Here is a 1,000,345-nt window from a genome sequence, read left to right as displayed (position 1 = left end):
TCTTGCATAAGACCTCAACAAAAGACCTGATTGGAAACTGCTGGAATTCTTTTCTTTCGAACTGGAGTGAGCTTATTTTACTGTTTTCCTTTTTTTAAGTCTGTATTTCTTTTTAGCAATAACTTAGGTACATTTTCATCACAGGAAAAAAGGGAATATCATCAAAATGGGTGCATATCCTCAATGCCAGCTGCATCCCCTTGGTTAGACTTCTTTACTGTATGGAAATCTCTCTCTCCCAGGTCTCAGATGATACCTTAGACACTAAAGACAGTCTTCTGGCAAAGAGTGACAGGCTCACCACAGCAATTACTTCTCCCATTTACTTGTCAGAACCATGAACTCTCATTTCCCTCAGGATAGCTGGGGAAAACTGCCAGAAGGATGGGGTTGCTGTTTTGTTTCCAGGGCTATTCAATCTTGATATGAGGGAGGTGATGCACTAAAACTCATGGTAACATACTCTTGTTATGGATTGAATTATGTTCACCAAAAATATGTGTATCAGTTTGGCTAGGCCATGATTCCCAGTATTATGTGATTGTCCACCATTTTGTCATCTGATACGATTTTCCTATGTTTCGTAAATCCTGCCTCTGTGATGTTAATGAGGTGGGATCACTGGCAGTTATGTTAATGAGGCAGGATTCAATCTACAAGATCAGGTTGTGTCTTAAATCAATCTCTCTTCAGATGACTGCCCTAACAGGGAACACAACAGAGAACCCCTGAGGGAGCAGGAGAACAGTGGGATGTAGACCCCAAATTCTCATAAAAAGACTAGACTTAATGGTCTGACTGTGACTAGAAGGACCCTGGTTGTCATGGTCCCCAGATCTTCTGTTAGCCCAAGACAGGAACCGTTCCCAAAGCCAACTCTCCAGACAGGGATTGGATTGGACAATGGGATAGAAAGTGATACTGGTGAAGAATGAGCTTCTTGGATCAAGTAGACACATGAGACTATGTTGGCACCTCCTGCCTGGAGGGGAGATGAGAGGGCAGAGGGGGTTAGAAGCTGGCTAAATGGACATGAAAAGAGAGAGTGAAGGGAAGGAGTATGCTGTCTCATTAGGGGGAGAGCAATTAGGAGTATATAGCAAGGTGTGTATAAATTTTTGTATGACAGACTGACTTGATTTGTAAACTTTCACTTAAAGCACAATAAGAATTAAAAAAAAAAATCAATCACTCTTCAAATATAAAATAGAGGAGCAAGTTGAGAGACAAGGAGACCTCATACCACCAAGAAACAAGAGTCGGGAATAACATGTCCTTTGGACCCAGGGCTCTTGACCAGAAGCTACCTTACCAGGATGATTGATGACAAGGACCTTCCCCTGGAGCCAACACAGAGAAAAAGCCTTCGCCTGAAGCTGGCACCCTGAATTCGGACTTCTAGCCTGCTAGACTGTGAGAGACTATATTTCTGTTAGTTAAATCCATCCATTTGTGGTATTTCTGTTATAGAAGCATTTCATTAGATGACTAAGACATCAATCAAACCCAATCAATCCGTATACAAACTACCCAATAAATGGTCTGAAAGACTCCCTCACCTTTTACCTCACTGTAGTGTCATAATCCTGGAAACAAAACAATGTCTTCTGTTTCTATAGTATTTTCTCGTCTTATGATTAACATTGTAGGTATAGGACAGGGCCTGAAGTGGAGGAAAGAGATGGAGTGTGCAGTGAGGAGGTCTAGCCTACTGTCCCAACTTGGCTAAAAACTAGCTGCAAGACCTCAGACCTGTCACCTGACCCCACTGATGAACAATTTCCTCATCTGTACAAACAGATAATTACAGCTGTCCTGCCCACCTCAGAGATCTTCAGTGATAACTAACAAGGATTCACTGAGTGATGCTGTGACCAAGATGTTCTGACAGATACTGGGAAACAATTATGTAAAATACAGTGCTCCTGCCATAGGGAATTTTACAGTCTGGCTGGGAAGACAAGGCACTTTCATATGACAAGATAACTAGCACAGGACAAGTGCTGAGTGTGTGGGTTGGACCTTATTCGCTGTTGATGCCAAGAGGAAGAATGATCATCACAGACTTGGATTGTGTGGAGAGACCTCATGAAGGACCTTAGCAGAAAAGTTTGTTAGAATATTGGATACTCACAGGATCTCCAGGAGCAACACTCAACATTGTGCTCAGAGCTGCAGCCACTGCTGGATACAGACCAAAACTGGCACCACCAATACCACCTGACCCAGACACTGGTTAATGCCACTGCTGCCCCTGAAAACTAGATAATGTTACTGCCACTGCCACCACTCTCAACAGAACAGAGAGTCACTGCTTCTTCACAACAAACCCGTTGCCATTGAGTCAATTCCAACTCATAACAACCAAATAGGACAGAGTAGAACTGCCCTGTAGGGTTTCCAAGAAGTCCATGGTGGATTCAAACTGCCCACCTTTTGGTTAGTAGCTGTAGCTTTTAACCACTACCCCACCAGGGTTTCCTTACACTAGGCTTCAATTCTAAGCCTGGGATAGGGGCAAATGATTGACACAACCTAGTCATATGTTAACACTCTAGTTTAATGCTGTCCAACAGAAATGCAATACAAACCGTAAGTATAATTTTAAATTTTCTAGTAGCCACAGTAAAAAAAAAAGATGAAATTAATTTTAATAATATATTTTATATAATTCAATATATCAAAATATTATCATTTCAGCATGTGGCACTAGTTACATTTTAGGTGCTCAGTAGCCACATGTAGCCAGTGGCTAGACTATTTGACAGAATAGCTCCAACTGATAGGGAGGCAGGGAAAATGAGTATACAGACTTTTAGTTTCCATAGTGAGAAGTAGGTTCTGCTTCATGAGGAGAGCATTTTCCCAAACACATGAAGAGGGCTCAGATACAGTCTTGCAAATGAAAAATAAGGTCAAAGGAAAATCAAGACTGGGTTGTAGAAATGGGAGATGGTAAACTAAGAACTTTTGTCATTAATTTTATGGTATAGTGATTGGGAACCATTGAAGATTTCTAAACTGAGGAATTACTTTGAAAGATTTAAGAGAAGTATTGTGCAGAGGTAGGTATAAGTCTACGAATGCCAGAATTGGAATTAGAAGTCCTAAAGAGCCCTGGTAACGCAGTAGTTAAGCACTTGGTGAAAGAAAGACCTGGCGACCTGCACCCATGAGGATTACAGCCTAGGAACCTCTATAGAGCCGATCTACTTTGTCCAATGGGGGGTTGTTTTGAGTTGGAATCAACACAATGGCACACCACAACGGCAACAGGTTTTAGTTAAGCAACAGGTAGTGCAATGGTTCAGTGCTCAGCTGCTAACCAAAAGATCAGCAGTTCAGTTTGAACCTACCAGCTATTCCTCAAGAGAAAAGACCTGGTGATCTGTTCCTACGAAAATTACAGCCTAGGAAGCCCTATGGGGCAGTTCTACACTGTTTTATGGGGTCGCTAAGAGTTGGAATTGACTTGATGGCAAATAACAACAGGTTTTAATTATGCTTCCTCTCCGAGCAGCCTTAGGCAGTGGTTTCTCTGGATTTCTTATTTTCAGAAATGGGGATGATAATATCTATCTCTCAGGCTTGTTGTGAAGATTTAATAAAATAGTGTGTGGGAAATGCCTTGTACCTGGTAGGTGCTCCATAAGTATTACTTAAATCTGAATGAATCGGAGTATCTGGTTAGAGGGTTAGACAAACAGCAAGGAGTTTGGACTATTTCCCAAAAGCCAAGAAGAACATTCTAGGATAAAAAGTAAAAAAATATGCATTCCAGATATCTCAACTCTACTTCAGCTTGGACAAGTTAAAATGTATAGGCTGTTTCCTAAGTAGCTCATTTCTTCTCTGAAGACTTTACTAGTCATCCCTGGCTAGAGATGATCTCTCCTTCCATGGCTATATGGAGAAAAACCTAAGTTCCACTTTTCATACCAAATTGTAAAGGTCAATCAAATCCATGTAATCTATCATCTGTTCTGTTCCCTTCTGTTCCATTTCAGTTCTGAACCAGCTGCACATGAAGCGCTTCTTCCTTTGACCCTAGCCGCCTGAAGCTAGGTCAGATCTCACAAGTTAAAGGACACAGTCCTCTAGACTGCCAACTCTGCCCAAGACTTCAGATGCCAGTCACAACCTCGGAGGTCCCCAGGGCTCCCCTCACTTCTGACCTGCTGGCTACAAATTTAGGGGCTCCCTCTACCCCACGAGGATACCAGTTGTAAGCTCAGGGGTCCCCAGCCTGTGCCCTCACTTCCAGCCTCTTGGCTCCTCGACTCTCTTCAGTTCAATAATTTGCTAGACTGTCTCGCAGAACTCACTGAAAGTGCTATACTCACAATTATAGTTTTCTTATAGCAAAAAAGGATACAAATGAAAAGGTGCATAGGGCGAGGTTTGGGAAAGTTCCCCTGAAGAAGTTTCCATGTCCCAAAAAGGGACTGGACGGCACTGGGTTTTTTTTTTTTACCTTCCGACATTCATGGATTTTTTCACCAACCAGGAAGCACACGGAGCTTCTGCATCCAGAGCTTTTATTGGGGCCTCACTGCATAGGCACAATTGATAGAATCATGCCCCCTTCTGTGAGATCAGCTGATTTCATGCAGTGCTCTTTCTAGCCTGGCCAGCCACCAGCTAAGTCACCTCATTAGCATAAACCCTCAGGTACGCCTGGAGGCCTCATCAAAGACACTTCAATTACTGAGGAAATTCCTAGGTTTTAGAGGTTGTCTCTCAGGAACCAAGGACAAAGACCAAATCCTTTGGGTAATGTTAATGTAAACCCCACAGTGCACTAGAGTACTCCTTTAGGTAGTATGATGTTGTTTGTTGTGCTCGTGTCTTATCTTCTTTACTACATACATCGATGAGGGCAGAGACCATGCTAATTCATCTTTGTACCTATCCCCCACAGTGCCCTAACCTAAACTGGGAGCATCCAAAAAACAAGATCAGCAAAATTCGATAATTTTAGAAGCTGAACGGTAAGTACTGAGTGTTCATTATACTGTTCTTGTTACTTTTGTAAATGCTTGTAAATTTGCGTAATAAAGTTTTGAGTTTTTTAAAAAACATCCAAGAAAGTTCTGCTTCAAGATGGCATATTAAGTAACATCTTAAAAAAAAAGGTGTTTATTTCCGTTTTCCTGGCTATCCAGCTAAAATATCAGTAGTTGGGGTAGATTTTTGATGAAACTAATGAAGCTTAAGCTTCAAGGACCCTTACTTGCAAAAGCCATTTCCAAAGCCCTGGAAGGTACCTTAGCAACATGTTTACATGGTAATAAATTTTTGCAAAATTTGCAAAAGTAATATCTTCTAACCACAATCGGTTAAGGCTATTGTCTCTTTTTACTCTGACTTCTCCTCTGTCACAGTTCTCCTCGTCTTAGGTGGTATTGGCTGCAGTCATTTTGGGGATCCATCTAAAAGGAAGTTTGGTTGGGAATACAATTTGTTTGGATTTACTGGGAGGATATTTATGAGATTCTGTACGTAAAATCTTATTGTTAACCATCGTGGTGAAGGAATAGCTTTTAGGAATACTCGTACAGCCTACTGTCTGATGCTCCCAGTGTTGTAAGAAGGCACAGGGTCAGAGGATGTGTTAAAATATGGACACATCCTACCACTTGTATCAGAAGTATGTACATAGTCAGAAGCTAGTCTGTAGGAAATTTTTCAAATTTTACAGTTCATATATAAAAGAAACCTGATAGGTTTCCTGAATTTGACTTAAAAAAAAAAAATAGTCTTTAAAAATTGCAAGCCATTACTAATAGCAAATTGTCAAACTGAAAAAAATTTTGTAATCTCAATAATAAAAAAAAAAATTTTATGAACCATGCTAGAAAAAAGACTGAATTAGCTTTCTATTCTATTTTGCTTTAAGATAAAGCAAAATCATAACTGCAAGAGTCAATTAAAGTGTATTTAGACAAGAATGGAAAACCCTGGTAGCATAATGGTTAAGAGCTACTGGTGCTAACCAAGAGGTCAGTGGTTTGAATCCACCAGGCGCTCCTTGGAAACCATATGGGGCAGTTCTACCCAGTCCTATAGGGTTGCTATGAGTCGGAATCGACTTGATGGCAACGGGTTTGGCTTTTTTTGGTAGACGAGAATGTAGAAGTATGTCTGGTAGTAAAATAGCAAACATTACTTTTCTGGATTTTGTGATGCTTGTGAATTTTGTGTCAGCATTCTAAAATTTGTAATTTATTATGATTTATATTCTTGCATTCCAAATAGATATTCATTTTCTTAACTAAATTTGTATTCAAATTTTTATATTATTATGATCATTTTTCAACAGCGCACCCCAAATTTCATATCTCATAAAACATGGATCTCTGCGATTATAGTTGGGGAATTAAACATCCTCCCTCAGCAACGAATAGAAGTGACAAACCTAAAAATCCATGACCACTGAGTCGGTTCCAATGAATACTGACCCTATAGGACAGAGCAGAACTGCCCCTTTGGGCTTTCAAGGCTGTAATCTTTAGAAAAGCAGACTGTCACATCTCCTGCAGGGCAGCTGGTGGGTTTGGTTAGCAGCTGAAAGCTTAACCACTGTACCATCAGGGCTTTTCAAACCAAACTCGTTTCCATCAAGTCTGATTCATAATGACCCTATAGGACAGAGCAGTACTGCCCCATAGGGGTCCCAAGGTCATACTCTTTACAGAAGCAGACTGCCACATCTTTTTGCCACCCCATGGCTCCTGAATTTAAACTGCCAACCTTTTGGTTAGCAGCTAAGCACTTAACCACTGTGCCACCAGGACTCCAAGCCATTGCTGTTGAGTTGATTATGACTCATAGTGATCCTATAGGACAGAGTAGACAGAAAATCATCAAAGATATGGAAGAACTGAACAACACAATCAACAGACTGGATCTAGACATTTATAGGACATTCCAATGAACAGCAATAGAATGCACATTTTTTCAGGTGCCCATGATAGACCATAACCTACGTCATAAAACAAACCTCAATATATTTAAAAGAATTAATATCATGCAGAATATGCTCTTTGGTCATAATGGAATTGAACTAGAAATCAATGACAAAAAGGTGACAGGGAAATCTTTAAATACTTGGGAATTAAATAACACTTCTATATAACACCTATGTCAACGAGGAAGTCTCAAAGGAAAGAAAATACATGGAAGTGAATAATAATGAAAGTACAACATAGCAAAAATTTCAGGACACAGCTAAAGCTGAGAGAAAAATTTATATCACTGCCTTAATTATCTAGTGCTGCTGTAACAGAAATAATACAAGTGGATGGCTTTAACAAAGAGAAATTTATTTCCTCACGGTAAAATAGACTAAAAGTCCAAATTCAGGGCATCAGATCCAGGGGAAGGTTTTCTCTCTCTGTCTTATCAATCTTTCCCTGGACTAGGCGCTTCTCTGCGCATGGACCCCAGGTCCAAAGAGTATGCTGTGCTCCCAGCCCTACTGCTTTGGTGGTATGAGGTTCCCAACTCTTTGCTTCCTTCCCTTTCCTTTTATCTCTTGTAAGATAAAACGTGGTGTAGGCCTTACCCCAGAGAAACTCCTTTTACATTGGATCAGGGATATGACCTTAGTCAGGGTGTTACCATCCCACTCTAATCCTGTTTAACATAAAATTACAATCACAAAATAGAGGATAACCACACAATACTGGGAATCATAGTCTAACCAAGTTGACACATGTTTTTGGGGGACACAATTCAATCCATAACAATCACCAAATGATTATATTAGAAAAGTGGGACAGTATCAAGTCAATAATTTGATTATTGAAACTAGAAGAAGAGCAAAATAAACTCAAAGAAAGCGGAAGGAAGAAAATAATATAGATGAGAGCAGAAATCAATGAAATTGAAAAGGAAAATAATAGAGAAAATCAATGGAACAAAAAACTGGTTGGTAATCTCTAGCCAGACTGACAAAAAGAGGTAAGACACAAGTCATCAATATCAGTAATAAAACAGGGGATATCATTATAGAGCCTGCAGCCATTGAACGGATGCTAAGGGAATACCATGCATATCTTTATATTCATTAATTCCACAACTTAGAAGAAATGGACCAATTCCTTGAAAAACACAAGTTACCAAAACTCAAACAACATGAAATAAAAATGGTCCTATAACCATTAAAGAAATTGAATTTGTAATTAAAATGCTCTGGAAAAAGAAATCTCCAGGTTCAGATGGTTTCAATAGGGAATTCTACAAAACATTTAAAGAATTAACACCCATTTCACACACTCTCTTCCAGAAAATAAAATAGGAGGGAACACTTACCAACTCATTTTATGAAGCCTGTATTACTCTGATTTAAAAACCAGACAAAGCCAGTACAAAAAAACAAAAGTACAGACCAATGTCTCTCAAGAACATAGGTGGAAAAATCCTTGACAAATATTAGCAAATAAAACACAACAATGTATAAAAAGAATTCTACACCATGATTCATATGGGATATATGCCCTTTTATACATTCTTATTGGCCAGGAAGCTGATCCAGGTTTTATCATGAATAAGGGTTGAATTTTATCAAATGCTTTTACTGTATAAATTGATAATGATTGTTTAATAATAGTTTTTAACATTTATTGCCATATGGTCACCAAAAATAAAATATAATAAATTACATTCAATTTGTTTCTAGCAGAAAAGTATGATAGGATTATTAACAGAAGACTTTCAGATACTTCCACTTCTGGATGAGATAGAGTAACAAGTACTGGATATATCCCCATGCTTTCAATAACCAAAACACTGGACAAAATATCTGAAGAATGTTTTTGAGGCACTGGGCATTTGACAATGAGAGATTAGAAAAAAATGCCTTGGGTGCTCTCTCTCTCACTTGTTCATACTAAGGGAAATCAGCTGCCATGTTGTGAGCAGCCCTATGGAGAGGCCCACATGGCATGCAACTGAGGGAGGCTACTGCCCAGAAACCACTGAGAACCTGAGATTTTCAGTGCAACGGTTCACAAGGACCTGAATCCTGCCAACAATCATGTGAGTGACTGTGAAAGTGGACCCTTCCGCATTCAGTCCTTCAGATGCTATCACAGCCTTGGCTGACAGCTTCATGAGAGACATCGAGCCTGAGGCACCCAGCTAAACCACACCCAAATTCCTAACCATAGAAACTGAAATAGTAAATATGTCTTGATTTAAGATGTTGAGTCTCAGTAATTTGTTATACAGCAATAGAAAAAATGACATAGAAAGGCATACAGGAGAAGATACTAATTCCATTTCTGACACGACTGGAATTGGTCATAGAGCAGGCTTAAAAATCTGTCATCATGAAACCAATTACACATTTTTATTCTTTTTCTTCTATCTCCTGTATTTGCATCAACTTTTCATTCATGATACAACAAACTGTCCTTCTAAGGTCTGCCTATTCCTTAAAGCTTTCCAACTAGAATAACTGAAAGTAACAAAGTCAGCAGCCAGAGATGCTGTTCTGTGCTTTCCCATCTAATGATAGAGAAAAACAAAACACTCCATCTGGGTAGAAATTGATAATTAGCCATATCCAATTCCTGGACATCTGGTTTTAAATGAAATTGAACATAGTAATGTCTGTTTCCTCAGCATTCTTTTACCGAAAATGCTATTTATTCTGTGAGCCTTTAAAGGGACAGCACCAATGCAGTTCTGAATATCGTTACTAATGATTTTTTTCATATTCCCAAAGTGTTATATATTTATAGTAGATAATTTGGAAAATACAGAAAATCACAAGAAGGAAACAAATCTTACCATCTAAGATAATTTAACATTTTGTAAATATCTTTCCAGATTTCAATTTAAAAATAAAAGTTTGAGAATAACAATTTTCTCCCTCAACAATACATTCTCATTAAAAAGGGGAATATTTTAGTGAATGAAATCTAATGAAAAAATAAAATATTTGTTCCAGTAAAATCCATATCCATTTCTTCATACAGTTTATGGTTGACTGATGGGATTGGTAATTCAACCCTAACAATGGTCTGAACAGATCAGGGAACACCCCACGAGGTTAAAACAGACGCAGCAGCCTTTTGAGAGCAGTGGGGCTCAGTTTGCACCCACTGTTCCTTCATGCTGCCACTGCTGCCCCAGAATTTATGAAGTGGTTCATAGACATGCACCAATATCTTTGGCATGCTGGAGAGGGCTCAAAAAAGCTCAAGAGGGCTTACTGTTAAATTTCAGGAATTTTGTGATCTGGCTATTAAATATTGCCATTATTAAAAATTAAATTATATAAACTTAATCCAATTCTGACCCATAGCAACCCTATAGTACAGAGTATAACTTTCCCATAGGGTTTCCAAGGCTATAAATCTTCATAGAAGCAGATTGTTACATCTTTCTCCCATGGAGCAGCTGGTGGGCTGGAACCATCAATCTTTCAGTTAGCAGCGGAGCACTTTAACCACTGTACCACCAGGGCTTCCTGATATAAACTTACAATTAAATAAATTATATTGAAAACAAAGGTAATAAATACTTAAAGCTCATTATCACTTTTTGTCATGGATTGAATTGTGTCCCCCCAAAAATGTGTGTATCAATTTGGCTGGGCCACAATTCCCAGTATTGTGTGATTGTCCACCATTTTGTTATCTTATGTGATTTTCCCGTTTTTTTTTTTTTGTAAATCCTGCCTCTGTGATGTTAATGGTTTTATGATGTTAATGAGGGGGAATGAGCGTCAGTTGTATTAGTGAGGCAGGCCTCAATCTAGAACATTGAATTGTCTTGAGCTGGTTTCTTTTGGAATATGAAAGAGAGAATTGAGCAGAGGGATAGGGAGACCTGCACCACCGAGAAAGCAGCACTGGGAGCAGAGCACGTCCTTTGGACCTGGGGTTCCTACTTGGGGAAACTCCTAGTCCAGGGGAAGATTGATGACAACGACCTTCTACCAGAGCTGACGGAGAAAGCTTTCTCCCGGATCTGACATCCTAATTTTGGACTTTTAGCCTACTTTACTGTGAGGAAATAAATTTCTCTTTGTTAAAGCCATCCACTTGTGGTATTTCCGTTATAGCAGCACTAGATAACTAAGATATTTTTAATCATTTTACTACAGTTTGCTATCACCTGTGCTTCTGGTGTTATTTCCATCTGATACATCTTTATGGTGGAAATACTGTGTATTGGTATGCTGGTGCACATCTCATCTCTACTCCAAGTTCAGTGATTTCACATGTGTAGGTTGAAATTGGCCAGAATGAGAATATTTACACCCTGGCAATTGGCAAATGTAACAAATTTGGCCTTGATTTATTGCTTTGTTGGCTGTCTAGTGATGGATAAAACATTAACACTGTAGATTAAACTTAGAAGTATGTATTGTAAATAGGACAAAGATTGGGGAAATATTCTTCCAGTATTAAAAAACTATTATCAAATTCATCCAAGTCACTTGCATCATTGATGAATGAGTGAAGTTGCTACATATATCTTTGTTGTTCACCTTTATCTCCTCGTAAACATCATTGAAAATATTAACCAAGGTTCTTGTCACTACCATACTTGTTTCTTATTGACAATAGGTTGGCTGCCACACAAGAGCTGAGCAAAAATCAATGAAACATTCTGTGAGGATCAATTGACCGTATAGAATTCATATAAAGAATATTGCCTATTTTATTACAGTAATATAAATGTGTACTATACACTCTTTACATCACTAAAATTTAAAATAAACCTGTGTGTGTGTGTTTAAGATAGCTGGATGTTAAACATTTCCTAGTACTCTACTGATCAGAAGCAAATGCTTCCTTTTGCCATATTCAGGTAGCCTCCAGCAGATCCCTTCAGCTAGGCATCAGCTGGTGAATAAATAAAAAATAGGAGGACTAAAACCCAGTGCCGTCGAGTCGATTCCGACTCATTGCAACCCTATAGGGGTTTCCCAAAATAGGAGGAAGAGGGAGAGAAAAATAAGAACTGGGGGAGAAGCAGAAAAGGGAGGAAGAGTAGAAGTGAAGAAAGCGAAGAGAACGCTCCCCCGTCATGCCCTGTGCAGTATCCTGCCTCTGCTCCATCTTTCAGCATCAGTCAGCTGCTATCCACAAGAAAGGAGACAACCCATTGCAAAACCCTTTAGAAGCCCCAGAGTCACAAATATGCCAGGGGTTAGCTGGCAGTCCCACTAATGGTGGAGCTAAGGAGCCAGTCTCCATCTTTAATAACCATGTCGACTCTGGGTCAGAGTTTACTTATTTTTTTGTTTGTTCTGTTTTTAACATTTTAGAAATTGACTTACACATTACATAAGTGAAATTCGTCTTTTTTAGTGTACAGTTTAAAAGTTAAGTTTACTGAGATAAAATTTACATACAATAAAATTCACCATTTTAGAGTATGACCCTATACGTTTTGACAAATGCATTTGGTCACATAACTGGTACAACGAACAAGATACAGGACACTTCTATCCCCTCCACAAATTCCCTTACATCTCTTTGTGGTCAACCTGTTTTTCTACACCCAGTTGCTGGCAACCACCGATGTGTTTTCTATTCCTATAGTTTCGTTTTATCCAGAATATCACGTAAATTGTAAATGGACTCATAGTATGCAGCTTTTGAGCCTGGCTTTTTTCATTTGGCATAATGTGTTTGAGATTCCCCAAGTTGTGTATACCAGTAGTTCATTTAGTTTTATTGCATTATTTGGATGTACCAGAGTAATCCATATAACAGGTGAGGACATGAGAGTTGTTTTCATTAAGGGACAATATGAATGAATCCACAATAAACATTCACATACAGGTTTTGTGTGGATTATATTTGAGTTAATACCTAGGAATGAGATATATACATATGTATACATGTATCTATCTACCTATCTGTCTATTTAGAGTTTTAATATGGGATATTCTACCCCAGAGGCTACCAACTACTCTTTTCTGGGAGGAAATGGGTAGCTCAGGGGGCCACAGACACCATTCTTACCACTTCCCAGAGTTTAGTAATTTCCTGAGACAGGAAGCTTTGAAGAAGGCTCCGGGCCTAGGCTTGCTCCACTTTGAACTGAAGGAAACAAGTTTTTGTCTTATTACTAGCTAGCCTGCTCACCGTTTACCTCATATGTCTGAGTACAAGACAATCCAGAATATAAGTAAATTCCTCTTTTTTTAAAATTCAATAAATTGATTATTTTAAAAGTTGTTTAGGCCAACTTGAATATACAATTCTAAGCACATAGACAAAAAAAGTCAAATGTCTTTTTTTAAGACATTTTAATTAACAATTATTTTTAATTAGCAATTATTCATGACAAAAGTTTATATGATATAAAATGGCATATACATTTGGGGACATTGTTTTTTTCCCTCCTGCATATCATGACATATCTACTTAAGTTCCTCACATGTGTCTTTGCCAACACTAGAATCACTTCTTAAGTCATCTAACCCAGTTTTTTCAGAGCACATCAATTTTACTTCCATCTATGTTATCTGAAATATAGCACTTTTCGAATCTCTGCATGAAGCTGTCTTCAGGATTTTATTAAAAGTCACAAGTACCTATCTGCACAACATTAGAGTAGTTGGCATTTTTATTAATTTTGAACCTGTGTATTTATGATTTCTACCTTGTGATTTTTTTTTTTTTAAGTAAACATTTCTAGGAATTTTATTGTCCCCCTTCCAGTTTCCCCATCAAGGAGAATGCCAGGAGAGAAGGCAGAAAAGTCAAACACTAAAAACCCTAAGACTCTAAGTGCAGGAAACCAAAACCCACTGCCGTCGAGTTGATTCCGACTCATAGCGACCCTATAAGACAGAGCAGAAGTGCCCGATGGAGTTTCCAAGGAGCGCCTGGAGGATTCGAACTGCCGACCTCTTGGTTAGCTACCGTAGCACTTAACCACTACACCACGAGCGTTTCCTCCAAGTGCAGGGGAGTGTGAAAAGGAGGAACGGAGTGACAGGGACCATTAAATATGGTTGAATCAACTGCCAGGAATGCCTTCTGAGGCAGGAGGGTGAGTCCTGGGAGTGGAATAAAGCAAGATTGGCTGCAGCGTGACAAGGACAAACTAAGGACCAGGGTCCTGGTTTCTGTCCTTCTTGCCTGATGAAGCAGAGCTGGATTCAGAGTTAAGAGTCTCACCAATATCCCCCACCCATTGAACAGGTCAAGGTTGCTTATGTTTTGATTACTTACCTGTAAGTCCTGGGCTTTGTTTCTGCCTTTTCACGTGGAGTCTTTCAATATCTGTATGGGATGCAAAGCAGAGTGTGTACCTTTCTGCTTCTGTCTCCATGGAAGGAAACTTAGTGCCTTTCTTCGCCTTCCTGAAGAGGGTGTGTCATTCTTGATGGCCAGGAAGGCTTTTTCGTGGTCTGATTTTCACTCTGCCTCCTGGGGTCATTCTCACTTGCCTTGAAATATCCCTCTTTGTAGTCAAATTGAGTTCACACGGGTCTTCTCAGGCTCTTTTGCCTGGATCCTTGCCCTGTTCTATTTTCCCTGTGTCTTGTATGATGTGTGTGTGTGTGTGTGTGTGTGTTTGCCTTTGGGCATCTGTGTTAGTCAAGGTCCAATCAGGAGCTTGTCCGATCAGGGAAAGTTAAAATGAAGAATCTTTATAATGAGGGATTTGTGTAGCAGGAGATTGACTAGTCAAGTGTAAAAAAGAACTCTAAAAAAATGCAGCAATACCAGATATAAAGTCATGACTTCTAGGGCTGAGATAGAGTATGCTTCAACTAGACTGAGATCCAGATTCAGACATTCTTGGAGAGAGTGCAGCCATGGCACACTGAATGACAAAGTTTGCTGAGGTGCTGTGTGGGTAGAACTCCCTGGAATCTACCCTCTGAGTTGTGAGAGGAAGCCATCCATGGGGAGATGCCATGCCAGAAACACTCACTGAAAAACTGCTTTCCAGATGGCCAAGGTATGCTACCAATGGGGAGGTGCTGCGTCCTGGAACTCTCTGCAAAGCTGCCTGCAGGGGTGCTGGAGGGAGTAATTAGGAGGGAGGTGCTGTGCTTGCAGTACTCCATTGCAAAGCTATCTGAGAGGGTGAGCAGTGGAGGAGGTGGGAGGAAGCCCCAGGTGTTCTGTGTCTCCAGCTGTGGAGACCAAAGGTACTTCTCGAGGTTTCCACAGAACTCCTAAAGCTGGCTGCCCCAGAAGACTACTCCCAGGAAACACAGCTCCTTGTGACTGACACTTGAGGGCCTTGCACATTAAGACCTATATTCCTCCAGGCTAGCCAGCTTATTAACTGTTAAGAAAAGGTGTACCTTCTCCTCCTCCTCCTTGCCAAATGCCCCCTGGCCTAGTTTCTAGATCCAGCATTTCTACTCCAGAGGCACCTTCCTTTTGTTTGGAAACAAGGGGTCAGAGGTTTTGAAGTTATCAGTGTCAGGGGCGAATGAGTCAGCAAGCAAAGTAAGGACGGGTTTACTTGCACTTATTTACTAATCTCTAGAGAACAACTTCAGTTTGATGTGGTGTAGTGAAACCCACGAGAAATTGTTCACTACAGGTTAGTAAGTAAGCACAAGTAAGCCCGTGTTTACCGTGCTTATTGGATAATCTGCCCTTGTCAGGGATTGTAAATTTGATAAGAAGTTTTGAGTAGGAAGGTGCTGTGGGGTTAGGAGAGAGACAGATGCCAAACACACCTAGAAGCAGAATATTCGATGTGGTAAAAAAAAAAAAAAATGTAACTTGTTCACTAGAGATTAGTAGGTAAGCACAAGTAAGCCCATGCTTACTTTGCTTATTGGATAATATGCCCATGTCAGTGATCAAAGAGGTTTATATTGCTGCCCCTTTGCCCATGGAAAAGAAGCTGAGGCCAGCAAGAACCATGAGCTCCACGAGTCGTTGGGATGCTGGTGAAAGTTGATAGATTTTGAAGCTTCAAAGCAATTTGTAAACTCGACCAAGAAAGTACTGAATTTTGCTAGAATATTAAAATTTAGACTTTAGCTATTTTTACTAAGAATAAGGACAGTGTTTGAGATTTCCATTTTCTTTGAAAGATTGCTCCAAAACCTATCCACTGCTTATATTTGAACGAATTGTTAAAAAAAAAATTACATGGTTTTGAAATAAAGAGTAGATTGTGCTAAGACAATATATCTTTAAATATCTCAAATCACAGAAAAGAGATAAGATTCAGGGAATGGGGCCTGGAAGAGGAGTGCAAGGGAGTTTAGCTGAGAATATTTATGCTGCTACCTGGCCCTCCTCCCTCACACCTACTCTGCAGCCTCAAACACTTCGGCTTTTTCTCCGTAGGAGATAGACTCCTGGATAAATTTGGAAACCCTAGAGCAGATGGGGCCTTTGACTTTATCTGGAGCTCTGAGAGGAAACCACCCTCTGAGTACATCTTGCCGACACTGAGTGATGGCTCTAGAGTAGAAGTGGTGGTATGGCAAATTAAACAGAGAGAAGGCTGAAGACAGTGCTCATGGCTTGGGCATGGAAGAAGGGGACCTAGGCGTTTCTACAGGCCCAGCAGTGGGCATGATAGCGATTGTCTTGCCTTGCGGCAAAGTGACCCTATAGCCTAAGCTGTAGGGTGGGCAGCCCAAAGAATCAAGATGAGGCTAAGTCACCGAGCTTTGAGCTTCATTAGTGCCAGGAATGGGAGTGGGGGGTGGGGGTGGGGGGTTACCACACTGAGAAAAGAGACAAGTTATTCCCAGCTGCAGCTGCAAAACCTTCAGATACACCAAGGACAGAGACACCTGGGGTACAGAACTTGAGCTAGACACTCCTCCCCTGATGTTCTTGTTCTTGCCCAGCACCCAGATATATCCTGAGGGGACAAGAAGAGGAAACTCCTTAAGAGTGAAGAACAGCTCTGATAAGAATTTGAACTCCAAACAGACTCAGTTTAAATCTTGAATTTGACTATTTACCCCCAAAACTAATTTTGAAACTATAATGACACAGTTACCTTGAGAGTGACAAGAGTAAGTTGTTTTCCCCATTATTGAAAATAGGTACTTTAGAGTTAATTTGAATTTCCTTATGGAGAAATAAACTAAAATACATTTTTTCCTGCTTGAGTTGTAGCTTGGGAATTTTAAACCCTCTACATTATTATACTCTCCCTTTGAAGTCTTAATTGTTTACCTGGTGTGGACAGCAATGTGGCTCAGCTGTGAGCTCAGTAATTCAATACCTGCAGCCTCTGTGGGTTCTATAGGCCATACTCTGAGCCCTTGGGCAGATTTCACTAGCACCTGGCTCAGAGGCCCCAGGAGTTTTCAACTTCTAGCTGGTAACAGCCGAGGATGACACAGCTTCTTCAGAGGCTAGGACACATTACACATCCCATTAATTATCTTTTCATGACCAAAGATACCACTTATTAAGTGCTTATGGTGTGCTAAGTGCCAGCCTGTAAATAGTATGTTGGAAGATAGGAACTTATTTCAAGGATCAGCTCACTGAAGGAAACAAGGAGATAAAAATTGAACTTGTAAATACATCCTAATAAAAAGCATTTTGCTCAGTCTCTTCTTTCCCAACCAAGGCCCGGGCAACCAAAATGAGAATCTGGGACTGTGTTCTGACGAAAGCCAGCAGCCCTGGACTACAACAATCCCGTCGGCTTTAACTGCAAAGATGAAGTAGAATTTAGAAAGCTTTTGGTTTGGCTTTAAGACCAGAAAATCAGGCACTACAAGGTTGAACCAAAAAACCTGTTGCCATCAAGTCCATTCTGACTCGTAGCGACCCTATAGGACAGAGTAGAACTGCCCCATAGGGTTTCCAAGGAGTGCCTGGTGGTTTCCAACTGCTGCAGTCCTTTTGGTTAGCAGCTGTAGCTCTTAACCACTACACCACCAGGGTTTCCACAAGATTGAAGACAGGTAATTTAACGTCCACAGCGGTTACTGGCCCAAGTTCTTTGAAAAGTATCTCAAGAGATGTTAACTGTTCTTTTAAGATTCAAGATCACAAGAAGCAATTGACTGGCTTCTTGGTTTAGCTGTTAGACTCAGATATGGAGGTAATGCTGGAAAAAAAAAAAATGCTAACAATGGAACTAAAAATGTAGAGCCATTGTATAAATAATCCTGATTGTAAGGCTGGTGTAATGGCTAACTTTCTTCAGATTCAACTGCCATGATGATAACCTGATAATACTTAAGGCAATTTGAATTTTTGTTTTGCAGTGCCTGACAGGATGACTTTGCTAAAGCAATTAAACAAAAGAGGGTGTGCCTGTTACTTTAGACCAGGGCTTCAGGTAGTTGTGGCTCAAACTCTGGCTGAGAATTTGTGTTTCCAACAAGTTCCCAGGTGATACTAATGGTGCTGGTTAGGGACCAATTCTGAGAACCACTAGTAGAACAATGGTTCTCAAAATTTATTATACATAAGAATCACCTGGGGATTGTGTTAAACTGTAGATTCTGATTCAGTACATCTAGGAGTGGAAACCAAATGTGGAAATTATACAAAAATATCATTAATATCACATGCAAGCAAAATTCTGCTGAATATCATTCAAAAACGGCTGCAGCAGTATATCGACAGGGAACTGCCAGAAATTCAGGCCGGTTTCAGAAGAGGACGTGGAACCAGGGATATCATTGCTTATGTCAGATGAATCCTGGCTGAAAGCAGAGAATACCAGAAGGATGTTTACCTGTGTTTTATTGATTATGCAAAGGCATTTGACTGTGCGGAGCATAACAAACTATGGATAACACTGCGAAGAATGGGAATTCCAGAACACTTAATTGTGCTCATGAGGAACCTTTACATAGATCAAGATGCAGTTGTTCGGACAGAACAAGGGGATACTGATTGGTTTAAAGTCAGGAAAGGTATGCGTCAGGGTTGTATTCTTTCACCATACCTCTTTAATCTGTATGCTGAACAAATAATATGAGAAGCTGGACTATATGAAGAAGAACGGGTCATCAAGATTGGAGGAAGACTCATTTACAACCTGTGTTATGCAGATGACACAACCTTGCTTGCTGAAAGTGAAGAGGACTTGAAGCACTTACTAATGAAGATCAAAGATGACAGCCTTCAGTATGGATTACAGCTCAACATAAAGAAAACAAAAATCCTCACAACTGGACCAATGAACAACATCATGATGAATGGAGAAAAGATTGAAGTTGTCAAGGATTTCATTTTACTTGGATCCACAAACAACAGCCATGGAAGCAGCACTCAAGAAATCAAAAGACACATTGCATTGGGCAAATCTGCTGCGAAGGACCTCTTCAAAGTGTTGAAGAGCAAAGATGTCACCCTGAAGACTAAGGTGCGCCTGGCCCAAGCCATGGTATTTTCAATCATATCATATGCATGTGAAAGCTGGACAATGAATAAGGAAGACCGAAGAAGAGTTGACACCTTTGAATTGTGGTGTTGGTGAAGAATATTGAATATACCATGGACTGCCAAAAGAACTAACAAATCTGTCTTAGAAGAAGTACAACCAGAATGCTCCTTAGAAGGAAGGATGGCGAGACTGTGTCTTACATACTTTGGACGTGTTGTTAGGAGGGATCAGTCCCTGGAGAAGGACATGAAGCTTGGCAGAGTACAGGGTCAGCGGAAAAGAGGAAGGCCCTCAATGAAATGGAGTGACACAGTGGCTGCAACAATGAGCTCAAGCATAACAATGATTATAAGGATGGCACAGGACTGGGCAGTGTTTTGTTCTGTTGTGCATAGGGTCGCTATGAGTCGGAACCGGCTGGACGGCACCTAGGCACCTAACAACAATAACAACAACAACAGGAGTGGAAATGCAAATTCTCAGCAGGGGTTGGAACTGGAATGACAAGCATATTTTTGGTTGTGACACAGGAGATGCCGTTCTAACTGTGATTGCTGCATATAGAAGAGCTCAGAGAACTACAGAAAAAAATCAATGAAGCCATAGTAGCTGTTCAGGCAATTATTGCAGACCCAAAGATGGACCACAGGCTGGAAAAAGTCGGAAGGTAATACTTTAGGATTTCAATTTCTCACCTACTTAGTACAATTAGAAACTGTGTACAGTTCTGGCATGTGTTTGAACATCAAACGTGACATTTTTTGAGATTTCTATAGATTTACCATGTTTTTTTTTTCCTTTAATCAAACTTGGGAAAGTGGGGAAAAAAGACCCAAACATTTGCTAAGTAATCAAGGCCAAATTTCTCAAATTTGGCTTTTCTTTTTCATTCGATGACTGAGAGGACATAGTGACAAAAGGCAGCAAAGAGGCAATGTGCAAAATCGGGGGCAGGAATAAGGCAAATAGTAAAGCGGGCACATTCAAAGCAGGAGTGAAGTAACTGTATGGATGGAAAAAAAAAAAAACCCTGTCGAAACATTGGCCCTAGAACTCTTGTTGTCCAGGACTTCCCTTCTCAATCCAGTTTCCTCCTTACATTATCGCCAGTGAGAACTCTCCTTTATCGATCTAAGCCCTTTCTCATTTGACCTTTGGGAAAGCTTAGTGGGGCAAAACCACCCTGGGGCATTGTGGGAGAGAGTGCTTGGCTAGTGTAATGTTGTGTGCGGTCAAGTGGATTTTGCATACTGTTAACATAGTTTACTATGGCAGAAGAAATGGGAGCTGGAAGATGGTAGTTGAGGGAAGGGGAAGACAAGGAGGTGATGGAAAAAGACTTATGCCCTTTTGCTCTAGTGGCAGGCATAAAAAGGGTTTAAGAAAATTATTTAAGGTAGAAGAGTCTTCTATTACAGGACCCAGTCTTTCTGAAGCCTTTGCTGTGAGACTTCCCCACTCCGCTATGGTTGCAGCCTAACACCTTGCAGCCCGCCAAGCCATGGCTTCTAATTGCGGTTTGGCCCCACCACCCACAGCCCTAACCGCAGTTTGAATTTGGCGCCAGAATCCCGCCATGCACGAACCAGGATTTTCGTGGGTGCTCAGCACCTGAAGAGCTGTGTCCCAATCTGTCCTTGGACCCGAGCATCACCGACATGATTCAGCATCCAGACCTCCAAATGTGGACATGGAAGGTCTAAAGGCAGAGAGTTTCGGTCACCAAACCCAACCCCCAGACGCCACTGGAAATAAAAATGTCCCCAACCCTCTCCAGTTGGGGAGCACATGGTCAGCTGCTAGGCCCCACCTTGCTCCTTGTTTGTGAAAACAATAAATTTCCACTCTCTGTTTTCCTTGATACTGGTGGTGTGGCATCCGTCTTATTTTGACCGGCTAATAGGACAGGACAAGAGCCCTTGTTTGGTTACATTTCCTCTCATATTAATTCCCTACCCCTACACACACACAACCTAGTGTTACTCATCTAATATTGTGAGAAGAGCGAGCAGTTAATCATCATCTTAAAAACACTTTATGATGGGACACACAATGGAAGTCACTTTAAAATGCAATAGCCTCATCTCTTCATGTGTATGTGATTTCATTCCCCAAGTAACTGGTGTTTTCAAATAGAATTTGTTTTGGTCTAATCATTTAAAATACACTTGCAGCTAAGCAATATGGGAGTACAAAGGTGAGTATGTATTAATTTTAAAATTGATTCTATTTATTAAATGTTTTATTTTTTTCAAATGCTTACTCAAGTTTAACACTTGTGTTTTGAACCCCTTTACTGACCCAGGATGTCTCAGTAAAACATTTCTAGCACAGCATTAAATTAATTTCCACAGCAACTGAAATCATAAACACCAGATTATGGCTTTGTTACAGAATGTAGCAGATGGGAGAAAGAGCTGAGAAAAACAAAGCTCCCTTCAAAACATGGTATTTTAAAAACAGTTATTAAAACTGATAGTGAAGGGAATACAGAGTAGCAGCTTCAAAGTAACTTGTGTAATATTTACCTAATTTCTTATTTACTTCTAAGAAATGTGCTTAGGGCCAAAATCTGATTTCACAAAATTAGCTCTTAGGGGTTACATAAGAATGAAATAGAACCTTTTGGCAAAATTAAACTATAGGGAACTACTAGGATGTATTGTGTCTATACAATCCTTTTAGACCTTCTTTTCAAGAGTTAAACAAAGAAGATGCTGAATCTGCCTTTTGTAAGGGAAAAACATGACCGCTGTGGACATCAGAATTGGATCTGTTTGTGGCTGAGGTTGGAGAAAAGCAATGTCCATCACTTATTTTTCCTGTCAGGAGGAAGAAAGGACCAGGGAAAGGGGAGAGGGGCAAAGGTTGCATTACTTAGAACCATCAAATTCACATGCTAGGAGACTAGGAAAAGCAACCGTAGAGAACATATCGTTTCTCTTTCTCTATGCTTTCTGAAACAAGACAAACCAGATCTCAGATAGATTCTTGGTCTGGACTGAGCAGCTTGTAGAATGGAAGACAGCAGCAAGGCTAGCATCATCAGAATGGTTTAATCTCCCAGTTCTGCCTCTAGCATCTTAGATGAAGGCTTTTCCTTTGGATTTAGAGGACCAGAGATCACTGAGTCCTTAAGGTTCCTAGAGGATAACTTTGGTGGGATCCTATGTGTGCTAATCACCCAGAGCAGCATTTGGCTAAAACTTCCAGACTGTCAGCTGCATCAAAGTGATGCAGAGAATTCAGGCAAATTGTCTAAAGAATTCTCTCAAAACTGTGCTTTTGTTTAAACACACAGATGGCTTAATGCAAAAGTGGTTTCTTTAGCTTGTCTTACCCGGTACGTATAGATGAGAATTAAAATATAATTTTTCTGACAAATTATATTAATATGGAAGAAGGTGTTAGACTATATCTGTTGTTGTTACTGTTAGGTGATGCCAAATCTCAAATCAGTTCCAACTCATAGCAACCCTATGCACAACGGAATGAAACACTGCCTGGTCCTGTGCCGTCCTCACATTGCAGCTGTGCTTGAGCCCATTATTGCAGCTGCTGTGTCAGTCCATCTCATTGAGGGTCTTCCTTTTTTTCACTGACCCTCTATTTTACCAAGCATGATGTCCTTCTCCAGGGTCTGATCCCTCCTGATAGCACGTCTGAAGTATGTGAGAAGTAGTCTCGCCATCCTTACTTGTAAGGAGCATTCTGGCTGTACTTCTTCCAAGATAGATTTGTTTATTCTTTTGGCAGTCCATGGTATATTCAATATTCTTCACCAACACAATTCAAAGGCGTCAGTTCTTCTTCAGTCTTCCTTATTCATTGTCCAGCTTTCGCATGCCCATGAGGCGATTGAAAATACCATGGCTTGGGTCAGGTACACCTTAGCCCTCCAAGTGACATCTTTGCTCTTTAATACTTTAAAGTGGCCTTTTGCAGCAGATGTGCCCAAAGGAATGAATGTGTCATTTGATTTCTCAGCTGCTACTTTCATGGGTGTTGATTATAGATCCAAGTAAAATGAAATCCTTGACAACTTCAACCTTTCCTGTTTTTCATGATGTTGCTTATTGGTCCAGTTGTGAGGATTCATGTTTTCTTTATGTTGAGGTGTAATTCATACTGAAGGCTGTAGTCTTTGACCTTCGTCACTAAGCACTTCAAGTCCTCTTCATTTGTGTCATCTGCATATTGCAAGTTATTAATGATTCTTCTTCCAATCCTGATGCCCGATTCTTCTTCCAATCCTGATGCCCCATTCTTCTTCATGTAGTCCAGCTTCTTGGATTATTTGCTCAGCATACAGATCAAATAAATATGGTGAAAGGATATAACCCTGAGGCACACCTTTTCTGATTTTAAACCATGCAGAATCCCCTGTTCTGTGCAAACGTCTGTCTCTTGGTCTACGAACAGGTTCCATATCAGCACAATTAGGTGCTCTGAAATTCCTGTTTTTCACAGTGTTATCCATAATTTGTTATCAGTCACACAGCTGAATGCTTCTGCATAGTCAATAAAACATGGGTAAATATCTTTCTGGTATTCCGTGGATTCAGCCAAGAGTCATGTGACATCAGCAATGGTATCCCTTGTTCTACATTCTCTTCTGAATCTGGCTTGAATTTCTGGCAGTTCCCTGTTGATGTGTTGCTGCAACCGCTTTTAAATGATTTTTAGCAAAATTTTACCCATGTGTGTTACTAACGATATTGTTTGATAATTTATGCATTCTGTTGGATCACCTTTCTTGGGAATGAGCATGCATATAGATCCATCTCTTCTAGTCAGTTGGTCAGGTAGCTAGCTGTCCTCCAGATTTCTTGGTGTAGACTAATAAATGTTTCCAGTGTTGCATCTATTTGTTGAAACATCTCAATTGATATTCTGTTAATTCTCAGAGCCTTGTTTTTCGCAAACACCTTCAGGGAAGCTTGGACTTCTTCCTTCAGTACCATCAGTTCTTGACCATATGCTACCTCCTGAAATGACTGAACATCGACCAATTCTTTTTGGTACAGTGACTCTGTGTATTTCTTCCATCTTCTTTTGATGAGTCCTGTGTCAATCAATTTTTTGCTCATAGAATCCTTCAAGGGAAAGAGGCCCTGGATAAGTAAAGCATTACTGAAAAAGAAGAACAAAGTGGGAGGCCTTACTCAACCTGATTTTAAAACCTATTATACCACCATATTAGTCAAAATAGCCTGATACTGGTACAACAACAGATACATAGACCAATGGAACAGAATTGAAAATCCAGACATAAATCCATCCACATAGGAGCAGCTGATATTTGACAAAGACCCAAAGTCAGTTACATGGGAAAAAGACAGTCTTTTTAACAAATGGTGCTGGCGTAACTGGATATCCATCTGCAAAAAAAGAGAAACAAGACCCATACCTCACTCCATGGACAAAAACTAACTCAAAATGGTTCAAAGACCTAAACATAAAGTCTAAAACGATAAAGATCATGGAAGAAAAAATAGGGACAATGTTAGGAGCCCCAATACATAGCATAAACAGTATACAAAACATTACTAACAATGCAGAAGAAAACCTGGATAACTGGGAGCTCCTAGAAATCAAACACCTATGTTCATTCAAAGACTTTGCCAAAAGAGTAAAAAGATTACCTACAGACTGGGAAAAAGTTTTTAGTATGACATTTCCAGTCAGCGCCTGATCTCTAAAATCTGCACAATACTGCAAAAACTCAACTACAAAAAGACAAATAACCCAACTAACTAATGGGCAAAAGATATGAACAGATGCTTCACTAAAGAAGACATTCAGGTAGCTAACAGACACATGAGAAAATGCTCACGATCATTAGCCTTTAGAGAAATGCAAATCGAAACTATAATGAGATTTCATCTCATGCCAACAAGGCTGGCATTAATCCAAAAAACACAAAACAATAAATGTTGGAGAGGCTGTGGAGAGATTGGAACACTTATACACTGCTGGTGGGAATGTAAAATGGTACAACCACTTTGGAAATCTATCTGGCGTTTCCTTCCAAAGCTAGAAATAGAACTACCATACGATCCAGCAATCCCACTCCTTGGAATATATCCTAGAGAAATAAGAGCCTTTACACAAACAGATATATGCATACCCATGTTCATTGCAGCACTGTTTACAATAGCAAAAAGCTGGAAGCAACCAAGATGCCCAACAATGGATGAATGGATAAATAAATTATGGTATATTCACACAATGGAATACTATGCATTGATAAAGAACAGTGATGAGTCTGTGAAACATTTCATATCATGGAGGAATCTGGAAGGCATTACGCTGAATGAAATTAGTGAGTTGCAAAAGGACAAATATTGTTTAAGACCACTATTATAATAACTCGAGAAATAGTTTAAACATTAAAGAAAATATTCTTTGATGGTTACAAGAAGGGTGAGGGAGGGAGGGAGGGAGAAGAGTTTTCACTAATTAGATAGTAGATAAGAACTACTTTACGTGATGGAAAAGACAACACACAATACAAGCGAGGTCAGCACAACTGGACTAAACCAAAAGCAGTTTCCTGAATAAACTGAATGCTTCGAAGGCCAGCGTAGCAGAGGTGGGGGGTCTGGGGCCCATGGTTTCAGGGGACATCTAAGTCAATTGGCATAATAAAATGTATTAAGAAAACATTCTGCATTCCACTTTGGAGAGTGGCATCTGGGGTCTTAAATGCTAGCAAGCAGCCATCTAAGATGCATCAGTGAGTCTCAACCCACCTGGATCAAAGGAGAATGAAGGTCAAAGGACACAAGGTAATTACGAGCCCAAGAGACAGAAAGGGCCACAAAAACCGGAGACTTCATCAGCCTTAGATCAGAACAGCTAGATGGTACCCGGCTACAACCAATGACTGCCCTGACCAGGAACACAACAGAGAAACCCTGAGGGAGCAGGAGAGCAGTGGGATGCAGACCCAAATTCTCATAGACAGACCAGACTTAATGGTCTGACTGAGACTAGAAGGACCCCGGTGGTCATGGACCCCAGACCTTCTGTTGGCCCCAGACCAACTCTTCAGACAGAGATTGGACTGGACAAAGGGTTGGAGAGGGATACTGGTGAGGAGTGAGCTTCTTGGATCAGGTGGACACTTGAGGCTATGTTGGCATCTCCTCTCTGGAGGGGAGATGAGAGGGTAGAGGGGGTTAGAAGCTGGTGAAATGGACACGAAAAGAGAGCGGTGGGAGGGAGCAGACTGTGTCATTACAGGGAGAGCAATTGGGAGTATGTAGCAAGGTGTATATAAGTTTTTGTGTGAGATACTGACTTGATTTGCAAACTTTCACTTAAAGCACAATAAAAATTAAAAAAAAAAAGAATCCTTCAGTATTGCAACTCGAGGCTTGAATTTTTTCTTCAGTTCTTTCAGCTTGAGAAATGTCGGGCTTGTTCTTCCCTTTTGATTTTCTAACTCTGGGTCTCTGAACATTTTATTATAACATTTTATTTTGCCTTCTTGAGCTGCCCTTTGAAATTTTCTATTCAGCTCTTTTACTTCATTTCTTCCATTCTCCCGAGAGCAGATGATGATGTGTAAAAGACTCTGACTGCAAAATTGTAAAATGAAGTCTGAAATATTGACATACCTTAACTTCAATGGTAATAGTCATAATACCAACCTACTTCACTGGATTATTAGAAGACGTGGAGTATTCTGGTAAAGGGTATGGTGCTTTGAGGTAATCAGTTCTTTTGACTTACCCAGAATCCCAGAATATTTTTCTTTAATTTTCTTTGTGTGTTTAAAGTTAATGATGAAAAAAAGTATATTCTGTTTTTTTTTATTGTGCTTTAAGTGAAGAAAAAAGTATATTCTAATTGTTTAGTTTCTTAGTGCGACTATAACAGAAATACCGTAAGTGGGTGGCTTTAATGAACAGGAATTTATTTTCTCACAGGTGGGAGACCAGAAGTCCAAACTCAGGGCACTGGCTCTAGGGGAAGGCTTTCTCCCTAATGGCTCTGGGGAAAGGTCCTTGTCTCTTTTCAGACTCTGTTCTTCAGTTCCTTGATGATCTTCGTGTGGTGTGGCATCTATCTTCTCTCAGGTGTGCCTGCTTGTCTCTGTGCCCAGTCTGCTCTTCTTATATCTCAGAAATGATTGGTTTAAAACACACCTTACACTGATACAGCCTCATTAACGTAACAAAGCTCTCTTCCCAAATGAGATTGCATCCACAGGTATAGGGATTAGGATTTAGAACAGGTATTTTTTGGGGGGCGGGGGGCACACAATTCAAATTCATAACACTAATCTATCTTTCTCAGAAGAGTTTAGAATTCATGGGTTCACCGAGCTCATGCTAATGCAAATTATCCACATTCCCGTCTCCACATTCCGTTCAGTGTTAGAATGATCCGAGCTTTGCACAGGGCAGCCAAAGCTTTGAATAAAGTTCGCTTTGAATAGCTGGCAAGAAATTGAAGGGCCTGCCCCAGAGAATGCCCGAGCCAGGCTTAAAAAGGGTAAATTCTTCAGTGGAGCACATCAGCTGCCATAGAAAAGCCAAAGCAAAGAGTCAGTGTCAGTGAGTCTAGAACCTACACTTCTCTGACTTGAAAACAAAAAAAAAAAAAGAAATTTTTTTGTGTGCGTGTACCTTGGTTTTTGTGGAAAGCCCGTCGTAAAACTGGCTCTTGTCAAGTTCTCCTGGTAAGAGAAAAGTAGTGTCTCTTTTTTATCAGAAAAGAATGTTCACAATAAATACGATATATTTAAAATAGGATTTTCTTATGGAAAATAGATGAGTTTTTTTTTAAAGGGTAGCGTAATCTTTAATTAATTTATGTATCTATAAAATGAGCTACTTCACTGATATATTCAATGACACTCGCTAATTTTCCTAAAATATATCCCCTAGTCAAACATCCCCACGAAGCTAAGAATAGAAACAAGTTGTTAGTAAGAGGGAGTGATGGGTGAGAACTAAACCTGCCAAGGTTGAATGATTAAAAATGCTCCCAAGTTGAAAAGAGCAGAAATATCCCCCCACCCACTTGTGTTACAACATCTTACAGCAGCAGCACAAATGCTTCTGTGATTTATAACAAAAATGGCAGAACCCCTTCGGCCCGAGGACTTTAAAAATACCCCCCTTCCCACGATACTGGGACCATAGTGGGGAGGATGCCATTCTCTTGCTCCCGGGCTTTTTCAAAAGCAGAAAATTGTTTTTTGTTTTTTTTAAATGTCATGCTTTTCTTTGTTTCTGATAAAGTAAAATGAAGGCTCCTTATATGGAGAATATTGTTTACCTCTTCCCCATCTCTTGTGAAGTTGGAGAGGTAGGAATAGGGTTCACCTTCATCAGAAGGAATTTAGGGTGGGCATAGAAAGAGTTTCCTCATCCAGAAGTCAGGAGGCACAGAGCAGGTGCTTGATGAATGTACTTTCCTTCCCTATATGACTTACTGATGACAATAAGGAAGACATTTGGTGGTGGTGGTGGAAGGATGGTTAAGTGGAGTAATGGAATCAGGAATGCAAAGTATTAGTTATGGAGTAACAGGCTGCTCAGTTGCTAAGGAATCCTAAAAATAGGTTATGAATGACTGGCTGAGGGGGATGGGAAGCATTTCATTGGGTAGACCAGACCTGACAAAGGCAGTGCAGAGCTGCTTTCTGCAGCTGCAGAAGCTAAGGAACTAGCATGGGCCATCAACGTAGATCCCAGCCATCTTGTGAATCTATTCTTGAAAATCGCCTAGCTTTCTTCCAGTACAGGTCAGCCCCTAAATACTCAGCCCTCAGGCCCACAAGATGCGCTCGAGACTCAGCTTCCTGAGGCAAGGAACAGGAGTCCACGGTTCCTCCAGAAAGTCAGACTGCCCACTTGAACACTCCCTACTCCCCTCTCCTTTCTACTTTTCGGACTAATTCCCCAGCTTGGAAAAGCCTTGGATGACAGGGTGCCACTCATCTTTCTGCAGTGTGCAGTGCTGACTATTGGGGGATGGAGAGGAGGGATTTAAGTAGTGAGGAAAGGGTGGATGGTTTTATTTTGTAGCAAAATAGTTTTTGTTTCCATCCTGGACAGTTCGACCTCTGGAGAACTTTCTAGTTTGATGAATTCCTAAAAATAGTTTAAGAAAATGTCACTATATTACAAATAAATGGAGAAACTCTCTAGGGGATAATGTAGGAAAATTTGCCTGCCCATCAGACACATCCTCAAACTGATTGCTTATCAATGGCGTGGTGCTTGTTTTCTTATAAAAAAGGTTCCATTAGTGATTGTGTCTTTCATTTGTTATTTCCTGCTTGGTGGGGTGTAGAATTTTTTCTGCTGTTGTTATAACAAAGGACTTTGCTTACAGTTTATTTTTCTCTGAATTGATAGTAAAAACATGATGGAAATGATATTTGGTTACTACATGGACACGGAAAAAGGCAGGAAAATGGAGAGAGGAGATGGTGGAGAACATCAGTTGAGAAAAACACCCTAGCTCTCCTCCCGTGAGCAGGTGACCTGTAGAACACACATGCTGGATTCATGTTCTCTGGGTCCCATTGATGCCTTAGTTCTTTTAAAAAGGCGGCTCCAAGGAAGAAAGTTCTGGGTTGTATTCCCAAAGATTCCTTACCTTACCATTGCTAACAATATTATTAGTTGATGGGTTTATCTTATTTTGAGGCTTAGGAAGTGACTTTTAGTTTGTGGGATTCCGTAAAGGGCATCCCAATCCAAAGAAAAAAAATCTTTCTCTAAACTTTCATTGAAATTCATTGTTTTCAAGGGAGAATGAAGAAAACCAGAGACTTAAGGAAGCATTAGTCCAAAGCATTAATGGCCCACATGACCCTCAGCCTCCTCTAGCCTGAGACCAGAACAACTAAATAAATGGTGCCTAGAATTTTTTTTTTTTTTTTTAGCTATCACCACCACCAACTCTGACCAGAAACACAATAGAAGGCGCTGGTTAGAATAGGTGAAAAATGTAGAACAAAATTCAAATTTGTAAAAAAGCCTAGACCTCCAGGCCTTTTTTCTGAGGTGCCTCTGGGTAGACTTGAGCTTCCAGCCTTTTGGTTAGCAGTTCAGTGAGTTTAGCCATTTACAGTACCCAGGGACTCCTTTGTTATGAGTTAAAAAAATGAGTAGCTCTGCCTAAAGTAATTCAGCAGTGTAAATGCTCAATCCTTCCTTCCACCAAGGGGGAGAAGAGAACACAGTCCCTCTAAGGGTGCTCTGCTAGCTCCCCAGGGCAGTACTTCTTCCACAAGAGGCTATGGGGCCGTCTGTATCATAATCTCCTGTTTTTTTTTTCTTGCAAAAAAGCAGATTCTAGGCCCTACCTTGGATGGAATTCTGAGATATGCATTTTTTTAAACCACACAATTCTGATGCGAAAAGTCCTTGGACCTCACTTCCAAAAACAGTTTCTTAGAGGTGCTCAACTTCTCCAATCTACCTTTTGTATGCATCAAGGAAAATATCACATTTTAAATACATCATAGACTTAAATCTCAGTCCCGCCTCTCAGAAAGGTATCACATAACATACAGACCATAATCATTTATTTCAGCATATTTATGCAGAGAAAACCAAACAGGTTGATATTACCAAGACAAATGCATGGAAAGGCAGGCAAGTGACCTTACACGGGTTTCTGTGCATAAAATCCTTCAGTCAAATTCTAGATGTCAGGGCTGCTAAATGTTGCACATCCTTTCCCACTTTTTAGTGGGTTGGACCCTGAAGGAAGCACATTCCTGTGGGTGTCACCACGGGGAATCACAAGAAGACAGCTGTCCCAGCTTCTGGTCAACAATCAGCAATGAAAAATGAATGTTTCAGTACTTCTGAATAGCCTGCTTAATAATTTGGAAAGTAGAACCTATCTCTCTGATGCTCACTAAGCATTTTTGGCAAGTAATTTGGGCAAATTTATCTTCTCTGACGTTGCCTAATGGAGCTATCCACTTCCCTGGTGTGTGCTGAGAGTGACTGTCTAAAATGAGTGCATTTTGCACTCTGCAATATGGTGTGTGTGACCCACAGGCAAAAGCAGTCCATCTCGGGCACCCAGCCAAAAACGTTAAGCTAACGAGTTCTGCAGTAGCTGTTCAGCGGAGGTGTTTGTTATTTTAACCTCCTAGGTAGGGTCTCAGCTCTTTTAGGGCTGGTCTCTGAGAGCTAAAAAAAAAAAATTTTTAACAAAGCATGTTTTAAAAAAATATTCCAGTTAGAAATATTTCATTTTATTTTTTTTTTATCGTGCTTTAGGTGAAAGTTTACGGAGCAAATTAGTTTCTCATTCAACAATTTATACACAGATTGTTTTGTGACATTGGTTGCAATCACCACGATGTGTCAACATTCTCTCCTTCCACACCCCAAACTCCCATTTCCATCTGTCCATTTTTCCTGTCCCTTCCTGCTTTCTCATCATTGCTTTTGCGCAGGTGTTGCCCTTTTGGTCTTGTATATCTTGTATACATGATCGAACTAAGAAACACGTTCCTCACATGTTATTTTTTGTTTTTATAGGCCTGTCTAATTTTGGGCTGAAGGATAAACTTCAGGAGTGGCTTCAGTTCTGAGTTAAAAGGGTGTCTGGGGTCCATGGTCTCGGGGGTTCTTCCAGTCTCTGTCAGACCAGTAAGTCTGGACTTTTTTTGTGAATTTAAATTTTGTTCTATGTTTTCCTCCTGTGGGACCCTCTATTGTGATCCCTGTCAGAGTGGTTGGTGGTGATAGCTGGGTACCATCTAGTTCTTCTGGGCTCAGCTGGAGGCTGTGGTAGTTGTTGTCCATTAGTTCTCTGGACTAACATTTTCCTTGTGTCTCTGATTTTCTTCATTCTTCGTTCCAGAGGGGATGGGACCAATAGTTGTATCTTAAATGGCCTCTCTCAAGCTTTTAAGACCCCAGATACTTCTCACAAAGGTGGATGTAGAACATTTTATTAATGAACTTTGTTATGCCAATTGACCTAGATGACCCCCTGACCATGGTCTGTAGCTCTCAGCCCCTTAAACTCAGTTCCTCAGGGTGTTTGGATGTGTCTATGAAGCTTCTATAACTTTGTCTTGATCAAGTTGTGCTGACTTCTCCTATATTGAGTACTGCCTTTTCCTTCACCAGTTAACACTTACCAATGGTTCTTCCTTAAAAAGCTAGAAATAGAAATGTCATATGATCCATCAATATCACTCCTAGGAATATGTCCTAGAGAAATAGGAGCTGTCACATGAATAGACGTATGCATACCCATGTTCATTGCAGCATTATTCATGATAGCAAAAAGATGGAAACAACAAGTGGCCATCAACAGATGGATGGATAAACAAATTAGGGTACATATACACAATGGAATACTATGCAACAATAAAGAACAGTGTTGAATACACAAAATGCTCACAATACGGATGAATCTGGAGGGCATTATGCTGAGTGAAATTAATTATTTCCCCTCCCCATCACTCTCCTCCCTGGTAACCATCAAAGGTTGTTTCTTTCTATGTTTTCTTAGTTATCTAGTGCTGCTACAACAGAAATACCACCAGTGGATGGCCTTAACAAACAGAAATTTATTCTCTTACAGTGTGGGAGGCTAAAAGTCTGAATTCAGGGCTCCGGCTCCACAGGAAGGCTTTATTTCTCTGTCAGCTCTGGGGGAAGGTCTTTGTCATCAACTTCCCCTGGTCTAGGAGCTCCTCAGCACAGGAACCCTGAGTCCAAAGAATGTGCTCTGCTCCTAGCACTACTTTCTTGGTGGTAGGAGGTCCCCCATCTCTCCACTCGAGCCTCTTATAAGATAAAAGGTGATACAGGTCACACCTCAGGGAAACTCCCCTTACATCTGATCAGGACTATGACTTAAGTAAAGGTGTTGCATCTCACCCTAATCCTCTAATGTAATCTAATCTTGCCTCATTAACTACAGGCAGAGATTAGGATTTACAACACATGGAAAATAACATCAGATTATGAAATGGAGGACAACCATACAATTCTGGGAATTGTGGCCTAGCCAAATTGCAACATATTTTGGGTGACACAGTTCAATCTGTAATGTATGTATACTTTTTCCTGAGTTTTTATAATAGTGGTCTCATACCGTATTTGTCCTTTTGTGGTTGACTTATTTCACTCAGCATAATGGCCTCCAGATTCATCCGTATTGTATTTTGTGTATTCGTCATTGTTCTTTATCATGGCGTACTATTCCATTATGGATATGTACCCTAATTTGTTTATCCATTCATCTATTGATGGGCACTTAGGTTGTTTCCATCTTTTTGCTATTGTGGATAATACTGCAGTGAACGTGGGTGTGCGTATGTCTATTCATGTGACAGCTCTTATTTCTCTAGGGTATATTCCTAGAGTGGGATTGCCGGATCAGATGATATTTCTATTTCTAGCTTTTTAAGGAAGAGCCGTATTGTTTTCCATAGTGGCTGTACATTCCCACAGCAGTGCATAAGAGTTCCAATTCTCCCTGTGAAAATATCCTATTTTAAACCTAGGAGTGGGGAAGCAAATATTAGCCAGTTAATTAAAAGGAACGTTGTGAGTGATTTACTCATGTTTCAGTTCCTGAGCCCTGAGAAAATAGTAAAAGGAGAAAAATGTTACTTGGGACATTTATATAAACAGCTTTAAATTCAGAATAAGCATCTTTTATGATGATGGTGATGAAGAAAAAGACATAGTAGAATTTTTTTGTCCATAATTTCTTTATAATTCTGATTAGAAATACATGGGCCTCTAATTAATTAAAAAAAAAAAAAGTAGGGACCGTGGGAGAAGAGAAAGAGTGTAAGACTTACATTTCATCAGTCCTTAAATTCATTCTAGAATTAGCATAAATCTTGTAAAAGGAAAAGTGAAGCTGTAAGTTCTTATTGGTGGAGTCAAGTATGCACAGGCTCCTTCTAACTCCTTGAGGAGAGATAATTCTAGGAGACAGACTGCTTTCACTGTACAGGCATGTTTGCTACACAGAGTATAAACCTTGGCATGGCAAGGCTTCCCAAATCTGTCTTTACCGATTCATACCTCACAGTTCAACACCCTACGCTGTCAGCTCAGTTTTTCATTCCAAGAAAGGTGATGAAGTAAAATATTACAAAGGTGGCTCTCCCTATTAAAAAAAAAACTATTTACATTTTATCCAGTTTCATAGAATTTTCGAACAGCTCCTGGAAACTCTGAGCAAGTGAAAGTTACAGATGGATACAAATGTGTCAATCATCTACTCTTATAAGTACAACAAAGAAATTTTCTTGATACTTTGGGACTCCTGTCTTCCAAGGCCGAAGGCAACATTTTAGAGTTAGGGCCAGGCTAGACTCAATGATCTTCAGAAGAGGGGCAGGTAAAGCCAGTCATTATATATTGTTTTGAATTGGAACTATGATCTTTCAAGCCCCAAAACAGAGCCCCCAAGCCAATCTCTAAATCTCCTGTGTATGTTCCTTATTTCTGCTACTTGGAGAAACTTAAAAAGAAAATGAGGATTTCCATTTGGACCCTTACCCCAGAGCTCCACCCCTGGCTGTCCCCAGTCTTCCAGGGACAAAGTGGAAAATGAATAGAATACAATGATAAGTGAAGAAACCCACATTTCGATTGGGTTCATGAAATGATTACAGTTACATTGAAATTATATATATATGCAGAGAAGAATCAAGGGAAACATGGAGAAAATGAGGCCAAGTGATTTGTTGGGAAATGAGATTTGGGGTGAATATTTGTTATTTTGAAATTTTCATTCTTGTTATATTGTTTGCAAAAAATAATATTCTTAAACAAAGAATCTGATTAAGTGCACATTCTCTCTTATCCTAGGCAGTACATTCTGAGGCTGTCATATTTTTTTTTCCTCTATGTTCTTGTTTCCCTTAGCTTTGCTCTTAATGAGATTGTCGCAGATTAATTACCCCACTCTCAACCCTGCAGCAGATTCTCCTCTCACCACTTCAGCTGTTAATTTCTGTGCTAATGGATTCATATTTGAGTTACAAATATTTACTAATTATCTAACATGTGCAAGGCCCTGTGTTCAGTGCAGAGGACTTTACAGTAGAATATGGGCCCAGCGACTTGCAGAAATACCCTGACAAGATAGGGCACTAGATATAAGGCATGTGGGACTCAGAACATTACCTCTGAAGGAAGACAATTTTTGACATTCTCACTGTGAATGACACAGACCGAAAGAGCTCTAGGAACTCAAATAGAGAGCTGAGAGGTGGGGGTTGAAGGAAGCTTTGGAGAACAGGTAGCATGTGATTGCATGGAGATGGGAGACTGTGAACTCAGGTGGAATTCATGAGTTAACTATGAATATGTGGCAGGGTTTCTCAACTTTGGCACCACTGACGTTTTGGACCGTATGATTTCTGTTGTGGAAACTGTCCTGTGCATTTTAGGATGCTTAGCAACAACCCTGGCCTCTATGCATGAGATGACAGTAACATGCCTCTAGTCACAGCAATCAAAAATGTCTCCAAATATTTAAAATGTACCCTGGGGGGCAAAATAGCCACACCATACCTTTCAAGAGCCACTGATATATAGAACCTGTTCCTGAGTCAAAAGGAACCCTGGTGGCGCTTGGCTGCTCGCTGGAAGTTTGGTGGTTCAAACCTACCAGCTGCTCCATGGGAGAAAGATGTGGCAGTCTTCTTCTGTAAAGATTACAGCCTTGGAAACCCTATGGGGCAGTTCTACTCTGTCCTATAGGATTGCTGTGAATCAGAATCTACTCTATGGCAATGGGCTTGGTTTTATGTTCCTGCGTCAGGAAAAAAATCGATTCAACCAGAGCAGAAAATCCACTCATGACAGTCTCTTTCATCTGTGTATTCCTAGAGCCAGTTTCAGCACCTGACCCATAATGGATGGTTTATAAGTCTAAGTTTTTTGTTCTTTTTTTGAATGGCTCTTCATGAAAATTGATCTGAAATCTTCAGTAGAATTTGGATAGGGAGAGCCTAGAAGTAGGCCATTTCGGAAGCTTCTGTAATAATTCAGGAAACATATGTAAAAACCTGAGCTAAGGTGGTGATAATTGAGATAGAAATGGGATGGATGCAAGAATTTGTGTGAAGTATTAATGAACTGAATTTGGGGGCAAGACGCAATACAACTTGATGAGCTGAGTAAGAGGAAAAGAGGAGTCCTGATCGTGTTGAGAAGCAGAGAAGTCACTGTAGATAGAAAAAGTCTCCAAGTAGATAACTAAGAAACTGAGGGTTGTGTGTGAGCAGCTGTTATTTCAAATCATAAAAAAAAAAAAAAAACTACACTTCATTAGCAAGTAATCAAGCTGAAAGTGGAATCACTCTGCAGGTAAGGGAAGTAGGCAAATTTAGACTTTTAGTCTCTTCTCATAAAAAGAAAAAATAAAATAAAAAGAAAGATAAGGAGAAGGAAAGAAGGAGAAAAGCAAGCAAAAGGAGAAACTGTAAAATTTGTTTTTCTTTTGCTGTTTTTGCTCAGTCATACCAGTTGGAGACGTAAAGAGGAATAATGTCTGATTTGGGTTTCTGAGGTCTGCATTTGGAACTCAGCATGTCCCTTTAAAAGACCTAAGAGAATAAAAAAAGTTGTGCTTTTTAAAATTCTGCACCATTTCTTTCTCCGTTCTCATGGAGGAAACAGAGACAAAGCAAGGGCAAAATTTCAGCATGAGGGCCTCTCCCTGGCTCACATCCGTGGACGTTGCTAAGCTGTGAGCATCCTATTGTCACTGCGAAAGCCAGCTGCATAGCTAGATAGAGTGAGCCTGTCTCTTCAACTCCAAGACTGTAATTATGCTAAAACGGGATCTTGCAGCAGTGAATATAAAGAGGCCTTGGAATATCTCTCCTACACTAAACAACTTCATGGCTGAAAGGAAGCAATTACTGAGAACAAGATGAGACTAAGTAAGAACAGCAAAACTTTCCAACTTTTCCGACTTTGGTATTGACAGTATTGTGCTGACCTCAAACAGTCTATGCTTACCCCCTCTTTTTTTTTCTTGAAGCCATAATAATTCCAGTTTTCTAGCTCAATTTTTAGGTCAAGAGGAAATACTTCAAAAAAAAAAATTAATCATCCATCCTCTTGAATTTAAAGCAACTTTCTAGATCAGCTTAAAATACCAGTAATTTTGCCAAGGTTTTTATATTTAATTATCCCTGCTACCAAGACCTGGAGAAACCCTAGGCCTCCAAGTAAGCCCCTTGTTACTGACTTGGTGCATCAGCTCTGCTTTCCTCAGTTACCACCATCTAGCTGGGAACAGAGATGTTGGGGAATACGACAGGTGTGAGTGAACACAGCAGAATCTGACAGTCCCTCATTCTTCTCCTGTGAACGAAGGTGGCAGAAAGAACAGATTGGGGATGGAACAAGATGATGTCTGAGATTGGAAACTGCAAATTACTACCACCTACGCTGGTGCATCTACTATGAACCTCATTCTGACTCTGATGCCTGCAATTAAAATGTCCACTCTGACATCTATCTGTTGGGTGTATCAGGTTAAGGCAAGGCAAGGTGGTGCTTGAAAACAAGTACAGCCAGGCCAGGTCCATACAGGTTAATTAGATAATTTAGCTCTGTCAATAATTCTATAATCCAAAATTCAGTGATCAACTTTTACATAAACAGCACAGATGGCCTTGCTCAGTGACATTTATCACTCTTCTGGAGGTTCTAGCCAAAGCATATGACACCAGGAAGAAGTAAGGTAAGTATTGAGAAGAGAGACATGAAAAATGTCATGATCTCTAAATGTTGTGATCTTGTCTTCCTAGAAAACTTAAGACAATCAAAGGCAAAACCATTAGGTCTAATGAGAGATACCTATAAGTCGGCCAGGCGTTTAGCTATACGTTTGCTGAAATCAATAGCTTTCTTACATATCATCAATAATAAGTTATAATGTATAATGGAAACAAGATTAAATGAGAGGAATTCTTTAAATAAACCAAGGTATATCCATAAATCCATGCACAGTAATATATACAGTACCCAGTGCCATTGAGTCAATTCTGACTCATAGCGACCCTATAGGACAGAAGAGAACTGCCCCATAGAGTTTCCAAGGAGCGCCTGGTGGATTCGAACTGCCAACCCTTTGGTTCGCAGCTGTAGCCATTAAATCTCTATAAGATGACTTGGAATGGTATCCAAATTATTTGGTAAAATAATATGTGAAGGGTTAAAGTAAACAAAATTATATGTGTACATATATGTACGTATACATATATAATACAAGCATATATTATATATGGGAAACCCTGGTGGCATAGTGGTTAAGTGCTATAGCTGCAAACCAAAGGGTTGGCAGTTCGAATTCGCCAGGCGCTCCTTGGAAACTCTATGGGGCAGTTCTACTCTGTCTTATAGGGTCGCTATGAGTCAGAATTGACTCGATGGCAATGGGTTATACATTATATATAGCAAGGAAAAAGAATCTGGAGGAATATAACCAAATCCTTGAAAGTGGTTTTAGGAGTGGGAGACAGTTGGAATTACAGCTGATTTTCTCATTCTGTATTCTATATTTCTGTAATATTTTTACATGACAATAGTGTATTACCTTTGAAATCTAGAAAAAGAAATAAAGATTAAAAACTTAAGAAAAAAAGTTAAGAATCTTCTTGAGCTCCCCATTTGTTAGAACTAGAACTCACAGTTCCTCTTCTAGTCAAACACCTTTCAATTTCCTTGTACAAAGGGTTTGAAAGCTCACCCCCTTAAAGCTGAAATTTAAAATGAACAGCTCCCAAGAATGGGGTTGAAAGTTCTAAAGTTTAGTTCAGAAATAAAAGTAACCATGTACTAACCATGTACTAATGCTGTTAAATCAAATCATATCTCAAAAGACAGACCTAACATTAAATATTTCTTATTTGCCCTGGTGTTTAAATCAATCTTTAAAAAAAAAAAAAAAAAAAGATTTTCTTCTGATTATGTAAGTAATTCATGTTTACTCCAGAAAGTTGGTAAATACCAAAAATTACAAAGAATAAAAAATAAATAATTCACAATCTTGTTTTCTAAAGATAAGCCAGAGGCATACTTTTGTGTCTATATTTTCCTTTAATCTTTTTATCAATGCTTATACCTATTTTCATTTGACAACACATGGTGAATGATTATTATCCCATGGCGTTCTTTGAAATATCATTAGATGTTTAGATTATTTCCTATTTTTTTAATGACGTGTCAAATATTTGTGTTAAATATTTGAGTCAAAAAAATAAATTCCAGGAGGGCAAGATCTTTCTGTCTTATTTACAGTTGTTTCCATAGTGCATAGAACAGAGCCTGATTCTTGACAGGGGCTCAGTAAGTGTTGTTGAATGAATCTCTCATCTCCTGAGATCAGCAGGGCTTTAACTTTGGTGTATATAGGAATTATCAGAAGAACTTGCTAATGCAAAATTCCCAGGTCCCAGTCGCCAAGATATTGGCTCCGACATCTTTGAAAGGAACCAGGTGATTCTGATGCTGGGCCCACATTCTGGGAAACACCGCCTTAGGTTAAATACATAGAAGTGAAATTACTGAGTCAAAATCACAAATACGTTTAAGGCCTCTGATTATATTGTCTATATACGTTTCTAAAAGGTTTTACCAGTTTACCAATTTGTTGCTTTAAAGTGCCTCTCTTTCCTCCATGTAATATATAAAAGTGCCAATTTTGCTGTCTTTAATCAAAACTACCACCAACACCACCAGCTACCATTGAGTCGATTCCAACTCATGGTGACCCTGCGTGTGTCAGAGTAGAGATGTGCTCCATAGGGTTTTCAATGGTTGGTTGTTTGGAAGTAGGTCACAAGGCTTTCTTCTGAGGTGTCTTTGGGTGGACTCAAACCTCCAGCCTTTCTGTTAGCAGCTGAGTTTGTTAACCATTTGCACCACTCAGGGAGTTCTTAATCAACACTCTGTACAGTATTGCCAATTTAAAAAATCATTATTGATTTGATAAGGATGAGGCAGGGAAAGGAGTTTTTCATTAAAACCGAAAAAGTCATAAAAGAGAATAACAATCATCCATATTTATATCATTTAGTATTAACTATTCTCATTCAACTCTTGGCATAATTGTTTCTAGTCTTTTAAAGGAAAAAATCACTATTGTTTTTAAAAAATGGCATGTGTTTATGATAAACAATATGTACACTGTAGAAAAGGAAAAGTATGAAGAATACAAACACCCAGATTGTATCATCTAATGATACCTACATTTAACATTAGAAGAGCACAGTTTTAGACATCTTTCTTTGCATGTCTACAGATAGGTGAGTAAGAGATGGCTGCCTGGCTGCCTGGCAAGTGAGAAAGGAATACTTTTATGAAAATGAAATCATACTACAGATAATGATGGGTATGCTATCTGGGTTATGCTATCTTTGACACTAGCTGGGCTCTACCCTTTTCTGGGATTTTGTTAGTTGTTCTGTACCAGGGTTCATACTCATTTGGGTGTGTGTTTCATTCTTTTTGGTGGTTCTTAGATTGGGCTTCCACAGAAGCAGAACTTGGCACAGGAAGGGAGTGGAAGTAGTTTGTTTGGTAGGTAACCCCAGGAAGCACTGGTAGGGGTGTGGGAAAGTGAGGCAGGGAAAGGAAGGAAGCCAATAAATGGTGAATGACTAGGTTACACTTGTGGGCAATAGGAGGTCAATCCCACTCGTGAATTCTGGGAGACAATATAGAACACACATAATTAGCGGAATTAAAAGTAAAAAAAATTGAGTATTTATCCCATCTGTTGTCTAGTCATTGCTTGAGCCTCTGTTAGGAGGCAGCATTAATTCCTTGGCACTTCCTGCCTGCCCTACAAGCGGCCAAGTGGGCTTTACTGGTCAGAAAAAAAAAAAAACCCTCAGAGAGTTGCAGGTGCTTGTCATCAGAAGTCTGAAAAGCAGACATAGGAATGGTGAATGCTGAGGCTGCAATAATGTTTGCTACAGATAGATACCCTTGGGTTTTGGGTTATTTCCCCAATTCAGCCTGGAACACTGGAACCTTTCATGCTTTTCAGAGAGAGCCAGCACCACTGCTCACTTCTCTATTTATCCTTTCTTTCCAGCATCCATTTCCACAGTCTCTTAGTCAGAAGATGAAAAAGCTATACATACACACTCTATACATTTTTCTCCAGAGTTGAGGGTGTTAGTGAGAATTATCAGTTTCTGTGGGGTGGCAGTGAGGTTAGGAGCTGAGTTTTCCTGTGCATCTTAACTTCTCTGTTCCGTTCTAAAAGCTGACGTTCCTCCCTACCCCTCCACACCCCTCCCAGCAATTTTTAGAGTTTATTTTGTGGTGGTTTTAAAATATGTCCACAAATTCTTTGACATGCTCCCCCTAAAAGGTGAAGCCTATCCCCCCTACTCCCACCAGTGGACTGGACTTTGTGACTCTCTTCCACTGAACAGAATATGGTAGAAGTGAAGTTGTGTGACTAGGTCATAACGGGTATTGTGACTTCCTTCTTTCTCTCTCAGATCATTTACTCTGAAACTAGCTACATATGGTGTGGACACTCAAGCAGCCCTGTGGAGAGATCCACATGATGATTTCTGCTAACAGCCAGCTAGGAACTTAAAGCCTACAGACAACAACCACGTGAGTAAGTTTGGAAGAGGATTCTCCAACACTCGTCAAGCCTTTAGATAAGGAGTCCTGAGTCGGGACCACCCAGATAAGCTGTACCCAGATTCTTGGGCCACAGAAACTGGATGATAAATGTTTGTTATTTTAAGCTACCAAGTTTTGGGGTAATTTGTTATGCAGTAACAGATAACTAGGAGCCCTGGTGGTGCAGCGGTTAATCCCTCAGCTACTAACTAAAAGATTTGAACCCCACCAGCCACTCTGGGGGAGAAAGATGGCAGTCTGCTTCCATAAAGATTACAGCCTTGGAACTCTGTGGGGCAGTTCTACTCTGTCATATAGAGTTGCTAAAAGTCAGGAATTGACTGGATGGCAATGGTTTCGTTTTTTTATTTTTATTTTTTTAAAATAATTTTTATTGTACTTTAAGTGAAAGTTTACAAATGAAGTCAGTCTCTCACATATAAACTTATATATACCTTACTCCATACTCCCACTTACTCTCCCCCTAAGTCAGCCCGCTCCCTCCTTCCAGTCTCTCCTTTCATGACCATTTTGTCAGTTTCTAACCCCCTCTACCCTCCCATCTCCCCTCCAGACAGGAGATGCCAACAGTCTCAAGGGTTCAGCTGATGCAAGTAGCTCACTCCTCATCAGCATCTCTCTCCAACCCATTGTCCAGTCCAATCCACGTCTGATGAGTTGTCTTCGGGAATGGTTCCAGTCCTGGGCCAACAGAAGGTTTGGGGACCATGACAGCCAGGATTCTTCTAGTCTTAGTCAGACCATTAAGTCTGGTCTTTTTATGAGAATTTGGGGTCTGCATCCCACTGTTCTTTTGCTCCTTCAGGGGTTCTCTGTTTTGCTCCCTGTCAGGGCAGTCAATGGTTGTAGCCAGGCACCATCCAGCTCTTCTGGTCTCAGGATGATGTAGTCTCTAGTTCATGTAGCCCTTTCTGTCTCTTGGGCTCATAATTACCTTGTGACCTTGGTGTTCTTCATTCTCCTTTGATCCAGGTGGGTTGAGACTCATTGATGCACCTTAGATGGCCGCTTGCTAGCACTTTAGACTCCAGATGCCACACTTCAAAGTGGAATGCAGAATGTTTTCTTAACAGAATTTATTTTGCCAATTGACTTAGAAGTCCCCTTAAGCCATAGTCCCCAAACCCCTGCCCCTGCTCTGCTGACCTTCGAAGCATTCAGTTTATTCAAGAAACTTCTTTGCTTTTGGTTTAGTCCAGTTGTGCTGACCTCCCCTTTATTGAGTGTTGTCCTTCCCTTCACCTAAAGTAGTTCTTATCTACTATCTAATCAGTAAATAATCCTCTCCCACCCTCCCTCACTCCCCTGTCTCATAACCACAAAAGAATGTGTTCTTCTCAGTTTAAACTATTTCTCAAGGTCCTATAATAGCGGTCTTATACAATATTTGTCCTTTTGCATCTGACTGATTTCACTTAGCATAATGCCTTCCAGATTCCTCCATGTTATGAAATGTTTCACAGATTCCTCACTGTTCTTTATTGATGTGTAGTATTCCATTGTGTAAATATACCATAATTTATTTATCCATTCATCCGTTGATGGACACCTTAGTTGCTTCCAGCTTTTTGCTGTTGTAAACAGAGCTGCAATAAACATGGGTGTGCATATATCTGTTCATGTAAAGGCTCTTATTTCTCTAGGATATATTCCGAGGAGTGGGATTTCTGGGTCGTATGGTAGTTCTATTTCTAGCTTTTTAAGAAAAACGCCAGATCGGTTTCCAAAGTGGTTGTACCATTTGACATTCCCACCAGCAGCGTATAAGGGTTCCAGTCTCTTCACAGCCTCTCCAACATTTATTATTTTGTGTTTTTTGGATTAATGCCAGCCTTGTTGGAGTGAGATGGAATCTCATCGTAGTTTTAATTTGCATTTCTCTAATGGCTAATGATTGAGAGCATTTCCTTATGTATCTGTTAGCCACCTGAATATCTTCTTTAGTGAAGTGTGTGTTCATATCCTTTGCCCAATTTTTAATTGGGATGTCTCTTTTGTGGCTGAGTTTTAGCAGAATCATGTGGATTTTAGAGATCAGGAGCTGGTTAGAGATGTCATAGTTGAAAATTTTTTGCCAGTCTGTAGGTGGTCTTTTTACTCTTTTGGTGAAGTCTTTAGATGAGCATAGGTGTTTGATTTTTAGGAGCTCCCAGTTATCTGGTTTCTCTTTGTCATTTTTAGTAATGTTTTGTATTCTGTTTATGCCTTGTATTAGGGCTCCTAATGTTGTCCCTATTTTTTCTTCCATGATCTTTATCGTTTTAGATTTTATGTTTAGGTCTTTGATCCATTTTGAGTTAGTTTTTGTGCATGGTATGAGGTATGGGTCCTGTTTCATTTTTTTGCAAATGGATATCCAGTTATGCCAGCACCATTTGTTAAAAAGGCTATCTTTTCCCCAATTAACTGACACTGGGCCTTTGTCAAATATCAGCTGCTCATATGTGGATGGATTTATATCTGGGTTCTCAATTCTGTTCCATTGGTCTATGTGCCTGTTGTTGTACCAGTACCAGGCTGTTTTGACTACTGTGGCTGTATAATATGTTCTAAAATCAGGTAGCGTGAGGCCTCCCACTTTCTTCTTCTTTTTCAGTAATGCTTTGCTTGTCTGGGGCTTCTTTCCCTTCCACATGAAGTTGGTGATTTGTTTCTCCAATACATTAAAAAATGTCGTTGGAATTTGGATGGGAAGTGCATTGTGTATATAGATGGCTTTTGGTAGAATAGATATTTTTACTATGTTAAGTCTTCCTATCCATGAGCAAGGTATGTTTTTCCACTTATGTAGGTCCTTTTTAGTTTCTTGCAGTAGTACTTGGTAGTTTTCTTTGTATAGGCCTTTTACATCTTTGGTAAGATTTATTCCTAAGTATTTTATCTTCTTGGGGGCTACTGTGAATGGCATTGATTTGATGATTTCCTCTTTGATGTTCTTTTTGTTAGTAGAGGAATCCGACTGATTTTTGTATGTTTATGTTGCAACCTGAAACTCTGCCGAACTCTTCTATTAGTTTCAGTAGTTTTCTTGAGGATTCCTTAGGGTTTTCTGTGTATAAGATCATGTCGTCTGCAAATAGGGAAAATTTTACTTCTTCCTTGACAATCTGGATGCGCTTTATTTCTTTGTCTAGCCTAATTGCTCTGGCTAGGACCTCTAACACAATGTTGAATAAGAGTGGTGATAAAGGGCATCCTTGTCTGGTTCCTGTTCTCAAGGCAAATGCTTTCAGGCTCTCTCCATTTAGGATGATGTTTGCCGTTGGCTTTGTATAAATGCCCTTTATTATGTTGAGGAATTTTCCTTCTATTCCTATTTTGCTGAGCGTTTTTATCATGAATGGGTGTTGGACTTTGTCAAATGCCTTTTCTGCAAAAATTGATAAGATCATGTGGTTTTGTCTTTTGTTTTATTTATATGGTGGATTACAGTAATTGTTTTTCTAATATTGAACCAACCTTGCATATCTGGTATAAATCCCACTTGGTCATGGTGGATTATTTTTTTGATATGTTGTTGAATTCTATTGGCTAGAATTTTGTTGAGGATTTTTGCATCTATGTTCATGAGGGATATAGGTCTGTAATGTTCTTTTTTTGTGATGTCTTTACCTGGTTTTGGTATTAGGGATATGCTGGTTTGGTTTTTTTAAATCAATTACTAATGCAACTGCAACAACACAACTATACAATTGCATTTAGTGTAATTTTTACAGTTTTTGTTGTTGAGAATATACACAGCAGAACACAACCAATTCAACAATTTCCATATGTGCAAATTCAGTGACATTGATTACATTCTTTGATTTGTGCAACCATTCTTACTCTTCTTTTCGGAGTTGTTCCTGTCTCTTAAACATAAACTCACTGCTCTATAAGTTTTCTATCTATGTTTGAGTTGTTCTTGTCAATTTGATCCCACATATATCTTAAAAGAGCACAATGCTCAAGGGGGACATTCTTTACTAGTTAAGCTATTCTTTGATTTTAAGAAGACTTCAGGAGATATTTTTTGGTTTAGGGTTTAAGGTTTAAAGACGATCTTGGGACAATAGTTTTGTGGGTTCATCCAGCCTCAGTGGGTCCAGAAATGTTGGATTCCATGACAAATTTCAAATTCTGCATTTTCCCCCTTTCGATCAGGAATCTTCTACACAATCTATGATCAAAACGCTCGGTAATTGTATTTGGGCACCATCCCGTTCTCCTGGTCTCCTGATAAAGGAGGCAGTTGTTCATGGAGGCAATTAGCTACATATTCCATACCCTCCTCCTGTTCCTGACTGTCCTTCTTCATTTGTTGTTGCAGGTGAATAGAGACCAATTGTTGCACTTTGCAAGCTTTTAAGACCCTAGCCATTGTGCAACAAACTAGGAGGTAGAATAGAAACACTGAGTATGTCATTAGACCAGTTAACTGGGATGTCCCATGAAACTATGACCCTAAACTTCCAAACCAAAGAACCAAATGCCATGAGGTGTTTGGCTGCACATAAGCAGCCTCAGCAGCTACTATTTTCTTTTTGTATATATGTATCTATCATATAACTTTAGCCATTTTAATTTTTTACATGTGTACAACTTACTGACAGCAATCACATTAATCAGCTGTGCAACCCTACCTTTAATCTTTGTGAATTTTCCATGACCATAAAGAGAAACTCAGTACTCTGAAAGCAATAACCTCCTTCCTTTCCCCATCTCTCCTACTCTGATAACCGCTAATAAACTTTGATCTCTATACACTTGCCTGTCCTTGTCTTTTTATATAAGTGAAGTCATACCAATTGCATTAAATTTTTCCTAGTTAGGTTGTTTTTGGTAAATTTGGGGCTGGCTTTTAAAACTATTTTTTGCTCTCCTTTTTTTATATTCAGTTTTAACTCACAATATTAAATAAGAACTTTGATATTAACACTTTGTTTTGAATACTGCATAATCAGATAACCTTTCTACTATTCTCCTTTCTACTATGTATAAGTCACTGGAGACCTTGGACATCTTTTGTCCTTCTATTTCTTAGACAACAGTAAAGAGGCAATTTGTTCAGTATCTCCTTCTCCCTCACATTTTATCAAGAAAAAGAACAATATGGGCAAGTCAATACTTTAACTGATAACCCGTTGACGTAGAGTTGATTCCGACTCATGAGAGTAGAATTCTCCATCAGATTTTCATGGCTATGACCTTTTGGAGGCAGATCTCCAGGCCTTTCTTCTGAGGCACCTCTGGGTAGGTTTGAACTGCAAACCTTTTAGTTAGCAGCTTAGTGATTAACCATTTGTGCTACCCAAGGAGTCCCTTTAATTGGAAGAGGTACATTAATAAGTTCTAGACAAAAGAAGTCTTTGAAGTATGTCTTCATGTTACCTGATTTATTTCACCTACTTCTAAAAGTCCTCTTGTGTTTTCTGGACTGTCTAATCCCTCAACCACCAACACCACTACCTTTCTCTCTTTCTGGCCCAAACTGATTGGAATTGATTTTTCCATGAATCACCAGGCGCATAGTCTCAATTTTCTATTTGAAATGCCTTAAAGAAATATTTTTCTCCTATAATACTCTCATTGCCATTTTCTTTTTAAAATATTGCCTGAAGGACATAGAGCAAAGTGCAGAGTGTGACAGCTGGGAAACTGTGACTTCATAAAGTTAAAGTTGACTCTCTTAACCCAGAAACTAAATGAAGCAGATATTCCATCAGAAGTAACTCTTGCAATTCAGTTTTTTTTTTAAAATAATTTTTATTGTGCTTTAAATGAAAGTTTACAAATCAAACCAGTCTCCCACACAGAAACCCATATACACCCTGCTACACACTCGCAGTTACTCTCCCCCTGATGAGACAGCCTGCTCTCTCCCCCCACTCTCTCTTTTTGTGTCCTTTTCGCCAGCTTCTAACCCCCTCCACCCTCCCATCTCCCCTCCAGGCAGGAGATGCCAACATAGTCTCAAGTGTCCACCTGATCCAAGAAGCTCACTCCTCACCAGCATCCCTCTCCAACCCTTTGTCCAGCCCAATCCATGTCTGAAGAGTTGGCTTCGGGAATGGTTCCTGTCCTGGGCCAACAGAAGGTCTGGGGGCCATGACCACCGGAGTCCTTCCAGTCTCAGTCGGACCATTAAGTCTGGTCTTATGAGAATTTGGGGTCTGCATCCCACTGCTGTCGTGCTCCCTCAGGGGTTCTCTGTTGTGTTCCCTGTCAGGGCAGTCAATGGTTGTAGCCAGGCACCATCTAGTGCTTCTGGTACAATTCAGTTTTTATAGTAACTTAAATCACTTTAAAACAAAAATCTTATGTTTTGAAATTAGAGAATAGAGTTTCAAGCCATACTTGATGACTTGAAAAAAAATCTCCAACAGAAACAGTTAAAATGTAGAACAAAGTCATACATACTCTGTGATAACAATTCTGTAAAAAGTATTTGTAAATGTAGATAAAGATTAGGAAAAACAAAGAAATGCAAATAGTTCTTTCATGTGACTCTAGACTTTACCAATACATTTCTTTGAAACCAATAAATCAAAATCTTTCTGGAAAAAAGAAATATAACTATGTATGACTGGGTGGATTTCTGTAAATATACCAAGCTGCAGAATTCTTAAAAGTAAATTGGGCTGGGGTTATGAAGAAGAGAGAAAGAGAGCATTCTTTCATTCTGGCTGAAGTGAGGCCTCCAAGCTAAAAGTTGACCTGTATTGGTTAAGAAACTTGCCCTCCATTTCTTTCCCTTCTTGTTTGGCCCTATTTCACTGCAGTCTACTTTTTTTTATTTCTATCTTGATAGAAAATCTCCAGATTAGTTTGTGGTTAATTATCTTCCTAGAGCAAAAACATTAATAGTAAAACTTTTTTTTATAGAAAATGAAATATGGTAACTTCCGATTTTAAAATCACACTAATGTGGAGTCTCAGGAGCTGAGCCTGCTGGCACCTTTGGCTCCTAAGAAATGACTGCCAGCCTCAGCCTCCTAGGTTTGTGGCTCTCTGAGTGTGGAAATGATGACCTAAGAGGGGACAGCAAAGAATCCTTTGGAGCTTCCTAGAACCAGAAAAAATAAGTAGGCCTGCATGTTAAGTCTCTCCATAAAACTATTTATGATGTGTTATGCCCCATTCATTAAATTACATAATAAGCACCACAGGTTACATTACAGATGCGTAAGCGGTTAACTTTAAAAATGTGGCTATCCGCAGAGGGAATTGTGTCTGGAGAAGGGCCAGCTGCAGAGCAACGTCAAACTGTTACCACCTGCCCTGGGGACTGCTGAACCCTGATCCTGTACGCCAGGTCTTAGCACAGAGGTCAGCAGGACTTTTCCTTCCCTTGCCAAGCAAGAAGAGGGAGGCGGGGGGCATTCATCATGCCAGAGACATAGATCTCTACCCAGGGGACCCCAGTCCTGACCTTGGAGCCTGGGTAGAGGTAGCCTTGAGAAAGGCCAGGGGTATGTGTTCAGGAGGCGAGAGGAAAGACCTGTTTTTTTTTTTTTTTTTTAAATCTAAATTCTTTTTGAACTTATTTATGTATTTTATCTTTTTAATTTATAAGTTATAAACCTTATAAATTAAACACCTATGATAAAGTAGTGCTGCCACTGATTTATTAAGACAAATTTCAAGGTTTGTCATTTTAGAGAATTGCGCGTGCTATGCTTCTTTAGTCAAACATTTCATATTAGTCATGATCCTCATAAAACCTGCAAGTGAACATTCTGTTTTAGTTTGTGTGCCTCAGTGGTAAGCGGTGAAACGAATTATAGCTGAATGATTTGATATCTGTTTGGCAGATGGTCGCTGGGCAATGGCCATATGAGAGGCTGTTTAACATGGTGGTTAGGAGGATGGGCCTTAGAAGCTCTGAGAGCCGGGCTTGCAACCTCACTTACCACTTCCTATGTCACCTTAAGCAAAATTTTCACCATTCGTAGCCATGTTTCCCTCACCTGAAAAATGGGAATGATAACAGTGTCTACCTCATAACGTTGATCATGTGATTGTTATGGGACAAACTACAAAATATAGAGTAGAGGGAACTATACAGGATGAGTGACCCAGTTTCTTCAGTAAGGGAAATAAAGTTGTTTTGTCTTGAGAGAGAGAGAGGAGTGCACCCATGTAGCACATTTAACAAAAGGCTTGGCAATAAAAATGTTGTTGTTTTGTTGTTAGGTGCCGTCGAGTCGGTTCCGGCTCATAGCTACCCTACACACAACAGAACGAAACACTGTCCAGTCCAGCACCATCCTGACAATCGTTGTTACGCTTGAGCTCATTGTTGCAGCCATTGTGTCAATCCACCTCATTGAGGGTCTTCCTCTTCTCCACTGACCCTGTACCCTGGCAAGCATGATGTCCTTCTCCAGGGACTGATGCCTCCTGACAACATGTCCAAAGTATGTACGACGCAGTCTCGCCATCCTTGCTTCTAAGGAGCATTCTGGCCATACTTCTTCCAAGACAGATTTGTTTGTTCTTTTGGCAGTCTGTGGTATATTCAATATTCTTCGCCAACACCACAATTCAAAGGCGTCAGCTCTTTTTCGGTCTTCCTTATTCATTGTCCAGCTTTCACATGCATATGATGTGATTGAAAATACCGTGGCTTGGGTCAGGTGCACCTTAGTCTTCAGGATGACGTCTTTGTTCCTCAACACCTTGAAGAGGTTCTTTGCAGCAGATTTGCCCAGTGCAGTGTGTCTTTTGATTTCTTGACTGCTGCTTCCATGGTTGTTGATTGTGGATCCAAGTAAAATGAAATCCTTGACAACTTCAATCTTTTCCCCGTTTATTATGATGTTGCTCATTGGTCCAGTTGTGAGGATTTTTGTTTTCTTTATGTTGAGGTGCAATCCATACTGAAGACCGTGGTCTTTGATCTTCCTTAGTCAGAATTGAGTAAGTGCTTCAAGTCCTCTTCACTTTCAGAAAGCAAGGCTGTGTCATCTGCATAACACAGGTTGTTAATGAGTCTTCCTCCAATCCTGATGCCCCGTTCTTCTTCATATAGTCCAGCTTCTCAGATTATTTGTTCGGCATACAGATTAAATAGGTGTGGTGAAAGAATACAACCCTGACTCACACCTTTCCTGACTTTAAACCAGTCAGCATCCCCTTGTTCTGTCTGAACAATTGCCTCTTGATCTATGTAAAGGTTCCTCATGAGCACAATTAAGTGTTCTGGAATTCCCATTCTTCGCAGTGTTATCCATAGTTTGTTATGATCCACACAGTCGAATGTCTTTGCATAGTCAATAAAACACAGGTAAACATCCTTCTGGTATTCTCTGCTTTCAGTCAGGGTCCATCTGACATCAGCAATGATATCCCTGGTTCCACGTCCTCTTCTGAAACTGGCCTGAATTTCTGATAGTACCCTGTCGATATACTGCTGCAGCCTTTTTTGAATGATCTTCAGCAGAATTTTGCTTGCGTGTGATATTAATGATATTGTTCTACAATTTCCACATTCAGTTGGACCACCTTTCTTGGAAATAGGCATAAATATGGATCTCTTCCAGTCAGTTGGCCAGGAAGCTGTCTTCCATATTTCTTGGCAGAGACTAGTGAGCACCTCCAGTGCTGCATCTGTTTGTTGAAACATCTCAATTGATATTCCATCAATGCCTGGAGCCTTGTTTTTTGCCAGTGCCTTCAGAGCAGCTTGGACTTCTTCCTTCAGTACCATCGGTTCCTGATCATATGCCACCTCTTGAAATGGTTGAATATCGACTAATTCTTTTTGGTATAATGGTTCTGTGTATTCCTTCCATCTTCTTTTGATGCTTCCTGTGTCGTTTAATATTTCCCTCATGGAATCCTTCACTGTTTCAACTCGAGGCTTGAATTTTTTCTTCAATTCTTTCAGCTTGAGAATGCCAAGCGTGTTCTTCCCTTTTGGTTTTCCATCTCCAGCTCTTTGCACATGTCATTATAATACTTTACTTTGTCTTCTCGAGAGGCCATTTGAAATCTTCTGTTCAGTTCTTTTACTTCATCAATTCTTCCTTTTGCTTTAGCTGCTCGACGCTCAAGAGCAAGTTTCAGAGTCTCCTCTGACATCCATCTTGGTCTTTTCTTTCCTTCATGTCTTTTCAGTGACCTCTTGCTTTCTTCATCGATGATGTCCTTGATGTCATTCCACAACTCATCTGGTCTTCAGTCACTAGTGTTCAGTTCAATGCATCAAATCTATTCTTGAGATGGTCTCTAAATTCAGGTGGGATATACTCAAGGTCATATTTTGGCTCTCATGGACTTGCTCTGATTTTCTTCAGTTTCAGCTTGAACCTGCATATGAGCAATTGATGGTCTGTTCCACAGTTGGCCCCTGGCCTTGTTCTGACTGATGATATTGAGCTTTTCCATCGTCTCTTTCCACAGATGTAGTCAATTTGATTTCTGTGTGTTCCATCTGGTGAGGTCCATGTGCATAGTCGCCGTTTATGTTGGTGAAAGAAGATATTTGCAGTGAAGAAGTCATTGGTCTTGCAAAATTCTATCATTCGATCTCTGGCATTGTTTCTATCACCAAGGCCATATTTTCAAACTACTGATCCTTCTTCGTTTCCAACTTTTGCATTCCAATCGCCAGTAATTATCAATGCATCTTGATTGCAAGTTCAATCAATTTCAGACTGCAACAGCTGCTAAAAATCTTCTATTTCTTCATCTTTGGCCCTAGTGGTTGGTGCATAAATTTGAATAATTGTCGTATTAACTGGTCTTCTATGTCGGTGTATGGATATTATCCTATCACTGACAGTGTTGTATTTCAGGATAGATCTTGAAACGTTCTTTTTGACAATGAGTGCAACACCATTCCTCTTCGAGTTGTCATTCCCAGCATAGTAGACTATATGATTGTCCAATTCAAAATGGCCAATACCAGTCCATTTCAGCTCACTAATGCCTAGGATATCGATGTTTATGTGTTCCATTTCATTTTTGACGATTTCCAATTTTCCTAGATTCATGTTGTCGGTTTGTCATACTGTGGGGGCTGGTGTGATGCTGGAAGCTATGCGACCGGTATTCAGGTACCAGCAGGGTCACCCATGGAGGACAGGTTTCAGCTGAGCTTCCAGACAAAGACAGACTGGGAAGGACCTGGCAGTCTATTTTGAAAAGCATTAGCCAGTGAAAACCTTATGAATAGCAGCGGAACATTGTCTGATATAGTGGTGGAAGATGAGCCCCCCAGGTTGGAAGGAACTCAAAAGATGACTGGGGAAGAGCTGCCTCCTCAAAGTAGAGTCGACCTTAATGACGTGGATGGAGTAAAGCTTTCGGGACCTTCATTTGCTGATGTGGCACAACTCAAAATGGGAAGAAACAGCTGCAAACATCCATTAATCCGTAAAAATGTTAGCTATTTTTAATTATTATCATGCACCTTCCAAATTAAACTGTACAACAGTTTACTTAAACAAATATTTATGACATCCTATTAAGTGTACTTCTAGGTTTTACTGTAATTGAATGAACATCATTAGGCCACTCTGGAGTTACAGAAAAAGGTAGTGATAGACCCCACTCTTAGTCCGGACTTTGATGATTACTGATGTGAGATGTTGGACAAATAATTTCTTTACTTTTCCATTTAGATGAAATTCGGGTGAAAATAATGATGCTTGCTTCAAAAGGATGTTGTGATATTCACTACAGCTGGTATGTAAAGTGCTTAGCACCGTACATAGCGCTTAGTAAGTATTCAATAAACAGTAGTTCCTATTACAGTTATGGAAGTTCCTGGGTGGTGTAACTGGCTCAACTGCTAACTGAAAGGTTGGAGGTTGAAATCTACTCAGAGGTGCCTCAGAAGAAAGGCCTGGAAATCTACTTCTGAAAAATCAGCCATTGAAAACCCTGCGGAGCACAGTTCTAGTCTGACATACCTGAAGTCACCATGAGTTGGAGTTGACTCGTTTGGTATTATTGTTATTACCACAATAAACATTTTCCCCAGGAAGCTTATGATCCAGTAGAAAAGATAAGACATGTCCACAGAGAGTATAACCCAAGGCCCCAGGTTGTAAGAGTTATAAAAGAGACGTAAAAGTGCTGTGGGAGCTCAAGGGAGAGAGAGAACAACCCACGAGGAAGTGATTGTGTCTCCTTCCTCCAGACAGAAGGAACTGGATGGTGGAAGCACCGCTCCAGATTCACAGTCTGAACGCCTTCCTCTCGACCTCGGTGACTTCTCTTTTCAGAGGGGAAGTTTGGACAAAGTGGATATAAAGTTAAGTTTGTGTGCCTGGATCACCAACCATTTTTTAGAGTTTCCCCTCAGGGTGTAGGAGCTGCAATCTCTGGATGCTGAGTCCTCTCTTCAGAGAACCACAGGGCAAACTGCTGTGGGTGCACCTCAGGATCCCCTCAGATACTACCTAGTGTGCTGGGGAGGTCAGACTCTGACGCCATGAACAGTCTCACTGCTTAGTACTTTTTTTTTTTTTTTTTAATTTTTATTGTGCTTTAAGTGAAAGTTTACAAATCAAGTTGTACTCTCATACAAAAATTTATAAACACCTTGCTGTATACTCCTAATTGCTCTCCCCCTAATGAGACAGCACACTCCTTCCCTCCACTCTCTCTTTTCATGTCCATTTAGCCAGCTTCTAACCCTCTCTACCCTCTCATCTCCCCTTCAGACAGGAAATGCCAACATAGTCTGATGTGTCTACTTGATCCAAGAAGCTCTTTCTTCACCAGTATCATTGTCTGTCTCATAGTCCAGTCCAATCTCTGTCTGAAGAGTTATGTTAGGAATGGTTCCTGTCTTGGGCTAACAGAAGGTCTGGGGACCATGACCTCCAGGGTCATTCTAGTCTCAGTCAGACCGTTAAGTCTGGTCTTTTTACGAGAATTTGTGGTCTGTATCCCACTATTCTCCTGCTCCCTCAGGGGTTCTTTGTCGTGTTCTCTGTCAGGGTAGTCATTGGTTGTAGCCTCCCTGCCCAGTACTTTCAAGTCACTCGGAGGCCAGGTGATAGACGACTGGGAGGAGAGAGGATCCCTAAGGTAAAGGGGGCAGAAAAAGAAATCTCATCTAGGTGCTGAGAGAGCCCTACCAGTTGCCATCAAGTCAATTCCAACTCATGGCAACCACATGTGTGTCAGAGTAGAGCTGTGCTCCATAAAGTTTTGAATGGCTGATTTTTCAGAAGTAGCTCACCAGACCTTTCTTCCAAGGTACCTCTGGGTCATTTACATTTGGACTCAAACCTCCAACCTTTCATTTAGCAGCTGAGTGCATTAACTACTTGCACCACCCAGGGACTCCTGAGAGAGCCCAACATCTGGGAAAAGGTGGATCAAGAATTGCTATGCCGAGGGGCTAAGGTGCCTCATTTGGAGGAGGGGCTTGAAGCTGCATAGCAGGTTCCCCAACTTCTTTTCCCTCCTGCTCTTATCTTGCTCAGGTAGTCTTGGTGTCCTATTCACAGTGCTCTGGGCACTAGGGATGAGGGGTCATGAGGGGCGGGGGGAGAGCTCTGAATTTGAGTCAAAGGATGAGGTTGAATCCTGGCTCCTTACTTGCAGAGTGGTCTTAGACAAGTTGCATAACCACATAGGATTACAATTTCCTCAACCATAAAACAGGTTAATAATACCTGCCTTGAGTATCTCATGGGATTATTGTGAGGACTGAACGAGTTAATATATATGAAACATAAGTTATTATTATAAGTGGCTTTGCTCCCTTTGCCCTTGACTTTGGATGTGTCTTGAAATGAACTAAGCAGATGTGTCTACCACTAGCCTTGACCAGGACATATAAACAGGAGACTTGGTTTTTGAAAGGTCATTTACATTTGATTAAGTTTTAGACATTTTCTTCTCCCCTCAGGGAAATTTCTGTTCTCTGTGTGATAGAATCCTTACTCATCTTTTTATAATTCAACATAAATACTGTAATCACTTTAAAGTCACTGGTAGAAAAGCAGGTTTCAAGACTCCATCATTTGCCATAAAGGGTAAAAGGTGACCTTGTCTGAAACACAGGAAATTATTATTTCAGGTTCTGAAAAAACTGTTCTTTGAACAGTCCGTGCCTCTCCCTTGCATGTTTCTTTTAAAAGAACTGCAAGCTGTAGCAAGAAAGATACCACAAAAATAGAAATGCCAATCTCTAAAGATCTCAACGTACTTTCAAAATGATAAATAATTAATTTTCTCAGCACCCCGATATGATTTATCTTATTTGAGAGATGAGACAAGAGAGTCTAATAGAAATTAAGGCACCTGCCCAAGGTTAAAAACAAGCAAGCAGCAAAGCTGGGAATAGAAGCCAGCCTGGAAGTCAGGGTGTCTAACAAAAGATTCTTAGTTTAGTACGTTTATGGAGCATGAACTATGCCCTAGATGCTGTGGCGGCCTTATCATCTGGGAACTCATGATCTACTAGGGACAAAACACGCACACACTGTGCACACACGCATCTATTATAAGGCAAGCAGTGATGGATACTATAATTAGGTACCAAAGTGTTATAGAAGTAGAGGAGGGGAGATATTAACTATGACTCAGGCAGAGAGGAAATGTAGCAATATTTTTATAGAAGAGATGGTATTTGAGCTGAGGCTTGGAGAATGGGTATGACATTGATAGGAGAATATTGAAAGGGGAACCAAAGGGATATCAGCCAGGCAGAATATTCTCACTTGAGCTAATCAGAGTTCGGAAAGCATAGGAAACACCTTACCAAACAGCAAATAGAGCTGAGGTGTGGGCAGAGCAGGGATCAGATTACAAAGGTTCTTAAATTCTAAATTGAAGTGGCTGGATTTTGTTAGCCATGGGAAGACACCACTGGCTTTTGGGTAGGGATAATATAAGATACCTCTTTTGATAGGAAGGTTACTATGATACCCATAAAAGTTCACATGGGATAAATTAAAGAGAGAGGGTAGACAAGAAGCCAAAAATTCAATTCATTCAATCATTTAACAAATAATTGTGGGATATTTTATTGTTAGTAGCATGTACCAATTGCTGCAATGCTGGGCCCTGGTAGATACCAACATAAAAAAGATACAGATCCTGCTTTCGAAGCAAACCAGTGTTTGTAGAACAGGTCAAGAAGTGCTGGAGTGGCGGAAGTAGGATGCTGTGGAGGCACAAATAAACCAAAACAACCAAACTTATTACTGTCAAGTCAATTCCAAGTCATAGCAAGCCTACCGGACAGAGTAGAACTGCCCCACAGGGATTCTAAGGAGCAGCTGGTGGATTCAAACTGCTGGCCTTTTGGTTAGCAGCCAAACTCTTTACCACTGTACCACCAGGGCTCCTGAGGTACAGATAAGGAGCATTAAATTAGGGAAGAATTTCTAGAGGGGGTTTTGTTCTAGCTAAGTCTAGAAGGTGAATGGGGATTGGTTAGGTGAATAAGGCATGGAAGGGCATTCCAGCAACAGCACATGAGGGGTAAGAACTACCACGACAGGTCCCAGGAACAGGGGTTCTATGTGACTAAAATCAAGCTGTGTGGTGGTCTGAAGCCAGAAAGGTCCGTGGAGCTGGAGCATGAGAGGTAGAGTGTGCTAGCTAAGAGAATAAACTTCACTTTGAAAGCTTTGGGAGGGTTTCTAAGTAGGAGAGGGACTAGTTAAGTGCTGCTAAAATAGTTCTTGTGAAAAGTAGCAAGGACTTGACATAGGTCAATGGTAGACAGTAAGATCGTAATTTGGATGAAAAGTTTAGATTAGTGCACAGAATGGGAATAAAGATCAAGATAAGATCATTTAGCAAGGCTAAATTGTGGGTGGATACCAAGGCTCTTGGATTTTGAAGGAGAGACTAATGTGAAGGCTGGAGTATGGTGGCTGGCAGGTTTCATGAAGGGGTGTGGCCTGTACCAAGAAGGCCATTCTGGGTAAGGACTGCCACAGCAGTACAAGGGGAAAGTGGCATGGCAGACTTCCATGGCCATGAGGAAAATGGGCAGTGTTGGTGGAAAGCTTGTCTTATCATAGGATGGTAGTATGGTAGGGCTGGCTTATGGAGGACATTAAAAGGAGCAAGACTAAAGGAAACAACTAAGAAAGAGACACTGGAATTTTTTAAAAAATAATATTTTATTGTGTTTTTGGTGAAGGTTTACACAGCAGTTTCGTTCCCATTCAACAATTTCTACACAAGTTATTCAGTGACATTGGTTACATTCTTCACAAAGCATGAACATTCTCATTACTTCCGTTCTGGTTTTCCCATTTCCATTAATCCATTTTTCCCTCCCCCTTACATTCTCATTTTTGCTTAAAAGTAATTGTTGACCGTTTGGTCTTATATAGGTGATTTGTTTTTGTTTTTGTTTTTTTAAAGGAGCACAGTACTTATGGGTGATATGTGTTATGTTTTTTAGCCTATTTGTTATTTAGCTACAAGGTGGCCTCAGGGGTTATTTTTGAGAGTCTCATGGCAATAGTTTTAGGGAATCCTCCAGTCTCAACCAGTCCAGTAGGTCTAGTTTTTGTTTTAGGAATTTGAGGTTCTGTTCCACATTTTTCTCCAATTCTATCACAGTCTATCTATTGTGGACCTGATTAGAACGGTCAGTAGTGGTAGCCAGGCACCATCTAGTTCTTCTGGTAGATGAGGCTGTGGTTCGTGTAGACTATTTGTCCTGTAGACTAGTTTCTTCTTTGAGTCTTTGGTTTCCTTCTTTCTCTTTTGCTCTGGATGAGTAGACACCAATAGTTGTATCTTAGATGGCTGCTCACAAGCTTTTAAGACCTCAGACACTACTCACAACACTAGGATGTAGAACATAACTTTATGAACTATATTATGCCAACTGAACACTGCAAATTTTTGAACACAGGAGTGACCTGATAAAAATGATTTGATTCAAGGGAGAGTTTAATTTAGTTTCAAGTTCTTAGGATGGGTTGGGAGATGGAGTTTCTGATCACCCTGAAAGTCTGATTGTGTGATGTGGACCCTTCAGCTTCTCTATGAGATAAAGAAACCTTTTTACCGCCACCCAGGTACAATCTTAGAGTATTAGCCACCACTGGCTAATGTAAACTGAAGAGCTGCTGCAAGAGATGAACTACTTTTAGAAAGCTAATCTCCTGCAGTATTAGAGCACTGGGCAGGTTTTCAGGGAACACATTTCTCAACTTCACTGAAGAAAGGCCACACCCTGTATATCTCAGTGAATATTACTGGGATCGGTCTGTGTATTCCTGATAAATTACTGAGTACAGAGGCCAACAATGTGGTAACTTTGAACCAGAGTGATTTGCTAAGGCACTCATATTGGCTCAACAGTGAAATGAGACGTCCAAAAGTCTACCTGGCAGAGGAGAGCAACAAAAAATAGAAAGACAAAGAAAATCAAAAGGGGGAGTTTAGAAATTGAGTAACCAAACAGACCTGTGATCTGAAAATCAAGGAAGGGTAGGCCTAGGTTAGAGGGATTCTTAATTCATGGTTAGGACCCAAGGAAAGAATAACATCCTCTTTTCCTGAACTGCTTCCTTGGGGCTAGAAGAGCTCACAGACTTTGTCCAGAGCCAGAACTACAGTGGAATAGAAAAGAAATGTGGACTTACTAGAGTGGTAAGAAGAGAGGCCTGGGCTGTGGATGCACACAGATCTAACCATCTCTAAGTTAGATGCCACCTAAGCCAGACCAAGTTACTGCAGACCAGTGTTTAGTTTCTGCCTTGAGTCATCTGCTTGTTTGTAAGCAGTAGCTTTGTTGCTCTTGGGATGTCTGGCCTGAGAGTACACGGATTCTCTGAGTTAATGCTGATGAAAGGTATGAGCTGACGAGTAGATCTCTGCCCTCAAATTATCTGCCTTTGTTCAGCATTCAAAACAGTTGACCACCCTCTCCTTCTTGAAACACTCTCCTCTCTCGGATTATGTGACTCCACAAACCTCCTATATTTCTGGAGGCTCCTTTTTAATTTCATTGGCTGCCTTTCTCCAGGTGAGCTCATCCAGTCCTTTGGTTTAAGAAATTATATATAAACAGATGATCCCAAATCTACAGTTCTGAATACTCCCTTGAGCTCCTGACTCATATATCCAAATGAGTACTTGACTTTTCCCTTTGGATCTCACACAGACGTCTCAGATTTTATGAGTACAAAAATTATACTCTATTTTCCTGCTCAGTCTTGTTCTTTTCCCAGTCCTTCCAGTCCAGTTAAATGTTACCACCATTCGCCCAGTTATTCAAGCCAGATCGTCCTTGATCCCTTCCTTTCCCTCACCCGATCCCTTAGCAAGTGTTGACCATTCTACTTTTAAAATATACCCCAAACTGTCCATTTCTTTTCCTCACTGCTGCTGACATCATAGTAGAAGCCACCAGCTTCTGTTTCCTGAACCTCTGTTAGAGCCTCCTGCTTTGTACATCTATTATAATCCAGTCTCCACGGAGAAGGAAGGATGTTCTTTTAAAAGCATAAATTAGATTAAGTTGTTTCCCTGTTTAAAATCCCTCTATGACTTCTGGTTGTGTTACTGGAATAAGGTTCTTGCCTCTCACTGGTCAAGAATGAGCAGGTAAGGCACATAGTTTTCCACACAAGCAAAGCTTTATGGAAGAGGCTTGCAAGCGGAGATGAGGAGGGCCTAGAGCAACACTTACCCTCATCTCACAGAACAAAAGACAAGCCTGAGTTTTTAAAAGTTCTTGGGCAGGGAAAAGATTCATGTTTATTCATAGTCACAGGCGGGGATATGTTAACTAAGGTGTGCACAAAGCAGCTTTCCAAGATGGCTCCTGTCCTGGAGGCCTCTGGGATTCATAGAAGGACTTATTATGGGTGTCAACGCCTGCTCAGTCTCCCACTCTCCAGGTTCGATTCCCCGGCTGGGGCTGTAGCCCCTCACTGCCCCTGGTGAAAGGTCACAGAGTGGTCACAGGTGGATGTTCTGTGCATGTCCCTGGGCCTGGTTTTCTCCAACTGCTTCTGAAAGGCAACTTTAAAGCTTGTGGGCTATTTTTAGATACATGGCTTTGTTTCTCTGCCCTGGCCCATTTCTTGTTACTTTGTTTGCAGATTTGGGTGCCCCTCTGTTCCTTGTCTTACTAAGTCTGTAGGTTCCACACTCAACCCCCTATTAAAAAAATTACATTCTTTATATATAGTCTATTTCTCTTTTACTTGCTTCTCCCCTAGCCACACCAGTCTCTTCGCTATTTTTCAAACAGGCACCCTCTGGAATCTCAGCGCTTTTGCTCCCTGTCTTAGCTGCATACAGCATAGCATTCTAATTCCTTTGCATGGCCTCTAAGGCCAGCATAGCTCACAGCCCCTACCCCCATCCTGCAATTCCAGACTTACTTGCTTTATTCTCCTCCTTGTTCACTCCGTTCAGGCCTTCTTTCAGTTCCTCCAATATGTGTGTGTCCTAGGCTAACTCCTAGGAAATGACTTGGGTGCAAGTTAGCGGGTGATTCCAGGAAGCAGGAACGAAGATGTGAGGAGTACGAAAAAGCAAAGAAGAAAAGAAAAAAAAAAAGCAATTGCATTTTTTGAGGTTGTTGTTTTGGGTAACCAGCCTCTGTTCTGCTGAGAACTCCTGAGAAGTATACAAAATGCCTCCCAGAGTTGTTCGCCTAAAGGAGGGGAGGCTGGAGCATTTGTCCATCAGCTCCTATCCCCCAGGGCTGAGGGTTGCCTGGAGGATGTTAACTCCTCTGCTCTTGCAGGCTTATTTTTCACACTAAGGCAGGAAGGTGCTCAGATGCTTGAGGCGGATGGCTTGAGCTGGACAGGGAACTGTATATGGGCTGGACTGGAAAGAGGAGGGCTGAGGGGATGTAACATGGGCACCAGAAATGTCTTCTACTCTAACCTCTTTCTTGTACTGGTGACTTTGTACATGCTACTCCCTTCTACCCCATTCTGTGACTAGCTGAATCTTACCGTCCTTGAGGTCTCAGCTTAAATATCATTTCCTCAGAAACAACTTCCCTGATCTCCCATTCTAAATTACATCTCCCTTCGTAGTCTCCCACTTAGCACCTTCAGCAGCATCTGACAGGACTTATGTGTTTCATGTTGTGCTCCATGTTAGATGTTATGTCTATAATCTGTACGAGATTGTAAACTCTCCGACTCTCTTGTTCATCTCTGTACACCCAGTACTTGGCATTATACCTGGAACATAGTAGGTGCACAATTAATATATTTAAAATAAATGAATGAAAAAAACCTATAAACCTAAATATGTAGCCCAGAAATCTGTTTCACATCCATCTTGTTGCACCAAAGGCAAGGAGCCTCATTCTTTATAATTGCAAAGCTACTGGAAGAGCTCAGGTTTCCTGAAGAATAGTTGGGATAAGAAAAAACAAAAACAAAAACCCGATGCTGTCTAGTCAATTCTGACTCCTAGCGAAATTTTGGAATAACATATGAACAGAAGAGGATTCAAAAAATATTTGTGCAGCTTCCATTGAGGCTCAGACCTTGTTTGGGTGAAGGAGATACAAAAAATCTTGAAAACATAGTACCTGTTCCCACAGCTTGGCCATAGGAGTCAAAGGAACTTAAAAATGACAAAGAGATTAGAAAGCTAGAAAACGCCAGGTAGTAGAAGGCGTTTCAATGGTGAAAGGTTAAGCTAGAAGTTTCTAAGGTGCCTGCCAGCCTTCTAAAGTAAGGCATTTATAATCAAGTGGGGCAGGGGCAAGGAGGGTGTAAGAATCTAGGGAGATTCTGAAACTATTTAAACTCAGACGGTGCTTGAAAATATTTTTGCTCACAACTCTCAAGTGCTGCGCGGCACTTTGGAAGATGGTTTCAGATATAGAGTGCAGCTGTGCAACCCCCAGACGTGAGAGGACACTGCCGGTTCCACACCACTGACTCTATGGCATACTTTATTTACTCCAAGCGGTCAGCTCATGATTTCATACATTGTTCTCTATGATAATAGCCAAATATTAGTGGTAATGTTGGATAAAATTTGGCATAATTTATCTCTAAACTTGCAACTCAAAAAGTACATTTTTTAAATTAAAGGTGTTCTGTGGTAACATTTGCTTTAGCTACAGTATCTAGTGCAGGATCTGAGTGTGAGAATGACCCTGAGATATGAATGCCTTCATGATCTGGTGTCTCTTTCTTTCTTTCTTTTTAGCCAGCTAGCATAGTATTTATTGTGTCCTGTGTAAGTATCATTTAAAATTCTGGAATTCTTTTCTCTCCTCTCCAACCATTTTACCTTTATTGTGACCTCTGTTTTGTCACCCCCTCAGCGGTTCCTTTGTCTATCAGCCCCCAGCTGCCTGTCCTTCCCTGCTTTCCCTTCCGTCATTCCATCCATATTCTCCTCAGTGCTTGAGTCGCAAGAATTACTACACAAAAATGGCCACTGCAGGTCCACACCCCAATCTTTGAGTTGGCCCTGGATATGATCATTCTGCTCCATCAGGGTGAGGTTTTTCTTGTTTTTCAAACTTTTTTTTCTTAACTCCTAACCCTATCTTATTCCATCTTTTTTTAAAAAAACTTTTATTGTGCTTTAAGTGAAAGTTTACAAATCAAGTCAGTCTCTCATACACAAAAATTTGTATACACCTTGCTCTATACTCCTGGTTGCTCTCCCCCTAATGTGACAACACACTCTTTCTCTCCACCCTCTATTTCCATGTCCATTCAGCCAGCTTCCATCCCCTTCCGGCTTCTCATCTCCCCTCCAGATAGGAGCTGCCCACATAGTCTCGTGTGTGTACTTGATCTAACAAGCTCACTCCTCACCAGTATCATTTTCTATCTTATAGTCCAGTCCAATCCCTGTCTGAAGAGTTGGCTTTGGGAATGGTTCCTGTCTTGGGCTAACAGAAGGTCTAGGGACCATAACCTCTGGGGTCCTTCTAGTCTCAGTGAGGCCATTAAGTCTGGTCTTTTTATAAGAATTTGAGGTCTGCATCCCACTGTTCTCCTGTCCTTCAGGGGTTCTTTGTTGTGTTTCCTGTCAAGGCAGTCATTGGTTGTAGCCAGGCACCATCTAGTTCTTCTGGTCTCAGGCTGATGTAGTTTCATATTTATGTGGCTCTTTCTGTCTCTTGGGCTCATAATTACCTTGTGTCTTTGGTGTTCTTCATTTTTCTTTGCTCCATGTGGGTTGAGACCAATTGATGCATCTCGGATGGCCACTTGCTAGCGTTTAAGACCCCATACTCCACTCTCCAAAGTGGGATGCAGAATGTTTTCTTAATAGATTTTATTATGCCAATTGACCTGGTATCTTTTAAAGTCTCTCCTAAAACCACTGCTCAGGGTAGACCCCCATTTGTTTCTAAAGTGTTGAGAGCACCCCAGAAATTCAGAGATAACATTCTCTTAGCATGGAATTAGCACGGGTGTGGGAATTGGGAGATCTGGTCTCAAGCCCTGCTGTGTGGCTACCTGGCTGTGCAATAGTTGGCACTAACCTTCTGATCTCAGTTTCCTCAGCAGTGAAGGGCTGCCTGACTTTCAGGTCTACAAGCACATAGAAAATGTAGAGAGGCAGTACAGCATGGTTGGTTAAGAACTTGAGTACTGGAGCCAGATTGCCTTGTTTCAAATCTGGGCTCGGCTGCTTACTAGTTGAGTGACTTTGGGCAAATAACTTAATCTCTCTGCCTACTATCTGAGAGCCATTGATAACATAATAGCTATGGCCATTATGGGGATATTCTATTTAGATATTAACAATTTTTCGTGGCTGAAAAACTCTTCTGATAATCACTCCTAGGATCAGTTTACAACCATTCACCGTGTATTATAATGTCAAGGCAAGCAGAGTAAACTCTAGAAAGGCAACATCTTTGCTAAACATATTTTATCAGCACTGTACTGCACTGCACTAAGTGTGTGTGTATGTGTACACATGTGTGTGATTATGCAAAATCTTTAAAAGCTACAAAAATAAAGGTGGGGGATGGCAATGTTGTGAGGGATTCAGCTATGCTGTGAGGTAGCAATAGGATATCGTTGTTGTTAGGTGCCGGCAAATCGGTTTCAACTCATAGTGACCCCGTGTGACAGAGTAGGACTGCCCCATATGGTTTTCTAGGCTGTAATCTTCACGGGAGCAGATCACCAGGCCTTTCTGCTGCTGGGTGGTTTGAACCACTAACTTCTTGGTTAGCACTAAGAGTCTAACCCTCGTGCCACCAGGGCTCCTTCCTCATGGAATAGTTGTGAGGGTTAAATAATTTCATATACTTGGAAAGCAGAAACCCTGGTGGCGTAGTGGTTAAGTGCTACAGCTGCTACCCAAGAGGTTGGCAGTTTGAATCTGCCAGGTGCTCCTTGGAAACTCTATGGGGCAGTTCTACTCTGTCCTATAGGGTCGCTATGAGTCAGCAGCGGGTTTGATTTTTGGGTTTTATACTTGGAAAACACATAGTAGCACTATATAAGTTTTTGTTAATGTTATGTATAAGAGTGCTCATTGTAGCATGATTTATAATAGAAATGCCCGGAAATAACCTCAATACCCATCAATGGGGGACCAGCTAAATAAAATATCAAAGAATGAGGTAGCACTCTACATGTTGTTACTGAAGATTATTTGAAAAACTAAGTCACAAATCAGGGCAGAACCTGCTCCCATGTGTATGTGCTTATTTTTAAAGGACAGCATAGATAGCGCTAGTGGGTATCTAATGATTTCTTAAAGCATACGTAGAAACCTCTAACAGTATTATTATCTCTAGAGGAGACTGGAGGGAAGGATTGAGAGATTTGATTTTCAATTTATGCCCTTATACTTAAATTTGTTGCCACATTCATGAATGTATTTTTCAAAAAGGAAGCTAGTGAAAAACAAAAACAATACCCATAATGCTTGCTTGGCTTGTCCTGGAAGACTATTTTGAGGAGCAAATGGGAGATAATGTATCTAAAAGCACTTTGAAAAACTGGAAAATGCTATGTCAATATAATGCATTATTAAAATGAATGTTTGGTCTAGAAGATTTAGAAGCCTTTATAAATGGAAAAGTTTCAAACTGGAGACACTTGTGTCAGATGTAAGAATCACGAAGCCAACACACATTCCCAGGAAAGAAAAGGTCAAGATGTAAACCATTTGTTCCTGGGAAGACTGTGTCGAGATGTAAACAATTTGTTCTTAGGAAAAATGTGTTCATGACTTCAATCACGTATAACCAAAATGGCTGATGTCACTCACCCAGGTGGTAACTCTCCCTCCTAGCCAAGTGGCTGACCTTTACATTTCAAAAGGCTTCAAGCTAAAGCTGATCTTATCTATAATCAGTCATTAACCCCCAATCTTTCCTTTGTTCTCTATGTATATAGACCCCCTTTCCCTCTTTCCACTTGGATGGGGGAGTGTGTTGTATTTTTACTTAGCGCTGCCCAGTTCAAGTTGTGTTATTCCTCAATAAAATTCCTGTTTTCACTCCTTACGGAGTACAAGATTTTCTTTGATGCCCTAAATAAATAAGGTTGCTGAAATAAATAATTGTGGTTTTAGAATATTTGGATAAAAACAACATTATGAACAGTAGTATTAGAATAGTATTGCAGTAGTAGTAGTAGCACCTGGAGTCTTATGAAGATCAAAGCTTCTCTTTTCTGAAAGTGGACTTATTTTTTCATTAAAATAGAGGGTAAAAGGACCATTCCTAAGATTTTTTTTGCTTTGGAGCCCTGCTTATTTTGCAGTTTTGGAAAAACAAATCCAATATTAAGATCTCCTACATTTAAAATTTTTGCTTTTTCTTCCTCTAAGAGGTATAACTATTAAGAAAATGTCCCCAAATTAGATCCTCTGCATTCTTCATTAGATACTTTGTCAGCAAAAAGATTTATCTAAATGGAAATTTTTAAAAACAAAATGTTAAAAATTTATCAAAAATTAAAATCGGTAAGGAATGAAAAACCAGGCTAATTCCAAATTCCAAAGGTGAAGGTTATATAAGTGTTTTGAACTCTCGCCCAGAAGAGAGAAACATGGTGGATAGGAAAGTGATGACAAGCCTTCTCCTTACCATCATTTCCCACAAACTGGGAAATTTTGAATTCATTTTAAGGAAACATAAGAGTTCCTGCCCTGTGGCTTAATCGTCAAAAAAGGGGGTCCTGTAATTTTTGCAAGAGTTTAATTCTGCACAACATACAAAACCCAAAAAACCAAAAACCAAACCGGTTGCCATCAAGTTGATTCCGACTCATCGCAACCCTATAGGACAGGGTAGAACTGTCCCATGGGTTTCCAAGCAGTGCCTGGTGAGTCTGAACTGAGTTAGCACTGAGTTAGCACTTAACCACTGCACCACCAAGGTTTCCGCATACAAAACCATGACCTTCAAAGGACACTTGCCTGATGTGGGGTTTGTAAGGCTAAATAAACACACAGCTTCAGCCACCCCTGGCCCCATGCCTCCCCTCTCCCGCCCTTTTGATCCTTTGCTCACAGCCTTCTCAGCAGCAGCCCTAAAACGTGGTCTAGGACTCAAAATTCTGATGGATTTTCTCTTCCCAGTACAGTTCTGCATATAGGCTATTTCCAGCCTCTTTCACCATCCCAGCATTTCCCTTTTCTGATTTCTTATAAACACCCCTCCCCCTGAAAAAAAAAATTTTTTTTTTTTTGTCAGGGCCCCCCCTGAAGCCCTGACAAATCCATTCAGTCTCTTCAGGCACAGACTTTCACCCAGAAAGCTGGTGCAAAGCTTTGTATACTCTGCCGGTCTCATCTGCCTGGCCATTTTCAAGCCACAGGGACCGTTTGGAAGTATGCTGGAGCTCTGCCTCTTTGCTGTTCTTCCCCGTGCCCTGGACAAATAGAAGTGTGTTTAGAACCACTGTGGTATCTTCCTCCCTACCCCCATCCCTCCAAGCTGGGTTGCAAAGAGCTGCTTTCCCCAGCAAGGGACTGGCCTGTCGACTTGATTTCTTTGGTTGTCTGAAGAGCAAAATGCAGAAACATTGATAGTGCCTTTCCTGTTTCTCTCAGAAAAAGCCCTTTTCTACTTGGTGGCTGGTGGGTGCAGTGACCTCGGCCTCTGAGCTGCTCTGGGCAGCTTCTTGCCTCTTCTCTCTGCCTTATTCCCTTCTGCCTGCTGAGCCCTGTGCCACAGAAACCTCCTCTCCCCCAGATTTGGAGAGAAAGATTCGTATGCTTGAAGAAAAGTTAGAAAGCATTCCTTTTTTGGCTAGAGAGGAATTCAGCCATGTGACTCCTTCTAGTGTCATGGAAAGACGCCGCTAAGAAAGAGGAGCTCTTGGAATGATGCTGTATTTTGTAGGTAAAGACAGGCCACAGTTGCCTGAAGGCGGGAATTGTAGACAAAGAAATCTCTGCCCTGGAATAGCAATTGGCCATCAGTGCCCTGATTTTGACTTGGTTCTTTTTTTTTTTTTTTTTGTCCTTTAGATGAAGCTTTACAGAGCAAACTGGTTTCTCATTAAACAATTAGTACACATATTATTTTATGACATTGGGTAACAATCCCATGATGTGTCAACAATCTCTCTTCTCTCGATCCTGGGTTCCCTATTATCAGTTTTCCTGTCCCCTCCTGCCTTCTTGTCCTTGCCCCTGGCCCAGTGTGCCCCTTTTGTCTCGTTTTGTTTTATGGCCCTGTCTAATCCTTGGCTAAAGTGTGAACCTCGGGAGTGACTTTGTTACTGAGCCAAAAGGGTATCCGGGAGCCATACTCTTGGGGTTTCTCCAGTCTGTCAGGCCAGTAAGTCTGGTCTTTTTTTGTGAGTTAGAATTTTGTTCTATATTTTTCTCCAGCTCTGTCCGGGACCCTCTATTGAGATCCCTGTCGGAGTGGTCAGTGTTGGTAGCCAGGCACCATCTAGTTGTACTGGACTCTTGACTGGGTTTTTTCCCCTTCTATTATATCTCCCTTCTACTGTAGCCCCATCTCCCTAATCCAGAACAGACACTCTAGCTGCCAGATGGCTAAGGAAGGGTATTGCCAATGATCAGTGATAGGGAGTGGGGCCAGAGCCTTTGCCCACTTTTGGAGTGTAAACTGTGGGCCAGTTGTGAACTGTGTAACAGAGTTATATTTAGGTGTTGTGGTCACTGAAATAATAGTAGCTGATTCTTTGTAGTGCTTTGCACGTACTAGACACTGTTCAGTGCTTTATTAAGTTATTTAATCATCAAAATAACCATTTAGGGTTGATTTTATAATTATCCTCATTTTTAAGTTGAGGAAATGAAAATTTAGAGAGGTTAAGCAATTCAATTAAGATCACACATTTAGTAAATTATCTATTCTAACCCATGCAGTCTCTTCCAGTGTCTATATTCCTAACCAGTGCATTATGGGGACCATTAAAAAACCAAACCAAACCCATTGCCATGGAGTCGATTTCAACTCATAGCGACCCTACAGGACAGAATAGAAATGCCCTATAGGGTTTCCAAGGAGCAGCTGGCAGATTCAAACTACTGACCTTTTGTTTAGCAGCCATAGCTCTTTAACCACTTTGACACCATGGCTGCAGGGGGACCATTAAGGGGAATAATAATTGGTTTAGGGATCTCTGGTGGTGCAGTGGTTATGAGCTACAACTGATAAACAAAATGTTAGCAGTTCGCATCTACCAGCCACTCCTTGGAAGACCTATGAGGCAGTTCTACTCTGTCCTTTAGGGTTACTAAGAGTCGGAATTGACTCAATGACAATGGGTTCGGGCAAGGTCCTAGTGAAAGTTGCTGAGTGGTACAAATGGTTTGCATTTGACTACTAACCTAAAGGATCATGGTTCAAACCTGCCCAGTGGCACGACAGAAGAAAGGCTTGGCACTCACTTTTTGTGTTATGAATTAGAGACTCAAATAGTGTGGAGGCAAAGAAGGCTATCCACAGCATTATGTAGGAGTGCTGACAAACAGAACCCATTGTGTGGGAGAGTGAGGTGAACTTCTGTTTTGATATGAAAATTAAATGAAGTGAAATAAAATGGAATAGAAGAGGAAGAGAAAATACTGAGTAGGAAAGAAAGATGAAAAGAAGGAAGGATAATTAAACCACATTCATTCATTCATTTATTCTATAAAATATGTCTCCTATGTGTCAGACAATGTGCTAAGTCCTGTGATCAACACTAGGAATCCCATTACACATTGCCATCAAGTCGATTCCAACTCATAGTGACCCAATAGGACAGAGTAGAACTGCCCCATATAGTTTCCAAGGACTGCCTGGTGGATTTGAACTGCTCACCTTTTGGTTAGCAGCTGTAGCACTTAACCACTACACCACCAGGGTTTCCATCACTAGGAATCAATGGCTAGCAAAAAAGAAGAGAAAATCTTTCCATTGGGGAACTTGTTTAATCTGTTAAATAAACTATCTATGTAAATTTCAAATTACAACTATTTAGAGCTATAAAGAAAAAACTCATGGGGGATTAAAATAGTATAACAGAGGACTTGGCCTAATCTACTTGTTGTTGTTAGGTGACGTGGAGTCAGCTCCAACTCATAGCTACCCTATGAAGGACAGAATGAAACCGCTGCTTGGCCCTGCACCATCTTCACAATCGTTGCTACGTTTGAGCCTATTGTTGCAGCTACCGTGTTAATCCATCCAACTGAGGGCCTTCCTCTTTTTTGCTGACCCTCTACCAAACATGATGTCCTTCTCCAGGGACTGGTCCCTCCTGATATTGTGAGACGAAGTCTCACTATCGTCGCTTCTAAGGAAAATTCTGGCTGTACTGCTTCCAAGACAGATTTTTTCATCCTTCTGAAAGTCCATGATATAGTCAATATTCTTTGCCAACACCATCAAGTCAAATGCATCAATTCTTCTTCGGTCTTCCAGCTTCCACATGCATATGAGATGATTGAAAACACCATGGCTTTGGTCAGGTGCACTTTAGTCCTAAAAGTGACATCTTTGCTTTTTAACACTTTAAAGAGGTCTTTTGTAGTAGCTTTGCCCAGTGTGATACGTCATTTGATCTCTTGACTGATGCTTCCATGGGTGTTGATTGTAGATCCAAGTAAAATGAAATCCTTGAAAACTTTGATATTTTCTCCATTTATCATGATGCTGTTTATTGTGAAGATTTTTATTTTCTATATGTTGAGCTGTAATCCATACTGAAGGCTGTAGTCTTTGATCTTTATCAAGCTGACAGACAAGTGGTGGGCCTAACCTATACCCCCTTCCATTGCCATCGAGTTGATTGGGACTCATAGTGACCCTTTAGGACAGAGTAGAGCTGCCCTGTAGGGTTTTCAAGGCTGTAAATCTTTATGGAAGCAGACTGCCATGTCTTTTTTCTGTGGAGCTGCTGGTGGATTAGAACTGCCAACCTTTTGGTTAACAGCCAAGCACTTAGCTACTGCACCACCAGGGCTCCAGCCTAATCTATACCCTGGTTAAAATGTGTAGGGCAGAGGTTTTTTTAGTGCACTGCCTCTTTCAGGGGAAAGATGGAGTTGATTCTGATATTCTTTTTTTTTATTCTGATAAAACTTGCAGAACAAGTTTGAAAAGAAACCAAAATTGCATGACTTCTGCCTCTAAACTTCCCTCAACCTGTTCTAATGAGGCAGTGGTGGTTCAGTGATAAAACTATTGCCTTCCATCTGGGAGACCAGGATTGATTCCTGGCCAGATCACCTCACGCACAGCCACTACCCAGCCGTCAGTGGAGGCTTGCATCTTGCTATGATGCTGAACAGATTTCAGTGGTGCTCCAGACTAAGACACACTAGGAAGAAAGGCCTGGTGATCTACTTCTGGAAATCAGTGAATGGAAACCTCATGGATTACAATAGTCTGATCCACAACCGATGATGGGGAAGGCGCAAGATCGGGCAGTGTTCCTTTCTGTTGATGGAGTTGTTGTGAATCAGGGGCCGACTCTGTGGCAGCTAATAACAACGTGTTTTAATTTAACTTTATTTCTCCTGGTTTGGTGCCCCTTTCCCAACCCTGTGCCTCCTAAATCACTATCACTTCTTCTACAGTAACAGTTTCTCATTAGGCAGTCTTCTACTGAAGGCTTCATTCGTCGGGTTCTGCTGTCACTTCCTCAGCTTTGCAAAAACATCTGGGAGCCTGTTGGCAAATTTCAATTTCTTGTCAGCCCTCTGTTTACTCCTAGAAGTTTATCTGAACCAGAAGACTCCGATATTCTTCATTGTCTATCAGGCTCACACTCTCTTTAGATTATCTCTGGACTATTTTGACATTATCCTTTTTATTATATACAGAATATATAGTTTCTTATAAAGGGAAACAAATATAGTGAATCCTGTTTCTTCTTTTTTCTCTTATTCCATAATAGGAAAGCTCGGAACAGTCATTTTGTAACATAGTGATATAAAACATGGAATTGTACATCATCTCAGAATATCTTATCTCATAGGTGATATTGATTTAAAATTTTTTTTGGAGGTCAAAAAATATGATTAGCTTATAGTGCTTTACCATCAGGAATTATATTTAGTTGAAAATGGAGAGAATTATTTCTATTTTTACCACTAATATGCTACAACTGATCTTTGCCAAGGATATTCTTCATGTGGACATTGAGTGGAGTCCAAGGTGTTAGGTCATTGCCTCCTGACAGGGGCTTCTTGTGTTTGGATTTAGAAATTTACAGACTCCATGGGAGTCAGCAGGCACCAGGAAAAAAACACACACACGACATATTCCCATTTCCACCCATTAAATGACTATACGTAACCACAGCATGAAAACAGACACCATTAGCCAAGGGACAGTACTTGCTATTTCTTTGCAGGACATACTGGAAACTGGTAGGGCCCCCTTGAAGTAAGGGACCTCACTAACTGTAGGGAGCTAAGCCCGGCTGCCTTCCCAGACACTAACTGCTCCCCCCAAAACAAAAAACAAATCCATTGCTGTCAAGTCAATTCTGACTCATAGAGACCGTATAAAGCAGAGTAGAACTGCCCCATGGGGATTCCAAGGAGTGGCTAGTGGATTTGAACTGCTGACCTTTTGGTTAGCAGCCATAGCTCTTAACCATTGTGCCAGAGGGCTCCTCCCAGACACTAAAGGGTGGCAAATGTCTAGTTATCGAAAGGACGTGTCTTTTTTTTTAAATTGTGGTGGAAATATGTTCAACAAAACATTCACCAATTCAACAATTTCAACATGTATAATTCAGTGACATTGATTACATTCTTCTTGTGTAACCTTTATTGGTATCCTTTTCCAAATTATTCTGCCACCATTAACATAAACTCAACGCCCTCTAAGCAAAAACTCCCCTTCTCCCCTCTCTCCCACCCCTGGTCACCACTAATAATCTTTGGTTTCTACATGTTTGTTTATTTCATATAAGTGAGATCATACAGTATTTGTCCTTTTGCAAAAGGCTTATTTCATTCAGCATAATGTTGTTGAGTTTCATCCATGTTGTGGTATGTATCAGTGCTTCAGTCCTCTTTATGGCTGAGTAATATTCCATTGTGTGTATATACCACGTTTTGTATTCCCCTTCATCTACTGATGAACATTTTGGTTGTTAACACATTTTGGCTATTGTGAAAAGGACTGCAATGATTATTAGTGTATAGGTTTCTGTTTGTGTTCCTGCTTTCACTTCTTCTGGTACATAGCTAGGATTGGACTTCCTGGGTCGTATGGTAGTTCTGTGTTAAACTTTTTGGGGAACCTCCAAACTGTTTTCCACAGTTGTTGCACCAGTTTATATTCCCACCAGCAATGGAGGAGGTTTTTCCCTCATTTTTGAGAATATTTCCTGGCCAGAGGTGGGCTGCTAGACACTTTTTAGCAGCTCCTGCTCTGCCTGCAATAGAAAGAAGCCTTGGGTGACTGTTCTGATCCCTTTCAACTTGGCCTTTCACTCCCATGTGATCACCCAGGCTGCTTGTACTGTCTCCCAGAATGGTCTTTTGGGGATTTCATTATTGAGAAAGGTCAATTGAAAATTATTGCTCAGGAAGTGATGGTTTCCCTTTAAAGGGTTTAAGTCAAAGTAAGCAACACCCATTCACACATTCATTCAGGCATTATCAGTTGAGCAGCACTATTCACCAGTCCCAGGCTGAGGACAGAGGATACAGTGCTGGGCTCTGTCTTGGTGGGGCACATTATATACTAGGGAAAAGAGAGATTGGCCAAAATAATCACATGGAGATGTGATCACAACTGTGAGATGAGTTGAGACGAGATGGGTGGAAAGTAGGAAGCCAGGAGAGAGGAGGTGGGTTGGGTTGGCTCCTGGTGAGCTGAAAAGGACGTCATCCTTCTTGTGTTTTATACTTGGCTGACTCCTGCCTGTGTCCATGCAGCCTGCTCAGGCACATAGACACCTAGTGGGGCAGAATTCTCAAGGGAGGGGTGGGTAACCCTTTCACAGAAACCAGTTCAGAATCTAGTATGCTCAGCGGGTGGTGGTTGATTCCTGGCTGGCTTTTTGTGTCTCCTGGAACCAAAGCCTAGGCACTAGAAATAAGAAAGATGCTCTTGCAAAACTTTCTCTGTAACATTTGTTGTTAGCTGCCATCGAAGGACTCACGATGACCCCAACCATTATGATCCATAGGGCTTTCATTGGCTGATTTCCAGAAGTGGATCCATAGGCCTTCCTTCCTACTCTGTTTTGGTCTGGAAGCTCCACTGAAACCTGTTCAGCATTGTAGCAACATGCAAGCTTCCACTGACAGATGTGGTGGCTGTGCATGAGGTGTGTTGGCTGCAAGTTGAACAGAGTCTTCCATGTGGAAAGTGAGAATTCTACCAGTGAACCACCACTGCCCCCATCTCCCATATTTGCACTATTTTAATAGAGTATTTGACTAGGAGGTATAGCTAAGAGGCATTACGCTTTACAAGGCATTTTAACCACATCATCTCATCTGGTCTTTATGCCAGCCTCATGAGGTAGATATTCTTTCCATCGTCTCCATTTTATAGGTGAGGAAGCAACTAAGACTGGTATTTCAGCTATTCATCCTTTTACTTCCCTTGTCATAACACTCATTATACTTTATTTTCACGATTTGTTGAAGTGTGTATTTCCCCCATGAGATTGCAAGTTTTATGAAGGCAAGTCTAGGAACCACCATATCCCTAGTACCTGGCAAGTGCCAGTACACAGAATTATTATTTGTGGAATGAATAAATAAATTGTTACAAAGCTGTGTAGTGGAGGAAGAAAAAGGCATTGACCTAATGTTCCAGAAGGATGGAACACAACAAGGCTACTTCGTCCCAAATGAGCTGGAACTTAAGGCAACAATAAATGTAATGGGCAACCCAACTTTCCACATGCCTGAACTGAAAATCTGTAAAAGACAAGTGAAAACACACACTTATCCTAAGCCTCTCCCACAAAATTACTTCCTCCACCGCAAACTGTTGTCAGCCCCGCTTCCAAGAGACACAAGAAGAATTCCCTTCCCCCACCTCAATTTCCTGCTTTGTTTTGTGTCAAGATAATCTCTGAGTATGACTGTTGAGCTGAAACTGGAAGGCTTATACGGCTGTTTTCGAAATCTCGCTTTATAAAAACCAGTTACTGTTCAGTTAACTTGGACTCATGGACACCTCATGAATGTCCATAGGGATTTCAATGGCTGGTTATTTTGGAAGTAGATCTTCAGGCCTTTCTTCTGAAGCAGCTCTGTGTGGACTCCAGCTGCCAGCCTTTCAGTTAGCAGTCTAGGGCATTAACCATTTGCACCACCCAGGAAAGTCGGGTCAGTATTAACCACGCTTTGCTCTATGCCCCTCCCACCTTCCTTCTCTGTTCTTTACCAACTTCCTCCATCTTTTTGATACTCAGTTGCTGTGTATAGTCCAGTGCCCTGCTTATCAGCAGTGCTCCCCCTTTGCTCTCTACTGGCAAGGATTCAGAGCCAGAACAATTTAGCAAATAGGAAGACCTCATGGGTCTTGAATTTGGCTATAGTAATTAGAGTGGGGTGGGTGACTATGAGTTTCACACTGAATCAAGTTTTCATTTTGCTATTCTAGGCCCCTGGTCCTGGATCCAAACCAGAGCAATAGTAACTTGAGTGTTGGACCCATACGACGTCAGCCTGTGGTTGGCAGTGCAATTCCCCCAGCTGTTATCCCACCACCTCTGTTGTCACTATTCTGGGGTGTTGACTTACCTGACCTAACAACTGTTCAAAGAACTTCACTTGAGTAAATTGTATGAAACTATTTTATAGTGGAGAGAGGACTTTGGGGTAGGGTTGGTTATGATATGCTCAACAGTGTATTAAAACTCAGCAAGCTTAGCGTTCTAGGACTTATTCAGTCCCCTGCCCCAATTTTAATTGCAGAATTGTCAGGATAAGGCTAACAAAGTAAAGATCCAAACAAGTTTATCTAAGTTCTTAGTTGTCCTATTTTGAATAATGAAAGTGTAAAGAAAAAAGTTGGGTTCAGCACAGATGAGGCCTTGAAATTATAATTTCAATGTGAAAAGTAACAAACCAATAATTCGAGTATTTTAAGTTTACCTTCTCTAGATTATCCACTCTAAAAAATTAACTCACATTGGGAGCAATGAAGATGCCATATGCATCTTTATAGATAAAATTGTAGTGATACTGAGCTTCTTAATGGAGCAGGAGTAAGCAAATAATAATCTTCCATAAGTACTTATGCAAAGCGCTTCATTCTTTTTAACCTCACTTTCTTCATTTGCAAAAGGATAGTGCTGGGTTAGATAATCTCTAGAGTGCTCTTTGCAACAATAAAATTCTCTCGTTCAAGGAAATATTGTAAGCATCTGTGATGGTTAAGATTGTGTGTCAACTTGGCAGGGCCATGATTCTCAGTGTTTTGGCAGTCATATAATGTTGTGACCCCTTCCCTGTTGAGATTTGACATGCGATCATCCTCATGTTGGGATCTGCTGTGAGTAGCCGATCCCAACATGAGGATGATCGCATGTCAAATCTCAACAGGGAAGGGAGTTTCCTTGGGTGTATGGCCTGCATTCAAATATAAGTGGACATTCTGGCAAGGCTCTAGGGCTTTTGCTTGTTCAGGATCCTGTAACTGGCTCCTGTTTGTCTGACCTCCAGTTCTTGGGACTTGAGCTAGCAGCTTACCTGAAGTCTTGCCTGCCAATCTTGGGATCTGTCAATCTTCATAGCCTGTGAGCCAGAGCCCTGCTCTCCGACCTGCTGATCTTGGATTCACCAGCCCCTGCAGCTAAGTGAATCAGGAGAAAGCTCTATTCTGATCCACAGACTTGGGACAGTCCAGCCTCTACAACTGTGTGAGCCATATCCTTGATATAAATTCTCTCTCTAGATAAATTTATATGCTTTACTGGTTTTGCTTCTCTAGAGAACCCAGCCTAAGACAGCATCTAAAGGAAGTCAGTATCATCCTTGGTTTTTAGTGAGGTTGGCCTCTGAGCTATCACAAAGAAGAAATTTCTTAAACCATGAAATAATAGGTAGCAATTTCAGGGACAATAGTGAAATAACGTACAACTGAATTTAAATGACATGAAAAAAATAAAATCCTACTGGAGTGTGTCTGAAAATATTTAACTGCATTGACTGTCTTAACAAGACTTGAAAAAAGCAATGAATCAATAGTAGTATTAAAAAGAGAACTATCTCTAATAGTATTATTGTACCATAAAGAAAGTAGAAAACATTATAACCTCCTATTAATAGTCATTGTGGGAATCAGTTATTTTCTAACGACATGGCAAAACATGTGTAGCCAGGAAAAGTACATCTCCTTCAAATTCTGCTAGAATTAAGGTATTTGGAATGTTAGGAAGTAATATTTCTGAGGTCTCAGAAAGTAAGGACTTTTGTATAATTTTATATAAAAGTGTATTTCTCAAGTGTGGTCCCTGGTCTACTTGTCTCAGGATCAATTGGGGTGTTAAAGTGCATACCCTGAGGCCCAACCCAGATGTATGAAATTAGAAACTCTGGAGGGTGGATGTTTTAACAAGCACCTCAGGTGATACATAAACAGTAAAAGATTTGAAGAACATAAGTCTAGAAATGTTCTTGGGCAAAAACATACTTTGCAGAAAATACAAAATGGTCCTCAGGGCAAAAGCAATCTTCAAGGTCTCTATAAATGGGAAAAGATGCTTTGTGTTAATTTATCAGCATCCAATTAGGAATGAAATTTATAAGATCATTTTATTAATAAGTGAGGGGCAGTGACGGTTCAGTGGTAGAATTCAGACCTTCCACTCAGGGGACCCAGGTTTAAGTCCCAGCCAATACACCTAAATGGCAGCCATCACCTGTCTGTCAGTGGAGGATTGGGTGTTACTATGATGCTGCACAGGTTTCAGCAGAACTTCCAGACTAAGACAGTCTAGAAAGAAAGGCCTGGTGATTCACTTCTGAAAATCAGCCAGTGAAAACCCTATGATTCACAGCAGTTTGATCCCCAGCTGTGATGGTTAAGGTTATCTGTCAACTTGGCTAGACCATGATTCTTACTGATTTGGCAGATATTATGTAATCATCCTCCATTTTGTGACCTGATATGAGCAGCCAATCAGTTGAAAGGGAAATTTCCTTGGGGATGTGGGCTGCATCCAATATACATGGATGTTCTGGCAAATCTCCCCCTGTCTTGATCCTGCATCTGACTCATCACCCTCTGACCTCTGGTTCTCGAGATGTGAGCCAGCAGCCTGCTGTCTGACTTGCTGATTTTGGGTTCATCAGCCCCAGAAACCAAGTGAGTTGGAAGAAGCCTCCAGCCTGACACCTGACCCATGAATTTGGAATTTGCCAGCCTCCAAAACGGCATGAGCCATTTCCTTGAAATAAATCTCTCTATATATACATGTATGTCTTACTGGTTTCGCTCCTCTAGAGAACCCAGCCTAAGACATTTTTGTACGGAGAGTGGTTCTAGAAGAACAAAATTGTAAAGATGAGTTTTCTGAATTGGTTCTCAAGCCTGGCTAGTCTTAAAGGCGCTGATGACTCTGCCTTCAGCAGTAAAGAGGGCACTGCTAATCCATAACTTGAGGTGGCAATAGAAACATGGAAAATATCACCACCACCGGATCAGATATTTGTGAGAGACAAGGTGATTGCATATTTGACAATTCCATTTTGTCAGAATGAGAAGTATAAATAAGCCAGTTGGTTCGTCCTACTTTTGCTAGACAAAGTGGTGGGAGAAATATAAGAACTCAAAGCTTCAGAACCACAGTTCAAGGGCTGAATACAAGACCTGAAATTTGCCACTTGTGCCTTGAAAGAAAGCCTTATTTTTTTTTAACAACAGAGTTGGTATTGCTGAAAATCAAACCCTGTATCTTATCATGAGAGTGGTTGAATTACAACACCAATTGAATTCCCAAACTTGATGGTGTCTGAAATTAACATGAGGGCATTGATTGGGAAGAAATGGGATCCTGAAACTTGGATGGGGACATATGTGCAAATAATCAGGAAACTGGAGACATTGAACCCCTAAATTTTGTTGAATCACTCCTACCAACAGGACCAGTCCTATTACTATTCTCTGAAGAGATTACCCCATCTCTGTCTGTTAAACCACCCTCCCCAGTAAAAATCATTATCTCTTTCACTCCTATTTGATGAGATTAACCCAGCTGTGTCTGAAGAGTCTTTCCCTGAGATCTTACCTGGGGCAGCACCTGCAGCATTGCCTGAGCATCACCTGAGACAAATGCCTTACAAGACATTGCTGAACACCCTCAGCACCCACACCAACCACCCATTTTTGCTTCTATATTTATAACTAGACTTGAACCCCAAATGGTGAGGTACAAAGTGTGACCCAGGAGGAGGTAAAAATAACTTTGATTTTTCTAATATATAGAAAAAGAACCCTGGGGAATATGTGTGGGAATGGCTATTAAGGGTATGGTAAAATGGTGTGTAAGGAACACGTAGTTGCATCAGTCTGAGTTTATTAATACAGGCCCACTAAGCACAGATCCTTTACTCAATGTTTCAGCTTGAGAGGATAGAAAAGGACCTAATAGTGCATTTGGTTGGTTCACCAAGCATGACCAACACTAAATCAGTTTGAAATGCCAGACCTGCGTTGGTATATTGTAGAAGAAGGTATCCAAAGGCTTAGGGAAATTGGCAAGTTAGCGTGAATTTTTCAGGTTGAACCCACAGACCTACACATGAAGTGTCCATAGGACACACCTTTTATCACAATGGTGAGGAAAAAAATTGTGAAGGGAGCCCCTGCCTCCTTGAAGACTGCTATGATTGCTATTTTATGTAAGTCAGGTTTTACAGTGGGAGCTGCCCTAACTGAATTAAGATACATAACTACAATGGTGCTGATTGGACGCCGTGGTGGTAGGGGCTAGGTAGCAGGACTTAATGGACAAAGGCAAGATGGGTGTGGTTACCGTAAGGACAGCAGAATCAAAACAGTAATCAGAATAGTCTAGCTCGTACGATTTTACGGGATTGGCTACTTAGTCATGGTGTTCCTAGTAGTGAAATATATGGGAAATCTCCTAAATATTTACTTGATCTGCAGAAGAATTCTAGGTCAAGTGAATAGTATTCTAACTTGAATTGCCAGACTAGAGTTGTGGTCCCTCAATCAATTCCCAGAGTTGAGCCAGTTTATAGACTGATAAGTCCTTGGATGAAGGGGAGGCCAGGTCCTCTTGAAGAAGGACCCCACTACCCTGCCCCAAAATTATACTTTTAATCATTCTCCAGCCTTCCCCAAAGGGGTATACAGCCTTTTACGAGAATGACAGTTCATTGGGGAAAAGGAAATAATCAGACTTTTTTCGGATTACTGAACACAGCCTCTGAACTCTCAGTAATTCCTGGAGACTGAAAATGTCACCGTGGCCCATGAGTCAGACTAGGGGCGTATGGAGGTCAAGTTATTAATGGAGTTTAACTCACTAGGCATTACTAAGGAAACCCTAGTGGTGTAGTGGTTAAGAGCTGTGGCTGCTAACAAAAAACTCAGCAGTTTGAATCTACCGGGTGCTCCTTGGAAATCGTATGGGGCAGTTCTACTCTGTCCTATAGGGTCTCCGTGAGTTGGAATTGAGGGGGATGCGGGGTTGTGGTGACACTGTCAGATGAGGTGACACCAAAGTGACTGTCTATAAACTTTTTGTGTAGTGTTTCAGCAGAAATTTATTATTTTTTATAAAAAAAAAACCCCAGTAGTTAGTTATAACAACCTACAATGCTAAAACTCTATGCTGATTTACTTTTTCAACCTTCTAATGCACTCTGGTCATAGATATCATTAGTACCCAATTACAATGATGCTTCGAATCACATGGTTTGTCTGCACGTTACGAGCATGCACTGTTGTTTTCATTGCTGCTGGTGATTTATAGTTGCTGATTTTGCCAAATTTCTGTGTTTTAGCTGCAATACTGTGGTAATTAGTATTTGTGAACCTACGTCAATAACTTTTTTGAGAATGAAGTAGTAATTAAAGGAAAAGAAGGAGAAATATCAAAAAAGGCTTCTGCTCAGTTACTAATAATATAACTAATAACGTAATTCAATGAGAAAGATTTTCGAATTTTGTTGTTAGTATTCATATAAGCAAAAAAATACATTTAATCAATTTATGAGTATATTTATCACACATTATTCTATGATTAAAATTGATAATAAACATTACTAAGGATTCTGTAAGGCCCGGTACTAGAGGAGGTCCACTGGGGGTGGGTGACACGATGAGTTACCACACTGGGTGACACCAACCCTAGCGACATCACTGTTCGAGACTGCATAATTGGAATAGACATACTTAGCAACTGGTAGAACCCCCATACTGGACTCCTGACATGTGGAGTTAGGGCTATTATGGCAGGAAAGGCTAAGTGGACTCCATTAGAACTGCCCCTACCTAGGAAAACAGTAAATCAAAAGCAATACCACACCTTGAAGGGATTGCAGAGTGTAGTATCACCATCAGAGACTTGAAGTATGCAGGGGTGGTGATTCCCACCACATCCCCATTAACTCACCTAGTTGGCCTGTGCAAAAAAAACAGATCTTGGAGAATGACAATGGATTATTGTAAACTTAACCAGGTGGTGACTCCAACTGCAACTGCTGTTCCAGATGTAGTTTCATACTTGAGTGAATTAATACATTTCTTGGTAGCTGCTATGCAGCTATCCATCTGGCCAATGGCTTTTCTCAGTTCCACTTTTAAAGGAACACCAGAAACAGTTTGGCTTCAGCTGGCCAGGCCAGCAATACACCCTCACTCTGCTACTTCAGGGGTATTCCATAATTTAGTCTGCAGGGACTATGAATGCCTTTCCCTTCCACAAGATGTCACACTGGTCTTCTACATTGGTGACATTATGCTGATTGGATCTAGTAAGAAAGAAGTATCAATGACTCTATACTTATTGGTAAAACTTTTGCATTCTAGAGGGTGGAAAATTAACCCAACAAAAATTCAGGCACCTTCCACCTCAGTGAAATTTCTAGGGGTCTAGTGGTGTGTCGGGCATGTCAAGATATTCCTTCTAAAGTGAAGGATAAGTTATTTAATCTGGCCCCTTCTATAGCTGAGAAGGAGACACAACACCTGGTGGACCTCTTTGGGTTTTGGAGGCAGCATCTCCTTCATTTGGGTGTGCTACTCTGACCTATTTATCAAGTGACTCAAAAAGCTGCTAGTTTTGACTGGAGCCCAGAACAAGATAAGACTCTACAACAGGTTCAGACTGCTGTGCAAGATGCTATGCCACTTCGGCTATATGATCCAGCTGAACCAATAGTTTTTGAAGTCTCAGTGGCAAATAGAGATGCTGTTGGAGTCACTGGCAGGCGCCTATTGGTGTATCACAGTGCAGACCCTTAGGATTTTGGAGCAAAGCTCTGCCATCCTCTGCAGATAACTACTCTCCCTTTGTTAAATAGCTTTCTGCTTGCTGCTGTTCCTTAGTGAAGACTGAGTGCTTAACCATAGGCCACCAAGTTACTGTGCTGCCTGATCTGCCCATCATGAACTGGGTATTGTCTGACCCATAGAGTCAAAAAGTCAGATGTGTACAGCGGTACTCCATTATTAAATGGAAGTGGTATATATGAGATCGGGCTTGAGCACAACCTTAACGGACAAGTAAGTTACATGAGAAAGTGGCCCAAATGCCCATGGTCTCCACTCCTGTCACATTACCTGCCCTCTCCCAGTCTGTACCTATGGCCTCACGGGGAGTTCCTCAAGATCAGTTGACTGAGAAAGAGAAAACTCATGCCTGGTTTACAGATGGTTCTGTGCAATATGCAAGCACCACTCGGAAGTGGACAGTGGCAGCACTACAGCCCCTTTCTGGGAACTCCCTTAGGACAGTGGTGAAGTGAAATCCTCCCAGCGGGCATAACTTTAAGCAGTTCACTTGGTTGTTCATTTTGCTTGGAAGGAGAAACAGCCAGATGTGTGATTGTACACTGATTCATGGGCTCTGGTCAATTGTTTGGCTGGTTGGTCAGGACTTGGAAGGAACAAGATTGGAAAATTGGCGACAAGAAGGTATGGGGAAGTATGTAGATAGACCTCTCTGAATGGGCCAAAGAAGTGAAGACATTTATGTCTATGTAAATGCTCACCAAACAGTGACCAGGGCAGAGGAGAATTTTAACAATTAAGTGGATAGGATGATGCGTTCAGTGGATATCAGTCATTCTCTTTGCCCAGTTACTCCTGTCATTGCCCAATGGGCTCATGTACAAAGTGGCTATGGTGACAGGGATGGAGGTTATGCATGGGCTCAGCAACACAGATTTGCACTCACCAATACTGACTTGTCTATAGCCACTGCTTAGTGCCCAATCTGCTAGCAGCAGAGACCAACACTGAGTCCCTGACATGGCACCATTCCTACGGGTGATCAGCGAGCAACCTGATGGCTGTTTGACTACACTGGACAATTTCCATCAAAGAAAGGGCAGTGTTTTGTCCTTACTGGGATAGGCTCTTACTCTGGATATGGATTTGTCTTCTCTGCCAAAACTACCATCCATGGGAGTACAGAATGCCTTATTCACTGTCATGGTATCCCACGCAGTATTGCCTCAGATCAAGGAACTCACTTCACAGCAAATGAATTGTGGCAATGAGCCTATACTCGTGGAATTCATTTGTGTTATCATGTTCCCCGTCATCCTGAAGCAGCTGGCTTGATAGAACGATTAGATGGCCTTCTAAGACACAATTACAGCATCAGCTAGGTGGCAATATCTTGCAGGGTTGGGGCAATGTCCTCCAGGAGGCAGTATATGCTCTAAACCAGCATCTAATATATGGTGCTGTTTTTCCCATAGCCAGGATTCAGAGTCCAGTAATCAAGGGGTGAAAATGGGAGTGGCACCACTCATTGTTATCCCTCATGACCCACTCACAACATTTTTGCTTCCTGTCCCCATGACCTTGCAGGTCTAGAGGTCTTAGTTTCAAAGGGAGGAGTGCTCCCACTAGGAGACACAACACTCATTCCATTCAACTTGAAGTTAATAATGCTGTCTGGCTACTTTGGGCTCCTCATGCCTCTGGATCAACAGGCAAAAAAGGGAGTTACTGTACTGGCTGTGTTACTGATTTTGATTACCAAGGGGAAATCAGATTGATATTACATAATAGAGGTAAAAAAGATGTCCCCTTAGGACATCTCCTAGTACTACTATGACCTGTGATGAAAGTCAGTGGAAAATTATAGCAACCCAATTTGGACATGACTCTAACGGTCAGGAACCTTTGGAAGGAAGGTTTGGGTCACCCTACCAGGCAAAGAACCATAACCAGCTGAGGTGATTGTTGAGGGCCAGGGGATACAGAACGTGTGGTGGAAGAAGTTCTAAATACCAGCTACAAGCACGTGACCAGTTGCAGAAGCGAGGACTGTAATCGTTTTTGTATTTCTTCCTTTTCTTTGTTATATGTTTATGTGTACATGTATATATATGAGTGTGTGCATGTACGTGTATTTTACATATATGTATATATATATATAATATCTTTGTTTTCATCCCTCCCTTATTCTAGTAATTATTATAAAATATAAGATGTGAACAGAGTCGTTAGTGCAGTTTTGGTTGTACGTATGTTAGGTCTAAGTATGACTTTATAGTTTTCCGTATTTAGAGATTATAGTTTAAGGAGAGGTATCCAGGTGCAAAGCTGAAAAGGGGTGGACTGTGATGGTAAATTATGTATCAACTTGGCTAGGCCATAATTCTCGTTGATTTGGCAGATATTATTTAATCACCCTCCATTTGTGATCTGATGTGAGCAGCCAATCAGTTGAAAGGGTGTTTCCTTGGGGAGCGACGTGCATCCAATATATATGGATGTATGGCAAAGCTTGTTCTTTCTGAATCCTGCATCTGTCTCATCATCTTTCAATCTCGGTTCTTGGGAAATGCGCCAGCATCCTGCCATCAGCCCCTGCCACCATGTGAGTCAGGAGAAGCCTCTAGTCTGACACGTGACACAGGATTTGGGACTTGCCAGCCTCCACAACTGCATGAGCAACTTCCTTGAAATAAATCTCTCTCTACGTATTTATATATATATGCTTCACTGGTTTTGCTCCTCTTGAGAACCCAGCCTAAGACACTAACTGGTCATGGGCATGAGTCAGGATGGGGCAGTGTTTCATTCTATTGTGCATGGGGGTTGTCTTAGTCATCCAGTGCTGCTGTAACAGAAATACCCCAAGTGAATGGCTCCAACAAACAGAAGTTTATTCTCTCACAGTCCAGTAGGCCAGAAGTCCAAATTCAGGGCATCAGCTCCAGGTAAAGGCTTTCTCTGTCTGCTCTGGAGGAAGGTCCCCATCATCAATCCTCCCATGGACTAGGAGCCTTTCCATGCAGGAACCCCAGGTCGAAAGTATGTGATCTGCTCTCTGCGCTGCTTTCTTGGTGGTATGAGGTCCGCATGTCTCTCTGCTTGTTTCTCTCTTTTATATCTTGAAAGTGATTGCCTCAAGACACAATCAAATCTTGTAGGTTGAGTCCTGCCTCATTAACATAACACCTGCATATCCTACCTTATTCACATCATAGAGGTAGGATTTACAACACAGGAAAATCACATCAGATGACAAAATGGTGGACAATCACACAATACGGGGAATCGTGGCCTAGCCAAATGGATACACATATTTTTGGGGGACACAATTCAATTCATGACAGGGGTCACCATGAGTTGGGGTATGCTTCATTGCAGCTAATAAAAACAACAGTTAATAAATGGGGCACAGACCTGGGAATCCACCTTGAACTTGGCATGGTAGGGGTAGCAGAGTGTAGAAATTAAGAACACTGGCTCTCAAGACAGACTGGTCTGGCCTTGGGTCTTTCTTCAGCTTAACTCTAGGCAAGGAAGCAAGCTGGAATGTTAGTGAAGGCTAGGCATTTAGTGTTGTACAACTGTATCTCCCACCACCACAGGGTAGATTCTCAAGAAATATTTCTTGAACAATTGTATTAGTTTCCTATTGCTGCTATAGCAAATTACTTCAAATTTAATGGCTTACAACAACACAATTTTTTCCCTTATAGTTCTGGAGGTCAGAAGTCTAAAATGGGTCAGCAGGGCTGTGTTATTTCTGTAGGCTCTAAGGGACAACCTGTTTGCTTGCTTTATCCAAATCTCTCTTTCTCTGACCTCTGCTTCTATCGGCAAGTCTCCTTCTACTCCTTTGACCTTCCTGCCTCCTTTTTTCTAAGGACCCTTGTGATTACATTGATCCACCTGGATAATCCAGACTAATCTCCCTATTTCAAGATTGCTAACTTAATTATATCTGCCAAGTCCTTTTTGTCATGTAAGGCTCATAAGTTCTGGTACTAGGACATCTTTGGATGTAGACATCTTTGGAACCATTATTCTGTCTACCACAATGCTGTCAAAAAAGGTTTCTTTAGCCTCTCTAAACCTTGGGTTTATCCTCTGTGAAGTGTAGTTTCTACAAGGATTAAATGGAATAATGAATGTAAAGCACTCTGGACAGCACCTTAAATGTATCATTAATGTAAGCTCTTGTTATTATGCCTTCCAGTAACCTAGAACCAAACTGCTTGTAAGGAAATGACTTAAATATACTAACTCTGATGTGTTTACTTCTTATTGCTACTTCATTGCCATGGGTATAAATTTAAATTCAGGGGACCTTGGGAAAGATTTAAGGGCTTCTGTATCAGACTTGGTTTAGTGAAAGAAATAGAACAACTCTAGATATTATAAGCAGAAAAGAATTTAATATAGTACATTATATACTTCTAAAACCATTAGAGTGACTAGAGGAACAGGAGCGTCAGGGGCTTGTTGTTGTTGTTAGGTGCTTGAGACGGTTCTGACTCATAGCAACCCCATGTACAACAGAATGAAACACTGCCCTGTCCTTTGCCATCCTCAAAATTGTTGCTATGTTTGAGCCGATTTTAGTTACCTAGTGCTGCTATAACTGAAATACCACGAGTGGATGGGTTTGACCATCAGAAGTTTATTCTCTTACAGTTTAGTAGGCTAGAAGTCCAAATTCAGGGCGCCAGCTCCAGAGGAAGGCTTTCTCTCTCTGTCAGCTCTGGGGGAACATCCTTGTCATCAAACTTCCCCTGGTCTAGGAGCTTCTCCACCCAGGATCCCTGGGTCCAAAAGACTCACTCTGCTTCTGGCACTGCTTTCTTGATGGTATGAGGTCTCTCTGTTTCTCTACTTGCTTCTCTCTTTTATATCTCAAAAGTGATTGGCTCAAGACACAATCTAATCATAGAGATATGATTTACAACACATAGGAAATGCATTTACAACACATAGGAAAACCACATCAGATGACAAAATGGTGGACAATCACACAATACCAGGAATCAGAACTTAGCCATATGGATACACTCATTTTTGGGGACACAATTCAATCCATGACAGAGCCCATTGTGGCATTCACTGTGTCAGTCTATCTCATTGAGGGTCTTCTTTTTTTTGGCTGACCCTCTACCTTACCAAACATGATGTCCTTCTCCAGGATCTGGTCCCTCCTGATAACTTGTCCAAAATACACTAGATGAATTCTCCCTATTCTCTCTTCCAAGGAGTGTTCTGGCTGTACTTCTTCCAAGACAGATTTGTTCATTCTTCTGGCAGTCCATGATACCATTCAATATTCTTTGCCAACACCATAATTCAAAGGCATCGATTCTTCTTCAATCTTCCTTATTCATTGGCCGGCTTTCACATGCATACGAGGTGATAGAAAATACCATCCTTGGGTGAGGCGTACCTTGGCTGTCAAAGTGACATCTTTGCTTTTTAACACTTTAAAGAAGCCTTTTACAGCAGATTTGTTCAATGCAATACATTTTTTGATTTCTTGACTGCTGCTTCCACGGACATTGATTTTTGGATCCAAGTAAAATGAAATCCTTGACAACTTCAGTGTTTTCTCTGTTTATCGTGATGTTGCTCATTGGTCCAGTTGTGAGGATTTTTGTTTTCTTTCTGTTGAGATGTAATCCATACTGAAAGCTGTGGTCTTTGATCTTCATCAGTAAGTGCTTCAAGTCCTCTTCATTTTCAGGAGGCAAGGTTGTGTCAACTGCATATTGCTGGTTCTTAATGAGTCTTCCTCCAAAACTGATGACATGTTCTTCTTCATACAGTACAGCTTCTTGAATTATTTGCTCAGCATACAGATTGACTAGGTATGGTGAAAGGACACAACTCTGAGACATACCTTTCCTGACTTTAAACCAGCCAGTATCCCCTTTTCTGTTTCAACAATTGCCTCTTGGTCTGTGTATAGGTTCCTCATAAGCACAATTAAGTGTTCTGGAATTCCCATTCTTTGAAATGCTATCCATAATTTGTCATGATCCACACAATCAAACACCTTTGCATAGTCAATAAAACACCGGTAAACATCTTTGTGGTATTCTTTGCTTTCAGCCAAGATCCATCTGACATCAGCAATATCTCTAGTTCCACGTCCTTTTCTGAATCCAGCCTGAATTTCTGGCAGTTCCCTGTCGATATGCTGCTGCAACCATTTTTTAATTATCTTGAGCAAAATCTTACTGGAGTGAGATATTACTCAATAATTTCCACATTCTACTGGATAAGCTTTCTTTGGAATGTGCACAAATATGGATCTCTTCCAGTCAGTCAGCCAGGTAGCTGTCCTCCAAGTTTCTTGGCATAGAAAAGTGAGCACCTTCAGTGCTGCATCTGTTTGCTGAAACATCTCAGTTGGTATTCTGTCAATTCCTGGGGCCTTGTTTTTTGCCAGTGTCTTCAGTGGAGCTTGGACTTCTTCCTTCAATACAGAGTTCTTGATCATATGCTACCTCCTGAAATGGTTGAACATAGGTCAGTTCTTTTTGGTTCAGTGACTCTGTGTATTCCTTCCATCTTCTTTTGATGCTTCCTGGGTAGTGCAATATTCTGCCCATAGAATCCTTCAGAATTGCAACTCGAGGCTTGAATTTTTTCTTCAGTTCTTTTAGCTTGAGAAATACTATATATGCTCTTCCACTTGGTTTAATAACTCCAGGTCGTTGCACATTTCATTATAATATTTTACTTTGTCTTCTCAAGCCACCCTTTGAAATCTGCTGTTGACTTCTTTTAATTTATCATTTCTTCCATTTGCTTTAGCTGCTATACATTAAAGAGTGAGTTTCAGAGTCTCTTCTGACAACTGTCTTGGTCTTTCTTTCTTTCCTGTCTTTTTAATGACCTTTTACTTTTTTCGTGTATGATGTCCTTTATTTCAACCTACAGCTTGTCTGGTCTTTGGTCACTAGTGTTTAATGTATCGAATCTATTCTTGAGATTGTCTCCATATTCAGGTCGGATGTACTCAAGGTCATATTTTGGCTCTCATAGACTTGTTTTATATTTCTTCAGCTTCAACTTGAACTCGCATATGAACAGTTGATGGTCTGTTCTGCAATCAAACCCTGGCCTTGTTCTGACTGATGATATTGAGTTTTCCACCATCTCTTTCTACAGACGTAATCATTTTGGTTCCTGTGTTTCTCATCCAGTGAAGTCCACGTATATAGTTGCCATTTATGTCAGTGAAAAAAGGTATTTGCAAATGAATAAGTCATTGGTGTTGCAAAATTCTATCATGTGATCTCCGGCATCGTTTCTATCACCAAGGCCATATTTCCCAACTGCTGATTCTTTTTCTTTGTTTCCATCTTTCGTATTCCAATCACCAGTAATTATCAATGCATCTTGATTCCATGTTTAATCAATTTGAGACTGCAGAAGTTGTAAAAAATCTTCAGTTTCCTCATCTTTGGCATTAATGGTTGGTGTATAAATTTGAGTAATAGTTGTTTTCTTAGTCATCTAGGGCTGCTATAACAGAAATACCACAAGTGGATAGCTTCAACAAAGGGAAATTTATTCTTTCACAGTCTAGTTGGCTACAAGTCCAAATTCAGGGTGTCAGCTCCGTGAGAAAGTTTTCTCTGTCAGCTCTGGAGGAAGGTCCTTGTCATCAATCTTTCCCTGGATTAGGAGCTTCTCCTCGCAGGAACCCCAGGTCCGAAGGATGTGCTCTGCTCCCGGCACAGCTTTCTTGGTGGTATGAGTTTCCCCATGTCTCTCTGCTCGCTTCTCTCTTTTATGTGTCAAAAGAGATTGGCTTAAGACACTATCTAATCTTGTAGACCTCATCAATATAACTGCCGCTAATCCATCGTCTTACATCATAGTGATAGGATTTACAGCACATGGGGAAATCACATAAAATGGGTGGACAATCACATGATACTTGGTCTCATGGCCGAGCTAAGTTGACAGATATTTTGGGGGGACACAATTCAATCCATGACAATTGTATTAACTGATCTTCCTTGTTGGCATATGGTTATTATCTTGTCACTAACAGGTTTGTGCTTCAGGATAGATCTTGAAATATTCTTTTTGGCAATGAATGGGATTCCATTCCTCTTCAATTTCTCTGAAGTAGACCACCAGGTCCTTTTTCCAAGTCTGTCTTAGTCTGGAAGCTCTACTGAAACCCGTCCACCATGAGTGACCCTGCTGGTATTGGAAATACTGGTGGCATATCTTCCATTATCACAGCAACACTCAAGCCACCACAATATGATATACTGACGGACACGTGGTGGACACTCTACCAAACATGATGTCCTTTTCCAGGGACTAGTCCCTCCCAATAACATGCCCGAAGCACATGAGATGAAGTCTCACCATCCTTGCTTCTAAGGACCATTCTGACTGTACTTCTTCCAAGACAGATTTGTTTATTCTTCTGGCAATCCATGGTATAGTCAATATTCTTCGCTAACACCATAATTCAAAGGCTTCCATTCTTTGGTCTTCCTTATTCATTGTCCAGCTTTCACATGCATATGAGGCGGTTGAAAATACCATGGCTTCGGTCCGGTGCAACTTAATCCTTAAAAGGACATCTTTGCTTTTTAACACTTCAAAGAGGGTAACCATAGGAAATAACTGAGTTTAAGAACGCACTGCTGTAGTGGGAATCTAGGGACAAGAAAGCTGATGCTACAGTGAACACAATTACCTCTCCACCCTTGTAAAGCTGGAGACTAGAAATATAACGCTGTACCACCTGTTTCTTGAGACTCAGACTCTGAGATGTTGTTTGCCAGCAGAAACAGCTGCAGGAAAGTCTATGCCTCACTCCCATATTCCGAGTCAAATGTGAATGCATCTGAATTGCCAGAGCCCAAGTTGCTTCCAGAACCCTGTCTTCAAGAAAGCCTGGAAAATGTAGATTTCAGTTTTCCAGTCTGTGAGGCAGGAAGGCACAGAGAAAGAGATGGAGATGGATGCTGCGCGACAGTCAACTATACCCAGGCACGTTGCCATTTGAAACTCTTTGAACATGGACCTTGGACAGAGTTCCACTTCTGTGATGTGGTGTACTATAGCATTTGAGAACATTCTAAAATCCTTTCAACCGGAGTGTTAAAATCTCAGAAGAAAATCTCTGCATTTAAAAGTTCCCATCTGGAGAAATTCCCAACTCCCCTTTCTCTAATTGGTATAGATTATGCAGTAACTGAATGTGATGGTTAAGATTTTGTGTCACCTTGGCTGGGCCATGATTCTCTGTGTTTTGGCAGTTGTAATGTTGTGATCATTTCCCTGTCTAAATTTGATATGTAATCACTACCATGATGGAATCTGTTGAGTGGTACTGAAGGGGGTGGGGTCTATGGCAGCTCACCGTCCTTCAGCATTCATTTCTCCTCCTTCTGCCACCTACTTCCTTTCTGCTTACCTTGCAAAGGTTGTTGTCTTGTTCTGGATCCAGTAGCTGTCTCCTGTGTGACCTCTGGTTCTTTGGAGTTGAGCTAGCAGCTCGCCTTTCCATCCTGGGATTTGCCGATCTTCACAGCCTGCGAGCAAGAATTCTGTTCCCTAACCTGCCTATCTTGGGCTCGCCAGCCCCTGCAGCTATGTGACTCAGGAGAAACCTTATGGTCTTGCCTACCAACCTCGGGGATGCCTCCACTGTCACAGCCTGTGAGCAGAAGCCCTGCCCTCTGACCTGCTCATCTTGGGTTTACCAGCTTCTATGGCTCCATGAATTGGGAAAGGCCTCTATCCTGATCCAAGGACTTGGGACGTTCCAACCCCTACAATTGCATGAGCTGTTTCCTTAATATAAATCTCTGTATATATTTATACACTTTACTGGTTTTGCTTCTCTAGAGAACCCAGCCTGAGACACTGAATGTTTAAAAAATTTATCCTATAAATTAAAGAGATGTAAAGTACTGAATGGCTAACATGGTGGGTAAGAAATTGTCAACATCAGTCATTTGATCAATATTTGTTGAGAACTTAACTTGTTCCAGGCATAGTGGTAGGCTCTGGAGAGATAATACTGGCCTGCATTCCCACAGGGTGGCAATTGCTTGAAAATGAGTAGTGACTAAAATTGCCTGTGCTTCCTGTTCCTCTCTATATCTCCGAACTGCTCCTACTATACCTCCAAACTCATTTGGTTTCCCTCATGTACGCTTGCCTTATCTCTAAAAACATTTGAGTTTTCAACCTCTGATTTTACAGACCTTCCTGGAGAGGAAGCTTTATGTGTGTATGTGTATGTGTGTGTGTGTGTGTGTATACTCACATATAGACGCACATATATTCTGTTGGTTCTGTTTCTCTGTATAACCCTGACCGATATAAAGACCCACATGCTCTGCTAAAATACGCAATTCATTGCATTAGTCCTCAGTTTAATACCCCTTGATGTCTTCTCATTGGAGCAGGACAAAGACAAAATCGTCAGCATTCTACATAAGGCCTTCCACATCCTGTCTGCTGTCTCATCTGCTGCTGTTCACCAACTCTTCCCACCCGCACTCCTTATTTTCCTACCCAAAGCCACACCGAACAACCCAAAGTTCCCAGGATGCTCTAGACTTTTCACATTTCTATGTTTAACTCTTACTTTCTCTTGGAACGACACCCCCACCCCCGCCATCTTGTCTGTTTAGAGAACACTTTTAAGGCTTAACTCAAGTCTTCCCTTTTTTATGAATTTCTTCCTGAATCCCTTCACCTCTTTCAAAGAAAATTTACCTTTGCACTTTATACTTGCTTTAATCATGTATAGCTAGTTAAGTTGGCAGATACATAGATCACTGATTCATTCCTCTACTTCAAGACATGGCACAGGTATGAAGCATAGTCAAAATCAAAAAACAGAAAAACCCAAACCATTGTTGTTGGGTTGATTCGAACTCGTAGTGACCTTGTAGGACAGAGTAGAACTGCCCCATAGGGTTTCCAAGGAGCAGCTGGTGGATTGGAACAGCCAACCTTATATCCTCATAGTTAGCAGGTGAGCTCTTAGCCACTGCACCACCAGGGCTCCTGAAGCATAATAGGTACTCAATAAACATGCTTCCTTTCCTAAAAAGTGAGTTGGCCAGCCTATGGATTTTCCATATTGGAACTGTTAAGAGTTTGATGAATAAGTTAAAATGCATTGGAGTTCCTGGGTGGTGCAAATGGTTAATGCGCTTGGCTGCTACTGGATAAGTTGGAGATTTGAGTCCACTGAGATGTGCCTCTGAAGAAAGGCCTGGTGATCTACTTTCAAAAAAATCATCTGTTGAAAACCCTGTGGAAGGAACATAAGTATAACTATGAACCACGAGAACATACAGACATTTAAAATAGATTTACTTCTCAAAGACGGTTGTGGTGGGGATGAAGTATGATTGAAGACACACCTGGCAACAAGTGTGCTCCCAGTAAGGATCCTTTTTCTCCCTTCTACTTTCCATATAGCCCCACTAGTCTTTACTTTTCGCTAGCCTCTCTGTTGGTATAATCTTGAACGTGGTACACAATTTCTAAATCTTCTGACATAATCTTGGGGAGCATGAAAACAAAATAAAACAACAATTAAATAAACCACCACAGAGTTTCTCACCTTTATTTGTTTTTCAAGGGAAGAAAGGTGATTTTGAACTATCACACTAGAATTATATAATGTGAAGCAGGAAATTTCTGCTTTTTGCGGAACCTATAATTGCGTTCTTGGAACCTAAAACACACATATATGACATTTTCCACTTGGTAGCCTACAGTCAAGGGGGGAAAAAAAGGCCTATTTATTTGGATTAAGAACATTAATTCTCTTTCATTATACTAATTAACATAATGTCACCTTAAATATTGTGCAAGGTTTAATTTTGATTCAATCATTTCCACTGCTCCATTTATTTAAATATCTAAATATGTAAAGTCCTTTTAACCTCATATGTTAGAAAGGTCTTATTACTGAACACAGGCACTGGTTTTTTCACTGTAAAATAAAGCGCAAGTTTAGAACCCTGCAACAAGCCAGCAGAGCCCCTAGCTGAACACCTTGGGCTGGGTCTGGCCTGTGATGTGAATAGTCTTGGTGGCTTCTCCTCAGTGGTGTGTTTGTGGAGTCCTAGGAAATCTGGCTCTGTGCCATGCAATTCAGAAATGCCTTTTTTTCTTGTGAAATGAATGAAACACCCCTCGGTAGAGTCAGCTATGGAAGGCCCCAGGAACAGCTGGGTGGAATTAAATGGCATTTACTCCCGTGTTGCTTATGACCACGAGCCAGGAATTCTATACCCAAGACACATGCAGCCTTTGGCACACATGAACAGTGGTATTGATTGTGACTGGAACTCCATTCTCACCATGGAGAGCATGTGAATTATTAATTTTTGTATTAAAAAATAGTCCCTCCAAAGATTAGACAGGTCGGTAAAACGAAATGAGACTAAATGGGGACAAAGGTCCAGGGGCAAGGATGAGAAGGCAGTAGGGGACAGAAAAGCTGGTAATGGGGAACCCAAGGTCGAGAAGGGGAGAGCGTTGACATTCCACAGAGTTGGCAACCAATGTCACAAAACAATATGTGTATTTATTGTTTAACGAGAAATTAATTTGCTCTGTAGATCTTCATCTAAAGTACAAAAAGAAGAGAAAAAAATTATGTAATTTGAGCCAGTATCCCTGATTATAAAATTTTTTCAGAAGCTAACAAGAACTATATTGAAAATTTTTTATAAAAGAATATTTTTCAAAACATAAGTTATAATAGTAAAAACAAAATTGGCGACCTTAATGTTGAATAAGAGGAGATATGATAGCGTAATCTGATGTACAATTATACCGAAACCAAAAATAGCTTTCAAATAATTAAAAAAAAAAAATTCCTGAAGAATATGGAGCATTGTTTATTTTTTGCCCTGTGCTGAGTTTTTCTGATACCCATGTAGTTCTCATGTGTCTATACAAGAAAGGGGAAAATCGTGCAATTACACCATAGGTTCAGATGACTCACTCAACTAAAAAAAGAAGAAACCAAACCCATTGCTGTCGAGTCGATTCCAACCTATAGCAACCTTATAGTGACCCTATAGGACAGAGCAGAGCTGCCCCATAGGGTTTGCAAGGAGCAGTTGGTGGATTTGAACTGCTGACCTTTGGTTAGCAGGCAAACACTTAACCACTGCGCCACCAGGGCCTCAACTAATCTGACCAAAAACGTCCGCAGAATCTGGTCTCAGATTTCCTAAGTAATTCTCTGGTGATCCCATGTGCCATTTTGAGTGCTGGACTTAGCAAGAATACCTGACTTTTAGAAGACTCAGTATTACAAAAACATAAACTTCCCTCTAATATGTAAGTTCGTCTGGAAGTTTAAATGTGTTGAAATAGTTGACACATTTTAGAAAAAAAGAGAAAGGCTCATGAGGCAGAGAACAACCTCAATAGATGAAAAACATGCTATATAAAGCAGTAGTAACGTCAATGGCATACTATTGACTCCACTGCAACTAATAACAACAACAATTAGGAGAGAAGAGATATTCAGATGAATAGGAAAAAAGAGCCAAAAACAAGACCCATATACCAATGGGAATTTAGTATATACTAAATTTTGTAATTCAACTCAAAGGTATGAATTATTCAGTAAATTGTATTGGGGCATTTGAAAAAAAAAATGAAGTTACATACAGTCTTATCTCCCCAAACCAGAAAACCAAACCCATTGCTGTTGAGTCGATTCCAACTCATAGCGACCCTATAGGACAGAGTAGAATTGCCCCACAGAGTTTCCAAGGAGCGGCTGGTGGATTTGAACTGCCGACCTATTGGTTAGCAGCAGTAGCATTTAAACACTGCGCCACCAACCACTCTACATCTCCCCCAACTCCAGATGGATTAAAGATTTAAACATTCGAAATTCTATATAAGACTAGAAGAAACTATAGGAGAATTTGTGTATATGTGTGTGTGGGGGGGGGGGAATACAATTTGTGCAGGGTTTCTAGATGGTGTGACCTGACTCTGCTGTTTAACTTGTGGGATGTACAACTTGCCAATTCCAAAGATGACTAATTTTCCAGAGACTGTCTAATTTGCTTATTCTATTTTTCTCTTTGCCTTACTTAGCATCTTCATGATAGGAAAAATAGCCAAAAAAAAAAAAAAAAAAATCCCAGCTGCATGAGCCCTAACAACAATTTGGTGTGGAACTTTGAAACATGATTTAGAAATGCAAAAGCCAGTTATTTATTTTAGATCAAGTCAGCAGAGGCCCAAGGCAATATATGTGAAAAGCTCCTTGGGAGTTAAATTTGTTTTATTGTAATAGCAAGTGTTCTTGGCTTTTCTAACCCATAGGCAACTGAAGCATTTTTCTGTGGCCAGGCTAGAACTGGAGACATTTTCAGATAAATTGCTTATTGCGCTCTGGAGACGGGTTCCTGCTGCTGCATAGGAACTTGCATGGAGAGGCTATTTGGTGGATTCTTATAGAGGGAAGAAAAGGACAATTGAAAGAATCTTTCCTAATACAGTAGTCATTTAGATAAAGATTTGGATAAAGTGGTTTTTACATTCAGGCCCTATATACCTTTTTTTTAGCACGGGAGTCAAATTGATGGGTAAGGACAATGGTAGAAATAAAAAATTGAAAATGTCAACTTCCCATTTCATGGCATTTTCCAGTGTCTGTTTAAAAGGAGTCTTAAAATGTGGCCACTCTACTGTACAGCTTATGTAGCTAGAAGACAGCCCACGGCCCAGCTGAGATTTTCTGCTCCTGTGTTTTAGTCTTCCTGCTGCTGTCAGGCTACCAGCTGATTAGTATTTAAGTCAGCTCATAAATATTTCCTGGAAATTCACAGTTACTTAAGCTTCATTCTTCATCTCCTTGTGCTCCTTCTTTGGTCTTACTTGTCCTTTGTTTCTTAGGCTGGAACGTTGCAGGAGGGTAGATTTCATTACAAGTTAATCTTCTTGATGTATGGGGATGAAAAAGGAAGGGAGGAAGTCCTATTAGGGGATAAAGATGAGACATAGGGAAAGGATGTAGAAGGATTCTACTCCATTTCCTTGGTACAAATAAAATTATCTAATGATGGACCAAGGCAGTCTGGGTAAAATAAGAATAGCCCCAAAGCATACGCCAAGGCAATTCTCCCTCAGTGAATGTTTCTTTCATATAGTCTCTAAAAGCTTTGAAACACAAACAAAACATTTTGTTGGGGGCAGGCCCTGGATGTTCTCACTGGAGAGATGGTTGCATGGTTACAAAACCTCTTCTGCTCAACATGAGAGCTGTATTTCTAATTATAAAACAATGATGACAGAGAGGGGCAGTTCTATCATGATATTCCGTATAGTTCTTAGGATTCTGCCAGAGTTTGACACTAATACCCACATACAATGCCAACAGCCAATTCTTTTAAATGAATGTGAATAAAATTTAACCAATGGCAAATGAGAGAAAAATAAATATATCATATTTCATTGAATTAAAAATGCCATTGGTTGTAAGGCACACCGTCATTTTTTTGTTGAAGAAAGAAAAAAGTGCTACTAATTAAACTGGGATACACTACTGATAGCAAGTACATCCCAATTTCAGAGATGTGGGAAAAAAATGTGCATTTAAATAATGAGAGAAATTATTTGGTGGCTGTATGATTTGAAGCAATGTTGATAATAGTGTTAACCTCTTTAGCAGGAGCATTCACTCAAAGAAACAATGGCTTTTCCAATATTATATACCTGAAAGAGGTGAGAAGCACAGAGAAGCAGAACTTCTGGGACAGGCCCTAAGAGTTTATTCAGGATAGAGGACACTGCTGGGGGCTTGTCATTGACAGTCTCCTGTCATCGGATAAACTTCAGAATAAATAGATCTATCAGGCCCAACCAATTAAGTTATAGTTTTGGTATAAAAGCACTCAATGCTGGTATATATAAAATCCAGAAAATTTAGCCTGGCATTCAAGGCCCTTTAGAATCTGATCTCCAATTTTTTTTAATCCTCTTCTCCTTTTCTATATGTAATCCATACTTCCAACAAATTGAATCACTGAATTTTCTTAAGCCTGCAGTATGTTATCTAAATTCCCTGTCTTTACTTATACCAGGGTTACTCAGCCTTGTCACTATTGACATTTTGGGCTGGATAATTCTTTTTTGTGGTGGGCTGTCTAGCACCTCTCGCCCCCAGTTGTGACAACCGAAAATGTCTCCAGATGTTGCCAAATGTCATCCTTGGTGGTGGGGGGGGAGGGGTCAACAAAATTGTCATTGGTTGAGAATCACTGCTTACACCATGCTGGCCTAGTGAAAAGAGGGTGAACCTTGGCATCAGTATACATCAGCTTGAACCCTAGCTCTCTGTGGTGGACTTTTGAATTTTGTGTTCACTTAACAGACATTCCCAGTTCCTAACACAACCCCGTCTTCCTTTTGAGAATAATCTTTGGCCCACTGTATGTAGACTTGGTGGGACTCTAAGTCTTGGAGAGAGTGTCTTGCTACCACTCTTCCTGTGGTGGTCATGTGGAACTGAGCTCAATCAATCCAATGAGCACAGCAATGGCAAAGATGGGAAAAAATGTTGGAGTGCATTGGCTCCTAGGAGCAATGGTTAAGTAATCCCTGTTGCCCTTATATTGGTCCTAACTCCTGTCATTTTTCTGATTTGGTTTTCTAGACTCCCATCTTCTCTGTGAGGTTCTCAATATCCCTCCAATAAATGACTCTTATGGTTAAATATGTGTTATGGATTGAATTGTGTCCCCCCAAAATGTGTGTCAACTTGGCTAGTCCATGATTCCCAGTATTGTGTCATTTGATGTGATTTTCCTGTGTTGTAAACCCTACCTCTATGTCGTTAATGAGACAGGATTAGAGGCAGTTATGTTAATGAGGCAGGGCTCAATCTACGAGATTAGGTTGTATTTTAAATCAATCTTTTTTGAGATATAAAAGACAGAAGCTAGCAGAGAGACAGGGGAACTTCATACCACCAAGAAACAAGAGCCAGGAGAATAGTATGTGCTTTGGACCCCGGGGTCTCTGGGCTGAGGAGCTCAGCAGCCAGGGAAGATTGATGACAAGGATCCTCCCCCAGAGCTGAAAAGAGAGAAAGACTTCCGCTGGAACTGGCACCCTGAATTCAGACTTCTAGCCTCCTAGACTGTGGGAGAATAAATTTCTCTTTGTTAAAGCCCTTCACTTGTGGTATTTCTGTTATAGCAGCACTAGATAACTAAGACAATATGCCAGAGTTGTTTTCTGTTGCTTACATGCCAAGGTGTTCAATCAAGGCACTGCTATTGACTAGCTTTGTTTTGAACCAATCTCTTAACATCCCCAAACATCTGTTTCTCTCCTGAAAATTGAAAATAAAGTCTATGTACCTTTTGAATTAGCATAAGATGCCCTCCCATAATCTCTGCTTCTCTAAATCCTACCTGTCATTCCTTGGGCCAGGTTCTGCGCTAAGTCCTCGAGATGAGTGAGATGGTGCCTCTGTCCTTATGGGGCTCACTTTCTTTCTCTAACAAAATTAATGGCAGGACCCAGACAACAAAACAAAGCAGAAGATCCTTTCTGAGTACAAGCAGTACCAGCAGGTCAGACAGCATTGGCTGAAATTGGACTTCGTCCTCCGCATGTTACGCCCTCCGCATGTTACACATCACTTAATTTTTTGCTTACTCTTTGCTAATGGCCTCCCTCCCTCCTCATCACTGCAGAATACAGTGCTGGGAGGGAGAAGAAGGCTCTTGTCAAGCAGCTTTATGCATTCATTATTCTATACCGCCAGCCTGGGTAAAGCTGCTCAAGAGTCTGAGATTCTGCTGTACTGCTAGATTAGCAATGGGAGCAAAGAAAATAATTCAGGGTCGGCATTTTCTGTTTCTCGTCTGACAAACAAGGTCAGGTATTTCTTTGAACAATCCAGTTCCAATAGCTGTGAAAAACAGAAAGACAAAGAAGGAAAGTTTTCCAGAAAGGCTGGTGGTTAGACACAAGGTGGGTTTAAGTTTTCAGTCTTTATTGTGAGAGAAGAAAGTTCCCCTCATCCCAGGCTTCACCTTTCGGAGTGGGAAAAAAGAATCTGGGCTGAAAGCCTCTTTTGTACGCCTTTGCTTCCTGCACTGAAGTGCCAGGTGCAGAACTTAGTTCCCAGGGGAATCAGAATGTCCTTGCCATCAAGGTTTACAGCCATTAGTTTCAATTGCTGGAAACCCTGAACCTTGAGACAGATGAAAGAGAGTGTTGTACAAGCAGGTGAAAGGAATGGGTGCTTTGGAGGTCAGGGCCAAAGTGCTGGTCTCTAAGAGCTGAGGTTTGGGCCAGATGCGACCCTCGGGCCGCGAGGATTGTGAAATTCCTTTGTCTCTCCCCCAGCAATTCTCTGCCAGATGATCCCTTTTAGCTGAAGGCTACCTGGGTCCCCAAACATCTCTCTGTGACCTTCTGTTTTTAATTTTCCAAGGGTATGTTTTTTTCATTCTCTTTCCCTGTAACAAGTTACAATTAACGCCATTCCTGTCTAATGAAACAAGAGGATTACATTTGTTAGAGAGAGCTGGGTGAGTTGACATACTAGGCCCAGGACAAAATCATCCCTAATGGGTGGCCCCTCCTTTGGTAAGTTACTAAGTGCTAAGCATTTGCTGTGAATTGGTTCACTTTCTACATGTTTAAAGAAATATTGAAAACTTTCCCTGGGTCAAGAAAAGTGAGGCCTCAGTGTGAACCCCAGATTTTCTGCTGGACATCTTTACGTAGATGCGCCACGTATTATCTCAGTTGCTTTAGAGTTGATTCTGACTCATGGCGACCCCATGTGTTGCAGAGTAGAACTGTACTCCTTAAGGTTTTCAAGACTTCGGCCTTTTGGAAGCAGACTGCCAGGCCTGTCTTCCAAGGCACCTCTGCACGTGTTCGAACCACCAACCTTTTGGTTAGTAGTCGAGCACTTAACCATTTCTACCACCCAGGTGCTCTACCAAACCAAAACTCAACCCCATTGCCCTCGAGTCAATTCCAACTCATAGCGACCCAAAGTGCACCCAAAATTAACATGTCTGAAGATAAGCTCATAACCTTCACTCACAAACTTCTCCTTTCATGTTTCTCTTCTTTTGGTGAATGGCACGGTGATCAACCTAGTCGCCTAATCCAAATACCTGAGAGTAATCTAGGCCCCTTCCTGTCCCACACACCCCACTCATCCTAACATTCCATAGGTCAACCACACCTGAAAATCTCCCAACACCATCATTCTGTCCTTATTCCATGCCACTCCCTTATTTCAGGACTCATCATCTCACCTGGACTCTGACAGTAGCTTTATGGCTGGTGTTCAGTTCTCCATCTTGTTTTTCTCCATTCCATCCTTAAAGCTGCTGCACAAATGACCTTCCCAAAATGCAAACCCAATCTTGTCTCTTGCCTGTTTGGAGTCTCCATTACTCACCCATGAAAAATGCAATTCCCGGGCATTGTATATAAATGGTCTCCTGCCTGCTTTTGCAGATTCATCTCCTGCTGCTCACTGATCAGTACCAAGCATTCTGGTTGTGCTAAACTATTTAAAATTTCCTAATTGTCTTTCACACCTCCATATCTTGGTGTATGATCTTTGTTGATTCATTCCATAAACATTTACTAAGCATCTATTAAATATCTGCCATACACTCTCCAAAGGTCTAGAGATACAGCAGTGAGCAAGACAGGCAAAGTCTCTATTGTCATGAATTCCTAGTGAGGGAAGAAAGGCAATCATCCTCAAATAATGTAGATAAACTCAAAATCCCTTCCTATCACACTCCCATATGCCAGTTCCCTTGCCAAGTTAACCACTGACAACCTTTAGGATGGTTTACCTTTAGGAATTTGGTCTATATTCTCCCATAATGTTTCTATGCATTTTAAGGATGTGAATATACATACAGAAATATATAACTTATTCTCATAAATATCATATATTAAATATTTGGCAACTGCTTTATTTTATCCCACAATATGTCTTCAAGGTATTTCCATGTCAGCATAAATTAATCTCTTTCTTTTAGCCATATAGTACTCCAGCATGGAAGCCATCTGTTCTTTTGCCAGCACCTGCTTTTCCCTTGGGAAACCACTTCCCATAGGTTTCTTCCTGCCCCCGTGTCTATAACTTGTGAGCCTAGATTGTTTCAGGACCTATTTCCATCTCTTGGCTCAGTCCTCTCCGTTGAGCACTCTGTGGCTTGATTCGATCTTACAATCTAATTCTGCTGTATCTCCCATATTTTAAGGATTCTTTATAATTTCTGGTTCACAAAGGGCATTACTTTTGCTTTCCAGGCCTGTTTTGGATTTTTAAAAACAACTCTTCTGTTACATGGTACCTTGCACATTGCCTTGTAATTATCTGTTTACTCATCTGCCTCTGGACAGGACTCTTTTCAGACAGACAATAACTAATTACTTATCTGTCTGGCATTTGGTAGTCACCCATAAATGTTTACTGAATAACTACAGAAATTAAAAGTTGACCTTGTTTGCACCTTTTCTGGATGGTCCAAGAGGCTCTAGTGCTTTTCAAAGTACAAAATTTTGTACTGCCTTGCGATGGATTAAATTATTGTTCAACAAATATTTACTCCCCCTACCAGAATTCTGTGAAAGGGAACTTCCTTTGGCCCACGGGATGTTAGTGGACAAGATGTGAGCGGAGGTTTGATCTGTGCTTGGGTGATAGGGCTTGCTGTCTTACACTCCTGCTTTTTACTATAAGAAGAACCTGCCTCAGGTAGCCCTGGTTTAAGGAGGATGAGAGACATATGGGGCAGATCTGGATCCAACGGACAGCTTAGAGCCCAGCCCACACCAGATAAACTGAACTTCAGATCCCTGTGGAGGCGTGAGCAAGAAGTAGGTGCTTATTGTTGTTTGCCACTAAGTTTTGGGGGGTTTGTTACACAACATTATTATGGCAATAGGGGGCTGACATACACCTACATCATAATCACGTGGGGTGCTTTTGTGAATGAGATTTCTGTGCCCCACCCTGTGCATATAAATGATAATCTCTGGCATGGTTTTAGAAATCTACATTTTAACAAGATCTCCAGGAGATTCTTATGTTCACTGCAGTTTCAAAACCACTGGACTACAGCATTTATCTCCATGCTATTTTCAGTCCATGGAAAAAGCAGTAGGTTAGCACCCAGACACCTGCTACATTTTCCTACAAAAAACTCTTCTAAAAGATGTGGGGCTGTAAAAAAGCTAGGGAACAAGGTTTTCTCATGGAATCATTTAATTAAAGGGGTGGGAATTGAGAAACTTAAAGGCTTCCTGAGGTGCTTTATAAACACAGCTTTGCTCAAAAGCCATCCTTCACGCAGGGAGCCAGCTAATACCCCCAGTTTAAATTTGAATAAGTGAAAACCGATCAGTGACAACACCATATTAACTAATTAAACATGTATTTAGTAGGCTCTTAATAAATACCAGCCATTCTGGAAGGTATTGGAAAAATCAAGTTTGTTCAAGATAGAATCCTTACCCAAAGAGTGGCCAGTCTAGTTAGCCAAGTTTCCTCAAGGGCAGAGGGTGGGTGTGTGGGAGTTTCAAAGAAAATAAATGATGCAGTTCTTGCCTCCCAAATGCTTGCATGGTGTGATTTCTATCATTTCCTTAGCCACTCAGTCACTTTTCCAACCATTTGTTCTCTTTGGGACCCACCTTGATCTTGTCTCATGAACAGAAATCTTCTCAGTAGTTGACAAAACGCTTTCTCTTCTCAAACCTGATTTCACCTCAGCACTCTTGCCCCAGGTTCCTTGCTCAGCCTACTGCATTGTGCCAGGAAATTCTCCATCTCAGCTCTTGTGCAGGCGGCCAAGGCTCCTGGACTGGGGTTCTGCAGTCCCACTCAGCATTCAAGTTCCATCTGGGCAGGAACAAGAAACATTATAATGGAGCATTATCATAATCACCCTTTCAGGTCATGAAATTCATGCCTTGAAAAAGCATTTTCAGTAGCAGACAAAATAAGAGAATTGAAATCTGCAGGGTGTCTCACTCTGATTAATATGCTGCAGAAGCAAGTATTGATTTGTGTTATTTGCTCATCTGAAGCTCATGTGCTAACCTCAGACAATGGGTTACTGAAATAACCTTTGATCACCAACAGCGTAGAGTACACAACGTACTTACTTTCCCCCTAAAAATATAACGTCATGTATCAAGCAAATTGCCCTGTGACTTTTTTTCATATTACTCATCTAGGCCGCAGGCTTTGCATAATGATGTCATCCTTATCATCTTGTATAGACAATTCCTAATGGCATCGAACATTGTGACATGTAAGCCTTTGTAGAGCAAGAATTGTGCCTTTGATGTGTTACTTTCTAACTGGAGGGCCCATAAAAACATTTAACAGCTGTTAAATAGGCAAACAGAAACAGTAAGCTTGTGGGCCGAGCATCTTGGTAATTCTAGTGCCCTGGTAGGTTGGTACCATTTGGCAGTTCTTAGAGTTCTGTTTTCATTACTGAGAAGCCCTTAAGTGAGCATTTAAGAACTGCCAGCAGTGATACAAATGGCAAGGTTTAAGGAAGCTTGTATTCCCTGCTGGATCTGCTCTAGGATGATGGTCTAGAATTGGAATTACCAGAGCCATTTGCAACTCTGAGGCAGATGCTATTGGTGCCCTATCCAGATCCCCTTTTCCTGGGCTGCAGCTCCCATTCCCCATTCGCTGCAGGTGTTGGCTGCTAATAGTGGCTCATTACGTACCCTTCTTTGGACAACTGCCCTTAGCCAAAGGGAGCTACCTTGTTCAGAGAAGACAGGGAGGTTATGGTTCCTCCTCTCCAGGAGGGTGGCCTGTGGCAAATGACTGACTGATAAAGGATGGTATATGTCCAGTCCCCTTGCTTCAAGGCAGGACATACTTGGTACAACTCATGCTCTAGAATTTCCTCTGAGATCAGGCTGAGGCTAGACTTCTCTTGAAACTATGTCTTTGCCTAACTTCTTCTCTTCCACTATTCTGCTTTCCTCACTTTCTTACAGGTTTCTCCTGAGAGCTCTCTCTCAATAAATCTTTTACACAAGAATCCCCAGCTCAGGTTTTGCTTCCAAGAATCCTTCCTAATACACTATATGAAAAAGGTGGGCAAGAGTTTCCCTAATAATATAACAACTTGCTGTTTAAAACAAAGTGGCTGAGTCCCAAACTAGTTTTAAACTCTTGAGATATACTCAAGTACCACCTGAAACATAAGAAGCTGTCAGTGGGTTTAGAAGCAGTCATAATAGACATCAATCTGGATACAATGATCAGAACCAGAGGTCTTTCTTTGAATAATAATAATTAAAAAAAATAAAAACCAAACTTCTCTCTGTCAAGCTGATTCTGAGTCAAGGTGACCCCATGTGTTACAGAGTAGAACGGCTCCATAGGGTTTTCTTGGCTGTAAGGTCTGCCAGGTCTTTCTTTCACAGTGCTGCTGGTTGGGTTTGAACCATTAACCTTTTGGCTAATAGCTGAGAGCAAATCCTTTGTGCTGCCTAGGGCCCTTTGACTGGAAATGTCTTAAAATCCAGCTGAGCTACAAACAGGAACTCTTAATGTAATAGCCATGGTTACTAACCACTGGACAATTCAGCTATGAGAGCAGGCTGGGAAAGAATGTGAGTCCCATGTCATGTTCACATTTAGGTACTAGCAGAGCAACAGCAAAATGTTGAGAGATGAATGACAAATAATAATAATTGCTATTTGTTATTCATCACAGGGTGCTAGGCATTTATCCAGAGATCTCATTCTTGTCACCACATAACTCTATAAATACCCAGTCAGCATAGCAAAGACCCCATCCAAGTGTGATTCATCAAAGGCATTGCTCTCCATGGCCACAGCACAGGGTGAGAAGGTGATGGACAGCTGGTACCAGGGCTGAAGCACCTCCCTCTGAGTGAGAGATCAGTCCTTTCGTTTTTTGCAACAACTAAGGCAATCATCACTTCCATTTTCTAAGGGCCTTTCTCCTCATTCCAAAAGCTTTTAGACTCTTTTATGTTTCAATTTAATGTACTGTCTGTTCACCAGAAACTATGCTTTTAGCTGAGCTACTAAGAGCAAGAAAGCATTAATCAAACATTAGCATTTTTTGAAGTTACGTATAATCTAGAAGTGACAGACAGTGAAATTATGACACATAATTACCTCTAACCTCTTTTTGGAATTTATTCGCCTAGAATGTTTATACATTTCAGCAGGTCCTTTTCTCTCCATGCCTGGAGCCCTGCGTTTTTAGGTATGTACTGAAGCTTCCTTTGAGATAACAGGGGCTTTAAAAAATTTATTTACTAACCGGGTTCATGTCTTAGGAAAAGACATGTGTGTGTACTCTGCCTTATTAACAATGTCAAGTTGCTGGTAATGAACTTTTACGGGCAGGGAGATGGCAGAGGCTTTGTGTACTTGGGGAGCTCTCCATCACAAATGCTACTTTGAGATTCATAAACTTCTTTCCCTAATAGAGGAAATTTCCTTTCTCCTATCAAATGCCAGTCCCTCCATATACGCATCAGGTACTACCTCTTCTTGCCTTCTCAAGGGCATTGTTCCAGCCACTATCCCTCTCTCTTTAGCATTCTTTCTCTCCCCCTTCTCTGTCCTGGATAATCTTATCTTTACACTCACAAAAACAGAAACAACAACAAAACTAGTTGTCATCAAGTCGATTTTGACCCGTGGGGACTCCATGTATTTCAGAACAGAACTCCTCCGTAGGATTTCCGACAGCTGTGACCTTTCAGAAGCAGATAACCAGGATTTTTCTTTCTTCTGAGGGATCTCTGGGTGGATTTGAACCACCAACTTTTTGGTTATTAGCCAAGTGCTTTACTCTTTGTGCCACCCAGGGACTCCATATAAAAATAATACTCACCTTAAAATATACACATTGTTGTTAGTTACGGAGATCTTAAAAGTACGGACATATCCTTCCCTTGATCTCAAGTCATAACTTATTGATTTCATTCCTCTCCTTTACGATAAAGCTTATTAGTGTCTTCTTTACCTGTTACCCTTCTCTCCAGTCAGACTTCCATTTCCACCTCTTCTCTGAAGCAGCTCTTATTGAGTCATAAATGTCCTCCATGTTAATAAACTTGTTTTTCTGTCTGTCTCATTCGACCTTTCAGTAACATTTCATGCTGTTGACCACATCCTTGCTTCTCAGGATTTTTCTTCTCTTGCTTTCTGTGCTGTGGTGTGGTGGTAATCAGCTCTCAGGGAAAAAGAAACATCCTGGTTTGTAGCATTTGCCATGTTCCATAGTGTAAATACTCCCACCATGATCAACATCAAGCTCCTGACGGTTTACCAGTGGCTCACACACCACTACCTCCATGAATGAAGTCGCCATAGCACCACATATTACAGGTTTCTCCTTTCACCTATTTTCTTCTTGCAGTTTTTATTGGCTCTTCTTCCACAACCAAAATTGTAAATGTTAATCTTTGGGACTTGTATCTGGGCCCTATTCTTTCTTCATATAAAATCTCAACGAGTTACAGGGTTTTGTTTATATAAAAAATTTCTAAATTTTTTTTTCTAGCAATAGGCAGTAATTAAAAAAATCAAAACAATATAAAAATACTGCGAAAGTCTCATATTTACTCTTGTTCCCATCTGCCCCTACCCCTTTGTGCTTCAGGTAAGCACTTTTATTAGTTCCTTTCGTATTCTTTCAGTGTTTCCTTTTGTGAAAGCAAATATGTTTATACATATGTATGTGTGTGTATGCTTGTATATGCTTATTTTTCCCCTTTCTTATACAAAAGGTAATATCATAAATACTCTTCTGGATCTCACTTTCTTTCACTTTACATGCTGGGGACCATTCCATATCAGTATGTAGGTATCCAAATGGTATTTAAAATATCATCTGTATTCTGACCACTAACAAATTGATATGTCCAATGCAGACCTCTTCTGTGAGCTCCATACTTGCAGTATGCTTCTACCTGCATACTTAACACTTGATATCTCAAAGATGTCTCAGACACACCTGTCTCAAACACTTGTTTTCACTTCCTGTGGTAGATGCTGTTTTGTTGGCCCGATCAATTCTCATTATCAGGACAGAGCACCCTTTCCCTAGCTGCTCATGGCTCACAGCTGACCCCTTCTCTGGAGGATTGTCCTCAGCTGAAAGGACCCACCTTGCACTGTAAGCTATCCCCATAGCCAATAACTGACTGATACTGGGGTACAAAAGGCCAGGCCCTTGTCTTAACAGACAACTCTGCAGGGAGGTTTATGTGGAGCGCAGGCCCCAACTCTCCCTCGCTCCTATTCTTTCCCCTTCCTTCTCCTGCTTCCCTCTCCCGCTTCATGCTTGTCCTGAAGAGCACTCCCTAATAAACCATGTGTACCCAAATCTCTATTTCAGGCTTTGCTTCTAGGGAACTGAACCCTAGACACTCCTTCTGTTCTCCACAGGCGTCTTCATTTCAGTAATGATCACGGTTCACCTATTTGTACCAGCTAGAAACTTGGGTTCCATTACTGAAAATTCCCTTCTTTTCTCCTCTCCACCATATCCATTCCATCAGTCAGCAAATTCTATTGATTCTACCTCAAATATATCTTGAATCCATAAACTTTTTTCCAGCTATCCTTTCAGACCCCTAAGGAGATCACCAGCATCTATCTCACTTATTTAACATTTTATTTATTTATATATTTGAATTGATAATACAAAAAACAGAACAAGCTGCTGTTGAGTCGATTCTGAATCATGGCCACCTTATGTGTTTCAGAGCAGAACTGCTCCATAGGGGTTTTGTAAACATGGTTAAAAATTTTAAAGCTGCAAAATTGTTTACAGCAAAAAGCCTTCTCCCCGACTTTGTACCTGTCTTAGTTATCTAGCCCAAGAGACTGAAAGGGCCGCATAAACCAGAGACTACATCAGCCTGAGACCAGAAGAACTAGATGGTGCCTGGCTACAACCGATGACTGTCCTGACAGGGAACACAACAGAGAACCCCTGATGGACAGGAGAGCAGTGGGATACAGACCCCAAATTCTCGTAAAAAGACCAGACTTAATGGTCTGAATAAGACTAGAAGGACTCTGGAGGTCATGATTCCCAGACCTTCTGTTAGCCCAAGACAGGAAACATTCCCAAAGCCAACTCTTCAGACAGGGATTGGACTGAACTATGGGATAGGAAATGATACTGGTGAGGGGTGAGCTTCTTGGATCAAGTAGACACATGAGACTATGTAGGCAGCTCCTGTCTGAAGGGGAGATGAGAGGGCAGAGGGGGCCAGAAGCTGGCTGAATGGACACAGAAATAGAGAGTGGAGAGAAGGGGTGTGCTGTCTCATTAGGGGTAGAGCAACTAGGAATATATAGCAAGGTGCATATAAATTTTTGTATGAGAGACTGACTTGATTTTTAAACTTTCACTTAAAGCACAATAAAAAAAAATCCAGTTAAACATGGGCTTGGTTAGAAAATTCAAACTGTGGAGAAATTGTAAATGGTTTCTTTTTTACTTCCAGAAGATATCTTCTGTGAATACGTGAGCACTGATATCTACATAATATAGTTTTTAATTTAAATGAGAAGGACCATTATACTAATCACCCTGTCCTGTACATTATTTATTCAGATAATAATATAACTTGGAGAATTTTCCATATTAGGATATAACATATCATTTCATGTTTGTTTTTTATGGTTACATAATATTTGATTATGTCATGTATTATAATTTATTTAGCCAGTCTCCTTTTGATGGTCATTTGAGTTGTATGTTTTTGGTCTTTTTGTATGTGTGTGTGTGTGTGTATGTGTTTTGCAGACCGTAGCGTGATGATTACCCTTGTTCATGTCCTTTTTCAGTTGGTTTACTTTTGCAAGGGCTTTCCAGAGTATATTTTAAATTTTGATCAATTTGCCAAATTCCTCCAGATAAGTTATTCAAATTTATATGCTTACCAGCAATGTAACGTCTGTCCTCACACCCTCACCAAACACTATTATAATTTTTTTCTTTTAATTTGTTATGTGTGTTTTTATTTTGTTTGTTATTTTTTGGTCTTATTTAAATTTTACGTTGTTATGTGGTCAGATTGCTCAATCTTTCTCTTTATACTTTCTTTTTGAGTAGAAGTTTAGTTAGATGTTTTCTAAATGTTTTTATTATAGAAACAAAGCAAAAAACTTCACAGTAGGAATTTGAAAACTGTAGAAAAGGTGATATAAGAGAAAAAATGAGTGCTGATACTCCTACTATTACAAGAAAAACTGTTTTGTTGTGTGTAGTTTTTAGTGCAATTTTTCTAGCCTTGATGATAATGAGTGAATTGAAGGCAAGATCCCCTGGTTGAAAGGGAGGTGTGGTAGAATAATATTTGTGAAGTATTAATGTATTTTTTAAATAGATTTGGTGTATTAATACATTTACTTTAATTTTTTTTTAAAGGATTAATGTTTTTTGCCCCTATCCTATCCCCGCCCATAAAGCCAGCATTTTTCCTGCTTTCTGTGATTAGATAAAGATCACGTGGGCTGGGAAGGAGGGAGAAGAAGAGAGAAATGATGCTGTGTGTCTCTGTGGGCCAGCTCTGGCCCAGCCCCTTTCTAGAAAGTTGGGGAAAGAGTAAACTCAAGGGCAGAGAGTCTGCCTTTTCCTCCCAGGGAGCCCCAGGAAAGTGATGGAAGTCTGAAATTCTCTCCCTCTTTGCCCTTATGCAAGAGTTGAAGAAACCTCAGCATGGCAGGTCAGGGCAGAGAAAGCCCGCGACAGTCCTCCAAGTTTCCCATAGCAGAGTGGCCAGGAGAGCATCCACGATATCGAAGAGTATCTCAAGGAGTTCTTGCATATTCAGAGTTGCTTTGCCTTGCAAAGAGGGGAGCCAAGAGCAGATGTCAGCATTGTCCTCATGTCAAAGGCCAGATGGGAGCTCAGTTGCCTCTGTAGATTCCAGCAGGGATGGATACTGTCAACTGACGACTCCTGGGAACAAGGACATAACAGAGGATGCCAGCATGGGCAGATGACAACGAAGGACCAGATGAGCCCCCCCCCATGTCCAGATGTTCTATCAGTTGTGACCCACCCCCGGGGGCAAAGTAGGAGGGAGAAAAACCTGGAATGGACTAAGTTTACCTGGCTCTGACTTGTTATCAGTGCTGCCATTAAGTGGGATGGAGATTCAAAAAAGAAATTAGAGTCAGTATGGAAAATAATTTTTACGTTTCTGCATACATGAGTTTTGTGGGCTGAAATATTATGACCGCTACAAAAGTAAGTCTGAACTGAGGCATCAGAAATGGCCTTTGAGAAAAGCATAACCAGAAGCATTTTCCATTCTGGAAAAGAAAGGCTCAACCTGAAAAGGAATTGTAGATCCTAGAAAAATTTGCAAAACAAGGGAGAGCAGTGGGAATATTTCTCTTTGCTATGTAGATGGAAGTTTTGGTGATATTTGTAGCAGATGACAGAAAAATCCACTTTATGGTGGTTTAAACAATAGAGGTTTATTTTCTTCCTGTAATCATAGGTCTGGAGGTTGACTGTCCAGGGCTAAAGCAGCAGTTTAAAGATGTCATCAAGTCCCAGGCTTTTCCTGTATTTCCACTCTGCCATTCTTAACATAGTGGTTCTCACATCATGGTAGCACAATGGCAGTCACAGCCCCTAGCAGGAAGAAGATGGGAAAAATTGCAGCAGCTGTATCTGTCACCTTTATTACTAGGAAAAGCAAAAGCTTTCATAGAATTCTCTAGCAGCCTTCCAAATATATCTCATTGGCTAGAACCATGACCTATGGCTACATCCAGCCCCAAGAAAGGCCTTGAATGAGTATTTAGGTTTTCTAACCTCGACCCTAGAAAAAGCCAAGATAGAAGGGAGGTGGTAATGAGTAGTGGGTCAGCCAACCAACAATGTCCAGCATATTTACCCACTACATCTAACCAATGATCATCTCTGCTCATTTCATCTCTTGGAATAGCACTTGAATCTCCACAGCCAGTTTCCTAGTTCAAAACCACATGTCTACTGCCTCCACTTTTTGGAAAAAAACTCCAAAGTGGTCTCTATATGTAATAGGCATTTGTTGTAGTATCTGAGAATATTCAATTCTGCTATAAAGACAAAACAAATAGGATGGATGAAACTCATCCGTATTAAGCATTGTTACTAAGTAATTGAAGAGCTTATGAGCTATAGGCAAAACTCACAGGATATGTTAAGTATAGAGAATGATTAAACAAGTAGCATGTGATATAGGCAGCATTTGTAAGTTGTGTTAAATATAGACAGTAAGTCCTTCACCTGAAAGACACGCCAAAGATAGAATTAAAAATATGATATAACAAGAGTTGCTTACAGAGAGAAAGGAATTATTATACTATCTCTGGGCTGACAGATATGCCACACCTAAATCAGCAACCCATGGTGATAGCCAGTACAATCTCCTTCTGGCCTTACATATGTGCTGCCCAAGAATTGCAGATAAAACTCATAGCTGTTATGCAGGCTAGTTGGAAAGCTACAGCTGTGGCCAGGTGTACTTGCCTGCATTCTTCCTATGAGGCCCTTGTTCAAACCTCAGCTCTGGTCATCATAACCATACTATCAGTGGGAAGGCCAATGCTGCAGAGAGAGGGAGAGAGAGAGAGATATGCAGGGTATAGGACATATGAACAGATCTCAGGTGGCTTGGTCCTTTCACCAGCTGGCAGCCTGTGCTAAGTGTGGCAACCCACCCCATTTCTTTTCCCTTGCTTCTCACTGTGTGTTTAGCATTGATTTAATAAAATGTGTGATTTGAGCCTTTTAATTTGGGCTGTGAGCTTTTCTGTTCTGTGACCTCTGGATAGTTCTCCTGGTTGTATACTTGGAAGCTACATTGTCTCAAGGCAAATGCCCACGCAACACTCTTCAATGCCCCTTAGACACCCTGCCACAGGAGTAAGCTTTTAAAAATACAAATCTGATCAGAGTTAACTCTCTGTTTAAAGCCTTTTGAGGGGCCCTGGTAGCGCAGTGGTTAAGTGCTCTGTTTCTAACCAAAAGGCCAGCCACGTGAACCAACCAGCGGCTCCACAGGAGAAAGATATGGCAGTCTGCTTCCGGTAAAGATTTACAGCCTTGGAAACCCTATGGGGCAGTTCTACTCTGTCCTGTGTGGTCATTATGAGTCAGAATTGACTCAACAGCAATGGTTTAGTTTTGGTTTTTGGGTAAAGCCTTTCAGTGTCTCACCATTGTCAACAGGCTAACATCGCCCTTTTCCTGGGTGGTGCAAAAGGTTGAGTGTGCAACTAGTTGGTTGAAACCCACCCAGAGGCATCTAGGAAGTCAGTCCTAGCAATCTGCTTCCAAAAAGTCATAGCTTTGAAAACTCTATGAAGCAGTTCTACTCTGCACACATGTGGTTGTCATGAGCTAGAACCAACTTGATGGAAACTAACATGAAGCGTGGTGTTGCAGGTTGGGCTTCCTGAGAAGCAGACTCTGAGGTGCAGAGTAGCATCCAGGAATAGCATAAGGAGTGCTTTGGGGAAACTTTATATCTCTTGGGTGCCCCACTTCCTCACCAAGATGGATCGGTTACTGGCTATAGGCTGCCCTTAGGGGAAGGGCTGTGACTTTGGGTGAGGCAATTCTCTGCAGCAGAGTGCAATCCCTGAAGAGTAGTAGCTATGAAATATGTCTTTCAGTGCTGGAGGGGGTATCTGGGCAGCACACCATAATCCTCCAGGAATTTATATGAGTGCCTTGCCCAGCCTCTCTCTCCAGCTTATCTTTTGCTTTGTCCTCCATAAAATGCAAAGCTTCAGCCACACAGAGCTAGTTGCCATTGCCCAAGCGCACCACACTCTTTCTTCCTCAGTACCTTCGTGCTCACTGCCGCCCTGCCTGGGATGTCTTCCCACCCACTGCTTCCACCCCTCGTGCCAAAGCAGACTCACAGCTTCTCAGATCACACCACTCATTCAAACCACCCTTACCATCTGCAGATTAGGCTGGCCCTCCTCCAATTCCCTGTCTCAACCTGCAGCTCTGAACTGGCTGGGCTGTGGGAAGAAAGGGGCTGCAACCCTGCATGAGGTGCTTGGACTAGAGAGAGTCAAAGGCTCTAGAATACATGCTGTGTATTCTAAAATGTGTTCTTTCTCTGAACTCTGAACATCCCCCTCCCTTCTACCCTCCTCTACCACCCCAAACGCATGATGAGAAACCTGGATTCATTTTGTAACAGGACACTGCATGCTATAGTTCTAAATTGTGCTTAAAAATTTTAATAGTAGGCTAAAGCAAAAAACACACAGGGAGCATTTTAGAGATGCCCTGCAGCTGGATTTGTTTTCTGCTAGAGCAATCTTGCTGCCTGGCTGCTTCCTGCTGAAAGCACAGAGGACGTGTTGAAATGCTGCCACTGTAAACAAAACTAGAACAAGCAGAAGCCTTTCTCTCACGCTGACAGACCTGCCTTTAAGTTGTTTGCAGCGGTGCTATTTGACAGGCACAGTGCTAAGAAGAGAACCAGTTGCTGTCTAGTCAATTCTGACTCATAGTGACCCCATGTGTTACAGAATAATACTTGGCCCCATAGGGTTTGCAAAGCTGTGAACTTTCAGAAGCAGATCACAAGGACTTTCTTCCAAGGCATTTTTGGGTGAATTTGAACTTCCAACCTTCTGTAGTAGTCAGGAAATCCTGGTGCTGTAGTGGTTAAATGCTATGGCTGCTAACCGAAAGGTCGGCAGTTCGAATCCACCAGGCCTTCCCTGGAAACTCTATGGGGCAGTTCTACTATGTTCTCTAGGGTCGCTATGAGTTGGAATTGACTCCAGGGCAACGAAGTTTTTTTTTTTTTTTTTTCCTGTTAGTAGTCAAGCTCTTAATCGTTTGTGCCTCCCAGGGACTTCTATGGGCTACAAAAAGAATTGAAAGGGAGAATTCCTCAAGACAAGCTTGCAAAATGTTAGCACTGGAAGGGACTTTAGAAATCACCTGGTCCAGTTACTATAATTTATAGTTGAAGAAACTGAAGTGCAGGAAGGCTAGGTAACTTATTCTAGGTCATACAGCATATGGGTGGCAGCCTGAACTGAAATCCAGGTTCCTTGGCCCCAGTGCAATCTTTCCCCACACATCTCCAAATTTCTCATGCTGAAAATATCATAAATATCACACACAAGTAAATTTTGCTGAAGATCATTCAAAAATGGTTGCACTAGTACCACTGCCAAAAGTTCAAGATGTGTTCAGAAGAGGATGTGGGTCAATGGATATCATTGCTGATGTCAGATGGATCTTGGCTGAAAGCAGAGAATACCAGAAAGATGTTCACCTGTGTTTTATTGACTATGCAAAGGCATTTGACTGCGTGGATCGTAACGAATTTTGAGTAACACTGCAAATGACATGAATTCCAGGACACTTAATTGTGCTTATGCGGAACCTCTGCATAGACCAAGAGGCAGTCATTTGAATAGAACAAGAGGAAAGTTGTGCGTCGTGGTTGTATCCTTTCGCTATACTTATTCAATCTGTATGCTGAACAAATAATCTGAGAATCTGGACTATATGAAGAAGAACACAGCATCAGGGTTGGAGGAAGACTCATTGACAACCTGCGATATGCAGATGACACAATCTTGCTTGCTGAAAGTGAAGAAGACTTGAAGTACTTACTGACAAAGATCAAAGACTATAGTCTTTGCTATGGATTGCACCTCAACATAAAGAAAACAAAAATCCTCACAGCTGGACCAATAAGCAACATCACAATATAAGGAGAAAATATTGAAGTTGTGAAGAATTTTGTTTTACTTGGGTCCACAATCAAAGCTCATGGAAGCAGCAGTTGAGAAATCAAACAACGCAATGCATTGGGCAAATTTGCTGCAAAAAACCTCTTTAAAGTGTTTAAAGCAAAGATGCCACTTTAAAGACTAAAGTGTGCCTGACCCAAGCCATGGTGTTTTTAGTAGCCTCGTAGGCACGTGAAAGCTGGGCAATGACTAAGGAAGACCAAAGAAGAATTGAATTATGCCTTTGAATTATGGTGTTGGTGAAAAATATTGCCAGAAAAATGGACAAGTATAACCAGAATGTTCATTAGAAGCAAGGATGGTGAGACTTCTTCTCATATACTTTGGACATGTTAACAGGGGGGACAAGTCCCTGGAAAAGGACATCATGCTTGGTAAGTATCTTAGTTATCTAGTGCTGCTATAACAGAAATATCACAAGTGGATGACTTTAGCAAACAGAAATTTATTCTCTCACAGTCTAGGAGGCTAGAAGTCCGAATTCAGGGTGCTGGCTACAGAGAAATGGGGTAAGATTCTTGTCATCAATCTTCCACTGGGTCTAAGCTTCTCAGCACAGGGACCCCAGGTCCAAAGGACAGGCTACCCTCCTGGTTCATCATTCTTGTTGGTAGGAAGTCCATCTCCTATCTGTTCACTTCTCTCTTTTATATTTAAAAGAGATTGACTCAAGATACAATCTAATTCTGTAGATTGAGTCCTGCCTCATTAACATAACTATCTCTAATCCTGCCAAATTGACATCATACAGATAGGATTTATAACACATAGGAAAATCTCATCAGATAACAAAATGGAGGACAACCACACAATACTGGAAATCATGGCCTAGCCAAGTTGACACACATTTTTAGGGGACACAGTTCAATCCTTAACAGTAACTAAAAATTAAGGTCAGTGAAAAATTGGAAGACCTGCAATAAGATGGATTGACACACTGGCAGCAACAATGGGCTCAAGCATAACAATGATCATGAGGATGGTATAGGACTGGGCAATGTTTCATTCTGTTCCCCATGGGGTTTTTATGAGTCAGAACCAACTTTGTCGGCACCTAACAACAACGGTCCAATCTTTATTCCACTACATTGTATGCAGGTTCATTACTTCACCATAATGTTTTTGTTTTTGCCTCTGCGCATTGCAGAGAATCATATGTAATTCCCATGATCAAAGTAACTATAATATCTAACTGCATATGAAATGGCTATTGTCTCCATCACTGGGAAGAACAGTTAACGAATTCACTAATTGGACTTTTGTGTTAATATCACTCCTCTAGGCTAATTACTTGTTTAATCAGGACATTTTGCCTTGATCATAAGTGCAATCACCTAAAATATTTGATGAATCTTGACTTTGTGCTGTGAGGATCCAACATATTTATGAAGTGCTGTCATTAGAACTTACGAAAACTAAACAACTAATTAGCTTTGAGATGCTTAAAGTTTGAACAGGAGCAAATTCATAAATATTAAAATTAATCTCTATTTTATACATTATTTCACACATGCATGAAATACCATAAGGAAGTTGAATTATTTGTGGAAATCATGACTCACTATTTCCGTATGAGTTTCTTTGTAAAGCCTGCCATTGAGTGAAAGCAATTTGTTAGGCATTTAATACTTCTTTGTGTCCCTATGGCACATTTTCCTCCCTGCAACTCAGAGGACTTAATACATATAACTCAGTAATCCTCACAAAGTAAAGCCAGAGAAAGTAAATGGCAAGTATAAACCTCTTGATATAGAAGGCCAAGTGTTTGCTTGGAAAATTCAATGTGTAATTGACTTTCTTGTTAAATGCATTATCAGACTACTTGTGCACTGGCTGGAATTTGTTGTCTGTGATGGTTAAGGTTGTGTGTGAACTTGGCTGGGCCATGATTCTCAGTGGTTTGACAGTTATGCTGTATTTTGGCAGTTATGTAATGATGTAGTCAACTTCATGATGAGATCTGCTGTGAGCAGCCAATTAGTTGAAAGGGATTTTCCTTGGGGATGTGGCCTGCATCCAATTTATAAACGGTGTTTCAGCAAGGCTCTTGCTCTGGATCCTGAATCTGGCTCATCATTTGACCTCCCATTCTTGAGACTTGAGTTAGCAGCTTACCAGCAGCTCTCGGGATTCATCAGCCTCCACAGCCTGTGAGCTAGCGGCCTACTGTCTTACCGCCAATCTTGGGTTCATCAGCCCCTGCAGCTTTGTGAGTCAGGAGAAGCCTCCAGCCTGATGCCTGACCCACAGACTTGGGCCTTAGCAGCCTCTACAACTGTGTGAACGATTTCCTTGAGATAAATCTCTCTTTCTCTCTCTCTCTCTATCTAAAGATGCTTCAAAGGTTTTGCTTCTCTAGAGAACCCAGACTAAGACCTTTGATACTGACAGTGGTCATAGAGAAACAGAATTGTAAGGATGTGTTTTCTAAATTGGCTCTCAAGTCTGATTAGTCTTAAAGATGTTGATGACTCTGCTGCTGGTAGTAAAGAGGGCACTGCTAATCCATGACATGAGGTGGAATTAGAAATACACAAAGTATCACCATCAATTAGATCAAGTATTAGAGAGAGGCGAGGCTCTGGGTGATTGCATGTTTGATAATTTTCTACAATTTTGTCAAAATAAGAAGTATAAGAAAGCTGGTTGGTAGGTCCCAGTTTCACTAGACAAAGTGGTGAAAGAGATAAGCTCAGGGCTTCAGAGTCATAGCTCAAGCACTGCATAAATGACCTCAAAGTTTCTATTTGTGCCCTGAAAGGAAGCCTTATTTCTTGTAGTAACAGAGCTGTTATTGCCAAAAACCAAACTCTTACAGGTCTTCTCGTCTAAGAATGGCTGGATTACAATACCAACCGAATCCCCAACATTGAATGGTGTCTGAAGTTAAAGTGAGAGCATTTATTGGGAAGAAATGGGATCCTGAAACTTGGGGTGGGAACATATGGGCAGATAATCAGGAAGCTGTGGATCCTAGCCCCAAAATTCTGTTGAATCACTTCTGCCAACAGAACCTGGGCTTCTTACTCCCATCTGAAGAGAATGCTCCATATTTGTCTGCTGTCTTAGCTATCTAGTGCTGCTATAACGGAAATACCACAAGTGAATGGCTTTAACAAACAGAAATTTATTCTCTCACAGTCTAGGAGGCTAGAAGTTCTGGTTCAGGGCACCAACTCCAGGGGGAAAGCTTTCTCTCTCTGCTGGCTCTGGGGGAAGGCCCTTGCCATCAATCTTCCCTGGCTGAGGAGCTTCTCAGCACAGGGACCCTGGGCTCAAAGGGTGCACTATCCTCCTAGCTCTTGTTTCTTGGTGGTATGAGATTCCCCTCTCTCTGCTAGCTTCTCTCTTTTATATCTCAAAAGATACAACCTAATCTTGTAGATTGAGTCCTGTCTTATTAACGTAACTGCCTCTAATCCAGTCTCATTAACGTCATAGAGGTAGGATTCACAACACACAGGAAAACCACATCAGATGACAAAATGGTGGACAACCACAGAATACTAGGAATCACAACCTAGCCAGGTTGACACATGTTTTTTGAGGACACAATTCAATGCATGACATCTCTAAGCCACCCTCCCCAGTAAAACCATTAGCCTCTCCAACCCCATCTGATGAGATTAACCTAGCTTTGTGTGAAGAGTCTTTGAGTTATCCCCTGGGAAGGTGGCTGAGTCATTGCCTGAGGCCGATGCCTTACAAGACACTGTGGAATGTTCTCAGAACACATCCCTACCACCCATTTTTGCTTGTAGACCTACAACTAGACTTAAATCCCGGTAAGCCCCAAAAGGTGAAGTACAAAATATGACCCAGGTGGAGGTGCACTACACACCAAAAGAACTGCTTGGCTTTTCTAATATGTACAGAGCAACCTAGGGAATATGTGTGGGAATGGCTATTAAGGGTATGGGATAATGGTGCAAGGAACATAAAGTTGGATCAATCTGAGTTTATTGATATGGGGCCCACTAACCACAGATTCTTCATTCAATGTTTCAGCTTGAGAGGATGGAAAAGGATCTAATAGTTTGTTTGGTTGGTTCACTGAAGCATGGATTCTGTGGTGGCTTGGGTTACACTAAATCAAGTTGAAGTACCAGGCCTGCCTTGGTATATTGTAGAAGAAGGTATCCAAAAGCTTAGGGAAATTGGCATGTTAGAGTGGATTTATCAGGTTAGGCTCACAGACACACACAAGGAGTGCCCAGAGGACACAACTTTTACCACAATGATAAGGAACAAGTTTGTGAAGGGAGCCCCAGCATCCTTGAAGACTGCTGTGGTTGATATTTTATGTAAGTCAGATTTGACAGTGGGAACTGCCAAAACTGAATTAAGACACTTAACTACAATGGTGCTGATTGGGCTCTTTGATGGTAGGAGCCAAGTGGTAGCACTCACCCAACAAAGACAAGGTGGACGTGGTTACCATAATAGACAGTGAATTCAAAGCAGTAACCAAAATAGTCTGACTCATGTGGACTTAAGGTGTTGGCTACTTGGGCATGGTATACCTAGTAGTGAAATATATGGGGCATTTACTAAATATTTACTTGATCTGTACAAGTAGAAGAATTCTAGGTCAAGTGAATGGCAGTCTAACTTGAACTGCCAGAATAGAGTCACGGCCCCTCGATAAATTCTTAGACTTGAGCCAGTTTACAGACCCACAGTCCTTGAATGAAGGGGAGGCCAGGTCCCCTGGAGGAAGGACCGCATTGCACTTCCAAAAATTTATACTGTTAATCTATTTCCCAGCTTTCTCCAAAGGGATCTACAGCCTTATATGAGAGTGACTGTTCACTGGGGAAAAGAAAATAATTAGACTTTATGGGAATTACTAGGCACTGACCCTGAACTGACCCTAATTTCAGGAGACTCAAAACATCTCTGTGGCCCACTCGTCCAAGTGGTGGCATATGGAGGTCAGGTTATCAGTCGTAGCTCATGTCTGTCTCATGGTGGGTCCAGCGGTCCCCTGAACCCATCCTGTAGTGTTGTCCCCAGTTCCAGAACGCATGATGGAAATAGACCTGATACGTGGAGTAAGGGCTATTATGGTAGGAAAGGCTAAGTGGAAGCCATCAGGACAGCCCCTACCTAGGAAAATAGTGAATCAAAAGCAACACCACATTCCTGGTGGAATTGTAGAGATTACTGCCACCATCAAGGACTTGAGGGATGCAGGGGTGGTAATTCCCACCACATCCCCATTAAACTTGCCTATTTGGCATGTGCAAAAAACAGATGGGTCTTGGAGAATGCCAGTGGATTACCAAAAAATTAACCAGGTGTTGACTCCAATTGAAGCTGCTGTTCCAGATGTGGTTTCATTGCTTGAGCAAATTAATACATCTCCTGGTACCTGGTATGCAGCTATTGATCTGGCTAATGCCTTTTTCTCCATACCTGTTTTGAAGGACCACCAGAAGCAGTTTGCCTTCCACTGGCAAGGCCAGCAGCACAACTTCACTCTCCTGCCTCAGAGGTATATCAAATCTACAGTTCTATGTCATAATTTAGTCTGCAGGGATCTTGACCCCCTTTCCTTTCCATAAGATGCCACACTGGTTCATTATATTGAAGACATTATGCTGATTGGACCTAGTAAGAAGTATCAATTACTCTAGACTTATTGATAAGACATTTGCATGCTAAACAACAACAGAAAAAACCATTGCCGTTGAGTCAATTCCGACTCATAGCAACCCTATAGGGCAGAGCAGAACTGCCCCATAGGGTTTCCAAGGAGAGGCTGGTGGATTCAAACTGCTGATCTTTTGGTTAGCAGCCAATCTCTTAACCACTGCACCACCAGGGCTCTGTGCTAGAGGGTGAGAAATTAACCTGATAAAATTCAGATGCCTTCCACTTCAGTGAAATTTCTAGGGGTCCAGTGGCCTGGGGCATTTTGAGATATTCCTTCTAAAGTGAAAGATGAGTTGTTGCATCTGGCCCCTCCTACAACTAAAAAGGAGGTACAATGACTGGTGGGACTCTCTGGATTTTGGAGGCAGCATATGCTTCATTTGGGTGTGCTACTTTTGTCTATTTGTCAAGTGACTTGAGTTTTGAGTGGGGCCCAGAATAAGAGAAGGCTCTGTAACTGGCTCAGGCTGCCGTGCAAGCCACTCTGCCACTTGGGCCATATGATCCAGTTGATCCAATGGTGCTTGAAGTGTCAGTGGCAGATGGAGATGCTGTTTGGAGTCTTTGGCAGGCCCCTATTGGCAAATCATAACGCAGACCCTTAGGATTTTGGAGCAAAGCCCTGCCATCCTCTACAGATAACTACTCTCCTTTTCAGAAATAGCTCTTTGCTTGTTACTGGACCTTAGGAGAGACTGACCCACCATAATGATTAAGATTGTGTGTGGGCCATGATTCTTAGTGTTTATATGTGATCAGTCCCATGATGGAATCTGCTGTGAGTAGCCAATCAGTTGAAAGGGATTTTCTTTGAGGGTGTGGCCTGCATCTGAATATAAGCAGACATTCTGGCTTTTTTGCTTGCTCTGGATCCTGCAGCTGCCTCCTGTTCATCGGACCTCTAGCTCTTGGGACTTGAGCTATCAGTTTATCTGCCAATCTTGCATTCACCACCGCTTGCAGCTATGTGAATCAGGAGAAGCCTGGTGGTCTTGCTTGCCAATCTTGGGATTCGTCGATCATCACATCCTGTGAGCAAGAGCTCTGCTCTCCTCAACCTGCCAATCTTGGGCTTGCCAGCCCCTGCAATTTTGTGAATCCAGAGAAGCCTCTATCCTGATTCACGGACATGGGACGTTCCAACTCTACAATTGAGTGAGCTGTTTCCTTGATATAAATCTCTCTCTCTATATATTTATATGCTTGACTGGTTTTGCTTCTTCTCTAGAGAACCCAGCCTAAGACACCCACAGAGTCATAAAATCGGATATGCACAGCAACACTCCATCGTTAAATGGAAGTGGTATATAGGAGATTGGGCCCAAGCAGGACCTGAAGGCACAAGTAGGTTGCATGAAGAAGTGACCTAAATGCTCGTGGTCTCCACTCCTGTCACATTACCTGCCCTCTCCCAGTCTGCAGCTATGGCCTTATGGGGAGTTCCTTATGATCAGTTGACTGAGCAAGGGAAAACTCATGCTTGGTTTACAGATGGTTCTGCATGATATGCAGGCACCACTCAAAAATGGACCTTGACAACACTACAACCCCTTCCTGGGACCTCCCTGAGGGACAGTGGTGAAGGGAAATCATCCCAATGGGCAGAACTTTGAGCAGGGCACCAGGCTGTTCACTTTGCTTGGAAAGAGAAATGGCCAGATGTCCAACTGTATACTGATTTATGGGTTGTGGCCAATGGTTTGGCTGGATGATCAGGGACTTGGAAGGAATATGATTGGAAAATTGGTGACAAGGAGGTATGGGGAAGAGGAAGGTGGATAGACGTCTCAGAATGGGCCAAAGAAGTGAAGGTATCTGTGTCTTATGTTAATGCACACCATTGATTTTAACAATCAAGTCGATAGGATGATGTGTTCTGTGGAAGCCAGTCATCCTCTTTCCCCAGCCACTCTTGTCATTGCCAATGGACACATGAACACAGTTGCCATGGTGGCAAGGATGGAGGTTATGCCTGGGCTCAGGAACATGGACTTCCACTTACCAAGGCCAACTTGGCTATAGCCACTGCTGAGTGTCCAACCTGCCAGCAGCAGAGACCAACACTGAGTCCCTGATATGGCACCATTCCTTGAGATGATCAGCTAGTACCTGGTGGTAGGTTGATGACATTGGACTGCTTCCATCATAGGAAGGGCAGTGCTTCATTCCTAGTGGGATATAACTTACTCTGTATATGTATTTGCCTTCCCTGGACACAATTCTTCTGCCAAAACTACCATCTGTGGATGTACAGAATGCCTTATTCACCATCATGGTATCCCGCACAGCATCACCTCTGATCAAACAACTCAATTCACAGCAAATCAATTGTAGTAATGGGTCATGCTCGTGGAATTCACTGGTTTTTACCATTTTCCTCATTATCCTGAAGCAGCTGGCTTGATAGACGATGGAATGGCCTTCTAAAGACACAATTAGGGTACTAACTAGGTGGCAATGCCTTGCAGGGTTGGGACAGTGTTCTCCAGAAGGCTGTATATGCTCTAAACCAGTGTCCAGTATATGGTTCTGATTCACGAGTCCAGGAATCAGGGTAGAAAATGGAGTGGCTCTGCTCACTATTACCCCTAGTGACACACTCACGAAATTTTTGCTTCCCCTAGAAATAGAACTACCATATGATCTAGCAATCCTACTCCTTGGGATATAGCCTAGAGGAATAAGAGCCTTTACACAAACAAATATATGCACACCCATGTTCATCGCAGCACTGTTTACAATAGCAAAAAGATGGAAGCAAACAAGGTGCCTATCAGTGGGTAAATGGATAAATAAATTATGGCATATTCACACAACGGAATACTATGCATCAATAGAGAACAATGATGAATCCGTGAAACATAACTTGGAAGGCATTATGCTGAGTGAAATGAGTCAGATGCAAAAGGACAAATATTGTATGAGACCACCATTATAAGAATTCAAGAAATACTTTAAACATAGAAGAAAATATTCTTTGATGGTTATGAGGGTGGGGAGGGAGGGAGGGAGGGAAAGGGATATTCGCTAATTAGATAGTAGACAAGAACTATTTTAGGTGAAGGGAAAGACAACACACAACGCAGGAGAGGTCAGCCCAACTGAGCTGAACCAAAAGCAGGTTCCTGAATAAACTGAATTCTTCTAAGGCCAGAGTAACAAGGGTGGGGGTCTGGGGACCTTGGTTTCAGGGAACATCTAGGTCAATTGGCATAACAAAATCTATTAAGAAAACGTTCTGCATCCCATTTTGGAGAGTGGCGTCTGGGTCTTAAATGCTAGCTAGTGGCCATCTAAGAGTCATCAATTGGTCTCAACCCATATGGAGCAAAGGAGAATGAAGAACACCAAAGACACAAGGTAATTATGAGCCCAAGAGACAGAAAGGGCCACAGAAATCAGAGACTACATCAGCCTCAGACCAGAAGAGCTAGATGGTGCCCGGCTACAACTGATGACTGCCCTCACAGGGAACACTATAGAGAATCCCTGATGGAGCAGGTGAGCAGTGGGATGCAGACCTCAAACTCTCATAAAAAAGACCAGACTTAATGGTCTGACTGAGACTAGAAGGACCCCGGAGGTAATGGTCTCCAGGCCTTCTGTTAGCCCAAGACTGGAACGGTTCCCAAAGCCAACTCTTCAGACAGGGATTGGGCTGGAGTATAAGATAGAAGATTATACTGGTGAGGAACGAGCGTCTTGGCTTAAGTAGACACATAAGACTATGTGGGCGGCTCCTGTCTGGAGGGGAGATGAGAAGGCACAGGAGGACAGAAACTGGCTAAAAGGACACGGGGGAATACAGCAGAGAGGAGAGAGGGAGTGTGCTGTCTCATTACGGGGAGAGCAGCTAGGAGTATATAGCAAGGTGTATGTAAATTTATGTATGAGAGACTGGCTTGATTTGTAAACTTAAAGCACAATTAAAAAAATAATTTTTTTTTTTTGCTTCCTGTCCCCAGGACCCTATGCTCTGCAGGTCTAGAGGTCTTAGTTCCAGGGGAACCACCTGGAAACACAGCACTTTTCCAATTGAACTGGAAGTTAAGAATGCCAGCCAGCCAGCCACTTTGGGCTCCTTATGCCTCTGGATCAACAGGCAAAGAAGTGAGTAACCACATTGGCTGGTATGATTGATCCTCATTACCAAGAGGAAATTGGATTGATATTGCATAATGGAGGTAAAGAAGAGTATGTCTAGGATGCAGGAAATTCCTTAGGGCATCTTTCAGTACTTCCATGCCTTGTATTTAAAGTCAATGTAAAACTACAGAAACGCAGTTCCAACATAACTACTAATGGCCCAGACTCCTCAGGAATGAAGGTTTGTGTAACACCACCAGGCAAAGAACCACAATCAGCAGAGGTGCTTGCTGAGGGTAAAGGGAATACAGAACGGGTGGTGAAAGAAGGTAGATCTAAATACCACCTACGACCATGTGACCAGTTGCAGAAATGAAGACTGTAATTGTTATGAGTATTTCTTCCTTTTATGTGTGCATCAAATATTTTTGTTTTCTTATTTATTTTTTTTTTAATAAAATAAAATGTGTACATTGGGCTAGTGCCTTTTCAGTTGTATGCATGTTAGTTGTATCATATTAGGTGTAAGTAAGACTTTATAATTGTCTTTATGTACAGATTATGTATGGTTTAAGGACACGTGTACACGTGCCAAGTTGACAAGGTGTGGGCTGTGTTGATTAAAGTTATGTGTCAACTTGGCTGGGCCATGATTCTCAGTGGTTTAGCGGTTATGATGTAGTTTGTCATTTTTGCAATGGTGTAATTTGGCAGTGATGCAATGATCTAATCAACTCCAAAATGAGATCTGCTATGAGCAGCCAATTAGTTCAAAGGGAGTTTCCTTGGGAGTGTGACCTGCATCCAATATATAAATGGATGTTCCAATAAGGCTTTCATTCTAGATCCTGCATCTGGCTCATCATCATCTGACCTCTGGGTCTTGGGACTTGAGCTAGCAGCTTACCTGCTGATATTTGGATCCATCAGCGTCTGTAGCCTGTAAGCCAGCAGCCTGCCATCTTACCTGCTGATCTTCGGTTCGTCAGCCCCTGCAGCTACATGAGTCAGAGGAAGCCTTCAGCCTGATGCCTGACCCATGGACTTGGGACTTGCTAGCCTCTACAACTGCGTGGGACATTTCCTTAAGATAAACCTCTCTCTCTCTTTCTATATATCTATATCTATCTCTATCTCTGTCTATCTATATTTACACTTCACTGTTTTTGCTTCTCTAGAGAACCCAGTCTAAGACGTTGTCAATCTATAAGTGGATAGGTATTTGCTTCTGGGCATCTTTTCAATTGATAAAAAGAGTAAATAAGAAAAATACAGTATATGGCTGAATTTAAAACCATCGACTTACAAAGTACATGGATTAATATAGGCTTAATTTTCTCAGGATATCCTTGGCATGGTTTAAAAACACCAGAAGGATTAACTATATGGAATAAGCAAACCAATAATAACAATAATGATTATAATTTACTGAGCTCCTACTCTGCATCAGACGTGGTGCTGAGTATTTTACATATGTTTCTCTTATCCTCACAACCACCCTGTAAGATGGGCATAATGATTCCTATTTTATAGATCTGAAAGGTGCAGTAATGAGAGTTTAAAGCATGTCATCCAGTGGTGGTGCTAGTTAAGGGGACTCTAGGCTAGTTTCACTGTTCAGAAATACTTCTTCCCCTCCCTTCCAGTTCTCTGCCCTACACCACCCCTTTTCTTTATGCATTCAACAAATGCACCTTTATTGTTTTTTGCTGATCATGGAGGGTTTCCACATTATGTCAGTTCGGGAGCTTAAGGATGGTGCTATATTCAGGGGACTCCAGAGAGAAGATACATTTTGTATTTTATAGTAAAGGCCATTTAACAAAGAAACCCAATACCAATTTCATAAATTAAATTCCTAACACCAACTGAGATATCACAGGTACATGCAAGGAATATGTGTACAGAGTGCTATTTCAAGTGTGGGCTCTTAACAGACCCTTATTCTCTATTTTTTAAAAAACCAAACCCATTGCCATCTAGTCGATTCCAACTTGTAGTGACCCCACAGGACAGGGTAGAAATGCCTCATAGAGTTTCCAAGGAGTGCCTGGTGAATTTGAGCTGCTGACCTTCTGGTTAGCAGCCGTAGCACTTAACTACTATGCCACCAAGGTTTCCATTCTCTGTATTTAGCAGAGCTAAGCCAGATAGTTTGGGCATCCTGGGGTAACCCTGGCTGATTATAACGTCAGCACGTATTATTATTCCAGGCCTAGTAACAGAGATGCTGCTCTGACACCCTGCCACTGTGGTCCAACCTCTAGACAGCTCCTGTACACCATCCATTAAAAGGTCTGGTTGCCTTTTCTTTCCCTATCCCAGTGTTCCAGCTTGTTTTCAGTGCGAAGGAGTGATTTGGTTGGGTGCCATTCACTTTCTTATGTATGTTCTCTTCAGATTGGTATCAAAGGTGGCATGTCCCAACCAAAGTGAACCATCAGCTTCCTAAGATCTCTTATTGGTGAGATTTGCAGATACTCCATCCACACTGCCGTGAGCTGGGCGTCCACGCTTAAATTCATTTTTGCTGGAACCACCACAACCCTACTTTATTTCTCTCTTGGAGACATTTTTGTTCTGTATTCAATCCACATTTCACACTCCTCCTCAGCATATACCCCACCTCCTGTCTCATGCTACCTGCAAATAACATTAGCTTTAGGTAGCTGGCAACATCCAGAGTGGTCCACATCCCTCTCTATCTCTGTCTCTACCAAGGCCATCCCTCCGGGGTCCTCAAATGGTCACCACACAAACTGGCTTCTATTTGGGTCTCCCTTGAGACCTCTGAAATACCGCCCAATGGATCTTCCTTCGCTCTTCACAAGTAATTCACTTTTGAAAAATCATTATGAGTGGGAGTTTGTAGATTTACATGACCCCTCTACGAGCATAGTGGCCTGGCCTCCGCATCTCCTTTAGGACGCCTCAGGGAACCATCAGGAAGTTCACGCTACACCTTGTGTGAGTTTTACAAGAGCAAGCATGGCCACGTGGAATAGACTCTACTCAGCAGAAAAAAAGATTCACTCACCTTGATTTCTTAATTAATTCTGGCACCAATTCCTAACGCTCTCCAGGGGAAAAATTTCCTCAGCAGCCAGAGCCTTTTAGAATGCTAGCAGGAAATGTACTATGACTCCATCTGCACTTAACACCATTTTATATCTAAAGCTTGCATAAACTTTCAGTGGAAGCTTCTTTTTCTTGGAAAAGAAAACTGCCTTTGTTCTCCAGGGTATATTGTTTTATTGTTTCTACTATATGTATATTTGGGCCTAGGGATTATAATTAAGATTCTGGTTTAGACAAGAGGGAGAGGAAGTAAAATAATCTGTGTTAGGGATGTCTCATGATGCCAGGAGCAGAATTGTTGTAGTGATAAGTAAATTGAGCAGTAATTAATCTATAAAATGATTATGTTCCCAAGAAGAAGGATAGAGGGCATTTTGAAGAGTAGGAGAGCAGAGAAGAACTTGTTTGCAGAAAAAAAAAGGAAGAAAAAAAAGCAAAGCCGTATTTCTGCTAGTTTATTAGTTGATGTTGAATTGATTCTTACTTCTGGCGACCCAAGTGGTCAGAGTAGAACTGTGCTCCATAGGATTTTAAATGGTTGAGTTTTTGAAAGTAAATCACTGAGCCTTTCTTCTGTGGTGACTCTGGGTGGACTTGAACCCCCAGCCTTTCTGTTAGTAGCTGAGTATGTTAACCTTTGCGCTACCCAGGGACTTCTCTGTGGGTTTAGTGGTTCTCAAAGTGTGGGCCATGGATCAACATCACCTGGGATCTTGCTGGAAATGCAGATTTTGGGGCTCTACCTTGGACCCTCTGAATCAGAAACTGGGAGTGGGGTCCAGCAATCTGTGCTTTAGCAAACCCTATAGGTGATTTCGGATGCATGCTCATGTTTGAGAACCACTGAGTTAAAACCTCTTTTTCTGTAAGAAGAATATTTGTATAGGAGAAAGCTGGGGCAAGGAAATTAAGGGTCATGTGTTGGCTTGTATAAACCTGTATTGCACACGGGGAAACTGATTCCACCCAGATCTCCTGGCCAAGGCTGGGGAGAATGTCCTAGAACAGAGACCCAGGTGCCCCTGCTGGCTCCTTTAGAATTCAAAAGAAGACTTCACAGCTGAGCTGCCAAAGACTGCAACCAGACTAATTAGTCTCTAGGAATTTCCCATAAAAACCTGAAGGGCTGAGTTGGAAACCAGTAAGCAATAGCCCTGGTGAAGTAGGAAAAAGAAAAAAGGACCAACAGTGCTGCTGAAGTACCACAAAAGCCCTTCCTCCCAAGAGGGAATGAAGGCAGTCTTGTTTCTGTGTATTAGGCTGTGAAAAGCCATTCCTTTACTTTGATGGGAACTGGGCTCAAGAGAGTTTCCCTTCCAGACAGGAGTTGAGGAAAAAACAAAACTGACTGCCAAATCTAAACTAAAGGCCAATCCATAGGCCAGTCAGCCTGCCTGCTTGCACTCCTATATCTATATATTCCTTCCTTCTTTTCTATGTTTCTTCCTTTCCCCAGGGTGGCCAGAAACCTTGGCTCTGATGAGTCATTCAGTACTGACCGTGGGGGATCACCACTGGGCCCAGAACCTGGAGTCATGTGTAAGCTTTAGCCCACCATTTTAACCTCTCATCGCTGAATTAGATGATCTCTAACGTCCCTTCCAGTTCAGATTTTTCTGTTGAAAATCATCTCATGGTCCAGAGCTTCATCCCAAAGAGAAATGCAATAGGACAGCTAAGATCCATCATCCCTCACCATTTATATTAGTTCAGCAACTGCCCTCTGTCAGGTGTTATTTTAGACAGATCAGCTTCTCAGGACTGCCTCAAACCGATGGCTCATGTTTCTCTTACTTCCCTGGACTCCCTCATTCATGCCTGGATTTATGCACTCAACAAGTGCTCACTGAGGTTCGACTTCATACTATGCTAGGCCTCGTGCTCCAGAAGTTTTAGGGGGGCCACCGCCTCACATATTCTCACTTCTCTGCTTTTACTTTTGCAGGACCTCTGCCCTCTGCCCAGAACTACCTTTTCCTTGTCCAGCTGGTGACTACTTACTTAACCTTCATAGTTCATATCATAGTTAAAATGCCATCTCTAGTTTTCTCTGATCTCCTTTGATCCTAAGCATGTGAATTGCTTTCTTCTTTATGTAATGCTTTCTCAGTATATATGTTGTTGTTGCTAGTTGCCATTGAGTCGAGTCCTGGATCATGGAGACTCCACATATAATAGAGCGAAACGTTGCATGGTCCTGCACCATCTTCATGATCATTGGTATGTTTGGGTCCAATGTTTCGGCTAGTGTGTAGTGCCTTCCAACCTACGGGTCTCATCTTCTAGCACTATATCTGACAATATTCTATTTTGATCTATAAGGTTTTCATTGGCTAATTTCTTGAAGTAAATCATCAGGCCTTTCTTTCTAGTCTGTCTTAGTCTGGAAGCTCTGCTGAAACCTGTCTACCACTGGTGATGCTGCTGGTATTGAAATATCAGTGGCATAGCTTCCAGCATCTTAGTAACATGCAAACCACCGCAGTATGACAAACTAACAGATGGGTAGTAGATATATAATGTTGTTGTTAGCTGCTGTCATATTGGCCCCTGACACATGGTGAGCCTATGCAAAATACTACAAAACGCTGCCCAGTCATGCACCATCCCTATGATTGGTTGTGGATTGGGCTGTTGTGATTCATAGGGTTTTCACTGGCTGACTTTTGGAAGTAGATCTCCAGGCCTTTCTTCCTAAGGATATATAATGTAAACCTCTATTATAAACACTATTTTATTTTATTCCATATGTACATTTTGTCTTACCCAGATAGGCTGTGAAATCCTTAAAGTTAGGAAGCACCGTTTACTTATTATGGTATCCTTATGCCTAGCACAAAATTTTTTATGTCGTACAGCTTCAGTACAGGCATACCTTGTTTTACTGCATTTTGCCTCATTGCACTTCACAATACTGAGTTTTTTTTTTTTACAAATTGAAGGTTGGTGGTAACCCTTTGTTAAGTCTATCAATATGTGCTCGCTTTGTATCTCTGTGTCGTATTTTGGTAATTTTCACATTTCAAACTTTTCCATCATTATTGTAACTGTTATGGTGATCTGTGATCAGTGATCTTTGATGTTATTATTGCAGTTGTTTTGGGGCATCACAAACCTCACCCTTATAAGACAGTGAACTTAATACATAAATGTTGTGTGTGTTCTTACTATTTTACTGGCTGATCATTGCCCTATCTCTCTCCCTCTCCTCAGGCTTCCCGTATTCCTTGAGACACAACAATAGTGAAATTAGGCCAGTTAATAACCCCACAATGGCCTCTAAGTGTTCAAGTGAAAGGAAGAATCGCAAGTCTCTCACTTTAAGTAAAAAGCTAGAAATGATTAAGGTCAGAGAGGAAGGCATGTCAAAAGTCGAGATAGGCTAAAAGCTAGGCCTCTTACACTGAACAGCCAAGCTGTACTGCAAAGCAAGAGTTCTTGAAGAAAGTTAAAAGTGCTACTCTAGTGAACACATGAATGATAAGAGAGTGAAACAACAGCCTTATTGCTGATACGGAGAAAGTTTTAGTGGTTTGGTTAGAAGATCAAGCCAGCCACAACATTCCCTCAAACCAAAGCCTAATCCAGAGCAAAGCCCTAACTCTCTTCTATTCTATGAAGGCTGAGTGAGGTAAGGAAGCTGCAGAAGAAAAGTTTGAAGCCAGCAGAGGTTGGTTTATGAGGTTTGAGGAAAGAAGCCGTCTCCATAACATAAAATCGCAAGGTGAAGCAGGAAGTGCTGATGTAGAAACTGCAGCAAGTTATCTGGAAGATCCAGCTGAGATAACTGATGAAAACGGCCACACCAAGCAACAGATTATCAATGTAGACAAAACAGCCTATATTGGAAGAAGATGCCGTCTAGAACTTTCATAGCTAGAGAGAAGTCAATGCCTGACTTTGAAGCTTCAAAAAACAAGATGACTCTCTTGTTAGGGGCTAATGGAGCTGGTGCTTTGAGTTGAAGCCAATGCTCATTTACTCTTCTGAAAATTCTAGCGCCTTTAAGAATTACGCTAAGTCTACTCTGCCTGTGTTTTATAAATGGAACAACAAAGCCTGGATGACAGCACATGGTTTACTAAATATTTTAAGCCCACTTTTGAGGCCTTCTGCTCAGATAAAAAGATTCCTTCCAGAATATTACTGCTCATTGACAATGCATCTGGTCACCCAAGAGCTCTGATGGAGATGTACAAGGAAATTAGTGTTGTTTTCATGCCTGCTAACATCCATTCTGCAGCCCATGGATCAAGGAGTAAGTTTGACTTTCAAGTTTTATTATTTAAGAAATACATTTCTTAAAGCTATAGCTGCCATAGATAGTGATTTCTCTGATGGATCTGGGCAAAGTAAATTGAAAACGTTCTGGAAAGGATTCACCATTCTAGATGCCATTAAAAACATATGTGATTCATAGGAGGAGGTCAAAATATCAACATTAACAGGAGTTTGGAAGAAGTTGATTCCAATGCTCATGGATGACTTTGAGGGGTTCAAGACTTTAGTGGAGGAAACAACAGCAGATGTAGTGGAAATGTTACCAATCACCAATCTGACACAAAGGGTCCTTGTCTCTTCCCAAGTAAGAATACACGCGAAAGAAAAACTTTACGTTCAGCAAGATTTATTTTGCTTGAGTCAAGCAAAAGGAGTCAGTGGGGATCTAAGCCTCTCCAAAAGACGGACTTGAAAAGGAAAGCAAGGCTAGGGCTTATATAGGTTCGGCAGAGACAATAGAGTAATGACTATTTAGTGGGCTTCTTTCAAGGGGTGAGTACTTCTCAGAATGGCGGTGCATGTTAATTAGGTTGCCTGCGCATCTGGAATCCAAGCTGGAACCCACTGATATTCAAGATGGAGTCCTCTTGGCAGCCCTTGGCATCACTTATTATGGGATATAGCGCAAGCGCACTGATCTTTAGCACTACATCACCATCTTTTGAGGGCTAAGGAAGATTAACCAGCGGTCACCCTTTGTTCTTCTGCACATGTGGGAGCCTGTAAAGGGGGAAGGGACTAGAAAAGACACTAAGAAGAAGATAGTAATTCAGGAGTTGTTTCAGCCTTATCTCATGTTAACAAGGTGTGGTCCTTGTTTACCGAGCTTCTAGATGGTAATCTTTTAATAGCTGTTTGTTTCTGCCAGCATAGTTAACCCTGTCTTAGAAATAGCAAGAAAACTAGAATTAGAAGTGGAGCCTGAAGCTGTGACTGAATTGATGCAATCTCCTGATAAAACTTTAATGGATGAGGAGTTGCTTCTTTTGGATGAGCAAAGAAAGTGGTTTCTTGAGGTGGACTATACTCCTGGTGAAGATGTTGTGAACATTGTTGAAACGACAACAAAGTATTTAGAATATTACATAAACTTAGTTGATAAAGCAGTGGCAGGGTTTGAGAGGACTGACTCCAATTTTGAAAGAAGTTCTACTGTGGGTAAAATTCTATCAAATAGCATTGTGTGCTACAGAGAAATCTTTTGTGAAAGGAAGAGTCAATCAATGTGGGAAACTTCATTGTTGTATTCTTTTAAGAAAATGCCGCAGCCACCCCAACCTTCCACAGCCATCACATTGAGTCATCAATCGTCAACATCAAGGCAAGACCTTCCGCCAGCAAAAAGATTAGGACTTGCTGAAGGCTCAGATGGTGACTAACATTGTTTGTTGTTGTTGTTAGGTGCCATCGAGTCAGTTTCAACTCATAGCAACCCTGTATACCACAGAACAAAACACTGCCTGGTCCTGTGCCATTCTTACAATCATTGTTACTCTTGAGCCCATTGTTGCAGCCACTGTGTCAATCCATCTTGTTGAAGGTCTTCCTGTTTTCCGCTGACCCTATACTTTACCAGGTATGTAAGACGCAGTCTCGCCATCCTTGCTTCTAAGGAGCATTCTGGTTGTACTTCTTCCAAGGCAGATTTGTTTGTTCTTTCAGCAGGCCAAGGTATATTCAGTATTCTTCACCAACACCACAATTCGAAGGCATCAATTCTTCTTTGGTCTTTCTTATTCATTTTCCAGCTTTCACATGCATATGATGCGATTGAAAATGCCATGGCTTGGGTCAGGTGCAGCTTAGTCTTCAAGGTGACATCTTTGCTTTTCAACACTTTAAAGAGGTCCTTTGCAGCAGATTTGTCCAAGGCAATGTGTCTTTTGATTTCTTGAGTGCTGCTTCCATGGCTGTTGATTGGGGATCCAAGTGAAATGAAATCCTGGACAACTTCAATCTTTTCCCTGTTTATCATGATGTGGCTTATTGGTCCAGTTGTGAGGATTTTTGTTTTTTTATCTTGAGGTGTAATCCATACTGAAAGCTGTGGTCTTTGATCTTCATCAGTAAGTGCTTCAAGCCCCTTAACTTTCAGCAAGCAAGGTTGTGTCATCTGCATCACACATGTTGTTAATGAGTCTTCCTCCAATCCTGATGTCCCGTTCTTTTTCATATAGTCCAGCTTCTCAGATTATTTGCTCAGCATACAGACTGAATAGGTATGGTGAAAGGATACAACCCTGACACACACCTTTCTTGACTTCATCCTCTCAGCATCCCCTTTTTCTGTCCAAAAAACTTCCTCTTGATCTATGTACAGGTTCCTCATGAGCACAATTAAGTGCTCTGGAATTCCCATTCTTCACAATGTTATCCATAATCTGCTATGATCCACACAGTTGAATGCGTTTGCATAGTCATTGTTTAGCATTATTTAGCAATAAAGTATTGACTAAGGTGTGTACTTTTTTTTTAGACATAATACTATTACACACTTAATAGACTACAGTGTAGTGTAAACATAACTTTTATATGCACTGAGAAACCAAAAACTTCATGTGACTCGCTTTATTGCGATATTCCCTTTATTGCAGTGGCCTGGAATTGTGCACACAACATCTCCAAGTATGCCTGTAATGCTGGATTGAAGCACAGTGATTTAAATATTTAGTTTCTTCATCTTTTCACATAAAGAAAAACTGAGAGTCTTTTTCTTCTAACCTACGAGTATTTATTTATTAATTTTTTTATTGTTGTAAAAATATAGAAAACACAAACAACATTTGCCAATTCAATATTTTTCATGTGTACGATTCAATAAAACCAATTACATCAGACATTTTATGCAGTCATCACCAATTTCAGTTGCCAAAATTTCCCTCCTATGGATATTTATTTTTAATTAGAGCAAGTTTCCTAGAGGTAGACAATGAATATATGACCAAAGTTATCTAACCCAGGGAAAGAAGACTGAAATAAAATATAAAAAATAATCCAAGGATGATATGGAGTATCATTATTGAAAGAAATATATGCCCTGAGCCAATAAAAATGTACAGTGAGTCATTTGTGGGAAAGATTGCTTTCAAGTATTTAGTTACATCTAAAAAAAAAAAAAAAATTTTTTTTTTTTTTTTATACTATGGATTGTAAATTCTATGGAGAAAGGCAGAATAGGCAAAAATATTTTTGGCTCATGAAGTTTTTGCTATTATCGACATAGTTGGTGCATATGCATTTATACAATCTGAAAACCAGGGATAGAAATTAGCATTATTTATTGTCTATAACTGGAGGTTACAGTTCCAAACTAAAGACTACTTATCTCTAGACTACTATCCCATAATTCGATTCCTTACATGGTTACAGCAAATTTAAAAACTGTCAATTGAGGATATAAACTAAGTTAGCTACTATAAGGTATATGTGTGGAAAAGAGTTATTTACATGCTTATAAGGCCCTGTCAGGCCAGGGAAAGTACGTGAAAAGCCTCACAATGAATTGCTGCCTGTCAGAACCTTTGGAAATGTTAAGTACCATACAAGCGCACAGGAGGACTCCTGCTAACATTGTTTTACTGTCCTACCAAATAACTATGGCAATATCATGCCATTCCCCTCACCCAGTTTAACATATCATTTGCATTTACAGTGTAAAGTTGTTATTAAAGGCAGGATATTTTTGCAAGTGCAAATGTTGTGTCTTCTCTTTTCTCTCTCTTATAGTGGTACAGTATTTAAGAACCTGCTGCTCAGCCACCTGTTCATGTTCATTAATGGGAGAACTATGTTCCTGTCAGCAGATTTCTCTCCTCGGTTATAATGTTTGCAGAGGAATATTGCCCCCAACTCATCTCGGATGACTGGCTTCAGAAAGAGCACAGAGTTGGGCACCAAGATCCCAGGACATGTATGTAGCACAGGTTTGTCCGATCTAGAAAGGGTCAGCCCCCACAAGGCTGAGCACATTCTCCCTCTAGGTACGTAATAAGATTTCCAGGTGATGGCACCTTCTGGCTCTCATCTTTGAGGCATGAGATTTTCATCTTGCCCATTTTAACATGCATGTGGACAGCCCCTGGTGCTTTTCTTCTCTGGGCCATCACAAATATCCATTGTGTGGAACAAAACCGTTGGATTTGCAGGTTAGTTTGAGAGCATCCTGATGATGAAACAAGGACTAGTTGGTGCAGAGAACTCCTCATTCCAGCTGTAATCAATTCCAGTAGTGTTTTTTCTATGTGAATGACAGTAAAATAAATAATTAAATAAAATCATTCAGGTTTCACTACCAATATGATTAATTTAAGGGGCTCTACTTTTTTTTTTAGGTGCTCCTTGGAAACTGTATGGGGCAGTTCTACTCCGTCCTGTAGGGTACCTATGAGTCGGAATTGACTCGACGGCAACAGGTTTGGTTTTTTGGTTTTTGAGTGACACAACGGTTAAGTACTTGGCTGCTAATCAAAAAAATCGGCAGTTTGAATCTGCCAGCGGCTACATGGGGAAAAAGACCAGGTGATCTGCTCTGGTAAAGATTTATAGCCCAGGAAACCCTATGGGGCAGTTCTATTCCATCCTGTAGGGTTGCTATGAGTCAGAATCAACAGCACACAAAAACAACAATATGATTCATTTGGTGCGGCTAGGGGACATGTGACATTTTATTTTACAATCAAAATGTGACAAAAAGCTAGAATCCAGGATATGAACTTAACAAAAATAAGCCAGAATGTCTCCTACTCTTGGAATCTAGTCTATGCACCCCTCTACCATTTTGTTTAGCAGGAGAAAAAGGTTAGAAAGAAGAAGATGCAGGAAGCAAAAAGGGATGAGGATAAAGACTGGACAAAGGAAAACAGGAAGAAGAGGTATCCCCAGGCTGGCATGGTAAAGTCTCACTTGATCCACAGGGCTCTGACACAAAAACAATAAGAGCCATGAGTCTGCTACTCTTTGTGAGCAGGAAGACTGATCTGGGTTAATGTATCTAATCTACATTTATGCCTCAGTCATTCTGAGCTGTCACAGGAGGGTTCTATTTCTTTCGAAGTCTCCTAGGCCACTTAGAGGGAGTCCTAATGGTGCAATGGTTAAGCAAGGGCTGCTAAAAGGTTGGCAATTTGAACTCACCCAGTGGCTGTATGGGAGAAAGACCTGGTGATCTGCTTCCATAAAGACTACAGCCAAGGAAACCCAATGGGGCACTTCTACTCTGTTGCATGGTGTCACTATGAGTCAAAATAGGATCAATGGCACCTAGCAACAGCAACAAGGCCATTTAGGGGAAAAGTTGAAGGGAACATATAGTTTTCTGCCACTGGGATTAAAAAAAAAAAACAGTTGCCATGGAGTTGGTTTCGACATTTATCAGCCCTACAGGACAGAAGGAACTGCCTCATAGGATTTCCAAGGAGTGGCTGGTGGATTTGAACTGCCAACTCTTTGGTTAGCAACCACTGTGCCCAGGGCTCCACTGGGATTAAGAAACTGTTTAAAGAAGAAGAGAGAGAAAAAGCTGTTCTTGGGAAAGGAGGCAGAGAACATACTCTGGGGTGAAGGATGACTGAAGGATAAGGACCCTCCTTCAGGAGAGAGAATTGGATCATTGGAGAAAGTGGGGCTGAAAGTGGTCAAGTTCTTAGATTTAACATATATTCCTTTACCAAATAAGTTTTAGATCTGAAAGAGCAAGTGTTGAAAGTGCATTATTGGTGAGAGGAAGATATAGATTGTACAGGAGAAAGGGAAATCATGAAGTTTAGTTAACAGAAATAAAACAAGTAGGAAGAAAATAAACAAAGTTAGTAAATTAGAACAAAAAGTAGACAGATCATCAAGACCTCATAGAAACATCTCCTGGGAAAGAAACTAGTTTCTCCCACTGACTTGGTTCATGTTGCTGTTGCTACTTGCCATTGAGTCAATTGCAACTCATGGCGACCTCATGTTCAAATTGGTAAAGAACAAATCGTAGAAGTACATTCCTTCTCTACTCACTGGCATTAGTGCCTGGAAGAAACCAAGGACCAGGAGATGGAAGAAACTCCTTCTCCAGCTGTCCTGTATTAGTAAACCTACAACTGGAGCAATCCAGACTGCCTGCTTGTTATTTTTAGCATCACCTAGAAGGCAGAGTCCACCTAAAAAGTGGAATGACAATAATACAGGGAATATAGAGGAAGGATGCTTTTTGTGGGCAAACAATGTGCAGTCCCAGAGCCCAGTCACTGGGACTCAGCCTTCCAGAGTAGAGGCCCAGGCCCTGCCCAACAGGGCTGTCATTAGGACAGAATCTGAAGAATGGGTTGAAATTCATAGGCCAGGGCGAAGAGATTTATTAAGGAGTTTAGCCCCGAACAGAACACTGTTATGGAGAAAGGACAGTCCAAAAACTGGAAAAAGAATTGGGAGTATGAAACTATGGGTAGATACTTCAAGCTGGAAGAAAGCAGCAGTGAGAGGTAAGTGAGACCAAGTGAAAGTGTGTCTTAGTCATCTAGTGCTGCCATATCAGAAATACCACAAGTGCATGGCTTTAACAAAGAGAAGTTTATCTGCTCACAGTAAAGTACGCTAAAAGGTCCAAATTCAGGGCATCAGCTCCAGGGGAAGTCTTTCTCTCTCTGTTGGTTCTGGAGCAAGGTCCTTGTCCTCAATCTTCCCATGGTTGAGGAGCTTCTCAGGTGCAGGGACCCAGGGTCCAAAACACGCACTCTGCTCCTGGTGTTGCATTCTTGGTGGTAAAAGTTCCCCAACTCTGCTTGCTTCCCTTTCCTTTTATCTCTTGAGAGATAAAAGGTGGTGCAGGCCACACCCCAGGGAAACTCCCTTTACCTTGGATCAGGGAGGTGACCTGAGTAAGGGTGGTGTTACAGTCCCACCCTAATCGTCTCAACATGAAATTGCAGTCACAAAATAGAGAACAACCACACAATACTGGGAATCATGACCTAACCAAGTTGATACACACATTTTTGGGGGGACATAATTCAATCGATGACAAGGTGTAAGAGAGAATTAGGTGTAAGTCAAGGGTTGGTTTAGGAGGAAGAACCTCAGGGACACAGAGCTCTGGATGTAAAAGTTCTTTTATCTAGTAGATCATTAACTTTATGTTCAAAAGGCAAACATGTTATTGTAGTGAATGTCTGGTTTTTGTAATGCCCAGGAGCTAGTTCCCATTCTTTTGTTTAAGTGCCTCTGTTTTCCCTGGGGAACTACCTGCTGGATGCAGTTCATTGGTCCCTCCAGATTCACCCGCCTCCGTTCTTCTCCAAGCCAAGGAGGCTGACTTGTATGGACTGAATCAATGAACACCTTGCCCTCTGGCTTCTAGTCAGATTTGACCAATGAAATGTGCTGGCAGGACCCTAGAAGAAAAGTGAGCTCAGGAAATTTATTCCCCTGGTTTCTTTACTGCTGGGGCTTTGAGGTTGGTTATTACGAGTCAGAATTGACTCGAAGACAATGGGCTATCCACCTACTTAAGGCTTCTGTCAGAAGTCCCACTCTCTACAGTTACCCTCTTGGAGTTCCTGTAACTTCTCCCTTCCCTTGCTGTTTTACCCCTAGGGATGGTAATAGATTCTGCACTATTGCTAACTCCAGGGTACTGTACTATCAGCAGTTGTTTCTTTAAGCCTGCTTACACCTTTTAAAATGGTCTATTAAACTCTCCTCAAATTACTCATTTTGAAACTGTAATCTATTTCCCACTGGAACCCCAACTGGTACCTTCATATAGTTCACATGGAGCTGACCCTACTCTCAGCTATAGGATTAGGCAAACGACTCAAGTTGGACAATCAGAGCGTTGTATCTTCTGCCACAATAACAGATCAAGTATGTGACCCAATTGGAGCCAATAAGTATAAATGTGGGAAACTTGTGGAAATTGTTAGGATGGTAGAATCTTTTTAACTTGGTTTGCTAAGAAAATAGAATTTAAGCCATCTTGGAATCACAAGGAGACAATATGCCTGAGAGTAAAGCCAACACAGAGGAAAGCAGAGCAGGAAAATGGAAAGAGACTGAGTCCTAACAACTGTGTTTGAGCCCATGGATAAGCTGGATCTAAAGCCTGGACAATTGAGTTATGAGAATTCTATCCATTTTCAGTTGGATTTTCTGTCCCTTGCATCTGAAAGTGTCCTGACATATATGTTTGGAGGAAAACCCCTATCCCTTGGTGTGGGAATATGATAAAGCTTGTTAATTGCATGATGATAAGAGTCTACAATTGCAACTGAGGACTCATCAGGAGGCAGAAAGACCAGGATAGCTGGGCTAAGGCTAGCACAGAGGGGCAGCTGCAGAAAGAGGCAGAGTGGGTAGCAGTTTAACCAGAAAGCGGAATAGTTCAGTGGCAGCAGTGGAAATAGAGCCTGCGTCAGCAATGAGGAGCCAGAATCTGCAGTGGTGGCATCAGGTAGTGCTTTTGGCTGCTCGTTAAACAGAAACCCAACTAAAAGTGGTTTAAACCGTAACCATAAAAAAATCAGTTGCTCAAATAAGAACAATGATGAATCTGTGAAATATCTCATAACATGGAGGAATCTGGAAGGAACTATGCTGAGTGAAATTAGTCAGTTGTGAAAGGACAAATATTATATGAGACCAGTATCATAAGAACTCAAAAAAAAGTTTAAACACAGAAGAAAATATTCTTTGATGGTAACAAGGGTGGAAAGGGAAGGTTGGAGAGGGCTACTCACTAGATAATAGACAAGAGCTATTTTAAGGGAAGGGAAAGACAACACAAAATACAGGAGAGGTCAGCACAACTGGACTAAACCAAAAGCAAAGAAGTTTTCTGAATACAACTGAACGCTTCAAAGACTAGGGTAGCAGGGGTGGGGGTTTGAGGGCCATGGTTTCAGGGGACATCTAGGTCAATTGTCATAAGAAAATGTATTAAGAAAACATTCTGCATCCCACTTTGGTGAGTGGCATCTGGGGTCTTAAACGCTAGCAAGTGGCCATCTAAGATGCATCAATTAGTCTTAACTCACCTGGGGCAAAGGAGAATGAAGAACGACAAAGACACAAGAAAAATATGAGCACAAGAGATGGGAAGGGCCACATAAACCAAAGGCTACATCAGCCTGAGACCAGAAGAACTAAATAGTGCTCAGCTATCACCGATGACTGCCCTGACGGGGAACACAACAGAGAATCCCTGATGGAGCAGGAGAACAGTGGGTTGCAGATCTCAAATTCTCGTTAAAAAAAAAAAAAAAAAACTTAATGGTCTGACTGAGACTAGAGGGACCCTGGAGGTCATGGTCCCCAAACCCTTTGTTAGCCCGACTGGAACCATTCCTGAAGCCAACTCTTCAGACAGAGATTGGACTGGACTATAAGATAGAAAATGATACTGATAAGGACTGAGCTTCCTATCTCAAGCAGACACATGAGACTATGTGGGCAACTCCTGTCTGGAGGTGAGATGAGAAGGCAGAGGGGGACAGGAGCTGGTTGAATGGGCACGGGGAATACAGGATGGAGAGAAGGAGTATGCTGTCTCATTAGGGGGAGAGCAGCTTGGAGTACATAGCAAGGTGTATATAACTTTTTGTATGAGAAACTGGCTTGATTTGTACACTTTCACTTAAAGCACAATTAAAAAATAAAAAAATCAGTTCCTGTCAAGCTGATCCCAACTCATGTTGACCTCTTCTGTGTCAAAGTACAATTGGGTAGGGTTAAAGAAACAACCACTGATAGTATAGTGCCCTAGAGTTAGTAATAGTGGGAAATCTATTACCATCCATAATAGGTCATCAGGCTTTTCTTCCAAGACACCTTTGAGTGGACCGGAACCTTCAACCTTTCAGTTAGAAGCTGAGTGTATTAACCATTAGGCACAATACAGTTCTAGGTTAGTTAATTTACTGGTACAATAACATCATCAGAGACATGTGTTTCTTTCATACTCCCACCCTGTCATCCCCAGAGTTGATTTTCATCCTCAGACTTGTCTCCCATGGCTACCAGATCTTCAACCCCTTTCAAGCAAGGAAGTATAGATTCTTCTTTTTATCAGGGAGAGAAGCCCTGAGCCAGCTTCCTCCTGTGTCTCATTGGCCAGGATTACATTACATGCCCATTGCTTAAAACAGTCACCGGGAAGGGAAAAGACATTTCCACGATTGGCTTAGGCCAGAGGTAGGCAAACAATGGTCTCTGGGTCAAATCTGACCTGCCAACTCCTTTTGTAGATCAAGTTTTATGGGAATACAGTCACACCCATTATGTATTGTCTGTGACTGCTTTCATGCTGCAACAATAGTTGTGACAGAGACCATATGCCCCACAAAGCTGAAAATATTTACTGTCTGGCCCCTTACAGAAAAAGTTTGCCAACCCCTGGCCTAACCTAATTAACAGTCACCTCCGGGGCCACCTTCTCTGTGCACTTGTGAAGGTGAGCCCCATCTAACAAAACTGGGGCTCTGTCAACAAGGACAAAGTAGAGAGGAGATAGCTACCAACTAGGCAGTCACCTCAGTGGGATAGGCATTGGTGGGATGGGATCTTCTGAAAGCAGGGCTGGTGCTGCACTGAAGAAGCTCAAGTGGGTACTTGTTGGAGGAGGGTTAGCCATAGCCGCAAGGCAGTGGTCAGAGCTAATACCATGCTACCATGCTCTATCTGGAGCCCTGGTGGCATGGTGGTTAAGCATTTGGTTGCTCACCTAAAGGTTAGCTGTTTGAACCCACCAGCCACTCCTTGGAAACCCTGTGGGGCAGTTCTACTCTGTCCTATAGGATTGCTATGAGTCAGAATCAACTCGATGGGCGTGGGTTTGGTTATTGATTTTTATACTCTGCCTCTTCAGAGGGCTGTGGAAAGGCAACAGCGGGAGGGGGACAGTGGGGAGAGAAGTAGAAGACTTAGTTGTGGCTCAGAAATGCCCCTGGGATGCTGCAGGAAAGAAGGAAACACTCTCACCAAGGCCAGGCCCATTCACCTCTGGTAACAATTCACCAGGAAGCTGATGCAGTACTGGGAAGAGCTGAACACAGAAGACCTTAAGGCAAATATTTCTTTGACTGTTATTCAAGTTCTTGGGTTCTTTTTTTCCACTGGCTGGTGAATTTATGTATAATTTTAATTAATTAATTATTTTGCTAATGTTCAAAAAAATTCTTAATACGGAAAATTTGCACATCATACAAGTGAAAAATATTTTATAAGAGGATAAATAAAGTTTACCTTACTTGGTATAAGTAGAAGAGGAGTTGATGTTTTTTAGACATATGAGAAACAAAAAGGAAATACCTGTCCCGAGCGACAGGATCACCGCATGGTGCACTAATTATTTCACTTATTCAAACAGTTATTCAGCGTTCCCTCAGCGAGTACTATGCATTAAACACTATGATGGTTGCTGGGAATCAAAGAAGAAGGATACAATTTCTACCTTCAGGGTGTTCACAGGTCTGGTTTGGGAAACAGGAACATCAACTCAGACCATTCTAACTCCCCTAAGTCCTCTTCGGGAGAGGCCTGCCTTTAGCCAGAGGATTCTGCCTTCCTCACCTGTCCCACGGTGTTCAGCTGATTGCAGTGGCAGACCAATAATGGCACAGGCCAGGAGCAATTCTGAGTACCCTGGGAAGAAATCTTAACGATGAGTCTTAGGGACCCAACTTATGTCCAGCCTAGGTCCGCCTGCTTCAGCTAAGTGAGGATTGTTATTCATAGAGCAGAAAAGCCACTCAGGAAAGAGGCAGACAACAAAAAACTGCCATAACATCCTTTTTGCCCGCTTATTTCACAGGAAAAGGGAAGAAGAAAAGGGAGGTGGTTAAAAACAATTCCAAAGAACAAAAGAAACCAAGGACTGAGCATTCACAGTGAATTTTAACGTCTGATGGTTCTCACGGAGTTTCACATTTTGGGAAGATTTCTCTTTCTCTCGATACTTTGTGAAGAAGCTCTTATTACAAAACAGTGAAGCAACCTTTGTTCCACATTTTTCAAGTACCATAAAGGAATGAAAAAAAAATCTCATTAAGCAGATTTTTCTGGTTAATAAAGTATATTTATTTGAGCACTATTTTATGTTTATGCAAGTGGCTCCAATGCTTATTTCATGTTAAAGGGTGAATCTACTCAGTCTGGAGATACAGGAGAGAAATAGACTCAATGGCCATTGTAAAATGATTATTTCTGTGTTTCATACCATGCAAATTACCAATAGAAATCGTAAGATATGTGTGCAGATAAAGATTTCTATGTTTTTGATATTAATCTGTTAATTAGCAATACTCATTGTGACTTCACAGTGAGCCGAGCCCTGGATTGGATGCTAAGGGTGATGACGAGGTCTAGTTCACGGTTTCTCCCCTCTGTCCATGTTCTGCCTATAAAACCAGTTGTCATCGAGCCAATTCCGACTCATGGTGACACCATGTGTGTCAGAGTGGAACTGTGCTCCATAAGGCTTTCAGTGACTGACTTTTTAGATATCCCCAGGCCTTTCTTCTGAGGCAAATCTGGGTGGACTCAAATCTCTAACCTTTCTGTTAGCCTTCAAGTACTTTAACCATTTGCACCACTCAAGGACTCCATGCTTTGCCTGTATAGGTGTTAAATAAACATCTGTCGTTAAGTAAAATTGGAGCCAGCCTCTGCACACTGCCCCTGGCTGACAGAGAAACCACGAGAGAAAAACCAAGGATGTTTATCTGCAAGCCCAGGCTGCAGAGTCCATATATCAGGGATGTGTAATAACTGCCTAGAATCGGAGGGCTCATTCCTGAGACACCTGTGTGTGAGTGAGCCTTGAACAGAGCAGGATGAACTTCACAAGGCAAGTGTCTGAAGGCAAAATATGCCCTAGGTAGGTCCCTGTTTTATATTCTGTTTCCCCTCATCCACCTTCGTGGTATTGTTTTAGCTCTAAAACATGCTCCTAAATGAAGCTTCCCTCTTGTGCCCTTTATACTGGCAAATGGTGATACCAACTTTAAGAGCATAAACAAGAAAAAATCTTAGACAAAATAAGTGCAACTTTAACAGGTGGAGTTTTCAGATGAGATCGCCATCATCCTTCCCTAGAGGAGAGTTTGTGACTTCATGGGAGCATCCGGAGGACATTTCTCCTCCTGGGGAACAGCATGTCTGAGGCATGGAAACAAGAACAAGCAAAGTGTAACGTTTTTTGTATCCTGGGATGGAGACTACATCTTGGAGGAAACAAAAAACCAGGATGAGACTTCAAGACGCTGGGAGAAGACATTGAAGGCTCCGCCAGAAGCTTTGAAATGAGAGCGGAGAGGAGCAGCTACAGGCTGCTAGGGGTTAGAGTCTCTTCTCTTTAGTGTGTTGTAGAAGTGACTCAGCTCCCTAAAAGACCATTCAAGAGTTCTTTCACCCCTTTTGTTTTGAGAGGAAAGAGCCTGTGATAGAAGGTAGGTAGTGTGGAATCTGGATCATATTCCACTATATTTGAGCAAGTCTTTTAGATTTGCTGGACTGACAATAATAGTTTACCTGACTAAAGGCAGGAGATTGGATGTGCCATCCCCTGAGGCCCCTTCTAACTCTAAGACAAATTGTTTCACGAAGAAAATGGTGTGAGAGACAATGCTCTCTAAAGGTTGTTCATAAGGCAGGTGGGGAAATGAAGGAATGGAATTGATGTATTTGTTGAGTATCAACTGTGTGACAGCCATTGTGCTAGGTGAACATACACCCATGAAAATGTACAAATGAACTTATGCGATCCAATTGACAATAGAAACTTGAAAGGATAGATGAGAAACTTAGAGGGGAGTGAGTTTGTGTTAACGACGGTGAAATAATTTGGGGAAAGCTGTGGAGAAATGTAGCCAGTGTCACTGAATTGTACGTAGAAAAATTGTTGAAGTGTGCATGTTTTGTTGTACTTTCACTAAAATAAATAAATGACACTATTAAAAAAAAAATTTTTTTTTTTTTTACCAATGAATAAAAAGACATAAGTCCTTCCCTCAAGGGTTTCTGGAAGGATAGAGCAATTCTTAAGAAAGTGGCCTTTGTCTACTTTCAGCTCCCTGCTCTGTTGCTTATCAGCTGTATGACTTTAAGCAAGTTACTTACAGGGCTCCTAACCAGTTTGTTCCAGTATGAATTCCTGCTGAGAATTTGCATTACTAACAAGTTCCCAGGTGATGCTACTGCTGCTGGTTAGAGACCAATTCTGAGAGCCACTAGTAGAACAATGGTTCTCAAAATTTATTGTACATAAGAATCACCTGGGGATCTTGTTAAACTGTAGATCCTGCATATCCAGGATGGAAATGCAAATTATCAGGAGGATTATTGAACCAGAACAAACTGGTTCAAAGTCCTGGTTACTTAGTCTCTCTGAGCCTCAATATCCAAATCTGTATAATGGGAAAAATCATAGTCACTATGATGGTGTGAGGATTAGATAAGATAATGCAAGCTCGCTGAGTACCTGGCACATAGCAAGTCCTCTGTAACTGTGGACTGTTGTTCTTCCTATGAGTCAAATGCCACAGACTTCAGTGAGGAAGTAACCAGGAATGTCAACAAAGAGGGAGAACGTAGCCTAAAAGGCAGATGGTCTTGAGCAGTGTTTTTCAAACTGTGGGTTACAACTGATTAGTGGTCAGGGACAGTGGCATCACTAGGGTTGGTGTCACGCAGTACAGTAACTCATGGTGTCAACCCCTCCCAGGGATCTCCTGCTGTACCAGACCATACAGAGTCCTTAGTAATGTTTTTTGTACTAAAGTTATTTGTAAATTGGAATTCCCATGTATCACTGAAGGTAATGGCAGTAGTAGTGACATAAACAACTAGCAAAATTAAAATTACACCTTTAAATTACAATATTATATGTACAGCGTAAATTCATTTATGTTTACATAGTTCCATGTGGTTAAAGTGAAAATTTTGTAAGAAAACAATAGAATTTGAAGTAAAAATGCTTGAGAACTATATCAAAATTATGTTTATTTTTACATGTAACTTTACTGTTACATCAGATACGTTAATGGATTAGGTTTGCATAATCCATAATGGCTCAAATAATGTAGAAGTTGTAGACAAATGCATATGGAAATATATTCACAAATGAAATAATACCATAAAAATAAACAGGAACAAATACACAAGCATTTCAGCACTTGGTGAACATCTTGACTAAATCAGAACTTTCCTTTCCTGTCCTTCAAAGCTGTGAACTTGTGAATGACTTCATCAAAATCAATGCCTTTCACCAACTCACTTTTTAATATGTTGCTATTTTTTAAAACCATAATTCAACCGTAAACCTTGAAAATTTCATTGAAGTCATATATTTGCAAGACAGTGATGTTTTTAAAGAAAATTTTTAAAAAGACAAAAATAAAAAAACTGAATTTAAAATTTAAGTTATATTTTTAAATATGTATCAAGAAATATAGCATTTTCCCAATTCATATTTATTTATTGAATATTTATATACTTATTCAATAAATATTTATTGAATTTATTCAATTCAATAGAGAAACTCAGTTTCTCTAGTTATTAGTTATATAATCAATAATTGTTATACACATAAATTTATCTTTAGTTTAATCATAGAATATATGATATAGTTGTAAATTACTTAAACATAATGTTTCTTAGATTATATGAATACTAACAACAAAATTGTAAAGCCTTTCTACGTTGAATTACGTTATTAGTAACTGAGCAGAAGCCTTTTTTGCTTTTTCTTTTCCTTTGATATGGAAACCCTGGTGGTGTAGTGGTTAAGTGCTACGGCTGCTAATCATAAAGGTTGGTAGTTTGAATCTACCAGGTGCTCCTTGGAAGCTCTATGGGGCAGTTCTACTCTGTCTTACAGGGTCACTATGAGTCGGAATTGACTAGACGGCAATGGGTTTGGTTTTGGTTTCCTTTGATTACCACTTCATTTTCAAAAGAAGTTATTGATATAGGTTCACAAACACTAATTACCATAATATTGTAGCTGAAACACCAGAATTTCAGCGACTATAAAAATCTTGGCAGCAACGATAACAATAGCGCTTGTAGCGCGTGCAGATGAAACCAGGTGGTTCGCAGCGTCATGGTAATTGCATAATAATAACAGCTCTGACCAGAGTACATTACAAAAATCTACTGCCATAGAGTCAATTCTGACTCATAGTGACCCTATAGGACAGAGTAGAACTGCCCTCATAGAGTTTCCAAGGGGTGCCTGGTGGATTTGAACTGCTGACCTTTTGGTTAGCAGCCATATCTCTTAACCACTACACCACCAGGGTTTCCAGGAAGGTAGAAGAATTAGCATAGAGTTGTTTTTTTTTTTTTTTTTTAACCTTGTAAGTATATTGATACATATAAGCTGGGCTTAAGAAAAATGTTTTTGTTGTTATAGCTAACTACAGGGATTTTTGTTTCTAATATTATATCTCATTTCTTTTTCTCATTTTTCTACTGTATTTTAGATGAAGGTTTACAGAACAAATTCATTTCTCATTAAACAGTATACATATTGTTTTGTGATATTGGTTAACAACTGCACGACATGTCAACACTCTTCCTTCCCGACCTTGGGTTCCCTATTACCAGCTTTCCTGTCCCCTCCTGCCTTCTAGTCCTTGCTGCTGGGCTGGTGTGCCGTACAAGGATATTTTTATAAAAAATAATAAATTTCTCCTGAAATACTGCGTGAAAATTTTATAGATGGTCACTTTGGTGTCACCCCCTCTGACAGTATCACCAGAATTGTCCATACTGCTTCTACCCCCCTATTGATGCCACTCGTGACCAGATAACATTTTTTTTTTTTTTACTGGAATGAAAGTAGAATAGAAAATACCAGTGAGCTTAGCATACAAAAACAGTAAGGATAATTTCTTTTTTGCACTTTTGTTTCAATTACAGATATAAATTTATTTATGTATGAATGTACTGGGTCACATATAAATTATACTTTTACTTGGGTTTTTGCCAAGAAAGTTTGGGATCCCTGGGCTAGGGGGATTGTGCAGCACAGGAAGTGTGATTTGAAGGGGCAACACCAGCCCAGGTGTATCTACAAAGAAAATTAATTATCCTCACCCTTGGCTGAATATCGTAATCACCTGGGGAGCTGTAAAAAACTCCTGGTGCTTGGGTTCTACCTGGAGATTCTGATTTAATTGGGCTGTGGTATGGCCTAAGCATCAGAATTTTTTAAACTCCTCAAGTGTTTCTAGTGTGCAGCCAAGGTTGAGAAGCACTAAATTAAAGCAAGGGGAGCCCCTGTGCTTTAAAATCCTCTTCATGTCAAGGCACCAAAGTCTTGTTTAACTGCCCGCTGCCTGACTCAATTAAGTAGTATGACATCATCTTGAATTCCCAGGCCTTACACTATGAGGCTGTATCAACTCAATGGCAATGGGTATACTCTTCTCAAGGAACCCTGATGGTGCAATATTTAAGTGCTCAGCAGCTAACCAAAAGTCCAAGGTTCAAACCCACCAGCTGCTCTGGAGGAGAAAAGATGTGGTGATCTGCTCCAGGAAAGATTACAGCCTAGAAAACTGCATGGGGCAGTTCTACTCTGTCATGTGGGTTCAACGTGAGTAGGAATAGATTCGATGGTAAACAGCAACAACCATGCAGTCTTCTCAGAGACAAACATTAGCAGGTCCATCACTTACTCCATTTAATTCCCTGGCTAAATGGGTTGATATTAACCCACAAAAGTTTTAGGAGGCATTTTTTGCCAAGGTACTCTACTTTCCTAAGGTAGAGTTTCGTGTATTAGCATGTAAATGGGCGAGATTATTTTTTGGTGGAACTCCAAATCACTTTTTGCAGTTGGTGGCTAATTCAGATAAGGATCTGGACTAATTGGACTATGGAAATAAAATATAGCACAAAAGTCACTATAGAGAAAGGTAAATTTGGTGAAGGTCTGCTTCTGTCCTTCCCGATCCAATATAAAGAGAAAAATTTACTTTAAAAATACAGTCACCTTGAAATGTATACTTTGGAAAAGAGAAAAGTTGTAGAAGTAATGCATTTGGGAACTGATTCTTAGGTTTTAAAAAATATTTATGTATATCTATCTATAAACCGTTAGCTATTCAAGTCACTTTAAAGGGGAGAAAACACAAATAAATAAAATCAGGAGCAGCGTGGGGAAATAATCAAAGATATAAGGTGAAATTAAAAAAAAAATTTTCTTTCTTCTATAAAAAAATTGAAAACCTGTATGAAAGGGATGATTTCTGGATCAATATGAATGGCCAAAAATGATTCCAGAGAGACACAAAAATTTTAACAGATAAATTATCATGAAAGAAATTGATAAAATTATTAAATAGCCATCCCTGAAAAAACCACCAGACCCAGAAATTTTAATAGTTTAAGTCAATCATATCTTCAAAGACCAGATAGCTCCCATGCTGTTTAAACCATTCAAGAGTGTAGAGAAGCAAAGCGTATTCCTGTACAAACACAGAATAGCATTAATGACAAAACCTATCAATGGTATCACAACAAAACAAAATTACAGACCAGTAACCTTATATCAGTGCAAATATCCCAGATCAAGTGTTTGTAAACAGACTGCAGCAGAACTTTAAAAGAATAAGCTTCATCCCAGGAATGCAAAAGTAGTTTAATATTAGTAAATCTAATAATGTAATTCCCCATCCTTATCCAAGGAGCAAAACCACTTTGATCACCTCTATTGGTGCTAAAAAAAAGTTGATAAAATGTAACATATATTCATGATTTTTAAAACTGTTTTTAATAAAATAAGACTAGATAGTTTCTTAATATGTTTAAGACACATGCAAAAAGACAGTATCACACTTGAGAGCTCCTGTTAAATTCAGGAACAAGACAAGGATGCCATTAACCACTGTTAGTGTTATATAAGTATTCTAAGTATACATAATAAGTATAAGCATTTGTAAGTATATATAATACAAATTAGGGTTGCTATGAGTTGAAACTGACTCCAGGGCAATGGGTTTTGCCAGAAGAATGAACGAGACTGCCTTAGAAGAAATATAGCCAGGTTGTTCATTAGGAGCAAGGATGGCGAGACTTCGCTCACATACTTTCGGCATGCTATCAGAAGGTACCAGACCCTGGAGAAGGACATCATGCTTGGTGAAGTAGAGGGTCAGCGAGGAAGAAAGACCCTCAACAGGATGGATTGACCCAGTGGCCCCAACAAGGAGCTCAAGCATAGCAATGATTATGAAGGTGGCACAGGACCAGGCAGTATTTTGTTCTGTTGTATGTAGGGTCACTGTGAGTTGGAACTGACTTAACGGCACTTAAGAACCTAACAACATAGAATGGAACGCTGTATTAGAAGAGTAAGTGGAGCTGCATGTAATAATATGGCACTTTCTTCAACGTACATTGTTAAATGAAAAAAGTAAGGCTCAGAATAGCATACAGCATGTTGCAACCTGTGGTGAAAGCAACAACAAAAGCAATGATATACATATCATTGGATATGTAAGAAACTGATTGCTATGTTTGTCTGTGAAGAGGGATCTGGGTATGGGATATCCTGAGTGGATGAGAGACCTAATTTTTTTTTAATTGTATGTCCTTTGTATTGTGTGGTTTTCTAAATGTGAGTATTCTGTTTTAAAAAATAAAACATTTTAAAATAAATCTGTTATTAAAAACAGAAAAATAAATTTTAATGTGCACAAGGTAGCATAGTGTGCTTCTTGTGACCTTATCGTGGTTCCTGTGAACTTGGAAGAACACGGTGGGACTGCAGGAAAGAAAGTGTCCATTTCAGTAGAGGAGGATGCTAGATCCAGATATGGTATTAGGATAGAAATGAAAGCTGAAATGTAGACTCTCCCAAGCACTTTATAAAAATATTGATGCATCTAATAGAAGAACAAGGCATTCTCATTGGTTCTGGAACTTTCTTTGTCCTGGTGAGGCTGTTGTGGTAGAGTGGCAAAGAGATCTTGGAAGAGAGCATTGGCAGCTGCCTATAGTATCACAGCCCACATCAACCCTCCTGATGAAAATTTCCCTCCGCCCACCTGCAAAGGTTTAGCTCTTTTCCATCTGCCATGTTTAGAACTCTTTCCTTTGGCTCATAAAGGGCTGCCAGCCCTCCACCCTATCTTGCAAATCAGTGCCATTTGGTGTGAGGAGCTGGACAATGGAAGCTGGGACAATCATGGCAGCTTCCTGCTACTCTGATCAGATGGCACAGAGTGCATGTCCTCATGCAGGGCAATCCCTTGTCTCTAGAGAAGACAGCAGAGTCCTGTCCAGATTTCCCAGGTTCCACCTGCTCACTTTACAGATCAGGAGAGAGTTGTGTGTAGTGTCTAAGGCTGCAGCAAGAGGTACAGCCTCTCAACCTTGTTGACCTCTTGATCCTCAACCCCATACAGCCTCACTTCTTCGGTTACTGTCTAATGAAATAAACACATAAACACATCTCTTATACTGTCTGTTTTTTGCTTTTTTCATTTTCAGCCTATAGGAAGGCCTGACTGCCAGCAGAGTTTACCCACAAATTAAACTGGAAATGAGGGCCTTGGAGCTAAGCTTGTCTGTGACCACAATATTTCAGAAGGGAAGGAGCATTGAACTGGGAATCTAGACCTATAGGCCTGACTTGTTTACTAACTAACTGTGTGACCTGCACAAATAATTTTTCTGGACCTTGGTACCCTTAAACCAAAAAACCAAACCCCTTGCCATCAAGTCAATTCTGATTCATAATGACCCTATAGTACAGGGTAGAACTGCCCCATAGGGTTTCTAAGGAGCAGCTGGTAGATTTAAACTGCTGACCCTTTGGTTAGTAGCTGAGCTCTTAACCACTTCACCACCAGGTCTCCTTGGTATTGTTAGTATTTAAGAAAAAGAATGGGTACATATACTGTGTCAAATGTTGTATACTGAAGTTCACAAATGTGTTTTATTTAACATGCTTTAAATTAGTTTTAATTAGTAGTCAAGATTGGGATTGTTGTTGTTGTTGTTAGCTGCTGTCCAGTTGGCTCCCAACTCATGGTGACCCCATGCACAATGGCATTGGATTGGACCGTTGTGATCCATAGGGTTTTCATTGGCTGAATTTTAGAAGCAGATCACCAGGCCTTTCTTCCTAGTATGTCTCAGTCTGGAAGTTCCACTGAAACGTGTTCAGCATCATAGTAACACATAAATCCCCACTGACAGATGACTGGTGGCTGTGCTTGAGGTACATGGCTGGGAACTGAACCCGGGTCTCACGCATGGAAGGCGAGAATTCTACCACTGAACCACTACTGCCCTCCAAATATTTTACATAAAAACCTGCATTCTCAGTTTCCTTTGGAAACCATATGATCTGGCACAACAGGGCCATTCTTCCCCATTGCTGTAGTCAGCTGCAGCCTCTCTGAGCCTGGGCCTAGGTCTGCATTGTCCAGTCCGCCTCTACCACCAGCACCACCACCACCATGGTGTCATCAGCCTAAGTATTTATGTGACCTGCTGACCCTGCAAGTATTTACTTTGCAGCCTTGGTCATTCTGTACTGTTTCTTCCACCTTTAAAAAAAAAAAAAAATTTAATAATTCTAAGAATTCCATCTAGTTGTCAGTCTAGAAAATATTTTCCTTTTCCGTATTACTTAAAAACCTGGGCATTTTGAGCCAACATATGTAGCAAGCTCTGGTCCGATGCTTCTCTTTCTTTTTCCATTTGCTTGTAGCAGACTATCCTTGGTTACCATGGTGATTACCATCCCTAAATGATACGCTGCTACCACACGGGGAGTGTAATTTTCCTTCAGTTCAGAAAGCAGTGGGGGAAGTAGTAGTAGGTATAAAAGTGTTCCCTCTGTTTGTGTCCCCCTGGTGCTCCTCAGCCATCACAAAGGAGAAAATCAGGCTGCAGATCCCATCTCTCAAGACAAGCCAACGTGAGAGATGCTGTCAGGACTTAAATCCCTTCCCTGGGTTCCAGTGCACATGTGGGAACCCTCGGAAAGGCTATTTTCAACCTCAGAAAAGTGTTCTGCATCAAGTCTCAGGGGACTTAATTAAAACAATCAGTTTTTCACAGCCAAGGCTCTTGACTCTAACTTCCTACACAAAATGAGCATCCCACATGCAAAGAGGTCCTACTCACACATACTCACAGTGAGTGACACCTCCAACTGCACAGTTTCCTTCTTGGCAGGGATCCCCTTCTGACTAAGTGCAGGCCAGTAGGAGGGAACCCATGGCCCGTGGCCCAGCCCCACCTTCAAGGCCTCACTCCCTGTGGTGTCAGCAGTTCTGACTGTGTCCAGGGAGATGGGAGAAGAATGCGTGCTCCCCCTAGTTACGAAACCCTCCAGCATCAAAGGGCTTGCTCCCTGGAATCTCAATTTGAGAGGTAAGTTGGATCTACTCAGTGCTGACCTGGCTCTCCAGGGCTTTGAAGTCCCTGACTCCCAGGGTCCAATTTTAAATCATGGTCAATAGAAAAGCAGCCTTACGGAAGAGGTTGAATTTTAAGAAATGGACAAATATACTAGAGTCCCCTCTACAGGTCTTTTCCCTCTTCTTCCCTCTTTCCTGGCCCTTCAAATTTTCATATAAGTAAAATTAGATTAAAGTAAGTAACTGAATAGATGTGTGATCAAGTGAATAGACTCCAGGTGATAGTTATACAAAGGTCTTCATTGTAAAATGATTTCAACTTTTCTATACGTGTGAGCCCTGGCGATGCAGAGGTTTAGAGCTTGGCTACTAACCAAAAGGTTGGCCGTTTGAATCCACCATCCACTCCTTGGAAACCCTATGGGGCAATGGCAACAGGTATTTATTTATTTATTTTTTTAGTACATGTTAAATTTCCATAATAAAATGTTGGAAAATACATGAATAAATAACTGAGACGAAGTTCATAAAGTGGCCTGTGGGCCACATAAGGTCTATCCGCCCTCCAAAAAGAAAACCAAATCTATTGCCGTCGAGTAGATTCCGATTCATATAGACCTGGTTTATTTGGCTCCCCAGGGATATTTTTTTATTGAATCAGTTGTAAATGTTTAAAACTCAGGAGATTTCAAACAAAAATCTGGATTTCCAGTTTCTCTAGAAAAATCGAGAGATCTGATAACATCAGGCCTCACATTCTTGCATGGAAACAGTTAGCTGGGGTGAGGTCATGACTGTCCCCTTTAGATGGGTGTGTCCTTTCTGCTTGGACATGGATCCCTCTAACCCTGTACTCCTCATTTGTATTACTTGAATGGTTCCCATCACCTTCTCAGTTGATGACACTGATCCAGAGTCACCTTGAAAGGGGACAAAATCATCAGAAAGGGGCAACTTAATTCTGTAGAGAGTGTGTGTGCACACGTGCCTTGTGCAGGAAAATGCAGTCCTGCACCTTCGTCTTTGTTTTGTGTGATCAGGGGGCAAAGCTTCCCCTTCTCCTTGTTGCCCACTGCCTCCAGAGACACTGCTCGGTGCAAAGGGACTAAGACAGCAAATTAGCCATAAACAATTCTGGGTGTGATGGCATTGAAAGGAAAGCTGAGTCTAGCTGAGCAACACTGCTTTTATGTTGGAATGTTTGCCTCAGTTAGTCGACTAAACAGACTTAGCCTCCTTTCAAAGTGTCCCCATCATTTATCATAAAGCTTCCTTGTTAGGTGCCTGGCAAGAGAGCTATACAGAACTCAGGTGTCCTAGAGCCTAAATTTGATCTGTGCGTATCACGATGGGAAAATTCTTCCTCTTTTGTTTTTCTTTCTGGCATAAAGAAGGTTTGTGAGTTAAAATACTTTCTCAGAGAGAAATGAACGATTGTTGTAGGGTTTAGTGTTTCCAAAAATTGATTTTTTTCTCTGCTTATACTCTTTCTTTGCAAGGATCCACACTCAGAGGGAGTGGTGTGCCCTGGAGGTCCACTTGAGGGTAGTGGCCATGTCTACTAAATCTGCTTTCTTAATGGTCAGGGTACTGTGAGGGCAGGAAGGTGGGGGTGACGAAGGTCCGTTCACCCTTCTGACTCTCCTCCTTTTGTGCTTCCTCTCAAGCTTGAAATACAATTCTTCCCTTCCCTTGGAGACCCTAGGTAGTGCAAACATTAACCTGCTAAGCTGCTTACTGAAGGGCTGGTGATTCCAGCTCATCCAGAGGCTTCTTGGAAGCAAGGCCTGGCGATCTACTTCCAAAAAATTTAGCCACTGAAAACCCTACGGAGCACAGTTCTACACTGACACACATAGGGTTGACTCCACAGTGACCAGTCGTTGTTGTTTTTGTTTCCCCTGTCCTTCCCTCACTAAGCTCCAGCCACACTCGCTTCTTTCTATTTCTTAAACACACAAGCTTATATATTCCTACTTGAGGCTGTTGCACTTGCTGCTCCCCCTGCCTGGAAGACTTCTCCAGCTCCTGCCCTGGCTGGCTCCTCCTTCTCATTCAGGCTTCCCGTCACAAGCCAGCTTCTCACCTTTCCTAACCACCACCCTCCTCCCCTTAGGCCCAATTTCCATTATATTACAGGAATTTTTTTTTTCATTGCAGTTAACATCTAAAATTATTTTTATTTACTTGTTTATTGCAGGCTCTTCTACTTGAATGCAAGCTCCACAAAAAGTAAGGGCCTTGTCTCTTGTTTACCACAGAATCCTCCCCACCTGGAACAAGTGAACGCCCACACCAGGGAAGCAAAGGAATTCTACCTATCCTGGGGCTACTGGAATCCGGGTGAACCCTGTGAGAAAACCAAGTCTATACGAGTTTAATGCTCCCCTAGTTTAGGTCTGTCTTTAAGAATGGCCTTTGCCTGTTAGTCATATTTTGATATCAAATTAAACTGGGGGGAGAGGAAGGCTGAGATTTTATTTCCTTAAATATTCTGGTTTTATAAAATGGCTTTGACTGGTGATGCAAAAGGCAAGGTCGCCACCTAGTGTTTGCATGTACAAATGTGTGACACCTGCAATCTCTTTTTTAATAGAGTCTAGAAAAACCCGGTGGCACGAATGTTTAAGCGCTTGACTACTTGTTAGGTACTAGAGAAATCTGAAGCAGCCCACAGAGCTATCTCGCTTAGTTTCAGAAGGTAGCACATTCTCCAGACTGCGTTTTCTTAAATTCCATCTGCTCTCTCCCATCAGGGTGCACTGCTAATAAAACAAGAGAAATCAGGATTAAAGAGAACACAACCCAGTTGCTTTTCTCCCTGGTGGGTAAAAAGGGAAGGATTTATCCTCAATGCTAGGGAACACACACACCATTCAGATCCCTAAGGCAGTTAGTTGCAAGCAAGCACAGGACTTAGCTGCACTGAAAAAGCTTGGTAGCCTTAGGCTCGGTATTTTCAATTCCTGAGCCATGTTGAAAACTGGCAAGACAAAGGGAAGCTGTGAAAAGTGGTACAAAGAGAGTGGCACTAGGGGAAACCACTTAATAAAGAGCCTGGGTTATAGGCTCCTAAGATATTGCTCCAGGAAACTGGGTTATTAACACTGATGGAAAATGGGTGGTGAGGTGAGCCAGTGGATGGGAATAACCATGGCAACCGACTTAACCATTTTCTTATTATTTCACTTTCTTTGACTAAAAATAGATAAAGCGTAGGTCCTTCCAAACAAGTCCAGCAATGGCTTACATCTCCTGCTACAGCTTTTGCTGGCTTTTGGGGGTGCATGTGCATAAACGCTCTCCTAACGTTTAAAAAATGTCATTTATATTCTGTTTTGAGCACCTAGTCTGTGTTCTGTATATTATCTTAATGCATATGGTACTGTATTTTTATATTACTTTTATATTTTCTGTGAGTAAATAAGAAATAACTGTAGAATTACAAAGCCAGAATTAGAAAGCTTTTTGGAACCCCCCACCTACTCAATGCAGGAAACTTTTTTTTTGTCGTCCTGAGAGACTTAGGCTCTATTTAAATCTCTTCAGTGACAAGATGCTCACTACTTCATGATGTAGCAATTCCACTATTAAACAAATTGCTGGAGAGTTCTTTGTCTATTTTTATTTATTCATGCAACTGATATTTATTTAGAACCTACCTGTATTGTGCTAGGCACTGTGCTGGGCACTACAGATCTGGTGGTACACACAAAGAACCCAGTGCCTGTGGGTGCAGAACTCATAGTCTGCTTCCTTGTAACCTTTCCTTGAATATGTACAATTGGAACAGGATAGAACAGGTCTGTTGTCTTTTTTCTATGTAAAAAAAAGAAAAAACCGTTTGCTGTCACATTGGTTCCGACTTACGGTGACCCCATATATGTCATAGTAGAACTGTACTCCACGGGGTTTCCAATGGCCGATTTTTGGAAGTAGATGACCAGGCCTTTCTTCCAAGGAGCCTCTGGGGAGACTCGAACTTCCAACCTTTTGGTTACCAGTCAAGCTCTTAAGTGTTTGTGCCACCCTTGTTATTATTGTTATAGTCAGCTAGCCTTTGACTCACGGCGACCCCATGCACAATGAAACAGGTTTCAGACTAAAATGGACTAGGAAGAAAGGCCCGGCTAAATGTTTGTTGAGAACCTTTAGATTCTCCCTTACCAACACAGCTTGTGGGGTCAAAGAAGATTCCTTGGCTGCAGGCAAGCAAACTAATGAACAAACGCCCTGGCTAGCTGAAGCAAAAAATGAACCTATTTGAGGGAAATGGGCTAGCTCAAAGGAGCCCTGCTGGCACACAGGTAAAATGCATGGCTGCTAACTGAAAGCTTGGCGTTTTGAACCCTCCAGCCACTACTTGGGAGAAAGATGTGGCAGTCTGCTTCCGTAAGGATTTATAGTCTTGGAAACCCCATGGGGCAGTTCTGCTCTGTCCTGTAGGGTTGCTATGAGTTAGAATTGACTCGACAACAGTGGGTTTGGTTTTGGTTTGGCGGGTAGCTTAGGAAATTGAAGGGAGAGTGGAACAGTCAGGCCTGGGGAGAACATAACAGAAACAGCTCTGGGGATCTATATAGCAGGAACTAATGTACAGTCAAGGAGCCCTGGTGGCTAACGGTTAAGGGCTAGGCTGCTAATCAAAGATTGGCTGCTTGAACCCCTCTGCTACGTGGGAGAAAATACCTGGCAATCTGCTCCTGTGAAGACTACAGCCTTAGAAATCCCAGTGTCACTGTGAGTCGGAAGCGACTCAATGGCAATGGGTTTAATGAAAAGCCTTTAAGGTGCTTCTATTGTTTCAGCCCCAATTGTTTTCAATCTTTTGTCCCTCTGATCAAAATTCAAATGTTAGGGAGAGAGCATCTGATTAGCCTAGCTTGGGTCTCATACTCACCCTGGGCTGGGGGTGGCAGCAGAATGTATCCAATGAAGCAAAGGGAGTTTCTTCAAAGAAAGATCAAGGTACTACTTCCAGAGGAAGTGGAATGGATGCTGGTGGCAAAATCAACAAATGCCCACAATAGTTGCTGTCTTAATCACCATCCTTTGGGCAGACATATCACTTGGAATAGGATTGCGAAGGAAAACGTATAGCTCCTCTCTTAGAAGTTAACAGTCGGCTGCAAGGCCTGTCAGTTTATCTGTAATTAGCTCCAAGGCTGCTTCATCTTCCTCCTCTGATGCTCAGGATGACCTAGATGAACTCATCCTGTTGATCTTTCTCCATACTGAACTCATTTTCCTCGGGTGGCACAGGAGGAGCCCTGCTGCCTTCCTGCACACACTGGCAGGGTGAGAATGCAGACTCAGCCTTGCTCTCTGCCCTTACTTTGGAAGCCTGCCTACTAAGTCCCGCCCCGCCTCCAACACTACCTCAAACTTTCCTACTTCCGATGGAGGTATTCACCTTCCATTCCTCATTTCACCGTCATATCCATGAGCGTATCATATAGGACATTGTGAGTGTTATAAACGTAGTTGGCTTTAGACACTTGTACTTGAGAATGGGGCAGTTTTTGCTACACAGTTTAGGACACAGGAATATCCTAGATTTTCACTGGTGATCAATGTCAAGGCTAGATATCTGTATATCTATTTTAGAAAAGGGGAAAATCTTTGAATTTTTCCAGTATTCCGGCAGCTCCTCATGTTTTCTTTGAGATTACTGCAGTAACTCAGATCACATCTGCAGGCTCCTCAAGTGCTTTGGAATATAATTCTCTTGGGCCCAGTGTTGTAAATTCTCTCAAAGCTGTTAGGTGTGCTCTTGCATTTATATGATCTACCTTGCTTTTTCCCCATCTAATTTGAATACTAGTCTCCAAGAAGCCAGATAGCAATCAAATGGGTCTACCCTTTGAGTTGCAGAACTGTGTAGTGTTTGAAAGAGCAAGGGCTTTGCAATCAGGAAGACCTGAGTTTAAGCCTTATACCTCCCACTTATTAGTTGTGCATCATGGTCTAGTTATTTACCTGTTCTATGCCTTGGCTTTCTCATTTAACGGTGGTGATAATCTCATAGGGTTGTTGGGGGGTTATATCAAGCAGCAGACAGAAACCACACCAGTTATTTTAACATAGAATTTCCTTTAAAGAATTGTTAGCCAGGCATTGAAGAACTAAAAACAAAACAAAAAGGAAATATGAAGGAAGTAGCAATCCTAGCAGCTACCACCATAGAACTGGGGGACAAAATGGAAGGGTTTGGAATTATTAAAGTTTAGGAGCTGCAAAGTTGAAACTCAAACCTGCTGCCTCAGGAGTTCGAAGGCAGGGTCCTGCTGGGTGGGACTCAGACCTCTGAGGAGGGGGCACCAACTGGCTGGTGTTAGGGGTGTCTGAAGGTGTGCAAAGATACGAGTGTTAGAGAAATGCAAACTGGAATCTCTGCACTCTTGGAAAAACTTGCTGCTGGTAGTGAAGATCCATTGCACAGGTGGTGCAGGAAAAAACAGAGAGAAAAAAAAAAAAAAGAGGAAGCAAACAGGGAGGCCAATGTCTCTTTTCACTTGGCCTTGTAGTCTTCCTCTAGTGCCCTCTATTGACAAACTCTAATAGACCCAAGAAAACCAAACCCTTTTCCATTGACTCAATTCCCAGTCATGACAATTCCATGAATTATAGAATAGAACTGCTCCATAGGGTTTTATTGGTCATGGAAGTACTAAGACCCCAGAAAATTCCCTGAGTCCTAGACACGGTTCTCCCTACCTTCATTGATAGTAACAGCACAATTTCTCCTGGTAATCAGGACCAATCATCCCAGCCAGTAGAGTAACACCCTTCTTTGCCTGTTGATGTGGGAGCAGGAGGGCCTCAAAATGATCAGGTAGCAATCTTACCTTCCAATTCAGTGAAACCATTGTACTCCCTAAAGAAAACATTCTTCCCTTTGGAATAATATCTCCAGACCAGTATAGATCAACACTGCAGTGACAAGAGGTAAAAATCCTGCAAGAAGGTTGTTAGGTATAATAATGAAAGGAGCTGCTCGCACATTGACCTCTTGATTCTGGATCCATGCATTTTCCTGTGAATGAAAGAGCACCACATATTGGTCACGGATTCGAAGTATATCTGTCCTGCATCCCGTAAGCGAGGACAATGTCTTTCAAGATACCACCTTTTAACTGGTGATATAACCAAATTTTCAGTGGGCTATGGCACCATCCTACTAAGACAGCCAGCCAGCTAGGCACCTGATGTGTAGTGTCTTCCGTAATCCTGGTCCAAAGGGCAATGGTGCCAATGACAGACCAGGCATTCCTACACATCTGGGGACATTCACTGTGACCCCAGGATGAAGAAGGAGGCCAGCTTAGCCAAAATCCATGGGATACTCTCCAGCTCCAGCCCTGTCTGGGTGAGGCTGGCAGGAAGCCTGAAGCCAGTTGCAGCTGTGCTCCTAACACACTACCTGTGTCACCCAGGGTTCTCTACAGAAACAGAGCAGATAGAATATGCATATACTTATAGATATGTTGTTGTTGTTGTTAGCTGACCTCAAGTTGTCACTGACTCATAGTGACCCCATGTGTTACAGAGTAGAATTGCTCTACAGGGTTTTCTTGACTGTAATCTTTACAGAAGCAGTTCGCCAGGCCTTTTTTCTATAGAGCCCCTGGGTGAGCTCTAACCACCAACCTTTAGGTTCGCAGCCAACTGCAAACCACTTGTTCCACCGAGGCTCCTATTCACACACACACACACACACACACACACACACACACACACACACATTAGATGTTAGTTGCTGTTGAGTCGATTCCGACTCCTGGCAACCCCATGTGTGCAGCGTAGAACTGTGCTCCACAGTGTTTTCAAGGTTGTGACCTTTCAGCAGCAGATCACCAGGCCTCGCTTCAGAGGTGTCTCTGAGTGGGTTTGAACCACAAACCTCTTGGTTAGTAGTGTGGTGCTAAACCAGTGAGCCACCCAGGGACTCCTATATACAAATATAGCTCTATATATAATATAAAATTTTTTATGTTGCAGTCTTCAGGCAAAGTTCCTTTTCTGGGAAACCTCAGTTTTTGCCCTTAAGACCTTCAATTGGTTGAATAAGGCCCACCCACATTATACCCACAAAGGGTAATCTCCTTTAATTAATGCCGGCTGGTTGTAAATTTTAATCGCATCTACAAATACCTTCTAGACCAATGTTTGACCAAACAACTGTGCACCATTGCCTAGCTGACAGAATTAACTGTCACACTACTTAATACACTGTGTGTGACTTCGGCTTAACCTCCTGGGGTCTTATTTTCCTCATCTGTAGCATGAAGTGAGTAAATGAGATAGTCTCAAGGTCTTTTCCGTTTTACAACTATGATATGAAATGGCACCAAGTGATACAATTTGATATGTTGTGATCAAAAAGGATAAGGTAAGGACAGAATTAGCTACAGACTATCATAACTTTCACATTTAAAATCAAACTCCTTTGAGTGTAACAAATTTTTCTAAACGCTTAAGCTAAGGCAGCTATCCATTCATATGAAATAAATACCTGATTTAAGTATGTCTGGTTTTTATTTCTCCAGAGAATTGGCAAAAGATCTCTCTCCTATTTACTGGTAGCAGAGAAATTCAGTAGAGGTGCTGGCAGCCAGAAGTACATTGCCGGTTACTGTAAAATCTATACAGCTTACTCAGGTTTCTCTGAACGGCGTTACAGAGGGTTTTGTTTGATTCTCTACCTTGTCATGACTGGGCCAGAATTATTCTTCTTTCTTTTTTTTTTTTTTATAATTTTCATTGTACTTTAAGTGAAAGTTTAAAATCAAGTCAGTCTCACACAAAAACTTATATACACCTTGCTACATACTCCTGATTACTCTCCCCCTAATGAGATAGCCCCCCTCCCTCCCTCACTTTCTCTTTTCGAGTTCATTTTGCCAGCTTCTAACTCCCTCTACCCTCTCATCTCCCCTCCAGGCAGGAGATGCCAACATAGTCTCAAGCGTCTACCTGATCCAAAAAGCTTACTCCTCACCAGTATCCCTCTCCAACCCATTGTCCAGTCCAATCCATATCTGAAGAGTTAGTTGGCTTTGGAAATGGTTCCTGTCCTGGGTCAACAGAAGGTCTGGGGGCCATGACCACCAGGGTCCTTCTAGTCTCCGTCAGACTATTAAGTCTGGCCTTTTTTGAGAATTTGGGGTCTGCATCCCAGTGCTCTCCTGCTCCCTCAAGGGTTCTCTGTTGTGTTCCCTGTCAGGGCAGTCATCAGTTGTAGCTGGGCACCATCTAGGTCTTCCGGTCTCAGGATGATGTAGTCTCTGGTTCATGTGGCCCTTTCTGTCTCTTGGGCTTGTAATCACCTTGTGTCCTTGGTGTTCTTCATTCTCCTTTGATCCAGGTGGTTTGAGACTCATTGATGCACCTTAGATGGCTGCTTGCTAGCATTTAAGACCCCATATGCCCCTCTTCAAAGTGGGATGCAGAATGTTTTCTTAATAGATTTTATTATGCCAATTGACTTAGATGTCCTGTGAAATGCAGAATTCTTCTTTTAATAATAAACAGTGATTTCCTGTACTCAACACAGTCTATCTTGAAACATGAGGAAGAGGACAGAGCTAGAGAAAGGTAAGGAGGGGAAAAAAGGTTGGTTCTATGCATTGTTGGGATCTGGCCCAGTGCCCCTCTTAGGGACTCAACACTTGGAAATGCTTCTGGCATGAGACAAGTGCAGCTCACGCGCTTTGCGTCCTGAGGTGCTTGCTTATGTTTAGTACATGGATTCAGGGAAGCTGGACACACAGAGCAAAGCAAGAGGCCTAAAGAGGATGTTGACTGAATTCTGGTCATGAGTCCACGTTGTTTGTGAAGTAAGGTGTCTTAATCAAACTTCCTCACAGAGGAGCAAGGGCTGATCCAGGGGCCCAAGTAGGGACTGGATTTTGAGAGCTAGGTTTGGATTAGGAATTCACAAGTGGTAGGCAGGACTGGCTTCATTCAGGGCAGTCACACAGGGCTCTGTTCTCAGGACCAGTGCTTGGGGTTTAATGCTCTGTTATTGCCAACTTAAAATTTTTAATAGTTTTATGTTTGAATTTGTGTTTTGTCTGTGAAGTCTGGTGGGACAGTAAAGCATGAACAAGGGGTTTGAAGCCTCAGTTCATGAGCTATCCTGCTTCCCATGACCTCCTGCCTCCCAGGTACAGGTTCTCGACTACCTGTTTTCCTGGCCTTGTCCAGCGACCACCACCATCCTCTGCCCCTGGCAGAGGCCTTGGTGTGGGCACAGGAAGGGTTGGGGTTTGGCATGAGTGTGCCATGCATGTGCCACAGGCTAAGTTGTGGGACTGGGCTCCAGGGCACCTATGAGGGTCTGCATTCACCTGCAAGTACGCCCAGACTCAAGAAAGCACAACATCAAAGAGCAAATAAAATCACCATGATAATTCAACAGAGACACCACAGGAGAAATAAAAACCTTTTACTACCCCTGCTTTTAATACAAGAGGCCCCACATTTTCATTTTGCATTTGCCTTATGAATTATGTAACCAGTACTGGTGAGAGGGGTAAATAATGGCTGTCAGAGGAGTAAGCTAGGCCGATGTCTGAACACAGGATAGTAAGGGTGAACTCCAGATCCATGGGGTAAACGGATGTGGCCAGAGCTTGGCCAATGGGGTCACTCATTTGAAGCAGGGGAGATAAGAAGAAACAAAAGTAAGTAGGAGTCAAGATGAAAATGTGACTAGGGTATTCTGAAGCATAATTTAAACAGCAGTTGATATGTTTGAGTTTTGTTTTATGTGTGGGTGGGGACTTGACTCAAATGGCCAAATGTGACCCCTAAAAGTGTCAACTGTGTGCTAAGCCCTTGATAGTCTTTGAGAGGAAAAATAAAAACAGTTATATTTTCCTGACCCTGAAGGAACTTACAGAGGGCTGAATTTTTTAAAAACCCCCTTATACCACCTGTCTGTCAGTTTGTCTACTGTGGTGGCTTGTGTTGCTGTGATGCTAGAAACTATGTCACCGTGGAGGACAGGCTTCAGTGGAGCTTCCAGACTGAGATGACTAGGAAGAAAAGCCTGCGGATCTACTTCCTAAAATTTGCCAATGAAAACCCTATGGGTCACAATAGAATATTATTGGATATAAGGTTGGAAATCACTATACACTAGCTGCAACAATGGACTGAAACATATCAGTGATCAAGAAGACAATGCAAGACCAGGCAACGTTTCATTCTGTTATACGTAAGGTCGCCATGAGTTGGAACGAACTCTATGGCAACTAACAACATACGATGGAATGAATTACAATAAAAATTCAGTCATCTATTATGCATTTAATATAAACATAATTTGTGAACAAAAGTGACCACTATATCTTATAGCATTCTTTTTTGTGTGTTTTAATCTGTGGGGGGGGAAAAAAAACCTCATGCTTTCTTTCTTAAGTTTGGCATCTTTAGTGATATATTTGGGGTCATTGATAATGAAGCCTAGAAACCAGAGGGTAAATTCCCCCTGTTTGAGATGCTGGATGCGGCAGCACCTTGTTCAGAGCCTCAGAAGCTGTGCTGAGTCAGGCAAGAGTTACAAACAGTGCTCAGTACCTCCACTTATTTTTAATAAAATGGAATTTAATTAGACACAATTCAAGCTCTTAATTTATTCTTCTAAAGATTTTATAGTTTCAGAGTTGCTACTGCTAACCACACATTGGTGGTAGGAAAGTTAATAATTGTATTTAAAAAAAGAATTTACTTACTATAATGTCACGGGGAGCAGGGAAGAAGTTTAGAAGGAAGTAACATCTGGTTTGTCTCACACTTTAAATTTTTATTTCTTTAACAAACACTCACATAGTGCTTACTTACTATGGCGTCAGGCACTGTTCCAAGCACTTTCCAAATACTAATTAATTTAGTACTCACCGCAACCAGGGCCAACTTATTCAATAGGCACAGTACATGAGGCTCATGAAAAAATGTTTTAATTTTAGTTTCTTTGAAAATCAGAAAAAAAATGTATACAACAATGAATGAATATATAATAATTCATCTAGCCAGATTATACGTATCTTTATGCCAATGCCGTTGTAAAATATAATTCTGATATTATTTTATGGAGGAAGGAGCCCACAAAGGCAAATCTGCCTAAGGCCCATGAAAGCTATAATGTGGGCCTACTAACAGCTCTATTATCTTGGTTTTGTAGGTGAGAAAGTCCAGGCACAGTTAAGTGACTTGCCCGATGCTATGACATGGAAAGTAACAGAGCTGAGACTCAAATCCCAGCAGTCTGCTTCCAGAATCTGGTTCTTAGCTAGAACACTATGCTGAGCTATGCTGATGTGCTCATCAATGGGATATTCAGTGTGAACTTTTCAGGTGGCTAAAAATTAGCTCTTTAAAAAACCCAAAGCTTTTTGTTTTAATCATTTTGGAAGAATGTCTTCCATACATTCATTATTTCATATCCTGCCTTATTAGTTAAATTACCCTGAACATAATCTACTCTTTTTCATGATGACACATTGCCATTATCTGTAGCTAAATGTATTGAGTATTTTTCACATACTTGCCAGGCTTCTAAGATTTTTAAATGTATTAACTCTGACTCCTCAAAATCCTATGAGTAGGAAGATTTATAGATGAGGAAAACAAAGTTAAGGAAGGGTTAATTTGCTCAAGTTCACACAGACAGTTGCTAGCAATCAAACCTAGGCATTTGATTGTCTGTCGAATGATAGGCACATCCACAGGTAGGGCAGCAGGTTTGTTTGGTGGAGTATAGAGTGATACTCTCAGGAGCTTTATTCCTACCCCCAATATCATTAGATTGGTATATTATTTTAAGTCTTGTGTCACCTTCTCACAGTATCTGTCTTCTCTCTCCCTGTCAGGCAGTTGGCTAATAATTTTAGCTGTATTTTATTTCTAGTACTTATAAATTTATTGAGCATTTACTATGTGCCAGCATCTACTATGTGTTTATTTGCTGCTTCCCAACTACTTTAATTGAAGAACCAGAGAGCCAGTTTTCTTAGTGTTTTGTGTCAAGGAGCACAATGTGCTATGTGGAGAAGTGCTCCTGTACTAAACCCTGTTACCATTATTGTCTGGATTTATGAAAGCTGTCCTGGATGCCTTCAGGGCTTTTGTTGGTTAATGTTCACTTATTTCTTGGTTCTTAGCTAAGTTTTCAATAGCTAGTATTGGTAAGTGACAGCAGATATTATTATATGTGATGGAAAAATACTTGGCATGATACTGTAATTTAACAAGTGGCTGGACAGAATTCATTCACCTGGTGAACTGCACTATCTTAATGGTCTTTACTGAACACTGTTATAAATGATATAAATTTAAAACAAGGTTCCACTGGGCTACTCTGAATTATTCTTCCCTAAAGGCTCATGAACTTGAGGCCAGAAGTTGGAAGGGACTCTATCTTTCTAAGTATCTGCCCTCCCCTGGTTTTAGTGTTGGAATAAATGCCTTTTACTCGTGTTGACCCCTGCACATAGCTTTCTCATCCCCAAATGTCATGTCGGGCATATCCTAAATTGTGGCCTTCATGACTATTTTGGGCTTTAATACTCTAATTGCCCATAACGCTAGATTTTGCAGGCCACTTCTTGCCACCAGATTGATTCCTTCTTATTAACCTCATTTCAGTTCTTGGCCTTTACAGCCCTCTCAGGAAACACTGCTACCTGTACCCTAGACCTTGTTCTTTATGGCTGGGCCCAGAATACTGGGCTGATTAGGAATCAGTTTACAAGCTTATAGAGGCTTGATAGTTTCTGGGTCCTACTGCTCAGTCTTCATGGGAAGTCCTACAGCCCTTAGAAGGCTCTGAAATATTAACTAGTATGTTGGACAGAAGGAAAATAGGCAAAGGATGAATATGTTTCTTAAAACATCTTTACCTGTTTAAAAAACAACAGCGATAACAACGAACCTACTCTAGATCACTACTTAAGTCAGAGTATATAAACTGGTGGCCCAGGTTAGACTTAGGCCACAGACATGTTTTGTGTGGCATGTATCTTAAATTACAAAATTTATAAATTAATTGCTATCTTAACTACCTAGTACTGCCATAACAGAAATACAACAAGTGAGTAGCTTTAAAGAACAGAAACTAATTTTCTCACAGTTCTGGAGGCTGAAAGTCCAAATCAGGGTTTTGGCTGTGTTGATTCCTTCCATGAGTCTCTCTCCTAGCTCTGGTGATGTCTGCCAGCAATCCTTGGTTCCTTTGCTTGTAAACTATCCTTACATGTCAAGTGTTTTTCCCTGTGTGTGTCTTTGTGTCTGTTCCAGTCTTTTTATAACTCGGAATTGATTAGGTGTAGGATCCATCCTATACTGGTATGACCTCAGTTGGTTGATTGATTATATTACATTAGATTGTATTATGGAAGATGACTATATTATATCAGATTATGACTCGATGGCAACAGGATACTATGAAAAGTGATTGCATTCTATTACATTACTCTATGGAAGGTAACCCCCATGTGTCTGTCAGTTTGTTGTACTGTGGAGGCTTGTGTGTTGCTGTGATGCTGGAAGCTAAGCCACTAGTATTCAAATACCAGCAGGGTCACCCATGATGGACAGGTTTCAGCTGAGCTTCCAGACTAAGACAGACTAGGAAGAAGGACCCTGCAGTTCACTTCTGAAAAGAATTAGCCAGTGAAAACCTTATGAATAACAGAGGAACATTGTCTGATATAGTGCCAAAAGGTGAGCCCCTCAGGTTGGAAGGCACTCAAAATACGACTGGGGAAGAGCTGCCTCCTCAAGTAGAGTTGACCTTAATGATGTAGATGAAGTCAAGCTTTCAGGACCTTCATTTGCATTTGCTGATGTGGCACGACTCAAAATGAGAAGAAACAGCTACAAATATCCCTTAATCATTGGAACCTGGAATGTACGACACAGTGGCAGCAACAATGGGCTCAAGCATAGCAACAATTGTTAGGATGTCACAGGACCGGGCCATGTTTCATTCTGTTGTGCATAGGGTCGCTATGAGTCAGAACTCACTCAATGATGCCTAACAACAACAACAACAACAACATGGAAGGTAATCTGCTGTACCCAGGGCCAACTGATTTAATCACATGTAACTACTCCATGACAGCAACTAGACTAGTGTTTGGCTAAACCACTGGGAACCATATCCTAGCCAAGTTGACACATAAAATCAACTATTATAATTGCTTTCATTTAAAAATCAGGAAATTTCAGCAGAAAATTCCAAATTCCTGATCACCCAATTGTCAGATCACCCAATTTTCTTTCGAATTTTGGTGGTCTGGCAGCATTGGACCCATATTCCTACATAGCAGTAATTGGCTAGAGTTGGCTAGTTAGCACTTTAGATGAAACATGCATTTCCCCATTTGCCACAATCCATATTCAGTCCAATTCATTTACTACGTTAACTGCCTCTCCCCTGGAGGCATTTAATTTTGTATTCCCTAATATGAGTCAATGAAGGATACAGCTAAAAAGTTTAGGACCACAGTAACTTTGTTTAGCTTTCTGTTTAGCTAATATAGTTCTAAAAATTAATATTGAGGAGGCGGAGCCAAGATGGCGGAATAGACAGACGCTTCCGTCGAGCCCTCTTTACAACAAAGACCCGAAAAAACAAGTGAAACGAGTATATTTGTGACAAGCTGGGAGCCCTGAGCATCAAAGTCAAGCTTAGACAACGAACTGAGCGACAGGGGAAGGAAGAGACCATTTAGAAGTGCAGAGGAGTTACCGGACCTGAATCGCGGGGAGCCCTCAGGCACCATTCCCGGAGCGGTGGCAGCAACAGTGGGCTGGTCCTAGCATTTGGCAGCAGTTTCCTCAGGGAGAAGCAGCCAGCCACACAGCCCACTCACACCTCCGGAACCTGAGCAGAAGGGCGCTCTCGGCACCCCACCCCCAACCCAGCTTCAGCAGCTGAATCCCCAGGCCTGAGATAGACCCTGGTGAGCACCTGGAGCCATCCTCCCAGCCTTGAGGCAGGGAAAAATTTCCCAACTGAGGGGAAAAGATACTTTGCTAGCTCCATTAACTGGGGGAGCTCAGGACAGAAGCAGCTCCTGTCCAGGCATAAACCATCTGTGGACCTTGAGCACCTTTGCCTTCTGCATGGACCTGTGTGGGCCTAATTTGGGAGAATAGGTCCTTGCTGGCAAACTCCAACCATTTCAGTGGTGAGGTGGAGAGGTGGGTGTTTGACATTTGACATTGCTTTGCCTATTAAACAAGGTCCTCACCTACCCACAACAGGGACCTAAGGGTCACCCAGCCACCGGTGACAGGGGCCCAGGGATAACTGGTACCTTCCAGTCCTTAAAACAAAATCTTTGGGTGCCCATGGTCCCTCTGCAGAGCCCACCCACCAGCACGCTCTAGGGAACAGAGACGTGTTTCCCTCAAAGACACTTGGGGGTTGGTTCTCAGCCCTCTGCCTTGTTCAGAGCGTGACCCCTTGCTGCAATCAGATACCAGTATATATGCCAATCACCCCTGCCCCTCTAAGACTGTAGGACAGAGCCTGTACCACACACTTGATATCAGCTACCTGGAAACGTGAGCTGAATTCATACAAGAAAACTGAATGGACTTCTGGACTGATATACCTGATAACAGCTCTAGCCAGCTGGGGACAGGACACCAGAGCTCCAAAGGCAAAAATAATCAAGCTAGCTCATTCAAGCAACCCATAGGGGTATATCAAAACAAAACAAAGCAAGCAGCTACGACACAGTAAGCAAGCATAAACTAATACAATAACTTATACATGGCTCAGAGACAACAGTCAATATCAAGTCACATAAAGAAACAGACCATGATCACCTCAACAGGCTCTCAAAACAAAGAAGCCAGGGATCTTATAGATGAAAGTGCATTCCTGGAATTACCAGATGCAGAATACAAAAGTTTAATACACAGAACCCTTCAATACATCAGGAAGGAAATGAGGCAATACGCAGAACAAGCCAAGGAACACACAGATAAAGCAACTGAAGAACTCAGAAAGATTATTCAGGAACATAATGAAAAGCTTAATAAGCTGGAAAAATCCATAGACAGACAGCAATCAGAAATTCAGAAGATTAACAATAAAATTACAGAATTAGATAACTCAATAGAAAGTCAGAGGAGCAGAATTGAGCAAGTAGAAGCTAGAATTTCTGAACTCAAAGATAAATCACTTGGCACTAATATATTTGAAGAAAAATCAGATAAAAGAATTAAAAAAAATGAAGAAACCTTAAGAATCATGTGGGACTCTATCCAGAGAAATAACCTATGAGTGATTGGCATACCAGAACAGGGAGGGATAACAGAAAATACAGAGAGAATTGTTGAGGATTTGTTGGCAGAAAACTTCCCTGATATTGTGAAAGATGAGAAGATATCTATCCAAGATGCTCATTGAACTCCACATAAGGTAGATCTTAAAAGAAAGTCACCAAAACATATTATAATCAAGCTTGCCAAAACCAAAGATAAAGAGACAATTATAAGAGCAGCGAGGGATAAAAGAAAAGTCACCTACAAGGGAGAACCAATAAGAATAAGCTCGGACTACTCAGCAGAAACCATGCACGCAAGAAGGCAATGGGATGGCATATTTAAAAAATGAAGGAAAAAAATTGCCTGCTAAGAATTATATATCCATCAAATCTGTCTCTTAAATATGAAGGCGAAATTCAGACATTTCCAGATAAACACAAGTTGAGGGAATTCGTAAAAACCAAACCAAGAGAAATACTAAAGGGAGTTCTTTGGTTAGAAAATGAATATCAGGTATCGACCCAAGACTAGAACACTGGGCAGAGCAACCAGAAGTGAACCCAGACAAGGAAATCCAAAAAAAAAAAAACAAAGCAAGATTAAAAAAAAAAAAAAAAGCCCAACAGAGTGTAACAGCGATGTTATTATATAAAAAAAGACAACATTAAAATAATAAAGAGGGATTAAGAAACGTAATCATACACCTTCCATATGGAGAGGAAGATATGGTGATAAAAAGAAATAAAAGTTAGTTATAAATTTAGAAAAATAAGGGTAAATAATAAGGTAGCCACAAAGGAGACAAACTATCCTACTCATCAAAATAAAATACAAGGGAAAAATACAGACTCAGCAGAAACAAAATCAACAACAACAAATATGAGGAAAGGACAATATATAAAGAAAATCTATTCAGCACATACAATCAAGTGGGAAAAAGAAGCTGTCAACACACAAAAAAAGACATCAAAATGATAGCACTAAATTCATACCTATCCATAATTACCCTGAATGTAAATGGACTAAATGCACCAATAAAGAGACAGAGAGTGGCAAAATGGATTAAAAAAACAAGATCCGTCTATATGCTGCCTACAAGAGACACATCTTAGACTCAGAGACACAAACAATCTTAAACTCAACAATGGAAAAAAATATATCAAGCAAACAACAATCAAAAAAAGAGCAGGAGTGGCAATATTAATTTCTGACAAAACAGACTTTAAAGTTAAATCCATCAGAAAGGATAAGGAAGGACACTATATAATGATTAAAGGGACAATACACCAAGAAGATATAACCATATTAAATATTAATGCACCCAATGACAGGGCTGCAAGATAGATAAAACAAACTCTATCAGCATTGAAGAGTGAGATAGACAGCTACACAATAATAGTAGGAGACTTCAACACACTACTTTTGGTGAAGGACAGGCCATCCAGAAAGAAGCTCAATGAAGACACAGAAGATCTAAATGGCACAATCAACCAGCTTGACCAAGTAGGTATATACAGAACACTCCACCCAACAGCAACCAACTATACTTTCTTTTCTAGTGCACATGGAACATTCTCTAGAATAGACCACATATTAGGTCATAAAGCAAGCCTTAGCAGAATCCAAAACATTGAAATATTACAAAGCATCTTCTCTGACCATAAGGCCATAAAAGTGGAAATCAATAACAGGGAAAAGAAATCAAACACTTGGAAACTGAACAATACCCTGCTCAAAAAAGACTGGATTATAGAAGACATTAAGGATAGAATAAAGAAATTCAGAGAATCCAATGAGAATGAAAACACTTCCTATCAGAACCTTTGAGACACAGCAAAAGCAGTGCTCAGAGGCCAATTTATATCAATAAATGCACACATCCAAAAAGAGGAAAGGGCCAAAATCAAAGAACTATCCCTACAACTTGAACAAATAGAAAGAGAGCAACAAAAGAAACCCACAGGCACCAGAAGAAAACAAATAAAAAAAATTAGAGCTGAACTAAATGAAATAGAAAACAGAAAAACAATTGAAAGAATTAACAAGACCGAAAGGTGGTTTTTTGAAAAACTCAACAAAATTGATAAACCATTGGCCAAACTGACAAAAGAAAAACAGGAGAGGAAGCAAATAACCCGAAAGAGAAATGAGATGGGCGATATTACAACAGACCCAACTGAAATTAAAAGAATCATATCAGATTATGATGAAAAACCATACTCAAACAAGTTTGAAAACCTAGAAGAAATGGATGAATTCCTAGAAACACGCTACCTACCTAAACTAATACAAACAGAGGTAGAACAACTAAATAGACCCATAACAAAAGAAGAGATTGAAAAAGTAATCAAAAAACTCCCAACAAAAAAAACCCTGGTCCAGACGGCTTCACTGCAGAGTTCTACTAAACTTTAAGAGTTAACAGCACTACTACTAAAGGTATTTCAGAGCAAAGAAAAGGATGGAATACTACCAAATTCATTCTATGAAGCCACCGTATCCCTGATACCAAAACCAGGTAAAGTCACCACAAGAAAAGAAAATTATAGACCTACATCCCTCATGAATGTAGATGCAAAAATCCTCAACAAAATTCTAGCCAATAGAATTCAACAACATATCAAAAAAATAATTCACCATGACCAAGTGGGATTCATACCAGCTGGTTTCTGGGTTTTTATGCAGGGATGGTTCAACATTAGAAAAACAATTAATGTAATCCACCACATAAATAAAACAAAAGACAAGAATCACATGATTTTATCAATTGATGCAGAAAAGGCGTTTGACAAAGTTCAACACTCATTCATGATTAAAACTCTCAGCAAAATAGGAATAGAAGGAAAGTTTCTCAACATAATAAAGGGCATTTATACAAAACCAACAGCCAACATCACCCTAAATGGAGAGAGCCTGAAAACATTCCCATTGAGATTGGGAACCAGACAAGGATGCCCTTTATTACCACTCTTATTCAACATTGTGCTGAAAGTCCTAGCCAGAGCAATTAGGCTAGATAAAGAAATAAAGGGCATCCAGATTGGCAAAGAAGAAGTAAAAGTATCTCTATTTGCAGATGACATAATCTTATACACAGAAAACCCTAAGGAATCCTCCAGAAAACTACTGAAACTAATAGAAGAGTTCAGCAGAGTATTGGGATACAAAAGAAACATACAAAAATCAATTGGATTCCTCTACACCAACAAAAAGAACATCGAAGAGGAAATCAGCAGACCAATGTCATTTACAGTAGCCCTCAAGAAGATAAAATACTTAGGAATAAATCTCACTAGATATCTAAAAGACTTATACAAAGAAAACTACAGTACACTTCTGCAAGAAATCAAAAGAGACTTACATAAGTGGAAGAACATACCTTGCTCGTGGATAGGAAGACTTAACATTATAAAAATGTCTATTCTACCAAAAGCGATCTATACATTTAATGCAATTCTGATCCAAATCCCACCGACATTCTTTAATGAGATGGAGAAACAAATCACCAATTTCATATGGAAGGGAAAGAGGCCCCGCATAAATAAGGCATTACTGAAAAAGAAGAACAAAGTAGGAGGCCTTACTTTACCTGATTTTAGAACCTATTATACCGCCACAGTAGTCAAAACAGCCTGGTACTGGTACAACAACAGATACATGGACCAATGGAACAGAAGTGAGAATTCAGACGTAAATCCATCCACATATGAGCAGTTGATATTTGACAAAGGCCCCAAAACAGTTAAATGGGGAAATGACAGTCTTTTTAACAAATGGTGCTGGCATAACTGGATATCCATCTGCAAAAAAATGAAACAAGACCCATACCTCACTCCATGCACAAAAACTAACTCAAAATGGATCAAAGAGCTAAATATAAAATCTAAAACAATAAAGATTATGGAAGAAAAAATAGGGACGTTAGGAGCCCTAATACATGGCATAAACAGTACAGAAAACATTATAAAGAACGTAGAAGAAAAGCTAGGTAACTGGGAGCTCCTAAAAATCAAACACTTATGGCTCATCCAAAGACTTCACTGAAAGAGTAAAGAGACTACCTACAGACTGGGAAAAAGTTTTTAGCTATGACATTTCTGATCAGCACCTGGTCTCTAAAATCTACATAATACTGCAAAAACTCAAATGCAAAAAGACAAATAACCCAATTAAAAAATGGGCAAAATATATGAATAGAGACTTCCCTAAAGAAGACATTCAGATAGCTAACAGATATGCAAGGAAATATTCACGATCATTAGCCATTAGAGAAATGCAGATCAAAACTACAATGAGATTTCAGCTCACTCCAACAAGGCTGGCATTAATCCAAAAAACACAAAAGAATAAATGTTGGAAACACTGTGGAGAGATTGGAACACTTCTACACTGCTGGTGGGAATGTCAAATGGTACAACCACTTTGGAAATTGTTTTGTCGCTTCCTTAAAAAGCTAGAAATGGAACTACCATACGATCCAGCAATCCCACCCCTTGGAATATATCCTAGAGAAATAAGAGCCTTTACACGAGCAGATACATGCACACCCATGTTTATTGCAGCACTGTTTACAATAGCAAAAACATGGAAGCAACCAAGGTGCCCATCAATGGATTAATGGATAAATAAATTATGATATATTCACACAATGGAATACTACGCATCGATAAAGAACAGTGAGGAATCTGTGAAACACTTCATAACATGGAGGAACCTGAAAGGCATTATGCTGAGTGAAATTAGTCAGTTGCAAAAGGACAAATATTGTATAAGACCACTATTATAAGAACTTGAGAAATAGTTTAAACTGAGAAGAAAACATTCTTTTGTGGTTACGAGAGGGAGGAGGGAGGGAGGGTGGGAGAAGGGTATCCACTAGTTAGATAGTAGATAAGAACTACTTTAGGTGAAGGGAAGGAGCACACAGTACAGGGAAGGTCAGCATAATTGGACTAAACCAAAAGCAAAGAAGTTTCCTGAATAAACTGAATGCTTCGAAGGCCAGCATAGCAGGGGCAGGGGTCTGGGGACCATGGTTTCAGGGGACATCTAAATCAATTGGCATAATAAAATCTATTAAAAAAACATTCTGCATCCCACTTTGAAGACTGGCGTCTGGGGTCTTAAATGCTAGCAAGCAGCCATCTGAGATGCATCAATTGGTCTCAACCCACCTGAATCAAAGGAGAATGAAGAACACCAAGGACACAAGGTGTTTACAAGCCCAAGAGACAGAAAAGGCCACATGAACCAGAGACTACATCATCCTGAGACCAGAAGAACTAGATGGTGCCCGGCTACAACCGATGACTGCCTTGACGGGGAACACAACAGAGAACCCCTGAGGGAGCAGGAGAGCAGTGGGATGCAGACTCCAAATTCTCATAAGACCAGACTTAAAGGTCTGACTGAGACTGGAAGGACCCCGGTGGTCATGGCCCCCAGACCTTCTGTTGCCCCAGGACAGGAACCATTTCCATAGCCAACTCTTCAGACATGGATTGGACTGGACAATGGGTTGGAGAGGGATGCTGGTGAGGAGTGAGCTTCTTGGATCTGGTGGACACTTGAGACTATGGTGGCTTCTCCTGCCTGGAGGGGAGATGAGAGGGTAGAGGGTGTTAGAAGCTGGCGAAAGGGACACGAAAATAGAGTGGAGGGAGAGAGCAGTCTGTCTCATTAGGGGGAGAGTAATTGGGAGTGTGTAGCAAGGTGTGTATGGGTTTTTGTGTGAGAGACTGACTTGATTTGTAAACTTTCACTTAAAGCACAAAAAAAATTATTATAAAAAAATAATATTGAAAAGCAATACATGTTCATAAAAAATTAAAACGGTGAAGAAGTGTGAACATAAAAAGCAGAAGCTCAGTGATCTCATTGATCCAACCATTTTCTTTTCTCATTCTCCAGAAATAACACTGTTAATAACATCAAAAAACCAAGCCCACTACTGTTGAGTAGATTCCAACTCATATCGATCCTACAGGACAGAGTAGAACTGCCCCATAGGGTTTCCAAGGAGCAGCTGGTAGATTCAAACTGCTGACCTTTTTGTTAGCAGTCAAACTCTTAACCACTTCGCTGCCAGTGCTCCACACTGTTAACAGTGTCCTTTATATTCTTTTAGATATTTTCTGTGGATATAATTATTTATCCAACCGGGGTGACCTACTTTTTGTAAGACTATATGTGTATATACAAATATTGGGCCCCACACATGTGCAAAGGGTGCTGTGTGTATATTCAAGTAATTATCTGCATAATTAGTAAAAAACTTGCTGAAATGTCCAAATATTACATAAAAAAAGTTTTTAACTATCTGGCTTATTGCTTTCATTAATCATCCTTTCAGCTCTTTCTTAATGGAAGAAATTCATCTATTCAGTGGATATTTATTGACTTTCTATTATGTTTAAGGCACTGTACTAGGCAAAGTGGGAAACACAGAGATGAATTGAAAACAAGATCAACCACATTAACGCAGGGAAGAAGGTGATTAATTTTTTTTTCCCCACAAGAAATGAGGTAAAGGTATTTGATTTTGAATTAAACATACATTTTTTTTGGTGGAACAAATCTGAGACTTGAGGAGTGACAAAAGCCTCACGAATAACCCTGGGATAGATAAAAAAAAAAAAAAGAGGCTCAGCTGAGTGGGGAGAACATAGGTGATGCAGAACTGGTAGGAGACGGGTGGCCAAGTAAAAGCAGTGTGGTAAGGCACAAAGGAAAGTTTGGTGATGAAAGACAACCTCTGAGAATAAGATCCACAGGCATTTGGTCTATGTTCAGACAGATAAAAACCACCATGGGTATCTATAGTGGGGGTGGGGGGTGGGGGTGGGCAGGCTGGCATTGAATGTGAGGACCTGTTCAGAGTAGAGAGTTTCCCATACAGAGGCAGCATGTGTTGGAGCCCAAGCAGGAGAATGGTCTGGTGTAGGATATCAGAGCATAGATGGGTGAGAAAGGTATCCCCTCAGTATGATGGGGCAGGATATCAGCAACTTACTTCCAAATAGTCCAAGAAAAAGTTCTTTGTACTGTACAATATCTTTTCTGTAAGTATGAGGTCCTTTCAAAATAAAAATCATTAAAAAAAAATGGCACCACATTCTCAAAATAAAAACCATTTTTAAAAATGACACCACATTCTCAGGGACTGGCATATGTTTATAATCAATAATTTCATGGATGTCCTACATATTCTTTGGAGATTGCCTCTGTCTCTATCCCTGCAGGATACCTCTCTGCAGTTCTCTTCATGTGAATGGTGTCCTTTTCTTCAGCATTTTGCTTATTCTCTCTGTAACCCCTCCAACTTATTTCTAAGACTTTGCTGTCCTGGGTGGCACTATTGGACAGGGTCTAAGATGATCTCTTGGCAACTCTCATGTGTGGTCCGCATATTTTCTATGGGAAAGTCATGTACATTTTGCCATAACAAATTCTAGGCACAAAGGCTGATCCTAGCCCAGTCACCTTTCCCTTGGCTCATCAGTCAGCTGCTTTCCAGTCTGTCTCTCATCCTTCGGAGTGCTCAGGTGGGAATCACACAAATGTACAGTGTGTTCCCACCCCCAAACTGCAGCAGATGCATATTAAGCTCTCTGAGAATCGCCTTTCATGTTCCTTTCTTCTAACATGAGATGAACAAAGAAGTAATTCTCATTCCATCCTCTTGTGGATGGCATCGTCCAGGAGACCACAGCACACCCAGAGTTCTCGCCAAAGAAATACCACTCATCGAAAATAATTTCTTTTTGTCTTCAGCAACATGACACTTTTATATGTTCAACATGGATGAGGGATTTATACAATTCTAGTTTTGATATACGTAATGGTCAAATGAGATATTGACATTGGACAAAGCTGGGCGAAGGGTACATAGAGACCCTTTGTACTATTTTTGCAATTTCTTTGGAGTGTTAAACTATCTCAAAATATACAGTTATTTTAAAAAAGAGTCATGCAACCAATTTTCAGAAATTTCCTTTGAAAATTTGATCTGAGAATGGCATCTCGGTTTGGAATGTTGTACATTTTCTGTCTTGATACTTCAGTCAGAACTTCTAATTTAAGACCTTCTTACTTAAAAGTTTTTATGGATAATGCTAATTGAACTATCAAGGTAGTTGTCTGAATTATTCAGGCAAAAATAATATCAATATTTAGGAGGAAACCATTTTATTCTCTCGTGAGTCACCTGGGCTGAATTTCTTCAATGATAAACTTCACAGGATAATTTCTTTGCTTCAGTAAATCTAGACAAGAGAATTTTAGGTATAAACTAATGTCTTTTATGATCATCCCATAAGTCTGCTTTTTTGTCCTTTTGTCTAAATAGCATATGAATAGAGCTTTTCGAAATATCACTATTACCATGATCAATAATTATTTGGGGGCAGTAGTTTGTCAATAGGTTTTTCTCTCCACAACAAGTTATTAACCAGTTGACCAGTTGCCATCAAGTCAGCTCTGACTCCTGATGACCCCATATGTGTCAGAGCAGAAATGTGCTCCATAGGGTTTTCAGTGGCTAATTTTTCAGAAGTAGATCACCAGGTCTTTCATCTAAAGCAGCTCTGGGTGGACTTGAACCTCAAAACTTTTGGTTAGCAGCTGAGCACATTAACTGTTTGCACCACCCAGGGACTCCTTGAGAAAGTAGAGAAGAGTCTAAATGAAAGCAGGAAGCTTGAGTTGGTGATTTCCTTCTACGTGGTCTCCCCTCTCCATGATGGGATGGAGCAGGAAATCTGTTGGCCAGACAAAGGAAACCAGTGTAGAGCTGTGGTCTCCAAAGTGGGGTTTGCACACTACAGTAATATACATGATTTTTTTTTTTAATAATAAGAAATAAATTTGTGTGACTTTTAATATAGAGATAATAGTACACATGCATTTATTTAAAAATAAGTATACATATACAGGGCTTCATATAAAATTTTTTATTAATAGGATGTGCAACCAAAAACATTTGGAGACCACTACTGTATAAATGGAGCCCCAGTGGCACAGTAGTTAAGAGCTCAGCTGCTAACCCAGAGGTCAGCAGTTCAAATCCATGAGCCACTCCTTGGAAATCCTATGGGGTAATTCTATTCTGTCCTGTAGGGTCACTATGAGTCGGAATCAACTTGACAGCAATGTGTTTGGTTTGGTCTGGTATTGTATAAACAGGGTAACTGCCCAGCAAACTTTCCCTTCCTCCCTTCTTTTCGTAGCAGAACTCCTCTTTCTTGTGTAGAACCCAAGCTGGCCGTAATCCCCCACCCACTGCCCTTAGTAGGAATTAGCTCATGACTTAGGCCCAGCCAACCAGAGTTCTTGAATTAAAGGGAAAAGTCCCTCTTTTTCTCTGTGATCATGAGCCTAAAGACTATGCGGATCTAGAATTTTCAGGGATGATTTTTGTCAGCAGCCAAGGAAGAGCTTGTCCAAGAATGAATCCAAGAAAGAGAAAAATGAAGCTAACAAAAAGAAGAAGAAGAAAAAAAAATCTGCATGAAGCCACATTTGCTCTGCTGGAATCTCCATGCTGGACCCTAAAACAAGTCCCAATAAATAAAAAAGTTGACATCATACAGAGTATATTCTCTGTTCACAACAGAATTAATTAGAAATTGATAGCAAGAAGGTATCTGAAAAATACCAAAATCCTTGGAAAGGAAATAGTGCAACTGTCAAGGCAGGAGGTAAAATTCTTTTCTTCCTGTATCTCCTTTCTTCAGTGATGAAGATTATAAGCAGGACTTCTTTGTACCCTTGCCTTCTTTCTTATTAAGAAGAACGGGCTCCCAGCCCTCCTGTAAACCAAGCTGGCAAAGGAGAATGGGATTATGGTGATTGGCTTAGAATAATCATTGTTCACTGTCTGCCTTTAAACAGGAACCCATTTTCCCTGAGTACCTTAATCTTCTTGCCAAAAGAAAATCAAGATTCTATTAACAAGGAAGGAGGGGAGGGAGGGAGGAAAGAAAGGGAGGAAGGAAAAAAGATAGGAAGGAAGGAAAGGAAGACTGTTGAGTTGACAATAACAGTATCCTCCACAATTTTCTAGTTTCTTTGAATAGATTTGTTGTATTTCTGTTTTTTTAGGGCAAAGAAATCATCTAGAGTGTTTTTTGGATGCATGAAAACATGGCAAATCATGAGCAAACAAGCAAGTATATAAATTCATGTTTTATTATATTTGTTTATATTTAATAGGAATATATACCAATTCATTGTTTAACCATTCTTAGTTGATATTTTTACTTATGGCTCCGAAACTTGAAAGACAATTATGAACTTTCCAATACTATTGTATCTAAAATGAAAAGTTCCTCCTAATTTTATCTAAAAGACAAATAAAGGGTAGTTTTTTAAAAACTATACAAATATCAATGTACTTTATTCACAGAAATAACAAGGATTTTAAAATAATTTATATATGTGAAATCATCAAGTAAAGTTACAATAAAGTTCTTGAAGGCAAGGACATTCTAAATTTCATAAATGTGGTTTGTTGTGTATTCAATGGCATATAATCGAAAACTGCATGTCATCAGGATCATAGGACAAAATTTTGTCTTTTTTTAACATAAGAAATAGAAATAATTGGCCTAGATCTGATCATGAACACAGGATATCTCTGTTTTGTAGATATTCCATAATCTCTTTTCCATGACTAAAAGAGGAATGTTAAAATCTCCAACTATAATTTTGGATTCATCTGTTTTCCTTTCAGTGCTATCAATTTTTGCATATATGTTATTAGAGGCATGCACACTTAGGATTATTATACCTTCTTGATGAGTTGGTCCTTTTGTCTCTATCTTTGATAATATTCCTTGCCTTGAAATCTACTTTGACACTAATATAGCCTATTAGGACAGGTCTAGCTTTTTGTTATTTTAACCCTAAATTAATTTTCTAGTTTAGCTAGTTTAGGGCTACGTTAGCCCTACTTCTAAGGAATGATACATATGGGGTCTCTATTGAATGGTCTGGATGTTCAATGAAATCTTTCTCCTGTGACTGGCTGGAATTTGAATGTCTTTTAGCCCTGTGTGAGCTCTGGGTATTGTTCAGTTGGCCAGAAGTTGTTCTTTGCATAACCTTATAGAATTTTGCCCTATGCATGCCCAATTTAGCATTTAATCAAAGATTCAAGGAGACTTCACGCAGATTTCTACATCTCTTTTTCTGTGTAGCCCTGTCTTCTCTGATACTATGCACTGCAAATTTCAGCTGCCTTAGCCCTCCCAAACTCTAATCTCCATCAACTCCATGAGATTGCAGTGTTCTGCTTGGATTCCCCATTCCTACCCCAAAGTCCAGAAAGTGCCTCTGAGCAGAAAGTTGGGACACATATAGGACTCGGCTTTTTTGCTACTTTTGTCTCAGGGATCATGGTATTGAGCCACCTGTTGCCCAACGTTTCATATATTTTGTCCAGTTTTCTGGTTGTTTATGGAGGAGGGCAAGTCCAGTAGAAGTTATTATGTCATGGCCAGAAATCTGCCTTGGCAGTTGTAGTGTAAGGAATTTATTACTGGCACTCCAGCAGCCATTTTGTGACAATGAGAGGAAAGCCAAGAGGAACTCAAAGAAGCCAATCAGAGCTAATATTGTTGAGCTGCAGTATGAACCAACACTAGAACTATCTATTGCTAGGCTTCTTGTTATGTGAAATAAAAACTTATGTGTTAAGTCAATTTTATTTGAATATTCTGTTATTTGCAGGAACATATCCTGATTCAGAGATGCATAGCTCTATATTAGAAGGAGAAAATAAATGTACCAAAAAGCCTACACTGGTATAAAACCCAAAAAACTCACTGCTTTTTTTTTTCAAGTTGGTTTCAATTCATAGCGACCCTATAAGGTTTCCAAAGCTGTGAATCTTTATGGAAGCAGACTGCCACCTATTTCTCCCATGGAACTGTTGGTGGTTTAGAACCACTGACCTTTGCAGTTAGTAGAAAATCACATTAACCACTGAGCCACCTGGGTATAGTTATTGCAAATGAGCATTAAATTTAACTTCAAGGCAAAAAAGCATATGTTACAGGCTACATAATTCTTTTTTTGTTTGTTTTTATTGCACTTTAGATGAAGGTTTACAGAATGAACTAGGTTCTCATTAAAAAATTAGTATACACATTGTTTTGTGACATTGGTTACCAACCCCACAACATGTCAACACTCTCCCCTTCTTGACCTTGGGTTCTCTATTACCAGCTTTCCTGTCCCCTCCTGCCTCCTAGTCCTTGCCCTGGGTTGGTGTACCCTGTTAGTCCCGTTTTGTTTTATGGGCCTGTCTAATCTTTGGTTGAAGGGTAAACCTTGGGAGTGACTTCATTACTGAGGGTAATACTAAAAGGGTATCTGGAGGCCATACTCTTGGGGTGCCTCCAGCCTCTGTCAGGCTGGCAAGTCTGGTCTTTTTTTGTGAGTTAGAATTTTGTTCTACATTTTTCTCCAGCCCTGTTCAGGGTCCTCTATTGTGATCCCTGTCAGAGCAGTCAGTGGTGGTAGCCAGGCACCATCTAGTTGTGCTGGACTCAGTCTAGTGGAGGCTGTGGTAGTTATGGTCCATTAGTCATTTGGACTAACCTTTCCCTCGAGTCTTTGGTTTTCTTCGTTCTCCCTTGCTGCAGATAGGGTGAGACCAGTGGAGTATCTTAGATGGCCGCTCACAAGCTTTTAAGACCCTAGATGCTACTCACCAAAGTAGAATGTAGAACATTTTCTTTATAAACTGTGTTATGCCAGTTGAGCTAAATGCTCCCTGAGACCATGGTCTCAATCAGAGCTAATACACAGCCCTCAGCCCAGTAATTCGGTCCTTCAGCAAATTTGGGTGTGTCTATGGAGCTTCCATTACCTTGCCTTGGACAAATTGTGCTACCTTCCCTAGTAATACGTAATTTTTATTACCAAGAAAATACCAACAACCCGTTGCTGTCAAGTTGATTCTGACTCATAGTGACAAATTGGACAGAGTAGAACCACCCCATAGACTTTCCACAGAGCAGATGGTGTATTCCAACTGCTAATATTTTGGTCAAAATCCGAGCTCTTAACTACGGCACCACCTGGGCTCTCTCTATATAATTCTTATTCGTCAGTAAAATACCAAATCTTCTGAAGAGATTTTCTTTCCTTGGGAGAAATTTCTTAAAAACAACCTTATCATGCCAGCTTTTATTCAACAGTCATAAAAGTCATGGATGCTGAGATGCTGGAGGCAATCCCAGTAATTAGTAGTTTCTCACTACTAAAAATTCACCATAACTGCCTATGACTATCACCTGTTGAGTAAGGTGTCCTTGTACCTCCTCAGTGATTACGGTCCTGCGCAGTAATTTCCTTAATTGTAATGTGGCTGATAGTACAGATACACAAGCACGAGATGGATTTAACTCTTGCATTTGCTAAGCTGACAAAACAGAATAAAGTTGTTGTAATTCTTCAGCTGCTCCCTCTGATAATACCCATGAAAGAATAATTTGAGATCTAACTGAATGCCATCATTTTCACTATCTTGGAAAGGACCCATATAATTCTTTTCCCAAACAGCAAGCAAATCACCTTTTGTGTACTGTTATAACTGCCACCTGGAAGAGTCCTTCCTTTTTGGTGGAAGTATATGCTGTTTAGTCCTTAGGTGAAGGGACAGGAGAAATAATAATAGGCCCCTAGGCTGTTACAAAGTAGTGTTTCTTCTCTCTTATTTTTCTCATCTGCAAAATGGGAATAATAGATCCCCTGTCTAATGTTTCTGGGTTGTCACTATGAATTAGAATCGACTTGACAGCACACAAAAACGACTCATAAAGGTATGAGGGTTAGATGGGATAATGTATGTAAAAGAGCTTTGAAAGATATTTTGCTGACAAAGTTACCAGCCTGAGGTTAGTGGAAATGTCTGGTGTGTTCACACAATCGATAGTAAACTGTGCAGAGAGAGCTGTCTTAGTTATCTAGTGCTGCTATAACAGAAATACCACAAGAGATAGCTTCAACAAAGAGAAATTTATTCTTTCACAGTCCGGTAGGCTAGAAGTCCAAATTCAGGGCACCAAGGGAAGGCTTTCTCTCTCTGTTGGCTCGGGAGGAAGGTGCTTGTCATCAGCCTTCCCTTGGTCTGGGAGCATCTCAGCACAGGAACTTCAGGTCCAAAGGGTGCACTCTGCTCCCGGCACTGCTTTCTTGGTGGCATAAGGTCCCCCCATCTCTGCTCGCTTGCCTTTCCTTTTTATGTCTTGAGAGATAAAAGGTGATACAGGCCACACCCTAGAGAAACTCCCTTTACATTGGATCAGGGATGTGACCTGGGTAAGGGTGATATAATACCTCTTTAACAAAATTAAAATCACAAAATGGGGACAATCACACAATACTAAGAATCATGGCCTAATGAAGTTGACAGATATTTTTGGGGGACACAATTCAATCTATGACCTTTTACCCTTTGTCCCCCCATAATCACATCCTTGCAATATGCAAAACATATGCACCCCATCATATCGTAGCAGTAGTCTTAACTCCAAGTCCAAAATCCAAAAATTCCTCTTCATCTGTGAAATCTAGAATACAAGCTGCCTACAAGGTACAATGGCAGAACAGGCACAAGCTAAACATTTCTATTATAAATAGGAGAAACTGGAGGAAAAGAAGGGATAACAGGCACCAAGCAAGTCAGTAGAACAAATTACATTAGCCCTCAAGGCTTTGAAAATAATTCTGTGCTATCTGAGACAATTTACATAATGGCTCTGCCCTCCAGACTCTAGGTATTGGCCACATTTTCCAGATTCTGAGTGGAGGCTCCTCGGCCCAGGGCTTCAGCTCTGCCTTCCAGGCACACTGGGACACCAACTTCCTCAGCTTTAGGCACACCATTTTCCTAGTCTATCTGAGTGGCAACTCCACTCTTAGAAATACCAGAAGCCATGGCTCCACCCTTTGAAACCCAAAGGTCCTGGCCATACCTTTTTGAGACTGATGCAGCTCAGCTTCTTGTGTTCCTTGTCTCTTCAGCTTCTGCTTCCTGGTTTCTTGGCCTCTCAGCTCCTTGGGCCTCATGCCCACGTTTGCCCTGCTGGGGCAAGTGTTCCAAAGCTCTGTAGCTCCACCAATAAGTACCTGGAGGCACTCTACTCTACCAGGAAACCTCCTGCACACAGGCACTCAGCTCTCTTGCTCCGTGGATTGGATTCAGCACTGTTTTGTGCTCGTCTCCTGGTTCTGCTGCTGCCAGTTCTCTGCTACTGCCACTTCTCTGCCACTGCAGGTTCCCTGCTCTGGTTCTCTGCTGCTGGTGCTCCTCTATCCATTCAGAGTCAAAATCACTTCCACATTTTAGGTATCTGTTACAGCAGCACCCCACTCTCTCGGTACCAAATTCTGTCTTAGTTATCTAGTGCTGCTATAACAGAAATACCACAAGTGGATGGGTTCAACAAAGAGAAATTTATTCTCTCAGAGTCTAGTAGGCTACAAGTCCAAATTCAGGGTGCCAGCTCCAGGGGAAGGCTGGACACAATTCAATCCATGACAAGAGCCAAGATGACTCCATCAGGGTATTTTTTAACATAGACCCCCAAATAGTAGTAAAGTCTCTTAAATCATTTGAAGAAGACAAATGCAGATCCAGGCTGAAAATGATAGACATAAAAACATCAGAACAGAAGAATTGATAGTGTCCTTCTAGAAGCTGTCCAGAAAGAAGACCTGGATAGGAAAGAGCATGAACCCAGTTCTCTTATTTATTTTCATTTATCAGGGTACTTTCTGGCACATCCCAAATTGCTCCAAGTACCCACAAATCATATTGACGTGTCCCAAAAGCATCTACTTAAAAGAGCAAAGAAAGACTTCATGGGATAATTTAGTGAATCAAGTGCCAGAGGCATAGTCTTGCAGGATGCATTCCTCTTTGTATATGCTTGACTTCTCTTTGCCATGAAGAACCATAGATTCTAGTTGAAGTGATTTGCCTACAGCTCCGATGAAGTGCCCAGCAGGCCTAAATGTCCTGTCTCTTGTGTTATAGAATCCAGTACAATTCAACTGTGGAGGCACTTTCTATTTACCTTTACAAGGTGTTATTTTGATTTGCAAAACTGATTAGCCTCTTCAGGCTATTGTGCATTTAAATCTTTTCCTAACAAAAATATGAATTAGTACTTTCCGTAAAGTACATGACAAATGCTCTGGTTGTATGAGCTAAGATATTAGCTATATTTTAGTCCCTCATTTAAATGACAAATATTAGTGGTCTCCTTATAGGTGTATATGGAAAACTAAGCCTGGTAGCTATTGTAAATCTTCCAACCAATTATATTTCCCCTTGCATGGCCTTATCATTCCATTATTTTATTTGATATTTCTAACTGGTAACCGTAATTCACCTAACTATGTTAAAGATTCTGGATGTGACAAAGGTGGCAGCTGCCCTCTGGGTCAGTAAAATGTATTCAGGTGTTGCCAGGTTCTGTCAGGTGTTTAACTAGTTGAATGTGTCTCATTCTGCTTTTTCCTTGAGAGTAAACTTTTGTTAAATCAGACAGCTTTCTTGTTTCTATCTTTTCCACTTAAACATTAAAACAGTCATTGGTAATTTTTGATAAAAATAACCATCAGTTTTATTTTTCCTTTCTAACTTATGTCTAGGAGCCTGGGTGGCACAAGCAGTTTGCTATCAGCTGTTAGCTGAAAGGTTAATTAATTGTTTGAACCCACCCAGCAGCTCCGTAGAAGAAAGACGTGATGGTCCGCTCCCATAAAGATACGGCCTAGAAAACCCTATATGGCAATCCTACTCTGTCACATGGGGTCTCTATAAGTCAAGGCATGACTCGATGGCAGATAAGCAACAACTACTTATGTCTAAGTAAGCAGTTATTTCTAAGTATTTGAATGATATCCATCATATCTTCAAACGTAAATAGAAAATGAAATTCAAATGGTTTTGATCTTGAAACATCCAGAAAAGCCCAAGTCAAGAGCAAAGTTTTGGCATAGGATTGGTGGTTAATGATAATTGCCTCCTTTATCTTCTAATTTGCACACCTGTGCTGTAAATAAAAAGTTTTAAAATAGAATAGAATATTGGTTTTTGGCACATGTGCTCAGTTGAATTTTTGATGTTTCTTGAGGCATTTCTTTGCTACATTTAGAGATTTTTCTCCCTCAGCTAACCCATTTAGTGATTGGTCTTAGAACACCCATCCCTGGTGCCTTCTTTATTCCTCCTGGAGGTTCCAGAGCCCTGCCTGGTTGGAGCCCCCAGGGTGCAGAAAGCTGAGCACCTTCCCTGACAGGCAAGCGGCCTGAGCACACCTCTCACAAGCCTAGTCCTTGTTTTTTCAAAGACTGCAACCAGAGAAACTGAAATTCAAGGCAAAATCAAGGCTACCTTGATTGAAATAAGATTGAGATAATAGCTTCTAATCTAGAGCGACTTTCTTAGCAGAACCTCTTATTGGGGGGAACTGGGTAAAGGGTATATGGGATCACTCTGTATTATTTGTTACAATTGCATGTGAATTTACAATTAAGAATAAAAAATTTGAAAAAGTATCACATACCATCTTCTATACTGTTCACTGTTTATTCCATGTGAGATCGTCTTGTCTCCCTAATAGATTTTTTCTTTTTTTTTTTTTAATTTTTATTGAGCTTCAAGTGAATGTTTACAAATCAAGTCAGCCTGTCACATAGAAGTTTATATACACCTTACTCCATACTCCCACTTTCTCTCCCCCTAATGAGTCAGCCCTTCCAGTCTCTCCTTTCGTGACAATTTTGCCAGCTTCCAACCTTCTCTACCCTCCCATCCCCCCTCCAGACAGGAGATGCCAACACAGTCTCAAGTGTCCACCTGATACAAATAGCTCACTTTTCATCAGCATCTCTCTCCTACCCACTGTCCAGTCCCTTTCATGTCTGATGAGTTGTCTTCGGGAATGGTTCCTGTCCTGGGCCAACAGAAGGTTTGGGAACCATGACTGCCGGGATTCCTCTAGTCTCAGTTAGACCACTAAGTATGGTCTTTTTGTGAGAATTTGGGGTCTGCATCCCACTGATCTCCTGCTCCCTCAGGGGTTCTCAGTTGTGCTCCCTGTCAGGGCAGTCATCTGTTGTGGCCGGGCACCAACTAGTTCTTCTGGTCTCAGGATGATGTAAGTCTCTGGTTCATGTGGCCCTTTCTGTCTCTTGGGCTCATAGTTATCGTGTGACCTTGGTGTTCTTCATTCTCCTTTGATCCAGGTGGGTTGAGACCAATTGATGCATCTTAGATGGCCGCTTGTTATAGCTGAACATTTTTAAGGCATAATTAATAAAATCTCTTTTTTTGATTCATGCCTCTGAAATTCATTTTAGAGAAACCAGGGATTATTTCTTTTGTTGTTGTTTGGTATTATTTTTATTTCTTGGTGTTTAGCTTGGTGTCTATAGGGTCGCTATGAGTCAGAATTGACTCAACAGCAATGGGTTTGGTTTGGTATATTAGATCTTAATATTTTCCTCAGTACTGATAATATTAATTGGGTACTAAAATTAGTAATGGTTAAAGACAATAAACCGAGTAGAAGTTCACTGACGTCCCATATTATAAAGCATCAACAAGGATGAATAACACATTTTTTCTTTGAAGAACTCACAGACCAGCAGCAGATAGACACATATAAACAAATGCAACACAATGTGAAAAAAAACTGTAACAGAGGTGTGCTCACAGCCTAATGGAAACAGAAAAAGGAGAAACTAACTCAACCTCTATGTGGTGGTTAGTCTCTAGGAGCCATAGAATCCTGTGGTTTCCAGAAGATCTGAGTTTGTTTCTCCAGTCCAACATTGTCTCTTTATTTCTTTGAGCAAATTACATAACAAAACATGGTTTTAAAAATTCAGGATCTGAGGTTTCCAATATCTTTGTTATTCCTAACCAACCTACCTGACATCCAACCATTTCCCTTCCAGGTACTACTACCTTGAGATAGTACTACTACCTGAACATGATTTACGTTTAGACATAGTACACAAACTGTCATTGTAAACTAGCTATAATATGTATTAATTAGACATTCATTTAAAAACAAAGTACCAATAAATGGCCTCTAATAGAGTAGGAAGAAAACACAACTTTGCTAAGAGAGGCTTTTCTGTCTATAGTGTGTAAGTTAGCCAAAAATTTAGATCCTGTAAGATCTGGAAAAAAAACCCAGAATTTCTCTCTAATCTTATGTCGGTGCAAGGAAAACAGAGAGGCAGGGGACATAGAGATACCGTGAGACCTGGGAGAAACGTAACCCCTGAGCCCTTTCCAAGAACCAACCTCCTGTCCCGTGCAACGGACAATCACTCTCACTGTGCATGTTAGCTTGAATGCAGCTGCAGAGAAGGGGCAGATTAATGGTTGCTGCCCTACCTCAGTCTATTTTAAATTGCTAGGAGGCAGAGATCAAGGCAGATGCCATTAAACTGAGGGCCAGGTCACAGTCACCAAGGCCTGATGATAGGATAAAGAAATGTTCAGGTCAGGTCCCATGCTCAAAGTCTATGACCTGAACTAAAGTAGGGAATTGGTTAATAGACCATGTAATTGAAGTCTACTGGAGTCCATGGGTGGTACAAAATAGCTAACACACTTGACTGTTAACCAAAAGGTTGGAGGTTTGAGCCACCTGGAGGTGCCTTGGAAGAAAGGCCTGGTGGTCTAGTTCTGAAAAGTCAGCCGTTGAAAACCCTATGGAGTAGAGTTCTACTCTGACACACATGGGGCTGCCATGAGTTGGTGTCGACACAGTGGCAACTGTCTGTGGGTTAACCAAATCCTACTAAGTTTTCAAAGAAGTTACATGGTGAAAGAAACCTGAAGCATGACTCTCAACCATCTGGATTGCTCAGTTTTCTTTAGCCCCCAGAATTCACATAAATAGAAAGTGGTCTCAGAAAGAGGAACAGCTGTGAGAAGAATGGCCCCAGTCTCCACTGTGGCCACTGGGGTAGTAAACAAGGGAGATCTTCAGAGAGCAGATCCAGTGATCAGGGAAATCACTAAACAAGGGAGATTTTTCCTCGAGAGCAGAATCAGGGGAAGCTGACAGGTAGACCACAGACAGCCAAGGCACAGAGTCCTTGCTGTTCATGTCCTGTGACCATTGTGTTCTCTTCTTTTCCAAAAAGGATTTTTATTGAAGTTCTTCATCATTTTATATATGGTTGTTTGACTTGGTTAAACATGAGAAGCTACATTTGAAAGGAGGACCAGATTCACCCAGAGAACCTAGAGATGGAGCTAGTTGAAGCATTGAAAAGATATTTGGCTTAATTCCCCATGGGAAGTTTGCTAGGAGCTAGCTCGTGATGTCCACTGCCACTGTCATGGAAGCCCACTTAGACTGTATGATGTCCTGGTGAAAGGGGCTGCCTCCTGATTCAAAGCTGAAAATCAGCACCGTGTTGTCCTTTTTTGAGCTCTTAGTGTTTTGAAGTCACACTGTACTTGGTGCATCAGTGGGGAAAAATCCCCTCCTTACCTGGGCACAGAAGCATCACTGCCTACATCTTCATGTCGCACAGTGTCGCACAGAATCCCTATGAAAACACCTCCTTCTGCTTCTGCTGCAGCCACTCTCTCCGTAAGACCCAAATCCAAGTCTCTGCGGAAGACCAAAAGGAACATCCCTTAGACTTTTCCATGTCCCCCCACAACATCTCCTTCCCGGTCCTTGGGCACCCTGTTTCGCTTCTTTTCAACCAACAGAACAAAGCAAACCCTCCTGGCAGGTTTCCCCTACCAGTTCAGCAACAAGCCTGGTACTGCCTGAATCCCAGCTATAAGTCACTGCAGAAAATGCTCTGAGCTGAGCATTCATATAGTCTGTTTTTGAAAGTCTCTAGGATCTTGGAGTATTGAGCAGGAAACCAAAAGTACTTGAAACTGACTTACCACTTGATTTTTTAGGGCAATCCATTGGAATTGAGAGGAAATGGGGAAAATTATTTAGTCATGTGTGAGGAATATGTGTAACAGGAAAACAGGATTTTTCTTAATCTCAGTTGAGGCTGAAAAGGTGAGAATAATATATGGCAAGTACTCCCATATGCTAAAGAGAGATGCCAGACCATCTCTTTAGGACTTGCTAAGAGGTGACCCAAAACTGGTTCTGTTATCTCTTCTAGGTTTCAGTGAAAGATTGAGAATGGGGATTTCACAGAAAGGAATTATCTGTCTGGTGGGAATGTGGCCCAGACCCTCCAACTGGGAGAGGGAAGAGAATGTTACCCTTCCCCACATCAAGCCAAGCCAGGGGCTCTGTAAGCCGTTATGTGGAGTCTGGTGAGAGAGCTCCTGGGAGATGTTGACACATGACTGCTGGAGCCTAGAGGATCTGGGGCTTCCCTCCTGCCTAGAAACTTCTAAAGAACAAGGTTCCCTGGGCTTGTCCCTGAAGAAGTGTAAGGTGAGGGGCTGTAGTGGAGCAACGCTGGCTTCATTTCCCTTGAAGTGAAGTAGATCTACTGGGCCAGAGTGGCCAGTGTGGCCACCCTCACCTAAAGAACCTGTAGGGTATCCCACTGGAAAGAGAATTTGGGGTGGTGGGAGTAAGCAGTTGTCTGGGGAGTGAACGGTCCATGTCAAAGCACCTATAGTGCTGGATGTGCCTGAGGGCAGAGTCCTCAAAGAATCTCCAAAAAGAAGCCAGCTTTGGCACATCTGCCAGGCCGAGGTTACTGACACCAGGTTTAAACAGCACCAATCAAGTCAGACCTGCTTGCCTCCTTACCTCTTCTCTCCCTGCCACCTCCCCTGATTCTGGAGGACCCAAAGGGTGCACAGTGAGCGGAGAGGAGAAGTGGAAGCTCCAAGTCAGGGAATTGTGAAGATACAGAGTAGACTATGCCTTTCTCCATTGCTCATCTGTGAATGGTGGGTTAGGTCTGAGCTGTGAGGGGAGAGTTTTCATTTTTATTACACTGGACTGATTAATATTGTGCCTGAAAAGAAATCCTTCTTTTGACATCTAAAAGGGACTAGAAATCTTTGGGATGTGCTTAAGCTGCGTTCCAGGAACAGAGAAGGAACATCTGACAGAAGATGTCTGAAGATCAAAGTGGGAGAAAAATAAAGATGTTTCCTGCCTGTGCCTGTTACACCTGTGATACTGGGAAGAACCTGGATGAGGCAGTTAACACATGGATTTTAAGTAAATGCCACACTGGGGAAAATTTGAATCAATGTTTCAATGATGTATTTCGGTATTGAAATTGCGGCATTAGACCAGGCAGCACCAAGTGTTTTTGGTGTAGTTTCTATCAATGACAACCCGTTTTTTTTTTTTTCCCCTGATTTCCAAAATTATTTTCAAAGACAGTGAGGGGGACAAAAAAGGACTTGTTTTTTTATACTTAACATTCTATCATTCTATTCTCTGTGGTATTACTTTGAGCACAGTGTTCAATGAGTTTATAATGATACCCTATAAAAAATATTTAGATTGCTAGCAGTTTTTCTCACTTATAAGTAACAAAGCGTGTAGATAGAACTTTATCAAGTTTTTAAAGCTTATTTCCTTAGGTTGTACTCCAAGAATCAATTGAACTCTTTTAAGTCTTATGATTAGTTCATTTTTGAATTTGTGATCATTGAAGGTAAAATTGATTCTTATTACTTACAACTTTGAAGTAATTTTTTGCTCTGTGAATTTCAGGGTCTTACTAGCAAGTCAATTTCAGTCCAAAGTGGATCACTTTGTTTTCCCCCTCAAACCAGGAAGTCATGAATCAGCAATTTATTCTATAAGGCTTCAAATTCTGGTTTTAGCGATAAATTATTTTGTGTTAAATGGCTAGTGTTTATTTTTCAAATAATAGCAGTTTATTTTATTGCTTGTATGTATATTATGCACATGATATAAAAAGTAAATTGTCTTTAAAAAACATTTTGTAATTCAGAATTCTCACTCAACAGAATAGGCATTTCCTGATTTTTGTCAGTTTGTGAGATTTTATCATAACATGATTATAAGCTTTGGAGATGTTTTAAGATTTTACAGCAATTTTAATTCATTAGCTAGACCTTTTTGTGGAAATAAAAAATAGCTGATATTTTATACGAGAACATTTGGGTGGTGAATTTATCACTTATTAAAATTCTCTTTTATTTAATAAAATAATATTAAATCGTATGAGCAGAATGGAGTATATTCCACATTATTTTGCCTATTAATGTAATTTTATAAAATAAATAAGGTTTAAATTGTCAAAGAAGGAGACTAGCAATAATAAAAAAGGACGCCTGATTTAACACAATTATGTGTAACTATTAAACAATGCCCATGTATAAGACTAGTGTTTAAACGCCTGTATTTGGCTTCATTATTTTTAATATGTACAGAACATTGTGGGTAAAGGTAGCATAATTTTAAGGTTTAATTTGAATTTTTGGTGATATCTTTTTCAGCAAAGAAAACCGGACTCTGTTCCCAGTTGCCTTTGGCAATAAACCCCACAGTGACTGATCTTCATGACCTCGTTCTGGAATCTGGCTTGAGTGACCAGTTTTAATCAACCTGCAAACAATGCCTCTTTGTCTATTGGAAAACAAATGGCGACAGATTGGCTCTTTCTGCTATGGCCATAGCTCATCTGACTAGCTTTGCCCACGAAAGTCTTAGAAAAGTATGGAATACAATCTGAAGAGTTAGTTGTGTGTGAAAATCTTAATGAACTCAGTCACCTTGTAATTTAATGGCCAAGAAGCAGCTGCCTGAACAGATTGGCCATTAAATCTCAGATGTGGGGTTGTTTGACCTTAATTTGCATATTTTTAAAAACAGATTTTGCAGAATGTAGTCAGTTCTCTCAGCTTAGGTCAAAACCAACCATTAAAAAAAACTTGTTTCATGTCAAACACATTTTAAGAGTAACCCATTGCCATTGAGTTGATTCTGACTCATAGCGACCCCATGTGTTATAGAGTGGAACTGCTCCATAGGGTTTTCTTGTTTATAATCTTTATGGAAGACCATCAGCCCTTTCTGCCATGGTACTGCTGGTTGGGTTCAAATGGCCAACATTCAGGTTAGTAGTTGAGTGCAACCTGTCCCATATTTCAGGTATTTCTAAAGGTTGAGGGAAGAGAGAGGGGGAAAATGGCAACATTTTATAAAATGTATTGCCCATGTTTTTAGAGATTATGAATACTTCTCTATCGGAAGTTGTAAACTGGCTGCTCAGGTCAAATTTGGCCTTGCAGTCATGTTTTGCTTTGCTGATGTAGTAATTTTTTGTTTTTAATTTTAAATTAGTTGCTGGTGTTTAAAAATAAGGAGTTTCACAATTAAATTGGGATTTGAGGCCTCTTTATTGAAAACCGGAATATGTGGCAGCACCATGCTCACGTTCCCTTAGGGAAATAATCAGAGAGCTGAATAGAGGCAATCGCTTTCAGATGGGGCCTCTACTCTCCAGCCCCCACCTGGCCTGCCTCAGTCATTTACCTGTCTGGCTTCTGTAAGCATTTTGCTTTGCCACCCCTGTTAGATTTGGACCAGCGGCTGATTGCCCCCACAAGGCACTAAGGTATTGTTGGTAAGGAGTAGGGGTAAGGAGTATTCGTTGCCTAAGGAATAGATGAATGAATGAATTGATCCCATTCAACATTCATCAAAGTCAATGCTCATTCTCAGGCTAGATTAACTTATGGGCCAGTGTTTTGATCACCTAGCCTAGACTTCTGCTTTCAGGCAGGGGACAGGTGAACCATCTAAGCCAGATGTCATGAATCCATTTCCAGGGAAGCAGGTTTTGTCGTCACCCTTGATGAATTTGCTGAACCTGGTCATGCTCTTCATTTTTATTGAAACTTTTGTTTTCCCATTGCCTAAAAAAAAAAAAAAAAAATTTTTTTTTTTTTTTTATAGCCTGGTATTTAGGGACCAACCTAGCTGATTTCTGGACCTGAGTCTTTCTGTCGTGTTTCTTTGTAAGCCTGCTTTAGATAATTTGTTCAAAAAAAGATGACTTTTGCCCAGTGACCTGATTTTGCTTATCAGTTTATTCAACAGTTCTGTGATTTCAGTTATTTCCCCAGGAAACTATGTTTGATTCCAAATGAAACACTTAAGTATTTTATCTGCAAGTAATACACAAAGTGTCCCAAGTGTACTGACTTTATTTATGAGTCATTTAAAAGAAAGAATATTAAAGGAAAACTGGAGAAAAAAAGATGAAAGGAGCTGTTGAAGTTGTATTATAGTCTTAACCGAAGGAAAGGGTGGAACTCTTGAGGGAATAATTTACTTTTGAATTGCACCAGAGTTCAGTGGTATAAACTCAAATGCGAAGCTCTTCTAAAAAAAAAAAAAAACAAAACATACACTTTGTGCTTTTGGGGGGAAACTTTTATGATACTGGTTTAATTTTTTTTTTTTTTTTTTTGCCATCTTTGACCAATCCTTTGGGACTCTACTCCTTTCGTGGAAGTTGAAACAGGGGAGAAATCTGGAGTTCCGAAGGCTGGGTGATGCTTCATGAATAAGCCAGGAAGGGATTTTAAAGTCCTCTCAGAAGGATAAATCATATTAAAAAAAATAAAATAAAATTTTAGGTGCCTGATTTTCAAGGTCTTTTATGCCCCAAGTGATATGTGTATCATTTTAAATTAACTAATAACTATTCCTCCAGTACAAATTGTTAAACAAGAAGCATTTCCAACTCTCACCCCGAGTGTGTGTTTCCTGAGCGCTTTTCCAAAGTACAACACTTAAGGGAGAGAGAAGCGTTTTCCTCATCTCCCAAGTCAAATAAGTCATTTTTATGAATAGACTCCCCCTGTAGAAATTCCATTACATTCTGTAACCATTTATTAAGTGTCTCTGGTGTACCTACTACCTGGGCAAACAGGAAGCAGAGCGGTGGCTGGAGAGAGCGGGGACATGAGATAAAGTGGGCATAAGAGAACACAAATTATTTACAATGTCAAAAGGATAAATAAATCAGTCTCAGAAGAAATACAACCACAATGCTCCTTGGAAGTGAGGATGGTGATACTTTGACTCACTTACTTTGAACAGGTCATTAGAAAAGGACATTATGTTTGGTAAATTGGAGGATCAGTGAAAAAGAGGGAAATGCTCAATGAGATGAGTTGACACAATAGCTGCAAAAATGGACTCAAACATCAAAAATCATGAAGATGGCGCAGTACTGGCAGTGTTTTGCTCTGTTATAGGTAAGGTGGCCTTTGGTTGGAGTTGACTCAAGGCAACTAACAACAACAAAAAGAAGAAAATACAAAGGAATTATATGATTAAATAGTCCCTGATCAAAAAACCAGTCTTTAGGGAGAGATAAATTGTCTTAGGCTGGGTTCTCTAGAGAAGCAAAATCAGTGCAGCTTATAAATATATATACAGAGATTTAGATAAAGGAAATGGCTCATGCCATTGTAGAGGCTAGAACATCCCAAGTCCATGGGCCAGGCTGGAGGTATCTCCCAACTCAAGGAGCCACAGGTGCTGGTGAATCCAAGATTGGAAGATCAAATAGCAGGCCTCTGGCTCACAGGCTGTGGAGGCCAACGAATCCCAAAATCGGCAGGTGAGATGGCAGGTAAGCTGCTAGTTCAAGTCCCAAGAACTGGAGGTAAGATGAACAGGAGCCACCTAAAGGATCTGGAGTGAGCAAAAGCCAGTGAGCCTTGCCAGAAAGTCCACCTATGTTGAATGCAGGCCACATCCCCAAGGAAACTCCCCTTCAACTAACTGGCTGCTCACAATGGATCTCATCATGGAGGTGACCACATTATGTCAGATCTCATTCTGTATGTGATTACAACATTTAAAACCTGCCAAACTACATCATAACTGCCAAACCACTGAGGATCATGGCTCAGCCAAGTTGACACACAATCTTAACCATCACACAAATTTACATATTTCATTCACATATCCATTATTCATAAAACATTTATTCATTCTTATTTGGCAAAATCTATCTACTTTCTAAAGATCACAGCCATTGAAAATCCTATGGAGTGCAATTCTGTTCTGAAACATATGGGGCCGTCATGAGTTGGAATAGACTCTATGGCAACTAGTTTGGTTTTTTATTTATTTAACAAAATATAGCATACACAAAGTTAAAGGACCTACAACAGACTGGAAAACAGTGCCTGGTGCATAAAAACACTCAATAATTGTTAACTATTATAAGTCCCTGGGTGGCACAAACTGTTAAGGGCTTGGCTACTAACCAAAAGGTTGATGGTTTGCACCCACCCAGAGGTGCCTGAGAAGAAAGGGCTGGAAATCTACTTCTGAAAGATCACAGCCATTGAAACACCTGTGGAGTTCAGTTCTATCTGAGACACATGAGGTTGCCAGGAGTTGGAATCTACTCAATGGCAACTGGTTTGGTTTTTTTGGCTTATGTTTACTAGACCCAGTGCCGTGGAGTCGATTCTGACTTGTAGTGACTCTATAGGACAGAGTAGAACTGCCCCATAGAGTTTTGAAAGAGTGCCTGGTGGATTCGAACTGCCAACCCTTTGGTTAGCAGCCGTAGCACTTAACCACTATGCCACCAGGGTTTCCCTAATTGACTCAAGGGCAATGGGTTTGGCTTTTTTGTTTTTTGGGGAGTTTACTAGACAGTCAAACGGATGTTTGCACCTGTTTCTTCTCATTTTGAGTCATGCCACATCAGCAAATGAAGGTTCCGAAAGCTTTACTCCATCCACGTCATTAAGGTCGACTCTACTTTGAGGAGGCAGCTCTTCCCCAGTCATCTTTTGAGTGCCTTCCAACCTGGGAGGCTCATCTTCCAGCACTATATCAGACAATGTTCTGCTGCTATTCATAAGGTTTTCACTGGGTAATGCTTTTCAGAAGTAGGCTGCCAGGTCCTTCTTCCTAGTCTGTTTTAGTCTGGACGCTCAGCTGAAACCTGTCCTCCATTGGTGACCCTGCTGGTATCTGAATACCAGTGGCATAACTCCCAGCATCACAGCAACACACAAGCCCCCACAGTACGACAAACTGACAGACACGTGAGAAGAAACAGCTGCAAACATCCATTAATAATCGGAACCTGGAATGTACAAAGTATGAATCTAGGAAAATTGGAAATCGTCAAAAATGAAATGGAACGCATAAACATTGATATCCTAGGCATTAGTGAGCTGAAATGGACTGGTATCGGCCATTTTGAATCAGACAATTATATAGCCTACTATGCTGGGAATGACAACTCGAACAGGAATGGTGTTACATTCATTGACAAAAAGAACGTTTCAAGATCTATCCTGAAGCACGATGCTGTCAGTGATAGGACAATATCCACACACCTACAAGGAAAACCAGTTAATACGACTATTATTCAAATTTACGCACCAACCACTAGGGCCAAAGACGAAGAAATAGAAGATTTTTATCAGCTGCTGCAGTCTGAAATTGATTGAACATGCAATCAGGATGCATTGATAATTACTGGCGATTTGAATGCAAAAGTTGGAAACAAAGAAGGACCAGTAGTTGGAAAACAGAAACAATGTGGGAGATCGAATGATAGAATTTTGCAAGACCAACGACTTCTTCATTGCAAATACCTTCTTTCACCGACATAAACGGTGACTATACACATGGACCTCGCCAGATGGAACACACAGAAATCAAATTGACTACATCTGTGGAAAGAGACAACGGGAAAGCTCAGTATCATCAGTCAGAACAAGGCCAGGGGCTGACTGTGGAACAGACCATCAATTGCTCATATGGAAGTACAAGCTGAAACTGAAGAAAATCAGAGCAAGTCCATGAGAGCCAAAATGTGACCTTGAGTATATCCCACCTGAATTTAGAGACCATCTCAAGAATAGATTTAATGCATTGGACACTAGTGACCAAAGACCAGACGAGTTGTGGAATGACATCAAGGACATCATCCATGAAGAAAGCAAGAGGTCACTGAAAAGACAGGAAAGAAAGAAAAGACCGGAAAGAAAGAAAAGACCAAGATGGATGTCAGAGGAGACTCTGAAACTTGCTCTTGAGCATCGAGCAGCTAAAGCAAAAGAATTCATGAAGTAAAAGAACTGAACAGAAGATTTCAAAGGGCCTCTCGAGAATACAAAGTATTACAATGACATGTGCAAAGAGCTGGAGATGGAAAACCAAAAGGGAAGAACATGCTTGGCATTTCTCAAGCTGAAAGAACTGAAGAAAAAATTCAAGCCTCGAGTTGCAATAGTGAAGGATTCCATGGGGAAAATATTAAAGGACGCAGGAAGCATCAAAAGAAGATGGAAGGAATACACAGAATCATTATACCAAAAAGAATTAGTCGATATTCAACCATTTCAAAAGGTGGCATATGATCAGGAACCGATGGTACTAAAGGAAGAAGTCCAAGCTGCTCTGAAGGCATTGGTGAAAAACAAGGCTCCAGGCATTGATGGAATATCAATTCAGATGTTTCAACAAACAGATGCAGCGCTGAAGGTGCTCACTGGTCTATGCCAAGAAATATGGAAGACAGCTTCCTGGCCAACTGATTGGAAGAGATCCGTATTTATGCCAATTCCCAAGACAGGTGATCCAACCAAATGTGGAAATTGTAGAACAATATCATTAATATCACATGCAAGCAAAATTCTGCTGAAGATCATTCAAAAAAGGCTGCAGCAGTATATCGACAGGGAACTGCCAGAAATTCAGGCTGGTGTCAGAAGAGGACGTGGAACCGGGGATATCATTGCTGATGTCAGATGGATCCTGGCTGAAAGCAGAGAATACCAGAAGGATGTTTACCTGTGTTTTATTGATTATGCAAAGGCATTTGACTGTGTGGATCATAACAAACTATGGATAACACTGTGAAGAATGGGAATTCCAGAACACTTAATTGTGCTCATGAGGAACCTTTACATAGATCAAGAGAGAGCTGTTCGGACAGAACAAGGGGATAATGATTGGTTTAAAGTCAGGAAAGGTGTGCGTCAGGGTTGTATTCTTTCACCATACCTCTTTAATCTGTACGCTGAACAAATAATATGGGAAGCTGGACTATATGAAGAAGAACGGGGCATCAAGATTGGAGGAAGACTCATTAACGATTTGCGTTATGCAGATGACACAACCGTGCTTGCTGAAAGTGAAGAGGACTTGAAGCACTTAACTAATGAAGATAAAGAGCACAGCCTTCAGTATGGATTACCGCTCAACATAAAGAAAACAAAAACCCTCACAAATGGACCAATGAGCAACATCATGGTAAATGGAGAAAAGATTGAAGTTGTCAAGGATTTCATTTTACTTGGATCTCCAATCAAGAGCCATGGAAGCAGCAGTCAAGAAATCAAAGATGCATTGCATTGGGTAAATCTGCTGCAAAGGACCTCTTCAAAGTGTTGAAGAGCAAAGATGTCATCCTGAAGACTAAGGTGCACCTGACCCAAGCCATGGTATTTTCAATCGCATCATATGCATGTGAAAGCTGGACAATGAATAAGGAAGACCAAAGAAGAACTGACGCCTTTGAGTTGTGGTGTTGGCGAAAAATATGGAATATACCATGGACTGCCAAAAGAACGAACACATCTGTCTTAGAAGAAGTACAACCAGAATGCTTCTTAGAAGCAAGGATGGCGAGACTGCATCTTACATACTTTGGACGTGTTGTCAGAAGGGATCAGTCCCTGGAGAAGGACATCATGCTTGGCAGAGTACAGGGTCAGCGGAAAAGAGGAAGACCCTCAATGAGGTGGATTGACACAGTGGCTGCAACAATGAGCTCAAGCATAACAATGATTGTAAGGGTGGTGCAGGACCAGGCAGTGTTTCGTTCTGTCTTACATAGGGTCGCTATGGGTCAGAATCGACTTGATGACACCTAACAACAACAACAGACAGTCAAAAAGTTAGTATCATGAGCTTCTACAAATTAATAGAAAATAGAAAAACACTTCAATAAAAAATTGAGCAAGGATTATGAACAATTTATAGGTGAGAATATACTAATTGTCAATAAACATAAAAATATGCTCAGCCTCATGCATATTTAAATGACAATGAGATAGGATGTTTCACACTTCTGACTGGCAAAATTAAAAAGTGCTAGTGAAGACATGGAGATATAGTTGATAATATTGCGATTGTGGGAGGTGCTAGAGAGCTCTTAAAATTTCCATGTTTGAAAACCGGGGATTAATGTAACTAAATTAAAGTCTCAAAGACATCTAGGTTTGCAGCTTCTTATGGTGACTGCCGTGTAGGACAGACATAAGATTGTCACAGAACATGAATTTCTGTTCTACTTTACTCATTTCTAAATATGTTTATATAGATTACTTCATTGGACTCTCACAAGTGAACACAGCACTCGGGACTTTTTCCTGCAGAGCCAGGCTAATGTTCTATATGATTGCCTATGTTGTGTGATTTGACAAGCCTGGAAGACACAGCTTCCAAAAGCTTTTGAATTCCTTTGGGATAACAACAGAAAGGTCATAATAATAGAATGTAATTTTATTATATTTCTATTTAAGGTCTAATAATAGAAAGAATCTGGGATTGTTTGAACATATAAGCAGTAGGAGAGGAGGAATTGTCTCCCAGGTTTCTGGCTTAGATCCTATAGGATCAGGAGAGACTCAAACCCAAGCATTGGGAGTCGAAGATAGAGTGACATGACAAGGGGCTCAACTTGACCATAGTGGTTGGTAGGAAAATGATGCTACTTATCTCTAACTCCTAACCTCATGTCCTGATTCATGTGTGTGATCTTGAAGAAATATTAGTATGCTGAAATGGTAACCTCAAATTATTTGGGAAAGCATTTTTGTTTCCTTAGTGTTTTAGTTCCAGGAAATATTCGAATTAAGTATAGAAACAAACCTGGTGGGTCAATATTTTTTTGTGTTGAGAGATCTGTACATATTTAGTACTTTAAGTGTTTATAATTTTAAGAGAGTTGGGCCCATTAAACAAATAAGCTTGTTTCTAAAATAATTTATAATTGAATAACTAATTTAAACTTGTGAATATTAATTGAAGAATATGAGTATCTTGCTAAGTTGAAAAACAGTATTAGAAGTTTTCTTAGTTATCTAGTGCTGCTATAACAGAAATACCACAAGTGGATGGCTTTAATAAACAAAAATTTATTCTCTCACAGTCTAGTAGGCTAGAAGTCCGAATTCAGGGTGCCAGCTCTAGGGGAAGGCTTTCTTTCTCTGTCGGCTCTGGAGGAAGGTCCTTGTCATCACTCTTCGCCTGGTCTAGGAGTTTTTCAGTGCAGTAACCCCAGGTACAAAGGATGCACTCTGCTCCTGGCACTACTTTCTTTTTGGTATGAGGTCCCTCATCTCTCTGCTAAAATTTGTTAGTTTTATGCATAGAACAATAAGATTTGTAAGTTGAAATGAAAGACCCAGGGTTTTCATTTTTTAACTTCAGTACACCAATTTTCTTTAAAAAAAGAAAACGTAACTCCTGAATAATCTTTTCTGTTCACAAAACCACCCAAATGCACCCCCCCAAAGAAATCACATTGCCATGATGTATGCCCAAAATAAAAAATACTGTATAGTAATTCTCAAATCAAATATATTTTGTATATTAGTAACAATGTATTCCTAAATATATCTTATATACCACATAGTACATATTCTCCAGTTTCATGTGTTTGTGTGTGTGTGTTCCATTTTCCTCTCGAAGGAATAGCAACTGTTCGCAAACATTGCACGCTAAAGGTTAGATGGTCTTGTCTGAAAGCTGTTTTCCATGGTTCTGCTATTCAGTCACCCATGTGGAGAACAAAGGGATTTTGCTCCGTGAAACCTAATTGCCTGCTGACTAAATAAATAAATAGATGGAGTACTGCACGCATTAAATGAAGGTAAATATTGACCCTGACACCATATGTTTGCCGGGGTGCCAGCTGAAGTGTGCTGGCAGGTTCAATCAGTCAGAGGGCCTGTCAGCTCAGCAAGCAGAGCCCTCCATCACTGAAAGGCGCTGAAATAAGGCTCTACTGCTTCTGCCTTAATCCTTTCCCTAAATTCTTCCACCAGAGGCAGCTTGTACATCTGAAATCCAGAAAATGAAAAATTAGATGGATATTGATTGTCTAGCCCCAGTTGGCTCCACGGGAGCCTTTGTTAAGCCAGACCGAGAAGAGTGTCTTTGTTTTATTTCACCATTAATTAAGAAAGGAGAAATTACCCTATTCTGTCAGACCCATGAGTCTATGGGCAACTAGAGCATGCCCTCGTGGAGGGACAGACCCCAGCTCCCAACCTAGAGTTCAAAACCCTGAGTCTGAGGCTTGTTCCCCACTTGCTGGGGAAGTCACCTTGCCTCTCTGAGTCCCAGTTAACTCAACCTCACAAGGCAGCTAGTACTCAGTCTACCTGTGTCAGAGGGTTTTAGAAGCTCGAGTGAAGTTAACTGTATAACCAGGCCTGGAGAAAAGGGCTGTGAATATAAAAAAGTTAATTAATATTACTTCTGAGTAACGACAAACGTCTGGCTCCACCTTTGCTTTCTGTTGCCACTCCTGCTTCCCAAGCACAGAGCGGCCACAGAAGAGGAGAGCAGGGGATAGTTGGGGATGCTTTTAGAGGTGGCCATGGTTGACTTCTATAGGGGAAGAAATTGCTTCTCTCCTCCTAGTTCAAATACCCAGTGTGGCAGCTAAAACATTTTCTAAATACCTTTCCCTGTTTTTCTTGACTTTTTTTCTTCAAAAGATTTGCCTAAGGATTGAGGAAGTTCTGTGTAATCATTCTAGCAGTTTGAGACATTGGGGTTTTCTTTTTAGTTGTTATTATTATTATCATTATTGTTTTCACTCAGATTGTCTCATTTGATACTTACAGTGGTCTAAAATTTGTTCAATAATTGCTTATTTCTGTGTTTGTTTTGGGTAAACAAGTCTAAAATAAAATGTATCTGTAAAAAATATATTTTACTTACTGTGTTAGCTTCTTGAGGAGCCCTGGAGGGTCAATGGTTAAAGCGCTCAACTGCTAACCAAAAGGTCAACGGTTCTAACTGACCAGCGGCTCCTTGGGAGAAAGATGCGGCCGTCTACTACCATAAAGATTTACAGTCTTGGAAACCCTATGGGACAGTTTTACTCTGTCCTATAGGGTCACTATGAGTTGGAATTGACTCAATGGCAGTGAGTTTTGCTATTAGTTTCTTAGGGCCAAAAAACCCAAAACCAAATCCGTTGCTGCTGAGTCAATTCTGATTCATAGCGACCCTGTAGGACAGAGTAGAACTGCCCCATAACGTTTCCAAGGAGTGGCTGGTGGATTTGAAATGCTGACCTTTTGGTTAGCAGCTGTAGCTCTTAATCACTGTGCAAGAGAAAATTATTTGCTCCCAGTTCTGGAGGCTAGAAGTCTGAAAACCATGTTATAGGCAACAGGCATGCTCCCTCTGAAGTCTGTAGGAAAGAATTCTTCCTTGCCTCTTTCTTGCTTCTGGTGGCTCCTGGAACTCTTTGGCTTAGAGGTACATCACTACAATCTCTGCCTCCATGTTTTCATCTGTCTCCTGTGTCCTCTCCCCTTCTTATAATGACAGCAGTCATGGAATTTAGTGCCCACTTTAAATCCAGAATGATTTCATATCGAGATCCTTAACTAACTATATCTGCAAAAACCCTATTTCCCAATAAGGTCACATTCTGAAGTTCCAGGTGGACATGAATTTTGGGGAACACTATTCAATCCACTACAGTTACTAAATCCTATGTATGTAAAAGTAATACAAACTTATGAAAGACTACACGGAAAATAAAGGGAAGCAGACATGAGGCTTAAAGGCATCACTTATGGTACTACCACCACGCATTACTCTTGAACCTGAAGATTTGTTACACCAATGCTGATCCTTAACAACTCAGAGTGTTTCTAGGTTTGGGAGCAGTTAAGCTTTTGTACGTGGAAGATTAAGTGAACCTATTTTCCACAAAGTCCTTTATTGCCTTTAATTAAGCAGTGGTCCTAAATACTGATTCACAGGTCAGTGTAGGCTCACAGTGAAGTTTTCACTGTTCTTCAGTAAACAAGAAAATCAGAAAATGTAAGTTTTTCATAAAACTGTTTACTCAATTTAAATGATTGTTTTTTATTCTGTGACTATATTCTTTGGAATATGTTGATGGTTGTATCAGTTTCCTACTGCTGCTGTAACAAATATCCACAAATTTAGTGGTTTTAAACAACACAATTTTTTTTAATCTGGAAGTTTTGGAGATCGGAAGTCTGAAATGAGTTTCACGAGGCTAAAATCAAGGTTTGGCAAGGCTGCATTCCTTCTGGAGACTCTAAGGAGAATGTGCTTCCTTCCCTTTTCCTACTTCCGGAGGTTGGCCATGTTCCTGGGATGGTTACCCCATTCCTTCATCTTTAAAGCCAGCAAAGGAGGGCTGAGTCTTTCTCATGCTGCCTTCTCTGTGGTTTTTTTCTTGTGATTTTCTTTTCTGCTTTTAGGAACCCTTGTGATTACATTGGTCCCACTGGGATAATCCAGGACAATCTCCCTACTTTAGGGTTAGTTGATTACCCATTGCGGTTGAGTCAATTCCGACTCATAGCAACCATGTAGAACAGAGTAGAACTTCCCCATGGGGTTTCCTAGGCTGTAATCTTTACTGAAGCAGACTGCCACATCTTTCTCTCATGGAGTGGCTGATGGGTTCAAACTCTCTACCTTTCTGTTAGTGGCCAAGCACTTAACCACTGCACCACCAGTGTTCCTCAAGTTAGCTAATTAGCAACCTTAATTCCATCTGCAATCCTAATTCCCCTTTACCATGTAGTCTGACATATACACAAATCCAGAGATTAAGGATGTGGACATCCCCTGGTGGGGCATGGTTAAGCACTCGGTTGCTAACCAAAAGGTTGGCGGTTTGAACCCACACAGTGACTCCATGAGAGAAAGACCTGTCGACCTGCTCCTGTAAAGATTACAGCCTAGGAAACACTACAGCGCAGTTTTACTTAATCATATAGGGCCTTTATGAGTTGGAATTGACTTGGTGGCACACAACAAGTGTTCTGCCTACCACACTGATAAAATGTCACTTTATACAACAATGAGAGTAGAGTGTGGTTAAAATATTTTTATTGGTAAAGTAAATAGATGACTTGTCTATGCTTGTCACCCAACTTAAAAAATACAGTATTGATCTGTGAAATCTGAATTATGGACTGCACTATAATGCAAATTAGCATCTTTCTTTCCTCCCTCCCTTTCTTCCTCCCACCCTGTCTTCATCCTTTCCTCTCTTCCTGAGCACTGAGTATGTGTTAGGCCTTATGCTCAGAACCAGGACACTAAGAAGAATAAATCATGGTCCTAGACTCATATTACTTACAAGAGAGATAAATAAGGCCATAGTTTCTGCCGAGTGTATCAACTGACATGATGGTGGTGCCAGCAGGGCACCAGGCCCTGGAAGGGCAGGAACTGGGCAATGAATAAATGAAACATTTAGAGCAACAGAGCCAGAGTTTAATATTGAAACCAAGTTGAATGGCACTTCCTCAGAAACTACATTTGTTTATTCGTGAGAAACATAGTTTTAACAAGTTGATCCCCGTGATCACCCCCTATCCTGCATGGCTACTGACAGCCTGCTGAGAAATGGTCATTGAATGCAAGCATATTAATGGTCATAAGAAATATGATTAAATGATAAATGTTCTGTACAAAAGTCACATAATGTATTTCAAAGTCAAAGAGAAATTAATTTTTTAAGTACTTTTCTACTTTGAATTAGCCATTATCTGTAACTACAGATAATACGGAATTGACGTCGCTTGTAAGCAGTGAGGCAAATATCTTGTTTCCACAGTTAATGTGTGGGAAGCAATGTTCTGATTAGATATAGATTAAACTTTATCCCACTGGGCTTTCTTACTTAAGGAAAAAGAAAATGACGCTTTGCTTTCAAAGAATTAAATCAGAACATACCAACCAATAAAACAAAAAAGATTAGCTGAAATATTAAGCCGATTTGGCAGAATCTAAATCTGTTGGCCTACTGTGTTTTGGCTAAAGTCCATCTGTTTTAAATTACTTTAGTTTGAAAATTAATGTAATCATTTTGTTTCCTTGTATTATTTTTGTTGTATGGAACAGTGTGTGGCTTAAGAGTATTAATACGAAATGACTAGTGACTAGGAATACCAGAGTTTTTCTCATTTAGAATTTAGGCTTCAGTACAATAATCATTTCCTTTTCTAAAAACGGGAATAACAACCCAAAACTAAAAGAATAATAATCTTAATGATTTAGGGACATTTTGAGAATATAAAATTATCTCATAACCATGGGGTTATTATAACCTATAAAATCTAAGATCCAATCAAGAACTGACTCTTTAAAATATAATGTAAAACATAGTAAGATAAAATAATGAAATGTAAATCTGAGATTTTTTGGAAATCAAATTTTATTCCAGTGTTTTTCAACACTATTTAAGACTCCATATATAATCAAATCAAGTAGATATGAATTTGAGTAAATAAACACATAACTTATAAAGTAAAATATAATGAACATATTTGGAAATAAAATGTTGCCATCAAATTGATTCTGACTCATAGCAACCCTACAGGACAGAGTAGAACTACCCCATAGGACTTCCATGGAGCTGCTGGTGGATTGGAACTGCCAACCTTTTGGTTAGCAGCTGAGCTCTTAACCACTGCACCACCAGGGCTCCAATAAACATATTAAGTAAAGTAAATTTATTGATATTTATTTAACATATAAATGTTAAATATAGCTAATGTAATATATTTATAAATTAATAATTTTGAGTGCATAAAATTTACTAATTTATTGAAATTAATCAGAATAAAGCTTTTACGTTTTATTAAAATTTTAAAAGTAAAACATGGTAGTTTTTTTGTTATTAGTATTATTCTATACCATTAAATAAAATAACTAAATATTATATATTAATGATAAATATTATTTAAAATAAATAGAAACAGCAACCATGTATATGTATATGTGGAACCCCTGGGTGGTACAAATGATTAACACCCTCAGCTGCTAACCAAAATGTTGAAGGCTCGAGTCCACCCAGAGGTGCCTTGGAAGAAAGAAAGGCCTGGAGATCTACTTCTGAAAAAGTAGCCATCGAAAACCTGGTGGAGCACAGATCTACTCGAACACACATGGGGTTGCCGTGAGTCAGAGCCAACTCAAGGGAAACTGGTTTTATATATATATGTGTATGTGTGTGTGTATAAAATTAAAAAATAAAAAACAATGAGACTTTGCTTTAACTCAGGATTTCTCAACAGTAACACTGCAGAAATTTTGGACCTGTCCTGTGCATTGTAACATATTTAGCAATATCCCTAGTCTCTAATCGCTGTATACAAGTAGCAGATCCCCAATTGTGACAAGTAAAAATTTCTCTAAACATCATCAAATGCCCTGGGGGTAGGGGGGTGGGTGTGCAAAATCATCCTGAGTGAGAATCACTGTTTTAACTGAAGCAGTAGATACAGCAAGTAATCACATTTGACAAAATTACTTTTCTTTAACAGTTTACTTCATAATCTCTCATCTAGCTGAAAGGCCCCATTCCAGATAAATTGTTCCATGTGTCATTTTCAGTGGTGCTGTAGGCTACGTGATGGCTGGAAACATAGCCCAATTGAAACATAAATACACAGAGCTAAAATCTAGTGTTGGTGTGAAGAGCAATGTGCACAGTTCCTCATTCCACCAAGCCCTCTCTCTGCATTTATTCAAGGAACCAGCTAACTTCTTGGGTGCACTTAGATTGGTCAACCATAATCACTCCATGGCAAACACTGCATAACCATTCTCAATTATGAAGAATTTTTGTGAAGTGGCTTGGGACTTTGCAGTTTCCATGTTCCTACGTAATGATAAAGTACCTGGGAAGACTTTGGTGGTGACCACAGATCTTCCAGTAACCCATGCCCATCCTTGAAGAGAGCCTGGCTCTGATTATCTTTAAAGGAGCACTGGTGGTACAAGTGGTTAAGAGCTTGGCTGCTAACCAAAAGGTCAGCAGTTCGAATCCACTCTTTGGAATCTCTACAGGACAGTTATCTTTGTAGATTCTCTTTATTTTGATTATCATTAGTAGAACACAAAAGCCCTCAGAAGAATAGTGGTAGCCTACAAGACACTCATACAACTTCTAAATTCCTACTAAAATTACCTATCAAGGCATTAAAAAAAATCTTAGGGCATAGAAAACTAAGAGCAATGACCAACTTATTGTCAAAGTGTGGGATGAATATCCACTAGTGTAAGTCCAGTGGAGTTGGCTTGAGAAACACAATGGAGGCTTCCATATGATGCAGTGGATGAGAAGAAAGGATCAGTCAAGGCCATATTCCACAGTTGATGTTCTGATTACGTCTCACTATTTGCATCAAGTTATTGCATGCCAGATGTGCGTACACATTAGTGGGAAAGTATATCACTGAACATTTTGAACAGGTTACAAGGGTTACCTCACATAATGAAAGACATGCCTCAAAACCTTTAGTGCCTTACTGTTGCCTACATGCTTGTATTCACAAATATTGAACTTAGCATTCAAATACCAATACAATTTAGCTCTAGCTTAGGTGATAATTAGGCTTATTAAAGACATTCCAAGATTTATGGCTTGGAATAGTCAGATGTGTCGAGTATGGTCACTGAAATACACTTGTCTACATGGGAGGGACCAGTCCCTGGAGAGGACATCATGCTTGGTAGAGGGTCGACAAAAAAGAGGGAAAACTCAATGAGATGCTCTTGTGGCTGCAACAATGGGATCAAACATAGCAATGATTGTGAGGATGGTGCAGGCCTGGGCAGTGTTTCATTCTGTTTTGAGCTGAAACCAACTTGACCGCACCTAACAACAACAACGCATGGGTCTAGGGGTAAAAGATGTGAGACAGTAGCTCCTGAGAGATGTGTACCCAGATGGTATTCACATACAGACACCAGGAAAAGCATACTTTTTCAGAGCAGTAAATCTCCAGAGAGCGGTAAGTCTACAACTATGAAGATCCTCCTCAATGGTGCTTCTTCCAGTGGCTCATCACCTAAAATTATTCCAGAGTCTGCTAACAGAAGTGTGAGTGTGGAATGTGTTTCCTTGGCCCAAGGATGAATTGAATGGGGGACAAGGATGGGTAACTTGTGGTGACTGTGGAAGGACTCATCCAGTAAAACTCTGAAATCTTAGTGAATTTAATCATTGTTTGAAGCCCTGGTGTTGAGGAAAGGGGGAAAGGGAGTGGAATAAAGCAAGACAGAGTCCTCACATTTACGTTTTATTAAGGACCACTTGAGCTCCAGTCTTCCTGTCAGGGCTTTGAACAAGCTCTTCCTGGTTCAGTCATTGCCGAGGAAGCAAAACTGAAACAGACCCAAATTTTTACAATTTTGATAAACCGGAACAATAACCGGAATGTGAAAAATTAAGGCTGAAGTCCTGGAATGGGAAGCTCAGAAGAAGAGTAGTGAGCCCTTAAAGGAACCTGATGCATGAGATTGGATTATTGCCAGGACTGTGGAGAGTGACACACATTCAAAGTGGAGCTGTCAGTTGCCATCTTTGAGCAGGGCACTGCTATTTCCAACTCTGCTCAAAATCCAACAAGCAAGAGATTTGGTTAGTATGCAACGCACATGCTGCCCTTGCTTTCTAAGACGAGGATTAGGTTTCCAGCAGGGCTTCAACCCATAATTTTTCCCATTCCGTTTATCATTGCAGTTCACCTAAATTTTAAAAATTTGGATCTTTTCCAGTTTTGCTTCCTCAGCCATGACTGAACCGAGAAGAACTGGTTCGAAGCTCTGCATCCTGCTTCTTAGAAAGGAAGATAAAAAATTGTCAACTGTGGAGATTGTTTTGCTTCTCCCAAACATCTGAGCAAAAGGTCAGAGAGAACTTGCTGAAGATTTAACAGTACTATTGATGTTCATATATTTAATTACAGTAAGCATCTGTTTTAACTGTCTGGAGCAGCTGTGAAGAAATTTCATTTATAATCGGCTTCAAAAGCACAAAGTTTTTTTGTCTTTATGAACCACAAAGTATGCAATTTAGGTAGGCAGCCAAATAATGAAAACAATTAAAAAAAAATTAAATATAATTAAACCAGAAGGCAACCTTTTAACCCATATACTCCTTCTCCGTCCTCCCTGTGCCCCAGGCGAAGACCTCAGTTAACAGGCTTGACTTGCTTCAGAAGAGAGATTTACATTTTACATCAGTGAAGTATAATGATCAAGAAAACGAAGGATCAAAATACATATACAGCAAATCTTAAACTGAATGAATTGAAAGAGGCCTTTCTGAATTAAGAAGGCGGAGTTACAGATTTTGGAAGAAATAAAATTTATTAGTTTTAGGGATACACCAAATCAGAGTAGTTGAATATTTTCATTCAGTAATAGATACAGCTTACTTCAAAGGAGCAGCGTATAGTTGCACATAAGCAAGTGGTGCTAAAAAAAGATATATAGCTTGTTGATTTGGTTCCTTGCTATCCTACACTATTAATTCCACGGGTGTACATTTCAATCAGGATTATGTTTAGCCACTTGTAACAATAAGAAATAAAAGGGGTTTGAACAAGGTGGACAATTTTCTTTCTTTGTCCATCATAAAACAAGCCCAGAGATAGGTTGTCCAGGGCTGGTGCAATGCTTCTTGCTCCTTCACCACCGTCCAAGAGGACAGATCTCTGCCCTTACCTGCAAATTCCAGTCCCCAGGAAGGAGGACAGAGATGTTGTGTGCCTCCTTCCCTCTTTTTAAAGACTTTTTTAGGAAGACTTTTAAAAGACTCTAGGAAGTGCCAGGTAACACTCATTGGCCAAGTCATGTGGCCACACCTACTTGGAAGGCAATTTGGGAAATATGCTCAACTAAAAATTGGAGGTAAGTTTTAGAGGTAGGTTATTTGCCATACTTTGCTTTGATATATAGGTAATAAGAAGGTAAACTTCAACCTCAAGTTATTTTAAATTGCAAAATCAGAAATATATTTTGGATAAATAATCAAGAACTGCCTCTTCTTACCTAATTCTTACCAACTCCAGCCATGCGTATTAATTTTTAGAGTTTGGGCTTAATTAATTAATTAGTTAAAATCTGCAGGTATTTACAAGGTACCAGGCATTATCGAACTGGAACAATGGGCTCAAGCATAACAATGATTGTGAGGGCACAATCTCTGTTGTATATAGGGCCACTAGGAGTTGGAACCTACTCCAAGGCACCTAATAACAACAATAACAGTTATTATCTTAGGTGCTGCAGATAAAAAGCTGATTAGGGTACTGTCTCTGCCCTCAAACATGTCATAGTTTAAGGGGGGAGACAGACACAGAAACACATTCAATAATTACCATATAATACTATAGACAAAGAAAAAATCTACTTGATAAGAAAAAAAATTCACGTAATGATTTTCTACTTCTGATTGGAGCATCTGTATTTTATATAGTGGCGCCCTGGTGGCGCAGTGGTTAAGAGCTCAGGCTGCTACCAAAGGTTGTCGGTTCGAATCTACTAGATTTTCCTTGGAATTCCTATGGGGCAGGCAGTTCTATGATCTATTGTTAATGTAAGGTTAGTACTTGATAAGACCTATTCTATAGCACTGCATACTCTTTGAGGGCAGGGCCATGTCTAGTTTGCTCACTACTGTGCCTGGTACACAGTAAATGCTCGATGATTGAATAGCAAAATGAATGGAAGTATGTGAGCAAAAGGGGAGTCTGAGTAGGATTTGTATAATGTACAATTTACATAACTGGAAACTTAATATGTGAAAATGTATATTTGTGAAAGGTATTGTAAGGCATAGGATGATTATTTATCTTGAACATGTGGTTTTCACTTTGGAATATGATTTGTCAAATAACCCTGTGCATTTAAACCGTGATTTGTGTCATGGCCATTTGTTGGTTGTTTGTCCCTGCTTCCTGAGCTTCAATTGCCTGGTTTTTCTTCCCCAGTCACCACTGATTTCTATTTGGAGATCCACGTGGTTCCAGAGAAGCCAATTCTGCCTATCCATCTGGATATGCGTTTTGACCTAGGTTAAGTCATTCAGTACAGTCTTCCTCTAGCCACAGTGATCACTTCAGGGATGGACAATATCATCATCATTGATGCTGACACTTTCATAGCATTTACTAAAAGCCAGGCACCATATTAGCCCATTTAATCCTCACAACCCCATGAGGTAGGTATTATTATAATCCCCTCTCCATGTTGCTCTCAGGCACAGAGACGGTAAATCATGAGCTGGGATGAGTCCTGAACTCAGGAGGTCTGTCTCTGGAATCTGTGCTCCTAGCAACTCCACTGATCTGTTTGTGACCCAACCTCATCCATCAGAATGAATCTCAGGGCTCTGACCAAGAAAGGATGGGTAGCCCCCTTTGCTCTGTGTAGTGTGGTGAGCAGATGTGTGTTCTGGAAGAGCTCCAGCATCTCAAAGCTTCAAGAGAAGTGGGCCTGTGTTCAAGGCCAAAACATGCAGGCAGCAGAAGTGAAAGGACACAGAATCTATGGGACTAGTGACTGGATAATGCTGTGCACTTTTCAGTCAGTGAAGCAATAAATGCTCTTTCTGTTTTTTTTTTTTTTTAATTTTTATTGTGCTTTAAGTGAAAGTTTACAAATCAAGTCAGTCTCTCATACAAAAATTTATATAACCCAAACCCAATGTCGTCGAGTCGATTCTGACTCATAGCGACCCCTATAGGACAGGGTAGAACTGCCCCATAGACTTTCCAAGGAGCGCCTGGTGGATTCAAACTGTAGACCCTTTGGTTAGCAGTTGTAGCACTTAACCACTACGCCACCAGGATTTCAAAAAAAAAAAAAAAATTATATACACCTTGCTATATACTCCTAGTTGCTCTCCCCCTAATAAGACAGCACACTCCTTCCCTCTACTTTCTCTTTTCGTATCCATTCAGCCAGCTTCTGACCCCCTCTGCCCTTTCATTTCTCCTCCAGACAGGAGCTGCCTACATAGTTTCATGTGTCTACTTGATCCAAGAAGCTCAGTCTTCACCAGTATCATTTTCTATCCCATAGTCCAGTCCAATCCCTGTCTGAAGAGTTGGCTTTGAGCCTGGTTCCTTGTCTTGGGCTAACAGAAGGTCTGGGGACCATGTCCTCCGGGATCCTTCTAGTCTCAGTCAGACCATTAAGTCTGGTCTTTTTATGAGAATTTAAGGTCTGCATCCCACTGCTCTCCTTCTCTGTTGGTTCCCTGTCCGGGCAGTCATCGGTTGTGGCCTGGCACCATCTAGTTCTTCTGGTCTCAGGCTAGTGTAGTGTCTGGTTTATGTGGCCCTTTCTGTCTCTTGGGCTCATAATTACCTTGTATCTTTGGTGTTCTTCATTCTCCTTTGCTCCAGGTGGGTTGAGACCAGTTGATGCATCTTAGATGGCCACTTGCTAGCATTTAAGACTACAGATGCCACTCTTCAAAGTGGGATGCAGAATGTTTCCTTAATAGACTTTATTATGCCAATTGACTTAGATGTCCCCTGAAACCATGGTCCCCAAACTCCTGCTTCTGCAATGCTGGCCTTCAAAACATTCAGTTTATTCAGGAAACTGCTTTGCTTTTGGTTGTCCAGTTGTGTTGACCTCTCCTGTATTGTGTGTTGTCTTTCCCTTCACCTGAAATAGCTCTTATCTACTATCTAATTATTGAAAACCCTTCCCCCTCCCTCTTTCCTTCCCTCCCGACTCTTGTAACCACCAAAGGATATTTTCTTCTCTGTTTAAACTACTTTTCAAATTCTTCTAATAGTGTTCTCACACAATATTTGCCTTTTTGCAAATGACTAATTTCACTCAACATAATGCCTTCCAGATACCTCCATGTTATGAAATGTTTCACGGATTCATCACTGTTGTTTATTGATGTGTAGTAGTCCATCGTATGAGTATACTATAATTTATTTATCCATTCAGCTATTGATGGGCACCTTGGTTGCTTCCACCTTTTTGCTATTGTAAACAGTGCTGCAATGAACATGGGGGTGCATATATCTGTTTGCTTAAAGGCTCTTATTTCTCTAGGATATATTCCAAGGAGTGGGATTGCTGGATCATATGGTACTTCTATTTCTAGTTTTTTAAGAAAGCACCAAATCGATTTCCAAAGTCGTTGTACCATTTGACATTCCCACCAGCTGTGTATAAGTGTTCCAGTCTCTCCACAACCTCTCCAACATTTATTCTTTTGTGTTTTTTGGATTAATGCTAGCCTTGTTGGAGTAAGATGGAGTCTCATTGTAGCTTTGATTTGCATTTCTTGGTGGCTAATGATGGCGAGCATTTCCTCATGTATCTGTTAGCTACCTGAATGTCTTCTTTAGTAAAATGCTTGTTCATATCCTTCGCCCATTTTTTAACTGGGTTATTGGTGTTTTTGTAATTGAGTTTTTGCAGCATCATGTAGATTTTAGAGATCAGATGCTGATCAGGAATGTGATAGCTAAAAACTTTTTCCCAGTCTGTAGGTAATCTTTTTACTCTCTTGATGGAGTCTTTGGATAAGGATAGGTGTTTGATTTTTAGGAGCTCCCACTTACCTAGTTTCTCTTCTGCATTGTTAGTAATGTTTTGTATACTGTTTATGCCATGTATTAGGGCTCCTAGCATTGTCCCTGTTTTTTCTTCCATGATCTTTATCGTTTTAGATTTTATATTTAGGTCTTTGATCCATTTTGAGTTCATTTTTGTGCATGGTGTGAGGTATGGGTCTTGTTTCATTTTTTTGCAGATGGATATTCGGTTATGCCAGCACCATTTGTTAAAAAGACTGTCTTTTTCCCATGTAACTGACTTTGGGCCTTTGTCAAATATCAGCTGCTCATATGTAGATGATCTTTGTCTGGATTCTCAATTCTGTTCCATTGGTCCATGTATCTGTTGTTGTACCAGTACCAGGCTGTTTTGACTCCTGTGGCAGTGTAGTAGGTTCTAAAATCAGGTAGAGTGAGTCCTACCACTTTGTTTTTCTTTTTCAGTAATGCTTTACTTTTCCGGAGCCTCTTTCCCTTCCATTTGAAGTTGGTGATTATTTTTCTCCATCTCATTAGAAAAAAAAAATGTTGCTGGAATTTGGATCGGAATTGTATCTATACTGGATTTTGGTAGAATAGATATTTTTAAAATGTTAAGTCTTGCTATCCATGAGCAAGGTGTGTTTTTCCACTTATGAAGGTCTCTTTCAGTTTCTTGCAGGAGTGTCTTGTAGTTTTCTTTGTATAAGTCTTTTACATCTCTGGTAGGATTTATTCCTAAGTGTTTTATCTTCTTCGGGGCTAGAGTAAATGGTATTGATTTGGTCATTTCCTCTTTGATATTCTTTTTGTTGGTGTAGAGGAATCCAACTGATTTTTGTATGCTTATCTTGTATCCTAATCCTCTGCCGAACTCTTCTATTAGTTTCAATAGTTTTCTTGAGGATTCTTTAGGATTTTCTATATGTAAGATCATGTCATCTGCAAATAGAGATACTTTTACTTCTTCCTTGCCAATCTGGATGCCCTTTATTTCTTTGTCTAGCCTAATTGCACTAGCTAGGACCTCCAGCATAATGCTGAATAAGAGTGGAGATAAAGGGCATCCTTTTCTGGTTCCCGATGTCAAGGGGAATGCTTTCAGACTCTCTCCATTTAGGATGATTTTGGCTATTGGCTTTATATAAATGTCCTTTATTATGTTGAGGAATTTTTCTTCTACTCCTATTTTGCTGAGAGTTTTTATCATGAATGGGTATTGAACTTTGTCAAATGCCTTTTCTGCATCAGTTGATAAAATCATGTGATTCTTGTCTTTTGTTTTATTTATACGATGGATTACATTAATTGTTTTTCTAATATTGAACCATCCCTGCATAATTGATACGATTCCCACTTGGTCATGGTGAATTATTTTTTTTTGATATGCTGTTGAATTCTATTGGCTAGAATTTTGTTGAGGATTTTTGCATCTGTGTTCATGAGGGATATAGGTCTGTAATTTTCTTTTTTTTGTGGTATCATTACCGGGTTTTGGTATCAGGGATATACTGTCTTCATAGAATGAGTTTGGAAGTATTCTGTCCTTTTCTATGCTCTGAAATACCTTTACTAGTAGTGGTGTTAACTCTTCTCTGAAAGTTTGGTAGAACTCTGCAGCGAAGTCGTCTGGGCCAGGGCTTTTTTTTTGTTGGGAGTTTTTTGATTACCTTTTCAATCTCTTCTTTTGTTATGGGTCTATTTAGTTGTTCTATCTCTGTTTGTGTTAGTTTACTTAGGTGGTGTGTTTCTAGGACTTCGTCCATTTCTTCTAGGTTTTCAAATTTGTTAAAGTACAATTTTTTATAGTAATCTGATATGATTCTTTTAATTTCAGTTGGGTCTGTTGTAATATCGCCCACCTCAATTGTTATTCAGGTTATTTGCTTCCTCTCCTATTTTTCTTTTGTCAGTTTGGCCAATGGTTTATCAATTTTGTTAATTTTATCAAAGAATCAGCTTTTGGTCTTGTTAACTCTTTCAATTATTTTTCTGTTTTCTATTTCATTTAATTCTGCTCTAATTTGTATTATTTGCTTTCTTCTGTTGCATGAGGGTTTCTTTTGTTCTTCTCTTTCTATTTGTTCAAGTTGTAGGGATAATTCTTTGATTTTGGCCCTTTCTTCTTCTTTTAATGTGTGCATTTATTGATATAAATTGATCTCTGAGCACTGCTTTTGCTGTGTCCCAAAGGTTCTGATAGGAAGTGTTTTCATTCTCATTGGATTCTATGAATTTCTTTATCCCATCCTTAATGTCTTCTATAACCCAGTCCTTTTGGAGCAGGATATTGTTCAGTTTCCAAGTGTTTGATTTCTTTCCCTGCTTTTTCTGTTGATTTCCACTTTTATGGCCTTATGGTCCAGGATGATGCTTTGTAATATTTTGATGTTTTGGATTCTGCTAAGGCTTGCTTTATGACCTAATATGTGGTCTATTCTAGAGAATGTTCCATTGTGCACTAGAAAAGAAAGTATACTTGACTGATGCTAGGTGGAGTGTTCTATATATGTCTATAAGGTTGAGTTGGTTGATTTGTGGCATTTAGATCTTCCGTGTCTTTATTGAGCTTCTTTCTGGGTGTCCTGTCCTTTACTGAAAGTTGTGTGTTGAAGTCTCCTACTCTTATTGTGGAGCTGTCTCTCTCACCTTTCAATGCTGTTAGAGTTTGTTTTATGTATCTTCCAGCCCTGTCGTTTGGTGCATAAATATTTAATATGTTTATATCCTCCTGGTATATTGTCCCTTTAGTCATTATATAGTGTCTTTCCTTATCCATTGTGGTGGATTTAACTTTAAAGTCTATTTTGTCAGAAATTAATATTGCCACTCCTGCTCTTTTTTGATTGTTGTTTGCTTGATATATTTTTTTCCATCTTTCAGTTTTAGTTTCTTTGTGTCTCTAAGTCTAAGGTGTGTCTCTTGTAGGCAGCATATAGAAGGATTGTGTTTTTTAATCCATTCTGCTACTCTCTGTCTCTTTATTGGTGCATTTAGTCCATTTACATTCAGGGTAATTATGGATAGGTATGAATTTAGTGCTATCATTTTGATGTCTTTTTTGTGTGTTGTTGACAGTTTCTTTTTCCCACTTAATTTTTTGTGCTGAGTAGATTATCTTTATATATTGTGTTTCCTCTTATTCATTGTTGATTTTGTTTCTGCTGACTGTGTATTTTTATCTTGTATTTTATTTTAATGTGTAGGATAGTTTGTCTCCTTTGCGGTTACCTTAATATTTACCCCTATTTTTCTAAATTTAAGCCTAGCTTTTATTTCTTTATATTGCCTTGTGTTCCTCTCCATATGAAAGATCTGTGACTACATTTCTTAGCCCGTCTTTGTTATTGTCTTCTTTTGCATAATAACATTGCTGTTTTCCTGTTTTGAGCATTTTTTTATCTTGATTTATTTTTGTGATTTCCGTGTCTGGGTTGACATCTGATTGCTCTGTCCAGTGTTCTAGTCTTGGGTTGATAACCGATATTATTGATTTTCTAACCAAATAACTCCCTTTAGCATTTCTTGTTGTTTTGGTTTGGTTTTTACGAATTCCCTAAACTTCTGTTTATCTGGATATGTCCTAATTTCGCCTTCATATCTGAGACAGTTTTGCTGGATATATAATTCTTGGTTGGCAATTTTCTTCCTTCAGTGCTTTTTATAAATCATCCCATTGCCTTCCTGCCTGCATGGTTTCTGCTGAGTAGTCTGAGCTTATTCTTATTAACTCTCCTTTGTAGATGACCTTTCGTTTATCCCTAGCTTCTCATAAAATTCTCTCTTTATCTTTGGTTTTGGCAAGTTTGATTATAATATGTCTTGGTGACTTTTTTTAAGATCTACCTTATGTGGAGTTCACTGAGCATCTTGTATAGATATCTTCTCATCTTTCATGATATCAGGGAAGATTTCTGCCTACAAATATTCAACAATTCTCTCTGTATTTTCTGTTATCCCTCCCCTCTTCTGGTACTCCAGTTACTCATAGGTTATTTCTCTTGATACAGTCACACATGATTCTTAAGTTTTCTTCATTTTTAAAAATTCTTTTATTTGATTTTTCTTCACATATATTTATTCCAAGCGCTTTATCTTCAAGCTCACCAATTCTGCCTTCCACTTGCTCAATTCTGTTCCTCTGACTTTCTTCTGAGTTATCTAATTCTGTAATTTTATTGTTAATCTTCTGAATTTCTGATTGCTGTCTGTCTATGGATTCTTCCAGCTTATTAAATTTTTCATTATGTTCTTGAATAACCTTTTTAATTTCTTCAGCTGCTTTATCTGTGTGTTCTTTGGCTTGTTCTGCATATTGCTTGATCTCCTTCCTGATGTTTTGAAGGGTTCTGTATATTCTTCTTTTTTATTCTGCATCTGGTAATTCTAGGAAAGCACTTTCATCTAGAAGATCCCTTGATTCTTTGTTTTGAGAGCTTGTTGAAGTGATCATGGTCTGTTTCTTTATGTGATTTGATACTGACTGTTGTCTCCAAGCCATCTATAAGTTATTGTACTAGTTTATTTTGTTTGCTTACTGTATCCTAGCTTCTTGATTTGTTTCATTTTGATATGCCTATATGGATTGCTGGAGTGAGCTAGCTTGATTATTTTCACCTTTGAAGCTCTGACGTCCTGTCACCAGATGGCTAGAGGTGTTATCTGGCATATCAGTCTAGGAGTCCATTCACTTTTCTTGTATGGATTCAGCTCAGGTGTCCAAGTAACTGCTCATCAAGTGTGTGGTACAGGCTCTGTCCTACAGTCTTAGTGGGGCAGGGGTGATTGGTGTAGGTACTGGTATCTGGTTGTAGCAGGGGGTCATGCTCTGAACAAGGCAAGGGCCTGAGAATCGTCCTCCACGTGTCTCTGAAGAAAGCGTGTCCCTCTTCCCTAGTACGTACAGGTGGGTGGGTTCTGCAGATGGACCGTGGGCACCCAATGTTTTTGGTTGTAAGGACTGGGAAGCACCAGTTATCCATGGACCCCTATTGCAGGTGGCTGGGTGACCTGAGCGGAGCCACCAGTCCTTAGGCCCCTGATTTGGGTAGGTAAGAACCCTGTTTAATAGGTTAACTAGTGTGAAACATCAAACGCCCACCTCTCCACCGTACAGCTGAAACAGTCGCAGTGTGCCAACAAGGGCCTATTCTCCTGAAATAGGCCCACACAGGTCCATGCAGGGGGGAAAGTTACTCAAAGTCCACAGACTGTTTATGCCTGGACAGGAGCCGCTTCTGCCTTGAGGTTTTCCAGGTTATTGAAGCTGGCAAATTATCTTTTCCCCAATTGCGAATTTATTTCTTCACCAAGGCTGGGAGAATGGCTCTAGGCACTCAACAGTGTCTATCTCAGGCCCAGGGAAATCAACAGCCACTGAAGCCAGCTTGGGATGGGGGGGTGTGTGGTAAAATATCCACAAGTATTTAGCTTTTGCCAAGAAAAATGTTCTTCTCTGGTTCCAGAGATGTGAGTAGGCTATGCAGCTGGCTACTTCTCCCTAAGAAAACTGTGGCAGAACACCAGTACCAGCCTGCTGCAGCTGCTCCTGGGAATGGTGTCTAAGGGCTTCTGGTGATTCAGGTGGTAACTCCTTTCTGCTTCTGAACCAACTCTTCCTCCCTCTGCCACTTAGTCCATTTTCTAACTTTGCCTTTGATGTTCGGGGCTCCTAACTTGTCATAAATATAATCATTTCACTTTTTTTTCAGGTCTTTGTTGTAAGAGGGCTTGCTGGAAGCGCCTGTCTATTCCGCCATCTTGGCCCCACTTCCTAGGCTATAATCTTTGTGGGAGCAGGTCACCAGGTCTTTCTTCCACAAATCTGCTGGGTGGATTCCAATTGCCAGCTTTCTGTTTGAATCTAGGTTAGGGCCTAAAAAATTAGCCCATTTTATATGAAGGTGAGTTTCATTAGCTAATAAAATGACAGCATTCTTTGGTTTAATTAAAAAACTATTTTTATTTGGAAACTCTGGTGGCATAGTGGTTAAGTGCTAAGCTGCTAACCAAGAGGTTGGAAATTCGAATCTTCCAGGTGCTCCTTGGAAACTCTATTGGGCAGTTCTACTCTGTCCTATGGGTTCGTTATGAGTTGGAATCAACTTGATGGCAGTGGGTTTGGTGGGCATTTTTATTTTAAATTAACCCATGCTCATTGTAAAAAATTCAAACTTCCTTTTACAAACAAACAAAAAACACCTTACTATTGAACTCTTAGATAAACTGCTGCTTGCCTTGATGCTTACCTGGGATAACCTTCTTTGTCAATACACACACCTCTATCTCCTCTTTTCTAACAGCTGCTGATAGATCCATTATGTGTATATACTAGAATAATTTAACAAATCACCTGCTGTTAGGCACTTAGGTTGTTTTAAAAGCTTTAATAGTATAAGCATGCTGTAATAAGTATCTTTTTACATACACGTGTGTCTATTATTTCATAAGGATAAATTCCTAGAAGTTGAATTTCTGGGTCATAGTGTATTCATATTTAATGACTTATGACAGTTTGCCCTCCAGAAAGTCTGAATCAATTTACAGCTCTGTCAACAATGTATTAAAATACTCATTTTGCCCTACTCTTGCACAATCTTTAGAATTTCTAATTAATCAGATGGCGAAAGATGGTAACCTGCTGTTGAAAAAAACTTGAAAAATGTCCCCAAAGGGACTAGATTTATCAACTAGCCCTCCTCCTCATTATTTGCTAGCTTGTATTTGAACTGCAAAGGGGAGACCAGCATTTTTCAAAACTGAGTCAAAGCTCTATCAATGCATTCAGCATAAAGGGTTAATAACTGTGCAAAATAAGAATTCTCAGTAAACCACAAGGAACATTTATTTGGAGATCACAAGGATGAAAAAAGAGCTTAGATTGCAGGGCTGTCTTGAGAGATGGCTTCCCTTGAAGCATTGGTAGCACCCTTGAGGCATTTCAATAAATGGGATCTAACGCTTTAGTCCTCAGAAGAGAGGATAGCTGGTTAATGACGTATGCATGAAGTGAGTCAGAAGGCATGATTGTCTTCAGAAGCAGATGTGTCTGGGCATATATGATATATGATACTAGAAATTAAAGTAAGAAAGGTGTCCAAATAGACTTGGCAGTAGTATGATTAGAGAAAAACAGAGATATTTCCCTACTTTAAAAAATGACTCCTTCTGACGTGACCCATTTTGAGGGACAGTCATCAGGAATACACTTTCCCTTGACAGGCACTAATTTAATGGGTCAGGAAGAATGACAAGGAGGCTACCGGTGAAGAATGGACTTCCATTGCTGCTGGTTCTTCTCCCCCTTCTTCTTTAAATATTTTAGGTAACCAGAAACAATTTTTATTATTTTTAAGAAAGATAATCCCTAGAGCAGTGGTTCTCCAAATGTGGTTCCAAAATGCAAATTCTCAGTTTATACCCCAGACCTCCCAAATCAGAAACTCTGGGAATGGGGATAGAAATCTGTGTTTTTAACGAACCCCTCGTGATTCTGCTACGTTGCCCTTGGGTATCTAAGTAATTAAATTATTTGCTAATTTACTGCCAGTATTTTCAAAGTGTTTTCTTCTTTTTCAAATTTAAGTTAACTTTCTGAAGTTTGGAAAATGTGACATTATAAAAGGATGACAGAAGACATGGACTGTTTAAATTCATCTTCCTAAAGAGAACTGTGTCTAGCATTTTGAAGCGCATATTTCAGCAAGGGGCAGGAGCAGGAGCCTGCTTTATGTAAAGTGAAATCTCTTCCTTCAGGATTGGGATTCCTGAAGCCCTTCACAGATGGTCTACATGTTTCCATATAATTATATTTACTTTGAATTTGTCTGTCATTTGACTCATCTACATAGCTTAGTATGACAAAATGTCATCTTGACCAAAGAAAATATTAAAAAAAAAAAAAATCTCTGAAAAGAGATCAAAGACCATGACACAGGCTTTGAATTGTATTATGTTATAGATATGTTGAAAAATGTCTCATTTTCTGGGGGAAAAAGTGTTTGAATAGCATCTTGTTCATTTGTTTCTCTGGATAGGCATAGAAAGTCTTCCTCTAAAACTCTGCGGAAAGTATATGTCTAACTTTTTAAGAAGCTGCCAAATTGTTAACCATTTTACATTTGCAGTAGCAGTGAATAGAGTTCAGGCTGCCCCATATCCTCACCAACACTTGGTATGGTCAGTGTTTTTAATTAATCATTTAATTGTGTAGAGGTATTTCATGGTGGTTTTAATGTGCATTTCGCTAATGACAAATGATGCTGAAAAGCTTTTCATGTGCTTATTTGCCATTTGTATATCTTCTGATCCAGCCATTCCACTCCTTTTCATTTCAAAAGACAAGAAAGCTTATATTCATGCAAAGACTTGTACAGGAATGTTTATAGAAGCATTATTTTTAATAGCCAAAAACTGGAAACAAGTCAAATAGTCAGTGAACATTATAAATATGAATTTTATAACTCTAGAAATGTAGATAATCTGTAGTGACAGCAGATCAGTGGTTGCCTGGGAGATGAGACGTGGGGAGCGGAAGGAGGGGAGAATTAGAAAAGTGCAGGAGGAAACCTGGGAGTGATGGATATGTCACTGTCTTGATTGTGTTTCATGGGTGCGCACATGTGTCAACACATCAGATTGTATGCTTTAAATGTATGCCAGTTATAGCTCCATAAAACCAAATCCATTGCCTGACAGTGAATTTCAACTCATGGTGATGCCAAAAGTTCCAGAGTGGAGCTGAGGTCCAGAGGGTTTTCTTGGTTGTAACATTTATGGAAGCTGATTCCCAGGCTTTTCTCCTGGATGGGTTCCAACCACCAACCTTTCCGTTAGTAGAGACAGCAAACACGTTTGTGTCACCCAGATTTTTATTTGTCAGTTCCTGATAAAGAAATAAAAAAGAAAATGCCTTATTAAAAAAAAGCTGTCGTACATACATGATTTCATAGCTTTGTATTTTCCCTTGTAAGGAAAATGAAGAACCTTTGTCAACTCCAATCCCTAGCCTTCCCATTACTACTGAGATTAAAAAAAAAAAAAAGGTAGAAAGGAAAGGAAAATTAAAACCATGCAAAGCAAGTGGCAGTAAAACTAAAAACAAATGATTATACTTGGACTTGTTTTTTTTTTTTCCAAGAGTAGATGCCTCCAGTGTATATTATCGCAAAAAATGAAAATCTATTATGAAGTCTCAATCACATTTGGTAGCTGGTGTCAGAAACATATTACAGAAAAAAGCCTGCCCAAGTAAAAAGCCCAAGTAGAGAACCTAAAATCCAGAACAAGGTGTCAGCTCATATAAATTGTTGGGCAAAACTTTGACAATAAAACCCAAATCTGGACACAGGATTTGGTTCCACATTCAAAACCTATTTCAGTTGCACAGAAAGCCTGGAAGATAAAATAGGAGCCTGATCTACAGTTACAAAGTTTTTGAATCATGCCAAGCATGGCAGGTTTATTTCGCACTTTGGGAATTGTGCTGGTCCACTGTTAAATGGGGCTCTGATAGCAGGGATTAAGATTTCCCTTTGCGGAAAACCACTATGGAAGGAAACTGCTTCCAAAGTTGCAGGTTGTTCATTTCAATGTACTGAGGCATTGTTTGTTTGTTTTAAGGTGCTAATGTCCTAGGTTTTAAGCAAATATTATGGCGCTTTGACTATTCAGCTAATAAGTGGTAGGAGAGGGAACTCAAAACGATGTTTGATGTTAAAGTCTTGCTTTTTCTAATAATATAGAGAAATCTTCTGGGAGACCTACCGTCCCGTACTCTGCGTCCTTCCCTTGTGTCTGCTCTGCTACTCTGCATTAACTCCCTGCTGGTTCTCAGCTGGACACCACAATTGCACCTGCTCCGGAGGCAAGTTGGCCCCGGCTCTGCCTGTATTGGCAGCTCGGTCTCGGCTGCTTGTGCACGGACACGAGGACCCACCAGGGGTCACTACAGCTTCAGAGCTATTGTGCCCGCCGGTCCCGGACGCGATCGGCCGCGCGGAGGGCGTGAGGCTGTGAGCGCCGAACACCAGGGTCCAACTATAACTGCGCTCTGCCCCTGCAAAGCCAGCCTCCGGTCTCCCCGGGAAACCTACACTGCCAACAAGGCCACAGCCCGGGACACTCCCGTGGCTCGAGCGCAGCGCCTTGCTTCTCGCACGGACCTGTTCTCACCTCGCCTTTTGGACCACCTCCGCTCCGCCCTCCGCCCCCAGCCGAGACCCCGCCCTCCGCCCCCAGGCGCCCCCTCCCGGACCGCCAAGCTTCAGCTTCCCTCCAGGGCGTTTTGCAGACGCCCCGGCCCTGCCCAGGCATACCTGGGCTGCTCCTCCCCGGAGCGCCACCCCTGGCTCAATCGACAGAACTTTCCCCGGAGCTGCAGCGGCCTGGCGCGCCCTGGGCGCACCCTGGCAGCCGCGTCCTCAGCCCAAGCGCCCGCTTCTCCACACGCCCGCTGGTCCTCCCACTCCATGCTTCGCTGAATTTCCTGGGGGAAAGAGCAGTCTGCCGCCGCAGCAGGGCTTTATTCGAGGGAGAGCTTGAACTTGGTCACTCACAGCCCCCCGCGATGAGCTCAGGGGCACCTAGACGGGAGCCGCACCCCGCGACGAGCTGACCTCCCCTCGCCAGTCTTAGTAAGGAGCACGTTGCCCTTTCCAACCTTCCTCCGGCTTCTTGGTGCCAGCAGGTTGGTGGTAGTGGGGGGGTGGGTAGGGGTGGGGAGCAGTAGCGGACTGGGTGATGACTCCACTGTCTCTGGCTGGGACGTCGCGGGTACCCTTGATACAAAAGAAAAGCCGACCCCTCCCCATTCCGTGGACCCGGCCTGGGGTTGCGGGGCGGGGTCGGAGCTGGAAGTGCGTGCCCACTGGTGAGTCGGAAGGCTGAGAGGAGGCGGGTGCCCCACGGCCGCACTCCGGGCAGGCGCTGGTGGAGGGGGCTGAGGAGCTCCGAAGGGCTTCCAAGTCCCGGGAGGGCCTCGTGCTTTCCTCTCTCCCTGTTTTTGCCTTTTGCTCCCATTGCCAGGCGACTTTTGTCTTCCCCAGGACTGCGGGAGGGGCCACACGCCCCCACCTTCGGAAGAACCCGAGCCGCAGGATGTGCGGAGACGCGCCGCCGCCCTCCGCGCCCAATTCCGCCGGCGCTTTCCCGGCGGCTCCCGGGCGCTGACTCTCCCAGGCTTCTCCTCCTCCTTGTCTTCCTGCTGCGCCGGGGAGGCTCGGCCGCGCGGCCCCGGACCTCGCCCGGAGCTGCTCCTCTCGCCCTCGCCACGGTGCGGACAATAAATTAATGCCTCGCGCTTGAGGACAGGGGGCGGCTCGGCGCCTCGGTCTCAGCTTTCTCGCCTGGCTGGAGACGGCCACAGCAGACATGGGCTGTTTCTGCGCTGTTCCGGAAGAATTTTACTGCGAAGTTTTGCTTCTGGATGAATCCAAGTTAACCCTCACCACCCAGCAGCAGGGCATCAAGGTAGGCACTGGCCTGGGGCGCGTTCCGGGGTGGGCAGCCAGCCGATCTCAGGGGTCCGCGGCTTTGTCTGAGGGCTGTCAGCGGACGGAGCCAGCGGTTGAGTCTCTGTGCGGTAGGAAAGAGAGGTAGCTGCCCTCTGCGCTCAGATACAGTGTTTGTGTCAGAGCGGGTTAACTTTGAGTTCCTTCATAAAGGAAAGTTTGACATTTCAAAGGTGCCTTGACGTACCGACACTCGACTGCAAGCCCCGCGGTGCTGCAACGGAGACCAAAAGTCTTCCCAACACCACTTTCCTCCAAAAGCGTCTACCTCCCTACCCCCACCCGCGCATTTCCCAAAGAGGTGCGAAATTGTCTGTACGCTTTACCTCACCTCGGTGTTGAAGGCATGATTTGCCTCGGCTTTGTTGGAGATTTTTTCTTGATGGTGGCCTTGGGGAAGTAAACTAGTTCACTCGCTGAAACACATTAGGTTGTTGTGATTGTGTTCCTGGGTTTGTAGTTGGGTAATGCTACGTTTGGGCGGAAAATAATTTCCCTTTTCATAAGGGAAATGGTTTTACCCTTACATTCAGTCTGCATCTCTCAAAGTGACTAATAACCTTGCTCCTTTTCGTCGGTCATTAAAATACAATTATTACTGTTAACCTAGAGAATCCAAACGAGAAGGCTGTGGAAGCTTGCAGAGATCCACTTCCTTAATTTTGAGAAGTCCTTACGTTTATAGCTGACAACCTGACAGACGCGCCTGCGCTGTCCTTTTCCTTTCGCAACAATGTTAACCACCCGGAGGTGACTGAATCTTTTTGTTGTGTTTCCCATTCTCCTTCAGTTTGAAAACACTGAGGCGTTTTAGATAACTAAGCAGGTGATTCTGAAGGGAGACCGCTCCCCTCTAATAGAGGTGACCCACTGAGAAATCAAGTTCATTCTGCCGAGCATCCTCTCCTAGTCTTGTCATCTTTGAATCAGTTAATCCTAATGGAGAAGGCCCTGGACATTTCCCTGTGTGGATCGATGGATAAATACCACTTTTAGGAAGCTTTACGCAGACTAGAGTTACTGTTCCTGGCTAAATGTCTTAGCTTTGATATCGCCATTATTGGTGAACAGAAGTCTAGTTTCAGAGGTGTAATTCTCTTCCAGTGAGAAAGGGGCAAAAATGATGAATTATAGTTACAAGATTAACACTTCTCTTTAGGAAAATTGTTTTGAATAGTCTTTCCTCAGTTATTATAATAAGCAAAAGTAAACCAGAGTCTCATTTGATGTCCCCTTTCAAGGCCAAGAATATTGACAGACTCCTGGTGGAAAGTGTTTATATTTTCAGTTTTTTTTTTTTTAATATTCCAAAAGAAAACATCCCTCAAAAAATGAAATCAGGAGAAGAGCTTACTTTTCAAAATAATATAGCATTCTTTGGTGGACTCTGTGAATAAAATAGGCAGAAATCACAAAAACTTCCAAAATTCTTGATAGTACTTAGATTTTGGGGGGGGGGTTTGGGGACGGAAATGTTAGTTGGAAGAACATAACTGATGATCTGATACCAAAACAACAAAGAAATCTTTTTGAAGCACAAAGTGTAAAGTCATCTGGAGTGTGAGCGTCCTCCTTAATCATGAAAGCTGTGCCCGTGTCAGCTGTGGACTGTGTGCATTATTCTGTCAAGAGAGCAGCCAGGACTTGTGATCAAATGGAATAATTTTGTCAGAGAAACATGAATCAAAAATCCCAATCCATAATTACTTTTTAAAACTCAGTGGTGCTTATCTTGTTTTACAAGTAGGTTAAAAATCAGTGAGCAATTCAGAGTAACTTTATAATTCTGTATTTTGGATATATGCCATATAGCTCAACAATAATTTAAGCAGGCTTTTGTTGGAGGTAATCACTTCCCAACAGGCTTGGCCTGTTTTAGTGTCTCAAAAGCATGCCACAGTTATTTTGATGGCCATATGTGTAACACAGATGTTGTCTGCTGAAGTTCACCACATTATCTATAACTACAATGCTACCATAAAATGCATGTGTTAAGCACCTATCTACTGGTGGTATGTACTAAATTAAACACATACGTATATTTATAAATCGTATAATGTATGAAAAAGTATCTCACACATAGATGGTATTCAAACATTGAATGGATATTATTATTTCTTCAGGGCAGACTTGGCATTTTCTTTTAGCTTTTCCCCAACCTGCCTATGTCATGGAGGACAGGTACAGTTGATGTATATTGCATTAATTAGATGAAATTAACCCTTGCTTTAGTTTGTAAGGGGCCCTAGTGGCACAATGGTTAAGAGCGTAGCTGCTAACCAGAAGTTCGACAGTTCAAATCTACCAGCCACTCCTTGGAAGCCTTATGGGGCAGTTCTGTTCCATTCTATAGGGTTGCTATGGGTTGGAATTGACTCAATGGCAATGAGGTTTTTTTTTTTTTTTTTTTTTTTGTTAATTTGTAAATAAACAATTATTTCAAGCTTAGTAGCCAGTAAATAGTATTGTGGTATTTCCCCCCTTGGGAGAGTACATTTGATCATTTTGATTATCACTAATTAAAGTCAGTGTTAAGCTTGCAACATCAATTAGCCTGCTTTTTTTTTAAATTTAAACTAAAATAGGAAAATCTTTATTTTTCAAAAGTATTTTCTAATATTTGTTTTGAAATGACCCTTTTTCTTATTGTATCTCCAGTGAAATGAAGACAGCCAATTTTTCATTAAAATTATTCACACATTTTATCCTTTAATAGGAGGGATTTTACTGATTCTTAGATAATTACTTAAGAATTTGCTTGTATTACTGTTATAATAATGCATTGTGAGTTAGAAAAAGATTAATTGTAATAAAGTGGACGTGTGAGAGAACCTTGGCAAAACATTTTTCATGTGTACTTTTTTTTTTTATTAATATGGTGTGCTGTATGAGTAAAGATCATACAAGTATTTTTGAAAAACACTTTGGATTTGTTTAAGCACTGAAATACATAACAAAAAGTTAATTATATAGTGATTTTCTTCAACTTAAAGTTTTTTCATTGAGTTCAAAAATTGAAGATGTGTTCCCACGAAAACCATTTCTGCCTAAAGACAATAATTAATATGCCTTATATGTTTTTTTTATGTGTTACAATGAGCAGTATTTAAATGGAAAATAATTTTCACTTTAAAAAAATTAGGAAAATAAAATAGAACAACTTCTCTTTTTGTGTTCATATAAACATTAAATAGAGATTTGCATTCTTAACTATCAATTCCATAGTGCTTTAGAAGTGTTTTAGAGGTAACTTCACCGTGACAAGCAGGAAGCCTTTTCATGCAGTTTGTAGTTTGATCCCTATCTGTGATTTAAAAACCCAACTTTATATAAGCTGAAAGCTGTTGGTTGTGTGTTGAGCTGCACAATAGCTTTCAGCTGTTGGTTCTCTACTGCTATCTCTGTTGTTTATTCAAGTGAGGATTTCTGCTATGGCTGGTCTCGTAGTTTTTGAGTAATGTTTGTTCAGGGAAGCTTTTGTTGTGTCCTTTGTAGTTCTCTGTGCTAGGGGAAATAGAGATCTTTTCTTTTTGTACTCTTGGAAGGCAACATTTGAATGGGGCTCAAATTACTATTATAGGTTGTCATTTGATTAGTAAAAGATGTTCAATCACAAGGTTTGATTATAAATTTTGTCCTCAAAATTGCTGCTACAAATATGAACTAGATTAGTATTTTTATTTCAGCAAGATTTTAGCCCTCTGAATTGTAATGTAATGAATACTGAGGTGCTCTTTTTTGCCTTGGTATAGACTAAATTAATGTCAGCAAGATGGAAGCTCCATTAACTTTTAAATGAAGTTACCTCTTGGTCAGCCTAAGGTTTGTGAATTAATATTGTGAGTTTTGGTACTTTGATCAGCAGCTTCTTAATAACCTAGAAAAACAACTATAGGGTAGGGATTTAAACATCTCACTTAGCAAGTATTGTAATTTCCGTGCAATTTGGATTTGTAAAGAAAATATCTAAGAAGATTGGGAAGAAGTGAAAAGTAATTGTTCTTCAGATTATATTACGTATATACGTGAATATATATATCTTGTGGTATTAATCATGTAAGGTACAGAATCAGAGACCTTATAAACATAGGTTGAAACAAGTAAGCATGCGTTAATATTTCTGCTAGTGTAAGATTACTTGATTGGTTACTAAGTTAGGTGTGATCGAGATAGAATCTACTCCACTTTGCGTCCAGATTTCTAAAACTCAAGCCTGATTACTGTGTTCTGGTTGTGTAAGATGAACCAGTATATAAAATGCAAGTTTTTTTTTCCCCTGGAAAAAAATATTAGAAATAATTTTTATTATCTGTGATTTGAAAGTGACATAAACAATTTAAAGAAGAAAACATTGTTGCCTTCAGCGGGCTGTCCTCTAGGTATTTATACTTTTCTTGGTTGATGGTGGACCACACCTTGCAGCCCGCCTACTGTGTTCGTTTTTGAATTCTCTGAGGTTAAGCTTGAACAACATTTGAGCTAACCTTGAACTAATGCAGTGCTTTTGTTGCTTTTGAGCATGGTTGGTCATAAAGTTAAATCTAAATTGTAGGGACAAGAGCTGAGATTCTACTTCGTTAGCCATATGGACAGTGGTTTGTTATTTTTATCAAGGCATTTAGAAACAAGATGGGAAACTCCTATCTTTTCTTCGATAGTTTGTGTCAGGTTTTATCCTGTGGAGCAGGGCCAGACGATTCTTTGTTGTAGGAGGCTGTCCCATCCATTGTAGGATATTTAGCATAAGAAGACAGTAGTACCTCTCCCCCAATCGTGACAGCCAAAAATGTCCCCAGATAGATGGCCCTATTGGTTCTTACCCTAGTTGAAAACCACCACCGGAGAGGACATAGGTGATTGGTGTGCCCTTTTGCCTTGTCCTGAGCACATACTCATCGGAACCATCCTTTAAGACTTGAATCAAGTGTCCCATCTGCTAGGAAGCCTTCCGCCTGGCCTGTCCAGGCAGCGTTAAGCGCGTGTCTTTGCTTTGCATCCCTGTTACAGCTTTTATCACATCTCAAGGATTATTTCTGGCCATGTCTACTTTCCCCAGCAGCTTGTGAGCTCCTACCTGTGATTCCCAGCACTAGAGCTGTGCACCTCACATTTATTATGCTTATTAAATATAATTTGAGTAGAGGAATAAATGGACTGTTGCAGTTTAAATAGGCCATGTTGAAAATCTTCTGGACAATGAGGATCCTTTGCCATTTTATTTTTACTGGAAAAAACCATGGAATAAAGTGAATCTCACTGTGAAAAATCTCTTGCCAAGGTACTCTAATTTTTACATGGATAATGAGTAGAAAATGAAATGGTGCGGTAGACTGAATGCAGGCAGCCCATTGAATAGCTGATTAACAGCTATTTCAGAAAACATGAATCACACCATTTTTGTATTCTGGTGGTAACTATTAAGTCTTTCTCATACTCTTTTTTTTTTTTTTTAAATATAACTTTCCCTTTCCAACTTGAGAGAGTTTAGGAAGAATGACATATTTCAAGAATGGATAATGGATCCTTACTACTTCTGTTACTTTTCTTCCTTCCTCCTAGTCTTTAAAATGTCCTCGAGAACAACGTCAGTTAGTTTCATGGTGTGGGTTTATACAATTGGGGAACATCAGTGTGCTTTATAATCTTGTTATACCATCCACTTTACTCTTGGAAGCTGCATAAACCTCATCTGAAATTGCTCTAAGGCTTAACAGAAAAGACAGTGTCAATAAGCTCAAACCCCAGTGCTGTCGAGTCAATTCCAACTCACAGTGACCCTATAGGACAGAGGAGAACTGCTCCATAGAGTTTACAAGGAGCGCCTGGAGCATTTGAACTTCCAACCCTTTTAGTTAGCAGCCGTAGCACTTAACCACTATGCCACTGGGGTTTCCATCAATAAGCTCAGTGTTTGGTTTTTATGAACAATTATAAGTTTTTCATTTTGATGCAACGTCTACTTGCCTTCAGGCCTGTTACAAACATGACAAGTCAGATCAGATTCCCTGTGCCTTGCCCGCCTCTCTGAGATTGACTGCTTTGGCAAAGCATGGTCTCCTATATTTTGTTGTTGTTGTTGTTGTTAGTCGCCATTAAGTCAGTTCCAACTCAGGGCGACCCTATATAAAACAGAACAAAACTGGTTCTGCACCACCTTCATGGTTGTTGGTGTGTTTGAGTCAATTGTTGCGACTGTTGTGTCAGTCCATCACATGGAGGGCTTCCTTCATTTTCACTGACTTTACTAAACATGATGTCCTTTTCTAGGATTGGTCTTTCCTGAGGGATGGCATGTCCAAAGTAAGTTAACTGAAGTCTTGCCATCCTCACTTCTAAGGAGCATTCTGGTTGTATTTCTTTCAAGAATGATTTGTTCATTCTTTTAGCAGTCCACGATACATTCAGTGTTTTTTGCCAACACCACGATTCAAATGCATTTTGATTTTTCCTGCTTTGTGTTCCGTGAGTAACTGCCATTTCCTTTTGCACCATGAGTTTTGCTTCTAAGCCTGATACATTAAGATTTACCAGGCATCTGTTATCACATGTCATAGGCATAGAATAGGTGTGTTAAGGTCAGGAACCAGTCAGTTTAGTTTGTGACTCAAAAAGCCTGTAACGACAATTTGGAGAGTCTGTCTCATTCTCAAAAATGTGGATTGCATTCCTATGCCCTCTGAGCCATGTATGTATTTCCTTTTGTTTTTTTTTTTTTAAGTCAAACAGCCACTCTTCCTTAATGCTGCCCATTGTTAATCCTTTTCTTTATAACTAAACAGTCTTGCTAAGAAATTCCGCAGGGGCCGAAATGGTTCCTCCAGAGACTCTCCTAATAATCACCGAAGATTTGAAAGGGCCAGGCAGTGGCTTCCAAATGTGTGAGAAGTTTTTTTTTTTTCCAGGGGAGGATATTGACATGCCAAGAGGAAGTTAGAACAAGAGAGATGGCGGCAGACAAGGAAAATGGAGAGGTGCTGAGAGCTTCTCGGTACAGACAATAACTCAAAGGTCAGATGGCAAGGGAGGAATCAGCAGACCGAAACTGAAGAGGGATTCAAATGCAGCAGCGAGTTGTTTAGAGATGACACGTTTGGAGCACATGAGAAAGCATAGTTAATAATGCTGAGGGTTCCCAACTTTGTGGGGATTGTGTTTCAGGATTTGGTTAGAAAGTGTTTTGTTTAAAATACAGTTATCCACACAATCTGTGGCTTGAGTGAGTGCCAGGTCCCTAAAGTAGCCCATGGGAAACTGTTTAAGCTTTTAAGCAATTCTGGTCCCACCTTACCCTTCATTCAGAGTGATGTTTGAGAAACAGTCTTGAGATTCTGCTGACTTAATTGTTACTTGTCAGAATTGGTTTTCTCTACCATCCTTCATCTAGGCTCTCACACTTCGCAGCTCCTAACTGGGGTGCTGTGTGACCACCTTCAGTCTGTACCCTCTCTCCTGTTTCCTCTCCTGACCTGTGTTCAAATGCTGCCCCTTCTACATAATTAATTACTGACTTTGTGATTGGGTGAGTGACTCTTCTCTGAGCCAATCTCAGTTTCCTCATCTGTAAACTGAGGGGCATGACACCTGCCTCATAGGATGGCTGTGAAAATTTGAGGAAAGAATTTTAGGCATTTAGTTTAGAAGGAGCTCAGTAATGATGAGTATTAGTGTGTAGGAATCCCTGGGTGGTAAAAATGGTTAACACACTTAGCTTCTACTGAAATGTTCGTAGTTTGACTCCACCCACAGATATCTTGGAAGAAAGACCTAGTGATCAATTCTAAAAAAAAAACCAGCCGTTGAAAACCCTATGGAAACAGTTTTACTGTGATGCACACGGGATTGCCATGAGTTGAAATTACCTTGATAGCAACTGGTTTTTGGTTTATTAGCATATATTGATATATTATTTGCTCATACATTTATTTCTGAATTCCAACTTGGGATAGCTACTCCCCCACCTCTGCCCAAGATGATACTGGCTCTGAGGGGCATGGATTGTTGTTAGGAGCAGGGGAGCAATGGTGGTTTGATATTCATAGGTACTAGTATCTTGTCAGATTTCTATATTTGTGGAAGAAGAAATATCATGTTCTACCCCTGCATCTGCTCACATTGCCTGGCCTACCACTGGAATGCTGAAACTGTATTTATACCACTAGTCCAGACTTCCTTCTTCTTGTCTGGCTTATATTTCTCACTGCCTATTGGGTGTCTTTATTGGGTGTCACTCTAGATGCCTAAGCTCATCATCACTAGTCCTCTGTCCCCTTTGGTTCTGCTTCATTTCCTGTGGTCTCTCATTTGGTTAATGATTCCATACTCGGTCTCTATCAGTTAAGATGCTGTGGTTCCTAGTTACAGAGATCCCATTGCAAACTGCTCCAACATAAGGAAGTGTATGAGCTCATCTGTCATGAAATCCGGAGGGGAAGGACAGGAGGTTCAGGGTGGGCCAATGACATCAAGGCCCCATCTCTCTCTCACCATCTCTTTCTTGCTCTGCCATCTTGGGAGTTAATGTCATCCACTGGCCATAACAGATGCCTGAATGGTTCTGGAAATGATATTCGTACATGGCAACATGTGAGAGAGGCATAGAGACTGTTTCTTTTTCAGGAGAGAAAAAGCTTTCTCCAGAATTCTCCCGCAGATCTTCCCTCATGTCTTTTAGCCAGAACGAGTCTTGTGGCCGTTCTTGGGCCATAAGCAGAATAGATCACCTTTAGAGCAACCAGATCCTCCCTGAAGCTGGGTAGGGGTGAGATCAGTTTCCTGGAGGCAAATGGCGGCATGGGGGAGTGCCTCAGGAGGGAAGGAGGGGAGTCCTAGATGCTGTCGGCCACCCACAGGGTCCACTCTACACCTCAGGTTATTTTACTTTCCACATCCTTTCAGGTTTTGGGATTTCGATTTGACGGCACTGCGTTAAATAAACATCTTCCGATTTTTTTTTCTCTCCTCTCCTAATTGCCACTGCCGTAATTCAGGCCTTTCTTAGTTCCCAACTGGACAGGAGCAGTAGCCTGTCCAGTCACCACTACTCTGCCTCCAACGTTAACCCCTGTAACTGCATGTAGAGTGGTCTTTCTGACCCCCTGCCTAGGATGCTTCCATGGCTCATCAGCTTCTGCAGTTTAAGTTCAAACTCCCTAGTGCAGCACTCAGCCCTTCGTGATGGGATCCTGCCTCTTTTCTCCTCTTTTCTGATCTTGTCTTCCCTACCATTTCCTCATACCTGTCCTGTGCTGTAGCCAGACTAAGCTGCTTTCTTGTTTTTGGATTCTCCACATTCCCTTTCACCCATATGCTTTCTTCTTCTGGAAGATCTCACCCTTACCTCCCCTTGTCTGAGTGAAGTACCACCCCTCATCAAGCAAGGTTTGGCTCAGGCACGACCTTTTCTGACATCCCCTTGGTGGGGAGCTGGAGAGGTCCTCTTCTGGCCCTGATCAAGCCTAGATTTCACTGCAGTAGTTTCTGTACATTCTTGCCCACCTCGCCCTAGGAGGAATATAATGCAGTGGAGAGAGCATGGGCCTTGCTCATAGATAAACCCAGCTTTAAGTCTCTCCCATTTTTTAACAGTGTGAACTTGGCAAGTCACTTACCCTCTTTGAGTCTGTTTCCTCATCTGTAAAATTAGGGTAAGGCTCTTCACCTTATCGCGAGATGCTATACATGAAACCCTTTGCTTTGTGCCTAAAGAATGGTAACTGTTGTTATCAGAGATAGAATACCTTGAGGGAGAGGACTAGGTCCTTATTTATAGGCTCCTCAGTCAAGCCAATTCCTAAGGAGTAGTAGTATCAACGAATGAATGTTGGCTGGATGAATTAGAAAAGATACCTCCATATTGACATACACTGATGAATCTGAGAAAGACGGTTCTCTCTTTTCACTTTCTAGGTGCCCTGGGTAAATAGCACACCTGCTTGACTCTTCATTTCCTTGTTTATTTAATTTTTAAAAATAGCATTATTGAGATATAATTCACATACCATACAATTCATCTATTTAAAGTGTACTATTCAGTGGTCTTTAGTATATTCACAGAGTTGAACAAGCATCACTACCATCAATTTTAGAGCATTTTCATCACTCCACAAAAGAAACCTCCTCCCCCCAACTTTGTCTTCCCCAGCTGTAGGCAACCACTGATCTTCCTGTCTATTGATATTCTTCTAGACATTTCTGGTATATTCTAGATATTTCATGTAAATAGGCATATATAATATTTGATCTTTTGTGACTGCTTCTTTCACTTAGTGCAATGTTTTCAGGGCTCATCACAATGTAGTGTGTATTAGTACTTCATTCTTTTTTACTGATGAATAATATTCCATTGCATGGATATACCATGTTTTTTCCATTCATCAGTTGGTAACATTTAGGTTGTTTGTACTTTTTGGCTATCATTTTTGAATAATGTTGCTATGAAGATTCATTACAAGTTTTCGTGTAGATATGCTTTGATTTCTCTTGGGTATATACTTGGGAGTGAAATTTCTGGGTCATAAGGCAATTCTGTGTTTAATAGTTTGAAGAGCTGCCAATTGTTTTCTAAAGTAACTATACCGTTATATATTCTCACAAGCAATATATAAAGGTTCCAGTTTCTCCACATTCTCACTAATAGTTGTGTAATCTGTCTTTCTGATTATAGCCATTCTGTTGGTTGAGAGTTTGATTGGTAACCAAAAGGTCGGCATTTCAGATCCACTGGGCGCTCCTTGGAAACCCTATGGGGTAGTTCTACTCTGTCCTATAGGGTCACTTTGAGTTGGAATCGACTCAATGACTTGTTTGAACAGGAGTGGGTGTGAAGTAGCATTTCATTGTGCTTTCGATTTGCATTTCCCTGTTAACTACTGATATTGAACATTTTTTCATGTGCTTACTGGCCATTTGTGTATTTTGTTTGGAAAAATGTCTCTGCAGGTCCATTGCCTATTTTTTAATTGGGTTGTCTTTTTATCAGTGAGTTGTAAGACTTTCTTATATACACTGGATACAAGTTCCTTATCTGATATTCGAGTTGCAGTTTTTTTTTTTTTTCTCTCGTTCTGTGGGTTGTTTTTCACTGTTTTGATGGTGTCCTTTGAAGCATAAAAATTTTAAGTTTTGATGAAGTCTCATTTATCTGTTTTTCTCGTTTGTCACTTGTACTTTTGGTATCACGTCTCAGGAGTCATTGCTTAACCCTAAATCATGGAGATTTGCTGTTTTCTAAGACTTTTATAGCTTAGCTCTTATATGTAAGTCTGTGATCCATTCTTTATTCTTTTGCATGTGGTTATCCAGTTGTTCCAGCACCACTTGTTGAAAAGACTGTTATTCTTTTTCCATTGAATTGTCTTGGAATCCTTATAAAAAATCATTTGACCACAAATGCGAGGGTTTATTTCTGAACTCTGAGTTCTATTCCATTGACCTACATGTCTATCCTTACATTAATTATTTATTTTTGCAAGTTCTTTGGTAAGATAACTATTCTGCCTCATGGCGATCCTGTGTGTGTGAGAATAGAGCTGCGTTCCATAGGGTTTTCAATGCTGATGTATTGGAAATAGATCTCCAGGCCTGTCTTCTGAGGTACCTCTGAGATGCATGTAATTCAGCAGAGAATACACTCCTACTTAAAAACATTGACATTTAATATTTTGAGAAATTGTCTGTTTTACTCACTGTTGAATACTCAGGAGCCTAGAAGAGTGCCAGACACGTGGCGGTAAAATTTTAGTCAAAGAATGATTAAAGGATTATTTTATGCTGCTGCTGTTGCTTCTGAGATGTGAAACCATACTTGAATATTTACATTTCCAGAAACGTCTGTGCAGGCTCCGAGCGCTGCCATTTGATGTTCCATAAAGCACTGACCTTTGGTTCTTATAGGCTCTCTCTGTAAATCGCTTGGTGGGGGGTGGGAAAAAGGGTATTTATATATGTTTTATGAATAACTTTGTAGTTTCGATCAATGAAAATGTGGCAAGTGAGAAGAATTTTCATCACTTAAATATGCACATGGTTTTCATTTTTTACCTGGAAACATTGAGAAATTGGTGGAGACTTTTCCTGAGCAGTGCCATGTGACATGTTTTCCTCCTAGGAAAATAGAGCACTTCCTAACACACACACCCCTTCCCTTCCCTGTGACTTCCTTTCAACCTTGAACTTCAGTGATTCCTGGCAAGATTGCTGATTAAGGGCTAGGGAGCAACTCTAGCTTTATGGACTTTGACTAAAATCCCACATGACTGAGGGCAGTTGTGGAAAATCTTAGTAGTATTGAAAGTGGCATAGTATAAGCTTTATAATCTTGTCTGAATTACACTTTTTACAAGTTGAAAAACCCTGATAGATATAGGCTGCAGGCAGCTCCCTCTGTGAGGAGAATCTCCAGAGTCTAGATAATGCCATGTTATTGTTAGGTGCTGTCGAGTTGGTTCTGACTCACAGGAACCCTTTGCACAGTAGAACAAAATGCTGCCCGGTCTTGCATCATTCTCACTGGTCCTGAGTTATTCTCACAGTTGTTGCTATGCTTGAGCTCATTGTTGCAGCCACTGTGTCAATCCATCTCATGGAGGGTCTCCCTCTTTTCCTTGACCTTCTGCTTTACCAAGCATTATGTCCTCCACAGACTGATCCCTCCTGATAACATGTCCAAAGTATGTAAGATGCAGTCTTGTTATCCTTGCTTCTAAGGAGCATTCTGGTTGTACTTCTTCCAAGACAGATTTGTTCGTTCTTCTGGCAGTCCATGGTATGTTCTCTTCTCCAACACCACAATTCAGGCGTTACTCCTTCTTCAGTCTTCCTTATTCTCTGTGTAGCTTTCCCGTGCATATGACGCGATTGAAAACACATGGCTTGCTTGACTCAGGTGCACCTTAGTGTTCAAGGTGACATCTTTCCTTTTCAACACTTTAAAGAGATCTTTTTTTTTCATTAAAACCCATTTCCTTTTGCTCCTTCACAACCAGCTAGATGACATTTCCCAGCTTCCTTTGCAGTTAGGGACACCACATGATTGATTTCCTGTCAATGAAATATGGTGGAATTATGTGCTCCACTTTATTCCCGGCACATGAAAATCTTCATGAGATCCTCCATGTTCTCTCTTCCTACATCTGCTGGCTCTATGCAGAGGATCCAGCAGAAGACTGCAAGGCCTAAGCCTGTGTCCCTGGATGGAAGGAAGACTGAAGGCTGAGCAAGAACTTCCACACTGGTTGTTGGCTAAGTGAGAAATACATTTTTATTGGTTACACCACTGAGATTTAGAGGTTGATATCGCAGTTAACTTTCCTTACTCTAGCTAAATTAGGCACCAACCAATCAATAAGGACCCTGGCTACGAATGCGAAATATCACCCCCTGACTTACTTCTCAATCTGTTTCCTCATTGATAAAACAGGGATATTACTGCCTGCTCAACACGTTGTTGTGAGGATTGACTGAGAGTACATATGTACAGCATCTAGCACAGTACTTGGCCCATGGTTGCCTGAATTAAATGGACCTCATTGAGTTCCTTCTCATCCATGTTTCTCACACTCCTCATTTGTACAAAGAAAGGTATTATAAACACTCTGTTTATTTTATAGGCAAGTGGTGAACCTGACAGCCTGAAGTTTTTCTGCCTCGCTTACTCCCTCAGCCTCACTCATTCTGCCCACAACGAAACCAACCCCTCAGTAAGAACTGCTGTCATTTTATAACGACTTCCTGGAAATGCTTCCTTCTGGGCACCATCTTTAATACCTGGTGGGAGTTCAATGAGCCCAGCCATACAAAAAGTCCCCATACTCTTTGAAGGGACCAGAATACACCAGTTTACAAGTTTGAGGCTCTGGGAACATACCTATAATCCTGAAAGCCAACACCCAGCTGTGATTAGATGCTACCAAGATTCAAGGATTCTGGTTTTGATGTAGCACAATGGTTAAGGGTACAGATACTATTATCGGACCACATGGATTCAATTTCAGTCTCAACCCACGTTAATGGTGCGACTCTGGATACATTAATGTTTTTGTGCCTCAATTTTATGTCTAAAAATGGGGATAATAAAAGCACCTGTCTCATACCTTTGCTGTGAAGATAAAGGGAGATAATTTGAATATAGCATTTAGCATGGCACACAATAAATTCTCAATAAATGTTTTAAAAAAAAGATCTTTTGCAGCCGATTTGCCCAATGCAGTGCATCTTTTGAGTTCCTGAGTGCTGCTTCCATGGGTATTGATTGTGGATCCAAGTAAAATGAAATCCTTGACAACTTCAGTCTTTTCCCTGTTTATCATGATGTTGCTCATTGGTCCAGTTGTGAGGATTTTTGTTTTCTTTATGTTAAAAGTGAAGTCTATACTGAAGGGTGTGGTCTTTGATCTTTATCAGTAAGTGCATCAAGCCCTCTTTACTTTCACCAAGCAAGGTTGTGTTAGCTGTATAACACAGGTTGTTAATGAATCTTCCTTCAATCCTGATGCCCTGTTCTTCATATAGTCCAGCTTCTTGGATTATTTGCTCAGCATGCAGATTGAATAAGTTTGGTGAAAGGATACAACCCTGACGCACACCTTTCCTGACTTTAAACCAGTCAGTATCCCCTTGTTCTGTTTGAACAGCTGCCTCTTGATCCATGTACAGATCTCTCATGAGCACAATTAAGTGTTCCGGAATTCCTATTCTCTGCAATGTTACCCATAATTTTTTATGATCCACACAGTCGAATGCCTTAGCATAGTCAATAAAACACAGGTAAACATCTTTATGGTATTTTCTGCTTTCAGCCAGGATCCATCCGACATCAACAGTGATATCACTGGTTCCACCCAAATCCTCTTCTAAATCCAGCTTGAATTTCTGGCAGTCCCCTGTCAATATACTGCTGCAGCCGTTTTTGAATGATCTTCGGCAAAATTTTGCTTGCATGTGATCTTGACTATATAGTTTGATAATTTCTGCATTCATTTGGATCACCTTTCTTGGGAATAGGCATAAATATGGACCTCTTCTAGTCGGTTGGCCGGGTAGCTGTCTTCCAAATTTCTTAGCATAGATGAATGAGCACTTCCAGCACTGTTTCCGTTTGTTGAAACATCTCAATTGGTATTCCGTCAATTCTTGGAGCCTTGTTTTTCGCCAGTGCCTTCAGTGCAGCTTGGACTTCTTCCTTCAGTACCATTGGTTCCTGATCATATGTTACCTCCTGAAATGTTGGATGTCAACCAGCTCTTTTTGGTATAGTGACTGTATTCCTTCCATCTTCTTTTGATGCTTTCTGCATCAAGTTTAGTATTGCAACTGAAGGCTTGAATTTCTTCTTCAGTTCTTTCAGCTTGAGCAATGCTTAGCATGTTCTTCCTTTTTGGTTTTCTATCTCCAGGTCTTTGTACATGTCATCATAATACTTTGTCTTGTCGAGCCGCCCTTTGACGTCTTCTGTTCAGCTCTTTTACTTCATCATTTTTTCCTTTTGCTTCAGCTACTTGACATTCAAGAGCAAGTTTTGTAGTCTCTTCTGACATCCATTTAGGTCTTTTTAATGATCTCTTGCTTTCTTCATGTATGATGTCATTCCACAACTTGTCTGGTCTTTGGTCATTAGTGTTCAATGTGATATGCCATTGTATGACAAAATCTTTCATGTGAACTCCTTTCTGCTTGTTGTTGCTTTTTCCTGTTGTCTGATTCTCTGTACCAAACCAGGGTGTGATCATATGTCCTCAGCTAATTCATCTCCAATAAAGCTCCCCGAAAACGGAGCAGACTACCAGGGAGAGAGTATGGAAGAGATGACATAAATGACAACAGGCTGGATTTCACTTATAATAGAAAGTAGACACTTATAATGGAAAGTAGACATTGTTGTTGTTATAAGCTGCTGTCGAGTTGGCTCCAACTTTTGGTGACCTCATGTACAATGGGATTGGACAATTGTGATCCATAAGGTTTTCATTGGGTGATTTTCAGGAGCAGATCACCAGGCCTTTCTTTCTAGTCTCAGTCTTGAAGCTCTACTGAAACCTGCAAGCCTTCACTGACAGATGGGTGGTGGCTGCACTTAAGGTGTATCAGCTGTGAATTTAACCTGGGTCTCCTTTATGGGGGTTGAGAATTCTACCACCAATCATCATTGCCCTCCGAGTGGACATTTGAAAAAAAAAAAAACAGCACTGTCGAGTCGATTCTGACTCATAGCGACCCTATAGGACAGAGTAGAACTGCCTCATAGGGTTTCCAAGGAGCAGCTAGTGGATTCAAACTCCCTACCTTTTGGTTAGCAGTGAAACACTTACCACTGCGCCACCAGGGCCCTCAGTGGAATTAACTAATCCAGCCCCTACTTTCTATAGGTGAGGGAATAGAGACCCAACAAATGACAGTGATTTGCCAGAGCCAGCACCTGGGCCCAGTACCTTTGTCTCTTGGTTTCTCATGTGATACCGTGCAGCATGGAAAGGCTGAGAGCTGATTATAGAGGAAGAGGTCAGCATTTATTGAAAATCATTTAGGTTTACCGCCAGTCCCATCTCCTCCCATGCCCCCAAACCCCTGCTGTTTTCTTTTTTTCCGTTTAAGTCTTAACAGGCTTATGGTCTGGCCTGATTACCGTCTGCCATCTTGGCGTTTGGGTTTGTGTAAATCACCCTTGTAGGGTTACTTGAGGGAGAGATCCTTCAGTTCCAGTGGACTTATTTACATAAAGGATTGCTTAGATAGAATTTCTTATCAGAATGATATTTACATTTTTATTTTTGTCTTTTTAGAAAATAGCTATTTCTCTAAGAGGGCTAGAATAATTTTAGTGCGATGGTTTTAAAGCTTGTACCACTCAGAGTTTTCACTTAATCTTTATTTTGTAAAGCCTTTTCCTTGAGTTCTTACAGCTCTGTTCTGAATATCTCCCCAGCAAAGAAAATTAAAAACTGATTAGTGACCCTTCTTATTGCCTGAGGGAGGATGTAAGAGAGGAGAGCAGAAAGGTAAAGTTGCTCTTTCTTTGAAAGGTTTCAGATGGGCCAGTCATCAGGAGGTTAATAGATCTTTCCTCTTGATAACGATTATTTCCTGCCTCTGCTGCTGTTTACACGGGCACTTGAAGGATGTGCAAATTTTCCAGAATTCCTCAGAAAGCCTGCTTCTTTTTTGTTTTTATGTCACATTCTGGAGCAATTATTTGAAGATAAATGAGTTTGGAGTATGATAGTATACGGGGTCTGTACCACTGCTCTGTGTCTGTAATTTTAATATGTATTTGAGAACTTAATTCTACGAGAATTTATTGAGAGCTTATTTTGTACCCAGTAGTGCCCAGGATTTCGAGTGTGGGTTGGGGTGGAGGATTGATACTGACTCTTGCCCATAAGAAGTTTAACCTTCATGTGGAGAGAGACACATTTACTTATAAAACAACAGAGAATAAGAAAATTTATCATCAGGCATTGGGTTATATTGAGAAGATTCTGAGAGGTACAGAAATTCTGCAGAGAAAATTGTTTCTTATGTATTATATGCGAGGGTGGGAGTAATCAGGAAAGGTACCTTATCTGAAACCCTTGGGGCCAAGTGTCTTTGAAGACCCCAATTTTTTCAGAATCCAGTAAGGTAGTATAGTATATATATCATTCATTATGCAGCATCCCTAGCCAGGTATGCGTGGTACCTCATAAAGCTAGCGCGTTAAAATTTCCATAGCACAAAAAAACAAACCCATTGCCTTCAAGTTGATTCTGACTCATAGCAACCCTATAGGACAGAGTGGAACTGCCCCATAGGGTTTCCAGGGCTGTAAATCCTTGCAGAAGCAGACTGCCACATCTTTATCCTGCGGAGCAGCTCGTGGGTTCAAACCACTGACCTTACAGGAAGGGGATAGATAGAGACTATAAGTAGCCTTACACCAGTTTATAACAGATTTTGTCTCTGTGTTAGTTATCTATTGCTACCTGGCTAATTACCCCCAAAACTTAGCAGCTTAAAATGACAAACATTTGTCTTCTATAGTTTCTGTGGGTCAGGAATCCAGGAGCAGCTTAGCTGGATGGTTCTGGCTCAGGGTCTCTTATGAGGTTGCAGTCAAGCTGTGGCTGAGGCTGCAGTCACCTGGGGATGCAAGATTCGCTTCCAGGCTTACTTGTGGATGTTGACAGAAAACCTCGGTACCTCAGCACGTGGACCTCTGCATAGGCTCCCGAGTTTTGTGAGGGGCTCACCTCTCACAACGTGACCAGAATAAGTGGCCCTAAAGAGATAGCCAGAGCCCAAGATGGAAGCCGCAGTCTTTTATAACCTCATTGTGGACCTGACATCCTGTCACTTCTGTGTACAGTATTCTGTTGGTCACACCGACCAACCTTAGTGTGAGAGGGTGTGAATACCAGGAGGCAGGAATCGTTGGGGCCTGCCTTGAAGATGGGCTCCCATAGTCATCACATGAATTTCGGCATTCAACTTAAGGTAAAACTTCCAGTTTTCATATTTTTTGGATTGTAGAAAGGGGATTGTAAACTTTCATAGACTGTGGCTTTCTCAAACTCATGATTTGTGAGGATGGACTGTGGTTCTGAAGGCCAAAGAGAAGTATTGTGGGCATAGACAGAGAAATGAGTTGGTGGAAGAAGACAAGGTGTTTCTGGGGAATGCTCGGCTGAGGACTTTTCTGTGTGCCAGACACTGCGCTTGATCCTAGGGATAAAAAGGTGAGTTAGATGTATTTTCCTATAAGGAGCTGAAATCTAGAATTAGGCTTTGAGAAATCATCAGTGCTTGATGAAAACACTTCTGTGTCTACAATAAGAAAGGCAGTCTGTATAGTGGGAGAAGGAAAAGATACAGACTCAGAAAATCAAGATTCCTCTTCCAGCTCCTGCATTTCCTAGCTTGGAAAAGTCACTTAATGTTTTCGAGCCTTAGTTTTTCATTCGTAAAATTAAATGGGTGTTAATGTTATCCCATCAGTATCACTGGTGTTGTGAGGCCTGAAGTAGAAGAAAGGTGCAGAAATTTAAAGTGCTGTGGAAGTGTTGGAGCCTTGGTGGTGAAGTGGTTAAAAGCTCAGCTGCTAATCAAAAGGTCGGCAGTTCGAATCCACCAGTCGCTCCTTGGAAACACTGTGGGGCAGTTATACTATGTCTTATTGGGTTGCTCTAGTTAGAATCGACTTGATGGCACATAACAACAACAACATGGAAGTGTTAATAATTATTTTCTTACAGCTCTATCATTTCCTAACTGTGTGAGCTTTGGCAAATTATTTAACCTCTCTGTGCCTCATTTTCATGAGTGAAGTGAGGATAATAATAGTATCTACTTCATAGGTTGCCATGAGGATTAAATGAGATAATAGATGTAAGAGCTTCGAATAGGACCTAGCACATGTAACATGATAAGCACCAAATAAACATTAGCTGTTATTATGACGTAGTTATGTAGTGCTAAGCCTTGTGGGTGTTTTAAAAAAAAGGTGAATCGGTGACTTAGGATGCCTTTTGCTGTTGTTGTTTGTTGCCATTAAGTTGACCTCTGACTCATGGTGACCTAGTGCACAATGGAACAAAATGCTGCTCAGTCTTGCATCATCCCCACGATTGGTTGCAGATCAGGCCACTGCAATCCATAAGGTTTTCACTGGCTGATATTTGGCAGTAATCAGCAGGCCTTTTTCTCCTGAGTCCGTCTTAGCCTGGAAGCCCCACTGAAACCTGTTCAGCATCATAGCAACACACAAGTCTTCACTGACAAACAGGTAGCTCTTGTGCGTGAGGCGCGTTGGCCGGGAATTGACTGGTCTCCTGCATGGAGGGCAAAAATTCTACATTGAACCGCCATGGCCTCACAGAATGTCTTCAGACAGTTGTAAACAATGAGTAAAATACAGTTTTCCTTAAAAGGCATTTCATTATTTGTATTTGCATTTACCTATTAGAAAAATAAGCTTACTGAGTTGGACAGAGGTTACTTTGAAAACACCACTTTCTTTTGTGGTGTTGACCTTGATGAAAGCTTTTCAAAAATTTGAAGGTCATAGCTGAAAATAAAAGCCTTTGCAATTCTGGTAGGTTTTAGATAATTAAGACTGGAGTGGTCAGCTTGCCTGCTCAAGCATAAAGAAGTAAGTTCAATTTAGCTAACGTTGATTACTTGATGAAGATGTGTTCCAGAAGTGAAGCTTAGATTTGGAAAATTAGCAGGATTTACTAATTAACATTCCTTGTAGGAGTAAATTATGAGTCAAGAATGAAGACTTGCAATTGGCTTGTTAATCTCAGTGATGAAGAAATTAAGTTGATTATGATTTACTCTTTGGAAGAATATGAATTGCCTTTTTTGAGGATCTGGGAACCTTGATAAATCATTATTTTCTAGAATCTTTGTCCAGCAAACCCTGGAGAACTTCTCCTTAGACTGTCTTTAAGCCATTGCATCACCTGGGGAAAAGCAGGTTGTTACAGTGTCATAGAAACGTCAGTATTAGCACAGGCATGAAGGCGCCTACCGACGAACAGCTGTTAAGTGAAGCCAGACCCAGGCTGACAGCAGATCAGTCCTCTCAGGTCACTGGTTTCCTTTATGAATGGCAGTGGAAACATTTGGGCTCCTTGTATCTTTTCAAACTTTAAAATCCTTGAGTTTTGCTCCTACATGCAAATACTGGACCTTTTTTTTTTTTTCTCCTGTGGGCCAGAGGGAGAAAGATATGTGACCTAACATTCAAATACCATGTGAATAGTTGGGTCAGTCGTGTTTAAGAGTAAACGTATGACTAACTGCTGTCTAGGAAACTGTTTATCTTCCTTCTAAATTTTCTTTTCAAAAGATAAGCAGTATTTATGCCCTTAAAGTTGAAAAATGGGGCTACTGAAAAGGGATGGGAATATTCAACAAGACGTGTGCCTTGTCTTACTCAAAATGTTGTGTTTTTGAAAAGTTTCATTACAAATTTATTAGTGTTTTAAAATTGATTAGTGTTTTCCCATCTGGTGTCACAGAAAAGTTGAAAAGGACTCAGGGATTTTTTTCCCCCCAGCAGAGTGATGGTAATTGTATGAGATAATAAATCACTTACAGTTTGCTGAGTCTTCCTTGTGTTTTTTTCCCATGCTTGTTTATTTGCCACTCTAGCTGCTGAGTTGACCAAAGCCATGTTTCCAGAAAGGCTGCTGTGGTTTTTCAGAACAATGTGGGAGATAGGCGTATCTCTGCTTTGGTTTTTCTGGTATCTATTTCCCACCTTTGTTCTCAAGTGGCTAGATAATTTTCTTCTTTCTGCTTGAGGTTAGAGTAGCAAACTGACAAAAAAAATGCACCATTTCTTCCCACATTTAATACGTTCTGCTGCTCGGAGTAGAATCCATGGCTTGTTAGACATGCCAAGTTGTTAGTTTTTTAAGCATGCTCAACCAGAAATGGTGAGCAAAAATGACTTAGGCTGACTGGCTTATTTTGCGGTCTCACTGCCTGAATGTATCAAAGGGTTCAGCTTTCATTTTGGCTAATCTCTTTTCTGTAGAAGATTCATTGACACTACTTGGGTCAATTTGACTGCATGACTTCTGTTAGATTGTGTTAGATTCCTGTTTTATGCAGGAAAAGGAGTAAGAGCCTTTGAAACGGCTGTAATTTGTATAGTCCTTTTATCAATAGGTATTACACTTCCTCATAAACGGAAACTTCTGGATGAAGAATAAACCACATGTGAACCACACATATTTCCTATGACATGATTCTAGTATTTCTGGTTGTGTTAGTGCATGTGGGGATAACATTTTAAAAAAATCTTCAAAATTAGTAGAGAACATTGATCAAGAAATAGTTTCCTCTAATGAAAGAGCTCTTAGTTTTTAACAGGCTGAAGGATGAGGAAAGAATTCCTCAGCCCCTGGGGAGGGGAATATGTTAAGTGTATTAATGTGTTTGATGCAAGCATTTGAACATTAGGGTAAACAGCTGGAGCTTCCTTCCAGCTCTGAAGGTCCCATGGGTTGTGTCTAATGTGGCAGTGGTGACAGGTGCTAGTTTTCAAGCTTGCAGATAGTGTCTGTGATTTATCTAGTCTGGAGCCACAGTCAACTTTTCATTACTCAGGCTTTATTACAGATTACTGTGGCTTTTTTAGCCCCCCTCACAGAGTCCACAAGGCCCAAGAAAATCAATTGTATTTCCTGTTTTCAACAACTTGGATGACTGACTTGGTGGGGAAAACAGAGCAAAGCTGTTTGTTCTTTCTCAGACTTATCATCATTTTGATTTTTTAATTCTTCTTTTATTTTTAAGACTTCATTATTTTCTTCTTTAAGACCGTTTCATAGGGTAAGACTATATGCAATTAAAGGTTGCCCATAAGGAAAAGCAAGACAGATCATTCAATGGAAGTTTTAACGATACTTACCGTGCACCCAGATATTTTATTTCTAATGTAGTGTCTGACACCCAGTGGTGTTCAGTAAATGCTAATACCTTTCCTCTCTTCTTAATGCTAGTTAGAGTGTTGTGGGGGATACAAAATGAATGCACATGACCTTTAAGAGAACAGTTAAGTTCTAAACATAGATTAGGACTGGAAGTGTAATACTGACTGGGTAGGAGACACAAGGGTCTCATGGAGAAATGGGTCTTGAATTTGACCTTTAAGATAAATGGCCTTTTATTTATAGAAGGTTCAGTATTGTCCAGCAAAACACCTGGAACAATGAGGAGACTGGCTGAACTTGGAGGCAAAGGAGAAAATCAAATTATATCCAGTTTTTGCTATTAGATAGGGGAAGGAATTGAAGACCATGAAGAGGATTTAAGACTTGGTAAGGTAGGTCAGAGCAGAGAAGTGTCCTGATGGTATTTTAGCAAAATAAACTGGCAGTTATAGACTACAGGCTGGATTGGAGTGTGGCCTGGAATCTGGCAGGGCAGTTGTGAGTTGAGGAAAGCTTGGGCTCAACAGTAGCAGTGGACTACAAAAAAAAAAAAATTTTTTTTTTTTAGTAGGGGGAAAAAAAGATAATAAGGATGTTTTGAACAGTCATGCATTGAACAAATATATTTTGAGAACCTGCCAGGTGTTGGGCACTGGGCTGGACTCTCAACGCAGCATTGAGGCTCCCCGCTCAGCAGGGGGCAGGACAGTGACCTCACAAAGGCTGGGGAGGAGAGGTCAGTGGTGGTGAGTGTGGACAACAGGGAATCTGATGGAATGGGAGGGAAGCTTTCCTGAGGAGGTGACATTTGAACTGAAGGGGGTTGATGTTTGGGTAGAAGTTCTAGACAGAGGGAATAGCAGGTGCAAAGGCCCTGAGGCAAAAACAAAGAAACCCAGCATGGCTGGAGTGCAACTGGGGAAAAATGAAAGAGCTGGTGATATCTTGCAATGATAGTGAGGGAGGGTATTGAGAGGAATATAGATGGAAACTAGGTGTTTTGGAAAGCTTGATTTAGGTGGGGGTTGAGAATACATGGTGCGGAGGGGAGGATTAATTGTTTCTTGACTGTTTTTTGTTTCTCTCCTCACACCTCTATACTTATCTGATCCTAGAATCTCAGCTACATCCTAAGGGTCATTTCCAAGGATGGCTAGTTGGTTTATATTTTTTGATTACTGGGGAGGTTGAATATTTTTGCATGTTTTGTTGCTTATTTAAAGCTAAAATACAAAGCTCAATATGACCTATAAAAGATTGAGTGTGCCTCTGGAAGAAATTGCTTATTGAGGCAATATAGATAAAGCCTTTGAAAAAAAATTGTAAAATGGTTTTCTAATGGTGTCATTTTCTCATATTGTTTACCAAAGAAAAACCAAGCCTGTTGCTTTTGGGTTGATTCTGACTCACAGTGACCCTATAGGTCAGAGTAGAATTGCCCCATAGGGCTTTCAAGGAGCAGCTGGTGGATTTGAACTGCCAACCTTTTGGTTAGCAGCCAAACGCTTAACCACTATTTAGAGATGTTGTTAGCTGCCATCATGATAACCCCATGCACAACAGAACAAAATGCTGCCCAGTCCTGTCCATCCTCTGATCAATTATGGATCTAACCATCATGATCCATAGGGTTCTCACTGGCTGATTTTTGGAAGTAGATTGCCAGGCCCTTCTTCCTAGTCCATCTTAGTCTGCAGGCTCCGCTGAAACCTGTTTAGCATCATAGCAACATGAAAGCCTCCACTGAGAGGTGGTAGGTGCATATGAGGTGCATTGGCTGGGAATTGAATTTGGGTCTCTGGCATGGAAGGTGCAAATTCTACCTTTGAACCACCACTGTCCCCACTTAGAGATGTAGAATCCATTTAATAGAACTTGGTTATTGAGAGTTTGGAGTCAGAGAGACTTGGTTTTGCATCTTGGCTTCACGTCTTCTTTATTGTATGACATTTGACTCATTACTTAGTGTCTGAGTTTCCTCTGGTCTCCTTCTTTAGTGGGGATGGTGACATCTACTACTAATTCTAGTATTGTTGTGAGGATGAATGACATGTATATTAAGTGCTTAGCACACTGTCAATATTATGAAATTCATCATATCTTTAAAATATTTTTAAAAATTCAATAGTTTATATTAGGAAATAAAAAAATTGAATAAATCATGTTCTCATGTTGGAGCTTTGTTTCTTAAATTATTGTGCCTTTATTTCTTCTCCACTGTCATTGCCTGTATCTCCCACTAAGCCCTGACAGTTGTGATTTTGACAATAGTTCTTCCCTTCTGGGATAAGAAGTTACTTTAGCATAAGTTCACAACTCATTAAATTAATTTAAGAACCAGCTGCTTCAGAGGTCCCCAAACCAATGATTTACTCTTCAGTGTGTGTTTGGGTCTGGAACTCATAGGAGGGGGCTAAAAGGGAGAGTAATAGGCCTGGAAACTCTTGCCCGCACTGAGGCAGTCCCCTTGCCTGGCTGGCTCTTGAGACCAGGTGACCAGCAGTAGTTCCACAGACCAGCTCTCTATTTTCCTGGGTTCCACCAAATTGTCATTTTGAAAATTAAAGACCAAATAACAGTAGAGCGATAGAGCATAGGAAGAAAAGTGAGCCTCTGAGCTGCCCTGCACACAGTAATTGACCAGGTGGATCAGAAGGCTGGGTTAGATCTTTGTGAGATGCTTCTATGTTGAGGTGGGGCACCAAGAGCAGTGTCATTTATCAGGGCACCCTGTGGACTTGACAGTCTTTGTACACAGGCTCTCTGTTCCTAACCTTGCCTTTCCCATTCTGTTGTCTCCCTCTCCCACCAGTGGTGCTGATGTCTGGATGCACATTACAGTCACCTGCGGAGCTTTGAAAATGACTGGAGATTCTGATTCAAATGGGCTTGGGTGGGGTTGGAGAGTGGATGTATTTTTAAGCCTCCATCCAGTGATACAGATGCCCAGTGAGGCTTGAGAGCCAGTGACCTGTGTTCATGCTGATTTCCAGTTATGGACGTAGCCTTCTAGCTCTCCTTCAAACCCCTCTACCCTGTGTCTTCTGGGCCAGCTCCTAAATATGTGGCATTTAAGGCTTGATTCTGTCACCAGTTCTGCCTTGTACTTTTAGACGATGACCTTAAACTGCTTGCTTTTTTAAATGATGGAAAGGAAGGAGATGCGTTTTTGTGAAAGTTCGCCAGCTGTAACCAGCTACTGTAATGGTAAATTGTTAGTTTGCTGCCCTGTTGGGTTCCAAATTAATTTAATGATCTGTGAATTGCTGTTGAAGCACCTTGGATTTCTAAGTCTTCTCTGTGACGTGTTTCCTAGAGGGAAACTTTTGGAGTTTGGTGTCTTAAAATTTCCCTCAAGCCAGTCCATGTGCTTCCTTTATCATTATTATCTTTGCTTCCTTTGTACTTTATCATTATACTGTTAAAAATCAGGTGGGTAACTTTTATACTTCTTTTTAAATGAGGAAGGTAGAAAATTAAGAATGTCATGAGTTCTGAATAAATCTCCTAGGGTTAATCTGAATTTTTAATTTTTCTGTAACATGATTATATAATAAGGCCATAGCATTTTCATGGTAATATATAGTTTACAAAACTGCTTCATATACAATGCTATTTGCAGATAATATATATTTGAAAAATGTAGAAACTTTGCAAGTCTGCACTTTGGAGGGCTTTGCGATAAATGTAAATATCATTTTGCAACTTAGAGTAAAATTCGGAAATAATTTAACACAGTTTCTTTGAAGTCTATTAATAGTCTGTTCCAGGCAAAGTCCCATAGTTATTTTTTTTGTGGCAGTTCTTTACCTTTGAGATACTTAAAGTGATGAAAAGGCCGACCGGCTTTAGAACGGCAATGGGTGATGGGGTGTCATGTTGGGTGTGGTCAGGGACAAGGTCAATGTCAGGCACAGGAAGTAACGCAGCTGCCCTAATCCATGGTGGGGCTGGAGGCTGGCACCAGTGGCCATCAGAGCCAGACTCGGGCCTTTTTCGAATAGGGTTATCAGGCAGAGTTTGAGTGGAGAGGCCAGAAAGGGTACAGGCCCACCAATTCAGAGAAATTCACCCCGAGGCAGTGCAGGTCCCTAAATGGGTCCGATGCCCACAGAGCTGAAGGGCAGCCTGCAGGTCTCCTCTTAGGGCTTCTGCTTTCCCCAGGGCCTGCATGGCTGTGTTTCTTTGAGAAATCTCAGCACAGTTATGCCTGAATTGGTCCCGATGGGATGGGAGCCCACTTTCTCCTCTGGGCTTTTGGTTTCTTTGTGAGTGGTAAGGCCCCTACATTTTGGGTAAATCTGGGCTGTCCAGGAGGATGCATGTGCTCAAGGTATCCAGGTGACATTTCTCTCTTTTTTCATATACTTTTTTTTCCCTCTTCATAGTCTTTCCTAGCTAAATCAGGGACCCACTGCAAGGCATTCTCTCAGATAGTTAGGGTCAATGTGGAGTAGGGTAGCAGAGGGGAAAGGATCAACCACTGCCATCTTTTTTTTAAATCTCTTCATTCAGTTGCGTTTGCTTTCTCGCAGGATAATCATTTCCCATTCCCTCTGAGCCTCTCCATCTACTCAGTCTCTAGTGCTGTGTGTATAGTATCTTCCTTTTACTCAAACATTCAGTCCAAGTAACTGGACTACATAACGTAAATTTTGGATGTGTTCTATATTCATGAGCCTAATAATAGGACTAAAACCTATTCTGACTCATAATGACCCTATAGGACAGAGTAGAACTGTCTCATAGGGTTTCCAAGGAGTGGCTTGTGGATTCAAGCTGCCGACCTTTTGGTTAGTAGCTGACCTCTTAACCACTACACCACCAGGGCTCCAACAGGACTAAAGAGAAAGTTGATATAAGAGGTTTGTCTTGAAACTTCATTTCTACACTATGTCCTGAAGTTAGTGTTCTCTTATTTCTAGCAATCTCTTACACCTTTCATAGATCAGAACCAGAAAATTCAATCAAACAGTCATTTATTGGATTAAAATAAACCAGAAAATTCAGTTACCTAGAAAACCCCATTCCCTGAGCATCCCTTTTTAATCAGTGTCGAGCCCTATAGATGAACTCAGAAGTCTCCATTGTCTTTCTTAAAATCATTACTGTAGATGCATAAGCCTTTTAAAATCTATCAAGACCAATATTATTAATTTTTTAGCTATTAAAATTTATTACTGAAGGCTTTGATGGCCCATTGGACATAATTTAGGATCAGACAGGAGTAATTTGCTCTAACAATATTTTTTATTAGATATACACGATTTTATGGGTTTGACTTAGGAGGCTCGTACTTCAGAGGCTGTGTATTTCTTCACTGTACATTTTCTGGATTTCACACGGGTTGCCCCCCGGGGGTGACAGTGCTTTGGTTATGTCCTAGTGCAAACAGCTGTGCTTATTAAAGACGTGACCACCAGGCTGAAAGGTGCGATACATCGCTTCATTCCATTACACCTTTTAAAAATGTAAAACACTAGGGTTAAATTCTGTATTAACGTAGCTAAGAATAAGTGTAATTGAAAGGACCAATTAAGCCATATTAAAGAGCGAATTATTTGGCTAACAATGAGCTCACAACTTTAACTATTTCTGAAAAGTACAGACTGCCCACATTGTTCCCAGAAGCATTCTACCAATTGGAACACCCACCAGGAGCTTGTGGGACAAGAACCTCATGTTTTCTAAGTGACATACATGTATATGTATGAAAATGTGAGAGTTACAAATTTGCATTAAAAATTATTAGTGAGGTTGGATGTTACCGCTTCTGTTTCCCTTTTTGAGTTTTGTGTCCCTTGGGGTCACTTTTAAGATCTTCCAGTTTTGGAGATGCCTCCCCTCTCTGACTTAGACTATACCTTTCATTCTTTTAATTTCAATGAGGATGCAACTTCGGTGGATCAGAAGATAGCAACTGATTTTGGTAAATATCCATCTCTTAATTATCTTTAAAACATTATTATTGTGACAAAATATGTATAGCAAAGTTTGCCATTTTAGCCATTTTTTCACTTGTTCATCCATTCAGCGAATACTTATTGAGCATCTACCATGTGCCAAGCATCGTTCTGGATACCACAGATAAACTGATGACAAAATCAAAATCCCTCCACATAGAGCTTCCATTCCAGTGGGAAGGTTGCAACTCTTATATCCCCCATAACATCTGATCTGGAATGGTCTATGGATAATTGCATACAAGTCTCGGGTCATGGCTGTTTCGTTCTCAGTGATCTTCCGGCCTCTGTTTAACATCAAAATCCAGTGCATTTGAACCATATTTAAGTGTACAATTCAGTGGCATTCATTACATTCACCGTGTTGTACAACGTCACCACCATCCACTTCCAAAAACAGACTGATTTTATTGATTGTGTTTTTGCTTTGAAGTAACGGGATTTATTTTTCTCCTAAAATAACAAGTCTGGAGGTTGGTAGTTCAGGGATGGTTCGAAGGCTCAACACTGTTGGGTTCTGAGTTGGCCTTTCTGAAAGTTTCTTGTCCTTTTCCTCATGATTGCATGCGGTTGATACAAGCTTAACATTTCTTGGGTTCTGCACTCTCTCTAATGGTTTTCCAATACCCCAACCACACTTTCTTATACCCTTTATTAAACTTCTCCCAAATTACCCATGCTGAGCGTACTATGTGTTTCTTCCTGGGGCCTGGACTGATATGTCTCTTTTTATCAGAGAGGAGCATTTTTTGCTGAACCACCACCTTCCCAGTCAGGCTTCCTTTCCCTCAGGTTGCATTGGCCAGGGCTGCTCACACTCTCAAGCTGTAGGCTGTGGAGGGTGTACTGGCCGATGCTAGTGGGAGACAGCCTCTGCTGGCAAGGGCTTCACAGACCCATTGTAAAAGGTAAAACTGAACTATATCCAAGGATCATTTGTACTACTTTCAGCCTCTTCCAATGGTGGCCAAGTATCAGTGGGCTGAGAGGTCATGGTCCTCTGAGCTGGCATCACTCAGAATATCAGAGCTACCCTCCAGGCAGTGGATGGGGCTGCTCAGTTCTTTCTGTCATTTTTCCCAGGCAGATTTTGAGGCCTAGGGAGAAATTTATTTACTGCCCTTGTTAAAATGTCACCAAACCTCTGTTGTTGTTAGTTGCAGTCAAGTCGATTACAACCCTAACTAATGGTGGCCCCATGTGTGCAGAGTACAAGTACTCCATAGGGTTTTCAAGGCTGTGACCTTTTAAGAACAGCTCACCAGGCGTTTTTCTGCTGGAAAGGTTGACAAAACCCCATTATGACTTCTCTTTTGCTTTTTTGAGTAAACAAAGGAGCTTCAAGCAGGGATTTTGAGAGGGTTATTCACTGTTCTGCAGTTTAAACATGCCGATATCTAAACTACCTTTTATTCCTACCTGCTTCCATGAGAAGGAAAAATCTGTATTTGGCTGTGGCAGAGTGTTCTCAGGCTCTAGGGATTTTACTGATGATCCATTAAAACAGATTCTTTTATTATCTTTTGGAAAATGTTAATTTTTATAAGCTTTGGTCTGTTGTCATGTTTATTGCTAATGGATTTTAACTACTTTTTTTAGCCTTTAAATACAGTTTATATTGAGTTGAATTAAAGAAGTTTAGTTTTTATGTGATTAAATCTGATTATTTTCTTTATGAATTCTTATATTGTTTTAGGTTAATAATCCTTTATTCAGAGTAGTCATCTGTATTTTCATCTAACAACTTTATTGAGATATAATTCACATACCATACAATTTACTCATTTAAAGGATATAATTCATTGATTTTTCATATGGTCACAGAGTTTTCAGGAAAGGTGTACGTCAGGGTTGTATCTTTTCGCCATACTTATTCAATCTGGATGCTGAACAAATAATCCAAGAAGCTGGACTATATGAAGAAGAATGGGGCATCAGGATTGGAGGAAGACTCATTAATAACCTGTGATATGCAGATGATACAACCTTGCTTGCTGAAAGTGAAGAGGGCTTGAAGTGCTTACTAATGAAGATCAAAGACCACAGCCTTCAGTATGGATTACACCTCAACATTTAAAAAAAAAAAAAAACCAACCCATTGCCATTGAGTCGATTCTGACTCATAGCGACCCTAAAGGACAGAGTAGAACTGCCCCATAGTGTTTCCAGGGAGCGCCTGGTGGATTCGAACTGCTAACCTTTTGGTTAGCAGCCAACCTCAACATTCAGAAAGCAAAAATCCTCACAATTGGACCAATAAGCAACATCACGATAAATGGAAAAAGATCGAAGTTGTCAAGGATTTCATTTTACTTGGATCCACGATCAACACCCATGGAAGCAGCAGTCAGAAAATCAAGACACGTTTGCACTGGGCAAATGTGCTGCAAAAGACCTAAGATGTCACCTTGAAGACTAAGGTGGGCCTGACCCAAGCCATGGTGTTTTCAATCGCCTCATATGCATATGAAAGCTGGACGATGCATAAGGAAGACTGAAGAATTGATGCCTTTGAATTGTGGTGTTGGTGAAAAATATTGAAGATACAATGGACTGCCAGAAGAACAAAGAAATCTGTCTTAGAAGAAGTACAACTAGAATACTCCTTAGAAGCAAGGGTGGCGAGACTACGTCTCACCTACTTTGGACATGTTATCAGGAGGGATACATCCCTGGAGAAGGACATCATGCTTGATAAAGTAGAGGGTCAGTGAAGAAGAGGAAGACCTTCAGCAAGATGGATTGACACAGTGGCTGCAACAGTGGGCTCAAGCAGGCAATGATTGTGAGCATGGCCCAGGACTGGGCAGTGTTTCATTCTCTTGTGAATAGGGTCACTATGAGTCAGAAATGACTCTATGGCACCCAACAACAACAACACAAAGTTGTGCAGCCATTACCAAAATCAGTTTTAGAATATATCACCTCAGAAAAGAAATCCATACCCTTTAACTGTCACCCTCTAGCCTGTACCTATTCCCTCCTCCCAAGCCCTTGGCAGTCACTAATCTTTCTATAGATTTGCCTTTTCTGTACTTTGCATATGAATGGAATCATATCATATGTGGTCTTTTGTGGCTGGCTTCTTTCAGTTAGCATAATGTTTTCAAGGTTCACCCATGTTGTAGCATGTATGAGTACTTCATTTTCATGACTGCTTTAATCTTTTTTACATTTAACTTTTAATCTGTCTAGAATTTATTTTGGTATATGTAAATTATTTATTGGCAAATAACTATTTATAACAACATAATTTGCTGAAAAATTCTTCATTTACCTTTTATTTAAATCAAATTTGGTTTGGCCAGCACCTACTCTGATAACTTCTTTGAATTGCTTCTTAATTTTTTTTAACGGTTTCCTCATTTTTTTTTTTTTCCAAGGTAAGCCTTAAAATAATTTTTGTCATTCTAAAAATTTCTATTGGAATTTAAATCTGATTGTGTTAAACCTGTAATTTCATCTTGGAAGAACTGAAATATTCAGACTTTGGATTTAACAATGTACTGTACCTCTCCATTTATTAAAATTTACAGGCTTTTATGTCTTTCATTAATGTTTTATAGTCTTTTGTCATTGAAATTCTGCATTTTTCTTTTTTAAGGTTATTCCCTAAAATATCACATTTTTGCTTGTCTTTTTATCTTTAGTCTCATTTTTTAAAGCACATTATTGCTTGTGTATAGGAAAGCTAGAGAAAATTATCTTGTATTTCTGTTTTGCTAAACTTGATCATTGGCTCCACTTAAAGCATTGCTCAAGTGTGCATCTTCCCCCACACATCCACACAGATACACCTCCACACATTTCTGAGGATCCTCTGGGGAGAATGTTTTCTTGATTGTCACTTATCACCTCTTGTTCTGGAATTGTCTTTCTGACTTCTCCAAGGGTCAAGAGTCACTGGCTGGTGCGAACAGGTAACATGCTTGACTGCTAACTGAACAGTTGGCTATTTAAGTCTACCCAGAGGCATCGCAGAAGAAAGAACTGGTGATCAGCTTCCAAAAAATTAGTCTTTCAAAACAGTTCTAGTCTGACATACATGGGATCGCCATGAGTCAGAATCAACTCAATGATAACTGCTTTTTTTTCCTTTTTTTGTTTCCAAGGGTCACTTTTGGCTTCTTACAACTACTTTACCATGGCTTTTCAGGTCTCTGCTTTACTCCAAAGCATTTTCCCTTTCCCACCCTGTTACTTCTAATTTAAGTCTGGTTTGAGTGTAACAAGCTTGTTTTTCAGGCTTGAGGATAACGTAGAAAAATTAGAAAGCAGAAAAGGAAATTTGACAGCTGGGTATTAGACATACCTGCTGTGCCGCCTTTTGCTGCTCTGTCACCAGGTCTGCCTTCCCCCCTCCACTGGCAGGTGAGTCTCGTCTTTATCTGAATACCAGGTCACCAGCCAAGTCTCTGACTCCCTCTCAAAAGAAACCAAAACACTCAGAAGATGTTATAATTATCCTTGAAGAGTACTCTTGCATTATGAAATGGGATATTTAACACCCGTTTGGATAGCTGAATTTGAATTACTCCAGTGGGTCAGGACTTCTCCAAGAATAGTCAGGTGCTATTATGCACGATTCACCTAAAGGCTGCTTCTGTGATGGATTTTTACCTTCCACCCTGAAACGCAGTCTTTGTCCTCATTATAGGCATACAGTTCTATCATCTGCCAGTGACAGGTTTGCTGCTACTTTCTGGCAGTTGAATCCCTTCTTTTTTTTTTAACTATCATTGGTTAGAACTTTTGAATGATGGGAAGAAATGGTGACTAATTGAAATGCCTTTTGTTGTTAGTCTTTTTTTTCCTAAATTTTATTTTGTTGTTGAGAATACACACAGCAAAACACACTAATTCAACAGTTTCTACATGCACAGTTTAGTGACATTGATTACATTCTTTGAGCTGTGCAACCATTCTCACCCTAGGTTCTTTTTTTCTTTTTTTCAATTTTTTATTGTACTTTGGATGAAGGTTTACAGAACAAACTGCTTCTCATTAAACAGTTAGTATGCATATTGTTTAATGACGTTGGTTAACAACCCCATGACATGTCAATACTCTCCCTACTTGACCTTGGGTTCCCTATTTCCAGCTTTCCTGTCCCCTCCTGCCTTCTAGTCCTTGCTCTTGGGTTGGTGTGCCTCTTTAGCCTCATTTTGTTTTATGGGCTTGTCTAATCTTTGGCTGAAGGGTAAACCTCAGGAGTGACTTCATTAATGAGCTAAAAGGATGTTGGGGGGCCCATACTCTCAGGGTCTTTTTCGTGAGTTAGAATTTTGTTTTACATTTTTCTCCAGCTCTGTCCGGGACCCTCTTTTGTGATTCCTGTTTTTTTTTTTTTAATTTCTACATGTACCATTTAATGACGTTGATTACATTCTTCAGGTTGTACAACCATTCTCACCCTCCTTTTCTGAGTTGTTCTTCCCCCACTAATATAAATTCACTGCCTCCTCCTAAGGTGCCTATCTAATTTTTCAAGTTTCTATTATCAATTTGATGCCATGTAGATAGTTCTTAAAAGAGCATAAAGCTCAAGGCAGATATTTTTTGCTAGTTAAGCTAAATGATTGTTTAGCTTTAAGAAGACTTCAGGGGTATTTTTGGTTTAAGGTTTAAAGATTATCTCAGAGCAGTGGTTTCAGGAGTTCATCTAAACTTCATGGCTCCAGAAAGTCTGGATTCCATGAGAATTTGAAATTCTGTTCTACATCTACAAAAGGGAGAAATTCTGTTCTCCCTTTTGATCAGGATTCTTCTATGGAATCTTTGATCAAAATATTTGGTAACGGTCGTCAGGCACCATCCAGTTCTTCTGATCTCATGGCAAAGGAAGCAATTGTTCATGGAGGCAATTAGCCACACATTCCAGATCCTCCTCCTATTCCTGACTCTCCTTCTTCTTTGTTGCTCCAGGCAAATAGAGACCAATTGTTGTGACTTGGATGGCCGCTTTTAAGACCCCACCCACTATGCAGTGAACTAGGAGGTAGAACAGAAGCACTGAACATGTTGTTAGGCCAGTTAACTGGGATGTCACATGAAACCATGATCCTAAACCTCCAAACCAAGGAAACAAGTCCCATGAGGTTTTTGGTTGTACAGAAGCAGCCTCAGCTGCTACTTTTTTTTTTTTAATTGTTGTAAATAAATCCATCATACTTTTGCCAATTCAACTCTTAAAAGGTGTACCACTTATTGACAGCAGTTACAATAATTAGCTATGCAACCCTACTCTTAATTGATGTAATATTTCCATCACCATTAACCCCATCCCTTCTGCTGCTGGTGACCACTACTCAACTTTGTTTTCTATACCTTGCCTTTTCTCGTCTTTTCATATAAGTGAGGTCACACAATATTATACAAGGAGCCCCGGTGATGCAATGGTTAAAGTGATTGACTGCTAACTGAAAGGTCGGTAGTCTGAAACCACCAGTGGCTCTGTGGGAAAAGATGTGGCAGTCTGCTTTTCCATAGAGATTTGCAGCCCTGGAAACCTGTGGGGTCACTGTGAATTGGAATCAACTCAAATGGCAGTGGTTTTTTGTTTTTTAATGAACAAAAATTAATTTTTATGAGGTTCATTTACTTATTTTGTCTTTTGCTGTTTGTGCTTTTGTTTTTATATTAGATGATCCATTTTTAAAAGCTAGGCTTGACAACGTTGCCCCTGCTTTTTCTTCTAAGAAATATATGGTTTTAGTTTGCACATTTAGGTCCTTAATCCCTTTTGAATTTGTTTTTGTATGTGGTGTGAGTCTTGGATCCTGTTCTATTTTTCTGCATGTAAAAATCCAATTTTCCCAGCACAGTTTGTTGAAGAGATTCTTCTTACCCCATAGAATGGACTTAGCACCCTTGTCAAAAATCAGTTGCCCATAGATATGTGGGCTTACTTACGGACTTGTGATTCTATTCCATTGGTCTATTTGTCTATAACAGTAGACACATAGAACAGTACTAGGCTGTTTTAATTACTGTTGCTGTATAGTATGTTTTAAAATCAGAAAGTGTGAGCCATCCTACTTTGTTCTTCTCTTTCAACATTGGTTTATTTATTTGGGGCCTCTTGCCATTCTATATAAAGTTGAGGATTGGTTTTTCTATTCTGTAAAGAAGGCTGTTGCAATTTTGACTGGAATTCTGTTGAATCTGTAGAACCCTTTGGATAGTATTGACATCTTAACAATATTAAGTTTTCCGGTCCATGAACATGGAACATGTTTAATCTCTTTAGTCTTCTTTAATCTCTTTCAGCAGTGTTTTCTAGTTTTAACTGTATAAATCCTTCATGTCCCTGCTTAGATATATTCCTAGGCTCTTGATTCTCTTAGATGCTATTGTAACTGGAATTGTTTCTTTAATTTTCCTTTCAGATTTCTCATTGCTGAAATAGAGAAACCCAACTGATTTTTGTTCGTTGATCTTGTACCCTGCAACTTTGCTGAATTCCTTTATTAGCTCTAGGTGTTTTCTTGTGGACTGTTTGGAATTTTCTATATGTAGTTATCATCTGTGAATAGAGATAATTTTACTTCTTTTTCTATTTGGATACTTTTTATTTCTTTTTCTTGTCTTATTGCTTTGGCTAGGACTTCTAATACAATATTGAATAGAAGTGGTGAGAGTGTCTTGTTCCAAATTTCAGGGGGAAAGCCCACAGTCTTCTTCCACTGAGTATAATGTTGGCTGTTAGCTTTTCATATATGCCCTGAATCATACTGAGAAATTTCCCTTCTATTCCAATCTTCTTTAGAGTTTTCATCAAGAAAGGATGTTGGATTTTATCAAATGCTTTTTCTGTATCCATAGAGATGATCATGTGGTTCTTTTCCTTTGTTCTATTGATGTGGTGTATTATGTTGACTGATTTTCTAATGTTGAACCACTCCTGCATTCCTGGAATAAATTCCACTTGGTCATAGTGTCTGACTCTTAATATACTGTTGGATTCTGTTCACTGGTATTTTGTTGAAGATTTTTCATATATATACATAAGAGATGTTGGCCTGTAGTTTTCTTGTGGTTTCTTTGTCTGGTTTGGGTATCAGGGACGTATGTTTGCTTTGTGGAATGAGTTAGGGAGTATTCCTTCCTTCACAATTTTTTGGAAGAGTTTAAACAGTATTGGTGTCAGTTCTTCTCTAAATGTTTGGTAGATTTTCCCAGTGAAGCCAACTAGTCCAGGATTTTTTTTTTTTGAGTGGTGGGTTGGGGGTAGGTTTTTGATTACTGATTCGATCTCTTCACTTGTTATGTATCTGTGAGACTTTCTATTTACTCTTGAGTCAGTGTGGGTAGGTTGTGTGCTTCTAAGAATTTGTCCATTTCATCTTGGTTATCCAGTTTGTTGCTATACAGTTTTTCATAATGTTCTATCAAAATTCTCCTTATTTCTATCAGTTCAGTTGTAATGGTCCCTTTTTCATTTCTTACTTTGGTTTTTTTTTGCATCTTTTCTCTCTTTTTCTTTGTCAGTCTAGCTAGAAGTTTATCAATTTTATTGATCTTATTCAAATAACAAACTTCTGGCTTTATTGATTTGCTCTATTGTTTTCCTGTTTTCAATTTTATTTATTTCTGTTCTGATCTTTGTTATTTCCTTTCTTCTCTTAGTTTCCTCTTCTCTTTCTAGTTCTAGAGTTGTTGACTTTGGCTGTTAACTTGAGATCTTTCTTCTATTTTTTATGTAGGCATTTATTGCTGTAAGTTTCCCTCTGAGTATTGTCTTTGCTGCATAGTATAAGTTTTGGTATGTTGTGCTTTCATTTTCATTTGACTCTGAGAAATTTATGATTTCTCTTTTGAGTTTTTCCTTGACCCATCGGTAGTTTAATAGTGCGTTGTTTAATTTCCATATGTTTGTGTATATTTCAGATTTTTTTTTTTGTTATCAATTTCTAGCTTCACTCTGCTGTGGTCAGAAAAAGCTCTTTGTATGATTTCAGTCTTTCTAAATTTATCAAGATTTGCTTTTTGACCTAACATATGGCCTATCCTGGTGACTGAACCATGTACACTGGCCTAGAATATATATCGTGCTATTTTTGGGTGATGTGTTCTCTATATATCTGTTAGATCTATTTTATAGTGTCATTCATGTCCTCTGTTTCCTTGTTGATCTTTTTTCTGGATATTCTGTCCAGTATTGAAAGTGATGTCTTGAAGTCTCCAACTATTATTGTAGTACTGTCTATTTTCTCTTCTATTTTGTGTTTGCTTTATATATTTGGGTGCTCTGATGTTGGGTGCATATATACTTAGGATTGTTAAATCTTGACTAACTGATCCTTTTATCACTATATAATGTCCATCTTTATCTCTTCTAACAGATTTTGTCTTAACATCTACTTTGTCTGATATTAAGATTGCTACCCCAACTCTCTTTTGGGTATTATTTGCATGGTATATTTTTTTCCATCCTTTCACTTTCAACCCATTTGTGTCCTTGGGCTTAAGGTGTGTCTCTTGTAAATAGCATATAGTTGGATCATGTTTTTTATCCATTCTGCCACTCTCTTCCCTTTGGAGCATTTAGTCCATTTATATTCACTGTAATTACTGATAAGAAGTGACTTATTTCTGCCATTTTGTTGTTTTTTTTGTGTGCCTTAAGCCTTCTTTGTCTTTTATCCCTGCTTGCTTTTGTGTTTTGTTAGTTTATTGTAGTGAGCCTTTTTGGTTCCCTTCTCCTTTCCTTTGTGTATTTTTTTTTTTTAAATATATTTTCTTAGTGGTTACCATAAATATTACATTTAACAGCTTGTACTTATAGCATTCTAGGGTAAGTTGGTACCAACTTAATTTCAGTAACTTACAGGAAATTCTATTTTCTTGTTGTTGTTATCACTAATTACGTCTTTATATTTCCTATGCCCTGTAACATAATTTTATTCTTGCTTTTTATATATTTGTTATTAAAAAACTTGAAGGGTAAAACTTTTAGAGTTATCAAGAATGAGTATCTTATTACTAGCCCTTATACTTGTCCATGCATTTCCCTTTAGTAGGGATCTTTGTTTTTATGTATAACTTTGAATTACTTTCTAGTGTCATTTCTCTTCCATCTACAGAACTCCCATTAGTATATTTTGTAGGGCCAGTCTGGTGGATATGAACTCTCTCAGCTTCTGTTTATCTGGGAATGTTTTAATTTCACCCTCATTCTTGAAGGATAGTTTCACTGGGTATAGTATTCTTGGTTGACAGTTTTTTTTTTTTTTTTCAGCACTTTAAATATATCATCCCATTGCATTCTAGCCTCCAATGTTTCTGCAGAAAAATCAGCAATTAGTCTTATTGAGAATCTTTTGTATGTGACTGTTTGAGTCTCTCTCACTACTTTCAGGATTCTCTGTTTATTTTTAATTTTTGAGAGCCTAACTATGTTGTGTCTTGGTGTAGATCTCTTTGGGTTTATCCTGCTTGGGGTTCTTTGAGGTTCTTAGATTTATAGATTCATGTCCTTTGTTTGATTAGGGAAATTTTCTGTTATTATTTCTTCAGATACTCTTTCTGTCTCTCATCTCCTTCTAGAGTTCCCATGATGCATATACTAAGTCTCTTTTTGTTGTCCCATAATTCTGTTAAAATGTGCTCAGTCTTCTTGAGCCTCCGTTCTTGTTGTTCTTCAGTGCCTGTAATTTTAACTCTCTTTTCTGATTCTTTCTTCTGCCTGATTAAATCTGTTGGTAAGTCCTTCTACTATGTTCTCATTTCAGTTATTTTCCCTTTCAATTGCAATATCTCTTTTTTTAGATCTTCATTTTGTTCTTGCATTGTTTTTCATATTTCTTTAACTTTTTCTGTTTTCCCTTAGTTCTGTTTAATGCTGTATTATATTTTTATGTTTAATGTTGTTGTATTATATTTTTCCATTATTTGGTCAACCCTAAATGTGCTTTTACTTCCCTTGTTGTGTTCATTTGGATGGGACATTGTTTCTCTGTTTTTGTATATCTTGTGATTTTTTTGTTCAGGGATTAAAAATTTCGAGGGTGTTAGCTTTCTCAGTTTTCTCCAGTATTTGGTGTTCTTGCTCACAATAGTTTCTGCAAGAAACTCTTAAGTGGGCAGAGCCTTTGGCATTTGCTTACCATTTCCTCTCCCACTCTGTGATAGCTCCTTCCCCCTCCCTGATTTTATTAGGACTCAAAAGTTCTTCCTCGTTTTTCAACTTTCAGTCTCTCCCAAACAGACCAGAGAATACACTGTGGTCAGTCTGTCCACCAGGGGACAACACTACTCAGGCAAGATATCATGTACTAATCAATCTGTCTACCGGGGGTTCTGTTCCCTCTCTCTGGTTATTACTCCCTTCTTCTCTGTTTCTGCAACTATGTTTTTAGTTATAAAACCACATCCAGTGAGCCCCTTTCAGGGTTGGGTGTTGCCCTCTGGTTTTGTCTGAGGCTTTCTTCTGTGCTCTGTGGAGGCCACTTATACCTGAGCTGGCATTCAGGGGAAGCACAGGCAGACTTTACTTTGTTTCAGGAGGAGGAGGGGCTGGCACTCCACAGAAGGACCTCTAAAAGATCTGTCTTGTTGGTTTTAGAGAGCCTCAGTGGCCCTGGGATGGTTGGGGGAGCAGTCTCTACTTAGGTGACCCATCTCCTGACTCCACTGTAGGGAACCTTCCATAGGAGTTTGTATGAATCCAGCACCTGACAGTTACCAGTGGGGGAGGGTTTGCCACACTCTGAATGGAATCCTAGGGAGGTCTGTCTTCTTGCTATCAGTGCCCGCCCTGTAGTATGTTGGCTGTGAGTGTAGTCTGCACTCAAGATGCTTGCTTCCTAGCATACAGCAACCTCAGTTAGCAGTCCTCAGCACTGTCTGGAAGTGGGGGTAGACTAACCCGAACTGACCCCCAGGGAGGTCTGTGCTGTTGGTTTCAGAGGCCTGAGCTATGGGGTGCGCAGGGAGGCCAGTAGAGTGTTTACTATGGGAGCAGACGCCACTGTATGGGCCTTCTATAGCAATTTGCAGTAGGCTTGCAGCTGACAGTCTCTGGATGGGGGAGATGCTGACACACTCCAAACAGACCCCAGGGAGGTCTGCCTTGTTCATTTTAGAGTAGAGGCTTGGGGTCCTATTTCTTTGTACAGGCAGGGGCTGTAGTGGTCGGGGAAACAGGCTCTTTTTCTGGGGTCGCTTTCTCAGTTCACAGCAGCTGGCAGCCCGTGTGGCTGTGGGGAGGGGCAGGGGTGGTGGGAGAAGTGATTTTCCTACTGTATGCAACTCATTGTTGATTCATTGATTCTTGCTTGTATGCAGTTTCCTGCTGCTTTCCTCTGCCCCAGGATTCAGAATACTCAAAGCTGAGCACAGTTTTCTTGTTATATTTGTGGGGGAGGTTTGGAATGATGGTCTGTTTATGGCACTGTCTTCCCAGAATGTTGTTGTTGCTCTTTTAAGTGTGATTAGTTTGAGGTAAAGAGTATTGGGTTAAGGAAATAACTTTATCTTCCTAATTTACTAAGAACTTAAGACTCAAGAATGTGTGTTAAATTATGTCAGATACCTTTGTTTTAACATCAGTTATTCTTTTGATTTTTTAAATTTGAGTAATTGATGTGAAATAGCAAATTAGAAATTTCTTAAAATTGAAAAATAATTGTATTACTGCAAAAAGCTGTACTTTTTTGGTAGCCATTCAATATGATTTGCAAACATTTTATTTTAATGGGTGCAGTAGATATTTGTCACCCATCTTATGGGAGGAGGTTGCCCAGTCTCCTGATACTTCTTTATTTTGGAGAAGCTCCTCCTTGGTGGGACATATTGCCTTTCTTACATTATGGAAGCACAAGAGCACATGGCTGAGGCTTAACCAAAGTACCTGGGACTTTGAATATTGCAAAGATGAAGGGACAGTTTAAAAAATTTTCATAGCTCTTTCTAGTTGCTGAGAGTCAGCAGCAGTATAGATGTGGGCTGTGCAGTTTTGGGGGTGCAGTGGTGGTGATGCCAATGGCACATCCTAATCTTGGGATTTGGTCCTGGTCAAGGCTCCTGAGGCTTGGCTTTCTTTGGCTTTTGCTCATTTTGTAAGCATAGTTCTTTTCTTAGTCAGCCTTCTCTAGAGAAACAAAAACCAGTGAGACAGATAGACTGGTAGATACATAGATATTGGCTCATATGATTGTGGCAGATGCGCAACAGGCTGGAGATGCCTGCAAGCTTGCGTCCCAAGATATATAGGTCAGGTGATGGGAAGACTGCAGAGTGTAAAGTCTTACCAAAATTTCTGTGTATATTCTGGAGGCAGAACACAACCTAGGAAAGCTTCCTTTTCAATGGATTGATCAATTACATAACATTAGATTACATTTTGAAAGGTAATTATATTACAGTTTAGATTACATTATGGAAAAGCCACTAGACTAGTATTTAGCCAAACAACTGGGAACCTTAGCCTACCAGCTTGACACATTAAATTAACCATTACAGTTCTCTAGGTTTCCCATACCCATCCATTCTGTGGGCTATCCTATGAATATACTTCCAGAAAATTGCTTTTCTGCTTAGGTTTGCTAGAGTTGCTCTTCTGTAGCTTGCAACCAAGAACCTGAGTGGATGAGAATGTGAATAGCTCTTGGTTCAAACTCTGACTCTTTCAGTAACCTGCTGTTTGGCTTTCAGCAAGTCACTAACCCCTCTGCAACTCATTTGTAAAACCTTACAAGGTAGTAGAAACAGTTAGAGGTAATACATGCCAAGCACATTATCTCTCATAGTAGGCATTCAGTGAATTATCAGTAATTATCATTATTATTTAGGAAACCCTGGTCTGGGTTTTTTTTTTTTTTATCATTATTATTTAAGGAGCCCTGGTGGTATAGTAGTTAAAATGCTAGCTGAAAAAGTCAGCTGTTTAAACTTTGAGGGAGAAAGATGGCAGCAGCTTGGTTCCATAAAGACTGACAGCCTTGGAAACCTTACGGGGCAGTTCTACTCTATCCTATAGGGGTGCTATGGGTCAGAATTGACCCGACGGCAACAGGTTAGTACAATTATGCATGCGTTTTTGCTATAAAAATATCACAGCTGCCCCCAGACTCTCTGAGGTTGTGTGTAACATGTGGGATATGTCTAGTAATGCCTTTTTGAAATCTGAAAATTTTTGAATCCTGAAATACATCTGGCATCATGAGTTTTGGGAAAGAGATTTGTGAAGGATTGTTGAAGTATGCTGACACTTAACCAGAGGGAGTAGCAGAATGGACTGGAGGAGTTTATTGATGTCCTGTGGGTGAATGAAGTATTTGCTTTCCCCTCCTATCCATTTGGTATGGGGGTTATGCTAGCATCATAAAACTAATTTCAGTCTATCCTGTACTTTGTAACAGATTATATAATAGTTACTTATCTATTCTTTGAAAGTTTGAAAGAATGCACCTTAAAAACTTTCTGAAAGTGAGTCCATTTTTCCCTGCTAATTGGCACATTCAAATATTTTCCTACAGATTTATCCGTTCATCAAAGGATTTCAAGTGGTAGCATTATGGATGAGAAAAAGTTAACATCTATGGTCAATTCCTATCTTTATAGTTATTTTAACAGAAAATACAAAGTTATAACAACTGAGTAATGTTTTGTTTTAACTAAAAGGGACATATTATTTTAATAAAATTATAGTTTTATTGAATAAGTGGGGGGGGAATCATTATATTAACGTATAGATAAGTAGGTACCTGTAGATACTTTTCTCACAGATACTAAATTGTTTCTAGCTGCTTCTTAAATCTTGGTATTTCTCAGAATTTAGTAGCATAGATTCATGTTGAATCTTCTAATTTGGAATGAGATCCTCTTAGCCACTTCTGTTTGGTCCTGTGAGAAGTTTAAGTTTCCTGTCAGGGTCTTTGCTCCTGCAGATTTTCTCTAGTTTCGGAGCTCAGCTCTCTTTGAGGGAGGAGAGTTTTGATTACCTCACGTCTCCTTCATGTAACAATGATTAATCCTCACTTGGAAGAGTAGATTCAATTTTGACTCTAAATACGTCATACTATTTTATTTTTTGCTTATACCAAAGATCATAAAATAGAGAAATTGTATGCCTTTCAGTTTCCTTAAAATAGTCTGAAATTTGACGAGGTCAGTACCTTGAGCAAAAGGCATCCTCAAATTACATAACTTGTGTCTTGTAAAATTACAGCAACTAGTTATGTTTTGGCAAAAAGTGATTGATTGTAGATTTGGACAGGTCCATTATGCAGTTATCCTGGCAACTCTCATATCCTGGTGAATGTATTGTGCTGGTGGGTAGGCCTGAGATCAAAGTCTCTCTAAACTGGTAAATGCTGGCCATAGCTTTTCATTGTTTTTCAGAATGGCTGGGTTTCATTAAAGAGATCATATTTTCATGTAGTTCGCTACTGGTAATGTCTCTTCTTCCCTTCAGAGGGAGAGAAAGTGGGAATGATTAGGAACATCAAAATTGCAGTGTTTCTCCCCTGTTCTCTTAATTATGGGCATACCCCCATAATGGGCACAGTGTGTTGTCCATGGCCCGACCTCCTGTTAACAGCCCTTTTCCTCTTCCCTGGCATTTCTGCAGTCTCCAGCCTGGCCTTTGTGCTCCTCATCTTTGGTTTCATCAAAATCGCCATTATGAAAGACACTGAGAACTTCAGACATTCACCTTTTTCTGAAATGTTTCTTGAGGTTATGCCTTAGCTTTATTTGTGGAATAAAAGGCCTTATTTTTGTGTATTGTTGACAGTTTCTTTTTTCCACTTAATTTTTTGTGCTGAATAGTTTTTCTTTATATATTGTCTTTTCATCTTTTTCATTGTTTTTGCCGAGTTTTTATGTTTTTCTTGTATTTTATTTTGATGTGTAGGATTGTTAGTCTCCTTTGTCATTACCTTAATATTTCCCCCTATTTTTCTAAGTTTAAACCAAACTTTTATTTCTTTATATCACCTTGACTTCCTCTCCATATGAAAGATCTATGACTACATTTTTTAGTTCCTCTTTATTGATTTAATGTTGTCAACTTTTATATAATGACATCACTGTGTCCCTGTTTTGAGTGTTTTTTTAATCTTGATTTATTTTTGTGATTTTCCTATTAGGATTGATATCTCGTTGCTCTGTCCTGTGTTCTAGTCTTGGACTGATAGCTGATGTTATTGATTTTCTAACCAGAGACCTCCCTTTAGTACTTCTTGTAGTTTTGATTTGGTTTTTGCAAATTCCCTAAACTTCTGTTTATCTGGAAATGTCCTAATTTCACCTTCATATTTGAGACAGTTTACCTGGATATATGATTCCTTCAATGCTTTATATATGTCATCCCATTGCCTTCTTCCCTGCACGGTTTCTGCCGAGTAGTCCGAGCTTATTCTTATCGACGCTCCTTTGTAGGTGACTTTTTGTTTATCCCTAGCCACTCTTAAAATTCTCTCTTTATCTTTGGTTTCGGCAAGATTGATTATAATATGTCTTGGTGACTTTCTTTTGGGATCTACCTTACATGGGGTTCAATGAGCATCTTGGATAGCTATCTTATCATCTTTCCCAATACCAGGGAAGTTTTTTGCCAATAAATCTTCAACAATTCTCTCTGTATTTTCTGTTATCTCTCCCTGTTCTGGTACTCCAATCACTAATAGGTTATTTCTCCTGATAGAGTCCCACATCATTCTGAGGGTTTCTTCATTTTTTTCAATTATTTTATGTGATTTTTCTTCAAATATATTGGTGCCAAGTGTGTCACCAGTTCTGCCTTCCACTTGCTCGGCTCTGCTCTTCTCACTTTCTATAAAAAAACAAAAACCCAATGCCGTCTCTGACTTTCTATAGAGTTGTCTAATTCTGAAATTTTATTGTTAATCTTCTGAATTTCTGATTGCTCTCTATGGGATTCTTGCAGCCTATTAAAGTTTTCATTATGCTCTTGAATAACCTTCTTAATTTCTTCAACTGCTTTATCTGTGTGTTCCTTGGCTTGTTCTACACTTTGCCTGATCTCCTTCCTGATCTCGTGAAGCGTTCTGTATATTAATCTTTTGTATTCTACCTCGGGTAATTCCAGGAAAACCTCTTCGTTCAGAAGATTCCTTGATTCTTTGTTTTGAGAGATTGTTGAAGCGATCATGGCCTGCTTCTTTATGTGATTTCATGTTGACTGTTGTCTCTGAGCCATCTATAAGGTATTATATTAATTTATGTTTTCTTACTATAACCTAGCTTCTCTGTTTTGTTTTGATATACCCAAATAGGCTAGTTGAGTGACCTAGCTTGATTATATTTGCACCTTGGAAGCTCTAATGCCATGTCACTAGATGACTTGAGCTGTTATCAGGTATATGAGCCCAGGAGTCCATTCACTTTCCTTGTATGTATTCCGCTGAGGTGTCCAGATAGTCAGTCACCAAGTGCGGTGCAGGCTCTGTCCTACAGTCACAGAGGGGCAGAAGTGATTGGTGTAGGCACAGGTATCTGGTTGCAGCAGGGGGTCATGCTCTGAGCAAAGCAGGGGGCTGACAACTGTCTCCCTAGTGTCTGTGAGGACAGTGCCTCCCTGTTCTCTAGAGTGCAGAGGTGGGTGTGTTCTGACACCGGATCATGCCCACCGAGTGCTTTTTTTTTTTTAAATAATTTTTATTGTGCTTTAAGTGAAAGGTTACAAATCAAGTCAGTCTCTCACACAAAAACCCATATATACCTTGCTACACACTCCCAATTACTCTCTCCCTAATGAGACAGCCTGCCCTCTCCCTCCACTCTTTCCTTTCGCCAGCTTCTAACTCCCTCCACCCTCTCACCTCCCCTCCAGGCAAGAGATGCCAACATAGTCTCAAGTGCCCACCTGATCCAAGAAGCTCACTCCTCACCAGCATCCCTCTCCAACCCATTGTCCAGTCCAATCCGTGTCTGAAGAGTTGGCTTCAGGAATGGTTCCTGTCCTGGGGCAACAGAAGGTCTGGGGGCCATGACCACCAGGCAGGGTACTTCCAGTCTCAGTCAGACCATTAAGTCTGGTCTTATGAGAATTTGGGGTCTGCATCCCACTGCTCTCCTGCTCCCTCAGGGGTTCTCTGTTGTGTTCCCTGTCAGGGCAGTCATCGGGTGTAGCTGGGCACCATCTAGTTCTTCTGGTCTCGGGATGATGTAGTCGCTGGTTCATGTGGCCTTTTCTGTATCTTGGACTTGTAATCACTTTGTGTCCTTGGTGTTCTTCATTCTCCTTTGATCCAGGTGGGTTGAGACCAATTGATGCATCTCAGATGGCTGCTTGCTAGCATTTAAGACCCCAGACGCCACTGTTCAAAGTGGGATGCAGAATGTTTTGTTAATACATTTTATTATGCCAGTTGACTCAGATGTCCCCTGAAACCATGGTCCCCAGGCCCCTACCCCTGCCCCTGCTACACTGGCCATCGAAGCATTCAGTTTATTCAGGAAACTTCTTTGCTTTTGGTTTAGTCCAATTGTGCTGACCTCCCCTGTACTGTGTGCTCTTTCCCTTCACCTAAAGTAGCTCTTATCTACTATCTAATTAGTGAATACCCCTCTCCCACCCTCCCTCCCTCCCCCCTCTTGTAACCACAAAAGAATGTTTTCTTCTCAGTTTAAACTATTTCTCAAGTTCTTATAATAGTGGTCTTATACAATATTTGTCCTTTTGCAACTGACTAATTTCACTCAGCATATAATGCCTTCCAGGTTCCTCCATGTTGTGAAATGTTTCACAGATTCCTCACTGTTCTTTATCGATGCGTAGTATTCCATTGTGTGAATATACCATAATTTATTTATCCATTCATCCGATGACGGGCACATTGGTTGCTTCCATGTTTTTTGCTATTGTAAACAGCGCTGCAATAAACATGGGTGTGCATATATCTGTTCGTGTAAAGGCTCTTATTTCTCTAGGATATATTCCAAGGAGTGGGATTGCTAGATCATATGGTAGTTCTATTTCTAGCTTTTTAACGAAGTGCCAAATTGATTTCCAAAGTGGTTGTACCATTTGACATTCCCACCAGCAGTGTAGAAGTGTTCCAATCTCTCCACAGCCTCTCCAACATTTATTATTTTGTGTTTTTTGGGTTAATGCCAGACTTATTGGAGTGAACTGAAATCTCATTGTAGTTTTGATCTGCATTGGTCTAATGACTAATGATCGTGAACATTTCCTCATATATCTGTTAGCTACCTGAATGTCTTCTTTAGGGAAGTGTCTATTCATATATTTTCCCCATTTTTTAATTGGGTTATTTGTCTTACTGCAGTTGAGTTTTTGCAGTATTATGTAGATTTTAGAGACCAGGCGCTGATCAGAAATGTCATAGCTAAAAACTTTTTCCCAGTCTGTAGGTAGTCTTTTTACTCTTTTGGTAAAGTCTTTGGGTGAGCATAAGTGTTTGATTTTTAGGAGCTCCCAGTTATCTAGTTTTTCTTCTACATTCTTAACAGTGTTTTCTATACTGTTTATGCCGTGTATTAGGGCTCCTAACGTTGTCCCTATTTTTTCTTCCATGATCTTTATCATTTTAGATTTTATATTTAGGTCTTTGATCCATTTTGAGTTTTTTTGTGGATGGAGTGAGGTATGGGTCTTGTTTCATTTTTTTGCAGATGGATATCCAGTTATGCCAGCACCGTTTGTTAAAAAGACTGTCATTTTCCCATTTAACTGTTTGGGGCCTTTGTCAAATATCAACTGCTCATATGTGGATGGATTTATGTCTGGGTTCTCAATTCTGCTCCATTGGTCCATGTATCTGTTGTTGTACCAGTACCAGGCTGTTTTGACTACTGTGGCGGTATAATAGCTTCCAAAATCAGGTAAAGTAAGGCCTCCTACTTTGTTTTTCTTTTTCAGTAAGGCCTTATTTATGCGGGGCCTCTTTCCCTTCCATATGAAATTGGTGATTTGTTTCTCCATCTCATTAAAGAATGTCATTGGGATTTGGATCGGAATTGCATTAAATGTGTAGATCACTTTTGGTAGAACAGACATTTTTATAACGTTAAGTCTTCCTATCCCTGAGCAAGGTATGTTCTTCCACTTATGTAAGTCTCTTTTGGTTTCTTGCAGAAGTATACTCTAGTTTCCTTTGTATAAGTCTTTTATATCTCTGGTAAGATTTATTCCTAAGTATTTTATCTTCTTGAGGGCTACTGTAAATGGCATTGATTTGGTGATTTCCTCTTCGATGTTCTTTTTGTTGGTGTAGAGGAATCCAACTGATTTTTGTATGTTTATCTTGTGAACTGATACTCTGCTGAACTCTTCTATTAGTTTCAGGAGGTTTCTTGAGGATTCCTTAGGGTTCTCTGTGTATAAGATCATGTCATCTGCAAATAGAGATACTTTTACTTCTTCCTTGCCAATCTGGATGCCCTTTATTTCTTTACCTAGCCTAATTGCTCTGGCTAGGACTTCCAGCACAATGTTGAATAAGAGTGGTGATAGAGGGGCGTCCTTATGTGGTTCCGGATCTCAGTGGGAATGCTTTCAGGCTCTCTCCATTTAGGGTGATGTTGGATGTTGGTTTTTTATACATGCCCTTTATTATGTTGAGAAATTTCCCTTCTATTCCTATTTTGCTGAGAGTTTTAATCATGAATGAGTGTTGAACTTTGTCAAATGCCTTTTCTGCATCAATTGATAAAATCATGTGATTCTTGTCTTTTGTTTATGTGGTGGATTACATTAATTGTTTTTCTAATGTTGAACCATCCCTGTGTATCTGGTATAAATCCCACTTGGTCATGGTGAATTATTTTTTTGATATGTTGTTGAATTCTATTGGCTAGAATTTTGTTGAGGATTTTTGCATCTACATTAATGAAGGATATAGGTCTATAATTTTCTTTTCTTGTGGTATCTTTACCTGGTTTTGGTATCAGGGATATGGTGGCTTCTTAGTATGAATATGGTAGTATTCCATCCTTTTCTATGCTCTGAAATACCTTTAGTAGTAGTGGTATTAACTCTTCTCTGAAAGTTTGGTAAAACTGTGCAGTGAAGCTGTCTGGACCAGGGCTGATTTTGTTGTGAGTGTTTTGATTACCTTTTCAATATCTTCTTTTGTTATGCGTCTATTTAGTTGTTCTACCTCTGTTTGTATTAGTTTAGGTAGGTAGTGTGTTTCTAGGAATTCACCCATTTCTTCTAGGTTTTCAAATTTGTTTGAGTATAGTTTTTCATAGTAATGTGATATTATTCTTTTAATTTCAGTTGGGACTGTTGTAATATCACCCATCTCATTTCTCATTCAGGTTATTTCCTTCCCTTCCTGTTTTTCTTTTGTCAGTTTGGCCAATGGTTTATCACTTTTGTTGAGTTTTTCAAAAAACCACCTTTCGGTCTTGTTAATTCTTTCAGTTGTTTTTCTGTTTTCTATTTAATTTCGTTCAGCTCTAATTTTTATTATTTGTTTTCTTCTGGTGCCTGTGGGTTTCTTTTGTTGCTCTCTTTCTATTTGTTTAAGTTGCAGGGATAGTTCTTTGATTTTGGCTCTTTCTTCTTTTTGGATGTGTGCATTTATTGATATAAGTTGGCCTCTGAGCACCGCTTTTGCTGTGTCCCAAAGGTTCTGAGAGGAAGTGTTTTCATTCTTGTTGGATTCTCTGCATTTCTTTATTCCATCTTTAATGTCTTCTCTAGTCCAGTCTTTTTTGAGCAGGGTATTGTTCAGTTTCCAAGTGTTTGATTTCTTTTCCCTGTTATTGATTTCCACTTTTATGGCCAGAGAAGATGCTTTGTAATATTTCAATGTTTTGGATTCTGCTAAGGCTTGCTTTATGACCTAATATGTGGTCTATTCTAGAGAATGTTCCATGTGCACTAGAAAAGAAAGTATAGTTGGTTGGTGTTGGGTGGAGTGTTCTGTATATGTCTACGAGGTCAATTTGGTTTATTGTGGCATTTAGATCTTCCGTGTGTTTATTGAGCTTCTTTCTGGATGTCCTGTCCTTCACCGAAAGTGGTATGTTGAAGTCTTCTACTATTATTGTGGAGCTGTCTATCTTACTTTTCAATGCTGATAGAGTTTGTTTTATGTATCTTGCAGCCCTGTCATTGGGTGCATTAATATTTAATATGGTTATGTCTTCTTGGTGTATTGTCCCTTTAATCATTATATAGTGTCTTTCCTTATCCTTTGTGGTGGATTTAACTTTAAAGTCTATTTTGTCAGAAATTAATATTGCCACTCGTGCTCTTTTTTGATTGTTGTTTGCTTGATATATTTTTTTCCATCCTTTGAGTTTTAGTTTGTGTCTCTAAGTCTAAGGTGTGTCTCTTGTAGGCAGCATATAGACAGATCTTGTTTTTTAATCCATTCTGCCACTCTCTGTCTCTTTATTGGTGCATTTAGTCCTTTATATTCAGCGTAATTATGGATAGGTATGAATTTAGTGCTGTCATTTTGTTGTCTTTTTTTGTGTGTTGACAGCTTGTTTTTCCCACTTGATTTTATGTGCTGAGTAGATTTTCTGTATATATTGTCCTTTCCTCATATTTGTTGTTGTTGATTTTGTTTCTGCCGAGTCTGTATTTTTCCTTTGTATTTTATTTTGATGAGTAGGATAGTTTTTCTCCTTTGTGGTTACGTTATTATTTACCCTTATTTTTCTAAATTTATAACTAACTTTTATTTCTTTATATCGCTGTATCTTCCTCTCCATATGGAAGGTGTATGATTACATTTCTTAGCCCCTCTTTATTAATTTCATGTTTTCTTCTTTTATATAATAACATCACTGTTTCCCTGTGTTGGGCTTTTTTTTTTTTTAATCTTGCTTTTTTTTTTTTTTTTTTGGATTTCCCTCTCTGGGTTGACTTCTGGTTGCTCTGCCCAGTGTTCTAGTCTTGGGTCGATACCTGATATTATTGATTTTCTAACCAAAGAACTCCCTTTAGTATTTCTTGTAGTTTGGGTTTGGTTTTTATGAATTCCCTCAACTTGCGTTTATCTGGAAATGTCTTAATTTCACCTTCATATTTAAGAGACAGTTTTGATGAATATATGACTCTTGGCAGGCAATTTTCTTCCTTCAATTTTTTAAATATGTCATCCCATTGCTTTCTTGCCTGCATTGTTTCTGCCGAAAAGTCCGAACTTATTGGCTTTCTTTTGTAGGCGACTTTTTGTTTGTCCCTCGCTGCTCTTATAATTGTCTCTTTATTTTTGGTTTTGGCAAGCTTGATTATAATATGTCTTGGTGACTTTCTTTTAAGATCTACCTTATGTGGAGTTCGATGAGCATCTTGGATAGATATCTTCTCATCTTTCACAATATCAGGGAAGTTTTCTGCCAAGAAATCCTCTACAATTTTCTCTGTATTTTCTGTTATCCCTCCCTGTTCTGGTACTCCAATCACTCGTAGGTTATTTCTCTTGACAGAGTCGCACATGATTCTTAGGGTTTCTTCATTTTTTTTAATTCTTTTGTCTGATTTTTCTTCAAATATATTAGTGCCAAGTGATTTATCTTTGAGTTCCAGTATTCTGGCTTCTACTTGCTCAGTTCTGCTCCTCTGAGTTTCTACTGAGTTATCTAATTCTGTAATTTTATTGTTAATCTTCTGAATTTCTGATTGTTGTCTGTCTATGGATTTTTCCAGCTTATTAAACTTTTCATTATGTTCCTGAACAATCTTTCTGAGTTCTTCAGTTGCTTTATCTGTGTGTTCCTTGGCTTGTTCTGCATATTGCCTCATTTCCTTCCTGATGTATTGAAGGGTTCTGTATATTAAATTTTTGTATTCTGCATCTAGTAATTCTAGGAATGCACTTTCATCTATAAGATCCCTGGCTTCTTTGTTTTGAGAGCCTGTTGAGGTGATCATGGTCTGTTTCTTTATGTGACTTGATATTGACTTTTGTCTCTGAGGCATCTATAAATTATTGTATTAGTTTACGCTTGCTTACTGTGTCGTAGCTGCTTGCTTTGTTTTGTTTTGGTATACCCCTGTGGGTTGCTTGAGTGAGCTAGCTTGAGTATTTTCACCTTTGGAGCTCTGGTGTCCTGTCCCCAGCTGGCTAGAGCTGTTATCAGGTATATCAGTCTAGAAGTCCATTCAGTTTTCTTGTATGAATTCAGCTCAGGTTTCCAGGTAGCTGATATCGAGTGTGTGGTACAGGCTCTGTCCTACAGTCTTAGAGGGGCAGGGGTGATTGGCATATATACTGGTATCTGATTGCAGCAGGGGGTCATGCTCTGAACAAGGCAGGGCGCTGAGAACCGACCCTCAAGTGTCTCTGAGGAAAACGCGTGTCTGTTCCCTAGAGCGTGCTGGTGGGTGGGCTCTGCAACGGGACCATGGGCACCCAAAGATTTTGTTTTAAGGTCTGGGAGGTACCAGTTATCCCTCGGCCCCTGTTGCGGGTGGCTGGGCAACCCAAGTGGAGCCACCAATCCTTAGGTCCCTGTTGTGGGTAGGGGAGGACCTTGTTTAATAGGCACAGTAATGTCAAAGGTCAAACACCCACGTCTCCACCCACCACTGAAATGGTTGGAGTTTGCCAACAAGGGCCTATTCTCCCGAAATAGGCCCACACAGGTCCATGCAGAAGGCAAAGGTGCTCAAGGTCCATGGACGGTTTATGCCTGGACAGGAGCCACTTCTGTCCTGTGCTCCCCCAATTAATGGAGCTAGCAAATTATCTTTTACCCCCAGTTGGAAATTTTTTCCTTCCCCAAGGCTGAGAGGACAGCTTCAGGTGCTCACCAGAGTCTGTCTCAGGACCAGGGATTCAGCTGCTGAAGCTGGCTTGGGAGTGGGGGGTGGGGGGGAGGCGCGGTAAAATATATGCAAGTTCTTAGCTTTTGCCGAGAGCGCCCTTCTGCTCAGGTTCCGGAGGTGTGAGTGAGCTGTGTGGCTGGCTGCTTCTCCTTGAGGAAACTGCGGCCGAATGCTAGGACCAGCCCGCTGTTTCCCTCGGCGCTTCAGGAATGGTGCCTGAGGGTTCCCCGCCATTCAGGTCCGGCAACTCCTCTCTGCTTCTGAGTGGTTTCTTTCTTCCCCTGCCCCTCAGTTCGTTGTCTAAGCTTGCCTTTGATGCTCACAGCTCCTAGCTTGTCACAAATATACTCGTTTCTCTTGTTTTTTTGGGTCTTTGTTGTAAAGAGGGCTCGACGGAAGCGTCTGTCTATTCTGCCATCTTGGCTCCGCCTCCCTCCAGCTAGTGCCTTTGATTGTAAGGGGAAAAAAAAAAATTTTTTTTTTTCCCCACCACTTATTCTTGGGCCCCCGTCACGGGTGGCTAGGTGCCATGGGTGGAGCCACCAGTCCTCAGGCCCCTGATGTGGGTAGGTAGGACCCTGTTGAATAGGCAGAGCGCTGTCAAATGTCAAAAATCCACATCTTCATTGCACAGCTGTAACAGATCTCAGGCACATACACCATTGCACTCTGCCAACCAGGGCCTAAGCTCCTGAAATTGGACCACACGAGTCCATGCAGGGGTGAATGACATTCAAAGTCTGGACCATTGGTGCCTGGAAAGGATCTGCTTCTGCCCTGAGTTTCCAGCTTAGGGGAGCTGGCAGATTATTTTTTGCCCCAATTGTTAATTTATTTGTTCTCCAAGGCCGGGAGAATGGCTCAGGTTGTGCAGCAGAACTTATCTCAGGCCTAAGGAAATTGACAACCACTGATGCTGGCTTGAGGGGTAGGGGTGAGGTAAATTAGACGCAAGTACTTATCTTTTGCTGAGAGCTCTGTTCTTCGCTGATTCTGGAGGCATGAGTAGACTGCGTGGCTCTCTCCCTGAGAAAACTGCATCTGGAACACTAGCACTAGCTCTGCCGTGGTCACGCCAGGGCATCATGCCTGAGGGGTGCTGGTTCCTGTTGAGTCAAGTCTGGCAACTCCTTGCTGCTTCTGAACCATCTCCCTCCCTCCACTGCTCAGTCTGATTTCCTAACTTTGCCTTTGATGTTCAGGGCCCTTAGCTTGTCATATATATAATTGATTCACTTGTTTTTCTGGGTCTTTGCAGTAAGAGGGATCACTGGAAGTGCCTGACTACTCCACCGTCTTAGCCCTGCCTTCTCAAAAGGCCTTATTTTTATTAAAAGTATTTTAGGTGTTTAGAATACGTGGAAAAATTTTTTAGCATTACCAAAAGCCATACCATAGTCAGGTGCTTCCACTGTTTTCTATAAAGCTTGTTATATAAATAGACCTGCTTAGCAATCTCCTAATTATGCACTTTAAGAGTAGAATTCTAAATATTTAAGGGAGATATGTATGTTCTTTTGCGTCCATTGACGCCCTTTGAAAGCCCGCGGGCTGCTTTGGCTTCTCCAGTGTGCATGTCCCTTGGAGACTGAGTATTTGCAGAGGAGAATGAGGAGCACTGATTTGGTGCCAGCCCACGTATGCACCACCTTTGTACAGGTGCTCATGTGCATGTACAGTCATACACACCTACATCCACAGGAGAGCAGGCATGGACTTATGGAGAGCAATTACAGTGGAATATACTCCAAATGAGCCAAATTGGTCACAGTTAGATTTTAAAAACCCCTTAGAAAAGCTCTACCATGGTGACTGCCCTAACTAGCCATTAATGCATTCTCACAGCTCATGTTTCCTCTTATTGGAACAATTACTGTATGTTCAGTAGAGCATCAGATGAAGACAAAAGTTTGTGTTTCGAGGCCATGTTGTACAAAAATGCACTTGAACCACTAGGGTCAGACTCAGTGTCTTGAAGCATAACTATGAGAAGCATCCAGGAACTGAGACTGAGGGAACAGGCACTGCTGATGAAGTTTCCTTGTTCTCCTCTCTCGCTCTTTCCAATGAATGTAGCTGACTTTGTATAAGTTAAATGCTTGTACGATGTCACATTCCTGCATTACAAGTTATGTTGTTAGTTTATCTAGGAAACAATATCTGGGAAATTCCCTGTGGGTTTCTGACTGCTGTTAATCTGCATTGGTCAGGTATAATTTATATCCTGGTGGTCCTAGGCTTTTTTTTTTTTTACCTTTTAAGATTACATCAGCTGCTGAAACTCTGAATGCAGATGGTTATAAAGGATTTATAAACAAAAATAGAGGCAGAGGGCTAGAGAACTACTCTCTGACCCAGGCAACCTAGCATTCTTAGTAATGATTTAAATTTACCAGTCTGTACAAACCAATTCCTTCAGTAATGAGTGGAAACAGATGTAATTGTCAAAACGACATTCAGAAGGTAGCATGGCCCTCTTTTTGAAGGAGATGAAATATCAGAATCAATTTCAGGATAGATTGTGAATTTTCCCTCTCTGAGAGCTTTCAAGCTAGGATAAATTTTCACCGTTCCATGTTGAAATAAGTTTCTCTTTGCAGATGAGGTACATGAATTCTTGTGTCTGGGAATGTTTTAAGGACTGTACCCATAGGCAGAAAGTTGAGATGGCAAGTTTTTTTGTTTTTGGATCTGGTAATTGTGTATGATTCTGCGTCCATGGGTGGTGTAAACTTTAACACACTTGGTTGCTAACCGAGAGGATGGAAGTTCGAGTCCACCCAGAGGCACTTCAGAAGAAAGATCTGGTGATCTACTTCTGAAAGGCCCTTTGAAAATCCTGTGGAGCACAGTTCTACTCCGACACATTTGGAGTCACCATGAGTCAGAATTGACTTGATGGCAATTGGTTTTTAACTGTGAATTTGGAGCCTTTAAAGTGTGAATTGAGTCACAGGTTGATTCTTCTTGTCTTAAATACACTGTAGAGTAACCTCTCCTCCCATCCTTCAAGAATTGGGTTTATTGTACTGATTTTTTTCCAGTTCATATGAAGAATAAAATTAGTCACTGAATACAAAGAAAACTACAAGACAGTACTGCAAGAAACCAAAAGAGACCTACATAAGTGGAAAAACATACCTTGCTCACAGATAGGAAGACTTCACATTGTAAAAATGTCTATTCTACCAAAAGCCATCTATAGATACAATGCAATTCTGATCTAAGTTCCAAAGACATTTTTTAATGAGATGGAGAAGCAAATCACTAACATCATATGGAAGGCAAAGAGGCCCCAGATAAGTAAAGTGTTACTGAAAAAGAACAAAATGGAAGGCCTTGCTCTACCTGATTTGAGAACCTATTATACCACCACAGTAGTCAAAACAGCCTGGTACTGGTACAACAACAGATACATAGACCAATGGAACAGAATTGAGAATCCAGACATAAATCCATCCACACATGAGCAGCTGATATTTGACAAAGGCCCAAAGTCAGTTACATGGGGAAAAGACAGTCTCTTTAACAAATGGTGCTGGCATAACTGGATATCCATCTGCAAAAAAAATGAAACAAGACCCATACCTCACACCATGCACAAAAATGAACTCAAAATGGATCAAAGACCTAAATATAAAATCTAAAATGATAAAGATCATGGAAGGAAAAATAGGAACAATGCTAGGAGCCCTAATACATGGTGTAAGCAGTATACAAAACATTACTAACAGTGCAGAAGAGAAACTAGATAACTGGGAGCTCCTAAAAATCAAACATCTGTGCCCATCCAAAGACTTCACCAAAAGAGTAAAAACATTACTTACAGACTGGGATAAAGTTTTTAGCTATGACATTTCCAATCAGCAGCTGATCTCTAAAATCTACATGATAGTACAAAAACTCAACTACAAAAAGACAAATAACCCAATTAAAAAATGGACAAAGGATATGAAGAGGCACTTCAGTAAAGAAGACATTCAGGTAGCTAACAGATACATGAGGAAATGCTCATGATCATTAGCCATTAGAGAAATGCAAATCAAAACTACAATGAGATTCTGTCTCACTCCAACAAGGCTGGCATTAATCCAAAAAACACAAAATAGTAATTGTTGGAGAGGTTGTGAAGAGACTGGAACACTTATACACTGCTGGTGGGAATGTCAAATGGTACAACCACTTTGGAAATCGATTTGGTGCTTCCTTAAAAAATTTGAAATAGAACTACCATACTATCCAGCAATCCCACTCCTTGGACTATATCCTAGAGAAATAAGAGCCTTCACACGAACAGATATATGCACACCCATGTTTATCGCAGCACTGTTTACAATAGCAAAAAGATGGAAGCAACCTAGGTGCCCATCAATGGATGAGTGGATAAATTATGGTATATTCACACAATGGAACACTATGCATCGTTAAAGAACAATGATGAATCTGTGAAACATTTCATAACGTGGAGGAATCTAGAAGGCATTATGCTGAGTGAAATTAGTCAGTTGCAAAAGGACAAATATTGTATGAGACCGCTATTATAAGAACTCAAAAAGCAGTAGTTTAAACAGAGAAGAAAATATTCTTTGATGGTTACGAGAGCGGGGAGGGAGGCGAGGAGGGAGAGAGGTTTTCACTAATTAGATAGTAGATAAAAACTATTTTAGGTGATGGGAAAGACAACATACAGTACAGGAGAGGTCAGCACGACTGGACTGAACCAAAAGCAAAGAAGTTTCCTGAATAAACGGAACGCTTGGAAGGCCAGCGTAGCAGGGGCAGGGGTTTGGGGACCGTGGTTTTAAGGGATATCTAAGTCAATTGGCATAATAAAATCTATTAAGAAAACATTCTGCACCCCACTTTGGAGAGTGGCATATGGGGTCTTAAATGCTAGAAAGTGGCCATCTAAGATGCATCAATTGGTCTCAACCCCCCTGGAGCAAAGGAGAAAGATGAACACCAAAGACACAAGGTAATTATGAGCCCAAGAGATAAAAGGGCCACGTAAACCAGAGACTACATCATCCTGAGACCAGAAGAACTAGCTGCTGCCCGGCTATAACCGATGACTGCCCTGACAGGGAACACAGCAGAGAACCCCTGAGGGAGCAGGAGAGCAGTGGGATGCAGACCTCAAATTCTCGTAAAAAGAGCAGGCTTAACAGTCTGACTGAGACTCGAAGGACCTCAGAGGTTATGACCCCCAGACCTTCTGTTAGCCCAAGACAGGAACCATTCCCAAAGCCAACTCTTTAGACAGGGATTGGACTGGACTATGGGATAAAAGGAAACCGTGCTGGCGTAGTGGTTAAATGCTATGGCTGCTAACCAAGAGTTCGGATGTTTGAATCTGCCAGGTGTTCCTTGGAAATGCTATGGGGCAGTTCTACTCTCTCCTATAGGGTCGCTATGAGTCGGAACGCCCTCAAAGGCAGTGGGTTTGGTTTGGTTTTGGTTTATGGGATAAAAAATGATATTGATGAAGAATGAGCTTCTTGGATCAAGTAGGCACATGAGGCTATGTAGACAGCTCCTGTCTGGAGGGGAGATGAAAGAGCAGAGGTGGTCAGAAGCTGTCCAAATGGACACGAAAACAGAGTGGAGAGAAGGAATGTGTTGTCTCATTAGGGAGAGAGCAACTAGGAGTTTACACCCCAGTGCTGTCGATTCCGACTAGGAAGGAGTATATAAATTTTCGTATGAGAGACTGACTTGATTTGTAAACTTTCAGTTAAAGCACACACACACACACACACAAAAATTGGTCACTGAGTGACAACACTGGAAAGGTAGTGGTACTAGGTGGGGGACATTTGAGGATTTTAGCATCTTTCTCTGAAGAGGTGCAAGAGAACAAAAGAAAATAGCAGCATAGAAAGTGGTCACTCTTGGCTGTGGTAGGTTGTAGGTTTGATGGCTAATATTATATTGTCACCATGGAAATAATTGGTCTTGGTAAGGCTACAGGGTGCCCCTTCTTTATTAAACAAAATTAGTTAGATTGTTGGAACTGATGAATCATGGATGAAGTGCTAGAGCTAAAAATGGCCAGTAAATAAAAGTCACTTCCAAATAAGTGCTGTGGTCAGGGTTCACTGGGCCAGTAGCCTTTTTTTTTTTACCTTTCTTAAAAATTTTATTATGTTTTAGCTGAAGGTTTACAGCACAAATTAGTTTCTCATTCAAAAATTTATACACAAGTTGTTTTGTGACATCGGTTGCAATCCCCCCAATGTGTCAGTACTTTCCCCCTTTTCCTTTCCACCCCAGGTTTCCTGTGTCCATTCATTCTTTTCCTGTCCCTTCCTGCCTTCTTGCCTTTATTTTGGGGCAGGTCTTGTATACTTGATTAAACTAAGAAACACGTTTCTCACATGTGTTATTGTTTGTTTTATAGGCCTGTCTAATCTTTGGCTGAAAGGTGGTGGACTTCAGGAGTAGCTGCAGTTCTGAGTTAGCAAGGTGTCTGGGGGCCATAGTCTCGGGGGGTTCCTCCAGTCTTTTTTTAGTGTATGTGTGAATTTGAATATTGTTCTACATTTTTCTCTCACTCTGTCTGGGCCCTTCTATTGTGATTCCTGTCAGAGTGTTCGGTGGTGGTAGCTGGGCACCATCTAGTTGTCCTAGGCTCGGGCTGGTGGAGGCTGTGGGTCATGTGGTCCGTTAGCCCTTTGGACTAATATTTTCCTGTGTCTTTGGTTTTCTTCATTTCCCTTTTCTCCAGATGGGATAGGAACAATAGATGGATCTTAGATGTTTGCCCACAAGTGTTTAAGATCCCAGATGCTATTCACCAAGATAAGATGTAGAACATTTTCTTTACGAACTATGCTATGCCAATTGACCTAGCTGTCTTCTGAGACCATGGTTCCCAGCCCTCAGCCCCAGTAACTTGGTGTCTCTCAAGGTGTTTGGATGTGTCTAGGAAGCCTCTATGACTTTGCCTTGGCCAAGTTGTACAGATTTCACCTATGTGTGTGTTGTCTTTCCCTTCGATTTTTTTTCCTTTTTTATTAAACTTGTTTTTGAAGGTAATTATATATACACATGCACTTGTAAGAAATAATACAGAGGAATCCCTTGCATCCTTGACTCTGTTTTCTTGTAAAACTATATGGTACAATATTACAACCAGGATATTGATATAGACAATAGCCAAGATATAGAACATTTCCATCACCACAAGGATCTTTCATGTTGCCCTTTGACAGCCACAACTGTAGTGGAGGTTGAGCATCTCATTGCTGCCTTCGGGGTGTGGAAGTTTAGGCTCCCCACTTGGTCTTTGCTGGTATGGGTAGAGATGAAGCCATATTTTTTTCTGTAGTGTCTGGCTGAAGTAGAGCAGTATTTGTCTAAAAGTTTTCTGTTTTTATAGGATGCCCCTTTCTTGTTCCTTTGACTAGAGTGAGTAGGCTTTTGTTTTTTTTTTTTTGGTGTGTTCTTGCTGGTATTCCCAGGTTGCCAGCTTCTTTAGCTGCACATCTACAAGAGATCTACAAGGCAAAAATAAAACCAAGAAGCTTACCATCATTTTGTGTCTTGTGCCCTGAGGACCCTAACCTGTCTATCCTCTTCTCTAACTTCAGAGTCTTCTTATATTTTATATATAATGTCTAAGGTTTTTAATTGTACTTACCATAAGGAAACATACATCTACTTCATTTTCCCAGAAATGCATGCCCCTGTAGCCTTTTTGAAGTATTTGATGTTGTTTAGTTTTTTTCTTCTCTATCTTGACCATAGCTACTCAACTGTTCGATGAGCTGATATTCTTACATTGTCTCCTGAATAACCGCTTTTCACCAATTTTGAGACCGTTGACTCTGTGAAGTGCCCTTCTCCATGTCTAATTTTTTTCTCTGCCAACAGTTTGCTAACCAGACACTGGTTGGTATCCCTCTTGATATTCTTGTGTATCTTTACTTATGATCCCATTTAGATTTCTCTGTATATTTTCTAAATCTCAACTGTAGGAGAGAAAAATGTGAGTGGCAACAGAAATTTGAGCATTGCTTCTCAAACTTTGTCCCTGGGTGGTGGAAATAGTTAATGTGCTTGGTTGCTAACCAAAAGGCTGGCAGTTCAAGTATACCCAGTGGCACCTCAGAAGAAAAGCCTGGAGACCTACTTTGAAAAATCAACCATTGAAAACCTTATGGAGCACAGTTCCATTCTGTACACATGTGGTCACCATGAGTTGGAATTGACACGATGGCATCTTGTTTTCTCCAACTTTACTGTTCATACAGATCGTCTGGGGATCTTGTTAAAATGCAGATTCGGATTCAGTAGGTCTGGAGCGAGCCTGACATTTACGTTTATAACTAAAAACCCAGTGCCGTCGAGTCGATTCCAACTCATGTTTATAACTAGAGTACTTAAAATCTACAGCTGGTGGTCTATGGATCACATTTTTTTAAGCAGCGAAGTATTTAGAATATTGATACTTCCTTGAACTCATCATTTATTTCCAAGAAGTTGCCAGCAGCTCTTCCTGACGATTGCTATTGAAGTGGTAGCATGTGTTAGGTACTTAGTACAAGGCAACTCTGCTGAGCACTTTACATTGCATTGTTTCATTGATCCATATAATGGCCCTCCAAGCTGTGGGTAACATCTTTATGTACTATTATGTCTTAGAGATAAGGAAACAGGTTAGAGAGGTGAAATATCATATCCAGGGTCGCTCAATCAATTACAGTAGATCCAGGAATTGAACCTTGGTACATCTGAGTACACAGCTCTTATAGCTTCTGTTCTGACCAGTTTTGTTCTTTGAGTCTGTAGTGTTCAATGAACAGGGGTTATACCATTGCGTTCCTCAGGTCCTTGAAGTAGATTCATTGCTGGCCCGTTCAGGATTGTTTGGGTCTGAACTGGTGCAGGTTGGGACATTGGTCTTGGTTGAGAGACCTAACGGGATGCTGATCCCAGCTGTACCTTGGCTTATGGTCTCCTGGTGCCTGGTCTTTGCAGCTTCCCCTTGGTTTTTTCATGGATTTAATCTGACTTTTTGAACCAGACTATTGAATGACTTAAAGAGGGACTCCCTGGAGGGAAACTACATCTAGGGGACTGATTGACTGACCATGTCTGTTTCTTCAGGGTGCTGGGTTAGGAAGAAGGGGCAAGATGGTTGTCTTCAGAAGTTGGCTTTGGTTTTCCTGCCTCACTCTGGGACCTTAATATTGCTTAAGGATCCTCTAAGCGGTGGTTCTCAATCCTTGCTGCACTTTACAGTCACCTAGTGGAGCTGAAAGCAACAACAAAACCACACAGTGATCTCTCCCTCCACCTGAGATTTTGATTAGGTAGGTCTAGGATGAGACTTGGAGCCCTGGTTGCGTAGCAGTTAAGAGCTCAGCTGCTAACCAAAAGGTTGGCAGTTTGAATCCACCAGCTGCTCCTTGGGAACCCTATAGGGCAGTTCTACTTTGTCATATAGGGTAGCTATGAGTCAAAATTTACTCAATGGCAATGGGTTTGGTTTTTTTTTTTGGAATGGGACTTAAAAGAAGCTCTGGTAGTGTAACGGTTAAGTGGTCAGCTGCTAACTGAAAGGTTGGTGGTTGGAACCCATCCAGTGGTTCCACCAGAGAAAGACTGGGAGATTGCTCCTGTAAAGCTTTCAGCCTAGAAAACCCTGTGGGGCAGTCCTGCTCCATCACATGGGACGACTGTGAGCCAAAATAGACTTGATGGCACCTGACAATGCGTAACAAGGTGGGACTTAGGCATTGGTATTTTTAAAAAGCTTCCCAGGTCATTTAATAAACAGCAGAGTTGAGAGCTACAGCTCTGCAGACACATGAAGCCTGAATGCTGAAAAATACAATATGGTTTCCTACATCTTAAAAAGGTCGTGGTCTCAAACTCAGAGCTTTGTCTATTCATTCTCAGTGGTGGGGTGATATGTAAAGCCACAGGATAAACTCAGCCTATCTTCCTGGAGTACCAGTTACCAAAACAAAAACCAAACCCAGTGCCGTCGAGTCGATTCCGACTCATAGCGACCCTATAGGACAGAATAGAACTGCCCCATAAAGTTTCCAAGGAGCGCCTGGCGGATTCGAACTGCCAACCTTTTGGTAAGCAGCCATAGCACTTAACCACTACGCTGCCAGGGTTTCTGAAGTACCAGTTAGGCCTGATAAAAAAAATTGTTTTTAAATACCTTTGCAACACAAAACAAAGTAAAGGTAAAACCCAAAACACACATTTTTTTTTTTTTTTAAATAGTATAGAATGTAAAATTTACATGTGTTTTTAAAGGGAAATAAAAACTAAGCGGGGAATGCTAGAGACATGCCCCATGGTGGTGAGCCTCAGCACTGGGGCTGTGTGTTTTCAGGGTTCTCCTATCGGGGTTACTTTGGTGAAACTGATTTGAGGTACACCATGAAGGCCTGGGTGGCAAAAGACTGCTCTTACTGTTGTTTGTAATTCTTCTTATTATGTAACCTAGGTGATTGAATTAATGTGATTTTTACAGTATGAATCATTTTTATTTAGAAAGTGTTTATCCCTTTTCATCATCTTTTAACTGTCAAAAGTATTCATTCCTCCTGAATACAGACATTTCTTGTAATGTTTCTTTTTTGGTTCTGGAGCTCTGGGTGATAAGAGTCCCATGGCTCTGAATTCTAAACTTAAGAACCATTTCTGTTCATTCTCAGGTTAAACCAGGAAACTGTTGGATAATGAGGACACTCTCAGCCTTTTTGTTCCTACTTCCAATCACTGTCAGGGCAGATGAATTCTTTTCTGAATTGCTACAGTTTCTAACACCAGCCTAATAGTGTTGTTGGGGACCTGAGCTGTTCCACGGGGAAGCTTCTGACATTTGAAGAATACCATTTATGTCTGAAGTGAAGCACTCATTCCCCTCTGATAATTCTCTTTGTGGGAAGTTCTCACAGAAGATGGGTGCCTATTACCCTGCGGGCTTGCGCTTTGGCAGAACTGACAAGTGTGTACATGACTGGCTCTCTTTTTCCATATATTAAATAAAAAATGAATGTTTTCTCTTTTCCACGTATTTGTCTGATTTTCTGGAAGTGCTCCAAGACTTGATGAAAACGAATGCATGTAATTTCAGCACTATAGAAACCATATAAACGTTAACTTGAACAATTATCTATTGAAATAAAAATGTTGGGCACTATCTTTAAATTGAATCTTGGACCTTTCTGAGGTTGATGACAGCAGTTAATTTCATTTCATTCCTAAAGAACATGACTACTTTGAAGCTGGGCTCCAGTGGCAGTATATAGTTCAGTGATTATGAGCATGGACACTGCAGCCAGACTGCCTGGGTTCTAATCCTGGCTCTTGCACTTAGTAGCTGGGCACCTTAGTTTCTCTTCTATAAAATGAGGAGAGGGTTGTTATGAGGATGACATGAATTAATACATTTAGAGCTCTAAAATACTGCATGGCTTAGAACAGTAAGTGCACCATCAATTAGCGATTTTCATTGTTGTAATGGAAATAAAATATAGGTGGCTTCCAGTTTTGGCATGCTTGACATACATGTGAAAGTGAATTTAATTCCAGATTGGGCCACAGGGGAAGAACAAACCACATAAGAGCAGCCGGTTACATCTGTGGTAAAGGAAGCAGATAAATTAGTTCTTGGGCTCTGAGGAGAAAAAAAGGAGGACTCTGGTGACAGGGAGCTGGCCTGAGGGGGACAGTACAGGAGCCTGTGGTTTTGTCAGCTTTCCACCCCCTTGGGGTCCCGTCCCCAACACTCACTGTCCCTGCCGTGTCTAATATTTGCTCCAAGGGAACCACAGCCAGAAGACTGGAAGTGGGGACATCCATGCTCCCACTCTTTCATTGGGAAGATGGATGGAGCAGGAGTCCCTGAGTCTCTTGCTCAGCCTGTAGTGTGGGGATCTGTATTCTTGGGCCTTGAGCTTTTATCTGAATACATTTTTCAGCATTGTTATTATAGGGTACCATCGAGTTGGCCCCTGACTCATGGCCACCCCACGTACAACAGAATGAAACGTTTCCCAGTCCTGTGCCATCCCGACGATCATTTGTGAATTGGACTGTTGTGATCCATAGGGTTTTCATTGGCTGATTTTTGGAAGTAGATTTCCAGGCCTTTCTTCCTAGTTTGTCTTAGTCTGGAAGCTCTGCAGAAACCTGTTCAGCATCACAGCAACATGCAAACCAACATTGACAGACGGGTAGTAACTGTGCATGAGGTGCATTGGCCGGGAATCTAACCCAGGCCTCCTGTGTGGAAGGCAAGGATCCTACCACTGACCCACCACTGCCCTCGTTATAGGCAGTGTTATTCCTGACAAAGTCTATATCCCTCTTAAAAGTAGGAATACTGGTGTTATATGTCAGGTATTTTAAGGGTTAAATAAGCATTTGCCAAGTCCTGTCACTTCTACCTTCAGAATATCTGTCTACCTCTTTTCCAGCTCCACTTCTACCCTTTAGTCAAGGTGCCGTCATCTCTTGCCTAAACGGCTGTAAGTCTCCTAACCGGTTCCCCTGTTTACATTCTTGAACATTATAGTTATTTCTCTACACGGTAACTAGAGTGATATTTGTAATGTGTGAATTGAAGTCTGTCTGCTTCTTAAAATTCTTCAGTGGCTTCCATTACAATGAAACCCAAACTCCTTACAATGGCCTGTAAGGCCCCATGTGATCTGGGTCTTTCTTGCCTCTCCAACCTCATCTGGTACTACTCTTTCTTCATGCACCATCCTTACTCACGCAGGTCTTCGTTCAGTTTCTCAAATGCATCCTATACTTTGTTGATTAAAGGTCTTTGCTCCTGTGGTCCCTGTGGCTGGAAGTCTCTCCTCCTGTGACTGGTGTATGCTCAGCTCAGATATCCCCTCCTGGAAGGGTGTCCCTAACCGTTCTGCTTATTTCCTTCCTGGTAATTATTACTGCACAGTTATTTGCTTACTTGCTTGTTGTCTGTCTCTTCCCTTAGAATACAAACTCCATGAGGGCTGTGTTGCAAACTGAGTGTAGCCAATCTGGCCTTCCAGCTCTGTTGGGTCCTTTTGTTCAATATTGGTAGCCTCCAAAATCTAGAAATAGGTGGGTACTATGTATCCTTCCTCCATTGTCTCTTGCTCCCAGCTGATACATTACAATGAAAGCAATTCCTGGTCTTAATTCTGACAGGTTTGCAGTCATTTATTAGTAAATAGGCACAGTAAAGAGCCACATACAGTCTTGATGCTCTGGAGAAGTCTCACTCTCTAGCCTTGGTCACTCTAACTAGCACCTCCATGAAAGGGTTCTTTCAATGCAGGTGCAATGATGACGGTCTGACAAAGCAACCAGCCAGCTGTAGGTCAAGTCAGGCAAGAGTCCTCTGAGGAGTAGAGAGAACCAGGACCAAGCAAGGGGTTCCAGATCTTGAGTGATGCTCTGAAGGTATTAGGTTCTGGCCTTTCTGGAATTTTTGTCTTGTTTTTGCAGAGATGGTGGGGCCTTATATAGTCGTTAAGCAACCGCGTATCTTGAATGCCACTCATTTTACAAATGAAAGTGATTTCTAACACCCTTTTACTAATTACATCTTTTGGTTTATTTTTTAATAATGATATATCTAAAGTACTAAGCAGGAGTGTGGATTCCTGATTGAAAAAACAAAACAAAACAAACCAAACCTATCGCCTTTGAGTTGATTCTAACTCGTTGCAACCCTATAGGATAGAGTAGAACTGCCCCATAGAGTTTCCAGGGAGTGTCTGGTAGATTTGAACTGCCAACATTTTGGCTAGCAACCAAGATCTTAACCACTGTGCTACGAGGGCTCCAATGGCTCCTAGGGTGCTGATAGTCTTAAAATGTAAATATATACACACGTGCACACACACACAATACAGATTATTTAAATCAATATTTTTCTAAATTAAATTACAAAAACTGTAATAGATGGAGACCTTGTGTGTTTTACCTACTATAGTATCTCTTAAAATAGTGTGTGATAGATGTTGCATGATTGGATAAAATTGTTTCTGACGGAAAACAAATTCTATGTCTTAAACAAAGTTAGCTTACATACTTTTGGACCATAACTCACTTTTAAGTTGAGGATTTGTAATTCTCTAAAATTCCATGAGTATTTTTATTATTTAATCTGGATGAGGTTGATGACTAGATTGGCTGTCAACAATTAAAAATATTTAATATTTGATTAGGAGGACATTTTATAAATAGGTTAAACTAAGCACACCCATTACCATGAGTATGCTTAAAAATGCTGTGAAAACAACAGAAAAAAAAATTTTATTGCACTTTAGATGAAGGTTTACAGAACAAACTAGTTTCTCATAAACAGTACATATATTGTTCTGTAACATTGGTTAACAACCCCACGACATGTCAGCAAAACTTTTTTTTTTTTTAAGAAAAAAAAAAAAAATCCTTAAAAAGTCAGGAAAGAAATAGAATGCCATCAGTAGATTAGATTAAAGGGAGGGTTCAGGGAGTTGAGATGGCAGAGGCTGGAATAGCAACAGTCTCTTTCAAGTGAGGAGAGGAAAGCAGTGGAGTGGTGACTGGAAGGACTTACATGTGGGCCAGGGAGGTTTTTATTTTTCTAAGGATTTGAGTGACTAAGGCATGTACCTTGTCTGGTGTAGTGGATTAAATAGGGTCCCACCAAGATTCACATTTACGTGGAACCTCAGAATGTGATCTTATTTGGAAATAGGGTCTTTGCAGATGTAATTAGTTAAGTTAAACTAAGGTGGGCCCTAAATCAATGACTGGTGTCCTTATAAGAAGAGCAGAAGAGACACAGAGCAGACACAGTGAAGAAGGCCACGTGATGATGGAGGTGGAGATTGGAGTGATGCAGCTACAAGCCAAGGAACACCAAGGATTGCCAGGAGCCACCACAAGCTAGGAAGAGGCAAGGGAAGGATTCTTTTCTAGAGCCTTCACAGGGAGTGTGGCCCTGCCAACACCTGGATTTCAGACTTCTAGCCTTCAAAACTGTGAGACAATAAATTTCTCTTGTTTTAACCCAGCCAGTTTGGGATAATTTGTTACAGCAGTCTTAGGAAACTAATACAGCTATAAGAAAAAAGCAAGTCATTGTGGACAAGATGGCAGTAGAGGGAGGGGACAACAGATGGGGCAGTACACGAGGAGGTGGGATGAGCAATATCGTTCACAGGGTTGAAGCAATGGGCTCGAACAAGAAAGACAATTCGTGGCCTGAGATGGATGATGAGGAGGGAACAGAATTAGATATTTTACAAGCAAGGAAAGAGAGATGAGGTTGATGTGAAGACTCCATTAAAAGGCCAACCTGTTTTTAAAATTTGCATCTCATATCATCAAAGATAATAATCAGATTAACGAAAGATTTAAAAATATGGAAAAAATTCCTTGTTTGCTGTTTTTAATTATTTTGTATTATAAGTTTTATTGGCTATTTTTTCCCCTCAAACCAGTCTCTGTATAAACCCATATTGATAAATTATATGTAATTGTTGATCACCTTTTTTTTTTTTTTTTTATAAATAACAATATTAAATCATCCATTTTATATCCCTGGTACGGTAAAACATAATAGCTCATTGCCAAATCACTGAGAAGATTTGATCCTGGGTTATGGTATTTGGCATCTTTTATTTTTTGGAGCAGATAGTTCACATTTTGTTAAGCCAGGTACTTGGAATTTTATTGACAGCATAGTCATAATGAAATGTAAATGTCATTTCTGTGATCTTTCAACCTTTCATATTTTCTTTGTATTTCTGAAAAGAAGGATGAGTATTTTCATTAAATGCAAAGGCGTCTATACATAGCACATTCAGTTCATGACTTTGTTAAGTACTTAGTCTGTTGCCTAGTATGGTGCTGGTCTGGGAGGAAATCAGAAGAAACAGGACGGCATCTTCCTGTCCTGGAAGAAGATGGTGATGGAACCCTGCCAAGTGGGGAATGTGGAGTGGTAAGCTCAGTGGAGAAAAATGCAAGAGCAAGAAGACAGGGAAGGTGAGGAGAGGAGGGGGTGTACGAAGATACTTAGGATGTTTACTTACGTAAGTAGTGAGTGATAAGGGAAGATACATTGGATGTTTTCTATATAGAAACGCTAATTCGTCATTAGAGGTCTTGGAGCCAAGAAGTTTATAGACTTTTAAGTGAGAGAAATTATACAATATTATCATCCACGGGTGGCAGAACGGTTAAGCACTTGACTGCTAGCAGTTTGAACCCACCCAGAGGTGCCTCAGAGGACAGGCCTGGCGATCTGCTTCTGAAAGTTCACAGCCTTGAAAACCCTGTGGAGTAAGTAGTTCTATTCTGCACACATGGGGTCACCATGAGGTGGTATTGACTTGATGGCAACTAACAACAGCAATTTGAAGAAATGGAATAAAATTTGAATGAAGTTTTATTTTGTTCTTAATCTATGAAGAGTAGTTTCAAGGTTATGAAGTTTGGGGCAGAGTGATCCATTTGTTAGGTTCTTGTTAAAATATGTCAAGCATGGAAAAGGCTCTCACCTATGACCACGGGTGCACACTCTGCCCTGCTTTTTACATGGGGGTGTCAGGCAGAGCTTAGTGATCAGTCTGGCTGTTGGGAAGAGAACTCAGAACCTCTGTCTAGCTCTAGAGAGAGTGTTGATCTACCCTTTCACGTGGGAAGGGATAGCCTCAGCTGCCACTCTTTCTGAATGCTCTGTCAGGGTTGGGCTCAAGGGTGTGTCCTGCATGATTTTTCCCTGCAGCAGAATTATGCTGTTATGGGCCCTAGTTCTGTCCTAACCAAGGGCTGAGAAGAGCCTATACAATCTCTTCTATCAAATATACCTTGAATATGTACTAGTAGGTTTGCTTGGGACAAACCGCTATCCCTGACTTTGAGGAGTTCATGATACAGGATGGGTGATAAGACCTACAAACAGATATCTAAATGCATATAGCCTTATGAAGGGTATAGGCAAAGCTTGCCTCCCTTCCTGAACTGCATCTCTTCCACTTGTACCTCCAGATCCATTTTCCACCCTAACTCACCCTGCTGTGTGCCCTGGAAAGCTGCTCTGTGTGGAAAACTTGAACAAACTCCTTTGCCTCCTGATGTCTCTGGTTTCATCCAGTGGAAGGCACTAGCAGGATCAGAGGGTAGGAGAGTGAGGTTGGGATGTTTATTCTCCAGGCTTCCTCCCTGCTGGGTTGGAGGCAGGTTGGCTGTGTCTTGGCTGATAGGCTGTGTTTCAGCAGAGGGCCCCTGTTCCTGTCAGGCGACCATTACCTGTCATTGTTGTTTCTGGGTCTGGCAACGTTTTCCTCCCCTTACCAACAGCTCCCCATTGTTGCCAGCTCCAGACTACTGTACCATCTCTTGTTGACTTCTCTGCCCACACCCTTGTGGGTAACTCCTTGATTAAACTCTCCTCAATTACTCCATTGATAATGCTCTTTCCTGCTGGGATCCTGACTCACTGTTTTTCTTTTTTAAGGACAAATACACTACAATGAATGAAATTGGAATAAAAAAGGAGAAAAGTAGTGAGGTATGAATGAGTAGGGGGTAGGATAGCAATAGTCAATACAGTTTCTGTGGTTGAACTCTAACATCAGAGAGTTGCATGGGGCATAATAGATGCCAAATTAGTTTTCTCCCAGCTTCCGCTGAACTTTTCCTTGGCAGTCACAGAGAAGAAAGGAATGGGAAGATACGGGCTTGCCCTTTAGTCTTTCTCAGGCTTACTTTACCCAGGGACCTTTTGGTTTGTTTCCCAGCCAAGGTGCTCAACTTTAGTTTTGTGTTGCTTCAGTTCTGTATCTGTAGTCTGGATTTTAATGTCTTTCTGGAATAATGCATTTTTTGTTGAATAAATAGGGAGATAAAGACCAACATTTTTGCCTTGTACTTTGTCCTAAGAAAACCTTGAGCTGAACATTTTAAAATCTGTTGTGTTCAAAATCAGCATACAGGAACCCTGTATTATCTTTGTAACTTTTCTGTACATCTAAAACTATTCTAAAATGAAAAAGCTTATTTGAAAGAATCAAAGCCTTAATGCCTAGGTGGGTTAATATCAAATCAGAAATACTTTATCATTAAAATATTTACATAATTTTTTTCTATATACAGTATTTGAGCAAGATGATAATATTTGGACCCAAAGTGAAGAATAGAATTCATAATATTTTTTGCATAATTCAAGTTAATTAAGATCCCCTATTTTTGTCTGGAATATTCCAGGAGGATTTATTTAGTACTTAGTACCTACTTTGTGCCAGGAACTGAACTAGGCTTTGAAAATAAAACAACAAACAAAACACACAAAATTGTTTGCAATTGAAAAAAAAAAAAAAAAAAAGGTATCTTTTATTTTATTTTTGAAATTTATTTTAATTTTGTATTTCAGATTTATTCCATAATGGCATATAATACAGTCTGCTCACTTTAGGTACTGAAAGTTCTATGAATACAGGAGTATCTGTAATAAACTATATTTAGGCCTAATATACATATGTTGCATGCTATTTTACAGTGTGTTTAGTTTAAGAAATGGGACTACATTTAGAGATTACCCTTACTATTAGAGATTGAAATTATGAATTGGTAAATATTTGTGCTGTAAATTTATTTGATGCAGTAATTAGTGCAAAAAAATACTTATAGCCTGGTAAAGGAGTTATTACGTATTTCCTTAGAGACTAAGCCTTTAGAAATAAGATAAAGTTTGTTAGATATATTAATTTAATAGAGGAAAAAAAGACAGACATCCATAGTATAATGTTCATTTGAGTACAGCACTCAGGAAAAGAGAAAAGTCCCTTCCCTGCCCCAGATTGTGATTCTCACTCAGCCTGTTTGTTTTACCTCCATGAGAATGTACTTGATATCATGGCATCTTTTATCACGTAGGAATTTGGCTTGTTGCTGGCTGAGAAAATGAACGGTATTAGCAGCAGTTCCAGACTGAAACAATAAAACAGAATTTATAATGTAAACATTGATAGATGTCTTAAAATAATAAGTATATGCATAAAGATGTTGGCACAGGTTCATCTTTACCTTTCTCTGAGTCCATGCTGATTTTATTGCTTTTTGAAAAATAAACTTTAAAGTTCCATTCTAAAAACTTGCGTTCAAATACTGCATAGATGGTTTCAGTATTGAAGTGAATGTCTGATTGACAGAGAGGAAAACACTAAGAGGTAATTTTAGTAGAGACTGCTGAGCATGCACACAGCTGTGTTGTGTAAAAGTTTAATCTTAAACTATAAATTTAATATTTAAAAATTTAAGCTATAAGAATAATCAAGTAAAGGTACAGATAAAACCATCTACTGCTTTTAGAAAATATCATAAGCTGTTAAATTCAGAATAAATCCTTATACACTGACATCATTATACTACATTTATTATTGTTCCAAAAATGATGATTTGTCTTGATAATGTATTGAAGGGGGGTAAAGACCATTGTTAATGATTAAGGAATTTTAGCTGAGTACTGAAGACTTTTATTTGTTGTTCCCCAAGATTTAATTTATACAGTGTTGACATTAACCTTTATGGAATTTATACTACTGGTAAACTGAGGTCAGTGTTTTGGTTGACTTTTAAAGTCAGTGCTCTGTTTGCTTTATAAACTATCCATCTAATGATAGACTAGCCCATTTGGTTGAATATTGCCAACAAGCCTGTCATGGAGTGAATTGTGTTCCCCCAAAATATGTTGTAAATCCTAACCTCTATACTATGAGTCGGAATCGACTGGACGGCACTGGGTTTTTTTTATGCCTGTGGTTATAATCCCATTTGGAAATGGGTTGTCTTTGTTATGTTAATGAGGCATAATTAGTGTTTTTATATTTTGAGTTAATCTCTTTTGAGATATAAAAAAAAATAGAAGAGATTAAATAAGCAGGCAAGAGAAGCAGAGATGGGGGAAGAGAGATGTCAAGTCACTTGAAGATTACACAGGAGCAAACGCTCAGAAGAGACAAGGACCTTCCTCCAGAGCTGACAGAGACAAAAAGCATTCGGCTAGAGTGGGCACCTTGAACTGGATGGACTTCTATCCTCCTAAACCGTGAGAAAATAAATTTCTGTTTGTTAAAGCCACGCACTTGTGGTATTTCTGTTATAGCAGCACTAGATAATTAAGACAAAGCCTTAACATAGTTTACCTTGATGTCTTGGATTATCAAGAAAAAATGTTAACATAATAAAACAGTTTTAGAATCATATTCTCCTATTTTCTGTAGTAATTGCTTTTGCAGATGTATTGGGTTTCCCTTGCCAGGCCAGATAAAAGAGTTATATATTTTTAAACACATACATTTAAGTGGTTATAGAGTTCTAATGGATATTTTGAGTTTTGAAACATGGAATGTTGAGATAGAAAGTGAAGATGCCATACCATAATCATTAAGGCTAACTTTTTATTTAAAATAATCTTGTCAAGGCTTTCAAGGACATTTTTCCTATTTATCTTTGAAATTGAAGGAAGAAGTAAGTTGTTTCAAATTCAAAACTCAATAAATAATTGTTATTCCAACCATGTTAAGATCAGAGAGAACAAAGAAGCGAAGGCTTTTGAGATAAACTATGTTAGATAACCCAGTGCCTCTGGCTATGTAGAAAAAAAGGAATTTTCTCTAAGCAAGCACTCAATGAAAATTTAATGAATTACTTAACTGGTTCTTCTTTACCTTTGTTGGATCAGACTCATTAGACAACCTGAAAAAAAATATGGATTTTCTCCTAAGAAACAGGTATATACACCTATATATATATATTTTAAGGCATTCATTGGTGGTCGGGTTTCCCTTTCTCCTACCTTTTTCTGGTCTGTTTTTAGTTTTTTTTCCCTCTTACCTATGGGTTTTTTGTTGTTGTTTTTTTTTTTTTTTTTTTTTTACCTGTTATTAAATCAAATTTAAAAAATAACCCTTTTCTTAGTTACACATAGGAGTCACTTTTACTACCTGATGCAAATATACTGTGGTTTATTAATGGAATTAGTGTTCTCTGAGACTTAAAAAAGCCTAATTAAAAATACAAAAAAAAAAAAAAAACAGGCTATTCTAGTAAAGTCTTTTTTTTTTTTTTGTAACTAATAGAGTCTTGGTATATGGCTTGCAAAGACCTCAACATCGATTATGCCAGGTTTGAAGGAGATCAGTTATGAATCAAAAAGTATATACATACTGTTACACCCTTTTCTAACCTGAGACCAGAAGAACTAGATGGTGCCCGGCTACCACTACTGACCATTCTGACCAGGGACACAATAGAAGGTCCCAGATAGAATGAGAGAAAAATGTAGAACAAAATTCAAATTCCTAAAAAAGTCCAGACCTACTGAATTGATAGAGACTAAAGGAACCCTCTAGACCATTGTCCCAAGATACTCTTTGGACTTGGAACTGAAGCTATTTCTAGAAGTCACCTTTTAGCCAAACAATAGATTGGCTTATTGAATGAACAGTATTGCCTGTGAGTAATGTGCTCCCTTAAACAATCAACTGTATGGAACCAAATGGTCAACATTTACCCAAAAGCAAAGATGAGAAGACAAGGAGGGAAAGGGAAGCTAGATGAATGGAAACAGAACAAACAGAATGGAAATAATGAGAATGCTGACACATGAAAATTGTAACCAATGTCTTGGAATAATTTGTATAAAAATTGTTAAATGGGAACCTAATTTGCTGCATAAACTTTCATCTAAAACACAATAAAATATTATTAAAAAAAAAGTATATATACTCTTTGGAGAGGTGGCTGTTTTGTATGGAGTTCTAATTAGAAAATTGTATTTTCATCCACCAGAAGTCTTTCCTGGATTGTTTTAGTATAGTAAATGGTGAGGTATATGGCAGAGAAAAACAAACAACACACAAAAAATTACTTGATAATAATTAGCTAATGTTACTATTTTTGGGGGAAAGGGAGGGTAGTGTGTCAAACTGAAGTAAATATTTCCTCCATATCCTTCGGTGTTGTTTCTGTTTCCTTTATTTATTCTGTTATTTTATCTTTACTTTTTCAATTCTTGAGTTCTGGGTTCCTCCTCAATACAAATTTAGGCCTTTGGCAACTCACACCTACTGATTTTCTCTTCTTCCCTGTGTAGCTGCAACTACATGGATGTTAATAATGTCAGCATCCATGTGGAATAATGATGGCTAATATTTAATGAGTTCTTATAGGCTGATCTGACCGACCCGACCCATTGCCGTCAAGTCGATTTCGACTCATAGTGACCCTACAGGACAGAGTAGAACTGCCCGGTAGAGTTTCCAAGGAGCGCCTGGTGGATTCTTATAGGCCACGTGCTGTTATATATATGTATGTGTGTGTGTGTATGTAGTGTGTATAGGTATATGTATATATACGGTCATTTAATCCTCAGAATAGCCTTATGAGTTAGGCACTGTTATTGTCGCCATTTTACAGATGACTAGAGCCCTGGTGGCGCAGTGGTTAAAATGCTCAGTGGCGTTTACAGGTTGGTGGTTTTAATCCACCAGCTGCTCTGCAGGAGAAAGATGTAGCAGTCTGTTTCTGTAAAGATTTACAGCCTTGGAAACCCAATGGGGCAGTTGTACTTTGTCCGGGAGGATCTCTGTGAGTTGCAATTGACTCAACAGCAGTGGGTTTGGTTTTTCGGTTTTTGCAGCTTGGCCCCCACACCTGCCGTGGTACAGAAACTGTTCTATCTGTGTCATGATTGACCTCTAAGTGCCAGATTTGTGCTCTCTTGTGTCATTTGAAGTTGCCGCCACTCTTATCCTGAAATTTTATTCTCTGTTGGTATCCATGCTGCCATGCTCTCCTGGTTCTCTGCTTCTTGCTCTAGTTACTTCCCAGAGTCCTCTGCACAGTGTCTGTCTCCCCATAGCCCTTGTTAGAGTGAACTGCAATTATTTATGAGGATTTAGAGCTGTCTTAGGCACAACGTCTTCATTTAAAAATTCTCAGCATCTAGCCCAGTGTTTTGTGCAGACACTGTGCTTAGTAATACTATTGAACCTCTAGTGAGTTTCTGCACAGGGAATAAATAGCTTGTTTGTGAATGCCTTGAAACAGATTCTTGATTTGTACATGTGTGGCTCTGAGTGGCCAGATGGAATCCCTAATAGGTGTTTGGGAACTCATTGTTGAGGTGCTTTTTCTCTATCCACGAACACCTGAACACTTCATTAATACCACTGTCACGTCCTCATCACATACTCTCACTTTGCACATTTGCCCTGAACTCAGACCCTCACACCTGCCTCCTCTAGCTGACTTCCCGCTTCCCCTGTGGAGTGATTCGTGGGACTTCCCAGATGCTATTGGTTTTGTCTGCAGCCAAGAAACATTCAAAACTACTGTGTTTTTAAATCACATTTTTTTCTAACAAAGTGAATTCCATAGAGTAGGATTTTGGCACATTATTACTGATCTTATTAAATCAAATAATTGATTTATTTAGCTATTAGTAAGGACTGGCTATGTTCTGGAAGATACAGGGAGAAATAAAATATGATAGCCATGGGTTTTGAGGAGTTTATAAGCTATTAGGTAGAAGGACACATGCATGCATTTAATTCTAATGCGGGTACAATGTGGCAGATGAACAAAGATGAGAGGTTTCATGGAAGGCTTCATGAAGGAGATGACTTGAGGAGGACCTTGAAAGATGAATAAGGATTCCATATGCAGCGTCTAGGGAGTGAGAATGGGGCAATTAAGGTGTCAGGAGCAACATGAATAAAGGTGGTACAAAGTGTGGCACACGTTGGTTTATAGAAATATTTCAGTTTGGTGTAAGGATGTATTGGCAGATAAACATGGGAAGGTGCATTGAAGCCAAAATTATGTTGTTGTTGGGTGCCAATTCCAACTCACAGTGACTCCGTGTGACAGAGTAGAACTGCCTATAGGGTTTTCTTGGCTGTAATCTTTATGGAAGCAAATCAACAGGCCTTTCTTCCACAGAGTGGCTGGGTGGGTTGGAATTGCCAACCTTTCCATTAGCAACCGAGCGCTTAACTGTTTGTGTTACTAGGGCTCCTTAGTCAAGTAATACAGGACCTCAAATGGTACGCTAAACAGTACAGTTGTGGAAAGTAGTGGAGAGTCTTTGCAGGTTTTTTTGAGAGAAGTGGGAAGATTGCGTATTGGGAAGATAGATCTGGTAGAAAGTAGTGGTGTATTGGAGGTTCAAGGCAGGGCACCTCTGCTGGTGGCTAGCCTGGAGAGGTGGCGATGATGGGATTTTCTCTTCAGAGTGTGGGGTGTAGTGGTGGAGGAGGTATGGAGGAGAGGTGGTGGAGGTGGTGGAGGTAGTGGAGGAGGTGGAGGAGGTATAGAGGAGAGGTATGGAGGAGAGGTGTTGGAGGTAGCAGAGGTCCTGGAGGAGAGGTGGTGGTAGAAGGCACTGTGCTGCCCCTTTGCTGTGTCCCACTCTGATATGAGACTGAGTCTGTAATCTTCAGCTACTCAGCTTCTTAGATTTACATTTTTCTCTGTATTTCTGCCAGTTCAGTCTTTCTGTTGGTCTTCTATTCCAGAAGTATTCAATTATGCTTTAAACGTATGTCCAAAGGTCAGGTAGCAAAAGGGAGGAAGAGGCGAAGTCATTTACAAAATGAATAACAACATGCTGCATGTAGGTCCAAAAGCCTGTTTGATATGAGTATAGCAACCACATGTTCTTAGGTGAACCCACATAATGGTTGCAGAATGCACGGAAAGTCATGCCTGTAGGACATGGAATCGGCAGGGAAGTGAAAAATCTGTAATTAAAATGTGAGTACTAGCCTAAATTCTGCATTTTAATAAGGAGATGTGAATTGTCCACCACCTGGAGAATTACCAGGGTGCTTCTCAATTCTTTAAAATGTAAACGATTCCTTCTTCATTTTCCTCCTCCTCCATTTTTTCAGTGCTTGTCTACCATTAGTGCAAATTGTTAACACACTGAAAGAGGCAGATAGCATTCTAGTATTATTATGAACCTAATTTTGACCTCATGGACCTCCTCCTTAATGGATCACATTTTGAAAATGTTGAGATTATGTGTGTGTGTGTGTGTATAGGTTTTACATCTATATAGCTTATATATGTATATGTTTATAACTATATCACAATCTTTATGTATGTAAATACATCTACCTTGGCTATTCTAGCCTGCTTTTGTGGCTAGATACTATTTGTAGGTTTCAGGTGCTTTGCTGCTTACTGTTTCCTCACAGAGCTATGCACAGATCTTAGCACTGGTGGTTCTATCCATGTTGTGGCTCAGGACACAGTTGGTTTACCGGTTTTGTGCCCAACTTACGTTTGGATCAAGGATAAAGCTGACTGTAAGTTAGAACTGACTCCATGGCAACGTATTTTTTTTTAACTGTTAAAATGCCAGATATTGGGCACTCAGTCCCAGATCCTCCTCAATATGTTTTTTGTTGTTGCTGTTGAGTTGATTCTGACTCATGGCAATCCCAGGGTAGAACTGTGCTCTGTAGAGTTTTCAGTGGCTTTTTTTTTTTTTTTGGGAAGTAGATTACCAGGCCTTTCTTCTGAGTCCTCTGGGTAGACCAGAACCTCCAACATTTTGGTTAGCTGCTGAGGGCATTAACCGCTTCTACCACCCTGGGCCCTTGATGTGTAGAAAGCTGTAAAGAGCACTGAAAATTTAAAAGTCTATGTAGATATGCCTCTCCTTTCCAAGTCACAGCATGAGAACTCTCAAATGGGATTATAAGCACAGGCATAGAGGTTAGGATTTATAACACATTTGGGAGACACGGTTCGGTCCATAATAGTCAGCATTCTACCAGAGAAACAGAACCAGTAGGTTCAGTGTATATATATATATACCCACTACTCACTTATTGACTACCTTGTTATCTGACATTCTGCATTTATGACAGTAGTAAAAAATCTGCTATGTGACTACTTTGTGCATTCATATCATATGTCTGCAGCAACGAACTTCAAGGTATAAGGCAAGAGTAATGCTGACTGTGATGGTTAAGGTTATGTGTCAGTTTGGCTGGGCCATGATTCTCAGTGGTTTGGTAGTTGTGTAATGATGTAATATGGCAGTTATGTAATGATGTAGTCATCCTCCATTTTGTGACCTGATGTGGTCGTCCTCCATTTTCATATAACGCAGATTTTCCCATAAAAACCTGGTCTTTGGAACCTAACCATGTCAATGAGTGAGGATTGGGGCTGTGTGTATATATATATATATATATATATATATATATATAGATATAGATATATATATAGACAGAGAGAGAGAGAGAGAGAGATTGACTGCGTGGAATTGGCTTATGTGATTATGGGGTCTGCTAGGCAAGTCTGAAATCCATAGGGCAGGCCATCAGGAAGGGCAGGCTGGCACTCTCCTCAGGAAGGGCTGAAGCTGCTACTGATGGGTGAAATTTCTTCAAGGAAGCCTTCCAACTGACTGCAATAGGCCCATCCGGATTATCTAGGATAACCTTCCTTACTTAGAGTAAACTGACTGTAGATATTAATCCCCTCTACAAAATACCTTTACAGAAACACCTAGATTAGTATTTGATTGCATAGCTGGGGGACTATCGCCTAGCCAAGTTGACAAGAAAATCTAACAATCACATAGACAGAATAGTTTAATGCATCCCTATGTACCCACCCCCTGGTAACAACAAGCATAAACCAGTCTTGCCTCATCTATACCTCCGTCCATCTTTCACCTTCTGATGTTATTTTGAAGCAAATTCCAGTCATCTTGTTATTTCATCTGTAAATATTTCCGTATATATGTTATCTCTAAACCAGCACTGACCAACACAATTTTCTGTGATGATGGAAAGGAGCTGTAACTGTAGCCACGAGCCATATGTAGCTATTGAGCACCTGAAATGTGGTTAGTGAGACTGAGGAACTAAATTTTTACTTTAATTTTAATTAACTTAAATAACCACATGTGACTAGTGGCTGTGGTATTAGAGAGTGCAACCCTAGAAGATAAGGTCTCCTTTTTAAAAAGTGTAATCATAATCCTATTATCTTGCCAAAACTTTGTAGCAACTTCTTAATATTATCAAGTATACAGTCACTATTTACACTTCTAGTTTTCTCATAAATGATATAAAGTATTGTGCATTTTTAGTATTTAATTTGAATCAGGATCCAAGTGAAGAGCCACACATTACAATTGGTTGATATGTCTGTTTTAAAAAACTGTAGGTTTTCTGTCTTGCTGTTATTTATGGAAGAAACTGGGTCATTTGTCACTGCTAAATACTATGTTCTGCTCATTTTATGGATGATTTAGTGAAGGTTAAGTTGGGTAAGCTGAGTTTAAAGCCGGGTCTGACCCTAGAACCTGAGCTCTTAATCTTTGCTGAGATGATGATGGTGGTGGTGGTAGTGGTGGTAGTGATGTTGGTGCTGACAGCAACAACGATACAGCTAAACTTAAGTACCTACTGTGTGCTGGGCACTATTGTAACGTGATAGCAACGTGTTTCATTCTCACCACGGCCCTCCAACGTAGATGTTATTACTATTTTCATCTATTAGAGCACTCGAGTGACTTGTCCAAGGTCACACAGCTAGTAAGTATCAGAATAAAAATTGAAATTTTAAGAATCCAGGGTTTGAATTCTTAATCACTATGCTAGATTATCTCCATGCTATATTTCCATTTAAACACAAATGATGGGAAATTCTTAGGAACTTGGACATGTTTGAAATTACAAAACTAAATTTTACCAAGTGAGTTTCCAAGGCTGTTGAGAGAATGAAATCACTAATGCTTGAAAGCACTTTGAGAACCTTTCATGTAAAAGACTGTTGTTATGGGAAGTGTTTACTTGCCTGTCGGCTCAAGTGCCTACTGTCTATCCCCCAGGTTCTTGTTTGTGCTTTGTATGTCAGCTGCTTTAAAATGGATTCTATTCCTTCCGGCCTTATTCTGAATATGACACTTTTATTTCAAGTTATCTATGCATTATAGAAATCTTCTAAGAAACCTGTTTAGGGTCTATTCTATCCAGAGTACATTGTGCAGTTACTAGATTATTTTTCTCTTCTATGCTATGAAAGATTTGTTTGTGCAGACAAGATGGACTGCTGAAATGTGCTCTTGGTAGTGAACGCCTGGGGAGTATAGCAACTTACCACAAAACCTTAGTGTCTGTGCACGCTGGAATTTTCCTACTTGGTATGCTGGAATCTTGGTGGATGCTCTTCCCTCAAGTCTACCCCTTAGGATCTGACCTCTTCACTTTCTCAAGCCAGGTGACTATGGAGCTGGATGCTCCCACTGCTGGCTTTGCTTCAGCTTAACGTGCCAAGGAAGAGTAGAGTCCCAGCTCTTATTCATTTCGAAAGTATTGGATTAAACGGGCACCCAGCTGAGCACGCGGGGAAATTGGCCTGGCTGATGAAAGAGTCCAGGAAATGTGCCTGTTGCTATTGCAGCCACATAAAATCCACCACCAGCCCACCTACCCATCTGTACTGCCCCTCACCTCACACCCACTGCACTAGATTGTGCTGAGCAGTTTCTATGAACACATGGTAGTGAATGCTTTAGAAAAGTTATCAGGAAAGGCCAGTGATATGGAGAGGGAGGTAAAAGGAGAATGAACAGGGAAAAGGAATGAAGAGAGGGAAGGAAATTGGTGAGCCCGCTTAGTCCAGCAAGCATGGTGTTTTATTCTGTGTTGTGTGGGGTATATTCTCTTATTACCAGTATCTCATCTTAATGCAAATGGTTACTTATTAACTTTTCTTTTTAAAAGAATGAAGTTTTTAACAGTTTCTATGTAAGTGTCTCCCAAGGACGTACTTCTCTGATAGAGTTTTACAGTTTCTAATTGCAGATAATTTTGCATAGTATTTCTTAAACTACCTTGGTCCAATTTATAGGATGAAATAGTTTTATCTGCCTCTATATGTGTGTGTGTGTATATATATACGTGTGTGTTTTTCTACTTTTAATTTACATAATACTGTTATACTATTTTCACAAAAGCTAAGATTGTATACCCTGGTGGCATAGTAGTTAAGAGCTATGGCTGCTAACTGAAAGGCTGGCAGTTCAAATCCACCAGGTGCTCCTTGGAAACCCTATGGGGCAGGCAGTTCTACTCTGTCGTTTAGGGCTGCTATGTGTCAGAATTGACTCGACAGCAATGGGTTTGGTTTTTTAAAGATTATATACAGAATTTTGGATTATTGTGAAAAATATTTTTCAATATTTTTGGGTATTTTTAGATACAGAGTTCTGGGAGCCCTGGTGACATAGTGGTTAAGAGCTTGGCTGCTAACCAAAAAGCTGCAGTTCAAATCTACCAGCCACTCCTTGGAAACCCTATGGGACAGTTCTACTCCACCTTATAGAGTTACTATAAGTTGGAATGGACTCTATGGCAACGGGTTTCATTAGAGCGTCCAGTTATTCAAGGCATGTAGTTCAGGATGAACAATGCAGCTTCTAACACTTCAAAATGACTTCCTTTCAGAATTGTTGGATGTGAGCCATCAGTGAAGATGTTTTTAATGATTTACCTGACTTGCTCATTTGTGAGGTTACAAAATAGGTATTAGGAAATCTTATTATTGTGATATTTCAGTTGACAGCTAAAGCAAATAATTTAAAGCTATGTTTGATGACCTCTGCTATTAAAATAATTTCTTGGACCAGTAGTGCCAATATGAAATCATGTCAGTGCATCACTGTGTTTTTGGAACTTGATAAGTATTCATTCTGCAGATCCATCTAGAATTTGTTGTGTGTCCTATATGCCAGGCTCAGGAGATAGAGCAGTGAACTAAAACAAAGTCCCTGTTCCCATGGAACTTACATTCTGGCAGGCCGAAACAAATAGTGAAATAATAAATCTACAATAAATATTAAGAAGAAAAAATAGGGCCAAGGGGACAAGAGTGATAAGATATAACAAGATTGCTATTTCACAGTGGTAGTTGGGTACCAAACCAAAAACCAAACCCACTGCCGTTGAGTTGATTCTGACTCATAGTGACCCTATATGATAGAGTAGAACTGCCTCAGAGTTTCCAAGGAGCACCTGCGGATTCAAACTGCCGACCCTTCAGTTAGCAGCCGTAGCACTTAACCACTACGCCACTGGGGTTTCCATAGTTGCGGAAGGCCTTTCTTATAAGGTAACAGTTGAGCAGGAAGCTGAATGAAGGGAGCAAACCATGTGATGAAGGGAAGGAATAATCCTGGCAGAGTGAACAGTAGGAGCAAAAGCCCTATGATATGCATAAATGGACACTTATTTATGAACAATACTTAAGATTATATTAGAGTTAAGTGAATATTTTGGGCTTGTTGTCTTTGAATCTTTATCTAGGGAGTCCATTTAGGAATAAGATATACATCATTTTAAGTGGCTCCAATGAACCAAAATTTACATCACAAAATGAAATCGGCAGAAATGCATATGTAGTATATATCTGAACTAATGAAGGTAAAAGGTTAAAATAAAACTTTAAAATGCTCTTATGTAGCAATTTAAAAAGTGATGCCATATTTTTTAGAGCAGGGTTTTTTTTTTTTTAATTAGTTTTTAATTTGTGTATGAGCGCTAGAAAATCTTTTCTTATTGAAGGGGGAGATCTAAGTAAGACTTCCCATTTAGGCATTAAGAAATGTTTTGTTTTCTTCTAAAGCTTTCCAAAATGAAAGAAAGTAGACAAATGTCGAAATACTTTCTGCAGCTTGGTTGCTAGGCAGTCAGGCAGGAGGGAACGTGTGGATATTCCTCAAACCCAGACAAGATGGCAGCCTTTGCACAGCCAATGTTTCCTTACCTTTTAGATGGAAGCTTCACATTTGGTTGTTGCTTTGTTCATCTAAAATGGATAATCTAATTTTTGGAAGCATGTAGCTGCATAAAACGTAACAATGGAAGAATCCCCGATGGAAGGGTAATACATTTCTAGGAATGCTGTCTTTATATTGTGTATTTTTCATTTTCACTTGTTGGATGTTATAAGGCTGCTGCTGTGCTGTAATAACACATGAGAAAAATGGACTGAATACAGTTCCTTCTCAACTGAGGAATTAAAACAAGGGCGTGATCATACCTTATGAAGTCGTCTGTTGTCTTTCGGGGTAAGGGGTGGTAATTTGAGGGAGTTTACTTAAAAAACAAAACAAAAACACCACAATGCACTGACATGATTTCATACTGGGGGCTAAGGGCCAGAGGATGGACGTTGGGTTGCTTGGCATGCAGTCAGACTGCTTTAGGATCAGCTGAGAGGACCTCCGTTCTAGGTATGATCCTTCAGCATCAGAAGGGAGGCCTTCTCAGCTAATTCTAAGTCCTGTTTGGAAGAAGTAAGATTTATCAAAGTACTGGTTGATCCTGTCAAGTTTCTAGAACTGGCCTTAGTCTCCATGACAGAAGCATGGGACATGGGGCACATTCTGGCCCACAGGGGCTACCTGGCCTTAGAGGCGCCATTAGGGTAAAAACAAGAGCTAAAGTCCTCAGAGTCCTTACTATGCACCAGCACATGCCAGCCAAGCAGAGCGCAGGAATCTTCTTATTTCAGTCTCCAATCCTTTAAGGCAGTTTTTATTACCAGTTATGTTTTATGAAATAGGGAGCCTTGAGCTTTGGGAGGTTGGGATTCAAAACATTTCTGTCTACAGAGCGTCAGCTTTTGACTTTGATGGAATCATGATGCTTTCTCCCCCTCCCCAGTGCCTGGTTCATTACCAGGGAATCCTTTTTTCCAGAGGTAGGGACATGATGACCTGGATCCAGAGGATTATAACAAGAGGAAGGTGATGGAGATTCAGAGTGTCCTCCATCTGTTCTTTAATAATTTTTTTGTTGGATAAGCATCAGTCTTACAGTCATGAAAGTGAGACCTGTAGTGGGTTGAATTATGGCCATCCCAAAAGATATGTCGAAGTCTTCATTCCTGGAACCTGTGACTGTTACCTTATTTGGAAAAGGGGTCTTTGCAGATGTAATTAAGAATCTTGAGATGAGATTATCCTGGATTATCTAAACTGCAAAAAAAATCAAACCCATTGCCATCAAGTCGATTTTGACTCATAGCTCCCTATAGGACAGAGTAGAACTGCCCCATAGAGTTTCTAAGGAGCACTTGGTGCGTTTGAACTGCCGACCTTTTGGTTAGCAGCCATAGCTCTTAACCACTACACCACCAGGGTTTCCTCTGGATTATCTGGTGGGCCCTAAATCCAATGACAGTTGTGTTTATGAGAGACACATGGGAGATTTGACAGACGCACAGAGGAAAAGGCAATGTGAAGATGAAGTAGATATCGGAGTGATGTGGCTACAAGCCAAGGGAACCAAAGATTGACAGCAGCCATCTGAAGCTGTCTTCTTTTCATAGATGTACTTCTCAAAGCTGTGGCCAGAGAGGGAGGTGGAGAGCCAGATGAGAGAGGTATCATGAAAGCCACAGGAGGAGTCATGGTTAAATGCTACAGTGCTGGTTCCCAAAGCACGGTCTCTGGACTAGCAGCATCAGCATCACCTGGGAACTTGTTAGAAATGTAAATTTTTGGGCTCTGTTCCCACACTCCCTGAATCCAGAACCCTGGGGGATATACGTGTGTGCATAATTAATACATCAATTTGTGATATATGCTATGAAGAAGATGAAGCAGTGTAAGGGGGCTGAGGAATGCTGGTGTTTTTTTGGGGGGTCTTTTTTACATAGACTGCTAAAGGCAATCTCCCTGATTTTCATAAAGTAAGGAAACACACCACAGGGACATCTGGTGGAAAAGCATCTTGGTCAGGGAACAGCATGTGCAGTAATCCAGCATGGTTATGTGTTTGGCTTCTGCAGGGATCAGAAAGGAAGTCAGATTGGCTAGACTGAGTCAAGGTGTGAGTGGGCAGGAAGTCTGAGACAGCTGCCAAGAGAAGGTCACCTTTGAGTCTGGTCTTGTAGGTTGGTAGAAGTTTACAAGCAGACAAGGCAGTAGGGGCATTCCAGATAGACATAGTAGCCTGTGTGAGGTGTCAAGGAAGACCATCTGGTTTGGCTGAAGAACAGGTTAGGTTGGATAGGCAGAGGTGGGAGGAGATAAGGTTGTTAAAATAGACTTTGAGCATCATGCCAAGGACTTTTGACTTTATTCGTGGACAGATTTTTAAAGAGAAGAACACCATCTGCTTACATTTTAGAAAACGTAACAGATGGCAGTGTGGAGGGCGAGAGGTGGGATGTGGGTGACAGGAAGGATGAAGGCCTGACCTGAGACTGAGGGGGTGGAGAAAAGAAGATGGATTCTAGATAGACTTTACACTTTGGCCCAATGGAGTCCTCATTTTCACATACCCTATGCTGTCCTTCATGCTGATCCTTCCTCCACCAATGCCTGGTCTTCACCTGCACTTTCAAGGAATGGCTCAAAGGCTTCCTTCTGCAAGAAGCCTGCCCTGGTCGCTCCAATTAAAAGAGTCCACTTTATCCTACCAATTCTCATAGCACCTTCTTCCTGGTACTTCTGTTACAATACAGGTCAAATATGGCTATTGGTTTACATGCCTTTTGTAACTTCTTATGTATGTTAACATTCTTGAAGGCAGGGAATACCTTTTAGATATTGGGAGCTTAACATATAGTATACAGGGGAACCTAAAGTCAGTACATACACTATCTCATCACTTACTATGTGACCTTAGGCAAATTGCTTTACTTTTCTAAGGCTGCATTTTCTCATCTGTAAAAAGGGAATAGGAGTGTTACCAACCTCACAGGGCTCTTGTGATGACTGAAATACAGCATGGAAAGCGCTTAGAACAGAGCTTGCACATTTTAAGTGCTCAGTAAATGCTTGTTTTTAGAATTACTGTTACAATAGTGCTTAACATAGTGCCTGGCATATAGTAGATGCTCAACAAACATTTGTTATCAGCTGGAATGTGGTACACATAGAGTTTATGGTAGATGGATATAGACCACCACAAACTGTGGCAAAGCTGACTGTGACTGATGGGTTTGGTCTCTGTAAAGATCAAATTATGGGATTTTAGAGAAACCTATACAGAGCTAGATATCTTATACTGTAAAGATATTAATTACAGAGGTAAAGCTGAAAAAAAGAATTTTGTTTATATAGGGTGACACATCAATATTAGTGATCACATGTTCTTGCATCTTACGGAACCTGCAGATGACTGGCTCTAAAGACAAACTTTAAAGGATAATGATTAATGTCAGCAATGCAGATGCGTCCAGACTGAGAGAGCTGGCTTCTTTAATTGGAGTCTCAGTGGCTCTGTGAAATAACTATGGACAGGTGGTGTTTATTGTCTTGCATTACTATGAAAGAGACAAGGCTGTGAGCAGTCTCTAAAAGGGAAGCCTCTAAGGAAAAGGTACTTTTCACCTGGGAACATCAGAAATTGGTTTGAGACATGGCCTTGTAAAAGCCAAAAGTCACGCAATTGACCCCAAATATCTCTAGAATATTTGTCAACTCTAAAAGCCACTGCCAACTCACTATTACTGCAACTAAAAATCCTTTCCTTTCTCTACTTTCTGGCCTTAATTAATGGCTGGTTGCATTCATTTCTCAGCAGGACAACTAGCTCCAGGCCTTTGGATATTATGGTACTTTTGCCTCCCCCATCCTGCCCCAGTTGCTCAGTCTTTTCATTAATAGATTAGTCATAGTATTTATCCAAGCTTAGTTATTTGAATCAATTTTATGCCAAATTCAGATTCTAATAATCTTATGTCTGATAAATTGAAAACTATCCCTGTGGCCTCTTTGCCCTTCTGCCTGAGCTACCTTATACTGTAGCAAGATTTGGGTGACATAAATTAAAAAATCTTCCTTCTCAGAGATCTGCTTCATTGACTGTGGCTCAGCCTAGAAATCCAAACGGAGGAACTCAAATCCTCTACCAATTATATTCACTTCAGATGGTCTTAGTTTCAGGCATATTTGCTGTCAACTCATAGTGACCCTATAGGACAGGGCAGAATTGCCCCAAAGGGTTTCCAGCGAATAGCTGGTGGATTTGAACTGCTGATCTTTTGGTTAGCAGCCAAGCTCTTAACCACTGTGCTACCAGGGCTCTGTTGGTTTAATGGGCAGGTGGTCTTGGTTTCAGGTATATTTGTTTCTCATGTTCTTTTAAAAAAATAACAGTATCTGCCTTCCTAGTTTTTGGTGGTGTCTTTCTATATTCCCTGGAATGCCTTTTTTTTTTTTTTTTTTTAATTTCCCAAAGCTTCTTTTCAAGAATTATCTTTGTCTATGAAGTCTTCCCAGGTTGACTCTATTTGATTTCAGGAAAGCTTATTACTCAGTCATTCTTCTTCTGGTTGTTAGGTGCCATAGAGTTACTTTTGACTCATAGTGACCCATATACAACAGAATGAAACTCTGCCTGGTCCTGTATCATTCTCACAATTGTTATGGTTGAGCTCCTTGTTGCAGCCACTGTGTCAATGGATCTCCTTGAAGGTCTTCCTCTTTTTCACTGTACCTCTACTTTACCAAGCATGATGTCCTTCTCCAGGTTCTGGTCCCTCCTGATAACATGTTCAAAGTATGTGAGAGGAAGTCTCACCATCCTTGCTTCTGTGGAGCATTCCAGCTGTACTTCTTCCAAGACAGATTAGCTCATCTTTCTGGCAGTCCATGGTATATTCGATATTGTTCTCCAGCACCATAATTCAAAGGTATAAATTCTTCTTCCGTCTCCTGTATTCATTGCCCAGCTTTGTCATGCATATGAGATGATTTGGGTCAGGGTACCTTAGTCCTCAAAGTGACAAGTTTTCTTTTTAACACTTTAAAGAGGTCTTTTGCAGAAGATTTGCCCACTGCGTTATGTTGTTTGATTTCTTGACTGCTGCTTCCATGGGTATTGATTGTGGATCCAGGTAAAAGGAAGTCTTTGACAATTTCAATATTATGTCTGTTTATCATGATGTTGTTTATTGGTTCAGTTGTGAGAATTTTTGTTTTCTTTAAGTTGAGGCGCAATCCATACTGAAGGCTGTGGTCTTTGATCTTCATCAGTAAGTGCTTAAAGCCCTCTTCACGTTCAGCAAGCAAGGTTGTATTATCTGCATATCGTAGGTTGTTAATGAGTCTTCCATCAATCCTGATGCTGCATTCTTCTTCATACCATCCAGTTTCTTGGATTATTTGCTTAGTATATGCCAAAAGAATATAACCCTGATGCACACCTTTCCTGACTTTAAACCACGCAATATTCCCTTGTTTTATTCAAATGACTGCCTCTTGATCTATGTACAGGTTCCACATGAGCGCAATTAAATGTTCTGGGATTCCCATTCTTCACAACGTTATCCATAATTTGTTATGATCCACACAGTCAAATGCCTCTGTGTAGTTGATAAAACACAGGTAAACATCTTTCTGGTATTCTCTGCTTTCAGCCATGATCCACCTGACATCAGCAATGATATCCCTGCTTCTACGTCCTCTTCGAATCCGGCTTGAACTTCTGACAGTTCTCTGTCGATGTACTGCCGCAGCTACTTTTAAATGATTTTCAGCAAAATTTTACTTGTGTGTGATATTAATGATATTGTTTAATAATTTCTGCATTCTATTGGATCACCGTTCTTTGGAATAGGCATAAATATGGATCTCTTCCAGTTGGTTGTACAGGTAGCTGTCTTCCAAATTTCTTGACATAGATGAGTGAGCACCTCCAGTGCTGCATCCATTTTTTGAAACATCTCAATTGGTATTGCATCAATTCCTGGAGCCTTGTTTTTGGCTGATGTCTTCAGTCAGCTTGAACTTCTTCCTTCAGTACTCTCAGTTCTTGGTCATATGCTGACTCCTGAAATGGTTGAATGTCTACCAATTCTTTTTGGTACAGTGATTCTGTGTATTTTTTCCATCTTCTTTTGATGCTTCCTGCATTATTCAGTATTTTCCCCATAGGAATCCTTCAATATTGCAAAATTTGAGGCTGGAATTTTTTCTTTAGCTCTTTCACCTTGAGAAACGCGAGTGTGTTCTACCCTTTTGGTTTTCCAACTGCAGGTCTTTAAACATTTGATTATAAAACCTTACTTTGTCTTCTCGAGCCGCCCTTGGAAATCTGTTCAGCTCTTTTACTTCATCATTTCTTTCATTTGCTTTAGCTACTGTATGTTCAAGAGCAAGTTTCAGAATCTCTTCTGACATCCATTTTGGTCTTTTCTTTCCTCTCTTTTGAATGACCTCTTGCTTTCTTCATGTATGATGTCCTTGATGTCATTCCACAGCTTGTCTGTTCTTTGGTCATTAGTGTTCACTGTGTCAAATCTATTCCTGAGATAGTCTCTAAATTCAGATGGGATATACTCAAGGTTGTATTGTGGCTCTTGTGGACTTACTCTAATTTTCTGCAACTTCAACTCAGATTTGCATATGATTAGTTGATGCTCTGTTCTGTAGTCGGCCCCTGGCCTTGTTCTGACTGATGATATTGAGCTTCTCCATCATGTCTTTCCACAGATGTAGTCTATTTGATTCCTGTATATTCCGTCTGGTGAGTTCCACGTGTATAGTTGCTGTTTATGTTGTTGAAAAAAGGTATTTTTCTTCTTAGTGAACATATAAATCTCCAGTTAATTATGTATGGGATTGTTTTTCTCTGTCCTTTAGAGCATGGGATTTCAATATAAGAAGTTTATTTTACTGTATGACCTATAGTAAAAAAATATATTTTACATCATGGCCCAGTATAAATGTATATGTGTGTGTATATAGTTGAAACAGAAACTTCACAAAACCGTACTTAACTTTATTATTATGATATATTCTATACCATTTCATTCCATCCAAAATAAAATTCTCATCTTGGCCTACTAATCTGATTTCATTATATATTTCTACTGAAAGTTTTACATTTCTAATTCTTCCCTCTCCCATTCCTTCCTTCTAGCTACCTATCAATCTATAGTAATTTTCTCACCTATGATATCTATATTTATAATATCACAGTTAGGGTTTTAACAATTCTTTTTGTGCTTTACTAATATGCTGTTACCAAGTTCATGAAAACTTTATAAAATCATCAATTCTTATTTAATTTTGTGGGCAAAAGCAAAAAAAAAAAAAAGTTTGTCACATTCCATATGCTATGTTGTATTAGTAACAGTTAAAACCCTGTCAGTGAATGGCTAATCAGAGTAGAGGTAGGTATCGAAACAGTCAGGGTTGACTAGGTTATACTGCAGTAGTGAATAACCCCCAAATCTCAGTGGCTTAAAATAACAAAGTTTTATTTCTTGCTCATGCATATGACAATCTGGAGTTGGTTGGAGGCTGTGAGTGAATTGACCTCTCTCTGAATCCAGGCTGACAGAGACCCCACTACCTGGGACATTACTGGCCACGAGGAAAGAGTTTAGCTCTCACCAGCTTTCCGGTCTCATGTTTTGGACCAGTTTAGTGGTCAGCACTAATCATAAAGCCCACCTAACTACAAGAAGGCCAGGAAGTTCAATCCTGCCACTGGGAATATTTGGTGAACAGCCAACCACATACGACAACCACAGTAATAGGGTAAAGAGAGTTATATCACTGAGGATTTTTGACATGCATTTTTCAAAAGGTCAGCATTTGCCGCTCAGTTCCCTAGATAATTAACAACCATGCACTTCAGTTTGTGTTTTGATTACTTAGTACATGACTGTTGTTGAGCAAATTCTAGCTTACACTCTGCTTTTGCTCAGTGTCATAGATTGAATTGTGTCCCCAAAAAATGTATGTCAACTTGGCTAGGCCATGAATCCCATTAATGTGAGATTGTCCACCATTTTGTCATCTGATGTGATTTTCCCATGTGTTGTAAATCCTATCTCTATGATGTTAATGAGGCTGCATTAGTGGCAGTTATGTTAATGAGACAGGACCCAATCACAAGATTAGATTATGTTTTAAGCAAATCTCTTTTGAGATATAAAAGAGAGGAGTGAGCAGAGAGACATGAGGATTTAACACCACTAAGAAAGCAGTGCCAGAAGCAGAGCGTGTCCTTTGGACCTGAGGTTCCTATAAGGAGCAGCTCCTAGACTGAGGGGAGATTGATGACAAGGACCTTTCTCCAGAATTGACTGAGAGAGAAAGGCTTTCCTTAGAGCTGGCACTCTGAATTTGGATCTCTCGCTTCCCAAACTGTGAGAGAATAAATTTTTCTTTGTTAAAGCCATATACTTCTGATATTTCTGTTGTAGCAGCCCTAGATAACTAACACACTCAGATTATTAGGAATTTCTACCCCTTTTCCATTTTCAGTGTTAAAATTAACTTAAAATTTGTGATCTCTGGATTTGCCCATAGTTTTTGAATTACCAGTGCTTATCTCCATTGCTATCGAGTCGATTCTGATTTATGAGGAACCTGTACATAGATCAAGAGGCAGTCATTTGAACAGAAAAAGAGGTTACTGCGTGGTTTAAAGTCAGGACAGGTGTGCTTCAGGGTTGAATCCTTTCACCATACATATTCAATCTGTATGCTGAGCAAATTATCCAAGAAGCTGGACTGTATGAAGAATGGGGCATCATGATTGCAGGAAAACTCATTAACAGCCTGTGATATGCAGATGACACAACCTTGCTTGCTGTAATTGAAAGGTACTTGAAGCACTTACTGATGAAGATCAAAGACTACAGCCTTCAGTATGGATTACACCTCAACATAAAGAAAACAAAAATCCACACAACTGGACCAATAAACAACATCACAATAAACTGAGAAAATACTGAGATTGTCAAGGATTTCATTTTACTTGGATCCACAATCAGTGCCATGGAAGTAGCAGTCAAGAAATAAAACCCTACATTACATTGGGCAAATCTACTACAAAAGACCTCTTTAAAGTGTTAAAAAGCAAAGTTGTCACTTTGAGGACGAGGGTGTGCCTGATTCAGGGCATGGTTTTTCAATCACCTCCTATGCATGAGAAAGCCGGACAATGAGTAAGGAAGACAAAAGAAGAATTGACATCTTTGAGTTATGGTGTTGGCGAAGAGTATTAAATATACAATGGACTGCCAAAAGAACAAACAAATATGTCTTGGAAGAAGTATAACCGGAATGCTCCTTAGAGGCAAGGATGGTGAAACTATGTGTCACATACTTTGGACATGTAATCAGGAGGGACTAGTCACTGGAGAAGGATATCATGCTTTATAAAGTAGAGGGTCAGTGAAAAAGAGAAGGGCCCTTCCTTAATGAGATGGATTGACACAGTGACTGCAACGGTGCACTCAAGCATAGCAATGTGAGGATGGCACAGGTCTGGGCAGTATTTTGTTCTGTTGTACATAGGGTAGCTATGAGTCGGAACTGACTCAATGGCACTTAACAACAACAACAAAAGCAATTGCTTGTCTGCTTTCTTATCCTCCTTTGTGTTTTCACTCAGGTTTTCTTACCTGGAAGGCTCTTCCCATTCATCCAAATACTTCTCATTTATTAAGACTCATCTCCTCCAGGGAGCCTTTCCTTCCTCAGAAAACCAGGAAAGACAACTTTGGGCGCAACTTATGGTGGTACCTGAAGAGTTAAGAGAGATTAGGGGTGGGTTCTGTTTCTAGACAAAGGAAAAGCAGGTGCAAAAGATGGCTGGAAAGATGTCTAATGTGCCTGGATCCTGAGAGCTGGGAGAGAAATACCAGCTGAGACTGGTCAGACTAAATGATGGAGGGGAGGACTTGGAGACCAAGGTGTAGGATATTTGGTCTTTGTCTTAATAATAGTGGGACACCATGGAAGAATTTTAAACAGGAATGTGTTAAGGTGAAGTTTCCATCTTAAAATGCATACTCTGGCTATTGTGGGAGACCAGTTAGGAGGCAATTGTAGGGGTCTTTTTTTTTAGACAGTAGAGAGGCACTGAGCTTGGCCTGGGTGATGGTAGTGGAGATGGAGAGCCAGGACAGATTTATGCCCAGAAATCTGGTCTGAGTAACTACAGTGTCTGGCTGGCATAGTTGAGTAAAATGAGCCATGTGGAAAAAGCCGATTTGTAGGCCTGGGTTAATGGAGTTCAATATCTAGAGTCTGTTTGAGTGAGTTTCCCATATCCCTGATTTCCTTTGATTGCGTAGATCTGGTAAAAAAATAATAGAAGATTTAAAAAAAAAAAAAAAAGTGATACATGATATTTTCTGCTTATGTATCTACATTAGGATTGTTTTTTCTTGTTAAAAGATAGTAGATTAATTCTCCCTTTTAAAAGGCTTAACAAGTCTCTGACTGTTCAAGGAGGGTCCTTAACACTGAGCCCATATGTGAGTTTGGTGCTTGGGTAGATTCACACTCTTCAGTTTTGTGTCTTTGAGCGATGGAAATCTCTCCCCTGCTGCCTTATACTCTGGTGCAGAACCTTGGCCGGGTGCTAACGAGGCATCCTGTGTACAGGGCTCCTTTGTGCCCAATTAGTGCAATGCCTCCTGGCTTTTCTCCTCTCACTGACAGTGTAGTTATTCTTGTGCTGCGTTAATTTAATGGAAATGAAAATGATTTCAGGGTGAGAGTATACCTGAGTCTAGGTCTGGGTTTAGTGATACATTTCCTAAAGTTATTTGTCAGAAATTTTTTTTGCAGTTCTTTTCCCTTTGGAATTTATTTTTTGGCTTTCCCCAACGGGACACTTAAGAAACACCCAGACCCCTCATTGTTTACATTTCATTTTTTTAAACTCACTGCTGACTGTGCTTTGCAGTTCCTTAGATGACCCAAAGTGTGTGCTGAGCAAGCAGTTTTCTGTACATTTACAGGAGAAGCTGATTGTATCAACATCGAGTATGAACATAGAATAATTCAATGTGATATCTCTCCTGGCTAATCAGGGACTCTGACAGGCAGCCAGCTTGCCAGAGAAGCATTTATTCAAAAAGAGACCTGGTGACATGTGTCTTGGAAAAAGTGGCATCCGATCTGCTGTTAGTATATAGCGTTCCAGAGGGAGTAAGAGAGACAGAGACTGGCTTAGACTCGTACGATGCTTCAGTGCTTAAGCCAAGGAGACAGGAGAGACAAGAGAAAGTCAGGTAATTTCGAAAAGACACATTCTCCCTGATGACTAAGCGCTCCATGTCTGAGAAGAGACATTGCAGACATAGCATCCTGATGGTCTCTGCATTGTTTGTCTATGTGTGTGTTTGTTTAATATTCATACATGCCTGTCTCCAGGGGCCTGATGTCACAACCATTATCCTTCTGTGTGAGGCAGGCTTGCTGCTTCCTGTGGAGACAGCAGTGCAGCTCCTTAATTGGCTGGTGGGGTCAGCAGCGTTGACATGCACAGTCTCACCGTTTCCCCTCCCCCTTTCTTGGTATCTTACCCACCCCCCAACCTACTTCCCAAAGGGAAGGGCCCAGCAGAACCAGGAGAAATTGAACGTCTTGCCCAAGAAAGGAAATTTATTGTGGGATGACACTTCAGCAGAGGCCTGTTTCCAAACTGATAGACTCAAAGTCATTTTCAGGGGCACCTCAATTTTAAACAGACAAAAGAGAAAATAGTCCTGCAGTTAGGGAGCTGTTGGTCAGCAAAGTGGCTATGAATAAGTTCAGTATTCTTAGCGTTTACAGATTTTGAAGACTCTGTAGTATCTTTGGAGCCCTTTAAAGACCAAGAGTTACGCTTAAATGTCAATACCCACCGTCTCCGTCTTCTCCCTGCACCGCATACTGTGTGTGACCTCGGTTCAGAAGAACCTTTCTCCAGACCTTGCACTAATCTCCTGATAGGTATGTTGTGTTGGTTTTAAAACAGTAAAGAAAGAGAGCCTTTTATCATAAATAACCATGTAAGACATAACCAAAACATAAAAATAAGAATGTGCTTTTGAAAAGATGGTAGATATTTTAAAAGGTATGATGCCACCATATCTTTCTGAATCCTAATTTTAATTGTACTGTTGGTAATTTGTGTTATTCTAAGAACTGTCAATGGGGGATAAAACATAACTTGGGGATGTCGCTGTCAAATATAATGAAAGAAAAAACACACAAAGGAAGAGGGAAAAGAAAATCAGGGATGGAAACGGAAAAGTGTGCTTAAGTTGACAGTGTGGAAAAGTGACCCCAGGGAGGGCCTGGAGTATCATTCAGGAGCACTAGTGCATACATTTCTTTTAGCCCACCCAGAGGTTACAGTGGAGCCCTGGTAGAGCAGTGTTTAAGAGCTCGGCTGCTAAACAGAAGGTCGGCAGTTCAAGTCCATCATCCCCTCCTTGGAAACCCTGTGGGGCAGTTCTACTGTGTCCTATAACGTCACTATGAGTCAGAATCAACTTGGCTGCAATGGGTTAGAGTTTTCTATGGTCTTTAAAAAAATAAAAGCCAATGAAATATTATTTCACAGCAGACCCCCTTTACAGCACCTATTCAGCTCTGAAACACTGGGAGGCAGTGAAGCAGGCAGTGACAAAGACTAAAGAGGAGCCAAGGTCTTTGGTGGTCCCTAGGTTGGATAATTACCGCAAGTAACTGAAGTAATACTACTCCACCTAAGACAATTAAAAAAGGAGAAAGAGCAGCAGAAAAAATGGTGACAAGATAGTTTGGAGTAGTGAACATCAAACAAAAAGACCATTTTACTCTTCTGCCCATCCTTCTTAAGATTATGGAATAGGAACATCAGAGGCAGGACTCTGCTGAAGCCTTGTAACCACCTCCTTGAAAATAGAGGCAGGGGCACACAGACCACATCTCTTAGTTTTTTTTCAGTTTCTATTCCTGGTTCACCTCAATTGAGGGGAAGCTTCTTGGTAGCAGAGCAGTCCTGTTCCTGTGATTCTAACCCCTGGCTGTCCTCGACAGTCACCTGGACATCATGGGGTGGGGTGGGGGTAAGGGATCAGCATTTTGCATGAACCGTTAGATGGTTCTCACATGCACCTAGAAGCAGCCACTCCACGGGTACCATGGACAGCATAGCTGTATTGAGTTAGCAGCTCCCCAGCTGCCTCGCTGCCCATGTGGGTTAGGGGAATAGTGGTCGATTGTTCCTGAGAGTCAAGATCCCGTGCCTCCCAATTCCATAGGCACACATGTGAGAATCCGACATCCTGCTGACCCAGTGCCAGGGTGGGAACTGTGGACTTTGAGCTGATCACAGACTCACAGGGAACAGTAGCAGTGGCCAGAGGGGCCCACTTGGGTAGCGCTAACTTGATGCTCAGAACTGCCTCTGACCTAGGAGGCCCAGTACTTTTTTGGTTCAGAGGGAGAAAAATGGTATACAGCGTCCCAGCGGGAACCAGGACATGCCAAGCGTCTGAAACCCCAGGGAAGCCTCCTTTCTCCAGTGCTGGGGAAATCCCTGGGTATGTGCCCACTGCCCATTTTAACACGTAAAACAAGAAGTGGACTTTGACCATTGGTATGGAGCCATTTATCTGGCACAGCAGGGTTAATACAGAAAGAAGTGTAAAGCCCCTAGGTCTGAGTAGTTGTAGGGAGAGAGGAGGAGGGAGTTAGTTTTTTGTGCAGTGGGTGATGGCAGGCCACGAGTGGGAGACCAAGTTCTGGTCATGCACTGATCTTCCCAACAACTTTGTCAGGAAGGTGGGTTTTTTAAAATTTATTTTCCTTTTAGAGGAGGGAGCTGGTAAAGAGGAATTAAGGGATTTTTTTCTAAATGTACATGAGTATTAAGTAGAAAAAAAAATTTTTTTTTTTTCAAGTAGAGGGGACTAGAATTTGAACTTGGATTTGCTTGACACAGAGCCTGTGGCTTCCCTAACATGTTAGCTTAAGAACTTGTAAGAATGGAAATGTAAGGCATTGGTGGTTCAGTGGTAGAATTCTCATTTTCCATGTAGGAGACCCGAGTTCAATTCCCAGCCAGTGTACCGCATATGCAGCTGCAACCTGTGTGGAGCTCTGGTGATGTAGTGGTTAAGAGCTCAGTTTCTAACGGAAAGGTCAGCCATTCAAATGTACCAGGTACTCCTTTAAAGTCCTATGGGGCGGTTCTACTCTGTCCTATAGGGTGGCTATGAGTTCAACCAACTTGATGGCACTTAGCAACAACAACCTGTGTGTCAGCGGGGACTTTCGTGTTCTATGATGCTGAACAGGTTTCAGCGGGGCTTCCAGACTAAGATGGACCAGGAAGAAAGGCCTGTCAATCTACTTCTGAAAATCAGCCATTGAAAACCCTGTGGATCACAATGGTCTGATCTGCAGCTGACCACAGGGATGGCACAGGACTGCAGGTCTGGGCATCATTTTGTTCTGCTGCATGGGGGCCACCATGAGTTGGGGGCCCACTTGATGGCAGCTAACAGCAACAATAACAACAATAGAAAGGTAGCTCTTTAGCATGTTGAAATATGACTTCCCTTACTTAAAATAGAGCAAAAACAAGATGCACAAGGTCAGAAAATTGCAACAGTACAGAAGTTTATAAAATGTAGAGTGAAAGTCTCTCACCATGTCCACATCCCATGTTGCTAACTGCTTTCTCCAATGGTAATCACACATAATTACTATTAAGAATTCCTCCCACACCTATACAGGCACATGGTTAAGAGATCTGCTGGAAGTGACTTGACGGCAGTGGGTTTGGTTTGGTTTGCTTATACTGCCTCTGGCGTGCAGAGCATACTCTCTTTTGTATAAATAAAAGAGGATAATACTTTTGTGTCTGTGTATCAGTAGGTGTTAACATAAAACACATTGATGGAGAGTTGATTCCGACTCATAGCGACCCTATAGGACAGAGTAGAACTGCCCCATAGGGTTTCCAAGGAGTGGCTCGTGGATTCGAACTGGTGACATTTCGGTTAGCAGCTGAGCTCTCAACTATAGTGCCACCAAGGCTCTGGAGGCAGTATAACACAGTTAAAAGCATGGGCTCCATAGCCAGACTGCCTGGGTTCAAATACTACTGTCTCTTCTACTTGCCAAGTTTGAGACATTGGGCTAGCTACTCTCTGTGCCTCAGTTTCCTCATCTGTAAAGTGACTTGTGTGACTAAATCTGATAATATAAAGAAATTAGAACAGTGCCTGGAACATGTTGTTGTTAAGTGCCATCAAGTCAATTTTTGATTTGTAGCAACCCCGTGTGACAGAGTAAAACTGCCTCATAGTGTTTCCTAGGCTGTAATCTTTATGGGGACAGATTGCCAGGTCTGTCTCCTGTGGAGTCACTGAGTGGGTTTGAACCGCCAATCTTTTGGTTAGCAGCTGAGCACATAACTGTTGAGATACCAGGGCACATAGCAAGTGCAGAATGAACGTAAGCAGTTGTTATTCAGCATCTTGCTCTTTTAGCTTAAAAACCGTGATATCTATATCTGCTTTATTTTTTTTTCCTCTAAAAAAATTAGCAAATTTGGCACATTATCAAAATATGCCTGTACGGTCAGTTCTTAGTGCTACAGAGCCTGGTTAGCACAGAACAGGCTGTGATTGCGTGTGGGCTAGCAGTTTATGGTAGGAATGAGACCTTAACCATCTATGTGGTACATTATGCTTTTAAAGAGAGCTTCCAGGTGTGTCTCATTTGATCTTCCAAGCCAGCCTGTGCTGTGGGTTGGAGAGGTATTATTAATTTGTTTTGTAAAGAAGGAATAATGAGGAATTTGAAAGTGATTCAGCAGACTTGCCAAAGGTCACATAGTCTGGGCTAGAGCTGGGTCTCCAGACTCTTCTGCAAACTGCCCCATGACTCTGCCTCCCCTTTAATATTGGAAATTACCCCAGTTGACACCTGCAGTGGGAAGGCCCTTTTACCTGCTGGGGAGATGGGGTAGCTGAAGGCGTTTCACCCAAGGTGGGCTACATTTGCTCAGATCCATCCACACTCTCCTCCTGCTGTAAAGAGTGACACATATTTCATTTTCAAGACAATCCCTGGATTAGAGATGTAATGTGGGGCTGAACAGATAAAAAGGGGGTGTGGTGCAGTTGTGCAGAGAAAAGAGCAACAAACCGGAAGGCAGGAAGTGTGAGCTGTCAGTGTCTTCATCCTTTAAAAGGATGACTTTGTGTTAGGTGCTCTCAGATTACAGATGAGGATTTGGGGCCAGAGAGGTTAAGTGGCTGTTCCAGGTCACCCAGCAAGTTAAACTAGACTGGGGAAGCCTGTAATAAAAGAATTAGTAATAAAGGCCATCAACACTTTTTCCAGCTCAGGCAGCGGCTATCTGTGATTGTGTTGCCTTTAGCAAGAAAAGCTTCAGTATTGCGCTGTCCAATAAAAATATAATGTGAGCCACGTATGTAACTTTTAATTTTTTAGTAGCTACATTAAAAAAGTGAAAAGAAATAGATCAAATTAATTTTCCTAACATTTTATTTAGCCTAATATATCTAAAATATCTCAACATGTAAACAGTATAAAAATTATTTTTTTCAATGCATGTCTTTGAAATCCAATATGTATTTTACATCTCAGTTTGGACTGGCCATATTTTGAGGGCTACAGCCACACGTGGCTACTGGCTACTGTATTGGATCACATAACTCTCATAGGTTAGGGGCTGGTTAAACACATGTTGTTCTAGTTGCTTTGAAGCAAAGGCCATTTCTCTTGCCTCTTGTCAAGCGTTTCACTGTACGTTTTGATTAAACTCCTTAGAATGAAGGTTCTAGATGAACATTTCTTTAAGAAGTACCACAAGGAAAATCTTAGCTTTCAAATCCTGTGACCTAGGAGTCTGTGGTTCACCTTATAAAATATTCATCATATAGACATTAAATAATACTTTTAATATAATTTATTTTATTTTTTATTGTTCTTGAGAGTATACACAGCAGGGTATACACCAAATTCAACTATCTGTTCATGTACAATTCAGTGACATTGATTACATCCTTTTGAGTTGTACAGCCATTTTCTGAGTTGTTCCTACTCCATTAACATAAACTCACTGCCACCTAAATTTTCTATCTAACCGGTCCAGTTGCTGTTGTCAGTTTGATTCCATATGTTGTTTTTGTTAGGTGCCATTGAGTCAGTTCTAACTCAGAGTGACCCTATGTACGACAGAACAAAACATTGCCTGGTCCTGCACCATCCTCATGATCGTTGTTATGCTTAAGACCATTGTTGTAGCCACTGTGTCAGTCCATCTAGTCGAGGGTCTTCCTTTTTTTCGCTGACTCTCTACTTTACTGGTCCCCCCTGATAACATGTCCGAGGTATGTGAGACAAAGTCTCACCATTCTTGCTTCATAAGGAATATTCTGGTTGTACTTCTTCCAAGGCAGATTTGTTCATTCTTTTGGCAGTTCATGGTATATTCTTCACCAACACCACAATTCAGTTCTTCAGTCTTCTTTATTCATCGTTCAGCTTTCCCATGCATATGAGGCGATGAAAACACCATGGCTTGGGCCAGGTGGACCTTAGTCTTCAAGATGACATCTTTGCTTTTTAGCACTTTAAAAAGGTCTTTTGCAGCTGATTTGCCCAATGAAATGCATCTTTTGATTTTTTTCTTTTTTTGATTTTTATTGTGCTTTAAGTGACAGTTTACAAATCTAGTCAGTCTCTCATACAAAAACTTATATATTAACCTTCCTATATACCCCTAGTTGCTCTCCACCTAATGAGACAGCATGCTCCTTCTCTCCACCCTCTATTTTCCTGTCCATTCAGCCAGCTTCCATCCCCCTCTTCCCTCTCATCTCCCCTCCAGACAGGAGCTCCCCACATAGTCTCATGTGTCTACTTGATCCAAGAAGCTCACTACTCACCAGTATCATTTTTTATCTTGTAGTCCAGTCCAATCCCTGTCTGAAGAGATGGCTTTGGGAATGGTTCCTGTCTTGGGCTAACAGAAGGTGTGGGTACCATGACCTCCAGGGTCCTTCTACTCTTAGACAATTAAGTCTGGTCTTTTTACGAGAATTTGAGGTCTACATCCCACTGCTCTCTTGCTCCCTCAGGGATACTCTGTTGGGTTCCCAGTCAGGGCAGTCATCGGTTGTAGCTGGGCACCATCTAGTTCTTCTGGTCTCAGGCTGTTGTATTCTCTGATAATGTGGCCCTTTCCGTCTTTTGGACTCATAGTTACCTTGTGTCTTTGCTGTTCTTCATTCTCCTTTGCCCAGGTGGGTTGAGACTAATTGATGCATTTTAGATGGCTGCTTGCTAGCATTTAAGACCCCATACACCACTCTCCAAAGTGGGATGCAGGATGTATTCTTAATATATTTTATTATGCCAATTGACCTAGATGTCCCCTGAAACCATGTTTCACAAACCCCCACCCCTGATACGCTGCCCTTTGAAGCATTCGGTTATTTAGGAAACTTCTTTGCTTTTGGTTTAGTCCAGTTGTGCTGACCTCTCCTGTATTGTGTGTTGTCTTTCCCTACACCTAAAATAGTTCTTGCCTACTATCTCATTAGTGAGTACCCCTCTATCTTTTGATTTCTTGACTGCTGCTTCCATGAGTGTTGATTGTAGATCCAAGTAAAATGAAATCCGTGACAACTTCAATCTTTTCTGCTTTTATCATTATGTTACTTACTGATCCAGTTGTGAGGATTTTTGTTTCTTTATGTTGAGTTATAATCCATACTGAAGGTTGTGTTCTCTCATCTTCATCAGCAAGTGTGTCAAGTCCTCTTCACTTACAGCAAGCAAGGTTGTGTCATCTGCATAACACAGGTTGTTAATGAGTCTTCCTCCAATCCTGGTGCCCCATTCTTCTTCATGTAGTTCAGCTTCTTGTATTATTTGCTCAGTGTACAGATGGATTAGTATGGCGAAAAGATATAACCCTGATGCGCACCTTTCCTGACTTTAAACCATGCAGTATCCCCTTGTTCTGTTCCAACGACTGCCTCTTGATCTATGTACAAGTTCCCCATGAGCACAATTAAATGTTCTGGAATTTCCATTCTTCTCCATGTTATCCATAATTTGTTATGATTCACACAGTCGAATGCCTTTGCATAGTCAATAAAACACAGGTAGACATCTTTTTGATATTGTCTGCTTTCAGCCAGGATCCATCTGTCATCAGAAATGATATCCCTCATTCCATGTCCTCCTCTGAATCCAGCTTGAATTTCTGGCAGTTCCCTGTCCATGTACTGCTGCAACCGCTTTTGAGTGATCTTCAACAAAATTTTACTTGCGTGTGATATTAATGATACTGTTCGATAATTTCTGCATTCTGTTGGATCATCTTTCTTTGGAATAGGCATAAATATGGATCTCTTCCAGTCAGTTGGCCAGGTTGTTGTGTTCCAAATCATTTGGCATAGATGAGTTAGCACTTCCAGTGCTGCATCTGTTTGTTGAAACATCTCGGTTGGTATTCCATCAATTCCTGGAGCCTTGTTTTTCGCTATTGTCTTCAATGCAGCTTGGACTTCTTCTTTCAGTATCATCGGGTTCTTGATTGTATGCTACCTCCTGAAATGGTTGAACATTGACCAGTTCTTTTTGGTACAGTGACTCTGTGTATTCCTTCCATCTCCTTTTGATGCTTCCTGCTTCGTTCATTATTTTGCCCATAGAATCCTTCACTGCTGCGACTTGAGGCTTGAATTTTTTCTTCACTTCTTTCAGCTTGAGAAATGCCAAACGTGTTCTTTCCTTTTGGTTTTCTAGCTCCAGGTCTTTGCTCATGTCATTACAATACTTTACTTTGATCCCATATGGATAAATGTGAAAAGAGCACAATGCTCAAGGCAGATATTCTTTACTAGTTAAGCCAAACAATTGTTTGGCTTTAAGAAGACTTCAGGGGATATTTTTAGTTTAAGGTTTAAAGATTATCTCAGGGCAATAGTTTTAAGGGTTCACACAGCCTCCATGACTCCAGAGATGCTGGTTTCTATGAGAATTTGAAATTTCATTCTGCGTTTTCCCTTTTTGGTCAGGATTTTTCTATAGAATCTTTGATCAAAATGTTCAATAACGGTAGCTAGGCACCATCCAGTTCTTCTGGTCTCATGGCAAAGAAAGCAGTCGTTCACGGATGCACTTAGCCACGCATCTATTTTTTCCTCCTGTTACTAACTCTTCTTCTTCCTCTGTTGCTCTAGGTAAATAGCTACCAATTCTTGCCCTTGGATGGCTGTTTGCAAGCTTTAAGACCGCAAGCACTACGCAACAAACTAGAAGGAAATCGGAAGCACTAAACGTGTTATTAGGCCAATTAACTGGGTTGTTCCATGAAACCGTGACCCTACACCTCCAAACCAAGGAACCTAACCCCATGAGGTTTTTAGTTGTACATAAGCAGCCTCAGCAGCTACTCTTCCTTTTTTTGTCGTTGTTTTAAATATATCATTCGCACAACTTTTGCCAAATTAACTTTTTACAGGTGTACAACTTATCGACAGCAATTTCATTAATCAGCCCTGCAACCCTCCCCTTAATCAATGCAATTTTTCCGTCACCATAATCCGAACCTCAGTATTCCATAAGCAACATCCTCCTTTTCCTCATCCCTCTCATCACCCCTAGGACTTTGGTCTCTATACATTTGCCTTTTCTTGTCTTTTTTTAATGACTGAGGTCATATAATATTTGCCTTTTGTGATTGATTTATTCACTCAGTGTAATGCCTTTAAAGGGTTCACCAGCAAAGATTTGAGGACTGAGATATAGCTGACCCAAGCTGTGGTATTTTCAGTCACCTCATATGCATGCAAAAGCTGGACAGTGAATAAAGAAGACCAAAGAAGAACTGATGTCTTTGAATTATGATGTTGTTGAAGAACACTATATTGAATATACCATGGATTGCCAGAAGAATGAACAAATCTGTCTTGGAAGAAGTATAGTCAGAATGCTTCTTATAAGTGAGGATGGCGAGACTTCGTCTCACATACTTTAGAAATGTTATCAGAAGGGACCAGTCCCTAAAGGACATCATGTTTGGTAAATTAGAGGGTCAGTGAAAAAGAGGAAGACCCTCAATGAGATGGACTGACACAGAGGCTACACCAGTGGGTTCAAACATAGCAACAATTGTGAGGATGGTGCAGGACCAGGCAGCATTTTGTTCTGTTGTATATAGATAGTGTCGCTACAAGTAAAAGTTGCAACCAACTCTATGGCACCTAACAATAACAACAACATCCCATTTTAAAACTGAAGAAACTGAGGCCCTGAGTGGTTAGACAACTTGCCTGAGGTGAATCAGGAAGACAGCTGGATAAAACCCTGTCTCTGATTGTTGATCCATGCTGTCCTCCTGTTTTGACATTATTTCCTCACCAACTTTCCTTTTTCTTTATTAGACGGTTTTGAAGTTACAGATTGAACCACAGTGTCAAGAAATACAGAGATGCATAAAGAAAAAGTTAGTAATTCCCCATCCCACCCCTCATTTTAAAACATGGCTCTGCTTTTGAAACTAAAATATCTTATCGACATTACTTCATTCAACAAATATATATATATCCAACCCTTTAATTGTTACGTAATTTCTCATAGTGTGGTTGACCATAATTTATTCATTGATTCTTCTGTTGGTGGTGGTGCAAGATGGGGAGTTTTGTTTTGCCACCAACAAATAATGCTGCTGTAAACATCTTGTTTGTGTATGTGGTGCTTTTATTTCTGTTGACTAGATTCCCCAAACTTAGTTAGCTAGGCCTAAGGACATATAGGAGCCCTGGAGGCGCAATGGTTAAGAGCTCAAAGTCGGCAGTTTGAATCCACCAGCTGCTCCTTGGAAACCCTATGGGCAGTTCTGCTCTGTCCTATGGCTGGTATGAGTCAGAATCGATTGGATGGCAGCAGATTTGGTTTGGGTAAGGGTATATGTGGTAGCTACTGTCCTATTACTTTTCAAAAAGATTCTGGTAGCTTTTGCTTCTATCACTCACTTTTATCGTTGTACGTGCTTTATTTGTTTTTGTTCTTTCCATCTTATTTTGTATTTACTGTTTATATTTTGTTATCGTTCAACTTTTTCTTTCTCCTTTCTTTTGCTGCATGGTCCAATTTCTCTTCATTGCCCTTCCCTCCTGGTCATTTACATGGAAGTTCATTGCTTTTACATCCCACTAGTGGTACTTTCCCTCTTGAAACTTTTAGAGCAGCTATAATTAAAACTTCTGTTTTTATATATAAAAATTAAATAATGAATATTCCTCATGTCCTCATTCAAGATGTGCTTCCCACTCTCCCCCATGTGCCACCCCTCTCCAGAGTTTAAAAATCTTTTGTCTTGACTATTAAGTTTTCCTTATTGTATGTCTCTTCTTCTTACTAATATTTATATTATAGATTTCTGGTCATATTAGCTTCATTCATTTACATTTTGCCACTTTTCCTCTCTTCTTTGTCTCCCATATCTTTGAGATTTTTGTCTAGTTAGAGTACAGCCTCAACTATTTCCCGAGATTGGGTTCATTGGTTAAGTAGTTTACGGGTTTTCTTGCACATCTAGCAAAGGATTTTTTTGCTCTGACAGGTGAACAACATCTTGGTTGGGATTTTTTTCCTCAATGGTCATTGTGTGTTCTAGTTACCAGTATTACAGTTGAGAAATCTGATGCTAATCTGTTTATTTTTCCTCTATAAGTACTCTGCTCAATTTATTTGAATGACTGTATGGTCTTCTTTTAATCCTTGGAGTCTGTGACTGCTGACTCCCTGAAAAGCCTACCAGAATAACCTGTAGGTAAAGCACTTGAGTTTATTGTTCATCACAGTAAAGGAGACCACTACCTTGACTGAGAGTTTCAGACGAGGGAGGGCAAAGGTAGGGAATTTATGAGATTTCTTTAGGGTCGGTTTGAGGCAGGTTTTTTATGGAATTAGACAAAGCCTGTGATAAAATAATTTAAGGCTGGTGGTCTGAGAAGGGGGTATTTACAGTAATAAGGATTAGTTGAGCTGTTTATTATACAAATAAATGGATTTTCAGCAAGTTTTTCAAACAAACAATAAAATTATTTGTAGCTGCATTTTCCTGGGTAAGAGTTCCTGAGATAGTAAAGTCACATCAGTGCAGATAACCCACTGCCGTCGAGTCAATTTCAATTCATAGCAACCCTATAAAAAAAAAAAAAAAAAATAGGACAGGGTAAAATTGCCCTACAGAGTTTTCAAAGACTGTAGTGTTTACAGAAGCAGATTGTCACATCTTTCTGTGCAGAGTGGTTGGTGAGTTCCAACCACTGACCTTTAAGTTAACAGCCTAGTTCTTAACCGCTGTGGCACCAGGGCTCCTTTTAATGCAGATAGTTGAACAGTAAAGTCATGTTAATAATGCAGATAGTTATGTGTGGTTACAGATGATTTTCAGTTTACATGTTTTACAAGCCTGGGCATGGATCTTTTCTGTCTCATTAATGCTGCCTAAGCTTGTTGTGAGCCCTTTTGGTTTACAGGATTATGTCTTCAGGGAGATTTTAACTTGTTTTCTTCCCTCTTTCCCTTCCTTTCTTCCTCCCTTTAATTATTTCTTCTCCTTTTGTCACTGTTTCTCCTCCAGGGAAACTGGTTATCTTTATGTTCTGTCTTTTGGCTATGTCTTCCATGTTGTTGATATTTTTACTTATGATGTCTGTTTATCTTTCAGAACACTTAATGGGCTCTTAGTAGTAACCATGCCCTTTTTCATTTTGTCTATTGAAATTTTAATTTCAGAAATCATGCTATTTAGTTTTAGAAACATTTTTTGGTGCTTTAATTGTATTTTCTTGAAAGCCCCTGTTGTGGATTGAATTGTGTCCCCCAAAACTGTGCCAGTACCATGTGATTGTCCACCATTTTGCCATCTGATGTGATTTTCCTATGTGTTGTAAATCCTACCACTATGATGTTGATGAGGAAGGATTAGAGGCAGTTATCGTAATGAGGCAGGACTCGATCTACAAGATTAGGTTGTGTCTTCAACCAGTCTCTTTTGAGATATAAAAGAGAGAAGTGAGCAGAGGGACATGGGGACCTCATACCACCAAGAAACAAGAGCCAGGAGAATGGCATGTGATTTGGACTTGCTGTGCTGAGAAGCTCCTCGACTGGGGAAAGGTTGATGACAAGGATCTTCCCCCAGATCCGACAAAGAGAGAAGGCCTCCCCTGGAGCTGGCACGCTGAGTTTAGACTTCTAGCCTCCTAGATTATGAGAGAATAAATTTCTCTTTGTTAAAGCCATCCACTTGTGGTATTTCTGTTATGGCAGCACTAGATAACTAAGACAGCCCCCATACCTTTTTTTCTCCTTATTTTCTTTTATCTTTTTTGTAGGCACTTTTTGTTTTGGTTTATCATCTTGGTCTCCCTCATTCAAGTAGCTGAGACCCCCTTTAATGAGTTGTAATTTTTTTTTTTGTTGTTGTTTTTTAATGTTGTCAGTTGCCATCAAGTTGGCATGGACTCTTGTTGATCTCATGTACAGCAGAACAAAATGTTGCCTGATCCTGTGCCATATTCATGATTGTTGCATAGTCACTTCCATTGTTGTGGCCACTGTGTGTTTTGTGTGCCTTCCAATCTAGGGAGTTATCTTTCAACACTATATTGGACAATATTCTGCTGTGATCCATAGGGTTTTCATTGGCTACTTTTTGGAAGTAGATCATCAGGCCTTTCTTCCAAGTCTGTCTTAGACTATTGAGGACTCTGGGGCAGTGACAAATCACCAGGTAGTAGAAGAGGAAAGTGTTTGTGTGTGTTTTATAGTGGATGGGTATAAGCTGTCAAACTGGAACCCATAAACTGAGATATGGGGAAGAAACCACTTGGTCCTCAAGAGCACCATTGCAATGACCCTCTAGGTCTGCTGCAATCTGTAGGATCAGGCAGCCTTTTCAAAGACCAACCACAGTATATTTCTAAGGAGAAACATCTTAGAGATTCCTGGCCAGTTCCCTTTAAAACTTGTTGCTGTTGAGTCGATTTCGACTCATAGGGACCGTATAGGACAAAGTAGAACTGCCCCATAGGGTCCAAGGAGTGGCTAGTGGATTTGAATTGCTGACTTTTTGGTTAGCAGCAGTAGCTTCTAACCACTGTGCAACCAGGGCTCCAGTTCCCTTTAGGGAGCTTTGAAGTCTGTGGTTAGCCCAGCTGGGTCCCTTTGCTCTGACATAAAGATTTATTTTATTTTGTATTGTTGTAAAAATATAGATAGCACTGCATTTGCCAATTCAACATTTTTCACATATACAATTCAGTAAGATTAATTACATCGATCATGTTGTGCAAGCGTCATCAGTGTCCTTTGCCAGATTTTGTGAGCACTTTCCCTAGTGATTTTGAGTGAACTCTGGCTTCAGATATTGTTATGGTTTGAATTGTGTCCCCCAAAATATGTGTTGTAAATCTTAACCTCTGTACCTGTGGTTATAACCCCATTTGGGAATGGATTGTTATGTTAACGAGACAGGATGAGTGTAGGGTGTGTCTTAATCTCTTTTGAGCTATAAAAGAGATTAAGCAAGCAATCAAGAGAAGAAGAGATGGGGTAAGAGAAATGCCAAGTCACATGAAGATCTCCCAGGAGCAGAAGCTCAAAGAGATAAGGACCTTTCTCCAGAGCCAAGAGAGAGAGAAAGCCTTCTACTAGAGCCAGCACTCTGAATTCAGACTTCTAGCCTCCTAAATTGTGAGAAAATAAATTTCTGTTTGTTAAAGCCATCCATTTGGTATTTCTGTTACAGCAGCACTAGATAACTAATGCAGAATTTGGTACTGGAAGAGTGGGCTGCTGCTCTAACAGATATCTAAAATGTGGAGGTGGTTTTTGGAATTGGGTAATAGGTAGAGGTTGGAAGAGTTTTAAAGTGCCTAATAGTAAAAGTTTAGATTTCCTTGAAGAGACTGTTGGTAGAATTATGGGCGTCGAAGGCAATTCTGATGAGGGCTCAGAAGAAAGTGAGGAGAGCTATAGAGAAAGTGCCTATCATCTTAGAGAATACATATGGCACCAGCAACAAAATGTTTTTAGAAATGTGGATGTTAAATGTGCTTCTTTCTTGTGAGGCTTTAAAAGAAAATGATAACTGTGTGATTGGACGATAGAGGAAAAGTGATGTTTTTTATGCAGTGGCAAAAAACTTGTCTGAATTGTGTTAAAATGTTTGGTGTAAAGTAGAACTTGTAAGTGATGAACTTGGATATCTGGCTGATGAAATTTCTAAGGAAGGTCTTAAAGGGGGTGCATGGTTTCTCCTTGCTACTTACAGTAAAATGCGAGAGGAGAGAGATGGGCTTAAAAGTGAACTGTGCAAAATGAAAACGGAACTTAAAGATTTGAAAAATTCTGTTGTACAAACTAAGGACACATGTCCTAGCACCAAGGATGTGGCTACACAACTTTTTGTTAAAGAGATTGAACCTGTGGCTGATGGATCTAACCAACCACCACAGCAGAAAACCCATCAGCTTAGACTGAAGAGGACAGAGAAAGAACAAAAGGAGACAATGCTGTCTAGCTCTTGAAATTCTACAGGCAGGAAGCAGGCCAAAGGAGCTACATCTGTTGTCCTCCAAGAAAAAGACTATCCCTGGAGCAGCTTGGAAATCAGCATAACTGTTGGAAGGAGCACGGGAAGCAGGGCCTTCTCAGTTTCAAAGGGTGGGGCCATAGCCTCTTAGGTTTCAAAGTCAGATCTTCGCCAATTCAGTTCCAGGATGTGGGACTGCCATTAAAATGTGCCAGGGGGTGGGGCTGCTTCCCAAAGCTGAGGAGGCAAGGCCGCCATACCCAAGGGTCAGAAGAATGGGGCCTCCAGATGCGGAAGGCCTGGAGTCACCACTCAGATGGACTAGGAGAATGGAACTACCCAAAGCTGAGGGTACAGAGTTGCCATCCCAGTGGGACTGAAAGGCAGAGCTGAAGCCTGGGCTGAGGGGCCTCCACCCAGAGTCTGGAGGGCAGGGTTCTTGCCTAGATGGTCTCAGAGAAAACAGGATTATTTTCAAGCCTTGAGAGCTAATACATAATTGTTCTGCTGGGTCTTGGATTTGCTTAGTGCACATTATTCCTTCTTCCCGTCCAGTTTCTCGCATTTGTAATGGAAATGTCTACCTTGTGCCTGTTCTACCATTCTGCTTTGGAAACAGATAACTTGTAGTTTAGATTTCACTATGAATCTAAATGAAGATGAAGAGGAATTTTGCCCCAGTATGGACTACACCTAAATTCTCACCCATATTTCATTTAGATGATTCAGAAGATGAAATTTTGGGCTTGAAGTGGATTTAAAACTTTTGGGATGATGTGATGGGGTGAATGTGTTTTGCTTGTGACAAGAACATGTATTTTTGGAGCCAAAGGGTGGAATGTTATGAATTGAATTGTGTCCCCCCCCAAATATATGTTATACATCTAACCTATATGCCTGTGGTTATAATTCCATTTGGGAGTGGGTTGTCTTTGTTATGTTAAGGAGGCAGGATTAATGTAGTGTGTATTTTGAGTCAGCCTCTCGAGATATAAAAGAGATTAAACAAGCAAGCAAGAGAAGCAAAGATGGCAGAAGAGAGATTACAAGACAAGGACCTTCCCTGAGAACAGACAGAGAGAGAAAGCCTTCTCCTAGAGCCAGTACCCTGAATTTAGGCTTCTGTCCTCCTAAACTGTGAGAAAATATATATGTGTTTGTTAAAGCCACCCATTTATGGTATTTCTGTTTCAACATAACGAAAATATTAATAAAGGCTCACCATGTCCTTTACATTTGGAATTTTTCCCAAATTAAAGAAATTTCATCAAGATTCACATGATTTTTGATGAGTAGCACCTGGCGTCTTAAAAGCTTATGAGCGGCCGTCTAAGATACATCTGCTGATCCTATCCCATCCGGAGCAAAGGAGAATGGAGAAAACCAAAGACACGAGGGAAATGTTAGTACAAAGGACTGATGGACCACAAGTGCCACAGCCTCCACCAGCCTGAGCCCAGAACAACTAGATGGTGCCCTGCAACCAGCACCAACTGCTCTGACCGGGATCACAATAAAGGGTCTCGGACAGAGTGGGAGGAAAACGTAGAACAAAATTCAAATTCACACATACAAAAAAATAAGAACAGACTTACTGGTCTGACAGAGACTGGAAGAACCCTGAGATTATGGCCCCCGGACACTTTTGTAACTCAGAACTGAAGTCACTGCTGAAGTTCACCCTTCAGCCAAAGATTACACAGGTCTGTAAAACAAACAATAACACACATGTGAAACATGCTTTTTAGTTCTGTCATGTGAATGAGATCGAATGAGCAACATCTGCCCAAAAACAAGGATGAGAAGACAGGAAGGGACAGGAAAATGGGGCAAATGGAAATGGGAAAACTGGGGTGGAGAAGGGTAGAGCATTGACACATTGTGGGGATTGCAACCAGTGTCACAAAACAGCTTGTGTATGAATTGTAGAATGAGAAACTAAGTTGCTCTGTAAACTTGCACCTGAAGAACAATTAAAAAATAAAATAAAAATCCTTTCTCTCCTGAAAAAAAAAAGAATCACATGATTTTAAATCTGGGAGACTGAATGAATTGTAAATAGTGTTTATGCTATGCCACATCGTGGGATAGCTTTAGCTGGCAAAAAGAAATACCATCTTCGGTTAATATTGTTGAACATCTCTATGCATTGGAAGGTCTGCAGCAAATTTTAGTAAGTGTTGTACTATTAACATTTGCGATTATATTTGAATTTCAGAAGAAAAAATCCTCCTCTGGTTGTGGTATGTTAGGGCCAAGACACAAATATTCTCCCAAATCAGTGAACATTATTAAGACAGGCAAGCCAGGGAACCTGTGGTGGTAATTTAGGAGAGAGCATTCTGCCATGTAATATAGATGATGATGATGAGATAGTACAAAGCAATATTCAGGATATCATTTTAGATTTATGTGACCTGAGAGAACATCCCCCTGCTTTTTTTTTTTTTTTTCAATTCCTGTGGGGAAGTGGGTTTTGGATCATGAAATGTTTTCAGGAATGCATCCCTTGCACAGAATGTTCTCCTCTGTCATTGTGTTGGTCAGAGAAGGAGTGGGAGCAAAAGGAGGTTGGCAAATAAGCCTTAACCAAAAAAAAAAAAAACCAAACCGAGTGCTGTCAAGTCGATTCCGACTCCTAGCGACCCTATAGGACAGAGTAGAACTGTCCCACAGAGTTTCCAAGGAGCACCTGACAGATCCGAACTGCCAACCCTTTGGTTAGCAGCCGTAGCACTTAACCACTATGCCAAAAATAAGCCTTAGGGACATCATTTTCTCATGGCCTCATCACTTCCACCCCACCCCATCCTCCTTCTCAACTGCCTAGTGCCCATCTGGAGTCCCTGGGGTGATGCAGACTGTTAATGTTTGGCTGCTAACTGAAACGCTGGAGGTTCGAGTCCATCCAGACACACCTCAGAAAGAAATCCTGGTGATCTACGTTTGAAAAATCAGCCATCGAACATCCTATGCAGTACAGTTCTGCTCTGGCATGCATGGGGTCGCCGTGAGTTGAAACTGACTTGATGGCAATTAGTTGGCACCCATCTATCTTTCCCTCTAATTCTGGAACTATCTTTATCTTGTAGATTCTGTCTCTCAATTCAGTCTAGCACCATGACATAAACTGTCTTATAATTATGAGTTTTGTATGTATGTATCCTGCTACCAGACAAGACTGGAAAGCATTTGAAGACTCTATGACCTTTAATCCCCATAAACTTTTCTTTTGTAACCTTTTAGAAAAGTTAAGGTCACTTATCTTTAGCTTTTCAGTCAGTGCTACTGTGGGGATTCAAACTCAGATGCCTGCACTGACCAGGCAAGTCACTTCAACGAGTGAAGCGTATTCCTGTTTAATAGGGCAGCCACAGTGATGGCTCCAGCTGATTTTGGCATGTACTTTCGTTTGCTAGATCTTCTGATTTTTCATAAAGAGGCAGAAGTTAAAAACCTCCTGATTTTTACATCACTTTGTAGGCCAGGTGGCGCAGTGGCTAAAAGCTCAGCTGCTAACTAAAAAGTCGGCAGTTAGAATCCACCAGCCGCTCCTTGGAAACTTTGTGGGGCAGTTCTGCTCTGTCCTATAGGGTCACTATGAGTCAAAATCGACATAATGGCCGATTGACATAGGCCATAGAAGTCCCTGGGTGGCATAAAGAGTTAAGTGCTTGACTACTAGCTGAAAGGTTGATGGTTTAAACCCACCCAGAGGTACCTCAGAAGACAAGCCTGGTGATCTGTTTCTGAAAGATCACAGCCTTGAGAACTCTATGGAGCAGTTCTACTCTGCACACATGGGGCCTTCCTGAGTCAGAATTTACTCTATGGCAATTAACAACAACATCATGTAAGCCATGAAATATGGTCTTCCAATTGTGACCTCTGTCTTAAGTACTTAGGAAGAAATAAAAATTGGGAAAGGAGCTTGTTTTGTTCATACTTGATGACTGTGGACTCAGATTTGTCTCCTTCAGCCTTTCTACTCTGGGGCTTTTATCTTCCACGTGGGGTAAGATGTAACCAGCTGCCCAGGCTGGTAGCAGAGAAAGATAAACACTTAATAGGACATAAACCAACTGCTTGCCCCATCACTACTGCAATTTTGAAAAATTACCCTTTAATAAAAAGATGGTTTTCTATAAAATCGTATTTTCAAAAAGTAATAATTGCTATAAATATTTAAATGATGGTGGTGAAATATTTCTTGGGTTACTTTGGGGGCTCTTGTGTTAAGGGAAAAAGTTATTATGTTTCATAAAGTCTCTCCTTTCAGTGGAAGCCTGTATTATGTTGTATGACATGGAATAAAGATGACTGATGTAGAGATTCACAATCTTCTCCTCCCACCTCTCCCATATAACTCTCCCCATCTACTGGTCCCTGAAGAAAGGACAAAAGGACTGAAGTCAGGCAAGGATGAGAAGAAGGGAATGTGGGACCAATTTCAGGGTGACCAATAGAGTTCTATTGGGTGGAAGAGTGAGAGAGGCCTGGAATTTTTGAGGTACCTTGTGCATGTGCGTGTATATATATATATATACACACACACACACACACACACACACACACACACACTGAATTTTACATATAAAAAATGTTGGATTGGCAAATGTTATATCTCACAACATTTGCCAGTTCAACGTTTTTTACGTGTAAAATTCTGTGACTCCAATTACATTAATCATGTTGTGCAACCGTCACTAGTGTGTGTTTCCAAATTTTATGATGGGAGATTTAAGAAAAAAATAACAAACCTTTTGATTTGGAAAGAATTTCAAACTGACAGAAGAGTTGCAAGAATAATACAAAGAACTCTGAATACCCTTCTCTCCCACAGGTACAATTGCTAACATTTTACCACATATGCTTTATCAGTATTTTTTCTCTATCTCTTACTGAACCATTTGGGAGTAAGTTGTGAACAAGAGACCTCATTACCTTTGAATACTTTAGTGCATATTATCTACAAACAAGGACCCTCTAATTCATAATCGTGCTCAAAAACCAACCAACCGGTTTTTGTTGAGTTGATTCTGACTCATGGCTACTCCATGTGTTTTGGAGTAGAACTGTGCTCCATAACTATCAAAATCAGGAAATTAGCTGCCATCTAATCCAGAGATCCTTTTCAGATTTTGTTAATTGTCTCAATAATATCCTTTAGAGCAACAAAAATTCCAGTCCATTATTAAGTTCAGATAATTTGTGGCACAAAAAACACCGAAGTGCTGCTTTATTCTTTTTATTGTACCTTTCTAGGTGGCACGTGATGTCATTTTGTCCCATTACAGGTGAAAAATTAACCTTGAACATTCAGTTAAGGTAGTGCCTGCCAGGTTTCTCCACTGAAAAGTTCCTCTTTCATCCTTTGTAATTAGTACGTATTTTGTGAAAAGATATACAAATAATCCATTTCTTCCTAGACTTTCACCCACTGGTTTTAGCATCTACTGATATTCTTGACTGAATCAGTAGTAACTGTCGTTAGGTGCCATCAAGTCGGGTTTGACTCATAGCCACCCTATGTACCACAGAATGAAACACTGCCTGGTCCTGCCACATGCTCACAATCGTTGTTATGCTTGAGCCCATTGTTGGAGCCACTGTGTCAATCCATTTCGTTGAGGGTCTTCCTTTTTTTCACTGACCCTCTACTTTACCAAGCATGATGTCCTTCTCCAGGGACTGATCCTTCCTGACAACATGGCTAAAATATGTAAGATGCAGTCTCACCATGCTTGCTTCTAAGAAGCACTCTGGTTGTACTTCTTCTAAGACAGATTTGTTCATCCTTTTGGCAGTCCATGGTATAGTCAACATTCTTCGCCAACACCACAATTCAAAGGTGTCAATTCTTCTTCAGTCTTCCTTACTCATTGTCCAGCTTTCACATGCATATGATGTGATTGAAAGTACATGGCTTGGGTCAGGCACACCTTAGTCTTCAAGGTGACTTCCTCGCTTTTCAACACTTTGAAGAGGTCCTTTGTAGCAGTTTTACCCAGTGCAATGTGTCTTTTGATTTCTTGACTGCTGCTTCCATGGATGTTGATCGTGGATCCAAGTAAAATGAAACCCTTAACAACTTCATTCTTTTCTCCATTTATCATGATGTTGCTCATTGGTCCAGTTGTAAGGATTTTTGTTTTCTTTATGTTGAGGTGTAATCCATACTGAAGGCCGTGGTTTTTTATTTTCATCTGTAACTGCTTCAAGTCCTCTTCACTTTCAGCAAGCAAGGTTGTGTCATCTGCTTAACACAAGTTGTTAACCTGTATTCTTCTTCATATAGTCCTTCTTTTCGGATTATTTGCTCAGCGTACAGATTGAATAGGTATGGTGAAAGGATACAACCCTCACGCACACCTTTCCTGACTGTAAACCACGCAGTATCTCCTTGTTCTGTCTGAACAACTGCCTCTTGATCTGTATACAGGCTCCTCATGAGCATAATTAAGTAGTCTGCAATGTTATCCATAATTTGTTATGATCCACACAGTTGAATGCTTTTGCATAGTCAATAAATTATGTAACTATGATACCAAAAATCTAACCAAACCCAGTGCCGTTGAGTCGATTCTGACTCATAGTGACTCTATAGGACAGAGTAGAACCGCCCCATAGGGTTTGCAAGGCTGTAAATCTTTACAGAAGCAGATTGCCAGATCTTTTTCCCACAGAGTGGCTGGTGGGTTTGAACCACTGACCTTTTGGTTAGCAGCTGAGCACTTTAACAACTGTACCACCAGGGCTCTTTCTTTTACTTTAATATGAAATAAAACAGTGAGAAGATGAGTTGGCAGAGGAAAACATTATAAGGAACAGTTTTAGAGAGAAAAAATTAAGAAGTAAAATGTGGTAGTCTGCACAGATTGCCACCAGAGATTCTTCCAGTCACTCACTGTAAGTTTATGTCACTCCGTCTATCCAGAAATGGAATCTATGTCCCCTCCCTTTGCATCTGGGCTGACTCTATGACTTACGTTGACCAATAGAGGTGTGAGCGTAATGCTGTGGTAGTCCTGGGCCTAAAGAAGCTTGAGAGCTTTTATTCTTGCTTTCTTGGAGTCCTTAACCATCATGTAAGGAAATCAGAATATGGGGTCTTAAAAGCTGTGAGCAAACATCCAAGTAATAACAATTGGTCTTTATTCACCTGGAGCAGAAGAGAAAGGAGACCCAGGAATTGGAGAAGGAACTGGACTTCAGGTATCACTGCCTCCATAAACTTCTGCCTCCTTAGCCATGAGACCAGGAGAACTGGATGGTGTCTAGCTACCAGTACTGAACATGTTGTTCATGGAATCAGTAGGCGAATCCTGATCAAAGGGGGAAAAATGTGGAACAGAATTTCAAATTCTTACGGAATCCAGACTTACTGGACCTGTTGAGACTGGAGGAACCCCCGAATCTACTACTCTGAGAAAATCTTCACACCGCGAACTGAAATTATCCCCTGAAGTCATCTATAAACTAAACAACTGTTTAGCTAAATTAGTAAATAAAGTACACCATTAGCATTATTTTCTTTTAAAGAATTATCTATATGATATCAAATTGTCAATGGTAACACTAAAGCATAGATGTGAAGTTTAGGGGTTAGTGAGTCTAAGTCAGTGGGAGTGAAGCAATAGAGGTAAAGATAGTGAGAATGGTGACACAATGTGAAGACTATAACCAGTGTGATTGAATAGTACATGTAGAAATTGATGAGTGGGTGTATGTTCTGCTGTCTATATTTTCACCGAAAAAAAAAAGTCAAGCTACCTTCTGTAGTGAGAGACTGCAGAGGATGAGAGACTTTGAAGAGAGAGAGGGAGGACCAGCCAGCCTCCATCCATTCCAGCAACCCGAGCTGAAGTGCCAGATATGTGAATGATGCCATCTTGGGTTCTTGAGCCCAGGTGAATCTCCCTAGCCAGCATCAAATGGAGCACACACTAGCTGTCCCCTCTAAGCCTGGTCCAACTGCAGAAAAGTGAACAACCTGTTGTTGCTTTAAGCTACAACATTTTGAGGTGATTTGTTATGCAGCAAGGTTGCTAGCTGCTGTGGAGTCTGTCATGGATTGACTTATGTCCCCCCAAAAATGTATCAGCTTGGTTAGGCCATGTGTGGTTGTCCTCCATTTTGTAATTTTCCTGTGTGCTATAAATCATAATCTTTGCCTGTGGTTAAAAGGATTGTGGTGGGATTGCAACACCACCCTTACCCAGGTCACCTCCCAGATCCAAGGTAAAGGGAGTTCCCCTGGGGTGTGGCCTGCACCACATTGTATCTCTCAAGAGATTAAAGGAAAGGGAATCTAGAAGAGAGTCGAGGACCTCATACCACCAAGAAAGCAGCAGAAGGAGCAGAGTGCATCCTTTGGACCCAGGGTTCCTGCATGGAGAAGCTCCTTGACCCTGGGAAAATTGAGGGCAAGGACCTTTCTCCAGAGTCAACAGAGAAAGTCTTCCCCTGGAGCTGATGCCCTGAATTTGGACTCGTAATCCACTAGATTATGAGAAAATAAATTTCTCTTTGTTAAACCCATCCACTTGTGGTATTTCTATTACAGCAGCACTAGATAACTAAGACAGAGTCAGCCCCTAACTCTAGGAGACCGACTCAAAAAGAAACAAAATGCTGTGTGATCCTGCGCCATTCCCATGATCAGTTGCAGATCTGATTTTTTTTTCCTTTCTTTTCTTCAGCATTTTTAAAAATTCACATCATGTTGTTTTACAAACTTGATAACTAATAGATTATTTTTTAAAGTATAAGTTAATTAATTAAGTAAAACAAAAGCTGCTTGAACTATAGATGTAAATTTTGCTCCTGGCTTCCTAGTGACATGTAAGCTTGCTGTTGTTGTTCAGTGCCCTCGAGTCGGTTCTGACACATAGTGACCCTATGCACAACAGAACGAAACACTGCCCTGTCCTGCACCATCCTCACAATTGTTACACTTGAGCCAATTGTTGCAGCCACTGTGTTAATCCACCTTGTTGAGGGTCTTCCTCTTTTCTGCTGACCCTGTACTTTGCCAAGCATGATGTCCATCTCCAGGGACTGATCCCTCCTGATAACATGTCCAAAGTATGTAAGATGTAGTCTCACCATCCTTGCTTCTAAGAAGCATTCTGGTTGTACTTCTTCCAAGACAGATTTGTTTGTTCTTCTGGCAGTCCATGGTATATTCAATATTCTTCGCCAATTCAAAGGCGTCAGTTCTTCTTCTGTCTTCCTTATTCATTGTCCAGCTTTCACATACATATGAAGCGATTGAAAATACCATGGCTTGGGTCAGGCACACCTTAGTCTTCAAGGTGACATCTTTGCTTTTCAACACTTTCAAGAGGTCCTTTGCAGCAGATTTGTCCAATGCAATGCATCTGTTGATTTCCTGACTGCTTCTTCCATGAGTGTTGATTGTGGATCCAAGTAAAATGAAATCCTTGACAACTTCAGTCTTTTCTCCATTTATCATGATGTTGCTCACTGGTCCAGTTGTGAGGGTTTTTGTTTTCTTTATGTTGAGGTGCAATCCATACTGAAGGCTATGGTCTTTGATCTTCACTAATAAGTGCTTCAAGTCCTCTTCACTTTCAGCAAGCAAGGTTGTGTTATCTGCATAATGCAGGTTGTTAATGAGTCTTCCTCCAATACTGATGCCTCGTTCTTCTTCATATAGTCCAGATTCTCAGATTATTTGCTCAGCGTACAGATTGAATAGGCATGGTGAAAGAATACAACCCTAATACACACCTTTCCTGACTTTAAACCAGTCAGTATCCCCTTGCTCAGTTCAAACAACTGCCTCTTGATCTATGTAAAGGTTCCTCATGAGCACAATTAAGTGTTCTGGAATTCCCATTCTTTGCAATGTCATCCATAATTTGTTATGATCCACACAGTTGAATGCCTTTGTATAGTCAATAAAACACCGGTAAACATCCTCTGGTTTTCTCTGCTTTCATCCAGGATCCATCTGACATCAGCAATGATATCCCTGGTTCCACGTCCTCTTCTGAAACCGGCCTGAATTTCTGGCAGTTCCCTGTCGATATACTATTGCAGCCGTTTTTGAATGATCTTCAGCAAAATTTTGCTTGGGTGTGATATTAATGATATTGTTCTATAATTTCTGCATTCGGTTGTATCACCTTTCTTGGGAATAGACATAAATATAGATGTCTTCCAGTCAGTTGGTCAGGAAAGTGTCTTCCATATTTCTTGGCATAGATGGGTAAGCACCTCCAGTGCTGCATCTGTTTGCTGAAACATCTCAGTTGCTATTCTATCAATTCCTGGAGACTTGTTTTTCTCCAGCGCCCTCAGTGCAGCTTGGACTTCTTTGTTCAGTACCATCGGTTCCTGATCATAAGCTGCCTCTAGAAATGGTTGAATGTTGATTTATTCTTTTTGGTATAATGACTTTGTGTATTCCTTCCATCTTCTTTTCATGCTTCCTGCGTCATTTAATATTTCCCCATAGAATCCTTCACTATTGCAACTTGAGGCTTGAATTTTTTTTTTAGTTCTTTCAGCTTGAGAAATGCCAAGTGTGTTCTTCCCTTTTGGTTTTCTATCTGCAGCTCTTTGCACATGTCATCATAATACTGTAATTTGTCTTCTTGAGCCACCCTTTGAAATCTTCTGGTCAGTACTTTTTCTTCATCATTTCTCTTGCTTTAGCTGCTGGACATTCATGAGCAAGTTTCAGGGTCTCCTCTGACATCCATCTTGTTCTTTTCTTTCTTTTCAATGACCTCTTGCTTCCCTCATGTATGATGTCCTTGATGTCATTCCACAGCTCATCTGGTGTCTTCTGTCAGTAGTGTTCAATGAGTCAAATCTATTCTTGAGATGGCCTCTAAATTCAGGTGGGATATACTCAAGGTCATATTTTGGCTCTCCTGGACTTGCTCTGATTTTCTTCAGTTTCAGCTTGGACTTGCACATGAGCAATTGATGGTTCCACAGTCGGCCCCTGGCCTTGTTATGACTGATGATACTGAGCTTTTCCATCATCTCTTTCCACAGATGTAGTCAGTTTGATTCCTGTGTATTCCATCTGGTGAGGTCCTGTGTATAGTGGCCGTTTATGTTGGTGAGAGAAGGTATTTGCAATGAAGTCATTGGTCTTGCAAAATTAAATCATTTGATCTCTGGCATTGTTTCTATCACCAAGGCCATATTTTCCAACTACGATCCTTCTTCTTTGTTTCCAACTTTTGCGTTCCAATCACCAGTAATTGTCAATGCATTCTGATTGCATGTTTGATCAATTTCAGACTGCAGAAGCTGATAAAAATCTTCAATTTCATCATCTTTGGCCTTAGTGGTTGGTGTATAAATTTGAATAATAGTCGTATTAACTGGTCTTCCTTGTAGGTGTATGGATATTATCCTACCACTGACAGCATTGTACTGCAGGATAGATCTTGAATGTTCTTTTTGACGATGACTGTAACACTATTCCTCTTCAAGTTGTCATTCCCGGCATAGTAGACTGTGTGATTGTCTGATTCAAAATAGCCAATACTGGTCCATTTCAGCTCTAGACTAATGCCTAGGATTTCAATGTTTATGTGTTCCATTTCATTTTTGACGATTTCCAATTTTCCTAGATTCATACTTTGTATATTCTAGGTTCCCATTATTAATGAATGATTACAGATGTTTCTTCTCATTTTGGGTTGTGCCACATCAGCAAATGAAGGTCCCAAAAGCTTGAGTCCATCCACATCATTAAGGTCGACTCTACTTTGAGGAGGCAGCCCTTCCCCGGTCATCTTTTGAGTGCCTTCCAACCTGGGGGTCTCATCTTCCAGCACTATATCAGACAGTGTTCTGCTGCTATTCATAAGGTTTTCACTGGCCAGTTCTTTTCAGATGTAGACTGTCAGGTCCTTCTTCCTAGTCTGTCTTAGCTGAAACCTGTCCTCCATGGGTGACCCTACTGGTATCTGAACACTGGTGGCATAGCTTCCAGAATCACAACAACATGCAAGCCTTCATATTACGACAAACTGACAGACACATGGGGGTATGTAACCTTAGGTAATTGCATATAATGGAACGTTACAGAAGATGGGGGATAATCCGATTTCATATTAAGGAGTGTGGCAAAGAAGGTTTACGCTGGAAATCTGTGACTCTCTGCTTCTGCAAAGCTCCCTGTTTTTGTAAATCCGCTTTCTAGTGATTTTTTTTTTTTAAATGAGGGTACATAAATTTAACCCACTTAGTACTAATCATGACCTCTTTTTTTCAACAAATATTATTCAACTTCAAATTAGTAGCCTGTCAATCTTAAGAGTATGGGTCTGAGTTTTATATTTAATCAACATTTGTTCAGATACTATCAATCACTTATTAGGTGACATATGTTGTGTTAAACATGAAGGGTCTAGATGCATAGAGCTTAATAAGTCATGACCCTATTTGAATATTTATTCTGATTTTTTTTTTTTATTTATTGTGCTTTAAGTGAAAGTTTATAATTCAAGTCAGTCTCTCATCCAAAGACTTACGTACACATTGCAATGTACTCCTAGCTGCTCTCCCCCTAATAGGACGGCACTCTCCCCTTCTCCACCCTGTATTCCCCGTGTCCATTAAACCAGCACCTGTCCCCCTCTGCCTTCTCATCTCCCCTCCAGACTGGAACTGCCCGAATAGTCTCATGTGCCTACTTGAGCCAAGGAGCTTAGTCCTCACCAGTATCATTTTTCTGTCTTATAGTCCAGTCCAATCCCTGTCTGAAGAGTTGGCTTCGGGAATGGTTCCAGTCTTAGGCTAACAGAAGGTCCGGGGACCATGACCTCTGGGGTCCGTCTAGTCTCAGTTAGACCATTACATCTGTTCTTTTTATGAGAATTTGAGGTCTGCATCCCACTGTTCTCTGGCTCCATGAGGTATTCTCTGTTGTGTTCCCTGTCAGGGCAGTCATCGGTGGTAGCCTGGCACCATCTAGTTCTTCTGGTCTCAGGCTGATGTAGTCTCTGGTTTATGTGGCCCTTTTGGTCTCTTGGGCTCATATTTACCTTGTGTCTTTGTTGTTCTTCATTATCCTTTGCTCCAGGTAGGTTGAGACTAATTGATGTATCTTAGATGGCCGCTTGCTAGGGTTTAAGACCCCAGATGCCACTCACCAAAGTGGGATGCAGAACATTTTCTTAATACATTTTGTTTTGCCAGTTGACCTAGATGTTCCTTGAAACCATGATCCCCAACCAGACCCCTGCCCCTGCTACTCTGGCCTTTGAAGTGTTCGGTTGTATTCAGGACACTTCTTTGCTTTTGGTTTAGTCCAGTTGTGCTGACCTCTCCTGTATTGTGTATTGTCTTTCCCTTCACCTAAAATAGTTCTTGTCTACTATCTAATTAGTAAATACCCTTCTCCCTCCCTCCCGACCCTCGTAATCATCAAAAAATATTTTCTTCTGTGTTTAAACTATTTCTTGAGTTTATAATAGTGGCCTCAAACAATATTTGTCCTTTTGCAGCTGACTAATTTCACTCAGCATAATGCCTTCCAGATTCCTCCATGTTATGAGGTGTTTCACAGATTCATCATTATTAATTGTTGTGTAATATTACATTATGTGAATATACCATAATTTATTTAATGGATCTGATCTTTGTGACCCATAGATTTTTCATTGACTGATTTTTGGAAGTAGATCTCTAGGCCTTTTTTCCTAGTCTTAGTCTGGAAGTCCTGGTGAAACCTGTCCAGTATCATAGCAACATGCAAGCCTTCAGTGACAGATGGGTGGGTAGTGGCTGCACTTGAAGTGCACTGGCCAGAAATCAAATCTGGGTCTCCTGCATGGAAGGTGAGAATTCTGCCACTGAACCATCACTGCTGAAACACTAGATTAAAGTCTGAGAGGAGTTTGTCTAATTGTGAACAAAATTTTCTACATAGAAAACATAAATAGCACCTTGGAAAATAATCACATTTCGCTCATTTTTATGATGAATGAGGATTTTCTTCACAAATTTTTCACCTAGAGGAAGAGGGTAACTCTTAGTCGGATACCCCCAGATGGTGGCTCACAGTGTCTGCCTGAGGAAGGTCCCCACCCCCATGCCCCTACTGTACTTACCCTAACGGACCTAAGCTAAAAGACTTTAACATTGATCTATGTTCTTCCAGAGAACTTGGAATTTATTATGTTAAAGACACTAAATGAAGATATAGTGAATTTTTAAAGGCATAACATTAAAGGATTTTTTGTAAGGTTGATTTTCCCTTTGTGAAGGAGTAAGCTGTTTGTCTAGAATGTAAGAGTTATCATTCTATGCAGCTGGCAAAAACCTGCCTTTCCTGTTTGTGATGTCTTGTTAATCTGCAGAGGTGTTATTACTCATTTGAAGAATTCTTTGTTCTGGTTGAAAGCCTCATGATGGTATTTTCAAATAAGTTTTACCTACTTAGTAGTCTTTCTTTAAGATTATAAGCCTCTCGTAGCTCTGCTCTTTCTAGAATTTGCTAGTGTGTCAGTAATGAAAGTAATCTGTCCATATTTGCTGAGAGTTAAGTGGCATATAATTCACAACCCAGAAATATGTCAGAGACATTTATTTACTCTCATTTTAGAGGTAAATGAATATTTTGTAAGGTTTAAATGAAGTTCTTCAGAAAAGAATTATAAAAAGCCAGAAAATCCCTTTAATTATTTGTTTTCTTCTCGTCTCTTGTTCTGTCTTTTTTGTTTTCCTGATGATGAAAACTAAATCCCTCTTGTATTCTGGGTGTGTCTTCCTCTCCTTTGTCATTTATTGGTGACCTTTTTCCATTTTCCAGAAATTAATCATTTGCCAGCATGTACTAGGCACTCAATAAATATTTGAGTGAATGAGTCTTTTATAATATCCTTGATGCTACTTACTTGTCATTTTCCCAGTATTTGGGTACTGACACATTCCTTACCTTGCCCAGTATACTTCAGGTCCTACTTTGACTCTCATGTCACTACTCCATCAGTTCTTATTTATTCAAAGATTATTTCTTCCAAAATCATCTTTCAACTTTAACTGCAAAGTATAAACCCACAGATAATCTCTATGAAGAACACATATGAAGAATGAAATTATCCATACATTTAAGAGCAGAAGGTGTAACAATAAAATAAAATTGAAGGCAGGTTGTTGGAAGAGGTCAGTAGGGCAAGGGTGACAGATATGTGAGCTGGAAATGTACGCCCCCACCCCAGTAGCTAATTTGCTGCTGGCATCCAGGCTTTGTGAGTCTTGTCATATTGCAGTATGACAGATGAGAAGAGGTTTTCATGTACATGTTTGCTGGAAGTGGTGACAGACATACAGTGGTTCTGAGGCTTGCCTCACTCAGCTCCAGGTGCTTGTGTAGACACACCCATGCTGTACAGAAAACTGTAGAGGGAATCATGAGACATGTTTTTTCTTAGGTCAGCACTGAATTTATTGCATAACACTGGAGGCTTTACTTGTGTTGTCTCCGTAGAGAATAACAGAATTTGCTAAAAGATAATATTTGTAAAGTAGAGGTATCCCTCGAGTTTCGAAAGTATGCTTTACGCCCCCTCACTTTTATGAGAGACCTACATCAGTACCTGTTTTTGGTAACCAAAAAAAATCTGAAGAGGATTTTGGCTTTTATGAAAAAAAAAAAAAAAAAAAAGACAAAAAGCAAAACTAGTGTTCAGCATTCATTTTGCAGCGAGCTCTTAAAGAGGCAGACTTCGAGAGTGGCGTCACCAAGCTCCTTCCCTGGGAACTACACTCAGTGTCTTGGCATCAAGGTGTTATAGATTTGAATTGTGTCTGTAAACACTCTATGTTAGTGTTATTTTAGGTTTTATGTGTTGTTTGGTATGATTTGGTAGGCTATTTTTTGGGCCTGGAACTGCTCAGAAGTTTTTCCCATATAAATTCATGGTAATTTCTTCTTGGTTTTACACCATTTCAACTTATAAAAGGTTTCATAAGAACATTCTACTTTCGATAGTGGGGGAAACCTGTATTTTCAGCAGCCAGATTCTATATAAAAGCAAAATGGTCACAGAGGATCTACAGATGATGTTCTCGTATTTTTGGGATGATAGTTTTGGAAAATGATGGTTTACCCCTATGCATGAAATTTTTGCAATTTTCACATACTTATCAAACTACTGAGCTGGTTTTCCAAGCTTGTTTTTCTGTATATTCTTCATGAGTAGACTATATCATTTTTATGCTTTATAAATAGATTATATGTATGAAAAAGATAACGTTTCTAGTGAAAACGTTGTTAGTTGCTGTTGAGTTGGCTCCAACTCATGGTGACCCTACGTAAAACAGAGCAAAATGTTTCCTAGTCCTACACCATGATTGTTGGTGTGCTTGAATCCACTGTTGAGTGCCTTTCAGCTCAGCTTCCAGCATTACACTGGACAAATATTGTGTTATGATCAGTAAGGTTTACATTGACTAATTTTTGGAAGTAGATCACCAGACCTTTATTCTTAGTCTGTCTTATTCTAGAAGCTCTACTGAAACCTGTGCACCATGGGTAAGTGACCCTGCTGGTATTCAGAATACTGGTGGCATATCTCTCAGCATCACAGGTACACACAAGCCATCACTGTACAACAAACTGAGAGACGGGTGGTGGAGAGGCATACAAATTATTTTTAACCAGGACCCACAAATAATCATTATACTTAGTGGTGAAATTTTGGAAGAAATCTCATTAAAGCCAGGAGGAAGCTAAGGATGCAAGCTGTCACAACTACCAATCATCCTTCTATTTGAAGTCCCAGCAAATGCAGTAAGGAAAAAGAAATAAATATGGGAGGAGACATTTTGAAAAGGACTCTTATTATTAGTAGAAAATGTAGTTATCTGAAAAGATTCCATATATAAGCTATTTTACATAATAAGCATTTAGCAAGATGGCTAGGAATTACACCTAAGTAGAAAAATCGGTTGCTTTCTTATAAAATAAGTTTTTTATTGCTATATAACGAATTACCACAAACTTTTTTTTTTTTCCAGTTGTCATCGTGTTGATACTAACTCATGGCAACCCCCTGTGTGTCAGAGTAGAACTGTGTTCCATAGGTTTTCAATGGCTGATGTTTTTGGAAGTAGATTGGCAGTTCCTTCTTCTGAGGCCACAAACTTAGTGGCTTAAAAATACTACCATTTATTATTCCACAGTTCTGTAGGTCAGAGGTTCAGGATGGCATGGCTGAATTCTTTGCTTAGATTCTCACATTCTGTTCACTTCCAAAGTCTTCCAGATTGTTGACAGAATCCAACCCTTGTGGTTGTAAGACTGAGATCCTGTTTTAGCCAGGGCCTACACTTAGCTCCTGAGGCTGCTGAAATTACTTCTCACTTGGCCTCCCTCCATCTTTAAGTGGCAACATTGTATCAAATCCTTTTCACACTTCAAATCTCTTTGACTTCCCTTCTGCCTTCCACTTTTTCCTTTCCTTTCTGCCTTGTCTTCTGCTAGAGAAAAGAAGGACCCACGTGATTAGATCAGGCCCACCCCAGACACTCTCAGTATTTTAAGGTCAGCTGTGCCATCTAACATAATACAGTCACAGAAGTGATATCTCATTATATTCTCAAATTCCAGGGATTAAAGAAGGACATCTTCAGGGGTCATTTTGGAAATTCTGCCTGTCACAGAGCCTAAGTGGGATTTTGCAAGACCTACATGAAGAAAAGTATTAAAGTTTCTTGAAGGTTATAAAAGAAAGCCATCTAAGTTTCATTTTGTAAATAAGATATCATCTTCCCCAAGTCATTCAGTCTGTTAATTAAATTTAATTCAATCAAAATCCCAACAGAATTGTTTATTAAATTGGCAAGCTAGTTTTAAACTTCCTCTAGCAGAGAAAAATGTCCAAGAATAGGCAAAGACAATTTTGGGCATTGGTCCAGGAATACAGGAATAATCCACAGTATACAATGTGGATTAATTTAGTAGATGATAAAATTGCTTTAAGTCAAAAGGGAAATTATGAGTCTGTAGTAACAGAGTAAATGGTGGGGCTATTATCTATCCATTTGGAAACAAGTTAGGTTCTTTTCCCAAGAACAAAAATAATTTCCAGATGTATTGAAGAGCTCAATGTACTAAACTGTGTAAGTATTAGAAGCATTTAGGAGAATTTGCTTGTAAATTTTTGGGTAGGAAGTTCCTAACCCAAATACTAAGAAATACAATTGGCTAGTAAGTGCATAAAAGGGTGTTTACTTTTATTAGCTTCAGGAAAATGCAAATTAAAATGACTCTTCCCCTTTTTTTTTCAATCAGATTGGAAAATATTTGTTCAATTCAAATGTTAGCAACGGTGTGGGGAAATATGTACTCTTATTGAATGAACTGTTAACTATCTTTTTGGTAGTACCCACTGTACTTTTAAGTGCGCTTATCCTTCAAATACAAGAAGTTCATGCTGGATTCAGAAGTCATGAAACGAGGGATATCATTGCTGATGTCAGATGGATCTTGACTGAAAGCAGAGACTACCAGAAAGATGTTTACCTGTGTCTTATTGACTATGCAAAGGCATTTGACTGTGTAGATCATAACAAATTACGGGTAACATTTCGAAGAATGGCAATTCCAGAACATGTAATCGTGCTTATGAGGAACCTGCACATAGATCAAGAAGCAGTTGTTCGAATAGAATAAGGGGATGCTGTGCGGTTTAAAATGAGGAAAGGTGTGCATCAGGGTTGCATCCTTTCACCATACCTATTCAATCTGTATGCTGAGCAAATAATCTCAGAAGCTGAACCATATGAAGAAGAACTCAACATTAGGATTGGAGGAAGACTCATGAACAACCTGCAATATGCAGATGACACAACCTTTCTTGCTGAAAGTGAGGAGGACTTGAAGCACTTACTGATGAAAATCAAAGAATACAGCCTTTGGTATGGATTACATCTCAACATAAAACAAAAATCCTCACAACTGGACTAATAAACAACATCACAATAAATGGAGAAAATATTGAAATTGTCAAGGGCTTCATTTTACTTGGATCCACAATCAGCATCCATGGAAGCAGTCAAGAAATCAAATGACACATTGCATTGGGCAAATCTTCTGCAAAAGACCTCTTTAAAGTGTTAAAAAGCAAAGTTGTCACTTTGGGGACTAGGTACACCTGACTCAAGCCATGGTATTCTCAATTACCTCATATTCACGTGAAAGCTGGACAATGAATAAGGAAGACTGAAGAAGTATTGATGCCTTTGAATTACAGTGTTGGTGAAGAATATTGAATACACTACGAACTGCCAGAAGAATGAACGTATCTATCTTGGAAGAAGTATGGCCTGAATGCTCCTTGGAAGCAAGGATAGCAAGACTTTGTCTCATGTACTTTGGACATGTTCTCAGGGGGGACCAGTCACTGCAGAAGGACATCGTGCTTGGTAAAATAGAGGGTCAGAGAAAAAGAGGAAGACCCTCAATGAGACGGAGTGACACAGTGGCTGCAACATGGGCTGAAGCATAACAATGATTGTGAGGATAGCTCAGGACCGGGCAGCATTTCGCTCTGTTGTACATAGGGTTGCTATGAGTCATAACTTGATGGCATCTAACAACAACAAAAATCCTTCAGATGTGTAATTTCACTTCCAAGCTTCTACCCTAAAGAAATACATAGGTACTTGAGCCCAAAGAGACATTTACTGAATGGGGTATTAAGGAGCCCTGGTGGCACAGTGGAAACCCTGGTGGCACAGTGGAAACCCTGGTGGCACAGTGGTTAAGAGTTCAGCTGCTAACCGAAAGGTTGGCAGTTCAAATCCACCAGATGCTCCTTGAAAACCCTATGAGGCAGTTCTACTCTGTCCTTTAGGTTCGCTATGAGTCGGAATTGACTCGATGGCAATGGATTTATTTATTTTTTTTGGTGGCACAGTGGTTAAGCATTCAGCTGCTAACCAAAGGCCAGCAGTTCAAATCCACCAGCCAATCCTTGGAAACCCTACGGGGCAGTTCTACTTTGCTTATAGGATTGCTATGAGTTGGAATCGACTTGATGGCAATGGGTTTGGTGGTTGGCATGGTGGTGCAGTGGTTAAGAGCTCAGCTGTTAACCAAAAGACCAGAGGCTTGAATCCAGCAGCCGCTCTGTAGGAGAACAGTAAGCCTTAGTAAAAATTACAGTCTTGGAAACCCTGTTGGACAGTTCTCCTCTCTCCTATGGGGTCGCTATGAGTCGGAATAGACCCGATGGCAATGAGTTTTTTGGTTTGGTATTGTTTTTATAGCAGAAAATATCCAACAACCAAAAAGTTCATTCTAGGAGGGCTTTTTGTTTATAAATTATCTAATGGATTTTGAAAAGGGGATGAATTAAGTTTAACCAAAGTAATTTAGAGAAAAACAAAATACCTATGGGATTTATAAAAAGAAGTATCTTCTCCCCGTGTGTACATTTATCACCTTATGCTGTTATTATGTTAGGTGCCTTGGAGTCTATGCTGACTCATAGGAAACCCGTGTAGAACTGCCCCACAGGGTTTCCTAGGCTGTAATCTTTATGGAAGCAGATCGCCAGGTCTTTCTCCCGCACAGTTGTATGGTGGATTTGAACTGCTGACCTTTCAGTTAGCAGCCAAGTACTTAACTGTTTGCCCTACCAGGGCTCCTTTATCACTTCGTATCACCCATTTTATAATACGTTTAATCAAAACATTTTGCTTACATTAAAAATCCATTTTCTGAAAGCAGTGCAAGACTGAGCACTCACTGTACGTGGATAAGCACGTAACGATAATTCTCTAGGGAAGGTGCAAAGAACCAAAGCCCTACTTCCTTACGACAGGGTGCGACTTCTCAGGGATTTTCTTTTACTACCCTGCTACACCTGCCAATAATAGGCAAAAGAGAGGAAAAATCTGTATCTGTACACATGAAATGGATTATTTTTCAAGGTTAATGTGGTATGTGGAACAGTGCTTGCTAATTAAATGTTTATTTTATACATGTGAATAATTGGTGTCTAATATGTCAAATGATAAAAATCTTAATTTGAAGTATCTGTGTACATAGTGGGAAGGGGAGAGGAGAGATTAGAATTTTAGATAGCTGTCAGCATTAAAAGGCATCCAGAGGAAGTGCTTTTTTAATGTCTGTGCTTATGGGAAAGAGATAATGTAAAATATCTTCACAAGGGCTTTATAGAACAGTAGCAGCTTTAACCTATGATTTTATTATTTGAGGATTAAAAACAAAAGCTTTGACTATTGTTATTTTAATTTTATATATATCTTCTGTCTTAGTTATGAAGTAACGATATAGGTGAAAATCACTTTTTTAAAGACTTGGGAATTTTAGCCAAAGAAAGTGTCAGATGCTTTTCATATGTAAAAGGTTATCTATCTTTTATTAAAAGAGGAATTTCGTCCTGAAGATAATCCACAATCCTATAAGAAGCTTGCATTAATTTAAACCCACCTAGAGGTGCCTCAGAGGACAGAACTGGTGACCTGCTTCCAAAAAGTCACAGCCTTTGGAGCAGTTATGTTTCGTGCAATTATATCCTGTACACGTGACATCGCCATGAATCGGAATCGACTCGACAGCAACTAACAACAACAAGATTTTAAGATTATTTCCCAAATCATTTTAATATTATTTACTTTAAATCACATTTTCCGTTGTAATTGAGCCAAAACTTATAGAGGGAACTACGGGCCACTAGAATTGTTTGCATTGTGAGCTGAGCTAATAAAAGATGAGAACCATGAGTGTACCCTGCTGACAAAGACAAGACATCTTGTTTTTTTAAAAAAAAAAAACAAACTGAATTCTTTTTGCAGAAGTCAACTAAAGGTTCCGTTGTCCTTGACCATGTATTCCGTCACATAAACCTCATGGAGATAGATTATTTTGGGCTGCGTTACTGTGACAGAAGCCATCAGACGGTGAGTACAGTGACTTCATATGATGTTTTTCTGGTTATAAATTTCACTCTATCTCTGGCCTTTCCTAATGTGGTTTTGGATGGCTAGGTTCTTTGTAACTGAAAAGGACTTTGAAAACATCAAGAATGTTTTCCCTTGATAATTTCTTTGCCCTTTTTCCTCTTTCTCCCAAAGTCTGCAATTTTCAGGGCACATGCTTATAGGTATCTAGTCCTCTTTGCAGATGGCTTACATGAGTTCCATTTTGTGCAACTGTATCATAATGATTGCTTTTCAGCTGTGCTATTAAAGGGACTTCATAAGGCATTAAATATGTGTTAAGAGGCAAGTAGCTAGTTTCTGAAAGTGACAGATATTACTGCCTTTTAAGAAAGTAAATAATTAAGAGAAGAAATACTTCCAGTGTAAAAAGATGTGTATCTAAGTTTTGAAAGTTGGATGAGCAATTATGAAATAAAATAAGCAGGGGTTTTTACATGAGGCTGATGTAGTAAGAGTAATAAAGGCAGTCTGGTTTTTGGTGTCTGATGCCCAAGTGTTCACCAGGGTTAGCTCAGAAGATCTTCCTGAGTGGTTGGATGGTGGAGAATTACTAAGAAACTCATCAAAATAGTATAGATTCTATGTGGTTATAAGGCTGAAAGCTGTCTCTTGGCTGATGAATAAAGGAAAGACTTAGAGGTGATGATTTTGAGTGATGAAGGATATTCGTTAACCTGACTTTTGGTTTAATCTAAGAAAGATCTTCACCTCAGGTAGGGCTCCCAGATAGACACGGTCTTATGCAAAATACTCATACATTTACCTTAAAAATACCCTAATTGGCTTACCTTTTATTTTTCGTGCTATTTAATGCCTATTGAAAAAAGTTTCCTACTTTTCCTTCATCAGTCCCCCCAGCCTCTGCTGGGTCGTTTAGGCCCATTCAGTGAGGGACATAATTATCTGTGAGTGGTGTTACTATGCCTTGGCCCCAGGAATGTGCTAGGATGAAAAGAGGCAGGCAAATGGAATGCTGTTGATGGTGTTAACTTAAGATTTTTCTCAAGCTAGTTTCAAAATCTGTTCTGTTTAGCAGGAGGATTTTACAAGGTAGGAGTAAAAAATTGGGTGTTGGTTAGCTTTCAGCAGAAAGAAGTAGCTGTGTAAAGGTAAGCGGTCATTAAATTCACACTTTAAAGGAAGAGAAAAGGGCGCTGAATTCTCTCCCATATGGTCCATAAGTCAGTATAGCAGAACTGTAAATCTATACTGAACGATGAAGTTGAAGACTATAGAAGGTATCTTGCATTACATTCATATTTTTGAAATAACATTTTTCCTATCAGAGAAAAATATAGTTTCCTGATCTTAGCTAGTGTGTCAGACCCTGTCTGGAAAGATTGACTGTCTTGCTAAAATTATATAGACCTTATCTGTCTTTCCTTTCTTTTACTTTATAAAGAAAATATTATAAAATGCTAGAGAATTTCAAACAATGTCCATTATTGCTGCAGAAGAATTAGCAGTTAGTTTAGTTCTGTTCATTGAAGTTTTTTTTTTTTTAATTTTTTTTTTAAGTTTTATATTAACACCAGAAACATGTTTTTTCTCTTCTAAGGTTTAGCATTCATTGTAGCTGTTGTATTACGGGTTTTAAGTAAAAATAAGATGACAAACTTAGAAGGAGAAACTATTAACTCATGTTGTTTTGATGCAAATGACATGAAAAAACTAACTTTTGCCTCTTGAATGTATGAGCTCAGATAAAATAGAGATAATTTTTCAAATCTTGCTTAATCTTGGCATGTTTAAATGTACTATCTGGTTGCCTTATGGCTCGTTTTAACTGTCGGAGGCTGTGTTACAGTTTTCCCTGGATAATAATCTCATACCTCCTACTGCTGCAGATGCTTAGGGTTTCCCTGACATTAAGCCTTCATGTGCATCCCCAGATGGCTATAAGATCTTGTGTTTTATTTTGAAAGAGGAAGATAAAGTGAGTAGGCGAGTGATAATGAGAAAGCGATATTAATTGATGCTTCAAGTTTATTTAGGATCTTAATTATGGGAGAGGGATGGTGAGATCCGTTAATGATAGGTGCAGCATTGAAATTACAATGCAGACTTCTTCATTTAAAGAAATGGTTGAATTGTGGGTAAATATGAAATTAATCTGAGGCTGGAAGGACTTTGAGCCACCTTTTGGGTTTTCAGAAGTCACCATAAATAGAGTGTGATGTACCAGAACAGTAATTGCCTTTGGAGTCACAGGACGGGTTTGAGTCTTCGTCTGCTCCTAACTAGATGTGTGACTTTGAGCAAGTCACACTTTTCTGAATCTTGATCTCCTTTATTGAGAATAATAACGCTTCTCCTCCCTTGTTCTCAGGATTATTGTAGTGTCCAATTTGAGAATAAATGAAAGCTCTTTGCTTTTTTTAAATATGTAGAAGGCATTTCTTGAAACTAAGTTGGAGGAAAGCGTATTGCTGATGATGTTCTTGAAAAGAAACGAACAAACTATGGAGTCAGGAGAAGAAGGAAACCATTTGGAGCAAAGGAGAGAGAAAATGAAGCTCTAGATCTCTTAAACACTGTTGGAGATCCTTTGAAGATGAATTTTGTTAATATTGAAAGCAATAATAAGGATATATATGGTCCCAGTACTTATTCTGGTTTTAAAATTAGTAGTTATAATCCTGCCTTATTTTAAAGTTGTCACTTTAGGTTCCTTTACAGATTATTCCTTCAAAAGCAGAAGTTCTCTTTAATTAGAGGTTTTCTCAGAATATGGAAATCAATCTGGCTTTGAGAATCAGGCTGTTGGATCTGTTACCCTATGACTTAAGAAGTCAAAGAAGGGGGTGGATATACAGCACGCAGATCTAGTCAGCTTGTAAATGTCCTCTTCCACCAGTGAAATTTTCTTTTGCTTCATCCAGACAATAAAAGCAATCAGGTAGAAGCTTTCCAACTTCTTGAATACCCCCACCCGTGCCCACACACTTACTTGCTTCTTACCCATCCTTTTCTCTCCTGTCACACTGTAAGGGTCCCAAGCCTTTGCCCTGAATCTTATCCCCTCAAGTTTCTTTGCTGCTCTGTTCCCTCTTTTCCGTCAGTTTTGGGCATGTTCAAGTCTCTCATCTAAAAACCATCCTTTTTCACTCCACTACCCTTTGAGGTGGGATAGGTGGCAATTATGTTAATGGGGCAGGATTCAAACTACAAGATTAGATTGTGTCTTGAGTCAATCTCTGTTGAGATACAAAAGAGAGAATTGAGTAGAGAGACAGGGGGACCTCATAACCACCAAGAATGCAGCACTGAGAGCAGAGTGTGTCCTTTGGACCTGGGGTTCCTGCATGAAGAAGTTCCTAGACCAGAGGAAGTTGATGACAAGGACCTTCCTCCGGAGCTGACAGAGAGAGAAAGCCTTCCCCTGGAGCTGACGCCCTGAATTTGGACTTATAGCCTACTAGACTATGAGAGAATAAATTTCTCTCTGTTAAAACCATCCACTCATGGTATTTCTATTAGAGCAGCACTAGATGACTAAGACAGAATTTGGGACCGAGAGTGGGGTGCTGCTTTGACAGATTCCTAAAATGTGGAAGCGCTTTGAAACTGTGAATGGATAGAGGACTCAGAAGGAAATGAGGAGAGCTGTAACACTGGAGATGTCACAGATGGTGAGAAGCAGCAGCAGAACCAGCAGACCAGTGCCAGACAGCGCTGGAACCGACCCACAAAGTGAGAGAGGTAAGTGCCTTTGTGCAGGAGCCTTCCTGGCAGAGTTGAGTGTCTCTGGGCACTTATCAATGGAGCTAGGCTAGCCGACTCACAGAGAAGAGAGCCGAGTGCCTTCTGGTTGAAGTTTACTGGAAGAATGGGTTGCTTCCAGGCACTTACTGATAGAGCTACAGAGCTTTGGAACAGTTGTCCCAGCAGGGCAAACATGGCAGAAAGGCCCGAAGGGCTGAGAGACCAAGGAACCAGGAAGCAGAAGCTGAAGAGACAAGGAACATGGGAAGCCAAGCTGCCTCAGCTCTCAAAGGCTATGGCCACTGCCTCTGGGGTCTCAAAGGGTGGAGCCATGGCCTCTGGTGTTTCTAAGGGTGGGGTCGCTACTCATATGGACTAAGAGATTGGGACCTCATACCACCAAGAAAGCAGCTCTGGGAGTGCCTTTGACCCAGGGTTCCTGTGTGGAAAAGCTCCTAGTCCAGGGGAAGATTGATGACAAGGACCTTCCTCCAGAGCCGACAGAGGAAGCCTTCCCCTGGAGCTGACACCCTGAATTTGGACTTCTAGCCTGCTAGACTGTTTGTTAAAGTCATCCACTTGTGGTATTTCTGTTACAGCAGCACTAGATGACTAAGACACCCTCCTCTGTTTACTACCTTATCTGCCTCCTTCTCTGTCATACCTACCTTTGTCTCTACTTCTCAAATCCCATTCATTCTTAAACTTCTTATAGTTTAGCTTTGATCCCTGTTATACCACCAAAACTGTCTACAGCGTTGCCAGTTGCTAAATCCAAGGGACTTTTTCCGGGCCTTATCTTACTTGACTTTTCTGTTGCATTGTCACTAACCACTCACTTCTTGAAATCTCATTTTGCTCTTTTGAAACCTTCTTCTTCTTACTTTCCTCTTTTCAATTTTTCTTCTGGTTATTCCTATTCAGTCTTCTTTTCCTTTTGCTCTGGCTATCCCTTAAAATGTTGATATTCATCAGGATTTTGTCTTCGATTCTCTTATGCTCGTACTTACCCTCTACAAGCTCACCCATTTAATGCTACCTCTTCTGGTACAATTTACCTCTGAAATAATTTCCTTAGAAACGTAAACTAAACTGCATGTATTTGTGTCCTCCCCACTGTCCCCAAATGCTCTGAGCATTAACCCAGTGCCGTCGAATCTCTGAGCATTACTGAGCAATAATAATCCTCATTCACTGAGTGCTAGCAGGCAATCTCAACTCTTTGCTCTCGGCCATGAGTAATGGTGTTCTTAGCATCCAGATTTTTTGTATTTTTGCAATGTGTGTGAGATTTCATTTTCTGTCATCGATTTTATGTTCTGGCAAACACCCATAATGACTGATGAAATGTGTGTAAATGATAATGTGAGTTCTATTGCAAAGAAACAAAGGAAGATTGTCATGGTGGATTATTACAAATTGGACCTCTTACTGTCTGAGGCATCTTCAGACACTTGGGGAGGAACAAAGTGCAAAGAGCAAGAAGCAGGAGGTCTTCTGGGATAGTCCCGTGACTTTATGAAGAGCATCGTAAACTTCACAAGAGCCTGGAAGGACTGATAACAGCATGTGAAGGGTACCTTTTAAAAAACTCTGGAAGAAACTATAGTGGAGGACTTTTAAGAGTCCAGCAGCCTGGAAAGGAATGCTAGAATTGTCTTCAAAGGGACTTATAGCACTGAAACTTATTTTCCTACAGATGAATGTATGTTACTCTTCCTGGGTAATCTCATCTATTTCCTAATTTTAATTACTATCTACAGGCTAATGACCCTCAAACCTGTATTTCTAACCCAGACACCTCAAGAGGCACTGTACTGTGTAAAGAATACAGTCTGTGGATCCAGACAGTCTAGGTTCAAATCACACTTCTACTGTTTGGGAGCTGTGTGGCATTGTGAGTCTCTTAACTTCTCTATGCCTCAGTTTACCCATCTATAACATGAGGATAGTAACAGTACCAACTTCATAAGGTGGTGGTGAGGATTAAAGAAGTTTATATAAAACACCTAGTCTAGTGCTTTAAGCTAATAGTCAGTGTAATATAAGTGTTATCTATTATTCTGTACTTGGATGTCTCTCAAATACCCAAAGCAACATATGCAACACTGATGTTATCGTCCTCTCCAAATCTACTTTTTCTTCCTATGTTCCTGAGTGCAGTGATTTTCAAGATTTTTAGAATATTGCACATTTTTATGTTGACAGTAAAGTGTTTTATCATAAGTTTAAATAGATGCAAATATTTGGTTTATTATAAATATTGACATTGTAAAATCAAATTACTGCATTATTCTTCAAATGTACCCAGTGAATCTATATACCCAGCAATTTCATACTCATCATTACCCTTTGAGAAAATATATGTGAACAAATTCTTCTTTAGAAGTCTTTTTATCTCCTTAAATTTGTATTTTATTCTACTTCCCCTATACAATTTTCTTATTATGTTTTCATTAATAAAATATATTTATCGTATATATCTACAGTTCTCTATAACAGTATTATGTATATAAATTGAACTTAAAAATACTTATTTACTGATGCCTGAAGACTCTAATTGTTATTGACACTTAAGAGTAATTGTTTTTTCTGTGGTTATTAGTACATAATTAATTAAAACAATATTATACATTTTGATAAATAATTATTAAATATAAAAAGTAAATATTTGTTGAGAATACATTTCTTAATTAAATGAATCAGCTTTTTTTTCTCATTAATCCATGTATATTGCTGAAGTTAGATAGACCTTAGTGACAATTTAAAATTTCATTGTTGTTATTGTTAGGTGAAGGTTTACAGAGCAAACTAGTTTCCCATTCGATAGTTTATATATTAAGCATTCCATGACATTGGTTTCATTCCTTACAATGTGTCAGCTCTTTCCCCATTTCTGTCCTAGTTTCCTAGTTTGGTTTGCTTTCTTCCTGATTTTCTACTATTTCCTGCCTTCTCATCTTGGCTTTTGGGCAGTTGTTGCCCTTTTGATCTTGTATAATTGATTGCTGAAAGGTGGTTTCAGGGAATGGCAGCAGTTCCAGTTTGGAAGAGAGTCTTAGGTTCACAGTCTCAGGGGGTTCTACCAATCTCTGACCAGTAAGCCTGGTCTTTTTTGTTAATTTTTTTTGTTTGTTTTACAATTTTTCTTCTGCTTCATCTCTAACCCTCTGTTGTGATCCCAGAGTGGTTGGTAGTGGTAGCTGGGCACCATTTAGTTCTTTTGGTCTCGTTGTCATATAAGCTATGGTTCATGTGGTCCGTTATTCCGTTGGACTAATTGCTCCCTTGGGTCTTTGATTTTCTTCACTCTCCTTTGCCTCCAGACGATGAGTTGTACCTTAGATAGCCGGTTGCAAGCCTTAAAACCCCAGACACTACTCACCAAAATAGGATACCGAACTTTGTCTTTATGAGATATGTTGTGTCAATTGATATAGATGTCCCCCAAGTCTATCAATGGTCCTTCACCTTCGAGCCTAGGAACTTCATCCCATGTAGTGTTTGATTATAGCTAAGAAGTTGCCCTGGCTGTCACCCTTGTGTGTTCTATTGTCTATATTAATATATAAGCAGCACCTAAAGTTATGTATGTAGAAATATCTACCACCAAACCACTATCTGCAGATGGGTGTGTTCCCTTACACTCTCCAACACCTCTTGGCATACCTATCTACCTATGTATCCGTTCATAAAATAGCGTTTGTTAATTCTATTGTTACACTATTGTCTGTGCTATAGTAATTATCATTTTTGCCTTTTATTCTTGTGTTCCTGTCAGTGTCCTCCCATGTCTTGGTCGTGTTTTGCTGACTTCCCCCATATTGTGTATTGCCTTTCCCTTCACCGATATTAATATGTGTCTTCTATCTACTTGGTAATTTTCCTTCCCTTCTCCTGCCCACCGCCCCCATCCCTGGTAACCATCAAAGAATTTATTTTTTTCTGTGTGTAAACTTTTTCTTATTTCTTTTTAATAGTGTCTTCATTCAATATTTGTTCTTTTTTGATTGACTTATTTCACTCAGTCTAGTGTCCTCCAAATTCATCCATGTTGTGAGACATTTCACAGATTCATCATTATTTTTTATTGCTGCTTAGTATATTTCATTGTGTATATGTACCACAGTTTAATTCATTTATGTGTTGATGGGCACTTAGGTTGTTTCCATCTTTTTGCTGTTATGAATATTGCAACAATGAGCATAGGTGTGCATGTGCCTATTCATGTGATGGCTATTATTTCTTTAGAGTATATACCTAGGAGTAGGATTGTTAGGCCATATGGTATTTTTATTTCTGGCTTTTCAAGGATGCACCATTCTGTATTCCATAGTGTTGTACCATTTTACATTCCCACCAGCAGTGCATAAGAGTTCCGATCTCCCTGCAACCTCTCCAACATTTGTTATTTTCTGTTCTTTTTAGTTAGTGCCAGTAATGTTGGGGTGAGATGGTATCTCATTGCAGTTTTGATTTGCATTTCTCTAATGACTGATGATCATGAGCATTTCCTCATGTGTCTGTTAGCTGCCTGAATGTCTTTGGTGAAATATCTGTTCTTATCCTTTACCCATTTTTAACTGGATTATTTATCTCTTTGTTGTTGAGGTGTTGAAGTATTCTATAGATGTGAGGGGTTGGGTGAGAGATTAGACTCTTGTTGAATATGTCATAACCAATTTTTTTTTCCCAGTCTATGGGTTTTCTTTTTAGTCTTTTGGTGAAGTCTTTTTATGAGCATAAATGTTTACTTTCTAGGTGCTCTTAGTTACCTGGTTTATCTTCTGGTGTTTTTGCATTGTTAGTTATGGTTTGTATTGAATTTATGCCATATAGTAGGGCCCTTAGTGTTGTCCCTATTTTTTCTTCCATGATTCTTATCATTTTAGGTTTTGTATTTAGGTCTTTGATCCATTTTGAGTTAGTTTTTGTGTATAATGTGAGGTATGGGTCCTGTTTCATTTTTTTACAGATGGACATTCAGCTTTGCCAGCAGTATTTGTTAAAGAGACTATCTTTTCCCTATTTAATGGACTTTGGTTCTTTGTCAAAGATCAGCTGACTATAGGTGGATGGATTTACGTCTGGGTTCCCAATTCTGTTTCATTGGCCTATGTGTCTGTTATTATCAATACCAGGCTGTTTTAACTATTGTGGCTTTATAGTAGGTTCTGAGATCAGTTAGTACGAGGCCTCCTACCTTGTTCTTATTCTTCATTAATGTTTTGCATATCTGGGGCCTCTTTCCTTTCCATATAAAGTTGGTAATGAGTTTTTCCATCTCATTAAAGAATGCTGTTGAAATTTGGATTGGGATTGCATTTTATCTGTAGGTCGCTTTGGGTAGAATTGACAGTTTCACAATGTTGAGTCTTCTTATCCATGAGCATGGTATGCTTTTCCATTTATGCAGGTCTCTACTGGTTTCTCGCTAGTGTTTTGTAATTTTCTTTATACAGGTCTTTTATGTCCCTGGTTAGAGTTTTTCCTAAGTATTTTATCTTTTGGGGGGCTATTGTAAAAGGTATTATTTTCCTGATTTCCTTTGTTGGTGTAGAAGAATCAAACTGATTTTTGAATATTAATCTTGTGTCCTGCTACTTTGCTGAATCCTTCCATTAGTTCCAGTAGTTTTCTTGTGGAACCTTTGATGCTTTCTATAGCATCTATCATTTGTGGATAGGGATAATTTTACTTCTTCCTTACTGTCTTAGTTATCTAGTGCTGCTATAACAGAAATACCACAAGTGGGTGGTTTTAACAAAGAAATTTATTCTCTCAAAGTCAAGGAGGCTAAACATCCAAATTCATGCTGTCAGCTCCAGAAGAAGGCTTTCTCTCTCTGTCAGCTCTGGAAGAAAATTCTTACCATCAATCTTCCCCTGGTCTAGGAGCTTCTCCACACAAGAACCCCAAGTCCAAAGGATGCACTCTGCTCCCAGTGCTGCTTTCTTGGTGGTATGAGGGCCCCTGTCTCTCTGCTTACTTAGCTCTTTTATATCTCAAAAGAGATTGGCTTAAGATACAGTCTAAACTTGTAGTTTGAGTCCTACCTCATTAGTATAACTGCCACTAATCCTGCCTCATTAACATCATAAAGGTAGGATTTACAACACATAGGATAATTGCATCAAATGACAAAATGGTGGACAGTCACAATACTAGGGATCATGACCTAACCAAATTGATACACATATTTTTGGGGAACACAATTCAATGTATGACACTTACCAATTTGGATGCCCTTTATTTCTTCTTCTTGTCTTATTGCTCCAGCTAGGACTTATGGCACAATGTTGCATAAGAGTGGTGATAAAGGTCATCCTCGTCTGGTTCCTGTTCTCGAGGGGAATACTTTCAGTCACTCTCCGTTGAGAATAATGTTGGCTCTTGGTTTTGTATAAATACCCTTTGTTATGTTGAGGAATTTCTCTTCTATTCCTTTTTTGGTAAGAGTTTTTATCAGGAATGGGTATTGGACTTTATCCAGAGCCTTTTCTGCATTGATTAAGATGACAATGTGATTCTTTTCCTTTGTTTTACTTATGTGGTAGATTATGTTGATTGATTTTCTAATGTTGAACCATTCTTGCATAAAAAAAAAATTTTTTTTTTTATTCTTGCCTAGCTTGTATTAATCCCACTTGATCATAATGTGTTAATTTTTTGATATGCTGTTGAATTCTATTGGCTAGAATTTTGTTCCCTCACATGTCTGTCAGTTTGTTGGACTGTGGGGGCTTGTGTGTTGCTGTGATGCTGGAAGCTATGCCACCAGTATTCAAATACCAGCAGGGTCACCCATAGCAGACAGGTTTTAGCTGAGATTCCAGACTAAGACAGACTAGGAAGAAGGACCCAGTGGTCTACTTCTGAAAGGAATTAGCCAGTAAAAACCTTATGAATAGCAGCAGAACATTGTCTGATACAGTGCCAGAAGATGAGTCCCTCAGGTTGGAAGGCACTCAAAATATGACTGGGGAAAAGCTACCTCTTCAATGTAGAGTTGACCTTAGTGACATGGATGATGCCAAGCTTTGGGGACCTTCATTTGCTGATGTGGAATAACTCAAAATGAGAAGAAACAGCTGCAAACATCCATTAATAATTGGAACCTGGAATGTATGAAGTATGAATTTAGAAAAATTGGGAATCATTAAAATTGAAATGGAATGCATAAATATTGATATCCTAAGCATTAGTAAGCTGAAATGGACTGATATTAGTCATTTTGAATTGGACAATCATATGGTCTGCTGCGCTGGGAATGACAAGTTGAAGAGGAATGGCATTGCATTCCTTGTCAAAAAGAACATTTCAAGATCTATCCTGAAGTACAATGCTGTCAGTGATAGGATAATATCTATATGCCTACAAGGAAGACCAGTTAATGTGACTGTCATTCAAATCTGCACACCAACGACTAAGGCCAGAGATGAGGAAATTGAACATTTTTACCAACTTCTGCAGTCTGAAATTGATCAAACATCCACTCAGCATGCACTGATAATTACTGGTGATTGGAATGCAAAAGCTGGAAACAAAGAAGAAGAATTCTGTAGCTGGAATATATGGCCTTGGTGGCAGAAATGATGCTGGAGATCGCGTGATTGAATTTTGCAAGACCAACGACTTCTTCATTGCCAATACCTTTTTTCATCAACATAAATGGCGACTGTGACAATGGAAAAGCTCAGTATCATCAGTCAGAACAAGGCCAGGGGCCAAATGTGGATCAGACCATCAATTACTCATAAGCAACTTCAGGTTGAAACTGAAGAAATTAGAACAAGTCCACGAGAGCCAAAGTACGACCTTGAGTATATCTCACCTGAATTTAGAGACCATCTCAAGAGTAGATCTGATGTGTTGTACACCAAAGACCGAAGACCAGATGAGATGTGGAATGACACCAAGGACATCATACATGAAGAAAGCAAGAGGTCATTAAAAAGACAGGAAAGAAAGAAAAGACCAACATGTATGTCAGCAGAGACTCTGAAACTTGCTCTTGAATGTCGAATAACTAAAGCAAAAGGAAAAAATGATGAAGTAAAAGAGCTGAACGGACGATTTCAAAGAGCAGCTTGAGAAGACAAAGTATTATGATGACGTGTGCAAAGAGCTAGAGATAGAAAACCAAAAGGGAAGAACGCGCTCAGCATTTCTCAAGCTGAAAGAACTGAAGAAAAAATTCAAGCCTCAAGCTGCAATATTGAAGGGTTCTATGGGGAAAATATTAAACGATGCAGGAAGCATTAAAAGAAGATGGGAGGAATACACAGAATCACTATACCAAAAAGAATTGGTCAACATTCAACCATTTCAGGAAGTAACATGTGATCAGGAACCGATGGTACAGAGGGAAGAAGTCCAAGCTTCACTAAAGGCATTGGCGAAAAACAAGGCTCTGGGAATTGACAGAATACCAATTGAGATGTTTCAACAAATGTATGCAGCACTGGAAGTGCTCATTTGTCTGTGCCAAGAAATTTGGAAGGCAGCTACCTGGCCAACTGACTGGAAGAGATGCATGTTTATGCCCATTCCCAAGATAGAGGATCCAACCAAATGTGGAAATTATCAAACAATATCATTAATGTCATATGCAAGCAAAATATTGCAGAACATCATTCAAACGTGGCTGCAGCAGTGTATTAACAGAGAACTGCCAGAAATTCAAACCAGATTTAGAAGAGGACATGTAACCAGGGATATTATTGCTGATGTGAGATGAATCCTGGCTGAAAGCAGAGAATGCCAGGAAGATGTTTACCTGTGTTTTATTGACTGCTAAGGCATTTGACTGTGTGGGTCATAACAAATTATGGATAACATTGTGGAGAATGGGAATCCCAGAACACTTAATTGTGCTCGTGAGGAATCTGTACGTGGATCAAGAGGCAGTCGTTCATACAGAACAAGGGGAAACTGCAGGGTTTAAAGTCAGGAAAGGTGTGTGTCAGGGTTGTATCCTTTTGCCATACCTATTCAATCTGTATGCTGAGCAAATAATCCGAGAAGCTGGACTATAGGAAGAACAGGGCATCAGGATGGTAAGAATACTCATTAACAACCTGCATTAATGCAGGTGACACAACCTTGCTTGCTAAAAGTGAGGAGGGCTTGAAACACTTCCTGATGAAGATCAAAGACCACACCCTTCAGTATGGATTGACCTCGATATAAAGAAAAGAAAAAACCTCACAAATGGACCAATAAGCAACATCAAGATAAACAGAGAAAAGATTGAGGTTGTCAAGGCTTTCATTTTACTTGGATCCACAATCAACAGCCATAGAAGCAGCAGTCAGGAACTCAAAAGACACATTGCATTGGGCGAATTGGCTGCAAGAGATCACTTTACAGTGTTAAAAAGCAAAGATGTCACCTTGAGGACTAAGGTGTGCCTGACTCAAGCCTTGGTGTTTTCAATCACCTCATATGCCATGTGAAAGTTGGACAATGAATAGGGAAGACTGAAGAAGAATTGATGCCTTTGAATTGTGGTGTTGGAGAATATTGGATATACCGTGGACTTCCAAAAGAACAAACAAATCTGTCTTGGAAGAAGTACAACAAGAATGTTCCTTTGAAGCAAGGATGGAGAGACTGTCTCACATACTTTGGACATGTTGTCAGGAGGGTTCAGTCCCTGGGGAAGGACATTGTGCTTGGTAAAGTAGAGGGTCAGAGAAAAAGAGGAGATGGATTGAGACAGTGGCTGCAACAGTGGGCTCAAGTATAGCAACAATTGTGAGGATGGCGCAGATCCCAGCAGTGTTTTGTCCTGTTTTGCGTGGAATTGCTATGAGTTGGAATGGACTCGATATCACCTAACAGGAACAACAATAACAAAATTTCGTTGAGGATTTTTGGGTCTGTATTCATGAGGGGTATTGGTCTGTAATTTTCTTTTTTTGTGGTGCCTTTGCCTGGCTTTGGATCAGAGTTATGTTGGCTTCATAGTATGAATTTGGGAGTATTACTTCCTTTTCTATACTCTGAAATAGTTTGTGTAATATCGGTGTGAGGTTTTCTCTGAACGTTTGGTAGAATTCTTCAGTGAAATCATCCTGGCCATGGCTTTTTTTTCTTGGGAGTTTTTTGTTTTTATTACCTCTTTAATCTCTTCATTGTTATGGGTTGTGATGAGAGAAGATGCTTTATATTATTTCAATGTTTTGGATTTTGTTAAGGGTTCCTTCGTGGCCTAAAATGTGGTCTATTCTGGAGAATGTTCCATGTACATTGGAAGAGAATGTAGACTTTACTGCTGCTGGGTGGAGTGTTCGGTATATATATATGAGGTCGAATTGGTTGATTGTGGCATTTAGATCTGTATCTTTGGTGAGTTTCTTTTCAGATGGCCTGGTTTTCACTAAAAATGCTGTACTGAAGTCTCCTAGTATTGTGGAAGTATTTCTCTTTTCAGTGCCGTTTATTTTATGTATTTTGGGGCCCTGACATTCGGTGCATATATATTTATTATGGTTATGTCCCACTGGTAGGTTTACCTCTTAATCATTATATAATACCCTCCATATCTTTTAAGGTGGGTTTTGCCTTAAAGTCTATTTTTTCAGGGATTAATATTGCCATTTCTGCTCTTTTTTGGTTATATTTTGCTTGATATATTTTTTCCATACTTTGAGTTTATTTATGTCTTTGTGCCTAAAGTGTGCCTCTTATAGACAGTACACTGATGGGTAGGTAGATTTTTTTTTTTTAATCCATTCTGGCACTCTGTCTTTACTGGTGGATTTAAGCCATTTACGTTCAGAGTGACTATCCATAGGTATGAGTTTGTTGCTGTCATTTTCTTGTTGTTGTTTTTTGTGATGTTGATGGTTTCTTTGTTCCCCTTAATCTTCTGTGCTGAATTTTTTTTCTTTGTGAGTTTTCTTTTCATTTCTTTCAGTGTTGTTTGTTTTGTGTTTACTGAGTCTTTATGTTTTTTTTTCTTCTTTTAAATTTTGATGAGTAGGTTTGTTAAATTTCATTATGGTTACCTTGAAATTTACCTTTATCTTCTTAAGTTTAAACCAATCTCTTATTTCTTGATATTGCCTTGACTTCCTTTCCATATGAAAGTTCTATAACTACTCTCTTTATTCTCTCTGTTTCGACATTGTTGTCATTTACAGATTGACATCTCTGATTCCCTGTTTTTGTTCTTTTGGCTTTGTTTTTCGAGAATTCTTTATCTGGGTTGGTATTTGGGTTAGTAAAGGATTCCCTTTAATATTTCTTGTATGTTTGATCTGGTTTATACAAATTCTCTTGATTTCTGCTTATCTGCATATGTCCTAATTTTGCCATTGTATGTAAGAGACAGTTTTGCTGGAAACATAATTCTGGTTGGCAGTTTTTTTTTCTTTCAATATTTTATATTATTTATTTTTTAAATAATTTTTATTGTGCTTTAAGTGAAAGTTTACAAATAAAGTCAGTCTCTCACACAAAAACCCATATACACCCCGCTACACACTCCCAATTACTCTCCCCCTAATGAGACAGCCTGCTCTCTCCCTCCATTCTCTTTTTTTCCTGTCCTTTTCACCAGCTTCTAACCCCCTCCACCCTCTCATCTCCCCTCAAGGCAGGAAGTGCCAACATAGTCTCAAGTGTCCAGCTGATTCAATAAGGTCACTCCTCAGCGGCATCCCTCTCCAACGCATTATCCAGTCCAATCCATGTCTGAAGAGTTGGCGTTGGGAATGGTTCCTGTCCTGGGGCAACAGAAGGTCTGGGGGCCATGACCACCAGGGTCCTTCCAGTCTCAGACCATTAAGTCTGGTCTTATGAGAATTTGGAGTCTGCATCCCACTGGTCTCCTGCTCCCTCAGGGATTCTCTGTTGTGTTCCCTGTCAGGGCAGTCATCGGTTGTAGCTGGGCGCCATCTAGTTCTTATGGTCTCAGAATGATGTAGTCACTGGTTCGTGTGGCCGTTTCTGTCTCTTGGGCTCATAATCACCTTGTGTCCTTGGTGTTCTTCATTCTCCTTTGATCCAGGTGGGTTGAGACCAATTGATGCATCTTAGATGGCTGCTTGCTAGGGTTTAAGACCCCAGACGCCAGTCTTCAAAGTGGGATGCAGAATGTTTTTGTAATAGATTTCATTATGCCAGTTGACTCAGATGTCCCCTGAAACCATGGTCCCCAGACCCCTGCCCCTGCTACGCTGGCCTTCGAAGCATTCAGTTTATTCAGGAATCTTCTTTGCTTTTGGTTTAGTCCATTTGTGCTGACCTCCCCTGTATTGTGTGCTGTCTTTCCCTTCACCTAAAGTAGTTATTATCTACTATCTAATTAGTGAATACCCCTCTCCCACCCTCCCTCCCTTCCCCCTCTCATAACCACAAAACAATGTTTTCTTCTCAGTTTAAACTATTTCTCAAGTTCTTATAATAGTAGTCTTATACAGTATTTGTCCTTTTGCAACTAATTTCACTCAGCATATAATGCCTTCCAGGCTCCTCCATGTTATGAAATGTTTCACAGATTCCTTACTGTTCTTTATCGATGCGTAGTGTTCCGTTGTGTGAACATACCTTAATTTATCCATTCATCTGTTGATGGGCACCTTGGTTGCTTCCATGTTTTTGCTATTGTAAACAGCGCTGCAATAAACATGGGTGTGCATATATCTGTTTGTGTAAAGGCTCTTTTTCTCTAGGATATATCGCAAGGGGTGGGATTGCTGGATTGTATGGTAGTTCTATTTCTAGCTTTTTAGGAAGTGCCAAATCGATTTCCAAAGTGGTTGTACCATTTGACATTCCCACCAGCAGTGTAGAAGTGTTCCAATCTCTCCACGGCCTCTCCAACATTTATTATTTTGTGTTTTTTGGATTAATGCCAGACTTATTGGAGTCAGATGAAATCTCATTGTAGTTTTGATCTGCATTTGTCTAATGGCTAATCATCGTGAACATTTCCTCGTATATGGGTTAGCTACCTGAATGTCTTTTTTAGGGAAGTGTCCATTCATATCTGTTGCCCATTTTTTAATTGGGTTATTTGTCTTTTTGCAATTGAGTTTTTGCAGTATCATGTAGATTTTAGAGATCAGGCACTGATCAGAAATGTCATAGCTAAAAACTTTTTCCCAGTCTGTAGGTAGTCTTTTTACTCTTTTGGTGAAGTCTTTGGGTGAGCATAAGTGTTTGATTTTTAGGAGCTCCCAGTTATCTAGTTTTTCTTCTGCGTTCTTTATAATGTTTTCTATACTGTGTATGCTGTGTATTAGGGCTCCTAACGTCCCTATTTTTTCTTCCATGATCTTTACCGTTTTAGATTTTGTATTTAGATCTTTGATCCATTTTGAGTTAGTTTTTGTGCATGGAGTGAGTTATGGGTCTTGTTTCATTTTTTTGCAGATGGATATCCAGTTATGCCAGCACCATTTGTTAAAAAGACTGTCTTTTCCCCGTTTAAGTGTTTTGGGGCCCTTGTCAAATATCAACTGCTCATATGTGGATGGATTTATGTCTGGGTTCTCAATTCTGTTCCATTGGTCCATGTATCTGTTGTTGTACCAGTACCAGGCTGTTTTGAGTACTGTGGCAGTATAATAGCTTCCAAAATCAGGTAAAGTAAGGCCTCCTACTTTGTTTTTCTTTTTCAGTAATGCCTTATTTATGCGGGACCTTTTTCCCTTCCATATGAAATTGGTGATTTGTTTCTCCATCTCATTAAAGAATGTCGTTGGGATTTGGATCGGAATTGCATTAAATGTGTAGATCACTTTTGGTAGAATAGACATTTTTATAATGTTAAGTGTTCCTATCCCTGAGCAGGGTATGTTCTTCCGCTTATGTAAGTCTCTTTTGGTTTCTTGCAGAAGTATACTCTAGTTTCCTTTGTATAAGTCTTTTACATCTCTGGTAAGATTTATTCCTAAGTATTTTATCTTCTTGAGGGCTCCTGTAAATGGCATTGATTTGGTGATTTCCTCTTCGATGTTCTTTTTGTTGGTGTAGAGGAATCCAACTGATTTTTGTATGTTTATCTCGTAAACCGATACTCTGCTGAACTCTTCTATTAGTTTCAGTAGGTTTCTTGAGGATTCCTTAGGGTTCTCTGTGTATAAGATCATGTCATCTGCAAATAGAGATACTTCTACTTCTTCCTTGCCAATCTGGATGCCCTTTATTTCTTTACCTAGCCTAATTGCTCTGGCTAGGACTTCCAGCACAGTGTTGAATAAGAGTGGTGATAAAGGGCATCCTTGTGTGGTTCTTGGTCTCAGTGGGAATGTTTTCAGGCTCTCTCCATTTAGGGTGATGTTGGCTGTTGGCTTAGTATAAATGCCCTTTATTATGTTGAGCAATTTCCCTTCTATTCCTATTTTGCTGAGAGTTTTAATCATGAATGAGTGTTGAACTTTGTCAAATGCCTTTTCTGCATCAACTGATAAAAACATGTTTTTCTTGTCTTTTTTTTATTTACATGACAAATTACATTAATTGTTTTTCTAATGTTGAACCATCCCTGTGTACCTGGTATGAATCCCACTTGGTCATGGTGAATAATTTTTTTGATATGTTGTTGAATTCTATTGGCTAGAATTTGTTGAGGATTTTTGCATCTAGATTCATGAGGGATATAGGTCTATAATTTTCTTTTCTTATGGTGTCTTTACCTGGTTTTGGTGTCAGGGATATGGTGGCTTCATAGAATGAGTTTGGTAGTATTGCATCCTTTTCTATGCTCTGAAATACCTTTAGTAGTAGTGGTGTTAACTCTTCTGTGAAAGTTTGGTAGAACTGTGCAGTGTAGCCGTCCGGACCATGGCTTTTTTTTTTTGTTGGGAGTGTTTTGATTACCTTTTTAATCTCTTCTTTTGTTATGGGCCTATTTATTTGTTCTACCTCTGTTTGTGTTAGTTTAGGTAGGCAGTGTGTTTCTAGGAATTCACCCATTTCTTCTAGGTTTTCAAATTTGTTTGAGTATAGTTTTTCATCGTAATCTGATATGATTCTTTTAATTTCAGTTGGGTCTGTTGTAATATCGCCCATCTCATTTCTCATTTGGGTTATTTGCTTCCTCTCCTCTTTTTCTTTTGTCAGTTTGGCCAGTCGTTTATCAATTTTGTTGATTTTTTCAAAAAACCAGCTTTTGGTCTTGTTAATTCTTTCAATTGTTTTTCTGTTTTGTATTTCATTTAGTTCTGCTCCAATTTTTATTATTTGTTTTCTTCTGGTGCCTGTGGTTTCTTTTGTTGTTCTCTTTCTATTTGTTCAAGTTGTAGGGATAGTTCTTTGATTTTGGCCCTTTCTTCTTTTTGGATGTGTGCATTTATTGGTATAAGTTGGCCTCTGAGCACTGCTTTTGCTGTGTCCCAAAGGTTCTGATAGGAAGTGTTTTCATTCTCATTGGATTCTCTGAATTTCTTTATTCTATCCTTAATGTCTTCTATAATCCAGTCTTTTTTGAGCAGGGTATTGTTCAGTTTCCAAGTGTTTGATTTCTTTTCCCTGCTTTTCCTGTTATTGATTTCCACTTTTATGGTCTTATGGTCAGAGAAGATGCTTTGTAATATTTCAATGTTTTGGATTCTGCTAAGGCTTGCTTTATGACCTAATATGTGGTCTATTCTAGAGAATGTTCCATGTGCACTAGAAAAGAAAGTATAGTTGGTTGGTGTTGGGTGGAGTGTTCTGTATATGTCTACGAGGTCAAGTTGGTTGATTGTGGCCTTTAGATCTTCTGTGTCTTTATTGAGCTTCTTTCTGGATATCCTGTCCTTCACCAAAAGTGGTGTGTTGAAGTCTCCTACTATTATTGTGGAGCTGTCTATCTCACTTTTCAATGCTGATAGAGTTTGTTTTATGTATCTTGCAGCCCTGTCATTGGGTGCATAAATATTTAATATGGTTATATCTTCTTGGTGTATTGTCCCTTTAATCATTATATAGTGTCCTTCCTTATCCTTTCTGATGGATTTAACTTTAAAGTCTATTTTGTCAGAAATTAATATTGCCACTCGTGCTCTTTTTTGATTGTTGTTTGCTTGATATATTTTTTTCCATCCTTTGAGTTTTAGTTTGTTTGTGTCTCTAAGTCTAAGGTGTGTCTCTTGTAGGCAGCATATAGACGGATCTTGTTTTTTAATCCATTCTGCCACTCTCTGTCTCTTTATTGGTGCATTTAGTCCATTTACGTTCAGGGTAATTATGTATAGGTATGAATTTAGTGCTATCATTTTGTTGTCTTTTTTTGTGTGTTGACAGCTTGTTTTTCCCACTTGATTTTATGTGCTGAGTAGATTTTCTTTATATATTGTCCTTTCTTCATATTTGTTGTTTTTGATTTTGTTTCTGCTCAGTCTGTATTTTTCCCTTGTGTTTTATTTTGATGAATAGGATAGTTTGTCTCCTTTGTGGTTACCTTACTATTTACCCCTATTTTTCTAAATTTATAACTAACTTTTATTTCTTTGTATCGCTGTATCTTCCTCTCCATATGGAAGTATATGATTACATTTCTTAGTCCCTTTTTATTATTTTAATGTAGTCTTCTTTTATATAGTAACATCACCGTTTCCCTGTATTGGGCTTTTTTTTTTTTTTTGGATTTCCCTGTCTGGGTTGACTTCTCATTGCTCTGCCTAGTGTTCTAGTCTTGGGTCGATTAAAAAAAAAAAAAAAAATTTTCTAACCAAAGAACTCCCTTTAGTATTTCTTGTAGTTTTGGTTTGGTTTTTACGAATTCCCTCAACTTGTTTATCTGGAAATGCCTTAATTTCACCTTCATATCTAAGAGACAGTTTTGATGGATATATGATTCTTGACAGGCAATTTTTTTCCTTCATTTTAAAAAAAAATAGTCATCCCGTTGCCTTCTTGCCTGCATGGTTTCTGCTGAGTAGTCTGAGCTTATTCTTATTGGCTGTCCCTTGTAGGTGACTTTTCTTTTATTCCTCGGTGCTATTATAATTGTGTCTTTATCTTTGGTTTTGGCAAGCTTGATTATAATATGTCTTGGTGACTTTCTTTTAACATCTACTTTATGTGGAGTTCGATGAGCATCTTGGGTAGATATCTTCTCATGTTTCACAATATCAGGGAAGTTTTCTGTAAGGTAGACATTTTTTACTAGTTAAGCTAAACTGTTGTTTGGTTTTAAGAAGTCTTCAGGAAGGTGAAAGGGGAACTGTTAATAACTAAGCTGGGACAACAGATGTAAGTAGGGACTCATGGTCACTTTCAGCCTTTCAAGAGCTGTGGGACACATGGTATCCCACCGACTTTTATGCCTCTAGGCTTCTTTGAAAAGGAGGTAGCCCAACTTTAATGCGTTTAGGCTCAAGGTGGGAGCCTTTTGAAATGCATGAAACTCAGGAACCCTGAACTGGGGCCGTACTTTTGTGTAAATAGAGCATTGTTCTAGGTGATGCCTCCTGGATGTGTGAATTTTCTAAAATTCTGACAGGTTTTGACTTTATTTCTTTGAGATAAGCCTCTTCACTGTTGCCCAGTTAGTATGTTGTCATGAGAATGTACTTATGAGCATAAGCTATTCCCAATCCTCTTTCAGTCACAGTGGCCATTTTCTCCTTGGTGCCATTCTTTGCTTACAGGTGTTACTGTCTCCCTGCTTGTCAAGATTCTGAAAATAATGTCTTTATAATAAGGAATAATGCATTGCAGTGGTACTTTTCAAGAGAGTGGAACTCCTATAAGTTATTCTTACCTGCATTCAGCCTTAGGGCCTATTCATTTCTTCCACATGTAACAGGTGGAATGAACCGCTGTGAACAGTTCTGCAGGATTCCAGGGCAGCTATTTCTGCTCCTTAGCTGTTAGTACAGCTTTTGTTATAATGAAGAATACATAGTAGTGGCCATTTTCCTGAGATTCAAATTGCTTTAGTTTTATTTATTTGACCTGTAAGTACTGCTTTTGCAATAATGAAGAATGCATTATAGTGGTAATTTTCCTGAGATAAAAAAATTCCTTGGCTTTATTTATTTGGGCTGTAAGTACTGCTTTTGCAGTAAGGAAGAATGCATTATAACATGTTTTGAAAAGTTTCGTGGAAAAAAATTAAAGGGCTAAGAAGGTGAAAGGATACAACCCTGACAAACACCTTTCCTGTCTTTAAACCACGAGGTATCCCCTTTTTCTATTTGAACAACTGCCTTTTGATCAATGTATAAATTCCTCATGAGTACAATTAAGTGGTCTGGAATTCCCGTTCTTCACAATTTTGTCCATAATTTATTATGATCCACACAGGCAAATGTGTTTGTACAGTCAATAAAGCACAGGTAAACATCTCTCTGGTATTCTCTGCTTTCAGCTAGGATCCGTCTGACATCAGCAGTGATATCCCTGGTTCCACATCCTCTTCTGAATCCAGCTTGAATTTGTGGCAGTTCCCTGTTGATGTACTACTGCAAGCACTTTTGAATGATCTTCAGCAAAATTTTGCTTGTGTGTGATATTAATGATATTGTTCAGTAATTTCCGCATTTGGTTGGTTTGACCTTCTTTGGAATAGGAGCAAATATGGATCCCTTTCATTCAGTTGGCCACGTAGCTGTCTTCCAAATTTCTTGACATAGATGAGTGAGCACCTGCAGCACTCCATGCGTTTGTTTAAATACCTTAATTATTATTCCATCAATTCCTGGAGCCTTGTTTTTCACCAGTGGGTTCAGGGCAGCTTGGGCTTTTTTCTTCAATACCATTGGTTCTTGATCATATACTACTTCCGGAAATAGTTGAATGTCGACCAATTCTTTTTGGTACAGTGACTGTATTTTCTGCCATCTTCTTCTGATGTTTCCTGCGTCGTTCATTACTTTACCCATAGAATCCTTCGCTATTGCAGCTTGAGGCTTGAATTTTTTCTTCAGTTTTCTCACCTTGAGAAATGCTGACTCTGTTTTTCCCTTTTGGTTTTCTAACTCCAGGTCTTTGCACATGTCAGTATAATACTTTACTTTATCTTCTTAAGCTGCCCTTTGAAACCTTGTGTTCAGTTCTTTTGCTTCATCATTTCTTCTATTTGTTTTAGCTACTCAGTGTTCAAGAGCAAGTGTCAGCGTCCCTTCTGACATCTCTCCATGATAGTCTTTTTCTTTCTTACCTGCCTTTTAAATGACCTCTTGCTTTCCTCAGGTATGATGTCTTGGATATCATTCCACATCTCGACTGGTCTTCAGTCATTAGTCTTCAATGCAACAAATCTATTCTTGAGGTGGTCTCTAAATTCAGGTGGGATATACTCAAGGTCATATTTTGCTTTTGTGGACTTGTTCTAATTTTCTTCAGTTTCAACTTGAACTCGCATATGAGCAATTGATGGCCTGTTCCACAGTCAGCCCCTGGCCTTGTTCTGACTGATGATATTGAGCGTTTCCATTGTCTTTTTGCACAGATGTAGTCCATTTGATTCCTGTGTCTTCCATTTGATGAGGTCCATGTGTATAGTCACTGTTTGTGTTGTTGAGAAAAGGTATAAGCAGTCAAGAAGTCAGTGGTCTTGCTAAATTTTATCATGCAATCTCTAGTATCATTTTTATCAGCAAGGCCATATTTTCCAACTTTTCTTTGTTTCCAACTTTTCTTTGTTTCCAGCTTTAATATTCCATTCACCAGTAATTATCTTTGTTTCCAACTTTCATATTCCATTCACCAGTAATTATCGATACATCCTGATTGCATGTTCTGTCAACATACATCAGGATTGGAGAAAGACTCATTAAGAATCTGCGATATGCGGATGACGCAGCCTTGCTTTCTGAAAGTGAGAAAGACTTGAAGTACTTACTGATGAAGATCAAAGACTATATGGCCTCCAGTATGGATTACACCTCAACCAAAGAAAACAAAAATCCTCACAACCGAACCAGTAAGGAACATCATGATAAATGGAGAAAAGGTTGAAGTTGTCAGGGATTTCATTTTACTTGGATCCACAATCAACACCCATGGAAGCAGCAGTCAAGAAATCAAATTACATATAGTATTGGGCGAATCTGCTGCAAAAGACCTCTGTAAAGTGCTAAAAAGCAAAGATGTCACCTTGAAGACTAATAAGTGCCTTACCTAAGCCATGGTGTTTTCAATGGCCTCATATGCATGTGAGAGCTGGTTAATGTATAAGGAGGACTGAAGAAGCCTTTGAATCGTAGTGTTGGCAAAGAGTAGTGAATATACCATGGACTGCCAAAAGAACAAACAAATCTGTCTTGGAAGAAGTACTACCAGAATGCTCCTTAGAAGCAAGGGTAGCGATACTTTGTCTCACATACTTTGGACATGTTTTCAGGAGGGATCAGTCCCTGGAGAAGGACATCATGCTTGGTAAAGTAGAGGGTCAGCAAAAAAGAGGAAGACCCTCAACAAGATGGATTGACACAGTGACTGCAATAGTGAGCTCAAGCATAACAGTGAATGTTTGGATGAGGATGGTGCAAGACTGGGCATTGTTTCAATCTCTTATATGGAGGGTCGCTATAAGTTGGAACCAACCTGATAGCACCTACCTAATGACAACAACAAAGAAGAAGAATACTAAGATAAAATATATGTGCAGTCACTACCAGGGGCTGTCATGTTTTGTCTCATGTTTTACTAATTTTTAATAAATAAATAAATTTTTTTTTATCATTGACTCATATTGACAGATTTATGTCATTCAGGGTTCGCTGGGACAAATGGGATCCTTGATAATGGGTATCATAAATCTGTAACTCATAACAAAAATTCTGAATTGGTCTTTTAATTAGCATTCCTTCATTAGTGAAAATAATATCAACAAAGAATTCAAAGGAGAAAATAATTGGGTCTTGAATTAATTGCTAGTTCAGGCATCCATCAGAGTAGCTTAGGCTTCTGTCAAAGCTTTCTGGCTGGCCTCACTGCCTCTGATATTGCTCCTCTCAAATATATTTCCCCCAATGATGTCTCCTCTGTGACTTGAAATTCTTAAATGGATCTCTAGGGAAAATCTGAACTCCTTCCATAACTTAGGAGGTCCTTCAAGATATATGGCTCTTGCTTACTCTTGAGCGTTTTTTCTTGCAAGGCGTTTCTCCTCTTCACTCCCCTCACTTTAATCACCCACCCAGATCCTCACTCCTGGTACGTTAGAGCCACACTAAACTACCTGCAGGTCCTTACCTGTTCTGTAGTACCTTTGAGTGTTGCATGTGCTGTGTCTCCTGCCTAAACAACCTTCTTGTTTTCTCTCCCTCCCTTATGTTTACTGGTTAAATCCTGTTTTGCCTTACAACCCAGTTTAGATGTCTCCTTCTTACTGAAATATCCCCTCACCCCCAGGAGTGCCCTAGGCTTACCCTTATCATTTGTCCCACTGCTTTGTATTTTCCTATTAAATAATATCCCAACTTGACTGGAAACTCCTTGAGGGGAGGGATTGTGTCCTGTTCATTGCTATATTACCACCTTATATCACTGCAAGATTAATAACTTGTAATATTTGTTGGATAAAAGAACTCTGACTTAGTGTGGTCAGCCAGACGGGGAACTGCTTTTGCATGAATGTCCTATCCTTGCCTTGTTTGTTTGCTACCTCCTTTTGCTGCTGGTCTTAGAATTTATTCCCTTGATTTCTCTTAAAAAAGGCTTCTGCTGTTTATTTTAACCAGGTTTCACCAATATTAAAAACAAAAGAAAACTTTACAGAGATGTTAGAGAAAAAGTAAGTTAGATGTGTTTGGGATTTTTGGGTATTATTTGTTATTCTTGTTGGCTGCTGTCAAGTTGACTCCTGAATCATGGTGCACATCAGAATGAAATACTGCCTAATCATATACTAGCCCCAAGATCGGTTAGAGTTTGGGTCATGGTGATCCATAGGGTTTTTGGAATTAGGTCACCAGGCCTTTCTTCCTAGTCCTTCTTAGCCTGGAAGCTCTGCTGAACCCTGTTCATTCTGCATCATAGCAATAGTCAAGCCTCCACTGGCCGACAGGTGGTTGCCGTGTGTGAGGTGCATTGGCCAGCAATCAAACCCACGTCTCCAGTATTTGATATTAGTGTGCTGGCAGCTACCAAGTGCTTTTTCAGAATATTCTTGTCTAGTAGGACATGTGGAGTCTTGGTGGTGCCGTGGTTAAGAGCTACAGCTGCTAACCAAAAAGGTTGGCAGTTCAAATCCATCAGTCGCTCCTTGAAAAACCATATGTAGCAGTTATGCTTTGTCCTACAGGGTTAATATGAGTTGAAATCAACTTAACAGCACACAACAGCATCACCAGTAGTCGAATGGTTGTGGATCCTGTGATATTTACAAATTTACTTATAATAAACAGTACTTTTAATAAAACGGTAGATTTTTTTTTTTTTTTCTGTTTCTCTTTAGTTGGTAGTTTCTGATAAGAAAGGGGGAGATGGTTTCTTTTTATTTTCTGTTTTGAGTGGGTCTCATTTCTTCTGAGCACAGTCATGTGATGCCTTAGAATTCAGGGGCTGACATGGCAGCTTGGAAGAACCCCCGAAGTGCGGAGAGGGAACCCTTCCCAAAGTCGCTTGGTGTACATGGTGATTTCCTCGCTGTTGCACCTGATGAAAAGCAGCAGGCTTTGATTGTTCTATATTTTCTTTGTGTTGATTTTGACATGGGTTCAAAAATGCTTTTGAAAGGCCTAGAGTTATTGAGAGTCATATCCATGACACCTCTTGAACTTAATCCTTTTATAGTTTTTTTTTTCCTTTTCCCTCTCAGATGGCTCTTCAGAACAGGCACGTGTCTTCCATGGGTCATGTATCATACAATGCTTTATCCTGCAGCTTTCATAAATTTGTTGTTTTCCAGGTTTAGGGGAGGTAAGGTATTGAATTCTACCTTTGCATAGAAAGTTTTTCTTCATTAGTGGTGCCCAGTGCCTTTGTTTTTTTTTAATAAAAAATAGATAATTGGGAGTGTGTAGCAAGGTGTATATGGGTTTTTGTGTGAGAGACTGACTTGATTTGTAAACTTTCACTTAAAGCACAATAAAAATTATTAAAAAAAAAGATTAAAAAGAGAAACAAGTGAAGATGATAAAGGTACAAAATATTTTTACACAATCAGGAATGGTAGAAACCTCAATATATATGCATACCCACATATATTTGTATATAAAACAAGTTTTTTATGCAGGTATGCTAAGGGTTCTTTGTCAATAAAAAGGTACCTGAGAAATTTCTGTGGCCTATACCTTCTTAGTTATGTAAGTATATGAAAGGAGCATTGCTGTATTTCCTTACTATGAATATGTATGCTGGATAAATTAGAATAAGCTATAAAGGATGAAATTTCAGATGGTTGATTGATGGCTGTAGGGAAACCAGTGGCTTTAGAGTTAAAGATTCTAGACACTTTCTTGATTATTGTAGGAAACACGTTTTTTTTTTTTTTTTAATCTAGAGTTTAATGATAACTTGACCTTAACCTTAATCTGAATCTGAAGTAGATTTTTTCCATGAATATAAAAAGAGATTTGATTGGGATATGCCAGTAGCCTACTAAGAAAATGTATATTATGGAATACTTCCTATATTATTTTGTCTTCAATTTAATAAAATTTCAAATATATTGCATGTAATAAAATAAGGTGATTTTTAGGTTTGCCTATTTTTTGGGGGGTATTTTTATAAGAGCTGTTCCAGGAAAAAAGGTACTCCAAGAAATGGTCCAAATTGGGCAGTTACTTTTTCGGGGTGGGTGGGTGGCACTTACTTACATGTTCCTTTTTGGACTGTGAATTTTGAAAGTTGCTTTATAAATTAGAGCCTTTTAAAAGTTGATGATATCTAAAAACCCATTGCCGTTGAGTCGATTTCGACTCATAAAGACCCTATAGGACAGAGTAGAACTGCCCCATAGGGTCTCTAAGGAATGACTGGTGAATTAGAACTGCCAACCTTTTGGTTAGCAGCTGAGCTCTTAACCACTGCACCACCAGGGCTCCAGTGATATATAGGAACTTAAATTTTTCTTGCCAGATACCTATCAGTTTTTTGGGGGTGCAGAATATTTTGTAGAGGATATTTGTTCGGGAAGTTTCTTGTTTAAAATTCTTTAGTGTTATGTCTTTACTCTCATCAGCATACCTGACCTAGGACTGTGAGAACAGGCGTGTGATTGGTAGTTCTTATTTCTATTCTATCATGCCGCACATGAATCCACTGTATCTCAAGAAGTAGGGTGCCCTGGTGAGCAAGAGATAAGGTCCCTGGTTTTAACAAACTTATATTTCAGGGAAGAGATAGGCTGTGAACACATGTTCAAATGTCAGGTACTGATGAGTGCTTTGAAAATAATACAAAATGATGTGCCAGAGTGACTGGGAGGCTATGTCCATTGGATGGTCAGAAAAGGTCTCTCTGAGATGACATTTAAACTGAGACTTGAATAACAAGAAGGTCAGGAGATGGCAGGCAGAAGAAACAGATGGTATGATGGCCCTACCGCAGGGACAAATATGAGGTGTTCCAGAAGTAAAAGAAGATGAGTGATGCTGGTTAGTAGTAAGCAAGGAGGTGATGAAATGGGAATAGTAGGCTGCGCTCACACTACATAGGCCCCAGCAGCCTGCAGTAAGCTAAGTATCAAGAAATCTATTGAGAATTTCAAGCCAAGTAGTGATGAGTTCTGATTAAGGAGCTGGCTTTTGGGAGTAGAGAGTCAACAGCTCTGTTTTGGGTATGTTGAGGTAAAGATACCCACAGGATATCCAAGTGGAAGTGTTCGGTGAGTAATCAGGGTTACTTGGAGGCTAGAGTGAAAACCTATGGATCAAAATGGTTTGATCTGCAACTGATCATGGAGATGGTACAGGACCAGTCAGTGTTTTGTTCCACTTTGCATGGGGTCACCATGAGTTGGGGGCTAACTCAGTGGCAGCTAATAACAACAATAGGTTTTTAAAGTCAAAAGATTAAGATGAGGTTTTTTAAGGTGAAAGAGAGTTTAAATGCAGGAGAAAAGGGACAAGACTGCCAGGTACAATTGTGCTGTGGAATTTGAGTATTCTGGCTTTTGGTACAACTCTATGTGGTGGTGCTGAGCAGGGCTCTAGGCCCTTCTTACTTCATACCCCCTTGGGTTGACTTGGCTCCACTGTGCCAAATTACATGTTTTGCTAAAACTACATTTACATTCAGCTACTGTGACAGTGTTTAAACAAACCCTAATTTAACCACTTGCATATTTTAAGTACCACAGTTTCAAAGCATGTGAGATTGAGGATTATATTTCAAGATGAAATGATCCTATATAAAATGATGCCTCACTTACCCGGATGTTAGCAATATGTAGTAACTTCAGTTATACAAAATATAGAGGAAACCTCCTCAAGAAGAAGCCTCTTGAGCAAGCAAAATTGATATCTTAGAGTCTACTCACAGGATTCAGCATTTCTGTAATTCCTAAAGCCTTGTGTATTTTCACTTTAGGAAGAAATATAAACACATTGGTTATTACATGTTTTGGCCTATAGGTGATGAGAAGCAGGCCAGTAGATAAAGTTGAGGGGCAGGAACACTACAGGCAGGCTTACCTTGGCAGGAGGGCATGTTTAAGGGATGACCTGTGGTCTCTTAGGATATGCCTTCCAGATTCCTGCATGTTATAAAATGTTTCACAGATTAATCATTGTTCATTATCCATGCATAGTATTCCATTGTGTGAATATACCATAACTTATTTATCCATTCATCCTTAGATGGGCACCTTGGTTGCTTCCAGGATATGTAATGGATAAGTGCTCAGCTGGTAATCGAAAGGTTAGCAGTCACTATGAGTTGAAATCGATTCAGTGGCACCTAACAACAACAATAATGAAAATCCAGTATGGGCCCATTACGCAAAAAAGAAGCTCGTGTTCAACCACTTTATTTGTGATAAATTTAATGTATTTGGAATTCAGAAAGTTATACAAAAAGGTTTCTATAATATCTTTATGGACTAGTGGAAAAATGACAGTTAAGTTGAAGGACAGTTAGATTAGTTGATTACCTTTAAGCAAAGAGAATTTTTTTTTAATTTTCATTGTGCTTTTTAAGTGAAAGTTTATAAACCAAGTCAGTCTCTCATACAAAAACTTATATACACCTTGCTATATACTCGTAGTTGCTCTCTCTCTACTGAGACAGCACACTCCTTCCCTCCACTCTCTATTTTCGTGTCCATTCAGCCAGCTTCTGACCCCCTCTGCCCTCTCATCTCTTCTCCAGACAGGAGCTGCCCACATAGTCTCATGTATCTACTTGATCCAAGAAGCTCACTCTTCAGCAGTATCATTTTCTATCCCATAGTCCAGTCCAACCCCTGTCTGAAGAGTTGGCTTTGGGAATGGTTCCTGTCTTGGGCTAACAGGAGGTCTGGGGACCACGACCTCTGGGGTCCTTCTAGACTCAGTCAGACCATTAAGTCGGGTCTTTTTATGAGAATTTGAGGTCTGCATCCCACTGTTCTCCTGCCCCACTCAGGGGCTCTCGGTTGTGTTCCCTGTCAGGGCAGTCATCAGTTGTAGCTGGGCACCATCTAGTTTTTCTGGTCTCAGGCTGATGTAGTCTCTGGTCTATGTGGCCCTTTCTGTCTCTTGGGCTCATAATTACACTGTGTCCTTGACGTTCTTCATTTTCCTTTGCTCCAGGTGGGTTGAGACCAATTGATGCATCTTAGATGGCCGCTTCCTAACGTTTAAGACTCCAGATGCTACTCTCCAAAGTGTGATGCAGAATGTTTTCTTAATAGATTTTATTATGCCAGTTGACTTAGATGTCCCCTGAAACCATGGTCCCCAAACACCCATCCCTGCTACGCTGCCCTTCAAAGCTTTCAGTTTATTCAGGAAACTTCTTTGCTTTTGGTTTAGTCCAGTTGTGCTGATCTCTCCTGTATTGTGTGTTGTCTTTCCCTTCACCTAAAATAGTTCTTATCTACTATCTAATTAGAAAAAACCCCTCTCCCTCCCTTCCCCCTCTTATAACCATCAAAGAATATTTTCTTCTCTGTTTAAACTATTTCTTGAGTTCTTATAATAGTGGTCCCATACAATATTTGCCCTTTTGCAACTGCCTAATTTCACTCAGCATAATGCCTTCCAGATTCCTGCATGTTATAAAATGTTTCACAGATTAATCATTGTTCATTATCCATGCATAGTATTCCATTGTGTGAATATACCATAACTTATTTATCCATTCATCCTTAGATGGGCACCTTGGTTGCTTCCATCTTTTTGCTATTGTAAACAGTGCTGCAGTGAACATGGGTGTGCATACATCTGTTCCTGTAAAGGCTCTTATTTCTCGAGGGTATATTCTAAGGAGTAGGATTGGTGGATCATATGGTACTTCTATTTCTAGTTTTTTAAGGAAGCGCCAAATCGATTTCCAAAGTCGTTGTACCATTTGACATTCCCACCAGCTGTGTATAAGTGTTCCAGTCTCTCCACAACCTCTCCAACATTTATTATTTTGTGTTTTTTGGATTAATGCCAGCCTGGTTGGAGTGAGATGGAATCTCGTTGTAGTTTTGATCTGCATTTCTCTAATGGCTAATGATCGTGAGCATTTCCTCATGTATCTTTTAGCCACCTGAATGTCTTCTTTGGTAAAGTGCCTGTTCATATCCTTTGCCCATTTTTTAATTGGGTTATTGGTGTTTTTGTAATTGAGTTTTTGCAGTATCATGTAGATTTTAGAGATCAGACACTGATCAGAAATGTCATAGCTAAAAACTTTATCCCAGTCTGTAGGTAATCTTTTTACTCTCCTGGTGGAGTCTTTGGATAAGGATAGGTGTTCGATTTTCAGGAGCTCCCAGTTATCTAGTTTCTCTTCTGCATTGTTAGTAATGTTTTGTATACTGTTTATGCCCTGTATTAGGGCTCCTAGTGTTGTCCCTGTTTTTTCCTCCTTGATCTTTATCATTTTGATTTTATATTTAGGTCTTTAATCCATTTGGAGTTCGTTTTTGTGCATGGTTGTGAGGTATGGGTCTTGTTTCATTTTTTTGCAGATGGATATCCAGTTATGCCAGCAGCATTTGTTAAAGAGACTGCCTTTTTCCTACGTAACTCACTTTGGGCCTTTGTCAAATATCAGCTGCTTGTATGTAGATGATTTATGTCTGGATTCTCAATTCTGTTCCATTGGTCCATGTATCTGTTGTTGTACCAGTACCAGGCTGTTTTGACTACTGTGGCGGTATAATAGCTTCCAAAATCAGGTAGAGCGAGGCCTTCCATTTTGTTCTTCTTTTTCCCTAATGCTTTATTTATCTGGGGCCTCTTTCCCTTCCATATGAAGCTGGTGATTTGTTTCTCCACCTCATTAAAGACTGTTGTTGGGATTTGGATCGGAATTGCGTTAAATGTGTAGATCACTTTCGGTAGAATAGACATTTTTATAATGTTAAGTCTTCCTATCCATGAGCAGGGTATGTTCTTCCAGTTACTTTTTTGGTTTCTTGCAGAAGTGTACTGTAATTTTCTTTGTATAAGTCTTTTACGTCTCTGGTAAGATTTATTCCTAAGTATTTTATCTTCTTGGGGGCTACTGTAAATGGCATTGATTTGGGGATTTCCTCTTCGATGTTCTTTTTGTTGGTGTAGAGGAATCCAACTGATTTTTGTATGTTTGTCTTGTATCCCGATACTCTGCTGAACTCTTCTATTAGTTTCAGGAGGTTTCTTGAGGATTCCTTAGGGTTCTCTGTGTATAAGATCATGTCATCCGCAAACAGAGATACTTTTACTCCTTCCTTGCCAATCTGGATGCCGTTTATTACTTTATCTAGCCTAATTGCTCTGGCTAGGACCTCCAGCACAATGTTGAATAAGAGTGAAGATAAAGGGCATCGTTGTCTGGTCCCCAATCTCAAGGGGGAATGCTTTCAGACTGTCTCCATTTAGGATGATGTTGGCTGTTGGCTTTGTATAAATGCCCTTTATTATGTTTAGGATTTTCCTTCTATTCCTGTTTTGCTGAGAGTTTTTCTCATGAATGGGTGTTCAACTTTGTCAAATGACTTTTCTGCATCAGTTGATAAGATCATGTGATTCTTGTCTTTTGTTTTATTTACATGACGAATTACATTAATTTTTTTTCTAATGTTGAATAAGGAAGACCTAAGAAGAATTGACGTCTTTGAATTGTGGTGTTGGTGAAGAATATTGAATATAGCATGGACTGCCAAAAGAAGTGTCTTAGAAGTATAACCAGAATGCTCCTTAGAGGCAAGGATGGCGAGACTGCGTCTTACATACTTTGAATGTGTTGTCAGGAGGGATCAGTCCCTGGAGAAGGACATCATGCTTAGAAGAGTACAGGGTCAGCAGAAGAGAGGAAGACCCTCAACGAGGTGGATTGACACAGTGGCTGTAACAGTGAGCTCAAGCATAACAACGATTGTAAGGATGGCTCAAGACTGGGCAGTGTTTTGTTGTGTTGTGCGTAGGGTCGCTATGAGTTGGAACCGACTCGACAGTACCTAACAATGACAACGATGTTGAACCATCCGTGCATACCTGGTATAAATCCTACTTGGTCATAGTGAATTATTTTTTTGATATATTGTTGAATTCTATTGGCTAGAGTTCTGTTGAGGATTTTTGCATCTAAGTTCATGAGGGATTTTAGGTCTGTTTAATTTTCTTTGTCTTTACTTGGTTTTAGTATCAGGGATATGCTGGTTTCATGGAATGAGTTTGGGAGTATTCCATGCTTTTCTATGCTGTGAAATACCTTTAATAGTAGTGGTGTCAACTCTTCTCTGAAAGTATGGGTGAACTTTGCTGTGTAGCTGTCTGGGCCAGGGCTTTTTTTTTGTTGGGAGTTTTTTAATTACCTTTCAATCTCTTCTTTTGTTATGGGTTTGTTTAGTTGTTCCACCTCTGTTTGTGTTAGTTTAGGTAGGTAGTGTGTTTCTAGGGATTCATCCATTTCTTCTAGGTTTTCAAATTTGTTAGAGTACAATTTTTCGTAGTAATCTGATATGATTCTTTTAATTTTAATTGTGTCTGTTGTATTATCACCCATCTCACTTCTTATTCGGGATATTTGCGTCCTCTCCTGTTTTTCTTTTGTCAGTTTGGCCAATGGTTCATCAATTTTGTTAATTCTTTCCAAGAGCCAGCTTTTGGTCTCGTTAACTCTTTCAATTGTTTTCTGTTTTCTACTTCATTTAATTCTCCTCTCATTTTTATTATTTGCTTTCTTTTGGTGCCTGAGGGTTTCTTTTGTTGCTCTCTTCCTATTTGTTCAAGTTGTAGGGATAATTCTTTGATTTTGGCCCTTTCATCTTTCTGGATATGTGCATTATTGATATAAATTGACCTGTGAGCACTGGTTTCGCTGTGTCCTAAAGTTCTGATAGGAAGTGTTTTCATTCTCATTGGGTTCTATGAATTTCTTTATGCCATCCTTAATGTCTTCTGTAACCCAGTCTTTTTTGAGCAGGGTATTGTTTAATTTCCAAGTGTTTGATTTCTTTTCCCCTACTTTTTCTGTTATTGATTTCTACTTTTATGGCCTTATGGTCAGAGAAGTTGCTTTGTAATATTTCGATGTTTTGGATTCTGCTAAGGCTTGCTTCATTACCTAATATGTGGTCTATTCTAGAGAATATTCCATGTGTGTTGGAAAAGAAAGTGTACTTGGTTGCTGTTGGGTGGAGTGTTCTGTACATGTCTATGAGGTCAAGTTGGTTGATTGTGGCATTTAGATCTTCCATGTCTTTATTGAGTTTTTTTCTGGATGTCCTGCCCTTCACCAAAAGTGGTGTGTTGAAGTCTCCTACTATTATTGTGGAGCTGTCTATCTCATTTTTCAATACAGTTCGAGTTTGTTTTATGTATCTTGCAGCCCTGACATTGGGTGCATAAATATTTAATATGGTTATATCCTCCTGGTATATTGTCTCTTTAATCATTATATAGTGTCCTTCCTTATCCTTTCTGATGGATTTAACTTTAAAGTCTATTTTGTCAGAAATTAATATTGCCACTCGTGCTCTTTTTTGATTGTTGTTTGCTTGATATAGTTTTTCCATCCTCTGAGTTTTAGTTTGTGTCCCTAAGTCTAAGCTATAGACGGATCTTGTTTTTTAATCCATTCTGCCACTCTCTGTCTATTTATTGGTGTATTTAATCCATTTACATTCAGCATAATTATGGATAGGTATGAGTTTAGTGCTGTCATTTTGATGTCTTTTTTTGTGTTGTTGACAGTTTCTTTTTCCCACTTAATTTTTTGTGCTGAGTAGTTTGTCTTTATATATCGTCTTTTCCTCTTATTCGTTGTCGTTGCCTTTGTTTCCACTGAGGCTCTATTTTTTTTTCTTGTATTTTATTTAGATGTGTGGGAAGTTAATCTCCTTTGTGGTTACCTTAATATTTACCCCTATTTTTCTAAGTTTCAGCCTGTCTTTCATTTCTTTATATCGCCTTGCCTTCTTCTCCATATGAAAGATCTATGACTACATTTCTTAGTCCGTCTTTATTGTTTTAATGTTGTCTTCTTTTACATAATACATCATTCTTTCCCTGTTTTGAGGGTTTTTTTTTTTAATCTAGGTTTATTTTTGTGATTTCCCTGTCTGGGTGGACATTTGATTGCTCCGTGCAGTGTGCTAGTCTTTGGTTGATATCTGATATTATTGATTTTCTAACCAAAAAAACTCCTTTTGGTATTTCTTATAGTTTTGGTTTTATTTTCATGAATTTCCTAAAGTTCTGTTTATCTGGAAATATCCTGATTTCACCTTCATATTTGAGATAGTTTTTCTGGATATATGATTCTTGGCTGGCAATTTCTTTCCTTCAGTGCTTTATATATGTTATGCCATTGCCTTCTTGCCTGCATAGTTTCTGCTGAGTAGTCTGAGCTTATTCTATTGACTCTCCTTTGTAGGTGACTTTTTTTTTTACCCCTGGCTACTCTTAAAATTCTCTCTTTATGTTTTGTTTTGGCAAGTTTGATTATAATATGTCTTGGTGACTTTCTTTTAAAGTATACCTTATGTGGAGTTCGGAAGCCCTGGTGGTGTAGTGGTTAACTGCTGTGGCTGCTGACCAACAGGTTGGCAGTTCAAATCCACCAGGCCCTCCTTGGAAACTCTATGGGGCAGTTCTACTCTGTTGTATATGTTCGCTATGGGTCAGAATCAACTCGAAAGCAGTGGGTTTTTGGGTATGCAGAGTTCAATGAGTATCTTGGATAGTTATTTCTCACCTTTCTCAGTATCAGGGAAGTTTTCTGCCAACAAATCTTCAACAATTCTCTTTGTATTTTCTCTTATCCCTCCCTGTTCTGATACTCCAGTCACTCGTAGGTTATTTCTCTTGATAGAGTCCCACAGGATTCTTAGGGTTTCTTCATTTTTTTTAATTCTTTTATCTGATTTTTCTTCAAATATATTGGTACCAAGTGCTTTATCTTCAGTCTCAGCAGTTCTGCCTTCCTCTTCTTGCTCTATTCTGCTCCTCTGACTTTCTATTCAGTTGTCTAATTCTGTAATTTTGTTGTTAATCTTCTGAATTTCTGATTGCTGTCTCTCTATAGATTCTTGCAGCTTATTAAATTTTCCATTATGTTTGTCAATAACCTTTTTAATTTCTTCGTCTGCTTTATCTGTGTGTTCCTTGGCTTGTTCTGTGTATTTCCTGCTTTCCTTCCTGATCTCATTCCTAATGTCTTGAAGAGTTCTGTACATTAATTTTTTGTATTCTGCATCTGGTAATTCTAGGAATGCACCTTCATCCATAAGATCCCTTGATTCTTTGTTTTGAGAGCTTGTTGACACGATCATGGTCTGCTTCTTTATGTGATTTGATATTGAGTGTTTTCTCCGTGCCATCTATAAGTTAGTAAATATTAGCTTATTTTGTGTTTGCTTATTATATCCTAGCTTCATGCTTTGTTTTGTTTTGATATGCCCAAATTAGGTTGCTTGAGTAAGCTAGCTTGATTATTTTCACCTTTGAAGCTCTAATACCCTGTCCCCAGATGGCTAGAGCTGTTACCAGGTACATGAGCTTAGGAGTCTGTTCACTTTTATTGTATGGCTTCAGCTCAGTTGTCCAGGTAGTTCGTCAGCAAATGTGTGGTACAGGCTCTGTCCTAAAGTCTTAGAGGGGCAGGGGGGATTGGTATAGGTACCTGTATCTGGTTGCAGGAGAGGGTCACTTTCTGAACAAGATGGATTGACAGCCATCTCCCAAGTGTCTTTGAGGAAAGTGTGTCCCTATTCCCTAGAGCATACAGGTGGGTGGGTTCTGCAGATGGGCCTTGGGCACCCAGTGCTTTTGGTTGTAAGGACTGGGAGGTACCAGTTATCCTTGTATTCCTATCTCGGGTGGCTGGGTGACCTGAGTAGAGCCACCAGTCCTTAGGCCCCTGATGTAGATAGGTGAAGACCCTGTTTAATTGGCAAAGCAGTGTCAAACACCAAGTACCCACGTCTTCACCGCACAGCTAGAACAGTTGTAGTCTGCCAACAAGGGCCTCTTATCCTGGAATAGGCCCACACAGGTCCATGCAGATGGGAACAGTATTCCAAGTCCATGGACCATTTATGCCTGGACAGGAGCCTCTTCTGTCCTGAGCTCCCCAGGCTAAAGGAGCTGGCAGATTATCTTTTCCCCAGTTGTGAATTTATTCCTTCTCCAAGGGTAGGAAATTGGCCCAGGACATGCACCAGGACCTATCTCAGGCCCAGGGAAATCCATAGACAGTGAAACGATCTTCGCAGCTGGGGGTGTGATAAAATATACATAAGTACTTAGGTTTTGCTGAGAGCACCGTTCTTCTCTGGTTCTGGATGTGTGAGTAGACTGTGAGACTGGCTGTCTCTCCCTGAGGAAATTGTGGCCAAATGGTACCACCAGCCCGCTGCTGCTGCTCCTGGGAATAGTGCCTGAGGGGTCCAGGCAGTTCAGGTCCAGCAACTCCTCTCTGCGTCTGAACCATCTCTCCCTCCCTTTGCTACTCAGTCTGTTTTCTAGCTTTGCCTTTGATGTTCAGGGTTTCTAGCTTGTCATAAATGTGTTTCACTTGTTTTTTCGGGTCTTTGTTGTGAGAGGGTTTTTCGGAAGCGTCTGACTACTCCGCCATCTTGTCCCCCGAGAATTGATTTTTGATTAATAGCTACTTGGAGGTTTCTGGTGGTATATCCTAGGTCTTACAATATCAGTACCATTACCTGGGATGAAGATGTAGTAGGCATGTTCTTCTAGTTTACAGATGGCATAACACAGGAGGAACAGCTAGTACATTGAATGAAAGCATGATGACCAGAAAAGATCTTGATAAATTGGGAAGTGCTTCTGTTATTCATTTTTGTGTAACAAGCCACCTCCAAATTGACTGCCTTTAAATGACGGCAACACAATTTCATTCATGAATCTGCTACCTGGGCAGGGTTTGATGAGGACAGCTTATTTCTGCACTCGGTGTCAGCTGGAGAGGCTCAAAGGCTGGGCTGTAATCCTCTGAAGTCTCATTCACATGTCTGGTGGTTGATGTGGCTCTGACAGGGCCTCAGCTCAGGCTGGGGATGGAACACTGACCTTTCTATGTTTACTTTTCTGTGTTGTTGCTTAGCTTCCTCACAGCACAGTGGTTGGGTCCAAGTACAACCACTGAGAAAGAAAGAGAGCAAGAGAGAGCCTGGATGTATGTGAGAGAGAGCGTGTGAGTGCCAGAGAGACAGCAGGCAGGCAAAAGCTGTATCATGTTTTATGACCAAGTCTTGGAAGTCACAGTGTTACTTCTGTCACATTTTTCTCATTTTCCGTAAGTAAAAGGCCAGCCCACATTTAAAGGGGATTATTTAAAGGGACAGATTAGATTACATTATTTGATAGGAGGAGTGTCAACTAATTTGCAGACATGTTTTAAACCATGAGTGTCTGTTCTCTGGCTAAAGTTATTTATGTCCCTCCCACATGTAAAATACACTCTCACCCTTCCCAAGACCTCCCTGCATTCTCATTTGTTATGGCATTGAGCTAAGTCTTGAGGTTTCCAACCAAGACAAACTCACTGCCGCTGAGTCAATTTGACTCACAGCAACCCTATAGGACAGAATAGAACTGCCCCCTAGGGTTTCCAAGGCTGTAAATCTTAATGGAAGCAGACTACTATATCTTTCTCAATTCCTCTTGAGCTGAAGGCCTGTGAATTAAGGCACTGAGGCAATAAGAAAGATTACTGCCCCTTTCCCCGTATTAGTGGTGGTATATGCGTAGGGTAACTGGTATAGACACTTACATTTAAAAGAAGGGGAAAACTGGAGGCTCACAGCAGTCACTAACCAAACCCAAACCAAACCTGTTGCCATCGAGCTGATTCCAACTCATAGCGACCCTAAAAAAAAAAAAAAACAAACACCTGTTGTTGTCAAGTCGATTCTGACTCATAGTGACCCTATAGGGCAGGTTAGAACTTCCCCATAGAGTTTCTAAGGAGCACCTGGTGGATTCAAACTGCTGATCTTTTAGTTAGCAGCTGTAGCACTTAGCCACTAAACCACTAGGGTTTCTAGCGACCCTGTAGGCCATATCAGTTCTGAAATCTAGCAGGGTGTATGTTGCCATTTCTTTGGTTAGGGGTTGGTTTAGGGCTTGTTTTATTTCTTGGGAATTGTTCACCGTGACTCTTAGGCTCCATGCTCTGGGCTCTTATTTCTGTTCTCTGAATTTTCATTCCTTTTTTTTTTTTTTCCATAAAGTGTTGTGTGTGTTTGTTTGCTGTTGAATAGTGTTCTCAGCCTGCTTTTTGCCTGATGAAATTTGGGGTCCAAAATCTTCTTTTCAGTTTGTACTATCTCCGTCCCTTCAGTCAAAGCTCGTATAATTTAAAAAAAAAAAAAAAAAATTTGTGGACTTCTTATGAATCCATTTATAATCAACTCTATTAGACAAAGGCAACACCCAGAAATCTTGTTGAAATAAGTCCAATATCTTGAAGATAAGATACTCTGAGAATCTTACCTTAAGATTCTTAGAGGACATTTTGTTAGTTTGAAAGGGTCTATGAGGTATCACATTCAGTCTTTCTGAGGATTTAATAAAGGGTTTTATAGTTACACTCTTGGCTTCGTCTTTATACCGTGTTTTCCTGATAGCACTCTGTACTGTTTGCCTTCTGACGAAGCTTGGAATGAGAAAGTTTTATTCTCAAATCTGGTTAATCCTGGCTTTCTTTATATGTGACAGTTCTTTCTTTAGTTTATGTCACTCCTCTTGAGTTTTATTATAGGCAGCAAAATGAAGCCAATCGGCACTTTCAACAGTCTGCCTGGAAATCTCCCTATCTGGATCATCCAGTTCATTAGGTACATTTTTTTTGTTTTGTTTTCCATGTTGCTGCAGGCAACAGTGTTGCTAAACTTTCTTCCACCATATAATAAGGTCCCCTTTGTTACTCATTCCAATAGTTTTTTCTTTGCTTTCCGTTAGGCCTTCTCTGACCCCCTCCTTGAGGGCCCTCAGGCTTCCACTAACTCTCTCCATAAGGTCTTCCTTCTGCCTCATCCCAAAAACACACAGTGGAGTGTGACGGACATTGTCAGGACTTTGGGTTTTACTCTGGGTAAGAGGAGAAGCCACTGGAAAACATTGAACGGAAGAATAAACGGATCTGACCTATGTTTTAAAAGAATTCCTGTAACTACAAGAGCAGAAGCAGGGATACCATCAATGGAGCTGTTTCCGTAATCCAGATAAGAGGTGATAGCTGCTTGGACCTGGGTGGTAGTGATGGGAGTGGTGAGAACTTGTCAGGTTCTGTTTACATTTTGAACATAGGGCCAACAGCTTTTACAGATGGATAGGAGAAGAGGTATCAGATAAAGAAGTTTCGACCTGAGTCAATGGAAGAGTAGTGAGTCATTTACTAAGATGAAGAAGACTGCAGGAAGACAGTGGTTTTTAGAAGGGAGTGGAATCATCATTTCACTTTTGGACCTGTAGATTTTGAGATTCTAATAGGTATTCAAGTGGCGATGTCAAGTTGGCAGTTGGATTTAAGGAAGAATTCTGGTCTGACTATAAATTTGGTAGTTGTCAGTGTATTAAAAAAAATACTTGCCATCTCTGACTCATGGCAACTCCAGGTGTTACAATGTAGAACTGCTCCATAGGATTTTTTTGACCGTAGCGTGTATGGAAGCAGATTGCCAGGCCATCCCCCCATGGCACTGCTGGGTGAGTTTAAACCACCAGCCTTTTGGCTAGTAGTCGAACATAAACCATTTGTGCCACCCAGGGACTTTGCTTATGTATAGATGACAGTAAAAACCATGAGTTTTAAGTGTCAGCTGTGAACCTAGAAAAATCCAGCCTTTGCTAGTTAGGGAGATAATGAGGAACTAGCAAAGTAGGTTGTGAAAAGGTAATGAATCAGGTAGGAGGAGAAGCAAGAGGGAGTGGTTTCCTGGAAATCAAGAGACTAAATGTATTTCAAGGAAGTGGGTGAAGACTGAGCATCTATCCTTACATTTAGTAGCATGGAGGTCATTGCAGTAGGCACTAAAGTGGCTCAAGAAGGATGAGATGAGACAGAAAACAAGAGAAGTTTTTTTTGTTTTCTTTTTTTTTAAAGATATTTTAAAGTGCAGAAGAGAAGATAACAGATATGGGGTCAAAGAAGTTTCTGTTTTTTTTAAATTGGAGAAATTAAGGCATGTGTCTTAGGCTAGGTTCTCTAGTTAAGCAAAACCAGTGAAGTGGGTGTGTGTGAGTGTATGTGTGTGTGTATACATACATGAACAGAGAGGGAGAGAGAGAGAGAGATTTGTCTCAAGGAAGTGGCTCACGTGGTTATAGAGATTGGCAAGTCCCAAGTCCATGGGTCAGGACTTGCTGGAGGATTTTCAGATCAGTCTGGAGGTTTTTCCTGACTCACATAGCTTTAGGTGCTGACAAACTCAAGATCAGAAAGTCAGGCAGCAAGCCACTGGATCATAGGCTGTGGAGGCTGACGAATCCCAAGATCATCAGAGAAGCTGCTAGCTCAAGGCCCAAGAACCACAGGTCAGATGATGATGAGCTGGATGCAGGATCCAGAGTGTGAGAGCCTGGCAGGAACATCCATTTATACACCAGAGGCAGGCCACACCCTCCAAGAAACAACTTTTTATCTGATTGACTGCTCATAGCAGATCTTATCATGGAGCTGATTACATCATTATATAACTGCAAAACTATATCATAACTGCTAAACCACTGAGAATCATGGCCCAGCCAAGTTGACATACAACCTTAACCATCAGAGCATATATTCTGATAGGAATGGTTCTGTAGAAAGGAAAACACTGATGGTGTTGCAAAGAGTGTGGATAGTTGCTGAAATCATGTTCCTGAACAGATTAGAAGGGGTGGGCTTGTGTGAAGGGGTTGTCCTTAGTTAGGAGAGTGGACAGTTCATCACAGTAAGAGGAGAGAAAACAAAAGATACAAGTACAGGTGCAGGCAGGTTGGTATATGTAGTGAGAACACATTCATGTTCTCTTCTGGCTGCATGTTTCCTCAGTGACATAAGAAGCAAGGCTATCAACTGAGAGTAGAGAAATGGGAGGAAACATTGGAGGTTTGAGGACAGAGAAGAAAGTATGAAGGAGTTATCTGGGCAAGTGAGAGAGAGAAATGTAGTAGGATTGCTGGGTAGTACCAAGGCACCCCTTGGGCCATTGATAATGAATTTAAAGTGAGCCCACATACTGTTGTGTATTTTGTTTCTTGAGTCATATTCAGCCTCTCAGATGCTGCATGGAGTATAGGCAGAGAGTTGGGGTTAGCCAGGGGTAGTTCTCTGCCTTTCCTCCCTCCCCTCAGTGGATATTACAGCGGGAACAGGGACAGGGAATTGAGAATGATTTCAAGTGAGTGATTGTAATGGATAATTAGGGAAGTGAGGACATGGTTAGGGGGTGGTGAGGGGCTGTGAAAGGTGGTAAGATCACTGAATTGTGTGTCCTTGTAGAGTCAGGAGGATATGAGAGGGAGTGACCTGGAAAAAGAAGAGTTGGTAGTTGAGAATAAGAAAATCAAAACTGTGGTTATGCATTACTATTCAGATAGTATTCTAGAGAGTGACATGGCTTGGGCAAAAGACTTAAGGGCTTCCGTTTCTTGGATTGGCTGTTCAGCACTTACGGGCAAGTTGTTTACTCAGTGTCTCAGTTTCCTGCTTTGTAAAATGGGAATCATAATAGTTCCTTCTTCATAAGGTTATTAAGAGGATTAAATGAGCAAATAAATGTAAAGTGTTTACAACAGTACCTAGCACATTTTAAGAACTTAATAAGTGTAGTTATTACTACTACTCCTATATCCCTTAGAGTTGTGCCAGGATCCATGGGTGAAAACTAAGACTATGCACTGGGCCAGTGACACTTCATGAGGTGCCAGATGGACCAAGAGAGATTCACTGAAATCCACTTTTGCTGGAAAATCAGACCCAGTTATGATTCTTCCTCCCCCACCGTTGATCACTCCAATGACAAGTCCTTTTTTTTGTCACGACTGCAAGGTAGCTCTGTTACAGTGGTTTTACCTGGGGTCCTAAAGCTTCTGTGATTCACACCAAGGAGCAAATTAAGGTCACATGCTTTCGTGTTGTTTAGAGAGCCTGAAATCTGTATACAGAGACATTGGGAAAAGCACAAATTGTTATCACCTCAGTCCTGGATTCTTGGAACATATGTGAAACTTATGTTGAGCCCTGGAACCTGAAGAATGACCCATAGAATCATTTTGTGAGATCTTCATGCCCCAGCATCTGTTTTAGGTGGTTAGCTCTCTTTATACTCCCTTAGATCAAGAGGTCGTTTTGTTGGAAACTATGTGTGCATTTAAGGCATTTTCTTTGGCTTACAGGAAACATTATTAAATATCAATGAAGTATTCTTAAATTTGCCAGAGGAGAATCAGCATTACAACCAGTGTGAAATACGATGCAGCACACCTTTTATTTACTTCATGTTGTTGTTGTTCCTTTAATTCTTTTTAATGTTTATTGTACAATTAGAGCCATATGAGACTCCAAAAGAACAGATGTCAGGTGAAAGGATGAACCTCAAATTTAATATATATCTTATGAAGGTTAGGATATTGATTTACTAGATGGTGTTAGAGTTTTGAAATCTAATTCTGAGACTGTTACCTAGGAAATTGATGAAATTGAGACATTATCAGCCAAGGTGGATGAAAGAAGCCTACAGCGTTTCGCCAAGACTGACAGAGAATAAGAATGAACTTCTGCCTGTCTGCCATTTCACTCTGAGTTACATAAATGCTGTTATTAAGGTTGACAAGACCAAAGCGGTGAGCTCTACCTACTTGCCTCATACCTGGCAAAGGATCGGAGCCAAAGAGGGCTCTTATGACTCCTCAGTTATTGGGTATCTGGGATGCAGTATGTTCACACTTTCCTGTATTAGGAAGCAGGTTGTACTGAATTGGGATGAGAAAGCAGGGTCTGTTTTGGTTGTTATGATTATCTTCCTACAAAATAAAATCTAACCCAGTTTGTGAGGATATACAAACTACAGGATATATATTAAAATGGGTGAAAGAGGGGACAGAGAGAAAAAAAACAGCAGAGAGAGGGAAAAAGGGAAAGAACTAAGCTGAGAACATACAAAAGACTCCAGAATGCGACTTTAAGCTATATAGTAGGCCAGGAGAAAAGAAAACCTGTCCAGTTATAAAATTCAAGTGCAACTGTTGATGCTCAAACCAGACAAAATTTCTCCTGAGCAAGTGTTATCACAGGGAGATGTTATCATCAAGATTTTCCTGGAAAGTGAACATTCATGAATGAGAGAGATAGAGCTGCTTCTTCTCATGTCCTTCGTGGTAGGCAGGATGGCTTCACACCAAAGTGCAATTTTGAAAAGTCCACACTGTGGTGACCAGTACAAACTGACTGGTGCACTCCTCTCTGCTCCTTTCTCTCTACGGAAGGCAGACGAGAAGACTGAACGGACTACTTCCCTTTCCAGTGGTCCTTCATGAATATTTATTTCTTAGCCTAGTATATGTTAGATATTGGACAGGATTGACTTCATTATAGTCCTCAACTCTAAAGGACTTGTAGCATTCCATTCTATGTCACTTAAAAATGAATCCATTAAGTAAAGCATTACTGAAAAAGAAGAAGAAAGTGGGAGGCCTCACTCTACCTGATTTTAGAACCTATTATACAGCCACAGTAGTCAAAACAGCCTGGTACTGGTACAACAACAGGCACATAGACCAATGGAACAGAATTGAGAACCCAGATATAAATCCATCCACGTATGAGCAGCTGATATTTGACAAAGGCCCAGTGTCAGTTAATTGGGGAAAAGATAGTCTTTTTAACAAATGTGCTGGCATAACTGGATATCCATTTGCAAAAAAATGAAACAGGACCCATACCTCACACCATGCACAAAAACTAACTCCAAGTGGATCAAAGACCTAAACATAAAGACTAAAACGATAAAGATCATGGAAGAAAAAATAGGGACAACTTTAGAAGCCCTAATACAAGGTATAAACAGAATACAAAACATTACCAAAAATGATGAAGAGAAACCAGATAACTGGGAGCTCCTAAAAATCAAACACCTTTGCTCATCTAAAGACTTCACCAAAAGAGTAAAAAGACCGCCTAGAGACTGGGAAAGAATTTTCAGCTATGACATCTCTGACCAGTGCCTGATCTCTAAAATCTATATGATTCTGTCAAAACTCAACCACAAAAAGACAAACAACCCAATCAAGAAGTGGGCAAAGGATATGAACACGCACTTCACTAAAGAAGATATTCAGGCAGCTAACAGATACATGAGAAAATGCTCTCGATCATTAGCCATTAGAGAAATGCAAATTAAAACTACGATGAGATTCCATCTCACTCCAACAAGGCTGGCATTAATCCAAAAAACACAAAATAATAAATGTTGGAGAGGCTGCGGAGAGATTGGAACTCTTATACACTGCTGGTGGGAATGTAAAATGGTACAACCACTTTGGAAATGTATCTGGCGTTATCTTAAACAGTTAGAAATAGAACTACCATACAACCCAGAAATCCCACTCCTTGGAATATACCCTAGAGAAATAAGAGCCTTCACACAAACAGATATATGCACCCCCATGTTTATTGCAGCACTGTTTACAATAGCAAAAAGCTGGAAGCAACCAAGGTGTCCATCAACGGATGAATGGTTAAATAAATTGTGGTATATTCACACAATGGAATACTATGCATCGATAAAGAACAGTGAGGAATCTGTGAAACATTTCATAACATGGAGGAACCTGGAAGGCATTATGCTGAGCGAAATTAGTCAGAGGCAAAAGGACAAATATTGTATAAGACCATGATTATAAGATCTTGAGAAATAGTATAAACTGTGAAGAACACATACTTTTGTGGTTACGGGGAGGGAGAGGGAGAAGGATGGGAGAGGGTTTTTTACTGATTAGTTAGTAGATAAGAACTACTTTAGGTGAAGGGAAGGACAATACTCAATGCATGGAAGGTCAGCTCAACTGGACTGGACCAAAAGCAAAGAAGTTTCCAGGATAAACTGAATGCCTCGAAGGTCAGCGGAGCAAGGGCGGGGGTTTGGGGACCATGGTTTAAGGGGACTTCTAAGTCTATTGGCAAAATAATTCTATTATGAAAACATTCTGCATCCCACTTTGAAATGTGGCATCTGGGGTCTTAAATGCTAACAAGTGGCCATCTAAGATGCATCAGTTGGTCTCAACCCACCTGGATCAAAGGAGAATGAAGAACACCAAGGTCACACGATAAGTATGAGCCCAAGAGGCAGAAAGGGCAACATGAACCAGAGACTTACATCATCCTGAGACCAGAAGAACTAGTTGGTGCCCGGCCACAACTGATAACTGCCCTGACAGGGAGCACAACCGAGAACCCCTGAGGGAACAGGAGATCAGTGGGATCAATTCTCACAAAAAGACCATACTTAATGGTCTGAGACTAGAGGAATCCCGGCGGTCATGGTTCCCAAACCTTCTGTTGGCCCAGGACAGGAACCATACCCCAAGACAACTCATCAGACATGGATGGGACTGGACGGTGGGTAGGAGAGAGATGCTGATGAAGAGTGAGCTATTTGTATCAGGTGGACACATGAGACTGTGTTGGCATCTCCCGTCTGGAGGGGGGATAGGAGGGTAGAGAGGGTTGGAAGCTGGCAAAATTGTCACGAAAGGAGAGACTGGCAGGGCTGACTCATTAGGGGGAGAGAAAGTGGGAGTATGGAGTGAGGTGTATATAAACTTATATGTGACAGGCTGACTTGATTGGTAAACGTTCACTTGAATCTCAATAAAAATTAAAAAAAAAAATGAATCCATTTGTTTAAAAGCAGTTGAGCTTGCAGACTTTTTAAAAAAACTGAAGGCTGTTCTTCATCATTTCTGTGTTGTGAGGAAGTTTTTTTCTTGTTTTTCAACGCACAGTTCAAAGGTTTTCTCTACAGTGAAACCTATTTAGACTTACCCTACAGAGTTAATTTTCTTTGTACATAATTTTATTATCTTGTACATATTCATCTTATAGATATTCTCTCACAGACCACATTGTATTGTAATTATATGCCTGTATGTCTCCTGCTCACCGTGAGTGCCTCAAGGTTAGGGCAGGTCTCATTCATTTTGCGTTCTCATACTCCTCAGGTAGGGTCTGATGTGATGTATAAAGAACAAGTGTAGTGGGTATTCCATAAATGTTAAATGAGTACGTGAAGGATATCCCAGTCTTAGAGCTTACATCCAGAATATTGACACCCATGACCAGTATTCTGGACACTGGATCTCATGTTTATTGGTAAAACCTCGTGCCCTTTGTTCTCTCTGCTTTTGCATAGCAGTCTGGTATGTTTCATTGGGATCAGTCATGTGCTATGTTTGATTGTTTGTTGATAATGAGTCGTGACAATTACTGTCAGACTATAGCTGCTTTGATCCCAAGGTCATTTCTTTCCCTTGGTGAACATAAGTGGGTTTTACATTTTAAGATGTTAGCTTATGAAACCTGGTGGCTCATGTTTATTATTTATGCTCTGGGACATTTATCATTGTCTGACCTCTATAACCCCTGGTTTCCATTTTTATCAAATGAGATTTGTGTGAGGCAAGCCCTGGATTGATGCTTAGCATATCTAATGTGCAGTGAGTTGATTGAATAGTCCTTGACTGAGTCTTGATTCTTTTTCTTGCTGCAAAAAAAAAAAAAAATTGTAATTTCTAACTCATGTCAGAACCTTCATTATATTTTTTTCCCTCACAAATTTGATAACTTTCAAGGAAAGAGGTTTATTTTAAATTTGCACAGATTATCGTTAATGTGAAATTTGGGGGTAGGTTAGTCTTTCTTATTGCATTTAGTTGAAGGTTTCCTTCCTATTTCCTTTACCTTACGTTTTTAATGACTGAAGAACATTCTGGAGACAGAAAATGAATAGGATTGAAGAATCTGTTTATAAAATTTGTTTTCTTGGGGTAAAAATGTTAGGAGGTGAAACTAAGAAGCTCTCTTTCAACTTCTGTTACTTGGCTCAAGACAAAGTTAGGCTGAAAGTAGTAAGAGCAGAGGCTCCTTCTTTTCCCCCTTTCCTATCACAAGCACTATGGAGCCCTCAGCTGTAAGGCACTGAGCCAGAGGCTGGGGGCCACACCTGTCCCAAGGTATTTATAATCTAGTGAGGAAGGTGAGGCATCTACACAAATAACTAATCCAGTCTGTTCCCTTATTAGCCATGTGTCCTGAGGCGGGGGACGTCAGAACTTAGTATCACTGTTTTGCCATTTATAAATGGAAATAATAATAGCTATCTCTCTTTTTTTTTATCTCGTAAGGTTGCTGTGAGGATTAAATAAGGCACAGAAAAACTGCTGTTGCAGAGCATAACTCAAACATACTGCTTTTGAGAGTTGGTAGAGAACTTGGTGATAGAAACCGTGAGAAGAGTAGAAACGTAGTCCTGTTGGAGTTGAGATATGGGGGAAGAGAACTTGAGACTGGATGTGTGGTGGGGGTGGCATTTTGGTGGAGGCTGGGCAGATGGTTGGAGGTTTGAGGGGCAGTTCTGGGAAAGGCAGGATGCCAGGCTGAGGGAATGGAGGGGAGCAGCAGGTGAGCTGGAGACAGGGCATGTGGAAGTGAGGAGAGGAGAGGAGATTGGAGAGTGCAGGTCCTGGGGTTCTTGAGGCCTGATAAGGAGATTGGGGCTATTCAGATGGCACAAACAGAGCTCTGCTTTCTAAAGAGAACTTGTGGGAGAGGGCTGAGACTGAGATGGAGGACCTACTGTGTCTGTTGTTCTTAGGTGCCATCGAATCAGTCCCCGACTCACTGTAGCCCCGTACACAATGGAACAAAACACTGCCCTGCCTGTGCCATTCCCATAATCGGTTTTGTGATCCACAGGGTTTTCACTGACTGATTTTCGAAAGTAGATTGCCAGGCCTTTCTTCCTAGTCTGGAAGCTCCTTTAAAACCTGTTTAATGTCACAGTTATACACAACCTCCACTCACAGCTGGTAGCTGCACATGAGGTACTACATTGGTTAGGCATCGAACTTGGGTCTCTCTCATGGAAGGTAAAAGCTCTACCACTGAACCCAATGTCCCCTGGTTTTGGCTTTGTGAATCTGGAGCAGAGAAACAAGCCCAGCCAACCTAGACTTCTTACCTACAGAACAGTGAGATAATACATGAGTGTTGTTTTAAGCCTCTAAGTTTGTGGTAATTTGTTGCAGCAGCAGTGGAAAGCTCATACAAGTTTTCACGGATATTTGTATTTGTTTCCCTTGATTTTCTCATCTTTGAAATATCCAGGGGTAGTCAAAACTTTTTACTTAACGTTAAGGACACCACCCACCTAATGTTTCCATCTCATGGGAAAAATCTATAGCCTTATCTACACAGAGGTCTGCTCTGTGTCCAACACACAGCTTAACCTTTTGATAGATTTTATTCTACTTGATGAATCAGAAGTTCCTTATGAAACACCATTTTAACACTGAAGCCGTATCTTTAGTCACTGTGGGCTCCAAAAGCATCTTATTGATTACAACCTTTGTTCTAAAAGCGCTTTCCATTTTAAAAGTGAATGATTCTAGGCCTTTAAAAAATGAGATATGATAAGGACCAGAATAATGAACATTGTTTGTATTATAAGTTGCTGCACTTACATATGTTGGTTACTTTACTTTTTTTAAAACAGTTGAAAAATTGAACCTGTTATTTGAATGGTAAACAATGAAAATTATGTATACATGACTAGAGTTTAGTAATGTAATTAAGTCTTACACTGAAACGAATATGACACAGATTTAGTGTGAATAATTGCTATTATATGTAATTAGGAATAAAAGGTAAGGGGATTGTATAAAACATTATAATTACTGCTTATAATCATTATATAGCAGAGAAGGCCTTTCTGTCTCAATTGAGGAGAAGGGAAAGGGAACTGGCAAAAAGATTCTCTTGGACTCCTCTTGTGAGCCCTTGATTCCTAAGTCAGGGTGCCAGGTAACCAGTCCTCTTAGGCAGGGCCTCGCCCCCCAGGGGTTTCAGGGGAGGTGTGAATGTCTTCACAGGGCAAATACAAGAGTGCTGGGAATGAGGTGGCTCAAGGTGGGCCAGTTCCTAACACTCTGCTGTGGGAATAGCCCCTTCTTCATTCAGGAACATGGGAAATGAAAACCGGTTAGGTTGGCTCTTGGGGTCCCCAACAGTTGGTCAAGACAGTGGGGCAGAGGTTCCAGCTCTGGCCTCCCTTCGCCTCCAGGGGCCCCCTCAGTTCCTTTGACTGCGTGTTTCTGTGGTAACTCTGGATACCCGTTTTCTGCTTCACTGGCTTCTCCCTTGCTCTCGCCACAAATGGAGAGAGGAGGCTGAAGGCTTGTTTTTTTCTTTCTCTCAGGGATTTTACTTCACAAAGGTGAGATTTAAAGGAAGGCCTCTCCCCAGGGCCAAAATTCTCCCACTACTGCTTGAAATTCTATTCATTTAAAGATGAATTTGAATGGATAAGCAACACCATCAGTGGACCAAAGGCTGTTATTGAGATGATTGACCCTCACACCTTGTTGATGATCGTAGGTAACATGCACTGCGTGCTTAGTATGAGCTAGACACTGTCCTGAAGGCTTTACGTGAATTAACAGATTGAATCTTTACAGCAACAGTATGAGGAAGGCTCAGAGATGTTCAGTAACGTGCCCCAAGTTACTCAGTAATGACGAGGGGAGGGCCAGGACCAAGTCCAGATGGGCCATATGGAGCAGGCCCTCAGCCACTGAGCTGAGCAGCCTCTTCTGCACCCTTCGCGAGGGTTTGATTTAATTTGATTGCTCTCTTCTAACAGCTAGCAGCATTACCTGCAGTGGATGATGGGTCAGGTAGTGGGGAGGTGTGAAGGTGAAGACGATGAGGGGACATGTCTCTGTGTGGGGGGTTGTGATGGAGCTTCGGAAAGTGACTTGGAGGGGCATTCCTTGCTGTCGTCATTTTCCCACCAAAAGTACTAAGAAGCTCACTCATAAGCATCTTCATATTTCTGACCTTAAAATCGGTTCAATAATGCAACCAAGAACCCGGCAAGTACTGTTTCTCCTCTTTGCTTCTCTCTGCACATTGACAGTTTTTCTTTTCTTGTAATGTTCTAGCTGCATAGAGCTCTTATGTATGTTTGTGAGTATATATGATAAATTCCGTGTTTTTCTTTAAATATTTAAATGTCATTTAAAATAGCTCTTTGCAAATATTGTTAAAGTAAAAGCCAACAAAAGGCAACTCTTTCTATAAATTATCTTTTTCTTCCTTTCACAGTACTGGCTGGATCCTGCAAAAACTCTTGCTGAACACAAAGAACTGATAAACAGTAGGTATTTAATCTTAACTTTGTTAAGTGTTGGTTTGAAAATAATATCATGTACATGATTGGTTGGATGTAGAAATGAACTCCGGAAGTAGAGGGGCAAAGAACAGGAAATGGGTGTTGTATGCTTTGCCAGTCTCTCTTCAAATTCTGGTTAAATGTTGGTTGATTAATACAAAGATCCAGTCAGAGTCTTTAGTTTGGCCTAGAGGTATGCCCTGTCTTGACTTTGTGATTTTGCTATTTGCTTGACTTTAAAATTTGACCTTAAAATAGAAAAGGCAGAGAAGCGCTGATTTGAATAAAAAAAAAGTGTGGGGGGCGGAAAGACAGGTAGCAGAGCTTTTAAAGAGCTTGAACTTTTCAGGTTAAGGAGTGGTTTTGTCATCCACACCATTAATTTTGATGAGTTAGTAATTAAAGGGGTGGCAAAGTGGTTAAGAGCTTCTGCTGCTAACAAAAATGTCAGGAGTTCGAATCCACCAGGTGCTTCTTGGAAATTCAATAGGGCAGTTCTGCCCTGTCCTATAGGGTCACTATGAGTTGGAGTCGACTTGATAGCAATGGTTTTTTTTTTTTTTTTCTGGTGACCTGAAAGAATTACTGTGGTTTCAGGAAAGGCCCCTCTGCTTTCTAGGGGGTAGCACTTGATTTTATCAATATGAATGTTACTATGTGATTCAGAGTATAATTAGGTTATATTCCATGATGTTTTATTTTCATAATTCAGGTTTTTGTTTATGAATACACACACACACACACAGAGGCTCCTTAAGGGTGCAAAAAAAAAAAAAGTTTTGTTTTAATGTGCGAATTACTGCCAATCAGATCTTAGTAGGGGCTTTTCTGACCTTTCTTACCCCAACAACACTGAGCCTGTACTTTCCATGTATGAGCTGTTTCCCTGTGGTTGTGTGGTGCTTCATGGGCCCCAAGGGCAGGAATGTAGCTATGCCTCAGAAAGGAACTGGAAACCAGAACCGCAAAACCAGCAAGTACTGTTTCTCTGAATATCAGCATCATTTTTCTTTCTTTCTGTGGACTATCTTTCTCTGCTTCTCCATCTCCATGGTAGAAAGCTCCAGAGTTTACAAGTTTTCACCCCAGCAGCAGACAGAGACTGACTGGCTGCTTCTGAACTGCAATTCCAAGTTCTAGGGAGGGTGAGCCTGACCAGCCCAGCTTGAGTTAGTAGCTCACCTCAGTATGCTCAGCTGCGTCTGGGCTTTTTCAAGGTCAAGTACAAACGTGGCTGTTAGGGATACAACCTTCTGGATGTGGCTGGGGGTCAGGTCTTAGAAATGGGGACTGGTTTATGGGCTGAGAAAGAACCCTCAAATATTTACCGTATACACCATCAAGTTTGGCCTACTTGATCTACAGATGAGCAAGTCCTAATTCAGAAAAGTTTGGTAACCTGCCACAGATGACATACCTAATTGGTAGCAGAGGGACGAGCAGAGCCCTGGTTTTGTGACTCCTGGTACCATGTTCTTTGCAGGCTACTAAGCTGCCTGCCAAGTGCAAAGGGAGGCATGAGGTTATGTGTGATTAGAGGTGAATGCAGCTAATTTCCATGGCAAATGCTCATGCAAATAGTAGGCATTCTAATTTTAAAAGTTCTATCGTTAAATTATCGTTTAGGACCTAGAAATCTGAAGTTTTCCCAAAGATCTCCATATAACACTAAATATCTATCTTGCTTGCTTGAACCAAATACTTAAAAAAGACCAGTTGGAAAAGTAGAAAAATTTCGGGAATGATTATTTTAGAATAAACTCACAGGTTTTTTGAAAGAAAAAAAAAGTTAAGATTTCTATTCAGATAATGAAGAAAAAATGTAAATTATTTTACTTGAGTGCATCATTGAAGTGTTCCTAAGCATATGGAAAGTGTTTATTTCTTTACATGGAATGAAATATTCTATTTTTAAGTATCACAGTATAATCTGATAGCTTTCTCATCCTAAAAAACATATACTGCCAAGTTTGATATAGAGCAAGAATAAAGCACGGATAATGTTATTAAAGAAAGTCGTAATTGAAGAAAACTTATATTTCACCTCATGAAACAGTTTTGTAATTAAGCCAAAAAAAACCAAACCCAGTGCCGTCGAGTCGATTCCGACTTGTAGCGACCCTATAGGACAGAGTAGAACTGCCCTATAGAGTTTCCAAGGAGCACCTGGCAGATTCAAACTGCCGACCCTTTGGTTAGCAGCCGTAGCACTTAACCACTATGGCACCAGGGTTTCCTGTTTTGTAATTAGTGAAGGAAAATGACTATCAAATATCCAATAGATTAGTAAGAAGGAATATCAGAAAAAATGACAGAACATTTGCTTGTCACCAGGATTCCCTTAGGTAAGTCTTGCTTTATTTATCCTTGAGCTAATGGGAGAATCCTTATTTTCATTAAAGGCCTCCAAATTAGTCATCACAAATGATAGGTTAAGGGATTCCCAGTTTCTGGTTACTATATTTTTTGCTAAAGTGAAATATTAGTTTTTACCTTACGTAACATTTTCTTAAAGGTGGAGTCCGTGAAATGATATGGATTTCTGCCCCCCCTGCCGTCAAGTCAATTCCCTACTCACAGTGACCCTATAGGACAGAGTAGAACTGCCTCATAGGGTTTCCAGGGAGCGCCTGGTGGATTCAAACTGACAACCTTTTGGTTAGCAGCCTTAGCTCTTAACCACTATGCCACCAGGGTTTCTGGTATGAGTTCAAGATAATAAATATTTAGTAAACTACTTGGTGAGCACTTGATATTTGTAATCAGTGTTAGGAGGTCAAAAAGTATCTGGCTAGACATAACCTTGCTCCAATATATCCATTTTCATAACCTTTGATTGTTCTGTAAGACAGTGATGTATGTGTATATTTGCTCACACTAAAGGTGTTATAATTTTGTTTTTCCCTGAGAGGCTCTATGGGACAGTGGCAAAAAGCACTGAACTCTAGGTATTAGCAAACTTGGCTCTCATCCCTGTGATCTTAGGCAAGTGGCTTAACTCCTTGGAGCTTTACCTACCTTGCATATGTTACCAGGTTGTTGTTGAGAATTAAAAGCACTGTGTACATTGTCAAATACAATAAAATGGTAATGATGCCTTATATTTAGAACACAAGCCATTTCATATGTAAGTGCTTAGTGGAGGGTGGATTTGGGCTGAAAGTCTTTAAAGAAAATTAGCCAAAATGGAAGCTTTTTAATTTTTTTTTTTCTCCAAAATAACTCATCATATAATTGCTTAACTGCTCATCATTAAACACATTTGAAATGGCTTGGCTAGGTGAATGAGGTGTAATCTGTCTTGTTCCAGCAATTAAAGGCAACTCCGGCATCAGAGGAAGGCCTCTTCCCTTTGTGCATCATCGTGGCAGCATCTGTGCTCCTCCCAGCCCCTAGATGCCAGCCCATGGCCTGCGGGCACAGGCAGACCCATCTGTTCAATAGTACAGGGCTTGATTGACATGGACGGAGCAGCAGATGATAGACTTCCTGGATCTTCTAAATATTTAATAGTCTGGGCCTGCCTACCGTCAATGTTCGTGGGTAAAGGTGTATTTGTCAGAAATACAAATACAGGGATTAAGTAAACATAAAAGTCGAACATATGGAATGAACTCAGATGATAAATAATAACAAAGTTAAAAAAAATTAGTTTCTAAAAAAGCTCTAGCGTGAAGCGTGCCTTTTATACAGGAAACTAACAAGTGCAGGGCATGGGACCCTAGTCTTGGCTGTCTTCTGTATGCCAGGGACAGGGCTTTTGGGCTGCATAAACAACGTGTATATGTAATAATCATAATAAGTAACATACTTTGTATATTATAAATGCATTATATCTTCATTACTTGTTCTCTTTAGTTTCCTTTGTCTAATTTCTAGATTTGTGACTTTATTTACTCAGTTACAAATGAACATAGAAGTACTAGGATTACTTTATGTCAGTTACACAGTGACGAAGATGTGGGATCACTGGGCGTAGGTGGACTTACTTTCACTGAGGTGCATATTCACATTTTCTCATTTTTATTTGAGTGGAAGAGCTTTGGATGAAAAAAAAAAAATAGAAACTGTGACCACCAATTTGTCCTTCAGGTAACAAATCTGTTTTTAAAACAAAACCTATTAGATCTGGTTATCACACAACTTAGAAGTATGAAGTTTTGGAAACAGCATAGGGCAGACTCATACCCTTTGGAATATAAATATTTCTAGTAAAAACATAATATGATGTGTTTGCCACCCAAGGGGTTTGTATCCTGTTGCACAATGTGTATTTGATTATAGTTTGTATTTGTCCACAGCGATACAATTCCAGGGTTTGTTTCTGGTGGCTTTTTTTTTTTTTTTGTAGACCTAGTTCTTCTGTATGTGATGAATGAATGAGATGAGAAATATGTTCTTTAAAATTTTTTATTTTTAAATATTTAGATTCAGAAAAGTTTAAGAATGAAACAAATATCGTCCCTAATACTACCACACAGTGCCACTGGCAATTATTTTAAAAAAAGAAGAAAAAAAAAAACAGAAGAGGTACACATGATGAGAAAATTCTAACTATTAAAGATGGAAAGTTTTCAGTTTCTCTTTCCAAAGTTTGACACCGTTAGTAGCTTCTTGTGTATTCTCCCAGAAAAAATACATATGTTAACAGATATCTTACTTTTTTTTTTTTTAAACAAAAGGGACCATATTTCTGTACTGAAGAATCTAGACTGCACGTATAGATCTTTCCACATCAGCATCTGTAGAGCTGCCTCCATCCGTTTAGACAGGTTCAGGGTATCGCGGACACATTCTCTGAATGACTTCAACGTCTACCAACTGTTGAGCATTTTAGTCATCTCCAGCTTTTTGTAGATGTGTATTTTTGAATGCTGTAAAGTGACAGGCTGATGATTTTTAAAATTATATATTTGATTTTATTGAAAAGCTTTCTTCATCAAAATATACATGTTGTAAAAAATTTGAAAAATGGAAAAAACAAATAGTAAATAAAAATTGCGCATAACCTCACCAACCAGAGATAAGAACCAGAAATGTTCTGGCATATTTGATCCTATCTTTCTTCTGGGTTTTTTCTGTACATACATATGTATCTGAATCCACGCAGTTCTGAATCCAGCTTTTTTCGTTGTGTTTTCCTGATTCTTTAGAAATTCTTGGAAAGTATAATTTTTAGCGGTTGCATTATACTGTACTACTACTTTGACTAATTTATAATGTGAAATTTAACTAATTTCTATGTCTTAATTTTAGCTGGACCTCCATATACTTTGTATTTTGGTATTAAATTTTATGCAGAAGATCCATGTAAACTTAAAGAAGAAATAACCAGGTATGGTATTGACATTGCTTTTGAATTGTTATGTGTATGACATATGCAAAAGACTTTATTTAAAACAAAATTGCCCTTGAGCATTTGGATGTGTCTACCTGCCTTTTATAATGCATCTCCTATGAGGGTTAAATTAAAACTAACATGACATAAGGCAGATCAATGTCTAATGATAGATGTGTTTGAAAAATGGCACAAACTTGGGTGACATGATGATAGATTTTGCATCTGCTGTGATGGGATATTTTTGCATCATTATTGTTAAGGGTGCATTCAGCCGTTTGTATTCACAGAAAAGTTGCCATTTGGACTGCCTTAAGGAAGGGTATCTTGATGCTTTGTTTGCATATGTAAATATAAACTTGGAAAACCAATCATTTCTCTTTAATTGATCATAGCTTAAATATCAATCACCCAGGTGTTTCATTTATCTCTTTAGGAAGTCTAAAGATAATTATTTTAGCATTAGGAAGGGGGAGAAAAGACCAATGTTTTATAATGTATTATTTCACCTGTGTCACCAAATATTTTATGAAGGTGGAACTTCCCATTGGTAGTGATTATATTGTCAAAATCATCCTTGCTAATATTTGAGAGTAGTTTAAAAAGAGCAGATAATAGTGTCTGTGTAAGAAAAATAAATATCTATCTGTAACTCATTAGAGGATTTCCTGGGAGCAAAATTATATTAAAATTCAATTGAAGTCCTATACTTTGAAGTTGTCAAGAAGCCTCTCTGTGCCTCAGTTTCCTCAGCTGTAGAATCGGAGGTCTGCCTTTCTCAGGAAGTTTGTATGAGCAGTGAATGGAATACTGCATGTCAATCTCTTACACTTTTGCCTGGTTCATAGTAAGTGCTTGAAAATGTTGTTGTTAGTTGTCATAGAGTAGGCTTTGACTCATGGTGATCTCATGTATGTCAGAAGGATACATTGCCAGGCCCTGCAGCATCTTCATGATCAGTGGTGTGTATGAGTCCATTCTTATAGCTGTTGTGTCAATCTGTCTTGTCCATGGTTTCCCTCATTTCTGTTGGCCCTCCACTTCATCAAACATGATTACTTCATTCTTTCCTTACCTTGGCAATGCGGTGGAGTTACGTCTTAGATGGGCTGAGTTTCCCAAAGATACTTGATTTAGTACTAAGATGCACTACTACTTCACCTCTGTTTACCAAGTGTTAATGGTGAACAGAAATTTCTCTTCAGAATCCACTAATGACTCGTTAACAGAATGCGTGGATAACGTACAATCCTACAAGTTATTCAATCTAAGCTGTTTTTCCTTAAGTATTAGACCAGATCATGTAGTTAAAAACTGGATGACATAGTTGGCTTGCATTTAGGGACTATGATCTATAATTATTTATTTTGTTTTATTTTTTGCCCAAAGCAAGTAGCTGAATTTAGGTAAGTTAAATGTACATTTAATATGATATCACTATATACATATTTTTAGCTTGTGCTGAAGATAAAGTCCTTTATTTTCATGAATATGTTAATTTTAATGGGCAGGCATATTGGACCTGAAAAAGAGAGTCAGTTGCATAAGATAATCTTGGCAAAAGCAAAAAAAAAAAAGATGCTTATATATAATTTTCACATATATAGTTTTTTTTTGAAAGTCATTATATCATACATATAGCTGGTACCTTTTTCAACATCTAGCCCACTCATCTTACTCCTAAATAATATTCCATAATTTATTGAATTATGCTCTTTGTGGATGGCCATCCAGGTTCTTTCTGTTTTTAAATATTATAGCTAATGCTGCAATGAATCTTCTCACACACATATATACATATATGATGATATTGGATACAGTATTCCAGATACTGGGAGTGCTGTACTTAGGAAACAAGGCTAAGGGTGAATGGGATACATAAAAAAGTAAAATTTGGGATTATAAAAAAATAAGTTTAGTTATAACAGCTTGCAGTACCTGTTATGCTCTAAAATATTCCTGAAATAAATGAATTGGAGGTTCTCAGAGGTCTTATGTCCTAGCCACCACCCTCACCTGTCAGCTGGCCTCTTAAACATTTTAGCTAAGAATCCTCAGTACCTGACAAGGCAGTAAGAAATTCAATAAGAAATAAATCCCTGGAACTTTTCCCATCGGTACTAGGGTTTCTTTTAGATTTATGAGGGATGAGCCTAATTCCTCTCTTCTCTGTCAGCCCTTCAAATAATTTGTGTCCTCATGTCTTAATCTTGTTTGAATTCTGGTTCAGAATATTATGACATCCTTCCACGTATTATGTGTTATTCATAGCTGTGTATCCTCTGCATATTTGATAAGCACAACATGTGCGTGGTCCAGAGGGCAGGCTTTGCAGTCAGACAGGCAGAGGTTTGCATCCTTGCTCTGTCCCTCACTGGTTATGCAATCTTGAGAAGATTCCATAGCCTTTTAAGGTCTCAGTTTTCTCAACTGTAAAACGAAATAGTAGTATTTCTTTAAAAAGGTGATGGGAGGAATATGTTAGATAATAATACAAAGTACTTACCATAATGCAAAAAGAGTTAAGAGCTCAATAGATGATAGGGGAAATAATGGAAATAATAATTATTATTCTGTGATTTAAAAATATTGATTAAAAACTGGGGAAGAAAGACCAGGTTGGATAGGTCTCCTGCATTTAAGTCAATCAGAACTTTCTGGATGTAATTGTTCATTTAACTATGGAACATGCTACTACTGTCCTCGGGCCTGCATTTCTTAAATTTGTATATAAGGACAGTTTATTCACTCATTCATTCTTTCATTGAGTAACCATATGGAGCACCTACTACGATCTAGACAGTGCTCTGAATACAAAGGAAATTCAGTAATGAGCAAAGGGAGCTATGAGTTCAGTCCTCCTGAGACCCTATCTGTGATGCCACTGGCATTTTCCTGAACTTTTAAAGATCTAGCAACTCTTTCCAAAGAAGAAAATGTTAGTTCCAAATGACTGTTCATAGAGAATACTTTTTAGCTTCTAAAAACAGTTGTTTGATTTCTTTAGTTTTTTTTAGTGTTTTTCAGTATTTTGTGGGGGATTGATGTCAAGTTCATCAATTACAATTTTTATAATACATATTCTTCTCTTTGTGACTAGTCCCTGGGTGATTTTGTGAAGATAATTTGATTTAGCTTCTTTACGAGCTGAGAAACAACAACAACAACAAAAACAAACCCATTGCCATCAAGTCGATTCCAACTCATAGCAACCCCTACAGGACAGGGTACAAACTGCCCCACGGGATTTCCAAGTTGCAACTGGTGGATCCGAACTGCTGACCTTTTAGGTTAGCAGCCAAACTCTTTGGCATTCACTTACGTATTTACTTCCTGCATCCCTGCCCCCTTCTTTGTTAAGTGAGGATAATGGTCCTCATCCACCTCAGAGTTGAGGTGAGGGCCCCATTCCGTTATGGATACAAAAGGAATTTGTGAACTTTAAAAAGCTATACAGATGTAAAGTGATGTTATTGATATTTGTTCCCACATTTTGATCATTGCTTTTAGACTTCTGAGACAAAAGGTTATTCCTGATCTTCTCTGTTACTTTCTATTGAGAATTACTGGGTACTTTTACTCTTTTTCTTCTTTTTAAGTCATACCTGCCATTTTCTCGAATTATTCAATATTATTTTATTGTTTAAGCATTTCCTCCTGTCCTTCACATTTAAAATTTTAGCCAAACCAATTAGGCTGCTGTGAATGCTGAAAACAATTCTGTCTTTTGTTACCTTCTGTGCACGTAGATACCCTTTTCTTAGATTCTTCTATTTCACGTTCAACTAGCACCAGAAATCGAAGTTCTACTAGCACCAGAAATCAAAGTTCTGCTGTCTCCATATGTTTTTATTTCCTCACCAGGGCCTCAAGTCATTAGAAAAGTGTACTTCCAGTATCTTTGGTGGGAGTATTCACGGCTGTCTTTGATGCAGGACTCTCATGGAGCCTTCTGATTTTGGCTCCTGAGTGAGCAAGATCTCTGTCTTTTCTTCTCCTTTGCCCACTTTTCTTGCCTACAGTAACTGCTAAAGTGTTAATGATCTTCAACGACTTATATATCCTTCCTGTCAACTCAAAAAGCCCTGATAACACAATGGTTAAGTGCTAGGCTGCTAACCAAAAGGTCAGCAGTTTGAACCCACCAGCAGCTTCGCTGGAGAAAAGACCTGGTGATCTGCTCATGTAAAGATTAAAAAAATCATGTAAAGATTACAGCCTAGGAAATCCTATAGGGCAGTTCTACTCTGTCCTATAGAGTCCTTATGAGTTGGAATCGACTCGACAGCACACAACAACAGTGTCGACTCAGCTCTTTTCAGTGAACATCAGATAAAAAAAAAATACGAGGCTGTTATTTCAAACCACTCACTTGTATTGTACCAGATGTAGTGCTGTGATAAGTATAGATAGGAAATAAGACCTACTGTTTTTCTCCCTGGGCTCACAATCTAGCTGGGGGAGACAGTGCATAGACATCTATATGTTAATTTACATAAAAAGATAACAGGTTATTGCTTTATGAACTATCTGCTTTATAGCAGAAAATATGTTTTGGAAAGCAACATTTCTTTCTCCAGTACAATGTAAATATGGTTTCAATGTAATTTATTGTTCAAACCCAGACACTGTATAATGGCATAAACTTAAACTGTCCCAGGCAAATTGGGATGTAGATTTACCCTAATTATAACCAGAGACAACCAAGGGCTCAGCATCCAATTATAGCTTTAACTAGATGACATAGAAGGTAAGCCTCATATCTCTGTAATTAAAATAAAATATTAAATTGTACTTTAAGTCTCATAAAGTGGACAAAATAAATTATATACAATTAATTTACAGTAGACCCTGAGATGCTAAGAAGGATTTATTTTAGAATATAAAATATGGTTTTACTTTATCATAAATTTGTTTTTATGAAACTTATGCTTGCTATAATAAAGATTAATTAAATTCTTAATTAAATATAGTATACTTGGGTTTTTTTTCATTTTAGTGGGCTTTTGATGCAATGATTTAAATATCTCTGTTATCTTTGAAGGATTGTCCAAGAAAGTTTGAACAGATGTCTTTTTTCTTTTTCTTCATGATTTTCTCAGAGATAGTAAAGAATGTTTACAGTTTTTCCGTTTCCATCCATCTGCCTATCTGTTCATCCATTTATCCGTTCATTGAGTTGACAAATATTTATTGAGCAGCTACTCTGTGCTGGGCCCTATGTACTGGGAATATAATCACCAATGTGATATGGTACCTGTTTGTATCTGTCTGTCTTTCTGTCTGTATTTCATCTTTGTTTCTTCATCTCCTCTGTTTCTCTTTCCCTTTTTTTTCTTTCTCTTGCTCTCAATTTAAAGCAAACTTCTATGGGATCAGGTCCTTCAATTTATGCATTCAGCAAGGGATTTGACTATCTAGTCAGAGGTTATAAACAGTGTTATTAGAACAATAATAAGAACAGTGCATCTGTACACACTTCTTTAAAAAAATAATTAAAAAAAAACTTCAGGAAAAGAAATTCCAAGTTACCAAAAGAGAAAAAGGGTAGTCAAACGCAAGTCTCCAGCAAGTAGCAGTAATTCTTGTAAAATGTCTATTTTAGAAGCTTTTGCATTTACGTTCTCTTGATGTCACTTTACTGTTCTTTTTTGCTCTCCAAGAGAAGCACAGATTATCACTACAAAGTGGACTTGGTGTCTAAAATGAGGGCACGGAATATTCAGAGTATGGAGGATAGTGATGTAGGACTGGAAAAGTAAGTGCAAGTTGGGGGGAGAGGGCCGATCAATGGCAAGAGATTTGGCTCAAGTAGTGAGCAAGTCTTATGAGCTGTCTTAAGGGGCTTGAACTTCATCCTGATGATGAAGGGGGTGGCATGATCCTATGTATATGTTAAGAACCCTATTTACCTCTCAGGAAGGTTATTTAGAAGGGAGGTGAGTATGGAAGATGGCAAACCAGTTAAAGCCAGATAAGAGGCAGTTTTAGAAATCCAGGGAATAGTAACCTTGACTAGGGGAATGTAGAAGTGTATGGATTCCAGAAACAGGCTTGGTGATTGATTGTGGAACTGTAAGCAGAGGTGGTTGCGCATCGTTCCTGTGTTTCTCTGACTGGGCGTCTGGAGAGTGGTGGTGCCCTTTAGTGAAATGGGCATTGGGAAGACACAGGGCATTGAGCAGGTCTTCACTCAAGCCTTATGTTTGCAGTCAAAGTTGATATCAATCTTCTAGAAATAATCATTGTAACATCTAACAATTTGGATTCCCGCACTGAGGGTTGTGAGCATTTGGAGAAGTTTATCACAGCTGATTTTAAAAATTCACTTCCATTTTTCTTCCCTTCCCAATGACAGCAAGAATCACCTTGCGAAGAAAGAGAAATCATGAAATGACAGCCTGGAGTGTGTGTGTGTGTGTGTGTGTGTGTGTGTGTGTGTGTGTTGATGGCTGAGGATGGTATTGCTGGTTCATTGTGTTGGTACATGAACTGTGGCCTCTCTCATCCTACTGGCAGAAAGCCTGAATAAGGAAAAAAGCTAGTCAAAGTTGGTAGCATCCTGATTGAGAGAGTTTTAGGGTCCGATTGCGAGGTTCCAGTTCTGGCTTTGCCACATAAATAGTGGTATGAGATCTTGAATAAGTTACTTCATCTCTCTGTGTCTCAGTTTCCTTATCTGCAAAACAGATGATAATAGTACAGGCCTCATTTTGAAAGCTTATGTAAGTCATAGTATGTAACCTACTTAGAATGAGTGACTATCTTTATAATGTTTAGAACAGTGTGTGGCACTGTTTCTTTAGGCAGTATGGAATGAAAAAGCTCCAGATAATGGGTAGTTTTAAGTGGGAAGATTAATGGAATTACACTATAATGACCTTTTCATCCTGTCGACATGATTTTAGTGTCTGTAGATAACACTGGTAATGTATGTTGGGTCCTTGTGATTTGTTCCTCCTGGTAAGAGCATGTCACAGTAGTAGTGGCAGTAGCAGTAATGATAATGGAGATAATAGCTTATATTTAACCTACATATCAGGTGAGGAGACTAGCTTTTAGCGAAGTTAAGCAGCAGCCCAAGGCCACAGAGCTAGTGAGTAGTAGGGCTGGGATGCAAGCCAGGCAGTGTGACTCCAGAGCCGTACTTTTAACCACTACGCAGTAAGGTATGTTCAGGTAGTCCCTGTTCACTCAACAGCTGCCTCGGAAAAGAATGGAAAGTGGCTTTATTTTCATTAAAGGTGACTGGATGCTACCTTGATTATCAGGGTCTAAAACTTCGGGTTGGGTAGTGTAGGATATCATTAACCTATTTTTTCTATTTCTATTTTAGATACCAATTTTTCTTGCAGGTGAAGCAAGATGTCCTTCAGGGCCGGCTGCCCAGCCCCATCAATGTTGCAGCGCAGCTTGGAGCTTACGCCATCCAGTGTAGGTTCTGCTTAAGCATAGTTGCTTCAGAAATGTCTGGAGAAAAATAATAGAAAATTTTTTGTTGTTGTAAAACATAGATAACATTTGCCATTTCAACATTTTGCACGTTTATAATTCAGTAACACGAATTACATCAATAATGTGCAGCCGTCACCAGTATCTGTTGCCGGATTTTTCATCACCATAAACAGAAATTCAGTACTTCCTAAAAAATGATTCTCCCTTTCCCCCTCCCTTCCTGCCCTTGGTACCAAAAAAAACTCCTCAAACCTGTGGTTGTCAAATTGATTTGAACTCACAGCAACCCTATAGGACAGAGTAGAACTGCCCCATGAGGTTTCCAAAGTTGTAATCTTTATGGAAGCAGAATGCCACATCTTTCATCTATGGACTGGCTGGTGGCTTTGAAGCACTTTCGGTTAGCGGTGAAGCACTTTAACCATTGCACCACCGGGGCTCCTTCTGCCCTCCGTAACCACCATTGAACTCTGATCTCTATACATTTACCTATTCTAGACATTTCATCTTAGTGAGGTCATACAATATTTTTTCTTTTGTGATTGAGTTACTTCATTTTCAAAGTTCATCTATGTTGCAGCAATTCCACTCCAAGGTATATATATACCAAAGAGACTTGGCAACGGTGATACAAACAGGCACATGTACACCAGTGTTCATTGCAGCACTATTCACAATAGAGTCAAAAGGTGGAAACAGCCCAGGTACCCATCAACAGATAAACGAATAAACAAAATGTGGTTTATGCATACCATGGAATATTACTCAGCTATATATATTTATATATATATATATATTTTTTTTAATAAAGAGAAATGATACCCTGATACATGCTACAATATGAATTTTTTTATTTTAAGCAAGTGTGTATACTTATAATCTTATCAAATGACACTTGGCCAAAAAAATTTTGAATTTAATCAAAATGCAAGTTTTAGTCAGTGTCACTTCAGAAAAGGTAAAAATGGAACCAGTAATATATGCCTTATTGCAGGTTGTGTGGATTTTTAGCCTCAGGAATAGCATTCAATTCTTTATTAAGTGAAGCGGAGGGCCTAAGAATATTTTTTGCTCTACGTCTTGCCTCAGTTCACTGACCCAGCGAGCTGTTACATCTCAGAGATCATGTCACTTCTGCCCAACTGTGATGAAGACCCTACACGGTCAGGTGCCAACGCCAGGTTCAGAGTGTGGCACACATTTGGTGCTTGGTACACTTTTGCTGTAGGCATCCATGTGTTAGACGTGGGGGCAAACCCTGGCTGCATTGTCATTTTGGAAACAAAGAAGCAAACAAAAAAAACAGTTGCCATTGAGTTGACTCTGACTCATGAAGCCCCCACGCGTGTCAGAGTAGAACTGTGCGCCACAGGATTTTCAACAGCTGGTTTTTCAGAAGTAGATCACTAGGCCCTTCTTCCAAGGCACCTCCAAACTTTTGGTTAGCAGCTGAGTATATAACAGTCTGTGCCACCCAGACACTCCTTTGGAGACCAAAGTGGTATTTCCACTGATAATTACTGAGCACCTGCTAAGAATCAAGCTACGTGGGGAGGAAAGGAGATGTCACGGTCCTTCCTTTTGTGGCACATGCAGACCACCAATAATCTAGAAAATACATTCTGGTGAAAATATCATGTTGATGAACTGGCCTGTGTCTTGGAAGGTGGGTTAACGTAGGGAGGAGAATTTTTATAAGAGATAGTGAGTTTTCTGGTTTCATTTTCCTTTGTGTAAACCGTAATGGGGTTATGTGTAGTGGTGTATTACATTTCCATGACCATTATTTGGGCAAATACATTTTGAATCACATGCACTATCTCCTGGTGTCATTATCTGAGAGACTATATTGAGGTCATGGTTGTTTCTCACCTCTAGCATTTCTAATATTTGTATTCTAAATTCTGTTTACAACTGTTAAGTTTATATAACTGATAAGAATAATTTATATTAAAATGATGATAATTATATTCTTTTGGAAACCCTGGTGGCATAGTGGTTAAGTGCCACGGCTGCTAACCGAAAGGTTGGCAGTTTGAATCTTCCAGGTGCTCCTTGGAAAATCCATGGGGCAGTTCTACTCTGTCCTATAGGGTCACTATGAGTTGGAATTGATTCCACGGCAATAGGTAAATTATATTCTTTGGGAAAGCAAAAATACAGAAGTTATGTTTTTAAGTCAGGATTTTGTTTATACCATCCATATTTATGTTCATCAAAGGTGTTTAAAGATATTTTGATTATTACTTTATATATGAATTTATTAATAATTAGGCATTTGAAGAAAAATGTTGCAGCATGGTAGGAACATTTCCTATTTCTAAAATGCAAAAAGTTGGTTTTTTTTTTTTCTGTTTTTGTAGCTGAACTTGGAGACTATGACCCGTATAAGCATACTGCGGGATACGTGTCAGAGTACCGTTTTGTTCCCGATCAAAAGGAAGAACTTGAAGAAGCCATAGAAAGGATTCATAAAACTCTTATGTAAGAATCACATTTTATGTTGCATTATCCACACCCATTTTCTTATGCTCTTGGCAGGCATAAGAGAAATTTGTAGAATGAAACCTAGAATGCCTTGAACCTTCTAGTATTCATTTCCTTTTTATAGTTTCTTTACTGTTTATAGCACTAAAATGCTCATAGAAAACTCAATTTATAAAAGCATAAAGAAAGCAAATCCCTAGTACCTGAAGACACCTGGCATGATATTTTTCTTTAATAACCTTTCACATCTCCCTCTATGCATAACTTTCCCTAAAGAAAATTTATTTTATATAGATTTATGTGTGTATGACTTTACATTTTGTGAGTTTTTCTTTTTTTTTTTTTCAGTTACCAGGACTTTGTGAAATTTATTTTTTAACTACAAATATGTTTCTTAACTATAAAAATTAGCTACAGATGCTTTAATGTATTCTGGATTTGACCTGTCTTAAGTATATAAATTCTTCAGTTATAAATAAAGCCCTGTTCAGGCTATAGCAACAAATCCAGAAATCATGATGACACCAGTGTGGAGCCTCTGAGGGTATTATGTTAACTCCACCTGCACTTGTGAGAATATACATGCTCCCCTAGTAGGATTTTCAATTAATGGCCTGCAGCATTCAAGTTATAATTTAATTATAGTTATTTTGGTTAAATCCTCTACACTGATTAACTTTGCTTTATTGCCTCTTATGTAACATTCCCTCTTGAATTTGCTTGGTTTTGTATCTATTATAATTACGAAAAAAATGTAGGATAAATCTGGTGAACAAAAATGTTTGCCTAGAGGATCTGTTTCAGCGAGTAGAAGCATAAGCCAATTGCTGAATTGCAATCAGAGAAACCAAGGTCTCCATCTTATATTAGCATGTGCTAAAATGCTCTCCGGCCTGATTATAGAGCCCTTTATTTTAAGGTTTCGCTAAAGTGAATTCCAAGAGGGTGCTTATTACAACATTATGAAGGGCGGTGTGTTTGGCAGATTCTGAGAATACTAATTCTACTCGAAGTTTCAAAGTACAGTTTTATTTTGAAATTATCAAGGAATTGTGGGTAAAGGCCCTTATGTATGTCTTACGTGATGATGTTGACATGTAACTTATTTCTGAGAGAATACAGCTTGGTCACGACTTGGCAGCTGTCTTGTATCTAATTTGTAATGAACATTCTTCACGGATATCAAAAGTCTGGCGTGTTGCTGGGTTTCCACAGCACCATGGCCAAAACAGGAATATGTCGATATGGAAATGCACCAAAGCAAGATTTCTTAATTTTTTAAAATTTATAGCTCTTTTTGTTAACCATTAAAATTCTGTCTTTCTCCCTCTCTCTGCCACACACACACACACACACAATTTTCTGTATATTATAGCCAATGAAGATTTCAGGAAGGTTTCTGTACTTTGTATGAAAAAAATGATAAGTAGTTTTACAATTTCCAAATATGAATTAAAGCATTTTCAAACCACACGCATGCTCAGGAGATGTTGCTGTGACCCCAGTTGGGTTGCAGGGGCCCATTCTCTTCCCCAACCCTACTGCTCTATTCCCTTCCATCTGATGGAGAGCTGCTGGTGCAGGAAGACATTTTCCTCTTTGTAAAGGGCATGCTTTTTAGTTTGAGTGCTTATATTCTCACCAAGCTCTTTAGGGGGTTTTGAAACTGAGGATTAATATATATTGTGACATTGGGGACAGGCTATAATGAGCACAAATAGATTTAGTAAATGAAATTAACTTAATGTAAGTATCACCTTAGAGTATAAAATTTTGTCCCCAAGAAGGCAGGGGACCTTCTTGAAATATGAAGACTTAAATTTGCATTAGCACAAAGGATTATTTATTTTTCCAGTGACTGTAATGAAGTTGGTTTACATTCTCTGTGAGTGCCATAGCTATCAGTAAAGTAAGTCTCTTTGTTTTTATGCTGGGGATAGGGGTCAGGCTCCTTCTGAAGCAGAGCTGAATTACTTGAGGACTGCCAAGTCCCTGGAGATGTATGGCGTTGACCTCCATCCTGTCTATGTGAGTAACATTTAATTAACACAAAATATCTTAAGCTGATGACATTTTTCTTAAAAAGTCATGGAGACTCCTAAAGGAAAGCCGCAATCCTGTTGTTTAGCAAGCCGATGATACTTTTGCCTCTGTGTTTTTTGAACACAAAGCATCTCATGTGTGGATTAAACCCTAATGAGTTTTGCATAAGTCTGTGATTATATTTCCATGTGTAGAAAACAATTAACTGGGCTTGAAAACACAATCTGGATAATAGCTCCACAGGGCTTAGCCTAAATGTCAAAACAATTTAAGATTAGTCTGTAATTGATTGTATTAGACAGAAAACATGAGGATTTTCCAAAAATAGATTTTATGGCTGAAAAACGTTCATAAAATGACTTGCCAGGTAAGGTGGGCATTAGGCAGCAGCCCAAGGTATAGCTTTTGGTGGTTCTATGTTGGATGTGCAGTTCTGTCAATTTTAGGGTTACTACCTACTGTAGGTGTCACTGCACCACTAGAAACATTTTGCAGATCTTCTTTGGTAGCTGCTGAAAATTTGCCGAATAGAGCCAGTGAGCAATTACAGTGAATCTATGTGAGTGTTCTGGGTCCGGGCCTTAGATTTTGAGCCAGTTTTCTAAAGCTGCCAATTGATTATTCTGTGCCAGTGAGATTGAAATGCCATTGCCTTTGATTTTATATGAGTTTAGTTAGCAGTAGTTACATCTGTTTATTTGAAAAAAGGAGTCAAGTGTCTTACTCTACAGGATATGAATTGCTAAAGATTACAGAGAGACTGAATTTTTCAGCTGGATCATGGAGCTCAATTTTTAAGGAACCTTGATAAAACTTCCTGTAATGCAAATAACTCACTCATGCATTCATTCTGTAATATGTCTTTTGTTCATCAGGGTTTCCTAAAACAAGAAATCATCTCACATTATTTTGAAGAGTTAGAAGCATTCCTGGGTTTGCAGTTAATTTGGTGATAAAGGTCGCAGATTTGGGGAAGTAGCGCTTCCCTGATATATTGCACTGCCATCTCATTAGAGTTTTCATATTATTGTTTGTTAAGAATATCTCTAAAACTTTCCCTCCCAGGTACATTAATCTTTTAGGTTTCCAGTGTTTTTTTGTTGTTCGTTTTCTTTCAGTATCCTATAGGAACCTTATAAAGAGAGATTGTCCTGCGAAATGCTTCTGCATTTGTGTAATGTTTATACTAATTCACAAACATTTTTTTGTGGGTGATGTAAATTTATGGCAAATGAGCTAGATTCCTTAGAATTGTCCATATATTCTTTTAAGATTAAATTTTTAGAGCTGGAAATGGGCAACAGCTGAAATTCTTCCAAAGCATACTTGTTTTCTGATGTTCCTTGGGAATATAATTTTGCAGACTGCTATTTGACCCTAGACTAGAAACATCATTAGAACAAGCAGACAGTTCTGTACACGTCCTTGGTGCCCACTCTGTTGGTCATTTTTTTTGATTGTTTTAGGATCCCATTTTCTTCACTGGGGTCTACCATTGCCTGGAAATTAAGGGTCTTTTTAGTCTTAGAAAGGAAACCTAAAAAAAATTTATTTTTAGTCTTAGAAAGGAAACCCTGGTGGTGTAGTGGTTAAGTGCTATGGCTGCTAACCAAGAGGCCGGCAGTTCAAATCCACCAGGTGCTCCTTGGAAACTCTATGAGGGCAGTTCTACTCTGTCCTATAGGGTCTCTATGAGTTGGAATCGACTTGACAGCAGTGGGTTTGGTTTTTGGTTTAGTCTTAGAAACCCTAGTCAGGAAACCCTGGTGGCTTAGTGGTTAAGTGCTAAGGCTGCTAACCAAAAGGTCAGCAGTTTGAATCCACCAGGCGCTCCCTGGAAACTCTATGGGGCAGTTCTACTCTGCCCTATAGGGTTGATATGAGTTGAAATTGACTCGACAGCAATGATTTTGGTTTTTTTGGTTTAGTCTTAGAAAATGGAGCCCTGGTGGTACAGTGGTTAAGAGTTTGGCTGCTAACCAAAAGGTTGGCAGTTCGAATCCACCTGCCGCTCCTTGGAAACCATATAGAGCAGTTCTACTCTGTCCTATAGGGTAGCAATGAATTGGAATCAACTTAATGGTAATGGATTTGGTTTCGGTTTGAGTAACCTTAGAAAGGAGCCCTAATGGCATAGTGGTTAAGAGCTGGGCTGCTAACCAAAAGATTGGCAATTCGAATCCACCAGCTACTTGTTGGAAACCCAGTGGGGCATTTCTACTCCATTCCGTAAGGTTGCTATAAGTCAGAATTGACTCGATGGCAATGGGCTTTTTTATTTTGTGTTACTTTTTAGTCTTAGAAAGATGTGGCAGTCTGCTTCCCTAAAGATGACAGCCTTGAAAACCTTATGGAGCAGTTCTACTTTGTCCTACAGGGTTGCTGTGAGTGGTAATCAACTTGATGGCAATGAGTTTAGCCTTTACCAGAAGAGTTTATCTTTTTTAATTTTTAGAAGTCTTAAAAATCACAAGTGAAAGGTAGAGAGAGCATAATAGAGACCTATGAAAATCCCAGTGTGTGACTGCCTGCAGCCATCTGAATTTTCTGGAGAGGGTGGTGGTAGTGACCAGGCCTCACAATTGCCCACATCAGAGAGTGAGATCCAGCTGAACCACTAGGGAAACCCCTGATAAAAGCCAGTGGTTTTCAATCCTTGCCTGCTCAGGAGAATCGCCTGGAGGTTTTTTGTGCTTTTGATACCTGGGCCTCATCACTAGAGATTCTGATGTCATTGGTTTCCATAGCAACCAGGCATCAGCTTTAATTAGTGGTGAACACCACTGACCCAAGCAACATGGGGTGAGTCATTTAGTGGTCAGATTGGCAGACCGGATCCCTTTTAATTAGCTGCAGTTATGAGTTAATATTAAGACAGAAAAGTTTTCTTAAAAACTTTGAAAAAAATGAACAACAGCTTAGATACTAGTATAACTTAACTATTGAAGTTGTCAAGGATTTCATTTTTCTTGGATCCACAATCAATGCTCATGGAAACAGCAATGAAGAAATCCAATGATATATTGCACTGGGCAAATCTGCTACAAAAGACCTCTTTAAAGTGTTGAAAAGCAAAGATGTCACTTTGAGAATTAAGGTGCACCTGACCCAAACCATGGTATTTTTGGTTGCCTCATACACATGCAAAAGCTGGACAGTGAAAAAAGGAAGACCAAAGAAGAATTGATATCTTTGAATTATGGTGTTGGTGAATAAAATTGAATATACCATGGACTGCCAGAAGAACGAATGAGTCTGTCTTGGAAGAAGTACAGCCAGATTGCTCCTTGGAAGCAAGGATGGCAAGACTTTGTCTCACATATTTCATGATATCAGGTGGGACCAGTCCCTGGAGAAGGACATGGTGCTTGGTAAGGCAGACAGTCAATGAAAAAGAGGAAGACCCTCAACGAGATGGATTGACACAGTGGCTGCAACAATGGGCTCAAACACAGTAATGATTGTGAGGATGATGCAGGACCAGGCAGTGTTTCGTTCTATTGTACGTAGGGTCACTGTGAGTCAGAACTGACTCAGTGACACTTAACAACCACAACTTCCTAAGTTGACATCTTTCAAATATTACATCCGATATTAATACAGCAAATTATTTCTGTTTGGCTCTTTATAGTTTGGGAAAGAGTTTTATGTGAATAAATTCATGGTTATGTGTTTGTTTTTGTAGGGGGAAAACAAGTCTGAGTATTTCTTAGGATTAACTCCGGTTGGTGTTGTTGTCTACAAGAATAAAAAACAAGTGGGCAAGTATTTCTGGTAGGTACAACTTGAGGACGGAGTTAATATTAAAGTTATAAATGACATATGTTGGGTTAATGAGACTTGTGTGTCAGTGAAGGGGTTGGGGAAAACCATCAGGTATGCTTCCAGTGGTTGATAAATAAATGAGTGAAATTGAATGTAAGTGTTCTCCCAAAAAAGCTTAGTATATGTTTTCTCCGTAAGTTTCAGGTACTATGATTCTAGACTCTTGTCCATGGATGCAGTGTGTGATAGGATTTCCTACCATTTCAGGGCCTGACTGGACATCTGTGTTCTGGTGCGCTGTGGGCTAAGGATGATGCTGAGTTCTAGCTCTGAACGGGGAAGGATCTGGGAGAGACTGGGGAGCCTTTTACCTGTACTGTGTCTGGGAAGGCAGTACTTCCAGGGCCTGGGGGCTTGCTAACCAAAAGGTTGGGGATTCAAGTCTGTCCAGAGGCATCTTGGAAGAAAGTCCTGGTGATCTACTTCCAAAAAATCTGCCACTGAGAACCCTGTGGAACAACAGCTCTATTCTGACACGGAGGGGTCACCATGAGTTGGAGTCAGCTGGTTTGGTTTGGTTTTTTGGCTGTGCATTTAGTGGAGGAGAAGGAGAAACAAATTTTGTTTTGGAAGATGTCCAGGGCAAAGGACATAGAACTCTCTACCATCCCCAAAGCAGTATATAAAGAAACCATGGTTAACCAATCTTTTTCCACTGGATACTTCTCTGAATTTTTGAAAGATTCATTCTTAACAATAACAAAAACAAACATCTGCTTTGTTTTTCAGGCCTCGGATTACAAAGGTTCACTTTAAGGAAACTCAGTTTGAACTCAGAGTCCTGGGAAAAGATGTAAGTTTTTCTTTAGCACTTAGCTAAAGCAAGAGTGGAAGTCTTGTCTGCTCATTTATAACTTAAAATACATAGCAAAACAAACTACAAGGTCTTCTTCAGCTGCAGCCACATGGAACCAGGTTCATTGACTCAAGCATAACTTCTCAAGGAGGGGAAAGGGAAGTGAGCAGAAATGAATGAGATGGCAATGGAGAAATACCATTTTAGTTTTAGCAAAGGAAAAAAAAATCTTTCTGGGGCAGAGGAGAATAGGGAGTGATTATCATTATTAGTCAATTATCATTATTAGGAGGAACCCTGTTGGTATGACAGTTAAGAACTTGGCTAATGAGAAAGGCTGGTGATTTGAACCCATCCAGGGCTCTGTAATGAGCAGTCTGCTTCTGTAAAGATTGTTGTTGTTGAGTGTTGTCAAATTGATTTGGACTCATACAGACCCTATTTGACAGCGTAGAACTGTCCCATAGGGTTTCCTAGTCTGTAATCTTTATGGAAACAGATCGCCAGATCTTTTCCCTGGCGGAGGGCTGGTGGGTTGGAACGCTTGACCTTTTGGTTAACCATTGTGCCACCAGGGCTCCTTCAGTAAAGATTGTAGCCTAGAAAGCCCTATGTGGAAGTCCTACGCTGCCACATGGGTTTGCTATAATTCGAAAATTGACTGGATGGCACCCAACAACAATAATAATCATTATGAGTGTAATTTGCTGTTTCATACTGTCTGTAAAGGTAGGAGTCATTTTATAAGGGTGCAGTCTACATACAGTGTAAAAAGTGTCCTATTTTTGTTCTGAAGTAAATTAACAGACTGTGGGGAGTAACACTTCTGCGCTTTCCCTTGTTGAGCGTGGTAGGTAAACCAGCTGGGAAATACTTTCAAGGGAGGGTGTCAGGTGAAGGTACAAATGCTGACTTTTGCTCTTCAACCTGTTAGTGTCCTCCAGAGTTGTGTGGGTAATGGGCACTGTATATATCAGTGCCTGGAAGTGCTTTCATGCCTTGACAGGAAGCTTGTAGGGAACTGAGTAAAAGAAGGCAAGGATGTAAAAGTTTCTTTTTAATGTACCTGTGAAAACAGTGCTCCCTTGAAGTGCTGTTAGAATAATCCATGTCTGTCTGATAAATGAGAATAAATATGATGTAGGAGAATCCACCCCTCTGTCTCTTTATATAGAACAAAAGCTAAGTGAATAGAGAGCTGGGTTGACTTGCTTTTTGATGAGATGCTTGTAGAAACAAATAAATAAATGAATGAAAATTATGCTCAGCTTGTGGATCCACAATTTAAGACACAGGAAAGGCACAGCTATAACTGTGGTTGGAACATGGTACTGGGCACAGTGCCTCACATGTAGTAAGCACCCAAGAAATTTGTGTTGAATGACTCAAACTACTGAGAGCATGTACTGCTAATCAGAAAATGTGATATTGCTATTTGTTCTCCTTCGGCGGGGGGGGGGGGGGGCAAAAAAATGCCACCCTAAACAATAAATGATGAAATTTATTGATAAAATTAGATTTTTGAACTGAATTTTAAAATTGTAAGGAAAGGGGTAAGTAAGTGATAGTAAGTGTTAAGTAAGTGATAGTCCAACTGTTCAATTTGGAGACACTTCACAGTTATCTTCACTCATGATTAGAGACATCAGTCTTAAAAGACGTGCTAATGTAAGATTGAATCAGCAGTAGGATTAGAATTATCCACAGAAATGGAATAGCTAGATAGTAGTATTGTGTCATTCCCCCCCATCCTACCATTGGTTTCATATGATTTTTTTTTTTTTTTGAAGTTTTTTAGAATTGTTTTTGTAATGGTCTAAGTTTTGAGCAAAACCTAGAGATTTTTGCCAGATAATTTTTAGAACACTGAGCAGGATAATACAAGGAGTAAAGTCTGCTAAGTGCATTGGGAAAGTAATGTTTCAAGCTTTTTAGAAGAATATGCTAATAAAATGATAAGACTTTTTATAGAAGATTACTATTATTCAAAGTATTTTTTTCCCCTTCATGCTTAAGTCATTTTTGTGAGTGAGGTCCTTTGGGGCACTCCTTTTATGTTATCACTACAGTGCCTTCAAGTGTCCTGTTCTGTCTCAGGATTGTTGTTTTTGTTAGTTGCTGTTGAGCTGGTGCTCATTAGTATATGGTAAAATCAGATGTAACCAGAGTTTTCAACTTCTTAGACTTCTTGATTATTAGCAGAAAACAACAAAATTAATATCGCAGTGTCACTTTTTAGTGGCAGTCTGTATCGTAGGACACATTCAGTTCAGTCCCCAGCCCCTTTTCCATCTCTGAGATGGAATGGATATTCAGGTGTGGCCCGAGGAACCGCACACTCTGGCTCAGAGTCAGTGATCTGTAACCCATTGCCATTGAGTAGATTCGGACACGTAGCGACCCTACAGGATAGGGTAGAACCACCCTGTAGGGTCCCCAAAGGCTGTAATCTTTACAGAAGCAGATTGCCACATCTTTTTCCCATAGAGTGGCTGGTGGGTTCCAACCAAGACCTTTTGCTTAGCAGCCGAGTGTTTTACCAGTGCACCACCAGGGCTCCTTCAGTGATCTTTAGTGAGGGGGGAAAAGCAGGTCGCATAACTGAGAGAACTGAATCAAAGGGATTTTTATTATTACTGTTATTAAATAGCACATTAATTTAACCAAAGCACTGCATTTCCTGAGCATTCTTGCTTGCAGAGTCTTTTTTCTTTTTCCACCAGGGTACCTCTCTGTGAGGCAGTGATTTACATAATGGTAGAATTAACTTGATTATTATGGAGGCCTAACTGTAATCACAGATTGAATGAAAAAGCTCTCTAAAACCCATCACCTGGAACAGTAATCACATTCAGCTTGAAAAATGGCTAAAATGCTTATTCTGCTGGTTTTCTGGTCTGCTGGTTTGGCTGAGAGACTTAACTCAGTATGTTCAGTGCTGTTAGGGCTAAATTCAGAGATTCATTCCCAAATGAACAGGCAGTGTCCTATGGGTTAAAAAAAAAAATGTTTTCTTGATGTTTACTATACCACTAACACTCTCCAACTCCTTTATTAATATTAACTATTCCCATTGTAACATATCTTAGTAAGAACTAATAACATGTTAACTGTACTATGTATTTATTCATATATCATTTTGCATCCACAAATAATAATTACATCTTGGACAGATACGAATAACATAATGAACTCGGTGATTCAACTTGAGAGCCACAAATAGTTGTCTACAATTAAATATTGGTTTTGTAAAAATTTGTGCCTCTGACAGATTCAGAAGCTAAGCACTTTTACCCATTATTTTAACTTCACAGTAGACCTTGTGTTTAATACAATACAGGAAATCTAACATTTTAATAAAAAGGTCTTAGATGGTGACTGTAGAAAATCTAGAAAATATACAACAAAGAAAATTTAAATTACCCATTAACCTAAAAATCAGAGGTAATGATTATTAATATTTTTGCACAATTCCTTTCAGATTTTGTGCTATTCCATGACAGCATAATATATCTATATATACCTATATGAAGGAGCCCTGATGGCACAGGGGTTAAGTGCTCAGCTGCTAACCGAAAGGTTGGTGATTTGAACTTACCCAGTGGGTCTAGGGGAGAAAGACTTAGTGATCTGCTTCTGTAAAGATCACACCCTAGGGCCCAGAAGAACCCGTAGATGGTGCCCATTTGCCACCACCAACTGCTCTGACAGGGATCACAACGTTGTTGTTGTTGTTAGGTGCCGTCGAGTTGGTTCCGACTCATAGCGACCCTATGCACAACAGAACGAAACACTACCCAGTCCTACGCCATCCTTACAATCGTGTTGCTTGAGCTCATTGTTGCAGCCACTGTGTCAGTCCACCTCGTTGAGGGTCTTCCTCTTTTCTGCTGACCCTGTACTCTGCCAAGCATGATGCCCTTCTCCAGGGACTGATCCCTCCTGACAACACGTCCAAAGTATGTAAGAAGCAGTCTCGCCATCCTTGCCTCTAAGGAGCATTCTGGCCACGCTTCTTCCAAGACAGATTTGTTCGTTCTTTTGGCAGTCCATGATATATTCAATATTCTTCGCCAACACCACAATTCAAAGGCATCAACTCTTCTTTGGTCTTCCTTATTCATTGTCCAGCTTTCACATGCATATGATGTGATTGAAAATATGATGGCTTGGGTCAGGCGCATCTTAGTCTTCAGGGTGACATCTTTGCTCTTCAACACTTTGAAGAGGTCCTTTGCAGCAGATTTACCCAATGCAATAGAGGATCCCAAACAGAGCGGCAGGAAAATATAGAACAAAATTCAAATTCACAAAACAGGACCAGACTTACTGGTCTGATAGAGACTGGAGGAGCCCCCCAGACACCCTACTAACTCAGAACTGAGGCCACTCCTGAAGTCCACCTTTCAGCCAAAGATTAGATAGGCCTATAAAACAAGCAATGGTACACGTGAGGAACATACTTCTAGTTCAATCAAGTATATGAGACCAAATGGGCAACGCCTTCCCAAAAGCAAAAATGAGCAGGAAGGGACAAGAAAACTGGACGAATGGACACGGAAAACCCAGGGTGGAAAGGGAAAGGGTGAGAGTGCTGACATATTGCGGGGAGTACAACCAATGTCAGAAAACAATTTGTATGTAAATTTTTTAATGAAAACACACACACGCGCACCCACACACACCCACACACACACACACCCACCCACCCAAAAGATTACATCCTAGGAAACACTATGGGGCAGTTCTATTCTCTTACATGGGGTCACTATGAGTTGAAATCAACTCAATGGCACCTAAGAATAACAACATACCTATATGTGCACGTCTTAGTTATCTAGTGCTGCTGTGACAGAAATACCACAAGTGGATGGCTTCAGCAAACAGAATTTTGTTCTCTCACAGCCCAGGAGGCTAGAAGTCCAAATTCATGGTGCCAGCTCCAGGGGAAGGCTTCCTCTCTCTGTCGGCTCTGGAGGAAGATCCTTGTCATCAATCTTCCCCTGAACTAGGAGCTTCTTAGCACAGGGACCTTGTCATCAATCTTTCCCTGAACTAGGAGCTTCTTAGCGTAGGGACCCCAGGTCCAAAGGACACACTCTGCTTCTGGCACTACTTTCTTGATGGTATGAGGTCCCCCTGTCTCTCTGCTCACTTCTTTCTCTCTTTTGTATCTCAAAAGTGATTGACTTAAGACACAACCTAATCTTGTAGATTGAATCCTGCCTCATTAACATAACTGCTGCTAATCCCATCTCATTAACATCATAGAGGTAGGATTTGCAACACACAGGAAAATCACATCAGATGACAAAATAGTAGATAATCACACGTACTGGGAATCCTGGCCTAGCCACGTTGATACATTTTTGGGGGATGCTATTCAATCCATGAGAGTACATCATTCCTTATATGACTTTGTACATAGCCTTTATACATAGCATCATGTCAATAAGCATTTCTTCTTATGTTATAATACTTATTCATATGTGCAGAAACCCTGATGTCATAGTGGTTAAGTGCTATGGCTGCTAAACAAAATGTCGGCAAGTTTGAATCCACCAGGTGCTCCTTGGAAACTGGATGGGGCAGTTCTACTATGCCATATAGAATCGCTATGAGTCGATGGCAATGGGTTTGGTTTTTTTGGGTTTATTCATATGTGCCTACACAGTGCTTAGTAAGTTTTATTTTTATGTGTTTTACTTTTTTTTCTTGTTATGTTGTGGGTATAGTTTTTCTCTCTCATTATATCTTCTGGTTTTGTTTTTTTGTTTTTTAATATTTTATTGTTTTAGATGAAGGTTTACACAGCAAATTAGATTCCCATTCAGTAGTCCATGCACAAACTGTTCTGTGACATTTGTTACAATCCCTGTAATATGTCAACCCTCACACCATTTCCACCCTGCCAACCCTACTTCTATCCATCCAATTTCCTGCCTCTCATTGCCTTCACGTATTTGCTTTTATGTAAATGTTGACCACGTGGTCTTGTATGGTTAATTGTTTAAGGGAGCACATTCCTCGGGGGATTCTAACTGGTTTTTGCTAGCCTAAGGGGAAACTAAAGAATTTTATCTCAGATCTGACAACTTTATTGTATTCTTGTTTTCTGGCTAGGAATTCTTAATTTGATTTTCATGAAATTTTCTAGTTGTATAATTACATAACCTTCAAATAAAAATAGTTTATTCCTCCATTTCTGTCATGTTTCATATTTTAGTATTGGTCAGAACTTTTAAGAGAATGTTAAGTGATCTAGTAATACAAGTTATCCTTGATTGGTTTCTGATTTTAATGGAAATATTTCTCTCTAACTATATATGAGTTAGTTTTTGGTTTTAAGAATATGTATTTACAAGTAATTAAAAAAAAAATCTAGTATCAAACAGTTGATTTTTGCCAAATATCTTGAGAGCCAGGATCGTTCCTTGTTTACTCATTCAACAACCATTTCAAAAATCCAAGTGAGAGATGACAGTGGCTCTGACCAAGGTAGCAAGAATTGAAGTGGTGAGAAGCTGTTGTACTCTAGATTTAGACATCAGCATTTCCTGGACATAGGGAGATATGAAGGAACCCAGGTGGCGCAGTAGTTGGAGGTTTGAACCTACCAGCTGCTGCATTGGGGAAAGATGTGGTGGTCTGCACCCATAAAGATTTACAGCCTTGGACACCCTTTGGGGCAGTTCTACTCTGTCCTGTAGGGTCACTCTGAGTCGGAATCAACTTGATGGCAATGGGTTTGTTTTGTTTTGCTTTTGAGGGACGTGTGAGAGAGGAGTCTTGAAGATTTGAAGGTCTTTGGTCTGTGAGGCAGGAAGAATGGAGATACCATGAAGGGAGTTAGAGAAGGTTGTGCATGGAGCAGCTTTCAAGGGAATATAAGGAGTCCCATTTTGAATATTTTGAGTTTAACATGCCTCTTAGACATCTCAGTGGAGATGTCAAAAGAGTGGGCCTATGAGTCTAGAGTTTAGAACCAAGGTCTGCACAGAATCTGAGAATCGCTGGCATATAACTGGTATTCAAATTCATGACTGGATGAGATCACCAGGAGAGTGAGTATAGGTAAGAACAGAAGAATAGGAACCAGTGAAGAAACTGAGAAGGAATAGCCACTGAGGTAGCAGGAACACTAAGACAGTGTGGTGTCCCAGAAATCAAGTAAAAATAGTGTATTAAGGAAGTGTCAAATGATGTTGACATAACTAAAGACAGAGAATTAACCGCTGGATTTAGGGATGTTGTAGGAGATCATTGGCAAGACCATCTGCTGGATAGGGAAAAGTGAGCTTCAAACCACTCTTAGATATGTGTACCCCAGAGAAACACAAAGAGACATGTATGTTCATTGCAGCACTTGTATAAAAGTCAAAGTGAAAACAACCTGTTACGTGCCATGGAGTCAGTGCTGATTCATAGTGACCCTACAGGACAGAGTAGACCTGCCCCATAGGGTTTCCAAGGAGTGGCTGGTAGATTTGAACTGTTGACATTTTGGTTAGCAGCTTGAGCTTTTAACCGCTTCGCCACCAGGGCTCTGAAAATAACCTGAAAGTTCTGTAATAGGAGAATAAAGAAATTAATTGATGAAACTTCATTAAGAAAAAAAAAAAACAAAAGAGAATTCATGGGAAGAGAAGGCTTAGAGGTGATAAATATAGACAACTCTTGAAGAGTTTTGGTGCAAAGGACAACAGACAAATAGGACGATAGCTATCAGGGGAAGTGGTCAAGAAGAGGAGGTATTTTTGTTTTCTTTTAGGCTGGAAGAAATAATAGCACATATATGCACTGATGGAGATGATTCAATAGACAATAAACTTGGTGATGTAGAAGAGAAAGAGAATTGCTGGAATGACATTCCTTGAGTAGATCACAGGGAATGGCATCTAGTGCATAAATGGAGGGTTGGTTTTAGACAGGAACCAGGACAGTTCATCTACGGTTAGCAGGCAAAAGACAGAGGAAAGGAATGTAGATCAGAGTGCGTGGATAGTTCTCTTAGGATTGCTTTGCCTTTTTTTTTTTTTTTCCAGAAACTAGGTGGCAAGGTCATCAGTTGAGACTGAGGTTTGGGAGGAAGTGTTGGGGATGTGAAGAAAGAGGAAGGCATGACATAGTTTAGGAAAGAAACAGTACATACGGTATGATGGCTGGATAGCATTGTTATTGTTAGTTGCTGTTGGGTCGATTCTGACTCCTGGTGACCTGCATGTGCAGAAAAGAACTGCTCCATAGGGTTTTCTTGGCTGTAACCCTTTTGAAGCAGATCAGCAGGCCTTACTTCTGAGGCACCTCTGGGTGGGTTTGAAGGTCCAGCCTTTCAGTTAGTAGTCCAATGTGTAACCCTTTGTGCCACCCAGGGACTCCTTGGATATCATGAGGGTCATACATTTACAGGCAGCCCAGCCATTGTGTGCTTTTCTCCAGCCACATTTGGCGCCACTGTTGCATGCTTGAGGTGGAGGGGTAGATTAAACCAGAGTTGTGGTTTTGTCAAGAGAGTAATACACAGACAGAAAAGGGCAAGGGAATCCAGTGAGGAAGAGGAGTGATTACAGGAATTTCCCTTGAAATTAAAGCCGGATAAGAAGGGGAGCAAAGACAACGAATGGTAGAATCTATGGGCAGAGGTCTTGGTGAGATTGAAGGATTGTTGGGGGTAGAGCACTGGAGGTTGTGAGCTAGAGAGAGAAGCGCTGGTCAGAGTGGGATGCTTGGCATTAAAATTATGGTGGGGTCATGGTCATTGTACATGGGAGGGTCTAGGGCAGTGTTTTTCAACTGGGGGCAACCTCCAACCCCACCCCAGGAAATTTGTAAAATTCTTTCTGATTGGTAGCAGGTTGAATGTTTTTGAGAAAAGTAGGGAGGAATTTAGAACCACATCCAAATTTCTCAGTTTAGGCAACAGGGAGAGGATAGACTTCCTAGCACTAAGCCCAAAACATGGCATGTAGTCAGGACATTTGTTGAATAAATGAAAGTATGAGTTAACGAGGTTGTGATTATCTTTGTTTATAATGCATCTCGAAATTAACCTCAGATAAACTTACCCAGTGTGACATGATGTAGACCAGAAAGTTCCTGGCAACTCCTGCCATGAGTAATTAGACTCACTTGGCAGAGCTGTCAGGCCTACTTTGAGGAGGAACACGGGAAGTGATGATGGCCAGGAGTTGTCAATGTTTGTCAACAATCCTAGAGGCCTGGCTTATGTCAGCTGGGAATTCCTTTCACTGTTTAAATAGAATCATAAATTTATTTTTAAAAACTTTATTTGAAAATAATTTCAAATTTATAAAAAGTTGCAAAAATAAAAATATCACAAACAACACCCATGTTTATCTATTTTTACTTAGATTCAGTTATTGTTAACATTTTACCCCATTCCTTTATCATGTATCACTGCCTCTAAATACTTCAGTGGTCATTGAAAAAGAGGAAGACCCTTGACCAGATGAATTGACACAGTGGCTGCAACAGTGGGCTCAAACATAGCAAAGATTGTTAGGATGGCACAGGACCAGGCAGTGTTTCATTTTGTTGTACATAGGCTCACTATGATTCAGAACCGACTCGACAGCACCTAACAACAGCATCAACAAATACTGCAGTGGGTATTTCTTGAGAGTAAGATGTTCTCTCGTATAACCACAGTGCAACATAATAAATTATCAATTTGATAAATTTATATTGATATAGTATTTTTATCATCTACTTTTTGTATTGCAGTTTTGTTGGTTGACCTAATAATTTCCTTTATAGCATTTTTCCCCTCCTGTGTAGAATCCAGTTATCCTCTTTTAATCTGGAAGACTTTCATAGTATTTGTCTTTTATAACATTGATATTTTCGAAGAATATAGTTTTGTCTCACTTTTTAAAATAGAAAGTTTTGCAGTTCATGTTTGCCTGATGTTTCCTTATGATTAGACTCAGGTTATACATTCTCAGCCAGAAGCCTGTGTAGGTGAAGCTGTGTCCTCTGGTTGTCAGGTCTGGAGTTACATAATGTCCATCTATCCCTTATTTTTTAAATTTGATCACCTGGTCATGGCGTTGCCCACATTTTCTCCAGCATATAATTACTTGTATTTTTTTTCTCTATTGCAACTGAGAAGTAGTCTGTGGAAAGACAATTTAAATCAATGTGAATATTGTGCTCCTCATCAAAATTTCCTTGTAGATTTGACATTCATTGAGAATTCTTTCTTGATCCAGTCTTTTACTGTAATGGTTGCAAAGTGCTCATTTTTCAATTCTACTACTCCCTCCACGTTTATCAGTGGATTCCTTCCATTAAGGGTCATGAATTTACAGTCAGCCCAGTTATTGAGTACTTTCTGCAGCCACATTCGGTGCCCCTGGTGCAGGTGCAAAGTAGAGAGTTAGTTTTAACCTGGGTTGTGGTTTTGTCAATAGAGTAATACAAAGTGAGCAAAGGAAAAGGAAATCCAATGAGGGAGGGGCGCAATTACAGTGATTTGCCCTGAAATTCAAGCTGGATAGGGAGGTGCATGTCTTATTTATGTAGTGCTGCTGTAATACCACAACTGGATATTGTTGTTGTTGTTAGGTGCCGTCGAGTCGGTTCCGACTCATAGCAACCCTGTGCACAACAGAACGGAACACTGCCCGGTCCTGCGCCATCCTTAAAATCGTTGTTATGCTTCAGCTCATTGTTGCAGCCACTGTGTCAATCCACCTCCTTGAGGGTCTTCCTCTTTTCTCCTGACCCTGTACTCTGCCAAGCATGATGCCCTTCTCCAGGGACTGATTCCTCCTGGTAACATGTCCAAAGTATGTAAGATGCAGTCTCACCATCCTTGCCTCTAAGGAGCATTCTGGCCACACTTCTTCCAAGACAGATTTGTTCGTTCTTTTGGCAGTCCATGGTATATTCAATATTCTTCGCCAACACCACAATTCAAAGGCGTCAACTCTTTTTCGGTCTTCCTTATTCATTGTCCAGCTTTCGCATGCATATGATGTGATTGAAAATACGATGGCTTGGGTCAGGCGCACCTTAGTCTTCAGGGTGACATCTTTGCTCTTCAACACTTTGAAGAGGTCCTTTGCAGCTGATTTACCCAATGCAATGCGTCTTTTGATTTCTTGACTGCTGCTTCCATGGCTGTTGATTGTGGATCCAAGTAAAATGAAATCCTTGACAACTTCAATCTTTTCTCCATTTATGATGATATTGCTCATTGGTCCAGTTGTGAGGATTTTTGTTTTCTTTATGTTGAGGTGTAATCCATACTGAAGGCTGTGGTCTTTGATCTTCATTAGTAAGTGCTTCAAGTCCTCTTCGCTTTAAGGAAGCAAGGTTGTGTCATCTGCATAATGCAAATTGTTAATGAGTCTTCCTCCAAGCCTGATGCCCCGTTCTTCTTCATTTAGTCCAGCTTCTCGGATTATTTGTTCAGCATACAGATTAATAGGTATGGTGAAAGAATACAACCCTGACGCACACCTTTCCTGACTTTAAACCAATCAGTATCTCCTTGTTCTTTCTGAACAGCTGCCTCTTGATCCATGTAAAGGTTCCTCATGAGCACAATTAAGTGTTCTGGAATTCCCGTTCTTCACAGTGTTATCCATAGTTTGTTATGATCCACACAGTCAAATGCCTTTGCATAATCAATAAAACACCGGTAAACATCCTTCTGGTATTCTCTGCTTTCAGCCAGGATCCTTCTGACATCAGCAATGATATCCCTGGTTCCACATCCTGTTCTGAATCCGGTCTGAATTTCTGGCAGTTCCCTGTCGATATACTGCTACAGCCGTTTTTGAATGATATTCAGCAGAATTTTGCTTGCATGTGATATTAATGATATTGTTCTACAATTTCCACATTTGGTTGGATCACCTTTCTTGGGAATAGGCATAAATATGGATCTCTTCCAGTCAGTTGGCCAGGAAGCTGTCTTCCATATTTCTTGGGAGAGACTAGTGAGCACCTCCAGTGCTGCATCTGTTTGTTGAAACATCTCAATTGATATTCCATCAATTCCTGGAGCCTTGTTTTTTGCCAGTGCCTTCAGAGCAGCTTGGACTTCTTCCTTCAGTACCATCAGTTCCTGATCATATGCCACCTCTTGAAATGGTTGAATATTGACTTATTCTTTTTGGCATAATGACTCTGTGTATTCCTTCCATCTTCTTTTGATGCTTCCTGCGTTGCTTAATATTTTCCCCATGGAATCCTTCACTATTGCAACTCGAGGCTTGAATTTTTTCTTCAGCTCTTTCAGCTTGAGAAATGCCAAGCGTGTTCTTCCCTTTTGGTTTTCTCCAGCTCTTTGCACATGTCGTTGTAATACTTTGTATTCTCGAGAGGCCCTTTGAAATCTTCTGTTCAGTTCTTTTACTTAATGAATTCTTTTGCTTTAGGTGCTCGATGCTCAAGAGCAAGTTTCAGAGTCTCCTCTGACATCCATCTTGGTCTTTTCTTTCTCTCCTGTCTTTTCAGTGACCTCTTGCTTTCTTCCTGGATGATGTCCTTGATGTCATTCCACAACTCGTCTGGTCTTCGGTCACTAGTGTTCAGTGCGTCAAATCTATTCTTGAGATGGTCTCTAAATTCAGGTGGGATATACTCAAGGTCACATTTTGGCTCTCCTGGACTTGCTCTGATTTTCTTCAGTTTCAGCTTGTACTTCCATATGAGCAATTGATGGTCTGTTCCACAGTCGGTCCTTGGCCTTGATGTGTAGTCAGTTTGATTTCTGTGTGTTCCATCTTTCAAGGTCTATGTGTATAGTTGCTGTTTCTGTTGGTGAAAGAAGGTATTTGCAATGAAGAAGTCGTTGGTCTTGCAAAATTCTATCACTCAATCTCCAGCATTGTTTCTATCACCAAGGCCATATTTTCCAACTACTGGTCCTTTTTCTTTGTTTCCAACTTTTGCATTCCAATCACCAGTAATTATCAATGCATCTTGATTGCATGTTTGATCAATTTCAGACTGCCGCAGCTGATAAAAGTCTTCTATTTCTTCATCTTTGGCCCTAGTGGTTGGTGCGTAAATTTGAATAATAGTCGTATTAACTGGTCTTCCTTGTAGGTGTGTGGATATTATCCTATGACTCACAGCGTTGTACTTCAAGATACATCTTGAAATGTTCTTTTGATGATGAATGCAACACCATTCCTCTTCAAGTTGTCATTCCCAGCATAGTAGACTATATGATTGTCCGATTCAAAATGGCCAATACCAGTCCATTTCAGCTCACTAATGCCTAGGATATCGATGTTTTTGCTTTCCATTTCATTTTTGACGATTTCCAATTTTCCTAGATTCATACTTCATACATTCTAGGTTCTGATTGTTAATGGATGTTTGCAGCTGTTTATCCTCATTTCGAGTCATGCCACATCAGCAAATGAAGGTCCTGAAAGCTTTACTCCATCCATGTCATTAAGGTCAACTCTACTTTGAGGAGGCAGCTCTTCCCCAGTCATCTTTTGAGTGCCTTCCAACCTGGGGGGCTCATCTTCCAGCACTATATCAGATAATGTTCTGTGGGTATTCATAAGGTTTTCACTGGCTAATGCTTTCCAGGAGTAGACTACCGGGTCCTTCGTTCTAGTCTGTTTTAGTCTGGAAGCTCAGCTGAAACCTGTCCTCCATGGGTGACCCTGCTAGTACCTGAATACCGGTGGCATAGCTTGCAGCATCACAGCAACACAGAAGCACCCACAGTACCAGAAACTGACAGACACAAGTGGATAGCTTTAACAAACAGAAGTTTATTCTTTTACAGTCTAGGAGGCTAGAAGTCTGAATTCGGGGTGCCGACTCCAGGAGGAGGCTTTCTCAGTCTCTTGGCTCTGGGGGAATGACCTTGTCATCAATCTTTTCCTAGTATACAAGCTTCTTAGTGCAGGAACCCCCAGGTCCAAAGAACGCACCACCCCCACTCCTGATTCATCATTCTTGGTGGTAGGAGGTCCCTCTCCTCTCTATTTGATTCTTTTATATCTCAAAAGAGATTGACTCAAGACACAACCTAGGCCTGTAGATTGAGTTCTGCCTCATTAACATAACTGCCTCTGACCCTGCCTCAATAAGATCATAAAGGTTAGGATTTACAATGCATAGAATAATCATATCAGATCACAAAATGGTGGACAACCATGCAATACTGGGAATCATGGTCTAGCCAAGTTGATACACATTTTGGGGGGACCCAATTCAATCCATAACAGTGCACAAGGACATCAAGGCGAGGACAGTGAGAGAGCATTCTACTGTAAGGAAGAGCCCCACCTTCTCTTCCTTTTAATTATTATTCGTGTAGGCGTATTCTATTTTTTCTAATGGTTTAAAATATATTACTGTACCTATTTTTTGGTGCTTAGGGTTGTCCTGGATTTAGCTTTCAGTCTGGCTCCTGTGTCCTTTTGACATGCCTCATCATTTTTTGTGTACTTTCTTACATTCTAGCGTTATGTTTCAGGCTTATCTTACATCTATGTTGTACCCACTCTGGTATCAGCCATTTCTCCAAGGAGCCCTGGTTATGTTTTGTGGGGAGTGGTTTTAGAGACCAAGATCTGGGCACTAGTTGTGGTAATTGCTGCTAGGGTCACTTTGCTTCTTGACCATTTCAGTGGACAGAACTAGGGAATATATGCATGCATATACATGTATAATACACATGCATACACATATAAATAGAGGCATATGTATACTGTATTTGTATGCAAATAATGCGTGTCTTCTGTGCTGGTTTGCTGGCTGTGCCCTCCTCCTGCGAGGTATTTTCATAAGCGTGCTATGCTGATTTTTTTACAGCAACATGTGGGAGAGGATTGGCATGGCTAGGCTTGTGAGGGTACCCTGCTGGGGGAGGGTATGACTGACAAGCACAGAGGACATACATTATTTGTATAAAAATACAGTGTGTATATGTGCACATAAACATGCTTATGCACATACTTAGATATTTTAGAAATCATGCATTCGTACTGTATCTCCATTTCCTATCCATCCCCACAGAGTTCTTTCTTACCTTCCCCCATTTCCCATTTGTATGTCTCTTCTTCGTGGAACCTTGGTTTTCAACAACAGCAACACATTTACTCATTTCTAAAATACATCTCAAATAATTTCAGAGTTGCTTTGACCAAACTACTAAAATAAATATTTTTTTGCAGTTCTTGCACCCACACATCCCACCTTGCCAAGAAAGAGGGTATATAGTCAAAATAATATGCTCGAAAATTTTTTGGCCTTTTCCTCCTTCCTTCCTTTCCCCTCCTTCCCTTCCTCCCTTTTTTCCTCATTTAAATCTAATTAGGTTTATTTGTTTCAATTTGCTTTCAGTTACAGGTCCCCCTGCTTTCATAATCTTATTTATCTGATTTCGTTTTTCAAATATGTAGAATATTAACATACTTTCAAAAGTCAAAACTATAGAAAAAGGGACACTCAAGGGAAGGGTCATTAATTCTTACATTCCTTCCATTCTGTTTCCCCACCCTTCTTTGTAGATAGCCAACTTCATTGTTTTCTAGTTTATTTTCCCTGTGTTTCTTTTTGTAAAGATAAGCGTATATAAACATGTTTCTCCTTTCTTACCTAAAAGATAGCATACCATGGATGCTTTTGTACTTTTTTTTCTTTTAGTAATATGTCCTAGAAACACTACTCTATATGAGTTCATTGAAAGTTCTCATTCTTTTGTGTATTGTACTCCATTGAGTGTGCATACCATAGTTTATTCAAACAGTCTCCCACTTGGACAGTTAGGTAGTTTCCAATATTTTACAATAACAGATAATTCTTCTGTGCATGTATATGTTTGTACTGTTGGACAGGTATTTTCAGGGTGAATTCCTAGGTGTGGGATTGATTGATCAAAGGGTAAGTATGTGCATAGTTTTGTTAGATATTGCCAACTCCTTGCCCCCCACCCCGGTGTTGTATCATTGTACATTTCCATCTGCAATGCGTGAGAATCCCTGGAGCTAGAAATTTAATATTTTCACCTCCATATTCCTGAGTGTGGCTCTGTTAGTAATATCTGGATCCTGAAGCTACATGATAATTTGGCTTGGAGTTTTTCAGATACACACCAAAACAAAACAAAACAAAACCTGTGTTGTGGAGTAGATTCCAACTTACAGCAATACAGTAATGGTCAAATAACATGATTTAAATCCAGGTGTCACACTTACAAGTATCTTCCTTTGGACAATTCACTAAACAACATTTAACCTACATTTCCTTATATATAAAATGAAGATAATAACATCTGTCTTATAGAATCATTGTAAGGGTGAAAGTGCTTAGTCCAAAGACAGATATGTAATAGGCACCCAATACATGTTTCCGTACTGTAACTGTCTTGCTGTTGTCATACCACCTAGACCTATTGAATTTTTGCACAGGAAAGGACAACAAAGATCACCTTGTTCTTGGTCAGTCTTGGTGGGTGAATAGCTTGTGCGAAAGCAGGAAGGGAAGCTCAGGTGTTCTAGGCCCATGATCTTTCCTTAGCTTCACTTGGTGGGTTTTTGTTCTTTTTTTTTACTTTCTCCGTAATTAAAACACATGGTCCATTTGTTAGGAAAGAATTAAAATTCTGCTATAAAAAAATTTAAATCAGGAGTGTTGATAGATCTTACCAGGTATGTCTTCATTTCAGTTTTGAGACATAAAATATTAAATTCATGATACACGCCTTATTCAGTTACAAGAAAACTCATTCAGTGCCTTTAAAAAAAGGTATGAACAAAAAGATCCCAAGACTACTTAATGAGTTGCCCTTTTTAAAATAATATATGTTGTATACTACAACAAACTTGTAATAAGTGAAGTCAACTTGTGTTCTTTTTTAATGTAGTATTGATATAATACCATTCTTACTCATTTTCTTTACTTTTTTTTTTTTGAATATTTTATTGTGTTTTAGGTGAAAGTTTACTCAGCAAATTAGATTCGCATTCAACAATTCATACACAAATTGACCCTTGACATTGGTTACAGTCCCAGCAATATGTCAGCAGTCTTACCATTTCCACCCAAGAAGCCCTGTTTCTGTCCATCCAGTTTCTTTGCCCCTCCTTGCCTTCTCATCTTTGCTTTTGGGTAAATGTTGACCGTTTGGTCTCATGTAGTTGATTGCTTTTGGTCTCATGTAGTCGATTGCTTAAAGAAGCACATTCCTCACGGGTGTTACTGTTTATTTTACAGGCCAATCTATTATTTGGCTGAAAGGTGACCTCCAGGAGTGGCTTTAGTACCAGGTGAAAGGGTATCTTAGGGTAGTAGTTTCTGGGGTTCCTCTAGTCTCTATCGGTTTAATAAGCCTGGTCTCATTTATAAATTTGAGTTTTGTCCTACATTTTTCTCCAGTTCTAACCAGGACCTTCTACTGTGTCCCTGGTCAGAACAGTCAGTAGTAGTATCCAGACACCATCTAGTTCTTCTGTGGGCTAATTTCTTCCTTGAGTCTTTGTTTTCCTTCATTCTCTTTGCTCCAGACTAGAAGAGACCTATAGTTCGTAAGCTTTTGAGACCTCAGACCCTACTCACCAAACCAGGATGTAGAACGTTATCTTCATGAACTAAGTTATACCAATTGACTAGTTACCCCATGAGACTATGGTCCTGAGCCTTCAAACCCAGCAACTCAATTCCATGAGATCTTATTCATTTTCTATTGCCGCTATAACAAATTACCATAAACTTAGAGCCTTAAAGCAACACAAATTTATTATCTTACAGTTTTGTAGGTCAGAAATCTGACAGAGGTCATACTGGCCTAAAATCAAGTTGTTGGCAAACCTGCATTCTTTCTGGAGGCTCAAGGGAGAACCCTTTTGCTTGCCCTTTCCGGCTTCTAGAGGCTGCCCACATTCTTTGGATGATGCCATCTTCCTGCATCTTCAAAGCCAGCAAAGATGGGTTGAGTCCTTCTTATATGGTATCACCCCAACTTTCTCTTCTTCCTACCTATTTCACTTTCAAGGACCTTCGTGATAACATTGGGCCTACTCAGATAATCCAGGGTCATGTTCCTATTTTAAGGTCAGCTGATTAACCCATTGCTGTCAAGTTGATTCTAACTCATAGCGACCCTATAGGACAGGTAGAACTGCCCCAAGGCTGTAATCACTAAGGCGGCAGACTGTCACATCATCCTTCCTCAGAATGGGTGGTGGGTTTGAACCACCAACTTTTTGGTTAGCAGCTGAGCACTTAACCACTGCACTACCAGGGCTCCTAAAGGTCAGGTGATTAGTATCCTTAATTCCCTATGCAACCCTTTGCCATGTTACCTGATTTATTCACAGGTTCTGAGGATTAAGACAGGGATATCTTTGGGGGGCTATTAGTCTGCCTATCACACCTTTGTATAATAATATGATAGTTGAGAAAAATTGAATGATGTAACTGAATATTTAAATTGGCTAATGTTTTTAATGTATGAAGCATTTTTAGTTCAAGGAAGTGAACATCCTTATACACATTTAGTATCTGAAAACCATTTTACAGATGAATGAATTTATTGCTTGAGGAATAATTCTTTCTAGTTCATAGAAGCATTAATAACAGTGTTAGAAAGGATTATTAAATTGTATTGCTTCTCCTTTTTTTCCTTCTCCCCCAAAAATTCAAAAAGAGAGAATATGAACCAAAACATTAGAGAATATTTTCATCATTTTCCAGTAAACTTTGGAAACCATTATGTTGAGCTTATTCTGCTTCTCATTTGAAGCCATGCGCATATACAAACTCAGAAGTCCAGGTAGTTTGCTTTCCTCATTGTTTTTACTCCGTCTTTTCTTCTCTTGCTCTTTAGAGAAACTGTAGAATTTACTAAGATGTCTTTATGCTTGCAGATTGATTTAATTTTTGTTTTAATGGTAATTGATCTTTATTCCTAATCTTACAAAAATAAAAAAAAAACCTTTTTAATGACAATTTTTATTAAGTTGGTTAAAGAATCATAATTTTTTACTTGCGGTGTTTTAAAAATTCTTTAACGACATACAGTAATCCTTCACCAAACTTCAGTCTTGCCAGCCTGCCTTTGAATGAAAGGACTATTTTACACTGAAACCTTAAATCAAGAATCTTTTCACTTATGGGTGATTTTGTTAAATTCCTTTAACAATACAAGTCACAATAGCTGGTCTGCCTGCCTGGTGAGTCTGTGAATAGGATAATGAAGAAATCTATAAGCAATCCCTTCCCAATATGCAAAGTGAAGACCTGGAATAGAAAAGCATGGATGTTGATGAATTCCATTTAATTTGTTAGTGTATTTGGTATAAATTTTTTATTTACTCTGTTTATTTACTGACATTTTTATTATTTCTCTTATTCAGTGAGGCCTTGGCTTTCCCCATATTCATTTTGCCAGCCTCAGTACTGTTGGATTATGTGTGGAATGTATTTTGGAATATAACCCACATAGCCAACAAGAAAGTACTGAAGTATTTTTGATGTTTTTGATCATTTATTGTGAAATATAATGTAATACAGAAATGGAAATTAATTTTATTCTCCAAGTGCTCTGCTGAAATATACAATGATTTTTAATTAAAATCATATTGCATGTATTTGGAAAAATATTTGTTTTTTTCCTAAATAACTGCTGTGTGTGCATATAGGAGGGGTGTTTGTAGTGTAATGTTTATTAAACTAGGGTACTTAAAGACACTTATCCAAAAGAAAGTTTTTTGCACAAATAAATTAGGGAGACACCGAATATAATACCATCTTTTGGAGATTCACAGAACTCATTAGCACATTAAGGTTGTGAGCATGTAGCCCAGTATGTCCCAAACTTATTTGACCATAGGACACTTTCATGTCAATATTACAGGACACTAGTGTTGTAAGAGGAAACCCTGGTGGCATAGTGGTTAAGAGCTATGTCTGCTAGCCAAAAGGGTAGCAGTTTAAATCTACCAGGTGCTCCTTTGAAACTCTATGGGGCAGTTCTACTCTGTCCTATAGGGTTGCAATGAGCCGGAATCAACTTGACAGCAATGGGTTTGGTTTTGGTTTAGCGTTGTAAGAAACATTAAGTAAAGAAAAGCTTGAAAGAATAAGATAATATTTTTCTCAGTATTTTAAAATGTTTTTTCTGGCTTCCCTTTCCAAATAATCTACAAAATTGGCAATACTTTTGTTGGAGGACTCACTCTGAAATTGTTAAGTTAGTCAGGTTTGAACTCAGGATGTTTAGAAGCGAGAACGATGGAAAATATGGGAGACCTCAATTAAAATAAAAATTGTGCCCAGCCCTCACATGTGCATAGTTCTTTTTTTTTTTTTTTTTAACATTAGTCATTCAATCTCACCATTTAGAAAGGTAAAATTTCTCAGAACCGTTAAAATTTTATAGTATCTCATTTAGTGTCTATTTCTACTTGAAGAACAAATTATTTCAGTTTTACCACCTGCATTCCTTTGCTTTGTCAGTTACAAGGAACTTATTTCAGGTCACTTGCTGATTCAGACCTCTAATTATTTTTTCCCCAAAATAACCTGTTGCCATCCACTGGACTCCAGCTTGTGGTGACCTCATGTATGTTGGAGTATGACTGTTGTTCCATAGGGTTTTTATGGCTGCGACCTTTCGGAAGCAGATTGCCAGGTTTTTCTTCTGAGGTGCCTGTGGGTGGATTTGAACCACCAACCTTTTAGTTAGTAGCCAAGCTGTCTATTGTCCAAAAATAAGTAAAAAATATTGCCATGTATCATGGATTGAATTATGTCCTCCCCCAAAATGTGTGTATCAACTTGGTTAGGCCATGATTCCCAGTATTCTGTGGTTGTCCTCCATTTTGTGATTGTAATTTTATGTTAAAGAGGTTCAGGGTGGGATTATAACACCCTTACCAGGTCATTTCCCTGATCCAATGTAAAGGGAGCTTCCTTGGGGTGCGACCTGCATCACCTTTTATTTCTCAAGAGATAAAAAGAAAGGGAAGCTAATAGAGAGGGGGGATCTCATACCACCTAGAAAGCAGCACCAGGAGCAGAGCACATCCTTTGGACCAGGGGTCCCTGTGCCTGAGAAGCTCCTAGTCCAGGGGAAGATTGAGGACAAGGACCTTCCTCCAGAGCTGACAGAGAGAAAAAGGCTTCCCCTGGAGCTGACACCCTGAATTTGGACTTTTAGCCTACAGTACTGTGAGGAAATAAATTTCCGTCCACTTCTGGTATTTCTGTTACAGCAGCACGAGATAACTAAGACACCAAGTAAATATAAATCTTATATAGATTGAAAGTTTGAAAAAATTCCACAGTACTTTAGACTTGTGCAAATCTTTTTAGCTACCTTCCCACCTCTATATGACAATGTTAGGAAATCTTGCTGCTGTAGGCCTTCAAGTATTTGTATAATGATTTCATCTTACTATTATTAATAGTATTGATCTGTTTTTTATTTATTTTAATGCTTTATTGTATTTTTGGTGAAAGTTCACACAGCTAATTAGGTTCCCATTGAACAATTTCTACACAATTTGTTCACTGACATTGGTTACATTTTTCACAGTGTGTCTACTTTCTCATTATTTCTCTTCAGTTTGTTCCATTTCCAGTAATCTGGTTTCCCTGCCCCCTTACCTTCTCATCTTTGCTTATGTTGACCTTTTGGTCTCATATGGATGATTTTTTAAAAGAGCACAGTACTCATGAATGATATTGTTTATTTTATGAACTAGTCTTTTATTTAGCTAAAAGATGACCTTGGAATATTTTCAGTTCAGGCATTAAAGTGTATCTCAGGGTGATAGTCTCAGGGAGCCTTCCAGTCTCAACTGGTCCAGTAAGTCCAGATTTTTTAAGAATTTGAATTCTGTTCCACATTTTTCTCCCCTTCTAACAGGATCCATCTATTGTGGTAGCCAGGTACCATCTAGTTTTTTTGGTCTCAGGGTAAATGAGGTTCATGTAGACTATTAGTCCTCTTAACTAGTTTCTTCTGAGTCTTTGGTTTCCTTCTTTCTCTTTTACTCCAGAGGTGTGGAGACCAATACTTGTACCTTAGATGACTACTTGCAAGCTTTTAAGATCCCAGTTGCTACTCACCAAACTAGGATAGAAAACGTAAACTTTATGTACTATATTATGCCAGTTGACCAAGATGCCCCATGAGACTATGGTCCTAAGCCTTCAGGCCCCATAAACCAATCCTGTGAGGTGTTTGGTTAAGTCTAAGAAGTATCCATGTTTATACCACCTATGTACTTTATTGTTGATATGAATATATATGGATGCATATATGTGTGCGTATATATACATCTAACCCAGAACCCACATCTGCATATAGACATATCTGTATATGCCCTGGTGGCACAGTGGTTACAAGCTATGGCTGTAAACCAAAAGGTCAGCAGTTTGAATCCACCAACTGCTCCTTGGAAACCCTATGGGGCTGTTTTGATGTGTCCTATAGGGTCTCTGGAAACTCTGGTGGCGTAGTGGTTAAATGCTACGGCTGCTAACCAAAGGGTCGGGAGTTCAAATCCTCCAGGATCTCCTTGGAAACTCTATGGGGCAGTTCTACTCTGTGCTGTAGAGTCGCCATGAGTCGGAATCGACTCGATGGCACTGGGTTTGTATTTGGTTTTATAGGGTCTCTATGAGTCAAAATTGACTCAGTGGCAAAGGGTTTGGTTTTATACATGTTCACATATATGCACACATATATATACCTAAACACACTACTGATCCTTTTACTCTTAAGTGATTGACTTATGCATTGTATCTGGGGCTACTTCTGGTGACCTTGGGGGTGGGACAAGTGTTTAATTACAGGATTGAGAAGATTTTCATTCCTATAATTCTAGGGAGGCTGGGAAGGCAGACTGGCAAGTTGTGGCTGCTTCCTAAGACAGAAACAGGGAGGAACTAGCTAGAGTATGGTCTGTGTGTGGCAGGGAGGAGGCTCCTGTGTCAAGAACACAGGCCTGGGAGTCAGTGAAGCGGGAGTGAGCCCAGGGAGAGGGTGAGTACCTGTGTAGCTTCCAGCGTGATCCCCTCTATGATCTCATCGGTAAGCTTAATACCCTTAGGAGAAGCTAGGCTACAGTAAATTATTTTTTTTACATTTCTGAAGAGAAACAGCCAGCAAAGATGGGAAAAGAGACTGAGAGGACCAGAAGGTGCCAGGTGGGGAATCTGTAGATACAGTAGTTGTTGTTAGCTGCCTTTGAGTTGTCCCCGACTCATGGAGGCCCCATGCACAATGGAATGAAATGCTGCCCAGTTCTGTGCCATCCCCAGATCAGTTGTGAATCAGACCACTGTGATCCTAGGGTTTTCACTGGCTGATTTTTGGAAGCAGATTGCCACGGGTTTTTTTCTAGTCTGTCTTAACCTGGAAGTTCCAGACTGGGAATCGAACATGAGTCATCGAACATGAGTCTCCCGCATAGAAGGTGAGAATTCTACCAGCAAACCTGCAATGTGCCCAGATATCATCATACAGGCCTTGAATTCTCATAACTGGTGTAATCGAAAGTTTACCTAGATCTCCACAGGGCCACGAAGTCCCCAAAGAATATCTGTGAATTACAATCAATTTAAGCTTGATCCAGTTTGTGAAACTAGAAATAGATTCAAAGAGTAGCTCTGCTTCTGACGTGAAATGACCAAAGCTATAAAAATGTTTGAGCAACTTTGCAAAAAGCAAGCTTCGGATGCTTGAGTAAGGTTTTTTTTTTTTAAAGCAGTAGTTTGAAATGAGCTTCTTAAATTAAGCAACTGCTCATCTTTGTATGAATGAGTGGAAATGTGCTAATTGGCTGTGTCTGTTTGGGAAAGATTTAGTAGGTATGAGTATGGCAGAAAGAAAGAGACATTTGAAATGTCACATCAGTTACATTCATGCCAGCAGTTACCACAAGTGGCAAAAGAACATAGAATTTATTCACAATGCCAGCCTCCCTTTTTAGTTGTCTTAACATTCCTTCTAGTGTTTAGATCATTTTGCCAACAATGGGATTAAAAAAAATAGGCAGTTGGTCTTAAAGACCTCTATAAAATGAAGAATGTGTTCATAGTTGTCATTTGTACATGGCAGAAGTAATTTGGAGTCTTGTGGGAAGCTCTTTCATTCTTTAATGTATTTATACCCAAGGAAACTTGAGAAAAACCCAATTCTGAAATACCTTTTATCTTTTCATTAAGTGGTAGTTTAAAAAATATATTAAGAAGTAGGTACACTGTGACTGAACCTCTGTTTGAAAAATAAAAGAGTACAGACATTTATGTGGAGAATAAAGTGAAAACCAGTCAAAGAAAAGTTTGAGGCCTAGAGGAGATTTTTAAAGTTTTATTTTATTATTGTGAGATTAAACACACTTTGTTTTTCCTCCTCCACTTTTGGAGACCTAGGTTATATGTAATTAAATTGGGTTTTTCCTCCTCCACTTTTGGAGACCTAGGTTATATGTAATTAAATTGGTTTTTGAAAATTTGATTTAGATATTTAAATTACACCTTATTTGTAGATTTTTTTTTCATAAAATGTAAAAGTGTTTGTGTGTCACTATTATAGGTGATGATGTCCTGCCTCACATACCGTTTCCACTGATAAAAGGCACATGGAGATGGCCAGGTTCCCATATACTAAGGAAGGTGGTAGTGGGGAGAGGGTGTCCCTGATGGTACAAATGGAGGCTGTTAACCAAAAGGTTGGAGGTACCTCAGAAGAAAGACCTGGTGATGTACTTTAGAAAAATCAGCCATTAAAAACCCCTAAGGAACACAGTTTGACTATAACACATATGAGGTCACCATGAGTTGGAGTCATCTCCATGGTGACTGGTTTTTAGTAGTGAGGGAGAGAAGGGGAAGCTGTCTTGGTACTCTCTTTATCTTACTCATGTATCCTGATAGAATGCAATCAGAAGCAAAATTATTTGAGAATAAATTGATCTGTGGACTACATTTTAGGAAAATCCAGTGACTTTGAAAACACCCACCCTTTATCAAAGATACGCATAGTAGTGGTTGCCTCTGGGGAGGGGAGCTGGGGATGGTGGTGAGAGGGAGATTTACTTGTCCTCGTGTACCTGCTTTAGTAACTTCTGGATTTTACACCTAATATGTATATATTATATACTGAAAAAGAAAAAAGACAGGAAAAAATTCCCCTCTAAGCACTCCTATCTCTTGACACCTACCACCCTGCTGCTAAGGATATTCTGTGATTTTCTGTGGTCCCCCTAGTTTCTTTTGTATCTGAAAGAAATGCTTTCTGAATCCATTGACTTTTCTTCCTCTTCTCTAATTAATTTTGAAATTCCTACTCCTTTCACTAAAGTCACCAAAGATTTCTTACCGTGAAATGCAGTAACCTCCTTTGAAACCTTTTTTGACCTTTCTGGGTCACTGGAGACTTTCACTCTCTCTTCCCAGCTCCGCCCCCCCCGCCCCTTCATTGTCTCTTGGTTCTTTTTTATCCTCTCCACTACACCTTCGTGAGCATCTTTCCTGTGATGCCACCTTTATCTGCTCTGTGCTGTCTCTGTGAGAAATCGCATTTATATTCTGTGGTGAAATCATCTGTGTCAGCAGCTATGACTTCTCTCCTGAGCGCTAGACCGGCAAGTTGACCGACCCACTAGGCGTGTCTAGCTCCACATTTCGTACCAGTTAACCAGTTGCTCTGGCGTCAAAGGTGACTCACAGTGACCCCAGGTGTGTCAGTAGAGCTGTGCATTGTAGAATTTTCAATGGTTGAATTTTTCTGAAGTAGATCGCCAGTTTTTTTTTCTCAAGTCACCTCTGGGTGGACTCAAACCTCCAACCTTTTAGTTATCAGCCACGAATGTTAACTGTTTGCACCACCCAGGGGTACCTCAACGTCAAAGTTTCTCAATTTAAACTTATTTTGCACTCTCTTGCAATCTAGATCCCCAAATTTTTCCAAGTCTTACTATATATCCACAGTTAATAGCACTCAACCAGAGACCTGGAAATCATCCTAAATTTCTCCCACCACCTCACAATGTTTTAGAACACAGCTAGATTTAATGTAACGTGCATGTGCTGGCCATGTTTTCGTCCTTACCTTTTATTTTGCACATAAGCTGCTGTATTGAATAGCATCCTTCCAGATGGACTTAGGAGAAATTTCATGAATATAATTCTGTCCTTGTTAAAAGTAGGAGGAAAAAAAAAATTCAATTTTATTCCTCTACATTGACCATTTTGTGTTTCTGAATCCGTAGAAACCTCAACCCAGAGGCATTTCTGCATTTGAAACTTGAGTTTGGTTTTTAAATTTGAAACTAAATTAGTAATTATAGAACTTCACAAAGCTAGTGGTTTTCCATTTTAGCATTCATACTGTATCCTGCTTGGTTTCCTATTCAATCACTTCAAAATAATAAATAGTATCTTTTCCTGCAAAATTAGAATTACCTTTAATATCGCCTTTGTTTCTTATGTATTAAATACAGACGATCAGGTAACTAGTGGATTAAAATAACAGTTAACATTTATTGTACGCCCATTTTGTAACAGGCATTGAAGTTGCCACTTTACAGCTGTCATATAATTTAATTTAATCCACCCAATAATGTGATGTGATGCAGTATGCAGACAGAGTCAGAGATGTTGTTTAACCTGCCCAGATTACACTGCTGTGTGGTTCGCTCTTCCTGGGGGCCCCTCCTGAGGTACATTAAGTATACAGTTGAAGGGTGGCCGTTATATCCCTGCAAGTAATATAGTTAAGAACTGGATTTATGGGCATCTCCCTTTTATTAGGCGTCGATTTCCTCACAGTCAGTATTTTTCATGTATCAGTGGCCATTTATGACTGAAGATTTTGCAGTAATTTCAATGGCATCATCCTGCTCATTCACAGCTGGGGGTGATGTAGAAGTAGATCATAAAGGTTGCGGTACTGAGCTTCATATGGAATTTGTATTTTGTAATTTTAATTAAAGTTGGTCTTGATGCAGCCTTCTAAACACAGTCAACCAGAGATCATCAGTTCATATAAAACAATCATTTTTATTTTATGTGTTAATGATATTCTCCCTGCTTACTTGAATATTTGATACCAGAAGGAGGGCTGTCACCTGAAGAATATTACGGGTGGTAATTCATAGTCTGTCTCTCTTCTAGTGCAATGAAACCTCATTCTTTTTTGAAGCTCGAAGTAAAACCGCTTGCAAGAATCTCTGGAAATGCAGTGTAGAGCATCATACATTTTTTAGGTATGCTAACCTAAAAGTTTTTTTCATTGTCCTAATACACCATAATTGTGTTTGTTTTTATAACCAGAATTCTGTTATCTATACATAGAAACTTATAAGTGTTTCCTTTTTATTAAATTTTTTTTCAGCCACCTAATTTTCTGGATTGTGCTACTACAAGCACTTATATGCACAGATGTCTTATTTGTTTATACTATAAAAAAGGGTCAAGGGTAATTTTTATTTTTAGGTTATGTAAATGAGTACAGCTTTGGCCATACCCAGGAGGTAGTTATGGAAATTAAGTGTTCTGCTTTGGACATCCTGAATTTGAAATGCCTGTTCTAAGTGGAGATAGATAGTAGGCAGTTGGATGTATAAGCCTGAAGTTTACTGGAGAGACCAAGGCTGGTGATGTAAATTTGGTTGGTATTTAAGGCAAAGGGACTGGATGAGGCCATCAATGGAAAAAGTCAAAAGAGAGAAAAGCAGAAAGTCAATGAACTGAGCTTTAGGATCCTCCCAATATTTAGAGAACAGGAAGAGCCAGTAGAGGAGTAGGAGAAGGAGCAACCAGGAGAGTGCATGGTGTCCTGGGGGACACCATGTAAGATGAAGATAGGGAATTGACTGTTAGATCTTGTGGACACTTTTTGTTTGATTCACATCCTCATGTTGTAAAAATAAAACTAATTTTAGCAGGTAATACAGTAATTTTTTTTTTTAACACTAAATTAAATTCTCCCCCTTATTCCCGTTTGACTTAAGTGGAACAATTACAGAGTCCCTGGGTGATGCAAATGGTTAATGTACGTAGCTGCTAACTGAAAGGTTGGAGGTTCAAGTCCACCCAGAGGTGCCTTGGAGAAAAAGCACAGCAATCTAAAATATCAGCTGTTGAAAACCCCATGGAGCACAGTTCTACTCTGAGACACGTTGGGTGCCATGAGTCAGAATCAACTCTACATCAACTGGTTATAGAACAATTATGCCCAACAGCGTGGTGCTTGAAGGGTATTCTTACAAAATGACTAACACCCTTTGTACAGTTTGTACTGGGAGAGGGTTGTGGCCCAGAAAGCTTGAGGCATTGCCTCTGGTTTACTGGGATGGGCCTAGGAGCTCCCCATGGCAATGTGTGTTGAAGGCACCCCACAATGGGAAGTACTGCAGCCTGTTGTAGAAATAATAGTAAACAACCACATCAGATAAGTAATTAACTGCTACAGAAATGTTGATACAGGTCAACCAACATAGTGCCAAAATTCCCAAGATAATTTAAGCAGAGAACAACTGAAGTTTCCAAGGGCAATGATAATTTAAGCAGAGAATAACTAAAGCTTCCTAGGGCGATGATATATAATAATCTTCAAAAAGTATGAGTATTTTGATATTATATAAAATCCTGGGTATGGTTATGTTTCAAATATTAGCTTAAAATAATTTAATATTTCCTGCTGGTAAGTAGAATAAATAAAATATTTTCACTAGCTCTGTTAAACACTATTATATTTCACATAGAGCTTTATGCTTGAGTGTTACATAAGTATCTGTATTTATGAAATTCTATCTAATTTTCTTTTAAAAATGAATTAGAATGCCAGAAAACGAATCAAATTCATTGTCAAGAAAACTCAGCAAGTTTGGGTCCATGAGTTATAAGCACCGGTACAGGTAAATGGCATTTTTTCCCCTTGATGTGCGCATGTATGTATAAAAAAAAAAGAAGAAATATTTAATTCAGTTGTCTACATACATGCACAGTGAAGTTTGAGGTTTCATTTTTTTTTTCCTGTTTTCCACAGTGCCAATGTACGTCCTTAGCATAACAGTTTATTGAAATTTTCTTGACAAAAATGATTTTCCAGATTATTTTTAATGTCTGCATTTACCATTTTAAGTTTAGGGCTTTTAGAATGTAATAGAGCTTATGATCTTCAGAAATTTGTTTTGGTACAATTATTACTTATTTCTAAGTATTTTCTGTGTTTATGAAACAAGGTAGTTGTTCTGAATAGTACCTGACTGAATCTGTTCTTAGAACCTAATTGATGCTGTGTGGTAACACAATGTATCCTTTATGGTATAAGTCGAATCTGCCTCCTGCAATGTTAAGGCTACACATTGTGATGCTAGCAATTATGTCTCCACTTTACTGAGCAGTTACTAAGTGCCAGGTACCATGCTAAGTGTTTTTCATTGATGTTTCATCTAGTCATCATGACCCTTCTGTATTATTATCCCCATTAATATGTGAGGAAACTAAGGCTCAGAGAGGCAGAGTCACTTCTCAAGGATACCTTGCTAGGAAGCAGTGGAGTAATATGCACACCCTGCAGTCTAACTCCAGACTGTGTGTTAACCATGAGCAGACTGCTAGCCTGTTGAAGAAGAAGCCTACTGTCAATAACCTAGGCAGGTGTTTGTGTCTTTATATCAGTGTTAAAAAGGGAGTGAGTTCTGTATTTTGGGGAAAATTTTGTTTTGTTTTGTTTTGGTTCCATCCATTCTGTTCATTGCAGAGCCTGTGAGATGCAAGGCGGGTATTAGGTGCCCAGAGGCACAAAGAAGGATCAGCTTTAAGTGCTTCAGCCCTCAGGTAGCTACGGTATTATCAAGGCAGTCGGCCAGCAGCCCAGAGCCTGTAAATACAAGCCGGGTGCAAAAATGCTGTGCAGGAGGTGCGACCACACTGTTCTGTCAATTCCATTTGAGACACATCATTTAATGCAATGCTTCCCTAGGAGACTTAGAAATAAAGCAGAGTCAAGTGTTGGCAGCACACTGCATGCCAGGTTATACTTCCTCTCTTTTGTAACCCAATTTTCTTGTCTTGAGTTTGAAACCAGATATAATCAATGAAAGAGTGATTAAATGTTCAGGACATTCATCTTTATATATTAATCACTATGATATTTCATCCTTTGATGATTTTAAAAGAAAACTTAAGTTTTATTATATTATAGATATTCTTGGTATTTGTATGAAAGCATTCATTTATGTCTGAAAATGTAACTTTCAGGTTATCAAGGTGTCTCCCTAGACAGTGGTCTAATTGTGAGAAGTTTAGGGAAAGATCATTTACTTTTATATTGAGAAGAACAGCTAATAGCCAATATTTGGGCTGTTCTTACAGGTGAGGCATAAAACATTTTCAGGTTTATGGGGAGAATGTGTAAATCTATCTGCTTACCTCTCTCTGTACTCAGTGAAAAATCATCTGTCTCAATGCTCACACTATTGACATCGTAATTATACTGTTTTAACGTACATTGTAGTTGGCTCCTACAAATTTAGCCATACCTGATTTCTCAAATTTATTGAAATGCAAATGTTGTGGCTACTGAGAATTATTGCTAGACCATTATTGAATTTTGCTTATTAAATACCATTTCTTCCAAGAAAGTAATTAAAGGTAGTCTTTGCAGAATTGGAGGCTCTGTTAAAGTCTGTTTTAATTTCATGGCTGGTGTTAACTGTCTTGTAAGTCTTAATGAAACCTAAATCTATACCTCTGTTGGTAGGAAGCACTAATGTTATACCATCCTTGGAAGAGAGACATTTTATGCCACCATCCATCCAGAGCTTGGCTTAGGCAAGAGTAGGTCTCTGACTGCTGGGTGTTTATTGTCAAAAGAGAAAAAGCCAGCAGCCTTTAACGTGCAACATATGTCTGCGCCTTTATTGAGATATTCTGGAGGTATTCTGAAATGGAAGCAGTGCTCTGGAAACACAGACAGCCCCCTCTTCCACTCCTGCAGGCTCATAGATCATTGGGGTAAATAACAGGGTAAAAGAGTAGCTGCAGTGTGTGAATGTGGGTGTCTACATTTGTGTGTAATTGTATATGTGTTTATAATGGTGTGTGTGAGTGTTCTTGTCTATGGGTGTTACATAATGGAGGAAGATAGAATTCTAGCCATCACTCTCTTTCCTGCATTTTAGGCTTGCAGAATCCCAAGGGGATTTTTTACATCTTTGGGGGAAAGTGGTCATTACTTAAAGAAGAGAAAAATCAGACTTTTAAAAATTGATATATGGTGTCTACTCTTTTTAAAAATTCAAAATTAAATTTGTGGGGAAAAGGCTGAGTTAAAATCTGATCTTTTAGTTCCTTTTTTTTTTCATTGTTTTACTATCAAAGACAAATACTCTGAAATAGAGACTGATTAAATCTATGATTGATTAAATGTTTGGTTATAAGTTTATATCTACTTCTCTGAATCCCTTAAAATTTTACCTTGCTTTTACCTGTTGTTAAATTTGTAAAAAAGGACCCCTGGTGGTACAATGGTTAAGCACTTGATCGCTAGCTGGAAGGTTGGCGGTTCGAACCCATCAGCCACTCCTAAGAAAAGACCTGGTGATCTGCTCTGTAAAGATTTTAGCTTAGGAAAGCCTGTGGGGCAGTTCTTCTCTGTCCTATAGGATTGCTATGAGTTGGGGTCGACTTGATGGCATACAACAACAACAAATTTGTAAGAAATTCCTAGTTTTGATTCATGAATGAATTTTGTAATATGCATACTCCAGAAATGAGATCAAGGGCTAAGAACTGCCCTGGGGCCCGGATGTCCTCCTTGTAGGACTTAAATCACATGAACTGTCATGGGATTTCACATTTTATAAAGTGTAGAAGAGAGACCAAGGTGTCCTAAGAACCTTCTTTGTGCTTTTACATGCATTAATTTATTTAATCCACACAATGACCTGACAAAGGAGGTATAATATCCTCGTTTTCATAGATGAGAAGTTTGAGGCTCCCAAAAGTAAATCACTGGACTAAAGACCCTTAACCATTTAGGTGGCAAAGCTGGGATTTGAATCCAGGTGTTTCTGCTCTTGTTCTCTTCCCTGTACTGCACAGATTGCTGATCATGCCCTGACTTGGAAGGGCTGCTGGTAATGCCGCTCAACATAGAATGGGGGAGAGGGGGTGAGTGCCAGAGTGGGAAGAGGCAGTTCCGGAAGTGGTAATGATGAAAATAAAACTGTCCTGTTGCAACAGAGAGCCTCAGGCATAAGTAGGGACTCCTCACACTGCCCATCTCTATAGCTGTCAAAGACTTTCTGCTGCAACCCCAGGAAATAGTCAAGAATGAGTAGAAATATATTATAATTGAGGAAAATGAGGCTCTGAGAGATTTGAAGAACAATCTGCTGATGGTCACTAGGGAGAGGCAGAGCTGTGTTTTAAACTGGGCCCTGAAGCATACCAACTGCCCCTTCTTCCCCACTGCCAGGCTCTGCTATATGACCTCCTAGAGACCACAAAGCTTGCTCTGGTCCTGAATTCTGTGCAGCCTGTGGCAGATCAGTTTATGTTTCTGGACCATCATCTTATTAATTTTGTGATATGATTTTCTCATTTCTCCTTTGTTCCTAAGAAATGAGGAAAAACTGAATAATAAAGTAAAATCTCATTATAAAAGGCCCCAGTCAGTGGTCCACGTATTGGGTTGTATTTTTAGGGCAAATAGTTTTCCTCTATGCAATGAAGTACATGGTGCCTGAGTCTTTCTGATTAAAATAGCGAAAGGCTGTTGTGAGTAGGACTTACCAGACTCCAAATAGTATGTAATAATGGAATTTTCCTCTTTATATGGAAATTTTTAAAGCTTTTCAGGAGAGAAGTATTGCTATTTGTATTACCTTATGTACTACCTTTAAAAAAAAAAAAAAAAGAAGTAAATTTCAAGAAAAAAAAACCTGTTACAGTTTTCTCTCTTTTCTACCCCTCTTTCTGATTCCTAGGAGCTACTGAATATGAAGAACATTCATGGATAGTTTGGCATCTTAGTTCCCATGGTACCTCATACTGAGTGGTATCCCCAATTGGCCTGATGAGAGCCACTTTCTATGGGTGTTTCAAGCATCCTTTGTTTCTAAATAAAGCTGGATTGGGTAATGAGGATGGGAAATGTCCATAGAAGCACTTAGGAAGTAAATCTTACTTTGTTAGTCTGGTTTAATCTCTTTTGGGGAGTGTTTCACCAATATGTGCCCTATAAATGTAGGATGAATAAGATTTGGGGCCTTTAAAGGCTTTTATCCCCCCATGGTTGGCTCTGTAGTGGTGAATCAAAATAAACATATAGAAGTGCATTTTTCTTTCACCTAAATTATATTTTTTCTGTGTGAAAGCCAGGGTTATTTATTGGTTCAAATTCAGCAGGTGCGGAATGAAATTTCAGTAAGCTGAATGTTCACTGAAATCTAGAAAATGAAATTACACCATTCCTTGGGAAAATTTCTTAAGGAGGTTAGTCTGGCCCTGGGGAAAGCTCGCCCTCTTGAATTCTCACTGAATCTTTGGAGAAGCAGCACTTTGTGTGGAGTCCTGGGCTAACTTTAAATATTCCTGGGCACTTTATCTGGCACAGGTGAGGTGGGCATAATAAATGGTTGATGGTTTCACAGGAATACTCACAGTAAAATCACATCACATGGAGTGTTCCCGTGGGGGATGCATTACAACTTGCCTTGTAGGTACAGAACTAGGGGATAGTCATATAGAATCACTGCCCTTGTGTTAGCCCAACAGAATATCTTTATTATTTAGTTGTAGAGCTGGAAGAGACTGTCAGCAACCTCTAGTTCTAGTCCCTCCTTCTACTTAAATCTAAATCAAATTCTCTGTTTCTTTCTCTGAAAGATCTTCCTTCTGTTTAACCTAAATCTCTCCTGCTGGAATTCAGTACCAAGAGGTCCAGACTGCAGTGAGAATCAATTAAGAACTGCAGTATCCTTACAGCCAATTGCGTCTGTGTCTCCCCCTCTCCCCCTCTTTTTTTTTCTCTCTCTCTAGACTTGGCAGATATCCTGAACGAGCTATTGTCTAATTTTGTGGCTGTGTGATTTTACCTTTTTTAATCAAAATGTTCCATCTTCAAGTGGCAGGACAGCTTTGCAAATGAGCCGAGACCTTTCAATTCAACTTCCCCGGCCAGATCAGAATGTGGCAAGAAGTCGAAGCAAGACTTATCCTAAGAGAATAGCACCAACGCAGCCAGCCGGTAAGCCGTGGTGCCCCTAAAGTCGGCACGCGTAGCCTTGTATTTTCCCTTAGCCTGGTGGTAAGACATGTTCAGGTTGTGACTACAGCTCTGTCGTCTTTTTATTATTAATACCAGAATTTTTCATTTGATGCTAAAAATGGCCAAATGATCAGTAATTATTAATAAGTATGTATTAGCCAACTTGAATCACCATAACCTATTGACTGAGTATAGTTTTCTTTTTGAAGGGGTTAAATAAAATCCCAACGTAGAAATTTCCTGGTTATATATATCTGAGATTGGAATTGAAACAAAACGTTAGCAAAAGTCCGAAAAAAAAAAAAAAAAGGGAACACTTAATATGCATAGAATCCAGTTTGTTTTTGATGGTCTTTTGTTTATGAAGCATAATATACATATAGAAATGTATATGATGTGCATGCAAACATACACACATTTATGCAGCCCTCTCTAAACAAATCAATTTATTTTGCCCGTTGTTAACTATATATGAAGGAATCATTGTGTGTATTCTTTCGTGTCTTTCTTCTTTCTTTCAGCGTTATGTGTAGTGTGTGCTGTAATGCATTTATTTTTCTTGTCATGATTATCCTGTTGTATGACTAAAGTGCCACATAGGAATTATCTTTATCCATTCTACTGTTGATAGACATTTTGGTTGTTCAGGTTTTTGTTTTTAATGCAGACTTTATTTAGTAAAGTCACTTAATTCATTGTAATCTATGTTTAATGCTCAAAACTCCCAAAGTTTTACTATAAAGTGATATTGCAGACTTTTGTTTGTGGCTTACTTTTAGTTCACCATTGTCTAGCACTGTCTGTAGTCGTTTCACATGAATTATTATCTCATTTGAGCCTCACAATAACCCTGTGAGATGGGTGGGGCAAGGCAAAGGGCATGTTTCCATTTTACAGATGAGAAAGACATGGTCCCAGCAGCTAGCTTGGGGTAGACTTGGGACTAGAGCCCAGGTCTCCTGGATCTTTCTGCCATATTGTGTGAGTGAATGGCATTTTCAATAACAATAACTAACATCCAAACATGCTAAGTTGACTTAGCATTCTGACATCAATTGTTTCATTACTCCTTATGCCTAGCCTATGAAGGAAGTATATGAGATTATTCCACTGCATCTGGATACAAGAATGTCACCTTACTTATTGTTTTTAAAATCAAATTTAAATCTTACTGGAAGGCCCTCCACCCACTGAGATGAGAGGAAATTAAATTCTTTTTGAGGATTCTATAGTGTAGCAAGGAAACACTGGTGGCGTAGTGGTTGAGTGCTACGGCTGCTAACCAAAGGGTTGGCAGTTTGAATCCAATCAGGCGCTCCTTGGGAACTCTATGGGGCAGTTCTACCCTGTCCTATAGAGTCGCTGTGAGTCAGAATCGACTCGATGGCACTGGGTTGGTTTGGTTTTATAGTGTAGCAAGAAGAAAACACGATGTAAATTCGCAATAGATTACCTTCCCACGTAAGTATTATTATCCCCATTTGTAGATAAGGATGAAGGAACTACGAATAAAGAGGTAATTTGATCAAGATTACATAATAAATAGGTGGCTTAGTCAGGACAAGAACTCTAGTCCTCTAATACCTAGACTTAGGCTTATCTTTTGTGCTTATCTTTGTACGTAAAACCATTTGCCATTGAGTAGGCTCCAACTTATGGTGGTCCCATGTGTGTCAGAACTGTGCTCCACAGGGTGTTCAATGGATGATTTGTTGGAAGTAGATCACTGGGGCTTTCTTCCAAGGTGCCTCTGGGGGGTGGACTTGAACATCCAACCTTTTAGTTAGCAGCCAAGCAAGTTAACTGTTTGCACCACCCAGGAATTTCTCTCTCTATATAAACAGCTGCAAATTCCTTTTGGAACAGCTAGAGCGTGGCTATAATTAATAAGCAAACTTTCAAATCTTAAGCTATTTCCAAAGCACCATGCCTCATAAAATTATCCAGAGACCAACTGAGACTATCACAAGCATTCCCTACTTCAAATCAACATTTCATTCCACTTGAAAGGCTAGAATCAGACATGCTTTTTATAAAAGCTACTTAGGTTGCTCCCTCTTTTCTCCTTGTGTGCTGCCTCTGAAATGTGGTTTTTTGGTTTTCTTCATTCTCTCTTGCTCCAGATGGGGTGGGACCAGTGGAGTGTCTTAGATGGCTGCTTACAAGCTTTTAAGACCCCAGATGCTATTCACCAAGTATAGCCGAACTTTTTTGAGGCTGTGTTCTACAAAGACTATGATGTGCTCTGGGGACTCAAAGATCACTCTCCCCTTGACAATGTGATTGTCCTGCATGGGGAAGGACCATTTAACAAATGCCCAAGACAATGCGATACTATCATGCACAAATGAAGGATGTTGAATGACAGGAATTAATTTGATCCCTTTTTTTTTTTTTAATGTTGCATTTTCTTTTTCCTCTAATTCAAATATACTCTGAAGCCCAGAGTTGAACCCAGCTGTGGGAAGCCTGCCTCAGGCATCCCTCCACCCATAGGTCATGGCTAGGTTCTAACTTGGAGCAGAACATTCAGAGGGCCCTGAAGTCTTTTTCTACACCAGTCACCATTGACAGACAGCTCCTTGCCCAAGCCCACAAGCCTTCATGATGGTGGGTGGTTCTTCTGCTCCTGTGTGAAGTTGAGCTGGGGGGTATATGTGGGAGGGGAGACGTCTTTGCTGAGGCTGGGAGACCCTGCGACCTAGGGTCTAGCCTGCCAAGAAAGACCTTGCAGCCAGTCTCCCCCTATGGCTCTGCAGCCTTCCCTGGGCTCTGTGAGGAATGTGCCGCAGGTTAGTATATCCTCTCCCCGACCATGCAGGCAGCTCCTTGAGCCTTGTCACTGCCTTCTCCCACACTCCCAGCTCCAGAGCTGCTCTCTCCCTCAGAAACAGACTCCTGGGTAGGCAGGCAGGAAAGGAAGAACAGCTCATTGTTCTTTGTTTTTTAAATTAATTTTGTTGTTGTTGGGAATATATATAACAAAACACACACCAATTCAACCATTTCCACATGTACAATTCAGTGGCATTGATTACAACTCAGTCTTTTTGTTTATCTTTTACTGGCCAAAGGAAAACCAAAGAGACATCTCAGTTAATTACCCCACTGTGGTTACTTCAATTTTATTTAAAAATTGTGATAATTAAAATGGTAGAAAACTGATTTTAAGACACACAAAAAGATAATTGTATCAAATGACACTGTATTTGACAAAAATGGAGTTATACTTTAAATAGAAGATAGCATTTTGTTGTTGTTGTTCTCTAGTAAGGTCAGCTCTTAATTTTCATACTACCATTTTCTGCAGAATAAAAGTTTAGAACAGCAGTTTCAGGAATCATCAGTATAGATTCTCACCTTGTTTAACATTTATATATAATAAAAAGCAAGTTATGGTAGAAAGGAGATTTTTACTTTTTGTTAGTTTACATTATTAATTTATAGTATAGAATGACTTGTTATTTTAGAAGACATTCTTTTGCTTCCTCTGTAGTTAAAGTAATTCAATGAAACTGTGTTCCAGTTCTCTGCAAGTTGAAAAGGCCTCTTTTTTTCACCTCTCAATCAGAAATAATAAATATCCTGGTTGCTAAAAAGCCATTGTGTCTGTAATTTGGCAAGTTTAGGCCTTGGCACCTCTATGAGGAAGTGCATTCCAGAGTCCAGAGCGCTGCACCCAGCGTGCCTGCCGCCCCACCCCACCCTAAGGAGGTCGGCGCCAGGGCAGGCAGCCAGAGCATTCCTGCAAATCACGGCTGCCTCACGGAGCTCCTGGTGCAGCGGGAAGAGAGATGACGATGGGAGAAAAAAGTGCATATTTGTATAGACTTTTCTCTTACAAGGTCTTGGCAAACCACACAGGTGTGTTCTTGTCAAAAGAGAGTCTCTGCTATGAGTAGACTGTAAAGACAGAACACTTGGATATAATCCATGATTAGCTGGATTAATGGATGAAACAATTTGTAGCGGATAAACAAACAATGCTGGGATTGTCTGGTGCAGCACTTTAAGTTCTTAAAAACCTCCCACTAATGAACATAGAAATATGTAACAGTGTAGTCTTTGGGTAACTGAAAGGCAAGATGGAGTGATATTTTGGATTCTCACTCCAAGTCTGAGGAGGAGGCCACAAACACAGATGCCTGAGGGGTTGTGAAAATGATTTCTGAGTGAAGGTGATTTGTGTCCAGTCGGAAAGGACAGCTACTTCGTGGGCCAAGCTAATTGTTTCTGTACAGGAGCGTGGACCCAGTGTTGGCGAAATTTTCCAATGTTTCATGAGAAGCAGGAAATCTGGATACTTAAATGAACTTTTAAAAATTTTAAATACTATTAATTTAAAAACTATGCTAAATTAAATATTCCTGAGGCCAAGATTTGGCTCGAGGGCTGCCTCTGCGGACCTCTGATTGATAGAGCTACTGTTAATTGGCTAATCCACCTCGTGGCTGAGAGATGCCACCACTTGCTCTGGGGCTCACAATAGGTTTCTCCAACATTCCCTGTGTGAAGATCACTGTATCGGATTCAAGAAATCCATCATTCCCAAAACAAGCAATTTAGAGTTAGTAGGTCAGTCTGCCAACTCCAAGGGATGATGGTGCTACACAGCTTTGTACGCCATAGTGAATCATTCCTAGGTAGACAGCAGGTGCAGCCAAAAGCAGGAGAGAAAGAAGAAATGCTTTGATATAGTGAAGCACCACTTCACTTGATGCAGTATATAGCTCTGGGCTGCTAAGATAGTGATGTTAAGAAAGCAGTAGTCATTTATTGAGCACTTCCTCTGATGAGGATATTGTGTCAGATGTAAGGGTCAGCAGAAGCGCAGTTTGGCTTATGGTAATCAGAAATCTTTTTTCTTTTTTAAAGCAGAGGAAAGTCAAGCTGTGTGAGTAGAGACTGGTATGTCAGAAGAAGGCAGCGTAATCTAGTAAACTAGATCTGATAAAGTTGGGTTCAACCTCAACATCCCACATAGTGAATGTGTGACCTTATGAGGTCACTTAGCCAGTCTGAGCCGCAGTTTCTTTGCCTGTCAAATGGAGAAGATACCACTCCCAGCCTCACAGGTTGTTGCCGTGAGGATGATGTCTGAAATGGACTGAGTGTTGTGTTGAGCACATCTAGGGGCTTGGTAGACTCTAGTTTCCTTCTCTTAAACCAAAAGGAAGTCTTTTGTACACAGTGTGGAAGAGTCTGCTGATCTCCCTGTCAGTCTTTGAATTCTATTTGCCGTAATAGTATCTACTTCATATAAACCAGTTGACATCGAGTCGACTCTGACTCGTGATGACCCCATGTGTATCAGAGTAGATCTGTGCTCTACAGCGGTTTACAGTGGCTGATTTTTTAAAAGTAGATCTCCAGGTCTTTCTTCTGAGGCACCTCTGGGTGGACTTGGACCTCCAACCTTTTAACAGTTGCAAGTGTTAACCATTTGTACCACCCAGAAACTCCCAACTTCATATACAAAGGATAATAGGATTATATTGAGTGCAGGAGATGGGGAAAGGCCATTCAAGTACAGTGAATGGGGCTTGGGAAGAAAATTGGGTAGGGTTCCCATAGTTCTTCAAAATTTGGTATAAATAGGGCATGAGGGAAGTGGGCATGTCGAAGTGCCCTTCATGTGTAGGTTTCTTCTGTCTCGCCTGCTTACAGATCTCTGAGTACCCGAGGCAGCTGTTGTGAGGCAGTATTAGGAGCACAGAGTTAGGGGTTATCTTTCTTATTGAGTTAGTGCTTTTCAGTGTAGCCTTTAGTCCAGGTCATTTTTCTTCTCTGATTTTTCACCACCATCATCACCTGCCCCCCCGTCAACACCCACTGCTCCAGCCTCCTGGGTATTTTCTATGGCTATGAATTGGAAACAACGAATTCCTTATAGTGAATTTATAATAATGATGAGATTCCATGATGGTTTTAAAGTTCACATAGTTAATCATTCTAACATCTATGTAATGTGGTTCCCCAATTGAAGTAAGTAATTCCTAGGCCCACCAGAGTGCATTTTTCATGTCAAGCCTATAATGGAAACAGAGAAGAGAAAGGGCAAAGCTCTAAGAACTCAGGGAGGGAAACAAACTTGTTGACTGAGCAGCAAACAGAAGCTGAGGCTCTAGATCAGGAATTCTGCAGGTAAGTCTTTATGCTCTGAGTTGGTTCAGAAAGTTATTAGATCAGCAACATCACTTTTACAGTATGAGGAGACCTGTTGCTTTCTTGATCATGGCCACATAGACTGGAAAGAAGTATCCCTCAGCAGGGAACTGGCCTAAGAAGATAATATATATGCACTCCATGCAATTCCATCTTTTGTGGGGTTACCTTTATCCAAAGAATTTGATCTTTGTCCTTGGTTCTTGAGAAATAATCTCTAAAACCCTGCACTTTCCCCAATGATAGGAGTGTCTTTGGTAAGGACTCCAGAACTCACCTGAGGGTTTATGACTCATGCTGAATAGGGGCTATGCCAGAAAACCCTTGTAATAGCAATTTCACGGTATCAACCTCATGATATTAATTGACCTCAGGGGAGAGAGACTTGAGTTTGAATTATGTCGTGAGATGCCTGGTAAAAGGTCTGGACTCAGAAGCTCCATGGGCTTCCTGGTTGGTGATAGACATTGATGCATGTGGGAGGGTAGCACATTCTTTGGGATGTGGAAGTTCCACATTGGCAACCCTCTCAAACCTCGCTGTATACATCTCTTCTTTTACACCCTTTTTGCTGTAATAAAACTATAATTGTAACATCTTTTTTGAGTTCCGTGAGTTGTTCTAGCGAATTATTGAACCTGAGGGAATAGCAGGAGCCAGCAGAACCGCTGAGCTTATTATGACTGGCATCATGAAATTTAGAGGGAAACCCCTAAATCTGTAGATAGCAAGTTGGAAGTAAGGATGTTGTGGATTCCCCCAGGCTGTGGCTGGTGTCTGAGGTCTCGGGTAGCCCTGGCAGTCTGGAGGACTGTGTCCTTTATCTTGGGAGCTCTGGTGGAGCTCCAGATGGTTAGGGTCAGAGGAAGAAGTGCTGCATGTGCAGCTGGTGTCACAACAGAGGAGAACAGAACTGATTTGAAATTGATTGCAATTGATCCGAGACCAGGATTTGAACTTGTGTCAGCCTAATTCACATGGTCCCACGGTATCTACTCTGAAAGGCCAGACCCCATGACGAACCCACCAAGGGAGAGGAATGCCACACACTAAAAGTTACTGAGCATCACTCTGTGCCTGGCACTGTGCTAGGCCCTTTACACATGGTACCTCATTCATTTCTTTTAGCATACAATGTGACTGTCAATGTACAGGTAATAAGATGGAGGCTGGGACTTGTCCAGGGTGACAAAGCTGAGGTTTGCACTCAGGTCAGTCAGAGTCTACAATGCAGAGAAGGGGGAAAAAAAAAAATCATATATTCTGATATGGAATGTTCTATGATCTCCAGGGTATAGTATCAAAAAAAAAGGCAGGGGGTCTGGCAACGTGCAATATGCTCACATCGAATAAAAAAGATTAAAAAAAAAAAAAGACAAATGACAAAAATCAGGGGTGGGAATATGCATACATATGTATTTGCATAAATTAGACTATTTCTGGCAGGATACTTAAGAAACTGGTAACGCTAGTGTCTTCTGGGAAGGATTTCTGAGAGAATGGAGGCCAGGGTGACTCTGTATTCTTTAAGACCATGTGAGTTTTTACCATGCTGTATTTTTAAAAAGCCCTGCAGATAACTGTCATGAATTAAGTTCACATAATGGTTTCAAATGTGCATTCAAGTTTCTGATAGAGATGTTCTCAAACAGCTCAGAGGTGAGGACACTCCTTTATGCTGGAAAGCGTACAACCTGATTTATGGAAAAAGTAATGGAACAATATAAGACATATCACACAAAATTCTAATGTTAGGAATCTCTACTGTGTTGTAACAAATAACCCGAGTCTTCAAGAGGGGCGTAAGATACGTTCATATCTGTATGTTTTAATCCAGGTCCTAAAATATAGAAGATTGTACTACGAGTCAGCAAGTCATAACATTACTACATTGTATCAAATGATGAAGACTCATGGTGGAACTCAGAAGCCCTTGGATTAGATGAAGTAGAAGACAGTCACTTTATGTTGTATATAGGAAACTGAGGCTCAAAGTGGTAGTCTGCAAGTGTAGCAAGTTCTGGGAGCTGGCCGGTATCTAGATGTGAATCACAAGCACTGTGAGGAATGTCAAGGAAAATTGAGGGTAAAGAGACGGAAAAGACAGGGGCATGACAGCTTTTACGTCTATGGAGGAGCGTTTGATGGGTGTTAGTTTTTTTTAGTGAAGTTCGTTTTTGTTTATCTCCTCTAGGTCAGCTGAAGCCAGAAAAGGGAAGAAATTAGTTAATTCTCATACAAGGGACTTAGAACAAGTCATGTTGACCAAGTGTTGTTGTGTGGGTGGTTGCGGAGATAATTTCTAGAAAATTTAAGAGTGTTCACTTTCTTTGGGAGAGAATTTGATTGTGGTCCTTTCTTCCACAAGGTGACAAACCAGAATTCACTGATCTGTTAAGATATGGTCCGAACCTGTGATCCCACTTTCCCTTCACTGACTGTAAGAGCTTTTGTTCTGACGAGGTCTTAGGTTGCTTCTCGGCTGACTACCTAAAACTTTGCATTGAGAAGGCCTGTGGTACAGTGGTAAGTGATTAAAAAAGGCGGGGGCGGGTATAAAGTTGTATCTGATTTGGATAGACCTGAATTCTTGGTCTAATTTGGCTGTGACCTGTAACATGTCACTTATCATTCTGAGCTTTCATCTTATTATCCATAAAATGAAGGAATTGATCTTTAAAGACACCTCTTCTCTCTAAAATTCTCTATTACTCTGTTGAGTTTAACTGTCACAGAGTTTCAAATATGAGGGAGTTTTGGGAAAGTTTATTTTTTAACCTTGGTTTTCACCACTCCAGAAATCTTACAGGCTTGTGAAAAATACCTTCCCAGATTATGAAATATATTTTTTGTCATTGGAAATAAGTATTTTATTAGGTCATATTTTTGTCCTTGGAAAACTTTTTAATTGGGTCTTTTAAACATATTAAAATTCACATGAAACTGTTACTGATAATTTTAATTGAAATTAATTACAAACTTTAAATTCATTAAAATTGAACAGATGAATTTGGGTTCTTACCTCTTTAGTTAACTTATAATTAAAAATTAGTGCTGTCTTGCTCGATGCAAATAAAAAGAAGCATTCCTTTCTGGACAGGTTTTTGTATAGCTTTGCTTCTGCCTTCAATTCTGTGTGAGCATAACCACAGACTAGTCCTTTCTTGAACCTGCTTATATTTTTGGAAGTCAGCAATGCAAACTGGCTCCACGTTGGCAATTTTTTGCCCTCACAATTCTTGATTTTACTAACCGTTTAGGCAAATTTCCTTGCTTTCTCGCTTCTCTCCCTTCCACTTCATGCTGGGATATGAGGATGTGTCTGTCAGTGACTTGAGGTTGTGTTTTGGGATTCATCTCTCGAGCAGATGGCATCTGAGGATACTACACCTTTGTTTTACTATCAGATTGACAATTTCCAGTGGTAGTTTCTCTGCCAGCATTTTCTTTAGATTTTTAGAAAGCTGGGATTAATTTTTATAGCTCTGCTGCCTTATTTATTAGCATTAATGTGAAAAATGTTTGTAGTCCTGGAGTTCAGTGCTATTTTGTTAGGCATAGGGAGAGGAGGTGAAGCAAGGGAGAAAGGAACTACATTTATTGTAGAGCAGGTGGCCTACTGGGCACTTTGAACACTGTGCTATACAGATCGTGTGACCAAGCATCCTGAAGGGATGAAGGGGCAGATCTCTGTAAAAATGGCCTTGACCCCCTCCATTCTCTACTGGGGTGAGAATGCACACCTGGCAAAGCCATGTAATTGGATTCCTCTCCAGAGAAGTTGGAATTGGAACCCAGAGAATGAGTCACTTGGCTGAGAGGATCTAAACTGTTTGGGGCCGCTGTTACATTCCAGGTACTGGGTACACACATGAACAGAGAAGCTGGTTTGCAGACAAAGCAGAATAGATTTGACTTACTGTGAGAAACACGGAGGTACCATGAAGCTTTGAGAAGAGAATGGGAGCAGGAGGTTTACCAATAAACCTGTTGCTTTTGAGTTTATTCTCACTCATGGTGATCCCATGTGTGTCAGAGTAAAACTGTGCTCCACAGGGTTTCAATGGCTGATTTTTTGAAAGGTCACCAGGCCTTTCTTCTGAGGCACCGCTAGGTAGACTTGAACCACCAACTCTCCCCATTAGCAGGAGAGCGTGTTAACCATTTGCACTATTGGGACTTAGTAGCCATGAATTCCAGTGACCTTCAGGCTGGCTCTGTTTTCCACATTTGGTTCTGTGAGATCCTGTTGTGTAATTGTGATGAATCCCTTTCTAATTTGAGTTGGTGTCTCCAGAAATCAGAGTCAACACTACAGCAACTGATTTGTTTTTGTTTTGGTTTCCTTACGTCTAAACAATGGATAACATTACTTGATATAATCTTTTTAGTAACCCTGTGAGAAAGGTGGGTCGTATCCTCATTTTACAGATGAGGAAACTGAAGCTCAGAGAGACTAAGTACTTATTCAAAGTTACACAGATAGTAAGAGCAGGTACAGGATTTGAATTTGGAATAATGAGTCCATGCTTGGAAAGAAAATGGAAAATAAAGAGACGAAAGCCTGCTTGCCTAGAACTATTTGTAAATGTACATCTCTGTTTTTGTCCCTACGTGCGATTCCTTTACTCATATAGATCTGACTTATTTCAGCAGATACTATCAAGAAGACAGTACATTCTGTTCCTTTATAGAGGAGCAGCAAGTCAGCCTGCTTTTACACTGAGCTACTGAGCCATCTTTTAAGAAAATGCTTAAGTTCTTTGGGATATTTTATCTAGCAAAGAGAGCAAAAGGCAGTAACAGTGTTAAGTGCAAGAAGTGTTAAGTAGCATTATATAGTGAAGGGTGTATGTTTGTTCAAGGATGTTTTTCCTTTCTAGGCACTCTTTTCTGTTCTGCCTTGAAACTGTTTATTTTCATTCTGCCAAAGAGCTGTTAATATATGGCAAGTCTAGTTAGATTTTCTCTAAAAAGTTAATGTTTTCACTCTTTCTGGGGATATTTAGCATTCCAAGCATAACTATCAAAAGTAGAAAAACAAGCAAAGCTAAAGGCCTATGGTATATAAAAAAAAAAGAAAATTCAAGTTAAAATCATAGCTCTACTCAGTTGCCATAAATGATACCATCTTCCTTTCCGTTTTCATTTAACAAGAATTTATTGAGCACCTCTTTGACATAAGACTCCATTCCATGGTGCAAAGAAAATGAACAAAACTTGGCCCTAATCTATAGGAACTTAATCATATAATAATGATAATAATACAGCAGTTATTTATTTAGTGCTTACTGTACTAAGGACTTTTAATCCTCACATCTACCATGTAAGTAGTTGGTGGTATCCACATTTTATAGATAAAGACAACTGAGGACCAGAGGGGTTTAATAACTTGCCCAGGATCACACAATGAGTAAGTTGGCAGAGCTGAGAAATCCTGTTTGAGAAACAAAGTCTGTATGACTTTCAACCTTATCCTCTTAACCTCTTTGCCAGACTAGAGAGGTAAAAGATTGCAGTTCGATTAATTACTTTTATGTGTGGTCTTTCTAACCCTGGTCTTGTGACTCTCACCCAGGTGATTGGGTAGGGCTGTACAAATAAGATAATTGTGGCCCATGGAGGGGATTGGTCAGTTTTGCCTTAAAAGAGGGCCATTTCCAGAGCAGAGAGGAGAGCCCATCACCACCAAAGAAGGAGAGACCAGCAGCAGAGTCCCCACAGGAGACAGCACAGTGGGCTTCCTGGCCCATGGTGTGAGAAACCTGAGTGCCTTTGGGCAGAGACTGAGGGCCATGGAGAATTCTATGCCTGACCCATGAATTTGGGACTTGCCCACCTCCACAACCGAGTGAGCCATTTCCTATATATAGTTCATGAGTTCTGTGAGACATTGCAATGAATTAGGGACCCCAGAGAGAGGAGGGAGAGTACTGACGGGAGAGGGAGTAGTTGATATTACAGATGATGGAGTGGTACAGCAGCTTGGAAAAGTTAGACATTTGGGACATCTTTAACCTCCGCCTCACAGGAACCAGCTTTGTGCTGATCCTTTTTGTTTAAAGATGTACTTAAATACAGGCAGGATGTGTCAAATGTGGAGTGGAACACAGAAGGAGTTGTAAGAGTTCAGAAGGACAACTTACTTATGACTAGAGATGATTGATGATGCTGTCTTAAAGGAAGTGGTTTTTGAAGGACGTGTGCATTAGAGCAGTAGATTTCAAGTTGAGGTACCCACACCCCTGGTTAGGGGGAGTGGGTTACATGAGGGCTTTCTGACAGGTATGTGGGCACAGTTTTGATCGAATCAATTTCCAGATTCTCTTTCCTAAAACGAATCTGCCTAAAACTCTGCCTGTGGTACTAGACATGCTGATTCTCTTTCTGCCTGCCCTTTTGCAATGGATCTTCTCCCCTTTTACAAAAAAACAGACCTCTACTCCATCTCCATCTGAGCCTATGATAGTGCTTTGTCCCTAAATAACTAAGTCTTCTGGATTGGTGTTGGCCAAGTGAATGACTCTCATTACCAAGTGACATATCCTTTTCTAAGTTATTTTCTCATTTTGACTTTCAGTGAAATTGAAGGAGAGCTCAACTGATTTGTTACCTGATAGAACATTCAAAACAATTTTGAATAATATAGTACTATTATTTAGACATGTAACTTGGAGATGTTCCTTGGGACATTGGTGAAGTCCCTGTAACAGACTGTCTTAAATACACACCTTTTTTTGGTAAACAAGGCTTTTCAGCATTGAAAAATCTGTCAAAATAAAAATAGGAATAGAATTGCTGCTAAACTGTTCCATTCTAGCAAAAAATAATATTCTCAAATGGATCTCAAATGTAATTGTTGGAAAAATAAAACCACTCCTTTCTTCTCATTAATAATTAAAAAAAAACAAAAACAAATCCACTCATAGTGACCCCATAGGACACAGTAGAACTGCCCCTTAGGGTTTCCAAGACTATGATCTTTATGGGAGCAGATTTTCTCCTGCACAGTGGCTGGTGGGTTGGAACCACTGACTTCAGTTAGCAGGCAAGCTCTTAACCACTGTGTTACTGGGGCTCCTCATTAATAATTACTTTTTATTTTTAAGAATTATTTATCAATATTAGCATGCTATACTAATAGCATGCTAATAATAATTATAATGATAACTTTATCCAGAAGAAATTTTTAGCACTTAGAGCCTCATGATCATGGAAAATAAACCTTTTATTTAACTCATTTCTATATTTAGTCACGAAGAAGTATGGTAGAATTATGAATAAAAAACTTTCATGCATAAAACTTTGGGATAAATTTTTGCAGGGGAAGTGGAATTGAAATGCAAATTCAAAGAGAAAGAAGAATGCTATGAATTTCCAGTTGCTAAACAACTCCATTCATGTATCTTTTAAAATAGTCGATTGCGGGTATCAAATTGCTATGGTATTTTATTACATTGGATACATTAAAGAGAGTCATGGGACAGTTCAATTTTAAAATTTCAATATTTACTATATGCTACAAATTACATCCTTTGGTACTATTTAAATATTTGATGAAAAATATTAGCTATCATCTTAAAAACATGCACTGAGGTACATAGTTTCTCAGAGTTGTTTTAATGAGTACTTGGGTAAAAAAACTTCAAGACTGCGTAACTCACATTCCCAGATTTATCGTTTTGGTGATGATGAAATCAATGGGATCCAAGACAGTGCTGGATTAAAACCAAAAACCAAACCCACTGCCATCGAGTCGATTCTGACTCATAGCGACCCTATAGGACAGAGAAGAACTGCCCGATAGAGTTTCCAAGGAGCGCCTGGTGGATTCGAACTGCCTACCTCTTGGTTAGCAGCCATAGCACTTAACCACTGCACTACCAGGGTTTCCGAGTGCTGGATTAAAAAAAAAAAATTAGGAAATTGGAAGCAGGCCAATTTGGAAAGAGACCTTCCTTGCATAGTCTTATTTTCCTAGCGTCGTTCTCATCCATGCCTATCATTTATAATGTACACTCCAGCTTTTTAGCAGAATGCCTTGTTTGATCTTGCTGTTGACATGTACCAAAATCAAAGTCTTAAAAGTCTGTGTATTTGTGGTAAAGAGGCAGCTGTTCTTAAATACCCCCTTGGGTCTTTTGAATGCATAAACTTAGGAAAAGCAGGGGTCTGGCTGTCTCTTTGGAATGAATGGGCTGATGTCAGGTATTTGAACTTTAAAGAGTTAGCCACTGGATGTAAAAACATCTCTATTTTTCAAATTACATGTTTTGAAATTTACTTTTATATAATTCCTTGAGTGTATGTTCTGTCAAATATAAAACCTTCCATGATGATAGGTTGGTCAACCTCTTGAAATAGAGCCCCTTGTCTTTTTAATATGAACAATATGTAAAATGAATTGTGTGCTCTTAGATAATTCTAAGTGGTCTCACTAGAATTAATACCTTCACCACTTTACTCTTTGACCATAATTTGTAGTGTTAGAAAATTAATGTCTTATTTTACTAATTCACCATAACATCCACCAAATCTCGGCATCACAGGGATGACTTTTAAAGAATTGTTTCCAAGGCAGCTAAATTGATCCTGAGAAAGTTGATTCTATTGCTGATGGCACTTTTTCTGGATTAAAAGTGATGGTCACCTAAGAACAGGGGCACTCAACTGCGAGCAAAATCGAACTACAGCTCTGGTAGTGGGCTGATGCCTACAGGCTGGGATTTTTTGGATATGGTGTCTTAAAAATTAACAAACTTGGGTATTGCAGGGACATTGCGCGCGCCCGTATTAAGCTGTAGCATTTAACAGTCCACAAACAAAACTTATCACAAGCCATGAGCTAGATTTGGCAATTTAATAAGCTATAGCAGTCCCCTGATAAACTTGTTCTTCCAAATTTGGCCAACTTGTTGAAATAAAGCCCTTTGTCTTTTTAGTATAGACAATATATAAAATGAATAGGTTGTCCTTGGCTAATCCTAAGTGGTCTCACTAGAATTAATATATTATTTTATCTAAAATAAAATACAGATTTATTTGAAAGCCTTAATAATCATATGTCAGTAACTACTGTTTGCAGTAATCTGTGGCTTTCATTTAAAAGTGCAACATGCTATAGCAGAGACCGCATTTAAAGCAGCCCGTTCCTGCAGGATATGGCTTCGTGGCCTGTTGCTCCACAACTACCACATCCAGGTTTTTTGTTTTTGTTTTTGTCTTTCTTTTGATACTTATTGAACCTAACATCATTATCCTAAATTTAGGTTGTACAAACTACCTAGAATGTTGGTGATTCAAACCCACCCAGAGGCACTTTGGAAGACAGGCCTGGTGATCTGCTTCAGAAAGGCCACATCCTTGAAAATCCTATGGAGCACACATGGGTTCACAATCCTGCTTTGCTCAATGGCTATTTGTCCTTTTCTGGTATAACAGAAGGAGCATTTTCATTTACACTCACGCACTCATGCACGCACACACGCACACACATATATACCGTATATGTAAAACTTTGCTGTTACCCACTCACCGTTCTCACCTATTCTGTAAATTAAAAGCAATGGCAACATTTAATTAATATCAAAATTTTATTTAGGTTGACAGATGTCAAATGTGAGCTACTACTTTTGTCAGACTTGTAACGCTATTTAAGGGCCAAGTGTTTTTGTAATTGAAAATCTATGTATATTCATCACCAAATATTGATATCACAGGGGTGCTTTGGTTTCACCAACTTTAGACTGGCATTATGGAGAAAATGACAGATATTATAGTGAATTAGTAAAATAAGACATCCTACTCTGCACACATGGGGTCATCATGAGTAGGAATCAACTTGATGGCAACTAACAACAGTGGAAAAAATAGTAGAAGCAGTAAATTATAATAACAGACTTTAATTGAGTCTTACCAAGTGCAAAACACCATGTGGGGAGTTGTTAGGGACACAGTGATGTGTCCTTCATTGTTACTGTATTTTATAAGTGTTAAGGATTGAATCGTGTGCACCAAAAATGTATGTCAATTTGGCTAGGCCATGATTCCCATTATTGTGTGATCGTCCACCATTTTGTCATCTGATGTGATTTTCCTATGTGTTATAAATTCTGCCTCTGTGAAGTTTATGAGGCAGCATTAGAGGCAGTTGTGTTAATGAGGCAGGACTTGATCTACAGGATTAGGTTGTGTCTTGAGTCAATCTCTTTTGAGACATGAAAGAGAGAAGTGAGCAGAAAGACAGGGGAACCTCTCCCACCAAGAAAGGAGCACTGGGACCGGAGCACATCCATTGGACCCTAGGTTCCTGCACTGGGAAGCTCTTAGACCAGGGGACGATTGATGACAAGAACCTTCCCCCAGAACTGACAGAGAGAAAAAGCCTTCTCCTGGAGCTGGTGCCCCGAGGTTGGACTTCTATCTTCCTAGACTGTGAAAGAATGAATTTGTTTGTTGAAGACATCCACTTGTGGTACTTCTTTTATAGCAGCGCTAGATAACTAAGACAATAAATATATTTATTATGAAATATATACATAATAATTCATGTTTTGAGATATTTTAGACAGAAAACAACTGTTGCACTTTATTTAAAAGATGAGGAGATGCCCCAAATGGGGTGACTTGTGTAGCGTAGGAAGAATGGTCTGATGTTTTATTCTTGAAATGGGTGGTGGTTAAAAGGCAGTTCATTTTATAACTGCTTGTTAAGTTGTTCATATGTGTGTTATGATCTTTTCTGTTTGTCTGTTATAATTTACAAAGAAAAAAATGTGGGGGAAAAAATTTCTTCAACCTCGAAATATCTCCTGGAGCAGTGCCTGAAATTCCATTGTTATCAGTTAATTGTTTTAGTTACTATTTGGCCTCTCCTTTTACTTGTCTTTAAAATGGAGCTCTTCTGTGGCACATAATACATAAAGACATGAGCCCTTTAGTGTGATGGGTTTGTCAGATCACTTTTTTCTGTAGCCCAAGAGTATGAGCTAATATAGAAGGGCTGGAAAGTGGTATGCTTTGGGGAGGAAAAGTTTGAAGGAAAGCAGTACGTGTCAGCAAAACGGAAAGTCAGTAAACCTAAAAATGCAAAACCTACATTTCTTACCTTTGCAGATTTCAATAACTAACATATAACCTAGCTTTACTGGATTGCCTGGCTTTCTTCTCCAGTGGTAGTAGGGGGGTAAAACGTCACTAATTTGAACTAATTGAATAGATGGTTAAAATATAATGTTTTTAAAGTACAGTTATTACTTCTAAGTACATATATAATATAATATTTTTAAAGTACAGTTATTACTTTTAAGTACATATATAATATAATATTTTTAAAGTACAGTTATTACTTTTAAGTACATATATAATATAATATTTTTAAAGTACAGTTATTACTTTTAAGTACATATTTAGTAACTCAACTGAACTGCCTTGTTTTTCCGGGTCTCACAAGTTTTCTGCCTTTGACAGGGTGCAGTCACCACTTTTCTGTCACTGCCTGTTTAGTGGAAAATATTTGAGTTTTCCTTCTCTGATAGGTTTCCACCTTACACAGGTTCTGGCTTTCTCCAGTTTTACTGTAATTTATAATAACTGTATGAGTATTATATGAATGAATACTTCAGAGATGTTCCCAGTAAGTTAATGTTTTAAGTGGCTTCTCCCACATAGTCTCCTATACTATTGTTTTATTAGTAAGGTTTTTAAAACTCAGGCTTGTCTAGTTCACATTAGTTATGGAGTTGTTGCCAGGTGCTGTCTAGTCGATTTCGACTCAACAGTGACTGCATGTGACAGAGTAGAACTGCCCCATGGGGTTTTCTACGCTGTAATCTTTATGGGAACAGACCGCCATGTCTTTTTTTGCCATGGAATCACTGGTGGGTTCAAAATGCCAACCACTTGGTTAGCAGCCAAGTGCTTAACCATTGAGCCACCGGAGTAAAAAAAAAGTAAACAAATCTTTTAGTTAGTAGTTCACCATTTTGAGTTTAAAAAGCCATGAATTAGATTTTATTACTGACAATACTTTATCTCATTAATGCTGTGTATATAAAAGTCCTCTAACTGTTACGTTAGCAAAATAGTCCTGACAGGACTTTTGCAGAGGCTTGGCTATACTGCTTACGTGTCTGTGAGAGAGAGCACGCACATACTTTTTTTTTGAAAAAAAAAAAAAAAAAATTGGGGGGAGGGAGAAAAGTGTCCATATAGTTTCTTCTTAAAAATTATGATTTGGATATTTTGAATAACCAAATGTTGGTTTCTTTAAGAAAATAGACACAGCTTGCGATGTTTCTATTTGAAAATATTGCTCAGTTTTTATTTATTAATTAGGGAAGATTATGATGGAAGGAAACTAGGTGAAGTGATTAAACAACTGCACTTTCCCCAAGGTGATCAGTTGTTAGGTTAAAGACCAGTCAGTCTAACACCCACCTGTCAGTTTGTCATACTGTGGTGGCATGTTGCTACCATGCTGGAAGCTTAGTTTGGACATGTCATCAGGAAAAACTAGTCACTATAAAAGAACATCATGTTTGGTAAAGTAGAGAGTTAAAGAAAATGAGAGAAACCCTCAATGAGATGGTTTGACACAATAGCTGCAACAATGGGCTCAAACATATCAAAAAATCACGAAGGTGGCACAGGACTGGGCAACATTTCATTCTGTTATACGCAAGGTTGCCCGCCATGAGTCAGAGCAGACTCAACGGCGACTAACAAGTCAGTCTAAAGGGATGAGGGTTGGAACACACCTAGGTTTATTCATCAGTTAGTTGCATAGAGACTGAGTTAACATGCTGTTCACCTTTCCTGGATGCTCTTTTGATTGGTGCTATTGGCACTGGGTTTGATCCCACTGGTGTAACCTCCTCCCCACCCCACACAGGGAAAACAGCCCTAGGCCCCTTTTATTTGTATTGTAAATTAGTAATACCTGCTGAGGACAATACTATATTTCAGTAAAGCTTAATAGGAGGAATTAAAGGTAATTATGTTGAGTTGATGGCCTTGGTAGTGAAAGGCTTAAGTGCTCGGCTGTTAACCAAGGTTCATGGTTTTAACCCACCAGGCTCTGCTGGAGAGAAGAACTGGTGGTCTGCTCCTGTAAAGATTACAGCCAAGAAAACCCTATGGAGACAGTTCTGCTCTGTCATGTGAGGTTCCTATGGGTAGAATTTGACTTGACAGTACACAGCAACAACCACCACCACTGCCCCAGGGCCATGCTATATAGGGGTTTATATGTGAGAAGCAGCTACTTCCCAATTCTGTGCTTGCAATTTTGAGACTCTGCCCTTGTGATGTTATTAATGGTTATGGCAAAATATACAGTGATTGGGCCCTGCAGATGTCTGAAAGTGTGTGCAGTGGCTCAGGGGAACTGATGGCATCTGGTTGATCACACCTGGTGAAATTTACTGTTATAGACCCCAAAGTTTTTATTTTATAATGTCTGGATTGTGGATATTGCGCAGCTATTATTGCTGGCTCCAACACAAGCTTACATTTAGTGCTACATGTATCTCCAGGCTTACCTTTGCATTTCAGGATTCCAAATAGGAATAAAATTTTGATGTTGAACCCATATCAAATTCCTTAGAATAATAGTTTTTAGAGCTCGTATTTGAAATCACTCTTTTCTCTGTTGAAGGTCTGTTTTAAAGTGTTTATCTTTCCTGATGGGTAGAAGATTGCCAATATGGGGAATACTTAAGTGTTCTTCTTGTTGCTTTTCAGTCTTAGTTGCCCTTGAGAGAGATTCTCTCACTTGACTACCCAATGTTCTCCTTGTTTGACATCCCTACTACTTGTCCTCTAAAGCATCCACCTCTCTGACTTGGCTGACTTTTGAACTGTTTTGAATGGGGCACAGGTGACAGTTGTGGAAGGAAGTGTATTGTGGTTTAGAGCTTAGTCTCTGAAGCCAAATCCATGAGCTGGGGGACATTGGGAAATGCCAGTTTTTCTCATCTTTAAAATGGGGATAATATTATTAGTAATCAAATCAATGTCAAATCAGTCTATTCCATTCTATTCCCAACTGCCCATGTAATACTTCTTCTGATCCTGACCTAGGCCACATCCCACAAGTTAACGGGCACAGTTCTCCAGACTGCCAAGCCTGTTCATGACCTCAGATGTCAGCTACAAGCTTGGGGGAACCCACTACACCCACACATCTGACCTGCTGGCTACAAATTTGAGAGCTTCCCACTATATCCTTAGGATACCAATCATAAGTTTCGGGGTCCCCACGTCCCCCAGACTTCTGACCTGTTGGCTTCCACTACTTCCTTGGGTTCATTAATTTGCTAGAATAATTCACAGGACTCAAGAAAGTGCTATATTTACAGTTACAGTTTTATTATAGCAAAAAGAATACAAAGGAAGAGACTCATAGGGTGAGATCTGGGAGGTTCCCAGTGCAGAGCTTCCATATCCCAAAGCATGCCTTACCTTCCCACATGCATCAAAGTCTATCACCAGCCAGGAAGCTCATGGAGCTTGTGTGTCCGGAGCTTTTATTGGAGCCTGATTACATAGGCACGATTGACTGAATCGTGTCCCTCACCCCTGAGGGTGCTAATGTCACGTGGTGGGTCCTTCTAGCCTGGCCTGGCCAAGCCCATCCAGGAGGCAAGTCATTAGCATAACTCTCAGGTTGGTCAGAGGCCTCAACAAAGACAGTTCGATCACTGGAGAAAGTCCAAGATTTTAGAGGTTTTCTCTCAGGAACAAAGGACAAAGACCAAATTCTTTGGGTAAAGTTAAATTCTTTACTATGCACTGCTTCATAGAATCAAAAGACGCATTGCATGGGGCAAATCTGCTGCAAAGGACCTCTTCAAAGTGTTGAAGAGCAAAGATGTCACCCTGAAGACTAAGGTGCGCCTGATCCAAGCCATGGTATTTTCAATCACATCATATGCATGTGAAAGCTGAACAATGAATAAGGAAGACCGAAGAAGAGTTGATGCCTTTGAATTGTGGCGTTGGCGAAGAATATTGAATATGCCATGGACTGCCAAAAGAACGAACAAATCTGTCTTGGAAGAAGTGCGGCCAGAATGCTCCTTAGAGGCAAGGATGGCGAGACTGCTTCTTACATACTTTGGACGTGTTATCAGGAGGGATCAGTCCCTGGAGAAGGGCATCATGCTTGGCAGAGTACAGGGTCAGCAGAAAAGAGGAAGACCCTCAACGAGGTGGATTGACACAGTGGCTGCAACAATGAGCTCAAGCATAACAGGAGTTGTAAGGATGGGGCAGAACCGGGCAGTGTTTTGTTGTGTTGTGCATAGGGTCGCTATGAGTCGGAACCGACTCGATGGCACCTAACAACAACAACAACTTCATAGAATTATTTTGAGGATCACATGAGTAAATAGATATAAAGTGCTTAGAACAGCACCTGACACATAGTGAATACCCAATAAATGTTTGCTTGTATTTGTATCACCAACTCATCTCCGTGACTCAAAAATCCTCAGTGACCCTGAGGCAATCTTTAAACTTTAAAGCTTAAACCAAAACTATTCCCCAAAGTCTTCTCTGAACCAAAAAATAGCTTATTTTAATTAGTAAAGTACATCTGCTCTGAGCATTGTGCTCTTTTAAAGAATTACCTGTGTGAAATCAAATTGACAACAGCATCTCAAAAGGTTGGATGGGAAGCTTAGGGAGCATTAAGTTTAAGATAATGGTGGTGGAATAATGTGGAAAAGTATAACGAGAATGGTAGCACAATTTGAAGAATGTAACCAGTGTTACTGAGTTGTACATGTGGAAATTGTTGAAATAGTGTCTCTTTGGCTGTGTACTTTTTCACCAAAAAAAAAAAAAACAAAAAACCTCAGCGATAGTGGCAATTACACTTTGGATTCAAGGACTAACTATGGATAACCCAGTGCCATCGAGTCGATTCCGACTCATAGCGACCCTATAGGACAGAGTAGAACTGCCCCATAGAGTTTGCAAGGAGCGCCTGGCGGATTTGAACTGCCGACCCTTTGGTTAGTAGCCGTAGCACTTAAACACTGCGTAGCCCTGCAAAATATATCACTGAGGAAAACATAACCTGCATGCCACATAGAGTTCGTTGAACAAGGACTGCAAGCATCTAAGCTGGCTGGCTCCCCCTGCTCATCCGAAGTGCCCAAGGTGAGGTGCCTGCACATCTATGCCTGCAAAGTCATCAGCCTCTGTCCTGCAAAAGGAATCAGACCTTCCAGGTGGGCCTGGGCCCTGCTTATCTTTCTTTTGACCATGATTGCCAGCATTGGATCTGCTCTGGGCTCCCTCTGCTGGTCCACCTGGCCATCTATTCAACCTGTGGAATAACAGCTTATAAAAATTCATGTTTGGACTTTTAGGAATGTTTGCATAAAAAATACATTTGAAATTTTTTTTGCATGTGAGTGACACAAATCATGTCTCTATTAATCTTTCCACTTGAATTACGAACTCAGGTTTGAAATACTTTTTTCATTTGGTTTGATTTTGAATGTAAGCTGTCATACATACCTAGAAATGGTAACTTCTTTACCACATAGTTATCAAGAACTATTATTTTTTTGTGTTCTAATATATGGTACTAAATATCTTAGAATCTTATGTTAATACTCTAAAGAAAGGCAGTGAAATGGGGACTTGAAGTCTCAAAAGGACCCACTTTACATAGTATAGACCCCCTAGAACATTGTTTTGTTGAAGGTTTAATACATGTCAGAAAATAGCACTTCATATTTATTGGGAGATTGATCATTCATTTGGAAAAACAATTTATTGGTAAAATGTGCCATTATGTTCCTAAAATTGCATTTTAAAATAACTCTTCTGCTTCTTGGTGCTTTTGTGATCTATATCTCCTTCCTTCTCCTCCTTTGCCTACTAGGATCAAATAGTATAAACCGGTTAACCACAAATATGGAAAATGGAGAAAACGAAGGAACAACTAAAATTATTGCACCTTCACCAGTAAAAAGGTCAGTGCAGTTAACTGCAGAAACACACAAATATATGCTGTCAGGAAAAAACAAGCAATTCTTCCTGTTGGGTAGGGTAAGAATCTTTTCATTTTGATAATTAACCAATACTTTTGATCAGTGGGTTCAAATAAGTAGGCTGTGGCCCAGGAATACTTCCAAATGCCAGTAAAATATAAAACCACAGGACCTGCCTCTCTCATTTGCATGGAAGTGTTCTTGCTGTCACAGCATGGTGAGATCACAGATAGTCTTTAAGCTACATTCTGTTCAGCTGTGTGAATATTCCACGTGACTTTTAAAATGCCATGATATAATGGACTGCTCAGAGGGACTTGTACAGTAAAGTAGATGATATTCATGTTTAATGTACTGTGCTCATTACAGTGGTGCACTGAACTGTGACCCTGAAAAGAGGGTTTATAGAATTTAGAGGCATCGGAGCTTCAGAAGTCAGGGATTGCATATTTATGAAGAGTTGTCATGGTCGTCTGCATCAGTTTTCCCAGCAGCATTCCCCAGTGGAAAACTTCCTCTTAATATATTACATGGATTGTTTCCCTGAAAGATCAGCCTTGTACCCTGTGAAGAACTATTACAGAGTCATTTTTTCCTATCTCCAATTATGTTCGCAGAACAGGATAGACACACAATGAGCAGTTTTCATTGCTCACTTTCTTTATCGAGATTGCTCCACACATCATGGAGAAGTCCAAGGAATCAGAAAATATGTGACCTTGAAACATTCCTAGATCATCTGGTTGATCTTTTTTAGTAAATAATGATGTCTTCACTCAGTCGAATTATGGCTACTATGAGGAATACAGCTGATAATTTCTCAGCGAAATAATTCCACAATGTAAGGACTCCCAGAATTGCGATGTTTTCCTCAGGGTTTTGTCTATATTTTCTTTTGTTCAGTTCTAGGACACTCTCTTTATAGGTCCTGTTTGGAATGACAACTTCTTTGCCTTTGCATATACTTCAGTTTCCTCTGCTTCCCTTAGCCAGCCTCACAGCTGTGGATAAACAGAGAGCCAGCTTGATCTGTATATACAGGGCATGTTTATATACATAAGAGCAGTAAGAACGTAAGAACAGTAATCTTCCATGAAATTCAGATCCCAAGCCTTTTCAGAGTGTACAGAAGGAGCTCAGTCCCCTTTTGTAACTGCATTCTTGCTGATCGGTACGATAGTACTGATACCTGAGGGGACACCAAGTTTTTCCACTGAAGCTCCAGATGAGCAATAGCCTAGGGAGCGAATGCAATTAATGTGCCACCGAGAATTTCATTATTTTTTAACTTTTGCCTGCTCTCCCAATTCCCCTTTCCTCTCCTTATTTCTTTTCTCTTTCCCTCACTTTCTCTGATTTATTTCACACACACACCTTTTACTGTTGTACTAAATACCATATTATTTTTCCTCATTTCAAAAGGTAGGTTTTAATTTGGGAATTTGGTCTTCAAAAGTTTTTTTATAACCTTCATAAAAATAATATATTGTTCATATGTAAAATCTACCTATTATGTATGGATGTGATCAGTAATATGCCTTTATCAAATATATCATTCTGTAGGCTTATATTTTATTAATTCCTGTATGGATATATAGTGCGCTAGGATGCAAGTTAATTTTCTCTTTTTGAAATGATTCTGTCATTTTTTCCTCTCTTTTCTTTGTTGGCTGTTATAAAGATCCCTGCTATGATCAAGTGTTAGAACAGTTATATAGAGGATTCCTCAAAAAGCCCGGGTTAAAAGTGGATTAGGAGTTAAGTAGCTGTATCTTTTTCTTAAGCTGAGACTCCCGGGGAGGTGAGAGATGACACACTTCTCTTCCTCCACTGGTGCCTGAAGAATTGTGATGAGTTCCTTCCTCTCTGTCTCCCCATGTGTTTCTAAAACAATTCGTTGGGATCAAATAACAACTCAGATATATTTACATTCCTAGGGCAGAAAGATGTTACCAGGTCAGGAAGTAGTATTTGAAAGTCATTCTAATTTGCAAGGATGATGCCAAGATATGGCAAAAGCTAGAGGAAAGTCAGTTTGGGTAGCCTGAGCCTGCCCAGAGCTGACCACCCTGTACAAATTCAGACCCAAGTCTAGAGCCAGGGGTCTCTGATCACTGTGGTCAAGCAAAGGAGCCCACCCCATGAGCCCACGTATCCCAGGTTTCCTCCTCAGCAGCTTTCTTCTTTTCTTGGTTCAACTATCACTCTTGCTTCCTGTCCTTCGGGTGAACTCTCTGAAATGTTTCTGAGCAATTGATGACCTGAGTGTTGTTGATTTAAAGCAGTAAAACTAGAAAGAAAGAAGGGAGAGAAAAGACCCAAAAGTACTTGTTGGAGACATATTTTTTAGGCTGCCACTCCATGTTCTTTTTGGAATGAGTCGTAGGTATACACAAGCAAATAAAAAAATTTGTTAAATACTTTTTATTGAAGAAATAAGTGTATGAATTAACTTATTTTCTAGTTAATCTACTTTTTATACTTTTTTTGTTTAATTAAAGCTTTAAGAAAGCAAAGAATGAAAACAGCCCTGATACCCAAAGAAGCAAATCCCATGCACCGTGGGAAGAGAATGGCCCCCAGAGGTAAAGGAAATCATTGATTTTGTAAAGGGGAGCAGTAGAAAAGGGTTAGCCGTTACAGCTCATTCCATAAAGGAATCCAACTGCCGTGTTATTATGGCTAGCAGTGGACAAGGCAGTCAGACTCCTAGATCAACGTGACTGAGATTTCTGAATCAGTACAATGTGTCCTGACGTGAAACTTTCTCCTGGAAAGACAGAAGACTAGAGTTTATTAAGAAACTGCCTGAGAGGTCATTAAGATAATATAGAGTAAGGTAATATATTTTTGAAAACTGTACATGATGTATTAATGATAATTTCTCTTATTTCATAGTTTTTATAAGAACTTTAGTTGAAAACTGTATCTGATGTATAGTGATTCTAGAAGATGCTTATTCCTAAAAATATGGGTATATTTAATTTCTTTCTGTTCATAACTGCCAAAACCAGTGACAGGCCTGCACCATAGGTTATTGTTTATGTAGTTTTGTTGGTTCCGGTATGGGCTCTTGGAATGACCACCCAGGAGTTCAAATTCTAGCTCCACTAATTCCTAGCTACTTTACTTGGGCCACTTATATTAAATATTTTGTATTTTCATTTCTTTTTCTGTTAAATGGGTCTAATAATTGTATGTAAGCACATAGAGTTGTTGCCACCAGGGTTTCCAGAAACTAGCTAAGATAATGACTATGAAGCCATTAGCTTGGTCAGTGACTGGAAAGTGGTGGGTTCATCATTAATGTGGATTGTTGTTTTTATGGTTGCTTTCATTTAAATGTGTTCATTTCTTACTGTTGAGGTCCAGTGAAACAAATGATGTAAATTAATGACTTCCCTGATTCCATTTACCAGACTTTACTTTCTTTCCTTTCAATAAATCTTGTCAGCAAAGAACTGTGTGTCCCCAGCGCAGTGAGCCCCTGAATGGACAGAATGCACACGGCCGTGGACGCACCGCTAGCTCAGGGTTAGGGTGTTTGCTCTCCAGGCCTCTGCAGGCAGTCGTTGACCATCCCTCTTTCATTCCAGTGGACTCTACAACTCTCCCAGTGACCGCAATAAATCACCAAAGTTCCCCTACACACGTCGCCGAAACCCCTCGTGTGGCAGTGACAATGACTCTTTGCAGCCAATGAGGAGAAGGTGAGCTGAACACAGCCCTCTGCTGTGAATCTTCCACAGAAGCTCTGGGTCCCGTTTCCATTTCTGTAAGAGGCAATTCTCATAATATCGTTACTGTTTCTCTCTCTAAGACAACAGGAAACTTATTCTTTTTGACATAAAATAAGCTAGAGATCCTGAGGCACTTCTCTGAAACAGCCAGAGTTTTAGAGAACAATCTTATAAAATACTGACAGGAACTTGCTTTCTGTATTTTCATTAAGATGAAAAGTTAATAATTTTAATTGACTAACCTGTTACATATTAAAAAAAAAAAACGAAACCAAACCCATTGCCGTTGAGTCGATTCCGACTCATAGCGACCCTATAGGACAGAGTAGAACTGCCCCATAGAGTTTCCAAGGAGTGCCTGGTGGATTCAAACTGCCGACCTCTTGGTTAGCAGCTGTAGCACTTAACCACTACGCCACGAGAGTTTCCCCTGTTATATATAGAATATATTATCATGTAATAAAATATTATGTATTATGTTAATATATATTTTAATATGTATTATGTTAAAATGTATCAAATGATCCTACCTGTGAAGATGAAATAAGTTTAAAATAAGGCTCCTGAGCTGAGCTGAGTGCTGTGCTCTCCAGACTGGTTTTTTTGTATAAACAGGACTAAAACCCCTTTCAGGGCACAGGGAAAATACACCCTGTTACATTTTACCTAACAGGGCAGATTAATTTTGTGTGATTATATTGGTATGTTTGTGTGCTTAATAATAATAATAGTAATTTAATATCTGGAAAGTTTGGACTTTCTGTAAAGCAGGTTGGGCATTGTAAGAGGTGCAAGAGAGGAAGACCTAGAAATGACTTACCAGTGAGATTCATTTCACTCCTTCATGATAGGGGCTGTGATTTACTTTGGACGCCCACAGAATTGTTATTTTATGAATGGCTTTTATAATTACAAGAAGTTCAGCTGATGTTGTTCTCAGATAACCATCAGGATTTTCTCTTATGCTCTTCTTCATGTTCACTGCTGCTTCTTCTGTTTGATTTCTTCTATTTCTGTCAGCTTCCCAGAATCTTGTTCCCCTGCCTTCTCTAACGAGGTCCAACTTTACTGAAACCCTTTGATGGTTAAGAAGAGAAAGGTCTACATCACCTTCACGTTGCAGAATTGAGAAGCAGGGAGCTAGATCACCAACAGTGGTTAATTAGAATAATGGAATAATAGTATTTGCTTGGTACTTACCATGTTCTAAGTACTGAGCAAAATGCTTGATATATATTGTCTCATTTATATGTTGGTTCCGGTATATTAACCCTATGAATGTTGACATTTATATCATTTAATCACTAGGCATTTCTAGCAGAGAGAGATTAATGTTGAGAATTGGTGCAAAGGTGTGAGGAAGGTTGAAGGAACAAACGGCAGAGAGTGGGGCAACCCAGAGATTTGAAAGCTGCTCCTGCTCTGAGCTGAAGGGAAGGAGAGAAGGGGGTGTTTACCCTGAGATCCAGAAGCTGCTTCCACCTTTGAGCCGGAACTCCTGAGCCTACACTTGCTGCTGACATGGCTGTAGGTACCACCACAGGTGCTGAACAGGAACACTCTTGCTCCCATTGCTGGAGGTGCCACCACTGTAGATAAAGCTGCTGGAACCACCCTTCTCATAGGTGTATGGGTGCTGCCAAACTGAAATTCCATTTTTCTCCTGTCTTCAAATCTTACCTGAGTGCCACTCTAACTGGTAAGGGAGTCCAGGAAAATGTGATTTTCAGACTTCCAGTCTTGGCAGTACAGCAGAGATTATAGAAGGTCAGTGTGGAGCTGAGTTCCAACAGGAAATAACTGGCCTAGCATTATTATCTCACTTTTATTTATTTCATATTTTATTTTTATTGTTGTTAAGAATATGCACAGCAGAACAAGTACCAATTCAACAGTTTCTAAATGTATAATTCAGTGACATTGATTACATTCTTTGAGTTGTATAACCATTCTCACCCTCCTTCTCTGAGTTGTTCTTCCCCTATTAATATAAACTTACTGCCCTCTAAGGTTCTTAAGTAATCTTTTGAGTTGCTGTTGTCAATTTGATCCCATATAGATAGCTCTTAAAAAAGCATAATGCTCAAGGCAGACCTGCTTTACTAGTTGAGCTAAACTTTGATTTTAAGAAGACTTCAGGGGATATTTTTAGTTTAAGCCTTAAAGATTTTCTCAGGGGAGGTGGGGCCAAGACGACTGACTAGGTAGACGATGACTCGGATCCCTCTTGCAACAAAGACTTGGAAAAACAAGTGGATCGATCACATACATGACAATCTACGAACCCTGACATCAAACACAGATCTAAAGAGTTGACCTGAGTGACCGGTGAGCGAAAAGCTGCGTCCTGAAGCAGCAACTGCCCTTGCAGTTCCCTGGTGCCGAGTGGCGGGGCTGATTGCAGCTTGCTGAGGCGGGGCTGGCATGGGACACAGCCCTAACCCCTAGTCCACTGGGGTAACCTCTGTAGAGACTCAGCCAGCGCAAGCAGGCTGCACGCTGACACGGCTAATGAGAGACTGAGCAACCACGGGGAAGCAGCGACTGTTTTTGGAGCTTGGAGCCAGGGTCCCAGTCAGAAAACCTTGGCGCCGGGCTTTGGACTGGGCGCAGGGGTGCTGAGCACGGCATCCTGAGACGGCGCAAACACAGGATGCAGCCCTAGCCCCCAGAAGTGACCTCGGGGGAAGCCAAGCCAGTGCACGCAGGCAATGCAGCGATGTGGCTGACAGGAGAAGTCACTGGGATGCAGTGACTGGTTTTGGAGCCTGGAGTGCGGCGTCCTAGCTGGGGAACCTTGGCACTGGGCTTTGGACTGGGAGTGGAGGAACTGACCACGGCTTCTGAGACAGCACAAGCACAGGGCGCAGGCCTGACCCTCAGGGGCAGTCTAGACCCAGCCAACGCACACAGGCTACACACCCCTCGGGAATCTCAGATAAAACAGTCATCACCAAGCAAGATAAGTAACTTTGTCTATATTCCTGGGTGCTACTCTCTCCTATCTATCTGATCTCTCCCCTCCCCTTCCCAGGCAGCTTCATTAACATTGGAATTTCCTGGGCCAGAGAGTGAAGTGCTCTGCATTTTTGTTTGTTTTTTTGTTTTGTCTTTTCCTAACCCATTCTCCTGACCTGAGAGAAGCAGCTACAAAAAACCCAGGGACCGAAAATCCTTCCCTGACTTCCTGAAATTGGACTAAAAATATAGAACCAGCTCCAGCCAAACATATGAGATCCACAGTCTTAGGCTTTCATCCCTACAGGGAACAAGGTGGGTGGCTATTATAATGCAAAGGCAATTCTGATAGAGATCTGACTGTAATTGTTTTCGTGGATTACTGGAAAGACAAGTTTCCCAGGACTGATATCTCTACCTATTAAACAGAGCCCTCACTGACCCACAATGGGGAACTGAGGGTTGAAGCTCCACCCAAACCACCTAGCCTTCTGCCATAGGGGTCTGAGGACAGTGACACCTACCAATCTGTAGAGGTACTTGCATTGGGTGCCTAAGGTACAGGTGCAGAGCGTACCCACCAAAGTGCTTTGGGAACAGAGACACATCTGCCTCACTGGCACTTGGGGGAAGCCTGTCAGCATCCTGCACCCCCTAGAGTGTGACCCCCTGCTGCTACTAGAATCTGGTGCACACAACTATCACCACTACTCCTCTAAGTGAATAGGTGACAGTCTACACCACACACTTGGTGACCCAGAATCAGATTCTACTCAAGAATAGTGAATGGACTCTTAGGCTTATATATCTGGTAACAGCCCAAACCACCTGGTAATAGGACATAAGTGATTCAAAGGCTACAACAGTCAAGACAGCACAATCTAGTAGCCCATGTATGTATATTGGAAGAAAACAAAACAAGACTCAGTGAGCAAATACAAAATAAATCATTACAATATCTTATAGATGGCTCGGAGACAGCAGTTGATATCAAACCACCTAAAGAAGCAGACCATAATTGCTTCTACAACTCCCCAAATTAAAGAATCAAAATCTTTCCCAAATGAAGATACAATCCTGGAATTGCCAGTTGCAGAAGATAAAAAACTAATTTACAGAATGCTTCAAGACATCGGGGATGACCTCATAAATGAAACAAGGCAATCTACAGAAAAAGCCAAGGAACACACTGATAAAGCAGTTGAAGAAATCAAAAAGATTATTCAAGAACATAGTGGAAAAATTAATAAGCTGCAAGAATCCATAGAGAGCCAGCATTCAGAAATCCAAAAGATTAACAGTAAAATTACAGAATTAGACAATAGGAAGTCAGAGGAGCAGAATCGAGGAATTGGAATGCAGAGTGGGGAATTGGAGGATAAGGCAATATAGTTGAAGAAAAATCAGATAAAAGAATTAAAAAAAATGAAGAAAACCTAAGAATCATGTGGGACTCTATCATGAAGAATAACTTGCGTGTGATTGGAGTTCCAGAATGGGGGGGATAACAGAAAATACAGAGAGAATAGTTGAAGATCTGTTGGCAGAAAACTTCCCTGACATCATGAAAGACAAAAGGACATCTATCCAAGATGCTCATCAAACCCCATATAAGATTGATCCAAAAAGAAAATCACCAAGGCATATTATCATCAAACTTGCCAAAACCAAAGATAAAGAGAAAATTTTAAAAGCAGCCAGGGATAAAAGAAAGGTCTCCTACAAAGGAGAATCATTAAAAAAAAATAAGTTCAGACTACTCAGCAGAAACCATGCAGGCAAGAAGGCAATGGGATGACATATACAGAGCACTGAAGGAGAAAAACTGCCAGCCAAGGATCATATATCCAGGAAAACTCTCTCTCAAATATGAAGGTGAAATTAAAACATTTACAGATAAACACAAGCTTAGAGAATTTGCAAAAACCAAACCAAAACTACAAGAAATACTAAAGGAAATTGGTCAGAAAATCAATAATATCAGTGACCAACACAACACAAGGTCACAGAACAGAACATCCTGATATCAACTCAAATAGGGAAATCACAAAGACAAATTAAGATTAATTTTAAAAAGAAAAAAAATGCTCAAAACAGGGAATCATTGAAGTCAATTTGTAAAAGATCATAATAATAAAAAAGACGGACTAAATACAAGAGGCATAGAACTGCCATATGGAGAGGAAAACAAGGCGATATAGGATGATACAAGTTAGGTTTTCACTTAGAAAAATAGGGGTAAATATTAAGGTAACCACAAAGAGGTCTAACAATTCCATAACTCAAAATAAAAACCAAGAAAAACATAACGACTCAGCAAACATAAATTCGACTAATATGAAAATGAGGAACACACAATTTACAAAGAAAAACAGCACAAAAAAGTAGGTGGAAAAATGAAATTGTCAACAACACACACAAGAAGGCATCAAAATGACAGCAGTAAACACAGAAAAAAAATTTTTTTTTCTGTGTTTAGTGCTGTCATTTAAAAAAATATATATACTTATCTATAATTACGCTGAATGTAAATGGACTAAATTCACCAATAAAGAGACAGAGAGTCTCAGACTGGATAAAGAAACACGATCCATCTATATGCTGCCTACAAGAGACACACCTTAGACTTAGAGACACAAATAAACTAAAACTCAAAGGATGGAAAAAATGTATCAAGCAAACAACAATCAAAAAGAGCAGGAGTAGCAATATTAATTTCTGACAAAATAGACTTTAAAGTTAAATCCACCACAAAGGATAAAGAAAGACGCTACATAATGATTAAAGGGGCAATTGACCAGGAACATATAACCATATTAAATATTTATGCACCCAATGACAGGGCTGCAAGATACATAAAACAAACTTTAACAGAACTGAAAAGTGAGATAGGCACCTCCACAATTATAGTAGAAGACTTCAACACACCACTTTCGGAGAAGGATAGGACTTCCAGTAAGAAGCTCAATAGAGACACGGAAGACCTAATTGCTGCAGTCAACCAACTTGACCTCATAGACTTATACAGAACACTGCACCCAACAGCTGCAAAGTATACTTTTTTTTTCTAGTGCACATGGAATATTCTCTAGAATAGATCACATATTAGCCCATAAAACAAACCTTTGCAGAATCCAAAACATTGAAATATTACAAAGCATCTTCTCAGACCACAGGCCATAAAAGTGGAAATCAATAACAGAAAAACCAGGGAAAAGAAATCAAATACTTGGAAACTGAACAATACCCTGCTGAAAAAAGACTGGGTTATAGAAGACATTAAGGAGGGAATAAAGAAATTCATCGAATGCAATGAGAATGAAAACACTTCCTATCAAAATCTCTGGGCCACAGCAAAAGCAGTGCTCAGAGGTCAATTTATATCGATAAATGCACACATACATAAAGAAGAAAGAGCCAAAATCAGAGAACTGTCCTTACAACTTGAACAAATAGAAAGTGAGCAACAAAAGAATCCATCAGGCACCAGAAGAAAACAAATCATAAAAATTAGAGCTGAACTAAATGAAATAGAGAACAAAAAAACAATTGAAAGAATTAACAAAGCCTAAAGCTGGTTCTTTGAAAAAATTAACAAAATTGATAAACCATTGGCCAGACTGACTAAAAAAATACGGGAAAGGCAACAAATAACACGAATAAGAAATGAGATGGGCCATATCACAACAGACCCAACTGAAATTAAAAGAATCATATTCAGATTATTACAAAAAATTGTACTCCAACAAATTTGCAAAGCTAGAAGAAATGGATGAATTCCTAGAAAAACACTATGTACCTAAACTAACACAATCAGAAGTAGAACAACTAAATAGACCCATAACAAAAAAAGAGATTGAAAAGGTAATCAAAAAACTCCCCCCCCCCAAAAAAAGCCCTGGCCTGGACGTCTTCACTGCTGAGTTCTACCAAACTTTCAGAGAAGAGTTAACCCCACTATTACTAAAGATATTTCAAAGCATAGAAGATGATGGAATACTACCTTACTCATTCTATGCAACCACCATATATCCCTGATACCAAAACCAGGCAAAGATACCACAAAAAAAGAAAATTACAGACCTATATCCCTCATAAACATAGATGCAAAAATCCTCAACAAAATTCTACCCAATAGAATTCAACAATATATCAAAAAAAAAAATAATCCACCACAACCAAGTGGGATTTATACCAGGTATGCAGGGTTGGTTTAATATTAGAAAAACCATTAATGTAATCCACCGTATAAATAAAACAAAAGAGAAAAACCACATGATCTTATCAATTAATGCAGAAAAGGCATTTCTCAAAGTCCAACACCCATTCATGGTAAAAACTCTCACCAAAATAGGAATTGAAGGAAAATTCCTCAACATAATAAAGGGCAAAGCCAACAGCCAACATCATTCTAAATGGAGAGAGCCTGAAAGCATTTCCCTTGAGAACGGGAACCAGACAAGGATGCCCTTTATCACCGCTCTTATTCAACATTCTGCTAGAGGTCCTAGCCAGAGCAATTAGGCTAGACAAAGAAATAAAGGGCATTTGGATTGGCAAGGAAGAAGTAAAATTACCTCTATTTGCAGATGACATGATCTAATACACAGAAAACCCTAAGGAATCCTCCAGAAAACTACTGAAACTAATAGCAGAGTTTGGCACAGTCTCAGGTTATAAGATAAACTTAAAAAAATCACTTGGATTCCTCTACATCAACAAGAAGAACATCGAAGAGGAAATCATCAAACCAATACCATTCACAGTAGCCCCCAAGAAGATAAAATACTTAGGAATAAATCTTTCCAAAGATGTAAAAGATGTATAAGGAAAACTACAAAGTACTAGTGCAAGAAACGAAAAGGGACCTACATAAGTGGAAAAACATACCTTGCTCATGGATAGGAAGACTTAACATAGTAAAAATGTCTATTCTACCAAAAGCCATCTATACATACAATGCACTTCCGATCCAAATTCCAACGACATTTTTTAATGTGATGGAGAAACAAATCACCAACTTCATGTGGAAGGCAAAGAAGCCCCAGATAAGTAAAGCATTACTGAAAAGGAAGAAGACAGTGGGAGGCCTCACTCTACCTGATTTTAGAACATATTATACAGCCACAGTAGTCAAAACAGCCTAGTACTGGTACAACAACAGGCACATAGACCAATGGAACAGAACTGAGAACCCAGATATAAATCCATCCACATATGAGCAGCTGATATTTGACAAAGGCCCAGTGTCAGTTAATTGGGGAAAGGGTAGTCTTTTAAACAAATGGTGCTGGCATAACCGGATATCCATTTGCAAAAAAATGAAACAGGACCCATACCTCACACCATGCACAAAAACTAACTCCAAGTGGATCAAAGACCTAAACATAAAGACTAAAATGATAAAGATCATGGAAGAAAAAATAGGGACAACATTAGGAGCCCTAATATACAAGGCATAAACAGAATACAAAACATTACTAAAAATGACGAAGAGAAACCAGATAACTGGGAGCTCCTAAAAATCAAACACCTATGTTCATCTAAAGACTTCACCAAAAGAGTAAAAAGACCACCTATAGACTGAGAAAAAATCTTCAGCTATGACATCTCTGACCAGCACCTGATCTTTAAAATCTATATGATTCTGTTAAAATTCAATCACAAAAAGACAAACAACCCAATCAAAAAGTGGGCAAAGGATATGAACAAGCACTTCACTAAAGAAGATATTCAGGCAGCTAACAGATACATGAGAAAATGCTCTCGATCATTAGACATTAGAGAAATGCAAATTAAAACTATGATGAGATTCCATCTCACTCCAACAAGGCTGGCATTAATCCAAAAAACACAAAATAATAAATGTTGGAGAGGCTGTGGAGAGATTGGAATGTTTATACACTGCTGGTGGGAATGTAAAATGGTACAACCACTTTGGAAATCTATCTGGCGTTTTCTTAAAAAGTTAGAAATAGAACTACCATACAACCGAGAAATCCCACTCCTCAGAATATACCCTAGAGAAATAAGAGCCTTGACACGAACAGATATATGCACACCCATGTTTACTGCAGCTCTGTTTACAATAGCAAAAAGCTGGAAGCAACCAAGGTGTCCATCAATGGATGAATGGTTAAATAAGCTATCGTATATTCACGCAGTGGAGTACTATGCATCGATAAAGCACAGTGACGAATCTGTGAAACATTTCATAACATGGAGGAACCTGGAAGGCATTATGCTGAGTGTAATTAGTCAGATGGAAATGAACAAACACTGTATAAGCCCACTATTATAAGATCTTGAGAAATAGTATAAACTGAGAAGAACACATTCTTTTGTGGTTACGAGAGGGGGGAGGGAGGGTGAGAGAGGGTTATTTACTGATTAGTTAGTAGATAGGAACTACTTTAGGTGAAGGGAAGGACAATACTCAATACAGGGAAGGTCAGCTCAACTGGACTGGACCAAAAGCAAAGAAGTTTCCCGGATAAACTGAATGCTTCAAAGTTCAGCGGAGCAAGGGCGGGGGTTTGGGAACTATGGCTTAATGGCTTAAGGGGACCTCTAAGTCAGTTGGCAAAATAAATTCTATTGTGAAAACATTCCGTATCCCACTTTGAAGTGTGGCGTCTGGGGTCTTAAATGCTAACAAATGGCCATCTAAAATGCATGAATTGGTCTCAACCCACCTGGATCAAAGGAGAATGAAGAACACCAAGGTCACAGGATAGTTATGGGCTCAAGAGACTGTAAGGGCCACGTGAACTAGAGACTTACATCATCCTGAGACCAGAAGAACTAGGTGGTGCCCAGCCACAACCGATGACTGCCCTGACAGGGAGCACAACAGAGAACCCCTGAGGGAGCAGGAGAACAGTGGGATGCAGACCCCAAATTCTCATAAAAAGACCAGACTTAATGGTCTGACTGAGACTAGAAGAATCCCAGTGGTCATGGTCCCCAAACCTTCTGTTGGCCCAGGACAGGAACCATTTCTGAAGACAACTCATCAGACATGGAAGGGACTGGACAATGGGTTGGGGAGAGATGCTGATGAAGAGTGAGCTACTTGTATCAGGTGGACACTTGAGACTGTGTTGGCATCTCCTGTCTGGAGGGGAGATGGGAGGGTAGAGGGGGTTAAAAAGTGGCAAAATGGTCAGGAAAGGAGAGACTGGAAGGAGGGAGCGTGCTGACTCATTAGGGGGAGAGTAAATGGGAGTATGTAGTAAGGTGTATATAAGCTTATATGTGACAGACTGACTTGATTTGTAAACTGTCACTTAAAGCACAATAAAAATTATTAAAAAAAAAAAAAGATTATCTCTGGGCAGTAGTTTCAGCAGTTCATCTGGCCTTCATGGCTACAGAAAGTCTGGAGTCCATGAAAATTTAAAATTCTGTTCTGCATTTTCCACCTTTTAACTGGATTCTTCTGTGGAATCTTTGATCAAAATGTTCAGTAATGGTAGCTGGACACCATCCAGTTCTCCCCTCGTGGCAAAAGAGGCAGTTGTTCATAGAGGCAATTTGCTACACATTCCATACATATTATTATTATTATTATTTTTGGCGAGAAACATGCTGATTTCTTTTTTTAGTTGTAACTTTAGATGAAGGTTTACAGAACAAACTACCTCTCATTAAACAGTTAGTACACATATTGTTTTATGACACTGGTTAAAAATATTATCTCACTTTTACAGGTGAGAAAACCGAGGTTCAGGGAGATTACGATAGTTTATCCTTTGGGGCACATCTGGGATTTAAATTCAGGCCTGTGTGACTTCCAAAATCAGTACATCTGAAAAAGGCAAGGATAAATGAATTTTCATTTAAATAAGGCAGAGGGAGAGATTTCCTGCCCCATTCCCCAACCTAGGAGTCCCTGGCTACGCAAATGGCTAGCAGGCTTGGCTGCTAACAGGAAAGTTGGCAGTTGGTGCCTTGGAAGAGAGGCCTGATGATCTACTTCTGAAAAATCAGCCGTTGAAAACCCTACAGTTTCTCCGGCGCACATGAGGTCACCGTGAGTCATAATCTACTCGATGGTAACTGGTCGCACCCTCCCCTCCCCCAGCCCCAAGCTTTATTGGACTTTCTCCTTGGGAACACCAAGGCTTTGTTTAACTTGGACAATGCTTAAAACCAAAGCAACATGACTACAAAATACTCTAAAGTACACACATTTGTGTGTGTATCGAGGGGCTTGGCTGGAGGGAATGACTAAATATATTTGGAAATTGGCTCTGTATTCGTATAGTTAAGCAGATAGATTTTTATAGTTTTTCATCCTTAATTATCAGTGCAAAATATCAGCACCTCCTAAATAAAATAATTACACATGTTGAGCAGACAGTCATTTTGACTTTAATACATTAGAAGATGAATTTAGCGGGTTTTGCTAACATATATCACAATTTACATTATTTTTTTTCCAAACCTTTTGCCTGAAATAGTTTGGAACATATGCATCCCTGAATCCAGGCTGAGTGACTTCTGTGTTGAGATATGCTTTCTGCTGGCTTCCTGTGACATACAGAGAAGTAATTGTGATGCGTTGACGCAGGATCCTTTTCCTTGGCACGGTCCAGGGCAAAGACTGTTTTGATTTACCAGGAGGAGAATCAGTTTGCCTGAGCAGCCATAGAGCCTTCTGTCTGGTTCTGTGTGTCACTTAAAGGTCCCATATTTGGCATGTGTGTTTTGAGGAGATGTGTCATTGCTGCATGTTTTCGAAGGAGACCCAATGCACATTCTTCTTTGTTTCTTTTCACTACAAATACCCTGTCCTTGCCAGTCTTATTTTATCTTCACACAATTTACGCTGCTCCTCAGCACAAATCCCTACATAGCTGGATTAACACTGACATTTAAAACCAAGGTTTGTCATCACCATGGAAGAATCTCAAGGACTTAAATTTAATAATAGGAAATTCTATTTTGCTATGGATGCCGGAAGGACATGTTTTGAAAAGATGTCAAACTTTTCAGTTTTGCCAGTTGTTTATCATGAGATGCATACAGATATCAAATTCTGGCCAAGTCTAGAAAATTGGTCCTTAATCTTTTTGGGTCACAGAACTCTCTGAGAATCTGATGAAATGGTACATTTTTTCTCTAGGGAAAAATTGTACTTATTTAAATATGCACCATAATTTGCGTATAGTTTTCAAGGCTCAGAGAGACCCTGAAGCCTGATTGTTTAAATATTCCTGTTCCAGCAAAAGAAAACCAGCATACTTTGTGACAGTATAATATATTTTCTCTCAGCTTCCATCTTTACACTTAAAAATGTTCGTTGAGTGCCTACCGTATGCTAGGCACTGTGCTAGACAAGAGTAGACAAAATCCATGCCCTTTAGGAGCTTACAGTCTGTTGGGGGAGAAATATATGAATTACACAAATGCATGTGCAGTTATGACTTTGATATCTTCATGACAAGGAGTTATATGGTGCTTAGGGGAATTTTAAAAACTTTTTTATTGAAACCTAATATTCATACAGAAAAGTATACATGTCATAAGTGCAGCTGCCTAAGAAATTTTTACAACCTAATCCCCTATGTAATCAGCATTATTAGGGGGGATTTTTGCTGAGTCAGAATTAAGAAGGACAGGGGTGGGTTCCCTGAGGCTGAAAGGTTAAGCTGGCATCTGATATAAGAGTAGGCAAAAAAGAAAGGAAAGGTCTTCCAGACAGAGGACTAGCATATGCAGAGATCTTGGGATGGAAGCAAGCAGGGAACATTCATGAAAGGAAGAAAGGCCGGTGTTGCTCAAGCTCCAATAGTAAAGGGAAATGTGTTAGAAATGAACCAGGAGAGAAAGATGATGTCAGACCTTATAGCCACGTAGATCTTGTTCAGCATTTTGGTACTTCACCAGTTGCCTTCAAGTCAGCCCCAACTCGTGGTGACCCCCATGTGTTTCAGAGTAGAACTGTGCTCCATAGGGTTTTCAATGGCTATGATCTTTCAGAAGTAGATCACAGGACTTTCTTCTGCAGTGCCTTTGGGTAGACTGAAACCTCCAACCTTTCAGTTAGCAGCTGAGTTTTTTGTATCACCCAGGGACTCCTCTTCATCCTTAGACCAGTAGTTTTTAGATGGGAATGTAATACCACAACTATATTTTCATTGTGTGAAGATGACCCTGACTGTGTGGAGAAGTGGTGGTGAAAATAGGGTAGAAGTAGAAACGGAGATACCAGGCAACAGACTATGTAGGCAGTGGGAGTCCTGGCAATAGAGAATGTGAACTTGGACCATGGTGGTCATGTGGAGATATAAGGAAGTGGATGATTCCAAGAGCCTTTGGGAAGTAAAATCAATGGTACTTGAAGGGTTGGTATGGGGGTGTGAAGGAGAGGCAGATATTAAGAATGAAACCCAGTCTTGTACAATTTGATGGACTAAATTAAGATCATCAGGATATTACAGGCCTGAAAGAGACAACTGTAAGTTTGGTTTTTGATATGTCGAATTTGTGTTACCTTTGCGAATTCTAGGCAGATTTCAAATAGGTTGTTGGATATGAGTCAGGAGTTAGATTAGCTGTCAAGACTGAAATATAAGTTTATGAGTCACCTTTTTAAAGATTTTAATTGAATTATATAATACAGCTGAGACTATCTGGGTGGATAGCATGGATATAATGCAAAGACAAAGCCAGTGATGGAACTGTGAGAAACTCCAGTATTTGATTGGCTTAGTTGAAGAAGATTAGCTTACAAAGGAGGCATAGAAATGTAGCCAGAGGAAAAATCAAGCAATTGAAATTCTGCTTACTAAATAGCTCCCTCCTCGATCTATTTCCAGAATGGATGAGACTAGAGCATCCCACTATAGGAAATGGGGAGGTATCATAGGAAAGGCCTACAGATACCAACTTTCAAGGAATCCTCCAATGAAATGGCTGGGACTGCCCTACATTACTTTGCCCCACATTACAGTGAAACCATCATTGACATGTTCTGCACCATCGAGAGAGTTCAAGTTTTTTTAGTTTAAATGTGAAGAGAGAGAGACAGTGATCACCTAGAATTTGAGGATACCTGTTTATTTTGAAAGACAGAGACTGAGACAAACAGGCAAAGAAAGGAACTCACAGGAAACAGAGACAATATAGGGAACAGAGAAACTTCTGTTATGGATTGAATTGTGTCGCCCTAAAACTGGCTAGGCCACAATTCCCAGTATTGTGTGATTGTCCACCATTTTGTCATCTGATGTGATTTTCCTATGTGTTGTAAATCCTACCTCTATGATGTTAATGAGGCAGGATTAGAAGCAGTTATGTTAATCCGGCAGGACTCAATCTACAAGATTAGGTTGTATATTGAGTCAACCTCTTTTGAGATATAAAAGATAGACACGAGCAGAGAGACAGAGGGACCTCATGCCACCAAGAATGAAGAACCAGGAGGGGAGCATGTCCTTTGGATGCAGCATCCCTCAGCTGAGAAGCTCCTAGACCAGGGGAAGATTGATGACAAGGACCTTTCCCTAGAGTGGACAGAGAGAGAAAGTTTTCCCTTGGAGCTGGCACCCTCAGTTCAGACTTCTAACTTCCTAGACTGAGAGAATAAATTTCTCTTTTTTAAAGCCACTGAATTGTGGTATTTCTCTTACATCAGCACAAGATAACTAGGACACCTTCTAAAAACAATAATTATTATCTTTTAGAAAAATGCAAAATATTATATCAATGAATTATCATTAAAAGGAAATACTCAGAAAATAAGAGTTCTTAAAACTTAGTGTTGCAGAATTTTTTTTTTTAAAGATAGGAAGTTTGGGAGATAAAGTTAAGGAAATCTTCCAAAAGTGGACAACAAGAACAAAAAAAGTAATTGTGTGGAAATAAGGAAAACAAAATTATTAAATGCAGAATATCAATTATTTGACTAATGAAATTTCTAGTAAAAAAAAAATCAGAAAAATGCAAGAGAGGGAACTGTTGAAGAAATAATTTAAGAAAAAATTCAGAACTGAAGATATGATTTTCTAAACTGAAGAATCCACTGAGTGTCTAGTATAATAAATTGAAAAATTAGATCCATACCAAGGTCCATTATCATGAAATTTTAAAACATTACAGATTAAGAGAAGATCTTTAAAATGTTTGGGAGGCGAGAGAGAAAAAACATCTATACATAAAGGGTAGCAAATCAGAATGGCATCAGATTGCTTAATAGCAATACCAGAGAAAGTGGGAGGCATTGGAGCATTGCCTTCAAAATTCTGGTAGAAAATTATTTTCAATTTAGGATTCTATGCCCAGATAAACTATAATTATATGTGTAGAATAATGACATTTTCAGAAATCCCAGGTCTCGAAAACATATCCTTATCATGCAAAATTTCTCTGTTACTGACTGGAATATATGTGCCACCTAGATGATGGAATAAAACAAGAAGATATGAGACCCGAAAATAGGGGACCCATCACATAAAGAAGCAAAGGAATTCCCTGGATCATGGTGAAGGAAGTTAATCAAAATGACATCTGGGCAGTAGTACTAGAGAGCAGTCATTCAGATGTGAGCAGCAGACCAGAGGGTGCCAGGAGAGATGCAAATGGAACTGGCAGATTACCTGAGCATTCATCCATAACAAGAGGAGTTGAGCAGCTCTCTCAGAAAGTTTGGAAGAAGAGTTAGTGATAGGCACAGGGAAGACTAAGCAAGTGATAGGTACATAGAAAGCTAAGCAATTATCTCTAAGAAAATGAAAAAACTATATAAAAATAGAATTGTAATCCTAGAACACTAGGTAAATCATCTGTGAAAAATATTTATATAGTTGTATTTATACTAAATTACCAAAAAAATTCATATAAGGACAGGAACCACATCATAATGATATCATTTTTTAGATAGTTTGGGAAACTATGATGGTGACATTAAAGAGCCATGTCCACCCACCTAGAGTGAGAAGGCATCAGATTCACAGACAGTGGAAATGGGAACAGGGGACATAGACACCTCTCTCAAGAAGTTCAGGCTTGAAAGAGAGAGGAGAGGTTTGGCAGAAGCTGAAGGGGGATGGTAAGTCAAAGTAGGTGAGTGTGTGGTTGTTCAAATAGAAGAGACCTGAGAATGTGAGAATGTTAGAAGCTGGTGAAAACAGGTTGTGGAAGCTGAGTGTGTGAGAGAGGGGGAAGTGTAGTTAATTAAAGTCATTGAGTAAACAAGAGGTGGTGGAACTCAAATAGCAGAGATGGGGGGATTGGCCTTACTTGTAAGGACAGATCCATAAATAACAGAGAGATGTTGGTAAGTTTTTATTTTTGGTAGCAGGAAGAGAAAAGCGTTCTTATCGGGTGGTTCCTTTTTACTTTGGCAGGAGAAAACAAAGTCATCTGCTGACACAGAGGTACAGCGGGTCAGAGGCTTACAAGGTAAAATGAGTTTGAAACAGTTCTGCAAAAACAGAGAGCATACTCAGATTAGAGAAGGTGGTAGGATTGCTGGGCCATGCTGTGGACCCACTTGAGGTTTATGATCATGGATTTGTAGTGTAACTAATTCAACCTTTTGTGTAACTCTCTGTAGTACTGGTCAGCCAGCTGTTTGGGACAGGCCTAGAGAAGCTGGATAGGTGGATTCACCCATGCTTGGGAGTTTGCTAAAAAGTTGGAATGAATAACATTGAGTTGGGGGAAGTTTTGGGTATTGGCATGCATGTTATTGAATTGATGGACCAGAAAAATCTAAGATTATGAGTAAGAAGGAGAAAAAAGAAAGGCGAAGAGCTGGCAGCGAAAAGTAGCAAGGTCAATGGATGGAGTCCTGATGAGGTTAAAGAAAAGTTAGAATCAAAGTAGTTGAGTAAGCAATAATAACAGCTAACATTTGTTTGCTTGCTATGTGCCAGGCCCTAATCTATACATTTTAGAAATATTAATTCATTTTTTTTTTTTTTTTTATCCTGATAACAACCCTTTGAGGGAGGTTCTGTTAAAATGGAGGCACTGAGTAAAGAAGTTGTTGTTGTTAGGTGCCGTTGAGTCAGTTCCGACTCATAGTGACCCCATGCACAATAGAACAAAACACTGCCGGGTCCTGCCCCATCCTTACAATCGTTGTTATGCTTGAGCTCATTGTTGCAGCCACTGTGTCAATCCACCTCCTTGAGGGTCTTCCTCTTTTCCACTGACCCTGTATTCTGCCAAGCATGATGTCCTTCTCCAGGGACTGATCCCTCCTGACAACATGTCCAAAGTATGTAAGACGCAGTCTCACCACCCTTGCCTCTAAGGAGCATTCTGGCTGCACTTCTTCCAAGTCAGATTTGTTCATTCTTTTGGCAGTCCATGGTATATTCAATATTCTTCGCCAACACCACAATTTAAAGGCATCAACTCTTCTTTGGTCTTCCTTATTCATTGTCCAGCTTTCACATGCATATGATGTGATTGAAAACACCATGGCTTGGGTCAGGTGCACCTTAGTCTTCAGGGTGACATCTTTGCTCTTCAACACTTTGAAGAGGTCCTTTGCAGCAGATTTGCCCAATGCAATGCGTCTTTTGATTTCTTGACTGCTGCTTCCATGGCTGTTGATTGTGGATCCAAGTAAAATGAAGTCCTTGACAACTTCAGTCTTTTCTCCGTTTATCATGATGTTGCTCATTGGTCCAGTTGTGAGGATTTTTGTTTTCTTTATGTTGAGGTGTAATCCATACAGAAGGCTATGGTCTTTGATCTTCATTAATAAGTGCTTCAAGTCCTCTTCACTTTGTGTCATCTGCATAATGCAGGTTGTTAATGAGTCTTCCTCCAAACCTGATGCCCCATTCTTCTTCATATAGTCCAGCTTCTCGGATTATTTGTTGAGCATACAGATTAAATAGGTATGGTGAAAGAATACAACCCTGACACACACCTTTCCTGACTTTAAACCATTCAGCATCCCCTTGTTCTGTCTGAACAACTGCCTTGTTTAAATCACATAGCTTGAATGGAGGAGACAGTCTGGGCGTTCAGGTTATCTGGCTCCAGGGCCCACACTTTTGACCAGGATGCCTCATAGAAGCTATTTAAAGGTATACAAGTAGGCAGGAAGGAGAGGAGATTGTGATCAGAGAACAATGTGTTTGGGCATGATTATAGATGATGACAAGGTCTGAAGTGTGACCATGATGTGGGTTGCTGAGTTATAGTAGAGGGGCCATTAGAGATGGGGTTAAGGGACTTTGAGGCCAGGGTATTGGAAAGGGCATCCCCTGAAAGTTAACGTCATTTAGATTATGGCTGAATTTTGGCTTGGCAGACTGCAGACCTAGGAACTGCAGACTAATGCCATTATTAGAAGAATGGAACTTATCAGATACATTGTGCATTATTATTATAGACTGCACCCCGCACTAGGTTGCTGGCTTTTCGGGGTCAGTGACTACGTCACTTGGTGTGAAATTATCTTTCTGGCTCCTATTACAGGGCTTGGTGTATACATGTGACTAAAATATTTCGTGAATGAATGAATACATACAGATATGCATTGACTGAAGTGAAACTCGTTTTGGTATACTTTCCTTAGCCAACTTCTTCATTTATTTGTCTCTCACAGGAAAGCCCATAACAGCGGTGAAGACTCAGATCTAAAGCAAAGGAGGAGGTAAATAAACAAAAATGGAAGGAGGGTAAGGAGAAAGAGGAGGGATTACCAGATAACAGTACTCAGAATTGAGGCAAGAGTGGAGAACACTTTGTTTTTTTAGTGGCTACTTTAGAAGTATTCTACATTTTTTTTTCCCCTTTAAACTTTCTTTTAGAAACCAGCTTTGAGATTCAACTGTTTCTCCGTCTTCCATGCTGTAGTATCTTTAGAGTTTATAGTTTTGCCATGTTCTGTTAGAAGTGGTTGCTTTTATGGTCCTTCCTGGGAACATGGGGCACTTGCTGTCATCTGCTCCCACATTTCCCTCAAATTGCTGTTTCCCTGAGCTGTAGACTCTTTCAGATGTCTGACTGACTGGGAGAAGGGTAATTAAGCTATTTGAGTTTCGCTTAGTAATTTTACTGCAAAATTAATTCCCAAAAGCCAACATGCACCTTTCTGAAATTTTTCATTTGGCATAAATGTGAGTTTTTTCTTTTGCTTTTCTCACTTTGTCATCAGGTCACGCTCACGCTGTAACACGAGCAGTGGTAGTGAATCAGAAAACTCTAACAGAGAACACCGGAAAAAGAGAAACAGGTAATGCCTAAACATCGTGGTTAACTGGAACTCCAAAATCAGAGGCTGCCGTACGTGTTGGAAGCTGTGTGTCCTGTGATTTTTTAAGCCTGATTTTCTCATCTGGGTTTAAGGAGGAATCCAGCATTGTTTTGAAGCACTAGTTTAGGGAACCTCAGCTCTTTGGTCTCAGTTATCTTATAATAAGATGATTAAACAACTTAAAGGTCCTTTGTTGTTAAAAAAAAAAAAAAATCGATGATTCCATATTTAGGTACAATGTATGATGAGTGGTAAGGAACTTTACCGTTTGTAGAGGGTTTTCTCCCTGAAGTATCTTTTAACATGGCATTACTACTATGTTTTGCCTAACCAGAAATGAGAGTCTCATGGTTTCATAGATTCCATAGTTCCAATCTCAGGTATATACACATGCAAATATATGCGTTTGTATTTATATTAGCTGTACACTGTTAGTTGGGTCAATGCAGTTAGTTCATGTCTGTGAGACTCATTCTGGAGAGCTTATTAGAAACATCCTTTGACATGTAGTCAGTGTAAGTGATGGCTCAATGCGTTAATCAGTTCTCCCCACTTTTCCAATATTTACTTGAAAACAAAAGTATTTATTTGGGTCAATGAAAGCACACCAGTTTGGGAGTGAGAGGATTTGGTTATCAGTCATGCTTGTTTCCACCCTGTGCCAGTCGTTCTCAACTGGGGACAATTGGCAATGTCTGGTGACATTTTGGATTGCCACTATTGGGAGGTGGGATTGCTTCCAGCACCTGGTGGGTAGAGGTGATGGATGCTGCTAAACATGCAACGATGCACAGGACAGCCCCGACAGCAAGTAAATGTCCAGTCTAGAATGTCAGTAGTGCTACTTTTGGGAAACCCTGTCCTGACCTAATGTGGAATTATGGCCTGGTGACTTTACTTTTCTGGGTCTTCTTTTTCTCTTCCACAAGATTAGGAAGTTGGGCTTGATAATCTCTAAGGCCCTTCTTTAGTGCTCCAAGTCCTTGTATACAGCACAGACTGAATCAACCTCCCGTCTGACTACAAAGCCTGTGTGAAAATAGCCCAGACAGCATTTTAAGAGTGCACCATTTTCTTAGGAAAGTTTTCCATGTGCAGCCTCCTCGAGGACTAGAATCATACTAGATAGATGTGAGATCTTTATGTGTTGTGACACTTTTCTCAAGGAAATTATTTCTGTTTTTTCATCTATAAAAACCTGAGTGTGGGAGATAGAGGTCTCCAAGTACTCTCTTCTGCCTTAAAATTCAGTATTTCTGCCAAAGCGACACAAAGCAAAGCAAAACAACAACAAAAACAAAAATCGTGCTTTTAAAAATTTCCTAATTTGAATCTTATATTTATCAATCCAAAAAAGATTTTTTTAAGTAATATTTTCTTGTGTTTTCAGGAATATTTTACACAGCAGTTTGGGTTCTCATACAGCAATTTCTACACAAATTGTTCAGTGACATTGGTTACATTCTTCACAGTGTATGAACATTCTCATCATTTACATTCTGGTTGTTCTGTTTCTATGAGTTTCCCTGTGCACTTATATTCTCATCTTCGTTTTAAAGTGAATGTTGACTGTTTGTTCTTATATAGGTGATTTTTTAAAGAAGCACAGTACTTACAGGTGCTATTCATTATCTTGGGGGCCAATCTGTTATTTAGCTACCCAGGTGACTTCAGGAGTTAGCTTCAGTTCAAGGTTTAGAGTATCTCATGGGAATGGTCTCAGGGAATCCTCCAGTCTCAACTAGTCTAGTTAGTCTGTGTTTTTAAAATGAAGCAACCACCTTAGTAAATCTGTTTGCTTGATCTCATCTAAGTTCCACTCACTCATGCTCTATTTTCATCTGCTCAGAAGGCGTACCGTTAAAAGTAGTGTCTGTTGGGGCCTCAAGTGCTCGCAGTGACATCTGCTGTTAAAAACAAAACACCATTTAAAGGTTGCCAACAAATCCTTAAATAGCTCATTACTGATGTAGTTGTACTGGCTTCAATATTTCTTGAAGGTATTTCCTCCCTCAAGAGTTTCTTTCCCCACACCCAAATAAACAATTCCTTAGGCTGCTCTTTTTGAACTGTGTAGGAAGTATGTTTTAGAACTAGGGTGGTTCTGAATGTTTAAATGCTAATGCACTTTGTAAGGCTAGTAATGAGAAATAGTTTTCAAAACACACTCTTTTTTTGTAAAGGGTTCAAAGGGCTCTGAAATTACTTTTACTTCTCCTGTGGAAATACTATCCTGTTGTTGTGTGCCATTGAGTCAGTTCCAACTCAGAGCGATCCCACGTGACAGAGTAGAACTAACTGCCCCATAGGCAGTCTTTACAGGAACAGATCACCAGGTCTGCCTCCCCTGGAGCTGCTAGGTAGGTTCAAACTGCCAACCTTTCGTTTAGCAGCCAAGCACTTAACCATTGTGCCACCAGGGATCCTTAGAAATATTGTTGTAGGATAATGTAAATTGCTGTGTCTAGAGTCTAGAGGGTCTTTCTAGAGGTCTACACCCCAGCTCTCAGGGGTGTAGCAAAAATGGGGCAGAGAAAGAAATATGCTTTCCAGTTCCAAACAGCCCTCCCCAGTTCTAGTGAGGCAGGTGACAGTTTTCAGGGAAATAGTATAGTATATTCAGTGCAAATTGAGTGCTGTTTACTCACTGCAATATGCTAGTGGTAACCCCTCCATCCCATTTTTAGTCTTTAAATTTTTCCAGAAATCATTCATTCCACATTTGGATGCTTTGCATGGAACATTTAAGCTGCAGCCCTGCTAATGATCCCACTGTGCCTTCTGTTTGTGATGAAGGGTTGTCTCCTGATGTCTGACTTCCTACGTGTGCAAAAGGCCCCTTTTGTGGGGGAGATGATGAATCTTCAACCTCAGGTGTCCTTTGTTATCTCGGGTGACAGTGTGCCCAGACAAGCTCTCAGCACTGTCCTCTCTTTGTGCGTTTACTAAAGGACCCTGGTAACCGTTGCTGTCGTCAGTTGCTGTCAAGTCCACCCCGACTCGTGGGACAAACAGAATCTTCTACATGCTGCTTTTTATACATCCTGCCAGTGAGGTCTCTAAATTCAGCCCCAGGATGCGTCCTCATTTATACAACAAGAGTCTACACCCGACACACCCTGCTTTCTGGGCTGCCTCCCTTTCTCTCACGGAAGAGGACACTCTAGCCTGGAGAGAGGGCCAACCACTGGGCAGATTTGCTTTTCCCAAACTATTTTGAAGCCCATGACATTTGTTTAGTGGAACTTTGGACAGTCAGTTTTACTTTCTGGGAAATGTGTGTGGTCTTTGGGATGTTGTTCCCTTTGCCATGCCTTCTTTTTAGATTTTTTGTTGTTGTTAATGTAAAGGAAGTCTTTCCTGTAAGGTGTGAGGCCACTCTGTGGGAGATATTGTTTGTTAACAAAGTCTACCCAGTGGAGCTTAAGCTGCTTTACCATTTCCATGGATAGCAATGTAAACATCTCTCATTTTGTGTGAAAAGAAACAAAAGTTAATGAAACAATGCTTAGGAATCAACTTTGTCCAAAGCAGTAGCAGTTACTTAAAAAAATCATAATCCACACTACTGGAAAGCTAATGTTAGAAACAAGGATTGTTGTTTTGTTTCATTTCAATTTTGGAAAGTTATAACTGTAAATAAGCACCCCCTCTTTCACCTTTGGGTCCAGAGCTAACCAGGCCGGCTATCTGAGGCCTCTTTGGTTAGTGTAGTTCCACAGCCATTTCCTAGAACACCAGAAGGCATCTCCCCATTAAGGAGTTCTGCACCCCCTCTTTTATTTGGTTTATTCCTTCCCCTACCCCTTTCTACTTCTGTTACACTTTCTCTACTGTTTTCATAATCTGGGTGAACATCCTACAGTTTTCTAGGTTTTGATGTTGAAGAAAATAATTTTTTGTTCTCTTTTTATAACCAGCTAGAAGTTGGAAAAAAAAATTTTTTTTTTTAGAAGTTAGAGCACAATTTCTTATTATATCTAAGAAGACAAAGTCTCTATTTTCCCCTTATATCTTCCTTCCTTGGGTTTTTTTTTTTTTTATCTTCCTTCCTCTATTCTCTTGCGTTCCTTTTCACTTTTTATATCATATTATTTTTTCTTACCTAATTCCTATCATTTTCTTTCCTTACCTTCTTTCCCATCCTTTCTTCATTTCTTTTGTCTTTCCCGAATTGAATTCTATCTCGGTTTGGGAGTCAGTGGTGTATGTAACAACAAAAAGAAGAACCAAGGGTTTGGATTAGGGTCTTGGTTTTGCCATGTGCTGTTATTTGACTGTGGGCAATTTATTTTACCAGTCCAAATCTTAGGTTTATTATCTTTTAACTGGAGAGTATAATAATGACTGATCTGTTTTATTAAGTTGCTATAAAGATTAAATGAAATCTAAGTAATAAAAGCTCTCTGGGGTATAGAATCCTACAGTTCTATACCCAGTTTTGTAGCTACTGTTTTTTCACATTTTTCCACCTTTTTTTTTTCTTTTAACCCTGTATTCCATTCTTCTGCCTTCCCCGCCTTTACACATTGGGTTATTTTTACACCAGGCATTCTCACCCTCTGATTCATAGGTAGGCTGCAGGGGTCTGATAATCCCATGAATTTGTATGAAAATTTTTTGTGTGCTTACAAGTATACATTTTTCTGGAGATTGGGTCTGTATGTTTTTTAAGGGGGTTCTCTAGCCTCCCGGCTGTTGCTATCAAGTTGACTCCAACTTACAGAAACCTATAGGACAAAATAGAACTGCTCCATTGAGCTTCCAAGGGGGCAGTTCTACTTTATCATGTAGGGTTGCTATGTGTTGGAATTCACCCCACAGCCGCCGGTTTAATCTCTGTGTGGGAGCAGACTGCCACATCTTTCCCCCACAGTGCTGCTGGTGAGTTCAAACCACTGACCTAGCCGAGTGCTTAACTACTGCACCACCAGGACTCCTGGGGGTTCTGTATGATTCCCCAAATGTTATGGAGTGTTTATTAAGATCTAAACAGTGAGGGATAGGTTGGTATTGGGAAATTATGTTTTGATTCACTGGTAGGATTAAAAGCTAAAATGTTTAAAATTCCTTTAGAGATTACTTACTTTGCTACACTGATTTGTGAAACAATTGGTTCATTTAAATCCATCAAATTGAGAACTACTAAGTACAAGGTCCCAGACCCAACCCATTGCCATCGAGTCCATTCCGACTCATCGCAACCCTATAGGACAGAGTAGAACTGCCCGATAGGGTTTCCAAGGAGTGCCTGGTGGATTAAAACTGCTGACATTTTGGCTAGAAGCTATAGCACTTAAGCACTATGCCACCAGGGTTTCTAAGTACAAGGTACTATAACATTAATGGTCTAAATTTTTACTAGTTAGAATTTTGAATCTTATACCTTGATATCAGAAGGGTCAGGCAGCTCATCGCTATACTTTTGAGCCCATAGACCATGCCCCAAACTTGCCCACGGCATGTATTGAAGGAGGACCCAGGAAGTAGACTTACTAGAGTGAAATCTTCACAAACCAGCTTTCCCTGCAAATACCTGGAGCTTAATAACACACCCTTCGCATTCAGAGAAACCAGTCTGCAAAATATCCTTTGTGCTCTCGATGGAAATCAGCAGTCCTTTGAGCATTCACTGGGGAGAATCTGTGGATTACTCAGTCATTAGCTTTGATGTGCTGCTAGGCTCTTAGGTTTTTGAAGTGGGAGATTGGGGGCAAGGGTAGGGAGGCGGGTTAGATGTGCAGAGAAGTCGCCTGGTGTGTTTTGAATAAGCATAAAAGTGGACGTAACTCTGGGCCTGGTGGGGATAAAAAGAGAGAAATGAGAGAAACTCAGGGTAAGAGCAGGACCAGAGTAAACTGGCAACAGGGGACCTTTCCCTAATTTTGTTCTGTGATGTATGTGAAGCACCCTGTATGTGATAAAGCACAGGACACAGGATTAGGAGCCTATATTCTGAATCTGGCCCCGTTTTGAAGAGCTCTGTGGCCATGACCAGGCTGCTTTGCTGCCTGAATCTCAGTTTTCTCATGTGCAAAGTGGACTAACACTTACCTTGCCTACCTCACAAGAGGTTTGTGAAGGTCCAGGAGATAATGGATATGCTTTGAAAACTGTAAAGTGCCCTAAATAGGCAGGTACTGTTAGATTAACGAGAACATTCAGCACCACTCAGTATTATCTGAAGTCCCTGTACTACCTGAAAAAAAAAAGATGGGCGGGGGGGGGCAGCTCCCTTAAAAAAAAAAAAAGCTCAGGGTTTCTAACATGAATTTGTTCTGCCACAAATGTGGTTGGGCTTTCTTCCCATCATTTCAAGTCCTTCAGAATATGTGAATAGCAGATTAATACAGTTTTGAATACTTTAATCCTGTTCCATAAGATCTTTTTATATTTTTTATCTGGAAAATGAAGAAACTATTCTCTGTAGCACAAATATGGCACTGCAACTAACAGGGAAGATACATTTGGGCAGCGCAAACCTCGATGGTGATTTTGGTAGGCTTTTGTTATTGTTAGAGTGGTACAACGGAGCAGTAGAGGTTCAGTGGTAGAATTCTCACCTTCCATGCAAACTTGGAGATCTGAGTTCGTTTCCCAGCCAGTGCACCTCATGTGTGGTCACCACCTGTCTGTCAGTGGAGGTTTTCATGTTGCTGTGATGCTGAACAGGTTTCAGCAGAGCTACCAGACAAGACAGACTAGGAAGAAAGGCCTGGCAATCTACCCTCCCCCAAATCATGCAATGAAAACCCTATTGGTCACAATATGGTCCGATGCTCTTGTGCACGGGGTCATGATTGGTCTGCAGCCCACTCCACGGTGGCTAACTACAGCAAGAAAAATGGTACGAAACAACCTTATTGTCCTTTATACCCTAGAAAAATGTGTTTTGGCTTGTAGCAAACTAAAACCAGTGGGCAGTTCTCCCACATAGGCTACCTGTTTCCTTCCAAGCATTTCTCATCGCTCTGCCCTAATTTGGGGCTGCAAACAAGGTAAAATTATGGGTGTGTGAAGGGCAGTTCACACAGAGCCGATGGAAGTGCTCGCCATGCTATAGATCCATGTTCTGGTTCCCACTTTACTAGGACACGCCAGGATTTAGATGTTTGATACGGATGATTTAGAATTTCCAGAGTGTAATCACATTTGACAGAGAAGACCAAGGAAGAACAGAGCTCCAGCGGCTGAGAAATGATGTCAGATTACTGAGCGAGGGCAAAAGCAGGCAAAAAAATTTATGAAAACAGAGGAGAGTTTGAAAGCGAAATTGCACTCAAGGTAGCTCATTTTAGCAGGGGCAGCATAAGAAATAAGTGGAGACAGAAGACGTACCTTTAAAAGCAAATGAGAATAATTTATTGATGGTAGGGAAGATGGGAAAAACAAATGAATTTTTTACTTGCTGGTCTTAAGGGAGTATGTTGACAAGTGCCTGGAACCAGCGTAAATTTCCCCAGGGAAGAAAAACTGTTTGAAAAAAGAAGATTGCTTCATAGCAGTTGATCCAAAAATGAATACAGTTGATGCAAAACACAAGTTCATAATCAGTTGGGACCTACAGATTTAATTTTAGCAATGCAGTGGCCGTGGGAAACAATTGTCTCAAGTATTAAGATATCCCCACCACACATTATGATAGAGCTAGAGAAGATCTTTGCAATAATTTTACAGATGAAGAAACTGAGACCTGACTGAAGAAGGTAAACAATTTGCTTAGGTCTTCAAGTCGGATTATGGCAGAACTGGGGACTAGATAGAGCTTGGAAGCAACGTGTGTTGCTCATATGATTTTGAAGTTTCCTTATACATTTACTCCATAGGACTTTTCAGCTCAACATGAAACATGGTCATTCACTCAATGAATGAGAAGTGTAAAGGAATTCAGAATTGGTGTAAAGGAAGGTCTTTTTAGGAACCCACAGGGACTTATAAGGGGATTCGTTTGGTAATGTGAAGAATTTTGCAGAAGAGGCAGAACAGAACCGTAAGTGGGAAGACACAGGAAAGAAGAGGCAAGGAATAGTCGTTATCTTCATTATTATTATCAAACAATTATATGACATTTCATCTTCAAAACTTTTGCAAATTTTAATTGTCAAAATGCAGTTAAAATCTAAATTGCATGGATAGTCTGAAAAAGTAGGCCATTGGAGTTTGGTAAGACATGGAGGATATATATATTTGAATTCTCCTATCTTGAAACCTTGGAATATGCTCTATTCTAAAGCAACTCTCTCCCTTTTGTAGTAATTCAAAAGCAAAAGCCTTGTTTTGATTACTTTCCCACCCCATCTATTGACTCTCCTTAGTTGTTAGATGTGGAAATAGAAAAACTATGGTAGATGTAGACTCATTGGATCAGGGATATAGAAAAGAAACATTGACCATTTTTGAAGTTCACCTTTAAAATTAGCATATGAAAATGAATAGATTTCCAGTGAAAGTTACAATGGACTCTTTTTTCCCATCTTGAGACTTTCACTATTGTCTAAGATGTAAAAACCAATTTTCGCTTTTTAAAAGATACTATGTCAATTCGATGCTCAGTTTTTTTTCTTTCACTTTCATTGACTTTAATTAATTTATTTTTAAAATTTTAGTGTGCTTTAAGTGAAAGTTTACAAATCAAGTTAGTCTCTCATACAAAACCTTATATATACCTTCCTATGTACTCTTAGTTGCTCTTCCCCTCATGAGACAGCACACTTCTTCTCTCCACCATGTATTTCTGTGTCCATTCAGGCAGCTTCTATCCCCCTTGGCCTTCACATCTCCCCTTCAGACAGGAGATGCACACATAGTCTCATGTGTCTACTTGGTCCAAGAAGCTCACTCCTCACCAGTATCACCTTCTGTCTTATAGTCCAGTCCAATCCCTATCTGAAGAGTTGGCTTTGGGAATGGTTACTGTCCTGGGCCAACAGAAGGTCTGGCGACCATGACCTCTGGAGTCCTTCTAGTCTCAGTCAGACCATTAAGCCTGGACTTTTTATGAGAGTTTGAGGTCTGCATCTCACTGCTCTCCTGCTCCCTGCCATGGCAGTCCTCAGTTGTAGCCTGGCACCATCTAGTTCTTCTGGTCTCAGGCTGATGTAGTCTCTGACTTATGTGGCCCATTCTTACTCTGGGGCTCGTACTTACCTTGTGTCTTTGGTGTTCCTCACTCTCCTTTGCTCCATGTGGGTTGAGACCAATTGATGCATCTTAGATGGCTGTTTGCTTGCGTTTAAGACCGCAGATGCCACTCTTCAAAATGCGATGCAGAATGTTTTCTTAATAGATTTTATTACGCCAGTTAGCCTAGATGTCCCCTGAAACCATGGTCTCCAAACCCCCACCGCTGCTATGCTGGTCTTCGAAGCCTTCAGTTTATTCAGGAAACTTCTTTGCTTTTGGTTTAGTCCAGTTGTGCTGACTTCTCCTGTATTATGTGTTGTCCTTCACTTCACCTAAATTAGTTCTTGTCTACTATTTAGCGAATCCCCCTCTCCCTCCCTCCCTCACTCCTCTCATGAGCATCAGAGAATATTTTCTTCTCTGTTTAAACTATTTCTTGAGTTCTTATAATAGTGGTCTCATACAGTATTTGTCCTTTTGTAACTGACTAATTTCACACAGCGTAAGGCCTTCCAGATTCCTCCATGTTATGAAATGTTTCACAGATTCATCATTGTTCTTTATCGATGCATAGTATTCTATAATTTATTTATCCATTCATCCATTTTTGGGCACCTTGGTTGCTTCCATCCTCTTGGTATTGTAAACAGTGCTTCAGTGAACATGGATGTGCATGTATCTGTTCGTGTAAAGGCTCTTATTTCTCTAGGATATATTCCAAGGAGTGGGATTGCTGGATCCTATGGTAGTTCTAGTTCTAGTTTTTTAAGGAAGCACCAAATCGATTTCCAAAGTGGTTACACCATTTTACATTCCCACCAGCAGTGTGTAAGTGTTTCAGTCTCCCCACAACTTCTCCAACATGTATTCTTTTGTGTTTTTTGGATTAATGCCAGCCTTGTTGGAGTGAGATGGAATCTCACTGTAGTTTGATTTGCATTTCTCTAATGGCTAATGATAGTGTCAATGCTCAAAATTTTTTATTCTTCATAATGTAAATCTCCACCCACATCAAAATTAAAATATATCAGGAAAAGCAGCAAAACAAACAAAAACTAACCCTTGTGTGTCCTACATCTAAGGATGAATGATATTTGAAAGGCAGAATCATAGGAGATATTTATCATTTAAAGATTTCTTTATTCACTCGCTCATAAACAAAATAGTTAACTCCTGCCTCTTAAGGACTGAGTGCTACAACACTCTTGCTTCTAAGGGTAGTATTTTCCCTTTCCTAGTAGGGCCAGTGTTTTCTGGAGCATTTTAGCAATGGAAAAGATGACACTTTCATTCTTGTAATGAGGTACCATTAACCAGTGGCCTTTTGTAAGGGTGTAATTTCAAACTTCATTACAGACTAAAGCAGCCACCACTCATTACTTGGGAAAATGTGCTTCCGTTGTGACTCTTCAATGAGGCTTACATTTTTAATGCACCTGTTAGAATATTTATGAAACAGTATCACCAGCAGAGGGCATCTGCCTTTGAAACATGGGGCCACAATGATAACTAACAGAGCTCCTCGCTTTGACTTTTCAATTAAAAAAAAAGCTATTAGTGTGTTCCATAGTCTGAAATCCTTTCTGATTTAGTCCTTATTATATCAAGGAACAGGAAATATGTGTGCTTATGTCTCAGGAGTTTTAATTTTTTAACACTAAAGTCTAAATATAAAGGTAACTAGGTAAATTCCACAAAGGAGAAGAGAAATGAACATACGCTACTTGCGCTTCCTTTTACATGTCTGTAGTTTGGGAGAAGTATGCCTTTGTATAACTCAGGCCTCAATCTTGCCAGTAGGTTTGACCTTTTGAAAATATTGAAAGGTCCTGGCTTCCTGATCAAAAATTTAGCGTTGCAAAATTTCTTCTTGCTCCTGAAGTATTTAGTTCACAATGGAAGCCGTAACCTAAAAATACCAGAGTTAGGAGTTAGGACACTTGGGTTTTATGTCTAACTCAGTCCTGGCTGTCCCAGGTGTGGGGTCCTATGGGAGGGAAAGACCCCACTTCGCCAGTATGACATCTTCCCATTGACTGTCTCTTCCTAACCCTGGATCACTCAATCACTCAGTGCTGGGAGTGGTCAGCACCCCTATCAGCAGGGCTGGGGGGTTATTGACTCATGTGATACACAGAATGGCTTGTAGTTCTAGCCATGAAGAACCATATGTGGATGTGTGTGTGTGTGTGTGTGTGTGTGTGTGTGTGTGTATGTATGTACAATATATATATATAGGGGCCCTGGTGGCACAGTGGTTAAGAGCTACAGCTGATAACCAAAAAAAGGCCAGCAGTTCAAATTCACCAGCCACTCTTTGGAAACCCTATGAGGCAGTTCTACTCTGTCCTATAGGATCTCTATGAGTTGGAATTGACTCGACAGTAATAGGTTTATATATATATATACATTTTTATATATATATATGGAAACCCTGGTGACGTAGTGGTTAAGTGCTACGGCTGCTGACCAAAGGTTCAGCAGTTCAAATCTACCAGGTGCTCCTCGGAAACTCTATGGGGCAGTTCTACTCTGTCCTATAGGGTCACTATGAGTCGGAGTCGACTCGACAGCAATGGGTTTGGTTTCGTTTATATATATATATGGCTGTCTTAGTCATCTAGTGCTGCTATAACAAATACCACAAGTGGATGGCTTTAACAAAGAGAAGTTTATTTTCTCACAGTAAAGTAGGCTAGAAGTCCAAATTCAGGGTGTCAGCTCCAGGGGAAGTCTTTCTCTCTCCATCAGCTTTGGAGGAAGGTCCTTGTCCTCTTCAGTCTTCCCCTGGTTGAGGAGCTTCTTAGGTGCTTCTTAGCTTCTCAGGTCCAAAGGACACGCTCTGCTCCTGGTGCTGCCTTCTTGGTGGTATGAGGTCCCTAACTCTCTGCTTGCTTCTCTTTCCTTTTATCTCTTGATGTAGGAGATAAGGTGGTGCAGGTCACACCCCAGGGAAAATCCCTTTATGTTGGATCAGAGATGTGGCCTGAGCAAGGGTGTTACATCCCACCACAATCCTCTTTAACCACAGGCAGAGATTATGATTTCTAATACATAGGAAAATCACAGATTGGAGGACAACTACACCTGGCTTAACCAAGCTGACACACATTTTGGGGGGACACAATTCATTCCATTACGGTGACATTTTCAAATGGGAGCTTTTGTTTAGAGAATGATTAATAATTATGACTTCAGGTAGTCTACCTTCTCATATTTTTCTTCAGATATTTTTAGTATTATGGTCTGTAGCGATATATGTTCAATTTTAATTTTCCCTGTACATGTCATGAGAGGGAACTATGTTCTTAAATCTATGAAAAATACCAGGACTCTATGCTGTTAATCTTCAGATAATAGCCTATTAAAAATAAAGATTTTAGTGAGGAAATATACACAGTTCAAAGGGTTGCTGAGTTTCACACAGAATTTCTTACCAATACAATACCCCTTTAATCTAGAGAAATTTAAATACTTTCTTCCTCATGAGCTACGTTGTTTTCAACTTGAATTTGCTTTATCTCTCTTTTAGGTATATGTGCAATGACCATTTCTCACCCATCCACTTATTTGCATTTGTAGGCAATTCTAGATAGACACCCCACAGTCTACACTAAGTGCCATATCAGGGCAACCTGGAGGCATCTTTTCCGAGAGAAAGAGGACTCCAAACTTGCAAGGTCTTCTGTGTTTGTCTGCAAGCAGATCCGCTCCTGCAGTCACTGCACTGGAGTGATTACCTTGCAATGCCAGGCTGCTCTCCCACACCCTGGGAGCGCCAGCTTTTGAACTGAACACTCAGGAACAGCTTCCTGAAGAACTTACATAAATTAAAAGTTAAATATTCAAATAGCAGGTGTTTAATAATTTTTGCTGCTAATTACAGCTTCACAGTATCGTTGTAGTGCATTCGAGACAGTATTTACACATTCATCAAACACTTGCTTTAGTTAAATACTTCTTCCCACCCCCACCTCACTTTCGTTATTGGAAACACTTCATACATCAGAAGTCTAAAACTTCTACAGGTTGAGTGTGGTCCTTGATTGGGTTTTGTTAGGTCCATATGTTGTTGTTGGCCATTGTGTTGATTTTGACTCATAACAACCCTGTGGGACAGAATAGAACTGCCCCATAAGGTTTTCTAGGCTATAATCTTTATGGGAGCAGATCTCTAGGTCTTTTCTCCTGTGGAGCCACTGGTGAGTTCAAACCACACCACCCTTTCGGTTATCAGCCGAACGCTTAAACCATTGCACCACCAGGGCTCCCCTAGGTCCATATATAGTGTCTTATATGCAGAATTAGTTGTCAATACTTAAAAATTGGAAGAGTTCACTTAAAATAATCCAGATTTCTGGATTTTTTTTTTTTTTTTAATGAGGAGTATCTTTTTAAACTGAGGGTTGAATGGCCCTAGATCTCTGATGGCAGATGCCATGCTTTCCAGTTCCCCAGTCCCCACCTGGATTTCCTATTCCCTTATTTACATTCTCTGCCTGTCAACCTGGTGGCCTCAGTCCTTAAATAAGTGAGCAGCCATAACCAGAATGGTGCCTGTCTGCTCAGCTACTAATGCATTATGCCATCATATGTAACTTTGTGTACCTCTAGTTTTCTATTTAAAAAAATGGAAATTCTATCTGGTGCCTATCTTCCATAAAAAGTTTGACAACAAGTGTGAATTTTTAAGAGCATTTAAAAGTAAAATTATTTATTGCTATTTTAATTAGTACATAAAAAAATGATTTTGTTTCACTGTTGAAGGTTGGCTCTTTAGCAGACAGCATTGTTTCTTGAATGAAAACTTAAATGTTTTAAGTGTTTTTGTTTGGTACATGACTTTTTCTTAGAAAATTTTGAGCCAAAGATAGAAGACTGAAAATACTGCAACTTACATATTTTGTCTAGGCACATTATATTTTTATATACTTTTTTACTGTTTAATGTGTTAATCCAGTTAATACATTCTTAGCTTCCGTGATTATAATAAAATTGCTTCTTCTTAAATAACTTCTGAAACCAAGTTCAGAATGAACCTCAAGACAAGGCGCCACGTCATGTGGACATTAACTTTAGATGAATGGTTTTCTTTTCAGAATACGGCCGGAGAATGATATGGTTGATTCTGCAGCTCAGTGGGAAGCCGTATTAAGGAGACAAAAGGAAAAAAACCAGGCGGACCCCAACAACAGGCGATCCAGACACAGATCTCGCTCGTACGTGGACTCTTTTTATACCTCAATTCAAAAAAACTGAGCTTGATGTAGCATGTGGATGCTAGGGCAGATTGGAATGTGTCTTTTTCAGGTTTTCTAAAGTGGTTTAATCCAAACATGATTATCCATTATTTATTTGTCATATTTAATTTCTTTTGTTTGTGACATTTGTTAACTATATTTGAAGCCCTAGAAGTTGGAACACAGCCAAAACAAAATGTCACAAAAACAAGGCTATTAAAATCATATATATATATGATTTATATTTACATATATGTATGACATATGTATGTGTATATATAGATATATATATATATATATACACGCACACACAACAAAAGTATATATTCAACCAGATAAATAGGAATAATCTCCTTTGTTCTGGAACCTGGCTGTTGGTGAAATACCTGCTGCTTCTCCCAATTTGAGTGTACAGAATTCCCTGAAGTCTTGTTCCAGATTGGGCCAGATGTGAGTATCTTCCCATCAAATTGACATCTGTAAGCAGTAGTCAGAGTGATTCATTACATCCCTGTGTTGGGATTTGCTGTTCCTCCTGTTGCTAGGCAATGCCACTTGTGAGGACAATTACCCCATAACAGTGGGATTGCCAGTCCCCAAAGTTAATTTTCTTTTGAGCTGATAAAGTCTTTTTTTTTTTTTTTAATCTGTTCATCATCCAGATTTAGAGTTCTCAACTCCATTCCCCAAAGCATAGCTTTTTGAAGTGAGCTGGGACTGACTACTGATCGCTTTGTGTTGCTGGGTGGTCAGATGTCTGGCATTGCTTACTTGTGGTAGGAGGGGTAGATGTGTCTGGGAGTGGATGAGTAGACAAAGTATGTAAGTAGGTGGTGAGCTCAGAGGGAGTTGGGCAGAAAGGCCCTAGGGGCTCTAGGGGCAGTCTTTGAGTGCCAGATCAGGTTAACGGAGACCAGAGCAACTAATAGATTTGCAAGTAGTCACTAGGAGTGTACACCCTTACAGATTTATTCATTACTCCACAATCTTTTGTTCTGGAATTAAAATGTTGTTTAATTTAAAGCAGAAGTTAATAAAACATTTTTTTTAAAGGGAAGTTTAGGTATGGAAGAAGCAAGATCTCATTGATTGTTTAACCAAAAGGCACAAAATCTCAAGATTAGATTCTCCATGCCTTTTGTTTTCCACGTGGGATCTGAGGGACTTGTTAAACACAAGGTTTGGTAACTTGGTATTAAATCTTAAAACAACATTCAGTTTTTCTAATAATTTCAAAATCATTTACGTTCAATTAAATGCCAATAGTAAATTCCCTTTTTATTAAAAAAAAAAGGAGAAAAGTAAAATAAAATTAGGAAAAATCCTATGACTATATTTTAGAGGTTAAAAAAACATTATTGAAGGCAATAGTAAATATGTGAAACCATTCATTTATAAATAAAATTGACAAATAGAATAATCCAAAGTTGTTGGTAACTATAATTCAGTTATATTGTGGGCCAAATATTTATAGATGAGGTTGGGAATTTCGTCATTTCTTTTTATTGAGTGATCTGAGTTCACTCCATTTAATAGCCTAAGGAATAAACTTTCTTTTTTAATTGAGGTAATTTGAAGTAAAATTTATATACAGTGAAATATTCTCATCTTAAGTATATAATTCAGTGGATTTTGACAAGTGGATACTTATTGTATCTATTACCTAGACAGCATATAGAATGTTTCCATCATACAAAAACTTTCCTCATGCTTCTTCAAGTCATTCATCACTTCTGACTTTTATTACCATAGATTAGTTTTTGTCTCTTTTTAAACTTCATATAAATGGATTTATACAATATATGCTTTTTTTAAAGTCAGACTTTTTTCACTGAACATAAATTTTTGAGATTCATCCATGTTGTTGTGTATCAGTGATTAATTTTTGAGTGATAGCACATTGTATGAAGATGCTACAATTTGTCCATTCTCCTCTTGATGGACATTTAGATTATTTTCAGTTTTTGCTGTTACCTTAAGAGCTACTGTAGACATTCTTTCTGTACAAGTGTTATCTGTGAATGCGTGTTACCTTTTCTTTTGAGTAAATATGTAGGATTGGAATTGCTGTATAAGAGGGCATTAACATGTTTAATTTTACAAAGAATTGCCAAACTGATTTCCAAATATGTTGTACCATTTTTTACTCCACTAGCAATATATGAGAGTTCCAGTTTTGCCCCATTCTTGCCATATTTGGTTTTCGTTAGACTTTTTTCTTTCTAGCTCCTCTAATAGATTTGAAGTGGTAACCCATTGTGTTTTTAATTAGCATTTTCTAGTAACTGATGATGTTAACCACATTTTCACGTGCTTATGGGTTATTCATGTATCTTCATTTTAAAAGTGTCTCCAAGTTTTTGCTTGTTTTTAATTGGGTTGTCTTTTTATTTATTTACAGGGTTTCTTTATGTATTCTGGATTTAAGTCCTTTTTCAGATATGTGTATTGTGAATACTTTCTCTGAGGCTGTGGTTTGCCTTTTCATGTTCTTAACATTATTTTTTTGATGAGCAAAGATTTTTAATTTTTACTAAGTCCAATATAGCACTATGTGGGTTAAGTCCAATATATAGTTTTTTTCTTTGTTTATAGTTAAGGCTTTTTGCATCTTAAGGAGTATTTGCCTGTCCCAAGGTCATAAAGGTATTCTTTTTTCTTTACCAGGTTTAGATTTTGCTCTTATGTTTCGCTCTGCGATCCATCTTGAATTAATTGTTGTGTATATGTAAGGTAGAGATTGAGAGATTAGTCTCCCCTCCCTGCAATATGCTGATCCAGTTATTCCAGTATCATTTGTCAAAAAGGCTCTCTTCATGAAATGCCGCAGGGTCTTTGTTGAAAATCAATTGATTTGCTTATTAGCCAGTTTTGTTCCATTGATCTATTTGTCTATCCCTAATCCACCATGCCGTCTTGCCTACTGTAGCTTTATAGTAAGTCTTGAAATCAGGTGTAAAATTTCCATTTTTGTCCTTTTATCATGATTGTTTTAGCTATTTTAAATCTTTTGTATTTCTATATAAATTTTCTAATCAGTTTCTACAAAAAAAGACTGTAGGTTTTAGATTAGAATCATGTTGAATCTATAGATCAATTTTGGGAAAAATAATCTTATCTATCCATTTATTTAAGTCATCTTCTTCCAGAATGTTTTATAGTTTTCAGTACAGAGTTATTATTAATTCATTAAATTTAATCCTAAATACTTTGTTTTAGTGGTACTGAACTATATAGTTTTTAAAATTTCATTTTCTAATTATTTGCTTTAACGTAGAAAAACAAATGATCTTTTTATATTGACATTGTATCCTACCACCCTGCTCTAGAAACTTGCATTTTTTATTCTTAGAATTTTCTACCTTTAAAAAAAAAAAAAAAATTTTTTTTTTTAATAATCATATTGTGATTGTAAATAAAGACAGTTTTTCTTCTTTCTTTCAGATCTTTATGTCTTTTATTTTTGTTTCTTCCCTCATTGTACTGGCTAGATCCTCCAGTACAAATATGAGTTACAATGTTGAATAGAAGTGATAAGAAAGCAGACATCCTTAGCTTGTTCTCTTTCTTCAGAACAAAGTATTCAGTATGTCACATTAAGTGTAATGCTAGCTGTAGGTTGAGAAAGTTCACTTCTATTCCTAGTTTGCAAAGAGTTAGCAAGAAGTTTTTTTTAATCATTAATGGGTTTTGAATTTTGTTACAGGCTTTTCCTGCATCTATAGAGATGATCGTACATGGCTTGTTTTCTTTATTCTGTCAGTAAAGGAATCACATTAATTCATTTTTGAATGATAACACATCTTTGCATTCCTAGAATAACCCCTAGATGGTCATGATATATTATCCTTTTAATATATTGCTTATTCTGGTTGGTATCCAGATTTTTTTTTTTTTTTTATTATGTTCATGAGGAATATTGGTCTATTATTTTCTTTTCTTGTAATCTTTTTGTCAGGTTTTTGGCGATGGTTATACTGGTCATACAAAATTATTTGAGAAGTATTCCTTCCTGTATTTTCTGAAATAGTGTAAAATTGGCATTATTCCTTCTTAAACGTTAAACTAATTCACCAATAAAACCTTTTCTACTTGGAATTTTCTTTGTGGAAAGGTTTTAGTACAAACTCAATTTCTTAACAGAGATTGAGCTAGTCATACTTTCTACTTGTTATGTGTAGGTTTGGGTAACTTTTAAAAGAATTAGTTCATTTTATCTCAGTAGTTGATTTTTTAGCAGAAATTTGTTTCTAATAATCCTTTATTCTTTAACATCCATGAAAACTGTTGTGATATCACCTCTTTGATCCCTGATGTTGGTAATTTGTGCTTTCTCTTTATTTTTTTCATAACCTATCTTTTCAGAGAACCAACTTTGGACTTTGTTGGTTTCCTCTTTTGTCTGTTTTATTGGTTCCCACTTTTTATTATTTCCTTCCATTTTTTTTGTCTTTTGTTTACTCTTCTTTTTCTATCTTCTTAAGGTGACATTGATTTTCAGATTTTCTTCTTTTCGGATATAAGCATAAAGCTATAAATTTCCCTTGCTTTAGCTTATCTCACATATATTGATGAATATTGTTTTCATTATCATGCAGTTCAAAATAATTTCTGATTTTCCTTGCTATTTCGTTGACCACAGATCATGTAGTAGTGTGTTGTTTAATTTCAAAATATTTGGGGAATTTTTAGATATTTTATTAATTTCAAATTTAATTCCATTGTGATAAAAAGAAAAACTATAAGATTTTAATTTTTGGAAATTTATTAAGACCTAGTATATGGTCTTTATTGATGAATGATCTGGTAAAATTGAAAGAATAAGTATTCTCACTCATTGGGTTTAGTATATAAAGGCCAAGTAGATCCACTTAGCTGATTGTGCTGTTCAGATCTCTATGTCTTTTCTGATTTGTATACTTTTCAATAGTCACAGAGAGGAATACTAAAATCTTCAAAAATTACTGTGATTTTACCTACTTCACCCTTTTGTTCTGTCAGCATTTGCTTCATGTTATTTTGAACCTTTGTTACTAAGTTCACACGTATTTATGATTGTTTTTGTCTCCCTGACATATCAGTCCTTTTAGCATTATGAAATTTCTTCTTTATTCTGGTAATACTCTTTTCTTAATATCCACCTATATATATTAATGTAGCCATTATAACTTTCTCATGCGTATGATTTATATGGTATATTCTTTCAATCATTTTATTTTAAGCTTATGTATTTATATTGAAAGCCCATGTCTCATAGATAGCATATAGTCTTGCTTTTATTTTTTCAATTTAATCTGACAGTCTCTAACTTTCAAGTTGAATGTTTAGTCTATTTACAGTTAATATAATTATTACTATTTTTATGTCTATCATTTTTCTTTTTCCTATTTATTGTATCTATTTTTGTTGGTATGTTCCTCATTTCCTACTTTCTTTAGTGCTATTTGAATATTTTTTGGTATTTCATTTTACTTTCTCTATTGACTTCTTACCTGTACCTCATTTTTATTATTTTTTAGTGTCTGTTCTATAGCTTACCATATATGTCCTTAACTCATCACAGTCTGTTTAGGATTACAATTGCAACATTTTACAGAAAACTTGGAAAAGTATAGTTCCATTATCCCCTCTCCCTGTTCTTTGTGCTATTACCATACACTTTATTTTTGCATGTAGGAAATCCCACATTATGTTATCTTTGCTTAAACAGGGAGTTATTTCAAAAAATAAAGAGAAGAACTTTATAATGCCTCCCTAAAGATGTCTGTGTCTTAATTTCCATAACTTGTGACTATATCATATTACACGGCACAGGGAAATTAAGGTTGCACGTAGAATTAAGTTTGCTAATCAGCTGACCTTCTGATATGGAGATTGTTTTAGATTATCTAATGGCCCCAATTTAATCACACACAAAAAAACCTGTTGCCATCGAGTCGATTCTGACTCATAGCAACCCTATAAAAACCAAAACCAAACCCAGTGCTGTTGAGTCGATTCTGACTCATAGAGACACTATAGGACAGAGTAGAACTGCCCCATAGTTTCCAAGGAGCACCTGGTGGATTCGAACTGCCAACCCTTTGGTTAGCAGCTGTAGTACTTAACCACTACGCCACCAGAGCAACCCTGTAGGACAGAGTAAAAGAGCCCTATAGGGTTTCCAAGAGGCGGCTGCTGAATTCTAATTGCTGAGCTCTTAACCACTGTGCTACCAAGGCTCCATTTAATCACAAGGATCCTTAAAAGTGGAAAAGGAGGCAGGAGAGACAGAGTGTGTGCAGTTTGAGAAGGACTCAATTTGTAGTTGCTGGCTTTGAAGGTGGAAGAAGGGGCCACAAGCCAAGGAATGTAGGTAGCTTCTGGAAGTTGGAAAAGGCAAGGAAATCGGTTCTCCCCTAGAGTGTCTAGAAGGAACACAACCCTGCTGATACTTTGGGTTCAGCCCAGGGAGACCTGTGTCAGACTTCTGACCTACAGAAATTTGTGCTTTAAACCACCCAATTTGTGATAATTTGTTACAGCAGCTACAGAAAACTAACACAATTACTCACATATTTACCATGATAGTGCTTTATTTCTTCCTCTACATCAGAATTTCCATCTGGTATCACTTTTCTTCCTTTAGCATTTCTTGTAGTACAGGTCTGTAGATGACAATTTTTCACAGCTTTATTTTATACGAAAATATCTTGACCCTTATTTGTGACAGCTACTTCAGTAGATACAGAATTCTGGGTTAGTAGTTTTTTTTTTTTTTTTTTTCTTTCACACTGTAAAGATACTGTTCGCTTATCTTCTGACCTTGTGTTGTTTCTAATAAGAAGTCAGCCTTCATTCTGTAGGCCCTGTGTGTAATGGGTCTTTTTCCTGTAGTTAATTTTATGATTCTTTATCTTTGGGTTCAGCTGTTTGACCCTGATGTGGCTAAGAGTGGTTTTCTTTATATTTAACTTTGTTTCTGTACTTTGATGTTTTTTCACCAAATTTGGGAAATTTTGGTCATTATTTTTCAATTTTTTTCCTTCACCCATTCTCTCTTCCTTTCATTCTGGGCGCCCAATTATGTATATACATATATATTAGACCACTTGATATTGTCCCATAAGCAGTTGAGGCTCTATTCATTTTTAAAAATCTTTTCTCTCTTTTTTCAGTTTTAGTAATTTCTGTTGACTGTTTCAGATTTCATCAACTTTTTGTTTTTCTGCAGGGCCAAATCTGCTATTAAACTTTCTCTGTGAACTTTTCATTTCAGATTTTGTACTTCCGGTTCTAAAATTTCAGTTTGCTTCTTTTCATACTTTCCATTTCTCTGCTGAGATTCCCCAACTATTAACTTACTATACCCATAATTTTCTTTAAATTGTTGTAAATTTTTATAAAGGATGATTTGAGGCCCTTGTGTGCTAATTCCCACATCTGGGTCTTCTCAAGGTTCATTTGTTTTGACTCCTCCCCCTCCCCCCCGATTGTGGTTACACTTTCCTGCCTCTTTTCATGCTCAGCAATTTTTTATTATATGCTGGAAATTTTAGATGATATGTTGTAGGAGGAAACCCTGGTGGCGTAGTGGTTAAGTGCTATGGCTGCTAACCAAAACGTTGGCAGTTCGAATCCACAGGCGCTCCTTGGAAACTCTATGGGACAATTCTACTCTGTCTTATAGGGTCCCTATGAGTCGGATTCGACTCGATGGCAGTGGATTTGGTTTGGGTTTTTTTTTATGTTGTAGGAAGTCTCAATTATATTGTCTTCCTTTAAAGAGTATCAAATTTTGTTCTGGCAGGTAGTTAAGTTATTGTTGGAACCTCTCGATCTTGTCAGACTTGGTTTTATGCTTTAATAAGGTGAGATTTTATAGGTTTCTCTCACTAGTCCTGTAGGATCCCCCACGTGTCTGTTAGTTGGATGTACTGTGGGGCTTGCATGTTGCTGTGATGCTGGAAGCTATGCCACCGGTATTCAAATACCAGCAGGGTCACCCATGGTGGACAGGTCTCAGCTGAGTTTCCAGACGAAGACAGGCTAGGAAGAAGGACCCCATGGTCTACTTCTGAAAAAATTAGCCAGTGAAAAGCTTATGAATAACAGCAGTACATTGTCTAATACAATGCTGGAAGATAAGCCCGTCAGGTTGTAAGGCACTCAAAATACATCTGGGGAAGAGCTGCCTCCTCAAAGTTGAGTCGACCTTAATGACATGGATGGAGTCAAGCCTTTGGGACCTTCATTTGCTGATGTGGCACAACTCAAAATGAGAAGAGCCCACCTCAAACATCCATTAATAATTGGAACATGGAATGTACAAAGCATGAATCTAGGAAAATTGGAAGTCATCAAACATTAAATGGAACAGATAAACATCAATATCCTAGGCATCAGTGAGCTGAAATGGACTGGTATTGGCCATTTTGAATTGGACAATCATGTAGCCTACTGTGCCAGGAATGACAACTTGAAGAGGAATGGTGTTGCATTCATCATAAAAAGAACATTTTAAGATCTAGTCTGAAGTACAACACTGTCAGTGATAGGATAACATCCATACGCCTACAAGGAAGACCAGTTAATACAACTGTTACTCAAATTTACACACCAACTGCTAAGGCCAAAGATGAAGAAATTGAAGATTTTTACCAATCTCTGCAGTCTGAAATTGATCAAACATGCAGTCAGGATGTATTGATGATTACTAGTGATTGGAATGTGAAAGTTGGAAACAAAGAAGGATAGGTAGTTGGAAAATATGGCCTTGGTGAGAGAAACGATGTCAAAGCTCAAAACCAATGACTTTTTCATTGCAAATACCTTTTTTCAACAACATAAACAGTAACTATACATGTGGACCTCACCAGATGGATATTCATAGGAGTTAAATTGATTACATCTGTGGAACAAGACAACAGAAAAGCTCAATATCATGAGTCAGATCAAGGCCGGGGCCAAGTGGGACTGCAGAACAGACCGTCAATTGCTCACATGCAAGTTCAAGTTGAAACTGGAGAAAACTAGAACGAGTACATGAGAGCCAAAGTACAACATTAAGTATATCCCTCCTGAATTTAGAGACCATCTAAAGAATAGATTTGATGCATTAAATGCCAGTGACTGAAGACCAGACAAGTTGTGGAATAACATCAAGGACATCCTACATGAAGAAAGCAAGAGGTCATTAAAAAGGGAGGAAGGAAAGAAAAGACCAACATGGATGTCAGAAGAGACTCTGACACTTGCTCTTGAATGTGGAGTAGCTAAAGCAAAAGGAAGAAATGAACTAAAAGAACTGAACAGAAGTTTTCAACGGGTGACTAGAGAAGACAAAGTATTATGATCACATGTGCAAAAACCTGGAGCTAGAACACCAAAGGGAGAACGGGCTCAACATTTCTCGAGCTGATAGAACTGAACAAAAAATTCAAGCCTCGAGTTGCAACATTAAAGGACTCTACAGGGAAAATATTTCCATGATGCAGGAAGCATCCAATGGAGATGGAAGGAATATACAAAGTTACTATGCCAAAAAGAATTGGTCAGTGTTCAACCATTTCAGGAGGTAGCATATGATCAGGAACCAATGATATGAAAGAAGAAGTTCAAGCTGCACTGAAGGAATTGGGGAAGAACAAGGCTCCAGGGATTGACAGAATACCAATTGAGATGTTTCAACAAATGGATACAGCCCTGGAAGTACTCACTTGTCTATGCCAAGAAATTTGGAAGATAACTATCTGACCAGCAGACTGGAAGAGATCCATATTTATGCCTGGTCCCAAGTAAGGTGAACCAACCGAATGCAGAAACTATCAAATAATATCATTAATATCACATGCAAGTGAAATTTTTTGAAAATCATTGAAAAGTGGCTGCAGCAGTATATCAACAGGGAACTGCCAGAAATTGAAGCAGGATTCAGAAGAGTATGCAGAACAAGGGATTTCATTGCTGATGTCAGATGGATCCTGGCTGAAAGCAGAGAATACCAGAAGGATGTTTACCTGTGTTTTATCGACTATGCTAAGGCATTTGACTGTGTGGATCATAAAAAATTATGGATAACATTGCGAAGAATGAGAGTTTCAGAACACTTAATTGTGCTCGTGAGGAACCTGTACACAGATGAAGCAGCAGTCATTTGAACAGAACAAGGGTGCATGGTTTAAAGTCAGGAAGGGTGTGTGTCAGGGTTGTATCCTTTCACCATACCTATTCAATCTGTATGCTGAGCAAATAATCTGAGAAGCTGGACTATATGAAGAAGAATGGGGCATCAGGATTGGAGGAAGACTCATTAACAAGCTGCGTTATGCTGATGACACAGCCTTGCTTGCTGAAAGTGAAGAGGACTTGAAGCACTTACTGATGAAGATCAAAGACCACAGCCTTCAGTATGGATTGCACCTCAACATAAAGAAAACAAAAATCCTCACAACTGGACCAATGAGCAACATCATGATAAACAGAGAAAAGATAGAAGTTGTCAAGGATTTCATTTTACTTGGATCCAAAGTCAACACCCATGGAGGAAGCAGTCAAGAAATCAAAAGAGGCATTGTATTGCGCAAATTTGATGCAAAAGACCTCTTTAAAGTGTTGAAAAGCAAAGATGTCACTCTGAAGACTAAGGTGCACCTGACCCAAGCCATGGTGTTTTCAACTGCCTCATATGCATGTGAAAGCTGGACAATGAATAAGGAAGACTGAGGAAGAATCGACGCCTTTGAATTGTGGTGTTAGAGAAGAAAATTGAATATTACATGGACTGCCAAAAGAGTGAACAAATCTGTCTTAGAAGAAGTACGTCCAGAATGCTCCTTAAAACCAAAGATGGCAAGACTACGTCTCACATACTTTGGACATGTTATCAGGAGGATCAGTCCCTGGGGAAGGACATCATGCTTGGTAAAGTAGAGGGTCAGTGAAAAAGAGAAAGACCGTCAAGGAGATGGATAGATACTGTGGCTGCAGCAATGGGCTTAAGCATAACAAGGATTGTGAGGCTGGTGCAGAACTGGGCTGTGTTTAGTTCTGTTGTACATAGGCTTGCTATGAGTTGGAACTGACTCGAGAGCACCTAACAACAACAGTGCTAGGATGTGTTTTCTTTAGGCTTCGTCCTTACTCCTAAAGCATGGTCTTTTTAAGGTCATGGTTGTATGTCCAAAATGCCCAGCATGATTTTTCCATTTTTATTGCAGCAAATCTTTATCTCCTAATACTGCCGGTATCTCTGTTCATTAATGTGGGAGATGGTTTTGGCTTGGAAGAGGGTGGAAGTAGTAGAAATGAAGATAAGTTACACAAATATGTATTTTAGAAGTACAGCTCACAGATTAGTATTGTGAGAGGAATTATGGATGATTTTTAGGTTGTGTCCTGAACAACTGGGTAAATGCCATGTTGTTTTTTTACTCAGTTGGGAAAGGATCGATGGGGATGTGTGAGGAAAGAGGATCAAGATTTTTGTTGACATGCCAAGTAGGCAGTCAAGTGGAAATGTCAAGTAGGCAGCTGGAAAAAAGTATTATAACTCTACCAGATGATGGATGATGGATACCTTTATATAAAACAAAGTGGGCTGTTTTTTATTTGATCCATGACACCAAAAACCTGGGGTTTATTCCCAATTAAGAAAATATCAGCTGAGTGCTGCTGTCAGACCTCTGTTCACATTCTGAAACTACCAATTTTAGCTTATTACCTAATCTCCATGAACTTCCAGTTCCTCATTTGTACAACAGAGATAATACCCTCCTCACAGAGTTCTGCTGAACATTAAGTGAGGTCACATAAGTCAAGTGCCTGTCATACAGTAAACATTCACAAATGGAAGTTACTGTTACTAGCAAGATCTCCAGTTCTGTTTATCTCTAGAACTACTACAAGATACATGATTTTTGTTTTCTTCCCTTGAGGTGAGAAGTGAAGAGATTGCGGTGGGGCCAACTCATATAAAGTCCTTAAAAATTAGAATTTAGTTCTATGGAAGTTTAGGAACAACTACAGCTTTTTTTAAAAGGTGGGAGCATTGCTACCAGCAGCATCTGAGGAAAGTAATTAAATTTTGTTCTTCAGATGTACATGCAGCATTTGAGAAATACAGTAAACAACTTCTCTCTCATTACTCTCACATTCCTGAGTTCCTCCTGCAGTGCCTATAAATTGTCCATGCAGAAGTAGCCACTGAAGGTCAGAATACTATGATACATTGTTATTCATTCTGTTTGTTTATCCTCATTGAAAAGCTAGAAAATCATATTAATTGTTAGCTAGTTTATTAAATATCAGACACAGCACTATAAAATGCAAAACCCCTCTCTCCTAAAAAACACATTAAGCTCAAAGACGAGTGGATTTCCTCCAGCAAAACATTAAGCAGTACGCTTCTATCTAGTACGTTTTTCAGCTGTATTGCCTTGACATTCATGTTCAACATCATTAGAAAAAAATCAGCTGTGCTGAAACTACTCTTCTATGGGTGTACCTTTACTTCTTGGGATATTTGGAAGAGGCACTAAAGCTAAAACAATAATTTTGGTAGTTTCAATTGTGCGCACAAGAAGGCTGGGGCTCCCTCTGGTGGTCATAATGTCCTACTATATTTATTGAAAAAAAATAACGTGGGAAATGAGGTTGTAAGGATGAAGAAATGTTCCTCGTTAAACAGAAACAGAAACCTGGTGCATTAGGGTAAACATTTAACGTTAAGCCCCTAGAAGTGACTCCTAAGCTATCTTCAAAGCTCGGTTGCTGGGGCTCAGTGGCTTCTGAGTGCTTCTTTAATTCTGAAGGTGGGTAGAAGAGGAAGGAGGAGAAGGATAAGAAGAACTCTATATCTTCTAATTAAATTTATTCTGACCACTCAGGAATATGATGGAGAATTACTGAGATGTCTGTTAAGTGCTTTGAATTCTTTAACAAAGGTGTTATGCAAATGTAAAAGTTTTCTTAATATATTTTTAACTATAAATTTCGTTTTACAGCAGTGGTCAGTATAAAGACCACAAAAATGATAAAAGTCAAATGTTGCTGTATTTATTATTTTTTTTGTAATTTAATATAGTATGCGAAATATAGCACATATTGTAGTGTATTATAATATGTAACAAATATTATAGTATAATATTTTTTAGGTGATATAATTGGAGCATTTGGGGGATGTATATGGCCCAAACAGTTAAGCGCTCCACTACTGACCCAAAGGGATGGTAGCTTGAACCTACCTAGAGGCACTTTAGAAGGCAGGCCTGGTGAGCTGTTTCAGAAAGGTCATAGCCTTGAAAACCCTAGGGAGCAGTTCTACCCTGCATTCATATGGTCACCATGAGTCAGAGTTGACTTGATGGCAAGAAACAATGGCAACAACAATATAGGACCATATGCAGTGTTGGGGTTTAACCCTCTGGAGCTTTGTGAAGTGTCTTCTTAATTTAGGCTTTTGGAAGAGGGGAACATAATTTTTAAATGATGTCTCATGAATCTAATTTCTCTGAAAAAATGAACATTAAAGTGGGGGCATTTGTAGAAGGTGTGAATGAGGGCTGCTTTTGAAAAATATTGGACTAATGTTTGACTACGTGTTTATTTTTTACGTATGTCATATCTATAGATAACTCAGGGCTCTATTTCATTAGGGGCTTCTTTGGGGACTTCAAGTAAAACATCTGCATAATTAAGGGTCTTTTAGTTAAAGAAAAATGGCTGTTAAAATTCCATAGCTTTCTAAATCCACAAAATGATGGTATGCTGCAGATCATGAATTCATCCTAAATTACTAATTAAGTCTGTGCAGATTGAGGCAGAAAAACAATACATTCCTCATTAGCATGTAACTTGTGTTTACGTTTGTAAAATCGCAGGTGGTCCCGCAATTGGAGGAAATTTGCATTTGATATTTTGGCTTTGGAACTTTTCCGTGCCTTAAAGCTGTTTGAAACTGCTCACCGTTTCAGAATTCTGTTTAGTTAAAAACATGTCTATTATAGTATGATAGAATTTAAAGGTATAAACTAAATTCTTGAATCATTTAGCAACAATATTTATGGCTGGAAGGACTGACGTCCTCATTCATGTTAAGATAACATTTCCGTTGATGCTTCAGGGATGAGAATGAAAGGCACATCCTGTGGAATAACAATAGAAACTTTTTTGAACATGAAAATGCCATTATTTATTTTTTTTCTGATAATTGAGGGTAAGAGGCTTTGTGGCTAAAAAAAAAAAAAATCAGAGAAGATAGAAAAGTATAAAATTACCTGCAATTCCAACACTCAGAAATACTCAGTTATCATTCTTTTATATATTATTCATATTCACCATCTCTCACTTCCTTTGCACTATGCCTGGATGGTCATGGGAGGTGTATGTCCTCCTTGTCCTCATTGCTTTTTCTCATCCTACCTCTTGCCTCCCTGAAAGCACACAGCTTTGAATCTATGCCATCAAGTTATACCACTCACTACTCCTCCTTGTAGCTCTCATCAGCTGTGCCTTTGGGTCACTTTCCCTTGTAAGATTTAGTACCTGCCTCACTGTCACTCTCTCCAATACTATTTCAATAGCCACATCATGGATTTTCACAGTAAATTGGCCTCTCAGTTCCTTCACCCACCTTACTTCCAAAATCATACACTAGACCAGTTGTTTTCAACTGGGGCAATTTTGTCCCCCAGGAGACATTTGGCAATATCTGGAGACATTTGTGGCTATCACAATTGGGGATGTGCTACTGGCACCTACCTGGTGGATAGAGGCCAGCAGTGCTATTAATCATCCTGTGATGCATGGGACAGTCCCCCACCACAGAGAATTATCCAACCCAAAATGTCAGCAATGCTGAGACTGAGAAATCCTGCTACACCTCAAAGCCAGTTAACTCCCTCACTGTTGGCACCTTCCTAGAATAATAATGGTTATCAGTAGAATAGCCTCCTAAGCCTAGATATAATGCTTTAGGCTCTTTGGTGACTTTCTGTGAGAATTGAATGCTGGGGTATAGTTGTAGCTGAACTGTCTCTCTCTGGCATTAGCTGTTGTTGAGTCTGTTCTGACTCATAGCGACCCTATGCACAACAGAAGGAAACACTGCCTGGTCCTGTGCCATCCTTACAATCTTTGGCTATGCTTGAGCCCATTGTTGCAGCCACTGTATCAATCCATCCCGTTGAGGGTCTTCCTCTTTTTCACTGACTCTCTAGTTTAACAAGCATAATGTACTTCTCCAGGGACTGGTCCCTCCTGATACCATATCCAAAGTATATGAGATGAAGTCTTGCCATCCTTGCCTCAAAGGAACACTCTGGCTGTACTTCTTCCAAGGCAGGTTTGTTCATTCTTCTGGCAGTCCATGGTATATTCAGTATTCTTTGCCAACATCATAATTCAAAAACATCAATTCGTCTTTGGTCTTCCTTATTCATTGTCCAGCTTTCGTATGCATATGAGGCAATCAAAAATGCCATGGCTTGGGTCAGATGTACCTTAGTCCTCAAAGTAACGTTTTTGCTTTTTAACACTTTAAAGAGATCTTTTGAAGCAGTTTGCCTAGTACAATGCCTCTTTTGATTTCTTGACTGCTGCTTTTGTGAGTGTTGATTGTGGATCCAAGTAAAATGAAATGCTTGGCAACTTCTATCTTTTCTCTGTTTATCATGATGTGGCTTATTGGCCCAGTTGCGAGGAATTTTGTTTTCTTTATGTCAAGATGTAATCATACTAAAGATTGTAGTCTTTGATCTTCATCAGTAATTGCTTCAAGTCCTCTTCATTTTCAGCAAGTAATGTTGTGTTATCTGCATATCACAGGTCGTTAGAGTCTTCCTCCAATCCTGATGCCATGTTCTTCTACACTTTATATGTCTGAGACCAACTCATCATCCCCTGCCCCTTATTTTCAATGTTTGACCCATTTTGAGTTGATTAAAAGATCTTCACACAGAGATATTCTCCTCTCCACAAAGGAAAAATAGCCAATTCGATTGCTAGAAAGAAGCTTAACCTACTCTGTGAGAGCTCAGAAGGCCCTGCCAGAATTCCTTATTAACTGAGATAAGTGAAAGCAATAATGGTATCATATGTTGAAAGTGATATTGAGCCCTGAAAATACTGATACAAATTATGAATTTAAAATTCCACAGGTCAGAGTGTATCAGTAACTTTGCTTAGCTTCAGGCTTTTTAATTGTTATTGAGTCCTTTGTGGATTTTTGGCCTATTATTAGACCTTAGTTCACTTGAACAGAGGAAAGCTTGCTCTCATTTTCTCACTAGGAAAAGAGTCATTCTGTAGTGACGATTGCAGTGGTAACAGATTTCTAGTATTCATTGCTACTTACTAACTATGGGGAATGAGAACACAGGAATGCAGACTTGGGTTTCTCATTCTAGGCTACATGTAGTGGAGTTCCTGGGTGGTGCAAACAGTTAACATGCTCGGCTGCTAACCAAAAGGTTAGAGGTTAGAGTCCACCCAGAGGCACCTCAGAAGAAAGGCCTGGCAATCTACTTCTGAAAAGTCAGCTATTGAAAACACTGTAGAACACAGTTCTGCTCTGACATACATGGGTCTCCATGTTCAGAATCAACTCAGTGGCAACTGGTCTTAATGGTAGTGACATAATTTCTACTTACATGTTTCTGGTGGAGAAGGGATTTGTGGGGTCTGTATTTGGGAATAGAAAAGGATATATAGAGGGTGGCAGCATGAACAGAGGCCACAGATAGGTTCTAGCATTTGCAGGCCCAAGATTTGGCACAGAAATGCAGTATCAGATGAAACATGAAAGATGGGTCATTGGCATCTTTGGCTTTACCACCTGGGCTGTCTTACTAGTTCCTTTTCCCTTCCAGTTGCTGCTTCTACTAGGTAATTACATATCATGTTTGGATTCTCATATTTCAGAATTAGGATAGGCTCTTGTTTTTTTTCTTGTTTTACTTAGAAATAGCTGGAATGACCAGAAACAGAAGCCCCAGATCATTCTTCATTGTACAATCACCGCTGGTAGTTGTGCAGATGTGCCTGAAGTCCTAAGCTCTTTCATTAAATGAAACCCTACTCTGGTTTTTATGTGGTTTTCCTTTAGTGGGACTAGCAGATAAATCATCTAATATCTTTATACTATCACACATTCGCTCTCCCAGTCTTTCCTTGACTGGTTTCAACTGTTAAATAAACTGTGCAGTCTGAAAACTCTTAATGTTGTACCTCTGTTAAAGTTAGCTATTAGAGTGTAGGATGAAACAACTTGTTTGCAGAGATGAGTGTTGTTTTCCCTAATTACAGGAGAAGCCCCGATATCCAAGCAAAAGAAGAGTTATGGAAGCATATTCAGTGAGTATTTTTTTTTTTTTTCATTGTTTTAAAACCAATGTAACTTGAAGGCATTTACAAGTAAGGCCACTGATGCTGAGAGGCAGCCTGAGGCTGAAGCCTGTCACATATTCCTCATTCTCTTCATTATTATGTGTTGCATGGCTTTCACAGTGGTAGTGCGTTACCACGCCAGCAGTGCTGGAGAGGCGGGCTCTGGAAGCAGCCCGTTTACAGGCAGCCCTAACATCTCCTCTCAGGTCATTTGGTCTCTCCTATAAGTGGAACCCAGACAGGCAAGTATTTTACAAATAAACACTGAAGAAAGCAGATATAGAAGTAAAAAAAAAAAAAACCACAACCACCACCAGAAAACATCCACCATGGGGGAGAGCATCAGATTTTTCGTAGGCAAATGAGGAATGAATCATGAAAGTCTGGGTTGTAGAAAAATTGGAAGAAGATAAAAGAGCTACAGAAAAGGTTTTCCTTCTGTTTTTTCCAAGAACACATGCTAGTTTTAAAATCTTTCTTCCCTGCTTAAAGTTTTACTAACAAGTGTTTTGAGACAAGGTTAGAAAGGGAAAACTCACCTGTCAGTTGTGGAAGGTATTAGATCCATTTTCTTATTCTCTTCTAGAAGGGAACTTGTGGATCCATCTGGATTGTCAGAGGAACAGTTAAAAGAGATTCCATACACTAAGATAGAGTGAGTATGTCCTCGAAAATCTTTTCACAGGTGGTTTAATAGTAATTATAAGTGAGTGATCCATTCTTACTCTTCAGTGGTGTTTCATGCAGTGCTTTGTCTTTACGCTTTAACTAGAACTCAGTGTCTACAAAGAGATAGAAAAGGTTGTATTTATAACTATTTTTTTCAGTATAATCACTACCATCTCCTACTAACCACTTACTTATATGTGGTAGGTACAAATGGGCTTTTGATTATGAATGTTAGATTTTTTAAAATATAAATTCCTTTCCTGAGATATTCATTGGTTGGTAACAAGGTTCCTTTTTATTACTTTAACATCAAGAGAATTACGTTGGCTGTAAAACTGCATCCTGTAAGCCCCATCCAATCCCTGTCATAGAATTAGTATATTGAACATGTCCATGAAAGGACTCCCTAGCTCTGTAATTGGTAGGAGGAAGCAGAGGCCTAACTTGCCTACTTCATTATTTCCCTTCTGCAACCTATGCTTCCTCCTACCCAAGGCAAAATGCAGGCTGGGACACGCTGCCCTGCTTACCCCATATCTTCAGGCTAAAGATTGAACTTTTAATGATGGGTTAGTTAGTAGCTAGGGCAGTAACCAGTATTTTCTGATAGGAATGCCATTTTCCATACATTGTAGATCTTTTTTCTTCCACACCCACTGTAGAAAATTCCACACAGGGAATAATTTCATTAAAATTTGATGGTTAAAAAAAATATATACACACAGTGTAAATAGTTTCATTTTCAGGTATGGTGAAGTGAGCAGTTTCCTACTTGTGCAATTTTAACACATCCAGACTCCCAAAAGTCTGGAGAAAAGTAAAAAATTATTTTAAAAATTCTAAAAGCCATTATTCCTTTGAGGTCTCAAGATACAGGAAGAACTCTGTTCTTTACGGAAGAACTGAAAATTATCCTGTCTGACTTTTGGTGTGTTTGTGTCCATGTTTTTTCATTGCTTGTTTAGGACACAAGGTGATCCAATCCGTATCAGGCATTCTCATTCCCCACGAAGTTACCGCCAGTATCGCCGGTCCCAGTGTTCAGATGGAGAGCGATCCGTTCTCTCAGAAGTGAAGTAAGTGGCCAGGCCTGTGTGTCGTCCTCCTTATGGCCCTAGACCAATGCAGTCCAATAGAAGTTTCTTCCATGGTGGACATGTTCTATATATATGTATATATACACACACACACATATATATATCTGTTTAGTATTTGAAATGTGGCTAGTGTGACTGAGAAATTAATTTTGTTGATTTTAATTAATTTAAACTTGGTTGCACGTGGCTGGCAGCTATCACATTAATCTAGACCACACTTGGCCACATCAAGGCATTTACAAGCAATATATTGAAGTTTTTAGAGGAAAGGAAGCTTTATGAAAGAAATGTATGAGCAATTCTATTGTGAATAATGCAATCACAGTGCTTAACACAAATAGGCATCTAACAAATGTTTTTTAATTAATCTAACTCAAATCTAAGATCTGAGAGAAGTAGGTTGGCCCAAGAATTTCTTTTTGATCTAATGGCCTTTTGCCTCTTCTTTTGCTACAACAAATGTGTGTGCCTTATTATTGTTTCTTTCAAGGATAGGGACCATGTCTTAGCTTGACACATGATACTGTTTTTTAAATGAATGTGTTAATGATATAATTATGCATTCACTTGTAAAAGTACTAGTCATGAAAATTCATATACCTGATATTGCTGGCTAAGAATGTTAGCCAGTAAACTCTGAATTAAGGCTCAAAACTTTGATAAGCATTAAATAAGCTGTCAGATAGTCTAGCCTAGTGGAGAGAGGTATAGGCCAGGTTTTTTCATTTGGTGTTTTTGTAAAAATTTAAAGCACATTTTATACAGTTCTATAAGATTTTTAAAAGAGAAGTATCAATGGCCACATATTTGTCTAGATATTAGAATAAACTAAAAAGAGATGTGATAATTTGTCACAGTGAGAGAAGTACATAGGAAACATACCTATATTTTATTTTTGGTTCTTCCATTTATTAGCTGTGACTTTGGGTAAATCACTTAATCTCCTAACTTAATCAAAAAAACATTTATTAGATGCTTGTTTGTGTCAAGCACTGTGGTAGACCCTGTACAGAATACAAGGGTGTATAAAACATGCTTTCTACCCTATGGCCCTCCAACTCAAGTTCTGATTCTTGGTACTGTTGTAATCATTAATTCCAAGACTCACTTTCTGCAGTTCAAAAACGGATCTAGTACCTCCACTTCCGGTGACCCGTTCCTCGGATGCTCAGGGTTCTGGTGGCTCTACAGTTCATCAGGTTAGTGATAATAAAGCTTCATGAAGGGTTGACTGATAACAATTTTGAGAAGCACCTTTCTGAAGGTTCCTTTGGCAGGTAGGGCGATAAATCTTAACATCATTCTAAGATTCTATATTTTAAAAGAATGTGTACCCAACATGGAAGAAGAAGGGAGGAGGAATGCATGATCAAGAACCAAGGTACAACCTGGAAAGAGTTACGTTAGGAATAAAAGCTAGAGGGAGCACAAGATCTAAAGTGATCTGAGGCTTGGGGACAAAGCCAAGAATAATAAAGATTTTAAGATTTGGAGACAGAACAACAACAAAAAATAATAGCTTCACTAGTTAAAAGAAAATATTTTTAGATATTTTTCTGAGCCCGTGAAGCAAGAAAGTGATAGCCTCTTTGGGGCAGATGTTCAATTGTTAACTGATGGCAGACAGCAGAACTACTCAAGTCCCATTTTGTTTCTGTCTTCTCCATCAAAGAGAATGATGTTCACTTGGAAATGTTTTAAAAAAATGTGGTTAAAAGGTAATTCAAGGACATAACAGAGCACATAGCTGCTTTTGCAATATCAATTTAAAACTGCTAAATTGGATGGATACATCAGTGAAGCACTATAGTAACCATAGTTCAGCAAAGTGACACCATCTCTTATATTTTTTAACAAGGTGGGAAAAAGGGTGGGCTGTATCAAATAGCTGGATGGATTCATATCTGGTTAAATGATTACACTAAAAACAAGGATGATATTAATTATGGGCCATTGTCAGTCTATCATTTGCCATACTGTGGTTTTCAGTCTTTTTTAGAGCACGGATCCCTTTGAAAAGCCAGTTGTGACTACTGTCTCTCTCTTCATATGTAAGCATATGCAGTTTTATATGTAAATCCAGGGCGTTCATGGACCACCTAAGAACCTGGACTAAGGGGCATGTGCTGCCCCGTTTGCCTTGTTTCACTTTTTTATCAATGATTTGAACAAGGACAGAAAAACCCTGAACTCATTGAGGTTAGGTTGCCTAGAATTAGCTTCTGAGTAGGAAGTTCATTGCAGAACACGCTTAGGGCCAACATTTGTTGAGTGAAAGAAAATAGGTTTGGGGAAAGGCAAGAATTGAACTGTAATACAGTGCCAATAAAGGCCACAGCTGGTTCCATGGGGAGCTCTGAGGCTGAGATGATCCTTCAGATTCATCCCACACCATGAGGCAAGGGGGCTGGGTCTTTACACACATCATCAAGCTGTCATTGCACACAGGGTGTCCTTGGAGGGGGCATAACCTTGGGCAAGGTGGCTGTCTTCAGCTGCAGGCAGTTCCAGGAGAGGGACTGTTTGGAGCCGCACAGCAGCCAGCATTCCCAGCATCTAGGGGAGTGAGCGTCTCCGCCCTGAACAGGGATCTGGGTGGCAAACCACAACTTCCACTAAAACTTGCATCTCCAATTCCACAAAATCTGGGAGAGCTAATAGGTTTTCCAAGCAGACAATTTTTGTTGCCAGCCTATAGCACTTTTTCAAAATTATTTTCTTAATTTTCTGCATTCAGATTGACATGCATTTGTGTCTCATCTGCACCTACTTGTGTGACTTTGAGCTTAATTTCTAAGCCTTAATTTCCATATAATGTAGATAAATAATCTACCTCATAGGTTACTGTGCAGATTAATACTCATTTTCCAGAGTTTTTTTTTTTGGGGGGGGGTCTTAAAGATGGCTTCAATACAAATAGAAATTTTATTTTACTGTATTTTTGCTTTTCCAACTGCTCTAGATTTCCTACTAATCATTATCACCTAGGAATCTGAAAAATCTTGTGTTATACACATTAGTGTTGAAAGAGTAGTTCTCACTTTGCTGCATATGAGAACAACTCACTGCACCTTCTGATCAAGGGAACTAATTGTAGTCCTGTCTCCGGGACACCTTTGGTTTTCAACTTAAGAAATACCCATCGAGCACATCTGAGGACTGACAGGCACTTGTCTGGGCATTGGGAAGTACCTAGACAAGGGATTGGCTTATGGGCCCAATCCAGCCTGCTGCCTGTTTCTGTAAGCCCCTGGAGGTAATAATGTTTTCTACATTTTAAAAGGGTTGTTTAAAAACACACACTCACACAAACCAGACTATGCAACAGAGATAGGATGTGGTCCAAAATCTGGTCCTTTACAGAAAATATTTGCCAAACATAAAACAGGCAAAAGAAATACAAATTAAGATAAGCAATATGAAGAAAACAAAAGGCTGAGCTACACAATCAACAGGGTGTCCACACTTAAAATAGGGTGGTCAGAGGCCAGACTGTGGAAGTGCCATTTACAGCTGAGAAATAGCCTGTGAGGAGCCAGCTTTGTAGGCTGAGGGAGGAGCCTGGGAAAATCTGCTGAGGCTAGAAGACCAATGTGGCCAGAGCACAGTGAGGGGAATGGCAGATAATGGAGCAAGGCCTTAAAGGCTCCAGGAAAGGAGTTTCCATTTTATTCTGAGGGCCAAAAGGAAGCCACTGATCTGGCCACCATGTGAAGGGACTGGAGTGTCCCAGTGGCATGCATATTCCAAGTCCCCTTGAGACATTCATCCCCCCGCTGACAGGTATCTCTAGCCCCAAGTATGGCAATCCCCAGGACACTGTGTTGTGGAGGTTTTAATTCAGTGACTACTGGAAATATATATCAAGGAAGATTATAAATTACCTCAACCTCCCCATTCTCATCTTGTCCTCTTCAAAAAAGTACACCTGAGAACTTGGTTTAGGAATGACTCTACGAAAGAAATGTTACACTTATTTGGGTGAAATGGATTGAGATTTATGCCTAATTTTCATGAATAAAATACTCATTATGCATTACTGTCAGAATTTTAAGATCAAACTATTTGTACATATAGTCTTATTCATGCAGTTATTTATTTAGCAGTTACCTAAACAAAATAGAGGGAATACTGATTGAAAAGCCTTTGGTATTAACCATTCTTGAATAATAACTTGATGTTTAAAACTTAACAAAAGCTCAGTAATTTCTAATGTATTTTCATATTTGGCTGTGTTCCCCTCTTCTGAATCTTACTTTCTATACTTTTCAAATACATGTTCCTTTAGAGAAGAAACGGGTCTAAAGATAGCCTGATTGAAGAAAAATCTCAGACATCTACAAGCAATCTGGCTGGAAAACACACAGCAAAAACAATAAAAACTGTCCAAGCTTCACGTCTCAAGATAGAGACTTGATACCAGTGAAGAAGGATTTGGGATGGGAAGGGTGTGTGCCATTGTTACTTTGACACTGTGAATTATAATTGTTTAAACATCCTGGACCTGCAAGTGTTTCTTCACAAGAATATAGCCTCTTGGTTCTTTAAAGGTTTGAAACTACAGCATACTTGTGAAGGATTTTTTTAATTTTGGTATCTGGAAGGACAGACTTGTAAAAATGCATTCACATGCCACATGTCCATACTGGGACAGGATGCTTATCACTCAACTCTTGAGTATCTGTGCCCACCACAGCCAAGACCAGGTCAAGGTTTGGAATCCTGGACTGCAGCTTGCTAGCTGTGCAGTAGTACACCAAGTGGGACGAAAAGCTCTTCCCAACTCCAGGTGGTTCTCAGTCAGTGCTCAATGCACAAGGGCCAAGTATCATTTCCAGACCGTGGACATTTTATCATACTAAGTTCTTTGTATACTGTACTTTGTGGCAGTAGGTTCCACAGGTGATTTCCAATGATGTAAAACGCTTATTAAGTGTTGCCTTTTAATTTCTGAAGTGCCCTTGTGTTTTCAAGGTAAATGTGCATTTTTGTTAACCTCTACCTTATAAATTCACGACCCTTGACCTCAAATGGCTGCTCTCCCCAATGACTTATTTCAGACCTTTCCTCTCTGTAGATGACTTTGCCATCTTCTTCCCAGAACTTCTATCTTCCTGTTGCCATACACAAACTGCCCCACAGCTGTCAACCCTAAACCTTCCTCATCTTCTATTCCTCAACTGTGCTTTGGATTCCATCCTCTTCAGGATCCTTTTTTATCCTTCTTCTCAGCTAAGTCCTTGCCACTTAAACCTACTTTCACAACTTCAAATCCCTCTCCACCTATTATTTCTCTCCCCTTCTCAGCAAATTTGTAGATAGGATTCTTTACTCTCTGCCCCCCAGTTCATTACCTAATCCTGGTTATAAACCATCTCTTTATCTGGATTGACCCCTACTACTCCACTCAAGCTGCCCTGGTTAAGGTCACTGTCACACCAAACCCGAAGGGCAACTCTTAGATCTTCTTGCAACACTCTTTTGCTTCTAACTTTTGTGAGCATGTTCTGCAGCTTATCCTATCCTACCTTGCCATTACTTGTTTCTCAACCCCCCCACTCATGGTCTTAAGATTTCTCTTGCTTAAACAGACCAATATATTCCACTGCCCGTTTGAGGTCACTTTGATTTCTTGGCGACAATTAAAGCTCAACAAATTTAAAATACACCCCCCTCAGCTGGACTTTGGGCCATTATACCTGTGCAAAGTAAACACCTAAGAGTCATTTTGGACAAGTCCCCCATTACCAACCAATCCCTATCTTAGCTCCAGAGTTTATCACACTCGCCAAAGCTGGATTATCGAAATAGTGGAGTCGGCTCCCACTCATGGCAACCGTATGTAAAGTAAATCTGCTTCACAGCGTTTTCAGAATCGCCAGTCTTCTAACCAGCCCTCCTATACCCCTTTTCTTCTTCCTCCAGTTCCTTCACATGACAGCTAAAATTTTTTCCAAAAACCACTACCTAAACTTCTTCCTCCCATGGCTTTCCACCTGTTTTAACACAAACAAAACTTTAACTGGTCTGGCTTCTACCTACCTCCTTTTCAGCATCATCTCCTAATGCTCCAGCTCCCATAATGGCCTTTTTACAAGCTTCATGAAGCACTCACCTCTTATCTAAACTAGGGCACTGAAAAGGGAAAGTGGCCAGACTGCCAGATAAATTTGGATGGACATATCCAGGGCCTCTCACATGCCATTTCCCCAACTTTGGCTGGAAAATAGTGGTACTTGCACATAATTCTGCTTCCTTTGACTTGTGTTAAATCCTACCATGGAATTTGTTTCACAAAGGCAGTTTTACATTTGTGATGACATTTCCTCTATTGATTTGTAAGGTTCCAAATGGAGTTGTGTTTTGCTTTTACTGTGTTCCAGCACTTAGTACAGTGCTTTCAATAAAATTTTTGAATGACATGATTGTTCCTTCTTGTAACAACAAAAAAACAGCAGGCATGCCTACCTAAGTATACAATCTAGTAAAAAACAAAACAAAAAACCTGCAGTGACAATATAAAGCACATCTATAACCTAGAAACCAGTTAATCTAGTTCTGGTCTTTGGGTCAAACAGTCTGTGTTTCGTAGGGGTATCAGTGACTATGACTGCATCACATAACTTTGAAATTGACTAGCATTTTCTTCTTCACTCCCCACCCCACTGCAATGTGCAACCTTAATTGTTAAAAGCATGGCAGAATAATCAATTAAAATAGATCCTATATTTGACTATATTTTTCCTTTGAGCGGCTCTAGGGGTGGAAACAAACCTCTAATGATTTGGTAAAAAAATGTTATTTTCTGACAGTTAATTACTCAAAACACAAACCCCCAAGAAGCACAGTAAACTATTTTTATTCCCCATTGCTTTAAACACCTAATTATGGGCTGTCCAAAGGCAATTATTTCAGTACTCCTCAGATTCCTGAAATTTTGTATGATCCAAGTAACTTCTCTGAAGATCAAAAACTCAAAATCACCACAAAGGTCATCCTAAGAGAGAAAAAATAAAAGCATTTAATATGGCAAGCAAATATTTACATTTGGTACATCCTGAACCCCAGTACTATATATTGTTTCTCCAGACTACCCAGAAAAAACAGCAAAACCTTTAGTTGGCAAAGATTAAGCTGGCAAGAGGCTGTCCTATTTGCTGTTTAACTTAACCTTGAACTCTACAGATGCAGTATTAACGATAACTATGTGCTATTAACACCTAATTTAAACCAATACCAATTAGAAGCCTCCCAGTTTAGAAATGTGGTAGAATCCTTATCACAAGTAACTATTTGACAGAACAATTTCTACTTCAACAATGTCACCATACCTTAAGTCATTTTTGTGCAAATGGTATTAGCAGCAGCCATTTCCAAACATCCATTTTCCTCCTAAACAAACATCAGTTAAAACTAGTTAAGAGAAAACATACATTAACTTTGGCAGACTAAAATTCAGGTGTGTAAACAATGATTGTAAAGGAATGAACTGTAACTTACGCAGCTCCTACACCAAAGAAATCAAATTCAAGGGCAGAAAATGGCTGCAAAGGGTTTAATTTACGCCTTTTTTGACACCACATTCACTAGTTTCCGAAAGTGAACGGGCAACACAAAGGCTTGCATGGAAACTGCCTTGAAATTCGTCATCTATGGCACAGAGTTGCTGACCCTAAATCAAATGGTTGACGTTAACTTTCTGTATGAGAGAGAACAATTAACTCAGTTTTGAGTTTCAAAACCCGATCTGGTAAGAGACACTGAAATACCACGTGTTTTCAATATAGTAGTAAAGATTGGTTTACCCCCTCCCAGACTACTACGTTCTGTTTTTTGCATTAAAAAGAACTCACCTGAATTCCACGATAACTCATTCACTGTCGGTTAAGTTCCGCACCTATGGTAGGAAGCCGTAATGATCTAAACCCTAAATGGTACATTTCACTTCTACAGTAACTGATTTTACACTGGAGTAAGGCCCTTCTCATTCACGAAAACATCCCTGCTTATATTAAAAACTCCCTGGCATGCAGTCGATGATCAGTTAACTTAAAGCACAGGAAACGAACGTCCCCATTTTCCGGGTAAGGAAACGCAGTCTGGAGACCGGCCCCGGGCCTCCAGAGATCATATGGAGAACGCGGCCGAGAAAACCCAGGGCGCTGTCCTTCTCGTGTTCTGGGCCGGGCCGCCTCACCAGGCTCAGGGCGGCCGCGCGCTCCTGTCCCGAGCCGCCGTTGTCGGCAGCCACGCTGCCTCGCGCCCGGGGTCGCACCGCCATTCGGGAGCCTCCGGCACCAGGTAACGCGCCCCGCGCGCGGGAGGCAGGAAAGGCCACACGGCCTTCCCACAATGCTTTTCTACGGCTGGAAGAACCCACTGCCTGACGGGCGCGGGGAGAACGGACTGTACCATAGGCCCCCGCGCCTCTCGCGAGACGCCCCCGTGTGGCTGGAGGGAGAAGTGCCAATGAGGAGCTGTGGCGCGGATCTGCAAAGGGGAAGGGAACCGAGGAGCAAATACTCGAGGTCTTGGATACTTGGTAAAAAGTTGGAATTTAACATTGATTAATTCTTACCAAAGAAATAAGGTGAAGGTTGTTAATTGGCTTTTTGTGTTTTTCTGTTGTTGGTAACATTAAACCCCTTGCAGGGCTGCAGGATGTTGCGAGTGGGGAGGCTGTACGGTAACAACCAGGTCTCCTAGTGCCTAGAAGTCCTAGTAGAGGCCCGTCCAGAAGTTATAGGTGAAGGACCTTAAATGAAGCTTACTGATTAAAAGAAAAGACGGAAAGAAAGGAAGAAGGACAGAAAGGAGGGGAGGGTGAGAGGGTGGGAGGAGAGAGAGAGAGAGAAAGAACGGAGAAGAAGAAAATTCAAGCCACAGTCTAGAGTTTAGTGGTCATCACGCAGGAATAGCTTGAATGTTAACATCATCAACTTGGGAACAATGATCATACAGAAGAAGCAAATGGTAATCACAAGGAATTAAATAGCTATAGACTTGCATTGGGAAGTTACTGTAATGTCTGGGGGAGAGAAAGAGAAAGTTTGGCAAAGGAGGACCACACCACCAAGAGCTTTGTTTAAAGACACCGAAGGGTACATTATGGGGATTATAACAAGCCTCAATCTTGCTTTCTGGCTAGGGAGATTTAGGGAGAGGAAATTTCCTTGAATTGCGGCACCCAGCAGACCTAGTTTTGTATCCAGCTCTAACACTTGTTGCAGCACTTGTGTCTGCCTCACTGAACCTGAGTTTCCCCATTTGCAGGGTAATAATAATACCCATATACCACTCGTTGTTGTTAGCCCCCGAATCAGGGTGGACCCATACACAATGGAACTAAATGCTGCCTGATCCTGTGCCATCCCCATGTTAGGGTCATTGGCTGGTTTTTCAGAAGTAGATTGCCAAGCTTTTCTTCCTCATCTTAGTCTGGAAGCTCTCCTCCTGTTCAGCATGATAGCAACACACAAACCTGCAGTGATAAATGGGCAGTAGTTGTTCATGAGGTGCATTGGCCAGGAATCAAACCCAGTTCTCCCTCACGGAGAACAAGAATTCTACCACTGAACCATCAGTGCCTCATATACCACTTTGGTTAGTTTAAAGAATTAAGAAAGAAAAATTTGTGGAGTTACCTACTACTGTGTGTGGTATAAGAAGCCCTAGTGGTGCATTGTTAAGTGCTCTGGTGCTAACCAAAAAGTCAGTGGTTCAAACCTACGGGCTGCTCTTCAACTTCTGTAAAAACTACAGCCTTGGAAACTCAATGGGGCAGTTCTAATCTGTCCTGAAGGGTCGCTATGAGTCAGAATTGACTTGATGGCAGCGAGTTTGGTTTTTTCATTTTGGTGTATGGTGTATAAAAACCAAAAACCAAACCTGTTGCCTTTGAATCAATTGTGACTCATAGCAACCCTATATGGCAGAGTAGAACTGCCCCATAGAGTTTCCAAGGAGCACCTGGTGGATTTGAACTGCCAACATTTTGGTTAGCAGCCATAGCACTTAACCACTACGCCACCAGGGTTTTCCTATGGTATGTAGTGACATCCAATAAGTTATTCAGATGAGCTAGGCGCTTAAGTCATTTACCCATACCCTAGGTATAGGGCCATTTGGTTTTCTTTTTAATTGTGTTTTAGGTGAAAGTTTATAGACGTGACCCTAGCATCTCACAACATGTTTTCTCCTTTTTGAAATGGATGATTGAGAGCTTGACATAACTGAAGCCATATTTGTGCTCTAAGTAATCTGTAAGCTTTTTTTTTTTTTTTTAGTTGCAGAAGCTGCACTGGTCTCTTTACAAAGTGGTGCGGAGCCCTCTTGGCTCCTGTAGCCTTGGTCTCTCTCCTTTTCTTTGTTCTCTGGAGAAATGTCCTTCAGCCTTCAAGATGGCAGCTAGGAAGGCTACCTGGCACTTGTGGTCTGCAACTTTCTTGCTCCTTGTCTCAGTCAGAGTGGACTTGGCAGGCCAGTTACACTAACTGAGAGATTTTCATTTAAGCTTTTTTCAGCCTGTTACAAACATACAGAATACATTCCAGATGTCTGACATGCATATCTTTAGTTTAATAGAGAGTTTCTTGCAGTTGTTTTTTGATATATGCAACCATCTGTGGGCAGTGTGCTTAAAAAATGAGATAATCTGTGCCAAAATGATATATAAGCTCTGATGTAAAAATTGCTTTTGAGGGACTCCATAAAGGACAGGCTGTTGGGGCCCTTCCATTGGTGTCACCTCCTAATAAACTTTCTCTCTCTTTCTAACTTGGACTTTATTTCAGTGGCTTGACTGCTCCAGGGCCTGGACCCCAATCAGGTAACAGAGAAAATTAGTTTCCCATTGGATAGTTTGTACATAAAGATTTTCATTTCCCACAATGTGTCAGCACTCTCCCTATTTCCACCCTGGTTTCTCCATTTTCTTTCTTTTTTTTTTGCCCTGATTATCTGTTCTGAGGAGTACATTCCTCTTGGGTGTTACTGTTTATCTTATGTACTTGTCTGTTGTTTGGCTGGGATTATCTGTTCTAAGGAGTACATTCCTCTGGGTGTTACTGTTTATCTTATGCACTTGTCTGTTCTTTGGCTGGGAGGTTGTCTCTGGGAGTGGCTTAATTTCCAGGTCAGTAAAAAAAAAAAAAAAAAAGAAAAAAGGTCAGTAGGATGCCTAAAAAAAATAAATAAAATAAAATAAAAATTTTTATTTTTTATTTTTTTAGGATGCCTTAGGGCTATAGTCTCTGGGATTCCTCCAGTCTCTGTCAGACCAGCAAGCCCAGTCTTTTTTTTTTTTTTGAGTTATCTAGTTTATCTTCTGGTGTTTGTGCATTGTTAGTTATGGTTTGTATTGAATTTATGCCATGTATCAGGGCCTCTAGCATTGTCCCTTTTTTTTTCTCCCATGATCTTTATTGTTTTAGGTTTTATATTTAGGTCTTTGACCCATTTTGAGTTAGTTTTTGTGTATGGTGTGAGCTATGGGTCCTGTTTTTTTTTTTTTTTCATACAGATGGAATCCAGTTTTGCCAGCACCATTTGTTAAAAAGACTGTTTTTTCCCATTTTATGGACTTTGGTTCTTTGTCAAAGGTCACCTGTCCATAGGTGGGTGGATTTATGTCTGGGTTCTTGATTCTGTTCAGTTGGTCTATGTGTCTGTCATTTTACCAGTACCAGGCTGTTGTGACTATGTAGCTTTATAGTATGTTCCGCGATCAGGCAATGAGAGGCCTCCTACTTTGTTCCTCTTCTTCAGTAATGCATTACCTATCCAGGGCCTCTTTCCTTTTCATATAAAGATGGTGATTAGTTTTTCCATCTCAGTAAAGAATGTTGCGAAACGTTTGAGAGGCAGGGCCAAAATGGCAGAGTAGTAAGATGCTTCCAGGGATCCCTCTTATAACAAAGACCTGAAAAAACAAGTGAAACGATTATATATATGACAAGCCCTGAACATCAAAGGCAAAGTTAGGAAATTGGACTGAGTGGCAGGGGGAGGGAGAGACGGTTCAGAAGCAGCGAGGAGTTGCTGGACCTGACTCTGTGGGAACCGGAGCCCCTCAGGCACGATCCCCTGGTGCAACCGCAGCAGGGCTGACGGTGTTCAGGACTCATGTTCCTCAGGGAGAGTCAGTGAGCCTCACTGCCTACTCACGCCTCCGGAATCAGAAAAGAACAGTGCTCTTGGCAAAAACTAAGCACTTGCATCTATTACACTGCACCCCCAGCACCCAAGCCGGGATCAGTGGCTGTCATTTCCCTGGGCCTGAGATAGGTCCTGCAGTGCACCCTGAGCCCTTCTCCCAGCCTTGGAGAAGGAATAAATTAACAATTGGGAGAAAAGATAATCTGCCAGCTCCCCTAACTTGGGAAGGACAAAATCAGCTCCTGTCCAGGCACAAATGGTCTGCTGATTTTGAATACCTTTCACCCCTGCATGGACCTGTGTGGGCCCATTCCAGGAGATTAGACCCTTGTTGGCAGACTGCAATGGTGTATGTGCTTGAGATCTGACTTCAACTTTTTCAGCTGTGCAGGGGAAAGGCAGGGTTTTTGATGTGTGACACTGCTTTACCTAATAAACAGGGTCCTCACCTACCCACATCATGGGCCTGAGGACTGGTTGCTCCATCCATGTCACCAAGCCACCTGTGACAGGGGTCCAAGGATAAGTGCCCCCTAGTCCTTGCAGCCAAAAGCATTGGGTGCCCATGATGTGGCTGCAGAACCCACCCAACTGTGCAGTCTAGGGAATAGGGATGCACTTTCCTCACAGACACTTGGGGGATGGTTGTCAGCCTGTGCCTTGTTCAGAGCAAGACCCCCTGCTGCAATGAGATACCTGTGCCTACACCAATCACCCCTGTCCCTCTAAGACTGTAGGACAGAGCCTGCACCACACACTTGATGACTGACTACCTGGATACCCGAGTGAATCCATATAAGAAAAGTGAATGGACTCCTAGGCCCATTTACCTGGTAACAGTTCTAGCCATCTGGTGACAGGACATTAGAGCTTCAAGGACACAAATAATCAAGCTAGCTCACTTGAGCAGCTTATTTGGGCATATCAAAACAAGAAGCTAGGATACAGTAAGCAAACATAAATTAATACGATAACTTATAGATGGCTCAGAGACAACAGTCAGTATTAAATGACATAAAGGAGCAGACTGTGATCGCTTCAACAAACTCTCAAAACAATCGAGGAATCTTCCTGGAACTACCAGATGTAGGATACAAAAGATTAATATATAGAACTCTTCAAGAGATCAGGCAAAATGCAGAATAAGCCAAGGAACACACAGATAAAGCGGTTGAGGAAATTAAGAAGGTTATTCAAGAGCATAATGAAAAATTTAATAGAATCCATAGAAAGACAACAATCAGAAATTCAGAAGATTAACAATAAAATTTCAGAATTAGACAACTCAATAGAAAGTCAGAGGATCAGAAATGAGGAACTGGAAGTCAGAATTAGTGAACTGATGATAAAACACGTGGCACCAGTATATTCGAAGAAAAATCAGATAAAAGAATTAAAAAAAAAAAAATGAAGAAACCCTAAGAATCATGTGGGACTCTATCAAGAGAAATAACCCATGAGTGAGTGGAGTACCAGAACAAGGAAGGATAACAGAAAATACAGAGAGAACTGTTGAAGATTTGTGGGCAGAAAACTTCCCTGGTATTGTGAAAGATGAGAAATAAAGAATGTTTAGATTGGGATTGCATTATATCTGTAGATCACTTTGGGTAATATCGACATTTTCACAATGTGGAATCTTCCTATCCATGAACATGGCATGTTTTTCCATTTATGTAGATTTCTCTTGGTTTCTTGAAGTAGTGTTTTGTAGTTTTCTTTGTTTCGCTCTTTTATGTCCCTGGTTAAATTTATTCCTAAGTATTTTATCTTATGGGGGGCTATTGTAAATGGTGTTTTTTCCCCTGATTTCCTTTTTGAAGTTCCCTTTGTTGTTGTATAGGAATCCAACTTATTTTTGTATGTTGATCTTGTATCCTGCTATTTTGCTGTCTCCTTCTATTAGTTTCAGTAACTTTCTTGTGAAATCCTTGGGATTTTCTATGTATAGGATCATATCATCTGTGCATAGAGACAGTTTTACTTTTTTCCTTACCAATTAGTATGCCCTTTTATTTCCTTTTCTTGCCTCATTGCTCTAGCTAGGATTTCCAGTACAATGTTGATTAACAGTGGTGATAAAGGGCATCCTTGTCTGGTTTCCATTCTCAAGGATAACGCTTTTAGTTTCTCTTCACTGAGAATAACGTTGGCTGTTGGTTTTGTATAAATGCTCTTTATTATGTTGAGGAAATTTCCATTCTATTCCTATTTTGCTGAGAGCTTTTGACAGGAGTGGGTGTTGGACTTTATCGAATGCCTTTTCTGCATCGACTAAGATAGTCATTTGATTCTTTTGTTTTATTTATGTGGTGGATTATATTGATTGACTTCCTACTTGGTTATGATGTATTATTCTTTTGATATGCTGTTGAGTTCTATTGACTAGAATTTTGTTGAGAATTTTTACATCTATGCTCATGAAGGATAAACAAAACAAAACCGAAAAAACAAACCCGTTGCCTTTGAGTTGATTCCAACTCATAGCGACCCTATAGGACAGAGTAGAACTGCCCCATAGAGCTTCCAAAGAGTGCTTGGTGGATTCGAACTGCCTACCCTTTGGTTAGCAGCCACAGCACTTAACCACTACACCACCAGGTTTCCTCATGAGGGATATTGGTCTGTAATTTTCTTTTTTTTTATGGAGTCTTTGCCTGGCTTTGGTATCAGGATTATGCTGGCTTTATAGAATGAATTTGGGAGTTTTCCTCCCTTTTTAATGCTCAGAAATAGTTTGAGTATTATTGGTGTAAGCTCGTCTCAATGTTTGGTAGGATTCACCGGTGAAGCTGTCTAGACCAGGGCTTGTTGTTGTTGGGAGTTTTTTTTTTTTTTATTACCTCTGCAACCTCTTCTTTTGTTATGGGTCTCTTCAGATTTTCTATTTCAGTTTATGTTAGTTTAGGTAGGTAGCCTGTTACTGGAAATTTGTCCATTTCCTGTAGGTTTTCAAATTTGTTGGAGTATAGTTTTTCATAATACTCTGTTACGATCCTTTTTATTTTACTTGGTTCCATTGTAATGTCACCAGTTTCATTTCTTATTTGAGTTATTTGCTTCCTCTCCTGTTTATTTATTTATTTTGTCAGTTTGGCCCATGGTTTGTCAATTTTGTTGATCTTTTCAAAGAACCAACTTCTGGTCTTGCTGATTCTTTCTATTTTTTGTTCTGTATTTCATTTACTTCTGCTCTGATCTTTATTATTTCTTTTCTTCTAGTGACCGTGGGCTTCTTTTTTTGCTCTCTTTCTGTTTGTTCAAGTTGTAGTATTAATGTTTTGATTTTGGCCCTTTCTTCTTTTTTGATGTGTGCATCTATTGCCATAGATTTTCCTCTGAGCACTGCTTTTACTTTGCCCCAATGAATTTGATAAGATGTGTTTTCATTCTCATTTGATTCTAGGGGTTTTTAAAATTTCATTTTTGATTTCTTGTATTACCCATTGGTTTTTAAGTAAGGTGTTATTCAATTTCTATGTATTTGATTTTTTTCCTTGCTCTTCCTGTTATTGATTTCAATTTTTATACTGTTATGATCAGAGAAAATTCTTTGTATTATGTCAGTGTTTTGTATTTTATTGAGACTTGCTTTGTGACCTAAAATGTGGTCTATTCTGGAAAATGATCCATTTATATTGAAAAAGAATGTATACTTTGCTGCTGTTGGGTGGAGTGCTCTGTATATGTCTCTGAGGTAAAGTTGGCTGATTGTGGTAATTAGGTGTTCTGTATCTTTGTTGAGTTTCTGTCTAATTGTTCTGTCTTTCACTGAAAGTGGTGTATTGAAGTCTCCTACTATTATTTTGGATCTATTTCTCTTTTCAATGCTGTTAGAGTTAGTTTTTTGTATCTTGACACCCTTTCATTGAGTGAGTATATATTTATTATGCTTATGTCATCTTGGTGGATTGAATCTTTAATCATTATATAATGTCTTCCCTTAATCTTTTATAGTGGATTTTGCCTTAAGGTCTATTTTATTGGAGATTTATATTGCCACTCCTGCTCTTTTTTGGTTATTGTTCTCTTGATGTATTTTTTCCATACTTTGATTTTTAATATATTTATGTCTTTGTGCCTAAAGTATATCCCTTGTAGGCAGCATATTGATGAGTCATCTTTTTTCATCCATTCTACTACTCTTTTTCTTTTTACTGGTACATTTAGGCCGTTTAGATTCAGTGTGATCATCGATAGATACTTGCTTACTACTGTCATTTTTTTTGTGTGTGGTGTTGAAGATTCTTTTGTTCTGCTTAATTTTCTGCAGTGATTTCTTTTAGTTTGTGAATGTTCTTTTCATTTTGTTTGTTTGTTATTGATTTTGTACATACTGAGACTATGTTTTTCTTCTTTTTTATTTTGATGATTAGGTTTGTTAACTTTCTTAGTGGTTACCTTGAAATTTATCCATATCTTTCTAAGTTCAAAAGAGTCTTTTATTACTTGATATTGCCTTGACTACTTCTCCATTTGAAAGTTCTATACCTACACCGTTTATTCCCCCTTTAATTGTTTTGATGTTTTCGTCATTTACAGATAGACATCCCTGTTTCCCTGTTTTCAGTCTTTTAGCTTTGTTTTATTTTTGAGAATCTTTTATCACGGTTACTGTCTTAGTTAGCTAGTACTGCTATAACAGAAAAACCACAAGTGGATGGCTTTAACAAAGAGAAATTTATTCTCTCACAGGCTAGGAAGCTAGATGTCTAAATTCAGGATGTCAGCTCCAGCAGAAGGCTTTCTCTCTCTTTTGGCACTGGGGGAAGATCCTTGTCATCAATCCTCCATGGTTGAAGAGCTTCTTAGCACAGGGACTCCGGTCAAAGGACGTGCTATTCTCTTGGCTCTTGTTTCTTGGTGATATGAGGTTCCTATGTCTTTCTGCTCACTTCTGTTTTTTATATCTCAAAAGAAATTGGCTTAAGACACAACCTAATCTTGTAGATAGAGTCCTGCCTCATTAACATAACTGCCTCTAATCCTGCATCGTTAACATCATAGAGGTAGGATTTACAACACATAGAAAAAAATCACATAAGATGATAAAGTGGTGGACAGTCACACAAAACTGGGAATCATGGCCTAACCAAGTTGACACACATTTTTTAGGGACATAGTTCAATGCATTACATTAAATTTTTTTTTTTGGCCCCCCAAAATTCATGTCCTTCCCACATGTAAAACATATTCACCCCATCATATCATAACAAAGTCTTAAATCAATTCCAAGTCCAATATCCAGAAATTCCTCTTCATCTGTGAGATCTAGAATACAAGTTACCTGCTTCCAAAGCACAGTGGTAAACAGGCACAAGCTAGACATTTCCATTACAAATGGGAGAAAGTGGAGGGAAAGAAGGGATAACTTGGAACCAGCAAGTCAGCACAACATATTACAGTAACTCTCAAGGCTTGCAAATAATCCTCTCTTCTCTGAGATCATTTAGGCAATGGCCCTGCCCTCCAGACTCTGGGTTTTGGCCCTACTCTGTGGATTCTGGGTAGAGGCCCCTTGGCTCTGGGCTTCAGCTCTGCCTTCCAGGCCTACTGGAACAGCAACTCTGCTCCCTTGGCTTTGGGTGGGTCCATTCTCCTACTCCCTCTGAGTGGCAACCCCACCCTTTGAGACTGAGGCAGCGCTGCTTCTTGTGTTCCTTGTCTCTTCAGCTTCTGCTTCCTGGTTCCTTGGCCTCTTGGCCCCTCAGCCCTCACAGCCTGTGTCTACCCTGCTGGGGCAAGTGTTCCAAAGCTCTTTAGCTCCACTGATAAGTGCCCGAAGGCACCACGCTCTGCCAGGAAACCTCCTGTGCAAAGGCACTCAGTTCTCTCGCTTTATGGGTCAGCTCTTGCTCTATCTCGCGCTGGCCTCCTGGTTCTGCTGCTGCTTCTCTGGTGCTGACACTTTTAGTGTAACAGCTCTCCCCTCTTCCTTCTGAGTCCTCACCAGAATTGTCTTTGATGTCCATAATTCCACTAACAGTTTCTTCAAAGCAATTTAGGTTTGTGCTATTAGGTACTTTAAAATACTTCCAGCCTCTGCCTATTCACAGTTTCAAAACTGCTTCCACAGTTTATTTATCTATTGGAGCAGCACCCCACTCCTGGTACTAAATTCTGTCTTAGTCATCTAGTACTGCTATAACAGAAATACCACAAGTGGATGGCTTTAACAAAGAGAATTGTATTCTTTCACAGTCTAGGAAGCTGAAAGTCCAAATTCAGGGTGCCACCTCCAGGGGAAGGCCTTCTCTCTCTATCGACTCTGAGGAAAGGTCCTTGTCATCAATCTTGCCTGGTTGAAGAATTTCTTAATGCAGGAATCCCAGGTCCAAAGGGCATACTGTTCTCCTGGCTTCTGTTTCTTGGTGGTATGAGATCCCCGTGTCTCTCTGCTCACTTCTCTCTTATATGTCAAGACAGATTGGCTTAAAACACAACCTAATCTTGTAGATTGGGTCCTTCCGCATTAACATAACTGCCTCTAATCCTGCCTCATTAACATCGTAGACGTAGGTTGCACAACACATAGGAAAATCACATCAGATGACAGAATGGCAGACAATCACACAATACTGGGAATCATGGCCTGACCAAGTTGACACACATTTTTGTAGTACACATTTCAATCTGTGATAGTTGGTATCTGGCTCATACTGACCTGTGTCCTAATCTCAGGTTGTTGTCTGGTGTTGATGAGACTCTATCCAAACAACTCCCTGTAATATTTTTTGTAAATTTGGTCTGGTTTTTACAAATTCCCTAAATTTTTATTTACCTGGAAATGCCCTAATTTCACTGTCATATTTGAAAGACAGTTTTGGTGAATATATATTTCTTGGTTGGTAGATTTTTCTCACAAGGTTTTGTATATGTTATCCCATTTCCTACATGGTTTCTGCCACATAATCAGAGCTTAGTCTTATTGATTCCCCTTTGTAGGTGACTTTTCATGTTTCCCCAGCTGCTCTCAGGATTCTTTCTTTGTCTTTAGTTTTGACAAATTTGATTATGATGTGTTTTGGTGATTTTCTTTTAGTGTCTTTTGTGTATGGAGGTCGTTGAGCTTCTTAGATGGGTATCTTCTCTTTTTTCATGATTTTAGGGCAGTTTTCTGTCAGCAAATCTTTGACAATTCTCTCTGCATTTTCCATTGCCTCCCCCTATTCTGGAACTCTGATCAGATGCATATTTTTCCTCTTTATAGTGTCCCACATAATTCTTAGGTTTTCTTTATAAACCCTTAGGTATGGTGTGGAGGCCTCATCAAAGACACTTCACTCACTGGGGAAATTCCAAGGTCCCAGAGGTTATCTCTTGGAAACCAAGCATAAAGACCAAATTCTTCAGGTGACATTAACCCCACAGAATATAAAGTGTTCATAACTTTGCTTCCTGATCACCAAACAATATGCTAGTTGCTGTCAAGTCAGTTTCAACTCATGGTGACCTCATATGGGCAGAGTAGAACTGCTCTATAGGATTTTTAAGACTGTGCCAAGCCTATCTTCCAAAGCACCTCTGGGTGGGTTCGAACTGCCAACCTTTTCAGCTAGTAGATGAACACTTAACCATTTGTTCCACCCAGAGATCCCACCAAACAATATAACTATTAGCAGTTGCTTTGTATGCAGTAAAATATTCTCTTTTATTGTAGTTGTTCTTCTGGTTGTTTTGCTTCCTTCTCCATACAGTTTTTTTTTTTTAATACTTTCTCACTGTTTTTTGGATTTCATTGTACAATACTAGGAAAAAAGAGGGGCTAAATATGAAAAGCACTGTAGTAGAAAATGTTTTACACTGAGGATGGTGTTTTCATGCCTCTTTTATTACCAGTGGCATAGATGGGGAAACATGCCCTTCACTGATATTTAGAATGTGATACACTGATGCGATTCTGACATTTTACCAATTGTGTTTTTGATGTAACTAAAAGCATTTCCCATAAATTTTCTTTTTGTTAAAATGTTATATTTAGTTTTGGGCTTCTAAATAATATGTAAAATCAGTTGAATTATTGTTTTGGGAGATGCATATGTTGTATGAAATTTAAGTATTAAAAACACAAGGTGATCTTTGGTGTATGCCTATATTGGCTTTATAAAATTAGATGGTGAACTTTTCCTCTTTTCTGAAAAATTTTGTGTAACATCAGAGTTATTTTTTATGTACGTAAAAAAACAAACCATTTATAAATTTGGATCTAAGGTTTTATTTGTGAGAAGATTTTGTTACTATTAATTCAATTTCTTTAATGGTCATAGGCTATTCAGACTTTCTAGTAGCTCTTGAGTCAGTTTTGTTTAGTTATAATTCATAGAAATATGTTTGTTACTCCCATGATTTCAAATATGTTTGCATAAAGTTATTCATAATATTGTCTGATTTTCTTGGTAATTTCTGCTTCTCCTTCAGTCATGTTCCTTCTTCACTTCTAAAGTGTACTACAGGATTCTCAATTTTATTCATAATAATTTAATACTTTAAACTTTTATTGATGCTACTCTTTTAAAGCACCATTCAGCATTTTTGTATCTTTAGCAATCATAAATAATTCAGTTTTTGTTAAAGTTATCAAGTTGTTTGTCATTTCAAATTTACAGAATTTGAGGGGAGATTACTGATGCTTGCACAGGGTAACATTTTGTTGTTGTTTTTAGGTGCCATCGAGTTGATTCTGACTCATAGTGAACCTATGTACAACAGAATGAAACACTGCCTGGTCCTGCACCATCCTCACAATCGCTCTGCTTGAGCCCATTGTTGCAGCACTGTGTCAATCCATGTCACTGAGGGTCTTCCCCTTTTCTACTCACCTTCTACATTACAAAACTTGGTATACTTCTCCAGGGACTGTACTTCTTCCAACAGAGATTTGTTTGTTCTTCTGACAGTCCATGGTATATTCAATATTTTTTGCCAACACCGTAATTCAAAGGCATCAAATCTTCTTCTGTCTTACTTAATCATTGTCCAGCTTTCATATGCGTATGAGGTGATTGAAAACACTGTGGCTTGGGTCAGGTGCTCCTTAGTCCTTAAAGTGACATCTTTGCTTTTTAACACTTTAAAGAAGTCTTTTGCCCAGATTTGCCTAATGTAATGCATTGTTTCATATCTTGACTGCTGCTTCCATGGGTGTTGATTGTGGGTCCAAGTAAAATGAAATCCTTGACAACTTCAATGTTTTCTCTGTTTATCATAGTGTTGCTTATTGGTCCAGTTGTGAAAATTTTTGCTTTGTTTATGTTGAGGTATAATCCCTACCGTAACATGTTATGTTGTTCCAATTTTGTAGTTTGTTGTTCCTGAGAACGGGAACAAGACAAGGAAGCCCTTTATCATTTTTCAATGTAAGTTATCTTTTCGTTATTTGTTTTTAAATAACTATGGAATTCTGATTGTTTGAAATTTGTTTTCTTTATGTCCCAGTATGTGGTCAGTTTTTATAAATGTTTCATGTGTACTTAACAAGAATGCATATTGTCTACTATTTGGCTGTTACGTTCTATAATCAGGAGCCCTGATTGCACAGTGGTTAAAGTGCTTGGCTGTTAACCCAAGGTTGGTGGTTCAAACCCACCAGCTGCTCAGTGGGAGAAAGTGGCAGTCTGCTTCTTTCAAGATTTACAGCCTTGGAACCCTATGAGGCAGTTCTGCTCTGTCCTATAAGGTTGCTATGAGTTGGAATTGACTCGATGGCAGATAGTTTTTTTTTGTCCTATAATCTGCCACTCATTTGTCAGTTTGTCGTGCTGCGGTGTTTTACATGTTGCTGTGAAGCTAGAAGCTCTGCTGGTGGTTATTTCAAATACCAGCAGGGTCATCCATGGTGGACAGGCTTCAGCAAGAGCCTCCAGCCTAAGGTGGACTAAGGTAGATCTAAAAAAATTGGCCAGTGAAAAGCTTATGAATAGCAGTGGAACATTGTCTGATATAGTGCCAGAAGATGAGCCCCTCAGGTTGGAAGGCACTCAAAACATGATGATGGGAAAGCTCAATGTCACCTGTCAGAACAAGGCTAGGGCCCGACTGCTGAGCAGACCATCAGTTGCTCATATGCAAGTACAAGCTGAAGCTGAAGAAAATTAAAACAAGTCCAAGAAAGCCAAAGTACAACCTTGAGAATACCCCACCTGAATTTACAGACCATCTCAAGAGTAGATTTGATGCATTGAACACTAATGACTGGAGGTGAGTTGTGGGATGACACCAAGGACATCATATATGAAGAAAGCAAAAAGCCATTAAGAAGAGAGGAAAGAAAGAAAAGATCAAAATGGTTGTCAGAAGAGGCTCTGAAACTTGCTCTTGAACGTAGAGTAGCTAAAGCAAAAGGAAGAAATGATGAAGTAAAAGCGCCGAACAGAAGATTTTAAAGGGTGGCTCAAGAAGACAAAGTATTGTAATGAAATGTGCAAAGAGCTGGAGTTAGAAAACCAAAAAGCAAGAGCATACTTGGCATTTCTCAAGCTGAACTGAAGAAAAAATTCAAGCCTTGAGTTGCATAGTGAAGGATTCTATGGGCAAAATACTGAATGATGCAGGAAGCATCAAAACAAGATGGAAAGAATACCCAGTCACTATACCAAAAAGAATAGAGTGACATTCAACCATTTCAGGAGGTAGCATATGATCAAGAACTGATAGTATTGAAGGAAGAAGTCCAACTTGCACTGAAGGCACTGGACAGAAACAAGGCTCCAGCAATTGATAGAGTACTAATTGAGGTGTTACAACAAATGGATGCAATGCTGGAAGTGTTCACTCGTCTATGCCAAGAAATTTGGAAGACAGCTACCTGGTCAGCCGACAAGAGATCCATATTTTTGACCATTCCAAAGAAGGGTGAGCCAACAGAATGTGGAAATTATCAAACAATATCATTAATATCACAGGCAAGTAAAATTTTGCTGGAGATCATTTAAAAATGGTTCCAGCAGTACGTCAACAGGGAACGGCCATAAGTTCAAGCTGGATTCAGAAGAGGACTTGGAATGAGGGATATCATTGCTGATGTCAAATGGATCTTGACTGAAATCAGATAATACCAGAAAGATGTTTGTGTTTTAATGACTGCGCAAAGACATTTGTCTGTGTAGATCAAAACAAATTATGGATAACATTGTGAAGAATGGGAATTCCAGAACACTTAGTTGTGCTCACGAGGAACCTGTGCGTAGAACAAGAGGCAGTCACTTGAACAGAACAAAGGGATGGTATGTGGTTTAAAATCAGGAAAGATGTGCATTGGGATTGTATCCTCCTTTCACCATATTTATTCAATCTGTATGCTGAGCAAATAACCTGAGAAGCTGGATTATATGAGGAAGAATGAGGCATCAGAATTGGAGGAAGACTCATTAACAACCCTCATTATGCAAATGACACAACCTTGCTTGCTGAAAGTGAAGAGGACTTGAAGCACTTATTGATGACAATCAAAGACTACAGCCTTCAGTATGGATTACACCTCAACATAAAGAAAACAAAAATCCTCATAACTGGATCAATGCACAACATCATGATAAACAGAAAATATTGCAGTTGAAAAGGATTTCCTTTTTCTTGGATCCACAGTCCACACCCATGGAAGAAGCAGTCAAGAAACCAAATGCTGTATTGCATTGGACAGATCTGCTGCAAAGGACCTCCTTAAAGTGTTAAAAAGCAAAGATATCACTTTGAGGACTAAGGTGCACCTGTCCCAAGCCATGGTGTTTTCAATTGCCTCATATACGTGTGAAAGTTGGACAATGAATGAGGAAAACCGAAGAAGAATTGATGCATTTAAATTATGGTGTTGGCGAAGAATGCTGAATGTACTGCCAGAAGAACGAACAAATCTCTCTTGGAAGAAGTACAGTCAGAATGCTCCTTAGAAGTGAAGATGGTGACACTTTGTCTCATGTACTTTGGACATGTTGTCAGGAGGGCCCAGTCCCTGAAGAAGGATATCATCCTTGGTAAAGTAGAGGGTCAGCACAAAAAAGGAAGACCCTCAATGAGATGGATTGACATAATGGCTGCAACAGTAGGCTCATACATACCAATGATTGTGAGGATGGTGCATGACCAGGCAGTGTTTCATTCTGTTGTACATAGCGTCGCTATGAGTTGGAATTGACTCAGTGGCACCTAACAACATGTTCTATAATATGACCTTTTGATCTAACTTGTTAACCATGTTAATGAAATCTTCTACATCCTTACTGATTTGTAATCTCCTTAATCTATTAGTTACTGTGAGATATGTGTTAAGGTCTTCCATATGATAATGGATTTGTTTATTTATCCTTGTGTATCTGTCATTTTTTACTTTTATATGTTGAAATCATGTTACTAGCCACGTCTGTATTTATGCAGTTGATCTCTTCCTAATTAATTGCATTTTCTGTTAATATATAATGTCTCTCTGTATCTAATAATGTTTTTATGCTAATTTTTTCCCCCCAAAGTTTCCTAGAATCAAAACCAGTGAAGTATATATGTTGTTGTTCTTAGGTGCTGTCAAGTTGGTTCCAACTCAGTGACCCTATCTATGTACAACAGAATGAAACACTGCCTGGTCTTGTGCCATCCTCACAATTGTTGTTATGCTTAAGCCCGTTGTTGCAGCCACTGTGTCACTCCATCTCATTGAGAGTCTTCCCCTTTTGTGCCGACCCTCTACTTTACCAAGCATGATGTCCTTCTCCAGGGACTGATCCCTCCTGATAACATGTCCAAAATATGTGAGACGTAGTCTCGTCATCCTTGCTTCTAAGGAGCATTCTGGTTGTACTTCTTTCAAGTGAATATGTTTATATTTATTTATATATTTATAGAGAGAAACAGAGGGAGAGACAGAGAGAGTGGGAGAAAGGGAGAGAGAGAGATTTATATCAAGGAAACGGCTCACATAATTGTTGAGGCTGGCAAGTCTCAAGTAATGGGTCAGGCTGGAGGCTGGAGGCTTCTCCTGATTCATGTAGCTGTGGAGGCTGAGGAATCCCAATATGGGCAGGTAAGCTGCTAACTCAAGTCCCAAAAACCAGAGGTCAGGTGGTGATGAGACAGATGCAGGTTCCAGAGTGAGAGCCTTGCTGGAACATCCATTTAAATACTACAGGCAGGGACACCCCCCAAGGAAACTCCTCTTCAACTGGTTGGCTACTCACAGCAGATCTCATCACGGAGTTGATTACATAATTACCTAATTATATCATTACACAACTCAAAAATTACATCATAATTGCCAAACCACTGCAAATCATGGCCCAGCCAGGTTGGCAGACAAACTTTACCATCACAGTGTGGTTTCACTTTTTTCATCCTGTTGCTTTCGATCTTTGTTCCCTTACACTATAGCTATGTTATGTAAGTAGCCTAGTATTGGAGTTTTTTTTTTTATTCAGTCTTATAATCTTTATCTTTTAACTGGAACATTTAGTTCATTTACATTTTTATTATTTTTGTACAACTTATTTTTTGTTGTTGAGAATGTACACAACAGAACATACATCGATTCAACAGTTTCTGTATGTACAATTCAACGCCATTGATTACATTCTTCAAGTTGCGCGACACTTCTCACCATTATTTTCCAAATTGTTCCTCCCCCATTAACATAAACTCACTGCTCTTTAAGTCTGCTATCCAGTCTTTTGAGTTGCTGTTGTCATTTTGATCCCATATAGGGGTAGGATTTCCAACACATATTTTTTGGGGACACAGTTTAATCCATAACATGTCCAAAGATAACCAAAATATTTAGGATTAGTAGCAATTCTAGCAAAATGAAAAACTAATGATGATCCTGCAAAAGCCCTTGAGCACAATGCTCAAGGTAGACATTCTTTACTAGTTAATCTGAAACTATTGTTTGGTTTTAAGAAGAATTTAAATTTTAAAGATTAGCTCAGGGCGATAGTTTTGGATTCATCCAGCCTCCATGGCTCCAGAAAATCTGGATTCCATGGGAATTTGAAATCCTGTTCTGTGTTTTCTCCCTTTTGATCAGGATTCCTTTATAGAATCTTGCCATGGATTGAATTGTGTCCTCCCAAATTATCTGTCAACTTGGCTAGGCCATGATTCCCAGTATTGTGTGATTTTCTACCATTTTGTCATCTGATGTGATTTTCCTATGCGTCGTAAATCCTATCTCTATGATGTTAATGAGGTGGGATTAGCAGCAGTTTTGTTAATGAGTCAGGACTCAATCTACAGGATTAGGTTTTGTCTTGAGTCAATCTCTTTTGAGTCATAAAAGAGAGAAGTGAGCAGAGAGACAGGGATTTCATACCACCAGGAAACAAGTGCCAGGACAACAGCAGGTCCGTTGGATCTGGGGTCCCTATGCTGAGAAGCTTCTAGACCAGGGGAAGATTGATGACAAGGACCTTCTCCCAGAGCTGACTATGAGAGAATAAATTTCTCTTTGTTAAAGCCATCTACTTGTGGTATTTCTGTTATATCAGCACTAGATTACTAAGACAGATCTTTTATCAAAATGTTCAGTAATGGTAGTTGGGCGCCATTCAGTTCTTCTGGTCTCATGGCAAAGGATGCAGTTGTTCATGGAGGCAATTAGCCACACATTCCATTTTTTCCTCCTAATCCTGACTCTGGGCGACTGGGCTGGGCGAATTCTGACTCTTCTTCTTCCTCTGTTGCTCCAGGCCAATTGAGACAATTGTTGTACCTTGGATGGCCACTTGCAAGTTTTTAAGACCCCAGGTGTTATACAACAAACTAGGAGATAGAACAGAAGCACCGAACACATTAGACCTGTTAAATGGGATGTCCCGTGAAACCATGATCCTAAACCTCTAAACCAAGATAGCTCATTTATATTTCATGTAATTACTATAAATTTGTATTAATTGCTATCATTTTATTTTGTGCTTCCTATTCATCTCTCTTTTCCTATGCTCCTTTCCTCCTTTTTTATTTTTTGATCTTCTTTTTGACATACTGACATTTTTCTTCATTTAATTTTTTCTCCTGTCATAGTGTGGTGGTTATACACTCAGTTTCTCGTTTTTTGAGGTGTTCACCTCAGAAATACAAGCTGCATATTTACCTTAACAAAGACTAAAATTATAATACGTTTTCTTCTTTCTGAAGTTTATGTTTTAGAGAACCTTGTTCCTCAGTTGTCACGTTTGTACTATCAGCTTTGATATCACCTGAGATCTCGTTAGAAATGCGGAATCTCAGGTCCCTTCCCAGACCCAGTGAGCTACAACTTATAGTTTAACAAGATCCCAAGGTGACTGATATGCAAATTAAAGTTAGAGGAGCACTGCTTTAGAAGCTCATTTCCTGAGAGTGTGTTCATAGTAAACTCTCATAGCCTTTATTTGTCTGATTCACTCTTATTTTTGAAAAGAAGTTTTGCTGAGTACACACTTTTAAGTGGATGGTTATTTTCTCTCAGCACTTTGGAGCTATTATTCCCTGTATTATGCCTTAAGTTGTATGGTCGAGAAGCCAAAGGTGTCAGTTTAATTGTTATCCCTTTGCAAGTGATCTGTCTTTTCTTTCTGGCTACTTTCCAGTTTTTCTCCTTTTCTTGGATCATCTGAATTTTTATTACAGTATGAATAGGTGTCAATTTCTTTTTTTTTATCCTGGTTACAATGAACTGGGATTTTCAAATCTAAGAATTGGCATTTGTGATGGTTAATTTTATCTGTCAGTTTGTCTAGGCTATGGTGCCCAGTTGTTTGGTCAAATACTAGTCTAGATGATGCTTTGAAGGTATTTGCATGTCATTAGCACTTAAATCAATTGATCTTAAACTAAGAAGATTACCCTCTATAATGTGAGTGGCCTCGTCTAATCACCTGAAGTCTTAAGAGCAAAAACCGAAGTCTCCTGGAGAAGGATTCTATTTCAAGACTAAATAGAAAAGACTGCTAGAATTTCCAGCCTGTCACCTGACCTACATTTCTGAACTTGCCAGTTCCCACAATCACATGAGCCAATTCCTCAAAATAAACCTTTCTTCCTTTCTTTTCTTTTTCTGTTGCTGCATCTCTGTGTCTTCTTCAGCACTGTCTTCCAATTCATTAATTCTTTCAGCTGTGAACACTGAATTTCTAAAGTCAATTATTTTATAGGAATTATCTTTGGTTCTTTTTTCAAAGATATAAATCATTTGTGATATCTCCTTTATTATGTGTCTTATATTTCTTGAAATGTATTAAACACACTCATTTCTTATTCTCTCATAGGTAGAAAATTGGCAGGTCTAACTGTTTCAACTGACTGTCACTTATTGTCACTTATTATCTCATGGGTTGTATGATATTTTTAAAAACTATGAAGCTATGTTCTTTGGAAATTAATTTGTGGTAACTGTTTGGATCTTTTCTGCAGAGAGGATTTATGTTTGTTTTTTGCTGGGTACTTGGGGCACCACTAACCTGGGAGTGCTTTCAGACCAGTCAGATAGAGTGAATTCTTAGCCTTTGTACTTAAGGGAGGGCTGGTATTAGAATTTTCAAGATACGTGTTTATCCCTTTTCATAGTCCCCCTTTTTTTTTTCATAGTACCGGGGCTAATTATCCTTCCTTTTCTCAGAGTAGAATAATTTCTTTTTTCTAATTCTGTTACTGAAGATGCTGTTTTCAGGGGCTTTTTACATGGATGGGTCTTATCTCCTGATTCCCATGTAGTTCTATAAAGCCTAAGCTTTGAGCCACCAGGGATAGGCAGGTGTCCCAGGCAAATGGCAGCTAGAGAACTTGCTTTGAATTTGTCCTATCTTTTATTTGTAACCTCTGAGGACTTCCTTTACTTTTCAACCAACTCAGCAATGCATTTAAAATGATGTTTTAAAAATACTTTATCCAGCATTTTTAATTTTTCCAAATAGGAGGATTTCTCTGCATATCTCTCCTGCCATATTATAGGCACAATAACAAAAAAAAAAAAACAAAAACAAAACCATCCACTGCCGTCCAGTGATTCCGACTCATAGCAATCCTATGGGACAGAGTAGAACTGCACTATAGAGTTTCCAAGGAGCACCTGGTAGATTGGAACCGCCCACCTTTTGGTTAGCAGATGTAGCACTTAAGCACTAGGCCACCAGGGTTTTCGTAGGCACCATACACCTCTTTAATTTCTTCATCAACTTGTTCTTAGAAAAAGCACCCAAAACTTTAGCTCAAGAACATTGGAAGGGTTTACCACTAATCCTGCTGTTTCTATGAATAAGGATTATGAGTGAGTAAAAGTAACAATTCTTCTCATAATATAGTTTAGAGCAATTGTCACAAAGTCTCTTTCTTAAAGTCATTTTGTCAAATTCTTTGGAATCCTGACAAAATTATTCTCAAATTCATTTGAAAAAATAAACTGATGAAAAGAAGGAGTTACGAAGAAGTACCAACTTCATTAGTATTAAATATTAAACATATTCTATTATTAAGTATTAAATCATGCTCTAAACTTTACAGTATAATTAAATCAGCATGGTAATGACCCAGACATTGACTTATTAATGGAATGGAAGCTATAACTTATAAAGAGTTCTTTTCATATGTTAGACCTTAATGTATCTTAAAGCAAACATCCAAGTTAGCAGTGGAGGGAGGGCTTATCCAACACATATCACTGGGAAGAGTAATTTGCCGGTTTGGAAAAAGAAAAAGTTGTACTTGATACTATAAAGCAAAATAAGGTTTATGTAGTATAATAATTAAGTGGAAAAAATAAAATGAAAGAAAGACTAAGTAAAAATATGCTTGATTGTAGAGAAGACTTACTAAACTTAAAAATCAATGGCTGTTTCTGAAAGGTAGCAAAAAAACTGGTTACAGTGAATGATGGGGTAGTGGGGAGACTTTTCTTAGCTTTTGAATCATGAGAAAGTATTATTTAAAAAAAATGAGATTCATTTTAAAAGTAAACAAATAGATAAGAGAAAATTGATAGTCTTGATTTGGTTAAATTTAAAACATGTAGGTATCTAAAATAAAAGGAATTACTAAAGAGAAATTCCAAGTATCATTTGGACAAATTCTTTTAACGAATATAATCGGAATAATAAAATATTCGCTATAATATGTGTAAACACTGTCTTAGTTTTTTAGGTGTTGCTATAATAGAACTACCACAAGTGAATGAATTGAACAAACAAATTTATTTTCTCACTGTTTAGGAGGCTAGAAGTACTAATTAAGGGCACTGGGTCTAGGGGAAGGCCCTCTTTCTCTCTGTCAGGTCTGGGGGAAGGTCCTTGTCTCTTTTCACCTTCTGTTGTTCTTTAGTTCCTAGGTGATCTTCATATGGTTTGACATCTGTCTTCCTGCATCTGTGCTTCCTTGCTTTTGTGCCTAATCTCTTTTTATATTGCAAAAGGGGTTGGTTTAAAACACAGCCTACACTGATATGGCCTCATTAACATAACAAAGAAAATCTTATTCCCAAAAGGGGTTGGCGGGGAGGTGGGGGACGGACACACAATTCAATCCGTTACAAATACTGAGAACCCAGTAGAGCCAAAGACATAAGGAGACTTCACCAAAGAGGTAAGGTCTTTTTCTCTCCTGCATTAATAGGTTTTGTCCTAATGTAGAAGGGATTCATGTATCCTTAGAACTGACAGACATTATTCACTGGATCTGATGTGACTTCTGACAAAATCATTTTGATTTTCCTGGAATTCAGATTTCTGGGTTCATGGAATTGGGGTGACCCACTCAGGCTATTCACCCTTAGGTATCCTTTTGAACATTGAAGGAACTGGTTCCCTGAAGTCACCCTCAGGTCAAACAATAGCTTAGTAAACAGCTTAGAGCATTTTGCCTTAGGCATTAGGTTTTTTTTTTTTTTTTTTTTTAATTATCTATGTGTAGCCAGCTTCTAGAAGCATGAACTTCAGGGTCCGACTAGAGGCTGTTTTAGGATGTATGGCATGTCCTTGGTGACAGTTTTTGTAATGTGTGCTGTGCTTTGACATTATCTTTGGAAAAATTAACATAACAATGACCTATATAACCCACCTTGACTAAACCTTGTTCTGAGCACCTTGCCAAGGTGTTCCTGTCTACTCACAACAAATATATTCTGTTATGCTAATTTTTGGTGTTTCTCTAAGCATTTAGGTTTTTGACATTTCTTTATGCAGAACCTCAGAGCTCCTGGTTTCTTAAGTACTTTGGAAAGAAGGAAATGAAAGGACTGCTAAACACTATATCCATTAACCTGTGAGTCAATTAGCTGTTTTTTCCTGGTGGCAAGCAACAGAAGCAAACTCTGGCCAAATTAAGGACAAAGGAAATTTACTGGAATGATATCAGAGTACTTCCTGGATGGACAGGTGGCCTAGATCAGGTTTGGCGCCAAGAGAGGAAGTAGCACAGCAAGAAGCTTTTGACTGCCAGGCCCTGCTCCTTTTGGAAAAAAAGAATGCCAGCTGCTTTCTTCCCTTCTTATATTCCTGTCTGTGAACCTGGATGATAGGGGATAGCATCTGGTGGGAAGGTGGGTCATCTTGCTTACAGACTCACCAACATGTCACATAGCCTGGGGATAGTAATTGTCCCAAAGGGAATGTTGTTAGGAGTGGGAAATGGATTCTGGATAGCCCAAATCCAGCACTGACGATAAACTACAGTTAAATTTTAAAAAGTTAATTAACTATTATGTTTTTTATAAATGTATTTTATTTAGTGAGGACTTTTTGAAAGGAACATGAATCCTAATCCATACTAAAAATACATGGAATACATACAAAAATATATTTGTAACACAACTGATTCATAATAACACTATTTAACCTCTAATTTTTCAATTTGTTTTTTCTGAATTTTGTGTATTGATTTTTATTAAAAGCCAGGCAGGTCTATGTTTACACAGCCTTGTCTTTTTCTTTAACTTTGGGGTATGATTGGTCCCCCAATTTTTTTTTTTAACATGATTTGTCCTTCATAATTTACTAATATTAGGCTAAACATGTTCAGGTATCGATGAGTTTCAGTAAAATGTGGTTAGTCTTAACTTGATTAACAAAGACTTATATAAAATCTCTTGTACCCCACCATTGTAGAGATCTACAGGAAGTATTGACTTGTCATTGACAATGATACTGCAGAGAGATTGCTAAATGAATGCTAATCCAAGAAATTCCTTAAAGGGTCTGATGTTAGTACAAGAAAAGAACCACCAGGTGGCAGTATAAGCCAAGCATAAAAACCCACACACTATAAAAACAGATACACGCTATCAAACTGTAATGAAATTAACAGATGAAAGTCCTTATTTGAGTAGAATCACCCAGCTCCCTAGATGTTTTTTAAACCTGGTTTGCGTACTAGTTTTTCAGAGGTGAAGCTTTGATTCTTTTTTTTTTTTTTTTAAATCTGGCATAGTTACAGAGAAAAGACTTGTTAATATGTAACTTTGAGTAACCAGAAAAAATATCTGGAAAGTCCAGACAAGAATGGAAGTCTTGAGTGGAGAAACTCCCTCTACCACAGAACTGTTGTCCTGAGCTAACCAGGACAATAAAGGTGGTGTTTTTAGTCAGGAGCCAGCCTGCCAGGAAAGATACATCGCAATTGGGGCTGAATTATTAATAGATATTTCTTTTATGGGTTAGATGGCTCAACCTGTCTTATTATCATTATTTCTTTTGGGTCATATATGACTTGATTGTAGTGCTTAAGTCATATCTAGAAATAAATAGCTGCTGGATAAAAATATGTATTTTTATTTTTATGAAAAAGTATATGTGGCATGTGTTTTATGTCCACACATATCCAAGGGTGTTTTTAGAAAAATCTGTTTCCATGTCAGTAACTTTGCTTTTTGATAGCGCTAGAGTCTTTCTTCAGGGGAGCAGACAGTGTTGGAGGACGTTCTGAGACAGGCACCCCTTTAGGGCACAGAATAGCTCAAGCAGAATAAAACACACAACCTGGGTTTCTGAAGAGTGACTTTAGTTGTATTAATATCAGGATTGGTTTTTAGCCACTGAAAGAGAGCTCTCAGCTCTTCCATTAGAGACTTGAAGTGTCTTGACTGAATAAATTATATCCCTGAGTACTTGAGGCAACTTGAAATTGAGAAGACATTACCTCTGTCCGGGACCTGTGAGAAATTATGGAAAGTACAAGAGGGGCTGACAATGGGAGGAGAAGTTAGAGGATTCTGACCCTTCAAATTTTAAGAGAAAGAGAAGTGATTTCAATATAGTCTGGTCTGTAATGATAAAAGTGGTCTCAATTCTGTAATATACTATCAAATAAATGGTTGGAGAGTCCCCGGAGGCAACATCACTTATTCATAAGAAGCCAAAATGGATTTGACACTATCACAGCAACTTTCTTCCTTATTAGGGTGTCTAGACCTCCAGAGCTGAGAAGGATGGAGAACATGGACACCCGAATTTGAACAAGGCGCTTGGCAAGCTCTCTCATGATACACTTCTGCATGAAGTGAGACAAAGCCCTCAATGTAAGTATGATTGTGTATATTGGTAATTGGTTTAATAGCTACCAAGAAGGTACAGTTTACTAAAGCAACATCAAATGGAGGGGTGTTTATAGGGTTGTCCTTGGTCTAATTTCCTTCATCTTTTTTATTGGTGATTTGGATGAAGCTACTTTTATCAACTCGAAGAGGAATGGTGTTGCATTCATTGTCAAAAAGAACATTTCAAGATCTATCCTGAAGTACAACGCTGTCAGTGATAGGATAATATCCATACACCTACAAGGAAGACCAGTTAATATGACTATTATTCAAATTTACGCACCAACCACTAGGGCCAAAGATGAAGAAATAGAAGACTTTTAGCAGCTGCTACAGTCTGAAATTGATTTAACATGCAATCAAGATGTATTGATAATTACTGGCGACTGGAATGCGAAAGTTGGAAACAAAGAAGAAGGATCAGTAGTTGGAAAATATGGCCTTGGTGATAGAAACAGTGCCGGAGATTGAATGATAGAATTTTGCAAGACCAACGACTTCTTCATTGCAAGTACCTTCTTTCACCAACATAAACGGTGACTATACACATGGACCTCACCAGATGGAACACACAGAAATAAAATTGACTACATCTGTGGAAAGAGACGATGGAAAAGCTCAATATCATCAGTCAGAACAAGGCCAGAGTTTGACTGTGGAACAGATCATCAAGTGCTCATATGCAAGCTCAAGCTGAAACTGAAGAAAATCAGAGCAAGTCCATGAGAGCCAAAATATGACCTTGAGTATATCCCACCTGAATTTAGAGACCGTCTCAAGAATAGATTTGACGCATTGAACACAAGTGACCAAGGACCAGACAACTTGTGGTTTGACATCAAGGACATCATCCACGAGAAAAGCAAGAGGTCACTGAAAAGACAGGAAAGAAAGAAAAGATCAAGGTGGATGTCAGAGGAGACTCTGAAACTTGCTCTTGAGTGTCGAGCAGCTAAAGCGAAAGGAAGAATTGATGAAGTAAAAGAACTGAACAGAAGATTTCAAAGGGCCTCTCGAGAAAACAAAGTAAAGTACTACAATGACATGTGCAAAGAGCTGGAGATGGAAAACCAAAACGGAAGAACACGCTCGGCGTTTCTCAAGCTGAAAGAACTGAAGAAAAAAATTCAAGCCTCGAGTTGCAATAGTGAAGGATTCCATGGGGAAAATATTAAACGACGGAGGAAGCATCAAAAGAAAATGGAAGGAATACACAGAGTCATTATACCAAAAAGAATTAGTCGATATTCAACCATTTCAAGAGGTGGCATATGATCAGTAACCGATAGTACTGAAGGAAGAAGTCCAAGCTGCCCTGAAGGCATTGGCGAAAAACAAGGCTCCAGGAATTGATGGAATATCAATTGAGATGTTTCAACAAACGGATTCAGTGCTGGAGGTGCTCACTGGTCTATGCCAAGAAATATGGAAGACAGCTTCCTGGCCAACTGATTGGAAGAGATCCATATTTATGCCTATTCCCAAGAAAGGTGATCCAACCGAATGTGGAAATTATAGAACAATATCATTAATATCATATGCAAGCAAAATTCTGCTGAATATCATTCAAAAACGGCTGTAGCAGTATATCGATAGGGAACTGCCAGAAATTCAGGCTGGATTCAGAAGAGGATGTGGAACCAGGGATATCATTGCTGATGTCAGAAGGATCCTGGCTGAAAGCAGAGAATACCAGAAGGATGTTTATGTGTGTTTTATTGATTATGCAAAGGCATTCGACTGTGTGGATCATAACAAACTATGGATAACACTGCGAAGAATGGGAATTCCAGAACACTTAATTGTGCTCGTGAGGAACCTTTACATAGATCAAGAGGCAGTTTTTCTGACAGAACAAGGGGATACTGATTGGTTTAAAGTCAGGAAAGATGTGCGTCAGGGTTGTATTCTTTCACCATACCTCTTTAATCTGTATGCTGAACAAATAATATGGGAAGCTGGACTATATGAAGAAGAACAGGGCATGAGGATTGGAGGAAGACTCATTAACAACCTGTGTTATGCAGATGACACAACCGTGCTTGCTGAAAATGAAGAGGACTTGAAGCACTTACTAATGAAGATCGAAGACCACAGCTTTCAGGATGGATTGCACCTCAACATAAAGAAAACAAAAATCCTCACAACGAGACCAATGAGCAACATCATGATAAACGCAGAAAAGTTTGAAGTTGTCAAGAATTTCATTTTACTTGGATCGACAATCAACAGCCACGGGAGCAGCAGTCAAGAAATCAAAAGATGCATTGCATTGGGTAAATCTGCTGCAAAGGACCTCTTCAAAGTGTTGAAGAGCAAAGGTGTCATCTTGAAGACTAAGGTGCGCCTGACCCAAGCCATGGTATTTTCAATGGCATCATGTGCATGTGGAAGCTGGACAATGAATAAGGAAAACTGAAGAAGAGTTGACGCCTTTGAATTGTGGTGTTGGCGAAGAATATTGAATATGCCATGGACTGCCAAAAGAACGAACAAATCTGTCTTAGAAGTACAACCAGAATGCTCCTTAGAAGCAAGGATGGTGAGACTGCGTTTTACATACTTCGGACGTGTTGTCAGGAGGGATGAGTCCCTGGAGAAGGACATCATGCTTGGCAGAGTACAGGGTCAGTGGAAAAGAGGAAGACCCTCGACGAGGTGGATTGACACAGTGGCTGTAACAATGAGCTCAAGCATAACAACAATTGTAAGGATGACACAGGACTGGGCAGTGTTTCGTTCTGTTGTGCATAGGGTCGCTATGAGTCGGAACTGACTGGACAGCACCTAACAACAACAACACTTTTATCAAATTTAAGATGATGTGAAGTTAAAAGAAATTAAATTGAATGACCAAATCTGGATCCTGAAGTCTTAGGCTGATTGAACTTGGTAAGTATAATAAAATGAATTTTAGAGAGAATATATGGAACGTCTACCAGTTGGGTCCTAAAATTGATAGCACATATACAAAGTGAGTCACATCTTAAAAGATGGAAAAGACCTAGGGAATCTAGTTGGCATGGTATAGTATGAATCAGCCCTGTACCATGACTGACTGTGAAAAAGTATGGCGCCATGAAGGAGAGAGAAGATGACCCCCCTTCTCTTACTGGATGAATAACCGTTTCTTCAATTCTAGGTGCCATACCTCAGCCGGGGCATAGGCAGGCTCACATGTAGGTTTATCATGTGAGAGGGAGATTAGGCTTGCTCTGTGTGATCCAGGGAGAAGGTTCTAAGGGGAGCCAAATTAAGTTTGATAAGATTTTGCAATTTTGATGATAAATAAAAGGAACTTTTTAAGTACTGAAGTAAGACTATTCTTTCAACTTAAAGGGGCAGAGAGAGCTATAGGATTGTCGTAGGTTTTCCAGAGCTGGAAAGGAGTCCAGAAAGCAGGTTTGAAGGGACAGTGGAAGAAAGGATAAAACTGCTTTCTGCTTGCACATTGTGCAGACCAGCTTAATAAATGGCAACCATTACGAGTGGAAATATCAGAAACCATGGACAAATTTTAGATACAGCTTTGTCATGGAGTCATCCTACTGCTTTGGGTCCTAAGTTTTTTCACCTGTAGAAGACTCCTGCTTCCTTCTAGCTTTGTGGTTCTCTTGATGTCTCCATTTCACTTGACAATCAAGATTTAGCATGTATAGATAATTTCTCATCTACAAATATTTTATTTACACCCAGGATTTTTTCCAGTAAAGATTTAATTAAGTGAACTTCCCATTTGTTCCCTTCTATTATGGGCATACTGATTGTGTTTCTGTGTATAAGTACAGTGTTAAGGTTACCTTCTCTGCTCCAGTAGTTGTTCCTCTCTGCTAAACTTTGAATAGAGAAGCTTTAGTGAGATATGGCACTTTGAGCACCTATACTTTGAGTCATGCCCATGTTAATTCTCTGATTTTTTTTTTTACATTTTATAGATGAAAACTCATAGGCAAATGAAATTCAAGAAAGTGAAAGGAATGGTCAATTAAGTATGATAAAATACTAAAGAATTCCCTAGACCTCTTGAAATCCATGACATAGCTCTGCATTATCTCACACATCTGCAACAAAAAATATACATAGTTTGTCCTTGAATATAACACAGTTGCTGTCTAAGGTAACATAATTATATGTAAATTCCTGTCAGAATCTCTGACATGCCCGGAAAGGTTTTGTACAACTAAATAATTTCTTTAAGTAGTTTATCTATTTTAAATTATACAGTAAAGTGTGCAGTTTAGTTGAAATGAAAAAGAGACACTGATTAGAACATCATAGAGCAGACAGAATGTGTGGGCAACATACATCTTAATTTACTCAGCTCTTTACTGGAATTCCTAATTTTTGGACTGATCTCTTGAGAAATAGCAAAGGTTTGTTATAAATTTTACTAGACCGTGCATTGATTAGTTTTGAATTTCATAAAACATTCAACCTTTGTAACAATACTGACTGAAGGATTTTAAAAGCATAGCACCATACATGGGTTGTATGTGTATACGTGTGTCTGTATCACACGTCGATCGAGAACAGCAGTAGCAACAATAGCAGCGCACTACCCCAAAGCCTATAACCTGAGATGTCTTTGCTCGTTTCATCCAATTTAGATTTAAATGATCTCTAAGTTTTCTTCTATCTCTGCATTTCTTTGATTCAGCTCACAAGAGAGATTGTCTTTAAAGCTTAGCTGTAAATTCAGCCATGGGAACTTAAGCTTCTAAAATCCATCTTCAGAACACCAGAACCCCCGCTAGAATGCAATGAGAATATTTGTATGTTGGTAAAAGAATGAGAAGTTAAGTGTAACAAATGCCTTTCCTTAAAAGCATAGACACATTGGTTTGATTTCCTTTATGGTCCCAGGGCTGCTCCATACCTTAGTGGTTAAGAGGATTATAAGGAGTAATTACAGAGAGAAAAGTAAGTATAGAGCCTTGAATTCTGTTTCTGATGTAGTTTATTTTCTGCCTTACTGGAGTATAGACTCCAGTGATCCAGTCCAGTGGTAATTAGGGGTGATTAATGGAGTCCTGGTGGCCCAGTGGTTAAAAGCTTAGATGCTAACCGAAAGGTCGGGAGTTCGAATCCACCAGCAGCTCCTTGGATACCCTATGGGGCAGTTCTGTTCTGTCCTGTAGGGTCCCTATGAGTCAGAATCGACTCGATGGCTATGGGTTTGTTTGTTTTGTACGTTTAATGAATTGGAGGGTTGCAATAGCACAATGTGTAACTCCAGGCTTTTTGTAGTAGTATTTTTGGCAACCCAGCCCATTTTTGTTCCTTTCCCACTTCCTTTAGTACAGACTCTGTGTCCTGTCTTTACACATGAGTCAGCACTTGACCTGCGGTGGTCAGAGAACCCTATCCACCTGGCACTGGGGCAAGTTAAGATATGACACATGACCAAACTGGGCCAATTGGAGCCCTTGTCTGGTACTTTCTATTGGAGCGAGTAGGGAAAACTGCTTTTGCTGCTGTGTTCCTGGAACTGGAAGGATCGCTGAGCGTGGTTAACTTTATCATCCTCTGGAGAAGGCCTGTCTGTAATTGAATGAAGCCAAAACAAAGAGAGACAGAGAGGAAAGATGAGAAGAAAGAAATGCTGATATTTGACATCTAGGTCTAGTTCTAACTGAAGTCAGCTCTGATAAACCACTCCTTTTTTGTTCTGCTTAAGTTAATTTGTATTTCTATCATTTGTATCCTGGCTAATACAACTTTTAAACAGAAATATTAGAAAAAGCTTCTTTATGAAGGATTACTTCATAAAGATAAAAATACAGATGATTTTGGTGTTATGATAAAAACAATAAATACAATTCATTGAGCATCTACTATGTGCCTAGGCACTGCAATAAATTCATTATGTACATTTTTAAATCTTCTCAACAACGCTATGTGGTACATGTATCAGTTAGCTACTGCTGTGTAACTAACCGCCTCAAAACTTAGTAGCATTTATTTAACTTGCAAGCCTGTGGCTTGGCTGGTAGTTCTTCTGGTCTGGACTAGGCTCAGCTCATCTTAAAGTGGCTTGCTCATGAGTCTGCAGTAAGTTGGCAGGTTTCTTGAGGCTGCCTAGTCAAGGATGGCCTCGCTCACAGGTCTGAAGTTTAATGGTCAGATCAGCTGGACCGACAGGTGTGACTGGACCATGTGTCTCTCATCCTCCAACAGACTAGCCTGAGCTTGTTAACATGGGCATTGCAGGACACCAAGAGAGTGAATGGAGGTGTGCAAGTCCTCTCAAGGCTCAGTTTCAGCACTGGTACATTCCTCCTTCTGCTGCATTCCATTGGCCAAAGCAAGTCATAAGGCCAACTCAGACTCAAGGACTGAGGAAATAGTCTAGATTCATAATGGGAGGAGCTGAAAAGTCAAAGGGAAGGGACATAGGGAGGCATAAAAAAAGGAACACAACTAATCTACTATAAAAGGTGTTATGTGCTTACATTTCAAAAGTTAAGAAATTTACTCAGGGTCATATGGGTAGTAAGCAGCAGAGACAGGATTTGAGCCTTAATCTTCTGACCAAAAATTTCACTCTCTTTCAACATTTTTCTCTAGTCTTGGTGATTAATCTATGAGGTCCAGATGTCACAACTTAATTAGTTTATAAAGTCCTATTCTTAGATAGCTTTTGAATGACTTCTAAGTTATGATGCAGAGTTCTTATTATAATAAAGGCATTACCTTTCTATGAATAGATTGTTTTCGATCCATGCTTAAAAGCATTTTTATTCATATTCACATCCGCAACAAAATGAGTTCCATATTTTCATCTTGCATCACAGCTGTGATCTGAAGTACCAGATGTTATTTTAGGACAATAGATGAAATAACTTGAAAAAAACCCAAAACAAAACCTGTTGCCATCAAGTCGATTTGGACTCATAACTTGCAGTACCTAGTCAATGCTTAAATGATGCTTACCCATAAACCCAATGCCACTGAGTCAATTTCAACTCATAGCGACCCTATAGGACAGAGGAGAACTGCCCCATAGAGTTTCTAAGGAGCACCTGGTGGATTCAAACTGCTGACCTTTTGGTTAGCAGTGATAGCACTTAACCACTACATCAGCAGGGTTTCCGATGATGCTTACAGGAGATGAGAAAGCAATGAGTTTAGGCAGTTGGGAAAGTGGAAGAACCTATAGAATGGCAAGAAAGCTGTCAACAAGAGAAGAAAGGTGTAGGGCAGTGGACTTCAATCCTGTAGGATTTTGAGGAGAGTGGTAGCAGTAAGTGGCTGTCATTTAAATTAAGTAATCTTATAGCGTAGTGTATAAAGCACAGTGAATACTCTAGAGCCAACCCTCTCCAAGGAGCCTCAAAAGGGTAGAATATGGGGAACAGAGACAGTGCACACAGAGCTTGATATTGCACTGCAAGGTTCGGATACTCCTCACCGTGGCTCTACCAAAATAATATAGCTCAAACCCTCCTCTGTTGCCTAGCTTAAATGTTCCAACATTCTAATTGTTCCTCTGTAACAGACCTCAGGATATAGGCGGTAGGGGTGTAGGGGCCACATAGGCATCATTATCTCATGAAAGCCAATGATTAAAATGGGAGAATACTAGGAAGAAAGGGAGGTTAGGGGGATATAGAAAGAAACAGATGGTTGAAAATAAAAGGCAGTAACTGCCAGGAGTTCTCTTCCTATAACTGAAATTCCTAAGAAGATAACACCAAGTGGGTAGAACCAAACACTCGGGAACATCTTGGAGACAATGTGGTTTGAGGTGGGATGACTGAGAACTCATTTTTGGGATATAGGCATGAGAAAAGAGGTGTTCAGATGGTTCAAGTGAAACAGCGAGGAGGAGGCAAAGGAGGGCAAGTAGGAGGACATCTATGGATTGGTAAAGAAAACAGACCTTTTTATGAGTTACAAGCTGGCTATTAGGGTAAAAGGTGATACGTCTATTTTAAACATAATAATATATCTTCGCATCCATTTTATTACATTGGCAAATATACTACTTTAATCACCAAAATAGGTTCTAATTTTGGAACCTGGAGGTCAGGAAGTTATGGGGTGTAGGAAGAACTACAGTATGTTCTCCAGTGGGCACAAGGGAGGAATTATATTCTCCCTGATGTGTTTCCTAAGTGACTTGTTTGAGAGGGGTTGTGTGTTCTGTGTAGGATTTGGAGGATCAGTTTCTCCTTTTTTCCTCTTAAATCTTCATTTTTATTTTGTCACTGGATGACCCTAGACAGGATGGCCCTTCAGCTTAGGTCAGAGAAGTTTGGCCTTCAGTCAAGGCTGGACCCCAGGGCTGTGCTAGCTGACATTCCTGCACTCCATCTATGAGATTTTGTCTGTATCTGATTGTTATCTAATTGCAAACCCTTTTTCCTACATCAAAAAGGTACAGAGTTCTAACTACGAGTCAGAATGCCGTGTTTAAGTCTGAAATCATTTTTCAGCATGGATCATTTGAGTTGATGGGTCCATTTTATAATACTAAGGAAATTAGAAGAAACCAGATCAGTATCCATTAGGTAGAAATGTATCTCAGAAAAGAGTTTAAAGAAAGTTCAGGTAGGGCTAGCCCACTCAATCAGTTTAAGTTTTTAAGTTACAGGTTAGAGCTGAGGAAATGCCTTTTTTGATAAATATAGAGGAAGTGTCAGCCACTGGAACCATGTACCTTGCATTTGTTCAAAGCTGTAAATCTAAGTGAATCTTGTAGAGTTTGGAATTTTACTGTGATGTGACAAGTACTCAAACTCAGAGCTGTTGAATCTGCAAATATTATTTTTTTGCAGTGATTGACCAATCTCCCTCTCCTAAATCTGTAATTAAAAGGAGGAAGAAAAGTAACCAAACATTAAGGCAATTTCATATTCTTCATTTTCAAGTTTTGGTTGAAGATATTTGCGAGGTCTGGATACTTTTCCATCTTTGGTAGCTTAGGCATGCTTATTTACAAAAACAAAATATAATCCAAGTGTTGTCTAGAGTATTATTGTTATTAAGCCAAGTGTTATTCTTTACAAATTTATAGATCACATTTGCCAGCAATTTTGCTGTCTACAAAGGGATGTCTGGCTGTGGCTGTTTCTTTTTACTACTGGAGTCTCTGATTTTTTTTTTTTTTTATGTCATAGGCCAACTTTGCTTAAAAGATGACCAGGTAAGTTAGTGGTGACATTTACCAACATTCTTGAAGAAGAAATTGAAGAATTAATTGAAGTCAGTTGTGAAACATTTACAAATGATGAATTAGAGAAGCCAATAAAATCTTCTTTCAGAGTTCTAAAAAACACATTCATACTATTGAAAATTTTTTGGTGAAAATGCATAGTATACTTTTTTATCAGTGTAAAGTGTTTTAAAGGTAGTTTTTACTATATGTGATTTTTCTCCATTTACTGACTTTAGAACCAAACTTACAAGTAAGGTAGGAATGCATTTAAGTAGATACCTACTGAAAATTTATTGGAACGATAGAAGAGTATATCATAGAATCCAAAAGCAAAGATCCTTTTTGGCCTCATAAGGGACTTGGACTCTGACCATAAAAACCATTAAGCAAAAGTGGCAATTTCCTGGCTCTTTTTCTTTATTTCTATGTTTTAATTTGGGACCTGCTGCATTATTTTCTTTCTTCTTCTTTTTTTTAATGCAGGCTTTCTTTGCTTCTTCATGCATAGGTAGAAATGGCCACTGTACATAATCTTTGAGACCAAGCACTCAATAGAGAATAACCAGTGTTTTTGAGGCTTACTTCCAAATGTACAGGAGACTGTGCAATCTCAGATAGGTTTGTGAGACCTAAGAAAGTAGGGATTTATGCTTCACTTTCCAGGAGAAACCATGGGGAATGATCTAGATCCTTCCAGTAGGCCTGCCACAAATGGCCTCATGGAGGTTCCTGGGTTCCTTGAGTAAGACTCAGAAGCAGTGGAGAGTTGCTGCGCTCATCAGGAACCTGTGGCCAGAAGTGAGGGAGTCTTAGTGGTGGTGAGAGAGGACCCTACAGGACATCAGATGTCTTAGTAGGTGACCCACAGCCCAGCAACGTCCCTTGCACAGTGTTCTGCTGTGGACTGAGATACAACCCAGAAAATGGGATGGGGAAGGGAGAAGCCCAAATTGACAGGTTAAGTTTATGCCTCTCCTTTGAAATGGGACCTTGAAATAAACCTAGGCTGAATTATAGAAAAGTAATATATGTTGGCGGCACACCTGCTTTATGGGCTGAGGCTTGTATCCTATACTCGTAGAAATCTGTCTAGAATTGCTATGATTCCTCATGCAGCACATACTGAACTGTGCACTATGAACTGTGCACACTCTGGAATTAGGGCCAAGACATTTTGGGAACAACACTCATGGCCTCATGCAGAGACAAGGTAGATGCTCAAAATGAGTGGACTAGAGTGAGACCAACTTGAAAGATTTCTACGCAAATACTTTAATGTTTTGGGGGCAGCCTGAGGGTGGTGGGCAGAAAGAAGAAAGGGCAAATAAAACTTAATAGAGTTTGTGGATGGACTTGAGTTCTGTGAATGCCAGGAAGGTAGCTAAGGCAGGGGCCTGAAATATTAAGGCATTTTAAGGCATATTTTTCTGACTTCGAATTTAAAGAGTGGGCTCTCCTTTTGAAGAGGGAGGAGTGATTCCAGCAGCACCAGCTCAGTTCTTGCCAGACAGCACAGATGGGCACTTGTCACAGCAGTTCTTTGGGGATGCCTTACTCGGGCTGTTTGTGAGGTAGTTTCCAAGGCAGAAGGATTCTGGTGCTCTGCCAAGTGGGTGTCCTCTTAATGTGCTATGGATCAATGTGGTTGTCTGGGTCATAGTCAGATACTGTCTTAGTGAAGGAGAACAGGACTTCTTAACAAGACTCAAGGGAACACTGATCTCCATTGGAAGATGGATGTTTCTAAGATTCTAGTGAAGCATAAGCATGCCCCTACTTTGTAAGGAAAAAAGAACATTTTAATGGTAACTTTACCTTCAGGAAGCCCTCGGCCATTAACATTGGAACTGAGGCCTCCTGGGCCAGGTTAGGAGGAAAGTGTCTCAGGAAACTGAGAGGACCAGAAAATGGAGACACTTTGCATCATCGAGAGTCTGAGCTCAGTAAACACAACTAACCTCCCCTCCTCTCTCCCCGCTCCACAACTTTCCCTCTTTGCTTCAGACTTCTGAGGCCCAGAGATATCATAGCGGAGATTTTGGAAATGAAGAGGCTATGATGGAGGTTCAGGCTGAGGTGTCCACTCACACTTCTGCTACCTTATTTAAGTCAACAACAGATTTTCACTTCCATCAAAGCCTCAGTTTAGCAGAAATTCCCGTTGTGCTGATGCTTGAGTTTGGGAGGGGCAGGTGGTAACGGGTTATTGATGGAGGTAGGAGAATTTCCTGGGTACCTGCAGATAAGGGGCATGGTGATGGGGGGAAATCACCCAGGATGTAGGCTTACCAATCTCACCTTTGGGGACCACAGTCAGGTGCTGCTTTGTGCATAGCAGTTCTTACCCTTTTGGGAGTTAGACTCAAGTCTCAGCCTGGCATGTGTATATGATGGGGATGGGGGGGCATTTGGGGAGTATAGGGAGTAAGCCCTGGATATGAAGTAAATTTTCTTTGCATAGATGCAAATATTTAATTCAGAAGGAGATTATGCTGGGTTAATATGTGAGATTTCTTTTTTTATTTCTTCTGGCACATCCTCTTTCCTCCCCCAATTGGAGCAGATGGTCAACTCTGAGCTCATCCCCTCAGGGAAGGGAAATGACAGTGTAGAAAGAGTTTCTCCAGAATTGTGTTCCAAAATCCTAAGTCCTTGGAGAACTAGAAATATTTTGGGTAGGGGCAAAATATTTAGAAGAAGTTGGAGGAAGAGAACAGGGCTTTCCCAAAGATGGGGGGTGGGGAAGTGGAAGAAGCACTGAGACATTGGTTGGTGTCAGAGAGGAGGGCTCTGAGCCCTGGTACCTGAGTGCAGTCCTGAAGTAATGGCTAAGTGGAAGGTCAGGCAAGTAGGGCCACAGGCAGCGTCTCCGATATCCCCATGCATCAGGGGGGCTTGGAAGCAGCAGACAGGCTCCCACACAGGAATCTCCAGGCCCTTGTCTTCCCACCTGGCCTAGGGTCATCAGTCCAAGTAAGACTCTAATGGATACTCTTTACATCTGTCTGCATGACCCCTTCAAGTCAGATAGCTCTCTCTACTTCTTCTTCTAGGTCAGGCTAGACAGGGTAAGAGTCTTTGTTGTGCTTGTTTACCATTTTAGGATGCAGACCTTGGTGTACCTCAGGGTCAATCCGTACCTGAAATCCTGCTGCCTCCATCAAGCCCTGTTCATAAACCAGGTACAGTACTGGGATCCTCAGGTTCTCTCGTTCTCATTATCAACTTGTCTCAGCAGACACCATAATGAGGCTCAGAAAAGCACAGGGGCTAGTTTTAAAAAAAAGTTTTATAAGAAGATAAAGGTTTACAATTTCTCATACTTATGTTGGGAATTCTCTGTGAGTCAACATCCCTATGGACTCTAGGACAATCATTAATGGGAAGGGTCACCCTCTATGAAGTAAACTATTTTCATAGCAATAGTACTTAGAACCTCCTAAGTGAATTTCTGAAGACAAAGAATCCAGGCTTTGACAAGCAGACAAGTTTTTTTTTTTTTAAATAATTTTTATTGTGCTTTAAGTGAAAGTTTACAAATCAAGTCAGTCTCTCACACAAAAACCCATATACACCTTGCTACACACTCCCAATTACTCTCCCCCTAATGAGACAGCCTGCTCTCTCCCTCCACTCTCTCTTTTCATGTCCATTTCACCAGCTTCTAACCCCCTCCACCCTCTCATCTCCCCTCCAGGCAGGAGATGCCAACATAGTCTCAAGTGTCCACCTGATCCAAGAAGCTCACTCCTCACCAGCGTCCCTGTACAACTCATTGTCCAGTCCAATCCATGTCTGAAGAGTTGGCTTTGGGAATGGTTCCTGTCCTGGGCCAACAGAAGGTCTGGGGGCCGTGACCACGGGGGTCCTTCTAGTCTCAGTCAGACCATTAATTCTGATCTTATGAGAATTTGGGGTGTACATCCCACTGCTCTCCTGCTCCCTCTGTTGTGTTCCCTGTCAGGGCAGTCATCGGTTGTAGCTGGGCACCATCTAGTTCTTCTGGTCTCAGGATGATGTAGTCACTGGTTCATGTGGCCCTTTCTCAGACAAGTTTTTTTCAGCTCCTGGTCAAATCACAAAGCCCTCAAATCACATCACTCTCTCCTTCTGAACCTATTATTGCCACGATCTACATGAGTCTGTCACACAAAGGAGAGTCACGTATTATGCAGGAGTTAGGTCATTAAATCAACACTTAAGGCAAACATTTAGTGAAAATTACCCTTAACATTTCTTAAATCTTCAGTTGAGTCTCATATGAAGTAGGTGCCTTGTGCTTAAGGAAACGGTATTTAAAAAAGTTTAAGTCTTGGAATCACATTCAGTGTGGTAAGATGCTCTTAAGGGAAGAGCACTTCACATGTTCCAGATGAGTTTCATTTTGGTGTGTGAATGGAATTCAGTGCAAAAATGTGTGTGTTCTTTACATAGTATTTTCTCTTTTAATAGAACAAGTATAGGCCTGGATCCAAGGGATATACAATCCAGCTCCTGAGATAATTAAATAGTAGCTGTGATGGTTAAGATTGTGTGTCAACTTGGCTTGGCCTTGATTCTCAGTGTTTTGGCTGTTGTGTAATGTTATGATCACTTCCCTGTAGAGATTTGATGTATGATCACTCCCATAATGGAATCTGCTGTGGTACTGGAGGGGGCAGGGCTTGTGGCAGCTCACCGCCCCCCCTCAACCTTCAACTCTCTGCCCTCTGCCGCCTAGCTATTTCTGCTTGTCTTGCCAGGGCTTTTGCTTGTTGTAAATCCAGCAGCTGGCTCCTGTTCATCTGACCTCCAGCTCTTGGGACTTGAGCTAGCAGCTTACTGTGGTCTTGCCTGCCGATCTTTAGATTTGTCGATCTTCACAGCCTGCAACAGCTCTGCTCTCTGGCCTGTGGATCTTGGGTTCACCAGCCCCTGTGGCTACGTTAATCAGAAATCTGCAACAGCCCTGCTTTCTGGCCTGCCGATCTTGAGTTCAGTAGCCTCTTCAGCTATGTGAATCGGGAGAATCCTCTTTCCTGCCTCGTGGACTTGGGACATTTACAGACTCTAAAACTGCATGAGCCAGTTCTTGACATAAATCTCTCTCTCCGTGTGTGTGTGTGTGTGTGTGTATGCTTTACTGGTTTTGTTTCTCAAGAGAACCCAGCCTAAGACAGTAGTGTAGGAAGTAAATCGCAGTATAGAGGTCTTACAATGGTCCAGTACCATCTTTGAACCATTCACGGTGGCTTTATTCTTAGGTTTCAGATGTCAGAAAGATGGCTATCAACACTGCAAACCTACATCCCCTCACCACCTCCAAGTGATGCCCAGTGCCTTTGTTAGCAATTCCAGAACATCTCTTTGCATCTCAATGGATCCAGTTGGCTCACTTGCCTATCCCTAAACCAATCACTATGTGGGGGAAGTGGAGACAGGAGGTGGTGGAATGTAAATCTTTGGTCATGCTTCAGTTGCTTACTTAGCCTTGAAGGCAGGGGTGGAGTTAACTCTACATTAAGAGCTTGGACTGAGTGAGGAAGAAGTTGGTTTTCCAGAGGAAAATTGGGATAATGTGATCTGTAAAATGATGAGTGGGTACTGGGTAGAGAATCAACATTCTCTAAAAAGTTAAGAATGTTGGAAAATTTCTGGGCAGAAGAATGATATTCCATAGGGTGTCTTGTAAAACCTCAGACAATTGTTACAAAGGAGTTAGGATGGAAGGGAGAAGTCAGATCAAAGAGGCAAAAGGATTAACTGGATAGGATTAAATTCAAGGGACAAGGGAGGATTATACCTTGGGTCATGCCTGGAGGTAGCAGGAATTAAGCACAGATTTAAAAAAAAATTTTTTTTTTACTTTTTTCAGAAGTAGGCAGCAGGGAATGAACTAACGTCTGGATTCCAGTTTGAATTTTGGTGCAAAGTTGTTTTTATATTCATTTGTTTGTCCTGTGCCTTTTATCCTTCTAGGGGTGTTCACAGAGGGCTTGAGACTCTAAGGGTAGCTTACCAGAAGAGTTGTCATCTAGATGAAGAATTTTACCCAAGTATGAGAAAAAATTTCCAATGATTATTAGTAGAGTAATAGTGTGTTGTATCTCACTCAATTTTTTTTTTCTCTGATTAGGGTAATTGTTTGCAAACCATGTGAAATAAGAGCAGAATTATGTTCCCAAAAGATCACCAGTGCTTTGTCCTGTGAGTTGCAAAACTGAGATTAAGTGGAAAATGACAGGACTGAAGAAGAGTTTCACTTGCTTTAAGCAAAGGCCAGCTTTAATATAGAGCATTTGTACCCTTCATTCTAAAAACAATTATGAGCTGATTTGTATATTACAGAATTCAATTGCTGCTTAAAACTGTTAAATTATCTAATTGAATTCCTACAGATCTCCTTTAAATATTTTCAAAAGACATAAAAATGAGAACATTTCACATTTTGTATGTTACCAGGTGAAACTGATAATTTTTTTGTAAAGTATCATTATTACGTTTAGAAGTATATGTTATTATTATTGGGCTGGAATTGGCAACAACTCAGACTGAGGCCTTCTATAAAAAAAATTAAGAATGGGAGTGTTTTCTATCAGAGTGTTGGTTAGCCTTGCATTTGTTTTGGAGCTCTAATAGTTGCCATATGTTAGAGCTATTAAATGAATGATGTAATTTAGGCTGCCTGTTGTCCTGCCAACTGCTCCATGCTGCCTCCTTACTTTTAGTGAGCATTATTCTGATATGACCATATATCACCCAGCAGTAACTTCTTACACAATCACGTTAGTCCTTGGGTCCTTAACCCCATCCGTCGTCGATATAGGCTCTATCTTCTTCCCTTCAGAAATGAAACTAATGAAAAGTAGTGGTAAGCCTTGTAAAAGAGTATGTCTGGTTGATAATACTCAATTTAATATTCTTGCTCATGGATAGAAAACAGAAAGGAAGGTTGATACATAAGACATAAAGCACAATGTATGATTAAAAGAATTCATCTTTCTCTATAATATGAATGACAGATAAACGCTTTTTTATTTCGTGAAATATTACCATATTGTGTGTGTGTGTGTCTTGAGCCAATCTCTCTATTTTTTTTTTAATTTATTGTGCTTTAGGTGAAAGTTTACAAATCAAGTCAGTCTCTCATACAAAAACTTATACACGCCTTGCTATGTACTGCTACCTGCTCTCCCCCTAATGAGACAGCACACTCCTCCTCTCCACCATATATTCCCCATGCCCATTCAACCAGCTCCTGTCCTCCTCTGCCTTCTCATCTCGCCTTCAGACAGGAGTTGCGCACAGTCTTATGTGTCTGCTTGAGCCAAGAAGGTCACTCCTCACCAGTATCATTTTCTGTCTTATAGTCCAGTCCAATCCCTGTCTGAAGAGTTGGCTTCAGGCTAACAAAGACTCCGGGGACTGTGACCTCTGGGGTTCCTCTAGTTTCAGTCAGACCATTAAGTCTGGTCTTTTTACTAGAATTTGAGGTCTGTATCCCACTATTCTCCTGCTCCATCAGGGATTCTCTTTTGTGTTCCCTGTTAGAGCAGTCGTTGGTGGTAGCTGGGCACCATCTAGTTCTTCCAGTCTCAGGCTGATATAGTCACTGGTTTATGTGGCTTTTTCTGTCTCATGGGTTCATCTTTACCTTATGTCTTTGGTGTTCTTCATTCTCCTTTGCTCCAGGTGGGTTGAGACCAAGTGATGCATGTTATATGGCCGCTTGCTAGCATTTAAGACCCCAGATGCCACTCACCAAAGTGGGGTGCAGAACATTTTCTTAATACATTTTGTTATGCCAGTTGACCTAGATGTCCCCTGAAACTGTGGTCCCCAAACCCCCATCCCTGCTACTTTGGCCTTTGAAGTGTTCGGTTGTATTCAGGAAATTCTTTGCTTTTGGTTTAGTTCAGTTGTGCTGACTTATTCTGTGTTGTGTGTTGTCTTTCCCTTCACCTAAGATAGTTATTGTCTACTATCTAATTAGTGAGCACCCCTCTCCCTCCTTCCCCACCCTCATAACCATCAAAGAATATTTTCTTCAGTGTTTAAACTTTATCTGGGGTTCTTATAATAGTGGTCTCATACAATATTTGTCCTTTTGCAACTGACTAATTTCAGCATAATGCCTTCCAAATTCCTCCATGATATGAAATGTTTCATGGATTTGTCATTGTTCTTAATCATTGCGTAGTGTTCCATTATGTCAATATACCATTATTTATTCATTTCTTTGTTGATGGGCACCTTGGTTGCTTCCATCTTTTTGCAATTGTAAACAGTGCTGCAGTGAACATGGGTGTGCATATATCTGTTCCTGGGGAGGCTCTTATTTCTCTAGGATATATTTCAAGGAGTGGAATTGCTGAATCGTCGATGGCACTGGGTTTTTTTTTTAATGGTAATTCTATTTCTAGCTTTTTAAGGAAGTGCCAAATCATTTTCCACAGTGGTTGTACCATTTACATTCCCACCAGCAGTGTATAAGTGTTCCAGTCTCTCCACAACCTCTCCAACATTTATTATTCTGTGTTTTTTGGGTTAATGCCAGCCTTGCTGGGGTGAGATGGTGTCTCATTGTAGTTTTGATTTGCATTTCTCTAATGGCTAATGATCGGAAACATTTTCTCATGTATCTGTTAGGGGCCTGAATGTCTTCTTTAGTGAAGTGCCTGTTCATATCATCTGCTCATTTTTTAATTGGGTTATTTGTGTTTTTGTTGTGGAGCTTTTGCAGTATCATGTAGATTTTAGAGATCAGATGCTGATCAGAATTGTCGTAGCCAAAAGCTTCTTCCCAGTCTGTAGGTAACCTTTTTACTCTTTTGATGAAGTCTTTGGATGAGCATAAGTGATTTTTAGGAGCTCCCAGTTATCCAGCTTTTCTTCTGGTGTTTGTACATTGTTAGTAATGTTTTGCATACTGTTTATGCCATGTATTAGGGCTCCTAGCATTGTCCCTATTTTTTCTCCCATGATCTTTACCGTTTTAGATTTCATACTTAGGTGTTTGATCCATTTTGAGTTAGTTTTGTGCATGGTATGAGGTGTGGGTCTTTTTTCATTTTTTTGCAGATGGATATCCAGTTATGCCAGCAACATTTGTATCTGTTGTTGTACTAGTACCAGGCTGTTTTGACTACTGTGGTGGGATATTACCATATTTTTATGGAAATAACGTGCATATTTGTTTGCCAGCCACACCTTCTCCCCTTGAGGTATTTTTATAAACTCACCATGCTAATTTTTTTCACAGCAACATGTAAAAAAATTGGCATAGTGGCACTTATGAAAATACTTTGTGTGGGGGAGGGTGTGGTTAGCGAACAAATGTATAAGGCACACATTATTTGCATAATAATATAGTAGATGTTACATTTTCTTGATCCTAGTGAGAAGGACAATACAATCAGGATGGCTAGAGCAAAAATAAAGTCACTCGTTATATATTGTATGTCCTTTGCTTGTACAATCTCTGGTGACTTCTATCTTAGAAGATCAAAAGTTCAGTCTGAGTATCTCAGATATTTTTGGAGCTATGACCGATATGGAGACCTGGTGGTGTAGTGGTTAAGAGCTTGGCTGCTAACCAAAAAAGTTTGGGAGTTAAAATCTACCAGCCACTCCCTGGAAACCCTATGGGGCAGTTCTACTCTGTCCTATAAGTGTGCTATGAGTCAGAATCAACTCGATGACAATGGATTTTTTTTGGTTTTGACCCATATACCATGTCTTTAGGCAAATAAAGCACACATTATACATTTTTTGCCAACCGTGAACCCCCTTTGAAAGTTATTTTCGTAAGCATGTGTCTTAGTTATCGAGTGCTGCTATTACAGAAATACCACAAGTGGATGGTTTTAACAAAGAGAAATTTATTTCTTCACAGTAAAGTAGGCTAAAAGTCCATATTCAGAGTGTCAGCTCCAGGGGAAGGCTTTCTTTCTCTGTAAGCTCTGGAGTTTCAGAGCCCTTGTCCTCAGTCTTGCCCTGGTTGAGGAGCCTCACAGGCGCAGAGACCCCAGGTCCAAAGGACGCGCTCTGTTCTTGGTGCTGCTTTCTTGGTGTATGCGGTCCCAACTCTCTGCTTGCTTCCCTTTCCTTTTATCTCTTGAGAGATAAAAAGTGGTACAGGCCACACCCCAGGGAAAATCTCTTTACATTGGATCAGGGAGGTGACCTGAGTAAGGGTGGTGTTACAATCCCACTTTAATCCTCTCAACATAAAATTACAATCAGAAAATGGAAGACAACCATACGATACTGGGAATCATGGCCTAACCAAGTTGATACACACATTTTTGGGGGGTCATAATTCAATCCATAACAGCATGCTATGCTATTTTTTTTTTTTTTTACGTGTTGCTGCCTTCAATTTCTATTTTTGATCTCTTGGAAACTTCACTTAAGATAGGTATTGATTTTATATTGAAATTTAAGCCAAGTATTTACCAGTAGGTGAAAAATGATATACAAAATTTAGCTTTTGTAATTTCCTGATAAATTGTTGTCATCATTCTTGTGAATGGAGCAGTGGGACACCATGTTGAAACCAAAGACTATGAATGCACAAAGAACTACAGAAGTAACATTTTTGGACAATTTTTGTACAAATAAGCAAGATGTTAAAGAAAATGAACCAAATGAAGGAAAATGAATAGAACAATATGATTTACTTGTATATGGGGGGATGGATGAATGCGGCCGAAATTCCCTTCAGGAAATGTCACAAGACATGTGTGGTATATGCATGAGAGCTCTATGTCAGAACAATTTGACTTAATTTCATCATTTCTGAGTGTTGTATGTGTGGGCATGTTATTTGCAGAAAAATATGGTAATTTCTTTCCACTTTATAAATGGGGAAACAGAGGGCTAGAATTGAGCAATGACTTGGAGGTTGCTATTTGCGTATCAGTGCTTCTTAAAAGGAAATTGATAGATATTTTATTTTTAAAAAGTTGTGTTGGGAAAAATCCATTATCAATGATTCAATACATTTAATTGAAATTTATTTTTCACCAGCCTAAATTGTTGTGTTACAATCCTTTTAGGACTGTTGTACTATTTTTTTGTTTCTATTATATTTCGGAGACTAAGTTGGATAATGAGACCTTATTCAGCATTATAAGAGAATCCTAGGATTTGAACTGTGTATCTTCAAAAGGCATTTAAAAGTTTTATGTATTGAAATGTTTGGGCTATTTAACTCAGTACTCTAGCATACTTTCAATATGACAGATTTCTTTTTGATAATTTATGCCTTCATGTATTTTAATGTTCTTTTGTTTATTTTTTTCTTTGTACCTAGGATTGGAGAAACAATTTTCTTTAATTTGCACCTTTTTCATGGTCCAGCAGGACCTAAAATTAATCCTTTCCTTTACCTGGAGTGCCTAACAGTTGTACTCTTATGTAACCTGTTGGCTCCCATGTGTCATCTTAATGAACTTCCCCATTTCCTACTGTTTTACGATCTGTCCTTTTGGCATCTCAAAACTTCCTGCACTCTTCTTCCTTTGGTGAGAAAGAATAGCTCAGAAGTATTTAATGTCACATGGCATTTTGGGAGTATTGAGATTCTGTTAAAAAATATCTCTTTTGAATTAGCAGGCAAGAAACATATGCATAGTTGCATTGTGAATCTGGTCTTCCAATGGTCAAAATTATGACCTTGGAGGACCTTACCTGCCACACATGCCAAAAAAACAATGCAAGATGAGCTAGCAAGTGTGTGAGGGAGTGGAGACCCTAAAACAGAAAGGAGGAAACAGATCCTCCAGAGCACTGTGTACCAAATGGTAATGAAAGTTGATTTTCTTTTTAATTATGTAGTTGCATTTTTATTCAGGTTACATTACATACACTTGCAAACCAACACCCATCCTAAAATTTCAGAATAGTGCTATATTGAATATATGCTGTTTCATGCCAGTCTTACTCTGTTTTCAGGTCTTTAAATGCAGGAAAAGTCCCTACATATAAAAGATTGTATTGTTGTTGTGTGCCATCGAGTCAATTCTGACTTATAGAGACCCAATAGGAGAAGGGATTACAAAAAAGCAAAATGATGTGAGGAATTATGTATTACTGGAAAGCAGATGAAATCAGAAACTCTAAATAACTTTTGACTTTTACTGCCATTATTTTCTTCTCTGAATCAGAAGTTGCAATTGTGTTAGAGATGTGAATTTTTTTTTTTTTTAATCATGGTCTAGTGAAAACATCTTAGGGGAAGGTTTACTACCCATCATTCTCCTGGTGAATGGTTAAGTTCAAGAGATGGGGTTATCCTGAGGGTTGATCTTGGAGATTCTTGACAGATCACATTTATGTCTGTCTGCTCTGATCACTGGGCTTCCAGTTTACTTCTAGGGACAGATCAGGGAATAAGGCCTAGTTTGGGGCTGTAGAGGATGAGTGGAAGATATCCTAGCCTATGTCAGAAATGGAGTCCTGTCCTGGAGGGAACATGATCCTCCATGGAAATTGATGTGCCCTCTTAAAGTGTCATTGGGTCAAGGATGCCACAGAAGGATCTCTATGAACTGGAACTACTTCTCCCATTGTTATCATATTCTTGGGCACAAGAAGGGAAATGAGGGTTTCAAATCTCTTCTCTCCACTGCTTCTATCAAAAATTCTAAAAAAGGCTCACATGCCTTATATTCAAATTTAAAAATTTTCCTTAAACGACATGTATTTGCACATGCTTCTCATTTTGCTTTAGTTGTTGTTGTTCTTGGTGCTGCTGTGTTGTTTCCAACTAATAGCTACTCTGAGTACAGCAAAACAAAACATTGCCCAGTCATGCACCATCTTCACAATCGTTGCTCCATTTGAGCAATTGTTGCAGCCACTGTGTCAATCCATCTCATTGAGGGTCTTCCTTTTTTTTTTTGCTGACCATCTAGTCTACCAAGCATGATGTCCTTCACCAGGGACTGGGCTCTCCTGCCCAAACTGTGTGAGACGGAGTCACATCATTCTTCTAAGGAGCATTCTGGCTGCTCTTCTTCTAAGACAGATGTGTTTGTTCTTTTGGCGGTGCATGGCATATTCAGTATTCTTCACCAACATCATAATTCAATTAGTTCTTCATTAGTTCACGAGAGCCAAAGTACGGCCTTGAGTATATCCCACCTGAATTTAGAGACCATCTCAAGAATAGATTTGACACGTTGAACACTAATGACTGTAGACCAGACGAGTTGTGGAAGGACGTCATATATGAAGAAAGTAAGAGATCATTAAAAAGACAGGAAGAAAGAGAAGACCAAAATGGATGTCAGAAGAGACTCTAAAACTTGCTCTTGAACATCGAGTAACTAAAGCAAAAGGAAGAAATGACTAAGTAAAAGAGCTGAACATAAGATTTAAATGGTGTCTCAAGAAGACTAAGTAAAGTATTATAATGACATGTGCAAAGACCTGGAGATAGAAAATCACAAGGAAGGAACACGCTTAGCATTTCTTAAGCTGAAAGAATTGAAAAAAATTCAAGCCTTGAGTTGCAATACTGAAGGATTCTACGGGGAAAATATTAAAGGACACAGGAAGCATCAAAAGAAGATGGAAGGAATGTACAGAGTCATTGTATCAAAAAGAATCAGTGGATGTTGAACCATTTCAGGAGGTAGCATATGATCAGGAACCGATGGTACTGAAGAAAGAAGTCTAAGCTGCATTGAAGGCATTGGCGAAAAACAAGGCTCCAGGAACTGATGGAATACCAACTGAGGTATTTCAACAAACGAATGCAGCGCTGGATGTGCTCACTTGTCTACACTTGGAAATTTGAAAGACAGCTACCTGACTAACCAACTGAAAGAGATCCATCTTTATGCCTATTCCCAAGAGAGGTGATCCAACTGAATGTGGAAATTATCGAATAATATCGTTAATATCACACGTAAGCAAAATTTTGCTGAAGATCATTCAAAAGTGGCTACAGCAGTATATTGACAGTGAACTGCCAGAAATTAAGGCTGGTTTCAGAAGAGGATGTGGAACCAGGGTTATCATTGCTGATGTCAGATGGATCCTGGCTGAAAACAGAGAATACCAGAAGGATGTTTATCTGTATTATTGACTATGCAAAGGTGTTCAACTGTGTGGATCATAACAAATTATGGATAACACTGCAAAGAATGGGAATTCCAGAACACTTAATTGTGCTCATGAAGAACCTGTACATAGATCAAGAGGCAGTCGTTTGGACAGAACACCGGAACACTGCATGGTTTAAAGTTAGGAAAGGTGTGCATCAGGGTTGTATCCTTTCATCGTACCTAGTCTATCTGTGTAAAAAACCAAAAACCCACTGCCGTCGAGTCGATTCTGACTTATTCTGTGTGCTGAGCAAATAATCTGAGAAGCCAGACTATGTGAAAAACGGGGCATCAGAATTGGAGGAAGACTCATTAACAATGTGCAATATGCAGATGACACAACCTTATTTGCTGAAAATTAAGAGGACTTGAAGCACTGACTGATGAAGGTCAAAGACCACAGCCTTCAGTATGGATTGTACCTCATATAAAGAGAACAAAAATCTCACAACTGAACCAATAAGCAACATTATTATAAACAGAGACAATATTGAAGTTGTCAGGGATTTCATTTTATTTGGATTCATAATCAACACTGTGGAAGCAGTCAACAAGTCAAACAATGCATTGCATTTAACACTTTAAAGTATTAAAAAACAAAGTTGTCACTTTGAGGACTAAGGTGCGCCTGACCCAAGCCATGGCATTTTCTTTCATCTCATATGCATGCTAAAGCTGGACAATGAATAAGGAAGACCGAAGAATTGATGCCTTTGAATTATGGTGTTGGCAAAGGATATGGTCCGCCAGAAGAACAAACAAATTTGTCTTAGAAGTACAGCTAGAATACTCCTTAGAAGCAAGGATGGCAAGACTATGTCTCATATACTTTGGACATGTCAGGAGGGATCTGTCCCTGGAGAGGGACATCATGGTTGGTAAAGTAGAGGGTCAGCAAAAAAGAGGAAGACCCTCAATGAGATGAATTGACACAATGGCTACAACAATGGGCTCAGGCATAACAAGGATTGTGAGTATGGTGCAGGACCAGGCAGTATTTTGTTCTGTTGTACATAGGGTCACTTGACGCTTTACTTCCCAAAATGTACCCATTGGAAACCCTATGGAGTACGTTCTACTCTGACACACATGGAGTCACCATGAGTCAAAATCAACTCGACGACAGCTTTTTTTTTCCGTTAGAAACAATGGGAATTACTGTGAAATGGTCTCTTTCCAAGCAGAATTTTCTTGCGTTATTATAGAGGGTAGTGCTCACTAATATGCTTAAGTCTAAAAATTACTGTTTGAGTAATGAGCAACAACTGAACAGCTTATCCCTTTTCTCAGAAAGCATTGTGATTTCCTGTGGGAGGCAAGAAGCAGGAGAAAAACACTTCCTACACTCTTCCCCAGTTTTCTGTGTTATGTTCTGTGGCCTAAAGAGAGGTTCATCCTGTTCCCCTTTCCTGATTTATCACTTCCTCTCTTATACTGGGTCCCAATACTTCCATGGGAACCAGCTCTCACCTCTACTTTTTTTGTTATGCATTTCAATTTTTTCTGTAATACTTCCGTTATGGTTGAATTATGTTGCCCCTAAATACGTGTTGTAAATCCTGACCTCTATGCCTTGGTTATAATCTCATTTCAGGATGGGTTGTCTTTGTTAGCATAGGGTGTGTCTTGAGTCAATCTCTTTTGAGATATAAAAGAGATTAAACAAGTGAAGAGAGTAGAGATGGGGAAGATAGATGCCAAGACACATGAATATCAACCAGGAGCAGAAACTCAAAAGAGACAAGGACTTTTCTCCAGAGCCAAAAGGGAGAGAAAGCTGTTCTCTAGAGCTGGTGCCCTGATTTCAGACTCCTAGCCTCCTACACTCTGGGGAAAAAAAGCCATCCACTTGTGGTATTTGTGTTATAGCAGCACTAGGTAACTAAGACACTTTCCAAATGACTCAAAAAAGAGAATGTATATGTATTCTTAGAGACGTCATCTCACTTATTTTTAAATTACAGCATGAAACAAAATTTTAATCAACTTTCCTAAGTCAGTTAAATAAAAAGTTTGGGTACAGTCTAAGCATTATTTATTTATTTATAATATCTATTGAGTTTATAAATTTATAATATTTATTGAGTTTTCTGCAATAGAGATTTCAATAATGTGGAAAAGGTTATGGTTATAAAAGACATTTTTTCATCTTGCACGTTAGGGAGTAATTGAATGATCTAAAGTCTCTCTTCTGCCAGTTTTGCTTGAATGGGGAGAGAATATTTTTCTGTGACGTGAGTAGAACAATTCAATGTGTACATTCCTAAGATTCTTAAGAGGCTTTGAGAGGGGCTGGGCTGTGTGTCTGCTTACAGTTCTTGGTAAAGTGGTGATGTTTTGGGCTCCTGTACTAACATTTTTGGGCCTCTTTTTTTAAAGACACTGAAGGATATGCTCAAGTCAGTAGCTGTGTTAGGCTATAGGGAACAGTCATGGTTCAGTGGCAGAATTCTTGCCTTCCATGTAGAATACCCCGGTTTGATTTCTGATCAGTGCACCTCATGTGAGGCCACCACCTGTCTGTCATGGGAGGATTGTATTTTGCTATGATGCTGAATAGGTTTCAGCGAAACTTCCAGATGAAGAAGGACTAGGAAGAAAGGCCTGGCAGTCTACCTCCAAATTTATTTAAGTTGTGCATGGGGTCACCATGAGTCAGGGGCCAACTTGACAGCAGCTAACAGCAACAATGACAACCACATTAGAGTATACAGTGAGAGGAGAAATGATAGGACTCAGAAAGGATATTTTTGGAAATTTTTAGGCAAAGTGTCTATCAGCTGGAGCAAAGTCTGAGTGGATTAGCCAGAAGGTGGTTAAAAAAAATTGGAATTTAACTGAACCTCCCGTTCTCTGGTGCCTATATGAGGGTTGTTGCTGTCTTGTGCCATTGATTCCAACTCATGGCGACCCCATTTGTTACAGAGTAGAACTGCTCCATAGGATTTTCTTGGATATAATCTTTACAGAAACAAATCGCCAGGACTCACCTTCTGTAGTGTCACTAGGTGGGTTTGAACTGAGAACTGTTTGGTTACTAGACCAGTGCAGACCCTTTTAATTTATATAAGGGAGAGGGGATGAAAGCAGAATATATTTAGAGGCGTATTGACCTGGTAGCCAATTAGTGATGATTGCTAAGGACAGACTGATAAATAGTAACCATCCTCAAGATGATGGAAGGGTGAAACTAGGAGACCATACTTCTTTCCTTTTATAGGACAGCCAATCAATATCATTTTAGATTAAAATCCATTGAGCCATTCAAAAGAGGATTCTAAGGAGATATGCTAAGATATTTCCAAAAGGAAAGGAGCAGTCAGCTTAGAAGAAAGAACTTTAATGTCATGGCTTGGCAAGAGGTCAGGGATATATCCCCAAGTCAACTAAATTGTCAGTTAGTGCTACCGTATGTGTAAAATAGTATACTCTGATGAAGATCCACTTCCTCAGAGGGATGGGGAAAAAGGATGTAAGTAATGACTTAGGATCTTTAAAAGTAGAGGAAGCTAATGAAATATATCAGAATCTTATTGGACTCAGGGCATACCTGTCATTTCAAATGACATCTTCAAATGAGCTAAGAGTCCAAGATGTGGCTTTGACTATGAAGTCTAACAAGTCAAACTAGCCTCAGAGTCCAAATTAAAAGCTGTTTTAGGCAAATGAAAAATGCAGAGAGAAATGGGTTTGGGGAGAGGGCTGGATCACATGGCCAGAGCTGGGGAGATCACCGGGAAGACTAAAGCTGTGAACTCAGGTTAGTGCAGGGCAGCCTGAGAGCCAGGGTAGGAACCTTGGAGTTAAATGGGAGATACTGTTCCCAGAGGTCCAGGAAGGGGCTAAGATTCCAGTCTTGAAATCATAGACGTCTCTAAGGATGATGCAAGGTCAGTACAGGATGGACTGAAACTTTGGGAAAGCTGAGTACTTGAGGGGCTGGCACGGAGGGGAGAGCAGTATAAGAACAAATTGCAGAGAAACCGCACTATGGCTTTTGGCAAAAAGGGGTGGCAATGGGCTCAATACCTGACAATGAAATAAAGAAGCAAACTTTCCAGACCTAATGGCCATGCCACCCTGTACCAGTGGCCAGCAGGACCGTGAATCAGGAGGTAAGTCCAGCATCCATTCTCACCATCAACTGGGATGCATGCATATCCCATGTTCAGCTAAGAAGGAAGTCCAGGAAGGGAGCGTGGAGGCAGCAGCCTGCATTCCCTTCACGTTTACCTGGATTTAGGGGACATGGCCCGTTTGTGAGTATTCTCAAAACTGGAATTTTGTCAAGATTATATATTTCAGCTCTGTCAGATACATGTAGTGAAAAATTGTAGGAAAGAAAAAAAGTGTAATCTGTTTGATTCAGAGAAAAGTGGGGTGGGGGAGAGTATCTGTCTTACCCTGTGAGAACAGTCAAGGGAGAGAAGTGTCTATAGTAGTGGTTCTCAGTAGGGTTGGGGAGAGATGGGAGTGGGAAGAAGGGAGTGGAGAAGATTTTGACTCCAAGGGAACATTTGGCAATATCTTGAGACATTTTTAATTGTCATGACTGTGGGGAGACTTGCTACTGACATTTAGTGGGTAGAGGCCAGGGATGCTACTAAACATCCTAAAAGGCACACACAACAAAGAATTATCTGGTTCAGAATGACAAAAGTGTGGAAGTTGAATAAATGGTTCAGTTGAAAACAAGAAGGGGAATGGTTCTTTCCACCAGGCCTGGTGCAGGAGAGGAGTAAACTGAAACCCCATGAGTGGGAAAGGTCCAGAGATTGAATAGGGGGTGGGAGTGAGATGGGGTGGAGTGGAATGAGGAGTATTTAGAGAAACTTCCTGTATTCTTTAATGGATGTATCTGAAGGAGAAGCCAACATCTGTTACTTTAGAGAAGCAATTCATTTTCTCCTTGTTCTTTTTCTGGAGGGATCTGTGGTCAAAACCTTTCATGTCTACTTATGTTTACTTTACCATCTTCAAAGCCAGAAGGAGAAGTAAGAGCTGCTTTCCCTTTTAAGTCTCCCTTTTAGGTCTCCTCTACCTTGAGAAAAATCATTGCTTAACCTTATTTCTTCCTCAAGCTATCATTTGGTTCCCTATTTTCTTTAATGGCTAGGGAGTCATTTATGTCTAATGCCTCCATTTTTTTTCACACTGTCTATCATTCCTATAATTTAACCAAGTCTACGCATTAAAAGCTCTTCAGTGACCTCTGCCTTCTTCTACGCAGAGCCATTTTTATAGTCCTTATTCTCCTTACCTCTTTCTGGCAGTTGACACTGTTGTCCACACATTTTTTCCTTGAAATTCTTCATTTCCTTTAGTTATCTATACCTTTCTGGTGCCTCTTTTTCATCCCCAAATCCTTCTCTTTCTTCTTTTCTAGATTTTTAGTGCCTAGAAAAGAAGCAAGATCTCCATTGTATGCCCTCTGTCCTGTTTTCTTTAATTTTTTTTTTTTCCTGGTGGTGTCACCTTTATCTTAAATCACCAATCCTGTTTTCTCCCTTAGTACCAACCTACAAGACAATTCTACTTCACTTTCATGCCATTATCTCAAAATGCTTGAGTACCTAGTTGATCATATTTTTCCATCAACTGCTGGGGGCTTGCAGATGGCTTAAGATGTCTTCAGAGTGAATTGCACTGACTGTGCTTAATTTCCTTCCTTCTTTGGTACCTGGCTCTCCCAGCATCTCCTGACTCAGCTTTACCTCCAAACTTTGGATTTTTGCTCTGGTGGAAAGATTCATTTTGCCCCACTGAGTGAACCCCCGTTAGTCACCATGTTACTTATCCACCACAGTCCCAGTTTGCTGACCCTATGTCTGCTTCATTGCACCTGCACATGTTTATTCTAGATCAAATTCCTAATTTAATTAGTTTGGATTTTGCAGTCTCCCAGTAATGTGCCAGGCTCAGAAATCTTATAAGGTCTTTCTTTTCCTTCCACTTAAACTTTATTGTGCAATCTCTCCCAGGTAATATTGGTATTTGAGCAATAATCTCTACATCCTTGGGTCAAAGAGTGGGAGTTATGGAGATGCCAGGCTCCAAGGTAGAAGCCAGTGGACAAAAATGTAGGGGGCAGGGAGGTCTTTTGGAACTTTTAAAATAACATGGCACTGGAAGCTGCCACACATAAGCTTGGCCCTGGCAATACCTAACGTCTCTTCTGTTGAAAACTTCCTGCCTCATGATGGCAGTTACCACCCTACAAAGTAGAAACAGTGATGTCTTGAGAGCTTGTCAATAAGAGCCAGAGAAAAAAATATGGGATGGAGGAAAGTAGAGGAAAATTGAACTAAATTCCAGGGTTTCCTTGTTATAGCTGTCTTGCAAATAATCTAATAAGCCTGGTGCATACATATCACTTTAAAAACAGTTTTGACAATTTTCATGAAATGAATTTTTGCAAATCAAGTGCTATTTCAAATTTACTATTTAAAATTTATCTGGTAAACTCCATTAAGTTGCAAAGAGTGCTTAAAAAAATAACTACTCTTTCATTTCAAAGAAGCTATACAATTTAATATCAAGTTTGTTTGCATTTCTTCCACATTTGATTTCATAATAACAGAAACAGGAAAACGGTTTCTGTTCTGCCACTCATCAACAGCTATATTAAAACTGCCAGTCTGAAGCTGGCTCAAAGTGAATTTAAAAATCTGGTCTTTCTTCTGCTTATTTTTCTCAGTGTTGAAAGTCTGACTGAGCAATTTAGGCTAAAATAGTACTCTTTAGCCCTAATCAGTTACACTATCTTTTACTTCTCTTTGTGCTGTTTGTTGTATTTTATTTTTTAGTGTCATCTAGCTTCTTTTCTCCTGAGGAAAAAAATATAGTTATTGAACTTAAAAGAAAATTTCCAGAGATAAGTAAGGGAAATTACTGTGGGCAGTGAGAAAGTTAGGGTATTGTATCATGTGGCAATGCCTGTAAGGAAGGCATTTACCTCAATGTTTGATTAATTCACAAAGGAAGATAGGAATAAGGTCAGAAATTCAAAGAGACAGAATTTGTTGTTCCTGACATTCTAATTATATTCCCTGAAACGCTACTTATGGAAGAAAAGTCAAGCTTAAACTTTTAGTCATCGATAGCCTTGGGTATTCCTTAGAGTTGGCAGAAACATTCACTGAAAATATTTAAAGCTCCATAGTAATTCAATTTAATTGGAATTTTTATTTTATAGAACTTCAGACTGGATCCTGTTGTTTCCGTGGGTTGATATTTGGCAGAAAAAAAACACATTTCACCCAACAATATAAAATAAGAGGTTTTTTGTTTTATTTGTTGGTTTTCTATTTCTGTGGCACACTACTGTGGGAGATAATGTTTTATCTGTTTTGAAAAGTACTGTTTTTAAGGCAGGTGAAATTCTATTACTGCCAATTTATAGAAGCATGAATTTTATAATGGCAAAAGCAAAGCCTAATGCAGCCAGCAGGTAGTCCTGTTTCTTGACTGTTTTATCTTTCACGAGATGTCACCAAAGTGTAATTTGGCTATTTTGCTTAGAAATTATATGGTGTACCTAGGTAAGGCCACAAAGAATACAGCATCAAGGCTTGAAATAAATTACCAAGGCCGGAAAAAACAAGTGAAAAAGAAACTCCATATTACATTCTAAATCATCAGAATTTGTTTATTCCTATACTTTAATTTTTTTCCTCAGTTCTTTCAGCTTGAGAAATGCTGAGTGTGTTCTTCCTTTTGGTTTTCTATCTCTAGCTCTTTGCACATGTCATTATAATACTTTACTTTGTCTTCTCGAGCTGCCCTTTGAAATCTTCTGTTCTTTTCCTTTGTCATTCCTTCCTTTTCCTTTAGCTGCTTGACGTTCATGAGAAAGTGTCAGAGTCTCCTCTGACATCCATCTTGGTCTTTTCTTTCTTTCCTGTCTTTTTAATGACCTCTTGCTTTCTTCATGTATGATGTTCTTGATGTCGTTCCACAACTTATCTGGTCTTTGGTCACTAGTGTTCAGTGCATCAAATCTATTCTTGAGATGGTCTCTAAATTCAGGTGGGATATACTCAAGGTCACCTTTTGGGTCTCGTGGACTTGCTCTGATTTTCTTCAGTTTCAGCTTGAACTTGTATGTGAATAATTGTTGCTCTGTTTCACAGTCAGTCCCTGGCCTTGTTCTGACTGATGATATTGAGCTTTTCCATTGTGTCTTTTTGCAGATGTAGTCAATTTGATTTCTGTGTGTTCCATCTGGTGAGGTCCATGTGTATAGTTGCTGTTTATGTTGGTGAAAGAAGGTATTTGCAATGAAGAAGTCGTTGGTTTTGCAAAATTCTATCATTCAATCTCTGGCATTGTTTCTATCACCAAGGCCATATCTACCAACTACTGATCCTTCTTCTTTGTTTCCAACTTTTGCATTCCAATCACCAGTAATTATCAATGCATCCTGATTGCATGTTCGAGCAATTTCAGAATGCAGCAGCTGATAAAAATCTTCTATTTCTTCATCTTTGGCCCTAGCGGTTGGTGTGTAAATTTGAATAATAACCGTATTAACTGGTCTTCCTTGTGGGGCATATGAATATTATCCTATCACTGACAGCATTGTACTTCAGGATAGATCTTGAAACGTTCTTTTTGACAATGAATGCAACACCATTCCTCTTTGAGTTGTCATTCCCAGCATAGTAGACTATATGATTGTCCGATTCAAAATGGCCAATACCAGTCCATTTCAGCTCAGTAATGCCTAGGATATCAATGTTTATGTGTTCTATTTTTGAAAATTTCCAATTTTCCTAGATTTATACTTCATACATTCCAGGTTCCGATTATTAATGAATGTTTGCAGCTGTTTCTTCTCATTTTGAGTTGAGCCACATCAGCAAATGAAGGTCCTGAAAGCTTAACTCCATCCACGTCATTGAGGAGACAGCTCTTCCCCAGTCATCTTTTGAGTGCCTTCCAACCCTGGGGGCTTATCATCCAGCACTATATCAGACAATGTTCTGCTGCTATTCATAAGGTTTTCACTGCCTATTGCTTTTCAGAAGCAGACTGCCGGGTCCTTCTTCCTAGGCTGTCTTAGTCTGGAAGCTCCGCTGAAACATGTCCTCTATGGGTGACCCTGCTGATATTTGAATACCAGTGGCATAGCTTCCAGCATCACAGCAACATGCAAGCCCCCACAGTATGACAAACTGACAGACATGCAATTGACATTGCAAAGAATGCGAATTCCAGAACACTTAATTGTGCTCCTGAGGAACCTTTACATAGATCAAGAGGCAGTTGTTCGGACAGAACAAGGGATACTGATTGGTTTAAAGTCAGGAAGGGTGTGCATCAGGGTTGTATCCTTTCACCATACCTCTTCAATCTGTATGCTGAGTAAATAATACAAGAAGCTGGACTATATGAAGGAGAACAAGGCATCAGGATTGGAGGAAGACTCATTAACAACCTGAGTTATGCAGATGACACAACTTTGCTTGCTGAAAGTGAAGAGGATTTGAAGCACTTACTAATGAAGATCAGAGACCACAGCCTTCAGAATGGATTACTCCTCAACATAAAAAAACAAAAATCCTCACAACTGGACCAATAAGCAACATCATGATAAATGGAGAAAAGATTGAAGTTGTCAAGGATTTCATTTTACTTGGATCCACAATCAACAGCCATGGAAGCAGCAGTCAAGAAATCAAAAGATGCATTGCATTGGGTAAATCTGCTGCAAAGGACCTCTTTAAAGTGTTGAAAAGCAAAGATGTCACCTTGAAGACTAAGGTGGGCCTGACCCAAGTCGTGGTATTTTCAATTCCATCATATGCATGTGAAAGCTGAACAATGAATAAGGAAGACCGAAGAAGAATTGACGCCTTTGAATTGTGGTGTTGGTTAAGAGTATTGAATAATCCATGGACTGCCAAAAAGAATGAACAAATCTGTCTTGGAAGAAGTGTGACCAGAATATTCCTTAGAAACAAGGATGGCAAGACTGCGTCTTACATACTTTGGAAATGCTGTTAGGAGGCATCATTCCCTGGAGAAGGACATCACGCTTGGCAAAGTATAGGGTCAGCAGAAAAGAGGAAGACCCTCAATGAGATGGATTGATACAGTGGCTGCTACAATGAGCTCAAGCATAACAACGATTGTAAAGATGGCACAGGACCGGGCAGTGTTTTGTTCTGTTGTGCATAGGGTTGCTATGAGTCGGAGCTGACTAGACAACACCTAACAACAACAACATACTTTAATTAATATGATAGTTGTAAATATTTAGTTGTATAGTAGAGATATACGTTATATTCACATGGGATTTTTTATTAATGTGAAAAATTCAACTTTCAGTTTCAGAACTATGTCTCTTCAGGTCCCCACAAATGCATCTTTGGGTAATTATTTACCAAGTGCTGACAGATTTCCCCATTTCTCCCAGTCCATTTTCCTTATAGCACCCCAAACAGTCTTTTAAAAATGTAAATCGGGTCATGTAATTCAGTTTATAAATCCTTCAGTGGGTTGTATCCCATTCTGTTTAGAATGTGATTCATGCTCTGTAGCATGGCTTATAATACTCTACACCAGTGGTTCTCCTAAGCTTTGGTCTCATGACCCTTTACGATTTTGAACATTATTGAGGGCCCTAAAATATTTTATTTATGTGAGTTACATCTATTGGTATTTATTATATTAGAAACTAAAATAGAATATTTAAGAATATTTATGAGTCCATTTGAAAATAATACTAATGAACTATACACATAACATACTTTTAATTAAAAAATAACTATATTTTTCAACTAGCACTTGTCTGTCAGTTTGTCATACTGTGGTGGCTTGCATGTTGCTGTGATGCTGGAAGCTATGCCACTGGTATTTCACATACCAGCAGGGTCACTCATGGTGGACAGGTTTCAGCAGAGCTTTTGGACTAAGACAGACTAGGAAGAAGGACCTGGAAATCTATGTCTAAAAAAATTGGCCGATGAAAACCTTATGAATTGCAGCAGAACATTGTCTGATATAATTCTAGAAGATAAGCCCCTTAGGTTGGAAGCACTCAAAATATGACTGGGGAAGAGCTGCCTCCTCAAAGTAGAGTTGACCTTAATGATGTGTATGGAGTAAAGCTTTTGGGACCTTCATTTGCTGAGATGGCATGACTCAAAATGAGAAGAAATCATTGCAAACATCCATTAATAATCAGAACATGAAATACAAATCTAGGAAAATTGGAAGTTGTAAAAAATGAAGTGAAATGCTTGAAGATTAGTATCCTAGGCATTTGAGAGCTGAAATGGACTGTAATTGGCCAGTTTTAATAAGACAATCATATGGTCTACTATGCTGGGAATGACACATTGAAGATGAACGGCATCGCATTCATCGTCAAAAAGAACATTTCAAGGCCTATCCTGAAATAGAACACTGCCAGTGACAGGATAATATCTATATGCCTACAAGAAAGAACAGTTAATATGACTGTTATTCAAATTTATGCACCAACCACTAATGTGAAAGATGAGGAAATTGAAGAATTTTTACCAACTTTTGCAGTCTAAAATTGATCAAACATTCAATCAAGATGCATTGGTGCACTGGTGAGTGAAATGTGAAGGAAACCCTCGTGGCATAGTTGTTAAGAGTTCAGCTGCTAATCAAAAGGTCGACAGTTTGAACCACCAGGTGCACTTTGGAAACCCTATGATGCAGTTCTACCCTTGGAATGTGAAAGTTGGAAACAAAGAAGGATCAGTATTTGGAAAACATGGCCTTGGTGATAGAAATGATACGAGAGATCACATGATAAAATTTTGCAACATCAACTACCTATTCTTTGAAAATACCTTTTTTGAACAACACTGTGACTATACACATGGATCTCACCAGATGGAATACCCAGGAATCAAATCAACTACATCTGTGGAAAGAGACAATGGAGAAGCTCAATATCATCAGTCAGAACAAGGCCAGGGACTGACTGCGAAACAGACCATCGATTGCTCATATTCAAGTTCAAGTTGAAGCTGAAGAAAATTTAAACAAGTCTAAGAGAGCCAAAGTATGACCAGGAATATATCCCACCTGAATTTAGAGACCATTTCAAGAATAGATTTGACACATTTAACATTAATTAACAAAGATCAGACAGATTGAAGGATGACATCAAGGACATTATACATGAAGAATGCAAAAGGTCATTAAAAAGACGGGAAAGAAAAAAAGACCAAAATGGATGTCCGAAGAGACTTTGCAACTTGCCCTTGAATGTTGAGTAGCTAAAGCAAAAGGAAGAAATGAGGTAGTGAAAAATCTGAACAGAAGATTTCAAAGGGCAGCTTGAGAAGACTAAGTATTATAATGGTATGTGCAAAGACCTGGAGTTAGAAAACCAAAAGGGAAGAACACATTTAGCATTTCTCAAGTTGAAAGAACTGAAGAGAAAAATTCAAGCCTCGAGTTACAATATCGAAAGATTCTATGGGCAAATATTGAACAATGCAGCAAAGCATCAAAAGAAGATAGGAGGAATGCAGAGTCACTGTACCAAAAAGAATTGGTCGATGTTCAACAATTTCAGGAGGTAGCATATGATCAAGAACTGATGGTAGTGAAGGAAGAAGTTCAAGCTACACTGAAGGCATTGGTGAAAAACAAGGTTCCACGTATTGATGGAATACCAACTGAGATATTTCAACAAAGGGATGCAATGCTGGAAGTGGTCACTTGTCTATGCCAAGAAATTTGTAAGACAGCTCCCTGGCCAACTGACTGGAAGAGATTGCATATTTGTGTCCTTTCCAAAGAAAGGTGAACCAACAGAATGCAGAGATTATCAAACAATATCATTAATGTAACATGCAAGTAAAATTTTGCTGAAGGTGATTCAAAAATAGTTGCAGCTATACGTTGCAAGCGAACTGCTAGAAATTCAAGCCAGATTCAGAAGAGGACATGGAAAGAGGGATATCATTGCTGATGACAGATGGATCCTGACTGAAAGCAGAGAATACCAGAAAAATGTATCCCTGTGTTTTATTGACTATGCAAAGGTATTTAACTGTGTGGGTCATGACAAATTATGGATAACATTGCAAAGAATGGGAATTCTAGAACACTTAATTGTGCTCATGAGAAACCTGTACATAGAACAAGAGGCAGTTGTTCCAACAGAACAAGGGGATACTGCATAGTTTAAAATCAGGAAAGTTGTGCATCAAGGTATATACTTTTACCACTTATTCAAACTGTACGCTGAGCAAATAATCTGAGAAGCTGGACTCTGTGAAGGAGAACGTTGCATTAGGATTGAAGAAAGACTCATTAACAACCTGTGATATGCAGATGACACAACCTTGCTTACTGAAAAGGGAAGAGGACTTTAGCACTTACTGATGAAGATTGAAGACTATAGCCTTAAGTATGGATTACACATCAACATAATGACAACAAAAATCCTCACAACTGAACCAATAAGCAGCATCATGATAAATGGAGAAGATATTGAAGTTGTTAACAATTTCATTTTACTTGGATCCACAATCAATGGCCATGGAAGCAGCAGTCAAGAAATCAAATGATGCATTGCACTGGGCAAATCTGCTGCAAAAGACCTCTTGGAAGTGTTAAAAAGCATAAACGTCACTTTGAGGACTAAGGTGTGCCTGACCCAAGCCATGGTATTTTCAGTTGCCTCATGCATGGGAAAGTTGGACAGTGAATAAGGAAGGCCAAAGAATTGATGCCTTTGAATTATGGTGCTGGTGAAGAATATTGAATATACCATGGACTGTCAGAAGAATGAACAAATCTGTCTTGGGCAAAGTACAGCCAGAATGTTCCTTGGAAGCGAGTATGGTGAGACTTGGTCTTATATGCTTTGGCTATGTTATCAGGAGGGACCAGTCCCTAGAGGTACCAGTCCCGAGAACACCGTGCTTGACAAAGTAGAGGGTCAGTGAAAAAAGGAAGGCCCTCAATAAGATGGACTGACAGAGTGGTTGCAACAACATGCTCCAACATAGCAAAGATTGTGGGGATGGCACAGGACTGAGTAGTGTTTCGTTCTGTTGTACTATGACTCAGAACTGACTCAACAGCACCTAACAACAAGAACAACAATATTTTTCAAAACAAAAAATTATTGAGGGGCGTGGCATTTTTTTGCATTTTTCAAATGTTTTTAATATTTCACTTAATAAACGATGACTGTATTCTCATAACTACTTTTTCACTTTACCTTTGCAATAGTATATGTCATATGATCCCTGGAAATCTCTGTACGTTTGTGAGGAAAGGAGAGTGAAAGGGCAAATCATGTCTTAGTAGTAGTATTATGAAATTTGTTTTGACCTTATGGATCCCCTAAAAGTCTCTCAGAGATCCCTTAAGTATCTTGGACCACACATTGGGAATCACTGCCATACATGATCTGGCCTCTGCTTATCACCTTCCCTTTTACTGACTCACACTGCCCTTCTTTTAGTTTGTAATGCCATCAAGGTCAGTCTCTCTCCAGAGCCTCTGCATTTGCCTTTAGTCTGCCTCAAATGCACAGCCCTCCTTCACTCAGGTTTCTGCAGAGAGGTCTTGATTTTCTACCCATTTATGTGGTCACTCTCCAGCACCCTGTTTTATTTTTCCATAGCATTTAAAACTATGCAGAATTATATTATCCATGTATGTGTTCAGTATCCATCTCTACCTACTAAACTGCAAACTCCATTTAGGCAAGGACCTTGTGTGTCTTATAAACTGCTGTGTTAGTTTTTTGTTGTTCTATAACAAATTGTCTCCGAATTTAACAGGTTAAAACAGCAAACATTTATCTCACAGTTTCTGTGGGTCATAAATTTGGGTGTGGCTGAGCTGGGTGCCTTTGGCTGAAGATCTTTCAAAAGGATACAGTCAAGCTGGGCTGAAGGATTTGCTCCCAAGCTGACTTATGAGGTTGTAGGCAGGCTTGGATGATCTGATTCCTGGCTAATTCAAGTGGGCCAGAGCTGCCTCCCTGCATGGCAGCTGGCTTTCCCCATGGCAAGTGGTCCAAGAAAGAGTGGAAATAACAGGAGGAAATGATCATTGAGAGCCTGCTGAGAGGCTATGTACCACCTAATATACCCTCAGGATCTTGCACAGTGGCTGGCACCTAGTAGGTGTTCATTAAATACTTGTGTCCAAAAAGTGCTAGGAGGTGTACCCGTTGCCAGAGGGTTCAGTCTTGTTTTATGGGCACAAAGGGGATTATTTACCTCAGAAGGCTTTTAAAATCTATCCTATTATTTATGGCTCCCCTAGTGTGTAGTCCCTCACGTGCCTGTCAGTTTGTCGTACTGTGGGGACTTGTGTGTTGCTGTGATGCTGGAAGCTATGCCACCGGTATTCAGATACCAGCAGGGTCATGCATGGAGGACAGGTTTCAGCTGAGCTTCCAGACTAAGACAGACTCGGAAGAAGGACCCGGCAGTCTACTTCTGAAAAGCATTAGCCAGTGAAAACCTTATGAATAGCAGCGGAACATTGTCTGATATAGTGCTGGAAGATGAGCCCCCCAGGTTGGAAGGCACTCAAAAGATGTTTGGAGAAGAGCTGCCTCCTCAAAGTAGAGTCCACCTTAATGATGTGGGTGGAGTAAAGCTTTCGGGACCTTCATTTGCTGATGTGGCACAACTCAAAATGAGAGAAACAGCTGCAAACATCCATTAATAATCGGAACCTGGAATGTACGAAGTATGAATCTAGGAAAATTGGAAATCATCAAAAATGATATGGAATGCATAAACATCAATATCCTAGGCATTAGTGAGCTGAAATGGACTGGTATTGGCCATTTTGAATCGGACAATCATATAGTCTACTATGCTGGGAATGACAACTCAAAGAGGAATGCTGTTGCATTCATTGTCAAAAAGAACGTTTCAAGATCTACAACGCTGTCAGTGATAGGATAATATTCATACGCCCCACAAGGAAGACCAGTTAATACGACTATTATTCAAATTTACTCACCAACCACTAGGGCCAAAGATGAAGAAATAGAAGATTTTTATCAGCTGCTGCATTCTGAAATTGATCGAACATGCAATCAAGATGCATTGATAATTACTGGTGATTGGAATGTAAAAGTTGGAAACAAGAAGGACCAGTAGTTGGAAAATACAGCCTTGGTGATAGAAACAATGCCAGAGATTGAATGATAGAATTTTGCAAGACCAACGACTTCTTCATTGCAAATACCTTCTTTCACCAACATAAACGGCGACTGTACACAAAAAAAAAAAAAAAAATTTTTTTTTTTTTAATACACATGGACCTCGCCAGATGGAACACACAGAAATAAAATTGACTACATCTGTGGAAAGAGACGATGGAAAAGCTCAATATCATCAGTCAGAACAAGGCCAGGGGCTGACTGTGGAACAGACCATCAATTGCTCATATGCAAGTTCAAGCTGAAACTGAAGAAAATCAGAGCAAGTCCATGAGAGCCAAAATATGACCTTGAGTATATCCCACCTGAATTTAGAGACCACCTCAAGAATAGATTTGACGCATTGAACACTAGTGACCGAAGACCAGACGAGTTGTGGTTTGACATCAAGGATATCATCCATGAAGAAAGAAGAGGTCACTGAAAAGACAGGAAAGAAAGAAAAGACCAAGATGGATGTCAGAGGAGACTGAAACTAGCTCTTGAGTGTCTAGCAGCTAAAGCAAAAGGAAGAACTGATGAAGTGAAAGAACTGAACAGAAAATTTCAAAGGGCCTCTCGAGAAGACAAAGTATTATAATGACATGTGCAAAGAGCTGGAGATGGAAAACCAAAAGAGAAGAACACTCTCGGCGTTTCTCAAGCTGAAAGAACTGAAGAAAAAATTCAAGCCTCGAGTTGCAATAGCAAAGGATTCCATGGGGAAAATATTACACGACACAGGAAGCATCAAAAGAAGATGGAAGGAATACACAGAGTCATTATACCAAAAAGAATTAGTCGATATTCAACCATTTCAAGAGGTGGCATATGATCAAGAACCGATGGTACTGAAGGAAGAAGTCCAAGCTGCTCTGAAGGCACTGGCAAAAAACAAGGCTCCAGGAATTGATGGAATATCAATTGAGATGTTTCAACAAACAGATGCAGTGCTGGAGGTGCTCACTTGTCTATGCCAAGAAATATGGAAGACAGCTTCCTGGCCAACTGATTGGAAGAGATCCATATTTATGCCTATTCCCAAGAAAGGTGATCCAACTGAATGTGGAAATTATAGAACAATATCATTAGTATCACACGCAAGCAAAATTTTGCTGAAGATCATTCAAAAATGACTGCAGCAGTATATCGACAGGGAACTGCCAGAAATTCAGGCTGGATTCAGAAGAGGATGTGGAACCAGGGATATCATTGCTGATGTCAGATGGATCCTGGCTGAAAGCAGAGAATACCAGAAGGATGCTTACGTGTGTTTTATTGACTATGCAAAGGCTTTTGACTGTGTGGATCATAACAAACTCTGGATAACACTGCGAAGAATGGGAATTCCAGAACACTTAATTGTGCTCATGAGGAACCTTTACATAGATCAAGAGGCACTTTTTCCGACAGAACAAGGGGATACTGATTGGTTTAAAGTCAGGAAAGGTGTGCGTTAGGGTTGCATTCTTTCACCATATCTGTTTAATCTGTATGCTGAACAAATAATACCAGAAGCTGGACTATATGAAGAAGAACGGGTCATGAGGATTGGAGGAAGACTCATTAACAACCTGTGTTATGCAGATGACACAACCTTCCTTGCTGAAAGTGAAGAGGACTTGAAGCACTTACTAATGAAGATCAAAGACCACAGTTTTCAGTATGGATTACACCTCAACATAAAGAAAACAAAAATCCTCACAAAAATCTCCATTTATCATGAGGAACATGATGATAAATGGAGAAAAGATTGAAGTTGTCAAGGATTTCATTTTACTTGGATCTACAATCAACAGCCATGGAAGCAGCAGTCAAGAAATCAAAAGATGCATTGCATTGGGCAAATCTGCTGCAAAGGACCTCTTCAAAGTGTTGAAGAGCAAAGATGTCACCCTGAAGACTAAGGTGCACCTGACCCAAGCCATGGTATTTTCAATCACATCATATGCATGTGAAAGCTGGACAATGAATAAGGAGGACCGAAGAAGAGTTGACGCTTTTGAATTGTGGTGTTGGTGAAGAATATTGAATATGCCATGGACTGCCAAAAGAACGAACAAATCTGTCTTGGAAGAAGTGCGGCCAGAATGCTCCTTAGAGGCAAGGATGGAGAGACTGTGTCTTACATACTTTGGATATGTTGTCAGCAGGGATGAGTCCCTGGAGAAGGAAATCATGCTTGGCAGAGTACAGGGTCAGCGGAAAAGAGGAAGACCCTCAATGAGGTGGATTGACACAGTGGCTACAACAATGGGCTCAAGCATAACAATGATTTTAAGGATGGCGCAGGTCCGGGCAGTGTTTAGTTCTGTTGTGCATAGGGTCGCTGTAAGTTGGAATGGACTCGACGGCACCTAACAACAACAATGTGTAGTACCATGACTATACCATGGACTGCTAGAAAAACAAACAAATCTGTCTTGGAAGAAGTACAGCCAGAATGCTCCTGAGAAGGATGGTGAGACTTTTTCTCATTTACTTTGGACGTGTTATCAGGAGGGACCAGCCCCTGGAGAAGGACACAATACTTGGTAAAGAAGAGGGTTAGTGAAAAAGAGGAAGACCATCAAGGAGATGGGTTGACACAGTGGCTGCAACAATGGGCTCAAACATAGCAACAATTGTGAGGATGGTGCAGGACAGGGCAGCATTGTATTCTGTTATACATAGGGTCATTAATGAGTTGGAACCGACTTGACAGCACCTAAGAAGTGTGTTGTACTATTTATAGAGTTAGTGTATACCTACATAGAAGGAAAAATGTTAATTTCTCCTGTGGCATAAGAATACGTTACTGGTGCCTTCTGGGGCTTAAAATGAGAAACTGGGTGAATATATTATTTTAAGGCTGCTATGTGTTCTTGTAGGGGAAATAGAAAAAACTTCCTGGCCAAAAGCATCTGTTTTACCCATTCTTCTTACATGAGTTTTCATTGGTTAGAGAGATTGCACTCTTGTGGGACCATTGTTCTCTACTGAGATCAATCTTTGACTTCTCGGAGAAGAATACATCGAGTTGTCTGGTTGGCCATACTTCTTCTAAGATGTAATAATTCTAAATTCATTAATATTATCCATAGACAATTGTAAGGATTTTCTTAAAAAAAAAAAAGTAATATGCCTAGTTTATTTTTACTGCATAGAATTGCCTTAGGATATCTTCATGTATCTCTGTGCTGTTTTATCATCTTAGGCTTTTCAAAGCAAATTATGACTAGTCTTCACTTTTAGTCATGATATATTAACATGATTTTCACACTTGTTTCCAGGGCTCTATATGTAGGTTCTATCTCAGTATGAATCAGTCTTTCAGATTGTTTTCCTCTATGACAGTAGCTGGGAGTAGCATAATGAGGTCATGGTAATTTCAAATGAAGATGAAAATGCAGAAAGAAATACTTTTAACAAATTTTAAGTATGCCAAAGCTGGATGTCAGGTTAGCAAAAGGGTGACTGAAGTATACCGGAAGCCTGAGGAAGGCAGGTTTCTAAGTGTATGAAGAAAACAGAGGTTGGAGGATTCCAGAAACCAAATGCATTGATTTCACTGTTCCCAGGGTATTTCAAGTATAGATGACATGGATGTCATGGATGAGGTTTTTTTTTTAAGCGTGCTTCTTGTGATGATGGGGGTATCCTTTCAAGATTGCTCCAAATGTCCTGACTGAGGGGGAATGATGTGATTGAAGGACATACACTCTGGTGTCAGACAGACTTGCCCTGTCATTCTTAACCTTAAGTTTTACCCTCAAGGATTGTTGTAAGAATTAATTGGAAAACAAAGGTACAACAAATGCTTGATATGTGTACTAGGTGTTCAATAGTTGTAGCTCTCTTAACTGAGATTTGTCAGAGCACTCCAATTTCAGGTTAGAGAGTTCCCTTTTTGTGTACACATCTGGATTTTAATTAAGCCTGTATTTGCAACTCAATAAGAGCTCTCCTTAAAAAGAAAAAAAAAAGGTGACCCAATTTGGTTATCATTCCATTTGTTACTTCAGTCTCTCTGTATTAACATTTTCCCTGGGGAGTTAATAGGTGTGGCAAGATCCAGAAAACATCAGATTTTTCAACATGTGTCGCCAACTCCATATGTTGTTGGACTGTAATTCCACACACAGTTATAGTTATCATCAAGCATCAGGATTTCTCATAAATTATGGAAGCGTTTTGAACAAAGGTTCTGATTGCTATGAAAAGAGAATTAGTTCCAGATAGTAAGAATCGTTAATATAAGAACAAATTACTGAGGGCATTTCTAGAGTGTTCAGGCCATCTCAAATATTGTCTGAGCTCAATGAATCTATAATTCCCAGGAGACAGTGTTTTCTAGAAATACTATAAGCAGTTGGGCTAGTCTTTGTACTGTTTTTTTTTCTTTAATTAAAATAATGTAATGGCTAGTTATGAAAAATTTCAAATATATGAAAAATAATATAACAGATATCCATTTACTAACCACACACTCAGATATAAGAGATGATCACATTTTGCCGTTTTTATTTATGGCCTCTCTTCTTTTTAAATTAAATTTTATTGTTATAATTCTTCAGTTACTTAAAAGTCCCAAATATTGTTAGTCATGACATAGTTTGCTAGGCACGAGGATTGGAATACCAAAGAGAAATTTAAACTATATTATAAAGCTATGTGTGGCTAGAAAAGCCATTTACTCTAACATGTGGTGGATACATCTTTGCAGAGAAAAGAAAAAGCATCTACTGGAATTTCACAAATAAAAATATGTCTACACCCCAAATGACATAGTGTTTCGGAAATATGGGCAGGCATTTTGAATAGTTAACTACAGGGTTCCCTTCTCCACTTGGGTAACTGATACTGTCTTGGAGGTTTACAGGATAGCACTATAGTAATGTAAACAGTTTACTTTAGAAACGAGATTTTTACATAAAACCATACCATTCAGATGAAGTAAGAGAAAATATCCATTAGTAATATTAAAAAATGGATTAAAATTCGATTAGTCACTTTTGCATTTCTACGTTTATATTTATATTTATATAAAAAAATTAATGTTTCCAAGGAGTGCCTGGTTGATTCGAACTGCTGACTTTTTGGTTAGCAGCCAAAGCACTTAACCACTACACCATCAAGGTTTCCAGTGACCCTGTAGTACCGAGTAAAACTGTGGTTGGTGGATTTGAACTGCCAACATTTTTGGTTAGCATTTGAGCTCCTAACCACTATGCCACCAGGACACCATAGTAATAATGTTATTATTATTAGGTGCCATCGAGTTAGTTCTGACTCGTAGCGACCCTGTATACAACAGAATGAAACACAGCCCTGTCTTGCGCCATTCTCATGATCGTTGTTATGCTTAAGCCCGTTGTTGCAGCCACTGTATCAATCCATCTCATTGAGGTCTTCCTTTTCCTCGCTGACCCTCTACTTTACCAAGTATGATGTCCTCCAAGGACTGGTCCTTCCTGTTAACACGTCCAAAGTATGTGGAGTGAAGTCTCGCCATTCTCGCTTCTGATGAGCATTCTGGCTGTAGTTCTTCCAAGACAGAGTTGTTTGTTCTTTTGACGGTCCATGATATATTCAATATTCTTCACCAACACCATAATTCAAAGGCATCAATTCCCCTTCGGTCTACTTTTTCATTGCCCAGCTTTCACATGCATATGAGGTGACTGAAAACACCATGGCTTGGGTCAGATGCACCTTAGTCCTCAAAGTGACATCTTTGTTTTTTAACACTTCAAAAAAGTCTTTTGCAGCAGCTGTCATTTATTGATAGCTTTTTTTTTAATCATTGATATCATTATTGATAGCTATTATTTTATTAATTATTGACTAGTATGGCCCAGAAACTGTGCAGTTTATATATATATGTAATATCTACCCTCAAAAGAACAAGAAGTTAGGGACTGTTAGTGCCCTTTTGCAGACGATGAAACCGAAGCAGAAAGAGGTAAAATGATTTGTTCAAGGTCACATTGCTGGTAAACAAAAGAGCCAAGATTGAACCCACATCTGTCTAGTTCCTTGTGCTTTTATATTTACACCATGCAGCCTCCAGTAGTTATGAACAATGTGAATTGAGTGCTGTTCTGTGTGGGGAATTCTATAATATTATAAAATATGCACAGGAGAAAACATTTTATACTTAGATTTTTTTTTTTCTGAATCTGAGATACCAGCATTTCTCCTTTTGAATTGTAATGATGTATCTAGACCTTCAAACTGGTTCAAAGCCCTGCTGAGAATTTGCACTTCTAACATGTTGCCTGCTCAGAATTTGCATGTCCATCTCAGATAGACTGAATCAGAATCTAGAGTTTAACAAGATCCCCAGATGACTCTTATGTACAGCTTCCTGGGAACTTGTTACAACTATCTTTATAGAAATGTGCAAGTGGGTCTTGTCTCGATAGCTCACTGCTAACCAAAAAGTTGGCCGTTTGAATTCACCAGCTGCTCTTGGAAACCCTATGAGGCTGTTTTACTCTGTTCTATGAGGTCACTACTCTGTTCTGTAGTTGGAATTGACTTGATGGCAATGGGTTTGGTTTTGTTTTGGTATAACTTTGAGAAGGCAAAGATTCAGGAGGTTTGCTGTAAGGGGTTCTTGCCTTTTCCTGTTGCCTACAGCAGAAATGTTTGTTGCTCAGCTTCAAATTTTCTCCCATCCTGTCCCCCAATTCTGTTTAGATATGAGGCAGAGAAAATGATCTTAGGGAAAATGGGTCCTCTCAGGCCTAAGGTTGGTCACGAGACCCACCTAGTTCTGGCCAAGGGACATTTGCTGGGGCTTCTGGGAAAGATTTTTTCCATGATGAAAGCTATGCACTCCGTGCTGTCTGTCTTTGAAAGTGATGTAGGAAAATGATATTTTGAGCTTCTGCAGCCAGAGTGCTAAGATGAAGAGAATTATAGAAATTTAGCTTAAATTCATCCGATTATCAACATTGGGAGAGGTCTGGAAGTATAAGCTGCTGATTGAATTTGCTGTTGAAGGTTGTCATTGACTTTTCCATCTTAGCTGTTGGTAAGAACTGTAGTTCACCTCAACTATTCTAATTACTAGACGTTCATGAACATCAAATTTAATACTTTATATATATGACATATAAATTTATTATGAACTTGTACAAGTATTCAACCATATACTGTATTTATGGATAACCCAGGTCACCATCTTAGTGGTCTTTCTGGTAACTGTACAATCTTATGTAATAATTGGTAATGGCAAATCATTTCAATGTGAATTTTCCCACAGAGCTGGAAGCCCGATTTTATCTTGGAATCTGGACCTTTGTTGAACTTTTTATTCAGGTTTGTTCAGGATTACTAACTATGTTTTCAAGTGGTCTTGATACTTCAGGGGCAAACTTCAAGATTCTCTCTTGACTAACCTCTCTGGCCTGATTGGAGACCCTCTGCCTTTTTAGGAATCAGTTCTTCTCCTTTGCTTGGTCAAGCCGAGACAAAATTCAATTCTAATTAAACAAAGTAAGCAGAAGGAAATCCAGATTTGGAAGGTGTCAGTCAGAGAATGGAGAGGTACAGGGATAGTTCATGTCTTAGGTCTCGTTCCCTAAAAAGAAGAGTCGAGACAGGAATTTGGGTACATGTGAGTTAAAGAGGCAGTGATCTTTAGGAAAAACCTGTTAAGGGAGTGAGAGAAGCAGGATAACGATGGGGAAGGAGCCGAGGAGTGATGTGATTTTGGCCGGGTTCACAGAGGGCTCCAAAGTGCACATGGTCCCACCTGGAGTTGTCCAGCTTTGATTTGAGAGGACCAGGCTCTTCACCACCATATCAGTCAATTATTGTCTATCCCGTGGGTTGTAGGTGGGGTGGCGATGATGATATAGCTTTCCAGGCATCTCCAGCTGAGGCAGCTTTTGTCAGACAGGCAATGGGCTGAAGAAGGTCACAGGCATAAGCTGTGAGCCATAGCACTTAAAGCAGCTCAAAAATAGGTAATCAGCTGGTAAAGGGGATCTGGGAGGGGTGGCAGCAACGGCTATACAGTTGCTTTACTTTTGGGTAGAGACCTGAGCCTCAAGGAAATAAAAAAAAATAGATAAATTTAATTCAAAACAGACTTATTGAGTGCCCCCTATGTGCAAAGTACTATTGTAGGGTCAAGAGAGATATAAGGGAATGATCTGCTGCCTTTAAGAAGCATTCTGTATAAAGAAGTAATGTATTTATTCCTGAGTTTGGTCTATAATATCAGGCTTGGCAAGTTGTGAATTCCTATAAAGATAATAAAATGTATTTGAAAACATATACTCCAAAATTAGATGTAAATAAATTTTTCTCTGAGATTATTTCTACCAAGTATAGCCTACTATTAATACAATCATTGTTAAACTGTTTAAAGGTTGAGACTTTTTTTATTCATGTAGCAAGAACAGCATTATATATAACAGCTAAAGGAAAGTTGAAATTAAGCACAAAAATCCTGAGACTTTTGTTCGGTTGTTTTTTGCTATTAGAATTCCCCCCCCAAAAAAACTGTAAAAAATTAATTCTGTGTTTCTACCTGTTGACATTTGGGGGAGTTAAACAGAAAGCATCAGTTTCGTTTTCAGTTATTGTCTTTATAAAATATACTTAGTCTGCATTGTTAACCTCACTGGAAAAAAAGAGCACTTGCTATTACATTATTTTATTTATTAAGAGATGTATAATAAAAATATGTTCTAAAGAAGCAACATTAATATCCAATTTGGCAAGCATGGTAAAAAATAGTATAAAATCTCTTAGAAGATATGGCTCTTTAAAATCTACCAGGGCTTCATAAATGAAATAGGAGGATTCTTAGAGTTTATTTTTATGGCATAAGAATATTTATTTGAAACAGATTTTTTTTTTTTTTGAGGATGCATTGATACCTACTGCTCTCAGAAAAATACCTACAGTTGTGGATTAGAGGATTATGCTAACCTCCTGATACAGAGATGATTTACTGAGAAAATTCAGTGGGATGATCCCTCCTATTTCTATATGAACCACCCTTTCAAGGCTGTCTTTAATGCACTTTAATTTAGACAACAAATATTGAGCATCTGTTTGTGCCAGACTCTGTACTAGGCATCAGAGAGACAGCAATGAGCAAACAGGCATTGTTCTCACCCTCATGGAGTTTGTAGTCTACCCGGGAAAACAGGCATTTAATTACTTCCAATGATTAATTTGGTGATCACAATTGTACAGAGTGCTGTGGAGGAGATTGTGGTTTGGAAATATATGGTGCCCTTACTATTAACAGTATAAAATGGGGCAAGGATTGGCAAGAAATGAGGAAAAGACGAAAGACAGCCTTTAAAAGATAACTTGCCCCAGTCTGAACTTTCCTCAGGATGATTCTTATCACTGTATCCCTATGCTGAATCCGTAATTTTCTGTTTTAAGAATAATGATTTTGATTGTGTCTGGGACTGTCACCCTACACATGACATTTGGAAAATACAGTAAGTCCCCAAGTTACAAACGTCTGACTTCCAGACAACTCATACTTGCCGTTTAATATTATGTAAATTTGCCCTCACTTTGAAAGGATTGAACCAGCCCCTACTTGCAACAAATTCTTCATTACAATCACCTTCACTTGCTGCAGTGCAGTTTTTAAATCATTGAAAAGGCGTCAAAGCTTTTCTTGCGCTAAACCAAACCCCCTGCCTTCGAGTGGATTCCAACTTATAGTGACCCTACAGGATAGAGTAGAACTGCCTGCCCCAAAGGGTTTCCAAGGCTGTAAATCTTTACGGAAGCGGACTGACACATCTTTCTCCTGCAGAGCAGCTGGTGGGTTCAAACTACTGACCTTTTGTTTAGCAGCGGAATGCTTAACCACTCGGCCACCAGGTCTCCTTTCTCTTGCTCTAAAATAAGGCTAAATAAGAACTGTATGCATCTGTTCTGATTTACCCACAAATTTGACTTAAATTTACACTTAAGAATCAATCTCATTTGTCACCCGGGGACTGCCTGAATCGTAACTATGGAATGGTGGAAACAGATGTGGAAAACTCAGATGTTTCTTGTTTTCATGGAGTAACCTTTTAAAGCAAGTAAATAACATTCCTCCAAAAAACCATATTGTCCATGACTCTTTTTACCTCAATTTTTTAAGATGCTTGTGCTTTCAACATGGTAATGATTTTCTTATATAATTTTGGAATTTCACTGAGAATCAAGGTCAGATTCTCTATTCTTCAAAAAATTTTATGAGCAAGTTGTAAGAACTAACAATATTTTAAGTAAGAATGCAACTTTGGTTACTTTTAAATCACATCGCTAAATTGGAAGACCAAGTAACTGACTAATTAAGTGGGAATATATTCCATTCAAAAACCTAGTGTTGCACATTCAGGTACTCATTTATCTTCAAGTTTATAAAGCATTACTAATTCAAGGTACTGTTATCAAATCCTTAAAAATTTTTGAAAATATTAGTTTTGCATAACATATTTTGATGAGAATATTATTACAAGTTCATTGTGGAAAACTTAGAATAGCAAGAATTCACAAAGAAGAAAATAAAAATAACCTGTATTTGGTTTTTTTTCTGCTCTCTCTGCTGATACACGCTTTTTCTTTGTTTGCTGTTACTGTGAAAATCTTCAGAAAAGGACTTTTAGCAAGTAGTTCGTCTGGGTTGTAGCTTCAGGGAACAAAGGTGTTGGACTAGGAAGAGTGAAACAGGGAAAGAGAGTGTGAGTCAGGTGTGTACATTGACCCAGTCACTGCTGTGGGTAGCTGGGACTTGATCCCACTGAGGACCTTTTGAGAAGCTGGGAGGAATGTGCCCCCGGTTTATCTACTCAAGTCAGAAGAGAATGATCATCCGATTAGCCCCTCGCTTCTGTCCTCCTGTGGTCATTGGGTTTTCAGTGGACTACTAATTCCCTCGTATTTCCAGCCTCCTTCACACATCAAACAGGGCAAGCCTCTACAATTGTCCTGAGGCTACATGGTGTATTTCTTGTTTTCTATTTTCATTACTCTCAGCCAGGAAGAGTCTGAATCCTTAAAGCTTTACTCTTGTTGGGTTATGGTTTTCAGCTATCGTTGAATATGGAAACACCAGGAGATATCCCAGTGGTTTTCCTGGATATCAAGTACCCTCCTTCTGGCTCCCATCATGTAGTAGCTACCCAAACTCCTCCTGGTATTTAGGTACATATAACCACATCCTGGAGGAGTGTGTAACAACTCTACAGTATTCTAGAGCCTTAGCTGAGCCTTTAATAGACTAGCCCATTGTTCGTTAGACTAGCTGCTTCTAACCACTTAGAAGTCATGTACCCTTTACTAAGTTTTCCAAGTTGGTAAATTTTACCACATTTGCTTTATCATTTTCTCTCGGCATATTCAAACACACACAAACACATACTCATATATGCACATATACATATTATTATTTTTTTCTAAACAAGATGCTCGATTTCTCCTAAATATTTCAGTGTGTATTTTCTAAAAGAACTGCAGTACAACTTAACTAACTATAGTAAAACCATCTAAATGAGGAAGTTAACACTGACACAATTTTACCATCTATTTCACAAGCCCTACTTAAATTTTTCTAATGCTCCCAATAATGTCATCTATAGCAAAATTTTTTCTTCTATTCCAGGATCCAATCCAGGATCACGTGTTGCATTTAGTTGCCGTATCTCTTTAGTTTTATTCAGTTTTGAATCATTCCTAATTCTTCCCTTATCTTTTGTCACCTTGACACTTTTCAAGAGCACAGGCCAGTTTTGGGATTTAGTACCCCTCAATTTAGGAGCCTGAGATTTCCTCTTGATTAGATTACATGTAAGCATTTTTGTGTGGCAGAAATACCACACAAATTTGTTCTGTATCAGGAGGTATACAATGTCAATTCTCCCATTATTGATGAGAGAAGACACACGTGTGAATCACAGATTTTTTTTTCCTGAGCAAAAGTTTTTAAATGAATCAGGTGAACATTTTTCTATGAATCCATAACCTTTGTATTGCTGGAATTTAGAGTCACTTATTAAAATCATATTTTGGCCCGATCTTCGTGGTTGTCTTTAATCAGGTCTTCTCAACTCAGAGATTTGTGAGGTTTTCACTATTTGCGTTTGTATTGCACATATTTATTATTTTCAAAACAATGTAACAAATAATGAGATTGAGACCTTGTAAAGTCTAATGTTTGTGTTGTGATAATGAGAAGATCTTAGAGTGACTCTATTGAACTATGTCAGAGAAAACTTGTAGAAGGAAAATTTAAACCTTAAGATGACAAGTTTTGTCATCAGTTAGCATTTTTGGTTGCAGTTAACAAGAAAATTGAGGTAAGGAATAAAGGAGATTTGCTGGTTGATGTAACTGAAGTCCCAAGTTAAGGCAGACTTAATGTTGGTTTGATTCAGCAACTAAAAATGGCATCAAGAGTCTACTTTCCCACCATTTGCCTGTTCCATCTTTCTGGTTTCACTTTTATCCCAAGTTGAGAGCTGAAAAGTATGCTGAGATGCAACAAAATGTTACAATATGACTGCCAACTACTCCCAGTATTACCTGCTTCCTCATCCAAATCTAGGGAGGGGAGAGGGAGCTGGCTTCTCACAGCTTCCCTAAAAATACAACCATTAATTGTTTTCAGTAGTTACTGTTATGGAGTCTGCATGATACAAATGGTTCACACCCTTGACTGCTAACTGAAAAGTTAAACGTTCCGGTCCACCATAGGTATCTTGGAAGAAAGGCCTGGCAATCTACTTCTGAAAAATCAACCATTGAAAACCCTTCAGAGCACCATTCTACCCTGACACATTTTGGGTCACCATGAGTCAGAATAAACTCCTCAGCAACTTAAAAAAAATTACTATTATGTTTACAAAACAGTGATTTTCTAACTCCATCGTTTCTTTTATTGTTTGTTGGCATTGTACTTTTAAAAACACTTTCCCTTCTTTGCCCTCTCTCTTTCTCTTCTTTCTGTCATTCCTTTCAATGTGAACTCATGGATTCTTATTTTATCCAGTGGATTATAATCGGGTGCTAACATTATTTTAATGCTCAAATTGCCCATTCTGGCTGATAGGGGCCTCTTCGTATTTTGAGCACTTCTTACTTTCTGACGTAGCAAGATGCTCTAGGTTCATTTTGTACTTTCCTTACCCTAACTCTGTAATCACCCATTTCTCTAAGGAGCCCTGTTACTTTGAATGGAGAAAGATATTGAGAAACTAAGATTTGAGTGCTAGATGTGGTTCCTATTGGTGTGTCATTGAATCTAGTCTTCCTTAAAGGGTACAGCTAGGAAATACATACACAACATTTTGTAAAAGATTGAATGAATCCTAACAAACGACTTAAGTGTAGATTTGCTATTGAATTGTAGTTGAAAATGGAAGGTAATTTTTTTTCTTTTTTCATATCTAGGATCTTTTTTATTTATTGTGCTTTAAGTGAAAGTTTACAGTTGACTTTAATTTCTCATACAAAAATTTATATACATGTTGTTTTCTGTTGTTGTGTGACCCTAGTTGCCCTCCCTATAATGTGACAGCACACTCCTCCTTTCCACCCCAGATTTCCTGTGTCCATTCAACCAGCTCCTGTCCCTTTGCCTTCTCCTCTCCTCTCTGGACAGGAGCTGCCCATTTAGTCTCATAAATGTACTTGAGCTAAGAAGCACTCTCTTCGTGACTATCATTTTATGTTTTATAGTCCAGCCTAATCTTTGTCAGAAGAGTTGGCTTTGAGAATGGTGTCGGGTCTGGACTAACAGAGAGTCCCGGGACCATGTCTTCCAGGGTCCCTCCAGTTTCATTCAGACCATTAAGTCTGGTCTTTTACTAGGATTTGAATTCTACACCCCACTTTTCTCCTACTCCGTCTGGGACTCTCTGTTGTGTTCCCTGTCACGGTGGTCATTGGTGGTAGCCAGGCACCATCTAGTTCTTCTGGTCTCAGGTAGATGGAGTCTCTGATTTATGTGGCCCTTCTTGTCTCTTGGGCTCATATTTTCCTTGTGTCTTTGGTGTTCTTCATTCTCCGTTGCTCCAAGTGGGATGAGACCAGTTGATGCATCTTAGATGGCCGTTGCCTAGCTATTAAGACCCCAGAAGCCACTCACCAAAGTGGAATGCAGAACATTTTCTTAAACTTTGTTATGCCAGTCGACCTAGAAGTCCCCTGAAACCATGGTCCCCAGACCCCTCCCCCTGCTACTTTGTCCCTCAAAGTGTTTGGTTGTCTTCAGGAAACTTCTTAGCTTTTGGTTTAGTTCAGTTGTGCTGACTTCGCCTGTAATGTGTGTTGTCCTTCCCTTTGCCTAGAATAATTCATCTCTACTATCTTAGTGAATACCACTTTCCCTCTGTCCCCACCCTCATAACCATCAAAGAATGTTTTCTTCTATGTTTAAACCTTTTCTTGAGTTCGTATAATAGTATTCTCATACAATATTTGTCCTTTTGTGACTGACTAATTTCACTCAGCATAATGCCTTCCAGATTCATCCATGTTATGAGATGTTTCGTGGATTCATCATCATTCTTTATCATTGCATAATATTCCATTCTGTGAATATAATGTAATTTGTTTATCCATTCATCTATTGATGGAAACCTAGGTTGTTTCCATCTTTTTGCTGTTGTTAACAGTGATGCAATGAACATGGGTGTACATGTATCTATTCATGTAAGGGCTCTTATTTCTCTAGGGTATATTCCAAGGAGTGGGATTGCTGGATCATATGGTAGTTCTATTTCTAGCTTTTTAAGGAAGCACCAAATTGATTCCCAAAGTGGTTGTACCATTTGGCATTCCCACCAGCAGTGTATAAGTGTTCCAGTCTTTCCACAACCTCTCCAACATTTAATATTTTATGTTTTTTGGATTAAAGCCTACCTTGTTGGGATGAGATGGTATCTCATTGTAGTTTCGATGTGCATTTCTCTAATGGTTAATGTTCGTGAGCATTTCCTCATGTATCTGTTAGCCACCTGAATGTCTTCTTTGGTGAAGTGCCTGTTCATATCCTTTGCCCATTTTTTAATTGGGTTACTTGTCTTTTTGTTGTTGAGGTTTTGCAGTATCTTGTAGATCTTAGAAATTAGATGCTGATCAGATTTGTCATAGCCAAAAATTTTGGCTGTCTGTAGGTTTTCTTTTTACTCTTTTGATGAGCATAAGTGTTTGATTTGTAGGAGCTCTAAGTTATCTAGTTTCTCTTCTGGTGTTTGTGCATTGTTAGTAACGTTTTATATTCTGTTTATGCCACATAGTAGGGCTCCTAGCATTGTCCTTATTTTTTCTTCCATAATCTTTATCATTTTAGACTTTATATTTAGGTCTTTGATCCATTTTGAGTTAGTTTTTTTGCATGGTGTGAAGTATGGTTCTTGTTTCACTTTTTTGCAGATGGATATCCAGTTATGCCAGCACCATTTGTTAAAGAGACTGTCTTTTCCCCAGTTAACAGACTTTGAGCCTTTGTCAAATATCAGCTGCTCGTAGGTGGATGAATTTACATCTGGATTCTTAATTCTGTTCCATTGGTCTATGTATCTGTTGTTCTACTAGTACCAGGCTGTTTTGACTTCCGTGGTGGTATAATAGGTTCTAAAATCAGGTAGTGTGAGGCCTCCCACTTTGTTCTTTTTCAATAATGCTTTACACTTATCTGGGCCTCTTCCCTTTCCATATGAAGTTGGTGATTTTTTTTCTCCATCTCGTTAAAAAATACCATTGGATTTGGAGTGCATTGTATCTGTAGATTGCTTTGGGTAGAATAGACATTTTCACAACGTTGAGTCTTCCTATCCATGAACAAGGTATACTTTTTCACTTGTGTAGGTCTCTGTTGGTTTTTTGCAGTAGTGTCTTGTAGTTTTCTTTGTGTAGATCTTTTATGTCTCTAGTTAGATTTATTCCTAAGTATGTTATTTTCTTGGAGGCAGTTGTAAATGGTATTGATTTGGTGATTTCCTCTTTGAAGTTCTCTTTGTTGGTGTAGAGGAATCCAACTGATTTTTGCATGTTTATCTTGTATCCTGATACTCTGCTGAACTCTTCTATTAGTTTCAGTAGTTTTCTTGTGGATTCTTTAGAGTTTTCTGTGTACAAGATCATATCATCTGCAAATAGAGATACTTTTACTTCTTCCTTACCAATTTAAAAAAAAAAATTAGATGCCCTTTATTTCTTTTTCTAGCCTAATTGCTCTGGCTAGGACCTCCAGCACAGTGTTGAATAAGAGTGGTGATAAAGAGCATCCTTGTCTGGTTCCCATTCTCAAGGGGAATGCTTTCACACTCTCTCCATTTAGGGTGATGTTGGCTGTTGGCTTTCTATAAATGCCCTTTATTAAGTTGAGGAATTTTCCTTCTATTCCTATTTTCTTGAGAGTTTTTATCATGAATGCTTGTCGAACTTTGGCAAATGCCTTTTCTGTGTCAATTGATAAGATCATGTGGTTCTTGTCTTTTGTTTTATTTATGTGATGGATTACATTGATTGTTTTTCTGATGTTGAACCATCCCTACATACCTGGTATTAATCCCAGTTGGTAATGGTGAATTATTATCATTATTATTATTTTTTTGGTGTATTGTTGAATTCTATTGGCAAGAGTTTTGTTGAGAATTTTTGTGTTTATATTCATGAGGCATATAGGTCTGTAATTCTCTTTTTTGTGTTGTCTTTACCTGGTTTTGGTATGCTGGCTATGCTGGCTTTATAGAATGAGTTTGGGAGTATTCCATCTTTTTCTATGCTCTGAGATACTTTAGTAGTAGTGATGTTAACTCTTCTCTGAAAGTTTGGTGGAATTCTCCAGTGAAATCATGAGGGCCTGGGCTTTATTGTGTTGGGAGTTTTTAAATTACCTTTTCAATCTCTTCTTTTGTTATAGGTTTATTTAGTTGTTTTACCTCTGTTTGTGTTAGTTTAGGTGGGTAGTGTGTTTCTAGAAATTTGTTGATTTCCTCTAGGTTTTCAGATTTGTTAAGAGTACAATTTTTCATAGTATTGTTATGATTCTTTTAATTTCACTTGGGTCTGTTGTGATAGCACCCATCTGATTTCTTATTTGGGTTATTTGCTTCCTCTCCTGTTTTTTTTTTTTTTTTTTTTGTCAGTTTGGCCAATGGTTTATTGATTTTATTGATCTTTTCAAAGAACCAGCTTTTAGCCTTGTTAATTCTTTTGATTATTTTTCTATATTTCATTTAATTCTGCTGTAATTTTCATTATTTGCTTTCTTCTGGTGCCCAAGGGCTTCTTTTGCTGCTCTCTATTTATTCAAGTTGTAGGGTTAATGTTGTGATTTTGGCCCATTCTTCTTTTTGGATGTGTGCATTTAATCCTATAAATTGGCCTCTGAGTACTGTTTTTGCCATGTTCCAAAGGTTCTGGTAGGATATGTTTTCATTCTTATTTGATCCTGTGAATTTCTTTATTCCATCCTTAATTTCTTCTATAACCCTGTAGTTTTTGACCAAGGTGTTTTTCAGTTCCCATGTGTTTGATTTTTTTCCTTGCTTTTTCTGTTATTGATTTCTACTTTTATGGCTTTATGGTCAGAAAAGATGCTTTGTAATATTTTGATGCTTTGGATGCTGTTAATGCTTGCTTTATGGCCTAATATGTGGTCTATTCTAGAGAAAGTTCCCTGTGCACTAGAAAAGAAAGTATACTTGGCTGCTGTTGGGTGGAGTGTGCTGTATATGTGTATAAGGTCATGTTGGTTGATTGTGGCATTTAGATCTTCGGTGTCTCTATTCAGCTTCTTTCTGGATGTCCTGTCCTTCACCGAAAGTGGTGTGTTGAAGTCACCTACTGTCATTGTGGAGCTATCTCACTTTTCAGTGCTGTTAGATTTTGTTTTATGTATCTTGCAGCCCCGTCATTAGGTGCATAAATATTGAATATGGTTATATCTTGGTATATTTTCCCTTTAATCATTATATAGTGTCCTTTCATACCTTCCTTATCCTTTGTGGTGGATTTAACTTTAAAGCCTATTTTGTCGGAAATTATTATTGTCACTCCTGCTCCTTTTTGATTGCTATTTGCTTGATATATTTTTTTCCATCCTTCGAGTTTTAGTTTGTTTGTGTCTCTAAGCCTAAGGTGTGTCTCCTGTAGGCAGCATATAGGCAGATTGTGTTTTTTTAATCCATTCTGCCACTCTGTCTCTTCATTGGTGCATTTAGTCCATTTACATTCAGTGTATTTATTGGTAGGTTTGGGTTTAGTGCTGTTATTTTGATGTATTTTTTTGTGTGTTGTTGACAGTTTCTTTGTTGCACTTAATTTTCTGTGCTAAGTCATTTTTCTTTATGTATTTTCTTTTCATCCTTTTCATTGTTGTTGAGTTCGTATTTCCTGTGTCTTTATGTTTTTCTTATTTTTTATTTTGATGTGTAGAATTGTTAGTTTCCTTTGTGGTTACCTTAATATTTACCCCTATTTTTCTAAGTTTAAACCAACCTTTTATTTCTTTATATCGCCATGACTTCCTCTCTATATGAAAGATCTATGACTACATTTTTTAGTCCCTCTTTTTTGTTTTAATGTTGTCATCTTTTACATATTGACATCCCTGTTTCCCAGTTTTCAGCGTTTTAGCTTTGACTTATTTTTTTGACTTCCCTATCTGAGTGTATATCTGGTTGTTCTGTCCTGTGGTCTAGTCTTCGGTTGTTACCTGATGTTATTGATTTTCTAACTGGATGACTTGGTTTATTATTTCTTGTAATTTTGTTTTGTTTTTTTGCAAATTCTCTAAACTTCTGTTTATCTGGAAATGGTCTAAATTTGCCATCATAATTGAGAGATAGTTTTGCTGGATATATAATTCTTGGCTGGCAATTTTTTTTCCTTCAAAGTTTTATGTATGTCATCCCATTGCCTTCTTGCCTGCATGTTTTCTCCTGAGTAGTTTGAGCTTAGTCTCATTTACTCTCCTTTGTAGATGACTTTTCACTTATCCCTAGAGCCTCTTAAAATTCTCTCTTTATCTTAGTTTTTCTAAATTTGATTATAGTATGTCTTGGTGACTTTCTTTTGGGATCTTGCTTGTGTGGGATTCGATGAGCATCTTGAATAGCTATGTTCACATCTTTCAGTATATCAGGGAAGTTTTCTGCCAACAAATCTTCAACAGTTCTCTCTGTATTTTCTGTTATCCTCCCTGTTCTGGTACTCCAATCGCTTGTAGGTTATTCCTCTTGATAGAGTCCCACATAATTCTTAGGGTTTCTTTATTTTTTAGAATTCTTTTATCTGATTTTTCCTCAAATAAGTTGGTGTCAAGTGCTTGATCTTCAGTCTCACTAATTCTGACTTCCATTGCTTCAGTTCTGCTCCTATGACTTTCTATTGTCTAACCTGAAATTTTGTTGTTAATCTTCTGAATTTCTGTTCGCTGTCTCTTTATGGATTCTTGCAGCCTGTTAAATTTATCATTGTGCTCTTCTATAATCTTCTTAAGTTCATCTGTTGCTTTTTCTGTGTGTTCCTTGGATTGTTCTGCATTTTGCCTGGTCTCCTTCCTGCTCTCTTGAAGAGTTGTGTATATTAATCTTTTGTATTCTACCTCTGGTATTCCCAGGAAGTTCTCTTACTCTGGAAGATTTCTTGTCCTTTGTTTTGGGAGCTGGCTTAAGCTATCATGGTTTGCCTCTTGATGTGATTTGATGTTGACTGTCGTCTCTGAGCCATCAATAATTTACTATATTTATTTATTTTATGTTTGCTTACTGTGTCCTAGCTTCTTGTTTTGCTTTGTTTTGGTATGCCCAAATAGGCTGGTTGTGTGAGCTAGTTTGATTATTGGCACCTTTGAAGCTCTAACGTCCTGTCACCAGGTGGTTAGATTTGTTACTAGGTGTGTGAGCCCAGGAGTCCATTTTCTTTTCTTGTATGAATTCAGCACAGGTGTCCAGATAGTCAGTCACCAAGTGTGTGGTTCAGGCTCTTACCTACAGTCCTAGATGGACAGGGGTGATTGTGGTAGAGACAGGGTCATGCACTGAGCAAGGCAGAGGGCTGATGCTGCCTCGTGTGTCTGTGAGGAAAGTGAGTCCCTGTTCCCTAGAGTGTGTAGGTGGGTGAGTTTTGCAACTGGACTATGGGCACCCAATGCTGTTGGCTGTAAGGGCTGGGAGACACCACTTATTCTTGGACCCTTGTTGTAGGTGGCTAGGTGGCATGAGTTGAGCCACCATTCCGTAGGCCCCTGATGTGGGTAGGTGAGGACTGTGCTTAAATGGCAGATTGGTGTCAAATGTCACAAACCTGCCACTGCATCATATAGATGATACAGTGAATTTAGGCTTCAGGTATATACCCCGTTGTACTGTGCTAATGAGAGCCCATGCTGTTGAAATGGGCCCACACAGGACTATGCAGGAGTGGAAGGCATTCAAAGTCCACAGACCCCTTATGCCTGTGCCTAAGCAAAGGAGCTGTACCTGCCCTGAGTTCCCAGCTTAGGGGAGCTGGGAGATTATTTTTCCTGTTTGTTAATTTGTTCAGTATCCCAGGCCAGGAGAATGGCTCAGGGCACATTACAGATCCTACTTTCAGCCCAGGGGAAGCGCCAATCAGCAATGGCTGAAGCTGGCCTGGGATCTGATGCAGAGCGGGCAGGGAGCAGGGAGAGAGGTTCTTCCCAAACAGTGTGTTTTTTGATCCGTGTGGTAGGTTAGATGCATGTACTTATCTTTTCCTGACTAAGGGCCACTTGCTTGTTCTGGAGAGTTGAGAAGACTCTCTGCTACACGGTCTCTCTTGATGTGGAAAACACATCCTGAATGCCACTGCTTGCCTCACTGCACTGGTCAGCTGATCTGGCCTAGGGTGCCAGTTCCCACCAGCAACTCTTTGCTGCTTCTGAACCATCTTTCCCTCCCCTGCCACTCAGTCTGATTTCTCAACTTTGCCTTTGATGGTCAGAGCTCTTAGATTGTCATATATAATCAATTCACTTGTTTTTTCGGGCATTTGTTGTAAGAGGAACCACTGGAAGCGTCTGACTACTCCGCCATCTTGGCTTTGCCTCTCGAAGGTAATTTTTTTGATCTTATGACTCTAGTTTGGTAAAGTGCATTTAAAAGGAGCCAATGAATACCCTTATCAAGGATAGGGGGTCAAGATGTGAATGTGGCTTGAAGCCTTTGAATGATCAGCCTGAGCTTTAGAAACTCAAGAAATGACCTGTTGTAATCTATGGTGGTGCAATGGTTAAGTGCTCAGCTGCTAATAGAAAGTTTGGCGGTTTGGACCTACCCAGTAGCTCTGCAGGAGAAAGACCTGGTGATCTGCTTTGTGAATATTACAGCCAAGAGAACCCTATGGGGTAGTTTTGTCTGTCACACGGGGTCTCTATGAGTCAGAATTGACTTGGTTGCACCCAACCACAACCTATTGTTGCTAAAGAACTAAGGAGTAGACTTGGACCTTCAATGTTAATCAGTAAGAACAAAGCTTTGCATAAGTACACGTATCTATCTATGTATCTATTTTGGATTGAACCTGTGAAATAGATTTGGAGTTTTATGTACATTTTACAAATGGAAAATCAGAGAAGACCCTTAGAATCTTATTTACAGATTGACAGAAGGACATGCCTTTTGATCATTAGTTCAATTTGTTTTCCAGTCTCCACTGCTTTGTGAACAATGTAAATTCCTGGGACAACCACACCGTTTTAAGTAATGAGCACATTTTGACTCTTTCTTTAGGTGACTGCAGTTGTTCTGCCAAGGTGTCTACCTACCTCACTGAGGCTTCCAGAGATTACTCAGTATACAAAGTCATAAAAAAAAAAAAAATCTGATCTTGAAATTTTGCATCCTCCTTTTATTTACCTCAACAGTGTTTGCAAAGCCTAGGGTCTTCTGTGTGAAGTTAGAAGTGTTGTTTGTTTTCTTTCTAGGGATAACCCTTGGCTACTCATTAGCCTAACTCATAATTCTGTATTCCAGTTTTTACCTATGGATGGTGCTTGGTATTAAGTCTCTGAAAATGCTCTGAATTTGAAGGTGGAATTTGTAAAGTGGTCAGCCAAGTGGTTCTGTGAAAGTCAGAGATGACCTATATAAATAGTTAATTAATCACAGCCTCATAGGTCTCCTTTTTGAAGGGACATAAATTATTTTAAATCCACATTTACTCTTCTTTCAATGAAGGAGCAACTTGGGGTAAAGTTGTCGGAGGCTTTCGCCACTCCCTGGGGTGTGGGTTTGGGCAGCCCACCTGGGGGTAAAGTTGGTTTACTGTATGAAAAGAAAAACATTCTTCAAAGCCTTGTATTTAGATCTTAAGAATTACTCAACTGAAACATTTAAGTAAAAACAGAAGTGGTAAGTTACAGGAACATGGGAGAAAGATCCAAGAGGTATAAGAGTGGTTATTCATAGCTTTCTTTTTAAAAAGCGAGTGTGTAAACCACTTGAACACTCTTAAAACACTTTAATCTACTTTACTTCAACATTGTATTTCAATGATATTAACCCAGGAATCTTCTTAAAAATGTACTTGGATGACAGTTGCATTGCAGGTTAACTAAATTCATTAAAAATGACTCTCTTTTTTTGCTTAGTAAGTTTACATTATATCTGCACCAGATACTTTTCGCAAAATACTTTTAGAAGTGGAGGTCTGGCATTTTTATATTTCACTCCTTTCTGATTTTGCCTCATTATGAGTTAACCAAAAGTGATTGGCTTTTATGTGTAACTCAGAGTACTTTATTCTCTTCATTGTACATACAAGGCATGTTTCTGGGGTGGCGACTACATCAAGTGTCTTGATGGTTCTATAGATGGCCTTTCTTTACATTGAAAATGTTGATTAGTGGTTTTCTGGAAGAGTTTTGTCTGCTTATCTAAATTTGGGAGATGGACTGAACAAGTAAATCATATGTACGGAAAATTTTTCTACCAAATATTGTTATTGTAGATTTAGTCTTGTTGTATAACATGAGGCAGTAAGAAATTGTTGTATTCTCTTTATTTTCCTAAGTCAGATTAATTTTTTCCAAGCTCCCATCCTGGTGGGATGCCCAGAAATTCAATTTCAATCATTACTAAGGCGGTTTCTGTGACACCTTGATCACCCAGAAGTCCTAGGGGTTTTCCACACCCCAGAACATTATGTTCCTCTTGTCTTTATTCTCTAATGTTCATTTTCCAAGTCACGTGGCAACGTTGTCATTTCTTTGCCATTATTGGGCATGATATCTTTCCCCAAGGTACCCATGGACGTGTTTGTTAGTATGCTTTCTCTCAAAATGTATTAGTGACCAAAGATAACTTTAGTCAATATGATCTCACTAGAAAAAAGTTCTTATTTATGTAATTTCTTTTCCTAAGAAAGAGCAATTGAGCAAATAAATGAGTGGTAGGTAGAAATAAGCTGATGAGAGGAAACCTCATCTTTTTGATGTACAGCTTTGTGGAAGGAAGACCAGTCAGAAGTAGGCCTACCCTGGCAGAGAGGAACCTGGAGGGGAGTGGGGACTAGGTGAACACCAAAAAAGGTTCAGCTCTCAGTCACGGGCCTGAACTACTGTGGTTGGCTCTCTGTCCATCCTATTAGGGTAACTCCTTTGACTCTGCATTAACATGTGTGCAGGAAGTGACGTCTGTAGAAAACCCCAGAGAGAATCCATACTTCAAAGGAATTTAAGGACCCTTTGAGACAATCAGAAACCCTGGTTACATAGTGGTTAAGAGCTATGGCTGCAAATCTAAAGGTCGGCAGTTCGAATCCACCACGCACTCCTTGGAAACCCTATGGGGAAGTTCTACTCTGTCCTCTAGGCTTGCTATGAGTCAGAATTGACTTGATGGTAACACGTTTATGAGACAGTCATTAAGGAAAGAAAATCAAACATTTCTCTAAAGTCTGTAGGAGGTAAATATCTAAATAACTATAAATGGTTAAGGTATACAGAGTTCGATGTTTGCCTTAGTTCTATGTGTTTTTGACATACAATGCTACTGCTTGGTTGCCAAGTTAGAGACATCTGGATCTTAATTATTTTCTATTAATTCCTATTTTCCATGTTTGCAGAAAGGTATGAAAACCTTTGGGTAAAAACTGAGATCCAATCACAGTATAGATATTATGTGCAAATATCTAAAAGAAAAATATTACCACATGCTAGAGAATGAGAACTCCTTATCACATAATCTCTCATTTTCCCGTGAGTAAGTGCCTTGAAGAATGTACATTATTTAAAGAATGAATTCTGGTTAGTGAATTTGTGTTCCACACCTGTCAGGCATCTTAGTGGGAAATGATTTTAGCTTCACCTATTAGATAAAACAGCTACTCTGCTTATCATATGGTAGAGTGTGTTTATATTCTAAAATCTGTGATTTGATGACTTTACCAGCCCAGTACCATTTTGAAAATTTTGCCAAATAGTTGCTTTACATTGTTGTCATTTTTTACACATGTAAAACTGGAACTGGAAGGGATTTTAGGAAGGCTCTGATTTAGTGGTTTCATCAGAATTACTTGGTGCCTTTCAAAATTTACAGATATCTAAGCTTCATTGAATTATAGTTTCCTGTTAGTGGCACCCAGGAGCTTACTGATCTTGACTGTCACTTATCTTTCAGAAATGATACAATCTACATCATCTGTCAGCCTCTTAAGAAATTGATAAATGTGAAGTTGTACCTGTATTTCTCACTTTATCAGACTTTAAATATGAGTAGAGAATTTTACAAAGGGAAAACTTCCTCAGAATAGTTTATTTTTATTTATTTATTTTTGCATCTCAAAATATTTCTTCGTTTTTTTTTTATTTTATTGTACTTTAGATGAAGGTTTACAGAACAAACTACTTTCTCATCAGTTCGTAGTATACACATTGCTCTATGACATTGGTTAACAACCCCACGACATGTCAACACTCTCCCTTCTCAACCCTGGGTTCCCTGTTACCAGCTTTCCTATTCCTCCTGCCTTCCAGTCCCTGCCCCAGGGTTGGTCCACCCCTTTAGTCTTGTTTTGTTCCATGGGCCTGTTCAATCTTTGGCTGAAGGGTGAACCTCAGGAATGACCTCATTACTGAGCTGAAAGGATATATGACGGGCATATGTTCACGGTTTCTCCGTAAACAGTTTAGTTTTAAAGATATCCTATCTGATAACCTGTTTCTATTTGAAACAAAAATCTCAAAGTATTTCACAAGGCTCCATGAAGTCTTTCAAGACCAATTGCAATAGAAATACTGTTATCCTTAATTGCACTTTCTCTTTTAACCTACCAGTCACTCACTATGGGGTAGAATGTGGATTTATCCTTTTTTGTGTGTGATATTTAATGGATATTTTTATAATTTTTAGTATTCATTTTCTGTCTATGTGACATTTCCGGTTCCAAGAGATTTTTTTTTTTTCTATTTAACTTTATTTGAATAAGAATTTGGCACAAAGTATAGCATGGAGATAAAGATATTGATGATGTCTGAACTTCTGGCTCAGCCTAGAGAAGGCTGCGGTTTGTGTGGGCCATTAGACCTATGGACTAAATTGCTTCCTTGAGTCTTTGGTTTCTTTCACTCTCCTTTGCTCCGGTTGGGAAGAGACCAATAGTTGTATCTTAGATGGCCGCTTGCAAGCTTTTAAGACCCCAGATGCTTCTCACTAAGCTAGGGTTTAGAACATTATCTTTATGAGCTATCTTATGTCAATTGACCTAAATGTCCCCCTAGACTATAGTCGTTGTCCTTCAAACCTAGTAACTTAGTCCTACAAGGTGTTTGGATATGTCTAAGAAGTTTCCATAACTGTGCCCCACTGTGTACTCTATTATATTTATGAATATGTATACAGCACATACAAATATGTATATACAAATGCTCACAACTATTTTTATATATGCACACACGTACTCCTATATGCCCTCCTACACCTATATAGCATACATATCTACATATATAACCACTCACAAGTCTTTGGTTGCTATTATTATTAGATTGAGATTGTTAAGGATTTCATTTTACTTGGATCCACAATCAACACCGATGGAAGCAGCAGTCAAGAAATCAAAAGATGCATTGCATTGGGTAAATCTGCTGCATAAGACCTCCTTAAAGTGTTAAAAAGCAAAGATGTCACCTGGAGGACTAAGGTGTGCCTGACCCAAGCCATGATATTTTCAGTCGCCTCATATGCATGTGAAACCTGGACAATGAATGAGGAAGACTAAAGAATTGATGCCTTCGAATTGTAGTATTGGTGAAAAATATTGAATATACCATGGACTGCCAAAAGAACAAACAAATCTGCCTTGGAAGAAGTACAACCAGAATGCTCCTTAGAAGCAAGGGTGGTGAGGCTATGTCTCATATACTTTGGACATGTTACCAGGAGGGATCAGTCTCTGGAGAAGTACATCATGCTTGGTGAAGTTGAGGGTCAGTGAAAAAGAGGAAGACCCTCAAGGAGATGGATTGTCACAGTGGCTGCAACAATGAGCTCAAGCATAGCAACAATTGTGAGGATGGTGGAGGACCAGGCAGTGTTTTGTTCTGTCGCATGTGGGATTGCTATGAGTTGGAACTGACCGGGTGGCACCTAACAACAACAACATTACTGTTGTTACAGCATTGTTTATGTTATAGCATTTACCGTAGTAGTCCTTTATTCTTTCGTACCTCTCAGTGTCTTCATTTACCTTGGTCATATTGTGCTGACTTCCCCCATATTATGTATCGCCTTTCCCTTCACCAGAATTAACATGTGTCTACCATCTAGTTAGTGATTGTTCCTCCCTCCCCGTTCCGTCCCTGGTAACCATCAAAGAATATTGCTTTCTGTGTGTAAACGTATTCTTTACTTTTTATAAAAGTGATGCACAATCTTTGCCCTTTTGTGATTGGCTTATTTCGCTCAGCATAATGTCCTCCAGATTCATCCATGTTATATGCTTCCCAGGCTCATCATTATTCTTTATCATTGCGTAGTATTCCATTATATGTAGGCATCACATTTTGTTTATCCATTCATCTATTGATTGACACCTAGGTTGTTTCCATCTCTTTGCTATTGTGAATAATGTTGCAATGAACATGTGTCTATATGTCTGTTCATATCACTGCTCTTATTTCTCTAGAATATATACCTAGGAGTGGGATTACTGGATCATATGGTAATTTCTAACTTTTTGAGGAAGTGCCATACCATTTTCTTTAGTGGTTGTACCATTTTACAATCCTACCAGCAGTGTGTAAGAGTTTCAATCTCCCCACAGCCTTGCCAACATTTGCTGTTTTCTGTTTTTTGGATCAGTGCCATTGTAGATTTGATTTATATCTCTCTAATGGCTAATGCCCCACATGTCTGTCAGTCTGTAATACTGTGGGGGTTTGCGTATTGCTGTGATGCTGGAAGCTATGCTACCAGTATTCAGATACCAGCAGAGTCACCTATGGTGGACAGGCTTCAGCTGAGCTTCCAGACTAGGACTGACTAGGAAGAAGAATCCAGCGGACTACTTCTGAAAAGAATCAGCCAGTGAAAACCTTATGAATAGCAGTGGAACATTGTCTGATATAGTGCCAAAAGATGAGCCCCCCCAGCTTGGAAGGCACTGAAAAGATGGCTGGGGAAGAGCTGCCTCCTCAAAGTAGAGTTGACCTTAATGACGTGGATGGAGTCAAGCTTTCGGGACCTTCATTTGCTGATGTGGTACAACTCAAAATGAGAAGAAACAGCTGCAAACATCCATTAATAATCGGAACCTGGAATGTACGAAATATGAATCTAGGAAAATTGGAAATTGTCAAAAATGAAATGCATTAAAGATCATTAACCTAGGCATTAGTGAGCTAAAATGGACTAGTATTGGCCATTTTGAATTGGACAATCATATAGTCTTCTACTACACCAGGAATGACAACTTGAAGAGGAATGGCATTGCATTCACCCTCAAAAAGGAACATTTCAAGATCTATCCTAAAGTACAATGCTTTTGGTGATGGGATAATATCCATACACCTACAAGGAAGACCAGTTAATATGACTATTATTCAAATTAATGCACCAACCACTAAGGCCAAAGATGAAGAAACTGAAGATTTTTACCAGCTTCTGCAGTCTGAAATTGATTGCACGTGAAATCAGGATGCATTGATAATTACTGGTGATTGGAATGCAAAAGTTGGAAACAAGAAGGATCGGTAGTTGGAAAATAGGGCCTTGGTGATAGAAATGATGCCAGAGATCACATGATTGAATTTTGCAAGACCATCGACTTCCTCATTGCAAATAACTTTTTTTTTTACCAGTGTACATGGTGACTATACATGTGGACCTCACCAAATGGAATGCACAGGATCAAATCAAGTACATTATTGGAAGAGCCGATGGAAAAACTCACTATCATTAGTCAGAACAAGGCCAGGGACCAACTGTGGAACAGATCATCAATTGCTCACATGCTAGTTCAAGGTGAAACTGAAGAAAATTAGAATAATTCTACAAGAGCCAAAGTACAACCTTAAGTATATCCCACCTGAATTTAGATACCATCTCAAGAACAGATTTGATGCGTTGAACACTAATGATCAAAGACCAGGCGAGTTGTGGAATGACATCAAAGACATCATACATAAAGGTCTCTTTTGGTTTCTTGCAGTAGTCTCTTGGAATCTTCTTTGTATAGGTCTCTTATGTCTCTGGTATGATTTGATGATTTCCTCTTTGACCTTCTCTTTGTTGGTGTAGAGGAATCCAGTTGATGTTTGTATGTTTACCTTGTATCCTGATACCCTGCTGAACTCTTCTATTAGTTTCAGTAGTTTCCTGGAGGATTCTTTAGGGTTTTCTGTGTATAAGATCATGTCATCTGCAAATAGAGATACTTTTACTTCTTCTTTGCTAATCTGGATGCCCTTTATTTCTTTATCTAGCCTAATTGCTCTGGCGGAAACCCTGGTTGCATATTGGTTAAGTGCTACGGCTGCTAACCAAGAGTTCAGCAGTTCGAATCCTCCGGTCGCTCCTTGGAAACTCTATGGGGCAGTTCTACTCTGTTCTACAGGGTCGCTATGAGTCAGAATCGACTCAACGGCATTGGGTTTGGTTTTTGGTTTAATTGCTCTGGCTAGGGCCTCCAGGACAGTGTTGAATAAGAGTGGTGATAAAGGGCATCCTTGTCTGGTTTCCCTTCTCAAGGGGCATGCTTTCGGACTCTGTCCATTTAGGATGATGTTGGCTGTTGACTTTGTATAAATGCCCTTTATTATGTTGAGGAATTTTCCTTCTATTCCTATTTTGCCAAGTGCCTTTGTCAAGTGCCTTTTCTGCATCAATTGATAAGATCTGTGGTTCTTATCTTTTGTTTTATTTACATTGATTGTTTTTCTAATGTTGAACCATCCCTACATACCACCCCTACATACCATCCCACTTGGTCATGTTGAATTATTTTTTTGATATCTTGTTGAATTCTATTGGCTAGAATTTTGAGGATTTTCGCGTCTATGTTCATGAGGAATATTGGTCTGTGATTTTCTTTTTTTGTTGTATCTTTACCTCGTTTTGGTATCAGGGTTATGTTAGCTTCATAGAATGAGTTTGGGAGTTCTATGCTCTGAAATACCTTTAGTAGTAACAGTGTTAACTCCTCTCTGAAAGTTTGGTAGAATTCTCCAGTGAAGCTGTCAGGGCCAGGGCTTGTTTTGCTGGGAGTTTTAAAATTACCTCTTCAATCTCTTCTTTTGTTATAGGTTTATTTAGTTGTTCTGTTTATGTTAGTTTAGGTAGGTAGTGTGTTTCTAGAAATTTGCCCACTTCCTCTAGGTTTTCAAATTTGTTGGAGTATGATTTTTCATAGTATTCTGTTATGTTTCTTTTAATTTCAGTTGGATCTGTTGTGTTATTGCCAATCTCATTTCTTATTCCAGTTATATGCATCCTCTCCTGTTCTTCTTTTGTCAGTTTGGCCAGTGGTTTATCGATTTTGTTGGTCTTTTCAAAGAGCCAACTTTTGGTCTTATTGACTCTTTGAATTGCTTTTCTCTTCTCTATTTCATTTATTTCTGCTGTAATCTTTATTATTTGCTTTCTTCTGGTGCCGAGGTCTTCTTTTACTGCCCTCTTTTTATTACAGTTGTTTTGATTTTTGCCCTTTCTTCTTTTTGGATGTGTGCGTTTATTGCTATAAATTGATTTCTGAGCACTGCTTTTGCTGTGTCATAGTGGTTCTAGTAGGATGTGTTTTCCTTCTCATTTGAGTCTATGAAGTTCTTTATTCCGTCCTTTATTTTTTGTGTAACCCAGTAGTTTTTGAGCAAGGTGTTGTTCCGTTTCCATGTATTTGATTTTTTTCCCTTGCTTTTTCTGTTACTGATTTCTACTTTTATGGCTTTATGGTCAGAAAAGAAGCTTTGTAATATTTTGATGCTTTGGATTCTGTTAAGGCTTGCTTTGTGGCCTAATATGTGGTCTATTCTGGAGATTGTTTCATGTGCGTTGGAAAAGAGAGTATACTTGTCTGCTTTTGGGTGGAGTGTTCTGTAGATGTCTACGAGATTAAGTTGGTTGATTGTGGCATTTAGATCTTCCATGTCTTTAGTGAGCTTCTTTCTGGACATTCCATCCTTCACCAAAAGTGGTATGTTGAAGTCTCTTACTATTATTGTGGAGCTGTCTATTCCCCTTTTCAATGCTGTTAGTTTGTTTTATGTATTTTGGAGCCCTGTCATTGGGTGGGTAAATATTTATTATGGTTGTTTTTTTTCCTCCTCGTGTATTGACCCTTTAATTATTAGTGTCCTTCCTTATCCTTTGTGATGGATTTTGCTTTAAAGTCTAATTTGTCAGAGGTTAATATTGCCACTCTTGCTCTTTTTTGATTGCTTGATATATTTTTTTCTATCCTTTGAGTTTTAATTTGTTTGTGTCTTTAAGGTGTGTCTCTTGTAGGCAGCATATAGATGGATTGTGGTTTTTTATCCATTCTGCCACTGTCTGTCTCTTTATTGGTGCATTTAGTCCATTTACATTCAGTGTAATTATTGATAGGTTTGAGTTTAGTGCTGTTATTTTGATTTTTGTGTGTGTGTATGTGTGTGTGTTGTTGACAGTTTCTTTGTTCCAGGTAATTTTCTGTGCTGAGTTGTTTTCTTCATGTATTTTCTTTTTCATTGTTGTTGATTTTGTATTTGCTGAGTCTTTATGTTTTTCATTTTGTTGTGTGGGATTGTTAGTTTCCTTTGTGGTTACCTTAATATTTACCCCTATTTTTCTAAGTTTAAACCAATCTTTTATTTTTTTGACATCACCTTGACCTCCTCTCCATGTGAAAGATTTATGACTACATTATTTAGTCCCCTTTTTTTGTTTTAAAGTTATCATATTTTACATATTGATGTCTCTGTTTTCCTATTTTCAGCATTTTAGCTTTAACTTATTTTTGTGACTTCCCTATCTTTGTTGATATCTGGTTTTCCTGTTCTGTATTCTAGTCTTGTGTTGTTATCTGATGTTATTGATTCTGTAAGTGGAGGACTCCCTTTAGTATTTCCTGTGATTTTAGTTTGCTTTTTACAATTCCATAAACTTCTGTTTATCTGGAACTGCCCTAACTTTGCCATCATATTTGAGAGACTGTTTTGCTGGATATATAATTTTTGGCTGACAATTTTTTTCCTTCAAAGCTTTATATATGTCATCCATTGCCCTCTTGCCTGCATGGTTTCTGCTGAGTAGTTTGAGCTTAGTCTTATTGACTGTCCTTTGTAGAAGACTTTTCGTTTATCCCTAGTGGCTCTTAGAATTCTCTCTTTATCTTTGGTTTTGGCAAGTTTGATAATAATATGTCTTGATAACTTTCTTTTGGGATCTACCCTGTGTGGTGTTCAATGAGCTTCTTGGATAGACATCTTCTTGTCTTTCTTGCTATCAGGGAAGTTTTCTACCAACAAATCTTCAACAATTCTCTCTCTATTTTCTGTTATTCCCCTGTTCTGGTACTCCAATCACTTGTAGGCTATTCCTCTTGATAGAGTCCCCCGTAATTTTTAGAACTTTTTCATTTTTTAAAATTCTTTTATCTGATTTTTCCTCAAATAAATAGATGTCAAGTGCTTTATCTTCAACTTACAAATTCTGACTTCCATTGCCTCAGTTCTGCTCTTTTGACCTTCTGTTGAGTTGTCTAATTCTGAACTTTTATTATGAGTCTTTTGTATTTCTATTTGCTGTCTCTATGGATTCTTGCAGCCTGTTAAATTTGTCATTTTGCCATTGTGTAACCTTCTTAAATTCCTTTATTGCTTTGTCTGTGTGTTTCTTGGCTAGGTCTATGTTTTGCCTGGTCTCCTTCCTGATCTCTTGAAGAGTTCTGTATATTAATCTTTTGAATTCTACCTGCATTCTAAGGCCTTATCTTCCTCTGGGAGGTTCTCTGACTCTTTGTTTTGGTCACTTGCTGAAGTCATCATGATTTGTCTCTTTATGTCATTTGATATTGACTGTTGTCTCCGAGCCATCAATAAGTTTTAATATTTATTTATTTTATGTTTCCTTACTGTGTCCTTGCTTCTTGTTTTGTTTTGTTTTAATATGCCCACATAGGCTGCTTATGTGAGCTACTTTGATTATTGGCATCTTTGAAGCTCTCATGTCCTGCCAACAGGTGGTTAGAGCTTCTACTAGGTATGTGAGCCCAGGAATCCATTTACTTTTCTTGTGTGGATTCAGCTTAGGTGTCCAGGTCATTGGTCATTGAATATGTGGTGCAGGCTCTCACCTACAGTCCTAGATGCACAGGGCTATGTAGGGATGATTGGAGCAGGCACAGGTATCTGGCTTTGGTAGGGGGTTATGTGCTGAGCAAGGTAGGGGATTGACAGCTGTCCCTGAGAGCCTGGATGGAGGGTGTGTCCTTATTCCCTAGAGCGTGCAGGTGGGTGGGTTTTGCAGCCAGTCTTTGGGCACCCAATGATGTTGATTTTAACGACTGGAGGCACCATTTATTCTTGGACCCCTGCAGTGGGTGGCTAGGTGGAGTGGATTGAGCCACCATTCCTCAGGCCCCTGATGTGGGTAGGTGAGAACCCTGCTTAATGGGCAAGGCAGTGTCAAGTGTCAAGAATCTGCCACTCCCTTTGCGGTACTGCAGCTGAAAATGGGCTTGTTGTACTATGCTAATGAGGACCTACGCTGTTGAAATGGACCCACACAGGTCTAGGTGGGGGTGAAATGCATTATAAGTCCATGGACCCCTTATGTCTCTGCCTAGGCAAAGGGCTCCTTGGAAACTCTATGGGGCAGTTCTACTCCATCCTATAGGGTCACTATGAGTCAGAATCGACTCGAGGGCACTGGTTTTTTTTTTTTTTTTTTTTTGTGTGTGTGTGTGTGGCTTAAGGGAGCTGGCAGATTATTTTTTCCTGATTGTTATTTGTTTGTTGATTTATTCCCTCTTCAAAGCCAGGAGAATGGCTCTGGATGTGCTACAGGTCTCACTTCTGGCCCAAGGGAAGTGACAATCACTGAAGCCTGACTAGGAGTGAAGCAGAGTGGGGAGAGGGCAGGTGAAGGGGAGGTAGGTACGTCACAGAGGGGGAAAGGTTATTTTGATCCCACACAGTAGGGTAGACACCTGCATTTTTTGCAGATTCAGCGCCACTTCCCCCTGGCTCCAAAAGCTTGCACAGACTCTCCATTGCTCACTTTCTCTTGATGTGGAAAATGTGTCCTAAATGCAACTGTTTACCTCAGCCCACACACACTGGCTGAGCTATCTTTCAGGGTGCCAGCCAGGTTAGGTCTGGCAAATCCTTACTGCTTCTGGACTAGCTCTCCCTCCCCTTGCTGCTCAGTCCTACTCCTCAACTTTATCTTTGATGTTCAGTATTCCTGCATTGTCATATATAATTGATCCACTTGTTTTTTTTTTGGGGGGGGGTCTTTATTGTAAGAGGGCCTACAGGAAGTGTCTGACTACTCTGTCATTTTGACCCCGCCCTCCTACTTTTAAGAATCCTTTATCTCGGTTGGTATTTGCGTTATGCTGTCATGTGTCTTGATCTCAGATTATTGTCTGATGTCATTGGTTCTCTGTCTAAGGGATTCCCTTTAATATTTTCTGTTAGGTTTTTCTGGTTTTTACAAATTCCCTTAATTTCTATTTATTTGGAAATGTCCTAGTTTCATCATTGTATTTGAAAGACCATTTTTCTGGATATATGATTCTTGTTGGCGATTGTTTTCTTTCGTGGTTTTATATATATGTCATCCCACTGTCTTTTTGCCTGCCTGGTTTCTGCCAAGAAATCAGTGCTTAGTCTTATTTGTTCCCTTTTACAGTGAATATTTCATTTTTCACAAGCTGATCTCAGAATTTTTTCTTTGTCTTTGGTTTCGTAAAGTTTGATTATGATGTGTCTTGGTGACTTTCTTTTGGGGGTCTGTCGTGTATGGGGCTCAAAGACCTTTCTGTCTTTCATGATATTAGGGAAGTTTTCTGTCAATAAATCTTCAAAAATTCTCTCTGTACTTTTTTTCCCCTTTCCTCCTTTTCTGGAATTCCAATCACATGTAAATTCTTTCTCTTGATAGTATCCCACATAAGTTAGTTTTTCTCATTTTTCTTCATTCTTTTTTCTTATTGTTCCTCAAAGAGATTAGCATCAAGGTATTTGTCCTCTATTTTGCTGATTCTTTTTTTTATTAGTTCACTTCTTTGTCCTTCCATTGAGTTACAGGTTTCTCCTGCTATCCAAAAGTAGTGCATTCCTATGAAACCATTCATAAGCCAAAATGGCAGAAAGTGAAGATGCAATTACCATTCATTTACATGGGAAAATTTTTCGAGTATTCCCAGATGAGAAAATAACCTATGAAATCATACCAAATAACATAAAACATAAAATAACACTAACATATACTAAAAGCAGGAATGATATGATAAATAAATTGTGATAAAGCACAGATGCTTACAGACACAGTTCAAAGCTATGGCGTCTTGATGCTGAGATGCTAAGTGTACTTGCTGAGGAAGGACCTTGGCCAGGACAGAGATATTCCCTAACTGGGACACAGGCCCTGAGGGGTGCCCAGGATCTCGGCCTTCCTGGAAGGACTAGGAGCCACTCCCCCCTCCCCCGCAGCCCAGAGATGGCCAGGACTAGGTGGAAAGGGGGCAAGGCAAGGACACAGGCTAAGAGACAGCTGGGAAAGAGCCAGGAAGGAGGGGCTCAGTCAGCTGCTCCCCCCCACCCTCACTGATGCCTGGGAGTAGGGTCCAAGGAGAGAGGCAGATGGCACATGTTGGCGGAGGGACGCAATTGGTCTCAGCTCTGTGGTAAGCCAACCGTGGGCTCCCTGTCCTGGGGGAGAGGGCAGAGGCCAGCCCCTGGCTTGCCTGCCCAGGCTGTCTGGGAGGCTGGAGACTGTGGATTATGTCCCACTGGTAGCCTGAAGTGAGGGGGATGGACAAAATTAACACGGTGGGAAAGTGGTGTGCTGGAGGAAAGGAAGGGGACACTGGGCAGGGAGGGTTAGTTGGAGACCAGTGGCACTGCCATTTTCCCACCCTCAGGGAGCTGCAGAAGGCCGTGAGGCCCAAGGGAGGGGCAAAGCCACTCTCGTTGCTTGGGGTACACACTGCCTTTTTAATGGCCATCAGTAGAATAAATGCTGAATGCTATTTCCAATTTTCACCTTTTTTTTTTTTAAATAAAAATGAACATCCTCTTTAGATTTCTGTCAGAGAAAACAGGTACTAAGGTAGGTTTTTCATAAAAGCAAAGTGACATAAAGTGAACTTTCAAAAACCAAGGGATATCTGTATCCATTTCTGATATTTTATTGTTAATCTTCTGAATTCCTAGTTGTTGTTTTTGCATGATTTCTAGTTGTTTATTTATTCTGTCGTTTTTTTCTTGTATTGTTTTCCTGAATTATTTTAGGGTTTTGTCTGTGTTTTCCTTGATGTGTTTGAGGATCCTATATGTAAGTCTTTTTGAAGGTCCTTTTTTAAGTCCTTAGGAAGGTTTTCTGCCCCTTTATTTGGGTCACTTGTTTGAGCCATTTTACCCTGTTTTTTTTCATATGATTTGTTATTGTCTGTTGTCTCCAAGGCACTAAGATATTGATTGATTGATTGTGTGTTTGTTTTATCCTGATTTTTTTGTTTGTTTGTTTTGATATATCAGGGTAGGCAGGGGCAGGTGTGCTCTGCTGATTGCTTACCTCTCAGCATGGGGTCACTACCTATCTCCAGGTGGGAGGGGCAGTGGTGGTCAGGATGAATGGGTGTTGCTGTTCACCAGGTGTGCTGGGTGGCTGAGGGTGGGCTGGGCTGGCACAGGCCACTGCTTGTCATCAGTCCAGCAGTGCAGAAGCACACGATGGCACTTGCTGGGTGGGTGGGTGGTGGGCAGGATGGGTGTGGTGGGTGACCGAGGGGCGGTAGTGCTCTCTACCACTCACTGGGTACTTGGGGCAGTGAGTGGGTGGGGTGTGATGGGCAACTGGGAGTGCATGGATTCTCTGCCGCTTGCTGGGAGGGCATGGCTGTGGGCAGGGGTTGTGGTGGGTGACTGAAAGTGTGGGGCACTCATTGCCAGTCTCTGGGTGGGCAGGGAGATGGGGAGGGGGATGTGGCAGGTGACTGGCAGTGCAGGAGTGCTTACTCTGCTTACCAAATCAGCAGGATGTGGGGGTTGGCAGACAGGGCAGGGTGAGGGTGAGGGGGGCTCATACTGCAATCAGACATTATGAGTCAGAATCAACTTGATGGAAATGGGTTTTTTTGTTTGTTTATTTTTTGATATAGGCAATGACTGTCAATCCAGAGAAAGATGCTCTGGGTAGATAGTATGAAGTGATTATTTAGTATGGACCTTAAGAAAAAGTGGATAACTATAGACATTTGGATATTTAATCACTTTATGAAACTTCCATATAGTTTAAAAATTAACAAGTAGTTCTAAGTGTGTAATATAGGCCGCAGCAGGAAAAAGTGTAGTGAGATACAGACCAGCGTACAAGGTCATCCCAACAGTGCTTGCAAACACATCACATTGCATCATCAGTGTTTTTGTGTCTTTTTCCCCAACAAAAATTTGGGCTCCTTGCAGGCTGTTACATGATCCTAGTTGAGTTTGAATTTTCGATTTATTTCATGGGTGCTAAATGAAAGGATGAATGAACTAAAAGACTTAGGTCAATTTGCCACCTCATGACTAATGAAAGTTCGTGCCTGTGATGTAGTTAAGTCACATGATAGCTGAAGCTTACTGTTCACTCAGCAGAGCTCTGGTGCTACTTATAACTTCCCTGAAGCAAAATTAAATCTCACTTGAGAAATAACCTCATGATTTAATCCACAGTTATCCCAAGAGACTCCTATCTTAACGAGAACCATGAATTTGTACTTGAAAATCAATTTTTATTTTGATTAAAGTGAAACATTCACAAAGTTATAAAACTAAGTAATGCTAAATACCTGTGGTAAAATAAATTATTATTCAAAAATTATTCAATCCCCCCTTCCATTCTCACTGATTCTCTCCCTCTCGGGCCCCACACTCACGATTTTAATTCTAAACTCAGTGATGTCAGCCCTGGCAATGTAATTTGTTTTGGCCAATGTCATGGATTGAATTGTATTCCCCAAAAATGTGTGCATCAATTTGGCTGGGCATAATTTCCAGTATTATGTGATTGTCCACCATTTTGTCATCTGATGGTGATTTTCCTATGTGTTGTAAATCCTGTGTCTATGATATTAATGAGGGAGGATGGGCGGCAGTTGTGTTAGCGAGGCAGGACTCAATCTACAAGATTGGATTGTATCTTGAGCCTGTTTCTTTTGGGATATAAAAGAGAGAAGTGAGCAGAAAGACAGGGCGACGTCATACCACCAAGAAAGCAGTGCTGGTAGCAGAGTGCATCATTTGGACCTGGGGTTCCTGCATGGAGAAGCTCCTAGTCCAGGGGAAGATTGATGAGAAGGACCTTCCTCCAGAGCCAACAGAGAAAGTCTTCCCCTGGAGCTGACACCCTGAATTTGGACTTCTAACCTACTTTACTAGAAGGAAATAAATTTCTCTTTGTTAAAGCCATCCAGTTGTAGTACTTCTGTTATAGCAGCACTAGATAACTAAGACAGCCAATAACATGTGAATGGAAGCGTGTGTGCCGCACCTGAGTAGATATTTGAAGAGCTATTTTATAGTGTGGTTTTGCCATCATTCTTTTCCTCCTGCTACAACACTGGCATGTCCAAGCTAGAGGCTACCATTTTAGTCTTGATCCTGTAATGCAAATGGGAAGAAGAAACACCCGTGGTGAACATGAATAGGAAGTAAACCTAAATCACTCCAATTTTAGGGTAACTGCAGCTTTAATTAGCTTAAGCAATCTGATACAATGGTTTATAATTAAGGTGACTGTATAATTTATTGGAAGCCCTGGTGGGATAGTGGTTAAGAGTTTATTATCAAAACCTGGACATTTTTGAGAGTTAAAGGTGTTATGCACAACTTATGTTAACTGGTACTATGTGAAGTTGGCCATCCTTATTTGTAATGGAAAACAGCAGGGATACATGGGGTCATTGTGGGACCTTTCTGTGACACTCATGCTCTCCTTGTTGGAGCCACTTTATTGGAGCCTAAATTCCATGAATTTCTTTCTTGACTGACTCCCTTGTTTGCTGGAGTGTACCCTTCAGAAGGGTACATGGGACACTTATTTTTAACACCCTTTTATGGCTAAGCTGTCTTTATTTTATCTTCATAGTTGATAGATGTTTTGGCTTGGAAAAGAATTTTAAGTTGGAAGAAAATGTTTCTCATAATTTGAAGCATTTCTACTAGCATTCAGCATTACTCTTGTGAAATTTGATACCATTCTTAGTCTCGTTCTTTTTTATTGACAAGTTTTCTCTCTCTGCTGGCTTTTAGAATTTTCTCATTATCCCTGGTATTCTGAAATTTCATAATAAAATTGTTAATGTTTTAGGCATTTGATTGACCATTTCAAACTATAGACCCTTATTTTTCAGTTCTGGAAAAATATCTTGTATTATTTCTTGAACTGTTTCTCTCCTCCACCTTCCATGTTCTCTTATTTTGATGCTCCTGTTATTCATTGGCCATCCTGGATCAGTTCTAGAGTTTTTGTTTTATTTTGATTTTTACGTTTCATATTTTCTGTCTCTGTAATTCTTTGTTCTATTTTCTTGGCAATTTCCTCTGTTTTAACTTCAACCTTTCTATTAATTTATTTTGGATATTTATAATGGTTAATTTCTAAGACCTCTTTCTTATCTTCTGATTATTGTATGGCTTCCTCATATTGTTTTATGAATGCAGTGCCTTTTGTTTTTATCTGAGGATATTAATTATAATTTATTTGATGCATTCTGTGCTTTTGCATTGTTTCTGTCTCTTCTGTGATCCTTTCAGCTCTTTGCTTTTTATCTTTTTCTTTAATATTGAAGGTGGGTTGGGCAGGAAAAGGCTAACTATGTAGGCCTGGGCTGTTTAAATCCTGCACATACTAAAGAAAGGCCTGTCTTCAGGACAGACTATTGCCTGGCTCCTGGGAGATAACTTTGCTCCCTTGGAATATTATGCTCAGTAAGAGTGTTTTTGTATGTCTGAGGCCTTGGGCCATGCTGTACCAGTTTAACCAGATAAATTTATCCTGACAATGTGATTTATGGTGAATGCCTGCTTTTACTCTAGAGGGAGACAGAGGGGATACACCTGGAGTCTGAGTAGCCTACATGACTGACCTCTAATAAAAGCCCTGAACACCAGGCTTGGGTGAACTTCTCTTATTGGTAATGCCTCGTACATGTTGTTACACATCATTGCTGGAAGAATTAAGAGCATGCCCATGTGTCTCCACCGAGAGGTTTGTGCCTGGTTTTTCCCAGAATTTGCCTCATGCATTTTTTCCCTTTGTGGATTTCTATCTGTATTTCTTTCACTGTAATAAAGTATAACCATAACAGCTTTTCTGAGTCTTGTGGGTCATTCTAACAAATCTTCAAGCCTGAGGGAGGTTTTGGGGATCCCAAATACAAAGGTGGTTCTTAATTAGCTCTTCATATTTAGTAAGGAACTGTCTTAGTTATCTAGCGCCATTGTAACAGAATTATCACAAGTGGATGGATGGCTTTAACAAAGAGCAATTTATTCTCTCACAGTCTAATAGGCTGCAAGTCCAAATTCAGGATGTCAGCTCTAGGAAAAGTCTTTCTGTCTCTGTGGGCTCTGGAGGAAGGTCCTTGTCATCAATCTTCCCCTGATCTAGGAGCTTCTCAGGTGCAGGGACCCCGGGTCCAAAGGACACACTCTTCTCCTGGCTCTTGTCTCTTGGTGGTATGAGGTGCTCCCATCTTTCTACTTGCTTCTCTCTTTTATATCTAAAAAGAGATTGACTTAAGACACGATACAATCTTAAGGATTGATTCCTGCCTCGTTAACATAACTGCCTTTAATCCTGCCTCATTAACATCATGTGTTGTTGTGTTGTCAGGTGCCATCAAGTTGGTTACAACACAGCGATCCACAACAGAAAGAAACACTTCCCAGTCCTGCACCATTCTCACAGTCATTGTTATGCTTAAGCCCAGCTTTCTTATGCATATGAGGTGATTGCAAACACCATGTCTTGGGTCGGGTGCATCTTAGTCCTCAAGGTGACAGCTTTACTTTTTTAGCACTTTAAAGAGGTCTTTTACACAGCAGATTTGTTCAGTGCAATGAATCTTTTGATTTCTTGACTGCTGCTTCCATGGGTATTGACTTTGAATTCAAGTAAAATGAAATCCTTGACAACTTCAATCTTTTCTTCATTTATCATGATGTTGCTTGTTGGTCCAGTTGTGAGGATTTTTGTTTTATATTGAGGTGTAATCCATACTGAAGGCTGTAGTCTTTGATCTTCATCAGTAAGTGCTTCAAGTCCTCTTCACTTTCAGTAAGAAGATTGGCATCTGCATAACTCAGGTTGTTAATGAGCCTTCCTCCAATCCTGATGCTGCATTCTTCTTAATATAGTTCAGCTTCTCAGATTTTTTTGCTCAGCATACAGATTTAATAAGTATGGTGAAGGGATTGAATCCTGAAGCACACCTTTTCTGCCTTTAAACCATGTAGTTTTCCTTTGTTCTGTTGGAACAACTGCCTCTTGATCTATGTACAGGTTCCTCATGAGCACAGTTAAATGTTCTGAAATTCCCATTCTTCACAATGTTATCCATAATGTGTTATGATTCACACAGTCGAATGTCTTTGCAAAAACAATAAGACACATGTAAACATCTTTCTGGAATTCTCTGGTTTCAGTCAGGATCCATCTGGCATCAGCAATGATATCCCTCATTCTACATCCTTTTCAGTACATGGCTTGAATTTCTGGCAGTTGTCTGTTGATATACAACTACAGCTGCTTTTGAATGATCTTCAGCAAAATTTTGCTTGCGAGTGGTATTAATGATATTGTTTGATAATTTCTTCATTTGGTTGGGTCACCTTTCTTTGGAATAGGCAAAAATATGGATCTCTTCCAGTTGGTTAGCTAGGTAGCTGTATTCCAAATTTCTTGTCATAGGCGAGTGAGCACTTCTAGCATGGGATCTGTTTGTTGAAATACCTTAATTGATATTCCATCAGTTTCTGGAGTCTTCTTTTTCTCCGGTGCTGCCACTGCAGCTTGAACCTCTTCCTTCAGTACCATCGTTTCCTTATCTTGTGATACATCCTGAAATGAATGAACAATGATCAATGCCTTTTGGTACAGTGACTCTCTGTATTCTTTCCATCTCTTTTGATACTTTCTATGTTGTTTAATATTTTCCCTGTAGAATCCTTAGTTATTGCAACTCGAGGCTTGAATTTTTTCTTCAGTTCTTTCATGTTGAGAAATGCTGGGCATGTTCTTCCCTTTTGGTTTTCTAACTCCAGGTCTTTGCACATATCATTATAATACTTTGCTTTGTATTCTCGAGGTACCCTTTGAAATCTTCTTTTCAGTTCTTTTACATCATCATTTCTTCCTTTTGCTTTAGTTACTTGACATTCAAGAGCAAGTTTCAGAGTCTCTTCTGACATCTATTTTGGTCTTTTATTTCTTTCCCCTCTTTTTAATGACCTCTTGCTTTCTTCATACATGATGTCTTTGATATCATTCCACAACTCATGTGGTCTTCAGTCATTAGTGTTCAACGTGTCAAATCTATTCTTGAGATGGTCTCTAAATTCAGGTGTGATATACTCAAGGTCATATTTTGGCTCTCGTGGACTTGTTTTAATTTTCTTCAGCTTTAATTTGAACTTGCATATGAGCAGTTGAGGAAGCCCTGGTGGTGTAGTGGTTAAGTGCTACTGCTGCTAACCAAAAGTTCAGCAGTTTGAATCCACCAGGCCCTCCTTGGAAACTCTGTGGGGCAGTTCTATTCTGTCCTATCTATGAGTCAGAACCAACCCGACGGCAACGGGTTTATGAGCAGTTGATGGTCTGTTCCACAATATGCCCCTGGCACTGTTCTGACTGATGATATTAAGCTTTTCCATCCTCTCTTTTTGCAGATGTAGTTGAGTTGATTCCTGTGTATTCCATCTGGCTAGGTTCATGTGTGTAGTCACCGTTTATGTTGTTGAAGAATAATATTTGCAATGAAGAAGTCCTTGATCTTGTGAAATTCTATCATGTGATCTCCGGCGTCATTTCTATCACCAAGGCTACATATTTCAACTACCGATCCTTCTTCTTTGTTTCCAAATTCATGTCCTTGCCACATGTAAAACATATTCACCCCATCATCATAGCAAACATCTTAACACAACTCCAAGTCCAAAATCTAAAAATTCCTCTTCATCTGTGAAATCTAGAATACAAGTTATTAGTTTCCAAAGTACAGTGGTGGAACAAGGACAAGCTAAATATTTCCATTACAAGTAGGAGACATTGGAAGGAAAGAAGGGGTAACAGGCACCAAGCAAGTTAGAACACATTACATTAACTCTCAAGGCTTGAAAATAATCCTCTGTTTTCTGGGACCATTTAAACAATGGCTCTGCCCTCCAGAGTCTAGGTATTACTGCACTCTTTGGATTCTGAGTAGAGGTTCCTTGGCCCTGGGCTTTAGCTCTGCCTCCCAGGTCCACTGGATGGGCAACTCTGCTCCCTTGATTTTGGGTGGCGCTATTCTTCTAGTCCATCTGAGTGTCAACTCCACCCTTTGAGACTCCAGAGGTTGTGGCCCTACCCTTTGAGACTGAGGCAGCTCTGCTTCCTGTGTTCCTTGTCTCTTCAGCTTCTACTTCCTGGTTCTTTGGCTTCTCTGCCCCTCGAAACTCGCCGCCTCTGTGTGCCCTGCTGGGGCAACTGTCCCAAAGCTGTTTAGCTTCCACCAATAGTGCCTGGAGGCACCCCACTCTGCCAGTAAACTTCAGCCGAAAGGCACTCAGCTCTCTTGTTCCATGGGTCAGCAAGCCTAACTCTACTAATATGTTCCTAGGTGCACCCTACTCCTCCAGGAAGCCTCCTATGCAAAGGCACTCAGCTCTCTCACACTGTGGGTGACCTCCAGTGCTGTCTTGCTCAAGTCTTCTGGTTCTGCTGCTGCCATTTTTCTATTGGTGCCATTTTTCTGCTGCTGCTTCACATTGTCTGTCTCGTCTCCAGTGTAATAGCTCACTCACTTCCTTCTGAGTTCTCACCAGAATTGTCTTTGATGTCCATAATTCCACCAACAGTCTCTTCAAGGCAATCTAGGCTTTTACTATTAGGCACTTTAAAACTCTTTCAGCCTCTACCCATTCAGTTTCAAAACAGCTTCTACATTTTAGGTATCCATTACAGCAGCACCCCACACCCAGTACCAAATTCTGTTTTAGTTGTCTAGCGCTGCCACAATAGAAATACCACAAGTGGATGAGTTTAACAAAGAGAAATTTATTTTCTCACAGTAGAAGTCCAAATTTAGGGTGCCAGCTCCAGGGGAAGGGTTTCTTTCTCTGTCAGCTCTGGAGGAAGGCCCTTGTCATCTTCCTCTGGTCTAGGAGCTTCTCAGGTGCAGGGACCCTGGGTTCAAAGGACTTGCTCTGCTCCTGGTACTGCTTCCTTGGTGCTATGAGTTCCCCATGTCTCTCTGCTCACTTCTGTCTTTGTATATCAAAGGGGATTGATTTAAGACACAATCTAAATTTGTAGATTGATTCCTGCCTCATTAACATAACTGCCTTTAATCCTGCCTCATTAACATCATAGAGGCAGGTTTACAACACATAGGGAAATCACATCAGATGACAAAATGGTGGACAATCACACAATACTGGGAATCGTGGACTAGCCACATTGACAGATGTTTTTGGGAGACACAATTCAATTCATGACAGAGACAAGATTTGCTCATTTCACTGTAACCCAAAATACCAAATCCATTGCCGTTGAATCAATTCTGACTTATAACGACTCTATAGGACAGAATAGAACTGCCCCATAGGGTTTCCAAGGAGCGCCTGGTGAATTTGAACTGCTGACCTTTTGGTTAGCAGTCATAGCTCTTAACTACTGTACCACCAGAGCTCTTCATTTCACTTCAGGGTAGTGATTTTTAACATGTAGTCAAATACCCCTAGGGAGTCTGAGAACCTGGAACGGAGTTCATGAGGTCAAAACTCTTTTCATAGTAATGCCAAGATTTTATTTACCTTTTTTATTGTATTAACATTCTCACTAATGGTGCAAGCACTGGTGGATAAAACTCCTGAAACTTTAACAATGAACAAAGGAAATAGAAGCAAGCTATACAAGTGTCCTTTACCACCAGTCACTGTTTTAAAACACCTGCAGTTTTCATTTAAGATTGGCCTTGATGAAACAGTATAACTTGTGAATTGAGCTCACATCTTTTAATGTTTTGTGTGAGAAAATGAAAATTTTGCCAAAAACACTTCTGTTGAATATTGTTGTTGATATTGTTAGATACTGTTGAGGTGGTTCCAACTCATAATGACCCTGTGTACAATAGAATGAAACACTAACTTGTCCTGCACTATCCTCACAATGGTTGCTATCAATCCATTTTGTTGAGAGTCTTCCTCTTTTTCACTGACCCTCTACTTTACCAAGCATGTTGGCCTTCTTTAGAGACTGGAACCTCCTGATAGCGTGTCCAAAGTGTGCGAGATGAAGTCTTTTGATCCTCACTTCTAAGGAGCATTCTGGCTGTACTTCTTTCAAGACAGATTTGCTCATTCTTCTGGCAGTCCATGGTATATGCAATAGTCTTTACCAATATCATGATTCAAAGGCATCAATTCTTCTTTGGTCTTCCTTATTCATTGTCCACTTTCTCACGCATATGAGGTGATTGAATATACTAATGGATTGGTTCAGGTGCACCTTAGTCCTTATGGTGAGACAGCTTTGCTTTTTTAACCCTTTAAAGAGGTCTTCTGCAGCAGATTTGCCCAATACAATACGTCATTTGATTTCTTGGCTGCTACTTTCTTGGGTGTTGATTGTATGTATATCCAAGTAAAATGAAATCCTTGACAACTTCAATATGTTCTCCGTTTATCATAATTCTGCTGCATACTGAAACACAACAGTTGTCTCATGAAAAAGCACTCTTGCAATTGTTTGAGAGTCGAAGTAGCCATATTTACCCCCATGGAAAATAATTTTTACTTGAAAGAATGACTGACATGCAAATGATAGTTATTCAGACTAGGATATTTGGCAGGTATTTTATGGAAAATGAAGAAAGTGAGCTTGTCGCTTTAAAGAAACCAATACACGATATTTATTGCCAATGATAAAATTCAAGCTTTCAAGAGAAAACCAGAAGTTTGGAAAACTTGTATTGGCCACTGAGGGCTTAACATTTTCCCAATACTTAAAGAATTTGCTGATGAGATGAATGGTAACATTAATGAATATGATTTTTCCAAATTGTATAATGAAATGTGTCAGTGTTTGCAATATCGACATAATTCAGTGAACAAAGAATTTCCAAATGATAAATGCACGATGTTACAAAATCGTGCATGGGTAAAAGATACATTCAAAATGCAAGATAGATGGATTTGGATGTAAGAGAATACAAACACTTCACTGATATGATTTCAGATTCTACTTTGTAAGTAATTTTTTAAGAAACCATCACTTCTCAAGTTGTGGTGTAGTTTCAGAGAAGAATATCGGTAATTACTTGAAAGGGCTATTAAAACATTCTTTCAGTTTCCAAGTATATATTGGTGTGAGACTGGATTTTCCTTACATGCTTCAACCAAAACAGCGTATTAAAAAAAAATATGCTGTTTACAGCAGGTTAAATGCAGAAGCATATGTGAGGATCCAGATGTCTTCTATTAGACAGCCATTAAAGAGGCTGGCAAAAATGTATTACCAGGAGCACTCTTCCCACTAAATCCTTGTTCTGGAAAATATATTTTTCATAAAAATATACTGTTTATGTTAATGTATAATAGACTCATTATTGTTTTTTTTAAAATAAACTAATAAATATGTACATTTTAAATTCTGAGCTTTTTTTTTTTTTTTCCTTGACCTTGGGTTCCCTGTTACCAGCTTTCCTGTCCCCTCCTGACTTCTAGTCCTTGCCCCTTGGCTGGTGTGTGCCCTTTTAGACTCATTTTGTTTTATTGGCCTGTCTAATCTTTGGCTGAAGGGTGAACCTCAGGAGTGATTTCATTACTGAGCTGAAAGTGTGCCCGGGGGCTATACTCTTGGGGTTTCTCCAGTCTCTGTCAGGCCAGTAAATCTGGTCTTTTTTTGTGAGTTAGAATTTTGTTCTACATTTTTTTCCAGCTCTTTCTGGGACCCTCTCCTATGGTCCCTGTCAGAGCAGTCAGTGGTGGTAGCCCAGCACCATCTGGTTGTGCTGGACTCAGTCTGGTGGAGCCTGTGGTAGTTGTGGTCCATTACTCCTTTCGACTAATATTTCCCTTGTGTTTTTGGTTTTCTTCATTCTGCCTTGTTCCAGATGGGGTGATGCCAGTGGAGTATCTTTGATGGTCACTCACAGACTTTCAAGACTACTGACCAAAGTAGATTGTAGAACATTTTCTTTATAAACTGTTGTTGTTGTTAGGTGCCGTCAAGTCGGTTCTGACTCATAGCGACCCTATGCACAACAGAACAAAACACTGCCCGGTCCTGAGCCATCCTTACAGTCGTTGTTATGCTTGAGCTCATTGTTGCAGCCACTGTGCCAATCCACCTCGTTGAGGGTCTTCCTCTTTTCTGCTAACCCTGTATTCTGCCAAGCATGATGTCCTTCTCCAGGGACTCATCCCTCCTGACAACATGTCCCGAGTATGTAAGACGCAGTCTTGCCATCCTTGCTTCTAACGAGCATTCTGGTTGTACTTCTTCTAAGACAGATTTGTTCATTCTTTTGGCAGACCATGGCATATTCAATATTCTTTGCCAACACCACAATTCAAAGACATCAATTCTTCTTCAGTCTTCCTTATTCATTGTCCAGCTTTCACATGCATATGATCCAATTGAAAATACCATGGCGTGGGTCAGGTGCACCTTAGTCTTCAAGGTGACATCTTTGCTCTTCAACACTTTAAAGAGGTCCTTTGCAACAGATTTACCCAATGCTTTGTGTCTTTTGATTTCTTGGCTGCTGCTTCCATGGCTGTTGATTGTTGATCCAAGAAAATGAAATCCTTCACAACTCCAATCTTTTCTCTGTTTATCATGATGTTGCTCATTAGTCCAGTTGTGAGGATTTTTGTTTTCTTTATGCTGAGGTGCAATCCATATGGAAGGCTGTGGTCTTTGATCTTCATTAGTAAGTGCTTCAAGTCCCCTTCACTTTCAGCAAGCAAGGTTGTGTCGTATGCATAACTCAGGTCGTTAATGAGTCTTCCTCCAATCTGATGCCCCATTCTTCTTCATATAGTCCAGCTTCTCGGATTATTTGCTCAGCATATAGATTGAATAGGTATGGTGAAAGAATACAACCTTGACGCACAGCTTTCCTGACTTTAAACCAATCAGTATCCCCTTGTTCTGTCCGAACAACTGGCTCTGATCCAGGTAAAGATTCCTCATGAGCACAATTAAGTGTTCTGGAATTCCCATTCTTTGCAATGTTATCCATAATTTGTTATGATCCACACAGTCAAATGCCTTTGCATAGTCAATAAAACACAGGTAAACATCCTTCTGGTATTCTCTGCTTTCAGCCAGGATCCATCTGACATCAGCAATGATATCCCTGGTTCCACGTCCTCTTCTGAAACTGGCCTGAATTTCTGGCAATTCCCTGTCGATATACTGCTGCAGCCATTTTTGAATGATCTTCAGCAGAATTTTGCTTGTGTGTGATACTAATGATATTATTGTATAATTTCCACATTCGGGTGGATCACCTTTATTGGGAATAGGCATAAATATGGATCTCTTCCAGTCAGTGGGCCAGGAAGCTGTCTTCCATCTTTCTTAGCATAGACGAGTGAGCACCTCCAGTGCTGCATCTGTTTGTTGAAACATCTCAATTGATATTCCATCAATCCCTGGAGCCTTGTCTTTTCCCAATGCCTTCAGAGCAGCTAGGACTTCTTCCTTCAGTACCATTGGTTCTTGATCATATGCCACCTCTTGAAATGGTTGAACATCGAGTCGTTATTTTTGGTATAATGACTCTGTGTATTCCTTCCATCTTCTTTTGATGCTTCCTCCGTCGTTTAATATTTTCCCCATAGAATACTTCACTATTGCAACTCGAGGCTTGAATTTTTTCTTTACTTCTTTCAGCTTGAGGAACGCTGAGCGTGTTCTTCCGTTTTGGTTTTCCATCTCCGGCTCTTTGCACACGTCGTTATAATACTTTGTCTTCTCGAGAGGCCCTTTGAAATCTTCTGTTAAGTTCTTTTACTTCATCAATTCTTCCTTTTGCTTTAGCTGCTTGATGTTCGAGAGCAAGTTTCAGGGTCTCCTCTGACATCCATCTTGGTCTTTTCTTTCTTTCCTGTCTTTTCAATGACCTCTTACTTTCTTCATTCCACAACTCGTCTGGTCTTTGGTCACTAGTGTTCAATGCGTCAAATCTATTCTTCAGATGGTCTCTAAATTCTGGTGGGATGTACTCAAGGTCATATTTTGGCTCTCATGGACTTGCTCTGATTTCCTTCAGTTTCAGCTTGAACTTGCATATGAGCAATTGATGGTCTGTTCCACAGCCAGCCCCTGGCCTTGTTCTGACTGATGATATTGAGCTTTTCCATTGTCTCTTTCCACAGATGTAGTCAATTTTATTTCTGTGTGTTCCATCTGGTGAGGTCCATGTGTATAGTTGGCATTTTTGTTGGTGAAAGAAGGTATTTGCAATGAAGAAGTTGTTGGTCTCACAAAATTCTATCATTCAGTCTCTGGCATTGTTTCTATCACCAAGGCCATATTTTTCAACTGCCGATCCTTCTTCTTTGTTTCCAACTTTCGCATTCCAATCACCAGTAATTATCAATGCATCTTGATTGCATGTTCGATCAATTTCAGACTGTAGCAGCTGCTAAAAATCTTCTATTTCTTCATCTTTGGCCCTAGTAGTTGGTGCATAAATTTGAATAATAGTCATATTAACTGGTCTTCCTCTTGGGCTTATGGATATTATCCTATTACTGACAGCGTTGTACTTCAGGATGGATCTTGAAACATTGTTTTTGACGATGATTGCAACACCATTCCTCTTCAAGTTGTCATTCCCAGCCTAGTAGACTATATGGTTGTGTGATTCAAAATGGGCAATACCAGTCCATTTCAGCTCACTAATGTCTAGGATATCGATGTTTATGTGTTCCATTTTATTTTTGATGATTTCCAATTTTCCTAGATTCATACTTCATACATTCCAGGTTCTGATTATTAATGAATGTTTGCAGCTGTTTCTTTTCATTTTGAGTCATGCCACATCAGCAAATGAAGGTCCTGAAAGCTTGACTCCATCCATGTCATTAATGTTGGCTCTACTTTGAGGAGGCAACTCTTCTCCAGGCATCTCTTGAGTACCTTCCAACCTGGGGGGTTCATCTTCCAGCACTATGTCAGACAGAGTTCTACTAGTATTCATAAGGTTTTCACTGGCTAATGCTTTTCAGAAGTAGATTGCCGGGTCCTTCTTCCTAGTCTGTCTTAGTCTGGAAGCTCAGCTAAAACCTGTCCTCCATGGGTGACCTTGCTGGTTTCTGAATACCAGTGGCATAGCTTCCAGCATCACAGCAGCACGCGATCCTCCACAGTACGACAAACTGACAGACACGTGGGGGCTTTATAAACTATGTTATGCCAATTGAGCTAGATGTTCACTGAGACCATTGTCCCCATAGCCTTCAGCTCAGTAATTTGGTCCCTTGGGAGGTTTTGATGTGTCTATGGAGCTTCCATGACTTTGCCTCGGTCAAGTTGTACTGGCGTTCCCAGCATTGTGTACTGTCTTATCCTTCGCCAAAGCTGCCACTTATGTATTGCCTATTTAGTGTTTTTTCCATTCTGACCCCTCCCCTCCCTTGTAACCATCAAAGATTTTTTCTTTTTGTGTGTAAACTTTTTCATGAATTTTTACAGTAATCATCTCATTCAATATTTGTCCTCTTGCAATTGACTTATTTCACTCAGCATAATGCCACCCAGATTTATCCATGTTGTGAGATGCTTCACAGATTCATCATTGTTCTTTATCTTTGCGTAGTACTCCATTGTGTGTATGTACCATAGTTTGTTTATCCATTCATCAATTGATGGGTATCTAGGTTGTTTCCATCTTTTTGCTTTTGTGAACAATGCTGCAGCGAACATGGGTGTGCATATGTCTATTCCTGTAACAGCTCTTATTTCTCTAGGATATATTCATTCCTAGGAGTGGGATTGCCGAATCATATGGTATTTCTATTTTTAGCTTTCTAAGGAAGTGCCATACCATTTTCCAAAATGGTTGTACCATTTTGCATTTCCACCAGCAATGCATAAGCGTTCCAATCTCCCTGAAGCCTCTCCAACATTTGTTATTTCCATGCCAGTAATGTCGGGGCGAGATGATATCTCATTGAGGTTTTGATTTGCATTTGTCTAATGGCTAGTGATCACGAGCATTTCCTCATGTGTCTGCTGCTTGAATGTCTTCTTTGGTGAAGTGTCTGTTTGTTTCCTTTGCTCATTTTTTTGTTGGATTATTTGTCTTTTTGTTGTATAGGTATTGGATTTTCCTGTAGATTTTAGAGATTAGACCTTTGTCTGATTTGTCGTATCCAATTTTTTTTTTCCCAGTCTGTAGGTTTTGTTTTTACTCTTTTGATAAGCATAAGTGTTTAATTTTTAGAAGATTCCAGTCATATAGCATATATTCCGGAGTTTGTGTTTTGTTAGTTATGTTTTGGATCCTGTTAATGCCATGCATTAGAGCCTCTAGCATTGGTCCTATCTTTTTTTCTGTGATCTTTATAGTTTTTGGTTTTATAGTTAGGTCTTTGATCCATTTTAAATTAGTTTTTGTGTGTGGTGTGAGGTATGGGTCATGTTTAATTTTTTGCAGATGGTGAACACCATTTGTTAAAAACACTGTCTTTTCCCCATTTGATGGACTTTGGGCCCTTGTTAAAGATCAGGTGTCCATAGGTGGATGGATTTACATCTGGGTTCTCAATTGTGTTCCATTGGTCAGTGTACCTGTTGTACCAGGACCAGGCTGTTTTGACTACTGTAGATGTGTAGTAGGCTCTGAGGTCAGGTAGTGTGAGTCATCCTGCTTTATTCTTCTTTTTCAACAGTGCTTTTCTTATCTGGGTCCTCTTCCTTTTCCATATGAAGTTAATGATTAGTTTTTCTATCTCTTTAAATAACCAGACATTTTTAAATGTGTGTCTAACTGCCATGAAGATGAAGTGAGGAAGGGAGAATGGAAAATTTGCCAGAATAGAAATTCTGGTACTTTGGAGTGACTCAGATGTCTCCAGGGGAGCCTGGATATTATCCACTCCCTTTTTGGTTTCCCAAGAAAGGGCACACATCTAAATGGCTTTAATTTATCTGGGATTTTTAGAAATAGCCAAGGACAAGTGTGAATTCCTGATCCAAACGTAGAACTTGGACCATTGCTGATGGGGGGAGGGGAATGGATGAGTTATATTTTGTATTTTATACTATTGCCCTGTCATGGGGACTTACACACTGTGTATTTAAAAATATGTTTTCTTTCTACATGACTGTCCTTTGAGTCTTCATGTAATTTAAATAAAGGAAGAGGGATTGCTGCTTGCCCACCTTTTTCCATGTTTAATATTAATGATTGTTTCTACTGCCTACAAAGGAACCACCACCAAAAAAAAAAAAAAACAAAACATTGCTCTCGAGTCAATTCTCATTCATAGTGACCATATAGGACAGAGTAGAACTGCCCCATAGAGTTTCCAAGGAGCACCTGGTGTATTCAAACTGCTGACCCTTTGGTTAGCAGCCATAGCACTTAGCCACTATGCCACCAGGGTTTCCAAATGAACCACAGATTGTGGAAAACTGAAAAGGACCATGGTTGAGGGAAAGTGAGAACTTTAGCGATGTAATGTAAGCACTGAGAGCCCAGTGAAGAGAGAAACTGAGAGACGGAAGTGAACATTGGAAGGTGTGTCTTCTCTTCACCTTAAACATATATTTAGGTACCCCTCACTATGGATAAGGAGTCCCTGGGTGGTACAAACAGTTAATGTGCTTGGCTGCTAACCTAAAGGTTTGTTTGAGTCTACCATGGAAGAAAGGTCTGGGGATCTACTTCCAAAAGGTCATAGTCATTGAAAACCCTATGGAGTGCAGTGCTACTCTGACACACATTAGGTCGCCATTAGTTGAAATCGACAGGACGGCAGCTGGTTTTTTTTTTTTTAATCTCCATTGTGTAACAGTTGGTACCATCATCTCTTTTGGCAGAGAGTACAACCTTAACCCTGTCTTTGCTCTCATACAAAGAATCACCCACAGATGCAGTTATACTGCATTATACCTGGAGGGTATACTTTTCAAACCCCTGGAATAACAAGAATTAAAACAAAATGTTAACATCTACAACTTAAAGCACTAAAAACAATAAAAAGACCATTATTTAAACTGTACTGATACGTTATTAGAGAAACAAATCTCAGAATTTATAACAAAGTTGGGACTCAGATATTTTCTACAAATTAGATTTTTCTTTTTTTTCACATGAATAGAACTGGGAACTTTTAGTGATAAACATAAGCCTTTAAAAATAATGGTGAATAAGAGATGACAAGTAAAACCTAAATTGACAGGGTAAGCCAAATAAACAGAATTATATTAGACAGAAGCAAGAAAACGACAATTTTAGGCAGTGTGCCCACTGGGCAGTAATTAGATCTAATGCTGTTGTTTATTGTACTTCATATGCTGCTGGTGGTCAGTGAAAGTTTAAAACATAATCAGAAACATATTCTACAGTAATAAATTTTACTTTCATTGCACAGAGACTTGAATATACAAATCACAACTTATTAATTCAAAAAGCTACTCCCTTAAACAAATGACCCTCCTTAACCAATACTTCCCAGTTTTTTGACAATATTGAAAGAGCTACCTAATGTCAAGAACTGCATTTTTGAGAATACACTGAAGATTGGATAACCCACTGAACATTAGTGCTCATTTGAAAAGTAAGGAGGAAAGATTTGATGACTAATTTGCTTTATATTTGGGAAATACAAAGTCAAGAGGATCATAGATGTATGTGTGTGGTCATGAAGGCATAAGTTAACAAATGATTGGAGTACTAAATTCTAGACTTAGAGAATTCACAACTCCTTCTTCTACTGCTTTCTTTGTTCTAGAAAGATCCAAGTTTACAGATCTCTCTCTCTGTATAGAAATAGAGCAAGCAAAATAACAGAATGTTAAAGTAAGAGAGAAGAAAGCAACACAAATGAAGCAAGAAATAATACAAAAATTTTAACCACAAAAACCCACAAAGAGCCTCAAGTTGAGTTTCTAACATCCATTCAGAAAAGGGGTTTACAGTTAGGTGTACATAAAATACAAACAGATCTGTGACTCAGGAGATGCAAAAGTATCCTGAGACAGGAAACGAGGTATTTCCTGAAGTATTAATGAAGATGGCACTGTGTGATATAATGAATGACTTTCTCTACAGAATCCTTCTGTGGTACAATGATACATTTCTGAGGCATGCCAACTGTGTGGGCCTCAATGTAGGTTAATATCTTCACACCCAACGACAATTCAGGGAAATGATTGTTACCAGGTGCTGTAACACTATAGAATGTGAATATATCTGGGTGGTGGGATCAAAGTTTGCTTCTGAGGCAAAACTGCTCTGGAAAGGAATAAATAGAAACAGCTGGGCTTGCCTGCCTTCCTGGCCTTCTGTATTTTTTCAGTGCTTGAGAGTCAAGAAGTGACTAAACGCAGTTACTTGTAAGAAGAAGAAAGCTGCTTTTTGCATAAAAACGATGACTACAAAGAATGAGGCTTATTATATTCATTTAATCATCCCTAAAAAAAAAAAAGAAAATTTTTTTTTTTTAAAATATCCCTTTCTTCATTAATTAATTCCAAATGTGGACCTAGAGTAGGTTTTTTTCGTGTAGATGAGTGTATGTTTTTATAGTCAAAGATTCACAGAATATGGATAAAATAGAGTATAGTGAACTAGATTATTTGAACTAATCCTCCTGCTGAAAATAATTTTAAAAAATAGCAGAATTAAAGCAAGTCTAAAAGAGTAGAAATGACACTAATCGTTTACCAGGTCAAAACTGGTACAAAAACAGGACCTAGAGAGATGTATCCTTTCACCATACTTATTCACCATACTGAGCAAATAATTTGAGAAGTTGGACTATGTGAGGAAGAATGTGGCATCAGGATTGCAGAAAGATTCATTGACAACCTATAATATGCAGATGACACAACCTTGCTTGCTGAAAGTGTCTTAAGAGGACTTAAAGCACTTACTGATGAAGATCAAAGACTTCAGTCTTCAGTATGGATTATACCCTCAACATAAAGAAAACAAAAATCCTCACAACTGGACCAATAAGCAACATCATGATAAATGGAGGAAACATTGAAGTTGTCAAGGATTTCATTTTACTTGGGTCCACAATCAACACCTATGGAAAAAGCAATGAAAAAATCAAACGAACCATTGCATTGGGCAAATTTGCTGCAAAAGACTTCTTAAAACTGTTAAAAAGCAAAGATGTCACTTTAGTGACTAAGGTGAACCTGTTTTCAATTGCCTCATATGCATATGAAAGCTATACAAAGAATAAGGAAGATGGAAGAATTGATGCCTTTGAATTATGGTGTTGGCAAAGAATACTGAGTATCAAAGGATGAACAAATCTCTCTTGGAAGAAGTATAGCCAGAATGCTCCTTGGAAGCAAGGATGACAAGGCTTTGTCTCACCTACTTTGAACATGTTATCAGGAGGGATCAGTCCCTGGAGAAGGATAGCATGCTTAATGCAGTAGAGCATCATCAAAGAAGAGGAAGACCCTTAAGACTGATTGACACAGTGACTGTAACAATGGGCTCAAGCATAACAACAATTGTTAGGATGGTGCAGTACCAGGCATGTTTCATTCTGTGGTACATAGGGTCGCTATGAGTTGAAACCAACTTGATGGCACCTAACAACAGCAACAACAGAGAGATGAAAGAAGCACAAGCGGGCTTTAGCCTGAAAACATCGGCTGACATGGGAAAATCTGAACGTTAATTTTGATGGCCTTACATGGTGAAGGGGACCAGGTGGCATTCTAATAGGAAATCTTCCTCACAGTCTGCTGAGTCTTAACTGACTAAACTCTTAAGGTAAGGATTAACTAGAAGTGGACCATCCCTACTACTTAAAATCCAGGTTTGAACTGCCTGAGCCATTCAGGGATTCGGAAGCTTGAGGCCTCCTAAACACTCTGTGGAAGCACACACCAAACCTCTGGAAGAAAGTGCTTTCATCCAGGACCTCAAATTATCCTTATAAATAGTTTTTCAATGAAACAACCAGCACACAACCAAAAATAATAGCCATAGAAGAAAACTAGACTTCAAGAACAGGAAGCAGCAAAAAAAAAAAAAAAAAAAAAAAAAAAGGACCATAGAAACCAATTCACAAATAATTTAGACATTGTAATTATCTCAACCATGTGTATTTGAAGAGATCTCTAAGAAATAGGAAGCTAATAAAAAATGACATATTCATGGAAAAGAACCCAATAAAAAATGACATATACGTGGAAAAGAGCACAATAGAACTTCTAAAAAGAAAAACATAATAGTTCAGCTAAAAATTTTATGGATGGATTTAAAAGCCAGTCGGACCCAGATGAAGAGAGAATTAGTGAACTAGAAAATAAAGCATAATAAACCAGAGAGTAGCATGAAGAGATAAAATGACAAATTATATATATATATATATCTACACATATATATGTGCATATATATGTATAAAGAGGGGATAAGAGTCTGGAGGATGTATTGAGCAGGTCTAACATCTGTTTAATAGATTAGAAATAGAGGAAAGAGAGAATGGGATTCAATAAATAAGAGATAAGGGCTAATAACTTTCTAGCATGGATAAATGATAACCACAGGCCCCCAAAAAACCCATCACATTCTAAGTAGTACAAATACAAAATACATGAAGATTCATCAAAATAAAACTGCAGAATAGCCAACAGAAAGAGGGAAATTTTGTAAGCAGATTAAAAGGGCATTTTATGTTCTTAGAAAAATTAAACAGAAAGCTAGTTAACAAAAATGTTTTGGTTAAGTTATTAAACTTTATGTATAAAAGAACAATTTGCATCTAGGTAGAAAAAAAGAAGTCATTTTAAAAGGAGCAAACACCACCACCACCACCAACAACAAAACATCCTTCTGGCCCCAGGTTTCTCAGCAATATTTAATTCACAGGAAGAGGAAGTATAATACAGAAATATTATAACTTGCCAATATGTCATGCAAGTAAAAAGGCAACAGATATTCTCAAATATGCAAAAACGCAGTGGATCTGTGTGTACTTCTTAAAAAAAATCAAAACAAAGAAAAAAACCCCACAAATCTAGGCAGTTAAGAGATAATGTAAAAAAAGATCTTGGAATGGGGACGTTTCGACAAAAGGACTAGTGGTGAACAGTGAATCTATTTAAATAATGAACCGAAAATTAGGAGACATTATGGGCATGGGGTAACAGGAAGAAGGGAAGAATGTTAGTTTTTTAATCTTTTACAGCAATAATCGATACCATCTGAAGTTGAATATGAAAAAAAATCTTAGTCTTAATGATTTTCACAATTTTTTTTTACCTTAAGCCTACATGGAATTTTTATAAAATAATACCTCTTAAACCCGAATACCTCTTATAGTAAAGAAAAAATCTGAATTCAACATTCTTCCTCCACTTTTCCATTTTAGTCTGACTATATCTTTAGGGTCACTATGATTTCAAATCTACTTGACTGCAATGGGTTTGCTTTTTTTGGTTTTTCTATCTTTGGGACTCAGTGTAATGTCTCTTGACTTCTGTTATGGATTGAATTATGTCCTCCAAAAAATATGAGTTGTAAATCCTAACCCCTGTACTGTGGTTATAATTCTATTTGGGAATGGGTTTTCCTTGTTATGTTAATGAGGTACTGTTAATGTTGTTGCTAGGTGCCTTCCAGTTAGTTCTTACTCATAGTGACCCTATGTACAACAGAATGAAACACAGCCTGGTCCTCACCATCCTCAAAACTGTTGTTATTCTTGAGCCCACTGTTGCAGCCACTGGGTCAATCCATCTCCTTGAGGGTCTTCCTCTTTTTCACTGATCCTCTACTTTACCGAACATAATGACTTTCTCCACAGATTGGTACCTCCTGATAACATGTCCTAAGTATGTGAGATGAGGTCTTGCCATCCTTGCTTCTAATGAGCATTCTGGCTGTACTTCTTCTAAGACAGATTTGTTCAGTCTTCTAACAGTCCATGGCATGTTCAGTATTCTTTGCCAGTACCATAATTCAAAGGCATGAATTCTTCTTCGGCCTACCTTATTCACTGTATAGCTTTCAAGAGCATATGACTCAACTGAAAATACCACGGCCTGGGTCAGGCGTACCTTAGTCCTCAAAATGACTTCTTTGCTTCTGTCTTTTGCGCTGATTTTCCCAATGCAATGCGTCTTTTGATTTCTTGACTGCTGCTTCCATGGCTGCTGATTGTGAATACAAGTAAAATGAAATCCTTGACAGCTTCAATCTTTTCTCCATTTATCATGATGTTGTTTATTGGTCCAGTTGTGAGGATGTTTGTTTTCTTTATGTTGAGGTGTAATCCATACTGAAGGCTGTAGTCTTTGCTCCTCATCAGTAGGGGCTTCAAGTCCTCTTCGATTTCTGCAAGCAAGGTTGCATCATCTGCATATCACAGGTTGTTAATGAGTCTTCCTCCAATTCTGATGCCACCTTCTTCATATAGTCCAGCTTCTTGAATTGTTTGCTCAGAATGCAGATTGAGTAAGTATAATGAAAGAACACCATCCTGATGCATACCTTTCCTGATGTTAAACCGTGCACTATCCCCTTGTTCTGTTGGAACAACCGCCTCTTGGTCTAAGTACAGTTCCACATGAGCACAATTCAGTGTTCTGGAATTCCCATTCCTCAAAGTGTTATCCATAATTTATCATGATCCACACAGTCAAATGCCTTTGAATAGTTAATAAAAACTCAGGTAAACATCTTTCTTGTATTGTCTGGTTTCAGCCAATGATATCCCTGGCTTCACATCCTCTTCTGAATCCAGCTTGAATTTCTGGCAGCTCTCTGTCGATGTACTGCTGCAATGGTTTTTGAATTATCGTCAGCAAAATTTTACTTGCATGTGATATTAATGATATTGTTCACTAATTTCCTCATTCTGTTGGATCACCTTTCTTTGGAATGGGGGCAAATATGGATCTTTTCCAGTTGGTTGGCCAGGTAGCTGTCTTCCAAATTTCTTGGCATAGGTGAGTGAGGGCTTCCAGCATTGCATCCATTTGTTGAAACATCTCAATTGGTATTTCATCAATTCCGGGAGCCTTGTTTTTCACTAATTCCTTCAGTGCAGCTTGTACTTATTCCTTCAATACAGTTGGTTCTTGATCATATGCGACCTCCTGAAATGGGTGAATGTTGAGCAATTCTTTTCGGCACAGTGACTCTGTGTATTCCTTTCATCTTCTTTTGATGCTTTGTTTGTCATTCAATATTTTTCCCATGTTATTGTTAGGTGCTGTTGAGTTGGTTCTGACTCATAGTGACCCTATGCACAACAGAACGAAACACTGCCCAGTCCTGTGCCATCCTCACAGTTGTTACCATGTTTGAGCCGGTTGTTGCAGCCACTTGTCAGTCCACCTTGTTGGGGTCTTCCTCTTTTTTGCTGACCCTCTACTCTACCAAGCATGATGTCCTTCTCCAGGGACTGATCTTTCCTTGTAACATGTCCAAAGTATGTGAGACATTGTCTCACCATCCTTGCTTCTAAGGAGCATCCTGGTTGTACTTCTTCCAAGACAGATTTATCTGTTATTTTGGCAGTCCATGGTATATTCAATATTCTTTGCCAACACCACAAATCAAAGGCGCTAATTCTTCTTCAGTCTTCTTTATTTATTGTCCAGCTTTCCCATGCATATGAGGCAATTGAAAACACCACGGCTTGAGTCAAGTGCACCTTAGTCCTCAAGGTGACATCTTTGCTTTTCAACACTTTAAAAAGGTCTTTTGCAGCTGATTTGCCCAATGTAATGCGTCTTTTGATTTCTTGACTGCTGCTTTCATGGGTGTTGATCGTGGATCTAAGTAAAATGAAATCCTTGACAACTTCAGTCTTTTCTCCATTTATCATGATGTTGCCGGTTGTAAGGATTTTTGGTCCAGTTGTGAGGATTTTTATTTATGTTGAGGTGTAATCCATACTGAAGGTTGTGGTCTTTGATCTTCAGTAAGTGCTTCAAGCTTTCTTTGCTTTCAGTAAGCAAGATTGTGTCATCTGTATAACGCAGGTTGTTAAAGAGTTTTCCTCTGATCATGATGCCCCATTCTACTTTATATAGTCCATCTTCTAGGGTAATTTGCTCAGCATACAGTTGTTGAATAGGTATGGTGAAAGGATACAACCCTGACACACACCTTTCTTGACTTTAAACCATGGGGTATCCCTTGTTCTGTTCGAACGACTGCCTCTTGATTCATGTACAGATTCCTCATGAGCACAATGAAGTGTTCTGGAATTCCCATTCTCCACAATGTTATCCATAATTTGTTGTGATCCCCACAGTCAAATGCCTTAGTATAGCAATAAACATCTTTGTGGTATTCTCTGCTTTCAGCCAGGATCCATCTGACATCAGCAATGATATCCCTGGTTCCATGTCCTCTTCTAAATCTGGCTTGAATTTCTGGCAGTTCTCTGTCGATATACTGCTGCAGCCACTTTTGAATGATCTTCAGCAAAATTTTGCTTGCATATGATATTAATGATATTGTTTGATAATTTCTGCATTCAGTTGGGTCACTTTCCTTGGGAAAAGGCATAAATATGGATCCGTTCCAGTTGGTTGGCCAGGTAGGTGTCTTCCAAATGTCTTGGCATAGAAGAGTGAGTACCTCCAGTGCTGCATCCGTTTGTTGAAACATCTGTTTATTGTTGAAATATTCCTTCAATTCCTGGAGCGTTGTTTTTTGCCAATGCCTTCAGTGCAGCTTGGACTTCTTCCTTCAGTACCATCATTTCCTGATCATATGCTACCTTCTGAAATGGTTGAACATAGACCAATTCTTTTTGGTATAGTGAAGCATCTTCTTTTGATGCTTCCTGCACCATTTAATATTTTCCCCGTAGAATCCTTCAGTATTGCAACTCGAAGCTTGAATTTTTCCTTCAGTTCTTTCAGCTTAAGAAATGCTGAGCATGTTCTTCCCTTTTGGTTTTCTCTCTCCAGGTCTTTGCACATGTCATCCTAGTACTTTACTTGGTCTTCTCAAGCCACCCTTTGAAATCATCTGTTCAGATCTTTTACTTCATCATTTCTTCCATTTACTTTAGCTACTCTATGTTTAAGAGCAAGTTTCAGAGTCTCTTCTGACATCCGTTTAGACCTTTTCTTTCTCTCCTGTCTTTTTAATGTCTTTTTCTTCATGTATGATGTCACCATTTATGTTGTTGAAAAAAAGGTATTTGCAATAAATAAATCATCGGTCTTGCTAAATTCTATATGTAATCTGTGGAATCATTTCTATCACCAAGGCCATATTTTCAAACTACACACCCTTCTTCTTTGTTTCCAACTTTCTCATTTCAATCACCAGTATCAGTGCATCTTGATTGCATATTTATTAGTGTAGGGAGTGTTTACTATGGAAGTATTAGTGTACGGTGTGTTTTAAGTCAATCTCTTTTGGGATACAGTAAAACCTGCAAAGGCTGGAACATCTGTAAGGCAGAAATCTGTCAGAGAAGGAAAACTCAATAGGTATTTATAAGGTAGGATTCTTAATAAAGAGTGATAGAAAAGCTGTAAGACTGTATGCTTCCAAAGGTGGAAAACTTGTAAGGCCCAAAAACAGGGCAGTCCCATCAAGTTCCAGCTCTCACAGGTTTCACTGTATAGAAGAGCAGTTTACGCAAGCAAGCAAGCAAGCAAAGATGGAAGAAAATGAATGCCACACCACGTGATCACCAAGGAATTGAGGAACAGAAGCTAAAAAGACAAGGACTTTCCCCCAGAGCTGACACAGAGAGAGCTTTCCCCTAGAGCTGGGACCCTTAATTTGGACTTCTAGCCTTGGAAACTTTTAGAAAACAAATTTTTGTTTGTTAAAGCCACCCATTTGCGGTATTTCTGTTTTAGCAGCACTAAATAACAGCTTCCAAACTCTTAAAAGGTTAGTCCTGACCCCATGTGTGTCCTAAGGGTAGCATGTGTTTACTATGGAGTTAAAAATATTTGAAAAATTGATGTGAAATTATTTTAGACTTTAAATAAATTATTGTTTAAGAAAATATAATTTCTCAGGGTAATATGCATAATTTACCCATTTATTCATTCAGAAATTATTCGTTGAGTATCTGCTCAGTGTGAGGCTTTGTGCCAAGTGCTGGGGATAAACAATGAACAAGTTACATGAGAAACTTGTTTCATCATGGAGCTTAAGTCTCATGGGGCAGCAGGCATTACTCAAATAATCACACAAAGAAATATGAAGAAAAAGTGTATGATGATATAAGAGTCTAAGTAGGGTGACAAAACTTACATTGGAAGGAGTTATACAGAATGTCACTTCTTGAGGAAGTGATATTGAACTAAGCTCTGAAAAAGAGTAGAAGTCATCTGCTTGAAGAGTAAAGGGTGATGGCAAGAACGTTCTCAGCAGATGCTCTTGATGTTGCTTATCCGTCGAGTTGTGAGGACTTTTGTTTTCTTTATGTTGAGGTTTAATCCATATTGAAGGCTACAGTCTTTGCTGTCCATGAGTAAGGGCTTCAAGTCCTCTTCTCTTTCTGTAAGCAAGGTTGTATCATCTGCATATCACAGGCTGTTAATGAGTCTTCCTCCAATTCTGATGCCACCTTTTTCTTCATATGGTCCAGCTTCTTGGCTATGTGACAGGATTGAGCCTGGCACAATCAAGGAACTGAAGGACTGGCATTCCTAGAGTGCAGAGAGAGAGTCAATGATGGGACATGAGCTTGGGGGATTAGGCAGAGACGAGATTGAGCAGGGCCTCTTAAGCCAAGCAAGAGTTTTAGTCTTTGACTTAAGATCAAAGAGAAACACATTTTAAAAACATTCTGACTCTGGTATGGACAATGGATTAAAGAGGGGGCTGGAATGGCAATATGGAAACTAATTAACAATCTTCTTTTTTTTTAAAGAAAGCTAGGAGGGAGATGATGGTGGATTGGACCAGGTGGTGATGGTAGAGATGGAAAGAAATGGACATAAAGTTGACAAGGCTTAGTGATAGAAAGGGAGCAAGAAGTGATGAGAGTGACTCTAAAGTTTCTGATTTGCACAATTGTATGGGGCATGGTGCCATTCACAGAGATAGGAAACACCAGAAGAGGAACAGAGTTCCTGGGTGGCACAAATAGTTAACACACTGGCTGCTAACTGAAAGATTAGAAGTTCAAGTGCACATAGAGACACCTTGGAAGAAAGGCCTGGTGCTCTATTTCTGAAAAACCAGCCATTGAAAATCCTATGGAGCAGTTCTACTCTGACAAACGTGGGGCTCGCCATTAGCCAGAGTCAACTCAATGGCACCTGGTTTAGAAGAGGAACAGGTTTGATGGGAAAGACTGAATTTGGGTTTGCATAGGTTGAGTTTGAAATGTCTTTGGGACATTAAGAGAATAATAAATTAGTTGGTGGGTATAAGTCATTAATTCACAGTTTTGGCGAGAAGGCATAACTTTGTCAGTTATCTGTATATGGTAGTAATTGAAGCCCAGGGTATGGATCATGCCACTTATAGCTTTATAGTGGAAACCATAGTGGCACAGTGGTTAAGATCCATGGCTGCTAACAAAAAAGTTGGCAGTTCGAATCTACCAGGTGCACCTTGGAAACCCTGTGGTGCAGTTCTACTCTGTGCTTCAGGGTTGCTATGAGTCGGAATCGACTCGACGGCAACGGGTTTGGTTTATAGCTTTATAAGAGAATAGAAAATGGGACTGAGACTTGAGAAATTCCCTACTTGATGGCAAGGGACAGGAGAAGGATTATGAAAAGAGGCTAGGGTGGCTTGGCCAGAGAAGCAGGAGGAAAATGAAAGAATGTTGGGGTGGGGATACAGGGAGAGGAAAGAGTTTCTGTGAGGGAGTGGTAAACATTGTTAGGTTGATTACCCTCTAGAAAAGATAGTACTTCACTTTTATTTGTCTTAAGAGTCTAAGAGTTTTGCTGTTTTAGTATTTGACTCGGCATTTTGTGTTTACTTAACACATACACATCATTTTAAGAACTTTGACCTGGTTCCTTATCAATTTTTTTCTTCCCAGCAGTTTCGTACATACTTCTTCACCATACTTCATAGTGGTTATCAACTTTGCCAGTATATTCAGATTTCTTGGAGAGCTTTTAAAAAACTACTGATGCCTGAGTCTCAACCCCATAGACTCTGATTGAATTGCTTTGTGGGTACAACTTGGGCACCAGGATTTTAAAAGCTCCCCAGGTGACTCTAACATGCTGCCAAGGCTGACAACCGCTCTCTTAAATGCTGCCGGCCAGTGGTTCTTAAAGGAGCCTGGGTAGCGCAGGTGATTTGAAATCAGGCTAACTAAAAGGTTGGCAGCTCGAACCCACCCAGTGGCTCTGAGGAAGAAAAGGCCTGTTGAATTGCTTCCATATAGATTATAGCCGAGAAAACCCTATGGAGCAGTTTCTACTCCATAACACATGGGAGGGTAGAGACTCAAGGGCTGCTAACAACAACAACCAAAATCCCAAACCTGCTGCCATTGAGTTGACTTCTACTCGTAGTGACCTAAAAGGACAGAGTAGAACTGCCCTTCATGATTTTCAAGCTGTAAATCTTTACAGAAGCAGACTGCCACATCTTTTTCCTGCAGAGTAGATGGTGGGTTTGAACTGACAGCCTTTTGGTTAGCAGCAGCCCAGTGCTTTATCCACTGTGTCAACAACCAAAACCAAACCAAACACATTGCTGTTGAGTCAATTCCAAATACCCCATAGGGTTTCCGAGTGACAGTTGGTGGAATTAAACTGCTGACGTTTTGGTTAGCAGCTCAGCTCATAACCACTGAGCTAACAACCCAAACCTGTTGCTATCAATTTGATTCCAATTTAAAGCTACCCTATAGGACAGAGTAGAACTGCCCCATAGGGTTTCCAGGGAAGGGCTGGTGGATTTGAACTGCCAACCTTTAAGGTTAGTAGCCCAGCTCTTAACCACTATGTTACCAGGGCTCCAAGCCAACATTAGTAATGCCAGAAAATTTGCATTTCTACAAGTCCCCCTGGCACTGGTCCCTGGATTAACAGGATCTGCATTAGGGGGACTGGGGGGGGGGATTTATAGAAATGCAAGTTTTCAGACATTACACCAGATTTACTGACTCAGAAACCCAGGGGTGGGGCCAGCAATCTGTTTAATGAGCCCTCCAGGTGATTCTGATGCATGCCACCACAGCTGTAACCCATGTGTCACTGGGCTACTGTAAATATTTTGTCTTTATTTCCTACAGCTGTCTCTTTGCTCCTTACCCTGTATTGTCAATTCTTTACGAATTAACGAAGCCTATATCAACTGCCAAAATAAGGCCCACCTTCACTACAGTGGGTTTGATAGTAACCAGAAAGAGTAAATTTTTTTTTAAATAATTTTTATTGTGCTTTAAGTGAGAATTTACAAATCAAGCCAGTCTCTCACATAAAAACTTATATACACCTTACTGCATACTCCCAATTACTCTCCCCTCAATGAGACAGCCCACTCCCTCCTTCCAGCTTCTCTTTTCATGACCATTTTGCCAGCTTCTAACCGCCTCTACCCTCCCGTCTCCCCTCTGGGCAGGAGATGCCAACATAGTCTCAAGTGGCCACCTGATGCAAGTAGCTCACTCCTTATCAGCATCCCTCTCCAACCCATTGTCCAGTCCAATCCATGTCTGACAAGTTGGCTTCCGGAATGATTCCTGTCCTGGGCCAACAGAAGGTTTGGGGACCATGACCACCGGCATCCTTCTAGTCTCAGTCAGACCATTAAGTCTGGCCTTTTTATGAGAATTTGGGTCGGCATCCCACTGTTCTCCTGCTTCCTCAGGGATTCTCTGTTGTGTTCCCTGTCAGGGCAGTTATTGGTTGTAGCTGGGTACCATCTAGTTCTTCTGGTCTCAGGATGATGTAGTCTCTGGTTCATGTAGCCCTTTCTGCCTCTTGGGCTGGTAATTACCTTGTGTCCTTGGTGTTCTTCATTCTCCTTTGATCCAGGTGGGTTGAGACCAATTGATGCATCTTGGATGGCCGCTTGTTAGCATTTAAGACTCCAGACACCACTCTTCAAAGTGGGATGCAGAATGTTTTCTTAATAGATTTTATTATGCCAATTGACTTAGATGTCCCCTGAAACCATGGTCCCCAAACCCCTGCCCCTGCTTTGCTGGTCTTCTAAGCATTCAGTTTATTCAGGAAACTTCTTTGCTTTTGGTTTAGTCCAATTGTGCTGACCTCCCCTGTATTGTGTGCTGTCTTTCCCTTCACCTGAAGTAGTTCTCATCTACCATCTAATTACTAAATACCCTTCTCTCACCCTCCCTCCCTTCCCCCTCTTGTAACCACAAAAGAGTGTGTTCTTCTCAGTTTAAACTATCCCTCAAGATCTTATAATAGTGGTCTTCTACAATATTTGTCCTTTTGCAACTGACTAATTTCACTCAGCATAATGCCTTCCAGGTTCCTCCATGTTATGAAACGTTTCACTGATTCCTCACTGTTCTTTATGTATGTGTGGTATTCCACTGTGTGAATATACCATAATTTATTTATCCATTCATCCATTGATGGGCACCTTGTTTGCTTCCATCTTTTTGGTATTGTAAATAGTGCTGCAGTGAACATGGGTGTGCATATATCTGTTTGTGTAAAGGCTCTTATTTCTCTAGGATATATTCCAAGGAGTGGGATTGCTGGATGGTATGGTAGTTCTATTTCTAGCTTTTTAAGAAAGCACCAAACTGATTTCCAAAGTGGTTGTACCATTTTACATTCCCACCAGCAGTATATAAGTGTTCCAATCTCTCCAAAGCCTCTCCAACACGTATTATTTTGTGTTTTTTGGATTAATACCAGGCTTGTTGGAGCAAGATGGAATTTCCTTGTAGTTTTGATTTGCATTTCTCTAATGGTTAATGACTGAGAGCATTTCCTCATGTATCTGTCAGTCTCCTGAATGTCTTCTTTAGTGAAGTGCCTGTTCATATCCTTTGCCCATTTTTTAATTGGGTTGTTTGTCTTTTTATGGTTGAGTTTTAGCAGAATCATATAGATTTTAGAGATCAGTGCTGGTTGGAGATGTTGTAGCTGAAAGATTTTTCCCAGTCTGTAGGTGGTCTTTTTACTCTTTTGGTGAAGTCTTTAGATGAACATGGGTGTTTGATTTTTAGGAGCTCCCAGTTATCTGGTTTCTCTTCGGCATCTTTAGTAATGTTTTGTATTCTGTTTATGCCTTGTATTAGGGCTCCTAACATTGTCCCTTTTTCTTCTTCCATGATCTTTATCATTTTAGAGTTTATGTTTAGGTCTTTGATCCATTTGGAATTAGTTTTTGTGCATGGCGTGAGGTATGGGTCCTGTTTCATTTTTTTGCAGATGGATGTCCAGTTATGCCAGCACCATTTGTTAGAAAGACTGTCTTTTCCCCAATTAACTGACACTGGGACTTTGTCAAATATCAGCTGCTTATATGTGGATAGATTTATATCTGGATTCTCAATTCTGTTCCATTGGTCTATGTATCTGTTGTTGTACCCGTACCAGGCTGTTTTGACTATTATGGCTGTATAGTATGTTCTAAAATCAGGTAGAATGAGGCCTCCCACTTTGTTCTTCTTTTTCAGTAATGCTTTACTTATCTGGGGCTTCTTTCCCTTCCATGTGAAGTTGGTGATTTGTTTCTCCATCACATTAAAAAATGTTAAAATTTGGATCCGAAGTGCATTATATATAGATGGCTTTTGGTAAAATAGACATTTTTACAATGTTAAGTCTTCCTATCCATGAGCATGGTATGTTTTTCCACTTACGTGTCTCTTTTGCTTTCTTGCAGTAGTACCTTGTAGTTTTCTTTGATAGGTCTTTTTCATCTTTGGTAAGATTTATTCCTAAGTATTTTATCTTCTTGGGGGCTACTGTGAATGGTATTGATTTTGTGATTTTGTCTTTGATGTTCTTTTTGTTGATGTAGAGGAATCCAACTGATTTTTGTATGTTTATCTTGTAACCTGATACTCTGCTGAACTCTTCTATTAGTTTCAGTAGTTTCCTGGAGGATTCCTTAGGGTTTTCTGTGTATAAGATCATGTCGTCCGCAAATAGAGATAATTTTACTTCTTCCTTGCCAGTCTGGATACCCTTTATTTCTTTACCTAGCCTAATTGCTCTGGCTAGGACCTCTAGCACAATGTTGAATAAGAGTGGTGATAAAGGGCATCCTTGTCTGGTTCCCTTTCTCAAAGGAAATGCTTTCAGGCTCTCTAGAAAGAGTAAATTTATATGAAGGAAGCATTTTGAACGTAATGAAGAGGTTAGGAGATTCCTATTTCTGAAGGGCTTTAAAAATTAGATGAACAGCCACCTAGTTTGGATGATTTAAATATGGACGCTTGAGCAGCAGGGGGCTGGATCAAATGACTGTGAACTTCCTTAGCTTCCTCAAGGCAGCAGTACTTGGGAGACCAAATCATAAAATAATTTCCTAAGAGTCACTGAGCAGGATCATCCATTGCAATTGCACCATTTAGAAAGCTTATATTCAGCATATATGATTTTGTACTGTGTAGTACATCACCAGTACATTTAAGAAACAATAATGACTAATTTTACACATTTTGTAGATGTGTTTATGCTTTTTAAATGCCTGGGATTCTGGTGTCATCTCTCTCTCGATACCAAAATTATTTAAGGTGTTGTATGGTGTGCTTGCCTTTTGAATTTCAGTACTCTTACAAGGGGGACATCAGAATTCCCTTCATCTGTAGACAGTGTATTCTCTTACACAAAAGTAGATTCAGTTTTACCAGCGAGAACTTCAGGGACCTAAGAGAAACTGCTCATTTCCTCAGATAATCTGCCCTTCTGGAAAATGAGTAAATGATGTGAGACAATATAAAATTCCATTTCTAAAATCCCCAAAATTATCTCTTGAAATCCCTTCCAGCTTTATGAATCTAAGCAAACGGAACATCTGCGATCAATTACAAACATGTCCAAGATTCCGGTGATATTTCCATGAACATAAATGTGATTCGTTTGCTTTTCATAAGAAAGATCAGAAGAATTAATCCATAACAGAATAGAAAAATGTATTAAGGAAAATGTAATTACTAGCATATGTGTTTCTGTGCTACAGCACTGATGTCTAGCCAAGTGCAAACGGACGTAGGAAAAATGTGACAAAGACAAAAGAGACCTAAATTTAGATAACATCATGTTACTTAAAATTAAAGAGGGAATAACCCAGGTTGGTATAAATATTAACACATGAACCATAAATGCTTCAGAAATAGAGAATGTTTCTTGTAATGCATGCATGTCATCCACCTTCATAAAGCGGGATGGTTTTTGTGGGACTGCTGAACCATTCCTTGCAGTGCTATATTCCTTGTTGCTTCTGAGATTAGTTAGGAAGGGACAGTCATTCAAAATTGCCAGTGTTCATCCAGATTTCTATGGCCATTTTTTTAAAGCACTCAAGAGATGTTCCAAATATGACATTTGTGTGACTCTAGACTTCAGACTTTTCCTGAGGAGCCCTGTTGGAGCAGTGGTTAAGTGCCCAGCTGCTAACCCAAAGATTGGCTATTTGAACCCACCCAGCAGCTCCTTGGGAGAAAAGACCTGGCAATCTGCGTCCGTAAAAATGTCAGACTAGGAAACCCTATGGGGCAGTTCTACTCTGTCATATAGGGTCACTCTGAATTGTAATCAACTTGACAACACAGCACCAGCACAACAAAATTTCTGTCAGGGCTTGCTTTTAAAAAGGCTATTAAAAGAAAAAAAAAAAAAGCCTTATTTTATAGGGAACTTCTCAGTGAGAGGAACCCTGGTGGTACAGTGGTTAAGAGCTTGACATAATCAAAAGGTTGGCAATTTGAATCCACCAGCCACTCGTTGGAAACTTTATGGGGCAGTTCTACTCTGTTCTATAGGGTTGATACGAGTCAGAATCAACTCGATGGCAATGGGTTTGATATTTTTTCCCCCACTCCATGGGAAGGAGTGCTGATGGTGTAGCAGTTGAAGCAATTGACTGCTAACTGAAAGGCTGGCAGTTCGAAACCACTAGCGGTTCTGTGGGAGAAAGATGTGGCAGTCTGCCTCCGTAGAGATTTACAATCTTGGAAATGTTGTGGGGTCACTGTGAGTTGGAATTGACTTGACAGCAGTGGGTTTTTGGTTTCTCTATGAGATGACTCAGCTTGTTGTCATTTCTTCCTTCTATCCACTTTCCAATCCTTGTACCTATCTTCTTTTGATTTTGAGACTATTCAACACAACAATCTCATGAAGAATCACTTTAGCTCTTTACTGAAGGGTTTTTTTTTTTTTCGGTTTGATTTGATAGGCCCACCGTACCAGAGAAGGACAGGCATTGGGATATTCTGTACCAAAATCTATGAGTAGGAAGAAGTGACCTGGTCATACCTCTTCTATGATAGAAAAAGGAGTTAATTTTTTTTTTTTAAACATGGCCGTTCAGGTTTGGGCATGCTTATGGTGGCATGGTGCTTTACCTAAATGCAGACTTATCCATTTTATCTCTAAATTGGAAGGCAGACAGGGGTTGGCAGCCCTCTAGGTTGTGCATGTGTTACAGCTGTGATGTGACTTTCCCCTCATGTGCTGGCCCAGATCTGCTCCAAGGGCTCTGGCACTCTTCTTTGAAGATCTTCATTTTTAATTGAGTCTGGAACCCCTTTTCCTTGGATGATGCTACTATTTACTCCTATTTTTTTTTTTTTTTTGGTGGGGGTGGGAGTACCTCTTTCCTTTAGTCTGGCTGAGGACTAAGATGCAGTCCTTGCAGGACCCTTCTGCTTTCTGTATCCAGAGATGGAACACGAGATCTTTTTATTTTAGTGGTTTAAAACTAATCATCACAAGGGGATAATAAAATGAGGAAATTCCAAGAAGTTAAAAGTGTTTTAAGAAATCCGGACAACTTTCTCAGTTCCTTTATTTCCTTTCCTAATCCCCCGTTTTCCTATTTGCCTACCTTGGAAACTAATTCCATAATACAGCAAGTATGACACTGTATCTTATATGCATAGAACCCAGGGGAAAAATCCCTAAGACAGTAAAGAAACGAAAGTTTTTTTTACTACAGAAGTCACATTTTACTGAAAATAAGCTTAGCCAAAGAGTAGAGGGGACACAGTTTTGGTTAAAATAGATTTCTAAAAATTAACCTAAGTTGAATGTAGCAGGATTTCTTAACTAATAAGGTTGTTGTTAGGTGCCATTGAGTAGGTTCCAACTCATAGCGACTCCACACACAATAGAGTGAAACACTTCCTGGTTCCATGCCATCCCCATAATCATTATTATGCTTTAACCCATTGTTGCAGCCACTGTATCAATCTATCTCATTGAGGGTCTTCCTCTTTTTTGATGACCCTCTACTTTACCAAGCATGATGTCCTTCCTTCTCTAGGGATTGGTCCCTCCTAATAACATGTCCAAATTATGTGGGACAAAGTCTCCCCATTCTTGCTTCCAAGGAGCATTCTGGATGTATTTCTTCCAAGACAGATTTGTTTGTTTCTTCTGGCAGTCCGTGGTATATTCAATATTCTTTGCCAACACCATAATTCAAAGGCATCAATTCTTCTACAGTCTTCCTTATTCATTGTCCAGCTTTCACATGCATATGAGGCAATTGAAAATACCATTGCTTGGGTCAGGCGCACCTTACTCCTCAAAATAACATCTTTGCTTTTTAATACTTTAAAGAGGCCTTTTGCAGTAGATTTGCCCAGTGCAATGTGTCTTTTGATTTCTTGACTGCTGCTTCCATGGGCATTGATTGTGGATCCAAGTAAAAGGAAATCCTTGACAATGTCAGTAGTATTTTCTGTTTATCATAGCGTTGCTTATTGGTCCAGTTATGAGGCTTTTTGTTTTCTTTATGTTGTAGTATTATTCATACTGAAGGATGTGGTCTTTGATCTCCATCAGTAAGTGCTTCAAGTCCTCTTCACTGTCAGCAAGCAATGTTGTGTAATCTGATATCACAGGTTGCTAATAAGTCTTCCTCCAATCCTAATGCCACGTTCTTCTTTGTATCATCCATATAACTAATAATAATAATTTATATATAATATATTTTCTGGGATGTTAATACATGTAAAAACTAACATATATAACTATATAATAACTAATATATATATATAATATAACTAATAATAGCCTATGAAATAGAAAACAAATTCCATTTTTTTACCAAAACAGAGCAAAGCTAACTTTGCCTGGTAGATAAAAATGAAGGGCTGAAGTGATGATGAATGTGTCTTTGTAGATTTCAGTACAGTCATAACTAAGATTTACAAATACCCCATTCTCTGCTGCCTCAAGGAAAGTAGGATGATTATCTTCCTGTCTGCTTCCTTGTCCTTCTTGTGTAATTTTTGTACTTGTGTACTGTAACTATCTATTCTTCCTCTCCAGCTACTACAATTTCACTCACCTTTGGAAATATGTTTCTCATTGACTGCCTGGCATTGAGTCACATGTACTAAGCCTAATATTGTGCTCTTCCTTTGGAAGGAAACTAATAGTGCTAACTGTAAAATAAACTATACAGTAGTAAACCATCCACATTTTATGATTCTAAATTTTTATCCTTGGCAGTAGAAACCTGCTTGGTGGTTAATTTTATATCAGGCTGCAACCCAAGAGTTTGTGTCTGACAGCTTTAAATGGAGAAAATGAGTATTTTTAAAACAGCCTAGTAACTATTGGTATGAGTCAAGTAATTTCGGGTTACAAATGGATAGTAAGTAAAATCTAATCTATTCTGTAGTTTTGTTACAACTACTTGTTCCTGTTAAGAAAAGAAAAAAAAAGTTCTTTTTTTTTTTTTTTTTAAGAAAAGAAAAGTGAGCATTAAATCTAGAACACATTTTCTTTAGCTCTGAGGGTGCCTGCGAGACCTTTTTTTCACTAAAGGGTACACAAAAGGACCCAGGCAAGAGAAGGGTTCTTGTACTAGGCTTCTCTTCAGCTTCCTAGAGCCCCAGGCTGCCCAGGAAGGGGAAGCAATAGGAAGAAGGACCTGAATTTGACCCCCTGCCAGGGGTTAAAAACAGAAGTTACTTTCCAGGGTTATTGTCAAGATTAAAAGAGAAATGTGTGTAAAACTCTCAGTATAGAGCTGGCATATCATACTTGGCAAATGTGATAGCCATCGTTATCAGCTCTGTCTTTGGGCAATTTGCATAAACTTTCAGTGTGCCCCAGTTTCCTTATCTGTAATATTTTGAATATATGAATCCTTACTTTATCAGTGGTTATAAGTATAAACCACCACCTGTCTTGTCAGTTTGTCATACTGTGGTGGCTTGTGGGTTGCTGTGATGCTAGAAGCTATGCCACTGGTATTTCAAATACCAGCAGGGTCACCTATACTGGACAGATTTCAGTGAAGCTTCCAGACTAAGACAGACTAGGAAGAAAGATATGCTTTCAAAAATCAGCCAGTAAAAACCCTATGGATCATAACAGAATATCGTCTGGTATAGCATTGGAAGATACGCCCCCTCTATTGGAACACACTCAGAATACACAGTGACTGCGACAGTGTACTCAAACATAACGATTGTGAAGATGGCACAGGATTTGTAGGATGCAACCAAGAAGCAGACTTTATTTCTTTATTTTTCCTTGTCCTTAAGCCCTTTATATCTGATCTCTCTTCCCCACACAAGGAAACAGTCTTGAGCAGATCCCATCATTTACTGTTCATAATCAGGAATTGGAGACAGTCTTGTTCCAGAGGTGAGAAAGTTCAGTCTTGTCTAAATTCAAACCTCTGTCTCCTAACCAATTAAACCCTTTTTCTCTTTCCGAGCTTGTGCCTGACTCAGGCTTGGAAATGTGCAGTAGAGAAGGGGAGCATAGTTTGTCCTTTGATTATCATGCCCAGATTTGTTTTCTGTCCATTCCTATTCTTGATATTGCTTCCAGTTCTTCCAGCATCAGGATAGGGGAAAAAGAGGAGAGAGAATGGGACCTGAAAGACTAAACACACCATGCTCGTGTTGATGTGTTGATGCCCCTTTTGCATGGCAGCTGCCCAAATATTCTTCATTTCTCAGGCCACTTTGATGAGTTCTTAGGAGTCTTCACTTCAGGGAACCTCCCATCTGTGGTTCTTTGATGCAGGTGATGTTTTTCATGTTGATGCTTGTAACTCTTCCTCAGGTCCAGACCCTGGTGGTCCACTTCTATCCTCCTTCTAGTGGAGACCACTCCCCCCAACCCCCTGCAAAACTCTTGTGAGTCCTTGGTGAATGTGTGCCCACTCCCACTGCAGGGCTCTTTGCACCCTCCGTGAGGGCCAGTAGACTTCTTTGAGTGAGACTCTTAAACTGGGCTCTGTGACCCCTTAGCTTTGGAGAGCATGGTCAGGTTCTATAAAGAGCTGCCTCCCCCATGCTCTGCTGAAGACCTATGGTAGGGTCTTTGGAGCCTTTGGACATGGCTTTCACCAATGCTCTCTCTCCACCATCTCTCCTTCTCTCATATGAAGCTGGAGGTAGTGGTGGGTAGATGATGGCTGCGTGTAGAGATAGAGTAACAATGAGTTCAGCGTAAATGATCTGACAGCTCAATATAGATATATGAACTCTTAACACTATTTTTAACTCTGGGGCCTAAGCTGAAACTTCTGGGCAACAAGAAAAGATGTACTTAACATCTTGTTATATTAATAACAAGACCAGTGTTATGGATTGAGTCATTTCCTCCCAGAATAAGTGTTGAAATCCTATCTTCTATACCTCTGGATGATCCCATCTGGGAATATGGTTTGTTATGTTAATGAAGTCCTATCAATGTAGGGGTGTGTGTGTCCTAAACCTAATCACTTCTGGATTATAAAAATAACAGTTTAGACACAGAAGCAAGCACAAACAGGGAGGTCGGAGGAAAAGATAGATACCCACTTGAACATCACCAAGGAACCAAGAAATTCTGAGGCTACAGAAGCTGAGACAAGGATCTTCCCCCAGAGTTGACAGAGAGAGAGAGAGAAAAAAAGAGAGAGAAAGCCTTCCCCCATAGCTAGTATTCTGAATTCAGACTTCTAGCCTCCTGAACTCTGAGAAAATAAATTCCTATTCTTTAAAGCCACCCACTTGTGGTATTTCTGTTACAGCAGCACTAGAAAATGAAGACATACATATTTGTTCCATTTTTTGCAAGGGAAAAATGCCCTACCTATACATTAAAACTGAGATTTACAAGGCATATAAATAGGTCATTATTCTAGTTGTAAAAGCATACCTATTAAATATTTTAAGTCATAGATTCTAGCTCTTAATTAATAGTTTGCATAAATATCATTAATTATTTGACAGAGACTAGAGAGAGAAATAAATTTACGGCTTCTCTGGGGAGCATGCCAAGGGAGGTCAATAAGAAACTTAAAAAAATCTCTAAGGTTGGGAGGAAACATAAGTCAATGAAAATATAATGCAATTTATTTTTTAAATTGCTCCATATTTTCTGAAAAACCGCATGTATCTCATAGAGGTAAATAAGTGTAACTTTCCTCTCAGACATCGTGACGTGGTACAAAAACAAAACAAAACAAAACAAAAAAAACTTTGAACTGGCTGGAAGGAGATTTGTGCCTGACCATGCAGTCTAACTTAGCTATGCATTCATTGCCCATTACAATATCAACCTTTTAACATTCTTGATATTTACTACTGTCTGATTCGGAAACCCTGGTGGCATAGTGGTTAAGTGCTACGGCTGCTAACCAAAGGGTCGGCAGTTCGAATCCGCCAGGCGCGAAACTCTGTGGGGCAGTTTTACCCTGTCCTATAGGGTCGCTATGAGTCGGAATCGACTCGACGGCACTGGATTTGGTTTGGTACTGTCTGATTCACTATATCCTGCCTGCCTCCACTCCCCATAAGACCAAAAAACAAACAAAAAACCCCAAACCAGTTGCTGTTGAATTGATTCTGACTCATGGCAACTCTATGTTGTGCAGAGTAGAACTACTCGATAGGGTTTTCAAAGCTGTGACTTTTCAGAAGCGTATCACTAGGCCTGTTCCTCCGACATGCCTCTGTGTGGGTTTGAACCTCTCTAACTTTTAGGTATGTAGTCGAGTGCTTAATCATTTTTGCCACCTATCCATCCTGTTCAACACAGTTTTCCCAAAGCCTAGAAAAGTGATTGGCACATAGGAGGTACTCAGTGAATATTTTTTAATGTACAGATGGAGTTAACTTTGTCCCTGATTATATTTTGTTGATTTATTCGTCAAGTACCTTTATCAAGTACTTACTATGTATTTGGCACTGTGCTAGTTGCTAAGGTTACAAGATGAGTAACTCATGATCTCTGCATGGAGGGAGGTAAACATTTAAAAAATAACAAGAATATGTTGACATATGTGACTTTGGGCAAGTCAGTTTGCCTGTACGCACCTTAGATTTTTTTTTTTATGAAGTAAAAATACCAAATTAGGTAATCTTTGTCAACTAGTTTTATTGAAAAAGTTGTTTCTCCCACCACCCCCTCCCCCCATCTAATTGCTTGCCATTTTTATGTAGAAATTCAGGGAGATTCTTTACAGAAGAATTTTATTATGTAAACATGAAATGTAAGCCCCACCAAAATAAAATATTAGATTCTCTTATAACCAATATATTATTTGGTATTTTTCTCCTTTTAAAATCGAATGCTGTGATTTAATGGCAAACATAACATTTTATACTTTATTCCCCAATTCAATAGCCAGTAAGAATTATTAAGTCTGGTTTATTGTAGAAATCTGTAAGATGTCAAAATGAATTTTATGTATCCCGATACTTATCCCTGTCTGTTATTATCTCAACTTTCCCACTCCAAGCACCCCAACATAACAGCACTAATTTAAAAAAAGTAATTATGCCACCTACCACTCGAGGTACAATAATAATATCTAGTCATGTTAGATTATTACATATGTACACTATTAAACACATCACTTGCTATATAACATCAGAGCTATCCTAGAAAAAGAAAAGAATTACACTAGAGCTTTACAATGTTAATTTCTTCTAATAACTTTTTGTATAGGATTGCCTAAATACTTTTCTGCTGCTCATATTTATGTGAAACTAGTTTTCTTGAAGTTTAAAAAATGTGGCTCGAAGTAACACCTTTCTTTATGAGATGTCATGGTTTGAATTATGTCCCCCCAAAAATGTGTGTATCAATTTGTCTGGGCCATGATTCCCAGTATTGTGTGATTTTCCTATATGTTGTGAATCCTGCCTCTATAATGTTAATGAGGGAGGATGGGCAGCAGTTGTGTTAGTGAGGCAAGACCCAATCTACAAGACTGGATTGTGTCTTGAGGCAATCTCTTGAGATGTAGACAAAGAAGCAAGCAGAGAGGAGGGGACCTCACACCACAAAGAAAGATGCACCGGGAGCAGAGTGCGTCCTTTGGACCCGGGGTTCCTGTGAGGAGAAGCTTCTAGTCCAGGGGAAGTTTGATGAGAAGGACCTTCCTCCAGAGCCAACAGAGACAGAAAGCCTTCCTTCCCCTGGAACTGATGCCCTGAATTAGGACTTCTAGCCTAGTAGACTGTGAGAGAATAAATTTTTCTTTGTTAAAGCGATCCACTTGTGGAATTTCTGTTATAGCAGCACTAGATGACTAAGACAAAGAGATAATATAAATTGAAAACTATTTTATGAGTGAATACACTCAATGGCCCATTCATAGTCCAAATTCTGGAAAATCCTGTGAACAGTATGTTCCATCTGCAATGAAGGTGACACAAACTGTTGGTGTTAAACCACACCAAAAGGCCTCAAGTCAATTGCCATGGTTTAAAAAATGTAGAAAGAGCCAGCTATAACAAGTTGTGAAGCTTTGGAGTTTTAGTCAGTTCACTGATTTCTGAGAAAGTGTTGAACAATACTTAAATTTTTTTTTTTAATAATTTGTTTTATTTTGTTGAGAATATACACAGGAGAACATACATCAATTCAACAATTTCTACATGTAAAATTTAGGGACATTGTTTGCATTTTTCAAATTGTGCAACCATTCTCACCTTTCTCTTCTGAATTGTTCCTCTGCCATTAACATAAACTCACTGCCACCCTGAGTTTCCTATCTAGTCTTTTAATTTGGTCCCATGTAGGTAGTTCTTAAAGAGCACAATGCTAAAGGCGGACATTCTTTACTTTTTAAGCTAAACTATTGTTTGTTTTGGAGCCCTGGTGGCATAGTGGTTAAGAGCTTGGTTTCTAACCAAAAGGTCCGAAGCTCGAATCCAGCAGCCACTCCATGGAAACCCTGTGGGGCAGTTCTACTCTGTCCTGTAGGGTTGTTATGAGTCAGAACAGATGGGAGCTTTCTTTTTTTCTTATTATTGTTTGGTTTTAGTTTAACGTTTAAATATTATCTCGGGGCAGTAGTTTTGGGGCTCGTCCAGCTTTCGTGGCTCCAGAAATGCTGGATTCCATGGGAATTTAAAATTCTGTTCTATATTGTCTCCCTTTTGATCAGAATTCTTCTATAAAACATGTTTTTTTTAATTGTAGTTTAGGTGAAAGATTGCAGAGCAAATTAGTTTCTCATTAAACAATTAGTACACAAATTGTTTTGTGACACTGGTTGCTAACCCCATGATGTGTCAACACTCTTCCCTTCTCAACTTTGGGTTCCCCATTTCCATTCATCCAGTTTTTCTATCCCTCCCTGCCTTCTCATTTTTACTTTTGGGCTGGCGTGACCATTTAGTCACATATACCTAGTTGAACTATATGTGTTATTGTTTGTTTTATAGGCCTGTCTAATCTTTGGCTTGAAAACCCTGGTGGCATAGTGGTTAAGTGCCACGGCTGCTAACTAAAGGGTCGGCAGTTTGAATCCGCCAGGTGCTTCTTGGAAACTCTATGGGGCAGTTCTACTCTGTCCTATAGGGTTGCTATGAGTCGGAATCGACTCGACGGCACTGGGTTTGGTTTTTTTTTTTTTTTAATCTTTGGCTGAAGGGTGAACTTCAGGAGTGACTTCAGTACTGAGTAAAAAGGGTGTCCAGGAGCCATACTGTTGAGGTTTCTCTAGTCTCTGTCAGACCAGTAAGTCTGGTCCTTTTTTGTGAGTTTGAATTTTGTTCTATATTTTTCTCCCCCTCTGTCTGGGACCCTCTATTGTGATCCTTCTCAGAGCAGTTGGTGGTGATAGCCAGGCATCATCTAGCTGTTCTGGACTCAGCCTGATGGAGGCTGTAGTAGTTATGGTTCGTTAGTCCTTTGGACTAATCTTTCCCTTGTGTGTTTGGTTTTCTTCATTCTCCTTTGCTCTAGATGGGGAGGGACTAGTAGATGTATCTTAGATGGCCACTCAGAAGATTTTAAGACCCCAGATGCTATTCACCAAAGTAGGATATAGAACATTTTCTTTATACACTATGTTATACCAGTTGAACTAGATGTCCCCTGAATCCATGGTTCCCAGCCTTTAGCCCAGTAACTCGTTCCCTCAGGGAGTTTGGATGTGTCTATGAAACTTCAATGACCTTATTTTGGTCAAGATGTGCTCACTTTCCCAGTATTGTGTACTGTCTTACCCTTCACAAAAGTTACCACTTATCTATTGTCTGTTTAGTGTTTTTCTGTCCTCAGCCCTCCCGTCCCTTATAATCATCAGATTGTTTCTTTCTGTGTGTAAACCTTTTCATGAGTTTTATAATAGTGGTCTCACAGTATTTGTCCTTTTGTGATTGACTTATTTCACTCAGCATAATGCATTCCGGATTCACATATGTTGTGAGATGTTTTGCAGATTCATCACTGTTCTTTATTGTTATGTAGTATTACATTGTGTGCATGTACCTCAGTTTGTTTATCCATTCATCTGTTGATTGGCACTTAGGCTGTTTCCATCTTTTTGCTATTGTGGATATGCTTAAATGAACATGGCTGTGCATATGTCTATTTGTGTGACAGCTTTTAGTTCTCTAGGATATATTCCTGGTAGTGGGATTGCTAGATTATATGATATTTCTGTTTCTAGCTTTTTAAAGAAGCACCATACCATTTTCCAAAATGGTTGTGCCATTTTGCATTTCCACCAGCGTTGCATAAGAGTTCCAGTCTCCCCACAGCCTTTCCAATATTTGGTATTTTCTGTTTTTTTTGCTTAGTGTCAGTGATGTTGGGTTGAGTTGGTATCTCATTTTAGTTTTGATTTGCATTTCTCTAATGGCTAGTGATCACAAGTGTGTCATCATTTGTCTGTTAGCTGCCTGAACACCTTCTTTGGTGAATCTTCTATAGAATCTTTGATCAAAACATTCAGGAGTGGTAGGCAGGGACCATCCAGTTCTTCTGATGTCATGCCAAAGGAGGCAGTTATTCATGGAGGCAGCTAGCCACATGGCCATTTCCTCTTCTCTCTGACTATCCTTCCTCTGTTACTCCAGGTGAATAGAGACCAATTGTTGTGTCTTGCATGGCTTCTTGCAAGTGTTTAAGACCTCTTGCAGTACACAATGAACTAGGAAGTAGAACAGAAGCGCTAACACATTATTAGGCCAAATAACTGGGTTGTGCCATGAAACTATAACCCTAAACCTCCAAAGCAAGGAACCAAATCCCATGAGGTATGTGTTTGTACATAGGCAGCCTTGGTATCTGCTTTTTTTTTTTTTTTTGTGGTTGTAAATATATTTATCACACAACTTTTGCCAATTCAGCTTTTTACAGGTGTACAGCTTATTGACAGCAATCACATTAATTGGCTGTGCAATGCTACCCTTAATCAATGTGATTTTTCCATTATTGTAAACCAGAACTCAGTGCTCCATAAGCAATAACACTCTCTTTCCTCCTCCCTCTCATCCCTGGTAACCTCTAATAAATTTTGGCCTTGACTTTTTTATATAAGTGAGGTCATACAATATTTGTCCTTTTGTGATTGACTTGTTGTCTTTAAGCTCCATCTTATTGTAACATGTATCAAGACTTTGTTTTCTTACTGGCTGAGTTGTATTCCATTGTATGTATGTATCACATTTTGTTTATCCATTCATCCACTGGTGGGCATTTAAGTTGTTTCCATCCTTTAGCTTTTGTGAATAACGCTGGAATGAACTTTGCTGTACATACGTCTGTTCATGTTATTGCTTGACCTTAGTTTTTAAACTGATGTAATATAAAAAAGAATAAAATAAAATAAATTTTTTTTTAATATAAAAATGAGATAAATCCGTATTTTCTGACTTCGTATGGATGTTTTAACCCCATATTTCACTGTTCCCAGAGTCTTGGAAACTACATGTATCTTAAGAACCTTGTAATGATTGTGGTGGTTATTGCCATTATTCCACATACATTATACAAATGTAATTGTCCTTTGTTTTTAGAGAATTTGCCCTTCTAAAATTATGTTTTCTCTTCTTATGTTTACCAATCAATAGGTTAGCTGACAAAGTTAAAGTTTGTAAGATAGTAAGGAAAATAAGACTGTGCATTATTCAGATATGAGAAGTTCTCAGTGTTTCCTAGAATAACATGAGCATTTCTTTTCTTTTCTTTTCTTTTCTTTTTTGACACGAGCATTTTGGAAAGCCAAATCTGGCAGTAGCAGCTGCTTCCAGCTACATCTTGCCAAGTGCAGTGGTTCTGGCCTTAATAAGTACTAACCATTCTTGATGTGCACACTGTAGGCAGCTGCAGCCCCCAGTCCTGCAGTGTTTCTGGATTAGCTCAGGGACAGGCTGGGAAGATATCTCACAAACCTCACGAGATGAATGGCTAGTTCTGTGTAGGCCACTCCCTTTTCCTCAGGACAATGAATTCACACTTCTAGCCCTGGATATCTTCTATATGCCACATCTCTTTTTACACTACAATTCACTGTACCAAAAAGAATAGATTGATGTTCAATCTTTCAGGAAGTAGCATGTCACCAAAAACTGATGGTATTGAAAGAAGTCTAAGCTGCACTGAAAGTACTGGCAAAAAACAAGGCTTCAAGAATTGTTGGAATACCAATTGAAGTTTTTCAACAAACAGATGCAATGCTGCAAGCGCTCACTCATCAATGCCAAGAAACTTGGAATACAGCTACCTGGCCAATCAATTGAAAGAGATCCATGTTCGTGCTTATTCCAAAGAAAGGTGATCCAACAGAATGTGGAAACTATTGAACAATATCAATATCACATGCAAATAAAATTTTGCTGAAGAAAATTAAAAAATGACTGCAGCAGTACATCGACAGTGAACTGCTAGAAATTCAAGCCGGATTCAGAAGAGGACACAGGATGAGGGATATCATTGCTAATGTCAGATGGATCCTGGTGGAAAGCAGAGGATACCAGAAAGATGTTTACCTCTGTTTTATTGACTGTCCAAAGGCATTTGACTGTATGAATCAGGACAAAATATGGATAATATTGGAAGAATAGAAATTCCAGAGCACTTAATTGTGCTCATGAAGAACCTGTATGTAGATCAAGAAGGAGTAATTCAAACAGAATAAGGGGATACTGGATGGTTTAGTCAGTAAAGATGTGTATCAGGGTTCCACCCTTTGACCATACTTATTCAATCTGTATGCTCAGCAAATAATCTGAGAAGCCAGACTATATGAAGAAGAACAGGGCATCAGGATTGGAGGATAAACATAAACAACCTGTGATATGCAGATGGCATACCTTGCTTGCCAAAAGTGAAGAGGACTTGAAGCACTTACTGATGAAGATCAAAGACTACAGCCTTCAGTATGGATTACACCTCAACATAAAGAAAACAAAAATCCTCACAACTGGACCAATAAGCAACATCATGATAAATGGAGAAAAGATTGAAATTGTCAAGAATTTCATTTTACTTGGATCCACAATCAATGCCCATGGAAGCAGCAGTCGAGAAATCAAACAACATATTACATTGGGCATATCTGCTGCAAAAGACCTCTTTAAAGTGTTAAAAAACAAAGATGTCACTTTTAGGACTAAGGAGCACCTGACCCAAGTCATGGTAATTTCAGTCGCCTCATATGCATGTGAAAGCTGGACAATAAATAAGGAAGATTGAAGAAGAATTGATGCCTTTGAATTATGGTACTGGCAAAGAATACTGAATATACCATGAACTGCTAGAAGAGGAAACAAATCTGTCTTGGAGGAAATACAGCCACAATGCTCCTTAGAAGTGAAGATGGCAAGACTTTGTCTCATGTACTTTGAACATGTTATCATGAGGGAGCAGTCCCTAGAGAAGGACATCATGCTTGTAAATTAGAGGGTCTTCAAAAAAGAGGAAGACCCTCAATGAGATAGATTGACACAGTGGCCGCAACAGTGGGCTCAAACAGCAGAGATTGTGAGGATGGTTCAGGACTGGGCAGCATTTCATTCTGTTGTACATAGGGTTGCTCTGAGTCAGAACTGACTCAATGGCACCTAAGAACAACAGCCTTGGAATTCTTCTATTTGCTGAATGCTAAAGTTGGCCTGTCATGTATTCCCATCATGTAGGACAAACCTCAGTGCAATTCATTACTAACTGCATCAGCATGGCCTCTATTTGTTCCAGGCAAAATTATTTATCCTCATCAATCTTTTGGGACAGTAAGCAACAGGCTAGCTGAGCCGGTTAGGGTCCCAACAGAAATAGATGATGTATACAAATTAGGAAAATCTAATGAGAGACTGGAAACCCTGGTGGTATAGTGGTTAAGAGCTACAGCTGCTAACCAAAAGGTTGCCAGTTTTATTCCACCAGGCATTCCTTGGAAACCCTATGGGGCAGTTCTACTCTGTCCTATAGGATTGCTATGAGTCAGAATCGACTCGAAGGCGATGGGTTCAGTTTTTTGGAATGAGAAACTAATTACAATGTTGTGAGTAGTGTATAGGAGAACCACAAGGGCAGTACAGAAGCCTGGAGCTAGGAACAATAGGAATATGATCCCTTCTAGGCGAGAAGGTACAAAGATAGGGAATGGTTCCTGGAAGCCAGAAAGAGATCCATGAAAGGCACACTGCCTTAGGAGAGCCAATGACTTTCTTCTGAGGAATGTAGCCAGTTTGAAGTGACCCCCCAAGGAGAAAACCAGGGCGATAATACCATGACCTCGTTCTCTTCCCTCTTTATTTTATACTTGAGTTTCCTCATTGGGTAAACTCAAACAAAAGCTAAAATGCATGGGAACCTATTGAATAAGTGCAGGGTGGAAAAGAGGGAGAATGGATCTGCATGGAGCAAATAGAAAATATCCAGCATATTTCTGTCTTAGTCATCTAGTGCTGCCATAACAGAAATACCACAAGTGGATGACTTTAACAAAGAGAAATTTATTTCCTCACAGTAAAGTAGGCTAAAAGTCCAAATTCAAGGTGTCGGCTCCAGGGGAAGGCTTTCTCTCTCTCTAGCGGCTTTGGAAGAAGGCCCTTGTCTTCAATCTTCCCACGCTCAAGGAGCTTCTCAGACACAGGGACCCTGGGTCCAAAGGACGTGCTCTGCTCTCGGTACTTCTTTCTTGGTGGTATGAGGTCCCCAACTCTCTGCTTGCTTTCCTTTCCTTTCATCTCTTGAGAGATAAAAGGTGGTGCAGCCCACACCCCAGGGAAACTCCCTTTACCTTGGATCAGGGAGGTGACCTGAGTAAGGGTTTTACAATCCCGCCCTAATCCTCTCAACATAAAATTACAATTACAAAATGGAGGACAACCACACAATACTGGGAATCATGGCCTAACGAAGTTGATACACACATTTTTGGGGGGACGTAATTCAATCCATGACACTGTCCAGTTGTCTTATTTGAGTAAAACTGTCTCAGACTAGACAGGTATCCTGATGTTATGTGGCACATCTTGTAGTTTATAGATTAATCATGTTACATGCGTCTCCTTCCCATTACTAAGATGGAGAGAAAGCACTCTTCTTCCCTGAATACATGCTGCTAACTAGATAAGGATGGATTTAATTTTTTATCTCCAACCTTTCTCTGCTTTAGAATATTACTCATTAAAAATAATAAACCAAAGTATTTGTAAACAGGCAAACTGAAAAAAAAACCATGTCTATAGATTTTTTTTATAGATAATCTATGTAAGGTGTCTATAAAATTCCTTTTATCCACCTATATCTTTATTAATATATGTGTACAGCCAACTATGTCATGAACTTTATTCTATATTTGAACTGATAATACTAAGTCTCCAGTTCTTCTTTGCTGGCAATAATGATGACATCAAAAAGGTTTTTCATTTACTACCATGATAGTCAATCAAATATATGTATCAGTCAGGACATGCTCGACTTAGGCATCGGTAACAGCTAACTCCCAAATCTTAGTGGCTTAAAACACGCATACACACAGTGAAGGCCAGCAGAGGAGCTCTGCTCTTCACAGTCACTTTGGGTCCCAGGATGAAGAATAGACTGCCGTATTAGGACACTACCATTTCATGATGGGCCTACATGATCAACACAGCAGGCAAGAGCCCTGAAGGATCTCACAGCGGGAATTATATGTTTTTGCCTGGAAGAGTCACCCAGCGCTTCTACTCATAATTTATTGACCAGGATTAGTTACTTGGCCCTGCCAAATCACAAGTGGGCCAGAAGTGCAGTCTTTTGTGTTCAGAAGGAAGACTTGACTATTAGTGAGCACTAATATTGTCTAAGGAGACCTGGTAGTGCAATGGGTAAAATGCTTGGCTGCTAACTGAAAGATCTGCAGTTAAAATCCACCAGCCGCTTCACCAGAGAAATGACCTGGCAACCTGCTCCTGTAAAGATTACAGCCCAGGAAACCCTATGGGGAAGTTATACTCTGTTCTATAGGGCCACTATGAGTCAGAATCAACTCAACAGCAAATAGCAACAAGAATAATGTCTGCCACAATATGAGGTTCCTGTTTGTCCTAAATTGAGATCAAAAAACCTTTCGGATTAATATTCTCTCTTTTGTATATTCTCTGTTGATACTCAGCTATAATCTACCTCTAATTTTAACCCTTGAAGACTGGAACTAGGATTTCTTTCCTCCCTAGGTCAGCTTTAGAAAAGTTTTCTTCACAGAGGATCTCTCGTTTTGAACTTTGGATCTGTTTTACCATGACCACACACTTTACTTGAAGATCAGGCTAGAAGCAGATGACAGAAGGCAAAGACTAGCTCCCTATAACTGTACAAATGAGGTTTGAATTAAAGTAACGGTGGAGTACAATTATTTAGCAGCTATAAGAGATCTCATTCAGAAAATGAGAAGGGTATATAAATAAGTGAGCTATTATTTTTCTTCATGAAGGATTTTCCCATTTACTACACATACCCCTAAATTATTACCAAGATACAGAAGATAGGATGGTGTAGACTTCCATTTCTGTGGGCCATCCTAATGCTTGGCTGTGGGAATAAAAGTTTTTTTTTCCCCCCCCGGGAACTTTGACTTTCTGCCTTTGAAATAATTTATGTATAGATTGGGAGATTGGGTTACTATAGTTTCCAAGTTTCTTTCCCTGTTTTATTATTGCCTACACTGTGGAAATGTAAATATATTGAAATGTACAAATGAATATATAAAAATCCATTTAATGTATTATGTTAAAATCAGTACTAAATTGAATTTTTTATGACACTGAACCAGTGTTAGGAAAGATTCAAAAATTTTAGTACAAAGGGTGAAAACCCTCTTCCTTACCGTGTTGAGCAAGGGTAACAATGTCTAGGGGGCCTTATTGCTGATAAGACATTTCCAAAATATTAATAAGGAGCAGGCCTGTTCACATAAGTTCTTTGATTCTAGTTTTATTGGAAATATCACAAACTATTTTGTTATAAACAATTTTTTTGTTGCTTCCCCAACAGAGTTCTTAGATTGCTGACTTGGCAAAGCACAATCATTTTCATTCCTTTCAGATCATTATTTGTATAACTCAGTCCTAACTCCAGCATTTCTTGCCTAATGGCTCTTAAAATCAACAATCTGAGCCCTTTGGAGAGAGAGATTGTGTCAGTGTTGGGTATCCAGGAGTAAAGCTCTAATTGAGGCTGTTCCATTCTCTGCTATTTACTCAGATGATTAACAGAGGGGTTGGAATGGGCACAACTAAGATGAAAATAAGATACTGTTGTGTTGGGGACCTCTACGTACAGTCTTGGCAGGAAAAAAATAGCAGAGACACCAAAGTAAAAGAAATATTCTTTTTTTTAAGCTTGCCAGTATTTTCATTTTACTTTGCAATGTTTGTTATAAAAGAAATCAACTAGTTTCCCAAATATTTAACAATAAGATGAACTCCCCTATAATTTTACCTTCCAGAAGTAACTTTCACTAGCAATTTGTGTGCATTCCTCCAGAATTAATTATTTTTTTATTTTCACGTAGTAATTCTTTTTCCTCCTCCTTCTTCTGTGTTCTTTTCTTCCTCCTTCTCTCCCCCTCTTCTTCGCCTCACCTATTTCTCATGTCCCCCTTCTCTTCCTCTGTTTCTGTAGTTTAAATTAGTATATATGGTACTGCTGATTCAAAGATCTGAATTTTTAAATTTTAGTAGATTACCAGTCAATATATTATCAATTGCTGTACCAAATAAGGAAACCCTGGTGGCGTAGTGGTTAAGAGCTAAGGCTGCTAACCAAAATGTTGGCAGTTCAAATCCACCAGGCGCTCCTTGGAAACCATATGGGGCAGTTCTACTCTGTCCTATAGGGTTGCTATGAGTTGGAATCAACTCAATGGCAATGGGTTATGGTACCAAATAAAAGTGTATCGAGCTTCACTTTTCTACTACCTACTACCTACTGCTGTCAAGGCAACTCTGACTCATACCAATCCTATAGACAGAGTAGAACAGCCACATTGTCTTAGGCTGGGTTCTCTAGAGAAGAAAAACCAGTAAAGGATATAAATATATGTAGAAAGATTTATATCAAGAAAATGGCTCACGTGGTTGTAGAGGCTGGAATGTCCTAAATATGTGGGTCAAGATAGAGGATTCTCCTGATTCATGTAGCCACAGGGGCTGACAGGTCAGAGAGCAGGGCTCTTGCTCACAGGCTGAGAAGATTAATGAATCCCAAGATCAGCGGGCAAGACTGCAGGTAAGCCGCTAGCTCAAGTCCTAAGAGCCTGAGGTCAGATGAACAGGAGCCAATTGCAGGATCCAGCACAAGCAGAAAGCCCCTAAGCCTTGCCAGAATGTCCATTTGTATTTGAAAGTAGGCCAAATGCCCAAGGAAACTCCCTTTCAACTGATTGGCTACTCACAGCAGATCCCATCATGGGGGTGATCATATATAAAATCTCAATAGGAAAGTGATCACAACATTATATGATTGCCAAAACACTGAGAATCATGACACAGCCAAATTGACACACAATCTTGACCATCACACCCACAGAGTTTTCAAGGCTGTAATCTTTATGGAAGCAGATTGCCACATCTTTCTCCCACAGTGTGGCCTGGTGGGTTTGAATTGCCGACCTTTCGGATAGCAGCTGAGCACCTACCCACTGCATCACTAAAAAAAAAATGCATCACTAAAAAACAAAAAAACTACGGCTCCTAAAATCCTCATAAATACTGGCTAGTATCAGCCTTTAATCTATTTTTAACTTCTGTAATTTTTAAAAAATTTTTTTCAGTTTAGTTTTTTTTTTTAATAAACTTATTGGCCCATGTTAGTTTTTCTGAATTTCATGTTCATGTACATTATTTTCTATGGAATTATTTGTATTTTTAATACTGATTTTAATACATGTTACTATATTACACACATACAAGTGTGTGTGTGCATGTGCACAGACACACACACACTTATGATATTAGACTTCTGTCTTTTCCATGTTTGCCTGTACTTTTCTCTGATTGTCTCTGTTTTCTTAGTTTTGTTTTGAAGAACTTTCATCTTGAAGAACTTTTAAATTTTCATGTGCACACATATATATGTAATTTATTTTATTGCTTCTAGGTTGCATGCCATGCCATGCCTCTTCTAGTAGTATTCTAAGGTTAAAACAACTATTTACCATTGTTTCCTCTAGTCTCATTGTACATTTGTTTTTGTTTTGTATGTAAGTTTTTCATCCTTCTGGAATTTATTTTGTGACAAAAAATAAGGCATAGATTCAACCTAATTTTTTTCCCAAGTGGCTAGCTCATTGTACAGCCTGCTGTTTTGAAGTTCATTTCCCCCTCCACTGATTTGAAATACTATCCTTATCCTATACTACATTTCCATATATTTGGGTCTGTTTTTGTTCTATTTATTCTGACTGTCTATTCTTGTGCAGATGCTGTGATGATTTATTACTGAAGCTTTAATATATTTGAACATTTAAGAGGCTTTATATTTGTTAAAATTTTAGTCAAGTTAAAAAAGTACAGTGGGGATATTGATTTTCTTAATGTTGAATTTATAGATTAATTTGAGGAAAAATAATACTTTAAACTCTTGAGACTTTCTATCTAAAAATAAAATGAAGCTATTTTATCAAGCCTTCTTTTCTGTCCCTTAGTGGAGTTTTTATGCGCTTTTTCTTATAGGGGCTTTGCATTTCTTATTAAATTTTACCTAGTTTATAGTTTTTGTTTCATTAATAAATGTAGTTTTTCCATTATGTTTTAGAAGAAGCCCTGGTGATGCAGTGATTAAGAGCTGTGGGTGCTACCCAAAAAAGTTGGCAGTTCAAAACCACCAGCTCCTCCTTGGAAACCCTATGGGGTAGTTCTACTCTGAGTTGGAATCAACTTGACAGCAACGGGTTTGATTTTCTTTTTTTTTAAATATAATTTTTATTGTGCTTTAAGTGAAAGTTTACAAATCAAGTCAGTGTCTCACACAAAAACCCATATACACCTTGCTATACTCTTAATTACTCTCCCCCTATGAGACAGCGGGGTCTCTTGCTCCACTCTCTCTTTTCATGTCCATTTCGCCAGCTTCTAACCCCTTCCACCCTCTCATCTCCCCTCTAGGCAGGAGATGCCAACATAGTCTCAAGTGTCCACCTGATCCAAGAAGCTCACTGCTCACCAGCATCCCTCTCCAACCCATTGTCCAGTCCAATCTACGTCTGAAGAGTTGGCTTTGGGAATGGTTCCTGTCCTGGGCCAAAAGAAGGTCTGGGGACCATGACCACCAGGGTCCTTCTAGTCTCGGTCAGACCATTAAGTCTGATCTTTTTATGAGAATTTGGGGTCTGCATCCCACTGGTCTCCTGCTCCCTCAGGGGTTCTCTGTTGTGTTCCCTGTCAGGGCAGTCATCGGCTGTAGCCGGGCACCATCTAGCTCTTCTGGTCTCAGGATGATGTAGTCGCTAGTTCATGTGGCTCTTTCTGTCTCTTAGGCTCGTAATCACCTTGTGTCCTTGGTGTTCTTCATTCTCCTTTGATCCAGGTGAGTTGAGACCAATTGATGCATCTTAGATGCCTGCTTGCTAGCGTTTAAGACCCCAGATGCCACTCTTCAAAGTGGGATGCAGAATGTTTTCTTAATAGATTTTATTATGCCAATTGACTTAGATGTCCCCTGAAACCATGGTCCCCATACCCCTGCCCCTGCTACACTGGTCTTCTAAGCATTTAGTTTATTCAGAAGCTTCTTTGCTTTTGGTTTAGTCCAATTATGCTGACCTCCCCTGTATTGTGTGCTGTCTTTCTCTTCACCTAAAGTAATTCTTATCTACTATCTAATTAGTGAATGCCCCTTTCACACCCTCCCTCCCTCCCCCCTCTCGTAACCACAAAAGAATGTTTTCTTCTCAGTTTAAACTATTTCTCAAGTTCTTATAATAGTGGTCTTATACAATATTTGCCCTTTTGCAACTGACTAATTTCACTCAGCGTAATGCCTTCCAGGTTCCTCCATGTTATGAAATGTTTCGCAGATTCCTCACTGTTCTTTATGGATGCGTAGTATTCCATCGTGTGAATCTACCATAATGTATTTATCCATTCATCTGTTGATGGAAGCACCTTGTTTGCTTCCATCTTTTTGGTATTGTGAACAGTGCTGCAATAAACATGGGTGTGCATATATCTGCTCGTGTAAAGGCTCTTATTTCTCTAGGATATATTCCAAGGAGTGGGATTGCTGGGTTGTATGGTAGTTATATTTTTAGCTTCTAAAGGAAGCACCAAATTGATTTCCAAAGTGGTTGTACCATTTGACATTCCCACCAGCAGTGCAGACGTGTTCCAGTCTCTCTAGAGCCTCTCCAACATTTATTCTTTTGTGTTTTTTGGATTAATGCCAGCCTTTTTGGAGTGAGATGAAATCTCATTGCAGTTTTGATCTGCATTTCTCTAATGGCTAATGATTGTGAACATTGCCTCTTATATCTGTTAGCTACCTGAATGTCTTCTTTAGTGAAGAGCCTATTCATATCTTTTGCCCATTTTTTAATTGGGTTATTTGTCTTTCGCAGTTGAGTTTTTGCAGTATCATGTAGATTTTAGAGATCAGGCGCTGATCAGAAATGTCATAGCTAAAAACTTTTTCCCAGTCTGTAGGTAGTCTTTTTACTCTTTTGGTGAAGTCTTTGGATGAGCATAAGTGTTTGATTTTTAGGAGCTCCCAGTTATCTAGTTTTTCTTCTACGTTCCTTATAATGTTTTCTATACTGTTTATGCCATGTATTAGGGCTCCTAATGTTGTCCCTTTTTTTTTCTTCCATGATCTTTATTTATCATTTTAGATTTTATATTTAGGTCTTTGATCCATTTTGAGTTAGTTTTTGTGCATGGAGTGAGGTATGGGTCTTGTTTCATTTTTTTGCAGATGGATATCCAGTTATGCCAGCACCATTTGTTAAAAAGACTGTCGTTTCCTCATTTAACTGTTTTGGGGCCTTTGTCAAATATCAACTGCTCGTATGTGGCTGGATTTTTGTCTGGATTCTCAATTCTGTTCCATTGGTCCATGTATCTGTTGTTGTACCAGTACCAGGCTGTTTTGACTACTGTGGCAGTATAATAGGTTCTGAAATCAGGTAGAGTGAGGCCTCCCGCTTTGTTCTTCTTTTTCAGTAATGCCTTATTTATCGGGGACCTCTTTCCCTTCCATATGAAGTTGGTGATTTGTTTCTCCATCTCATTAAAGAATGTCATTGGAATTTGGATCGGAATTGCATTAAATGTATAAATCGCTTTTGGTAGAATAGACATTTTATAATGTTAATTCTTCCTATCCATGAGCAAGGTATGTTCTTCCATTTATGTAAGTCTCTTTTGGTTTCTTGCAGAAGTGTACTGTAGTTTTCTTTGTGTAAGTCTTTTACATCTCTGGTAAGATTTATTCCTAAGTATTTTATCTTCTTGGGGGCTACTGTAAATGGCATTGATTTGGTGATTTCCTCTTCGATGTTCTTTTTGTTGGTGTAGAGGAATCCAACTGATTTTTGCATGTTTATCTTGTATCCCGATACTCTGCTGAACTCTTCTGTTAGTTTCAGTAGCTTTCTGGAGGATTTCTTAGGGTTTTCTGTGTATAAGCTCATGTCATCTGCAAATAGAGATCCTTTTACTTCTTCCTCGCCAATCTGGATGCCCTTTATTTCTTTATCTAGCCTAATTGCTCTGGCTAGGACTTCCAGCACAGTGTTGAATAAGAGTGGTCTTAAAGGGCATCCTTGTCTGGTTTCCGATCTCAATGGGAATGTTTTAAGGCTCTCTCCATTTAGGGTGATGTTGGCTGTTGGCTTTATATAAATGCCCTTTATTATGTTGAGAAATTTTCCTTCTATTCCTATTTTGCTGAGAGTTTTTTTTTTTTTATCATGAATGAGTGTTTAACTTTGTCAGATGCCTCTTCTGCATCAATTGATAAGATCATGTGATTCTCGTCTTTTATTTATGTGGTGGATTACATTAATTGTTTTTCTAATGTTGAACCATCCCTGCGTACCTGGTATGAATCCCACTTGGTCATGGTGAATTATTTTTTTGATATGTTGTTGAATTCTATTGGCTAGAATTTTGTTGAGGATTTTTGCATCTACATTCATGAGGGATATAGGCCTATAATTTTCTTTTCTTGTGGTGTTTTTACCTGGTTTTGGTATCAGGGATATGGTGGCTTCGTAGAATGAGTTTGGTAGTATTCCATCCTTTTCTATGCTCTGAAATATCTTTAGTAGTGGTGGTGTTAACTTTTCTCTGAAAGTTTGGTAGAACTCTGCAGTGAAGCTGTCCGGACCAGGGCTTTTTTTTTGTTGGGAGTTTTTGGATTACCTTTTCAATCTCTTCTTTTGTTATGGGTCTATTTAGTTGTTCTGCCTCTGTATGTGTTTAGGTAGGTAGTGTATTTCTAGGAATTCATCCATTTCTTCTAGGTTTTCAAATTCGTTTCAGTATAGTTTTTCATAGTAATATGATATGATTCTTTTAATTTCAATTGGGTCTGTTGTAATATCGCCCATCTCATTTCTTATTCGGGTTATTTGCTTCCTCTCCTGTTTTTCTTTTGTCAGTTTGGCCAATGGTTTATCAATTTTATTGAGTTTTTCAAAAAACCAGCTTTTGGTCTTGGTCATTCTTTCAATTGTTTTTCTGTTTTCTATTTCATTTAGTTCTGCTTTAATTTTTATTATTTGTTTTCTTCTGGTGCCCATGGGTTTCTTTTGTTGTTCTCTTTCTATTTGTTCGTGTTGTAGGGATAGTCCTTTGATTTTGGCCCTTTCTTCTTCTTGTATGTGTGCATTTATCGATATAAATTGACCTCTGAGCACCGCTTTTGCTGTATCCCGAAGGTTCTGATAGGAGTGTTTTCATTCTCATTGGATTCTCTGAATTTCTTTATTCCAGCCTTTGTGTCTTCTATAATCCAGTCTTTTTTGAGTCGGGTATTGTTCACATTCCAAGTGTTTGATTTCCTTTCCCTGCTTTTCCTGTTATCGATTTCCAGATTTATGGCCTTATTGTCAGAGAAGATGCTTTGTAATATTTCAATGTTTTGGATTCTGCTGAGGCTTGCTTTATGACCTAATATGTGGTCTATTCTAGAGATTGTTCCATGTGCACTAGAAAAGAAAGTATAGTTGGTTGGTGTTGGGTGGAGTGTTCTGTATATGTCTACGAGGTCAAGTTGGTTGAGTGTGGCATTTAGATCTTCTGTGTCTTTACTGAGCTTCTTTCTGGATGTCCTGTCCTTCACCAAAAGTGATGTGTTAAAGTCTCGTACTATTATTGTGGAGCTGTCTATCTCACTTTTCAATGCTGATAGAGTTTGTTTTATGTATCTTGCAGCCCTGTCACTGGGTGCGTAAATATTTAATATGGTTATATCTTCCTGGTGTATCGTCCCTTTAATCATTATATAGTGTCCTTCCTTATCCTTTCTGATGGATTTAACTTTAAAGTCTATTTTGTGAGAAATTAATATTGCCACTTCTGCTCTTTTTTATTGTTGTTTGCTTGACATATTTTTTTCCATCCTTTGAGTTTTAGTTTGTTTGTGTCTCTAAGTCTAAGGTGTGTCTCTTGTAGGCCCCGTATAGATGGATCTTGTTTTTTAATCCATTCTGCCACTCTGTGTCTCTTTATTGGTGCATTTAGTCCATTTACATTCAGGGCGATTATGGATAGATATGAATTTAGTGCTGTCATTTTGATGTCTTTTTTTGTGTGTTGACAGCTTCTTTTTCCCACTGGATTTCATGTGCTGAGTAGATTTTCTTTGTATATTGTCCTTTGCTCATATTTGTTGTTGTTGATTTTGTTTCTGCTGAGTCTTTATTTTTCCCTTGTATTTTATTTTGATGAGTAGGATAGTTTGTCTCCTTTGTGGTTACCTTATTATTTACCCCTATTTTTCTAAATTTATAACTAGCTTTTATTTCTTTGTATCGCTGTATCTTCTTCTCCATATGGAAGGTGTATGATTACATTTCTTAGTCCCTCTTTATTATTTTAATGTTGTCTTCTTTTATATAGTAACATCACTGTTACCCTGTGTTGGGCTTTTTGTTTTGTTTTACTCTTGGTTTTTTTGTTTTTTGATTTCCCTGTCTGGGTTGACTTTTGGTGCTCTGCCCAGTGTTCTAGTCTTGGGTCGATACCTGATATTATTGATTTTCTAACAGAAGAACTCCTTTTAGTATTTCTTGTAGTTTGGGTTTTTACGAATTCCCTCAACTTGTGTTTATCTGGAAATGTCTTAATTTCACCTTCATATTTAAGAGACAGTTTTGATGGATATATGATTCTTGGCAGACAATTTTTTTCCTTCAGTTTTTTAAATGTGTCGTTCCATTACCTTCTTGCCTGCATGGTTTCTGCCTGGTAGTCCGAGCTTATTCTTATTGGCTCTCCCTTGTACGTGACTTTTCGTTTATCCCTCGCTACTCTTATAATTGTCTCTTTATTTTTGGTTTTGGCAAGCTTGATTATAATATATCTTGGTGACTTCCTTTTAAGATATACCTTACGTGGAGTTCGATGAGCATCTTGGATAGATATCTTCTCATATTTCACAATATCAGGGAGGTTTTCTGCCAACAAATCCTCAACAATTTTCTCTGTATTTTCTGTTATCCCTCCCTGTTCTGGTACTCCAATCACTCGTAGGTTATTTCTCCTGATAGAGTCCCACATGATTCTTAAGGTTTCTTCTTTTTTTTTTAAAATTCTTTTATCTGATTTTTCTTCAAATATGTTAGTGCCAAGTGATTTATCTTCGAGTTCAGAAATTCTAGCTTCTACTTGCTCAGTTCTGCTCCTCTGACTTTCTACTGTTATCTAATTCTGTAATTTTATTGTTAATCTTCTGAATTTCTGATTGCTGTCTGTCTATGGATTTTTCGAGCTTATTAAACTTTTCGTTATGTTCCTGAATAATCTTTCTGATTTCTTCAGTTGCTTTATCTGTTTGTTCCTTGGCTTGTTCTGTGTTTTGACTCATTTCCTTCCTGATGTCTTGAAGTGTTCTGTATATTAAACTTCCGCATTCTGCACTAGTAATTCCAGGAATGCACTTTCATCTAAAAGATCCCTGCATTCTTTGTTTTGAGAGCCTGTTGAGGTGATCATGGCCTGTTTCTTTATGTGACTTGATATTGACTGTTGTCTCCGAGCCGTCTATAAGTTGTATTAGTTTCTGCTTGCTTACTGTGTCGTAGCTGCTTGCTTTGTTTTGTTTTGGTATACCCCATGGGTTGCTTGAGTGAGCTAGCTTGATTATTTTCGCCTTTGGAGCTCTGGTGTCCTGTCCCCAGCTGGCTAGAGCTGTTATGAGGTATATCAGTCTACAAGTCCATTCAGTTTTCTTGTATGAATTCAGCTCAGGTTTCCAGGTAGCTGATCATCAAGTGTGTGGTACAGGCTCAGTCTCACAGTCTTAGAGGGCAGGGGTATATACCAGTATCTGATTGCAGTAGGGGGTCACGCTCTGAACAAGGCAGGAGGCTGAGACCGACCCCCAAGTGTCTCTGAGGAAAATGCGTCTCTGTTCCCTAGAACGTGCTGGTGCGTGGGCTCTGCAGAGGGACCATGGGCACCCAAAGTTTTTGTTGTAAAGACTGGGAGGTACCAATTATCCCTGGACCCCTGTCTAGGGTGGCTGGATGACCCAAGTGGAGCCACCAGTCCTTAGGTCCCTGTTTTGGGTAGGTGAGGACCTTGTTTAATAGGCAAAGCAATGTCAAACGTCAAACACCCACCTCTCCACCTCACTGCTGAAGTGGTTGGAGTTTGCCAACAAGGGCCTATTCTCCCGAAATAGGCCCACACAGGTCCGTGCAGAAGGCAAAGGTGCTCAAGTTCCACAGATGGTTTATGCCTGGATAGGAGCCGCTTCTGTCCTGAGCTCCCCCAGTTAATGGAGCTAGCAAATTATCTTTTCCTTCCAATTACAAATTTTTTCCTTTCCCAAGGCCAGGAGGACGGCTCCAGGTGCTCACCAGGGTCTATCTTAGGCCTCGGGATTTAGCCACTGAAGCTGGCTTGGGGGTGCGAGGGACGCGGTAAAATATACGCAGGTATTTAGCTTTTGCCGGGAACACCGTTATTCTCAGGTTCTGGAGGTGTGATTGGGCTGTGTGGCTGGCAGCTTCTCCCTCAGGAAACTGCGGCCAGACGCTAGCACCAGCCCGCCGCTGCCGCTGCCACTCTGGGAATGATGCCTGAGGGCTCCCCGTGATTCAGGTGCAGCAACTCCTCCCTTCTTCTGAACGGTCTCTTCCTTCCCCTCCCCCTCAGTTCGTTGTCTAAACTTGCCTTTGATGCTCAGGGCTCCCAGCTTGTCACAAATATACTCGTTTCACTTGTTTTTCGGGTCTTCGCAATAGTTGTATAATTTTTAATCAGTACATAGCACCAGTTTTTCATAGTGAGTTTTGTTTACTTGTGAGTTCATATTTTTACTCATCTTTCAATTGGGTCTCTTAAGAATTGAAGTATATGTATCTTTTCAAGAGATTTTAAGTGCTGTTATTGAGGTATCGCAAAATCAGATAGTTATTCCCATTCTGTGAATGACAGTTGGGCTGGATATATAGATTTTGGGTTCCCTCCCCTTTCCTTCAACGCTCTTGTAGATGTTGTTCCTTTGTCTTTTTGGCCTTCATTGTTGCTGAAGTCAAGTCTGAGATTATCCTGACTCTTCTTTTTTTTAGCATTGTAGAGAGGACTGATTCTTCTCCTCAGGTGCTTATGAGACTTTCTTTGTCTTTGAAATTTGTTAATATAATTAGAAAATATCATGATTCTTTATTTTTTATGAAACACAGCTCTTACAATGTGAAGATTTATGTCTTAGAAAAGGAATATTATATTAAATTTAGTGAATAATTATGTTACCTTATTTGCTTAGGTTATTCTCCTATTTGTGTATTGACTTGCCTTCCAAATCTGTCTTCACATGTATTTTCTGGAGATTCTTCTCCATGTTATGACTGTTTTCAGTAGTTTTCCTCATCTTGATGCTTTGAATTTGGTTTTGATTCTGTTAATGGTGTTTTCACCACTGCACTGCCAGGGCTCCTCTATAGACTTTATGCCAAAAATCAAACCCATTGCAGTCAAGTCAATTCCAACTCATAGTAGCCCTATAGAACAGAGTAAAACTGCCCCTTTGGGTTTCCAAGGAACAACTGATGGATCTGAACTGTGGACCTTTTGGTTTGCAGCCCCAGTTCTAAATTCAAGATGTCCAAAGGAGAATTCATCATCATTATGTCTCATCAAAATTTGCCCTATCTGCATTTCTTATCAGTGACACTACCACTTCTGTTTATTATTAATTTTTGACTTTTGTATCATTCAGGGTTAAGTTGAAGATAAGGGAAGCTAACTATTTTAAGCACAAGTAATTTACAGCTGGAAATTTGGTATTGCAATGTTACTAGAAGGATAGGAAGAGTAGGTTCTAGACTGAGCCACCAAGAATGATTCCTAGAGCAGTGCTCCAGAACTGGTGTACCATGGGAGCTGATTCCTCTGCAACAGCCTGGAAGCTGCATGGTAACGGCAGATGTACGCACTGGAAGTTGGGTAGATGTGTATTAGGGGTCTGTGAAAGTTATCTTCTGAAATGCACTGGAAGTTAGGTAGATGTGTATTGCGTCTGTGAAAGTTATCTTCTGATTGCTTCAATTTTCATAGTAAAGTAGGAAAGAAGATCATGTTCACATGGGCATTGTTTAAATTCTCCCCTGAAAAAATTAGCTGGAAGGCAATATTGTGTGTGTGTGTATGTGTAGAGGGGAAGGGGTTAGTGATTGGTGACTTAGGGCAGCAGTAGCCTTGGTTCAGGTATGTTATTTTGAAATATTTTCTTCCCGTATTTGATGAATCATTTCCCTTGAGACATGCCTCAGGCTGAGGGTGGGAGGATAAGATAGTGTATGGGACAAGAGAACTGTCTTCTAATTTTTTTTTTTTTTGAGATTATAATGATGGGTTATCCCAATTAGGTTCACACAAAATAAAGATGGCACATTGCTTGGCATCTCCTTCAAACTTGCCTCTTTGTTCTTGGATATGGAAATATGACCTGAATAGGTGATTTCCCCCACCCTCTGTCCCCCTTTATGGTTCACTTTGGCGGTTGGTATTTTCCCTTTCTATTTAAGGGATGAGGGTAGTAGTGGTTGAAGGCAGTGCAGTGGTAGAATTCTTGCCTTCTGTGCAGGAGATCCAAGTTCAATTCATTGTTAGTGCTCCTAAGTGCAGCTACTACCTGTCTGTCAGTGCAGGCCTGTGTGTTGCTATGATGTTGAACAGGTTTCAGCAGAGCTTTCAGACTAAGACAGACTAGGAAGAAAGACCTGGCAGTCTACTTCTAAATTCAACCAATGAAAACCCTGGTCGCAATGGTCAGGTCATGTTGTGTGTGGGGTCTCCATGAGTCGGGGGCAAACTGGATGGCAGCTAACAACAACATTTAAGGAATGTTAGCCTGTCTCTCTCTCTTTTTAAAATCTGCACTCTGGTTAAGGTTATGGAAATGATTGTCAGCTCTCAGCACTCTCCTATGTTTTGGTCCAGATTTCACTATATTTGGCAGAGTAGATATTATTTGGAGTTTGTAGTAAAGGTTGTAGTATTGCCCTAGTATTATTATAGGTAATATTTGTGCCTCTAAATAGGGTTCATCTTATTTATTTTAATAGACTTTCAGTTATGTACTTCCTGTCATGGTACCATCTTCTTGCAAGTCTTTGCTTATGTTTTGGTTCTTAAGTAGGTAACTGCTTTTCATTTATGTGTTGCTAGGTATGTATTGACTAAAATGATTATGCTGTTTCAACAAAGAATATGATTAAGTAGGTAACATTGATGCCTGCACATATCCATGTGTGATGGTTAAGGCTGTGTGTCAACTTGGCCGTGTTAGGATTCTCAGTGGTTTGGCAGTTATGTAATGATGTAATTTGGCGGAAATGTAATGATATAGTCATCCCCCGTTTTGTGATCTGATGCGAGTAGCCAATCACTTGAAAAGAGGGTTTCCTTGGGACTGTGGCCTGCATCCAGTATATATGGATGTTCTGGAAAAGCTCGTTCACTCTGGATCCTATATCTGGCTCATCATCATCTGGCCTCTAGTTCTTGGGACTTGAGCCTGCCATCTGACCTGCTGATCTTGGTTTCAGCAGCCCATGTAACCAGGTGAGTCAGAAGAAACCTCTAGCCTGATACCTGACCCATGGACTTGGGACTTGTCAGGAGAAGCCTCCAGCTGGGCACCTGAAAGTGAACTTGGGACTTGCCAGCCTCCACACCACATAAGCCATTTCCTTGAGATAAATCTCTGTCTCTCTATATTTATATATAATAGGCTTTACTAGTTTTGCTTTTCTCAAGAACCCAGTCAAAGACACCATGCTATCCACATTTTATAATGACTCGATGAAGTTCAAAGCCATTTTGTGCACGAGATCATGAATACTGCAACTAATCTGATATATGTTAAATGTTTCAAAATATTTTGAGATTGTATTAGTTTTCTAGTGCCATGTAACCATTTATCACAAACTTAGCAGCTTAAAACAACACCGATATACTAGCTCATAGTTCCGCAGGTCAGAAGCCTGGCACCATGTGACTGAGTTTTCCGCTCAGAGTCTTCACAAGGCCCTAATCAAGGTGTCAACTGGAATGAATTCTCATCTGGAGACTCAGGGGAAAAATTTATTTATAAACGCAACTGAGTCCTGTTGACAGAATTTAGTTCCTTGTGGGTGTAGGACTGAGGTCCTCTTTTCCTTGCTGCTGTCAGCTGGGGGCTGTCCTTGTATTCTAGAGGCTGCCTTGCATTTCCTGCCATGTGGCCGTCTCCATCTTCAAAGCCAGCGTGGTAGGCTGAATAATGCATTCCCTCCACAAAGAGTTCCATGTCCTAATCTCTTGTACCTGTGAATATGTTAACTTATATGACAAAAAAAGGACTTTGCAGATGTGATTAAATTAAGGATTTTGAGATGGAAGGATTATTCTGGATTAGCTACATGGACCCAATGTAATATCAAGTGTATTTATAGGGGAAAATTTGATGTGATGATGGAAGCAGAGATTAGAATGATGCAGCCAGGAGCCAAGGGATGCTGCAGCCTCTAGAAGTTTGGAGAGGCAAGGAACGGATTCTCCCTGGCGTCTCCAGAAGGAACTAGCTTAGCTGAAACCTTGATTTTAGCCTCTTAAGACTCCTTTTGTACTTCGGACCTCCAGAACTGTAAGAGAATAAATTTGTGTTATTTAAAGCCACTAAGTTTGTGGTAAATTGTTACAGCACCAACAGGAAACTAACATAGCCAGCAATGAGAATATCTCTCTCATTGAATCTTCCTCTTCTGTGACCAGCTAGAGAAAATTTTCTGTTTTTAAGGACCTTATGTCCTTCCGTAAGGCCCATCTGTATAACCTCCCTACATTAAGGCCAACTGATTGGGACCTTAATTATATTCCTAAAATCCCTAATTAACACCTAGAATAGTGTTTGATTGCATAATTGGGAGATGGTATGTGTACATCAGGTTGTGGGAATCTTGGTAGGGCCATTTTAGAATTCTCCTTACCCTAGAGATTGAAAAAAATCTCTAAAATATTTTGGAAGTCATTTAAAACATTTAAAAATGATTTAGCCTTGGCATTTATTTGATCTGAGGATATTAGAAATAAATTTAAAAATTTCAGGTTTTTTGATGTATTTACGAGTCTACTGTATTTCTGAATTAGAAATTTATACCGCAAAATATTTCATCTATCAGTTTACAACAATAAAACTGATAGCCCTCCATGAAATGCTTTCTTTTCTTGCTTTTTTAAAAAATGTTTTTAGTTTTCTTCCTGATCACAAGATCTATTTCTTTATGATGCATGAATATATAAGAAAATTTTTCCATGGCTGTACTTCAATTTAGTCAAGGGACACATGCAATGAGTTTACTTTGGAAACTTGCCTCTGGAGTTTTTCTTCACTTCCCTTTCCCCCAGGGTGGAGTGATAATTCCGTAATATGTTTTTCCACTCTAGTCAGGACATTGTCTATCAGAGTTCCTAGAACCTATAATTTCCACTGTTTTGATTTATTTACATTCCTAAATTCTGGTCAAGTACATAATGTGTGGTTGATAATTATTGAATGAATGAATGAGTGAATAAGTTTTTTTTTGCAATTCCTGGTAGACTTCCTCTTGTGACTATTTAGGGGGCGATTTTTGGTCTTTTCTGTTTTCTTTAACTCTCTGAATTCTATGTTTATTTCCTTATCTCTATTACTTATCTGGAAACCCTGGTGGCTGCTAACTAAAATAACAGTTTGAATCCACCAGGCACTCCTTGGAAACCCTATGGGGCAGTTCTAATCTGTCCTATAGGATTGCTATAAGTTGGACCTGACTCAATGGCAATGGTTTTTTTTTTTTTTCTTATCTACTTTTTTTTACCCTCCAGTATTTTTTTCTAACTCTCATAATGATTGAATTTCTTTTTTTTTCATTATGAGAGCAAGAAAAAAAAATTTTTGTGTGTGTTTATATTATTTTATATTTTATACTTAGTCAAATGAACTCTTAAAAATCGCAGGGTGTGTCTAATGGGAGGAAAATTCCCTTAAATTAGAAATTCTGTTATAGTTTATAAATAACACTTATCTGATAAACCAGTATTTTATTAGGAAAAAACTGTCGTGCCCAATGAAATGTTAACTTTCTTTAAGAGACTCAATGTTCATATGAACACTTTCTTAGTATCCCTTGTGAAAACCTAGTATTGTGTTTTTAGTTGAGAGACACAAGTTAAAGGAATAACAGCTTAAGGTTTTCTGATGTTCCAAATGCTTCTTTATGAAATTCTTGAATATTTCCTTAAGGGAAATCTCACAAAAAGTTGGCACTGCTTTCTGAGCCTTGCCTAGGGCCTGAAAGCCGGAGAATTAGGGTAGAAGTGTTGGAAATGGAGGAATATGGTAGAGGATTTACTTGCATTACATTCCGTCAGCAGGGTCACAGGAGATCCAGCTTTGATGGAGAACTTAAACATAAACACATTTTCATTTAATGTGAAGCCTAATCTTGCTCATTTGCCAAAAGAAAATGTCAAATTAGTGATTAATTTGCTTTCATCAAGATGTTTATTAGAACCTGATTATTTCAGAGTATATGTAGCAAATATTATAGTTTCTATTTTTTTTTTTATATTTCTTAGCATCCCAGTAACACATCCTTGCAACTCTTACCAGTTACAGTGTTAATAGTTAAAAGATTACTATGTCTAAATTTCCATTTCACACAGTTAATAATTTTTAACAATAAGTCTCTAATAGAATGTGAAGATACCAAAAGAACTAATTTATTATTGATGGTTAACTTTCTAAGTATTTTAAAAATGTCATACGTTGTGAGAGAATTTTGAATGAATTTTTTATTGTAATTTTTTTCTTTCTTGAATTGAATTTTAGGTGGTTTACAGAGCTAATGAGTTTCTCGTTAAACAATTAATACACATATTGTTTTATGACATGACAACACTGTCCCATTCTTGACCTTGGGTTCCCAGTTACCAGCTTTCCTGTCCCCTTCTGCCTTCTTGTCCTCAGCCCTGGGCTGGTGTGCCCATTTAGTCTCATTTTGTTTTATGGGCCTGTCTAATTTTGGTGAAACTCAGGATTTACTTCATTATTGAGCTAAAAGGGTATCTGGCGGCCATACTCTCAGGTTTCTCCAGTTTTTGTCAGACCAGTAAGCCTGGCCTTTTTTTCTGTGAGTTAGAATTTTGTTCTACATTTTTCTCCAGCCCTTTCTGGGACGCTGTTTGTGATCCCTGTCAAAGCAGTAGGTGGTTGTAGCTGGGCACCATTTAGTTGTGCTGGGTTCAGTCTGGTGGAGGCTGTGGCAGTTGTGGTCCATTAGTCCTTTGGACTAATCTTTTCCTTGTGTCCTTGGTTTTCTTCATTCTTTCTCGCTCCAGTCGAGGTGAGAACCAGAGGAGCTCAAAAGCTTTTAAGACTCCAGGCACTACTCACCAAAGTAGCATGTAGAACATTTTCTTTATTGAGTATGTTATGCAAATTGAGCTAGATGTTCTCCCAGACTGTGGTCTGCAGCCCTCAGCCCAGTAATTCGGTCCCTCAGGGAGTCTGGATATGTCTGTGGAGCTTCCCTGACCTTGACTTGACAAGTTGTTTTGGCTTCCCAAGTATTATATTCTGTCTTACCCTTTACCAAAATTACCACTTATCGTCCATTTAGTGTTTCTTTCTTCCTACCCCTCCCCTCCCTCGTAACCATCAAAGACTGCTTTTTGGTGTGTAAACCTTTTCATGAGTTTTTATAATAGGGGTCTCATACAATATTTGTTCTTTTATGACTGACTTATTACACTCAGCATAATGCCCTCCAGTTTCATCCATGTTGTGAGATGTTTCACAGATTCCTCATTGTTCTTTATCATTGCATAGTATTCCATTGTGTGTATGTACCATAGTTTATCTGTTCATCTGTTGATAGGCACTTAGGTTGTTTCCAAATTTTTGCTATTTTGAACAATGCTGCAATGAACATGGGTGTGCATATGTCTATTAGTGTGACGGCTCCTTTTTCTCTAGGATAGATTCCTTGGAGTGGGATTGCTGGATCATATGGTATTTCTATTTCTAGCTTTCTAAGGAAGTGCCATATCATTTTCCAAAATGGATGTACCATTTTGCATTCCCACCAGCAGTGCAAAAGAGTTCCATTCTCCCGCAGCCTCTCCAACATTTGGTATTTCTGTCTTTTGATTCGAGCCAGTAATGTTGGGGCGAGAGGTTTTCTCACTGTGATTTTGATTTGCTTTTCTCTAATGGCTAGTGATCTCCAGCATTTCCTCATGTGTCTGTTATCTGCTTGAATGTCTTCTTTGATGAAGTGTCTGTTTATTTCCTTTGCCAATTTTAAATTGGATTATTTGTCTGTTTGTTGTATAGGTGTGGGATTTTCCTGTAGATTTTAGAGATTAGACTTTTGTCAGATTTATCATAGTCAGAAATGTTTTCCCAATCTGTAGGTTCTCTTTTTACTCTTTTGGTGAAGTCTTTTGATGAGCATAAGCATTTAATTTTTAGAAGTTCTCAGTTATCTAGCTTATCTTCTGGAGTTTGTGTGTTGTTAGTTATGGTTTGTATCCTGTTCATGCCATGTATTAGGGGCTCTAGCATTGATCCTATTTTTCTTCTATGATCTTTATAGTCTTTGGTTTTATATTTAGGGTTTTGATCCATTTTGAATTAGATTTTGTGTATGATATGAGGTATGGGTCCTGTTTCATATTTTTGTAGATGGACATCCAGTTTTGCCAGCACCATTTGTTAAAAAGATTGTCTTTTCCCCATTTTAGGAAACCCTGGTGGCATAATGGTTAAGAGCTACTGCTGCTAACCAGAAGGTCGGCAGACAAATCCACCAGGCACTCCTTGGAAACTCTATGGGGCAGTTCTACTCTGTCCCACAGAGTTGATATGGGTCAGAATCGATTTGACAAGCAATGCGTTTGGTTTTTTGGTTTTTCCCCATTTGATGGACTTTGGGTCTTTGTTGAAGAACAGGTGACCGTAGGTGGATGGATTTACATCTGGGTTCTCAATTCTGTTCTGTTGGTCATTGTGTTTATCTTGTATCAGTACCAGGTTCTTTTGACTACTGTAGCTGTATAGTAGGTTCTGAGGTCAGGTATTGCGAGCCCTCCTACTTTATTCTTCTTCAGTAGTGCTTTACTTATCTGGGGCCTCTTCCCTTTCCATATAAAGTTAATGATTAGTTTTTTCATCACTTTAAAGGATGCTGTTGGTATTTAGGTGGAGGTGGCATTGTATTCGTAGGTTTCTTTGGGTAGAATTTTCCATTTACGTAGGTCTCTTTTGGATTCTTGCAGTAGTGTTTTGTAGCTTTCTTTTATACCCCTGGTTACATTTATTCCTATGTATTTTATTTTTTTAGGGGCTATTATAAATGGTATTGTTTTCCTCATTTCCTTTTTGTCATTCTCTTTGTTGTTTTATAGGAATCCAATGGATTTTTTACGTTTATGTTATATCCTGCTACTCTACGAAGTCTTTCTATTAGTTCCAGTATTTTTCTTGTGAAGTCTTTTGGGTTTTCTGTGTATAGTATGATATCATCAGCAAATAGGGACAGTTTTACTTCTTTCTTACCAATTTGGATACTCTTTATTTCTTTTTCTTCCCTTATGGTTCTACCTAGGTCTTCCAGCACAATGTTAAATATGAATGGTGATAATGGGCAACCTTTTTTTGTTCCTGTTCTCAAGGAAAATATCTCACTCCATTAAGAATGATGTTGGCTGTTTGTTTTGTATAGATGCCATTTATTATGTTGAGGAATTTCCCTTCTATACCTGTCTTATTGAGAGTTTTTTCAGGAATGCGTGCTGGACTTTGTCAAATATCATTTCTGAGTTGATTGAGATGATCATGTAATTCTTTTATTTTGTTTATGTGGTGGTTTACATTGATTAATTTCTAATATTGAACCATCCTTGCATACCTGGTATGAATCCCACTTGGTCATGGTATATTATTTTTTTGATATGATGCTGAATTTGATAGGTTAGAATTTTGTTGAGAATTTTTTGCATCTGTATTCATGAGAGATAATGGTCTGTAATTTTCTTTCTTTGTGGTGTCTTTGCCTGGTTTTGGTATCAGGGTTAAGCCGGCTTCATAGAATAAATTTGGAAGTATCCTTTCCTTTTCTATGTTCTGAAGTATTTTGAGTAAGTACTAATGTAAGCTCTTCTCTGAATGTTTGGAAGAATTCTACAGTGACGCCGTCTGGGCCAGGGCTCTTTGCTATTGTTGTGGAGAGTTTTTTTTTTTTTAAATTACCTTTTCAATCTCCTCTCTTATTTTGGGTTTGTTCAGATTTTCTACCTCAGTTTGTGTTAGTTTAGGTAAGTAGTGTGTTTCTAGAAATTTGTCAGTTTTCTCTAGGTTCTCAAATTTGTTGGCATGTAATTTTTTCATAGTACTCTGTTATGAGCCTTTTTATTTCAGTTGGGCCTGTTGTAATGTCCCCAATTTCATTTCTTATTTGGGTTATTTGCATCCTCTCTTGTTTTTCTTTTGTCAGTTTGGCCAGTGGTTTGTCAATTTTGTTGACCCTTTCAAAGAACCAACTTTTGGTTTTTTTAAATTCTTTCTGTTGTTTTTCTATTCTCTATTTCATTTATTTCTGCTCTGATCTTTATTCTTTCCTTTCTTCTGGTGGCTGTGGGCTTCTTTTGTTGTTACTGTTTTTGTTTTAGTTGTGTAGCTAATGTTTTGATTTTTTCTCTCTCTTCATTTTTGATGTGTGCATCTATTGCTATAAATTGACCTCTGAGCACTGCCTTTGCTGTGTCCCAACAGTTTTGGTGTGATGTGTTTTCATCCTTGTTTAATTCTATAAATTTTTTGATTCTGTCTTCGATTTCTTCTATTACCCAGTGGTTTGAGCAGGGTGTTATTCAGTTTCCACGTATGTGATTTTTTTTTTTTTTGAGCTTCCTGTTATTAATTTCTACTTTGATGGTGTTGTGATTAGAGAAGATACTTTGTGTTATCTCAATGTTTTGGATTTTGTTGAGGGTTGCTTTGTGGCCTAAGATGTGGTCTAGAAAACCTTCCAGGTGTGTTGGAAAAGAAGGTGTATTTGCTGCTGTTGGGTGGATTGTTCTGTATATGACTATGAGGTCAAGTTGGCTGATTGTGTCCCTTAAATCTTCTGTTTCTTTGCTGAGTTTCTTTCTAGATGTTCTGTCCTTTACTGAGAGTGGTATGTTGAAGTCTACTATTATTCTGGAACTATCAGTTTCTCTTTTCAGTGTTGTTACAGCTTGTTTTATGTATTTTGGAGCCCTGTCATTGGGTGCATAGATGTTTATCATGGTTATGTCATCATGGTGGGTTGTCCCTGTAATCATTATATAACGTCCTTCTTTGTCTTTTACGGTGGATTTTGTTTTAAAGTCTATTTTATCTGAGATTAGTATTGCTACTCCTGCTCTATTTTTTGTTGCTATTTGATTGAAATATTTCTTCCATCATTTAATTTTTAACATACTTATGTCTTTGTTCCTAAGGTGTGACTCTTGTAGACAGCATATTGATGGGTCTTGTTTTTTTAATCCATTCTGTCATTCTCTGTCTCTTTATGGGTACATTTAAGCCATTTACATCCAGTGTGATTATTGATAGGTATGGGTTTATTCCTGTCATTTTGTAGTGCTTTTTTTGTGGTACTAACATTTTCTTTGTTCCTCTGACTCTCCTGTGTTGAAATCTTTTGTTGGTGGATTTTTTGTTTGTTTGTTTTGTTTTTGTAGATTTCACATTTACCGAGACTTTGTTTTTCTTATTTATTTTGATGAGTAGGTTTGGTAACTTTCTTTGTAGTTACCTTGAAATTCATCCTGTATTCCTAAGTTCAAACCAGTCTTTTATTCCTTGATACTGCCTAGACTTCCTCTCCATTTGAAAGTTCTGTACCTACACTGTTTATTCCCCTTCTACTGCTCTGGCATTGTTGTCATTTACAGATTGACGTCTCTGGTTCTGTGTTGTAAATTTTTTAGTTTTGTTTTATCCTTGAGAGTTCATTACCTAGGTTCTTATCAGGCTGATGCAGCCTTGCATTCCAGATTCAGGCTGTTGTCTGATTTTGTTGCTTCTCCAACCAAAGGACTTCTGTTAGTAATTCCCGTGTTTGGTTTTCACATATTCTCTTAATTTCTGTTTATCTGGAAATGTCTGAATTTTGCCATCATATTTGAGCAAGAGTTTTACAGGGTATATTATTCTTGGTTGGTGATTTTTTTTTCTCTCAAAGTTTTATATATGTCATCCCATTGCCTTCTTTCCTATGTGGTTTCTGCTGAGTAATCAGAGCTTTGTCTTATTGTTTCTCCTCTGAATATGACTTGTTTTTTTCAAGCTGCTCTCAGGATTCTTTCTTTGTCTTTGGTTTTAGCAAGTGTGATTATTATATGTCTTGATGATTTTGGGCGGGGGGTGCCTATCCTATATGGGGTTCATTGAGCTTCTGGGGTGGTCAGCTTTTCATCTCTCATGACATTAGGGAAGTTTTTTGTCAGCCAATCTTCAGCGATCCTCTCTGTGTTTTCCATTTTTTCCCCCTTCTGGAACTCTGATCACATGCAAATTTTTGCTTTTTGATTGTATCCCACATCATTCTCAGTGTTTCTTCCTTTTCCTTTGTTCTTTTCTCTGATTTTTCCTTGAACAAAGTGGTATCCAAGGATTTGTCTTAAATTTCCCTGATCCTGTCTTCTATTGTTTCATATTTTCTCCTAAAACCTTATATGGCACCGTCCATTTCTGAAATCTTGTTGTTTATCTTTTGAATTTCTAATTGCTGTTTTTGTATGATTTCTGGTTTTGAATTTATTTTGACATTTTGTTCCTGTATTAAGAATAGAACAATTCTGCTATTGTTTTGTCTGTCTTTTCCATGATTTTGTCTATTTTTTCCTTATTTTTGTGTGTGTTTTTCTCCATCTCTTGGAGAGCCCTGAATATTAGAGTTTTGAATTCCCTATCACGTAGTTCCAGTGACTTTTCTCCTACTGGAAAATCATCTGGTGTTTTATTTTGGGCATTTTCTGGAGCCATCCTGTCCTTTCTTTTATATGTTTTGATATTGTCTACTGTCTCCAAGACATTCAGGAATTATTTTCTTTGTTTACTGATTAGAAATTTGTTTGTTTTGTCCTGCTTTTTTTGTTTTATTTGGTTATGTCTGGACAGGTGGATGGAATGTTCTTTGTTGTTTGGTTGTCTGTGGGCATGATACTTCTCACCGCCTTGTCCAGGCGGGCAGGGCTGGTTGCTCAGCTATGTTGCAGCAGGGTAGGTCCATTGGAGGGGGAGGGTTTGGTGTGGGTCGTTTGGGGTACATACTAGGGCTGACAGGGTGGGGCCTGGGATCAATGCAGGCAGGGTTTGATGATCCACACCTGTGCCTCTCATGGGTATGGCATTCAGGGCATGGTGCAGTTAGGCAGGATGGAAGGGGGAGGATGTGATGTGTGGAGCCAAGTGGGTGTGGGAACAAAGAGAGGGAAGAAAGAGAAATAGAAGTCAAAAACAAAACAAAACAAAAAATGGTACTGAAGGAGTCTGCTGGTGGTGTGGCATGGACACTGGGAAGCTGTATGCTAGTGGCTTTCTAGCTGGGTGGTGTGGCACAGCTCATCAAGAAGGGGTGGAGACAGCACATGCTGTTAGGTGAATGGGAAAAAGGGAGAGAGGGACAAGAAACTGAGGGAAAAAATGCCCTGAGGGTGTCCACCAGCATGGCAGTGTGAACTGGGGAAGCTGTGTCCTGGCTGTTCCCCAGCTGAGTAGTGTGGCACAGCCCATCAAAAAGTGGTGGAGATGGCACCTGGAGAAAGGAAAGGGAGAAAGTTAGAGAGAGTCAAGAAACCAAGGGAGAACAACAACAACAAAAAGCCCCCAGGGAGCCCACCAGCATGGTGGCGCAAACCAGGGAAGTGGCTCCTCAGCTGAGTGGTGCAGCACAGCCCGTCAAGAAGGAGTGAAGATGACACAGAGTGCCAGCTAGGTGGAAGAAAGGGAAGGAAGGAGGTGAGAGAGGAGAAACAAAAAAAGCCAAAAAACAAGAACAACAATAAGATGGTACTGAAGGGACCGGCTGGTGGGGGCAGGACAAATCCAAGTGGCACTGAAGGAAACAGCATCTCCCTGGCCTAGTGACCACTGCCTGACAGAAAGTGGTGGAGACCACACAGAGGGAAGAAGAGTGGAGGGTTGGAAAGCATGTAACCCTGGTTACTGGGTGCCCTGTTCTCTGCTGGGAGCTCCGTGAAGTTGCCTTTGTGTACTCCCTGTCCTTAGTTCTTGGTGGCTGAGGGATCAAAAATGGCATGTCCATGTCCTGTTAGCTGGTAGGTGTCCTCCACTCCATAGCTCTCCTTGTTCTACGTTCTGTCAGTTTCTTACTCCATTCGGTACTTGGTTGAGTTCTTTATCCCTTCATTTGATGCTAAATGTTCCAGGATTGACAATTATATCTGTTTTACTTAGTTTTTCGGGTCTTTGCTGTAGGGGGATGGCATGGTACTTCATGTTGGCTCTGCCTTCCTTGAATTAATATTTCAGTGTATGTGTTGTATTAATCAGCTATTACCACAATAATTCTGCATAACTATTCCAAAACTACATGACTCAGAGCAGCATGAATTTATTCCCATGCCCAAAGTCTACAGTTGACTGTAGTTTGACTGGTTTAATCTGGAACACTTGGGCATCTCTTCTTCAGGCTGCTCGTTGGAGTCCTATCTGCTTCACAAGTCTTTCATTTTTCTTGCACTATTGTTATGTGATTTTTCCTTGTCTACTAAGAGCACATTCTTGTGGCAAAGAGCTGGAACATAAGAGCCAAGCTTAACTTGTGCAATCACATTTGAGGCCTCTGTGCCCATGATCTTCTAAGGTTCCATTCACCAAGGTAGGTCACATGGCCAAGCCCAAAATCCAGGTGGAGGGACATCCATGGGGCATGTGTTTTAATTTTTATGCCAAAAAGTGGGTAAGATTGAAAAAACAATCTCTGTCTGTAAAATAACATAGAGATAAGTTATCCTTTCGCTTCCGGATATTTGATAATATTAACGTTGAATGTGTATTTTTCAAACTTCAAGCAGGTGTTTTTTTGCTTCAGTTTTGCTTGTTTATTTTCATATTATATGTATTTTTTTGTGGATTGATAATTTTTTTTTTTTATATATAGAGTCCAATAATTTATCTTTCCTCTTATTTTCCCCCTAAGGATAAACTTATCCCTGACCAGAGTGAACAAATGGGAGAATGGATGCCCCACTAAATGGCCTATTGTGCACCAGGGTGTCTATCTCTGTTCACTGCTATGTCTCAGATCCCAGCCTATATTTGCTCCCTGTAGGCTCTTAGTAAATACTCAACTGACTGATTACTAACTTTCAAGATGGTCAGTTACTCTTGTGTCCCACCTCTGTCTCTGCTTCATTCTGCTTTAGTACATAGGTCTCTGAGACTATAAATAATATATGTTTTTTTTATTGTGGTAAAATACGCATAACATAAAATTTACCACTTTAACCATTTTAAAGTGTACAATTCAGCAACATTAAATATGTTCACAACATTGTGTAACCATCACCATTATCTAGTTCCAGAGCTTTTTCATCACCCCAAATGGAAATCCAGTTCCCATTAAGCAGTCATTGCTCATTCTCCCCTCCCCCATGTCCTTGGCAACCATTAATCTTCTATCTCTGTGAATTTGCCTATTCTGATCATTTCATATAAATGCTACTATATACTATGTGGCCTTTTGTGTCTGGCTTCTTTCACTTTGCATAATGTTTTCAAGATTCATCCATGTTGTAGCATGTATCAGTACTTCATTACTTTTTAATGGCTGAATAATATTACATTGTATGGATATGACACATTTTGTTTATCCAGTCATCAATTGATGGGCATTTGGGCAAATAATATTTTACATACTGCTAATTAATTTTAGATAGGGCCTAATAATTTTTACAGTCACAGAGCTTTTAATTTTTTCCCTCTGTGGAACACACCAGTGGAGCGAGACTCTTTTGCAGAATTTGATTGGAAAAGGAAGAAAAGGGAACTGAAAGACTTTCCAGAAAAAAAATACAGGCAATCCCTGGGTTAAGCACATCTGAATTACGGACAACTCTTACTTGTACTTTAACGTTACGTAAATTTTTCCTTACTTTGAAACGACTGAACCAACCCTACTGATGACAATTTCTTCATCACAGTCGCCTTCACTTGCTTCATGTGCAGCTTTTAAATCATTGCAAGGCTTCAAGCCTTTTCTTTCACTAAATTAAACCTAAATAGGACCTGTATGCATCTGTTTTGACTTACCCACAGATTTGACCTAGAGATACAGTTAGGAATGGATCTTGTTTGTAACCTGGGGACTGCCTGTATCACCACAGCAGGCAGTGAATTCCCACTGCCTGATTAAGCTGTGATAAAGTGATTTTCCCCCCTTTAACTTCAGTCTAGGTTACTATGGTAAGATATCACAGTCACTTGACAGCAATTTGGTAGGAAACCAGAAATCAGCAGCTGGTTATTTTAATTGTGACTTTAATCTCGCATCTTTTACTGATTTGCTGTGACACATTCCTTCATTTTCCCTTTTATAAAATAATAACACCCAAATGGTTACTTTCCCATTTCTTCCCATACTTTGTGTCAATTTTGCATGTGTCTTCCAGCCTCCTTCTGCTCTCCAAAAATGTTTTAAACCCCAGATCATGTGAGATTCTGATTTAAGGTTTAAAAATACTTCCATCCCTGAAGGTTTATTACCCAATTAGAATCTGAAAGGGGTTGCATGACTATTTCATTATCCATAGTGCAATGGAATTAATTTAAAAGCTTGGAAAATAAGATATATGAGTAAAATGAAAGGAATTGGCATTATGTAACCTGGAGAAATGAAGGCTGAAATCTTTAATACATGAAGGACTATTATATAGAGGAGGATGAATCGTTTTTCTCTGTCTTCCGTAAGAATAGAATAAGAGGAAATGGATTTAAGCTATAGCAGACAGGTTTTAGACAAGAATAAAAAGCTTTCTAACTGTAGGGAATGTAAGGCATTTTATCAGTGTCCTTGCTAAGCCCCAAAGGGATTTAAGAAAAGAAAGTAGAAGTAAAGAATTACTTTTATTGTCAGCCTTGTTTATTAAGAGATGTTCCTAAATACCCTTCCTTGTGGACCTTCTGTCCAGGCTAGATACCTCCGGGTTTTGGATGGTCTCAGTCCCTGAAGAAAACAGGGGGCACCTGACTGTCATGCTTCTATCAAAGCATCTAGCACAATGCTTTGTAGGCAGAAGACAATACAATTTATTTTAGTGAATAAGCCCCTCTTTTTAAAGATGAGAAACTGAGGTAATATAATAAGTACCTGCCCTAAGATCAAGCAGCTAGCTGGTAATAGGGTCAAATTCACTCAGTTATTTAAGACAAAATTAAAAATTTAAGGCATTGGATGAACGACCTGGAACTGGAGCTCGAGCACAAACTCTCCTGCTCCACCCTAGATGCTGCATTGTTTCTGGACCAACAATTTAGTAACTATGGTTAATGGATTGTGAGTCAGTGACCTGATTCTAGTGAGCAGGATGCATCCAATACTGGTCAGTTACTTTCAGAAATGATTAAAAATAATGCATTCGTAAGTGCAGGCTCTACTTACTACCAAATTTTAGCTACTCTCCATTCAGGACCCTAGAAGTCCTGGATATCTGAAGGGTCAAGAGATGAAAATGTAGATTATGAGTCTATATAGGAGTGGATAAGAAGCCTTGGTAGTGCAGGGGTTAAGCGCTTGGCTGCTAACCAAAAGGTTGGTGGTTCAAACCCACCAGCTGCACCAGGGGTTTGCTTCCATAAAGTTACAGCCTTGGAAACCCTGTGGGGCAGTTCTACTCTGCCCTGTAGGGTTGCTATGAGAATTAACTTGCTGACAATGTTTTTTTTTTTTTTTTTAATATAGGGGTTGATGATGTGGCAAGTATGTGCTGAAAGCAGTGTACAGGGGAGGGCGGGGAGACAGGCTGGTCAGTCTGGGCTGGATAAAAGGAGGAGACGAAAGGGCCAGTCAGGGAGCAGACAGGGCCGGGACTTCTAAGCCCGTGCACAGTTTCCTTCACAGAACATTCCCCTTTTTTTTTCCTACTTACTTTCTCCCTGATACTTGAGCTTAGTATTATCAGATGCCTTGAATAGATAGGATAGTTTATCTCCTCATTATGTTACAAACAGATATCTTTTCTATCTGATGCAATGCTTAGCACCAAGGTTAACACACACTGTAGAAACTCAATAATTACCAAATGCACTATTTTAAAATCATTTCTGAATGAAACTGACCAGTATTGGATGCATGTTGCTCACTAGAGCCAGGTCACTGACTCACAATCCATTAAACCTAAGTTACTAAATTGTTGGTCCAGGAACTGTGCAGCATCTAGGGCGGAGCAGGAGAGATGGCATCCGAATTTTAGTTCAGGTTGTTCATCCAATGTTATAGGTACAAAATGGGTAGACATCTATTTCTTGCCATGTCTACATTTTTTTCTTAAATAATTATGTGAATTTGACCCTGTTACCAGCTAACTGCTTGTTCTTAGGGCAGACACTTACTATATCACCACAGTTTTTCATCTTTAAGAAGGGAGCCTTCTTTAGAACAGAGCCTGGTGACTGAAGTAGAGGTGCCAAGTCTAGAATCTTGTTTTAACTTGCATGACAGGAGTAAAGTGGTAAGAATTAAGATCTGCCATAGATTAAGGAAAACTGTCAAGCAACACTTTCTCAGTAGGCACTGAGAAATAAGGAAGAAAATGTTAAAAATACTGCTTATAGTAAGTATATAAATTAGTTGTCAATTATGCATAATTGTTATATAGTACAATAACTGATTCATCATTATGTATGTCAGGTTATCTTTGTTGTGTATTTAATTTCGCTTCAATCTAAACCGTTCATGGAGCTCAGCTTTCAAAGCTTCTTTTCTTTTGTAGCATGGTTGTCTTTTCAGAGTAAATAAAACTATATAGGGGACAATACCCATCCATACAGGACCCACCCATATAATTATTTATACCATTTTGTTTGCAATTTCATAAGTAATGATGGTTTAGAAAAAGGAATTTTTTGTTGAGGAAGAAAGAGAATATTTCAACAATATTTTTAAATTGCAATAATTGGCATATTGTTCTAATTGCCTTAGCTGTCTTCCTTAAAGGAAACATACTTGTTTCCAGGGCTGGCTAATCTTGGCATAATAATAAGTTTTTCCTAATGGGAAGTTGAGCAGAAATTTAATCAGACTGTTTTAAATTTGACATTTTAAGATTTCTAGGTTCTAGTTCCCGTTTCGCTATCAAAAACTCAATAGAACAGATAATACTGGGTTTTCTGCCCATCAGATGCTTCACTCAAAGATTGCTTTTTTTTTTTTTTTAATAAAATTTAACCAAGAGATTATCAAAGGAAGTCTCTCTGTTGGCCATGCCTCACCCTTGGTCAAGGACTGCTTTTCACCTTTTTAAAAGCAGTGAAGTCTATATTTTGATTTTAAGTTTGAGAAATTAATGTAGGCATTAAGGAAATTAAACAACAACAACAACTTGGGAATAAACTTTCACATTTAAGGAAAGAAAAAAAAAAGGTAAGCCCAGGGCTGACCCATTTAATACAATGTCTTTAACCCTGTAGTGTCTATTAAAAAAAAAAAAAAAAAAATTATTAGCTGGGTTGAATTGCTACTCTCTGTCTGCACTCAATTTAGTGATTTTTTTTCCCTTCCCCTTGAAGGAGTTATCCCAGATTCTTGGCAGCTTTGCTGAAATGCAGTGGAACCAAGGACTTTTGTGTATTCCATTTCTTAATTGTAAACATTGTGACAAGCATTGGCAAACCGGGAATTGGCAGAGTTGGTGTCATGTCATATAAAAGAATTTCCTTTGTTTTATTCAAAAGAGGTTTCCAAGTTTTTCCTCAGTAATTCTGGCTTTTATCTTAAGCTCTAAGAGTGCTCTTTACCATATGTCAAAACCAAGATACTATCTTTGACTTCGAAGGACTTTACCCAGGCTGACCTGGATCAGTCTCCTTCATGGATTGAATGAAAATCCCTTAAGTATCACTCCCTTTCTCTAGGTCAGTTTACTGTCTTTTTCTTCCACTTATCCTGCCCTTATCTATCTTCAACATTTGTCTTAGGTATTACTTTCTCCTTTCAACTCCTGAGCATAAAAGTGATTTTCAAACATTTTCATCTCCTTAAAGCATTTTCAAAAAGAGGTGTTAATTTCCAACCTGATTTCATTCTCTATAAATATCCAAGTTACAGACTGATGAGTGTGATGTTGGTGGCAAAATCCTAAAACAGAATATTAACAAGTGGCAAGTCAGAAAAAAGTCAATGATTAATTATGAGGCTCTGCTTTAAATTCGACTCATAGCGACCCTATAGGACAGAGTAGAACTACCCCATGGGGTTTCCAAGGAGCTCCTGGTGAATTTGAACTGCCGACCTTTTCGTTATCAGCCATAGCACTTAACCAGAATTGACTTGACAGCAACGGGTTGGATCTTTTTGGTTTTTGCCTTATATTCATTTCTAAGAACAAGAGGCAAACTGATTTCTCCCTTAGATTTTCTCCCCTGCATTGGGAGGTCAGAAAAACCAGGGCTTCGTTCCAGTTCAAATCCTTGCTGAGAATTTTCATTTCCACTCCTGATATACTAAATCAGAATCTACCATTTAACAAGATCCCCAGGTGATTCTTATGTATAATAAATTTTGAGAACCACCGCTCTGCTAGTCAGTAGTTCTCAGAATTGGTCCCTAACCAGCAGCATTGGCATCACCTGGGAACTTGTTAGAAGTGCAAATTCTCAGCAGGGGTTCAAACCAGAATGAATTGGTTCAAAGCCCTGAGAAAAACCTGGTGTCTAAGAGCATTTTGATGCCAGCAAGGCATTTGAAATAGTTGCTCAAGGTGTCTCTATGGACGAGATCAAACAAACGGAGCTGGGTGAAATGGCCATGTCTGGTAGAACAGTTGTAATTAATTAATGCAATTATATAATTTAGAACATGGCCTTTAGAGGTATGCCACAGGCCTCTAGTCTTACCCAATCTCAGTAAACATTTTAATTTATAACTTGGATGAGCCATGGCAGACACTTTTCTATCTTCTTGTAGCTATCTTACTTGATCTTCAAAACTCCACTCCAGAATCTTCTTATAATGGAAGTTTTCTGTTATCCCTGAGTCTAAAAAAGAGGTCTTTCCCTGTATTCCTGTAGTAGTTTTCATGGTACTTATCACCTGGTTCTGTGATTCCTCCCTTACCTATCTATTTCATTTTCTGGGCTGCAAAATTTTTGAGGTCAGAGACCAATCTTATTTAATTCTATATTCCACTGTGCCTGGTACTTAGTGTCCAATTCAGTAAATTTTTTAAATAGATGAATTAATGCCACATTTATCATTATTTTCATGTGAGAAAAATCTAGGAAAATAAGCAATATAATAAATAACAGAATCAAAATTCAGAAACGATTGAGTGGTTAAAGAAATGGGTTCAATGAAAAAGATGAAATTTAATACCTCCACTGCATTGATCCTACCAACTTTTATTGTTTTTATCCCCTTGCTGTTCTCTCTTGTCTCCTCACTAAGCTTAATTTGAGGGCCAATCTTTATAATCACTCCTTTGACCCTCTCTGGTTTGTCATACTTCATTGACAAATACATTTTTTTGTTAGGTGCCATCGAGTTGGCTCTGATTCATAGTGACCCTATGTGCAACAGAATGAAACACTGCCCGGTCCTGTGCCATCCTCACAAACGTTGCTGTGTTTGAGCCCATTGTTGAGACACTGTGTCAGTCCATCTTGTAGAAGGTCTTCCTCTTTTTTGCTGATCCTCTACTTTACCAAGCATGATGTCCTTCTCCAGGGACTGGTCCCTCCTGATAACATGTCTAAAGAACATGAGGCAAAGTCTCTCCATCCTGGCTTCTAAGGAGCATTCTGGCTGTATTTGTTCCAAGGCAGAATTGTTCCTTCTTCTGGCAGTCCATGATATATTCCCCCCATGTGTCTGTCAGTTTGTCATACTGTGGGGGCTTTCATGTTGCTGTGACACTGGAAGATTTGCCACCAATATTCAGATACCAGCAGGGTCACACATGAAGGACAGACTTCAGGTGAGCTTCCAGACTAAGACAGACTAGGAAGAAGGACCCGGCAGTCTACTGAAAAGAATTAGCAAGTGAAAACCTTATGAGTAGCAGCGGAATATTGTCTGATATAGTGCCATAAGATGAGCCCCTCCAGCTTGGAAGGCACTCAAAAGGCAACTGGGGAAGAGCTGCCTCCTCAAAGTAGAGTCAACCTTAATGACATGGATGGAGTCAAGCTTTCGGGACCTTCATTTGCTGTTGTGGCACCACTCAAAATGAGAAGAAACAGCTGCAAACATCCGTTAATAATTGGAACCTGGAATGTACAACACAGTGGCTGCAACAATGGGCTCAAGCATAATAACGATTTTAAGTATGGTGCAAGACCCAGCAGTGTTTCCTTCTGTTGTGCATAGGGCCGCCATGAGTCGGAACTGACTCAATGGCACCTAACAACAACAACAACAACAACATGATATATTCAGTATTCTTTGCCAACACCATAATTCAAAGGCATCAATTCTTCGGTCTTCCTTATTCATTGTCCAGCTTTCACATGCATATGAGGTGATTGAAAATACCATGGCTTGGGTCATACTCGCTTTACTTCTCAGAGTGACGTCTTTTCTTTAAATATGTTAAAGAGGTCTTTTGCAGCAGATTTGCCCAGTGCAGTATGCCATTTGATTTCTTGACTGCTGCTTCCATAGGTGTTGATTGTGGATCCAAGTAAAATGAAATCCTTGACAACTTCAATCTTTTCTCCATTCACTATGATATTGCTTATTGGTCTAGTTGTGAGGATGTTTGTTTTCTTTATGTTGAGGTGTAATCCATCAGTAAGTGTTTCAAGTCCTCTTTGTTTTCAGCAAGCAAGGTTGTATCATCTGCCTATCACAGGTTGTTAATGAGTCTTCCTCCAATCCTGATACTTTGTTCTTCTTAATATACTTCAGTTTCTCAGATTATTTGCTCAGCACACAAATTGAATAAGTATGGTGAAAGGATACAACCCTGACTCACTCTTTTCCTGATTTTAAACCACCCAGTATCCTCTTGTTCAAAGGCACAACTCTGGCTAAATCCTATTCTTTATTAGAGCTCACACAATGAAATGTGGCTGCAGAAAAGCACACCACCATCCTGACTGGTCTCACTTTAAGTTCATGATCACTAACATGAAGTGGGCCTGTGAAAACCCACAAAAAGTTCACGATCACTAACATGAAGTGGGCCTGTAAAGCTGCCTGCAAATCATTTTCTACGTTTTTAATCCATTCCCTCTCCAACTCTGTGAGGTGATTATTTCAGACTCTATTTCTCTCTCCTCAAGCCCTATCACCTCCTCATTTTTGCTCTCGTTTGATGACCTTCCTTCCTTTTCACTGAGAAAATGCAAGCAATCAGATGAAGACTTCCACAGATTCCCCTCTCCTCCTTGGCACCTACATACTTTTCCTTCCTCCTTGCTCCATTCCTGTAAAGATGGACTGTCTGTGCCCCAAACTATAGCCACCATTGTATGCGAGACCCCACCATCATTCCAGCAATTCTGATTTTTCTTACATGTCGTTTTTTTCACTCTCTACCAGGTCACATTCATTGGCATGTAAGCATATTGTTATTCCTTCCACTTTACAAAACCTTCTTTAAACCATACTTCTGTCCCAGCTCATTGCAGCAAAACTTCTCAAAGGAGTTCATTTGACAGTGTCTTTCATTTTTCTTCCCCATTCCGTATGAAATTTTCCCTAATCGGGATTTTACCCCCATAATCCTATTAAAACTGCTCTTACTTAATCCTCAGCTTACTTGACTTCTCAGCATCCTTTGGCACTGTTGACTTTGTCTTCCTTTCTCATTGATAAACTTTCTTCTCTTAGCTTCTAGGACACTGTATTAGTTTGGTTTTTCTACTACTTTACTAGCTACTCATTTTCAGTCTCTTCACTAGTTTCTCTTCTTCTCCTTGGTTTCTTAATGAATGAGAAGTTGGGTTCAGTCCTTGGTTTTCTTTCCCTCTCTTTCTACATTTATTTCTTTGATGATTTCATTTAGTTTTATGGCTATAGAACTCACCTGTGTAAGATGAATCCTATATTTGCACATTTGGTCCAGATCTCTTTTTGAAATGCTAATTTCTTACAATATGTCTAGAACTTATCTCTCGGCCTTCCTGCCAAAATCTGTTAAAACTGTAGAATTACTCATCTCAGTTAATTGGTACTTCATCCTGGAAGTTTTTCAGGCCAAAAACCTTCATGTTATTGCTCTTTCTCTCATGTTGTACATCTAGTCCATCAAGAAATCATGTTGACGCACCCTTCAAAATATATCTAAAATCCGATCCCTTTTCACCACCTCTACCATGTCCATTCTGATCCAAGTCACCATCATTTCCAGCCTGGATTACTGCATTAAATGCTAATGGTCTCACTGCTTCTAAATTCGGCCACCTTAGTCTATGCTCAGCATACCAGCCTCTGTTCATTACCCTGTCCCCTTTAATTTATAGTAAAAGCAGAATCCTTACAGTGGCCACAAGACCCTGCATGCTTTATCTTCTTTCCCCCATTACATGTACTACAACTCCTACTACACCCACTCCTCATCTGTTGACATGGGTAGATTCCAAAGACCAGGTTGTGATGCAAAAACCAGCATTATGTGAAAATAGAGAATGACTGCATCAGATTACAAAATGGACAATGACTAAATAATTACATAACTTTCAAATTACGTCATTACATAACTGCCAAGGTACATCATTATAAAACCAAAAAAAAACCAAACCCAGTGCTGTCGAGTTGATTCCAACTCATAGTGACCCTATAGGACAGAGCAGAACTGCCCCATAGAGTTTCCAAGGAGCACCTGGCAGATTCGAACTGCCAACCCTTTGGTTAGCAGCCATAGCACTTAACCACTACACCACCAGGGTTTCCTACATCATTATATAAAGCCAAATTACACTATTACATAACTGCCAAATTACATCATTACATAACTGCCAAACCACTGAGAATCATGGCCCAGGAAGTTGACACGGAACCTTAGCAATCAGCCAGTGTTACTCTTGTCTCACACTTCGGTGTTCGTTATTGCCAGACCTACATCATTAATGCATGAAATAGTTGGATAGTAGATTTTTTACTATTGCCATAAATGTAAAATGTTGAATAACAAGATAGTCGATAAGTGAGGAGTAGGTGTACTTTTGTCTTTGTTCACTCTGCCGCAATGGCCTCCTTGCTATTGCTCAAACACACCAGGAACATTCTCACCTTAGGGTTTATGACATGGCTATTCTTTCTGCCTGGAATACTCTTCCTCCAGATAGCTGCATGCCTAATTCTGTCATCTTCTGCTCAAATGTCACATTCTCAGTGATGCTAACCCCTGCATAGTATTAAAGATTCCAGCCCCTCCTAGCCCCTGCCAGTTCTGATCCTCCTTGCCCTGCTCTATTATTTTTTTCTTTTTGCGTAGCATTTAATTGACTCGACAGCAACAGTTTTTGTTTTTTGGTATATTGTCTTTCTCCTCCTCTGAATATAAATTCCTTGAGGGTAGGATTCTTTGTTTTGTTCATGGATGCATATCAAACACCAAGAAGATACGAGAGCGCATTGTAAACACCTAGAAAATATTTGTTGAATGAATGAATAAATATTAATTTAAAAAACCGCACAATTATATGATGGAAGAGGTGTGACTTTTCATTTGCTTTTGAGAAAAAATGAAAGTTATGAAAGTTTTAGTCAGATTTAAATAAAATAAAATCTACTTGTATTGGTTTTCTAGGTTCGCTGTAGTAAAGTATTACAAACTGGATGGCTCACAACAGGATATTTATTCTCTCATAGTTTTGGAGGCTAGAAGTCCAATATCAAGGTGACAGCAGGACCATGTTCCCTCCGAAGCCTCCAGGATTGTGGCAGCATAACTCTAAGCTCTACCTCTGTCTTCACATATTTTCCCCCGGGTCTCTTCTCCACTTATTATAAGGATACCAGTTATATTGGACTAGGGCCCACCCTACTCCAGTATGAGCTCCATTTAACTTGACTAATTACATGCTCCAGGATGCTATTTCCAAACAAGATCACATTCACAGGTACTGGGGATTAGGACTTGAACGTTATCTTTTGGGGGGACAAAAATCAACCCAAAACACCACTGTTAGATCCTCTTATTTCTAAACACTAGGTTGTGTTAGTAGTAAGTAAAGGGAAATAATAATCCATTTATTCTGTAAATATGTATTAAGAACCTCTTATATATTTGTCACTGTCAGCTGGAATTGACTTGATGGCAACAGGTTTGGTTTTTGATTTTATGTATTTGTCACTGTCATTGTTCTTGTTGTTAGTTGCCGTTGAGTTGATTCTCATTTATGGTGAGCCCATGTGTACGCAGTAAAACTGCTCTATAGGTTTTTCTGCTGCCTTTCAGAAGCAGATCACTAATCCTGTCTTCTGAGGTTGACCTGGGTGGGTTCAAACTGCCAACCTTTTGGCTAGTAGTCAAGTATTTAACTGTATGTGTCACCCAGGGACTCCTTGTCACTGTCATAGGTTCTGGGAATACAGCAGTAAGCAAAACATACAAAAATATCTGACCTCATGGAGTTGTATTCTAGGATACTTTATTACACATTGAGCTATCTAGTGTAATACCCTGCGTTCCCATATATGTTATGCCAGACCAGTGATAATGCATTTCATTTGGTCATTACTCTTTGAATAATATGTCACATTGGTTAAGCACCTGTGCTTTGCAATCAGAGAGACAAGGATTTGAATTTTGGCTCTGTCACCTATTATCTGTTTGACCTTGGACAATTTACTTAACCTCTCTGACCTCAGTCTCCTTATCTATAAAATATGAGTACTAATACCTGTAATGGAAACCCTGGTGGCATAGTGGTTAAGTGCTATGGCTGCTAACCAAAAGGTCAGCAGCTTAAATCCACCAGGTGCTCTTTGGAAACTCTATGGGGTAGTTCTACTCTGTTTTATAGGATTGCTGTGAATCAGAATCGGCTTACGGCAATGGGTTTGATTTTTTTTGGTAATACCTATAGTATTAGACTGCCAGGGCTTGATTCATTCCATGTTAATATTTCTGGATTTTAGATATCTTAACTCCAAAAGAAGCCATTGATTTAAAAAATATAATTTTGTCTGGCAGTTTTTGTATGTAAAATGGTATGTCAAATTTAGTAAGGAATAAATAAATTTAATGTGCAAAGATGTCTTATAGAATCTTTTATTTGCTATAAAAGTTATATAAATTACTTAAGTAATTTATTACATACATGAACATTTTAGACCCCTGGTAGTACAGTGAGTGAGTGGTTAAGTGTTCGACTGCTAACCAAAAGGTCGGCAGTTCAAATCCACCAGCCACTTCTTGGAAATCCTGTGGGGCAGTTCTACTCTGTCCTGTAGGGTTGCTATGAGTCAGAATCAACTCCAGGGCAATGAGTTTGGTTTTTGGTTTTGTGGGTATTTTGCAAAGAATGAAAATATCTTGGTTTACCTGTAAAAGGAAAATATATATTATATAAAGCCTAAGTATTTAATGACAAAAACATTATTATGTATTATATAATTATATGATTAGATATTGCTGTTGTTGGGTGCCGTCGAGTCAATTCAGACTCTTAGTGATCCTACAGGACAGCATAAAATATGCCCCATAGGATTTCCTAGGCTATAATCTTTATTATATATAATATTAATTATATATAGTTAAAATATTTTACCTACCAAGTTTTTACTGCAAAATCAGAAATTCTAAATCATATTCATTTCCTAGAAAATGGGAAAAGTCTCAGGTAATTTTTTTAAACATGAAATTTGTTTTAAAAACATTAAATTTGTTGCCAGCCTAGAGAGGGACTTTTCTGTGACGGTGTCTGTGTTAGCCACAGGAGAGAATGATGCTGCAGATTTTTGGAAAAGATCAGGTGGTCCTCTGCTTGCTGTGCTTGCCTTCATGTTCCAGACTCTCAACCTATGTGTTTGGAATAACTTTTGCTCACCAGTGAGTAAATTTTGTTCTGTGGGACTTATGAAATTTTCAAAGCATAGAGAGCCCCATCAGAATCATTTTCTAAGTACACTTTACGGTCCGCACCCCTTGTGCATTTTTGTAATCACCTGCCTGTCATTTGCAGCCTTGGCAATCACACTATCTCTTAGCACAGCATATTGTAGCAGACTGATCTATTATTACAGTGGTATGATTAAAAATGGATGAGCATAAAAAACCTTTTTTTTAGAATAAGTTAGTTATTTGAATGCTTATAGCCTGTAAACTCTAAGATGGATGATCTTCTATTATACCTTATACAACTGCTATGAGTTCAAGAACTAGTAATGTATGTAAAGAACTTAGCCCAGTATATGGCACATAGTATTTGTTTAATAAATGATTTAAGTTATTATTATACAAACAAATTGGTGTATATTTAGAGGAGAACTTACAGGACTGTGAAGGGATTCAGTGTCGTGACGAATTATTGCAAAAGGTGATGATGCTTACCTTGAAGAAGATTCACAAACAAATGATATTTGTGTCCTCGGACACAGAAAGTGTTCATGGGGACAGGACCTGAAGCATCAGTGTGCACAAGCAAGGGCACAGAAATGTGACTTTGCCAACAGTGGACTGGCAGGCATTAAGGGGAGGTTGTCTCTCCGTGCCTGGAAGTGTTCAAATGGAGGTGATGCCTATCTGTCACAAATGTTCGAGAAAGGATGCTTTCATGGGGTAGGAGGCTGGAGCAGATGAGACAATTTTTTTTAACTCCACAGTCCATAATTTTATATGTATATATATGTGTGTGTATATATATATATGCATATATAACCAGTCTTAAATTGATCGAACATGCAATCAAGATGCTTTGATAATTACTGGTGATTTTAATGCAAAAGTTGGAAACAAAGAAGACGGATCAGTAGTTGGAAAATATGGCCTTGGTGATAGAAACAATGCCAGAGATCGAATGATAGAATTTTGCAAGACCAATGACTTCTTCATTGCAAATACCCTCTTTCACCAACATAAACAGTGACTGTACACATGGACCTCGCCAGATGGAGTGCACAGAAATCAAATAGGCTACATCTGTGGAAAGAGATGATGGAAAAACTCAATATCATCAGTCAGAACAAGGCCAGGGGCCAACTGTGGAACAGACTATCAATTGCTCCTATGCACGTTCAAGCTGAAACTGAAGAAAATCAGAGCAAGTCAGCGAGAGCCAAAATATGACCTTGAGTATATCCCACCTGAATTTAGAGACCATCTCAAGAATAGATTTGACGCATTGAACACTGGTGACCAAAGACTGGACAAGTTGTGGAATGAAATCAAGGACATCATGAAGAAAGCAAGAGGTCATTGAAAAGACAGGAAAGAAAGAAAAGACCATGATGGATGTCAGAGGAGACCCTGAAACTTGCTCTCAAATGTCGAGCAGCTAAAGCAAAAGGAAGAATTGATGAAGTAAAACAACTGAACAGGAGATTTCAAAGGGTGGCTTGAGAAGACAAAGTAGAGTATTATAATGACATGTGCAAAGAGCTGGAAATGGAAAACCAAAAGGGAAGAACACGCTCGGTGTTTCTCACGCTGAAAGAATTGAAGAAAAAATTCAAGCCTCGAGTTGCAATAGTGAAGGATTCTATGGGGAAAATATTAAACAACGCAGGAAGCATCAAAAGAAGATGGAAGGAATACACGGAGTCATTATACCAAAAAGAATTAGTCGATGTTCAGCCATTTCAAGAAGTAGCATATGATCAGGAACCAATGGTGCTGAAGGAAGAAATCCAAGCTGCTCTGAAGGCATTGGCGAAAAACAAGGCCTCAGGAATTGATGGAATATCCACTGAGATGTTTGAACAAACAGATGCAGCGTTGGAGGTGCTCACTCGTCTATGCCAAGAAGTATGGGAGACAGCTTCCTGGCCAACTGAGTGGAAAGAGATCCATCTTTATGCCTATTCCCAAGAAAGATGATCCAACCGAATGTGGAAATTATAGAACAATATCATTAATATCACACACAAGCAAAATTCTGCTGAAGATCATTCAAAAACGGCTGCAGCTGTATATCGACAGGGAACTGCCAGAAATTCAGGCCGGTTTCAGAAGAGGACGTGGAACCAGGGATATCATTGCTGATGTCAGATGGATCCTGGCTGAAAGCAGAGAATACCAGAAGGATGTTTACCTGTGTTTTATTGACTATGCAAAGGCATTCGACTGTGTGGATCATAACAAATTATGGATAACGTTGCGAAGAATGGGAATTCCAGAACACTTAATTGTGCTCGTGAGGAATCTTTACATAGATCAAGAGGCAGTTGTTCAGACAGAACAAGGGGATACTGATTGGTTTAAAGTCAGGAAAGGTGTGTGTCAGGGTTGTATTCTTTCACCATACCTATTCAGTCTGTGTGTTGAGCAAATGATCTGAAAAGCTGGACTATATTAAGAAGAACGGGGCATCAACATTGGAGGAAGACTCATTAGCAGCCTGTGTTATGCAGATGACACAACCTTGCTTGCTGAAAGTGAAGAGGACTTGAAGCACTTAACTAATGAAGATAAAGACCACAGCCTTCAGTATGGATTGCACCTCAACATAAAGAAAACAAAAATCCTCACAACTGGACCAATGAGCAACATCATGATAAATGGAGAAAAGATTGAAGTTGTCAAGGATTTCATTTTACTTGGATCCACAATCAATAGCCATGGAAACAGCAGTCAAGAAATCAAAAGACCCATTGCGTTGGGTAAATCTGCTGCAAAGGACCTCTTTAAAGTGTTGAAGAACAAAGATGTCACCTTGAAGACTAAGGTGCACCTGACCCAAGCCATGGATCATATGCAATGTGAAAGCTGGGCAATGAATAAGGAAGACCGAAGAAGAATTGATGCCTTTGAATTGTGGTGTTGGTGAAAAATATTGAATATACCATGGTCTTCCAAAAGCATGAACAAATCTGTCTTAGAAGAAGTACAGCCAGAATGCTTCTTAGAAGCAAGGATAGCAAGACTGCGTCTTACATACTTTGGACACGTTGTCAGGAGGGATCAGTCTCTGGAGAAGGACATCATGCTTGGCAAAGTACAGGGTCAGCGGAAAAGAGGAAGACCCTCAACGAGGTGGATTGACACAGTGGCTGCAACAATGGGCTCAAGCATAACAATGATTGTAAGGATAGCGCAGGACTGGGCAGTGTTTCATTGTATTGTACATAGGGTTGTTATGAGTCGGAGCTGACTAGACGGCACCTAACAACAATGATGACAAAAGCAATATATAACCAAAAAAACACCTGTTGCCATTGAGTCTATTCCGACTCATAGCAAGCCTATAAGACAGAGTAGAACTGCCCCATTGGGTTTCCACGGAGTGGCTGGTGGATTCAAACTGCTGAGCTTTTGGTTAGCAGCCAAATGCTTAACCACTGCACCCCCAGGGCTCCATATGTGTGTATATAATCATATATAATTATGATTATATATATAAATCATATATATTTGTATATTTCTTTTAGGACTCTGCCAATGTATTGTCCGTATTAGCTGATAAGTCCTGGGTTAGAAGAACCATTGCAGTTTAACTTGTTTTTTTTTCCATTCTCTCACCCAGTGCTAATATTGTAGGCACATTCTAACTTGATTAGATAAAGCTAATTGAATATTTTTCTTTCCACTAAAGAAGACAAGATTTTCCAACCATTCCTGGAAATCATTAAGGTAGGATTAATGATTATCTATTCAGAGAATCTATACTGTGTATGACTTGATGTTAGACAAGGTCGGGGATCATACATTATGTATTCATTTATTCCGCCTGTCATTTTTGAATCATTTAATAAACATTTGTTGAGTGCCTCTCACTCCTCGGTAAGTATGCTTTGTGCTGGGGAATTAAAGATTAAAAAGTACTTTTTGGATCTATTATTAATGTGATACATATTTGTTATGGAAGACAAAGAATAGTTAGATGTAAGATATCTGTAAAATGGAAGGTTCAGCCTACTTGATCTAAGAGAGGAGACTAGATTACACCACAAAGTTTTATCTTGAGTATACCTACACACAAATGCAAGATTGTATTAGGATTTTTTAGTTTAAGTGATAGAAAACCCAGTCTAAACTGGATTAAGCAAGAAAAAGGAACTCACTGGCTCTTCTACCGGAAAATCCAGGGTATTTATCTAGTGTTGCTAGATTTAAATTATTGTAATCTGAACCAAATCAACCTTTCTTTCTTGGTTCTGTATCTTTCCACATTGTCTTCCCTCTTAGGCAGTCTTCCTCCTTAGGCTGTCCCTAGCAGCGAAGATATATCTTCTCTAATTCAAGGCACGCAGAAAGGAAAAGAATTTCTTACCCAGTCTCCATGATCAAAGGTCCCTGGGTGGGTGTAAACAGTTTGTGCTTGACTGCTACCCTAAAATTTGGCAGTTTGAACCCACTCAGTGGTACCGCCTGAGTGATTTGCTACCATAATGGTTCACCCAAGGAAGTCCTATGGAACTCAGTTCTACTCCGTAACACATGGGGTAGCCATACTCAATTGCAGTGAGTTTGGTTTTTTTTCATATTGTAAGTTTTGGTTTTGTTTGATCTTCCTGCTAACTGCTAAGTCATTTACCATTTCTTCTTCTTTCTGTTTTTGTATGTTTGGTTGAGGGTTATAGACATCTCCTGGTTTCACTGAAGTTGAAGTTTTTCTTCTGTTTTCTGCTCCCTCTGTTTTTTGAGATTGCTTTCTAAAAATGGGCAGAAATGTCTTTACCATCTTGTAATGAGATGTCATCTAATTATAACACTTTTCCTCTCAATTTCATCATCTATAAAATGAGCTAGATGGCTTCTAAAGATGTAAATTCCACCACTGTTTTGTTTCCATACTTACATAGGGATGTGTGTACATGTATATGTTTAAGTTACTAGTTTATCAATTTAGGATAATTTTTTCCTGTCAAGGAGACCTGAAAAATAAAAACATCCTATAAATTAGTTAATATCATTTCAGGTTATCTAACTACAAAGTCAGATGTTCCCATAATGATGTCACAAGTTGCCCCCAACATAGAAATGATTAGCTACTGGAAGCATATTTTAAAAATGGAATGTCTTATTTAGTAACTGGCCTGGTAGCATCTAAGATCTTTGTAGCTTTGAAGAAAGTGACTTTCCAGAAAGAAATCACTCTGAACCAAATCTTAGGTGATATAACTACTTGGTTTTAAAATAATTTGGAAATACTAACCTTATATAGGAAATAAAAAACATCTTTATTTCTTGTAGATGAGTCACTATGATTCAGATGTTAACTCATTAATTGGAGAAATAATGTTTAAAAAACAATTTTTTAAAAATTCCATGTTCTTTCATTGTAAAATATTGAGGTATAACAGACCCACTTTGGAAATTGACTCTTTTAGGAAGCCAGTTATAAAAATAATGCAATATAGAACAAATTTCAACCCATATTTGGGGTGTGACACATCACTTGGACCTATATGCCTGAAGGGACATAATTCTTAAATTTATGTGTTTCTGTTCTATTTTTCCCTCTCCCTCCATTTCTCCCTTTCTCTCCTGAATGCCCTAAGTTTTATTTTGTCACTGAGAAAATGTTTCCGTGTCTCTGGCCAAAGGCCAAAGATGAATGCTAAGTAAACTCCGTCATGGCTTTGAGGATTAATGGTGGATTTCTACTCAGCATACTCTAGGTTTGCTGTGCTCAAGGATTGCCAAGATAAATCTCTGGGCAGCCCAGTATTTGTTTGGAAGAGGACTTGAGAAAATTTTAATCATTTGTGGGGTTGATTTTTTGACAAATCAGCAGAAGACAGCTTTATTGAATCCAGATTAATGTATTTAAATAAGCCTCAGGGAATAAAGAGTATTAGCTTTGTCAGCAGGTTTGGGCAACAGGCAAATGCAGAGAGTTCTTGAGCAGGCACCAATAGCATATATCTCTTGGAAAAAAAAATCTTGTAAACCTATAAGGAAACCAGATTATGTGGACATCAAATATCGGTTACTTCTAGGTACATTTGGATAGGAAGAAAAAAATTAAGACTCTGGCCTAGGTTCATCATATGACCATTATCTTAAACAACAAAACTCTAGGTCCCCAGAACACCTCCTGGTATTTTTAGTAAAGATGTAGGAATAAAAGAAAAACTATTGCAATGCAATAGAAATGAAGAAATTAAAAATGGAGGTTTAGACACAGAATGAATGTTACTTACAAAAAAGGGAAGAAGAGCGAAATTAATATTTTTTCCTGCATGCAATGTCATCTAAGAGACAGGCCAGCAAGAGTTAGTCTTCTTTTTGAAGGCCCAGTGACTTGTATTTCCCAGGAGTGACCAAGGCCCTGAGAATCTGACTCATGCTCACCGAAATGCTTGCATGACTGAGGTAGACACAAGGATGCCAGTTTATTTATCCACGAAGGAAAATATAACCACTACATGGCCTGGGAGTACACGTGAGAATGATCAACACAATCTTTCCCTGTTGACAAACCACTCACCATGAGTACAAACCATGGAAAAAAGTACAATGATTTCAGCAATAAAATCTGCATCATTAGTTTGTTCTTTCCCCAGTTAAACAACTTGGGCATCAGAAGTTGCTTAGTGATCCTGAACTCAGAACAAGGGGGTTTTAAATAAACAACATGTGCAGTGGCACCAGTTCAAGGAGGTCTAATGCCCCCACCTCTTAACAAGGGTGGTTTTTCCAGATGGACCAGAGTAGTCACAGTCTGATGGCAATGACCTCCAAAACCCAACTCTGCATTAGAGCAGCTTTGCTATTAGACTGGAATACCCAGAGTCCAGTCACTAGAAATTCTCTTTACTGATTATTTTATTCATCGATTCATGTTCAGCAAATTTTCAGTAAGCACTCATTATGTTTTATTTCCCTTCTTACGGAGTCTTACAGACTTGACTGAGCTGGGGTAGACACTACCAAAAATTTATTCCTTGGTTCTCTTTTCTAGGTCTGCCTTGGTGACCATCTCACATATAATTTGGGCACAGTCTTTATAACTTTTCAAATTAATTTGTGTTTCTTATTTATAAAATATTAATACTTTTTATTGTAAAAAATTCAATAATATAGGTGAAAACAAAGCATCTCTTTACCACCGTCCCCAAACCTAATCTTAATTACAGGCATGCCTCATTTGATCGTGCTTCACTTTATTTATTTATTTTTTCACTTTATTGCTCTTCGCAGACACCGCATTTTTTACAAATTGAAGCTCTGTGGCAGCCCCGCATGCAGCAAGTCTATCTGCACCATTTTTCCAACAGCATGTGCTCACTTCAGTCCCTGTGTCACATTTTGGTAATTCTCACAATATTTCAAACTTTTTCATTATTGTTATATCTGTTATAGTGATCTATGATCATTGATCTTTGATGTTACTATTGTGATTGTTTTGGAGCACCGTGAATCCTGCTCATATAAGATGGCGAATTTAATCGATAAATATTGTGTGTTCCGACTGCCCCGCTGACCAGCCATTCCCCATCTGTCTCCCTCTCCTCAGGGCTCCTTACTCCCTTAGACATGACAACATTGAAATTCGGCCAATTAATAACCCTACAATGGCTTCTAAGTGTTCAAGTGGAAAGAAGAGCTGCATGTCTCTCACTTTAAATCAAAAGCTAGAAATGATTAAGCTTAGTGAGAAAGGCATGTCGAAAGCTGAGACAGGCTGAAAGCTAGGCCTCTTTGTGCCAAACAGTTAGCCAAGTTGTGAATGCAAAGCAAGAGTTCTTGGAGGAAATTAAAAGTGCTACTCCAGTGAACACACAAATGATAAGAAAGTGAAACAGCCTGATTGCTGATACAGAGAAAGTTTTAGTGGTCTGGATAGAAGATCAGATCAGCCACAACATCCCCTTAGCCAAAGCCTAATCCAGGGCAAGGCCCTAACTCTCTTCATGTCTGTGAAGGCTGAGAGAGGTGAGGAAGCTACAGAAGGAAAGTTTGGAGCCAGCAGAGGTTGGTTCATGACATAGGAGCGCAAGGTGAAGCAGCAAGTGCCGATGTAGAAGCTGCAGCAAGTCATCCAGAAGGTCTAGCTGAGATGACTGGTGAAGGTGGCGACACTGAACAACACATTTTCAACGTAGACGAAACAGCCTTACATTGGAAGGTGTCATCTAGGGCTTTCGTAGCTAGAAAGGAGAAGTCAATGCTTGACTTCAGATCTTCAAAATGCTGACTTTCTTGTTAGGGGCTAATGCAGCTGGTGACCTCAAGTTGAAGTCAATGCTTATTTACCATTCCAGAAAGCCTAGGGCCCTTAAGAATTATGCTAAATCTACTCTCCCTGTGCTCTATAAATGGAACAACAAAACCTGGATGATGGCACATCTGTTTATAACATGGCTTCCTGAATATTTTAAGTTGAGACCTACTGCTCAGAAAAAAGTTTCCTTTCAACATACTACTGCTCATTGACAATGCACCCAGTCAGCCAGGAGCTCTGATGGAGATACACAAGGAGATTAATGTTTTCATGCCTGCTAACACAACATCCATTCTGCAGCCCATGGATCAAGGAGTAGTTTTGACTTTTAAGTCTTATTAGTTAAGAAATACATTTCATAAGGCTACAGCTGACACAGATGGTGATTCATCTGGTGGATCTGGGCAGGGTAAATTTAAAAACCTTCTGGAAAGGATTCTAGATCCCATTAAGAACATTTGTGATTCATGGGAGGAGGTCAAAACATCAACATTAATAGAAGTTTGGAAGAAGTTGACTTCATGTTCATGGATGACTTTGAGGGGTGCAAGACTTGAGTGAGGAAGGTAACTGCAGATGTGGTGGAAATAGCAAGAGAACTAGAATTAGAAGCCGAACCTTAAGATGTGACTGCATTGCTGCAATCTCATGATAAATCTAACAGATGAGGAGTTGGTTCTTATGTGGTTTCTTGAGGTGGACTCTACTCCCGATGAAGATGTTGTGAACATTGTTGAAATGACAACAAAGGAGTTAGAATATTACATAAACTTAGTTGGTAAAGCAGCGGCAGGGTTTGAGAGGATTGATGCCAATTTTGAAAGAATTTCTACTATCAAACCACATCACATGCTACAGAGAAATCTTTCATGAAAGGAAGAGTCAACTGATGTGATCAATTTCAGTGTTGTCTTATTTTAAGAAATTGCCACAACTACCCCAACTTTCAGCAGCCACCACCCTGATCAGTCAGCAGCCATCAACACTGAGCCAAGACCCTCTACCAGCAAAACGATTACAACCCGCTGAAGGCTCAGATGATGGTTAGCATTTTTTAGCAATAAAGTATTTTTTAGTTAAGGTATGCACTTGTTTTTTAGACATAATGCTGTTGCAAACTTAATAGACTACCAAACCAAACCAAATCCATTACTGTCAGGTTAATTCTGACTCATAGCGACCCTATAGGACAGAATAGAACTGCCTCATAGGGTTGCCAAGGAACAGCTGGTGGATTTGAACTGCCAACCTTTTGGTTAGCAGTCAAGTGCTTAACCATTGTGCCAGCAGGGCTTCTTAAACATAACATTTATATGTACTGGGAAACTAAAAAATTTGTGTGACTCACTTTATTTTGATATTTGCTTTATTACAGTGGTCTGGAAACAAACTCACAAATCTCTGATGTATGCCTATACATTGATATGTATCCTTTGAAAACTTTCTATACATTTACAAATACATATATACGTGTGGAAATAAAAGTTTTTATTTTAGGGGAGGGTAGAGCTGTTACGTGCTATTATTTGTTAGATATTATGGTTGCCAGCAACCAAGATGGCTCCTAGTATTTATGCCCTCATACAGTCCCTTGCCACATTGATTAGGGTTGGACTATGTAACCAGTAGAACGTTGGAAAAAAAGTGACAGCTTGTGACTTCTGAGGTTAGGTCAAAAAGTCATTGTGGCTTTTGCTTTGTTCTCTCTTGAATCATTTGCTCTGGGGAAAGCCAGCTACCAACTTGTGAGGACACTTAAGCAGTTCTATGGAGTGGAGGCAAAGAATAAGCTTCCTGCTAGCAACCAGCACCAACTTGCTAGCCAAGTGAAAGAGCCATCTTGAAAATGGACACTCAGGCCTTCATATGACTGCAGCTCTGGCTGATGTGTTGACTGCAGCCTCATGAGAGAACCCAAGCCAGAACCATCCTACCAGGCTGCTTTTGAATTCCTGCCCACAGAAACTGTGTGAAATCATAAATGTTTATTACTGTTTTAAGTCATTAATGATGGGGTAATTTTTAATACAGCAATCAGTTACTAACACAGTTATCATTGTGCAGTTGCCTGTTTTACTTACAACTATGTTTTGTGATCATTCTGTGTCAGTACCTATATCAGTCAAACTTACTGGATGTAAGCCAAAGATACCAACTCTTACTATCTTAGGCAGAAGAGGAATGTGTTTGAGAGAGAGTAGTTTTACAGAAACGATATGAAGGATGGGGAGATCCAGGCTTGGAAAACATTTGGCAGCCAAGAGAGTGCCAGATCCTCACGGTACAGGAAGTACAGAGTCCACCTTCAGTAGGCAGAATCTGGCCAGGCTGCCAGCATTGCTGCTTCAGCACCTTACCACTTCTACCCCTAAACATTGCCCCAGCTGCTGAAAATGAATCCCAGCTACCCTCTTGTCCTGTTGTGACTCTCTCCAGAATTAAAGTCCTGTGGCAGTGTCTGATTAACTGACCCTAGGTCAGGTGCTGTCAGGTAGTGGAGAGAGAAAGCATCTCCGCCTTCAACATTTATAGTGGGAGAAGGGTTACTACAGTCCACAGGGAATGTAATCAATGGAGAATTTTCTTCAAATAAGGAAGAACTTAAAAAGTGACACATTTCTATACAGTCCGTTTATTTTGAAGTCTAGTGTCCACATGTCCATTTCTTCTCATACTAATATCTTAAAAAATGCTCCTTCCTAACAGCTATCCTTCATATAATCCAAAATGCATTCACTGCTTTCTAGAGCCTTGTTCATTATTGGATTCAGTCACAAGTCCAGGCCTTCTGTGTAGTGTTATTTCTCCTCTTAACCTCCCATAATCTCATCTCAATAGTAGGTGACCTATGCACTGAGTTTTAAAGTTCACCACAACCAACATATTCTAAATATAGTAGTTAAACAAAGGAAGAGAAAACAAAAGAAAAAATTAAAATTATAACTACATACATGAAATACCATGGGTAGAAATACAGTTAGAGACTACGTCTGCTGTCTATTATTTCTCTCCTGTCTATTCCTTGTTCCTATGTATTTGGCCAGCACCTTGGCTGGTCAGGATCCTTACCCTTCTTTTCTAAGAAATCTTAGACTTTGTTGGTCCTGCCGAACAGGTTGCTTTAGTGATCTATTAACTTTAACCACTGAGTACAAGAGTACAAAGAGATGCCACAAGGAATCTTCTGCCTTGACTGTTTCTCTTTGATGGTTAACATCAGTCGCTCCAGCCAACACTGGCATGATGGATCAGAAATAAATGGCAAGTGACAGTCTCAGTTTCTAGCCGTTAGAATCATTGTTGAGTTCTTTGGTTACAGAACCTTGAAAACAGTAGAACCCAGAGCCTTAGGGATGGGTGCAATTATTTATTTTTTGCATGTACATTAGGTCATAGTTGTAATTGTGAGAGGCATCAAATGGTTTATACCCCTTTTGTTTTCAAACTGTGAAATCTGGGTAAGGGAGACCCAGCACCATGTTCTGATTACTTCTTCAGAGCAGATTCTACCTTCTGCCAGACAAAAGTACACCTTTTTATGGTCTCCAAGCTACCTTCCAACTATGTCTTCAAAAGTTCATTTGACTGTTCTAGAAGGCTAGTTGTTATAGCATGTTATATGCATGATAAGGTCAGCGATTCCTGTGGGCACCATCCCACTTCCTTACTTTCTTCATTCTAAAGTGAGTTTTTTGTTCACAAAAAAATGTTATATGGAATACTATGGCAATGTATCAAACACTTAGCAAGTTCATGCGGGCAGAAACAGGGAAAGCAAATTCAAACACAGAATAATTGGAGCAGTGAAAACCCCATTGCCGTCAAGTTGGCTTCAACTCTTGGCAACCCTATAGGATGGAGTAGAACTGCTTCATAGGGTGTCCAAGGAGCAGCTCGTAGATTCAAACTGCTGACATTTTGGTTAGCAGCTGAGCTCTTAACCAGCGCACCACTAGAACTCCTTTGTTGTTGTTAGGTGCCGTCGAGTCGGTTTCGACTCATAGCGACCCTATGCACAACAGAACGAAACACCGCCCAGTCCTGCGCCATCCTTACAATCGTTGTTATGCTTGAGCTCATTGTTGCAGACACTGTGTCAATCCACCTCGTTGAGGGTCTTCCTCTTTTCCGCTGACCCTGTACTCTGCCAAGCGTGATGTCCTTCTCCAGGGACTGATCCCTCCTGAAAACATGCCCAAAGTATGTAGGACACAGTCTCGCCATCCTTGCTTCTAAGGAGCATTCTGGTTGTACTTCTTCTAAGACAGATTTGTTCGTTCTTTTGGCAGTCCATGGCATATTCAATATTCTTTGCCAACACCACAATTCAAAGGCGTCAACTCTTCTTCGGTCTTCCGTATGCATTGTCCAGCTTTCACATGCATATGATGTGATTGAAAATACCATGGCTTGGGTCAGGCGCACCTTAGTCTTCAGGGTGACATCTTTGCTCTTCAACATGTTGAAGAGGTCCTTTGCAGCAGATTTGCCCAACGCAATGCGTCTTTTGATTTCTTGAGTGCTGCTTCCATGGCTGTTGATTGTGGATCCAAGTAAAATGAAATCCTTGACAACTTCAATCTTTTCTCCATTTATCATGATGTTGCTCATTGGTCCAGTTGTGAGGATTTTTGTTTTCTTTATGTTGAGGTGTAATCCATACTGAAGGCTGTGGTCTTTGGTCCTCATTAGTAAGTGCTTCAAGTCCTCTTCACTTTCAGCAAGCAAGGTTGTGTCTTCTGCCTATCACAGGTTGTTAATGAGTCTTCCTCCAATCCTGATGCCCCGTTCTTCTTCTTAAAGTCCAGCTTCTCATATTATTTGTTCAGCATACAGATTAAATAGGTATGGTGAAAGAATACAACCTTGATACACACCTTTCCTGACTTTAAACCAATCAGTATCCCCTTGTTCTGTCCGAACAACTGCCTCTTGATCTATGTAAAGGTTCCTCATGAGCACAATTAAGTGTTCTGGAATTCCCATTCTTCACAGTGTTATCCAGAGTTTGTTATGATCCACACAGTCAAATGCCTTTGCATAATCAATAAAACAAAGGTAAACACCCTTTTGGTATTCTCTGCTCTCAGCCAGGATCCATCTGACATCAGCAATGATATCCCTGGTTCCACGTCCTCTTCTGAAACCGGCCTGAATTTCTGGCAGTTCCCTGTTGATATACTGCTGCATCCATTTCTGAATGATCTTCAGCAGAATTTTGCTTGCGTGTGATATTAATGATATTGTTCTATAATTTCCACATTTGGTTGGATCACCTTTCTTGGGAATAGGCATAAATATGGATCTCTTCCAGTCAGTTGGCCAGGAAGCTGTCTTCCAAATTTCTTGGCATAGACAAGTGAGCACCTCCAGTGCTACATCTGCTTGTCGAAACATCTCAGTTGATATCCCATCAGTTCCTGGAGCCTTGTTTTTCACCAATGCCTTGAGAGCAGCTTGGACTTCTTCCTTCAGTACCTTCAGTTCCTGATCGTATGCCACCTCTTGAAATGGTTGAATATTGACTAATTCTTTTTGGTATAATGACTGTGTGTATTCCTTCCATCTTCTTTTGATGCTTCCTGCATCATTTAATATTTTCCCCATGCTAGGACTCCTAGTGCAGTGAAAACCAAAAAAAAAAAAAAAAAAAAAAAATCCGTTGCTGTCAAGTCAATTCTGACTCATATTGATCCAATAGGACAGAGTGGAACTGCCCCATAGAGTTTCTAAGGAGCGTCTGGTAGATTTGAACTGCCAACCTTTTGGTTAGCAGCCATAGCACTTAATTAATATGCCACCAGCATTTCCAGTGCAGTGAAGTGAATATTAATTAAATGCTCCCCGATCCTATAATGGAAGGCTCCAATGCAATCACCCTGTCATTAGGTAGCTGGCTAGGCTGCTCAATACATGGCCTTATACTAGGGACATAAAGTTGTTTGTTGTTGCTGAAAAATTGAGCACTCAACAGGATGGTAATCAGGTCAGCCTTGTTGAGGGGATGTATGTTTTTGAAAGCTTGTATGTAGTCTCATCCCTGCCACCACAGCTACTTTGTTATTATAAGCCCATTTTGCAAGCACTGAGGTAGTTGGGAAAGGAGAGTGACTGACATCCCACAGAACAGATAATCTTGTTTGTCTGATTTTTAAATGCCTTCTCCATAACTGGACATTTTGGTGAGCATTTACTTGGGACACAGATATTTTCATACCCTGAACCTTTCCTATAGGTTCATCCTTATACCTTATCATCACACTGCTTTGCCATTGCCCTCCACCATTGTTCCTTTCACCTGACCAACTCACCAAGCCATTGAGCACTTCCCTAGCTTTTATGTAGATTCAAACCTCAGGCAATCTTTTCATCCAGGAAAAATGAATAAAGATACTTGCTCATCTCCATTGTCCTTCAGTCCACTCCTGTGTAAGGCTGTAATAGCACAGCAGTCCACTCTTAATCGGTTTCAACAGAGCATACGTAGACAGTTTCAAATCAGGCCCATTTTTTCCTGTCAATTTGTCATAGGGTTTGATTGAGGGAGGTGCAATAAAACGGCAAGAGGAAGCCCTTCTTTTACAATTTACTTGGGCTTTCAGGACTGCTAAGATCTTGTCCTTATATTCACTTTTATTTGATAATGGAATGCTTCTGTGCACAGCTTTGCTCCATGGCTTATGTTATCCACTGTTACTCTCCAGGACTCATCTATCTCTTTCTTCAGCCAGCCAAGCTGGAGAGTTAAATGATGATAGGGTAGAAACCACCACCCAAATATTTCAAATCTTCACTGGTGGCACTATATTGGCCAGTCCTTAGAATTACAGTATGGATTTTGTGTGGATATTGTGGAAGGGAGTATTTAATTTGTTACTTGCTCTTATATTCTTATTGACTCCGGGAGCCCATATGGAGAGTTCTGTCATTTATTAACATTATCAACGGATTATAACGAAATAACCACTGCACCCATTTATGAGGCAGTCAGCATTCCGCTTTTCACCTGAATCCCCTCTATCCTCACCCTGCCTAGTGGACTATAGTGATATTCTGGGCCTCCAGGAATTAGTGCTAGCCCAGAGCCAGGGTACAGTAGGACAAAAAGTTCCCCAGTGCAAAATTACCCTAGTTAGTGGCTGTTGGTTCCTTTGTAGACAGACCAGAATATTGAGAACATGTTATATGTAGGCACTGTTCTAAATGCTTGTTTCTAAATTTTTTAAATGCTGGTACCTCCTTCAAATATCCAAAGGATCTGGTATAAAGAATATTTTTTGGAACCCACCCAGAAACACATTTGGGGGATGTGTGAATTACATATGATAAATCCTCTCAATATTCCTATCTCATGAAATACAGGGAGAATTCCCCATTAAATAAGAAATGGGTCTGGAGGCCAGATAACGAAAAACCAAATCGAAACAAGGACAGAGACCTGGTAAATGTCTCCTACATACATGCAGATTCACCTCATTCTTTTAACTACTACATAGCTGTCCCCTGGTTTGCTATCTCATAGTTTATTCACTACTACTCAGCATATATTATAGTTGTTTCTCCGTATTTTTTAAACAATACCTTTTTATTGTGTCTGCAAACGATATTTCAGTTAATATTTTTATGTGCCTTTGAACACATGTGTGAAGTCTTTCCCAGGGCTTAATTGTCAAGTTAGTTCTCATTTTGCGTCTATGTCAGAGTGGCTGAGGATTGTTCAGGAAAACATACCAAAGAATGAGAAATGGAACTCCTCAGAATAATCAAGCAAAAAAACACAATGGGCAAAAAAACAAAACAAAACACCTCAACCAACAGCCTTGTCCTAATAATGAAAGTCAACCTCTATGTAGATAAGAGAAAGCTGGCAAAAGTTAGGATACATAAATTAATTATGCCCTCCAGGATCTGAGTAGGGACAATAAAAACTTTAGAATAGGCTTCAACTTTTAAAAGACATATTTAAAAAATATTTCACTTCCTAAGCCAAATATAAATATAGCATATGGTTTTATATATCCAATGCCTTCATCTGCTTTTTTTCCTCCTAGCTTACAGGAAAACACCGTGTTTATTTCTGACATTCGGGAAAGTGGTTTCAGCCCTAGTGTTGACTGATAGCAATAGATACAGAGATTAATAAAAAGAGACGTGTTCAGTGAGTCACCAGCACAAGAGCTAAAACAGGCCACATCCAAAGGTAAATCAAGCTGGTCCCAGCATCACACCATGGTGTTTTGAAACTGTGATTGAAAGTCAGAGGGGAGGAACATGTGTTTGCCAAGCAATGTCAATGTCTTTGGCTCCTTTCAACCTAGACTGCTTGGTGACATTTCCAGAGAGCTGAGGAGGTCTGGAGGGGAGAGTGTAAAGCTAAAGTCAAAAACCCTGTTGACGTAGATTTGCTATGGCTTTTTATTATAAATGCATGGATGTTTCATGATGAAAAATTCTAAATGGAAGATGATAGCATGAAGTGATAGGCTAATCCCCCCATCTTGAGAGTTCTGCCTGACTTTTCAGTAAAAATCAAAGAGCCAGGAAATTTTATATTACACGTATTTCTACAATAACACCAAAAATACTTTATCTTGTTTTCCAGTAAAGCAATTTATACATAATTAACTCTGATCTCATCTTAAATAATCGTATATTATCCCATCACTTTGCAATTTAATAATTTCTCTAGTTTGTTAACAAATCTATACCTTTGGGCACGACTGTTGTTAATGAGTCATTAAGGGCCAAATACAAGGACCAATATGTCTCCTTCAAGTTGCTGTTCCTTCTTTTCTTGTAAAAAAAATATAGAATTCCTTCCTTAATTTGGTCTGGGTTCTTCCTTAGCATTTAATTCACCTGTGCTGACTTTTTGTTGTTATTTGTTGTTAGTAGGTGCTGTTGAGTTGGTGCCAACTCACAGCGAACCTATGTTCAACAAAATGAAACAGTGCCTAGTCCTGTGCCACCCTCACAATCATTGCTCTATTTGAGCCCATTGTTGCAGCCGCTGTGTAAATCCATCTTGTTGAGGATCCTCTCCTTTTTGCTGACCTTCTACTAAGTATTATGCCCTTCTCCAGGGACTGGTCCCTCCTAAAAACGTCCAAAGTATGTGAGATGAAGTCTCACCATTCTCACTTCTAATGAACACTCTGACTGTACTTCTTCCAACACAGAATTTTTCCTTCTTCTGGAGTTCCCTAGAATATTCAGTATTCTTCACCAACACCGTAATTCAAAGGCATCAGTTTTTCTTCAATCTTCATTGTTTATTGTCTAGCTTTCCTATGCATATGAGGCGATTGAAAATACTGTGGCTTGGATCAGGCATAACTTAGTTCTCAAGGTGACATCTTTGCTTTAACACTTTAAAGAGGTCTTTTGCAGCAGATTTGCCCAATGCAATACTTCATTTGATTTCTTGAATGCTACTTCCATGGGTCTTGATTGTAGATCCAAGTAAAATGAAATCCTTGACAACTTCAATATTTTCTCCATTCATCATAATGCTAGTTATTGGTCCAATTGTGGAGATTTTTGTTTTCTTTATGTTGAGGTGTAATCCTTACTGAAGGTTGTAGTCTTTGATCTTTATCAGTGACTGCTTTAAGTTCTCTTCACTTTCAGCAAGCAAGGTTGTGTCATCTGCATATCGCAGGTTGTTAATGAGTCTTCCTCCAATCATAATGCCCCATTCTTCTTCTTATAGTCCAGCTTCTCAGATTTGCTCAGCGTACACGTTGAATAAGTACGGTGAAAGGATACAACCCTGATGCACACCTTTCCTGATTTTAAACCACGCAGTATCTCCTTGTTCTGTTCAAACAACTGCTTTTTGGTCTATGTGTAGGCTCCTCATGAGCACAATTAAATGTTCTGAAGTTCCCATTCTTGGCAATGTTATCTGTAATTTGTTATGATCCACACAGTCCAAAGTCTTTGCATAGTCAGTGAAACACAGGTAAACATCTTTCTGGTATTCTCTGCTTTCAGCCACTGTCCATCTGACATCAGCAATGGTATCACTTGTTCCACATTTTCTTCTGAATCACACTTGAATTTCTGGTGGTTCCCTGTGTGTATACTGATACAGCTGCCTTTGAATGATCTTCAGCAAAGTTTTACTTGCATGTGATATTAATGAGAGTGTTTGATAATTTTCCCATTCCATTGGATCACCTTTCTTTTTTTTTAATTATTGTACTTTAGATGACGTTTTACAGGACAAACTAATTTTTCATTAAACAATTAGTGCACATATTGTTTTGTGACATTGGTTATGAATCCCATGAAATGTCAACACCTTCCCTTCTCGACCTTGGGTTCCCTATTACTTAGTTTTCCTGTCCCCTCCTGCATTCTGGAAACCCTGGTGGCATAGTGGTTAAGTGCTATGGCTGCTAACCAAGAGGTCAGCAGTTTGAATCCTCCAGGTGCTCCTTGGAAACTCTATCAGGCAGTTCTACTCTGCCCTATAGGGTTGCTATGAGCTGGAATCGACTCAATGGCAGTGGGTTTTGGGTTCCTGCCTTCTAGTCCTTGCCTCTGGGCTGGTGTGCCCCTTTAGTTTTGTGGGCCTGTCTAATCTTTCGGTGAAGGGTGAACCTCAGGAGTGACTTCATTACTGAGCTAAAAAGGTGTTCAGGGGCCATACTCTTGGGGTTTCTTCAGTCTCTGCCAAGCCAGTAAGTCTGGTCTTTTTTTGTGAGTTAAGAATTTGTTCTATATTTTATTCCATTCTGTCCGGGACCCTGTATTGTGATCCCTGTCAGAGCAGTCAGTGGTAGTGGGTGGGCATCATCTAGGTGTGCTGGACTCAGTCTGGTGGAGGCTGTGGTAGTCATGGTCCATTAGTTCTTTGGACTAATCTTTCCCTTGTGTCTTTGGTTTTCTTCATTCTCTCTTGCTCCCGATGAGGTGAGACCTGTGGAGTATTTTAGATGCCTGCTTACAGGCTTGTAAGACCCGAGACACTACTCACCAAAGTAGAATGTAGAACATTTTGTTTATAAACTATGGTATGCCACTAGAGGTAGATGTTCCCCAAGACCATGGTCCCCATAGCCCTCAGCCCAGTAATTCATTCCCTCAGGGAGTTTGCATGTATTTTTATGGAGCTTTCATGACCTTGCCTTGGTCAAGTTGTACTGGCTTTTCCAGGATTGTGTACTGTCTTAACCTTCACCAAAGTTGCCACTTATCTACTGTCTATTTAGTGTTTTTCTATCCCCACCTCTCCCCTCCCTTGTAACCATCAAATACTGTTTCTTTTTGTGTGTAAACCTTTCCATGAGTTTTATAGTAGTGGTCTCATACAATATATGTCCTTTCGTGATTGACTTATTTCACTCATCTTAGTGCCCTCCAGATTCATCCATGTTGTGAGATGCTTTGCAGATTCATTATTGTTCTTTATAGTTGCATAGTACGTCATCGTGTGTATATACCATAGTTTGTTTATCCATTCATCTGTTGAGGAGCATCTAGGTTGTTGCCATCTTTCTGCTATTGTGAGCACTGCTGCAATGAACATGGGTGTGCGTATGTCTGTTCATGTGACGGCTCTTATTCCTCTAGGATATATTCTTAGGAGTGGAATTGCTGTATCATATATGAGTTGGAATCAACTCAAGGCACTGGGTTTTTTTTTGGGGGGTATGGTATTTCTACTTCTAGCTTTCTAAGGAAGCACCATATCGCTTTCAAAATGGTTGTACCATTTTCCATTCCCACCAGCATTGCATAAGGGTTCCAGTCTCCCCACAGTCTTTTCAACATTTGTTACTTTCTGTTTTTTTGATTCGTGCTGGTAATGCTGTGATGAGATGGTATCTCCTTGTGGTTTTGATTTGCATTTCTCTAATGATTAGTTATTGTGAGTATTTCCTCATATATCTCTTAGCTGCTTGAATGTCTTCTTTGGTGAAGTGTCCTTTGCCCATTTTTTAATTGGATTATTTGTCTTTTTTCTTGTAGAGGTGCTGGATTTTCGTGTAGATTTTAGAGATTAGACCTTTGCCAAAAATTTTTTCCTGGTCTGTAGGTTCTTTTTTTACTCTTTCGGTGAAATCTTTTGATGAGCATAATTGTTTAATTTTTTAGAAGATCCTTTTTTTAGTTATCTAGTTTGTCTTCTGGAGATTGTGTGCTGTCAGTTATGGTTTGTATCCTCTTAATGCCATGTATTAGTGCCTCTAGCATTGATCTTATTTTTTCTTCTATGATCTTCATAGTTTTTGGGTTTATATTTAGGTCTTTGATCCATTTTAAATTAGTTTTTGTGTATGGTGTGAGGTATGGGTCCTGTTTCATTTTTTTTTGCAGATGGACATCCAGTTTTACCAACACCGTTTGTTAAAAAGTCTATCTTTTCCCCATTTGATGGGCTTTGGGCCCTTGTCAAAGATCATGTTACCATTGGTGGATGGATTTACATCTGGGTTCTCAGTTCTGTTCCATTGGTCAATGAACCTGTCATTGTACCAGTACCAGGCTGTTTTGACTGCTATAGCTGTATAGTAGATTCTGAGGTCAGGTAGTGCAAGTCCTGCACTTTATTCTCCTTCTTCAATAGCGCTTTACTTATCCAGGGCCTCTTCCATTTCCATATAAAGTTAATGATTAGTTTTTCCATCTCCTTAAAGAATGCTGTTGCTATTTGGATTGGGATTGCATTGTATTTGTAGATTGCTTTGGGTAGAATTGACATTTTCAAAATGTTGAGTCTACCTCTCCTCAAGCATGGTATGTTTTTCCATTTCTGTGGATGTCTTTTAGTTTCTTGCAGTTATGTTTTGTAGTTTTCTTTGTATAGGTCATTTACATCCCTAAGTATTATTCCTAAGTATTTTATTATTTTTTTTTAGGGGCTATCATAAATAAATGGTATTGTTTTCCTGATTTCCTTTTCATCATTCTCTTTATTGGTGTATAGGAATCCAACTGATTTTTGTATGTTTATGTTGCATCCTGCTACTCTGCTGACTTTCTATTAGTTCCAGTAGTTTTCCCCTGGAGTCTTTTCTATGTATAGTATCATATCATCCACAAATAGGGACAGTTTAATTTCTTCTTTACCAATCTGTATGCCCTTTATTTCTTTTTCTTGCCTTATTGCTCTAGATAGAACTTCCAACACATTGTTAAATAAGAGTGGTGATAAAGGGCATCCTTATCATGTCCTTGTTCTCAAGGGGAATGTTTTCAGCCTCTCTCCGTTAAGAATGATGTTGTCTGTTGGTTATTTATGGATGGCATTTATTATGTTGAGGAATTTCCCTTCTATACCTGTCTTATTGAGAATTTTTATCAGGAATGGGCGTTGGACTTTGTTGCATTGATTGAGACGATCATATGATTCTTTTATTTATGTGGTGGATTATGTTGATTGATGTTCTAATGTTGAACCATCCTTGCTTATTTGGCATGAATTCTGCTTTGTCATGGTGTATTTTTTTTTAATATGATGCTGAATTCTATTGGCTAGAATTTTCTAGAGAATTTTGCATCTAGAGATATTGGTATGTAATTTTATTTATTTATTTTTTGTGGTGTCTTTGCCTGGTTTTGGTATCAGAGTTATGCTGGCTTAATAGAATGAATTTGGAAGTATCCATTCCTTTTCCATGTTCTGAAATAGTTTGAGTAGTTCTGGTGTAAACCCTTCTCTGAATGTCTTGCATCCTAGAGTCAGGCTGTTGTCAGATGTTGTTTGTTCTCAAACCAAAGGTCTCCCTTTAATAAATCTTGTAAGATTGGTTTGGTTTTTACATATTCCCTTAATTTCTGTTTGTCTGAAAATGTCCTAATTTCACCATCATATTTGATGGAGAATTTTGCAGGATATGTTATTCTTGGTTGGCAATTTATTTCTTTCAAAGTTTTATATATCATCCCGTTGCCTTCTTGCCTGCATGATTTCTGCCAAGTAATCAGAGTCTTATTGTTTCCCCTCTATGACTTTTTGTTTTTCTCTAGCTGCTCTCAGGATTGTTTCTTTGTCTTTGGCTTTAGCAAGTGTGATTATGATAAGCCTTGGTATCCAAGTATTTGTTTTCAATTTTGCTGACCCTGTCTTCTGTTATTTCAAGCCTGCTCTTCAAACCTTCTATGACACTGTCCATTTCTTAAATACTGTTATCTTTTGAATTTCTAATTGCTGTTTTTGTATGATTTATAGTTTTGAATTTATTTTGACATTTTGTTCCTGTATAATTTTACTGAATTTTTCCATTGTTTTGTGTAACTTTTCCATGATTCTCTCTGCCTTTTCCATGATGTCTCTATTTTTTCCTCATTTTTGTCTGCTTTTTCCTTAACTCTTGGGTAGCTCTGAATATTAGAGATTCGAATTTCCTATCAGGTAGTTCTAGTGCCTTTTCTTCTACTGGAAGGTCATCTGGTGTTTTATTTTGGATGATTTCTAGAAACCTCCTGTCCTTTTTTTTTTTTTTTTTTTTTATGTGTTTTGATATTTCTGCTGTCTTTGGGACATTCAGTAGTAATTTTCTTTGTTTATTGATTGTAGATTTATTTGTTTTGACCTGCTTTTTTGTTTTATTTGGCTCTGTCAGAGCAGGTGGGCTGGACGTTCTTTGTTGTTTGCTCATCTGTTGGCACGATACTTCTCACCATCTTGTCCATGTGGGTGGGGCCAGTTGCTCAGCTATGGTGCAGCAGGGCAGGTCCAGATTAAGGGGAAGAGCTGGGATGGGTTGTTTGTGGCAGATACTGGGGCTGACAGGATGGGGCCAGGGTTCCACGTGGGGCAGGTTCTGGTGGACCATGCCTGTGCTGCTTGGGGGTGTGGTGTTCAGTAGATGGTGCAGACAAGCAGCAGGAAGTTGGGGTTGTGATGTGTGGAACTAAGTGGGTGTGGGAAAGATGCGAGAGAAACAGGAGAAAAAAAAAGTGCTGAGGGAGCTTGCCGTTGGAGTGGCACAGACCCTGGGAAGCTGTGTTCTGGTGGCTTTCTAGCCAGGTGGTGAGACACAGCCCATCACGAAGGGACAGATATGACACACATAACTAGATGGGTGGGAGAAAGGAAAGGAAGGGTGAGAGAGATAAGAAACTAGATTTTAAAAAAGGAGAGAAAGATGCATACAGCTAAGTGGTTGGGAGATAGGAATGGAAGGAATGTAGAGAGAGACAAGAAAGTGAGAAAAAAAAAAGAAGAAAGAAAGTAAAGAAAAAAAAATGCCCTAAGGAAGCCACCAAATGCAGGTCCCCAGCTGAGTGGCACTGAACAGCCCATCCAGAAGGAGCAGAGATGAAACACAGTGCCACAGGTTCAGGAGAAGGGTAAGAAAGGGAGGTAGAGAGAGAAAAGAATCAGAGAACAAAAAGAAGAGAGACAGAAAAGAAAAATGCCTGAAAGGAGCCAACCAGAAGCAAGTCCCCACCTGAGCACAGCCCGTCAAGAAGGAACAGAGCTGTCGCAAGGCACCAGGTGTTCAGGAGAAGAGTAAGGAAAGAACGTAGAGGGGAACAAGAAATTGAGAAGAGGGAGAGAGAGAAAAAAAAATGCCCTAGGGAGCCTACTGATGTGGTGGCATGGACTGGGGAAGTGGATCCCCAGTGGCACAGCACTGCACAGCTCATCTAGAAGGAGCTTAGATGGCACACAGTGCCAGATGTTCAGGAGAAAAGAAGGGAAGGATGGTAGAGAGAGATAAGAAATTGACAACAACAAAAAAAAAAATTCCCAAGGGAGCCCACTGGTGTATTGGTGCAGTCTGGGAAAGTGGCTTCCAAGCTGAGTGGCACAGCCCATCTAGAAAGGGAGGGAATGGCACATGGCACCAGGTATGCAGGAGACAGGAAAAGAAGGAAAGCAGAGAGAGATGAAAAACAGAAATGAAGAAAAGCTAAAAGGAAAATAGAAAAAGAAAAAAAAAAATGTCCCATGGATCCCACTGGTGTGGGTGCATGGACTGGGAAAGCAGTTCTCCAGCTAAGCAATGCTTCACAGCCTGTAAAGAAGTGGAGATGGCACATGGAGCTAGGTATTCAAGAGAAAGGAAGGAAAGAAGGTGAGAGAGAGAGAAGAAACCAAAAGAAGACAAAAAAGCAACAACAGCAACAAAAAAATGGCACTGAAGGATCCAGCCCATGCAGGCAGAGTGAATCCAGGCAGCACGGAGCTGGCACCTCCTGGCTGAGTGACCACGATCTGCTGGGAAGCAGCAGAGGCCAAGCAGGGAAAAGAAAGGTGGAGGTGGGAAAGTATGTATTGCTGGTTACTGGGTGCTCTGTCTCCTTCTGGGAGCTCTGTGAAGCTACCTTCCCGTACTCCCTGTTCACAGTCTCAGTGGCTGAGGAGTCCAAGACGGCCAATCTGTACTGCGTTAGCTGATAGGGGACTTCCACTTCATATCTCTCCTAGATCTCTGTTCTCTGTCAGTTTCTTATTCCATTTGGCGCTTGGTTGAGTTCTTTATCTCTTCACTTGACACTTAGGGTTCCAAGATTGACGTTTGTCTTTGTTTTACTTAGTTTTTTAGGTCTTTGTTGTGGGGGAACTGTGTGGTGCTTCTGTTTATAGCACCATGTTGACTCTATCTCCCTTGGATCACCTTTCTTTGGAATTGGCACAAATATGGATCCCTTTCATCTGGTAAGGTCTACATGTGTAGTTGCCTTTTATGTTACTGAAAAACAGTATTTACAATGAGTAAGTTGTTGGTCTTGTTGAAAAAAGGTATTTGCAATGCATTAGTCATGGGTCTTGCAAAATTCTATCATTCTATCTCTGACTTTATTAACTGTCACCAAGGCTGTATTTTCCAACTACAGATCCTTCTTTGTTCCCAACTTTCACATTCCAATCATCAGTAACTATCAATGCATCTTAATTACATGTTCGATCAATTTCAGACTGCAGAAGTTGGTAAAAATCTTTGATATCTTCATCTTTGGCATTAGTGGTTCCTGCATAAATTTGAGTAGTAATGGTATTAACTGGTCTTCCTTGTAGGCATATGAATATTATTATATCACTGGCAGCATTGTACTTCAGGATAGATGTTGAAATGTTCTTTTTGACAATGAATGTGACACCATTCCTCTTCAAGTTGTCATTCTTGGAATAGTAGACCATGTGATTGTCCAATTCAAAATGGCCAATACCAGTCCATTTCAACTCACTAATGCCTGGGATATCAATGTTTATGGGGTCCATTTCATTTTTTGACGATTACCAGTTTCCCCAGATTCATACTTTGTACATTCCATGTTCCAATTACTAATGGATGTTTGCAGCTGTTTCTTCTCATTTTGAGTCATGTCACCTCAGCAAATAAAGGTCCAAAAAGCTTTACTCCATCCATGTCATGAAGGTCGACTCCACTTTGAGGAAGCAGCCCTTCTCCAGTAGTCTTTTGAGTGCCTTCCAGTCTGAGGGGCTCATCTTCTGGCACTATATCAGACAATATTCTGCTGCTATTCATAGGTTTTTCACTGGCTAATTTTTTCATAAGTAGACCGCCAGGTTTCTTCCTAGTCTGTCTTAGTATGGAAGCTTTGCTGAAACCCGTCCACCATGGGTGACCCTACTGGTATATGAGATACTAGTAGCATAGCTTCCAGCATTGCAGCAACACCCAAGCCACCACAGTACAACAAACTGACAGATGAGTGGTTGATGTGTGGGCTCTGGTGAATTTATTTATTTGGAATTAAGCGGTAAGACTTTTTCTGTCATTCACTATCTTTAAAAACAAACACAAAGGAAGGACACTATATAATGATTAAAGGGACAATATACCAAGAAGATATAACCATGTTAAATATTTATGCACCCAATGACAGGGCTGCAAAATACATAAAACAAACTCTATAAGCATTGAAAAGTGAGATAGACAGCTCCACAATAATAGTAGGAGACTTCAACACACCACTTTCAGTGAAGGACAGGACATCCAGAAAGAAGCTCAATAAAGACACAGATGATCTAAATGTCACAATTAACCAACTTGACCTCATAGACATATACAGACCACTCCACCCAACAGCAACCAAGTATACTTTCTTTTCGAGTGCACACGGAACATTCTCTAGAACAGACCACATATCAGGTCATAAAGCAAGTCTTAGCAGAATCCAAAACATCAAAATATTACAGAGCATCTTCTCTGACCATAAGGCCGTAAGAGTGGAAATCAATAACAGAAAAAGCAGGGAAAAGAAATCAAACACTTGGAAACTGAACAATACCCTGCTCAAAAAGACTGGATTGTAGAAGACATTAAGAATGGAATAGAGAAATTCATAGAATCCAATGAGAATGAAAACACTTCCTATCAGAACCTTTGGGACACAGCAAAAGCAGTGCTCAGAGGTCAATTTAGATGAATAAATGCACACATACAAAAAGAAGAAAGGGCCAAAATCAAAGAATTATCCCTACAACTTGAAAAAATAGAAAAGGAGCAACAAAAGAAAACCTCAGGCACCAGAAGAAAACAAATAATAAAAATTATAGCTGAACTAAATGAAGTAGAAAACAGAAAAACAATTGAAAGAATGACCAAGACCAAAAGCTGGTTTTTTGAAAAACTCAACAAAATTGACAAACCATTGGCCAAACTGACAAAAGAAAAACAGGAGAGGAAGCAAATAACCCAAATAAGAAATGATATGGGCGATATTACAATGGATCCAACTGAAATTAAAAGAATCATATCAGATTACTATGAAAAATTGTACTCAAACAAATTTGAAAACCTAGAAGAAATGGATGAATTCCTAGAAACACTTTACCTACCTAAATTAACACAAACAGAGGTAGAACAACTAAATAGACCCATAACAAAAGAAGAGATTGAAAAGGTAATCCAAAAACTCCCAACAAAAAAAAGCCCCAGTCCGGAGAGCTTCATTGCAGAGTTCTACCAAACTTTCAGAGAAGAATTACCACCACTACTACTAAAGGTATTTCAGAGCATAGAAAAGGACGGAATACTCCCAAATTCATTCTGTGAAGACAGCGTATCCCTGATACCAAAACCAGGTAAAGACACCACTAAAAAAGAAAATTACAGACCTATATCCCTCATGAACTTACATGCAAAAATCTTCAACAAAATTCTAGCCAATAGAATTCAACAACATATCAAAAAAAAAATAATTTGCCATGACCAAGTGGGATCATACCAGGTAGGCAGGCATGGTTCAACATTAGGAAAACAATTAATGTAATCCATTGTATAAATAATACAAAAGACAAGAATTACATGAATTTATCAATTGATGCAGAAAAGGCATTTGACAAAGCTCAACACCCATTCATGATAAAAACTCTCAGCAAAATAGGAATAGAAGGAAAATTCCTCAGCATAATAAAGGGCATTTATACAAAGCCAACAGCCAACATCATCCTAAATGGAGAGTCTGAAAGCATTCCCCTTGAGATTGGGAACCGGACAAGGACGACCTTTATCACTGCTCTTATTCAACATTGTGCTGGAGGTCCTAGCCAGAGCAATTAGGCTAGATAAAGAAATAAAGGGCATCCAGATTGGCAAAGAAGAAGTAAAAGTGTCTCTATTTGCAGATGACATGATCTTATACACAGAAACCCTAAGGAATCCTCCAGAAAGCTACTGAAACTAATAGAAGAGTTCAGCAGACTATTGGGATACAAGATAAATACACAAAAATCAGTTCAATTCTTCTACACCAACAAAAAGAACATCAAAGAGGAAATCACTAAATCAATACCATTTACAGTAGCCCCCAAGAAGATAAAATACTTAGGAATAAATCTTACCAGAGATGTAAAAGACTTATATAAAGAAAACTACAAAACACTTCCACAAGAAACCCAAAGAGACCTACGTAAGTGGAAAACATACCTTGCTCATGGATAGGAAGACTTAACATTATAAAAATGTCTATTCTACCAAAAGCGATCTATACATTTAATGCAATTCCAATCCAAATTCCAATGACATTCTTTAATGAGATGGAGAAACAAAGCACCAACTTCATATGGAAGGGAAAGAGGCCTCAGATAAGTAAAGCATTACTGAAAAAGAAGAACAAGATGGGAGGCCTTACTCTACCTAATTTTGTTGTTGTTGTTGTTGTTGTTAGGTGCCATCGAGTCAGTTCCGACTCATAGCGACCCTGTGCACAACAGAGTGAAACACTGCCCAGTCCTGTGCCATCCTTACAATCGTTGTTATGCTTGAGCTCATTGTTGCAGACACTGTGTCAATCCACCTCGTTGAGGGTCTTCCTCTTTTCCGCTGACCCTGTACTCTGCCAAGCATGATGTCCTTCTCCAGGGACTGATCACTCCTGACAAGATGTCCAAAGTATGTAAGACGCAGTCTCGCCATGCTTGCTTCTAAGGAGCATTCTGGTTGCACTTCTTCTAAGACAGATTTTTTCATTCTTTTGGCAGTCCAAGGTATATTCAATATTCTTTGCCAACACCACAATTGAAAGGTGTCAACTCTTCTTCAGTCTTCCTTATTCATTGTCCAGGTTTCACATGCATATGATGCGATTGAAAATACCATGGCTTGGGTCAGGCGCACCTTAGTCTTCGAGGTGACATCTTTCCTTTTCAAAACTTTAACGAGGTCCTTTGCAGCAGATTTGCCCAATGCAATACGTCTTTTGATTTCTTGACTGCTGCTTCCATGGCTGTTGATTGTCGATCCAAGTAAAATGAAATCGTTCACAACTCCAATCTTTTCTCCATTTATCATGATGTTGCTCATTGGTCCAGTTGTGAGGATTTTTGTTTTCTTCATGTAAAAAAAAAAAAAAAAATTTTTTTTTTTTTTTATGTTGAGATGTAATCCAGACTGAAGGTAGTGGTCTTTGATCTTCATTAGTAAGTGCTTCAGGTCCTCTTCACTTTCAGCAAACAAGGTTGTGTCTTCTGCCTATCACAGGTTGTTAATGAGTCTTCCTACAATCCTGATGCCTCATTCTTCTTCATATAGTCCAGCTTCTTGGATTACCTGATTTTAGAACCTATTATATCACCACAGTAGTCAAAACAGCCTGGTACTGGTACAACAGATATATAGACCAATGAAAAGAATTGAGAATCCAGACATAAATCCATGTACATATGAGCAGTTGATATTTTACAAAGGCCCCAAAACAGTTAAATGGGGAAAAGACAGTCTTTTTAACAAGTGGTGCTGGCTTATCTGGAGTATCCATCTGCAAAAAATGAAAGAAGACCCATACCTCGCTCCATGCACAAAAACGAGCTCAAAATGGATCAAAGACCTAAATATAAAATCTAAAATGATAAATAAAGATCATGAAAGAAAAAATAGGGACAATGTTAGGAGCCCTAATACATGGCATAAACAGTATACAAAACATTACTAACAATGCAGAAGAAAAACTAGATAACTGGGAGCTCCTAAAAATCAAACACCTATGCTTATCCAAAGACTTCACCAAAAGAGTAAAAAGATTACCTACGGAGTGGGAAAAAGTTTTTAGCTATGACATTTCCAATCAGCACCTGATCTCTAAAATCTACCTGATACTGCAAAAACTCAACTACAAAAAGACAAATAATGCAATTAAAAAATGGGCAAAAGATATGAACAGGCACTTCACTAAAGAAGACATTTGGGTAGCTAACAGATACATGAGGAAATTCTCACAATCATTAGCCATTAGAGAATTGCAAATTAAAACTACAATGAGATTTCATCTCACTCCAACAAGGCTGGTGTTAATCCAAAAAAACACAAAATTATAAATGTTGGAGAGGCTGTGGAAAGACTGGAACACTTATACACTGCTGATGGGAATGTAAAATGGTATAATCACTTTGGAAATCGATTTGACACTTCCTTAAATAGCTAGAAATAGAACTACTGTACGATCCAGCAATCCTACTCCTTGGAATATATCCTAGAGAAATAAGAGCCTTTACGCAAACAGGTATATGCACACCCATGTTCACTGCAGCACTGTTTACAATAGCAAAAAGGTGGAAGCAACCAAGGTGCCCATCAACGGATGAATGGATAAATAAATTATATTCACAGAATGGAATACTGCACATCGATAAAGAACAGTGATGAATATGTGAAACATGTCATAACATGGAGGAACCTGGAAGGCATTATGCTGAGTGAAATTTAGTCAGTTGCAAAATGACAAATATTGTATAAGACCACTATTAGAACTCAAGAAATAGTTTAAACAGAGAAAAAAATATTCTTTGATGGTTACGAGAGGAGGGAGGTAGGGAGGATGGGAGAGGAGTATTCACTAATTAGATAGCAGATAAGAACTACTTTATGTGAAGGGAAAGACAACACACAATTCAGGGGAGGTCAGCACAACTGGACTAAACCAAAAGCAAAGAAGTTTCCTGAATAAGCTGAATGCTTTGAAGGTCAGCGTAGCAGGCACAGGGTTTTGGGGACCATGGTTTCAGGGGACATCTAATTCAACTGGCATAATAAAATCTATTAAGAAAACATTTTGCATCTCACTTCGGAGAGTGGCGTCTGGGGTCTGAAAAGCAATCAAGCGGCCATCTAAGATGCTTCGATTGGTCTTAACACCCCTGGATCAAAGGAGAATGAAGAATACCATGGACACAAGGTAATTATGAGCCCAAGAGACAGAAATGGCCACATAAACCAGAGACTACATCAGCCTGAGACCAGAAGAGCTGGATGGTGCCTGGCTACAACTGATGACTGCTGTGACAGGGAACACAACAGAGAACCCCTGAGGGAGCAGGAAAGCAGTGGGATGCAGACCCCAAATTCTTGCGAAAAGACCAGACTTAATGGTCTGACTGAGACTAGAAGGACTCCGGTGGTCACGGTCCTCAAACTTCTGTTGGCCCAGGACAGGAACCCTTCCCCAAAACAACTCTGCAGACAGGGATTGGACTGGATAGTGGGTTGGATAGGGATGGTGGTAAGGAGGGAGCTTCTTGGAATCAGGTGGCCGCTTGAGACTATGTTGGCATCTCCTTCCTGGAGGGGAGATGAGAGGTTAGAGGGGGTTAGAAGCTGGCAAAATGGACACAAAGAGAGAGATTGGAGGGAGAGAACAGGCTGTCTCATTAGGGGGAGAGCAGTTGGGAGTATGTAGCAAGGCTTATATAAGTTTTTGTGTGAGAGACTGACTTGATTTGTAAACTTTCATTTAACACACGATAAAAATTAAAAAAAAAAACCAAAAGACAAAAATGAAGGTATCAAAAAAATACCTAGGATGCATACTTTATTCCCCAGTGTTTCCTACCTAAACTTCCTCACACCTGTTAAGATTTACTTGTCAAACTCATCCCCATATAGTAAATAACGGAACATAATATAATTGTTTCTCCCCAAACTCAATATGACATCACACAAAGTCTTCCCAGAAAATGTTTTTCACTTAGGCCATGATGATGAAATTTAATTTATTGTGTATGATAGGTGATAGGCCTACATATAATTTTAACACTATCGGATCCCTGGCTCTGTGCCTGGGACCCTAGCCAGGTTTTATATACATTGCACATATACTGTAGGATCTTCCATCATGAATGTTAGTCTCATTTTTTTTTTTAATGTTAGTGGTGGGTTGCTATTAATCTGTATTGTTTTTGTGGCCTACTATGAATGTCTTGGAAACACCGGTGGTGTAGTGGTTAAGTGCTATGTCTGATAACCAAAAGGTCGGCAGTTCGAATCCACCAGGCACTCCTTGGAAACTCTATGGGGCAGTTCTACTCTGTCCTACATGGTCGCTATGAGTCGGAATTGACTCAATGGCAATGGGTTTGTTTGTTTTTTTATGAATGTCTGGAAACCCTGGTGGTGCAGTGGTTAAGAGTTCAGCTGCTAACCAAAAGGCCAGGAGTTCAGCTCCACCAGGAGCTCCTTGGAAACCCTGTGGGGAGGTTCTACTCTGTCCTGTAGGGTTGCTATGAGTTGGAACTGACTCGATGGTAACAGGTTTGGTTTTGGTTTTTGGATTAATGTCTGATTTGAAAATATTTATAAATTACCAAGGAAAAGAATAATTACAATTTTTGGCACTATCAATGCAGCTCTATTGCCATCTCCTGGTTTTTTGAAATGTATTTAACTTACCTTCATGGCCCTTTGGCCCACAGGTTCACTTTATAATTTGCTACTCCAGGAAATCTGGACAATTCACTGTTTACTATAAATGCTTTTTGCTTTTCTCCTTGCATAATTTGTCCATGTAGACTGTTGTCTTCTATCACTTTGAGTCCACGTTGAATGCATGAGTCCAAGACAGACAGATTCCTGTCACAGGCCAAGTTTTGTGTCCTGTTTACACTTTAGATGTGAATTGGAAATAGGATGAGGAGATTCTAAAGTCCTTCATTTTAAGGTTACATCACATTTGGATGATATGCATACTTATGATTAATATTGCAATGAATGCATAGAACTGGTTTTTGACTTATAAATGATTCCTGATTCCTGGGCAGATGGAAGGTAGTAAGTGTCTGAGTGACATTTACAAATAGCCAATAATGTGATTGCAAAGTGCATTCTCCAAGGGAAGCGTGCATGCAGATTAATAGGATGTTGAAATCCTCTGCCAGTGGTTCTATGCGAGGAACGGTTTCCTTGTGTCACCAGCAACTGCAGATGGTCTATAACCATCCAAGACACTGAGGATTAATGTAGATTCTCACAAATCCCTTGTAAGCATCATTTCTATTATAAACTTCCATGACACAATAGGCTGTGTTAATGGGTTTGCTTTATGTTCCTCTCAGACTAAATATTTTGAAAAAGACACAAACTGTTATATGTAGTCAAATGCTATGCTTTATCAACTTCGGAGACATTCTGCTTTACCAAAGAAGGTATCTTCTTAGATAGAACTGCTTTTCTTGAAAAAACATAAAAAAGGATGGCCAAAATAACCTAACTAAAATATTTACGGAAATAATTTAACTGAACTATGATTTAAAAAAAAAAAAAATGTCATTACCCTATCAATTTAGTTGGAGTGATGTGGTTTAATGTTTGTGTTCGCACTTTCTTGTGACTGAACGTGGAAGTTGTTTAATATGGGAGGAATCTAAGAGAAGCTACTGTAGGAGATTGAACTGAACATACATCTAATTCTCCTCTTGTCCTGAATCCGTTATATTATTAAAGACACATATGTTAAAAAATAAAACAGGCAAACATACTGATGTTGTAAAAGAAGAAAGAATGTCATCAGCAGACAGAAAATTGTGAGAACTTTCTACAAGTGAGAAAGGATGCAATGTTGACAAGCCCCAAGTTCAGAGTGACCTAACATAGAGAGGAAGGAGTTCAAGGGGCAATCAGCAGAGTAATTAGAGAGGAGCACAAATCTGAGCAACTGTAGTGGTCAGTCCTATCACTTGACCCACCATATGAAATGACAGGCGCAAGTGGAATCCAATGCCAGGATAAGCCTGAAAAATACTATCAAAAGAAATCCTTTAGGTGTTTGAGTGAGAAGTAGAGATTATATGGCTATAGACATGTCTCATAGGCACAGAGGAAAACAAAGGGACAGATTGTTCTGCCATGAGGTTAAATCCCCGAAGTACTCCTCTGCCAGAGAAGCATCTTCCTAAGTGGCAAGGGCTCAAGGGGGTGGTTACCTAGCCTACCTGCCAGCCTATGCCCAGAGAGATCTAAGGGCCACTGTCCAGTTGACCTATCGTAACTATGTAGAACCTAAAAAGCAGTCTTTTCACTCAGAGTTGGGGCCTGGTGGAGCATCACACCTAAACCACTGCAGAGGTAACTCATGCCAGCTGTGAATGGACAACCACATATCACCAGATAGTTGATGAAAACCAATAGAAGGACCAAGATCAACCAACTGAACCACTGATGCAAGGTTAAAAAGAAATAATTCAGGGAACAGAAGAAAACCTAAGCAAAAAACATTTTTAAAAAATCTTTAGAGAGAATCAACTCACTATTATCCCTTCAAAGAAAAGGAAAGAAGAGGAAGGAGGAAAAGGGCAAGGAGGAGGAGTAGGTGGAGGAAGCTGCTATGAAGATGAGTAATTAGAGAATGCAAAACTGGTCCTAGATACTTAAAGTATGGCAAAGAAGGAAAAAAAAAAATCAAATGGAAGTGATAAAAATAGAATGAACTTTTCCGAAGACTGAAGTACTGGTCAGAACAATAAAATAAATATACCAAAATATAGAGGAAAAACAGAAAGTGATGAAAAAGTTAATGAAAAATTAAAACAGAAGAATATTAATCCATGATGGTCAGCATTTAATAGGAGTTCCAGAAAAAAAAAGAGCATAAGAAATGAAATACATGAAAAGAGGTAACAGAGAAACTTCCCCTTGAACTGAAGGTTTGAGTCTTCAGATTAAAAGGGGACCCTTATCTAGCAACATTCTTAAGAAATTTCTAATTTTCAAGGATTAAAAGGAAATTCTAAAAGCTTCCAGAGAGAAAATCAATCGATCACTTGGACAAACAGACAGATGGCCTAGAAAAGAATGAGTTAAGTTGTAGTCAGACTTCTAGTTGGTGGTATCAGATGCTGGAGAAATAGTTTAAGGAGGCTTTTTCCTTCTCTGAGCAGATGGAGGGCCCCCTACCCCTCATTCCCACTTGACAAATTTTAGCTTAGCCCTCTGATTTCCAAACCTTACAGATATCCAAATAACCTGGGAAGCTTTTGAAAACTATAGATCCATGGGCTCCATTTCAAAAAAGTTCACAGTCTGGAAATAGTTGGTTTAACCCACAGACACATATGACTCAACTCCATTATCTGTTTGGTCCATGTGGGGCCCACTCCATGAACACAAGCTCCAGTCTAGGACTCATTCCTCTTCATTCTAGACCACAATGCTTACTCAGAATGTGCTCATTCTGAGGTCACAAGAGTCTCATATGGCTTGAATCCAGGCCACAAAAATAATATTCACGTCTTCTGCTTTATTTTAGACTAAACATATCTGAGATGACAAACTGACACAAGATGTAGAATATTTTTGTAAATCCAACTCTTTAGTAACTATTATTCATTTATTACCTACCAATCATTGTTTGAAGGCTTACATTTCACATATAGAATGAAGAGCTTGGTTACAGTTTTGTAGTTAGTTTGAAGCTGTTCTGTCCACGTGGGTTTAACTGGGGAGAATTGTCAGATAACATTTTGCTGCATTGTCTTGTTGGTAAAGAAGCCCCTAGGGTGCTTTTTAATTCTATCAAACTTGTCATTAAGAGGACACCTTACAGTGACTGAACTATCAGATGTCACATTAAATAAAGGAGCAACCTCCGGAGTGTCTTACCTGACACAAGCACTGACCAGAAGGGTCAATTACAAACAGGAAATCAACAAAAATCCTAAGCGTAGGATCAATCCCGTCTTTGCAGACCTTATTCATGCTGTGAATGATTAAATCTGTTACTCAGCTTGCATATAGAGAATGCAGATTCTATGCAGAGAGGCACCAAGCAAAGGAATGCCATTGCCTATAGTTGGATGCTGCAGTGATCACCAAAACCAAACCCCGTGCTGTCGAGTCGATTCCGACTCATAGAGACCCTATAGGACAGAGTAGAACCGCCCCATAGAGTTTCCAAGGAGCGCCTGGTGGATTCCAACGCCAACCCTTTGGTTAGCAGCCGTAGCACTTAACCACTATGCCACCAGTGATAGGTGGTGTGAAACTTGAGGATCAGGAAAGAAAATGTGTGTGGGTGAAGGTGTATTATAAATTCCAAACACTAATCAGATGGGAAGCATTTATATTAGCATTATTGTTATTATATTGAAGCAATGGTGGAATTTTGAAGGGCCTCTCAATTATTTCTTATTTTCTTATTACTCTTTAATACAATGAAGTAGGTTAATCAAAAACTCTGATTGCATTTCCCTGTCTCCTTGACTCTTCCCTCAAGGGTATTCTTTTGTTCCCTTCAGCCTTGCCTTTCTCTATCCTTCTTTAAAAACTCCTTCTCTCTTTAATCGCAAAAGAGAGAAAAAAAAAGGTTGCAACATATTTTTATAAATCAGTTTTATTACTACCACTTATTCTTCATTACTAAACTGAGCCTTACTTATGTTATTAGTTTACGTGGGTATTATCTAGCTTGGCAGAGCTTCCCTTGGATGCTGGAATCATTCAATTTCTTTGATACACTTAATAGTTAAATATTTTTATTTTTAATTTTCTAATCAGAAAAGAAGGCTAAAATAAAATTTGGCTCCAAGTAGGTCTCTATGTGTTCAGCTACGCTGGAATTTCTAAAAGATTACGCCCCTCTCAAGTCCAGTAAACTTACTTGATTATAGTGCCTGGTACTTGTGGTAAATGTGATTAAAAACTGATTAAAGGCCTATCAAAAGATGCAACTGAGATACTGGCTGTAATTTTAGGTAAAAAAAAAAAAGTTAATAAAAATTATAACTTCTGTGTTTCTGAGTTTCTTTTCAAATTAAGAATATTCGCTTGACCTAAGAACAATAAAAACCTACTTTATATGAGAGTCCCAAAGACAGTTCTAGTGATCTATTCATTGCGTGTCCAGGAGAGAGGAGAGCCCAGTAATTTTTGTTTAACCTTTACATATTTATGATATTTATTTTAAACACATTAGGAGGTCAGTATGACACATATTTTCCCCCCATTCTTTAAATTGAAGATGTATTGAATGCCGTCAGTACACTATAGTAATAAAATTCTGATTCTTGGTCTTGACTTAAAGAATAATTTATTTAAATTATTTAAGGGGGGAAAAAAAAAGGCAGAGGATGTCAAGTCCTGCCTGATAAATTTCAAGTCAGATCAATACATTCATCGGCCCTTCACCAAGGAATGCCTTTTGCATTGCATTCTGTATATTTGTGCTAACATTTCTGATTCATTTTTATTGTTAAGTAATAACTATCAAAATAGTCCTGCACTCTTGGTAGCTTTGCTATTTGAAACCTTGAATTTAAAAAGTGTCTGGAACTGGCAACATTACTGATGTGTAACTACTTTCTGTATTTGCACAAATTTTATTCAGAAATAGATTTGGTAGCCACAGAAATATCTTAGAAGGTATTTGTTAAACTATAGTACCATACTCTTTTTTGTTCCTTTTATTGTAAGAGTCTTAATTGTGTGGAAACTGTTTTGAATGCACTATTATGTTTAATTATTTATGGGAAAATAGGAAATTTACACTACAGTTAGGTAAAAAGAAAAAAAAAAGCAAAGGCTAAATAAAAACTTAAAATAAACCTTGCCACATTTTTGACAAACCTGGAATTTTGCACTTCTCTGTTTTTTGTTGTTCTTGTTGTTGAAAAATGTTTCTAGGGAACCTCAAGTGAAAGAAAGTTAGATAGAAAATCACAATTTAGATGTACATGGAGAAAATATACCTTTTTTTTTAGTCTTAAGGAACAAATCATATTCTGCCTTGTATTATTGTTTTTTAACATAACACATCCCTTCCTAGATTCCACACTCTGAGAATTTATATACCTCTCCCAGTGCACAGACAAATCTCTGGCATATGGATGCATTAATATTAGATAAATGGAAGACAATTCAAATTTCTACTTTACATCTATATCGCCAAGTCTAATAACAATTTATTTGAGGAGAAATACTTGTAAACTAAGTATAATACATGGCAAAATGAAATAAATACTTCAATGGTGATATAAGCAAAATGATGGTGAAACCTAACATAAGAGTGATTAGCATAAATTTGGAGATGGAGCAAGAAAGGGGATTAGAGAGAACTTCATAGAGGAAACCACATTGAGTCTGAGTCTTTAAGGATCAAGAACATTTCTGCTGGCTGAGAAAGTGGTGGAAGAAACATGAGTTTCCAGCCAAGAAACTCAAAACAGCGTGATCCATATGGGAAATGGAGATCAGCCCCATAGACCTGGAGCTTGTATTCCCAGAGGGAAGCAAAAGGGTCACATCATTTGGGTCTTTGAATCCCTGCTGAAAAGTCCAGAGTTTGTTCTGCATGCAGTAGAGTGCCAGGGAAGATTTTTTTTTTTTATTCATTAAAACTTCATTTTTTTAAAATTGTACTTTAGATGAAAGTTTACAGAACAGACTAGTTTCTCATCAAACAGTCAGTACGTACATTGTTCTGTGACATTGGTTAACAACGCCATGACATGTCAGCACTCTTCCTTCTCAACCCTGGGTTCCTTAGTACCAGCTTTTCAGTTCCCTCTGCCTGCCAGTCCCTGTCCCCTTTAGTCTTGTTTTATTCCATAGGCCTTTTCAGTCTTTGGCTGAAGGGTGAACCTCAGGAGTGTCCTCATTACTGAGCTGAAAGGGTTTCTCGGGGCCATACTTTCAGGGTTTCTCCAGTCTCTGTCAGGCCAGCAATTATGGTCTTACTTTTTGAGTTAGAATTTTATTCTACATTTTTCTCCAGCTCTGTCCAGGACCATGTATTGTGATCCCTGTCAGAGCAGTCAGTGGTAGCCGGGCACCATCTAGTTGTACTTGACTCAGTCTGGTGGAGGCCATGGTAGATGTGCTCCATTAGTCAGGGAAGATTTTTGAGAAGAGAAATAACAATGTTCACTCTAGGATTTAAGAAGAGGGCTCTGATATCAGTAGATAGAGGAGCCTGGGCACAATGGTTAAGCTTTGAGCTGCTAACACAAAGGTTGGTAGTTCAAACCCACCCAACAGCTCCACAGGAGAAAGACCTGGCAATCAGTTTCCATAAAGATTACAGCCTAGGAAACCCTATCGGGCAGTTCTACTCTGTCACGCTCATGGGGCTACTATGAATCGGAATCAATTCAATGGGATTTAATAACAATCAGTACGTAGGATATCCCTTGGTGGCACAAAAAGTTAAGTGCTCAGCTGCTAACCAAATGGTTGCTGGGTTTGAGTCCATCCAGAGGTGCCTTGGGAGAAAGGCCTGGTGATCTACTCAAATAAAACAAGTCACTAAAAACCCTGTGAAGCACAGTTCTATTCTGACCCAAACGGGGTAGCTGTGAGTTGTAATCTACTCAACAGCAAGTGTTTTATCAGTAGGTAGGGTGGATTGAAGCAGGGCTTTCCAGGTGAGATACGGTGAGCTTCTGAGGCAAGTTAGTGGCCTTGAAAAAGGAAAGGAGGAGACACTATAATACACACCTATCTGAATGGCTAACTAAAAAAAAAATAAAATAATGACAACACCAAATGCTGATGAGAATTCAGAGAAACTTGTTGACTCATTCATTGCTGGTGGGAATGTAAATTGTTGCAGCCACTCTGGAAAAATAGTTTAGCAGTTTCCTAGAAAAACTATACATACAACTACTATATGACCCAGCAATTGCACTCCTGGGAATTTATCCCAGAGAAATGAAAGTGTACATTCACACAAAACTTGCACTTGAATGTTCATAGCAACTTTATTTGTAGCCCAAAACTGAAATCAGCTCAGATGTCCTCCAATATGTGAATGGTTAAACAAACTATGGTACATACATAGCAAAGAATAAAAATAAAAAAGAACAAACTATTGATAAATGTAATAACTTGGATGAATCTCAGGGGCATTGTGCTGAGAAAAATAAGCAACCTAGCAGACAAAAATCCCAAAAGGTTATGTATTATATAACTTCATTTATATGTTGTTGTTGAGTTGGTTCCGACTCATAGCAACCCTATGTACAACAGAAGGACACACTGCCAGGCCCTGTGCCATCCCCGCAATCATTGTTATGCTTGAGCCCATTGTTGCAGCCACTGTGTCAATCCGTCTCGTTGAGGGTCTTCCTCTTTTTTGCCAAGCCTCTACTTTACCGAGCATGATGTCCGTCTCCAGGGACTGGCCCCTCCTGATAAAATGTCCAAAGTACAGGAGACGAAGTCTTGCCATTCTCACTTCTAATTCTTCCGAGGAGCATTTTGGCTGTACTTCTTCCAAGATACATTTGTTCATTCTTCTTGCAGTCCGTGATATATTCAATATTCTTCACCAACACCATAATTCAAAGCCATCAATTCTTCTTTGATCTTCCTTATTCATTGTTCAGCTTTCACATGCACATGAAGTGATTGAAAACACTAAGGCTTGAGTTAGGCAAATCTTGGTACTTAAAGTAACGTCTTTCCTTTGCAACACTTTGAAGAGATCTTTTGTAGGAGGTTTGCCCAATGCAATGTGTCATTTGATTTTGTGGCTGCTGCTTCCATGACCATGGATCCACATGGATCTAAGTAAAATGAAATCCTTGACTACTTCAATGTTTTCTTCATTTACCATGATGTTGCTTATTGATCAAGTTGTGACGATCTTTGTTTTCTTTATGTTGAGGTATAATCCACACTGAAGGCTGTGGTTTTTGATCTTCACCAGTAAGTGCTTCAAGTCCTCTTCACTCTCAGCAAGCAAGGTTGTGTCATCTGCATATCACAGGTTGTTAATGAGTCTTCCTCCGATCCTGATGCCCTGTTCTTCTCCATATAGTCCAGATTCTTGGATTATTTGCTCAGCATACAGATTGAATAAGTATGGTGAAAGGATACAACCCTGATGCACACCTTTCCTGACTTTAAACCACGCAGTATCCTCTTGTTCTGATCGAACAACTGCTTCTTTGTCTACAAACAGGTTCCTCATGAGCACAATAAAGTGTTCTGGAATTTCCATTCTTCCCAATGTTATCCATAATTTATTATGATCCACACAGTTGAATGCTTTTGCATAGTCAATAAAACACAGGTGAACACTTTTCTGTTTTTTTCTGCTCTCAGCCAGGATCCAACAGCCATCAACAGTGCTATCCCTGGTTCCATGTCCTCTTCTGAATCCGGTTTGAATTTCTGAAAGTTCCTTGTTGATGTACTGCTGCAACCGGTTTTGAATGATCTTCAGCAAAATTTTACTTGTGTGTGTGATATTAATGATATTGTCTGATAATTTCCACATTCTGTTGGATCACCTTTCTTCGGAATGAGTATAAATATAGATTTCTTCCAGTCAGTGGGCCAGGTAACTGTACTCTAAATTTCTTGGCATAGACGAGTGAGTACTTCCAGTGCTGCATCTGTTTGTTGAAACATCTCAATTGGTATTCCATCACTTCCTGGACCCTTGTTTTTCACCAGTGCCTTCAGTGCAACTTAGACCTCTTCCTTCAGTCCCTTCAGTTCTTAATCATATGCTACTCCTGAAATGGTTGAATGTCAACTAATTATTTTTGGTACAGTGATTCTGTGTATTCCTTCCATCTTCTTTTGATGCTTCCTGTGTCATTTAGTCCATTTATATAACATTTTGAAATGATAGTGTTTTAAAAATGGGGGACATATTAGTGGTTGTCTGGGATTAGGCATAAGGGAGGGTGAGTAAGAAAGGGTGAGTATGGTTATAAAAGGGTGACATGATCCTTGTGACAATGGGACTGTTCTGGATCTTGACTGCGATGATGGATACAAGAACCTAAACAGGTGATAAAGTTTTATAGGATTTAATGTATATACACACACACACACAAATGGGTACAAATGAAACTGGGAAAATCTGAGTATGATGGAGGATTACATCAATGTCAATATCTTGATCATGATATACCATAGTTTTGCAAAATATTACAGTTGGGGGAAGCTGGGCAAAGTGTACAAGGATCTCGCTGTATTATATCTTACAACTGCGTGTGAATCTATAGTGTCTCAGTAAAATTTCAAGAAAAAAAAACTAATCACATGGGACTGAAATGTTTAAATGGCCATACACTTGAGGGCAGATGTTGTTGTTGTGTACCATGGACTCATAGCGACCCTATAGGACAAAGTAGAACTGCCCCATAGAGCTTTCTAGGCTGTAATCTTTATAAAAGCAGACTGCCGCACCTTTCTCCTGGGGAGCAGCTGGTGGGTTTGAATCAATAACATTTCGTTTGGCAGCTGAGCACTTAACCATTATGCCATGTAGGGCTCCTTGGAGAGCAAGTACGGCGTCTTACATATCTTTGCACTCCTAACCCCTAGTATGGTGATAGACATACGATATGTGACTAATAAATTGTTGTTGAATGAATTAATTTTGAGGAAAAAGAAGAGTGAAGAGTCAAAGATGGCTAACATTTCTAATCTCAAGGATTGGGAAGATGCTGATTCCTATAATTAAAATGAAAGACATAAGTATAATTTACATATTTGAGTTGAGGTAGACAAAGTCACTCTTTTATCTCTTTTCTTGACATATTGCATTTGAAATTTCAGTGGCTCTCTAAGTGTCTACCAGGCAGATTCAAATATTTCTAGTCTCTCTACCATGCTCAGGTGGCTGGTTAGCTCAGCTGGGTAGAATGTTGTGCTAATAACACCAAGGTCACTGGTTTGATCCCTGTAGGAGATTACTTTTGGAGCCCTGGTGGCACAGTGGTTAAGAGCCATACTTGCTAACCGATAACAAATGTTCTAGATGTGAGTCTAGCTTTAAGATTATATATACTTCAATAAATTTCTTGAAAAGGACTGATTAAGCTTTTATAGTCCTTTTTATAGTCTGTAATACTGGACAGTCAACATGACAATCCAAAATTAAAATTAAAAATAGAGTTTATTACCGTATTCTGAATAGTTTTCTCAGAATATAGCTGTACTCTCTTTATTGGTAATAATCTGTTTCTGGAGTTCAAATTCGTAACTCTTTGTCAGAGAGATTAGCAGATAAATCTTCACTTAAGTCTAAGGAGTTAGGTATCACTTTTAATTAAAGACCAATTGGAAATGGATATAAGAATATTTTATATGATATAATATTAATCAAACGCCAACATGTCTGTCAGTTTGTTGTACTATGGGGGCTTGCATGTTGCTGTGATGCTGGAAGCTATGCCACCAGTATTCAGATACAAGCAGCATCACCCAAGGGAGACAGGTTTCAGCTGAGCTTCCAGACTAAGACAGACTAGGAAGAAGGACTCGGCAGTCTACTTCTGGAAATAATTAGCTGGTGAAAACCTTATGAATAGCAGTGAAACACTATCTGATTTAGTGCCAGAAGATGAGCCAGGTTGGTAGGCACTCAAGAGATGGTTGGGGAAGAGCTGCCTCTTCAAAGTAGAGTCGCCCTTAATGACATGGATGGAATCAAGCTTTCAGGACCTTCATTTGCTGATGAGGCATGACTCAAAATGAGAAGAAACAGCTGCAAACATCCATTAATAATTGGAATGTGGAAGGTACGAAGTATGAATCTAAAAAAATTGGAAATCATAAAAAATGAAATGGACCACATAAACATCGATATCCTAGGTTTAGTGAGTTGAAATGGACTGGTATAGGCCATTTTGAATTGGACAATCATATGGTGTACTATGCTGGGAATGACAACTTGAAGAGAAATGGTGTTGCATTCATCATCATAATGAACATTTCAAGATCTATCCTGAAGTACAATGCTGTCAGTGGTAGGATAATATCCATATGCCTACAAGGAATGCCAGTCAATTTGACTACTACTCACATTCACTAACCAACCACTAAAGCCAAAAGTGAAGAAATTGAAGATTTTTACCAGCTTCTGCAGTCTGAAATTAATCGAACATGCAGTTAGGATGCATGGATAATTACTGGTGATTAGAATGTGAAAGCTGGAAACAAAGAAGAGGGATTGGTAGTTGTAAAATATGCCCTTGGTGATAGAAATGATGCCAGAGATTGCATGATAGAATTTTGCAAGACCAGCAACTTCATGGAAAATACCTTTTTCATCAATGGCAACTATATGCATGGATCTCACCAGATGGAATATATAGAAATCAAACCAGCTGTATCTGTGGAAAGAGATGATGGAAAAGCTTAATATTATCAGTCAGAACAAGGCCAGTGGCCGACTGCAGAATGGACCATCCATTGCTCATATGCAAGTTCAAGTTGAAACTGAAGAAAATTAGAACAAGTCCACGAGAGCCAAAGTATGACCTCGAGTATATCCCACCTGAATTTAGAGACCAACTCAAGAATAAACTTGACTCATTAAACACTAATGATCAAAGATCAGATGAGTTGAGAAATGACATCAAGGCCATCGTACATTACGAAAGAGGTCATTAAAAGGACAGGAAAGAAAGAAAAGACCAAAATGGATGTCAGAAGAGACTGAAATTTGCTCTTGAATGTCGTGTAGCTAAAGCAAAAGAAAGAAATGATGAAGTAAAAGAACTGAACAGAAGATTTCAAAGGGCCATTCGAGAAGACAAAGTAAAGTATTATAATGACATGTGCAAAGACCTGGAGATAGAAAACCAAAAGGGAGGAACACGTTCAGCATTTCTCAAGCTGAAAGAACTGAAGAAAAAATTCAAGCTTCTAGTTGCGATAGTGAAGAATTCTACGGGGAAAATATTAAATGATGCAGGGAGCATCAAAGGAACATGGAAGAAATACACAGAGTCATTATACCAAAAAGAATTGGTCGACGTTCAACGATGATCAGGAACTGATGGTACTGAAGGAAGAAACCAAAGGTGCACTGAAGGCATTGGCAAAAAACAAGGCTACAGAAATTGATGGAATATCAATTGAGATGTTTCAAGAAACAGATGCAGTGCTGGAAGTGCTCACTCATCTATGCCAGCTTGGAAGACAGCTACCTGGCCAACCAGCTGGGAAAGATCCATATTTATGCCTATTCCCAAGAAAGGTGATCCAACTGAATGTGGAAATTATCAAACAATATCATTAATATCACACGCGAGTAATATTTTGCTGAAAATCATTCAAAAGCGGCTGCAGCAGTGTTTTGGCAGGGAACTGCCAGAAATTCAGGCAGGATTTAGAAGAGAATGTGGAACCAGGGATAGCACTGCTGATGTCAGATGGATCCTGGCTGAAAGCAGAGAATACCAGAAAGATGTTTACCTGTGTTTTATTGACTATGCAAAGGCATTTGACTGTGGGGATCATAACAAATTATGGATAACATTGCAAAGAATTGTGATTCCAGAACACTTAATTGTGCTCACGAAGAGCATGTACATATATCAAGAGGCAGTTGTTCAGACAGAACAAGGGGATACTGCGTGGTTTAAAGTCAGGAAAGGTGTGCATCAGGGTTGTATCCTTTCACCATACTTATTCAATCTGTATGTTGAGCAAATAATCTGAGAATCTGGACTGTATGGAGAAGAACCTGGCATCAGGATTGGAGGATGATACTTTAACAACCTGTGATATGCAGATAAAATAACTTTTCTTGCTGAGAGTGAAGAGGACTTGGAGCACTTACGTATGACGATCAAAGACCAAAGCCTATGGATTACAGCTCAACCTAAAGAAAACAAAAACCCTCACAATTGGACCAATGAGCAACATCATGATAAACGGAGAAAAAATGGAAGTTGTCAAGGACTTCCTTTTACTTGGATCCATAATCAACACCCATGGAAGCAGCAGTCAAGAAATCAAAAGATGCATTGCATTGGGCAAATCGGCTGCAAAAGACCTCTTTAAAGCATTGAAAAGCAAAGAAGTCACCTCGAAGACTAAGGTGTGCAGACCCAAGTCATGGTATTTTCAACTGCATCATGTGCATGCAAAAGCTGGACAATTAATAAGGAAGGCTGAAGAAGAATTGGCAGCTTTGAATTGTGGTGTTGGTGAAGAATATTGAATATACCAGGTACTGCCAAAAGAATGTACAAATCTCTCTTGGAAGAAGTACAACCAACTACGTCTTGCATATTTTGGACATGTTGTCAGGAAGAATAGGTCCCTGGAGAAGGACATCATCCTTGGTAAAGTACAGGGTCAGGGAAAAAGAGGAAGACCCTCAATGAGATGGATTGACACAGTGGTTGCAACAATGGGCTCAAACATAATGGCTGTGAGGATGGTGCAGAACCGGGCAGTGTTTCTTTCTATAGTACATAGGGTTGCTATGAGTTGGAACTGACTTGACAGCATCTAACAACAGCAACAGTATTAATCAATGGACAAATCAAAATTCAGTCATATATACTGTAGTTATATATTATGTTTAACATCACTTATAGGAAACTGTTGACTGTAAAACTATAGTGTTTAGTCTTACAAATCTAGAAAGGAATGTGGGTAATCATCTAGTTCTGTGCCTTAATCATAACAAACTTGAATAGTAACCAATATTCTTGAAAATCTCCAGGCATTTATAATACATACTTTCCATCAGCTGGTTCTTGAGTTTTATTGCCTGGTTAGTCAAAGAGTTCTTTCTTATGTCCAAAGAAATGCTGTCCATGACAGAGACTATGTTGTATTCATCTTTGTGCTTCACCACTTTCCTGCTGTGTTAGGCAACAGGGCAGGTGGTGCTCATATTATGTGTGTTTATTGAATGAATTAATGGATAAATAAGTACTTTAATTTTATACCAACATTCTCATGTCTAGTGCTTTAAGGAAAAGGACACAATACAGTCCCTCCCCATCATGAAAATAATAAGCAAGTCAGCCCTTAGCCTTCTCCAAGTTAAGCAACTCAAATTAATTTAACCTTCTTTTGTAGAATCTAATTTTTTTCTTAATTAATCATCCTTGTCATTATCATTTAGATCCTCTTTAGTCTTCACATTCTTTAAATATTTGTCACCAACTGCACACCCCATTCCAATAAGAATCTCATTAATCATAAATATATCAGCTTGATTACTTCCTGTCTTATGTGCATCATTCTTTGTCCCCCAGTTTTTCTTAGCCAACACATGACTGTTTCTTCCACATTGTAGGTGCTTCATAGATATTCAGTAAATGAATAAGTTTGTTTAAGATTTTCTCATATTAATAGACCTTTTTCTTTGAGAAATGTGTACCAAGCTGTGTTCTCTTCTGAGCCAATAGCTACAGGTATTAGTGAAAACAACTGTTTCTGTTTTACTCACAGGGCAGGAGGAAACATTCAGTTGACCACCAGACTATGAGTTTCAACTCGCCTTTTACCATGAAGGCAATTCTATCAGGCCAGACTGACCTTGTACTTTGCACAGTGACTTACATATATAGTAGGCAATTCAATTTTTTTGTTGAACTAAAGACTGAATGAGTGGCATTGAACAGCTTTTAATAGTTCAATGAAGGCAGAATATTTAATTGTACTACTAATAAAAACCACCTCTTACTATCAAGTCACCTCTTACTCATGGCAGTCCCGTGTATGGAATCATGCTCCATAGGATTTTAAGTGACTGATTTTTTTGGAAGTAGATGTCCATGCCTTTCTTTTGAGGCTCCTCTGAGTAGACTCAAACCTCCAACCTTTCAGTTAGCAGTTAACTGTTTGCACCATCCAGGGACCTGGGTGGTACTAATTATAGCAAATCATAAATATTTGTCCATTGCTTTAAGCTGATAATTTTATGGTATTAATATAGCAAATTTGGCAAATGCTATTATTTTAGCATTCCTGGGCTCTATGTAACTCATAGTCTGTCACTATACCAAACAGCCAATATTTTCCCAGTGTTTTCTAAACTAAGAATTGACCCATAAGGAGATCCTGGGCTGTTCTCAGGAAGTCTCAGTAACTGTAGTCCCAGAGCTCTCAACAGCTGTTGGGGAAGAGGCAATGAACTGTGGGTGACCCAGCATTCTCCACCTACTGCCTCCCCTTGGGCACTTCCTCCCTTCAGATTTGATGTGATACTGAGTGGGAGACCAGAGCTTCTGGGGAATCTGTAAGATGAAATGTGAACTTATTGTTATTTTATTTTTTTGTGGACAGTTGATATTCATCATAGAAAACCCAGGGGAGTTCACAGGATGAAAATGTTTAAAAAGTCCTGAGGTGACTTCAGGCTAATGCTAATTGATTCCCCTTGACAAATGATCTTAAATGATGTAGAGCAATTACTGTTTTGAAATGAGTGCAGGGAAAACGATTTTCCCAGGGTATTTCATTGGAGACCAAAAGGTGACTCAAAATCTATGGTTACCAGCCATGTGCAAACCAGTTTTTGGATTAAGCGAGAACTCAATCCAAGGAATTTGGAATCAGAAAACCTGAGTTTGTTCTGATAATTTTGTTGTTTTTATTAGCTGTGAACAATGTAATTTCAATTTAGCATAAAACTTAAAATTTGTCAAAGTAACTATTCACAGTTTATTATCTTTAGCAGGAGTTCAGGATAATTGTCTACATCTACAGTCTATTAGCAATTGGCAGCAGACTTGATTTAGGTTTGTTGTATCCCAGGGTGCATTTTGCACATCTCGTGGAATAACATCACCCAGGTCCATGATTTCCACCATCCCCATTGGTAGATTTTTCTGGGACATTCTCAGTTTAAGTCTGTTTTCCTAGGGGAAATTCTTAGTAGCCCTTCTATCATTCTCAAAAGTGTCCCATAAAGAACTCAATTTACCTCTTCCCTAAACTCTAGACTAAACTATATTTACACATGCCTCAGTCTTCAAAGGGCATAGACCCTTTATCCTCAAGATGCCCAATACTGAATTCATTATATCCTCAGCACTGATTTCTTTCCAATTTTTGGCCTTCCTTGACATCCCCACCTTCTGCTTTCTTATGTGCATATTTCTCCTTCACTGAAGCTCTTGACCCTCTACCCACATTTATATCTGTTGCTCATAACCTTTCTGGGTACATCTCTCATTCATTGAGGATTATGGGTAGATTCTGGCTTCCAGTCTTTTCCTCCTAAGTTCTACCATTCATATGAGTTACTTCAGTGTCTATGTAAATGACTGTGGCAAGCGTCATTTGTTGTCTACCTAAAAGTCATCAGCCATTTCCCCTTCTTCCAAGCCAAATGAACCCTGATTTTGTTCATGAGGAAATGTACTCAGCTCAAGGAAATGAATCATGAATAGTCTAACCAGTGGTTCTCACTCATGGCTATTTATTAGAAACTTCTAAGGGAGTTAAAGAAAATGCCATTACTAGGTACCACCCAAGAGGTTTCTTATATAACTGCCTGAGATGGAGTACAGGTGTTGGTATTTCCTAATTTGTTACAATTGGTATTTCTAATTTGTTAGTTACTTTGCAGGTAATTCTAATGTGTAGCCAGGCATGAAAACTATGGCTCCAAACCAATCATGGAAATTGTAGTCCCCTTGTGATTGGTCTGGAGCCCTGGTGGCACAGTGGTTAAGAACTCAGCTGTTAACCAAAAGATCGGCAGTTTGAATTCACCAGCTACTCCTTGGAAATCCTATGGGGCAATTCTCCTCTGTCCTATGGGGTTGCTATGAGTTGAAATCGACTCTATGGCAATGAGTTTGGTTTGGGTGTGATTGGTCTAAGGAAGTGCAGGTGAACCACTTTGAGAATTTCTGTTGGAGGTTTTTGGAAAAGGTTTGCTTTTATGATTAAAAAAAAAATTCATTCATATGGAAAACTCTTTTGCTTTTTCCTTCCCTTCTTTTTTTAGATACTGTCTTATGAGGATGCTTATATCTGTTGTAGCCATCTGGAGAATATGAGGTGGTAAGCCAACCTACTGAGGATGGCAGAGTGGATAGGAGTAAAAATCCTGGTTGCTTGATTCTCACTGTTGAATCCCTGAACCAACTTTTGGGTCATTGTCTGTCAAATCTTACGTATTTTGTTGAAAGCACGTTTATGATACATTGCCCATCCAACATCCTAGATCAGGGTCACCAACCTTTGTGTGTAAAGGGTCAGATAGTAGATATTTTAGGTTCTATGGGCCATAGAGGAGCCCTGGTGATACAGTGGTTAAGTGCTTGGCTGCTAATGGAAAGGTCAGTGGTTCAAACCCACCAGCCGCTCTGTGGGAGAAACGGCAATCTGCTTCTGTAAAGATTTCAGTCTTGAAAACCCTGTGGGGCAGTTAGACCCTGTCCTTATAGGGTTGCTGTGACTCAGAACTGACTTGATGGCTACGGGTTTGTTTTTTTGGTTTTGTGGGCCATAGAGTTTCTGTTGCAGCTACTCAGTGTTGCCATTGTAACATGAAAGCAGTCATAGATAATACGTAAATGAGCATATATGATCGTGTTCCAATAAAACTTTATTTACAAAAAGGGGAAGCAGGCCAGATTGTCTCTATCACCTCCCTTTTTTCTCTACTCTTCAACTAATGCCCTTCACTACGTTAAGGTATTAGCTGCTACAAATGTAATAATCTATAGGTATTTGCATTATGGCAAAAGATTCTTGAAAAAACAAATTTTAAAGCAATCCAGAGGAATGAATTTCTAACTATAAAATTTCAGATACAGCTGTTAAGGACATTTTTGGATAGGGCATTGTTTTTTGACATTTCAGTTACATCTTGTGGGTGGCTATCTACTTTACCTGCTTATAAGCCTGCATTGGATGAAGAAAGTCTTTAGTCCATAAACATTAAGGTGCCATATCATTATGTTCCTATCTCTGTTTAAAGACATTCATATTCACATTTGACTGATTATGTAGTTACAGCTTTAAAACGAGTCATAATGTCCTTGTCATTTTCCTCTGTCCAGTGCCCTGCCAACTTTACTTGGCAAGAAGGGCGTCCAATTGGTTCATTCCGGTTCAACCCCCTGCTGAGAATTTGCATTTCCACCTCAGATGTACTGAATTAGAATCTACATTAACAGGATTCCCAGGTGATTCTTACATATATACACACAGGCATTTTAACAAGGTCCCCAGGTGATTCTTATATACCACCAGAGAAAGCTTATTTATACCTAAGAATCACAGGAATGTATACATGAGAATCACCTGGAGATCCTGTTAAACTGTAGATCCTAATTCGGTATATCTGGGGGTGGAAATGCAAATTCTGAGCAAGAGGTTGAACCAGAAAGAACTGGTTCAAAGCCCTGTTGTCAAGTTTTAGCTCTGTGAATTTGAATGGCACATATCACCTGTTGCCTCAGAGTGCTAATGGGCTTCCCCCGGCATTTAACTTAGAGAAATTCATGCATTAATTTTAGAACCAAAAACCTTAGAGATCATTCAAATGTCACAGTGAAAGTCCACAGGATGCATTTGGCCTACAGATGAGTTTTCCTTATCCTAGTGTTTTCAAAATGTGAATTTCAGTGTCTTAAAATAGACATGCATTTCCAGTTTACCAGTCCCCAGTGCTTCCTATTACTCATAGACCTTCACACACTTATTTATTTATTTTTGCCTAGGTCCTGGAGACATTTGATTTTGTAATCCCTGAGTGAGCTCCGTGTTCTCATTTCGCTCGTAATGAAGAGATATTGGGTGAAGGACTGAGAAGGAGTGGCTAAAGAGGCAGGAGTGAAGATAAGAAAGCACTAAAAGCTGGCAGGACAAAGTTTAAGGAAGGAAGAAATCAGTTAACAGTGCCATGAGTATAGGAAATCAGTCATTAGTATGAGAATAGTCCAGGACAGCCAGGGCTAAAAGGGAGCCTCTGAATTAGCAGTTAGGTGGCAAGGTCTTCTATTTGCTCACTTAGCAACTCTTCTCCAGCTGACATTTTGGTGAATCCTGGAACTTGAATTCCATAGTGAGACCATAAAAATGCCAGATACTTGCTTTCTAGCATCCTTTGCATCTAGGGATGGCCATAAATGTATTTTTAATGAAATATAAGCTGAGACAAGACTGACTTTTTTTTTTGCCTGATACAGAGGGGAAAATGTACAAGCAGTGTTTTCTTCTTGCTCCTTCCTTCCTCACTTTGAGTACAGTTGAGTGAGGGAATGCAGCCATAGACCAACAGGCAGGAGGATATAAGTCAACGTGGAGCAGAAAGATGCAAAGAATCTGGACCCATGATAACATTGTTGAGCCACTGAGGAAATCCTGGCACTGTCCAGCTTTGAGCTTTTTTTCTTATGTGAGAAGAAAATTAAAATAACCCCTTTAGTTAGGCTACTTTTTGTTGGGTATTCTGCCACTTGTATCCCAAAACATCCTGATACATTCAGCAGTTTTAGTTTTAGTGGCGTGTGGGGATAGGAAGTTACTGCTGTCATTGAGAACTAATTTAATACAAAGGAGAGAGACAGTGGTCATAAACTACTTGGCTATGAGGGTGAGTGGAGAGGAGAGGGGAGGAAATTCAGCCCAGGAACCCTTCTGTAAGACAGTATATGTGGGGATTAAGGACATAGGCTCTGGAGTCAAAAAGGCAGGGGCTTTGATCCCAATTCTACCATTTATTAGCCATGAACAAATTATTTAATCTCTCTAAGCCTTTCTTTTCTTACCTGTAAAATGGGGATTAACATAGAGCATATTCAGAGGATTGTTGCAAGGGTAGGTGGGTTCATACAGGTTAAACCCTTAACACAGTGCCCAACAAGTGCTCAATACATGGTAGCTATTATTTTGACCATCACTGATATTTTAGCCTTTTATAACTGCTACTGCATATCCCCCCCGGATTACCTCACAGGCACTTCAGACTCCTGGTGCTTTCCTCGCCCTGCTACCCCACCATATGCTCTTCATTTCTGCTAATTAAGGACGTGTAGCAGAAAGACATGTGGTGTGCTGTATGAAACTGGATGTTTGGCTTGGATAGATTTAGTTCACAGAGTATGCTGTGTGTTGTCTGACTATCCAAAGAACGCAATAAAAGCTGCTCTCACCCTACTGATTGAATTTACTGATACCCCTATCATTTCCTTTTACAGTTTTTATGGTTCAGAATGATTCTGTTGCCAGCATCTTCTGATAGAAGGAATTACTTTTCCAGGCAGTGCAGTCATGCTATTTATCAAAAGGAACACTGGACAATCAGAATGAACTTCAGAGCTATGTCCTGAACCATCTGGCTGACTCTCACCTAGAAACTTTTCTGTCTTCTAGAGACTGAGCTTTATCCCCAGGCAGTAGAGGAATTTGAATGAAAGAGGTTGGAATTATCCAACTTTGGTATGTGAAAAATAACTTAATGTTTATGTACAGGAAGAGAGATTTTTAAAGGAAGGAAGCAATTATAGGATGCTTTTTCCCTTCCATGCTGACCTCTCCATTTTAATCTTGTTCCTTTAACTTGGAAGATGTTTTGACTTTGTGTTTATGAATATAAACATTTTATGTAAGTCATTCATTTATTCAATTTACTGAATAAACTTATTTACTGAATGCCTACTATGGTTTGGCACTGTGTTAGGTACTAGGGACACAATGATGAATGAGTCAGATGAAGTTCCTGCTTCCATGGAGGCTGAGCTCTGGCCTACAGTAGGACCAACCTGGGTTAAGGCCACTGGGCTATGGCAAAGAGGAATGTTTCAGGAAACAAATGGCAAAATTGTTTCAAAGGGGCAACACTGGCTGTAGAGCCTACATTTCTTAAAGTTTAGGGATGTCATAAAACAAGTATCAATTTTTCTATCATGCTTCTAACTATACTTTTTTTCTATAGCACTGAAATATTCAGAGCTCCTATTTAAATCAGAAACTGTTCTATAATCTTTTCTGAGTGAAGGCAGTGATGATTCCATATAAAAACCTGTTGCTGTCGAGTCGATTCCAACTCATAGCAGAGTTGAACTGCCCCATAGGGTTTCCAGAGGAGTGGCTGGTGGATTCAAACTACTGACCTTTTGGTTAGCAGCCAAGCTCTTAACCACTACACCACCAGGGCTCTATGATTCCATATAATATGATTTATTAAATGAAATTGGTATAAAATCCTGATATAGCATCGTTAATCTATACTTTGGGAGTTAGCTCAGTTCCCCTCAATTATCATTATGAAAAGGTTTTACTGTAATTAAAAGAAAGAGCAGCTTAGTTTATAAAGGAGTTCTATATGCTGCCTTTGTTAGTTAAACAAAGCCAGAAAAGCAGAAGGATGGAGCATAGATTTGGTGAAATGCTGGCAAAGAATACAAAGCAGCAGTGAGTCCTTAAGATAAGTGCATTTCATTCTGATAATTGCAGATGAATTATTTTGGGGGAAGAATAACAGGAATGAATCAATTCTATTTCAGGTTAGCATTTTGAGGTGAGGTGCTAAGCATTTGTAATTCTAAGGTGAATAGGTTACAAAGCATAAAAATTACGTTTTTAGATTTTAGCATGAATAGCTGTTTATGAACATTGTCTGTATATGTAACATGTGTGTATCTTTAGTATAAGCGTTTTCCTTTGCAAACACTTTTCTAAGAACCACACCCTTTTTTAAACTACTTTTCATCCTTCACATTAATCCCTAGTCTTCCTGAAAAAGTCTCCAACTTAATCACCTGATTCTATATCCCCCAAACAGTCAATGTCCTCAGGGATTTAGGAATTGGAAAAAAATGCCAATCTCTCTCTCTCTCTTTCTGTCTCTGAATTGCTGAAGATATAAGATGTGGTACTCAAGGTGTGTGTGTGGTGGGGGGTGGGCGTTAGTGCCCATATTTCTCACCATGTGGCTTGACCGGTAGAGTTGAAGAAAACATGAAACTCTAGCCCGAAGGATCAGGGATGACAGAAAATGAGTCTTTGGTTTGAGTTGTTCCAGACTTCAGTCAGATTTTGGTTCATGTAGTGTCTAAGATACTCTTCTATCTTTATTTTCCCTTTTTGATTAAGCTATTTCAAACTAGGCTTTCTGTCACATACAACCAAGAGATTCCTGACTCATGCAGTCATCCCTACTACTACCCTATATGAGCCCTTCAGTTAAATCAGGCTCTTCACTCTACCCCCTGAACCCTATTTGTGTTCCTTCCTTCACATCTGTACACCGTGACCTCCACCATTATCTCTTATGGAAGCCTAATCCTTACTAGCATCCAGCTGAAGTCCCACTTCCCCTGTACAACTTTCTCCTGCTACCTCAGCCCTAGATGTTATCTCTAGCCTCAGAACTCATGCAGCCTTGGTTTTCAATAAGCTTCCTTGGCACTCCTTTTCCCAAAACTAGACTGTAAGCATCTCAAGAATGAAGACAATATAGCCTACTTTGTGTCTCTCCATTAGCTTAAACATTGTAAGTCCTCAGTCTTGCTAAAAATAATGTTGCCAACTATTATTTTATGAGGGAGCTTTGGTGACAAAATGGTTAAGCACTCAGCTGCTAATTGAAAGGTAGGTGGTTTGAACCACTCAGCGGTTCCACGGCAGAAAGCTTGGAGATCTGTTCCCATTAAGGTTATAGCCTAGAAAACTCTACTGGGCAGTTACTCTGTTACGTAGGGAGGCTATGATTTGAAATCAACTTGAAACCACCTAACAGCAACAACATTATTTTATAAGTATATAATAATCTTGAAAATACAATTTAAAGATAAATGAATTTAAATAAAATGAATTTATGTTAGCTGAGTAATGATTTTAGGATTAGGTTAAATTGAATGCAATAGTTCCCCTAGTCATGAGCTTTATATGTATGTTGCTGTATGGTATATGCTTAGTCCATTTAGCAAGGAGGATGTGTTTTGGGAAATCAGATTGCTAACTTAATTAGTGTCACACAGGGTTGTTACAGCACAGCTGTCAAGACCAAGCATTTCTGGCATTTCATGATGATAAAACTCTTTAACTCTCTTCAAATAACTTGAAGTCACAGGATGCCCCTGAATCAATTTTTTTTAGATGTTTTTCAAATAATATCAGATCAATTATCCCAGGCTACAGAGAGGTTTATGATGCCATTCTAATGCCACTGAATTGTCTTCTGAGCTTTATCCTATGTTTTTACATCTATTTCTTTTTAGAGTAATGGTAGCTGCCTTACAACTGTGTAAATGCAATTTTCTTCGTTTCTTCTATGGCAAATCCAATACTATCATTTTCAAACATTTGGTCAGTCATTAAGAGTCAAAATTCTTGGCCAACTCCCAAAATAATCGGCAGAAAGAAAGACCAAGGAGAGCAGACACAAAGCAGAACACCCTCTCTGTAGGAGAGCAAGGCAACACCCTCATGGGGAAGGGTTTTTGCAATAGCGGCATCAACTCTTGTTGGCTGAGTGCCTATGGTAGCACTCAGAGCATGGGAAAACACTTAGTGACAGAGAACTGAAATCGAGTGTTATACATATATTGATGTATATACATGTATTTCTGGAAAATATTTCAGAAACAAATTGCTTTATAACACATTAAGGGTGAAGGAAACCACATTAAACCTGGCAATTTGCATAGAAGAAGGAGAAATTAAATTTAGATATATACTCAATAACTTACAAATATGCCTCTTTGCTAAATACAAATGAAGTACTCAAAACACAGGGTTTTGATTCAGACTTGTGAAAAGAAATGAGAGAGTCCCTTAAAGATGAAAAACTAAAATCACTAAAATACCAATGCAGTTATAAGCCTGACCTGGGGTGGTTAATCTAATTAATAAAGACAGCAAGGCAGAGAGTGATCGAATATAAGCAGCACAGAGAAATATAAAAATGTTAGAAAAATTTGGGTCGGGGGCTTGGCAGGCCGACAGGCCGCATGCTAGAATTATTTTCCCAGGGTACAAGACTTCCAAGGGGCAAATGAACCAGAATGTCTTCCGTCCAGGTCACATGACTATGGCCATCCTTATTACTTAAAAATAGCTTTGGATGGCTCAGAAACTATGAAAGAAATAGTTTTTCCTCAAAAAAGCTCATGTCTGCAGATGTTAAGGTGTGGGTGATAAAGCATAGCCTCATAGGTCCATTGGGCTTCATCTTAATAAGAAAAGAAGTTTCAACCATTAATTAAAAAAAAAAAAATTGGAGGTAGAAAATTTGCCATGCTGGGAAATTATAAATTGAGATTTCATCTTCTGACACTGCAAGATCAGAAGAAATGCTGAGGGTTGTATTTTTGAGAAATGAATATAGCAAAATACAGAGGAAGGAAGTCTCTCTGTTGTCCTCTAGAGGTGAGAGCGTAACTGTCATAGCATACTTAATTCCTAGTAACTGCATCACTTCTCTTCCAGCAGGGCTAGCTTCCTGGGTGTGTGACCTGTCCAGTTACAAGGGTTCTGCTTTCAGAAGGGGCCCTGTGCTCTGCTGTTGCCATCTTTTTGAACTTGCGTTTTGTAAGTGAAGTCTCATGGGACAAGGAACATACATGTGAGTAGAGGAGATGGTCCAGGTGTGTGGACTTGCAGGCTCAGGCACGTAGGCACTGCTGGAATGGGCAGTGTACACAGCAAGCATTTGGCCTGGCACACATGTCTGGGCAGTCTGGAATACATAGGGCCCAGGACTTGGGCCTAGATTGGCAGTGGTGACAGCAGCAGCAGTGGCCCTGGGGGAAGGACAGATGTGGTATCACCCCTCTTTCTCCAGGTTTCTGCTTGAAAAGTGAATGTGATGGCTGGAATTTCAGCTTAGCAGAAGGACAAAGTTATACCTAAAGATGGGAGAGCAGAAAGCTGGACTTCCTACTGCCACCAGCCCATAAAGCAGATTTGTGCAATTTACGGAAAAAAAAAAAAAAAAAAAGTAGCACCCATTCCACAAATCTTTTATTCCCAGATGCCAGAAAACTGTCCTAATTAAAAAAAGAAATCTGTATTGATTATTATGTGAATAGCATTCTCCTAGGGTTGTACAGTGCACATTCTGAACAACTAAACACAGCAGCCTGTCCTAGAAGGAGCTTGGGTCCCTGAGACCTCATGAAACAAAGTCACAATACCTGCTCTAGTTTACTTACATCTGGACTTTTATGTGTGAGAAAAATACATTTTCTCGTTTAAGCTACTGTTAGTTTGGCCAACCAACTGGAAGAGATCTACGTTTGTGCTCATTCCAAAGAAAGGTTTTCCAACGGAATGCAGAAATTATGAAACAATATGATTAATATCACACATAGGTAAAATTATGCTAAAGATACTTTCAAAAATGGTTGCAGCAGTATGTTGTCAGGGAACAGACAGAAGTTCAAGCTGGGTTCAGAAGAGGACGCGGAACAACAACGGATGTCATTGCCGAAGCCAGATGGATCTTGGCTAAAAGCAGAGAATACCAGGAAGGTGTTTACCTTTTATTGACTATGTGAAGGCATTTGACTGTGTGGATCATAACAAATTATAGACAACATTTCGAAGAATGGGAATTCCAGAACACTTAATTGTGCTCATGTGGAGCCTGTGCATAGACCAAGGGGCAGTTGGTTTAAAGTCAGGAGAAGTGTACGTCAGGGTTGTATCCTTTCACCATATTTATTCAATCTGTATGCTGAGCAAATAATCTGAGAAGATGAACTATATGAAGAAGAAAGGGGCATCAGAACTGGAGGAAGACTCATAAACAACCTGCGATATACAGATAACACGACCTTGGTTGCTGAAAGCGAAGAAGACTTGAAGCACTTACTGATGAAGATCAAAGACTACAGCCTTCAGTATGAATTACTCTCAACATAAAGAAAACAAAAATCCTCACAACTGAACCAATAAGCAACATCATGATGAGTGGAGAAATATTGAAGTTGTCAAGGATTTCATTTTACTTGGATCCACAATCAATGCTTGTGGAAGCAGCAGTTAAGAAATCAAATGACATGTTGCATTGAACAAATCTGCTGCACAAGAACTCTTTAAAGTGTTAAAAAGCAAGGATGTCACCTTGAGGACTAAGGTGTGCCTGACCCAAGCCATGATATTTTCAGTTGTCTCATATGTATGCGAAAGCTGTACAGTGAATAAAGAAGACTGAGCAAGAATTGATGCCTTTGAATTGTGGTGTTGGCAAAGAATATTGAATATACCATGGACTGCCAGAAAAACAAACAAATCTGTCCTGGAAGAAGTATAGCCAGAAGCAAGGATGGCGAGACTTCGTTTTACATACTTTGGACATGTTATCAGAAGGGATCAGTCCCTGGAGAAGGACATCGTGCTTAGTCAAGTAGAGGGTCAGGGAAAAAGAGGAAGACCCTCGACGAGATGGATTGACACAGTGGCTGCAACAGTGGGCTCAATCATAGCAACGGTTGTGAGGATGACATAGAGCTGGACAGTGTTTTGTTTTGTTGTACATAGGATTGCTGTGAATAGGAACCGACTTGGGTGTCAGCTAACAACAACAACAGTTTGGGTTTCTGTTATTTGAAGTAGAATCTAATCCTGATTTGATGACCCATGCTGCTTGTCATTTTTTCATGTGCACTAGTACAGTTGCATTTCAAATTATAATATTCATAGAAATCACTTGGGTGTCTTGTTAGAATGCAGGTTCTTATTCAGTAGGCATCGGGTGGAGCCTGAGAATCTGCATTTCTAACAAACTCCAGGGATCACAATTTGAGTAGCAAGATTTTTTGTGAAACCAAATTTATTGCTCTCTTTTTGGTTAGGGGAGACATCTTTTAACTTAACCAATTACTGGTTTAAAGAGATAGATCATCTAAAATTTTTTCAGGTCTGATGAGAGAAAGGGAGCCCTGGTGGTACAATGTTTAAGTGCTCGGCTGCTAATCAAAGGTCACAGGTTTGAACCCACCAGCCACTCTGCTGGAGAAAGATGTGCCAGCCTGCTTCCGTAAAGATTATAGCCTTGGAAACCCCGTGAGGCACTTCTATTCTGTCCTATAGGGTTGCTTTGAGTTGGAATCAATGGGTTCAGGAGATGAAAAAATCCTTCATTATATATCTTCCCATACCAATTTAGAATCCTTTAGAGATTGTTTCTCAGAGTGTGGTATGTAGACTGCCTGTGTAAAAATCAAACAAACAAAACCACACACACACACACATATACCTCGTGGTGCTGAGGTGGCTGGTGGTCAATGTTAAAACTAGTTTTTCTTCTCTTAGGGGGAAAAAAAAAAAACCTATTGCCATGGAGTCAGTTCTGACTCATAGTGACCTTATGGTACAGTGTAGAGCTGCCCCATAGGGTTTCCAGGGAGTGGCTGGTGGATTTGAACTGCCAATCTTTTGTTTAGCAGCTGAATGCTTAAACACTGTGCCACCAGGGCTCTACAGCTATCAAATCGGAACACCTGAGAATGGAATCTGGGAATCTTTATTTTTAACAAGCTCCCAGGTAATTCTGATGCACACTAAATTTGGGAACAACTACATCAAGAGGAAGGAAAGGCAGGCAAATGGAACTATGATGCCTTCTAGCCAGTGAGGCTTCTAGACATGTTTACTGCCTTGAGAAAAACGCATGATGAAATGATGAAGAATGGAAAATAAATGCAGTCTAGAGGCTTGGAAATTCCTAGGAGCCCAAGAGAAGGGAGTGTGTCCATGGATCACTGGGATCATTGGGACCCATGGGAATCCCAAAGGAATGTTGACCAAGTGCTTATCACTGTGTTGAAGGGCAAAAACACTCAGACCAAAGCCATCATTTTAACATGTCATAAGAAGAGAAGACATATGTGTATGGCAGATGTGTTTATTCAACTCCATGTCTGGGGAACACAAAATAAGTTCAAAAAAAAAAAAAATTTAGAACCACAAACTCTACTTTGAAGCATCTGATTTATTTTGCAATTTATTGTTAGGCTTTTACTTGGTTACAATTAAAAATTATTCCTAGAAAATACCCAGCAAATCTATCTTTTACACAACTTAGAAAAGAGAGATTGTAGAGTAGGTTTAAAGAAGAGGGAACATACTTCAGCTTTCATAGAGGATAAAATGAAAGGAATATTTCCTCTATAACTTTATCACTAGGTTTTGTACCAAATGGGTGTGAGAGTGCAGTTCATCGTCTCTCATAAAGCTTTGTTCAGACACAGCAAGAGTTTAGCTTCATAACTCTTGCGGTTAGAGTGGCCTTCCTTAACTAATCCATACCCTGCTGAATTTACCACTATCATCGTTTTAGTTATGGACTGCCAACTTTCTAGGTTACTCCAAATCACAGAACCTCAAGTTTCACAATACCTAAACATCGTCTATTCTGATCACCCATTCCGGACTTGAATCCAATCTATTGCATATATAAAACTGACCCAGTCCAGTAATGGAGACCTTATTCTCTCCCATGGCAACTCTCACCATTAGGAAGAAATTCCAAATTTATCTACTCATATTTTTTACCCATTGTACATTGAACTTTTGAGGGACGCTTCTACATGACACCTCTTTAAATATTTAAAGTGTGCAATCAATCCACCTTCCTTCTTCAGGCTAAATATCACCAGTTCATTGGACATTTAGGTCGTACAGGACAGAGGGCCATTTATCTTGTTTATTCCAGCTACTATATGTCTATTTATATATGCTGAGGTAATATTAGTTTCTTTTTTGATGACGAGTTGCACGTTGACTTGCATTAAGCTTGCGGTTGCATAAAATCTTTGTCTTTTCTACAAATTACTATACCCTTGTCTCCTATCTTTCTCTTTAACAGTTTGGTTTTTGAATTGGTTAAATTTTACGTTTTTTTGTTCCAACCAGTGTTCTGGCCTCATAGCCATTTTGTTTGATTCTGCCATTCAGCACATTCGTTTTCCCTCTCAGGATCATAGAATCTGCAAATGTGACAAACCCGAATTCTATATTTTTAAACATATTTTTGGACAGGCAACATTCTATGCTTCACCTTAGAAATCTATTTTTAGTCTGACAATGATCTGTTAATCAGTACTTGTTGGTCATTTTTCTAGATCATCCTAAATGCCCTAGTATCTGGTTCACGTATCTCTAATTCATTCACAGAGATTTTATGGGAGACTTTGTCAATTTATCCAGACTACCACATGTCCTTAAGTAGGCCCTTTAACTCTATCAAAAAAGAAAACAATAATTGAGGGTTATCTGACCTATTTTACATCAACCTTTACTTATCCACCTGGAGTAGAACTGTGGTTTGGGCAGTGGTTAGAAGATTATGAGGGCCTTGAAGGTCATGCTCAGGGATATGACTGTCTTGTAGACAAGAGGGGACTCCTAAAGGCTGAGCAAAGGAGCAACACAATTGCAGCTAAGTGTGATGTGTAGGGCTGGTGGCTGCTCAGTTACTGAGAGAGGCTGAGATCTAGAGGTTCTGAGAAACCAAGGACATAAAGTGGGTGGGACAATGTGTGTAATACATCATGGAGCAAATTCTGAACCCGAGGCAGTCTTTTTTTGGCAGAAGGACATTTTCCTAACTGAAATGATGGTCTTGAAACTTGTCTGAATCTCACTCCCTGCAACTGCCACCTATTTGTCCTGGTTTTCCTTTTGTGGGCAACAATGAAAGTTTATCAAGTACTGTTTCTGTATAACAACTTCTTAAACATTTTTAAACAGTGTGCTTTTTTTTTTTGTTTGTTTAAATTCAGGCCAAACATCTCCAGTGTCTCTACTAGAAATGTTATTGACATAGCATTATCTGAAATAAGGGAATAAATCTCTTACGCAGTAGATTTTACTGGAAAATTGTAAAGCCAAATTTCACATTTTATTTTCATCTTATTTGTGTCAGTAGAGTTCAATATGTAGAACAAATTTTTTTTTAAAGCCTGAAGAACCTTTTTAAGATTAAAAAAATATATTTTAAAAATGTAAATGATGTCTTCATAATCTACCTTGCTTCTAAACTGAGATTTTCGTGAAAGAAAATATTAACTAATCAGACTTTTTGGAAAATGAAAAAATTCTAATTAACTGAAATTTTTTTTCTTGAAAATGTTTTGTGTTTCAGATTTTAATGTTGAAAAGTTTCCTGCCGTAGTATATTGGAAGGAGCACGATGAAATTCTTTTTAGTTCATGAATTTTGTAGTAGATTTTGCCATTGTCCCTCTTACCTATGATGAAAGCAATTAAAAAACATCGAGTTTTGTCATGACAAGGGACTACTAGACTGAACCAGGTAAAGGGGATGAGAGAGAAAAAAGATCTTGTGAAGTCCTGGCTGGAGCAAAGGAGCTATGTGATTTAAGGTGAGATTACAAAAGTGAAAAATTAGCCATTGAGGATGAGTCTGGTGTCAGGATTAAGACTTTGTCTTTCATATGGTAGACAAAATAGAAGTCATTGCAGTTCTTAGCCGGGAGAATGTGAATTACCATGTCTGAAACCAAAATTAATTGGGAAGCTATGTACTGGGTTTACTGGGTTTATGTACTACATGAATTAAAGTGAGCCAGAGGATCAGTTGGAAGTCTGCAGTAATCTAGAAGTGAGATGTTAAAGTATGTGTTTTGAAAGGAAATTGTAGAGAAAGAGTTTGTTGGACAAAGGAGACAGAGGTCAATTTATATACGTTAAATGACCTGGTACTGCTAAACCAGGGGCTGGAGTAGCTCTAGGTCACCATCTATTACATCAGGGTTTCTCAACCTGGACACTGTTGACATTTGGGCCTGGATAATTCTTTGCTCTGTGTGTGTGTGTGGAGGGCGTGTGTCTTAGGCCTCAAGTGCTGCTATAACAGAAATACCACAAGTGGATGGCTTTAACAAAAAGAAGTTTATTCTTTCATGGTCCAGTAGGCTGGAAATCCAAATTCAGGGTGCCAGCTCCAGTGGAAGGCTTTCTCTCTCTGTCGGCTCTGGAGGGAGGTCCTCGTCGTCAGCCTTCCCTTGGTATGGGAGCAACTCAGCACAGGAACCTCAGGTCCAGAGGACACGCTCTGCTTCTGGCACTGCTTTCTTGGTGGTATGAGGTTCCCAACTCTCTGCTTGCTTCTCTTTCCTTTTATCCCCTGAGAGATAAAAGGCGGTGCAGGCTACACCCTAGGGAAACTCCCTTTACATCGGATCAGGGAGGGACCTGGGGAGGGTGTTACAATCCCACCCTAATCCTTTAAACATAAAATTACAATCACAAAATGGAGGACCACCACAGAATACTGGGAATCATGGCCTAACCAAGTTGATTTACACATTTTTGGGGGGACGTAATTCAATCCATGACAGGATGGGTGCTATTCTGTGCAATAAAGATGTTTAGCATCCCTGGCATCTATCCACTGTATGCCAATAGTGCACTTCAACTTCCAACCTCCATCTGTGACAAACAAAAATGTCTCCAAACATTGCCAAATGTCCCAATGGGAGCAAAGTCACCCTTGGGTAAGAACCACTGCATTAGACTCTTCTCTCCACACAGCCACGCCATATACCCAGTTAGGAACAAACTGCGCTGGTATTCAACATTTTTTTCTGCTCCCTGAACTTCTACCACATCTGACTTGTAACTATGATTCGCCTACAGAAAATACAGGTTGGAAAAATGGAGAGACAAGACTGCACACTTTTAAAAGTTGCATTATTATTTTTTTTTAATAGTAAATATTTTAGGTAATTAAAATATGATTTATTTTATTGTGGTTATAAGGATTTTGTTGCTGTCTTTTCTGTTTGATTAATCCCTTCCTTTAAAAAAAAAAAATATATTTTCTGCTTTAATTATTCTCCTTCTCTCATTTCTTGAATTTTGCCTTTTTTACCCTGCTTTAATGGTTTTCCAATCTTTTGAAACCTATGTATTTTATTTTGTTACTGGAAATCATTTTTAGAAGCAGGAGAGGTATTAATAAACAACAACAAAAATCTTATTAGCACTATATCACTTCTCTTTCAGTTAGTACCTTATCTTCTTAACTCTGCATTTTAAAGGAAATCACAGCTTCAAACTCAATACCAGCCATTTCAAGTATTTACAACCTAATTTTAAAAACAAAGCATAGATTAAAAGCAAAATTGATTACAAAGAAGTGGTGAGTGGAAGCCATTATCTTTTAAAGTTTTTAATTTAATCTTAATAGATATCATTCGCCAGGGAACTATAACTTTCTGGCCTTTCACCATCTTTATTAATTTCTTGCTAATGGCTGCGTTCTTTGATACAAGTTCCTCCTGTAGTGGAATTAGCATTAATCCTGTGATCACCTCCACTTGGTTTTTAATGATCTTCTTTTCTCTGTGGAATATTTTTCTCAAGAGATCTGGAATCTTTAATGTGTCTTGCCCTTTGAGGGACGATGTTCCACAAGATTACAATCTGATTTGCCCTATTCCAGCATTTCCTGGTGTGGATGCTGAAAATCTTCCATGGGCTCACATTCTCTTTTAGAAAGACCACCCACATCCTGGTGGGCCTGTTCATACGAAGCTCTAGCCTGTGCTCACATTTTCTCAACTGCCTCGTCTCCTTACTCACAGAACCTTGATTTTTTTTTTCTTTTTTTTTTTGAATACCTGGTCCTACTTAGGAGATACATCAATCAGTTGCAATGTTTGGGCCTTGTGTGGATCCCAATTCAAACAAATTCTCTAAAAAACCTTACACATATACGTGTATGAGATAATTGGAGAAATATGAACACTGACAGAATATTAAGAAACTGTTAAATTTTTTAAGGCGAAATAATTGTATTTGTTTTCTTTTTAAAGGGAGTCCTTATCTTTTAGAGATATATACTGATATATTTACAGATGAAATGATATGATATCTGGTGGTATTTCAGAATAGGGGATGGAGAATGGAGAGGTTGAGTGAGGAATAGATAAAGGAGATGGGTCATAAGTTAATTGCTAATGACATTTTCAAGTATGAGTACCAAACTGGATATAGCCAGTTGTCTATCAACTGCAGAATGGGTTAATAAAATATAATATTCATATAGTGGAATACTATACAGCAAGAAAATGAACAAACTTCAGCTCTGCATATAACTTGGTTGAATAACAAATGCATATTGAATGAAAGAAGTCAGATATCAAAGTTTACATATAATTGTATAATTTCAATACATAAACAAAAGTGAAAAATATCATTTGAGGATACATTATGTAAGTTGTAAAACTATAAAGTAAAGCAAATGAACAGTTGTCATATAAAAAAAGAGTGGATCCCTCTGGAGGGAGAGAAAGATTACAGTAAGGAGGGACATGTAGGGGCTCCTAAGAGACTCTGACAGTGTTCTAGCTCATTACCTGGTTGGTGGTTTTACAAGTGCTTGCTTTATTCTTACCTTTTTAAACGTGTATCTGTTTAACTTATTCTTCTATACATACCAATATTATTTCAATAATTTAAAAAAGAAAAAAGTCCTTACCAATGTAGGCAGTGTTGTATAGTAGAGAAAGAACTGGATATGGAGTAAAAATAAAAACAATTTAAAGCCAAGACTGCCACCCACAAGATTATTCTTGCTTTGAACACATCATACCAAGGGCTTGGTTTCTGTTATTGCAAAATTGAATCAACTGAGTTCCTCTTGCTCTTTCTGTTTTTCCAGATATCACTTCATTCTGTTTTTTCTTCTCTTTTTCAACCTTACAAATTGCCTTCTTTGAGTACACACTGTGCAAAACTTGTAAATTTGAGCAGAGTGCACAGAATCTTCATAGTAAATACAATGTGGCCTGTTAAAAAGCACTGAAATACAACTCTGGGCAGGGTCTCAGGGAAGAAGTTCAGTCTTGTTTTATTATCTGTCTTTGCTTCTGAAATTGTTCTCTCCATTTTCTTTCACTCTGAACTTGGCTTTGATGGACCATCTTAAAATCTCTTGTTCTATGCTTCTTTGGTAGAATGATATTTTTTGTCTAAGGCTTGAAGATTGTGCTTCACCGGTTTTCTCTGAGATGTCACTCTCTGAGAGATTCATTGAGTATTCAGAAACTACAGCTTAGGGAAATATCTATTCAAGAAGAAAGGTAAAGGTACTTGACAAGTTCTTCTCTGATACTTATTTTTTCTACACTTGTAGGTAGTAGGTTTGGGGTTGTGGAATGTCAGGAGTGTTTTGGTATTTTTGTTGTTGTTGTCAGGTGCCATTGAGTCAGTTCTGATTCATAATGACCCTATGTACAACAGAACGAAAAACTGCCCAGTCCTGCTCCATCCTCATAACCATTGTTGTGCTTGAGTCTGTTGTTGAAGCTACTGTTTCAATCCATCTCATTGAGGTTCTTCCTCTTTTCTGCTGATCCTTTACTTTACCAAGCATGATGTCCGTCTCCAGGGACTCGTCCCTCCTAATAGCATGTCCAAAGTACGTGAGATGAAGTCTCACTATCCTTGCTTCCAAGGAGCATTTTGGCTGTACTTCTGAGACAGAATTGTTTGTTCTTCTGCCAGTCCCTGATATATTCATTATTCTTTGCCAACGCCATAATTCAAAGGCATCAATTCTTTTTCAGTCTTCCTTATTCATTGTCCAGCTTTCACATGCATATGAGACGATTGAAAATACCAAAGCTTGGGTCAGGTGCATCTTAGTCTTCACGGTGACATCTTTGATTTTCAACACTTTAAAGAGGTCTTTTGCAGCTGATTTTCCCAGTGCGATATGTTGTTTGATTTCTTGACTGCTGCTTCCATGGGTGTTGATTGTAGATCCAAGTAAAATGAAATCCTTGACAACCTCAATCTTTTCTCCATTTATCGTGATGTTGCTTATTGGTCCAGTTGTGAAGATTTTTGTTTTCTTTATGTGGAGGTGCAATCCATACTGAAGGCTGTAGTCATTTTTATGTTACATGTTCGTATTACATAGATAACTTTTCTTTGACTCATCCACCTGCATTTGTGATTTTTTTTTAAGGATACAATGTTTAGGATATTTTCTTCTTAGCTAAAGATAACAAATTAAAAGATTTTCTAACATGAAATAAATTGTTGGAAAAGAACTGTATGTTGTTAAAAATGAAGTGTGGTCATAACTGGTCAAAGATAGGGCAGAAGAACCATAGTGTTGGAAAGAAAAGTGTACTGAGCTATTTAGGTGACCTGAGCTTTGTTATTATGGAAGCTTATGTAGCCTGAATTGTGCCCTCTGCCCTGGAATTTATCATTCTGCACTGAACTGGAGCGCTAATTTACAGAAATCAGGCCTTTAATTTCTGAAGGACTAAGTTTCTCCCCCGATTGCCTGTGAGGATTTTAGCTAACTGCTTGCTGATACTCTCGCCAATATTCCTCTTAGCATTCTGTAAGATTTTAAAATCCATTTAGAACAAAAACAATGACAAAATAAAATCCACGTAAACAATTTTTTGAATATTGAGCCTCTAGTTCCTTGATGTCTTCTCCTCTATGACTTGTCCTCTGTCCTACTTTAGGTGTTCACACTGATGGTTGTACTCTAGATTTTGTCATTACCAATTACTGGGACCCTCTCACCAGTCTTTATTTCAAACATCACACACTCTAGCCACCACCCCATTTCTTTTCAAATCCCCATAGCACCCTGACTCCACATTCCTTGATCTCCACTGAGATCCACCACCCAGTAATCTAACGCCCATTTCACTCTTTCTTCCCCATGGTTGCCTTTACTTCCCTCCTTTCCCAGCTTAACTCTCATCATCAGTCATACTAATCATTATGTTGCTTATACTTCAACACTTTGCCTTCTTTTATCAATACCTCAACCCCAGTTAAATAAAATTCTGCACCTATTCCTTGACTATGGCTGCAGAGTTAAATATGCTCAGAGAAAAACAGAAAACTACACTGACTCAACTCAAATTTATGATTTTTAATCTTAAGTCAGCAGTTTGAATCCACAAGTCGCTCCGTGGAAACCCAATGAGGCAGTTCTACTCTGTCATTTAGGGTCGCTATGAGTCAGAATCGACTCAACAGCAACAGGAATCTTAAATGGACTCCTAAGCCTGGGTGGACATCATACCATATTTCCCTGGTTCATTCACTGTCTCATTCTCTTGGGCAGCAGTTTCATAGCTTTTTTTTTTCTCAAACCTTCAGTACCTGTTTTTACCATTCTTCCTCTCAGCCAATATCACTGTTTCCAATATCATTGAGAACATTATGAAGTCATCAGTTAGAATGTGTATATGCATCTATCCCATGAGTACCTACCTGTCTGCATCTGCAACACACTCTACCTTCTCTCTCAGTACTGGGGGTGGTGCCTCGTGGAGGCTGGTCTCTCACTTGTGCATGAGATTTTGTACTCTTTTGCCTACTCAACCACATTGCTCCATCAAGTCTCCCTTCTCTCTTTACATCAAAAAATTTCCCTCAATTTTTGCATCTTTCCCATTAGCATTATAAACATGCAATTATTTCTCCCATATTACAGAAAAAAAAAAAAAAACCCTCTTGACCTCATATTCCTCTCTGGTTTCTGCTCCACTCCTTTCTTTGCTAGTAAAATACCTCAATAGAGTTTCTTAAACAAATAGTTTCTTTTTTAAGGATCAGCATAAAGCTGGTTCCTATGAGGCGGAGGTTAAAGATGTCCCAAATGTCCAACTTTTCCAAGCTGCTGTACCACTCCATCATCTCGAACATCAACTACTCCTTCTCCCCTCAGTACTCTCCCTCCTGTCTTTGAGTTCCCTAATTCACTGCAATGTCTCACAGAACTCATAAACTGTATAAAGAAAATGGCTCATGTGGTTGTGGAGACTGACAAGTCCCAAATTCATGGGTCAGGAGTAGGCTTCTCCCAACCCATCTGGCTGCAGGGGCTGAGGAACCCAAACTTGCAGTTCAGACCACAGGCTGCTGGCATAAGGCTGCAGAAGCTGGTGAATCAGGATACACGTTAGGCCACAGGCCCAAGGGCCTATGGAGGCTGGCTAGTCCCAAAATTGGCAGGTCAGACAGCAGACCTCTGGGGAGGTCAGTTGATCATGAATCAGAAACAGGATCCAGCTGCAGAGAGAGAGCCGTGCCAGGACACACACATATATCTTTGATGCAGGCCAAAGCCCAGGGAGATGCATAACTTTAGTAAGGGTAGGGCTTGAGTCATGCCCTCCTGCAAGGCTGCAACCCAAGACACACCTTACACCAATCCTGCCATATCAACATGCAGAGATCAGGATTCACAACACATAGAATGAAGGATAATCACACAATACTGGGAATCATGGCCTAGCCAAGTTGACACATAACCCCAACCATCACATATTCCATATACCTTATTTGCATAGTCCCACTCAGTCCTTGTGTGTGAGTCACAAAGACCATGACTAGAAGAGCCATATTAAGTAATCCATTATACCACATGTCTATACTCATGACCTCTACTTTCTGTCCTTCCATTTTATCTTGAACTACTCCATTTGGGCTTCTGCAACCTCCAACTCACCTGAATTGTTCTTGACCTCCTCAAGAACGCTCATTTTATCAACTCATCACCTACATTTGATATAGCCAATCACTTCCTTTTCATTGAAATACTTCGTCCATTTATCTTCCAGAACACTACAACCTCTTGCACTGGCTGCCCTTTCTTAGTCTTCTACCCTAGATCCTCTGCACTCTCCTTACCTTCTAAATGCTGGGCTGCCCAGGGCATAGATTTCGAGCCTCCTTTTTTTTATACTTATTTCATTAATAATCTCGTGATTTTGAGTACCATCTAGTTGAAAATAGCTTTCAAATTTGCATCTCTAGCTCATTTATGCATCTTTCTTCCTAACCTCTATACTTGGATGTTTGGTCTGCTTCTCAATATAACTCTCATGAAGGCAGAAATTTTGTCTGTTTTTTTTCACTGCTGCATTCCCACTTAGAACAGTGCCAGGCACATAGTAGAATTGAACAAATATCAGTTGAATGAATAAATGAATGGATAGATAAAATATCCCTATATTTTAAGAAAAACAGAACCTGATTTTTCTGCAAGAAAGGCATGCTTCTGGCTGGCAGGAGAAAGGGCCCTCCCTTGAATGGTACATGTTATAGATTGAATTGTGTTCCCCCAAAAATGTTTTGAAGTCCTAACCCCCAGTACTTGTGAATATGATTTTATTCGGAAATAAGGTTTTTGCAGAGGTAATTAGTTAACATGAGATCATACTGGGCCTTAATCCAATATGATTGGTGTTCTTATAAAAAAAAACAGGCACAGATGCAGAGAGGAGAACACCATGTGAAGAAACAAATGCGGGGAAAAATTCCATGTGATAACAGAGACAGAGATTGAAGTCATGATGCATCTACAAGCCAAGGAACACCTAGGGCACCAGAAACTGGAAGATGCAACTAAGATATTCTCTCAGAGAGAGTGTCGCCCTACTGGCACCCTGAATTGGGACTTCTGGACTCCAGAACTGTGAAAGAATAAATGTCTGTTGTTTTAAGCCACTCACTATGTGGCAATTTGTTATGGTAGCCCTAGGAAACTAATACACTGCATAGTAGTTAGGATATCAGCTGGTCTACCTTGACTAGAACATTTACCTATCCAGGGTAAAATGGCATTTTATTTTAGTCTACACCAAAACTATTTATTGAGTGTTTATTATGTGCAAGGTAGGCTGTTTTAGAGAATTCAAGAGAAGAATGAAATACCATCTTTTTTGTAAAGGGGAAAATAGAATGCATGTTTATCAGTCCCCTGGGAATATAAACTACCCTATTACTAGAAATTCATGGAGAATTGAGAAGTGGCTAAGATTTGGATAAGCCTGGAGAAGTAAGAAGGATATTCCAAAGAAGAAGAAAAGCACAAGAAAATGTAAAGATGGGAATAAGCATATCGTGTTGATTGCATAATGAGATCAGCCTGGACTGGGGAAATGAAGTTGGCTAGAAATGGAAACCACCACTTGTCCATCAGTTTGTCATACTGTGGTGGCTTGCGTGTTGCTATGATGCTGGAGGCTATGCCACCTGTATTTCAAATACCAGAAAGGTCACCCATGATGGATAAGTTCCAGTGTAGCATCTAGACTAAGACAGACTAGGAAAAAGGATCTGGCAATCTTCTTCCGGAAAGAAAGAAAAAAAAAAAATTAGCCAGTGGAAACCTTATGGATACCAGTGGAACGTTGTCTGATATAGTGCTGGAAGATGAGTCCCCCAGGTTGGAAGGCACTCAAAAGATGATTGGGGAAAAGCTGCCTCCTCAAAGTAGAGTTGACCTTAATGATGTAGATGGAGTCAAGCTTTCAGAACCTACATTTGATGACATCACACAACTTCAAAAAACAAGAAACACCTGCAAATATCCATTAGTAATTGCAACATGGAATGTATGAAGTATGAATCAAGGAAAATTGGAAGTCATCAAAAATGAAATGGAGTGCTTAAAGGTTGATATCCTCGGCATTAATGAGCTGAAATGAACTGGTGTTGGCCATTTTGAATCAATCATATAGTCAACCGTGCTGGGAATGACAAATTGAAGAGGAATGGCATCACATTCATTGTCAAAAAGAACATTTCAAGGTATATCCTGAAGTACAACACTATCAGTGATATTATAATATCCATACGCCTACAAGGAAGACCAATTACTATGTCTATTATTCAAATTTACACATCAACCACTAATGCCAAAGATGAAGAAATTGAAGATTTTTACCTTCTGCAGTCTGACATTGATCAAACATGCAATCAAGATGCAGTGAAAATTACTCGTATTTAGAATGTGAAAGCTGGAAATGAAGGATCAGCAGTTGGAAAATATGGTCTTTGTGATAGAGACAATGCTTGAGATCCCATGATAGAATAAGCCATTTGCAAGACCAACGATTAATTCATTGTAAATACCTTCTTTCAACAATATACACAATAATTATACACATGGATCTCACCAGCTGGAACACAAAGAAATCAAATCAACTACACTTGTGGACAGACATGATGGAGAAGCTCAATATCATCAGTCAGAACAAGGCCAGTGGCAAACTGCAGAATAATCAATTGCTCATATGCAAGTTCAAGTTGAAGCTGAAGAAAATTAAAACAAGTCCATAAAAGCCAAAGTACAACTTTAAGTATATCCCACCTGAATTTAGACACCATCTCAAGAATAGATTTGACTCATTGAACACTAATGACCGAAGACCAGACGAATTGTGGGATGACATTAAGGACATCATGTATGAAGAAAGCAAAAGGTCATTGAAAAGAAAGAAAAGACCCAGATGGATGTCAGATGAGACTCTGAAACTTGCTCTTGAATGTTAAGTAGTTAAAATGAATGGCAGAAATGATAAAGTAAAAAAGCTGAACAGAATTTCAAAGGTTGGGTCAAGAAGAGAGAGTATTAAAATGAAATGTGCAAAGGCCTGAAGATAGAAAACCAAAAGGGAAGAACATAGTTGGCATTTCTCAAGACGAAAGAACTGAAGAAAAATTCAAGCCTCGAGTTGCAATATTGAAGGATTTGATGGGCAAAAAATTGAACGACACAGGAAGCATCAAACAAAGATAGAAGGAATACATAGTCACGGTACCAAAAAGAATTGGTTCAACAATTACAGGAGGTTGCTTTTTGATCAAGAAACTATGGTACAGAAGGAAGAAGTCCAAGCTCCACTGAAGGCATTGGTGAAAAACGAGCCTTCAGGAATTAATGGAATACCGAATGAAATAACAAACGGATGCAGTGCTGGAAGTACTCACTCGTCTATGCCAAGAAATTTGGAAGAGAGCTACCTGGCGAACCCACTAGAAGAGGTTCATATTCTTGCCCATTCCAAAGAAAGGTGATTCAACAGAATACAGAAATTATTGAACAATATCATTGATATTACATGCAAGCAAAATGTGGAAGATAATTAAAAAATGGCTTCAGACATACCTTCACAGGAAACTGCCAGAAATTCAAGCCAGATTCAGAAGAGGACGTGGTATGAGGTATATCATTGCTGATGTCAGATGGATCTTGGATAAAAGCAGAGCATACCAGAAAGATGCCTACCTGTCTTTTATTGAGTATGCAAAGGCATTCAACTGTGTGGATCATAGCAAATTATGGATAACATTGCAAAGAATGGGAATTCCAGAACACTTAATTGTGTTCATGTGGAATCTGTATTTAGACCAAGATGCAATGGTTCGAACAGAAGAAGGGGTTACTGGACCCCGTACCCATTGCCTTCAAGTCGACTCCGACTCATAGTAACCCTAGAGGACAAAATAGAACTGCCCTATAGAGTTTCCAAGGAGTGCCTGGTGGATTTGAACTTCCGATGTTTTGGTTAGCAGCTATAGCACTTAACCACTACACCACCAGAGTTTCCAAAGAAGGGGTTACTGCATGGTTTAAAATCAGAAAAGGTGTGCTCAGGGTTGTATCCCTTCACCATACTTATTCAATCCATATGCTGAGCCAATAATTTAGTGAAACTTGTGAGAGCCAGAACTCAATGGGACTGCCTTGTTTTTCCAGGTCTCACAAGTTTTCTGCCTTTGACTGGGTGCAGTCTTATCTCTTTTCCATCACTCAGTCTCTATTAGTGGAAAATATTTGAGTTTTCTTTTTCTGACAGGCTTTCACCTTACAGAGGTTCTAGTTTTTGCAGGTTTTACCGCACAGTAAGCTGGACTATATGAAGAAGAAAGCAGCATCAGGATTGGAGGAAGGCTCATTAACAACCTGCAATATGCAGATGACACAACCTTGCTTGCTGAAAGCGAAGAGGACTTGAACCGCTTACTGATGAAGATCGAAGATTACAGTCTTCAGTATGGATTACACTTCAGCATAAAGAAAACAAAAATCCTCACAAGTGGGCCAATAAGGAACATCTTGATAAGTGAAAAAAATATTGGAATTGTCGAGGATTTCATTTTACTTGGATCCACGATTAACACCCATGGCAGCAGCAGTCAAGAAATTAAACAACATATTGCATTGGACAAATCTTTAAAGTGTTAAAAAACAAAAACGTTGCTTTGAGGGCCAACATGCGCCTGACCCAAAAGAGACCCAAGCCATGGTATTTTCAATCACCTCTTATGCATGCGAAAGCCGGACAATGAATAAGGAAGACCTAAGAAGAATTGATGCATTTGAATTATGGTGTTGGTGAAGAATATTGGATATACCATGAGCTGCCAGAGGAACAAATAAATCTATCTTGAAAGAAGTACAGCCAGAATATTCTTTAGAAGTCAGGATGGTGAGACTTTGTCTCATTTACTTTGGACATGTTGTCAGGAGGGACCAGTCCCTGGAGAAGGACATCATACTTGGTAATATAGAGGATCAGAGAAAAAATGGAAAATCCTCAAAGAGATGGATTGACACAGTGGCTGCAACAATGGGATCAAGCATAGCAAAGATTGTGAGGATGGTACAGGACTGGGCAACATTTCTTTCTGTCGTACATAAGGTCACTGTGAGTTGGAACAGACCCAACAGCACTTAACAACAACAGAAATGGGAAAATTAAGTTATATAGACCTGTGATGCCCAGCCTCAGGGTAGGGCAGACATAACAAACAGATTTCCAGGGGCCAAATCTGGGTTACAGACAGGTTTGGTTCAGCTTGCATTTTTTAAAAATTTTATTTAGCATTTCATGTAGTTGTCAACAATTTAAAATTGAGAGAGTTCACATCAGAATCAGAAATTCTAGGTTCTCTTGAAAAAGGAAAGCTGTGGACCACATTCTCATATGGCAGCAATCATCTAGAACTGTGTAGGGGCGACCCCTACAGATAAGGCGTGTTCTCCCAAATGCCATTACTTACCCTTTCTATTATATCATACCTGCTCCTCTCTCTGATTTTATTACTTTGTAATAATTTGAGTTTGCAACCCCTGATTTAGACTTTAAAGGAAATAAGGAAACTTAAGAATTTTGAAGTAAAACAAAGTGATATGTAGAAAATCTTAAATTTAATATTAGTCATTAGTATTCAAGTAGATTACTGGGGGAACACAGGGAGCAAGTAACTCATTTAGATGGCAGTTGCATTGGTCATGGTTTAAGAAAAGAATAATGGGGAAACAAGGCCCAGTTAAAAGAGGTTGTTAGTACAGATATGATGGGATTTGGTAAACACTTATCTATGAGGGAAGAAAAACAGAGTAGGAATTAAAAAAAAAAAAAAGCAAGATTTTGAGCCCAAGTGGTAGGGAGAATGGTGTATCTACTGACAGGAATAGTTTAGTTTAGAGGAGGAGGAAAGGGAGCTTATGTAAGCGTTGTTTAAGATAATGAGATTGGTTCTGATTCATTATATGACTATAAGAATATGGATTTTGGCTAGACTATACTGAAGACAAAGCTCAGGAGAAAAACCTGCAACAGATATAATAAACTTATGACTTAACCACATAGATACCATATTTGGAACTATGAAAATAGTTTCTGCAAGGGAGAGATAGAAGAGGCCAGAATTACAAATATCATGATTGGGTGGAGAAATGGATTGCCGGGAAAAGCGATAGAGGATGGGAGTATGGACACAGGAAATTATAGCTCTTGCTCATGTATAGTGCTGGAATCTAGCAAGAACTCCTTGGTGAAAGCTGGAAGTTAAAAGCTCATAAAGTTAGGGGTGCACATTCCCAAATCTCTTAGGGACAGGTAGGTGATAACTGTGTTCCCTGAGTTTCTTTATAAGAGTATGAGGAAGTCAACTTTATGACATCAGAGTCATCAAGCTTGTTACCCAGAGACAAAATTTGAAGGGGAAAAGAAAATGAAGGTAGACGGAAGATTTAGAAGACTGGGAATAATCCAGAAAGGGTGATGAAAGCCAGAATTATACTAGTAGCTATGGCAATAGAGGTCATAGCACAGATTTTAGTTATTTCCACAGGCATTGCTCAGAAATTTATAAAGAAGGGCCAGAAGTTTTCTCAGAGCATGAATTCTCTCGTTCAAGTCCTCACCAATTCCAAGTTGCCACTTCACACGTTCATGTTATTGCTCAGTCCCTGAAGACATTTAAATCTAGAACCTCTAGCTTATGCAACTATGAGAGATTAGAGAATTAGTGGTATTCAGTGCTTCCTGAAGAGCCCTGATGACATAGTGGTTAAGAGCTTGGCTGCTATACAAAAGGTCAGCAGTTCGAATCTACCAGCTGCTCCTTGGAAATCCTATGGGGTCACTATGAGTTTGAATGGACTCAATGGCAGGGTTTTTTTTTTTTTTTTTTAATGTTTTCTGAAGCACAGGATTTGCATCCAGAAGAAGCTATACACTTGATACTATCGTGTTGTTGTTAGGTGCCGTTCCGACTCATAGTGACCGTGTGTACAATGGAACCAAATACTACCTGGTTCTGGTCCATCCTCACAACTGTTGTTGTCTGAGCCCATCGTTGCAGCCCCTGTGTCAATCCATCTCATTGAGGGTCTTCTTTTTTTCCACTGACCCTCTACCTTACCAAGCATGATGTCCTTGTCCAAGGACTAGCCCTTTCTGATAACATGTCTAAAGTATGTGAGATGAAGTCTTGCCATCCTCGCTTCTAAGGAGCATTCTGATTGTCCTTCCAAGACAAATTTGTTCTTTCTTATCTCAGTCCATGGTATATTCAATGTTCTTCGCCAACATCATAATTCAAATGAGTCAATTCTTCTTTGTTTTTTTTTATACATTGTCCAGCTTTTGTGTACGTATTAGACAATTGAAAACACCATGGCTTGGATCAGGCGCAGCTTAGTCCTCAAAATGACGTCTTTGCTTTTTAACATTAAAAAGGTCTTTTGCAGCAGATGTGCCCAATGCAATGCGTCCTTTGATTTCTTGACTGCTGCTTCCATGGATGTTGATTGTGGATACAGTAGGTTGAAATCTTTGACAGCTTCAATATTTTCTGTTTATCATGATGTTGCTTATTGGTCCAGTTGTGAAGATTTTTGTTTTCTTTATGTTGAGATGTAATCCTACTGAAGGTTGTGATCTTTGATCTTCATCAGTAAGTGCTTCAAGTCCTCTTCACTTACAATAAGCAAGGTTGTGTCATCTGCGTAATGCAGGTTGTTAATGTGTCTTCCACCAATCCTGATACTGTGTTCTTCTTCATATAGTCCAGGTTCTTGGATTGTTTGCTCAACATGCAGATTGAATAATTATGGTGATAAGATACAACCCTGACACACATCCTTCCTGTTTTTAAACTGTGCAGTATCCCCTTGTTCTGTTTTAACAGCTCCTTCTTGGTCTATGCACAGGTTCCACTTGGGCACAATTAACTGTTCTGAAATTCCTATTCTTTGCAATGTTATCCATAATTTATTATGATCTACACAGTCAAATGCCTTTGTATAGTCAATATAACACTGGTAAATGTCTTTCTGGTATTCTCTGCTTTCAACCAACATTGGTACTACAGCTCTACTTGCAAATCATAAATGTAGAGTGAATAAAAGAAATTGTTTTCATTGTAGAAATATTGTAAAATTTGTAATCGTAAAATACCATATAACAAACTTTAAATTAAGTTAAATGAACATAAATAAGTTAGTAGATGAAACTAGAATATTTCCAGAGCATGCTTTAACCATTTAAAGTGAACCTCAGGGAGAAGAGTCGGTCTCCCAACAAATGGTATTTTATTGTACTGTCAGATTAAGAAAACTCTTATAGCTTGGCTGCAGATCAATGGAGCATAGCACTTAACTGCTTTCTTATGGACAAGAATACAGTGTTTAGTTACTGATGATTAACGTTTGTTGTCCTTAACAGACTTACAGTCAGTGGGTCCTGGTAGCTAAATGGGTAAGATACACCCTTGAGGCAGCTATTGTGGGTTCAGTTTCCTACTTACAGATGATCTATAAGAAGCAAAGTGGTGCAGTTCATGAAGAACATGATGGAGATCCAGGAGGCCTTGGTGACCTTAGAAAAGTCCTGTCTTCTCTTTGGGCTTCACGCTCTTCATCTCCAAAGTTGGGAAGATTGACATAAATGATCTCTAGATTTATAGATGTTGGAACTGGAAAGCAACATGTTAAAGGGTTAAAATCTAAAATGTGACTAAGCCAGGACTTCTGCAAACCAGGGTACTTAGAAAAAATATTTTATGACTCTTAAAAAATTAAAAAAAAATTTTTTTTGATAATATTGTAGATCATTTTGGCATTTAAGTTGATTTTTTAAACCACTTTGTATTTTCACATAATTGCAAGATTAGTTTTTTGTCTTCCATAGTTTTATAGATCCCTAAATACCTGACAGTTTTAATATTAAATTTACAAAGCATTTAGGCTTTTAAGCAGTATATTGGAAACCCTGGTGGCGTAGTGGTTAAGTGCTATGGCCACTAGCCAAAGGGTCAGCAGTCCGAATCTGCCAGGTGCTCCTTGGAAACTCTGTGGGGCAGTTCTACTCTGTCCTATACGGTCGGTATGAGTCAGAATCAACTCGGCAGCACTGGGTTTGGTTTGGTTTACAGAAATCTATTTCTTAACTTTAAACTTAAATTTAGATTCAGTGAGGGTGAGTCAGAGTTAAGTATAAATTCCATCTTAGAATACCAAGCTTGTTCCATTCCTATTTTTCACAACTACCCCAGAGAGCTAATTCAAGTGGGCTCTAGACCTTTACTGACCTTTGATCTTCCACATTCTTGTTTATTCAGATTACTTTGTACTGTACTCATGTACTATGATATTCAAATAAGATGATGAGCTTGACCCACCCCCTGAACTGTTTTTCACAGTGACGATGGATTTGTACCAATGCATCTACCTCTTTTGTCAGTGCCCTTGTGAACAACGGTGCACGTTTTTAAAAGGCTTTACTGTGAAATTAAATCAAGCTAACTGACCTATGTACCCCAATCCCCCTCAGCATTTATTTACAGAATATGTTGAAGAATGAGTGAGCGATTAACTCACTAATATCAGTATTATATGTTTAGTCGGTGAGTTTAAACTGTGTGGAACAGCTCAGGTATGGAATAGAAAAATAATTTTTCAGATTTTCGGATGCCAAAGACTAGTGAAATTTTAGGAAAAAAGTGGAGAATGCGCATAGGTTTGCCAACTTTTCATTTTGCTAAGTGCACGTATTTAAAAATCCACAGGCACCATTAAGAGTCACCATAATTTATGAGGAGCTATTTGTATCTAAAAGGTTGGAAGGACAATCTAAAGATTTAAAATATTAAATTAATAAATTAATTTTTATGAAAAATTTGACTTTTTTTGTTTCCTGATTTGGTCACGTGAAGGACATGAACCAACATTTTGGTTCTATGGCGTGGTATAATGAGCTCTGAGAGGACTTGAGTTTGACCTCTGCATATTTATTTAGCCTGCCTGAGGTTCAACTTCTCATTCATAAATCTTAGATGATAACACCTATCTTCCAGGTGTTTAAAAGCTTTAAGAAAAAGTTAAGAAGTATTTGTTTATTCAACCTTCTTAAGTCTGAAGTTTTATCATCCGCAGAACGGGGAATATAATGTATTCCCGGGTCAGGTTTAAATTAAATAATGTGTGTGAGTTCTAATGAACCAGGACATTTGATTCTAAGGATCTTCCTCATGAAAAGTTCTACTTTTTGCAGAACTCCTCACCTTTAACTTTCTTCAATGCACTCTTGCACCTAATTGTGTGGAAATAGTCTGAATACAAGCTGAGATGAATGACTTTTGGTAAATGCCTTTGTATAGAGCAATACTATATTATTTTCTGAGAGAAATCTTGTCTTTGGAAATAACTCTTCTATTACTCTGGGTTTTTATTACTCCCTAAATTCATCTCTACATCAATACTTGATTTGCTATCAAATTATCAAAATAACCATGGAAAAATCAGTAGATACATAGAAGTACTGTATTGCAGTTGGCAAAGTAGAAGTAAAAATGTGAATATGTGTGACCCTAATAATCCCCAGCATGTTTTCTCTTTTTCAAAATGGGTTACTGAGAGCTTGACATAACTAATGCCATGATGAACCTATAAGTTCTTTTCTTTTTTTGCCTCCCTTCTCTTTTCCTCATACCTTTGTTAATGACTGTTTTCTGTATCTAGCCACCTGTGACTTATGACCCCCCCCCACAGGAAGATAAGAGCCCAGATATCTGGCATGTATATCTTTAGCCTGATAAGGAGATGTTCAGCATATATCTCTTTAGTTTAATAAAGGGTCTCTCTTTTTTTTTTGTAATTATCTGGTAATGAACAACTCATCTGGCCATGCCATCTGCAGGCTACAAAGACACTTCTAATCTTTGTAAGAAATCATATAAGCTCTCGTGTAAAATTGCCTTTTGGGACTCCATAAAGACAGCCTGCATTGCTGCCGGATTCTGCACTGGTGCCACCTCCTAAATAAACTTTCTCTCCCTTTCTGACTTGGATTACGTTGAATTGGCTCCACGGCTCTAGGGCACGGACCCTAATGAGGCAACATATATAATCACATTCCTAAGGTGTAATTTGAAAGGTAGCTGTCATTTCATTGTTTAAAGTTTGGCGTGATTTTTAGTCTTATTTGTTTATGGTCACATATTAAATGAAATGAAATTTTATGTTCCCTAGTGCGTTGTGGTTACTTATGGAACCCTGGTGGTGCTGTGGTTAAGTAATATGGCTGCTAACCAAAAGTTCAGCAGTTTGAATCCGCCAGCCGCTCCTTGGAAACCTGTGGGGCAGTTCTACTCTGTCCCGGGTTGCTATGGGTCAGAATTGACTTGATGGCAATAGGGTTTTTTTTTTTTTTTTGGTGATTACTTTAAAAACCTGCTGAATTTTCTAGTTTGTAAATTAGAACAATTTTTATTTTTTCACTTTAAACATTCCCTAAGTGATATTAATTCTTTCCTCCTGATTAATTGGCTTTAATAGAAAAATGATTTTCTATCATTGTTTTACGTAAAGAATTTCCCTTTTTTTCCTCACCATGCCAGTGTGTTTCTCATATATTAAAAAAAAAAAAAAAAGTACATGCACAGAGAAGCTGCTGATATAGCTCATGCTTCATTGCCAAGTTCCAGGAATTGTTTCTGATTTCTCATATCCCAGCCTGCCCCTTCCACTGTACAAACATTTCTCTGGCAAATGAATTTCTAAATGTCTAATCCAGTGGGCACATTCAAGTTTTATCTTGTTGACCTCTCTGTAAAATGTGAAACTGCTAATCACTCTATTTTTATTGATAATATATATCTTCTCCTGGCTTCTGACACCATTGTCTCCTGGTTCTCCTCAGACCTCATGACTCCTCCTTTGACTCCTGTGTCAGCTTATCTCTTCTGCGTCCTCCTTAATGGCTTATGCTTCCAGGATTCTATCTCCCTACTTTTCTCATTATATACTTGCCTCGAAAATCTAATTTACTCTAGTGGTTTGAACTTCCATCTCTCTATATGCTAATGAATCTCAAATTTATATCTCTGTAGCCCTATTGATGCAGTCATTAAGGGTTTGCCTGCTAACCAGAAAGTTAGAAGTTTGAATCCACCAGTTGCTCCTTGGAAACCCTATGGGGCAATTCTACTCTGTTCTGTAGGGTTGCTATAAGTCAGAATCGACTGGACAGCAACAGGTTTTTTTTTTTTTTTAGGTTAGAATACTCTTCTGAAACCTGGATCTATACTTACAAATGCATTCATTGTCAGTGATACTACCATTTTAAACAGTTGTCCTTGTCACAAATCTCAGAATCATCTTTGTTTCCTCTGTTTTTTCTCATTCTTTATCTACAAGTCTCTGAGCAATATCTCCTAAATAACTAAAATCTGTGTCATGATTTCCATTCCCACAGCCACTTGTCTAGTTCAGGCTTCATCAGCCCTTTTGTATTATTACCATAGTCTTCTATTTCTGCTACTGCTTTTATCTTTTTCCTTTCCCCTTTCAAGCCATCATCCAGTCCCACCAAAGTGATCTTTCTATGTCACAAATCTGATCATGTCATTCCCTAAAACAAGACACTCCAGTTCCTTAATAGGACACCGGGAATCCTCATAAACTGTCCTCTGTCTACATGTAAGTCCTATTTCTGCCTCTCTCCCTTCATACCATGAGCTAAACAAACTGGACTTCTTGTAATTTATCAAACATGCTATGTGGTCTCATGCCTCTTTGGCTTTTGTCCATGTTCCTGACTTACTTTAATGTCCTCTTTCGTCTTGATCAATGAGAACTCCTACTCATGTGTAAGCGTTCAGTTTTGACATCACTTACTTTGGGACACCTTCCGTGACCACTATCGACTGCTAGCAGAGTTGAGCTGTCGTTTGTGTGAGCTACAACTCTAGTAATACTTACTGTCCTTTAGGTGTTAGTGTCCTAGTGGGCATTGTTATGCAGAAAGTAATGTTAACAGTTACTCACATTTTAGTGAGTATTCAATTTATTAAGGTAGTAAATTAAAAAAAAAAATCTTATGCTTTCAAAATCATGTTATTTTATTTATTTATAAGTTTAGTAATATTTGTGTTAAAATTAAAAATAATCATGCTATGTTTCTTTGAATAATTATCTTTTACCTTATTAAATAATTAAAATTATGTTCAATATTAATACGTTAAATTTCCATATACATTTCAAGCAAAAATTACAAAGTTAATTTATCCTATTCTCCCAACCAGTTTAGTAAATAAAGTCTCAAATATTTCAAACATCTTAGGAAAGAAAGCATGAACAAACCAGCACAATTCTTATAAAAGCCTATGTAAATGCATTTTGAACAGTCGTTCAAACTGCAAGGGTTGAAATAATTATTTATTCGTTTATTTGCTTGTTTATTAGAATTCCAGAGTTCCTCTCCCAGCCAAAGAGAATGTGATTATCATTTCTGACCCACCACAACCATAGAGGGTAAGGGCTGAACATGGAACCTTTGCACTACTTCCATGACAATGCTACCCACACCTCAGGGTAGAATGCTGGGCCTTTTCTTGGAGTCAAGCTTGGTATACTTAACCTTTTTAATTTTTATTTAAAAAATCAATCTCTTTAAAGGATTATGAACTATATTACATTAATGTGATTCTACATCTTCCCTCCAACTCCCACATACAACATACATGTACATCTGGGTGGTGATGATGAATATATAGCCGATTGATTTCTTTTGCATTTTTATTACTGGTTGGTATTTGTCTCATTTGAAACTTTTAATTTATCTCATAGACTACTCAGTGATCATTTTATTGTTTTACTTGTGATCCTATGTTATCTTTACTTGTATTTTAATGATTTGTCACCACTCAGGGATGTGCTGGATGTGAGCTTACCACCTGTGGAGAGCAGAAAAAGAAGTACCCATATCTACATAACTGTATTTTACTAACCCCAAGGGGAGCCACAGCTAATTGTGCCTGCTATTCATTATTACTTGAAAGGCATTATCTGAGTTTGGAGCTTTTTGTTTTATGCTGCTTGAATTATGCATTTATTTTGTTTTGAGAAGAAATGATAAAATTTTCTTCAAGGGAAAAAATAAGAACCTTCCAATAGGATTAGTTCTTTATTAGACATTCCTAAAAAAAGTTAAGATTTTAACTATGGTTTTAAAATTGAAATATGAAATATGAAATAAAGAGGTAAGAATTATTTATCTGTACTGCCTTGATTGCTTTGACATTCTGGTAATTATAAGAATTGTTGTATCTTTTACCTTAAGTTCACAAATACTCAATTAGATAATACTTTTGCCTTAGTTTGACTAGCAACTGTTGGTAAAGGTTAAAAAGGAAGTATCAGTGGTTGAAAAGATGCAAAATTAGTGGCTAAATATATTATTTTTTGTTTAGTTTTTTTTTTTTTTTTCTTTTTTCTCAATTTGTTGTTTGACCAGGTTGTCTTCTTCCACTTTGGTCCCTTTTAAATTGCTTATACTACACTGCATGTGGCACCATGCCATTGGCTTGCATGGAGGATGTGTTCTGCTTCACATGTTTGTGTGACACTTGCATGGGGCTTATTATAAAACTCTTGTCAAGGACATCATACATTGTACCTCATAGTGTCTTTCTGTTTGTTTTGTGATTTGCTTTTAAACTTTTTATTTGAAAGAATTAGAAAAAATACAAAAATGCAAAGCAATTTAATAAACAGACACATTCCACGCATCTAGAAAAAGAGCTATTAATATTTTGTCATATATTTCTTCTGTATATTTAAAAAATATTAAACACTGGAGATTTAGCTAAAAGACTTTTAACCACCATACTTTTATTTCTTTAACTGCGATCTCATAGCAAACATTTATCTTGAGTTTAATGAGTCTATTTCTAGTTATTTAAAAAATTTCACATACATATATGTATCTGTAAAAAGTAGATTTTTTTCTGTATATTTTAAAATTTACATAAGAGATATCATACTCTGTCATTATACATCTTGCTTTTTTCAGTCAGTATTATTTTCTGAGATCTCCATGTTACATATATAGATCTAGATTATGCCTTTTAATTTCTGTACAGTTTTCTATTAATATATTCAGTCATCTATTGATGAACACTAGGGTGCTTTACTTAATTGGCTTTTGGTCTGTGTATGAGCGGTTTTTTTTGGTGGTGTTTTTTTGGTATGAGTGTTTTGCTGTTAAAAACTGTGCTCAGATGAATGTCCTTGATAGGTCTTCTTGAACACATGTACAAGACTTTCCCTTGGATATTGTTTTCTAATTTTGTTAACTTTAACCCCAGTTAGAAACATATTTTATTTTATATATAAAAAAAAAAAAGCCTAGTGGCAACATATACACACACACAACTAAAACACAGCTTTCACCCAATTGCTATGGTATTGCGCCCCTTCATGAGTCACAACACACAGTTTGAAGAATGTTGCTCTGTGGAATTGCTGAGTTCTAAATTTCCATTTTAAGAAAAAAGAAGAGATGACGCTAAATTGCTCCTCAGAGTGTTTGAACCAATTCATTTTTCTACCGACTTTATGTAGGAATACAATTTTTCCTACTTCTTTTCTAGTGCTTGAAATTCGGGCACATTCTTTTCATTTGATTTTGTGAAGGTTTATGAAAATATATGTTCTAGAGACCAAGCTTCCATTATATCTAATTCAAATATTCTCCAACATTGTGTCATTTGTATTTTAATCATGTTTAGATCATCGGCATTTACTTTAAACTTTGCATTTAGCTAATATATATACAGAAATGTTTACACATATGTGTAACTTGATGAATTTTCAGAAAGTGTAGGAAGTCCCAAATCAAAAGACAGAATGTCACCAGCATCAGAGGCCCGTTGTTCCCTTCTCCAATTAGTAACCAACCACCCCTTCCTCAAAGTAACCACTATTTTGATTTCAATTATCACCTTAGACTAGTTTTGCCTGCTTTAAAGATTTACATAAGTGAAATTATAGAATAAGCTAGAGTGTTTTTTGATGTTCAGCCGTTTTATATCGTCAAATATTTTTTATCTTTTCTTTATGCTTTTTTTTGGTGACTTACTTAAGAAAGCCTGTCCTCCTCTAATTCATGCTATCTTTTAATAGGTTTGCAGTTTTAATTTCCACATTTAGTTTCTTAACTCATCTGATTTTTTTCTTAAATAAAGTAGGATATGGTTTTCTTTGTTTGTTTGTTTGTTTTCTTTCTGGAAAGTCAAACGTACCAAAAATTCGTTGACTGGTCCCCTTCCCCAGTGCTTTTTGTTATGCTATCTATTCTGTTCTATCAGTTTAGTTGTACATTCCTGTAAAAATAACACACTTTTAATTATTTTTAAAGTCTTGATATGTGGTAGCACAAACTTGGCTCCCAAAGTTGTTCTTAAAATTTTTTTTCTTTTACTATGTGTACAGCTTTCCACAGTAAATATTATGTTTGTCAAGTTTTTTATAATTCCTGTGGAATTACAAAATTGGAATTGCATGGCATTTATAAATTATGTAGGGAAAGAAATAACATTTTAAAATGCTGAGTTTTATCAGTTAACCTAGTTTGTTTTTCTAATTACTTAATTCTCCTTACATCTTCAGTAGTGTTTTGCTTAAAAATCTTTCATGTATTTTAGGTTAAGTTTAATTTTATGCCTTTGGAGATTTTGTTACTATTTTGAATCTGGCTTTTTTTTCCACCACAATTTTCAATTGGTTATTGTTAAGTGTAAAAAAAAATACTGATGTTTGAAGCTGTTTTTTAATCCAGCAACTTTGCTGAATTATATTCTTAGTTTTAAAAATTGCATTTTTCTTTTCTTTGATTTTTCGATGCAGTAAATGATATTACTCATGAATAATAACAGTTTATGTATCTCATGTTTTTCTTATTGCATTTGATAGTATCACTAAGTATAAATTTTAATATATAATGAAAGATCATATCTCTTTCTTATTCATGCTTCCATGGGAATGTTTCTAAAGTTTATAATTACATATGATGTTTGCTGTAGTCTTTGGAAACTGCACTTAAGGAAGTTCTGCTCTATTACTATTTTGCTAGTCTTCCCCCCACCTTTTTTTTTTTTTTTTACTTTTTATTGTGCTTTAAGTGAAAGTTTACAAATCAAGTCAGTCTCTCACACAAAAACTTATATACACCTTGCTAACCCCACCCCACACATACTTCCAGTTGCTCTCCCCCAATGAAACAGCCAGCTCCCTCCCTGCACTCTCTCTTTTCATGTCCATATCACCAGCTTTTAACCCCCTCTAACCTCTCAATCTCCCCTCCAAGGAGGAGATGCCAACATAGTCTCAAGTGTCCACCTGACCCAAGAAGCTCACTCCTCACCAGCATCCCTCTCCAACCCATTGTCTAGTCCAGTCCCTGTCTGAAGAGTTAGCTTTATGAATGGTTCTTATCCTAGGCTAACAGAAGGTCTGGGGGCCGTAAGCACCGGGGCCCTTCTAGTCTCAGACCATTAAGTCTGGTCTTTTTATGAGAATTTGGGGTCTGCATCCCACTGCTCTCCTACTCCCTCTGGGGTTCTCTGTTGTGTTCCCTGTCAGGGCAGCCATCAGTTGTAGCCGGGCACCATCTAGCTCTTCTGGTCTCTGTTTGATGTACTCTCTGGTTTAGTGGCCCTTTCTGTCTCTTGGGCTCATAATTACCTTGTGTCCTTGGTGTTCTTCATTCTCCTTTGATCCAGGTGGGTTGAGACCAATTGATGCATCTTAGATGTCTGCTTGCTAGCATTTAAGACCCCAGACGCCACTCTCCAAAGTGGGATGCAGAATGTTTTCTTAATAAATTTTATTATGCCAATTGACTTAGATGTCCCCTGAAACCATGGTCCCCAAACCCCTGCCCCTGCTACGCTGGCCTTCGAAGCATTCAGATTATTCAGGAAACTTCTTTGCTTTTGGTTTAGTCCAGTTGTGCTGACCTCTTCTGTATTGTGTGTTGTCTCTTCCTTCACCTAAAGTAGTTCTTATCTACTATCTAATTAGTGAAGATCCCTCTCCCACCCTCCCTCCCTCCCCCTCTCGTAACCATCAAAGAATATTTTCTTCTCTGTCTAAACTGTTTCTCGAGTTCTTATAATAGCGGTCTTGTACAAAATTTGTCCTTTTGCAACTAACTAATTTCACTCAGCATAATGCCATCCAGATTCCTCCACATTATGAATTGTTTCACAGATTCATCACTGTTCTTTATCAATGAGTAGTATTCCATTATGTGAATATACCATAATTTATTTATCCATTCATCCGTTGATGGGCACCTTGGTTGCTTCCATCTTTTTGCTATTGTAAACAATGCTGCAATGAACATGAGTGTGCATATATCTGTTCGTGTAAAGGCTCTTATTTCTCTAGGATATATTTCAAGGAGTGGGATTGCTGGATCGTATGGTAGTTCTATTCCTAGCTTTTTAAGGAAGCACCAAATTGATTTCCAAGGTGGTTGTACCATTTTACATTCCCACCAGCAGTGTATAAGTGTTCCAGTCTTTCCACAGCCTCTCCAACATTTATTCTTCTGTGTTTTTTGGATTAATGCCAGCCTCATTGGAGTGAGATGAAATCTCATTGTAGTTTTGATTTGCATTTCTCTAATGGCTAATGATTGTGAGCATTTCCTCATGTATCTTTTAGCTACCCAAATGTCTTCTTTAGTGAAGTGTCTGTTCATATCTTTTGCCCATTTATTAATTGGGTTATTTGTCTTCTTGTAGTTGAGTTTTTACAGCACCATGTAGATTTTAGAGATCAGGAGCTGACTGGAAATGTCATAGCTAAAAACTTTTTCCCACTCTGTAGGTAATCTTTTTACTCTTTTGGTGAAGTCTTTGGATAAGCATAGCTGTTTGATTTTTAGGAGCTCCCAGTTATCTAGTTTTTCTTCTGCATTGTTAGTAATGTTTTGTATACTGTTTATGCCATGTATTAGGGCTCCTAACGTTGTCCCTATTTTTTCTTCCATGATCTTTATTTATCATTTTAGATTTTATATTTAGGTCTTTGATCCATTTTGAGTTAGTTTTTGTGCATGGAGTGAGGTATGGGTCTTGTTTCATTTTTTTGCAGATGGATATCCAGTTATGCCAGCACCATTTGTTAATAAAACTGTATTTTCTCCATTTAACTGTTTTGGGGCCTTTGTCAAATATCAGCTGCTCATATGTGGATGGATTTATGCCTGGATTCTCAATTCTGTTCCATTGGTCCATGTATCTGTTGTTGTACCAGTACCAGGCTGTTTTGGCTACTGTGGCAGTATAATAGCTTCTAAAATGAAGTAGAATAAGGCCTCCTACTTTGTTCTTCTTTTTCAGTAATGCTTTACTTACCCGGGGCCTCTCTCACTTCCATATGAAGTCGGTGATTTGTTTCTCCATCTCATTAAAAAATGCCGTTGGAATTTGGATCGGAATTGCATTAAATCTGTAGATTGCTTTTGGTAGAATAGACATTTTTATAATGTTAAGTCTTCCTATAAATGAACGAGGTACGTTTTTCCACTTATGAAGGTCTCTTTTGGTTTCTTGCAGAAGTGTTTTGTAGTTTTCTTTGTATAAGTCTTTTACATTTGTGGTAAGATTTATTCCTAAGTATTTTATCTTCTTGGGGGCTACTGTAATTGATATTGATATGGCAATTCCCTCTTCAATGTTCTTTTGTTGGTATAGAGGAATCCAACTGATTTTTGTGTGTTTATCTTGTATCCCAATAGTCTGCTGAACTCTTCTATTAGTTTCAGTTTTCTTGAGGACTCCTTAGGGTTTTCTGTGTATAAGATCATGTCTTCTGCAAATAGAATACTTTTACTTCTTCACTGCCAGTCTGGATGCCCTTTATTTCTTTATCTAGCCTAATTGCTCTGGCTAGGATCTCCAGCACAACGATGAATAAGAGCAGTGATAAAGGGCATCCTTGTCTGGTGTCCGATCTCAAGGAGAATGTTTTCAGGCTCTCTCCATTTAGGATGATGTTGGCTATTGGCTTTGTATAAATGTATAAATGCCCTTTATTATGTTGAGGAATTTTCCTTCTATTCCTATTTTGCTGAGAGTTTTTATCATGAATGGATGCTGAACTTTGTCAAATGCCTTTTCTGCATCAATTGATAAAATCATGTGATTCTTGTCTTTTGTTTTATTTATGTGATGGATTACATTGTTTTTCTAATGTTGAACCATCCCTGCATAGCTGATATGAATCCCACTTGGTCATGGTGAATTATTGTTTTGATATGTTGTTGAATTCTATTGGCTAGAATTTTGTTGAGGATTTTTGCATCTGTGTTCATGAGGGATATAGGTCTGTAATTTTCTTTTTTTTGTGGTGTCTTTACCTGGTTTTGGTATCAGGGATATGCTGGCTTCATTGAATGAGTTTGGGAGTATTCCGTCTTTTCTATGCTCTGAAATACCTTTAGTAGTAGTGGTGTTAACTCTTCTCTGAAAGTTTGGTAGAACTCTGCAGTGAAGCTGTCCGGACCAGGGCTTTTTTTTGTTGGGAGTTTTTGGATTATCTTTTCAATCTCTTCTTTTGTTATGGGTCTTTTTAGTTATTCTACCTCTGTTTGTTTTTTTTTTGTGTGTGTTAGTTTAGGTAGGTACTGTGTTCCTAGGAATTCATCCATTTCTTGTAGGTTTTCAAATTTGTTAGAGTACAATTTTTCATAGTAATCTGATATGATTCTTTTAATTTCATTTGGGTCTGTTGTGATAGCGCCCATCTCATTTCTTATTCAGGGTATTTGCTTCCTCTCCTGTTTTTCTTTTGTCAGTTTGGCCAATGGTTTATCAATTTTGTTGATTTTTTCAAAGAACCAGCTTTTGGTCTTGTTCATTCTTTCAATTGTTTTTCTGTTTTCTATTTCATTTTGTTCTGCTCTAATTTTTATTATTTGTTTTCTTCTGGTGCCTGAGGATTTCTTTTTTGCTCTCTTTGTATTTGTTCAAGTTGTAGGGTTAATTCTTTGATTTGGGCCCTTTCTTCTTTTTGTATGTGTGCATTTATTGATATAAATTGACCTCTGAGCACTGCTTTCGCTGTGTCCCAAAGGTTCTGATAGGGAGTGTTTTCATTCTGACTGGATTCTATGAATTTCTTTATTCCATCCTTAATGTCTTCTACAGTCCAGTCTTATTTGAGCACTTAAGTTTTGTTCAGCTTCCAAGTGTTCGATTTCTTTTCCCTGCTTTTTCTGTTATTGATTTCCACTTTCATGGCCTTATGGTCAGAGAAGATGCTTTGTAATATTTCATTGTTTTGGATTCTGCTAAGGCTTGCTGTATGACCTAATATGTGGTCTATTCTTGAGAATGTTCCATGTGCACTAGAATAGAAAGTATACTTGGTTGCTGTTGGGTGGAGTGTTCTGTATATGTCTACGAGGTCAAGTTGGTTGATTGTGGCATTTAGATCATCCGTGTCTTTATTGAGCTTCTTTCTGGATTTCCTGTCCTTCACCAAAAGCGGTGTGTTGAAGTCTCCTACTATTACTGTGGAGCTGTCTATCTCACTTTTCAAAGCTGATAGAGTTTGTTTTATGTATCTTGCAGCCCTGTCATTGGGTGCATAAATATTTAATATGGTTATACCCTCTTCGTATATTGTCCCTTTAATCATTATCTAGTGTCCTTCCTTATCCTTTATGATGGATTTAACTTTAGAGTCTATTTTGTCAGAAATTAATATTGCCAGTCCTGCTCGTTTTTGATTGTTTGATATTTTTTTTCCATCCTTTGAGCTTTAGTTTGTGTCTCTTAGTCTAAGGTTGTCTGTTTTAGGCAGCATATAGATGGATCACGTTTTTAATCCGTTCTGCCACTCTGTGTCTCTTTATTGGTCCATGTAGTCCATTTACATTCAGCGTAATTATGGATGGGTGTGAATTTAGTGCTATCATTTTGATGTCTTTTTTGTGTGTTGTCGACAGTTTCTTTTTCCCACTTGATTTTATGTGCTGAGTAGATTATCTTTATATATTGTCCTTTCCTCATATTTGTTGTTGTTGATTTTGTTTCTGCTGAGTCTCTATTTCTTTCTTGTATTTTATTTTGATGTGTAGGATAGTTTGTCTCCTTAGTGGTTACCTTATCATTTACCACTGTTTTTCTAAATTTAAACCTAACTTTTATTTCTTTTTATCACCTTATCTTCCCTCCATGTGGAAGATCTATGACTACATTCCTTAGTCCCTGTTTATTGTTTTAATGTTGTCTTCTTTTACATAATAACATCACTGTTACCCTGTTTTGAGCGTTTTTCTTTCTTTTTTTTTTAATCTTTCTTTGTTTTTTTGATTTTTCTTTCTGGGTTGACTTCTGATTGATCTGCCTAGTGTTCTAGTCTTGGGTCGATACCTGATATTATTGATTTTCTAACCAAAGAACTCCCTTTAGCATTTCTTGTAGTTTTGGTTTGGTTTTTACAAATTCTCTGAACTTCTGTTTATCCGGAAATGTCCTAATTTCACCTTCATGTTTAAGAGAGAGTTTTGCTGGATATATGACTCTTGGTTGGCAATTTTTTCTTCAATTTTTTAAGTAAGTTGTTCCATTGCCTTCTTGCCTGCATGGTTTCTGCCAAGTAGTGCGAGCTTATTCTTATCGGCTCTCCTTTGTAGATGACTTTTTGTTTATCTGTAGCTGCTCTTAAAATTCTCTCTTTATCTTTGGTTTTGGGAAGTTTGATCATAATATGTCTTGGTGACTTGCTTTTAGCATCTACCTTATGTGGAGTTTGATGAGCATCTTGGATAGATGTCTCCTCATCTTTCATGATATCAGGGAAGTTTTCTGCCAACAAGTCTTCAACAATTCTCTCTGTATTTTCTGTTATCCCTCACTGTTCTGATTCTCCAATCACTTGGAGGTTATTTCTCTTGATAGAGTGCCAGATGATTCTTAAGTTTTCTTCATTTTTTTAAATTCTTTTATCTGATTTTTCTTCTAATATATTAGTGCCAAGTGATTTATCTGTAGGTTCAGAAATTCTGCCTTCCACTTGCTCAATTCTGCTCCTCTCACTTTCTATTGAGTTGTCTAATTCTGTAATTTTATTTTTAATCTTCTGAATTTCTGATTGCTGCCTGTCTGTGGATTTTTCCAGCTTATTAAACTTTTCATTATGTTCCTGAAGAATCTTTCTGATTTCTTCAGTTGCTTCATCTGTGTGTTCCTGGGCTTCCTCTGCGTATTGCGTCATTTTCTTCCTGATATATTGAAGGGTTCTTTATATTAATCTTTTGTATTTTGCCTCTGGTAGTTCCAGGAATATACGTTCATCTAGAAGATCCCTTGATTCTCTGTTTTGAGAACTTGTTGAGGCGATCATGGTCTGTTTCTTTATGTGAGTTGATATTGACTGTTGTCTCCAAGCCATCTGTAAGGTATTGTATTAGTTTATTTTATGTTTGCTTACTGTGTCATTGCTTCTTGCTTTGTTTTGTTTTAATATGCCCAAATGGGTTGTTTGAGTGAGCTAGCTTGATTATTTTCACCTTTGGAGCTCTGACATCCTGTCCCCAGGTGGCTAGAGCTATTATCATGTATATCAGTCTAAAAGTCCATTCACTTTTCTTGTAAGAATCCAGCTCGGGTGTCCAGGTAGCTGATCACCAAGTGTGCGGTACAGGCTCTGTCTCACAGTCTTAGAGGGGCAGGGGTGATTGGTGTATGTACCAGTGTCTGGTTGCAGCAGGGGGTCACCCTCTGAACAAGGCAGGGGACTGAGAATCATCCCCCACATGTCTCTGAGGAAAATGTGTCCCTGATCCCTAGAGCATACATTTGGGTGGGTTCTGCAAATGGACCATGGGCACCCAATGTTTTTGTTTGTAAGGACTGGGAGGTACCAGTTATCCTTGGACCCCTGTTGCGGGTGGCTGGGTGACCTGAGTGGAGCCACCAGTCCTTAGGTCCCTGATGTGGGTAGGTGAGGACCCTGTTTAATAGACAAAGCAATGTCAAACATCAAACACCCACCTCTCCAATGCACAGCTGAAACACTTCAAGTCTGCCAGCAAGGGCCTATTCTCCTGAAATAGGCCCACAAAGGTCCATGCAGAGGGGAAGTGTACTCAAAGTCCATGGACCATTTATGCCTGGACAGGAGCCACTTCTGTCCTGAGCTCCCCCTGTTAGTGGAGCTGGCAAATTATCTTTTCCCCCAATTGCAAATTTTTTCCTTCTCCAAGACCAGGAGGATGGCTCTAGGTGCTCAACAGGGCCTATCTTAGGCCCAGGGTATTCAGCCACTGAAGCCGGCTTGGGGGCAGGGGAGGCCCAGTAAAATATACGCAAGTACTTAGCTTTTACCAAGAGTGCCATTCTTCTCTGGTGCCAAAGATGCGAATAGGCTGTGTGGCTGGCTGCTTCTCCCTGAGGGAACTGCAGCTGAATGCTAGTATCAGCCTGCCTCTGCTCCGGGAATGGTGCCTGAGGCCTCCCTGTGATTCAGGTCTGGTAACTCCTCTCTGCTTCTGAACTGTCTCTTCCTCCTCCTAACCCTCAGTTCATTTTCTAAGCTTGCCTTTGATGCTCTGGGCTCCTCGCTTGTCATAAATATACTCATTTCACTTGTTTTTTCAGGTCTTTGTTGTAAAGAGGGCTCGCCAGAAGTGTCTGTCTATTCTGCCATCTTGGCTTTGCCTGCTCTTTTTCCCCCTTTTCAATCATGATTGCCCCATACATCTGTCAATTTGTCGGACTGTGGAAGCTTGAATATTGCTATGATGCTGGAAGCTATGCCACCTGTATTTTAAATACCAGCAGGGTCACCCATGTTGGACAGGTTTCTGCAGAGCTTCCAGACAAAAGGTAGATTGGGAAGAAGGACCTGGAGGTGTACTTCTGAAGAAACTAGACACTGAAAACCTTACAAATTGCAGCAGAAAATTGTCTTGTATAGTACCTGAAGATGAACCCCTCAGGTTGGAAGACACTCAAAATATGACTGGAGAAGAGTTGCCTCCTCAAAGTAGAGTTGAGCTTAATGGCATTGATTGAGTTAAGTTTTTGGGATCTTCATTTGCTGAGGTGGCACTATTCAAAATGAGAAGAAACAACTGCAAACATCCATTAATAACTGGAATATGCAATGAATGAAGTATGAATTTAGGGAAATTGGAAGTCATCAAAAATAAAATGGGTCACATAAAGACAGATATTGTATGCTTTACTGAGCCAAAATGGACTGGCATTGGACATTTTGAATTAGGCAATCATATGTTCTACTATGCTGGAAATGACAAATTGAACAGGAATGGCATCACATTCATCATCAAAAAGAACATTTCAAGATCTGTCTTGAAGCACAGTGCTGTTAGCAATAGGATAATATCGAAATGCCTACAAAGAAGACCAGTTAAAATGACTATTATTCAAATTTACACACCAACCACTAATGCCAAAGATGAGGAAGCTGAAGATTTTTACCAATTTCTGCAGTCTGAAATTGATCAAACATATAGTCAAGGTACATTGGTAATTAATGGTGGAGGGAATGTGAAAGCTGAAAATGAAGAATGATCGGTAGTTGGAAAATATGACCTTGGTGATAGAAATGACCTGGAGATCACATGATAGAATTTTGCAAGACCAACAACTTATTTTTTGCAATTGCCTTTTTTTAACAACATAAATGGCAAATATATATGTGGACCTTGCCGGAGGGAATACACAGGAATCAAATCTACTATATCTGTGGCAAGAAATGATGGAGAAGCTCAATATCATCAGACAGAACAAGGCCAGGAGTCAACTTCAGAACAAATCATCAATTGCTCCTATGCAAGTTCAAGTTGAAGCTGAAAAAAAGTACAGCAGGTCTATAAGAGCCAAAATACAACCTTGAGTATATCCCACCTGAATTTAGAAACCATTTCAAGAGTGGATTTGACCCATTGAACACTAATGACTGAAGATGAGATGAGTTGTGGAATGACATCAAGGACATCGTACATGAAGAAAGCAAAAGGTCATTAAAAAGACAGGAAATAAAGAAAAGACCAAAATAGATGTCAGAAGAGACTCTGGAACTTGCTCTTGAACATAGAGTAGCTAAAGCAAATGGAAGAAATGATGAAGTAAGAGAGCTACACAGAAGATTTCAAAGGGCAACTTGAGAAGACTAAAATATTACAACGAAACTTGCAAGGCCTGGAATTAGAAAACCAAAAGGCAAGAACATGCTTGGCATTTCTCAAGCTGAAAGAACTGAAGAAAAAATTCAAGCCTTGAGTTGCAATACTGAAGGGTTCTATGGGGGGAAGAAGCATCAAAAGAAAGTGGAAGAAATACACAGAGTTTCGCTACCAAAAAGAATTGGTTGACATTCAACATTTCAAGAGGTAGCACATGATCAAGAACCAATGATACTGAAGGAAGAAAAGCTGCACTGAAGAGAATGGCAAATAAAAAGGCTCCAGGAATTTACAAAATACCACTTGAGACGTTTCAAGAAACGGATAGAGTGCTGGGGGTGCTCACTCGTCTATGTCAAGAAATTTGGAAGATAGCTTCCTGGCCAACTGACTGGTAAAGATCTATATTTGTGCCCATTCCAAATAAAAGTAATCCAACAGAATGCAGAAATTATCAAACAATATCAATGTGACAAGTAAAATATTTCTGAAGGTCATTCAAAAGCAATTGCAGCAGTACATCGATCGACGGGGAACTGCCTGAAGTTCAAACTGGATTCCAAGGAGGACAATGAAGGAGGGATATCATTGCTGATGTCAGATGGATCGTGCATGAGAGGAGAGAATACCAGAAAGACGTTTACATGTGTTTTACTGACTATGTAAAGGCATTCGGTTGTGTGGATTATAACAAATTATGGATAACATTGCAAAGAATGAGAATTCCAGAACACTTCATTGTGCTCATGCAGAACCTGTACATAGACCAAGAGGCAGTCATTGGAGCAGAACAAGGGGATACTGCATGGTTTCAAGACAGGAAAGGTGTGTGTCAGGGTTGTATACTTTCACCATACTTATTCAATCTGTATGTTCAGCAAATAATCTGAGAAGCTAGACTATATGAAGAAGAATGGGGAATGGGGATTGGAGGAAGACTCATTAACAACCTTTGATATGCAGATAACACAATCTTGCTTGCTGAAAGTGAAGAGGGCTTGAAGCACTTACTGATGAAGATCAATGACTACAGCCTTCGGTATGGATTTGCACCTCAACATAAAGAAAACAAAAATCCTCACAACTGGACCAATAAACAACATCGTGGTAAATGGGGAAAAGATTGAAGTTGTCAAGGATGTCATTTTACTTGGATCCACAATCAACACCCATGGAAGCTGCAGTCAAGAAATCAAAAGATGCATTGCATTGGGCGAATTGACTGTAAAAGACTTCTTTGAAGTGTTAAAAAGCAAGGATGTCACTTTGAGGATTATGGTGCAACTGACCCAAGCCATGATACTTTCAATCACCTCATATGCATGGGAAAGCTGGACAATGAATAAGTAAGATAAGGAGAAGAATTGATGACTTTGAATTATAGTATTGGCAAAGAATATTGAATATACCATGGACTGCCAGAAGAATGAGCAAACCTGTCTTGGAAGAAGTACAGCCAGAATGCTTCTTAGAAACAAGGATGGCAAGACTTCATCTCATGTACTTTGGACAACTTATCAGGAGCGACCAGTCTCTAGAGAAGGATATCATGCTTGGTAAATTGGAGGGTCGGTGAAAAAGAGGAAGACACTCAATGAAATGGATTGACACGGTGGCTGCAACAATGAGCTCAAGCACAGGAAAGATCTTGAGGATGGCACAGGACCAGGCAGTGTTTCATTCTGTTGTAAAAAGGGTCATTATGAGTTGGAACTCACTCCAGGCACTTAACAACAACAACAATCATGACTGAATATTGAACTTTTATCAAGTTTTGCTGTTCTATCGAGAGGAACATTTTAAATTTTGATTTAATCAAATGCATATCTCTCCTCTATGCTTTTCTTGTGATTTTTAAAATCTGTATTTTTCTCTACTGTAGTTACAGGGATAGATTGTCTAATGATAAATTGTACTTGCAAGCCTACTTAGTCAGATGTTATTTTGTCCACATTTAGTTTTAGATATAGATATAAGTTTATATAAGTTTAGATATAGAGTTGGACTTGCTTAGCTAATATTTTATTTTACATTTTTGCACCCATTTTTATAAGTGAGATTGCCTCTTCTTGTACTCTCCTTGTCTTGGTTTGGTAAAGGCTATACCAACATCATAAAATAAATCAGAGAATTTTTTTTTTCTTTTTTCTACTGTCTGGAAGAATTTATATAAAATAGGATTTATCTGTGCCTTTAAAATTTGATAAAACCATATGATTCTGGCTTTCTGGGGAGGGGTAACTTTTAAACTTCTGGTTCAATTTCTTTAATATTTATTGTCATATATAGGGTCGCTATGATTTGGAATCGACTCGAGGGCAGTAGGTTTGGTTTTGGTTTGGTACTGAGATTTTTAAAATTCTTTGTGGGTGAATATTGGTAATTCAACATTTCTAAGAAAATTTTCCATTTTATAAAATGTTAAAATTTGTTGGCATTAAATTGGCAAGACATTGTTATTTTGTAAAAGTGCAATTACATCTTATATTCTCCTTTTTCATTACTGATATATTTAATTTGTGAGCTTTCTCTCTCTCCTCCACATCAGTCTTACAAGAGCTTTTTCTAATGTTACTACTTTTTTCAAAGAAGCAGCTTTTGGTTGATCATCTGCACTTTTGTTCATTTTCTATTGCATTACAAATATATTTTTTATCATTTATGTGACTATAAATATATTGTACGATACAATGTGTTTTCTTTGATTTCATTTTTGTTATTTTTCAAGTTTTATGAGTTGAATACTAAGCTTTCTTATTTGCTAAAATATGCACAAAACTGTGAATTTTATTTAAGTACTGCTTTTTTTGCTTATATGGAGCCCTGGTGGTGCAGTGGTTAAGAGCTCAAGCTGCTAACCAAAAAATCAGCAGTTTGAATCTACCAGCCACTCCCTGGAAACCCTATGACGTAGTTTTTTTTTTGCTTATATGGTATATAGCACTAAAGTTACCATCCAGTTCTAAATATTTTATAATTTCTATTGTGTTTTCTTTTATTCATGGATTTTTCTTTTAGTTTCTTTTATCATTAATTCCTAATTATATTCCAGTGGTGTCAAAATGTGTGTTCTGTAAAATATCAGTTCTTTGAAATTGTGTCTTGCTGACTTAATATGTAATTAATTTTTTTGATGTTTCATGTGTATTTAAAAATAATGTATACTGTGTTATTAGCTCAACAATGTTCTATAAACCTGTACAATAGATTGATGGTAATTGTCACTGGAATCTTCTTTTTATTTTTTTTCTCTTTTATTGGAAGTGTCATTTCTGGATAGGCAACAACTCTATAATTTTGTCATGTGTCATTTGATATTATGTTGTTAGGTGTATGATTGCTTATCTTCTTGGAATATCTCTCTTTATCTCCCCAACTCCTTTATTTGCCTCAAAAAAATTTTTTTTTGTGGTATCAGTGTTGCTGCAGCAGATTTTTTTGTCACTATTTGCCATGCATATCTTTTCCTATCATTTTGTTTTTATGTTTATAGGTTGCTTTGTATCATCTTGTCTTGGAAATCTCCACAGTTACCTTCATTTGGGCACAAATAGAAATTACTTATAGATTTCAGCACGAGGAAAAGTTGTGTGTGGGGTTTTTTTTGGGGGGTGCCGCAAATCTTGTAACTGTTTTCTCTGTGTTGGCCCCACTAGGTAGCTTACTCGTCCCTATCACCTGTAGATATAGAGTTCTGGATGGCCTGAGTTTGTGTGAGATTCTGCCCCTGCTCATTTTTCTTTATCTGGCTCTTTCAACCATGAATTTTAACTTCTTAATTGTATGAATTTTTATAAAATTTCTCAAATGTTTTCATAGAATGGGGTGACATATAAATAAAACTCTTCAGTATTATAATTATTATAGTTATCCTATTAATTTGTGTCTATTATCCATATAGACTGTGACCTGCATAAGTGTAAAAACTGCCTTTCTCTTTGAATACATACAGACTGTGATCGTTCTTGGTTTGTAGCTGTTGCAGGTTGAGTGCAGGAATGAAGCACTGGGGACGTGCTTATTGTTCCCTTTACCCTGTCTATCTCAGGCAGCCAGAGCATAAATATGATTTTACAAGAGAATATCAGTGAGCATGGAGACTCATTCTCCTTTCTAGTACAAACAAACAAACAAACAAAAACAGGTTTGCTACCAAATTCATTTAGCCGTCCCCCTCATGTGTTTTCACCGGGAAGACTGATTTGCTCTCTGTCGTTAATTCAAAAAACATTTATAAGAAAATAATTTTGCGCTCAAGCATTGTAATTGATAAATATGAAAAAGATGCAATTCTTGTCTCAAGGAACTTCCCATTTAGTGGGTGAAGGAATACACATAGGCAGACATCTTAAGCTCTATGTGGAAGGCTGGGCCGGCATGTATGGCCCGCTCAAAAGTGAGGGCAGGCACCAGATGGATGTGTGTGGGGGGAGACAATCATTCTCAAGTCACTACGCAGGAAAGGGCCAAACTAGAGGAAGACCAAGACAGAGTCAAGGATAAGGTCTTAGTGATAGAAATGGATTGGTGCTAGGTCTTTGTATAGTATTCAGAGTTCCAACAGCAAGAGTTGAAAAACTGAATCTAGATTTAAAGTTAAAGATAAATACAGTTATTTTGAAAAGTTCTAAAAGACCAAATTGAGGTGTCAGATGGCAGCAAGATGAATAGGGTATTCAAGGTAGAGGCTGGAGTGACATAGCAGTCTTTTATGTGCACCTGCTTCCCTGTGTCTTACACACTCTCCCTATTTCTTTGTAAAAGAATTCTAATCTGCTCCTGACAGTATGTCACCTGCAACATTTTGCACTTAGTCTTTCCTATTGGTTACCAATTGTCATTGAAATGCATTTGTCAACAACAACAACAAAAATAGTGTATACCCTATTATTGCCCTCTTTCTGCTCCCTGTAGGATAGGGGTAGAGTGTGGTCTGAGGGCAACCCCCAGACTATCCAGAGACCTGGCTTCTAGCTCTACCCCTACCACTAGAGACATTTAACTGCTTAAGGCCTTCTGGTCCTCACAGTAGCATGAAGGGAAGCCTCCACCTTCCATTTTACATTTTCATTCCTTCTTGGTGTGTATGCCTGTTCTCTAACTTTCTTTATCCCTTAATTTTTTTTTTCTCCCTTTGACCTCCTCAATATTTTTTTGTGAGTTAAGGAGAAATGTTACTCTCCAATGTAACAATGAACACTTTGAAGTATAAAGAAGTTGTCATTTGTTAGAGCAAGTTATTTAATTTATACTAACTTAATATGCATACATTTGGAGTTTAAAAAAATACCACTCTGACAGTTTTTGGAGGTCAGAAAAAAAAATCATCACAAAAAACAATAACATTGACAACTTCTGCCAAACCAAGAATGAATGTGGGTATTATTTTGCAATAATAAATTGTTAACAATGAATTAGGCACTGCCTACAAACTTCTTTTTTCTGGCCCAGAGCAGAAATATGCTTCCTCATAAGTTCTATTTATTGGTTCCATCTCTTTGGATCGTGACATAAAAAGTGAAATTCCTCTTTCATCTATCAGTTCTTTCAATATCTGAAGATGATCACATGATGTATCAAGTGTGCATCATAGAGCCCATATTTTTCCATCTTGGCCAAAAAATGTCCTGAATGACTTAATCATGTGCCTAGCTGAAAGCTAGGTGTCAATTCACTTTAATTAAATTCAGATTAGTACTATGGGTAGAGCCCCTAGAGAATAAAATCACAATTACTTAGCATGGCATATACCTCACTACCTGGCTCCAGCCCATCCTAAACATGCTAATACTTGCACAGTTACGTGTGCTGATATTTGCAGGATGTGAGACTGGGACTTCCCACCCCTAAGGGTGAATATTTCAGAATATTTTCCCTAAACATGCCTATGTTTCCACATTTTTGTGCCTTTGCTTATGTTGATACTTTTACCTAGACTATTCTCTCGTTTCACTATTATACTTCAAAACCCAACTCAAATACCACCTTCTGTGAAGTCTTCCTTGGCTCCCCCAGGCTGACTTAGTTGCCCCCTGTTCTATTCTCCCTTGACACTTTGTTCGTGTCCTTGTACCCTCCACTCTGTAAAGTAAGTGTCTATGAGGTTTTAGAGGGCAGGGGCCATGTCTTTATAAATTTTTGTGTCCAGTACTTAAATGCAGAGTTGGCCCTCAATCAGTATTTATTGAACACATGATGGCTGGAGAAAGAAAGCCTACTCAGATAAAGCTTAAAGTCCAGATATTTTTGCAAGACAACTAGTCTGACAGAAAACAACAACAACAACAACAACAACACAACAACAATAGTTGAAGAGGTTGCCAGTAATGCAGGAGAAAATAACAGAGAAAATCTCAGGGAACAGAGTTTATAGTCTCAGGTGATTCTGTACCAATGCGCAGTTGTTCAGAGGGAAATTTGTTCAATCAGCCCCAAGGTATGCAGTGGCCGTGGCCACATCTGCTGCACAGCAGCCACCTAGCACCCTGGACCTGCTTAGTCATTGCCTGTTTCAGCTCAACAGGGCTTTGAGCTAATCCTGCCCTGAATCATTCGTCTGAAAGGATAGGAAGGCCCAGCCTCAGCTCCTCAAAGTACCAGTGCACGTACTTATGATTACCCATTCTGTACCTTACTGTGGTTAGATTTAGATTAAGCGTTAGTTATTAGCACATCTTTTACTAAAATTTCCTCTTCTTCAACTTCCTCTCATGCTGTATTTTCCTTCTTTTATCATGTTTTTTTTCTCTTCCTTCCCCAATTTTCTCTCTTCTTTCACATACCAGTTGACCTAGCAATGCCATGACTAGGTTCATACCCTAAAATAGGTGTCGGCAACCTTTTTGTGTAAAAGGCCAGATAATAAACATTTTCAGCTTTGCAGGCTGTACGTTCTCTGTCACAGCTACTTAACTCTGCCATCGTAGCATGAGAGCAGCCACAGACAATTCCTACACAAATGAACATGGTTGCATTCCGAATTAAACCTTATTTAAAAAAAAAAAGGTGGCACCAGATTTGGCCTGCAGGCATAGTTCGCTGACCCCTGACTTGAAGAAACAGTCAATCATGTACACAAATTGGCATGTACGAGAATGTTCATAACAACATTTTTGGGAATAGAAAAAATAACAAACAACTAAATGTCTATCACTGTCTTTGTTGTTAGGTCTCGTCGAGTAAGCTCTGACTCATAGCGACCCTATGTACCACAGAATAAAACACTGCCTGGTCTTGCACCATCCTCACAATCATTGTTATGCTTGAGCCAATTGTTGCAGCTATTGCGTCAATCCATCTCATTGAGGGTCTTCCTCTTTTCCACTGACCTTGTACTTTAGCAAGCATGATGTCCTTCTCCAGGGACTGATCCCTCCTGACCAACATGTCGAAAGTATGTAAGACACAGTCTCACCATCCTTGCTTCTAAGGAGCATTCTGGTAGTACTTCTCCAAGGACAGATTTGTTTGTTCTTTTGGCAGTCTATGGTATATTCAATATTCTTCGCCAACACCACAATTCAAAGGCGTCAGTTCTTCTTCCATCTTCCTTATTCACTGTCCAGCTTTCACATGCATTTGATGCAATTAAAAATACCATGGCTTGGGTCAGGTGCAACTTAGTCTTCAAGGTGACATCTTTACTTTTCAACACTTCGAAGAGGTTCTTTGCAGCAGATTTACCCAATGGAATGCGTCTTTTGATTTCTTGACTGTTGCTTCCATGGCTATTGATTGTGGATCCAAGTAAACTGAAATCTTTGACAACTTCAGTCTTTTTTCCATTTATCATGATGTTGCTTGTTGTTCCAGTTGTGAGGATTTTTGTTTTCTGTATGTTGAGGTATAATCCATACTGAAGGCTGTGATCTTTGATCTTCATCAGTAAGTGCTTCAAGTCCTCTTCAGTTTCAGCAAACAAGGTTGTGTCATCTGCATAAAACAGATTGTTGATGAGTCTTCCTCCAATCCTGATGGCCCGTTCTTCTTCATATAGTCCAGCTTCTTGGATTATTTGCTCAGAATACAGATTTAATACGTATGGTGAAAGGATACAATCCCGATGTACACCTTTCCTAACTTTAAATGACTCAGTATCCCCTTGTTCTGTCCGAACAACTGCCCTGTTGATCTATGTACAGGTTCCTTATGAGCACAACTAAGTGTTCTGGAATTCCCATTCTTCACAATGCTATCTATAGTTTGTTATGATCTACGTAGTCGAATGCCTTTGCATAGTCAATAAAACACAGGTAAACATCCTTCTGGTATTCTCTGCTTTTAGCCATCTGACATAATCAATGATATCCCTGGTTCCACATCCTCTTCAGAATCCAGCCTGAATTTCTGGCAGTTCCCTGTTGATATACTGCTGCAGCCGCTTTTGAATGATCTTCAGCAAAATTTTGCTTGAGTGTGATATTAATGATATTGCTCCATAATTTCCACATTCGGTTGGATCACCTTTCTTGGGAATAGGCATAAATATGGATCTCTTCCAGTCAGTTGGCCAGGTAGCTGTCTTCCAAATTTCTTTGCATAGACGAGTGAGCACTTCCAGTGCTGCATCAGTTTGTTGAACCGTCTCAATTGATATCTCGTCAAATCCCAGAGCCTTGTTTTTCACCAATGCCTTCGGTGCAGCTTGGGCTTCTACCTGATGTCTATCACTAGAAGAATGGATAAATGAGTTGCTGGTGTGAACAGTTAAGCGCTTGACTACTAGCCAAAAGGTTGGCAGTTGGAACCCACCCAGAGGCACCTGAAAAGAAAGAACTGCAATCTGCTTCAGAAAGGTCACAGCCTTGAAAATCCTATGGAGCAGTTCTACTCTGCACATGTGGGGCCTCCATGAATCGGAATCAACTCGACAGCAACTAACAATATACACATGCAATAAAATGCTATAGTAGAATAAATGAATAAAAAAGAGCCCCCTATGTCATCATGGATAAATCTTAAAAACATAGTATTGAATAAAAAGAGCAAGAAAAATGAACAGGGATTGACAAAATATTTAATGAAGCTTAAAAATGTACCAAATGACTGCACATATTGTGTGTGTGTGTTATATATATAAATATATATATATATTGTGTGTGTGTTTTATATGTATACATAACCAAAACCAAACCCATTGCTGTGGAGTCGATTCCGATTCATAGTGACCCTATAGGACAGAGTAGAACTGCCCCATAGAGTTTCCAAGGAGCACCTGGTGGATTCGAACTGCCGGCCCTTTGGTTAGCAGCTGTAGCACTTAACCACTACGCCACCAGGGTTTCCATATATATATATGTGTGTGTGTGTGTGTATATATATATATACACATATATATGTAGTAAAAGTATAAAGACATTTGTGGAAAAGATGAACACCAAATTCAGGGTAGTAATAACCAATGACAGAGAGTAAGAATAGTGCTGTCAGGGAGGGGCACATAGGAGACTTACATTACACTTTTAATGTATTATTTCTTAAGGTCATGGGGGATACGCAAATGGTGAGCAATTGAGTGCTCACTATTTTATAGATCTTTTTGTAAGCATCAAATATTTTATGATTTAAAAAAATCTCTAGGATTTTTCACCTTTGTATTGGATTGCAGGTTTTCACCCATGGTTGTACACAGTTGCAATCACCTTGTATCTTTCTGTCTCATTCAATGGTGTGGCTGACAAGTTCCATCTATGGGTCTGTTTTATAGCATATTTAACATGAGAACATTTGTGCTGGACAATGAAAGTGCTTTTGATAGCCTTGATCTGCCAGCAGTACTGTTATTTGAGATTGGAATAGGTTGCTATGGAAAACTGTTGAAGGGAGAAAGGATTTTTAGTACATTTTTCCTTTTATTTGTTTTTAGATACGTTACCATTACTTCAGTCTTCTTGCTCAGGTCTCATGATTTCATTATAGTTCTCTGTGTTTTCTCTTTATATGTTCTAGTAATGGATTCACCAAGAAGTCTTGTCCTTTATTTCACATCTTAGCTGAATGAGTTTGTTACCAAGTCTTCAAGTTAGGTGACTTTCTGGCTCCCCAGAGAGGATGAGAGAAATTGGCAATGGCTTTCACATGGGGAATTGATTAAGTTCAGATTTTTCCCACACTGGAAAGATGCTGACTTGGATTCATATTCATGGTATGAGTCAGCCACAGCTGGGAACATGTCGTTCTCTTACAGTGAGTTGTTCCATGCTTGGGAAAGGTGACAGACTGACAAGGCACAGATTTTTTTTTCATGAAAGCATGCCTTGGACCACCAGTTCACTTTTGCACGGCCCTTAGACACAGCTGTCTGGGAAGCATTCCTGTTTTTGTGATTACTGGGCATGTATGAGGAATGGCCTTTGAACCTGATTGAACTGAAATATCTAGGATGGATTTAGCCTACAGGCTGTTGACATGGAAGCAGATACCAGGGCCATCTCCACTGTGTGCGTCCCATGAGAGCAGGGTTGAGCTGGAATAAAGAATTAAAACATATAGTTTGCATGATTGTTGTTCTAAAATAGTGTATTTGTCCTTCATCTCAGTGGGAATTGGCTAGCATTTGTCCAGCACACTGCATTCTGTTTTCTCCACAGATGTTCCTTGCCATACATTTCTGATCCAAAGTACAAAGTTGTCCAAACAATGTAGAACACATTGATCTGAACTTCTCACCAGGGAAATAATATTACAAAAAAGATGAAATTGTTAGAATGAGGCTTTTGTGGGAAAGTAAATATTTCTGGATTTGTAGGGAAGATTATTTCCCTACCTCACTCAACAGTAATTTATCTTCACTATCTGAATGTTAAGACTACCAAGTATGTTTTCCAACAAATGTAACTTTGATATTTTAAAGAATTTAAAATAGCTTTTGAAAACTGAGGTGGCAGAAAATATTGTATTAGAAAATATGAGTAATGTGAACTATGCTGGCATGTATGGAATATAGCATGTGAACATAATAACTAGCAGTGAAAAGAGCAGAAAAGGCTAGGGAAGTCTTAGCAACTCATAATAAGAAGACTAATTTGTAAGATATAAAGAAAGAAATTTGTTTACTTTCAAATGCACACATGACAACTAGAAATATGCTACAAAATATTGCTACTAAGGTGTCCTACTTTAAGGTATATATAAAAATAAATTACGATGACCACATTAATGCACCATTTGAAGGGTGCTCATCTCTAAAAAAAAAAAAAAAAAAAAAAATTTTTTTTAAATTTTTTTCCATCTCTCAGGAAGAAGGAGAGTATATTGTTGTTGTTAGGTGCTGTCGAGTCAGTTCCAACTCATAATGACCCTGTGTACAAAAGAATGAAACACTGCCTAGTCCTGCACCATCCTCATAATCGTTGTTATGCTTGAGCCCATAGTTGCAGCCACTGTGTCAGTTCATCTTGTTCAGGGTTTTCCTCTTTTTCGTTGACCCTCCGCTTTACTAAGCATGATGTGCTTCTCCAGGGATTGATCCCTTCTGACAACATGTCCGAAGTATGTGAGACGTAGTCTCACCATCCGTGCTTCTAAGGAGCATTCTAGCAGTACTTCTTCCAAGACAGATTTGTTCTTTTGACAGTCCATGGTATTCTTCGCCAACATTATAATTCAAAGGTGCCAGTTCTTCTTCGGTCTTACTTATTCATTGCCCAGATTTTGAGTGCATATGAGGTGATTGAAAACACCATGGCCTGGGTCAGGTGCACCTTAGTTTTTAAGGTGACATCTTGGCTGTTTAATACTTTAAAGAGGTCTTTTGAAGCAGATTTGCCCAATGTGTCATTTGATTTCTTGACTGCTGCTGCCGAGGGTGTTGATTGTGAATCCAAGTAAAATGAAATCCTTCACAATTTCAATCTTTTCTCCATGTAGTGATAAATATAAAAAATTTTCTTTAAGAGACGCATTGGTGGAGGTTGTTAACTAATCAAATAAAAAGGATAAAGGAGAGTTCAAAATGTTTCTGAGGATTGGAGCATGCATGACTGAGAGAGTGATAGAAGAAATGATTGTTATTAATAGAGAAATGGGGAGGTGAGCTAGTTGAGGACTGTAGGAGGTTGTAGGTTGAATTTTGCTCTTGCTGAACTTGAGTTGAGAATGGAAGAAACAAGTTTGAAACTCAGAGGCATCGTGGCTGAAAATGTCAATTTGGAAGTCACCCTAATCAAAATGATCTTAAATGTGGGCCAGAATTGAGTCTACGGAACCAATCAAGATAAGAACAGGTATCCAAGATTTTAGCCCTGGGAAACAAATGCAACTGGAAAGAGAAAGGAGAAAGATGGATGCGGAAATAGAAGAGAGGCGTCAAAGTCCAAAAAGTAAGAATAAACCTAAAAATTATACTGGTATACCCAGGAAGATTCAAGTTTTAAGACAGAAGAATTAATGGTCTCAAATATTACAGTGATAGAAGAGAATGATTTTTAGGAATATATCATCCAATCTATTAAGGCTTTTGGAAATCTTCTTAGTGAAATTTCACTGCTATCTGGTCCAACTAAATTCTAGGTGGAATAGAATGAAATATAAACAAATAGAAAAATAAGGAGATAAAGTGGAATATTCATCAAATCTCATGAAAGCAAATAAATTTGTAAGCTTAAAAATGGTAGAAAAAATCATAAAAGAAAAGTTTATTTGATGTGATCATGTGAAAAACATAAATATCTAAATGTAAAAAACCACTAGTTTCTGAATAGGAACATATTTATAGCAAAATATGTTAGAATTAATTCCTTTTATAAAGGGCTAATGCACAAAACCCAAGAAAACAATTCATAAAATAGGAAATTAAGTATAGCTTATTCACTTGTCTCATCTAATGTATCCTCCAGTGAGAGCTTAATCTCCATGAGGGCAGGGCCCATGCCTGTGCTGTTTACTCTTGCATGACCAGGGTCTACCACATGTAATCTTGGGGTGGGGATGTGCGATAGTGGTACTAATTCCTCAGATGGGAACACAGGAAGAGGAGTGGTTTTGGGTGCAAAGGTGAATTCAGATTTGCCTGTGCAAGCTTTCCAGTATAATGGGACAACCAAGTTGAAATATTCAGAACACTTCTGTAAATATATGATTCTGGAGCTCAGGGAAGAAGTTAGAGCTGGAGATATAGATTTGAAGTAATCAAAATATCACTGGTGATTGAAGATATATATGGGATCTTCATCACCAGTGGAAGTGGGTAGAGTGAGAAAGAGCTGGGGCAACAATGCTGAGGAAGCCCGCTGTTGAAGAGAAGGTCAGAGGGGTCAAGGGAAACAGGGCAGTGTGTACCCTGGTGGCATTGTGGTTAAGAACTACGCTGCTAACTAAAAGGTTGGCAGTTTGAATCTACCAGGTGCTCCTTGGAAACCCTATGGGGCAGTTCTACTCTGTCCTATAGGGTCGCTATGAGTCAGAATTGACTCCACAGCAATGGGTTTGGTCTTTTGTTTGGTGTTCCGGTTGAGTTCGGGAAAGAGAATGTTTCCCTTCACAAAGGGAAGCATAACTGGGCCATATTAAATGCTCAAAAAATGTTAGCTAGTATTATTATAGAGTACTGAGTCATGGCAGAGTACCATATTATAATGACATTGAATTCACCAGGAGACAGAGTAGAGATGCAAAAGGGGAGCCAGTCGTCAAAGCTGCATGCAGGGAACAAGGTAAGAAGAGAACAGAGAAGTGCAATGATGAGATGGGCAAGATACCTGAAGAGATCAAAGGAGAGAAGGTAGAGGGGAGGACGGCACTTTAGCTGCATTTATTGAGTGCTTTGTGTGTGTCAATTGTTGTTCTTAGTGTTTTAACTCATTCGGTCTCACTATATAGCCCTACGGGGCAAGTATTATGGTTACCCACCTTGTACAGCTGACAAAACTGAGAAATAGAATTCCAGTGGCACGGTGGTTAAAGCAATCGGCTGTTAACCCAAAGATCAGGAGTCAGAATCCATCAGCTACTCTGCGGGAGAAAGACTTGGCAGCCTGCTTCTGTAAAGATTTATGGCCTTGGAAATCCTATGGGGCAGGTCTACTCTGTCCTCTAGGATGGCTATGAATCAGAATGTACTCCATGGCAGTGGGTTTGGTTTTTTGGGAATGTGTCTAGCATTTCCTGCTGCTAAGGGGTAGACACAGGTTTTGGCCTCAGGCATTCTGACTCCTGAGTCCATGTACTTAATCTCTTCTCTGTACAGCCACTTAATTATATGGGTAATGAGAGTACAATATGTAATTTTTTATCAGATCTGGAGTACAGGAATCTATTTCCAAGCCTTATTTACTATCATAATCTGATGCTGTTGTTTGAAACTAGCATTTTAGAAGACTTTAAAAAAGACCATCAACATCTAAATCGTTTCAGATTTCTTTGCAATAGTTTTGTACCCTGTCTCCGATTTTCAATCCTGGTACACATTTGCTGTTGTTATTTGATAGCACAAAGGGCTTGCAATGAATAAAAGACACCTGCAGTGTTACAGATACAGTGTGATGAGGCCAAGACACCAGGAAAAGCAGCAGAGCCTATTTTAGAGCCCATTTTTAACCAGCTCCAGGAAGCTGAAGCAATGACTGTATCACATGTGACTGTGACTCTCACTTATCAGATTAGAATGTAAATCTCATGAGACTTTTTAAGGTGAGAAAACTCAGAATACCTACAATTGAAGCAAATATGAATCATTTTTATTTTAATATTCTTTTGTGTCATTCTCTATATAAAACTACTAAATTACATTAAACATTTTCTGATAAGCATGGAGACTAAAATTTTGTTAACAAATGGCTATTAAATCATGGCAAACATTTCACCCTAGGATGGTCACCATAAGAAAATGGAGACAAATGTCTTTTGTGATGCTAAATTAAGATAATTTTTTTCTTCAAAAATAATATAATACCTTATGAAATTGGTCCCTGATACATGTACTGTAATCACAAAAAGAAACAAAAAATTAGATTTGCTGTTTTAGCTCAGTGCTAGACTGAATACACTAGCAGCCAAAGCCTGAATTCTCCACATGGTGTTAAAATGCAGACTAAGCAATAGTGAGTGCATTATTGTATTGATATAAAAGTTAAACATTCAGAAAGAAAGGCATAGCTCTAAAGACAATGAAATCTATGTAAAGGATAGCAATATTTAAAGATTTATATTCTGTTGATTGGATTCTGTTAAGTCAAACTTTTAACTCTTTTTTTTTTTTTTTTTTAAGTTGTGTATGCCATGCTCTGGGCCCGAATCACTAAAGGTTTTATTAGGTATCAATCCCATTCCTACATGTCTTGTCTCAAAAAGTAAATCCCAGCCTTGTATTGGCTAATTTTAAAAGGTACAATATTGGACTTTCCCTCCAGGTGTTAAACTCCTGATTATAACTAGATAAATAATCAAAAAACATTCATGACAGATGATTTCCACTCTTTGCAATTACTTTAGAAAAGAGAAGTTTGATGTTCATTTGTTTGTAACCCAGAAGCTACTGGGAACCTGTATTAGGTTCCTGTTGCTGCTGTAACAAATTATCACATCGGGGTGGCTTAAAACAGCACATGTTTATTCGCTTACATATATGGATGTCACAGTCTGAAATTAGTTTCATTGGGCTGAAATCAAAGTGGCGGCAGGGATGCGCTCCTTCTTTAGGGGAGAATCCATTTTGCTGCCTTTTCCAGCTTCCAGGGCTGCACTTCTTGCATTCCTTATCTCCTGGCCCCTTTTCCATCTTCAAAGCCAGAAGTTAGCCTCTTTCTTCAGTGTCATTTTGGCTTCTTCTGTGCTCATTCTCACTTTGCCTCCTTCTTATAAGGACATTTGTGATTGCGATTAGGGTTTACCTGGACAATCCAGGATAATCTCCCCATCTCAAGATACTTAATTTTTTTTTTTTTAATAATTTTTATTGTGCTTTAAGTGAAAGTTTACAAATCAAGTCGGCCTGTCACATATAAGCTTATGTACACCTTACTCCATACTCCCACTTACTCTCCCCCTAATGAGTCAGCATGCTCCCTCCTTCCAGTCTCTCCTTTTGTGACAATTTTGCCAGTTTCTAACCCTCTCTACCCTCCTATCTCCTCTCCAGACAGGAGATGCCAGCACAGTCTCAAGTGTCCACCTGATACAAGTAGCTCACTCTTTGTCAGCATCTCTCTCCTACCCACTGTCCTGTCCCTTTCATGTCTGATGAGTTGTCTTTGGGAATGGTTCCTGTCCTGGGCCAACAGAAGTTTTGGGGACCATGACTGCCGGCATTCCTCTAGTCTCAGTCAGACCATTAAGTCTGGTCTTTTTATGAGAATTTGAGGTCTGCATCCCACTGATCTCCTGCTCCCTCAGGGGTTCTCTGTTGTGTTCCCTGTCAGGGCAGTCATCGGTTGTGGCCAGGCACCATCTAGTTCTTCTCGTCTCAGGATGATGTAAGTCTCTGGTTCATGTGGCCCTTTCTGTCTCTTGGGCTCATAGTTATCGTGTGACCTTTGTGTTCTTCATTCTCCTTTGATCCAGGTGGGTTGATACCAATTGATGTATTTTAGAAGATCCTTAATTTAATCAAACCTGCAAAGCTTCTTTTGCTATATAAGGTAACATTCACAGGTTCCAGGGATTAGGACCTGGGTGTCTTTGGGGGCCATTATTCAGCCTACCACAGAACCCATAGTTAGTATGGGGTTTTTGCCTGTAGCAACCTTGAAGCAGAAGTTAGAGTTTGTCACATACCCCGAAATGAAAATCCATTTCATAAAACATAAATGTACATTGTGGATTTTACTGGTGGTTTCATGGAAGACAGGAGAGAAGGTTCCTATAAGATACCATGCAGCAAATTCCCATGAATCATTTTGGTCTTTCCATTGACCAGCCTTTCTCAGATAGCCTCTAGTTTCTCTCCATGCCATCTTCTTATATGCAGAGCTATTTTGTGTTGTCCTTGCCCTTTTGACCTTTGAGACCAACTGATGTGCAGGATTATCAAACATTTATCCTATGTAATGAATGTCCAAGGACTCTTTGCTGTAATAAAAGGCATTGTGGGGAGAGGGATAGAAAAGTAAGGAAGACCAAAGAACAAGAGAGAGGATAGTTTCTAGACACTATTGAGAAATTTATCTGAGAATCTATTCCAGATAGATTTTAAGTAATTTATTAAAAAGAAAAATTGACGCCTCTTTGGTGATGGGCTGATCCACCCAATAGCCTGTGCTTTTCCAGCTATTGCAAGGCATGACAGCCGGGTTACATTCTTTTTTTTTTTCTCCAGCAAGTAAGAAACTACCTCACCATATTCAGGGCAGATTACCCAATAAGCAAGGTAAGCACAGGCTTACTTGTACTTACTTACTAATCTATAGTGAATAGTTTCACATGGGTTTCAAAAATGTGGTGAAAGATGTGAAAAATGTGAAATTGTTCACTACAGATTAGTAAGTAAGCACAAGTAAACCAGTGCTTACCTTACTGGGTAATCTGTCCCTGTCAGGGATCGTAAATTTGAAAAGATGCTTTGATTCTGTAGGAAGGTGTTGTGGGATTAGAAGAGAGACACATGTCAGCCATACCTCAAAGCAGAATTTTTGATGTGGTAAAAAATGTGAAATTGTTCACTCCAGATGATCCAGTAAGTAAAGTAAGCACTGTGTCTACCTCTCCTATTGGATAACCCAGCCTTTGCCATATTTGTTATAGAGACTTCATCATCTTTCTTAATTCCTTTGCCAAAAGGTTTAGAGAGCATTTTTAGAGTTCATTCATCTTGTCTCTGAATTGATGACTGCAGTACACTGAGTATTAAATCAGAAATAATAATAATGGTGGCTAGTGTTCATTGAAGGCTTATCATGTCCAGAATTTTTTTCCAAGCACTTTGCGTGTATAAACCCCGCAACAGGTCTTTGAGGTTGGAAGCAGTATTATCCCCACTTTATTGATGAGAAAACCAAAGCATAGGTTAGGTAAATTGCTCTAGAAATCATACATATAGTCAGTGACAGATTTGAGACTTACATAAGGCCATCTCCCGCAAGAACCCATACTCTTAACCACGATACCATACTGTTCTTCCTCAAAGAAGTGAATGTTTTAATTTTTAAAATTCAAATTTTACTTGTTTGGATGCAAAGGTTAATTTTTAAAGTTAAGCTAAAAGGTGCACAACCTAATATAAAATAACAATAGGGTATAGATTATTTACAGTCATCCTCTTGTTGTATAGATTTGGGTAGTTTTGGTTGATAAACTTGTGTCCAGTAATTTGGTGCTCCATCTGAAAACCTATTGTAGAAAAATAGGATAACTGGGAGAAGAGAATAAGAATCAAATTATGAAGGTCTTTGTATAACAGACAAGAATATGGACAAAGGAGTAGAAAGCCCAAAGAGATGTGCAGTGACAGGGGGATGGGGAGAGGGCAGAAGTCCAGTGCTTTTGTGAGGATGGCCAGGGAGAGTGTGTTACTATGAGAACTCATAGGCTAAAGCCAGAGTCACTGGTAATCCAAGAAGGTCTGGATGGATACAGGGCCAGGGGAAACCCTGAGGGAAAGCTGAGCCAGAAAGGAGTCAAAAGACAGAGAGGCAGATGGGACTAAAGTTTGATTACAAGGGCAAGCCTGGGCAGCCTGACATGGGTGCAGAAATGAGCACAAGGAGAATTTCAAAAGGGAGGACTAAGAAGTCAAAAAAAAAAAAGCCAACCTAAGTCTGAAACAAGTGACTAGTTGAATTGGAACCAGGGAATGTTGGACCCAGCAACCCAGTGAGGTTGTGTCAATGAGAAGCTGCTGCCAACACAGATGAGAGTTACCTGGTAGCACAGGAGGAGAGGAAGACTGAGCAAGAGGATGGGAAGAAAGATGCTCTTCTAGCTAGATTTAGAAACCTCAGGGCAGATTATTCCTTTGTTTGGGGAAAGTGACATAGATGAGTCCTTTAGTTACCCAAGGGTTCTAATTCAAAATTTACACGGTTTCTTTGTGCTTTAACCAGAGCTATGTCTCTTAAGGAGCCCTGGTGGTGCAGTGATTAAGAGCTGAACTGCTAACCAAAAGGTCAGTAGTTAGCATCCACCAGCTGCACCTTGGAAAACCCTATGGAGCAGTTCTACTCTGTCCTATAGGGTCATTACAAGTCAGAATTGACTCGATGGCAATAGGTTTATGTCTCTTAAAACTTTGTTATTTAATGATAGAGAGGCATGTTTAATGTTTATTTCTTCTGTATGTATGTAGATCCAAAAAAACCAAACCAGTTGCTCATTCCAACTCATGGCAATCCCATGTGTGTCAGAGTAAAACTGTGCTCCATAGGGCTTTCGATGATAGATTTTTTGGAAGATCACCAGGCTTTTCTTCTTGAGTGGACTCAAACCTTCAACCTTTCAGTTAGCAGCCAAGTGCTTAACCATTTGTGCCACTCAGGGGCCCCAGGCAGTTAAAATAACTCTGTCTTAAACCTTAAAGCAGTGCTTATTCCTTTGGGTAAGGAATGATTTTGCAGAGAGAGAGGAAAGTTAAGTGTTGAGAGTTTCTTATGGAAAATTAGTATTTGAAAAGGAGAGCAGATATGATCTTAATCTTTACTGGGGAAGAGATCATGAAAAGCAATAGAAAGGACTTGAAAAATTCAACATTGATTCAGCCATTCAATGAATTGTTGCTGAACCCTTTCTATATGCAGGAATCTCTACTACCTGTTGGAGTTATCTCAGTGAGAAAACAGATAAGACCCTGGCATCTCGGAGGTTACATTTATCTGCTAACCTTGCTCAGTAAAGGTCTCTTCTTACTTTTGGTGTCATTGAAGACTGAAAACCTCAGAATATACTGAAGTTTAACTTTTAAGCTCTACTCTAATTATCTTATGGAAGGGGGGCTGTTTATTAGGTACCACTCCATTCCTGTGAAAGTGAAGGATGCTGTTTCGGTTAAGGGAGTAGGCGTTTCTTTTCTTGTAAAGATCCCTTTTCTTGAAGGAAATTGATCCTATGGCAGGAAATTGATCAAGGAAGTAGACCCTAGACCATAGGGAAAGAGAAGCTCTTCTTTCTAAGCCTCAGGTGAGTCTAACTTCCAAGGGCACAAAGTCAGGACCACTCTCATTGGTGGGACAGGTTAGTTCCTGCTGCAGTGAAGCAACTCTGTAGTTAGAGAGATCCCTGAATGGGTGTGGACCTGCTGACTTTGAAACTAGTCAGGACTAGTGAGGTTGCAATTTATTGTCTTTCTTGTATTTTAATTACTGTTCCATGTGTTGTTGTTAGGTGCAGTCAAGTTGGTTCCAACTCAAAGCAGCCCTGTGTACAACAGAACAAAACACTGCCCGGTCCTGTGCCATCCTCACAATTGTTGCTATGCTTGAGCTCATCGTTGCAGCTCCTGTGTCAATCCATCTCATCAAGGGTCTTCCCCTCTTTCCCTGACCCCTCTACTTTACCCAGCATGATGTCCTTCTCCAAGGACTGGTCCTTCCTGATATCATGTCCAGAGTACATGAGACAAAGTCTTGCCATCCTCATTTCTAAGGAGCATTCTGGCTGTACTTCTTCCAAGACATATTTTTACATTTTGGGAAATCCCCTGGGAATTACAGCTTGGTTCAAGGTACTACTGTGTAGCACTAAATACTAAGGTATGAAAGGGAGTAGGGCTGCGTTTGTCCTTGGTGGTGTCTTTCCCTGTGGGTGACTACTGAGAAGTCCATTCCCTTCTAGTCCTCAGTCATTAGTCTATGAGGGTCAGTGCTGAGATCTCTTGTTCCTTTGCTCCTGGCCTTTCAGGTCCATTGTTCTCTCTGCTAATTCCAAGCTGTCTGGGGTGTGGAAATCTCTGGGAGATTGTCTAAGGTCCTACTTGCCTAAACTCATTATGTAGCTATTCTCTTTTTGTGCTTGAGGATCTTCTGCAATAGTTCTTTTTTTCTCTGTGTTCAGCTGCCACTGCCCTCCCATGTGGTCATGAGCACAGCCAACAGCTCTGAGCATTATGTAGGGAAAGAGAAGATGGGGGATATTGGGAGGAAATTATCAGTTATATATATTAAAAAAAAATACCATAATCCACATTTTTCTTCTAGAAAAGTAATTACTAAAACTATAAAATAAAACAAAACCTACAAAAATATTCTTTCTTTTCCAGGTGGCTCTCCCACACCCCTCCTGACCAACCATCCCACTAAGATGTGCGTCTCCTAGAATGTGTTTCTCCAGGACAGTAACTCCCACAATGTCTGGATGTATGGGTGATATTTTCTCCAGGCTCTCCAAAGTTGTGTAGGTAAGTCTGGATGCCACTGAAGTTACTGCCTCCTCATCTGGGGATTGCTGGTTGTTCTCCCAGGAGGTTCTTCGTCCTTCCAGTACAATCCTATTGTCTCCAGGTTTCTCAGCCACTTGTGCTGGCAGAGTTTCCCTCCTGGGAGAAAACTCTGTTGGATCTCACATAATAGGTCCTGGGCAGCTTATTGCTCAAGGCAGTGGGTAATGTAAGTTGGTTCCCAGCATGTAACTATAGTACCACACCTTCTTCATCCTGAGAGTCAAAGACACATCTTTAAACATCTCATTTCTGGCTTGAAGGGGAAAAGAAGCAAAGGGAGTCTAGGGTATCTTCAGGTCCCATGTGGCTCCACCTAAGGGACTCCTTCTAGTTTCTGAGATCATCTAAGTCCTTCCTAACTTCTTGATCAGTACTGATGGGTTTACTTTATGAGTACAGCCTACCATGTAATGTCTACCTTCCAGACTAAGAAAACTGGAAAGACCTGGCAATCTACTTCCAAAAAAAAGCCAATGCAAACCCTATAGGTCACAACAGCCCAATCTGCAACAGATAATAGGGATGGTGCAGGAGGAGGCAGCATTTCATTCCATTGTGCTTAGGGTCACCATGGTTTGGGGGCCAACTTGATGGTAGCTAACAACAACAACCCTTAAATTCTTAGAAATTCTGGTACTGAACAATACCCTTCATGGACTTGCTGACCAACTGGATATGAGAAATAAAGAAACCATAGAAAAGCATTCATGTTTTCACTTAACCCAGAGTTATACAAGCAGTTTCCCTTTCTGAATGGTGATCTTAGGAAGCAAAAAAATCCCTTCAAAGTTGTAATACTAAAGAGAAATCAGAGGTAATTGTTACCTCATCAAAGCTTTCTTGATGAATGGATCGTTTTATTCTGGGCATGTCAGGGTTGGCCCAGCCCCACATAGAACCATTTACCTTAACGGACCTTGCCTGGTTAGGGCACGTCCTAAACAACTGCTATGACTGATCTTTCTGCTCATTCTAGGAATGTGGAGCTTTGCTCACCTAGCTTTTGGGCTTAGCAGAAAGAGAGAATCCAGGGATTTTGTTGCCATGCCACCGACACACAGGAGGGATTCGGTTTCCTTGGCAGTACTGGCTGCATCATTGATGAATTACTTGACCTTTTAGCTGGCTTAGGCATGCGAACTCAGGACATGATACACCATATATCAGTCCTTCTGAAAGCCCTATAAGAAGTTATTCCTATACTAAATACTTGAGAGGAAATGGTCTCTTGAAACAGAAATTAAAATAAACTTCTAAAAGTGTCTATGTGTTGGGAAGTGGGGCAAAAAAGTATTGTTTAACAGGAAAGAAGAAACTAATCTGAAAGTTCAGTTTTTGTAGAAAAGTCCTAATCTTATTGCGTAAATGTGCATGGGTCGTAATTTGCTACTAATTGCAGATGGATAGTTCTTGACTTGTCCCATTTCTGACTCAAAATCTAAGTCTAAACTTAGGCACTTTGCATTGCTCAGATAAGGTATATGACTGTATCTACGTAGGATGGCTGTGTTATTTTGAGTATAGTGCTGGATTATTTTGATCATTCATGCTAATGTCTTCCACCAATGTGTTATGATCAGTTCTTTCTCATCCATGCCCACATTTTCCTACAGAATATTCATGTCCCAAGAAATGCTCGTACAGGTTTTTGCTGGAGGGAAGGAGAATGGAGGAAGATAGCCTGTGTTGTTGTTGTTGTTGTTAGGTGCCGTCGAGTTGGTTCCGACTCATAGTGACCCCATGCACAACAGAGTGAAACACTGCCCGGTCCTGCGCCATCCTTACAATCGTTGTTATGCTTGAGCTCATTGTTGCGGGCACTGTGTCAATCCACCTTGTTGAGGGTCTTCCTCTTTTCCGCTAACCCTGTACTCTGCCAAGCATGATGTCCTTTTCCAGGGACTCATCCCTCCTGACAACATGTCCAAAGTATGTAAGACGCAATTTCGCCATCCTTGCCTCTAAGGAGCATTCTGGCCGCACTTCTTCCAAGACAGATTTGTTCGTTCTTTTGGCAGTCCATGGTATATTCAATATTCTTCTCCAACACCACAATTCAAAAGCGTCAACTCTTCTTTGGTCTTCCTTATTCATTTTCCAGGTTTCACATGCATATGATGCGATTGAAAATACCATGGCTTGGGTCAGGCGCACCTTAGTGTTCAGGGTGACATCTTTGCTCTTCAACACTTTAAAGAGGTCCTTTGCAGCAGATTTGCCCAATGCAATGCATCTTTTGATTTCTTGACTGCTGCTTCCATGGGTGTTGATTGTGGTTCCAAGTAAAATGAAATCCTTGACAACTTCAATCTTTTCCCCATTTATCATGACTTTGTTCATTGGTCCAGTTGTGAGGATTTTTGTTTTCTTTATGTTGAGGTGTAATCTATACTGAAGGCTGTGGTCTTTGATCTTCATTAGTAAGTACTTCAAGTCCTCTTCACTTTCAGCAAGCAAGGTTGTGTCATCTGCCTATCACAGGTTGTTAATGAGTCTTCCTCCAATCCCGATACCCCATTCTTCTTCATATAGTCCAGCTTCTCGGATTATTTGTTCAGCGTACAGATTAAACAGGTATGGTGAAAGAATACAACCCTGCCTGACACACACCTTTCCTGACTTTAAACCAATCAGTATCCCCTTGTTCTGTCCGAACAACTGCCTCTTGATCTATGTAAAGGTTCCTCATGAGCACAATTAAGTGTTCTGGAATTCCCATTCTTAGCAATGTTATCCATAGTTTGTTATGATCCATACAGTCGAATGCCTTTGCATAGTCAATAAAACACAGGTAAACATCCTTCTGGTATTCTCTGCTTTCAGCCAGGATCCATCTGACATCAGCAATGATATCCCTGGTTCCATGTACTCTTCTGAAACCGGCCTGAATTTCTGGTGGTTACCTGTTGATATACTGCTGCAGCCGCTTTTGAATGATCTTCAGCAAAATGTTGCTTGTGTGTGATATTAATGATATTGTTCCATAATTTGCACATTCGGTTGGATCACCTTTCTTGGGAATAGGCATAAATATGGATCTCTTCCAGTCAGTTGGCCAGGAAGCTGTCTTCCATATTTCTTGGCGTAGACAAGTGAGCACCTCCAGCGCTGCATCTGTTCGTTGAACCATCTCAATTGATATTCCATCAATTCCTGGAGCCTTGTTTTTCACCAGTGCCTTGAGAGCAGCTTGGACTTCTTCCTTCAGTACCATCGGTTCCTGATCGTATGCCACCTCTTGAAATGGTTGAATATCGACTAATTCTTTTTGGCATAATGACTCTGTGTATTCCTTCCATCTTCTTTTGAGTCTTCCTGCATCTTTTAATATTTTCCCCATGGAATCCTTCACTATTGCAACTCGAGGCTTGAATTTTTTCTTCAGTTCTTTCAGCCTGAGAAACGCCGAGTGTGTTCTTCCCTTTTGGTTTTCCATCTCCAGCTCTTTGCACATGTCAGTATAATACTTTACTTTGTCTTCTCAAGAGGCCCTTTGAAATCTTCAGTTTTTTTTCTTCATTAATGGAGGAAGATAGCCTGTAAAAAAAAAAAAAAAAAGCCTGTAAAATAGTCACCCTAAATTTGAGAAATTCTGGCTTAAGCAAAAATTAAACAAGTCTCTTTGCAGGACTTCTCCAAAGTCTTTATTATGCTAATGTATTTTGAATGTTCACCTTCTCTTTTTGTTTTTGGTAGAATACCCCTGTTAGTATCATATAGGATACTTTTCCTATAAGAAAGTTTGGGAAACACTGCTGTATTCTAAGAATAGAATGAGCTGCATTTGGTTTAACCATAACGAGAGGGATTTCATCTTCTCCCTAGATGGCTGTGAATATAAAACTCTGAAACAACTGTGATCTCCTTTTTCAGAAGGCCTTATGAGAGAGACATCTATTTGTCTCAGACAGCATTATACGATCTTTCAGAGAAGAAGGAAAATGAACCAGAAGACCCAAGGGGAGCCCTTTAATTCACTGGTTTTAGGATGCAGTCTTTTGGAACATTTTATCAGTTAAAATGCCTTTGTATGAAAAGGTCAAAGAACCCAATCTGGAAAAGTATGTTAGATATCTACTGCTGTATAACAAATTTCCCCAAAACTTAATGGGTTTAAACGACAAATATGTATGATCTCAGATATTTATGAGTAAGTGAAGGGGAAGCCACACTGCTTTTTAAGACCTAATCCATGAAGTTGTATACTGTCACTTACAGTTCATTCTATTTGCTAGAAGTGAGTCACTATCTTCAACTCACACTCAAGGGATGGGAATTAGGCTTCATCTCTTATAGACAAGAATATAAAAAATTTGTGGGCATATTTTAAAACCACCATTGAAAGTTTAAATAATAAGGACATGAGAAGAAGGGACAACATAGTGTAGTGCCTGGGTTATTAAATTCAGTATTTCTCTGTCATCCTCAAAGATTCAAGTTCTTTTTATCTTCTGTTTTGCTGTGCTCGATGCCTTGGCTTTGTGCTCAGGCTAATTCCCCTCATAGTTGTAAAATGACCACACATGTACCAGCTATCATGTCTGGTCACAACACATACAGCCTTCCTTGGATTTTGTCTTCCTTGTGACTAATGTTCTTCCTGTCTTGACTCCCTGACCAGAACTAGATTACATGTCCATGACTAAACCAGTTACAGGCAAGAGGAATGGGGTTGCTGTGAGGGACTTACACAAATCGAGATGTACTACTGAGCTGGGGATCAGGCCATCTGTCCTGAGAGTGGACAATAAAATAAGTCTGCCTTCCATTCACAAGGAAGAGAGAAAAATGAATACTGTGTTGAAAATAAGCATGTGGCTAACTGTGGTCCTTGACTTCCTTCCATAATGGTGTCTCAATCACCATTCCATTATTGAATAGGACTGGAAACATCACCTCTTCTATATAGGATAAAAGCTTATACTTTAGATAGAAAATCAAGTCTGGAGGGGAGGTCACTTCTTAACTCTTGATATAAAACACACATTTGTTAAAAGGTATTAAAAAAAAAAAAACAGAAAATGTATCCTCAAAATCCATCCTTAACAATACATAGTGTTGGTAGAAGAGAGAGGTTAGAGATTAAACTAAATTCACCACTTACAAGGGAATTATGAAATCATTTGGAGGGAGGAGACTATGTTTCTTCTCATTTGGCGTTAATAACAGATAGAGTGGAATTTGTCCTTATGGGAGCCTAACATTTAAAGAGAAGTCCTGGCTATGTAATGTGAATGGCCTAGTATTAAATTGTTGTCATATATTTTATCACCACTGTTCCATCCCTGCTGCTCGTGCTAAATCGGGGGTTCTGCATAAGATAAGTGATTGGAGCCATAGGTCTTATTGCTCTTGCCTCTTTATGCTCCTGGGCCTGCAGAGCTATTCGTAGTGATTTCAACCACTCAAGGCACATCTCTCCAGCAGTTTATCATCTCTCAGCTTCACTCCATTTTTGCCATGTCACGAAATTTTTACAATCCCTAGACAAATTCAGGGGAATTGGAGGAAGAAGAAGAAGTAGAAAATGAAGGAATAATCTGCTCATCTTGAAAAGAAGGCTAAATTCCCTTAGTCCAAAGGAATTTGTTTAGGTCTTTTCATTTAACAGATATATCTGCCTATCTAGCTATTTCTCTCTCTTTATCTATGTATCTCTATCTATGTCTATGTTTCTATCTGTCTGTCTGTCTATCTATCTATCTAATCTATCTATCTATATCTATCTTCACTTCTATCTGGGGTTCAGTTTTTATCATTCAGGAGGCAAGTGAAAGATCGGGAGTGAAAATCATGGTTTGCCACACAGGAATTGCCTTGACAAATTGAATAACATAGGAGTTGCAGGACACAGAATTAATTCCCTGGGGATTTTGCCAGCCCTGAAAAATGACATGTAAAAGTCACTGCATAGATTTCTAATTTCTTAGGAAATGCTTTTCAGTCATATACATGGTAGAGATAGAAAGGAAGATATCTTTTTATAGTCAATTTGACAATAACAAGGAAACTTAAGTCAAAAGCCTCTAAATATTCAGGCTAGCTCAAGCTCCTTTAGACCATGTAGTGAGGAAAAGTCCTTGTCCTAAGCCCAGACCTCCTCGGGGGTGGTTTGTGGGTCTTGGCTTTGGGGGTCCTTGAGGCTGACTGCAGCAGTAGGTGGGAGACTGACCAGTCAGTGACTCCCAACCCACTGGCTCTGCCTTTCAAAATGCTTTGGCAAAATTATTTAATACCTTAAAGTTTGCCTCTTTTTTGGGCTATCTCTCTCTTCATGGGTTATTTTGCTCCAAATAGCGTAACACTTTATAAAATATTCATATTGTATCACAATTAAATACAATATTTTGCAATGATTAATTTGGAACTAAAGACATTCTAGGGCCCCTTATGAAATTAAGCTACCAGCAAGAGGCCATAGAAATAAAAGTGTAATCCAAAATATTAGCCCATTTGCTGGATGATCCAGTTTCTTTTGTTGTGAAAGGGGCGGGAAAAGAGTGTTACCCATGTCACCATATCAACATTGACTGGCTCAAACACCAGATACAAAATTGTATACATATGTTTTATGTATATATATATCCTAAAAGAGAATCATGAAAATACAATAATTTAGATGAGTCAGAATTAATAGCAATGGGTTTTGTTTTGATTTTATTTAAGTAAGATATTGCTCTAAAATTATTGTGGCTTTTTTTATTTTTAACTGGCGAATATGCTGCACACACACATCCACAGACACACACGCACACTAGTATGAAGATTTTTAAAGGTGAACTTCTGGCGTTTAACGTATAAATGTATTCTTTCCTTAACCGGCCACCTAACGATGTGCTTGTAGTCTACGCGTGTTCTCTTCCCTCTTCCTTTTATAATTGCCCTTCTCCTACTTCATTCACCAGTCCTGAATTGGACTATGGTGCATTGTTCCAGACTTAACCCATAAGGTGCCGAAGGGACAATTAAAAACATCATAGCTCGTAATGTTACATCTTGTGAGACCAAAGTAAAGAGAATTCCAGTAGAAAAATATCAAGGGGGAAGCACCTAATTTCATCAGGCTCCAAGCTTGTGGCAAGGTTCCATGCCTTCTCTATCTTTTCTAGAATTGGACTTTAGAAGTAAATGCTCAACACAGGGACACAAATGAACACATGTATTTCAATTCAAATACAAAGTCAGACTTTTTTTCTGACAAATTAAGTTTGTTCTGGCCAATTGATTTGAAACTGAGAATTTTATTTGCCATTTGCCTTACAAGGGCAGACAATTCCTATAAATTAAAAAAGCTAAACCTGAAGCTCCAAGATTTTAAGGAAAATATACTTAAAGCATATATACTGTACATATATTTATTTATAAATCACAATGCTTTCAACTATTTAAATTTATGATAAAAAGTCTAGGTATTAATATAAGAATCTATGGAGAGGTCCATAGTTTGCAAAATTCTTTTAGAGAATATGTGAGCAAAAATATTTGAAGACTACTGCTCTAGAATGTCATCTTATCGCAGAGTGGTGAGAAACAGGAGTCTAGGCAAACTTGTCAAGTGGGGAAGCCTTTGGCATTCAGCTTTTCTCCTTTCTCCACTCTGCCTTCCCCCTGGAGTCCTTCATATCCCCAAACCTTCATACCTTCTCAAAGTACCTCTTCTCCATCCCATTCTGGGTTTCATCCCCTCAGGGCCGTGACCTCTGAGAACAGGAATCTAACCATTCTATCAGCTTATAGAGTGGACATTGGTGATTCTTTTGACCACGCATTATGTGAACTCTCTCTTCTAGATTTGGAAATTTCCCCATCTTTTGAGTCTTGTTGGGATGTGCAGCCCATCTCCCATGATAAAATCTGATAACTCTGGATTATTCCTTCCCCAGCTTCCTCATTATAATAGCCATCACTTCTCAGCATTTTTTAAGTTGTGATTCATTTCATCCTTATACAACTGTGTGAAGTAGGTACCACTATTGTCAAATGTATACAGTTATAGAAAATGAAGTACACACAGAGAGACTACAACTTATTCATGGTCACACAGCAAGTAATTTGAAGAATCAAGAGTTGATCCAAGAAGTTCAACTTCAGAGTCTAAACTCTTAGCCACCATACAAAGGCACATGGGCCTAGTTCAAACAATCCAATGCAACCACTGCAGAATTTTATTCAGGAGCTAGTACTTCAGAGAAGAAGTGATAGGAGACTCTGTCTAGGACTGGGCAGGGCCACTGTGGTAGCCACATGGACTTTCCCAGCACAGCAATTGTAGTGATGCTAGCAATAGCGACAGGGGTCTAGGGCTGGTTGGGGTGCTGGTCATACACACTGCAGCTTGGAGTGCTCAGCAAGGGCAGCAATGGACCACTTCTGGATGCGGCCAACTCTCGACCTGGTTCTTCTCTCCATTTCCTTGTAGTCCTGGGAAATATCTGCCTGTCTATCTACCTACCTACTACCTACCTGGAGTCCTGGTAGCTTAGTGGCTAAGAGCTCAGCTGCTAACCAAAAGGTCGGCAGTTCAAATCCACCACCCACTCCTTGGAAACCCTATGGGGCAGTGCTACCCTCTCCTATAGGGTCGCTGTAAGTTAGAACTGACTTGACGGCACCTAACAACAATAACCTACCTACCTACCTTCCTTCCTATTTATCTGTCTATCTAAGTAACTACATATATACATAATTTACATATAAATTTATGTACCAATTTATCAGCCGGAGTCAGCTCCCATTGTTTGCAGATAAGGACCCTAATGGTGAGCTTCCAAGGTGAAGGGTGATGTTTCCTTATGTTCGTATCCTTCTTGGCTCCCAGCAAAATGCCCTGCATAGATCAGGTGTTCAAAACACATTTGTTATATGAATAATGAGCTGATGCCCAACAAGGTGTTAGTGGATGATAAAGACTTATAGGGATAACTCTTCTAGTAATATTAGCATTTAGATGCACACCCTTGATGTCCTAAGGTACTGTTCGTAACTCGTTAATAGGCCATGAAATCAATTTATTTGGTTGCAGCTAGCATTTTAAAAAAATGAAACAAACTCAATTGTAACGGAAAACTGTACAGAAATAGAGTGCATCACAGGAAGAGCAAGCATTATTTGACAAAATGGTTGCTTCAGCTGTGTTTATGTATTTTGTGTGTATGTGTGCGTGCATGTGTAGGTATGTTGGCTTGTCATATTACTGTGATCCAAAAATGTTTGAAAACCATGACCATAAGAGAAAACGTAACTAATGGTCAGAGTGTCACATATCCTGGCAGAAGAGCCGTGGGGAGGATTGGGAAGCAGCATGCTGAATTGTCCCAATGCCTGCCTGCACAACAAAACATAAGGCAGGCCCAAGAAACACGTGCGTATTCTCTTAAGCTGTTGTAACATTGTTTTAAAGTGGAAAGAGAATACTACTATTCACAGTACCGCCCCTCCCCCACCCAGCCCCTTCACACACACTTTTACCCTTTTTGGCAAGAAAAATTATTTCTCAATCACTCATTCTAGATTTAAAATAGCTACATTTGTGTGAAAGGTCAGGAAAAGTTGTAAGCTGGCATGCCTAAACAGTCTGTTCTCATAAAAATTTGCCTGCCATATTATATAATTAATAGTGCATTTTCAGCATTAAATCTTTAGAGTCCCTCCACCCCCAGTACATCTCTAATATCCCAATATATCTGTATTTCATAAACCCAACATTGTCCTTTTTCTACTCTCCCTGAGCTTTCTTCCTGTGGCATTTTACAATTCAAACAGGTAGTGTGTGTATGTGTGTGTGGGTAGGTGGGTGGGTGTAGGTGTGCGTGTGCGCAGGCACCTGTGGGTGCATACGCCCTTCTTGCCACCCAGATGAGAAGGTATGCCTAGGTGACCAGCTTTATGCTTCTGACCCAACCGCCCCTGGACACGGCTGCCTGAAACATAGGAACACGTTTCTGCAGAGAGGGGAATCGGGCAGATGCCAAGAGGATTGGGGGCGAGATACCAAACCCCTACATATAAGGATACATGCAGGTGTGAAGCAGTAGCACCCAAATGCTTTTGAGCTCCAGGTTCCAAGGGGGTATTGTGCTCTGTCCCTATGTTTGTGATTGCCTCTTGCAGCCTTGCCAAAACCACTCCAGCTATTTATTATTTGAACCAATGTCCTAGGTCAGGCTCCCTAGAGGTTGACTCTGAGATAAGCATTCATGTGCAAGTGGTTTGTTAAGGAAGCGCTCCCGGGATAAGCCAGAAGGAAATGGAGAAAGCATTAAAGAAAGGAGGATAGTAAGATACCATTTCAGGCGGAGTCCATGGAGTGTAGATTCAGCCTCAGAGCTTTCCAAACCCGAGGCCAGAAAGCTGGACTTTTACACTCCTGCGCCATTAATTATAGACTAAGGGCCCTCCCGGGGCTGCAAACCCCCACACCATGTCCACCTCCCTGTATATGCAGCTCAGTAAGTTTCTAAGGAAACTCCTCAAAGGAAAAAATTTAAAAAGTCCTGTGAGGCCATAGGGAGCAATAGCACAGCAAAACCAGGGCAAAGGCACACAGAAAAAGCCAAAGGGATGTGAAGGCATTTGGCCAGTTTTACAGCAACCATCGTTGGCACAGTGGTTGAGAGCTATGGCTGCTGACCAAAAGGCTGGCAGTTTGAATCTACCAGCCACTCCTTGGAAACTGTATGGGGTAGTTATACTCTGTGCTGTTGAGTCACTATGAGTCAGAATTGTTTTTATAGCTAGTTTGAGTGACTACTCGTGCCTACAATTTAAACAACCTTTATTAATGCATAGACATAGTCCAAGAGACTAATCAGTAACACAGAAAAGCAAGATTTTGACAAAAAACGGAGGAGACACTCCCTGAAAGCAACTTTGGGGCACACTTCTAAGTTCATATCAGAGAAAGTTGCATGTTTACGCTTCTCAAGCTTCTCTGACCACCAAAGATCAAAATGTTCAACCTTAAAAAATGTATTCTGTAAGCAGAGGGAGAGAGGCCAAGAACCACCCCCCCTTTGCATTTCTTCAACTTAATGCCCTATCTAATGCTTAGATGGCTCTTAGATGGATCTGAAGTTAGAGCGTTTCCCTTAGCCTAGTGCCAACTTTTGCACCTGACTGCCATTTCCATTTCAAATTTTTATCTATCAGTGGATTCAAATCTAAAAGTACCAGTGACCACCAAATACTTGTGTGTTTTAAAGCCTAAGGATAATTGCATTCCCTTTATTCCCTAATTTAAACTTGGCATGCTTATAGTTTTTCAAATGTACCAGTGGCTTGACTTGAATTTACGATACTTCATCCATCATTAAAAAAACCAAACCCACAGCATTTGAGTCAGATAGCAACTCTAGAGGACAGACTAGAACTGCCCCAAAGGGTTTCCAAGGCTGTAATTCTTCATGGAAGCAGACTGCCACATCTTTCTCCCACAGAGTGGCTGGTAGGTTCCAGTTGCCGAACTTTCATTTAGCAGCTGAGCGCTTTGATCACGGTGCCACCAGGAATCCTTCCTCCATCATTTAAAAAACAAACAGAAAAAACCCATTGCCATTTAGTGGATTCTGACTCATAGCCATGCTGTAGGACAGAGCAGAAGTGCCCCATAGGGTTTCCATGGAGCAGCTGGTGGATTCAAACTGCTAACCTTTTGGTTAGCATCTGAGCTCCTCCACCATTAACCAAAAAAACCAAGCCAAACATTTTGCTGTCAAGCCAATTCCAACTCATAGTGACCCTACAGGACAGAGTAGAACTGCCCCATAGAGTTTTCTTCCTTTGGAGGTTACTCCAATGGCGCCAGAGGGTTTATCTCCTAAGAGAGTGTTGTAGTTATCTAGTGCTTCTATAACGGAAGCACCACAAGGGGATGGCTTCAACAAAGAGAAATTTATTTTCTCACAGTCTAGTAGGCCAGAAGTCCAAGTTCAGAGCATCAGCTCCAGGGGAAGGCCCTCTGTCCCCATCAGCTCTGGAGGAAGGTCCCTGTCATCAATTCTTCCCCAGACTATGAGCTTCTCTATGTAGGAACCAGGGGTCCAAACGATGTGCTCTGCTCCCAGCTCTGCTTTCTTGGTGGTATGAGGTACACAGTCTCTCTGCTAGCTTCTCTGTTTCATATCTTGAAAGAAACTGTCCCATGACATAGTGCAATCTTGTACATTGAGTCCTGCCTCATTAACATAGCTACCACCCATCCCACCTCATTAATGTCATAGAGGTAGGATTTAAAACATATAGGAAAATCACATCAGATGACAAAATGGTTGACAATCATGTAATACTGGGAATCATGGTAGAGCCAAATTGATACACATATTTTTTGGGGACACAATTCAATCCATGACAAAGAGCTCTGAGTCTCTTCCAATCACAAGAGTCAATCTCCTCAGCACTATGGCCCCGGTACCCTGATAGTGCAAAACAACACGATGCCTACACCCGTACTCAACAAGCGTTTTTATCTTTAGCACCTTTCATATTTTTTGGAATATCTTAAGATACAACTTATAACTTACCATAAGTTGCTTCTCAGGGAGAAAACCAATAATGATGTTAAGTGTCTGTAAGTTTGTCGTACTGTGGTGTCTTGCATGTTGCTGTGATACTGGAAGCCTTGCCACCAGTATTTCAAATACCAGCAGAGTCACCCTTGGTGGACAGGTTTCAGCGGAGCTTCCAGACTAAGATAGACTAGGAAGAAGGGCCTAGAGGTCTTCTTTTAAAAACTTAGCCAATGAAAACCTTATGGATAGCAGCAGCATATTGGCTGATGCAGTGCCAGAAGAGGAGCCCATTAGGTTGGAAGTCACTCAAAATACAACTGGGAAAGAGCTGCCTCCTCAAAGTAGAGTCAACCTTAATGATGTGAATGGAGTCAAGCTTTCAGGACCTTCATTTGCTGATGTGCCATGACTGAAAATGAGAAGAAGCAGCTGAAAACATCTACTAATAATCAGAATGTGGGATGATGCATGCAGTATGAATCTAGGAAAACTGGTAGTAGTCAAAAATGAAATGAAACGCATAAAGATCAATATCCTAGGCATCAATAAGCTTAAATGGACTGGTACTGGCCATTTTAAATCAGACAATCATATTATCTACTATGCTGGGAATGACAAAGTGAAGAGGAATGGCATTGTGTTCATTGTCAAAAAGAACATTTCAAGATCTATCCTGAAGTACAATGCTGTCAGTGATAGGATAATATCCATAGGTCTGAAAGGAAGACCAGTTAATACAACTGTTATTCAAATTTATACACTAACCACTAAGGCCAAAGATGAAGAAATTGAAGATTTTTACCCACTTCTGCAGTCTGAAATTGATCAAACATGTGATAAAGGTGCATTGATAATTACTAGTGATTGGAATATGAAAGTTAGAAACAAAGAAGGATTTGTAGTTGGAAAATATGGCCTTGGTAGTAGAAATGGCACTAGAGATCACCTGATAGGATTTTGCAAGACCAATGACTTCTTCGTTGCAAATACGTTTTTTTCAACAACATAAATGGCGACTATACATGTGAACCTCACCAGACGGAATACACAGGAATCAAATAATTGACTACATCTGTGGAAAGAGACGATGGAAAAGCTCAATATCATCAGTCAGAACAAGGCTAGGAGATGACTGTGAAACAGACCATTAATTGCTCATACGCAAGTTCAAGTTGAAATTGGAGAAAATTGGAACAAATCCACAAGAGCCAAAGTATGACCTTGAGTATATCCCACCTGAATTTAGAGACCATCTCAAGAATAGATTTAATGCATTGAAAACTAATGACCAAAGACCAGACAACTTGTGGAATGACATCAAGGACATCATACATGAAGAAAGCAAAAGGTCACTGAAAGACAGAAAATAAAGGAAAGACTAAAGTGGATGTCAGAAGAGACTCTGAAATTTGCAATATTGAAGGATTCTGTGAGGAAAATATTAAACAACAAAGCAATCATCAAAAGAAGATGGAAGGAACGTAGAGTCACTGTACCAGAAAGAATTGGCCAATGTTCAGCCATTTCAGGAGGTAGCATATGATCAAGAACCAATGGTACTGAAGGAAGAAGTCCAAGCCGCATTGAAGGCATTGGCGAAAAACAAGGCTCCAGGAATTGACAGAATACCAATTGAGATTTTTCAAAAAATGGATGCAGTGCTGGAGGGTCTCACTGGTCTATGACAAGAAATTTGAAAGTCAGCTACCTGGCCAACTGACTGGAAGAGATCCATATTTGTACCCATTCCAAAGAAAGGTGATCCAACCAAATATGCAGAAATGATTGAGCAATATCATCAATATCATATGCAAGTAAAATTTTGCTGAAGTTCATTCAGAAGCAACTGTAGCAGTACATTGACAGGGAACTGCCAGAAATTCAAGCCAGGTTCAGAAGAGGATGTGGGACGAGGAATATCATTTCTGATGTCAAATGGATCATGGCTGAAAGCAGAGAATACCAGAAAGGTGTTTATCTGTGTTTTATTGACTATGCAAAGGCATTCGACTATGTAGATCGTAACAAATTATGGATAACATTATGAAGAATGGGAATCTTAGAACACTTAACTTGTGCTCATGAGGAACCTGTACATAGATCAAGAGGCAGTTGTTGGGACAGAACAAGGGAATACTGCATGGTTTAAAGTCAGGAAAGATGTGCGTCAGGGTTGTATCTTTTCACCATACTTATTCAACCTGTATGCTGAGCAAGTAATCCGAGAAGCTGGACTACATGAAGAAGAATCAGGACTGGAGGAAGACTCATAAAAAATCTGCTTTATGCTTGCTGAAAGTGAAGAGGACTTGAAGCGCTTACTGATGATGAGCAAAGACCACAGCCTTCACTATGGATTACACCTCAACATAAAGAAGACAAAAATCCTCACAACTCAACCAATAAGCAACATCATGATAAAGGGAGACAATGTTGAAGGTGTCAAGGAATTCTTTTTACTTGAATCCACAATCAATGTCCATGGAAGCAGCAGTCATGAAATCAAATGACAGCATTGCATTGGCAAATCTGCTGTAAAATATTTCTTTAAAATATTAAAAAGCAAAGATGTTGCATTGAGGACTAAGGTACACCTGACCCCAGTCATGGTGTTTTCTAATGCCTAATATGCATATGAAAGCTGGACAGTGAATAAGAAAGGCCTAAGAAAAATTGATGCCATTGAATTATGGTGTTGATGAAGAATGTTGAAGATAGCATGGGCTGCCAGGAGAATGAACAAATCTGTCTTGGAAGAAGTACAGCCAGAATGCTCCTTAGAAGAAAGGATGGCGAGACTTCGTCTTACATACTTTGGACATGTTATCAGGAGGGACCATTCCCTGGAGAAGGACATCATGCTTGGTAAAATAGAGGGTCAGAGAAAAAAGAGGAAGACCCTCAATGAGATGAATTGACACAGTGGCTGCAACAATGGGCTCAAGCATGACAGTGACTGTGAGGATGGTGCAGGACCAGGCAGTGCTTCATCCTGTTGTACACAGTGTCACTATGAGTGGGAACTAACTTGATGGCACCTTCTTAAAGTCTTATGGTTTGGAGAACACTCAGGTACCAGTCTCCCATAATAAAGATACCAAACCCATTGCTGTTGAGTTGATTCTGACTCATAGCAAACCTATAGGACAGAATAGAACTGCACCATACAGTTTCCAAAGAGTGCCTTGTGGATTTGAACTACCGACCTTTTGGTTAACACTACACCACCAGGATTTCCATAGTAAAGATAGAAGCCAATTAATCCCTCCACTTTGACCCTCTGTGATGCTCCCTGTGAGATACTTTAACTTCACCTTCATGAATAAGTAGGTGTCAAGTTCTTTAATCAATCTATATTTATAAAATTTAAAAACGTTTTCATGTCAAAGACTAAAATGAGTATGCTTCTTTGGGATTCAGAGTGAAAATTCAGGGAGGAATACGCGCAATTAGAAGTGCAGATGTTTTTTTGTTGTGTGCCATCGAGTTGACTTGACTCATATTGACCCTACAGGACAGAGTAGAACTGCCCCATAGGATTTCCTAGGTTGTAATCTTTATGGAGGGGATTGCCAGGTCTTTTCTCCCACGAAGCAGATGGTGGGTTCAAACTAATGACCTTTCCGTTAGCAGCCAAATGCTTAATCATTATGCCACCAGGGCTCCTTGCAAATGGTTTAACCAGGGTGTAGTCAGAATATATCTGGCTATCTGAGGGTAATTGAATTTAAGAAAATGGAAAATATAGCATTACTCTAAAAAAAAAAAAAAAAAAAACCTCTAGTCTACAATAATTCAGTACTTTATATTCTCTTGTAAATATGCATTATATGTTAACAGTAGATTATATTGTGTCTGCCTGAGACTCACTAATCAAGTCAGTCTTATGTGTGAAAAGAAAGAAAAAGATCACAAAGCTGTGGCCCTGGCATTTAATCATAACTGCCTACTTAATCCATGAAAGGAAGATTTTATGGTTGGAATTGCAGGGATGATAATGCAGTGATGGCAGAGCAATCTGTATCCAATTGTGCCTCACATGTTCATCGCAAAACTGTCAAATGAATTGTTACTGCTAGATGTGCTCTTGGGCGCTGATGGGAAAAACCATTCAGGCTCTGGGTGGAATTTGTGTTAGGAGAAAAACAACTTAGACGTGTAGATGGGATACATTTGATGAGCAAGCCTTAACAAAGTGTAAGTGAGAATTCATACAAAAATACTTCCCTGCTGTATCCTTAGTTCAAATATGTCTATTCTCTTTTCAGTGATTTTAGATTATAAACATCTAAAAGTAACTTGAAATAGAGGTAGGTTTGCTTCACACGGGGAAAGCAAATTTACCACTCCAGCCCATTTACCACTAATATCTTGAACTGCTAAATATGATAAAAGGAAGAGAAGCTGATCCTATTTCATTTTGTAAATGCATAAATTAGCTCTCTTTAATATACACTAAGTCCTTTAATAAAATAATCATTAACATAAAATTGATGTTGTATAAAATATTGGTTACGGAACAAACCCCATATGTGCCAATTGGCACTTTTTTGTCGTTCTTATTCTGCATATCTTAGTGTGTGTGTTTTTGGTGCTGTCAGATTTGTTCCGACTCATAGCAGCACTATGTGCAACAGAACAAAACACTTCCCAGTCCTGCGCCACTCTCAAAGTTGTTGCTATGTTTGAGCCCATTGTTGCAGCCACGGTGTCAATCCGTGTCGTTGAAGGTCTTCCGCTTTTTCACTGACCCTCTACTTTACCAAGCTTGGTGTCCTTCTCCACAGACTGCTCTCTCCTGATAACGTGTCCAAAATATGTGAGACAAAGTCTTGCCATCCTCACTTCCAAGGAGCATTCTGGCTGCAATTCTTCCAAGGCATACTTGTTAATTCCTCTGTAGTCCATGGTATATTCAGTATTCTTCACCAACACTATAATTGAAAGGCATCAATTCTTTTTCAGTTTTCCTATTCATTGTCCAGCTTTCGCATGCATTTGAGGCAATTGAAAGTACCATGGCTTGGATCAGGTGCACCTTAGATCTCAATGTGACATCTTTGTTTTTTAACCCTTTAAAGAGGTCTTTTGCAGCAGATTTGCCCAATGCAGTGTGTCCTTTGATTTCTTCACTGCTGCTTCCATGGTCATTGATTGTAGATCCAAGTAAAATGAAATCCTTGACTTCAATATTTTCTCCATTTATCATAATGTTGCTTATTGGTCCAGTTGTGAGGATTTTTGTTTTCTTTATGTTAAGGCGTAATCCATACGCTTTCCCCAAATCCATTTCCTAGCCTGCTGTTGTCTTTATCCTTGTATTTAGTTGTGATATATTATGTAAATATAAATACTCATTACTGTTTGCTCAACCAACATTTGAATGCCCATGTGTGTCAGCATTGATCTTGTTGCTGGGGAAATGGGGGAAAAATACAATATGGTGGTAATTCTTATAAGACAGTAAGCAAAATATTCTACTTAAACCCTTTGGAGGAATATCTCATCCACCCTGGGGCAGTCTTGGAAGATTTCTTGGAGGAGGCAAATCTTGTCAAGTAGGAGTTTTCTAGGTAAAAATGACAGCTAAGGTGAGAGAATAAGAAGACCGAGGGATTAGCTGGGGCCAAAAGAATTTTAGAAAGAATTGGTATGTGCTAAGAAATGGAGGTAAAAAATTGAATGCTAATAATGATTATTCGTGCTATTAAGAACACTTAAATTATTGAGATATTTCTAGAAATAGTTAATATTCTATGTAAAAATAATCTGCATAGACAATTTTATGAGTTTGTAGGCTAAATTGAGGTAATTGATCCTACTTGGCTCTAAAGACATAGAATCATCATAAATTGTTAGCATTCAGCCTGTGGTAAAAATCATACATCTAAGTGATTAGAATAGCCTAGGTCTTGTAGACAGGAAAATCTTTGCTTCATGAACAATACTTTGACCGGACAAGCTACAAGAGAAACCTCCCCATTCATCAGGAGTGTTTTTCTCACGTTACTGCTCATTTAATAAGATATAAGCATGGTAAAAAAAATTGTCCTTTGTTATTTCTCATCGGAAACATGCAAAAAACTCTGGGACTCTGAAGCCATGACCACCCCCTAAAGTCCAGCCACTTCTAAGAGAGATGGTGACAATTACTGGTTTAATATTCACAAAACAGGTTATCTTACCCAGCTGAAACTATGAAAACCAAAAAATATATAATTATCTAAGTCAGATATTAGCAAGCACAGTTATAATTTGAGCACATGACTCTTCCATTCAAATTAAACTTCATAATTTCCAATATAAGAGAGAGAGAGAAACACTGGGTTTTATATTCTCTTAAAAATATTTTCTTCCAATAATGTACTAGTCTTTGATACAATTGACACACCTCATGCAGTTGATCACTCATCCCCCCCTTACGCACTTTTGTTTTTTCGCTTAGTTTTAGGCTATTATGCTTTCATGATTTTTCTCCTCTCTGCTGGTCATTCCCTTTCAGTATTCTTTGCTGGTTCTCCTGTTCTCCTACATCTCTTTAGCTCCCTCCTCTTTTCTGTATGCACTCAGTCATCCAGTCTCCTGCCTGTGAATGCCATTTTCATGTTGATGATCCCCAAATTTGTATCTCCAGTGTAAACTTCTGTTTTGAACTCCAAACTAATACAGCCATTCGTTGCCAACCTGGGGCTCTAATAGACCTTCAGCCTTTCCTGTCTCATTTGATGGTAATTACTCAGGTCAGAAGTTATGAGATTTTCTTATTTCTCCCTTTCTCTTACATGCCCCAGCCAATCCATCAGCAAAACTTGTTGGCTCTACCTCTAAACTCTAGCCAGAATCTTATCAATTTTTACCATCTCTGAGTTACCATCCTGCTCCAAGCCACCTTCATTTGTTTCCTAAATTACTGTAATATCCTTCTACCATACTTTCCTGTTTCCACCCTTACCTCCTATCTTAGTTATCTAGTGCTGCTATAATGAAAATACCACAAGGAGATGGCTTTCACAAACAGAAATTTATTCTCTCACAATTTAAGAGGCTAAAAGTAAGAATTCAGGGCACCAGCTCCAGGGGAAGCCTTTTTCTCTCTGCTGGCTCTGGGATATCCTTGTCCTCAATCTTCCTTTGATCTAGGAGCTTCTTAGCACAGGAACCCCAGGTACAAAGGACATGCTCTTCTCCTGGCTCTTCTTTCTTGCTGGCATGAAATCCCTGTCTCTCTGCTTCCTTCTCTCTCCTTTTATCTCTTGTAAAATAAAAGATGATACAGGTCATACCCCAGGGAAACTCTCTTTGCTTTGGATCAGGGCTGTGACCTGAGTAAGGGTGTTGCATCCTACCCTAATCCTCTTTAACATAACCTAATCTTTCCTCATTAACCACAGGCAGAGATTAGAATTTACAAGGCACAGGAAAATTACATCAGATCACAAAATGGAAAACAGCCACACAATACTGGGAATCATGGGCTAGCCAAGTTGACACATATTTTGGGGGGACACAATTTATTCCATGACACCTCCTTAGAGCATTTCTCAACAGTGGCCAGACTGATCTTTTAAGTCACATTATGCTACTGCTTTGCTCAAAACTCTCCGGTGTCTCTCTCTTTCACTGAGTAAAAGCTAAAGCTTTTAGAGTACCCTACAAGGCCCTATACGATCTGGCTACATGTTGTCTCTCTGAATTCATGTTCTGTCACTGTCCCCCAAGCTTATGGAATGTGGTCAGAGTTATACTTTGAGGAACAAAGACTATGAACTCGAATACTTTTACCATTAACAAGATGATTTAAAATGGTTAAGTATTCATTTCAAAAAGCAAAACTATTTAAGCAATTGAATATTAACTCATCCTTGATTAGTGGGAATATGGATAATTCATATTTTCTTTTTTGTTTTTAGGTGATTTTTGACAATAAACATATTAGTTTTGAAATCAGTAAAAAACATTTTTTTCAGCACAGAATGAAAAATTTAGGTTAGAAAAAAGAATTAATTACAAGTGGAGAATGAAGTTACAGTAATCCAGTAAGCATGAAAAAGGAGAAAAATATAATTCAAGTTTTATACTACATCACTGTTTTGGTCATCATAGGATTGAAGCAATCAGGGAAAAGTTAGGTTGCCAGTGAAGAAGTCTCAGGAAGATACTGTCAGCTAGGGCAAAGACAAGCCCAGAAAGCAGAAACAATGGTAGCATGTTTAACACAGAGGCAGCCACATGAATTCTATCAAGCATGAAAAAATTAGGTTATGGGCATAGAACATAGGAAAGTATGCCTGGATTGAGCACCAGCTTGGATAATTTTCAGGTAAAAGTCAAACAAGCAGTTCATATTTGATGTCATATAATGCGAGTGACACTGTGGAATGCACTGTCAGAGTCAAAAGAGTACTGAGTTAGTTGTCAAAACACATGTGTTTGAACATAGATGCAAAAATCCTCAACAAAATTCTAGCCAATAGAATTCAACAACATATCAAAAAAATAATCCACCATGACCAAGTGGGATTTATGCCAGGTATGCAAGGTTGGTTTAATATTAGAAAAACTATTAATGTAATCCACCATATAAATAAAACAAAAGACAAAAACCACATGATCTTATCAATTGATGCAGAAAAGGCACTTGACAAAGTCCAACACCCATTTATGATAAAAACTCTCAGCAAAATAGGAATTGAAGGAAAATTCCTCAACATAATAAATATACAAAATCAACAGCCAACATCACTCTAAATGGAGAGAGCCTGAAAGCATTTCCCTCGAGAACGGGAACCAAACAAGGATGCCCTTTATCACCGCTCTTATTCAACATTCTGCTAGAGGTCCTAGCCAGAGCAATTAGGCTAGACAAAGAAATTAAGGGCATCTGGATTGGCAAGGAAGAAGTAAAATTAGCTTTGTTTGCAGATGACATGATCTTATACACAGAAAACCCTAAGGAATCCTCCAGAAAACTACTGAAACTAATAGAAGAGTTCGGCAGAGTCTCAGGTTATAAGATAAACATACAAAAATCACGTGGATTCCTCTACAACAACAAAAAGAACATCGAAGAGGAAATAACCAAATCAATACCATTCACAGTAGCCCCCAAGAAGATAAAATACTTAGGAATAAATCTTACCAAAGATGTAAAAGACCTATACAAAGAAAACTACAAAGTACTACTGTAAGAAACTAAAAGGGACCTACATAAGTGGAAAAACATACCTTGCTCACGGATAGGAAGACTTAACATAGTAAAAATGTCTATTCTACCAAAAGCCATCTATACATACAATGCACTTCCGATCCGAATTCCAATGCCTTTTTTTAATGTGATGCAGAAACAAATCACCAACTTCATATGGAAGGGAAAGGAGCCCCGGATAAGTAAAGCATTACTGAAAAAGAAGAAGAAAGTGGGAGGCCTCACTCCACCTGATTTTAGAACATATTATACAGCCACAGTAGTCAAAACAGCCTGGTACTGGTACAACAACAGGCACATAGACCAATGGGACAGAACTGAGAACCCAGGTATAATCCATCCACATATGAGCAGCTGATATTTGACAAAGGCCCAGTGTCAGTTAATTGGGGAAAAGATAGTCTTTTTAACAAATGGTGCTGGCATAACTGGATATCCATCTGCAAAAAAATGAAACAGGACCCATACCTCACACCATGCACAAAAACTAACTCCAAGTGGATCAAAGACCTAAACATAAAGACTAAAATGATAAAGATCATGGAAGAAAAAACAGGGACAACGTTAGGAGCCCTAATATACAAGGCATAAACAGAATACAAAACATTGCTAAAAATAACGAAGAGAAACCAGATAACTGGGAGCTCCTAAAAATCAAACACCTATGCTCATCTAAAGACTTCATCAAAAGAGTAAAAAGATTACCTACAGATTGGGAAAAAATTTTCAGCTGTGACATCTCTGACCAGCTCCTGATCTCTAAAATCTATATGATTCTGTTAAAACTCAACCACAAAAAGACAAACAACCCAATCAAGAAGTGGGCAAAGGATATGAACAAGCACTTCACTAAAGAAGATATTCAGGCAGCCAACAGATACGTGAGAAAATGCTCTCGATCATTAGCCATTAGAGAAATGCAAATTAGAACTACGATGAGATTCCATCTCACTCCAACAAGGCTGGCATTAATCCAAAAAACACAAAATAATAAATGTTGGAAAGGCTGCGGAGAGATTGGAACCCTTATACACTGCTGGTGGGAATGTCAAATGGTACAGCCACTTTGGAAATCTATCTGGCATTTTCTTAAAAAGTTAGAAATAGAACTACCATACAACCCAGAAATCCCACTCCTCGGAATATACCCTAGAGAAATAAGAGCCTTCACAAGAAAAGATATATGCACACCCATGTTTATTGCAGCCCTGTTTACAATAGCAAAAAGCTGGAAGCAACCAAGGTGTCCATCATCGGATGAATGGTTAAATAATTTATGGTATATTCACACAATGGAATACTACGCATCAATAAAGAACAGTGATGAATCTGTGAAACATTTCACAACATGGAGGAACCTGGAAGGCATTATGCTGAGCGAAATTAGTCAGAGGCAAAAGGACAAATATTGTATGAGACCACTATTATAAGATCTTGAGAAATAGTATAAACTGAGAAGAACACATTCTTTTGTGGTTATGATAGGGGGGAGGGAGGGAGGGAGAGTGGGAAAGGGTTATTTACTGATTAGTTAGTAGATAAGAACTACTTTAGGTGAAGGGAAGGACAATACTCAATACACGGAAGGTCAGCTCAACTGGACCAAAAGCAGAGAAGTTTCTGGGATGAACTGAATGCTTTGAAGGTCAGCAGAACAAGGGTGGGGGTTTGGGGACTATGGCTTATGGGGACTTCTAAGTCAATTGGCAAAATAAATTCTATTATGAAAACATTCTGCATCCCACTTTGAAGTGTGGCGTCTGGGGTGTTAAATGCTAACAAGCGGCCATCTAAGATGCATCAATTGGTCTCAACCCACCTGGAGCAAAGGAGAATGAAGAACACAAAGGTCACACGATAACTATGAGCCCAAGAGACAGAAAGGGCCACATGAACTAGAGACTTACATCATCCTGAGACCAGAAGAACTAGATGGTACCCGGCCACAACCGATGACTGCCCTGACAGGGAGCACAACAGAGAACCCCTGAGGGAGCAGGAGATCAGTGGGATGCAGACCCCAAATTCTCATAAAAAGACCAGACTTAATGGTCTGACTGAGACTACAAGAATCCCAGTGGTCATGGTCCCCAAACCTTCTATTGGCCCAGGACAGGAACCATTCCCGAAGACAACTTATCAGACATGGAAGGGACTGGACAATGGATTGGAGAGAGATGCTGACGAAGAGTGAGCTACTTGTATCGCACTTGAGACTGTGTTGGCATCTCCTGTCTGGAGGGGAGGTGGGAGCCTAGAGAGGGTTAGAAGCTGGCAAAACGGTCACAAAAGGAGAAACTGGAAGGAGGGAGCGGGCTAACTCATTAAGGGGGAGAGTAAATGGAAGTATGGAGTAAGGTGTATATAAGCTTACATGTGACAGACTGACTTGATTTGTAAACTTTCACTTAAAGCACAATAAAAATTATTAAAAAAAAAGAAACAACATGTGTTCCAGTTCTTCTCCTAACATTTACTAGCTGTAGGAACAGGCAAAAAACTTAATCTGGTTGAACTATAGTTTCTTTATTTTAGAATGGTGTACAAATGTCTACCTTCCCTATGTCACAGAATTGAGGTGAAAATAAAATTTTGTCTATATTAAAAGTGCTTTGAAAACCATTACTTGGTATTTAAATGTAAGATTTAATACATTATTAGAAATTGTATATACTGACGTCTCTTAGAATCAGGTTTGCATCTACTGGAGTGGCACCTGTCCTGCAAAACCAGTATCATAGTAAGCAATTTAATAATATTAACTGAAGCATATAATGATAAAACGTATTAATACTGAGAAAACACGTGGTATTTACTTCAGGGTTCCTACGACGTCTGGAACTAAGAATGAGCAATGATACTGTGACCCAAACATCTTCTATAACATTTTTTCCCTGTCCTTGCTCCTACCCCAGTGCCTAATAGATTTGCATTCAATTTTATATTATCAAGAAGACCTAGAAAAAAAGCACAGGGATGTTTGCTCAAGATTTTCAGTAGAAAACATCATTATTAAACACGTCAGTATATGTGTTGATTGAAATTTATGAGCCTGGAAGAAATCAGTGGTTATAAGAGGCAGGTCAAAAAATATTCAAAGTGATCTCCAGAAAATAAGCAGATATTCTGTTTTAAATGGTTGATGACATCTCTAGTGTTGATTGCCAGTGTAAATATATGCCCCCTGCATATTTTTATTTCTATATTGTGTATACTGATTTTTTGGATCAAATTTAAATGTCTAGCTCTGACCACTCCACATACCTCTAGACTCAAGGACCCAACTGCCTGCGGGACAACTGCATTTCAGTGCTTCATAGGCATGTCTGAAACAGAACCCTTGATTTCCCCCCTAAAATCTGTTCTTTCCCTATTCTTCCCCATCTCAATAAGTGGCCACCATCCACTTAGTTGTTAAGTCAAAACTTACTGTCCTTGATTCTTCATTTGCCCTCCACCTCCAGAATGTATTCCAATTCTGACCACTTTGATTCATCTCCACTACTGTGACTCCAGTTAAAGACACCATCATCTTGCACAGAGATTTCTTCAATAGCCTTCTACCAGTCTCCCTGCTTCCTCTCGTGCTGGCTTGTTCCAAAATCTATTCTCTGCTTAGAAGCTAGAGTAATATTTTTGAAAACACAAAATAAACCATGTCAGTCTTCTTAAAATACCACTATGGCTTTCCATTGGAATTACAATAAAATCCAAACTCCTTACCAAGAGCTAAAGCAGGGCTGATATTCATCCTGGATGCGCAGTACTACCTTATCAGTTGTTTACAGACAGCACGTATTCTGATGGGTTGGTGCCCACACCGTGTGAGCTATTAAATATTTGATTATTACGCCTGCTTCGAAGGCCCTCCATGAGCATGGAGCTAGTGGGACATTTGTCAACGTATGGAGACACTTTTGGTTTTCACAATGGAGTGAGCAGAGAGTGCTATTAGCATCTAGTGGGTAGAGGGATGGTGTTCAACATCCTAAAATGCAGAGTTCAGCGTCCACAACAAAGAATTCTCCAGACCAAATGTTAATATTGTTGAAGTTCGGAAACACTGAGATAACTCTCTTAATTTTGCCTACCTTTTTCATCTGTACCACTCTCTTCCTTGCTCATTATGCTCCTCAGTCCTTCTTGTTCTGTCTGGCAACTTTAAAACAACCCCAGGGTTCTTTATCACATCACCTGTTTAATTTTTTTTCCACAGAGCTGAAACTATCTGAAATTACCTTGTTTTAGTTATCTGTTGTTTGTTTCTTTTCTGCCATTCCTATCTATACTGTAAACTGCATGAGTGAAGGAAATGTTTCTCTGCCCCAGGGAGGAGAAACCAGTTGCAATGGAGTTAATTCCAACTCATGGTGACCCCATATGTGTCAGAGTAGAACATATGGAATAGAATTGTGCTCCATAGGATTTTCAATGGCTGATTTTTTGGAAGTAGATCACCAGGTCTTCCTTCCAAAGCACCTCCAGGTGGACTCAAACCTCCAACCTTTCAGTAAACAGCCAAGTGCTTAACTGTTCACACCACCCAGGGATTCCCCAGCATGGAGAGCAGTGCCTTGATATTTACCATCTGTTTGTCCCCTTCCTATCCCTTGTTCCTGCATGTAAGCCTCACTTGTTTCTCACTCTCGCCAACTCCTGACCCCCATTCTATCCTCAATCTTTAAAGGGAGTAGTGAGGTTTAAGGATAAGATGAGGATATTTGTTTTACATATTACTCAGTAATAAAAATAGTTGAAAGTTTGTTACTTGTTTTAGCCCACATTAAATTACGACAGCTTCATAAACATCCTTTGTATCAGCAGCATAAAGAAGCTTCAAGAAGCATGGTGGCTGAAGTCATTCCCTAGAACCTTCCACTCAGATGGGATTCTAAGAGCTGTTTAAGAGCTGTTTGTCTAGGCATCCTTTGCTTAACATAAGTTAGGATTCTTCCTGTGATTAAACGTTTTACAATGTTACTGTTGCAGAAGATCTGATTTCAGCTTACCAGGATCACAGTAAAAATACTATGGTGACTCTTCACTTGTTGTGAACAGCCTTCCCATCCTGGTCTTGAAGTTACTCCTTTCTGGCCATGATCTGAGGGCCCACACTCATAGGCCTGTCTGCTGTTGTGTATCAACAATTGCTGCCTCATTGCCTGAAAATAAAAGCCACTCGGGCAGCCTGGAGAATCAGTACAGTAAAGGGCTGAGCCAATGTTTGAGTTGCTTTGAACCAGTAGGTTAATTTGTCTTTGGAACTGAAGAATCATGTTTCAACCTAGAAGTGCTTGTACTCTTTTAAAGCCGCTGTTTTTCCATTTGGTTTGACTCTAAAAGATTAAATGTCAGGGAAAATCACAACTGACTCCCCACATCCCACCATGTTTCACTTTGTTCCAACAGAACCTCAAACTTAAAAAAAAAAAAAAAAAAGTCCCCCAAGGTTATGCTGACAGGAAGCCTGATTAGAATGAATTTACTCTGAGCCTTAACCACAGAAATGTCTGTTAAAAGAAGCCAATTTTTCTCTTGAAACAATGAAATTGCCCACCATCATAAATGTAGCTATTTAAATTGATCCTCTTCAATACCCTGTACTTGAACTAAGGTAAACCAAGAGATTTATCTGGAACATTTATTTTATAATTATTATTTTTTAAAAAACTTGAACAATTCATAGGTTAAAGTAGTTGTCTCTTTTAGACCTCCCTGTAAAAATTTTAAGGCATCCTAGTAGCACATTGGTTAAGCACTTGGCTGTTAACCGAAAGGTTGGCAATTGGCTGTTTGAACCCACCAGCTGCTCCACGGGAGAAAGATGTGCACAGTGGCAGTCCACTTCCATAAGACTAGAGCCTTAGAAATCATGTGGGGCACTTAACTCTGTCCTATAGGGTAACTATAAGTTGGAATTGACTCGATGGCAACGGGCATGGTTTTTTTGGTAAAAATTCTGCTCCCATCCCTTTATGTGTCACAACAGTTATGTTGTTGTTGTTATTAGGTGCCGTTGAGTCGGTTCCAACTCATAGTGACCCTATGTACAACAGAATGAAACACTTTTATGTCCTGCACCATTCTCACAATCCTTGAGCCAAATGTTGTAGCCACTGTGTCAATCCATCTTGTTGAGGGTCTTCTTCTTTTTTGCTGACCCTCTACTTTACCAACCATGATGTCCTTCTCAAGGGACTGATCCCTCCTGATAACATGTCCAAAGTATGTGAGACGTAGTCTCGCCATCCTTGTTTCTAAGGAGCATTCTGGTTGTACTTCTTCCAAGACAGATTTGCTCCTTCTTTTAGCAGTCCATGGTATATTCAATATTCTTTGCCAACACCACAATTCAAAGGCATCAAATCTTCTTTGGCCTTCCTTATTCGTCGTCCAGCTTTCAGGTGCATATAAGGTGATTGAAAACACCATGGCTTGGGTCAGGCACATCCTACTCTTCAAGGTGACATCTTTGCTTTTCAGCACTTTAAAGAGGTCTTTTTGACCGCAGCTTCCATGGGTGTTGATTGTGGATCCAAGTAAAATGAAATCCTTGACAACTTCAATCTTTTCTCTGTTTATCATGATGTTGCTTATTGGTCCAGTTGTGAGGATTTTTGTTTTCTTTATGTTGAGGCGTAATCCATACTGAAGGATTTGATCTTCATCAGTAAGTGCTTCAGGTCCCCTTCACTCTCAGCAAGCAAGATTGTTTCATCAGCATGACACAGGTTGTTAATGAGCCTTCCTCATATCTTGATGCCGCGTTCTTCTTCTCAGAGTCCAGCTTCTTGACTTATTTGCTCAGCATATAGATTAAGTATGGTGAAAGGATAAAACCCTGGCACGCACCTTTCCTAACTTTAAACTACACAGTATGCCCTTGTCCTGTTCAAATGACTGCCTTTTGGTCTATGTACAGGTTCCTCATGAGCACAATTAAGTGTTCTGGAATTCCCATTCTTCGCAATGTTATCCATAATTTGTTATGATCCACACAGTCAAATGCCTTTACGTAGTTAATAAAACACAGATAAATATCTTTCTGGTATTCTCTGCTTTTAGCCAGAATCCATCTGACATCAGCAATGACCATGTCCTCTTCTGAATCCAGCTTTAATTTCTGGCAGTTTCCTGATGATGTACTGCTGCAACCATTTTTGAAGGATATTCAGCAAAATTTTACTTGTGTGTGATATTAATGATATTGTTAGATAATTTCCACATTTAGTTGGGTCACCTTTCTTGGGAATAGGCATAAATATGAATCTCTTCCAGTCAGTTGGCCAGGTAGCTGTCTTCTAAGTTTTTTGGCATAGATGAGTGAGCACTTCCAGTGCTGCATCCGTTTCTTGAAACATCTCAATTGATATTTTATCAATTCCTGGAGCCTTGTTTTTGCCAATGTCTTCAGTGCAGCTTAGTCTTCTTCCTTCAGTACCATTGGTTCCTGATCATATGCTACCTCCTGAAATGGTTGAACACTGAGCAATTATTTTTGGTATAGTGACTGTGTGTATTTCTTCCATCTTCTTTTGATGTTTCCTGAATAACAGTTATAAGATTGTAAAATGAATTGTGAATGCCCACGTTCCTCAAACATGAATGGTAAATCACAGCAACTTAGATTAACTCTTAAGACAGATGCAAATACATACACTTTTTTGTTTGACTTTATTTTCATGTTCTTAACTGAGTATATAGTTCTTTTATTGTAAATAGTCTTTGCTTTGGAAATATGAAATGAAATTTTACCAGAAACCTCTAAAAGTGATATATGAATGCCACCCTGAGATAATGCACAGCGACAACCTAGGGAACAAAGAGAAGCTGGAAGTATTTACCCATTTTGTCTTCGATGAATGAAACAACTGCACTGTTTCTATTCTTTAAACCCTTTAATTATTTTCTTTACTCAATTTACAACATACATAGAATTTACAAATTGTGTGAGTATTGCCCAGCTGTTTTTATGTTATTTCCCCATTTAGTTCTGAACTTTTGTATGGTAATTACAATTAAAGCAAAACACTGTCCTGATGACTGGACAGAAATTATTTGCAGCTGCTGGGATTTTTACCCTTTGTTTTGTTTTTCTGGGGTTTGGATGGTATCTTCATTTAGACAGGAAGATCTGGCTGCAACTGTAATACAACAGAGCAAACCCTTCTGATTGAATTGGACTTCCTGTGTAATATCATGGGACCTGATGTTGGTAGGTCAATTTTAAACATGGTGAATCAATAAAGTTGTTTTTCCACTAAAGTCCTATATTTTCTCCAGTTTAATGCTTGGTTCAGTTAATCAGCATTTTCCTTTCAAATTGTAGAAGGTTTATATTGCTGGGGGTTTGGCTTTTGTTAATAAAAGAGCTACAACCCACCAGATCCTAAGAAACCCAAGTTTTCATGGAGTTTATGGAAGCACAAGCCAGCATCTTGAATAGGTGCCCTATAGCAGCTGGTCTTCAGAGCCTCCCCTGGTTGTTTTCTGAGTACTTTTCTTAATACATACGGAGGAAAAAGTCAGACTTCTAATTAAATAAGATTTCAAACACTCTGCATGCTCACATCTTAACCCAAATTTCCTTTAGACATTTTATTCCTACTTGTCTGTTTTTTATAAAAAAGAGCAAAAGTTGATTTTTTTTCAATGAATACAACCCCTCTTTTTAGTTTTTACTTTTTAATCTAAGTAATGTATGCATATGGTGAAAAAAGAAAATAATTTGAAATTGCTTATAAGAAAAAATGGAGTGCATCTTCAAGTAACTTCTTAGTATAAACTGCATGGGATTGTCTAGATGTTGCACTGTGCAGATTGGATCCCTTCCAGTGCTTTCTGCGATGTGGCTTCCTCTTCTGTGTCTTATCTATCAACCTAGTCTCATTCAGTGTTTTGTTTTGTTTTCTATATAAACTACAGTATCATGTGTAGAGCACATTGTAATCAGCAGTTTATATGGGTACCTATATTGTTATGTTTGTTTTCCTCCTTTCCTAATCCCACTCTCATTCCTCTCTATCCTACTTTTCCCCACAGGTACCCATGATAATATACTTGATTGTCGTTGTTAGGTGTTGAAGGCTATTATGATCTTCTTCAGTAAGTGATTCAGGTCCTCTCCGCTTTCGGCAAGCAAGGTTGTGTCATCAGCATAACGCAGGTTGTTAAGGAGCCTTCCTCCTATCTTCATGCTCCGTTCTTCACAGAGTCCAGCTTCTTGACTTATTTGCTCAGCATATAGATTGAGAAAGTATGGTGAAAGGATACGACCCTGACGCACACCTTTCCTAACTTTAAACCACACAGTATAACCTTGTTCTGTTCACATGACTGCCTTTTGGTCTGTGTACAGGTTCCTCATGAGCACAATTAAGTGTTTTAGAATTCCCATTCTTTGCAATGTTATCCATAATTTGTTATGACCCACAGAGTCAATTGCCTTTGCGTAGTCAAAAAGACACAGATAAATATCTTTCTTATATTCTCTACTCTCAGCCAGGGTCCATGTGACACCAGCAATGATATCCCTGATTCCGTGTCCTCTTATGAATCTGGCTTGAATTTCTGGCAGTTCCCTGTTGATGTACTGCTGCAGCCACTTTTGAATGATCTTTGGCAAAATTTTACTTGTGTGTGATATTAATGATATTGTTTGATAATTTGTGTATTTGGTGGGATCACCTTTCCTGGGAATAGGCATAAATATAGATCTCTTCCAGTTGGTTGGCCAGGTAGCTGTCTTCCAAATTTCTTGGCATGGACAAGTGAGTACTTCCAGCACTGCATCTGTTTGTTGAAACATTTCAATTGGTATTCCATCAATTCCTGGAGTCTTGTTTTTTGCCAATGCCTTTTTTTTCAGTGCAGCTTGGACTTCTTCCTTCAGTACCATTGGGTCCTGCTCATGCGGTATCTCTTGAAATGGTCAAATATCAACCAATTCTTTTTGTATAGTGACTCTGTATTCCTTCCACTTCTTTTGATGCTGTCTGAGTCATTTAATATTTTCCCCTTAGAACCTTTCAATACTGCAACCCCAGGCCTGAATTTTTCTTCAGTTCTTTCAGTTGAGAAAGGCAGGAGCATGTTCTTCCCTTTTGATTTTCCATCTCCAGATCTTTGCACATGTCATTATAATACTTTACTTTGTCTTCTCGAGCCACCCTTTGAGATCTTCTGTTCAACTATTTACTTCATCATTTCTTCCTTTGCCTTAGCTACTCGATGTTCAAGAACAAATTTAAGAGTCTCTTTTGACATCCATTTTGGTCTTTTCTTTCTTTCCTGTATTTTTAATAGGCTCTTGCTTTCTTCATGTATGATGTCCTTGCTGTCATTTCATAACTTGTCTGGTCTTCAGTCATTAGCATTCAACGTGACAAAACTCTTCTTGAGATAGTCTCTAAATACAGGTGGCATATACTCAAAGATGCACTTTGGCTCTCGTGGACTTGTTCTAGTTTTCTTCTGTTGGAACTTGAACTTGTATATGAGCAATTGATTGTCTGTTCCCAGTCAGCCCCTGGCCTTGTTCTGACTATTGATCTTGAGCTTTTGCGTCATCTCTTTCAACAGATGTAGTCAATTTGATTTCTGTGTATTCCATATGGTGAGGTCCATGTGTATAGTTGCCATTTATGCTGGTGAAAAAAGGTATTTGCTATGAAGAAGCCGTTGGTCTTGCAAAATTCTATCATGTAATCTCCAGCATCATTTCTATCATCAAGGCCATATTTTCCAACTACCAATCCTTCTTCTTTGTTTCCAACTTCACATTCCAATCTCCAGTAATTATCAATGCATCCTGAATGCATGTTCAGTCAATTTCAGACTACAGAAGTTAGTAAAAACCTTCAATTTGTTCATCTTTGGCCTTAGTGGTTGGTGCATAAATTTGAATGATAGTCATATTAACTGGTCTTCCATGTAAGCGTATGGATATTATTCTATCACTGACAGCATTGTATTTCAGGATAGATACTGAAGTTCTTTTTGACGATGAATGCAACGCCATTCCTCTTCCAGTTGTCATTTCTGGCATAATAGACAATATGATTGTTCAATTCAAAATGGCCAATACCAGTCCATTTCAGCTTACTAATACTAAGGATATCAATGTTTATGCATTCCATTTCATTTTTGATGACTTCCAGTTTTCCTAGATTCATACTTCATACTTTCCACATTCTGGTTATTAATGGATGTTTGCAGCTGTTTCTTCTCATTTTCAGTCATGTCACATTCACCACATGAAGGTCACAAAAGCTTGACTCCATTCACGTTATTAATGTCGACTTCACTTTGAGGAGACAGGCTCTTCCCCAGTCATCTTTTGAGTGCCTTCCAACCTGAAGGGCTCATCTTCTGGCACTATATCAAACAATGTTCTGCTGCTATTCATAAGATTTCACTGGCTAAAACTTTTCAGGAGTAGACATATGTCTTGGTCATCTAGTCCTGCCATAACAGAAATACCACAAGTGGATGGCTTTAACAAAGAAAAATTTATTTCCTCACAGTAAAGTAGGCTAAAAGTCCAAATTCAAGGTGTCAGCTCCAGAGGAAGGTTTTCTCTCTCTGTCAACTCTGGTGGGAGGTCTTTGTCCTCAATCTTCCCCTGGTCGAGGAGCTTCTTAGGCACAGGGACCCCATGTCCAAAGGACGTGCTCTGCTCCTGGTGCTGCTTTCTTGGTGGTATGAAGTCTCCAACTCTCTGCTTTCTTCCCTTTCCTTTTATCTCTTGAGAGATAAAAGGTGGTGCAGGCCACACCCCAGGGAGACTCCCTTTATATTGGATCAGGGATGTGACCTGGTTGTGATATTACAGTCACAAAATGGAGGATCACTGCAGAATATTGGGAATCATGGCCTAACCAAGTTGATAACCAAAAACCAAACCCAGTGCCGTAGAGTCGATTCTGACTCATAGCGACCCTATAGGACAGAGTAGAACTGCCCCATAGTTTCCAGGGAGCACCTGGCAGATTCGAACTATTGACCCTTTGGTTAGCAGCCATAGCACTTAACCACTACGCCACCAGGGTTTCCAACCAAGTTGATACACACATTTTTTTGGGGGGGGGGACATTAATTCAATCCAGGAAACCCTGGTGGTGTAATAGTTAAGTGCTACGGCTGCTAACCAAAGGGTCAGCAGTTCGAATCCTCCAGGTGCTCCTTGGAAACTCTATGCGCAGTTCTACTCTGTCCTATAGGGTCGCTATGAGTCTGAATCAACTCGATGGCACTGGGTTTGGTTTTTTTTGGTTTAATTCAATCCATGACATTCCATCCTTTGGCCCCCCAAAAATCACAGTCTTGCAACATGCAAAACATATTCATCCCATCATATTATAGCAAAAGTCTTAAGTCCAAGTCCAAAACCCCAAAATCCCTCTTCATCTGTGAAATCTAGAAACAAGTTATCTGCTTCCAAAGGTACAATGGCTGAACAGGCACAAGGTAGACATTTCCATTACAAATGGGAGAAACTGAAGGGAAAGAAAGCATAACAGGCACCAAGCAAGTCAACAGAACACTTTACATTAGCCCTCAAAGCTTTGAAAATAATCCTCTGTTCTCTGAGACAATTTACGCAATAACCCTGCCTTCCAGTCAATAGGTATTGGCCACACTCTCCGGATTCTGAGTGGAGAACCTTCGGCCCTGGGCTTCAGCTCTGCCTTCCTGGCACACTGGGACAGTAACTCTGCTCCCTCAGCTTTAGGCTCACCATTTTCCTAGTCCATCTGAGTGACATCTCCACCCTTAGAAACACCAGAGGCCATGGCTCCACCCTTTGAAACCCCTGAGGTCATGGCCATACCTTTTGAGACTGAGGCAGCTCAGTCAGCTTCTTGTGTTCCTCATCTCTTCAGCTTCTGTTTCCTGCTTTCTTTGCCTCTTGGCTCTTCAGACCTTACACCCACATCTGCCCTGCTGGGGCAAGTGTTCCAAAGCTCAGTAGCTTCACCAGTAACTGCCTGGAGGCCTTTCACTCTGCCAGGAAGCCTCCTGCACACAGGCACTCAGCTCTCTCGCTCTGTGGATTGGCTCTGTTTCTGCTGATTCTGGTTCTCTGCTGTTGCCACTTCTCTGCTGCTGCTCTGGTCGTCTGCCACTGTCACAACTCTATCCATTCAATTTCAAAACCGCTTCCACATTAGCAGCACCCCACTCTCTCAGTACCAAATTCTTTCTTGGTCATCTAGTGCTGCCATAACAGAAATACCACAAGTGGAGAGAAATTTATTTCCTCACGGTAAAGTAGGCTAAAAGTCCAAATTCAAGGAATCATTTCTAGGGGAAGGCTTTCTCTCTCTGTCAGCTCTGGTGGAAGGTCCTTGTCCTCAATCTTCCCCTGGTTGAGGAGCTTCTCAGGTGCAGGGACCCCATGTCCAAAGGACGTGGTCTGCTCCTGGTGCTGCTTTCTTGGTAGTATGAGGTCCCCAACTCTCTGCTTTCTTCCCTTTCCTTTTAACTCTTGAGAGATAAAAGTTGGTGCAGGCCACACCCCAGGGAAACTCCCTTTACACTGGATCGGGGATGTGACCTGGTAAGGGTGTTACAATCCCACTCTAGTTCTTTTAACATGATATCACAGTCACAAAATGGAGGACCACCACAGAATACTGGGAATCATGGCCTAACCAAGTTGATGCACACATTTTGGGGGACATTAATTCAGTCCACGACAATGTATATCTCCTTAAAATATATATGTAGTCTTTTATAATATGCAGCATTTGAGCCTTTAATTTACCAAATGGCATTGTGCTTCCTCATTCTGTTTCTACTTTTATCACTATATTCTTCCTCTTTCTCACTTTTCTACTCATTGCTACCTAGTGTTTCATAAAATGCATTTCAAAAGACAAAAAACACCAAAGCCAGTTGCTGTCAAGTTGATCCAACTTACGGTGGCCTTATGTGTGTCAGAGAAGAACTGTACTCCATAGGATTTTCAGTGGCTGGTTTTTCGGAAGTAGATCACCAGGCCTTTCTCCCAAGATGCCTCTGGGTAGACTCCTTTTTTTGGTTAGCAGCCTAAGCGTTAAAATTTTGTGCTACCCAGGGACTACAAAATGCATTCACTCCTCATTAATTATCCATTGCCCTAAGTTTCTTCCAGCTCCCCATTCCCATAAACTGACATGCAATCATCATCTGTGTACATATCCCCTACAGACCTACATAAGAGTTTCTCTGACATATGTCCCAGGAGTGTTATTGCTGTATTATAGGCCATACACATCCTTCTACTTTCTGTCCTTCCTATATTTATGGAAATCCATCAACTGCTGACAAACACCCTAATTCTTGTTCTCGCTTCTGTTATTTTTACTTCAATGAGGTCTTGAGGAAGATGGAAGGCAAATATGTGTGTGCAGTCCAACATTTGAATTGGAGTTCAATTCATCTCCTTTTCAGTGAAATATAATTAGCTTGGAGCATGGCACGGGGCAAGAAATAGAGAGAGTGGGAAAGACATTCTGTCAATAGAAAGCTTTGTGCAATGGGTCATAAATTTCTCATTGGAACCCATTACCTAACAAGTAGGGCATAGAATAAAATGAAAGATTACATCTCATTGAAGGTAGGTGTCAGTAATCATCACTGTTTCACAATTTAGAGAGCAAAAGAGTGACTTTCAACCCAAAAACATGACAGCATTTCTGGATTCAAAGGCCTGTTGCCTTAGCTGACACTCTTGCCCCGGGCCTATAGCCATTGGGAACCCATTCCAAGGTTACTGTTTTTCTTCAGTGCTACAACAAACTGTGCTATGTAAGTTTTATAAAGCACGAGCACTTTAGCAGTGATTTAACAGGACTTTTCCCTCTATTTCAGATGATTTTATGATTGCTCTAACAAGACACCTCTGGGAATACTTCTATGAAGTAATCAGAGTTGTGTTTTCCAGGCCAGTCAAGTAGGTGGCTGTGTGAGGGCTAAATCCAATTTGTACTTGGGCAAAGCTGGAGCAGGATTTCATTAAAAAAAGGTGACTGTGGTGCTATCAGATCTGCCTACATCTCAAGTGCAATGCCCATGGTCATGTCGGCACTTTTTAAAATTAGAGTTTTCTGGGTAAAACCTGCCAGGGATGTCTTCCCTTGGATTTGAACAATCTCAGTGAGAAAAATAGCCAAGCAAACCCCAAATGCCAGGGCATTCAACTGTATATCAAGTCATTTAACCTCCCTTTTACATTCTTTTTTACCTATTAAATTATTCGACGTACAGCTTACTACCCTATATTGAACAGGGCAGCTGTCCCACCACAGTTCCACCCTGACTTGCCCAAATTGGACCTCAGTGGTTTGTAATTGCATCTTGCCAACTCTAGTGGAAATAGGGGTGGATTACCTAATAAACAAGGTACCCACAGGCTTACTTGTGCTTACTTACTAACCTGTAGTGCACAGTTTCACCTATTTTTCACCAAATATGCAGTGAAACCATGTAAAAACCTACAGTACAGATTAGTAAGTAGACACAATTAAGCCCATGCATACCTTGCTTATTTATTTATTTATTTTAATACCTTGCTTAGTGTAAACCCATGCGTACCTTGCTCACTAGTTAATCTTCCCCCAATGAGAAGTAACAGCTTCCAGAACTATTGTGATTTAGGGGACGGAGCACTTAATTTGGAGTCACAATTCTGCCTACTAACTGTTAACCTCAGTCTTCTTATCTGGTGAGCGCCTCATGGATCGTTCACTCCATTTTCTTCTCTTTTCTCATAGCTGTAGCTGAGGGTGTCATATTCCAGTGCCATCTGGAAGGTGATGTCATGGAGTGAAGGGAGAAAGTTGCCAATGATTAATTTGCTTAGGTTAGTATATTCAAGGAAGGCCTCACAGAGTAGGCAATGCAGGAGATAAGCTTCAGAAGTTGGGCAGCTAGTCACAAGACAGAACAGCAGTTATATAAGCAAACCCAGTGACTCAAAGGCAATGCAAAATTGGCATGGCAAATGGCACAGTTTGGTATTGCTGGAGGTCATAATGAGAGGCGGGACTCTACAGGAGAAGAGATTGGAGAGTGGACAAGGACCAAATCACAGCCCTTTGTACCTTGTAATGGAAATTGGAATTTATTCAATAGATCTATGATTCTCTAACTTTAGTGCATATAAAAATCTCCTGAGAAATTTATTACTCCTGAGGAGTTTTTTAAAATTCAGACTCCTGGGTCCCATCTCAGATTCAATAGGGTTAGTGTGGGGACAAAAATACCTTTGTTTTTTAAAGATCTTTAGAAGGATGATAATGTCAGTGACCTACAGAGAAACACTTTGAGAATACCTAGTATTGAGAATGAGAAATTGTAAGAGAATTTTTATGAATGGGAGTGACATCATAAGGTTGTGTTTTAGAATGATTGGAAAAAAAAAGTGGGGAAAGAATGTGAAAGAAGTGGCAGAGCAGCCATGGAGGAGATTATTGCAGGGGACCAAGGAGAGAAAACAAAATCGTAGGAGAGGCAATAGAGAAGGGAATACAAACTGAGAGAGATGTAGGAAGTACAATTGATAGTTGCTAGTGACGGATTTGGCTCTCATGGGCTTATTTTAGTTTTCATCAGCTTCAGCTTGAACTTGATAAGCAATTGCTGGTCTGTGCTGCAGTCTCCCCCTGGTGTTGTTCTGACTGATGTTACTGAGCTTCTCCATCACCTCTTTCCACAGATGTAGTTGATTTGTATTCCATTCGGTGATGTCCATCTTATGTTGTTGAAAAAAGGTAGTTCCAATGAATAAGTCATTGGTCTTGCAAAATGCTGTCATGCCATCTCCCGTGACATTTTTATCACCAAGGCCTTTTCCAACTACCAGTCCTTCTTCTTTGATTCCAACTTTTGCAGTCCAATCACCAGTAATTATCCAATGCATCTTGATTGCATATTCAATTTCAGACTGTATAAGTTGATAAAAGTCTTCAACTTCTTCATCTTTGGCATTAGTAGTTGGTGCATAAATTTGAATAATAGTCATATTAACTGGTCTTCGTTGTAGGCCTATGGATATTGTCCTACCACTGACAGTGTTGTATTTCAGGATAGATCTTGCAATATTCTTTCTGATGATGAAAGCAACACCATTTCTCTTCAATTTGTCATTTTTAGTATGGTAGACCATATGATTGTCCAATTCAAAAAGGTCAATACCAGTCCATTTTAGCTCACTAATACCTAGGATATCTATCTTCAAGTGTTTCATTTCATTTTTGACAACTTCCAATTTTCTTTGATTCATACTTTATATATGCCATGAGGAGGCAGGTCTTCCCCATTCATATTTTGAGTGCCTACCAACAAGTCCACGAGAGCCAAAGTATAACCTCAAGTATATCCCACCTGAATTTAGAGACCATCTTAAAAATAGATTTGACACGTTGAACACTAATGACTGAAGACCAGACAAGTTGTTGGATGACATCATAATAAAGAAAGCAAAAGGTCATTAAAAGGACAAGAAAAAAAAAAAAAAAAGACCAAAATGTATACCAGAAGAGACTCTGAAACTTGCTGTTGAACACAGAGTGTCTGAAGTGAACAAAAGAAATGAGGAAGTAAAAGAGCTAAAGAGAAAATTTCAATAAGGGTGGCTCAAGAAGACAAAGTAAAGTATTATAATGAAATGCACAAGGATCTGGAGTTAGAAAACCGAAAGGGAAGAACATGCTCAGCATTTCTCAAGCTGAAAGAACTGAAGAAAAAACTCAAGCCTCGAGTTGCAATACTAAAGGATTTTATGAGAAAAATGTTAAAAGATTCAGGAGGCATCAAAAGAAGACGGAAGGAATACAGAGTTATTATACCAAAAAGAATTGGTCAACATTCAGACATTTCAGGAGGTAGTATATGACCAAGAACCAATGGTACTAAAAGAAGAAGTCCAAGCTGCACTGAAGGCATTGGCAAAAAACAAGGCTCCAGGAATTGTTGGAATACCAGTTGAGATGTTTCAACAAACAGATGTAATGCTGGAAGCGCTCACTCATCTATGCCAAGATATTTGGAAGATAGCTACCTGGCCAACTGACTGGAAAAGATCCATATACATACCTATTCCAAAGAAAGGTGATGCAATGGAATGCAGAAATTATTTAACAATACCATTAATATGACACGCAAGTAAAATTTTGCTGAAGAAAATTCAAAAGCAGTTGTAGCAGTACATTGACAGGGAACTGCCAGAAATTCAAGCCAGATTCCAAAGAGGACATGGAACAAGGAATATCATTGCTGATGTCAGATGGGTCTTGGCTGAAAGCAGAGAATATAAGAAAGATGTTTACCTGAATTTTATTGACTATACAATGGCAATCAACTGTGTGGATCATAACAAATTATGGATAACCTTGAGAAGAATGGGAATTTCAGAACGCTTAATTGTGTTCTTACAGAACCTGTACATAGAACCAGAAGCAGTCATTCAAACAGAACAAGTGGGTACTGTATGGTTTAAAATCAGGGAAGGTGTGTGTCAGGGTTGTATCTTCTCACTGTACTTTTTCAACCTGTAGGCTGTGCAAATAATCTGAGCAGCTGGACTATGTGAAGAAGAACGGGGCATCAGGATTGGAGGAAGACTCATTAACAACTTGCGATATCCAGATGACATAACCTTGCTTGCTGAGAATGAAGAGGACTTGAAGCATTTACTGATGAAGATCAAAGACTACAGCTTTCATTCTGGATTACACCTTAACATAAAGAAAACAAAAATCCTCACAACTGGACCATAAGCAACATTATGATAAACGGAGAAAAGATTGAAGTTGTCAAGGTTTTCATTTTACTTGGATTCACAATCAACATCCATGGAAGCAGCAGTCAAGAAATCAAATGACGTAATGCATTGAGCAAATCTGCTGCAAAAAAACTCTTTTAAAGTGTTGAAAAGCAAAGATATCACCTTTAGGATTAAGAGACACCCACTCCAAGTCATGATCTTTTCAGTAACCTCATATGCGTGGAAAATTTGGACAATAAATAAGGAAGACCAAAGAATTGATGCATTTGAATTATGGTTTTGGTGAAGAATACTGAATATACCATAGACTGCCAGAAGAAAAAACAGTCTGTTTTAGAAGAAGTACAGCCAGAAGTTTCCTTAAATTTGAGGATGATAATACTTCATCTCATGTACTTTGGACATGTTATCAGGAGGGACCAGTCCCTGGAAAAGGGCATCATGCTTGATAAGATGGATTGACACAGTTGCTGCAATAATAGGCTCAAACATAGCAACGATTGTGGGTATGGTGCAGGTCTGGGCAATGTTTTCTTTTGTTGTACTTGGGGTCATTAAGAGCTAGAAACAACCCAATGGCACCTAACAACAACAGAGACAGGTTTAGGGAATTAAAGAGTTTTTGGCTTAGGTGGCTGGTTAGATGGTTATACCAATCACCAGGATTAGGAATATAGTGGTAAAAAGATGTTTTGAGAAAAGAGGGTGGCTTCATGACTCAACGGCACTGGGTGGGGCTGGGTCAGTATTATAATGTTGAGTTACCCAAATGTGTTGTTATTTTATTGTTAGAGAATGAGAGGCAACTTAGTATAGTGGTTAAGAGCATGGACTATCTGGGTTTACATCTTATTTCTACTACTTACCAGCTCTGTGACTTTGGACGGAGAGTTTTTTTCTCCACCCTAGTTATTTCATCTGTAAAATGGGTTTAATAATAATGCATTTTTTTCCAGGTCTTTATGAGTATTAACTGAGTTAGTATTTACAAAATATTTAGAATAGCGCCTGGCAGACTTGAGATACCTGCCTCATTAACATAACTGCCCCTAATCCTGCCTCATTAACATTACAGAGGTTAGGATTTATAAGAGATAGGTAATTACATCTAATCACAAAATGGCAGACAACCACACAATACTGGGAAATCATAGTCTAGCCAAGTTAACATACATTTTGGGGGACACAAGTCAATTCACAACACTCCCTGAGGACAGGTTTCTTTCTCAGCTCCTTTAGGGCAGGCCTCCTGTTGGACTCCTGAGGACAGGCCTCTGTGCCTTCAGCTTCCCCACTTTTAACTGTCCCAGCTCATAGCCAGTATAGCAGTTTTGCCCACCTCTCTTAGCTACATTCCTAGCAGCAGGTTTCTGCTGTCGCCACTGACTCTGCTGCAGGGCCCATTCTGGGCTCTCCACAGGGCCTCTTACAGGCCTCTCACTGTTACAACCCTTGACCTGTGTTACAGCTCTTAGAAAGTTGTCTGCCTCCTCTTTCTATGCTTTCTCTCTTCTTGCCTCTTCTTTTTGCTTCTTTCCTTCTTCTGTCTGCCTCCTCTGTGGGGTTGGCTCCATATATGAAGCAAACTCCTCATCGATTTCAAGGTATGGCCCTCACACCAGGGCCATGAACTGACCAATCCCCTCTTGGTAGGCCACAAAAAAAAAAAAAAAAAGGTTGCCATAGAGTTGATTCCAACTCATAGTGCCCCTATAGGTCGGAGTAGAGCTGCCCCATATGGTTTCCAAGGAGTGGCTGGTAGATTCAAAATGCCGATATTTTTGGTTAGCAGCTCTAGCTTTTAACTGTTGTGCCACCAAGGCTTATTTGCATAAATATGCTATAGTCACTTCATTTGCATAAGTATATTGACCAATCCCTGCAGGATGCATAAAATAGACCAATCACAGGGCAGGCTGTAGTCCAGGGCCAGACAAAGCGTCAAACCAGATGTCGTTTACCGCTTTCCCAGGAAATGTCAGTCAACCTAGATGAAAGTAACAAATCCTGTGGGAGTAGAAAACTGTGGCAAAGGTAACTCCTCAGGGCTTAAGGGAAAAATCTGTGAAGCTGTTTTTCCAAAAACAAAGGAAAAAGGACACATAAAGAAACTCATTTCACCACATCTTATCAAGACTACAGGCTTCTTAGCTGGAGGTATATTTTAAATAAGAGACTGATGGTGGGCAATTTCTTACGGTGGTTGATTTTTTTGTTTTGTTTTGCAGAGTGGTTGAGTTTGGTACCCACAGCCCAACTATTATAAATCTCCTTCCTGGAGCTATCATTGGAGTTGTACTTCGTTGGAAAACCCTGTGAAATGCTTTGAGATTTATGCTCAAGGGGAGGAGAGTTGACAAACTGGTACCCAGGCTTCTTTTGCCCCATCATTGCTAATTGTCAATGAAATTCAGATGCAGTTTCTAGACCTGGGAGAAGCAGGAGTTCTCTCTACCAATTAGAAATTTCATCTCCTAGTAAGAAGTATAAAGATCCCTGGTACAGCAACAGTTAACTGCTTGGCTGCTAGCTGAAAGGTTGGCGGTTCTAACCCACCCAATGGCTCCACAGTGGAAAATGTGGTGATCTGTTCCTATAGAGATTACAGCCTAGAAAATCCTATGGGGCAGTTATACTATGTTACATAGGGTCACTATGAGTTGTAATTGACTCAATGGCACCTAATAACTGTAAGAAGTATCCTTAGAGTTAAGCTGAATGTTCCAGAAGTGATGGGCTAGATGGGCGTGATTGTTTCTGGATGCTGTTTCTGAATTATAATATTGTTTTATCTATAATGTAAGACGATATACTGGGAACACAGACTGGGAGTAAACTTTTGGACTAAGGAATTTTTGCTGGCAGAGCTCCGTGTCCAAGCACCATTATCTAAATTGTTGTATGATATTCTGAGTGGGGGAAACCACTACAAGCAGTCCATGTTATCCAAATGTTATTGTTTTTCCTGATACATTTGTGAAGAGTAATTCTTTCAGCAAAAATGTAACAAGGGGAATTTTTTTTTTTTTTTTAATTTTGACAGTTCCAGATCTGGTGGACAGTATTTTCTTTCTCTTTTTCTAATTGTTTTTTAGGATCTATTATTGAAAGGTGCTTTGAGCAAAAGTATTTATTTCAGCATAGAGTAGTTAAAGCAAAGCCTAAAAAGAGAAAATCCTAAGGTTTTTTAATAGTAAAGAAAGTCATAAAATGAGGAAAAATTATCCTGTGGCAAAGTTTTGAAAGAGCTGAGATTGTCTCTGGCACTCCTGATTTCACATTTCTGAAGAGCGCTGCCCATCCCCACATTCGTTCATTCTTCATGACTTTCTGATAAATATCAACTCTTTGTAAAGGCTCTGGTAAACACATCCTTTGGTTCAAGAGTTGAGTGACTGGTGAAACTTAATTGTTTACCTTTATCTGAGGTATTTTCAGTCCAAGGTACAACTCTTTAATAATGTAATATCAGACATTTTTTAGTCAACTCAGTAGTAGAAGGACATTATTGTTTTGAATTCAGTGTGACAACTCCACTTAGATCATCCTGTTTAAATTGATCTGCTAGTGGGGAGTGTGGAATAGAGTAGTCTTTGGGGCACCCAGCTCTGTGGCAAGTGTCCAGAATCAAGGCCACACTGAGACATGCCTAAAAATGAGTCATAGGGATACAAATTACTCATAGAACTCATGCTTTTGGAGGGAGAACTGTCTCTTCTTCTCCCCCCAGCCCAGTGCAATCTTCAAAAGGCTTCTCCCAAACATTTATGCCACCTACATTTCTGTAGTCAAAGAATTAGTCCCCCCACATATCAGCCCAAAACAAGCCAGTTTAGAAGAAGCCTGTCGGGCTACAAACCTTCTCCCGTAGACAGGACCAGCCTCACTTGGGTGTGTTATGAACTCCGCAGAGTAAGAAAGAATTCTCATGGAAAAACTCTGCTTTTTAGGATCAACTACTTAGAAATCTTACCATATAACACACATGAAGAGTTAGTACAGTTGATTCACTTTTGCATCTATACTAATGAAGGGAACAATATATGGAGGGCTTTGAAAAACATGGCTTATATTTTTACCAAAAATCTGAAAATAAATGTGTCATATCTGGAGACACTGTGGCACCTCAAACACCCTGCAGAGTCCTGACTCTGGTGCAAGTGGATAATTCTCTGTACGCATCCACCTCTCCTTATCAACATCCCGTTCCCCAGTCCCTAAGAAGATAATATTGTATCACTACTCAGAACAAAAACCACCAAACCAAGTACAGGTAGTCCCTGACTTACGACCTATTCAAGTTACATCAAGCCGCACTTACGACCATCCTTTTTACGTTGTTCATCTTATCATTCATAATGTGTACTACATACAATGTTGCAGTGCATAATTTGCTGATGTTATCATTCTCGTACCAGCCCCTGAGGACGAATAAAGATCGGGTTTATAAAGATACTGATAATAAAAGGCAATAATAATGAAAACTAAAAAAAAAAAAATTCAGCTTACGTCAGAACTGATGGACCCATTGGAACAGAAACCTGTCATAAGGTGGGGACTACTTGTAGCACAGTCCCATCTTTAAGTGGATGTCTGTTTTTATCTCCACCTGAGACAGGTTGACTGTCAACTATGTGGAAAGAAAGTTGGGTGGTGGTGGAAAAACTAAAAATAAATAAATAAATAAACCCATTGCCATTTAGTCAATTCCAACTCACAGCAACCCTAAAGGACAGAGTAGAGCTGTCCCCATAGGGTTTCCAAGGAGCATCTGATGGATTTGAACTGTCAACCTTTTGGTCAGCAGATGTAGCTCTTAACCACTGCACCACCAGGGTTTCTGGGGGTGGAAAGGGAGTGGGGAAAAGATGTCTAGATCAGGAGAAGCTGTGAGAGCTGATAGATTTATGAGGGCTCCATGTGTACTCCCTCATTCCTTGTAGTAGGCAAAATAATGACCCCCACAAAGATCCCCAAGCTCTAATCTCAGGAATTTTTGAATATGTTACCTTATATGACAAAACAAATTTTACAGATGTGATTAAAGTTAAGGGCCTTGAGACAGGAGGATTATCCTGGATTATCTGGATGGGGTCAATCTAACCACTCAAGTACTTAAAAATTGAAGAAGAAGGCAGAAAAGTGATCAGAGAGATGAGGATTCAACCTTCTCCTGATGTCTTTGAGAATGGAAGAAGGGGAACAGGAACCAAGAAACACAGCAGCCTCTAAAAGCTGGGAAAAGCTCTCAGTTTACAGCTGCCAAGAAACCAGAAACCTCAATTCTACAACCACAAGGAGCTGAATTCTGCCAGCATCCCAAATGAACAGGAAATGGATTATTCTCTAGAGAGGAACACAGCCTACCTATATTTTGATTTTAGCCTGGCAAGATCTGTACTACAGTTTTATATAACTGTAAGATTAAAAAAAATTAGGTTGTTTCTAGCTACTGCATTTGTGGTAATTTGTTATAGCAGCGACAAAAAACTAATACATCCCTTCTCCCTTCTGTCTTTTCTGATGATCACTCCCATTTACCTCGCCTCAGTTATTCTTCTGCCCTGTCAAACGTTATTTAAGATTAAAAATAACAGCAATGTCTTAGTTATCTAGTGCTGCTTTAACAGAACTACCACAGGTAGATGGCTTTTACATAGAGAAATTTATTCTCTCATAGTCTAGGAAGCTAGAAGTCTAGATTCAGGATGCCAGCTTCAGGGGAAGGCTTTCTCTGTCTGTCAGCTCTGGGGAAATGTCCTTGTCATCAATCTTCCCCTGGTCCAGGAACTTCTCATTGCAGGGACCCCAGGTCTAAGGGATGTGCTCTCCTCCTTGTTCTTCATCCTTGGAAGTAGTGAGGTCCCTCTTCTCTCTGCTTGATTCTCTTTTGTATCTCAAAAGAGATTGACTCAAAATACAACCTAATCCTGTAGATTGGGTTCTGTCTCATTAACATAAGTGCCTCTAATCCTGCCTCATTACCATCATAGAGGTAGGATTTACAACACACAGGAAAATCAATTCAGATCACAAAATAGTGGACAACCACACAATACTGGGAATCATGGCCTAGGCAAGTTGACACACATTATGGGGGGACACAGTTCAATCCAAAACAAGCAGTAGCTTTTAATGAGTGCTCAAAATGTGCCAGGCATTATGATAATTATGTTACCTGTATTCTTGTATTTAATTTTCACAACAGCACTTGAGATAGGTACTTTTATTTTCTCCAGTTTACAGATGACTAAACTTGGGCTTTAGTAGAAGTGTTTAATGCCCAGTGTCACATTGCAATTAAATAAATGATATAGCCTAGATATTAGCTCAGAATGTCTTACCCCCAGGGAGTCAAGTAAAATTGGCTTGTACCCTGCTAGTTTCTTTCCCAGCCTGTGAAAATCCAAAACCTTTCCCAGGAATTTGGTCACGTACAAGTCCTTTTTGGTAGCTAATGAATTACAGAACAAGTTTAAGAAGAATGAGGATAACTATTAACCTCCAAAACTTGCCATTTGGATATAACTGAAAGCAAATCTCATACCAAATTCTGACACAAATACATTAAATAAGCATTCATTATCATGTAGGACCAACATAGCTCATAAATCTGTAAACTTAATAAGTTCCAGTATATTGTCCTTTTAGGTGCTCCTTGCACAAAAGGGGAGCCCTGGTGACCCAGTGGTTAAGAGTTTGGCTGCCAACCAAAAGGTGGGCAGTTTAAATCCACTAGCTGCTCCTCAGAAGCCCTACGGGGCAGTTCTACTCTTTCCTATAGGGTCACTATGAGTCAGAATCAACTCGATGACAACAGGTTTTGTTTTGTTTTGCACAAAAAGATTCACTCAAGCAGATATGACAGCATTGTATAGCAGGATTCCGTTACCCTTAGAGTTGGCACAGGCAACCATCAATGCTTCTAAACCAAAGGCTGGGATCAAGCTTGAAAGCCATCTCTAAGGGTGTGGGCTACAGTCCTTTCTAGAATGTTACACTTTATTCATGCAATATTTCAACCAAACCACTTATCTGGAAGTCCTTTTAATTTTACCAATGAAATCAATTTTTAATCATCTAGCATGCTAATTAAATCATTAATTTTACCGAAAAAAATCAATTTCCGATATGCTAATTATCAATGTCATGCTAAAAATCCTCAGGTGTTGATGGAGTCATGTTGAACAGTAGCTACAAGCTAGCCTGACCACCCATGCAAGGCACATTGCTGATTAGGTCAATAGACTGCTTCTAGAGTTTAAGTTTAAACTAACTGGAATAAACACAATGCTGAAGTAGTTTAAATTACAGACAATGTAACATTGCGTTGCCCCTTTTTCCTTACACTGACTCAGCTGCATATACATATTACTCCATGGAGAAATTACTTATATTTGATCAACTTTAGGCTGATTTCTCCTCATTTTACCCAACCATTCTATCAAGAGAGAAACAAATTCCTGTCCTTGGTCCCTGATTCTGCTACTTTTGAGCATACTTTTAGGGTCTTATTCTTTGCTCCCTAGCACTTGTCAAAGTATATTCCTTCTAAACAAATTCGTTGTTACTCCATAGAGCTCCTATGTGATTCAGTTTGCTCTTTCTTTTCACATAGGCCTTTTAACCCAGGCATGTCTGATTTTAAACCTGAGTTTTAGCCATGACATTATATTGCATCATCTGTCTTACACTATTTAACACTAAGGACAGTGTGACTAAAAACAAGTAGAGCACAGCACTCAACTACTGATATCAAGGCTTTGGACATTTAGTTAAAACATGATTGTTGGAGGCGGGGCCAAGATGGCGGACTAGGTAGACGCTACCTTGGATCCCTCTTGCTACAAAGACTCGGAAAAACAAGTGAATCGATCACATATATAACAATCTATGAACCCTGAACAACAAACACAGATTTAGAGACGGAGAACAAACAAATACGGGGAAGCAGCGATTGTTTTCAGAGCCTGGAGCCAGTGTACCAGTCACGTAACCTTCGGCGCCCGATTTGGGGCAGAGCCAAGGGGAGCAGATGGCACAAACAAGGGGCCCAGCCCTAGCCCCCGAACTCACTCCGGGAGGGGGCCCATCTGGTTTGCTCGGGCGATGTGGCGACGCAGCCGGTGGGAGAAGTCCCCGGGAGGCAGTGACTGATCTTGGAGCGGGAAGAGCAGTGTCCCAGCTAGGGAACCATCCCGCCGGGATTTTGGCTGGGCGCAGGCACGGCATAAGCACAGAGAGCTGCTCAACCCCCCTGAACTAACTCCGGGAGGGGGCCCAGCCGGATCACGCAGGTGGCATGGCGACACAGCCGGTGGGAGAAGTCCCCGGGAGGCAGCGACTGGTCTTGGAGTGGGGAGAGCAGCGTCCCAGCCGGGACATGCGGTCAAGGCACAAGCACGGGGAGCTGCTCCACTCACCTGAACTAACCCCGGGAGGGGGCCCAGCCGGTTCGCGGGGGTGGCTGGTGGGACGAGAAGTCCCCGGGAGGCAGCAACTGATTTTGGAGTCGATAGTGCACCGTCCCAGCAGGGGAACCTTAACGTTGGGTGTGGGGCTGGCAGCGGAGGATCTGACCATGACTCCAGCAGGCCAGACCCCCCAGGGGCAATCTCCATGCAGCCAGCACACATAGGCGACACGCCCTGCGGAAATCTCAGATACAATAGTCATTCCAAGCAAGACAAGCATCTCTGGCTATATTCTGAGGTGCTACTCTCCTATCTCTCTGATCCCTCCCCCACCCTCCCCAGGCAGCTTCATTAACATCCGAATAGCCTGAGCCAGAGGGAGAACTCTGATAGGGATCTGACTTCATTTTTTTTTTAGTGGATTTTCTGGAAAAACTAGTTTCCCAGTGATGGCTCTGAGACAGCAGTCCATATCAAACCACATAAAGAAGCAGACCATGACAGCTTCTCCAACCCCCCAGACAAAAGAATCAAAATCTTTCCCAAATGAAGATACAATCCTGGAATTATCAGATACAGAATATAAAAAACTAATTTACAGAATGCTTCAAGACATCACAAACGAAAAAGGCAAACTGCAGAAAAAGCCAAGGAACACACCGATAAAACTGTTGAAGAACTCAAAAAGATTGTTCAAGAACATAGTGGAAAAATTAATAAGTTGCAAGAATCCATAGAGAGACAGCATGTAGAAATCCAAAAGATTAACAATAAAATTACAGAATTAGACAACGCAATAGGAAGTCAGAGGAGCAGACTCGAGCAATTAGAATGCAGACTGGGACATCTGGAGGACCAGGGAATCAACACCAACATAGCTGAAAAAAAAATCAGATAAAAGAATTAAAAAAAATGAAGAAACCCTAAGAATCATGTGGGACTCTATCAAGAAGGATAACTTGCAGGTGATTGGAGTCCCAGAACAGAGAGGGGAGACAGAAAACACAGAGAAAATAGTTGAAGAACTCCTGACACAAAACTTCCCTGACATCATGAAAGACGAAAGGATATCTATCCAAGATGCTCATCGAACCCCATTTAAGGTTGATCCAAAAAGAAAAACACCAAGACATATTATCATCAAACTTGCCAAAACCAAAGATAAAGAGAAAATTTTAAAAGCAGCCAGGGAGAAAAGAAAGGTTTCCTTCAAGGGAGAATCAATAAGAATAAGCTCAGACTACTCAGCAGAAACCATGCAGGCAAGAAGGGAATGGGACGACATATACAGAACACTGAAGGAGAAAAACTGCCAGCCAAGGATCATATATCCAGCAAAACTCTCTCTGAAATATGAAGGAGAAATTAAGATATTTACAGATAAACACAAGTTTAGAGAATTTGCAAAAACCAAACCAAAGCTACAAGAAATACTAAAGGATATTGTTTGGTCAGAAAACCAATAATATCAGATACCAGCACAACACAAGGTCACAAAACAGAACATCCTGATATCAGCTCAAATAGGGAAATCACAAAAACAAACAAATTAAGATTAATTAAAAAAAAAAATACACATAACAGGGAATCATGGAAGTCAATAGGTAAAAGATCACAATAATCAAAAAGAGGGACTAAATACAGGAGGCATTGAACTGCCATATGGAGAGTGATACAAGGCGATATAGAACGATACAAGTTAGGTTTTTACTTAGAAAAATAGGGGTAAATAATAAGGTAACCACAAAAAGGCATAACAACTCCATAACTCAAGATAAAAGCCAAGAAAAACGTAACTACTCAACTAACATAAAGTCAAACACTATGAAAATGAGGATCTCAGAATTTACTAAGAAAAACGTCTCAGCACAAAAAAGTATGTGGAAAAATGAAATTGCCAACAACACACATGAAAAGGCATCAAAATGACAGCACTAAAAACTTATTTATCTATAATTACGCTGAATGTAAATGGACTAAATGCACCAATAAAGAGACAGAGAGTCATGGACTGGATAAAGAAACACGATCCATCTATATGCTGCCTACAAGAGACACACCTTAGACTTAGAGACACAAACAAACTAAAACTCAAAGGATGGAAAAAAATATATCAAGCAAACAATAAGCAAAAAAGGAGTAGCAATATTAATTTCTGACAAAATAGACTTTAGACTTAAATCCACCACAAAGGATAAAGAAGGACACTATATAATGATAAAAGGGACAATTGATCAGGAAGACATAACCATATTAAATATTTATGCACCCAATGACAGGGCTGCAAGATACATAAATCAAATTTTAACAGAACTGAAAAGTGAGATAGACACCTCCACAATTATAGTAGGAGACTTCAACACACCACTTTCGGAGAAGGACAGGACATCCAGTAAGAAGCTCAATAGAGACGCGGAAGACCTACTTACAACAATCAACCAACTTGACCTCATTGACTTATACAGAACTCTCCACCCAACTGCTGCAAAGTATACTTTTTTTTCTAGTGCACATGGAACATTCTCTAGAATAGACCACATATTAGGTCATAAAACAAACCTTTGCAGAATCCAAAACATCGAAATATTACAAAGCATCTTCTCAGACCACAAGGCAATAAAACTAGAGATCAATAACAGAAAAACTAGGGAAAAGAAATCAAATACTTGGAAAATGAACAATACCCTCCTGAAAAAAAGACTGGGTTATAGAAGACATCAAGGAGGGAATAAGGAAATTCATAGAATGCAATGAGAATGAAAATACTTCCTATCAAAACCTCTGGGACACAGCAAAAGCAGTGCTCAGAGGCCAATTTATATCGATAAATGCACACATACAAAAAGAAGAAAGAGCCAGAAGCAGAGAACTGTCCCTACAACTTGAACAAATAGAAACTGAGCAACAAAAGAATCCATCAGGCACCAGAAGAAAACAAATAATAAAAATTAGAGCTGAACTAAATGAATTAGAGAACAGAAAAACAATTGAAAGAATTAACAAAGCCAAAAGCTGGTTCTTTGAAAAAAATAACAAAATTGATAAACCATTGGCTAGACTGACTAAAGAAATACAGGAAAGGAAACAAATAACCCGAATAAGAAACGAGAAGGACCACATCACAACAGAACCAAATGAAATTAAAAGAATCATTTCAGATTACTACGAAAAATTGTACTCTAACAAATTTAAAAACCTAGAGAAATGGATGAATTCCTGGAAAAACACTACCTACCTAAACTAACACATTCAGAAGTAGAACAACTAAATAGACCCATAACAAAAAAAGAGATTGAAACGGTAATCAAAAAACTTCCAACAAAAAAAAGTCCTGGCCCAGACGGCTTCACTGCAGAGTTCTACCAAACCTTCAGAGAAGACTTAACACCATTACTACTGAAGCTATTTCAAAGCATAGAAAAAGACGGAATACTACCCAACTCATTCTATGAAGCTACCATCTCCCTGATACCAAAACCAGGTAAAGACATTACAAAAAAAGAAAATTTTAGACCTATATCCCTCATGAACATAGATGCAAAAATCCTCAACAAAATTCTAGCCAATAGAATCCAACAACACATCGAAAAAATAATTCACCATGATCAAGTGGGATTTATACCAGGTATTTTTTTTTTTTTATGCAAGGCTGGTTTAATATCAGAAAAACCATTAATGTAATCCATCACATAAATAAAACAAAAGACAAAAACCACATGATCTTATCAATTGATGCAGAAAAGGCATTTGACAAAGTCCAACACCCATTTATGATAAAAACTCTTACCAAAATAGGAATTGAAGGAAAATTCCTCAACATAATAAAGGGCATCTATGCAAAGCCAACAGCCAATATCACTCTAAATGGAGAGAACCTGAAAGCATTTCCCTTGAGAACAGGAACCAGACAAGGATGCCCTTTATCACCGCTCTTATTCAACATTGTGCTTGAAGTCCTAGCCAGGGCAATTAGGCTAGACAAAGAAATAAAATGTATCCGGTTTGGCAAGGAGGAAGTAAAGTTATCACTATTTGCAGATGACATGATCTTATACACAGAAAACCTTAAGGAATCCTCCAGGAAACTACTGAAACTAATAGAAGAGTTTGGCAGAGTCTCAGGTTATAAAATAAACATACAAAAATCACTTGGATTCCTCTACATCAACAAAAAGAACACCGAAGAGGAAATAAACAAATCAATATCATTCACAGTAGCCCCCAAGAAGATAAAATACTTAAGAATAAATCTTACCAAGGATGTAAAAGACCTATACAAAGAAAACTACAAAGCTCTACTACAAGAAATTCAGAAGTACATACTTAAGTGGAAAAACATACCTTGATCACGGATAGGAAGACTTAACATAGTAAAAATGTCTATTCTACCAAAAGCCATCTGTACATATAAAGCACTTCCGATCCAAATTCCAATGTCATATTTTAAGGGGCTAGAGAAACAAATCACCAATTTCATATGGAAGGGAAAGAAGCCCCGGATAAGCAAAGCATTACTGATAAAAAGAAGAAGAAAGTGGGAGGCCTCACTCTACCTGATTTCAGAAGCTATTATACAGCCACAGTAGTCAAAACAGCCTGGTACTGGTACAACAACAGGCACATAGACCAATGGAACAGAACTGAGAACCCAGATATAAATCCATCCACGTATGAGCAGCTGATATTTGACAAAGGCCCAGTGTCAATTAATTGGGGAAAAGATAGTCTTTTTTACAAATGGTGCTGGCATAACTGGATATCCATTTGCAAAAAAATGAAACAGGACCCATACCTCACACCATGCACAAAAACTAACTCCAAGTGGATCAAAGACCTAAACATAAAGACTAAAACGATAAAGATCATGGAAGAAAAAATAGGGATAACCCTAGGAGCCCTAATACAAGGCATAAACAGAATACAAAACATTGCCAAAAATGATGAAAAGAAACCTGATAACTGGGAGCTCCTAAAAATCAAACACCTATTTTTTTTTTTATGCTCATCTAAAGACTTCACCAAAAGAGTAAAAAGACCACCTACAGACTGGGAAAGAATATTCAGCTATGACATCTCCGACCAGCGCCTGATCTCTAAAATCTACATGATTCTGTCAAAACTCAACCACAAAAAGACAAACAACCCAATCAAGAAGTGGGCAAAGGATATGAACACACACTTCACTAGAGAAGATATTCAGGCAGCCAACAGATACGTGAGAAAATGCTCTCGATCATTAGCCATTAGAGAAATGCAAATTAAAACTACAATGAGATTCCATCTCACACCGGCAAGGCTGGCATTAATCCAAAAAACACAAAATAATAAATGTTGGAGAGGCTGTGGAGAGATTGGAACTCTTATACACTGCTGGTGGGAATGTAAAATGGTACAACCACTTTGGAAATGTATCTGGCGTTATCTTAAACAGTTAGAAATAGAACTACCATACAACCCAGAAATCCCACTCCTCGGAATATACCCTACAGATACAAGAGCCTTCACACAAACAGATATAGGCACACCCATGTTTATTGCAGCTCTGTTTACAATAGCAAAAAGCTGGAAGCAACCAAGGTGTCCATCTACGGATGAATGGGTAAATAAATTGTGGTATATTCACACAATGGAATACTACGCATCGATAAAGAACAGTGACGAATCTTTGAAACATTTCATAACATGGAGGAACCTGGAAGGCATTAGGCTGAGCGAAATTAGTCAGAGGCCAAAGGACAAATATTATATAAGACCACTATTATAAGATCTTGAGAAATAGTAAAAACTGAGAAGAACACATACTTTTGTGGTTACGAAGGGGGGAGGGAGGGAGGGAGGGAGAGGGTTTTTTATTGATTAATCAGTAGATAAGAACTGCTTTAGGTGAAGGGAAAGACAACACTCAATACATGGAAGGTCAGCTCAATTGGACTGGATCAAAACCAAAGAAGTTTCCGGGATAAAATGAATGCTTCAAAGGTCAGCGGAGCAAGGGCGGGGGTCTGGGGAACATGGTTTGCGGGGACTTCTAAGTCAATTGGCAAAATAATTCTATTACGAAAACATTCTGCATCCCACTTTGAAATGTGGCATCTGGGGTCTTAAATGCTAACAAGCGGCCATCTAAGATGCATCAATTGGTCTCAACCCACCTGGAGCAAAGGAAAATGAAGAACACCAAGGTCACACGACAACTAAGAGCCCAAGAGGCAGAAAGGGCCGCATGAACCAGAGACCTACATCATCCTGAGACCAGAAGAACTAGTTGGTGCCCGGCCACAATCGATGACTGCCCTGACAGGGAGCACAACAGAGAACTCCTGAGGGAACAGGAGATCAGTGGGATGCAGACCCCAAATTCTCATAAAAAGATCATACTTAATGGTCTGACTGAGACTAGAGGAATCCCGGTGGCCATGCTCCCCAGACCTTCTGTTGGCACAGGACAGGAACCATCCCCGAAGACAACTCATCAGACATGAAAGGGACTGGTCAGCGGGTGGGAGAGAGATGCTGATGAAGAGTGAGCTAATTATATCAGGTGGACACTTGAGATTGTGTTGGCAACTCTTGTCTGGAGGGGGGATGGGAGGATAGAGAGAGAGGGAAGCTGGCAAAATTGTCACGAAAGGAGAGACTGAAAGGGTTAACTCAATAGGGGGAGAGCAAGTGGGAGTACGGAGTAAGATGTATGTAAACTTATATGTGACAGACTGATTGGATTTGTAAACGTTCACTTGAAGCTTAATAAAAGTTAATAAAAAAAAACAGATAAATAAATGAAATCAAGTCAAAAAAAAAAAACATAATTGTTGTTGCTGGTTGCCACTGAGTCAATTCTGACTCGTGGCAACCCCATGTGTTACAGAGTAGAACTGCTCCATAGGGTTTTATTTTATTTACAACTATACCCTCTCCTCATTTATTGGCATGGTTAGGTTCCAAAGACAAGGTCATTATGTGAAACTGGTGTTATGCAAAAACAGAAGATGACCACAGCAGATCAAAAAGTGGATGACAACTACATCATTACATAACTCTCAAGTTACATCATTATATAACTGCCAAGTTACATCATTACATAAATGCTAAATTATCATCAAGACCAGTGTTACTCTTGCCTCTCCCCTCAGTGTTCATTACTGCCAGATGTATGTCATTAATGTACAAGATAGTCAGATAGTAGATTTTTTATTATTGTCATAAATGTGAAATGTTGAATAACAAGATAGTTGATAAACGAGGACAAAGTATATTTATTCAAGATCAGGTACACTGCTAAGTTTTGAGGGGTGATGAAATGTAGATAAAATAATTTGGAAAATTCTTGCTCTTGCCATCTATTTAAGTAAAGAGGTAAAAATATGTATACGTATATGAAATAACTTTACAACAATGTCAAGCAACATGTCAACAAATGGAATTTAATAAGATTCTAATTGTTTTGCCACTGAACAGGTGTGTAATTTTGGGTACACCTTTATGCTTCACTTGCTTCCTCTGATGTTGGTGAATGATCTCTCCTCCTTAACTAGCATGAGTATGGGGATTCTACATTTGCATACATATCTATATCTATATTTATGGCTATATCTACATGAGAGAGAGACATACACATGCATATAGATTCATTTTTGTAAACTATTTGCCATTGCTCAAGTTGTCCCCATCTCATGGCTTCCACATATTTCTCTTTAGATACTGAATGAGCTTGCGTGTTCCTGTAATGAGACCCCAATATACAATGGCCATCTACTACTTGAGCAAAAAGTTCTGTTCCTCCTTTCAAAATAATCAATTTTAGTCATTTGTCCACCACTCAGAAACCTTGTACTTTCCACTCAAGTTGCTAGAAGGGGGCTGTAGTAAACTCGGATATGCACCACCCTTCTGAAAACAGCAATTGTCTCTCATCTCTACCCAATCGTTGCCAATGGCTATAAGGAATCTAAGTTGCCAGGTACCCCAGTTTGGTTTTTGTTATTTGTTTTATAAGTGAAGCTAGAAATCTATATATTTTGAGTGAAATTTATAATTATCAAAGTACTGGCTCAATTTCTTTTAAAAATAAAATCCGTCTGTGATTTTGATGCACTTGTCTCTAAAACCACCAGGTTGCAACTGCTATTCTACAATGATGATAATCAAAACAAATACCAAACTTCCCTACCAGTGCTTTATCTATCCTTTGTTTACCAAATAAATCTGTTAGTTTAATTTAGGATTTCCTAAATCTATTTTAACATGAAGTCCACTTTGTTTTTCTTTATTGAGGAGTGTATATGAGAATATAGTATCAATAACTTCTGCTAACTATTAGGTAGAACACTTTTGGAATTGGACTGGAAACTCAGGTCATCTGTATCATCTCTGATTACATTTTCCATGAAGCTGTCCTTTACATAACAAAATGAGACTAAGACTCAATTCCCTATGTTAAACTCTTGGAGTTAGTGTTCTCAGTAGTTTTTTAAATAGTGCCATGTTTTTTGTTAATTTTTGTTTGTTTGTTTCAGTAGTGGGAAGAAGAAAGGGAGCACATTCATAGAATTTCTTCCCTGAACTTTAAAAGACCAATGACATAGGGTCAAGATGCATATTTACCTTTAAAGGGGGCATGTAGTCTTAGATAAGGGCATCTTTTTTTTTTTTTTAATAGCTGCCTTGCTTTCTCTAAGTATCACGTAAAATGAGATACTGAATCTCCCTAATATTCAACCTAAAATTTTCTTTCTGAAATATTTAAATATTTCTTATAATATTTCTGCAAGAGAAAGATGTGGCAGTCTGCTTCTGTAGAGATTTACAGCCTTGAAAACACTATGGGGTAGCTATGAGTTGGAATCGACTTGATGGCAATGGGTTTGGTTTTGTTATATTTCTATAAATTTATTCACCACCATTCTCTTTCTAACAACTACTAGCTTAGTGTCCCCAGAAAGACCCACAAGACAGCTGTATATTTCAAAGCAATGGTGTGCATCCAAAGTTGGCAGTGAGTGGCTGTGTGTCCCATTGGTGCTTTTAGCATTAGCTTTTGTGCATTGTTGAATGGAATTTATGGTTTAGGCTCTGCACCACATGTGTTTACATTCTTTGCTTTTCCAAAATACAGTTTTGAAAACAGCTGTACATGATGTGACTGGGAGTGAATGTGGGAAATGATGGATGGTCTAAATGGACTTTCAAAAGTATTTTTAGTGCTTTATATCTATGTGTTGCCTCACAAAGTTCTCTTGGAATTTCTATGTGATTAAAATTCAATTTCACTTGGTATCATTGGAAGAAGATAGGGAGACTGGTGATAAAATAACCTCTACTTTGCAAGGAAAATATTAGGCTAAGCTGTAACTATTCATTGCTTCCTAGTCTCTTCAGTCTTTTCGGGTTGCTCTGTACCATCACTCATCTGCAGTGGTGACTTGTGGGTTGCTGTGATGCTGGAAGCTATGCCACCAGTATTTCAAATATCAGCAGGGTCACCCATGGTGGACAGGTTTCAACAGAGCAGCCTAAGACAGACTAGGAAGAAGAAAGAAGGTGGTCTACTTCTGAAAAAATTGGCCAGGGAGAGCTTTATGAGTAGCAGTGGAATATTGTCTGATACAGTGCCGGAAGATGAGCCCCTCAGGCTGGAAAGTACTTAAAATACAACAGAGGAAGAGCTGCCTCCTCAAAATAGAATCACTCTTAATGACATGGATAAAATAAAGCTTTGGGAAACTTCGTCTGCTGTTGTGGCATGACTCAAAATGAGAAGAAACAACTGTAAACATACGTTAATAATTGGGCCGTGGAATGTATGAAGTATGAATCTATAAAAATTGGAAGTCATCAAAAATGAAATGGAATGCATAAAGATCCATATCCTAGCATTTGTGAGCTGAAACGGACTGGTATTGACTATTTTGAATTGCACAATATTATATGGTCTACTATGTGAATGACAGCATAAAGAGGAATGGCGTCATATTCATCATCGAAAAGAACATTTCAAGATCTATGCTGAAGTGCAACACTGTCAGTGATAGGACAATATCCACAGGCCTACAAGTAAGACCAGGTAATATGATTATTATTCAAATTTATGCACCAACCACTAATGCCAAAGATGAAGAAATTGAAAATTTTTACCAACTTCTGCAGTCTGAAATTGATCAAATGTGCAATCCAGTTGCATTGATAATTACTGGTGATTGGAAAGCAAAAATTGGAAACAAAGAAGGATCAGTAGATGGGAAATATGGCCTTGGTGATAGAAATGATGCCATGGATCACACAATAGAATTTTGCAAGAGCGATAACTTCTTCATTGCAAATACCTTTTTTCAACAACATAAACGGTGACTATATACATGGACCTCACTGGATGAAATACACACACAAGAATCAAATCAACTACATCTGTGGAAAAGACAATGGAGAAGCTCAACATCATCAGTCAAAATAAGGCCAGTGGCTGACTGTGGAACAGACCATCAATTGCTCATATGCCAGTTCAAGCTGAAGCTGAAGAAAGCTAGAGCAAGTCCATGAGAGCAAAAATACAACCTTGAATACAGCTCACCTGAATTTAGAAACCATCTCAAGAATAGATTTGACTTATTGAACATTAATGATCTAAGACCAGACGAGTTGTGGAATGACATCAAGGACATCCTACATGAAAAAAACAAAAACTCATTAAAAAGAAAGAAAAGACCAAAATGGACGTCAGAAGAGACTCTGAAACTTGATCGTGAATGTAGAATAGCTAAAGCAAAAGAAAGAAATGGTAAAGGAAAAAGGTAAAGAGACAATGTCAAAGGGCAGTTCCAGAAGACAAAGTAAAATGTTATAATGAAATGTGCAAATACCTGAAGTTAGAAAGCCAAAAGGGAAGAACATCGTCAGCATTTCTCAAGCTGAAAGAATTGAAGAAAAAATTTAAGCCTCGAGTTGCAATATTGAAGGATACTTTTTGGATGAAGCAGGAAGCAAATTTTTTGATGTCCTTGATGTCATTCCACAATTCGCCTGGTCTTAGATCATTAATGTTCAATAAGTCAAATCTATTCTTGAGATGGTTTCTAAATTCAGGTGAGCTGTACTCAAGGTTGTATTTTTGCTCTCATGGACTTGCTCTAGCTTTCTTCAGCTTCAGCTTGAACTTGCATATGAGCAATTGATGGTCTGTCTGTTCCACAGTCGGCCACTGGCCTTATTTTGACTGATGACACTGTTCAAAAACAATTGGTCGATGTTCAACCATTTCAAGAGGCAGCATCAGGAGCCAATGATACTGAAGGAAGAATTCCAAGTTGCACCAAAGGCACTGGCAAATAACAAGCTTCAGAAATTTTCAGAATACCAAACGGATGTTTCAACAAATGGATGCAGAGCTGGAAGTACTCACTAGTCTATGCAAAGAAATTTGGAAGCAGCTACCTGGCCAGCTGACTAAAAGAGATCCATATTTGTGCCCATTCTAAAGAAAGGTGGTCCAACAGAATGTGGAAATTATCAAATAATATCATATGCAAGCAAAATTTTCCTGAAGATAATTCAAAAGTACATAGACAGGGAACTGCCATAAACTCAAGATGGAATTAGAAGAGGACGTGGAACAAATGATATCATTGCTGATGTCAAGTGGATCTTGGCTGAAAGCAGAGAATAGCAGAAAGACGTTTACCTGTGTTTTATTGACTATGCAGAGACATTCAGTTATGTGGATCATAACAAATTATGGATAGCATTGTGTAGAATGGGAATTCCAGAACAGTTCATTGTGATCTTGCAGAACCTGTGCATAGATCAAGAAGCAGTCCTTTGAATAGAACAAGGAGATACTGCGTGGTTTAAAGTTAGGAAAGGTGTGCCTCAGGGTTGTATCCTTTCACCATACTTATTCAATCTGTATGCTGAGAAAATAATCCAAGAAGCTGGACTATATGAAGAAGAATGCAGCATCAGGATTGAAGGAAGGCTCAGTAACTACCTAAGATATACAGGTGACATGACGTTGCTTGCTGAAAGTGAAGAGGACTTGAAGCACTTACAGATGAAGATCAAACACTACAGCCTTCAGTATGGATTGCGCCTTAACATAAAGAAAACAAAAATTCTCACAATTGGAACGATAAGCATCATCATGATTAAACAGAGAAAAGATTGAAGTTGTCAAGGATTTCAGTTCACTTGGATCCAGAATCAACATACATGGAAGCAGCAGTCAAGAAATCAAATGCTGTTATTGCATTGGGCAAATCTACAGCAAAAAAAATTTCTTTAAAGTATTAAAAAGCAAAGATGTCACTTTGAGAGCTAAGGTGCACCTGACCCAAGCCATGATATTTTCTATTGCCCCATATGCATACAAAGCTGGACAATGAATAAGGAAGACTAAAGTAGAATTGATGCTTTTGCATTATGGTATTTGCAAAGAATATTGACTATACTATGGACTGCCAGAAGAACGAACAAATCTGTCTTGGAAGAAGTACAGCCAGAGTGCTTCTTAAAAACGAAGATGGTGAGACTAGTCTCACGTACTTTAGACATGTTATCAGGAGGGACCAGTCCCTGGAGAATGACATAATGCTTGATAAAGTAGAAACAAAGACCATAACCAAGTCCATTGCCGTTGAGTCGATTCTGACTCATAGCGACCGTATAGGACAAACTAGAACTGCCCCATAGGATTTCCAAGGAGCAGCTGGTGGATTCAAACTACTGACCTTTTGGTTAGCAGCCGAGCTCTTAACCACTGTGCCACCAGGGCTCCTGATAAAGTAGAGGGTCATCAAAAAAGAGGAAGACCCTTGTCGAGAAGAATTGACACAGTGGTTGCAACAATAGGCTCAAGGATAAAAATGATTGTGAGTAGGTTGCAGGACTGGGCAGTATTTCTTTCTGTTGTACATACAGTTGCTACGATTTGGAACTGGCTTAATGGCACCTAACAACAATAACAACTGTTATCAGTCATAGTGCCAAAGTGGCACCATGTTGGCTGTGCCAGTGGTCAATGCTTGCAACACTGGGCTAGACTGACTCCCTCATTAGGACATGGTGTAGCTCCCTGCGTTGCATGCTGCTATCCACCTCACAGGGTCAAGTCTAGTGTTCATTCCCTGGTGACTCCAACAGTTGAAGAGCTACAATCTTACTGTGGATTTTCCGTGTTAAGGAGCAAAGGTTACAGCACAGACATGCTTATTCGACTGTTGTTCCATATGGGTGTGCCCAATTACAGGAAAACCAGCACTGGTTTACGGTAGCCATATTCATCTGTAATTAAATTATGCCATTGGTACATGTGAGAAACAGTTTGCCCATCCAGAGGCTAGTAATGATTTTTATCATTCACCTTATGTTGACCTTTCTAGATCTTCCATCTGCTTCTCTTGTCCCAGGGAACACTTAAGCATTAAGAGAACTTCAGTGTTCCTTCACACTCTTGGGAGAGGAGCATGCTCTCTATCTTTTCAGAACAGAGCAGGTATCCACACTAACCTGTCTTTTGAAATGGCTTCTCTTGAATATATAATAATACTTGACTTTTAAAATTTTGCATAAATTGTCATATTACCAGCCTTTTGAACAGTCAGGATAACTGTGGGAAAGTATTAGTGCCTTGCACATACTAGACTTTAAAAAGTGTATGATTTGTATATACAATTATATATGGCAAAAGAACTCTCACTGAATAACATCATATCATTACATCAAATAGACAATCTTATATTTAAATTTTATTTTTAATTTAAATTTTGATACATATTTTCATGGTTGTAATATAAAAAAATATGAAAGATTGCACATTCTCATTCTTATTCTTTCCTTTTCTCAATAGCCCATTTCCACTAAGGGAACCATTTGGACTCACTTCTTTGTATCTTTCCAGAGCAGTCTTTCTTACTATCACTCCCTTAAGGAGCCTTTTAAAACTATTTTTCTTAATTACCCCTCATGAAATCTTAATACCATGGATATAATATATGTCTGTTTTTGTACTGTATCTCTCCTATATACATAAAAAGACTAAGATTCTCACCCTCAGAAAAAAATTTTGGCCCCTTGAGGGTCAGATTGCCCCATTGAGAATCCATATCCTAGAGGTGTTTTATGCATATACAAGTAAATACAAATAAAATTTATTTTACGCCCTCTTACACAAACGGTAACATACTATACACACTGCATTGCCCTTGGTGTGTGTTTGTTTTATTGTGGTAAAATATATGTCACAAAAAATTGCCACTTCAACCATTCTTAAGTGTACAATTCAGCGACATTAATCACATTCACCAGGTTGTGCAACCATCACCACTATATATTCCTCCCAAAATTTTATCTCTGCTTGTAGAAATCAAGCTCCCTTTACGTAATAACTCTCCATTCTCTTCTCCCCCATTCTCTACTGATCACTGACAGACTTTTGTCTCTATGCATTTCCTGTTCTAGATATGTCATGTAAATGAGATCATACAATATTTGTCATTTTGTAACTGATTTATTTAACCCAGTATAATGTTTTCAAAGTTCACCCATGTTGTAGTATGTATCAGGACTTCATTTTTCTTTTTTCTTTTGAGATTTTTCAGTTCAAGTAACTTTTTTTTTTTTTTTTAACTTTGTTGTGCTTCAGGTGAACATTTACAGAACAAATTAGTTTCTCGTTCAAAAATTTATACTCAGATTTTTTTGTGACACTGGTCACAATCCCTGCAATGTGTCAGCACTCTCTACCTTTTCATTTCATGTTTCCTGTTTCCATTCGTCCAGTTTTCCTGTCCCTTCCTGCCTTTTCCTCTTTGCTTTTGAGCAAGTGTTACCTATTAGGTCTCATATACTTCATTGATCTAAGATGCACTTTGCTCATGTGTGTCGTTGTTTTATAGGCCTGCCTAATCTTTGGCTAAAAGGCAAACTTTGGAGGGATTTCAATTCTGAGTTAGAAGGGTGTCAGCAGCTCATAGCCTCAGGGGTTTTTCCAGTCTCTGTCAGACCAGTAAGTCTCGTCTTTTTTGTGAATTTGAATTTTGTTGTATATTTTTCTTCTGCCCTGTCCAGGACTCTCTATTGTGATCCCTATCAGAGTGGTCAGTGGTGACAACCAGGCATCATCTAGTTCTTCTGGGATCAGGGTGGCGGAGGCTGTAGTTCATGTGGTCCATTAGTCTTTTGGACTAATATTTTCCTTATGTATTTTATTTTCTTCATTCTCCATTGCTCCGGATGGGATGAGACCAATAAATGGATCTTAGATGGCCTCTTACAAGCTTTTAATACCCCAGATGATACTCACCAAAGTAGGATGTAGAACATTTTCCTTATGAGCTATATTATGCCAGTTGACCTAGATGTCCCCTAAGACCATGCTCCCCAGCCCTCACCCAGTAACTCCATCTCTCAAGGTGTCTGGATGTGTCTAGAAAGTTTCTATAACTGTGTTCCCTTTGTGCTCTTATGTGTGTGCATATATATATATATGAATGTACAAGCTGTACATACAAGTATGTATGTAAAAATATCCATAGCCTAACCTATATATGGACATGGGTATACTCCTATATGCCCTCCTTCCCCTATTCAGAATATGTATCTGGGGTAGGGCCAACATGGTGAAGCAGTCAGATGCTTCTGGTGATCCCTCTTACAACAAAGGCCCGAAAAAACAAGTGAAGCAATTATATATATGACAAGTTAGGAGCCCTGAACATCAAAGGCAAAGTTAGGAAATCGGACTGAGTAGCAGGGAGAGGGAGAGATGGTTTGGAAATGGCGTGGAGTTACCGGGCCTGACTTGGTGGGAACTGGAGTCCCTCAGGCATGATCCCCTGGTGCCACTGCAGCAGGGCTGGTGGTGTTTGGGACGTGAGTTCCTCCAGGAGAGACAGCGAGCCTCACAGTCTACTCATGCCTTTTCGAATCTGGGAACAACTCTCTCAGCAAAAGCTAAGTAGTTGCATCTAATTTACTGCACCCCTACCCCCCGAGCCAGCTTCGGTGGAGGTCTATTTCCATGGGCCTGAGATAGGTTCTGCCGTGCGCCATGAGCCATTCTCCCTGCCTTGGAGAAGGAATAAATTAACAGTTGGGGGAAAAGAGAATCTGCGGACTCTAAGTCAGGGCAGAAGTGACTCCTGTCCAGGCACAAACAGTCCGTGGACTTTGAATGCCTTTCACTGCTGCATGGACCTTTGTGGGCCCATTGCAGAAGTTTAGGCCCTTGTTGGCAGTCTGCAACAGTGTATGTGCCTGAGATCTAACTTTAACTGTTTCAGCAACATGGTGAAGAGGTGGGCTTTTGATGTTTGGCACCGCTCTGCCTATTAAACAGGGCCCTTACCTACCCACATCAGGGGCCTGAGGACTGGTGGCTCCACCCACACCACCTAGCCACCTGCGACAGGGGTCCAAGGATAAGTGGTGCCTCCCGGTCATTACAACCAAAAGCATTGGGTGCCAATGGTCCAGGTGCAGAACCCACCCACCTGTGTGCTCTAGGGCACAGGGACCTGCTTTCCTCACAGACACTCAGGGGATGGATGGTTGTCAGCCCCCTGCTTTGCTCAGAGCATGACTCCCTGCTGCAACCAGATACCTGTGCCTATACCAATCACCCTTACCCCTCTAAGACTGTAGGCCAGAGCCTGCACCACACACTTGGTGTCCAACTACCTGGACACCTGAGCTGAATCCACACAAGAAAAGTGAATGGATTCCTAGGCTCATATGTCTAGTAAAAGCTCTAGCCACCTGGTGACAGGATGTTAGAGCTTCAAAGGTGCAAATAATCAAGCTTGATCTCTCAAGCAGCCTATTTGGTAATATCAAAACAAAACAAAGCAAGAAGTGAGGACATAGTAAAGAAGCATAAAATAAATTAATGCAATAACTTATAGATAGCTTAGAGACAACAGTCAATATGAAATCACATACAGAAGCAGACCATGATCACTTCAACAAGCTCTCAAAACAAAGAATCAAGGAATCTTCCTGATGAAGAGGTATTCCTGGAATTACCCGTGACAGAATACAAAAGATTAATTCATAGAACTCTTTAAGACATCAGGAAGAAGATCAGGCAAAATGCAGAACAAGCCAAGGAACACACAAATAACACAGTGGATGAAATTAAGGTTATTCCAGAGCATAATGAAAAATTTACTAAAGACTGCAAGAATCCATAGAGAGACAGCAATCAGAAATTCAGAAGATTAATAATAAAATTTCAGAATTAGACAACTCAATAGAAAGTCAGAGGAGCAGAATTGAGAAAATGGAAGAATGAGTAAGATTGAAGATAAAACACTTGGCACCAATATATTTGAAAATCAGACAAAATGATTAAAAAAAAATGAAGAAACCCTAGGAATCATGTGGTACTCTATCAAGAGAAATAACCTACAATTGATTGGAGTACCAGAACAGGAAGGGAGAACAGAAAATACAGAGAGAATTGTTGAAGATTTGTTGGTGGAAAACTTCCCTCATATCGTGAAAGATGAGAAGATATCAATACAAGATGCTCATCAGTCCCTACATAAGGTAGATCCCAAAAGAAAGTCACCAAGACATATTATAGCCAAACTTGCCAAAACCAAAGATAAAGAGAGAATTTTAAGTGCAGCTATGGATAAACAAAAAGTCACCTACAAAGGAGAGTCAATAAGAATAAGCTCAGACTACTCAGCAGAAACCATGCAGGCAATAAGGCAATGGAATGACATATAAAGCATTGAAGGAAAACAATTGCTAGCCAAGAATCATATATCCAGCAAAACTGTCTCTCACAAAAATATATATATATATATATATGAAGGTGAAATTAGGACATTTCCAGATAAACAGAAGTTTAGGGAAACTGCAAAAACCAAACCTACAAGAAATACTAAAGGGAGTTCTCTGGTTAGAAAATCAGTAACATCAGGTATCAACCCAAGACTAGAGCACAGGACAGAACAACCAGATATCAACCCATACAGGGAAATCACAAAAATAAATCAAGATTAAAAAAAAATGCTCAAAACAGGGAAACAGCAATATCATAATGTAAAAGATGACAACATTAAATCAATAAAGCAGGACTAAAAAATGTATTCATAGGTCTTTCATCTGGAGAGGAAGTCAAGGTGACATAAAGAAATAGAAGTTTGGTTTAAACTTAGAAAAATAGGGGTAAATATTAAGGTAACCACATAGGAGACTAACACTCCTACACATCAAAATAAAATACAGAATATGTATCTGCCTACATATACGCTTGTAAGTTATTACTTGTTTTTACTGTCATTGTAGGGCTGTATATACTATAGTATTTACTGTGGTTGGCTCTTTTGTGTGTGCATGTTCCTCTAAGTGTCTTCCTTTACCTTGATCAAGTTCTGCTGACTTCCCCTATATTGTGTATTTTCTTTCCCTTCACCAAAGTCAACACCTGTCTACTATCTGGTAAGTAATTTCCCCTCGCCAACCCTCCCTTCTCTCATAATTGTCAAAGATTGTTTCTTTCTGTGTGTAAACTTTTTCTTGAGTTTTTGCAATAGTGATCTCATACAACATCGGTCCTTTTGTGATTGACTTATTTCACTCAGCATGATGCCCTCCGTATTCATCCATGTTGTGAGATGTTTCGCAAATTCATCATTCTTCTTTATCTTTGTGTAGTGTTCCATTGTGCGTGTGTACCATAATTTGTTTATCCATTCATCTGTTCATGGACACTTAGGTTGTTTACATCTTTTTGGTACTGTGAATAGTGCTGCAATGAACATGGGTGTGCATATGTCTGTTCATGTGATGGTTCCTATTTCTCCAGGAGGTGTTCCTAGAAGTGGGATTGCTGGATCATATGGTATTTCTATTTCAAGCTTTTTAAGGAAGCGCCATAGTGGTTTTCCATAATAGTTTTCCATAGTGGTTGTAACATTTTATAGTCCTACTAGTAGTGTATGAGAGTTCCACTCTCCCCACAGCCTCACCAACATTTATTGTTTTCTAAATTTTTGATCAGTGCCATTCTTGCAGGTGTGCGATGCTAGCTCATTGTGGATGATGAGTCAGAACCAACTCGATGGCAACAGGTTTGGTTTTTTTTAATGGCTAATGTTCATGAGCATCTTTTCATGTGTTTGCTGGCCTCCTGAATGTCCTCTTTGGTGAAGTGTTTGTTTGTGTCCTTTGCCCATTTTGTGATTGGGTTGCTTGTCTTTTTATTGTAGAGTTGTTGAAGTTTTCTGTATATTTTAGAGATTAAACCTTTATCAGATATGTCTTTGCCAAAGATTTTTTTCCTAGTCTGTAGGTTCTCTTTACTGTCTTGGAAAAGTCTATTGATGAGCATAAGTATTTAATTTTTAGGAGTTCCCAGTTATCTACTTTATCTTCTGGAATTTGTGCATTTTTAGTTATGCTTGATGTTCTATTTATGCTACAAATTAGGGCCTCTAGTGTCCCTATGTTTTCTATCATAAACTTTATAGTTTTAGATTTTACATATAGGTCTTTGATCTATTTTAAGTTAGTTTTTATGTATGGGGTGAAGTATGGATCCTGTTTCATTTTTCTGCAAATAGATATTCAATTTTGCCAGCACCATTTGTTGTCGAGACTGTCTCTTCCCTATTTAATGGACTTTGATCTTATGTTGAAAATTAGCTTTCCATAGGTGGATGGATTTATTTCTGGATTCTCAATTCTGTTTCACTGGTCTATGTGTCTGTCATTGTACCAGTACCAGGCTGTTTTCACTACTGTAGCTGTATAGTAGGCTCTGAGATCTCATGTGTGTGGCCTCATGCTTTGTTCTTCTTTTTCAGTAATGTTTTACTTATCTGGGAGCTCTTTCCTGTCCATGTAAAGTTGGTGATTGGTTTTTCCATCTTGTTAAAGGTTGTTGTTGGAATTTACATTGGGGGTCACACATCAGTTCCAGTAGTGTTGACAATTTTCACAATGTTAAGTATTTCTGTCCATGAGCATGATGTTTTCTTTTATGAAGGTCTGTTTGATTTCTTGCAGTAGTGTTTTGTGGTTTTGTTTGTATAAGTCTTTAACATCCTTGTTGTTGTTGTTATTAGGTGCTATCAACTTGGTTCCAACTCATGGTGATTCTATGTTCAACAGAATGAAACACTGCCTGGTCTTGTGCCATCGTCGCAATGATTACTATGTTTGAGCACATTGTTGCAGCCACTGTGTCAATCCATCTTGATGAAGGTCTTCCACTTTTTCGCTGACCATCTGTCTACCTTACCAAGCATGATGTCTTTCTCCAGGGACTGATTCTCTCCTAATAACGTGTCCAAAGTACGTGATGTGAAGTCTTGCCATCCTCGCTCCCGAGAGCAGTCTGGCTGTACTTCTTTCAAGACAGACTTGTTTGTACTTCTGTCAGTCCATGCTATATTCAATATTCTTTGCCAATATGACAATTCAAAGGCATTGATTCTTCTTCAGTCTTACTTATTCATTGTTCAGCTTTTGCATGCGTAAGAGGTGATTGAGAATATCATGGCTTGGGCCAGCCACACCTTAGACCTCAAAGTGACATCTTTGCTTTTTAACACTTTAAAGAGGTTTTTTTTTTTTTGCAGCAGATTTGCCCAGTGCAAAACATCGTTTGATTTCTCGACTGGTGCTTCCATGGGCGTTGACTGTGGATCCAAGTAAGATGAAATTATCAACAACTTCAATCTTTTCTCCACTTATCATAATGTTGCTTATTGGTCCAGTTGTGAAGATTTTTGTTTCCTTTATGTTAAGGTGTAATCCATACTGAAGGCTGTGGTCTTTGATCTTAATCAGTAAGTGCTTCAAGTCCTCTTCACTTTCAGTAAGCAAGGCTGTGTCATCCGCACATTACAGGTTGTTAGTGAATCTTCCTCCAATCTTGATACCATGTTCTTCTTTATATAGTCCAGCTTCTGAGATTATTTGCTCAGCATGCAGATAGAACAAGTATGGTAAAAGGATACAGCCTCGATGCACACCTTTCCTGATTTTAAACCATGCGGTATCCCCTTGTTTTGTTTGAACGACTGTCTCTTGGTCTTTGTACAGGTTCTGCATGAGCACAATTAAGTCTTCTGTAATTCCTATTCTTCGCAATGCTATCCATAACTTGTTATGATCCACACAGTCGAATGCCTTTGCATAGTCAATAAAACACAGATAAACATCTTTCCGATATTCTCTTCTTTCAGCCAAGATCCATCTGACATCAGCAAAGATACCCTTCATTCCAAGTCCTCTTCCAAATCTGGCTTAATTCCTGGAAGTTCCCTGTCAATAAACTGCTGCAACAGCTTTCAGTGATCTTCAGCAAAATTTAAATTGTGTGATATTAATGGTATTGTTTGATAATTTCTGCATTCTGTTGGATCACTTTTCTTTGGAATGGGCACAAATATGGATCTCTTCCAGTTGGTTGGCCAGGTAGCTGCTTTCATATTTCTTGGCATAGATGAGTGAGCATCTCCAGCACTGCATCCCTTTGTTGAAACATCTCAACTGGTATTCCATCAATTCCTGGAGCCTTGTTTTTCACCAGTGCCTTTAGTAGAATTTGGACTTCTTCCTTCAATATCATCAGTTCTTGATTATATCCTACCCCCTGAATTGGTTGAACGTTGACCAGTTCTTTTTGGTACAGTGTCTCTGCTTATTCCTTTCATCTTCTTTTGATGGTTCCTGCATCTTTCAATATTTTGCCCATAGAACTCTTCAGAATTGCAACTTAAGGCTTGAATCTTTTCTTCAGTTCTTTCAGCTTGAGAAATGTCAAGTGTCTTAGTCATCGAGTGCTGCTATAACAGAAATACCACAAGTAGATGGCTTTAACAAAGAGAATTTTATTTCCTCCCAGTTTTTTTTAAAGTAGGCTAAAAAGTCCAAATTCAGGGTGTCAGCTCCAGGGGAAGGCTTTCTCTCTCTGTCGGCCTTCTCATCAAACTTTCCCTAGACTAGGAGCTTCTCTGCTCAGGGACCCCAGGTCCAAAGGACACATTCTGCCTCTGGCACTGTTTTCTTATTGGTATGAGGTCCCCTTATCTCTCTGCTCACTTCCCTGTCATATATCTCAAAACAGGTTGCCGCAGAACACAATCCTATCTTGTAGATTGGGTCCTGCCTCACTAACACAACTGCTACCCATCCTCCCTCATTAACATCGTAAAGGCAGTATTTACAACATGTAGGAAAATCACACAATACTGGGAATCATGGCCCAGCCAAATTGATACACACATTTTTGGGGGATTTAATTCAATCCATGACACCAAGCACATTCTTCCCTTTTTGTTTTCTAACTCCAGGTATTTGCACATTTCATTATAATACTTTACTTTGTCTTCTAGAGCCACCCTTTGAATTCTTATTTTCAGCTCTTATTTCATCGTTTCTTCTGTTTGCTTTATCTACACTACCTTCAAGAGCAAGTTTTAGAGTGTCTTTTGACATCCATTTTGGTCTTTTCTTTCTTTTCTGTCTTTTTAATGACCTTTTACTTTCTTCATGTATGATGTCCTTGGTATCATCCCACGATTGTCTGGTCTTTGGTCAAATCTATTCTTGAAATTCATGTGGGGATATACTCAAGGTCACATTTTGGCTCTTGCAGACTTGTTTTAATTTTCTTTAGCTTCAATTTGAACTTGCATAGGAGCAATTAAAGATCTGTTCAACAGGCAGCCCCTGGCCTTGTTCTGACAAATGATATTGAGCTTTTCCTTTGTTTCTTTCCACAAATGTAGTCAATTTGATTCCTATGTTTTCCATCTGGTGGGGTCCACGTGTATAGTCATCATTTATGTTGATGAAATAAAATATTTGCAGAGAATAAGTTCTTGGTCTTACAAAATTCTATCATGTGATCCCTGGCATCATTTCTATCACCAAGGCCATATTTTCCAACTACAGAACTTCTTTGTTTCCAACTTTTGCATTCCGATCACCAGTAATTATCAACGTACCTTGATTGCATGTTTGATGAGTTTTTGACTGCAGATGTTTGTAAAAATCTTCAATTTCATCATCATTGGCATTACAGGTGGTGAATAAATTCAAATAATTGTTGTGTTAACTGGTCTTCCTTGTTCCTTGTAGGCGTGTGGATATTATTCTATTACTGGCAGCATTGTACTTCAGGATAGACAATGAATATGATGCCATTCCTCTTCAATTTGTCATTCCCGGCATAGTAGACTATGATGGTTAAGGTTGTGTGTCAACTTGGCTGGGCTATGATTATCAGTGGTTGGCAGTCCTATATGTTGTGATTGTTTCCATGATGACATTTGACATAATGTGATCACCTCCATGATGGGATCTGCCATTAGTACCCAACCTGTTGAAAGGGAGTGTCCTTGGGCATGTGGCCTGTATCGAATATAAGTGGACATTCTAACAAGGCTTGTGGATCCTACAGCTGGCTCCTGTTCGTCTGACCTCTGGTTCTTGGGACATGAGCTAGCAGCTTACCTGTGGTCTTGCCTGCCAATCTTGGGATTTGTCGATCTTTGCAGCCTGTGAGCTAGAGCCCTGCTTTCTGAGCTGCTGTTCTTGGATTTGCCAGCCCCTGCTGCTACATGAATCAGGAGAAGCCTCTATCCTGACTCATGGACTTGGGACATTCTGGCCTCTACAAGCACGTAAGCCATTTCCTTGATATAAATCTCTCTGTATATTTATATGCTTTACTGGTTTTGCTTCTTTAGAGAACCCATTCTAAGACATAGACCATATGATTGTCCAATTCAGCATGGCCAATACCAGTTCATTTTAGCTCACTAATGCCTAAGATAACAGTGTTTATGTAGTCTATTTCATTTTTGATGACTTCTAGTGTTCCTAGATTCATACTTTGTGCATTCTACATTTTGATTATTAATGGATGTTTGCAGCTATTTCTTCTCTTTTGAGTCATGCCACATCAGCAAATGAAGGTATGGAAAACTTGACTCCATGCATGTCATTAAGGTCCACTTTATTTTGAGGAAGCAGCTCTCCCGCATTAGTATTTTGAGAGCCTTCCAACCTGAAGGCACAACTTCGGGCACTATATCAGACAATGTTCTACTGCTATTTGTAAGGTTTTCACTGGCCAGTTTTTTCAGAAGTAAACCGCCAGGTCCTTCTAACTTGTCTGTCTGTCTGTCTGGAAGCTTTGCTGAAACCTGTCCACCCTGAGTAACCCTGCTGGCATTTGAAATACCAGTGGCATAGCTTCCAGCATCACAGCAATCTACAAGCCATGATAGTACGACAAACTGACAGATGCGTGATGGCTTAGGTCTGTAGTTAGGTTTATTCCTAAGTATTTTATCTTTGGGGGGACTATTGTAAATGGTATTGTTTTCCCTGATTTTTATATGTTGATCTTGTACTCTGCCACTTTGCTGAATCTTTCTATTAGAGTTCCAGTAGTTTCTTGTGGATTCTCTGGTATTTTCTATGTATAGCATCATATCATCTATGAATAGGGATCATTTTACTTCGCCCTTACCAATTTGGGTGCCCTTTATTTTTTTGTTTCTTGTTGCTCTAATTAGGGCTTCCAGTAAATGTTGAATGAGAGTGGTGATAAGGGACATCCTTGTTTGCTTCCTGTTCTCAGGGGGAATGCTTTTAGTCTCTCTCCATTGATAATAATCTTGGCTGTTGATTTTGTGTATATGACCTTAATTATGTTGAGCAATTTCCCTTCTAGTTCTATTTTGGGGAGTTTTATAGGCATGAGTGTTGCACTTTATCAAATGCCTTTTCTGCATTGATTAAAATGATCATGTGATTCTTTTCCTTTGTTTTATTTATGTGATGGATTATGTTGATTTATTTTCTAATACTGAACCATCCTTGTATACCTGGTATGAATCCCACTTGGTCATAGTGTATTTTTTTTTTTTTTAACTATTGTAATGTATTGGTTAGAATTTGGTTGAGAATTTTTGCATCAATGTTCATGAGGGATATTGGTCTATAGTTTTCTTATCTAGTGATGTCTTTGCCTGGCTTTGGTATCAGGGTTATGCTGGCTTCATAGAATAAATTTGGAAGAATTCCTTCCTTTTCTATGTTCTGAAATCATTTGAGTAATATTGGTGTCAACTCTTCTCTGAATGCTTGGTAGAATTATCCAGTGAAAAAATCCAGGCCATGGCTTTTTTTGTTGTTGGTAGTGTTTTTGTAAATTCTTTTTTTTTTTTTTTTGTACTTTAGATGAAGGTTTACAGAACAAACTAGCTTCTCATTGAACAATTAGTACACATATTGTTTTGTGACATTGGTTACCAACCCCATGACATGTCAATACTCTCTCCTCTTGACCTTGGCTTCCCTATTACCAGCTTCCCTATCCCCTCTTGCCTTTTAGTCCTTGCCCCTGGGCTGGTGTGTCCCTTTAATCTTGTGTTTTATGGGCCTGTCTAATTTTTAGATGAAGGGTGAACCTCAGGAGTGACTTCGTTACTGAGCTAAAAAGATGTCCAGGGGCGGTACTCTCAGGGTTTCTCCAGTCACTGTCAGGCCAGTAAGTCTGGTCTTTTTTTGTGAGTTAGAATTTTATTCTACGTTTTTCTCATTTAACCAGGAACCATCTAGTTGTGCTGGACTCAGTCTGGTGGTGGCTTTGGTAGCTGTGGTCCATTAGTCCTTTGGACTAATCTTCCTTGTGTTTTTGATTTTCTTCATTCTCCCTTGCTCCAGACGGGGTGAGACCAACGGAGTGTCTTAGATGGCCGCTCACTGTTTCTATGAACTCTTGAAGTTCTTCATTTGTTATGGGTCTGTTCGGATTTTCTACCTTGGTTTGTGTTAGTTTAGGTAGGCAGTGTGTTTCTGGGAATTTGTCCATTTCCTCTAGCTTTTCAAATTTGTTGGAGTACAATTTTTTTGAGTATTCTGTTAAAATCCTTTTTATTTCAGTCGCTTCTGTTGTGATGTCACCCATCTCATTTATTTGGGTTATTTAGTTATCCTTTTTTTTTTTTTTGGTCAATTTGGCCAGAGGTTTGTCAATTTTATTGATCCTTTCAAAGACCAGCTTTTAGTCTTGTTGATTGTTTCATTGTTTTTCTGTTTCATTTATTTTTGCTCTTTTCTTTATTATTTCCTTTCTTCTGGCGGCTCTGAGCTTCTTTTGCTGCTCTTTTTCTGTTTGTTCGAACTGTAGGGCTTAAGGTATTGATTTTTACCCTTTCTTCTTTTTTATGTGTGTGTTTATCGCTGTAAATTGGCCTCTAAGCACTGCTTTTGCTGTGCCTCAAAGGTTTTAGTATGTTGTATTTTCCTTCTTGTTTGATTCTAGATATTTTTTAAATTTCATTTTTCATTTATTTTATTACCCAGTGGTTTTTAAGCATTGTTGTTATTGTTAGATGCCATTGAGTCAGTTCTGACTCATAGTGACCCTATAGGACAGAGTTAAACTGCCCCATAGGATTTCCAAGGAGCTGGTGGATTTGAACTGCCAATCTTTTGGTTAACAGCAAAGCTCTTAACCACTTTGCCATCAGGGCTCCTTTTAACCATGGCGTTGTTCACGTTCTAAGCATGTGATTTTTTTTTCCTTGTTATGCCTGTTATTGATTTCTTATTTTATAGTGTTGTGATCTGAGAAGATGCCCTGTATTATTTTGATATTTTTGAATTTATTAAGTCTTGCTTTGTGGCCTAGGATATGGTCTATTCTAGAGAATGGTCCACATTTGCTGGAGAAGAATGTGTACAGCACTGCAGTTGGGTGAAGTGCTCTGTATATGTCTATGAGGTCAGGTTGTTCGATTGTGTTGTTTAGATATTCAGTATCTTTGTTGAGCTTCTTTCTGGTTGTTCTGTCCAGTGCTGAAAGGGGTGTGTTAATCTCTCCTACAATTTTTGTAAAACTATTTCTCTTTTCGTTCTGTTAGCGTTTGTTTTACATATCCTGGAGCTCTGTCATTGGGTGCATAGATATTTATTATGGTTATGTCTTTTGGTGGATTGATCCCTTAATCATTATATAATGTGCTTCCTTGCCTTTTATGATGGAGTTTGAATTAAAGTCTGTTTTTTCAGAGATTAGTATTGCCACTCCTGCTCTTTTTTGGCTACAGTTTTCTTGATACATTTTTTTTTCCATCTTTTCATTTTTAACCTCTTTATGTCTTGATATCTAAGGTGTGTCTCTTGTAGGCAATGTATTGATGGGTCTTTTTTTTTTTTTTTTTTTTAATCCATCTCTCCTCTCTCTGCCTCTTCACTGGTGCATTTAACCCATTTACATTCAGTGTGGTTATCGGTAGATATGAATTTATTGCTGTCATTTTGCTATGCTTTTTTTGTGGTGTTGACAGTTTCTTTGTTCTTTTTAATTTTCTGTGCTGAGTTCTTTTTGTTCACATATTTGTCTTTTCATTTCCTTCATTTTTGTTGATTTTATGTTTACTGAGTCTTTTTGATTTTCTTCTTTATTTTTATGGGTAGGTTTGTTAATTTTCTTTGTGGTTACTGTGAGGTTTACCTTTATCATTCTATGTTTTAAACAGGCTGTTATTTTTTTTCCTTTTTATTGTGCTTTAAGTGAGCGTTTACAATTCAAGTCAGTTTCTCATACAAAAACTTATACACACATTGTTATGTGACCCTAGTTGCTCTCCCTACAATGTGACAACTCTCCACCCTGTGTTTCTCATGTCCATTCAACCAGCTCCTGTCCCCCTCTGCCTTCTCATCTCGCCTCTGGACAGGAGCTGCCCACATAGTTTCATGTGTCTAGTTGAGCTAAGAAGCACCCTCCTTGCTAGTATAATTTTATGTTTCATAGTCCACTCTATTCTTTGTTGGGAATGGTTTTAGTTCTGGGGTAACAGAGAGTCTGGGGGCCATGTCCTCTGGAGTGCTTCCAGTCTCAGACCATTAAGTCTTGTCTTTTTACTAGAATTTGAGTTCTGCATTCCACTTTTCTCCTGCTCCATCAGGGATTCTCAGTCTATTATTTTTAGATATCACCTTGACTTATTTTTCATACGGAAATTCTGTAACTATACCATTTGTTCCCCCTTTATGTTTGGAATTTGTTATTTATTTCAGATGGACATCTCTATTTCCCTGGTTTGGGTTCTGTAGATTTATTTTACTTTCAAGATTTCTCTATCTCAGTTGGCATCTTGGTTATGCCATTGTGTGGCTTGCACTCAGGTTGTTGTCTGCTGCCATTGGTTCTCTATCCAAAGGACTCCCTTTAATATTTCTTGGAAGGATGGTCTGGTATTTACAAATGCCCTTAATTTCTGTTTATCTGGAAATGTCCTTATTTTGCCATCATATTTGAAAGACAATTTTGCTTGGTATGATTTTTGTTTGGCAACTCTTTTCTTTCAGGGTTATGTATATGTCATCCCATGATGGAGCAGTGGTTAAGAGCTACAGCTGCTAACCAAAAGTTCAGCAGCTCGAATCCACCAGCTGCTCCTTGGAAACACTATGGGGCAGTTCTAGTCTATCCTATACTGTTGCTATGAGTCAGATTCAACTCGACAGCAATGGGTTATTGCCTTTTTGCCTGCATGATGTCTGCTGAGAAATTAAGAAATAAGACTAATAAACATTAGTCTTATTTGAGTCTGTTTGTAGTTGATAATTTCATTTTTCCCAAGCTGCTCTCAGAATTCTTATCTTTGGACTGAGAAAGTTTGATTAGGGTATGTCGTGGTGACTTTCTTTTGGAGTCTATCCTGTATGGGGTTCACTGAGCTTCTTGGATGGAAATCTTCTCATCTTTCATGATATTGGGGATGTTTTCTTCCAGCAAATCTTCAAATATTCTCTCTGGGATTCCCATCACACATAAATTATTTCCTTTTCATAGCGTCCCACATAACTCTTAGGCTTTCTTCATTTTTTTTTTTCACTCTCTTTTCTACTTGTTCCTCAAACAAATTGATATCAAGTGATTTGTCCCCTATTTCACTAATTCTTTCTTCCATTGTTTCAATTCTACTTTTATGTCCTTCAATTGAGTTATCTATTTCTGATATTTTGTTGTTAACCTTATGGATTTCTAATTACTGTTTTGTATGTTTTCTAGTTGTCTGTTTAATTTGTCATTTTGTTCTTGTATTGTTTCCCTGATTCTTCTAGAATTTTGTCTGTGTTTTCTTTGATCTCTTTCAGGACCCTATATAAAAGGCATTTGAATTCCTTATTAGGCAATTCCATTACCATCTCTTCCTCATGAAGATTTTCTCGCACTTTATTTTGGACATTTGGTTGAGCCATCTTGTTTTGTTTCTTTATATGATTTGATATTATCTACTGCCGCCAAGGCATTAAGGTGTTGTTTATTTATTTATGATTTTGTTTTGTTTTGATATATCAATGCAGGCAGGTTGGTTGTGCTTCAGTGATCGCTTATCTGGAGGCACAGAGGAGTTCACTTCCTGCCCCCAGCTGGATGGGGCAATGGTGGGCAGGGTGAACCCTCATTGCTGTTCGTTGTACATGTAAGATAGCTGAGGACGTACTGGGCCGGTGCTATCTGGTGTTACCAGAAAGCTCACAGTCACTCACCAGGGGGACAGACAATAGGCAAGGAGCAAGGTGGGCATTCACGGGGTGCTGAGGCACTCCCTCCATTGAGGAGGCAGGGTGGTTGGCTAGGGGATATGCAGATACTGTTTCTGACAGGCAAGGGCCAGAGTGGGTCTCTGGGGGGCATGCAGGCATACTCCCACATAGGGGAGGGATGGGCGGGTGGCCGAGGGGGGTGCTGGAGCTCTCTCTAGAGGGGGAAGGTCAGGGTAGATGGCCAGGGGTTGTGCAGGTGCTGTCTGCAGTGGGGAGGGGTAGGACGGGTGACCAGGTGCACACAGGTGCTCTCTCTGAAAGGGGAGGGATAGGATCTGGAGGCTGGGAGGGGGGAAAAGAGAGAAGAAAAATAAGGGAGGGGTTGGTCTACTGCTCTGTGCTTACCACCCACCCTACGGGTCAGCTACCACCACTGGAGAGTGGCTCTGCTCTGTGTACTCCAGGATCCCTGAATCTCTCATCCTCCTTCCTGTGCTTTCCCTCTGTGTGAGGCTGGGTTCTCTAGAGAGGCAAACCAGTGAAACATTTATATGCATATATATGTATGTGTTGGGGGGTGTATACAGACAGAGAGAGATATATCAAGGACTAGCTCACGCAGTTTTAGAGCCTGAAAAGTCTCAAATCTTTGGGTCAGGCTGGAGGATTCTCCTGACTCACATAGCTGCAGGAGCTGGTGAACCCAAGATCCAGACCATAGATGCTGACAAATCCCGAGATGAGCACACAAGCTGCTAGCTCAGGTCCCAAGAACTGAAGGTCATATGAACAGGATCCAGCTATATAAGATCCAGAGTGAGCAAAAGCCAGTAAGCCTTGCCAGAAAGTCCACCTATATTCGATGTGAGCCACATCCCCAAGGAAACTCCCTTTCAACTAATTGGCTATTGATAGCAGATCCCATCATGGAGGGGATCACATTATATCGGATCTCATCATGGAGGGGATTACATCATTATACAACTGCCAAACTACATCATAACTGTCAAACCACTGGTAATCATGGCCCAGCCAAGTTGACACACAACCTTAATGATCACACTCTCCTGAGCTCCATTTCATGTCCTGCTCACCTTGCTTCACTCCAAATATGTCAACACAACTTCTCTGTCTCCTTTTGGGAGTTCCATGATGCTGTTTTCCTGTGCTCTTCACCCAGGGCTGCTGCTGGCTTTGTCTCAAAATGGTCCCACTCTGCCGGTCTGTCTAGCAGGATACTTCTACCCTGTATCTCTCCCCATTTCCTGCTGTTCTTCAGTTTCTTTTTCCAGTTGGTGTTTGATATAATTCTGTATCCTTTCATTTGAAGCTTAGGGTTCCAAGGTTGTCTGTATCTGTTTCATTTTGTTTCTTAGGTCTTTGCAGTAGAGTGCATCTGACTAGGTGGTGCATCTGACTAGGCTGCCATCTTGAATCCCTCTCCATATCTCTTTATGGCTGAATAATATTTCATTGTATGTATATACAACATTTTCTTTACCCATCAGTTTGTTGGTGGACATTTAGGTTATTTGTACCTTTGGGGCATTGTGAGTAATTGGCATTGAACAACGTTGTACACATATCTGTTTGAGTCCCTGCTTTCAAATCTTTTGGGTATATACCTAGTAGTAGAATTTCTTGTAATTCTATATTTAATATTTTGAGGAACCACCAAACTGGTTTCCACAGTGGCTGCCCCATTTTGCATTCCCACCAGCAGTGGGCAAGTGTTTCAGTTTCTCCATATCCTCTCCAACACTGTTATTTTCCATTTTTCTGATAATAACCATCCTAGTAGGAGTGACGTGGCATTTCATTGTGGTTTTCATTTGCCTTTCCCTAATGACAAATGACATTGAGCATCTTTTTATGTGCTTGCTGGCCATTCATACACCTTCTTTGGAGAAATGTCTATTTAAGTCCTTTGCCCATTTTGTTAAGTTGTAGGAGTTCTTTATGTATTCAAGGTATTGAATCCTTATCATATGTATGGTTACCAAGTATTTTCTGCCATTTTTCTTCACTCTCTTGGTAAGTCTTTTTGATGTACAACTGGTCTTAATTTAGACGAAGTTCATTAAATACTTTGTCTTTTGTTGTGGTGGTTTTCGTGTCATATCTAAGAATCTATTGTCAAAAACTATGTCCTGAAGCATTACCCTTATTTTATTTTGTAATGGTAAGAGTTTCATAGTTTCAGTTCTTACATTTTTAACATGGGTGAAACCCATGTGAAATTGCTCACTACAGTTTAGGAAGTAAGCACAAATAAGCTCGGACACATACTTACTTTGCTTATTGGAACCCTGGTGGCACAATGGTTAAGAGCTTGGCTGCTAACCAAAAAGGCTGACAATTTGAATCCACCAGCCACTCCTTGGAAACCTTATGGGGCAGTTCTACTGTGTCCTATAAGGTTGCTATGAATCGGAATAGACTTGACGGCAACCGTTTTTTTTTTGGGGGGGGGGTTGCAGTTTACCTTGCTTATTGGGTAAATCACCCCTGGCCATATTGGTACATCTAAAGCAAAATATTTCTCAGGACTAGAGTCTGAGAAAACTTAAAGAAAAGCATGTCAACTTGTTACATGTAACAATATAGCAGCTGCTGTATCCTCATAGGCCTGAAACCTAATCATGCAATGAAACAGTTATGTTTGTTATGGCTCCTTCTGCTCTCAAATATAATGCAATATTATAATTTATTGTTATTGTTGTTAGTTGCTGTCGAGTTGATTCCAACTTATGGTGACTCCATTTGTGCAGAGTAGAACTGCTTCATAGGGTTTTCAAGATCGTGACCTTTCAGAAGCAGATTACCAGGCCTGTCTTCCAAGGTGCTTCTGCGAGGGTTTGAACTGCCAACCTTCAGCTAGTAGTCAAGCACTTAACCATTTGTGCCACCCAAGGAAATAAAGGAGATATGTCAACTACACAATGAACACAAAGAAGAATTGAGCCTAAGTAGCCCTGGGACAATCAAGGATGACTTCATTGAAAAGATGATGCTTGAATTGAGTCTGCTAGATATGTGATATCTTTTCTGCTTTGAGGAGTCCCTCTCCATCATTCTGGTATATCAGGAACCACCAGAGTCACTGCTGTGCCTTTTTATCCCAAACATCCCATGTATCATCCTGGGGGAAAGGACCTCTGATGATCACTGCTTGACCCAAGCAGAAGTTAGGAAAGGGGATAACATACCCCTGGCTGTTCCAAAACCAGAGCTCAAACTCATCACTGTTGCAGTTGCTCCAGTAACACTCCCTGGTCCTTGTACCTGAAGTGTCTGAGTACCTTTCTATACTCAAAGTAGCCTTCTTCTACATGCATTCTAGGACATGATTTTCTTCATTATTTTTTTCCCTATCTTTTTTTTTTTATTAACTTTTATTAAGCTTCAAGTGAACGTTTACAAATCCAATCAGTCTGTCACATATAAGTTTACATACATCTCACTCCCTACTCCCACTTGCTCTCCCCTTCTTGAGTCAGCCCTTTCAGTCTCTCCTTTCGTGACAATTTTGCCGGCTTCTCTCTCTCTCTATCCTCCCATCCCCCCTCCAGACAAGAGTTGCCAACACAATCTCAAGTGTCCACCTGATATAATTAGCTCACTCTTCATCAGCGTCTCTCTCCCACCCACTGACCAGTCGCTTTCATGTCTGATGAGTTGTCTTCGGGGATGGTTCCTGTCCTGTGCCAACAGAAGGTCTGGGGACCATGGCTGCCGGGATTCCTCTAGTCTCAGTCAGACCATTAAGTTTGGTCTTTTTATGAGAATTTGGGGTCTGTATCCCACTGATCTCCTGCTCCCTCAGGGGTCCTCTGCTGTGCTCCCTGTCAGGGCAGTCATCGATTGTGGCTGGGCACCAACTAGTTCTTCTGGTCTCAGGATGATGTAGGTCTCTGGTTCATGTGGCCCTTTCTGTCTCTTGGGCTCTTAGTTGTCGTGTGGCCTTGGTGTTCTTCATTTTCCTTTGCTCCAGGTGGGTTGAGACCAATTGATGCATCTTAGATGGCCGCTTGTTAGCATTTAACACCCCAGACGCCACATTTCAAAGTGGGATGCAGAATGATTTCATAATAGAATTATTTTGCCAATTGACTTAGAAGTCCCCGCAAACCATGTTCCCCAGACACCCCCTTGCTCCGCTGACCTTTGTAGCATTCATTTTATCCCGGAAACTTCTTTGGTTTTGGTCCAGTCCAATTGAGCTGACCTTCCATGTATTGAGTGTTGTCTTTCCCTTCACCTAAAGCATTTCTTATCTACTGATTGATCAATAGAAAACCCTCTCCCCCCCTCCCTCCCTCCCCCCCTTGTAACCACAAAAGTATGTGTTCTTCTCAGGTTTACTATTACTCAAGATCTTATAATAGTGGTCTTATACAATATTTGTCCTTTTGCCTCTGACTAATTTCACTCAGCATAATGCCTTCCAGGTTCCTCCATGTTATGAAATGTTTCACAGATTCGTCACTGTTCTTTATCGATGCGTAGTATTCCATTGTGTGAATATACCACAATTTATTTACCCATTCATCCGTTGATGGACACCTTGGTTGCTTCCAACTTTTTGCTATTGTAAACATGGCTGCAATAAACATGGGTGTGCATATATCTGTTTGTATGAAGGCTCTTGTATCTCTAGGGTATATTCCCAGGAGTGGGATTTCAGGGTTGTATGGTAGTTCTATTTCTAAGTGTTTAAGATAACGCCAGATACATTTCCAAAGTGGTTGTACCATTTTACATTCCCACCAGCAGTGTATAAGAGTTCCAATCTCTCCACAGCCTCTCCAACATTTATTATTTTGTGTTTTTTGGATTAATGCCAGCCTTGCCGGTGTGAGATGGAATCTCATTGTAGTTTTAATTTGCATTTCTCTAATGGCTAATGATCGTGAGCATTTTCTCATGTATCTGTTGGCTGCCTGAATATCTTCTTTAGTGAAATGTGTGTTCATATCCTTTGCCCACTTTTTGATTGGGTTGTTTGTCTTTTTGTGGTTGAGTTTTGACAGAATCATGTAGATTTTAGAGATCAGGCGCTGGTCGGAGATGTCATAGCTGAAAATTCTTTCCCAGTCTGTAGGTGATCTTTTTACTCTTTTGGTGAAGTCTTTAGATGAGCATAGGTATTTGATTTTTAGGAGCTCCCAGTTATCGGGTTTCTCTTCATCATTTTTGGTAATGTTTTGTATTCTGTTTATGCCTTGTATTAGGGCTCCTAGGGTTGTCCCAATTTTTTCTTCCATGATCTTTATCATTTTAGTCTTTATGTTTAGGTCTTTGATCCACTTGGAGTTAGTTTTTGTGCATGGTGTAAGGTATGGGTCCTGTTTCATTTTTTTGCAAATGAATATCCAGTTATGCCAGCACCATTTGTTAAAAAGGCTTTCTTTTCCCCAATTAATTGACACTGGTCCTTTGTCAAATCCCTATCTTTTTTTATTTCAGGGATCCCTCATCATTTTTTTTTTTTTTTGGTGTGGTTTCAGGATTCATTTTTTTTTTAAACTGTCATTTCTAGGGATTTAGGCTTGTGTTTTCAGGACACCACCTTGATCCAATCTCTAGAGTATTCATTGTTGACACATTTTTATGAGGAATGAACCATAAAATTACTTGTATTATGTTTCTTACATGTTTTTGAAATATTTGTCTTTAATTCTTTACATTTGCATCGTGCTCCTGAATAAACCAAACCAAACCCACTGCCATTGAGTAGAGGTGCCCCATAGGGTTTCTAAGGCTGTAATCTTCACAGAAGCATTACAGATTGCTATATCTTTCTCCCATGAAACGGCTGGTGGGTTTGAACCACCAGCCTTTCGGTTAGCAGCCAAGCACTGAACCACTAAGCCACTAGGGCTCCTTGTGCTTCTGAATACATAAAGCATTTTCATATGAATTATCCCATTCCTTGGTAACACTGGTTCTCACTTTGCTCTTGCAAGTGATGAATAAGAAATAAAGTTTGAAATACAAAGAATGAGTCTTCTTATGGGTTTCCTGGAAAATAGAAAAAGGGATTTTTCTTTTTGATAGAAAAGGAAAGATGCTTTAGTAGCCTGGGAGTCAAGTTTAGAACTGATCGAAGGAGGAAGAGACTGGAATCTGGAGGCCAGTCAGAAAAGTTCTGCAGTAATCTAGACACTAAATGATTAGACCCATAATTAGGTGCAAATACAATGTACAAGAAGGTATAAATGAAGGAAATATATCAAAGAAACACATGGTGGGACTTGGTAAAATGTTGGATATGGGTAATGGGAAGAGGCAATCAAAGGAGATGCCAAGGTTTTTGGTGTAGTGTGAGGAAGATGGTGACAACATTTGTGGAGACAGAGAACTCAAAGGCAGTGTCTCCTACCCCGCAAGTGTATACACACTGGTGCCTTGAAGCAGTTGCTGTAAGCCCTGAATTCAGTATAAGGTGATTTCATTTTGGACTCCATCCAAGAAAGTTTATTCCTGGAAGTCCTAGAAAGATTTCATTACAACATCATTTTTCACTTACAACATGATTATGAAACTTGCATGTAATAGATGAGTCCTAAATTAGGCTCCATAATGTTTGCCATGTAAATTAGTCCAAAGACCTAAAATCTGAAAGAAATTTGGATGGACCTATAAAGCCAAATGGATGAGAAGTAAGAATGCTAATGAAAATGTACAACAGGACTTGTGAATTGATCCTGAATTAGTTTAGGTTTATGTTTACTGCCCTAAGAAGCAATATTACCATAGCACTGTTAGTAATAGGATGACTTGATTAAAAAGACTGGGCAGATAAAGTTGCCTGTGGGTTGGTAGATATTTTTGGACTTCCCAGCAAGATATCTGAACCTTTCTGTTTCCAGCATGGCCGAGATTGACCTCCTCTAGCAGCCGTTGAAAAAATAAACACCTATAGGTACTTTAGGATAGGAGAAGGGTAAAGCCAGTAGGGGACAAGGCTGTACCTGGCTGCAGATCCCCGGCAAATCTGGGCATCATTAGCATTACCCTTTTAAGACATACTCCCCTCATCTTAATCCCCACACTGCAGCCCTGAAAAAAAAACAAAAACAAAAAACCAATGCCATCGAGTCGATTCCCATATGTGACCCAAATATTGCCCTTTTCTTTGGCAAAATATTTTCACTCTGAAGGCAATTTCTCCTATTTAGACTTTTTTTTTTTTTTTATCATTTCCTTTTCTATGGATGAATATTTTGCTGCAACATTTAAATTGTGCCTGGGATTTTCTTTAAACTAGTGTTCATCTAGTGTTGTGGATTCCCTTTTGCAGTGTCTGGTAGCCAAAAACAAAAATTTTTGCCAGAATAACTCCTTCTTAGACAATGGCTTTTTGGTGGGTAGAGGGTAAGGGAGTGTGCTCTCTGAGCTATAATTCACAGTATTGGGGTATTGATCTGTTTAGCCACTTCTTTAAGACCCAAGAATTCACATTATGTAAGTCAGCTCATGGCAGATGATAGCAGAGGCTGATGGGCAGCAGGATCTACCCCTAGAGCTGTGGATAGGATGTAGAAGAACTCAGTTTTTTCCCGACTCAGTCATTCGTTTTTCATGGCCAGTCCTTAGGTTATTTGTAGGTAGCCTTTTGCTTTGCTTCAGCTTTCTTGATGGGGGAAATGGGAGTGAGAATGGAGGTTTTTGTAAGAATCACTGTGACATAGAAATGGTCTATTTTACTATTGTTGCTAGTGTATACTCTGGAAATATACATCTAAAGTGGGATGTGAGGTTATAGAGACATTTTGCAGTCATGACGGGGGAAGCTTATATAGGAGTGAACAGACTGAGTTCTAGTCTATTAACTGTCTTTAATCTTGGATAAGTTAATTAGTCTAAGACATTTCTTCATATATAAAATAAATGATTCAGATCTTATGATTAGCAAAGCACTACCAGCTCCCATAATTCTCATGTATCTTTGCTAAAGCTTCCAGGTAAAATCTGCACATAGGTCCTCCCAGGACATATAGATGAGACTAGACTGAGATCATCAGGATGCTCTGGACTTGATGGGAGAGATCTGGACTACAGAAAAATCAGATCATGTGGGTATAAAACCAAACCAAACCAAACCCATTGCCACAGAGTCGATTCCAACTCATAGTGACCCTACAGGACAGAGTACAACTGCTCCATAGGGTTTCCAAAGTGTGGCTGGTGGATTCAAACTGCCAACCTTTTGATTAGCAGTTGAACACTTAATCACTGGCACTACCAGGGCTCCCATGTAAGTACAGAGATATAAAAAGGAATAAACTAGAAAGAAACCTTGCTACAAAAAAGAGGGAGGGTATGAGGAAATAAGGGGCCCCAGACCTCTAGGTCCATGGTTCTCAAACTTGAGTGTGTGCCAACATCACCTGGAGGGCTTGTTAAAAAACAGATTACTGGCCCCATCCTCAGTGTTTCTCATTCAGTAGGTCTGGTGCAATGCCTGAAAACCAGGGCTTTGAACCAGCTCATTTGGGTTAGAACCTCTGCTGAGAATTTGCATTTCTAAAAAGTTCCCAGGTGATGCTAATACTGCTGGTTAGGGACCAGTTCTGAGAACCACTAGCAGAGCAGTGGTTCTCAAAATTTGTTATACATGAGAATCACCTGGGCATCTTGGTAAACTGTAGATTCTGATTCAGCATATCTGGGGTGGAAATGCAAATACTGAGCAGGGGTTTGGACTGGAATGAACCAGTTCAAAGCCCTGCTGAAAACTTGCATTTCTAACAAGTTCCCAGTGATACTTAAGCTGCTGGTTCAGTGATCTCACTTTGAGAACCATTGCTTGATGTCCTTTTTTCAGTTTGACATACTGTAGCCTGAAGGTGAGCATTTTATTTCTAAAGTAAATTCAAATAGTAGAGGACTGAAGGATTGTTTTGGTGCCCTTTACAGTTGATTCCAGGCTTGGTACTGGAAGGGAATGCACCTTTGAGTACCGTCACTTCAGGTTGCTTTTATGTGCTACGGTAAGGTAGGTTTCTTCTCTGCCATCGTCCAGAGAACAGTAAAAAACACAGCATGTATGTATACATTCACTTATACTTATTGAGCATTCAACAAGTATTTCTACAAATATTTATAAAGTTTTTACTATATTCCACTCACTTTTCTAGAAGCTGGGGATACAGCACAAACAAAAATCTCTCTACTCATGAAGGTTATGTTGCAGAGTATTGTGAAGGGAGCTCAATTCAAGGAATTCATTTTGTCCCAAGGAAGACAGTTTAATGATGAGTCAGATATTTTTATTGATCATCTGCTCTAAACTCAGTACCCTAATATACATCTAGAGCTGAAAGAATAACATATAATCCACACACTCAAGAAGCATAAGGTTCAGTGGGTTGGCAAGACCAAAATATGTAAAGCTGTTAGAGTTCGATTAAGGGGGTATTATTGAGAATGCTCCATTTTTCACTAAGTACTAAGTTGTTTGGTTCTAATTTAAAAGGCAATAGCTCAGAGGCAAGAATAATCATTGTAGGCTGGAGAACTATCAGTATGGCCTTTGGAGTCTGCCCACTTGTCTGTAATGAGCACCACTAGTGCTTACAATAAGCTGTACTACATGGTACCACACAGCTCTGTACTCCATGGCCCCAGTGCTTGCCTAGTTCCTGCTCAGATAAACTTCCGGATGTAGTGACTTCTGTGTCCCACAATGTGGGGGTGGCAAGCACTAATATGATTTTTCATCTAAAGGCTCCTACCCGTACTGTCAACACTCCCAACCTGTTTTCCAGGGAAATATGTTAGACAGCTTCCATATGTGAATTCAGCACATGCACTTTGATTTCTGAGGAAATTTCTTTTTATAGCTGTGTTTTATCGTTGTGCAGTAATATTTAATTATCATATTTCTATAACCAGAAAAATATGAGGTAAAATTACATACAGAATTTAAATTGAAACACACAAAAAACAAAGGCAACTTAAAATTAAAGAGTACTAAAGTTGGTATCAAACTTACAAAAACATTCTAGCTCATAGTAGACGAATAGATGTAGAAATATATACAAATATATGTAGAAAGTATGAGTAATCAAGCAAGCAAGCAATACACCATTGTCTCTGTCAGAAAGAAGGTGAAAGAGGACAAAGACAAGTTTAGATGTTCTTTTCAATGACTCTGGAAAAAGTCATCGAACTAGTTTGATTTCTAAATCAGCTTCTAGGAACTCTGTTATTGTTGTTAGTTCCTGTCCTGGTGACCCCATGTATGTCAGAGTAGAACTGTGCTCCATAGATTTTTTAAGGCTGTAACCTTTTGGAAACAGATCACTAGGCCTGTCTTCTGAGGTGCCTCTGAGTTGGTGCAAACTACCAACCTCTCAGCTAGTAGTTGAGCACTTAACCATTTGTGTGACCCAGGGACTCCTGATTTTTTATCAGTTTTTGATATCATAAAATGGGTGAACTTAAATGCCCTGATACAACAAACTTGGAAGTTATTTGTAGTACCAGGTGGTCAGATACTTGAGCTAAGATTGGACAGTTTTCTGTCTAGTAAAGACAGTATGAAAAGTAGTTAGAGCAAGGCTCAGGAGTTTGGACAAAAGGTTGGTGAACCTTCAGTCTTAACCAGCCACCCTACTGGCTTCAAACACAGTCCTTTATACAAGAAGGCCGAAGTCCCAATCCAGCTATCTGGGAATAAATTCATTAGAAGCTTCTATATAAGGAAGCTACCAAGTGTCTGTCAGTTTGCTGTACTGTGGTGGCTTGCGTGTTGCTATGATGCTGGAAGTTATGCTGCCTGTATTTTCAAATACCAGCAGAGTTACCCATGATGAACAGATTGCAGTGAAGCTTCCAGACTAAGACAGACTAGGAAGAAAGACCATGCAGCCTACTTCTACCTCTCTCAGCCTTCATAGAATTGAAGTGAGTTAGGGCCTTGTTCTGGATTAGGCTTTGGCTTAAGGGAATGTTGTGAGTGAAAACCTCATGAATACCACTGAAACATTGTCAAAAAGAACATTTGAAGATCTATCCTGAAGTACAACACTGTCAAGTAATAGGATACTATCCATATGCATACAAGGAAGACAAGTTAATATATTATTCAAATTTAAGTACCAACCACTAATGCCAAGATGAAGAAATTGAAAATTATTACCAATGTCCGCAGTCTGAAATTGACCAAACATACAATTAAGATGCATTGATAATTACTGGTGACGGAATGCAGAAGTTGGAAATGAAGAAAGATCTGTAGTTGGAAAGTATGGCCTTGGTGATAGAAGTGATGCTGGAGATCACATGATAGAATTTTGCAAGACCAAGGACTTATTCATTGCAAATACCTTTTTTCAACAACATAAACAGTGACTATACACATGGGCCTCATCTGGAAAATACAGGAATCAAATCGACTACATCTGTAGAAAGAAAAGATAGAAAAGCTCAATATCATTAGTCAGGACAAAGCCAGGGCTGACTGCAGAACACACCATGAAATTGCTCGTATGCCAGTTTACATTGAAGCTGAAAAAAATTAAAACAAGCTCGTGAGGGCCAAAATATGAACTTGAGTATATTCCACCTGACTTTGGAGACAATCTCAAGAATAGATTTGATGCATTGAACACTAATGACCGAAGACCAGACAGTTTGTGGGATGACATCAAGAACACAATACATGAAGAAAGTAAAAGGTCATTAAAAAGACAGGAAAGGAAGAAAAGACCAAAATGGATGTCAGAAGAGACCCTGAAACTTGCTCTTGAAGGTAGAGTAGCTGATGTGAATGGAAGAAATGATGAAGTAGAAGAGCAGAACAGAAGATTTTAAAGAGCAACTGGAGAAAACAGAGCAAAATATTATAATGAAATGTGCAAATGCCTGGAGTTAGAAAACTAAAAGGGAAGAACACAGTTGACATTTCTCAAGCTGAAATAAGTGAAGAAAAAATTCAAGCCTCAAGTTGCAATTTTAAAGGCTTCTATGTGCAAAATATTGAATGACACAGGAAGCATCAAAGGAAGATGGAAGGAATACACCGTCACTGCACCAAAAAGAATTGGTCAACGTTCAGCCATTTCAGGAGGTAGCATATGATCAAGAACTGAAGGTATTGAAGGAAGAAGTTCACGCTGCACTGAAGGCATTGATGAAAAACAAAGATCCAGGAATAGACTGAATACCAATTGAGATGTTTCAACAAACGGATGTGGCTTTGACGGTGTTCAATCGTCTATGCCAAGAAGTTTGGACAACAGCTGCCTGGACAACAGACTGGAAGAGATCCATATTTGTGCCCATTCCAAAGAAAGATGATCCAACAGAATGCGGAAATTATCAAACAATATGAATATCACATGCAAGTCAAATTTTGTTGAAGATCATGCAAAAATGATTGAAGCAGTGCATTGATGGAGAACTGCCAGAAATTCAAGCTGGATTCAGAAGAGGATGTAGAACAAGCGATATCATTGCTGTTGTCAGATGGATCTTGGCTGAAAGCAAAGAATACCAGAAAGATGTTTACCTGTGTTTTATTGATTGTGTAAAGGCATTCAACTGGGTGGATTATAATAAATTATGGATAACATTGTGAAGAATGGGAATTCCAGAACACTTAATTGTGCTCATGAGGAACCTGTACATATACCAACAGGAAGTTGTTCAAACAGAACATGGTGAATTCTGTATGGCTTAAAATCAGGAAAGGTGTGCGACAAGGTTGTATCTTCTCACCATACCTAATCAATTTGTATGCTAAACAAATAATCTGAGAAAGTAGACTATATGAAGAAGATTGAAGCATCAGGATTGGAGGAAGACTCATTAACAACTTGAGTTACTTGTGTTATGCAGGTGACACAACCCTGCTTGCTGAAAATGAAGAGGACTTGAAGCACTTGCTGATGAAGATCAAAGACAGCAGCGTTCAGTATGGATTACACCTCAATATAAAGAAAACAAAAATCCTCACAACTGGACTAATAAGCAACATCATGGTAAATGGAAAAAAGATTGAAGTTGTCAAGGATTTAATTCTTCTTGGATCCACAATCAACACCCATGGAAGTAACTGACATATTGCTTTGGGCAAATCAGCTGCAAAAGACCTCTTTAAAGTGTTAAAAAGCAAAGATATGACTTTAAGAACTAAGGTGCGCCTGACTCAAGCTGCGATATCTTCAGTCACCTCATATGCCTGCAAAAGCTGGACTATGAATGAGGAAGACTGAAGAATAATTGATGCCTTTGAATTCTGTTGGTGAAGAATATTTAATATACCATGGACTGCCAGAAAAATGAACAAATCTGTCTTGGAAGATGTACAGAGTGCTCTTTGGAAGTGAGGATGGCAAGACTTTGTCTCATGTACTTTGCACATGTTATAAGGAGGGACCAGTCCCTGGAGAAGGACTTGGTGAGGTACAGGGTCAGCGAAAAAGAGGAAGACCCTTGATAAGATGGATTGACACAGCAGCTGCAACAATGTGCTCAAACATAGCACTGATAGTGAGGATGGCACAGGACCAGGCAGTGTTTCATTCTGTTGTACATAGGGTTGCAATGAGTTGGAATCGAGTCGACGGCACCTAACAACCACAATATAAGGAAGTGAGTTTGTATATCTGGCTTATGTGTGTAACAAGTGAGTGTTCTGCGTGGAAAGGGCATTGAGTTGCACAATGAAATACTTGGCTCTTTTTGTGGCTCTGTCACTATCTGTGTGACTTTAACAAGTTCACTAACTTCTCTTGCCATCAGTTTCCTTTTTTGTAAATATTTTCTTCAAGAAATCTATGTTTATATTTTTACTATTCACTTTAGAGCAGGGGCAACAACACAGCTAGATGCAGCAGGGTTTGGAAAGGTCATCTATGTGGGCAGACGGCATCCTAAGGAGGAACATCGCGATACTCCATCTTGTTTCCTCCTCTGTCGGTGGCAAGTGGGCTAGTATACAACTAGCAAGGAAGGGAGGGGCAAGACAAGAGAGGCTTCTCCAGCTGGTGCTCAGCAAATTAGCCAAAGCTGGTTCACGCATAGTCCATTCATGCTCATGTCCTCTCCAATGACACCAGAGCCAGATGGACAAACAGGGCTTTCCTCCATGTACAAACATCTTTACAGCTGCACATGGCTTCCTTTTATTTTTCTTTCACCTCCAAGCCATCTTCGGTGTTAATTTTAACCTGAGTTCACCTTCCTAAAAGCATTATTGGGGAGGAGTGGCCCTGGGTGATTTGTCCTGCCTCTGCAACCCCTAGGGATAGCTTTGCATCTAGAATCAGGGTGACCCAAGTCAGAAGTATTTTGTATCTTAAACATTAATGAAGTCAGTCCCCCCAAGAATGTCCTCAAATCCTCTGAAGATTCTTAGATGTTGCAGTGTGCATTCAGCTATTTACATTAGCAAAGATTATTGTACAAACAGGCACTGGCAGCCTGTCAGTCAGGGCCCTGCTGGCTTCACTTCAGAGAAAGACACACAAGTGTGAGTTAAATGAGCCCAGCAGGCATTTAACCTCTGGGTCTGGAAAAATCCTGACTCACAGAGTGATTTGGGAGATGTGACTACAGGCCCATATAGTTAAATACAGCTCTGCTTAAAGCTCCTTAAACTAAGACTTGTGAAAATAAGGATTAAAGCTAATACTGAGTAGTTACTATGTGATAGGGACTGTGCTGGTAATCCTTAGAAAAATGCATCAAGCAGATTTTATTTTCTTTTTTTAATTTCTTGTACTTTAAGTGAAAGTTTACAAATCAAGTCAGTCTCTCATACAAAAACTTACATACACCTTACTATGTACTCCTAGCTGCTTTCCCCCTAATGAGAGAGCATACTCCTCCTCTCCACCCTGTATTCCTTGTGTCCATTCAAGCAGCTCCTGTCCCCCTCTGCCTTCTCATCTCGCCTCCAGACAGGAGCTGCCCACATAGTCTTATGTGTCTACTTGAGCCAAGAAGCTCACTCCTCATCGGTATCATTTTCTATCTTATTGTCCAGTCTAACCCCTGTCTGAAGAGTTGGCTTCAGGGATGGTTCCAGCTTTAGGCTAACAGAAGGTCTGGGGAACATGACCCCCAGGGTCCCTCTAGTCTCAGTCAGACCATTAAGTGTGGTCTTTTTACGAGAATCTGAGGTCTGCACACCACTGTTCTCCTGCTCCATCAGGGATTCTCTGTTGTGTTCCTTGTCAGGTTAGTCATCAGTTGTAGCCAGCACCATCTAGTTCTTCTGGTCTCAAGCTGACGTAGTCTCCAGTTGACATGGCCCTTTCTGTCTCTTGGGCTCATATTTACCTTGTGTCTTTGGTATTCTTCATTCTCCTTTATTCCAGGTGGGTTGAGACCAATTGATGCATCTTAGATGGCTATCAAGCAGATACATTTTTATTGCTTGACAGCCATCTAAGATACATTTTATTGAGGAAACTGAGGCACACAAAAATTATCTTGACCATGTCCCCAGAACTAATGAGTGATAGCACAGGTTTGAATGCATTCAGTATGTGTCCAGATTTTATGATTTTAGCCGGTATTCCCTATGACCCCCTGAAAATGTACTCTCTAGAGGTATATATATTGACACAGAAACTTTTGTAACAATTTACTAATACATATCAAAATAAACAGTAATTAAGGAATTCTACTTATTAGTGTCTACCTTTGAGAAATATTCTCATTATTCACCATGAAGCATTGATTGTAGCACTGTTTGTGTTAGTGAAAAAATGCAGTGGCCTAAATAGCCATCAATAAGAGTATGGATGAATAAATAACAGTTGGTTGATACTGTGGGATAATACATACTATTAAAAAAGAATTAATAAAAAAGAATTAGCTATAATATGCCTTGATCTGGAGAGATCTTCAAGACATATTATTCACATTATTAAGTGAAAATGCAAGTTGCAAAATGGAACTAATTGTATGATAACATTTATGTAAAAAAACAAAAACAATACTACCTATTTGCTCTATGTCTGTATGGGTGTGAGACCAAGAGGCAGTCGTTGGAAAAGAAGAAGAGGATGCTGTGTGGTTTAAAATCAGGAAAGGTGTGAATCAGGGTTGTATCCTTTAACCATACTAATTCCATCTGTATGCTGAGCAAATAATCTGAGAAAGTGGGCTATATGAAGAAGAATGCAGCATCAGGATTGGAGCAAGACTTGTTAACAACCAGTGATATGCAGATGACACAACCTTGCTTGATGAAAGTGAAGAGGACTTGAAGCACTTACTGATGAAGATTAAAGACTACAGCCTTCAGTATGGATTACACCTCAACATAAAGAAAATAAAATTCCTCACAACTAGACCAATAAGCAAGGTCATGATAAACGGAGAAAAGATTGAAGTTCTCCAGGATTTCGTTTTACTTGGATCCACAATCAACAGCCATGGAAGCATCAGTCAAGAAATCAAACAATGTATTATATTGGGCAAATCTGCTGCAAAAGACCTCTTTAAAGGGCTAAAAAGCAAAGATGTCACTTTAAGGACTAAGGTGTGCCTGACCCAAGCCATGATATTTTCAGTCGCCTCATATGCATATGAAAGCTGGACAATGAATAAGGAAGACTGAAGAATTGATGCCTTTGAATTGTGGTGTTGGCGAAGAATATTGAATATATCATGGACTACAAGAAGAATAAACAAATGTGTCTTGGAGGAAGCACAGCCAAAGTGCTCTTTGGAAGCAAGGTTGGTGAGACTTCACCTCACGTACTTTGGACATATTATCAGGAGGGACCAGTCCCTGGAGAAGGACATTATGCTTGGTAAAGTAGAGGGTTGGTGAAAAGAAGACTTTCAAAGAGATGGATTGACACAACAATGGGCTCAAACAAAGAATGATTGTGGGGATGGCACAGGACTGGGCAGTGTTTCATTCTGTTGTACAGGAGACCGCTGTGAGTTGGAATTGACTTGAGGGCACCTAATAACAAGAACATATGGGTGTGTGTCTTAGGCTGAGTTCTCTAAAGAAGCAAAACCAGTAAAGCATATAAATATATAGAGAGATTTATATCAAGGCAACAGCTCATGAGATTGTAGAGGATGAAGAGTCCCAAGTCCATGTATCAGGATAGAGGCTTCTCTCAATTCATGTAGCTACAGGGGCTGAAAAAGCCAAGATTGGCAAGTCGGCGAGCAGGTCTCCCACTCTCAGGCTGTGAAGATTGAGGAATTCCAAGATCTGCAGATAAGCTGATAGCTCAGGTCCTAAGAGCTGGAGGTCAGATGAACAGGAGACAATGCAACATCCAGAGTGAGCAAAAAAAGCAGAACATCTGCATATATTTGGATGTAGGGCACACCCCCAAGGAAAATCCCTTTCAACTGATTGGCTACTCACAGCAGATTCAATCACGGGAGTGATCACATACAAACACTGAGACTCATGGCCCAGCTAAGTTGACACACAATCTTAACCATCACATTGTGGAACTGTGGAGAAGTTCTACTCTGTAACACATGGGGTTGCTATGAGTCAGAATCAAGTTGACAGCAGTGGATTTGGTTTTTGGCTATATGAGTAGGAAAAGACCTAGAAGGATACATGTTGAATAGTAAATTAAAAACAAAACCAATTACTGTTGAGTTGATTCTGACTCATAGTGACCCTAGAGGGCAGAGTAGAACTGCCCCATAGGGCTTCCAAAGCTGTAAATCTTTACAGAAGCAGACTACCGTATCTTTCTCCCTCAGAGAAGCTGGTTGATTCAAACCACTAACCTTTCAGTTAGCAGCTAAGCACTTAACCACAACGTCACCAAGTCTCCTATGTAGAATAATAAAGGTGGTTGTTTCTGAGAAGAGATGGAAGAGATTGTAATGGAGGTGGTAAACAGAGTTCCAGCTTTATCTGTAATATTTTCATTTTTTTAACCTATGTATTCATATTTTACTTACACTTTTAAAAATAAATAGAAATTGATAAATGAATAGACATATACATTTATTAATTGATTAACAATCCTTTTAATGTAAGATTTCAGCTCTGGAAAAAGCTCCAACATGATTTTAGAACCACAGGATAGTGGAGCGGGAAGGAACCCTAGAGATTGTCTCATCTAACTCTCACATTTCACTAATGAAGAAACTGAAGCTCGGGGAGATTACGTAGCATGTCCACAGTCCCACAGGGAGTCCTTGTCACAATGAGCCTGGGATACAAGGCTCCTGACTCCCAGGGAGCACTCACACCTCTCACCATGAAGCCTCTTCAACCTGTGCTCCCTCAGCAGGTGAACCCTTGGCAGGTGCTGGCTGACAGCACAATGTTGGGAGGTTGGTGAGGCATGGTGGCCTTGGTGTTTGTGCTCTAGCAGTTCTCAGCATGAAGCACTGCTCAACTCCTCAAATTAAATAGACTTTGGCCAGATTTTTCACAGACTTTGTGACAATTTTCCACATGCATATTCATCATGGAGAGTGTTTCTATATTTGAAACTGCTTTTTTTTGTTTGTTTATTTTGAGTGGCTGTGTCTTGCTTGGGTTTTTGTTTTTAATTCTTCTTTGAGAATAAAGAGAAGGAAAAATCCTACATTGCTTTCAGCTTGTACAGCCTCCCCAGAGGTGTGAGATATAAACACAGTCTGTTTCCTGTATGCCTTTCCCAAGGGCACTGAAAATGTGATGATATTTAATTGGCTGATATGTCTCCAGCTCCTCGGTAAAATAGCAGACACAATCATGGAATGAGAAAGAGCATCTGTGGTTGAATCATGGAGAACAAGAGCAGCTCTGGAGAAAAGAGCAGCTTCCACATGCAGTTCAGACCTCAGAGAGATGCTCAGAGAGGGAGATGTTCATAGGTTATACCAACCTTAAAAAAAAAAATCAGTATTTAAGAAGTCTGTAATGGGAGGCACCACCCCTTCTAGCCCTTTCTTATACTCTCAACCCTGTGAGATCCAGTTAAGTCTAAGTATCTTGACATGCTTTAAAGATTTGTTTGTTTGTTGTTTTCATAGGTAGGAGTAAAAATAATAACTAACTTCCTGAGTGCTTGTTTCTCTTTAAGATTTTTTTTTTAAAGTCAGGTTTATTGTGGTAAACTCACCTTTTTTAGGCATTACAATTCTATGAATTTTAACAAATATATACAGTAGTATAACCACCACCACAATTAAGATATAGAATGCTTCCATCACTCTCAAGGAGTTCTCCCATGCTCCTTTGTATTAAATTCTTTATATGAACTTTCAATCCTTGCAATAAATCTCTGAGGAAGTTACTATTCATATGTCCACTTTACAATGAAGGGTCTAGGCATTCAGAGGTTTAGTGATTTTTCTCAAAACCATATAATAAGTGATGGGATGGAGCCCAGATTTGAAACTTAGTGGTCTTATTCCAGAGCCCTGGTGGCACAATGGTTAGGAGCTCCGCTGCTAACCAAAAGGTCTGCATGTTCGACTCCACCAGCCGCTCCTTGGAAACCCTACAGGACAGTTCTACTCTGTCCTCTTGGGTTGCTACGAGTCTGAATCAACTCAGCAGCAACGGGTTTTGGGTCTTATTCCAGAGAATATGTTCCTGATAGATGTTTTCTCTTGCTTGTACACTCCAGAAACAATGGCACTCTGTCCATTCACATAACATAGTACTCTAAGGGAGAACCCTTTAATTTACTAAAACAATAAATATGCCCCACTTCAAAAAAAAAAAAAAAAAAATAGAAATGGCTTTCTCCAGGGCCCAACTGAATGGTGGGAGGGAACCAGAGCCCAGGACTCCCAACTTTAATACAACCTCAAAAGCGGTGTTTTGCTCAAAGTAGGCACTTAATAAATAACTCTTTATTTGAAGTATATTCAAAGCCTCAAAGGAAATGATGGCAAGCCAGAGTGACTGTAAATCTGAGAAGCTCTGAGATGCTGCACACAGCCAGGCTTAAGGCCTCTGCCAATAACCGAGACTGCTCTGCTGGTTAGAATGTTATGAACTGACCCTAACTAGTTCTCATTTGCTCTAGAAGCTGGAGGGCAAGCGTGTCAGATTATGACAAAGCCCAAAGCCCCTTTCTGGTTTGATGGCAAGAGATAATGAAAAATAGACAACACCTTTGCAGGTGGAAAAATTACACCACACTCTGTCTCTTCTCCCCTCCCTCCTCTTCCACTAACACTTGGAAAGAAAAGTCTCACTGTTAAAAGCTGAATCCCCCAAGGTGATCTCTAGAGTTCCTGTTTCCTGACTGAAAGCTCATTAGCAGATTGCCTGGCTTGTCCAGAAGAAGAAACCCTTGGGAAGGTATTCATGTGTTATAGGACATAAAGTTTTATTATGGATATTCAGTGTGAGGAGCAAGGCTAAAAACATGGTTCTAAAGTTTCTGACAATATTTATGTAAGTATATAATGATGGCTTGTTGTAGAACCTGTTAGTTTGGTAACTTTTGTTTCTTTGAACATGAACTTCTCCTAAACCAGAACTAGAGTAAGAGCTTTCCTTTTTAAGCAGTTGATATCGGAGTTGAAATTAAGTTATTAAGCAATCATGTTTGTCACTTGGCAAGTATCAGGGAAGGAATATCAAGCTGAAAATGGAAAGGAGTAGAATTAACAAATTCTCCGGCTCTCAACTAGTTTATAAACTAGACAAGAAAGTACCGGCAAACAACTAGAGAACAACCAGGTGCTCAAGGGTTAGGGCAATAGCAGTTTAGAGAAAGAACGTTCTGTTGGGGACACTGGAGTATCTGCAGAAGGCTTCGTGGAGCTTGACCACATTATAAAAGATGCAGAGGATTTAAATAAGTGACTGGAACAGTTCCTGGCACATAGCAGGCTCTCAATAAATATTCGTTGAGTAAAAAAAGGAAGAAAAATACATATCTTGCGGGCAGAACATACAGGCAGAGCCACAGAGGTAAGACTGAACACAGCCAGGGGAACTGAGGCAGGAAAAAAAAGTAGAATTTAGTTAGATGTGTAGGGTAAAGTAGCATTGGGTTGTAGTGATCAGAAAAGGAAATGACATTTAGTGACACCTTCCACATGCCAGGCACTACAATAAAGATTAATTATCTCACATAGAGCTCACAGCAGCCTACCAGATATGAATTCTTACCATCTCTATTTCATACATGTGACTATTTAAGCTTTAAGTGATAAAGTGATTGTTCAAGGTAACGCAGCTAGTGATTGGTAGATTAGCAATTCAAACCCTGTTCCGTCAGACCCAAAAGTCCTGATTCTTCCCATTGTCACCGTCTTTCTTAAGGAATAGGTCTGGGACTAATGTGATAAAACCAAAGCACCCTCTATCAGTTCTTGAGGTAGAAAAAGATATGATCTAAGTAGTAATTTAGGAATTGTTCAGAGTGTCCTGTGCTTAGGAGAGGGAACTAAGGTGAGAGTGGAAGCTGAAAACGCTAAGCAAAGATGGGAAAGATAAATATAAAAATTATCTGAGACAAACAAAAACAGTAAATTTTAGGGACAGGTTAGACATAATGGGTAAAGGAAGGGGAAGCAGTGAAATTTAACCACACGATTACAGAGATGATGGAGTAGAAAAAAATGATACTATCTTGGGAGAAAAAAAGACAGGGCTGGAAAAAGAATCATGTGGGTGAGGGGAAGAAGAAGACAAACTGTAGTCTTTGATCTTCATTAGTAAGTACCTCAAGTCCTCTTTACTTTCAGCAAGCAAGGTTGTGTCATCTGCATATCACAGGTTGTTAATGATTCTTCCTCCAATCCTGATGCTGCGTTCTTCTTCATATAGTCCAGCTTCTTGGATTATTTGCTCAGAGTACAGATTGAATAAATATGGTGAAAGCTACAGCTCTGATGCATATCTTTTCTGATTTTAAACTATGCAGTTTAAACCCTTGTTCTTGTTGAACACCTGCCTCTTGGTCTATGTACAGGTTCTGCATAAGCACAATTAAGTGTTCTGGAATTTTCATTCTTCCCAGTGTTATCCATAATTTGTTATGATCCACACAGTTGAATGCCTTTGTGCATAGTCAATAAAATACAGGTAAACATCTTTCTGGTATTCTCTGCTTGCAGCTAAGATCCATCTGATGTCAGCACTGATATCCTTCATTCCAAACATAGCTAGGCTCCTGTTATTAGGACCCTGACAACCTTTCAAGACTCATCTATCTTTACTCCCCTCCCTCACACATCCAATTACACCCTACATTCCTCTTTCGCTCAATTGTAACCATTAACCAGGCTGTAATATTTATCTCTAGTGCCTCTGAAATGTTGAATATCCTATTCCGTTTTCTTGGTATGTTTTTTCCCCACTTAACTTGAATTACTCCTGTTTTCCTTCAGGTTTAGATACCATGTCCACGAGGATGCTTTCATTGACCTTCGAGGACTGAGTTTTGTGCCTTATCTGTGTGTTCTAGAATCAAACTGAATGTCACATGTAACACACAACTCTGACTTGTAATGGTTGCCCTCTCTGTGCTATGCACTAGCCTATTAGATCCTTGGGAAAAAAGGTAGCACCTTATCCAAATTTGTGCACTACAGATTAACACACAGAAAAAGACTTGAAAGAAATCATTTATGGAAGCAAGTGAAACACTGGATTTCCTGCCCACTTACTGTTGTTTCCTGGGCCCAGGTCCTTCTGATATATAATGAAGAACTTGTTAATATGTGAACAAATGGCAAAGAAAATGAATTACTTTGACAAAGATTAGAGTGCAGCACTCATTTTACAACCTGAAACATCATTGAATTATGACAAAAAGGATGACATGATTCCATGTCTTAGAGTTAGTCAGATTGTTTTTGGCAATCCCCATTTCAAGGGAGGGAAAATTGCCTATTGTAAAGAAAGCATTCACAACCCACTATTTAGCAGAGCTGTAAGAGCTTATTTGCCCATTACCATGGCAACCACCAGCCCAACACTGCACAGTAGCATACTTGTCTAGACAGCACCAAATTCATCGACACTTCCTCCTTTGTATGCCAGATTTTAAACAAGCAGGTGTGTATCCAAGGTGCTTCTGGGAGAGAAAAAATTTTTCTGTGTGGGCAAACGAGAGTGTTAAGGCATCCTGTGAGCATCTAAACGGCTAGCATTGAGGTCTGCACTAATTTGAACGCTTTAGCAGTAGAAAGTGTTTTTCTTTTTTAATAAACCCTTACTAGAAATAAAGAGCTAGAAATACATCCATATGGCATGCCAACTGTGTCTAAAAATAGCTGGTGTGAACACAAGAGCACACTAACTTTTAAATTTACAACAAAGTAAAAATCAAAAATATCTTTTAATTGTATTCTAACCCTTACCATCAGTATTTGGACATAGATACCCAAAGCTGTAAATCAGACATTTATTGACTTAGAGTATTTGTAGTGAGCCTTCAAGGGAGGAGTTTGGACAGTACCAAACCCTCAGGGTCCAGTAACTTGAGTCTTGCTAAATCTCAGTCAGGACATTCCTGAGGGAAGAACCCTTTCTAAGACTTGCTTGGTCTTAAATCTCTGGCAATGCTGGAAGAGCCACCAGCAAGACTCCTCCAGGTTGTTTTGGAATGGAGGACCTAGCATCGACACATATATATTTTGCCACAGAGTTGATGCAATCAGTGGTTTTTACCAGTTTACAGATATAAATAGAAACTTTGGATTACATTTGTGTATAGTTAACTATGTGACCAGTGACTGTGTGTGCAATTTATTCTAATTTGATAGTCAATAACTGGGGTCAGAAAGTGATACTTGACATAGACCTCACGTTCACAAAGAGCAGTAAACTTAGAAATTTGACCTTGTCTCCAAACAAGGTTATACAAATAGTCAGAGGCATGCTGACAGGATTAAAACCAGACATTCATCATATAACTTTAAACTTTCATCCTTTACTGGCCCATACTGCTTTGCGGAGCACTACGAGTTGTTGCATTTTATAAATCCCATCATTACTGCATGGATACCATAATTATCATATGATTTTATCTGTGTGTGTAAAAAGCATTAATTTTTTAAAAGTAAGTTTTTAGTGTGTGAAACAAAATGTGTTTGTCAAGTCTTTGTTTTTTAAAATATACCATTGGGCCCATGTAACTGAAGAGACCCAGGCCTCTCTCATAGCTGAGAAGCCTCTGGGAGCAGCCATCACCTTTGTTAGTATTTGGTTCCTTAAGTCCTTTTGCTTGACCGTATGACATTTGGTGGATGCTTAATAAAATGTTAGTTTAATTAATGCATGAATAAATAAACAACAAATACAAATAAAGTAAATACATTTGGTTTTTAAATCAAGTTCTCACGAGTTATATACAAATAACTATGAAATATGCCTTAGGCATAGTTAAGCTAATGAAAAAAATGTATCCAAGGAGAAGACTCAGGCAAAATATAAGCTTCAGTATCATCTCCTTCATCTCTAAAGTCAATGTGTCGCGGAGAATAACACAAAAACATCACTGACTGGGGAAAATCAGGAGGAAGGCAAACTTGAACTACTAAAAAGTAAACAGCAGAATATTTTATTAAAAATAAAGTTTTATTCTTCTCAAATTAATGTAACTCAGGATAGATAATGATATAGTAGAGGTCCTTAGGCTAACTTTTTGCCCAGTAGGTAATAACGGAGTTAGCGTTCTATATTAGTTGCCTGTTCTTGCTGTAAGAGATTACCACAGATTTAGTAGCTTAAAACAATACAAATTTATTCAGGTCTGGAGGTTCAAAAAGTCTGAAATAGTTTCACTGGCCTAAAGTCAGCATGTCACCAAAGCTGGTTCCTTCTGGAGACTCTGAGGGAAAATCTTCCCTTTTCTAGTTTCTGAAGGCCGCTGGCTTTCTTTGGCTCATACTGCTCCAACCTCTCGCTTCTGTCATCACATGTCCTACTTCTGTTTGATTTTTTCACCTCCCTCTTTTTTTCTTATAAGGACCCTTGTAATTACATTTAGGACCTATCCAGATAATTCAAGATAATATTCCCATTTCAAGATTCTTACCTTAATCATATTTGCAAATCCATTTTTCTATGTAAAGTAACATTCATAGGTTCTAGGGATTAGGAGATGGATATCTTTTGAAGGATCATTATTCAGCCTACTGCACCTTTTATCTCATAAGCGGTTGCATCAAACCCAGACCAAACCCATTGCCATTCAGTCGATTCCAACTCATAGCGATCCTATAGGACGGAGTAGAAATGCCCCATAGGGTTTCCAGCGTGTGACTGGTAAATTCAAACTGTCGACATTTTGGTTAGCAGCTGAGCTCTTAACCACTGCATCACCAGGGCTCTGTGGTTGCATTAGTTACTTCATTTTGTCTGTATTTCATTTTTCTCATCTGTGCAAATAGGAAGTTGTATAACAATAATTGTTTCCAACCTTTTCAATATTTTTATGGTAAAAAATTCAAGTCCTCACAACCCCCTTCCCCTTCTCATTCCCTTTTCTTTTCCACCAAACTCCCACCAGTCTCTGGAGCCAGCCTTCCTGGCATAGTACCCACTCTCCACTTACTACATATGTGACCACGGGCAAGTTACCTTACCTTTCTGTGCCTCAGCTTCCCCATATGTAGAATGAGGATGATAATAGTAGTACCTCCGTCCCTCTTAGAGTGGTTTTGTGGCTTGAATTATTGAATCATGTGCTATGTTTTGGTTGCTTAAAGCATGTTAGTTATGAATACTCTTAATCTACAGAGTACTCATACTTCCATTTAAATTATGTAAGTTCAAGTAACTCAGCAAAAGAAGTGACAACAACATAAATCATGTGGACATTTTTCCTCTTAATTTTTTTTTTTTTACTCAACTAGAAGGTGAGAGGGAAGATGATAGGGAAGATGTAGCTCAGCTGTCCCTCAGTCGGTCTCAGCAACCCTGTTTGTGTGCTTCCATCCTCCCTAGTGGAAGCATCTTGCTGTCCTGAATGTGATTCTGGAGTTTTAATATCTGTGGTGTTTGAACAACTTAGTTCCAATAATGCAAGCTAATTTGCAACAGAATAGGAGAAGATTCTCAATTGGAGAAGGGTGAGTGGCTCCAAAATGGATGGTTTTGCTGTACCAATTGAGGGATGCTTGTAGTTCTTCAGCAGAGCTCCTTCCTGCAGGGTTTTTGAGAGTAACATTGGCTGTTCCCAACTTGACCTCCGTATTGACTTTAGAACTTCATCCCCACATAAGCTACAACTTTTTGGTGCACCTATGGACTCCTGGGCCCCTTTCAACAATGGCTGAAATAGGCTACGATGTCTCCACTAGCCAAACTTGTAGAGTCTTATTTTCAACGATAAATTTGGGGCATGAACATGGGACAGAAAGGTGATTTTTTTCCCCTAGAGAAAGGAAAATACTAAGATGTCCCAATATCAGAAAAAGATTATGAGTTCAGTTAAGCAGAAACTACTTAACTCTATTATTAACTATTGAAGCAACCATGTCAGGATGAAATGAGATGATATAGAAAAGAAGTCTGTAAGAAATGATCAGTATTTGACAGAGATGTTTAATAGAAACCATGTGATCATACTTCCATCCAGAAGGCACTGGGTGTTAACCAGAGAGCCTTGTCACTAAAAACATTTTTGACACTGGCTTTCTAATCCACCGGCTTCAAAAAGCATAAAGCAGTTGGAAAAAGTTGAAATGTGAATTCCAACCCAATATTTTCTTGCTTCTGCACTGCTTATTTCCCAGAGCAAAAGTTTCTAACCTATTCTGGATCAGTAAGCCCTCTGAAACTCTCAAGACCTCCCCACAAATATAGTCACATAAACTGCTATGTACAATTCAGGGTGTGTTCTAAAGAGGTGGAGACCCCAGGTTTAAAGAATCCCCACCAGATTTTAAAACCTTTTCTCATCAAGCCTCTGTCTATATCTCTAAGTCTTATTTCTGGACATTATCTTCTTGTACCGCATCACAGTGCATTAGATACTTTTGTGCCTGGACATATCAATACACTTGGTCCACTTTTTATTCTAGCTGTTGCTACAGAAACTAGCTTCCTGCAGGTATAACTTAATAATACTGAACTTCAGCTGTACCTCTTAGCTCTTGCTTTTTGCCCTGGGAGGCAACCAATTGTATCTGCCACATTCTGACTTTGTAAAATGGAGTTATTAGTACTTAACCTACCAACTCTACGGAGTTTCATGAAGTTCAGATAGATTAATATATATGAAAGAGCTTTTCAAAATGCCATGCAAACTATTAACTATATTATGGATATAATATGAAAATATTGTTCTATCCCACACTGAAATAAATATATAGTAGGTATGCAAGTATTTATTAAGAATTTATATTAATAAAATAAATTTACCTTCTCCTTCATACAAAGAACCTTTTAAAATAATATTATACACTGGGCTAGTGTGATTTTTCTTCCTTTGAAATGTATAGGTCCATTACCATAGCCATAATGGTAACCATAACAGTAAGGTCATCAACACTTCATTACAATCTAACAACGGGAAGGGAAGGAAAAATATCTTGTCGTTTCAGTTGTACAGGAGAATTTTGGTAAGAATGTGCTGTAACTTGACCAGAACACCTACACTCTTAAGAAAACAATAAAGAAAGCCAGAAAAGCAGTTTTATAGCTGATTTCAAAAAGCCAGCATTCTGAGGCATGGTGTCCTTGGGTGTCATGTGGAGACATAGGCCAAAAAGTCACATATTGAATCATCCACATCACCTCCTGTGACTCTGGGGATTTCCCTCTTTGCTCTAGAAACAGATTGTCTTCTCGTCCCCTGGCTAGTGAGAGCTGACTGCATCACAGCTTCGGAGTCCTCTCTTTTTTTTTTTTAAGCAATTTATCCTGCAGTAAAATTTTGTTTACTATTTCCTTCTATAGATAAGTTAATATTCCGCCTAACAAAATTGACAATACCTCCTTAATTACCTGAGTCCATATTCAAAATTTTCCAATTGTCTCCAATATATTCTTTATAGCCGATTTGTCTAAATAACAATCCCACCTAGGACCACTATTGCATCTGGTTACTGTAGTTTTTACATATATATATATTTTTAATGTAGAACAGTCTATTTATTAACACTGACATGTTGAAGAAATAGGGCCATTGCCCTATAAAACATCCCACCTTTTAAATTTATCTAAGGACTTTTTCATCTTGGTGTTATTTAGTTTATTCCTCTAGCCCTGTGCTATCCGATATGGTAGCCACTAGCTATTGCGCATTTGAAATGTAGCTAGTCTGAATTTAGGCGTGCTGTCACTGTAAAATCCACACCAAATTTAGGAGAGTATAAATAAAAATAATATAAAATATTTTATTGATAATTTTTCATATTGGTTACATGTTGAAATGATACGTTGAGTTAAATAAAATATATTACTCAAATTAATTTCACTGTTTCATTTTAATTTTTTTAAGTGTAGCTACTAGAAACTTTAAGATTACAAATGTGGCGCACGTCATATTTTTTTTGGGTAGTCCTGCTCTAGCCCTCCATCTTTACCTAGTGTTACTTTAGCAACCTACTGTCCTCCAGCCATATTGAGCTGTCTCACCGTCTGTCTTGCTTCATATCATAATTTCCTGCCACTTTGTATTACCTATGCACTCCTAAGTCTCAGCTCAAGCATTCCCTTCTCTGAGAAACTTTCAAAATCTCCCACAGAAAAACTGGTCATTCCTCTCCTCTATAATTTCACCTTATATCAAAAAACCAAAATCAGTTGCTGTCAAGTCAGTTCTGACTCATGGTGACCCCGTGTGTGTCAGAGTAGAGGTGCGTTCCATAGGGTTTTCAATGACTGATTTTTCAGAAGCAAATTACTGGGCCTTTCTTCCGAGCTGCCTCTGGGTAAATTCAAGTCTCCGATGAGTCGGAATCAACTGGACGGCACTGGGTTGGGGCTGTGGTTAATCTTTTGGTTAGCTGCTGAGTGTGTTAACCATTTGACCACTCAGAGGCTCCCCTTGTATCGAACTGTATCGTAATTATCTGCAGGCAGAACTTCCTCCACCATGTGATTGTGAGATCCTTTTTGGCAGGTATAAGGTCTGATTAATAATATATGTATTCTCAGTGACTTGCTGTAGTAGGCCCTAAAAGGTTTCATTGAATAAACAAATGAATGAATGAACAAGTGAGACTATGTCATTATGTATAGCTACTACCCTGTGCCCAGGAAAAATCATATGATAGTCAAAGCCAATGGGTGTGTTCTTCCCGTAGCCAGCCCTGGCAAGGGCAGCATGACCTTGGCAAAGTCTTGTTATGTATTGAATAGGAAATCAACTAACTTTCCTCTTTGTGTGATACGCTAGCCAAGGGCAAGATGGCTGTGTGTGGTGAAAGCAGCAAATGAAAAGACCTTCTGTGCTAGGAATGTTTCTTATTTGCATTTCTTTCCACATTTTTTTCCACAGGTGGTACCTCCTTGGAATATAAACCCTAATCCAAGGAGGGTTAAAACAGTTCTTGCTCACATGTGCAAAGACAAGTAGACGATTGTAGAAATCTTTATTTCTGTGTCTGAAATTTCTGCTAAAGCAAACAGAAAAAAAAAAAAAGAAAAACCTCATAATTACTCAGTTTGGCTACAAATTCTTTCTACTGTTCATTGAAAATAAGAACTGGAAAAAAAAAAAAAAACCTTAAAATTATGTAGCAATACCCATTCATTTTGGCTACCCCCAAACTTGCAATTTAAGGATGAAGAATCTGAGGTCCAGAGTAGTCAGAGGTAACCCGTCCAAGGTCCCACAGTCAGTAATTGGCAAAACTGGTGCTTCAGCTACTCAGGTGTCCTGATATCCTACCTAACATCCTTTCAACTTTTTTATACTGATTACGTGCACAAATGGAAAATTTGCATGAAGAGAAAAAGGGATGGCTGCAACAGCACAATATATTATAGTGCTATAAAACAATTTAATAGTCCAGATGTGCTTCCAGATATTGCTGCATATGCCATTTCCTTGTGTCGTCTGTGGCCTGATGACGAGCTTTCCTGGCACTTCAAACAGTATTTGTTTGAAAATAGCTATTTCATGTCTTGGTTCTTCAACTACAAAATGCATGGCAGCTGCTTTTGGGAGGAGCATGGAGATCAGTGACAGAGCTAACGAGAGTCGTACTATTTAACAATGAATCTACCACATTGCCATTGGATAGCTGTTAAGAATTGTGAAGGGCCTGAATTTTTACCATCCTTATGATCTAACGAATTAACCTGCCATGGCTTTGTGGATGCTGGCAAACAGACAAGACTCCTAGGTCAGGATCGAAGGATTTTATTACTCACAGCAATAACAGTAGCCAGAGCATCAGCATTTCTACTGGTATCTCAAATTCCAATTCCCACAGAGCAAAAGGTAGAGGGCCAGGTGGCATCTGTACTCACAGTGAGCTGTGTTAGGGAAACCCTGGGCTTAGGGAACTAGAATATTTTATAATAGATGGTAAGCCTGCCTGCCCCTTGCTCCAGAGGGAGACACTGTAACTTCAAAGGCTGCTTGCTATACAAACATAGATAAATATCTTTTTCTGGAAGAAAGTACCATTGCTCACAAGAAATGCAGTAACAAAAGAGACATTTGGAATATTGTCTCCCAAAACAACATCCACTCTTCATTTCTATATAGTCTTGGCTTCTGGTAAATTTTCCCATGAGTATGCCACTCCATCAACCATTCTGATTAATCTGACTGACAGATGCTGGGACCAAATCCATTTATATCATCTCATACACTGTGTGTGTGCGCTTTAGGTGAAAGTTTACAGAAAAAATTAGTTTCTCATTCAACAAGTCATATACAAATTGTTTTGTGACATTGGTTGCAAGCCTGCAATGTACAACACTCTCTCCTTCTCCACCCTGTTTTCCTGTTTCCATTTGTCTATTTTTCCTGTCCCTTCCTGCCCTCTCATATTTGCTTTTGGGCAGGTGTTGCCCTTTTGGTCTCGTATACATTATTGAACTAAGACACACTTTCCTCACGTGTGTTATTGTTTGTTTTGTAGACTTGTCTAATCTTTGGCTGAAAGGGTGAACTTTAGAAGTGGCTTCAGTTCTGAGTTAACTGGGTATCCATGGGCCATAGTCTCAGGGATTCCTCCAGTTTCTGTCAGATCAGTAAGTCTGGTCTTTTTTTTTTTTTTTTTTTTGGTGAGTTTGAATTTTATTCTACATTTTCTCCTGCTCCGCCCAGGGCCCTCAATTGTGATCCCTCTCAGAGTGGCTGGTGGTAGTAGCCAGGCACCATCTAGTTGTTCTGGGCTCAGGCTAGTGGAGGGTGTGGTACTTGTGGTCCGTAAAGATACATCTACTGATACCATCCCATCTGGAGCAAAGGAGAATGAAGAAAACCAAAGACACAAGGGAAATATTAGTCTCATACACTTTTTAATGAAGGCTACCTGAAGGCATAGTGGTTAATGGTCGGCTGCTAACTGAAAAGTTGGTAGTTCAAATCTGTAAGCTGGTCTGGGGAAGAAAGATGTGGCAGTCTGCTTCTGTGAAGATTATATCCTTGGGAACCCTATGTGGCAGTTCTACTCTGTCCTATAGGGTTGCTATGCATCAGCAACAGATTTGCTTTTTTTTTTTTTTACAGTGTAACAGGGCCGCAAACAATAGGATGAGGCCAACCTCCAATACTGACCTCAACCATGTCCCCTAGGGTCTCAAACTCAACCAGCTGTACAAATCCAATAAACCATCAGTGTCTACTATAGAAAATGGAGTGGGTTTCTCCTTAATTTGCTTGGCCCAAGGCATTAGTCCAGGTACAACAGGATATATTTGTTATTGAACAGACTCCACCTTGGCCTGCAAGAAGGCAGTCTAGGATAATTCTGTCACCCTAATGTCTTACTGTGGATTTTCTAGAGGAGCAAAACCAGTAAAGTGTGTGTATATATATATAGAGAGAGAGAGAGTGAGAGAGTTTTATTTCAAGGAAATGGCTTACACAGTTGTAGAGACTGGCAAGTCCCAAATCCGTGGATCAGGCCTCAGGTGTTCCTCCTGACTCATGTGGTTGCAGGGACTGACTAACCCAAAACTGGCAAGTCAGACTGTAGGCTGCTGGCTCATGTCCCAAGAACCAGAGGTCAGAGGATGACGAATTGGATGCAAGATCAAGAGAGTGTGAGTTTTGCCAGAATATCCATATATATTGGATGCAAGCCACACCCACAAAGAAACTCCTTTTTCAACTGACTGGTTGCTCACATCAGATCACAAAATGGAGGATGGTTGTGTAATATCTGCCAAAGCACTGAGAATCATGGCTTAGATGAGTTGACACATAAACTTAACCATCACAGTTCATGCCTTGTCAACTTGGCACCTGTATATATCTCCTTAAACCATACATAACTCTAAATAAAGACTTTTATAAAGTCATACTTGTGCCTAACATGATACAACTGAAAACATGCTAGCCCCATTTACATCTTATATTTTATAATAAGTAATGGAGTAAGGGAGGGAAGAAAAAAATATTTGCCATACATACATACATATATATACACACACACAACAACAAAATAATAAACACTAAAAACAATTACATTCCTCATTCCTGCAACGGGTCACGTGGTTGTAGTTAGTATTTAGAACTACCTGCTTTTATCACCCATTCCATATTCCCTTTGTTCTCAGCAAGCACATCAGCTGGCTGTGGTTCTTTGCCTGGTGGGGGGACCCAAATCTTCATTCCGGAATAGTCTGGGCATTAGTAGTCACATCGGAATTGGGTTGCTGTAGTTTTTAATTGACTTTAATCACAGGGCATGGTAGTATTAAGAGATGTCCTAAGGGAGCGCCTTCTTTATCTCCATTACGTAATATCAGTTGAAATTCCCCTTGTTAATCAGGATCAGTCACACCAACCAGTATGTTAACTCCTTTTTTGCCTGTTGATTCAGAGACATGAGCAGCCCAAAGTGGCTGGGTGGCGTTCTTAACTTCCAGTTTAATGAAATCAGTTTTGTGCTTCCTTGCGGGAGCATTCCTCCCTTTGGAACTAAGACCTCTACACCTGTACAGCATCCCTGTACAGGGTCACCGGGATAAAAAAAAGGATGGGAAGCAAAAATTTTGTGAATGGGCCACTAGGGGTAATAGTGGGTGGTATCACTCCATTCTTCATCCCTGATTCCTGGACCCATGAATCCTGGCTATGGGAGAAATAGCACCATGTATTGGACACTGGTTTAGAGCATGTACAGATTCATGGAAAACATTGCCCCAACCCTGCTAGGTATTGCCACCTAGCTGGTGCCATAATTGTGTCTTTAGAAGGCCATTTCATCATTCAGTCAAGCCAGCAGCTTCAGGATGAGGGGAACATGGTGAGATCAGTGAATTACATGAGCATGGACCCATTACTGCACTTCACTTGATGTAAAGTGAGTTTCTTGGTCTAAGTCAATGCTGTGTAGGATACCGTGACTGTGGATAAAGCACACTATAAGTTCATGGATGGTAGTTTTGGCAGAAGTATTACATGCAGGGAAGGCAAATCTGTATCCAGAGTAAGGGTATATCCCAGTAAGAACATAACGCTGCCCTTTCCGTGATGGAAGTGGTTCAATGTAGTCAACCTGCCACCAATTTGCTGGCTGATTGCCCCTAGAAAAGGTGCCATATTGGGAACTCAATGCTTGTCTCTACTTCTGGCAGATTGGACACTCAGCAGTGTCTGTGGCTAAGTCAGCCTTGGTGAGTGGATGTCTAAGTTGCTGAGTCCAGACATAGCCTCCATTCCTGCTGCCATGGCCACTTTGTTCATGAGCTCATTGGGCAATATAGGAGTGGATGCAGAAAGAGGCTGACCATTTTCCATGGAACGTGTCATCCTATCCACTTGATTGTTAAAATCCTCCTCTGCTGGTGAGCATTCACATGAGACACAAAGATCTTCACTTCTTTGGTGCATTCAGAGAGATCTATCCACATGCACCTTCCCCATACCTCCCTATAACCAATTTTCCAATCATGTGCCTTCCAAGTCCCTGACCAACAAGCCAAACCATAGACTGCAGCCCATGAATCAGTATACAATCACACACCTGGCCATTTCTCCTTCCAAGCAAAATATACAACCAGGTTCATGCTCCAAATTCTCCGCAATGGGAGAATTTCCTTCCAAAACTGTCCTCCAGGGAGTTTCCAGAAAGGGGCTATGGTGCTACTGCTGCCCACTCCCGAGTGATGCCTGCTTATTGCACAGAACCATCTGTAAACCAAGCATGAGTTTTCTCCTCCTCAGTCATCTGATCATAAGGAACTCCCAATAAGGCCATAGGTATAGATTAGAGAATGCAGGCAATGTGACAGAAATAGGGAGCATGGGCATTTGGGCCACTTCCTGATGTGACTTACTTGTGCATTCAGGTCCTACTCGAACCCAATCTCGTATATACCTTTTTCATTTAATAATGGAGTGCTGCTGTGCACATCTGACTTTACGACTCTGTCGGTCAGACAATGCCTAGTTCAAGATGTGCATCTCAGTCCACATAGTGACTTGGTGGCCCATGGATAAGCGTCTAGTCTCTACTTAGGCCCAGTGACAACCCAAAAGCTGTTTTGCAAAAGAAAAGTAGTTATCTGCAGAGGATGGCAGACCTTTGCTCCAAAATCCTAAGGGCCTGCACTGTGCTTAACCAATTGGGGCCTGCCAAAGACTCCAAACAGCATCTCTATCTGGCACTGAGACTTCAAGAACCATTTTATCAGCTGGATCATATGACCCAGGTGGCAGAACGGTTTGCATGGCAGCCTGAACCTGTTACAGAGCCTTCTTTTGTTCTGGGCCCCATTCAAAACTAGTAGCTTTTTGAGTCACTTGATAAATTGGCTGGAGTAGCACACCCAAATGAGGGATATGTTCCCTCCAAAATCCAAAAGACCCACCAGGAGCTGTGCCTGCTTTTTAGTTGTAGGAGGGGCAAGATGTAACAACATACTCTTCATTTTAGAAGGAATATCGTGACATGCTCCACATCACTGGACCCCTAGAAATTTCACTGAGGTGGAAGGTACCTGAATTTTTGTCAGATTAATTTCCCACTTGCTAGCACACAAATGTCTTACCAATAAATCCAGAGTCATTGAGAATTCTTCCTTACTAGGTCCAGTCGGCATAATGTCATCAATGTAATGGACCAGAGTGAAGTCTTGTGGAAGGGAAAGGTGATCAAGGTCCTTGGAGACTAAATTATGACGTAGGACTGGAGACTTGATATACTTTGAGGCAGGACAGTGAAGGTATATTGCTGGCCTTGCCTGCTGAAACCAAACTGCTTAAGGTGATTCCCAAAACAGGAACTGAGAAAAATACATTGACCAGATCAATAGCTGTATACCAGGTACCAGGAGATGTATTAATTTGCTCAAGCAATGAAACCATATCTGGAATAGCAACAGCAATTGGAGCCACTACCTGGTTAAATTTTCAATAATCCCCTGCCATTCTCTAAAATCTGTTTGTTTTGGCACAGGCCAAATATGTGAATTTAATTGGAATGTGGTGGGACTCACTGCCGCTGCATTCTTCAAGTTCTTGATGGTGGCAGTAATCTCCGTGATACTTCTACAAATGAGATGTTGCCTTTCATTTAATGTTTTCCTAGGTAGACGCAGTTATAATGGCTTCCAATTGGCTTTTCTACCATAATAGCCCTTACTCCACATGTCAGGGATCCAATAAGGGGGTGTTGCCAATTGCTGAATATGTCTATTCCAGTTATGCATTCTAGAACTGGAGAAATCACTACATGATGGGTTCAGGGACACACTGACGCATTGTAAGATGGACCTGATGAGCTAAGTCTACATTAATAACCTGACCTTCATGTGCCCTTGCTGTGACTGGTGGGCCACAATGATATTTTGGGTCTCTTGGAGTTAATGTCAGTTCAGAGCCAGTGTCCAGTAATCCCCAAAAAGTCTGATTATTTCATTTTCCCCAATGAGCTGTTACTCTTGTAAAAGGTAGAAGATCCCTTTGGGGAAGACTGGGAAAAAATTAACTGTATAAATTTTTGGCAGTGTAGTGGGGTCCTTTCTCAAGGGGATTGGGCCTCACCCTTCATTTCAGGGGTTGTGGTTCTGTAAACTGGCTCAAGTCTGGGAATTGATTGAGGGGACGTGGCTCTCTGTTCTGATGATTCAAATTAGACTGCCCTTCACTTGACCTAGAGTTCTTCCACTTGTGCAGATCAAGTAAATATTTAATAATTTCTCATCTGTTTTACTCCTAGGGAAACCATGACTAAGTAGCCAATGCCATAGGTCCATACAAGCCAGACTATTCCGATTACTGCTTCGACTCTGCAGTCCATTACAGTAACCATACCCAGCTTGTCTTTGTCTATTAAGATCTGCCACTTGGCCCTTACCACCATGGGGTCCAATCAGCCCCATTGTAGTTATTTAGGTGTCTTAATTTAGCTAGGGCAGTTCCCCCTGTCATATCTGACTTACATAAAATAGCAATCACAGCAGTCTTTAAGGATTCTGGGACTCCCTTCATGAATTTGTTTCTCACTGTTGTGGTAAAAGTTGTGTCCTCTGGGACTCCATGGGTGGGTCTGTGGGTCTAACCTGATAAATCCTCTCTAAGATGTCAATTTCCATAAGCTTTTGGATACTTTCTTCTACAGTAGGCCAAGGCAGTCTGGCATTTCACCTTGGTTTAGTATAGGCCACCAATTAATCCATGCTTCAGTGAACCAGCCAAATAAACTTTTAGATCCTTTTCTAACCTCTTGAGCTGAAACACTGAGTGAAGAATCTGTGCTTAGTGGGCCCATATCAATAAACTCAGACTGATCCAACTTTTGTTCCTAGCACTGTTACCCCACACCCTTGATAACTTTTCCTACACATATTCCTCAGGTTTCTGTTTGTATATATTAGAAAAATCAAGCAGTTCTTTTGGAGCGTAGCACCTGGGTCACACTTTATACTTCACCGCTTGGGGCTCATTGGGACTTAACTCTAGTTATAGGTCTAGAAGCAAAAATGGGTGGTACGAGTGGGTCCTGGGGACATTCAGCAATGTCTTGTGAAGCATTTGCCTCAGGTGATTACCTAGGTAACACCCCAGGAGCTGCCCAGGTGATATCTCAGACAAAGACTCTTCAGGCACAGCTGGGTTAATATCATCAGATGAGGTGGAAGAGATTATGATTTTACTGGGGAGGATGATTTAGCAAAAATGGAGCAATATCTTTAGATGGGAATAAGAGGGCTGGTTCTGTTGGCAGGAGTGATTTAATGGAATTTAGGTGCTCAGTGTCCCTGCAAAAAAACCCACTGCCGTCGAGTCAATTTCAACTCATGGAAACCCTGGTGGCATAGTGGTTAAGTGCTACAGCTGCTAACCACGAGGTCAGCAGTTCAAATCCTCCAGGTGCTCCTTGGAAACTCTATGGGGCAGTTCTACTCTGTCCTATAGGGTCGCAATGAGTGGGAATCAACTTGACAGCAGTGGGTTCAGTGTTCCCAGCTTCCGGATTATCTGCCCATATGTCCCCATCCAGAGTATTATGATCCCATTTCTTCCCAATCAATGCTCTCCATTTAACTTCAGACACCATTTGAACTTGGGGATTGTGTTCATGTTGTGATTTCGCCACTTTTGTGATAAGATACTGGGTTTTTGGCAATATCAGCTCTGTTACTGCAAGAAATAAGGCTTTCTTTCAGGGCACAAGTGGCAACTTTCAGGTCTTACATGCTGTGCTTGAGCTGTGACTCTGAAGCTTTGAGCTCATTCCCTTTCTTTCACCACTTTGTCTAGTGGTGAAAGTAGCAACCAACCAGCTTTCTTATACTTCTCATTCTAACAAAAGTGTAGAAAAGTATTGTCTTATTTATCTAGTGCTCCTAACAGAAATACCATAAGTGGATGGCTTCAACAAACAGAAGTTTATTCTTTCACAGTGCAGTAGGCTAGAAGTCCAAATTCAGGGTGTCAGCTCCAGGGGAAGGTATTCCCTCTCCATTGATTCTGAAGGAAGGTCCTTTTCATCAGTCTTCCCCTGGTCTAGGAGCTTTTCTGTGCAAGAACCCCAAGTCTAAAGGACGCTATCTGCTCCTGGTGCTGCTTTCTTGGTGGAATGAGGTCCTCTGTCTCTCTGCTTGCTTCTCTCTTTTACATCTCAAAAGAAACTGGCTCAAGACAAAATTCAATCTTGTAGATTGAGCCCTGCCTCATTAACATAACTGCCACTAATCCCATTTCATCAACATCATAGAGATAGAATTTACAACACATAGGAAAATCACATCAAATGACAAAATGCTGGACAATCACACAATATTGAAACTCATGGCCTAGCCGAATTGACACAATTTAGTCCATGACAAGTATCAAATATGCAATTACCCAGAGCCTTGTCTGTCACAAATATTTGTTCCGTTGGTAGTGATATTTTATTGCCACCTCATGCCATGGATTAGATTAGTAGTTCCATCTTTACCACTGGAGCCATAGTCATCAGTGCCTTTCAGACTAGCCAGACTTGAGAACCAATTTGGAAAACTCATCCTTATGATTTTGTTCATCTACATCCACTCTCAATTCCAAACGTCTTCGGCTAGCTTCTCTAGAGGACCAAAACCGGTGAAGCATACGTGTGCAATATGTATATATAAAAAAAGTTATTTCAAGGAAATGGCTCATGCAGTATGGAGGCAGGCAAGTCCCAAATTCATGGATCAGTCATCAGGCTGGAGGTTTCTCTTAATTCATGTAGTTGCAGGGGCTGATGAATCCAAAATCAGCAGGTCTTAGGGCAGGCTGCTGGCTCACAGAGCTGCAGGAGCTGGTGAATCCCAAAATCTGCAGGTCAGACTGCAGGCCACTGGCTCACACCCCAAGAACCAGACGTCAGAGGATGATGAGTCAGAAGCAGGATTAAGAGAGTACAGGCTTTGCCAGAACATCCATATGTATTGGATGTAGGCCACAACCCAAAGAAAACTCCCCTTTCAACTGATTGGCTGCCCACATCACATCATAAAATGAAGGATGATTGCAAAATATCTGCCAAACTACTAAGAATCATGGCCTAGCAAAATTGACGCATAACCTTAACCATCACAGGTAACAATCCTGGCCAGTGAAGTGAGACTGACCTAAATGCTTTCCAGGACAAAGGCAGTTTCACTGAGCACTCAGCTAAAGTCAGGGACAAATTTTGTATTGTCTTTTCTAATTGGTGGATTTCCATTGTAGGGAAAAGTGTTTTGAGATTGCATGAAAATAACAAGTCAGTTATCCCTCTGGTGGTATTCCCTTAATAACTGGTAGCCTCATTTTGGAGCGATTTCTGCAGTCATCTGAGGAAGGATTCTATGGACAAAATAGTGAATGACACAGGAAGCATCCAAAGAAGATGGAAGGAATACACATAGTCATTGTACCAAATAGAATTGGTTGATGTTCAAACATGTCAGGAGGTAGCATATGATCAAGAACTGATGGTACTGAAGGAAGAAATCCAAGCTGCACTGAAGGCATTGACGAAAACAAGGCTCCAGGAATTGACAGAATACCAATTGAGATGTTTCAACAAATGGATGCAGTGCTAGATGTGCTCACTCATCTATGCTTAGAAATTTGGAAGACAGCTACCTGGCCAATCAACAGGAAAAGATCCATATTTGTGCCCACTTCAAAGAAAGGTGATCCAACGGAATGAGGAAATTATTGAACAATTTCATTAATGTCACATGCAAGTATAATTTTGCTGACAATCATTCGAAAATGGTTGCAACAGTACATAAACAGGTTGCTTCCAGGAATTCAAGCTGGATTCAGAAGAGGACGGGAACAGAGGATATTGTTACTGATGTCAGGTAAATTCTGGCTGAAAACAGAATACCAGAAAAATGTTTACCTGTGTTTTATTGACTATGCAAAGGCGTTCGACTGTGTGGATCATAACGAATTGTGGATAACACTGAGAAGAATGGGAATTCTGCAACACTTAAGTGTGCTCGTGCAGAACCTGTGCATAGACCAAAAGTCAGTCTTTCAAAGAGAATGAGAGGATACTATGTGGTTTAAAATCAGAAAAGATGTGCATCAGGGTTGCATCCTTTCACCATACTTATTCAACCTGTATGCTGAGCAAATAATATAAGAAGCTACACTAAATGAATAACAGGGCATCAGGATTGGAGGAAGACTCATTAACAACCTTTAATATGCAGCTGACACAACCTTGCTTGCTGAAAGCGAAGAGGACTTGAAGCACTTACTGATGAAGATCAAAGATCACAGCCTTCAGTATGGATTACACCTCAACATAAAGTAAACAAAAATCTTCACAACTGGACCAATAAGCAACATCATGATAAATAGAGAAAAGATTGAATTTGTCAAAGATTTCATTCTACTTGGATTTACAATCAACACCTATGGAAGCAGCAGTCAGAAAATCAAACAACGTATTGCATTGGGCAAATCTTCTGCAAAAGACCTCTTTAAAGTGTTGAAAAGTGAAGATGTCCCTTTGAAGAGTAAGGTGCACCTCACCCAAGCTATGATATTTTCAATCACCTCGTACAGCAAAAGCTGGACAATATAAGGAAGACCAAAGAAGAATTGATGCCTTTGAGTTATGGTATTGATGAAGAATATTGAATATACCATGGACTGCCAGAAAATGCACAATTCTGTCTTGGAAGAAGTATAGCCAGAGTGTTCCTTGGAAGTGAGAATGGCAAAACTTTGTCTCACATACTTTGGACATGTTATCAGGAGAGACCAGTCTCTGGAGAAGGACATCATGCTTGGTAAGGTAGAGTGTCAATGAAAACGAAGACCTTCAACGAGGTGGATTGACACAGTGGCTGCAAAAATGGGCTTGAACGTAACAATGATTGTGACGATTCCTGCGGGACAGGGCAGTATTTTGTTCTGTTGTACCTAGGGTCGTTATGAGTCAGAACCACCTTGATGTCACCTAACGAGAACAACAAAAGTGTAAGTCATTTTGTTTTAAGTAGGGAGACAAGTTAATGCTTGGCCTCCACACAAGAAGTACAGTCCTGGGGAAGTAAATGTTGTTTATAATCATTGGGACCCCCAATTGGGACTTAGTCAGGAGCACAAGTTGACAGTGGTTCCAATGTGGCCTCCCAGTCAGCTTAGGGTTCTAAGTTTAGTCAGAATAGTTCCTGGTTTTGAGGGACTGCCTGAGGTAGCATCTGTTCACCCCATGGAATGACTGGGTATCAGCTATGAGAAAGTGACTGGTAAAGAGCATTCCCCCACTGTTTCTGAGATTTCTCAGTAAGGTTAAGGGAAATGGAAACCAAATAGAGGTTACAGCTGTCTGGTGGGCAATGGCAGACCCAACAGTTAGTTACATTTAAGGCGTTTGCAACTAGGACGTTTTCCTTTGTGAGGAAGGCTACAGGACAGTTCTAAAAGACAAAGGTAATTAATGTCCTTCCTTTACCTGTACCTCCCAGGGTCTAATGTGTTCCTTCCACAGAGACCAGGATTGTGGTTCTCTCTCCATTGCCACAAATTGGTGTGTCCCATTCTAGTAGCTGCAACTTTATCTTTATTCCAATCATCCCCTACTCACATTTAGGGCTTTCACCTAGAAGTTTCCAGTGCAAGAAAGTTAAGAAAGTCCGTATAAACCTTAAAGAGGCCCTTTATATCCCCCTTCACCTTGTGGGCCGTTGAACTGGGACTTAGCAAGCAGTATACTCAACCAAGCTATCCTTAAGCTCTAGGACCATGTCCACTCCACAAAAGAACCAGCTGGTAGCACCAGAATTAAGTTTGAATTCTCTAGGCCCCTTTTGTTCTGACCTGGAGAGTATACCAACCAGACTAGCCTGAGTTGCCATTAAGGGAAAGGAAAAAGCATCATATCCAGAAGTGGCCAGGGTAGAATCTCAAATTTTCAAAGCATGTCTACATAATTCTCTACCTATTTCTGCTAGGTTTTGCTGCATATCAGCTAATTGCATCCCAGTGTCCCTGGCCCCTTCTCTACTTCTAGGTTTGGATGAAATATCATGCCACAGAGCACAGATTCTCTCTTCAACAGTGATTGCTGAAAAGATCAAATGATGAAATTCAGAAGTGTTGTTTTCACTGTTAGCTGCCATCGAGTCGATTCTGACTCATGGAGACCCCATGTGCGCAGAGTAGAACTGCTCCATAGGGTTTTCAAGGATGTGACCTTTCAGAAGCAGATCTCCAGGCCTGTCTTCTGAGGTACTTCTGGGAGGATTTGAACTGCCAGTCTTTTGGTTAGTAGTCAAGTGCTTAACTCTTTGTGCCACCCAGGTATCCTTTTCCAGAAGTGTAGGGGAATTTATTTCCTTATGGCTTTAAAAAAATGGAAGACAGGATATGAGGTGTTGGTGTGTAAATTCCCATTCCATTCCATCTTCCAATGAACTGTTCCAAGGAAAGATTTTTCCACAGTGTGACTATCTACAGACATATTGAAGGGGTGGCCAATGTGATAATGTATCACCTTGCATTATCTTCCCATCTTTTGCGGTCTCACTTCCCTTGAACTATTATTGCTACTCTGGTTTTGTACCTCTGAATAAATCATTCATCTTAAGTCTTGCCCCAGCCTCTGTTTTCTAGGGAACCAAGGCTAAGGCAGCCATTTTATTTAAGGAGTTAATCTTTTACAAAAGTGCTCAACTGAGAAAATTGGAATGATATTTCTTACTAAATGGTAAGCTTAATAAAGTCAGGAAATAAATATGTTCTATTTATGCTTGCATCATCCAGCACCTACAATAATATCGTGTTGTTGTTAGGTGCCTTCGAGTTGGTTCTGACTCATAGTGACTCTATGCACAATAGAACCAAACATTGCCTAGTCCTGCGCCATCCTCACAATCATTGCTATGTTTGAACCCATTGTTGCAACCACTGTGTCAATCCATCTCATTGAGGGTCTTCCTATTTTTCACTGACCCTCTGCTTTACCAAACAGGATGTCCTTCTCTAGGGACTGACCCATCCTGATAACACGTCCAAAGTATGTGAGGTGAAGTCTCACCATCCTTGTTTCTAAAGAACATTCTGGCTGTACTTTTTGTGTATACTATCTAATAGCTCATAGTAAATGACCATTAAATATTTATTGATTGAATTAATTAATCATTAAAAAAACAGTTGCCATTGAGTTGACTCTGACTCATGGCACCCCACGTGTGTCAGAGTAGAACTGTGTTCCGTAGGATTTTCAATGGCTCATTTTTCAGAAGTAGATCATCAAGCCTTTCTTCTAAGATGCCTCTGAGTGAACTCAAACCTCCAAGATTTTGATTAACCACCAAGAGTGTGAACTGTTTGCACCACTCAGGGACTGCCATTTACTTCTCTGTTTCACATTCAATTGGCTAGTAATTATTGTTCTATCATCTAAATATCTTCTCGTTATGTTTCTTCCTTTCTACCTCAATTTTCGTGTCTTTAGTTCTACCCACATTGTGCTTCCCCAGTGTCATCGGAAGTCAGTCTGACTTGTGGTACTCTGTGAGGCCAGAACTATAGCATGATGTTTTTCTTATGACGCCATGGACATGTCAAAACTAGTCATCCAAGGGGTAGAAATAGCTAGCCCCAAGAGCCAGATGAAAGATAAGCCAGAATGGGTCTTAAATGAGCTTCTTAAACAAAGAGATTACGAGCAGATATGAGATTTGGGTCTATATCAAAGATTCTGGGAATCTGGATACTGGCTACAAGAAAAAATGGTAGTGTAGATATGTACAGCTACATGTAACAGGCTAAAATAAGCACTGTTTAACAGTTTGCTTCTGCATACCCACAATACTCTGCTACATGGGTTAGGTAGCTGAGTTTAAAGGGCCAGGAATGAGATATACAAACTCAATAGCTAATCAATGCCCAAGTCCCCTGTACTCTAGCACAGAGGGATAGCAAGATGAATGGAATGTTAACCCTCAGTCCAGAAGCCTGAATTAAAGTAAGGCCTGAACCCACAGATTAAGATGCTAAGTATTTACTAGGTGTTTGCTCTCTGAGTTCATCCATGGTGAGGAGAGATAGAAGCAGGGATTTGACGGAGAACTGCGCTTAAAAGCCTGAGGGATCAGGTGTAAAGGGACATAACCTGGAATCAAATGTCAAAAAGCCAAAGAGAGTTAGATATATGTGGGTATAGATTGGGACTAAGCCATAAGTGTCAAGGAAATTGTCTTTGTGGGCCAGTAGGGGTTAAATTATCTTGGAGGAATAGGTTCAAGATAATCACCTCTCACTTGGTCTTTTGAAATAGCCTTATAGCTGGTTTCCCTTACTCTAGAGTCTTCCTCTGCCAATTCCTCTTCCATGTGGCTGCCAGAGTGCCATTTATGAAATACAAATATGATTATGTCAGTATACTGCTTGAAAACCCTTCTTTGGCCTCCAGCTGCAAAAGGATAAAGTCTAAACTCCTTAATATGACAGTTAATGTTCTTCACAAGCCGGACACAGTCTGCTTTGCAACTTCATCTTCTGTGGCTCCCCAACATGTACTCAATGTTCTAGCCACACAGAATTATATGCTTTTCCCCAAGTACACCATGCTCTTTCGTGCCACTTTGTCATTCTTTATTTCCTTGCCTGGAATGACCTTGTCTTTCTCTGCCTGGAAAACTACTAGCTCAGCTGTCTCCCCCTCTAAACACCTTTCCAACCCAAAGGCTGTGCTCCCGTAATATCATATACACGTTGATTATGATGTGTATTAGTGCAATGTCATTATGTCTGTTTTGTCCATCAGACTATGACCTTCTTGAGGGAACTTGTCTTTTTCATTATAGTGGCCCCTCCACCTACTACAGTCCTTGGCATTTAGTAGGCACTTATTCAATATTTGTTGAATGTATTAATATCATTGTGATGCACCAAATTGTTTCCTTGAAGCAATAAATATTTCATTTTCTCATGTCAAGAAATCAGATGAGGGCCCAAGAGTCTGGATTATTATGAATAATAATACCAATCCATCAAGAATAATATTAATGACTTTATATTAAATATCCATTTTTCATTTCCAAAGCAATCAGCAGTAACTGCTTTAATTAAACACACTAATCTTTAAGGTTATTAAGTGTGAAATTAAGCTGAAGTCATCCAAGGGAGAGCAGGTGAACATTGTCTTAGGGAATGTGTGTGTGCATGTTTTTTTAAAAGAGACATATAGATCATACATATACTAACTACGTTTTTCTATAATCCTCTTATTTAGCTCCAAATGTAGCACACACACACATACACCATACACACGCATAAACACACACACTCCAATCTTTCTCTTTACCTATTACCTTCTAAACAAATAAAAAGAAATGGACTTTTGTGACAAATTACCTAAAAATGCTTATAGAAGCACTATTTAAAATGTTTTCTAAAGGAACCTTTGAAAACTATACTTCTTGTGGCCTTGGGAGTATATTGAGTCTCCCAAAGGTAAAAAAAATATTTATTTACCCTGAAGAACAACTGACATGGCCATTTTCTGGAAAGCACAATAAATGGAAGACCTTGAAGGGAAGCCTGGTTTTTCAGTTTCTTGAGCACTGTGTGACCATTTTATTAAAGTCTTTCACTCTGCCAGTGACATTTGTGTTTATACTAAGGATTATTGGAATGGAATTAAGAAAAAATTTGACATCCTAAGACGACAGTGGTGAACACTTTGAACTTCAAGGTTCCCTGACACTAAACCACAAATGTATATAGAAAGCAAACCAAGAATGTACATCACTTACACTGATAAAGATTGTGCAGTAGTGCCCATTCTTCTAGTAGTGAAGTTTTAGTAAGCTTAAATATTCAGAGTAGCAAGGATCGTTGGTATGAATGGAAGATATCACCAATCAATTATGACATTTTTTCCCATTGAGCTACTAACTAGCAATCAGAACTGACATTCAAGAAAGCATCTTTTTTCCAACTTTAATGCAAATAGGAATATATCTTCAAGTTAGAAAATAAAGCCTAGTTACAGTGAGTAAAATCTAATAAATAATAATTGGGTACTATATTTTTTATAATATGTATTGTACATGGATTCATTCAATACCCATTCCAGCCCTCTTCTACTATAGAAGCTGGAAAGCTAAATATTATATTCCATACTCTCTTGCAGTTAGAAAGCATTCATGTGACCTAGGTGCCACCATCGGATATCTCTGAAGCAGACTTGAATACTAAGGTGAGAAACTTGAGGCTGAGAGACAATGGAACTTCTTACAAGCACAGCGGAGTTGTGGAGTTGGAGACTGGTTCTTCTGGTATCACTGTGTTGAAAGTTGTGGTACTCACATCTAAGCATGTTCAGGGCTAAGTTTCAGGTGCAGTGGTTTTATTAGAACAGTCTATGATGCGGATTGGGCATTTTTTTCTACCTTTATTCTTCCTGGGAAGGAAGTATCCAAGCCTGATTCTCCAGCCATCCTGAAGATTTGTGAAGTACCAAATATTCCTTCTGTTTAAGGAAACTAGAGTGCCCTCTGTCGTTTGCAACCAAGAAATAATTCTGCATGGATCTTTTGTACCAAACACATATTCTGCTCTTTGGTATATTCTAGAAAGGAAGACAGACATTAAACACAAATAGAATAAAAAAATATGTCACTGCAATTGTGGAACTAAGATGGAAAAATCAAAGAGAGCTATAATGTAGGTTTCGCTTTGCAGCTGCGGCCCTGCCGTAATCTTTGACCGCAATACCCATCAATCCCTTTGCAACTGAGGCCTAGAGGAAGAACCAAATAAACACCTTAGGTAAGAGCTTGGCTGGCTAGGTCTCCTCTGAAAATATAGAGAAGCTCTGGGATTTATTTTTTATTCATTAAGTGTCAGAGTAGCTAACATTGCTATTCATCAGCATGCATAATAATGAGCTGTATTGTAACAGTATTAAAGCACTTTAATGCAAAGGGAAATTAGTCTTTGCCTGATAACTATGTAATATACACACTCCTTAGCTCTAATACAGTGTTATTGTCCTCAACTCTTACTAAAATAAGTACCACTTTAGATAATGTTGAGTCTTATGTCTATTCTCTGGTTATGAATTAGCTCAAGCACAACAGGTGTAAAAATAAATGATGTATGTACACATTTACTGAACTGTTCATAACACTTTGCACAAGAACCTACATCTTCTTTCTGCTATGCTTCACTGAATTAATTTATTTTTACTAATGTATGCCCTATACACCTATATCAGGAACATTGTGTGCTAATCCTGGAGAAAACTGTAAAGAGGTAGATGCAAAAATTATGAACAGATTTTATATACCTGTGAAACATAAAATCTAGTTTTGATGAAATTTCTGTCTATACTTATACTTGAAATATAATAGATTCTTCATAGTACTCCTATTAAACCCATAACAGAATTATCTCCTCACCAATTTCAGCATAAAGCTGCCCATCAGTTTATTCATATAGATAGGATGCATGGTACACTTGAAGGAACTCAGGCTTTGGAATCACACAGAGCTGTGTTTGCATTCCAGCGCTTCCATTTACTAGCTCTGTGGCCATGATCATGCAGCTCAATTTCTTTAAACCTGCTTTGCAAGGTTTGTTGTTTTTGTTGTTGTCAGTTGCTGTAGAGTCGATTCCGACTCATGGTGACCCATGGTGCCGAGTAGAATCGCTCTATAGGGTTTTCAAAGCTGTGACCTTTTGGAAGCAGATCACCCGGCTTGTCTTCTGAGGAGCCTCTGGATGGGTTTCAACCGCCAGCCTTTCAGCTAGTAGCCGAGTTCCTTAACTGTTTGTGCTACTCAGGGGCTTCTTTACAAGGCTCAGACCTTAATAAATATTATTTATTTTCCCTTTTTTCTTCATTGCTGCTCCCATTCTCTGGCCCCTCAGAACTTTGGGAATAGAAGTCTTCATTTGATTAGTCTGTTTCGCATTTAAAAAAGTAAATACTTACCTATATGCTTATATTTATATATGTTTATAGAAGTATGCCATTCTAAAAATTTGAACGTGGGTTTATATCTATAACTAGGAAACACCGATTAAGAAACTTATTGACTAGGCTCTTGTTTGTCAATTGGCTTTGGAGAATAATGATTTTATTAGGTTAAGTAAGATTCTCAGATTTTTCACTCAGAAAATATTGAACTACTCTGGGTTCCTACTAGGAAATGTGAAGCAATAAGAATTAAGTCATGTTTTTGAAACCCAAACACTTTATCTATGACTGATAGACAGATAAGACTATATAATTTTGTAGGAAGAGCTCAACTCAAACAAATAAACATTATTAATTGATACTGGAATGTAAGTAATCCAGGATAACCCTAGAATGGTGATACTTCGTCTCACATATATTGGACATATTATCTACTTGGTGAAGTAGAGGGTCAGTGAAAAAGAGGAAGACCCTCGATGAGATGAATCGACACAATGGCTGCAATAAAGGGCTTGAACGTAGCAACAATTGTGAGGATGGTGTAGGACTGGGCAGTGTTTTGTTCTGTTGTACACAGGGTCGCTATGAGTCAGAACCAACTCAACGGCACCTAACAACAACAACAGATAATAAATAATTTTATACGGTAAAGCTGAAACCAGTGTAAAAAGGAAACCTGTTAGGGAAGAAAAACTCAAATATTTTCCACTAATAGAGAGCAATAGAAAAATGGTAAGACTGCACCCTGTCAAAGGCAGAAAACTTGTGAGACCAGGAAAAACAAGGCAGTCTTGTTGAATTCTGGCTCTCACTGTATGTGGTTATTAATCAAATAACATAATACATAAATGCCATTTATGGTGCTTTTATTGAACTCTTCATAAAATGCTATTTTAAGCATTCGGTATTCTTTTTTGGGAAAGAAGTATATTAAAGTACGAGATAAATATATGCAAGTGTATTAATTAAAGTCATGACTTAGGTCAGTGCCAATTATCAGGGAACATAGAGTGGGTAGTAAATAGGAAGATGGACATATATATTTTCCAGTTTTTGAATTTTTATATGATTCTTTGGTAGATTCTAATTCTCTATTGATATTTTATATCTTGACATCTATTTTTATGTATATACTAATGAGATATTTTAAAGTCTATGTCTCATACCTACATTATCTGGATGTCCTGTGGATTTGTTTCTGTCATCTCTCTTTTCTATTGATTTTTGACTATTTGCTATTTTTTTCCTGGTCTGCCTGGCAATTTTGAAAATTACATGGTGGAGATGGTATATAAAAATTGCAGAGAAAATGTGGGACTCTGAATGATATTATCTTCCCCCAGAGAGTATTTACTGGCAGGCAGTTAGAATAAGGGCAGATTATCTTAATCCAGTCTGATATGAAGACACTATAAAGCTGTATTTCAGTCTTTGTAAGGACTGGTCTATTTCCATTCAGTCCTGCTTCCAGCATGAAGCCTTTAAGAGGTCCCAACTAGTCAACTAGATGTTTTCCAGTGCCTCTCATTATTGGAGCCCTGGTGGCACAGTGCTTAAGAGCTTGGCTGCTAACCAAAAGGTTGGCAGTTTGAATCCACCAGCTACTCCTTGGAAACCCTATGGGGCAATTCTAATCTGTAATCGACTCGACAGCAATGTTTTTATTTTTTTTCTCCTCGTTATCAGGCCCTGAGCTTTAATTTTTGTCTCTTCAATTCTACTAAACTGTCTAAAGTTCTACTAAGCTTCTCAATCTTTTCCCTACTCATCTCTCAGTCTCTGCCACCTTCTTCTAGGCTTTCCAGCCTCTCAGCTGCCTGTTGCAAATTCACAAATACGCTTTTGGGGGAAAATGATACCAAATATTGGGTTCATTACTCTATACTCTAGGATGTTGGACCCTCAACTCCTCACTCCCTGGTACCTTCTGATGCCTTCAAAGAGTTAATTTTCATTTTATCCAGGTTTTCTAGTTGTTCTCATTGGGCAGGTTGGTCTAAAACAAGCTAGTCTACCTAACTGCAATTTGCCTGTGCTTCTGTGTGTGTATACGGAGATACAGGCAACTCTTCATAATATAAAATTGGGTTAACCACTTTGCAAATTAACTATGGTTAAAAAAATAATACAGAGTATATTTGAATAGATATAATTTCAAGCATCTTCATATTAGAGGAGGTTTATTGTTGGTGCCACTAAGAAAGCAAAATACCCTACATAATATTACTGCCACATGGGATTGTTTCTTCCCCTCAACAAAACAATGTAAACATTCTTTCTCCTATAAATAGCCCCTTGAGTCTTAAGCCACTGGCAAGGCAAAAGGTGAAGGCAAGAAGAAACTAAAATAGGAACTTCCAGTACCAAGGTAAGGCTGTGATGATGAATGAATGAGATGAGGAGAAAAAGAGGCAACATGCAACTAATGTTCCACCTCCGCTCCACTTGTTTCCTTTAATGTGTTTTGAAGGAGCTCAGCTAAGAAATAAAAATAGCAGGCATTTCAGTACCATAACTGGCAGCATTTATTTTGTCAACAAATTCTTTAATGATTACTATTCCTAAACACTTATACTTTGATTTGTTTCACATCCTTGAACTTAGGTTTGTTGTTGCTGTTGTTAGGTGGCCTTGAGTTGCTTCTGACTCATAATGACCCTATATAAAAAAATATGCAACAGAACAAAACACTGCCCCGTCCTGCACCATCCTCACAATCCTTGCTATGTTTGAGCCACCGTGTCAATCCATTTAGTTGAGGGTCTTCCTCTTTTTCACTGACACCGTAACTTACCAGGCATGATTTCATTCTCCAGGGACTGGTCCCTCCTGATTACATGTCCAAAGTACATGAGATGAAGTCTTGCCATCCTCACTTCAAGGAGCACTCTGGCTGTACTTCTTCCAAGATAGATTTGTTTGTCCTTCTGGCAATACATGATATAGTCAATATTTTTTGCCAAAACCATAGTTTAAAGGCATCAATTATTCTTCAGTCTTCCTGATTCATTGTCCAGCTTTCACATGCATACGAAGCGATTGAAAATATCATGGCTTGGATCAGGTGCACTTTAGTTCTCAAAGTGACAACTTTGCTTTTCAACACTTTAAAAAGGTCTTTTGCAGCAGATTTACCCAGTGCCATACAGTGTTTGATTTCTTGACTGCTGCTTCTATGATCCTTCATTGTGGATCCAAGTAAAATGAAATCCTTGACAACTTCAATCTTTTCTCCATTTATCGAAATGTTGCTTATTGGTCCAGGTGTGAAGATGTTTCTTTTCTTTATGTTGAGGTGTAATCCATACTAAAGGCAGTGGTCTTTGATCTTCATCAGTAAATGCTTCACGTCCTCTTCATTTTCAGGAAGCAAAGTTGTATCATCTGCATATCACAGTGTGTTAACGAGTCTTCCTCTAAACCTTGTGCCACATTTTTCTTCATGTAGTCTAGCTTCTCAGATTATTTGCTCAGCATACACACTGAACAAGTATAGTGGAAGAATATAACCCTGACGCATACCTTTCCTGATTTTTAACGATGCACTATCCCCTTGTTCTGTTCGAACAACTGCCTCTTGGTCTATGTACAGGTTCCTCGTGAGCACAATTAAGTAATCTGGAATTCCCATTCTTCCCAATGTTATCCATAATTTGTTATGATCCACATAGTTGAATGCCTTTGCATAGTCAATAAAACACAGGAAAACATCTTTCTGGTTTTCCCTGCTTTCAGCTGAGATCCATCTGACATCAGCAGTGATATCCCTGGTTCCACGTCCTCTTCTGAATCCAACTTGAATTCCTGGCAGTTCCCTGTCGAGGTACTGCTGCAACTGCTTTTGAATGATCTTCAGCAGAACTTTACTTTTGTGTGATATTAATGATATTGTTCAATAATTTCTGCATTCTTTTGGGCCACCTTTCTTTGGAATGGACACTAATATTGCTCTCTTCTAGTCAGTTGGCCAGATAGCTGTCTTCCAAATTTCTTGGCATAGATGAGTGAGCATCTCTAGTGCTGCATCCATTTGTTGAAACATCTTAGTTGGTATACCATCAATTCCTGGAGCCTTGTTTTTCACCAATGCCTTTAGTGCATCTTGGACTTCTTCCTTCAATACCATCGGTTCTTGATCATATGTTACCTCTTGAAATAGTTAAATGTTGACCAATTCTTTTTGATACAGTGACTTTGTGTATTTCTTCCATCTTCTTTTAATGGTTCCTGAGTCATTCAATATTTTCTCCATAGAATCCTTCAAAATTGCAAATGGATGCTTGAATTTTTTATTCAGTTCTTTCAGCCTGAGAAATTCCAAGCAAGTTCTTTCTTCCCTTTTGGTTTTTCTAACTCCAGGTCTTTGCACATGTTATTATAACATTTATTTATTTACTCATTTTGTCTTCTTGAACCACCCTTTGAAATCTTCTGTTCGGCTCTTTTACTTTATCATTTCCTCTGTTTTCTTTAGCTACTCTATGTTCAAGAGCAAGTTTCAGAGTCTGTTCTGACATCCATTTTGGTCATTTCTTTCTTTCCTGTCTTTTTAATGACCTTCACTTTCTTCATGTATGATGTCCTTGATATCATCCCACAACTCATTTGGTCTTCAGTCATTAGTTTTCAGTGCATCAAATCTATTCTTGAGATGGTCTCTAAATTCAAGTGGGACATACTCAAGGTCCGATTTTCATTCTCATAAACTCCTTTTAATTTTATTCAGGTTCAACTTAAACTTCTTGTTGTTAGGTGCCATTGAGTTGGTTCCGATTCATAGCAACCTGATATACCACAGAACGAATCACTGCCCAGTCCTGTGTCATGCTTACAGTTGTTGTTATGTATGAGCCCATTGTTGCAGCCACCGTGTCAGTCCCTCTCATTGAGGGTCTCCCTCTTTTCCACTGACCCCGTACAACTGAAACATAAACTTGCATATGAGCAATTGATGGTCTGTTACAGTTGGTCCCTCGACTTGTTCTGACTGATGATTGAGCTCCTCCTCCATCGTCCGTTTCCAGAGGTGCAGTCGATTTGATTCCTGTGTTTTCCATCCATTGAGGTCCACATCATAGTCACTATTTATGTTGTTTAAAAAAGATGTTTTCAATGAATAAGTCATTGGTCTTGCAAAATTCTATCACGTGCTGTCTGGCATTGTTTCTATCATCCAAGCCATTTTTTCCAAACACAGATCCTTTTTTGTTTCCAACTTTAGCATTCCAATCACCAGTAGTATCAATGCATTTGATTGCATGTTTGGTCTGTTTCAGGCTGCAGAAGTTGGTAAAAAATCTTCAGTTTCTTTATTTTTGGCATTAGTGGTTGGTGTGTAAATTTGAGTAATAGTCATATTAAGTGGTCTTACTTGTAGGCATATGGATATTATCCTATCACTGACAGTGTTGTACTTCAGGAGAGACCTTGAAATGTTCTTTTTAGCTATGAATGTGGCACCATTTCTCTTCAATTTGTCATTCCCAACATAGTAAACCATATGATTGATTGATTCAAAATGGCCAGTACTAGTCCATTTCAGCTCACTCAGCTCACTAATACTTAAGATATATGTCTTTATGCCTTTCATTTCCTTAAAAAATTTACTGTGCTTTAGGTGAAAGTTTACAAATAAAGTTAATTTCTTGTCCAAAATTTTTTACACATATTGTTTTGTGACATTGGTTGCAATTCTCACAATGTGACAGCACACTTCTCCTTTCCACCTCAGGTTCCCTGTGTCCCTTTGTCCAGAAAAATACATAATGCTTCACGAATTTATGTCTTATGCAGGGGCCACACTAGTCTTCTCTGTATCATTCTAATTTTACTGTATGTTGAAGGGAGCACCCATTTCATTTTTGATGACTTTTAATTTTCCTTCAATTCTTACTTTTTAATTCATACTTCATACTTCCCATATTCCAATTATTAATGGATGTTTGCAGCTGTTTCCTCTCATTTTGAGTCATGCCACATCAGCAAATGAAGGTCCCAAAAGCTTGACTGTACCCCTATCATTAAGGTTGACTCTATTTTGAGAAGGGAGCTCTTCCTCAGTCGTATTTTGCATGCCTTCGAACCTGAGGGCACTGTATCAGATAGTGTTCTGCTGCTGTTCATAATGTTTTCACTGGCCAATATTTTCAGAAGTAGACTGCCAGGCCCTTTTTCCTAGTCTGTCTTAGTCTGGAAGCTCTACTAAATCCTGTCCACCATGGGTGACCCTGCTGGCATTTGAAATACTGGTGCCATAGCTTCCAGAATCACAGCAACATGCAAGCCTCCACAGTATGACAAACTGTCAGACACATGGTAAGAACTCATAGAAGCATAAATGTGCCCTTAAATATTAGATGTGATTTTAACAAGGATTACATTAAATCCTTTTTATAACACATTTGAAAAGGTTTTTTTGTTGTTGTTGTTGTTCCCCACATGCACACATGCATGACTTGAGCAACTAATTTAAACCAAAAAAAAAGGAGCTGATTTTTTAAAAAGAAGGAGTATGACAAAATGGAACTAAAAGTAATGTATCAGGAGCTCTATTTCATATTCTACACTCTGGAAGGAGTCATTAGATCTGATGATTCCTCAGCGTCCTAATCAGGAATTCAAAAAATATAATAACAGAAAAAAAAAAATGTGAACCTTATAGAGTTACCACATCGTGCAACTCCTTGTGGACATCAGTCATATTTTGTTTTTTTTACAGGTGTCTTCTGATGTATTGCAGGGCAGTAGCTCTGAGACTAAGGCTAAAATCTTGTCTGTTAGTTTCTCAAACCTAACTATATATCAGAATATATACAGTTTTTCCAGTGAGTTTTTAAAAAACATTAACTCCAGAACTACTCAATCAGAATCTGAGATGTTGGGACCCAAGAATCTGTTTATGTTTGAAAGTTACTCAGTTATTTCTGCATCACAGCTAAGTTTTGGAAACTTCTGGTCAAACTCACTCTCTATTTCTGAAATGCTGTTATAGGTGTAAACTTTTCTTGACTGTAGAATCACCTGCAATCAGTGGCTTTCCTTATCTGCTCTCAATAATCCCCTTTAATCCATGACAACTTTTAGCTCACATACACACACACACACACACGATTTCTTTGTCTTATCTAATAACATTCAGCTGTAAATTAAGCTTATGTTTTTTAGTCTCTAAAAAAAGTGAAGGAAGACAGATCATGCCTCTTAAATATAAATATAAAAATTATAGAATTTTTATATTTTTAAATATGATAATTTTAAATATTTGGAAAGATATTAAAAATATACATCTATGATCAACCATATTTGCCTTAGTTATGTCTCTCCCTCTGAAAAAAAATGCAAATTCAGCTCTGGCCCTCCAAATTCCATTTCCTTTCCATTCCCTCTTTTTTCACAGGTTATCATTATTCTTAGATGAGTGTTTATCATTTTCATACATATTTTGGTAATTGTACTATATATTTGTATATCTACAAATAATATATAGTGTTGTTTTATGTATTTGGGAAACCCTGATGGTTAAGTGCTATAGCTGCTAACCAAAAGGCTGGCAGTTCAAATCCACCAGGCACTCCTTGGAAACTCTATGGGGCAGTTCTACTCTGTCCTATAGGGTCGCTATGAGTCAGAATCGACTTGATGGCAGTGGGTTTTGTTTACTTTTTTTGGTTATGTATTTTAGGTTTAATGGCATCATATTCTACCAGTCATTTTGTTACTTTTTTCGCTCAGAATTAGGCTTTTGCAATTTATATGGGAATATCTAATGCTTTCATTTTAACCTCTAAATTCCACTGTATGAAATACCTGGTTTTTAAATCCCTTCTACTACAACTAGATTGTTTTGAATTTTTTTTTTCAAAAATACTGCAATGAATGGTTTTATGTATATTCCTTATGTATATTCTTGACAGTGTCTTTGTTATGTTCCTAGAAGGCTACCATTTTTTAGGATGTGTTATTTCAAATACTTGAGAAAAATTATTAGCTCAGTCATACTATATCTTCTTCAGATTCAAGGAAGCATAGTATTCTAATACTCTACATAGGTTTATAAAATTAATGCCTTTCAGCAAACTATAGCCTTGAATTTAGCCAGCCAAGTTATAGATGAATGTCATTGACCACATAAGAAAACATGATAGAATCAGCAAAAACCTATCACTA

The 1,000,345-nt window shown here is 39.5% G+C and overlaps 1 protein-coding gene, 2 long non-coding RNA genes, 1 other non-coding gene and 2 pseudogenes across 9 annotated transcripts; 3 read left to right on the top strand and 3 right to left on the bottom strand.

Moving 5' to 3' along the window:
* Positions 1-14,957: 14,957 nt before the first annotated feature.
* Positions 14,958-20,000, top strand: LOC126066800 (RNA transcription, translation and transport factor protein-like; annotated as a pseudogene).
* A 209,289-nt stretch (positions 20,001-229,289) lies between these two features.
* On the top strand, positions 229,290-555,341 carry EPB41L4A (erythrocyte membrane protein band 4.1 like 4A). Of its 5 annotated transcripts, none has more exons than XM_049872172.1 (24): positions 229,290-229,659; positions 230,071-230,494; positions 362,873-362,977; positions 414,572-414,623; positions 419,895-419,973; positions 427,313-427,410; positions 429,795-429,915; positions 431,859-431,946; positions 435,647-435,735; positions 436,516-436,579; positions 463,718-463,809; positions 465,385-465,462; positions 470,683-470,804; positions 493,891-493,981; positions 496,501-496,584; positions 497,596-497,709; positions 516,278-516,325; positions 516,830-516,907; positions 531,151-531,270; positions 548,575-548,622; positions 549,242-549,310; positions 550,290-550,400; positions 551,539-551,620; positions 554,710-555,324. In XM_049872172.1, the coding sequence occupies exons 2-24, from the start codon at positions 230,396-230,398 to the stop codon at positions 554,836-554,838; spliced, it is 2,061 nt and encodes a 686-aa protein (XP_049728129.1). In that variant the 5' UTR covers positions 229,290-229,659; positions 230,071-230,395; the 3' UTR covers positions 554,839-555,324. The 5 variants fall into 5 exon arrangements, with proteins under 5 accessions (XP_049728129.1, XP_049728121.1, XP_049728149.1 ...); XM_049872164.1 differs by having other exon boundaries at positions 229,290-229,712; XM_049872199.1 differs by lacking the exon at positions 229,290-229,659 and adding an exon at positions 237,438-237,543 and having other exon boundaries at positions 230,416-230,494; positions 554,710-555,335.
* Positions 555,342-556,808: 1,467 nt separating this feature from the next.
* Positions 556,809-558,763, bottom strand: LOC126069170 (uncharacterized). Its single transcript, XR_007515860.1, has 3 exons — positions 558,275-558,763; positions 557,753-557,813; positions 556,809-557,418 (listed from the first exon to the last, which is right to left on the bottom strand). It is a non-coding gene; the product is annotated as an uncharacterized LOC126069170 (long non-coding RNA).
* Positions 557,909-558,042, bottom strand: LOC126070751 (small nucleolar RNA SNORA13). The gene has a single exon (XR_007516274.1). It is a non-coding gene; the product is annotated as a small nucleolar RNA SNORA13 (small nucleolar RNA).
* A 163-nt stretch (positions 558,764-558,926) lies between the features above and the next one.
* Positions 558,927-866,508, top strand: LOC126069147 (uncharacterized). Of its 2 annotated transcripts, none has more exons than XR_007515851.1 (3): positions 558,927-559,011; positions 583,920-584,037; positions 865,649-866,508. It is a non-coding gene; the product is annotated as an uncharacterized LOC126069147 (long non-coding RNA). The 2 variants fall into 2 exon arrangements; XR_007515850.1 differs by lacking the exon at positions 865,649-866,508 and adding an exon at positions 755,583-755,655.
* Positions 866,509-997,933: 131,425 nt separating this feature from the next.
* On the bottom strand, positions 997,934-998,030 carry LOC126070737 (uncharacterized; annotated as a pseudogene).
* Positions 998,031-1,000,345: the final 2,315 nt, after the last annotated feature.

Source organism: Elephas maximus, chromosome 2 (genome assembly GCF_024166365.1).
Source record: "Elephas maximus indicus isolate mEleMax1 chromosome 2, mEleMax1 primary haplotype, whole genome shotgun sequence".
In the NCBI taxonomy this organism is placed as follows: Eukaryota; Metazoa; Chordata; class Mammalia; order Proboscidea; family Elephantidae; genus Elephas; species Elephas maximus.
This window is presented reverse-complemented; position numbering and strand designations above follow the sequence as displayed.

Bases quoted from the DNA above. Each gene is read 5' to 3' on its own strand.
- EPB41L4A (XM_049872172.1), top strand. From the start codon at position 230,396: ATGGGCTGTTTCTGCGCTGTTCCGGAAGAATTTTACTGCGAAGTTTTG. The intron at 493,982-496,500 runs GTCAGTGCAGTT...GTTTAATTAAAG, and splicing joins GCACCTTCACCAGTAAAAAG to CTTTAAGAAAGCAAAGAATG. The intron at 550,401-551,538 runs GTAAGTGGCCAG...CACTTTCTGCAG, and splicing joins TCCGTTCTCTCAGAAGTGAA to TTCAAAAACGGATCTAGTAC.